The sequence below is a fragment of the Cylas formicarius genome, unplaced genomic scaffold (genome assembly GCF_029955315.1).
Source record: "Cylas formicarius isolate icCylForm1 unplaced genomic scaffold, icCylForm1.1 PGA_scaffold_10__41_contigs__length_53128322, whole genome shotgun sequence".
NCBI lineage: Eukaryota > Metazoa > Arthropoda > Insecta > Coleoptera > Brentidae > Cylas > Cylas formicarius.
The window spans coordinates 23,888,336-25,041,768 of NW_026844214.1; the positions used below are offsets into that span (position 1 = coordinate 23,888,336).

General features: G+C 34.4%; 22 protein-coding genes, 5 long non-coding RNA genes and 2 other non-coding genes across 62 annotated transcripts in view; 15 read left to right on the forward strand and 14 right to left on the reverse strand.

The window, feature by feature from the left end:
- The first annotated feature begins 8,591 nt into the window (after positions 1–8,591).
- Positions 8,592–9,363, forward strand: LOC132708191 (uncharacterized). Its single transcript, XR_009619872.1, has 3 exons — positions 8,592–8,726; positions 8,787–8,909; positions 9,072–9,363. It is a non-coding gene; the product is annotated as an uncharacterized LOC132708191 (long non-coding RNA).
- Positions 9,364–20,529: 11,166 nt separating this feature from the next.
- Positions 20,530–44,863, forward strand: LOC132708160 (myrosinase 1-like). Its single transcript, XM_060680301.1, has 11 exons — positions 20,530–20,610; positions 20,760–20,899; positions 20,976–21,069; positions 21,126–21,216; positions 23,669–23,871; positions 23,924–24,057; positions 38,546–38,643; positions 39,998–40,167; positions 40,219–40,447; positions 42,829–42,932; positions 44,710–44,863. The coding sequence occupies exons 1-11, from the start codon at positions 20,555–20,557 to the stop codon at positions 44,843–44,845; spliced, it is 1,455 nt and encodes a 484-aa protein (XP_060536284.1). The 5' UTR covers positions 20,530–20,554; the 3' UTR covers positions 44,846–44,863.
- Positions 44,864–138,307: 93,444 nt separating this feature from the next.
- On the forward strand, positions 138,308–657,545 carry LOC132699601 (synaptogenesis protein syg-2-like). 3 transcript variants are annotated; one of them, XM_060666413.1, is made up of 16 exons: positions 138,308–138,584; positions 527,359–527,491; positions 605,151–605,359; positions 619,734–619,844; positions 624,414–624,617; positions 624,685–624,830; positions 625,827–625,980; positions 632,788–632,918; positions 634,943–635,102; positions 635,154–635,440; positions 635,529–635,706; positions 635,759–635,917; positions 636,861–637,073; positions 640,707–640,841; positions 653,348–653,466; positions 655,382–657,545. In XM_060666413.1, the coding sequence occupies exons 1-16, from the start codon at positions 138,479–138,481 to the stop codon at positions 655,526–655,528; spliced, it is 2,592 nt and encodes an 863-aa protein (XP_060522396.1). In that variant the 5' UTR covers positions 138,308–138,478; the 3' UTR covers positions 655,529–657,545. The 3 variants fall into 3 exon arrangements, with proteins under 3 accessions (XP_060522396.1, XP_060522405.1, XP_060522413.1); XM_060666422.1 differs by having other exon boundaries at positions 653,366–653,466; XM_060666430.1 differs by lacking the exons at positions 653,348–653,466; positions 655,382–657,545 and adding an exon at positions 641,019–641,400.
- A 20,239-nt stretch (positions 657,546–677,784) lies between these two features.
- On the forward strand, positions 677,785–705,632 carry LOC132696167 (carbohydrate sulfotransferase 11-like). 3 transcript variants are annotated; one of them, XM_060660853.1, is made up of 7 exons: positions 677,785–677,941; positions 684,317–684,522; positions 687,087–687,343; positions 690,543–690,783; positions 694,160–694,297; positions 694,358–694,539; positions 705,495–705,632. In XM_060660853.1, exons 2-7 carry the CDS (start codon positions 684,355–684,357, stop codon positions 705,547–705,549), a joined length of 1,041 nt encoding a protein of 346 aa, XP_060516836.1. In that variant the 5' UTR covers positions 677,785–677,941; positions 684,317–684,354; the 3' UTR covers positions 705,550–705,632. The 3 variants fall into 3 exon arrangements, with proteins under 3 accessions (XP_060516836.1, XP_060516817.1, XP_060516826.1); XM_060660834.1 differs by lacking the exon at positions 705,495–705,632 and adding an exon at positions 697,825–698,110; XM_060660843.1 differs by lacking the exon at positions 705,495–705,632 and adding an exon at positions 697,837–698,110.
- LOC132696102 (uncharacterized) lies at positions 702,098–782,633 on the reverse strand. Of its 2 annotated transcripts, XM_060660732.1 has the most exons (14): positions 782,388–782,633; positions 760,950–761,120; positions 755,555–755,707; positions 731,776–731,886; positions 712,066–712,199; positions 711,835–712,006; positions 711,597–711,782; positions 709,697–709,872; positions 709,396–709,638; positions 707,434–707,734; positions 706,905–707,384; positions 705,514–706,407; positions 702,216–702,787; positions 702,098–702,160 (listed from the first exon to the last, which is right to left on the reverse strand). In XM_060660732.1, the coding sequence occupies exons 2-14, from the start codon at positions 761,080–761,082 to the stop codon at positions 702,134–702,136; spliced, it is 3,582 nt and encodes a 1,193-aa protein (XP_060516715.1). In that variant the 5' UTR covers positions 761,083–761,120; positions 782,388–782,633; the 3' UTR covers positions 702,098–702,133. The 2 variants fall into 2 exon arrangements, with proteins under 2 accessions (XP_060516715.1, XP_060516708.1); XM_060660725.1 differs by having other exon boundaries at positions 702,098–702,787.
- LOC132696130 (beta-chimaerin) lies at positions 777,001–792,372 on the reverse strand. Of its 8 annotated transcripts, none has more exons than XR_009617999.1 (8): positions 791,996–792,192; positions 791,712–791,919; positions 791,424–791,660; positions 791,138–791,349; positions 790,855–791,085; positions 790,666–790,803; positions 777,334–777,405; positions 777,001–777,237 (listed from the first exon to the last, which is right to left on the reverse strand). XR_009617999.1 is itself a non-coding variant. In XM_060660809.1 (8 exons), the coding sequence occupies exons 1-7, from the start codon at positions 792,042–792,044 to the stop codon at positions 787,986–787,988; spliced, it is 1,164 nt and encodes a 387-aa protein (XP_060516792.1). In that variant the 5' UTR covers positions 792,045–792,192; the 3' UTR covers positions 787,718–787,841; positions 787,940–787,985. The 8 variants fall into 8 exon arrangements, 7 of the variants coding, with proteins under 7 accessions (XP_060516804.1, XP_060516792.1, XP_060516784.1 ...); XM_060660809.1 differs by lacking the exons at positions 777,001–777,237; positions 777,334–777,405 and adding exons at positions 787,718–787,841; positions 787,940–788,074; XM_060660766.1 differs by lacking the exons at positions 777,001–777,237; positions 777,334–777,405 and adding exons at positions 789,271–790,467; positions 792,232–792,372 and having other exon boundaries at positions 790,512–790,803; positions 791,996–792,177.
- LOC132696177 (uncharacterized) lies at positions 786,776–789,320 on the forward strand. Its single transcript, XM_060660867.1, has 4 exons — positions 786,776–786,886; positions 786,938–786,962; positions 787,686–787,820; positions 788,727–789,320. Exons 1-4 carry the CDS (start codon positions 786,857–786,859, stop codon positions 789,236–789,238), a joined length of 702 nt encoding a protein of 233 aa, XP_060516850.1. The 5' UTR covers positions 786,776–786,856; the 3' UTR covers positions 789,239–789,320.
- Positions 792,373–792,458: 86 nt separating the features above from the next.
- On the forward strand, positions 792,459–795,691 carry LOC132696116 (ubiquitin carboxyl-terminal hydrolase calypso). Of its 2 annotated transcripts, none has more exons than XM_060660745.1 (3): positions 792,459–793,953; positions 793,997–794,253; positions 794,306–795,691. In XM_060660745.1, the coding sequence occupies exons 1-3, from the start codon at positions 792,849–792,851 to the stop codon at positions 794,534–794,536; spliced, it is 1,593 nt and encodes a 530-aa protein (XP_060516728.1). In that variant the 5' UTR covers positions 792,459–792,848; the 3' UTR covers positions 794,537–795,691. The 2 variants fall into 2 exon arrangements, with proteins under 2 accessions (XP_060516728.1, XP_060516737.1); XM_060660754.1 differs by having other exon boundaries at positions 794,003–794,253; positions 794,306–795,689.
- A 6,447-nt stretch (positions 795,692–802,138) lies between these two features.
- LOC132700569 (protein disabled) lies at positions 802,139–828,396 on the reverse strand. Its single transcript, XM_060667983.1, has 13 exons — positions 827,898–828,396; positions 827,154–827,368; positions 826,933–827,076; positions 825,183–825,323; positions 824,913–825,125; positions 822,258–822,603; positions 817,195–818,796; positions 816,778–817,008; positions 812,746–813,025; positions 809,088–809,311; positions 808,781–809,029; positions 804,444–804,860; positions 802,139–803,030 (listed from the first exon to the last, which is right to left on the reverse strand). The coding sequence occupies exons 1-13, from the start codon at positions 827,932–827,934 to the stop codon at positions 802,564–802,566; spliced, it is 4,566 nt and encodes a 1,521-aa protein (XP_060523966.1). The 5' UTR covers positions 827,935–828,396; the 3' UTR covers positions 802,139–802,563.
- Positions 828,397–828,958: 562 nt separating this feature from the next.
- Positions 828,959–829,031, forward strand: Trnar-ccu (transfer RNA arginine (anticodon CCU)). The gene has a single exon. It is a non-coding gene; the product is annotated as a tRNA-Arg (tRNA).
- A 3,472-nt stretch (positions 829,032–832,503) lies between these two features.
- Positions 832,504–835,746, reverse strand: LOC132698094 (inactive selenide, water dikinase-like protein). The gene is made up of 3 exons (XM_060663961.1): positions 835,304–835,746; positions 834,727–835,131; positions 832,504–833,557 (listed from the first exon to the last, which is right to left on the reverse strand). The coding sequence occupies exons 1-3, from the start codon at positions 835,607–835,609 to the stop codon at positions 833,045–833,047; spliced, it is 1,224 nt and encodes a 407-aa protein (XP_060519944.1). The 5' UTR covers positions 835,610–835,746; the 3' UTR covers positions 832,504–833,044.
- A 1,407-nt stretch (positions 835,747–837,153) lies between these two features.
- LOC132699474 (tRNA (adenine(37)-N6)-methyltransferase) lies at positions 837,154–840,216 on the reverse strand. Its single transcript, XM_060666218.1, has 4 exons — positions 839,849–840,216; positions 839,018–839,794; positions 837,546–837,756; positions 837,154–837,472 (listed from the first exon to the last, which is right to left on the reverse strand). The coding sequence occupies exons 1-4, from the start codon at positions 839,911–839,913 to the stop codon at positions 837,281–837,283; spliced, it is 1,245 nt and encodes a 414-aa protein (XP_060522201.1). The 5' UTR covers positions 839,914–840,216; the 3' UTR covers positions 837,154–837,280.
- A 2,458-nt stretch (positions 840,217–842,674) lies between these two features.
- On the forward strand, positions 842,675–864,296 carry LOC132702779 (inward rectifier potassium channel irk-1-like). Of its 3 annotated transcripts, XM_060671567.1 has the most exons (7): positions 842,747–842,786; positions 842,832–842,980; positions 844,886–845,184; positions 845,240–845,448; positions 849,355–849,605; positions 850,290–850,632; positions 864,193–864,296. In XM_060671567.1, exons 1-7 carry the CDS (start codon positions 842,769–842,771, stop codon positions 864,193–864,195), a joined length of 1,272 nt encoding a protein of 423 aa, XP_060527550.1. In that variant the 5' UTR covers positions 842,747–842,768; the 3' UTR covers positions 864,196–864,296. The 3 variants fall into 3 exon arrangements, with proteins under 3 accessions (XP_060527542.1, XP_060527550.1, XP_060527531.1); XM_060671559.1 differs by lacking the exon at positions 864,193–864,296 and having other exon boundaries at positions 842,675–842,786; positions 842,841–842,980; positions 850,290–851,027; XM_060671548.1 differs by lacking the exon at positions 864,193–864,296 and having other exon boundaries at positions 850,290–851,027.
- LOC132702768 (G protein-activated inward rectifier potassium channel 3-like) lies at positions 851,037–867,778 on the reverse strand. 2 transcript variants are annotated; one of them, XM_060671537.1, is made up of 6 exons: positions 867,562–867,778; positions 865,810–865,871; positions 865,591–865,662; positions 864,129–864,358; positions 861,720–861,958; positions 851,037–854,846 (listed from the first exon to the last, which is right to left on the reverse strand). In XM_060671537.1, the coding sequence occupies exons 1-6, from the start codon at positions 867,672–867,674 to the stop codon at positions 854,261–854,263; spliced, it is 1,302 nt and encodes a 433-aa protein (XP_060527520.1). In that variant the 5' UTR covers positions 867,675–867,778; the 3' UTR covers positions 851,037–854,260. The 2 variants fall into 2 exon arrangements, with proteins under 2 accessions (XP_060527520.1, XP_060527511.1); XM_060671528.1 differs by having other exon boundaries at positions 865,591–865,871.
- Positions 867,779–869,543: 1,765 nt separating this feature from the next.
- LOC132702793 (uncharacterized) lies at positions 869,544–870,731 on the forward strand. The gene is made up of 3 exons (XR_009618967.1): positions 869,544–870,258; positions 870,580–870,603; positions 870,664–870,731. It is a non-coding gene; the product is annotated as an uncharacterized LOC132702793 (long non-coding RNA).
- A 1,277-nt stretch (positions 870,732–872,008) lies between these two features.
- LOC132701205 (uncharacterized) lies at positions 872,009–873,940 on the reverse strand. Its single transcript, XR_009618732.1, has 2 exons — positions 873,071–873,940; positions 872,009–872,896 (listed from the first exon to the last, which is right to left on the reverse strand). It is a non-coding gene; the product is annotated as an uncharacterized LOC132701205 (long non-coding RNA).
- A 1,869-nt stretch (positions 873,941–875,809) lies between these two features.
- Positions 875,810–877,382, reverse strand: LOC132695812 (uncharacterized). The gene is made up of 2 exons (XM_060660351.1): positions 877,093–877,382; positions 875,810–876,113 (listed from the first exon to the last, which is right to left on the reverse strand). Exons 1-2 carry the CDS (start codon positions 877,380–877,382, stop codon positions 875,810–875,812), a joined length of 594 nt encoding a protein of 197 aa, XP_060516334.1.
- Positions 877,383–878,408: 1,026 nt separating this feature from the next.
- LOC132701801 (nucleoporin NUP42-like) lies at positions 878,409–880,432 on the forward strand. Of its 3 annotated transcripts, XM_060670020.1 has the most exons (4): positions 878,409–878,808; positions 878,878–879,173; positions 879,227–879,719; positions 879,774–880,432. In XM_060670020.1, the coding sequence occupies exons 1-4, from the start codon at positions 878,733–878,735 to the stop codon at positions 880,103–880,105; spliced, it is 1,197 nt and encodes a 398-aa protein (XP_060526003.1). In that variant the 5' UTR covers positions 878,409–878,732; the 3' UTR covers positions 880,106–880,432. The 3 variants fall into 3 exon arrangements, with proteins under 3 accessions (XP_060526003.1, XP_060525995.1, XP_060526012.1); XM_060670012.1 differs by having other exon boundaries at positions 879,227–880,429; XM_060670029.1 differs by having other exon boundaries at positions 878,966–879,173; positions 879,227–880,428.
- Positions 880,433–881,181: 749 nt separating this feature from the next.
- Positions 881,182–996,052, forward strand: LOC132696772 (protein daughterless-like). Of its 7 annotated transcripts, none has more exons than XM_060661795.1 (13): positions 881,183–881,321; positions 903,070–903,110; positions 906,323–906,589; positions 968,073–968,405; positions 975,434–975,625; positions 978,104–978,175; positions 981,244–981,442; positions 981,500–981,617; positions 984,483–984,578; positions 988,891–988,989; positions 991,580–991,725; positions 991,788–991,912; positions 993,159–996,052. In XM_060661795.1, exons 1-13 carry the CDS (start codon positions 881,237–881,239, stop codon positions 993,207–993,209), a joined length of 1,824 nt encoding a protein of 607 aa, XP_060517778.1. In that variant the 5' UTR covers positions 881,183–881,236; the 3' UTR covers positions 993,210–996,052. The 7 variants fall into 7 exon arrangements, with proteins under 7 accessions (XP_060517812.1, XP_060517778.1, XP_060517787.1 ...); XM_060661786.1 differs by having other exon boundaries at positions 881,184–881,321; positions 993,147–996,052; XM_060661829.1 differs by lacking the exon at positions 978,104–978,175 and having other exon boundaries at positions 881,182–881,321; positions 975,434–975,493; positions 993,147–996,052.
- A 1,192-nt stretch (positions 996,053–997,244) lies between these two features.
- LOC132708251 (uncharacterized) lies at positions 997,245–1,002,878 on the reverse strand. Its single transcript, XR_009619885.1, has 3 exons — positions 1,002,573–1,002,878; positions 998,015–998,174; positions 997,245–997,328 (listed from the first exon to the last, which is right to left on the reverse strand). It is a non-coding gene; the product is annotated as an uncharacterized LOC132708251 (long non-coding RNA).
- Positions 1,002,879–1,008,314: 5,436 nt separating this feature from the next.
- On the forward strand, positions 1,008,315–1,052,941 carry LOC132708155 (uncharacterized). 3 transcript variants are annotated; one of them, XM_060680293.1, is made up of 4 exons: positions 1,008,315–1,008,652; positions 1,025,892–1,026,110; positions 1,049,508–1,049,935; positions 1,052,112–1,052,223. In XM_060680293.1, the coding sequence occupies exons 1-3, from the start codon at positions 1,008,427–1,008,429 to the stop codon at positions 1,049,924–1,049,926; spliced, it is 864 nt and encodes a 287-aa protein (XP_060536276.1). In that variant the 5' UTR covers positions 1,008,315–1,008,426; the 3' UTR covers positions 1,049,927–1,049,935; positions 1,052,112–1,052,223. The 3 variants fall into 3 exon arrangements, with proteins under 3 accessions (XP_060536276.1, XP_060536275.1, XP_060536277.1); XM_060680292.1 differs by lacking the exon at positions 1,049,508–1,049,935 and having other exon boundaries at positions 1,052,112–1,052,941; XM_060680294.1 differs by lacking the exons at positions 1,049,508–1,049,935; positions 1,052,112–1,052,223 and adding an exon at positions 1,040,508–1,041,022.
- A 12,117-nt stretch (positions 1,052,942–1,065,058) lies between these two features.
- On the forward strand, positions 1,065,059–1,076,233 carry LOC132699766 (uncharacterized). The gene is made up of 3 exons (XM_060666650.1): positions 1,065,059–1,065,154; positions 1,071,482–1,071,718; positions 1,073,466–1,076,233. The coding sequence occupies exons 1-3, from the start codon at positions 1,065,065–1,065,067 to the stop codon at positions 1,073,718–1,073,720; spliced, it is 582 nt and encodes a 193-aa protein (XP_060522633.1). The 5' UTR covers positions 1,065,059–1,065,064; the 3' UTR covers positions 1,073,721–1,076,233.
- On the reverse strand, positions 1,071,279–1,071,352 carry Trnai-aau (transfer RNA isoleucine (anticodon AAU)). The gene has a single exon. It is a non-coding gene; the product is annotated as a tRNA-Ile (tRNA).
- A 2,644-nt stretch (positions 1,076,234–1,078,877) lies between the features above and the next one.
- Positions 1,078,878–1,105,460, forward strand: LOC132707376 (probable multidrug resistance-associated protein lethal(2)03659). 4 transcript variants are annotated; one of them, XM_060679229.1, is made up of 13 exons: positions 1,078,878–1,079,607; positions 1,082,786–1,083,019; positions 1,084,942–1,085,145; positions 1,087,979–1,088,205; positions 1,092,009–1,092,165; positions 1,092,219–1,092,835; positions 1,097,469–1,098,180; positions 1,099,108–1,099,447; positions 1,100,776–1,100,926; positions 1,100,983–1,101,213; positions 1,101,268–1,101,496; positions 1,101,555–1,101,735; positions 1,102,686–1,102,902. In XM_060679229.1, exons 1-13 carry the CDS (start codon positions 1,079,531–1,079,533, stop codon positions 1,102,764–1,102,766), a joined length of 3,441 nt encoding a protein of 1,146 aa, XP_060535212.1. In that variant the 5' UTR covers positions 1,078,878–1,079,530; the 3' UTR covers positions 1,102,767–1,102,902. The 4 variants fall into 4 exon arrangements, with proteins under 4 accessions (XP_060535212.1, XP_060535196.1, XP_060535204.1 ...); XM_060679221.1 differs by adding an exon at positions 1,103,230–1,105,460 and having other exon boundaries at positions 1,078,884–1,079,607; positions 1,101,268–1,101,735; positions 1,102,686–1,103,170; XM_060679213.1 differs by adding an exon at positions 1,103,230–1,105,460 and having other exon boundaries at positions 1,078,879–1,079,607; positions 1,100,983–1,101,735; positions 1,102,686–1,103,170.
- A 290-nt stretch (positions 1,105,461–1,105,750) lies between these two features.
- LOC132707439 (uncharacterized) lies at positions 1,105,751–1,111,174 on the reverse strand. The gene is made up of 3 exons (XM_060679305.1): positions 1,110,958–1,111,174; positions 1,107,001–1,107,279; positions 1,105,751–1,106,942 (listed from the first exon to the last, which is right to left on the reverse strand). The coding sequence occupies exons 1-3, from the start codon at positions 1,111,025–1,111,027 to the stop codon at positions 1,106,734–1,106,736; spliced, it is 558 nt and encodes a 185-aa protein (XP_060535288.1). The 5' UTR covers positions 1,111,028–1,111,174; the 3' UTR covers positions 1,105,751–1,106,733.
- Positions 1,107,347–1,119,680, forward strand: LOC132707417 (uncharacterized). Of its 4 annotated transcripts, none has more exons than XM_060679275.1 (7): positions 1,107,347–1,108,067; positions 1,108,151–1,108,258; positions 1,117,173–1,117,678; positions 1,117,733–1,117,832; positions 1,119,096–1,119,197; positions 1,119,281–1,119,436; positions 1,119,489–1,119,680. In XM_060679275.1, exons 3-7 carry the CDS (start codon positions 1,117,176–1,117,178, stop codon positions 1,119,540–1,119,542), a joined length of 915 nt encoding a protein of 304 aa, XP_060535258.1. In that variant the 5' UTR covers positions 1,107,347–1,108,067; positions 1,108,151–1,108,258; positions 1,117,173–1,117,175; the 3' UTR covers positions 1,119,543–1,119,680. The 4 variants fall into 4 exon arrangements, with proteins under 4 accessions (XP_060535258.1, XP_060535268.1, XP_060535276.1 ...); XM_060679268.1 differs by lacking the exons at positions 1,107,347–1,108,067; positions 1,108,151–1,108,258 and adding exons at positions 1,111,523–1,115,921; positions 1,115,973–1,116,160; XM_060679285.1 differs by lacking the exons at positions 1,107,347–1,108,067; positions 1,108,151–1,108,258 and adding an exon at positions 1,111,345–1,111,429.
- On the reverse strand, positions 1,107,547–1,110,946 carry LOC132707449 (uncharacterized). Its single transcript, XR_009619737.1, has 2 exons — positions 1,110,734–1,110,946; positions 1,107,547–1,108,574 (listed from the first exon to the last, which is right to left on the reverse strand). It is a non-coding gene; the product is annotated as an uncharacterized LOC132707449 (long non-coding RNA).
- Positions 1,119,649–1,135,988, reverse strand: LOC132707400 (uncharacterized). 2 transcript variants are annotated; one of them, XM_060679249.1, is made up of 8 exons: positions 1,135,585–1,135,986; positions 1,133,853–1,135,289; positions 1,133,669–1,133,791; positions 1,130,913–1,131,223; positions 1,123,976–1,124,147; positions 1,123,770–1,123,919; positions 1,123,561–1,123,706; positions 1,119,649–1,119,906 (listed from the first exon to the last, which is right to left on the reverse strand). In XM_060679249.1, exons 1-8 carry the CDS (start codon positions 1,135,940–1,135,942, stop codon positions 1,119,649–1,119,651), a joined length of 2,955 nt encoding a protein of 984 aa, XP_060535232.1. In that variant the 5' UTR covers positions 1,135,943–1,135,986. The 2 variants fall into 2 exon arrangements, with proteins under 2 accessions (XP_060535232.1, XP_060535239.1); XM_060679256.1 differs by having other exon boundaries at positions 1,119,771–1,119,906; positions 1,123,557–1,123,706; positions 1,135,585–1,135,988.
- Positions 1,135,989–1,148,740: 12,752 nt separating this feature from the next.
- The window catches only part of LOC132706957 (U-scoloptoxin(01)-Cw1a-like), a 10,356-nt gene continuing 5,663 nt past the window's right edge, over positions 1,148,741–1,153,433 (reverse strand). Inside the window, exons 2-3 of the mRNA XM_060678560.1 lie at positions 1,149,907–1,150,029; positions 1,148,741–1,149,077 (exon numbers count right to left, since the gene is read on the reverse strand). Of these exons, the coding sequence (XP_060534543.1) occupies positions 1,148,877–1,149,077; positions 1,149,907–1,150,029 (324 nt within the window). The 3' untranslated portion in view covers positions 1,148,741–1,148,876. The remainder of the gene's footprint in view (positions 1,149,078–1,149,906; positions 1,150,030–1,153,433) is intronic.

Here is a 1,153,433-nt window from a genome sequence, read left to right on the forward strand (position 1 = left end):
AAGTATCTACTCAAGGTCGGTATATTATTTTTTTCTTTAAAATGTAGCAGGACAGGTTAAATTCAAACCTGCTTAGGTTTACCAAAAAAAAAAAACAATGTGCTTATTTTTATGGCTATTTAAAATTCGTGAACGTATAACTTACACCTCGTCTGGATATATAATTTACTTGGTGTAGGTATCCAAGACATATTTCCCAAAGATTTTGGTTTCAAGCAATGTTGAAAGCGAGTGAATAACTAATAACCAGGCATTTCAACACATAATATAAACTTCGGATTCCAGACAGTCTGTTACTGTTAGTACTGCAGTTTAAATGTTCGTCGCGGGCTTAGATGAAATATGAGCACAGACTACAAGAAATGTAATATTTCTAGAATAAATGACTACCCTACTCTTCATCTCTGTCGTACATTCACAACTTCCAATCCATTATACTCGCACGTAATCACTCCCTGCGCTAGAGGAGCCCTGTCCTCTGGAGTACAGTACCTCTTTTATACGGGGTTTGGATGGTTCTTGAGGCACTGTCTGCTACTCAACGGAAGGTTCCGGTTCAAGATACGGCGTGAGAGTTGTGGATGCCTCTCTGTCTCCGTCTTCCAGTCAACCACCTGCTTTCCAGTCTTCGACCCTGCCCTAAAGAGTAAAGACTTGTCCCAGAAGACACAGTGGGTGTGATTTTCATAGAACTGGTCACCATTATGCAGTATAACTATTTTACTCGCCTTAAAACCGCCCTGATATTGTATAAATATAAAGATAAACACAATGACAATGGTATAAATCTTCTGAATTCGAGGAACGTTTCAAACACAGAAGCTAACATTGAATGAAAATGTGGCGGTCATTTTCTACTGACATCACATTAAAATAAAATTATTTACAAAAACTAGAAAATTTGTTTTTGAACTTATTAAAATTAACAGCAAGTTTTATTTAAAATTATTACACACTTTTTTTTTGAGAGAGGAAAAACATTCATAAGCATCTCCCTGGTGATGTTGGGCTGGAGAAAGGGAGATAGTGTTCGATTTTGACCTCACTAGAAACCTCTCTTTCTTCTTTCAAGTTTCTACCAATTCTTTATTTTTCTTTTGGGTTATGATGCTAGTTGCCATGCAGCTTATCTCGTACCATTCCTTATCGACCTCAGCATTTAGTCTACAATATTATCTGGTGTCAGTTTTATACTTAATTTTCACTCAGCACGCACTCGTTCCTTTCGCCAGTGATGACATTTAAAATACTGTGCTCTGCATCGTCTACTTCTGTTCCACAGAGCTGACACAAGGGCGTCCGGCGCAGCTTGAATCTGAAAAAGCACACCGCAAAACATCCACTACCGCTCAAAAACTGAGTAAGGCCTCAGCTCCCCATGCTCCCTCGCGTTAGGCAGTTACCCTGTCTTTCGCACCACCTATTTTACCCCTTAGTCACAGTGCATGGTGGTTCTTTTTTTATATATGTTGCATCTTTCGTGACTTGAACTGCCTCGGTCGACGGAGTTCGAAAAGCTCCAAATATCCTGATCGCTCGCTACCTTTAGATAGTTACTAATAGGTCTCTATATTTGCGATACCTTAAAACTGGCCCTCACATAGGTGCTGCAGACAGCATCATTGATTGGGTAACTGCTCCCAACATCTAGCCCACCGACAAGGTCCTCTCTTATTAGGCATCAGGAGGAATAGGGCCATTGCAGGCGCCTCCGCTTTTGTGGCAGTGTTTACGATTTGTGTCCTCATGCTCGCTCCCTGGTCTAGATATACACCCAAATATTTTAATTCTTGCTTCATTGTAACCTGGACATCTTGCACATCGAAGCGTTTGACTGCCTTTTCGTAGGCTAAGAGTACCGCCTCCGTCTTACTGGGCTCCAGTTGAAGTTTTTTAACTGTCATTCACTCTGTGAACTGCATTATTTGCCAATATAACGAAGTTTCTGTCTTACCGGTCACCACTACCCCAAGATCATTCATAAAGTCAATCAATTCTTTTGGTGGCATATCCAATCGAAGCACCCATCATAGTAGGTAATTTTATTTTAAGTGCGGGGAGATTTTGCGTCATTCTAGTTCATCCACGATGTCCCTCCATGGTGCTAATTAAACACATTTTTTATATCCAGCGGTACCAGCAGGCATCGTTTCCTGTTCTGCCAAGGGGTGTTTTTGGCCTTGTCCACTTCCTCCATTACAGTTTTGATTGCATCTGTTGTGCATTTCTTTTTCGCGAAAACAAACTAGGTACTTGCAAAACCACCATGCTCGCTAATTTCAGCAATTATTCTTTTCTTGACAAGATGCTCCAGGAGTTTTCTCATGGAATTTAGCAGACACAGGAGGTTATAGATAGATAGTTAGGATAGCTGTTTGACTCTCCTTTTTAGGCTTCTCTAGCAAGACTAGTCTGGCCTGTTTGGATATTATCAGGAATTCCCCCCTCAACAGCAACTCATTCATTAGATTGATTCAGATGTGTGGTAGTTTCTGTGCCACAGATCTTACAATCTCGGAATGTTCACCATCCGGACGGCTGACCTTTCTTATCTTAATCCTATAGGCCGCTTCTTGGAGTCCAATGGATCTTATCGTCCCTAGGAAACAGTTTTTTTGTCTCCTTCACCATAAAAACTTCGGAGGGGGCCTGAGGTGCCCTTAGGTTTAATCTTTTTGTCTTGTAGCCGTTTCCCCGTGGATCTTCCCCGACTTCCTCAATTAGTTTTTTGCCACGCCATTCCTTTTGAATTTTTGATCACATTATTTTAGGGGAGCTCTATTTTTTTCTTCATTTTTTTGCCAGACACTTCCTTCTATAGTTGGCAATCTTCGCTGTCCACTAATAAGCCGGTTTTTTGTTTTCGTCTGCTTGGGACTTCCGTTTATATGTCCTATTATGTTAGAGTTCGTTCTATAGATTTCCTGCGAAATGATCAACTTTCTCGCTATCAAAAGTCGACCCTTTGGGTTGCTGCATTGCCTATGTCGAAATATATATAATTGTGATTCGAGAAGCTCTCCTTGTCTAACACATCCCAGCTTTTGTTACAACGATGAAATACATGGTTTGAGCTCTAAATAGGGAAGGTGTGGTTCCTTGATTTAGCGCGATCAGGTCCAACTCATATCCGGAATTTGAGATACCAGTTTGTTTTCTTGGCCATGCTTATTTGGTTCGCTCAGGATTGCCACATCTATATTTTGTATCTTTATAGTATGCAGGAGCAGATCAAGCGCTCCATATCTCGGGCAAGATTAATTTGCACAAACCTGGTCATTGCTAGACTTTGAGGGCCGAAACTTCGGGCAACTGATTATAAGTGGTAGATGTGCTGGTGTATTACATTTTGATCGCGACTGAGGGTTATGTCCGTTGTTGATGAAGATAGAGTCTTTGGTACTTTTTTGTGAAACATGACTTGCTTAGTTATTAAAATACAGGGTGATTTTGGAAATTTCAAGTTTTGATACACGCCTCGTATCTCGGGTATCCTATGAAATGTTTTAACGTAGAATTCAGTGGCGTGGTAATTTTTTTCCTAAATGATATCGTCTATTTGAAAAAAAATTGTTGAATGGAATACCCAGTATCTTATATGCCAATTTGATTCCGCTGGGCGTAAGTCTCTGAAAAATGTATAACAGTATGGGATTAATTCTATAAATTATTAAATATAATTAATTAAATAAACATTTTTTAACCCATTTTCTCTAACACCACTTACGCACACCGACCGGATTAGCGCAGTGTCTTAATACGAAACACTACTAATTTTTATTGTAAAAAATAGGTTGTCAATATATTCTTCTGAGCCTTAAAGAGGTTGATGTCGCATGATTGTTGCAATGTTGAATTTTTTCATCAACGTTGACCTTAATATTACTTCTGAGGTAGTTGAAGTGTTCAACGTTCTCCAAAGTGTTAGCCTGAATAAACACAAATATATTTTGTGAAGCTGGTATTGAAATAATTTATGTTTTGGCAATATTAATTTTCAGTCACAGCGTTTCGTAGCCCCAAGCATACGTTTCTAGGATTATTTGCCTTTATTTCTCAAAAGATTGATTATATAAGTATCTCTAAAATCTTGTGGTATTTCCCACTTCGATAAGATCTTGTTGAAAAATTTATAAAGCTTTGACATCGTTTTTTATTTCGTTTACCAGCGCTTTATATATCTATACTGGAATTTCGAACGCCGTGTCCGCCGGAATCCACTGCCTATCGACTCGGAATCGCCTTCCATACTGTAACAGTCTTCATGCATCTTGAGCAGGAAATACTAGTCAGACCCCGAAAATGTTATAGGATCCCCCTCAACCAGATTTAGCCCGCCGACCAAAGCGGTTTACCGGTGCGTGTTCTTTGCAATGCACTGCACCTAGTTGGGGCCACTGGCGCGTGATTGTAGTTGCCATAAAGACTAATAGATAAATGCCCATCTGCGAGAAAATGTAGAGGTACTATCTCTACTCTAAGACACACTACTACCTGTAGAACTCCTCTTAGTAGACCGCCACAATACGAAGCCAGACTAGGCAACGAGTATTCTTACTATCCTCGTGTACACCCATAAAGCGATTTGTGGCTTCAACCTCCAGTTCTGTCCCCACCATATCCACGGAGATTCAAACGCCTTCCGGCTTGTTTCATCGACGTGATCCGTGCGGGAGCGCTTGGAGTTCAGAATCAATCTCTGAATCCGATTTCATAGTCACGCTCTGCAGAACAGCACAACGAATTGCGTTTCACTGATTTCTGTTTTGTTTGTGTAATTCCAAATTTGTTGAATTTACCGACGAGCCTCTTTCTCAATACGATTTACTACTTGGATAAGAATCCTTTGCAAATGTTAAAATATACATTTAATCTCTATAAACATATGTCAAGCAAAAGGTAGCTTGATATATGTGAACTCCACTTAAATATATCAACGTAATAAAGTAACCACTCACATCGATGTGTAGTTATGTAGATCAAAATTAAATATTTTTACGATACCGGGCATGATATATCACCCTCAATGTAATAAAATCGACTTCAATTTATGTGGATTACGTGATTAAAATATTTTCATTGAATCGTGAAATTTGTGCGTGACATGAAGGGTCAAAACTCGATGGTTTCACAAAATATTTATTGCCCTTGCGACGATTTTTCTTGAATTAAAAATTTGCATATTAAGTACAAATTTTGGTTACTTGGTTAGTTAGATATTTCTAATCATTGTCAATCGATGGTATGTAAAGTACTACTTTAAGCTGTCGGCTGCGTTAATCACTGTGGTGAGCCACTTCAGAAGTTTCTTAGTCATGGATTTGACAGCAAGCGAATGTTTTCAGTAGATATTAATCTGTAGCGTTCCATAATATATTATTTAATATAATAATATAATAGTTTTCCTTATTACGGAAACAGATAACTTACTGTTAAGTTATCAAGCAGGAAAAAGTTGACCTATTAGAATGATACATCGCCAATAACAAAAGTCCGAAGTCCGGCTCTTCCTCTCAGACAATATAGAGCCAAATCTCTCCAAACGCGAATGCTAGCGGTTTTGCATGAAAATATTATAGATATTTTGAAAATACTCCAGAAGACCTCCACTCACCTTGCCGCTTCAGATGTAGACGTAAATCGAACCACATTGCAAACATGTTTAACATTTAAATAAGCCATTTAAATTCACACCAGTACAAAAAGTACAAGATATAAACTTAAAATTCGAATTTTGCAATATAATGCTGGATGGACATTTTTAAGATAACATATTTCAAAATATAATTTGAACAGATGAATCATTATTTACAACGTCTGCCTGGGGTGGTACTCAATAGAAAAAATACGCATTATTTGAGTTCAGAAAATAAAAAATCTGTTTTTGAAGTAAACAAGCAAAGGCGAAGATCCGTGAATAATTTTTTAATAATATTTTTTAATAATATTTTACCAACAAAATTTAACATCCGTACGGTATTTATATTTATACATAATAATATTCTCGAAGAGAGCATCCAAATTTAATTTGGCAACAAGATGGCGCTCCTTACCATAGAATTACAGCAATAATTCGTTTTCTAAACGAAAATTTCAGAGAGTGGATTGGACAAAACGGAACCATATCCTGGCCAACGAGGAACCCAGATTTGACTTCGATGGCCTTTTTTTGTTGGGCACATAGAAAGATATTTACAAAGATATACCGTCAACTCTTTTCGAAGTGCAGCAACGAGTTCGCGCACTACACTATCTGAATGAAACGAATTCAAATGCCATATACCATTTGGAAATAGCACATGCTACTTGTATTGTTCAAAACGACGGACATGTTAAAAAACTGATTTAATTAATTTTACATGTTAGTAATATGTATTAGTAGTTAGTGTTAATTTTTTTTTAATCATTTCACGTAGACATTTAAACGTAGAAACATTGTACAAAGAGTAATATTCTCTTTTTAATATGACTTGTTAACAATATTATAAAACAGTTGTGAACAACTTGATAAGGAGCTAATTCCCAGTTTCATACCTTAGTAATTTAAATCTCATACCCAGTTTTTAATTTTATCTGCCAACTAAGCCAAAACGGTAAGTCAGAGATCTGTACTATGTTATATAATTGAAATTGCTATTAAAGTAGCAGTAGTAGTAAAGTAGTGAGAAAAGAATCATTTTGCGAAACGTGGCAACACCACGTATTTTAAGAAAATATTTAAAATTTGATCATTGCCTAAAAAAAAGCATTATTTTCGTAAAAATAATAGATGTAAAAAAGTTTAAAAAGTCAATAAGCAACCCGACAATGATGGTTTAAACATAACCCGAATTCTGAAGATGATGATTAAGTTCGGAACGGTGCACCACAGACCCATACCCATTTTTTGAATTTGAATTTGTCTTTCAAAGGACTATCCAAAAATGCGATAAAATGTAAGGTACTCTATTTAAAAAAAATGTAACTTTGTTTTACTATCCTGTATATAAAAAAGTGACGATTAGCAAACTAAAAAAAATAAAGGTCATTTAAATAGACACAACTTTTGTATTTACTTTTTTTTTGTAATCCCTGTAGGTTTCGAGATAATGTATAAGCCCCTCTTAAATGGCCCACCCTGTACATCTTCTAGGACTACGTTGAAATAGTGCCGAAAAAATTGCATCACACCAAATGTGTGCCTGAAGGGAATGCTGAAAATATTTTGCTTCTCCGGCAATTATTGAAGCTCTCTCGTCGGTAAAAAGCTTCTTATTAAGAAAATGTTGGATCTCGATTGGAATATTTTGGAAAAATTAAGCAAATTCTAGGCGAGCTGGTACAGTTTGAGGCATTAACTGCTGAACCGTGGTATATCGATATGGATTACGTGTCCCTTTTTCAACAAATTTGGTAGATGTACAATTGACTTATCTCCGTCGCAGTACTTAAACGATGCTGCGGGTACTAAAACCTGGATTTTCCGAAACACGAATTATTTTTTTGAGGCGAAATGAGGCAAAATGATTCTGTTTCACCTAAACGGGTGCCACTCATTTGCTTTAACAAAAACTCAAATCATAATATGCATTTCAATATGAGAAAAATGTTTATGTAACAGCATTTTGTGATTAACACGAATGTAAACTCACTAAAATTTAATATAATCTAAATTGGACAAATGCTTACAAAAGCCTACTTAGAAGAAAATAGGTTTTTTTATTACTACTAGCACCATTTTTCGTCATTTACATATGTATAAAAAAAATAGAAAAAATACCTTGAACTTTAATGCCGTCTCACTCTTTTGAGTTGACGGCCTAAACAAAATTTTTGTCATGTTTCAATCACTATCATTATCTAATCATTATGGTGAAACTAACGCGCTATAGCAGTGACGTCCAAATTCATTATTTTGTCATGTCATGTCATTAAAAATTTTAATAAAATTGGAACTTTGACCGCTCTATATTTTCGACAAGAAAACTTTTGGTTAGTTGGGACATTAATATTTACAGAAACAAATACAATAACTTAAAACCAACTAATAATTTCACTAAAAAGAGAAAAAATGTTTAATGCTGTTGCTAAATATGCCACCAGCCAAGAATCACAAAACCGGCTGCGGGTGCCTGCAGGCTCATTGTTTTTTATTAATTATGAAACTTTATATTTTTATGGACATAATCCGAATGCAAAATACCATTTTCAGCGGCGGATCAGTTATGCCGAATACAGAACATCATAATATAGTGCCCCCCATACAAATCTCGTAAAATTTTACGTGTTTGGAAGCTTTAGTAGTATGGCCGAAGGCACCTTTCAGCATATTATAAAACCTTAAAGTTGGCGTAAAAGTTCACGACTTTCCTGCTTGTTACGTTTATGTTGCGTATAAAGTATTGGTACTAAAATATCTTGACATGTTTATTATTGACCGCTTGAAACACCAACAGAACAAATTAATGTACAGCTGGTATCGTAAAAAAGTGATACACGACTCTTAAAGCACCTTTTTTCAGTGTTTTGAGCAGTTTATTATAGGCCACCATGTCGTTGTCACTCAAACTTCATTGTTTTCATATTTTTAATACTGTCACTGTAACAAAAAAGATTCACAAAAACGTTAGAAAATAAAAAGGAGCCTAAAATGGCTCCACATATATACGAGTAGAGAGTTAAAAGAAAAATTGATCCAAATTAGAAAATAGTTGGTGCTCCTATTACCCCTAGCTTAACATTTTAATGTAAGCAAAACAAGCGTTTTTTTCATTATTAATAGGTGGAAACCAGAAAAAACATTTTAGGGGAAAAGGAAATCTAGCAGACAAACAATCACTTCAGTTCAAGAAAATCAGGCGCACTTTCGGATAGTTAAGGATAACCCTTTCCAAAGCGCGAAAAATGCAAGAATTCTGTAGAAATTTCCGGTCAGTAAAAACAAACTCAAGAGGAGCAGTTTTTGTTAATGTAAATGGGAGAGGAAAGGGAGTGTTATGGCGGATTGAGGAAAGATTTGTCGGTCAACCTTATGCCAAAATATTATAGAACGTGTGGAACAGCTTTACCTGAAAGATATTTATATTTTCCAGCAAGACAATTGTCCTGACCACACTTCAAAAATCATTACACAATGGCTCGAAAATTGCAACATTGAAACCTTGCCTTGGCCAAATATTAGTCCTGATAATGATGAAACGGCCGTATGGAAGCAACTTTATGCCTCAAAACAGCAAGGATCGATAGGAAGGAAGGAAGTATACGAATGATTGTCGCTTGAAGAATACTTCATATCTGTTTTCATGACCATGAGCCGAAGACTTCAAGCTGTGATTGATGCACATGGAGTTTGCAAAAATATTAAATCCCTTCCAAGTATTTCTTCTTGGGCCCCTCCTGTTCAGGATCAGGACATTCATATATATATATATATATATATATATATATATATATATATATATATATATATATATATATATATATATATATATATATATATATATATATATATAAATTTTAAATAAATAAGCTATTTTAATGACAAAATTTACGAAAACAACAAACAATAAATAATAAAATTTTACAAAATCGAGAAGACTCTAATGCCCACATAATAAAGCAAAATATACATTTTATGCAAGATATCTTCACAAATTTACCACAGAGAAGGTCTCTTATTGTTTACAATAATATCGTATTCAAACAAACATCAAAAGCTGATTAACGCAAGAGTTTTTAGTAATAAAATTAGATTTTTTAATACATTTTGTTGTAAGAGATGGATACACTTTTCTTGTAGTTATGAAGTGATGAGCAAGGGAAATGCAATAGAAATACGTGTTCCTACGCCATTGGCTGAAACAGTTGACGCAACAGCTAAACTGAACCATTCGAAATCCACAAGGAAAAAACATTCAATTGCCAATATGCGCAGTAACTCTCATTACTTAACATGTTTGCATCGCACATAAAGTGGACTTTTTTGTTCGTTCCTTTATCACATATTTGATTTGGTTGCGTCTTTCATAATTGTGATGTCTTTGTCAAAATAAGAAAAATGTTGATTTTAGAACAGAGAATACTTATAATCCAAAATGACAGACTCGTAGGGGTTACACTTCACTTATATACTCTGTGTATTTTTCTAATTGACGTCGGAATTTACAAAAATTCTTTATTTCTACCAGCAAATAGGACTTTCTTTTTATGACCTGTAAACTTTGTACTCGTTTCCTTAAGAAGAGTGGTTTTCATTAACCGATTGTAAAATTATCTTCATTTTCGTTATATCTTTACTTAGCCACACATCACTTTACACATCACTAGTGCACACAATTTGTTTAAATTTATTTACTTAACTTTGCACAATCACACAATAAGAATTTTCTCTCTCTGGGTATTTTTGCATTATAAATATGCTCTCTTCTAAAATCAACATATTTTAATAAATACTTCACAATAATCAAATAAGCAATCAAATAGTATATTATGCAACAAGTGGTAAACGGCAACTTAAAAAGTTTACCAAACGTGTTGCGTACTATACTTTTTTTACGACCGTTAATTTGTGGATACATTTTTGCAAAACAACACGAATACATTCGCTAACAAGACCATCAGAATTGACAAACGTCAAAACTTAACTCGTTGATAATACTTCCGAAAACATCCGATTGCTCCCAAACCATTGTGCTAATCTCCCGGAAATATCCGAAGTGGTTCGCAGCCTTTAGAAATGAAACTGATGTCCCAAAATGACACTTTTCGCAAGCTAGATCGGTGTATAATTGCGTATTTTACAGAATTGAGTAGAAAATAGTAAATTATGCAACAAGTGCGGTAAACGGCATTTGATTAAAAAGTTTACCGAACGTGTTGCATACTATACGTTTTCTGCGACCGTTAGTTTTTGGGTACATTTTTGCAAAGCAACACGAATTCATTCATTGACATGACCGTCAGAATTGACAAACGTCAAAACTCAAAGCGTAGGAAATATCTCCGAAAACATGCGACTGCTCCCAAACCCGTGCGGTAAAATCCCGGAAATGTCCGAAGTGACGCTTCCCGCATGCTAGATCAGTGGGTAATTATGTAATTTACAGACGGGAGTAGAAAAACATATTTTCCCGCTCCTTACTGTCAAACTCCAAATTTGGTTAGTATGAGCATTCAGTTTTCTTATTTTAAATGGAAGACGCTGTGATGTATTTAATTTTTTCGCATTTATTAACAAAATGCATGGCACGTTCCTTCAAGTTTTCCTGTAATGAATCTCAATCCTAAATATCTTCATTGATTGAATTTTTCTTTAATTTGACATTATTTTGAACAATGCGCGTTTTAACGAATTTTAATTCCTGATAACCATTTGTATGGTAAAGTGGAAAACCCAGTCCTTTCGGAACTGGTAATCTAAATTGATTTATTTATTTATTTATATATGTGGTGCCTCAAATCTATCAAACCAATTACATCATTCTAATCCCTACTAATCCTAATTCGGCCGTCAAATTTCAACATCTATTGATTATGCCTACCCCATTTACCTATTTTCAACGGGCTTTTTGCTATTTCAAATTTTCTATTAAAAGTCAATCAGCCTCCAAGGTTCTTTTTATTTAGAGTTAAGGGTTAAAGAACTATGGACCTGGCCATAGTCCGTGTCTGTATAATAGGACCAGTGTATCCTTTCTCGAACTGTACAAAATTAAGATGTATTATTAGATTACGTTGACGATGCCTTAACTACTTTAAATCCAAACGCATATAGATAGTTCCTTGAGCGGGTAATACTAGATGTTTGAACAAAAATTGTATCCTTTACCTTCATTTTGTATACCTTCTTTCTTGTGATACATATTTATTTTTATGTTTCACTAATTGCTACATTCTAAACTCATTTTTTTTGTCCCCTAACTCCTTTGACAGAAATAAAACCAGGAGCATGTCGAACTTTGTCAAAATCAATGCCAACTAGAAAGAAAGTTGGATTTTGATTAAATATTCATAGAAAATATTTAATAACAAGATCACAATATGTTACTATTTCCGCTCACTTAAAACTTATAACCAGCCAACAAATACTTTGCAGTTATGAGCAATTTCAGATTAACTCTAATACTTTTATTACGTCTTCACTTGGCAATGGCTGGATTACATACAAAACACCCTATTTACTTATTCTGTCAATTTCTGAGGCTGCTACTAACGCAATTTACCAGCACTATACTTATATCATATCCACATTGATACTCATGTCTTACTCGTGGCATTTCAACGCACCACCTCCCGATGTGCCTAGTATCCTGACTAGACTCTAGACAAAATTATTGGATCATGATGCATTCGGAACGACAAGCACACGTAACGTTATTTGACTAGTAGGCCACATAATGTATGTGTTGTATTTTTAATATCGCTCCCCTACAAGGGCTATAAACAGTTTAATAACGTTGAAGCAATTAATAATTTTTAAAACAGCATTAACCATGTAGACTACCAATGGGTGAAAGTACTAAAAATCTACACTATGCGCACAACAATTAAAAATTAACGATATAGTGTCTATACGTCAACCATATCTCGGTGAACTACAAAACAAAAACAGGTACTTTTACAATCAATACAAGTAGGAAATGACGCGCCTGCTACAGTGTTTATCTACCGGAATAATTATGGAAATAATTAAAAATTAGAAATAATTATGAATAAATCTAACAACGACATTTTCGTTCTACTGGAAGAAATACGTAAGTAAAACTATTATTATTTCAACAAATGACTGGTATCAAAGTAGATAACATAGGGATAAAGACAGAACTTGAGAAACAAAATACAAAAGTCGTAGAATTACTAAAGCTAGTTGATTCTTTGGAAATAGAAAATGCAGACTGACAACTAAAATATCTAAACTCGAACGAAAATTTAAAAAGAATATTCTTATGGCCTTAAGGAAAAACCAAGATCAGTTCAAAAGTGTTGTGAGCATTATTTCGTATACACTAGATATAAACATCGCGAAAGAAGATATTAGCGGACACATAACTTGTTGAAAAACCAACTTGAGATAAACCAGGAGTAATATTCGAATGGGTACTACAAAAAAAAAAGAAATTCAAAAAAGCTTAAGGACACAAGATATATGATAACAAGTGACCTTATTCCTGAGTTAAGAGCCAAACAAAGAATATTGGTCAGACACCTTAAGGAAGCTAGTGCACTAAACAATACTTCAAATATTTCAAGAAATAAGCCCATAGTGAATCGAGAGTTATATACGGTCGCTGAATTTGAAAAATCCCTCATATAACGTTACCAAATTTGTTCTTAAGAAATTGAAGTTGAAGCTCCAAGTGCTATAAAGGTCTTAGGATAACCTGAAAATAATGGCGCCAAAGACCCTACGACGCAGTCACCGTCAGCAGTACAAGAAACAGAATAAATTCTACTAAGAAGTCCACTGAACCTGGTAATTTTCCGCCTACCAAGAAACCTAAGAATAAATAAATAAATTTCTTATTATTTTGCTTTTTCGTTATTTATATTTTTGTGTTATATTGTATCATGGTCAAAGTTTCAATTTTTTTCTTTTTTTACATTCAAAAAATTAACTCTTTCATTAAGGATATTGGGGAAGATCGTGTTCCCACTCATTTAGTTAATAACTTGCAAATATTAAATCAACTAAATGATATAAGTTTTAAAATAATTCATTTAAATGTATGTAGCATAAGTAAAAACTTTATAGTTTTGTATGTTTTTTAAAACAAATTTCTAAAGATATAGAGATCATTGTTCTCTCTGAGATGCATAAGCTGTATTACTTAGACATATTTCAAATGTTCTTATTTATAATGAAGGAACTTTTAATAGCTGCGATAAACTGGTAGTATTTGTGAAGGAAACCAAAGGGATATGATACTACTTTAAATACTACTTTATATATTACTTTTAATACTTTAAACACTACTATACATACAGTGGTTCGACGGACACTGCACTATATTGTTAAAAGCTTCGGAGACAGAAATTTCAGAAATGTTAAAAATTACGTTCCTCATTCCTCAAATCACATTATAAAAAATACACAAACTTATATATGATCTGAGAAATACAGATTGAATAGATGTTTTTGATGAAAGAGATTTAAATTCGTCTACATCAAAATTTATAGAAAAGTTAAAACTCTTGATAAAACAAAACACACGAACTATTAAATTAATAAACACCAATAATAAAAAAAAAACAGATGGATAACAAAAGCACTTCTCCAAAAAAATAAATTATAAAATGAACTTTATTACCAGTGGCAAAATTCTACTCAAAAGAATGACTTAAAAGAAATATATTTGAAAACTAAAAACGTGCTGGCAAAAGATATTAAAAAATGTAAAAAGCAATAAGCCGAAAAACTTTTAATGAGCAACAATAGAAAAGTGGAGATGGACGGGTGAGATACCCAATCATTTTAGCAATAATTTTACGGAAGTTGGAGAGAGTTTGGTCAACCAAATAGTAAATATTTCCATACAATGAAAATATTAGATGGGCTATGCATGGTGTGCACTCCTTCAAAGAACTAACATACAATTATTAAAGACTTAGAACTAAAAAAATCACCTGGATTTAACTAATTACGGGCTGACACAATCAAGGAAATGGCTACCGAGATCAAACCAATCTTGACCTATTTTATAAATTTTAGTTGTGCAGTTGGTTGTTTTCCCAATGTACTAAAGTTGTGTGAGATTAGGCCGTTATTTAAAGCAGGTCAAAAAATATAGAAATGGGCATTTTATAGACCAATTTGACCTATTTCGCATTTTGGGAAAATGTTTGAAAAAGCTATCAAAGAGAGAGTGGTGAGATTTCTAGATAAGCATAAATTATATATAAATGATAATTCGGTTTCCAGAAACACAAATCCACAGAAGATGCACTGCTTAATCTAACTTCGCACGTCTATAATGCAATGGATAACAAGAAAGTTTCTTTGTGCGCCTTCGTTGATCTTACGATAAAAAAGGTCAAGCCAGATTAATAGAAAAAAACTTGAAAAATATGGAATCAGAGGTAATGCATTACACCTTATAAAAGACTATCTGAATAATAGAATCAATTTGTGAATATTGATTGCGTTAAAAGCAAAACAAGTATTGTCACTTGCGGTGTTCCACAAGGAACTGTATTGTGTCCAATGCTGTTCACAATTTATATACACGATCTCTTAGATATTGATAGTGAAGTGACAGTTTTGCAGATGGCACCGCCATATTTTACACCGCAGAAAACTGGGATTCACTTAAGTGCATTGTAGAGCGAGATTATATCAATATTAGCAAATGGTTTAAGTACAATAAACTGACGTTTAAGTACAATAAACTGACAACACTAAGACAACATTTGTTCCTTTTATTTCTTACTCTTAAAGTCTACCATACTTTGAAACCACCAAAATGGAACAAAATAATGAAATTCTAAATACTGACTCTGCAAAATATTTTGGCATAATTCTCGATAGTCATCTAAGGTGGGACAAAAGTATCAAGCAACAAGTGTGGAAACAGCATTTGAGTTACGCGTTTATTTAGCACAAGCGGGGCGAGTGATTAATTAACGAGTGGCTTATAAAATTTATCAAATGTTTCTACTATCGTTAATTTTTGGGAACATTTTTGTAAAACATCACGAATACATTCACTGACATGACCGTCAGAATTGACAAACGTCAAAACCGTGCGGTAATATCTCCGAAAATATCCGTTTTCTCCCGAACCCGAATGCGGGGAAAACGAAACTCAGGTGGTAAACTGCTGCTTTTCGCACAATTAATTAAGTATTTTACGGAGGGAGTAGAAAATAGTATATTATGCAACAAGTGCGGTAAACGGCATTTAACTCACGAGTTTATTTGACGGAGCGAGTGTTTAATAAACGAGTGACTTAAAAACTTTACCAAACGTGTTGCATACTACACTTTTTCTACGACCGTTAGTTTTTGGGTACATTTTTGATAACATGACGAATACATTCACTGACATGAGCGTCCGAATTGACTAACGTCAAAATTCAAGCCGTGCTGTAAAATCTCCGAAAACATCCGGATGCTCTCAAACCAGTGGGGCAATATCCCATATCCCGAAAATGTCCGAAGGGAGTCGGATCCGTGGGACAAGAAAGTCACGTAATAAAGTGACGCTTCCCGCACGCTACATCGTTGTATAATTAGGTATTATACAGAAGGGAGTAGAAAAACTTATTAAAAATTTGGCTAATAAAATAAGATTTATAGTTACGAGATTTTCTTTCTCATCTTAAAGATTACTTAAATGTTCATTATCTTAAACAAGTTTACTACTCTCTCTTTGAATCGCAAATAAATTACGGAATTGCGGTGTGGGAAGGAGTAAGGAATTTTTAAATAGAAGAAATAAACGTTTTGCAAAATTAATATTTAATAAAAATCAGTTATACCCTACGCTCATCTTATCTAATTAAACCAAACCCGTCAACTTCAAGAGTATGCTAGTTATCATTAAAAAGACTTGAAATTATCACACAAAAATTCGCGACATACAAATGAATGCGTAGAGATCTCATTGAGTAAAAAACTCATCAAGCCTTTTTCTTGCCCCAAAATTTTGCAACTTCTTACCCAAAAAAACTTAGAGACACTGGATATGACAAAAATTTCATAGAAGAGTTCAAGGAATTTTTGATAATTACAGACAGATTAGAAATTCATAAGGCGTTTGCTAGCATTATTTGAAAAATCGTTTTAGTCTGAAGAAACTCCATTGTGACTTTATCTCGATTGTGACTAATGTAAACTGACCTGTGACTGTATTTTAGATTTTAAAATTGCCTCATGTCCTCATGTTAACTACGAACAAGCACTAATAAGTAATAAATATTGCTTCAGTGCTGAACAGCTTGTTCATTAATATATGTATTATTTTTATTCTGTAAGTTATATTAATATTTATTTTGATGAATATACTTTATTATTGTTATTATATTATTAACTGCTGATGAGTTTATTTGTCCTAGTCCTGTGACTCTTTTATGATTTTTACCATAAGTTTCATCAGCTCAATATTGCTTAAGCGAACTTTTCTGAACTCCTGAAAATGGAAAAAACGGATATTTATTCTTTTATTAGATCACACCTCCTGATCACAGCCCTTATTGCGAGCTCGAGGGTTTCAGATTAGGGTGTATTTCTCTTATATTACTAAAATGTGGATGTAACTCCCTAAATTGCTTTTTTTCGGACGATTTGGTTGTTAGAAATAAAGTTTTTATTAATATTAAACACGATAAATTGTTACCAGAACATCACAGTATATCATAGGAGCTCATTATTGCGGCGGCGGAACTTATGAATCAATGACATCATTTTTTAAGATGCAAAACTTATCTTTTTCAAATGCGACGCTCTTTATGTGACTGTATCGTGTAATACAAAAGTTAATTTTATATAGATATAGAAAAAGCATGCACGGTAAAAATTTTTGTCTACAAAGAAAACTCTTTCTTTTCTTGAACATTTTGTTTTACCTTAAAACAATTTATCTTGAAGTGAAATATTTCTTTTTTAGTTTAACGCATTGTTTCACCTTGCAATGAAACTTTATTTTTCTTCTTTAATTGTTTTATTTCGAAACAATTCATTTTTTAATAAAACGAATTGGCTTCATACAAGTCATTGAGAGTTCTTAATTTATTTTATTTAGCATAAAACAAAAATTTGTTTCTATGGAAGCTACGACGCTCTGTCTCCCTTTAAGAAAAATCTAATCTTGAAAATTGGATTTTTACTCGGAACAACCCGGTATAAATTATCTCTGATGAAAATAATAAATATGTCGCACGTTCGTACAAAACAACGTGGCGCATTTGTCTTGAATTAAAAAAAATTAAACCCCTATTTTCTTGAATCGATACATTTTCGTAATATTTGTCTTTTACCTGTTAACACGCAGACACGCATTTCATTTAGTTATTTATGTGATGTGTGTGTGTGTGTGTGTGTGTGTGTTAGGAAAATTGTGTTTTGTTTTGATGTTGATTTTTGATTTGAATGTGTATAGAAATACCTAGCTCATATGGAAAACATACGTGACCTATTGACAGATTGGGATATGCCTCTTGAAGTGATAAAAAATTTCGAACGTGCGTATACATACATACCTATACATATAGGTACACCTTACGTACGTATACGTATACGTATCCTGGTAAGCGTAGGCTTTTGCTCATAAAAAAGTAGAAAATTGGATTAAATAATGTAACATCAAAGTCACATTTACCCTACTTATCCAACTTCTCTTAATCTCATTTTATATAAGACAGTTTTTTTAATTAAGATTTAAGTGTACTCGTATTTTGTTACTGCTTTATGTTTCCGACAGGATATAATAAGTATAAATAAGTATTTTTTGTTATTTTTAGAACATATTACTATGTTCGTTGCATTCGTAGCTCTGTTAACTGTGTTATGGTTGTTATTATACTTTTAGAATATAAGACTATGTTTCTTAAAGATGTTCTCGTTTGTGGTACTTTTAAGTATGTTGCTGTTACTGTTGAATCCGAAAAAAGAAAAATAAATATTTTAAATATTTCCATTTTTGTTCTTCACATCAAAACACCTATACTCCTATGTAAACAATACAATCACTTCTAGAAAACAAATTCAATTTGTAATACTTTTATACATACAGGGCATCCCCAAAGTCAACGATAATACTCGAAGGGCTGTTGGAAAAAGTCATAAGCATCAAGAAAAACATAAAATGACCTTAGTAAAAAATCAATGGTTTTCGCGATATTGCTGCTTTAATAAAATTTATTAAAATCGTAAACATAGATCAGATTTTCGAGTGTCACATCTAAAAAAAAATATTTCTTTTCATTTTTCACTTCTTTTCAGTTTTACAACCGCGGATATTTTAATGATCAAAGACCAACGTTAAAGTAAAAGTTTCAAAACCTTTAATAAGAAATCTATTTTAAAGTGAAGTATGATTATTTGAATTATTCTCTTGAACTTTTACTTTAACGTTGATCTTTGATCAATGAAATATCCGCGGTTTTAAACTGAAATAATTAAGAATGTAAAGAGTTATTTTTTTTTTTAGATGTGACTCTCGAAAATATGATACAAGTCTACAATTTTAATGAATTCAATTAAAGTGGCAATGTCGAAAACCATCGATTTTTTACTAAGGCCATTTTATGTTTTTCTTGATGCTTACGACTTTTTCCGTCAGCCTTTTCAGTATTATCGTTGACTTTTGGGACACCCTGTACACATGTTTAAGAAAAAAAGTATCTTAGAAAAAAATAATATAAATTTCCGTTTATTTTGATTTAAGGGAGTATAATTTTTCATTTCAAGAATAGATTTGTCTTGAAACAAAATAATGCAGATATAGGTTTGTTTTATATCGAAAAACACTTCCATTTGCTCTAAAATAGTATATGGTCTTGAAAGAAAACTTTAGAAATTTTCATTATTTTATATTTGGTCAAGAAAATTATTTTGTCTTGGAAGAAGAATCAAAAGGTTTTGTTTTGAATGAGCAAATATTTTCCTTCTAGAGAAAAAGGTGTCTTAGATTGATACACTTTCATTTTATAATAAAACAATTTCTGGTTTGCAATAAAACAGAGAGTTAAGAGATTTTTTGTGATAAATCAAGAAAATATTCTCTTGGTGAATAGGAAAGCACAAATTGTTTTACTACAAAGCAATTTGCTTTGATCTAAGAAAAAAAAATTACCATGTGGTTAAAAATTAAAATTCTGTAATTTTTTTTGTAAGTTTTGGATAGTTTTGGTTAGTTTTGGTTAGTTTCAATACCGGAAGCTCAATTCTCACGTTTCTGTTTACGGTTACCACGAAATGAAAACGGTTAATTCTATTTACAAAACTTTCTCCTACGTCATTTATTCATGAATCAAACTTGTTGACGTTTCGCCAATCATCCTATTGGCTTTTTCAGGGCTTAACTGAACAGTTTCAGCTCTGAAGAATTACTCTTAATCAAGTTTCTTCGAAAAAAAAATTCATGTTAAAAAAATTTGAAAGAACCTACAATGAAATTTTCTCGGGGATCCAAAAAAGTTGGGTGCTGTTAGAAACATATGAGACGCCCTGTGTAATAGCATGCAGCACATTCATACAAACAACTTTTGCGTTCAAGATTTTTAGATAAAGTATACACTTATAGAGTTATGAAAGAAGTAGTGTGACCCCTGTATATAGTATACAGGGGTTGTAACAATCGTTAATTGGTATTCTTAGTGACTTTTTAACACAATGAGTATCTAGTTTTAACCTGTAACAAAATGGGTTGTCAAGAACAGGTTTTGAATTACGAATAATAATTGCTACGCTGAGACACGCTGTATAAAGTATTATGAGAATAAACAATCCACTTACAGAAACACTTCGAATGTGTGGGATTAGGTATCAATAAACAAATAAATAAACCCGTAAATAAGATTTTTTTAGAACGACTTTTAAGATATATCAAAACAATCATTAACTCAGTCACTCAGTGGAATGTTAAAATCAAGCATGGCACTGGGGTACATAATCCTCGTTTGCCTCTTTAATGGGTGAGTCATAATGGAATCATGAAATTTTTATTTTGATTAATAAAGTAATTTAGTAAGTGAATTCAAATTTCAAAAATACAATTAATTGTACAGATCTAGTCGGGCATCAAAAATATTGTTTACAAATGGTAAATCCTTTTCTATTTTAGGTCATTGGCGCAATTGAACCAAAGACTTTTCCCGGATGATTTTATGTTTGGTGCAGCGACAGCCGCTTACCAGGTGGAAGGGGGATGGGACGAGGATGGAAAAGGAGTCAGCATCTGGGATGACTTCTTCCACTCGCAGGGTATAGAAGTACTATACATAGAAATACAAACGTACATGTAGACAACATGTACATTTTGAAAAATTAAATTTTTCAGGGGCTAACGAAACTGGCGATGTAGCATGCGACTCCTACCACAAATGGCGGGAAGATGTGGAAAATGCTAAAAACCTTGGTCTGCAGTTTTATAGGTGATTAAAACTCAAGTCAACGTCGCCCCTTACATAATTTTAGTTTATATTTTCAGACTTTCTATTGCGTGGACGAGAATACTGCCCGATGGTACCCTTGGTAATATAAATCAAAAGGGGATCGATTACTATTTAAATGTATTAAAGGTAATATTTAAAACTGTTATCGTTACGATTTATTTTTGAAGTGTTTTGTTGCAATATGGCGACAATCGATGTTGTTTTTACATCGCTGGGCGATAACTAATCAGCACTTTAATTTCAAGAGTGTTATATTTTTGTAAGAAATGAAACCAGTAATGGAATCCGTGTTTGATTTTTATAGAGTCAATAAATATTAGGTATTAGGGCACCGAAGTTTACTAAACATGTTGCATACCATACTTTTTCTACGATCTTTAGTTTTTGGGCAAAGTAACACGAATACATTCACTGACTTGACCGTCAGAATTGACAAATGTCAAAATTCAAACCCGTGTGGTATTTATCGTTTTCGACTTAAAAAAAAAATTTCCTTTTTATTTTTGGCCGGTGTTATTCAAGTAGTTAAGTTATGTAAGTGTTATTTAAGTACGACGTTTCGATTCGGCGAAATCATCATCAACTTTATTTATTCATATGGTGTGTGAAAAAAGTTCGCAGTGTATTGAATAGCATTTGTTATTACGAATAAAACGATATACGACACAATATAATTCTACATTGCTTAAATCATATGAAATTTCCAATGTTTTAATGTAGTGTAAATAATTTATTGACATATTGCTAAATGCCTTGTTTGTATGCCTTGTTTAGTATGTGGGTTGGGACTTTTGCAACACTTTTAATAAGCCCTTTTTTATAACTTCTCTCTTAACTATCAGCGTTGCGGCAACCTCCTGGAGCACGACATTGGACAGCTTTGAACAATTTACATCTTGCAAAAGTTGTTTTCAACAGGACGGAAGGTTAATCGAGAAAACTAGTTCTTGAAGCATTTCAAAATATTACAACTAATATGTTAAGAAACGTTTTACATTCCACAGTTACAAGGTGTTATCTGTATTTGGAAAATAATGAACACTTAATTTTTCATAGAAATTTCCCCAAGGTATGGAAATATTATTTTCAAATCTTGTCGATTCCTCATACGTCGGTTGTTTATAAGTGAAACTTGGTGACGTTTCGCAAATCATCCTGTTGTCTTCTTCAGAGCTTAACTGAAACTTAGTTTCAGTTTTACTTATAAACAACCGATGCAGGAGGATCTGTAAATAGTAGAATGGTCACTTGTTTGAACATATATATAATCTAATCTTTTGTAGTCAGTTAATTGTAATTCATTTGTTTAATGAATTAACATGTGACGTGATCTATGCACCTCGTCTACGATGTCTACTATTTATAATATAAAAAAAGAAATTGATGATGATTTCGCCGAAACTAAACTTCGTGCTTAAAATTTCTCATCCCTGTGTTGTACAGCTCGAAAAGTCTCAAGGCGAAAGTGGTATTTTTTTTATTTCCATTTAAATAACACCGGAAAGAATATAAGCGAAATCGGTAAATTTCTGTTTTTTTGGGGGAACTGATGGGAATTTTTTAGTTTTCTCAACAGCACATTATTAACTTTTAAATTTTGAAACATTTTTCAAATTTAACCATCTTTATGGAGGGAAAAGAGAGAATATAAATAGAAATTGTAGGGGTTTACTACTTATGCTTCCAATTAAGAAAGTCACTGCAATAAAAAACGTTTTGACTGAAGCAGGTTCCACAAACGACATCGATAAGAAAAGATAGGCAAATAAAAGTTTATCTTTTTCCTAACCTACAATATCATTAAAAGAAATAAGTACAAAATAATGTCGCTAACTTTTTGAATTATTTCAGGATTATTAAATAGCAAAAATCGTCGTTTTAGCAATACATATACATACATTCAAAATGTCAATAATGTGATTATACAACATTTGTGCTTTCAATGTTTTGAAAATAAACAAGGTAGATAACAAAATATTAACGGGGGATAAAAATCCTTTGTTCGTAAGCAACACAAGGCCATACATTTCAAATTCAAAATATATCTGTTTTATTCAGACTTAATGACCAATGAAAAGTCACTCTTTATGCATGCATGGTGTCGTAGGTCTATAAAACATTTTAAAATGCCTTTTTCAATGTTTTTGAATGGTTAACAATAGCCATGACCCATAAATTCACTCACACCCTGGTGGTACTACCTATACTTGATAAAAAGAAAGAATTTGAGATATATTAGATCACTTTCCTTGATTTCGTTACAAAATTCTTTCTCAAATAGTTTACCCCCATAGCCGACACCGTGATTCATGTTTATCCCCTTATTTTCGTGTTAACTAGGTAAATGATTTTGTGGTTTAAGTAAGAAATTTTATCAGTGGTTTTTAAGAAATGTTTTTCGTGGGTTATTTTTTTACATTTTTTTATTAGGTTCTTAGTTTTTAAAATGAAAAAATTATTGCCTATGACATTAATTTTGTGGCACATAGGTATAGGTATATTATACGCGTGAAAATACTTTTTTTAGTCCATTGAACATATTAATTCGGAATCTTAGAGTTCACCAACAATTTTCTAGGCTCTCAAAGAGAATAACATCGAGCCTGTAGTGACCATTTATCATTGGGATGCACCGCTGCATATCAGTAAGCTCGGCGGCTTCCTCAGTTCGGCCATAGTCGACTATTTCGGCGATTACGCGAGACTACTATTCCAAACATTCGGAGAATATGTCAAATACTGGATAACCGTAAACGAACCCACCATCGTTTGCGAATTGGGGTACAGACAAACCCATTTATATTTCGTCTCCATTACGTTTGTGAATTTTTAGATATGGAATGGATGTTTTCCCTCCAGCCCTAGCACTTATCGGGGATGGTATTTATCAATGCGGTTACAACTTACTTAAGGCCCATGCCCATGCTTATCACATTTACGAAGACGAATTTAAAGCAACCCAGAAAGGTAAAGCGATTACCAGGGAAAATGATTTTAAAATATGATTCTTTGGTTAATTTGGCAACAAACTGTCGAAATTATAATAAGAATTTAATAAATAAGGTATAGCCGTTAGAAATCACTAAGAAAATAAATAGAAAAGCCAATAATCCATGTGATTTTAAATGGCAAAATTTGAATATTATTTGCTCTTTTTTTTATTCTGAATTTGAACAAATACAATTATTTATTTTAAAAACTTTACACAGGACGTTAATTAAGTACTTTACAAACTTTACATGAGGAATCTTTGACTAATTTTAAGAAAAAAGTTTCATATGAACATGGATCCGCAATGGTGCGTGAAATATATAGATACAGGACATCCAAAAAACCTATTTTAATTGGTTTTTAATGATATTTCTGTTCAGTAATATGGCAATTAGAAGACATTTGAGATAGATGAAGAGAAACTAACTAACCAAAACTAATCTTAACTTTTTTCTGTAGCACTGTAGGTCATTTCTATTCTCTTATTCTCGGTGGTAAAATTTTCTTAACTACATCTTCGTCGGAATGTTTTCTCTTCAAATGACGTGAAAAATGTCGACGTTTTCAAAGGAAAATGGATATAAATCTCTTTCACTAGAAGCTTTAGTGTTTTTGTTTGAAACAGAGGTAAATGTAATTTCGTGGAATACAAATTTTTGAAATTAATCAAATGTTGTTTTCTCTTTCATTTAATACATATTTTGGTTACCCGATTCTCATCTGTCTCTATACTTCCATCCGTCTCGTTCTCATTCACAAATTTGTTAGTTAATTATTTTGGAAGTGATTTGTTGTTAGATAAGGAAAGGGACGGCCTAAATAAGAAACATTTATGGAAATAACAGTCGCCTTGATACAATTTTAAAAATTAAAGAGAGAGCCGGTTCAAAAATTAATTATTATTAATTAAAAAATAATAACTTCAACTATGACTTTGCCACTTGCATTTAATTTTAATTAATATATTTAATAATAATGGTACTTACCTGGGATAACTTTGTGTTTGCCACCAAACTTTAAACTAAACTAATCTAAAGACTGCTTTTTTATTTTGAACTTGTCATTGTAAAATGGAGTATACAGAAATAAGTTTGATATACAAAAAATAGTATAGTATAACACATCCACTCTTCAAGCCCTTCTAAACTTTAACAAAATCACGTCGTTCTCGGGTCAAGATAAATATTTTCAACTGACTGACTGCCGCTTATCTTTCCCATCGTCATATGTTGCGAGTCTTGCACACTCAGCAGGTTCACTGGGTATATGATAACATAACTCCTCTCTCCTTAGAGTTAACTACACCCAGGGAGAGGTAGTTCAATTGTCGGAGTTTCTTCCTCCATTTTCTTCATTCGAAAACATAATCTGATGACGAAATATTTGTAGGCTACATAAACAGAGGCCATAAATAAAACAACATATCCGAAAATAGTCCACATACTATCACATTTTCCATTATCTTATTCTCGATCTGATGCAACGCGTTTAAATTGATTTCTTGTAGATGAAAACTTAAGTTAAGGACAGGAAGTTTCGAAGACGTATAATCAAAATCAAGGAAAATAATTGGTTGGGTTTTGGTAATTTCTTTCTTGTAGATCACAGTAGTTGTCTCCTCGATTTTCATTTGACACCCGGTTGGCAAGGTTAGTAAGTAACTCCCTTTTAACTTCTGATGCTCTTCTTGGCCTTCACAGTTTAACGTTGCGAGCTTGCTTTTAGGCAAAATCAATAGCCATATGTTGGTCTGCTAACAGTGACGTAGATCTGTTCGCAGGCAGTAGGTTTTGATGATTGCAGTAACTGAACTTTCCAAGAATTCTCCATTCCAAGTTCTATAGCATTTCCTTGCGGACATAGAACGTCGTCAATTCCTTGCAGGGACTTCTTTGGTATATGTAGTGTAATTGATTTTTAATTAAATATTTGTTACGCAGTATCTTCTTCTTAAGGTATCAACTCCATTCAGTGAAGATCGGCAACTATTCTAGCAAATTCGTTTCGATCTTGCGCACTCCTCAGCAATGTATGGGAGTCTGGCCCTGTCCAATCCCTCACGTTCTTTAACCATGAGCCTTGTCTCCGTCCGGCCCTCGTCTACTCTTAATTTTGCCTTCTATTATAAGTTTTAGAAATGCATACTTATTGCCTCTATGATGTGTCCGAGGTAGGCCGTTTTCCTTTTCTTGATGATGTTTATGAGGTCCCGTTCTTTGTTCTTTCTTAGTAATACCTCTTTGTTATTTACATGGTCAGTCCAGGGTATTCTCAGCATACGTCGATAAACCCACATTTCTAACGCCTCTAATTTGTTTAGCGTACTAGTCTTTAACGTCCACGACTCGACCCCATACAATAGCACAGAAAACACATAGCATTTAACGAAATTATACCGGATTTGGGTGTTAAGGCTTTTGTCACTTAGCAAGTTTCGCATTTTCAAAAATGTTGCTCTGGCCATTTCTATTCTATCTAAATTTCTGCGCTTTTGATATAACTGTCCCGCGTATTCTTACGTCCAGTGGCTGGTTCGGAGTTCGGCTTATTACCATCGTTTTTGTCTTTTTTGTATTTATTTGTAGCCCCATGCGGTCACTTACCGTTGTTATTTTATTTATTAGATTTTGAAGACCTTCGGGACTGTCAGCAATTATAACGGTGTCGTCCGCATACCTTAAGTTATTTATTAGTCTTCCGTTAACTCTAATGCCGTCTTCTACTTCTCTCAATGTTTGCTGAAATATTGCTTGGGAGTACATATTAAACAACATTGGGCTAAGCATGCATCCCTGTCTTACTCCACGTTTAATAGGCACTGTTTTCGTTTCGTGGCTGTCGAGTTTTATTGAGGCTACTTATTGTTCGTACAAGTTCTGTATGATCATCATATCCTGTGAGTAAATGCCTTTACTTTCAAGTATTTCTAGCAAGTCTCTGTGCTTGACACGGTCGAAGACTTTTGTGTAATCTATAAAGCACAAATATACATCCTTCCGTTGGTCCCTACATTTTTGCAGTAAGATCGGCAGCGCAAACAATGCCTCACGGGTTCCAAGCCCGTCCCGAAAACCCATCTGCTCCTCACTTATATCTTGATCACATTTTCTTTTTATACGATTGTGCAGGACTTTTAGGAATAATTTTAACATCTGGCTCATCAGACTGATCATGCGGAAGTCGTCGCACTTTTTTGCTCCAGGTTTCTTTGGGATGGGAATGAAGGGCGACTTCATCCAGTCTTGTGTCACAACCCCCGTTTTGTCAATGCTGTTAACGAACTAGACTACAATTTTTAAGTTTTCTTTGTTGATAAGCTTAATTAATTCTGGATAATATTATCTAAGCCAGTCGCTTTCCGTGTTTTAAGACCATCTAAGGCTTTTGCAACTTCGGCCTCGATTATTTCTGGTCCTTGTTCTAGTTGGATCTAATTGTCTGATAAATATTTTACCCAGACTTCTTCTTTTTTCGTGGTTGGTTGCCAGCTTGTCTTCTTCATGTAAGATTTTTATGTGGGGCTGTTGTTTCCTGCTCCGGTAATTTCTTTTTTTTTGTGAATGTTGAATGCGTCGTGTTTTGTAATAAGTTCCTCCATCTCCTGACACTTCACCTTCATCCAGGACTCCTTAGCTGCCCTAATTTTGCGCCTAATAATACACTGTGTTTCTTTATATTTCTGCAAATTAGTTTGTTTGAATCCTCTGCGCTTATCCATTAAGAGTAATATTTCTTCGGTCATCCATGTTTTATGCGGTCGCTTGTTGTTTGTTGTCGCTAATCGTTCTTGGGTTTCCAGCAGAGAGACCTTGAGCTGCTCCCAGATGTCCTCTACTTTATGCACATTTACACTCTCTCTATTTTGTATATTTTGTGGTTGTCAGATTTCACTTAGTCTTTTATTTAGCTGATCTGATACTGCCTGTCGTTGTTGTTCATCTCTTAGCGGGTCCAAGTCTGGCTTTCTGGAGGACTTCTTTTTGAGCTTCTTGAGCCTTAATCTGATCTTGGCGGTAACTGGGTTATGATCTGAGCCAACATCTGCCCCTAGATAAGTTTTAACACAAAGAACACTGTTTCTGAATCTCTTGGAAGCTAATATAAAGTCAATTTGATTTCGAACAGGGCGATCGGGTGTGTCCTGTGGCGACCTCCAGGTATACATACGTCTTGTTGGTAATTTGAACCATGTATTGGAGACAAATAATTTCTCTTCCTGGTAGAATTGCACTAATCTATCTCCTCTTTCGTTTCTTTCTCCCAGTCCGTGTTGTCCTACAACATCCTGGCTTTTTCCTTGGCCTACTTTGGCATTAAAATCTCCCAAAATAAGGGTGACCTCATCATGCTTGGTGTGTGATAGAAGTTGTTTTATTTCCGAATAAAATGTTTGAATTTCTCTTTCGGTCTTATCGGCGGTTGGGGCATATACTTGAATAATGTTTAGATTTTTAGGTTTTGCATTCAATTGTATCATCATTGCTCTATCAGAGAGGGGCATGAACTTGAGCAAGGACGAGCTCGTTTTTGAGTTCAGAATAGTACCCACCCCATTGGGGTGGTTAGCATCATCGTTGCCGGCGTGTAATACTATTGAGTCGCCGACCTTTGTTTTTCCGCTGCTGGGCCATCTTGTTCCTCTGACACCCATGATGTCCACGTTTAGTCTGTCCATCTCTTGTTTTATATTGTGGATCTTCCGCGGTGTGCACATACTCTTAACGTTCCAGGTACCTATATCAAGCGGTGCTGTACAGTCTGTTTTAATAACGTTTAATTTCCTCGTGGGAATTCTTAGCACCCCTTGATCATTCAAGGTCTGCCACGGACGAGGGGCCATTGTATTTACTTTTGCCTTGCCTTCTGCATTCCCCTGCCATTGACTATCTTTAGTTCATCCGCCTTTAGGAGCAATTTCTTGCTCCTAGGACAAAAGAGTGCCCCAAGCCTCGCTTGCTCTTCCACCCTCCATAGAGGCTGTTGGCAATGCTGAGGTGGCTTGCTTGTTCCGGCAGACAAAATTTTGAAATTCATTTGGCTTTATTAGTAAAATATACAATAAATTGGTTATTCTGTTAGTTAGAATAAATCTATCGATACTAATCAATTTTTCAGAATGTATTACAGTTTCCAATCTAATAGGGAAGGGCATTCTATTTAAACCAACAGTTTTTAGATTTGTTTAAGTTCATTAAAAAGGTCGTTTAATTTATTAATTATTAATTTTCAATATCTAATCAATTATATTATTACACTATATCTTTAATAAAGTAGATATTTTTTCGACATGTTGTTTTTTGAACAATAGGACTAACATGATTTAATGTTCTTTCGATAAATTTTTCATTTTGATTTATTTGTTGAATAGGTAATAGTTAATAGTTAATAGTTAATAGTTAAATTTGGCTATAATGTTTGTCGCGATTGAGTGTTGATTTTTAATGTTCCTCTCTAACTTGTTTTGACTTAATTCAAGATTTCGTATTAGATTCTAGAAATGTTCACCATCTGATGCGTCCAAATTACCGGTATTAACTTATACACAGATCCAAAAATATTTACTAATCCACTTATCTCTAATTCTTTGATTTAATAGTTTCATTGATTTTATATTCTACTCTATCACCAATCATTTTCCACATTTTTAAATACTCCGATACTTCGGCATATAACTCCGGGTGTTTTATTAGTGAGTTTGTTATGTTATTAGATCGCAAGATTATTTATTAATTTCGATTAGAATCGCATTTTGGTCGTAGTAATCATACATAAGGGTGTAGATGTCTTCAGTCAATTTTGCCATTCCTAGTTTAAATGGTAAAATTCTGGGATTCTCGTATAATTGTCTTAGCGGGATTTTATCTCCGTCTTCGATAACGGTACCGGCAAGGCTGAAATATAATATTTTTATTTTAGTCTAAGCTATACGTTTGTCGTAGTGGTCGTTTTAAATTGTTAATGTGGACTTTAGCTTGAGATTGCGTTTTTATTTACATCTAGCTTCGTCGGAGCATACTTTTTAACATGTTTCCAACTTAGATTGGACCTATTCCAATCTAACACATGTTATTTTTTGTTTATTTTCTAGTAACCTTTTATTAATAACCGAGTATAATAGTTTTGTTTTTTTCTTTATGCGTATTTATATAGTTACATAAGAGAAGTTCGTCTAATTCAATATCAAAAGGATCAGGTGAAATATTACCATTTATTATATGGATCAGTTCGGCCAATATAGAGTGAATCATTTTTTTTTGCAAAAGGTGTTTTCGAACATTTTGTTTGAATTTGTTTAATAGTCGAATGTGCTCCGTTAAAGTGGAATGTATTTTTCAATTCTGTGCCATTATCAACTATAATTTGTTGTGGTATACTATGATGAGAGAAAAACAGAAGTAATTTATCAACAATTTCGGTCGCAGATATGGAATGTATGGTCAGAAATTTAGTTGGTTCAAGAATATAAGTATCTAAATGAATGATCTCGAAGGGTTTCGATGCTGTAGGGGTAACACTAATTTCCATTATTACTGGTTGACGTTGGTATCTGCTTTTCTGACAGATTTCGTAATTATTGATATAGGTCTGTATGAAATGTTTCTGGCTCCTTTCCTCAATACCGCAATGATTAGTTTTAAATTCGTGGTAATTTTTTATAATCTTGGGAATATCTCTTTTATTTAAATGTTTTTCTTATTACTTTACAGAAAGGTTCATACAGTTCCGGTTTTTTTAAATAAAGACTATATTGCTTATTGGGAATTATTAATTCTTTGACAAATTTTAAAATATCTTGGTCAAATTCATTTTCGGGAAACTGAACACTAATACGGCGTTTCTTTTCAAATAAAATCGTTGTTGGAGCTATAGGCGAATATAATACTGAAGATATAATTATTTGATTAGAGCCATAATTAATAGGAATATCGTATTTTGGAATTCTTACAAGTGGATTTTCGACTTTATCGGGAGGCTCAGCTGATTCTCCGAGTTCATCGTCTGGTTCGAGTTCGTTATCACCTACTTGCGGAATGTTAGATAACTGATCGATATTTTCATTTTCATTTACCATTCCCTGTTCGAGTTCTTGATTAAACTGGTCTATATATATTCCTTTAATGCAGATCCTGTCTCCTTGGTGTGTAATTCAATTCGGTATAGAGCGTCGGCATTAGTGTTCGATTTTCCCGTTTTGCAATTTACATTATAGTCATATTCGTCTAGATTAATACTCCATCTTAGTAATTTTAAATTCGGCTCCTTTAAAGAAAAAAACTATTGCAATGGTTTCTGGTCTGTGATTAGTAATTAGTAGATATGTAGGGCGGAAATATTTGGTAGCCCAAATAAATGCCAGTAGTTCTTTTTCTATTATTGAGTAGTTCCTCTTAGAATTGTTGAGGGTTCTGGTTGACACTATTGCCATTTCTTGTCCTATTGGTCCCTCTGAGAGAACGGATCCAAGGGCAACGTTGCTCGCATCCGTAGTTAACTTGAACGGCTTTTTAAAATTCGAGTATTGGAGAATTGATTAATTGATTAAAAAATTTTTGCACGTTTAGAAACACTCTAAAAATTCTTGATTATCATTAATGAATTTTGACACCCTTCTTCAGAGACGTAGTTAGCGGTTTGGTTATTTTGGCAAAATCCTTAATAAAACGGCGATATTATGCGAGAAGTCCTAGAAATCCTTTAATCGGTTTTGTAGTTTGCAGGAACGAAAATCTTTTTATAGCTTTTATTTTTATTTGGGTTCAGCTTTATACAGTCAGCTGTCACCACGTGACCTAAATATGCCACTTCTTTCAGTAAGAACTGCGATTTATCTAGCTGTACTTTGAAGTTAGATTCCCGTAATCTTTGGAAGACGCTTTTTAATCTCTGTAAATGTTCCGAGTACTGATGTTGAGAACACTATAATATCTTCTAGGTAGACATCATTTTGTATTCCACGAAGGATGTTATCCATCACCCTTTGAAAGGTAGCTGGCGCTCCCTTTAAACCGGAAGGCATGTGTGTGTATTCAAAATGACCTTGTTCGGTGTCTTCAGGCTGTCTTCTATGTCGTCTTCGTTCATTTGGAATTGATGAAATCAGGAGATCGGAGAATTCCAGGGTAAACAGCTCGGTCTAATAATTTTCTGTTCCAACATTTTGTTAATTTGGCATTCTACTTCTTGTTTATGTATAAATGGGTATCTGTATGATTTTGAATAGACGGGTATTTCATCCGACGTTGTTATTCGGTTTTTGATTTTACTCATTTTATTCATAATAAAATATATCGGAATAATCTTTAATTAAATTCAATATATTACATTTTTCCTCAGGATTAAGATGATGTTCAAAATTCGGAAAAAACTAAATTAGGTCTTTATTTGCCATTATCAAAACAATTTAAAAAAATTTTCTCGAATTCTTGACAGTTCAAATTTTCTACAGTAACAGGTTGTGAAAAATCTAACAGGTTTGCGTTATTGAAAACTGTCGTCAAAGCATAATGATGTCTAGCAACTGATAAGCATTCTAGAATTTCGCATTTATGATACTTTTCAGGTGAAATAATAATACCGCATTTAAGTCCGGATTGCTTTTTTTGAAATTGCAATTGAATATTCGTGTAGGGTGTTATTAAATATCCCTTGTTAAAGTCAAGATTTGCTTGCAAGAGTTTAAGATTATGAATAAATAAAATTTCAAATAGTTTGGTTCGGGTAATTTGAAATAATTAGAGATTATTTCACTGTATAGGTGTGCTGATTTTTCAAATACAGTAGATAGGATCATTTATTATCATTTTTGAGCAATATTTCGATCGATAAATAACCTAGTCGATCCGCCATCAATTTTCTGAAAAAATAATATATCATAGCTCGCTTGGATCTGACATATTAGAAGATTGCGTAAATAAAGACAATTTTATTGTCATAATCATGGGATGTTATTTGCATAATAATGGTCATAGTTGTCCTGGCAATTTTGATTATCGTTATAGAAAATTTGTTTTTGTTGGTCAATGTTTTCAGTTTCTGCTTTATACACTTCTTCCATCGTAAACTTTGGTGGATTGTAGTTTTGTTTTGAAATGCTAGGTACAGGTATAAAAGCTGTTGACTCTATTTCCGACATAGATGTGGGAGGTGGAAAGTGTTTTTGTTTATTGGCTTTAAACACATCTGTTTGATTATTAGGTCTAGGAAAACCATATGGTTTTGTGCATTGACATTTTGTAGTCTGAGCATACCATGATTTGGCTGGAATGAATGCATTGAGAAATTTGTTTGAATCGGTTTAAAACTAGTATTGGTTTTGAAGATAACGAATGTTAAATTCTTGGGTTACAAATTGCGAAGCCTGCGTTAGGTTATTCGGCCGCATACATCTGATTATAGTGCCAGGCGGCTCTTTTGCCCCTGATAAAAACCTTTTCAAATTAATAGCAAGACTATTGTAGATATTTCGTTTTAATGTTTTGGATGAATCATTGGTTTAATGACAAACTATATAAGAACATAACAAATTGAAAATGTGTAATATTCGGTAATAAAACTGAAATGGTTTTCCGTTGCTTCATCGTAACTAAATCTGTGTTGAAACAAGCTTAACCTCTTTGATCGGCAAAATTACGTCGGAGGGTGTCTTTTAACTTATCCCATGTGTCAACATTTTGAATATTTACAATAAGTTTGGTTCCGCCAGTAATATCCGCCAGTGATATAGTAAAAATGTTGGATTAACGATTGACATGTTTCTAAACAACGATTCAAATCATTTGGGCTACCGTAAAAATTTGGTACTCAATTTAAATATTCTGGCTTAAAATGAGCCATTTCATTGTTTTGAGAAAAGTTATCAATTGAATGGTCGGCATGATCTGTAAATAATGTTTCTGGATTTGAAACAGAGTCCGCTCAAGGTCTACTTTAACGCAATTTGCCTAATTCGCAAATTATATCATCGACACTTGTCATTAAATTATCAATTGCAGTTCAACTTTGGGCATGGATATTTATAAATGACTAGCTGATTGTAATTCGCAGATTCGAAGATTTTCGATGTTCGGAAAAACTCCACACTGCTCCAAACAGATCCCAAAAATCCGTTCCGACTGCACCAATTAACTAACTAGACAGCTGTTGTCGATTTTTAAAAAACAACGTTATTTTCGAATTACAAGTTTACAAGATTACAACATAAATATTTTCAGACTGACTGCTGCACATCTTTCCCATCGTTATGATGCGAGTCTTGCACACTCAGCAGGTTCTCAAGGTGTATGGTAACATAACTTATACAAAAGGTACTCTCAGTATTTGTATAAAAATGGGTTTAAACTTTTAGTTCGAATTTTTCAAGTTGGATAATTTCGGCGTTTTAAATAATAAGCGAAGGAATTATTACATAATTGGGACTAAACATAATAACAATAATTTCCGAAAATAGCCTACATCAACGCATGCATTAATTGGCCTTAACATTAATCGACGAAATATTTCGAATACACCTGGCGTCTGATTAATAATGGTACACGATTCAAATATTTTATTTATTATATCATGTTCATTTTCGACCGGAGCTTTGTAAAAACGAGTGACTTCAAGTGACTCAACAGAAAATAATCTGGTACTCTGCGGAGCTCAGCCCTGCATCAACCATAATCTGTCTCTGGTTTCTAAATCAATTTCTTCTTAATGTCTAGGAAACTCGTGCTACAAGAACCTTCGATATAACCCAGCATTTTCATCCAAAACGGCTGCTTTAAGTACCAAATATTAAGAAATAGGAAATATTAGGAAATAGGTTTGCCTAATCAGAAATCAAAAAAAAGTTTTGGTTAATTAGATTGAATATCTTCTAATTGCCATGTTACTAAACAAAAAGACAAGTAAAAAACTTAACCGCAGCGGATTCAAGTTCGTGTCAACCTTTCATCTTAAAATTAGATAAAAATTCACCGTTTAAAGTTTGTACAAGTACTTAATTATCACCCTGACTAAAGACATTCTTTTACAACAGCGATCGCTGAAAAATGGTTCTTATTCGACAAATAATACTATTTCAATTTGCTTTTTTGTTATGAATTTACAATTATTAGAACTACAATTATTTCCTTTTATCAAGTGCTGAGAATAACCGCCTTCTATTTCTCCTATCAATCTCATATTGATTGAGTGACGAATTTTTTTGAAAATTCCTATCCTCTTCTTTACGCCTTCTGCATTCTGGACCGAAGTTTGGTACACCAGGCTCTCCCATCCCTCTTCAACGATTTGGATAATTATTGTTCAAACACGACTCGACTAAAGTGGAATTATCTATGATAGTTCGGGTAGTACGTTTTTTAGAAAAATTTGGGTTAGTCACCCAATGAAGGAATCACCAATAATTCGGACCCAAATATTGGCAACAAGTGTTCTTGGAACTGATTTTCTAATAAAGTGTGTGGATCAGGACTATTCTTAACAATTACCTATGTAATTGTTAAGAAAATAACTTATTGAAATTAGAATAAACGAACTTTATTCGTAAATAAGATCCAGGATAAAAGTTGTGGGATTGCTACTTTTCATTAATTAACCGGTGGCAAAATATCATTCTTAGAGGAATAAAGCTTGTACCCTTTGAATCTGGTAAGGATAAAGTAAATGATTTCTTAAAAAAAAACAACAGACGTAAGCTGTGTTTAGAAGAGGAAGCTACTCCAATTTATTCCCTAACCTGCTTCGCCGTGGCAACCGAGTAAGAATACTCGCTAGAGAAACTATCCAAACTCCCCATGAACGAGGTACTGTGCTTCCTCGAGGTTACAAGAATCTTTCAGAAGAGGAGGCGAAGATGTGCTGGTATAATAGATTGGGAGATCTAACCATGGAGATAGGATAGATAGGAAGAACTAAATCAACGGACATAAGTAACTTTTAAATAAAACTGAAATAAAATAACTCAAAACGTAGATACTAGTTTTATGGAAAAAGAAGTTTTAACTGAGTTTGCAGACGTTTACAAAAGTCACCTTTGTCGTAAATAAATTCAAATGAGTAGGTTAACAAAAATTTTGGGGATTGGGATTCTTTTTTAGTAACCAATTTTAATAATAGAAGTAGAGAAATAACAAGGGGTCTTAACTCGGCCGAATAGCTGTTCTTAAAGACAAAGAAACTCTGACCACATTTTTCAATGCCATATAGGATGCAAAAAAAACTAATAAGAGTGGACTAGACAATGCAGAGTCTCATGAGTCACACACTGAAAATCTTGATTCGAAGCGAAAGTAATATGAGTGACAAACAATTTGGATTTACAAGTGACTTGGGGACTAGGGATTCTTTATTCTCTATGCATGTCCTACTTGAAAAAAGATGTGGGTTTCGAAAGAACTAGACAACTAGGACATCAGATTACTAAAATTCCTATACTAGTCACTGTGCAAATTGAAAACCACAAACTCAAAAACTGCCCATTTAACAAGGAGAACGACGAGGCTGTGTCCTTTCACCAATTCGTTTCAACATATACCTAGAAGAAATATTCAGGAACGCCTTAAATGACAGATAAAGAGGTGTAAGAATTGGAGAAGAAACAATCAATAACATCAGATACGCTGCAGATACAGCCATTTTTGCAGAGAACCTAGAAGACGTCCAAAGAACCCCAAATCTAGTCTATGAAGCAAGTGGTCGTACATCATAGGCAAACTGGAATCTATGGAGAGAAAATAGAGCGTGTAAACTAATTGAAATGCCTGGGTAATTGGTTGGTTAAATGTTAGTAGGGACTCCGATGAAGAGATAGCAACACAAATCGAAATAGCTCGCAACAATATGGAAAGCAGTTTCAATAACAGGAATCACTCTTCTGCGGAAAAGGGTCCTGAGTTGCTATGCGTGGTCTGTCCTGCTTTATGATTGCGACATATGGACACTAATAGAAGCATTTGAGCTGTGGTGCTATCGCGAGATTCTGAAAATATGGTGGTCTCGCACACTTCAAATAAAGACGTCGTCAGAATGATGGACACGGCCCAGCACTTGCTGAATGCTATAAAGAGGAGAAGGTCAATACTTTGGAAATGTAATTAGGGGACCCAAATATCAGCTACTACTCCTCATAATAGTGGGAAACGTGGACCCCAAAATCAGAGAGTGCTGTAACCTTACTATTGCGTGTGGCTGATGATAGAAAAAGTTTCTAAGAGACCATAATCATGACGATAACCAACATTTAAAGCTAGACAAGTAAACAAAAGAAGAGGAAGAAGGTCATGATTGTTAGCAATAACCCAAAGAAGTTGAAGTCATCAGTTGCTTTGAGTCGTGGCAGTGCTGCCTGCAACATTCATCTCGTCGGACCTCAGCCTCAAGTAGTAGTGGACAAATTTTAATACCTAACCAAATGTTTTCTCCTGTCGAGTGCTATGGGCTTGTCTAAAGCTACCTAAAACCTATCGAGTTAAATTTAACATAACAAAACATGCAATTTTAAAATTAAAACTTTTGGTGCGGTTTATCAATTTATAATTAATTAAAGTGTTAATTTTTTGTATGATCGTAGTTAATCGTTATTAATAGTTATTAACATCCTTATACGGATAACCAATTGATGTGATAACGAAATGAGGTTTCTTTCGCTCCTTTTTCAAAATCGTAAAATATTCTTGAAACAGAAGTAAAATGAAGAATTGCTTAACTGTTTACCGAACCGCAGAAACCAAATATAATTTTGTCTGACGAAAATGTTCACGTGCTTTTTAATACTTTAGAGGAAACCCAGACAATATTTACTATTTATGGGAGTAAGTCTATCTAATGCACCACATTCATCTAATTAACTATGCTAAACTGTTGCCCCTGTATCTAAAAATAAACTCATTGTCTCATTGTATAGTGGAGGTAGACATTTGTACGTTAATAAATTATTGTAATTAGTGGCGATTTTGTCCAGTTGATTGTATTGGAAATAGTACATCGTTAATTTACAGGAGTGGGCCAAATTTAGGCTTTCATGATTGGAAAAGGAACAATAAAAATTGCGAGATCTTGCGGCAAATATACATTTCAAGCACTTTCTTAAACGAATTTAAACAAAGTAACCAAATACTCAGTCGAGTAAAATCGAATCTGAAGACGACTGGAAATATTTGAATAGTTGAAATATTATAAAAGTAATAAAAACAAGTCGATAAACTTCTTCAAATACCAGTTTATTCTACACTTGTTTCGCTGGTGCTCAAACAAACTGGTGACTAAATCATTGTTTATTAAAGCTTCTACTATCATATTACCATATTACCCTACTACATACATATAATTTCGTCATAAATGCGGTAAAATATGTTATTCATATAAAGCAATAACCAGATGAAATTACCTATTTGAATGGCTGGCATAAATTTTTGCTTCTACTTTCATTTCTCTGAGTTTAATTAAGTTAGTTAAGTTAACTGGAATGATGCCTTTTCAGGAAAGATTACGATAGTTACTGAATGTGCTTGGTACGAGCCTAACGATCCCACGAGCACCCAAGACCTGGAAACTAGAGAAAGAGCTATACAATTCCGTGTAAGTATCTGTAGCGTTATTAAAGTTTTTAAAGGTTATGCTATTTTTTTTAATGAGAGAGATTTAATTTTCTAAAGGTTATAGGGTAAAGTTCAAATAATGATATAATGATATGAATATAATATAAATATAATAATGATATTAATATAATAATAATTATACATGATTATAATTATAAAGGTGAGCAGTTAATTTGACATATTAATTACTCTAAGATCAAGTAAAAGAAAAGGTATACAGATGTAAGAAGTAAATTTTAGTAATCATGTTCCGAGTTGTGAAATGAACTATAGTCGTCGAAGTCCAGAGAAATAATAAGGGATTCTACAGTGTTATCTAGCTTTTCAGGTTCTTTCTTCTATTTCAATCACATGTTGGATGCACTTACTCCATATTTCACAATTCACTCTGACAATTCCCCTTGTGAGACAAATTCAACATCCCCCATTTTAAAAAAGCTGTTATGTCTTGCAACAAGAAGACATGACTATTTTTTTCGGATTCTCTTGAGTGATAGCGAATATAACAGACCCTGAAAGAATACAGCATTTGTGGAAGTAGTCTTCAAAAACATCAGCATTCACGCCTTCATGATAGTGTCCCGTAAATTTTGGTTGAAATACAAATAAGACACCACCTCCAAATCCATTTTTGCTACAAATGTGAGGAATTATTCTTTTACCTTCTTAAGAGAGTTCTTTTATTCCAGTGGACCATCCTTCTTTGAAAGGCTTGCCTGACGCTTTTAAAATTTTTATTCTGCCATGTTCTACTAACTATATCTTTCATTTACCCAAGATAATAGATATTTCTGTTTTTCCTTCGAAACTGTCTAACTGATCTCAAATATTGTCGTCGCCAGCAGATACTTACGTCTTCCTCTATTAAAGGGATCTTCTGTTTTCCTTTCCTTCAAAATTTTCAAAAATTTGTTTTTACCCATAGGTGGAATGAAACCATCATTCTTTATTATTTTGTTCAAGGTATGAATTTCTTTTTTTAAGTTAAACGAGTGTATTACTCTTCTTTTCATTTTCACTTATTACAGATTCTTTTCTTCCTGGAATTCTCTTTGGTATATTGTCAGTCATATTTGAACGCAATGAATATTGAGTTTTACTGGAGTACTAAGAATAATAATTTTCTCATTTTTAGAAAGAATAGTCTTACTAATCCGATTATCATTAACAAATTCAGAAATGATACCTTTTCTACAACGAACTTTGCCAAGGTATGTCAACTACCTGCCCGTCTACCTGCCACTGTCGATACGCTTGGCAACTCTCTCGCATTAAGAAAGAGAGCATATATATCACCGTTTTCTTCAATAATCTATTCCTATTTTATTTGCTAGCTTGGATGGTTTGCCAATGCCGTGTACCTGGGCAACTGGCCTCAGGTTATGATAGATAGAATCGGCAACAGAAGTCAAGCAGAAGGTTTGTCCAAGTCTCGCTTGCCACAATTTACGCAAGAAGAAATCGACTATATCAACGGAACCCACGACTACTTCGCACTCAATACGTAAGTTCCCAAAAACCAACTGATACAAATTTTAGTTAAGCTATTTTTCAGTTACGGTACCGTAAACGTTACATACACACCGGAAGCGCCTCCCGGCGAAGCAAGCTACTGGACCGATCTGGAAGTCACCAATAGTGATACTTACGATGATCCCCAGGGCATCAGAAAATTGCTTAACTGGATCAATAACCGCTATAATCCAGGGGAAATCATTATTTCGGAAAACGGGAAAGTAAACGATGGAGGTTTGGATGATGACGATAGGATTGAGTATATATCGGTATGAGAAATTGGCCCGTCAGGGCGGTCGGTGGTTGCAAATTTAGCCATCATCACTCTTATTTCTAAGAGCAGTTTTCTGAATTAGTGTTAAGTCGGGTATTGACTTTGCTGCTGACTTCTTAAGAGCGCTGTCTAAAGGGCCGATTGTTCGGCATTCATCCTAAATACCTGCCGATGGCGTTATCCCGGTCTATATTAAATGAGTGTTTGATGATTTGGATACACTCGTATTTTTTTAGAAATAAGTGCTAGGTGCAAATGTTTTGCTCTTGTCGAATAAAATCTGGTATCCTGCCTCATAATGATAATGATGTTCTAGAACTGTTGGTGTCGTTATTTATCGAAAACTGACCGATCTTTGGTGGTCTTTAAGTCTGGTTGATATAAACACCAATTGTCGATGTTGGAAGATTTTAGGACAAATAGAAAATTCCGTTCAGATGTTTTTTTTAGAATATTTTGAACTTTCGGAAGTACTACAATGGCAAACTGAGGATCAATTACTGAATTACTTTGGGTAACTGTGGAAATTGTTTGTTGTATATATGTTGTTCCTCCTACATGATCCCTGGTTAAGGGATTCCGGTTGCAACAGCGATATTTCTCTGAAAACTAAGGAGTTTCTCACCTTAGTTGTTCCCTCAAATAATTGCTGTTACCAAGACATCACACAAAAATACGTTTTACCATAACCACTTACAAGACTGGCAAATGGAGTGACCGTTTGCCAGTCTTCCGTATATTTAAAATGTCGCCGATCAGATATCAAAATTCAATTTCTAAGTTGCAACCAAGATTCATTTGCAACACTTACAAATTTCAAATATCAGTTTTCATCCACATATGACTGCCTATCTCATCACTCGAATATCTTGGTATTGGTATTATTATTATTAATATCTTAGACAGTATGTCAACGAGAATCCGTAATTGCCTTAAATTTTCCACTCCGCGTAATCGGTCATCCTTAGTTCATATAAATTTTGGTTACAATGTAATTAAAAATTATAATAATATCGAATATTGCCTTAAAAACTGAAAACTGGACAAGTTCAAACAATTTACATTTCCACTGCGTGATATTTAAAAATCTACATTATGAAAATTTGTTTTTTCCAATTTGTATCTGAAATTTTCATTGCTTTATTATTTTCTGTTTTCTCCTCGTTTCGTTCTTGGATTGCTGGTATATTTTATTTTTTTTACTTACGTAGTTGTTGTAACTGGTTAAAACTAAGTACTTGTTCTAAAATCTCCCGGCATCTAAAATCAGTAAAATTTCTCTCAAGTCAACAGGTGTTTACAGTATTCATGAAGATATGGCACAAAATACATCCGAGGAAAATATCGGCCAGACTAAAAAAACACTATAGTTCAGTCAAGCTTCTGGACATTTGCTAGTCTTCCGTATAATTAAAATGTCGTCGATCAAATATCAAAATTCAAATTCTAAGATGCAAACTAGATTCATTTGCAACATTTACAAATTTCAATTGCCAGTTTTCATCCACAAATGACTGCCTGTCTCATCAATCGAATGTCTTGGTATTGGTATTATTATTAATAATATCTTAGACGGTATGTCAAAGAGAATCAGTAATGGAATTAATTTTTCCACTCCGCGTTATCGGTCATTCTTAGTTCATATAAATTTTGGTTACCATGCAATTAAAAATTATAATAATATCGAATATTGCCTTAAAAACTGAAAACTGGACAAGTTCAAACAATTTACATTTCCACTGCGTGATATTTAAAAATCTACATTATAAAAATTTGTTTTTTCCAATTTGTATCTGAAATTTTCATTGCTTTTTTATTTTCTGTTTTCTCCTCGTTTCGTTCTTGGATTGATTGATTGTATATTTTATTTTTTTTTACTTACGTAGTTGTTGTAACTGGTTAAAACTAAGTACTTGTTCTAAAATCTCCCGGTATCTAAAATCGGTAAAATTTCTCTCAAGTCAACAGGTGTTTACAGTATTCATGAAGATATGGCACAAAATACATTCGAGGAAAATATCGGCCAGACTAAAAAAACACTATAGTTCAGTCAAGACATTACGACTGTACAGGATACCATATTTTATTGGATAGTACCAAAATTCTTCAATCCAAGAAAAAGACTAATTCATCAAACATACTAATAACATTAACCGCAATACGCCATTGGGATTAGGACATCCATGAACCTCCACCTTTAAGATGCATCGACCTTGAACTTCAGACAGAAAAAACAAAAGAAGTAGTGTGTTTGATGAAACGCCAGCTAGGCAGAATCAATACCCTTAGCAGGAAAATTGGAAAAGTGTATCTACAAATTCCGAGGCCGGAGGAAGCTTTTTTTTTGAAAACCACAGTTATTGTTGTTTTTTCTAGGGTTATTTGAGCAGTATTCTAGATGCAATATACGAGGATAATCTTAATGTAATCGGTTATGGAGTATGGAGCATCATGGATAATTTTGAATGGGGTTCTTACGAGTAAGTGTTTCAGTATTCCGTGGAACTGTTCAAGATAAGAAACAGTCTGATGTCACTAATTCGACCTTCAATTCCATGCACCAGTTTTAGTAGTAAAGTCAATGGTTTATTTCAAATGGCAATGCTCTATGAGAAGCTAATTTTGTAAAGATAGGGTTGTTATTTCACTGGTTACTTTTATTTCTCTATCGTTGTATTGCAGATTAGCAAATTTTATTTGTTGCGGCCCTTTAGGCCAAGAAAAGTCAAGTCAAAAGCGGCAATATCTTATAGAAATCAATTTTTGATGAACTGCTTTTAAGCAACAGTACAAATGGAAGAGTACCCCCTATTATAAAATGTTCCAGCGTTGCCAGATATCATAAAACTGCAGGTTGATTATAAAAAATTATAGCTTTTAGGCCTGGATAGATTTCACAAAACTTAAAAAAAATGAAATTAATAATTTTATATTAAATCATCTACCCTTTTTAAATAATGCATGTGGAATATAATATATAATTTTTCCCATTTAATTGGTTAACTGCATCCAGAATTTGTTGTTGTTATGCAAAAACTTCTTATTTTTTAAAACTATTTGTTTTAAATTCCCCACAAAAAGCAGTACAGTGGACTTAAATCGTTAGGGCTTCTTGCTGGCCACAAGATGGTGCCATTTTGCCCATTCCGTTGTCTAAAATTTCTATTTCAAAATTCACTAATATCAGCACTTCGATATTCCGAATGAGAGGTTGATGTAACTGATGTAAATATCGATTCATGATTAAATTAGAATTAATTAAATCATTTTTATTCATTTATTTATTTTCTAAAATAAATATTAGAAACGCTTTCAGAATTAAGCCAAAAAGATAAGAGGTTTAATTAACTGCATTAATAGTTAATAAATTCGGAACGGTGGGAACGGTGCATCGTAGGTCAGTATTCACATGTATCATTGGACTCGCCTTTTAAAGGCTATGCAAAAATAGGCCGGGTGTTTGAATTACAAAAATTGAGAGAAATAACATTTTGTGAAAAACAGCATATTTGACAAAAATATTTCAATTTTGAATATTGTCTGAGAAAAAGTGTTTTAAAGGTTAATATGAAACGTAACAAAACATTTCTAACTAACCTGAATCCCGATGATATTCGATAATAACGGTGTATATCTTATTTTGTAGTGTATATATATATATATATATATATATATATATATATATATATATATATATATATATATATATATATATATATATATATATATATATATATATATATATATATATATATATATATATATATATATATATATATACATATTCTTCGTCTTTAAAAAATGTAAAATATGGGGTGTTCTATTAAAAAATAGTGTATTATGCAACAGAGTTTATTTGATACGAGTGGATCGAGTGTTAAATAACGAGTGACTTAAAAAGTCTACCGAACGTGTTGCATACTGACGTGGTAGAGTGACTTGTCCCGCACGGTGTGTAATTAGGTATTTTACAAACGGGAGTAGAAAAATTATTTTATGATCATAATCGAGTGACAATTAAAATAATACAAAAAAATAAAGACAATTTTAGTGAAAAAGGTTATTGTATGCAAAGGTTTTTATAACACTCATAGATTTCGAGATAAGGAATAGGCCCCTCTTAAACCATTGTGGATATAGCGGGTTAATGAATATAACATTCTTATTAATCCTGGAAATAAAATAACAAATAACCAAAACTCCTTATTCTATCAAAACTAAATCAACACACAATACAGTTCTTTTTTTAATTTTTAGTAAGAGGTTTGGATTAATCGAAGTAGACTTTGACAGTCCAAACAAAACAAGAACATGGAAAAAATCAGCCTACTGGTATCAAGATGTGATCAACCGCAGATGTCTTGCCACTACGTGCCAGGAAAACATTTTATAAACCCAAAAGATTATTAAAGGATGATTTAATATAGTGCTGCAGTTTTCTTCCCTTCGCTGTTCGAAAAAGTTAGGAACGCTAATATTGTTTGTTCTATGCGGCTGCTAAAGCATGTGAAGGTGTAAAACTTCTTTTGCTACAATGGGTATACAGTGTGTCCAAGATAAGAATATTTATAATGGGGATATTGGAAACCATAGCAGATTTGAAGATGTTTAAATTATTTAAATACATATATACGCCCAGCTTCAACTGTGTTTCTCATGAAATTTTCTTGGACAAATTTGAATTTTATGGAGTACCTGGCGAAATTGTGCAATTTGTTGACGACATAGTGTTTATTATTAATTCTTGTAGGAACATCACTGCGCGGAGTAAAAGTGAAAAAGACACTTTAACTAAAGCTATATATGTATATAATATTTTGTCATGTGATGTTATATACAATTTATCTGTGAACATTTTTTTTCATTTACTTACTGTTTTTTTTCTGTATGACTTGTTCCAAACAATGATTTTCTAAACTATCTACATATCTATTAAATTTTGGTATACATACATGCAATTGATGGCACAGGTTTTTGTATAACAATTTTATGCTCTGCTAGATTAGAGATGGTACCAAAAAATTAACCGGTAGGTGAGTCAATGCCTCAGTCTGCAACAACGAAGTTTTCAATGGTCCCCTATTGAAAATATCATTTTTTGCAGAATAAACACCCGCAACGTTTTGAAGAACTTAAAAGCTCGGACGTAACAATGCAGCATACGAAAAACATTTCCTGAAAAAGCTAAGCAAGGATAGTAATAACAGTAACAGCGTGCAGTCCGCATGTTTGTTTTATGTCCCAGTTGGGGAATTATGACACCATTTTATTCTCTCATAATGTGTGATATACTAATTTAATTTTGCGCGAAAACATGTCGGTATACGTGGCACTAAATCACAGGAAGTTGTTTATTATTACAATGTCATTTTTTCACAATATGCTAAACTTATTTCCGGGAAAACTTTTTTTAACAACAACCTCATTAGTAGATTCACATTAATGAGCAACCAGTTTCCATTCCATTTAAAACGCATATTTTGAATCTTTGTATCTTAAAAAATTTGGAACATTTTAAAATTTGAAAAAAAAACTTCGTTTAGTAATACTCCATATTTACAGTTACTTTAAGAGTATGTTATTGGGGGCATCCATAAATATTTCAAATTAACCCCACTCAAACTTTATAAGTTGTTTGTTACTTAAAGTTTTTAGCTTCAAAGTTGAAGTTTATAGTTTAAATACTTTAAAATTATACATGCGACGAACTTTATGGCTCGACCTCCTTTTTGCTACACATTGTCCTATTTCATTGCCCTCTCCTTTTCAATTAATGTGGCCTTTTCGCTTTCGGGATATTTTAATGCCGAATAACATTGGAATGGTAGGAACTACGAACTTCAAATTATCGTCCATACTAAAGAAAGTCACTATGAAGCAAATTATTTGTCAGAAATTGTTGAACTGTTGAAACTGGGTGGAATCGGAAGCTGCGAAACATTTTCTTTTAAATTTTGAAAATCTTTTTTCGATACTTAAAAAAATATTTTGTCGAAAACGATACGTCCCATCGAAAAAATTCTTGAACCAGATATGTTAGTCCATTAGGAATTTTAGGCAACCTTCTGCCGAGTTGACAAAACCCCAACCCAACCCAATCATCAAAAATTAATTGCTAGAAGTAATTATAACAAAGATAAACAAAAACAGATAGTCTGTGTCAAAAATCATCTTAGGCTATAGCGGTGACTCCAGACTCCAGAAAGTTCAGAATGCTTACTTCAGATTTCTTAGAGATTTCTATGATGTCATACGAAACCGACAATATTTTTGTTAAAAGAAATTCCTTACGGTTGCTATTTCATTCGTGAAAATTTACTGCAACATGGTCTGGACTTTAGGGCTAAAATAATGACCATTAATAACTAACCCGCTTTAACCCATTCATTTTGCTCTAGCGACGTTACATTCCAGGAATTATATTTAATTTTATTCCTAAAGTAAAACACACCTGATGTCTATTTTGCGGGCGAAATCCTTTTATCGGACGTAAAACCAGTTGAAACCGGATCAGAGGGATCAGTGCGGCTTTGTATAAAATTAGTTACTCATTTAGGGAGGCATATATAAAAGGACCATTGCACAAAAATATCTGCGTTCCTGAATTCTCTCTCTCTCTCTCTCTCTTTTCATCCTCGGCTGCATATAAAGAAGTGTTGAAATTTTAAAGTTTGTGATGTTTTCAAACGCGTGTTATATAAAAAATTGATGAAATGTCTCTAGAGATATTGTTCGATCTTATATTAGTAGAGAAGTATTTTTCGGGTAAATTGTGCGTATCAATTAGTTTTTTTTTATTATTATAAATTTGCCTAACCTCTAGCCTGATTCAGCCAGGCTATTTTTTACTACACTGTGGGACTTTCCTTTTCTTGAAAAGACAATCGACAAAAAGGAACGAGAACGGCACCTAGTCACTTGCAATTAAAGAAGCAAGGTAGGATTTACTTTCCGCATCGATACAAAATTTGGTACATACGAGTCGGATATTGGTTTTCGGAAATTAATTGTGCAATCGGTGATTGCAAGACTTTCCCCGCATTTTTTTTTTGAGAGTGCAAAAAAAAATACTACGGTTTGCCCTAATATCTTTCTCCTTGGTCTCGATAATTTTCCGAAGCACTCTGTACGCCTCCTTCCACGTATTTTCTTCACCCATCAGGCTTGCCATCATGTTGCGCGGGATGAAGTTGGTACCTGTTGCAGATGAATACATGTTTCTTTGTTCCTTCCACCTGTGGCAGTGAAACAGTGTGTGCTCCACATCGTCCAATAGGCCGCAGTACTGACAGTCGCTGGTCTGGGCGCGCCCTCGGTCGGACAAATATTTTCCAAAGCAACCATGCCCCAATAGAGCCTGCGTGAGAAAGTAGTCCACTTCCCCATGGGGGGCGATTAATCCACTGCTGTATGTCCGGGATTAACTGGTGTGTCCATCGGCCATAGGTCCCCTGTCCCATTTCTTTTACCAACTGGTTTGGAGGATGTTTCGTGCTTCGTTTTTTGTTGCTCCTAAGTATCTTTGCCGCCGTTCCTGTATAAGTAGCGCTATCGGCGGGATTCCCGCTATTACGCCAATTCCTTCCGTGGACACCGTTCTGTACGCGCTGCACACTTTCAGTGATAGCTTTCTTTGTAGTGTTGATAACACAGCTATTTGTCTTTTATTCTCGGTAATCTTGCTCTAGACTGGGGCCCCATACAATATCTGAGAGTGTATCACGCTCGTTAGAAGTCTCCGTTTGGATGCTCTTGGTCCACCTATGTTTGGTATTAGACACAGCAGCGCTGAAGCCGTTTTTTCTGCCTTGTGCACAGTTCGCTTTACGTGCTCAGCGAAACTTAGCATTCTGTCAAGCCACACTCCCAAGTATTTGACAGCATCACTCAGGCCAATCTCACTACCCATAACATCGAAAACAACGTGGCCTATCTTCCGTTTTGTGGTTAGCAACACTGCTTTGGTTTTCTCCGGCGCTAGGGCCAACCGTCTCTGCTCGAGCCATCGTGCAACTCTCTGTAGCGCCGTGTTTGCGTTGCACATCAGGAGCTCCTCGTTCTTTGCTACCACAATCATGCCGATGTCGTCGGCGAACGCTATTAGTGTTACTCCGTTTGGCATTTCCACCGCAAAAAGCCCATCATAGAGCACGTTCCACAGCGTGGGTCCAAGGACCGAGCCCTGTGGTACTCCGCTTGTTATGCCGATCCCCTTAGCTTGTCCCCGTGCTTCCAGTAGGATCGCCCTGTCAGAGAGGTATGACGCTATTAAGTTTATTAGGCCTTCGTCCATTTGGCGCTCTCTTAATTCCTCCAGGATTAATTGCCACGAGGCATTATTAAAGGCATTTCGGACATCGAGAGATATTATAACCGCCAGTCTGCGATTTGCGTGCGCGAAATTTGAAGCCTTGTTGGAGATTCCATTAACCCTTGCTATGGCATCAACTGTTTGTCTTCCGCTCCTGAAGGCATACTGCCTAGCCGACAGACCACCAGTACGCTCAATTTCCCTGTGCAGGCGTGCGACCACCAGTTGCTCGTAAAGTTTTCCCTCTGCATCCAGCAGGCAGATTGGTCTATAGGACGATGGGTTCTCCACCGTGTGGTCGCCTTTCCTCAGGATCATCCTAGCTGCCTTCCACTCCGCTGGAAAGCAGCTTTCTTCTGCTAGTTCATTATAGGTGGCCAATGCATATTCAGGCTTTGTCGCCACCAGCTCCTTAAATATTTCGGCAGGGACCCCCCCAGGGTCTGCCGCTTTCTTGTTCTTAAGTTTCGGTAAAATTATATTTATTTGCCCAACCTTTTACTCGGATCTTTTCTCGGCTTTTGTCGATCCAAATACGACAATAAGAAAAACACTTGCTCGAGAACAACGAAAAATGCGGGGAAAGTCTTGCAATCACCGATTACACAATTAATTTCCGAAAACCAATATCCGACTCGTATGTACCAAATTTTGTATCGATGCGGAAAGTAAATCCTACCTTGCTTCTTTAATTGCAAGTGACTAGGTGCCGTTCTCGTTCCTTTTTGTCGATTGTTTTTTCAAGAAAAGGAAAGTCCCACAGTGTAGTAAAAAATAGCCTGGATGAATCAGGCTAGAGGTTAGGCAAATTTATAAAAATAAAAAAAAACTAATTGATACGCACAATTTACCCGAAAAATACTTCTCTACTAATATAAGATCGAACAATATGTCTAGAGACATTTCATCAATTTTTTATATAACACGCGTTTGAAAACATCACAAACTTTAAAATTTCAACACTTCTTTATATGCAGCCGAGGATGAAAAGAGAGAGAGAGAGAGAGAGAGAGAGAGAGAGAGAGAGAGAGAGAGAGAGAATTCAGGAATGCAGATATTTTTGTGCAATGGTACTTTTATATATGCCTCTCTAAATGAGTAACTAATTTTGTACAAAGCCGCACTGATCCCTCTGATCCGGTTTCAACTGGTTTTACGTCTGATAAAAGGATTTCGCCCGCAAAATAGACATCAGGTTTCTCACATCACATTTTTCCATCCGTGAATCAATACGTGAAAAAAAAAAAAAAAAAAAAAAAATATATATATATATATATATATATATATATATATATATATATATATATATATATATATATATATATATATATATATATATATATATATATATATATATATATATATATATATATATATATATATATATATATATATATATATATATATATATATATATATATATATGTTCTTTTCTATTTCGCCGAGGCTTTAGGAATTTTCCTTCGCTTGCCCTTAGATACAAACCAATGGACAAATCCCAGATTAGCGCTTCCATGCATGAAGAAATAGGTTTGCGTTGGGGTGCAATGTTAAAAAATGACACACAATGAAATGAAATAACAGAAAATTTCAAAATTCACTCGGTCCTCCAAAAATAAACCATGTCTTCCGGATGGGGCCGCCAAACACGACCGATTCATTACAAATTACCATGGTCTATCGGTAATTGGGGCAGTAATTGGAAACAATTTACAGGTGACAAAACAAGCAACCAATACCAAAATATTGGGTGAGGCGTGTCAAATATTAGCTAATATTCACAATTCCCTCTCTGTGCACACACTCAAAGAACAGAGTTGGGGGAAGGAGAGACCATCAATCAGGAGAGGGAAGAAGCTGGATTACAAGAAACACTAGTACCACCAAAGGAAATAAATTGCTCGAACAAGGTAATCAAAAATGCAGGCCGGTTAAGGAAGTTTGTAGATGCGTGGGAAGCGATAACCAGTGACCAAATTGTTCTGAACTGGGTCAAAGGGATATATGTGCCCTTTCACAGAAAGCCAAAACAAATGTGTACACCTAATGTCAATATCCCTACAGGGCGATACAATGACTACCTTGCAGCTACTAAAAATTTGTTAAACATTGGAGTCATCTCGAAATGCCGACCAAAAGAAAAACAATTTTTATCGCCATATTAAGTCAGGCATGTTTTTAGCCAAAATTGACCTTAATTGACCTTTTATTATCAATTCGTAAGGAGCACAGGAAATATATTTTCTAATTTTCAGGATTCTTTATATGAATTCAACGCACTTCTTTTTGGGTTAAACATAGTTCCTTTCATTTTTACCAAACTACTTAAGTCAGTAATTGCTTTTCTTAGAAAATCGAACATCCTCTTGGTTGCTTGATTATGGACTTAAACAAATCTGAATGCCAAAAAAGTTCAAAGTTCACAACGGATTTACTAAATAAATTGGGATTTATAATAAACAAAAACAAAAGTGTTTTAGAACCACACCAATCTATAACCTTAGTGGGTTTCCCATTAAATTCCTCCAATATGAAAGTCACCAAGAGAAAAAATTCTCAAAATATTGCAGGAAATTCAGCAATTCAATAAGAAAAAGCATTGCCCAGTTAGAAGTTTTGCACGATCACTTTGGAAATTAGTAGCTTCATGCCCTGCTACCAAATACCGCTTCACTCATTTAAAAAACTTGGAAAGAATCAAACAATCAATAATTCAACACAAAATTCAAAATTATAATCTCAAAATGAGGATCCCTAATAAACTAATACACGTTCTCCATTAGTGGGAAAAGAATATAGGAAAGGGTCAGAACATAAAGTCTCAAGAATTCGCTCTAGAAATTTTCTCAAATGCGTCGGCGTCTGGTTGGTACGATGGATGTGTTTCTAACGAAGCACACCGGGTTCAGAAGCGTCGAAAACAATACAAACACTATACGGAGTGTATTACTATACGTGAAAAACAAAAGTACAAATTGCATGGACCGGTCGTACCGACTCTGGTCCAGCAGATCGAAATCGAACCAAACAATCAATAACACGTCAACACAGTTCGTCCCCTATAAAGGAAGTGGCCACTCCGCGCTCCTTCGCCGACTTCGTGTCCGACAATTGGCAATAGAGGGCACTCCGCACATCACCACCACACAGTATACTCCTACCAATTTTTAAACCATCACACTGGGGTGCCTCTGTGCAAGTATGACTTTCCATGGGTTTTGGGATCGAAGAGAAGTGCTAATGCACATCAACTTTTTGGAAATAAAAGCAGCCTATTACGCCTTAAAATCATTGACGAAAAATAGAAATATCGATAATCGCACGGCAATATCTTGTATCAATCGAGGAGGCAGCCTAAAATTTCAACACTTAAATGATATAACAAAACAACTTTAGGAATGGTGCGAACACAAAAATTTAACGGTGTTTGCGAGCTACATTACGTCAAAAGAAAATATTAAAGCCGACACAGAGCCCAGATCATCATCATCAATATCGAATACGAACTAAATTATTATGCTTTCAAAAAAATTACTAAAAAAATCGGGCCTCAAGATCCAGATTCTTTGGCAGTAGGCGCTTTCACGATTCCGTGGAACAAATATTATTTTTGCGCCTTCCCACCTTTCTCTTGCGTTACTCAAGTGCTGGACAAACTTATTCAAGAAAAAGCGCTTGGTGTTGTAGTTGTAATTTCAATCTTATGCTAACTCCCTTCAGGACCAGACACCCACCAGCTGGGAAACTTTCCCTGGTGACAGGGAAATTATTCGGCGCTCTCTATTGAAGAAAGGTATAGCAGAGACGGCAATATCAAGTATCGTCCAGTCGCTAGCAGAAGGCACCCTCAACCAGTACTCAAGTACTCAAGCACACAGACCCGCTATCCTTTAATATAGGTAACTATCTAGAGTTTTTGAGATATGTATTGGATAGCGGGGCAACTTATTCTGTTATCAACTCCTACATATCGGCCCTGAATTTAATATTTGTTCCCCGAACGGGGAAGATCCAAAAACCATTAACCGATTTTTAAAAGGCGTTGCTAACATAAGGCCTCTAGAGTTTAAATACGCTGTTACGTAGAATCCGTATTTGGTGCTGGCGGTTCTAAAAACTCAGTATCCATTAGATTCTCTAACCTTAGAACAGTAAACGTACAAACTAGTCTTTTTATTGGCAATCACATCAGCAAGTACAGTATAAACCCTAACGGCAATAAAGTGGGGAATATACTAAAAGTGAACGAGAAAATAGAAATTGGAATTACAGACTATATCAAAACATCAGCTCCAAATAAAACCAACCCGCTTCTGATATTCCCTTACCTTGACGAAATGCCAGAACTATGCGTAGCTCACAACATAGACATCTATTCAGAGAAAACTTCGAACCATCGCAAAAATTATGAGCAACTAATACTAACGCATAAAAAACCATTTCACCCAGCATCCTCGCTGACCATAAGTCGTTGGTTAAAACTGGTTCTAAAATTAGGTGGCATAGACACCAAAGTCTCCTCCGGCCAAAGCACCCGTCATGCAAGAACTTCGGCTGCTTCAAGACGAGGTGTCAATATTGAAGTAATATGCCGTACAGCCGGTTGGACACCATCCTCCAACACATTTTTTAAATTTTATAACAGACCTTTAATCGATCCCGGAGAAACGTTTGCAAAAAAGGTACTGAACGTGGAAGGAAACATATGAATATTGATTCATTCATTGTAGAGATAATCGGTTATAAAGATTATTGTTTATTGTATATATATTATTGAGTACATATAACCCCATCGTTGCGTGTCTTTTAATTAGTTATCACTTTGATTTATATTGTTATAAATTACGGGAATATACTTTCGCTCCAGAAAAATCGCCTGTCACTCTGAACATCTACAGTGTGTAATTGTATCAAAGACAAGCGAAGGAAAATTAAAAGATTAATCGACTTACCTGGAAGATTAATATTAATTTTCCAAGCTTGTCCGTAGATACAATTACAAACCCACCCTTTGCCCAGTGATACCCCTAGGCGATTTTGTTTCAAAACGGAATGATTCGCTGGCCGGCGTTCGGCGGAAACAAGAAGCGCCAAAAATCTCTTTTTTTGCTTTAAACGTCGTGATCGAGGACATGATGAACGGATACTATAGTGTGTAATTGTATTTATGGACAAGCTCGGAAAATTAATATTAATCTTCCAGGTTAGTCGATTAATCTTTTAATTTTGTATACTAAGATGGCGTTGAAATATATTTTTTTTCTTTCGTGTTTAATATATTTGAGTTTGGATATAGTAAATAGCATTTAGTTCAATCCAATTGGCTTCACCTTTGTTTTGCGAGGCCTTCTAGCCGGGTTTAAATCTTGACTAGCCTCATTTTCGGATTCTTAATTTAACCTAAAAAATTTAAAACATTTTATCGGTAATTAGCAGCGGCAATTTAGAAAATTTCGGGTCTTTTTTTGTCTATTTTGTTATTGGAAAATGGCTCCCACTCTTTCGGCTTTCAGTACTAAAAAATTAAATAGATATGTCGTTCAAAGAACTACTTGTTTAAATAGCATTAAAGAGGCATATTCCTTAGCTGTAAAAGCCCATTCTGATGACTCGCAAATTTATGAACTCAAGGGTAGATATGAAGATACATTGAAAGAATATCTTGATTTTAACTCTGTTTTGGGGGAACAAGAATTTTTACAACAGGATTAAGTTAGGGCCCTTACTTCGAAGATGTTTTATGGGTTCAAAGCGATTTATTTCGAGCTTGTTGGTATTGCTTCTTCGTCCGCACAAATTTCGCAATGTATAAAAAAATCCATTAAACTGGAGCTTTAAGGAGCAAAGGTTTTTTCGGGTAACTATAAAGAGTGGAGAACATTTCTTGACATGTTTAATAGCTGTATTCACCGCGATACCGAGATAGCCGATATCGATAAATTTAGGTATTTGCTTAAGTATTTGGAGGGTGAGCCTTTAGCTTTAGTTCGCTCTTTGCCTCTTACTGACGATAACTATTATATTGCATATAATGCACTCGTTAAAAAATATGAAAATCAAATTTAACTAACAAAACTACAAATTTTTGGAATGAAATTTACTTTTTTCCTCCGTTGAAAAGTGATGTTAATATTACCGAGTTGAGCAAACTGTTGAATACATTTTACCGAAAATTTGGAGGCAGTCAGAAACTTACGATACCCAGTTGATTAATAGGATTTCGTAAATTTTCATTTGCTTTTGTACAAAATTCCAAGCAACACGCGTAATAGATTCGAACTTGAATTTGCTAATAAAACAAGCCATAGTAGTAATGGAACTTCGAAGGGACAATCGTCATATAAGGACGTGTATTCGTTTTTGAATGCGCAACTTCGGGCTATGCAGGCTTGAACTGCAATACAGGTGGCTGTTAAAAATAATTTCAAAACTTCAAATCCAAATAAAGATGTGCGCGCCTCGTTTAAGAAACCACAATCTACGCCTGGTGTTTTCGTAGCCGGTGGAGTTGCTTGTTCGTTATGTTGGGTGGAACATTCTTTAGCATCCTGCAGCAAATTTTTGGGGAAAACTCCTTATGCCAGATTTAATTTTATAAAAGGTAAACATTTCTGTTTTGGAGTTGTTAAAAATTGTACTGTGTCACAGATTTGTTGGTGTGGCTGTCGCCACAATGCTTTGCTACACTTTTCAAAAGGTAATAGTAGTACCAGTACTTCGGGTTACACAACTTGCATCGCCAAGGGGCGGACAAAACGAAGATCAAAATACGTTGAATAGTTGTTAGTTTCCTCTTCCGATGCAGTGTCAATTTTTCCTACGACTGTTGTTCACATTGAGAATTCTAGAGGGGAATTTGTATCAATTTGTGTTTTGCTTGACTCCGCTTCAGTGGCCAATTTTATTTCAGAAGATTGTCTGATGCGTCTTGGGCTGTCTCGCGAACATATAGGGGGCATTGGCAACCAATAATTGGGAACGGCGAAGGGGGTTGTTAACTGTATTATCAGGCCTCACTTTTCACCAGAACCACAGTTGCCTTTAAGGGCTTGGGTCTTCCAACAATTTGTTGTCCATTGCCAAGTCTTTCAGCGAATATTCCGCGTCTGCTATACTTTGATACTTTTGAACTGTCCGATAGGAAATTTTGGAAACGTGGTGATATCGATTTGCTAATTGGGGTAGCGGAGTTTACGTCTATTATGAAAAATAATAAGATTAATTTCCCGGACCCGGAGGGGCCCATGTTTATTGAATCAATTTTTGGTTGGGTTGCTCTAGGAAAATCTAAGATTCCGAACAAAAGTAATGTCGCTTCTTTGCCGACGTATTGTACAAACATTTTGGAGTCGCTAAATAATAATACTAAACGGCTATAGAAAGTCGAAAATGTACCTAATATCAAAACGGTATCGCCAGAAACTGAATTTTGTGAAAACCTATACAAGAAAACCTATTTTAGAGATTCCTCTAGCCGATACGTGGTCGCTTTGCCTTTTCGATTATAGAACCCACTTTTTGGTGAGTCGAAAAATTTACCTTGAAGCAGACTTTATTCTTTGGAAAATAGATTGTATCATAACCCAGCTTTGCTCGACTTGTATAGAAATTTTATGAGAGAATATCTCGAGGCTGGTTATATGTCGATCGTTAGTCGGACCGATGAGAATCCGTGTCAACCAAGCTCCACGTGGTATTCCATTCGTCGATGAAATCCTCCAATGGGGTCTCATTAAACTCTCCACTTTATGCTGGTCCAAAATTTCATTCCGATATTTCTAACTTTTTGCTTAAATTTCGTTTGCATAAATTCGTTTTCATAGCAGACATTAAGAAGATGTTTTTGCAAATACGGGTTCGCGATGAGGATAAAAGGTTTCAACATATCTTATGGAGATTTGACCGTGAAAATTCGCTACAAGTGTGTAGATTTTATACTTTGGTTTTTGGAGATAGTAGTTCACCCTATTTGGACAATAGGACCATTAAGCAATTAGTTAGAGATAAACGGCAATCGTTTCCACGAGTCTCGGATATCCTGTTGTCTGATATTTACGTAGACGATATTCTGAGAGGTTTTCAAGATATGGAAGTTGGTAAACATATAAAATTTGGTTTTGAGTTACGAAAGTGGGCTACTAATTGTGCGAAGGTTTTATCGGACACCCCTCTTGGACATCAGCAACCCATTGTTTGATTTTGATTGTTTTACTTTTAAAATTGGTAATATTCCGAGTACCGAGTGTACCAAAAGAGTTATTTTGACAAATTTTTCTAGAATTTTTGATCCTTTGGCATGATTGCGCCCCTATTGTTGTTCGCCAGATGTTTAATTCAACAGCTATGGAGCTTGGGCCTTGATTGGAACAAGGAACCTCCCCCCGAAATTACCGCGAAATGGAGAAAATTTCAGTGTGAGTTGGATCTGTTATCTTCTCTAAAAATTCCTAGGCACATGCATGTATTTCAAACTGAATGTGAAAATCAAAGCGGATATGGGTGTGTGGTCTTCCTTCGGGTTTTGGCGAGCATAAAGTTTATTTCGTTGTTTTTAAAATCGAAAGTCGCACCCCTGAAGAGAATAACCTTGCCCCGTATGGAACTATGTGCCGCTGTTTTGTTGTCAAATTTAGTAGAGTTTATTCGTGATGCTCAGGATAAAATTATAACTAAGATTCAAAAGTAACTCTGGCATGGATTAAATCCTCTGTTCATAGATGGCAAACGTTAGTAATCGAGTAAGTGACTTACTTACTTTCTCACTTTCTCCTGATAGTTGGCATTATATTTTTACTAACGATAACCCCGCGGATTGTGCCAGTAGAGGACTTATTCCTTCACAATTCTTAGAACACCCTACTTGGTTTCGTGGGCCTCAGTTTCTTCGTTACTCTTCGGATCATTGGCCCCGCGATTTATCGACCGAAATTCCCTCTGAATGCTTAGAAGAGGAGAACAAATCTATGACGACGTTAATTTCCATATCGGACCCGTACGGTGTGTTTAATAGATAATCTTCAACGCCAAAATCCGGTTGCCGTTTGTTTAGCGGCTCTTTGCGAAAAAGATATAAACAATGCGCTTTGTGTCTTGTTTGGCAAGTACAATGTAAGGTTTTCTTCGATGCTATATATAAGCTAGAAAAAAACAAAAGCATAGATAAAGTTTTAAGAAAATTGAATCCATTTATGGATAATCAAGGTTTCTTGAGGGTCGGCGGTCGTTTGATATATTCTAAATCTTTGCCACAAGACAGGAAATTTCCCTTGTTACTTCCTCAAAAATATCGTCTTACTGAACTGATAATATTTTATATACATAGGAAATATTTGCATCCAGGTTTGCAAACTTTGCATTTTTTGATTCTACAACAGTTCTGCATACTGTCTGCGAAAAATACTATTCGTAGGTGTTTGTCTCGTTGTTTAAGATGCTTTTGAGTTGATCCTAAGCCTGCTGTACCATACATGAGCGATTTACCGGCAGGTCGTGTATCACAGGCCAAGCCATTTCAGGACGTAGAGTTGGACTTTGCAGGTCCCTTTTCTGTAACGCCTTTAAAGGGTAGAGGGATAAAAGCCTAGAAGGCATATGTTTGTATTTTTGTTTGTTTTGCCGTCAAGGCAAGGCACATTTAGAACTGATTTCCAGTTTGTGTACTGACGCTTTCGTTGATGCTTTAAAGCGCTTTATCGCAAGTAGAGGACGTTGTAATATGATCCGCTCCGATTGGTGGTAGTAGACAACTGGTGGAGTACTTTAATCCACCATCAGCACCTAATTTCGGAGGGTTATGGGAAGCTGGTGTGCGTAGCATGAAGTATCACCTGGTTCGGTCAATAGGGCTAAACAAATTAACTTTCGAGGAAATGTATACAACGCTATGTTGCATCAAGTCTGTTCTAAACTCAAGACATTTACACCCTTTGAGTAGTGACGCTAATGACAAGGGCGCTTTGACTTCAGGGCATTTTGAACTCTGGAGCCTCTTACATCTTTACCTTCTAAGGATTACACGAACGCTAATATTAATACTTTGCAACGTTGAGAATTGGTGCAACGATGGCATAGCGACTTCTGGAAGCGGTGGCATCACGATTACTTGAACGCGCTTGAGCAGCGTTCGAAATGGACAAAAAAATACCCCTTATTAAACATAGGAAATATGGTAGTTATAAAAGATGAATTAAATACGATTTCCGAGTAACACAGGTTCATCCTGGAAGTGACGGTATTTGACGAGTAGCGACAGTTAGAACTAAAAACGGTTTTTTGCAAACTATGTTGTTTACCTTATTTAGAATGAATTTAGAAGAAAATATATATTTTTTATCATCTTCTTTTTTTTCTTTTCTTCCATTAATTACACTAGAATGTTATTTTGTTAAAATACACTTTTTGAGTTAAGATCGACGGTATGTTTCGATCTTCTAGTACAGGAGTATTTTTCGGTTAAATTGTGAGTATCAATTAGTTTTTTTTTTATTATTATAAATTTGCCTAACCTCTATCCTGGTTCAGCCAGGCTCTTTTTTTGTGACGCTGTGCGCGTTTCTTTTTTTTTTGAAAAGACAATCGACAAAATGGAAGGAGAACGGCACCTAGTCCGTTGCGATTAAACAAGCAAGGTAGGATTTACTTTCCGCGTCGATACATATATTGTAATATTTTCAAATTTTTAGTAACCTATGTTTTGAATACCTAAGCGATACTTGTTGTAAAATCGCAATACTTGTAATGCTGTAAAACCACGAATTTTTTTTTATCAGGGAGGTATTTTGATTTTGGTGGTGTCGACACCTCGACTATGGAATGGAGGAGAGTAGCTAACCAACAAGAAAGTGCCATTTGAATATCAATATATGCTGCAAGAAAATAGTTTTACGAGTTTATGAAGGAAAAATTTGTTTTATTCTTATATTTTTATCTTATTATCGGACAATTGCATACTGTTTCTACTTAATTAAAATTTTAAAAACTGTTTGAAAAGACATCAGTCAATTTTTACTATAACATTCCTGAAACTTTAACACAGCAAATAAGAAACTACGCTAGCAATTTATATTTTTTAATGCAAGTCCTGTTCAAATACTCATCAACCCAGATTTACGTACAGAATGAAAACTGTAAGAACCAACAACTGACGTAACTCACCCAAGGAGTAGTGGAATGGAATAGTTCCGCCTTATAAAATTCGAGATCGGAAACCAAACTTCTTTAACATATCAAGAATATTGAATGTAAAAATATTTTTGGGAGTCATAAACATTGATATTCTAAAGCTAAATAACTTATAGATTAGAAATTATTTAACGTTGCAATAGTTTGGTTTCCATATTTATATACATAAAAAAGAGACCTCCTTCAATTTCATTTACTTCGTTAGCAACTTGGAGAAGCATTTTATCAGCTCTAGTCAAGTCTACTACCAAATGAAAGAACTTGATCTTAACGTAGAATTACAACTAAACCCAAATACCTAGCATCATTTAAAGAAGCATACCCCACTGACAACAAAATAAAAATAAATGGAAAACTGAAGTCACCCCGAACATTTCCGGAATTTTAGTTACGAAATTTAATTATGCACTGATTCCTTTGCACAAGGCGTCACTAAAACTTCAGCTGCATTAAAGACTTTAAGGTGGTTAAAAACCTGTAAACAATCGTAAAATACTTAGTGGCCAATCACTGTTTTGACAGTTTATTCGATTGTTATTGATTGGTTTGTCAGGGTATGCTTAATCAATACTGCTTGATATTTTTAAATGCGTTTTTAAAAACATAGAATTATAAATATTATTTATTTATAGTCGAATAGTCTATTTACAAAACTACAGAAATCAAAAAGTATATGATATACTTGAAACTAATTAATTAATAATAGTATGTTTTGTAACCAACCAGTGTGCTAAACGGCATTTGAATCACGAGTTTATTTGGTTAGCGGATCCCAGCGGAGCGAGTGTTTAATAAATTAAAAAATTAAAAACCATTAATTTTTGGTTAGGACATGACCGTTGGAATTGATAAACGTCAAAATTCAAGCCGTGCGGTAATATCTCTACAAACATCCGATTGTTCCCAAACCCGTGCAGTAACATCCCGGAAATATCCGCAGTGACTCTGATCCGGGGAAACGCAAATGATTTGGTAAAATTACACTTTCCGCACGCTAGATTAGTGTATAATTAGTTATTTTTTCTACTCCCTTCTATAGAATATGTAACTGTACCACGTCACTTTCATTTCCGACATCACTCGTTTATTAAACTCGCTCCGTTGCGCTTAAATGCCGTTTACCACACTTGTTGCATAATATACTAATTAAAAAAAGGAGCAGAAAAATATTTATTAATGAAAGCATATTGATTCATATGTGGTTTTTGGAATAAGCGACTCACGATTAGTTTATCAAGTCAATTTAAAAATTTTGGAATTTTAGTATTTATACCTATTTTAAATTGGAGGTATCTAAACAAGCAGTGATTTTGTTCATTTCTGTTTTTTAACGTATTTTTTCTGCCTTGTTAGAATTTTATAATAATTAATGGATTTAAACACCTAAACCTGAACGTCGTGCTTTTTCAAAAAATACAGAATTTAAATGTAATTCCGAAGAATATGCTAACAACTATTTTCTGCTAAATATATTTTTTTGAATGAAAACCAATTTGTTATTATTAGAATTATATATAGTGAACGGCTAAAATATGGATAAAATTAATTTAAAAATCAGGTATTGAATTTCAAGAGAATTGTTCGCATACGTCCATCAGAATCTTTTCTGGCGCATTTTTTGCAGAAACAGAAAATATGGGTGATAAAGCAGATGCCGCCATTTTTAAAAATCCATTTTCGAAGTTCACGCGTAATGCTTATAGGGTGCCCTCTACCTATCTCCTACTTTTTGTGAGCGAAAGACTAAAAAAATAGAAAATTTAAAATGAACAGGTAGTAGGTAAGTTCTTAAATTGTTACAATTACATTTCTGTCAGTCCGCCCCATTTTGCTCGACAAGTGGATGAATATTTAAATACGGCATTTCCAGGACAGTGGATTGGCAGAACGGGATCAATAGAAAGGTGGGGATATTTAAAATCAAAAGTTGGATAAGGGAAAACCACAAAATTAGATTTTAAATGGGGCAAATCAATAAAAATATCTGAATAGCACATTGTCAAGAAGTTAATGGTTCGCATTTTCAATACTTAATAAAATAATTTCTTTGACATACCCTGTTTCTATACATTTTCTGTCAAATTTACTCACTGTGGATCTTGTAATGGGTCGGTGGATATTTTGCATTAAACAAATTACAAACTTCTTCTACAGTTGAAGTTTTGTCTCCATATCGAAGAAAATTTAAAATTTTGATTCGTGGAGTTTTATTTAGATGCGCCATATCTATTTTCTTTACTGACAGAAATTTAATTGTGATAATTTAAGAACATTTCAAGACTAAATTTCTGTTTTTCATTATTTTTTCTACTCCCGTCTGTAAAATACCTAATTACCCACCGATATAGCGTGCGGGAAGCATCGCTTTACCACGTCAGTTTCCTTTCCAACGAAACACTTGCTCCGTCAAATAAAGCCGTGAGTCAAATGCCGTTTACCGCACTTGTTGCATAATATACTATTGCTTATATAATGTAAGAGATAGGTAAACTCATAAAATGTAAACTTGGGATCGACACCTACTTTTTGACCCACACTGTATATTTTTTATCTACTGCAAAAAATGGGCAAGAAAAAATTATGTGGACTAGTGCGAGAATTTTACTTGAAATTCAGTACATGATTTTTAAGTGAATTTGTGTTATATTTAGCTGTTCACTGTAATTTGCCAGTCAAGTGGTATATTATGTGCATATAATTAATCAAATATTCTGGATAGTTCAATTTTACACAATCTTTTGCTGGACGCTAAAATATAGCTGACATAAATGCGATGATTGCTATACGTTGAACAAATTCTTATCTATTTATTAGGCAGTCGATTTACGAAGAAAGATCTTTCGATATAATTAAGTATGACGTGTTTAAACTAGAAGAAAGCAGCGACATCAATTCATGAATGCATGTTTTTTCAACCATTGAATCACACTAAAATAAACAAATACAATACCACTCAGACTTTTCTCCCGACCCCATAGAAACGCGAGGTGAGGGGGTTTTATTTGCGAATGCGGAGAAATTGAAGGAAACGGAGCATTCGTCCAATTTGTCCGTATCGTGTGAGCACTACAACTAAACGGTGCTCCAGATATTCATGCACGGGCAGTAATGCGACCCGCATGTGTAGATAAGGACAAGTTATTTCCCGTTTCGATTATTTCCAAGAGCGATTCTAATATTACCATCGGTCTCGCCAGAGCTGGCTACCCCGACCGGATTCAATGGAATATTTACGACGCCGTATTATTCTTCGTCAGTTAAATTTACTGCAGATCATCGAATTGGAAGTTTTGTGTCGATTTTAGTGTTGGGTTAGTTTTATTTAGTATTTCGAAGATTTAAGTGGGAGTTCAGTTTTATCTACATGATGGCGATTAAAATATTTTTGAGAAAGTATTAATCCTCCATTTGATGAGCAAAGGGACGACAGAGTGACCCAACCAATATTTAAACCATTGTTTGATATTGACTTCATTTTAAATTTCTTTCTTTTTATCGAGTGCAGGTAGCACAACCAGGGTTTGGATCTATTTGTGGCTTTTACCCATTGAGATTCACCAACACTGGCAATGGTGTGCCAAAGGCGTGCCGGTAGGATACTCGTAAAAAGAAAAGATTTTTATTTTAGCTGAACCAAAATTAGTCATTATGTAAGGTACCGAGTAATAGGTTGCCCTAAGTTTTATTGAACATTATATAAGGAATGCATTATACAGGAATAAAATCATTAAAAGTTCTAATCTTTACTAATCTTTACTCGACCAATCTATCCACATTTTCTCTTCTTCCTCAATGATATGCCGGACTACTTTTTGCTAGGTCCCTGATGCTTGAGCATATAGTAAAGTATTTAATTTTAAATATCTGCTTGTGTTGCTACAAATCATTTTTCATGGCCCCATATAAGTTCTGTCGGATTTGTCGTAAATTTACTGTATGTAATCTTTATCAAAATAAAGGAAAAATGTGAACACTGTCGCGGTTAGACTGATTTGATTGTTTAGAGATTTCTATGGATTCTCGGAATTCTCCTTAACATGTACATGCAATGACTTTATTTGCCAAGTTTTGGTGAAGAGTGTTTTCTAATGGAATGCTTAGTATCCCAAATGTGTAAATTATTTGAAAGAAGAGCAGATGTTAGGTGTTTTAATTCTGGGTCCAGTGTTTCCGATTGAGAAAATTTTACGGCTCTTAGCAAGACAGTTGATCACCGATAGCGTCTGTGTCGGAGGATGGTTTTCTGAAAAATGAATGACCCTATGTTAGGTAGGTCTGATTTTCTATTATCAAAAATATCTAAAAATGGGCGATTAGTATTTGTTTCTAATTCAAAGGTAAATAGTATGTTAGGGTGTATAAAGTTTAAATAGTTAGGAAAAGCTAGGAGGTATTTTTGACCCTGAGGCCAAATAACAAAATTAACATCAATGTAGCGTCTCGCTAGTTGTGGTTTTAAATGGAAATTGCGATGACTGGTGACAATGGAGAAAATAGTCATTTCCGATATTTCTTCATAAATTTGACCGTTACTAGAAAAATATGTTCCAGATAAGCATTGTTCAATTAAGAGAAGAAAGTTTGATTCCAGTTTTTGGGATTTTAATATATCTCAAAGTATGTTGACAATTTCGGAAACAAGAATTTTAGTAAAGATTGGATCCACATCCAAACAAGTTCGATTCATCGACAACCGACGCAGGAGCAATCCAGAAGATTTGTATTAACCGGTCTATGGAGTTTTGTTTGAAAAATCGGAAGATGTTTTATCATTTCATCAAACATTTAAGACATTTTTTGAAATAGCCTATAGCATATTATATAGAGATTGTTTAGCACTTGTCCAAGTAAATGTACAGGGTGGCGCAATAGTGTAGGTTACCATTCTTCACTTACAGATACATATACTACTATATAGATGTATTCCCATGATCATCAATTTGTTCTTGATATTAGTTTCTACTTGTTTAAAAACTTAAAAAAAATAACTTAAAGCACGTCCGAACTTGTAAGTTTAGTTAAAGTTATTTTTTTTGTTAGTGTCAATAATTGGCTATTTTTTAATGGAATAGTAACTAGCAGTCTTTAACTCAGGTTTTCTGGCTACTCTCCTTGTGTTGTGAGCATTTGCCATTTTCACGTACACTATGCCTGCTTAGGACATTCCTGGTACCTTGTATCGCTTATTAGCATAACCTTTTTCCCTTTCACCGCTAAATCTTACATATTTGCCTAAAAGCTCATTCGAAAATCCTATTCATGAAAGCGTTTTACGAAGTCTAATTCAAAGTAAATATTTAAAATACAAGGAGGGGTATTTGTTATTACGCGTGGACTAGTGTCCACAGGTAAAATTTCCATGGAAAATCTAGCGGGGCTTTCGGCGCCATGCATAATGGATCCCTCACTTCCGGAGATTCGCCTAGGATTCGACGATGTGGGATGTTTGTTTGGCCCGAACAAAACCGAACCGGCACTTTAGCCCGGACGGCCGGAAACGGCGCCCATAAAACAACCGACCGCTACGAAGAACGAAAGTTGGTTTTCGCCCCCATTGGGGAAAGTAATGCGACGTAGAGAACTTGAAGATGATGACGTAAGCTCATTAACAGTTTAAGGTATGAGCTAATATGTTACTCGAATAAAGGTGAGGAGAACGACCCAAACAGACATAAAAAATGGGTTTTATGGGGTGGACATTTAGGCCAATAAAATGTGTGGTCTCCTATGCATTAACATATACAGGGCCTAGGAGAGAAACACTGGAATTTCACTCAGCAATGCCGTGCGGGTGCTTAAAAAACACAAGTTTAGGTCCTATCGACCCCGATGGGTGCATCAATTACGGCAAGCAGATTTTGCTCCAAGAGGTGCACTTTGCAGGTGGTATCTAAATAAATGCCAAGAAGACAGCGATTTTTCCAGGAAAGTTATTTGGACGAATGAGGCAACGATTTCTAGTGAAGGAATATTCACCAGGTATAACTGCTATTACTGGAAACAGCAAAATCCCCATATTATGATGGAACAAGCGAATCAGGGAAGGTTCAGGTTTAAGGTATGGGTAGACATCTACAGAGGACAAATTATTGGGCTATATATTTTTTATGAAAGATACCAACAAATTCTAGAAGAGCAGGTAATTCCGTTTATTGACAATTTTCCACTTCAGCAAAATAATGAGCTATACTTTCAACATGATGGTGCATCTCCTTATAATGCACGAGATATTACTAATTTGCTTAATAATGTGTTTGCTGAAAACTGGATCGGAAATAAAGGCCCTATATGTTGGACCCCCAAGTCTCCAGAGCTGACCCCTTGCGACTTTTTTTTTGTGAGAGAGAATCAAAGATCTTGTTTTTCGAAATGGCCCAACTACTAGAAGGGAATTGGAAAAGGCACTTCATACTGCATTCAGGCAGCTTCGCGCGCTAGAACTTCTTAATACAGAAAATAACGTCAAGAGAAGATGTAGGATATGTTTACAAGAAAATGGCCGTCAATTTGAGCATTTATTTTAGAATTAAAAAAACTTGTTAGGTGTAGATTTTATGTGTTATATAGTTTAATTAATAAAGATTTTAAATAAAAAAATTGATTTTAATAATTTTATTTCCGATTATTATATTATTATTATTGATATTGTATAAAAAAAAAAACAATTGCGCCTACTATAGTAAATATCAAAAATTGCAAATATATTTTAAACTATTTAATAAAAATAGGTGTATGGCACATCATTGGACAGAAAGTTTTATTAGAAAACTGATTTTTTTAGAAAATAGAACTTTGTGTGATATCTCGGGAACTAAAGGCTCTAAGGCAAAACGTTTAAAATAGGAAGTTTTCCGTTTTAAAAAATTTAAAAAAATGTTTTTTCCCAAAACTCTATTCTTACAATTAAATTACAAATTAAAAGTTTTAGATGGCCTTTTAAATCGCACATTTTTGAGAATCACCCCGTAGCTCAAAAGTGCTTTGACATATCACGATGCGGTTTTCGGTTTTTGACTTGTCTCGAAAATCGAGCCCTTAACATGCATATTAGTTTCGGGCCAACTATGCTGCAAATGCTTAAAGCCATGGAGGCCCCTCGAATTTGGACCACCTGGTACTCATCTGCAGTATAGAATGCCTTCTCCAATACAAATTGTTTTATTATTTTACAAAATTTATTGCCTGACAGCTCCTTGACAACAGTTGGTACAACATTGTAAAAATTAATATACAATTTAATTACTTAATAATAATACTAATAATGTTAATGATAATAATAATAATAATAATATTAATGATAATAATAATAATAATATTGGGGGCGGTTATGGAGTAAACCAGTTGACCACAGACTATCTAAGTGGTTCTTTGACGAAAAAAAAGGACTTCCACACTCAAAAACCATGCTAGATTGACAGATAAATATTGAAGAACGCTAGCAATCACTGAAGAAAACCCCTAACTGGAAAGCACCTGGTCCAGACCACATTCGCAATTTCTGGTACCTTGTTAAATGCTACTCCGACATACTCGAAAACCCAGAGCGAACGCCGAACTTTATGATGGAAGGAGTGACCTATTTACTCTCTAAGACCGACATATATTTCCCCGATCCAGCCAAGTATCGTCCCATCACGTGTCCCGACTATTTATAAATTACTGACGTCAATTCCTGCAAATAAAATATATGCACACCTAAAAGCTAGAACGGAATGGGAAAATGGTTACCAGCACAGCCAAAAAACGAAAAAAATTATTATTCGCAGCATACATCGATTACCAGAAAGCGTTTGATAATGTTCCGCATAGGGGAAATACTAGACCTGAACAATGTCAATGGGTACATAACAGCGTGGCTTTGCCATGCTATGACGCAATGGAGCACCAGCATGCTACTGAAACCACCTAAAGACACCGTACAAGTTGGAAAAGTTGATATTAAACGAGGTATATGTCAACGAGACGCACTGAGCCCCTGTGGTTTTGTCTCGTCCTGATACCGTTCATAAGCCAAACCAATTTCAAGGTTCAATCTCTGGCATAGAGCGGGATGACAAGTATCTCGGATACACAAGCACGAGTTATAGACCACAAATCAGCAAAGAAGGCGGCATGAAACGTAATAAAAGCGGTAAATGCATATATAACTACGGTGCTACCGCACACATTTGGTATCCTAAAGTGGACGGATACAGAACTAAACGAAATAAAAATTGGAACTAGGAAAGAGTTCTGCAAACAACGTATCCATCGCCCACGAAGTGCCATCGAAAGATTTCACATATCTAGGAAATTCGGTGGGAGACGAATCCCATGTGTTCACACGAGGCACTATAAACAGGTGACAAATTTGAAGAAGTATTTCTTTAAAAAGGCTGGATTGACTAGGCTGCATAGAGAAATAAACAAGATGGACAATTTTACGCCGCTGCGATTGAGAGATCCCAACCAGGCACGGCAAACCGAGCCTGCAAACCCCAAGCAAAACAAAGATCGGTGTAAAAGATCGATACCTAACAACGTTAGACGACAACAAAATGAACGTGGCGCCATCTCAAGCATGGCTAAGAAACATAAATCTATTTGTGAAGGTTTCGTTGCAATCTCAAGTTGTGGCAACCAGGTCTTACGGGAGACGAATTCTTAAAGAAAATCTGCCCAGTGTAATATGCCGCTGGTGTAACGAAGAAGAAGCCTGGTCAACATCCCATCAGGGTGCTCTGTGTTAAGCCCAAAACAATACCTGAAATGACACAACAGAGTAGCAAAAATCATACACCAAGAGATCCTGGCAAAGTATATGAGGAGAACGAACATGCCACCATATTACGGGTACGATTCCATAGGGCACTAAGATAACCGATGCAAAATGTACTGGAATAGGAAAATCATTACTGATTAGCCCATTCCAAATAACATCCCAAACATTGTACTGACGCTAAATGAAGATAAGAAGGCGCTTATCATCGATGTGACCATCCCGCAGGCTCAAAACATTCAATGTGGAAATTGAATACAGTCAAATAGTGCCGGGGCACCTGCGGGGGGTCCACGGGGGTACGCGGCCCGCCAAAAGCTGGGCCCCGGAAAGGCGGGTCGTCCCGAGGGGGGGGGGGGGGGGGGGCTCTGACAGGCTGTTTCGGTCATAAGCGCAAGCGGCCGCGAGGGACCTGAGCTGGTAGTGGGTCTCAGAGGGCAGCAAACTAACCTGTCTTCCGAGGACCTACTGCGGTTCATAGGGTCTCTTAACCTCCGCGTAAATATGTATATCATGCAGAGGGGGTTAAACACCCCCCCCCCCTGGATACCCTTGGTTAGGCTGTGGAGGCTGATCAATATCAGGCCCTGGGGACTCGCAAACCTGGTGGAAGTCAATCCAGAAAGATTGAGGCTTAGTAGGGAGGCGATCTGGATTCCGGACCTGGGGGCGGGTGTCTCGAACGACGCACTAGTCCGCTGCCTGGCAGCTCAGAATGATCTAGACTGCCATGCCTGGAGGGTCTGGTCTGGTTTGGAGGGCGGAGGACGCAGGGGGCCCAAGTTTGGTGGTGAGCGTGGACGAGAAATCGGCAAGCATCATAACGGCTAAGGGCTCACTTCTCGACCGAGGTTAAAGTGAACCTGGCGGCGCCGAGGCTGCAGGGGGATGAGGTAGCCGCGGGGGCTCACACGAAGAGGGCTCGTCTATGGAGGGTCCACCAGTTAGGAAGCGGAAACGGAGGGAGGTGCTACCTTTTGCTTGGATTCGGGCTGAGACTAGTGTCGAGACCCTCACATGGTATTCCCGCAACAAAACTTTCACAAGAAAACTACAAATTAACCTGCAACACAGCAGGACCGCAACGGCTCACTTATGCAGGAAGGCGGTACATCCATTGTACTGATTTAAGAGCCCTGGGTTGTCAAATCAAGGGTTGAGGGCTTATCTCTGGGAGGGTCGACGCTGCATAGTGTCGACTTCTCAGGGGGCAATCCCAGGGCCTGCATACTAACCATTGGGCTGGAGGCCTTTTTCCCAAGGGACAAGGCGTCCAGGGACCTGGTTGCAATTCGGGTCATATCCCCCACTCGCAACGGCGTGAGGAAGGTAGTAGTCGCCTCTGCGTATTTTTCAGGTGACCGCAGCTGTCCTCCGGAGGAGATCAGTGACTTGGTCTCCTACTGTGAGGAGGCGAATCTTCCTCTTTTGATTGGTTGTGATAGCAATGCTCACCAACTCTTTTAATTTCTTTTTAAATGTTGACGTAGACGAACAAGTAATAATATCTAATGGAAGTGAATTGCAAGTTTTAATAGCGTTTTATGTAAAGAGCCCTGAAACGTAGCCGTATACTACACACTAACTTAGACGGAAGCACAAAATACTTTTCAGACAGTTTAACCACCGAGAATCCTTGATCAAATTTACGCAAAACCATAGCTGTATCTTAGGCAGGCTTTTTGCAATCTTTGTAAGCTAGTATACAACGTCCGCATATCCCAATAGAGAAAGTATAAGGGAGTCGCATAATTTAAGTCTAATCTCAGTAGATAAGTAGTCTTTAGATATATATAGTACATTCAGTTTACCGTAGGACTTCTGCAGTAAATGAGACAAGTGAGAATTATGTGGATAGGAATATTTCCTATTTATTTTTGGGTCTTGGAATCATTTAATATCAGACCATGGGCTTTGAAGATTCTAAAAATCACTTCAAGATCCTCATTTATGCCATTGAAAGGCAAAGTGACATATTTGACCTAGAACGATAAGTATATTGATGAAGCATACTGATGAAAATAACATTTCTTTATAAGCGACGCCACACAAAAAGTGTAAAATATTATCATTTTATAGGACCATCATATCGACATACTCGCGAGCATGCTGTCAAAAATTAAATTTTGACACCAGACGAGCAAACCTTATTTTGACAGTATTTCTTCTTTGCCGCCATGTATGACGTAGGGGGAACCTTTAAGTTTACTTTTTGCCTGAAAAATTTGAGAAAATTAGCATTTAATTATTGCGGCGGTTTTATTTTTTATTTACGAAAATGGCTAAATAATAAATATTGACTGATGTTAAATGCTCCAGTGAGTGGTTGAAATAGCGAAGTTTATAAACAATTTTTCTTCGGCTCGCATTATAACTACCAATACTTAAAACTTACGATTTTCAGTAGTCTCTCAAAAGCTGCTTAGTGAAGTTGGCCGTTTGTCTTAATCTTCCCTTCTGCTTAGTGCCCCGTTGGAGGGTTTCCCGTCGAGGAAAGTTTTTTGGAAGAAGGAATTCTGCCCTGAATGCATGTACGGCTGTGTATTGCCGTGGTATTTAAATTCGATCGTTTAAGACTGGGGGTTTACCTCCCTCCACGACCACTTCCACTAAACTGCAGAATCTTGCCTATGGCGCCTGTGAATAATAATGATGAAGATGATGAAGAATAGTAGAATGTCCTCGAATTCTGAGTTAAATGGCTCCTTTCCTTCCAATTTTATCCTATTCATTTTTTTTTACATCTGGTGCTCAATTGATTGATTTTAAATACAGGTCGCCGTTTTTCTTCCAGCCAATTAGGTAGTATGACGTTATATTTTGTATTCAGTATGCACCTATGGCATCGGGTCCTCTCCCTTATGAAGTGGAGTTTTCCATCCCTGAGGTCCAGTAGCTCTAGCTCCATCCTCATAACACCTTAGTTTTCCACCCTTTTGACCAACCTACAGTAATTATGTCGAGTGTTTACGGCAATAATTTTTACAGGCGGGGTCGGGTGCCCTTCTTAATTGACAACCCGGTACATAAAATGTATAAATTGGGACGATTGGTACAAAAAATACAATTTTTATTATGTGTTTTAACGGATCTCCGGAAAATGAAAACCAATAGACTGCGCTAAAGTAGAATCTTCTTAAGTCGAGTTGTATGAAGCAAATTCGGGCGAACAACGATAAAGACGAAAAGTGATGACCGTTAAGATGCTAGGATATGTCCAATTTAAATGCAAACGGGACATTTTAACGCATTATCCCCCCTCGGAAGATTTAGATTTGGCAAATTGCGGCCTGAGTTTATAACGGATTACATTTGCTAAATAAATTTGAGCATGAATTATTGGATAACCGTTTAGCGGGACTTAGAACGCGCGGTCACATTCTGTAAATATTTAAACCCACTTTACCTCCGCCAGCCATTAATAACCCGTATACTTGTTTTATACTTTTTAAGGGACCTTTGAGAATATAAAATGGCTGGTGCAGGGACTCGCCCGAAAGAAGCCAGAGCGTTTTTTTTGGCTTTTCGCGTCTGCTAAATTAGAGTTTGCGGTTTTTATTCGAAAACGAAATATTCCCTCAAAAGTTATTCGAATTTAAAACGTATCGTTACAATACGAATGGGGTTCACCCCTTCGTGGAAAGTTACCAAAAGTTCGGGGAAAGGAAATTGAGATCTGGAAGGGTTTCTACAATCGAACGAATTTGTGTCGGGCTTTGTTAAATGTTTTTCCAAACAAAACGGGTTTTAATTCCGAGGCCGGCGATATCAAGCGGAGCGCGAAAGTTCGAAGACAAGAGTAGGTAACGGTTGAATCCTTTAAGAATTCGAGGATTTTCCTTTCCGTAGGGAGGGGCATTATTCTGAATTCTATTTTGTCGCGAATCGAAACGACAGTCTCAAATTTGCGTCGAGAAATCTTTGAAATTGCGTTCATTCCAAATAAAATACATAATTTATTAAATTTCTATGCTCGTTCTGTGTGAGTTTCGAGTAAATCTGGCTAGCTATTTTTGGGAAAGCTTCTTGTCCTAAAAGGCTCCTTTCTCGATCATAAACTGCAGCTTCAAAGCAGCTGAGAATCTTTTCTCCAGTGTATTAAGTTTTGTGACCATCCGTTTTCAGTGTACACATTCCTATTTTACCCAAAATAACTGAATTAGCACGTATGTATTTTGTTCGACAATAACTGACAAATAGTGAACTAAACTGGAGTGATAGAAAGGTCGGACAAATCTTATAAGATACAAAGACGACTAGTGACGGGATGCTTGTCTTTGTCTACCATGTGTTACGCGTGTCTCAGTGTGAAATTAAACACATCTTTTTATTTACCCGTACAATACACACAACTTTCACGCATTTCAGACCGTGGATTTTCCAAATTACTTCCGAATGGAATTTTATATTTAACAGACTGAAGCTAAAGACTATTACCGAATATTGTAGAGTAATAAAACCTCATTAGGGTAATGCAAAACCTGTGATGCCATTGCAAAATTCTTTCTTTTAATCGAATACATATAGTACTATCCGAGTTTGTGTCAATTTATTCACCAATACCAACAAAGTGATACAAAAGCTCTCTGAATTCTCTATTTCTCTATATGTATAGATAAACAAATGTGAGACATTTCTAATTGTATTGGATAAGTTATTACAAGCAATATAAAAAAAAAGTCAAGGATCCTGCTTTGTAGCGACCTAAACAGAAATGTAATTGAATCTATTAAAAAAAAAAATAAAACAGTTACGAGATATATTTTTGTTATATAATCTTAATCCGTTAATTGAAGCTGTAAAGGATATTCACGAAACATTGAGTATATGGATGTGTCAGTCAAACAAATAAAAATTAAACAAACGTCTTTTAAGAAAAATATAAACGTGACGGTAAATAAAATAGTAGATATAATACGCTCTTTAGAAAACAATATTTCAATAGTTACCAAAATGTTCTCACTCCCTATATATAAGATATGGTGAATAAATATGTCACTGCGTACTCGTTTCTAAAATTCCTAAAAGGGTGACGTAGAACTTGGTAAAAGGAATATTACAAAATAACTTTAGTTATGCTAATAAACATGGTTCCAAAAGTGTCTCCTCCATGCTATAGAAAAAGGGGCTCAAAAATCCTTTAGCCACAGGGTACCGCATATAAAATTTTTTTGGGGCTTAACCTTTCTTGGGGCAAAGCGCGTCTTTTAACTGATACTATGCAAATCTCTCGCAAAGCAAAGCGTAACCGCGATTGTTACAAACCAGCTGAAGGGATAAACCTTCCAACAGTATCTAAGCACAACCTGGCAGTTTTCAACTTACGCCAGCCTAACTTTCAGCCTGTTGTCACGCGAAGTCTAATAGCACTAGATAGAGGCTTAAAACTTTGCATCGTATTTAAGCACAGCGTGGTAGCTGTGGTACCGTAACCGCGGTGGCTTTCAACTTACATATTCAAACATAGTACGCAGAGAACTACAGACTATAGATACAGCCTGTCGGCTTTCAAATGACACTAGGCTAACTGTCCCGACTTTCAATTTTCGTAAAAAAATCATTGTAACATTGTTATTGTAGTGCCCGGCTGAAGGTACCCTGACTTCCTGACGATATTTTTCGTTATTTGCGTCCTCACAACTAGCGCATTTGGTTCCAAGGTTAAATTATAAGTACTGTCCCTTTCTGATGTCTGTTACTGTTATCCCTTGGTCAACAGTAACATGAATTTATTTCCTTGAATTCCGAAGTATCTAAAGTCTTTGCTCCACCGTTTATTAGTTTTTTTGTATAGCACAATAAATATCCCTTCAATTCCTCAATTCCTTCATAAACAAAATCGTTGCGATCTACAACATTTTTTTATCTAAAAACGTTGCCATTTTCAAAACTCAACTACATTGCCATGGCCAAAATGAATCACTGACCAACTCGAATATAAATTACCGTGACGGCTATGATTCTCGCTTGATTCATTTTCGTCCTTTTATGCTTACCACTCTCCGCTCTGGGTTAGAAAACTGCCGTCGCTGGAGAAATCTAAAGCCGTTTAATGTTTGCGTCCTTCAATTTGTTGTCGGGAAAAAGCTGAAAATATGATTATTATCAGAAACAAGATTATCTATAAAGACAAGCTGACAAGTTTGAAAGTTATTTAGAAGCGAAGCGGGGCCTACGGCGGATTTAATTTTCAGCAACACTCTGATAAAAGTCTACCTGAGAGCCCATTATCTTGTTTTAAAACTGTCAGTCGCAACACCTGAAAATTCAGAGTTGCGACGTAACACGTAAAATGGGAAGCCGAGGAACCGAAAACAAAGACCGGAAAATTGAACAAGAATACAGAATTTACAAGGTGAACTCGGATAGTCTTCCTTTTCGAACTGAACTGACACAAGCAGTATTATGTCACACATGTTTGGTTGTTGGTGTCTAATCATCCAGAAATTTCCAAATAAGGCGCTCATTTATTATTTGGGATTTCATTAGTTATCTTTTTTACAATACATTAGCTTGAGCTTTACCTTTTTCAAATACTTAATAATATCACTACTTCTTCTTGAATTAATAATTAGGTTTGGAAAACTAACCACAATTTATAAATTTTCGACGACGAACCATTTGACGAAATGTTTATAGAATCCTGGTTGCCATTTCAGAAAGTCAAAATTAATTTCCAGCTTTCTCTTTTGGTCGATTTATTTAATTTTTTGTTTTGAAATTTGTATAACCATTCGTTTCTGAGATAGCCGGTAAATGGAAAGTTACACTTTCCCTATAATTAGATATTTTAGAGTAGCGAGTAGGAAAAGAAAATATTGATATTAAAGTTTGAAGTTCTCATTAATCTTTAATGTCATCCCCAAAAACAAAAGATTTATTTAAATTTAGAGAAAAAGTTCATATACATGCAGCAGTAACCTAATAGGTACATTTATTTATTTATATAGCCTATGACTTACTATGGACATAATGCCGTGAGAGGTTCTGATTCTGTTTAACATCTTCCACTCGCGGGAGCTATTCCGTTCCCGGTAGGGACACTGTTCGGGTCAATAACATGTGGCTCCTAAGCAGGTTTCGAGATTTCCCAGCATTCCCTCCATAGATCGGCAAAGTTATAATTTCACCTACAAGTGATGGGGGAGTTTTGGATTTCAGTCTCTGCAAGCCGGCATCAGTAAGGACACTGTCTATTGGTAAGAGTGGGTTTATTTATTGTTTATATTCCCTAACTAGTCTCTCCTGCCTGCGGATGATGGGATTTGCAATATGGCTTACAACGGGTAGCCAAAAAAGAGATGTATTTTTCAAATAGCCGCTAATTAATGTCATTGTTTCTGATCTTTACATGGCAGTTTCTTAACCAGACGGGAGAAAGGCTGAATTCGCAAGTTTCGGGAGTAGACGCACTAGCTCCACATTTTTTCTGGTGTTCATTTTAGCCGCTGTATTATCTAAGTGTTTTTGAATGAAAGTGTTTGATCCAGTGTAACCCCAAGGAATTTGGGATAAGAATTATACTAGAGCAAACTTATTGTATAGAAGTAGACTCAGGGCTTGTTTTGCTTTTGCTTGTTTGTTTGATGGAAACATATCACTTGAGTTTCACCCTAGTAGGCGAAATATCTTTCTAGTATAGGCACAGGTCTTCTAATCGCACATGATTTTACTCTTAGTTACAGGTGCCAAATCGTCGGCATACCCGAACTTTCTCGACGCCACGTTTGGAATATCGGAAATGTAGAGTTTGAGCAGTTCCAGTGCAAGAACCGAGCACTCGGACAGTCCATTTTGCTTCTGTTTGCTAACTAGATATTCATTGGTATAACTTTTAGTTTCTGTTCTCCTACGCGTTATGTACGGTTTCGAATCAATTATGCGTAAATAAAGACATGCACCCTCGACTCGTATGACTATATCTGTAGAATCAAAGCATAAATCATCATGCTACGATCTACAATAATGACCGCAAATATCGAATGGAAATGGGCGCACAGAAAAAAAGTCAAAGATTTATTATACGATATAAAAACTTACCTACGCATCTGCTCGGAGTTCCTTTCAGCACGCGTCATAGATTTATACATTTTCCAGACCGTATTTCGAACTAGGCAGTTTTTAAGGGACGCGGCGACGGCAACGGTTCGTTAACTTTCCTTTGAATAAAATTGACCGTCTGACCGGTCCGTTAAAGTTCGTGATTCTTCGCGTGATAAATCGCCCATCGTCATCCAGAACGAAGAAATATATTGAAACTATTGAATGTGTGTTGGCTCAAATTTAGAGAATGTTATATTTCAATGATTATTTCATACAAGTATGGAACAAAAACTGAAACTTACTTTTTCAAAGAAACTTCCGCAAGCTTCTATTCACAAATTTTCTGATGTTTCGCCAATCATCATGGCGACTACTCCAGAACTTAATTGAAGCTGGTTTGCATAATACTCTGTACATCCTTATATACTGTTTAATGGGGGAAGCTAAAGCAAGGGCGGTTAATATGGTTTGCTTGTTTAGAGATTTCTATAGATTCTAGCTTTTGTTTGGTTGAATTAGATTTGATATTCTGTTTCCTTATTGTGTTCTACAATTGCTGGTGAGCTTATTTGTCTTAGTCCTTAGCCTCTTGTTCTTTTTCGTCATGTTTCTCAAATGTATTCTTTGTCGCATACGTATGGAATGATGTAAATTCCTTTCTCTAAAGGAATTCTATGTGTGACGTATCGAAAATTGAGAGATTTTTGGAGTGACAAATCTGTTTCAACATTATATTTCTTAAGAACTTTTGATAAGTGATCAGTGACGGTTTGAAAGTAAGGAACAACCATAGTAGCAAGTGTGGGGTTAATCTCAGATTCATTTCTTTGGGGGTATTTGGTTAGGTAACGCTTAATACCTCTAACATGGAAATTATTAAAGAGAAGAAAATATATTACTTGTTTTAATTCTGGATTCAGTGATTGGGGTTGAGATAGTTTGTGAGCTCTGTTACAAGAGAGAAAAGTTCCAACTAGGATAAAAGACCATGAAAGAACCTAAACTAAAATTATTGCATGTAATTAATTTTTCGACCAAAGAAAAATCCAAGGTACCATAGAAATATCTAAACAAAAAAAAACGCTATTAACCGTAATACATGTCTTTCACCAATATGGGAATCAGTCATCCTAGGCAATGGTCATGCCCCCCCACCCTGATATTTCCTGCAGAATGAAATGAAATGAATGAATGATAAAACAGAACTAACCAAAACACTGAAAGCGAATATTGATACATTGAAATGAATTTCCAAACCTGAGAAGTGTATCCAATATAGTGTAAGTAGGTTAAGTCAACGGAAGGTATTCATTCGATAATTTCATTTCGATAATAAAAAATATTTCCAATTTCGGCATTCGATCTAAGATAAATGGAGTTTGCAAACGCAGAAACTATGAAAAATGTTGTAGGGAGAATTATATCCCAATTAAATTCTTATAAATCTTCGAAGCAAACTGTAACCCGAAATTTAGCTATTCAAAAAAACGAACAGTAAAGTTTAACACGCAGTGGATCCTACCTGCAGACCACGCGGTTCCGTCGTTCTGTCGGCGGTGTGAAATACCATAAAACCAAGAGACAAATTTCAACTTCTTTAAAAAATTAATATACTTTATATCGTAATACCATTGTAAACGAGTCTTCAAAACTAACAACCCCGGAATGTTTTAAAGATCTTCTGATGTTGGCGCGTAATAATGAAGACCACTTAAAGTCATCCCTAACATTCTGTGTAGGGGCGTTTCCCATTTCAACTACATTTATACATATAATTTCGCGCCGAACTTGGCAGTCGCTTTTGTTTCGCTTTTCTAAAGAGCACTTCAACGGCAGTACTTCCCAGCCTGAGAATAATGGCAGGTATGTTTCAGAAATTTCAAAAGCTTAATAAATACACTAATAAATCACAAAGCTCCACGAACGCGCCTTTGAGATTTTGTTTTTAATAACGCCACCGCGACGAATAGGAAATAACCTGGAAGCTACGCAGGGATTTATTTAAAATTTTCGGTGGACAGGTTTGTTAATGGCTTACAAATTTTTTAAAACGGAATTAGAGAAAAATAAATCTCAAGCATATAATAAATTCGGATGTTATTAAGTATTTAGTTTTTTCGATAGAATAATAAATAGTAATGGTTCAGTTAAGCTGGATGGTATGAAAAAAGGCCATTATCCCATTTCTCTAAATCAATACAAAATAACAAATTAACGAATAAAATATTTTTTCTGCTCCCGTCTGTAAAATACCTAATTGCACACCCATCTAGCTTACGAGAAGGGTCACTTTACCACGTCAGTTTCGTTTTGCACGGATCCCAACCGCTTCGGTCATTTCCGGGATTTTACCGCACGGGTTTGGGAGCAATCGAATGCTTTGAATTTTGACTTTTTTGAATTGTGACGTGTTGTTTTGCGAAAATGTATCCAAAAACTAACGGTCGTAGAAAAAGTATAGCATGCAACACGTTCGGTGAACTTTTATTTATTAAACACTCGTTTCCCTGCGCTCCGCTCGTGTCAAATAAACTCGTAAGTCAAATGCTGTTTACCGCACTTTCTGCGTAATATGCTATTTCTTGGTCACATCAATAATTACAGTACAAGAAAACAACTATTCTACAGTACAGTGGAAACAATTAAAACAGGGCAAGAAAAGCTATGTAAAACCAATATAATGTAGAGGGTGTCCCTAATCAGTTTTCCAAACCATAATAGCATATTCAACGTGAAAAATAAGCCTTTGTCTTCTATATCAAGAAACGCCCCCTAACGGAGCCACAAATAAGCCTTAAAGGGAATGGACCTGAAAATGTTTTTTATTAATATCTCCATAATAGGACTTGAGAAAGTTTTGAGATTTTAGCATTTTAGTAATTTTGGCATGGTAAATCTAATAGTTAAATTATAAATGTTAAATTTCAATTCGAGGCACGGCTTTTGAGGGATACCGGTAACAAAAACTGCAATAACTTTCTTGTGAGTTGAGTTTTAGACTTTTTTCTTATAAAATCAGGAAAGGTGCCATACCGTACAGATTTAATTATTTAAAAATTGATGAGACTGTATATATTTAATTGCCATAGCCATTTTATTTGTTTGTGTAAATTTGGTTTTATTGTCAAATTGGTCAAGTCGGTATTTTTTAGTAAATTATTAATTATGACAAAAAAATGCAGGTCAATATTTAAAAAAGGTTCAGTTGATACACAGAAAGCCGAAACATCATACTTAATAACTTGTACTGAAGAATAAGTTAGAATGAAAAAGTGCCATTAACTTTTAAAAATGTTTTTAATTAAAGATAAAAACTAATTCAAAATAAGTTGCTGGTTTTCGGGTTTTTGTTATAATAAAGCGAATAATAATCAAATTACGAATTGATTATTTGTCAATATCGAAAATTTCCGTAAATTTGATGCCCGCATATCGTACATCATACCAATGAATTGCGAAATAATTAATTTTGTTTATTTGTTACCTTTCGGTTACCTAATAAATCCGAGAGGGAATAATTATATAGAATGCGAAATTTGATTGTTAATCAAGCTGTCTCAAAAACGCCGCCGACATCATTCGAGAAGCATTCAATGTACTTTGTCATTGCGTTAATTCCATCAGCTGTTTTCTATTCAGCCGAAAGTGATATTTGATATTGCAACGTTTTTTATATCTTTATTTTATTAAGACTGTATAGTAATAATTTAGGACAATATAACTATTTTTAGTAAAATGGGGAATTTTTCCCACAATGATGGAGTTTAACAACTTAAAGAATGTGCCCGCATTCCTTCACGTCGCTGGCGAACAACGGTGCATATAATACAATACAAAAAAAACAGGAGGTGCAGTCACGTGCTATGTATAGGATAACCCTTTTCTTATGGAATGACTCCTCATCTCAGAATCTGTGAAAAATATCAAACTCTTAAAAAAAAGATGATGTGGTTTCACTTATAGCTTTTATTTTATGTTCACTTGTAACTTCATGGTACAAATACCGGAATATTTGTATTTTCAGGAACAACTAATAACTTTGTTATTTTAAATAGAATGTCCTGTATATTAAACCATTTCGCAATTCCTCGGAAGTTTCTTGGCATATATCATATACAGGGTGTTTCTGAACAAATGAGAATATCTTGAGGGTGTGAAATTACAGTACAAACTAATACAATGACATAAAAAATATATATTTTTAATACTTATCGTTTCCGAATAAAACACAAAATCCAAAGCAATATATAAGAAATTATTAGATGAAAGATCTAGTGGGCTCTTTATTTAACATTTCTTAGCAGTTTGAATACAAAATACGACGATTTAATTTATTAACTTAATTTCTAATGATTTAATTGTTCAATAATGGGAGTTTTAATTAAATAATTGTAAATTGCACTAATGCACAAATAGCAGTACATACATGTGAAACTTGCTAGATATTAAGAGTGGAGTTACCCGTATTTTCTGCCAGTTTCAACTATTTTTTACCAAATCTTCATTACGTCGAAAACTTCACACTGACTATCGAACAAGCCTCGATGAAGATATTGCCTTCATGCTCATCATCGGAAGCATCACTTTCTTCTTCCGTAACCCTAGTATCGTCAGCAAATATATATTTAACTAAGGTAAATCATCCACGGGTTTCAAGTAGTCCATTATTTGTTAATACGTCAACCAAAATATGGTTAAATTAAAAGTACTCAAAACGGCATCCATTTTTAGGGACGGATGTTATGAAGAAAATAAATCTAGATGTGTCTATAACAGATAAAATATATGAAAAATAAGGATTTATTTTTAACGGAAATATTTTTTCTTTCCGTAGCATTTGAACACGCTACTGTAAACGAGCGTAGTCCGCCAGTGGGATAGTTAAGCCGTTGCCGATAATAGCTTGGCGAATTTTGGTTGTAAACTTAATATCATTCGTGCTAAAGTCGCGATCCTGCCGTGAAACTAAAAATATAATAATAATATATAAATAAATATCTTGTAAAAATAAATGAACTGTCAACATTCCTAAGTTTTCAATAACAATTTTTTCATTCCCATAACTCAAATAATTAATGAAATTCCAAGATTGTTCAAAATTTGAGCTATGAAAATTTCGGATCCTTCTCCCTGCATTGAAATGTTACTTACTTATTCCGTAGCTCTACAACTTTATGTGGGTTTTGGGGAACAATCTGCCTCCAACTGCCTCGACCCCTTATAAGATTGGCATCTATATTGACAAGGCTAATCCATCACTTCCCTGGTTGTCATATTACATATCCTGTTTTAATGAACTATATCTGGGTATTTATACATAGCAGTTTTATTCTTGATACCATTGTCTTCTGTTATTGTTGCTATTTGAAACTTTTTACTTACTCAAAGGTGAATTCACCTATTGAGACGTTCTGGTCAACTGTTTTGTCTTCCCTGTGGTGATATAGCTAATGGTTGGGTTACAACAATAGAGAATTTCAGTAATTTTAAATTTAAATAATCCAGAAAACTAACGATGGAAATCTGGATTCGAAATATTGTAATAAGGTGTGATATAAAATTTCAGCAAAAACAATGAAATGATTCCGTTTCAGGGCAATAGCCGATTTGATGCCATATTCAATTACTTTTTGGAGTACTTGATAGATAAATTTCTTACGATGAGAAATTCAATAATGCACAGCACACTAATCTCGATCCGCCGGTTTGGGGTTTTCTTTAATTAATATGCTTCGACCGAAGGTTCTTGCCGGGCCTTTCAACAACGTTCCAGATTGAGAAAGGTGCTTAGTTTAAATTTGGCATGGTTATGCTTATAGAGGGTTCGGAATTAAGGAAAATTAAGTTATACAACTTCCAACAGACGACTGTCAAGTACAGACTAATTGGTGTTGGTTTGCCAAAACCCCAAATCGACCGTAAAGACACAGAAATTTAGTTATTATTGGGAAATTACGCTTACGAGCCACGAGAAGTTCGGTTTACGGCAAATGCCCGGATATTAATTTTGATGTAGAAATTTATTAGGTATTAAAACACCGTTATTACCAATATTCAACTGCTTGTTATTTTTAATACCCAATTAACGCTTGCCTACTGAAACACAAGTCAAAATTATATGTTTAATCATTTATCCTATCTTCAAGAGTATTCAACTAAAGTCTACCTCAGAAATGTTTAGAGTAATAAAACCTCATTACGTATAAACGCGACTCAACAAATACTTACGTCTCTTTTTATAGTCTAATATCGAACCCACACCAATTGCAATTGCAATTGCAATATAAAAATACCACTCCATAACAGCCCAATAATCATTTCGACGTAACACTATACGCTATAGTCATCATGAATAGCCGACGTAAACAGCAGACGTCATATGGTGTACTTATTTACCTAATTTTACACCTAAATTTGTACTTGCACCAGTGTTACTTGTTTGTGGGAAATGGCATAGGAACAACATCTGAAGTTAAAATCCTACTAGGTCCTATTGCATGCACATATTAATTTGATCTACTGCAGAAATCGATAATTCTAAGAATACCTCTGCATTCTGCCTTCTGCCTATTTTTTTCTCTAGACCCGAAGCTAGAAGAGCAATTTATGTTGTACATATTTGTATTTTGGATCACTAGAACTTTTGCTTCAATGTTCAAAATTTATTGGGAATGAAAGGCGTATTTTTCAAATGTACTTATAGAAAGACGTAAATAATACATCACTGAATCAACCCATTAAAAGGTTAATTTGTTTTTCGAAAACTACAGCCTTATTTTGAATACATCCCATTTTGTTACATTACCTCTTTTACAAAATCCATGTTAGTTTGCTGCTTACATAGGCAGAAAACGTGCGAGTTTTTCGGGCGTCAAATTTTGAAGCTTTGCGAGTTTGAAACGTACCTACCCATTTCCATAACAACGCGTTCGAAAGTTTACACAATGCCTTTCGGTTGCGCATAATGTGGAACAAAACATTTTATGTGAGCAGACATTGTTGCTGATGTGACTGCTAAGTCTATTAACGATTTAAAATGGGTACTAATTTCACATGCATTTAGCATCGATTGTGGTCCTATTTTGGACATATCGAACCGGTTTCTTAATGCGAGAGTAGCAAAATGTAAATTTGCGATGACAGGCATCCTCAAACAGTGTGGACAACTGAAATACGGGTTTGGAGAATGAAAGTAATGGCTTTATTACAGGCAGTTTATTAGAATAATGAATAAAATAATTATTATACTTGATTGTACTTATAGAGATGGGCAAATAACTGAGAAGTTAATTATTTTAATATCAAGTAAATTGAAACTTATATAGAAGTAGGAAAGGTATTAAAATATATTAATTGTAATAAAAAAGATACTTCAAAATCTTCTAGATTTCTCCTGACCTGGTTTTTGATGCTTCGAACTTGCTGACATTTTGCCAATTTCCATTCTACTCTGTACCTGCATATATAGTGTTCGAGGTCGGTGGAGCTAAAGGAGGGACATAATATTGGCTCGGATAACTGAGTCGCATATTGGTAAAGGGTAAAAATCATTCGTGGTTAAAGTTGTTTGGTTGTTTAAAGATTCCTATGGATTCTCGGAATTTTCTTTGGTAAAAGAGTTGATAATCTGCAAGAATTTTAGTTTGATTTGATGTCCGGTTTCATGATTGGGTTCGGCAACTGCAGATCGGTTTATTTGTCGTAGTCTTAAAGCTTTTTCATGTTCTTTTAGTTTAGTTGATATTCTTTCTCCTATCTCTCAAATGTATTCTTTTCCAGATATGCATGGACTGCTGTACACTCCTGGTATCTCAAATGGAGTTTTGTCTTTGATGGAGAGGTTTTAGAATTATATTTCTTAAGAACTTTTGAGATATGATTTATATATAAAAAAGGGCCACAGTGGCAAGTATCGAGTTGCTCTAAGACTCACTCTCTTTAGGAGGTTGTGGTGAAGTGTCTTGCAATGGAACGCTTAGCGTCTGTGATGTGGAAATTATTTGAGAGAGCAGCGGATGTTAGGTATTTTACATTGACATTTTTACATTGACACATCATCATCTCATGTTCCCATGTAAAATCAGAACCAATGAACCCAGAATTAAAACGTCTAACATCTGCTCTTCTCTGAAATAATGAAGCGTTCCATTACAAAATACACGCTTCACCACAACCTCCCAAAAAAAATATGTCCCAGCGCAACCTTGCACTTGCCACTGTGGTTTCTACGTTGAAATATTACTGACCACATTCCAGAAGTTCTTAAGAAATATAATGTTGAAACCAGATTTACCCCTTGTCCAAAAATATCTCAACGTCTTCGATACATCAAAGACAGAATCAAGTTTGAGGTACCAAGAGTACGACAAAAAATATCAACTAGCCTAAAAGAACGTTAGACAACCTCAAGGGTGCGACAAATAAACTCATCAGCTGTTGCCGAACACGAATTCGGACATCCAATCTTATTCTACTAATCTAAAATTCTTGCATGTTGTCAATTCTTCTATAAAAAAAATCCGAAAATCCATAGACCAATATGGGAATTAATCATTCGAGACAATGTCCCTCATTAAACAGTACATAAGGAGATACCAGTTTCAGTAAAGCTCTGAAGATGCCAACAGGGCGATTAGCGAAATGTCAGGAAGTTCTAATAATTAGCAACGGACACAAGAAGAATCCGAAAGGAATATAAATAGTATTACAGTTGCCCGTGGTAGCCTGTGGAACTATAATTTATTTTTTAGGGTGCCAAATCATATTTAAAAATAAAATAAAAAATTTTTATCTTCTATTTTTTTACACCTTTGGTTGGCACAAAAATATCCAATAGCTGAAATTACTGCCTTATTCATTTTCAATTAATCTGTTATTTTTCAATTAATCTGTTATTTATTATCACTAAATTTTTCAATAATAAAATTGTTGAAGACTATTCAATTCAATTCAATTGCATTCATTATTGAATTAATTAATTAGTAAAATGTTAGTACAATTAGTTAAATGGTTTTGCACATTTTACTACTTTAATACGTCAATGGTTAACGAATTGATAAAAGTGATAAGGAATTTTCTCATACAAAATACTTAGAAGTTGCCTTAGGGGGATGCCTTAATTCACCTTAATATTTTTACTGCCTTCGGGTAGCTCTGGGATATTTTCTTCGTCATTCGAATCGACAGGTTCTACATTTTCATAAGTTCCAAGCTCTAGTTGTCTTTCAAAAGAACTGCAATTTACATTTTAATGTTTCAAATCTGTATTGATAGATTCCGACTAAGCAGTGGATGATGATGTTGCAACTATTTGATTTTCAGTATTTTGAGATTAATTTGAAATTCATTTCAATTCATTCACTCATTCACTCTTTTTTTGAAATTATCACCACGTTTTTTGACAATTTGACCACCCGACATTTGACAGCTTTGCATTAAACTGAATTCTGAATAAGCATAAAAAGATATATTAGTGATAATGAAGCTAAGATGTCGCGTAAGATCAAATATATATTTTAAAGCCCTTTTTATTTTATTACAAGTGTCATTAAATATAATAGTAAAATACTTCTATTAAACTGGTCTTGAACCCAAAAATGTCGCAATATGCAAATTGTTTTAAAGGTAAATCTCCAGAACAACTATAAAATCTTGTTATAAAACTCTTACAGAAAATGAAATATTATTTTTATTATGGTATCCTGCACCCCCAATAAAATCATTTAAAAACAATTATAAAATAAATTTAATTCAAGCATAAACAGCTTTATCAATATTTATTTATAATCATGTGTAAACATATTTGATACAAAGCATTTAAAAATGTTTTATTAATTAGTCTTATCAACAACTATAAGGCACTTTAATAAAATACATGTTTTTAAAGTGGCCTTTTTTCGACTAGTTACTCTTAAAGGAAGTAACTATTTCGTCGAAGAACAAATTGTTTGTGTTACAGTCACACTTATCATACCCTCGAAGCAGTTGAAAGATATATTTTCCAATTCACTGATATTCTGTGGCTATACTGGACTCTATTTAAAGGAAAGATTTAAAGATAAAATTGCGCCTAGTTTCCAACTCACCAAAATCGACAAAATTAAACTTGTCGATGGAAAGAATAAGCCCCACCCTGTCGGTATAAAAGCCGGGGAGTAAAGATAATCGACGCTGACACTTACCCACAAAAAGCTCGCTTCCGGTACCTGCCAACCCCAATTTTATGTAGGGAAGCAAATAATAAATTTACTATATTCATTTACATATTTTGGAATCTTAAATATAAGGTATACCGCTAGGTCCAGGCAGCTGCAACGCATACTTCATATTACTTAAGCAGCGCTCTCACTCACTGGTGATGAGGAAAACGAATCCATTTACGCGCGAATTTAAGGAGAAAGTTACATAAAAATTGGTTTAAGTAAAGTTTGCTGCCGTCGACAGTTATACTTATGCTCTTTACAAAAATCTTGTAGATTTTTCCTGCGTCGGTGGTTGATCAATCGAATTTGCTGATGTTTCGCCATGCATCCTGTTGACTTCTTCATAGCTTAAATTAAACTGATTTGCATTCTATTCTGTACCTGCTTACATACTGCTAGAGGGGCGGAGCTAAATTACTGATCCCCATATTAATATTTACAAAACTTCTAGATTCCTCCTGCGTCGATTTTATTGAATCGAACTTGCTGACGTTTCGCCAATCATCCTGTTAACTTCGTCAGAGCTTAACTGACTCAGTTTCAGTTAAATCCTAAAGAAGCCAAACTGTGGAATTTTCTTAGCTGCCCTAAGCCTTGTTTTCGAAAACCCTCAATTTGGAACCCGTAGAACTTATTGCTGAGATGTTCAAAGAAAAGGGAGCACGAGATGCGAAATTACCTCAAGATTGTTTGACACTCAGAACCATTGACTCGCATACTAATGTACAAGTGACAAAATCTTATCTAGTTTTTCCCCAACTATGCCAAAATGGTTTTATTTTTATTTTTATTCACCGTAACACTGTATTACGTAGCAGTTCAGCTATTTGTAATTTTCACAACGGAGATTTTTTATGGTATAATTACATGCATATACATATTAAACTGGCCTTGCACCGTTGCAACGATTGCCAACATGTAACATGCAACTGTCACAGGAAACTCTTCAGTCACACAAATCAGTGCAACTTTGTACCATGCGAGAATCCATTTATATCAACGCAACTAAATTGACTACAACATTCAGTAGCCCAAACCGTTTTTACTACGGCGGATACTGTAATTTCAGAGATTTCAACAAGTAAAAAACAGTGCAACTTTGTACCATGCGAGAATCTATTTATATCAAGGCAACTAAATTGACTACAACATGCAGTAACCCAAACCGTTTTCACTACAGCGGATACTGTAATTTCAGCCATTTCAACAAGTAAAAAACAAGGGATATTTAAGAGAAAATCCCAAGAAAGTGTCCCTACATCAGTGAGATTTTTGATAAATTTAAAGTTTTTTTGGAAGTAACTATTCAATTTAATTGAACTGAGGTGGTTTTTACTTGATGAAAATCCATTCCACAAAATAAATAAGAACTAAAAGTTGAGATTTTCGAGAAATTATATATTTTCACATGACAATTGTTTTGGACAACACCGTGTCTTTATCAAATGTAATATTTACAAACTACCTGCTACTATATATACCGAAAAATGACAATAAAACCTTAATTAATGTACTTGTGAAAATTTAAGTTCAATAGAGGAGACGTATTTAAATCTAATTGATCGTTAAGCAATAATTTTCTGCTTTTTGTGGCTGTATGTAAAATAACAAAATTGTCCTCAAAAATGTGTTTTTCTGTGTTTAAGTGTGTAGCATAATTAGAATCTAGACAATTGTTTTTATACGCTTTTCATGTTCGTTAATGCGTCTCTTGAAGGATCTAGCTGTTTGTCCAATATAAATTTTAGGACAAGATCCGCATTTCAACCTGTAGACACCTGTTTTTTGAGATTTTGGACATTTTGTTTAATTGTCTTTTAAAAATTTTCCTATTGTGTTGAAAGTTCTGAAAGTTATTTTTAAACCACATTTTGACAAATGTTGTAAAACTTGTTCACTGGGTTCTCCTATGTAATTGTTTTAAATTGTTCGTGTTCCGTATTAGGTTTCGGATAAATAGAGTTTGGTGTTGTCTGAATTTGTTTTTTATTTATAATTTTATCGATAATGGAGGGATTGTAGCCGTTGTTCAGTGCAAATTGTTTAATGATATTAAAATCTTTGTTGTAATTATATGTTGAGACTGGCGTATTAAAGAGTGCAATGCAGCCATTTTGTGAGTATAAGGGTGATTTGAGCTGTCATGCATGACTGTGTCCGTGTGTGAAGGTTTATAGTAAATGGAAAAATCTAATTTGTTTTGTGTTTTCGTAATAGTTAAGTCTAAAAAATTAAGCTGGCTACGTACTTAAATGAAAATAATAGACAAATACAAAATAAAAACCGATTTAACTAGCTTTTTACATATTTACGATTTTTTCTTAAATCACAAACCAAATATATAATCAGACTGATTCCGTTTCTACAATAGTACGGAACGATTGCTTGAAAAGAATATTGTTGACATACATAGAATCGTATTCCGTTTCCTTCATAATGGTTATAAAATAAGAATTAACAATCTACTGGTTATTGGTATTGCTAATTGCTTCTTCGACGTACGACCTAATGAAAACTAATCAAATCTTTAAGGTTGTTTAGCTATTGTGTGTAATCTAAACTGAGACGATGGGCGTTACTGCTGCACCTGAATGCATCTGAAATACACCTCGACCACAATTGCCTACGATTGTAAATTATGTTTACATACTTTTTAAAAATTACCCAAAGTTGCTGTGCATAAACCGAAAAAAATGGTGACATATCCATAATATTTGACACTTGCCAACCTCGGCTTCCTCGTCCAAACTTACATACGAAACGTATTTTTAGATTTAAAAATAATAAAGCTTTTATTGCGAGTGAAACGCTTAAAATGATTAACCAAACTGCCCAGAAACTTATATCTTTGGATTCAGATTCTGTCCAGAATAATCGAAAGATCCCAAACTTTGATTACATCCTTCTTCCTTAGAAAATGTGTTTTAAAATAGTAAATAGGAGAACTTTTATTTTGGAATGAGACAAATACATTTTAAAAGGGTTTGTTAAAGACCAATTTTTAGTTTAGACTTTTTTGCATTCTATTAGACGTGAGTCTCTATGTCGTATTTACTATTGCTAGATATTTAATGGAACAATTAGTTTCTCCAAACGTTTAGACATTGCTGCAATCGACGACCCAATTGATATCACATTATTTAATAATAAAGGATTTTATTCCGCGAGTGCAGCAGATGTCCCTCCTGTTGCACTTGACTGTAATGCAAGGACATCGGATGATATTACAAAAGCGGATTTCGGTTTCAGATCCCTCGTCGACGATATCAGTGAACAAATTATTTCCCGAAGAGGAAAATACGACGAGAATTAAGTGTTCGTAAATAAAATTTTCTCGGAATGAACAACCTTTTAGGCCTGGCTCGCAAAAAAGCTCTTCCGACAATAGTAGAATTGGGCAGCAAATATAAGTCTCGGAAACAACTCAAAAGTCACGTGGTTGGTTGGTTATATTGATAATGATAGTAGTATATATGACGCGACATAGACTTTCTATGGATTTATCTCAGGTGCTATTGTACCACATGATATTATAACGGAGCTAGTTGAATGTTTCAATTTTTACAATCCCATATCATATTTTGGAATGAATTTAATCAATGATGCTTAAAAAATTTAATTTAGTTTTTAGTTTTGGTTAGTTCGGAGCATTTTCGGTTATAATTTTCAATATGTGGTGATTTTTTCTTTGGGCTTTAAACGCAATGGTGTGGAATAGAGATGTGTCATCAGTTAATAGACAATGATGAAGAATATTCAGTGCTTTGGAATCCAAAGCATGGGTTATAACATAACAAAGTTAAAAAGTTTCATGGGTGAATGCAGATAGATAAGGGATATGCTTCTGGAGAAGCGAAAAAAAAGGACTATTCTGGCCAGTCTCAGATGTAACAAGGAAAAGGTTTATTTGCAGAAATCACAACCAAAATAATAATAATGTCAACTTCATACAGTGGATTACATGGTTTATTTGATCTCCGAATAGTTTGCTTTTTTTGCTTTTCTGGACAGAGTTGACGATAATTTTCCTGATGTTTTTTTTTCAAATAGATTACGTAAACTGTGAAAAAAATATTAAAAACTAGCAGATGGAGCAGGACTATACAACTAGTGTATAACTGAAGACTAAAGTTAGTTGAAAGTGAAAAACCACAACTCATATAACTGATCATTTGACAACATATTTAAAAGCACTAAGAGAGTTTTTTAACAAACACCATCAAGTCATAAAAGTAGTTACATTTTAATTTACTAATCCCCTCAAAGACGTCAGTTATATGAATGCTTGTGTGGGATGTGTCAGTGATCTTATCAACATGAAACTGAGGTATAGTTTGTATATCATGCTTAGCATAGATCCAAGAAAAATGTTTGCCCAATAGGTTAACAATATCACATCCATTGTAAGCATCCATAACCTGATAAAACGTTCTTACTGAGTGAATGTAAGTAAAGACATTCTATTGGGGTATGAAAGTGGTTAGTAACCCTGTTTAAGAAATTATAATAACATTTATTCTGAAGGAGTTTGCATCCTCGCCTCTTCATACCAGTGTCCCAATCTTGTAGATTTATATTTTTGATGGGGCAATCTTTATCACGATTACAAGTAGCCTTAGCATCCCAGAAAATCAAGTCAATCAAATCAAAATCAAGTAAAACTAAAAGACCTGTATCATTTTTGGCACAAACAAATCCATTGCCGTAAGAATCTTATTACAGAACAGCAACGTGGATATTTTGCTTATCTATTTTGCTCATCCAAAGCCGTAAAAGGGAGGTTAAATATTCATTTATAATAATAAAATCACATTATTTGGAAATCATTATAAATGTAATGTTTAAAATTATCAATAGGAATAATCACTTCATAAGCATAATGATGGTGGGACACATTCAAAAGCACATCATTAGCAGAAGACATAATGCTGCGATTTATTGAAACACCAGATCAAGAAACACACCAGGGGCTCCGTCACAGATGATGTGGTGAAAATAATGCAAAAATATTTAATCTTATTAAACTAATAGTTGTAGGATTTGACAAGACTTTCAATCCAAATCTTATACCGGGCTCAAACTGTTATAATAAGTATTTTTGCCATTTGTACTTCAATGATGGGAAATTTAGAGAAAAATTCACGCGTCCGGTTTTCCAAAAAAACCTAAATATCCTATTATTCTGAAGTTTCTCTTTTATTGGGAAATAATGTTAACCCAAAACGATAACATCCATTAAATTGTAAGCTAAGTAATTCAAGCTTATTGCGTCCGTCCATCGAATGACACCCTCTAATGAGTATAGATTCTCACTTAATTTTTTATTTCCAGTCGGATCATAAAGATTTTTTTTGCATTGACTAAACAGATGCGTCACTTGCCGTAGGTATGGCAGGTCACGTATCCTCTCTATCACACCATTTGTTTTCCAGTTTTTCGAAAAATTGGAAATTTCACCTGCTCCGCATTTGAGTAACCTTATTGAAATATTAATTTACGTTAAATTTGTCTACCTCACAAGCTTTGAAAGTCTTTTCAAAATCAACTAATTACAAATTGATCACTCACTCGTTGCGTAGTACACTGTCAAAAAAGAAAACTTGTCCAGCTTAAATTGGGAAAACAGGTTGGCAAAACTCGTCACTTTCCTTCTCAGAAATCGCGTTATTAACTGCATCGTCCCAGAAAAGTCTCGAATAAACAAACTGTTGACTTGGATTTAATATTCATTTTAAATATTTATCTTGTGAATCATTCATGTTTCTCATCATAATGATTGTCTTTCGTTACGCAAAGAATTTCGACCAACTCAAAGGTATTCAAATTGTACACGCGGTCTGAATATTTGGATTTTTCTGACATATCGTTTTCAGACAGAAAAAATTAAGGGCGGCATTCGAACCGGCTTCGTATTCCATTTAAAGCGGAATAAAGTTTCGAGTGATGCTGACGAGGCGTGGGTGGAAAGGGATTGCTTTGAAATTGAATACGCAAAAATATGAGAATTTTTTCGGAATTCTTTGTCCTCAAATATTTTTCTCTCTTTAATTCAGACAGCTGTTTGATTTGTTGATTATGAATTCCCCTGTTTAGAGTAATTAGTTATGTCAGAAAATACTGGAAATTATCAAGCAACCAACCAAGAACAACAACCGCTTCCGGGAATATGTGAGCAATGCTCGTATAATAGAGCGTTTTGTCAATTGGCGCGGGTAGATTTTAGCTGCTCGTAGCGGCCTATTTGTTTTGGTGACCCCTGAAAAATCTTCTGTATATTATTCAGTTACTTATGCCAAATGACCATACAAGTTACACCATTAAACCGCACGCTCGAGTGACAAAATTTTATTAAGTATCAAAATAAGTGTCCACATTGCGCACATTTTATTGTAGACGTGGTTGCTCCTCCAGTCAACTCTTTAACGTTCGGTGGCCTAATTTGAGACGACCGGTTCAGTAATCAATCAGTACACCCGTAGCATCTACGTTCAAAGATCTCAAGATCGGTCGAAAACGTCCTCAAAATGTTTTTGTTTGGTGTGAATTTTAGGCCGAAGGCGTCAATCGTCTGGACTTTTTGATCATTTTTTGATGGCCGTCAACGGGAAGCGCTACAGAACAATGATGGCCCAAATTGAACCATTTGGACCTAGACGACATGCTCTAACAACAAAACGACACTACGTGCTTCACAGCAGACGATATAATTGGCAGTTTGCATGAATGATGTGATTGTATCTTTGTCTATCGCAGTGGTGGTGTGAATTGGTCAGAAATGGCAGGTGATTTGACCCTGCTAGACTTTTTTCTGATGAGATTCCTTGAAGTCGCAGTTCTATTCATATAAACAACACAACATAAAGGCGAACATAAGAAAGGCCATCGTTGGAATTCAGATATATGCGAAACAGTGAGTGAACGAGCGAGATAATTCAAGACTGACATTTGGATGATGCCATATTTCACAATTATTGGCACATATTGGTTTTTCAAATAATAGTTTCTCACACCTATCTTGTGTTATTTTATTTCAGCATATACCCGCTACATCTACAACTATCGAGCATATAGACTACCCTAATACGATTTGGTCATGGAATAAAGATTAATAATAATAAACACTTAAGAGATGTGTTTTTCCCGTGCATTTTTTATTTTCTTACTGCAAGTAGCACCTCTGGTAATTTTCTGTAGTTGTAAAAATAAAGTTTGTGTTATCCTTACTCGACACGTATATATCATATGATATTTCGGTGGTTCTTTGTAAACTTCACAGTGCTGCAGCATTTTTACTATCAGTCTTTGTAATAGCAGTATCCAAAAACAAATTTTCACTATCAAAAAGTCACTTTTCTGACAAAAAAATAAACAAAAGCAAACGTAGTTCAAGATGCACGTGAAATAAAGGGTAAAAACAAACCTAGATTAGCGTAAGCGTTTATTCGTTCGAATTTTGATATATCAAAAAAGATTCTTTAATTTGCATTACTTTTATGGTCTATTTTGCACCATCGCCTACAACCCCGGGGAAATACGTTTTTAATCTTCATCTTCAGCTCCATCTACCAATAATCGAACAAAAAAAATAAAAAAAAACAAAATACCTTGTAACGGGCAATTTGCAATAAAAACAGGAGATACCATACCCGGTCCCGAGAAGACGGAAGTGGAGATTCGTGTTTACAGAATGACAGCGCTACCTCAAACGAAAACGAAAAAAATTTAATCACAATTTATTTAAAATGTTAAAGATTTGCAGTGTCTACACTTTAAGCGATGTTGAGGAGTTGAGTAAGAAGACTTTTGGAAGATATTGTAACATTGGTGGTTTCCTGTAGCTCGCTAATCAACTCTCATTGTGTTATTTACGGTTGGCTTAAGATAGAGGATTGCTTTTAGCTAGTTTTTTTGCGGCATAAATGACTGTTCGAGGGTTGGTATTATTAGGGAGCTAGCAATGCAGCCAAAAAAAAAAAATAATCAATTCCTAGACAGGAAGCACGGTATAAGAAAATCAGTAAATCATAGGTCATTAGTCAATCAACAAGCAATTATACAGATCACCGTCAACTCGTCCCTAATAAGCACCATCCCCAGAAGTTGAACTGAGGTGGCTTTTACTTGATGAAAATCCATTTATCAAAATAAATAAGAACTAAAAGTTCAGATTTTCACGAAATTATATATTATGACATGACAATTATTTCGACAACACCGTGTCTTTATCAAATGTCATTGATAAAGACACGGTGTTGTCGAAACAATTGTCATGTCATAATATATAATTTCGTGAAAATCTGAACTTTTAGTTCTTATTTATTTTGATCCCCAGAAGTAACAACTTGCCTTCATGAATAAACTAAGTACGTTACGAAGCTGCGTGCTCACTTAGTTGAGTTCTGCAAACAAATATTTTTGAGCAGTAGTTTTGAATCAAATATTAAACATTTCATACTTGGACAAAATTCCAGAGTATTCACAAAAAAATAATTTTCTGCACATTATCATCGAATGATCAAAAATAGTAACAACAATATGCTTCAAAATAATAAAACAACTTTAGCGTGTCCGTCTTAACGAAAAGAGTTCTCCCCCAAAAATTTTTGCTTGTGTAATTTTAGTTATGACTTTGACGAGATATTAATTATTGTTTTTCAAAAGGAAATCTTAACTGACATTTTATTTCTATTGAATTTAGTAATTGCAGTGTAAATTCTTTTATTTATGTTTCAATTCCGAATTTCAAAGGACCACGTTTGTGGATGTTTAGAACAAACTCTCGCAATATCAACATAGGTGTGTTGTATTGTGTGTGTGACTAGTTGATTTAAATGGTGTTACAATTTAATTATGTTTCATACATATTTTTAATTTCACATTGCATTTAATGTTGAAACACTTTCTATGCTCCTTCAGTTTTTGCTTCACCACAATAATGTACTGGATATGCCTGACCACTCCAACGCTGCTGCGGCGATTGCTCTTCTATTTATAAGGATGTTTCCATGTTCCTTAAATCTTTTTCAGTTTCAGAATTTGATAGTAGGTAATGTTATTCTTGAGGAATAAAAAATGTACTTGGCTGGCAGTCCATCAGTCGTAGCTTTGACTTTCAGTAGCCACATGTTTCTTTTGTCCATATCTAACTACTCAATTGACGCATATTTATCCTCTTGTCTGGTTAACAAATTAAAATATGTTGAACGACTAATTGAGTTTCAGACGAAATTTGGACCTTTTACCTGACGACGCCGGATTTATAAACAGCACAGTTGTCAATGCCATTTTGTAGCCTCGCCAGGGTGCTAATTTTTAGTTTGCAATCATATTGGTTGATGATTCTTTTAAATCAATTTCATACAACGGAAAACGATGCACACTTGTATAGCTCACTATCCAAAGGCATTAGTTTATCTCTTGAGACTGGTGTTAAATTTCCTAACTGTTTATTCACATCCCAAGCTATAACCGTTGATTGATATTTACGGTTTTTTTTTTTATTATTATATCGGAAAATTCAGGCAAATTACAACGATAATTGTTAAAGACTCGCACGACTCGACTCATTCCTAAATTAGGGTCACACTAGTGTTTATAAGGCGAGTTTGATGAATGAAAATGACTGCGTTACTAGATTCAGTTTATTAGAATAATAAATATGGGCAGATAATTGAGATAAAATTATTACAAGGTCGAGTAAATAGAAGTAATAATAATATAAAAATAGATACATTTTAATAAATATTAATATTTTTAAAAAATCTGCTATTTAAAATACAGTGTTTTCTCGCATGTTAGTTTCACAGTCACAGTTACTTTCTTCTTCTATTTCACCATTTTTTACAACCCACTGTCTTTATTTCGTCTTGCAAGAGGGTTTCGACAGTCCTTAGTTTACAGGTGCTTGCTACAAATCCCTTTATTTACGTTGTTGTGTTCATTTTAACGGTTCTGTCGAGCCAATGACTACATTGTTCACACTTGTTCATTATACTTTTTAATTACAAAAGAAACAGAGCACAAAAATGATACTTTCTTCGACTTCGACGCATGTCCCTCGTCTTGTCTGCCCCGCACAATTAAGATCAATCGGCATCGCTCGGTGAAACACAGAAATAGATGTGGAACGGGTGGCCTAAATCTATTTAGTAACTTAAGAAAATAATGCCCAACATGGCGAAAATATCTTAAACATGCGTCAGTACTAATTCTATGTGGTTTACTTCTGTGTTGTTACACAGTGATATAGCGAAGTACGTTTTGATTGATTGATCTCGTCGACGACAAACTTCGTACCAAAATGTTTATTGAAACCATCGGAAATCATGACTTTTTCTTCTTTCTCAATAAAATGACTTTATGTTTTCATTTTTTTCATAACGAAAATAATTTATTTCAATTTTTTCAACAATGTTTTTAAGAACATGGACGGAATAAAACCATCCCTTTCCATTTCAGATAATTATTTCCTAAAGGGTAGGTATTTCTTTATTTTTAAGTAAAACGAATGTTCTTCAGCTGGCAGTATTTTCATCCGCATTTATTACGGATATTTTCCTTCCTATATATTCTTTGTTTGGTGAAACAAAGTTAATTTTTTTTAAATATAACACCTACATTTTATGTTTAAACCATCATTGTTGGGTTGCTTATTAACTTTTTAAACTGTTTTAAATCTGGTATTTTTACGAAAATAATGCTTTTCTTTAGGCATTGATCAAATTTAAAATATTTTCTTAAAATAGGCGGTTTTGTCACGTTTCTAAAAATGATACTTTCTTCAATTTTCTTAAATGAGACACCCTGTATATTATTGGATTTTCAAATAGCGACTTTAATAGCAATTTCAATTATATAACAAAGTAAGGGTCTCTGACTAACCGTTTGGTTTGATTGCCAATTTGCCTATAATACATCATAGTATATTATGCAACAAGTGCGGTAAACGGCATTTGACTCACGAGTTTTTAATGAACGAGTGAGTTAAAAAGTTTACCGAACGTGCTGCATACTATACTTTTCTACGACCGTTAGTTTTTGGGTACATTTTCGCAAAACAACACGAATACATTCACTGACATGACCGTCAGAATTGACAAACGTCAAAAAATACCGAAGTGGCTCGGATTCGTGGGAAACGAAACTGATGTGGTAAAGTGACGCTTCCCGCACGCTAGATCGGTGGGTAGTTAGGTATTTTACAGACGGGAGTAGAAAAATTATTTTACATTCATAATTTAAGTTTGATATTTGAAAATAAGGTCCTTAAATGAAAAAAAAAATAAAAAAATATTTGTATTCTTAATAATATAGACGATACGTCTTTAAAAAATATATAGAAGCCTGCCTGTCCGTGTCGTTCAACACACAAACACAAAATTGATGATGTTATTAATTTTGACCTTTTTGACATAATCATCGCAGTAGCTTTGAAAACAATAATAGTTCTCTGTTGTGGTAATATTACTGATTTTTTGACAGGTAACAGTGTATTATAATATTTTAAATATTTTTTTTCTGACTTCCACTATTTTCTATTTATTTTATTAAGTTGCATTTTGGTTGAGTCTGTAAAAGTTTACCCATTAGAATATTACATCGCCGATAAGAAAAGTCCAGCACTTGCTATTTGCTTAAATATACCAGCAGTTTCGAACAAATGGCAGTGTGTTAGTGGAAAAAAGAAGGAGCCAAACGGTTGTGGATTAAGATAGACAGCTAGAAATTCTTCTGCATTTTGAAAATACTCCAAACATGTTGAAAAATTAACAGTTATAAGCCATTTAAATTTACACCAGCACAAAAACTACAAGAGGCAGATTTTAACTTAAGACTTGAATTTTGCAATATAATGATGGATAGGCATTTTTTAAATAATATCTTTCAAAATATAATTTGGACCGTTGAATCAATATTTAAAACGTCTGCGGGGTTATTTAATAGAAAAAATACGTATTATTGGAGTTCAGAAAATAGGAAATGTGTTTTTGAAGTAAACAAGCAAGGGCGAAGATCAATGAAAGTATGGTGCTCAGTCTGGAGATCTAGAATTTTAAGACGCATATTTTGCGAACAAAATTTAACATCCGTAAGATATTTAAACTTATTAAGATATGGTTTACATAGATAAATCGTCAACAGTTTTGGAAGTGCAGCAACGCGTTCGCGCGGCAATGCACTATCTGAACGAAACGAATTACGTCTCAAACGCCATATAGCTTTTAGAAATAGCATATCATTCTTGTATTCTTCAAAACGGCGATCATATTGACAAGTTAATTTAATAAATTTGACTTGTAAGTAATATGCATTAGTAGTTAGTGTTAATATTTTGCGATCATTTCACGTAGACATTTAAACGTAGAAATAAGGAATTTGCTAAATTTGGCAACATTGTGCAAGCTCAATATTCTTGATAAGGAGCTAATTCCCAGTTTTAATAATTGAAATCTTGTACCCATTTTTTAATTTTATCTGCCAATTAAGTCAAAACGATAAGTCGGAGACCCGTACTATGTTATGTAATTGAAATTGCTATTGAAGGGGCTATTGGAAAATCAAATAATATACACGGTGTCTCATTTAAGTAAATTGAGAAAAGTATCATTCTGCAAAACGTAGCAACACCGTGTATTTTAAGAAAATATTTTAAATTTGATCATTGCCTAAAGAAAAGCATTATTTTCGTAAAAATAATAAATGGAAAACAGTTTAAAAAGTTAATAAACAACCCAACAATGATGGTTTAAACACAACCTGAATTCTAAAGATCATCCAAAACGGTGCATCACACTATTTTAAAAAATGTAACTTTGTTTTACCACCCTGTATATAAACAAGTGACGATTAGGAAAATAAAGAAAAATAAAGGTAACCCCCGTAGGTTTCGAGATTTAAGAGGGGCCTATACCTTGGCCCCTCTTAAACGGGCCACCATGTGAAATGCTGCGCCTTAGAAATAAGGTTAGGACCAGCAAGTTTTAGTTCAACTATGATTTACAAATCGCTCCCAGATATGGTCATTTGGGAGGTGTTAAGAAAAACTAAAAACTTTCTCGAGAACTCCCTGGGTTAAAATGAAACCAGATCCTTGAAATCGATAAGCGCAACAGCCAACGTAACCATAATACTAATACAATTGTACAAATAACAAACCACGCGTGAAATTTTAAGAATTTGGGACGGGGTGCTAACCAATCGAACAGTTTGCGATTCGGAGATAACAAAACTTATTGACCGCTTGGACCGCGCATTTGTGGCAACGGCGGCATTCGTATTGTTTAGTCCGACCGAATGGAATATTTTCCGGATATTAGCGTTCGAATATATGATATTCGGTGATAATAAATGATTTCCGGAATGTGCCACATAATACCTTTTTATGATCTAAATTATATTTAGTATTTCATTCATAATGTTATAATGTGATAAACAATTGCACTAAGATCGAACTTAAATTTAGCACTTTAAGCCTGGAATGTAATTTAGAAAATGTGGAAATAAAATCTTAGGGACCTGTAGGGGACTCATTGTAGTAGCAACATGTGGGTGGGGCTTGGGTACAGAATGTTTTCGACATATCAGTTGTCCAATATCAATATTGCCAATAGAGACACCAAAGGTAATTCTCAGGTTAGTCATGTGACATCCCCCTTTTTCAAAGCAAAAACATTTTAAAAGCATTGAAAAGTTTTTACAATAAAACTGAAAGTTTCCTAGCAATTAAAAAGTATGTTAGTAACTTTAGTTTTCAATAAAGAATCTTGTAACTAATATTAAAACCTTTGTTTTACTTGATCAGCTATAAACTTTAAGTACAAGTTGCAAAATTTAAATTTTGTTACTAATAACGGTGCATCAATTCAATGTATAATTTACGGACAAATAAATAATTGTGCTGTACTTGTGCATATTTTCTTAGTTACATTATTAAATACAACGAATTGACGATAAAAACTAACCATTTTTGACTACGAAATGAAAGAAATTCTTTTCAATTTGTGTGAAGCAAAAAATATGAAAAACTAGAGATTTAGTTTTGCTGAAGGTATTGTTATCTTGCCAATCCTAATTTTTCTTCCACTGACACGAATGGCATGGCTATGCTCCCTTTTTTTAGAGTTTGCGAATTGTTGTGGGCGGTTTCCTGAGGACCTAAAAGCTTACTTGAATTGCCCAAAGAATTATTTAAAAAAAAATTTGCAGTTGTGTTTTTGTCAGGTGAATTTGAAAAGCTTGAATTGCCGCCATCAAAGCTACTTAAATTTTACATATCACTATAGTTTCCCTGCCCTAGTGATAAATGCTTCTGCTCCTTCTTTTCCAAAGAATGGCCTGATCTACTTGAATTTTAGAAATTATTTTCAGAAAACAAGCAAAGTTTTGGATGCGTAAAATTCCCTAATAAACTTTCTTTTTCGCCTAAGGTTACTCGTAGAACCAGTCTCGAACTTAATTAAATATGAACGAAAAGATATTTTTTACAAAATTTGTCCCTTTTGCTATGGTTTATTTGGCTTTGAATTGCCTTTTAAAGGTGTTTTTTTCGGAACGTTTTTTCTGATTGGTTTGAATTTTAGAGGATTAAACTTTTTTCTGTTGAAATTTTTTGAAAACTTAAAAAATTAACTTTCTATACAAGATAATTCCATTTTGAATTTGAAATAAAATATGACATTTTCTGAACACTGATTTATGCTTTTTCACCATCCTTTTTCCAAAATGTTTTTTAACCTTAATAACTCGGAATCTTCACTTGTTAATTTTTGTATTTGCATTAGCATTTTTTGAAGTCTTGGGGGACAAAGATGTAATGGCTTCTTATAATTGAAATAAGTGTTTTATATTCAGTTTCTAAGCGACATCTTTCTGCAAAAACATACTGATAAAAACAAGTTGCCCTGAACCAGCACGCTAAAAATTCTTTGTAAATGAGAGTAACAATACTGAGTTTCTGTGAGAGCATGACTTGCCTAAACACAAGGTTGACCATTTTGCATTAAAGTAGTTGCCATTCCATTTTGACTGGCATCAGCAGAAATTGTGATCTCTTAAATTGTGTTCAAAATTTGTAAACAAGAAATTTTTGTCAACATTAACTTTAAATTTTTGAAATTCTCCCTCATGTTCCTCACAACATGGAAAAATTGTTTCCTTTTTTAATAAATAATGCAAAACTGAGTTTTTCCAATGAATTGCGTAAGTGTTTCTTTATATTTAGTTAAGAAGAATGATAGATTGAGTCTAACCCCTACTAGTAATACTTCTATGCCGTTGAAAATCGTTCACGTTTTTACTACTAGGCTTGATTTTTAGATCGATCTACTTCTGTGCCTTTTTCACATATTTGATGTCCAATATATGTTTTCTTACATAAAAATTTGCATTTCTCCCTGTTAAAACGGATGTTGTGTTTTTTAGCTGTTTTGAATATTTTGTTTAAAACTAAGCAATGAGATTCAGTAGAATTACCAAATAAAATCATCAAATCATCAAAAATCTCGCAACCTTTCTATATTTCCAAATATTTCATATATTCTCTCCTAAAAAGCCTCTGAAGTTAAGTTTATATAGATCCATAGAAATACGTAAATTTTCGTTAGGTTTTATGACAATTACTTTTGGGTAAAGCCGTAATGACTAGCTAACCAACTAACCAAAAGTATTTCCGTTTTCTTTTTTAATGAATTTTTCTTTCTCTAATCGGTTCAAAAAATGTTTTAGTTTATCTGTTGAAGCTAAAGGACCAAGTGATGGTACGGTATCTTTTTTGAGTTGGTTTATTTTCAAAATTTTTATGAATTTGACAAATATTTGAACATTTTTATCAATTTTATTATTAATTCTGCACTTGAGAAATAGTTGAGCAATAACAAGTAAGAAATGTTTCCTAACAGAACTAAGCTAATTGGAAATGTTATAATTAATTTTTTTCTAATACCTTTAGTGGGATTATTTTTCCATCGCACCATTTTGATATTCAACGATCGCAGATCTGGATTCCTCGGACCTAGTGTTCAATTAAATCTAAAAATATAAAATTCTGAAAAGTGTAACTTTTATCAGATTGCTGTGTATTGTTTTCGCATGTATGAATTCGTTTTTGTTTGTAGCTTTTGTGAAGACTATTTTTTGTATTTGAATACTGTAAATTAGTATTATAATAATTATTATTATTGAGAAACGCTAACCATTAATTTGAAAAATGGAAGAAATATTTTCCACAGCAACAGCAAACTGACTGGATTGACCTTGTCGTTTTCTGCTGGTTCTCTCGTAAATGCTGAAAACGAACTAGATCTCGCACCTCTATTTTTGTTCGATTGGAATTTAGAGTGAACTCCATAAATCTCTCGAGTATCAATGGAATTCAATCAAATTGCTTTCTGGCGAGTACGTTCTTTTGTCGATTCATAATTTAATGGTCTCTTTTTTTCCCTAAATCGAAACTAACTCTTTTCTTTCTAGAGTACCCCCAATCCCGGAATTTTATGTTGTAATGATGGGCCAAGCGATCTTGATTTAGTCAAGCCTAAGCCTGAGGTCATCCCTCGTATGATGACATGGTACTATTGTATGGCTTGCTTTGAAATAATAATAATATTCCATAAACGCTAAAATTTCAAAAATTTCCCTGAATGTGTCTCGAAAGTATTAATAAAAAAACATTTTCGGCTACATTCCTTTTAGGGTCTGTGTCTCAATTAAGGGGCGATTCTCAAAATATGTTTATGTGGTAAACGAGAGCTGATTTTCGGGATATCATATGCTGTTATAGTTTGGTCCAATAGCTTTGGAACACCCAGTATATCAAAATACATCTAAGATTCTTGGGAAGTGTCATTTCAAAATCGCCGGGTCAAATATTCGGACTCTCTCTTGCTATCTGTCATGCATCTTTCTGTTTTTCGTTTTTCGTCTCCCTGTGTAGCTTCAAAAATACTTTACATTTCCTATACAAGTTGTAAACGATAGAAATAAATTGGACTTGCTTTAACGAGCACAGTCCATATACGCTATTGGATGCTTTCTGAAAAATGGGTAAATATATAACGCGAACATTGGGCAATTGATTAGGTACAACTAAAGTGCCAATGAAACTAGCATTAAAATGTCCCTAGTTAATGTACTTCATGCAACCTTCATAAGGAATCGTTACTAGTCGTACTGGTTCAAAATCATATCAAACGCTTCGCTACTAAACATGTTTCTAAAATCTTCGAAGGTTTCATTCTATTTGGTCCCGAGAGTAGCAGATAGATGGACAGCTTGTAATCTACCTTTGCCTTAGTGTTTAAATTAAATTAGAATTATACTTACTTTCCGGCAGTTGTGGGTAAGATCATATTTCTCCATGCCCAAAGGTCATCCCTGTCAGTTGATGAAATTATTGGATGACTTCTGTAATGGTATTGACGTTTTGAATTTAGCGTATTATGTCCTTTTGCTATTATTTTACTATAGAGAATACAGTTGAATAGTTATAATTTATAGATAATGAAATAAAATAGTGTTGTAATTAATAATATAATATTAATAATCAAGACTATTATTATTATTATTGTTCTTATTATATTTTGAACTTTTGATAGTCCTTTTAGTCATTTATAATATGCGTATAATTTGTTTTAAGGAAGAACAATTTGGATCTGTTCAACGGCAAATTTCCAAATTGTGTGTAACGGAGTAAGTATCGTTTTCTTCGGCGAAATTGTGATGAAGAACTAAAAAGGAAACGCTTATCATTTTATAGTCAAAATAAGATAATTATGTCACCTTGATTTTTGTGGCCTAAAAACTTTTACGAAAAATAATCCGCATCGAAAATCAGAGTCAGCTTTTAATTTTCTGCAAATTTTCTTGAAATTGTAGTTTCAGCGCTTCTTAGAAATTTGCAAGAATAAGTAATACTATGCACAAATATTAAACGCCATAATAAAACAAATGCACCTGCCTATGAATACACCCGTGGAAACCGCCAAGTTCATTAGAAACTTCACACTGTTGCGGCATTTTGACAATCAATATTTATATTTTTTCTAAAACAGTTCTTCACTATTAAGGACTCACTATTCTCAGAAAAACAAAGCAAACTCCGACGTAGTAGAACACACACGTTGACTGGCGTAACCGTCTGTTCATTGCGACGTGGTCACGTGATAACAGTGTATTTTTTAATAATCATATTGCTGTTAGTATCAAAAAATTTACATCTAATTTTATGGATTATGCTTAATAAAATCGTAACACCACCTTTTGTTAATCGACTCCGAATAAGTGTAAATTTTGTGCTAAGTTTACTTTTGCAAATGACGTTGGTTATGTTAATCCCTCTTGTGATGTAGTTCTTCACGTGAAATGCTTCGAGTCCATTTCCAGAATTATCGATGTCGACAAGAACACCTTCCTTAATCGTATATGCCATGCCAACGGAAAAGTTGATAAAATTCCCTAAATCCCTAAATGCCAGTGTAATTAAAACAAAATTAGTTAGGAGTGGGTTGCTTATAAATTGTTAAGATTATGAATGCCTTGATAAGCTTAAGGATGTCCTACACAGAAAAATTTGTGCTTCTTACGATATAGGAGAACCTAAAAAAGTAAATCCAAGGTTTATCATCTACAACGTCAAGTCTGTTCCGCTCGAAGATGGTGACTTTGTTGCCAAAATGATTAAAGCTAATCAATTGCCTTGTAATCATATTCGATTTGTAACTAAAATGTTGCCCTTCGGTCTTCCGTCATGTCGTGGGTAAAGGATACCTCTTCATCGGATGGTCTAACAGTAGTGTTAATGAGCATTTTGGTGTCATAAGACTTTTGCTGCAATAATTCTAAATTCTAATTAATACGTGCTTAGAAGCATTTGATTTTTCTCTATTAATTTCTGAACCCACCCGTCTCAGAATTCTTAAATCTTGGACGTAATATATACTAACCAGCCTAATATGACTACTTCTTCTGGAGTTTTGGTTAGTTTTGTCAATCGCTTTTGCGTCGACAATATCGATTTTTTCGAAATTTCAATAATGACTTTTTTCAAGAGGATCTTGTCGGTATCCCTTGGAATCTCATTATTCCCGAAAATTATATTGATCAGAAAATAGATATGGTCAATTTCTTCATAACTTCGTTGTTTGATAAACATGCTCCTTTTGTCGTTTCTAAGATCACCAAAACCTATGCTCCTTGATTAACACATACTATTCGTAAAATGATGAAAATAAGAGATAATTTTCGAAATATAAAAAATCCAAACCTATCGCTGACTACATTGCTTATGAAGAAATAAGGAATGTTGTTACAAGTGCAGTACGAAAAGATAAATCGGCATACTTGTCTTACAATTTCGATTCTAGGAATTATAAACAAATATCGAAAACTTTAAATATGTTTAAAATTTGTAATCCACCGACTTTGAAAATACCACCTAACTTAAAAAATCCAGTTATATTAATCATTATTTTACTTCTGTTTTTAGCAATATTAACAATTGCTCCGAAACCAATTCTTTCTAACTACATTTAAAGTGGCAACTATTGACTCAATTAAAGCCCTTATTTCAAACTTTAAGTCAAATTGTGCTGGTGTTGATTGTGTACCTGCTAGAATGCTTCAGGTAACCCTCCATATTACCGCGCCATACGTTACACATATTATTAATTGCTGTTTGGAGGTAGCCTATTTCCCTAGTATTTTAGAGTTTGCTTTGATCACATCATTGACAAAAAATAACAATCCCAGCCAGTTCTTAGACCTTCGTCCAATCAGTATTCTTCCAACCTTATCTAAAGTTTTGGAGAAAGTTCTAAATGTACAAATGTATGATTATGTTATTTCCGATATTATTGTCTCTAAGAGTCAATCTGGATTTCGTAAAGGTTTTAGTACCATTAGTCTACTTTTACACATCGATGATCACATTCTTAGTTCTTTAGATAATGGTCTTGCGATTGCACTTAAATGTTTAGATTACTCTAAAGCCTTTGATCGGATTGACCATAAACTTATGTGCGCCAAATGGAGTTACTATACAGATATCAGAAAGTTACCCTAGACAATGTAAGCTCTTAATTTCTCCCCGCTTCATTAGGTTCTGCCCTTGGACATATATTATTTTTAATTTATATTTTTGATAGTTATACATCCATCGAATATTTGAATTTGCATTCATTTGCTGATGACACTCAGCTATTTTACTCCTTCGATCTTAAATTATTTGACATTGCTTCAATTTATATCAATTTGGATTTGCATAACTTATTTCTATATTCTTCTAGACATAATCTTCAACTTAATGCTATAAAATGCAGTGGAATGTTCTTTTCTCCTAAAACTAACATTGAACATTGTTCTTTTCTCCTAAACCTAACATTGAACAGGTATTCCAAATGTACTTATTAATTAACAGTGAGCGTTTGAAAATTGTGAATTATAATAAAAACCTTGGTGTTATATTTAATTGCAGACTTAGATTGGTGGAACATGTATCTTTGTTGGTGAAAAAGTCTTATTTGGTTTTGCGCCATTTATACAGGCATAGAACTGTCCTTAATTTCAGTTCACGGAAACTTTTAGCTTAATCACTTGTCCTTTCGATAATGAACTATGGTTTGGTCTTCTATTACCTATGTCTTGATAGTATTAATAAATATGGATTGCAAGAAATTCCAAACAGCTGTTGCAGATTTATTTTCGGCCTGCGTAAATTTGACAGGATTTCCCACAAACACCAGGAACTTAACTGGCTAAAAATTGACAGTACTTTCAAGTAGTTTTTGGTGTCTAGGTTTTCCAAATTATTGGCACATCCAATCCGCCCTAATTACGAGCTAAATTATAGTTTCGTATGTTCAATCAGTGGCTTTAAGGCATCCCTACAGACTCTCACTGCCAGGATATCGTTTATCTTTGTTCCGCATATCATTTTCTTATAACACTGTTGTAATTTTTAATAGTATACCCGATTCAGTAAAATCGGAATCAATTAAATTATTTAAAAAATATTTCGGTTTTCAATGTATTCTTTTTATTTTTAATTTTAATAACTTTCTATTGTTTCATATTACTATTACATTTATCGATTATACTATATCTAATTTATCAATGTATTTATAACTTCATATTTAATTTTTAATTTAAACATTTAATAGGTTAATTAAAGTAGCTTTTGCTAGACTTCGCCTCTTCTCTACTGTATATTTGTATATAACAATAAACAATAAAGGCAATTTATTATTATTATTATAAAATTTCTAATTTATCTATACTTTTCATAAAATCTTAATTATCCTTATTAATTAAATATTAATCCTTTAAAAACTGCGGAGTTGCTTATCAAATTGTGTGAGCCCGTCAAGATATTAATGATATATCTAAGGTTTTAAGATCTGTATAAAAGATACACCAGAGGTTTGATAAATAAATAGGTTAGAACCTTTTTTAAAACTGAAGCACTACATTTTTATTTTATTTTGAAAAACTTAAAAAAATGATATGCGGCTAATAATTGGCCAAGAAGATAACGGCGTCAAATGGCAGAGAAAATAACAATAGAGCATTTCAGAAATGGTACCAACTTGTATTTAGTGTCATCATGTCCAATAAATTAAATAAGTTACCAAAACAAAAGTTGTTTCAATTCTGCAATGGAACAAATTTTATCAAAAACATTTTTCTCCATATTTTTTTATAATAATAGAACAATTTTTATTTGTATTGAAATAACAATAACAAAAATAAATGACTGAGATAGGTGGCATAAAAAATGAAAAAAAAAAACCTTCTCTGTTGGGACTACCACATACGATTCTGTTGAGAAAATTCTAAACGGTTGGGAATAAGCAAACATTTCAATGGGAGTTGTTCTTAGACTTATTTAAAGCATTGAGAGATGCTCTACCTTAGAATGGCTAGCAGGCTTTATGCCCGATAGACTCCAGAAAACATCATAGTGAGAGATGGGAGACTATATTTTAGAAGCAAATAATCTTCAACTCGGCGACCTGGCTAAATGACATAGGTTTCTTACATTTTATGTTTTATTTATATACTACTTAGCCAATGAGAGTACAAACAAATCATTATTTGAAAAATATTGCTGACTATTCTAATCTGTTAGTGATAAGAGCAAATCTGGTGAGAACTCGTTGACATTTCTTCAGATCGAGCTGACTGGTTCGTGACCAACAAATTTTATGTGCTTCCCTACTAAACGGAATCAGACTATCCTGAATTAGAAGCAACAAATTTTTGGGTATTTAAGCCGCCAGTAAATTAGATTGGTCAGAGCATTTTAGTGAGTATTTGCGAGAGAATAAATATAACGTGTTATCCTTTAAGAGCTTTATAAAACTAAATTGTGTTTAATTAAAACATAAATTTACCTCCCAAAATCTTTGCTGCAGTAAGTTTGTCAATTAGACTTCCTTGTTATAAAAACACATACAGGGCAGCCAAAAAACAGAGTCTTATATCTATAATATTGCTCATTTGGGATCATTTTATCTAGATTATCAAATCAATTGCAATGGAAAGTTACAATGGAAAAATATTTGCAAATATGCTAATTTTTATTTTATTTTTTGATCATCCTGAATTTGTTTGTTGTTATAGTATCAACACAGACCACTTAAGTAGATTCCCTTTGATAAGAAAATTAACCCCAAATGTATTACAGAGACATACAAACAGATAAATTGATAGATATACTTAGACATGCAATTATAACTTTTAATATAAAATTCAAAGAATATCAGAAGCAGTAGGACTTAGGTAATGAATATTATAAAAATATAGGGGTCCAATTTAAAATACAAATACAAACAACTTTATATTAATATAGAAGAATATAATATTTGCATTGAAGCAACTTTTGCCAATAAGTTTTTTTTTTATATTTTTTACAGATTCTGCGAACATGTGTCATCCTGTAAACATAGTTGTGGTATTCAGAAGATTTATAGAAAATCAAGTCGACTGTTGGAAAGACCTCTTACTTTTCATGATTCACCGCATTATTTTATGACGAACTTAAATTCTCCCCACTCTTTAACTACACAAAGTCGCTGGCTCCAACCTTATATCATTAAAAGGTGAAACACCCCTGTGGCACGATTATAAGGACGTGACTCATTGTTACCTGCAAACATAGGGGAAAAGCCGAGAGCCATATGGATGAATCAGAACAATGTGTTAACGTGTAGAGACCAGGAATAAACCAGCTGAATTCGGTAAATGGGTCGTTTGCAGGCTTTTTCAAATACGAGTGTCTGGTTATTTAAATTATCAGATAAATACAAGTTGTTGCAAAATAACTCCTATTCGCAGCATGTGCTAGATATTTTGTTAAATTTATACGCACTTGCTTGTTCCATCTGATTCGAGAATTTATACGCTAGATTTTGCTTGATAATGAAAAAGTTTTGAAACATGAATTAATAGTTTAATTAATAATAAAAATCATTGTTTGCGCAAATATTAGATCATTTGACTGTTATAAATGATAAGGTAAAGTTTACAATTTTTGATCCCTTAAGAAAATTTTTGTATTTGAAAATAAGAAAAAAACAAATTAGAAAAAATTCGAAACAGTTTTATTTTAAAAAAATGTCGTTTTATATAAACAAAAATAAAAATAGTTAAAAATTCTATTTTTGTAAATTTGCTTTATGTATAGTTCCTTCTTTATCAAATTATCTTCAAATTCAATATTTTCGTGAATAGTCGATAATTTCTTGTTCTCTCCGAAATTGGAGTCTCCTCTAATTTTCCGCATCTCTGAAATATTAGTAAATGCAGCTGGCCGGAATTTTCTATTACTTTACACTTGTGTGAAGTAGCCTTGAAGAGAAGAAAGTTAGTAAGGAGAAAAAAAATTGCAAAGAGGTTTATAAGTATATATAACACTATACACACCCAGTTTAAACAAAATATATGAAAAACTGGAAGATTTATAAATACAAAAGTTATACTTTAAATAAAGTGGAACCCCCTGTATTTTGGAAGTCAGACTCAAAAATAGAAAATTGCAAAATGAAAGTCTAAATATTTTAACACAAAGAGTCTGTAATTAACGGGATGATCCATCTTTATGAATCTTATTCTTCTTCTTTTTAGGTTGGCACGCAAATTCCGGCGTAGATCCTTTCTCATCCTTTCCTTTCCTGTTCAGTAACAGATGCCAAGATAGCTTTTTCTTTCAATTCCTCTTCTCCCTCCTAAGCTTTTTTCTCTTCCGTTCTAACCTCAAAAAGTTCTCGTTCTGCTAAACCGGGTCTCTAGAGAAGGTTCTCATTTCTCACATAACATAAGATAAAGACACTTTTAGGATTTGCCCGAGAGTACACATTTTGAACGCTTCGAGCTTATTTACTGCTTCATGCTTCCACTCTATATAATAGGGTTGATGAGATATAGCATTTCATCATTCTAAATAAAAAAAAAAAGAAAAGTTTTTGTCGGTAAAAAAATTTCGAAATTTCGTTTTTTGTTTATCAAATTTTTTAATTTGTTCGCTTGAGGTGACTCGAGTGGATATTGTTTTTGTTGACCATCAATTTCATCCGTCCAATTCCATCAAAATGTTTTAAATGAAATCTTGCAATTGTAGAGTGTTATCTATCGTTATTTAATAATAATATGTATTTTATAATTTATTATGCGCTTATGATGTCTAATTTACCTATAACCTTCAAGGAATATCCGAATATGATACTTAGCGATTCGGGGAATCCCAATAAAAATAGCGACTCCATTTAGTTCTCAGAACGACGCGACGGCGACGTAACTCACAATATAAATAAATAAATATTATTTTTCATTACTATTATTATTATTATTAAATTTTTATCAGAAATTACATTTCTACAAGAAATCCGCAACAGACATTACATAAACATTGTCTAAGCATTTTTTTGTGTTGGTGTACGGGAGTACTAAAGACGACAACCACATCTGAAAATATTTTCTACCATACATAGAGATCTTGCAGAACGTGAGTCGTTTAGTCGATCCCAGGGGCAAGGAAAGTCTATGAGAAATTATGATTATCAGGAGCTAAAAAAATTGACCAATATCAATTAAGAGTACCCTTTTCTTGTAACAGAACACAACTTTTTCCATTTTATAAGAAAAAAGTCTAAAATTTAAAGCACAAAAAATATATTCCAGTTTTTGTTACATATCCCTAAAAAGTTACGCACTGACCTTAGTTTTGCTTAGTTTTGGTTAGTATAGAATCACTTTCAGCATGCCAAAATTACTAACATGCTAAAATTTCAAAATTTCTCTCTATGAATGAGTGCACAACTTTTCCGATACTATAAGAAAAAAGTCTAAAAATCAAGCTACAAAAAAGTTATTGCAGTTTTGAAGTGGCTAAAGCTAGCTAGGGATTGTGATTGAAATCTGCGTCACATTACACCGACCCAAACAAATGCTCAAATTGCTGATATTAATATCCATTCAGAACATAAGTGTGAGGGTTTTTTAAAATGTGGTAATTCACGATTTCATGCAGAACATGACTTGTAGGGCATCAATTAAAATGTAATTAAGAGAAGGTTATAAAAAATGTATATGTCAAATTGACATTTTTAATTTGCTTTTACAATTTTGCAAATTATAGCTTGTGGTGTATATGTTCAAAGGTATTTAGGCCGTAAATTGTAAAAATGTTTAAAAAAATGTCTGTGGCTCCGATAACGGGCGGTTCTCGAAAAAGATTTATATAGAAAAATAAGATTTATTTTAGAAGCAAAAAAATGCAGCTATAGTTTGACCCATTAATTTCGGGATACCCTGTATTTTCAATTTTGAGACAAACTTATACACCATACCTTAACATAAACAAACTAATATTCGATATTGCGTGGGCAAATTCGGAGCCACTTTTCGCGCCCCGCTTATTGTAAATTTCATTACGTCGATGTGCGGACATAACGGTTGCCCAAATCCAATTAATTTACTTGAAAGTGATGCGAGCCCCGAAATCGGAAATATTTTCCGCCATTATGAGTTGGCAATGCGCACACACACGTACAGCCGAAACCTTTATTCTCAAATATTCGCAACGCAACTCAATTTTCCAATAACGGAATTTGCCGAACTTAAATTGACGCTAATATTCAATTTTGTGTATCGAATCCTAAAGTGAAATCCGTAGCTGTAAATTTCATCTCATTTAGCATAAAACCTCATTTTCGATTGGGAAAATTTAATAATGCCATACCGTTTTGCGCGACGGCGACGGTGTGAAATGTTGGCCGTTTTTAGGAACTAGTCGTCGATCGATGTTCAAAAATCTTCGACGCATGAAGCGCGCAGTGATCCAGTTATTCTCATTAACGTCAGCAACATTTCATGATCCTATATTGGAAACGTTATATTCAATCTCTTCGGGTCGACAGTCTTGAATACTAAAGATACTAAAGTCTGTTTCGGAAACATGTAAAGTAATAAATTAAATATGCAAAGGGATCGCGTATATATATATATATATATATATATATATATTTGAATTCAAAGGATATCGGGTAGCGGTCCGTGGTTAAAATTGAAAGCTCCTTTTTTCTTTAACACTCAATATTTCGTCAATTTATTTGTTGACTTCTTCAGGAGTGAACTAAAATTTAATGAAAACAATAGGTCAAACTATATAACAGACAATTAAAACAATCGTGAGAAATACTTACAAAATTAGAATCTACCACATAGTTCCTCAAAAACCATACTTTACAGTTAAGGTAAATGAACGAAGCGACATAATGAAACAAACGGATAAACACTTAGTATACAATTCTTAATAATGGTAGGCAAAAGTTGCGCTAACGGGGGTAGCGAAAAAAAACAAAAAAAAAACAATAAAAAAAAGGAAAAAAAACAATCGATCTAAATAATGACAAAAAAAAGGGGCATCAAAATAACCTACTCCGTGGATCAACAACGCAACGCGAATACGCTACTCGGTGGCCGAACATTACATTATCTGTGGTTTAACTGAAAAATGTTACAGTATATATTGCTTATTTGTTGTGTATCTGACTTGTAATTAATTGAATCTTTGTTTTTGTTAATATGGCACATTTCAAGAAACAATCGGGCTTTATAATTATTGACACATTGCAAAATTTTTGGATTGCTGTAGTCAAATTCATGTCCTGTTTTTATGTAATGCTCAACCACTGCACAAGTATTCTTATGAATACGGCAATCACTTTTGTGCTGTGTTAAACGTTGTTTTAACCACTGTGAGGTCTGTCCAATATAACAGCCTTGACAACCCAAACACGACAATCGATATATGACATTACAGTTATATAGTAGCGGAGTTGGATCTTTCACTCTAGAAAAAAGTTTAGAGACTTTTTCAGTATTATATTTAGCAATTTTTATTTCCTTGAATTCTTTGAAAATATTTATGATAGATTCTGTGAGGTTTTTAATATAAGGTATCTTTCTGTAACACATCCGAGCGTCTGGTTCTTCTGTTGGACCGTCAAATGTGTTGGAGTTATAGATTAATCACTTAAGTATATGTTTTGGATATCCGTTATTGACAAAAACGTTGAAAATTTTTTTCAGGTTATTTTGAACAAAACTGTCATGGCTCAAATGTGTAACTCTGTTTTTTATGCCTATAATTGTATTATATTTTTGGTTCTGTGGATGAGAGGAATAATAATTAATAAATCTACCTGAGGCAGTTTCTTTCTGGTACCAATCCAAAATAATTTCATTTTTGTTAGTTCTAATAACCTTGGTATCTAAGAAGGGGACATAGGAGTCTTTGTCATGTTCAATTGTGAATTGTAGGTTGGTGTTGAAAGAATTAAAAATACTCAAGGTTATATCTGTTTGGTCACATGGTATCGCACAAAGAAGATCGTCAACATATTTATAAATAAAAGGTAATTTGAAAGGTAATTTGGGTATAATTTGATCTAGTAAATGGTCCAATACTAGGGTAGCAATTATTGGACTGATGGGAGAACCCATTGGGGTACCAAAAATTTGTTTGTAGAATTTTGAATTGAAACTAAAATAGGTGTTATCAAAAATAAATTTTATAAGTTTGAAAAAATTTGTCTTTGTAAGATTAGTGTGTTCTTTTATCTTTTTCCATTCATTATCCAAAATCTGATTTACCAATTCGAGAGGAATATTAGTAAAGAGCGATACGACATCCAATGAAATCAAAACATAATTGTCAGGGAGTACGTAACCGCTGATCATGATAACACACATAACCACACATTTAACCACGGACCGCTACCTGATATCCTTTGAATTCAAATAAGTTTAGTACGGTCGATATAAGAAGAAATTCCAAGTGTTTATATATATATATATATATATATATATATATATATATATATATATATATATATATATATATATATATATATATATATATATATATATATATATATATATATATATATATATATATATATATATATATAAATGCCGCAACGATGTGAAAAACCGCATATCGATAACTTCAAGCGGGTAAGAGTTATTGCCAAAATAGTTTTTTAAACATTATTATAACCCCATATATACCAATAAATGTTTTATTTAGACAAATAGTCAAAACGACAATTAAAATGTCCACAATAGGATAAAAGTATAAATTCTGACTTACTTGGCTTTGACTTGCTCCAAAATTTGAACGAAGCTTATCTCAGGTCTTGTTATAATAGTTTTGGTTTATTTTGCTTTGTCAGTTAGTCATATATTTTTCATAATTTCAGGCGACAAAAAATAAATTAAATAAAAATTTTGCACTCCTGATAAACTTCCTATTCACTCGTATGTTTTAATACCTACATTTTCACATTTGGTGAATGGAATCTGCTTTGAAAGAAACCACAAATTTTTATTTAAAGGATTTTGAATGTTGCCATTTAGATAATATTATGTTATATGAATTGCCTTTTACAATGCGCCGATTGCATAATGTTGAATTACATTAAAACGTTTTATTCAAAGTAAGGTAATTAACTACCAAAATAAGAAAATTACGAAATTAAACGAGCATCTAAAATTTCTAACCTAATAATTTAAAGACAACGCGGCTCTTGCCAACACAGATAAAAAACTCGCGTAGAACACGAGGTGACATCTGTCAATGACAAGCATAAGCTCATTCGGAAAGAAGCGGGTACCAGCCACAGTATTCACCACGTCTCCATAAAACATGTACCAAAGACACACGAAACAAAAACAAAACAACAACCAGACGCACAAAAAAGAGACACTTTAATGACCACACCTAAAAAAACCTGGCCTAACACAAACAATAACAACAAGCAAGGTGACGATGGATTTCAATTAGTCCGAAACGGCGAAGAAACAGAACTTTTATAGAAGAAACAAACATAACAAGTAAGTAAGTAACAAGGTTGGATACATCCACAACATCAGTCCAGATTGAAGAAAACTTATCTGATATCTGTAGACTAAATTTTAAAAAACTTAAATGTAACCACAACGAACAGTGGAGTTCCTTTAAAATATGTGCCCCTTTTACGCACAAAGATGCAATTTTAATAGGAAACCTATAGCCATACGGTGCAAGACTGGGCAGATATTTCTTTCCCAAGAAAAATGTAAGAAACAGCGCCAGTGAATACGACTCAGAAAATGAGAATTTTTTAAACCAGATAATGAGACACCTAACAAATTCATAGTTATGAACCTTAATATTCAATTGGGTCTCACAAACAAAAAAGAAGCCCTCAAATCAATACTAAATAACCACGACGTCAATGTGCTGTGTATCTCAGAGCATCATGAATCCTCAGACATTAATTTTCTTCAACTTTTAGATTATAAGGCTCTTAGTTATTTCTCGAGAACTAGTTGCAGGGGAGGGGGAGTCTGTATCTCCAAAGGGAGACTTCGAAGCATTTGTAGAGTAACTCTCAATAATGTTAGAAGCTATATACGAACCAAAAAAATAAGCACACTTTGTGTGGCGACATTAACGTCAACTTGTTTGAAAACAACAAACAAACTAAAATACTAAAAAATATACTTCTTGAGTATAATTTAGTTGCTTTTATAGTAGAGGCCACTAGAATAACTTATTATTCTAGAACATGCATTGACAATATTTTCGTCGACTTTACCGGACTAAAAAACTTGGCTTTAGAAAGATGTGTCTCTGACCACACGTTTCAGCTCTTTATTTTTGAGGAGTCCTAATAGTTGTACAGAATGCCTTTTCAGAAAGTTTAGCGAAAATAATGTAAATTCTTTTATAGATTTGGTATCCAACACAGATTGGAACAATTTACTCTACGATATCCAATCCGACGACTTAGATAAAGATTTTAACACTTTTTATGGAAAACTAAAACAAATATTTATGTCAAGTTTTCCATTTGTAAAAAAGGAAAAGTCTCGCACAAAAACCGATTGGTTTAATAGAGAATTAAGAGAGCTGAGTTGTGCGGTAGACGAGACATCATCATCATCAAATAAATAGAAGAATAAAAAATGATGTATATAATAATAAATACAAAGAACTTAAATCCTGTTGCAACAAAAAACTTAAACGCGCAAAGACAACTCACCAGAATTTAAAGTTAATGAAATCTGGTAACACAAGTGAGTAAAGTAAATCCTCTTCTATAACTAACATAACCGTTGGTGGCAAAACACTTCAAGATGGATACAAAATCTGTGAAATTTTTTACAAATATTTTTCTGATCTTGCTAACAATAGCAAGGAGCCTCAAAATCTAACGCCCGATAGCCAAATACACTCAAGCTCGATGTTTCTCTACCCTACTACAACGGTAGAGATAAAACAAGCAATTGGAAAAGTATGCCGTAAGAAATCATCTGAAATCGATGAAATACCGGGCACTTTGTTAATTTCTATTAAAGATATTATAGCTCCTATTCTATCATATTTAGTCAATTTGAGCTTCCTCCAGGGTAAGTATCCACAGACCTTAAAAAACTCAAAAATCGTACAAGACAATAAAACCAACATAGAGAACTACGGCCCGGTAGCTCTTCAATGTCGATCTATCTATCTAGTTGCTTCTGTTCAAACAATTTTATCATTCTTATTGAAATTTCGGAGAAACATAAAACAAAACTTTATATTTTTGAATTGGCGCGCTCTAACGGTGCTAGAGAAAACCCGTTTTTCACAGATACATTTTTTCTAAATAAGGAAGGTTTCCTCTTTTAAACGAGACCCAGTCAGATATCTCCCTTCCCCTACGCCGTTATTTGATATTCTAAAACTAAAAGTGGTGAGTCAAGAAGGTGCTGAATTTTACAAGGATTACAGTCGCCTTATTCTTTTATCAATTTGTAATAAAACCTTATTAATAAAGTTCATCTTTCTACAGGATCATGGCTATAATTTTCACTAGCGACATATATGTGAACTTTGAAATTATTTCCAGTATTTTAGTTAGTTACCGCAAATCCTTACAATTCGGGGTTTCGAAGATACAGGCTAGCTAATTTGCTGTCATAGTACTAACGAAAATAATATTCGAACACACCCGAATTCATGAATTCGTGGTAATCTACGCTTCCATTATGGCTAATGATCAGGATTTAGTGGTCAAAAATAATTTTATTGCACACAGTTTACCGAGCACCTAGGGCTGTAGCTTATATTTGTTAAAATTAAAATATCCAATTATAGAGTTATTCAGGAAAGATGACGATTGTGTTAGCAATGATATCAAGCATATTCTTATGGCATTTGCTGGTGTCACCATTATGACGCAGTCGTCATTTTTCTTGATTTCGAGTATACACGGGTCCAGCGTGCGGAAAGTGTTATTTTATCATTCTCAGTTTAAAATCTATTGGTAAAAGAGCTTGAACTCCCTGCATGTGATATGGATATTCTCCATCCAGTTGATGCATCAGTACTTTATTTTGCTGCTATTTTCCTGTCACTAGTTTCAATAACATCGATATCAAAACTCTTTTTTTCGATTAGGATATGCTTGTATATAAAAACGACAAGCTTCCGAGAAATCTCCGTTTGCACGACCGTAGATAAAATGCATATCTGATATTTCTGCCTCCGTTGAATTAAAAGATAGATTTAAAATTCATATTATTGAACGGTAAATGGTTGATGATAATACATCTTTGATTACAATAGTCGTATTTTGTATTGAAACTAACTGAGCAATGTCAAATAAAGCTTTAATAAAAAACGCCTTAGGCGGTGACAGCACCCAACTAGTTTTTTTTCTAATATGTTTTTTATTAGTTAATTAGTTAGTACTATTAAAAAATTGCAAGACAAAACGTTTTAAGTAAAACATAAAATAAAAATCATTTTTTTCACTTAAGGAGAATGGATAGGAGTAGTCCAATTTCATCAAATGAAATATGCAGGAACTGCGTTTTTATAATTGTAATACTTAAGTAATATTTTATTGTTCTATCTATTTTCGTTTTTAAAATAAAAAATTAAATATGCATCGTGTGCCCTAAATGGCATTTAACTCACGAGTTTATTTGACACGAGCGGAGCGCAGCGGAGAAAGTGTTTAATAAACGAGTGACTTAAAAAGTTTTTCTGCTCCCGCTTTACCACGCCAGTTTCGTTTCCCATGAATCCGAGCCACTTTGGACATTTCTGGGATTTTACCGCACGGATTTGGGAGCAATCGGATGTTTTCGGAGATATTTTCCACCCTTTGAATATTGACGTTTGTCAATTCTGACGATCATGTCAGTGAGTGAATTCGTATTGTTTTGCGAAAATATACCCAAAAACTAACGGTCGTAGAAAAAGTATAGTATGCAACACGTTTGGTAAACTTTTTAACCCACTCGTTTATTAAAAACTCGCTCCGCTCGTGTCAAATAAACTCAAGTCAAATGCTGTTTACCGCATAATATACTATTACCGAACTTGCTGCATACTCTGCTTTTTCTACGACCGTTAGTTTTTGGATACATTTTCGCAAAACAACAGGAATACATGACATGACCGTCAGAATTGACAAACGTTACAATTCAAGGCGTGGGAAATATCTCCGAAAACATCCGATTGCCCCCAAACCCGTGCGGTAAAATCCCGGAATTGTCTGTTAAAAATGAAACTGAAGTGGTGGTCGCTTGCCGCACGTTAGATCGGTGTGTAATCAGGCATTTTACAGATGGAAGTAGAAAAATACTATTTTTCGGTCATATTTGCAGCGCGATATCTCCCTAATGAAACAACGTTTATATAAACAAGTACCTACTATTATTAAGTTTTTCGCACACACTCTGCATATTATTATTTGATGACTGTTTGGTCATACAGAACGTGTGACCCTCTAGATTGATGCTAAACAGTGCTATGTGCTTATCAATGCTTGACAAACCCCGATTACCAATTTATTCTTTCTTATGAAGAAAGAAGACACCCAAACCACATCGTTATAATTGTTTAGAATAAATTAAAGAAGTACTCAAAATCCAATAAAAAAAATGACATATGCTCAGTATATTTCAGTTGAAATATTCAATTTGATATTACTGTTTGGAAACGGCGATCAGTTTATCTGAAGTTACTATCATCCTTCTCGTTTTCCCTAAACATGTTACACATCTTAAGCCCTTTATATTTTAAAATTTATCTAATATTTTTTAAGCAAGCAAAGACGGTATTAGTAAAATTGCGAAATATTTCTCCTGGTAATAAAAATGCAAATTAAACCCACCCTTTCTTTGCAAGTTTTAGCAAAATAAGAATCTGCATAAGTTTTATAAATGTCCGCGCATTATTTTGCCTTCAAGTACGGCCATATATCAACTAATATTTTCCTGTTAGGTATGTCGACGCGATAACGGCACATAGGCGTACGTGGTGATCCTTGAAGCAGCTGTCAACTGAGGATTTGCTTAATCTTAACAACTGTTAAGATTATTATTTGCGAGATGCTTGTTTCCTAAACCGGGTAGAGCTTCTTGTTTCTTGTTCTTGTGTCAATGAAAAAAAAAAAAATATATATATATATATATATATATATATATATATATATATATATATATATATATATATATATATATATATATATATATATATATATATATATATATCCGTTCGCTCGTTGAACTCCGACTGGAATCCTGCATCCGACTGGAATCCTGCAAATCCTGCATCCGACTGGAATCCTGCAAATCCTGCATCCGACTGGAATCCTGCAGACTTTTCGCCAAAATCTCACTTGGCATCTTCAATGCTCGCGCTCCGAAAACACTTCGAACACTGGGAGGTTATCGGCGGTGCGTGCGGTATTTATACTCTGCGCCGGAGATGGTAACGGTGCTGCTTGTGCGTGGGGGGAGGTGGCTCCGCCCCCTGAATTGTCGCGTTGTTAATTTCGCCCGATCGTAGTTGCGATGTCCCCGTTGGCTGCTGCGTATCGCTCTGCTGTTTGATTATCGTTCTCCACGTGTTGGATAAATGCAAAGCGTCGTCTCTCGTATTGAGGTGTCCCGACTTCTCTATTTCAATGGCCTCTCGTATAATCCTAGTCCTAAAATCAGGAATATTAGCTATTTGTTTGCAAGTGCCGAAATCTGTCCCACATACGTCAGGCTGCACGATCCGCATGCTACACTGTATACTCCTTGGTTTTCCAGAGTAATTTTTTGTTTTGGGTTTCTTAGTATTTCTCCGATGGTATGGTATATATATATATATATATATATATATATATATATATATATATATATATATATATATATATATATATATATATATATATACACACTTTTTTGTTAAAAACAAAATATCTAGTTTTCTGTTACCAATTAGTATTCTTCAGAAAGAAAATTATTAGAACAATGCTCCTTTTACTTTTGCAGTTTTAATGAATTAACATAACATCCTAACGACAAGATAAATAAAAAACGATTCTTATTTGAAAAAAAAAAGACACTATCTCCTATTAATAATTATTAACAAAATTGTTTGTTAATAAATTAATAAAACTTTTTTGAAAAAAAGTAGAACATAGAAACTAGAAAAGTTGTTGAAAGTATCCTCCATCTTGACGGCCACACGCTTCAGCTCTTTTCCTCATATTTCCGCGCACTCTTTAAAGTATACTTCCAGTGTTTCTTATTAAATCGCAAGAAGCTCTTATACGATCCTTCAGCTCTTCTATAGTGTTAACTGGGATGCGATAAACCAGACTTTTAAGATTCCCCCATACGAAAAATTCCAAACTATTTAAGTCTGAAGATCTATGGTTGAGGTCCGCCGCGACCTACCTATCGGTTATTAAATGTGTGATTGAAATATTATTCTACTGCAACACTAAAATGAGCTGGCGCGCCATCATACATGAACCACATTCCATTCCTAATTAAGTATGGTACTTCTTCTAGCAATTGGCAAATCCTCTTCTAAAGTCCCGCGATAATTAAGTAATTTCCAACCATTCCAGCTCAAACATTTACCAAAAACTGTTCTTGATGATTAAATTTTATAATTGCACAACTTGAGGGATATTCAGATTATATCCAATTTTTTTAGTACTATCTTCAATTTGTGGAGTTCTTATAGTCTGATGGGCCTCTGTTAAGTGATTATTTATTTACCCTCTAAGTACCTGTTTCTGTCAACCTTCTATGCAGATTTGAAAATGCTTACTTATGACTCTATTAGTAAAGCGCTCTTGATATGATCATCAGCCAAACGATACATAAAATACATATCCGCCAACTGCTCATTAGTAAACTCGGCCATTCTTTTTAAAATAACAATATTCGAATATTTGAAACACCAAATTGAAGAACTAAATTTAAAAACTGATGTGAAACAACCGCTTTGACAACAGAATGAATAATTCTTACAGACATAGATTTGAAAAATACACCTTCGCACTTCGTATTCGTTCTTCGATTTTTTGAAGTATTTTAATAAAATAGACAATTACTTAAGGAAGAAATAATAATGGTAATAATTATCTGCATGCTGTCGTATTAACGATATTGTTATGACCATGCAGAGAAAAGGTTCTTATTTTGTTGAGCGAAAACCGTACATCGGATTGAAATAAATCAAGAAATAAAATTTCTTTAAAAGTGATTGGAGATTGTAAGAATAATTTTTGTATATATACAGGTGTAATTCCTCACGCCCGACACTGGTGTATTTAAAAATAATTGTGGTGCACTAAATAATGCCTCTCGATACATAGTAGATGTGTGCGAAATTTCATTAAAATATCTAAAGTGGTATTACAGATATTAAAAATATATATTTTATTCTTAAAAACTGTATATCAAAATGGGACCAGGAGTCGCCCCCTTAATAATACCACGAATATTACTAAACAAAAATGCTGGCAATTCTGTGGGCTTGTTTTTCAAAATTTGCTTTATTAATATCACATCGGTTATCAATAAATTGCAAAATAACTGCAATTTTGCCAAGAAGTGGACCAAAACTGACCCTATTTATATAACTAACAGAATTTAAAGTACTGCTTTGTACTCTGCACGACAACTTCAAACATCACAATTCGCGATTTTTAACAAACTTGAAATGCGCGATGAAAATGGACTGGGAATATTCCCCGGCGCCGTCGTTTCCCTAAAGTAGTCAAGCGTAGTGTAAAATGTGTAAAAAGCGAGACACTTGTACAAACAAAGCTAATGGAAATGTAACTAGAGTAAGCAGTAAATAGAGCGATATTTACATACACTCTAACAGTATATCAGGGAAAATTTGAAAAAGATGAAATTTCCTACCGGAAAAGGGAAACTTATACGGTTCTTTAGAGTCTCGCCCCTAGAAATGGGTACATTAACTAAAGTAGTTTGGATATTCCTGGCAACAATAATACTCTACGGTCCAGATTCAAACTTACCTCCAGATCAAATATTCAAACACCAATTATTATTGTCCTATCATTGCCACCGTTTTTTTTTTATAATAAATATAAATAATTTATAATGTCTTTATCGAGCTGGTATTTCATAAAGTTTTATTAACCCTCTTACAAAAGCTCAAAAACTATGGCTTTGAAAATAACGATTAAAATTTTCAAAATTGTTCACAACAAACAATTTCGTTTACTAAAATCGGAGACTCGCTTAGACACTCCCGAATGGTAAAATGTGGCATAACAAAAGGTATGACGCTGAATCTCCTGGGATGAACTCTATTTCATTGTAGAACGTGATATTAGCGTTTAATTAACTGTGAAAACAACTTTTAAGGCATTCTCGATATGTGAGCATAACGTACCTTACATACGGTATTAAACCTCTTTAATAATTTTATCATCCAAAGATTGGATCAATAATATTGCATCTTCATTCGAGACTCGAGATTCAGGTAAAATTTGTAGTTAAGAAACGGCGATGGATAATTTCCAGAATTAAATATCATCGGTAAAATCATAAAAGATATTGTATTTATCACTAGTAAACTCTCACTTGAGGTATGGTGTGCTCGGTTGCGACTAACGTAAGTAATGCATATTTGGTAAATCTAAGCCTGTTGCAAGTCAATCAAATTATGTTTCGATTCACAATTTTTGTTTGTCAAAATTGTCTTTAAAATGATTCGAATTCATGTCCTCGTTCCGTAGGGTATGACTAAAATGTTAGCAAACTTTTTTTATTTCTCTTTGGTTCCAATATGAACCATTATCCATTTCTTCTCTTTCCTTGAAGGCAAACTTCGACCGGTTACCATATTTTTGATACTAAATATCATTCATTAATCCAAGTCTCATCATTTGATTTTTTTTTTGTTGGATATATCTCTGAAAAATTAACTAAAACCTTATTTTGCTTCAACTGAGACTATTTATTAGTATTTGGAATATAAAAAAAATAAATTGGCAAGGAATTCTTTTTCAGGAGTGCTCAGAACTCAACTAAAACAATTTTTATAATGTTTCAACACAGGGTTTTTGAAATATCCTTTGCGGTCCGCTTAAGGCTGTGCATCGTTGTAAAATCTTTGATTACGGTTTGATTTTGATAATTCTTTATTGTTGGAGAGATTTCACTGAAAGACAGTAACGATTTTCTTAAAATTAAATATGATTAGGGAGTCAGTAAAAATTTATAGGGAACAATTCTATGGTATTTTTTAGAATAAGAGGAATTTCAGTTTAAGATGCACATGTTTTTTCTCAATCCTATTCAAAAGTCAAAGTTTATGATTTTTTCTGATGGTAACGATCGGCCTTGCGAACACTTGTCTATTAATTTATGACCGAAGACAGTGGTTCCTCCTAGGGCATGGTTCGAGTGGCTTTTGAAGTAGGTATTGGGTTAAGCAGATGTGTTTTACTTTTTAGAAAACTGAATTTTAGGACTTTAGTATAGTTAAGGATTCGGCAGGCATCGAAAGCCAATTTTTTCTGACGGGTTCTTTTTTACGAATTCCAGACTATTCTTGTAGAATTTACAACTTATCACTAATTATCTATCTTTGTTAGTGTACATACTTTTTTACGTTACTTGTTTTTTTTACGAATTTGGTGAGTTTACTGAATTCAAGGGTGGTGTGTAAAAATACTGCCTTTTATTTCAACGAATTGACGTGTTGCTGACCGTGACAGTGACTTACCGTTTTAGTTTTGTTCGAAGACAAGTTCACGTGAGAAGTGAAAGATTGTTTTAATTAGTGAGTGAAGCGATACTCAGTGAACTTTGCAAAAATATACTTGATGTTTAGACAGTTTGTTATTGTTATTTAAATATGGATCAACTAAAGAAAAATCGCAGAGTACTACGCACTTCTTTCACGAAGGTAGCGAATGAGCTTTTAGATTTGCTATCTAAAACCGAAGTGGAACATCGCCTAGTGTAGGTTTCTTGGAACATTCTCCAGCAAAAACATGAAAGTTTCAAAAAACTGGATGAGGAGATTTACAGTGCGATGCTGGGAGAAGACGCTAGCGAAAAAGATTTGGTGGCAGAAGCTGAAGGTAATGACACCTACGAATATAGTTTTGTGATTTGTGTGTACGCTGTGAGAAGTTTTTCAGGCCACCCGCGCTGGCTGACGAGATGAGATCTAACCACTCATGTAGCGGTAAAAACACAGCTATAGAGCAAGGTAAGCGTAAGTTTAAGTTGCCGGTGTTAGAATTTAAAAAGTTTGATGGGACAATTAAAGACTGGCTTCTGTTTTGGTCCCAGTTTAAGAAAATTGACGACAACCTTGATTTGGATTTAAGTGATAAGGTCGAATATTTAATCCAGGGCACAGTTCCGGGAAGCCGGGCAAGAGAATTAGTGGACAGTTTTCCCGCGACTGGAAGTAACTATTCGAAGATTGTAGACTGTTTAAAGGCGCGATTTGGTAGAGACGAACTTCAAATTGAAGTTTACGTACGAGAGTTGTTAAAATTAGTTATAAGTAACGCTATGTCAAGTGAAAGAATTGAGTTCTCGATGCTATACGGCAACATAGAGACTCAATTACGTGCGTTAGAAACACTCGGTATTACGGCGGATAAGTACGCGGCTATGTTATTTCCACTTATTGAATCGTGTTTTCCACCAGACCTTCTTCGTGTTTGGCAACGTGTGCCATCTTTGGATATCAGAGTAAACCGCCTAGAGATGTTGCTAAAAATAAATATGCAAATAGCCGTAAAATCGTATTTTCTAACTCTATTCCCACTGCGACTGGTTTAGCTAATAACACCAGCGAACCGCGATGCGTTTTTTGTAATAATAATTCTCATGATAGTGCGAAATGTTTTCGGGCGCAAAAATTACCGTACAAACAAAAACGCAAAAATTTAAGCGACATAGGTGCGTGTTATCGTTGCTTACAAGTCGGACATATTTTCTCGAAGGTGCCGCGAAAAAGTAAGATGTATTATCTGTGGCGGATCACATGCGGAAATCATGTGTCCAGGAACCTCAGAAAAGCGGCCTCAAACCAGCGAGATTCCCTCGGAGATTCCTGACAACAGCCATATTCCGAGAGCGAGCGCGAATCAGACTTTAGCGAATAGTACCATCAGGCAAATATTTTTGCAAACATTACGCATAAAATTAGAAGTTTCAACGGGTTCAAAGACTGTGCGTGCCTTAATAGACACAAGGTCGACAGCATAATTGTCATGATATTTGCCTAAGACATGACAATTATGTTTGCACCTTCGAAGCTTAAGATCAAGATATTATCTGCACTGCGGTTTCACCTGTTTTTGAGGGCACGTGGTTGCGAGAAATAAAACATCACGGTATAAAGCTCTCCGATACCTCAGATGAGTCACCTATTGAGGTACTAATTGGCGCAGATGTCGCAGGCAGGTTGTATACGGGCCGGAGATTTATATTGCCGTGTGGTTTGGTCGCAATGGAAACCCTTTTGGGTTGGACGTTGATGGGGAAAATTTCGCAGGAAGAGAGTAACGCAAGGATCATAACAGTTTTATCCCTTTTTATCAGCGGTTCGTCCTTGGCTAATTTATGGGAATTGGCGACTCTGGGTATTACGGATCCAGCAGTGCAGAGAACGCTAGAAGAGAGTGTTCTGGCAGCAAAGGATTTCTTTTTAAAGACAGTGACAAAAAACAGCGATTCGCGGTACGAGGTTCGATTACCGTGACTAGAAAACCATCCAGAGTTGCCAAGTAACTACAACATTGCAAAGAAGAGACTTGATCACACTGTGAGAAAGTTGTATCAAGATGGGCTATTCGAGTCATATGACCAAATTTTTGATAAATAGCTTGACGAGGGTATTATCGAAGAAGTTTATGACACGAACCCTACTGAGGCCCACTACCTGCCACACCGGCCGGTTATCAAGGAGTCAAGCACGACAAAAATAAGGCCGGTATTCGACGCTTCCGCAAAAGAAAGGCAAAAACCCTCGCTAAATTAGTGCTTAGAAAAAGGTTTAAACCTCATAGAGGAAATTCCCAATATTTTGCTGAGGTTTAGGGCTAATAAAATTGGGATAATATCCGACATCAAGAAAGCCTTTTTACAAATTAGCACGAATGAAGCCGATCGAAATTATCTCCGATTTTTATAGGTCGATCAAGATGGAGGCCAGAAGATTTTTCGACACCGCAGGGTCGTGTTTGGTATAAACAGTAGTCCATTTTTATTAGGGGCTACATTAGAATACCATTTGAACAAAAAAACTAAACGACACTGAAAATTATTCCCTAGAAACCGTCCAGCGATTATTAAAGGGTTTTTATGTCGACAGTTGTGTGACGAGTGTCGAAGATTTGGAGAGTTTAAGAAAGTTTATCGAAGAGGCGTCTCTGATAATGGCTGACGGCGCTTTTGAATTAAGAGGGTGGGAGTACACAGTCCAAGTGCAACTAGAAGACAATTATAAAGGCATCCCGGAACTTGGCATGACATGGGACACCACCGAAGACACATTAGGTGTTAAAATTGGCCTGGAGCACCCCGACGAACTGCTTGGTAGGCCGGTGACAAAAAGGTTTATGTTGTCATTGACTCAGAAAATATTTGACCCTATAGGATTTACCTGTCCTGCGACATTGTATCCTAAGATTTTACTTCAACAGACTTGGGAAAAATATATAGGTTGGGATACCCCGGTAGAGGAGGAAATGGCAAATAATTTTCGATTGTGGATCAAAGAGCTTCCTTTTTGATGGATATAAAAATTCCAATATGGACGGATGCAGGATTTGAAGATGCTAAGCAGTGGAGTATACACACGTTCTGCGACGCTAGTAAAAGCGCGTTTTCTGCTGCAGTTTTCCTTCGAGGCACTGGACACAATGAATGGGTTTTCGTACACTTTCTGACAGCCAAGTCAAGAGTAGCACCATTAAAGAAATTATCGATGTCCAGACTTGAGTTGATGGCTGCTGTTATTCGGGTCCGTTTATTTAATAGTGTTAAAGAAAATTTAAAGGTTAACGCTGAAGAATTTTTTTGGACTGACTCTTCTACAACTCTATTTTGGATACAGCACGAAGAGGAGTGGGCTACGTTTGTCTGGAATCAGACGGAAGAAATACGAAAATCAACTTCAGCCAACGATTGGCATTATGTTCCGGGCGTATCTAATCGTGCTGACCTACCGTCACGTGGATGTTCTGCTAGGAAGTTACTCAAATCAAAATGGTGGGAGGGGCCTGAATGGCTTTACGAAGATGTTGCCCACTGGCCTATAGAGAATTTTGATTTAATTGAAGCAGAGATATCCCAGGAAAAAAAGAAAAAACTAATTACGTCATTAGTTAACAAAGAGGCGACGCCGACGGTGACAATGAATTCCGAAGATTGGCACTTTAACTATTTTTCAAAATATACTAAAACGATAAGGATACAAGCCTGGATACATCGCTTTATGTATAATATAAAAAACAGGAACAGCAAGCGTGAAGGTCCTATTAATGCTGAAGAATTTATTTTAGCTGAACAACAGGTACTGAAAGTGATACAACGCTAGGGTTTTGAGGAAGTAAACGATAAACAATTGTCTTCTCTCGACGTCTTTAAAGACAAAAATGGACTTTTACGTTTAAGGTCCAGAATAAATAACAGAAAAGACTTAGAATTATTTAGACACCCGATAGTTTTGCCTACCAAGCCACCGGTTATTGCACAGTTGATATCTCAAGAACACTCAAAAGCATGCCACGTGGGTGTTCAGGGACTAATTAGCTTATTGCGTGAAAAATTTTGGATTTTGGGTAGTAGACGCGCAATAAAAGCAATAATATCCAAGTGCGCGGTGTGCAGGAGGCACAACAGTAGACCCTTCAATGAAAACGCCCCACCTCTACCCTTGGACCGTGTTCGCGATGCTGCACCCTTTGAAGTCAGCGGCGTAGATATGATTAGCCCGCTATACATTAAAACCGGCGAAAAAGTGTGGATATGCATTTTTACCTGTGCAATCTATCGCGCGGTAAATTTGGAATTGTGCATGTCTCTATCAGTAGCGAGCTTTATGCAAGCCTTAAGACGGTTTATTGACACACGGGGACAGCCGAAGACGATCTATAGTGACAATGGGACAAACTTTATAGGCACGGACAATATGTTTTCGCGCGTGAATTTTCGCGAAATTGTTAAAGAAAGTGGCGTCGAACGCATTAAGTGGCGGTTTAACCCTCCAACTGGTTCGTGGTCGGGTGGGTTTTGGGAAAGACTGATCGGGATCCTAAAACCACTATTGAGAAAAGTGCTGGGACGTGCTTCTCTTTCATACGAGGACTTAACTACCCTGATTTGCGATTGCGAAGCCATCATAAATTCACGGCTTATTACCTTCGTATCGAATGATCCCGACGATCTAACTCCGTTAACACCGATGATGTTTTTAAGAGACCTGACGGAGGGTGCTGTTACTGATTTTGATGACGCTGGCCGGAAAACTCTTTGCAGGAAAATGTTACATAAAGCCAAGTTAAGAGAGGACCTGCAAAAAAGATTCCGCAGCGAATACTTGGGATAGCTTCAATTGTTGCAAAAGTGTCAAGGAGGTCGGCAGATAGCGGTGGGAGAAGTCGTTCTAATAGGGAATGAATAAACGCATAAATTGGCCAAGGGGAGAGTAGCTGAAGTGATACGTGGTAAAGATAACAAGGTTCGCCTGGTTAAGATTATCTCATGTAAAGGCCAATACTTACGACCCATATTCATTAGAGTGTTCAGAGCCTACCATTTTCAACCTGACGAGTGACAGATCGACACACCTTCAGCAGAACGACGAGACCAACCACGATCCTTTAGCAGCAGTAAGTGAAAATGCGGAAAAAAGTGTCGCGAATTTGGGAGTGATTGAAAGCAAAGTACCAGCAAAGAAAGTGGTAACGCGAAGAGATATGGTATTGCGAATATTGTATAAAGATGTGTTGATTTTATATCTATGTATTTTTTTTGTTCTTTGTTTAAGGGTCGAGATTTATGTATGTTTCTTTTTAAGAGTATTTCTTTCATTGTTTGGATTTTCTCTTTTGATCCCCCTATTGTATAGACTGGATGTTTTACTGAACTGTCTCTATTTCTATGAGACCTCATTACAAAATAATCTAGACCTCGGGTGGGAGGATGTTAGAGTCAGTAAATTTTTATAGGGAACAATTCTGTGGTATTTTTTAGAATAAGAGGAATTTCAGTATATGATGCACATGTTTTTTCTCAATCCTATTCAAAAGTCAAAGTTTATGATTTTTACTGATGGTAACGATCGGCCTTGCGAACACTTGTCTATTAATTTATGACCGTAAGGGAAGAGTTTCTCCTGGGGCATGGTTTGAGTGGCTTTTGAAGTAGGTATTGGGTTAAACAGATGTGTTTTACTTTTTAGAAAACTGAATTTTAGGACTTTATTATCATTAAGGATTCGGCAGGCATCGAAAGCCAATTTTTTCCGACGGGTTCTTCTTTACGAATTCGAGGCTTTGCTTGTAGAATTTATAACTTATCACTAATTATTTATCTTTGTTATTGTACATACTTTTTTACGTTACTTGTTTTTTTTACTAATTTGGTGAGTTTACTGAATTAAAGGGTGGTGTGTAAAAATACTGCCTTTTATTTCAACGAATCGACATGTTGCTGGAACGGGTAGTTTTGGTGACGTTATCATCTTCTGTGTCTGTGTCAGTTTGCCATGACTTTAATCAATGCTATACAAAAAAAAACCGTTTCATTTCTCTTTGGTAAGCAAAAAAGAATTATCAAAATTGAGCCATAAACAAATATAAGAATTCGCTGACACTTTATTCTTAAAGAAATCCTCAATAGTGCTTCTCGATATTTTAGTCCCAGGTGGCCATGACTTTAGGTTGTTGTAAAAATTATTCACTTTACGACCAAAAGTCAATATTTATAAAAAGTTCCGCTTATTGATAAATATAATTCACCATAAAAAAAATTTAGGGAGTTAATAAATTACGAAAATATGAAAATGCTTCAAGAGAGAAATAGTATTATTTAGAGCAAAAATTTTGTAAAGCAAAGTTGCTGATAAACTAACATAAATACTAAATACAAATGTCAAAATAAAACTTTTAAAATTTTAAAATAAAATATAAACAATTATTGCTTTCAATTAATTATGCATTTTACAAAAAAATCAAGATATATTTTCTATACGTTCAAGTTTATTTACATCTTTCAGTATTCTGTTTTCGTCAAGGCATTTCGAAAATGTTAATTAAACAAGAGCATATTTATTTAATACAATGTTACGGTATTGGAAATGTGTTTTATCCATACGTTGTAGATGTTGTCCATGACAAATTTCCTAATACGCCTGTGTCCCAGATCCCACTGTCTGCAAGAAAGCTGGCAGAGAGAGTCTATCTAAGCCTTACACACAATTTTTAGGGAAAACAGAATTAAACCGTTTAGGCAAAAGAAACACTTGAACCTGGAGATGCGAGTTTTGTTTATGGATAGCTGAAAAGCTTTTTCCAATTTCCGCAAATGGACACAGCTCATTACTTTAGAGGAAAATTTAAACCCACACGTGTATTTGAAGATTTTGGAAAATTTTGTCTTTCCATTTCTTAATATTTTAGAACCAGAAGTACGCAATACTAGGTTTTAGCAATGAGACGGCTCTTCCCCTCATTGAAGAGCATTGGCAGACAATGGTTAAATGATCATTTTCGCGGAAAGTGGATTAGACTTTTTGTGGGATGCCTTAGTTGTATACCGGGTGTCCCAGTAAGGGTAAAGAGTTACGGTATTGGGGAAACGGATATTTCAAAAAATTTGAAAAAGAAAGTAAATTGAAACAGAGAAAATGCTTATTGTAGAGTTTCTGAATTGGCCATCTATCTTGAATTTTAAACTCCGTTTTCTGCAAAATTTGCTGATATTAGACTAACCACTGATTTAATGCCGAGACAAATTCAAATGTATTTTAATAATCTTAGAATCGTTAAAAAGCGCTTTTCCAAGGCTTTGAGTGAGATGATACTCTGCCACCAGATGGCGTTTTCTGCAAAGGAAAAAAAATAATTTTCTGAAAAAAAAATAAGTGCAACGACTATATATTTTTCTGTACTTTCCTGGATAGTCAATCAAGAACCCAACATTACAGTAAAAATTGCAAAAGTTGAATTTGGTAAGCATCTACCCGCTGTTAGTGAAATATAAGTTCGTTGCTTTTTACAAAACTTCTGGATTCCTCCTGCGTCGGTTTTTGCTTAATCGAAATTGCTGACGTTTCGCCAATCTTCCTGTTGGCTTCTTCAGAGCTTGACTGAAACTGGCTCGTATTTTACTCTGTACCTGCTTATATATTGCTTGAGGGGGAGGAGGGTGCGAATGAGGGGTGTAAAAACCGTCTCGGATGGCTGATTCCCAGATTAGAGACAGGTAGAGACCTGAGTCGCGATTAAGATTATTAGGTTGTTTATATATTTCTATAGACTCTCGGATTTTTCGTTGGTAGAAGAACTGATTACATGAAAGAATTTTAGTTTTATCCAATAAAATTTTATGTCCGGTTTCATGAGTGTGTTCGGCAAAAAAGCAGGAGGTAATGAGCTTAATCGAGAGTCATCGAGAGTCATCCTGGGATCTTTACAAACAACCATGGCCAGTAATAAAAGTTTACATATGCAATAAATTTAATAAAAATTAACGGGTCTGCAGGTGTGTTATTTACAAATTTAGAAATGTTTCATTTTTGGTTTTCCAATGTTAACGGATCTTATATGAAAAATGTTTTATTTGTTTTAAAATTTTTGCTACAAAAGTTTTCGTTTTTGTTTTATTGATGCAATCTATTTTATTTTAATTCATTTGATCATTGTGTCTAAAATATGATAAATAACGACTTTTATATTTAATTATGTTTTCATCTTATCCCTTATTTGCAATCCCTTGGACAGGGCGAAATTCACATCCGAAATCCAAAACCGAGTGAGGATCGAGTGAAACAATTGAGAACACAAAATATATGTTAATTAAGCTCAATCTGCAACCTATTGGAAACAGGAAGATTCTCAATTGAAATCTTAAATAAGGAGCTGAGTAATACCTTATTTTAAAGCTCTTGAAAAACGCTTTTTAATCGTATAGAAATAAAAACAATTTGTGTTGAATGAAATCTAGATTTTCTTGTATCCCTCAAAAACATTTTTCAAAACCTTTAAATATATATTATGACATGACAATTGTTTCGACAACACCGTGTCTTTATACATTTGATAAAGACACGGTATTGTTGAAACAATTGTCATGTCATAATATATAATTTAGTGAAAATCTGAACTTTGAGTTCTTATTTATTTTGATAAATGGATTTTCATCAAGTAAAAGCCACCTCAGATCAATGTAGATGAGAGTTAGTTAATACACTTTTATGTTTCCACTTCTTCTGATAGAAATCGTTTCCAGCGATTTTCGATTTTTTTTTCGCCCCTAAGGCAAAGTTTTTCACTTGTCACTCAAAAGCAAAATAAAATACTTTAAAATGGACCTAAATTGTTTCAAAAAATATATAAACATTAGTAAACTATAAAGGAGCCGTTTCCAAATTTGTAAATAAATTATCTTCTTCGCATCAGCATTTTTTAAAAAGTTTTTTGCATACGTAATTTTTTATTAATGACAATGTTTCCTTTGTAAAAATACCAGGACAGTTCACGATTTAAGCGATTTTTATTTTTAATATGTTTTTTGAAAAAAGGTTCTGTAATTTGTTTTTGATCGTCGGTCACGTTTTCGTTTTTTGTATTATTCTCTGAGAATTTCTTCCGCAGCAATTGTTGTAACCTACTCTTCATTCTAATTTTGATTATTTGTGTTGTGGAAGTATAAATAACTTGTTTACTTAAGTAGTTCGGTAAACGTCGTCTAGCAAACGATAAAACTGATTGAGTTTTTTTTCATTTCAACCCATAAATAAAGCAACATGCTCCAATCCATAGTTGTCCATTTTAAATATTTGAGTGATAGTTGTCAACAATTTTTTTAATCTAGTGGAAGTCAACAACGATGGTGCCCCCAAGCGCAAGTACATCCTCCAATTGGATTTAATATTTCCGGCAAACCAAAAAGATGCTAACCAAAACTAGACAGGAAGTTGCTTTTTTCCAAATCTTTTTCCACGGTACAAAAAAAATTGAAATCAAACTTGATGTTTTCCGGTACAGGTATTATTGTCTTTTTATTTAATATCTTGTAAGCAAAATTCTGTAAGGTTTCTCTCGAAACTTTAATTGCCTTAGAAATTTTCCATATTATCCTTGCGAGGATTTTCTTTTTTAATTTCGATTTAATTAGCTGTATTTACCGCATTTTAATCATTTTTTCAAATGTGACTGAAATCTTGATTTTTTTTCTCTTTCTCTTAATTAATCCGTTTCTTCGATTTTTTAATTAGCGACAAAATTTTCTGTACTTGGAATTCGTCACAATGTCTCTATGTGCCTTACGAAAATTTCGATGTTTTGATAAGCAATAATGTTTTCTCCTTACAGGTCAAGATATTTCAGATTGTTTTTCTCTGAGAATAACACAGTAATTTTTTTTAACATGAATATCACTTGAACCCGTGCCATATATATATATATATATATATATATATATATATATATATATATATATATATATATATATATATATATATATATATATATATATATTCGCGATGACTGCTGTTAATGAAGAACCCATAGTTGTTCCCAACGTTTGTTCAAAAATTTGACCGTTATAAGAAGAATATGTTCCCGATAAGTATTTTTCAATTAAGGTGAGAAGGTTTGGTTCCAGATTCTCGGATTTTAATATATCTGAAATGATGTCGAGAGTTTCGGGAATAGGAACTTTGGTAAAGAGGGATTCTAAGTCGAAACTAACTAGAATATCTTGTTTATCGAATGTAATGCTTTTTAATTGTTCAATGAAATGAAAGGAATTAAGTACGAAACTGACAGTTTTCCCTGTAAGGGGTTTTAATAAGGAAGCTAGATATTTTGCTAGAGAATATGTGGGAGAACCAATGGTGCTGACAATAGGTCGAAGGGGTAATCCTGGTTTGTGAATCTTTGGAAGTCCTTAGAGACGAGGAAATCTAGAGTCGTGAGGGGTAACAGAGCAGGAGGAATCCAGAAGTTTTGTAAAAAGCATTACAGTAGCCTGTGGAAGTTTTTTTGAAAAATTATATAAGTTCGTTGTTTATCTTAGTTTATATTGTTTTTTTTTACAATAGCATTGACATTATTACTACGTTGTGATATCATTATCTGTTTCAACTGTCAGGCATTATCACATTTTTTATATAAAATTAGGCTTAGTCGCTCATTAATTATTAATTAAGTAGTAAGCCATAAAAAAAATTTGAGCATCTCCTTTGACAGAAATTATTCATTCCTAATTATCGTGATTGTCATAAAAAAAATGCCGCCAGATAGTTTGCTTTTTAGGTAAGCTCTGAAATTTTCCAAATCGGAAAATACTATCTGACAAAACGCTCTACGCACATTTCATGTCGTCATTTGATGCTTGTCAAAATCTTTTAATTATCTAGCGTTTTAAATAGTCAGAGTTTAAATGTCCTTATTGCAATAAAAATGTCTTCTTCGAGTGGCAAAGCATACGACATGTTGGTTGTGTTTTCCCAATGTTCCAAAGGCATGTGTGGTTGAGCAAGTATACGTAGCAAGTTATTTCAATAGAAGATATTTTAGTAGAATAGTATTGGGCCGTTTTAATAAAGGTTGGCGCGGAACAAGACTCGTTGATCCTAATCCCGTGCCTAGAAGAAAATTACGCCTTAGGACTGAAGAAAACGCCATTAATGTTCTTGACTATGTCCACGTTAATGCCCATTTAAACTTAAGAAGAATAAGTTTGGACTAGGATGTTAGTATAACATCGGTTCGCCGAATTCTAAAAGACCACTATTTACATCCTTATCATTATTAGAAACTGAAATTCAATGGTAGATGAAGATCCCAATTTTTTATCTCAAATATTATGAACAATTTGCATAACATGCACCTGGTCACCTGTGAATCCGCAGTGGATTAAGCTATTTTGAAGTTATCGACATTTTTTTCCGAAATGTTGGAGCATCTCTTACCACTTTCCTTTCAGAGATAAAGTAAGAAGCATCCAACAAAAAGATTTGAATTTGTCTCAGCTTTAAAGCAGTGTGGTGGCCGTTTCAGAACCTCAACAATAATTTTCAGCATTTTCTCTTGGTCGATTTACTTCATAGTGTTTTCTTTTTCAAATTTTTGGGATCCCTTTTCCCAATACTGCACCTCGTTGCCCTTACTGGGGCGCCCGGTATATTCCTATTAATTTTCCTGCATTTAGATATTAGAAATTAAATTTAATTCCTAATTCTATTTTTAAAATGGCTGAAATCGGTTACATAAAAACGTATTCTTCAGTTACATTCTATTAATTTTTCTAAACATATTTAGAATACATTTAGTTGATATACATTGTTGTTGGCTGACTGCACCTTTAAAATTAAATATGCGTTTCGTGTTTCGTGCCTCGTGCTTTCACAGTCCGAATATATACTTTAACCAACAACAAATCAGTTCAAAGCTGTATCGGAGGATTTTTTAAATATAGAATTTCCAACATGTTATTGGATCAATTGATGGAAAAACACGTTCGTGTGGTGTGTCCTAAAAATTCTGGTTCGTTGTTCTTTAATTGTAATAAAAATGTTTTTCGATAGTTCTACAAGAAATAGTAGACGAAAATAATCTATTTGTAGCTGTAGACATTGGCGGATATGGCAAACAGAGTGACGGAGTACTATATGCCAAGGGGCGTACACTCAAAGCCAATGAAACTGATGCAAATACGGCATTATAAGATGTAAGCGCATTCCACATAATCTTATTCTAGAAAGAGAAGGATTTGAACGACACCTTACTGACGTTGAAATTTGAAGCAACCATCAAGCAGCTGCTGGAAGACAATTAAAGTCAGATGTCGTTTCGATATCATTATTAAATACGCGTCAAACGGAAGTAATATCAATTTTCAATTACGCAACCATCGGCTATCTACTTGGTGCATTAAATAATTAAAATACTACTTGGTGCATAAAATAATAATCCATAGTTGTAAGACACTAAAATGTTGCTCTTTAAGTATTTCTATCCTTTAGGTTCTTTAACTAGTCGTTAATGGGTATATTTGTGGGTAATACTTGAGCGACTGTCTAAAAATTAATTTCTATCTACGAAGTGCGCACAGCTTAACTGCAAGTAGTGATGTTCCAGTTTTACAGCCGCTTATTCCTGCTGAAATTGATGATCGCCGTAGGATTTCAGGTATGATGAGACGGGCGTCGTTAACTTTCGTCGAGTTCCGTCCGCATTCGGTCCGGGGTTTCCTCCCTTAGTCGTCCAGAAAGAGTGGCGTCAGTGCTGACGCCGAACTCGGTGGGGGTAGAAATGCACAAAAACCGGACCACGACCGATCGACGTGAATATCATCGCCGGTCCGACAATTAAATTCGTCCGGTTATTCTTCCGTAAATCAATTTATTATTGCCGTTGTGTTTCGAAGTTCGTAAATCAGTGCCGGGGACTGTGATTTTTTTTTGGTCTAATGGAAACGACGCTCCTTAATGTGGTGTTCGTTTTTTGGACACTTTCCTGCTGTCGCTGGGGAAGCTGTCAGACGCTGATAAGCGATGACGAAGATCAGGAAACAGGTATTTATCGGGTGACGGGAGAAGAGTGGATTTTTTGGGGCACAATTTGCGCTCGAGGAGTTTTTCTTCAAGAGACGTCGTATTTAGGAATTTATTATTCCTTTAATAAAGATTTTTTGACTGCATACCGATGAAGTTCCGGAGTGGGACTCGTGACGAGAATATTGGATTTAACGTTATTTATAGAGGTCCATTCAATCGAATATTTTCTATAATACAAACAATGGTGTACTAATGTTCATCTGTGTTGTTTTGGTTAGTTTTGGTTGGTTTGATATTTGTTCAGTTCCGAGCAATACAAAAAGAGTAGAAAATCATAACAAAAGAGAGAAATAAACGAAAAACAGTGCCCCAACGACATTAAGCCCAAATATATTTTTTAAAAAGTGATTTTTATTTAACGGCAACCAGATGTTATGAAACATTAGATAAAAATATATTAACGTGTTTTATGGCAAATGGCAAGGGATTATGGAGACGTAGACCAGCAAAAATTGCTGATTGATTAAAATATTCATGATTATGTCATTAAATGCAACGATTGCTTCTATTTCCAAAATATTAGGCAAATCGGTAGATGGATAGTGAGTATTTTGTGTCAACGCCCCTACGATAGCTCAAAAAGGAGTCGGAGTATTCTCTTTTGTGCAATGAGAACTCTCACTATACACAGTGGAACGAAACAGATACTTTTTTAAACCTTTCTTATACCATCTTTTGAAACTCCACAGTTTCAAAAAAAATTATGCCTATGTGGATTTAGAGAAACAGTATTCAATTTTTTTAAATGTATCACAAGATAAGAAAAGCACGCGAAGGCCAAATATAAAAGATTACCAGTTGTATATAAACTCATGTAAAATATGTAATATACTAATTTAAACATTAATTCGACAACTACCAATAAATAACAAACATTTTATTAAAAAAATCACAACAAAATCATTAACTCAACAAAACTCTTCTATTTCAATAATTAGAAAATGTCCATACAGTAATGTTTTAATTTTGAACATTTATTATAAATCGAGGTCTTCAGAGAAGTCCAACACATCTAAAAACTTCTAAAGATCATCAGTATCAATTTTTGAAGATAGAACCATTAAAGGGCTATGAACATTTTGATTGCTAGCATACCTAGGCTAGGATCTGAATAAGTTATTAACCTTCATAAAGGTACTTTATTTTTCCTAAAGATTAGTTTAATATATTTTTATTTTCTAAAAATCAGTTTTACATTTGCCCAGACAACAAATGTACAGGAGATTGTTGAGAACACGAAAACGTGGTAGACACTTGGTTAATTAACTTAACATATAGGACATTTTCTTGAGTTTTAGACAGTGAATACGCTGGCACCAAGAAAGATGGCTATCAATTGCCACGCCTAGAAATTTGGCAATCTTCTTGGTTTTGACAGTGTGACCTCTAAATCTAAATATCCAAAAGATCAATTTAACAGAGCCATTGAAATTTCGAGACAAACCGTCTCGTGGCAGTTGATAATGATATTATTATTATATTAGATAACATTTTCCAAATACCAAAATTATTGTATTGTCGCAAAAAAGCGCTGACTGTCCTGGGCAGTGCCTATCTTCATGAGTTTTTCAATAGTGACATCATAATGTTGCAAAAAGTAAAAGAAAAACACAATCTTAAATTCGTTATTCCCTTGTTTATTTCATATATGTTATAAGATATCTCTTTACCCCAATGAAGTGCAAAATCCGGAGCCAAAGCCATATTGTCGCTGAGGGGGCACTTTATTTTTCTTTAAGAAAGAAAGATGTTTATAAAAAATAGTTTTATCCAAAAATTTTGGACAAGACACTTTAAATTGAGATAGGACATTAATTAATTCTCAATGTTATGGTGGTTGCTATTTCTATAAACAGGGATTATCAAGGCATAGTTTTTCAGGAAATATGTCCCCCGAAGAGTGATCAATCAAATCAATAATCGAAGCAGCTATTTTATAATTCATTGATTTAAGTAATATGGGAGTCTTTATTCGGTAGGGAGTTAATTACAATTCTAACATCGTCGTAAATAATTGTAGTTGCCAAGAAAGTATTTGTAATTAGTTTTATCGAAAGTTGCGCTGAAATTATTACAATACAAACATATACTATAAAATATTATGTAACAATCTATTCTGCAGTTTGATTTTAAAAATTTATTCACATTTTATAACTAACCAAATTTCGAAACAAAACTATCTGCAAATCAAAATCAGCGACTAGAGGTTTTTGGAGAATTCCGTAGGTTGGTTATGTACAAGGTGTTTGACGGAGGGTTAGAGTATAGATAGGCCAATTTTTAAGTTATTTTATTAATAGATACGTGTACTGTGAGGTTTGTCGTAACAAAGTCGTAGTTAGCCCCAGATACTATCGACATAATATCTATTAATAAAAGGCTGGCCTAAGCTTAAAATTTGTTGTACCCTAGTTACAAGATAACAATAATTTATAAAAATTGGTAAACCCAATGTTTCCTCTTTATAAGAGTATTTTTGAAGATTCGCAACTAGGTGGTCTGTGCAATTTTTGAGAAATAATAATGTGTCAAAAGCACTTAATAACGTCGTAAGGTCAAATGTGTGTACAGTGTGTCCGAAATTCATTGTCATTGCGGGATATCTCGGTTATGAGTAAAACTAAAGGCTTGCGGTTTGCGGGTCATATTACTTATTTGTGAAACGAAATTTCGCGATTTGAGGCACCCCTTGGATCTTCATTAATATTTGAGCTATCGAAAAAATAAAAATACGCCTATAGAGATGTTTTTTCAGTTTTTTTTTAATTTCGACATAAAATTTTGTATTTTAAAATGGGGCGCCATGTATAATTTCACGTCATTGCTTTTCATCCGAATATGTATAGCACTTTATAATTTATTTTTGGTTCAGGTCTTTGTTCGATATTATAATATTTTAATATGTCTTCTTATAGGCCATGAAATGCAAATAAATTATTACTATTAAATATTTTATTTAATAACTATATTACACAATAATTTTATATATTTAACAATTAGTTAGTTTTAGTCCATTCATATTAATTACTATCTTGACCAAACTTATTATTTTAACATAAGAAGTTTATTCATGAAGTATTTTTATCCGTGTTATTTATTTTGCTGTCGCAAAATTAGTTTAAATTTAAATTAAAAATTTAAATTTGAAACAGCTAAAGGAAATGCTTAATTTCACCTTCATTATAATGAATGCAGTATTGGCATAATTTTCTTGTTTTGGTTATCGGGAGCACGCTCTCCAATAGAAGCTGAATCAAAGGTTCAGCCACACAAAATCAACGGCCGCAATATCCCTTGCAATATTAATATAGTGTCAAAGCTCATCGCTGTTCACATTAATTGTTCATTTTAAGAAAAGCAAGGCTTTTTTCAAAAATAAACCTTTTTAAAACAGTTAAGACAGTGCAATTTCGCTATTTATCGGTTCTTGGTGGGTATTTATTGTCAAATCTTGTGCGAACAAAAAGAAACCCACTCCTCGCAGCGGGACAGCTCAATACACTCAATTTGCTCGCTACCGTATTATCAGCAGCTATATAGCCGACGCAACTGCCAAATCATTAACGCCTATTACAGAGGATTTAGTAGTTCTGTTAGATATTTGAAATGTAAAAAATATAAGTAATAAAAAAAATATCGAAAATCTTATATTTTACCTACACTTTCCGGAAAGCGGGATTCGTTATATTTCAATAATAACGAAGATCAAAGAAGAGCAGCTGTAGCCGCAGTAAAATCGAAAGTAGTAGAAAATGCTGGAAGTGTTCTTGTAACTTGGACTTCTATTAAAATAGAATTAAGCCAAAAATTTTATGATCTTATAATTTATCCAATTTTAATGCAACATTTTAAAATTAGCAAAGGGGAAAACATTTTGCAATGCGTAGCAAGATTAAAAACTTTTATTCAAAGAATTGAATGTGGAGGCATTGACATTCGATGGAAATCGAAGAATTGTTCCACCAAATCCAAACTTACTATTTAATTTTCTGACTATTGTATATCGTTCTCCTAACTAGCTACAGCATCACTAATGGAAAAAACAGACTCCTAAACGCCATTTCCATCATAACCTTGGAAAGGATCACGAACGAGGACATTGAAGAATCAAAGGGAGGAGGAGAAATATTCCTAGACTGAACGGTATCTTGCTGAAGGAACGCAGAATCAACGATTCAGCCATATAAAATCGTCTGCCACGATTTCCCGTGTAATAATGCACTTGCGTAACGGTGATGCGCACATTTCTTAATTCAATTTCAATAGCATTTCGAAGATTTTATTTGTTGAACTGTATGATGCTGATTGATGTAAATTTGATTTTGAAGATAGCACCATGAGAAGTTATCAAGTACTGACAAGTTGGGAGACCAATAAATAAGAATTACCTAAATATGGACGTATGATTTGAGAGGCTCCGTCCTGTTGCAAAAAATATACTGTGTAGCTGAGTTAACGGAACTTCTCATATCTCTGGTAAAATATCGTTGATGAGGGGGGTGGGGGGACGACGGAGCTAAAGGAGGGCATGGCCTCGGAACACTAATTCACTAATTCACTAATTAAAGACCTGAATCGCGGTTAAAATTGTTTGGTTGCCAATAGATTTCTATAAATCCTCGGATTTTTCATTGGTAGAATTGGTAGTTTTATCGCATAAAATTTTATGTCCGATTGCGTGATTGTGTTCGGCAACTGCTAATGAGTTTATTTTTAAGGCTCTCTTATGTTGAAAGATTTTTGGACAAGTGGTAAATCTGGTTTTGATGTTATATTTCTTAAGAAACTGTGATTTGTGGTCGGTGTTGTTTTGAATCTAAGGAAGGGCAAAATTGGCAAGTGTGGGGTTGCTTTCGGACTCATTGTATTTGGAAGGAAGTGCATTTTGTGGTACGCTTAATGCGGAAATAATTAGAGAGAACGCCAGATGTATTTCAGGTTTTAACAACAACATTTTAACAAAAGAGTTTATAACTGATGATTTTTTGGCCGGATGGTGAAGTGACACTGCTTTAAGGTCTTAATTCGTCTTAATTCGTCGGTTTTCTATAACATGAATGACGTAATGTTAGGTCTGATTTTTTTATTGATAAGAAAATCTAAGAATGGGAGATTATTATTAATTTCTAAATCAATGATACAACGTATGTTAGGGTGTACAGAATTTAAATGGCTAAGAAAATTTCGTACAGATTATTTACCATGAAGTCAAATAACAAGAGTGTCATCGACGTAGCGTTTCCATAATATTGGTTTTAGATAGAAGGTGTCGAAAACTTTCTTCTCAAAGGCTTCCATAAATGTATTCGCGATAACTGGTTATAATGGAGAATATCCTGTGGATCTAATGTAAGGCTTTTTAATTGTCCAATGAATAAATACGAAACTATCAGCTTCGTTGTAAATGGTTTTAATATAGAAGCTAGATGTTTTGCTAGAGAATATGTTGGAGAAGCAATGGTTCTGGTTTGTGTGACGAAGACAATGAATTTAAAAGCAAAACCACATTTGCCAATTTTGCCGTTCCTTTCATTCAAAACATTATTGGCCACATATCAAAGGTTTTCAAAAAATGAAACGTCAAAACCAAAATTCGCATTTGTCCAAAAGTCTTTTAATATTTTCAATCTGTCGAATATAAAACTCCATTTCGAGACACCAGGAGTTTACCGTATACCATGCATATACGGTAAAGAATACATTGCAACAATACCAGCTAGGTTAACATTTAACACCAACCTTGAGGAATGAGTCTATTAACGATTACATAAAGATTAAATACTGCGACCAATAACTTCATCAGCAGTTGCCGAACAAAATCACGAAACCGGATATAAAATTGTATTCGATAAAAGTAAAATTTTTGCATGTAATCAGTTCTTCTACAAACGAAATATCCGAGAATCCATAAAAATCTATAAGCAACCAAACAATCTTAATCGCGACCCAGGTATTTACGTTTCACCAATATGTAAATCAGTCATTCGAGACAATGCTCCTCCTTTAGCTCCGCCCCCTCAAGCCAGTTTCAGTTAAGCTCTGAAGAAGGTTAATTGGCTGAACATCAGCTAGTTCGACTCAACAGCAACCGACATAGGAGGAATCCAGAAGTTTGGTAAATAAGTTTATTAAATTTTTCATTCTCTTTTTCTGCATATCTTTCTGAAATTTCTTCTTATTTAAACTAAGGTGAAGGTGACAACGCCCACATTTTTTCGGATTTTCTTGAATATATTATTATAGTTTTTTCTCTTTGGTTTGACCTTGCGCGCAAGTCGATATCCAGTTAAATGCCCAACTTCAGTCATATTCAAACACATTTCAACTATTTTTGCAACTTTCGATGGCGAAGAGCTCTGGACGCAATGAGAATAATAATTTTCTCATTTTTAGAAAGCGTACTTTGACTAAGCCATTTCTTAGAAAAAAATCACTGACACTAGCCATTTTCAAGAACTAACTTTATCCACTACTACCAGAAAATAACTATGATTCTAACTGCAATTCTCGTGGCCCTTTACCAACGGCATAGGCATACTACTACATCTATGACCTCACACCACTATCAGTTCAATAAGAATTTACCATTTTTTTCAAGAGTATAATAAGAAATCTGTTTAACATCAAACTTTGGGAAATGAGTCGATATTCAATTGCATTGCAAATCCGTTGTAATTGTTGCAATGTTACTTATATCATTTATTACTTGGTGCCATCACGCGTCAAGATGATCATAATGAAATCGTTATAAAGTTATTTAGATTTGAAGATCATTTTGAACTAATTGCATATGATCACCATAGGCCAAAGTATTTTCTCGGATATTGTAAGCCAAATGATGTTTTAATAATTTAAAATTTCTCTTCATTTTCGTTCTTTGGAAAAACAACCGTGTGCAGAACTTTTGCCCTAAGTACAATTTAAAAGATACTTATCGATAAATACATCTCCGACGAGCGGCAGCATCCAGAGTTATTGCGACGGTAAGAACGCCCTCAATTGTCTTCGTTTACGTCCTCGGCAAAGGACTTTTAGAGTTTTCGTAGAGTTTCCGTAAACTTCCATCTTCTCGTCGACCCGATAAAAAAGTTTAAATAATACCGAGGGGACGGGTTTTTCACGGAATATGCGTATTCAAATGAAAATATCTCTGCCGAATAAAAGCTTCGGAGCTTTTTAATATCTGTTGTCATATATATTCTTTATGTCTGATGCTAAGAGTACCTACGCTCTATAGGTTTTATTTATAACGCTGCTTTTTGCTTTATAGCGAACCCGGTGTATTAAAATCGGGGGAAAACAATACACAAAAAATTGTGTAATCTGTATGTATATCGACCTCAAAACAGAGGGTTTACGTTGGGTTTAGGTAGGAATCTTAAGGTGCATTTAATTCGAAGCGTCTGACACCAGCTGCTGCGACTGAACGTTCGTCTTCAAAGACGGCCTCTTCACCGAGTATTTCCCTCGAAGCGACTACATTGTGATGTTAGACGGCAGTTGAACAATTATCATGGACGGTGTAAGTTACCTATTGTTAGCTAAGGAAGAAGACGATGAAAAGAATATCGCATTTGTTAATTAATAGACATTTATTAAATGACTACGATAAATTTAGACCCAATTGAATTTTGTTCTTGATTTAATAGGAAATGAAATCACTTACTATTCATATAACAGAGTTAATTACCCAATTTTGCCGAATGAAAAACTAGCGTTAACACTAAGACAATTAGAACACGAGCATTATGTAAGTTCAATTAAAAACACATATTATGAATATTTAATGTATTACATATAATAAAACTTCTATAACATATTATGTCCATTAAAATCCAAGCATTTTGCTTATTTAGAATGGCAAATATAGAACGTTATCAGGAAAGTCAATAGCACAAGGTTTTAGTAGTTGCAATGGGGTTGTAAAAGTAGTAAAGTCTGTTCATAGATATAAGAAAGTGACTAACTGATACGAATTAAGGAAAGATCCGGGCAAGCTGTAAGAATGAAATATGGCTGAACAGGTCCGTACTTTGCTTAGAATTTAATTATTCGGGGTTTTGTTAGGAAAGATACTAAAGAATATTTATTAATTTATGAATGTATTTATGTTTAAATCTAAAATAAAATTACAAATTATTTTTATTATCTACTTAAATTACTTAAAATTATTCACATCATATATCAGTATCACTATCGCTATCATCGCCTGTTCTAATTATTATTTGTTCTATATTATTTGCAATATGGATAAATGATTGTTCTGCTTTTTCTATATGTTTAACAGAATTTGCCCAACTTTGTGTATGAAGGCCATTAGCATCAACACAAAAAGATCAGCACGTTTTTTTTATATATACAGATTCGCATTTGATTTCAATCGACTGGATCTCGGTTTCAAACATTGTTTCGTTTTAACGTTCAATATCGGAACGGCCAGAGTTTCAGGCGTATTTATTTACTTTTTTGTCGAATTTCTTTCGGTCTAGTTGAAACTCGGAACAGTTTGGTTGTCATTTTTTTATTATCATTATTATTATTTGAGTGATATCGCTTTTCTCTCTGAATCTGCGTAGTGTTCGATAGATTTTTATAATGGCAAAATCTTTAGGTCAGAATAAAGCCACTCGAGGTTATTTTATAAGTCGTTTGACTGAAATTTATAATTGTTCTCAGACCTGTCTCACTGATTCTACTAAGTTAAATCAATTTAAAGCTCGTTACGAAGGAATTGAAGACATTAGAAATAATTTTGAAGCTCATCATCATGCAATCATTGGGTCACAACAGATGACTGACAAGTCTCTGGAGGATGAAGACGAAATTCGTCGAGAATTTGACGACAAATATTTCGTGATAAAATCTATATATATATGGATTTGTTTCCTACTCAAAGTTCCGGCTCAAAGTTCTGTTGTCCCATCAAACCAAACAATTTTTAATGCTACCACTAACCAAAAAGTATATGAGGTTGATGTACCAATTTTCAGGGGCGATTACCGAGATTGGCCGACATTCATTGACTTATATGATAGTTTAATTCATAATGACGCGAACATGCCGGCAATTCAAAAATTCGGTTTTTTGGTCAAACATTGCGAGGGTGAACCCCTCAATTTATTAAAAACGTTGCGCATGACTGAGAGCAACTACCCCGTTGCTTATCAGGCATTGCGTGATAGATACCAGAACAAAAGGTTAATGGCCACTGAATTTTGGAATAACATACACAACGCTCCTAAAATGTCATCAGACGATCATTTAGTTTTATGACGTTTAATTGACACATTTCAAGAAAACTTGGCGGCATTGAAAATTTTGGGGTTTCCCACTATCGAGTGGAATTTTATTCTTCTCAATTTGCTTTTATCAAAAATTGATGTGCATTCAGCTAAGTCATTTGAGCTTGCGCACAGCAGTGTAGAGCTTCCTTCATACGACGATTTAATCAAATTTTTAGATAAAAATTGCAAGGCATTATCGTCCTTTGCACTTTCAAGGCCAGAAGACACCATTCGAACAAAATCAGTCGGAAACCAAAGCGAACGCAGTTTTAAATCTAAATTAAATCCTAAAGGTTTCTTAACGCAGGATAGTCCAAAATGTACATTAGGATGTCAGAGTAGACACTCGTTGATTAAATGTTCAGTTTTCAAATCGAAAACGCCTCGTGATCGTTACACCATCGTCAAGCAACATCGCTTGTGCACATTATGCCTCAATTTGCGGTGCAGCGCTAAAAAATGTTCGAGCAATACAGCTTGCCAATTTTGTCAAAATCGGACACACCATACTTTGCTCCACTGGGGAGCCGATTCTCCTTCCAAAGGCAATTCGCCACAGACACCACATGACTCATCAGGAGAACTTCCTCACTCCGTTGCATCTTCTGCATCGGTAGAGCTAAACTCATCTAAATCATATGCCTCTTCTTCGGCGAATATAACCGACTCAACCTTACTCGCTACCGCCCTCGTACAAGTGGCTGACAGACATGGCAACCTACACACTTGCCGAGCGCTGCTGGATAGCGCAAGTCAGGTAAACTGCATCACTGAGAAGTGTTTTCGAAGAATGGGTTTGAAAAGCTACGGTGGAAGTGTTGAAATTCAAGGTATCGGTGATACGTCAGTTGCTACATCGAGAGGCTACACTACTTTCGAACTAAGCGTGCCTGGTTTGAATCAACCTTTTGTGGCAGCCTATTCAGTCATTTGCGTTAACATGCCTATTGTTTCATTAGAACACAATAGCTGGGATCATTTGTCTCATATTAAGTTAGCCGATCCAAGTTTCAAGACTCCTAGTGGAATCGACATTTTACTAGGTGCCTCCATATTTCCGTTACTCATGTTGGATGGCAAGATTATGCAATCTCCACATGATCCCATTGCCTTAAACACCATTTACGGCTGGATTATCATGGGAAATGTCAAATCATCTGGCAACTCTCGTTTACATCCACGCCATAGCTTCTTCACTTTATCAGATTCTCTTGAGAGAACCTTGTCCAAATTCTGGCAACTTGAACTGAACCTATGTCTGAGTCTGATAAGTTATGTGAGCGATTTTTTAACACTACTCACTATCGGGAATTGTCTGGGAGATTTATAGTATCTCTTCCCTTCAAAGCAGACGAGCCTGTTTTTTCGAGTTCTAGTTCTAGTTCTAGTTCTAGTTCTATTGCTCTGAAACAGTTCTATTCTTTAGAGCGACGGCTCTTAAAAGATGTTGATCTCTATGACAAATACTCTGCTGTCATTCGTGAGTATCTAGACTCCAAACATATGGAAGTTGTTGCTCCTCCTGAAATTTCGACTGATACTCAAAAAATGTATTATCTACCCCACCATTCGGTTACGAAAGCTAGTGACCAAAGCGTGCGCGTAGTATTCAATGCGTGTTGTCCTACTCCACAAGGATCACTCAATCAGTTTCTTCTGTCAGGTCCTAAACTCCAAAAAGACATCACCGCAATTTGCCTTAACTTCAGAAAATGTCCATTAGCATTTTCTTGTGACATCAAAGCCATGTATCGTATGATTGTACTAGACCCCAAGCATCGGGATTATCAGAGGCTAGTATGGAGATTTTCTCCCGAGCAGCCTATCCAAGATTATCGTCTTACCCGCGTTACATTTGGAATCGCATCATCTCCTTATTTGGCACTTCGAGTCATTTTGCAACTGGCACGAGAGGGCTCAGAAGCATATCCTAACGCTTCAAGAGTTCTGCAGTCCGACATATTTGTCGACGACATCTGCACAGGAGCTTACACCTTGGAGGAAGCATTGACTCTTAAAGCAGAGCTTGTTGAGTTATTATATTCCGCAGGTTTTGAGCTGCAGAAGTGGTCAAGTAATGATCTCAACTTTCTTAATACAATTCCGTCAAATATTCGACAAACTTCTGTTTCACTAGACACTGACACTGACTGTTTTCACAAAGTCCTTGGTCTCCAATGGGACCCAGTGAATTCATATCAGGTCAATCAAACCGACGATTCTTGTACGAATAGATCAATTCTCTCTACCATTGCTCGTACGTTTGATCCAATCGGCTTGATATCACCTTGCATATTTCTTGCAAAGCATCTAATGCAATTGATGTGGGCAGAGGGTGTAGATTGGGATGATACTCCAACCCAAGGTCTTGTCGATAGATGGTTGACATACAAAAGTCAGTTACCCTTGATTTCCCAGATAAAAATTCCCAGGTACATCTTGACACCAAATCTTCAGTCTCTACAACTCCATGTTTTCGGCGATGCTTCGGAAATTGGTTTCGGCGCATGCGCGTATTTTCGAGTCGCCGATTTAACTGACAGTGTATTTTCCACGCTAGTGACAGCCAAAACCAAAGTTGCGCCACTAAAAAGGATCTCCCTTCCTCGCCTCGAGCTATCAGCTTCAGTTTTGGTCGCTGATTTAATTTCTTTCATCAAAATCAGTTATTCTGATGTTGGTTTTGAATCCATTTTCGCATGGTCTAACTCCATGGTAGCTCTCGGTTGGATAAGAGCGCCTCTATAAAAATGGAAAACCTATATCGCGAATCGCGTATCTCACATTCAAAATATTCTTCCTCCATCTTCTTGGAGATTTGTCCCAACACAACTCAACCCAGGTGATATTGCATCACGTGGTATGTTGCCGGAAGAGCTATTGAACAACTCTATTTGGTGGAACGGCCCAGAGTGGCTACGTCGTTCGTCTGACCAATGGCCGAACAATCCAAATCCTACTCTCGACTCACCAGATATTCGGAAAGAGGAATCAAATGGTATGTTTACTCGACTTTTCCACAAAAATTCTTTCCTTTCTCGGATTTATTGGACAGATTTTCTTCTCTTCCTAAAATTCTTCGTATTATCACTTATGTTTTGCGTTTCATAGATCTGAAAATGAAACGTCAGTCTGTTGATACATCAGTGATGAATGAAATTGAATTACAGAACTCATTACTCGTATTTGTTCGAATCGTTCAACAGCAATGTTTTCGACAGGAGTTTGATCTTGTTTCCAAAGGTCTACCTTGCTCCAAACCTATGCGCAAGTTGTGTCTTGTAGCTGATACTCAGGGTATTCTCAGGGTGGGCTGAACGCTAATTACGTCCATGCTTCCCTATGAGCAAAAACAGCCTGCCCTCTTACCATCCAATCATAAATTGACAGATATGATAGTCTGTTATTATCACATATATAATTAAAATTTAAATACCTGTATCCAGGTTTTCAAACTTTGTCCTATTTGTTGTTACAATATTTTTGGATTATTGCTTCCAAACGAGTCATCAAGAGGAATTTGTCTCAATGTTACCGCTGTTTTCGAGCAAACCCTAAACCGTACATTCCCCTTATGGGCAATCTGCCCTCTTATCGCATCACACAACTCAAGCCATTTCAGTGTGTTGGTGTCGATATGGCAGGTCCTTTTCAAATTACCATGGCAAAGCTACGAGGTGCTAAGACTCTAAAAGCATATTTTTGTCTTTTCATCTGCTGTTCAGTTCGTGCTATCCACCTTGAGTTAGTTTCGGATTTATCAACTGATGCATTTTTAGCATTGCGACGCATGATTGCGCGCCGAGGAAAACCTTCTGCTCTCCATAGCGACTGCGGAACGAATTTTATTTCTGCGTCAAAATACATAGCCAATATCATGTCCGATGCAGCTAGAGAAGAGCAGATCTCTTGGTCATTTAATCCTCCCTCTATTCCGCACTTCGGTGGCTTGTGGGAAGCCGGCGTCAAAAGCGTCAAAAACACCTAGTCCGTATAGTAGGTGACCGCATCATGACCTACGAAGAACTCAATATAGTTTTGGTTCAAATAGAATCAATTGTTAACTCTAGATCCATATGCGCTGTCAGTAACGATCCCAATGACGTGAGCTGTATTACACAAGGCCATTTTTTGATGTTGGCTCCAGTATCGACACTCCCTGACCCTGATATGACTTCTTCAAACATGTCGAGAGTAAACCGTTGGCAGCTAATCTTGCAAATGCAGCAGCACTTCTGGCGTCGATGGCATAATGAATACCTCACAAGCCTCAATCAACGTAATAAATAGTGTGTCAATCGCCCCAATCTTGATGTGGGCACACTGGTGGTCTTAAAGGAGGAAAACACTCCAGTTCTTGACTGGCGCCTTGCGCGTATAGCCGAGGTCTACCCTGGCCCTGATGGCATTGTCAGAGTGGTCAAGGTTCGTACTGCGACTGGTGTCTTTAAGAGACCTGTTGTAAAACTCTGCCCTCTACCAAATCAATAGCGTGGCAAGCACATTTTTCGCTTAAAGCACACAAGATGTTAGCACTTCTATTAGTAATATTTATTAGTATAGTTCTGAATTTTCATTTTTTTTTAACCTATAAACTGTAGGTTAACATGGGTATCATTTTTTCGGAAGCGCTTTTTTGTTTTTTTGGGAAAATACCTACTGCATTTTGGTGGGCGGTATGTTCAGTTTTCATTTTATTATTTTTCGACTTCTTATGAATTTATATATATAAACCTATAGCTTAACGATTGGCCGCGAGTACAACACCAAGAAGTTATTCTTCTTCCTTTCCTCGCGGTATTAAATTCTTGAACTTAACTGGCCATCTATACCAGCCAGCGCCCTTAGGCGCATGCTCCACTAAAAATCACGGTGAAGCGCTAAATCGGTCGCTCTCATCGTGTGGTTCAAAAAGTGCCGTTGAACGCATCAGGTCATACGCGTGGTGATCAACAAATTTCCTCACCACTCGAGGCACAGAGGACGCAGCACGGGCCGGCCCCTCCGGAAGGAAGACCAAAAGCGAGGTAGGGTCAGTTAAGTAATCAAAAATCATTTGATCCTGTCTTGAGTAATTTTTGCGACTTCTTGCTGTGCCAGCTGCGGTCAAAGTCCGTTTCCGCGCGGACAAAACAAAAGGAGTTAAAAATGGGATTGCAATGAAGCACCAAAAATAAGTCCTCAACATATTGACAGATGTGTACGATTCAGCAAACACTGGCAAAGCTCCTCCACCCTTTGATCTGTTTGAAAAATTTATTATCAAAATTAAAAACCTTTTTATATATGTCAATAAACAAGCCATTAGGTATAGTCTGCCTCAATCTTCATCGTGCTGGTTGTTGCCCGCAATTATGGAAGTTACCAGCCGACGGCAATAAAACCCGGGTCCGGTAGATATTAAAGGAAAAAACATTAGGGACGGACTCTCAAATGTTTTGGTATTAATATAATTTTTATTGTTTATTTAATTGGGTATAATCTTATAAAATTACACTAAAAAAACAGTAACATTAAATATATACAATAAATGCATAGCACGTAAGAGTCTTCAATTTTTATAATCTGCTGTATTGAATCTTTCCAGCTGTCAATTGATATGTTACTAATTTCATTTTTTATCAAATTTATAACACAGGGACTTAAAGTAGCAGTAACAGGTTGCCGAGCCTGCTCAGCCAAATTATCGCATACGTACGGTTTTTTAATTGCATATGAATTTAGGACTTCCAAAAGTTGCCCTTTTTTGGAACTGAATTCAAAATAAGTAAATATGATTTTCTAACAAATATTCCTGGATTTCAGCTTTTGAAGTTGATGAGGCTGGTGCTTTGCGTAGCAGGTGGCTGTGGTAGCTTGAGTTATACATGACAATAATACTGTTATTGAGAATAATTTTGAAAATATTGTTTTGAAATCAATTTTCAAAAATTTCGGTACTTGTATCCTCAGGATAATCCAAGCTAGAATTCTTAATATTCTTTGCAGATAATAGCAAGACTGTATCCTTTCATTTCTTGAAAGTAAGGAAATCTCCAAGTGCGTAATCTGTGTGATTCCATTACTAGTTGCCTTTTGTCTATTTTGCGGTACTTAAATCCCACTCTATGGAGAGTTGGCTTATATTTATATTGGTTTCATCTTCTTATAGCTTCTTTTTCAGTTTATTCAGTAGGAACAACTTCGCATTGACAAAGACAATATATTCTCCTTATTATTATTCAATAACAATAGCTAATAACATCGTTAAAGTTTTATTTGGGAGGGTCCGTTAAAAGCCAAAACGATGAAGATTGAGACAGGTTATACACTAGAAGTGGATTTGAATGGATTGAAGTTATCAATTAAAATATTAACTACTACTAATAAAAAAGAAACGAAGCCAGGACAAAACCCTGGTAAACTAGAAATCCACTGACTCGTTGCACAAAATCAAAAATATCTATTAATCAAATTCCAGACATGGAACCTTCAGAATATCGCTAATAAATTTTTTGTGTGTGGTAGCGCCGACAAAGGACACAATGGGACATAGAGGACAATCCTCCGTATGGATTTTTGTCATAATATTTTAGATAAATGCCGTTGTAAGTTGTAAGTTTTTTTTTACTAGGTTCGATTGGGTTTTGTACTCACTTGGTATTTAGTAACTGGTATATTTGGGTAATTTTTTTCGAAATTAACTTAGTTCGTCTTTCAATATCATATGTAGACTAAAACACACTTGCATTGTCTTCAATAAAATTCGTGATGAGATTGGTAGCTCTCTTACGTATAAATTTCTACATTTGATTCACCTTGTTGCATAAGAAATTCTACTCATGAAAGTAGTCTGAACATGTTTATAACTCAATAGGAAGGCTAAGTTTAAGGTCAAGTGCAAACCAATACTATCAGGCAGATCTATGAATGCGATATTCTTCAACCATAAAATAAGAATGTAAGTTGTTATTATTTAACGAATCCGTCTACAGAATAAAACACATTTCCTATAAGCGAATAATGAACAATTAGGTGCCTTCTTTAATAACATGCTGTGGCAATCTAAGCCTCCCCTAGGCAATCAGGGATGTGAAAAAATTGCAGTTTGGCATGAATATTTCTATGATGGCGGTAATGGTTTTTACAGACAACGATGATGTGATTAGAAGTTGGATGGCGTTTACAAAGTTTGTCTTCAGATATTGGTAAGACAAAAAATGAACAAACCCTGTTCTTGGGACGAGCCCAGTCCCTGGTACAAACGATTATAACCAAGGTTTATTTTAATTCGGCCACACTAAAAGCCTTTCTGACTTGGCACGTTTTATACACTCGCCGTGCACTCATTCAGTTTTACTTTGTGTCGCGGTCATTAAACTTTTTTCATAAAAACTTTTTCAATGAACGCGCGTCGGTTTGGAGGGCGCCTGTTCGGAATTTCGCTCTTTGTAAGCTGAATTTCACATGTTTTCGTTACATTTTAATCGCCTGTTAATAGAGAGAGAAAATAAAAGGGTAAAACGTAATTGTTTCAAATTAACAATCGGATAATGTCCGCCCGCAGTGTTTTGCGAAACTCGCCTTTGGTTCTACGTTTGCGATATCGAAAATGGAATCTACAGTGTGGCTCGTAATTAACGCAACAGAAAACAATTTTATATCAAATTCGTGAAAATAATAATATTGAGACGAATATACTTAAAGGTCCATACCCCATAATAACAAAGTGGATCATGATATAGTAGAGATATTTTATTTTTACGATCACACTTTGAAGATATTAACGCAATTGGCGTATATATAATAATATATAATATATATGTAATAATATGTAATAATGTGTAAGTCCATTCGTTGAAATTAAGTTTTGTAAATATTCTAAGATATGCCATTGTGAAATGTTAACACGGTACAGGGTGTTAATTTCTAGTTTTCGAAATTGTTGCACTTTTCTGTAGCTCAAACTATAGCACAAAGATATCAAAACGAGAAGCTGGATTTCAGAGGTACTTAGAGATAAGCAATGGAATTACATTCCATTTTTCACATAAGGGTAGCCAACCTAGAAAAATAATTGCGAAGACTTTGGGCGAAATAACTCATGACTAAAACGGCCAGAAAATAATGGTTTTATTTTTTAAATTTCTAGAATTGCCGCCAGGGGAAATAATCGCATTCTTGAATTTTATACCCCGTTATATGAGAAATAATTTCATATTATAGATCACAAAAAAGAACACCGTTTTGAAGCTGGGATAAATACGATTCTTTTTGTAGAATATTTTTTGCATACCCCCTAAGGAAAGAGGAGTTGGGTGTCCGAACTTGTAAATAAATGTCACTAGCTGAACGCAACTTGGGGTAGTTAAAACCGCACTGCTTATGCCATCATCTTTGTCTGAGAGAATTGAGTTTCCAGTGCATATATCGCTGCTAGAGAGCGTTAGGACATAACTACAAATAAAATTTATCATAAAAGAAATAGATAGCCAAACAGCCTAGTGAAAATCGCATTTCGATATCTCTTGCCTAATATCAGTAAAATATATAAAAACAAAATAATGTTGCCATTTTTGGGAATATTTTCATTAAACTTACCTATTTTAAATATTAATAGTCATTCTTTTAGTTGACTATGTGCATAAATTTATTGTTGAAACGCCAAGGTTTCGGTTAGAATGTCAATAATAATTAATACTTATTTCCATATGATTCTAACAAAAAAAAGTTGCGTTTACAATGTTTTGAATATAAACTCGAAACATATCAAACATTTCTACAAGTAGGAAATGTCTCTCTTACATTTTGCTAAGAGGACAGAACGAAAATTGGGATTTAATAATTTCAATTTTTTATTTTCTTTTCGGATATTAGAGGATGGGACTCTTTTCTTGTGATAAGAGTGACATATTTTTTCTTATCGAACTTAATTTCATTTCCAAATTCAGCATAAACTTTTTTTTAAGTCGTAATATTTCTTTTAAGCCGCTATTGAGAAATTAAATAATTTTCATCCCAACTTAGCAACAGCTCTACTCGTTCTTGCCTATATCAGCTAGAATCATATTTATAATAACAAGCAGTTATATTTAACGCCCACCCGTGGAATGCGCCATATTTTAATTAATATTGCATACAAAATGGAATAATTCAGCATAAATTACGGTATTATTAAAAACACGCAGATATTGAAATTATTTCGTTATAATGTCAAGTTTATTGATAATTCATTAATAGAGTTTCTTGTAGGGTTTAACATAAAAGCGACTTTCCAACTCGTTGGTGCCACATTAATGCCTGTTGCGAGTTCGGTTCCAAAATGCGAATACTTCGTCACCGATTAATTTATTGTTTATTATACAATTTCGATAAACGGTGGTTTAGTCACCTGTTTGATTTTCTTAATAAATCAAAGACTAAAGAAGTTTATCAACGTCTTGCATACTATATTTTTTCAACGACCATTAGTTCGAATACATCGACAGCGCATTGTGCACAGAAGCGACAAACGTAAAAATACCATGGTTAAAATCTATCGAAAACATACGTTTATCAACTCTCTTGCTTAAAAGATCATAAAGCCATCTCAAATACCACTACAACCTCCCAAACAAAATAAATCCGACAGCAACCCCACACTTGCCACTCTAGTTCTTCTTTACGTTCAAAAGGTTACTGACCACCTAACAAATGCTCTTAAGAAATATAATATTAAAACCAAATTCACCAGTTGTCCATTCACCATTCGCATGCAGTATATGTGTCAAAGAATATACTGAAGAGACGGGACGCACAATATCAACCAGAATAAATGAACATGAAAAAAATAAACTCATCAACAGTTGTCGAACATCTAATCCTGTTCGACCAAACTAAAATTCCTGCATGTAATCAAATCTTCTGCCAATGAAAAATTGACGACGTTCTCTGGAAAGATGACCATTTATATCCAAAACATGGGAGATCTAGATTTTTCGGACATTTAATTTCGCTTGTTATTAGAAGTGCACAGACTTAGGTAAGGCATGTTCCGTTAGGCCTTCCTTCTTTCTGTTCTATGTCGGAGTAATATTACGTTTGACATTCATCATTCATTTTATTCTTTGGTTTGTTATTTATTCCAGTCTTGACTTTCCTACTCCCTTCCTCCAAAAGTCCATTTCATGACCTAGTGTTTGGCGATTCAGTTGTATCATTTGGTCCCTATTATCTAAATTAGCTAGAAATTCAAATTCGACAATCTTCTGATGAAAAAAGAATGAAACAAAGAGGGTTTTTTTCCTAAAAGGCGAAAATACGTGACGAATTCGTCTTGTCCGGTTGACGTATATTTTAGGAGACCCAATAAGGACGCTCTTTATTCGTCTTCGTATCCCTTACGGTGTCCGAGTTACACCCTGTACAGTAAATACAATATTCTACAGTGGCGCACCATACGGAATTCGACATGTTTCGTTATATTTGAATTAAGTGCTCGACTAATAAATCGAAGGAGATTGCGTACGATGCAATTCTGACCCATTTCATATGCAAGTCGCGTGAAACACAGTTCGCCATAGCGTAGCAATACGATCTACATTATTCGTAGAAACCCCATATGTCAGAGGACTTATAACTTCAATCTACGACGGGAGTTTCGCATGGATCCCACAACGTTATGGTTTAATCAAGCATAAACCCCGCTAACTTTTACAGTTCACCAATCCAAAACTATTTTATCCCGTTTATGCCCGAATGGGGTCCCGTTGTGTTGTTCTAGTTGTTAAACTTTTTTAATATGCCGGTCGAGTGAATTGTTTTCCTGGCAAACGATTTAACTAGAAATGTTCGCCTCACCGAAAAATTGGTTTCTAAATTTTATTCTTAGTTTTAGCGCTGGCCATGTTAACGTAGTTATCAGATGCTTTTTGTACTTACTTGCGATATCGATCGACCAGTAAAAGTAATTTTCTCCGTTGACGGTTTAATTATTTGATCGAGGCAGACATAATTTTAATGGAAAGATAGGCAAGCAGTTTAATTTGTTCGCATTTGTAAAATCCTAGTAAAAATATTAATTTAAAATGTGTTTAATTAAGGAAAGTGGCCTAATAGAGCATATTTCTTAAAACAGAGTGTGCCATTTGTGCATTTCTGTGGCAATGAAGACCACAACATTAAGCCGATCAATTCTGGTATAATCATGGACCCCTACAAATTCTTATTTGTATCTAGTTTGCTGCGAATGAAAATGTAAAATCGAATTCAGTAAACTTGATAGGGATGATGTTGCTTTTCATGGTCAGTGTGAAAGAACATCACCACCCACCACTTCAACTACATGAGAAAGGAATTCAAATTATATCATCAGAAGGAGAAGAAGTATTGATGGCGGATCCTTTTCTTCAGTAAAAAAAAAATGATGCAGATTGATAAATAGTTGATCCACTCTAAGCACAAATAAGATTGTGTGATGGCTAGTAGTAAGAAACCACTATCCTAATAACAAGTTCAACTCCAAGAAGCTTTTGCAGAAAAAACTAAATCATAAATAGTTCGAAGACGTTTATTAAACCAAGAGAGTCAAAAAATCAAAATACAGGTTGAGCAGAATCCAAAGAATAATTTTACGAAATTGGGAAATCAAAAAAAGTTACAAGAGTTTGACGCTCTTCCATTGAAAATCTTGACCGAAACTGAAGCGCCATTAATATAGTGAATATGACATACATCGAGATGAGAAAGTCAGTGAATGCGGCATCAACAAGATGGAGTCATGAAGATACGCGGGCATTGATAACCGAACATTTCTTTTTTCACATTAGATGCCATTTTCTTCCTTTTGGTTTTTAAAATATTTTTCGCTTTCTTTTAAACTTTTGTGTTCCAAGTATCGCACGTACGCGATATTGCGAATTCCTGGTGTTTAATATTGCGAACCTGTTTTTTACAATTATGGCTTTTCCAATCCAGTGTTTCTTTTTAAGATTTTTGAAAAACAAGGCGAGACATGCTTTCAAATTATTTAGGAAAACCTGTACTATTATGGTTTGACAACATGTACGTAAAATATAAACATTTTTTGTTAAATAAAGACAATTATACGATAATAGGATACTTTCCTCTGGTAGGTTGTTAGATGTATTAAAAAACATGGACAAGCGTGGCGACAAGTCATTGAAACGGGACGAAGCACCTGTTCCCTCAAAACCTCCTAGTGACCCGTACGTCATGATCCTTGTTCTAGCGAAGAAAAGGCTAAAACTGAGTTTAAACTTATATAATGGAACTATGGCAACTATGCGGTTAGATCAAGGATCTTATTTTTTTTTGCGACCACCCTATTATGGGATGACAACCTATAATTTTAAAATATTGTATTGTTGTAGACACAGAATGTTTGTATTTTTAAAAAGGTATACTAAGGCATTTTTGAATTCCTCGGATCTTTCTAGACCTATTTCATATATAATATCCTGTAACTTTTCCATATAAAGAAAATTAGAAGCCGTTCATTTCTGTTAATAAAATATTGTATATTTTATTACGTGTATCCGTTTTATCAATATGTATCATAATATGTCAGTTAAAATAAGTAATGACGCAATTAGGAACTGGACTTGTTTAATTCCTTTTTGCGGTTTGTAAATAAGACGCCTAAATAAACTATTATATTATTATTATTTAAGAGTTGATTAAAGGTAACTATTGCTCTTTCGTATAGGGTAGCCCGTTTATTATGGGAGCCCATCTAAGAACTAGTAAATATCAAGAAAACTTAATGCCGAAAAATATTTTATCTTCGTGGACAAGTAACTCTCTTATTTGAAATATACTCAGTATACTGTGTATACTGGCGCAGTTTTGAATTACTCAGAATTTTCTGGACATTCTGAATTTTATGTCACTATTATGTCGTATATTTGAGGTTGTTTTCTTTACTGAATCTGATATACTTTAGTGTTCTGCTTTGATATTTGTAAAGTTATTTATATTTGTCTTTTAACGTTTGCAGAAAAATATGCAAATGAACAAAAACCTTCAAGGAACAGTATTAACTTTTTAGGATTAGGTAATTAATAGAAACATTTAATAATATATTAAAAACTCTCATGTTTTCTGAATGTTGCAGATAATAAACCATGCTTTTAATTGTTTTCTTTCCGATTATTAGAGAGCATAAGACTGTCAAACATTGATTTTCAAATACTATTTATACATTTTCTGGATTCCTCCTGCGCCAGTTTTTGCTGACATTTTGACATCCTGTTGGCTTCTTCAGAGCATAACTAACAACAACCGATGCAGGAGGGATCCAGAAGATGTGTATACAATAAGTAGCCTGCGGAATTTTCTATAAAAAAAAAGATTTTCAAGCGCAAATACCTACGTTTCTCTAGTTCTCTATTGCATTTTTCGCCATGTTACCCCTTTTAAATGCCATGCTGAAAAAAATAAATACATATTTTTTTAATTTAAAAAATTAATGTAAATTTGTAATCAGTCTGTATTTATTTATTTCTGTAATATCAACACAGTCTATAAGGAAATAAACCTCAATACCTTAATATACAGAACATTCTATTTAAAATAAGGAAACTGTCCACGTAAATAAAAACAGGGTGTTTCAAACATGCGGAAAACTTAAGGGGATATTCTTTGTATAAATGAAGGGTAGAAGGGTAGACAAACGTTGGATCAAAAGCAAACCATTCGGGAGGTACCGCGCTTCAAATATGGGGGAAAAATAATCTACTTTTTATCTTTATAAACATATAAGACAATAAAATATTATGGAAGAATTGCTTGTACTACTATAAAAACACTTTCTTTTTTTTATGTTAGTATAGGGGATAGAATTAGACTACCTCTATCATCCTCGGTACGAAATCTGTTTGTAAAATTGGAGAAGACCAAAAGTTTCTAAATAAAACATAAAATTAAAAAAATATATTTTTTTATGTCATTTCATAAGTTTTTCTCTAAATTTTATTACGAAGAATAATAGAAGTATTCTAATTCAATCTCCTCACTCATTGAAAAAATTAAGTATGTCTTTATGATAGCAATACTTCCGTAATATTTGATTTCTATCTATTTTTGTACTTAAGATAAAAAATAAAAACATTATTTCTCCGCCATATTTGAAGCGTCATATCTTTTAACCCAACGTTTATATAACCAACTTCCCTTCATTTTAAACAACGAATTACAGCCGTAATTTTTTCTCATTTGCTTTGAAGTGCCATGCGGTACGATATATTCTTAATGAAATGTTTTCACACTTGAAAACGTAATAACCTTTTGAAAATATCTAATAACTCTAACTACGCAAATGTAGCCTACTATTCGCCTGGCTATAAAGTCGAACTTATAACGTAGGTGAAAACGATGAAGATAGGTTCATGACGGTAATATCCGTGTAATTAAAAGCTGAAAATAACGTTCCATGACAGACTAGTTTATACAACGACCGCCCATATAAAAGTTTCCTGAGTTTTTGTTACCGTAAAGGTTAGGGATAAAACTTTTAAATGAGATTTAACGAATTTGGCATGCAGGGCATACTTTTTAATTACAAGTAATTTAGATTTCGGAAAACTTTGGAGATTTGTCAAAAAAACGTTTTAGATCGAGAGCAACACGGAGATATTCTTTTTATTTGGGTTAATGTGATGGATAATAGACTAGAGTGATCAATAAGCGATATGTCAATCCCAAAAATTTAAACTTTGAAAGCTGGGCAAACGATGGTATTCTCGAGCGTTTTAATTAATTAATAAAATAAATAAATCGAAAACAATATTGTGTTGAATTCGGGATAAAAAAGGCAATTTTTCTAACCTGTTGCGCTCCAACAAGTTATACTTGTCGCCGTCTCGCTGTCAAACTGACAATCGTGATACCTTTCAAACGTCCCAACGTTGCTATTCATGTTAATTTGCATAAATTAGTTGCAAAGTACCTTATTATCTGTTCGATGGCTTTGACTCTTCATTTCACAAAATGCAAATCCAGTTGATTAGCAGTAAGGAGATTAAACTGAATCGTTTCATGATAATGATTGAAACCTAATGAATAAGTATTATTACTACAATGTTTACAACATCGCATAATTTTTCTAATCCAAATTTTTAACCAAAAATGCCCTTCGCTAAAATCAATATTATGCTTACAAGGCACTAGTTGAATATGTACATAGCAAACAAATTTAATAGTTTCTAATAGTTTATAGAATTATCCGTCTAGTATGTACATTAAAACTTCGATCCCTTTGCAGGTCCGATTTAAACTAGTTGGTATAATGCTAGGTTCCATGTATGTAGCACATCAACAACAATGACAAATACGACAGAAATAGTTTAATTTCGGTATAGAGATAAGAAAATGCCACTCTCGTCTCTTGGATTCTTTTTATATTTTTAACGTAAACAACCCATTGAAGATTATTTAAAATATTGTTGTTGTTTGCTGAGACTAACCTTATTGGGTTTCCAAAAAGTGTTTGATAAACATCACCTTATTTTATATATTAATTTTGGCAGACTGACATTCCAGGTTAATATTGAAAACACTCAAACTAAATATACACTTAAACAAAACTCAAATTATCAAGCATATACGTGTTATTGAAATGACATAATCCCATGGTCAATACTCGTTTTAAAGGTTGCTGCCTAGTATCCCTTAACAACTGCTAACAAATACACAGTGATAGTTTATACCAAAGCAAGAAAAGTATTAAATAAGAGTGAGGAATAGAATTACACGAATTAGAAAAGATTCTTAGTTAGTTTAAAACTTTCCAACAAATAAAGTTAAACTAGCTTTGGTTGATTATTTAAGAATGTACTTAACTTAACTTAAAGAAATTTTAGTTAATAACTGGAGCAAATTAATAAGAGTAATTAGGTTTAAAACAACTGCAGAGAAGTATAGTCTTGTTTTAATATTTTTCGTATCGATACTTGCCGCGCCATCTCTGTTCTAAAGAGCGAATAGTTAATATGTAAAGTTAAAACAGAGAAGCGCCTTATAACACCGCCATTTAATGCACACTCCAGTAAGTGCTTAAGCTTAAGATTAGGTCAACACAGATCCATAAATACTTGTATAGATCTATATTATTTAAGTTATTTTTTTACTTGCAAATGAAATCCTTTTAAAGAATTTGCTTATGGAGGCACAAATATAAACGGTTTGCGAGTTGGTGAATCAATTATAATTTATTTGGGACAAAACGTGTTGTACCTACAACTATTTTGACAGAAATTTCTAACATTATACTGTAAGGGATATTTCGAGTTGCTAATGATTTTTTAAAAGCAAGAACCCATTGCGGTGCTAAAAGAAAAAATAGTTGTACTGGCAAGTCACGTTTTGTTGTCATTTGTATCGATTAAACTAATAACGAAGTAATGGTGTTTAAATTTGTTGGTTAAGAGTGGATTAGACTTTTTTGCGATTTGAATTTATGACTAAGTTGTAAGACTCCTTAATTCTATTACTTTATACGCTAATCGTGGCAAGTTTTGTTAACACTAATAATAAAACCAATTATTTTCTTGGGTTTGATTTTATGGGATTGGAAATCACATCTACACACCTACGTCTACGTCAGTGTTGGCAAGTCCTAAAAAAAAAACCGGAATCAAACCTTTAAAATCAACTTTTTTTTAATTATTTTTGACATGAACGAGACAAGAAACGCTTTTTTAATAAAAATACCACAGGAAATACGGATTCATCTAAGTAAAAAAATAACAAAAGTAAAAATAATATATTTGTTTCTAAGATCCCATTTGACAACACTGTCCGGCTGCAACCAATGACGCAACTACTCGCGGTTGTGCCGTGCCGGACTGGCTCGAGTCTCGTCGGCTTGTCCTCCGTCTCGTCGTTCGCCATCTTTTCAGCCTTGTTTTTGTTGCCTGTATAAGGTATATACGGCGTCTATTTTGAGTATTTTGTGTGCTGTGCTTACTGCTTTCAGTGCTTTCATTTCAGTTATTTTTTTGTGGTATTATTATTACTGAAGGACTAATAATTCATGTAAGTAAAGCTTTATAACATAAGATTTGATAAATTCCAAGCTGAACGAACCATTGTGGTGTAGTCTACTAACATCATGCCTTGTTTTTTATTATTTTACTAGGTCAATGCGATAGCAAGATCAGGCGGTGGCAGCAGTTACGAGTTTGTAAAACAAGCTCTGACCCCGCTGATTTCAAATGAACTTGCAATGAAATTTAATTGGTTGGGCATGAAGAAAATGGAGACATTTTTGAAATTAAAAAATATATATTATGTATTCATGTTTTTTGGGCAGTTAAATTTAGGCTTACAAAACTAAACTAATTTTTAATTTTAGTAAGCAATGTTAGAGAAAATCCTTCAGAACAAATTATATTTTTAGTTATATGGTGTAGTTAGTATATTTTTTCTTAAAATAGATGCAAGAATCATCTTCCAAAAACAAAGTATTGGTATTGGTATTGGTATTAAAGGGGGGCGCCCTCGCGGGCGTCCAAGCACTTAGGCCACCAGATGGGCCCGTTGTGCCCCCAGGGCGCTCTGGAGGGCGTCCAGAATGCCGCCCCTCCTATAGAAGGTCAGCAACTCCTTTAGCCCAATACCGTGCACTGAGTTCGGATCGATCAGGGCCGTTCCGAAGACTCCGAATCTTGCCCATGTCAAGGCAGGGCACTCGGTGAGCAGATGATACGGGGTCTCCTCCCCTTCCATGCAATGTCCTGTGTATGCCCCTGTTAGTGCTCTACACTCCCTTCTGTTCAGTCTAAGCAGCTCCCTGGTCCGAGGAAGGGCGGGCCCATCCATCATAAGCCTCGCCTGCCTCATTCCCGGAGCAACTCTCCAGCCCTCCAGCCCCCCGCGACCCGGTCTCTCGCCCAGACTTCGCGAGCTCCCAGCCTCACACACGGGGCGATCCCCAAGCGGGGCTCTGACCCTATATGCTTATGCGAGGAGCCCTCCCTGGCTAAGGCGTCCGCTGCCTCATTGCCCCGGATACCGGTGTGACCCGGGACCCAGACCAACGTGACCTTTCTCTCCTCAGCCACCCTCCCCAGTACCCCTTTGCACTCCTTGACATGGGCAAGATTGGGAGTCTTCGGAACGGCCCTGATCGATCCGAACTCAGTGCACGGTATTGGGCTAAAGGAGTTGCTGACCTTCTATAGGAGGGGCGGCATTCTGGACGCCCTCTAGAGCGGCCTGGGGGCACAACGGGCCCATCTGATACCAATACCCCTTTGCACTCCTTTATCAACAAGGAGCGCGTACGCACTGACTTCAGCGCCATGAGTGCAGCCCTACTATCCGAGCAGAAGAAGACTCTCCTGCTTCCGTTGTTGAGCCGAAGCACCTCTCTAGCCGCCATCAATAAAGCGAAAATTTCTGCCTGAAACACAGTGCAGTACTGACCCAGAGGGACCAACAAGCTTCATCCCTTTGTCTCGCAGTACGCTCCAGTTCCGGCCAGATCTCCCATTCTGGACCCGTCCGTGTACCAGACAAATCCATACTAGGAGCCGACTCTGTCCTCTCTCAAATCTTCCCTTGATGGAAAGAGAAAGGTCAATTTATCAAAGAAGGTCATCTCGGGGATCATGACGTCACTCGGCATGCCCATGACCTGGCCGCCTCCATCTGCACCTGATCCGTCAGAGAGGGCAGCCCCACCAGAGCCTCCAGGGCCCTCGTGGGCGCCGTTCTCATGGCGCCCGTTATGCAGAGGCAAGCCAATCTCTGCAGTCTGTCAAGAACTAGCCTTGCTCCCGCTCTTTTGGTCCCCGGCCACCATGCCACTGCCCCATGCGTGAGCATAGGCACCACCATGGTACCGTCGATCCACTGCATGATCTTCGGCCCCAGGCCCCAAGTGCCCCCTACCGCTCTCCGGCACGCCCACAGAGCTCCAAAGGCCGACCTGGTCCTTGATCTTATATGTTCCTGGAAGGTCAACTTATTGTCCAACCATACGCCCAAGTACTTGACACTTCCGCTTGCAGAAAGAGGCACCCCATCCATCGAAATGTTGAGGTTGCACTCCATCTTCTTTTTCCTAGTGAAGAGGACCATCTCCCCCTTGCCAGGATTGACAGCCAACTTGCTGTCCAGGCACCATTGTGAGAATCTTGCCAATGCCCCGTTCAGGAGCCCCTGCATCCTCCTCATGTCCATCCCCTGCGTCATTATCACAAGGTCGTCTGCATATGCCTGAGCATAGACCCCGTGTTCTTCCCTCAGAATATGCAATATCTCGTTCACCACTAGGCACCACAGGAACGGGGACAAGAACCCGCCCTGTGGACAACCCCGTGATGAACCGATGGAGACCTGCTCCCCACCCAGTCTTGCCTCGACCCTCCTGTCGGTTAGCATGGAGCGGATCCACCTTACAATGGCCGTCTCCACTCCAGTACTCTTCACCGCCCTGCAGATCGAGTACAGGGCCGTGTTATTGAAAGCCCCTTCGATGTCAGCGAACACGCACACCGACAGCCGTCCCGAGCCCCTACCCTCCTCCAACCTGGAAGTCAGATGGTGAAGAGCTGAGCCCACAGACCCGCCACTTCGGTACGCATGCTCTAAAGGGGCCTCCAGCTCCACCCAGTCCCTCAGATACCGGTCCACCAGTCTCTCCAGAGTCTTCATAATGAAGCTGGTGAGGCAAACGGGCCGGTACGACTTCGGGTCCGTATAGTCACTCTTCCCTACCTTGGGAATGAACACTACCCTGCTGTGTCTCCACAGCTCGGGCAAGTATCCCCTCGCAATGGAGGCCCTGAACAGGTCCATCAGCGGGCTGGTCAGGAGACCTCCGTCCCTTTGCAGCAGAGCCGGAAATACTCCATCCCCGCCCGCCGACTTGAAGGGTCCAAAGCTGTCAATAGCCCACCTCAGCCTACTATGGGTAACCACCCTCCTTGCCGTGGCGTAGTCGCATCCAAGACGACCCCCGGCTTCAATATTCCCCCTATGTCCGGATCAGCGGACCCTGGGATGTGCGTGTTCAGCAACTGTTGTAGTGTGTCCGCTGGTCCCTCTGTGTAGCCACCGTCGGTCCTGCGGACCACCGCCAGTCTTCCCACAGGGTCACTTCTGAGTACCCTAAGGAGCCTAGCCGCGTCCGGGGTATTCATTACTCCGTCGCAGTAGCCCCTCCAGGCCCTCCTCTGTGATGCCCGTAGTTCTTTTTTATACTGTCTGCGGACCTCCCTATAGAGATCCCAGTCCGCACCTTGGCTGCTGCTCCTCGCTGTATTGAACAGCCTCCGCACTTTATACCTGAGACGCTCCAGGGAAGAGCTCCACCAAGGAGTCCTTCCCTCCCTATGCTCCTCTGTCTCAGGGCAACTATTCTCGAACGCCCGCATCATAGCGGAGCTGACTCGGTCAGCGGCCTCGTAAATCTCCTCCATTGTGCGGTGTTTCCTTGGTAAGCCCCCTAGACGCCAAGCGAGTTCCTCTCTATAGAATTCCCAGTTTGTTGCCCGGAGGTTCCTAAATCTAACGGGTTCCCGAACACCCATCTCCAACCCAAAGGTGATGTATCTATGGTCCGACATAGAGTCCTCCCCACAGACACACCACCCAGTTATTTCCGGGAGCACAGCCCTGGTACAAAGTGTTAAATCTATGACCGAGCTCCGACCCGTCGTGAAAAACGTGGGTTCTACCCCTCTGTTGGCCACCTGCAGCCCAGCAGAGGCCATGAAGTCCACGAGGTCTCCCCCCATTCTATTCGTTGCCGCGCTGCCCCACAAAACGTGGTGAGCATTGCTGTCACAGCCAATCAAAAGAGGAAGATTCGCCTCCTCGCAGTAGGAGACCAAGTCACTGATCTCCTGCGGAGGACAGCTGCGGTCGCCTGGAAAGTACGCAGAGGCGACCACTACCTCCCTCACGCCGTCCCGAGTGGGGGATCTGACCAGAATTGGAACCAGGTCCCTGGACGCCTTGTCCCTTAGGAAAAAGGCCTCCAGCCCCATGGTTAAAATACAAGCCCTGGGACCGCCCTTGAAGGAATCGACACTATGCAGCATCGATCCTCCCAGAGATAAGCCCCTAACCCTTGATTTTACAATCCAGGGCTCTTGGATCAGTACAATAGATGTACCGCCCTCCGAAATTTTCCTGCATAAGTGGGCCGTTGCAGCCCTGCTGTGTTGCAGGTTAATCTGTAATATCCCCGTGAAGATGTTATTGCGGGAATACCACCTGCGGGTCACGATGCTAGCCTCAGCCCGAATCCGAGCCCGAGGTAGCACCTCCCTCCGCTTCCGCTTCCTGACTGGTGGACCCTGATGGGATTCCCCGGTCAACTTCCATCCGAGATACCTCATTGGTTCTCGCTTCCTCGGAGGGCCCTCCGGAGGTCTCCTCCACAGAAGCCGTGGGCGCCGCCTCTCCGTCAGGCCCGCCAACCTCCATGGACGAGCCCTCCTCGTGTAAGCCCCCCGCGGCCACCTCATCCCCCTGCGGCCTCGGCGCCGCCAGGTTCACTTTTACCTGTGTCGCCAGGCAGAAGAGAAGTGAGCCCTTAGCCGTGATGGCGCTTGCCGATTTCTCGTCCACGCCCACCACCAACCTTGTGCCCCTTGCATCCTCCGTCCTCTGCCTGACCCTCCAGGCACGGCAATCTAGGCCATTCTGAGCTACCAGGCAGCGGACTAGTGCCTCGTTTGAGACACCCGCCCCCAGGCCCGGAATCCAGATCGCCGCCCTTCTCAGTCTCAATCCTTCCGGATCGACCTCCACCAGGTTTGCGAGCCTGACGTTAATCAGCTCCCTGCGAACCCACTCCCTGGTTTCTTCATCCATCATCTCGATCAGGATGTGGCTCCTCCACAGCCTAACCGAGCGTATCCGGGGAGGGGTGTATTGCTGCCCCTGCATGATATACATGCTTATGCGGAGGTTAAGAGACCCTATGAACCGCAGCAGGTCCTCGGAAGACAGGTCAGTTTCCTGTCCTCTGAGGCCCACCACCAGTTCAGGCCCCTCCGCCGCCGCTTGTGCATAGGACCGAGCCCCCCTCTCAGAGCCCCCCCCCCCCGGGATGGCCCGCCTTTCCCGGGCCTAGCTTTCGCCGGGTCGCGTGTCGGCCGCCGACCCCCGGCAGGTGCCCCAACCTGGGTGGTCTCTCCCATTTTTCTTTTCCGCTTCCCGCCTGCCGTTTCCGGTGTGCCCCCTATGGAGCCCTCCGTTGACGGCGTGGCAGGATTCCTGGGCGCCGGAAGAGAGCCCGTCTGCGGTTCCGAAACCGTCACCGCGAGTCTCTTCTTCTTCGCCCTCCTTTTATTTATTAATTTTAGGAATCACCCTTCATAACGTACAATTTTCACATGAAAACGTTTTTCCCATTTTTTAGGGCTTGTTTTCATTGGGATAGTAGGTACCGGTACCATCTCGAGTAGAAAAAACTAAGAAAATTTTTAGATTGACAAAAAATATTGCATGAAAATAGGCCTTCACTGTCAAACTCAAAAAGTCATATTTGCTCTAGTTTTTTTGCGAGCGATAGTATATACTCTCATGAAAGAGATCTTACCGACGAGAATTTAATGAAATGAAATACAAAACTGTATCACCATCGTGGAGATTAGCATCTAAGATTACTCTCATGAGAGTACTATCAGCTTCACATCTACTTTATACATACATACCAGTCTCGATTTTTTTTTTACAGTACAGATATATAAAACCTGTCTTTCTCAATACTAAAATATTTTCAAATGCCGATAAGAAGCCAAACATATCACATATGTATTTTCACGTATTGATTCACGGATGGCAAAATGTGATGACACTATATTCCGGGATATCATCCGTTCGCTTGTTCGAAGTGTTTTCGGAGCGCGAGTATTGAAGATGCCAAGTGAGATTTTGGGGAAACGTCTGCAGGATTCCAGTCGGAGTTCAACAAGCGAACGGATGATATCCCGGAATGTAGTGTCTATATATATATGTATATATATATATATATATATATATATATATATATATATATATATATATATATATATATATATATATATATATATATATATATATATATATATATATATATATCTTCCCTCTGCGTTTTATTATGATACTGAGCTAATTTTTCAATCTAGAGAAATTTTTTTCACCATACAATCGAATCAACTCGAGACACATTTCATTTTCCTATTTGTAAATATTGCGCAAAACTGCTTGAGACGCAGAGATTGAATAGCGCGCATTGTACCGATTGATGCGCGATACCATTTAGGGATTCTGGCATTCAATTTGGCGCGCGCTCCAACACGTGTTCACTTTGCGCGGCTACAGCGCGGTTCGAGGCTTTGGAACGCGCAGTCAATACACGCCTTTATGGTGTAAATTATGATGGAATTCCAAGGAATTGCGATGACAGACTTATTTTCCTTAGAGATATTTTTATTCGGAGTTACGACTGAGTATTTTTGGATGAAAATTAGTTATTGTGGCATGGTTGTTTTGTTGGCGAAATTTTATTTTCTACTAAAATATGAAATTATGAAGAGATCAAGCGTGCAGAAAGTGTCATTTGAAGATGTCCGCTTCGTTACCCACGAGTTTGAAAGCGATCAGGTGTTTATGATAGATTGTAGTAAATTTTTTGCAAAGCATTTTGACGTGCCAGTCCTGACGGAAAAGTCACACGTAACTTAGTAAATACCCAAATAAACAATGACCACATGTGTCAGCTTCATTAAGCACTGTTGCGGGTGACCATTGAACAAGATCGAGTGTAGTTGAAAATTTTCTTCATTCCGAAAGATAATGATTGGAGATTGATTGTTGGATTGAATGAAGATAAGTCCAAATCACATTTTCAAGAAATGCATGCCAGTTAAACCTAAGCTTTGAAGGTGTAAGATCTAAATTTATTGGATTTGAGCCACTCTACCCAACAAATTAACCCATAAATGAAAATATTTGGCAATTTCTCAACACAATAAAATGCAATTATTTTGTCTCAGGGTGAGCATTATATTTATTTATTCGAAGAATGTTCTGGAATTCTCCCTGTGGATTTTGTAATTGAGAAGTTTCCGAAAACAATCGAATCACGCCTACCGTTTTGTTGTCAAAAGTGTATTCAAAGTAACCGCCACCCGATATATTCCCTAATTTATTGTTTAATGGAGAAACGCCGTTAGAGAGACATACATTATTTAGTCACCCTAACGAGGGCCCCCAACAAATTATTATGTGTGAGAGAGTGCTCCCTAGGGACAAAATGGAAGTTGTCTTTATGTTGTGAAATAATTGTTAAGTGGAAGACGGGCTCCCCGGAATAGGATACCGTTCCGAAAACGAAAAAAAAATTATTCGCATTTTGAAACTAATATATTGTAAAGCAGCGGTAATATTTTTCAAACTCAATTTCAGTCATCCATAGCTAATTGGATTATGTATAAATCAATTTTGTTTTTGCTCCCCGCCATTATACGGTAATGGGTACGCATTAAGGGAGAATATTGCAATTTTACCTTAGTTTCGAATGATAACTACCTCAAGAAACGAAACGGTATACTATTTACACATCTTTCGAATTCCTCCTGAATAGGTCGTTGATAAATCAAATTGATTATCAGGTTTTTTTTTAAATTTGAATTAGAAAATATTCAGCATTTTTGAAAATATATTGTTCGTTGTCAAAACAAAATGTTAATTTAATTTAACAATTTGTTTTTAACTTTTCTATATTTTTTTGTATTAAACATCAATATTTCATTACCTCCAATGACGATATTTGCCAGATTTTACTAAATATTTTTTTAAATTTATTTAATAGTTTAACAAACCCATGTTATGTGGGTGGCATAATCCTTATTTTGAAACATAAACAAAAAGAAAAGTTTTTTTTTTTGCTCCCTAAATACGGAAAAGACAATGTCTACCAACTTAATTAGGAAGGATGTCAACAGATTTGTTCCTAGAATCTGCCTTTGTTTCCCCATGTAAATTATCTCCGATTTACTAAAATAATAACAGTGCAGATCTGTGCCTGCCGTAGCTTGTTATGTCTACACAATGACCAACTGCGTAACATTTAGATGGAGTTCAGGGCAGTAAACGGTCATTATAAATTTCTAGAAACTTTTGAATAAAATATTAATACAGCGAAACGTCAACTAAACTTGTCGGCATATGCGTTTTTATTTATTTATTTATCAATTTATTATGATCGTACACCAGATTAGAAAAAGTTCCGTATGTCAATCCTTCAAAACTTTTAATTGGATACTGAAAGTTAACCACTTTGTGTCTATATCACAGCTATATACTGGATGTCCCAGTAAGAGCAAATAGGTACAGTATTGGAGATGTCCTTAAAAATATGACAAAAAAATTAATGAAATCGTAATTCCCATCTTGAATTTTAAAAATTTGCAAAATTTTCTTATATTAATGATACCCAGAGTGAACACTATTTTTAAGCCGAGCAAAATTTATGTCTTTTATATTAGATGCTTTTTACTCCAAAAGGAAAGTCGTGGGGATGTTTCAACATTTCTAAATAGTTTAATGTAACCAGATGGAGTTTTCTTGCATAATGGCACCAATGCAATTATAAACAAAAAAATTAAATGCAACGATAAGATTTTTTTTACCTCATTAACCAAGAGCCCAACAGCCCAATGAAAACAGCATCTCAATATATTTATCCGCCCCTAAAATATTAATAAAAGAATTTAAAACTCAAAAGAAGTTGAATTTTGGTAAGGATCTGCACTCGCGGGATTTTACCATTGTCATTATTACTCCATTGTGATATCTTTATTCGTTTTGAAATATTGGGTATTGACACTTTTTTAAATAAAAAATTAGGTTGAGGCACTCATCAGGACTAATTAAAGACGTTTTAAGTAGTTTCATTCCTAAATATCGAGATTGTCATAAAAACATGTCGTTATTTGATGGTTATCAAAATCTCTTGATTTTCTACAGTTTTGAGTTTTCTTACTGCGATTGTGTTTATTGCATTAATGTTGCATACATGTTGGTTGTGTTTTCCCAGTGTCATCAAAACGGATATGTAGCTGAGCGAGTATACGCAGCAAATTATCTCAAAGGAAGATATTTTGGTAGTTCATTGTAATCCACTGCCTAGAAGAAATCGACGCGTTAGGAACCAAGAAAACGTCATTAATGTTCTTGGCTATTTTCACTTCAATCCTCATTTCAGCATAAGAAAAATAACTTTTGGACTTGAATATTAGTAAAACATCGATACACCGAATACTAAAAGCCCACTATCCATACCCTTGTCGTATTAAATTACATTACATCCGGGTCTGATCTAGTGAATCTTCATCGGATTCTTTAAGTGAATTAACAAAATCGCTGTACTGTGAACGTCTGGTGTACTTAATTTCCATGATTCCACAATATGTTACCTCGTTGCCCGTAGCGTAAGTTTGAAACTGAGTTTAAAACTGATTCTGCAAGTTTGGTCTTTGATTCAGTTCCTTATGTGAAGTAGCTAAATTCTAAACATACAGCAGGACCGCGCAAGTTGTATTATAAAAGACTTCGCGGTAGTTCTGGTCTATCCTATATCCTAAACGCCAGCTTTATAATCTATATGAAAAGTAATATAAAATGGATCAGAACTGTTCCAGTGTAGTTTTTTCGAATCGGTAGAACTAATTTTCTCAAACGATTCTTTCTTAGAAGATCGGTTTTAACGCTTTCCGGTACTATTTAACTGTTTCGTGAAATTCTAAGCTAATTAACGTAAACCTAAAAGATGGGAAGGGGAAGCTATATTTTAAGTGGTCAGTTTGAAATAATTTAGGTGAGTGTTGTACTTTCGAAAATATATTGAAGGATTTTGAGAAATGCACACATATATGAGAATAGCTTTTCTCAGTCCATATGTCGCTGCATTAACAACAAGCGTCGCTAGCTTTAGTACTGTATGCAAAGATACATAAATGGACTTAAATGAAACCAAAACTTTAATAGATTTTTATGGCAAATATAAAATAAAACTTTTTAAATTAAAAACCACAAGAACCACGGCGAATACTAAGCAACCGCCAATCATCCGATAATCAACTTAGGGAAACTTAGGGAACCTTATTTCGGACACTTTGTACATAATAATCAATTAAACATCCAGATAAATAAATAAATAATTATAATCTTCTTCTGCTTCATTTGCCGCCGTACAATAAAACGAAAGCTTATACGGGCAAATATTTTCTTCCGCCATTCCTGTTCGCTAATTTACAATAAATAACAAGAAACAATTTAAATGGAAATCCCGGAATGTATTGTGATCCCGGATAAAGATCTCCGAGCCATTCTTTTTCTGGTAGGTGATTTAAAACTAGTTCGGGGTTTTAGTTTTATTAGCTAGGCTATACTGCAAGCGAAAAGATACGTTAATTTGCATGGTGTTACCTGAAATATGTCTAAAGTTGTTTTTTTTTTTCATGAATTGCGTCTCCAGTTCTGTTCCAAGCGATTATTTTCTTTTGTACTAGCACAATACCAAAATCAGTGGTGTGCATTGTGCATTGAAATTGTCATCACAAACAAAATATAACAGAGTATATATATTAAATACGATGATTCTGTTTCAATATTGTAAGATTGTGTAAATACAATTAGCCATATTGTTCATGAACGCAAAGAACTAAACCTTAGCCTAGTCCGTAAACTTTGAAAAATAATAGGATATTATGCAATAACTTTGGTAAACGGCACGGAGCAAGCGCTAAGTGAAAGAGGGACTGACAATGTGTATCAAAGGTATTGCATACTATACTTTTTCTACAACTGTCAGAATGAAAGGACAAATTAACAACTTAAAAATAATAACAAAATATCATGTTACTAAATTTCGTACCAATCCAACAAAATATTTACGGGTTTCGTTTATTGTTCTGGTTGAGTCTGCTATTATTGTGGGGTTGCTACTGTTGTCTCTTTTTATTACTGTGTAAATTAGATAGAGAGAAATATAATATTGGATGCACACATTTTATTATTTTAAGTATTTTTTTTTTGCTTTTAACAATTGCTCACTAAACAGTTTATACAAGGAAATAGGCTGCAATTGGAAGAAACAAACCTAACAAATGATCGCTATAATGCGTGCATTATTCTCTTTCAGAATTCGCTGAAAATCAATATTACTATTTGTATTGAAATTGGTGTAAATGTAACTGCAATTTTGTTAACTAACAACACAGTTTGAAGATCAAAATATTTTTTCTACTCCTTTCTGTAAAATATCTAATTATACATCGATCTAGCGTGCGTGAGTTTCTTGTCAAACAGATCCGAGCCACTTCAGATATTTCCGGGATATTACCGCACGCATTTGGAAGCAATCGCTTGTATTCGCTGATTTTACCGCACGGCTAATATATCGAAAATATGCGCAGCTATAAATAACGAAACGAACGTCTTAAAGTGACATTTTCCTTGCGCTCTTGTACAATCGGGTATTTTAGAGAAGCGACTAGAGAAAATGAGTTTTGATCCCTACTGACTACTTTTATGAGACGCTAGCATTTTGGAGTATGGATACGCTTTGTATCAGATTTAATAATCAATTCGTCGGTGAATCAAATTGGAAATTTTGAAATTTTAATGGTGGGAAAAGCAGCAAAAAATAACGAATACTATTTGCATGAAATAATACATATCACGCAACGCATGTCTCCATATCCTGCGAAAAGAAATATATATCGTAGGTCGCTTAATTTTAGACTTCTGTATCTGAATAGTAGCACAGAAGTCACTTATTTCTTATTTTTTAATAGTTTCATCAAAATACTCATTTTAAAGTACATAGATATCATAGACTATTTTTGGAAAATGATACATAAACCAGCAAATTGCTATTTATTTTAGCGCCATATATTTATGTTACAACTAGTAACTCAATGCTTACAAAAATTTTGGACAAACTAATTGAAAACCAGTTGCTTAGTTGCTTAAATAAATTGGAGATAATTCCAGCACAGCAGCGGGGGTTTAGACCCAATAACAGATTAACATCACCGATGACATTTTAAAATCTTAGGACAGTGATTGTTAGTATTGTTGGAGTATTCCAAAGCGATTAACACAATTAATCATTCTTTGCTTATATCAGTTTTAAGCTCTTATTTGGCTAAGTTCTTTAAACGCATCTGTTGGCGTTCCCCAAGTCCTCAACTTGTTCGTATGGTATCTGTATTAATTTTACGCAGAGGACACTCAGATTTATAATTTCCATTACAGAAATTTCTTCAATAAATTAGCAAGTGATCACTATAATTTTAGGAACCTAGCCTGAAACCTAATGCTTAGAGAACAACTGCAATAGAATTTCATCATTGAATCAGAATCACACATATATTATGCACATACAAGCCAATAAATTTAATTAATCTTGCATCATAAACATACGTTTTCTAGGCCTCTCAAGGCGTTACTAAGCGAATCCATAGTTATATGGCAATTGTATATTGCGATGTTGTTTATGGACCCTAGTTGACATAGTACGATCAAAAAGTACAGAATTTACAAATTTAGAAACGTTACTCCAGCTCAAATCAAGTGGTTGAATATGCAAAATAGGTGTTTTTTACATTTTGCATCCAGTTTTTTAATGTATTTAAATTGAAGTCGCTCCGGTATTTGTATAATAAAATTCAGGTCTCCCGCCGAGGTACAGGATAACTATATTACACCTCCGGCTTACTCGGCGGAAATTTTTAACTGCTCTTATTCTTATTTTTTGATTAAAGTGTTCCAATTGCTTAATTACTTTAGAAAAATTAAAGCTAAAAATACATTTACGGAGAAGCTTCAAATCAATAATCCTTTTTGATGACAGCACAATATTACTTACTAGTTAGATTTTGATATTTTTTATATCTTTTCTATATAAACGGTGTAAGAAAATTCACACACAACAATATAATATTGTACTATTGTACTAACATCATTTTTGCTGCATATTTATTAAACATAAGTTCCCTAATATAAACTATTACACCGACCTGTGTTGAACCAACTGAATCAGTAAAGCTCACCATATAGAGTTGTTATTGTAACCCATTTGTTTACGTAGATGTAAATAATATTGTTCTGGGCTTGGTATGCTCATCGGCAATGTGCAAAGATTCTTATATCGAGTATTGGATAAACTTCCATTTGAAAAACACGACCGAGTTGTCTTCTTTAGTCGACACTACATGGCGATCATGCCAGCCGACATGACTTGTGGCGAGCCAAGTGATGTTACTGAGGGCAATCAATACAAATGGGTAACTCAAAGTCAACAAAGCAGGAAGTGGCTGATACAGGAGTAGTGAATTCAAACTTTATCGACCAAGAGCAAGAGTACAATATCACAAAGGATGCAACAGCCTGAGAGAGATTTGGCTGCCCTACAGCAAGTATTAGTGCGGTTTAGTACATTCGAAATATTTTCTCCGCGGTGATTGTGAGAACGTAACATCTAAGTGTGGTGCAAGTTAGACGACACCCCAGTAAGTTGGATCACGAAGATCCGTTTTACAGATACACCATTTGTCATGTGTGCTTTATCGAGAACTTAAATGCCCCCTAGTGTTTTGTTTCTTTTTAAATGCTGGTACTAATTTAAAGTTTTCAAATTTCCGTCGTTATAATAATTGATTATTTATTGTAATGGTTAATTTTTAAATCATTTTATGAGTAACACTTTAATGCTAGCCAACTGGGAACAAGTTGGAAGTAAATTGTTATCTATGTAAGAGGAATATATTACGAGTCTAGACAAGAAATTCCAAACAATTTAACCAAACTGTTCAATAGTTTCACGAAAATCTTAAAACTATATAAAAGGTAAAGAAAACGTAACAGCCGACGCGTTATCTCGGATAAGTGTAAATACATTGAAAGAAATACGTGAGCTCGATTCTGAAATATCTATAGTTACGCAATCAATGATGAAATCTCATAGAGAAAGTAAAAACACACCAAATTAAAGAGTACCTACCTAGAAAACCTAAAGTTTACGAAACCTTGGAATTGAATGGATCATCATTAGGCACAAAAATAAAATTAGCGCGCAGAAAACCATTCCAGTCACTAACGACAAGCTTGCTCTATAGTAAATGTTGTCTCAGGAGAATCTTATTGCTAGTGATTGTAAGTATGATGAGATAAAATTAAATCTAATTGTTGAATTTAAGCAACCAGGGCGGAAACATTTAAAAGATGTAAGTATACATCTCTGTAGATTACCTAAATTGGTAACAAATGAAAAAGCACTGATGAAACTTATAGAAAAGTTTCACAGTGACCCAATGTGGTCAAAAAAGATTACCTAAAAAAATTAAATGTAATTCTAGATGAAAAAATCGGGCCCCATTCCCACACCCCAAAGCGCATTTGATATCGTTTGCATCAATATTATGGGACCCTTCCAAAATAAAGAAGCATCAACGATTGCTAAAGCCATTGTCGAACCTTTTATTCTTGTATATGGACGGACCTAGAGTAGTAATAACGAATGTGGGTCTTGAGTATAAAAATCAAGTTTTCGGCAACATTGATAGTTACCGAGCATAACATTTCCAATGCTTATCACGATGAAACCATTGGAGGGTGTGAAAGAAATTACAGAGATCTTAACGAATATATACGCATGTATATAAATGAATCACAAACGGACTTGCGATAATTGTGGTATTATTCATTCCTATTCATTCATTATTCATTCTGCTATAACACAACTCCCAACAGCTATCAACTCGTTTTATGCCATAAAGTCGATTAGGAAACCACAACTAGATCTACAGTTGAACCACTATATAACATAGATGCCCACGATCTGCAAGTTCGTTACCACTTGTAGCAAGCACACAAGAGCAAAACTGAAACTCAAAAAAGCCAAAGAAGAATGGAAACTTCTTTATGACGCAGGCGCTTCCGTAATGAATCTAAAAACTGGAGATCTCGTTATGGTAACCAATGAAAACCGCACTAAATTTGATTCTTAGTATAACGACCCCTTCCTGGTTGTTGGTATTAAACATCTGAATCGCATAATAAAAAATTATAAGAATAAGCACATTACAATACACAAAAATAGGCCCAAAAAGTAACATAAGGTAATTTAAGTTTTCACCGTATTGTTCATAAGATATGTTCCGGTAAGTGTAGTTAAGTATTTGTTTAACTATCATGCATAATTATCAAATTTATTTTAGTATGTTATTTAAAGAAAATGATTTGTGTTATTAATAATATGTTAAAAAATAATGGGTATACAGACTAGTAATGAAATTATATTATTTCAGGTTTAATTATCTGTTTCAGCAGATGATTGCAAAGGCTTTCGAACTCATTTTAAGGAATATTTACTCATCTCAAACATGTCAGATTTGAGTTCCAGTGGGTCTCTTTCGCGATTGTCGAGCTCAGAGTTTTCGCCCATAAATTTTAGGACAATGTGTTTTGTTATTGATTTCCCCCTTCTGCATATGCTTATATAAGTGATCACGGAGGTCCAAGTTTTGGATATTCTTCAGTAGATTTTTTGAGGCAACTCCAGTCGTTGTATTTATGCTTCTCATTTGCCATTATCTTCTTATCTGTTTTTCCAGATTACGGCAGTTAGTTATTTTTTCAGCGTTCTTCTGCATTTTATTGTATATGCGAAGTAGAGTGGTCTTTTTAACTTCTCAACCAGAATCACTGGACCCACATCAAACAACTGCTGCTCTGCTCAAATAATTTCGGCATTAGACATATTAAGCGTTCCATTACAAAATAAATTTCACCAGAACCTCCCAACGAAAACAAATCTGTAAGCAACGACACACTCGCCACTATGCCCTGCGTTACACACACATATCAAAATTTCTTAAGAAATGTATTGTTAAAACAAGATTAACACATTTTGCATTGCATGCTAACGAAAACTAAAATTTTTGAATGTAATCCCAATGGAGAATCTGAGAATCCATAGAAAATCTGTAATCAACAAAACAATCTTAATCGTGAGTTAGATATTTACCCTTCACCAATATGGGAATCAATCATTTTTGAGACAATGTTGATATGCTTTCTTGAACTCCGTCTTTCTCAAACAGTATATAAGCAGGTAGACAGTGGAAAGCAATGCAGTTGCAACGGGATGATTAGTGAAGCGTCAGCAAGTTCGATTCGTTCAAGATTTGTGGATAGTATTAGCATTTCTTATTTTAACTTCTTGTTTGTTTCTTCCGGTAGCATGTTGGATGATTGATAGGCATTTCTAATTGTGTTGCCCTATAGGGAAACTTTTGGGCATGTCAGCGTCAAATATCTGGGGTAAGTATCAAAATAGTGCTAGCATGCCCGACACACCGCTCGGTTAAAACCCAATTTTACCTGATCTATTTTTTATCAGTTCAACATAGATATTTGCGCGAAAACGCGGCCACAATAAAATGTCACAAAAACGTTTTGCGCCGCGCAACAAATAAACGCGAAAAAAACAACCGACCGAACAAATAAAAACCCCCATTAACTTCAACACTTTTAAAACCGTTAATAAACTCTACAAACGGCAATCCGCAAGCAATTTTCAACTCACACCTCGACCATTTAATTCGGCCCGGAAAATTTTATCTGCAGCCCGCGTTGGCGTTCTCGCGCGCTGGGCGGGAAACGGCGGGCGGGGACGGGGGAATGGTCGCCGTAAAAATTATTATTTGGGAATTAGTAACTCACTTTTGGGGTTGTTTTTGTCGTGCCCATTTTGGGCATGAAGGTTGGCGAGCTCTTTGAAAAATATAAGCAACTTTCACAACAAAACTTCGAGAGCGAACTATAAATCCGAAATTTGGGTCTTTCCAAAACCAAACAACTATAGAGTTAGAGAAAACGTTAAGAAAAACAGTGAATTCTGTGATGTGATGATTTGAACCCTTCTTAAAAGATTGATCGTTGCAATCTTAAAAGCCGTTACACATGATACTGATGGTCAGGCCTGATCATGAATACTGTTGGTGGCGCAAAACTGATTTTTTCACAACTTATATTCTAAACAGTTTTAAAAATTAAACAATTAATTGATCGAAGAGTAAAAAGGAAAAACCGAACAATATGGGTGGATCCAATTTGTGAAAAATGAACTGAACTGACTTTCCTGATCACAAGATTTTCATTTACTTCTCTGTGTGACTATGTGTGACTGCAAACGCCTTATTTTTCATGGCGCGGTCTATGTAAAGCTCACTCATAGTGTCCCAAATATATCGATTTTCTTCAATAAGATTTATTAGAATTTCTGTCTATACGTGACTCATTTTTCGTCAATGTTCCTGCGGTAGAAATACAACGCTGTGATTCAACTAGGATATTATACGCACCTGACATGCAACAAGCGGAAAATGGGCAATAGCCCCGCATGACGATATTAATTATAATTGCTCCTGCGGATGATTAGGACTGACCATCATTCCCACGTGTAATGACTCTAGAATAGAACTCACAAACAAATAAAAATCATGTGCACTTGACCGATCGATAGAGAATTTTTTTTTATAGAATCTTTTTTATTGCAGAATTATTGAACTACCAGATAAACCTCAATTTTATGCAAGGGGACAACCGAAAAACACTAGAAAATCAAATGTTCGCTATTCCATAATGACTACCATATCTCTATATCTGATTTAATTCAAACCTTATAAAGGAGGGACTCGTTGACAATACTGAATAGACATTTGGTATGGTGCGAAACATTGAATTGATATTTAATTAAAAATTGTCCTTGTCCCTACAATTATCCATAATCTGGTGAAAAATACTTAATAACCCGAAATTATAATATATTTTACGGATATCGTGCTCCGAAATAAATCAACTGAAGTGATGGAAGTGATATGTGGTAACCCAAAAAGTACTTATGATATCCGTTGTTCAAAAATTAAAAACAAAACAGCTCAGACCACCTAACATTAAGATTGAAAGTGTTTACGCGTTGTTTAAAAGCAATCCATGCAAATAACAAAATATTTAAAGTTGTGGGTGTCTGCATTGATATACTGCACATATAATTGCTTGATTGGTAAAGTAAATATTGTACTTTGGCGTATCCGTAACGCTGAAGTGCATGAAGGGACTGTCCTTCTAATGGTTATTAGCCAAGTCTAAAGATTATTGCGGGAGAAATAAAAATAATTTCGCTTTTAAAACAAAAATCTTCTTTTACTATTTTTTTAGTTATTTTTTATAAATTGTTTTGAATATTATTTAATAAAAACGATAATAAAATAGTTGTTAACAATATACAAGGAAACGTCGGGAGCCCAAAGTTCAGTTAGAAAACTAAACATAACTAATAAAGTGATTAAGGCTTTCGCGGTCAACGTTTGAACTGTAAGTGTTTTTGTTCGGTCTTAATGGCCATCGTTGAGTGGAATTTCTTCCTGACGTTTCGCTAGCATGAGCGGCTAGCGATATCTCCGATGTTGGATGCAGACTGACGCGCTCCCGGCCGTAAGTTGTATTTATGCCTGGGGAGTCGTGGAGGGGAGGGGGCGGGGCGTTTTAACGCATGAGCGGTTGTGACTACCGGGGCTGATATATTATCTTCAATTTCTCTTGGGTATTCGGTCTCTCGAAAAAAATTAATGTGATTCTTCTAAATATTTATTAACGTTTCGATCGTAATTTCGATCTTTTTTAAAATATTCTTATTTTGTATAGGTGACATATATAACAATGAATGCATTTGACGTTGTATTAATATATTAAAAATAAAAATAATTTGTCAGCGAATATTTTATACGGATTGGAATGGCATGTAAAACAGTTTTTTTATTATTGTTTATTATATTTCATAACTTAATTTTGTTAGTTTAAAATTGAATGATATATTTTGTTAAGGTTTTTAGAATCGGTTTTGTAATTAATTGAATTTTTGTTTTTTTGGATTTCTGTACTTTCATATAGTTCTCATTTTTTGGTGTTAAGTTCTGTTAGTAGGACTTTAACTTTTTGAAAATTAAATGTGTGTTTGGTGTTTTCGCAATGGGTATGAAGAGCTGTTTTGTTTTTTTTGTCATACTTATGTCCGTTGATTCTATTTTTTAAATATTGGCTTGTTTATCCTATATATACACTGTCGCAATTAGAGCATGGAATTTCATATACTATATTGCTCCTTTTTTCAACTGGAATTTTTGCTTTGAATTTAGTGAAGAGATATGTTTTTTGTAAATTATAACTTTTGTGTCCTATTTGAATTTTGTGTTCCTTGAAAATGGTTTGGAGTTTTTCTGATAATCCAGGTATATATGGTAGCGATATATATTTTCTTTGAGGATTTTGATGTTGATTTCTGTTTACGTTATTATAAATTTTGTTGGTTTGTTGGTACGTTTATTAAACATATTATTAATTAAGTTTATGGGATAATTATTTTCTACAAGTGTGTGTTTTCCTTTTTCAATTGCGTCTGGTCTATATTCTGGATCGGATAACATTATTGCTCTGTCTGCGAGACCTATTATGACGGATCTTTTTTGGGCTAGGGAATGATTAGATTTAAAATTTAGATAACGTGATGATTTTGTTTTCTTAGTATACCAACTTGTTCTTATTTCATTTTGTATGTGATTTAGATATAAGTCTAAAAAGTTAATACTATTTTGGTTCTCAATTTCAATTGTGAATTATAATTTTTTGTGGAAATTATTGAACGAGTTTAGCAATAAGTGTTTTTCTTTTTGGAACTGCAGTTATGATGTCGTCGACATATCGATAAAAAAAGGTAAATTGAATTGAATGTTTTTAATAACATTTTCTTCTAGATACTCCATAACAAGTTGTGCTACTACGCTTGAAATTGACATACCCATGGCACAACCTTCGACTTGTTTATAGAACCTATTTTTGTATTGAAAAAATGTGGATTTTAGTGTAAAATCTAAAGCCATTAAAAATTCATTGAGAGGAATATCTGTGTGTAATTTAATTTTATCCCATTTTGTTTTAATTACTTGTGTGATAATCTCGAAGGGTATGTTGGTATATAATGATACGACATCAAGCGAAACTAGAACGTAGTTATTTGGTATTTTTAAAATTTTTATTTTTTAAATATTTAGATAATTTTTCTGTTGGTGATTGTATGCAGGATACGATAGGTCTTAATGGGATGTTGGGTTTGTGCAGTTTAGGTAAACCGTAAATTCGTGGTGGCAAAGCATTATTAATTTTCAATTCTTTTGCGGTATGGGTTGGAATAAAAAGTTGATTTTCCCAATTTTATATAATTTCGTTTGTTTTTTTTGGAAAATTTTTCTGGGATTAGAATTGATTTTTTTATAAGTTGTTTGGTCATCGAGTAATATTTTCATTTTCTTATCGTATTCTTCTATATTCATTAAAACGGTTTTGTTTGATTTATCTGGTACTAGTATCATAATGTTTTGGTTTTTCTTTAAAAAAGATTTAGTTTTTTTCACATTTTTTAGATGTTGATTTTGTTTTTTTTTCTTTATTTTTGTTTATGTTGTTTTTAAATTTGGTAATTGCATTACAACATTTTGCTCGTACTTTTTCTGTTCCATTAGATGTTAAATCAGAAAGGGAATTTTGTTTGAATTTGTTAGGGGTAGCGCAAAATTTGGGCCAAGATCTGGAATTACATATTCTGTTAAATTTTTTATCCAGGTTTTAGTAGTTTGTATTTTATTTTTGTGTTTTATTGAAAGTAAGGAATCCAATTTATTTTTATTTTTTTGCCTAATTTTAAGAAAAACATTCTCGCAATTCTGTTTTTGCTGCCTTACAAAGTTGTCAATAATTTTTGTTGGTATAAAATTTTTTAATATATTTAAAATATTTGAGATTTTTTCTTTTAATTTATTGATATTTTTTACTGTATCTGTAATTAATAATTGTAAAGTGGAATGTACAAATCTGTTTATAATTTGGTTGTTAAATCTTGAAGCAAGATTTTGACAAGAAAATTTGATGTGATTAACTTTCAACTTTAAAAATTTTGGTTTTAGTTCTTCATCTCGACATCGAGAAGAAATATTCGTCTGTTCTTCTGGCTGGATAGTTTGATAATAGATCTTGAGTAAAGTTTCATACCTTTAACTATGTCTTCACCGTAATTGTAATTATAAGAAAATCAATTCTAATCCCACACAAATTTTCCAAAAAAAAACAAACGAAATTATATCAAATTGGGAAAACCAACTTTTTATTCCAACCCATACGGCAAAAGAATTGAAAATTGATAATGCTTTGCCCCCACGAATTTACGGTTTACCTAAACTGCACAAACCCAACATCCCATTAAGACCTATCGTATCCTGCATACAATCACCAACAGAAAAATTATCTAAATATTTAAAAAATAAAAATTTTAAAAATACCAAATAACTACGTTCTAGTTTCGCTTGACGTCGTATCATTATATACCCTTCGAGCTTATCACACAAGTAATTAAAACAAAATGGGATAAAATTAAATTACACACAGATATTCCTCTCAATGAATTTTTAATGGCTTTAGATTTTACACTAAAATCCACATTTTTTCAATACAAAAATAGGTTCTATAAACAAGTCGAAGTTGAATTTGAGAACCAAAATACTATAAACTTTCTAGACTTATATCTACGTCACATACAAAATGAAATAAGAACAAGTTGGTATACTAAGAAAACAAAATCATCACGTTATCTAAATTTTAAATCTAATCATTCCCTAACCCAAAAAAAATCCGTCATAATAGGTCTCGCAGACAGAGCAATAATGTTATCCGATTCAGAATATAGACCAGACGCAATTGAAAAAGCAAAACACACACTTGTAAAAAATAATTAACCCATAAACTTTATTAATAATATCTTTAATAAACGTACCAACAAATTTTATAATAACGTAAACAAAAATCAACATCAAAATCTTCAAAGAAAATACATATCGCTACCATATATACCTGGATTATCAGAAAAACTCCAAACCATTTTCAAGGAACACAAAATTTAAATAGGACACAAAAGTTATAATTTACAAAAAACATATCTCTTCACTAAATTCAAAGCAAAAATTCCAGTTGAAAAAAGGAGCAATATAGTATATGAAATTCCATGCTCTAATTGCGACAGTGTATATATAGGATAAACAAGCCAATATTTAAAAAATATAATCAACGGACATAAGTATGACAAAAAAAACAAAACAGCTCTTCATACCCATTGCGAAAACACCAAACACACATTTAATTTTCAAAAAGTTAGAGTCCTACTAACAGAACTCAACACCAAAAAAGAGAACTTTATGAAAGTATAGAAATCCAAAAAAACAAAAATTCAATTAATTACAAAACCGATTCTAAAAACCTTAACAAAATATATTATTCAATTTTAAACTAACAAAATTAAATTATCCAATATAATAAAAAATAATAAAAAACATCCGTACCTGTTTTGCATGCCATTCCAATCCGTATAAAATATTCGCTGACAAATTATTTTTATTTTTAATATATTAACACAGCGTCAAATGTCATTAATTGTTATATATGTCACCTATACAAAATAAGAATATTTTGAAAAAGATCGAAATTACGATCGAAACGTTAATAAATATTTAGAAGAATCACATTGTTTTCAAGAGACCGAATACCCAAGAGAAATTGAAGAAAATATACACGCGACGGTCCAAGAAACTAAATCCAATAAAAATTGGAAATGGAACTTAGGGCTCTGTTTTTATAACTAAGGAGTTCAAAAGAACTGTGAATGTCTATTACGAAAATACATCCCAGAGCAGTCAGTCTGATAATGCAGAGCTATCGCAATACACGTTCTTCATCAAAAAAATATCATGAAGTACTAAATTGTAAAAATAAGACTCTTTTCTTTGTTTTTGTTTTTTTAGTACTTTTATTTTTATTTGTTTTTGTTATTAATTTCCACAACTTGTCACTTTCCTCACTTGGATACTAATCTCAAGGTGAACCGAGATATTTAACCGGTTGAAAGTAAATAATAAAGACAATAATCACTGTATATTACCTTTAAACAAGCAAGCTTTAAATCTTCATTGAAGCAGAAATGTTGCCCATTAAATCAAAATCAATGAAATATTGCCTACCAAAATGTCAAGTATCTCCATCTGCAGTCCTCAAATGAATATGACATAAACATTAAGCTTACCCTATATATACTATATATACGTTATTATACTATACTACAAGTTATTGATGCGTTATGAGAAATGGGTGGAGTCATGTGTAGGTGTTGTCTCATCTGATTTGCAAGTAATCCTTAGATATTTACCCATGTCGGTCAGCATCATTAACTTCGTCATAGTATATATCACACAATGGTATCCCAAAGTACGTCATTTTTCTACTGCCTAGCCAATTATAGCTGCGAGCCACTTTGGACATTTCCGAGATATTATCGCACGAACTTGAGATGGATCGGATGTTTTCGGAGGTATTATCCACTAGTTGAATTTTGACGTATGTCAATTCTGACGGTCTTGTTAGAGAACGTATTCGTGTTGTTTTGCAAAAATGTACCCAAAAATTAACGGTCATAGACAAAGTGTAGTACGCAACACGTTTGGCTTGTATTTTGAAGTTTGTCAATTCTGACGGAAATGTCAGTGATTGTATTCGCGTTGTTTTGCAAAAATGTACCCAAAAACCAACGTTCGTAAAAAAAGTATGGTATGCAACATTGGGAACTTTTTAAGTCCCTCGCTCCACTGCACTCTGCTCGTGCAAAATCAACTAGTGACTCAAATGCCGTTCACCACACTTGTTGCATAATATACTGTTATAATTGGCTATGTTCTGACAACCAGACATACGTGCCCCCATATAGCACTGTCTCAGCAACAGAATCAAAATTAAGTTTATTTTAATGACCAAAAAGCAGTTAATAATTTCCAAAAAGCAGAAACATTGTCTGCTCTCTGGTGCCACCATATTACTAAATTCGACTTATCTTTCTGTATCATATATTTCATATATCAGTCCAGCACTAATGGTTTACTTTGCCATGAAACTCGAATGCATACGTCGTAAATCCCTAAAATTTTAAACTTTAAAGACCGCCGCCGTCATTTCAAACATTTTAAAAATGCATAAAATTTTTCATGGACATAATATAGACCACACTCGAGTCGTTATTGCTGCGACCTTGCCGGTCGTTTATTTGTGAATATGAAATAACGAGAAACTCACTCGCTTTAAATACACACTCGCCGGCGTAGTAAACAATTTAATGTATATTCATGAGGAAATATAGAACGTTAATTACCACTTGTTGTCACTTTATGTCTCGCTCAACCCCGTCAAGTTAATTTCGAATTTGTTGAACGCTATTCAAATTATCCGATCTTGTCGCGTCTATGAAAGATGGCGCTGGCGTTTAATGAACACAAGAAATGTTGTAATACGTTTTAACGGCTTGTATCTGGCGGGATAATTGCCACCCACGTATTTAGCCGTTCACATAATCAAAGCCATTCGGCTTGCATATAATTAACAAATGTTGCGGAAGAAATCGAAACGTGACACCTGGTGACAGAGCACCGCATAATTTAGAAGAATGACGTAAAGAGGCGATGGAAAAATTGGTTTCTTGTTTTAGTTAGCTAGTTAACAAATGCAGGACTCATAATAACGAAGATGTAATTATTGCCTAAAAATATAATACTGGTTGTGAATCTTTTGTCTAAACTGCTAAACATTGAACCATACATTTAGAAAGTTTAAACTTAGTTCATTGGATCATTTCTGAGAGGCATCAAGCTGCTATTGCAAGCTGATGTAACCATCAATACCAGTAATAGGATATACTGTTAATAGATTGCAAGTAAAAAAAGCTAGGCAAGTAAACCTTAGTAATATCATTAAAGAATATATTGGAAATTAACGGACCACGACTACCACACAATTTTTATGGATATAATTAAATCAGATAACACACATGCGGCGACTGCTGTGATGTTCTATTAACTCTACACATTTTAACAGAAAACCAGTGGTAATTGCAGGCATTCGTTTATAAAAGTCGCATTGTATGCAACAGCCTTACAATATTACACCACATTGGGGCAACGTAGCGTACAAATAAAAAAATTGTTTTTTCTACTCCCGTCTGTAAACTACCTAATTACTCACCGATCTGGCGTGCGGCAAGCGTCGTCACTTTACCATGTCAATTTCGTTTCCCATGAATCCGAGCCACTTCGGACATTTCTGGGATTTTACCGCACGGGTTAAGGAGCAGTCGGGGATATTTCCCACGCTTTGAATTTTGACGTTTGTCAATTCTGATTGTTATGTCAGTGAATGTATTCGTGTTGTTTTGCGAAAATGTACCCATGAACTAAAAGTCGTAGAAAAAGTATAGTATGTAACGCGTTCGGTAAACTTTTTAATCGCTCGTTTATTAAAAATTCGCTGCGCTCGTGTCAAATAAACTCGTCAGTTAAATGCCGTTTACCGCACTTGTTGCATAACATACTATATTCGTTTGTACGGTATGCACCATTTTACAAAATTTGATAGAATATAATAAAATTACCTACAAAATACAAATAAATTAAACAAAATAAAACAAAAATAATCAACGTTTGCCATTTTATCTGTGAATGATCTGTATGCATATGATATACCTGCAGGAGAGCTTTAATGGTTGGACGGACGCAAATGGATGAGAGATGGAAAGATTATCGTATTTTTCATTGATTGAAGAATGTATTACGTACGTAAATACTGGTAAGCGTAGGATCAGTTGCCTGTTATGTGAGAAAAATATGAGAATCCATTGAAATTGCTAGCCATCCAAACAATATTAATCGCCACACACAATTGTTATTTAGCCATCCGTGAAACATTTGAAGCAGCTAATTTATAAAAAAAACGTATTGCCACCATTTGACAACGTTATGTTGTTTACCGTTCTATTGGGCAGCTAATGTTACGAAAAAATATCCTTTTTTATCCGATTTGAAGAGAATAAAATACGGGCTCGGCATCAGAGTGTATTCCACATTCATTTATTAGATTACATGATGTAATTTTAATAACACCCTGTATATATGTGAAAAATAGTCTACCGGATTTGCCTCAGTTAACTAGCACCAGTATTTTGCCTTCCGGTGACAAGAACCAATTGATTAACTGTTGGAGGTGGAAATACAGTGAGTGATGTTAAAGTGGTTGGTTCTACTTGAAACAAGATACGCCTATAGATACGATTAAATAAGGGGTCGCTGGATTTCGAGCGTGGAATTCATTTTATAAAACGCACGTGTTTAATATTCCGTATTTAATATTGTTTGGATCTTGGTTTTGCATCCCCTATCCAAATCGTTGTAAATATTTATAAAAGTCGAACGGCTGTTTGTAAAACTTTTCCCTAATTTAATTTCGAAAAGGCCTTTACACAAGAGTCGTTCAAATTAACTTATGTTACACAAGAAAATATTTGTTCAGGCGACTGTGTTCGAACGTTCTCGATAACATTAATTTCCTCCATGTAAAAATATTGTTTGTACCGGTGACGAAAGCTTTCGACAATCTACTCCCGGTCGAATCTGTTTTCCGTATTTCGGATTTCCGTTGAAATTCATTCTGAATTTAAATATTTACCTTAATTGGCTGTTTGTTCGTAAAGTTTCATCTGCAGCCAAGCATTTTCAATAATTGGTAATGGGCAGCTCGAAGAAACTGAAATTCACGACATTTGATTCGAAAAAGATGGTTTTATAGGAAAATTGTTTTGCCAAACATACTGCTACTTCAAGGCGCTGCACTGTTATTCCAAGTGGTGGCAAAAATCAACTACTTTAATTATATGCCATTAAAAAAAATTATAATATCAATTAACACATCTCGTAGTGCCCCTTTGAAATTTGGTAAAATGGTAGAACGCTGCAAATCTTTAAAAAATGCTTAATTACAATTAAATGGAGGTGGCTGGGGGGGACTTTATGGTATCTACGGATAGATCTCATCGACCTCCATCTTTCATAAAAATTTCAATCTTTTCGGAGCGACGTAGGTATTTTAAAAAATTAAAAATGTAAATTTTTGGGAAAAATCACGACTCATGAAAATTTGGATCGAGGTCGATATTAACCGATCCGGCTGAAATTTGGCACGAAGATAGGTGGTCGGGGGGGGGGGGGGGGGGGTATTCAAAAAAAAATAGTCAGTTGTTTAATTATAAGTTTCTTAGTCCTTCCGGGGGACGAAATATTAACAAAAAAAAAAGATTTTTTTCAAAAAATGTTTTATATTTCCGTTATTTATAGTTTTAAGAATTTGAAATTTATACATGATATATTTTAGTCTTTTCTTTATTTAATGATACCAAAAGATCTTACACAAGTTGTATGGCTTTTTGATGGGAACGGTTTTTATCGGAGACTGCAATTTTTTTAAACATTGTATTAATTATTATTTATAATGAAATGGTGAGAGCTGAGGAAGACTTTATAATTTTTATTTATAAACATCATTGACCTCTATCTTAAAAAAAAAACAATCTTTTCGAAGTAATGCAGGTATTTTACAAAAATTAAAAATGGGAATTTTTGAGGAGTATCATGAAATCCATGAAAATTATAATTTGAGAATATTAATTAATGATGGGGAGGGCTGGAGACAGACTTTAGGGTATTTAAAAATAGACCTTATTGACCTCTAACTTTGATAAAAATTTCAACCTTCTGGGAGAAACGTTAAATTTTTGAAGAAAAACATGATGAATACGAAAAAAATAAAATGCAAATATTAACCGAAAATGGGGGGTTGAGGGGGACGTTATAGTATCTGCGAATAGACCTCATTGGTGTGTATCTTTCGTAAAAATTTCGTAAATGTAGTTAATTTAACAATACAATATTGGAAGTACCGCTTTCTCCGTATTTTATCCACTATCAATCCTAATTTATTTCTAAACTCACATTAAATCTGGCTTTTATCTTAAGAAGAAAGTTGATTGTTGTCTTTAGAGCATAGCTGTCATTTTTTTTAAATTTAATCTATATCAATGATGCAAAAATTTTCGAAGAATAATATATACGAATATAAGGGTGACAAACCAAATTCAAATTTTCGTTCGGACTTAGAACACATCTCGATGAAAACGATCCACTTAAACTGCTAACTGCTAAAAATCTTTGCGTTTAAATTAAATTGTGTAGTGGAAGTTCGGCGTTTTTTCCACAGCATTACCTTCAGACACAAGACGAAGTGGTCTATGACGTCATAAACTTTCGTCTAGCAATGTTGAATCTAGGAAAGGTTGTTTGTATTCTCAATATCCCCTACTAACCTCAAATCCCTATTTTCGAGCACCTAATTTTTGTTTTGATTGGCTAGAGTTTATAGAGTAATTTTAATATAACATGTAACAAAATATTACATAATTTTGATGATCTGATGTTTATTCGGTTTATCTTCAACAAGAAGGGATAGATACAACTTCATGGGCATTAACTTTCTGGTAATTAATTTTACTCGAAGTTCTTCGTAACACGGTTACCATGGAATAATCGATGACAGATATTTGCAAGTTTTCTCTGTTAGGCTCATCGTAGGTAGAATTAATTTGGACACCTGTATATTAACCAAGATTCCGTCGGCCTTCATTAACCAATTAGAATTTTGTGCTATTTCTTTGCACAAATAATTTTTTTTTTCATCGTCATCAGACCAATATCTCAAAAATATCCGATTTAATGAACTTATCTTGTTTGTGGAAATTCATACCAAAAATCGTACCACCACCACTTTAATAGCACACTGTCAACAAATATTAAGTTTTTAGGAACATTTTTAAAAGAAAATCGTTTCTATAATATAGGTTAGTACATTATGTTATGTTAATCTTAATTGATTAGCAGATCTGCTCGTCAAGTTATATATATTTTGCAAGTTTCTTATTCATTCTTGGTATACGAATTTTTCTCAGCACCCAGGTTTTTTTATTTTGTAAGGCGGTCTTTGGAATAGAGATATTTGATTTGATTTACGTGATATGGTTACGCTTAGGATTTTTTTTAAATGAACGCATAGTTTTGAAATCATTCATATTTTCAAATTATAATTTTGGACTACGGGTTAACTGCGCAAAACGGTTGTATGTGATTAAGATATTCAATGATTTCGATAAACAATCGAATCTTTCTTGCACTAAAACTGGTCGTCGCTGATGTGGTTATTTGTCGAAGCATGTGTAGATGTTAGGAGATTTGAGAATGAGGAGGAGGAGGAGAATTTTGTTTTGATGATATGTTTTTCAGAATTTTTGATATTGAACCTGTTATATTTTGAACATACAGAAGTGGAAGTAAATTATGGAATTACTTTAGTTAAATGGTTCTGGAGAAGCTTATTTTTGAACACTAGGTATGGATCTCAAAGGACGTTGTTTGATAGACGAAGTGGGGTAAGATGTGTTAATTCTTGGTAAACAGATTCGGCTTGATACAATGATATTTTTGTGATGATATACACATGCTCTCTCGAGAGGAATTCTATGACTTGCTGATCGTAGATAGGAGATTTTAGGAAGAGTAGAGAATCTAATTATTATGTTACATTTTTTCGGAATTTTTGGTAATTAATCGGCGCCCTGTACCTTTAACCGACATTATGCCACTTGAGCCAATATCGCTAGACTTTACAAGTAGGTTTTAGCGACGTTTTGAGTTGCAAAATTTAGTTCGTTGGAAAGAAATAATATTAATTATTTCGTTATTTTTTGTGTATATTCGTAAAATGTCAGAGCGTCCTGGACAATCAAGCATGCATCCGGATAATCCGTTATTTCAACAGTAGTGTTTAGATCAATTAAACTAACTATATGATGTGTGATCACGATACCGAATCTATGTTTCGATCAATTAAATTAAAATTATATCCAAGATATGGATTCTGACTATGTGATGTATGAATACGATACCGAATCTGAGTTATCTGGAGATGAAGAAACTATATAAAAATATTTTTTCCACAAGCTACTCTAATACTATGTCAAATACAATTCACAAGTGCTACTAAAATTTTTGTTATCAGGCTACACTACTAGAATATATTAAAGCTAAGACAGATATGGAAATGTTCTTTTGCTCTACATTGATTTGTTTAGTTTTCATGAGCCTTTAAAGTACACAAAATTCATCAACATGAAATTTTTCCATTGTCAGTAACTCAGAAACAATTGAAAATAGAACTCGTATGACTATGAAGAAAATATCTCTAAAATCTTCAGGAGTTTCCAGATATAATGAATATTTCAGGCGTTCCGTGAAGAATAAGAACATTTTTTTCAATAAATTTTTTTGAAACACTGTATAATACGTAAAATAAATTTTGGGCGGTAGACAAAAACCTCTAGTTACGGCTTTAGGTTGGTGGCGCGATGGCAATGATTGAACTTTGCTACTTCTTGTATATACAGTTTTGGAAATTTTGGCATATATTTGATATCTCAAAATTCACTTGATAAAAAATATTCTCAAAATTTAAGTTACTTTTTATTTGCTAGAATGAAAGATTGGCCCAATGTGTATACCCTAAATATTCGACCTTGATGGATATTTACACGAGAAAGTCGTAGTTTTTGTTTTGTTTGCTGATATTTCCATGTGCTATATTTGACAGATTTTTTGTAAAATATAACTAACTCCCTTATTTGGCGATATTTTTCGGCCCATATCTATTGCAATTGTGGTGTTAGAAAATGTTTGACTGTTGTTTACTGTAAACAACAACAGCCGCAGCAAAGAGTGCAGGACGAGACCCAACAAAGATCGATCGCTGTCCTGCCATACATCAAGGGGGTTACTGACAAAATCGGCCGAATATTACGGAAACACGACATATCAACGGCATACAAACCTGATCATACCATCGGAGCAATACTAAGAAACCCAAAACAAAAAGTTACTCTGGAAAACCAAGGAGTATACAGTGTAAGATGCGGATCGTGCAGCCTGACGTATGTGGGACAGACGAACAGAAGGACTTCAGCCAGGCTCGAGGAACATCGTTTAGCCATAAGAAACAAACAAACAACATCTGCTTTGTTTCAGCACCAACATCAGACAGGCCATAAAATTGATTTCGGTACTTGCAAACAAATATCTAATATTCCTGAATTTAGGACTAGGATTATACGAGAGGCCATCGAGATAGAAAAGTTCGGACACCTGAATACGAGAGACGACGCTCTGCATTTATCCAATACGTAGAGAACGATAATCAAACAGCAGAGCGATACGCAGCAGTCAACGGGGACATCGCAACTACGATCGGGCGAAATTAACAACGCGACAATTCGGGGGGCGGAGCCACCTCCCCTCCCGCACAAGCAGCACCGTTGCCATCTCCGGAGCAGGGTATAAATACCGCACGCACCGCCGATAACCTCCCAGTGTCCGAAGTGTTTTTGGAGCGCGAGCATTGAAGATGCCAAGTGAGATTTTGGCGAAACGTCTGCAGGATTCCAGTCCGAGTTCAACAAGCGAACGGATGATATCCCGGAATATAGTGTCATCACATTTTTTCATCCGTAAATCAATACGTGATCATGATTTTTTTTATTTCTGCATTAAACACCAACTATTTTAATAGCCAAAGGAAAAAGTCGAATATATGTCCCCCTCGCGTAATAATGGATTCTCGCGTTATTAACCGCCTGGGCCGTATATCTCAGTTTTTGGCGCGAGATATTAACTAAACGGCCCTATACTTCAAAAGTGGTGCTATTACGGGACGGCGATATTTTATATAGGGCCGAGAATTTCTTTTGTCCGCTCAAAATCGCCGAGCATAAAAGTCGTCACAATTTTATACCGGCCGCGATCCTTTCCCGATCGTCTTTTATGGTGTTTTACAAACCCCTTCGCTGATTTTATTGTGTACCCCCACACGCCGCACGGTACAAAAATAAATTAAAAATTTCATGGACGACAAGATTAGGCATGTATTGAATTTATTTTTTATTTCCCAAAAATCTAAATTTCATATTTCAACACATAAATCAGCATATCTCATAACGAATAGAACATTCAACATCGTGTGAATATAAATTGAAACCCAGGAGCACTAAGAGACACCCTCTTCTGAAACATGTAAGTTTGCTCTAAACCACAGTCAATACCAAACTATGAATGAATATAAATATTCCTCAATTCCAAAAAGAACACGGTCTCTAAAATAAACAACCCAAATAACGATTTACAAATCTCGTCTTTCGACGGTGATGAATCGAACTTGTTGGCGTTTCGCCGATCATCCTTTTGGCTTCTTCAGAGCCATTATGTTAGATAATTATATTCCGGTTAGTTTTGACATAGAATCCCTTTGGTCCAAAGTCCATATTCCTTACACTTCAAATCTTATTTAAGAAATATTAAAATCCGAGAATCTAGAATCAAATCTTAATTGGAAAATGCTTGTCTGAAACATATTTTTATTTTAACGTTCTAATTGAATATATTGAATATATATTTAATTTAAGCCTTTGATATTTTCGATTAAAAACTGAAACTATACGAACGCTACTTTGATGATAACTCTGGTATTTGGCCTCATGGCCAAGCATCCCTACATTTTACTATTGATTTAGACACTAATCATAATCTGCAAATCTTATTAATAGAAAACCATTGTTTACAGAAAAGCTACGCTCACAGACCTTCAAATTCAAATTCAGATTCAGATTGTGGAGCTAACAATCTGCCTGTCCATCACTGCGACCCAGATGATCTATTTTGATTCTCTCCATTCTGACCAGATTCCACAAGTTCGATAGTGTTGGTGTAACTCATTGCACATATGTGTACGGCTGTTTGCCCTTCTTGGCTGAACCTGCATTCAGTGTTTCTTCTCTTCCCATAGACCTACCATTATTCTGACTGCCTTTCCTTTGCAGGTCTTCTGTAAATTTGGCTGAGGAATTCTTGGGGGTCTTTATCCTGGCATGACTCTCCACCATTGCCAGGATTGTGTGATGACTGATTTTGTAACGGGTTTGGCCACCCCACAGCAGGGTTGTGGTCCGATCATACGAGCATTCACAGGTTACTTCGTCGACACTTTCATTATCTCTGTGGCTTTCGTGTACTGGTGCTCTTGATAGCGTCACCTTATTCTGACTTGCTATCTATTCCGATGCCTTATGACAATTCAGAACTAACTTGAGTATTATTTTGCTGGATTGCATAGCTTATTGAAGGTTGACTGTCGGTATAGAATGCTATTGCATTCATTTCTATTTCTCTTGCACAATATTTTATTGCGATAATCTTAGTAATCTTAGTTTAAAACACTATTGCGAATTAAACCCTTGGAAAAAAAAATTTTTTTCGTCCTGGGTTCAATATTTTAGCTCCTATTATTTCTTTGGTTTTTGACCCGTCTGTATACCAATTGGTGAGTCATTGGCCGATACCTTAATGCATTAAACAGAAACAATATTTTAAACATTTTTCTTTTCTAATTTTGTTATTATATACACAAAATTGCTTTTGCCTTTTGGAGTTATCAAACTCTTGACTGGAACCTTCGGCACTTCACAATAACGCGTTTTACCACATACCGAAACTCAATTTTACGTACTGGACGCGCGTTTCGCCAACCAAGTTGGCATCTTCAGGAGAAGATTAAAACTAAACTTAATAGAACAATTAAGTTTATTAACTAATAACTATTAAGTTTAGTTTATTTATGTTATATTTATTTTGTTATGTATCATAAAGATTATTTTGATAAAAATGTATAAAATTTTTCGAATTCAGACCAAAATTGATAAACTAAGTTTCATTACATTCAAGGACAATAAGCTTTAGTCGGAACAATCCTTCACACTGCTTATTACTTATTCAGGTTTTTGTAACACACTTAAAATTAAACAATAAGTGTTACCTTTATTTGTCACTAATAGCAAAGTATTTTGGTAAAACTGAAACAATAGCAGTGCAAGAATTTGTGTGACTTGTGGGTTCTGCGTTTGAGTTAAGATTTAAATGACTCATTTGCTTTACCTTGTATTTCAAGCGTTTGGTCCATACGGTGCGCCATAGTATCGAACTGCTTAGTCAGATTAAAAAATACTCCCACTATTCTGTATGCGAACTGCCTAGAAAACAGAATATTAAATGGAATTTTTGTTTGGGTGGGATGACTCAATGCATGCATTTATTTAATCTGCTTTAATAAAAATTATTTGATTTTGCTTCAAACACAAACTTTATTTAAAATTCTTTTGTTAGTCTTTTAACATCTTAGATTTCTAGTTCTCTCTCTATTGGAGTTTTCTGAAAATGGAGATTCAATATTGTTTAACCTTTTTTTTCTGTTTTAGGTAAGAAACGTGTTCAACGTTGGTAGACGGAATTTATAGGTAAGGCGCTTTCTTAAATCAATTCTTTTATCACTTTAACAAATTGTTGGCCAATTAAGTGTCTTCAATTAATCGACCAGAAAATTATACGACCAAAGCATTCCTTATATATTGAGATGAGAAATTTTAACGATTTTTTTTGTATTTTTCACTGTGAGTGTGTGCGGAACATCTAATTTTTAAACTTTCGCGTGCCTAGTTTGGGCAACAAAAGAAAAATATACTATACAACTTCGATATTCTTTATGCCGATTTTGCATATTATGCAGCTTTGAAATATTCATGCGGCACCGATAAAAGTTTGATACGGTTTCCCTAAACGTGTGTGGCACATTGCTTCCATTTTTTATTTCGACAAAGTTTAAAATATTATCGTAATGTTCTTTTAATGAAAGGATGTTATGTATAATTAGAACAGAAACAATAATTGAAAATTGTAATCTACGTAAATTTTCACATGAAATTTTAATGACAAAACTGAAAAATCTAGTAATCCTAGTAATTGAATGAGAACCAAACGAACCCTAGTTTTTTATTTATAAATTTTATGCGTTGTTCAACAACATCATCAACAACGTGTTGACTTCTTCAGAACCTAACTGAAACTAGTTTGCATTTTACTTTGTACCTGCTTATACACTGTTTAAGGGAGGCGGAGCTAAATGATGAACATGAACATTGTCTCGGTTGATTGATTTCCATTGGTGAAAAATAAATACCCGATTCGCAATTAAGATTGTTTGGATATTTAGAGATTTCTATAATTTCTCGGTTGTTTCTATGGTGGAAGGATTGATTACATTCAAAAATTTTGGTTTGGTCGAATGTTATTTATGTTATATGTTATTATGTTCGGCAACTGCTCATGAGTTTATTTGTCGTAGCCTGAAAACTGTTTTAAGTTCTTTAAGCCTAGTTTATATTTGTGTTTATATTTATTGTGACGACACCAAACACTCGTTTAATTTACAAAAAGTTTAAATCCTACTAACAGAACTTGTTTGGACTAAAGGTGGTCTATGATGTACCAGAACTGCCTACCTACTATCTGTATAGGTGCATACAGTTTTAACAGTAACTTTACGAGTGGTGATTTCTACTGCGGCTACAATAATATGGAGCTCGTATGTAGCGCTCATTATCTTACTGTAAAATGTATAATCGTCATCTACTGGTATTCCCATGTTACTGCATTTTCACTTATAGATATATGCTTTCAATTATTTATTTAAGGAGTCCATTATTTGTTGTATTCAGATAGTTAACTAGACTTACGTGCATAGAAATCGGCCCACTGTAAATTTTTCACTTTAGTAAAGACTCCGTTTTCATCCATAGGGGCGGCCGTGGTCAAGGGGCAGGGGGTTTAAGAGGTGCTAGGTACGTCGTGGATATTTTATCAGATCACGTGGTACCATATGTCGACTACATTGGAGAAGAATTAATTTTTATGCATGGGAATGCTAGGCCGCCAAGTATCGTGCCACATTACATTAGAGAAGTCGGTTTTCGAGTTAAGGAGTGATGAGCTAAAACGGAGAATTCGAGCTCGACTTCGTAGTCCAACCTCAATCCCCGAGCTTATTGTTGCAGTAGAGGATAAGTGGCTTAACATTCCACAAGAAACAATAGCAAACTTGATTAAATATATGCCTAATCGAGTAAGATATGTTATTAGGGCAAGAAGGAATGACACCTATTATTAAAAATTGAATGTTGAGTTGCTAATTGTCAATAACTTAAGTTATTTTACCATGCTAAACCTAAAAAGCAGGAATAAATTTTAATTAATTTTAACTCGTATTAAAGAATAATAAATTGTCTTTCAAACAGCATATTATGTTTGATCTGATTAGTAGTTTCTAAAAAAAAATTAAATTAAAGTAAAAAGTTCACATTGGGCCGATTTCTATGTACGCAAGTTTGGTTAAATAGATAGGCACGAGATTGTGTAAAATAATGTTCCGACATTGTGAGCGGTCTGCATATTATTCGAAATACGTTTTGCCAGTTTCCAGCATGATAATGACTTCTCAAACTCCAATTTCGTATAAATTACATAAGGGTATTGTGTGTTGTTTCTATAGATTTAAAAGGCGTGTGTGATATTGTTTTGGTCACGAAACGCGATTTAAGGGTGCACGCTTGTGTACAGGGGAGTGTGTCGGCAGAGCGGAACATAACAGATGTTTTTTGTTTTAAGCGTGTCGGACACAATACGAACGCAATTAGAATAATGGCCTTACGGTAGCGGAATAGTTTTTGGGACGTGCACTAATTTAGCATCATGCTAAATGGATGTAACTGAGTTAAAAACATATTCCTGGATCATTTTTAGTAAAAAGTTTCATATAAGCGTGTCTTCTGAAATGTAAGGTTCAAGATACAGATCCTTTAATATTAAAGTAAGATTAAAATTGATCCAGTCCAGGCCCACTTCAATTTTCTTTGTATGTCGTTTCAAAAATAAAAAAATCAAGTTACCCTTACTTGTTGCTAGGACAATTATAATAATAGTAAGACATTTATTGTCTGAAAAAAAACAGAAGGCATAACAATCTCAATAAAAATTATTTGGCAACAGGTCTTTCTAAATTCAGAGAAAAAATTGTATTCACCATTTCTAGTATACAACATCGCAGTGGGTAAACTCAGACAGAGTCGCAAAGCACCATTTTAGTTTGCAAAGAAACCTACAAACTTTTTAAAATTGGGTACGCTACCCCGATTTTATTGGTGATATGGTCTTTAAAACTCAGTCTGGAGTCTAAGATTAAACTAGGACTCCTGCATTTATCGGTTACTGGAACAACCAAGTTATTAATAATAACCAAACAATAAAACTTTTGATAGTCCAACACTGAGGTAAAAACCCACTCGAAATATTAAGCAGTCGCCTCAAATCTGCTTTAATTCAAAAATACTGATCCTAGGTTGGGATTTTGGGATAAAATTTGAAAGATAAAATGGTTGAAAGTAATTTTTTTCAAATTTTATTTAAAAAAAATCTCATTTTTATATATATGTTTTCGTAATTGCAATGTTTATTTTTCATTTGTGTCATTTACTATTTACATCTTCTTAATTATTTTTTTTAGAAAATCGGTTTATAGCATTGAGGTCATTTTATTATTAAAACGGCTATAACAATTAACTTAACATGAAAATAGTGACATTTCTGTAGTGCTTGATTGTTTTTTGTTGGTTCTGCTAGTATTTTCGAACCAACGACATTTTCAAATATTCAACGTTACAAAAAGTCACCCTTTTCGTAATTCGAAATGCGATAAAATTTTAAAAATTGGTTATTTTCATTTGAGAAAAGTGCTTAAAGATTTTTTTTCTCATTTATCTATAGCATATTATTTACTCGAGAATTTTCAGAAGTCAAGAAATATTTAATATACCATTTAAAATCAGGAAGTTGAAAGGGAAAAGGGTATTTTATTTTCCAGGCCAGAAAACGGTTGGGTCCGAAAGGAAACAGTAATTTTACTATTCTGAATCCTAAAAGCCACCCATTTTAAGACATTAGGGCTAATATGCTACATCCTACTCTAAAATAATTAGTTATTTTATTTTATTTCATTACAATTTCAAAAAAATAATACGCAATAAAAATGTAAAATGAATTATAATTATTAGCATATTATTTAACTTAAACCCATTTACTTAGTATCCTGTATTTACAAATTTAATATAAAGAGTGTGTCATTAAAAATGTCAACACTCCGTGGCGTCTCATTAGGCTTCCTACATTCCCTATTCAAAACACTGTTCAGACCCACGCTGGATAAGGATTTTGTACAGAAAATTTTGATAGAAAAAGGCAGTCAATTAGGTAATTAACAAGTTTACACAGAAAAATATACTTATATACAGCACTTTGGCATCGAATTTATAAAGATTAGATGTCGAATCTCTTAAACAAGACGTCATTTAGAAATCCCCTAGGGGGATATGCGTGATCTAGTTAAACTTTAAGAAACGCCTTTGAAAAACTTCAAGCGAGCCTTTGTCCCAGATAAAAGAATCATATTCCAACCCTCAATTGTGTTTCTAGTAATAAAACCCAACATTTTCGCAGCTGAAGAAAGAGAAAAGAAAAAAAATATATTAATAATCTTTAGTTTTAGATAAAAAAAAACGCCCAAATTCTTAGTATATTCAACAATTTCGGACAAAATATCATTAACGAAATAATCATAAACAATAGGATTCCTTTTTTTATAAAAAGCTAAAACTTTACGTTTAGTGAAAGTTTATTTTAGCACCATTATGATAATATATTTAATCCATTCTGCAATGTTACAATCTTCGATTGAATCTATTTTACAAAACTTCTCAAATTCTCCCGCGAAACGTAATTGATTAGGATCATCAAATGACAGAGGTCCCAGAAATTTCTTTAAACAACCCTGCCAAATTTAAAAAAATATCTGCAAAGGATGTTTTAAAACGCTAATAAACATCGATTTAAAAAAGAAAAGTTTGATATAGAAATAAGCTCTCAAATTTAGGGCACGCCTGTAAGCAACACTGTATATAAAAATAATTTCTGATAAAATTACCCAAAGTTTATTTTTCAATTCTCCACTTACCTACATTATGTTGCTTTAATCTTTCGATTTTTGAACTCCTTGCCCAATTTTTAAGGAAATGAAATGGTAACATTCATTGTTTATTATATAATTATAGATTTCTGCATAGTCTAATTATTGTATTTGTTCGCAGTTTTGGTACAAAAAATATGCTTCTTAATCGGCGCTATGTATTATTTGTCGGTTCAATACCGAACTTTCCTTCTATTTAGCCGTGTTTGTATCTCTGGTTTCCAATATCCCTGTAGGCGTTTTATATTTAAACCAATTACACTGTATAAACGAGACTGGTGGTGTCGGACAATAAATTTAATCTGTTGACTAGACTCTAGATTTGTTTCCCACGTAACCATTATCAAAATCATTAATTATATTTCCAGTGAGACACATAGTGTACTGTTTTGAATGAGGACTTAACAAGGGTGTCCCAGTAAGGACAACTAGTGTCTGAAATAAGCGCCAGTTATCGTAATTAATAATAATAATAATAATATCATCACTTAAATCTGTCATTATAGTTGTACAGCTATAGCTAGCTCTCAACGATTTTGGACATGGTGACCGTAATGACTGTAATCAGTGGGATGACTTATTTTATCAAAGAGTGTAACAATAGCCTGCATGTGATTTTTCAGACACTCATTTATTATGTAAGTAATAAATTTACAAATGTGAGGACAACAAACTTCAATTCAGTGTAATATCTAGACTGTCTGAACCAGACGCTTTACTTTATTTTAATTATTGGATGCACTTCATAATCTTACACCAAAGAAAATTTAAATAAAAACCTAAAGGTTCGGCACTCAAAGGAAGGTTCGTCATAGTTGAGCTCACCAAGAAGCCATTCAAGTTATCAGCATATCTAAACAGCTGATTTTTGTTATCTTGTTAGCTTCCATTTTTAATATGGGTTTCTAAAAAGAATTCTAATGTTAACGGTTGTTAAAGCTGCAAGGAAAGTGGTGGGGACTGTTCGAACATTTTCTTAAATAAATGTCCATATGTCCAAGAAGAATTAACGGATTTATCATCATTAATATCATTCCTGCTTTGTGCGATTGCGATTGCTTACCTTGGCACCGGGTGGCGTTTTATGACATATCCGCAAAATCATTATCATTGGATTGTCAAATAGGGGACCAAAAACGAATTGAAAATCCTATTTTAAAATATGTTTAAAAAAATTAAACTCCAAAAAAAGTTGGATACTGGATACAAAAAAGGATTTTGGGAAATTTTTGAATTTTTGGAAACGGAATTTGTGAGGAAGAACTGAATACATTGGAACGCAACATGGAAAACATAATTAACTTCCAATTAAAGTAGTCATATCAAGAATCGAATCAAATCAAGCATCCTTCATATATTTTTGATTTTTTGTGTTACATTGTTAATTTGCGTTAATTAGTTAAAATAACAAGTAATAAATTATTTTTTTAAATATCCTAAAAACTAGTAATCTAGTTATTTAAAATCAGTGTGTCAACCAACAACCGTTAGTTAGCATCTGTACCTAAATGTATATCTAATTCCCAAACTTCTGGGTTTTAACACTCTAGTGTCCAAATGTGCTAGTATTTGCAAATGCACTTTTTTTAAAACCTGGCAGTTTTTAACACCCTGGTGTCAAAACACGTTAGCATCTGTAAATATGCTGCCGGGACACTCGGTTATTCTGATACTACCCAAAATTCTAATCCTTTAGAAAATTATATGTACAGCAAGCTAAAAACTCTTTTCCTATTTTTGATGAGGGTTTAAATGTCTTTCTTGCAACTGCATCAGCTCCAACTCGTGGTCCCGATAGGAAAAACCTATATTTTTCGTAGCAAAGTAGATTATTGTATGTAATTATGGCGTAATTAAGAAACAGCGATTCATTTATATTAACGCATTTAGCAGAAAGTCAGACTCAGTTTTTACAAAAACCGCAACGTCACGACATTTTAGACCCGCCATTGGTGGCTATGGATCACGCATCGCATGTTTTGGTTTTGGCGCCCTAGTCGACCTCCAAAAATACATTTAACCCCTGTCATTCACGTCAAATTTGGATGTTCAAAGCGGAACGTTGTGCTTTGCAAAATAGAGTTATTAAGTTGTGTCACATAGGCGGAGATTGCTGGGACTCTGTTGTTGAAAAATGCATGAGCGTTCCTACAGGGGAGAGTTCGATTAGGGATGTTTTTAGGCTCCTTACTCACACAATACAATCGTGTTTTCGATGCGTAAATGCCATTTTCAGTGAGTTTTCTGAACTCCCAAATAGCTTTTTTTGATTTACGACCACATCTTTACTTATTCCGACGTTGCATTTGTTATAGACCGCAGAGCTAAAAGTGTACTTTTGTCCACTTTTACGTATAATTCCTTGGAATTCCACGAAATTGCACGTAAATACTCCGCTTTTTGAAAAAGAGTTCCGTTCTATTTTAAGTATTTAAACAAAATAATTTTGATATTAAACTAATGAGGAAGAAAAATAACTATCAATTACAAATTTCATTTCAATTACAAAATTGAGTATAAATAGTGAAATTCATATATACAAGTTAGTCTATAATGAATGCGCTAATAAGCAATCCACAGCTGTATTTCCACAACTTAGTTCAGGTATATACGGGGTGCAACAACGAGCGACATTTTACCAATGCATATTTTCATTACTTGTCATCATTCATTAAGCCTATGGCATGCTAACCGCTTGAAATGATCTTTTATTGTTTTGAAATAATAATCTCAATCTCAATATCAATGTGAATAAGTTAATTTCTAGTTTATATCCTACTTATTCTTAATTTCTCAAAATGTACCTAGATTTCGTTAAATGTTCTGGCAAAACGAGTGAAGTGTGTGGAAATTGCTGTTTAGAAAGAAAATGCAGCAAAGTGCAGATTAGAGGGGCAAATATAGAGGTATGCGCAGAAAATCATAACCTTCTCTAGGAAAATAACAATGCCACCTGAGGCGCATCAATTTTTACCGTAGTACGTCCACCATATTTTCTAATATCTACATACTTAATCCATATAATAGATATCTTACCTTTATTTTAAAAGGGAATTAAAAATATGATTATTATGCCATAAGCATAATTAATAATGAGAAATATTAAAAATATACGTTAGTAAATTGTGAATAAAAGTTAGTGATACAGCATTTGTACGTATTAAATTGAAAATATGTTGAAACGCTATGTTTTATGAAAATAAATGTAGTGCAATCATTACTCTATCATATTCATAAAAAAAGTAACGGGGCGGGATGAATCAGAAGGTTATGGCATGAAATAACGAGGTTATTGACTGCGACTGTGAAAAACTACAATGCAATCTTATTTACCACCTCGAAAACCCCCGAATCAAAGTTTTCATGGCGATACTTCAAAAACTGCTTTACCCATATGGAAATAACAATTTCAAGAACTAAACAATGGGGTAGGTCTCTGCTTCTATCGTGGTTTTAGTGATAGTGCCAGGATATGCTTAATTAGTATGACTAGATGTGTTTTAGTGTTTGGACATGCCCTGAAATTATTTCCAATTCCGTGGAATTTTAACAAATTTCAGGGAATGTTCACGCAAAAATAGATATTGAGTAGTATTGATTAAGCATACCCAGCAAACCACATTAAAGCGAACGAAAAAAGAATCAAACATTTTTAATGATATAGAAAATTAGAAGGGTGGTTGAGATCAAAACAAAGCGACTTCTAAATCTGTGAACTACTTTAGGTATCGAACTCGCGACCTACGGAGCCACGTAGGAATCGCTCTATTGTCTAACAACCGTAGTTAATGAAGCGGACATTTTAAAGTGACACCTTGAACTAAATTTGAGTACTATTTTCCAAAGCTCATATTGACGATATTGTTACGGACTCGTCTACTCTGTCTACTCAGGAGACCCAATAACTAAAAAATTATTTCATTGCTTTGTTAGAGAGGGGTGGGTTGGAATTGAAGAAATGGTCTTGTAACAGCTCGAGCCGTTTCGAAGTTTTTTTTCATGGTACCTACGCCAAAACATTTTTTCTTTTGATAAGGAATGTGAGAATTCTTTGACAAACGACGTGTTTTCATTTTCTATTCAGTCAGTTCACAAACTTTACACAAAACGCAACATTCTGTCTAAGTCTGGATCCTCTGGGTAAATTTGCCCCAGTTTCGTTTTTTATTAAATATTTTATACAGAGACTATGGTCTTTGAGACTAGATTGGCATGAAACTCTTCCTAGTGATATCGTTCCATCTTTGTCTCAGTGTATGCTACCTCGTCCTCTAGGCTTCGACGAATTTCAATCTTGCGAGCTTCACAATTTCGAAGTTAGTTCGGAAAGGATTACTGCGGAGATGTATATTTGCGTTTCGTCCAAAATTTTGGCAAGATATCGACGCACTTTGTTTGTGCAAAAACTAGAGTTGCACCGTTTCAATTTCGCGTCTCGAGCTGTGCGATGCCGTTTGGTCTTCAAGTTAATTAATTTCCTTTGTTCCTGAGGTTTACATAACCAAGTTTAAGTTAGATAGGGTTTTGGCTTGGTCAGATTCTACTGTGACCTTATCTTGGACAAAATCTTCGCTCTACCGATGGAAACCATTTTTTGGAAGTAGAGTTAGTTTTATTCATGACCTTGTACCACCTTCATCTTGGTTTCATGTCTCCGGTGACAGCAATCCCGCTGACATTGGATCCCGGGGATTGCTTCCTTCAGAGCTACTGGGCAATAAATTGTGGTTTATAGGCCCTTCCTTTCTAACGGAAGTAAATTGGTCTGATTCGACAGAATTTTCATCGGATTACCCGGATTTTGAAGTTATACGGGAGGAACGCAAAATAACTCTAACCGCTACTATCGCCATCATTATTTGAACACACTGCTTAAGCGATATTCGTCTTTAAAACAACTTGAACGCATTATGACACATGTTCTACGATTCGTATTTAATACTCGTCATCTCATGTCTTCACGAAGAAAGGGTTGTATTGACGCTGCTGAATTTTATGAAGCATTATTGGTTTTTATTTTGTTTACGGAAAAAAGAACATTGTTAATGTTCGAAGAAATCTGAGATATTCAGATCTTTCTTATGACCGACGTTTTCCCACTATTCTCCCAAGTAACCATCGACTTTACTATTTAATAATAGAAAGTACTTACATCCTGGAGTCCAAACTGTCCATTTTCTTGTTCTGCACCAGTTTTTTATTTTATCCGCAAAACGAAACATACGCATGTGCTTTCCAAGAGCATACGTTGTTGGAGAATCAACCCTACCCCTATGCAACCTTCTATGGGTAACTTGACACTTACTCGTATTGCGTAGTCAAAACCATTTTTACATACCGGGGTTGACTAAAATATGGATGTCTAGATCTATAGGTGTGAAAACCTTAAAAGCCTATCTTTGTCTCTTTGTATGTTTTTCCACTAAGTGTTTGCATCTTGAACTTGTCTTTGATCTGTCAGCTTAGACATTCGTGGCCGCATTACGTTGATTTAATGCCCGCAGAGGTTGTTATATTTGCGTATACAACGACTCTGGAACTAGCTTTGTTGGGGCTTACAAAGAACTAAACACACTAATGAATTCGGCTTCCAGTCGTGAGGCAATATTTTGGCAATTCATCTAGTCTTCACTGCGGCAGTCTGTGAAGATCCATATAGCATGGGTTGTTGATAAGCAGGCACTTGCCAATGAAGAGTTCAATACTGGTCTAGTTCAGATCGATTCTGTCCTGAATTCTCGTCACATGTTGCCTCGTAACGTAACGAGCAAAACGTAACGAGCAAAAACGTCTCATGGTATTATTAAGCATCCAGTAGTCAAGCTCTGTCCACTTCCTCTTGAAAGCTAGTGGGCGGTATGTTGCGTCTATATTAAATGTATTGTTGAACTGAACTTTCTCCTTATCTTTATAACTTGTTTTATTTTATTTTCCTCAAAATTATCAAATAAAAGACCTTTATTATTAATACTACTATTATCATTAATATGTTCAACTTCCCACAGTTCGTAAGAAAGACGTTAATTTTGCGTCTTTGCGTAGGAGCATTCTCTTAGTATCTCTGTTTAAACAAAGGAAATCATAAGATGATTGAACTCAAATTTGTAAAAGCATAAGGGGAGTGGAAATCTTTAACAAAGCATGTTGTCTCCTCTGGTCTAGTGTAGAGAACGCTTAGTTTGTATTTTGTCGGTCATTCCGAATAAGAGCTCGTGCACGAACTTGCCGTGAATATAATTCAGATTTGTGTCAAACGATGAAATGTAATCTCTAATTAGATTTAAATTGGTTCCCGAGTTTCAACCTGTGCCTTATTTATTCTAACGTTGGGCGGTTTTGTTCGTTTGTTCATGCCACCGCCGCCAACGTGGATCGATACCCTCGGCGCAGGAATTTATAAATGTGTTCTCAGGTTCGACGAAACGAAATATGGAGTTTACCGTGTCTTATTAAAACAGTTGCCTCTCTATAGAAATGCCAGGTAATTCCGTACGATCAGTTTGTCATAGAAAAGTTTCCTGTATCTCCAGAACTTCGAAAATAATTTAATAACCACGACTTTGACCATTTAAAATAGTTAAAGTCCATTTCCGGAAGGTGTGAAGTAATAAAACCTCATAAGTAAGAGACTACAGCGTGAGCCAGCGGACATCTAAGTCGTTTCTTTGTTTGGCATGTATTTCATTGCAAAATTAGTAATTTCAATCGGGTGCAGGGAGTACCAACCAGGTTTGGGTCAATTTATGGGTTTTGCCTGCTGTTATCCATTCACCAACACTGAAAAGGGGGCACCAAACACGTACCGGTAAGATACTCGTAAAAAAAGTATTTTATTTTAAAAGGCGGTATGTATGTATTAGTATTAGATGTATTAGATGCCCTTATTTTCTATTAAAAATTATACAGAAATAAAATTATAAACTGATGAACTATTATCTCCTCGTTACGTTATGATTAAATGATCTGAGAGATCAAGTAGTCAAGATCCCACAGACTACTTGTCGTCAGTTCTCTAGTGTAGCTTTCTCAATAGCTTGAGCATATAGTAGTAGAATGACGTATGAAAGCTTGAAAGCACTGGTTATATTTTTATCTTATCACATTTTTCGTGCCGTATTACCTTCATTAATCAACGATCAAAATTTTCTTCTGCTCTCTTGTATAATGCTTTCCTTTGTAAGTGCTTTACGGTTGTGCTGGCCAAATCCATAATTTTGAACGTGGCCCATAAAAGTGGTTTGGTTGTCAATGAGAACCTGCCTTCCTGAACAAGCTCCGTTAAAATATTTTCTTGAGATGTTTTTTTTAAATAAAAAATTGACTTTTTCAACAAGGACTTTTACTGGTTTGCTGTCTTTCTCTCCTGCAATAATTCTAAATCGGTAGGCTTATCAACTCCAATCATTCTGGAACATCCAAATGATATACATTTAGAATAATAACTTTCACAGTCACAAAAAATAGATAATCACTGAAACATCTTTTCACCGATGACTTAAGTTTATATGAACTTTTTTTTCTATTATAGTTCGGACTACCTTGTACAGAAATATACGATGGTCTGATTTATTTCGACGTCCACCATACCAGTGCAATATTGCACAGTTTCGGTTAAGCTCCGAAGAAGCCATCAGGATGATTATCGCTTTATCATCAACAAATCCAGAAGATTTTTAACTACGACTTAAAAAATTATGCAACTTTATTAACAAAACTGTGAACTACTTTTAGAAGGTATTTGAATTATTTAATATCGTTGTAGAGTCTTAATTTAATTCGGTATGGGAAAGGCGCGCGAAAACCGAGAGGGTCGAAAATCGCCATTAGAAACGTTGATAGTCATGATGTTCGGACGAAACCAGAATTTGGTTAAACATTCCTTGGATATCATGTATGAAGACGACACACGAAAATTTAATAAAATTTTGATCACATTCTAGCTTTGGTCCTACTGACAACGAGTCAATGAGTGAAACACCCTGTTTTTTGTAACACAATGGTAGGGAATAAAATAACAATTGGTCATGGATGAAATAGTTGGCAAAAATTCAATATATTCTGCAGACAAATATTCATTGGTTTTGTCGGAATATTGTTCATAGATAATTGGTGTTGCCACTAAACGTTTTTCTGGGTAGAAATATCTACAGAGTGCAAAGGAGCGAGAATCGTCTGCAATGAATTGCGGTGTGGTATGGTTTTTAACAAGGCAGCGACTTGATAACGACCGCTATCAATTCTGATATGAACTTCCGAAAAAATTCTTGCACATAATTCATTATCTGCTGAAATAAATGAGTGTTTAGGTATTTCTTCTAATTCCCAGATTTTTCTTATTAGATTTTCCAGTAAAATTGTGTCGCCTTTCCCAACCGATGATAAAAACGCATATATTTTGTAATTCAGAGGTGAAGAAAGAACCCGACCAAAGGCCGTCTGGCGTCTGGTTCGTTTGGTTTACCAACTAGACGACCGATGAAGGGGAATAAATCCGCACCGACAATAATGTCGATGCTTGAAGACTTGTGCCAGTTATTGTCTGAAAAACGAGATATGGCCAATATGCGGACAAGAGACATTTTCAGTTCTTATGTGAAGTAAATCAGGGCACAGTGTTTCAGAACAATTGTCTACTGTAAATGTGGGTGAATTTTGGCCAACCGGTTTAAGCGTGCACGTGACACCGCTTTTAGAAGTGGCTTCCATCATACCGCTTAAACCGTAGATTGAGAGAAAGCAGTCAAATTAAATTAAGTTTTTAAGTATTTTTCCGAAATATGTATCAATTGGCTTCCGCTACCTAGTAGTAATCGGACTTTATGAAAAAAATCCGTTGGTATCAGAGACCTCAGCACTGGTACTACAATAAAAAGTTGATTGGGGGGAATTTTGGTCTCGTGTTTGATTCTAAGTTTGAATATTAGAGCTCACTGGCGTAGACGAAATATTTCTCCGATTTCGATTAATTTGGATTAAGTTATGATTGTCACGACTAGTACTCGCAAAAAACGTATTTGTGGAATATAGCTTGGAATTATTTGATGTCACGACTTTAGTTGATTTTTTATAAGTCTGTTCCTTCCTTGTTTCGAAAATTCGATAGCATCACCATTTTGATTTTCTATTTCAAACCGATTTGGAATATCCTGGTCGAGATATTTGGATAATAAATAAAATATTAAAAAATCCCAGTCGTTTCCAGGAAAAGCTAAATTTTTCAGAGAAGCGAGGTTTTCAGAAAAGATATCTACTATGGAACGTAACGTTTTAGAATTTTTAGAACTGTCCACGAAAGGAGCATTATCAATTGATTGTTAGTGGAAGAATGCAATCAGTCGTGGATTATTATAGCCATCTACTAAAGACTGTAAAGCGTTATCGTAATTGGCTGCCGCGAGAGGGGTATATTGAACTAAAGAAAGTGGTGGTCCGCCAAGAAATGATATTAAGTAGTTGAACTTATCCATGTCCATTAAGGATGTGTTTCCGTGCATCAAAATGCTGAGTATATCATAAAAAGATTTAAACGTATTTAGGTCACCCGTAAATCTAGGTATCTCAATTTGGGGTCGGTTTACATTGGGTCCCTGACGGTTAGAGGACGTGGCGGGAGCCACTGTCTGAATAATACTTTCGAAAGAAGACTGATAGATGGGGCAAACACAAGTCGCAGTAAATTCAAATCTTGTACGAATAGCTTCTTCAACAGCACGATCAGCGTCATCCGCGAATCCGATGTCAATAAATTTTGATGATTTCTGCGCAAATCAAATTCGATCAAATCGAAGTGTTTATACATTACTTGAAACTGCACCTTTTCTTGTCCTCCCTTTAAAGAGCAATCGGCAAATGCTTTTAGTTCTGTAATGTGATTCAATGCCATTTGGCGTAAGGCTTTATATTGTTTAATTTTGCTAGCGTTGTAACTCCTGTTGATAAGCAATATATTTTAAAGACCGTTAGTTTACAGCTGTTTCGAAAAATAAATAAAATCGTTCAATTTCGAAAGCGATGGCGAAGCAAATGTAGAGAAACACCAAGCCTGAAACAAAAAAAGGGTTTAAACTTTGCAACGCGACCTTGCATTCATGCTGGGAATTAAATCGCGTTTGAACAAGAATCGACAATAGAGATGAAAAGAGATACTACACGTGTTACGAATATTTTAGCGAAATTTTAATTAATTGGTTAATAGCAGGAAACTTTTCGTTTTTGGCTTGGCTTGATTGGACCAGAATGTTGGGGCTTTTACCACTGAGTTTTTTGGTTCAGTATGCGAAGGGCGAGTTTTGAGCATAACACTTACCGGTGGTGGTGTAGTGGTATTCCAAAATTTTGTAGGCCGTTTTTCTTTAGCGCTCGAGCATTGACTTTGTTGGCACAGGTCGTGAGTTACTGCTCGTACTACTGAAACTTTTTCTCCGCCAGAGCGCGCTTCTAATGTCGACTGACAACGTGAAAAAATCGCACATAGGCATCCCGCGAGAATATTAACTATCGCGAAAATGAAAGTTTCCTTTAATAAAAATTCATAATATGGAATTATCTACTTTGATTTAAATAGCCCAATTTTAAATAACCCAAATATATCCTATGAACTATGAGGGAGAATTACGAACGGAGTCTATTACAATTTTGAAGAAACACGACAGTAAAAATGTTTAAAAATAAAATTAACATAATGTATGTTTAAAATATATAACTGTGATCCTATGTGCAGGGTACCATACCGCGATTGCACGAAATTTTTGAATACGACCTGCTATTGGCGACATTTTTGGAAGCTCTCTTGCCTTCTCTACACCTTGCGAAATACATCAAACTTATAGAATTCAAGAAGACAAGTTAGTGTTTTACTCCTTTACTTTGAGAGACCTGGGGCCCCAGCAGCAGAACAGCAGCAGCTGCCGGTGAGTACCCTGTTCCGGTTATGACAGTTGTTTGTTGCGCAATTTTACCTACTGAATTGTCCTTTTGGGCATAATGTTGTACACAGGAAACAATTAAATTCCAGAAAGCTTACAGTCCTCTTGCTTACCACGAGTTTTCGAATCGATGTGTGCTAACACATAATGAGAAAACAAATTGAAATTTCTATTACTTAGTTTGTCATAGTTTAATCTCTTTCGAAGTTCTGACGGGTGTTCCGCCAAACATGCTGTTTGCTTCCTCATTCTTCCTCTCCAATTCATCATCACCCTGCACAAAAATTAGAGGTAATAAATTCCTTATTTTGCATAACAGTATCCCTGTCTCAATTTGATTCTCTTAGGCAAGAATTAGAAAATTTTACCTTTACCATGACCCTCAACGGTCACCACAACTGCCCACACATATTAACCGGAAAACTGACCCTCCGTTTGCTGCAGCAAAATGACATTTTTTATGCCACGTTCCTTGTCACCAACAATGTGGCGATATCAAACCGAACTGCCTAGAGCAGGAGATATAATGTAAGTGCAACCGTGCCTACATCAATTGGCAATTTGCTAAAAAAATTAACTTTTTCGAAAATGTGCATTTTTTAAAAATCGCTATGTCTTTCTTGCAGTGGATAATTTTGTATTTCTAAAGAAACGCTTGCAAATAAACTTTTTATGTTGAATTTGGCGATGTTACTGTGTGCCTAGTAATTTTTAGTCCGGTCCTGTCAAAGTTTCGGATTCACGTTGTAGATAAATTTAAAATGCTTAAAGGCACTATTTTTTCTTACTCTCTATCCCTATTTGATGTACATTTTTGATTTTGCTAATTGAAAACGAAATTTAAATGCTATTTACACATCTTCTGGATTCGTCCTGCTTCGGTTGTCGAATTTCCTGAGGTTTCCCCAATCATCCTGTTGCCTTTTGGAGAGGTTAACTGAAACTGGCTTGCATTCTGGTCCTTAATGCTTGATGATGGCTTAGCTAAAGGAGAGGGCTTGTTTCAGATGACTGATTCCCATATTGTTGAAGAATGACTAGAACCCATAGAAATCTCTAAACAACCAAACAATCGTAACCGCGACTCAGGTCTTTACCCTTCACATAATTGCAACTTAAACTCTGTTTTACAGTATCCATAAATACAGATAGCCATAAAATACATTTACACTATTTACAGAGAGACCCAGGTAATGTATGTAAGTTTGCTCTCAGGATTCCATGATTTACCATATCAAATCCTTCTGAATGATCAAAATTAAAAATTCTATTTGAATCGAATTGAATAATGTAAATTAACAATTCTAGTTGAATTAAATTGAATTAAGTTCAAATTGTGAGTTTTTTGAAAAATTTCGTTCCTGTAACGTCAAGAACGAGTGTGATGAATGGATTAGTTCGGATGTAATGGTTTTTCTACAATCAAAATTTCAAATTCAATACGGCGCGGTGATTCTATTTGATAGTACGTCTTGTTGTCTTGTCTCGCTTATTTAAAACACTCCATTTTATTTACAGCAAACCGAATACCCTGTTTTAAATTACCTTTGTATAATCCCAGAACCATTTGAACGAGAAATTCTTTTGAATGGCGATTGATTCATTGCGTTTAATTTATTTCGCAATGAAAAAGCAATAATATATGTAGTCAAAAAACAAGTCATTGCCGGTGTTTCGTAAATCTAGTGAGCAAAACCAGCGAAATTGCTGATTGACCATCTTATGCCTCAGACTTTTTAGAGCAAGCTGTGTAGTCAATATCTAAGAACGGTTTATGCGATTTTTCCGAAAATTAATTTTTCATAGAGATTGTTTCAAGAGGTCGTTCGGTGTTAGTTTTGGTTGTGATTCCATCTCCTGTGCGTCCCTATGCTAACAGCCAAGGCGTTGCATTTAGACTTTCCGATCCAATATGCCTGCACAAAGTCCCTCCTTCCTCTAAAAAATTGCTGCACTTTAGATCGAAGTTCGGGCTCAATGAGTTAAGTTCCTTATTCAGTTGCTCTCTAGTTTTGCCCAGCCTACACCTGTTGCTGCTGCTGTCGCTATTCTGTCCTATTCTATTTGCGGTACGTTCCTGTGCTAACGGCCAGGGCTCTTCATTCAGACCTTCCGATCCACAGAAGAGTCCTGTGCCCTTGAAGAAGTACAGTACCCCTTTGATGGTGAGTTTAGATAGGAGCTCGGGCTCCCTAGTGCTGCCCAGTCTACATCTGCTGCTGCTGTCCACGCCCACCCCCATGGTGTAGAGGTGCTTTCTTAAATGGCAGTGTCTGGGTAGGAATCCTATTAATCTCGATGCGTAGAGGGCCCTACAATTAGTTCCGATTCACGATGCGTTGGTACCACCGCATCCCAAGTCAGTGTGTCAGCCATCTTGTTGCACTCACTACCAATAGTTCATTAATTTAAAAATGATTAAATAAAAGAAATAAAAATAATTACACGTACAGGTATGGAATTGTGTTCTATATTTATTATGAGATTTATATAGATTTCTTTGTTTGTCTGTTTAATTTGTTGTGTTTTTATTTGACTAATCTTTGTCAAAAAGAAATAAGAAAAATAATTCTCATCGGCAATAATCATATGTAATAATTCAATTAATCTATAAAAACTTTTTAAACGTTTTAAAAACACACTTTCTCCTATCTTCCTTTTCCGCTTCCCGCCTGCCGTTTCCGGTGTGCCCCCTATGGAGCCCTCCGTTGACAGCGTGGCGGGATGCCTGGGCGCCGGAAAAGAGCCCGTCCGCGGTTTCGCACCATCATTTTCTTGTGTTTACTCACAAAATTATCACGTCAAATAAGAATATTCCATTGAGAAAGAATAAGTTTTAAATTCATAAACATACTGTGCTGTTAAAGTTTACAATTTTATGCGTCCCTCACTCAAATACCTTTCTATAAATTCTTTTAAAATCCACATAATGAACCTTTTATAGATCACTGCTCTACCGCATTAAATTATTAAGAGTTTCTGAATTCATTAAACAGTTTGAGGGCAATATGTCTCATTTTTTTATCACATTTTGTTTTAATCAAAAGGAAGTTGTTTTTGTAATTTAGATATAGTTTACCTTAATATAATTACAACCCTTGTAGTTAATCTTAATAAATTTCTTTGGACTAAGTGTAATAATAGCACTTCATCACGTAGGTGGAGAGGATAAACTTCACCCTTTGCATTTTTTTTCTATGTGTTAGTTTCCTTACAGTATTTTTTTAATTTTCTTTCCAGCTCTGTATTTTTCAATTTTAATTTGTAATTATTTATTGGTTTCTTTCTTTTAACTGACAAAGGTCATTTGTTATCAACATTATATTTTTACCTAGAACAGACCATATTATATATCATATTATAAACTGTCACATGCTCTACAAAGTGTAAAATTTAGTAAGTGTATTTTTTTTGACGAATTATTTTGATTTATAGGCGAATACGTGTTGCACGAAATTAACATAATTTAATGTCAAAGAGATGCGAACGATCGGGCACATAGATAATTTTTTTAATAAATCATATTCTTCAGTAATCAATCGCCGACGTTTTTGATTTACGTGCAACAATATATGGCATTTTGTTTGATTTAAATTTTAACGTGATTTATTTCTCGCTGACAGATTTCAATTGAATCATGTTATTAGGATGTGTCGAAATGTAAATTCGTCAATTCGATTTAAATATTTAAATTATCACTCTGTCAAATATGCGTTATGAATTTTAAAAATCAGTTGTTAAACTTGCGCGCGATATGGCTAAAATATTCATTTCCATCTAGTGGATATCCATATTCGAATTATCTACCTATAATGTTGAAAATTCGATGAGATAATAGCAATACTTAGCATTTTTAGAGACAACTCTTGAACATCGGCACAGGAGCGCAAGTCCATTTAAATACTCATAACCGCTGATCTGTGCTTATTTTTTTTTAATGTAGAACTATCATAGGTAGGTAGGTAGCTCGTAAAATTAGTACATAGCATTAATACCTCTGTGCGCACTGTTTATCTGTTTTAATGTATTTATAGACTTTTTTAGTCTGAGCTTGACCACCAAGAGGAGTAAACCTTAATAAAAATCCTAAATCCTACGGTGGGGGGTTGGACCTAGGGGATGCATGACTGGATAGAAGATCAGTCTCTACCGATCCCAACCCCGAGGCACCGGGAGCAGCTCGGTGGAGGAAGCCTTACCTCTGCATGCTCTGCAGAGGTGGACCGTTTTTTCCCTAGCTGCTCGTGGGACCTATATGGAACCTGATAATGAAAAAGTTAAGAAGGAGAAGGGCCCCAGGAGGGCCCCAGCAAGCAGGGGCACAAGGTTGGTGGTGGGCGTGTACGAGAAAGCGTCATCACGTTTAAGGGCTCACTTTTCTTCTCCCTGGCGACCCAGGTTAAAATGAACCTGGCGGCGCCGAGGCCGCAGGGTGATGAGATGGCCGCGGGGGGCTCACACGACGAGGGTTCGTCCATGGAGGTTGATGGGCCGGTCGTAGGGGCAGCGCTGCCGGTTTCTTTTGAGGAGACCTCTGCAGGACCCTCCAAGGAAGGGAGAATCGAGGAGAAATCTCGGATGGACCGGAGGATCCAATCAGGATCCACCAGTCAGGAAGCGGACGTGGATGGAGGTGCTACCTCTGATGATACTGAGTCAAGAGTTCTGGATTGTAAAGCCAAGAGATAGGGGCTTATCTCTGGGAGGGTCGATACTGAATAGTGTCGACTCCTCATGGGGCGGTCCAGGGCCTGCATGCTAACCATGGGGTCGGAGGCCTTTTTCCTAAGGGACAAGGCGTTCAGGGACCTGGTTCCAATTCTGGTCAGATCTCCCACTCGGGACGGCGTGAGGGAGGTAGTAGTCGCCTCTGCGTACTTTCCAGGCGACCCCAGCTGTCCTCCGAAGGAGATAAATGACTTGGTCTCCTACTGTGGGGAGGCGAATCTTCCTCTTTTGATTGGCTGCGATATCAATGCTCACCACGTTCTGTGGGGCAACGCGGCGACCAATCGAAGGGGGGAGACCTCGTGGAGTTCATGGCTTCCGCAGGGCTGTCACATTTTTCACGACGGGTCTGAGCTCGGTTATAGACTTGACACTCTGTACCAGGGCTCTGCTCCCGAAAATAACTGGGTGGCGTGCCTGTAGGGAGGACTCTATGTCGGACCATAGATACATCATCATCTTTGGGTTGGAAATGGGTGTTCAGGAACCCGTTAGATTTAGGAACCCCCGGGCAACAAACTGGGAACTCTATAGGGAGGAGCTCGCTTGGCGCCTAGGGGGTTTACCAAGAAAACACCGGACATTGGAGGACAGGCAGGATGCAGGGGCTCCTGAACGGGGCATTGGCAAGATTCTCACAATGGTGTCGGGACAGCAAGTTAGCTGTCAATCCTAACAAGGTGGAGATGGTCATCTTCACCAGGAAAAGGAAGGTGGAGCGTAACCTCAACATTTCGATGGATGGTGTCTCCTTTTGCAAGGGAAGCGTCAAGTAGTTGGGGGTATGGTTGGATTCCAAGTTGACCTTCCAGGATCATATAAGTTCAAGGACTAGGTCAGCCTTTGGCGTTCTGTGGGCATGCCGGAGAACCGTAGGGGACACTTGGTGCCTGATCCAAAGATCATGTAGTAGATGATGATGGTGCCTATGCTGACGCATGGGGCAGTGGCGTCTGGGGCACGACGGGCCCATCTGGTGCCCTAAGTGCTTAGGCGCCCGCGGGGGCACCCCCCTTTAATACCAACACCAATAATACCAATTATAGACTTTTTCACAACATTTTGAATCGGCAATCATAGATCTGTGCTCATCGTTCATTGTTTTAATTTACAGCTGCTATAGATTGTTTATAATAATTAATAATCAGCGGTAGTATCTCTACACTTAGTGCTTATCAGATTTAAGTAGAAAAATCACAACTTAATGTATTAATCACACCTGTCGTTGGCATAAAATTAATGTTGATCTTCATTGATCTGATGTAACAAGTACAGTTTTTATTTATCTTTTGATGTTGTGTATTTCTACTTGACATAAAAGTCCCTTTTAACACTATTTCAAAAATATGTAGTTTGTTGCTATCTGGTTTAGCCATTTTTAAAATAACGCGACTATAGTATATTACATGTATGTGGTAAACGGCATTTCAGTCACGAGTTTATTTAGCGTGTAACAGTAGTAAAATTGTAATGACCAATAGTCATTTACATAGACATACAAAAAAAACATTTACTCAAAACAAAATCGTCTAGACTATAAAATGTTTTGGATAACAAAATTGTTTTTAATCGTTTTTTAAATAGACACGGTTTTAAACTTTTGTCTCTTAACTCCAATGGCAGATTGTTAAAAATACGAACACCTAAATAATCAGGTGACCTCGAAGTCGTCGACAGCCTACAGTAGGGAACATGCAGCCTACTGCTCTGTCTTGTATGCTTAGAATTTACGTCACCAACAAACTTAAAATTCGATAAATTGTTAAAGACATACAATGACATTTCAAAAATATGCGCAATATTTCTTAATATACGTTTTTGTGCCAAAAATACTTTACCGGCATTTACAGATGCTCCAGACAAATTGATCCCATAACGTAATATCACAATGAGACTTTCAGTTTCAACATTCATCCAAACTCGATCCAAGAAACCTTACAGTATCCCTACTTGCAATGTTGCCATTGCGTAAACAGATATTAAAATTATCACATTGTTTTTGATAATTATGAAACCTTATAGTTTGGATTTTACCATGTCATTAATCTATCGAGTACCTCACAGCACTTCTCTGAGAGATTTATTGTCATTTTCACACAACAACACCAATTAAAGATAATTGGAATACATCACAAAAAAACGTATCAGGTAAAATTTTCAAGATACAGTTTACATATCATACGAAGAGTAGAGGGCACAAAACTGAACTTTGAGGGACACCCATCTCTATGCGTTGCCTAGCTCAATTTACACTTTTCATTCTCTTACCATTATAAAATTTAAGGGATACAAATTGAGAACGATCTTCTAAAAAACTACTGATCCAGTCTAGAGGCTTACCCCTTATACCCGAAGCGTGCAGAGCTTCCCCAAGTTCCTTAAAATCAACACATTCAAATGCCCGACTTAGGTCGCACAAAATTCCAATCGAACACTCCTCGATAAAAGAAATAATGTCGGGAGATCAATTCCAGATGCTGCAAATTATGTGATCAGATCATGAGGAAAAATTTATAATATTTAAAAAAAACACCATTTTTACCCCTACAAAATTTATTCGCACAAGTTTCAGCGACTTCAATATTGTCAAATAATGATTGCAAATCTTCAAAATGGTAGGAATTTTTTGAACATATTTACTGACGACTACTGCGGGAATGTGTAACAGGAAACATAATGTAGTCTTTATGAAATAAATACTACTTGTTTTTAATACATTTAATAGTTCGATCTAAACACGGCGGCGAAGAGTTGTGCAGTTACATTCAAAGCTTTTTAATAACCCAAGCCTAACTTTATCCTTTCGTGGGCCTTTAAAAGTAATATAAAACTAATAGTGTTTACAATTTACGCCGACGATATCGTTCTGTGTCAATGACGCGACGGCACGTCGCTAAAGCGGCCTACACCTGCAGGCAAGTGTTGCAAGCCTTGCCTGTACAGGTCGAGACACGCGAGTAAGTGCGAATGTGTATGGGTCAAAACTCAAGGCGCGTTTTTCGCATAGCAGCAGGCCCCACCAACTCAACATCAAGGTTTACCTGAATAGTGTGTGGCCGCAATTCGTTTCGTACTTGCTCGTGGACTTACCTGCACACACTTGCGCGCGGACTTGCCTGCATGTGTATAGCCCCCAAAAGATAAGAGGGTACCGACGGCAATAAACATTATTAGGCCAGTTATTTTTGATGGGACTCTAGCGGATAATATGTATATTTGCACTTGATTCAAAATAAAGTAGAAAACTTGATAGAAAACATACCTATTCGGTAATACAATAACTTTGACCTATTCTTATGAAGTTACTTAAAAAATTACTAGGCAATGTTGATGTTGATTATTAAATTCTAGGCTTGAATAATAATATCGAGTTATTTCAAACCAAATACCGACATACTATACATTTTTCAAATCCCGTCAAAAGTGTCTTTCATCTTAAGTAGAAATAGTCAGGGCCTTTCACTTAAATAAGTTAAGGAGTAAATTTTTTATACATTTGCGAAGCTCATCTGTTTTTATTGGTTCATTAAGAAAATAATAGAGAAGAAATTATGATCTCTTAGTGGGTGTCAAAATATAAATGAAAACCCTGTACTTATTTCGTTCAGTGTATTGCTTATCACATTAACTGCTTGGCGAAATTTGAATTTCGAAAATTGTTCCTTGCTATTTTTCAGCCACCTTTAATTCATTAATCGATCAATTTTTTCGCCGTATGTAAACGGAAATACGTGAACCGTGTTTTCACGAGAGGTTGAATATGTTAAACATTTCGAAACAATCGCTCAACGCAAAGTCGGCGAAATTCAAAACTTTTGCCGTTAAAGAAAATAAACGTCTACACTCGAGAATTTCAAACAAATCGGCGACTGGCGTTTATTTTTGCAAAACAAGAAACGTTGTTTACCAAGTTCGCTTAACGATTAATCTCTCCCGCGGATTCTGTTCCAAAAACGTCCAATTATATCGATTAAAATTTCAAAAGAAAACGGAACAAAAGACGGGCGTGATGAAACAAGGAACGCCCGCAGCTGTTGGCCATAATAGCGATTTCCTTGCTTTGAAACGAGCGGAGAGGGAAAAGGGAATTATTTATCCGGGCCGCGATAACGAATCACGTTTTAAACGTTTTCTCGAAACGGCTAATCGCAATTTATGACATATTTGCGTCGGCATTATAAGCGGAAACTTGCAAACTCAGACCGATATTTTCGGTGGCGAGGGAGCGGCTTTTTTGCCCCGTCCTCTATCTCGACCATTTCTTCGATCGTTCGTTATGACTTCGCGAGCTATGCGACAACCGTCGTCGGTTCTATTAATTGGTATTGTACTTAAAGTAAATAAAATAAATAAATAAAATTTGATAATTCGATGATAAAATGGCTACCCGACAAGTGCGCAACAGATAATTTTAGTAAGTTAACAAACTTGTTTCTTAATGGTGAAAGAGTTATAAATCATGTAATCAAGGTGTTTTTAAAGTAGAATACTCGTTTGAACTCTTGGGATTTATTAAAATGTAAAATACAAAATATAAAACTATCGAGTTTTTAGACTAACGGAAAAAGAAATGTCTGCAGGGAGTGTTAAATGCCAACTGCCCTATCTTCCCTCTTGGGTCCTTAGCGCGCCCGACGTAACTCGACACCCACTTGATAAAAACCTCCATATCGTTTTTTTCCCAGGTCGATTTGGTCGAGTCTTACGAATATTGTCGATAACATTCGGCCCGTCCTGACCCATAGAGTGTCCTCACTCTGCGTGTGTGATCTAAAAGGAGAAAAAGCCATCTAAGCCAACGAAATATATGTTTTTTTTTCAAAAATCATTTCACAATCAACATCAAATCTGGATACAGGTTCTCCGGCAAAATTATACGACCTAGAGCAATTTACTTACCTCATGTAAAATAGAAATGTCATAAAAACCAATAAACCATAAGAAAAAGCAGTAAATAGGGGAAAAACAAAAAAAACGATATTATGGAAAATCGCAAAATAGGGGACAAAACAAAGTTTTTAATTGTGGGCCCACGCTATCTAGAGTCTTGGAATGCAGTACCATCTGAAATAATACCAGGTTTTGTTTTCACTCTATTTCAGTATCCAGGCCAGCCCATTCCTCATCTAGCTACTGGAAATATGAGATTTCCAGGACGCAGTACCATCCGAAATAATGCCAGGCTTTATCGCCCTATTTCACTATCCAGGCCAGCCCATCCCTTCATATTTCCAGTTACTTAACCTAAGCTCACCTTAAGTAACCTTTCATACTAAAATTGTATCCATGGCTTCATATTATCGATGCCAGCCACACTCAAGTACGGTGTCCTTGATCGTGTCATAATCCCAGGAATGTCTGTAACCTCATATCGGTCACATCCCAGTACTTCCGAAACCCTGAAAGGACCTCGCCACTTTGGCATCAACTTCTGACTGGCCCCCATTGCTGGACTAGACCTGATTGAAACTTCTTTGGTGCGCACCGCTTCAATTCAAACTGCTCCTTTTGGCGAGCATGATATTTGGGATAATTATCTCGCACTTTTTGGCGTAACTTTGACACGTCTATATCGTCCTTAACTAACGGAGGGTACAACGCAACTTGTCCAGAGACACGATACCCTAATAAAACTTCACTCGGAACCGCCCTTAGTGTTTTATTTACTGTTCCATTTAAACCTAACTGAATGTTCGGTACATTGTCATCCCAGCTGTCATCTTCTAAGTTCGCACCCATGGTCGATAAAGAATCCAAAATTGTACGATTATACCGCTCGACTTGTCCGTTACCTCGAGGAAGACCCACCGCATTTAGGTAGTGAACAATTCCGCGTATGTTACAAAACTTTTTAAATCTTTGTGAAGTAAATGACGGTCCTCGGTCGCTAATTATTCTCTTAGGAGACCCAAAGAACTTAATCATGTCCGATAACGATTCCTCCTGCTGATGAGAACTCTGCTCACTCGTAGACGCAACTGATAAAGGCGGGGTGTAGCTCCTGTTCTGGGCGGATGATTGACGTCGTCGGATTGCATACACATCACGATCACCACTTCGCGAACGCTTACGAGCACTAGGGGTTAAGGGTCGGTCCCTCCGCCGGTCACTAATTGTGCGATGACGATGCATTGTTTTACTCAGGTGTGAGCAGATTCGGAGTTGTTATCCCACTTCTGATGTAATCAAGGTGTTTTTCAAGTAGAATACTCGTTTGAACTCCTGGGATTTATTAAAATGTAAAATACAAAATATAAAACTATCAAGTTTTTAGACTAACGGAAAAAGAAATGTCTGCAGAGAGTGTTAAATGCCAACTGCCCTATCTTCCCTCTTGGGTCCTTAGCGCGCCCAACGTAACTCGAAATCCACTTGATAAAAACCTCCATATCGTTTTTTTTTTCCTAGGTCGATTTCGTCGAGTCTTACGAATATTGTCGATAACAATCATTATTAAACTGTATAACTTTGCAGCTATTCCACATGTGTAATGTGTAAAGGCCGACACACAACAAATGGCCATGACTGTAATAACGCTATTAACATTTTCATCTGCTCGTGGGTATTTTTTGCCAATAAATCACAACGGTCCAGGCTAGTAGTAAGAAAATTGAAAGACGAAATATATGAATACATTCTGTTGTATTGTGTACTGTTTGAGTGAAATCATATAAATAATAAGTAAATATTAAATAAAATTAGTCCTTAGAATAGTTTGCATCCGTGCTATTACTATCATCCAAGGATTATAATTAATGGTTTTACGTTGTCTGGCATTAATTTACACAGTTTTAATTACATTAATTACATGGGCGAACATGAGTCTAACTTTATTCGGCCCATATTATTTCTAGAGGATTCAAATCGCATTGATAAAAGGTGGTAATCAAAGGTGTATTTTGCCGGCTTTTCCTAAATAGCACAAGGACGTCCGTAAAACGTCCTCGGGATATCTGACGGGACATAGCGTATATCCTAGAGATCTACTGTTTCAGCTAAGGGACATACTTAAGACGTCTCAAGGATATTCGATGTTACTAATTGGAACATCCACTGTATATCAGATACTTATGTACGGAGGATATTTGTTTGAAATCCTAAGGATATCCAGTTATACTAGTTGAGACGTCGTTAGTATATCCGACTGTGAGGATATAGGATCTTATATAGATATACCAGTGGACCTTACGTATTAGGTTATTTCCAACAGCATATGAGAAACAATGGAAAGGTAATGTGCAGTTGTTGTACGATTACAACCATTCTATCCCACTATTTGGTTCTCGCGTGTGATGGAATTAACCTATTGGGTATGGTTGGAGAAGTCATCACTGCAGGCGACATTTGAAAGGCACAAGTTTTTTCTAATTGATATTTAATCTTTAATTTTGCTTTTGATGGTAAAAATGAAGGACTGCCGATTGATTCCATTAATAAAACACATCTTATACACATCTGATTTTTTCACATTGTAGATATGGAATAAATTGTAGGTAAATAATATAGCAAAAATATAAAACAACCTAACCTAAAGTATCTTAAATATATAGTAAGATACTATATCTTGAACTAAAAGAATAACTAACATTTGACAGTTTTTCTGTCATTCTTTGGTGAAAGTAGCTCTTTTCAGCCAAACAGCTATTGAATTCTCACATTCTTTTGATGTTTGTGATGTGTTTCCCTTCTTATCAGCATCTGAAAATATTTTAGTATTGAGAAAGACAGGTTTTATTATATATCTGTACTTTATAAAAAAAAAATCGAGACTGGTATATATGTATAAAGTAGATTTGAAGCTGATAGTACTCTCATGAGAGTGATCTTAGATGCTAATATCCACGATGATGTAAGTATACATTTATGTATTTTATTTCATTAAATTCTCGTCGGTAAGATCTCTTTCATGAGAGTAGATACTATCGCCCGCAAAAAAAAACTAGAGCAAATATGACTTTTCAGTTTGACATTGAAGGCCTATTTTCATGCAATATTTTTTGTCAATCTAAAAATTTTCTTAGTTTTTTTTACTACCACAATGAAAACAAGGCCTAAAAATAGGTTAAATGTTTTCATGTGAAAGTTGCACGTTATGAAGGGTGATTCCTAAAATTAATACTTTGTTTTTGGGGGGTGATTCTTGCATACATTTTTTAGAAAAAATATACTAACTATACTATATAACCAAAAATATAATTTTGTTCTGAGGGATTTTCTCAACATTGCTTACTTCCAACCAATTAAATTTCATTCTAAGTTCATTTGAAATCAGCGGGGTCAGAGCTTGTTTTACTAACTCATAACTGCTGACGTTGCCTATCTTGCTATCTCATTGACCTAGCAAAATAATTAAAAACAGGGCATGATGTTGGTAGACTACACAACAATGGTTCGTTCAGCTTAGAATTTATCAGATCTTATGTTATATATTGCTTTACTTATATGAATTATTAGTTCTTCAGTAATAATAATACCACAAAAAAAACTGAAATGAAAGCTCTGAAAGCAGTGCGCACAGCACACAAAATACTCAAAATAGATGCCAAGTCGGCATATACCGCCAACAAAAATAAGGCTGAAAAGATGGCAGACGACAAAAAATATATTATTTTTACATTTTTGTCATTTTTTTACTTAGTTGAATCCGTATTTCCTGTGGTATCTTTATTAAAAAAGCGTTTCTTGTCTCGTTCGTGTCCAAAAATAATAACAACAAGTTTTTTTTAGGACTTGCCAACCCTAACGTCGATGTAGATGTGCACAAAAAGGTTGCCAATAGAATGTCTCCCAAAACACCACAAATCTAAAAAAACTAAGTATTTTCTTTCTCAGTTGTTTAAAATTTAACTTTTTATTTTTCATTTTGTTTTACGGTTTTTCACTTTTTTCCCTTATTTCTATTCTAATGTTCCCATTATGGCGCAAGGGGATATCCTCCTCTATTAGAGGATATCTGTGGTATATCGTGTACAGTAAATCCGCTAGCAATCCATTCAGAGAATATCCCTAGGATGTATTTTACAGTATATTGTTAGCATATATGCTAACGTATATCATAAGAATATCCTCGACATGTCCCCGGACATGCTAATTAAATGGGACATTGACTGGAAATACTGAAGATATTGTGTGATGGTGGGTTCTTAAAACTTCAACTAGTTTTTTTATTTGTATAAGTACCTTCATGCTGACTAAGGAACTTTCAAAAGTTTCACTTGTTGTGTCCTGTGTCTAATGCTTTTTGCTGAAAGTAGCAAAGCGTTTGCCACCCAACCTTCCCTCGAGCCACAGTGTGTAATGGATTTTCTTGTTCCTCTAGATGCAGGTTCAGTCAAAGTTCAGAAAAATTTTGCCACCCGCTCTTTATAGTGTCATGGGTGTCGAACTAAGTCTTGTCTAAATAATAAAATACATATTTCGTCACCATTCTACCAATCATTAGGTTTTTTTATTGCAACTATACTTGTCAATATTTTCGAATCAAATCCAATTTTCTGCTGAAATTGGCGCAATACAAATCTACAAATATAGTTATTCTTAATTATATATAAGTTCTTATTTATTTGATCTTAGTATAATTACTATTTCACTTTTCTGCCAATCTCTATAATTATAATCATTTGTAATTGTTCCTTACTTACTAATTTAGAAAGGATTCGTGGTAGGTCTTAAAAACTGAAATGCAGAAAACTAATATTACAATTTGTGTGTTTAGTTCATGCTTAGCCATCGTAATAAGATGCAGCAATAGTTGAAGAATATATCCCATCAATTTAAAAACAACAAGATAGAATATAGTATACCTCGCACCCCGAACTGAATGATGTTGAAGCTAAGGTGGAAAAATTTTTAGGGGAAGAATCTCAGTCCACTTTCCTCTACGTTAGTAAAAATAAAAACCTTGCAGAACTGTAGTAAATGCAGAAACTAGATTTATAAAAAATCAAGGTTATTTGGATGTAGATGTTACATGCAGATCCCTTCAGAGGATAGATTAAGCAAAGTAGATCAGTGAATTCAAAAGTTATTCTTTGTTGAATATACAGGAAATTAGAGAAATAAGTTGCACCAAAGAAGAGGAAGCCATTCTGCGAGTGGGTTTTACTCAGATGGAAAAAGATGTGACGATGAAGTCTTTCAATAAAAGTGAAATGTAGAAAATCGAATTAGATTATAATAATTGGGTATGTTGAGTATTGCGTTTGGAATTGTGGAAATTTTTGTTCAACCGTGACTTACCATATATAAGGGGTGTTTCTTTTCGATGTATAGAACTTTAAGTTGCAATAAAACAACGATGGATTATTCGATTGACAAGAATTTTATTTATCCGAAAGATAATCTTGTGGCATTACATTTTAAATATGATTTCTGGCATATGACCACCTCGGCTGGCACGGATGTAGTCCAATCTGGATGTTCAATTTTCGATGACTTTTTCCAACATTTGTGACCGTATATCAGCAATAACACGGCGAATGTTGTCTTCCACATGGTCAAGCGTTTGTGGTTTATCCGCATAGACCAATGACTTTACATAGCCCCACATAAAGTAGTCTAGCGGTGTTAAATCACCCGATCTTGGAGGCCAATTCACAGGTCCAAAACGTGAAATTAGGCGGTCACCAAACGTGTCATTCAATAAATCGATTGTGGCACGAGCTGTGTGACATGTTGCGCCGTCTTGTTGAAACCACATCTCCTGGGCATCATGGTTATTCAATTCAGGAATGAAAGAGTTAGTAATCATAGCTCTATACCGATCACCATTGACTGTAACGTTCTGGCCATCATCGTTTTTGAAGAAGTAACAGTCAGTTTTTCTGGATGTAATGGTGTTTCAACATACACTTGAGGATTAACTTCGCTCCAAATGCGGCAGTTTTGTTTGTTGACGTAGCCATTCAACCAGAAGTTCGCTTCATCACTAAACAAAATTCGCTTATGAAAATCGAGAACAACGGCAATCTCGTTTTGGGCCCATTCGACGAATCTACGCCTTACTTGATGAATTCATGATGAATTGCCAAACCAAACTGAAAATAAATCACTTGACAGCTGTTAAATCGGTCGCCATCTTGAACAGTAATGCCAACTTAAAATTCTATACATCGAAAAAAACACCCATTAGATATAGTATATAGTTAATAGGAAAAATACGAACAGGTTGGTCAACCGTGTTTCAGTCTGAATCTACGAAACTTTCCGTAGTAACTGTCTTTTGCGGCGTGTTTTTCTGCTTAGTTTAGTCGAATACTATTTAATAATTTAACTTGATTAAAAAAATTATGCTATAACGAAATAATATGTGTTATTCCTAGTCGGAAATTACATAACTTTCGCTGATTTAATGATTTCTGTGCCGGTTTTTTTTGTGTTAATTAACATGCACTTCTAAGGAAAACCCTCATTCACTGGCTGGAGTTTTATAATCCTTCAGACATTCTCTGTCGGTTTCAATTAGTCCCGCCAGACTTTGAAGTCTTAGAGTGGAGACTGCTACGTCGGTCTAAACGAACTTTAGAAACTCATTAGTAGGATAAAAGGACACAATTATTTCGGTTCCACTAAATTGGGATATTTGGATTATTCGCTGAATGGCTTGTTAGTGGATCGACTAGTCAGGGTTTCAGTCGATTTAAATTTATATTGAGCGCAAGACCGAGGCTTCGATTCGAAGAGTCTGTAAAGAAGTTTATTGGTAGGTGAAGTTAAATGTTGCATTCATGGTTAGGTAAACAGTTTGAGAACCCAAATTTTCGATCTATAATATAGAAACTTTAACAGCGTATTCAGCAAATGTAAATAACTAAATAAGTTCATATTATATCCAAAAATACCTCGTTTTGAAGATACACACAGGGTGTACAAATATTGTTAAAAATTTGCGGTTTTATTATTTTTGAAAAGGCTTTTTCTACATTTTGCTTCAAACTTAGTAGATAGGTAGTTTAGATAAACTTGTTTTTGTTTAATCAGCGGCGTTCGTGAGACCGGCTTAATAATAATAAAAAATAGTATGGGAATGGTTTACTGCAAAATTTGGATACCCTGGTCAATTCTAAAGAAATGTATTCTCTTCAGTTTTTTTGCTAAAACAAACAGTTTTCGAAAAGAAAAGTTTTTTTTTGCATGTGCCCTTAATATCTGAGATTTGTAAATTAAATTAATGTAATTCGTGCTATTGACGTAGTAATAGTAACTTATTTATAATTAATTTTATTAATTCAATTTTAATTATTATCATAATACCAAGTTTTAAAGCAAAATGTAGAAGACATTTTTAAAACATATAATAACTATTTCAAGACCCTGTATCCCAGAAATGACCCAGTTTAGGACATACGTTTATAAGTATGGTGTGTTCATAGATATAAGAAAGTGACCAATTGCTTTTGAATGGGATTATCCAAGGGTGGTCATTAACATACAATGCAACAAGATTATTACCTAAAGTTTCGGATTTTAAATTCAGGTAAAATTGTGGTCCGTAATAGAAAATAATAAATAATAAATAATAATATTGTTGCATTGTATGTTAATGACCACCCTTGGATAATCCCATTCAAAAGCACTTTGTCACTTTCTTATATCTATGAACAGACCATACTTTCTTACTTCTTTTTATCCTGAATACGCTATGAAAGTTTCTCCATCACATTTCGGACCAACCTGCATATATTGATGGTGGTAATTGTTATTTTCAATAAGTTTTCATTTAAAAAATATCTGTTCGTTAAAATATGAATTTGGAAGTATAATCTCTATAATCCGGACGATTAATGCATAATTAATTAATCCAGATAGCAGAACATTAATTTTATGATAAAAGTTAAACCTAGAATAATTAATAAAACCATCAAAATTTAATTCAAAAGGGATTCTTTATAAAACATTGCAATAACAAGTATATATAAACACTTTAAACAGAAAAACTTAACACAATGATTTTATATTTTTCAGAATTAAATAATGTAAAACTTGAACAAACAAAAATATTTTTTTCTTGGAGCTACCTTACAGAAAGGTTCTTTTCTTGAGTTTCCACAGAAACATTTTCAGTTCGAAAAGTTGCCTGGTTTATTGTTTTCTGATGCCCATTGGATGCAATACAACAGCAACAATATCAGAGATATTGATATCATGATAATATCATGATAACAGTTCAGACCCATTATAATAAAGTTGCCTTATGCACTTGGTACCATGCGTTTTGTAACAAAAAGATAACGTTTTTAATATTAAATTTTTTAAGGTTGTTGAAATGAAAAACAGTTTAACTGCTTGAATGATATGCTAGTCTGTTTTTATAGAACAATATCAAATATGCCTAATTTTAAATGATCCATTCCGTTAAAAAGGTAAAAAGCCTGTGGCCGATGTTAGGGAAGTTGAGGGTGTAGTTCTGTAGCATGTATTTTCTGTAGCATGTATTCTGCAGACAAATATTTTGGTTAAAGTCCAACTAATGTAAAGTATTCAAAATTGTATTTTTATTACCGTGGGATTGCAGGCGACTTTGACAACTTTACATAGTCGTCTTCTTGAAAAGGAATTCTAAAATGGTAGTGTTAATCAGTAGTGTATGGACTGTTATCCATAAATGCCCCGTTGATTATAAATATCATCTCGACTGGACAGATTCATTTTTAAAATAGAGGATTAAATAGAGGACCATATGATTGAACCAAAACCATACTTAGACTTTATATAGAAGTTATACAACAGTTTAAATATTGTTTTTTTTTAACTGTAACACCCTGTATATTTTTTAAAATTTGGAATTGTGGAATGAAAACATTGACAAGAAATTTTAAAAAAAATGAGCTTACGAGCTAGGGTTGATGTCAAATAATAATAACATCTTCAAAGAATAGGTGTTGAAATAGAGAAGATACATCGGAAAAACATGTATTTCAGTACCATAGAAAACAATCCAGTATGTAAGAACAATATAAATATAAATATAAATATAAAGAGACAACAACATACCCATAATATCCATGCCAGTGGATATTACTATGCTAATCTCTTAAGAGAAACAAAAAATAAATACGAAACAGAAACCAGCTCTGTAGGAAGGTTATTCGGTAAGTTTCTAAAGTAAAGAATAGAAAAGAAGTTGAAAAAACATATCCGAGACTCTCAAAATCAATAAAGATTTGAAACTCACTCACCTTACTTAAAATATATATTTAGAAAGCTTTACACAAATGGATTAAGTTGAAATACATCTATAGAAAACTGGAGGAAGAACTAACAAAATGGGACCTGAATATAAATAAAAACAAAAGTGAATACTTAAACGTGGGAGAGAGTCAAAAAAACACCAGAGACCATAGAGAACAATGAAAAGTTGTAATGAATACAAATACTTAGGAAACATAATATCAGTAAAAGGAAACAACGATAGGAACATAGAACAAAAAAAATATTTATAATACAATTGTCAAACCTATGTAAAATAACAAGAGCGGAATATGGTCAGAATAACCAAATCAAACAAAGAACATATATGAAAAGTACAATCGAATCGAAACTCGCCGGTTGACATGGTATATAGATGAGTGACCGACGATCGCAAAAGGACTTGGAGTGTTTGCCAAGGGATAAAAGGAAAAAGGGAAGATCAAGGAGGACATGGAGATGAATCTTAAAAAAGCAATGAGTTCTGAAGATTTGGAAGAAGGCGAATGCTAAGAGAGAGAGATGTGGTTTATAAAGTGGCGAAAGCGGTTGAGGCTGTAGGAATCCTGCACACATTTACAGCAAAAGTTTACGCAAAATATGTGGAAGACTGGAAGATTTATAAATAAAAATTTTACTTTACAAATAACGCTCAACTGCATTTTAGAAACCGGACGCGGACATGAAAAATGATAACATGATAGTCCCAATATTTTTACACAAAGAATCTGTCATTAAGTGGTTGATATATCTTTTGCAACTCACCCTGTATAAACAACTGCGGTAAAAATATATAAACTTGTACGGTGTGCCGAATATATTCCCAACATATCGTGAAAAATTAACGGAATTCCGACTAAACGGACTCCGCAATCGCTAACGTGCACGAGAGTTAGATACTTTTATCTCATTTATTTTTACACAAACGGCAACTCAACATTTGAACGGGATAACATTTTGCACCGAGCCTGGATATAAATATTTTCCGTTATGGCGAATTTCGATATTTCACCATTTAAAAGTAATTTCGACATGTCGAATACAGTCATTAATTCCTAACGCACTGTTAGTTCGACAGCTAGCTTATTTTATGCAACATTTACACAACGAACTGCTCTCGTCAAATTGAATAAATCGCGAACGGTTAACTACACGACAGTTTTATTTCCATTTAAGCTTCGTGATATAAAGTACTACTAGACCAGGTTAGGTTTAGGTTATTGTGCCGGCCTCCCGCTGCGATCAATCGGTTTGTCAAGCATGAAATATGAAGTCCATTATTTCTTCCGATTTTCAAGCTCCAAGATGTCCTAGTTGGAGTATCTGATCTTCGGCACAATATAATACACACAAATATAAATTAATAACTCAATAAATAAATAAGAAAACATGTACAGTATCTTCCTAAGAAAGTTTCATAGGCTACTGAAATACTATTTACAAATCTTGTATTGTGATTGTATTTGTTCAGTTTTGGTTAAGTTCTGAAGAAGCCGACAGAATAATGGGCGAAACTTTAGCAAATTCGATTCATTAAGCATCAATGCAGGAGGAATCCAGGAGATTTGTAAATAGTATTGCAGTAACCTGTGAAAGCTTCTTTGCAGGAGAGCGAGTGTTTAACAAAGGAGTTACTGAAGAAGTTTGTCAGCATGTTACATACTATACTTTATCTACGACCTTTGGCATTAGCATTAGCAATTGCCACTTCACCGTTCGTTTCGTATTGTTGCTGGAACAACGAACTTTTATTACGAATTAGCTTAAATTGATAATGGAAAGTTGAGCATGTTAATTATTGTTAGCAAGCAAGTTCCCAGCTGTAATTCATAATTCAATTTTGTTTATTTTTGTTAACCTCAGTAAATTTTGAAACATATGTCTGAATTTTAATTTCCATTTCAAGAGAACTAGAGAACGCTCCCATGATATTTGGCACCTCGTGTCTTTCTTGATTTTTCTCTTTCCTGGCCCTACAACTCAGAATGAACCTCTCCAACTAGTACGATTTTGTGTTATCGTTCAATATTGTTGGATCCCAATACGGGTTAAGTAGGCAAGAGTTTTCAATATATTAATCTCAAAGTAGGATATAGAAGAACACCTACAGATAATTATTAGAGAGGTAGTTTCGTATAGTATGGTTAATATGCGAAAATTAAAACAAAAATTCGAAGATACAATAAGATATCTAAAATATTCATAAATTTCGTACACGTTGCTAAGGTTCTTATAGTTAGGTACACTATTCTTAAAAAAAAAGTGATTCAAAAAATGTTTTTCTACTCCCGTCTGTAAAATATCTAATTATACACCGATCTAGCGTGCGGGAAGCGTCACTTTACCACGCCAGTTTCGTTTCCTACGAATCCGAGCCACTTCGGACATTTTCGGGATTTTACCGCGCGGATTTGGAAGCAATCGGATGTTTTTGGTCATGTCAGTGAATGTATATGTGTTGTTTTACGAAAATGTACCCAAAAACTAACGGCCGTAGAAAAAGTATAGTATGCAACACGTTCGGTAAATTTTTAACTCCTTCGTTAATTAAAAACTCGCCCCGCTGCGCTCCGCTCGTGTCAAAAAAACTCACGAGTCAAATGCCGTTTACCACACTTGTTGCATAATATACTATTAATTTCAATATATCTATTTTCGGTAACACTAAAACATGATAACAGCAATTCCGAATCATGTGAACTTTATATGGAAATAAGATTTTTATAACGCTGCTAATCCCTAAATTTGACTCTTCCGAGTGCTGTTTATTACATATTCATAAGCGAAGGTAGAAGAACAATTCTTAGTAATAAAATTGGTCAACTAGCTGAGACTCGGATTACGCAAATCTGTTTAATAAGAATTCGGCAAAAAACTCTATAGGTAAACTTCTTGTTTGAGTTTATGGGTTTAGTTTTGGACAAATTGTGATTTTAGTTTCGAGATGGTCCACGTAAAATGAACTCTTTGGAAAAACGTATATTCAGGATAAAGATTCAGAGAAGACATTTCAATTGTAAAAAAAGAAGAGCTACATGTTGGGTGAGACTAGATAAATGTTTTAGTAGCTAACAGTCAGTCGTTTAGAAGTATTCCGAATATTGTTCGAGATATCGACCAGATTAAGTGCTGCATCTGCTATACCTTGTAACTGATAGGTGAAGGGTCTACCCCATGATTCCTATTTTTAAGAAGGACAGTATGCTGCAAATCGCGAAATACAATTTCGCAAAGTTTTTTGAAAACGTTTTGCATAACAAACTCTATTCGTTTCGAACTTATGTAACTTATAGATTCGAACATTTAGATGGATGGTACGTCTGTTGATGGTTCGATAGATTGAATGACAGTGTTTTCTAGGACGCAAAACTAGAAGGCTTTGGAATATCTTCTAACCTGCTCCTACTCAGAAAGTAGGATAGGGAAGACATAACAGTGGTATTCTTCGTCTAATGTCCTCATTTTGTTCGATACGTTTCAGAATTCCTTGTTTGTGATTTACTTTATTGTCTATGGTGGTCTTTAAATATTTGTACTATGAAGCACGTTCAATAATACCACCATTGAGTGTCAGCTGATTGGTATTGCAGTTCATCATTTTATTTTTGGAAATAGTTTTGTTTTTATTCATCTTAAAGCCATATTCTTCACGCATTCTTTGTGCTTGCTGTCAGAACTGTATCATCTAAGTGCCTGATATTGTTTCTGGGTCTCTCATTTACAATACTTCCTGCTGGGTCATCCACCAACGCCTGTTGAAGAAACATTGCTCAGAAGATACAGACCTAACTCCTTTTAATATTCTTATTTGATCCAACAGTCAATCCTCTAATTTTATTTTTGCTATCTGACTCCAGGAAAGGTTGGAAATAACCGTTACATCGTTGTTATCAATATTAAGCTTATGTAAGATTTCAAGAAACTTGTCATGTTTTTGCATTATCGGAGGCCTTGCTGGAATCGATAGAAAAGGCAAATACACTCTGGTTGAGTTCTCGGCCTCTCTCTAAGTTCTGGCCTTTTTGTGTTACTCTTATGAAGATCTTCAGTTCATTATCAGTTCTGCATAGGGTATTGGAAAGATACGCCAAAACAGAAATTGTGCGTTTATCTAGTAATTTGAGACTCTCACAGTAAACCTCATCCGGTCCGGCAGATTTTCCTGATTTTGCAAGTTTCACAATTGGTTGAACTTCACTAAGTAGTATTTCTGGGGAATCCTTCATTGTTAGCAAGTCATAGTCAAGCGGTCTGCAATCGCCAAATAGTTCCGTAATCCGTTTGTAAGACATTTGTAAGTTTTGGTTCCCCAGAGATTCTTTTTGTTTACTTATTACATCTTTTTGACCTTCGTGCATGGACTAGATACATCTGACACATTAATCTGTTCCTCTTTTAGTTTGTGGAATTTTCTGTTCAAGCAACTAGCCGTAAATTCATAAGTCCACGTTGCTTCAAACTGGAAATATTAACTCTTAAGTCCTGCGCTCAGCTCCTAGGTATGCCTATATGGATGAGAACGTAATCAACTTGGTTTTGAATTATTCGATCTTTACTAGGAACCATTCTCGTCTACAATTTTCATTAGGGAATTTCGAACAAGGCGTTAGTGATCACCAGATTTTCTTCTGCGGCATTCTTTTTTACTCGATTTTGAGAAACTAGGGCAGATCTTTCTTTAGTTGCATATTTTTCACAAACAACTCTAGTGGTAGTAACTAAAATCGATAATTTAAATTAAAAATTTATACTGTTGTAAGTGTTTTAATCGACATAAGAATATTGCGATAGTTAAATTAATGAACAGATGAGTAAAGTCAAAAGTTGCTAATTCCGATCTGGAGATGAACCAAAAGAGTTACAGTGTTGAGCAGAATGCTATCATCCATAAAAGCACCTAAGTTTTATGTAAAAAATAAAAGGTTTATATAGAAATTATTGCAACCACACAACAGCCATAACATATTTGTACTTAAATTTTTAAAATTTTCTGCTTTCTACAGCTTTGTGTCCTCTAGCTGTTTACGCTCCTTTCGTTGAATATTTTTGCTTGCCCTTACATAAGACCATTGTTGCAATTTTTTTCTTATTACTCAATTCAAAATGTACCAGAAAGTGAATGGAGTATTTTTTGTTCCATTTAGACTTGAAATTTGTGTGATAATGAAACAAAAGTGAAAACGGATGGATTTTGGGTTGAGTATGCCATCACTTTATTTATCAACTTATTCACGGTTACTAGACAGTGATAAGGGTAAGCGTTAGAGGGGAAATAACTGCGTTATTTCCCCTTGTGCGTGACAATTACTTACAGATTAACTCAGTCAAACAGAGCTCGAATATTAGGAGACGTTTCTCTACCTCGAAAGATCTGGGATTCATTTTTCCGAAGATCGCACTTCTTCGCTTGTTAAATGATTTTTGCAAAGCATTCTCTCCTGGTAATTTAACGATTCTTCATCTATTGGGGCCGGGGTGACGGGGGAGACTTCAGGAGATTCTACTAGTGCAAATAAAATGCTTTGGCATATGTGCGTAACAAATATTTGTATCATTCACAATAAGCAGAAGCAGAAACAGAAAATGAACACAAACGACAAAATAATTACAAAAGATTTCCTTGCTAAAGCTTGGTCAACACGTCAACACTTTTAGCAAAATCCCATTGTCCATTAGACAGTATCAAAGTTTTATCGCACATTATCTTCAATGGGGGTTAGGTGTTGAATTATTTGTCCATTGGACTTTTTCTCTTAAGTAGCAAGGTTATTGCCGCTATATATCTTAATGTCCTAAATCACACATACGCGTTTTATTTTTACGATGTCATTCCAAACGAGAGCTGAATTTTTGTCGCAGTACATCTGCGAGGAGCGACTCAAGCTATAAATTCACAGGCCCACCCCTACCGAAGGGTTGCAATTTATGTTCTTGTTATCGCAGTCTTTATATACATAACATGTTACTCTGTTCAAGATAAATTGACCATAATGCTCTGATAATGCAAAAATTTAGGGGGAGTGTAACGGTGCAGCCGTTAGATGTCAACGTTCGTGATTTCTTTTTAAGTTGAATTTGTTGTCGCTGACTGCGCTCAATTTATTCTAGGATTTTTTTTTGTTCAATAAATATGGTGTTACTGCTGGTTCATTTCTTGATGTAGTTAGAAAAAAAAATGTAATTGTCTGTCTATATGTAAATATTGTGCAAACCTAGTTAGATCCTGACGCCAAACCTCTCAATATTCCGCGGCGGTTGTATTGTTGACACTCAATCTCAACTTACACTTAGTCTCAGTTGCAGGTTGACTTGCTCTAAAACTAACCAAAATATCTGTGGTGTTTGTGGTTTTTTTTTCGCCGTGTTTCATATTTTTACAATTGAAAATATTTTTACAATTGAAATGTTTTATTAATCTATTAATCACAGAAAAATTATCCAAATAGCGGATGAATCACTTAGTAATCAAAATCCTAGATATAAATACAATACAATTTTCTTTTTTCCTCAGGAACATTTGAAAGACCTCGGCTTCCTCGGCAGTGTTTCATAATCTACCTACGTGTGCGTCACGAGATTCTGCTTGCAAAATTTGCTGTATATAGCTGCCGAGGTGTGACACTGAAATGACTTGGAAGCTGTCTCCCTGGGCGGATTTAAATTGTATTAGTGAATGGATCAAATACCATGTGGAGATAGTATTTGGATCAGTGGGTCTATTTTGATTTTTATTGTACTTAAGTCTTGTGCGAATCTATATCGTCACTTTGAAAACGTAAGGTAAGGTATAAGGCATTGTTTATGCGATGGAATGATTTTGTACATTCTAAAAGTAATATTGTTAAACCAACCGCCGATAATCCTGATTGTATTTGTTGAAATTTTACCCAGGGTAGCAAAATGACAAGCAAACAATTTTAAAAAGGCAACAACTGATTTAATTTAAAATGATTGGTCTACCACAACAGTATTATAAAATGTATTATTCCGGTCCAAGCGGGATATCTGTACCTCTATTTACCTTTCATATTACAAATTCGCCATTTACATGCATGAATTCCTGCCGAATGGCCACAAAGAGCGTAATGAAGAATCAACTCGTCGGTTACTTCACAGAGAGGACTTATAATGGCTCTCCCGACGTTTCAAGCGCCGCACGGGTTACGTACATGTCAAACGGATAGGTCTCGTACGTTTCGCATATCTTATCCTGGAGCGCTTTGAAACTGGGTTTGCTGTTTGGATATGCCGACAAGATTGGTCGATTTTGTCCAGGGTAGGGATAATGATGGCAATTTTCCAATAACTCGAGAAAGTTCTGCGACTGATAACAATTTCGGCCCAATAAATGCCGACGGATGGAAGTTCGGAATATACGAGAATAACGGACGTATTTCCGTATACTTACAATCTTTTTTTCAGTTTGCGAGGTTTTTATTTCTTCTCCCTAAGGTGCGCACGCGGCAAAATGTCGCATGTTTATTGTTGGGTGATAAAACTACAAAGCTTTGGAAGTGTTTATCTATTTGTCGCAGAACATGTTTACTCCCACCCACCAACCGTTGGACATGATTGCGATAAATATTAAACTTTGACGGGTACGGTGTTCTTTATTCGAAAAGATGAACAAACTCCTTGAAAAAGTGCATCTCGCCCTTTTTCAAAATTTTCAGCGAAAAATATAAAATTCTTACCAAGGTCCGAAAGCTACTGCCAAAAATACCCAAAACTATATTACCCAATACCAAAAAAGAGATTCGTATAATCTGTTTATTACACTAGAAATGGTTGTAGAAAAAATGTGGCAAATCATTCTGAATGTTCAAATTTGAATCAAATACATACAGAACCAACTCGAATTTCTCAAAACTCACCAAACCTTAATGATCCTATTTTTGTAAAAGACGTTCCTTTGGTTACTGCCAACGGAACATTTTCTGTTGATACCTATACGGATCACAAAATGCTTTTTGCTGAATTGAACCTAAATGGCAACAAAATGAAACTTGGAATAATTATCCAAGGCTGTTTTAAAAACTTACCCTAAACCCTAAACCCTAAACTTTGGTATTTGTCCTCTGTTTTGACCTGCCTTCGCAATCTGGGAATCACTTAGAATATTCTAAGACGCCGCATTCTTGCCAAGTAGTATCTTAGCGTTACAGTTTTTTCTATCCCATAATACCCAGGATTACTTTTTCCCGTTCTTGTTTGGTTATACCCAGTTGTACATCTTGTTCGTCCTATTTAGAGGAATATCGTTCTCCCTATGTCACAACGGAAACCTTGGTGGGTGTCATCTGATTTTAGCAAAATCGTGATATTTAATTTGCTACCCAGAACAATATATCAACAATATTATTCCTCTTGCCTGTGTCCAATTTTGACGTCAAAGCTTTTAATTTTATGTGCCCCATCGAACTAACTTATTAGTTAATTTTAATTTTCTATAACCGTCTTAGATGTTAGTCTATAGGATTATTTTAGAACATATTGCAACCTCGATATGTATTCAAAGCCATTAGCGCCAAAGCCTCTTTCCGGCGGTCGGTCAAACTTAGCAAACGACTGGATGCTGGTTTTTACTTTCTCCATGTAATAACACTACCCCAAACGCAGAACTGAATATTTCTGCGTTATGAACAATCCGAACGAATTGTTTTCGATGGTTGTTCGTTTCCAGTCGGCCTTTTTCTTTCTCCGATTACTAAGTGTTAACAAATTTTTAAATAAACGAAGATATCCGGCAAAAATGAACACAGATCACAAGAAATTGAAAACCTGAAGGGAAAGATCACTAGAAACAGCATAAAAAAGATGGCGATAGCTGGTCATCAGAATCACAAATAGGCTTAATGTTAGAGTTCTAAAAACTAGATACCGTTTTTACGGCATAATCCGGTATTTAATTTTGGTAAATTTTTATGAAGGTCTAATCGCATGCCTTCCTCGCTTGGGTTTCTCCATGTAACCCTCAATAAATAAATTCTCAATTCCACAATGACGGTCCAGAAGCGTACTTTGGTACTTCGTGCATACAAATGCTTAAAGCTGACGGATTTCTATACACTTTCATCGGTGGGATGCCTTGATAATTATTGGTCCATGCAGTGAAAAATCCATTTTTACTTTTAAATTATATACAGTTCTTGTCGACTAATATCTTAAATATGGCCCTGGCTTGTGATACTAGTGCTGAAAAGAAGGGTCCCTTCTGCTTTACACCAGGAAACACAGGTAACAACAAAGATAGATGTTAACCGATAATATTTAATAAAAACTTCTGGATTCCTCCTGCGTCGGTTTTTGCTTAGTCTAAATTACTGACGTTTCGCCAATCATCCAGTTGGCTTCTTCAGAGCTTGACTGAAACTTCAACAGCCAAGCTCTGAAGAAGCCTACAGGATGATTGGCGAAACGTCAGCAATTTCGACTAAGCAAAAACCGACGCAGGAGGAATCCAGAAGTTTTGTAAAAAGCACATTATATAATATTTAAAAATCTTACAAATTCTAGTATCACCGTTCACTAGTTTCCGTATTAATTGCTGAAGTTTCAAAATGTCGGTCACAAATCGCAACTTTTGATATTAAGACTTTATTTTCGGCAAATTCTAATAACAGCTACTAGACATATGTAGGCCATTCCTATGCTAATAATACAGGATCTTTTTTTTTGCTCTAAGTCTTTGTAATATCATTGTCCAAAAACGGCTTTTCACTTTAGAAACGTCAGTTTTCACACAAAAATTAACTAAACTTACTACAAGACCATATGGCTATGATAGATAATATAGTGGCCCTACTACGGTAAAAAGTGATGCACCGCAGGTGGCTATGATTTTTTCGTAGAGAAGGTGTGGATTTTTTGCGCATGCACTCCTAACTGAGTTGCCACATTGCCGCAATTTTGCATAATTTCCATAAATTGCCGACGCCGAGCTAGGAATTGTTATTTCTAGAGAATACTTACAGTCTGTGCCATTGTTGTTTACATCTTTGGTGGTTATGATTCTCTACGTACCTTTTTTGTGTTTTTGTGAAAAACTTGCTGTGTTTGTAGTCAAAACTGTAAGAAAAAGAATGTGCCTATACACGGGTAAATGTTGCCTTACGTACAAGTTAATTTAAAAGATTTAAAACTGATTTCTATAGGACTCCCACTCACAAACTTGTATAATTTGTGCTTTCAGTACTTGCTCCTTCACGAAGTTGCAACAAGTGTGAAAAATATGAGGACCTAATAGGATCTTAGACAAACCGGAGTGATTTAACAAACTGCAAGGTGTACTTAAATAGCTACATAGAGAAAATATTTGGGTAATATGTTTTAGTGTACAAGAATTCCAGGAAATATAACAAAATGACAATGACAAATCCTTGTAAAATCCAATGTGGGCAAGTTTTCGTTTGTCATCACTAGTAGTGAAAACGAAATTACCTTTCCGTTGGTCAAAAATTACAGAAATTATAACTGCAGAAAATGAGAATTACCGGAATCAGTTCAGCTGCAACAGGAAGAATTTAAACGATAAATCTGCAGGATATTTTTGAGAAATCTGAAGGCATTACAGGAAATTATTGAGAATTGCCAGGTATGTAGTTCAAGATTTTGGAGAAGTTATTTTTTGTAGACATGCATATATGTGTGTTTCCTAGTTTTGATATAATAGTCCCTTATCCACGTAGTCTTATTCAATTTAAATTTTATTTTTAAGTTTACCAAAAGATGAAATTGTAAGGAAACTATGGATAACATTCCTTGTCATTCCTTGGAGCTGCCAGAGAGGCTGATTGTTTTGGAAGAGCATCCATATGTGGGAGTCGCATCACTTATTTAAGCTATAGAAGAGGAAGTAAACTCTTGATAGGGTGGGCAGTGGTAGATATTGTGATCAGTTGTAATCAGGTTACTTGTTTTCTGGTCATTCTATTTGCTAATGCTACTTATTTAGAGTGCCAAATGGTACCTTTTTTTTCTAAAATTTGTTTTTACTTATTTAACTGTGTCATTTCCGATGTATATCTAACCCGAATGATAAAATTTATCAAATAATTTCACATTCCTCAAAAATTATGTCGGTAATATGTTACTAACATTTTTTCAGTCTAAAATGTTGATATTTTTCCTACATAATTTGTGACTGAAAATTTTCCATCTTGAACATAAGAGAATTTTTTTTTGATAGAAGGGCATTTTTTTATACATTTTATTTTTTATTTAATTTCTTTCCTAGATAAAACTAGAGCAGACACGAGCAGATCTTTAATCTTCAGTGGTAGTCAAAATAACATTATAAGTTATAGAGAAGTCTGCCACAGAACAACCAGCGGTCATAAGTTTTGAAAAAGAACATATTGTCCACAATAACATATTATCAGCAAGTAAAGTGCTACTGATTTAAATTTTGCGTAAATATTTACAGTTAATGAAATTTTTGCTTTAGTTATTCTAATAATAATTAACAATAACAAACAAACATTTTTTTTTATTACTTTCATCTTATTTATTACAATTTTTAAAGGTGGTGATCCTCCCAAATCAAGTATTATAAAAGTTCTTGAAAAGACTAACACTGAAGCGTCTTATATCAGACAATATTGTGCAAATAAAAAATAAATATTATTATGCTCTTAAAAAATGCAGCATATATTTTTATTTAATTTCTTATTGCGTTTATAAGCAACAATGTATATATTCTTTTCATTAAAGGCCTTATTAAATAATTTATATATTTATTCATTTATATTTTGACAATGTGTTCCTTCTCTATCGTACCACTATATATTCTGTGAACTTCAAAACGAGTTAATAAAACACTATATAAAATGCTATGATAATTAAAGGTAAGTCGTAGTTGTGGCATAAATCACAATCTTGTCTACAAAACCAGTCTGCAGTGTGCATCTGGAAAAAATATTATTTAATAGAATGTTTCATGTGAGCTTACACTTTTAAAACATTCCAAGCATTTCAAGTAAAGTAATTTCTTTAATTTACATTTATCCAGATTGCAATAAAATATAGCTAAAATATTGTATGAATTGATATCGTATCTCAAGCCGGGTAGACACAATGCAATTTCTACATGTATTTTTAGCAGAGAACGATTGCTGTTAAATATTTTTAACGGGGAAATATTTGCGGAAGTCACCATGCAATTTTTGCTAGCAAAATGTTTTTCAAATTTTGAGACAATAAACGACACTTTTTAATTTAATTCTTTTATACTATTCATCTTACTAGTTTTTAATTTTCTTGGTTATATTTTCCAATACCTACAGCTTTTTAACGAAATTGGCCGTTGGTGCCTTTCAACAAACAACCAAAGGAATTTACCAAGTTTTTCTGGATCTCCGTTAGACCCAATATCTTTTCGAACCCTCTAAACATTTCAACGACTTGGAAGAGTTTTACAGAAAACAAATACGATATTTGGAGAAGCATTATCAATATCTATGACATAGTGATGAAAAAAGTGAACAAAAAGAGATATTAAAAAAACTTAAAGTTATATCAGACAAAAATTTTCTTTATCAGAGGGATTTAAAAAAAACAACAAAATATTAAAAATGATTTTTATTTTTTCGCCATAACTGCAGATTTAGAATCGCCTTGAAAATTGCAATGATTGTTCTGATATCCGATTTTTTGTTTTTCATTTGTACTTTGTTCCTCTTCCTGAATGAAGTCTTCAGATGGTTTCCAATAACCGTTATGAACGTGTAAGCATGACCTAACCACCCGACGGTCTCATATGGATAGACAGGGTACGAAATGTAAAATAAGACTAGTATTAAAGTCACTCAATTAGAAATTTTCAACATGTTACAAACTTAAGAGGTTGCTGTTTACACACTGATATTAATTTTACGTGCCCCTTCACAAAATATCCCCCTCTCTTCTGTAGATGCGAGTTAGTCCAAGCATAGCTGAACGCGATTTATACTGCGCATGCGGTCCGGAAGATTTTCCGCGAAATCCCGAATGAGAACACATGCGCCAGCCTGAACATACCCGAAGATTCAAAATTTTTACTCGCCAACCCGAACACACCCGAACATTCAAATTTTCGAACCGGCACTACTATAATACTGTTGCTGAGTGAAACGATATATGATCTCACAAACTTTTTGAGCATTCCATAGTTTTACGGTTAAATTATGTCATGAGACAGTTTTGGTTAGTTAACAAATTAGATACCAAAAAATGACAGCTCATCAATTTTGTAAAGTACATCTAAATCTCAGCTACGAATTTTCCATTGATAGCGCCATTGAAGACGAAATCAACCATAAAAGAACTAGTGACAGGTGTTACGGCCAATTAGAACAAATGCTACTAATCTACCATAATTAATAAGGAATAGAGTAAACGAAATTTCGAGGAAAACGTCGAAGGGAGATACATGCCAAATATTGTCGGGAACCGGGGGCATGTATCCGAAGTGTTCCAAACTTCGCAGTTTGGATTACGAAATGAACTCCTTTTCACGGTTCCGCTGTGTTCACGTAGCTCTAACATGACTACCGTAGGCCACTTTCGAAACTGCAATATACGTGAAGTGCTCCGAGCGGCCAGAGAGAGGCATTATAAGTTCTCTCTGTGAAGTAACCGACGAGTTGATCCTTCATTACGCCCTTTGTGGCCGTCCAGGCGGCGGGATTCGTGCATGTAAATAGCCGATCTGTAATATGTAAGGTAAATAGGGGTCAGGATAAATACGTCGAGCATAGAGATCGCTTTTTTGACGCTATTCAGGCCCTTTTGGTCGCCCCCTCCCGAGTCCTATTTTATCATGGTCACGGGCTCAAGTAAAGAAGTTGCCCGGGGCATACGAGGATAATTTGAAAATGGAATACGAAGTTGGCAAATGGGTTTCCATACATTTCACGCAATTAATAATATCTTAAGCGCAACAGTGAGTGTTTAACAAATATGAGTCTGAAGAAGCTTAAGAGTGGTGATCTGGACTGCATCTTTTCTAGATACAAGAGAGAATAGATGTGACACGAACGTAATCATGCTCAAATAGACACAAAATATTAACTATCTTAGCTCAGATAGAATTTCTAGAATCTAACATCTGTCTGTCCCACACGGGTTGAATTTTTTAAAACAATTTAAGTGACCTCCTGGTTGTGAATAACTTATACCAGAAGTCTCATTAACAGAATCTTCAGTTGTAATAATGTATTTCGTGTCCGTAGAGACCCCCCTTAATGAAAGAAAATTAACAAAATGTAAAGTACTGTAAACTACAATTTATTAAAAATATATCTTCTACTATTATAAAACTTTTCTCAAAGCTCAATATAATAATCGTTTTTTTACATTCGCAGTTTGAAACAACTTGCAGTCACCTCAGGCTCAAGCTACGGAAAATGTTATTTGCTATAGTCGATAAAAAACTATTAACGGACTTCTTTAATTTTTCATTCATTTAATTCATTTAACTTTAAAATTTCCACAGGCTACTGTAATCCTCTTTACAAAACTTCTGGATTCCTCATGGTTCGGTTGTTGTTGAGTCGAACTTGCTAACGTTTCGCCAATCATCCTGTTGGCTTCTTCAGAACCTCATTGAAACTGGGACGCATTTAACACTGTAACTGCTCATATATTGTTTGAGGGAGCGGAGCTAAATGACCGGCATAAATATACTTTCGGATATCTGATCCCCATATTAGTGACAGATAAAGAGTCGCGATTGAGATTGTTAGGTTGTTCATAAATTTCTATAGATTCTCAAATTTTTCGTTTGTAGAAGAATTGATTACTTGCAAGAATTTTAGTGTTCGGCAACTGCTGATGAGTTTATTTGTCTTAGTCTTAAGGCTCTTTCGTGTTCTTTGAACCTAACATATGTATGGAATGCATCTGGCATCTCAGATGTAATTTTGACTTCGACGGATCGAAGGTGTTGAGAGATTTTTGGACAAGTGGTAAATCTGGTTTTGGCGTTAAATTTCTTAAGAACTATTAATATATGGCAGTGATGTTTTGAGTGTAAGGAAGGTTGTGGTGCAGTGTATTTTTTGATCGAACGCTTAATAACTTTAATGTAGAAATTATTAGAGAGAAGAGCAGAGGTACGGTGTTTTAATTCTAGGTTCAGTGACTCGTAAACGTGACGACTCTGTAAACAAGAGAGTTAACAACCGATAATTTTGGGTCGGATGGTAATGTGACATTACATTAAGTTCTGTGTGGGTAGGTTTTCTGTAAACACAATGACCAACACATAAGAATATCTAAGAGGTTATTATTTTTTTGATTATAATATTATTTATTTATATAATTAATTAATTAACATGTTTTAATAGTATGAATGTGATTAAGTGTGAACTCACTTCTGCACGCGGCTGTGTTTATCCATTTTTTAAAGATTTTTTCTTGACGAAGTTTTGACGGTATCTGTTGTTGTTTAGTCTAATTTTAATATTACAATGGTCATATTTCAATAGCAATGCGATGTATCAAATAAATAGCAAATTCGTCCCTTGTAATACCCTAGTTCACTAGAAAACACAATAAAGAACTTTTCAATACTTCCCATTTTTCAGAAATTCTTTATTAAATCAGGGAAATTTTTCGCAGCTTATGTAATGTAAGTTTGTGTTCGACCATACTATCAAATGCAGTATTTGTGGAATTCGTTTATTCCCTTTGAGTACTTTAAACTTTTAACAATTTACTGCCGACTTTCTGTTTCATCACAACATCAAATGGACTCGGACGCAACCGTGTTTATAACTGTTGCATTATTAGCGACAGAGGTAATATCTATCACCTTTGCGAAACTTTTCCCAATGTGGAGTACTGTTTGATTAAAATAACAAATTTTATTTAATAGAATACAAACGAATCCTAGAAACTTCTATTAAACCGCCAAAGCAAATCCCTGGAGTTGAGCCTCTCGCAAAATCTGTCAGCCGGTTTAATAATGAGGATTTATTCTTCCTTCGAAAACCATTAAATTTCATCCCGATGAAAAGTATCAGCCGGGAAAAGTCCCAGGCCATTATGATGACCTCTTAAAGTAAGCCATTTTTGTCGCAGACACCCCGGAAGGATCGTTATATAAATCTAAGCCCGGCCAGATGGTTATTAGCACTTGCTGCTTAATGGAATATATCACAAATGTTTAGTGGGGCCGAGAGAAGCGGATATATTGAGAAAAATGGCATCTGAAGAGGGTTAGATTACGAAAATATATGTGACGCTACGACAGAATAAATCGTAGTTAACGCGAGATAGGGCTTCGTAGAGGTACCGAAAATAAGAAAGTTCCATCGTTTTTTAGAGATGGGAAACTTGGTTTCGTGACCTCCGCTCGATAACAAATCCAAAACATTAAGCTCTAAATTGATATTTACAATAAAGGAATCGTTGGTAAATGGAAAAATATCAGGCTAGTCGTGAGGCACATTGAAGGGATCTAATTTATTCCCTTAAGTCGGAATTATATTTTATTTTAAAATTTTACTCAATACTTTTTCAGCGTTGATTGTCTTTATGATTTCCTTTCACAGAATTTCAATTGGCGAATTATCGCCAGTCATCTTCCGGTGAATAGAGAATTACAGTGTATACAGTGAATATAGAATTCTCCGGGAGACGATTGGAGATACTTGACCAGTTGATTGGTAATATTCATAATAATCATAATAATATATTTATTGTCTGGTGAAAAAAACACTTCAAAAGCAATAACAACAATCATAATAAAAATAATTTGTACCACAATAGGCCTTGCTAAGTTCAGCTTCCCAGAAATTCTGGATGCTATTTAGGCTTTCTATAAAGTTAAAAGTTTATATTCTATTTAAACCTAGACAGAATATAACAGAAGATAAAAAAACAAAATAAATATTAAATGTCAGTATACGCTACAGTAGACAAATGACGGGGATCTTGTTTAACTGAGACCGTTACAAGGATATGGTTTCGAAAAGATATTAATCTAAAAAAAACTTTCATATGAAGTTTCCGTCTGTTAGGGTGGCTTCCCACGGCCCGTGTTTTTGCAGGCCCGGACGCGCCGGCTCGCGCCAACGCGCCGTAGGAAGACGGTCGTCTGAGGCGGCGCGAGGAGGCGCGGCGGATCCGCAGCGAGTCGGTAAATTCAAAGGCGCGAACCGGCGCGGCGCGTTCATGCAACAAGTTGTTTTGGTGTTTTTTAAGCGTTAATATCGAGTGGACGAACTAAATTACTTACACATTTATTAATTTATATGAAAATGAACCCGCGTTATGGAAACGAGCAGCACGATTCGCGGAGTCGTATTCAAGATAAATTAAAAGGCAGTATTGATGGCATTACGATTATGTATGACAGCGGTTGCGGCAACAGTTTTTTCTTCTTCCGACATTACTGATAATCACCAAAAACAAGTTGTTAGCATTCACCAACCTCGAACATCAGTAAACACAAAAATATGTGGACAGCTGATTTGTTTTGAAAGGGTACTTGGGCACAAACACGCCGCGCCGTGGGAAGAGTTCCGCCTGAAGCCCGTTCCGATCCACGCGCTGCCTGTTTTCACGTTGCGGCGCGGCCCGGTCTGTAAAATTACGGGCCGTGGGAAGCCACCTTTATGTGGGCTATACACATGCAGGCAAGTCCGCGAGCAAGTGTGTCCAGGTAAGTCCGCGAGCAAGTGTGAAACGCATTGCGGTCACACACTATTCAGGTAAACCTCGAGGTTCACCAGTTGGTGGGGCCTGCTGCTGTGCGAAAAATGAAGCTGGCCTTCGCACTTGCTTTAAAAATCAGACAGAATCTGATTCGTTTCGAGCCGCGCTTGGAACTGAACGCGCAGTGAGTTTTGACACATACACATTCGCACTTACTCGCGTATCTCGACCTGTACAAGCCTGCATGTGTAGAGGCCGCTTTATACATCTTTTCTTCGATATGATATATATGTGATATATACATAGCACTTAATATTTATCCTTCCTTGCAAAATATTTCTTTAGTGCCATAGACAAATCTGCAAATTTAAAAAAAAAACAGCATTATTTAGGTTACATAGTAATATATATATTATATTTCATATATATTGATTTCAAAACAAATAATAGTTTTATTGTTTATAATGAAAACAATTGTAACAAATTTTTAATATGTTTACCAGGGCCAAGTTCAGGGGACAAATTATACATACAGAAATAACATGAACATAATATAAAGCATATGTTAAATTGGTCATGTTTATATGAGCTAGAAAAATTACATTTTGACTTTACGTTTCTCATCTACCTTCTTAAATAATGCAACAAATATGTAACGGGCTATTCATTGCAGGTGTTACCACACTCTAACATGTTATTTAGAAAAAAAAATTAAATAAATTTTTTAGGCCGTTAGCAACTTTAACAATCAACACATACAACCTGAAATATGATGATAAAGGCAATATATATTTTGCACAACAACATTATTTAGAGAGAAGGCTTCAAAAGACACATAACATCAGTTGCACTATATGCTAAACACAACTAATCCGACAAATCTTGGTGGAATATCAGTGAGCGGACTCCTAAAAAAGCAATTTTTATTGCTTTTACTTTCAAAGATTATTTCAAAGTATTTCATGTTCTTTTCCTTAACTATTTAACACTGATAACCGCATGTATGTAGATATCTCATCTTTTCACCCCTCATCCCTACCAAAAAAATGCAGTCATAAGAAATGAATGAAGGTGCCAAATTTCAACTTCCTACGATAAAAGGAAGTGGTTCTAATTTATCGTACAAGATTTTACTCGAACAAACATAGTTACGTAAATACATACATTTTTTGATTCCTATCTTATTACCAGGCCTTCGGTCACATTGATATACCCACGCTTTAAGATAAACGATTTAAATGACTAATGGAGCAGTTACTCCTTTATTAAGCACTCGCTCATGCCAAATCTGTACTTTCATTTACTTGTAGTTTTTATTCAAACTAATTCCATCATTGCATCATCTGATGTAGTAAAAAACTATCTTATTTTTGTTTTGGGTTTTTTGTACCCTCGAGAGAATTAAGAATTGCACAAACTTCCATTTTTTCCTGATTCTTAATTAAATATAATAAATAAATAATATTGTGCAAATTCGGGAATATATCCATCAGAAATTTTACCAGTTCTGTCAGCTAATTGGAACTACCAAACTAAATAAGAACTAAAAGTATAGATTTTCACGAAATTATATATTTTGACATGACAATTGTTTCGACAACACCGTGTCTTTATCAAATGTAATATTGATCGTTAACGATCAATTAGATTTAAATACCTCTCCTTTATTAAACTTAAATTCTCACAACAAAATTAATTAAGGTTTTATGGTCATTTTTCGGTATATATAGTAGCATGTGGTGTTGTCGAAACAATTGTCATGTCAAAATATATAATTTCGTGAAAATCTGAACTTTTAGATCTTATTTATTTTGAAAAATGGATTTTCATCATCAGTAAAAGCCACCTCAGTTAAATTAGAACTACAAGTACAATTAAAATAATAATTTTACCTAAATCCTTGTACGTTTCATTTCAAATTTTCTCATTATTTTTGTACATTCCATGTACATACCTATATTACGCAATAAGTTTAAAAAACGCCACAATAGTCACGAGTTCGTTTAGGCACATGTGCAACGTAATGGAGCCAGTTTTTAATCAACGAGTGTCTGAAGATATTTATAAATGTGAAGCAAACTATGCCTTTTCTATGAAGACTAGTTTAAGAACTGACAAAAGTCAAAATGCCAATGATTTAAAATCAACCTCAAACATCCGACCGCTCTCAAGTGGTCACCAAAGTACCGAAAAGATTCGAAGGGGTTACTGACAGCGTTTAATGAACCTGCAGTTTTTATAGTAGGGAATAGAAAAAAAATGAGATAGTACATTTTGCGAGCTGAAGCCGTAGTTTATTTAGTTTTATTGTTCTGAAAGTGTTTTTATAGTGCTATTAGAAACTACGTGCAAGTTGATTGATATTAGTTCTTCGTCTTTATCTATATGTAAAACAAATATTCCGTATTCAGCGGTTTGTTTCGAGGAGGATCATCCTGACATAGTGCTGGATTTAGGTTGTCTGGCGCGCATGAGAAATAAAACACTTGCTTTAGACATTACCTTGGAAGTATGTTAACGGTAGTTCTTACGCATTACACGTCATTTAAGGTTCCCTGTGTTTATTCGCAAAAATTTACCAGGCAGGGAGTTTGTATAACAAATAGGTTTCACATAATCAGTCAAGCATTATCGCGAAGCGATGGCAACAAAATTTGTTCATACCGTCAAAAAATACACAGTCTCTTTCATTATTTCACAAATTTGATACTCATAAGTAGACTTTGTTATCATATTTGACCATTAATCATGTTTATCTTTTAAAACGAGAAGTTTTACAGTACCTTGATGCAAAAAATAAATATTGTAAAGAACCACCACTGCACCGATGCCATTATCTTAATCGCAACGCTTTAAGACGACCCGACGCAAAAAACCCTTTGATCCCGCTCGGACCCCGGCACGTCACGACGAGTCGGATGCCGACACAGGAGTTGTTGTTCGACGGCGTTACGCGACGGACGCGAATTCTTTTCTTTTATTTCACGCAATTGTTAAAGACACGCAATCTCAGTAAAATAGTAAGAAGTCTGTTCCGTGTTTTCGTGCTACCCACTTCACCCCGAGAGGACCCCGTTCTCTTACACTGGCGCTGCAACTTGTGGCTCGAAAGAGGTTAAATTTCCGAAATTTTACGTGAGTTTCACCGGTTTTCACGGATTTTTCGTAATCTGTTCAACTGGACATCGTGTTTTTTCAACGTTTTGTGAACAAAATAGTGTTTCTTGCTCCCGGTTGCCGATTAAGGACTAGAAATACGCAAGAATAATTACGTGTTCGCGCCGAACTCCAAAACTCGAAAAATTTTGTTTCCATTGACTGAGTGAAGAACAAAACTAACTTTTGTGACTATTTCTTTCAAGATTTTGTGCCGACGCAAAGTAACGACGAAATAGTGCCACATTGAGTTCAGAAAGGTCTGCAAAACACACACGCACATACACATACACACTTGCAAACATTGCACGCTGTTAGCCACGGAAGATCAGTCATCGAATCGCTATTTCCTGCGATCTCGCGACCGTGCGGAAAATCAGCATTCTCAGTTAAAATCAGTGAAAATCACGGACGTAACGTTAAGTGACGCTCAGTTTCAAGAACTTTTGAACAGATTAACCGTAAATTCACAAACGCAAGTATCTAGTGCTCCGACATTGTCAGGAAACTTCTCGCAATGTTCATCTCGGTTCGACGGTTCAAAAGACTCTGACGTAAATGCTTTCATAGACGCGATTTCGATCTATAAAGACTGCGTACAAATTTCTGACGGAAACGCTTTGAAAAGACTTCCGATGTTGTTTGATGGTTTTGCCGCGAAGTGGTACCAAGGTGTAAAACACACAGTTTCTGATTGGGATGAAGCTTTAGGGTTACTAAGAACAACTTTTGATCCTCAAAAACCACCGCATCGTGTTTACCGCGAATTATTTGCAAAAGAACAAGATTCAACTACGCCGACCGACGTTTTCGTGTGCAAATCTCGTTCGATTTTAGCTCAGCTACCACCGAATACTTTAAGTGAAGATGTTCAACTCGACATGGTGTATGGATTGTTAAACAGAAAAATTCGGGAAAAGATTCCTCCCGATAAAATCGCAACATTCACTGACCTCCTTAAACAAGCGCGGTTAGTTGAAGAAACTTTCGATCGTGAACTTGGTAACAATTTTAAGCGCGTTCGTTGCCAATATTATAAAAATATCGGTCATTCAAAAGACGAGTGTCGCAAATTACAGTCAAAACATGTGAAAGAAAATGCTCCGTCAAAGCAAAACACGCAAACAATAACCGCATCTCAAAAGAGTTCGCAATCATCCACGTCAACAGCACCCATCACTGCAACTACCCCCATAACGTGTTACGGTTGTGGAAAGCCAGGATTTGTTCGATCAAAATGTCCGGAATGTAAGCCAGTGGAGACTGCTTCCGTTGATTTTTCGTCAGTAGACACACTGATTAATCCACGACCTCGGCCGGTACTTCTAGTCAAAATCTTAGGACACATTGGGCAGGGAATTGTTGATACGGCAGCCAAACAAAGTGTTGCTGGTAGTACGCTCTACAAGCTATTGCTGGAAAAAGGTCAACAGTTTTGCAAAGAAGAAATTTCAGTAAAGCTAGCGGACGGACAAAGCAAGAAGACTCAAGTGCTCACAACGTCCGTAGAAGTAGACTTGAACGTAAGAAGAGTTCAAACTAAATTTATTATATTCCCCGAAGCAGACAATCGAACACTTTTCGGAATCGATTTTTTGAAAGACATGAAGCTTAGTTTTGATCTTCACAATGATGAATGGACTTTTGCCGATCAGCCAGAAGAAAAGTTCTCACTGGACTATGAGAGTTCATCACCACTGCTGTCAAACACGGTAATTGAAGCATCATCGTTGGAACATTTGCGATCAGACGAGGGAGTAATGTTGACAGATGAACAGAGAGCGCGCCTAAATCAACTCTTGACAGAACGAAAGGATACCTTCCGGTTGGGGGGAGAACCAACCCCTTACGCTCGACATTACATCAACACGGGAAACCATCCACCAATTGCCCTTCCACCCTACAGGATGTCGCCACAAAAGAAGGAAATTCTGAAACAAGAATTGGACAGACTCTTAGCAGAAGGAATTATTGAAGAGTGCGAAAGCCCTTGGGCTGCACCCGTTGTTTTAGTACCGAAGAAAGATGGCGGTACACGTCTCTGTATTGATTACCAGAAGTTAAATGCCGTGACTGTAAGCGACTCGTATCCGCTTCCGAGAATCTACGCTGCCATGGAGAATCGGATTTCTAGTCAGACGCCTTAACCGACAGACCAAGGCTAAATCTTACTTCACGCCGCAAAACGTACTCTACATATGACGACGATTGACCTACGATCAGGTTATCATCAGATAAATGTTGACGAAAATGATCGAGACAAGACAGCGTTCGTTACGCCTTTCGAGACTTTCAGGTATTGTCGCATGCCGTTTGGATTGAAAAATGCGCCTGGGACGTTTCACCGCCTAATTGATAGTTTTCGAAACGGACTTGGAGTAATGTTGACAGATGAACAGAGAGCGCGCCTAAATCAACTCTTGACAGAACGAAAGGATACCTTCCGGTTGGGGGGAGAACCAACCCCTTACGCTCGACATTACATCAACACGGGAAACCATCCACCAATTGCCCTTCCACCCTACAGGATGTCGCCACAAAAGAAGGAAATTCTGAAACAAGAATTGGACAGACTCTTAGCAGAAGGAATTATTGAAGAGTGCGAAAGCCCTTGGGCTGCACCCGTTGTTTTAGTACCGAAGAAAGATGGCGGTACACGTCTCTGTATTGATTACCAGAAGTTAAATGCCGTGACTGTAAGCGACTCGTATCCGCTTCCGAGAATCGACGACTTACTTCACGCCGCAAAACGTACTCTACATATGACGACGATTGACCTACGATCAGGTTATCATCAGATAAATGTTGACGAAAATGATCGAGACAAGACAGCGTTCGTTACGCCTTTCGAGACTTTCAGGTATTGTCGCATGCCGTTTGGATTGAAAAATGCGCCTGGGACGTTTCACCGCCTAATTGATAGTTTTCGAAACGGACTTGGAAAAGTAACGCTTCTCGCCTACCTTGATGATTTGATAATATTGTCGCCAACTTTTGAAGATCACATTAAAGACTCGAAGCTAGTCTTCGATAGACTTGACCAATTCAAACTCCGTGCAAATCGCAAGAAATGTGTCTTCGCGTATACACACCTACCTGGGACACCTACTCACACCAGACGGAATTTCCGTAGATCCAGAGAAAACTGCAGCGATATCACAAAGACCTCCTCCACGTAATGTCAAAGAAGTCTAGTCATTCCTGCAAACCGCCAGTTGGTACAGACGATTCATCGAAAAGTTCGCCGAGATATCTCGACCATTAAGCAACTTGACGAAGAAACACGCTACTTGGCAGTGGACCGCAGAAGAACAGACTGTGTTCGAGACATTAAAGCAGGCACTAGTATCTGCACCTGTGTTACAACAATGCGACGAAACCAAACCGTTCACAATCAGAACTGATGCCAGCAATTACGCTCTTGGAGCTGTACTCTTACAAGGTGAAGCTGCCGATGAACACCCAATCGAATACGCAAGCAGACTGCTTTCATCTTCCGAAAGGAACTACTCCACTTCAGAAAGGGAAGCTTTAGCAGTAGTATCGGCACTGAACAAATTTAGAGGCTACATAGAAGGCTCATCTATCGTAGTGCAAACCGATCATCAACCTTTGAGATGGTTACTCAATCTAAAGTCACCCACAGGACGTCTAGCGCGGTGGACTTTGCAAATTCAAGGTTATGAAGTAAAGATTGAATATTTACCAGGAAAACGGAACGTGGTAGCAGATACCCTATCTCGACCGCCTTGCGCACATGATGAACAAAGGACTTGCGAAATCTGCATGGTAACGATCGAACTGCCGCATCTTAGCGCCGAAGAGATAAGAAAAGAGCAACTAAAAGACCCAGAATTCGAAAAAATAATCAAGAGTTTCGAGTCAACAAATTCAGAAGATATTGCACGATGGACAGACCGTGGATATCTAACATCTCAGGGAGTTCTGTACAAGTATTCTTCAGAAGAAGAGAAAGAAGCTCAGCTGGTTGTCCCTAGCCACGAGAGGGAAAAGGTTCTCCAAGAGTATCACGACTCACCAAGTGCTGCACATTATGGTGTTGAGCGAACTTTACAGCGAATAGCCAAACGATATTACTTCACCGGAATGAGGCGATACATAGCCGAATATATAAAGAATTGCTCAGAATGTCAGCGATACAAGGCATCGAACCAAAAGCCAGCAGGATTATTACAAACACCTGTATATGCCCAACGTTTCGAGATACTAAGCATCGACCTTTTTGGACCATTGCCTGAGGGACCACATGGAGAAAAGTGGACCTTCATAGTCGAAGACAACTCATCAAAGTGGGTTGAGTTATTTGCCTTAAAGAGAGCCACCGCCGAAGAATGCGCACGGACTCTCATCGACGAAGTATTTTTCCGGTATGGTTTGCCTAGAAAAGTGATTAGCGATAACGGTGTACAGTTTGTGTCAGCCGTCATGCAACAAGTATGCTATATACTAGACATCAAGGAAACGCTTATACCATTGTACCACGCATTAGCAAATATGGTTGAAAGGAAAAACAGAGATCTCAAACCAAGACTAGCAATGCTTGTTAAAGAAGACCATGGTTCATGGCCCGAGAAACTGGCGACGATCATATTCGCTATGAATAGCGCATGGAATGAAACAACTAAGCAATCTGCTGCTTACCTCACCTTTGGGAGAGAATTAAGGACCCTCGATGACATCAACAAAGATTTCCGCGTAATAGCAAATACGGACAATTTCGTACCACAGATCACTCCTTATCTTCAGAAAATTGCAAGGACATGGAACGAAGCTAAAGAAAGCCACGAAAAGCACCAGGATCGACAGAAGCAGTATGCTGATTCGAGAAGATCAAACCCGCCAACTTTTCAGTTAAAGGACAGAGTTTGGGTTAAGACACATGCATTGAGCAACGCAGCCAAAGGAGTGACAGCCAAATTTTACCCGAAACGAGATGGCCCCTACGAAATAATCAGAGTTGTATCACTCACCAGTTATGAAGTTGCCAGTCCAAACGACTTGAAAAAGACCCTTGGAGTGTATCATGTCTCCTCGTTAACTCCTGTAAATTCCGCTGAGAACGAGAAACCAGTCGTTAGTTTGAAGAGACGAGGACGACCACCAAAGAAGATATCTGGTTCCTCCTCGAGCCGAGTTCGAAACCAGGGGGGGAGAGTGTAACGAACCACCACTGCACCGATGCCATTATCTTAACCGCAACGCTTTAAGACGGCCCGACGCAAAAAACCCTTTGATCCCGCTCGGACCCCGGCACGTCACGACGAGTCGGATTCCGACACAGGAGTTGTTGTTCGACGGCGTTACGCGACGGACGCGAATTCTTTTCTTTTATTTCACACAATTGTTAAAGACACGCAATCTCAGTAAAATAGTAAGAAGTCTGTTCCGTGTTTTCGTGCTACCCACTTCACCCCGAGAGGACCCCGTTCTCTTACAATATTTTATTTTATTTATAATATGCTAAAAGTTACGGCAATAATCTATACTAAATTTGTGCGGGTTTGCATGAATAGTATCTTTAAGGTAGATCGTCTATAGTTGGCGATTTGATCCAACTTCACGGGTAAATATTATTTACATTCGGAAGAATGTAGATTAGAAGCCTTTGGGTTCTAGCCGTACCACAGGTTTGATAATTATGTCATATGGTCTGTCGTATCTCATCGTATTTGTGCGGAAAGCTACAAACATTTAATTTAAAATGTAGTTTTGAATACCATTTATTTTCTGCAATCCGTTACAATACATTCCACCGCACAAAAAGACACCATCACGCATAAGGGACTCCACGACTGATCTCCATTATCTGATAAAAAATGTAGACCAACTTTCTTATCTTCAATATTGTCCCGCATTATCCCTTCATATTGGAGTAAAGAGAAATGAATGATATTATAATATCAGAGAATTTGAAACATACTTACAATTTCGCCTGTGAAATTATAATTGTTTCTTAAACCGTAGTGTTCGCATAGTGTTAATAAGATCTTGGATAAATGTTGACACTCTTAAAAAATGTGATTCTGCACAGTACTGTAGCTCAGTCAAGATTATACCCGTGTCGTGCATTCTTGTTTATTTTACCCGAATTGAAATTAATCATGAAAGGCTCACTTACCATCCGCTGTATAGGATCTCGAAATGTGTTTTTAATTCTTTGAAATACACTCTTTGTAATGGACTACCCATATCTGTTAAAATTCTTTCCAATATAAAATTTGAAAGAGGAGTAACAGAATATATGTTTGCTAATTGTTTTTATTCAGTACAGGAATACATTGACAGTAATTTCGTTTTCGATAAAAAATAAATATTTAAAGCAGAGTTTAATTTTTAAAATCGACGATCTTCGACCAGCCAGATCTTCTGCGAGCCAATTACAGTTAAGTTCTGAAGAAGCCAATGGGATGATTGGCGAAATGACAGAAATCTATGTATGTATACTATCATGTACCTTGTAGAAAATTAACATATTCTATTATGTAAGAAATTTAATTTTGTTCTATACTCTCTGTGAGTGAAAAAGTTATTATTTAATATGTTCATTTTTTTTTTAATTATTGCGGGACAGAAAGGCAGCAGTTCTAGTGCAACCTCCCATGAGAAGGCTTGGTATATCAGTAAATGTCTTAGATGAAGACACTTAAACAGTAATTTAAAAGAAAGCTCATTTCATTAAAAAATATGAAATATCTTTGTGCTAGGAAAAACATAACCCTAGAGACGTAGATTAGAAGGTACCAAAAATGCGGCAAGATTAAAATATAACCGGTTTTCGCCAAGCTTTCACGGAAGAGAAGAAACAAGTATTCATCCATATTGAAAGCGAGCCAGGATTTTTAAAAAAAGGTTTGTTAAGCTTTCAATCGTTGCGAACTAAATCCTATAGAACTTACATTCGCGCAAGTGGAAGTGCTTGTAGCAAAACTTATTCTGATATTCGACGTAGATCTTAAGCTACTATTTGATCAACCCATAGAGGAAGTGGCACCAGGGTACTGGCGAAAACCAGTTCAGCATGACATTAAAAAAGACGAGAAAATGTGGGATCTTGACTATTTGATATATCGGATCGTCGACCCGTTAATTATAACGTCCAGATGAATTTAATTTTCTGTATAATACATTTTTTATATAATGTATTTTAAAAAATAAGGGTACATTGGCACACCGTGTTCTGTGCTAGTGAGTAGATGTCAATGGGCAAAACCCATAAATTCACCCAAGGTGGTACTTTTGGTATTGAATACAAAGAAAGAATTTTGCAATGCAATACAATGCAATCAACGCCAGACAATGAAAGTGGGTTGAGTATTCGTTGTATCATTCTATAGCAATTAGGCTGCAAAACCCAAACTTTCAGCAGATACCTAGGTTCATGTTACTATTCTATTGATAAGTATTGAGAAAAAACTTAAGGCATTTTGTGAATTTTCTTTCCTTTCTGCACATTTTTATAAACCCACAATAAGATTTTGTCGAGTAGCCAGTAAAGTTAGTATACTCTTTTAGTAACCTTTTCTATGCTCAAAAAAAACATTGATTTTAGTTACAGCTTAAATAATGTATTTCTCCTCCTTCTACGACAAGCATTCCTGAGTAATGTTAGGCTCTAAGTTATTAATTCAAAAACACATTGGAACAATAGTTAATAAATCGTACCAAAAGTTAGGATATATAATTCTAGTTTTCACAAATTTCAATAATACGAAACTCGTAATTCCTTTTTTTTATATCATACTTGTCAGGTCCAACTTGGAATACGCATGCTCTTTACAAAGCTTCTGAATTCCTCCTGCGCCAGTTTTTGGTGAGTCGAACTTGCCGACGTTTCGCCAATCATTCTGTCGGTTTCTTCAGAGCTTGACTGACTTGACTGAACAATTTCAGTCAATCTCTGAAGAAGCCAACAGGATGATTGGCGAAACGTCAGCAAGTTCGACGCAGGAGGAATCCAGAGGTTTCATAGAAAGTATTACAATAGCCTGTCTAAGTTTCTTTGAAAAATTGGAATACGTATGTTTGATATGGAATCCAATGTATTTTAAATACGTATACATAATAGAAAACATCCAATTAAAGTTTATAAGCCACCAAGTTCTTCATAAATCTAAATTACTTTCAGTACAAAGAAGAAATTAGGCGTCCTCAATTAACAAAACCGGACTCCACAAGATTGGCGTCGTACGTTCCGCTTATACTCAACCTGTTGTCTAATAAAATTTCATGTCCTCGAATCTTAGGTTCCAAAAATATATTAGCAAATAGGTGTGAGCTGCCACCCCGAAGGTGACCTCACTACACTTTTCGGCGTTTAGCTCTCAAACCGCAATTTTTACGAGAAAATGTTAGTGGACCGTTTGTATTGTACATTAATTTCTACATAAAATTGTCGTATGACGTCTTGGTCTATCTTCTACCCGATACTCACAAATGAACTAGGAAAATGAACATAGTTCTCAGAAGGAAGAGCACAGCGCCGTTTTGCGGCGATTATCTCTAGAATTGTTATAGTGAGTAACAAATGAACACAGTCAAAATTAAAGAGCCGTCCTTTCTATGCAAGGCGATATAAAATAAAATATAACTGTACACCATGGAAATTCGAAAATACAATAATGTCTGGGATTTCGATATGAAATATGTCAAACGGCAGCCGGCGAATCCTGAAAAAAAAAAGAAAATTTATGCCCTTTAAACCGCTTTGCGACATAGGCAGATTTATGGTTTTAAGCCAGCGAAATGAAAATCCATCAGAATATATTTACCGTATTTTTCAGGCGTGCTCCGGGATCGATACAGATTACACGGCGGTCTCGCGTTAATTTTAGTTTCCTTTACTTTTTTTAACGTATCTTAGTACTTCTAGAGTTCCACGTCTATGCTTTGAATCTGATTCTGTAGAACTATTTTAAATATTCTGGATTCCTCTCGCGTCGGCTGTTGATGAGTCGAATTTGCTGACGGCTTCTTCAGAGCTTAAAACTTGTTTACATTCCACTTTGTACCAGCTTATATACTGTTTGAGGGAGGCGGAGCCAAAGGAAGGACAATCAGTCACGTTATCATTGTGACTGATTGTCATATTGGTGAAGACCTGAGTCGCGGTTAAGGTTGCTCATAGATTCTTATAAAAAATTATTTCTTTATCTAGATATTTCCATGGATCCTAAGAAAAATTGATTACATGCAAGAATTTTAGTTTTTTCGAATAAGATTTGATGTCTGCTTTCATGATTATGTTCGACAACTGCTGATAGGTTTATTTGTCGCAGTCTGAAAGCTCTATCCTATTCTTTTAGCCTAGTTGATATTTCTTGTCCAGTCTTTTCAATGTATTCTTTGTCGTCTATCCATGGGATACTCTAAACTCACGGTATCTCAAACAAAATTTTCTCTTTGTTGGAAAACAATGATATTTAAGTTAAGGATAATAAAAGCGTTATTTACTTTATTAATCATATGCCCATTTACATGGTCCCTCATTTCATGTATATATCGACGATATGTAATTAGTTATTTAGTTATGTACAAATTATCACTCTCACTCTATCACGAATCTCGTAGACAATACTTGTTGCTTTTTGCTTTAAACTTTTGATGTATAGCAATCTGATACCGAAAGGATGCTAACAGACTTCATAAGCTCATTTTTCATACGTTTATTACTTTTGTTCACCGCTAGTTATAATAATATATTATTTTGATTTAGATTGAAGAAGCTGTACCGAATGGTCAATTAAGAAGACCACTTCCAGATCGTATACCAATTGCCTTAGAGGCTTGAAATGCAAAAATATGTTACTAAAACCGTCAAGAGAAAATGCTTGAAATTATTATGAAGCTCTTCTATAAAGGCTGCCAGGGAGCGTAATTACATTTTTAAATGGCCATTTTTTGAGAAATACACATCGTTTAAAAGCTGGGATAATTTTTTTTTCGTTAAATGTTTTTTGCTCCTCTCTTGAATATATTAGGTGGTTTCGGAAATAAATGTTAATAACCTAAGTACGGCTGAACGCATTCTTGAGCGGATTGATTTCTATTTTCTGCATAGCCGCCAGAGGCCGTTTTGCGTACATGACCACAAATTAAATTTATCTTCTCAAACAAATTAAAGGCAAAGATTTGACTTTTTATGCAACTGTTGAGTATTGAGCACGACATTTCAATTCAAAAGTTATTGATTATTTTTTTATTATTAAAAAAAAATAAATAGAAAATTATGAAAATGATCACCACGCATGTACTCTGTCACAAAAGAGTTTTTTTTTCAAAAATTCAACACGGCGTAATTTCGGACATACCGTTATATGATCTTTGAATGAAATTATTAGACAATATATAAAAAATATTGTCTAACCACCCTGTCTATTTTTGTTGAAAGTCCCTCCAGCACTACACATACAGCCACCCCAGTTTACCGGCCTAAAAGAAAAACATGTTTATGATCTGCCAGGAATAAAGTTGCGTAACCTTGATACATACCTATATACCACCCCCAAAAAATATACTTTTTCTCGAGCGAGCGCAAACAAAAAACCTTTTCCCCCAGGCATAGTTTCGCCTTATTTTACGATAACAAGTTATGCAAATGAATCGCACCAAAGTTGGGCACAATGGTTGAGTGGTAGATAGCTCCTCCGACGAAAGTATGTTAATTTGTTTCGGCGAACAAGTTCGATATTTTCCGATAAAAGTTTTGCTCGGTTTCATTTCGATTCGTTTTTTTTTTAGAATAATATCCATTCCTTTCTTTAATATAAATAATAATCGATAAATATCGTTTAATTCCTATAATTTAGTTAGTTTTGAAAAACCCAGGACCGAAACGTGAACCACTAGAAAACAACCATGTAGAGAGATCCTTAAAAACCAATAAGAGGCGAAACAGGAATGGATGACTCCTGATGTTCTCCAGTTATTGGATGAAAGAAGTAAGACTGAAAATTAACAACGAAGAAGATAAAAGTGTAATCATTTAATGATGATGATGGCCTTCCGTGTGACAAGTTTCACATATGGAAACATAGGATCTGCTTGTCTATGAGTAAGGAAACAACACAACATAAAGCAGAAAGAACATCAAAAATTATACACTAACAATATAGCATACATATAGCATAGTATTGAATGAACAGGTGAAGGAACCGAATGATATAAGCAATCAAATAAACCAAAATATATGAACAGTATTTTTTACAAAAAGAAAGAAAATGTACAAGGCATCATGGCCTATCTAAGAGAAATTTAGAGATACTTAAAGGAGCTCAAAAACTCAGCAAAGAAAATGACTACAGTTATTTGTGAAAATTGCTCAGGAAGGACAAGAATTTGCGATGGTCTTGCGGGCCTTATTTCGGGCAATTTTTATTCGATAATGAATTAAGCGAAAATAATTTTGGCACTCCGTCGGCTCACCGCAAAAGTTATTTAACTAAAACATAAAACACTAAAAATAAATAAGAACTAAAAGTTCAGATTTTCACGAAATTATATATTTTGCATGACAATTGTTTCGACAACACCGTGTCTTTATCAAATGTAATATTTACAAACTACCTGTTACTATATATATATATATATATATATATATATTCTCACGTATTGATTCACGGATGGAAAAATGTGATGACACTATATTCCGGGATATCATCCGTTCGCTCGTTGAACTCCGACTGGAATCCTGCATCCGACTGGAATCCTGCAAATCTTGCGTCCGACTGGAATCCTGCAGACGTTCAATGCTCGCGCTCCGAAAACACTTCGAACACTCAACCTGTAAACACCTGATTTTTGGGATTTTGGACATTTTGTTTTATTGTTTTTTAAATATTTTTCTATTATGTTGTTAGTTCTGAAAGCTATTTTTAAACCACATTTTGACAAATGTTTTGAAACTTTTTCACTAGATTCTCCGATGTATGTAATTGTTTTAAATTGTTCGTGTTCTTTGTGTAATGATTCTTTGTTGTTCTTTGTTGTAATTTTCTGTTGAGAGTGGCATATTAAGAAGTCTGTGTATAAAAGGGTTAAATGCAGCCATTTTGCATGTATAAGGGAGATTTGAACTGTTATGTATGACTCTGTCCGTGTGTGAAGGTTTATTGTATATTGAAAAATATAATTTGTTTTGCGCTTAGTTAAGTCTAAAAAATTAATAGAGTTATCCTGTTTAATCTCATAGTGAATTTTATACGATTATGTATTGAGTTAATGTAATTTAAAAAAGAATTCAATTGTTCAACAAAGCAAGCAAAGATATCATCCATATATCTATACCACCATAAAAGTGGGTTTCCCATAATCAAACCTTCTTTAGAGATATAAATCTGTCCATTAAATTCAAAATAATTTTGGTCTAAAGATACTATTAAGCAATCTAATTTCACCAATGTGTTAACCTGTTTCCGAGTTAGGGTGAAATCTACTAAATCTATCACATCCATAGGTGGAATACTGGGAAATAAGTTTTGTACATCAAAAGATCTAGTATTGAATGTTAATGCGAATATTCCGGGACCTATCTAAGGCAGTGCGCGATGCAGACCATCTGGAAAGTGATTAATAAGCGGGTATTTGTAGATGTAAGCGTTTTCCGTACTATACAACAGAATAAACCCATTCAACGAATGGCGTGATGAATGCGGGACATATACGGAACCATAGTAATTTGCCGAAAACATCCGATCGCTTACTATCCGTGTCTAAAGTATTTTTAAATTGGCTCGCGACATTCTTGAACAAAAAGTGAGGTTTTAAGCTGATACCTTGAGCATTCTTGGAATTTTCGGGGTTTAGCATCAACAATTGTTAACAATAAATTCAACGTATAATTGTCAAAGTTTATTTAATCCCATCAAGTTTGAGATTTTGAGTCTGTGTTTCCGATTTGCTTTGGTTCACAAATTGTCTCCAGTCTGTTTGTGTCTGTCAGTCTACAGTCTGATGACAATGCTTTTGGTGGGTTTTGTTCATTACACCTATTAAGCACGACTCCTTAAGAATAGTAGAGCAGGTGCTTCTCATAAAGGAACAAAAATGTCGTAAGGAGAAAGTTTTTTTTATTTCAACGAATTTTCAAGCGATGCCTTTTTTGGTCCTCTTAGTAACAAATCTACGAAATATGGCGTTGTAGAGGCTCGATGGGCTTCACGATTGGCATAATAAATCAACAATACGGGCATTTGGAAATGACGAACTTTTTATCTTTTTCGTCCCGGTCCGATGTTTAATTTAAACACGGCTGGAAAACGTTTAAATTGGGGTGAAGGATACTTGAATCATTTGGTGGGGCTATGCACGGCATCGGCAAAATTCGAATAATTGGCGCACCGACACACTTTGGTACGTATTTCACGATGTTTAGGAGAACAAATCTACGATCTAATTAGTTACAATACCATTCCGTGGCTGCAAAACGTCTAATTTTTCATAACAGCTGTTGTTTGTTTAATGTACGATTCACACACAACTGCTATTTGTTTTATCTACAATTCACCATCTTTCAGCTCTACAGCCCTTCGTGGGTCCTTTCGGACTGTACACCTTTTGTTTTCAAGTAGCCCTGTCTTGTCTTTTGAAGGTCTGATGTTGTCTCTTTAACGCTTTCTGGAGTATCCAAATGGTGTTCTGCCTGTTGGGATCTCCTCACACACCAGTGTTACGAGTCTTTCATGGTACAGCTTCTGAACTCCTGCATTAGTTCCAATGCGATAACGGTAGGATCCAAAAGTATTTCTGCGGATCTTCAGTGCGAAACGTCTAAGTTTATTTTCATTTGCTTTGGTCGTTGATATTTCCCTTCCATATGTTATTATGGATCTGACTAGGATTTTATGTAGTTTGATTTTTGAAGTGCTTGTTGTACTGTTCGACTTCATAAAGTCACTGAGTGCAGATACACAGGGATTTGCAGTCTGGATTCGACATTTGATTTCTTCGGTAACGTTGAAGTTGTTCACTGTGACATTTTGTCCCGTTGTATTTGTACACTTTTCTTTTCGTTTAGCTACTTAGATTTTTGTTTTTGAAAATATATTTTACTATTATAATAAAATCTCCGATGAGGTCGATATTATATGTATATGTTAACAGTAATTCGGGACCTATTTTTATGCGGAAAAATGTTTAAAATATGTGCTAACAATTTTTTGATTAATTTAGGAGCTTTATATCAAAAAGACCTTTGAATTGATACCGTGTTATGCCGAGATATATTACTATTGACTTCTCCATAATTTACAAATTTTTTAGACAAATAATAAGGCTGACTTGTTTTTCATCTTTCGTAAGTAAGATTGAGAACGAAGTTATCTTAAAGATTTAAGCTGCAGGCGTGTCTGTTTGCATGACCGATTGTGTGTCAAATTTTCTAATATTGTGATATAATCTGAAGCAAGCGTTCTGAACTTTTTGGAGATTGCATATAATAGGTGTTTTTATGGCCACTGCCTTATTGGCGTTTAGCTTAAGTTGTGAGTTGAAGATATATCGAATGAAGAATTTAGGTCCTCGTTAATATCTGCCTCAAATACGTCATTTGGGTAATTATGAAGAAAAACATGTTGCAAAACAAGAAAAGTCGAAGATGTATGCTGAGAAGAACTGATATCAGCTACAGATATTGAGCTTCATAGGAAGCTTCACAGAGAGATTGCTGAATTTATTACTGTTGTAGGCAATCTTATGTCAAAGTATTTAGTGGAGATGTTATTTATAACTAAAATAATTATTTTAGAGTAAAAGGGAATTTTTTTCGAGTTGTTCATGAACCCAGAAGCGATTGAACTTAGTTTTAAGGCCACTGGAATAATACCGGGTATTTATTTACTTTATCTTCACGGAGTTATGAAATATGATGAGATACGGTACTAAAAGGCGGATATAATGGTCAAATGCAGGACACTTAAAGAGACACCTTTGCAGAGAGCATTCTATATCCTACACGAATATATCAGTGAGAAGGCCTGTGATTGTCTCAGTAACTTCCCAAATAGCACAAGGACGTCCATAAAACATCCTCGGGATATCTGACGGGACATATCTTGTATCCTAGGGATATACTGTTTCAGCTAAGGGACATCCTTAAGACGTCTCAAGGATATACGATGTTACTAATTGGAACGTCTACAGTATATCAGATACGCATGTCCGTAGGATGTTTGTTAGGGCATACTAAGGATATCTAGTTATACTAGTTGGGTATATCCGACTGTGAGGATATAGGATCTTATATAGATATACCTGTCGTCCATACTGAATTATTAGGTTATTTCCAACAGCCCATGAGAAATACTGGAAAAGTAATGTCCAATTGGTTAGTTGGTTAGCTACAAAAATTCGATCCCAGTATTTGATACTCGCGTGTGATGGAATTAACGTATTGGGTATCGTTGGTAAAGTCATCACTGGAATAGCAGGCGATATTTGAAATTCACAAGTTGACATTTAATTTTGCTTTTGATGGTAAAAATGAAGGACTGCCGATTGATACCATTAATAAAACACATTTTATACAAATCTGATTTTTTCCTATTTTAGATATGAAAAAATTATAAGTATATAATATAGCAAAAATATAGAACAACCTAACCTAAAATAAAGTAATATACTATATTTTGAACAAAACTAACTAATATTTGACAGGTTTTCCGTCATTCATTGATGAAAGTTTCTTTTTTCAGCTAAGCAGCTATTGAATTCTCACATTATTTTGATGTTTGTGATGTGTTTGCCTTCTTATTCGCATCTAAAAATATTTTAGTTTTGAAAAATACAGTTTTTATATATCTGTACTTTATAAAAAAAAAATAAAAAGAACGAAACTGGTGTCTTATATGTTTAAAAGAGCAGATTTAAAAAATCCCTACATCCGCCTTTTAAGTAAAGGTTTGATTTGACGCTGATAGTACTCTCATGAAAGTGATCTTAGATGCTAATCTGCACCATAATGTAGGTATACATTTATGTATTTCATTTCATTAAATACTAATTAAACCTCTCATCGATAAGATCTTTTTCATGAGAATAGGTACTATCGCGCGCAAAAAAAAAACTCTAACAAATATGACTCTTCAGTTTGACAATAAAGGCCTATTTTCATGCAATATTTTTTGTCAACCCAAAAATTTTCCTAGTTTTTTTTCTCGTGATATGAATGAATGAATTAACCCAACAACCATTTTAATGTGAAAATTGTACTTTATGAAGAGTAGTTTCTAAAATTAATACTTTGTTTTTGCGGGGTGATTCTTGCATCCATTTTAAGAAAAAAATATACTAACTGTACTATAAAACTAAAAATATAATTGTGTTCTGAGGGATTTTCTCTAAAACTGCTTACTTAAATAAAAAATTAGTTTAGTTTTGTATGCTTAAATTTTTTTTGTTTTCCAAAAATTAATAAGATACGAAAACAAGGCTAGAAAAAAGATATGTAACCTAAGACATATATAGATCTTGCTACCTCATTGACCTAGCAAAATAATAAAAAAACAAGGCATGATGTTGGTAGACTACACGACAATGGTTCGTTCAGCTTAGAATCTATTAAATCTTACGTTATATATTACCATAAAGCTATACTTATATGAATTATTAGTTCGTCAGTAATAATAATACCACAAAAAAATAAGTGAAATGAAAGCACTACAAGCAGTAAGCACAGCACACAAAATACTCAACATAGACCAGGGGTTCCCAAAGTGTGCGCCGCGGCGCCCTGGTGCGCCGTAGAATGTAAAGAGGGGCGCCGTAAGTCCATCATCATTCATTATCCGAAACATGTCCGAAACAAATATACGCGGGTACCTTATTTGAGCCCTCGCATCTATAAAAACATAGTTACCTACTAACCATCGCGTCGCGGCGTTTCTCACTCGCCAAAAAACCTACGCCCGCGCCGCCCTGATACCCTACCCCCCCTCCTAAGTCTTTAGTAGCATCGGGCGAGCTGCGACGGACGGACGTGTCATAGTGTTTTCTTTCGCTTTGTTTTTCGTCAAATATCTCACGCAAAATGGACAGATTTTTATTAAATAAACAAGTTGGCAGTCCAAATGACAGTGATAATGCATCAACTAGTAATGGCAAGGAAGCAAAGAAGCGGAAATATCGTAAATACGATGATAGCTATTTGGACTTTGGTTTTACTTCAATAGAAGTTAATAATGAAGAAAGACCGCAGTGTGTGCTTTGTTTAAAAATATTGTCATCCGAAAGTATGCTTCCAAGTAAGTTAAAGCGACATCTTGAGACAATTCATCCAACTATGGTTGAAAAATCGCGTGATTTTTTTCACCGAAAATTACAAAATTTAAATAAAACAAAAAACGTATTCACTCAGCAAGCCTCAGTACCTAACAACGCACTGTTAGCATCATTCAAGGTAGCATACAGGGTGGCAAAATGCAAAAAACCTCATACTATTGCAGAAGAGCTTATTCTACCGGCTGCTCTCGACATGGTAAACATTATGGTTGGAGAATCGGCAGGAAAATTAATTTCCAAGGTACCCTTATCTAACAACACGATCGGTCGAAGAATCCATGACATAGCTGAGGATCTCAATTACCAATTAATAGAAAAAATCAAAAACAATTATTTTGGTTTGCAACTTGATGAGGCTACTGACAGTAATAATGATGCGCATCTTATTTGCTACGTACGCTTTCTGACTGACAATATTATTGTCGAAGATCTGTTATTCTGCAAAACCATTACCGAAAGTGCGAAGGCCCAAGACTTATTTGAAATTATTGACAATTTTTTTGTAGAAAATGGTTTGAATTGGGAAAAGTGTATTGGTATTTGTACTGATGGCGCTCGATCCATGTCTGGCAGGTATGGAGGAGTACAAGCGCTTATTCGTAAAAAAGCACCGAATGCTTTGTGGACCCATTGCATCATCCATAGAGAAGCTCTTGCATCAAAATCTATGAGCTCCGAACTTAACCAAGTACTGGAATCTGTAATTAACGTAGTAAACTACATAAAAACTAGGCCTCTTAAGGCCAGACTTTTTAAAAAACTATGCTTGGATATGGGGGCTGAGCATACGGCCCTGCTGTATTATTGCAATTCACGGTGGCTATCACGTGGAAATGTTTTATTTCGTGTGTTCGAATTACACGAAGAAATTCGAACTTTTTTACAGCAAGAACGTCATGAAAGCGCCAAATATTTTACTGAACCAGACTTTTTGTTAAAACTAGCATATTTGTGCGATATATTTGAGAAACTAAATAATTTGAATCTGTCTTTGCAAGGTAATAACACGCACATTCTGAAACTATCGGAGAGAATTGCGGCATTTAAAAAGAAACTACAGTTGTGGATAAATAAAATGAATGAAGGCGGCGGTCAAGATTGCTTCCCGCAGCTGTATAAATATGCGGCATCTAATGAATTGGTTGTCTCACCAGACCTGATTGCCCTCTTCACGGAACACCTATTGAAGCTCAGCGAATGGTTTTCGGCGTACTTTAAAGATGATGATGTTGAAAAATTTGCATGGATCAAAGATCCTTTCCACGCACAAGCTCCACCAGGGTTCACATCACAAGATGAAGAGAGTCTCATTGAGCTCTCTTGCGACAGCAGTCTTAAAACTAGATTCATCACTTCCGACTTGTTGGAGTTTTGGTTATCAATTCAAAATGAATATCCAAATTTAGCTTCAAAAGCTTTAAGAATTTTCATTCCGTTTGCAACGTCATATTTATGCGAGTCTGGTTTTTCAGCTGTAGCTGTAATTAAGAACAAATATCGCTCGAGAATCAATGTGGAGAAAGAAATGAGAGTAGCAGTGTCAAGTCTTATTCCCCGCTTTGAAAAACTGTGTGCATATCACCAAGCTCACCCATCACATTGATTTGACTGACAATCGTACATATTTTATTTTTGTTTTTCATAAGACTTAAGAAATACACAAGTTATTTCCAGTTTTAATTATTTTATAATATTAAAAAGTCTGTTTGATTGTAAGTGTTTTAATTTATAATCCTATCTAACCTAACTACTATCATAAACAATTATTATAGGTGCCTATTTCTTCTTTTTTAAAGAGCAGGGCGCCGTGATAAAGTACTAAATTTGTAACTGCGCCGCGGGATAAAAAAGATTGGGAACCCCTGACATAGACGCCAAGTCGCCGTATACGTTATACTGCCAACAAAAATAAGACTGAAAAGATGGCGGACGACGAGACGGAGGAGAAGCCGACGGGTGTTGTCAAATGAGACAATATATAAACAAATATATTATTTTTACGTTTTTGTAATTTTTTCACCTTGATCAATCCGTGGTATTTTTATTAAAATAGCGTTTCTTGTCTCGTTCGGGTCCAAAAATAATAAAAACAAGTTGATTTTAACGGTTTCATTCCGTTTTTTTTTTAGGACTTGCCAACACTGACGTCGATGTAGATGTGCACAAAAACATTGCCAATAAAACGTCTCCCAAAACAACCTAAATCTAAAAAGCTTCTCAGTTGTTCAAAATTTAACTTTTTAGATTTCTATTCTAATGTTCCCATTATGGTGCAAGGGGATATCCTCAGGCCGACTATTTAGAAGATATCTGTGGTATATCGTGTACTGATACTTTAAATTTTATACTCTTAACACTCAACATGCAAACATTTTTGGTTTAAACATTATTTTTTTACGTTTTAGATAACAGTTCAATTATAATTGTAAATGTGTATTATTTATTTCCAGGTAAGCTCTTTGCCCAGTGCATTCTACATATCAACGGAACATGTGAGTATAGGTATAACCAATTTTTTGAAAACAAATGTATTTAATAATTAACAAAAAAAAAAATTTCGAAGCTTCTAGTTTTAGTGCTATTTTAATTTCAAAACCCAATTTGTTTCATATGAAATTATTTTAAATTGTGAAACATAGTCACTGCTGTGTATCTTCTCACGTGGGAAAAAAAGCAGTGTTGAAACTACAAGAACTTAGAATTTTTATTGTCTTTATTTGACTTAATTATAAAATGTTTCAGCCGATGGAGCACTATCAGTGATCAAGTGTGCCAAAGACAATGAAAATTCAAAGGTTTTTTGTTTCAACGTGCTGCTGTATTATTCTAGTAGTTTTGTTTTCATCAATAATGTCAGAAATACTTTTGAATTCCTAGTGATGCGTTAAAATGAATAATTATTATATTCTTTTATAAAGTAAATTAAACTGTGTGTCTGGTAGGGAATAGGTCATAGACTAAAGTCAAATATTATAATTAGTAATTTGTCGATATTTTAGAAAACATAACTTCTCAAAATTGATGAACAAAATTGAATTGAGATATAGAAAAAGTAAAAAACCAAAAAAGTTGTGTTTTTGATTCCCTTATCATTGTTTAAAATAATCATTATTAAAAAAAACTTTGGATTTTATTAGAATTTTTTTGTCTCCTGCAATTTTTTCTTTTTTCTTTCATTCTAAACTAAAAAATCTAGTGGTCTAGTTATTGTTGCATTTGACATAGTTCAGATTTAAATCCTTTGAATTATTGTATCTGAGGATATTCTTATAGAATTAGTCTATATTACGCCACTACTGCATATGGAAGCGTATTATGGACCCAATGGTGATTAGGATAAATGCATGTGTATTATATGGCAAGGCATTTTCGACACTCCCTATAAAAACTGTATTTTTGTGTTGGTAATTAATAAATGTTTAGTTCAAAGTACTCTGACAGCACCGAACTAAATTATTTTTCTAAAATAATTTTTGTTATGAGATGGAATGATTTTCTTTGCAAAATTGCAAAAAAAGTGTCTAATAAACCCGCTATGTTTGATTGAATCTTTTATTTTGGTTTTCAAGACGAAAAATATAAACATTATATTTCCCCAAACATTTGTTAAACAAAACACCATTTACTTAAAACAAGAAACCCCCCCCCCCCATTTTTCCACTTGTTTTTAGACACCCTGCTACAGCTACGAAACTCCTGTGAATTTGGAGTTGCACCGGCTCTTTGAACACAGGTGGCTTCCTAAATCATGTGATTTGAGGTCTTGTGCTTTTTATTTGTGCTCAGCTGTTAAGCAAGGTCAACCGCGTTCAAACTTGGATCCCGCTGCCATAAGGAGCAGCACAACAATGGGACTTTATTGCCGCTTAGAAAAATATGTAGAAGTGAAATAGCTTTATATTTTTGAATATGTTTTTTATTAATCAATAGGTTTTTTGCTTTTAAAAGAACGTAGTTAAATTTTCTACACGACTTTTTTTGTGAACACAGCAATGTAACAAATTATTTGAATTAAGCTCATTAACACGTGTTTCTAGAACTCTCGTAAAAAGTTATATTTTTGAAATACCTTTTATATTCCACCTAAAATGGTGTGCCAGAAAAGAATGTCTGGAAAAGGAAGGAAGGGTCCAATTTGCTTAAAAGCCTAGAGAATATTTTTTTATTTTGACAATGGTAAGACATGGATAGGGAACCTGAACAAAATCTACATTTACTACTACTTTTACATCACCCTTCAGAATTTAAAATAAATGCGTTTGTGTGTTCACCAGACACTTCTAATAAGCAATCTCTTGTGCGCCACTTGGTATAAACGAAAAAATGTCGAGAACGTTCACCACTACGTCTAACCTAACTCCGTGAATCACCCTATATCGCCTATTCTTTACGTTGTAGGCCGGTGGCGGCGCGGCGGGCGGGTTAAAAATGAGGGTAAAAACCCAGCTGACGCATATGAAATTAGATTTTTATCACTTGCGGGACTGTGCCCGGTCCGAAGTGTAATTTAAAATTTAAATAAAACGCTCTGTGTGAATTTACTTCGTGAAAATATCGAATCGTTTGCGGCGCGAAAATTAGTATGTGAAATTTTAATTTGATTTTCTTTCGGAGCCGTCCGGAACCGGAGGAATTTGTAGATTGTTTCCGACGGAAATTAACTATGTACTTTTTAGTGCAATATTATTAAAATTTTCATTGCTTAACTTGTTTTTTGTATATCTTCATATAATTCGCTGTCTACGAATATCAGTATTAAGCAAGAAATAGTATTAGAAACAGAAAAAAGAAATTCGGTGAAAAAAACTTTGTTGTGACTGAATTATTTTTCATCACATATAATAAAATGACGTATAGTAGGGACAACAGTATTTGAAGTATTAATGAAGACTAAGTGATAGATAATAGCATTATTTTTTGGGACTTTGAACCAAACATCAAAATTTGTACACGAACGCAAAGCTAATGGTATGCATTTAGAACAATCGTATGATCCTTGAGTTGTTGATATTAATTAATTAATTAATATTATATTACTAAGTAATATTAAAAGCGAATTATTCTCATTTCATTTGCAAATCTCGATTCGTATTAGCAAAAAAAAACTGAAGAGATCGTTTTTTTTAGAATTAATCAAAGTACAGTTAAAATTGATGCGCCTCTTTAGATTGCAGCCACTAATATGCACTTGGCGCCATTTTGTTTCTAAACAGTGATATTCAAACACCCAACTCGTTTTTGCTTAGAGATTTAATAGAATCTGAACATATTTTGCGACCCTACTGCAGTAAAAATCTCGCACCCAAACTTATTGATGATCTGTCAGCGACCATGTTGATTATTAAAAGCAGCAGGATCATTGATTAGTGTGTGTGTGCGTAGTGTGTGTGTTTGTCGACTCCATATTTTTAATCCAGTTTAGTGGTATTCTGTTTCAAATAATTATTGCAAATACCCCACAGTGTGCCTGTGTACTCATATCTTCATCCTTACATACTTGTTGAAGACTTTTTGTGTTGCTGTGCTAGTCCGATCGTGTCAATAAAGTGGTAACTATGGCTGGCGGATTAAAAACCCGTAACCCATCTTCTAGTGAGGCTGGATCTGGAGATGATACAGAGAAATTGTTTTCTAAAGTCTGTACTATCTTCTACAAGCGGATTGAGGTAAATCTTTCTCAGCGTTTTGATAGTATTGATGGCCAACTTGCGAATTTAAGTAATAGCTTGAAATCTATTCTGTTGGAAACAATTTTATGGACGTGCGTAACTTAACGGTTGCAGTAGACCAAAATAGTCAGATGATCAAAAAGAACTCCCTTCGTTTCCACGGCATTGATGAAAGTGAGAATGAGGACTCAGTTAAACTCCTTGTGTTGTATCTGAATGATAAACTAGAAGTTTCCTGTAGCAAGGATGACTTGGGCTGCGCCTTTAGATTAGCGCAAGGCGACGGGGATAAACCTCGTATTTTGCTGGGTACTTTTGTCCATGGGTGGAAAAGAAATGCTATTTTCAGCGCCCAAAGATCACATAAAAATACTGGTTATTCCATCTTTGAGGATCTCACGAAAATCAGGTATGACTTGCTAATGTTGGCAAAAAAGAAGTCTGGTCTGGTCTGGACATCTGGAGGAAAAATATACCACTGGAATGGCCAGACACGTGAAAAATCTGTAATTTCAACGGTCTAAAGTAAGACAGATAAAGTTTTTGGAAGTGCGCCTCCTTGTTTTTTTTTTGGACTTACTGCTGTATCGATGCGATACCCCTATTTGTATATAGATCAGGCGATGCTTTTTAGTGTGATGCATGCATATTTTTTTGTTTTTCTTTTTGTTTTCATTTCTGCTAAGCGGGTTATGAACAATAAACAGTATGGTTTTTGGTTTGGGAACTTGTTTATGTTTTGTTTTTAAGTTGCATAATATCTTTTGGAGCAGAAAACGCATAATGATATGGGACAAGCGCTGCTTAAGTATTGGCAATTTAATGTTCGGTCTCTATATACTTCTTTTGATCTTTTTTCCTCAAAAATTAATGATCTGTCTCACATTATTGGTTTATCCGAAACTAGGCTTAACCCAAATATTTCTAGTGTACCATTTAATATTGAAAATTATAAATTGTTAAGGTGTGATCGTGATGGTAGATGGGGTGGTGTGGCTTTTTACATTAGAAACAATCTAAAACACAAAGTTCTTTGCTGGTAGGAGGGTTTGTTTGGGAACCCGTACATTGCAAATTGAAGATACCTAAATCTAAACCCAAATCATTTTTTAAAACCTTCAGGGAATTTTCTAATTTTTGTTACGAACATTTTCTATTTTTATAAAAACAATATTAATTGGGATGAAATATTCGAACCAACTGACGTTGATAAAATGGTGGAGTTTTTTAATACTAACTTACTAGAGGTGTTCAGTTTGCATGCTCCTTTAAAAATTGCGAAAATAAAACCGCCAGCTCCTTGGCTAACGGAAAACTTAAAAATAATAATTTAAGTTGAAATATAAAGCACTGTCTAAATATAAGAAACAGAAAACCGAACAATCCTGGATTGAATATAACGGGTTGAGAAATCTTGTAAATATGGCCGTTAAGTCGGAGAAAAAGGCTTTTTTCAACGCAAGTTTATTACGGATCCAAAAAACTTCTGGCGTGTACTTAGATATCTTAATGTCTACTCCGGACCTTCACTAAATACAGATGTGTCAAATATTGCGGATACTATTGAATTTAATCAATACTTTTATAATAACACCCCCTTATTACCAGTTCTACGACAACAATAACTCCTTAAATCCAGAAAAACTTTCGTTTTCATTATTAAGTGATGTCCCTAAAACCTCTCAACCGCATGATATTTCGAGAAAATGATATAGGCCTGTATACCTGCTTAATATTGTTTGATTATAGCAATGCATTTGACACTCTGGACCACCTGCTCTTTGCTAAACTGAAATACTTTGATGTGGGGACTCGTGTGTTACAGGTTTTCAAAAGTTACGTAGTCAAAAAGTATTCTTCAACAGCAGCTATTCCGATTATATAAATATTCGCAAGGGTGTGGCTCAGGGTAGTATTTTAGGTCCGATGTTGTTTTCCGTTTATACCTCCGACTTCAGAAAATTTATTAAGCATTGTTCCTCAGTACGCTGTACTCAAGTATATCTCTCTTGTTTAGTTACTCTCCAATTAATACCGCCGTTAATAATATAAACAGTGACCTACGTGCTCTCAGTAATATTTCTAGTAAGCATGGTCTGTTACTTAACGAAAACAAGACGCAACTTATAATTTTTGGCAAAGATAAAGGACAAATAATTAGTCTAGACGCTGCCAAAATTTATTTACGTAACCTTCTCTTACGGCCGGTTGCCGAATGCTTTGCTCTTTTTTTTTGGATTTGGATAAAACATCGTTTTACAAGCTCAATCATCTCACTAACTTCATTCAAACAAAAACTTAAACAATACATTTAACATAATAGAGATCAAATTGTATATATGTATTTCTTTTTTGAATTCACTCTAGCAGTACTAAAATTATTAAAAATGTTCTTCTTTTCACAATTTAACTACCATTTTGAATTAAATGAATGTCTATGTAATTTATATGCTATATTTTATTTTATAAATAGTGTCATATGTTCGTTTTAGGGGGTTGCATGAGAGCAACTATGTTGGATGCTGCCCCCACAGTTATATATTTTGTAAGATATCTCATTCGAAACCGAATAAACTAAAAAGAAATTTAGATATAGCGACATGTGGTATTGAGTTGCTAGTGCAATGATCTTCCCCAAAAGGGTAGGCAAACTGACCAATTTAGAGAATAATCTGGACCGACTTCGCCCTGACGCTTAGCGATGCAAATCAACATTTAGAACAAATAATTTCCGTTAGCGTAAGCGACAGCGGCGAAAAACTTTTTGCCATGAATTTAAATTTAAGAGCCTTTCGCTTCTGTATATCCCGGTGCCAGTGAATAACACTTCCCGATACCTGGAAGAGCCCAGTCGAACTCCTTCCAACTCGAAGAACTTTTTATCTAAAGCGCAGCCGGCGCAGCGGGGCCGGGTCTCAGGTGAGTTTGATCATTTTTCGTTATCTCTATTTGAACCGCTCAGTTGAACTCGTCGAAAAACGAACGGCCGGAAAAAATAAACGGGGACGCGAAAGAAACGCTGTGTGATTTACAGCGACTCGTTGTGGAGCAAAATTTTTAACTTATAAGGTTTCGAAGGCGCGTGGGAGTGGAATAAGAACAAAATGATAAAAATCCTCGGTTTGAGCGAGGCGTTAGAATTTTCAGTTAGTTAAACAGCTAGACAAAAAAGTGCCTTAAAGGTGTTTTTCTGTTAGATCAGATATGATATTTACAAATCATTTGGATTGTTGTTGACTTCTTTAGAGCCTGACTGAAACTGGTATAGTGATTAAAGTTGTTTAGAGATTTCTATGAATATTCCGATTTTTATTTGGTAGAATGATGACAGAATTGATTTTGTACAAGAATTTTAGTTTTGATTTTAGTTAGTTAGATTTGACATCCGGTTTCATGATTATGTTCGACAGCTGCTGCTTAGTTCATTTCTGGTAGCCTAGTTGATATTTTTCGTCCTGCCTCATATGCATTGAATGCTGTAGAGTTCTGGAATCTCCAACAGAATTTTGTCTTTGATGGATCGAAGATGAGAGATTTGTGGTAAATTTGGTTTTATCATTATAATTCTTAAGAACTTCTGATATGTGGTGAGTAATGTTTTGAATGTAAAGACGGACAACAGTGGCAAGTGTGTTGTTGCTTTCGGATTCAGTTTGTTTGGAAGGTTGTGGTGAAATATATTTTGTAATGGAGCAATAACTCTATAGTGAAAGTTATTTGAGAGAAGAGCATATGTCATTTCTATCTTAAAATAGTTTTACGGCTCAGTAAACTTAAGAGTTGATAACTGAAGGCGTCTATTGCGGATATTGATGTGACAATGCATGAAGGTATCGTTCTGTATGAGTAGGTTTTGTGTCAACAGAATGACGCAATATTAGATCTGATTTTCTAGCAATAGGAAAGGGAGATTTTTATTACTTTCTAATTCAATGGTAAAACATATGTTAGGATGTAAAGAATTAAAAAATTACGAAAATCTTGGAAGGAATCTTGACCATGAGGCCTAGTGACAAATGGATAATCATTCTTCATAACTAGTGATAACGGAGAACTGTTCTTGATATTTGTTCATAAATTTCCGTTACCGTTACAAGAAAAATAAGTTCCAGTCCACTATTTTTCAATGAAGATAAGAATATATGATTCCAGATTCTCGCATAAGAACTTTAGTCAAACGTATCCAAGATATAGTTTAAATCTCCGCAATTGACTTTCCGTTTTCCACTCTAAATTTTTTACTTGCCTTATCGGCTAAGGGAAAAACCCCTACAGAAAAATTCTGGTCTTCTAGGTTGGGGATTGAAACTATGGCCCAACTCTTCATCTTGCGGAAAAATGTTTCTAAAGTTGAAAACTTCAATCGAAGGCTTCGGGACACGGACGGATCAAGGGTACGAAATGACAAGAAGTCTCCATAATAGTGCATAAGAAAAACATAAAAAGCTGACAAGAAATTAACAAGAAAAAAACGAAAACGAAAGAATAATGCTGCTAGATCTTCAGAAAAATAATAAGAAAATTGTTGTAATAGTCATCCAATAATGTTGAAAACAAAACAATTAAAGATTAAAGAAACTGACACAAGTTCTAGCAAACATAAATTCTAGACAAGAAATTTTGCTACTAAGAAACTTAAACGCAAAGACAGGAAAAGGTGAAAATAATAATGGAGTAGGTAAATATGGAGAATACCTTTTCCCTGAAGATAATGAACGGTTTTTTTCCACATAGGTCATTTCACAAAGTCACTGGGCACCAAACACAAAGAAACTTGAAAAGTATTATAGACTAAGTAATTCAGACGCTCAACTTATCGTAAACGATGTTCGTGTATGCAGAAGACTCGAGCGCGGGTCCGACCATTTCATGATAAAAGTACGTATTCTATTCCGGAAAGAACAAGAACATCACGAAAAATCGTCACAGCTCAAATATAATATCAGCAGCCTCCACCAGGAATCTGTATAGTCTCCTTATAAATGAAAATTAGCCCAAAATTGAAATTGAATCGAAAATTGAAACAAGCTATTCATTGTGCAGCAAAAGAATCCTCGGGGGAACAAGAACATCGAGAAAAGGAACATCCAGATTGGTGGTTTACGGAATTAGAATTTTTGATTAACACGAAAATGAAAGCTAATCAAACGTGGCTGACCACACACGATATTGAAGACAGGAAACTGTATAACAGAATCAATAGAGAAGCGAAAAGGGAAGTTTCAAAAACGAAAAATGAAATGTGGGAGAATAAATGTGAAGAGTTGAATACATATTTAGGCGAAACCAGGCTATCAGAGGCATGACAATATTATAAGAAACGACGAGAAATATAGGATAAATATAGCTTAAACGTAATGACAATTGGAATGAATGAGTGGGAAAAATATTTGTTGGGGTTGCTGACGAAGGACCAGCCTGTATCCAGAGACGATATTGATGACAATTTCAGTGGATTGTAATTAATTTTTATTTTTAGTAAACACTTAGAAACGAACAAAACTTAATAACAAAATTCTGTAACGGTTCGCCTTGTTCTTCTCGACTTTCTCGCCCTCGCTAAGTCTTGCTTCTTTCTTCCGACCGTCTCCGTGTACGTCTCTAAAGGCTCTCCGCACCGCCCCGCCGTCGCGCAAGCTTCGCACTGTTGGCATTGTTGCCCAGTCTTTGACAAAGTCGAACAATATTATCTAAGTATATTTACAGAAGAAAAACCAGAAATCATAAATCAACCAGAAGAATTGAGCCTGGAAGATGATGGACCTGTAGAACCTATAACAGTGTGAAGTTCAAAAAGCTTTAAAAGTTATGAAAAATGTGAAGGCCGCAGGGCCTGGAGCGATTCCCATTGAGCTGCCCTCTAGGTGTAGTCAATATTCCCAAGGATTGGGAAATAACATATATCAGTTCTATTCAAAAGAAAGGTTAAAAAAAGATGTATCAATTATAGGGGCATCAGCGTAACAGCTCTATAGGAAGACTGTATGGCCTAAAAGGTAGAATAGAAAGTCAGTTTCGGGACATTGAAGAACAAAACGGATTCCCAGCTAGTCGACCCTGTTTGGATGATATTTTCGTAATTCAACAGCTTGTGGAAAAGAGAATTGCAAGAAACATGACAACCCATTTTATGATCATTGACTTAGAAAAAGCATATGATAGAATGCCAATAAGCCAATTGTTTGAGGTATTACATGACTCTGAAGTACACAAGACATATGTAACAGCATTACAAAACATACCAAAACTCTCTTGCCATAATAAAGGTAGGAAGTAGGATATCATCGTCGTTCAAAATATCGACGAGCCAATTCAAGCATTTTCGTCACTGGTATGGGAGCGATCGGTTGTTATCGGTAGGCATTTAAACCGCAGATGGTATTTTTCACATTTTTCAGTTCTAATGGCTTTGCATGTGTTCTGCATTCATCGCTTCAAATTTTTTTATAAACCTTTATGAACTTTTTTAGGCATTAGTTTATAAATCACCTTGTGAGTAATTGATAATAAACTTTTTGCATAAAACAATATGCATTTAAAATATGGACGATAACTAAATAAGTTATAAATAAGTGTTTATACTTCCAATTATAAAATACCCAATTGTGCATTGATTAGGCGTGCGCAAGGTCAGGGCCAGCTTCATTGAACATTGTCTGGAGCCTATTCGAGAGTTTGCAATACTTTAGATACAGGTCGGAAGCGATCTGATGTTTTAGGTTTAAGCACTGATAATATTTTGAGACTTATTAGTTCTGATGATTATTTATGCGTTTTGTATTCATCACGTCACTGAATGAATGTATTTAAGCTGTTATATAGTATGCAACACGTTTATAAAATTTTTTGAGTTCCAAATTTTACGTTACAATTATTGTAAAAACATATACTCGTACATTAATTTGCTGTACCCGCCACTATCGTTGCTAAGCCTCAGTTGTCTTCTACGCCAAATTTTTTAGAACCCAATAAGAAATTTCCTGTCTGTGCAAACATCGTAAGAGAGTTTTCTTTGTTTAGTAAATATCCCATCTCTATTCTACGGCTAGGATTAAATCTAACCGACTCTATAAAATGCAGTGCTGTGGATTCGATCATTATTGCCGGTTTGAGGATAAAGGAATCAGTAAAAATTAGATAAGACTTAAGGGAACTATTATCGGATAATGAGGGATTCTTAAGCACGGCCAAATGCTGACTCGGTGATTATTTCGTAGCCGTGAGAAGAGAGACGCCTTTTTTCGATGCTAATACGAGGTTTTCTTTTGCAGCTTTTCTTTAACTTTTAGCAATTATTATCGAGATTAGTGATCTTCGCGTTTTCTTTTCTTCAAAAAACTGCTTTTTATCTGGCCCAGGAAATTTTAACACGGCATGGTAATTATATCGGGCGACAGCATATCAGTTATAATATTTGTGTAATTACTATTGTACAATTTTACCGTTACAATGAACCTATTGAAATTTAATATTGAACAAAATCATTTTCTGAAATAAAATATAAAACTATGATATGACATTGAACTGTAAAACTAGTATTGTAATTGCTTTCCGGCAATTTTTGCCAAAATTATAGTTACTGTTAACTGTTGTAATGTCGCTATCACACTACAAATTAGTGTTACCCTAATTTAGGAAGTGTTTAAGTTTTAAACACTGAAATTCGGGAAACTCTAAATGCGAATTATCTGAACTTTTCGATATAAACTTTAAGTTTTCCACCCCACCCCATACAATGATCTTTGTCATTGCAAATATACATTTTATTACCCTGTAGCATTAACAAACTAGTTCTGCAACTTTCAATAAACAATTAACATTATCCATAAGCAACTAACATAAATCTGCGTTGTAGTATTGTAGTTCTCTATTTAAAACTATTTAAAACACTATATTACACTTGTATATACCTATTTAAAATACTTTTGATCACACATAAAAATAAATATTCACATAGGAAGCATACTGATATCCACAGTTACAATACTCGCAATAGAGAACATCTGCTGAAGCCAAAACTCAACCATATGTTTTATAAAAAATCACTAAGTTACGCGGGACCATATTATTATAATTTGCTGTCTCCAAGCTTAAAAAATTTGTCCATGAATCAATTTAAAAAACACATCAAGAGGCTCCTGTCGGCCAATGCTTTCTACAGCCTGAAAGAATTTGAAGCGTACCTGAGAGCATCGTAAATAACGTCAAAAGTTTACCGAGATTTTTCTAATGTATACTCTCTTTTATTTTAAATTACATTAACTTGTTTGTCATGTTTGTTATATAAATATATACTCGTATTCGTTCTATACATTACTTAAGATTATGATATACATTGTTTTTACAATGAAATTTGTAATTTATTATTTGTATTTATTGACGAAACATCCATTGTATCACCTGGTTTTGTGAATAAATAATCTATCTATCTATCTATCTATGACAACAGACAACAAAAGTAGGGAAAAGAAAGTTTTTAAAGTTATATTATTAATTGTCTCAGATGGATAACCATTTAATAACAGGTTCTTTGTGGACAAATATTGGGACTCTCATTATGACATTTTTTTATGTTATTTAAAAAATAACGTTTTCATTTATAAATCTTAAATTGTTTCACATATTTTTTGAAAGTTGGTATGTCTAGTTGTCCTGTTAGGTTACATTTTTTTAAGGAAATTTTGTAAACATACCCCTCCCTTCAGATTTCCTCGGTCTGCCGCTATTGTTTCAAGATATATTTCGTTAAATTATCCTCTTACTTCGCATATTTGTTATTATTTAGTAAGTAAGTAAAAAAAAAATGAGCACATTTTCTTTAAATCAAATTTGATGTATAAGTACAAATAAAAATTGGAATGACCAAACCTATTTAAAAAAAAGAAAATTCACATGTATTACGTTATTTCTGAGTTCTCCTAAATATATTATAATTGACTTAATTTTTTTGCTTATAGTTTCGAATACCGAGCCTAATAACTTATTCAACTAGCAAGAAGAGTTAGAAAGACAGAACGCCGCTAGAAATAACATTAATTATGTCACGAGTTAGTCAGTTTAATACGCTCTTATCCTAAACTATTAATTTTTGTAGTTTGAGAAAATAAAGTTTTTAAAAAGCCACTTTCGGTTTCCTGTTAAAAAATGAATATGAATAGTTGCTATGATAATAACGTAAAGTGGGAAAAATAATTCAATAAATCATTGGAGTGTGAGATCATAATGTAATAATATTAAAAAAAAATTTTTTGGCACAATTTTAGATATAATGCAAACCACACCTGATGCATTTGAGTGTTTTTTGGCAATATACTTAAGATAATACTAAGCACAAACACATAAAACAAGACATGACACTTCGGAATTCAAACCGCCAAACTTGGCATATTGCGGTCTTTGTAACAGCAATATCCAAAAACCTTTTTTCACTTTCAAAAAGTCAGTTTTCTCACAAAACATAAGCAAAAGCAGGCGTAGCATAAGACGCTCGTGCTTTCGAGGTTAAAAATTCCTCTATATTGGCGTAAGCATTTATTTGTTGCCACTTTAAAAAAGACATTTCTTACAAACCATATCGCTATTTAAAAAACAAAACTATTTATTATTTTATGGGTAATGTTTAACGAAATATTTTGTTGTTGAGTTAAAATTCTAATTTACCTACATTCATCAAATTATTATTCTGTGGATAGCATATATCAGTAAAAAATCCCGGCGATATCCAGCACTAACAACATTATCTCAGTCTGTCAAGATGTTTGCCTCACATAAAACAATGCTGCTTAGTTGAGTCTGTTCAGTTCAGTCGTCGCCATTATAAATTAAAATCGGTTTTACTTTTTTTTTTCGCTGCTTCTTATAGCACGGTTTTCTTGGAGCTTGACATAAAGCAGTAAAGCCGGCTTTATTCCGCAAATCCCAACGACCACGATCCGGTAAATCATATTTTTAAATATTGATTGCGTCATTACGTTTTAAGGGGCTTTTCAAAGTTTGTTTAATAACATTAGGCAGTCCCGTGGGGCGCGAGAAGGGTGCCGTAAATATTTGATTAAGATTTGATTAACGAACGGCCGACGAGCATAAAACACCTCCGGCAGATTTTTGTATGTATAGAATGTTAGTTAACGAGCCTCGAAGCTGAAGAAAAATCGTAAAAAATTACACGCTTCCGAGTCGATTTACGAACAAAGAGATTCATTTGCACCGACATTAATAAAATTTGGAAAATGTGGTGGTTTTGCTGACACGGAATGTCACTATGGGTCAGGCTTATCACAGGTCTCCTAGCAAGCTAAAAAAAATTCTCCCTTCAAAAATATCAACCAGTGTAATTTCTCGTTGGCTGGGATATAACTCCAGAAAACAATATCTTTTTTAACGAAACGAAGGGGATATTTTGATTGTGGGGATCGGAAATCTTTTGCACACTCATCCTGGCGGCCGATTAAGAAGGGGTCGCGGCTCTGTAATGAGAACTAATTGTAGTAAAGACTTGGGTTAAAAAACTTATAACTAAAGCTACTAAGAGAAAATACTGGAAGTTATTTTTAAGTTTCTAAAATGGGTTCAGGAGGCGTAATCCCATTCTTGAATTTTAAATCTAATTTTTAAGAAATTGTCCTATATTGCAGGTTGTAAAACTGAGATAAAATAAATTCTTTATTGTTAAATGATGTTTAAATGTTTGATAAAAGTGAGGAATGTGGTGAGAGATTTGTGAACATTTTCGTAAATAAATGTCAATAGCTTCAGAATGACTGAACGCATTTTGTCTTGGACTTGTTGAAAAGAGCCCTTTTAGGCTATCTACGCAGCTCTGAAATGAAAAAAATTAAATACAACGATACTACTTTAATTAGAACAAATGACAACTAAATAAGATTCCAACATGCTAGTGAAAACCTCATTTGGATATGTGGAGAGCTAGCTAGCGCAAGTTAATACGTTGAAATTACTTCGGCTTGACAGCTGTTTTCGAAATATCGTATACATACATACATAAATAAATACATACATACATACATACATAGATTGTATAAATGTAGTTTACATTTTTTTTTAGAAATCATCACACCATCAAAACACAACAAACACAATTTTTTTTTAAATTATAGAAGTATAATTAAAAAAAAACAGGTGTTACTGTGCACTGGGTGGCAAATTTAGGATCGTCGGTAGCTCAAACTGCTTTTCAGATATTAAAACGAAAACTGGGTCGAAGAGGTATTTAGACATAAGGTGAAAATCTCAAAAACTAAACTTAACTAAAGCAGAAAAAAAGAAAATGTTGAAAATTATTTTGAAGTTTCTAAAATGAGCGCCATGTGATGTAACCATATTCTTGAATCTTACTTTCCAGTAGCTAAAATCAATGCCCTAATAGTATATTATGGAATAAGTGCAGTAAACGGCATTTATGTCACGAGTGAATTTGACACAATCGGAGAGCAGCGGAGTCCAGCGAAGCGACTGTTTAATTAACAAGTAACTAAAAAAAGTTTCTCAAACGTGTTGCATACTATACTTTTTCCACGAGCGTTAGTTTTTGGGCACATTTTTGCAAAATAACACGGATACATTCACTGACATGACCGTCAGAATTGACAAACGTCAAAATTCAAGCTGTGCGGTAATATCTCCGATTGCCCCCAAACCGGTCCGATAATATCCCAGAAGTATGCAAAGTTCGACGGCTAGATCCGTGTATAATTAAATATTTTACAGAAAGGTATGGCAAAAAGAATTAAAACCTCGAATAAATGTCGTCTTCTTGAGAATATTTTGATTTCGATTTTCAGTATTCAAATTTTCTTTTTCCTTTAGCAAAATATATATAAATTTACTATTAATTAATTTACTGATTCAAAATAATTTATTATTGCGCATTTGTCCACATGAAATTCCAAATTTTTAAAACCAAAGTGTGCTTTGGAAAACAAATTGACAAAAATTATAATGGTGTGTGGCGGCCTTATTTGTAAAAAAAAGGAATTTGCAGCTTGAAAATATGCTTTATTTTTGTGACATAAAAAACTGTTTCAGGTATTGCAAATTTCTTTTCTATGCAGACAATCTAAACCTATTTAAATTTATTAACAGTGCCAATGATTGCCTCTTAGTTCTTAGTTCAGTTTAATTTTCAGTGGGAATTTGGATACTGTCGCCTGAATGGGCTGATACTATAGACTATAGACAAATGCTGTTTCATTACATTTACTCCTAATTCTCAAAATTATTCGAGCGAATATAATTTAAGCAATATCGTTTTAAAAAAAGTATATTCTGTAAAAGAAGGCATAATTATGGATAAAAAGATTAAATTTTCCTGTCATATAGACTATGTGGTATCTCAAACAAACCAAATGCTCCGTTTCATATTGAAACTAATACGTTTACTCTATAAAACCATTATATTTTTTCCTTCCTATTTAGCCGATAAAATTATGCAGCCGTATTACTCATGTAGTGTAAAAGAATAGGTTGAACATTTTTAGAATAATTTATGGATGTTTTTGAATTATTAAGAAACAGGTACATGTAGCAAAAATAAAAAGCTTTAAACTTGCACTCACTCCCAGCTTGTAGGTAGCAGGCAGCAGGTGATATTTGTGTTTAAAACCATCAATAATTTCATGGACGCGCCTGATATTTTTTCTGACATTAACTTTAACGTACACCCTTGGACTTTGACTTTCATGCCCTTTAATTCGAATCAATCTTGGTATGCACGCACTTGTTAGTCGAATTCTCGCAACATATACCTCCATATAGGCTAATTTGATTTTTTTCGTACTTCACTAAGCAATTTCTAAAAAATTAGGCTTATAGGCTTTTTTATAAATATGTATAAAATAGGTATAGATATATGTATATATTAAAATATATTATCATTTCATTATTATGTATTCGTGAATATGACTTTAGGTTCTTTGCCTGTTGATATCCCTTTTGTAGTTAAATAATTAAATCAATAAATAAAGAAACAATACATGTGATGATTTAAAAATTGGTCGGAGTGTACTGTGTGAAGTGACGTGCCGAGCGCCCTCTATTGCCAATTGCCGGAGACGAGGTCGGTGAAGAAGAGTAGTCAGAAGCCAAGAGGACGAATAGTGTTGACGTTCTATTTTATTGATTTGTTTGATTTTGATCTGCTAGACTAGAGTCATCACTACGTGTCCCTGCAATTTGTATGTTTTCCTTCTACCTATACTAATACAATCCGTTAGTACAATGTATATTTGTTTTTTGACGACCCTTCGGAACCCGGTGGGCTTCGGTAGAAACACATTCATCACATACATTGAAAACACAACTGTTTTTGTTAAACTCTACGTGATCTTAGTGATTTATCTGGATTATTGTTTCTCATTGAAGTGCGATATTGAATCATAATTGATATTTTTAATTTTAATTTACTTTCAAACAAAAAATATTAATATTTAATAACGGGAGAAGTTCTGAAAACATACCAAAGATGTTGACGTTATTTTGTTTCAATTTTTTTTACGGATATAGGTTAGGAAAAAGATATCGAAATGCGTATTAGACCCTTATTTGTTTATGTTCTGTTGGAATAAAAGTGATAACGCAAAATCATTCGTTCAGGGCAGCGTTGATGGCCTAAGAAAGCATTTTTGAACGACTCCCAAGTTTGAAAAACAGTGGCAAAATTTCATTCAGGTATAGCAAAAACTATTCTACGACAAAGAATCAAATTCATCCTAGCTTTAAAACGGTGTTCATTTTAGTTATGTTTTCTACAATTATTTCCTAGAAAACATTTAAAATGTGATTACGCCGCCTGGCGGCCATTTTAAAGCTTTAAAAATAATTTCCATTACTTTCTCTTGGCCACTTTAATCATAAGTTTTTTCATCGCAAGTATTTACGACATTTACTTCTAAAACCAGACCGAGTGCCGTTCTTAATTGGCCATCCTGTACAAAGTGCGTTTCAAATTAGCACTAGACCTAACTTTAAAGTCATTTGAAACTATGTAAAAAGTATCATTTATCATTGAAACAGCAACTTTTGTCCGCTACTAAGACACCCTGTTGATAAAAGTAAAAAGAAGTGCGTCCGTCATTTCCGGGTTCAACAATTTTCCCAAACTGTATTCTAGAAAAACGTTTTTCATGGAACTGAAATTAATTTTTTTTTAAATACTAGGCGCTATCTGATTGACCGCGGTTATCACAGGTTACATCTGGAGGTGGAATTTTATCCACTTGCCAAATCTTAAGTCCATAGAAGAAAATTTCGGACACTTCTTGTACATTTTAACATCGCACGAAATATTTTGCACACCCGGTAGGATATGCGAAAATCTTATAAATCAAAGTTGTAGGCCGAAATAACCAAATGAAATGAAATTAAATCACAGTTTAGTTTTGGTCTTTTTTTTTCAAAGGAAATTCTTACTCTACTTAATAATTAATTTTAAATGATATGCCCCCCAAAAAAAGCACAATCATGTTTCCCCACAATCAAGGCAATGTTCTCATCACCACTCCATCGTCACTCAATCTTTAAAAGAACCCTTAATTATACATAAGCATCGATCAGTAACGGCGCACAAAAACTTCTTCAAAAATTCGAAGTTAATCAATCCGAAGTTCCCTTCCATGGAATAATTTGCTAAAGGGCGATAAGCCATTTATCAAAGCGACGTTAATAATTATCGGTCATTATCAATTATTACTTATCCTCGTCTAATATTCCGGTTAAGTTGATCTCCCTCGATATTCCCTCGGCTTCTCCCTCCATTTCGCAAAGTCGTTTAGATGCGATTAGTTAATGATATTCGCTTGTTAATATGTTATGCTGCTGGGAATTCTGCAATACGATTTACAAGTTCTGTGTTGGGAGGATTCAGGATGTTTTATAATTAGGGTTTTATTCTGTCTCTTCTATTGTGCAAAATTTATGTTTGGCTTGGTAAGAAATTATCGAAAGAACAATATCAATTGATCATAAATTTTTCTTTTATTATTCAAATAAAAAAAAAGTGTGTATCTATACTCCACGAGTAACTGTTTTATGAAATTAGGAACACTAAACAGGACAAGATGGCGATTTGTAAATGAATTGTTTGTAATTAACCAAGGCGACGAACATCTGAAACGTCAGTTCTAATAGGTGTTTTCTTTCCTCCTTCTTCTTCACGTGCCACCACCGCTACAAAGGTTGGCAGTCATCAGTGCAGTTCGAATATTTGAAGCCACAAGATGAAAGAACTGGTTGGAACTGCATCCAAACAATTCCCTCAAGTTACGCATAATCAATTGTAGGAATTTATATTTTTCTTCGCGTGTAATATGACCGAGGTACTGTAGTTTTTTTATCTTTATACTTTCATGAACTTATTCGCTTGTCAATCTATTTTTCCATGAAATTTTTAAAATTTTCTGATACGCCCACATCTGGAGGACTTGCTATTCAGAAATTCTTTGCTTAAAATCCAAGTCTCCACACCATATAAGAGGACCGAGAAAACTTTTTCCATACGTTCACCATTTCTTTTCTTTGACTATGCTATATCACCGGTAATCCCGAAAAATAGCTTTGGCCTTGCCAATCTCAGTAAAAAATAAACACTTCAATAAATCTATAGATAATTGAAAGCTTGGAGATTGGCAGTCGCTACCGTCATCGACAACATCAGCTGTGTCTAGCTTCATTTTTTCCCAAATTCTCAGACTCTCTGAACAAATACCTCAATAACTTTTATATGCACGTTTGGACATCGGTGGGTCTCTACAAAATATCGATCGTGGTCTAACAGCCCTTTAATCTAAAAAAAACCACAGAAAGTTGGCGGAATCATTTAAACAGCTAGGACTTTCCCCAGTAGAACTCTTCTCGGCTGAATGGCTGAATTCGGGCCAAACATATTGGAGAAAATCGAAGTACAATTTAATAAAGATGTGTTGTAGCATTCTACTTTCCCGTTAGTTCCTGCCGTTGTAATTTCATTAAATACGAACTTAAGGCCCAAGTGCTTTCCACACCTATTTTTGACCGTCTGTAGTTTTCTTCTATTAAATGTTGCATTGATCAATTTTGATTTGCACCTATTAAACGCATGCTTTCTTTCTCTGTACTTAACATCTCCATGTGAGGCATCAATTCTGGAAATTAAATCGTATTTTGTTATCGTTGTTCTTGGGACAATACAGCCAATTACCATCTTAACCGATAATAATAAAAAGCATACCCGCAATCTTTGCAAAGGATTAACTACAGATAAAGTTTCGAGTTCGGTTTTTTTGTTTCCTATTTCAGAGTCTCACTTTTGAAGCATCGGATGATCCTCTGTTTCGAACTTAGGATCGTGTATAGTATAAAATAGTTTTTCGATCAAAAGTCCCCAAGTTTCTTAAAATCACTATTTTCCGCTACACACCAATTAAAGGGAACTAAGAGGATGATCAATTTGTTCTAAATTTGTGACGTACTTGCGGAATCAGATAAACTGAGGAATTTGGTGAGCATTTCTATGCCATACATTTAGCCAGTCGTAACGCGAGTGTCCCTAAAGAACTTGTTATATGTCGATATAGCTAGTAATCTATAGCCAATAGCTGCTAAGTCAGAAGTAAGATTAGGAGATCAGAATGTCATCCATGTAAGTCAGTGGGGTTGTCAATGCCATAGAACCCAAAATATCATTAACTGTTCTCTGAAATACACCTGGAGCACTCACCAAACCAAAACGGTTTTGCTATAGCCTTAAAATCCTCTTTTATAGGGTTAAGTTAGTGTCGCGCCACTAAGAAAACGTCAGAATTGGAGTAATACTGCGCCGAACAGATCACCGTTTGCTTGGAGCAGTCCATCAAGTAACCATTATTTGCATGATTTTTTGAAAAAGTTTTAGCAATAATGCCATGTTTTTTTTTTTAAATTTAAATTATAAAATTGGATTATTTAGAAAAAGAAAAATCTATATAAGGAACACTCAGTAAAGCAGCGAGCAGGTCGTAATAGATGTCTTGGGCGCCACTGGTCTGCGAAGGAATGTACCAGAATTCCCCCTGCGTGGTATTGGGTTTCCGTTACACGCCTGGACCCTAATAAAGAACAAAAAATTAAAAAAAAGATAAAGGAAAAAATAAAATAAAAAAATATATATAAATCGACAGGACTAGCTGACACCTCGGTCTTGCTGGGCAGGTCAAGAAAAGAAAGAGCAGCACAAAAAAAAGAATAATTTAATAAGTTGTGCGTAATTAAAATGTTGGTAGTACCAATAAACTACCCACGTACATTCGTGATCACGTCCGCTTACATTTGTAAATTAAGCCCAATAATATTCTTCGGGGATAGAATTGACTTACGCAAATAAATTAAGACGGAAAAAGAAAAGAAAAAAAATCGTTACTAAATTTCAATACTAATAATAAAAATAAAGGAATCTCAACGACGGTGCGAGTTGCGCAAAGACCAAACCTGGTTGGTAGCCTGCTCTGCTGATGTAAGTGGTAATAGGGTCGTCGTTAATAGCTCGGACGAGACGACTCCGGAAGAAAAATAGTCGAGTGTCCACAAGAGTCTCGGTCCGCGAGGGTTCGGTTACGTAGGTCTACGAATTTCCACTGATCTGTCTCGCGATATAAAACTCTTAGAGAAGAACCCTAGTTAAGAAAGACTATTATAGATATGTTCTTAATAAAGATAGATCAGACAGGAATTATTTACAAAACCCGAAAATTAGAGTGATATAGTGAAATAAAACAGAAATAGATTACCGTTACACGGGTTCTAATTTTCCACTCGTTTTGGACGTTATGATTGCGGCGCCTACATCCGATTAATCGAAAAACCGGTCCGATGTTTGGTGGCTTAACGAAGAGGAATTATTTGACTTCAATCTAAAATACGCAAGTAACAGAAATAAATGCCAAAGATACCGAATTGCGACATGCTCTGAACAAAATGGAGCAACGAAAAAAAAAACTTACCGTTGTCGGGATGAATGTACCCTTACGGGAGGTTGTAGTGCCGAAAGGAAAGGTAAAGCAAACCCAGAACGTGAGATACGGCACCACGACCAAATTAAACGCAGCATACAGGTTCCAAATCCCTAAATAGGTAGAACTTCCACAAAATTACGAGCCTGTTGCTTGCAGAACCTCGCCCAACGGAAAAGTGAAGCCGGAAAAACGCGCGATTTGCGTAGTTAGACCAAAGAACAAAATATATAGGGTTGGGCTCTTCTAACGAATCGACATGGCTAATAGAGGCTGTATTTAACTGGAAAATTTTATAATAAATTGTTGTATCTCGATAGCAATCGTCGAGATTTTCTACATAAAATTTTAAGAAAGCTAGTACGTGCTGGAAATTTTCTCAGTCGAGGTATCGATACTGCGAATAAAATTTATTGTCAATGTATGGCTCAACACTAGGGGTAACCAAAGTATCCTATCGGGTGGTATCATTGATCGCTGAATAGTTGCGCACCTTGCCGTGTGATTCGAATGTAATTATTAGTTAAAAAAAAGGAATGCAAAGAAATATTAAATTATTAGCTGCTAATAAATGGCATGAAGACAGTAACGGTATTTAGTTAGCGAAATAAAACTCCTCCGACCATGCAAAAATGTGAAACTTAACGCGCTTTACTGTTTGCCTACTAGACGTACCGGTAACCAACGAAGAAGATCGCATACCGGCTGATTGACGTATGAATAAACAACCTCTGGGCAAGATCAATATTATTCAATATTATTTACTTTGCAAAGATTCACTTCAACACTAACAGCCGTATGAAAGTAAGCAATTTTGATTTTAACTGTCAGACAAGCTTCAAGAGTAATTGCTGATTTCATTACTTGATATCAGTATTTCATTACAGTTCGAACAACAGCAAAACAATAATAACGTGAAAGGAGTCTTTTCGATATCCTGCCGCTATACCATTACATATTTATTCATCCGAACACAGAAGAAAAGCATAACATTTGCAAGGTAATTAACTAGCAAAAAGCAGTATCTGTAAGTAACGACTGATTTATCCTCCCAGAGAGAAAAAAGAAAGCAATCAGAAACATAAAGATTAATTTGAAGCAAAGTACCAAACACACTAGAAGGGAATTAGCACGAGAAGCGTGTTTTAATTAATAAAACCCAAATAAACAGGTAATTCTTTACTGGAAATATGACCTAAGGTCGAAATTGGAACATAACAACAATTCTCCATGCTTTTCCGATATTTCTTAGCCTTTCTTTTATAGCGCCCTGTGTGCTCACTAAACGATAAAGAACTTGAAGAAGAATGTTTCAAATAACTATTACCCAGACTGTGTCAAGACGTTAGGTTTAGATTGTACTATCCCTGCACTATAAATTATTAAAAGCAAATAGAAAATTATATTCGGAAACAATGTCAGCCAAGATGACATCCTATTTCTTAATCAATGCAACAAACAACCGATATATAGTGAAATCCGTCAGCGGCTCTTACGATTTATCAGAGACAAACGTTTACGTTTTTTTTTTCTTAAATTTTATGTTATTTAATTGCACCCTCCTAATGAAATTCGTAAGATAAATAAGACAGCCGTATATTTTCTTGAAATGAAAAAAAGGATAAGCTTGTAATTTTAAGGTGTTTTAAGAAAGCTTTGAATTACTGCTGTCAACTTTCTGTCAATTTTAGGTGGCAACATTTATGAAAAACTTGAAAAACAAAAGCAATATAATTTATCAATTAGACTGTATTTGGAACTCCTTCAATGGCAAAAACCAAAAATATATGTCCATGGGGTTCTACGATTGCCGCCATTGACGCAATAGCACGAATATGGGCTACAAATCTTATTACGGAAAACATGTAATTAAAGCCGGGGAAGGATATCGAAGTGGCACCGATAATCATTGTTCCATTAGACGAAAACTTGTAAAGCCAGAGTTTAAATTTTTTGTTTATTACATTCGACAATTTTTTTCGTTTACACTTTTTAGTATTTTAAGTATTATATTATGATTTTTTCATATATATTTTTCCAGTAGACTCCTTAAACTGACTTGCGCTGTTTCCGCTACGGCTTCCTGGACACTTTTTAATAAATTTTCATTTTCTTTTTATTTCTTAAAATAATTATCTCCAGTTGCTTCCAATAAGATAAAATTCAGCTTATTATTAAGTAAGTTACCGAAATAATCGACATAACTTTTTTTAAAGAAATTTCCACAAGCTGCTATAACACTATTTAGAAAACTTTCTCCTGCGTCGGTTATTGTTAGTGATACTGACGCGCATTCTACTCTGTACCTGTTTATATATTGCTTGAGGGGGGCGGAACTAAAGGAGGGCCACGAACATTGTCTCGGATGATTGGTTCCCATATTGGTGAATGGACCTGAGTCGCGGTTTAGATTGTTTGGTTGCGTATAAATTTCTATACATTCTGAGATTTTTTGTTGATAGAAGAATTGATTACATGCAAGAATTTTAGTTTTATCGAACAAAAATTTTTAGACTACGACAAATAAACTCATGAGCAGTTGCCGAACTCAATCACGAAACCAGCCATAAAATTTTATTCGATAAAACTAAATTGTTTGCATGTAATCAATTCTTCTGCCAATGACAAATTTGAAAATCTATAGAAATCTATAACCAACCAAACAATTTTAACCACGACTCATATCTGAACCTTTCACCAATATCGGAATCAGTCATCCGAGACAATCTTTAGCTCTGGCCCTTGAACAATATTTACAGAGTAAAATGCGAGTTAAGCTCTAAAAAAGCCAACGGGATGGTTGGAGAAACGTCAGCAAGTTCGATTCAACAACAACCGATCCAGGAGGAATCCGAAAGTTTTATGAATAGCATAAACTAATTTTTTGTTGTCACTTTTTGACACTTACTGCAATATAATTTTTGAAAAATTATTGTTACGTAGCTATCACAACACGGCGATAAATAATAAAACTATTTTTCCTTTCTTCGGGTATATTTGTAATTGCACAACATTTCGGTAGTGTCTGTGTTTTCTGATTGATTCAGCAATTAGTGACCTTTGGATCCACATGATAAGACTTCCTTCAGCGGGTTGGTTCTTAAAAAAAATAACAAAAAGTTGTATTTATAGATATGCTGCCTGCAATGAAAATACAGGGTATTATCTCACAAGTACAAGGACTACTTTTATATTTCTGGATTTCTGAGAAAAATTCATGATAGGTAGCTTCAGATTTTCGACTCGTGCTAATTTCTTGTACGGCAACAACATTTGCCAATGAATAACACCATGTTCAAAAATGCAAAATTTCGTTGGAATGAATAATTCAGACAAGACTTCGTTGAAATTAGGTAACTTTTTCTGGTTTGTCAAGTTTTCATCAACTTTATCCCAGACATTACGTTATTATATTCAGTGGCTGTGACGAGTTATCAGCGCTAAATGAATTTGCAGAGGTGTGGCTAAAGCTTCGCGCATACTTCTGATTATTCGTACGTTCGGGGATCAGTTTCCGGGAAAACCGGTATACGCCTGTTAATTGAAAAACAAAGCAAATATCATATCGCACGCAGGCAAGCGAACCAACCGGAACTTGAAACATAACACAGAACCGCGAAACCTGGATTTGTTTGTGTAATTCTAATGAAAACGTCGGGTTTTAACGTAATTGCATTTCAACGTTTGCAATTCGGGGAAAATGTTCCGTAAAATGTTCTGTATAAGCATCTTTTGTATTTGCATAACTATATTATTACTCCGACGCCGGTTAAGTACGTCACTGCTCAGTGGTGTGCGCTGAACTTATCTCGGATCGGTATTGCTTTAATTTTTAATAACCGGTTAAAATATAAGTAGTCGTTCTCTTTTAAGTGATCCGAAAACCACAGATATTAACGATTGGATCGAAATTATCGAATATAATGATAATAATAATATAGTTTTTCAAGTACTTAATAAGTTAAATAGCACTGCAAGAATGTGGTACAACAGTTTTGTAGTGAGTGAACTGGGATGGTCTCAGTACGCTTGGGAAATTTGGAAAGACATTTTGAAATCGACTTTTAAATCTAGTGATAATATTTTTAATCTATTTATGGGTCTTGTTAATCACAAATCTGCTGAAGACTGTTCTGTATATGACTTTTATTTTGCGCATCTCTCTAAAATTATTAAACTTAGACTTAATTTTTCGGACAGTTATAAAATTTCCTTAATTTGTTGTGCAATTCATAACAATAATTTTACATCGCCAGTTGAAGCTTGTAATATGGAAAATATCAATAAATTAGGTGCTTACCTTAATAAAATTTATTTTAAAAATGTGTTCCGCAACAATGCGCTGTCCCGCATAGGAAACCAATTGTTTATGAATCGAAAAACGATATCAATCACTACAGACCTTCTACAAGTAAACAGCCCTTTACCGATAACAAATCAAAACAATGTATAGCTTGTGGAAAAATAGGACATGATCGTTCAATTTGTAGACATAGACACCAAGTTTGCAACTTTTGTAATGTAAGAGATCGAAACCAATTGTTTCAAAAAACAACATAATCATAATCAGTTCAAGAAACAAAATAATAATAAACCATCTAGAAAAATGAATGAAAATGTGAATCTTACAGCAAAATCGCTAATAAAAAACTTAGTTGCTCAAAAATTTTAATTTCACATATACGAGCTTGAAAATACAGTTTCATTGACAATATTTTTAGCGAATAGCACAATAGTTACATATTATATTTCTGAAAAAACCCGAGTCGATGACGTAAATATTGAAGTTAAATATTACTTTAATGATAATTTGGAATGTAAATTCGACATTTTAATAGGCAACAACTTCACTGAAAATTCTCAAATAATTTATTACAGGCTTCCGAAAAAGATAAATTGACGTTTAAACAAATGATTAAAAATCTTTTGGAAGCTAATATAATCAGATCAAGTAAATCTGCTCACTCATGTCCTGCATTACTGGTTGATAAAATAGAAGAGGAGAAAGGATTAGTAGGAGATTTTAGAACCCTCAATAGAGTTACAGTTAAAAATAAATTACTGATGCCTGTTATTGAGGAGATAATAGATACTTTATCTGAATTCAAATATTTTACCAACGTTGACTTAGCCTCGGGATATTACAAAATTCCGATGGAAGAAAATTCGATCCTGTTTACACACCCATTACGAGTATCTTCGAGCCACTTTTGGATTATCTAATGCCCCTTCTGCGTTTCAATTCATGGAAGCAGTATTTTTACTACTGCGATACTATAAATATAAAATTATACCATAATTAGATGACCTGTTAATACCATCAAGAACAGTATCAGAAAGTATGGAAATATTAAGTGAAACCTTACAGATAATCAGCGACCGTGGTCTCACTATTAAACAAAAAAATCTTACTTTATGAATTGGTTTTTAAGAAAATTGCTCCTTCAGATTCAAAAATAGAAACATTTAACAATTTTCCTTATCCCAAAAGTCAGCAGCAACTTCGGCAAATTTTGGGACTTATATGTTAGTTTCGCAAGTTTATTAAAAACTTTGCTCGCAGATCGGCACCTCTTAACCTCTTTAACCCGACTTCACCTACCAGAGTTTATACCGACGCTGGTTGAAAAGGATACGCGGGCATTTTAACTCAGGTTGAAAATAATATCGAAAGTCCTATGGCGTACTTTAGTAGATCAACAACTGATGAATCAAAAAGCTCATTCATTCGAATTGGAACTACTCGCAATAGTCAAAAATCTCTTTACGGATTGCAATGCAGTGAAAAATGCGTGGAACAAACCAACTACTTTATGTAGTTTATTTTTGAAATATTACATAAAGCCAACCCAATACCAAACATCGTATCCCACAACACTCCCATCAGAGTTACGCGTCGGTTTCCAACTCAGAACAGATACCGATCTGCCTAATATATCCGTCGAGGAAATTCTGGATGTTACAAAAATCCGAAAATAAGCGACTAATCGACTTGAGGAAAATCGTTTGAAACAATACCTCACTTTTAACAAGAAACGTTCACCCCAAAATTTTGTACAGTTGGTGAAGTAATACTTATCCAGACAACAAGAATATGAAGGTGTCGTAGAACTACAAAATATCAAACTATTCCCAATTCAAAAATGCTAAAATAAATAAAAGAAAAGACTATCTGAGGCAATTCACTTCTTCATCTTAGACAATGCAGCTCGCTATCTGAGACAATACAATTCGCCATCTTAGGCAATACAGTCCGTCATCTAAGACAATACATTTCGCCATCTTATGCAATTCAGTTCGTCGTCTTAGAGATTACGGCTCGCTTTCTGAGAAAATACAGTTCGACATCTTAGGCAACACAGATGCAATCTTAGGAAACACAGTTCTCTTCTTTGGACAATACATGTTTGTCATTCTAGCCAAACACTTAAACAAAAAAGATCGTCATCCTAGACCGATATTAATACTCCCTCACTAAAGTATTAGGGAATCACATATCTATCTTTTGTTTTCAGACAGTAAATTGCCTTTCGAGGACGAAAGTTCTACAGGAAGGCCGTATAGCAAGTGTAAATAATCAGTAACAGCAACGGACACAACAATACTCATCCCAGGCGTTTTTATTCTCTACCGGCGATATGCTCAAGATTACATAAACTCTTTTTATGCTATGTTGGGAATATAGGATAGATCTGTTATCTTTTGTAGGAATAATATGAATTCATTCTCATTTTTGATATTGTATCAATGGCTGTGAAGTAGGCCCAAGAGTACACCGGTTCTACTTTTAGTATGTTCTATAAATCTAAATATATCTCCTGGAGTGCCTTAATAGTGGTTTTAAATAATACCATTCTAAGTTGTTTCTCTAGTCACATTGTTTTCTGGCGTTTACGCTATTTTGGTAGCGTTTGTCAACGTTTCTTATTGTTCTCGAAATCCACTTCTACTCATTTAAGACTTGAATGTAGTATAACTCATTTGAAAGTCACTTCAAAAGTTACTTAGAATGAACACATCATATATAATTGGATTGCGTAGGTGAGATGACCGATTTGTGAACTCGTACTGACCCTTGCACTCGAAGAAAATGAAACTCTATTCCTTGCACTGTTTACATGTCCTATAATGGTGTTAAAATTAACCTATTTAAATATGTGAAATTTTCTGTGGAACAAAAGGATCATCTTACACCTAGAGCCAGGGTTGATATCTATACAAGTTTGATCTAAAACGCAGAGTTCCTCATTAATATTTTTTCTTTTTGACTTTTCATCGGTTTTTGAGAAATGTTTCATAAATCAATGTTTGTGTTAGAATTAACTGTAGCTTTTTAAACGTTCTTTGTTATAGAAATAATTTGTATTTCCTTATTAAACAAGAAATATTGATGAATAAATATTAAAAAAATTATTCCATTAAGCATAACATCTACCCTTATTTAAAAATTTTTGGTTCCTTGCTTGGAGCGTGGTATTTAGTTATAGTAAATGTAACTTTGTCCCGACAGTAAAAAAGAGAGTTTTGTTTGTTTGAGTAGCCTTTTTGTTTGTAGAACAAATTCAATGCCGGGAACAATTTCAAGGGGACGAGAAAACGACAGAGCACGTATTATTCCGATTCGGGGAATGATTGGGCACTCGAAACTAAAACTTGAGGGAAGAGTTAAGGGGAGATCACACGCACTTCACTAATTTCATTTTAATTGAGTGTCCTCAAGCCTTTTCGGTTTTCGCAGTTATGATTAGGAGGGTTTAGAAAAAAATTAAAGAACGCCGCACTAAGTAAATGGGAAAACGGAAAATGAACTTCACACAAATTTGCATTTCTCTTCCTACTTAGGGATACAAGAGGGAAAAAAATTTTTAAGCAAAAAACACAAAGTAAATACTCCGTGGTTGATAAGTGTCTCATTGGACTTCCAACTTCAGTATTTTTTTGGCTGATTCTGACAAATACATTATCTGGATTTGTTTTTTCAAATACTTGCACTTAAGTATAGTGCCTCGTCAAGGACATTTGGTTATTTTTAGTATGAGGTTATTTTAAATCAATTTTATGGTCGCTATGGCTTATTTCGACCAAAAGTAAAATTTGTTATCTGTTCTACTTTTTGTCTGATTAAGTTTGATTTATTCTAAAATATCTTTTGCATTTCGTTTAGCAAGATGGAACAATTTTTTTGAGCAAAAAAAGGAATAAGCAAAAAAAACGGCATTTGCTTCACGAGTTTATTTGGCCACAGAAGCCTGACAACCGACCCCTGTGGCATTAGCAACACACTTTAATCAAAACGGTGAGTTTTGAGAGTTTTAGTGGAGTGTCCCTGACCCCATATCACACGAACTTATTCATTATGACGTCGCACACGACGGATTTCGTGATATCCCATAAAAGTGCTGCAGAAGTTTCATCTTCGTCACTCTGGGTACAAAGTACCAGAGAGTGTATGTTGTTCATTTTTTCTTAAGATAGCCAAACAGTCAGTTGATAAAAAAGTTATTTACCTCAAAATAGTGGGACATACGTACTTTCAATTCACACGTTATTTCAATCGTTGTGTTTGCAAAGATTGAAATAACAGCATTGATCTAAAATTGTTAGTGTCGTTCGAGTCACCATTTTTATGAATCGAAATCACTTTTGCTAACTTTAGATCTGTTAAATGTTCACAGGTCGAGAAGATTGGGTTAGTCATGCTTTTTTTATGATTAATGTGGATCGATGGAATTGCTCAGACAACTGACCATCTCATATATTTCCAAGGGCTGTATTGTTCAAGTAAATTTAAATATCTAGTAAAAAATAGTCTGGTGCGTCATGCTTTCACACCTTAAATCATTTCTTTTTACTGGAATACTAGTTTATCATAATAATTTTTTATCCAATGTAGTTTTGATATAGAAATGGTCGTATTAACTAGTTAAATATAAAAATAAAATTTTGATTCAATCTTCTTATAATTTGGTCAATGCATAATGAGATTTACCTTTAAAAAAAATCTAGAATTGTTGGTGCAGTCATAAGGATGCCGTTTTTATATTGCTTGGGAAGTGCAACTTAGATTGGGCGATGCGAATTTTACGATTGGATACGCCCCTGAGTCATCAAATCAAAATAAAAATTTCGTTTATGGTGACGCTTAAAGTTTGCGTCAGATGAAGCCAGACTGGCTAAATTATTAAAGCAGCAAACTGAATGAATGACTTATAGAGTTATTGTTGGGAGATATAAGTGAATAATCAGCGTAAATAGAAAGGCGGTTAAAATTTCATTCTTCGGAATTATGTTTCTCCTCGTTGTCGTCGGTTGAAAAATTGAAACCGCTCTATCAGGGAAATCGATTGAATTTCGAGTTTATATGGCCCTCCGAAGTACAATTCGATTACGACGTAATACAAAATGAAAATTAAGTGTGCAAAAACAATTCAACGAGGCGAGCGATTTCTGTGATCTTTGAAATCTTGGTTTAGTTATTTATGAAGTACTAAATCATTTTCAAGAAGTTTCAAAGGCGTTGCTCTAATAATGGCAGAATAGAGATATAGATATTTCTTTTCAGTTGGTCAAACTCAACACCATCCAATGAGAATTACTTAAGACATTAAACTCATTTAATTATAACCGGCCATAACGTATTATCTGGAAAAGGCTTCCAGGCTGGTGTCCCACAGGGATCAATACTGGGTCACTTTTGTACATCAGATTCTCATAAGATGCCTAAGATTTTTGAGTTTTGCTACATTGTGACGATACTTCGCTTTTCACCAAACGGTTCATGCCAGGTAATTGCTTATCAAAAGATCATAGGCTTACCATAAATGTTAAAAAAACATATGTTATATTTGGAACAAAAAAAATTACTTCCACAACAGTTTTTCATCAACAGTAGACGACATGTTATAAAATCTTTAACTTCGGCTCGTATTTTGGTATGGATTTTGACCGTAATCTTGAATTTAAAACACGTGTCAATCATTGTATACGACTTTAGCTTTAAACAAATTCCTTCGATTCGTCATTACATAAGATTTTTGCCAAGATACTATGTCAATCTTTAATTCTTCAAAAATTAATAAGTTGAATCGAGTTTGTTTCAAATTCTTATCGCGTAGTGAGCAAGTCGTTAAGTGTTGTCTTCCTACATCACAGAAATTACGCGACCCACGGGTAAACTGATTAATCGCGGATATTTATCCTCTGCCTGCTCTTTCATAAAATATTTCAAAATTAAATGCCCACATAGTTATTTTATTAAATATTATTTCGTGGATACGTTCATTACTGAAATTGGATATAAGCTAACAAATAGTGGTAGTGGTGGAAATATAGAATAGAACCACTTACCTATCAGGTATTACAAATTTATAATTCCATTCCGGATTGTCTAAGAACTAATCTCTTGTTTCCCTTTATTTCAGATATTTCAGTATATTTTTGTTTAATTTCCTGTTTATCCTTCCATGCCATCGTCTGCTCGGGATTTTTCGGACAGAATTATGTTTTTCCCCTCGCGGTAGAACTTCTGAAAATGTTGTTTTCAAGGGCTAAAAGAAAAGCCGTAAAACATTAATTTATGATTCTGGTTTCACAGCCAAAACATTTTTTGATTTTAATTGGAATAACGAAACTAATTTCTAGTTATTCCGTCTAAAAAGTTCAAATGCTTCGAAATAATTTATTTCGAAAAATACTGGACGGTAGGCGAGACTAACGGCGTAACGTAGCAGCAGCACTTTTCATATTGTCCATTTTATTAAGATTGAAAGCGGAACCACTCGCTGCGGCCGCTATATTGCGAAATAAGGACGGAACGAAATTTATGAGCTTTTATTATAATAAAGCTTAAAAGCTTGCAATTAAGCCTAGGGAGAATTAAACATCAAAGCTTAATAAACGAAAAACAAAAAAATCACGCCTCTGTTTTTAAAGAGATTCGAAACAATTTTAAATGCCTGAAGTTTGCAAGTCAGAATTCGAATCGAGTGTGACTTTGTGCGAATTTCAACCCCTTAAAATTCATGCCGTAGGTTTCAGACATTTATTAAATTTTCCATGTTTTCCATATTTCTCATATGTACAATTTTATAATTTTCGAAAACGCCCAAAAATCATTGTATAAGTAAATCTTTCATTTCTGACTATTTCCCTTATTGAATTTTTACCAACTCAATACTGATTTCAGAAACAAACAATACGAAACCGAAAATATTGGTGCAGTATTTGTTTAACATACCAGAATTGTATTTTTCCACTCCCGTCTGTAAAATACCTAATTACCCACCGATCTAGAGTGCGGGAAGCGTCACTTTACCACGTCAGTTTCGTTTCCCATGACTCCGAGCCACTTCCGACATTTCCGGGATTTTACCGCACGGGTTTGGGAGCAATCGGATGTTTCAATTTTGATGTTTGTCAATTTTGACAGTCATGTCAGTGAATGTATTCGTGTTGTTTTGCTAAAATGCACCCAAAAACTAACGGTCGTAGAAAAAGTATAGTATGCAACAAATTCGGTAAACTTTTTAAATCGCTCGTTTATTAAATACTCGGTATGCTCGTCTCAAATAATCTCGTGAGTTAAATGCCGTTTGCCGCATTTGTTGCATAATATACTATTATTAAATTAGGTAGTTTTTAATAAGGTTAAAACTGCTGCAATAATGTTCAGAACAAATCTATCACGAATAGAACTACTATATATGTTAAATTTAAATAACAGTGATATAATTTAGGCTATTGTACAATATTTTTTGGGTATCTATGTAGATAACACCTTATGGGATTGTTGTTGTGTATAATGCAGTAGATATATAAAAAATACCAATTTATAGTTTGAGCGTAGAGTATGTATGTATATTCCATGGCTAACTGAAAAAATGCTTTATCACACAAATTTTGTTTCTTATATATTATATATTATTATTATGTATGACATAATAAGAATTTTTATTTATATTATTAAACTATCAAGAGACATGTAGGGAAAATTTTCAAGAAAACAAATTGTTAACCCTAGCTGCAATATTCATATAAGAATGTATGCTGTTGTAGGAAGTGTAAAGTATACGAACCATAGACTATATATATCCCAGACACAGACTGGCTTTGACTGAGAAGGGTTCTTATCAGTGTATTAGGTCGTATAATAGTTTACCGGACAATATGAAAAGAATAAACGATTTAAAACAAGTTACAGAGAACAACTCACTAGTGGAAATATAGTGTAGAATAATGTTGTAGATGTATTCAAAACATTTAGGATTACATACATAAATAAGTGACATTGTGTCAATGTAAATATTGTACTTTGAAGTTAAGATTTCTTAATATTATTATTATTATTAAAATGTGATACATCGTTGTTCCCAAACTCAATAAATCAGATCTTTAAGTTCTTTGACACCTTATCTGACCCATATTTTCCTCGAAAGGAATTAATAAAATACAATACAGTCAAAAATTAGAGTTGATTAAGATGATTACGCCATTCTTAACCAGAAAAATTGATTAGAGATCAACAGGTGACATTAAGTTCCACATGGACACGGCAGGGGTCTGTGAAGCACTATTAATAAAAAAATCCTAAAAATACGAGAACTCCAAATATAAATTCAGGGTCTACTACCAGGAATTTGGTTGATCTTATCGTAAAACTAGGACTAGTCAAAATTTGAAAATTTCTAATTAACTTAATGTTGGCGCGACAATCCAGCTAAAATTATTCAAGATGGCTGTATTGGTATTGGTATTGGTATTAAAGGGGGGCGGCCTCGCGGGCGTCCAAGCACTTAGGCCACCAGATGGGCCCGTTGTGCCCCCAGGCCGCTCTAGAGGGCGTCCAGAATGCCGCCCCTCCTGTAGAAGGTCAGCAACTCCTTTAGCCCAATACCGTGCACTGAGTCCGGATCGATCAGGGCCGTTCCGAAGACTCCCAATCTTGCCCATGTCAAGGCAGGGCACTCGGTGAGCAGATGATACGGGGTCTCATCCCCTTCCATGGACCCAAGATGGCTGTACAGCCGGATATGCCGGATGTGGATGTACACTTTCTTATTATACAGACACACTTCAGGTATAATATCCTATACATATATTTCAAATATTTAAGTTTATGTCAAAAATGACTCTACACAGTGAACAATATCTACAAAATTTTCCCACACGTAATCTTTTAAAATTTTACTCCATAGAAAATTAACTAATGCAGGATCTTGGAAAAAAATGTGAATTAAAATGAAATGGAAAAAAATGACTAAAATATTTTTTATTAATATTTATAATTTTCCAGATATTGCCGTTTAGTTTTTTTTTACTTGATCTGCTCGTTTGGTCGTTTAATTATCTGAGTTAACCATTAAGACCGTTCTATATAATAATGCATTAAGACACCTAATGTTTTCTGTCAAAAATAACTTTTGCCACCAGAAGCAAATTTGCGATTTCAATTAACTTTCTTTTTAGAAAACTTCCGGTTTGACAAATTTGGTAAGTAATTTCGTTGATGGTAATAAAGATTGAAATTACAATTAAAGTCAAATTAGAAAACGGAAAGCTTTTGCTATATATTTGGAATTGACTTTCTTATAGCGATATTGTGTTTATACTTTAAAAATAAATAAATACAGGGTGGCTAATATTCGACATTACAAATTTGAATGAAAAATCGTGAAAAGTCATTTTTTCAAATAGAAACACACCATTTTTATAGTTTTATTATATTTCGCATTAGTCATTTTGCAGGTTTATGGTTACATTAATTCAAAGAAATAACCTTAAATCCATAGACCTTTTTTCTAAAAAAACTACACAATTAATAAAATATTAGAGTGCACAAAGCAAATAAAAAAGGCAGTTTGTTATTTGCAACATTCAGATTTTTTTTTGAGTAGGAAATGCTTCATGCACACCACGCGCACGTTGATTTCCGTAGTGGTAGTGTATACTCTCCGATTTTTCCGACTACCCACTAAAACCTCTTGTTGCTTCAATCGTTACACCTGGAACCGTCGTCGACATATCTTCAGGTGTAACCAGCAGTTTTTGGTTATCCTTGATCCTGCCTTATTTGTTTTTGTTTTTCAAGTTCGTCCTTCTCTTCTTCGCTCAAAATCCTTTTTACTATATCGTTCAGAACTCGCCAATTTTCTCCACCATCTTCGGAGCAGTGGAATCTGGATCTAGCGCACAGCCTATTGCGCCATATATTTCCTTCCTTAGCTCTTCCCATTTCGAACACTCGAACAGGGTGTGTTGGGCGGAATCAACCTCGGAGCAGTATATGCAGCGGTTCGTGTGGTCCTTGCCAAATCTTTTTCCGAAAACTCTAAAACAGCCGTGCGCGCTTAGGGCCTGTGTTAAGTAGTAATTTGTATTACGATGTTTGCAATCGAGCCACATTTTCAGCTTCGGTATGAGCTTTTTGGTCCATTGGGCCTTGAGAGTCTCATTTTGCCACTTTTGTTGCCAGATGTCCAGTGCATTTTTACGTGCCGTAGTCTTTTTGTTTTGTTGGTCTTGGGTCCCCTTACGTTAGGCATAATTCTGGCTAAGCTCGATTTTTTTCCTTCTGCTTTCACAGTTACACAGTCAATATGTTTTCTGAAACTTCCTCTGCTGTCTATCGTTATGCCTAAGTATTTCACTGTTTTAGAGGGGATCACCCTAGCTCCCCTCAAAATGACTGCCTCTGCTTGTCTGGTGCTAGAATTTGCTCGAGACACTCATTTGTGTTGTTCAGAGTCCGCGCCTGCAACAAGCGCCAGATAATCGGCAAATCCGATGGGCAAGGCAGTTCTAAGTTTAATACGACGTCATATAAGACATTCCACAATGTCGGTCCCAAGACAGAACTCTGCGGACCCCGGCCTCAGCATCCATTTCCATTTCCATCCATTTCATTTTTATAGATAAATATTTTTCTGTACTTCAGATAGCTTGATATGATGTTCACAATGTATTTTGATATTCTCTTTTTCTTTAGTTCCTGGATGATAGTCAGTGGTTGGCCGAATTGAGTCCATTAACATCAATTGTTAGGAGAACACACTACGTGTTTTCGTACTCCTTCGCTGTCTCAATGATGTCTTCCAGCGCCTGCAGCGTGGACTTGCCTCTTGTAAATACGTATTGTCGGGGATGCAGACCACTTAATTCCTCTAGTTCCTTCTTGAACCGTTTTCTGATGAGTGTCTCCAACAGTTTGCTTAGCGTATTTAACATAGAGAGAGGTCTGTATAAGCTTGTTAGTTCTGATGGTTCGCCCGTCTTTAGGATCAGAGCAATTTTAGCCACGTTCCATGGTTCTGGAAATTTTTGGAGCCCCAGCAGCTTATTTAGAATCGCTATGAGCCATTCAGTAGCAGTTTTTGCCACTATCTCATCGCTTCCGGAGGAATACCATTCAGACCCGGAAACCTGCCGCTTTTCATGCTCTGGGCAGCTTCCTTCAACTCATCTTCAGTGATCAATTCGACATTGCTCTCTTTTTTAGCAATGGTATCGTTCCACCAGTATGGGACATTCAGTTTTAACTTAAGGGTGTATAAGTTATTCCCATACGCGTGCTGTATCAATTTTGTACAGTCTTCGTGACTGTCTTCAAATCTACCTCGACTATTGATATCAAATGTGTCTCTAAAAGCTTCCCAGTTCGCTCCGGCTTCGTTTGCTTTCGTTTTTATGTTCTTGTAATCTATGCGCGATCAGCGTTTCCAGTTCCCAGCAGTCAATTTTGTCAGCTATTTCCTCCGTTGACAAGGTTACATCCATTTAAGACTGTCTTCTGACGAAGGTAAGTTTGGATCAAGTATTGTGCACCACCAGATTTCTTGCAGCGTTTTACTCTTCCCAGTACTCACCCTTTCGATCAATTTTCGGTGGTTTTGGTGTTTATATCACCCCCTACTTGTCTACTTCATATTTCTTATTCTTTCTTATTCTTTAATTGGCATATTTGGTGAGATATAGCAACATATAATGCGGTATTTCTTTAGATTCAAGATAATACATCATTTTCCTGCTTTGTGGTCTAGAACTTCAATAATTTTTAGACAAACATAGAACCGCCACTTTAATCCTTTCATCCTTGAGCCAATCATTGCCTTTCACACGCTTTTTGTTTGGTTCACACACTATTAGGATGACAATGTTTTAGCTGTTTAGCGGTGGCATAGGCCATGTCCTGGGCTGCGTATGCCCTTCCCACGTTAATTTGTAGTATTTTGATCGTTTTCTTTTGGTGTGTTTTCCCCGGCGGTGCTGGCATATCTGCCTCTGCTGCTGAAAATTCTTTCTCTAGCTTTATCCGTAAATTTTTCTATATTGTGGACATCTACTGTTATCAGCTTTGTGTCCTTGCTTTTTGCATTTTAGGAAGTATTCCGCATTTTTGCATTGTTTTGCTAGGTGGCCTTTTGACCGCACTTCAGGGAAGTATTGGTTTGGTCTATTGAATTGCAGTCTCTGATGTGGTGGCCAAATTCCCAGCATCTGCAGCATCTGATTATACTTATGGCTCACATTCAACTAACCAAAACTAACTCGGCATGGTGTCCATCCTATCCTTACTGGGCCTTTTTTAATTGAATCCTTTGCCAAACCTTTTTTCAAGGCGACTGTAGCTGTTTGTCCGCCTACCCGGTTTGGTCTGATTGACAGTATTTTCACTTCTGTATTATTTGCGCTTCCTGCACTTTCGATATCGGTAACGTGCACGATGTCATCGGTGTTTTTAATAGTGTCTTGGATGTTTTCATTCGTACTTTGTATGGCATGTTTTATAGCTTCTGCTTTCTTTTTGTCACCTCTTACTTCCATCATTACATCACCTCGGTATGTTTTCTTAATGGTTTTGACCATGAATCATACCTGGTCAAGGTCTATACTTCTTTGATCGTGCGAAGAATATCTGCGTATTTTGGGTCTCAGTTTCGTCTTTGTTTCAGTACACTTCCTTAGATAGTCGTTTTTCGGGTCAACTGTCAGATTCAGTTACTTTGTCCCGTGTGTTGTGGTTTCTTCAGAAAGTTTATTAATGATGTCATACAATTTGCTAACATCATTTACACCATCCCGGCTAATTTTGTATTGTAGCACATTCAGTGTTTTGCAACTCTCACTCTTGTTGCCTCTGCTTATAACCGTCTCTGTGTGCGTTTTAATATGTTATACTTTCCCTTTTTCGAGGTTTTCAAGGAGGGTCGTAAAGTCAGGGAAGTTCGATTTAACATACTCTGCTGGGTCTCCTGTTAAGCTTGTATCTGGATTTGAAATGACGGCTACGTCCCCTTTTGAGTCCCTTAGTACCTCAGGTCTATTTTCTACGGTGCACTTAAACACTCTGACTGGCCATTTGTGGTCCATTATACTGGAAAGCCCTTTCCGCCTTGTTTTATGATCGAGTTTCTTTTCTATCGCTTTGAAGGTTTCACACTCACTCAGTTGGAGGAGTTCAACTATTTGGACTTTTATTTAATGCGCTTATGTCGTTTGTTGTACGTTGTTCTATTCTTTTGATCGGTCTTTTTTTTGCCTCTCTTTCCCTTCCTAAGCTCCTTCGTTTTCCTTTGGAAACGTACGATTGGTCCCTCGCCAGAATCAGTGCCCCGATGGCTCTCACCCGATTGGAATCGGCGGTGAGATCGTTACTCGCTTGGGGTACATATTTCGTTGTTTTATCACAAATGGTTTTTTTAATGTTTAAGGTGTCCTTTCGTAGTTTGTTTCGGTTAGTCCAAGAAGGAATAGCTGTGAAAAGAGAGGCCCCCTAGCCCTCGGAACCTAATAGCGTCGGGGTCAGAAGAGAACAAGAGGTGGCCAAGGAGGCCAAGGAGGCCGATAGGATAGGAGAAAGAAGAAGAGGATCTCGCCCAAGTCTAGTTGAAACAAGCTAAAAATCCAACTAGGGCACCTCGGGACCGGCAAGCCTGTACTCACAAGTGTGAGCCCCTGAGGGAATTCAGAAAAAAATATTTAATTTCTTTTAAATATATATTTTTTATAATACAATAATTTCATATAAAATTTTTATATTTCTCTATTATTCGCTTAAAACAGTGTTATTTTAGTGTGAGTTTTTGTCCATCTGAATGCAGCAAATATCTAAATAAAAACTAACCTAAACTAACCAAACACAGACATGACATAAAATTATTAAAAATTTCTCGACTGACAGTACATAGTAAAAGTTGTTTTCTTGGTCAATTAATAGCTGTTTAAATACTAAATACGATAAAATTATAAAAGTGGATCATTTCAATTTAAAAAAAGTAATAATAATAAAATTTTAAGGTTTGTTTTTGGACACCTTACTTTTATGTATTTTTGAAATACCAATATACACATAAAGTGTAGATCCCATTTTATAAGAAAATCGGTCCCATAAAACAAAGGCTTTCAGTGCGAGAAAGCGATAGATATATTTAGACCTGCAAAATTCACACCCTGTATAAATAGTAACATAATATTTTAAAAGTATAAGTATTTTTGACCCAACAAAAACAAACAATAGGAAGAATGGCATTTAAGAACTAATAAAATTTTGCAGGGATTTAACGGCCTTTTCGGTACGTTTGCTGGAAAACTATAACAATATATTAGGAAGTTTATGGTCTCGACTTCACTGTTTCTAAATTAGGTGGACAAATAGAATGAATGCACTTTCCGGAATTCTCGAGAAGTGCAAAATATCGCGAGGTAAACTTCGTCGGGCTCGCAACAGCATCGGAATTGCCCCATACAATTAGTGATTTTACACAAAACCTGCATACTTGGGCGAAAAAATAAATCGTGAGTAAACCATTTAGCTAAGCAAACTATTTAACTAAGGGCGCCCATCACGAAACATAGGATTTTTCATTTGGAATAAAAACTTTGAATTTAAACTACTGCTTTTGTTGTTTGAGAGATTCATATTATCAAAAATTCTTCTTCGAAAGTTCGACAGAATTAGTCACACATTTCTTCATATTTCCTCATTACTTAAAACTTAAGCAAACTCAAACACTTCAAAAACTAAACTTTTTCAAAAACTACTAGATGAACAAATTAAAGACATTTTTAGGTAACTGAATATGAAATGAAATATGTGTTTGTTTCTCGGAACAATGTACTACTTTTTTGTTTGATTTATGTTACAACTTATAAAATGGAAATTTATGTACCTTTTTTTTTCTCTCTCCTCAGGTTATATAGAACTGTATACCAAGACCTTTATTATTACCATCAGGTACAGGGTGTGCAAAAACTACCTTCGAATAATTTAAGATATTCTACATGAAAAAATACATGCATAATTTTCAAGATACAGAGTAACATTAAAAAAGGGTCTCTCAGAAACAGATAAGTTAGTCTTTATTATATTAGGATGGCATAAATTCACTAATGGTGCCTATTTTGCTTATCACAATCAATTATTAACAATAATTTATTTCGTGTCTGGTCCTATATGCGTTTTTATAATTTTTTAGATACAACAATAATATTTTGACTTTATCGGCAAGTAAAAACATTATTCTTTTATCAAATTAAATTGATTGAATTGAATTAAAATTAAACAAAAGTGTAAAAATAAAAAAAATAAATATAATATGTCATGCTTTTTCCAAACAATGACTACCAACAATCTCAGAAACTACATATAGAAAGGGGAAGATTTCTTAAAAAATAACTGGCAAAAGAACGTGGTTGATATATCCCCAAATTCGGGTAAAATCTATTTTCCCTTGAATTTCATGCGGGATTCTTTGAAGCAGAACCGATTTTGATAGCAGCTTAGAAAACAAAAACTTAGAAAGTTAATAATAACTATACCTACTCATTTTAGAATCTTTATCTTTGAAAGATATAGAAATATGGATTTATAAAGGCACTTGACATAAGAACCCCAAAGTATCCACTAATGTTATCTTCTCACAATGTAAACGACAGTAATCTACTCCCGACTCGTAGTTATATATTTCCGAATAAACACCGTTCGCAATAACAATACCGTTTTTTTACCGAAAAAGTTTTACGTCTCTTCTTTTCCAGTCGTTGAAATATTAAACGTCCGAACTTTGATCTTTTCACCGAAGTTCTCCAGGCTGCTCCGAACGCACTCTTAAATGCCTCTCGTTTCGGGCATCCATAATATTTTATATAAAGTTTCCCTTTAAACTTGAAGCTATAGAGAAAAGCACGGCATTGCTAAAGCCAAAGTCGCAGATAACGACTGTCAATTTTCGTATTTATCCACGATGCTACAATCGATACTTTCGTTTCCGCTTGTATCGACTATGGGCGTGAATTTACCGACACAATTCAGAATCAAACAATTAACAATTCTGAGATGTTGTTAAGTCAGTCACTACAGTAACGGAAGTTACTTTGATCAATAATGGAGGAGAAGTGCTCTGAGGAATAGGGAAAATAAAATTGAAAATTATAACTTAATTAATTTAAATAAATCATATCTCTTCGATATAAAATGTCTTTATTTCATTTAGTTTCAGAATAGTTTGAATTGCAGGACGATGTACAATTAAAATCAAAAAATGGATTCAACACTCTGTAATATGTCGTTGTGATTTCTAAACACTATATTCAAATAATTAATTAATTACCAACAAGTCTGATACACGCCACTTTAGTCACGTGTTGCATACTATACTTGCTATGCGACCATTATTTTTTTTATATAGGAAAACTTGTCCAGCATTTTGCTTTCGAGCTCCTAAAGATGCCATGTCGAATATCTGTTGGCAATCTTCTGGGATGATATATGTGATCTATGACAGGGAGAATCCTCAGTCTAGAATTTGAATTCTTTTCTAGATTCCGGATACTCTGTATAAGTGCAGCGTGGTCCTCGTAACATGTCCCACTATCCGATCTGGGAAAAGTTTTATGCAAAAATTTTTTGTATTGACTTGAGCTAAAGTACGCAGTGTTAAAAACTTTTTGACGTAAATAGAAATTCTCATAGGGATAGTGGTTTCAATATTTTTTTAATTCTTATTATTCATTATTCATGTTCAAGATCGGTATGGTACATGTTACATGAAAAATTTCCAGAATGTTTGGTAGAATATAAAAATGTAGTAACATATAGTGTATACCAGTATATCTGTCAACACCGCGAAAAATATTTGACATATGTAGCTCATATTCGCTTACATAAGTAACCAATATTTCAGCTTTTTGCACTAAGTCATTCTTCATAGACGTCTAATAGGACACTCATGGTGAATAACCCTGCATATGAAAAATATAATCCTAAAGTTCGTACTGTCTTATATATGTATGAAAAAATTTCGCATCCAATATGCTATACTGTTACCATGTTTCACGTTTTATATATGTACTGGCTTTTTCTAAATCGAACTGCTACATATTGCTTTGAGCATTGAAAGACAATTTCAAGGACATTATATGAATTATTCTTACAACAAGACAAAATTTATAAATAAAATCACTTATGCTTTAATTTTCGTGTTTGTCTGGAACATATTTTTCTTGTAACAGTCAAATTTATGAACAAAAATCAGTAGCAGCTATAGTTTCTCCATTATCACTAGTCATCGCAAAAAAAATTATGAAAGTCATTGAAAAGAAGAACATTACTGACCACAAGTATATCAAAAGTTCTTTAGAAATATCATATTAAAATCCAATTTATCCAAAAATCTCACGACAACTTTGATCCATCCACGACAAAATTCCGTTTCAGACACTAGGAGTTGACGGCGTTCCATTCATATGCGGCAAAAAATATCTTGGAGAGGCAGGGCGAAAAATATCAACTATGCTAAAAGAATATGAAAGAGCTTTAAGACTACGATATATAAACTCAGCAGCAGTTACCGAACATAATCATGAAACCGGACTTCAAATCTTGTTCGAGCAAACTAAAATTCGTGCATGTAATTAATGCCGCTACCAAAGAAAAATCCGAGAATCCATAGAAATCACTAAACAATGAAACAACTGCGACTCAGATCTTTGCTTTTTACCAAACAAAACTCGAAACGTTGCAATCCTGTAGAATGGTAATTACATAAATATATGCTTCATTAGCAAAGGGAAAAGTAATCTTTAGTCATTTATTTGGTATATATGCATCTATAACCGTTTTTAGGCGAAACTAGCTTTTCCTAGAACAAATCTGAGAGTCTGCTCTAGTGAAAATAAATAAGAACTAAAAGTTCAGATTTCACGATTTTTTTTTTTTTGACATGACAATTGTTTCGACAACAACGTGTCTTTATCAAATGTAATATTTACAAACTATTTTTCAATATATCATAAACCTTGACACACGGACACAGTCATACGTAACAGCTCAAATCACCCTTATAAATGGCTGCATTTAACTCTTTTATACACAGACTTCTTAATACGCCCCTCTCAACAGAAAATTGCAACAAAGAACTTAATATCATTAAACAAATTGCACTGAACAACAGCTACAATCCGTCCATTATAGATAAAATTATAAATAAAAAACAAACACAGACAACAGTAAAATCTAGTTATCCGAAACCTAATACAGAACACGAACAATTTAAAAAAATTACATACATTGGAGAACCTAGTGAAAAAGTGTCAATACATTTGTCAAAATGTGGTTTAGAAATAGCTTTCAGAACTAACAACACAATAGGAAAATATTTAAAAAAAAATAAAACGAAATGTCCAAAATCCCAAAAATCTGGTGTCTACATATTGAAATGCGGATCTTTTAATAAAATTTATATTGGCAAACAGGTAGATCCTTCAAGAAACGCATTAACGAACATAAAAGAGCATTTAAAAACAATAGACTAAATTCTGATTATGCTACACACTTAAACACAGAAAAACACATTTTTGACGACAATTTTGATATTTTACATTTAGTCACAAAAAGTAGAAAATTAAATTTATTGGGAGCCATGGAGATTGACATAATGAGACATTCAAATGTATTGCTCAACGATCAAATAGATTTAAATACCTCTCCTTTATTGAACTTAATTTCTCACAACAACATTAATTAAGGTTTTATGGTCATTTTTTGGTATACATAGTAACAGGTAGTTTGTAAATATTGCATTTGATAAAGACTCGGTGCTTTCGAAACAATTGTCATGTCAAAATATATAATTTCGTGAAAATCTGAACTTTTAGTTCTTATTTATTTTGATAAAGAGATTTTCATCAAGTAAAACCCACCTCAGTTCAATTTCTGCTCTAGTGGTTTATCTGTTAAGAAGCAAGGAGCAAAAACTAACCAAAGCTAATGAAAACCTGCCATCATATTTGAATTCTCAAAACACTCTGACTATGAAAGTTTTCAGTTAAGCTCTGAAGAAGGCAACAGTATTACTGGGAAAAGTTAGCAAGTTCGATACATCAACAAACGACGTAGGAGGAATCCAGAAGTTTTGTAAATAGTATATTCGAATTTTCATTTCGCTCAGGAGTAATTACGTTTTAGCCAGTTATGGTTAGCACTTGCTGCTTTACTAGTTTCTTATAAACTGATTTGGTCTGGGACAAGCTAGTTTGACCTGACCTTGAATTTGGCCGGTAATAATATAAATATCGAAAAGAATTAAAATTGTCTTGCTCAGTTTCTATTTATATAAAAAAATAAGGAGCATGTATTTGCACACAAATGATCGTCATTAACATATTATATTATTGAATTCGTTTTACTCTGCGAATGTCTATCAATATATTAAGGGTTCCATTTAAAATAACAATGTTTGTACCTGGCCTGAAAAATCTAAACACACTGTATATTATTTATATTAACCTTTTTTTTCTACTCCCGTCTGTAAAATATACAATTACATACCGATCTAGCGTGCGGGAAGCGTCACCTTATGATGTCAGTTTCGTTTCCCATCAATCCGAGCCACTTCGCACGGATTTGGGAGCAATCAGATGTTTTCGGAGATATTTCCCACGCTTTTAATTTTGACGTTTGTCAATTCTGACAGTCGTGTTGTTTTGCGAAAATGTATCCAAAAGCTAACGGTCGTAGAAAAAGTATAGTATGCAACACGTTCGGTAAACTTTTTAACTCGCTCGTTTATTAAAAACTCGCTCCGCTCGTGTCAAATAAACTCGTGAGTCAAAATGCACTTATTGCATAGTATACTATTGTATATCTTATCCATTTCTCAGAAAATAATGTGTTGTATAAATTCTTCTTTTAATTAACTTTTTTTTTAAATGCCACTTATTTACTCTGTCTTCAGTTTTAGGAGGTAAAGAACATAAAGGAAGTAAAGCTAAAAATCGCAACGTAAATTGCTAAATCAGCTTTCTAAACGACTTTTACACAATTAATATGTGAAACCATCGGAAAGTAAAAAACGCGGACAATTTGCTGAAAACTGTCGAGGAAATTTAAACCCGTCCGCCAATTGCAAAATGCAGTTTCCTTTTCAATCGAGCGGAAATGAATAGAAATAAGAAAATAAGTCGAGTGAGGAATTTGCTGATTTGCTAGTCGTATCGGTCGATAGTGTGAAACTGATTTTCCGGGATGTCATTAGGGGCCCGTTCGCTTGGGTCCGCTGATTTCCACGCCACCGAGTGTTGGAAATTTAGTTTTCACCCGCGTTGACTTTAGAAGTTAATTGCCCGTAAAGGCAAAATGTTTAATTTTTAAACAAATTGCGAGATTAGGGCACGGCATCAACCGAGGAAAAACGGAGATTCATTTTCAACTATTCTAATTTAATGTCGTTGATGGTTTTCAATGTTAAAATTGAATTTCTTTTTTTGTCATTCGACTACGTTTTAAACATACACCGATACTTGTTAGCCTTTCTATATCAAATTGGTTCTCAGAAATTGAACTGAGGTGGCTTTTACTTTATTTATTTAACAAAATAAGTAAGAACTAAAAGTTCAAACACCATGTCTTTATCCAATGTGATTGACAAAGACACGGTGGTGTCGAAACAATTGTCATATGAATATATATAATTTCTTGGAAATCTGAACTTTTAGTTCTTATTTTTTTTGTTTCTCTTATTTGAGAGCATTAGTCTATAACTCATGGTACAATTCTTTTGACATTTTGCAACTAGCTTATTTGTTAAACAACCTAAAAAAGGTTTTTTTATAACTACGCATTTGATTTTTCAAATGTTATTGATTCCTCTTGCCTTGGTTGTTGATGAACCGAACTTCCAGACGTTTCTCCAAATATACTGTTCAATTCTTCGGAGCTTAACTGAAGCTAGTTTGCATCTATTGTGCACCTACTTCTATAGTATTTGAGATAAGCGGAGCTAAGGGGGGACATGAACATTGCCTCGGATGATTCATTCCTATATTGGTGAAAGGTAAACACACTGAATCGCGGTTAAGATTTGATTGTTGAAAATTTCTATGGACTCTCGGATCTTTCTTGGACAGAAGAATTGATTACATGCAAGAATTTTAGTTCAGTCGAATAAGATTTGATGTGCGATTTCAGAATTATCTTCGGCAATTGCTGATGAGCTTATTTGTCATAGTCTTAAAGCTCTTTTAGCCCAGTTGATGGTTCGAAGATGTTCAGAAATTTTTGGACGGGTGGTAAATCTGGTTTTAACACATGATTAATCGTTAAAGAAGCTACGCCGGATTAGTAGCAAAATAGTTCAATGTGAATTAGTTTGCAAAGTAAAAAAAAATGTTTTCTATAGATTTTCGAAAGGTACGTTACGTCTTCGTCAGCTACGTCTATCTAATCAGCTGTAGTTACGTCCGGTAGGTCCATTGTACAAATATTCTTCACATAACATTATATTTCTTAAGAACTCAAGTAATGTTTTGAATGTGATTAAGGACCACAGCGGCAAGTGCGCGATTGCTTTCAGATTCATTTTCTTTGGGAGGTTGTGATGAAATCTCTTTTTTAATGGAACGCTTAATACGTCTAAAGTGGAACTTATTAAACCGGGTTGAAATAGTTTTACTGCTTTGTAAACGGGTGTTTGTAAACGGATGGTGATCTGACAATGCATTAAGCTATCGGTCTGTTTGTAGGTTTTCCGTACACTGACTGACCCAATGTTAGGTTTGATTTTCTATTAGTAAAATCGACAACCGACCCAGGATGAATTCAGAAGAATTGTAAGTAGTATTAGTATTAGTGGAATTTTAAAAATAAAAGTTTTATCAAAATGAACTATGGTGCAAGTTTAAATTATAATCAAAAATTTTCTGCGGCTTATTTATTTAAGTCCTATGTTTCAGTTGTCATGAGATGATGCGTCGCAACTTCCGCGAGAGCAAAAATATTTTCATATGTCCTTATCAAAGTTGTTCATTGTCCCGAGCGAAAAGCCGAAGTGTCCGCAACGCCCTGTTTCCCGGCTTCTTTCTAACTTTCAAAGTAGTTTCCTGTAGCGGAAAAATGCTATCGAGAGACCGTCAAAGGCTTCGAAAGCCGGAAAAAGGTCTTTTATCTCACTTTCCGATATAACGCTCGTCCGCGTTATCGGCGGCACCGATAACAATATCGCTGGCCTCGGGGAGTTGGTTTCTTAAAAAAAAAGAGATGCCCGCCCACTAATAACTGATAAAGTCGATCTTCTAGGGATATGAAACCAGCACGTTGGAAGAGGCGGGAGCAGTCGATCAGTTGAAGCAATTATTTCAATAAGCTGATTTTAAATTTAACACTTAATTTAATTCTGTTGTACTCTCTTATAATAATCTTCGTTTATTTGATTTATCAATTAATTGAGTGTGAGTAAATACTTCAACTGCGATGTCTGGCCAGGAATAATGGACTTGCAATTCTTCTTAATATTCAGTAATTTCCGGCCATCCTTTAATCGTTTCTAATTAATTGCTCGCTCGAGCCGACAGATACCTACATGTACATTTTATTTAAGCAACAGGTGAAAAGGCTTAAAATGGATTAGGACGTATTTTTTTAATTGCCACGACTATAATGTTTTCGGTGCTTTCTTATATTTTTAATATTTAGAGGTAAATTGTTATACCGGGTGGACGCCGGATAAATGGGGTTACATAAGTTTTTATTGGTATGTACATTATCTAACTATACTTTATCACACGATATAGTATTATGTACCGGGTGGCCAATTAACCAAGGCATTTGACCCTATTTCTAAAACCAAATGTCGTGAAAATTTGGGATGAAAAATTTATAATTAAAGCGGTTAATAGGAAAGGAAATAAATGAAAATGAAATGATTTTTAAGATTATAGAATGGCCGCTAGGGGGCGTAATCGAAATTTTGAATTTTAAATTGAGTTTCTTCAGAATGACTGAACGCTTTTGGTCAAGCCCCTTGTTGAAAAAGAATCTTTTTAGTCCATCAGCAATGCCCTGAGCGGATTGATTTAGATTGTTTGTATCGGTAAATAAGGGTTTAGCATACAGGTGGCAAAGGCAATTTTTTTTACAAATGACGTGACCAAAATACCCTCTAAATCGCAAATGACATTTAATTATCACTATTAGAATTTTTGGTGTTCTGTTTTCGAATGCACATTTAGATTTTAAAAATTTCGAATTTTATGTGGAGAGATGGGCAATGTGAATAAAAACTAAGCTTTTACTACCATTTACCAAAACTTCCGGAAGAAGCCAATAGGAGGAATCCAGAAGTTTTGTAATTAATATTACGGCAGCCTGTGGACGTTTCTTTGAAAAATTAAGCCTTCACTCTTAGTGTCAAGTAATAGGTTAGTTTAGTAGATTTCGTGCATTATCTCCAGCATTTGAAAAATTGTGTTTGCGATAAAGATGTAAAATGTCATTTAAATATTTAGCAACATTATCCAGGACAACAGCGCTTTTGAGCACTGAGGAAATTTTCCCATTTTATTATCAGAAACAGCGTTCTATAATTATGGGCTCTCATGCAAATTATTACAGGATTTTAGGGTGTGGTAAAGTGTCTATACGCTATTAACAGCCAACAGGCCATTGAGCATCTACGGATGTAAAAATTATGCCTATTCATTGATTGCTTGGTCCAGTTTTTCGAAGGAAATTTAATTCAAAATCGACCTTTTCAACGATTTTTCGGTAAAACGTTCTACATATTGTTGTTTTGTGAACTCCTTCTTTTTCTAATCCCTATTTTGTATCCGGGATCACTTAAAAATCATTAAAATATTTGTGTCCGTTTTTTGGCCGCCTGCTCTGTAATATTGAAAAATACGTTTTGGCTAGTTTTGGCATTTTAACAAGAATTTAACTGCATAATGCTCACTCACCCACGAAGCGACTGCCTACAACGAACGCAAATACACGATAAACGGGCTTTCTTCAAGACATCTCAAAAATTAATTCAAAAATGTTGCCTGATATAACTCCAAAAATATGAAAAATATAAAATCACAAAACTTTGGCATAACTCATCTTCCTACATACTATTAAATTTTCATCTGGTATGTATATAACCTATTTTTATTGCGAAATTCGGTTTATGAGTATTTTTGTAGTTTCTATTAAAAAAGGTGGCATTATATTTTGAATAGTTTGAAAATAGTGAGTTATTCCCGCCATACACAGCAAACCTATTAAGATCATATTCTGGCTGTCTTCCAATCAGTTAATCTTTTTAAAGGTTTTTAAATCGTCAGCGTACAATAGTATTTTACTATGCTGAAAACAGATTCGTACATTATTAATGGCAATTACTAACAATAAAGACCCTAAGTAAGTGCCTGGGGTAAACCGGACATAGCGTGAAAAACTAAATACTCATGATTATTCATTAAAATAAACTGAGACCTGTTATCAGTGGCTGTAGGTCATTTTATGTAATGATTTGCTAAAATCGGTTTAGACCGCATCCACCTGAGCCTAACCGTCCGTAGAATCATGGAGAAACTCTGAATAAAATATTAAATTTGATTCTAAAGATTTTTTAGTACAAAGCCATGTTGTTCTGAGAGTACTATTTTTTTCACTGACTTAAAAAAATGGTCATAAACTAAATATTCCAAAAGTTTTCGGTGCGAGTTTGCCGATCTAAAATCTCTTTGCAGTTTTTAAAAATGTTAAATGGTATTTTGGCTGGAAACACTGTGACTGTGACTAAGGCTTGATCGAAAATTGTCGACGATGTAAGATAAAGCTTTTATAAAATTTTTATTCGCACTGGCCTTAATTATAATTCTTGAAATGCATTTTTCAGGGTACAGCATTTCACGGAACGTCACAAACATACTCCGGAAGGCGCGCGCCACGAAAAGCGATTAAAAAGTTTCTAATCGCGTTAATGCCGAAGCCATACGCGAACGTGCATCTGTTTACTTTCGACATCGTAAATTAACGCGGTGCAGTCGTTCCGCAATACGTGCGCGATTTTCAGATATGAGTAGATTACGTCTGTCGTTTGCCGTTGTGGCGTGTTGCATTTTTTTTTCTGCGACGAAAACACTCTACTTAATTAAAAGCGGGAATCGAACACGACTTACTTGAGCTTTAATAATGATAATGTCTCATTTCAAAATTTCATAGATCGCCGTGATGCAAAAACTAGCGTATTGTGTGCACAGTGGTGGTGATTGTAGTGTTTTAAAATTAGATCTCGTACAATCCACTTACGAAAGACATTTTTTAACAAATATTTAATGGTAAAAACTGTATTCATGAAAACCGTAACCATCCTATACATTAGTATCTGTAATAGCATGTACTCATCATCTTTACAAGATTGCTTAGAGTTTTGCTCCGCACATTATGCACATTGATAGTTAGTAACAAAACACATATAATAAACATTTAGTTATTGCTTTGAAACAATACACTGTCCAAGCGACGTTTAAATACAGACAAGTTCGGCGCACACACAACATCTGAGGGTAAACTGTTCCAATAATTGAAAGTCCTGTTACTTATAAAATGCAGGTGATGTGAAGTCCTGAATTGTTCCTTCCTTATTTTAAATGGATGAGCACGTAAGCGTTCATCATTGCTTAAGACCACAAGAGGCACGTCAGATGGAAATTGGTCATGCGCAAACCTATACAATCAGATCCCCTGGCAGCCGACGCTGACTTAATGTTGGCAGACTAAGTATTTTGAGACGGTCATCGTAAGGTGTATGTCTAAGCTAAAGTGGCAAACAATATAATTATTGATTTTCATAATATTATAGATGTAATAATTTATACATGCTTCTGTACATACTTTTACAAGTTCTTTGGGTCCAGCCATCCAGTGATTAATTCGTTTTTTGACCACATGACTCCTCGAGATGACCTGAATAGGTAAAAAACAGTTATGCTATTAACTTATTGAAAATTTTAGTGACCTAATTATGCAAATAACAGGGCATCTACTTTTTAATTTTTCAAACGTTTTTAATCTTCATGAGCTTAACAATCTTTATTTTTTTAGTTTCCGTTTCGGCCTTTTTTCAATTTTAATGTTTGATATGCCATTGGTATTAATATCGGGAGCCTTAACATACTTTTTTTTTCTGCTTTTTCGAAATCAACTGTAATTAAAGTAACGTTGCGGCTTTTACCTTGAAACCTATAGATCACAGTTTATAGATTTACTGATTACTTCTGGAGCTTGTTTATTAAATTGTAAAAGCACTCTCAAAAAAACTCCATTATGGTAGATTGCTTTGGAAGAAAATTAACAAAAACAGACCCAAGAGTAATTGTTATTATCACTATTTAAAAATGCATGTGTTTGTATATTCCTGCAACTTGAAAAATACCAAATATCGACACAACAAATGCTGTAACAAGAAATCTTCTAAAGGAGCCTTGACAAAAACAGCAGTTGTTTTGTATGAAGGCTAAAATACTTTTTTTTAGGTGTCAGTCACCTGAAATGCTGTTGCTCCACTGTCCCTTCTTTTGGAAATTTCACCATAACCTATTCAGGTTACATATAACCCGAAAACAACAAGCAATTTGAAGTAGCACTGAGGCTGTTAGTAGTTATCAGTGAATGTAAGTCAGAGAAATACTAATTCTGAAACATTTTACCAATACAGGCTTAATTAATGACAAAATTAAGAATTACCAAATTATCTTTAAAACAGTCCAAATACTTCATATAAAAATAAAAAGCACCACCACGTGCGTGGAAAAAAACACTATTTTCAGAAAATTGTAAGGGCTTCATTATATTACAATTAACCTTTATTCACTGGCAGCAATGAAGTCGAGCAACGAATTCAGAAGCAGAGCTGCCGTTTGCTAACCACTAAATATCCAATTAGTTGCATAATATTCGCAATTTGGCCAAGTTCAGTTTTGACTTCATGAAAAATTCTTTTAACTGGTTAATTTCGAAAATAATTTCGAAATTTCGAATTGTTGAAATTAACATTGTTTGTATGAAACTAATATTTATTCAAATAAATGTTTAGCCCCATTCTAATGGATGGCCAGGCAATAAATGTTTGATTGATTTAAATAAATATGTTTTTTTCAAATCTCTCAAGTATTATTTCAATGAAATACACGTTTATTGGTTTTAAAGGTTTGTTTCTTAAGAACATATAATTTGTTCCATTCAATACAATAATGTATGAAGTTCTAGAAAACGTTGAAGTTCAGTTTTAAAAAATACTAGAAAATACTTATTAAAAAGCAGAAACATGAACTTTTTTTTCAAAATAATAAAATATGTAATATTTATATAAAGGGTTCTTTAATTGGGACCGGTCGAAGTAGGTGGTTTGTGGCTACCATTTTCTTATTGCGGCAGTGTTCGTTAGTAAAAATATTGCGTGCTTTGCGCTGATTTCACGCGGTGGCCCTTTAAAGTCTATTTTGCAACTTTTGGTAACCAAATTTGCGATGACCGGTTCAGTTAATAATCAGCCAACGTCAAGGAAACGCCAGATAGTGTGCAATAGAACCCGAGATAGTCAATTCCGTTACCGCGCACAAGAACTTGGTTGGAACAAGTAACCGAGGACCTCAAGGTTAGTGACCATAGACAACGCCGTTCGTGCGCTAACTGGGCTTTGGAGCGTTTGGATGTAAATGTTTTTTTAGTTTAAGTTTTTTTTTGTTTTTGATCCCTAACAAGTTTAATCTGAATAAGCAATAGTTTGGGGTGACAACGTATTTTCATACTAACAATTTAGATGAAATAATTTAGATGAAAAAGATGAAAGCGCTATATTAACCCAAAAAAAATGTAGCTGTAAAATTGAATCATTTTACTTTCTTTAGACTTAATAATATTGATCCACATACAAAAATTTTAAATGTTATAAGTACTTACCCTTACCCTTACCCACAAATGACCCACGTAGAAAAATATTTCCATTTCTATAAAAATTATTACGGTTTTGCAAAAATCTAAAAAACTTGGATCGCTATCAAAGGTCAATGGCACAGATGCCGCGTTGGATTAAGGAAGTCACGTTGGCGAGGGTATTTATACTTGTTTTATTTTGCCACGCACCTCCTGGTCTTAAAGATATATAAAAGTAACGCGAAATACTTTTTAGAAAAGAAAAAACATGATAAGAAAGAGGGAAGAAAAGGTAAAAACAATAAATAAATAAATATATAGATGAAAAAAACTTAAAAGAGTGTATTTTTTCCAAAACTGGCCCGCTGGGTGCTTGCAAGTTAGTTACCCGTAGGGCTCAGAGTTCTGGAGCGATGAGGGGGTCCACGAATAATAAAGAAAATATAGCACTATTTAGCCATAGAATGCCAGGAAGTAGCAGACCATCCAGATGGCATCGGGTGTTTTGCAATAAAAAAAGAATATGAACGATGGAATCTACCATTAAATTTAAATTGACACACTCGATAAAAGATGAAAATTGGTCTGCGTCATTTAATATGCTGTGAAAATAAGAAATTACAAATCCGCGACGTACCGACCTAAACTCCGCAAAATTTAATCGCCTTCCTCACAACAAGTTAATGCGAAATTTCCAAATCAAAAAATCAAATTCACTTAGACGATTACCACAGGCTAACAAGGGCAATACAAATAACTATTAATAACTCGACAACGATCGTACTCAGCATTACAAGTACGTCAACTTCCCGCAAATAATTATATATAAATTTTCACAAAGCATTCGTGCACATGATTATTGAATATCCGTATAGGTATAGCAAAAACTATCGATTAAATGACCGAAGATAACAAAACGGAAAAGGAAAAAAAGGTATGCCTAGTAATATCTCGCAATTGGATGTCACCCCGTTTATTCCCGAACAGAGCAGCCTACAAGAGTTCTGACTCCATGCAGATCTACTAAGTGAGAGCCGGTGATGAGGCAATGATTCAAATGTGCTCCAAAGAGAGTACGGATGCTCCTAAGAAAGAGCGGATGTTTCAAGGAAAATATGGGTGCTCCAAGGAGAGTACGGGTGCTCCAAGAAAAGTACGGGTGCTCCCGTAAAGTTTCCGCGTATAAGCCGACAGCGGCAAAATTCCGAATACGTGCCGAGAAATTTATTGATACCTTAAAAGAGTGAACAGAATGGTAAAAGTAACAAAAGTTAAATAATTAAAGACTTTACCTCGGTGGATGTTCTTGAGGGTGAAAGCTGAGTGGGCGGTAGCCGTCAAATCCTCTTACAGAGTAATGTGGGAAGTTCTCCAAAAGAACCAAAAATACGAACAGCAATGGAATCGCCAAGTCACTGACCACACATCTAAGTGAATTTAACTCTATATCCGCAAAAGCGATGGCTGAAGAAAAAGCCGGTAGGTTAATCACTTTTAGCTAGCTGTTTATTGATAGGAGGGTATATTTTTAAGCAGACCATTTATTATGAAGTGAGTATTTGAAACCTATCAATAACAACTAAATAAAGCGAATTAAATTACGACTTTTCTTAGCCTGGCAGCAATGCTGTAGACATCAGAACAAATCAAGTGTTTGCCGGTGAGGCAGAAAAAAAAAAGGAATCGCTTAAAATGTAAAATGTAAACGCGGAAGTACCGGATGGTATTCCACTATAATAACGATTCTAAAGTGTTACAACTCCCCCCTTTTCCAAGAAAAGGACGGAAATTGAGGATAATTGCTATGGGTATAAAAAAATTTGGTTTTATAGAACTTACAAAGATCTTGAAATTCTCTCGATTTCATCTGAGTGCCATTATCGCAAGTCAAGTAGCATATTACTTTCTCGCCATCTTCAAACCTTGGAGGGAGGACTGCTCCCAAGCTATAATGCGAAGCCTCTGTCTGCAATGTAAATACTCGGGTGAAATCATGACACGTCAGAACTGGAGCTGTGACAAGAGCTTCCTTAATGAGGTTAAATGATTTCTAACATTCCTCAGACCAAGACCATTTAGCATTTTTCTTGCTACGTTGATTAATAGGGGCCATTACCGAGGAAAAGTTGCGATTAAATTTCCTATACATTTTTAGGATGACGAATATTGATGATTACCTCAATCTTTTCAGGATCAGGACGAATGCCTTGAAAATCCAGTAAATCTGATACGATACGAAGTACTTAAGTTGTGATTTACTAAAATGAAACTTCCTTTTAGATACCACAACTCCAGCACCTCTTAACCTATGTTCAGCATTCTTAAGTGATCAGCAAAGTCCTTAGAAATTAAAATTATATCGTCCAATAATCGATAGGTATCGTCTGTCTTCTTGGCTAAACACACTGGACTCGATCGTTGGCTCTTAGATGGTTCATCACCCTTAATCGTAGCATTTCTTGCAGTTCATCATCATCCATAATCTTTTGTTTCATTGAGGGCACCGTATAATATCGTTGTTTAATAGGTTCAGTAAAAGGTAATAACTCAATATACTAATGTGCTACATTACAGCAACCAAGCTCTCTTGAAATTTCCGAAAATTTTTGCTGGACCAAGTTATTTAATGCTGTCCATTGTTCCAGACTTAAAGCAGAAGGAGTACTACAAACTTGACTTTCCACATCGTCAGAAAAATGCCAAACATCTTGCCTAAGATTTGGTACCAATACCAATAGTTTTCCAAAAATCCACTCCTAGAATTAACTTATTTGAGAGCTCGGCAACGACAAGAATATCAATAATTGCATCAATGTAACTGGAGACTGAAAATAACCTGTACTGGAACATCTTTGCCCATTAGCAAAGGTGAAATTCAAATTATGTCTCAGCAGTTGCAGACGCAGACTCTTCAATATTTCGAATCCTTGTAAACCAACTATGGTGCGTGCAGCACCAGAGTCTAATAAACCATTCATAGTGTACCCTGATATACTTATTTCTATGTAATAAAATTTTCTGAGGAAAATATACGGAAGCAGCCGATATGGTAAGGTTAGAATTTAAAATGTAAAAGTGAATACATACATTTATTTGATACAAGCAACAATTATTCCATCGAAACAAATTTCGTTCATAGGAAATAAAAATGTTTCAAATAGATAGTTATTGCGGTAATTTCGTCATCTGCATTCAGAAAATGAGAGTCCATTTACATTAGGAATTTTCTCACATCGAGCTGGTAACACTGTGCTGTTGGCATTATCGCGGACTTTAACACATGTCACAAAGGTTTTTTAAGTGTACGGGAAATTTTAATATAGAATATTCTGTATAATATAGTGAATATAAAATTGGTCATATTCCATTGTCAATAGCAAAATTGTTCAAATTTACTTTTATCAACTATAGATATGTTCCCTTAGATCAAAATGTTAAATAGAAGCATTTGAAAATAGTTTAATTATTAAAGTTAAGTTTTTACCTATTTTTCTGTTGATTTAGAGTTTTGCTAACAGATAGACCTAGTGGTTCTTTAATTGTTCAACTAATAAACCCAAAATCACTAAAATGCGAGTTACAAACTCCTGCCGTGTAGCACCCGATATCTACAATTAATCGAGTCATTTTGAGGTTATTTTTGCCGTTTTAATGAGACCTCTTTTTTACGTCTATTCGACGACCCTATACTACCTGCGACACTCAAACCTGCTCATTGCAGAATTGAGTATTTTAGAGTTAATTTTTGGCTAAAAGAAGTACACATCGGAAATTGGAGAGTCGAAAAAATCGGATAATTTTCTACCGGAAATATGGTGATCTTGCAATGTCAACCGCTGCACACGGAATATTTTGAAATAAATTAGGTGGCATTGTAAACTTTTGTCCCGACGAAGAAATTCGGAACGACGCCTCAATGGAAACAAATGTAGGTCACACAAAAGTAATTTCGTATACCTGGTAAAAACCCTTCATTCCGAAGTGGCTAATTTGTCCGCGTACTGCGACGCCGCCGCCGCCACGTAGAAATCTTATCGAGCGAGGGGGGCGGGTTTTTATATCGCGCGGCATACTTCCGAAAATCCAGGAGCATTAAAAAAGTTTTAAGTACCTCGGGCGTATTCTAAACTAATGTGGGAGGGCGCGGGTTACAATAGAGAGGTCACACGAGAACTGCCTTTTATTTATTTATTAAGTAATCAACATAACAGAGTTCTAATGAAAGATTACAATATTTACAAGTAGAACCATACCCCCACCAGCATATAGCATATAGCTGTTAGAGAGGTATACAATAACCTAATCCTGATAATACAGGAACTTATGAAACAACATTGAAAACAGTTTTGAGATGGTCAATTCAACATGCACATGCGAGAGATTTTAAATCTTGTTTTTAAACAATGACATTTGTAATTGCAAATTGTGGATTTCGACCAATAAGACCTTGCCGCATTCAACAACGAACATGGCCCCTGACAAATCGTCAATGGGTTTGGATGCGGCGTTTCTACGCACTATTTTCTCAAAACATGTTCAGATACTATTAAATCTACATTCCCAAAAGAAGATGAATTGATAACAATCATTTTTTCTACTCCTGTCTGTACGGGAAGCGCCACTTTACCACTTCAGTTTCGTTTCCCACGGATCTGAGCCACTTCGAACATTTCCGGGATTTTATCGCACGGATTTGGGAGCAATCGGATGTTTTCGGAGATATTTGTCATGCCTTAAATTGTGAAGTTTGTCAATTTTGACCGTCATGTCAGTGAACGTTCGGTAAACTTTTTAAGTCACTGGTTTGTTGTACACTCGCTCCGCTCGTGTCAAATAAAGTCGTAAGTCAAATGCCGTTTACCGCACTTATTGATTAATTTACTATTTTTTAATCGAAAGATGTGTTTATAGGTTATAGGATCTTGCACGCAATAATACCAAAGTTTAAATTTGCCGATGTTTCAAAATACATTATTTCTTCTGGTTAATCTGGTTAATCTAATAACTAAAAAACTAACTGTTAATCTAATAACTAAAAAACTAACTTGGTTTTATCAAGTTATTTCATTAGTACATAGGTTTCGATACGCATCGTTCTTGATATGTTTAAATATTTCACACGTTACGTATTTTTACTTTTTTGTTACCTATAGTCGGACCCAATATGTTGTTTATTTATTTGTTTTTATACAATTTTAACGATTTTGAATACACATTACAATGGAATTGTGACTGCAAAAACTTTTTGATAAGCTAATTGTATTAAATTAATTAAGTGGATAATTCCAAAGTAACATTTTTCTTAAAACTATTTATGTTTTATATCGCAAATTAAGTTAATACTCAGTTGATTTCCAAGAGAACAAATATTATACAATGGAAACCTTTAATCTACGCTGGTATGTGGCCTTGGAAACCCAAATCTTCCTCTTTTTTTAATATTAAACTGTGTGCCAGAATTAAAACTAATTTGCGAAAGTAGTTGAGTAATATCCATTCTAAAATTCAATAATTTGTATAGACATATTACAAGCAACTTTCCTTCTTACTTCTAAACATATTAAACTAAATTTATCTAGGTATATCCGTCTCCTATAATAATAAAAATATAATATAATATAATAATAATAAATAATAATAATGAAATCTTAAAACAAACGCGTTGTAGAGCATTTGTTGTTGTGTGTTTTTAGTTTAGTAAATTTGAACAAATTTCCGATGTTAAATCGCTTCATTCTATACACTGTCCAATTGTACCCTGTTAATTTAATTAAGACCTTGCTTTTTTCTTGTTGCTGACATGTAGAAGCATTTTTCAATTTAGAATTATAAGTGATTTGTCAGAGACCACTCATATGTTCTATCCAAGTTATTTTGAAGTAAGATCTTGATCATGCCTTATTTCTATGAACAATACCCCCGGGCATGTCATTTATTAGTAATAAAAAGAAGATTTCACCCTTGCGGACTAGTTTCAATAGTCTATTTGAAAATCCAAATTTGCGTGTGTATTTTTATCAACAATGTTTATCATCTTAGTCGTTTTACGTATTAACAACGTATTACTTATTACTCTACAAATTTTGATTATTTTCGGACGCAATTTGTGACTGTGACGTTAATATTTCTGGTGTTATTTAATAATCGTAATTAAAAACTAGTAGCGCAAACTGCAGCATTACTTCGAAAAAGGCCATGAGTTCGTTTGATTTTTTTGAATATTCTATTAAAAAAATTGCCAGAATTTGAAATCATTGCAATAATTAGGTGTGATTAATATACCCGCAATGTGCAAAAATTGGTATATGATAAAAATTAAAATATTAATAGATCGCTCTTAAAGAAACGAATTGGCAAATTTTTAAGTGGTACATATGAAATGAACTCAACCTAGCTAATTACCAGATGGTAATAAACGCTACCCCCAGCTTAAATCTTTCTATTCTCTCTCTACTAGCCTCACCTTAAAGTATACTAGGCGTCCAAAAATTATGTCTAATTTTGTGTTTTTTGCAATCGCAAAAAACACATGTAATTTTAATTTGGTCCACTGCAGGAACCCATAACTTAAAGGCAAATTTTTACACCAAACACTGTTATTTGGATAATTGATATTGAATATTTCTTCAGTGACATCCAATCAACCAGTTCTAATTTTACTTGCAATTTATAATCATTAAATTTTAATAGCCATTTCATCATTTTCATTATGTTATTAACAACAAATTTAAGTCGCTGCACTTTCGCTTTGAATTATCCTTTTTGGTATAATGTTTTTTTGTCGATGTATAGACTTTAAGTTCTGTTCAAGATGGCGACCGATTTAACAGCTGTCAAGTGATTTATTCTCAGTTTGGTTTGGCAATTCATCATGAATAGACTCACGCCTGAACAACGCTTGCAAATAGTGCAACATTCGCCATGTTATTGCCGATATACGGCCACCAATGTTCGAAAAAGTCATCTAAAATTGGACGTCCAGATTGGACTACATCCGCGCCAGCCGTGGCGGTCAATGTAATGCCACAAGATTATCTTTTGGATAAATAAAATTCATGTCAATCGAATAATCCATCGTTGTTTTATTGCAACTTAAAGTTTTATACATCGAAAAAAACACCCCTTATTTATAAATTTTCAAATTTTGCTACAAACAGTGGGATACTGTGTATATTTGTGACTTAAACCTTTAATATCACGTGCGTGCAGTTTCAAATGGAACTGAACAACTATAACAAAGGTCACCTTAACTGCAACAGCTTGCCAGGTTCTTTATCGGCCACGCACGCTGCCGCCAAATTAAAGAAAACAAATAACACGGAACGTGTTAAAATGCTCCGATCCTTTTCAGCAATTATCCCGAGTCGCTCATACCGCAAACAAAACACAAATTGTGTTCTCGCAACTGACTAGGTGGGGGCGGCCGAAGATCGATTACGGGTTGTTGTGTTTGTGCATCGATCAGGTAAGTCGTGATAGTGATTAAACGCCGTCACGAAGGGGCGGCTTTACCAGCGTGCCAACTTGATTACCGCTGTCTAGATACCAACCGTCGTTTACGGAACATCATTTGTTATTCTGCTAGAAAAACCTGGTAGTTTCTTTTCTTTTTATCAACAAAAAATGGTCCGTCAGATAAAGGGGTTCGAACTCCGGGTGGCAGCAATCTCGTATGTACATTTATTCTAATTCCAGATGTTTCACAGTTGTTTACAGCTTACTTTTTTCACATCTTCTTTATTAGTCCAGCGGGTTGTGGACGAATCGAACTTGCTGAAGTTTCGTCAATCGTGTTGGCGTTTTTAGCGCTTAACAAAAACTTATTTGTATTGTACTCTCTACCTGTTTATATACTGTTTGAGGGAGGCGGAGCTAAAGAAGGGACATGAACATATTCGTGAAAAGTAAAGTCCGCGGAAAGAGTCGGGGTTAAGATTGTTTGGTTGTTTAGAGGTTGTTTCATTGGTAGAAGAATTAGTTACACGCAAGAATTTTAGTTTGCTCGAGTAAGATTTGACGTCCGGTTTTACGATTATGTTCGACAAGTGCCGATGAATTTGTTTGCCGTTATCTTGAGACTCTTTCATGTTCATTCAGTATAGTTTATATTTTTTGTACTGCGTCTCCGATGTAGTATTTGCTGCAAATGCATGGAGTGTTATAATCTCATACTGTGTCAAACAAAATTTTGTCTTTGATGGGTGGATGTTGAGAGAATTTTGGACAAGTGGCAAATGTGGTGTGAACATTATATTTCTTAATTACTTTTGATATCTGATCAGTAAGGAAGGGCCACAGTGATCAGACCCATTTTCTTTGGGAGGTTGTGGCGAAATGTTTTTTGAACAGTGAATATCTTTAATGTGAAAATTATTCGAGAGACGGGCAGATGTTAGGTGCTTTAATTGTGGGTCCAGTGAATCAGGTTGAGATAGTTTTATGAAGCTGTAAACGTAAGAGTCGTTGATGACCGATGACTTCTGAATCAAATGGTGATGTGACAATGCATTAAGGTATCGTATACATTCCCGACAAGCATTTTTCAATTAAGATGAGAAGATTTAATTCCAGATTCTCGGACCTCAGATATATTGAGAATTTCTGGAATAGGATACTTTAGTACTATGACGCTCTACGTCGAAAGTAACCAGAATATCCTTAAGACCTATTGTGAAGGTTTTTAATAATTCAATAAAGGAAAGCGTTTTAATATAGAAACTTGATAGTTTGCTTGCGAATAGGTTGGAGAACTAATAATGCCAACAATACAGCTTTAATTGCGGATTTAAGGTTATATTCCTTGGATGACGCAACAACTTTTGTAAGTTCGCATTTGTAAGAATCTCTTGAAGTTTTTCGTGATGGTCAGTTGTGTTGATGACTAACGCACTTCCTTTATTTGCTTTTAAAATTACAAGTTGTCACATATGCGAATTGGCCAAGTACAAGTTGTCGCGCCACTGTTTTGATTTGCCCAATCCAAATCATTTTTTAAAAATATACCAAGGTTCCTGCAAAATCACCTATTATTTATTCATTCATTCATTGATTTTGTAGAATGATAATTTCTGTAGATATTTTTTTGAAGACATAGATGGAAAAATTCGAATTAAGTATTAAGTATTATGCCACAAAACTAGCTGAAACCTTCGCCGATTTAGTCCAGTCAAGGTGAGTGTCAATAGGAGTGGCAAGTTCAAAACTAATTTTGTAATTTTGTAAAGAAATGTACATAACCCAGCGACGTTAAGAAAACGACTAAACGAATTTGGAAAAAAATAATATAATGGTTAACTATTCAAAGTCGCTCTTGGAAACAAAACTTTATTGATACTACAATTCTTCTGGATTCCTCCTGCGTTGGTTGTTTTGTCCAGTTTCTGTTAAGCTCCGAAGAAGTCTACGGGATCATTGGCGAAACGTCAGTAAGTTCAATTCATCAACAACCGAGGCAGGACGAACCCAGAAGATTTGTAAATAGTAGCCTGTGAAAGTTTCTTCGAGAAATTTATCTTTATTGGATCTACTATTAACAACCATGAAGTTAAATGTTATAGCGAATCATCATCCTTAAAAAGAAAAGTCTTGTTGTTTCATGTTAAGATATTCTGCGGTGAACTTTTTAAATTACATTTTATTTGTTCTTCACTAGTCTCATCGATAGGTGATGGATTGTGAATTTATAACGTGCAAATTTGAGTATTGATCTTATTTACATTGACATTAATAACCTTATATTATTATATATATTTTAAAAGAATTCCTTGCATTTTAATATATTTAAAAACAAAATTAAAGCAAAACAACATTCTACAACCAATAGCGGAATACAAAAACACTCAAACGATATTGTTTAATTTTAAAGCGGACTAGTTTTTAGACTTTTTTTTAGCACTATATGAGCAATCGAATAATACTTCACCCAGTATTAACTACATACGTTCGAACCATAAAACGTTTTAGTACACTTTTTTTTATTTGAATACTTTCTCCAGGACACAGCCAAATTTTCCTATTAAGTGTCGTTAGAAATGGATTAATTTCTTCAGCGTCTAATCATTCTGATACATTAAGCAGCATTGTGTGCTTTTGTGGCAATTTGGAAATTTGTATCTTCTTTGATAGGATTTATAGTAGCAACCTTCTTAATTAACTGCTTGTTTTGCAAGATTTTGGTTGTTTGTTTGCCATAAGCTTAGACTTGCTCCAGATCCTGCTGACCCGGCTGTTCGCATGGAATTTTGCCTTCTAGAGAACTGAGTGATACACAGGGTAGAGATTAATTTTTTTTATTTAAATAATTCTCTTTTCGCGGTATTCTTCTCTTAGGGTTTAGTAGTTCCAATGATCTAATAGTAAAAAGGTTGAGTGTCAATACGCAATTAATTGACCAAATTATAACAGCATATTCTACGTCCAAAATAAGCCTAAGTTTTCCATACAAGCATTTGAAGAGAAGTGCAAGCTCAATCTGATTCTAAAATGATAAATATGTCAAATTTTAGTCAGGGGCGTAACTTTTGAGGGATACAGGTATTAAATGCAAATACGTTTTTGTGGATTGACTTTTAGACTTTTCTCTGACAAAATTGGAAATATTGTGTTGTTACAAGAAAAAGGTAATCTTGAATATTATCGCTAGCATCAATTTCAAAAATATCACCGTTAAGCATTCATTATAAATTGAAAAGTAGACCTCGAAACAGAATTAATGAGTTTGTTATTTTTCAAAGAAACTTCCACATTCTTAACTGAAACTCAGCCAACAGGATGATCTGCGAAACGTTAGCAAGTTCGACTCAACAACAACTGACGCATTAGGAATCCAGAAGTTTTGTAAATAGATTGTTATTTTGTTGTCAGTTTGACAATAATTTTGTTTCTTTGTTCACATTGTATGCGAATTTCTTTTATCTGCTGTTCTGTAAGTAGGGTGCGTTTTTTGCAGATATTCGTTTAATTTACGGTTAGTGCAAAGCGAGCCACTGTACGGGAGCTTAATCTAAATCACATCTCAAAGGCATTAGTCGAAAAAAAGATAGCTGTAGTGTTTATAGATATATCTGAGAAAGTCTTTGGATGCTCTTTTTTGTTGATAGTTGAGAGTTAATGTTTAATGTAATTAAAGCTTTTGCTTGAAGGTGGTAGACACTGATTCAGTAGAAATACTAAAATAATGTCGAACTTCCATTGCCTTTATTTTTAACTTACACAACGTTTCGGACAGTTGTATCACTACCCGTTATCAAGTGTAAACTAAATTTAATTCTAAGGCTACAAGGAGCCATTAAGAACTTGCAGAAGGATAGAAACATCAAGATCCTCGCAGCAGATAGGGGCAATGCCACAATTATAACGAATACGCAGGAATACGATCAAAAAATCGAGGAGACGTTTACTAAAGGAAAATACAGACTACTGTCTAGTGACCCTACTAAGACGATTGAAGGAAAAATCAACCGATGTCTCCATAAATACAGACGCTATATTCCGGATAACACCAGAAGGCCGTTAACTCCACACGACACCAAACCACCACATCTTTATGGACTTCCAAAAATCCATAAGGATAATATACCACTCAGACCGATCACTAGTTCGAAAGATTCTGCAACCAGCAGCTTAAGTGGATTTCTCCTTCAAATCGTCCAGCCACTTGTAGGTAAAACTTATTCGTTTGTAAAAAACTCCGGGCACATGGTCGATATTCTAAAAAGCGTGAAACTAAATCCTTCAGACAAGTTTATTAGCTTTGACGTTGAGTCTATATACCAACGTGCCCTTGGAGGAATCGTTAAGTATTGTCGAGGCTAGGCTAAGGAATGATACAACCCTATCAGGGAGAACTTCGTTGCCACTTGAGTGAGTGATGGAGCTTCTGAGGTGCTGTCTGCATAATTCTTACTTTCAAGTCAAAGATAAGTTTTACGCACAAGATGATGGCCTGCCGATGGGTTCTTCTCTCTTTCCAGTGATAGCGAACGTATACATGGAGTGGTTTGAAACTCATGCCATAAACACTGCAACTTTTAAACCTAAGATCTGGCTTCGATATGTTGACGATACCTTCATTATCTGGAATGGAACAGAGCCTGAAACATCGACTCAAAGGAAAGAGTGTATCTACCAGATACCCTGTGAATGCGGAGAGTCATATATTGGCGAAACCAAACGACCTCTAAAAATAAGAGTTGAAGAACATAAGAAACATACAATGAAGGGTGAAACGCAAAAATCGGGTATCGCAGAACATGTGTGGACAACACAACATCCAATGGTCCAGAGCGCGGGTTGTTCACAGAAAACAGAATTGGAGAAAGCGCAAATATAAAATATAATATAAAGGTAAATATAAAGAAGCAGTTTTCATTTGAAACAATGAAAACATCTTCAGCAATCCAACTAACCAATAATTTGGCAACCTCTAATAAAGCGCACCAATGCTGGCGTTCTAATTGAACAACTTCACGCTTGACTACACCTGACTCCGTCATGGATGAGCGCCGTCGCCTAGTATATAAATCTTGTAGCCTTAGAATTAAGTTTAGTTTACACTTGATAACGGGTAGTGATACAACTGTCCGAAACGTTGTGTAAGTTAAAAATAAAGACAATGGAAGTTCGACATCCTTTTAGTATTTATAATTAAAACTTTTATCGAAGGCCCAGTCTCTGTATGTCTTAAACTTAAAACTTGCCAAGCTCAAAGCATGCGGACTAAAAATATTCTATGTGGAAAGATCAACAACGACTGCAGGAAATAAGTGGATTGATTGCCTACTAATAACTCAAAAATTAATGCAAATAAAACATATTTAAGCAAAAAATAAACAAATACAAAATGTTAATAATACACTTCTAGAGCAAGTTAATAATGTTGGATTTCCCGTATTGGTAACTTAGAACAAAGTCTGTTATCAAAGAATGGAAGTGTTAAAAAACAAATACTGAAAATATTATATAATTGTGACAGACTTAATATATTTAACTTGAGTTCATTTCTGCAAATTAAACAATGTAAATTAATATTCAAGACACTAAATAATGTTTAATAGTTTATTATGCAATAAGTGTGGTAAACTTCATTTGAGTCACGAATTTTTAATAAATATTTGAATTTTCAATAAATACGAATATAGGATTGCCTAATGCATGATGATCTTTTAATTATTTACCAAGATATGTAAGGTATGCCAATAAATTGAGTTTCTTTGTTAAACAACTTAAAAATTATTTTCTTAGTATGCAGTTAGATTAGTTATCTATTTATGTATTTATTATCACACGACTTAAAGATTTGTATAAAATCTCGTTCATATTTATTACATACCTATTTTTTTAATTTGATTGTACTTTCCCTTAATTATTGTAATTACTTCTAATTGAGTGGTGCCCTCATCTCTGCTATTTTAAAGAATAATAAATTCCGACGTATAGTTGTCCGGCTCTCCTGAAGTCGTATTCAAAACATTCTACATAAACCGCGACAGCTCGCAAAGCGTTATTAGGCGATATGGAGTTTTTCCTTGCACAATACGGTAAGGACATTAAAAGGATTCATTGCAAACAATATCACGACCGATAGACTAGGGGGACGTGACACTCTTCATCATCTCCCCAGTGTTTCCGTTCATAAATAATAAATAGTACGCCGAGAGCTCCAAGTCTGCATCTAACACCCGACGACCGTAGCACGTAAGTTAACATCGCAATTTCCTCGGCTATGAATGTATAATTAATTGTTTGTTCTTGTCTTGCGGGGAATTTTTCAACAGTAAATGACCCCAGATTAAATGTAAATTTCGATAATGTTGACAAGCCGCTTTGTAACTTTGTTATAAAAAAATGTTTCGGCGGTATCACAATTACCTTTCAATAGAGAGATAGAAACAAAAAATTATTTGTTCTTAAACATTCAGTTTTACAACAATAGAGCGCTAGGTATAAATTTTACTAACACCAAAATGACTCGAAATTGCTGAATTTAATTAATGTCCTTTGGTCAATAAATGAAAATATAAAAAAATTGAAAGGAAAAACAACAGCAACAACAAAAAATATAAGGCGGTGTATTATATTACCCTGTTGCGAAACGGAGATTTTGTTTGGTTCAAATGGGATAAAAAAAAGGCTATTTTTAACAGGAGCATTCCCGTCTATCTCATTGTGAGACTGACAATCGCGATGCCCATCAAATTACCCAACGTATAAATATTTCATGTAAGTTTTAAAAATCAACAGACTGTAAGTCAGCAGATAATATCACAAGCGGATTTACACTAAAGAAGTACCTAAATGATGAAATTTGGAACGTCAATATAGTCAAAGTTATAATAGAGCTGTTTGCTTTAGTCGGCCTAAAAAATGCTTTATTATCCTTTGAGAATTGGGCTGCGGTAGCGGTGCGGTGCGGATAATTAATAATAATCTCAGCACGGGTGTCGTTATATAATGACTGAATCGTCTTAACAAGAACAATCTGCTGTATAACTTCCTTCAAAGTTCATCAATCTGAAGTATCCATGAGAGAGTATGATCAATAACAAATTTCAAATCTTGGCATATGATGTCTCAATTTTTGAGTTTTTTATAGTTTAAAACGAGATTTCTGTAGTGCGCTCGTGGTCACCTCAACTTTCTCCAGTACCATTTGTGGGTGCTTAGCTGAAGTTAAGATGGCCATGTTATCTGCAGACAATGTCATTTCGCATCCGGCAAAGAAATGGGAAGATCGTTTATGTAAATCATGAACAATAGAATGTCGAGAACCGAACCTTGTAAAAAAGTTATTAATTCACATTTGAGATCACTTTTGCTATCTTTAAATCAGTTCCCCCGAGAAGGTGTCACCTGACGATCTCGGGATTTACTTGGTGAAGAAATATTCTTTAGATAATTAATGAGCTTCCGAACTAAAAGTTCAGATTTTCACAAAATTATATATATTCACATGACAATTGTTTCGACAACACCGTGTCTTTATCAAACATGATATTTGACATTTTTCATGTGAATATATATGATTTCTTGAAAATGTGAACTTTAAGTTCCTATTTATTTTGTTAAATGAATTTTCATCAAGTAAAAGCCACCTCAGTTCAACTCTATATATGTTCTTAACAAAAAATAAATTTTCTATTTTCTTTTGCTCTCTCATGTTAGTGATTACATGTAAGGTATATACCAAATAAATTGCCTATTGTTGTGGAGTGGTCAAAATATATTATCTAATATTTAACACGCACACATATCGTTCATTTAAGAAGTATCGAGGGTGTTTTTCTCAATAACTTCCATCAGTATATTTGTTGCAAATGACTGGTAATAATGGAGAACCCATAGCTGTTCCCGGTATTTGTTCACAATTTTGAACCTTACAAGAAAATAGTTCTAGAAAATCATTTTTCCATTAACATGAGATTTGATTCCAGGTTCTGAGATTTTAATAAATCTGAAATTATGTTGAGAGTTTCAGGTAGTTCACTTTAGTAAAGAATTACTCTACATTCAAACTAATCAGAATATAGTGTGGATCTAATGTTCAATGAAGTGAAAGAAATTAAGCACGAAGCGTTCTAATCTGCTAATCATAGGTCGCATATAGGAACTAGGAATTCGAAAGTCTTGAGGAGTGACAGATTTTTCCACGTATTCTATTAGAGAAGAAGCTTTAATTGCAGATTTTTTTAAATGCCGACGTTTGCCAGAATATCCTAAATTTTTTCCTGACAGTCAAATGCAAACCAATGTCAATTAAGCTCTGAAGATGCCAACAGGAAATGTCATCAAATTCGATACATCAATAAACGATGCAGGAGGAATCCAGAACATTTGGAATTAAAATGCACAATATTTGTTCTCAGACTATTCTGGCAGTTCTTGGTTCATGGTTGTTTAACATAAACACAACATCATCTATTGCTATTACCTCACCTTGACTTAGGAACTATCAGATTGGACAAAAGAAGATATGACAAAGTCTCGTTGCGGTTGGAGTTATTGATGCGTTTCAATAGGCAGGGACAATTCACCGAAATAGTTCTGCTTGATTTCGAGTTGTAGCCTGGAACAAAAAAATAGTCTACCTGGCATTGCAGTTTGGCCGCCAAATAATGAATTTTTGAGCAATCGTCAATTATGTGAAAAAACCCGGCGGCGCGCTGCGGCGCCTGCGGCAGCCGTTAAAAATAACAATGGTATTTGCCAACGGATTTTAATTAAATAAATATTGTTTACGGGCCCGTGTTTGCAGAAAGGTTTGTTGTTGCAAGTGTCACAGATGAGTTTTCACCACAAATAAATAACACGGCGTCATCGTTGCCGATTTGAATTTATCAGTTTCGAAAAATTACGAGAATTGCTTGTTTGACGAATGGGATGTTTTTTGTCAGTAGTTGGTGCAGTACACTCCGGAATATATATTTTTACATACAAAACAATAGGAAGCACAACTTTTTTTCACATTTTTTAAAAATCTAGTAAGCGTAGAAAGCCCAAGCTACCAAAGAACTTCAAAATTATTAACCAAAATATTCCAAACGCCTGGTGACGTCAGTCCTGCCATTAATTTGCTGCTATGTTGTGTTTATAAATACGTCGTCGTGCATATATCTAATACATACACATACAAATACCGGAGGCAGTGAATGGATGGATATTTAATATGCTTCACAAAACAATTATAAATCTTCTCGTAGGAAATAAAAATCTCGTGGACAGGTAACCAAGGGCTGTCTACAAGGAAGGTTTTTATCACCCCTCCTGTGGAACATGGCTGTAGGCAGTCTTATTGACGGCCTCAATAAAGGCAATCACTACACTATTGGCATGAACTTTTGAGTATTTCATGATTGAGGGTAGTTTTATATATTCCCGACGGTTTCAAGGTGGTTGAGTAACACATTATTTTCAAGCTCTCCTAAGGGGGCTCTTTAATGGTCTGGTTAAATCTTTGTAATTGTAATTAACTTTTTTTTTTTGGATGATGCAAGCGGAAAAGAGGTTATTTTATGTATAGCTCCATTGGATATGATTTTTGGGAGTTCCCTTATAATATTTCCGTGCTTACTTACCCAGCATGTCCACAGGAATATGTTTTTATAATTAAGGTATGTAACGAACTGGTCCACCGTAATATTTGCTAATCCAAATCCAAATCCAAATCTAACTTCAGTCACATTTATTTTCAAGTAGCCCTTACAACCGTTACAGGTACTTTTCGGTACTGAGTATATATACTAATTACACATACTAGTTCCAAACAAAATAGTTGTAGTAACAATACTTCTTGTAATGTAATCATTACCTTAGTATTAAATAATAATCGAAATATATTAACAGTATTTGTTTTCAGTATAATACAACAAAGTTAGAACATTTTAAATGCGTTTCTCTATTATTATAACCTTGTACAGTAAAATAGTAAATACCAAATACTTGTAATCTGTATTTTTGCTTGTAGCTAATGGTTACAGTTACATAAGTCCAGTACCTGTTACAAAATATTGATTACTAAAAACTTGACACCTGTACGCTCTACCCATCACCATCAACCCACACTTTGTCCAAGCAAGTAGGGCATTTTTAATTTCAATCCAAACTTTTTTTGTTGTGTTACGCATCAGCAGTAACGTTCAAAGGTCAAGTTGTGCAAAAATAATATATGTTTTGCTTTGAAATACTCTATTTTGTACAAATTGCATTGTGGCAATAAAACCATACCAACCAAAGAGGGAGTTTGAACTTCTCTTGAATGAAAATTTTACACGTACACCGGTAAAGAAACTAGATGGTTCATCTAAACCCAACGCACCCCCAACAGGCGCTTTGGAAGCAACAACCAATACGGCCGCTGACAGATCATTAATAAGTTTGGATGCGGCATTTCCAGTTCCTATTAAATCTTCAGGCAAAAATGTAGTAACTATGCGCATATCACTGTTTAGAAAAAAAATGTTGCAAAGTGCAGGTTATTGGGTCAAATGTAGCGGGAAATCATTCCCATCTCTATTAAAATGTTCTAGACACCTGAGGGGCATCAACATTTATAGTCGTATGGCTACTCTAATATCTAATTACCATATGCATAGAGCAAATAACAGGTCTTTCAAACATGGTGGTACTAGATACAAAAGATTTTCTGATTTTTCTGTCTTGTATAAAGTCGAAGGCGGTTTTATTTACTATCATAATTAAGATAAAACCTATTTTTTGAATTCTCATATGTCTTCAAGAAATTTTCTTATCAATGTTTACAAATCTTCTGGATTCCTCCTCCGTCGGTCGTTGATGAATCGAACTTGCTGACGTTTCGCCAATAATCTTGCTGGAGCTGAACAGACGCTGGTTTGCATTCTATTCTGTACGTGCTTATTATACTGAGGAGGACACGAACATTGTTTCAGGTGACTAATTCACATTTTGGTGAAAGGTACAAAGATCTGACTCACTGACTCACGGATAAGATTGTCTGGTTGTTGAAAGATTTTTATAGATTACCTTATTTTTCTTTGGGAGAATTTTGGTTTGGTCGAATAAGATTTGATGTCTAGTTTCATGATTATGAATTTATTTATCGTAGTTGCAGGCCATTTCATATTCTTTTGATATGTGGTAAGTAATGTTTTGAATGTAAGGAAGGACCATAGTGATAAATATGGGATTGCTTTCCGACCGATTTCTCTGGGAGTATGTCGTGAAGTAAATTTTGTATTGGAACGCTTAATATATCTTATGTGGAAATTATTTGAGAAAAGAGCAGATGTTAGATGTTTTAACTCTGGACTTAGTGAATCGGATTGAGATGAGATTTGCGGCTTTGTGAACAAGAAACTTGATAACTGATGATTTCTCGGCTGAATAATGATGTGATAATGCATTGCAGTATTGGTCCGTGTGGTTCAAAAATTAATATTACAATCAAGCGTTTTTTTTTCTTTTTATCGTATTTGTGTAATATGCAATAGATCTAATCAGTATGATGAGGCAAGAAAAACAAATTATCGCGAAGCAGAAAGATTCAATCCCACATCCAAATAAATAAGCACTGCCGGCTTATATAATCTATTTCATTTTAAAAGCCACTGATTTCGAAAGCACCTAACGTAATGGTTGAATTTAAAACACGAAGTTAGCATGGACCCGATTTTGGCAAAGCGTCGACTGCACAACCAAGCCGGAAGCTGCGACGCTCATCCTAATATTAATATCTTAGTCTGCAAAGCTCCATACTCACTCCCGTTAATAATTACTTTAAGTGTCGAGAAGCGTTAACGGGGAGTATAAATTAACGCGGAGCGGCTGCGGCCACGGACCGAACTAACAAGTCATTCTTTAAATCCCCGACTGTGCATTATCCGGGTTCGCGCTTCCTTCCGCCGGAAGTTATTGTCTTCGACTTTCTACACTTTAACACACCGCAACCGACGAGCGACACGACCCTCTTATTGCTGATTTTTGTTGGCCCTCAACAGCCGACTACCGAAGATTTATTGGGCCATCTTTATTCTATGGGAAACTTTCTCATTGTCTTTCATTAACAAAAGGACAAGTGATATTTAAAACCGACGCCTACTGCGGGCCAGATAGAACTTGGTGGGGTGATTAATATTCTGCCTGGTACATTTAAGAAAATATTGTTACTGCTAATGGTTTAATGACCAGAAAGCATTGAAAATATTACTTACTAACTTGATAATCACTTAATTTAAATTTAGGGCCCCTCTTGTTACGAATTTTGATCGATCATATAATATCAGTTCTCAGCAATACTCAACCCTGTTATTTGTCAACGGCTTAAAAATGGATTCCTCCATTTCTAGGGTAGCTGACTGCGTTACTTTGCAGAGTGCAGTAGTTGGACAGGTGTACCTCACAGAATTTGCACCTTAACATAGCGAAATACAAGGTTCTGAGTTTCAGTCGAAAAGAAGGAATTATTATTAGTCTTACAGAGACTAAAGATCTGGGCGTGTGTTTTAGATTTTATCAGTAACCTGTTTATTTTAGCTTTATTCGATCTACACTTGGGTAAGCGTCGCTTGTGTGGAATCTGATCTATTCCTATCATAGTTGAGCTAATGGTGGTGTAGAGAAAAAATTTTCAAATAGGTAGAGTTTAAAGCTGCTGGTGCGTATCGACCGAGAGGTTTAAATTATGAATTTTATTTATACAAATATTGTATAAATGTTATTCAATAGAGGCTCAAGTGCGTGTATGCTATCTTCATCGTATAAACTGGCCGAATTGATTAGCGTACTTGGATATTCGTACACCACGGTTAAATTCTCGCCGTCAAGACGCTTTTCACCGTATGTTAGAAACCTGTTAAAAAGAACTATAAGTGTAACCTGTGCTATTTGTAATTATATGCCAAACGTACTTCATATTTTTAACGATTGCGAACTGTCTTAGTTCTCAAACAATTGACATATCTTGCAATATTTGGCAGCAAGTTTGCTGAAAAAATTATCTTATTTTCATTTATATACTGGCGTATAAGTTATGGAACTCACCCCGCATAATCTGAATCTTGAAATGTCTGAATTCTGAATGTCTTTTTTATCATTTGTCCACTCCATTCAATTACAGCAAGTTCAAGCCATGAGCAAAATGGCTGGATCCTTAGATTAGTTGTAATTCAAACTGTTGACATGTAGATTATTCTTTCATCTAGCACGGACGTTAGTTTGAAATATGCCAAATTAGCAAATCGCTTTGCATGTGCGGCCAACACCTACGTCACAAGGCTGTAAAAGGCTAAAGTATGAATCACCACAATAAGGAAGTGATATACATATCAGCGTTTATAATATCAAATGTAGGCGACACAGGATTAAAAAAAAAGGTTTCAATTGCTTTATATCACTTGAAGAAACACTTGAACCCTATTTCAATATTTATATGTGGAGTTGTTTTGATATAGGGTGTATCATCATATTTTTTTACGATATTAGGCTTTAGAAGAATATTACGTATCGGCTTTAATAAAAGCTGTCGTGGACAGAACAACAGAGGCACTGCACCTGCAATAGAGATTATATTAACACTGGATAAAAAATGAAACACTAGTTTTGATTACACGAGGTGTTTTTAACTTGACTATTATTACTTCTTCTATTGATTCTACATAACAAGGTGTAACTTTTTGTTTGAGTACGAAGCTCCAAAGTTAATAAGATTAAAACATTTTTAACTTGCTAGCCTATTTTGTGGTACTTAGATTCTACACTTGACGAAAACTATTTTAATAAGACCTGCGGTCCATTTTTACAACTTTCCTTTCAGTTCGCAACATAGCAAATGTTTATGGTAATTATATCCAAAAAGATGATACAGAAAACACAAAGCTATATAATTACCAAATTCATAGTTTCTAGTTTAAACATTTAGGTACACTTTCGCACCCATAAACGAATATGTAAATATCGTCCCAATAAAGAAACTCTCAAAAAAAAAAATGACACAAATATTCTGATATCGCACATTAATCCTGAGGCTAAACTATTGTAGATATCGCATTAGTGGAGCCTATTTGAATTACCAACGTAGACATTTGTAATATTACAAACCTAACTTCGAAGGATCACTCAATAAGGAAATAAACCTAACTAATTTGCAATAATCCAAGGGCACATTTCCAGTTCTAAAAATTAAATTGAAATGTAACTTTTTGTTGAAAGCATTTGTCAATAAAAAAAAAGAATTACTTATTTCATACTCACGCGGTGGGCCTTTCGTTAGCTCACGCGGTGGGCCTTTCGTTAGTGTACGATTCTTATCTAACGAAACCCCGCTATGACACGTACATTTCTCCGGTATCGATTTTCTAAATTATGTTTAATTTCCTGCAATCAAAGACACATATCCCTTAAATTAAAAGTTACGGAAAAAACTCATTAAGAAGGAAATAAAAACTCAGAGGGTAAATTAAGTCGATCGGTTCCGAACAAATATCAGAACAGACAAGTAATTACTCCAGTAATGACAGTATTTAATTACATGTGAAAGGTCGACGAAGAGCGGGGTTCCTGTCCTTGCTCGGCGACAATGTAATTAAGATCGAATTAGGGTCCCGAAACTCTAATGGATCTACTTTCACCTTCTTATTTACCTATTTGTTAGCCGAAAGCAATTACAACGATGTTAGTGACTAATCTGTCCGCCCGTCGTTTAATAAAAGCCCAGGTTTAATGCGATCTGAATGTGTTGCAAAGCACTAAAAATATCATATTTTAATGCCAGTTTTATTTTCAAAGAAACTTTCTCAGGCTGTGGAACTTATAGTAAACATCGTCTGGATTTTTTCTGCCTCCCATGTTGATTGTATCTCGATGACGTTCCTCCAAACATTCTGCGGGGTTCTTTAGATCGCTCTCTGAAACTGATTTGAATGATTGCTCGGCAAGCACCTTAAATTTCTGTCTGGGAAACTCGAATGGAGAGGTCCGGCTGGAAGACATGCGGAAACGTGTGTAGCGGTTCATATTAAGTCACGAATTTTTCTTGGATATAAGAAGGAGCTATATTCAATTATTTTGGTCTTATCGAATAAAATCAGGTATTGTGTTTCGTGAAGATGTTTAGAAATGTAATTTTTAATTGACTCTCTGATATCTTGATAACGGAAATTGTTGGAGAGAAGAACTAAGTTGAGATGTCTTAATTCCTAGTAAAGAGATTCCGGTTGAGATTGTTCTGAAAACTAAGGAACTAAGTCCTTCGATTAATTGGAATGTCTAGATAGCGAAGAGTTATTTTCTATTTCGATTGCCAAATTGATGTTTGTTTGTATGGAGTTTAAATATTTGAAAAACATTTTAAAAGATTCCTGATCGTGTGACGATATATCGAAGACATCATCTACGCAGCTCTTCCACGGTTTCGGTTTGAGATGGAATTTTCGATTGCCAGTATTACTAGCGGCAGGGCTATTGTATGCAAGTTACTGTGACTAATAAATTTTAAGATGTAACCTTGAAGTTGTCCACCCTATTTAATGGACCATGTAAATGAAAATCTACATGTTATTCCTCTCTCCCATTAAGAAATTAGGTATACTTACAAACTGAAATAAGAACTAAAAGTGAACCTTAATTAATGTTGTTGCGAGAATTTAAGTTCAATAAAGGAGAGGTATTTAAATCTAATTGATCGTTAAGCAACACATTTGAATGTTTCATTTTGTTAATCTCCATGGCTTCCAATAAATTTAATTTTGTACTTTTTGTGGCTGTATGTAATATATCAAAATTGCAGTCAAAATTGTGTTTTTCTGTGTTTAAGTGTGTGGCATAATCAGAATCTAGACTATTGTTTTTAAACGCTCTTATATGTTCGTTAATGCGTTTCTTGAAGGATCTACTTATTTGTCCAATATAAATTTTAGGACAAAATCCACATTTCAACCTGTAGACATCTGATTTTTGGGATTTTGGACATTTACAATTTATTGTTTTTTGAATATTTCCCTATTGTGTTGTTGGTTCTGAAAGCTATTTCTTAAACCGCATTTTGACAAAGGTTTTGAAACTTTTTCACGAGGTTCTCCTATGTATGTAATTGTTTTAAATTGTTCGTGTTCTGTATTAGGTTTCGGATAAATAGAGTTTACTGTTGTCTATATTTGTTTTTTATTTATAACTTTATCTATAATGGACGGATTGTAGCCGTTGTTCAGTGCAATTTGTTTAATGATATAAAGTTCTTTGTTGTAATTTTCTGTTGAGAGTGGCGTATTAAGAAGTCTGCGTATAAAAGAGTTAAATGCAGCCATTTTGTGTGTATAAGAGTGATTTGAGCTGTTATGTATGACTGTGTCCGTGTGTAAAGGTTTATCATATATTGAAAAATCTAATTTGTTTTGCACTTTCGTAATAGTTAAGTCTAAAAAATTAATAGAGTTGTCCTGTTCAATCTCGATAGTGAATTTTATACGATTATGTATTAAGTTAATGTAATTTAAAAAAGAATTCAATTGTCTGTCCGTTCCAACAAAGCAAGCAAAGACATCATCCACATATCTATACCACCATAAAAAACTTTTAAAGGGTGTTCTAGTATGATATTTTCCAAATTATCCATAAAAATCTCGGCTAACAAAGGACTAAGTGGGTTTCTCATAATCAAACCTTCTTTAAAGATATAAATCTGCCCATTAAAATCAAAATAATTTTGGTCTAAAGATACTATTAAGCAATCTAATAAATCTTGTTTCACCAATGGGTTAACCTGCTTCCGAGGGTGAAATCTACTAAATCTATCACATCCATAGGTGGAATACTGGGAAATAAGTTTTGTACATCAAAAGACAGTAGTGCTGCGTTAGAAGGGATTTTGATGTCTTTAATTTTGTTGATTAATTCAAAAGAATTTTTTATTGCAAATTTTGGTTTAAAATCTGTGTGGAACTTTAAAATATTTACTAATTTTGTAGAGAGTTTAAGTGCTGGAGCTGTTACATAAGATACGACTGGTCTAATGGGCAAATCTTGTTTATGTAATTTAACTAAAGAATATAATTTCGGCTGTTGTTGATTCATAATTCTTAATTATATATATATATATATATATATATATATATATATATATATATATATATATATATATATATATATATATATATATATATATATATATACATATACGGATGGAACTATGTGTATTGGTGGTAATCCGGATGTTCATCCGTTCGTTGTTTGACCCTGGAGTAGGATCATTCGCCTGACGGTTCGCGAAAATACCACTTCGCATCTTCATGTCACTCGTACGTGTCCGCACTTAAACTCGGATTACCAGCAATACACACACACACACAGATATATATATATATATATATATATATATATATATATATATATATATATATATATATATATATATATATATATATATATATATATATATATATATATATATATATATATATATATATATATATATATATATATATATATATATATATATATATATATATATATATATATATATATATATATATATATATATATATATATATATATATATATATATATATATATATATATATATATATATATATATATATATATATATATATATATATATATATATATATATATATATATATATATATACATATATATTAAGTTAAGCTGAAAAGTTTAGCAGAGTCGACAGATATTCTTACTACTCTCCACTGTACGATATATGGGTATTGGGTATGTTCTGATCAGGCATGCCTGTATCACTTTAAAACGTCAACTTCATTAAACACGTCGGAAGCCACTTTGGGGATTTCCGGTCCACTACTTACAGGTTTGGGAGCGATCGGATGTTTTTAATAGTTTATTTTATATTTTGATATTTGATAAACTTTTTCAGACACTCGTTTAAGAAACTCTCGCTTTATAACTAAAATAACAATTAACATTTTATATTCAAACTATACTGAATTTCACAGCAAACTTTTTAGTGTAAATAAAATACTTAATAATAAGCTTTAGTTTGATCTTTCAAGATGCACCTTCCGGTACCCCTACTTTGTTACGACTTATACCACTTTAAAGTAAAAAAGACGGGCAATATGTACATTTTAAACTTTGTTGCATAATATAGTAGTCTTACTCTGTGCTGCTGCTGCTTCCAGTAATAATAATTTAAAACATATTTCTTTCGGATTCTGCCCAAAAAATTACAATGAGGGAAGCATATTAGGGAAAAGCGTGTCAATTTAAAAGAAAAAAGGGCGATGCGACAGGCCCAAATATCATTCAATCCTGATTGATCGGCCCAATGGAAGTGTAAATCCCAAAAGACTGGACAAAAAAATTTTCCCCTCTGAAAAAAATGAACCACCCTCGGGTTCGATAAAGCCCTTACTGGGAAACTGTTCCTCCAAAAAAAGGACAAATAATGCGAAGGGATCAATTCCCAAATCATATTGTTCTTAGATGTTTCATTTTGTTAAGCAGTTTTGTAAATTCAAGAGGTTTAAATAGATCTTCTGCTATATGTATCAGAACTGCATTTAGATGCATTGAATTGGTTGTGTGCTAGTTTATGGAATTTTCTATTAGAAATCTGAATTAATTGCAAGTCTAAACTTCTCTATTTTTACGTTCTGATACTAATTAAATAATGTTAAATTTATCAGGAAAATTTCAGTACCCATTAAATGTGCGAGTTGTGTGTAAGTGGTATGGGAACCACGAGAAATATCCCTAGATCAAAATATTATTGCAATAATTCAAGATGGTTGTAGTCGGATCAGTTAAACAGGTGTTATCTTCCAGTTGATTGTCAGTATGCTACCGTACAAAATAACTTCCGCGTGCATGATATCACAAATAAAAATTCATTACTGTTCTGTGCAAAGACGTCGGAACTAGTATACGAAGACTGCTTCCAGTTTCAAAAGGAACGTCTTCAAGTTTGCTCCTTGATCCAGAGAGAATACGGCATTATTATCGACAACCAGAAGTATTCCATGGGTATAATAGTGTATTATGCAACAAGTGTGGTAAACGGTATTTGACTTATGAATTTATTTGACACGAGCGGAGCGGAGCGTGTGTTTAATAAACGAGTAACTTAAAAATTTTGTACTTTGAATTAGCTCTGTTTGCAAAAACAATGAAAAGTGTTTTAAAAAACGAGGCCCTTCGTTTGAAAACCTTAACTGGCGCACTCGTGATGGATTTGGGGTAGCTTTGTTAAATTGTTTTGGCGATAGAGGAAACTTGGAATGTTTAGAAGAAGATTTGTTTATGGCCACTCCCTTTAAAAATGAACATCCTTTAGATTTAAAAAAAAGATTACAACTTTTATGAAGTATCCTTGCCCAAAAAATTAATGCATTTCCTGCCACCTAAAAACGTATTTAAACGGACAGGTCAGGTGCCTAACAACAAACCCGTATGTCAACGAGAACAAACTATACCATACCACGTCAAAATAATCAAGTTAACCATTTTTTTCCAATTTCATTTCTCAAGAATTATACCAAATCGATGAAAGTACCAAAACATAAGGAACAATTTAGTAAATACATTTCCAAAATAATTCGTTGGGAACATTGAAATTCAGAAGAAAAATCTGCTATAATAAAGCTTTGTAAAGAATATCACGATATTTTCTATCATGAAAAAACAAATCATATAGATATGCCTTTATCCATCAAGAGGAGGTTCAACAGAAATTACTAAAATTTTAGACGACGGAATCATTAAACACAGCCAATGCACTTGGAGCAGCCCCATTTGGGTAGTCTCGAAAACACCAGACGCCAGCGGCAAGCAGAAATGGAGGATTGTATGTGAATTTCGCAAGGTAAATGAGAAAACGATAGACGACCGCTATCCATTGCCTAATATAAATGTTGTATTCGACAAATTGGGACGGTGTACTTATTTTTCAACTATCGATCTTCCATCCGGTTTTCATCAGATCGAAATGGACCCCGAATCAATTGAAAAAACAGCTTTTAGTGTTGAGGACGGTCATTTTGATTTTGTTAGAATGCCTTTTGGATTGAAAAATGCTCCCGCAACATTCAAGCGCGTTATGGATAATGTTTTGCGTGATGTACAGGGAAAGGTTTGCATCGTATATATGGACGTCATAGTATTTTCGTCATCCTTAGAAGAACACATCAAACGTCTTAACTATATAAAACGGAATTCCAAGAACCGAAGTGGCATTTTTTGGTCCCATATAATAACAGAAAACGGAATTAAATTAAATCCTAAAAAAGTTATTGCAATATAGAAATTTGCGGTACCGAAAACAGCAAAATTATAAAATCCTTAGAATCCATTCATATGTAACGTAAAATTTCTTACAATTATAGACACATTTTCACGGTACGCCCAAGCTTATCCATTAGAACCCGCAATTGCTATCTTAGACGGTTTAGCAACAATAGTATAGTAGGTTCTAAATCAGTTTTGGCGGGAAAATTTGAATTTTCGTGAATGTTTGGGTGTGTTCGGGTTGGCGCGTGAAAATTTTGAATCTTCGGGTGTGTTCAGATATGTTCGGGTGTGTTCGAGCATGTTCGGATGTGTTCGGGTATGTTCGGGAATGTTCGAATTTGTTCGGGTATATTCAGGTGTGTTCGGATTTGTTCGGGTTTGTTGGTGAGTGTTCGGATATGTTCGGGTATATTAGGGTGTGTCCTGGAATGTTCGGATTTATTCGGGTGTGCTCGGAAATGTTCAGATATGTTCGGGTATGTTTAAGTATGTTTGGGAGTGTTCTGGTGTATTCGGGTGTATTCGGGGATGTTCGGGTTTGTTCGGGTGTATTAAGGTGTGTTTGGGTATGTTCGAATTTGTTGTGATATTTAATATGTTTATGGAAATCGAGGAACTCGATTTTAATATTCGAATTTGATTGTTTCATATTGCTGTAAATACCCTTTCAGGCAAACCCAATGTTGAACGTTTATAAGTTACCCTACCCAACTTCAGTCGTGTTCGGATGGTGAGTTTTGGTGACGAAGAGCTTTGAACAAATTTAGAGTCATAATTCTCTTAGTTTTAGACTAAGCTAATTTACTAATCCGTTTCTCTGTAAAAAAACTCAGAAGCACTAGCCCATTTTCAAGAATCAATTTTCTCATCAACTGTCGGAAAGCAACTATAATTCTAATTTTCAACAGTAAGGCACAGGCAGCTAAATAACTAATACGTAATTAATAATTGTGCGTACCTACTCTCTTCGCTTGCAACTGGAGTTAAATAATTTTATGATACGTAAAATTTCATTGTATAAATTCACTTGCATTATTATTATTATTATTAAAAGCACGCTTCTCTCATACAGCAAAATTCAGAACCTTTTGATGTTGACTACAATCCGACATTATCGCTTTTGTATCGCTACATCAGTAATACATATTCTTTAGCGCATTTATATTCACCGGAACTCTGATAAATCTATAGCGTTCGCGCCGCGTTTATGCTCCACAGTACCCCGCACCAGCCCCTATCTAGACCCGGCCATTCGGATTTTTCCGTTCCCGTGAAAAATGTATAAATGTAAATGGCTGTCGGATATTGAGCGCGGCTCTAACCTGGCCAGGTTTGAGCGAGGAAATTGAATTAATTGGTAATGTGTTCCCATAAATTGAAAGGCGCGCGAGGGGGAAATGGTCTGAATAAGTGGAAAAGGAAAACCCAACGTCGATGATTTATATTTGAGCATTTCAAGAAATTTCACCCCTGCTCGCTAACAACCGAGCATATCGCAATGTTTTAATTTAATTTTAGACGATGTGGTTGGAAGCCCTTGAGTATGGGGTTGAGTGGTTTAAGCGCGAAACTCTTCAATTACTGAAATCAGAACTGACAAATAGAATGAACAAAAAGTTAAACATAATATTGTATATTTTTATTATGGCTGCGGTGTTTTTAATTGAGTTTTGACTTTATCAGTGATGAGGATCAGAAGACACCGTTGCTCCACAATTACGCTTAATGAGTTGTGAGTTTTGAAGTCGTCGAAAAGTTTCTATTACAAGATACAGCCGAGACAACTTTTTTTATTAAAGTCGAATTACCAACAGGCTTTACAGAAAAAACAGTCAAAATTTCAACAGTTTTCACACCTACGCTTCCTCCCAAGAACACTGCACTTAGAGGTTAAAAAAGACGGAAACGGATGAAAATATGTTGTTAATAATACTATAAAATTTCAAAAACCTTTGTATTCGAATTAAAAATTTAACCCTATAATTACTATTCGAGCTCAAAAAGGTCGATCAATATTTATCCCCCTTTGAAAAAAAATCGCTCAAATGGCAAAGGATATATTTTCCATTGCGTTGCAAACTAAGTAGGGCCCAGGTTGTGCGGGCTTTGCAGAATTAGACCGAAACGTAATGGAGTTTTTTTATCTGTAATCAGAGAAAGAAAGCCAATTAGGGCAGTTTTAATTAGTTTAAATTAGCTTTTATTCATCCCGTTCGAAATAATTAAAATACATCGGGGAGGTTTTTTGCTTAGGCGGGCATTTTGAATCCCGATTAAATCCGAATAGTCCGAAAATTTACACGTCGATAAGTTCTTGTTTAATTCGCTTAATTAAAATAACGACTGTTTCTACAGCCCCACTAGAAGTTGCAAATGTACAGAGAATTGGGTGCCCAGAAAAAATATCAAAAATTCTTAATATCTACACGAATACTTTAGAATAAACTCTAAAAATAACATTATGCAACCATTTTATGAGCACACTTTATTCATAACTTTTTTTGGTTAGTTAAATATAGTTAAATATAGTAAGCTCTACTCAAAAACAATTTTCTGTGAATTTTTCAAATGCTCCTAGCTACGTAAATATGAATTGTAGAGATTGTGGCGTATTAGCTTAACATTGTTCACCTAGTTTTCTATGGAAAAATAGTATATTATGCAACAAGTGTTGTAAACGGCATTTGACTCACGAGTTTATTTGGCACGAACGGAGCGAGTGTTTGATAAACGAGTGAGTTAAAAAGTTTACCGAACGTGTTGCATACTATACTTTTTCTACGACCGTTAGTTTTTGGGTACATTTTCGCAAAACACAAATACATTCACTGACATCACCGTTAGAATTGAAAAATTGTCAAAATTCAAGGCGCGAGAAATATCTCCGAAAACATCCGATAGCTCCCAAACTGACGTGGTAAAGTGACTCTTCCCGCATGCTAGATCGGTGTGTATTTTACTGACGGGAGTAGAAAAAGATTGTTACGTCAATTGAAACGTTGCCTGTTACTAATATGGTTACAATGGTAATTTATTTGATGGGTTCTTCAGTTTCACTTAAACTCAACAACCCACGCAGATTGGTAAATTTTATTTCAGTGATCTGCCTAGTGTGTTTGGATTCTGGTGTTTTGCCCATTTTATTAAGAGTTAAAGTTTTTTAAAATTATGATAACGTTGTATTTCTATCATCAAGTGCTTTTAGTTTTTCAGTTTTTTTATTATTGGTTAAATTTCCTTAGTGTTATTTCCGGCTCTTTACTATTATCATTTACTGAGATATCTATCGGTGTATTGTCTTCACAAGTAATGTTCTGTAATGTGTACCTGTTCCGTGGTTCTTCTGTATATTAATTTACTTGCACTCCCTCCGTAACTTGTGTTTCTCGGTGTTCCTTCTTTGGTTGTTGTATGTGGTTGTTTGTTTGATTTCTAACACTTTTGTGTCTTTCATAATCACCCGGTGTTCAATTGTTATTTTTTATATGCTTCCTTCTTCTCTTTTGCCAGTTCCTTAACTGTCTTTTTGGAACCACGGTGTGGTGTTTTTTGTTCCATTGGAGTCTACTGTTCTTATCCCTCTGACGTCTGTTGCATTTTGGTTGCATTTCTTATAATTTTTTCCAAGCTATTTCTACATCATCTTTCTCTACAACCTGGTTTTCCGTTAGCTTTTCATTGGGTCGTCTCTGATATAGTTATTTTGTACTGCCTTCCAATATACACTGAAGTTCATCGCAGAATTGTTCTCTTTCTGCCCTTGGCTTTATGTCCGGTACATATAAATTTATCAGATGTATCTTGTCATGTCTGTCTCTTGAATCAGCTTCTAATGCCTAGACAACGCAGCCGAGCAATAGCAATCGCCATGTGCTGTCCCATTCTGAAATTAAGTGCACTCTATTTATACCGATGGATAGGTTCAGCTTCACTTCACTTCGCGATTCGTTCTGCTTCGTTTCATTTCGATATTTGTTCGGATGAATCGTCAGTCTACCTCCAACATCAAACATGGAAGGAAACATTGCTTTTTCAAACATCAATGCCCGTTCAACTCTGCCTGCATTCTATTCAGTATTCCAACCCTTGACTGTGCTTTTTCCTCATTATTCACTTTGCTATAAAGCAGTATATAGTCACCTAATTTCGTGTTGCCGTTTATCTTTGTTCTTAGTTTCTGGGTTCCCGAGGCATTTTTATCGGTTTTTTCAGCAGTGTATATTTTTCTAAAAGGTAGACTGTTAGGCTTGCCTTTAAACCCTCCTCCTTTCTCCGGTAAACATTACTCACTAATCTAAATTACCTACGACCAATCCAGTGAGCCATGCAGGCGGAGTTGACCGGACATTGATGTTTGGAAAAGCCATATTTCCTTCCATGTTTGATGTTGGAAGTAGACTGACGATTGATCTGAACAAATATCGAAATGAAACGAAGCGGACCGAGTCGCGAAGTGAACTGAAACTGAACCTGTCCATCGGTATACATAGAGTGCACGTAATTTCAGAATGGGACAGCATATGGCGATTCCTATTGTTCGGCTGCGTTGTCTAGGCAACCAGTGAATGTTTTCGCCTCCCAGCGGTGGCGTGTCTCTATTTTGCGTTCTCATTTGTGCGTTTTTTTTATTGGTTAATTTTTTATATTTTGTAATTGGTTACTCTCATATCTAGAAGCATATGTGCAAATTTGGCTCTAGAATAAATTGGTATAAAAAGGCTTCTTAAATATTAAGTAAGCACCGCCACCGCCAGACTTTGGACTATATTTATTTAGGCCATATTTATTGAACCCACAACAGAAAAAAAACTCCACCAAATTTAATGCATTACGTGACCTACTCGGTGGTATGAGGTCAACTCCAACAAACTCTCTGTTATCAGAGGCGGCAGAACAGTTCTTGGGCTATAGACGTAGATGGCTAGCCATAAAATTCGTTAATTGCATTAAATGCAAATTGTTGGAGACATAAAAACACACCTTATCTTATTATAGAATAAGATTATCTTAACCCGTTTTTCAGGAAAATGAACATAGTTGAAATAAAACTTTGCTTTCAAATTAAACTTATAAATCATATGAAAGCTAAATATTAGCCAAGGGTTTATAGATTGCAACAATCAATTTCTAACGGTTACAGAGAAATAAAAAAATAGGGGACGCAGTTTTGACTCTCCTAAAAAAACATAAGAACGTGTGTAATATTTTCGGATTCCCAAAGCGAAATACAGAAAATTGTAGAAAAATCTTATAATGGTAAAAGTAACGTTTCAAATAAGAGAATGTTTATATGGGCAAACGAGAATGATAACGAAATACTCCGAGACATTGTGCATTTTAGAAACGAAACTTAGTAGCACCTAAATTAAAGAAGAGTGGCTTAGGGTTCGAGGGCATCTGCAATCGGTCGCGTGATAGTGTTCGATTCTGAAATTACGTTAACTCTACAAACAGCGCTGGAGAATTCATCACTCTACGTCCAATATCGGAGATGGAAGGACCTACGAAGAAGCTTGCCATTCATGCTAGTCGAATGGTTAGGAAGTAGGACAACAGTTCACCAAATGGCCGCGAAAGCCTTAATCAATTTGCCTCGTTTTCACTAAATCCTTGCATACATGAGCAGTTGAATAATCGAATAAAATTCTCGATCTCAATAGCAAAAAAATTAATTTGAATTCAGTATAGAAACCGAATTTGTCCGACCTCAATACGCTGCAACGACGCTCGCTGTCGGACTGCACGCGGACGATTTACAATTTAAATTTCGCGGCCGGCATTGGTCCGACCCACGTATTTAACCGGAAGGGATAAAACCAAAAGTGACACAAACATCCTTGATAATAAATTCATATTTCGTAGGGCGCGTACTTTTTATTTCTGTCGGGGAAAATCCCAGCCGGTAACGAATTTTTTAAATAATCCGTCACGTTTTTCGGCTTTACGCTCGGCTGCAACGCGCCGCCAGAACATCGCATGTGACTAAATTTAAATTAATGCCCCGGCCATTACAGTCTTATCATATAAATTATAGGGCCCCCGGTCGAAATGCATTAAATCAAATATTTAGACATCAAGCAGAATTATAAGGTTCGACTGATAAATCGCGCAAATAAAAGCACAAAATTTAGTTTCGAACTGGCAGTAAAACTGCATCAAACGCCAGTTATCGATTTTACCCGCTTCGACGAATGCAAATATATTTTTCATAACACCAGAAATGATTTTCGCGTTAATGGTCCGATTTTACTTAATTGCATTTTCGTTATTAGATATTGGCTCGCCGATTTTTCCTTAATATCGACTTTCTGTTGGTGGTACAAAGTTTGATTCGATATTTATTTATTCTATGCGCTGCTTCTAAATTACAGATAGTTATAAACTATAAAAATATAGTTGTCTTAGCAGTATTCTATAGACGTAGTATTGTACTGTACCTACGATGATTGTCAAGGGTCCCGAGAGTGGGAGGTCGACGGATAGGTAGTTGACATAGCTGCCTTCCTGTTAAAAAATTAAATTACTATTCCTTAACTACAGTTTTTGGAAAAGTTGACTGGTTGGCGTACTCAAGAGAAAATTATTATTTTCAACTCAACATTCGGAGTTCCAAAAATAGAAGAATAATACACTCGTTGCACAAAATAATGTCAGAAATGAAAAACTAAAAATGGGTAAGAAGAAATTGTGGAAAATTTTGATGAAAATCAATTTTCATTCAAAAAACTTAAAAGAAGAAATCATTTCCAATATAGAAAATCAAAATTATCTGTTGGGATGACGATATTTGAGAGCAGTTATAAGGAAGTATTTTTAGAAAAATATCCCATTGTCAGTTAAAATTGTCAACTTCTCAAAACTGACACCTGTAATTCAAAACTTTTTGAAATCGTTTAAAATTATAAGCTTATCTTTCTATTTCGTGTCAAGATATTATATGCCCCTCTTATTTATTTTACGAATTTTATTTGGAGGTTCCAATTAAACAATATAAAAGGAAAAAAAGATGAAGATTTGTGGCACGATAAGACCGGTTTTGACAATATCTTTACTTTTTATTAAATATTTACCAAAAAATACATTATACGGAAATTAAATTTTAACAAAATATAATATTATATTATAACTGACGGTCCGATCGATCAAGTTTGTCAGATCCCACACTTTCTCCTCATCTTTAATGACATATTGCGATCGTATATCAAAGCCTTATTCAAACATTAATCAAGACAAGTAGATAACAAAGCAAAATAGCTTCCACACTAACTATACACACAAGGTCGACATAATTAAAAGCTAATTGGCGAATAGAAAACCATTGCTAGTGAAGTTTAAGATGACAAGTGAGGACGACGTATTATTTAGTAAAAAAGCGTATTGCGTCCATATCTAGAAATAGAAAGACAAGACTATTTGTAGTAGCGAAATAATTTAGACAAAACGTATGATCAAACAGAATTTTCGAGAGCTATTAAGAATGGTCACACCGTTTTCTTAAGAACAATAGTATAGATTAAATATTTTCTCCCAAAGAACACACGTTTTGCTTATAATAATCGGGTGCTCGTACTGATTCAGATCGGTATGAACATTATTTATGTGATAAACTAAAACTAGAATAGGATTGGACAATTGCATTGAGAAATTTGCTCAGCACCTGTGAAACGACTGAAGTGATGAAATGCATATGCTCTGTGCGTTAAGCGACGAAAGGAACGTAGCAATAATGTTGTCCTGGGTTCTGAACTCTTCTTGATGCTGCCATGTATATATTCAAAAAGTGTTTATAATTAGATTCGGTGTATTATAATTCAATCCAGGACCTTGATTAAGTGGGTCTTGTGTTGCGGAATAACCGATAAATCAGCCAAAGTTCGGCTATTTAAAAACGTCACATCCACAGCACCAGCGGCCATTGGCTCCGCGATATTCTCTTGGAGACAACCTGGGAAGGCGGTCTTGCCTGCCTGACGATTTGTCCTAGTACTCCCGTCTCTGAGAGTATTATCGTTGTGTGGTCGACTAGTCAATAAAGTAAGTTTTTTATACAGCCGGTATTTTTATCGAGAGCTCTACCTTTGGAATCTACGCACGCGACTATAACAAATAGGCTGTGACAATTAGGAATGCAGCGTTTATTTTGAAGTTTCGCATTTGATCATTATTAAGTGATTTTGATCTGCTAATAGACCCAGTGATATTTTTTTGCGGTTTAATTGTTATTGGTCGTCTTTGGTTTGTTGTTTTGTGAGTACTACAGAAATGATTGTCCAATTCGTTTATGCATTACTGGCTAGAAGTTTTCCTATGCGTGTGCCTCTCGTATGTATGTCATAAGAGCAAAGTTTTCTGATTTCCTGCATTTTTTTAATATCAGTTTTGTTTCCTCCAACGAACATAATTCGTGATTTTGCAAGATTTATCTTTAGGTTATGCTTATTAGGTAAATTATTTAAATCTTCTTCGATTTTGGCTTTTCCTGCGTATCCTCTTCTGATCGACAATCTTTGTGAACAACTAAACAACTTGTTAAGTTATAGGACAAAAAAAGAAAATAATAAGGGGGAAATTATCGAATCCTGTGGAGTGCCTTGCTTATCTCTATTTGATCTGAAAATAGGTCATCTAATTCTGTGAGCGCTGTAATTCATTTTTAATGCTATGAAATGCTTTTAAAAAGTCCAATAAGATATGAACAGTTCTTTTCCCATTGTCACTTGCTCTAAAAGTCTCATCCGTTACAACCGTCTGAATAGTCACGGAGCCATAACCTGGCCTTAATCCTGACTCCCGTTTGGCAAGTATCTCGTATTCCCTAAGGTGTTCCCTAATCTCCATAACTTTAGAGAGACACGCAAGAATACTTGTTGGTCTCAAATCATTAAGACTTTGGTGCTATGGCGAGTGGTTTAATATTTTTTCCAAATCTGGGCATCCCAATTAATTGCATAACAATGGTATATTACCCATAAAAATAATTCTTAAACTATTTTGATCAAATAATTTAGAAAATTGTTGTATTATACCTGATAGCTCTTTCTTTTAATGTGACGCCATGCATTTTCAGATACGTTTATTCTGGAATAGTCTGATATTTTAAAATTATATAAATACGGAAATTTCTCTATTTCCCTAGTAATTATTAAATTTATTCCTATCAGTGATCATTTGCATTAATAACGAGCAACATTATCCTCAGGTACGGCGGTATTGAATTGGATTGCTTGATATACTATTTGTTCTGTGAACTTTGCTTTAACTAACTTCTGCAAAAGACTTATGGTTCAAAAATACGCCGTTTAAACCATTTTCAATTTTTGTCGGTTCGACCGTTTTGTTCCGCGCGTGCAAAATCGAAATTATTTCAGCGGCAAAAACAAAAGCCGTGCAATTTCCGCATTCATCTTTTATCTACACGGGAGTCCGTTGAAAATAAAGTGCATCAACATTGTTTTAAACCGCCCATAAAACAGGTGTTACAAAAGTCGGGCATCGATTTCGAATTTGTTCCGCCTCCGATGGGAACCACGTTGACCGGATTTCGAAAAAAAAAATGACAGGCGGCGGTCATAATTTCATCGGGGATGACCGTATTTGTTATTTGGTCCTCGTTTGCAGAGTTTTCATTTTTGTCTGGTTTGCGCGCAGTTTTAGGCGACTCGTTTTTCATTTTTGAAAGAATTAGGCTTTCATTTATTTGAAAAATAATTGATGATAAGCCGCGACCGTGCGAGACCCCACTGTCATCAATCAGTCTGAAAAAATAATGAACACGATCAATTGATAGGTCGCCGGTTGCGGAATTTGAATGCATTATCGACTATTCCCGCTGCCCGCTGAGTTTAATGTACCTGGTATCCCACTAGGAACAGCACTCGGCTGTGAGAAATTGCTGTAAATTATTTTTAAGTTCCTAGAACGGCTGTTATGGTATTTTTCAAAATTTTATATGTAACAGTATGTATAATTTTTACTAGTAAGACTAAAAGCTTAGAAAGTAAGCGTAAACTGCAACTTGACTTATTTTATCAAACCGAAGAGGGTTGCAAAAAAATTAAGAAATAAGAAAAAATAATCTCTCAATTGCTTCATTTCTAAAACGGGATATTACGGACGCTCTTAGTTACGACAATTAAAAAAAAATACAAAGAAAGAATTAATTTTCTTGCGTATCGAAAATATTAAAAGAAAACCATATGTGATGTGATTAAAAATCAGTAAGTAAGATGTTAGGACAGGTACACGTACAACGTACATGAAAAAAGCGACTTTTAAAAAACGCTTTAAATATCGAAGGCTTATTATATTAACTCACGATTTTGATCAGGAGCATTTTGTATCATTCGATTGCTTTAAAATGCCTTTATTAGTTGACAGTCAACATATTATACCATCGAAGCGGTGATTTCTGTAAGAATTTTGCAGGGTGCAGAGCCAAAGAATTAAATGCAGGATGACAAGAACAGAATCCGTTCAGAAAGCCTGTCTTAGATATGGTGACAACATCAGAAAATATGGCCCAGTACCTCATAAATTTAAATATGCTAAGTCGTTATCTATGAAAAGTAGGCATCTCTACAGCAATATTATTCAGAATGAGTGCATACCGTTCTTTAATCAGATGATTTCCTACAGAAATGAAATGCATAATTAACTTACCCACCAAACTGTTTAAAAGATCATTTACATTCAGCTTATATAGATATTATAATCCGCTACCTAATATCTTAAAAGGTTCGAAAACAAATTCAGGAGGCCGTTGCAGTATCTTATAAACTTGTCAAATTTAGTAATATAGTAATTGTGCATAATAATTTTCTATTTCTTCATTCCAATTAAATAATTATTTAGCTATCAGAACGTTGATCTTTTTAAAATTCGTTTCATAGGTTATAGCGTTAAGATAGATATTGTATACTTGTTTTTTACAACTAAATCCTTATTTCTTTATTTATACTCTACTGTTGTAGCAGCGACTTTAATGGTATCGCCCTTTGTAAACATCATATGTAATACTTGAAAAGTTATATGGAATTATGGTAGTCTGGTATTGTTAATCACACCAACGTAAATTAATAATTTCTTAACAGTGTTTTAAAAATAAGGTGGATGCGGTAAACAGATATTTTTCGGCTTTTATTTCTCTTCGCTATTAGCTTCACATTACAAATAGTGCTAATATTTAACAAAAACAGGTATAATCCTCCACTACTTTATTTTAGGAGATAGTGCAAACTGGTTCAAACAAAAATATTTCGAAATTTGCGACGCCATCGCATTAGCAGCGGTCATTTTAAGAATTTGAAAATAATTCCCTGCACTCTCTTATGGCTTCTGTGGTAATATTTTTGTTTAGCAGGCCATACTATGAAAACATATGAAGATACAGCCGAGAGCTATTCTTAGTGGTACAGGTTGCTTTATTGGAATACGAAAACCATTATACTCCAATTTGATAATAAAAAATATCAGTCACTTGAACCTTTAGAAATATGCATAAAATAGAAGCCATTCGTAAAGTACCTAAAAACTGTTTCCAAAAATAAGCAACCGCCAGAAATTAGGCCTTGCAAGCCACTCGGTACGATACTTTTTCGGAGATTGTTACGTAACTTTTGAAATGCTACCAATAAGTATGCCCCGACCTAGTCAATGGGGTGATCGGTTTACAGTGTGTTACAGTTTTTAAATGGGCGCCAAGTGTTTTATCACTCAAACACATTTTTCTTTAAGTAAGACGCTGAGATTAAAAATAAAACACAAAAAATCTCGGCCTGAACTGGCAATGGCTATGCAGTGGGCAATAAAACGGTTGATGAAGTTCAGTTAACGTTTAATACAATGGCATTGACAATATAATACAACCGTGGCGACTTTACAACATAGAACACCCTATAGCATTTCCGAAATATCGCACAATAAAATAAACCTGGGGTACTCCGAGAGCCACGATTGACCAAAAATATTCACATAAATCTAGATCATATCTTAACTGTTGAAAACGAAATTGAACCACGCAGTAAAGTACAGAAATAATATAAATACGATGTTTATGGAATTTGCTATATAATCACTGACCATCCAAAAGAAAATATGTACAGGTAATATCTACATAGTAAGTATAAGAACGATTCGCAAACTGTCATTTTATTCCCACAGGGGATACTTATCATTGTCCAATCGTTTGATGGCGCGATTCTGCGAATCCTGCGAAATGAAACTACGGGCTCCATGAGGGAATGTGTGGTGAACTGCCGCTAACCGGATGCCGTACGACGTTGGGGATGACAGTGAGAAAGGCAAGATGACTTTCTATGGCGCAATCGGAGTACTCTCGTAAAGAGAGAGACAAAAAAAATGCCTAAAGATAGAACTCACGTCTGTGATCTAGACCACCTAAGACAAGGAGATTTTTCTGACCAAAATTCGGAGCACCAAACTAACGAATTGAATCAGTGGTACGATAAGATAACACCAAGAGATAACTATCAGAACATCGGCTTGGGTGACAATACTATGACAAATCAAATTTTCAGTTTCAAATTGCAAATACCGCGTCAAAGTTTCCACCGTGCTATCTAGATTCGCTCTCCCACCTGCAGGTAATCCGCCGACGACCGGACCTTACTAAACTTTTTTTTTATAAGGAAGAAAAAAAAGAGATAACGCGATAACTGAGATTTAAATTATAGGGTGAAACAAAATTTAATTATTGGCTTCGATGTTTAATCGTAATATGGAGAATTCGTATCAAGATAATATCGGTTTTATAATTTAAATGAGATGTTTTCAAACCAATAAAATTGTTAATTTACCAATTGAAAAAATCGGCTAGTTTCAGACAGCGCTCTGAAGAAACCATCACCTGGAGAAACCCAAAACAAGTGTATCTACAAGATATTCGTTTGTTGAGAATTAACTACGAGCCAGATACGGCGTCATAAGATTTCCGTACGAATATCAGCTGCAAATTTGGACCCAGTAAAAATGGCTCCATTGCCGAATCCAACTGAGAATATTTTAAAATTTCAAGAGCAGTCCATCTCTCAAGGCAGAGTTGCAAAACCAAGAGAAAAGAACAGAAACAATCTTTTTGTGGAGGAGAATATAGTTGTTCACTTTGTCTTAATGGTATATTTCTTATCAACATAGGTAATCAAACCCCAGAGATTACAGGAACATTTCTTTAAAAAAAATACAGAAATAAAATAGTTAATTTGATATTCTGAAAACGCTATGATTCCAGCAAAAGCGATAGACACATTTCTTGAATTGCTTAAAAAGTTTAACCACTTGCTAATCTGTCAGTGTAAAATCACATAGATCACCTAAAATGCTATAACCTGTACTTATGAACGGATAGTGGGTAAAGAATAAAATAACCTTTGGGGTATTTTTCGATTTCTTTTACAAAAGCTGGCCGAATGCTGTTACATCTGCCTGTGAATCTCTCATTTATGTTATTTTTGTCGATTGGTAATATAAATTCTAATTATTAATATTATATCAGATTCGTGTCTGGTTAATCAATTAGATCTTAACTATTCCAAGTGGAATGTGCTGTGTAAGTAACATGTTTAATTATGTAACGAACGCAAGCAAATTAAATCGGTTGAGTCAAATTAAAAATTCAGGTGTTGTTTTCGATTAAAGGTTACGTTTATACCTCATGTTGGAAAGAAGGTGAGTGCTGTCGGAGGCTAGTTCAAGAATATAAAGAAGGACCCCAGTGACAAGTACGGGGTTGTTTTCGGACTCATTTACTTTGGAAGGTTGTGGTGAAGTGTGTTTTGTAATAGAATACTTAATATTTCAAATGTGGAAATTTTATGAGAGAGAAGCAGATGTTAGGTGTTTTTACTGGCAACTCAGGTATTTACCTTTCACCAATAGGTATTCAATATACCGGGTTAGTAAAAAGTACCGGAACGTTTAAATATCTCCAGAACTAACAAAGCTAAAAATGATAAAATTCAATACCTGGAGCTTTTTGAACACGCAGAAATCAGAAATGCTAATAGCAATATTGTCTGATTTTAAACCTTGATTTTTGTCGTAATGATGAGTGTATCAGTGAAAAGTTACCAGAATTATTAAAATCATCACGAAATTTGACAACATTGCTGTTAGCATTTTTGAATTCTGAATTAAAAAAAAAGCATTGAAATTTATAGTTAACTTTGACAATTTTGGCGATATTTAAGCGTTTCGGCGCTTTTCACTAACCCGGTATATTAGTCATCCGAGTGAATATTCCTGCCTCCATTCAACAGTAAAGGATTCCGTAAAAGAATATCGCCGCAAATGTCATTCTTCACAGAAAATATTTAATATTTTAAAAACCGGGTAGTTTCGCTATATAACGAATATGGGGCTTTATTTAAAATAAACAAGCTGACCTCTTTTCCGGTATATTTAAACTGGATAGCTCAATCAACTATAGTATAAAATTTGACCAGAGTTTACTAAATGCAGTTCGGTTTGAGAGGGTTTCTTTAAATGAAACGGTACAGGAAAATAAAGATCTGGCTCTTCCTTCTTTGTTCTTAACGTATTTACCACATTCCCCTATTTCGACGTTTTCAAATTACTCATTTGTTTTGTTGCGTTATACATTACAAGTAGTAAGTATATTTGGAAATGATGGACTTTGAATATTTTGAAATTCCTTCGCTTTGCACATTTTTTCCCACAATCACCATTTACATCGAAACGCAGAGCCTTTGAGTTAGTAAATTTTAATCTGCCAATAGCAAGACTAAAACATATTGGATTTGAAATATTTTCAAGAAAGTGGATGCGCAATTATCTGAATCAGGCTCCAGAGATACTTCCGATGTTCCGATCTTCGCTTAAGGAAACAAGTTCGGGTGGTCCGTAGGAGAGTGTCTTGGGGCCGATTCTTTTCTCTGTACTTATTTTTTATATCTAGAATGTTTTGAAATGTCTGTTGCATTTATACGCTAACTATTTTCAAATGTATTTTTCATTTCCAGTAGAAAACGTTTTAAATGCTATTCCCTCTCGTAATCGTGGTTTGAGACTAAATGCATCTAACACTGTACTGTGCATTAGGGCGGAGAAACAAAAGCTTCATATTCAACAATAAATGCATCTACTCTGCAGTGGAAGAAATCAGAGTTTGGCGGTGTATTTAGATTCTGACCTCATTCAATCCACATGTAAATCATATAATAGAGCAAAAGCATAGGCTAAAATCTTTGTATCAATATAAACATACACTTAGTGTAGAACTGAGACAATAACTGACTAGATCACTGATATATTACTGATTATCGTTCAGCAGTTTATTTGCCTCAACATAGTAAGCTAAAATTAAAGTCTCCAAATGGCATGTATTCGGCTTGTTTGTAATTTACCATTTAATGAATTATGCGTTAATGATCGCATCGTTTATCTCTATTCAATATTCCTTTATGAGGTAACACTTAACTAATCTGCCTAGTAAAATGTACGAATGCTATAACGTAACGTATCGGTATTGAATAAAATGTTACCTTTTCTGTCCTTCCCTATTTGTAGCTTAAAAAAATTCAACTGATTGCGAAGGGATATTTTAATTTTTTCTATTAACGTTTCATGTGTAATATTTTGCTTTTATGTAATATGTACTAAATACGCAAAATAAATTATTTGTATTGTATTATATTATTATATTATTGTAATATATTATTACATAATACACAGGCAGTGAATATCTATATTTACATATGTATAATCTTTTGCTTAGACTATATTATCTCACTGGGGTGTGCTAATAGCTACGAATTAATTTTGTAGTTCGGGAAAATAGTAAAAATAAGATCTACAAATCAAACCCATTAATAACTTTTACGAAAAAACTATTATATATTAGTCAATTTAATAGAATAGTCGGTCATTTGACATTGGAACCTCTTTTTTTGTACTCGATTAATAGAATAATAATAGCACTTCATGTGATTACCAGTTTTCGTGCGCCTCCACTCTGAGTGTCAATTAAACTTTATTTTTAGATTTATTAAAATCCAATGTATACGAAGACTTTCTGTTGCATTAATTCAGAAAATATTTTAATCCTCATATTGGAAAAATAATAATATTATAGCGGATTCTCGCACTTCAGTGTGTCACAACACGATATTAACTTTGCATATACGACCTCTTAAATCACCGGGTGACGCTTTGGCCCGTTTTCAACCCATAAAAAAGTTCGGCTTCGAAAACGAATTTATCTTCCGCGATTTGACGCATGACTTCATTAAATTTAGATTTTCTGGCATTCATCTTAATGCAGGAAAATGCATTAAATCGTAAATCAAGCGATGAGGCAGGAATATCGATTAGGCTAAAAATTACATGTTTTGAAGTTTCCCGCCTATGAAAGCTTCCTGGCAAAAGAAGATCAAACGGGAGAAGTCGCCGTTTACACATAATTCCATTAACCACCTAACTGACCACCGCCATAGTGCCATTAAATTAAATTTCCTTTTCCTTTTTATGATGATTTTGTTGTAGTAGTGCATATGTAAGTGGAGGTATCTGTAAGTGGCGGTAGCCTACACTACAGCACGTAGGCTTTAGAAGCTTCATTGTGATTCCTTCTGGACAAAGCACTCCACTTGACATCAAGCTTGGTGACTCCACCTAGGCGATGACAGCTCCCTTCCTAAACCTTAGAAGTTAGGACATTGATACCGTTTGTGTTCTATGGTATCGTCTTCCTATTGGCAATCCTGCACGTGTGGGTACTAATAAAACCCAATCTCATTGAATATTTGGCAGCTATCTCTATAGCTGGATACACTTTTAATGGTAACTTTGCGCCTGGGAATTTTTTTTGCCGCTACAGTGTGGCTATAATACCGACCTCTTTTGTTACAGAAAATGTATTTTCTCTCTTTCCTTACGAAGTGGTAGATCCCCATCTATAAAGCTCCAATTGAGTTTGAGAATAATTATAGACTTCACAAGTCTATTTTTCAATTTAAAAGGCAGATATCACCAAATTGACAATGATGTGAACAAATTTTCATTCTTGCTTTTATTTCGGTGGAGTGATGCCTTTGTGATATGATTTTGTTGATGTTGGCTGAATATCATCCTCCTGGTTATCTGGTTATTTCAAAGAAAGCTTCTTTGAGGATTTCATTTGCATAATACATATAATAATTACAAGAGGACTTGATCAGTGAAAATTGCGTCTCCGAAAATAATTTGTAAAAATGTGACTATTACTAATAGACCTATTACCAAAGATAGCCACAAGTTTTGACATTTCACTGCTTTGTTATCCAGTGAAGTCGAGTGGGCCACCCAATTTTGACCAGCTGTATATCTTACATTTTCAGGTGCTTAATTTAAAAAAAAAAACATAAATATCGTAAAAAGTAAGTAGCGTGGTAGGTAAAATATTCCACTTGGTGCATCCCGGGACGCCATTGCGCTTTATAATTATAATTTCATTAATCCTAAATGATACCCTTATAACAACAAAGAGCACTACCAAATTTCAACAAAATCGGTTAAGCAATATTTAAGATATTTATTAAAAACCCATTTTTTTAAGTTTGTTCATAAGTTCATATTTCAAAATTATTCGAACGTTATTTGCGGATTTCCTGTATAGTGAAATCTGCACAGCGCGAGTAAGCAATCACTAACTCAAGCACCCCGGGATTTTGGCATTTGGAGTTTTTGTTCAGAAAATTTATGTAAATCAGTTCTGGGTTCTTGCCGATTGGATGGCATCATGAAACCTTTTTAACAACGTCTTTTCGAAGACGAGATTTTATTCTATTTACAAAACTTCTGGATTCCTCTTGCGTCGGTAGTTGTTGAGTCAAAAATTGCTAACGTTTCGCCAATCATCCTGTTGGCTTCTTGAGAACTTAATAGTTTCAGTTTAGCTCTGAAGAAGAAAACGGGATGATTGGCAAAACCTTAGTAATTTTGACTGACTAACAACCGACGCAGCAGGAATCCAGAAGTTTTGTGAATAGTATACAGTAGCGTGTGGAAGTTTCTTTGAAAAAAAAAAATCAGATTTTATTCATTATAGAATTGAACGAGTCCATCAACATCAGCTCTCAGCTAAATGCCATTTCGAGCAAGGGAAATTGCCAAGAACAGTTAGCGTGTCTAAATTATAAGTTAATACGAAACAAAAAATCTTTGAGAACTTAGGAATGCTCTCCATCTGGTTTCTATCATAATACCTTCGCGATTTCGAAAATTGACGCGAAACATATAAAATATTTACCGGCTAAACTACCGTCAAACCAGCCGGCATTACGGAAATTTCTCGCTCAACGTCGACTTCAAAAAAACCTAATGATATATGCCTTAGAATAATCAAAATATCCGCGCAAAACAACGAAGCGAAACAATGGGCGAGAGCGCTTACGTTTCGCCAGCCAGCGCCGGATTTCTCCGGGAACACTTTAATCTCGGGGTAATTTTGTTTTATGTGGGTACGAGGCTTAACAGCATAGCTGAAAACTGACCCAATTTTGCTAAACCAGGCTTCGGAGAATTAGGTTCGCTTGTACAAACACGGACAATTAAAAATTGCGCAAAACATCGGTTCTAAACGACTGAGTCGTTTGGTCTAGAGTTAACTGACTACGAGATAGATACGGGACGGCTGATACGCGGTCGGATATAATCAGGACTCCGAGACAAAAACTGATGAGCCTACTGGGATGTGGGTTTTAAAGCAGGGTGGATGTGTTGTGACAAAAGCGTTTCACTGAGCGATTCAATAACTTCGCAGCACCGTTTTAATGAAGACAGGTAAACACCACCACAAGCAACATAAATTATTTTCTTAATACGAGATTTAGGAAAAGAAAAAAGCAGCGGCTATTTGCAGAACATTTGGGTAGTAGTTATTTGGTGTAGAAACCTAAAATTGAAACAGATTCTAGCAAAGGACAATATTAATGAAACTTAATCAATATAAAGGGATAAAGAATTAATTAAGTATATAGCTTAACTTTAAGGAATGATTTCTTGATATATTTTATTATTAAATGATTTAAATATGGGTGCAAAAGACATTGGTTTATCAGATAAGGGTTGTTAAATTTTTATTTTTGTTTGTTCTAACTGATATTCAAAGTAATGTTGATATTTTGATGGAAATTGGTATTCGTTTTCTTCTTACATCCGAAATTCGAATTTGATTTCTTTGTGTTTGTGTTGTTGGTATATTTGTTTGTAAAGTATCATTACTTTTTAGGATGTACTTATTTCTACATAAAACAGGTTGCGCAGTATTTCCGGAGATATTTAGAACGCAATTTTCATCTTGTTTTTTTTTTTATAATTCTACCAATTTGAATAAATAAAGTTATTTACTTAAGACATTTATAATTTAGTAATTGCATTCAATCCGTAACAAACATTTTCTTACAAAAATTGCACGTTCAATGTTGCAGTAAGAGGTATAAAGCTTTATTAGTAAAGAGCCATATAAAAATACATTTTATTGCTTTCTTCACATAATTCATTTCTTTTTATTAAGTCACTTAAAAAATATTGTTGTTCATTCTTTACCAAGCCCTTCAAAATTTCTAGTTATTTTTTCAATGTCCATCGTCAAAAGGAATATTGAGATAAGCATGGTCTGTTTATAGATATAAGAAAGTGACAAATTGCTTTTGAATGGGATGATCCAAGGGTGGTCATTAACATACAATGCAACAAGATTATTTCCTAAAGTTTCGGAATTTAAATTCAGGTAAAATTGTGGTCCGTAATAGAAAATAATTTTATACCTGCCTATGTTTAATATTCTTTGGTTTGGTATACTACTTAGTTTAAGTTTATTAGTAATAATTCTTATTTCGTGTGTAATACAGCATGTGTTGAATTGTGCGCGAATTTTGCAAAATATGTATGTATCTCAAGAGATGCTCCCGCCCAAATGTAGAAAACACTATTCTATTGAGACTAAGGAAGTTATAAACAATGTTTATTCGACTGTCATTGAACGTGGTGCCAGCAAGCAAGCATCTTTAGAAGAAACGGCCACATTGACGAAAATTCCAACATCAACTGTATGCGAGGAAAAAAAGAAGCGACATTTTCTCGAGTGTAGATGCAAGTGATCAAGATGTAATACGGCTTAAAATTTACCAGTTATACGTGTAACAAAGCGTGCCTACATTAAATATCTTAATTAGGAGGCTTGAAAAAGATGAAACCGGTTTTAAATGTGGCAGAACTACTTTATGGAAGTATATTCAACACATGGGTTTTAGATTTTAAAAAATTGACATTGGCAAGTTTTAATGGAATCTTTTAAAATTCGGAAAGGGCTACTGGAATATCTAGAAAAAAATAGGATTTACAGAGAACAACAAAAGCCAATTATTTACTTGGATGAAACCTGGTTCGACACTTATGATACCCCGAAAAAGGGTTGGGTTGACTCAACTGGTAAGTGTAAAACAAACGCGCCCTCAAAAAGAGGTAAAAGAATAACCATTTTGCATGCTGGCTCTAAAGAGGGTTGGATTCCAAATAGACTTTCTCTGTCTGCCAAAAATATTAAAGATTCTTCTCTGGATTACCATGTAAACACCACCGCTGATTTATTTGAAAGTTGGTTTAAAAACAAACTAGTTCCAAACATTCCTCCGAATAACGTAATTGTAATGGACAATGTAAGTTATCAGAGTAGGCAGTAGACTAAAAGCCCTTCCTCATGCAATACAAAACCAACAATCCAAAACTACATGTATAATAACGACGTTTATTTTCACGACGATTATATCAAAAAATTGAGGCTCTACAAAGCTTGAACCTACAAAAGAAATACGTCTGTGATAATTATGCAAAAAATCTAGGGCATACAGTTTTAAGGTTTCCACGTTACCACTGCTATCCCATTGAATATGTTTGGCACGAACTGAAATCTGCCATTCGTCGTAACAATGTTTTTCCCCGTGTTAACTCCAATGTCCTCAAATTTATAGAAACCGAAGTTTTTAACATCACTCCACAAAGTCGGACAAATTCTGTTAAACATATAGAAAATGCAGAACAATCGTATATCCATATTGCAAATAATATGAAACAAATAATAATTAGAACAGGCGATGATAGCGATAGTGATACTGATATATTATGTGAATAATTTTAAGTAATTTAAGTAGGTAATAAAAATAATTTGTAATTTTATTTTAGATTTAAACATAGTATATTTCCTAACAAAAGCCCAAATAATTAAATTCTAAGCAAAGTACGGACCTGTTCGGCCATACTTCATTTTTACAGCTGCCTTTAATTCGTATCAGTTAGTCACTTTCTTATATCTATGAACAGACTTTAGTAAACCGGTAAAATAGACTTCACCTGGTAATAGGTCTCAGTTAAGATTAACATAAAACTAGCCGATAGCCGTCACAGTGGACAGACACTGCGACCTATCCTCTGTTTCTTAATGCGAGAAAAGTAACTGTAATAAATGAGGATGAACACACCCGTTTTACTTAAAAAAAAAGATATATAATAAATAACATTTGTGAAATGAAAAAGGATGATTTTATTCCACTCATGGGAAAGAACCAATTTTGGAAAACTTTGAGGGAAATGATTTTACACATAGACATGCGCCAAAAGAAAAAGAGCAGGATCAGAGAAGGGATCATCACGCACTTATTGATCGGCGCAAACCATTGCCATCAGTAAAGTACCCGAGGTATGTGTTAAGTTTAACTGCGAAAATATAATTTAAAACATTTAAAAACTGGAATTCTGCTTAATGGCGACCGTAGTGCAGTGCGGTTTGAAAATAGTCTAAGCGAAGACGATTAAAACTGTATTTAATTTTAATCCTGTCGGTGACCGAATGTATAGGCCTGCGTCGTTCCCAGACAAACAATGTAAGTAATTTAAAAAGTTAACTGGGGCAGCCGAATGTGCATTCCCGTCGAAAGAGTCTTTTAATGATTTTTTCATTCCGTCCACGTCTGTAGGTGCCTGACCCAGCGCGCAAAGTTCGGGCCAAACGAACACGCAGATCTAATGGCCCCATAAAACTGTCCGAAATGTTTGTTAAGATCTACCGGAGTCGTAACTTACATCAGATATTGAGTAATATATTGGAGGGAAGTATCGCTTAGCGACAAAATTGAAACGATGAGATCAGATAAAACTTTAAATTTACTTTTGCAAGTTTTTTGATTGATTGTGGCAACGACGGTAACATTGGATTATGATATATTCGATAAGCTCATTGGGTACGAATTATTTTTTCTCCGTAACCTCAAATTGTAATTATAATAACAATAACAGGACTTTATTAACCAAAGGTTACAGGCGAATTATAGTCAGTAACTATCCATACTTAACCTATGAGGTATTTACAGCATCTTATTCTTCTCATTAGTTTAAGATAATGTCTTGTTTTTTGAAAAAGGCAGCCTAAGTTGTCACTTTGGTATCCGACTCCCATACCAGCGCTTTGGTCTCACTTCCTTTGAGATTTTGGCCAGTCAATCATCCTCCATTCTATTGACATAGTTTCTCACGCACGTCACGATATCCTGGCTACTGCTGTTGTTTGCCCATTTACTTTTTGGCTCCTATTGCTGGTGATGTTAACCCCTAAATATTTAATAGACATAACCTGCTCCAAACTATTATTAGAAATTCCTACATATTCTGGGTTTTCTGGATATTGGCGAAGAGTCTTTCATTTAAGTATATCAGTGTATTAGTAGAGAATAACACAAATAGCACAAAAATTAGCAAATGACGTATATAAATTATCAATCCTCAACCAGTCTAATTTATTTAGTTTCACTGACACTCTGTTATATTTACGGAGACCGTAAATAAATCTACAACAGGACTTTTGGAACTTTAGTGTGAATTTATCAAGGCATGGAGTAAACAATATCGCAATAGGCAATAACACACAAACTTAATTATACTTACATTTTTATACAATGGTCAGAAATTTTAATAAAGAAGAAAGAAAATCATGGCTAAATTTGTTACGTTCCTTGCAACTGTTACTTGTGTTATTTGAACACTATTTATGTGAATTTTGGAGTTTTCGATTTAAAATTGATTTTTGTTATGAGTGAACCTAACATAACATTGCTGAGCTTAAGACAATTGGCACTAAGGTACTGCTGACGCGGTTCCACAAGTACTTGAGGCGGTATAATTTAGAATAACTTCCTGAACGCGGTTAGAAAGTAACAAAATTATCAATAATTTTTTGGCCTAAATGAACCGCCAAACACGTCGTATATATAGTTCCCATTTTGTTTATACCATCACTAATCATATTAGATCCGTTCATATCAAGTATTTACTGCCTTATTTTCTTTTTTCCCATAGAAAGAAATCTAAAGGCATCAAATCTGAGCTACGAGCAGGCCAATGCATTGTTCCGTGTCAACCTATCCAAGTTGGAAATCGGTTGTTCAGTTAATAACGGGTCTTGACGTATGATACGGTGCACTATCTTGTTGAAAGATCAGATCATGTTTAATTGGTTCCGGCAGAGCGTCAATAAGTGGATAAATATTCGAAACCAGTAGGTTTAAATACCGGCCCAATAACTTTCTTAGATATTATATCACACCAAACAAATACACTTCTGTAATCCTGATTCTGAAAATTTTTTAACATGGTGTTTGTTACTGGTAGACCAGTAGTGGGTATGTTTCTATTAAAAATGCCTACCGTATTAAAAATAGCTTCATCAGTCTACAATACTTTTTCAAATATATTTTATTCAAAGTAACGGTCCATCATTAGAGCGCAAAATGTTGCTCTTGGATCCTTATCCTCAGTTGTTAATAACTGAATAGGGAGGAATTTAAATGGGAAATAATTATTTATTTTCAAAGCATTTTGAATGCTACTTCGACTTACTTCTGGAATGTCACGCGACGCTTGTCTTTGGGAACTTTCTTCGCTCTCCTCAAAATACAGCAAAAATCTAATTGTTTTTCTTCAGTAAGGACAGTTCTCGATTTCGTCCTGGTGTTTTTTATGACTGAACCATTTTGTAGGTCACGCACTATTCTACTAAAAATGTGTCTAGTGGGTAATCTGCTTGCTGCATATACCTGCCGGTACTCCTGAAGAGCCAAAGCTAGACTTTTATTATTGCGAATAAAGCCCTTATTTAACTGTAAGCGATCTTCAACAGTGAAATTACATTTATCGAACGCCTGTGACATTCTCGGCTTTTTTGTTTATCATCGCCTTATACATCGCAATTATAACAAAGCTTGAAACCCGCAGCAAAATCCTCATATAAGAATATTAATCTGTCAATCTTTCGAAAAATAAACATTTTCAGCATAGACAACCTTATGCAAACTTACCTTTATTTTTAATGGATTCCCAATAAAAAAAAAGGTTTTTGGAAGTTTTCTTAATTTAGTATTTAATCTTACTTTTTGAAGACCCTGTATTATTAGTTAACAAAATATTATAGAAATTCTATTAATGTAGGTTCTTGTCGACAAGGAATTAAACCCCAATTAAAAAATAAAATTTCCTTTTAAGGAAAATTTGTTATTTTTCTTAGGGGCTGCAAATGACATATTTAAGATAAAAGCTTAATTATGTTAAAAACCATTAAACATAGAACATTATATATATGAAATTCTCCTAGAAACTTGAGTAGAATCCAAAAATGTAATAATATACCATTACATCACATTACATCACCATTAAAAAAAAATGAGGTTGTGTTTACCCAAGTAACACTGAGTGTCCTGTATATGTAAAAATATAATAAAATAAAACTTGGTGTCAAACCAGATGACTTTTGTATTTGAGATTTTTTCGTATACCCTGTATATTCTGAAGTAAGGTTACGTTATATTAGCCACCCCGTACATAAGAATAATAACAATATACCATTATTAAAATTACGTACAGGGTGGTATGATTTTGGAAGATTCTTCTGCCATCGAACGGTCCTCATCGACTAATAAAATAATATAAATAAAACACATGAAAAAATGCACACTAACAATACATCCGCACTAGACGCACACATGTAAAAACAAAACTGCAATTGTTTACCTTCAAAACACGGCAAATGGCAATTTATATCACACAACAGATTTGTTTTGTTTAAAACCCCGTTTTATGCTAAAATAATATAGGCGATAATCCAAACAAAGGTGGCTTTAAACGGTTGTTAGTGTAACATGCCGCGAGGGTTTTCGTATTTTATTTCCCTTCATTTTTTAAGCCCGCCGCCATCTATAAAGGGAAGAAATAATGGAGCTTTTAAGGTAAACCTCGTTCTCTAACAAAAGAAGAAGTTTTATTTAGATTTTGCAGTAAATATGGCGAGCAGAAAAAAACGGTTTGATTTATGGGGGCAAAACTCAGATCATTTTAAAAATGTCGGAAAAGCAAACCTGATTTAAGTTATACCAAATACGTTACGAAAATGCATATTATGGAGTTTGTTGATAATGTGTTATTTCATTTTAATCGTTTGTTTCAGGTAAGCCCGAAAATTTGCTTCCCCCCTTAAAACAACACTAATGTGGTAAGTATATCTTTTGCATGCATATAATCGGAGGTAATGCAGTAATATACAAGGTGATTCATGGTGGATAACAACCTAGACGTTTATGGTGAACGCCTCATCGACCTAATATTATCTGAAGTGGTGCGACGTTGCCACTTCTTTGGAAAAAAGGTATACGCGTTTTGCAAACACGACCATCATCAGACCTATAAAATAAATGTGTAAACGGATAAAATAATTTGCATGAATTTAACACACGTATCTCGATACCAACTGTTACTTATTAACAAAATTTACGAGCAGCTGCTCGGCTGTCTCCATTGTGGGCCGAGTAGGCGAGTGAAACTCAATTTCCGAATAAATACTTTATTCAAAACTAAGAGGGAGGAGGGCCTGAGACTCAAAAACAGTAGCCTTCGCTCAGGCATCAAATATTACGCTTGCCGCAAAGCTCTCGACATTACATGCTTTAAAATTCCAATTAAATAAAAACTATCCGTGGAACTAGGGGCGTTGGGCGCATAGGTACTTATCGGTGAACCGTCTGATCGGGACCAAGTGGTTTTACTCTCTCTACAACTATTTGTCTGCTGCAACCATATACAATTTGTTCCACCAGGCTCAAGCTCCAGTGGGCGCGATCTGTGGCCGCGACCGTGCGTGGACGTAATCCGAGGATAGTGAGTAGGAAGCCCCAGGAGTGAAGTGGTTAAAACAATGCTTGATGTGATCCAACGAGCAGTGCAAATAGTATACGGGAAGCCAAATTAAAAAGGAAAAAAAGAAAGAGGCCTTAAAGAGAATACACGAAAAATTACTACGGGTCGACAGCGCGAAATAGTAAGTGGATATGGCTTACCGTCGATGTGAGGTGGCCTTATAGGTTGAGCGTTATCCTTGAAAACCTCTCTCCGCTAAATCCGACCAAGTCGGGGGTACAAACGACCACGTCTGTTTACCCACTTATTCCGGAGATCAGCGTTATCAGTATCCCTCTAAATCCGCAATATGCGTGAGCTTTAAGCGACTCCTTACAAAAACAGCCTGGACAAGGGAAAACTTACAGGAAGCACACTGCTTACCGGCGGGAAAAAGAACACCAGAGCCGCCAAAGAAAAGAAAAGGGACCAGAGAACGATCGCCGCTACCACCATTACAACGCTATGCCACAGACAACAGCTAGCAATTCGCTAGTCAATGCTTTAATTTCGCCAGGGAAATATAACGTTATTCGCAACCAATTGAGTTATTGCAGGTCTGTGACCACCACCCGTTCCGCGCATACTATGCATCAGCGGTTTTCATTTACTTCAAAACAAATAATAAATTTCCAAACAAGCACCGAAACGAAGGAAATGCGGCTTTTAAAAGGAGTTTTAGAAACCGTTAGAGTTTACAACGCTAGGCGCGCCCACCGTCCGTTACTAGTTGGTCATAATTCGAGCCATTTCAGGTATTAGCAGCGCTACAAAAATCATTTATGCTACACACATACAAGGCAAGATATCATATCCTATATTTTAAAAAACCAAGCAGCCTTCAGGTCCCACGATAAAAATTGTTATTTTCTGCTCAAGGCTTGTAGCATTTAAAAATTCATTTTAGATTCGGCTGGAACCTATCAAAATGATGCACTTTATAACATGGAATTTGACTGAGCATAGCGGTTGTCACAGTTTAATAAGCCCCATCGATCTATAACCTACCTCCCCCAAGGGTAAAAAAGAAAAGAGAAATGGCATACGAACAAAAACAAAAAGAAAATCGTAACACAACATACGTCAATAATTTTGAATAAAATTTGGTTTTTTGAAAAGAAACACTTCATATTTTATCAACTATTCTATACTAGAGATTCCGAAATTTAAGAAAATTTCTCTAAAAATTGACATTTTTATGGCCTTAGGTAGTCATGAAATTGTTAATCAATTCTATCAATTATTATAACTCTGCGGTAGTGGTGACCAATCGCACAAAGTCAATTAGCTTTTCAGTGTCCATTTTTTTTTTCAGTTTTTTTCAAGAGGAGTCGTGCAGGAAAACCAACCATACACGTGTACGCACGTATACTCGTAGATCGTTCACGCTAACACGTGCGTTTAAGCCAGTTCTACATTTCGCATGTTTACGCTTCCACTGTGAAAGAAGCCTAACATAAATAAAAATCCAGAGGTGAATGGTCGGGGGACCTCGCTTCAAAGTAATTGCTTCACCGTAAATAAGAAAACTTTTTTTACCATCTCTGAGAAGACAAAAAACATTAAAATAACAGTTTTATAAACATTTCCACAATATACATATTAATAATAACTTATTAACTGTCAAATTTTCTAAATGTTCAATCGAATTCATGCGCCAATTTCATGGCAACTTAAAACAATTATGCCAATTTGTTACAGAAAGTTGCTTTTATTTCGGAATCCTCAATATTTAGGTATAAGAACTATGTCATGTTCATTCATTGGAAGGGGTTTTTAATTGACTTCCATAAATTATAAAATGTAAGGTGTTCCATTTGAAAAAAATAAATTTTCATTATTTTTGTTTCCAACATAAACATCTAACCTGCCATTCAACGTGTATCACCCTGTACAATACCTATAGATAGTTGTTGCACAGCTGTGTTGGGTTAAGTCGTGCTTGAGGTAAGCGTATTACTTCTTTACAAAAATCAGCAATAGGAATAGCAGGAACAGTTTTTTGGAGAGATAAATTTTAATAAATTAATTCATTGCTCATACGCGCGGCATGGAAAATTTTTATTGATCTTTGTTGACCGGCATTACAGTTCTAATCACAATAAAGGGACTTCAAAGAAAAACATTAATTTATTTTCTTTTAATGAAATATTACGAACAGAGAGCTAACCCTGTATGCGTATAGTCACATTTTCCTTATCTCTCTATCACTAATTTTCCAAAGTCGGATAGTTTGGAAACAAAACGCCTATACCTCATTAAATATTTGTATTTTACTTATGTTACTTATTCAAATGAATGTGAAATATTTAAAGCAAATAATTTCCATTCATTTAGGAACATTGGCTGTTTGATAGTTATCGTATTATATATAATTCCATCAATATAATGGTGACTATAGTTGACAGAGATACGTCAGCTTCGTTACCCACGGTCGCGAACCACTTCCGACATTTCCAGTACTTTAGTCATGATCCTTTAACGTTTGTCAATGTTCACGGTCACGTCACACGCCACACAGTGAATGTATACTATATATATGGAATATATAGAATATTACCTACATATTAATGGTCGTAGGAAAAGTAAAGTTGATACACTTCTTCACTCCCTAAACTGTTCTCCGCTTCCAAACCTAAGTAAATGTATTGGACTGAGGTGGCTTCTACTTGATGAATATCCATTTAACGCAAATTAAATTACAACAAAAGAAATGTTCAGATTTTCACAGTTTTTATCAAATATTTGATCAAATAATGATGATGATTATCAAGTATTTGATAAAGACACGGTGTTGCCAAAACAGCTGTCATAAATAATTAAAAACTGTGAAAATCTGGACATTTTTTGTTCTAACTTAATTTGTTCTAACTAAATGTAAATAGTGACTAAAATGGAGTGTATACAACTTGGCGCATCATATAGTATTTTAAATTAAATTACGACCGAATGAAAAAGTGTCGCATCAGCCTAACAGTAGGATCCCGATTCACAACTTATTTATTTATGATGTCAGATTATTATATGATGTCAATTACAGAACACCCCACGTAATATATCGCATTAGTATATAATCAAGTAAAATTTTAAGAGTTAAAGAGTTAATAAATTTAAAATTAGTGAAGAATGCTTCTTAACAATAATTGTCGGTAAATTAACATTTGAATATTTTTAAATATCTCAAAGCACACTTCTTCGAGACGTTAATTTGAGTGATAAATCGACCATCGAGTATCTCGAGCACTTCGGCAAAGAGAAAATTACTAGAAATGAATACCATTTCAAAGCTGACGCAAATTCAAATCTTTGAAAAAGTTTCTGCTTTAGGAAAGTGAAGGGTTTGTTCGTATATTTTCGGAAATAAGTACTCATAACTCCAAAAAGGCTTAATACATATGGAGTTATTAGAATCGGCTTTACCTAGACTGTCAATCGTGCTATGCGATTTCTTGCCTTGCTACTAGATGGCGCTTTTGACTCCTAATAAATGAACTTAAAACTAAAAAAAGTTAAATTTAGAGGAGCAGTTCCACTAAAACGGGTAGTTATTACTGTATAATTGTCCGAAATTTACGCTATTTACTTAGTTAAAACAAAAAAGTAGATATTGTAACCAAGTATGCGTTTCCAGTTTTTCTTAAACAGAAAAAAAATAGAACTTCGTAACTTCTTCTTGTTAAGGTGCCATGCAGATGCTTGCGTAGGCGTCTATCCTTTCTACCATCAAATCGTCCTATTGATTGAAGCCCCTCTAATAATTTGTCGTTTATTCCTGTTCAGTAACCGATGTTTTTTAGCCAGGATAGCCTTTTTTTGCCATTATATGTAAGCTATTTCTTCTTCTTTATAACATCTAAGTATTGCATTCAACGTCCATGCTTCCAATCCATCCAATGGAGTAGGCTAGACATAAAATTTCATCTTTCTATATCAAAGACTGAAGTTCAAGTTTTTGTTGGCAAGAAAATTTCTGTTGTTTCAAATTGTTCGATTTGGCAACTTATCTCCTGATCTGTAATATGTCTCCTGCACGACAATAATATCTTATAATTTTTCGTTTTCGGGTGTTCTTTCTTGGAACTTTCTAAAAATACGAAACTAAAGTTTTCATATGTTTGTCCTTAAACCACACATAACGGAACACACTGTATAAATATGCAACTGATAATATCTCTTACGTTAGCGTCAAAAATTTTTGAAACTTGTTTCTTAATTCTCATTCAGCGAGGATAATTAACTGACGCTCCATCGATATCGGTTGTTCGCCTGGTCATCTTCTTAATTGCATCTTCGAGCGGTTAGCAAACAAGCAAATGGCTGCGAATTACTGAGTGGTCGTGAAGCATATTCGCCGCACAAACCCCAGTCCCGATTATCCAATTAACAAACAGAACTGAACAGCTGGCAGCGAGCTAGTGGCAGTCGCGATAGTTCGTCGAGTGGACTTCTTGATTTGATGAACGTATGCGTCAGTGTTGGTCAATATTGGATTAGCTAAGTGGATGCCTTCAAGCTTTGACATTTGACCATTGCCGCTCTGTCTGCGAGTTTCCATGGACGGACACGTGCAGAGAATTCTCCCAAGATTTTACCATAAAAAATACAGCGCAGTCAATATAGGTCTGAGTTTCGTTGACTACATGGCAAAGGATAATGTGCACAGAACACAGCGTTGATATTATACATCGTGTGCCAAATAAAACGATCCACTATACGATTTGTAAGCCCATAGGAGATACGAAAAAAAGTTTCGTACAACATTTTCTTAGACTCTCCTGAAGATAATAATTTTGTTGATACAGGATGTCCCAAAACTGTCCCCCTAACATCAACTTTGTTTCTGCATATTTCGAAATTTTTGTAATCCTTGGTTAAAATAAAGGTCACTTTCGTAAGAAATTCCTATTCGAATTTTGCATAGTTTAGGCAGAAATTGAGTTTATATGTATGTTGGTTGCCAGATATAAAATTGTATTGTGACGCGACTGATCTAGGTATTGCAACGAAAACTCAACCCGAGACTAACGAGATGATACACTACTCAATCAGTTTGACACATGCGATAGTGCCGTTTTGGCGAATTCAATTAACAAATCTCAAAACTTTTAAAACACACTATATTTTTATTCAGAGATTAATTCTAGGACAAAAAATAAGGTAAGTTTGTAATTTATCTTATATTTAAATTTTATTTACTTTTTGAGAAACTCGAGGTGTAAGATAACACCTGTATAAACTCTTGCTGAATTTAAAGCTGCCCACATGAGGTCACTTTGAAAAAGCAAAGACATGATACTACTTCTTTTAAAGATATAATACTTCAGATATACGAATAAAACTTATTGCAAACAATACAGGGTGCCCATTAATACTTGAAATTTTTGAAAAATATCGACTCTAAACTACATACTTTAACGTAAATAACATAAATCTTTGGAATTCATATTTAAAGAATCATTTATTAGTTAATGATCTAGCTTGATTGAAAATTCCCAATAACAAGAGTAAATAATTAAAGTTTATAGGCTCACTAAACAAGGTAAGAAATGTGAATAAATGAGAATACCTAATAATAAAAGTAAATAAATTAAGTTTATAAGCTGACTAAACAAGCTAAAAAAATTGAATAAATAAATCTATAAAACAAAAAGTTAACTAAAAAGAGTTCGTTAATTCGATCCATAAAGTTTAGTTAAAAATGTTCCTCTTAAAATGCTCGTTTCATCTGGAATCGAAACAACAAACAATTTTCAAAATATTTAAAAATGTAGTTGGCTATCACATCACAATCTTTTTTTTTACGTATTAAGGTATAAACAAACTTTGACATTTCTGTTTGTTTTTGTTGTTTTTTATATTTCTATCTAAAAAGTATGGAGTATTGTACCTTTAAAAGAAGTAGTATCGTGGGTTTGCTATTTAAAAATTACCTAATATTGCCAACAACTGACCTAATGTGGGCAGCTCTAAATTCAACAAGAATTTATGCAGGTGTTATTTTAAACCTCGAATATCTCAAAATGTAAGTAAAATTTCAATATAAGATAAATTACAAACTTACATTATTTTTTGTCCTAGAATTGATATCTAAATAAAAATAGAGTGTGTTCCATTTGAAAATCTTGGGATTTTGTTAATTGAATTCGCCAAAACAGGACCACCTATTTGGGACACCCTGTATAAGCTGACACGCATCTGTCAAGCTGATTGAGTAGTGCATCATCTCCTTAGTCTGTGGTTAAATTTTGGTTGCAATAGCTGGATCAGTAGCGTAACAACACGATTCGAATATTTTAAATTTTTAGGAGAGTTCAGGAAACTTTTGTACGGAACTTTTTGCCGTATGTGCTTTAGGTTTCGAGATTGTATAGTGGATCGTTTTATTTGGCACACTTTGTACATTATTTATTTATTCATAATTGTAACTACAAGTAACTAACACTAAATTTAACTAAATGATCCCTGTATGTAAATAATATTACACATACATAAATAACAAATTAGAACTTTTTGTATGCGTAGTATAAAATATTAAATCGCAATATGTCAACATGTTTTATTAACCACTAGTTCTTGAGGCGAGGTCATACAGACCCCAACGTACTTTTAAGATAACGTACTCCGATAATATTTTTCGCAACATCGAGACCGCCTCAGTACATTTTCGTTAGTTCCCCTGAGATGTCCAGCAAGAGAGTCGCGCTCGAATCGGAAAGATTTTGTGGTTCAGGGTGATTGCTTTGCTAGTACTAGTTACTTACTTATTTATTTCAAAATTAAATTTCTGTTTTTTATTCGTTTGCTCATGAAAAGTAAGAGGTATGCTACATGAATAGAGAACTTTTTTTTATTCCTTTAACACATTTGTATAGGTGTAGAAATAACGCATACTAAACATCAAAAGTCAAAACCCAATATTTAAGTTGCAATAAATAATTCAAGTTGTGACACCAGGCCATTCCTTTTAAACGACAGTAAACGCGCGGGAATGATGGTGATGTCATACCGCTGCTTTCCGATCGATACGGCGACATGTTATGGTGTTATTCTCAGCTTATAGGTCGAGACTTATTTATTTACATTTATTTTTGGCTCGTGTGAAGGTGTGTTTTTATTTAATCCAAGCCAGTTTGTATTTGAGCAACACAAAAACAATATCACAAATCGTGTCATCCTGTTTGAGTACAACCCGTAAAAAGTCGGATAAAGGTTTTTATTCGTCTACCAGAAAATAAAAGCCGTGCTTTTTTTGTTAACATTATTTTCAGATCTCACTTTAACCTTAGCCGTGCACACATTTAAATTGATATAAAAATATGGTGTTCTAGTTAAGAAAAAGAACTTGGTTTCGACATCTACTTTTTGACTCACCCTATATATTTTATATTTACTGCAAAAAAATGCGCAAGAAAAAATTATTATGGGCGTGTGAGAGCAGGTTTTATTGAAATCCAATTCAGCAACGCAACGCACTTTGTTGAAACACTAGCTAACTAACTAAAACTAACCAAAGCTAACCTAACCTCCAACTTATGTATATGTGTTATTTTAGGGACATAATATAAGCCAATTGGTGAATCTGAACCCCACGAGAGGTAATTTTTTTGTAACGTTATTCGGCCCAACATGACTACTATGACCACTGTCAATTGCTTTCAATAACGTAATGTTGCCAAATGATCGAAATATATATGCGGGAAATATTTTGCGGCAATTTTTATAGCTTAGCGGCACGTTTTACAATTCACTGGATGAAATTTTTTTATATATATATATATATATATATATATATATATATATATATATATATATATATATATATATATATAAATATATATATATATATATAAATATATATATATATATATATATATATATATATATATATATATATATATATATATATATATATATATATATATATATATATATATATATATATATATATATATATATATATATATATATATATATATATATATATATATATATATATATATATATATATATATATATATATATATATTCCTTAAAGTTGTATATAATTGCACCCTGAATGCTTATATAACAATTGCATCATAACACTCTAACAAATAAACAGTGATAGTCTACTCAGTAGTAACAAAATATCAAGTAAGGATATGGAATATATTAAATTACAATTACAAGAATAGAAAAAAAAATCATCTAAAGTTGTCTACCGGTGCGAATATAATAAAACATTTAACATTCTTATGACAATCTTTTTATAAACCGCACACAATGTTATCCAAATTTATAGTTGTTACCAGCAGCATACTATATCAAAATGCAGCTGCCCCATATTCCATAATTGGGCGTCGCCTCGGAGTATAGTATGGAGACGTAGAGGTCGAATTTTGCATTTAGCCCCATTATAACACACTATCAGACAATATAATCGGCCGGGGGTTCCGAGCCACGCAGATTTGAAAGACAGGGAACGGGGAGGCTAACTGGTATAAGTCACGAAAATTGTTTTTGCTGTGGTGTAGGTGTTGCCATTGCCGTAAACGTTATATATTTCCCCAACAGATTAAAATTATGCTATACGTTATACGTATAGTACTATAGATCTTAATTAGTAATTACTATACTGTCGAATATTTGAATCTGAATTCAAATTGCTGTTGCTAGAGTTTACCAAAATTGAAGACTTGATCGCCTGTGTTTCCGGCAGAAGAGAATACGTTCAGTGTCGTTTATTAATTACCTTGAATTTGGGGAATTAAACTTAACGACCAAAATTTTAGACCGTAATCATTTTTAGCTAATACAAAAAATATTTGCAAGATGCTTCTGGTATGGCATTTGTGTAATATTGAAATAGACTATTATAATCAGGAGCTGCTACAAACTTAATACAGAGCACCAAGTAAACGGTTGTCGAAAAAGTAATTGCTTTAGTTTTCAAAAAAATAGCGTAAGCAGATTTTTTATATGATAATAAAGTCCTTAGTATGTAAATATTGCTGCAATATCTACTTATTGTAATGGTCAAATTGATGAACAAATATCAGGTACAGCAAGTGTGTTGATGTTGGCGTTTAAACATTAAATTTTTGCTTAAAAACAAAGATTAGAATTTAATTGGGGTAGATATGAATATATTCCCAAAGATGGGGATAATATTTGGTTTTTATTTTCTTACTAATATTGCAAGTTAGTAAAAACATATTGAAATGCCGTTTTCACTAGCTTTAGTCTATTATTATCTATTATTTATTTATTTTTTTGAGGAAATACATTTTATTTGTAGCGATGTCGCAAAACGTGCTCTAGCAGAGATACAGGCAATCGGAATCAGTTCGCGGTGATTGCCTAACAAGAGCAATTTTCAACGACTACAAGTAAAAAAATGTTCGGACACCCCGCATTACTTCCTCTCATTCTCTTAGAAGTAGAGCAAAAACTATTATACTAAAAAGAATCCAATTTATCCCAACTTCAAACTGAATTTTAAATGCATCTGCATCTAGAGAAAAAGGAATATCCATTTTACACTGTGGCTCGAGGGAAGGTTGGATGCTAAAGGCTTTGCTATTTTCAGCAAAATGCCTTAAAGACTGCTCATTAGACTACCACCAGGATAAGTGATTTTTTTAAAAATTGGGTAAAAACATCTCTTCTTCCAAATATCCCACCATACAGTGCAATAGTTTATGATAATGCTAGTAAAAAGTAATGTTAGTAAAAAGTACCAACCATCAACAGCAAAGAGGTATTGCAAGAATCCCTTAGTCAGCATAAATTTATTTTAAATATACTTCTATAAAAAACAACTAGAAGTTTTAAGAACCAAATCTTATGATAAAACTTATCTAGTAGAAATCATAAAAAATCCAGTAATAGATTAGCACCCCCTTAGATTAGCACCTTATCAATGCGATTTAAATCGTATAGAAATTAAATGGATCGAATTAAGAAACAAAGTTAGATGCAATAGTACAAACACAAAAATATCAATCAAAATTTCACCATAGCAAGGCAGCATAAAAACGCGAACGTCCGGTATACCTCACCTATACGCGCCTAACAGTGCTAACAGTGCTAATAAATGTTTAATATCGGTGGTAATATATAGGATGTTTATAAAGGACGCGACTATATTCACGCTGGCAATGTTAAATTTTTTTTTTAATATTGTTTTTAACATTAATTCAAATATCTTCTCACGGGTTTTTTGGAAATTTGGCAGCATTAATTCTAGTGAGTTGAGGACCTAAGAAAGCGAATTATTGCTGGGTTCAACTCAACTAGAAACGACCCTAGTAGTTGTGACAGAGTTGACCAGTTCCTGGAGAGAAGACAGATGCAGGAACTGCGCTGGGGGTGATCACTTGCAACAGTTTCTGTATTTATTTTTTATGATAAACATTAATTTTCGGTTGAATTGTTCGCAAATAATATTGCAATATTGAAAAATATTTTTGTGTTAAATAGCGATGCAATTAACGACTACTATAAATTTTTATTTAGTTCCTGCCAAATCAGCCCTTTATCACTATAAACAAGGCTGCCAAATTTCAAACAATCCCTGAGACATCTAAATTAATTTAGAACATTATTTAAGTAAACTTTAATACCATGGAAACAATGCAAGTTCGGATCTACATTAATTGAAACTTTTTTTTATAAAATGATCCGAGCAATCAAAGCTAACACTAAACACCCTGTATATGTACCCTGTGTATAGGGTGTAGGGACGCGACTTATTTCGACGAGAGCATCACATTTTCAGTTTTTTTTTAATTAGCCGCGAGTTCATCGAAATTTTAATTTTCTTGGGAAAAGTAGCGACATTATTCCCTTATTCCCTGGATAAATGAAATGTATGTCTTTCTTTGTAGCATCTTTCGTCGACGACGAGGACGGATAGACGAATTAAGGACGTAATGGTTGTATCCAGACCGGGCCGGGACGCTCTGAATCTTATGCAAATAAAATTTTAATAAAAAACTTTACTAAAAATCTCGGAATTGAGCGGCGGCGCCGAGCAGAAACGCGAAAATAACACAACGGAAATTTATTATGGCCACTAAAAACGGTGTGCATTGTGCATTATTAAAACCGCTAAAATGCTCCACGGAAAATATAAAAGCGAAGTAGTGTTAAAATGCGAAATTTAAATGATATACTGTTATTGCTCCGTTTGTTATTTAATAAATTTTACTTAATTTAATGCCGACGAAAGCGTATCCGTTCTTATTTGAGCTCGCGCGTTTTCGCTGATGCCGCGACGTATGTATGTTTTTCACATTATGGTCCACGCCAGCTTAAACTGCATTCCGTCAAATCTGCGGTCTGCGATTGTAATCGAATTTTACTCATTATTCCGAATTCGGGACTTTTGTTGGAGTGGGGGACTGCGCAGTCGTCCAGATAAAGTTAGCTGCGTTCTGAACCTGCCCATAACCAGAGAAAAACGAGCCCATAGAGAAACGACAAAGCGAGGGCCGATTTTTCATGCGCATGTGCGAGGTGGATATCTGTCAACCGCTTTCCGATATGTCGTGAAGTCCGTTAGATGACGGCTTAAAAGAATTGGTTAAGGTTATTTACTGCATGTAATTTGGTTTTTGGTATATTTTATATAGAAAATTTTATAAATATTCTTGGAAATACGTATGCCTTTCGTGGGTATCATTTAAAAACTATCGGAGGTGTGGCTTTGCTTCTTTTCCCGAAAGATATGAATCAATAAGTTTTGCATTTCCATGTTTGTTTACATTTGGCCTATGCCAAAGGCGATATACAATTATTCCTTTTTTGGAAAAATAAATAAATTAACAAATTCTCTCCTATTAATTATAATGTTACTTTGTCTAATCCTCTTATCCAAAAAAGATGGAAGCTAGTATAAAAGCGGTATAATGAATAATTCAAGCTCGATCGCCTGCATATCCATCTAAAAAAAAGTTCTGCGATCACCTTTCGGAAAGCAACCAATGTATTGTGCCACCTTTACCGTTTAGGAAGCGGGGTTACTATCCATTTTATCTGTGCATCCAAACGTACAACAACAAATAGATGCGAGAGGTCGCCAACGCACGATATTTGGTTAAGGCACATTAAGAAGAAGAACAATGAATAATAGTAGGTTGCGATAGTTTCTATACAGATAATAAAATAATCAACACTCAATAAGTTGCGGTTAGAAGGTTGCTGCATAACAGACATGTCCACAAAAACTGCTAAAAAACTTGGCAACTCGGGCAACTTGGCATTTTGTTATTTCTAAATGCTCGCAAAAGATTTTTTCAATAAACAGGTTTAAGGCAGTTCCCAAAAGTATGTATTGAAGAGCATAAAAATCTTCTCGTGTTGGTTCTATTTTTCATTTTATTTTTCAATTAATTTAATTATTATGAAATGATAATATAATTTACATGTGTTCCTTCTTTTTTGATGTTGTCGTTGTGCTTAAATTTACAATGTACTCTGCAATGCCAACTTCATTTAAGCAAAATTCTATACTTTATAAAATTTAAAAAATAATAAAAACAAAAAAAAGTCCTAGAAAATTAAGAATTTTGCCTTAATAGAGAATGTTCTAGAACCTACGTTTTTAAGACCCAATTTTATTACCTAAATTACTGATTTTGACAAAATATTTTAATTTTAAATTTATTTGACAATTTATTGTATATTGTTGATTTATTTTATATTTAGGATTTTATTATTTTGCAAGCTGTCAAATGTGCAACGTGTGCAAAACGTATTTGCTGGGCGATTTCAGCAAACTTCGTGCTTTTAAAACAAACATCCAATTTTTACCACACAAAACTTTTTTTAGAGTGTGCAAATTTCACCCGGCTAGACCCTGGTGCGGAAAGTGTCATTATACGATGTCAGTTTCACTTCCTACGTCTGCGAGCCACTTCGGATATTTGCGGGATATTGCCACGCGGGTTTTAAAGCAATTGAATGACGATAATGTCAGTGAATGTTTTCGTGTTTTGCAAAAATACACCCAAAAACTAATGGTCCTAGAAAGAGTATAGTATGCAATACGTTTTGGTAAACTTTTTTTCTAGTCCCGTCTGTAAAATACCTAATTACACACCGATCTAGCGTACGGGAAGCGTCACTGTACCACGTCAGTTTCATTTCCCTCGGATCCTTTTTCGGAATGTTGACTTTTTTCAATTCTGGCGGTTATGTATTATTTTGCAGAAATGTACCCAAAAAAATAGTCGTAGAAAAAGTATAGTATGCAACACGTTTGGTAAACTGTTTATGTCACTCGTATATGATACTATTTTTGAACTCCTTTCAATAAAATATCCAATTATGCACATACTAATGTGCGAAAAGTGTCAGTTTACCCCGTCAGTTTGGTTTCCTATTTCTGCGAACTATTTAGAATGTATTCTCAGTGTATCGAATCGTTATATGAAATTATTTCTCACGTTTCAATAATGTGGATATGCGTAAACTCAAGATCATCAAAAGTGACTCCCTGGATATCAAAGGTACGGACAAGTTTTTTCACTTCCCTGTAGGAAAAACGAAACAGTTTTAGATTCGCTCGGTCCTCCTATGTTCGGCATGAGACGAGACAGAGCCGATATCGTTCTCTCCACTTTTTCCAGGGTACGGTTGACATGCTCAGCGGAAGTCAACTTGCAGTCTAACCACACTCCCAGATATTTAAGTGCTCGGCTTGGGACAATATTTGTTCCGAGAATGTTGAAACTAACTGCTTTTAGTTTTATCCTTTTAGTCAGTAGCACAGCCTCGGTTTTTTCCGGCGCCAGACTAAGAGAATTCTCCTCCATCCAGTTTGACACCATCAACATACCCATATTTGCCTTTTCCATGACGAGCTCTTCCCGCTTGTCAATAACTACCATTGCCAAGTCATCCGCAAATAAAATCAGCGTTACATCGTTGGGCATGTCCATACTTAGTAGGTCATCGTACAGGATATTCCAGAGAAGTGGTCCAAGAACCGATCCCTGGGGAACTCCACTACTGATTTTTACCAGTTTGGTCTCGCGTTCGTAGTCGACGAGCACACCACGGTCACACAAATAGGAAGAGATCAGCCCCAACAAACCTTTCTCCACTCCGCGCTTCCCAAGCTTCTCAAGAATTAGTTGCCAGCAGGCACTGTTAAATGCGTTCCTGACATCCAGAGTAATTACAGCACATATTCTTTGATTTTGAGATGAATAGTCCCATGCCTGTTTTGAGATCTTTATGACTTTCATGACTGCATCCATTGTCTGCCTTTTTTCTCTAAACCCATATTGCCTTTCCGCCAAACCACCAGTACGCTCTAATTCTGTTTTTAGCCTAGCGAGTATTAGGTGGTCGTATAATTTACCCTCTGCATCTAGTAGGCAGATTGGTCGATATGAGCAGGGGTCTTCGGGCAAGTTCTTTCCTTTATCTAATAAAATTAACTGGGCTTGCTTCCATTCTTCTGGAAAGCACCCCATACATGCAAGGCGGTTATAGACTTTTAGAACATAGCTAGTCTTTCTGGAAGTCAGATATTTAAGTATCTCTGCTGAGATTCTGTTTGGTCCCGGTGCTTTGTTAATTTTAATTTCTACTTCGCTAAATTCCACCGGTTGCGTGGGTGTGTCGATTTTGAACCTGACTGCCTCATGCACTGGGAAGAGGTGATCTATCACCTTGTTTAGGGTACAGTCTGGGAGTTTAGGTTTTGGAGGATATCCAATGGTTCTCTTCATAACTATTTTATAGCCCTTGCCCCAGAGATCCGTATTGATGTTATAACAAATGTCCCTCCACCGCACTCGTTTAGCTTCTAGGATGGCGTTCCTTACTTTTTTCTTAGAGTGTTTGTATTCGTCCCGCAACTGCTGACTTATTTCTGCTTGGTTTCGCTTATTGTTTCTTGTGAGAAGCCTTCTATTCCTAGTACACTCCCTTTTAAGATCCGCTATTTCATCACACCACCAGTATACGGGATTTTTCGTTGGGTGTCGTTGTTTCACAGGCATTGTCTTGTTACATATCTTGACTAACATGTTATGAAAAGGTTTTGGGTTCACAACCGGTTCCTCGTCGGTAATGCTCTCCGTGATCTGATCTAATTTCTCTGCATCTAGTTTCTTCACATTCCAAGCAGAAAATGCGAAATTTCTCTGACACTTACTTGTATATTATAGAGGATGTAATTATGATCGCTTAAGCTTTCTTTATCACTTACGAGCAAGTCTGTAATTTGGACATTCTCGGTTGCCAGCGTTAGGTCGAGGATTGATGCAGTCTGGTTCCTTTGAAATGTTGGTTTGCTCCCCTGGTTGTGACAAATTAGGTTGTTTTCAGCAATCCATTCTCCCATTAGGTCTCCTCTCCTATCTGTGATCGACATACCCCATTGAGGCGATTTTGCGTTAAAATCTCCTGCTATGATACAAGGGTTTTGATGTACTCTGATGAGTGGTCCTATCTCAGTTAGTGTTCTCTCGAGGTCGTTCAATTCCTTATTTGGGGACGCGTAGCAACTATAAATTGTGTAGCCTTCCGTTAGCAGATAGGAAAATCCATAGCCGTGTCCTTGCTGTTACTGTTACATCTGAGTCCATTATTTTGATTGCTGTATCCATATGCTCGTCGTGGATCCAGTCTTTCCGTCCTTTTATGGCGGTCTTGTTAGGTTCACTAATTAGCAATATACCGGCTTTCTCCTCTACCGGCTTCTATTTGTGTTTATTTGTAGTATTTTCATTATGCTAGTTTATTTTGCGTCTGTTGGTCTCTCTTGATCATGTGCTCCTAGGCTTCTATTTGTGTTTATTTGTAGTATTTTCATTATGCTAGTTTATTTTGCGTCTGTTGGTCTCTCTTGGTCTTTGTACAAGCTCGACTGCCAGTTTGATGCCCTTGCTGCTTGCATCGAAGGCAGAAGGGCGCCTTACTACAAAATCCTGCTTTGTGCTCCGCATCGCATGCAGAGTTGTTCCCTATCAGGTGCAGTCCCTCTTTGTATGGCCATGCTCCCAGCATGTGTGCGTTCGTCCATACCCCTAATATGGAGCACCTTCCTTGATGTGAGAGTTGAGGCGGTGATATCTGGTAATTTTCCCTTTAGTTCGTTTTTTAGCGCCTCGGCCTTGTCGGATCCGTTTCGAACCTTTATAATGAGATCACCGTTTCTAGTTTTTTGAACGTCATTAATATCCACCCCGATTTCTCTGAGGTTTATGACGTGTTTAACAGTTCTTAAAAGATCTGCGTAGGAAACGCCTTCCTTCTTGATAAGTAAGGCGCCGTCCTTAGGCTTCCTCGGTACTGCGAAAGTGTTGGGATTACTCATTTTTGTTTTAGTCTGAGCATATTTTTGTGTCTTTGGTGCCCAGTTACCAATGGGTTCGTAGGCCACTACGTCAAGACCTGAGTCTGAAAATAGGAAGTCTGCCATCCTGTTGAAGATAATCCCCGATACTCCATCCAATGAGGGAATTGCTAATTTAGTTCTACCACTACTTAAAGCTGTCGTTTTAATTGTTTTGAGGGAGAGAAACACCTTGCTATCTAAATTTTCGTTCTGGTCTTTGTTCCCTATTATAGGATAAAGTATGGCCCTTTTTATTCTTGTAGTTTCCTTTCTCATCGGGATACTCCAAGGTATGTCTTATAGATGCGACTTCACCCGCATTTTTTTCCTGCTTTTTGAGCCCTTCTATGCCCCGATAGTAATTTATCGCATCTTTGACTGGGCCGTTCGCTCCTACCATGTCTTTGTAGCGGGGCAAGACCAACTCGCGGTCTGCTGGTGCCTCATATATATTGGCATACTCTCTCGGTATCCTTGGGAAAACTTCATTCATCCAGTCCTCCTCCCGTATATTCTGGAAGACCTCATAGGTCTCATCCTTTCGGAGCATTCTCCTTTTTTCAGCTTTCCTCTGAACTTCTCCGCATGCTTCGCACTGACCTGGTAGCTCTATACTTTCTTGTTTTCTGTCTTCTTGCATCTTTCTAACTTTTTCTTGAAGCTGGTTATTCTCTTCTCTTGCCTCCTATAGTTTCTCTTCGATGCTCCCATTTCCAGCGGTAGACAACCATTCCTGGAAATTTTTTGAGCGGAGCTGTTCAGCATGATACGCAAGCTTATACACTACATCTCTGACCTCCTTCTTTGGGTTGTACGATTCTATGATTACTTTATCTAGCGCCTTGATCTGTTTGCATACATTTTCAATAACATCTCCGCCATCGAATTCAGTTTTTTCAATTTTTGTTTTTAACATTAACAATTAAGGACTATTTTCCGAAGCGAAAAATCAAGAAGTAGCCTGCAAATTCTTAATAAATGAAAACGCCTTTAATGTAATAATGTCCGCGTCGATCAATTAAGAAATATATAATGCCGGTAGATTTTGAGTCATGTTTTGGTTTTAATTTTTGAAATATTTAGATCATCAAATTTTTAAAAATACTTGCTGGAGTAACTAGTGATCTTAAAAATCTACTATTTCGTTCATTTTGTTCGGACACATTTGATAATAGCATATATCGATAGATTTTTAGTAGGACGGCATTAACCAGATATTAACATTATAAAAGTTCACGATTAAATAGAAATTAGAAAAAAGGACCGTTATATTTTTAACACACTATAAATTTCCAGTTAAATCTGAATATAATAACACACCGAAGTAGTTACAGGAAAACCCTTTTTTTGGGAAATAGTATTCGAGTATCCATATATCGTTAATTGAAATTCGCGTTAAAATAATTTGAAATAAAATGCATTTTATACATTGGGTCTATTTTCGTAAAAATATTCCATTAATTTCAGCGAAATTGTATATAACAAACTGCATTAGCTTCGTAATGAATTTGAAATCGAATTCGTATCGCCCATTTTTTAATGCAGAGCAAAAATTCTATTAACCACGCTAGAAGTATATCGATATCATTTTAATATTTATAGTGTAAATTTATAACGTTATTTTCGTCAAACGCCCGGTTATACGGTTTGAAAGAAGCAAATGCGATTTAATCAAAGGCAATTTTAGTCATTATCGATCTGGTATTGAGTAGCTTTTCAAAATGTGGTGCGAAATTTTTTTAAAAATATTGTTAAGTTTTTAAAATGAATAAAATCGCTTAGGTTCGTCCAATGCGACAGTGAAATTAAACTAGTCACTCAGCGTAAAACATAACGGAACTTAATTTATTTCTTCCAAACGTAACAAAGTCATTGATTTCCACACACACAAAATAAAAATTATTTTTATTACACATTTTAAGCAACTTCAAAATATGAAGGGTAAGAAATCCTAGAGTCGGAAGTCGCCTACGCAATAGTACGCAGAATAGCAAAAGTCTGGGCCATGGCAACCTACAAGGAAATTAGAAATTGGCTGTGAAAAAAAACCTTATATTGACTAAGTAAGTCGTACAAAGGAGTTTAAAGAGATTTGAAAAACTATTGACCATCTGAAAATAATTAACAGATAAAAAGAACTCTTGAGAAATCTTGACCTTATTAATAAATATTTTATAGACTCTGCATGTCAGATTCCTAATTCTCTTGATTTTGATACTATTGCCAAATATTTTAGTACAGAATATACATCACCAGAATTTTAGCTCGAGCGAATCAATGAGGAGGAGGTTGTCTGGGCTATCTCGTGATTGAGATCCAATGATACGGTACACTAGAAATGCTAAAATATTACTTTTTACAAAACTAACCAAAACTGAAACAGTTTCAGTCAAGCTCTGAAGAATTGGCGAAACGTCAGCAATTTCGACTCAGCAAGAACCGTCGCAGGAGGAATCCAGAAGTTTTGTAAAAAGTATTACAGTAGCCTGTGTAAGTTTCTTTGAAAAACCTTACTGCCTATTCTTACTCAACTTTTTAATCCATCTATAGAAAAATGTACATTTCCTTCGCAGTGGAAGATAGCAGAGGGTATAGTGTTACCAAAAGTGAGTAAACCACTGCCGCAGACCTTTGATCGATTTATCTGATGCCAGTGTTACTTAAAGTGTTGCAGTTGCAGACAAACCCTTGACTATTTTACTACTAACAAGATTGCTTTCGAAAAATCGTCGCTGGGCGGGGCAAGTTCGTAGCGTGTAGCGCGCAGCAGCTGTGTATTTCAAAAAGAAGCTGCTTCGCGGTTCCTTGTCCTAGAGGGCGGATGCATTGTTTTTTATCCTGCTCCTGCGGACTACTAACTCTCCCAAAATCAATTTAATTGTATTGTACACCATATGCCAAATAAAACGAAACAAAAGTTTCTTGGACTCTCTTGAAGATTTAAAATATTATAATTTTATTGATACAGATTGTCTTAAAAGTGCCCCTCCCCCTTATTATTTTAAATAGAACATTCTGTATATTTCGACATTTTTGTAATCCTTGGTTAAAATAAATGTCACTTTCTTAGGAAATTCCTATTCCAATTTTGCTTAGTTTAGGCAGTATTAATGGACACCCTGTATTGTTGTATTGTTTTGTTCATATTATTGTATTACTTTATTCGTATACCTGGAGAATTATATCTTTAAAAGAAGTAGTATCATGTCTTTGCTATTTAAAAAATGCTTAACATTGCCAACAAGTGACCTAATGTCGGCAACAAGAATTTATACTCGAATATTTCAAAAAGTAAGTAAAATTTAAATATAAGATAACTAACAAACTTACTTTACTTTTTGTCCTAGAATTGATATCTGAATCAAAATATAGTGCGTCCCATTTGAAAATCGTGAAATTTTGTTAATTGAATTCGCCAAAACATCATCACCTATTTGGGACACTCTGTATAAGCTGAGACGCATCATCTCCCTAGTCTGTGGTTACATTTTTGTTGCAATACCTGGATCAGTAGCGTCACAACACAATTTTATATTGGGCAATCAAAATATGAAAAAAAAAAACACTTAACCTCAATTTCTGCCTAAACTATGAAAATTTTGAATAGGAATTTCCTAATAAAGTGACCTTCATTTTAACCGAGTATTCCAAAAATGTCGAAATATAGAAGGTGTTCCATTTAAAATAACAAAGTTGATGTCGTGGGGGACACTATTGGAACATCCTGCAGCAACAAAATTATAATAATAATTTTAATAATAATAATAATTTTAAATCTTCAGAAGAGTTCAAGAAACTTTTGCACGAAACTTTTTTCCAGATCGTTTTATTTGGCACACGGTGTACAGACACCCTGTATAAAGCCTTTTTCATGTATCGTCGAATTCTAAAGTCACGACAAATTTTTATAAATATAAAAATTGTACATGAAATAATGATTCCCAACGATACTTTTCCAAGTTCCTCGCGCATCAAGTATGATGGAAGAAACCTAAAACCCTGTCGTACACTGTGACACTGTTTAAACCAAATTATCCAATATTTTCTAGTCTTTCATTTACAGCTAATAATTCGATCACAAAAACGGCAATTTTCAGGGTCTTTTTGATTCTTTGCCCATAATTGCTGTACATAATTGGAAAAATGCCGGGATCTTACACGTTTCCTGGTCCAAGAATTTTTCCAATAGGGTAAATTGATTTTCGAGAAAATATTTTTTTTCTGATTTTTTTTCAGTACGCGGTAATAGTCAATGATGTCATCGTGTCTATACTGAGCCCGAGGAATGGTAAATTTCATAAGGATTTTTTCAAATATCTCGAGTATGCGATAATTGAAAACCCTAAATACAGAAACTGTAGCTCTTGAATCGAGCTTTAACACTGTTTAAACTTATTAGCCATATTTTTTACGAATTTTGATTTATGGTTAATTATTTACTACCGAAGAGAACAATTTTTAGGGTCTTTTAGATTTTTGTCTATAACTAAAACACCCTGTACATAATCGAAAAAATGCCTGAAATAAAAGTTATTTTCCCGAAACTTCCACAGTTTCTGGTTCAAGAATTTTGCCGATCGGGTTAATAGTTTTTGACAAAACGAACTCCAAAATAGCCAATAAAACAACATTTAAAAATTTTGGCGATATTAGATTGAGCCCAGTTTTTATGGTATAAATGTGGATACTGACTTTTATACCTCTTCTAAATTTGAACTCGATAGCTACAAATTTGAAACATCTACTGCATGTTTTAATATAGCACAGAATATCCAGAGCACCCTGTACAATATGCAAAAACCTTAAACGCAAAAGTTTCAGCTGTTCGAAAGTTATCGCCGAAAAATTCCAGGAATAGGAAATATTTTTTTTTGATTGATTGATTGATCATTTCTGTGCCAGCGACAGTCTTCTGGCGTATACTTTCGAAAAGAATCGATTTCATCGATTTTTCGAAAGTAACAACCAAAAGTTACGGTACGTCTACGGCCTTACTTAGAATTGTCGATGATATTCTTTTAACAGCAGATAAGGGGAAACATGTGCTTTGGGGTTAATATATTATAGTAAAACTTTCATTTAAATTTAAATTTAAGACGATTCAACTGATTCGTAACTATCTCCATCACAGAAAATTTCATTTGACAATATTAGAATTTCAGAGAGGGTTGAGGGAGGAGAGTGAGAGTTGAGGGAGCGGGACAGGGTGAGGATAGGTAGGTTGGTGCTAATAAGGGTGGTGGATGACCTTGAAATTTTCTAATTTAAATTTACATGTAAAAATGAGAAAAATTATTCTAGAACTGTCATAGCTACTTCTTATGCCCGGTCTAACGCAGTGGAAGCGGCAAGGTAACTTCAAATAAATGGATGGAATTGGTCTTAAAATATTCTAATAAAGATGGCTTAAAATCAAATCCAAATCAGTTTGCTCTAGTATACTTTTGGCCAGCTAAGTATGAGTGATCACTCAAAACTTGGATATGTTTATAAATGGTATCAAAATTCCAGCTGTGAAAGAATATAAAACCTTGGAAATCATCTTTGATAATAAACTTAGAATTCATTCATAGGTTTCTAAAGTTCTCCATAAAGGCTTATTTAATCTCCGGAACATCTGTAAAATTAAAGATGTTTTGAACTTTAACTTTAGATTTAAGTTAAGTTTGAACTTTAAGTTTAAATTACAAAAAAAGTACGGAACTCCTGTATTCGATTTAGTTACAACCTTAATCAAAGAGATCACGCAAGCTTCACGATTTAAAATGGTCCCATATTTTTCTTGTTTCTTTCACATACTTACAAATGTCCAACAAACTTATTGGAAAAAATTACTTGTAGAAATTGCATTCATTTCCATGGAACTCATTTTAACTGTCTTGTCTGTTTTATACTATATTATTAGTGCAACTGACCTTCGCCGAGCTTAAAATTTACATATTTCTATCCCAGTGAAGATTCCTCTCGATCTCAGAACAGATACTAATAATCCCTGCATATTTTTGTTTCTATTATTCTAAAGAAAATCTGGTTAATTCAGATTCAGAATTGGAGTGTTAGCAATTGGCCTGTCCGTCACTGCGACACACAGAATCTATCTTGGTGCGTTAAGCTGATTAGACTCTACAGCTTCGATAGCGGTTCCTTGGTGTATCTCATTAATTCTGGTTTGATTTAGTATTTTCTACCACTCCCATTCTTAAGCCGACTCAATAGGCCTATCATTATGGTTACGACCTTACTTTTATATCTTTTATCAAATTTCGACGAGGCATTGCTTGATCTGTCTTTGAGACGTGTCTGTCCACAATTGCTGGGTTTCTTTCTTCACCCATTTTTTGAGGGCTCGAGCCTTCGTGGGATATTTTCACCAAAAACATATGGTATACGAATTAACCTAAAACCTAATTTCTAGAGCTTTTTCTAAACTGGAAGTACAATTTCTGTTCTCAATGGAGAAGCTACTGCAGCAAGATTCCGGTCAACGGAAATTACACCCTGATAAAAAGTTTAAGGTTGGTAAACATTTTACCAATCTCTCTCGAATTATCTGCTTACTTCAAAACTCGATACGATGGCAAAATAACAACTCTCAATTCTGTTTACTCGCAAGCCGTGTCGAAGTGAATATTACAACTGATTTTTTGCCGTCACATCAGTCATTCGTGTTGGATACGTTCGAAATACTCGAGAAAACTATTTACACGGAAAATTCCGGTACGTTTTCCGTATTTACCACATAACATGTTCACGTCAGACGCCGCGGCGAATTTTTGCCGAATGGGAATATCGACTGGCGGAGAAGAACGTCTGAAAATGACATGTGGGAGGCCAACCCTTTATTATTCGCGATATTTGTCCTCTGATGAGGGTGGTGGTTAGCTTCTTTCTTTCGTGTCTTTGTAGCTGTTATAGCTGGCATTGCACGAAAGAAATGAACAATTAATATAGACAGTAAAATATAGCATTTCCTAACCCATCCTTAATTTACCAGAGAATAAAAAAAAAAGTTTTAACATTGCTATTCTTAAGCGACTACTGACCACTACGCAGAATTAAAAAAAAAACACGGGTAACACTTTCGTTTGATGTACTTGATATTAAATTAGTGAATAAATTATATAAGTATAATAATTGTGGTATATGAGTTGTTTTTGAAGAGTCGTTACCAAAAAGTTTCAATTAATCATTCAAAAAGCTCTTAAGCGGTGACCTACAAGGAATCACACTGGAAACTTTATTATTCGTAATATTTATTAAAGATATAACAGATTCTTTCCTAGATCATTATATTTCTTTTATGCAGATTAAACTGTTGTGGCAATATCATCTAGGAATCCCAAAAAACCCACTTCGTTGGTTACTAAGTACATAAGTGATATGACTCAATATTGTGCGCATAACAGCATTTGTATGATATGGACAATGACTGAAATGATGTTGTTTTTATCTAAGGATTTGAACAAGAGCTTATTGGTTTGAATGCAAGATAAAAGAATTAATTATGCTAACGTCGTTAAATATCTGGGTTTGTTTTGGACAAGCCAAATTGATTACGTATTAAAAAAATGACTATGACTTTTTATTCAGCTTTTCAGCCTTTTTTGTCGTAAGCTATAGTATGCTGAGGAACCCAGAGCTATTGAAGTTTTAATTCAAGAAAAACGGATTATTCAAACAATGTCCCTCTCTTTCTTTTACTAAATGAAATAACCGATTGATCTAATTATTGCATGAATTGATGTAGTTTATAATTTTAGTCAATGTTAATTTGCAAATACCAAGTTATAAGTTAACCAGGGTTACAAACCACCTCATGATTTTACCAATTAAATTATAATAATAAATAATAATAAAGCCCATTAAGCAAGTATTACCTCCACATTTATATATGAAAAAAATTATATCTTTTTAATTCTATGAATTAGTTAATTAATTGGCTTTTATTATAAACTACTATATATTATAAACTATATTATAAAATGAGAACATACAAGACTAAAAAACAGTTCATTCATAAACTTCAAAAGTTTATTTTGCAGATTGTATTCGTTCCGTATAGTTTTCCGGGAGAAAAAGTGTAGTAGCACTAGTAATAATAATAATAGTTTAAAAATTTTCAAATTCAGAATATTTCCTTAAAACAGAAGAACTGAAAGAGTCTCTGTAGGTTCGGAAAATTAATATTAAGTCAATAGTGATGCCTAAATCTTTTATGTGGTCGGCTTTAGGGAGATTATTGCTATTTATTTTGTATTCACAACTTATTACTTGTTTGTTTATTGATTGTCATTTTTTGATGTTTAAAAAAAAGGTTATTTTCGTGACAGAAGAGCTTCAGGCGACTCTCGGACCATTTCGTAGAATTAAAATCGCCGGCAAAGCCTGCAAAAATATTGAAAACAACTTTTAATTTTGTTAATGTATATAAATAATAAAAAAGGTCAGATATGTAGCGGAAGAGGAAGTAAAAGTTCAGACTGAAAACCATGAAAGGGCATGTAATTTCCAATCTTTTATATACGATGCAAGTCATTTCAGTAATAAACCACCAACACCGACTTGAGTGTCTGTTTTGTGTAGAATATTGTGACAACAAGTTGTTCGACCACAATAATGTTAGTGCTCGTATAGACAAGTGGTTCACAGTTTGCCCTAGAATTTGTTTTGTTTCATAAATATATAACTTTAATTCATTAACTGCAGTATATATTTATTTATGTTCGTCGGCGAGGTGGCACATGATTCACGTCTGAAATTAAAAGAAAAACTAACCAATAGATTACCGAAAACAAAACACACTAAATATTACTTTATCACACTTTAAAATACGATTAACAGATATTTTGTTACCGCGTAAAACTTTGGATTGATTGATTGCTCATTATTTCCGTCGTACAATGAATACTAAGGGCAGAAACACGCGAAGCATCCTGTCGCAAAGGTGAAGTGAAGGGCCATAATATACCGAGAAATATACCAAGGATATTTCTTAAAATCTTACCGATCCCCGAAACTGTTTATTATAGACGACGGTGTTCTACGGCGAAACATGTGGCATTAGAAAAAACATCTGGCTTGCTACCTGTTAGGGGCGCTGCTAAACGTAAACAAACGTACATGTTTTACTTGCAATTTCATTTTACATGAACTTTTAAGTAGCTGATTCTGTTATCATTTTTCTGGTGTGTCGTTGGTGAAAAATGACACACGCGCAATGTATTATGTAAAATTCATTTTTGTCGTATTTAAAGTTTAATGTGAAAGTTGGAGTTTTGTAGGAGGCGAAGCATCATTAAAAGTAGTAATTTTAATTGGGTTTGCTGTAGGAATCGATAACCTACAAGACAAGTTTTTACAAAAACTTTTATTGGGATAATTGTTATTCAATATTTCTTGAGTGACATCCATCCATCCATCCATTTGGATTTGAAATAGGTAAGCTTTCCGTCAATGTTGAACTTTCCTATTATAATTATCTACAAGTAAAGCAAAATATTTATCAAAAGTTAAAAACTCAAAGGAGTAGTAAACTGAGCAAAAACAATGGTAAATTTAATTGAACCTATTTCCGAAAAGGTCGCTGAAATATCCGGAAAATCCTGTCACGATCCCTTTTCCTCGCTCCACTTACAAAAGCCATAGTTATGCGTGCCTAAAAAGTTGTTGCATGTTTAAACACAAATTTCCTTAGGGAAACATATATATTTAACAAAATTGTTTCTCCACCTAGATCCTTTGAAACCCTCGCCTTCGTCGGCAGCAAAATAAGTTCTGAGGATCTAAGGAACCGCCTCTTTTTTCGCGTTTGAAAGATTTTGTCCGCGCGCAGCGGGCACAATATCGAAAAAAAAAACAAGCCACCGAAAGAAGCGAGACGCGTTGTTAAAAAAGGAATGACAATCCTTTGATATATAAAGCAGCGAGCAAAAAATAAACATAAATAAAAAAAATGTCGGACGAAAAGAGGATAATGGGAGCTGGTATCCCGGTGCCGGACAATGTAAGCGGATTGGGCGGGTCTGAACAGCTGGTACGGCGTATTAACTTGATTTAAATGCCGCCCTATTATTGTAATATTTTGCGAAAGTGGGTTTCTGGATTACTTCTCGACCGATATTTTTATGTAGGTTTGCCTCGGAACCCGTTTTGTTTTTCTCTTTGACGTTCATTACCTCTGACTAACCAAAATGGGTAGACATAATTTAATTAGCTAATTTTATAATCTAATCAACTGTTGTAGGAAATGGTCAATTCGGGATATTCAAACAAGTCCGAAACTCAACAATATATTGACACTACAAAACGCAACATGAAAAAAGATGAATCCAAAAGTACAAAGTTAACCACGCGTCTCTTATACTGACATAACCTTCTTCTTAACTAGACCCTAGTCTACATTCGTTCCACGGACCATATATATATATATATATATATATATATATATATATATATATATATATATATATATATATATATATATATATATATATATATATATATATATATATATATATATATATATATATATATATATATATATATATATATATATATATATATATATATATATATGATGATGACACTATATTCCGGGATATCATCCGTTCGCTCGTTGAACTCCGACTGGAATCCTGCATCCGACTGGAATCCTGCAAATCTTGCATCCGACTGGAATCCTGCAGACGTTTCGCCAAAATCTCACTTGGCATCTTCAATGCTCGCGCTCCGAAAACATTTCGAATACGCGAGCATTGAAGATGCCAAGTGAGATTTTGGCGAAACGTCTGCAGGATTCCAGTCGGATGCAAGATTTGCAGGATTCCAGTCGGATGCAGGATTCCAGTCGGAGTTCAACGAGCGAACGGATGATATCCCGGAATATAGTGTCATCACATTTTTCCATCCGTGAATCAATACGTGAGAATATATATATATATATATATATATATATATATATATATATATATATATATATATATATATATATATATATATTTATTGGTTTGTTTTACGATTACCAACACGCCCCCTCAATAAAATAATTCCTTACAAGGTTATGATCCATAACAAATAACACTTATTTTAGCTTTTCTATTCTAAACCTAAACCCAAACGTAACGTTTTAAATTTTACGTATGTTAATGGTTTTGTAAATAAATCTGCTAGTTGATTTTCACTCTTAACATATGTTACAGTTACAATACCAACATCGATCTTTTCTTTGATAAAGTAAAACTTAACATCAATATGTTTTACTCGTTTATTGTTTTCAGGAATTTGAGCTATACAAATTGCTGATCGATTGTCTTCATATATTGTTGTTGGGCTATCAACATGAAAACCAAAATCATACATTATTTTTCTCAGCCAACATGCTTCAGTTACTGCTAGACTCAACGCTATGTATTCTGACTCTGTTGATGATATGGCTACTGTTTGCTGCTTCTTGCTGGCCCAGGTGATAGTACAATTAAACATCTTAAATATAAAACCTGTGGTGGATTTGCGATCAATCGTATCTCCACCCCAATCGGAATCAACATATCCTATTAACATATTTTTGTCATCTGGCTTAAACATTAGTTTTAATCTAGTGTGCCCTGCACATAACGCAAAACCCTTTTTAAAGCTTTGTATAAGTTTTCGTTTGCTTTGTCTTGAAATCGACTTAACAAATTAATGCTCTCACATAAATCAGGTCTAGACCCCATTGCGGCGTACATTAAACTTCCCACAATACGTCTGCATAATTTTTGCAATGCCAGGTCAACTTTTTCACATTTAAAGATTTTCAAATCTATATTATGTCTAAAGGAGTGTTTATGGATTTACAATCCTGCATACCAAAACGAGTTAACACATTTTTTAGATATTCTTTTTGTCCTAATTCAGTAAGTCCCTCATTTAGTCTCTGTTTAACTTCTATACCTAAGTAATTTGAAATAACTCCTAAATCTTTCAAATGAAAATTTTCATTTAAAACTAGCTTTAACCTATCTAATTCGCTGTCATCTGTACATAATATTAAAAGATCATCAACATATAACAATACAAATGATTTGTTGTTTTTATTCAATTTAATGTATAAACAATAATCATTCTGTGATCGGTCAAAACCTTGATTTCGCATGAAAGAGTCAAATTTTTTGTTCCAACATTTTGGAGATTTTTTTAGACCATACAGTGACTTATTTAGCCTACATACTGTATTACTATTACTTTTATTTTTACCTGGTAACACCATGAATACCTGTTCTTCTATATCTAAATACAAAAAGGCACTTCTCACACCCATTTGGTGTATTGGTCTACCCATCTTGCTGCTCACTACCAGTAAGATGCGGAAAGTTGTTAACTTTGCTACAGGAGCATATATGTCATACAACTCAGGATCACTTCTTTGTTGAAAACCGCGCGCAACAAGTCTTGCTTTATATTCTCGGTCACCTTTTTTTTTAAACACCCACTTACTATCTATGACGTTTTCTTTCACGGGCCAAGGCACTTCGGTCCACGTATTGTTTTCACGAAGCACTGCCAATTCTTTTTCCATCGCATTCTTCCATTTTTCACTATCTGTACTGGTTATGGCTTCTTCGAAGGTCATAGGTTCTTCTGTTTCAGTGTAGAAGGTCACATCATAGTCTCTCATCCAATCTGGTCTTCTAACTTTTCTCTTTTCCAACTGTTCATTCTCTTTTCCTTCTTCTGCATTCTCTTTGTCTATTTCAAATTCTGATTCTTGTATTGGTTTATCTTCACTGTTTATGTCTGTGTCCAAATCTAACACAACTACGTTAACTTCATTTTTCTTCTCTTTTCGGTCAGCCTCCTCACTATCCGGTATAAACACTACATCTCTGTGGATTTCTACTTCCCCTCTTTGTGGAAATAAAATTCGATACCCTTTAGTTGTCTGTCCATATCCTACCAAAATTCCAAGTTTGCTCTTTGAATCCAATTTCTTTCTTTTGTTTTTCATTATGTGCACGGCTACTTTGGAACCAAATTCATGAAACATATTCATGTCGCATTTTTTGTCAAACCAAAGCTCATAAGGTGTTTTGTTCAGAGTGGAACTACATCCAATTCTATTTAACACAAAAACTGAAGTGTTAATAGCTTCTGCCCACAGATTTTTGGTCAAACGTTTGCTATGCAATAACGTTCTAGCGGCTTCTACAAGGGTTCGCATTTCTCTCTCTGCTCGGCCGTTTTGCTGTGGAGTATATTCACACGACCTTTCATGAAGCATTCCTTTATCGTTTAACAATTTTTTTACTTCTAAAGTCATGAATTCCAAACCGTTATCTGTTCGTAACTTCTTAACTTTGTTCTCTGTTTGTGTTTCTACCATATTCAAATAATTCTTGATGTTCTCTGCTGCTTCTGACTTATTCTTTAAGAAATATACATATCTATAATTGGAAAAATCATCCTTCAGCATCAAAAAATATCTTGCCTCTCCCAGTGATGGTACTTCAATAGACCCTTCCAAATCAGCATGTATAAGCTCTCCTATTTTTTTAGCTCGTGACTCACTATGTGAGAATGACAGCCTGTGCTGCTTTCCTGCCAGACAATCTTGACAAAGTGGGTTGCCAACATCCTTGTATTTTATTTCATTCCTTCTCAATACCTTCTTTACTTGATCAAAATTGACCTGGGCTAGTTTACGATGCCAGTTTGTCAGACTTTCTGTTATATTGGATAGTGACATACTCTCTGGAGGTTTAAACTTCATTTTATATAGTCGTCCTTTTCTCTGAGCAACTGCCCTCACGTGTCCGTTTTTATCTCGGAACTCGCTCTCTTGTTTGTTAGACTGCATCATTAGACCTTTATCTAGAGCTGTACTCAATGAAAATAAATTTACCTCAAGGTCAGGTACAAACAAAACTTCACATAAATTCGTTTTTATCCAGTCATGACCGTTCCATGCTTGAACTTCTACTTTTCCAATTCCTTGTACTTCTAGCAAAGAACCGTTCCCAATTTTTACATGTCTTCTTTCTTGGAGTTCTCGCATTTCTATAAAACTGTCCTTATCAAAACACATATGTTCTGTGGCTCCGCTATCTAGCCTCCAGTCACATCCACCATTTGATTCCCCAATCAAAGCTGATAAACAAGATACTCCTACTAACGCTTGTGTAACATTTGCTTTTGCATTTTTTTCATTGCTTTCTGCATTACCACCCTCTTCCTTTTTCTTCTTATTTTTGTTAAACCAACAGTCTTTAATTAAGTGTCTCTCTTTTCTGCAGCAGTGACATATTTTCTTGGTCTTTTCTGGACAATTCTTCTTTTAATGACCCTCTTTATTGCACTGAAAACATACTATATTTTTCCGTTGTTGTTGACCTAAATGTTTTTGTGACTAAAGCTGTCCCTGAACTACTAGGTTTGTTTCTTTCTTCTTCTACTTACAATCTTGACATCAGTTCTGACAAAGTTTGTTTGTCTTCTGGCATGGATTCCCACGCTGAAACAAAGTACTTTAAACTTTCGGGTAGAGACATAAGTATCTTTGTGATTGCCATTTGTTGTTTCAGATTTCCTTGAATTTCTTCAATTTTCGATATCAACCCAGCTATGCCACCTTCGCCATACTCCAAGCCAAAAAACTTCTGCTGCAATAAATGTACACTTATCTGAGATCTATTTTCATAGATTGTCACCAATTTTTGCCACATTTCCGCTGCTGTGGTACATGCCAATACATGGGTAAGGGGCTTTTCTTCCAATCTACACACAATTACTTCAAGAAGCTCAAGAGCCTTTGCATCTTTCATAATCCATTCTGTAACTTTCTTATCCGTTTCGTCGCCAGGCGGTTTTACAGCAGCCTTGTTAACAACTTCAAACAGTCCCTTGGATTTTAAACACACCAATGTTTGAAATTTCCAAAGTGTCCAATTTTCTCCATTCAATTTTACAACTTGAAATCCTTCTGCCATCACTATTCTTTGTTGCGTTCGTTTTTATGCCAAACTCTTTAACTTTCCCAAATAACTTGGTATTGCTTTTTTTCTCTTTCGACTACGTTTTTTAAACGTATATTTTAACTTTCACGACTCCCGAATTCTTATACACACAGCATGTCTGGGCCCATAACCTGTTGTAAGAAATGGTCAATTCGGGATATTCAAACAAGTCCGAAACTCAACAATATATTGACACTACAAAACGCAACATGAAACATGAAGATGAATCCAAAAGTACAAAGTTAACCACGCGTCTCTTATACTGACATATCCTTCTTCTTAACTAGACCCTAGTCTACATTCGTTCCACGGACCATAGATGTAGGATATATTTTATTGGTTTGTTTTACGATTACCAACATTATCAGGTCGTTCAGTTTATAAATATTATAAAAGAACCGGCCCCTCTTCATATTTGTACAAACATGAATAATATTAGAGTCCGTCTCAATAGAGAAGAGCCCAGTGACGTTAGATGCGCAGAAGACGAATTGGAAACGATAATCAGCTGTCGTTCGAAAATGCGACCGCCATTGGCGTGGAGCAAATGGTTCCGGTTGTTTACGTGCTGTGATTTATAGGTGCTTATATTTATTTCATTTTTATAGACTATTATTTTCGTTTTGGTTGCTGTTAAGGTAAGGAATTTTAATGAAATAATATCATTTGCGCCAAACTGGTACAACTTTAATATAACAAATTTAATAATCCAGATAATTTACATGGCGACCATATTTGCTAAATTTTCTATCACAAAGATTTAATTATTAGCAGTAGTATACACGTTCTGCTTAAAATTAGGAAGTAAATATAACATGGTTTTCTTTATAAATCAATTTAAAACATAAGCCGGAACTAGTGTTTGAAGTAATTTGTAATTTTGTCACAGTTTTTTTTTTATTAAATTCAAGTATCTGTTCTACTTACTGATGTTCAAAAGCAGTATGTTTTATCTATGAAGTGAGCAAACATGTTTTCTTTTTAAGGCGCGTACACATCATGCGAACGCATGTGGCCGAAGCCATTCGACCAAACACCTTCGGTAAATGGGTACCGCCCAACAAACGGTAGCGAACGCATTTGTTTGTGTTCGCAAGAATTCCCTGACTGGACGGTACATCAAAAGAAAGTTGAAGAACGAATTAGTTTGGCTGTGTTTAGTGTGTACGTTTTCAGTGTCGAACTGCATCGTCGCGATTTTATTATGATTTTCTATTTTGCGATAATGGAGTGGACTAATTCTTCTTATTTAAAACTTATTGGTTTATATCGAGAACGGGAAGTTTTATGGAATCCCGTGCATAAAGATTACAAGAATAAAATAAAAAAAATGATGCTTGGGACGACTTCCCCTGTAAGTCAAAAAGAAAATGAAATCTTTATTAACGTCATTCCGACGTGAGAGACAAAAACAAGATAATCCTTTTAAAACTGGTACAGGAACCCACACAATTTGATTGATGGACAAGTTTACCTATACCAAAAGAAACTAAGAAACAATGAGGTAAGGAAAAATATATTTTTTATCAAATAAAATATACCTAACAAATGCAAATATTATGTATTGTATACAGTATGGTCGTAAAATTCCCCCTCTGCTAATGTCTGAACATAATAGTATGAGATATTGTTCTCAAAGAAAAACTTGTTGTTCTAAACTAGATTTTCGTTTCTTTTCATATTATCTAATGAGGTTTTTTCAGTGCTGTCAATTGTTGCCACACTTGTATACCTTCGCCCATAAAATGTTCAGCAAATTCATTTCTAATTGCTTCAAAATTTGCCGAACTTTTTCGAAAGGACTTTGCATTTTTATTTTTGTTTCCCTGTCTTTTGTTTACTTTTTATTAAGAAGTTGTGTAAATTGGCTCTCAAATAATACTACCAAAGTTGCTTTTTCAGGTGATAATAGCATCATTTTTCTCAAAACTCTAAAAACAGCTGACATGATGCCGAAAACTTGTTCAATAATACATCTTGCTCTACAAAGTCTATAGTTAAAGATTCTTAGAACCTTTTTGTTTGTTCTACTGGATAGCCCTTCATTAAATGCTCACTAAGGCTAATAGCATCATCTCCTACAAATACACATCTCTACTAGGTAGAATGTCATCAGGTGGTAAATGGAGTTCATTGTTTTGCAATTTTTTCCAGAACATGAAATATTAAATAAGAAATCCTACCTTGATAACCAACATCAGCAAACAAAAAGCAATAATTTGGATTAGCAACTCCCAACAAAACTATATTAAAATTTTTTTTATAATTAAAACAATCGCTGCCACTGCGTATTGCTCCCTGAAGTATACAATGTTTACCAAGGCAAAGAGAGAAATTCCATAAAGCTTCACGATTTTCGATGGTTCGACCAAGGAGCCAATATTAAGAAGAAGAAGAGGAGTAGGAGAAGGAAGCGGAAAAAGACATGGCCAACGATGACATGACTGTTGACGAAATTGATAATGACAACAAGTAACAGAAGTACCAGAAGGGACAATTCTGAAAAAAAAAATCAGATTTTAAATCTCCCAAGAAGGTCAAACGCGTAACACCTGTGGTTTCTGTGAATCGTGGGACAAACAGTGCTATCTCTAGCGGGTAAAAAGCATATCATATTTTACAAGAAAGTATTGCAAGTAAAAAAACAAGAGACGATAGCACAATTTTGGGGGGGCATGTGGCAGCAAAGCATAGAAAATACAGCACCCATACACAAAGTGAAGTGGAACATCTAATTAGAGATCTTCTGTATAAGGCTGATAAGGGACTTTATGAACCATACGTCTCCTCAATCAGTTCAATTAGCCAGCAACAATTTTATCTAAATCAACGCAATCAACAAACTTATACGAGTATCACGCTTAGCACACCAAATCTACATAAGCATTATTCTTCAGAGACTCAAAGCACCAGTTCTCCTTTAAAATCACCTTCAGCATCAGATGGACCACTTTCTTATAAAAATCAGTATTTTATTTCGGAAGCCCCATCAAACCTGACGATTCAGCAACCTGATATTCCGATGACACCCATTGTAAGTTTTATTATTGCATTTACAATTAGTCTTTAAGGAATTTTTTGAAATTTTTTTATGCGAACCCTAGACTTTTTCAATAAATACTTAAAGCATTATATTTAACTTTTTTACTCACTTTCACGTATTCTTGAAGCGTATCAATTATAGCAGAGCAAACTTCTGGTATCATCCTTGAAATTAGTTGTTTTGAAATTTTAAAAGCATACATCAAACTTGTATATGAGTCATCAGTAGCTAAATATCGTAGGGTTAACGTTAACCTTTCTGTTGGCGGTATCGCTTCGATAAACTTTGTAGCTTCTTTCGCGATTTTTGGACTAATTTCATTTAACAGCCATTCAAAATCAGCAGACTTCATTCGGCAAAAATTTCAACTTTGAGATCACTAATTAAATCTGTCCTTCTATACCGACTTTTGCTTCTGAATAATGATGTTGTCGACCAGCGCCGTTTTTGTCGTTTTTTGGGGGGCTCTTTCACTGCTTCGGCCTCCGCCTCACTAATAATCCTGGATACTTCATTGAATCGTAATTTCCCATTATTAAAATCTTGTATTGCTGCATTCATATTTTGCATAGACCATTTATTATATTGTCGTTTTGCCATTGTGTGCTAAAAAAAAATATTTTTATTTTTTCCTCTCATAAAATGATAAAATTAAAAACTTAACAAATATGTATAAACATAAATTGATTGGTTAAAACCAAAATGAAAACAATTTTATTTCGTATTCCTAATTTGTACCGGTACGAATTAGGATGTATAATAAAGTACGATTTACGCTCAAAGTCCTCTTCAAAATACACTTAACGCTTTTAGATTATGAGAAAACGCTGCGCGCTAATTCTACCACCAAATGAATTGTAAAGAAATGCAATTTTTGAAAACCGTATGATTCACAATTTTATGTTTATAGAATTCTTAAAAAACGCTTACAAAAAACGCTAAAATTTTACAAGAAAACTGAAAAAAACTTACTTTTATCAGTAAAATTACATCTCGCACAGGAATCACTGCTTCGGAGCATCACAGCTGGTTAGCTTAGCACTAACTCAAATAATCGACAGATGCCGCTGTATGTTTTATAAATTCTGAGTAATTTAGGTGGTACGATTTACGCGCAAGTACGATTTAGGCAAGTTTACCCTATGTATACTTTTCAGAGAACATACTTTGGCAGCTACGAAGGTTTCCCTGCCTACCTACAAAATAATTTTAAAAGAAACGTCAAAGGTGCAGACATCTCCAGTTGCTCATACAGCACTCCACAAAAAAAGTGGCCGGGAACAGATGTATAATTTTTATCTAGCGGAGAAAAGGAGACCAACACTTAAATGTAAGACATTAAATTTTCTGCCATGCCTTCATGTGTTTTTTTTTTAGTAATTTTGGAAGAAATAAAAGCCAGTCAATAATTCGTAACCCCATAAGCAAAGCGTCCATTGGGAGGAGTTTTAATCAGACAAAAAATGTTTTATTAGTGTTCCCGACGTGGGAAATTTAGCGAGACAGAAATTACATTACATTCATATGTAATTGTGAATAATAATATGTGAAGAAGTATGAAAATAAGTTGCTCAAAAGAGATCTGAGAACCTCTTGTAAGGAAACGGACGAGTGCTTCAAACACTTCAGCTTGGAATGTGCTGAGCTTTCCGATTCGGCCAGAAAATCTTAGTTTACTTGAAAATGATGTCGGACTCTGTTATTTGCTTTTTCCTACGACCACTTATGGTAATGAAAAAGGCACTGGCAACTTGGCTCGAAAGTGTCAAATATCACACCCTTTTCGACCTATTCGAACTATTTTTGCGCTATTCGGTCAAAAACTTATTGTTTAGCAAAATATATAGCTGCTATATTAAAAACTTCTACAGAGTAAACTGGCAGTTTCGTACTTTCATTTTATTGAACAACTATAAGCCATTACATTAAAACCAAACGATGTTTTGGTTAGTTTCGACCTAGAGTCCCTCTTTACTAAATTTGCTGAAATTTTCAACATAATTTTCAATTGAATAAAATCCAAGAATTTGGAATCATACATAATCTTGATTGAAAAATGCTTGCCTAGAACATATATTTTTTGTCACCAGTCATCAACACTTTTGAGAAGAAATAAAACTATGGAGACGCTACATTGATGATACTTTTGTTATTTGGCCTGATCTCTATGAATTTTTTTTCCATTTAAACTCTATAGACTCTAACAGACGTTTTACTATTGAATTATGGCCTAATGATAATCTCACTCATTCTTTGTACTTATTAATAGAAAATCAAACCTAACATCATTACGTCATTCAGTTTACAGAAAACCTATGCACAGGCTGATACAATGCATTGGAACATCACCATCCGATCCAAAAGTCTTTGGTTATCAACTCTTGTTTACAGAACCGTAAAACTATCTCAAACCGATTCACTGAACCAGGAATTAGGACACCTAATATCTGCTCTTTAGTAGTTATTATTCGTGACTTGACCATCCCCCGTCCCCCGGGGGAGATTTTGTGATTGCAAATTTACAGATTCCCAAGCAACCGAAAAAAAAAATTAGTTTGACCATTCTACGAGAGATGTCGCCACCCATTAAGAGCTCAGGTTTCGATCGCCAGATGTCACCCTTAATGGTGGGTAGGGGGTAGTTTTCGCGTTAGTGCCTTTTTGGCAATTTCGCCCCGCTAGGGGTAGTTTTTGCGTTAGTGCCTTTTTGTTTTGACGTATTTTTGCGCGAGGTGAAAAAAGCAACCGGTGTGTCGCGCGCGGTCGGGGGATTCGAACCTCGAACCCCTCGCGCTACGTTAGTCGAGCCTAGCCGAGCCTAGCCGACGACGATTTCGCGGCGGCGGCGACGATAAGAGAATTCAACTAATAAAAGGTCGTCGAGGTAGTATTGACATCCGATATGTTTAAAATGCGCGAATTCAATAAACACATTTTTATTAACTTACAATGTATCTGATAACGATAAAAAACATTATACGTAAATAAAGCATTGATATTCCATACTTGCTAATGTGATGTTGTAATGTTTAAATTCATCAAGTGTGACCCCGAGGTTAGCTACTTTGTGCGAAATTGCATTGTTCTGTTTCCGCATAAATATAATAAAAGGTCGTCGAGGTCGCGTAAAATATACTTAAATTAAATAAATGTGCACCGATAAAATTTATAACATAACATTTTTATGAAATATCGCTAACAAATGGCAAGTTGAGTTAGCCAGGTCCCTTTTTTGACTTAAAGTAAGTTGGTGGTGTATGTTGTTTTCCGGTCAGACAGAAACAAATTATAGACCAGTATATGTTTAGGAATTAAATGAAAAATGACATAAACCAAATACGTGTTACTAATAAAATTATTTATTGATTATATATATTTACATCTCGGTTATGTATATTTACATCTCGGTATAAATTCATAGCTTTAAAAAGACTGTGCCTTTTTGACATAATTTTTTCAATATCTTCTCTTTCGAGAAAAATTTGCGACCGTCCATTTTTTAATAGCCTCAAATCACAAAGCTCTTCTTCGTTCCAATACATCACCTCGATGTCGTCACCGATGTGTGCTGAAACGTCGTTCCACTTTAGATGTTCTCCTACTTCTTCGTTTAGAAAATTGAGAAAATCCAAGAACTCTTTTGGTTGAAAATCCATATGTTCGTCCCTGCTGGTGAAACGAACGCCAGTGTTGTAAATTTCAAACAGCATATTTTCGTCAATCCTAACAACATCAGTGACCATTTTATTTTTTTTTTTTGCTGCGTTAAGTACACTTTTCGAGTCACAGTCGATTTAAGAGTTTTGGAATATATGCGAACAATTTATACATCCACATATCCCTACTTGCGAAGATGGGCGGAGCAATGAATTTTTGTCAACTTGTATAAGCACTTTGATAGTAATAGGAAACAAGCACCCGTAACTAGATACAGTAGAATCAAAACCTTTTGGAGGTCTGTCCCAAAATTTTCCTCCTTATCACTACGATAGCTGCTATTATTGAAAGCAATCGTTTGCCATTCGCCGTGGTCGCCGAAACTGCGATCAAAGAAAACCAAACGGACTTTGTAATTTAGATACTGAGCGGTAACGTTTGGTAACCTTGCTCCAAAAATGTGTAGCTTATCGTTACCGTTAACTGTCATGGGATACAGCTGACTCCATTCTTCCGGCCAAACGCCACTGATATTGTTATTTTTAAAACAAACGTACGCTTCGATAACCCCATTGGGTTTATTTAAGTAGAACATATTTTGCACTACCGCTGTTAATAAAACATATTGAGCACTTAACAAAGCCATGTTTCTCACTATATTGAGGCGATTTAAATCAATGAACTACTTTTTATAACACTCAAACAAAGCGGACATTTATTTTGTGAAGGCACGGGTGCGTCGATATGAGTTCTACTATCCGATCGATTATAGTGAATAAAACAAGGCAAATGAGTCTGCAGGTCGAAATTGTTTTTCTGCTTGTCGGATAACCTATGCCACATAGCCAGCAAGTCGTAGGATTTCACGTATTTGATTAGATATTCCGCGGGAAGCTCATCGACGTTGCTTATGGGGCGATTCATCACTTAACACTTGAGAATTAATTTTGATTTGCTCGCTTTGCGTTAGTCTGTTTTATATGTTGCCGCTCAAAATAAAATTGCAAATTTTGAAAGCACATCTTTTTATTGTCATTTTCATATAGGAATTTTAGCATATAACCAATTGAATAATAATACAGAGTTTCGTAAGGCACACATGCGTAATCCACCATTCATATGAAAGGTGCACTGAGGTCGATCCAATTCAAATTTGGGCGGTATCAGCCAACTGTCGTCGAATTTTTCGATATTAACAATCAAAGGAAGGTGTAGCTGTAGTTGTTGGATCTTCGAAGTCAAAAAATCAATTTTCGGTTGCCCTCTGAGGTATATAATGTCCGCGGTTTCAACCAAACGCCTAACCAATTCGTCGATAAAGTTATAGTCTATAAGACCAGTACTATATTTTAATCCGTGGTGAAAACGCTCGAGCCAACGTACGCTTCGCTTATCAGCATGAGTCAACGTGAAAAAATCTCTCGGCGGCTTCATTATGTAGTGGGCCATTTGATTTCCGTCGTAAATTGCAATTTCTTTAGCGACGAAACCTTCACCGTCCTTCAGATTAAACCCTTGTATATCTAGTGCCACGATCCGCATGATGACAACTGTCAAAAATGTACTGTTTCGCCTGATATTTATGGCAAATCCGTTACATTTGTTTGACTATTTTAGTTAGCGGATTGTAACTAAATACTTTGTCATGTAAAATGAGACAATAAACCGATGTATCCTTCTTGATATTAGCGCTAGTTTCAAATTCAATTCGCATTACCACGGAACCAGTTTGTAGAGACTCTCTTTGATGAGAACAATCGATGTGTGTAATGGGACATTTTTCTTTGAAATGCTGCGGTGTGAAAATTGGCTCATTGGATATCCCGTAATAAGAGTGTCTAAAATTAGCAAACATATCATACAGAGTCGAATACTTGTTTTCTTTAAAATTTAGGTTTAAATCATGGTACGGATATCGTTCCGAATTTAAAAATACTTTTATATTAGTTAAATCGACGTCATCAAATTGACTCATATCCTTTTCTACTCGACCTTTCCTATTTTCGTGGAAGGCGATAATGATATGACGCGGAGTTTCTAGTTTATTTGTTGTTTTCACGGGCCACGTGTGAGTTGTGGTTTCAGGCAGAGATGAATATTCAATAATTTCCCAAGATCTGAAACCGATTGTTATCTCTTTATTAGACTCCATGATTTTCGTTAAAACAAGTTCTTCTGCAATATTTGTCATTATTTTTGGGATTTTCCAATATATCTTTTTAAGCGAAACTTTAGGTATTTCGGGAGTTGTGGTTTTTGGTTCATTGTCGTCTAAAAAAAGGACCGCATCTAAATCGTTGCTGGCTCGTATTAAAACTAACTCTTGCTTCATATTCAATACAATTTTTTGATAATCTTCGAAGAATCCTGATAGCATTTTCAACGGAATAGAGATGTTAAATTTTCCGTGATCGTCGACCATAATTCTGTCACTTGCATTTCGATTTGGAAACCATCCTGCATTTTGAAGTTTTATACTTTCGTTGGTATTATAGGAAAGATATGCTTTTAATGTTGATGCCAAACCAACGTTCCTGACTGCGTCCAAGGTGACGCCATTAAGTTCGTACCGGATCTCTCTAAAGAGAAAAGCAATTCCATTGTTAATAAACCTTAATTTTCCAGTGTACTTGTCATCTTCATTAGTAAGGACCCCCTCGATGTACAACACACTTTCACAGGGTAAAGTGAAGGAATCTAGTTCCTGAATTGGTATGCGTATTTCGTCGTTATAGTCGAATTTTGAAGACACGAATGGTTGATAAGTATGAAACTCTGAACTTACGATGGAGTTGTCGATATAGAGTTTTTCGTTAACATTTAAAATTGTCATTTTAAGAGCACTTGGAATCCTAATGATTTCAAAAAGGTGCGGTTTGTACGTGTTAAACGTTGGCCGTTTCTAATGGCACTGGATTTGCAAACAATATTTCTCTTTTTATAGTTTTTTTTTGTGATTGTACTGTAACCACTGATGGTTCTCCTGTTATATCTGGTAACCATGACTGCTTTTTTAAATGCAACCTCACTGTTATCGTTTCGTTTCTAAAATTAATAAGATCTCCGTCTTGGTCGATGATTTTTATAGTGATATTATTAATTGTCTTAACACTGATTGGAAAATAAAGTATAGGTAGGGGCGACTCGACTATTTTATACCCAGGAGCTACAGCGGGAAAAAACTGATGTATTATGTGAACCGGTTTACCATTACTGTATGAGCCAACACATATATTACAATCGACGCAAATAGCGTTGACTTTATTAATATTTACTACATTATCCGACTGTTCTGTAGTCGATGCTTCAACTACTCGCTTTTTAAATCCAAGCAGTCGACCTATGGAATCATTCGAGGAAAAGTCAATTCGTTTAGAACAAAAAATTGAACTCTTTAAAGTGTTGGAATTTGATTCCAGAATAAAATCGACCTTCTCTTTAAATATCTTTTTCAATTGGTTTTTGACGTATTTCTCGATATCTGTTAAATCGTACGTTCCCTCTGGAATAGTTATAACTTTCTCTCCTATATGTAACTTGTTATTACCGGGTTCAATATTTGGTATGCTCATGTACGTCTCGAAATCTGCTAGTCCCAAAAAGTATTCCTTATCATCATCTAAATAAATTGGCGGATTGAAATCGGCGGATAATATAGAAGTTTTCCCACTTATGGAAATCGTAGTGGACATTACGAATCTAAATTAATCACTGACGTTTCACTTCATGTTATTATATAGAAATTTTAGTGACAGATGTCCGCAATTGTAAGAACTGGACTTTTGTTTGGTTTCATAAGTGTAATATATGTTAACATTTCCGTTAGAATTAAGATATTTAACTAATTCTACAGGCGGTTTCAAATTTCCGTAACCATCAAAGTAGAAAGCCTTAGTTTCGTCCTTTATGTAGCTGACCCAATGAGTTCCCTGGTTTTTCTCACTATCCAAGTTAACAATTCCGCATTCTTCAATTTTAATTTTTCGCGGTAAATTATCACGCATAAAAACGCCCCTGAAATGCGGAATTTGTAGTATTTTTGCATATTTTTCCAGATCGAAATTTGTCAAAGCTCTTCGAGGTAAATTTATTTGGACTTTTTTTTTCTCTTTTGGGTATTTTTCTCCTTCGACACAACACCGCCCTTATATGGTTTAATATAAAGACCTTTTCCTTCACTTCTACTGTTTTTAAACGGTTTTACGTATAGTCCTTTGCCTTGGGCTTCGATGGCTCTGTTATGACGTTCTTGTTCTGCCAACTGCTCTTTGGCCGCTTTAGCATCGTTTACTGCTTTCGCGATACCTGCCGCTCCTCCGCCTAGCGCGCCAAGTGCTCCCAATATCGGTAGTAAAAGAGGTAAAAATCCACCAATTTTATTAGGTGTTTTTATAATACGCTTTTTTTTGCTCGCTTTCATTTTGCTTGCTTTTTTAACACCCATTCCCAATTTTCGCTTTCCTTTCATTACACCTGTTATGCCTAAAGCGGCTGTTTTTTCTCCAAACGAAGAGTCCTTTGCTTTAACCCTCTGCCAAGCTTTATCTTCTAGGATCTTGTCTGCTTCGTGTCTCTTTGTTAAATTGTTAGACTGAGAGTATCCTATATCGTGCTCTTTACAAGCAGCGTCTAAGGGATTTATACCTGGATCACCTCTATTTATTCTCTTTTGTAAATGAGTACCCGGTCCGCAGAATTGGTAACCAGGAAAATGCAGTTCGATAGGAAGTTTGTTTATAAGTTTATTTACCAATCCTGAACCTTTCGCCCTGTTTCGATGTACAATCATGAGAGTGTTTGGAAATACTGTTTAAATATTTAGGAATTATGCTATAAATACTTTTGCAGGTTCTTGTTAATGCCTCAGTCGAAATGAAAGTTGTTAAGCAAGCCTTTTCTTTACCCGTAAAAAACCACGACGCAAGCTTGGTCCGCGAATTTCAAAAGCACGGCGATCTCTTTGGATGTAGTTGCAAGAGGGCACTAATTGTAGGACCCTCAAATTCGGGTAAAACCAACGTCATGTTATCATTGCTCGAACATCCTAATGGAATTAGATTTGAAAACGTTTACTTATATTCCAAATCCCTGCAACAGCCAAAATACGTGTATTTGAGAGAACTGCTAAAGCCTTTACAAGAGATTGGCTTTTTTGAGTTTGAGATCGATGAGAATATCGTTTCTCCTCAGGAAATTAAACCCAATTCTGTTATAATATTTGATGATATTCCTTGTCACGACCAAAGTGTCATTAGAGATTATTTCACTCACGGTAGGCATAAAAACACCGATTGTTTCTTTATTTTTCAAGGATATTCTTCTATACTCAAGCGACTTATCAGGGAAAACGCCAACCTTCTGATTTTATTCAAGCAAGACATGATGAGTTTAAAGCATATATATAACGATCACTGTATGTTGGACATGTCATTTGAACAGTTTAGAAATATCTGTGTGTACTGCTGGAACGAACCTTATAATTTTCTTGTGATTGACAAAGATTGTGAGTTAGATAAGGGCAGATTTAGGAAAAACTTCGATTCCTTCATTTATATATAATATCCCAAAATGGTTAAACGCCTAGCGACGGAGCTAATAAAATCAAGAAACGCAGTTAGAGAAAAATATCAAAGGCTAAAACAAGCCGCAAGTGAGTCCCAGACGCAACTCGAACAAACCTATAAACCGATAACTCAGCCTCTGCAGCAATTAATTTCATCAATAAATAAAACGGATATCAAACAAGAGCCGTTTGAAGAAAAAGAAAATATTAAACATGAAGTGTTAACCTCGACGCCTACCAAAATAAAGGAGAAAAGAACCGGAAAAACCCCAATCTTACCTTCAGAATTGCTCTCATTTTTTGATACCTCCTTTCCGTCGATCCAACAACAAAGCAATGTTGTAGCTGAAAGTACGGGTCTTTCGGACAGCGATACTACGTTGGGAAATCTGTCAGATATTTTAGAACAAACTAAGCAAGCTATACAGGATTACGTCGACACTCCCGCTTACGAGCAATGGTTGAATGACTTTAATAAATGACAGCGTAAAAGATACCCAACATATATTTGACCATAATTATGGTATCGTTCATGACATAGAAAACGATAAATTTTTTCTGGGCTTAACCCAAAAAGCTGTGGAAATTGTCGGTAAAGATGTGAAGGTACAAGGTATTACATACCCTGGGACTGTGGGTTTGTATGAGTTACTTTTCAAGAAGGTGCCGGTCGGTTTCAAATCGCAAGATCTAGATAATTATATGGATATACTGAAAAGAACAAACGCGTATCGGAGAAACCACGACCCTAATGAACAAGTGCAAGGAAATGCATCATATAAATATATAAATATAATTGGACCTCATTTACAGGAGCGAGGAATAACAAAAACAAAAAACCCGGTGAGACGACTAGCTGACGCATTTTCTAAAGTGCCTCCGCCTTATAGGACAATCAAAACTGGAACGGGGTTAACTTTAAAATCAAATAAAGAAAATACAGATTATATTTATTGGGATAATGTTAACGAGCTTGTCGATAGATTAAGACTGTTATTGGCATCTACTGCTGCGGGGCACACGGGACATGAGAACGAAATAGCTTCAATTATTGAAGAACTAAGAGAGGGAAAAGTTATCTTATAAAATAAGCACGACTGAGAGTTAGAAAATTATTTGAGTAACAACCGCTGTCATGACTATTAATAAATTTGGTACACACATTAATCACCACCTTAACGAGAAATACGATAATTCAATGAAGGAGTTGGAAAAACATTTATCCAAAATAGAAGAGCTTAAGAAGACATTTAAGAGCTATCAGGCAGATATCAATTCCCAACTTAATAAACTTTTGCCACAACAAAACCGATATACACAATGGGTGAACAAATACAATACGAGTTTGGACCAAATAAATCAGTTAGCGACAACAACTAATGAATGATTTAAAATGGTGTTTAATTCAAATTGACGGGCAATCGACAAAGTAATGAGCAGTGAGAAAGCACAACTCGTCCGAGAGCTGCACAAGCCGGCACGCAGAAATTACGCGCGTCGCAGAACTATAATACGAGTGCTGGATGATTTGTGGCAAGCGGATTTGGCTCAGCTAGACCGATATGCGAAACAAAATAAAAACTTTAAATTCATACTAGTCGTGATCGATTGCTTTTCAAAATACGTGTGGTGTCGACCGTTAAAAACAAAAACCGGTGTTGAAGTTACCAAAGCGTTTACCCAAATTCTCAAAGAAGGACGCCGGCCGCAAAATCTGCAAACTGATCTCGGCAAAGAGTTTTATAATATCCATTTTAAAAAAATGACGGGTAGGTTTGACATAAATCACTACAGTACATATAGCAACGTGAAAGCTGCCGTAGCCGAGAGAGTTATACGTACTCTCAAGGAAAAATTATTTAGATATTTTTCGTTAAACAACACCTACAAATGGATAGATGTTTTATCCTCTGTTGTCGAAAAATATAACAGTAGCATGCACAGGACCACCGGAATGAAACCTAAAGAAGTGAACAAAGATAACGCGCCTAGTTTGCTGAAATCAGCGTACAGTCACTTGAAAATTGTAGGACCATCTAAACTTAAACTGGACGACGTTGTAAGAATCAGCAAGACCAAGCACGTGTTTAGCAAAGGTTATACTCCCAACTGGACCACGGAATTGTTTAAAATCGTAAAAGTGCAGATTACAAATCCGGTAACTTATCTGTTGGAAGATATGAAGGGTAAGCCTGTAATGGGCGCTTTTTACCAGGAAGAATTGCAGAAAGCCGTTAACCCTGACGTCTATCTCGTCGAAAAGGTGTTGCGCAAACGAGGAAATAAGGTTCTCGTGCGCTGGTTGGGCTTGGACAAGTCACATGATTCATGGATCGACACCGCGAATATCCTATAAATTTCTTCTATTATTTTTGATTTTGTGAGCGTCCGAGACAGACATGGAACAAATTGTGTTGCCGGATAATTTTTTAAATTTATTGCAAGAGAATGGTTTGATGGGTCCACCGCCTTCGCAGCCACCAACAGATATTCCAAAACGTAAGCGTACTGCTGCAAATTCACGAGTTAAGAAAATAAAAATTGAATCTCTACCGCAAGCACAAGGAGAATGGTTCGAGGCATTCAAAGATGACAACGAAAAAAGGATAGTTTGTGAGGCGTTCAATTTGAAAAACAATTTGGAAAATCAGCTGATGCAATGTGAAGAAGGTATCCAGCAGCTCGAAACTCAGATAGCAGTTGTTCAGGCCGATCTCCAAATACTGCGCTTACGTGCGGAAGAATACAAAGCAAAAATCGGATATTTCCAAAATTTGGCTCCAGGACATATTGTATAAAAATGAAAAAATATTCAGTAACTGTATTTTGATATAAAAATAAAATCGCGTTAAAATATTTTCATTTTATTTCAAATGTTAGCCAGGACGCTTTTGGTCAGATTTAAATTAGGTCTAAAATATCTATGGAACAGCTCTCGAACAGGTCTAGGACAGCCTTAAACAGACCCAAAACCTCTACGGAACAGGTTTCTACAGGTCCGACACAGATATGGACCATTTTGCTTCTTTAAACAGGAATGTTTATTTCGCATTGCGATCGAACAATTATTTTTGGTGACATACTGACAAAATGAAATTACGGAGTGAGATTTTTTTTTTGCGTTTTTGTTCGCGTCGAAGGAAATGCGACGATAAACTCGATGTCGAAGGAAACGCATGCGGTAAGAATATCAAACGTTTCGATTAAACCATTTCTTGTGTCGCAGGAAAACACGTATGCCGTTCCTAAGCGGTCTAATATGAAAGTCTCGTTTAAAACATTTTTTTTTTTTTTGCGGCGAAGGCAGGCGACGCGATGATCTCACCCGCCAAAGTTTAGTTTAAACATTTCGCAAAGCGATGATGTCATGCATCCGCTGCCGCACACCGGCGACGCGGCGGGCAATGATATCAGCCAGTTGTCAAACGCGACGGCGGCGGTACGCCTGAGTCATCGCACACAATCGCGCTGCAATTTACATTCACGCCGCGACCAACGGTCGAGTTTCGAAGCGAAGCGGCCCCATACGACGACGGTTTGGTTAGGTTAGGTCGCTAACTACGACCAATTTTATCAGCGGGTCGCGTTATATTGCGCAATTCTCGCCAACACAAATCTTAATTATTCTGAAGGAACGTTCTCGAATGTAATTTTAAATTCATTACCCCAGAAAAATTGGCTTAATTAACAAGTGACCGCCGCCATAGTGAGACTTCATTCTTTGGATTTTTGTTTGTGTTTCACCACTTAAAAAGGGTAAGTGTCAAGTAGAGATCTGGAACAGTTGGAGAGTGAGACGCCTATTCCTCGCAGCAAATAAAAATGTTCACCTGCGAATATTGCAACCGCTCGTTCAGCCGTAAAGACCACCTGGCGAGGCACGGGGACTGTCGCGCAGCGGTACAAATTTGTGACGTTTGCGGCGGGATATACAAATCCGAGGGGGCTCTCCGACGCCATAAACGCGAGAAGCATGAGGTTCCCAAGGCGAAAAGACCCGCCGCCGCCCCTATTGCTGCAGACGAACCCAAGCGCCCGAGACTTGACCTACCGGAAGGTAAGGATTTTTGATTTTATATCCCAAACAATTCTCATATTGTATTTTATAGCTTCGACATCATCATCATCACCATCATCCACGCGCCATTGTACGCAGTGTAACTTGACCATTCCTGCAATGAGATGGCAAGGACACTTGCGTACTTTGGCTCACCGCCAAAAATGCAGCGTGGTGCAGGAGCCAGGAGTAGAAATGATACAGACCTCCTTCCGTAACCGCATAGTTACATACCGTCTGGCGTCCACCGTTAACCCTACCGACGTTAAGGGTTTCTTGGACCACCTTAGGTCCAAAATCCTTACGTTGGTAGAGTCGAACGTCCGACGCTACGGCAACGTAAAAGTCGGTATGGAGCTATTCGGAAACTTCCTCTTGCAGACGAAGGAACAAGAGGAGGTCAAGTCCTTCAATACCAAATATCGGCTGGTGAGCGGAAACACCGATCTGGAGGAGCTATACGTCCAGTTCGTCGACATCTTGGCTACCAAAGCGTCCGAGTTTCAGGAAAGGGACACCGGTATGATTCATAAAAATGTATATTTCCGAACTAATTTCTTTCTCTTTTTTACAGGCTGGGCGTTGGAGGAACTTCTCCATAGGGATTAACAAGTACAATCCCCTAAGGGCGTCGTCCTATGTTAGCCTGCCCAAGGAAATCGAAGCCAAAAAAGCTGTTTTGAACTTGCAAAATACGGACGAAAAATGCTTTATGTGGTCGATCTTGGCTGCTCTTCACCCAATTCACTGGACAAATAACGCTAACAGGGTCAGTAACTATGTAGAATTTCAGAATGAGCTGGATTTTACAGATATCGATTTTCCCGTTAAACTTAAGGACATATCCACTTTTGAACGACTTAATGAAATTTCGGTCAATGTCTATGGCCTCGAGAGAGTCTATAACAAAGTCCGTAATGATGTTGAGGTCGTTGGTCCTTTGCATTTTACTGAATCTCGTAAAGAGAGACATGTAAACCTATTATTAATTAGTAATGACTATGGAGAAAATCATTATTGTTTAATAAGAAGTATGTCTCGGTTGGTTTCAAAACAATTAACTAAAAGGTCCTCTACAAAGTTTTTATGCGATGGGTGTTTGGTTTATTTTTATAACGAAGAAAAACTAAAGCGTCATAAAGAACACGACTGCACTCACATTTCCATCAAACTTCCGACCACCGAATTGCGCAAGGATAAATACGGTAAAGATGTTCCCGCGAATAAGCTGAAATTTGAAGAATTTGAAAAGAAATTAAAAGTTCCTTTTGTTGTGTACGCGGACTTTGAAACAGTCATGACTCCTTTACAGGTGGAAGGCGAACCGAATCCCGACAAATCGTTTACCGTCAAAACTCATATTCACGAGCCTTACTCTTTCGCCTACTATGTCAAATGTGACTTTGACGATTCCCAGTCTACTTTTAAACAGTACAGAGGTCGGGGCGCACACAAAATTTTCATTGAATGGTTGGAGAGCGACTGCAAAGCGCTCTACAACAAGTTCATGAAAACTTCCGTGCCCATGACCACTCTATCGTTTGAACAAGAGACCGGCTTTCGAAACGCTGCGGCTTGTCACATTTGCGAGAAGCCATTTAATGCAGAGGACGAAAAAGTAAGGGATCATTGTCATATGACGGGCGAATTTCGAGGTGCGGCTCACTCCACTTGCAACTTGAATTTCAAAGTTCCGCGGCACATCCCTGTCTTTTTTCACCATTTAGGTTTCGACAGTCATTTATTTGTAAAATTTATGGCTGAAGAAGGGGAAAAGATCGATGTCATCGCCCAAAACAAGGAACGTTACATTTCCTTTACGAAACATGTCCTAGTCGATAACATTGAGTCGGAGAAAGGAGGCAAAGGGAAAAGGGTATTTTTAAAACTCCGATTTTTAGATTCATTTCGATTTATGGCATCCAGTTTGGACAGATTGAGTCGAAATTTGAACGATAGTCAGTGTCGGGAAGTCAAAAATTTTTTTAAAAATGAACAAGAATTTCAACTTATTCGACAGAAGGGCGTTTTTCCATATACGTATCTAGATTCTTTTTCAAAATTAGACGAAACCAAACTGCCATCGCACGAGGACTTTTATGACTCCATGCGAAAGAGCAACATAACCAGGGAGGATTACAAGCGTGCCTGGACTGTGTGGAATTTGTTCAAATGTAAAACTTTAGGCGAATATTCAGATATTTATTTAAAATCCGACGTTTTACTTTTAGCCGATATTTTTGAAAACTTCAGAGAGGTGTGTCTGAAAACGTACGGTCTGGACCCGAGTCAGTTTTATACGACACCGGGTCTATCATGGACGAGCGCCCTTAAGGCGACAAAGGTCGAACTGGACCTGTTGACCGACGTGGACATGATACACTTCTTGAAGCACGGTATCCGCGGAGGAGTCAGTCAGTGTAGTGTGAGAAAGGCCGCGGCTAATAATAAATTTTTAACTAATTACGACCCTTCCAAACCTATCTCTTACGTCATGTACTTGGACGCTACCAATTTATACGGGGCGGCCATGTCACAATACCTCCCAACGGGAAACTTCGAGTGGTTGGAGGAGGGCAAAATTCAAAATTTAGATATTACGCGTATCCCCAACGATTCACCTAGGGGCTATATTTTCGAAGTAGATTTGGACTATCCGGAAGTGCTGCATGACGCACACAACGAACTGCCTTTTTGCCCGGAATCCATCGTTTCGCCAATCGCGAAAACCAAAATGAGAAAAATAAACGTAATTATGTATTGCATTATAGGAATCTGCAACAGGCTTTAAGCAACGGTTTAAAGCTTGTTCGCATCCATCGCGTTCTTGTTTTCGATCAATCTCCCTGGCTAAAACAATACATAGACTTGAATACGGCGATGCGTAATACAGCTAAAAATAAGTTTGAAAAAGATTTTTTCAAACTTATGAATAACGCTGTGTTTGGAAAAACGATGGAAAATGTGGACAAAAGGGTGGACGTGCGGCTCGTTTCCCATTGGGAAAATATTGGGAAAAGGTTGGGGGCAGAAGCGTTAATCGCGAGACCTAATTTTAAAAATGTCGCCATATTTAGCGAAAATCTAGTAGCTCTCCAGATGGAAAGGACTAAAGTCGTATATGATAAGCCTATTTACGCCGGATTTTGCATTTTGGACATATCCAAGACTCTCATATACGATTTTTTTACGGCTATCTAAAGGCTAAGTACGGCGACAAAGCCGTATTACTCTACACCGATACCGAGAGCCTCGTTGTCCAAATTTTTGCGAAAATTTCTACGAAGATATGAAAGAAAATTTGGACAAATTCGATACTTCTAATTACTCGGAGAACAACCAACACGGCATTCCTGTAAACAAGTCCGTTCTTGGTAAAATGAAGGACGAGTACGCAGGATGGCCGTTGTGGGAATTCTTGGGTACGGGAGCGAAAGCTTATTGCGTAAATGTGGACGGCAACGAGTTGACCAAAAAGGCCAAGGGCGTTGCTGACTCGGTCAGCCAGCGCGAACTTAGTCTCGACGACTATAAGCGCGCTGTCCACGAGGAAGGCACGCTAATCTTGCGCCAAATGTCTTCGTTTCGCTCACATTTACATGATATGTACGTCGAACTGAAAAATAAGGTGGCGTTGTCTTACGCGGATGACAAACGACATCTTATACCCGGCTCAGAGTACACGCTAGCTTGGGGCCATCGAAATTTAGTTGGTTCAAAGGACAGCGGTAAAATCACTGATTAATCGACCACCAGATATTTCTTTTGGCAAACTAATATGTTACGATTCCTTTAGATGATTGTAGTTTATATTTGTGTTTAATTTATGTATCTATTTATGTCCATATATGCTATTTATATATGCATATCGTTCGAATATATTTATTAATATGTGTCTATCCTGATAGGGTTTTATATATGATTAATAAAACAATTTGTTCGATATTAGTGTCATTAAACGTCTTTTTCCCTGTTGCATTTTATTTAATCCGCAAAAAAAAAATGTTGTCAATAAATTATTATATTTTAAGCGACCTCGACGACCTTTTATTAGTTGAATTCTCTTATCGTCGCCGCCGCCGCGAAATCGTCGTCGGCTAGGCTCGGCTAGGCTCGACTAACGTAGCGCGCGGGGTTCGAGGTTCGAATCCCCCGACCGCGCGCGACACACCGGTCGCTTTTTTCACCTCGCGCAAAAATACGTCAAAACAAAAAGGCACTAACGCAAAAACTACCCCTAGCGGGGCGAAATTGCCAAAAAGGCACTAACGCGAAAACTACCCCCTACCCCCCCCATTAAGGGTGACATCTGGCGATCGAAACCTGAGCTCTTAATGGGTGGCGACATCTCTCGTAGAATGGTCAAACTATTTTTTTTTTCGGTTGCTTGGGAATCTGTAAATTTGCAATCACAAAATCTCCCCCGGGGGACGGGGGATGGTCAAGTCACGAATAATAACTACTCTCTTTCCTCAAATAATTTCCACATTAGAGATATACTTAACACACACTTAATCACAACCTCCGAAAACAAAATGAATCCGAAAGCAACAGCATACTTGTCGCTGTGGTCCTTCGTTACATCCAAGAGATTGCTGACCACATGTCAAAAGTTCTTAAGAAATATTCTAAAACCAGATTTACTATTTGTTTAAAAATCTCTCAATATCTTCGATCCACCAAAGCTAAAATTCTGTTTGACACCAGCAGTTTACATTTCGTGCACATACGACTGGGAAAACATTTGGGAGACAGGTACGAAAAATATCGACTGGGCTAAAACAACATGAAAAAGCCTTAAAACAACGACAAACAAACGTATCAGCAGTTGGCGATCATAATAATGAAACCGGACATAAAATCTTATTTGACCAGACTAAAATTCTTACATGCAATCAATTTTTCTACCAAAGAAAATTCCAGGAATCCACAGAACTATTTAAACATCAAAAAAAGAAAAAAATTAACTGTGACGCAGGTCTTTTCCTTTTACCAATATGTAAGCGAGTACAGAGTAGAATGCAAACCAGTTTCAGTACCAACAGGATGATAGGCGAAACGTCAGCAAGTTCGATCAACAACCAACGCAGGAGAAATCCAGAGGATTTGTAAATAATATTGTATTATTGTGCAAGCAATAGGTAGTGATAGCAATGTTTATTTCGCATTTGTAGTGTATTATAAAAAAGTGAAATTACGTCAACCAGAAGTTTGCTACAAATAAATTAAGATGGTCTTCAAGACGATGCGATTTTAACAGAATTAACAACTGTTTAATTTTAATTTGACACAAATGTTGACTCAATCTCTTGAATATACACTGGAAACGTATTGAAAAGTTGAATATATATTCTGGTCCTATTTCTGCGACTTGAAGATGATGTATCGGGTAGTTAAACCTGTCTACCCTGGTTACTCTATTCCTATTTCTTGAATGGTGAAAAAAGTTTAAATTTCTACGTAAAAACATTCAATATTTAGAGATGTACAAGATGTGCACCGTCAGAATTCCAGATCTCTCTATAGACGTTTTGCCATTTGAATTCTAATTATTCTTTTCTATGATACAAATATATGTAGTGTTTTACTGTGGTGCCCCTAGAATATTGTTCCTTATTTAAGTACCGATTGCGAAATAAAGTATTTTCAATGTTTTATTGTCCAAATACTTGCTAATTGCATGACATATCGAGTTTAGTTTGTTTAGTAAGTGATTTATATTGAAGATCTCCAAAAACTACTAGTAGACAGCAACTACAGCAACTACCAGGTAATCAAGCTCTAAGACTAAGATAGGGATGCGCTGGAAAGGGTAGCGGATCATCAAAGGGCTTAACCCAGACATGGAAGCATGATCGAGACTTGAACATTTCCGCAGTGCTTTTATCAAACTAGAGTCGCTATTATGGAACCCATTCTTGTATATATCCACACGAAGGAAATTCTTTAAAGGCACGTCTGGTGAGTTCTTTTTTATGGTAGCGAGAACTTGTTCCTAACAGGAAATCTGTTTCGATAAATTGTCGGACGAAGTGCCGGAACTTCAGCCTCACACGGTCAAAAGTTCAGTTCATATGGATGTTGAAATTAGATCATTTAGCAAGCGGCGATCTTTGGCACTTTTTTTAATTTATTTTCGGTGATAAATCCGCGCGTCGATTGCACGGTCGCCAGCTAATGAATTGCGTCAAAATAAGGGAACGCTAATTGGCCGATTGTGTGCACGTTTAATTTACGCCCAATTAAACTACAAAGTAAGCAACGAACCGAGCTAAATTATTTTACTATTCGATCCGAATTTAAAGTTAAATCCATAAAATATTTTCGTTCCATGTCAAATAACGCCCGGACCGGATATAAATTAATTTGTTTTCAATTGTTTGCTCCGGAATCATAAAGGCCTCCCGGCCGTGGAACACACGCGGATTCGCTAAACCCGCTTTTTCAAATCAAATTATCTGTTAATACGATGTTTGGCAATTTTTTGTATTAAATTGCGTCACGATAGCTTGAATGTCCAATACATGACGAAATTAGAATTTGTAAGAGAAAATACGTCAGACGAACGCAAATGATTTTTTTTAACTTTATAAGTTAGTAAGATTTGTAGTCCCAAACTGACTTTTTGCAACTACCATCTTACTGCTAACTGCTTCTGGTTACTTTTCTGTTTATTATTAGCCTTCTTGTTGCCCGATATGCATCTCGCACGTTGTGGGTCAGATGAATGTAAAGGTATTCTTTTCTACTATTGTCTAATATTCCCAAGCTATGAATACCGCTTGTTAATTTTTTGAAGAAACTTCCACAGGCTACTGTAATATTATTTACAAATCATATATTAATCCCGCATCGGATGTGAATGAATCGATAAATCAACTCTTTTAAAAAAAAATCCAAGAATCCATAGAAATCTCTAAACAACTAAACAACCTTAACCGCGACTCAGGTCTTAATCCCGTTCATCAATATGGGAATCATTCATAGGAGACAATGTTCATGTCCCTTTTTTAGCTCTGCCTCGACCAAACAGCAATATAAACAGCATAAATTAGTTTCTTAACTTTACATAACTAAAACTAATTAAGCTCTGAGAAGACAACATGATATGACAGGATTCCAGAAGATTTGCTTTCTTCCAGGCTCTCTTCAGCTTTTTATTCTATCATCGACCTCTAGTTTGCGCATGACATATCGACGACCTCGCAAAAACCACGGTTCTGCACGTTGGGGGCCATCTGTTCCTTATCCTCAATTAAATATAGGGGTTTCATTATTTTCCCGAAGGAATATAGTGGCTATATCTAGTATATCACACCTTGCTTCGTCAAATGTCGTGAACGATTCGAATGTTGACGATGATATGACCGATTAGACCGATTATGATCGATTATGATCGATTATGATCGATTATTGTCTTCAATTTACCGGACCAAGTTTTGAGGTTTTCCAACCGAGATGTTCTCCTTCTGCCTACACATTCTTTTCCCTTAATATTCCCCTGGATTTGCAAGTATAGTAAACTGTTTTTTTTTGCTCGGTGTCTCATAACATGTCCAAAATTTTCGAGTTTCCGATGTTTGATTTTGTTAATAAATTCTGTTGATTTCTGTCTGTGTTATTCTATGCATCCAGGTAACTCTCAAAATTTTTCTGTACGTTCACATTTAAAATGCTTCTTCAGTAACGTTTAAAAATTATGATTTTCAGCTGGTTGTTCAAGTCATGTGAACACAAGAGCTGCTTTATTTTTATACCGTCGTTCGTGCTTTGACTATTTGAGTCTTAATTTTACCACTTGGCTGCCATTTTTCATTATTAACGACGTTTGCCAGGTATGTCAGGTGTGCCTTAGACGCTCAAGGGTGTTCACATAAATTCCATTATATCGCATTTTTCGCAATTTTACATTTTGTAAAACAAGCTTGTTGTCCTGGACAACTCTTTCGGTAAATTTTTTTTACGCACATGGATTATTCGTAAGTGACGTTCCAGAGGCATATACTGTTCAAAAGGGATATTTTTAAGTTTAGAAAATGTCGGTTTGTTCTTACCAATTCGTGATTTTACTTCTTCATCAGTTTCATTTGATGTTCATGACAGTACCAAGGAATCTTATTCACCCTCTCCACTCTTTCACCGTTCATTATGACTTTTGCATCCAGTAATTATTTACAAGCATTTGCAAGTATTCCAAGTTTTCAAGTGTAAGAGTGGTCTAAAATGTGAGTTGTTAAAGATTGTCAAAAATTACAAAACAAACTTGCCGTATACTACAGACGAAATGATTGCTGAACTGGGTCATCAAGTTTTACCATTTTACCGCCTTACCATTGTATATTTTATTATGTAGTTACCAAAGAAAATTGGATCAGTTGTATACCATATACAGAAAATATAATAAAAGAATAATGGGAAAAGCAAAATACACTTGTTATAACAGTCCCACCAATTCTGTTAATGGAGACGAAGGGTCATTTGCTGGTAGTAGCAGTTCCAACTTTGGCTCTGACGATGAAGATGCTTCGTCGTAAATACAAACTGATTATTTTTACCTGTATATTTACTCTTGGAAAGTTATATTTTGTACGGTATGATATATTTTTTAATTTTCATATTTTTTGGTATTGCTTTAATTTTTATTGCATGGGCGGAGTGTTTGAATTACAGGTTATTTAACAAATTATCATAATTTTTTCATGTGGATTCACCTACTTAAACATTTGGATATCATTAAGGAACACACTTATCTATTCTTACATAGAAAATACATGAATCAATATCTGAGTATGGATGTACTAGTTAAATTAAGAAATGCCAAGTACAACTGATTCGGTCACTCTTACTCCCAAGTAATATAATTGTGATCGTTAGTGACGGCTGTCTTACATTGATCAAATAGACATTCAGGGCAGAACAACATCTGTTGAAGTAAGATGAACCATCTGTTTCATTTTGTCTGGCATTTTATTGCCGACTAAGCCATCATAAATCGTAGTGACTATATCTATCTATCAAAAACATCCATGACTCACGTACCTGAAATGAATAAGAAACCTACGTCTTAAAGTGACAGTTTTCGCACGCTAGATCGGTTAATACTTTAAAGTAATGAGAAAAGAACAGCATATTTCCATACCTCTATGACCATACTTTTAATTTTTATAGAGGGTCACCTTGCACAATTGACATTTTAAAACACATTTTTAAAACAATAACGACATCTTATACGTTTATTTCCTGTTTTTTTCTCATTAATAATTAATAAAATCACATTATTATCAAATTTAAATCAAATCACAAATTACAAATTGCAATAGTGTGATCATATTAAAAGTAATACTACATAAACGATTAGATTAGTGCATTAGAACACGTGTATGAGCAGTAAATTCAAAATTATAAAGACAAGAAACTGTTCAATATTCTCAACGATATAGTTTCTAACTTCGATCTTAAAACTGTTTTTAAGTTCGATTTTAGTGCTAAATTTGATTAAAGTTACTTTTACTATAAGGGACAATTAGCAATAAATTCGTTTGGCTTTTGGTACCGTACAGTAATTTTGTCAGTTTTGTGAACATACATGCCATTACTATATAATTCGTTCTAATCACACACAAGTGGCTCCAAGAAATCAATAAACGTCTTCGCATCATATTTTGTATGTATCTTATAAATGTTCTTAATGCCTACAGAAGCTTATTTAATATTTGTAGCTTTACTCTTCCATATTTCGGGTTGGGTCTTCTTGGTTATGGAATGTTGATTTTTGAGTCGTATTATTTATCGGTCTAGACAAAACAGTTATAATTCTTTTATTCGTAATATTGTGGACCAATGGGAACCCACTTTGTTATTTTACAGTCTAGTTTTATAAAAGCACTGGTTAGGTCGGATTTCAAGCAGCTCCCCTAGTTTATTTTAAATAGGCTATTTTGTAGTTGATCTAGCGAGTTGCGGATCGTTGGATTCGCTTTAATAATCAAATAAGTGATTAGATTATTCATTTGTTTTAAGCACATTCTTTTAATATGCCCGAGAAATCTAACCCTGTGTCGCCTTGCTCGCCATCAGAACTCGCACTCCAGTTTAAACTTTGTGCAACGTTGGGTTTGATTATATTATTGTATCCCTAGTTTATAAGAAATTTCAGTTCATATTTCTCTAAATTGTTGTTACCCTTTAAAATAAATCATAATATTAAATAAAATAAGTTAAATAAACAATAAACACACTTCCATCTTTATCCTCTTGAGTTCCGACATTTATTAAACAATATACACAGTGGATGTATTGGTATATGCTTTTAATGAAGTTCGCAGATAGAGACACTGGCCTTTTTAACATGACTTGAATATATAGCATCAACATACTAACCAAAACTAACGCGCCTATCCGCTGCACAAAAGCGGTAGAGTTTTCTTACTGAATTATTCTAAAAAAAGCTCGGATACATTGACAGCCCGGCAGGCCTTACAACTATTAACATATATTTTGCAGGGAAAATAATTATTCTTTTTCTTACCCGAAACAAAAATCCAAAAATGGTTCATATCACTCTTGAGACCATTCTCGATTTTGCCAAGAAGGTTTATAAGATTTATAAGATCGACTAAGTACCCTGCTGTCTCTTGTGCTAACAAATCGGAAGAAAAGTGTTGTCGCTCTGTAGGATATGTGCTAACTCTGTTTTACATGCAGAGTCGTTGAACATTGTTTATCCAGCCAAAAGACTCCATTCCCAACTCGGAAAATGTGTGAAAATGTGTCCCTTTGAAGTTTAATTTTATGCACCCCCGACGTGATGCGCGTTATCGAGTGGTAGGAAAACGAAAAAAGTCCTCTGTAGGTCAGAAATTATAGAAGTAAAACTATGAAACATTCATGAGGGACGCCTTGTTCGAAAACCGTTCAGGCAGTGTGAATCTAAGGCGCGTTTTTACCAAATTTGACAGACTGATGTGACAAACGAACGCCCCATCTGCATATATGAACTCCAAATCTTATTTTGTTTTGCCTTACTTATATATACTTATACGCTATTTGTTCTATCTGATTTGAGTGCCTTTTTGTGTTAGTCATATGGAATAATAAAAATCCAAAGTTTTATTGATCCATATAAATGATAGATACATGAGTTGGGCAAGTTAGGAAGCAATGTGGAGCAGATAAATACATAAATATTGTATAAACTAGAGCACAATTTTACATTTTAACACATATTAGCAAAATAAATATAAAACAAATAATTCAAAGCGTACATCAATTTGTATTGTGAAATGCTTGTACAAACTACGTCTCCTAGAGGTACTCTTTAAATTCAGTAAAATCATAAAGTGACTATATTATTAGAATCGCTTTCAATTTTCTCTTAGAAACTGAGCGATTCATAGTCTCCCTCCTTTGGGGCTACTTTATTGAAAATAAGAATCTTGCATACTCTGAATTTTTACAACTGCAATAATTGTATGCACTCAATTTTAATTGATATTCAGTTATGTATGTGTATCTTCCAAATATTTACGCTCATATACATAACACATTTTTAGTAAGTAAATTCTAATAAATATTAGTATGTTATGTTTTTAAAACGTTGGTCTGCAGGAATCTAGAAAATTTAAACCAATCATTAATCTAATTATGATATCCAATTTTATTGTTGTTGTTGTTGTAGCCGAATAACATACTTGTAGTTGAATAACATAGTGCATAACACGCACTGAAAAGACCTTATTATTGAACTGAGGTGGCTTTTACTTGATGAAAAAAAAATCCATTTATCAAAATAAATAAGAACTAAAAATTCAGATTTTCACGAAATTATATATTTTTACATGACAATTGTTCAAATGATAAAGATACGGTGTTGTCGAAACAATTGTCATGTAAAAATATATAATTTCGTGAAAATCTGAACTTTTAGACCTTATTATTGTTTATCGGCAACTTGTTGGGGGTTTCAAAAGAGGATAATAACCGCTGTTCAGTCTTTTACGAAGCACCTCAACGTGATCAACCCAGTTTAAATTGTTATTTAGAATGACTCCCAAAAACTTTTCAGTCATTTTGTTACAAAATTTTTAATTTATTTAAAATTTAATTGTTCTATAGAGAATAGACACAGATAGGTTTGGACTTATTTCACTTTAATCTACTTCTAAATTGTCGACCGACTTCTTGGTATATTTTTCGATATAATGGCCGAAAATTATCAGCAAATAAGAGCACCTGCCCACTAGCCATATGTAACATATTTTCCAGTTCTACTAAGTTTTCGTTTATGCATAATGGCCTACACTACCATATTGCATAGATACCAAGCAAAGTGAAAATTATTTTCCAGAAAACACAGTTTGATTGCATAAGAACCCTTATTACACTCATCTTGTAAAGCGCAATTTGTGTTAAAGACCGTGCTTGCAGGCTCGATTGGCACAGGCATTTAAATAGACACAGTAATTTACCACCGATTTGAAAAATACTATTTTTCAACAAATTACCGTGACACGAACGGATCGCAATTAACATAGTGATGCTTTAACCGGACAAGCGCCTGGTCAACCTTCTATTTAAGAATGCCGCTATTGGCTATCGACATTCCTGTGATTAACAAAAACTAGCTGGCTTGTTTTCTTGTCTTGCCCTCTCAGGAGTCAGAACTCAAATTCGAACCATAGACGACTGGATTTAGTTTGAACAGAGAGTCCCTCGTTACTAAAGCTCCTATTCCTGAAACTTTCAACATAAGTTCAGATATATTGAATGAAAAGATATGGAATGAACTCAGTCATCAACCAAAAATCAAAAATAGTTGTCCAGAGTATATTTTTCCTGTAACGGTAAAAGTTTTGAATTAATGAACAAAAATCATGAACAGCAATGGGTTTTCCATTAGCACCAGTTATCGCATATGTATTTGTTGAAGAAAGCCCTCTCCACTTTTTAACTAAAACTAGAACCATAAAAACGTTGCATTGATGATACTTTTGTTGTGGTCATGTTTTCATGGTCAAGAATACCTCCGAGGATTTCTTAAACATACGTGTTGCCATTGAATTAGAAACTATTGGTAATTTCCCATTCTTAGATATTCTTATAATAGAAAACCAGACCTGGCATTCAGTTTACAGAAAACCAACGCATACAGACCAATATCTTGCGTTTGTTATATCACCATCCTACTACTCAGAAGTCATCGGGTATCAACTCTCTTGTTCTAGAACCATAAAATTATGAAACCCGCATCACTGAACCCAAAATTAAAACATCTAATATCTGCTCTTCTTTTATATAATTTTCTCATTAGAGATACACTTATATACAGCCTGCCAAAGAAAATGTGTCCGAAAGAAACGTCACACTTGCAAATGCGATCTTTCAAATCATTACTGACACATATCAAGTCATTAAGAAATATAATATCAGAACCAGATTTACCAGCAGATATCTTCGATCCATCAAAGGCAGCATTTCGCTTGAGACACCAAAAGTTAAAAGCACACTTGGCGGCAAAAAATGAAATAAACACTACAATTCTTGAATATAATCAATTCTTCCACCAAAAATAAAATCAGAGAATCTATAGAAATCTGTAACTAACCAAAATATCTTAACCGCGACTCTGGTCTTTACCGTTCACTAATAGGAATAGAACAGTACAGAATTGGTTTCAAAAGTTATGAGAAAATAGTAAATACAAAAGCTGTAAATATTGTTATTATGCACAATTTAAAATTATTTTACATTATACAAAAAGGCATAACGAATTCATTTTAAAGTTCTTCAACTTTTTTATTAATAATAATACGTACCTAAATATATTAGTTTTTTAAATACTGCTTTTCAAAGAAATAGATAGATCACTCAAATTTGATATTGACTTGGATTCAAAGATGACCTAAAAGATATATGCAACGGAATTTTCCAATTTATTTTAAATTTTCCAATGTTTACTCTTCATTCTGTCTAAGAGTATTGTATTATTTGTTGGTCATGACAAAATGACATTGTCAAATTTTTACCTGACAACTGGGTAAATAAATTCATAAAATTTATTGTGGTGTCAGCGAATTAAAAAAAAAACAGGTGTGGATTTTCCTAAAGCTGAATTAATTTATATGATTTATATACTGGGCGAGGCGAAAAAACAAACTTTATTGACTTTGCAACTCGAAGTACCGTAATAGATTTTGTGAGAAACTCAATGCTTCCTGGACTTCCCTTTTTGAAGTCGAGGGTGAAATAATAGTATAAGTAATAAACCCTCGAATTAAAATTATAGGCCTTCCATATGTGCTGGAGTAAGACAGTCAGCTCGGATTTTGTAGTACACTCAAAAAAGACCATGGCAGCAATGGAGTTTGAATTGACCATCGCGAACGCGCGAAACTCTAAGTGCGATAATTCGACCGAAAACAAAACCCGAGGGTTCGTAATATGATCACGGAATAGAAAGGCATTTGGTATAACAAATTATTATAAAAAAATTACCTAATCATAAATATTAGTAGAAATATTTCGCTAACAATAAAAAGATTAAAAAAAATCTGAATTATAGAAAACCCAACTAAGGAATTAATATGAAAACATTTCTCAAATCCTGAACAGATGTATACCAAGTATTTTTAATTCAAATTCTGTCTTTTACTTCATCTTCGAATAACTCTTATATCAAGTGTGAAAACTAGTATTTTTTTTAATTAAAATATTTGATATATTAATGAAAAATTTCAAAACGAATCCAAAACCAAACTTGAAAATAGGGTTTTCCATTAACGCTTTTTGAGCCACCCTATATGCTATAAAGTCATTTTAAATTGCCCATCTTAACCATCTTTACAACTGCTGTATTTACCATTTTTTCACAACTTTGGAAACCATTGAGATAATGAACGTTACTCCATCCTTGACTCACCGTGAATATATGCAGGTACAGAGTAGAATGCAAACCAGCTTCAGTTACGCTCTGAAAAAGTCAAAACGTTTGATTCATCAACAACCCACGCAGGAGGAATCCAAAAGATTTCTGAATAGTATTACAGTAACTGTGTAGGTTTCTTTAAAAAAAGAAAGCAATGTCAGAACCGAGGTGACTGAATGCAGATTCTTCCAAGAAGAGGAGGACACAAGTACTGTGTCAATGTGCGTTTTCATCTGCTAGGCGTAACCAAACCAGAGGCAGCCAGCTATACCAAGCTGTGGGGTCTAATCAGAGAGTTCGCAGGGACGGGGCCGCCAATTGATAACTCTTCCTGAATCTTGAATCTTGAACGCCCTCTCGAATGCCATTCATGCCAGTAGGGTTTCAGACCTGCGAGCACAGTTGTGTAGGTTTGAGAAGTCAAGTTAGATGTTTTTTTATGTGAGTAATGAAAAGCCACAGAGCCGGTCGTTCCTAGTAGGCAGTGACAAGATTTTTAAAGTTAATTTGCAATTTATTTGCGAATAAAATATTTCATGATTTTGTTCTATATATAGTTTAGCTCCCGTAATTCAAAAAAACAAGTCACCAGTGCCGCAATTAGCTCGAAACCAATTGAATAGGAATTACGTATTAATAAACGAAATCTCTTTTTTACAAAGCCGGAATGGCGTGCGGTGCTGCGTGCGAAAAACAAAACCGACGTCTCCCAGTGGGCGAGTATAAAAAAACGTACACAAGGGCAATGAAATGATAATATATGACATATCCAGGGACGCAAGGGATACATTAGCAGTTGAGCGAGGGGCTGTTTCGGTGACAAACTGGTTATTATTGAGGGATACGGTTGTGGGGATTCGGGACGAGCAATAATAGTTACAGAAGGCTGCGTAATTTGTATTACCCTCCGTATGGTGGTTTAATGAATTGCGTGAACTAAATGAGACGTCCGATTGCAGCTTCTTGGAGTTGTACATGCCGAACTTATTTGGTCAATTTCGAAATTAGTCCAGGATAAGACGATTTGAACGCCACGGGACATTTGTCTGCCCTGCCACTGAACATTAACAATAATTACTGACAATCGCAATACTTTCAAGTTTATATATATATATATATATATATATATATATATATATATATATATATATATATATATATATATATATATTATTCATTAATGAGAACCGACGTGAACCCTGCATAGATATCCACACTGTCTCTATATGTACATGATCTTGGTCCTGTACGTATCATCATCAGTTGTTCTACAAGAAACACTACGACTTTAAACGAGTTATTACTAACCTCGATATAAAGAAAACATGGTAACAATAAGTGGAATAGAGTTTCACTTTCCTGGAGATGACCTACAATGTAAAGTTTTGTATGGTTTAAGTTTAAATGACGAACCTTTATATGTAAATTTTGTGAAAGAATTATTAGTTAATCTAAGTTGAGCTAGGTGTGTAGAGATGTATTTTGAAAAACAGTCGCTAATACTTCATCTTCTACTGGGAATTTCAAGTAATGTTAGGGTCATTATAATATTCGCCAATGGTATGAGTCTATCGGTGCCTATTCTAAGTAACGTTAGCAGACTAGGGATTCGTTTTAACCGTAGTGACTTTGAATGAGTTATTCCACACACAAGTCACAAGAGAGCAAAAGAAGTAGATTTGGGAAACGTTTCAAGAAGATAAATTGAGTTTTTTAATAATACTCATATAGCGTTGACCCTAGACGGCAATGTTACTAGGAAAACCTGTAGAAACTTGTACGTTCATCGCTGCAGCCAACATAGAACTAAATTGAATTCAAACGCGTCTCACCTCGGGCGCCGAAACCATTTGTTTCGGTGTTCAAATCTCACTCTAACTGCACTTTAAGTAACTCGATTAAGATAATATTTCAGAGGTAAATAAGATTAAAGTATTTAAACAGCATTTAATTATCTGGGCGGATTGTGAGACGTGACAAGCGGAATAATTTACCCCTCTAAATTATAAAATCTTGCCGGGAGTCGCGGGAAAAATCTCTTTAGAAACTAATTCCCGGATTATTAACTAGTTTAAGGGAAAATCGAGGTAACTCTTGTGGGAAAATTGTAAATAACTTAGTGTAATTAGGAAACATTCAGCGTTCTCAGAATTTTGCCGAGACGGTCGTAGTCGGTTTCGTATTTTTTGTAATTATAATAGACAATAATAAGCTTTAAAATTGTTACAATTACAAGTTACATGGCGAGAATAAACTGAGCGGCCCTAACGGAAGAAAATGGCGCAATCTAAAATGGTTTTTCAAAATTTCGGGGTAGGTCAATCAGCAATTTCCCCTTTCTAAAGTGCCTTTCATAAATACAAAAAAAAATTTATTCAAAACACCCTGAAATCAATAAGTGTAAAAACCAATTGTATATTTTTTACTTTATGCAATAGGATGTAAGTAACAATACAGAACAACAAGAAACTAAAGGGAAACATAGTAATTAAGTCATAAAAAGTGCAGGTAATTAGAAGATAATATTAATAAATTTTTAGTAAAAGTGAAAGAATAGGAAATTTGGGATGTAATAAAAAAATTGAAGAACGAGTTCATTGACGCCTCATTATATTTGTGTTGCCAGTGATCCATTAGTATTTATGATAAATAACTTACTAACTCTTGGGATATAGTCTTTAAAATAAGTTTGTTTAATAAGTAGTAAATAATATACAACATGGATACTTACCAGGACACTTGAACTTTTAGAAAATGGTGAAATTCCCTAAGGGCTGTTTCTAGATTTGTCAGAACTAAGACACTGTAAACTTGTTAAAAACTACACATGTATTGAATAAGAGGAATGGATTTAAAGTGGATAGAATTGTACCTTTCAAGAACAAAAAAAAAGTTGTAATGAGCATACGTAGAAATCGGTTAATCAAAAATGAAAACATTGAAGTCAGAATGCTGCAGGGCAATGTAATTGGGTCAATATTGCATTTATAAAATCAAAATTTGATAAGTTCTAACCAAGGTGATGATACCAATGTTTCGATTGTAAGTAAAGATACTGCAAACCTTAGGCGGGAAGCTGAGTGGTTCATAGTGGGAGGAGATAATTGGTTCACTAAGAATATGCTAGTTGTTAATAAGGACAAGGCTGCTGCATCAATGTTTAGAACAAATTTAGGCGACTGGCGCCAAGTTTTGTGGTATGTATATGGATAGCACCTTATCATGGGATCGGATTGGATCGAATTGTCATGTAAATAATGTAGTAGATAAATTAAAAAGAACAGTTTATAGTTTTAGTCCACGATCCATAAATTGTATGGATACTAAAATATGCTTAATATGCTTTGACACAAATTTTCAGTGTAATATTAGACATGGTGTTATCATGCAGATACATTATAGAGCCACAAAGGATTTGTATTTGTCAAAAAGAGAACTGTGCGAACATACTGATCTTAAACATTGAGGGAAAAAATGAAGAAAAACTTAACCCTAGCTAGAAACCTTTCTGAATATGTTGAGGAGTCTCAATAAGTACACGAACACGAACCATTGTCTATACAGATTCCAGACATAGACTGACTATGATTGAGACGGGTGCTTATTATCTCAATGTATTAAGTTTCATATTAGTTTACCGGACATCACAAGAACACTTAATAAATAAAAAATAATTAAGTTAAAGAGTGTATAGTGCAATATATATAGTACAGAAGAATATTATAGAATTATTCAAAACAATTAAGATTACCAATGTAAATAACTGACAGCATTTCAATGAAATTATTTTACTTTGAAACAAAGATAATTTAATATGATTATTATTATTATTATTAAGATGATCATTTATAATTGGTAGCGCTTAATTAGAAGTAATTTGGGTGTTTTAAACAGTCGGTTACTACTTATCTTCATGAGTCTCTGCACCTACATACTTCGAACACAACACTGGTCTGAAGACGATGACCCTACTACCCAAAATAAATTGAAATTTCATTTTTAAATTTGTTTTTATAGCCAACAAATTTTTTATTTACAACATGCATCGCAAGAGTCTTTTACTAAGGAATTTATGTGAAAGCTCAAGATATTTCAGATAACATCTTTGCTAAGTAGTTATCGATTTTTGGTAAAGTATTTTTGAGGTTGGTTTTAGTTCAATTTAGGTTAAATCAGCATGTGTAAAATCTGGAATTCATGCAAGCCATATGACGTCGGCTGCTGACGTTGGTTTGGATATCAAAAAAGTCAGTGCTACCTCAAAATTCATGCGCAGGGAACTATTTACAAAATTTACGTGAGTGGGTATTTGAATCATGTGAAATTTACAGACGGAACAACATATGGGTTTAAATAAGCCATGCCCTATTAGAAATGTTTAGGGAACTAGGTTTTTCAAATACTCTCACAATCGTAATATTCCCAGATTTAATTTTTAATCTGTTTTGAAGTCATAAATTAATTTCTAAAAAAAATTAGCTTGTAACTTTAATTGGGCAGCCCTTAATTATTTTATTTACACAACGTGATACCTTGCTTTATTAAATTTTTTCTACTCCATTCTGTAAAATACCTATTGGTCCTTTGATCTAGAGTGCGCAGTGTAGTTTTAGCACGTCAGTTTCATTTCCTATGAATTCGGGTCACTTCGGACATTTCCGGAATATTACCGCACGACTTTGAGAGCAATCGCATGTATTCGGCGATATTACCGCACGTCATGAATTTGACGTTTGTCAATTCTAACGGTCATGTCGGCGAATGTATGCGTGTTGTTTAGTAAAAATATTCCCAAAAACTAACGGTTGTTGAAAAAGTATAATATTTAATAGGTTTGGTAAACTTTTTAAGTCACTCGTTCATTTATTTATTATTAAATGCCGTTTTTCTACTCCCGTCTATAAAATGCCTAATTACCACCAATCTTGCGTGCGGGAAGCGTCACTTTACAACGTCAGTTTCATTTCTCACGAATCAAAGCCACTAGGAGTTTACCGCATGGGTTTGGGAGCAATCGGATGTTTTCGGAGATATTTTCCAGGCTGTTTGTCAATTCTGACCGTCATGTCAGTGAATGTATTCGTGTTGTTTTGCGAAAATGTACCCAAAAATTAACGGTTATAGAAAAAGTATAGTATGCACCACGTTCTGTAAATTTTGTAAGTCACTCGTTTATTATTTAAACTCGTGAGTCAAATGCCGTTTACCGTACTTGTTGCATAATATACTATTACCACACTTATAGCATATTATACTATCATTAAACACTCGCTTCGCTCATTCCAGATAAACTAGTGACTCAAATCCCGTTTACCGCACTTGTGCATAATACACTATTACCAAATTTTATGGCACCATATTCCATTTTTGCATGTTGCCAACATACTTTTATATTTCATTAAACGATTTATTTTTCTAGGTGAGAAAATACCTTCTATTATTGAACTTTCGAGAAGCATTAGTGGTAAGTTCGCATATGTAATTGTAGTCTATATTGTAATTGGGGAGGGAAAAGGGAAGGAAATTAGCAATGATTATGGCTACTCACGATCAAATTCATACCATATCCCTCTTTGGGATGACTTTTAATTCACAATATTTCAGGTCCCACCTGAATTTGTAAAACAAAGACATCTTGGAAATGACAACTAAATACTGGTTGAATCAAATTAATTTTATTGAAAACTGCATTGCCAGTTTGAAATAATGTAGGTATGGTAAATGGTACATCGATCTACTTTACCACAATAACGTGAATCTACCCGAATAAAAGGTTTTATTTTTTCAGAACTTTTTTAACTTTCCAGAATATTTGGATGAAAAAGTGAAGAAGTTTTACTAAACAATTTTTACTCGACTGGCTCAAATTACTTTGTTCTGGTTCAGTCCAAAACTCATTGTTCAATAGGCGCTTCTTAAAGTTACCGTCATTTAAGATAGATCACGCCTATCCTCCTAGGGCCTAGGGGATTCGCAAATGAGCAAATTCGAAGACAAAATGGTGGCCATAATATACTTGACAATTTTAATTGCCTACGCTCTTTGTTATCAAAATTGTACTTTAAAATGACATTCGGGAACAAGATGTGCGGAAACTTTTTATTGTATAAAACTGAATAGTGTTTTAAATGGTGTGTAGAAAGTATAACGAGATGTCACGGAGTGTTGATTGCGTTTATATTCAAAATACTAATGTCGGCTAACACGTTGTCTTATTTAGATAAGTCCACACTTAGGTTATTGTATTTCCTACAAATCAAAATATATCGGCTTTAGTACTCGATAATAAGTTTTGCTGTTTATATTTTCATTTTATATCGTTCGGTTGTTGATGAATCAAACGTCAATACTATTGGCTTCTTCTGAGCTTAGTTGAAACTGGTTTGCATTTTACTCTGTACCTATACTCGCTTCGCTACTCTCCACTCGTACCAAATAAAATCGTAAGTCAAATACCGTTTACCACCCTTGTTGAATAATATAATATTGATTGTGTCTATAGATTCTCAGATTTTTATTTTTTAGACGAACTGTTTAACATGCAAGAATTTTAGTTTTGGTTAGTTTAAAAGCTGATTTTAATTATATTTTTTAAACATTGTTGTTAGGTTTAATGTGTAATGTAATGAACGATCACAGTGGCAAGTGTGGCGATGCTTTCAGACTCATTTCTTTGGGAGGTTGTGGTGACGTATAATTCTTGATGTAACACTTAATATCGCTAATGTGGGAATTATTTGAGAAAAGCGCAGATGTGAGGTGTTTTAATTCTAGGTCCAGTGAGTCGGGTTGAGATAGTTTTAGTGAATTGTAAAGAAGGGAGTTGGTAGCCGATGACTTCTGGGCTGGAAGGTGATATGACAGTGCATTGAGGCAAATGTGTGTGAGCGTTGGTTGTTTAGTAAACTTAATGATCCAGTGTTCGGTTTGATTTTCTAATAATAAGAAGGTGTAAGAATGGGAGATGATTATTAGTTTCTTATTCAATGGTAAAATTGAAGTTAGGGTTTATAGAGTTCAAATGGATAAGAAAATCTTGGATCGATTCTTTACCATGAGGCCAAATAACGAAAGTACCACCAACGTAGCATCTCCGTAGTATTGGTTTTAGATGGAGTATCGAAGGCTTCCTTCTCAAAAGCTTCCATATATATATATTTGCTAGCTGGTGATAGTAGAAAACCCAAATTACAATAAAAATATTTTTCTATTCCCGTCTGTAAAATATCTAATTACACACCGATTCAGCGTGCGTGAGGCGCCACTTTACCAAGTCAGTTTCGTTTCCCACGAATCCGAGCCATTTCGGACATTTCTGGGATTTTACTGCACGGATTTGGGAGCAATCGGATGTTTTCGGAGATATGTCGCACGCTTTGAATTTTTATGTTTGTCAATTCTGACTTGACTGACAATTCTCTTTTGCGAAAAGGTACCCAAAAACTAACGGTCGTAGAAAAAATATAGTATGCAACACGTTCGGTAAATTTTTTAACTCACTCGTTTATTAATTACTTGCTCGGCTGCGCTCCGCTCATGTTAAATAAATTCGTGAGCCAAATGCCGTTTACCGCACTTGTTGCATAATATACTATTTTCCAGACAGTTCTAGGAATAGGAACTTCAGTAAATAGGGACTGTACGTCGAAACTAACCGTAATGTCATTGGGAACTAATGTAATGGTTTTTAACTATCAGCTGTTTGAAATGGCACTTTTTTTAGCAGGCACTCAATATTTCAAATGATTTCCTATTTTGAGGTAATACGTGAGGCCAGAAACAAGTTGGGACCTTTTGCAAGGACTGATTTTTCAGTCTCAGAAAGCTGTTACGATGATATACTTGTGTTGAGGTTATTTTTTCAATTTTTTTAATGTGATGGGGACAAGATGAAAGCACTTTTAATTAATCTTGAACCTTATAAAACTTTTAAAAAATAGGTAATATTTTGTGAATCGAACCGATAGTTTTTAATGTTCCGCATTTGTTTTCAGTCACTCATTGTTCGTTGAGCTTTACAAAATTTTGCACTGTTTTTATTTCCGGTTTGTTTCGCCGCGAACAATAAAATTTCTCGCCGGCTGTGCACTCCTGCTAGTAGATTATGCAGCTTCGAAACGCATCAGGAAAAATATTACGGAATGAAAATGTTTCAACAATGGGCTCCGCTTCAAAGCAGCCGAGGCGTCGTCGCATCGGTCTTATTCCTTCGCTGGATTAACATTCAGTGCATCTGTTGTGGAACGAACTCCGAACATTTTAAGTCTCTTTCGGTTGCTCCATTGAAGGGCATTTGCACGTTTTTTCATCTTCTTAAGTACTTCCATAAAGTGACCTTTACGACGCGAATTTACAGGAAATGATCCCCTTCTTCCGTGGCGCATTTGTATCAGGTCGGTCGGATCGACTACGCTGCTACGTACGAAAATTATATAAGTGCTCGCCCGGAGTGGCGAAGGATCGAGTTTCGCACATGAGCGGCTTCAAAGTCCCGTAATTTACACTCGAACTATTTTGACTAATTCGACGTAGTCGGGAAAGAGAAAAACTAACGTCAATGATGATTCAATGGGAAGGGATGCTACCGCCTCGGGTTCAATTTCGCTGCTTTTATTGGTTTCATGGGGAAATATCGGTGCGAGAAACTAAAACTGGTTTTCAACAGGGTGTTCGAAAAATAGACAAAGTTATTTTGGAGGGCGCTTCCTTGTTAAAAAATATTTAAACCGGTTCTTATGGGTCATTACGGGTTCATTATGGGTCCAGAAACGCGGAGTTTTCAAGATACAAGACGTCAAATTGATTTTTTTTATTAATATCTAAACAAATATTCACTCCAATCTGTTAAAGTTTGGCAAGGTTATTAAAAAGTCAATTTAGAACGAATAAATTAAAATTATTAATTCCAGTGACGCAACATAACATAAGGTACACTGCAACAAATGTTGGAAATGTTCACCATCCATTTGTATATATATATATATATATATATATATATATATATATATATATATATATATATATATATATATATATATATATATATATAATCATTCCTAGCTCCGAAAACACTTCGAACACTCGGAACGCGAGCATTGAAGATGATGGTGAAACGTCTGCAGGATTCCAGTCGGAGTTCAACAAGCGAACGGATGATATATATATATATATATATATATATATATATATATATATATATATATATATATATATATATATATATATATATATATATATATATATATATATAGTTCTTTTCCACATAAAGCACTGACGTGCAAATGTCTAACCTCCGTGCAAAAGTGATTTTTTTCTTTTCCAAAGTACTTGCGAATTTTTAGTAATAATTGATAAACCAATTTTATCCAGTATGTTAATAAATTTAGATAGCATGATCAATTTTAAACAAAAATTTTTCTTCAGTTTTTTCGTTAAAAAAATATTTTATTGCACCTAATTCGCATTCTATTTTTTTTATTATTTAAATTCATTTAATCAATCTCACGAAAATCAGTGGTTAAATAAAAACAAGTTTATATATGCTATAAATTTGTTTGTAAGTGTCAATAATATCCACCAAGTTTGAAAGCAATACCTAGAGGACATTTTTTATAAATAGGAAAAAACGATTCTTTTCGCTATTTAAACACCCGAAAGGCAGTTTTTTAAGACACAAGTTTTTATGCACTTTTTTACTCAATTTTATCTGCTGCTTGAGTTATTTCTCACGTCGAAAGAAAATCTATTTGGAAAAAGCCCAAACTTAACCACCCAATTTAACTTCTTATGGTGCTTCTTGAACAAAATTTAGCGTAAGGAACTGTTGTCCCGAAACGTATATAGAATTAGGGCTGTTAATTCGATGCGTCTTCCCATCTAATCCATTAGGCAGCGAGGTGCATCCGTAATCCGTCAAAATGCAGCTGGCGCGCGAGTTGAAAATTCTACGCTTTGGGACAAAGTTACGCGTAGCGACAGAAATGTGGATGATAAACAGTTAAAAGTTTGCCGGTGTAATTCCGACTTGATGGGAATCAGCTCATCTTCGCGTATTTCTCTACACTTTACTATCTGTGATACATCTTAACTCTTGACGGAATGAAAAATTACTCAATTAAATGTTAGGTTTTCTATCGGAGACCGACCGGGGAGAAAACTTTTTGTTTCTGGCACCATCGCGTCCCGCGACAACTTAAATCTCAAAAATAAATGGCCGGTTTGGGTAAACAAAACACGCCATGAAAGGTTTTTGCCGCCACCACCCGCCAATCGCATTTCCCGACTTATTTTTAATGATCGCGTTGTTCGTCGGGAAGGATGCCTTTATCCGAAGGTTTTATGTCCGGTTTTTTCTCTATTGTAATAACCGACAATAAGTAAAATAAATTACGACAACTGCATTTATTGCTATTATTGTTATTATAAAGTTTGACCCCTATTTAAAAATCATCTGAATTCCTCCTGCTTCGCTTGTTGATAAATCGCTGACATTTCGTCAATTCTCAAGTCTCTTTTTTACAGAACCCCAAAACTATCTCAACTCGCATCACTCTTCTCTCTGATAATTTCCACATTAAAGATATTAAGCGTTCCATCACAAAGTAACCACAACCTCCCAAAAAAAATCTTTCAACATCTTCGATCCGTCAACAAGTCAGAAGTTTACAACATTGCATGCATATGCTCCAAAGAATACATTGGACAAAACAGGAAGGAAAATATCAACTTGGCTAAAAGAACTAAGACAAGTAAACTCATCAGCGGTTGCCAAAGACAATCATGAAACCGGACATGAAATCTTATTCGACCAAATTGAAATTCCTGCATGTAAAAGAGATATCGGATTCTCTAAACTCTAAACAACCAGGTCCACATTTCACCAATATGGGAATCAGTCATCAGACACTATATAAGCAGGCACAGGGTAGAATACGAACCAGTTTCTGTTAAGCTCTAAAATATCCAACAGGATCATTTGCGAAACGGCAGCAAGTTCGTTTTATCAGTAACCGACACATGAGTACTACAGAACATTTGTGTTTAGCATTGCAGTAGCCTCTAGAATTTTTTTTCAAAAAGATCTAACCAAAACTGATCGAGTAATTATAATCTATTGTAAGCCAGATAAATTGCAATGATTGAACTCGGTTGAATTATCAAGCATCTCTAACTACAGTTACATTTTTGGACATTTGCACATGGCGGGCGCCTGTGACAAACCCGGTAAATACAAAACGAAAAAATGAGAAAACGGAAATGAGGAAAAGTTAATTGCGAATCTCCCATTCCGGACCCCTTATTCAATATAAATTCAATTTTACTCGGCGCCCTTCAAAACCATTGTATGTTGTTTCTACGGCGTTTGCGGTGATTCGATGAATAAAATAAATTAATTATTTCAACGGGGATCGCGTCCGTTGACCGAAACGTCAAAGCTGTCCCCCCGTGGGACTTGGCAAATTGGTTAATGTTATTAAATTTCGCGAGGGCAAAAAGTTTAATTTCCACATCAGATACATTAAACATAACCACGTCGGAACTCACTCGAACATTTTGCAGTTCAGCGAACAACAATGGGGCAGCAGGTAAACACTAACTTGAATTTCAGAAGTGGGATGATTGGAACCGTTCATGTCTAACTAATAGCAGGGACTAATTACAACTAAGTTGAAACCGTTAGTTTTGTTCATAACCGCACGTGGGGTAACCGCACTCGCTAGCAGAAGCCGGCGTACACGCGTCGATTGTTTATTTTGAAATTTAAATGACTTAAAGTTTCCGAGTTGTTATGGAGTTCGGCTTATCGGGAAATTTCGATATTATCCAAGCTCCGAACACACTTTCAATGTCGAAGCCACCAAATATGACGTTGAAAGTAATCCCGATAATTCAATGGGACCTCCAGTAATGTTGAGATCCAGCTTGGGGCCAAACTACTTTCACCTGTATTCTGGGTGAATCGGAACTAACTAAACTAATTTTCAAATTTAAAATTTTATGGGACATACCGAAAAAACTCGCTACTAATTTTGCAAGTAAGTTATTAGAAAAAAAAAATTTTTTTGAAACCGTCATTCATTAAATAAATTTTGCTGCTAACCTTAAGCGGCCTATACAGATGCAGGCAAGTGTTAAGACTTGCCTGTACAGGTCGAGACACGTGAGTAAGTGCGAATGTGTATGTGTCAAAACTCAAGGCGCGTTCTGTTCCATGCGCGGCTCGAAGCGAATCAGATTGTGTCTGATTTTTAGAGCCAGTGCGAAAGCCAACTTCATTTTTCGCACAGCAGCAGGCCCCACCAACTGGTGAACATCGAGGTTTACCTTTTCGCATTTGCTCGCGGACTTACCTGGACACACTTGCGCGCGAACTTGCCTGCATGTGTATAGCCCCCATTACTGGCTAAAACAACAACAGGAGGAACAATTGCTGTGCAATATACAGGAAACATGACATGACATGACATGACACCACACTCCGGGACATCATCCGTTCGCTTGTTGAACTCCGACTGGAATCCTGCATTCCACTGGAATCCTGCAGACGTTTCGCCAAAATCTCACTTGGCATCTTCAATGTCGCGCTCCGAAAACACTTCGAACACTGGTTATATATATATATATATATATATATATATATATATATATATATATATATATATATATATATATATATATATATATATATATATATATATATATATATTTAGTAAATATTTTATAACAGAAACTGCAGATGAACGCTGTTCTTCTAAAGCTGTGTTAACTAATGTAACAAATCGAAAAAGTAATACTTTAAAATAAAACAAATAATTCAATTTCGTAAATACTAAAAGTATAGTCAATAGGAATTACGCTTTATCACAATTTCAAGAACCTATATCAATGAAAAAAGATTATGCTGAATATTTACCAGCCAAGTGATTCATGTTTCTGTTGGATGATGTGCATTTTGTACGCATATTTTGTTTAGATCCAGACGACGAAAACGAATACGAAATAGATCATAAAAAATACAGACAAAAAAGAAAAAAAGTAAGCATATATAGTTTTATATTTATACTCACACAGCTCAACGAAAATTTTTATCTAATCGAAACAAGTTCGGTGTTTATTGCTTATGACTATTATTAAAAAAAAATTGGTTGTTGAAAAAATGTGACCTTTCCGCTTTTAATAGCTATTTATTTTATTGAATCTTTGCCTCACATTTTTAAAAAATCCAATTAGTGACTTGCACAATTCATTAAATTAATGATTATTATGGTTTTTAACGATTCGTAATTTTTGGTTGGTTGGTTCAGAAATTATTTGCTCAAAGGAAAAATTGTATCTAACATTTGCGGAAACTACGTTTTTCTACTACCGTCTGTAAAATATCTAATTACCCACCGATCTAGCGTGCGGGAAGCGTCACTTTACCACGTCAGTTTTGTTTCCCATGAATCCGGACATTTCCGGGATTTTACCTCACGGATTTGGGAGCAATCGGATGTTTTTGGAGATATTTTCGCTTTGAATCTTGACGTTTGTCAATTCTGACAGTCATGTCAGTGAATCTATTCGTGTCGGTCGTAGAAAAAGTATAGTATGCAACACTTTCGGTAAACTTTTTAACTCACTCGTTTATCAAAAACTCGCTCCGCTCGTGTCAAATAAACTCGTGAGTCAAATGCCGTTTACCGCACTTGTTGAATGGAATTGATGGATTCTGAACTGCGCTATATGTTATTCATGTGCCGTCATGTGCGGCAAAGAACAACTTTCTGCACCTATTTTTTCTAATTTTTGTTACCCTTAAACATAGCTTGTAGCATCGTATAATTAGTCTGGAGAGACGAGTATAATGCGACACTAACGCCAATTCATATTTGGCGGAACTAAAATTTTGCATAAATGAGATTGGGGGCAAAATGACCTCCAAAAATTTTATTTAAAAATTTGTTACTGATACTTCCCTGATGCCATATCTGTTAAAAACATAGCAAGACGTTGTGGCCTCCGAAATCGGAGGTGACAGCGTTATATATGAGGTCACAACGCATGAACTGTATGCCTTTGGTTTGTGTTTGGCACTTGTCTGGGTTTCTTGGAATTTGACTGAAGGATTTCTAATTTCTTTCACAGCTTTTTTGACGTGATGTCTTTGTCTTTTTCAGTGCGCATAATGTTAATAATTCTATGTGGTCCCACAGCAACTGATGGACCTCGTTGCTTAGTTTCAGTTTGAAAAGTTGTCGCTTAGTCACACTGATTTCATACCAGGTCCGCCTAATCTGGTCTTTGAGTAGGGCCTTACTAGCTTTGTCCAGGATAGCTTGCGTCTTTCTGGTCCCTGTGTGGTAAGACAACCTTGCAAACGTTGGCAGCAAAGTCTGATTGCGGCAATTTTTGAGAAAATTCAAGTTACATAGCTGAATAACCTTCCTTTGTCTTAGTTTTTCATATAACTTGGTGGCTGAAAAGGTCTCCTCCCCGTAAAGGTACGTAATATTTTCAGGTATTCATTCGCGGATGGAAACATGTTGAAAAAATAGTCCGGGATATCATAAGTTCGCTTGTTGAACTCCGACTGCAATCCTGCATCCGACTGGAATCCTGCAAACATTTCGCCAAGATCTCACAAATTCAGTTTTCTTTTTGCTTTTTACATTTGAAATAATTTCAATATTTTTCTTCTTCTTACATTAGGGTTCTGTTTTTCCTAGGATGCTGAAAACCACCTTTCATACCAGCTTATTGGTGGTCGTCCAGATGGTCGAGGTGTATTTGGTTTTTCCTTTTTGGCAATTTTAACCAACCGAGTATTTGGCATCTGTCTACTTGGCCTCTCCATTTCCGCTTCCAGCTTATTGTCCATTTTACTACATCTTAAATTTCACACGCTTCCATTCACCATTTTATCATAGCTTCTTATTTTATTCATTTATTTCCCATCAATTTCTAAAATTTTAGTAAATAGTTTTAGAACCACACCCATCAAGCTTTTTTGATGTATCCTCATTTCCTGGATTCTTGTAGAATTAATATTTTTATCCCCTTTAATTCGGACTTGGGAGCGGTTATGAAGTCACTTGGCTACTGAGTTTACCCCGGCGCTGTCAAAGTTCTGTACATTTAGCACACTCAAGTCCAACCATTTCTGTAATTTCTCGTTCAATTTTTTTGAACTCTGCCTGCCAAGAATCTCCATCTGTGATCATTCCTTCGTTAGCCGCAAAACAATCAAGGTTACCTTCATATCGAATCTTAAATAATTGTTATTATATTTAATATTGGAAATAAATTTTATATTATATATATATATATATATATATATATATATATATATATATATATATATATATATATATATATATATATATATATATATATATATATATATATATATATATATATATATATATATATATATATATATATATATATATATATATATATTATTGTATATTATATTAATCGTTGAGGAAATTTTTATCTCAGATATTATCGTCGTGCTTATGTCCCACCGCATTTTCATTAATTATATTGAAACGCTTTCCAAGCCTAGGATACGTGTTCTAACAATCACCATTTTAAAAGCAGTTGTTCGGGTCGTAAAAGGATTTTGCTGGAATATGATGATTGTTCCTATTTAGTTGCAGAATAATATCCAAACGGTTATGTTCAACTTTTTATTCCTTTCATCCAACCTAGCCGCCGAGTAAATACGAAGGCCTTTACCGCATCCGCAGATTGCATATTACACAATAACTGATTTTTACGATCCGGGGACATTGTAGTTCGCCATAAATGTGTTGAAAATACGTGATACATTTTTCGTGAAATTTAAAGTGCGCCGCATATTCTGCACGACCCGCAGCCCAAATTGGGTGCCGTACTTTATGTGCGCGTCACGCTGTTAACGTGGAAATTTTTGAAACGAAATTTTTGGGAACGGCAACATTTCAGATCACGCCATTAACGTTTTGGGGAAATCCAAAGTGGAATCATCAGAGCTAACGTATTAAAAAAGTCACAATTCAATTTGAAAAATACGTTGCTAATGTCTTAAATTTTGATACCGGACTTTGAAACACTTTGTATAAAATCACTATCCCGACAGCGTTTCGTCAATCGGTGTTATATTAATAACAGCGTGTTTCCGAAATTATATGTTGAAGTTGCCTCCGCACTCTCTCTATATCCATTGTCTCCTTCATTACAAAAAATGACGCTTATATTTATTAGAGATTTTACATTTTAATTAGATTTGTTAAGAAAATAGTTTTTTTAGTATCGTTCGCGATTCAGTTCCTTTATTGATTCATTCGAGTTTTCGAAATTAAAGGAAAAAATAACATTCATAATAATAATAATAATACTTTTGATTTAAAAATTGCGTCAAATCTATTTAACACACTTTATAAGAGCTAAAACAATATATTTTCAATTTCCCGACAAACCAGTTCCTTCTGCAACATATATGCAGTACTTCTAATTTTGCTAGTCTGAAGACAGATGTTTTTCTTGATGGTACTGGGGAAATTACATATTATTGCCGACCGATTGGATGATAAAGTGGAATTCATTCTAATTCCTATTCTGGTATCAGTTAACATATTCTTTCTACTCCCATCTTTAAAATACCCACTTTACCGCTGGTCAAGCGTGCGGAAAGTGTCACTTTAAGACATCAGCCGGATTGCCATGGTCGTGACTCACTTCGGAGTCCAATATTTCAGTCATGAATCGGTTCATTCGGTAGATTTGAGGCACGATATTTTGATGTTTGTCGGTTCAAAGACATATCCGTAGAAAATGAATAGGTATTTTGACGTTTGCCAGTTGCGATGGTGACATCACATCTCACTCGGTAAATGTATTGGTGTTTTTTTGCAAAAATGTGCGCAAAAACTTGTGGTACGAGAAAAAGTGTAGTATGCAACACGTTGATATAAACTTCTACAGTCACTCGTTTATTGAGCATTTGCTCCACTACACTCCTCTCTTACCATATCAAACTCGTGACTAAAATGATATTTATCAAACCTGTTACATCATGAATTACAACAACATGAAAAACTTTAAGTGATAGGTTTAGGAAAACCGTAACCGTAACCGTTTCTCAAGTTCGCCAAACCACTCAATATTCACTAGTAATACCATCAGAGGTCAAATTCTCTTAAATTCGGGATAATTTTCAAAACATGCATGAGCTCCAAAAATTTTTCGGATTTAATTTCGTATTCGGTAAGAAAATTCCACACCAGTCGTTTTTAACCATATAGCTACTAAACATATCGAGGCGCAGAAGGTCCATTCAACGTGCGCATGTGCGAGATTTAAAATTTCGGTTTTAACCAATGGCAGCTCTAATTGCAAATTCTGACGTTGGACACATAAGACCTTGCGGCTTTCAACAAGTAACATGGCCGCTGATACATCGTCAATGTTTGCACGCGGCATTTTTACGGTAGTATTTTCTCAAAATATGTAGAAATCCTATTAACACAAAAAAGGAGTTTAGGTGTAGAAAAGCCGTGCAGAATTGTAGCAGCCACGTCGGCATCAGTATAATTCTGTAATTAATTTGGAGTTTTTGTTTTTTAAGCCCTATGGAAACGATGCAATTTCTGCATATATTTTTTTCAAGAAAGTTATTTTTTTTTTCATTGTAAATCGGAGCAAACCGTTAGTTTTCATAAACTCATATGTTTAACTTCTACTGAAAATGCAAACAAAGTCGATATCACTAAAGATTACTGTTAAAGTCTACGTATACTTTTAAGATGATGGATATCGCACAAGCAACATCTAAGAGGGAAAAATGTTCAAAAAGCAGCTCCCACAGTCAAAGGCTCATTCACACCAGTAAATATATAATTATTTAAAGTGCCAATAGACAATTTGTTTAAAAAATTGCAGGTATTGGAAAACCACCAAGAAAATTAATGGATTTTATAAAAGAAAGTAAGTTTTGGAGAATTAATAAATTAATATAATTAGTATAATTTATTTAGCACTCCAAACAACCGTTCTCTATATTAGGATTATGGATGTGTCTTACACACACACATAGCATATGCATGGTAAAAACATTCTTGCCGAAAGTTTAGCCATATTGTTTATTGTATCACAATTAACAAAACAAGTTAAAAAACAAGCGCACTTAAAATTGTGATCTTCTAAAAATATATGCAGAAATACACGTAGAAATTTGGCTATATTTTATTGTAATCTCGATTCAAATGTAGATGACTAAAATAACATTCCTTTCCAGAAAAATGTCTTATAATTTTTTTTCCAGATGCACACTCAAGACTACGGTTTTGTATACATAATTGTGGTTTATGCCACAATTACAACTTATTTTGATGAAAATAGCAGAAATAGATGGCGCTCTGTGAGTGAACTTATGTGCTTATGTGAAATTCCATGCGTGAAAGCAATATGACAAAATATACAATACAGATACATTATAAAAGTGCAATACTTAAATTATAAAGTGTAAAAACGATGGAATCTAAAATTTAACAGAAAACGTAAATATAAATAGGTAGATAATAAAACATATGTTAATCTAAAATTCGTGTTTGACAGAAAGGGTGCATGTTGTAAAAGGTATTAAAAACACCATTTGAACCAGAACGATAAACACTCATAACTACTGTATCGATCGTAGGGACCACAATACCACAGAATTCGGCATGCAAATCTACACAATATTTATCAAGATCTAATGCTTCACACTTAATATTATTTTTTACATATGTTGCACAGCCACCTTTGGTGGTAGTTTTCAAGATTTACACTTTGCACTTTTACACTTTGTAGAACGTCTTCACTATTTACATGATTATGATTATCCATAAGGAACAGAGACAACACGAAGAGTCCCAGCTACTTGTTGGGGTGTACCCCCGCGGGACGAGAGAATCCTGGATGGCCAGATGGATGGATCCAAAATTTTTGCGGCGTCATAATCAGATACAGTCACCTTGAAGGATGCATAATATTCCGGATATTTTGAATTTACTTTGTCCATACGAGAGTTGTTAACGATTTTAGTGAGGTATCCTTGGATATCTTCTGTCGTTGTCTCCGGATGTAGTTTTGTGATATGAAAGCTAAGAGGCCTCTCGGCAGCCTGTAGTTTGCATTTGCGCGTATCATTTAGACTTCCTACCAGAGGTCTTTTTTTAGACGATATAGTTCTACGCAATCCCCTTGAAGTACTACGCTCTAGTCCGGCAACATCGGAGCACTTCGTTTCAGTTAAAGCGCTATGGACAGCTATCGCGACATCGCTTTTGGTGACAAATTCGGGACTTTTATTTTTCTGCCGCACTGACTGATTGTCGTTCGCAAGTAGGCTGTTGTTTACACCAGCTGCTTCTGCAAATGTAGATTTAGACGGCCTGTTTCTGTCGACTGTGTCTCTATCACTTCGCTTGAGCAGAGCAATCTAATCCTGCAAAGCAGCGATAGCAGTTGCCTGATATTGAATAATTAGATCTTTCTGCATTAGCAGTTCCTTCAAGTGTGAAATCTCAAGATCCAGATCGACCGGACCAAAATCGGCCGAGGTACCAGGGGTGTCTTTATCCTCGTCTGTATTTGTACGGATATTTTCGTTTGTTTTAATATCGATGCAAAAGTCAATTTTGTCACCACCGAGATTTCTAACATGTTTCAGTTTTTTGGCGCAAGATTTGTGCGACACTGTATGACATTTCACACAGACTAAACCAGATCCAGCCACACTGTCGCACCTCTTGCATGGATTATTATTTCGTGCAACCTGCATTTTGATAGATGTTTCAATAATAAACGGTAAACAGTAAACTCACTCGTCAACGCACCGTGTAGTCTGTCTGTGGCCCAGCTTGGAGCAGTGCACGTGCAGAGAGCCCGACTCAAAACAGGAAAAAAAGTTAACTCCCGTGACTCACAAACACACAATATTGAATGCCTATCAACTACTGAAGACTGTTGACATAGCTTTCACCAATTAAAACTTCCTAAAAATCACTGAACTAACTAGATATGGTACGCAGTTATTAAAATAGGTTACAACGGGACGGATATAACGCACGCCTGTAGTACCGTACTTTAAAATCGAAAATTTCTCAAGAATACAGGTAAACACATTAAAGAGGACTTAACAAAAGTGCGACTTTTTTTACTTAACGCTGCAGTTACGAAGTTCTCTTATAAGAATTCTTGGGCATTAAACGGGAATATTTATGTAAAAGTTAATGGTGTTGTGCATAGGGTGACTGCGGTTGGTAGTCTCGATATTCTTTTGAAAAGAAATTGAATTACGGCACAACTTTAAATTTGACGTGAGTACTATATTATGTGTTTTGGGGTTTAACTGGTGAATTATTATTAATGTGATGACGTCAGTCGTTTTCTTACACTTCACATCGTTTTTTAATACACATCACGTCGTATCCTTAGGCAATGCCTAGTACATTGGTTTTTTTTCTTCCCTCTTTTGTCTAAAATATTTATTTGGGCTTTCTTGAGTTGAATAATCAAAAATTTAAAATTGGACATTTGAACATTCGCTGAACATTTTAATAATTTTTATGACATCGTTGAGGGTAATAGTTTTGATGTAATTTTTCTGTGGGAAACTTGCCTCTCTGTTGTGTTTTTTGTGGTTTTTGTATTCCTGGTTTTGACTTTTTTCGAAAGGATAGGGTGGGTCGAGGGGGTGGAAATATGATAAAAGTCATTTAAATGTAAAAGTTATTAATCATAATTTTAATTTAAATAGTGCATTAGAATACTTAATCTTAAAAATTTGCATAAAGACTATAGACCCTCAATATTAATTTAAACGCTGCTTTATGTGATTTAGACATTATATTTTCCCATGTTTATCCCACCGTTGATGAAACTATTTGTATTGGCGATTTTAATGTCAATCTTTTATCTCACGATAATCCACTAGTACCCTTCTTTGAAACTTATAATCTTTAACAACTTATAAACGAACCCACAAGAATTACAGCAACTAATATTACGTTGATTAATGCGATTTTTGTTAATGAGCGATTTATTGCTAACGAATCTGACACTTTAGATACACATGACATTTCCGACCATAAATTAATTTATTGCGTCTTGGATTTCATTAAAGAGCGAAGTATCGTTGTTTTAGAAACTTTAATGTCAACAATTTTCAACATGGTGTATGCAACTTACGGTGTAACCATATTATCTATGAAAACAATATTGATGAGAAAATTACAATACTTAATAATTTACTGTTAACATTATATGATGCACATGCTCTAATTAAAGAATCACGTATAAGTAAGCCAAAGGATCCCTGGTTGACGGAAAATGTTAAAATATTTATGATTGGCTCTTATATAAAAATCTAAGGAATTTTACATTGCCTTGAATAAGAAGAGAAAAGAGGATATATCTAGATTCAATGTGCAATTTTAATAACTGCAAACAAACTTGGGAGGCTCTAAAGAATTTTAATATAAACTCAAAAAAAGACACTACTCTTCCATATAACTTGAATGACCCTGAAGAAATTAATACGTTCTTTTCGCAGTTACTTCAAAACAAATCAAACTCTACACTTTTCTTCTGATTTTACAGATCTGCTGATATTCATAAATATATTCATGAAATTAAAACAAATACCACTGGGGTTGACAAAATCTCTCCACTTATGCTTAAATACTGCAGTTTCGGTTAAATTTGCTTTATGCTCTTTAAAACTATTTAACTCTAGGGAATTTTCTATATAATGTCTAAAATGGAAAGCCATTGTAGCCGTTCCTAAATATATCTTCTCCTCTTTGGCATCCATAATTGCACCCCTTAAACTATTATAATTTTTATGGTTCAACAAATCAATAAATAATAATATCTAATAATACTGCTATGTGAAAAAAAATATTATCAAATTTCTTGAGTCAAAGACTACCCGTTACCCCATGTGCTTTGCATAAACTTTCAGTGCTCCCTTAATAATAATTAAAATTAATAACGAGTTAAGATTATACTGAACTGTTGCGAAATTGTTAAAAGTGATTAAAAATAAATAGAAACGCTCGTTTTCGCTCGCGAGGTAACGAGCTGAAGGAGTCAAAGAAAATTCAAGTTAATGCAAAATAAACATTCAACGCTACCGAACAATGTTAGTTTGTCGGCGAGATTCCGCAACTGCCTTAAATGTAATTATTTGGACTTAACTGACTTCCAGAAAAGTTAATTAATATTCAATTGTTCAATTTAACGGCAAAATACTGTTTTACATCCGAACTAACCAAAACTATTCTACACGGACAGCTTTAAATTGAAATCTCCGTTGCCAATTTTCAAATAAAAAATTAATAATAACTAAACTGCGCAGTTTGCTTCTTTTTTTGTTAAGAAATAAGTAGCTATGAAGCTATGAAATTACGGACTGGGCTTTGATATTTTTTAAAATTGTTTACCAGTTCTTTTTTTGCATTATGGTTTTGGTTTACTGATAATAGATAAATATAAACAATATAAATAAATAATAAAAAATCTAAATAATAAAAATACAAAAGGTAATTAAACTGAACTTAATTATTGAAATAAGTCAAAAATAATTGATTCTTACTTATATTTCGTATGGTAGTTACTGCAGTTATGAAAAAGTACAACTGTTCTTCATAGAACGTTCTTGTAATCTTTGTTTTCCTTTGGACTTTTCTAAAATTTACTGAATGAATAAACAGAGATGAGGCATGGAGCCATTTTAAGATTTTTTGTTAAGTTTGACAGTTCAATCGAATTAATTGTTAATTTTAGACTTTGATTACATCTATTTATACAAGTCTAAAAAAAATCGTATTCGCTTCAAATACACAACAAAACCTGAAATAATTATCAATCCAATTCCAAATCGAACTAAAGTTGCAGTAGTAGAAGTCGGCTTTGATATGACAACTTTAACAAGAAATGTTTTTAGGAAGTTTGAAAACGATGTGTAGGTTTTTATGACAACTTTATTAACAATACGATTATTGTCATTTCCTTAACCAGTCCAATAACTAATAAGTGCCAATTTGAGCTTAATTCAAGGAAAAGTAAAATCGAACCTTTTTTATATAATGATTTGGGCGATTACAGAACAATTTCATTATTTATGACAACGTTAAAAAGTTTATCAAAAGTGTTGCATACTATACTACTTCTACGGCCATTCGTATCTGACCATTGGTTTTAGGGGCATGACCATCAAAATTGACAAACTAGAAAATCCAAGCCGTTGTAATATCCCCGATAACATCCGATTGCTCTCAGACCCGTGAGTAAGGTCAGTGGTAAACGATTAGTTAGACCACCCATAATTACAAGAATATCTCGCCTGTTGATACCAGCTTATTGCAGCAAGAAAGTAACAGCTGGGTTGTGGGAAATTTTTGAAGATCGCTGGTTCAGGTGTTTTGGACTGTTGAATTGACCAGCGAGATTACCTGATTTTACACCACTGGATTGTTATTTGTGGGATAATTACAAAAAAAGTGTACAAAGTAAGCAAGAACGAAAACCAATCAGTGATCATTTTCAAACTTTGTGCATGTTCGACCTATAATTTCTCCTCATTATAGTGAAAAATAAAAAAATGCATTTATTTGAGTAGTTCACTTTTACCCATGATAGCGAGCGACCGTCGATACTGTCACTGGTTCGGAAGCAACCGGATGTTTTCGGTGGATTTTGACGTCTATCAATTCTGAGTGTCACTTCACACGTCACCGAGTGAATGTAGTCGTGTTGTTTAAAAATAAAAAATTAACTAAACACTAATATTAGAGTAAAAGTACAGTATGCAAACACGTTGATAAACTCCTTCCAGCACTCGCTTCCTAAATATCCAACCCGTTCGTGTTAAATCAAACCTATGACTAAAATGAAGTTCTTCGAACTTGTTGCGTAACATACATAACCTGTATTACTTGTGCACATCCGGTTAATTCTGTTTATTTTATTTGAAAATCATTAAACCAATAAATATTTAGAGATATCAAGGTAAACAAAGAAATGAAATGTGGGGTTAGTAGCCAAGTTTGTTTCCCAAGTGACGTATAAACCAAACACTATCAATTTTCAAATTTTATTCCTATTACCATGATGTAGCACACTTTATGAATCGGCCAAAATAGGACATTTTTATATATCTCTAAAAACAAAAAAGTTACGGCCAATTGATATCGTAATTCACTTCTTAAGAAAGGATTAACGGCGACGAAACTTAAACTACAAACGTTACAATAAACATTTTCATTCGATTTTAATAGAGCAATAGAGAATTAAAATATACAGATCGTAATTATCGTGTAGCAGACGTACCAGCCGAAAAAAACCCCGGTTGTACTTTGCTTAACGACAAGCAGTAAAACGTATTCACATTAAATAACTTTATAACAGCCTTTTCCGCAAAATGTGTCGCTTTAAAATATGTCATTAAGCAAGGCTTGGGAGGCAAAAACGGGTCAGCGTTAAATAAAGCAAACGAGACCTTCTTCCCCGGCAAAAGGCGTAAGATATTTTAAATTGTCTTTGGATAATGACGGTTTAATGCTGGAGGGTGGGATTGGCTGGAGAAGTCCCACTCCGGGCTCGGGGTCCGCTGGAGCGTTTTACGATCCAACATTCGACGCAAATTTTTTAAATTACGCTACGTAAGTCAAATCCGTCGTCATTTACTTGAGGGTTTCGCCGAAATGAGCAAATGTGAACATTTTCAATTCGATGCTAATTAAGCTAATTAAACGCGCCATAAATATTGATTTGTTTACCAGTTTACTAAAAAGCCGAAGGGTAAACCGCAGTGGAATTATAGTGTACACTATAAAGCAATTCCGTAAAATTCCGTTGGAATGATTTCGAATTCCGTTTTTGCGATATTTTTATTACAAGGTGAAGTTTCGACTGTATATTTTCGAAAGAAGGAAAAATAAGCTGTAAATTTGATCCCTTCCTTATTTTCCTACTCTGAAATATGCTACTACAAAGGTGCCACTTTTGAACATCAGCTTCATTAAATACTGTCGTGAGCCAATCGAGCGCTTCCTACTATGTCGTAGGTCGCGAGTTCGATTATGGTTTTAATAATAACATTTTTTTACTTTGATTTAAAATACCTAAATTAATTCGCACTTCTAAAAACCGCTTTGTTTTAATCTCAACGACAGACAATAAAATCCTTTGACAATAGGTGAGGCCGACTTTTGCTGTTGGTCTGTAAAGAATCGGAAAATACTCACCGTTTTGACTCTTTCTTTGATTGCTTTAAAGTGGTTTGTATGGGTATGTTTAATCAATTCGACAAAATACCTTTTATTGTGTGAACATCTCCTGAATTTGTTAAAATTTCTCGGAATTCCAATGAACTTCAGGGCACGTCCAAACACATCTGGTCATATTAATTAAGCATGTCCTGACAAACCTCATAAAAAGATTCGAAGAAACAATCCAAGCATTTTAAGAGTCTTTACAGACCAAGGGCGTAATCGGTAGTTCTTATTGCTTCAAATAGCACCCAACAATCTTACTGCTATACAAATTGCAACTGTTCTTGAAATTAAAGCAAACTGATTTTTCAAAAAGTCAATTGATATGGGTACCTCAAAAAATATTTTAAAAATTATCACTAAAACCACTATCGAACAAGTCACCTACCACCTACCACTACACTAACTATCTGTAACTATTAAGTAATATTCCCTTATTTAAACATAACACCCTATCCGACTTTGCTTATTAAAGTTTTTTAGTATGGAATTCGGACATGGATTGTTTGGTTTTACACAATTTTATTATTACTATTATTAAAATGAGTGTATTTAGATTTATAAATGTTATTTTATATGTTTTGTTGGTGCAAATAAATATTTAGTATATTTATTTATTTTTCCAAGAAGCAATTCAGTTAATCTACACCATTTTGTTTATATTATTTCCACTGAAAAATACGGTATATAGAGTGACACCTAATAAATGCGGCAAAAAGCAATCTTAGATTAAATTAGTGAATGTAGTAATGATATAGCCAAATATGCGTTAGGAAAATGTCGTTTATTAATGAGAATGAGTGTTAAGGTTTATTTTTCGAAATTGTTATTTCTCTATGAGTCCAGCAGTTTTTGACATACCAACATAAAAACTGGGATTCGGACTTGTCGAGATTACAGTCCAGTTTTTCAAACAATATATAGAGGTATATTAGTCACTTATTTATTTTTTATTTCGTTTGAAAATAACGGTGGAATATCTTTATTTAGATTAATAGATGTTAACGCTAATGTCAATGAGAATGTGTTCATGTCTAATCCATTACTTGAACTAAAAAATAACAATGCAAATATCTTCAAAACAGTGTGTTTTCAGCATAACTTTTTGGATTGCAAAAATCCCAAAAACTAACAGAGCGGTACTAACGAAAAAGTTATAGAATGAAATAGCGAAATTATAGGATGTAACTAGCGCCGTCTACATGATATCTGCTATAGTAAAAATCGTCTTTATTAGAAAAATTTCTTTTCAGAAATTGTTATTTCTTTATGACCCAATGAATATCGAAAATGAAAATTTGGATTCGCGGTGTTTTCGGGATGGTGAAGACGATTGATTACATTCTATTTATTCAGATAATATGTAGAGTGTGCTTCTTACAGCCTATGCATTAAATCTTTTGTTACTATCGCTGCATTTTTATATTATGAGAGTTATCTCAAAAAATTTATACTCTTTCGATAAAACATACCGTTTTCGCGATATTTGCATTGTAACTTTTTATTTCAAGACAATTGCTACACAAAAAATACTTCATTTGGCGTAAGTACGCTACGGATTAAAAATGTACACATTCACATTGATGTTAGCGTTGACATTTATTATTCTAAATTATCATTGATCATTATTTTAAAACGAAATAAAAATTAATATCAAGTGGTTAATAGGTCATAATAAAAAGTCACACATTGTTGCACACCGTATATGCCCAAATTAAATTCTGAGAATATCGCTTTGAATTGCTGTTTAGTGCATTCATTACCCTGGATAGTAAATTTCAAAAAACAACGAATTTTCAAGGAATTACGAAGAATTCCAGTTTCCCAAGGAGTCTCAGTGGAACTGCATGGAATTCCGTCGAATTCCACTGGAATCCCTTATAGAATTCTGAGGAATTATGAGAAATTATGGTGACACCCTTACCTCTGCAATATACCCCTTGTGAAAAGCTATTGGTCACATCGATGACGCGAATGATCTCGCCTTCAACACAAAACCAAAGTTTACAGAATAATATACAGGGTGATTCACAGTGGTTGGCAGGTTGGACCTTTGGAAGATGGAAGATCGTTTTGAGCATTTCGTCATATACATAAGCGTAAGAGGTCATATTATTAGATTTTTCCTTTCTATTACCATTGTTCAAAGATATTTGAACTCCTTGATACGTTTCAAGTTGTACTCATCTACTGTGGCGTTCTTCGTTATTTCTCGTTGTCTATATCGTCCGCAAACGCCAAAAGTATGTTGTGACCATAGTTATTTTTGATTAGTTATCTCGGGAAGAAAATTTATTTCATTGCTTGCCATAGTTTAACCTCTGAATGGTGTTATACACCGATTTGAAGTCAACCATTTGTTACAGGCGTCGATTAAATTCCACTTTTTTCCATTACTTTCATGATGGTAATTTTTTGATATACTACTATTTACACATCTCCCGGATTCCTTCTGCGTCGGAGGTGGATAAATTAACAACCCCTTAGCTTGTTCAAAGATTTGTCAATATTAATACAGTAGTAGCCTATGAAAATTTCTTTGAAAAATTAATATTTGATCCATTGCGAAATTTAATAGAGGAAACGTTAATACACTTAAATTTATGCTACGGACTCGTGTAAAACTAAAAGTGTGCACTCAATTCACATGAAATAAACTTTCGTCTTCTATTGTGTAGTAGCAGTTTTAAGGAAAGGTGAAAATTAAATTAAGCAAACCGTATGTCACGATTCGTGCCTGCAGTCACGAACCCAATTATACCGTAATTTTCTCTGATTTTAGTGTAGTTATAAGTTACTTCTCCTATATTTATGTGGCGCGTGTTCAATTACATCTCAACAATAAAATAATTGCGATGTGGCTTCTAATTTGAAAAGGCTCTTGTTTATGACGAACAAATAAATAATATATTTTCGGTTAATGTCGCGTGCAACTCTTTTCTATTATAAGAATTATTCGTCGTGTTGTTCACACAGTTTGATATACATATCTGAAGAAATTCTAGAGTGTCTCATGACCAATAGAGTACTACACAAATATAATTTAATCTACGGTCAATGCAAAACTGATTTTTTTTTAAATCAGTTTGTATTGCACCAGCTTTAAAACCTGTATTATCGCCTACATAACTCAGTTGGACTTCATTCTTTGAAGTTTGTTGTTTTTCAATTTCTTGTTCACGGGAATGTCAGGTAGCTATTTGGTCGTGAGAATGAATTTAAATCATTCATTATCTATTACAGGGATAAATGCATACCATTTCTCAGATAGGTCCATCAACACAAAGATTACTTTCAGACTATGGACGACTATAGTTTCTTTAGAAAATTTAGGTTTAAGAAAAATACTCTCATAAACATACATTAGCACATAGACCATGGTTAGGAATACCCTCATAATTTTTAACTACTTTTTACAATTCCATTCAAAAGAATACACCAATCAGTTTCTCAATTTTTTTAAGAACATTAAATAGGTATTAATAGTTTTCGCCAGTCATTTCAATGGATAGATTCTATAGATGAACAAATAGTTTTTTCGGACTTTCCAAAAACAGTAGAAGCTAACGATAACACCCATATAAAAAGGTCTAATCCAGCTGATACCTAGTTTAGAAGAGTCGCTTCCCTTGCATGCATGCAAAACTGCGTTAACAGTAATTGTTGCTAATTGTTGCTTTAATTTTCACAATCCACTTTGTTTGTTCTCTCTAGAAAGAGAGTTTCATTAAATTTCATAGAAAGTGGTGTATGTCTTCGTATTTTCTTAAGTTGTAGTTTTCATTACCGATAACTGTAACATACGTAGGAGGAATAAGATGTAGCATTTGCTGAAAGTAGTCTTCAAAATGATCAGCATTCATGTCCACGATAGTTTTCAGACCGTCTTGATTGAAATGCTAGTAAGCCACTTTAGGTTTTAGAGGCTGTAGAAACGAAATAAAAAGCAATCCGCGAAAAATGCGTTTGATGATTACTCGCCTGACATTTACAAGGAATGCTGCTATTTTATAAACACTCTTACACTCCTAGCAACACAATGAAAGAATACAGTAACTCTCAGCTTAAATGATGCAGTCGTTATAACAAAAACTAACTGGTCTGAATGTCTCTTTATTCATTTTGGAGAAATTTCATTATTACTCATCACAGAAATCGATACAGCCAAAGGGACATAGCCAAAATGGTAAATAAATGTCCGTCAATTGTTTAGCATATCAGTGAGCATTACTGTACTGTGGGGCCTAGGGCCGAAGATTATGCAGTGGATCTACGGTACCATGGTGGTGCCTATGCTTACGCATGAGGTAGTGGCATGGTGGCCGGGGACCAAAAGAGCAGGAGCAAGGCTAGTTCTTGACAAACTGCAGAGATTGGTTTGCCTCCGCATAACGGGCGCCATGAGAACGGCGCCCACGAGGGCCCGAGAAGCTCTGGTGGGTTTGCCCTCTCTGGCGGATCGGGTGCAAATGGAGGCGACCAGGACGGCTGTGAGACTTGCGAGCTGCGGGCTTTGGAGGGAGGGAACCTTCAATCGGGGCCCGTACAACATTTTAGAGGGCTGGCCCGGGGATCGCGGGGTCATGGGCATGCCGAGTGACGTCATGATCCCCGAGATGACCTTCTTTGACAAGTGGACCTTTCTCTTCCCATCAAGGGAAGAGTGAAGAAAGGGCAGAATTGGCTCCTGGGATGGACTTGTCTGGTACACGGACGGGTCCAGAATGGGAGATTTGGCCGGAGCTGGAGCGTACTGCGAGACAACGGGATTGAGCTTGTCGATCCATCTGGGTCAGTACTGCACTGTGTTTCAGGCGGAAATTTTCGCTTTATTGATAGCGGCCAGAGAGGTGCTTCGGCTCAACCACGGAAGCAAGAGGGTCGTCTTCTGCTCGAATAGTAGGGCTGCACTTATGGCGCTGAAGTCAGTGCGTACGCGCTCCTTGTTGATAAAGGAGTGCAAAGGGGTACTGAGGAGAGTGGCTGAGGAGAGGAAAGTCACGTTGGTCTGGGTCCCGGGTCACACCGGTATCCAGGGCAATGAGGCAGCGGACGCCTTAGCCAAAGAGGGCTCCTCACATAGGCATATGGGACCAGAGCCCCGCTTGGGGATCGCGCCGTGTGTGAGGCGGGGAGCTCTCGAAGCTTGGGCCAGAGACCGGGCCGCGGTGGGCTGGAGAGTTGCTCCGGGAATGAGGCAGGCGAGGCTTATCATGGATGGACCCGCCCTCCCTCGGACCAGGGAGCTGCTTAGACAGACCAGAAGGGAGTGTAGAGCACTAACAGGGGCCTACACAGGACATTGCAGGCTTAGGAGGCATCTTGGCTTGCTAGGCATTGGAGACGACCCGGAGTGCAGGTGATGCATGGAAGGGGAGGAGACCCCGTATCATCTGCTCACCGAGTGCCCTGTTTTAACATGGGCAAGATTGGGAGTCATCGAAACGGCCCTGATCGATCCGGACTCAGTGCACGGTATTGGGCTAAAGGAGTTGCTGACCTTCTATCGGAGGGGCGGCATTCTGGACGCCCTCTAGAGCGGCCTGGAGGTACAACGGGCCCATCTGGTAGCCTAAGTGTTTGGACGCCCGCGAGGGCGTCCCCCTTTAATATCAATACCAATGCCAATACTATAACGAAAATGGGGTTGAGAATAAGTCAAGGTTAGCCCCAAATAAGATCTTCAATAAACGTGGGGAGAAATTATCCAAAAAAAAGTGCTCCAAAGATGTGCGTCGAGGTGAAAAGACAGTTTGGAAACAAATCCTGCGAAAAAATAATTTACATGGTCGAACTGCCAGAAATAAGCCGATTTTCATTAGCCGAAGAAATAGACGCGTGAGATAGACATTGCTAGATAGCTTATCGATAAAGATTTGAACTTGGAACTGGAATTCAGTCATATTTGCCACTGAGAGCAAAATAAACTTATTTGGGTCCGATGGGAGAATATCAGTATCGAGCAAGCTTAAGGAAGAATTAAAATTGAAAAATTTAAAAGCTACGGTAATGCACGGTGTAGGTGGAGTGATGTTATGGGACTGTATGGCATCTGCAGTAGTGTATAGTATATATATTTGGACATATTAAGACAGCATCTGGTTGCTAGTGCCCAAACATTAAATATGAGTAACATTTCGGATCTGCAGTTGGTTGCTTTATAACTGCCCAAATGTTATTAAGACACCAGCCCAGTCACCAGACTTAAATATAATTTAAAATTTGTGGTTTTCATTAAAAAACAAAGTAAAAGAGTGCCCCAATATCTAACAAGATCGAATTAAAAGTAAAAATTACTAAAGTATGCAACACAACACACAGAAGACTACATGCCCTTATCGATAATGAGGGAGGCTCGATAAATTCTTTATTGCTAACTAAGTAAAGCATATTTAGAATAAAAAATAATGTACACTTTTTTAAAGGCTTTTGCTAACTTAATTTCAATAAGTTTTTTTTTCAAATAAATAAAGAGACAGTCAAACCAGTTCGTTTCTGTTATAGCGACTGCATCATTTAAGCTGTGGTCACTGTACATGTTTTTTTATATAAAGTATTGCCTATAACATTCTACAACCACCACCGACAAATCCATTTTTGCTACCAATTTCAGTAATTATTAATCTCTTACATTTTGCTGATGATGCTCTTATTCTACTGGACCATCCTTCCATGAAAGCTTGTCTTGTTTTAAATGTTTATTCTGCCATGTTTAGCAACGGTATCCGAATTTATCCAAGTTTCGTTTTCCTGTTTTCGCATTGAAACTGCCTAGCTGCTCTGCTTGTCATCGCCACTTACGTTATTTTGACGTTTGCCAGTTGTGATAGTGACATCATACGTCACTCGGTAAATGTATTGGTGTTTTTTTTTTGTGAAAATGTGCCCAAAAACCTGTGGTAGGAGAAGTATAGTATGCGTTGCAAAACTTCTTCAGTGACCCGTTTATTAAACACTCGCTACGCTCGTACCACATGAAACAAGGGGTTTAAATGGCGTTTATCAAACTTCCACCTCCACCAAACTCGAACTTCCACAACCACAACAAATAAGGACATATTTATTTAAGTAAATAATTGGCGCAGGCGCGTAGTATTTACTCATACGGTTTGAAATGCGATGGATCGCTTTAAATTATGGCGGTCGCGGCGATGGTAAACAAACCAACCATCTGTTGCCGTTTTGAGAACAATCAATTATTTAATTGCTTTCAGAATCCGTGAAAGCGCACGACCGCCGGCAATTCTGTACGGTAATTCCGCTATACATATATCACCGGTATAAGAATAAACGCCTCCAATTAAACGTCATTAATCATTCGAGAAATAGGTTGGCGCCGGAGGTAGTAATTACTTTAAAATGTTTAATTTTAATTTATGAATATAGGGTCGGGACTGGAAACGCGGAAAATGACCCCAATACTGCGTGACCCGTAATATATACGTTTTTAATTCTTACTATGCGTGTCCTACCTTGTTACGGCTGGATGTTTTTGCACTTATCCCATATAAATGTGACAAAGTAGGCAAGTAGCCAATAAGAAATAATTTTCCAACAAAAGTAATAAATTTTTAATCCAGTACACAAATCCCTCGTTTTGACGTTTGATAGTTATTTATATTTATAGCGACGATCCTAAAGCCTTTCGGTCCCTTCTTTCCAGTACCTTGAGTATGTTCCTCGTCTTCTTTCTGCAGGATATTCTCAAATTGCCCTTTTCTAGACCCTACATCTTTTTCTTCTGTCTATCTTTTTGCAGATTGTCAATTTCGTGTTAAGATCAATTTTTTCAGACCATAGCAGTGAGCCAAGAATTCGTCTAGCTTTTTTTCCTTCTTCGTATTCAGAAATTAAGTCCGCAACATTATATACGATCACGTCATCTCAAGGTGCGCCAGGCTTCATAGTACTTCATTCATGGGTTTGGAAGTGATCGGATATTTTCAGTTGATTTTAAATACTAAGGTATTTTGGCGTTTGCCAGTTCCGATTGTCGAGTCACGCAACAATCAAAGAATGTTTTCGTGCTGCATTGTAAAAATGTACAAGGTGGGCAATATAACGTAACCATATACCTCATCTCAGACCATATAAGACGAACGAAAATTTTTTAAATACAATTGTCATTTGGTCTAAAACGAAGTTTTATTTTATTATATTTTTGCATGTACAGGGCACTCATTGTTACCTGGGTATACACAATATCTTGTATATTGTTACATTTTTGGATTATGCTCAAGTCTCTAGCAAACCTTCATATATATAATGGTTTTTGACATATTAAAGTTTTTATCTCAAATATGTCATTTGCAGGTCTTAAGAAAAATACCAATTTTTCCTAAAGGGAAATCTTTATTCTTTAATTTGGGTTTAATACCTTTTTGACAAGAATCTACTTTAATAGAATTTTTATAATATTTTGATAACTAATACAGGTTGTTTAAAAAGTAAGATTAAATACTAAATTAAGAAAACTTCTAAAAATATTTTTTTCAAATGAAAACCCCCAAAATTCACAATTTTATCTTATTTACGATTAAAAATAAAAGTAAGTTTGTATAAGGTTGTCTCTGCTGTAAATGTTTAGTTTTCGAAAGGTTGACAAATTAATATTCTTATAATATGACAATTTATATATATATATATATATATATATATATATATATATATATATATATATATATATATATATATATATATATATATATATATATATATATATATATATATATATATATATATATATATATATATATATATATATATATATATATATATATATATATATATATATATATATATATAGGGCAAGGCGGCGCTCGACGCCCCTCCGCGACCTCACTCACGCCCCGAGGTTGGAATTTTCGATTTCCTATTTTGGGAAAGCGAAAAATGCGGTTCTTTTTTTTGATCCCCCCTTGACCCCTCCCGTTTGGGAGGGGATCAAGGGAGGGTATCGTAAGGAAGACCGTTCCTTCGACTACCTTCCGTATCGATCCGAACCCGGCCGGACCTAACGCGACCTTAATCGACGCGTTCAAAAATAATACTACAAAAGGTCATACTGTTGAGTTTTTGGGTAGGCGATTTTTGAGGGTGGATTCGACGTTTCCGGCCCGAAAAACCTCCCTACGCCGATTTCGAGCCGATTCGGTCGGCAAGCCTCCGAGATAGCAAATTTTTTCAACTTTGAGGAGGCGCCCTAAAAAAAAAACATAGACGGGGTATAGGACATGGGCATTCAGAATGATGCCCGAGTATAGACGCGTCGACGTAGGTACTCGGATTTTCGATCCGTCCCATAGGAGACGAGATCCTCCCTAACCTCAAAACCTCCTCAATTTTGAGGGGGCATATTTTTGAGGGTTCCGGTGCGCCTCGGACACCTCTACGTGAATATACTGTCCGCGCTCCGATCCGACCTCAAATAACTCCGGAAATCTCAAAAAAACGAAAAAGGGCTACCTCCTCAAAAGCGATTTTTTGAGGTCGCTTTCTTCTCAAGAATTTTTTCTCAATCCGACGGCGAACCCCGACCCCCCAGGTCGTACCGTTTCCGAGATAGCCCCTCCGACTTATATATATATATATATATATATATATATATATATATATATATATATATATATATATATATATATATATATATATATATGATGACACTATATTCCGGGATATCATCCGTTCGCTCGTTGAACTCCGACTGGAATCCTGCATCCGACTGGAATCCTGCAAATCTTGCATCCGACTGGAATCCTGCAGACGTTTCGCCAAAATCTCACTTTGCATCTTCAATGCTCGCGCTCCGAAAACACTTAGAACACGGAGCGCGAGCATTGAAGATGCCAAGTGAGATTTTGGCGAAACGTCTGCAGGATTCCAGTCGGATGCAAGATTTGCAGGATTCCAGTCGGAGGTCAACGAGCGAACGGATGATATCCCGGAATATAGTGTCATCACATTTTTCCATCCGTGAATCAATACGTGAGAATATATATATATATATATATATATATATATATATATATATATATATATATATATATATATATATATATATTCTTAGTTGGCTATGGTAGCATTCAAAATCTATATATTCCAAATAAATGTATGACGCTGGCAGTTACTATTTCAAAATTATCAATAAATTTTTGACCTAAATTTTATTAAATACGCATATTTTTTGTTAAAAAAACTATAACGTAACAAGTTTCGGCAATTTTTTTTATTAACAATCACAAATAATAACACTTAAAGAACAACTAATTTGGATTTGGATTGGAACAATAGGTATTATAATAAATATTTAGTATGTTCTCCATGAACCGCCAAACACATCGTATATGTAGTTTCCATTTTATTTATAGCATCACTAACCATAATTTCAGTCTAATTTTGATAAACTTTATTTTTGAGCTTTCCCCATAGTAGGTTTAAATACCAATGACCATTAAGATTGCTTTCATAATATATCGGCCAAGTAACTCTGTTAGATATTATACCACACCAAACAAATACACTTCTGTAACCCTGCTGATGAATAATTTTAACACAGTGTTTGTGACTAGTGCACCAGTAATGGGTATTTTTTCTATTAAAAATACCTTCATCAGTTCACAATACTTTTTGACATATATTGGATTCAAAGTAACGCGGAAGATGTTGCTCTTGCATCCTTATCCTCAGCTGTTAATTATGAAACAGGGAGGAATTTAAATGGAAAATAATTATTTACTTTCAAAGCGTTTTGAATGCTGCTTCGACGTACTTCTAGAATGTCACGCTAGGCTTGCCTTTGGGAAGTCTCTTCGCTCTCCTCAAAACACAGCGGAATATCTAATTGTTTTTCTTCAGTAAGTACATTTCTCGGTTTTCATTCTGGTGATTTTTATGACTGAACCATTTTGTAGGTTACGCACTATTCTACTAAAAATCTGTTTAGTTAGTAATCCGCTTGCTGGGTACTCCCGAAGACCCAAGCTGGACTTTTATTCTTGCGAATATTAACTGTAAGCGCTCTTCAACAGTGTATGGAGCGATATTTTTGACAGTAATAAAACAAAAACGATGAAATTACTTTTTGTTTATCTTCTTGACTTTTTATTTGTTGTCAAATATAAGCTTGAAACCTGCAGCAAAATCGTCATATAAGAATATTAATTTGTCAATCTTTCGAAAACTGAACATTTTCAGCATAGACAACCTTATACAAACTTACCTTTATTTTTAATGGTAAATAAGATAAAAATGTGAAATTTGCATTATTACTTATTAAAATATTATAGAAATGCTATTAAAATAGGTTCTTGATTCATCATTCCACCAGTTATGACTTTTAGCGCATCTCGGTTTCACTAAGATCTCACTTGGCATTTTCAATGCTCGCGCTTCGAATCACTTCGAACACTGCTATCAAGTAAGGCAATTTCTACAACAAATTGCGATTCACATACATTACATTCGCTATCGCTATTTTCTGAGAACTACTGCTCGAAGCTTAGTGCTTATACAACAACTGCAATAGTATTTGTCATGAAAGCAGTCAAAATGAAATTTCCCCAGAATTTTAAAAATTTATTAAATATAGACAGTGAACGAATTTTTTAAACAAATCAAAGTTCCGTTACAACAATAAAACAGTATATTATGCAATAAGTTTGATAACGCCATTTTAGTCACAATTTTCATTTGACCTGAGCAAAGCTAACAACTGAAAAGTTTATCAACCTATTGCATACCATACTTTTTATACGACCATTCGCTTTTGGACACATTTTTGCAAAACGGCACTAATGCATTTAGTAAGTGACGTCTGTCATGATCGTAAGAATTGACGAACGTCAAAATACCATTCACAGGTTTACAATATTTTAGTTACGGGTTTAGGAGCAATCGGATGTTATAGGTATAATTTTCCATACCGAAAACATCCGATCGCTCCTAAACCCGTAAATAAAATACGCAGGTGACGTCTGAAAGAGACAGTTTCGGCACACTTGTTCAGTGCGTAATTGGTTATTTTAGGATAAAGAGTAGAGCAACATATTGATGAGAAAAATGTGAGCGAAAATAGGATCAAGAGTTTAATGAGTTAAAATTTAGGCGTGAGAAGGTATAATGACGTAATAATCAGCTATTAGAAACGTCAAGAAGGCATTTCATCAAGTATGTTAAAACGGAAATTTCAATAGAAAAATATGATGAGAGAACACGTGTAATAAAACCCAGATTTTAAATTGACAAAAACAAACATTTGAAATTTTATTTGAAACTGTTACAAAAGAAGGAGAAAAAAATTGAACACAAAAATTTAAATTTGCTCACAAATGTTCGCATCAGATATCAGTGTCTTTGCTTTAAAGTATAAAGTGAGTACAAAATATAATTTCCAAAATTTTCATATCCTAATTTTAGTCACTGCTTTCTGAAGCTCTAGGTTCAAGATTTTGCGTGATATGCAATTCGTAAAGTTCTAGGATTATCTGCTCGAGGTTAATTGTTTAAGATTTGAGTATGAGACAAAAACCCTAAATCTGATTTCCCTAGCATGCAAAATTTTAACTAATTTATGTCTAAGAACAAACTCCGATTTGAAAAACAATACCTGATAAATTGGCTATACTCAGTTCGGTCCTGTTCTCTAGGTCGACAGTAAAACGTATACGCCGGAATCTAAAATTGCCTTTTGTCTGAATCGACAGACCGTTATTTACATGGCATCGGTAGAAACCCGAAGGAAAAATGTTATTGGCTTTTATGGCTTCTAATTTGAATGTATAAAAGAAGTAAATCATCCGTGAACTGTATGTACGTAATAATTCTTTTTTATTGGGCAGTTAATTCCAGCTCCGTTTAGTCGCTAGACTCCAAAACAAGTAGATCGTATTAATACAATGCAAATAATTGCCTCGCCAATGTGTTTAGGCAAGTTGGAAATTGGATCGTTTGAATATACAATCGTATAAGACGTGCTGAGACGCTATGGATCAATGGAATGAACGTAAAATAGCTCTTTTCTTTTTCGAGGATGAGCAAATTATTAGAAGTCTGATTTCCTTAAATAGTTTGAATTCTTATTATCAAACCAGAAACTGTCGTTGAAACTGGAACATTTTTTGTAGCATGAAACACAATATAACAAAAAGGTGCTATTTAAAACTCAAATTTAAAACTAATGTCAACATTAGTCTTAATTTTTCAAAAAAAAAAAACTTCCAAAGAGAACTGCAGTTTCATTTTCAAATCCCCTGCATTCCTCCTGCGTTGGTTTCGCCTATCATCTTGTTGCCTTCTGTCCTACTGTTTGAGGAAGGCGGAGCTAAAGGAACGCATATAGGTGTGTAGCGGTTAATATTGTTTTGTGGTTTAAAAATTTCTATGGAATTTCTACCGGGGTGAAGTGAAGCAGCTAAAAGTTGGCAGTCAAAATTACGGAAAGAGCCGAACAACCAGTGGCGCCGGATATTTCTAAATCAGGTTAGGAAGCAACTGATTCAAATTAAATAGATATTTGGCTTTCGTTTCCAGAGAAAATATTCGGTTGCCCCTTTACCGGTGAAACGAAAAAGTCGTAAATATTTTCCTTCTACTTTAGTCCAAATTTTCACAGTTTCCTTTTTTGGTGAAAATGTCTTGCCAATGGTTAGCTTTTAGTTTCACTAAAAATATTCTCTTGCATTCCCGTACGGGAGCGAATAAGCTAGTAATAATAGTTAATTGTAATAATAGTAGTAGTAATAATAAGTAATAATAATTAATAAATATATATGAAGAAACGATGGAAATAAGGAAGTAAATTTATTTCATATGTTTACGTAGGAAAGAAAAGTAAAGTAAAAAAAATAAACAATGCACCTTTGAAATGGATATATCGGTCTCTGGTGTGAAGTTGTCGCCCGCGTTCGTCGCCGAGCCATTCCCCTCTTCACCCCTATAACAAGCACTAGCTTCGCCCGACGGCTGCCCCGCCTGCCGCTTACCTTATAGGGCGCGCGGGGTGGCGACTGGCATTCACCATTTTATAGAAAAACAGTATATGTTGTCCAAAAGATTCTTCAGATTCATATTCAAATACTAATATTAAATTTTTAGTACTAGTTCATTGTAGCACATCTCAAAAAAATTTCGTTGGCTTACATCCAATATTTTTAAAAAAATTGTTTTTTGATAAATTGAAAATATTTTTTTTTACATAGATTCCGGTCTATGTGCAGCGATTGCGTTGATTCCACTAACGTAGAATCACAAAAGGAATAGTTCGTCAAAACTTCAATAAAGCGACTTGGGGATTAGGGGTCGAAATAAGCAAAAACCTGTTTTTGGGGAAATAGAAAATATTTTTTTAGATATGTTCCGGTCTATATGGAGGGATTGCGTTGATACCACTAATGTATAACCACAAAAGAGATATTTCATCAAAATTTGAATAAAGCAACTTGGGAATTAGAAGTCGAAATAAGCAAAAAACCGTTTTTGGGGAAATAGAAAATATTTTTTTTAGATATGTTCCGGTCTATGTGGAGGGATTGCGTTGATACCACTAATGTATAATCACAAAAGGGATATTTCATCAAAATTTTAATAAAGCAACTTGGGAATTAGAGGTCGAAATAAGCAAAAAACCGTTTTTGGAGAAATAGAAAATATTTTTTTTAGATATGTTCCGGTCTATATGGAGAGATTGCGTTGATACCACTAATGTATAATCACAAAAGGGATATTTCATCAAAATTTAAATCAAGCAACTTGGGAATTAGAGGTCGAAATAAGCAAAAAACCGTTTTAGGAGAAATAGAAAATATATTTTTTTTGGGTACGTTCCAGTTTATGTGCAGTAGTGCAGCAAATATTTTATGAAAATGAAAATAAAAATAATATTAGTTTAACTGATAAATTATTATTAGATTCGAAAATAATAGAAAATTTAAAAAAGAATAATATTCAAGGAAACGTATACTTGCTTCTTATTTGAGGAAATCGAAAAAGTATGTGTTGGTTTCATCAACACCGAAATATAACCATTTTGTTCTATCTCCTAGAATTTCGCCCATAGCAATAAGTCGATAAAGTTTTACTGCTTTGACAATAACAATTCGGAAATTTACCCAACGTAAGTGATCTTTTTTCTCAGGATCTTCATTTAGATAGGAGTAATTGTCTTGGTTTTACGATTTGTGGTGAGGATAAGCCAAATGAACATACATCAATTAAACGAATCACTAAAGTGGATTTTATCAATTTTTCCCTTCCAGAACAAACTTACTGAAACTTGAAAATTACAGTAACATAGAAACTCCCGAACATTTTTTTTTGCAAACAAGAGGATTGAGCAAAATTTTTCATTAGAGTCTCCTAACAAACAAGATAATGAAAAAGAAAATGGAACACTTGATGTTAGCAATGAAATAATTGATTTTCCCCGGATGATACTGAATTTGTCTTGCAATGATTCTTTTACATTCATTTTATATTTTATTATTGAATGTTTGCAAAAAATGTACCACCAAGGAACATCCCGGAATTTCAAAACACAATTCATGCATCTGTCGATGTTTAGAAGGGAAATTTCAACTTCCGAAAGCGGAATGGTTAAAGATGTACGATTAAATGCTTAAAAAAATTCGCATACCTATATTTTAAGTGAAAAAATTACATTATTTGTCAATAACGCTTACAGACTCGTCTTTAATAAGGTAAGAAGATTAGGAACAAATACTGCTATTGTTACAGGGTATTGTAAAACTAACTACGGTAAATGTAAAAATTTCAAAATTAAGCTAAGTAACACAAATAGCAATGTTAAATTTGGCGATGTATACATATCTTCTTTAGATCATTGTCATCCTTATAAAACTACGAGAAGAGTGAGGTTTGTAGAACGAGCAATTTTTAAAAATAGATTGTTGAAACTTAAACCGTTCCAGTATAAAAGAAAAATATTTGATAAAACAAGTTATAAATTGAAACGACGGGGAAATATCGATTACATTAAATCAGACACCACTTTGAGAAAAATATGTTCTGAAACTATTAATAAGTTGGCTAGACTCGAAGATGGCATAATATATATCCTTTTGAACCTTTAAATATAATTCTGTTCAATAAACAACAAATAGATCTCCTTAAGTATTGTACTGAGAAAGTTCCTTGTTTTGATGTTACAAGAAATGTTCTAAATTACCAAAAAAATGTAGTCTATTATTATTGTGTTGTAATAGTTACTCATGAAAAACGAGTCCTGAGTTCTTCTCAGCACAATTCAAAAACTGTATCAAGATTTTTGGTTAGTTTAGTTTTAGACTTTAGTTTCGCCAATTTACATGATCTTTTATGAGGATTTAACAATATTTCACTAGTTGACAATTTTCGGCGTTGTTGTTAAAAATCAATCAATCAATACTAAAAATGAATTTCATTATTATTTGTCTTTTTTGTCGGCATTTTGTTAAAAATATATTTAAATCAGTTGATGAAAACCATAAAAATGCCATAAAAAAAGTATTAATTGTGGGAATTAATCTTCAATCACTGGAAGATGCTAAAGTTTGGTTTTTGAATATATGTACAATCTTTTTAAACAAATATCGAAGCCGACAGACGAATCAAGCATTAGATACACTGAGAAAATATTTTGTACTTGATGACTTGGAACTAACTACAGAACAATATATATTTGACAACTTTGTAGATAATTAAACTGAACAAGAAATAAAAAGTCTAAAACGTTCCAGCCCCTTTTACACATATTTTTCAAATATCTATCTATCGAGGGTTATTTTAATTATTTGAAAAATAACATTTTGAATGGAGAAAAACATTTACTAATTTCATCAGAAAATCGAGGGAATATGTTTTTCAAAACTTCGCGAGAATGTAGTTTAAATTTAAAAAAAAAATCGATTAGCGACCATGCCAATAAATTAAAACGATGAATTTAATTACGCCGAGAAAGTGGAAAAGAAAAATGAAAACGTCTTATTCCCAATTTTGGGGAAAATATCTTTAAATAATTATTCCCACTTTTGGGGAAAATATCTTAATATAATTAACCAACCATTTCTTTTCAATGCCAGTAAACTACCGTTGTTAAAAAATAGTTTAGTTGATAATACCAGTTTTTATTTATGCGAAGACGAACAATTTGTTGTTTCGATGATAAAATCCAAAAACTCTTTAACGTTGATAAATCGTTGCGATGCCAAATATTAAACCTTTAAAGCATTTCCAAATTATATGACAAAAAATTCTGGCATTTATCAATAATAGATTTGAAAGAAAATATTGTGTCTCACATAAATCCAACTAGTTACATGACTAATATAATCAAAGTCAGGACAACATTAAACCAAATTAATTGTTCATTACTAAAAATTTTCAATAAAATGTGAAAACCGCATCTACGAAGGTTTTCTTCCTCCAAACTGATAACATTTTAGGAATTCCTGGCCATATAAATGATAAAAGCAATATGTTGAAATCCCATTTAGAAGTTAGAGAACATTGCTTAGGCATAATAGACAATGGATTAATTTGTTAAATTAATTATTACATAAAATTAATGGTATATTATGCGGTAAACTGCATTTGACTCGGAGCGAGTGTTTAATAAACGAGTGAGATAAAGAGTTTTTCCACTCCCGTCCGTAAAATACCTAATTACCCACCGATCTAGCGTACGGGAAGCGTCACTTTACCACGTCAGTTTCGTTTCCCAAGAATCCGAGCCACTTCGGACATTTCCGGGATTTTACCGCACGGATTTGGGAGCAATCGGATATTTTCGGAGATATTTTCCATGCGGTTTGTCAATTCTGACGGTCATGTTAGTGAATGCATTCGTGTTGTTTTGCGAAAATGTACCCAAAAACTAATGGTCATAGAAAAAGTAAGTATGCAACACGTTCGGTAAACATTTTAACTTACTCGTTTATTGAAAACTCTACTGCATTCCTCTCTTGTCAAATAAAGTCGTCAGTCAAATGCCGTTTACCGCACTTGTTGCATAATATACTAATTATAGACGGGAGTTGAAAAAGATATTTGCGTATGTCGTCTGCATACATAAGAATAGATCTAAACCTTCGTTTCTTTCTCATGCACATATTGAAATCCTGGTTGCCCAATTCAAATATTCAAATTGCGAAAAAATTACGAGAAAGAAGTAGAATATTTTAATTTTTGGAATCCATATCAGGCAAATTATGCTTTGTTCGACTATCATAACTTAACGAACGATTTCTACAACAGCGTGTCAGATTTTAACTTAAATGTTATAATCCTTTTATTGAGAAAGCCACAATGGAAGTTCATATACGTAGATTTTGGTGGAATAATTTTCTATTATTTCGACAAATTTGGTTATGACGAAATACAGTCTCAAGATGTTTTCACAAATTTCATTAATTTCATTGAAAGGTATACTACATATACCTAAAAGTATTGAATATGCAAAACAAATAGATACATCTAATTGTGGGTTACTAGACTATGTTAAATCAATAATTATAGATAACTCTTTGAACAAGCCTTTCAGCCCCACCAAGGATTACAGAAATTCTAGACTACAAACACAAACTAGAAAAACTACAATAGCTGCAAGTTTCAATGTACATTTTGCAAAAGATTTGTCGATGAGAGGTGTTTTAAAGAATATGCTAACAAATTTAAACATAAAATATGTCCACTTTGCACAAACTACAATAGCAAATATTGAATTAAACTGAAACTTATAGAATGAGAAAAAAAAAAACGTCGGTCGAAAAATATGCTTCATTTTTGATAATAAACTGAAATTTTTAATATTTCAAGATTTTTCAACTTTCAAGCTTGCGAAACGGAAAGTATTTAAACAAATATTTTCTGTTTCCCCAAAATTCGTTTTTTGCTTATTTCAACCCCTAATCCCCAAGTTGCATTATTCAAATTTTGACTAAGTATCTCTTTTGTGATTATACATTAGCGTTATAAACCAAATTGCTGCCCATAGATCGGAAATTGTCTAAAAAAGATATTTACTGTTTCCCTAAATTCTGCTTGCTTATTTCAACTCCTAACCCTCAAGTTGATTTATTCGAATTTTTTATGATTTTACGTTGGTGGTATCAACACAATCGCTGCACATAGACCGCAACGTATCTTAAAAAGTTATTTTCTGTTTCCTCAAAATCCGTTTTATGCTTATTTCAAACCCTAATCCCTAAGTTGCTTTATTCAAATTTCTATTGTGTATATGTTAGTGGTATCAACGCAATCGCTGCATATAAATCGCAACGTATCTAAAAAAATAATCCTAATCCCCAAGTTGCTTTATTGAACTTTTGACGAAATATCTTTTTTGTGATTATACATTTGTAGTATCAACACACATAGACCGGAACGTATCTAAAAAAAATGTTTTCTTTGCTTTTGCTTTTTTCAACCCCTAATCCCCAATTTGCTTTATTCAAATCCACACAATCGCTGCAGATAAAGCGGAACGTATCCAAAAAAATATATTCTGTTTCCTAAAAATCCGTTTTTTGCTTATTTCAAGCTCTAATCCCCAAGTAGCTTTATTCAAATGTTGACGAACTATCCCTTTTCTGATTATACATTAGTGGTTTCAACGCATAAACCGGAACTTATTTAAACAAAACAATAATTTATCGAAAAACAGTTTCTAAAAAAATACTATCTGAATATAAATCTGAAGAATATTTTAGAAAATATATACTGTTTTTTATAAAATGGTGAATACCTGTTACCACGCCGCTTGTCTATGAAGTAAGCGGCAGGTGCGGCAGCCGTCGGGCGGAGCAAGTGGTTGGAGTAGGGTTAGAGAGCGACGAACGCGGGCGACAACTTCCCACCGTTCTATCGGTCAATATTTTTTGTATCGCAAATATATAACAAGAATTGTGACCTTCGCGAATTGCGCACTGTTCTCGCACTTTCTTTTCCGGAAAAGAGATATAGTAATATCGAAGAAAATAGTAAATTAAACAGCAAATCCAGTAAGAATTTTAATATTACCTAGCAGCAAGCAAATGCAAATGAAAAACATCCAATACGAGGCACAACTCCAAACTCAGGCACTGCCAGCAAAAGTACCAATATACCCGGTCCGGCTCAAAGAACCAATGTATTGAGGAGTGATTATGCAATATGTGGACCGGATGATTATGGAGAAGCTGATTCCTGAATATTGTATAGAGCAAAATGTTGTAAAAGAATGTCTTAACACCAGAAAGACAGTTAGGTAATTAGAATCACCGTACCGTAGTATAGTAGCGTAGAATACTGCGAACGTGGCAAATCTGGTGTACAGATATCCTCGTCTCTGCTCGCACCTCATTTTTTATATATAGTACATTTTATGTAGGACAAAAAGGTAACGTAAGGGAACGTTATTCGACGGATAAGCCGGAAAGGAAGAATTCGTGTTATTTACCAAATATATAAATATGAATATTAAAGTGAAATTAGACTTGCTAGGACAGTAAATAACAAAATGAATCTATAATTAAATTCAATAAAATTAAATGTATAATTCGGAGTTTAAACCGACCACCAACATCTAAGAATTTTTGGATGCATCATCCAGTTCACTTCGTAGATGACATCGAGTTTAAAAAGATATCATGACAAAACACCAGTCAAAAAATTAAGACCGTAATGTGCATGGCCTAATTACACAAATAATATCGTCAACATACAATAATATTCGCGAACCTATTTATCATGCCGGTAAGAAGATATTTTCATGTATTTCATGTTGTTTGTCTGCTACTTTTTTTTTGTTGTTTTTTAGCTGTCTCATTCTACCTAAATAAGGGACAGGCTAACCATCATTTGTGGTTCCGTTTACAGTTCTTGTGGATTGTGATGCTCAAAAAGTAAACAAGAACAATATCTTCCTATATAATAATAAATCCTATTTAAAGCATAATGTCCATGTTTGTAGAAGGGAAACAATAATAAATGCAAAATATTGTCATTTTAACTCGGTCTAGATCAATAGAAAACTCACTTTTGCATTGTGCTTGCAAACTGACAAAATTAAAGGAACTCCTTATAAACTTTAGAGTCAATTAAATACTGTAGCCAAATATCACAAATCTCGTTGCTTCCACTTTGTAAAGCTGCTTTGTCGGAAAGTTGCACGTATTTTGGTGCAGTTTTCCTAAGTGTGTAGGTTTAAATAATGAAAGTTGAGTGGTAAAAGTTTTATCATAATGTTTTTAAGAATGAGTTTTAAAAAACGTGAAGTATTCATTACAGAAAAAATAACGGAAACGTTCCTAATGCGCTATTATAAAATTTAAAATGTTTTGATATTTATTTAGATTAGAGAGATATTTGAATTAGTAATCATTATTTTGTGTTTGATGAGAGAGCAGATTTATGGCTTTAGGAATGGGCAATTGTCTGCCTCCTATTTGCCCCACACAAACAAAATATAATTAATAATCCCAAACACCAGGCTTTGAAACTCTCACGCTAAAACCATTGACTTAATAAAACACTATCTAACAAACTTAAACAAATAAGCTCAATATTTGAAATTCTCTTATATTCGACACCTACCAGAAAAAAATAACCCACTCTAAACAAATGACGCTACAAGAATGGCTTTCGAGTGGGAAAACTCAATAGGTCAAAAATTGTTTTCAAAATTAAAATACGAAATTCCATCTGACTTGCATACTGACGAAATACATAGAATTCCTTCCACAAAATGCACGAACGCACCGGATGATATTAAAAGACATGAATCTCTGAAAATAAACGAGCTTGTTGTAATCATCATTTACCAAAGATTCAAAAAGTGGGTGGGAAAACAAAACATTTACAAAAAAAGAATTTTGTCTGAAATGATTGAATATATGAATGCATGAATGAACGTGAATATATCCTTTAATAAGTACAACTTCGAGGTAGTTAAAGAATCTAAGTATCTAGGAGCTGTAATCGTACATGACAATCGAGTAGAACTAGATGTCGGGACAAGAACATGGCGGTACTTTTTCAAACGTTATTAACTAACCAAAACTAACATCGTAGAAGTCAGTTATTGGGTCGGTAGTTATATACTGCAGCGCGCACCCCTGGACCCCCCAAACCTTGGGAAATATACTTGTTATATTTGAAAAAAATAAAGGAAGGGTGCTTAGAATGATATTTGAACCCTAAAAACACAAAGCAACATTAACATAAAAGCTAATGGAATAAGGTGGGCAGGTTATGTGGTAATATCAGAAGACCATAGATTAATAAAGACACGTTTAGAGAAGATCAATATGCCGACCCAGAAAAAGGTGGAAGGATGTCGTTGCAACCAACTTATCCAGAATTGGTGTTTTACAGTGATACAGTGAGTAACGAAAGCACAAGATGGAACGAAGCGAAGAGCAATAGTAAATGCGCCTAAGGTTCACCCTAAGTTCTAGGGCCAGAAAAAAGGAAGAAGAAGTAGATTGAAATGAAAACGCACAATAATGGTGAAAATGGCGAACAGACATTGAAGAAGCCAATTTTATAACAATGCTGCCTGATTATCTTAACACATTAAAGTTAGTTGGTATCGATACTCAAGCTTCTTTATATGTTTAAATATTTTACACTGTGTCATATGACCAAAACTAACAAAAATATTGTTTTATACAATTTCAACGATTATGAATTATGATTATAATGTACAAACATATATTCGTAGGTTAAATTAATAATAACTGTTTTTATAAGCAAAATCAACGTAAGTAATATACCACATACAATGCAAATATGAAACTTATAAGAAAACAACGCAACCATTCCAAATATTTTGCTTCTCGAGTAGATTAACATATTTTCCGCCAGAGGTCTCTTTGCATTGTGAAATTCGGAATCCTCTATCGAGGATCGGTCGATCGTCTGGAGTCCCAAGATAGTTCGAGAAGCCCGAATAAGAGTAGTCCACCTGAACAGAGTCTTGTCGAACCTCTATCCGCACAGCGCTGGAGAGAGTCGTTTGTCAGAGCGGGGGAGGACTGACCGTATCCTGTTTTTATTCTCCATTAAAAACACATTATTTGTTATTTAACGACGAAGGAGCCGCCACCCTGACCGTGCAACTTCATTTGTTTTTTACGACGAAAACGACGACGAATGAAACACCTAATTACACACCATTTTAGTCATGGAAACCATGAATTGTAGATATTTGCTGTAAAGAAATGATAACTAACCAAAAGAAAATACTCTAAATAATATTCAAGTTATAGTTATGGTCCGGTAGAACAATGCACTTTACTAAATAACGTTTTGATTTTCTTCTCATAATAATAATAATAGCTCACTCAGACAGCAACACATGTTGTTGAATTCCTGTTACATAGAATTGTAAAAACGAATTGCGCTGAATGTAAAGAATCTCTGAAACAATACACTCTAATGATGTGGTGTCATTAGTTCGTTTATATACCTAACGTTTACAGGATGAAGTTGTACTTCTAGGAATAAGTCGATCTCTTACCAAAGTCGCTGAACCGAGTTATGTAAAATTTTCATTACAGATATTTTCTTTGTTCTAGTTTAAGCCAATTAAGTCTACGATATGCAGCAAATACAAATATATTTTCGAAGGTCCATAATAAAATGTACTCAAGCATTCTAACTCATTCTAACGGAGATTTGATATCATCATCTTCATCATTCCACTGGAATTGATTCACATTTCAGGATCACTTTGTTTTAATCTCAACCACGATTCCAATTTTCTATATCATTAAAAATCTTTGACTAATACGGCCGATTTTTATTGTAGGTCTGTAAAGAATCGTAAAATGTTTTGATTCATTCTTCGATTGCTTTAATGCGGTATGTCGGCCATGTTTGATCAATACGATTAAATATTTTTGATTATATGGACATCTTCTGAAATTGGTTAAAATTCCAAAGATTTTCAGGACATATTCAAGCCCTAGAACATGTCTAGTCGTATCAATTAAGCATATCCTGACAAACCACACCAAAATAATCGCAGAAACAACTGAACAAAAAGTCAATTGAATTGAGTACCTAAAAAATATATCACCAAAGCCACGATCAATATCTTACCACTAGACCACGAAGGTATCTGTAACTATTATGACATATACCCTAATTTAAACATAGAAATTATACCCTATCTATCAGTGCTTCAATCGACTTCGTTTATTAACGTTTTTATTCTGGAATTTGGACAGAATATTTGTAGTCTATTTAGATTTATAAATATTATTTGTTTTTAGCTAACTTAATTAAACACTAAAAATTAAGTAAAAATTGTAGGTTTTGTTGATGCAAATTAGTATTTAGTATAATTATTTTTATGTAGTTTTTGAAATATTCGATTCTGCACGATTTAGTATGTCAGCTTAAAAAGACAGTTTACAGGGTGGTCCGTAATGAATGCGCCAAAAAGCATTCTTAGATTGAACTCGTCAAAATAATGATATTGAGTGAAACATGGAGTGATCATTTCTAAGCCCAAATGTCATACTATATTTCTTTGGGTGAAACATACCATTTTGGAGATATTTTAATTTTAATACACACAAAAAATCAGCAACAATGTCACTAACTTTTATCCAGAATTGTAGTTGTTCATTTCAAATAAATTGCTAGACAAAAAAAAATCGTGGCTATGGATTAGAAATGAATACATTCACATTGACATTAGCGTTGTCATTTATCAATCTATGTAAAAGATCTTTAAGCGTTATTTTAAAACGAATTAAAAAATAATTGCAAGTGGTAAATATGCCTCATAAACATAATAAATGATAAAAATAAAAAAAATATGTGTTAGTAAAATGTCTCGCATTGTGGCACCCCGTAAATGTCCAAATTCAAATGTGAAAATTCCACTGTGGATTGCTGTATTGTAATATATGAATTTAACTATTTATACAGTATTTTATAATTATTCTAACTCATTTTGAATTTTATTTACCTAAACAAACATTGATTTTGTTTATTTACGTATTATGTTTAATGATAACTTGCCATTTTTTTGGATTGGATATCCGTTGAATTCCGTGGAATTATACATAAAAGATGTTGATGTTCCTGTTTCTGAGTTTCTTGTAGCAGTTCTAAGTTGGAAACTCTGTCAGTCTATGGGATTCTCAACATTCGCTGATAACACATCTTCTGACCCGTAAAGAAATGTTGGAAAAGCTGAGGTAGTGAACAGTAACCACTGCGTTTTTTTAAATAAGTCCTTGTATCTTCCCAAAGTGACGCGGGAAAAACACGCAGCACTCTTCCCCTCAAAAGTTTCGCCCCTCAGCAAAAATTGACATTTATAATTTTAAAATCATAATCAGCATGCCAAAATTACTAAAACAATAAAATTTCAAAACTTAAAATAATTTTTTTTTTTGAAAGTATATGAATGTGAATTCAAAAATGTTTGTCTTTATTTAATTTCTCGTTGTATCTTTTACAGCCGGTACAATATTTATCAAGTTTTCTATTTGCGTTCCCGTCTTGTGTGCCCGAACATCAATTTTTAAGATAGCAATGATTTGGACGCCACAACGGAAAGTTGACCCATGCATGTGATCACGGAAATACATTTTCGTACAATTTGTATTGCGAATACGCGGAAGATTTTCGTTCGTTTAATGACGCTTAAAAATTTAATTACATTTCAGAATTTTGCTCTCGACCTTCGCGTCTCGGAAATCTGTTTAAATTCGTAAATGAATTATGTTCAACGCCATAAGCTATTTGAGACGTTCACAATGTTATTTGATTAGTTGCGAAGCTCTCGATTTTGTTATGCATTAGTTAAGGCTCCATTTAGTTCGACAATTTTCCAGAATTTACAAATAGGTTGGCTTGCTTGGATAAGATACTTATAAGTTTGACAAATTTTCACTACGGATCCATTATCCATGAAAATATCTTGCCTTGTACCTCCTGTCATCATATATTCGATTTTTTGAAAGATTATGTATTGCCCCTACTTTTCATAATCTTGTTCAGCTTTCTCAACATATAGAAATCATCTTCTTTATCTTCGGCGATTATTACCTGATCGTCAGCGACTTTTGTGATACTGAATTTCCTTCCTCAGCACAGTTCGGATGGTTTCTATATAGCTCTTTAACCGCCTTTATATAAATTGGATATATAATCATGGAATTCTGTGAAGTCCTGGTATCCCAAACGAAATTTTGATGTTGAGAGATTTTGTCTGTGATTTTGGGAGGTTGTTCCTTAATACCTCTATTGTGAAAATTATGTTTGAGAAAAACAGATGTTTAGGTAATAGGTCGGAAAACAGGTCTAAGGAGTAATCCTGGTTTGTGACATGAGGAATTTTAGGGTAATGGGAGCGTGGCAGATAAGGAGCTTGATTATCGTAACATTTCCTTAATATGTTTTTAAAATCTTGTTAGATGTTAGAGATTTTAGGGCTATGCGTTCTAGCCTGTGGAATATTAGATTTTTCAATCTCAGTCATATATTTACGAAACGTTGTTGAGAAGAGTTTCGTCGAGATTTGTGTTCGATATATTTGAATGTGGTTCCGGGTAGAAGATAAACGTAGATTTTCAGCTCTGTCATGAATCATAATTGAAAACTCGGATCGGGACCAGATGGAAGCAATTTCAAGATGTAGGGACAGAAGAGTCTTGTTAGAGGCGCCTATAGTTTTGTGAATTAGTACTTGTTGTGTGTGAATTTGTATAGTGTATTGACGTTGGTATGCAGGCCAGATGGATCGGATATCCCTTACGAAATAGTTGTTAGAGCCTTTAGATGAATCTGTGTTCATTTTATGAATAATTATTTAAATTATTAAGTGTATGAATGTGTTAACAACTCTGGAGGATGATGGAATAGTCTTTCTTTTCTTTAGGAATTTGGAATTATATTTACCAATATTTGTATGCTGGCCAATTTGCCTGAGTTGCATGGTCGAATAAACCAGTAGATATTAAAAAAAAACGCTATTTTAGGGTTTAGGGCTTTAGGGTTTAGGGCTATTTTAAGTAGCCTAACACTATCGGTGTATTGACGGCGTGAATCTCCAGAGAGTCTGTCTTCCGTACGAACGGGTTTCTTATTCGAAATTTTTAGTTATTTAGTAATTATAGCGTTTCACCTTCTCTACGCCAACATTTTCTTATAGATACAAGATGAATTTCCGAAACGATTTTTAACAAAAAAAAAGATAAACGCGGTCTAACGAACAAGGTAAGAGAAAAATCGGAACATATAAACGTATAACAAAATATCACTTCGAGCAAACAACCCAAGTGGCTTTCCATATTGCCGCCGGATGAACCGTGTAATTGATGTTGCCCATTAACAACAACATATCCGAGAGACTGGTGTTAAAACGTTTTAGGTACCGAAATAACATTCTTTGTTCATTATTTCTACGCCCTCGTAAAAAGTTTAACGAATATTTTTCTCGTTCCGGTTGTTCCTTTCGTCGACTATGCGACGTCGGCATCGTAAAATTTTTACGCCACCTCATGAACGAAATTACGTGCCAGATCTGTCGGATGGCGTTTAAGGATCGAATGCTTCGACTTGCCGTGATATTGGTTTAATGTAGCGACAATTAAAAGCAGAGCAATTTTCGACTGGGTATATTTTGCGTGTGGAATGTATAAAATATGTCCTATTCAACAAGGAATAATAAAAATGAAATTAAGTTGTTACCTCAACAACGTATTTTTTTTAAACAAACTTCCGCAGGCTGTGGAACTTATACGTACACACACTTTTTTTGGATTTCTCCTGCCGGTGATAAGAATAAAGTAACTAAAAATAGTAACATCTTCGTAAATATTTCCAATTTACGCATTAATATTAATGTCTAATTATATCGAATTTACGAAATAAAACACTAACTTATCATTTACATATATATATATATATATATATATATATATATATATATATATATATATATATATATATATATATATATATATATATATATATATATATATATATATATATATATATATATATATATATATATATATATATATATATATATACGAGGATCACTGAAGATGACGGCACTAGTTACTAAAAACTAGTGCTAGTAGTTGTGCACCTCTTGATAGTTACTTATCAAAGTTTCAGCTATTTTGGACTCGTGGTTTTTAGTTGAGAGTTGGTGGGGTGAATCTATGTGTTTATTTCCGTCAAAATGGAAAAAATTGAGTATAGAACTTTTATCATTTTTTTTGATAGGCAATACGCCTACGCAAATTGAAGTTGAGCTGAACTCTGTATATGGGGACTCTGCGTCAAATTACAGCGGACAAACAAATACTGGTCAATATTTAAAAAATGCTGTATTAACCTTTTTTCTAAGTAAAATTAACTAAATTTGGTACACATGTTTCTCAAGGAATTCTCCACCGGACGTCCCTAACATATTTATTTCCCATCCCCCCCCCCCCTGTAGGGGCGTCAAAATACTGCTCCCGTATACCTAAATATGAAAACTTTGATACGATTTCGATGATGTTCAATACGCCCAGGTATGCGATGAAATCCGTTCATTTCTAATAATATTAAAATCCATCCAGAACATAAGGGAGGGGGTTGTGATGATGATGAACTTTCGGGACGTCCAAAAACTGTAACTACCGGTGATATTACTAAAGTTCATCAAATGAAAATGTCCGAAGAACATGTTTGGCACATTTCAAATCCAGATTTAGGCGTCAGAAAGCTGTCTGCGCGTTGGGTGTAGTGTTTACTCACGTTTGAACAAGAACGTTTTCGCATGAACGGTTCCAATGCTCTGTTACCGCAGTTTAAGCGCATTAAATCCGAGTTTTGGAGCCTACTAATTACTGTAGATGAAACTTGGATACACCCGAATCAAAAATAGTAAACTGCGAAGGGGGAACCGACTCCGAAAAGAGCAAAGTCTGTTTTTTTCGGCTTGAAAAGTATTGGCAACTGTTTTTTGGGAACCATGGAGTCATCTTAATCGATTACCTTCACAAAGAAGAAACCATTACAAGAGCATACTACGCACATTACTTGACATTACTTGACTTGAGGATAGAAATTGCGGTAAAACGGACACATTTGCAAAGAAAAATAATCCTGAATCCACCGTCTCATATCTCAGCAGTTGCCATGGTGAAAATCCATGAATTACTGTTTCAACTGCTTTTCCATGCGCCTTACTCTTGTTCTAAACACTACGTTCGAAGGACAAAAATTTTCATCAAATGAGGAGGCAATCACCTGGGAGAAATGTATAGAGTGAGAAGGAAACTATGTTGATTTTTTTGGTAAAAATGAGAAACAATGTCTTGTATCATTGTTAGCTGGGAAACTTTTCGAGTATCCGAAGTAAGTCTGTGCAATTTAAGTAAATTCAAAAAGTAAGTTGTGGAAGTTCCAAATCTTCATACACCTCATTTAACTGCTGAAGAGGTTAGAGACTTTGTTCTTACTGAAGAGATTCGAAGCTAAAGTACCTTGCAAACTTGCTGAATGTCCAGTAAAGTACCATCTCTAGAGAGAGCTCTAAAACAGCTTTACTGTACAGCGAGGATCTTACAAGCTGAACTCTGGGAAGCCCAAACGAGAGCTGTAAGATATCGTCTATGAGATCATAATACTATGGATTAACTAGAGAACATCTTGTCGCCAAATATCCTCTTTTTACGCCTCAGGTAAACGTATGACACTATATAAACAACCTGGAGAACGTTACTATTAGTTACCACCAGAGGGAGAGTTTTGGTTGAGGCTCAAATCTGATGTGGTCAGACATATCTTATAACGGACGTACAAAATTGGTGACTGTAAAAGAGTGAAGCTTAACCGTTGATCGGTATATAAGAGAGATTTCTTAACCTGACTTAGTTCCTTTTGGGCCTTAGGTAAGGGACAATTAAATTTTTATGGCCCATAACGTACGATCGCATGCAGCCGAATATCTGCAGAAAGTTAACACTGGGATGGCAGACTCAACAACTTAGACGACCATTTAGAATCATAGACCAACTTCAAACTAAATGCCTGAAATGGCAAAATTGGCATGAAAACAAATTTTACTTTAATCTCATATCTTACATATCATATCTTGATTGCCTATAGTTTTAAATATTTTACATTTGTTGTAAGTTTATTTCATTAAAAATGTTTTATTTAAACTTATTTTAATTGCAATTAGAATTGATCGACGCGTTAGTAACGAAGAAAAATACTGATTATTTTAATACACGTTTTACTACTTAAATTACTTTTCAACAATCGATTAGTTTTGGCTAGTTTACTAGGACCTTAATTGGTAACAAAAAACAATTGATCACAATAGGTTAATTGGAAATGGGCAAATAGTGATGTCCGCTACTGAGAATTTTGTTTGATTCCGAGCATTGCAAAACAGGTAATTTCCCTTTACAGGGAAAAGATGTGTCTACTTATTTCCTTTAACTTTGTTCAATAAGTAACGTGGAGTCCCTTTTTAGTAATTTATACTATAATATAAAATATATATCAATATTGAAAAATCCTTGTCTGAAACATATTTTTCTTTAAAACGAAAACTATAGAAACCCTAATTTGATGATACTTTTATTATTTGACCCCATGGTTGAGAATCCTTACAAAATTTTCTCTCAGCTCTGTTGCGTCCCACTGCTGGGAACAGGTCTCTTCCTTGGGGAAGGTATACAGTCAGAATCTTCCACGCTGACTAGCCTGGTTGGAAGATGTCTTTCACAAACACAACACCCAAGTCTCTAACCCACAACCTTCGGTAACTCGAGTCTCGAGCACGTCTAATACTTTGCTTAAAGTTAAACTCTTGAATTCTATATATTCTACGTTTTACCCTAAAATTTAGGGGATCATCCGGCCTAAACGTCGACGATTATAAACTCTTTTGTTTATAGAATAGTAAAACTATCTCAACTCGAATCACCGAACCCAGAATCAAAAAACACCAAACATCTGCTCATCTTTCAAATAATTTCCACATTAGAAATATAAAGCGTTTCATTACAAAATAGACTTCATCAGAACCTCCCAAACAAAATGAATGCGATGGCAGCTCCACACTTGCCACTGTGCTCCTTCCTTACATTCAAAACATTACTAAACACATATCAAAAATTCCCTAAACCCTACGTTTTACCATTAAATTTATGGGGTCATTGAGTTCCCAGAAAACTTACGCAAACATTCGTTAATTGTCACATCACCATTTGTCCCAAAAATCACCTGTTTTCCCTTATTGTACTATCTATTGACGTAAAAAAAATATCGTTACAAGGCACTCATATAACGATTAAGGGCTTAGAAAAAGCCCTTCCCCAAGTCCATTAAAATGCGAAGTAATCGACATTTATAGAGATAGAGCAATGAATATTATATAAAACAAAATAATTTTTGCTCCCTAAGAAAGCTTCATAACCTTACTCACTTTAATATTATAAAATAATAATTTTTTGCTGCTGAGATATATTAATCATATTACGAATTCAATATTATTATTACTATTACTATTATTCACTGTTATTAACATTTTAAATATAGTTTTATATTTAAATGGTGGCAAACAATTTTTCGATGATTGAAACCTTGTTAGCAATAATTAAAATTGTAACAAACAATTTATCGTAGAATTAAACTATTTGGTACCCATCATTTTGTATCCGCCCACCTTAGATAGTGTGGTATAGACATTCCAGTATAAAGAAAACTGCCGGCTAAGACAAATGGCAATAAACCGACCGCATGGTTCCATACCCCATACATTCGATATTGCTCGTTTTGCAGCCGGTAAATGACGTCAAAGAAAATGCCGCGACATTCATGCACTTAATATCGCCAGAGCATGCTATTGAGCAAATTGAACAGGTTGTGCTCCTGGCATACTCGTCGCGTACGTAAAGGCCAGAGTGGACATTTTCCTAAGCGATATATTGCGGAATTGTTTCGATTTAATGACTAACTTGAGTTTAGTGCGGCGTGGTTACCATTAATAAATTTATTTCCGCATCGCTCTAAGTTACCCGCTATGGGAAACGCAGGCTTTCCAACAAATTGGACAATTTATATCGCATACATATACCGGTTAGTTACGCAACCTACACTGAGAAACTTGATTTATCATATTTTAAGCAAATTTTTGAACGCATTTCTAAACTTCTACAAGTAATTTAACCGAATAATATATACGATTCATAAAGTATAGTGTTCAATTTTGATTGTAAATGCAAGGAAGGTCCATTATCAGCAAGGATAGAGCGATGTGTTTTTCACAATACTGCGCTAATTTTTCGTAAACAAAATTTTTCTACCTTCTCTTCCATTTTGTGACACAGAACTAAACTAAACTAAAATGATATATTTTGAGACCACTTCGGTGGATTTTCAATTAATACAAATGGAGAAGACCGTTCCTTATAAGGGGTGTTTTTTTCGATGTATAGAACTTTAAGTTGCAATAAAACAACGATGGATTATTCGATTGACATGAATTTTATTTATCCGAAAGATAACCTTGTGGCATTACATTTTAAATATGATTTCTGGCATATGACCGCCACGGCTGGCGCTGATGTAGTCCAATCTGGAAGTCCAATTTTCGATGACTTTTTCCAACATTTGTGGCCGTCTATCGGCAATAACACGGCGAATGTTGTCTTCCAAATGGTCAAGCGTTTGTGGCTTATCCGCATAGACCAATAATTTTACATAGCCCCACATAAAGTAGTCTAGCGATGTTAAATCACAAGATCTTGGAGGCCAATTCATAGGTCCAAAACGTGAAATTAGGCGGTCACTAAACGTGTTTTTCAATAAATGGAGTGTGGCACGAGCTGTGTGACATGTTGCGCCGTCTTGTTCAAACCACATCTCCTGGACATCATGGTTATTCAATTCAGGAATGAAAGAGTTAATAATCATAGCTTGACACCATTGATTGTAACGTCCTGGCCATCATCGTTTTTGAAGAAGTACGGACCAATGATTCCACCAGCCAATAAAGCGCACCAAACAGTCAGTTTTTCTTAATGTAACGGTGTTTCGACATACACTTGAGGACTAGCTTCGCTCCAAATGCGGCAGTTTTGTTTGTTGACGTAGCCATTCAACCAAAAGTGCGCTTCATCGCTAAACAAAATTCGCTTATGAAAATCGGGAACAACGGCAATCTTGTTTTGGGCCCATTCGACGAATCTACCCCTTACTTGATAATCGTTTGGCTTCAATTCTTGCACGAGTTGGATTTTGTAAGCACGTAAACCAAGATCTTTCCGCAAAATCTTCCATAAAGTGGATGGACACAGATCCAATTCCTGTGCTCGATGGCGGATGGACTCATTCGGGTCTTCCTCAATGCTACGCTCTACAGCAGCAATAGCTTCTTCTGTACACACCGTACGGCGTCTCTGGGGATGCGAGTTATCGATAAGAGTAAACGTGGTGCGAAAACGCGCGATACGTATTCCGCACAGAACCATTATTTTCGAAATAAAATTCCACTTTTTGTAAGCGTTGTTCAGGCGTGAGTCTATTCATGATGCATTGCCAAAACAAACCGAAAATAAATCACTTCACAGCTGTTAAATCGGTCGCCATCTTGAACAGTAATGCCAATTTAAAGTTCTATACATGGAAAAAAAACACCCATTATAACTTTTTGCTTAAAATTCAGTGCGTTGTTGACCTCCTGACGTTTTGCCATTTGTCCTCTTGACTTCTTCAGAGCTAAACTGAGACCGGTTTGCATTTTATCCTGTACCTGCTCATATATTGTTTGAGGTGCGCAGAGCTAAAGGAGTGCATGAACATTGTCTCGCTCAGTCGCGGTTAAGATTGTTTGAATGAGATTTCTATGAATTCTCGGAATTTTTTTGAGTAGGAATTGTTAATATGCAAAAACATGCGTTTAGCCTCCTTCATGTTCTTTTAGCCTAGCTGATATTTTTCGTCCTATTTCTCCAATATTGTCTTTGTCACATATGGATGGAATGTCATAAACTTCTGGTGTCTCAACCGACGAGATTGAGAAATGCTTGGACAAGTAGTAAATCTGGGTTTAACTTTATTTTAAGAACTTTTCGTATGTTATCTTTTGTATATAAGGAAGGGCCGCAGTGTGGAAATTATTTTTAATTCTGGATTCAGTAATTCGAATTCGGATAATTTTACGTTGGTGTAAACAAGAGAGTTGATTTGGGCCAGATGTCGATGTGTAGGTTTTATGTAAACTGATTGACCCAATGTCTGATTTGCTATTAATATGAGTTTTGTAAGGATGGGAGATTATTAAGCATTCGATTGTAAAAAACACATGTTAAGGAGTGTAGAGTTTAAATGGCTACGAAAAAATCTCGAAGAGATTCTTGACCATAAGGTCAAATAACAAAATTGCATTTCCATAATTTTGGTTTTAGAAGGAATGCGTCGAGGATTTTCTTCTCAAAATATTCTATAAATTGTAGCATTTTATGCTAGGGTCAACTTTATTTTCAAAATAAGTTAATTGTAGATTACAAAAAGTATTACACGCAGTTCACAACTTCACTATAAGGTAGTTTAAGTATGGCACCAACACCCAACAAACACCAGTCTATGCCGAGTTTATTCTGTAAGTACCCACCACTAAACCAAGCATTACGATGTAAATGTCCACATTGAGTTAGATTAATGTATGCGGTTCACTGAATGAAGCGCTATATATTTTTTTTTCATCTGATACTATCTTTTTCTGACCTAACGTGGCAATATCTATTTCGACAAGATGTTGACGTTTCTGTTAAATATCGCTCTCTCTCTCTGGGCCATCTCTGGATCTGGCGTTTTGAGATGGTCGAATCCGTGTGATTTCCGTTGTTTTTTTGGATGGGCCAAGATCTTACTGATTCAAAGTTCCGCTGATACCTGTGTGTTTCACCATTGGGGCCAGCTTGTGCATGCTTATGATGTAGAAATCCTCATTCCTGCTCTTACATTTAAGCTACAATAACTGTCCCGGCTTGCTGCTTGTACTATCCAGCTACTATCATAGTTACATATATTATTTCCATCTCTATGTGATGTAAAACTTATATATTATTATTATTATTATTATATATTTTTAACTCGAAGTTCAAGTACGGATGATCGGATATGCTTATACAAGTATTCCGTGCAGAGTATATACTATAGTTATTAATTAATTAATATTATTTATTAATAACCGAAATTTACTATCAGAGTGACTAGCTATTCAACATTTTATTCAGTTAATTCAGTTTTAACAACTTTAATTCATACTGCCAAATATATTTAATAAATTGTCTTTTTTGTCTCTGCAAAGGAGTTGTTATATAGTTTGTTTTTTTAATCAGATCATTTCAAAGTTTCAACCTGGTTTTTAACGTTAAGCTAAATCTCTAGAAATAAATACTTGCTTACCATTCAGCCGTCTCGCCCATTAGCCAACCCGAACATTGAGCTTTGAGATTGAGATTTTTTTTGCGAAGCAAAGAAATTGTTACAAAATATTGCAATGAATGGTGATAATGGAAAACTCATATAGCTGTTCCTTATATTTGTTCATAAATTTGATCTTATCAGGAAAAATGTTTCAGAAAATTATTTTCCAATTAAGAACAGAACGTCTCAGTTTTAGAAGTACCATTTTCATTGCAGAAGTTTGCTTATGTACTGTTAATTTTTCATGAAAAAAGGACTATAATTGTACCAATTTATTGTCATGTTAAATTTGTTTTTTTTTTAATCATAAATATTGCTATTATTTTGTGTCGTTCGCACTGGCAAGTTGGTTCTGTCCTATTTTGTGAAAATTATTAGAGAAAATGCCCGTAAAGATATAGACAAAATCGATATGACTCTTGTCTCTATGCGAGGTCGATACTGAAAATCTACGGTGTTTTTCTACCCAGAATCAGATGAAAAAGTTATCAAGCCTTCTGGTAAATGTATTATCGCGCCAACTTTCTGGGACTGAAAAATCAATTCTTGCAAGAGGTCCCAACTTCGTCCTTGCCCACCAATTATCCCAAAAGAGGAAATCATTTCAAATTTCAAGTCTATCCTAAACAAAGTACCATCTCAAACAGCTAATGAAGTTCGATTTGAAACCGGTTTTTTTTTTAAATCCAAACCTCCTAAATCCAATATTCCAAAGCCTGAAAGCGTAGCTCCAAAATCTAATCCCGACATAGTAATTCTAAAAGACGATATAGGAAATCTCGTCATGAATACAACTGACTACCTGGAAATAAATTATTTACGAATTCTCCATTATCATCAGTCATGGCAAATATATTCAGACTTACAAAGGTTTTGATTAAAGTATTAAAAGTATGTGCTTAACAAAGGCAGAATTGTGTGACTACGTATGTATTCTAACTGGACGAGTAAATTGAAATATAATAGATAACAAATGCTTTTTTGAAATTGACAATTTATGCCTTTAGGTTCCTCTAGTCCTTGAATAACCGGGCTAATCCCGACGCACACGTCGTTGGAACATTAACCCGTTCGCCATTGTCTCCCAGAGAATGTCTTTTTATCGATCGACCGAGGAGGACCCGCCGCTATGCACAATATTTATGTACATATATCCAGACATGGGTGTCGATGAGCGTAAGACAATGAGGTGTGATTAATGTTCCACGGTTTATAATGAATCGGCCTCAATCATGCTCGTTTATCTTCGGGATGATGTACAGCCTACACTGGGATAAGTAGACCTGCCCATATTGATTAGGTGATGTACGAAAATGTTGGCTGAGTTTGGGCATTTTCAGTTACCTCATTATAACGGACAGAAAACCGCCGTAGCAACAAGATTAAAATTATTAAAGCACAAACCGCACATACAAACTCAAACTCTGGAACTCAAATTTATTGAATTTAGTTGCCACTAAGTATTATTTAATAGGAGTGTTCCTGATCCACTGCAATCGTTTCACTCAAATCGCTAAATCTGTAAAATTTTATATATGAAGATTGTAAGATCATACGGCGCCATTTTCTGGCTAAACGTTTATGAACTGTTAAAAATGGTGAAAGTAGGCTGTGTTTTCATATCATAAAGAACGTCTTTCTCTCAATCGGATGAAAAATCAGCACTATCGTTGACTTTGATTTTATATCTTCTTTTTGAATTGTTTTCTGACGGTTGATTTTGTATACTGTGTGATATTTCCAACAATGGAACGTCGCTCAATTCTTTTGTTTCTGCACTGCGGAAATATTTACACCGGCTAACATAATATCTTCGTAATGTTAAATGTTATGTAAAAGGAAAGTCTCTGCTTCAGCCTTGCTATGATTTTTTTGTATTTCAATTCCAATTTTTTAGCCTTGGTATTCCAATTTCTTGGGCGAAAGACGTGTAACATTCCAGTAATAAGAATTTTGAGACCTTAAATTGCGGGTGTGTGTAAGAGTTTTTACATTCCACCACAAACCTGTTTGTCTGTATTTCTCCGGTTTAGACTTGTTATGTTTTTGTTATATTTCAATCCCAATTTTTTTAATTCGGTTTTACATATCTTTCAAATCGAACGAATTTCGCCTCATTCCAATAGGTTGTAGCTCTAATGATTGCCGTGTGCGGCACCAATAGCAATAATTTTGAGACGTTAACTTATGGGTATGTTTGGCTCTTTAATTTTATTATTATTAAGTTAAAATAATAGTCTAAATTTATAATTTAAGGCCTATAAGTAACGCCAACTCTCATTTTCACTTAAATGTGTAATAAAAACTCATTAATTTCAGCAAAATTCATAGAAATTCGTAATTCAAGATCTAATATTAGTATTAGCAACATGCAAATTCGTGTCACCAAATATGTTATATAAATAAGGAAAAATAGGATAGGATGATGAGGAACTCAAGAGAAGGGTTAGTTGGTTCAGGATATTAAAAGTTGTTAGTTAGTTTAGAAGAAAAGTTTTTAATAAAAAAACGTATGTAATTAACAATTCAATTTGGGGTATTTAAAATCAGATGGAGCTCGCTTTCATTACCGTAGCCGCAATAGTATATTATGCAACAAGCATTTGACTGACGAGTTTATTTGACACGAGCGGAGCGAGTGTTTAATAAACGAGTGACTTAAAAAGTTTACCGAACGTGATGCATATTATACTTTTTCTACGACCCTTAGTTTTTGCGTACATTTTCGCAAAACAACACGAATATATTCACTGACATGACTGTCAGAATTGACAAACGTCACAATTCAAGGCGTGGGAAATATTTCCGGAAACATCCGATTGCTCCCAAACCCGTGCGGTAAAATCCCGGAAATCTTCGAATTGACTCAGATCCGTGGGAAATGAAGCTGAAGTGGTAAAGTGGCTCTTCTCGCTCGTAAGATCGGTGTGTAATTAGGCATTTTACAGACGGGAGTAGAAAAAAGAATTCACATGGCGCAAAGTTGCTCGAAAAACTTTATCTATACAGATAGCAGACAGTTCTGACCATCATGCCACCCATTCCCTGGCCAGGAGTGCTACCAGACTGAATTTTATAAGGTCGGGGTCCTCTGGCGATCTGGCTTAATTTTAATTTAGGGTTTGTTTCCCCGTTTCTTAAATTTACTTTATTACTGTGAACCACCATTTCATCCGCGACATTAAAACAGAGAGAAGTGTAGGAAACATTAAATTTCTCACATATGGTGAATAATATCCATGCCCTAGAGTAATCAACCCTTGAGCTGTCATCGCCTACGTGGAGTCACTAAGCTTGATATGAAGCTGATTGTTCAAGGAGAAAGAAGCATAATGCTGATGCGATGTAGACTACTTTAACGAGTATATGTGCATACTCTTCTCTGTTTGTCTTACAAAAGTAGTTGCGCATTGCGCAACTGTAGAGTATTTTTTATTAAATTCCACCCAAATTCCTTTAAAAATTTATCTGTGCGCGGTTGTGTACGGAAGTGAAAAGGATAAGGAAATGATAAGTCGAGAGTTTAAAAGATTTCGAATTAGGTTTTACTTTATTGGTATTTTAATGTGGATCCGAAAAACCAAATAACAAAAATAGCAAGCCAATACGGAAACACAAATTAAAAGTTTGCCCCTATCCTTTGAGCTTCTGAATTGTTATTCCGTCTTCATTTGGTGAAGCGTTATTTCATGAGGGAACCAATGTTTTTCTTTATTTTATGATCAGCATACATATTTGTATATTGACTATTATATCTTCTGTTTGAATTTCCGTTTCATCTACCCGAAACTCTCCCAATATAAATTATTAATCGAAATCCCATTCCTTGCGCTCCCGAATAAACTCAATTTATATATTGTTTACCTCAATTTCTGGTTAAACAAACTATCCTCCTGTTTATGATTACCCGTTACGCTGCGGGTTTGGATTTGCATGCTAGATATATCTATATCTACGTTCTAGGAACTAACGTCAAGTTTCACTCTTCCGCGGGAAAATAACCCGAAGCGCGACATCAGATGGTTTGATGGCTGCTTCTTATTTCGCCTCGTCCCCTAGGGCGGTTTCGTATTAAATCGATTATCTTAAGTGACTTTACGTTGGCTTCATTTCGTGAATATCTTAAGCGACTACAAAGCCGATGTTTGATCAGCCTGCATCGACAAAGCAAAATTAGGATCGGAAGTCGATTGTTTTGTTTAATCCAGAAAATTACAGGCGCAAATATTTTGCAGCGTTGCTTAAACCGATTTATAAACATTTCGAGCGTCGAGTTAACTACTCGTGAAACCAAGATAGCCGGTCTAGCGAAAATATGCTTGCGCCTCATGACCTCGTCTCCTTCTTCACCTTAGTTTTAATTACGAAAAACTTGTGTTCTTCCAGGCTTATTTACATGCCGTATAAAAACTTCACAAATTTTCATTTTCAGATATTTGGAGAAAAGGGGAATTTCACAATATGGATTTTATTTCTTTTTGACTTTATTTGAAGATATATCAAAAAACTAGTAACACTCTCTAATTGGCACTGTGAAGGTACATGATGGCTTTTCATATCCCACGATTCGTTTCGATTCGAAACCATTTTGTAACATACTCGGTGACGAGTACTTACGTCGAACTATTTGTCTGCAACGCCTGCTTAAAAGTACCATTAAGAAATAGAACAAGCGAATTATTTAATGTGTATTAAGAAATGGAATTAAATACGAGAATCAGATACAGGGTGTACTTTTTTCTCGGGCCAAAAAAAAATTAAGTTGATTATAGTTTCTTGATAACGAAACATCGGATATAAAATCTCAAAATACCATCGTGTAGTATTTTAAAAGTGGCAATGAGAATGTGTTATTGGTTTTTTTATATTTCTTCAGATAAAGTCAGAAAAAAAATAAATTAATATTGTTAAATTCTGGTTTTTCCCCAATATCTCATCTTTCCGTGAAAAATTTTCAAGTAACGTCATGCAAATAAGTTTTAAAGAACACAATTTTATAATTTAATCTAAGCTACATCTCCAACAGGAACTAGTGATTTCCATGCTGAGGATCCTTATCCTGGACACACTGAATATGCCTTCTAAGGGGCAGATATGAAAATCTACCCCAGTGTATTCCAGGAAGAGATTTATGCGATATTTATGAGATCATCCAATAGGTTGTATATATTTTTCAAAGAAGATTCCTCAGGTTATTGTCTCGGTTGAGTGATTCCCATATTTGTGAAACGTAAAGACCTGAGTCGCGGTTAATATTGCTTGAATGCTTATAAATGTCTATAGATCCTCTGATTTTTCGTTGGTAGAAACTTCCAGAGATAATTTACCACTTGTCAAAAAATCTCTCAACATCTTCTATCCGTCAAAGACAAAATTCCGTTTGAGGTACCATTCCATGCATATGCGGCATTGGAGAGACCGGCCGAAAAACATTTTTTTGAAATCCATTATCGAATCTGCGTTAAATAACACACATAATTCTCGTTGTATTCTCTATACCCATCTCTTACTGTTTATGAACAAAAGAATTAAAACAAGTAAGTGGCTAGTAACAGTAAAGTTCCTAAATTACATTTCTGTAAGCAAAATGCAGTAAAGTAAACAAAACGAATATGGCTCATTTAAATGAAACTCAGAGAATTTAAATTTTGCAGGAATTACGGTGATCGTATCACTTTGTTTATTATTTATTAAAATGCATTTTCAACCGGACCATGGCTATAAGCTCTTAGAGGCATAGGTGCGATTGATTTGGTCGCTTTAGTTATATTTTTTTTTACCATAAATCCCCATAATTTGGTGGTTTCGCTATTTGCCCACCCTGTACCTAAAAAAAAATTATAAAAAAAAAGAAACATGTAGAAGGCACCCTCTACAAGCATATATAGAAAAATCGAATTCGAATTTCGCATGTAGAAAACGTGAATATCAATTTGCATCCAAATATCAATGTTAATTTATATTTAGATAAATTAGCAATAAAGTTTTGACATTCCGTATTGTAAAAACGTAAAATCAGATTTTAATGATCTTTTCAAGATAATCAAAAAGTCATTCCTTAAAGTTAGCTGCATTCTTAATTAACGCGCCGTATAGGACATCCGTAGTCAAATGCGGCTATCAACTTGGATTTCCACTAATCAGTGTAATTTACGGAAGCGCATTTGGTTGCGGTTCAATTTGGAACATAAAATCAGCACGAGGAGCATATTTGCAGCGGAGCTGCACTCCAATTGAGCGTCTCTCTTAACTCAGCGTCGACTGAATTGCTTATTAAGTGTACACACTTGTACGTCTACATACTTGTTTGCATGTATCGCGCCAGCCTAATATTCAATCAATGTTCCTCAGTTGCGACTATGCAGTCGAAATTCGTGTAATTGCCTAATTACCATAAAAGTATGAGCGCTTCCGTGGTTTGGCTTTATCTGTCTTCGAATCAAGAAACTACAAGATATATGCGAAATCACTACAAATTTGGATATATTCGTGATTAGTGTAATATGAGGCCGAAAGTTCACCCTTGCAAATCGTTCATTGTTCAATTCATAAATTTACTTATTTTTTGCAACATGTCGTAGACAAATCGAAACTTATACATGGTGGCTGGAAGTGCTTTTTTAGGAGTAGCTCGAGGATGGCACATAGGCATTGCCAAATATTAGGGTAAGCGGTATTGCTCCGTCGCTTCAAAATATTCTGAAGGATGCATTGTTGCCGCTTCATCGACAATAACCATTTATTTAGTAATTAGAATTACAAGTTATTAGCTTACAATTTAAAGGAGTCCACACAACGATCATAGAGTGAATTCGATAATATATAAAATAAACTTTTAGTCACGTCATCAAGCTCGGCCCGCATAGCATTGCCATCGTTTCAAACTTTTTGTGTTGTGCACACGATGTGCATCCGTAAAGTCTGGAAAATTTTGAAATCGCTTTTTTGAAATATATTGTTTCGTTTTCTTTCATGAATGGCGGAAATGTTCCATTGTCCTGCAGTTTTCTCGAAGATTATTTATCGACAATGTTAAATAAAAATAGGAACACGCAAGATGTAATATTCTAACTGAAAGAAAAATAATGCTTGTCAAAAAGATGTATTCGAACACACGCTCCTGAATAGCAAATTCTGACACAATGGAACAATTTAGTATGGCTGGAGAAAATTGCGAAGTACGCAGTATATTAATAAATATTCTTTGTGTCGGAAAATATGAAGTGTCAGCAAAAAATTGACAAAAATTGGGCGATGGCAGATGAAAATTTAAAATTTCGCAAAGTATTGCTTCGCCTATAATAAAATAAATTTTGAATGCTATTTTAGTCACCAGTTTCGTTTGACATAAGTGGGGCGGTTGCATAACAAAGGAGTGACTAAAGATTTATATTAACGTGTTGCACACTGCACCATTTTTACGATCATTAGTTTATGGGTACCAAAAGTATGACCAAAGTCCCGGACAAGGCTGCAAAGGCTCGCGACAGGAGGCACCGATGCTGAAGTCTTAATATGACACTTCACATATACTTATCCAGTGAAGAATTCCGTAGGCCGAAAAAGGGAAACACGTGTTATAAAAAAACCATGAGAAGCATTTCACGAAAAAATAATAACTGCGATTCTTATTTACGCCTATGAAGAAGTTATTGTATTACATCTACCTTGATCAAAATCAAATCAAAACGTTCCCGGAATATATTCGGAAAATGAAGAATATAAGTTAATTCATCTAAATCTTCAAAGTAATTCACATCGACTGCAACACACTTACACAGCGCTTGATCCAATTCTCGAAACATTTTTTGTATTCGGTTTTCCGAAGTGCTTCCCGCGATTTTTCCATTACTTCCTTTCGGCTGCTGAAACGCGTTCCTCGTACTGGTTTTTTGACTCGATTGCACAGAAACAAGTCACAGTGAGCCAAATCGGGAATTCGGTGACTCTTGGATAGTATTTGGTGTTTTTCGGCTTTTGGCAAAAATTCCTCCTCTTCGTCTGTCCCACGTACGTCAAGCTTGACGATCCGCAAGCCACACTATATACTCCTTGGTTTTCCAAAGCAATTTTGGTTTTGGGTTTCTTAATATTGCTCCAATAGTATGATCAGGTTTGTGTGCCGTAGATATCTCGTGTTTCCCTAATACCCGACTGATTCTGTCAGTAACCCCATTGATGAATGGCAGAACAGCGATCGATCTGTGTTGGGTTTCGTTCTGCACTCTCTGTTGCGCCTGTTGTTGTGTGCTTAGTGCCTTGCTGATGGTGCGGCTTTGGTATCCGTTTTGCCGAAGACAGGTACTAATTTTCTTCAGTTCATCATCTTACAGAAGAGAACGAAGATCTTCCGTATATAACGAATCTGCCAAGACACTGCCTAAAAAATGCTTACTTTGCGTACAAAGTCTGTGTATAAAAGAGTTAAATGCAGCTATTTTGTATGTATAAGGGTGATTTGAGCTGTTATGTATGACTGTGTGCGTGTGTGAAGGTTTATGATATATTGAAAAATCTAATTTGTTTTGCACTTTCGTAATAGTTAAGTCTAAAAAATTAATAGAGTTATCCTGTTCAATCTCGATAATGAATTTTATACGATTATGTATTGAGTTAATGTAATTTAAAAAAGATTTCAATTGTCTGTCCGTTCCAACAAAGCAAGCAAAGACATCGTCCACATATCTATACCACCATAAAAAACTTTTACTTAAAGGATGTTCTAGTATGATATTTTCCAAATTATGCATAAAAATCTTCATTAGAGATATAAATCTGCCCATTAAATTCAAAATAATTTTGGTCTAAAGATACAATTAAGCAATCTAATAAATCTTGTTTCACCAATGGGTTAACCTGTTTCCGAGTTAGGGTAAAATCTACTAAATCCATCACATCCATAGGTGGAATACTGGGAAATAAGTTTTGTACATCAAAAGACAATAGTGTTGCGTTAGAAGGGATTTTGATATCTTTAATTTTGTTGATTAATTCAAAAGAATTTTTTATTGCAAATTTTGGTTTAAAATCTGTGTGGAACTTTAAAATATTTACTAATTTTGCAGAGAGTTTAACTGCTGGAGCTGTTACAAAAGACTATGGTTACTCAATTAGTTTTCAAACTTCACAGTATAAAGTAAGGAAGCAAATTTCTTGTTTCTATTTCTAAACAAGTTTATAATTAAAAAAAAAACATATATTTATGAACAAAATATGCTTTAAATTTTTGAAGACAAACGTTTTTTATCGAAAACTTACACATTTACAATGTTGTGAATATTTTGGTACACTGGCATCTAATGTAAACTTGAGCACTTCCAGAGACTGAGGTAATCCCAACTGCTGACCCAAGAGTACTTTCTAGATCCTTCACATCTTCAATTTACAAAAAATTCCGTATGAAAAATTAAAATTGATTTTTGAAAAAATTAAATTCTAAAATATAAAAACCAAGTCTTTAATAACTGTTCAACAGCAATTACTTTTTTTTTCGATTTTTTGGTTATTATTGTTACGATTAAGTTGAAATTTTAAAATTAAGTCCAAAGTTAATGGTATCTTTTATTAGAATGTTAAAAATTACCATTAGTGCATTAGATTTTTTAAATATATTTAAAAGATTGTCTTGTCACTGTAAATATTTACTTATCAAGGTATGGTTTCATGAAAGTAATTAATACATGAGAGTAAGGTTAATACTATAATAAACTTTGTATTGTATTTGAATACCTTTTTGTACAAAAAATCGCATAAACATATACCAAAAATTCTACAAAAAGTAAATAGTTTGTAAAATATGAAAATCTAAGTATTCTTCCAAAAACTGTACTGACGTATTAAGACTTTCAGGTAAATTTAACCAAAGTATGTCATTATCTTTTTTACCATTGCAAATTAGTTGAATCTGTGATAATATACTGTTTTACAGTTGATTTCACTAAAGAACTACAAGAGAAATTACTCTGGCAGTTCGAGCTATCAAATGTGTCCGGACGATTTTATTCAATATCTGATATCGAATATTTTCATTCCTTTGATCCTATATAAGTAATGGGATTTCAGAAAATCAGAAAAAAAACATGGCTTGAGAAAAGACAAATAACATTAATTTTAAAAGCTCGAAATATATTTTTTATTGAAGGAAATGGTAGACTTTTAAGGCCGGCACATATAGTGACGACAAACATTGCCTCATTCGGATGGTGGTAGTAATCATATTCAATAAAGGAAATGGGATAGTATAAAAACTATCTTGAATATCTAGTTAAAATAAAAAAATCTGTACAAATTTGAAGTTTTGGTTAGTTTTTTTGCGCACTAACCAGCTAGTTTCTAAACCATTCACAAATTATCTGGTATTTTGTGGAAAACGGCTGTTTTCTCCAAAATAAGAGGGTATTTAGTTAGTTTTCAAATTAACCGGTTGGCTTGAAAACTACAGAAGTAACGAAATTAGCCCTAACATATACAGTTCACGGAAATTAATAAACTCGCATTGCTTTTTCCATGGTTTTATTTGCAGATTTTTTGTTTACTTCTACCAACACGAACAAATTTCATTTTGTAATGAAACAAACATTTCTAATATTTGCAAATCAAACAACATCACTAAAATCATATTAACAGCGATTTGGATCCGATATGAAAAATTTTAAATAACAATTTAAATTTGAATTTTTTCGAAGCTATTAAATTTACTGATAATTCCTTGTGATATAATTGTCTAAAACCGATACGGTTGCCATCTCTAAATAATTCAAAATCTAATAACCCGAGATTGCACTAATTACGAAATACCTGGAGCAGTCGTTATTAATTTGACTTTTAAATAATGCAGTAACTCTTTTTTTAGAACAACTACACCGGCGGTATAAATAATAATCCTTACTTGATCATTCATTAAAACTATATCATGGAGCCGTATTCGGACTGTAATTTTCAGATATTGCACTTAGGTACATAGAATTTTAAAATGATAGAAGATAGATTAACTCTTCTATTATTGACGATATGATCGTCTAAGAGTGCTAGATATTTACAAGAAATTTGTGAAATATGTCATTTGATCAGGTAGATGATATTTTAAAAGATTCAACGATTAATCATCTGATATTTTTAGTTAGTGGAGAATTCAGTAATTGATAATCGGCATAAAAACAGGGTTCTCATAAAAAGTCATAAAAAGAAGGTAGATAACCCATTTTTTTGGCCACATGGCCCTAATGTTATAACCCATGAAAAAAATAACTAAATTAATAAAACATCCTTTATTTATCTAAGACATGTCCTCTTAGGGATTATTAATTTAAACCCGAGTAGCCGGGAGCATGATACCTTAGCTCAGAACCTGTAAAAAATATCAAAAAATGTAGAGACAAAAGTTGTTTGGATTTACTTATTCTTTTAAAATTTTATATTGCTATTTGAAAAAATTAGGATTAATGTTTTACCAGCTTTATTATTTCTTTGGTCTGTGTTTATGTGATGAAAATAAATATATACAGGGTGAACATAACACAGATCATTTAAATAAAAAAGCGTAAATTGTAATTTTTTCAAATAGCCCTCAAAGGAGTATTTTTAACTCCATCTAGATATCAACATAAAAGAGACCACAGAGAAATTATGGTGTACAGATTAAAGGAATTTCGGTGAAAAAAAATTTCGACGAATTATAAATATAAAAGAAATTACTGCTTACTCTCATAGCTCTGCAATTTACCTCTTGGAAAGTTCGGAAGAATTAAAAAATCCCTTAATGAACAGAGTGTTATATATAAAATAAAAAACTTGTTACTTGTCCACGACACTCTGTCTTTATGAGAATATAATATATTAAAATTAAAAGTGAATCCAAATATTTCGTTCTTTAGTTCTTTTAAATACTTTTTACAGGTTATTCACTTATTTACTGACTCAAATAGGGTTTATAATTTCAATTGGTGTAATGAAATCCAAATGAACCGGTCGCAATTCACTAAATCTTACTTTTCCGAATAAGCGCTTAGTCACTTGAAATTTGGCTTTTTATGGATTCTACATTCAACCAGCCCTCTACCTTATACTCTTTTACAATATCAGTAGGCGTTTCTTGAAGTTGGTTTTAGGGCCCCAGCGCCTTGTAGTCGAGCTGCCGAGTCCAACAATGAAAGATCCGAAATGACTCACGGACAGGCTTTTCCTTTAGACTGCTCTTTGCTCTGTCACGATTCAGGGCTCAAATTACAACGAGAAAAGACACTAAGAATTATAATAAGGGCAGATATTATAAAATTTTAAAAAGATTAACACGTACCATTAATGCCAGAAGGATTTGAAAAGTCCCTAAGCGGTGACAATATCACAGTTGCTACTACGAGGAGCATTGAACTTGTCAGAAATTACTTAAACATAATATTGAGGTCAAAACACATTGAGAATCTGTTATTCAGTTTGTCAAATCGTACATTGTTGTTTGTTTGTTATGGGTTCTTAAGTCCCATTTTCTTAAGCAATCTGATTTAATGCAGCTGCTCCCGTACCTAAAAATGTTTTTCCCTATTTTTCCATATTTTTGTTTCCCATAAGATTATGTTCGTTCAATGATGCTTTTAGCATGTGGTCTTGGAGAAGACTATCATCATTGGAAATGTTGAATGCTACCGCTCGATAAGTTGAACCTTTTTTTCTGATCTGTTATCATCGAATTGACTCTACAGAGTTTTCCAAAGAAAGAACACGCAGATGCAAGGTTGTCCAAGTTAAGGATATGTATCACAGGGCTATTTGAAACCATAAGATGTACGAAAATGGTTAAGTTATAAAAAGGTTGCAAAAGTTCAGGGTTAATAACGGGCTGTTGGGAAAACTAAAAAAATCTCATCACTTCCGAAGATACGCCAAAATACCGAAATTTGTCGATTTCGCACTTATCTTTTCCTAGTTGTATTTAAAGAGACATACAAATATAAAGGACACTTTCTCGTTGCTTTTTTTTGAGCTTTAAAAGATGGCGTTGAGAGATTTTAAGAACGAGGTTTCGATTTTTTTTTTCGATTTCGTCAAAGCGAAACACCCGACTTAAACTCTATTAACACTCAAAAAGTAGTGGCAACAAGAAAGTGACCTTTTTTATGTCTTAAATAAAATTCAGTTTTTTTGGGAATTTTTTAGTTTTCTCAACAACACGTCATTAAGCCTTAAATTTTGCTATTTTTTTCTAATTATTAGAAAATAGAAAAATATAAATAAGAACGCTAGGATGCTGGAATATAAAAGTTTTCTTGTTTATATTGGACGCAAGCAAGTTATCTCTATGAAAGGACGCCGACATATTAGAATCATAAAACTTCACAAAAATGATCTTCGTAAAATCTGGACTAAGGAAACCCAACGCCATCTCGTTTACAAAACTTAAAAATATTCAGTTGTTAAAGTAGGGCTCTTGAAGAAAACGATACTGGAAGCTCAGAACGGTCCAAGAAGACAAAAACAAGAACTTATATATTAAAAATCGGAGTAGGAGCTATTAAAAGTAACCTTTCTAGGCTGAAGGTAAATTTTAAAATGGTTTAGTAGCTATCGCATAGCAATAGTATCAAATTCTCTACTGCAATCGAGCAGTATAAGCGCCATCTTCAGTTTCCGGTCAGAATCTCATTATCTTTTTCTTTGAGTAGGGCGGTTCTCATTCTATGGGATGCGTGAAATCCACATTCCGCATTTGCAATAATATTATTAACAAGATGTTTGCTTAGTGGAGTAGCATCGATCATTTCAAGAACTGTAGTAAGTGTTGGTAATAGACGTATAGTTTTTCTATTTTTTTTTGTTTTTTTGCGTTTTTATTTAATTTTTGATAATTGTGTCTAGGAGGCTGTGACCCTCATAAATACTATTTACCGGGTCACCTGATCATGTGAAAAATTGTAAATGAAACTTTTTATTAATCTAATGGTTTTAAAAAGTTTTTGTTCCCACTAAGGTGCTATCTGAAAAAACAAGGTTATACTAAAAAAAATAATAGTTCAATACATTAAATACTATTTGCCATTAGTAAAGAAAAGTTCCATTTACAATTTTCCACATGGTCAGGCGACCCGGTAAATGAGAAAAACCATCCTATCCTACGTAGTAGAATGATCTCCTGAATCAAAAAATGCAAAGAAATACATTTAAAATTCGAAAGTTTTTGTCGTTTCCATTCAAACCGCAACCGCAACCATTGACTAGATATTGTCAAAAAATTGGACATTAGAGTGTTCCCACTTTCTTGTATCATCCGGTATATAACATCTCACTCACTCACTCCAATCCATAGACGGCGTTGTTCAATGAAAGTAAATCAACATTGTAAAATTCTACGTTTTAAACAAGTCTGTGTTTTTTTTTTAATAAATTTTAAGGTACAGAATAGCAGACAATGATTGGGATCGTCATTCTTTCTTAGATTAGTAGAATTGATACGCATAAATAGTATTTAATGCTTGGCCAACTCCTGGTACCGCACTGGTATATGACGAAAACAGGCCAAAATTAGTGACATTATAGTTATTATTTATTATGGTGCAGGTTGGTAATAATTTGGTTCTCGAACGCAAGCGATAACAAAATTTACAACTACATATTATTATGAAATATTCATCGCTATTCCAGGCTAGCCTATACGATAAATCTAAGTTCCAATTTTTGCTTTGCTTCGAGTTAAAAACTTTGTTTACTTTACGAAACTCGGGAGATCCATTTTGCGATGAAAACTTTTATGCCGAAACTCCACGCCTGAACATTTATCTTTTCAATAAGCATAGCCGTAATTTTAAGTTCTAGGTTGATATGCGAAAAATTTTCAAATGGGTTTAACTATAATTTCCTGCAAGTTGAAAAATGCCATCGAAAATAAACTGCTGGAGACTTGAAACGGGTAAAACAAATTGTGAACTCTTTTCAAATATAAACATTATGTATTTTTTGAATCGCATTTGCTGACGTTTTGCAAATAATCCAATTAGCTTCGTGAGAGCTAAACTGAATTCGATTTGCATTCTACTCTGTAATTGCTTATATATTGTGTTCAGGAAATCGGAGATAAAGGAGGAAATGAACATTGTGTCCCCTGTTTGATTCCCATATTGGTAAAAGGTCGCGGTGAAGAATGTTTGGTTGTTCACAGAATTCTATAGATTCTCGGATTGTTAATATTTTTCGCCCTTTTGTCCAATATTTTCTTTGGTGCATATGCATTGAATGCTGTAAAGTCCTGATGTCTCAAAGGGATCTTTGGTGATTCAAAGATGTTGAGAGATTTTTAGATAAGTGGTCTTATATGTGGTCAGTAATATGTTGAGCGTGAAGAAGAACCATAGTGGCAAGCGTGGGATTGATTGCTTTCGGACTAATTTTCTTTGGGAAGTTGTGGTGAAGTATAGTTTGTGATGGAACGCTTAATATCTCTAACGTGCAAATGCGGAGTCCGCACGATAAATTCGCAGACATTGTTATTGTCAATATTTACACCGTTTATATTTCTGTTTTACAATTTTATATCTATAGTTTTATTTCTACAATTTTAAATCGTGCCGTCGTGTGTTGTATTTAAATGTTTTTATTTCTACATCGATTTCAAAATTAGGATATTTTTAAAAAAGACAAATACACCGGTCGAAACGTTAAATAAATTTATTATGAATTAGAAACTTTCTTCTTTGGTTTTACGTAACGGACCATAATATATACCAAAGAAAAAAGTCTTGATTTTAATATTATATATATGAATATATATATATTGATATATAAGAAACAAACACATACACATACAAATACATAACATAATACATACAGTTCCGACTGAATCAGGGCGCAGTCTAGCCGAACGGGCTACTCTACTGAACCCCAAATCGTCCGATTATTGCACAATGTTTTTTAAAATTATATGAGAAAATTAAAATATAATGTAAGATAGAGCTATAACGTAACTTAAGATTAATAAAAAAAAACAACTATATACACTGACAGAAACTGGGAGCTACAATATTATTCTTTCAAGAGAATCTCTATAGGAGAAAAAGAAAATTACATGTAAAACAAAAAAAGCATATTTTTGGACATTGGCATTGCACACTAAACATATCGTTTATTAAATATTTTTTCTTCAAGGGAAGTGAATTCGTTTGGTAAAGAGTTATAAAATTTAATACCGTTATAAGTAAACGATCTCTGGGAGATGGCAGTCTGGTGACGTGACACAGTGATTTTATTAATAAATCTGACATTCCGTGCGGGTACCGTCTCCCTGACAAACCTATTACTTAATAAACAAACCCTAACAAACCTATTACTTAAAGACAAAGGTAGCGCAGGTTTCGTCAGGAACTTCATCGCAAAATTACCCAAATGAAGTGCTCTGCGATTCTCCATTTTCAACCAATTAAGCTCTTTAAATGTGTGCTAGATATGGTCATATTTTCTTAGTCATAAAATAAGGCGTGAACATGTATTTTGCATTTTTTGAATTCTATTTTTATCTGCTATATCAAGACAAGGGCCATAAATAAAATCACAATAGTTGAAACTAGAAAGCACAAGAGATTCACAGAGCATTCTACGTAAAGGAGAACTAAGTATATGTCTACTGTTGTATATGATTTTTAATGAAAGATATGATTTTTGAATTAGGATTTTAATATATCCCTAAAGCGCAACCCCGTATCCAATATAATACCCAAATTTTTTGCAGAGCTGACCATTGAAAGCCTGATGCCATCAAGACGAATATCCACATTATCATTTAGAAACTGCTTATTAATTTTTGGATCGAAAAACATTAAATTGGATTTAAGTTGATTAAGTTTAAGGTTAAGTTCTGAGGAAAGTTGTTTTAATATATTCAGGTCCTCTTTATTAACCTGGATGCATTTTCGTAATAACTCAAAGTGAAAATAAGTCTGCGTATCATCGGCATAGGCCTGGACTTTACAGTGCCGCACGGCCCTCAAAATATCAGCTGTGTAAATAATAAAAGACAGAGGCCCTGCTGAACACCTGACAAAATCTGAACTCGCTCTGAAACCGCACCGCTACACACAATTTTTTGAAATCTGTTAGAAAAGTATTATATTACCAGATCAATCGACTGTTATGAAAGTCCATAATATTCAAGTTTTGCTAATAGAAGTGCATGATTAACGGTATCAAAAGCCTTTGAAAGATCCAAAAGTATGAGTGCAGTAGGCATTCTTTTATCAATAGCGGAAATTATATCGTCTGTTAAACCAACCAAAGCAACTGAAGGACTGAAATCTTACCTAAACCCACATTGAGACTCGGGTATGACATTATTAACAATGTAATAGTTAAATAGCTGTTTGTATAAAACTTTTTCAAAAATTTTAGAGAGAACCGGTGTAATTCTGCTAATTCTAAGATCATTAAAATTTGTTGAATTTTTTTATCTTAGGTAAGGGCTTTCCAACGGAAGTTTTCCATTGATCTGGAAAACAATTTAACTCAATACAGCAGTTAATTATGTGCGTGACATATTTATCGGTAATAGGTGTGCAATGTTTTAACATTTTAATATTTATATTATCCTCGCCTGCGGCATCAGTGCGTATGTCTTGAATAATTTTGTGAATATCCAATATTTCTGCCATATGAAAAGAAAATGGAGCATTATCATTCAAATAACTATTATTTTTATAAAAATGAACTTTGGTATCACAGTCAAAGATACTTTGTAAAATTCTGCCGAAATATGCTTTTAAAATCCTGCAAAGCGCGGTTTCTCTGTTTCATATAGAGCTTAACATTGGGTGTAAGCCAAGGGGCTCGAGGTTTAGTTACTCTGACATTTTTAAAAGAGGCATGCTTGTTAAAAACAGATAGCAGCAAATTGTTAGAAAGTGCAATCTTAGTATCAATATTATTTTCATAAAATATTTCATCTCACTGAGTTAAATAGAGATCTTGTAAGAACAGATTAATATTCAAATTAGCATAGTCCCTATGGCTGTAGACGATATTTTTCTATTTTTAAACAACAGTAAACTAGACAGTGATCAGAAAGTTCACCCACTGATATAACTTCGGTACTAGCAATCATCGATGCATTAGTCAAGAAAATATTATCCAATAAAGAATCAGTTGATCTGGACATTCTAGTGGGCTCCCTATTTATTTGAATAAAGTTGTAATTTTCAAACAGTTTGGTTAGAGGATTAATGTGGGTCAATAAATTAATATTGAAATCACCCAAAGAAATTATTTCAACTGTAGCCGCATAAATGCTAGAAAAAAATATTAAGTCGCTTGCTATAGCATTAAAATTTGTATTTTGGGGGCGATAAAATACGCAGAATGCATAGTGTTTATTCTTCTAGTTAATTTTAAAAAATAAAAATTCAAGATAATTTGTTATATTGAAATGAAGTGTGAAATTCCGTTACTAAATTATTCTTAACATAGGCGGCAACCCCCCCCCCCTTCCTGCTCTATCTTTGTGAAGAAATCTATTTATACAGCTGATTTTGCACCTTTTCAAACTGAAATTTTCATCAGTTTGCGGATGACCAACAATTATTATTCCTTTCCTTAGTTGGCGCTTCGACGAGTTGTTAATATAAACAGTGATCTTCACTTGATTAATTAACTACCCAAATCTCACGGAAATGAAATATTAGCAAGACAGAATTATTGGTCATCGTTACCCATAAAACTCAGTTAAATAAATAACACAGATTTTAATTTTTGTGTTGATATCTTCCGCTTAAATTTGTCTGACTCTGCTAGAAATCTGGTCCTATAGATTATTTCGGAATTTAGAATCTCGCATCATATCTCGATTTTACTTCAAAAATCGTATGCTAAACTTAAAATTCTATATATGCATAAGAACCGGGACCACTATGATATATCTGTGCCACCTTTAATTGATTAATAAAAAAAGCAGCATGGGGTTACGAGAGACACAACACGTTAGCTTGATCAATAAGAAAAATACGTCGTAAAACCATCATAAATGGGTGACACCATACATCGACTATCAGAAGTTATGAAATAATTCACTTGAATAGTGGCGCGATCGCACCTCTAAATATAAAATGAACATCATTTTCTTTGTATTGGTTTGGTTTACAGCACTCACGTATATTATTACGTTATTGCGATTCGATTCATAACATTTCAAAACAATCCAGAACGAAACCGACAAACTGAGCCAATCCTCGATGCGATATTCCCCAAATCAAATTTCTATTTGCGGTCTATTCGAGAGGCAGCGATAAGATGTCAGATCTGTTGTATTATAGTAATTGGATGAAACGACGTGGGGTCTTTGTGTTGGCAATTGCTCCAATTCCGAATTCAACCCTATGCAACAGCGAGTGAATAGACGGAGGCAGGGGCACCGACCCAATCCTCCTGAAGTGACAAGCCGTGCCCGGGTTTTTTCCTTATTGGATCCTTCCGATTTAACAAACATTAGCCGCTGCGGAACGTTTTTCGTCTTTTGTACGCCCCCCGACTACAATGGTACGCTGTAAAAGCCTAGACAATGGCGCCTATTAAAAGTTTCACTTTTTTGGAGAAAGGGAACTTTGAGGAACTTTTAAGATTATTGGGTGGTAGAATTGTTCCCACCAGAACTCCAATTTGCACGGATTTTCACTACGAATTGCTCGCGGGCGATTTTATTTGCAATTGCGTCGCGTTTGAGCCAAACAATGGTGTCATGGCAACTGAGAAGTGTTCATGAAAATGAATAGAGCCCCAGGACTAATGAACAAAGTTAAAAGTCGTAAGGTTGAATACCTGGGTCAGGAACGAGCTAATATAATATACCTTGCAGAGAAAAATAGAAGGAAAAAAGTCGCTAGACGAAGAAGGATTTTTTGACTTGCGAAACTTAGGGCCTAGTTTGGGAAAAACACCCAATTTTTAGCAGCAACAAAGCAAACCACTATACCGTTTTCGAATGCAGTCATAAGCGCTGCGCTGCAATAAAACGATGGAATAATTAAAGTTTATCTAATCGTTCCATGAAACAATAAATTTATTGGGCTCATCCAATATCTAACTACAAGAACCGTTTAACGAAAAATCAAAGCCACCGTGTATTGATTCAGCTTCTCAACTAGCGTACGCAGAACGCGGAGACTAGTTCGTATCGGAGCGGTGTATTATTATTATTTTTATGATTTTGATCGTTCAGGATCATTATTTTTGATAAATAAACACTGCAATATTTTTATTCATGTTTTTTGGACGAACAGCGATAGAAATAAATAATATTATACATATTATGTTTAACAGTTTAGTGTTTATTGCCAACTGTGTTTTAAACATAATAAAAAATATTATAAATTAAACATAAGTAAACAATGACGGAAGTATGCAGTTTATTGGCTAATAAACTTACATGTAACGGGTGTTTTTTTTCGATGTATAGAACTTTAAGTTGGCATTACTGTTCAAGATGGCGACCGATTTAACAGCTGTCAAGTGATTTCTTCTCAAATAGTGCAATTTTATTTCGAAAATAATGGTTCTGTGAGGAATGCGTATCGCGCACTACGTCCATTTTATCGTCGACAAAATCGTCAATCAGAGCAGTTATTTCGATTAACCATGGAACATTTTCGCACCACGTTTACTCTTATTGATAACTCGTATCCGCAGAGATGTCGTACGGTGCGTACAGAAGAAGCTACTGCTGCTGTAGAGCGTAGCATTGAGGAAGACCCGAATGAGTCCATCCGCCATCGAGGACCAAAAGGAGATGGCCGTTGTTCCCGATTTTCATAAGCGAATTTTGTATAGCGATGAAGCGCACTTCTGGTTGAATGGCTTCGTCAACAAACAAAACTGCCACATTTGGAGCGAAGCTAATCCACAAGTGACTGTTTGGAGGGCTTTATGGGCTGGTGGAATCATTGGTCCGTACTTCTTCAAAAACGATGATGGCCAGAACGTTACAGTCAATGATGATCGGTATAGAGCTATGATTAATAACTCTTTCATTCCTGAATTGAATAACCATGATGTCCAGGAGATGTGGTTTCAACAAGATGGGGCAACATGTCACACAGCTCGTACCACAATCGATTTATTGAAAGACACGTTTGACACCTGTGAATTGTCCTCCAAAATCTTGTGATTGAACACCGCTAGACTACTTTCTGTGGGGCTATGTAAAGTCATTGGTCTATGCGGATAAGCCACAAACGCTTAACCATTTGGAAGACAACATTACACGTGTTATTGCAGATAAACGGGCCACAAATGTTGGAAAAAGTCATCGAAAATTGGACGTCCAGATTGGACTACATACGCGCCAGCCGTGGCGGTCATATGCTAGAAATCATTTAAAATGTAATGCCACAAGATAATCTTTATAAATAAAATTTATGTCAATCAAATAATCCAACCTTGTTTTATTGCAACTTAAAGTTCTATACATCGAAAAAAAAACACCCCTTATAAACACAAAAATCTCAAAAATAACAATAATACTACTACCAGTATTTAATTCTTATTTGGGTAATATGTTTGCTTCTCAATTTTCCTTTTTTTAGAATTGTTTTTCAGCATTTCGTTGTTCAGAGTCCATTGTCAGTTTTCCAAAAAGACCTACATACTTGTTAAATGCTTATTTCACCAAACTGCCAGAGAAGCTATTCATTTTTTGCAAAATAAACTGCAACTAATCCAAAATGAAATGCATACCTTACCGTAACACGTGCAGCATTACAACCTCTAGTCTTTCCTCAAATGCAATGCAATCATCTTCTTCATTACTATGAATTTTAAATTTCCTGCTAAATGCCAAATCTGCTTTCATTACAAGGTTTCCTCTCACCAATTGGTCATTTTGAATTTTTCGGGAATCTTCAACTGTCCTTTTGTTAGTTTGGTTATTAGTTCATTGGCGTGCTATACCCTCGGTTTAATTATTAACTATAATTCTAGAAGGACGTGTCTCATGAATATTATATGATAAACAAACAGATCATAAAAAATAACTATACCATATAATAATTACAGTTCCTTGAACTTTACTACACATGCCTTTGTAAACACTTCTGCTACATTCATATACATTTTTCCTCACCGTGTGGGCGTTTTCTTCCTGTAAGATAAGAATAGTTTACTTCTCCATTTTCTTGGGCCTTCCAAGTCGAAAACTCTGCAAAGTTCCTAACAAAGTTGGAAAGTCAGTTTATTCCTAAAAATAAATTATACAAAATATGCGAATGAAACGAAAAAACTTACTTTTCCAGTTCCATAATAAAGGCTGCCTTCCTCGAACCACCCTCTCCACCGGTTATTTTAATTTGCTTAAATTATGATAATTTTTTTATATACTTTGCGTTTGACATTAATTTCGTGACGTGAATCCGAATGAATCTCTACTTAAACATGGAAATTAATTGAATTTGTTTCAAATTTTCAGTAATAACTTCGTCTGTGGACGCCGTGTTATCGCGGAGTGCGACATTGCCGTGTGACATTGAACCCCATATTAGAGAAGACCGAGTCTACATGGTCCTGTGGTATAGAGATGGACATAGTAAGCCGATTTATAGGTAAGTATTTGATACTCAATTCATCGAATCCTCCTACTAGCAACAGTTTTAAACTCAACTCTAATAAGTGCAATGTTACTCAGAAAAACTGAAAACACTTTTTAAACGAAAATTTCAAGTTCAAGTAACAGTTGTAAACAAGGCAAAGACTTTGGGCACAATATTTAAATCTCATGTCTTCTCTTTATTAAAAAGGAGAAATTTGTCTCCTAGATTATTGTATAAAAATTTAAAAATATTTAAGTTAATGAGGAAGAAACTGGGCGAGTCTCGTGTTGTCTGTAATTAACAATTGCGACATTGTTTACTTTCCTTGCCTCGATACATTTGCAGAGAGCGGTAGTACAGAGTATGAGTGAAAATAAATGAACTATACTAGTTCATTTATTTTCTATACTATGTTTATGAACATCATTTTATAATTTTTGTTAGCAGATCACAAATAAAAATGTTGTTACTTGCAATAAAAAGGCGTACTACTCGGTATGCTTCTAAGCAAATATTTATTGTATATATTAAACAAATACATACTAAAAATTTACACAAACTAGTACTCGAGAGGGCATGGAAAAAACGTCTGCAACCTACTATGCGCCGACTCAGAGGTTGCAGTTTTTGGATCTGAGAGAGATTCCAACAAGCAGCTGTTTTGACTGTTCTTCCAAGATTCGTAAAAATATTCGGTCAGTTTTTTAATAAACTACATAAAAAAAATGTGCTCTTGTAAAATTGGGATATTAGGGGATTTAAAAAGTTGAAAATAACAGCAAAAGGTGGTTTTGGTTCCATTACTTGCCTAGCCGAGTTTTCTTTAATTTCATTGTGACAGATAAGTTCCAAAAATATTGCAAGTAAATTGACTTGAGAAATCAGTAGTGGTATACATAACCTCTATTGCGCCTTCCGTTAATCGCACGCAACATCAGCTCTTTGCATGTGTGAATACGTTCGTTATTGTATATCCCACTGTATTTACGGTTTTTCCTATTCTTCAGTAGCCAAGCTGTTCAAGTCAGACAGTAGTGAATTTCTTAGTGACCCCCACTGCACTTCGGGAGAATAAGCTTAATCGGGTGCTACGTTTGATTTTAAGGATGCAGAAATTTAATTTTAAGACTAAAATTTGCCTGTCGATTTTCTCACCGAAGTTACATTCTCTGGTATTGTTACCTTTTTGTGAAACATTATAAGATATAAAGATTTCCAATTCTCAGGGTCCTTGCTTATGTTTACTTTGTTGGTTAGAAAATTCCTCTGTATGTCAGGAATCACCGTTAATAAGTGTTGAAATTTTATTGCCCGTCGTTAGCTTAATTGCTAAAATATGGTTGTAATCTACGACTCCCCATTTGGTAAATTAATCATATGGGTTTGTTTGGTATAATATTAATATTCATACTCATTTTTATAAGGCTGTGATCCCAACTTTAGTTGGCACTTTGTTTTTTTTTTGGATTTTTGAATCCCAGAAATATACTAGCATTAGCACATACTGCGTTACCACATGTTATGCTGGAGCATGATGTTTGTGGTTTCTGAAGAATATATTTTATTTAATATCAGTTCCATAATTATATTATGGAACTGATATTAAACCTGCCTCATTATATAATGAGGCAGGTTTACGAATTTCAACATCCCCCCTGAAATGATATGCATGTTTTACTATAATAACCGGACACTAACTTTATAATCGTGCAAACGATGGGTTCCTTAATAAAATATACTATTTGAATATAATCCTTTGATGAAAATTATTAATTTTTGAATAATACCTTCTTGGCCACAGTACATACATAATGATTAATACCTATTTTGATTTGATTAGAATAGTCTTCAGAAGCTCTAACAACAGTTCTTATGTTATACATCAGCCTCAGTGGCGCCCGCACTGGATTTGTATAATGCAATAAAAGATACCACGGTCTATAAAGAACTCTTAGAAGCTTAGCTTAGCTTTTTTTATGCTGCAATGTTCGGAATTATACAGTGGGGACATAAGGTCCGTTATCTTCCAGCCAGAAACTACGTTACCTATAAAACGAAATCAAACCGCTAGCCATCTAACAATGAAATAATCCAATGTCTTCAAAATCAAGATTTGAATTAGGGATAAAAAGACTTTGCCCACTATTCCATAAAAAAAATACCGAAACTATGCCAAGCCGTCTGACTTACGAAAATGTCATTTTCAGTAAAAAAATAGAGAATTGTCTCATATAATACCACCATAAGTTTCATGGCCATATACCAAATGGTTCATAAGTTAGAGGAGGGCGACGGACTTTATGTCCTCACTGTATATCATTCATATTTTTTGTTAACAAATCACTCGATATAAACTTTTTAAGTTCATTTTTAGTATTATTTTGAAAATTATTTTGCTTCCTATTTCCAAATCTTCTAGATTCCTCCTGTTGACTTCTTCAGGACTTAAGTGAAACTGGTTTCCGTTCTACTCTGAGCCTGCTTATGTACTGTTTGATGGTGGCGAAGCTAAAGAAGGGACATGAATATTGTCTCGGATGCCTGATTCCCATTCTGGTCAAAGAAAAAATTCTGAAGAAGTCAACAGGATAATTCGCGAAAAATTGGTTGGAAACGCTTAACTTTTTGTCCTAAATTTCTCGCATCTGTATTTGATTACCACATATCAGTGAAATAGTATACAAGATGGTGCCTATAACTACAGTGCCCAATGTTGTATAACTGCCGATTATCCTGCTCTCAAAATCGAGAATTTCCGTTGTCGCCATTTTCCGTCCAGATTTATGTAACGCATTCAAATTTGTCATAATCCCTCTCAAATTTGGTTGTATTGCGGCAAATTAAACGACAATTTGCAACGAACCCGAGTTCTAATGTAACCCCGAATTAAATTTATTATGCATGCCCAAGTAACAATAGCTCGAGCTTTTCAATGAGGTGATGGATTACGTCGCTAAAGTTCGCACAATGATGCAAATGTTTCCTGGAATGTATTGTTCCGCCTCGTGTCAGCACAAAGATTCGCATCCTGTTGGATTTATCTTCGATATTTTCGCGAACAAATTAATCACCGATTGGGGGATTGATTTGGGAGTTCGCTGCGTGTAAACTATGGATGCACCGCATCGCTATTGAATCGAAACGTTTGATAGACAGTTCGCTGCTGGAAAATGCTGGTAGTTGCGCTATTGTAGTATTAGTTGAGAGGTTTATGTTATATGTTTATGTTAAAAAATTAAGTTTGAAAGTAGCAAAAATACGTCGAAGATGAAGTAAAAAAAAATGCGCGGGACAAAACATTTTTTATTGACAAACGTAAATATAGGGAAAAATAGTCAAACTCAATTTTTTTGGTAGTTAACCAGTAGATAATTTAATATAGTATAGTAGATATTTTAATAACATCCTAATTCCAGTTCCCGTAGTAATTTCTTGTATAGCACAACTGACAGGTTAGCAAACCTTCTTTTAAAAACCTCTCAGAATGACATTGGAATTCTGTTACGCCCCTGAACTCTACTTTCAAACATATATAAAATATTTATTAAATCAGTTGTTGAGTATTACTAACACAAGCCACTCGACTAATTAATTATTAAAATTAGTAGCTAATGGCAAGGCAAATAGTTTCGTACGTACCTTCCTGATCACGTCGGCTTCCTAAACATACAACTACTACAACAAACTAACCAAAAAAAAAAAACATGATATAAACCAGGCAAAGAATTAGCTAATGGTCATAATTTATAAATAAATAATAAATTTAATTAATTTAAGTCAATACAACAGAAAAAAATAAAGATATTAATAACGCCTGTTGAATGAATGGCCTATAGCTCCGATCAAACCTATAAACGCCGTGACTTCTGAAAAATGCACAAGAGTCCTGATCCGCATGCATGTAATGATGCATTCTTTCTACTAAGAAAAAATAGCTCTTCTGGATAAATCAGATCTTAGGTGATATTTACATATTTCGAGAAAAACGAAAAAAAATTGTTTTCTGTAAATAGTACTTAGACCCTTTCAGACACTATTTATTCAATTGTTTTTGGATAAATATGCCACCAAATAAATATCAGTTCTCCAGAACTTTTAATGGGACCATTTTCTGTGGTTGAAAAGAATTTATTAAGTTATACTTAAGGTTCGCCTAAAATCCTTGGTTAACAAAATACGCCAATAGAGTCGGCACTGGTGTTTGTGCCACACAATATACTCGCTTCGATTTTATCAATGGAGAAACCCAATTTTACGCCATTACGGGGTGAGTTTATACGAGCTCCGTCACAAAACGCATCCGATGCTTTGATGTGTTCGTAGAAAATTAGATCGTATGTGCATCATTAAATATGGAAAATTAAACACGATAGTCTCAACACCGTTATGTTGGACGGTACCGCTAGATCACCCTTTGCTGATGAATAATGCGGATGCTACAGTGCTCTGAATTAGGAACGTTTTGATGATGAAATATTCCTTGAATTATCGATTGCAGTAAGGTTCGCCTAATATCTTGAGTTGCAAACACATAAATGGACAACTCTTTGTATATACAATTAAATGGCAGGTCAGTTTAATTAGAAAAATAGATTAGGCTTTCGCTACCACGGTAATTAATCTTGTGTAAAGTGGCTTTATCAGTGTTCATATACAAATTTTATTTTAGTTTTTTGTTGGTCCAGTTAAAAGAAATGTTGCGTCCATAATTCTAATACTGAGATGAATTATAACAAAATATAAAATTAGGCTCTCAATGTCAAATAAACGTTTTGCGATATAATAAATCTTAATGTTTGCATAAAATTTGCGTGTTAACTAAACTTCCGTTAATAGATGTCATGTCTACGTCCTTCGCGCTGGAAAAAAGCGGACTGGCACGTGGACTACAAAGTGTTCTGTGTAACTCAATAATGTTGATTACCTCATTGGTTTCAAAAATTAAAAAAATCTCGATTTTATAAAATGAAACACACATTATTATTTTTTCTGAAAGATCTTACAAAAACCTACAACTTTTGTTAAGTGTGTCATATAGTTTTTTTTAATACTTATATAAACCATGAATTAATTCAGCTTTACTAAAATGCATTTTTTTATTTACTTACACTAAAATAAATTTTATGAATTTATTTACTCAGTTGTCAGGTAAAAATTTGATAGTCATTTTGTCATGGCCAACCATTGTTATTTCAATAGTCTTAGATAGAAAGAAGGGAACTATTAAAAATAGGTGTAGGTATTTTTTTTAAACAATTTTTTAAGAAAAATTAAAATATTGGAAATACTATTAGGTTTAGATATGTATTAGTATTAATGAAAAAAGTGGAAGAATTTTAAAAGCAATTCAAAACAAAATTTAAAAATAGGTTGTTCTATTTACTTTGACTGATTGACCATATACCGAAATAAAGAATCCTACCCCCTTAACTCAGAGACTACTAACGATAATAAATCTGAACGGAAAAGTTGCATAGTATGATCTGATTTTTTTGTTCCGTTTTGGATAAATCTTGAATTATATTTCAAAAATTACGTTTGCAGTCCCTAAAATTAACAACACATAGACGCTCCCTTAAATCAAGTTCAATTCATTCAAAAATTGTTTTATCGGGAATTCCGATACTTTTGTTATTTTCAATACAGCGGCTATATAGATTCAATTCTTCAGTTTCTAAATGTTTTTTAAGGGAAAATATCAGAATAATTAAATCAAATAGTAAATAATTAATAAATTATTATTATTATTATTATTATTATTATTATTATTATTATTATTATTATTATCATTATTGTGCGCGCCGTGCCTAACCTCTGTTGTGCATTTCTATCGTCTCTAAAAACAATCTCTGTTTGTCTATTTGAAGTCAAATTAATTTATTAAAAACGGTTCATCGTGCGATTTAGTGTGTGTAGTACGTAATAAACTGTGATCAGCATCTTTCGTTTCGTAAAAAGTGTAATCTCACGTGCAACACGTGTTCACGTTAGAATTTAGACAATATTTTTTTTGCTTCACGTAGTGTCACTGTGCGACCGGGAAGCGACGGCGTGCACGGTCGGTTAATAGTAGTCAATTTTTATTGAGATCAATATCGTTTTACAAAGTAAAAATCTAGCCGACTGTGCGGTTTGAAGGCTCTTTTGGTATAGTTAAAATTATGGCTGATCAAAGCAATGCTAAACCTTGTAAAAGGTGTAAGAGCGTGGCAGGTACTGGTGTATCAAGTGCGGCACGATATCGCATAAATCGTGCGTGAAAATCATGAAAAACACGAAAATTTTAGGAGGCGACAAGATTGATTGCTGTTCCTACGGAGGCGAATCCTTGGAGTCGGGTCCAATTCCTGATGATTCGGGAGCAAACGCTCCATTTGATGCCGCAAAAGAAATCATGTATTTAAAAGAACTTTTGAAGAAAAAAGATCTTGTTATCGAGAATCAAGCCATAGCCATTACCGCTCTAAAAGAACAGGTGAGCCTACTAAAAAGCAGCAGACTCCTTGAAGGGCAAACTCTGGATTCTGCAAATAGGGCTAAATCATCACAGACAGGTCCAATTAAGCAAAACGTCCCCAAGTCGGAGCACCTGAATAAAATTACAAATAAAGAACTATCTAGTGCAGTCAGTGAGCCTGTGTCACGTCAGATATGCTCTGAAATAATAGAACTGGATGGTGGGTCCAAACGCAAAAGTTCCAGAGTCCTAAACGATAGGGTCAAACCGCTTAAAGGATCTCTTAGCGATAACTCTAAATGTGCACTTCGAGTTGCTGAACGTAAAATCAGTTTTCACATTACTAAACTGCATCCGAATACCAAAGCTGAGGAGGTCCGACAATATCTAGCACCGATAGTTAGTGGAGTAGAAGTGTTCCAGGTCCCATCAATGTATCCTGAGAGTTACTCCTCATTTAGGGTATCGGCCATGGATCACGAAGCGCAAAAAATTCTGGATACTTCCATCTGGCCCACGGGTGTGTTGATAAATCATTTTTTCCCCAGGCGTCTGACAAGAGGAAAAACCGATCCAATTCCAGTATCAACAGAGAGACGTCTAGTGAGGGAGAATCCCGACCCAAGACTACCGATGGGGGTAGGAACAGCATTAATATCTTGAGCTACAATGTGCAGTGTCTCCTAAGTAAACTCGATGTGGTTACTGAATATCTAAATTCTATTGGTTTTGACATTGTATGTTTCTGTGAACATTTTGTAAATGGTGAGGAGTTGCTTAATATTATTAAGGTTCACAATTATAAATTAGTTGGATATTATTGTCGTCTCAGTACCTCCAGAGGAGGAACTGCTATATATGTTAAAAATAATATTGCCTGTAGCAGTCTTAATCTGAGTAAATATTGTCTGGATCTTCACGCAGAGTTTTGTGGTGTGGAGATACCAGTGCTTAATCTTATTTTAATCAATGTTTATCGCTCTGGCTCTAGAGGCAATTTTTCTATATTTGTAGAAAAACTTGAACTCTTGCTCGCTGAAAGCTTAATATTTTGACCTTACCATCACTATTTATTTACTATACAGTCACTCTCATACATGAGCTAAAGAACGATATGCCTAAGCACTGTGATCGCCACAATCACTACACCAGGGGATCTGAATTAATTGTCCAGGGCCATTCTAGGCTGCGCACATCCGAGTTAAATAAATTGTACATTAATTACTACAATGTTCTACCAACCGTTGTCAAGGATCTGCCATTCATTAAATTTTGTAATATAATAAAACAATTTCTATTGGAGAACGCATTCTATACTGCAGATGATTACATCCGTGTTGCGTCACGAGTGTCTCCATAATACTAATTGGGAATTTATTTATTTATTTATTTACTTTTTTTTTACCTAATTTTTGTTTCAATGTTTGGTGTTTGTCTATCTGATAATTATGTTGCTCTCTATGAATGTTATTAGAATGTGTTTGATATTGTGACTTGCCATTTGTTGTTCTTGTAATGTATTTAATGGCCAATAAAGTCTAAAGTCTATTATTATTATTATTATTATTATTATTATTATTATTATTATTATTAGTAATAGTTGTAGTAGTATGTTCTAAATAAAAAGAAAATAAAAATTTAACCTAAAAACGCTATACAGACCAATTCTTACTGAGTGAGTCAATCAATGAATGAATGCTTACGAAGAGCACTGTAACTACACGAGATAATATTACGTACGTACACGAGAACAGAAGTAAAATTTGACTCTAGAGAGCAATCTTTAAAAGAAGCAGGTGAATGGTGGGGCTACTTGCAAAATTTGGTCGTTAAATACCAGTTTCAAACAATTGCGAAAGTAAAATGACTGTGAAAAGAAGAAGAGAACGGCCGAAAGAAATATGGGACAATAAGGTCTTCTTCTGGAAGAATTTTGAAGCAGAGGAATAACAATAGCTGCAACAAACAACAAGAAGGACAAAACAAAAAGGACTGGAAATAATTTAAAGAGAAATAATAGATTTGTAGCAAACCCTGACACCTATAGGTAGAAAGGGGGTTGTAATTGTTGCGGCTATTTGATAGTATTAAAGATAATGTTATTTTTTACGTCCTCTTAAACAAACAATGCATTATTTATCCAAGAAATTTCTAAAAAGTAAAACTTGGAGTAGTTTTTAAAAATAATACACATTTTTAACCTGCTGTAGTGCTTACAATATTGCTATGGTTGTGGACGATAATATTTCTAAAATTGGGAGCTGCCATTGTTTGAAATGTGCAGCTTTCGCTGGTGGTTATAACCATGTCATATCTTTTCTGATTTGAACCCTTAGGCGAAATGAGGAGGTTAAGTGCTACTGAAAGCAACTTACACTCTCCAGGAGTGGGGCCCCATAGATATTGACTGTAGATCAACTCTGTAGCAAAAGTGTTCGACAGCCTAGTACCAACACCGGCTTTCTTCAGGACTTTTTACAAGATTCAAATAGAAAGATATCGAACTATGAACTGTTGAAATATCAACACAGATCATAGTGAATTCCTACAATTTTCTATTCATCATTTCTTTATTCAGTCAAGTGAAGATATAAATGATGTTTGATGTGAATAAAGTACTGAGGCCATTGATTGAGAAAGTCAATCTTAAGACAGTGCTTCGGAGCCATTACAAAAGTTCAGTGTGGTATGAATTGAGTTATGCCCGTATCACAGTTTCAAAAATATCTGAGGTCAGTCGTTGTCTCACTGCAGCTGGATCATTATTAGTAGCTGCAATTATGGGTGCCAAGACACCAAACATATCTGCAATGAAAAGCGGTCAAAAGATCGATGGTGGCAAAAACTGGGCAGAAGAACATTTAAAAAAGTTAAATCCTGGTGGTAAAGTATTTTCAGTGGAATATAATGTAGTATATATTAAACTTTTACTAACAACTGTTTGACTCTACTGAAAGACAAATATATCCCCCCCTTAATACAAAGTATGTCTTGATTGTCGCGAACAGATTTGTATCATCCTCTTTGATTTTATAGTCTTTACTTTTTCTGTACTTTTATTTTAATAAAAATGTTCAAGGCTTTATACTAGATTATGCAACAACTGCGGCAAACGGCATTTGAGTCACGAACTTATTTGAAACGAGCGGAGCGAATGCTTAATAAACGAGTGACATAAAAAATGTTTTTCTACTCCCGTCTATAAAATGCCTAATTACATACCGATCTAGCGTGTGGAAACTGTCACTTTACCACATCAGCTTCGTTTCTCACGGATCCGAGCCACATCGGATATTTCCGGGATTTGGGAGCAATCGGATGTTTTCGGAGATATTTCCCACGCCTTGAATTGTAACGTTTATCAATTCTGACTATCATCAGTGAAAGCATTCGTGTTGTTTGGCGAAAATGTACTCAAAAACTAACGATCGTAGAAAAAGTGTAGTATGCAACCCGTTCGGTTCGAGTTCTCTTATCCGCCTTATTACCCTTTCGATGTGAATCTCAAACAAGTAATAATTTGTGTTTGTCGTACTTCTAATTTAGACAATGGATCAATTGTATTTTTTTGGCGTTTATTAATCGCAGGTGGAGGACTACTGGCATCACCAGCCATTATTTTTCTGCGATCTTGATAACGAATCTTTGCAAGGCAAAACTCCATTCACCATCATTATTCCTTTACTAAATCCCATGTCGTACTAAATGTAGTTTTCCATATCTTTCTCCATCCAAAATAAAATAAGATTTATTAGAAAGAAACAGAGAAGTAAAATTATCGTGAAAACTTTTACTCACGTTGAAGTGATCTTCACACAGGAAAATACTGAAATTCTCCTCAATATCAATATGAACATAATCACCTTTTGGGTGTTCCATAAACCTCATTAAATAATTTGGCTTTTGGGGAAGTTCTGTAACTGCTTTGTGTTTGTGAACCAACTTTATGGATTAATTCACCAAGAAATTGTCAGTGTAACACTAATACTAGTAATTTGCGACGCGGGCCTTTGTGATTCCTGAACTCCCGCCAAAACTAAATCGGAAATAATCACGTAGATAATTTTAGAACAATTTTTCAGGTCTCGCAGCGGCGAGAGCGGTGGCGCCATAAAAACCAACATTTCAGGGTTCGGGTAGCCGCCTGAAAAGAATACAATGACGGTAGCGACGGCGTCGGCCACCGACGCGTTTAGAATTACAATGTGATATCTGATTTTAGCGACAGCGATGCGAACATGTGTTCCGCGACCCAGTTGATATATTGCGGTCAGCGCTGCCGGCTTTGTGTGAACCTCACCGGTTCGAGTCTCGAACAATGTTCGAAATATGTGAGCAGGCGTGTGCTACGGCCCCGGCGCGGTCGCCGCGTTGCTTCCATCCTTTGTGTATTACGCCAAATTCAATTTCACTCTATCCACATACAATATATTTCTCCTAGTGGAAAAGAATGTACCTCATTACCGTTGAAAAATTCTGTACGAGTTTTTATTTGTCTGGGAGATGGAAGGCGACCAGCTTGGGGCGAGCGTGATGGGGAATTAATGCCCGAGCACAGTTTTGGGAGGAAAGTCGTAGGAATTTTGATTTACGTCTGCCCCAGCGTGCCAATAAATTGGTCGGTGCGATTGATTTCCAACATTCAATGCGCAACTTATTATCTTCTGTAGAAGTACTCCAAAGATTATTTTGGCGTAGCATAGGCAACTCGACGTCATACACTTTTACACAGAAATCGAGCGAACAAATTGGAGTTGCTACGAGGGCCTTTTGAAATAAGAAATTCTGTCATTGGTGGCATGTGGATTATTCTCAGTTATTTCTAGTAAAAGAAAATAATTAGCAACAAAAAATACTATTAAATACGCCTGTAAGGTACTAACTGTAACAATGAATAGTTTTTTTTTATCTACTGGCATCAAAGTAGTTCGAAAATAAACTTCAGAACAAAGAGCTTTTATTAATAAATAATTATCCAAACCTGATAGATTATGACATACTTCCCAACAAGCATTTTGATATACTGACTTTGTCATAGGCGTCAAGCATAGGGAATGGAGTCGCTAATCCAGGCGTGCAAATGTTTACTACTTTCCGGTCTTATAAGTTGTACAGTAAAATGTTAAATGTTAAATTATTGGGAATAACTATAATACAAAACAATAAATCATATTTACCGCCAACATGCAGTGGGAATGTATAGGGTGGTCTCTTTATCTTATACCGTTACATTTATTTATTGATTATAAATGAAACACTAAAATTTAAAATTATATATTCATGTTGCTACACTTTACGCGATTCTAAGAGTCATTCCATTACATTTCATTACAAGTTAAGAGAGTATCATGCATTTTGACTCACTAATACAAATTTCAAATCTTTCAGCTTCATTTTATTATTTTTTAAAATGTATTTATTCATTATTATATTTTACGTGTATTACTACTTATTTATTGCGCACCCTGTATCATTCGGAAACGTAGTATACATATAAGCATTTTTAAATGTCATCGATAAGTTAAAAATAAACAAATATTAATCTTACATATAATACTATATAATAATATATATAATAATAAATAAATATAATAATAAAAAAGGAAGCATTAATTAAACTTCTTCTGGTATATTTAACAAGGCCAAAACAGAGGCAGATAAGCTACTAGAAGATCTTGGCTTTACTCTTCGCAGAGAAGATATAAAAAGGTAGGATGATATTAAGAGTAAGTTGTACATATCCTCAACGCTTCCTTTTCTTGAAAATTTGTGTGCATGAAATCATGTACATTTTTTACGTCCTTATTCCCTATGCTCCTGAGCCTCTTCCTTGAGAGCTCCTATCGGTGTGATTGCCTCCTTTATTATTAAGCGTCCATGTATTAGAATTTTGCTGCAAAGTCTTGAAAGGCCGAGTCAGTCAGTCAGAGGATTTCCGAAGAATGGTTTAGCTAAATATAAGGGTATAGCAGTAATACGGAAAATATCCTTTGTCTCAAATTTTCTTGGACTTTTTTTACGGTTACTTGCTTTTGCTCTTTTCCGATCCTCCATTGCTTTATATCAATGAATGCCTTACTGCACAGATTACCAATATTCAACAATTCAATATTTACTAGTAGTGCTATATCAGATTAAAAAAGGACAGCAACAACCAAACGTGCCCAGACTCCAGTGGAAAATGGTAAGAGTCGCAGAAGTCTATCCTGGACGAGATGGACGCACACGAGCATGTGAAAGTGACGGAACTAAGCTTCGGCCACTTAGAACTTGAACTTTGTTCGCCCGGGAAGAAAGTGAAATGTATGTCGGCGTCCTTAGCTCTAAGTGGTCGATATTTTCCCATATTTAGTGTTGGGTGTTTTTAATGCTTATTTTTGACTCGCATTATTTATCGGTCTAACCTAAACAGTTATAATTCTGTCATTCGTAATATTGTGGAGCATAATATACTATAAAGACAATACAGTAATAAAATGTATGGCGTCGTTAGACAAAGTTAGCAAAAATCTATAGCATGACGACAGTCGCTTCTAGATAAACCAAACTTCTAATCTATGATACGCGCCATTTTTAACAAACTCGTCTGCCTGACGTGATAAATCACATTCGAGTTCGAACGGAACTTTTATTACCGTCGATAAACCGAACGAGCCAGGCAGGTTCGTTATCATCTAGTCCGAATCGTGAGTTTCGATTATTTGCTCGCAATTAAAGGATAAGCTTCCGATGTACACCGATAAATAATAATGTCAAATATTCCGCCAGTCATTAACGCCCTTGTAATGAACGTCGAATTGCTATCATTACGTCCGTCCGTCTGTCCGCCGCTCGCCCCTTTGAATTATTCGGCCCCTTTCGCAGATTCGAGATGTTTCGACGACGAATTCCATTTTTGATCTCGTCTGTTTCTCATTTTCCCTGAATCGCAGATTGGAGGATTTTTTCCTTCAAACGCCAACACTAGATCTATTGGCACTACTTCCATCTATAAATCAATATACCATATTTGCCTAAGTATGCAAAGATATCTATGCAGGATAGCTATTCTTTGCACGTTTCTTTTGTAGCCTCATAATGTAATAACGTCGTTGTTAGATTAGGTCAGGATTCTACCAAAATTAATATTTCTTATGTAACATGTATATTTATATTATCATACAACGAGCTAAATCCCCGAAGCGGTGGCTCTCCAATACCCTTCTAACTATCTGTAGGCAAGCGACTCGCTATATTTCTCGATAGTAATTGTGTACATCCTATCTAAGGCTATTGTAAAACTATTGACAAATCTTCTGGATTCTTCCTATGAGGGTTGTTAATGAATTGAACTGGCTGACGTTTTGCCAAGCATCCTGTTGACTTCTTAATTGATATTGCATTCTACCATGTGCCTGCTTATATAATTAGAAATGAATTATTTTTATCAAAAAATTGTTTTATTTATTTTTTAAATGGTTTTCCACGTTTTACTACTTAAATCTTCTTCTCTTCTTCTCTGGCACTACAACTCATCGTGAGCCTTGGAAGCGTTTGCTATCCCTCTCCAATATTGTCGATGCTGTGCACTGATTTCCCATTGCCTTATCGCCATTTTCTTAAGGTCTTCAGCAATTGCACCCTTTTACCTCTTACGGGGGCGTCCTACTGACCTTTTTCCGTCTAGCCTTTCCCAAAATACGTTGTTAATGAGGCGATTGTTCTTACTATGTCCTGCCCATCTTAGGCGGTTAGACTTTATGCACCTTACAATATTGTCCCTTCCATATAATTCTTCTAATTCTTAATTGTGCCTGCGTCTCCATGCATTAGTGTTTCCATATCTATACAGACCGTATATACTTCGTAGTATTTTACATTCGCACACCAACAATTTATTTATTCCTCTTGGATTTAGCGTCCAGGATTCACTGCCATATGTAACTACCGGTCGAATTAGTGATTCATATAATTTTGCTTTTGTTTTTCTAGAGATGAGTTTAGACTTAAATAGGTGTTGTACCGCAAAGAAGGCTTTGTTTCCTACATCTGTCATAACCGCTCCTAAGGTCCTAAGTCTTTGAATTCTTTAACGACTTCAAAATTGTGATCGTGGATAGTGATGTTTTGTCTGATTCTTTGTTTGGTATTCTTTAACTCTATTATATATTTGTTTTTTTCTTCATTCAACATATCTTCTACATGTCTCGTTGTTTGTGCTATAGTGTAGACGTCATCTGCAAATGCTAATATTATTTTTGTTCCTCTTGCTGTCATATCCCTAACAAGACAGAGCGCTGTGTTCCTATACGTACGTGTGCGTAGCTGTTATTAACATACATTCGGGTATTGCGACCAGTTTTTTAGAGATTCCTAGTTCAGTCATCGTTGTCCATAACACAGTGTGGTCGATTGAGTCGTAGGCGTTCTAAAAGTCTACAAATATCCGATGTATGTCTTTGTTAAATTCCCAATGTTTCTCTAGCAGCTATCTTATAGAAAATACTTGGTCCAATATTGACTTTCCGCCTCTAAATCCACATTGATAATCCCCTATTATGTCTTCAGCATAAGGCGTTAATCTTTTTAGTAGGACAATGCTCATGACTTTGTACGTTGTATTCAGCAGAGAAATTCATCTATAATACTTGCACTCGTCTTTTGTACCCTTTTTATGTATGACTACGCTTTCTCCCCACTGCTGAGGCATGGTTTCTCTATTCCCAGCTGCTTGTATGATTTGGTGCACTCTATCCTGTAATCCTTCTCCACCATGTTTTAATAGTTTGACATCAATGTTGACACTTCCTGGGGATGTGCTTTTCTTTAATGATCCCGGAGCCGCCCTTACTTCTGTCTCTCTTTTAAACTCTTCTCTGTTTTCGTTTACCGGATTATTTAAGTATTTTACCCTCTTTTTGTTTTTTAGTTGTAGAGCTTGTTCACATTCCTCATCGTAGCACTGGTTGTTTTTTTCCTACGCACTGTCTAGCGGTTTCGTATACAACCTTCTTAACTGACTGCCATTTCCTTTCTATATCTATCTCCACTTCTTCGCCATCTTCAGCTTCCTCCAGTGCTTGGAACCTATTACTCACATTACTCACACTATTATTCCATTGTGTTTTTCTTTCCATGTCTTGAAGCTTCGCCACATCCCACTTTGCTATCCGTTCTTGTTTTTCTGTTTCCCGAGTCGATGTCTTGTTCTCAGTCTGGCTTTGACCAGGAAATGGTCCATGTCTCCATCTAGTCCTCTCATACTTCTTCTATCAATAATGTTGCTCTAGTGTCTACTCTCAATGAGTACGTGGTTTATTTGGTTGCGTGTTACTCCATCATTCGACACCCATGTAGCCTTATGGATATCGTTTGGTTGGAAGTGGATTTATTTTATTACCATATTGCAGGATAAAGCAAAGTCAACTAACCTGGATCCGTTATCGTTTCTTACCTGGTGCAGGCTATAGCTGACAGGTACTGTTTTTGCATAGTCTTCTTTACTTCCTTTGGCAATCCAGTTTCCCAAATTATCTTTAAATCTCGTCCTGTACAGGGCATCCTTCTCCTCTTTCTCCTCCTCTGAGAATATGTTTAACCATGGACACTTCAAACTGGGTATACACATTGAAGTCCAAGATAGCCACTCGCAGTTGGCCGTTAACTACAAACCCGCATCCCCTTTGATGTTTATTGTCGTGTTCCGACCACAATATTAAAAATTGCTTCATTTGTATTGTGTCCGGTCCTATCCACCTTACTCCTTGAATTGCTTTTATGTCTATTTTATGCGTTTGCAATTGTTTTATAGCACTAGTAGCTATACCCGGTCGGTACCACTTAGCACATTCCATGTGCCTAGCAGAATGTCCTTTGTCCTATTTCTTTTAATGTGCAAGTCCGTCCTATTCCGATGCATTTGTAAACATTTCATAACACTGTTTATTTTTACTAACTTTTACTTCTTAAATCCGTCAATGGTTAATAAAATTAATAATAAATTCGTCTTCTATAACTGATTAGTGATTGCGTTAATGATCAAATGTAATTTTTAATGGAAAAATAAATAATAATAGATATTTTAATAGAGCAGTTACGGAATAAATTGGTGTTTTTGGAAGATATTGCAAAAAGAGTAATAAACATAAATAATAAACTATTGACTTGGTGAATGACCGTCAACTGAAAATTTTTCCTAAAATCCAACTTTTTTGAGATCTTTTTATGTTCTAACTAACTAAACCAATCAAAACTAAAATCATTGATTTGGTGAATGACACACGTAATGTGCATTTTTTTCCAAAATCCATCTTTTTTGAGCTCTTTTTATATTCTTTAATTTTTTTTACATCCCGAAAGTGCAATTTTCCGACCTTATATACCAGAAAATCGTATTTTACATGAACATGACGTCAGAGTCTGGTATAACCTTTTTTCAACTCCCTTCTGTAAAATGCCTAATTGCACACCGATCTAGCGTGCGGGAAGCGTCACTTTACCCCGTTAGTTTTGTTTCCCACGGATCCGAACCACTTCGGACATTTCCGGGATTTTATCGCACAGCAATAAAATGTTTTCGGAGATTTGTTGCATAATATACTATTCAATGTTAAATAAATAAACTCTGATATTTTGACTTATTATAGCAGACTATGGAATGGAATTTGTCTACTCATTCAAATAACAGTTTTTTTTTATTATGGTGGAAAACTCCATCATTCCATCCATCATTAATGGCCAGAAAAATCTTGCTAACAATTTCTAGTTTATTAAAATACTTTAATCCTTTTGGAAGATATGGACAGCAACATGCTATTTTTATTAATAAAATTATCAAAAATGAGTCACACTTGGAAGATCAGGAAAACTTAAATCGTCCAGGCAAGCCTCATATCTTCCGGGTGTATAGAAGCAAAAGCACCAGAAAATCATATTATAAAGTTTCCTTTTTATCATGTTTATTATTCCGTTTGAGATCCGACAGCTCGTTTGCATAACTTAGTTAGTAATTTATATTTCTACTTAAACCGGAACAACACCGCTCTTTTGTTTGGACGCGTGGAAACATCTCCATTCGTCCGGAATAAACTCGTTCGTTCCGAGTGGGCCACTTTAGCTGATTTACAATAAAGAATTTTCAAGCTGAAAAAAGGCAAAATTATTTCGAAATGCTCCGTGACTTGAAAAAATAAATAGTTGATATAATTAAGCAGCGTTAGTTTTTATTGCGGGAAGGGATTATGGTGACCAACATCACCCTTGGTACAAAATAGTATATTATACAGCAAAGTTTGATAAACGGCAATTGGCGGCAATGTTTAAATCGCGATTTGAACCTTCTCGAAATTTTTGTCATAGTTGCTTCATAAGTTATCGTATTATCAGCATATGCATTGTCTCTATATCTGTAGTAGCTATATGGCTCCTTCATAATATACATTCCTATGCACATCATACTTCATGCTTACCAAAAAATGGGAGTGTTAATTGTGTAAAAGCTATATTTTCATTCAGAAGTCAAGGAATTGACGATTTTTGCATGATGAATCCAACGACTGTGGTTTCAACGTGAGTTCCAAGTTGCTACACAAAATTCCAAATACTACCTGCACAAGAACTACAACACAACAATCATTAGCAAGTAAAAATATAAAATTTACAGCTGTGATGTTTATAGCTGAATTTTTGCGTATTGTTGCACGGTAAGTAGAGGAAACTGATTTAATAATGCTATTTAATTTATAAGTGAGTTGTTTTCGGAAATCTTTGTTTTAGAAATTAACCACTAACGAAATAACTTATTAAACATTTGTTTGTTGAATGCGGTCATAATGTGCCTCCCTCCATATTATTGTATAAGACGCACAAGATATGAGATTTTCATGTAGTATGAAAGAGAAGAAATTGTTGATGATAACGATTCCGATTTTATTTCCTAGTCGAGATTAAAAACTAACTGTGAAGTTTTTATTGAAATTTAATTATCTGCTGTCTTTTCTTAAAGAATTGATCCCTTAAAAAATTAATCTTTCATGTAACAAGGACGGAGATTTTCTCAATCAATTATTTTAGTATTGACAAACAAAGTTTCTACTTTCTACTTTTTTATTGCTTCAGAACTTAGGAACAGGTAAAATTTTCTCGTCTATGAGGTGCAAGGGGTATTGTCTGAATAAAGTCATACTGGGTGTACTTACAATGTTCGCACTTATTATAAATGTTAATGTTATACAAAACATTTTGGAAACTGCTGTGCCCCAAATCAAGTTGACTTTCACTAGTCATAAAATTGAAATTATTTTCTCTGCTGCCTAATGCCTGCCTGCTTCCCCCAACCTGTTCATTTTGAATGACAGTTTCATTAGGGATTCATTGATTTTCAACAGTTTCCATACTTTCAACTGAATGCAAATTGTTATTAGCTGTTTCCATTTTATTAGTCAAATAATTATAAGTAACTCCCCTCCAACCTCCATGGCGTCTCAATCGGTAATATCGGCCCAGCGTCTTCTAAAATGGTTGTTGATGACCTTCGTAAACAATGTCCAATGTACCTCATCGGGTCAGCTAATTTTAAATACTGAACAACTTCTCTGACCAAATTTCCAAATTTATGAATGCCGAGAGGTTGATTAGTAAGTACATTTTCCGTTTCGATGGTTTAATATTTGCATTTATCATAAAAAATTCCTGCAACTCGATATTACTTTTTGTATTAACTGCTGCTCAGTTTTTGTTTTTGTATCTGCTATCTTGACTAATAAGGCAGTATTACAAGCATTTACTAAACCAAAAATTAATGTAAACTGAAATAAACTATTTTACATAACCTTATATTTTTAAATTTAGTCCTTTGTGAACAAGTATTTATTATCAGATGCTGATACAAGAATCTCGGCCAGGTTATATACAAACTGTTTTTTAGGATATTGCTTTTGAGCTTAGTTGTGTGTCGTAGCATAAAATAAATGGACCACAAAAACGTAGGTTTCATGGATTTTGAAATTTTCTAAAAATAAGCAAGCCCCGCTCACACTTAGCATATAATTTTGTGGGCAATAACCTGGGTGTAGCTGTAGGGGCAGTTTACTAAATTTTAGTCAGTGTACAATAAAAATATCCTTAGCAATTCATGTTTGAATTTGAGGATTTTTGCGAGCTGAAATCAAAAATTGCAGTGGAAATTGCTTAAATTATAAATGTCAATTTTATTAACCACTAGACTACTCGAATTAAATTGTAGCCTATCGGACGTGGCATTGTATGACATTTATTTGTTTGTGATCAGTTTATACTACTTTTGTTCATGTTTTTTGTGTGAATAACTATAAAAATAAACAATATTATACATCTTATGTTTTACAATTTAGCTGTAGTTGCTGTTGTGTCCCATAAATATTAAACAATAATAAACTAAACATTAGTTATATAAATAAACACAAACAATTGTTGAGATTTCTTCGGCATTTCGTTGTTCTTTGCCCGGTTTTTAGTTTTCCTATAAAGTTTCCTATTAAGTTTGCTATTAAGGTTGGTCATCCAAACTGCGAGGAAATCTACTCATTTCAATAGTTCCTTCTTTATCAAATTGTCTTCAAATTCAATATTGTTGATGGTTGGTGGTCGACAATTTCCTGCTTTCTCGAAGATAAGGTTGGAGTCTTCTCTATGCATTGTGAATGATAGCTTGCGTCATCCATGACTACTGCTAAATTGCCTAGAACTTATTTTACCATTTCACGTAAATAATCTTCCAAAAACATCCGAATTCCTGTCGTGGTGGCAATCCCTCATATTGAATTATTGAAAGGTTAGCCAACCTTCCATAAAAATCACCCATCGCTTCTAATATAGTTAGTCTCTCGCCTTTTCTCGAATGCAACATATTACTCTTTGATATGCCTTCCATGAAAGCTTCGCGAGCACCCCTTATATTTTTGTCTTGGCACATTTTTGGTTTTCGATATAGTCCAGTAGACGATAAGTGGTCATGCTTCGTGATTTGAACAAAATTTCGATAACGGAATGGAGGAGAGTAACGAACCAAAAAGAAAGTATCATTGGAATATGTGCTGCAAGAGAATTGTTAGTAGTATATGAAGGTAAAATTTATATTTTACTTATATTTATATTTTCATCTTTATTGTCGGACAATTGCACATACTGATTCCACGTATTTAAATTTTAAAAACGAAATTGTTTAGGAATGGCGATGCAAAGTAGGGAAGTGTAACCAATGTATGACAGTTATAGGATTCCGTCACTTCATCATTGTAACAGAAATGAAAGGAAAATGGTCGTTGGATTAAAGAGACGCACGATTGGTGGAATGGAGACAAAAATATTTAACTCAAATGCATCAGTTTGGCGTAGAAAAATTAAATATATATTATTTAGACGAGAATTATAACACCATAAAGAAAGGGTGGTGAAATTTTTCATCGAACTGAACTTTGAATGTACCTGGATCTAGAGGAAAAAGAATATCCATTTTGCAATGTTGCTCGAGAGAAGCTTGCTGTACAAAACGTTTTGGTACTATCAGCATAAAACATGAAAGACTTTTACAATTGGGTAAAATATCCTCTTATTCCAAATATTCCACCAAACGGCGTTATACTTTATGATAATTCTAGTTATGACAGCACTTTAGCTAAAAAAGTACTAACGAACGGCAGAAAAAAAGTGTTACTGCAGCATGACCTTTATTTTACAAGATATTTATACAAAAAAACAATTAGTTGAAGTTTTAAGAACGAAATCGTATGATAAAATTAAAAGATTAATCGACTTACCTGGAAGATTAATATTGATTTTCCGAGCTGGTCCGTAGATAATCACACACTGTAGTATCCGTTCATCATGTTCTCGATCACGACATTTAAAGCAAAAAACGAGTTTTTGTGTTTTTTGCTTTTGTGTCCGACGGCCGCCGGCCGGCCGGGCCTGTGAATCATTCCGTTTTGAATCAAAAGCGCCTAGGGGGTATCACTCGGTAAAGGGTGGGTTTGTAATTGTATCTACGGACAAGCTCGGAGAATTAATATTAATCTTCCAGGTAAGTCGATTAATCTTTTAATTTTCCTTCGCTTGTCCTTGATACAATTACACACTGTAGATGTTCAGCTGGAAGTGTACTTTCATAATTTGTAACAATATAAACCACAGTAATAAATTATTAAACGACCCACAATGGTGTAGATATCTACATAATAATATATACAATAACAGGGCTCGATTAAAGGTCTATCATAAAAATCTGAAAAATGTATTGAAGGATGGCATCTAACCGGCTGTAGGGTGTATTACGTCAATATTGTTACCTCATCTTGAAGCATCCGAAGTTGCTGCATAAGGGCTGCTTTGACCGGAAAAGACTTTGGTGTCAATTCCACCTAACTTTATTTAGGCCGAGACTTATGCTCTGCGAGGATGCTGCGTGAAATGGTTTTCTATGCGTTAGTAGTAAGATGCTCATAATATTTGCGATAGCTCGAAGTTTTCTCTAAGTAGATGTATATGTTGTGAGCTACCCACAGTTCTACCATTTGTGAAGGTAAGGGAATTTCAGAAAAGGGTTGATTTTAATTGACGCTGATGCTTTAATCTTGTCTGTAATTCAAATTTCTATTGCTGATGAGATTGGCAGTAAAAAGACTAGTTTTCACGTTAACTGTTTTAAAGTTAGAGAATCCAATGGATACCACGCTTTTAAAACCGCCAGCGCCGGATCCAGATTCCACTTAATAGCGTATTTAGACTCTGGAGGTCTTGACTCTGGAGTTATGAGAGAGCGGGTCTGCGTTATGTTTTTGATGACCGGGGTCCAATATTTTTTGAAACAACTTGAGTACTGATTGAGAGTGACTTCTGCTAGGGACTTGACCATGATTGATATTGCCGTCTCCAGGGTACGTTTCTTCATTGGAGAGCGCCGAATAATTTCTCTGCCACCAGGGAAAGTTCCCCAGCTGGTGGGTATCTGGTTTCAAAGTATTATATTGAAATTAAGTTCGAAAAAGATGAGATTTTCTGGCAACAGTCTTATCAAAATAGACACGGTTGAGAAGGCCAATTCGGTACAACTACAATACCAAGCGTTTTGTCTTGAATAGATTTATGCAACCCTTGAGTAGCGCAAGGAAAAAGGTAGGAAGGCGTAAAACTAATATTTGTTGAACCGAATTATGACAGGGTCGACTGCCAAAGAATTTGGATCGGGAAGGCAGGAAATGTACCTTTAGGACTTGTTGCTTATTCGTGAAGCGAATAGATGTACTTCAGGAGTCCCAAATTTTTTAGAATTCGGTATTTCGGTTCGCATTCGGTATCAAGTGATGATCTAGACCAGCAGTCGTCAACCTGTCTACCTACCGGTATCTCGCGGAGGCAATTCTGGTAGCTCTCACAACGATTGTAATTTTAAAAATACAAACTGTAAAAATCAGAGAAGCTTCAAAATTCCACAAAAAAATCTAATTGTCATAGGGGGTAGCTCACTGTATATTCCAAAATTAACCAAGTAGCTCAACACATTGAAGAGGTTGGCGACCACTGATCTAGGGTCTTTGTCCGCTTTAACTTTTCTGTTGACGCAATGTAGCTTGCAAACACCGTTAAGTTGTTGTGTTTGCACCATTCCCAAAGTTGTTTTATTACATCGTTTAAGTGTTGAAATTTTACGCTGCCTCCTCGATTGATACGAGATTTTGCAGTGCGATTATCGGTTCTGAGCAAAATGCGAATATTATTTTCATTTTTCGTCATTGAGTTTAAGGCATAGTAAGCTGCTATTGCAGACGATTTTAAAAATAGAAAGCAAGAATAGAAACTAACGCTCACACAACGTGTATTGATCAATATTTAAAAAGTACAACCAACGTAACTGCCGTGCTCTTGATGCGCTCACCTATAGTTTCTTACTAAACATTCTGTAACATAGGTAATGTGGCTGATTGCATATTGTATTTGTCCGTAAGAAATTGCACAGGACGTCTACACATTTATTTCCAAAAAGTTGATGTGAATTAGCGTTTTTCTTCGATCCTAGAAACCATGAAAATTCCTGCCCCCCAATAGGCACCAACACCAGACGGAGACGCGTTTGAGAAAATTTCTGTAACGAATTCTTGCGGCTTTACGTTCTGACCTTTCCAAATATTATTTTCCCACCAAGAGAGGACGTTAGTTTATTGGGGATCTTCATTCTGAGATTATAATTTTGAAATTATTTATGAATTATTGATTATTTGATTCTTCCTAAATCTTTCAAGTGAGCGAAGTCTATTTGGTAACAGGACATGAAGCTGCTATACTGTGGCTTTTTCCTTTTAAACTGCTGAATTTCTGGCCACATATTGAGAATTTTCAATTTTGGTAACGTGATATTCATATTTGAGGTGTTTAGTGAGAAGCCCAGGAAGGTTATACATTCGCTCTGAAACACTTCGATTTTGTGTTGAGAGAAGTAAATATTTGTAAATATCCCCAATATGTTGGTATTAGTTGCTTGTTCTGTCACTTGCAATTGTTGACCAAATACTGAACCTATAGATCACGGACTAACTGTGTATATATTTGTTTTTTTGATTTTGGATAAATGAATGGGAATTTTGAATTTTCCTGTTATTTCATTTTTTGGCTACTTGTCAAGCCATTTTTTAAGATTGTACTTCAACGCAAAACTATTTCAAAATCAGCCTAATCTGTTGCCTATAGTCCTCATTAGCTGTGAGTACTTCCATTTCCGAAGAAAAGGGCTTAAATAGTAAAATAATATTGAAATAAGTGAATGGATATGAAAATATTTTAAAAAACAAAAAATTTTAGCGCGGGAGCCCAAACAGTAACGCGTGCTACCTGTGTGAATGGGTACAAATGTTCCCCGAAAGTGCTATGGACTTCTTTAGTGCTTCGTTGTTTTTGAAAATGTTATGCAAGTCTTTTCCGAACAACTGTTCATCCGTTTTTGCTGTTTTGGCTAATTTGGCGCAATCAGTGTGTAGTTGTGGTAATATTTTGTGGATCCGTTGTGAACTTTAAACTTTTTTTTTGTCACTGAGATTTGTTTAAGTCCATAATCAGAATATCCCTAGCATTGTTGCAATCGAGTGAATTCACTATCCTTCATTGATAACAACGATATAAAAAGGTAACCAGTGTTTCCATATGGCGTGGATCGCATGATCCCGGAGAGCATTGTTGAAATCGAGTGATTTCACTCTGCTTTGTTGATAACAACGATATAAAAAGTGATTTCACTATTCTGTATAAACGTATGGCTGGCAATAACTAATAATTTGCGGATTCCTACAAGGTAAGTGCTGCTTTGTATTAGGTAAGTTACCTGATGTCTCACTAGATGAGGACACACTCGTCGAATTGCTGCATTCCAAGCATTGCGGTTTACTATGAATTTTCTGAAATCTTTTCAACTCCCACTTTTACTCACTATTGGTTATTTTGCGTTTCGGCATTTTTAAGGAGGCAAATTTATTTCGTCGATTTACAAGAACACGACAATACGGAATGATTCACAGGCCCGGCCGGCCGGAGGCCGTCGGGGACAAAAGCAAAAAAAAATCTCGTTTTTTGCTTTAAACGTCATGATCGAGAACATGATGAACGGATACTACAGTGTGTAATTGTATCAAGGGCAAGCGAAGGAAATCTTATAATGTTCACCAGGTCACAAAAAATCCAGTAATATTATACCCGTTAGATTACCACTGCGATTTGAGTCATATATACAACAAAGTTAGAAGCGATAATATAAACTCAAAAATGATGGTCCACGGTAGTTAGAGAAAATGTGTTAATCATGTACTTGAAGTGGAAAATAATTATAAAAAAAACAGCAAACTCTTGTGATGACCAAATTTATTTAATATGTATTTATTATTTATATAATTTTAAATATACAGGATGCAATATAACACAACGTATTCATATATTTTGTGTTTCAATTTCCTTACTACTATCCTGGACCGGTATAATTTGTTGGCCCAAAAATGCCTACGAGCAGATAAAACGTTCATGTCATTAATTACAGTCGATTAAAATATTCTCTAGCTTGGGTATGGTTGCAACATTTTTTTGAATTATACTTCATGAAAGACTTTTACTGGTCTGTTTGATCTGTTTGGAATTTACTTGGGATAATAAGTAACTCTTCATGCGCATCTAATAAATAATTGACTGACATATTCTTAAGCACTGTGATACGCCACTGGTTTGACCATATCTCTAAACAAGATTTTAGGGATTTTTGTTGGTAGTTTGTCGACGGCAAAATTACAGATTCGGGAAAACGAAAGTCCCAACTTTTCGATATACAAAATTCCATTTGGGCCACGACGAGATACCTTTAACATAGTCACTTAAATCAAAATGCTACACTGAAAACGCAAAAAATTTGGCGAAAGTCTTCCGTTAGCGGATTCCACAAACAACGAGATTTCTTTTCTTTGCGAATTGCCAACCAACTCGTTGCAATTTCCCATTATTTTGCGGCATATAACGCTAGCGGAAACGCTCTGCGGAGCAATTTCGTTTTCGAAAAATCCGTCCCCAATCTGTCGCGATGACGGTGCGAAACTAAACCATTATCCCGGTACATAATTAAATTAAATTACTACAATAAATCACGGAAACTGGATATTGGAAAATATGCTGCATCAATCTATTAAAGTGCTGATTTAATCGGTCGCTAACGCCGCTCTGTGGATTTCGGGCGAAATTTCTGTTAGTTCGCTTCGACGGATTACGTCTAAAAAAAATACACGCCAAACTTAAATGCGCTTCGGATGCTTATAATTCAACGTTTGCAGCAAATTGCATTGCACTAGGTGGGCAAATGTGTATTTAAAGTAACCAAAACAAAATGCTCGAAATAATTTTCAAGTTCCTATCTATGCCACTAAGGGGCGTTATAGCTGTGCTCGTGCAGAAAAATACATTTTGGTAAACAATCTTTCATTATAAGTTAATTAAAGAATACGACCACTGTATGCCATGTAAAATTTTGCGCCTTTTTGGCTTATGGGTTTACTTGCAACAATCGCTTTTACAGTTTTTTTCACTTATATTGATGCCAAAGCATACTATGAAAATTTTAGGCATTTATCTTCCTTAATGTTGAAGTTATTTAAGTTCCAAGATCGCAAGGTGCTAGGTGCAAGGTGAAGCATTTCCCGGAATTGCTAGCCTCGGTGGGTGCGTTCATTATATTCTGTAAACAGTATTCGTTGTGGTATTTGGTTTTTATAATTATATTGTAGTTTATTTATTTATTTATTATTCTTATGTTTCGATTGTTTCGACAATGTATTCAGTTTAAACAAGTAAACCGTATTTTGATTCAACTTGAAAAGCTATTTTATACTTTATTCAAACGTCCATTGTGAACACATTCGATTAATTCATTATCAAATTTTAACTAATAATATTTCAGCGAGGCTATTATTATCAAAACTGATTGTTGCACATGAAGGTAAAAATTACTTACCGCCAGAAACTACCTTACCTAGAAAACCAAATCGAACCGGTCGCCATTTAAAAATGAATGAATTGAATTTCTTCAAAATCAAGATTTAAACTAGGAATAAAAAAACTTTGAAAAGAAAATGTTTCTGATCCATTATTCCACAAGAAAAATAAATCGAAGCGGTCGTTTTGATTTTTGTAAGCGTTATTTTCAGTAAAAACATAGAAAATGTACCAATATATACCATCCAGACTTGTATCGTAATAAACCAAATGGTTTAAAAGTTAGAGGAGGGGCGACGGACTTTATGTCCTCGCTGTATAACAAATTAAAGGTACGCACTACGGGTACATAATTTCACATGACTCTTAATCAACTTAATTTAATAAAAATCAAGGTAGAGAAAACAACCGTGAAACTGACGGCTTATTTTCATTCGCTGTTGGTTAAGGAAAGATTTTTTTGTAAACGGGTTTCCTGAAACATTTCGCCAAGGATTGGGGATATTAGGATCCCCACAATACGTATGAAGCACTTTCATGCCATTCAGTTTAAATTATTATACTCATACACAACCCATAAACCTGTCACTTTTCCATTAAACTCGCCCAGCGATTCAGCGCCCAGTTTTCACGCTTTAATTTATTTAAGGATTTCTACGTTTTCCAAAAAATTCAAAAAATTGTAAATCGTTTTCCAAAATTAAAAAAAAACAGTGAAACAGGCCCTTTATAGGGCATCAAATAAAGGCGGAGGGGAAGGAAGATGTCTGACCGATTGAAATACTTGTAACATTAGTTTAACTCTACATATTTGAGAAAATTAATTCTCGTTTAAAAGAGAAAACCTTGCTTTTTCAGAAGAAACATACCTGTGACAAAATAGTTTTTACTGCTCCCGCTATAGAGCGGCAATTCGAACATTTAAAAAATTTTTAATGTTTCCCCAAAATTTCATACCCTATACTGATAATTTCACGCGGTCGAGAGTTATTGCCAAATGACCTTTTTTTACATTTGCAATGAATTATATATCCATCATATAACACCAAGATAATAAATCTTTTATTACGAAAAATAAATATCAAACAATTTAAAAAAGCGTATTTGAATAAAACATTTCAATTTAATGCACCATTCTGCAATCAGAATATGTTGAAACCATCAGTTCTGTGCAACAGCTTCTTCGTTTAAAAAAAAGCATTTCACATAACAAAATCATTATGCAAATGGTAACAGTTAAAATACGTGAAATAAACATTTGACTTTCCTTTCAAAGCTGTTGACATTTTCTTTCCACGCTTTACTAAATGTGAAAATGTATAAAAACATACGGGTAAATAGCGAATCCGAAGTTTCCACAATTTTATGAACATGGATTCTAATTCAATTTTGCTCTATCTAGTTTAGAAAAAATTTTGGTTTTATAAAACTTTTGGATTCCTTCCGGTTTTTGTTGAGTCGTACTTACTTATGTTTCGCCAATCATCCTGTTGGCTTCTTCAGAGCTTTACTGAAACTGGCTCTCAGTTTACTCTGTACCTGCTTATATATTGTGGTCGGCAACTGCTGAGGAGTTTATTTGTTTTAATCCTAAGACTCTTTGATGTTCTTCAATTCTTCAACCAACATAAAATCCGAGAGTCTATAGAAATCTATAAGCAACCTAACAATCTTAACCGCGACTCAGGACTTGACCTGGGAATCAGTCATCCGAGAGAGTTTTTATGCCCCTCATTTAGCTCCGCCTCCCTCAAACAATATATAAGCAGGTACAGAGTAAAACGCGACCCAGTCTTAACCAAACTCTGAACAACAGGATGATTGGCGAAACGTTAACAAGTTTGACTCAACGAGAACCGACGCAGGAGGAGTCCAGACGTTTTATAAAATGTATTACAGTAGCCTGTGCAAGTTCCTTTTTCTCCTTTTAAGAAACTCATTTATGATCACCTCTTACTCTTTTATTCTATGCACTTACACAATTTCTCTCTTAAGCCAGGTACATAAGAGTGAAACTAAATTTATTTTTAATTCTAGAAAGTAAGTGTAAAAGACAAAGTCGCGTCGCTTTTTAGAACAAACCATAAACATTTTCTTAAATTTTCTGGTTGGCAAAATTCGTACCTCACAAAGTAGAAATAAAAAAAAAAACATTCCACTTACGTCGTATAGAATGCACAAACACTAATAAGGAATGTTTTTGTCTTCAATAAAAAGAACATTGTTGACTGCACCTGGAGAAACACAAAGTAAAATAAATCATCTGTACTTTATGTCGTCATAAAAAACTTTTTTTTAATACAAACGGATATTTTACTTGGTTTTTGAATTTAAATTAAAATTGTCTCTCCAATCCCCACCGTTTTTTGAACATTCTGATGAAATATCTTTCTGATGTAGTAAAAATATAAAAAAAATCAATCTTCTATATAATACAAAAAAATGTTGTTATTAAAAGCAGTAAGACAGCTGTCAAATCATGTTTATGTACAACGGAGTGAACGAGATAATTTACATTTGGCACAAAGCGGAACCTGATATAGCGTCACTTGGCATGTATAAAGGCAAAATAAATTCTGTCTGGAACATACACACACAAATTGGAAAAATGAACAAAAGGTTTTTCCCAGCGCGAGGCGCCGTAAAGAAAACGCGAACAATTCGGAAGTAATGAGGGGAAAAATGAGTTTAGCTTGATTCATTTTATTATTTCGATTTCCATCCGTCAAAATTGATATTGAAATACGTTCGCATTGCTAGTCAAGTCACCATAATGTAATCTGGTTAGTTTTGGTTAGTTTATATTCTGAAATCGGTAAAATAAATCTGCAAATGTTTTGAAAATGGTTAAATACACACTAACGGATGATTGGTTGTTTTAGTTTTGGTTAGTTTGTTGTTGTTGTGTTAGGTATTGTTCCTTTTTTTTTAAACAATAGGAGAAAGTAGAATTTATATATAACATTCTAACCACTAAAACTGTAAATATTTTTTCAAAGCACCATCGAAAGGCTACTGTAATACTATTTACTAATTTTCTGGATTCCTCATGCGTCGGTTGTTCATCAATAGAATTTGCTGACGTTTCGTCGATCACTGTACCTGCTTACATAATGTCTGAGGGGGACAGAACTAAACAACAGACAGGAACATTTTCTCCGATGAGTGATTCCCATATTGGTGAAAGGTAAATCCTGGGTCGTGGCTTGGTTGTTTAATGGTTTCTATGAACTCGCGGATTTTTGTTAACATCCAATAATTTCAACATTACAAAACACACTTCACCACAACTTCCCAAAGAAAATCATTCTGCAAGCAACCTCACACTTGTCACAGTGGTCCTTCCTTATATTCAAAACATTACTGACCACATATTAACAATTGTTAAGAACATCACCAACTGTTAACATCTTCGAAAAATCCTAGAATAATTTAACTCCATCCCTCTCGAACATCATATAAGCAAGTACAAAGTAGAAGAAGTCAACAGAATAATTGGAGACACGTCCGCAAGTTCAATCCATGAATAACAGAGGAGGAATCCAGAAAAATTGTAAATAGTAAACTCTAAATTAAAAAAATTCTATAATTTTATAAAATTCTCGACAGAATTAAAAAGTCAAACTAAATTTTCCAAAATTAAACGATTATTATTACTTCAGCGACAGTGACAATCAACTTTTTTCGTGTGTCGATATCAACGAGAGAAGAGAGTGTTGGATTAACGTATATGTTGTTTTTGTTTTTTTGTGAAAAATGTTTCAATTGCTTTTCAAGCTCGAGTGAAAATAGGAAGTGATAGTTGTATCACATTTTTAAAATTTAAAAAATGTTCAATTACTTTGTGCATTTGTTCGTGTGTAAATAAGACTTTTTTTATTACAAAGTACCACGTTTTTTCCGTAGTAAAATTGGCCCACAATATGATGGCGAAACTGTATTCTCCTGCATTTATTTACTGTTATTTATTTTTTTAACGATTTTTTAATTAAAATTGTTAATATTAGTGTTAGATCACCCCTATTTGTTTATTCTACGGGTCCTACGATTTATCAACGACAAAATTTCACGGTTTTTTTATCGCGCTTACTCCACATAAAATTCATACGATAAGTAATACAGACGCAATGTGATTTATGATTTATAGATATAAAAAACTAATGTTTTGAAAGAAACTCAAATAAAAGCGTTGTGTTTTGAACATTGGGCTTGAATAATTATCAAAATGAAAAGGAATGTTAGTTTTCGCTATAAAAAGGACTGTAACCCAAGATTTTTTATGTGAACAGCCAGAAATAGTTGAATCAGCGTGCTCACTATTTAAAGAAATTTACTGCAAATTGCATATCAAAATTTATAAAAATTAAATTTGTAGACGAAACCTGCATTTTTTTTTAATGGAAGGAATGCAAAATCTTGGTTAGATGAGTCTGAATAAGGGTCAAGAGGAAATGGGGATGTGGATAATGGGAACTGTGAAATGTTTGAAAAATGGCTAAAAGAAAAACCTGATACCAAATTCTGGTGCAGCGTTATTAATTGTAGTATTCAAGAATTTTCAGAAAACAACCTTTTCAGAAAAAATATATTTATGAGCTTGAAAAGCAGAATCAAAACTTTACCATATATGCCGAAAGCGGAACTCCTTTCAATAGCAAAATCCATTAAAATTCCAAAAATAAATGAACAACATGTATGTCTTAAATTCGAGCAACTTCAAATAGTTTGGCAATTTAAAATAATCAATTGATTTTTTTTAACTTTGTAACCCTTAATGTAATACAATTTTTGTTAAAATAATATTATGTCGCCTTCACAACACTATTTAAAGTAATAAAACTATTTTTCCTTTGTTCCAGTGTATTTGCAATTTCAGAACATGTTACAAACATAAAAAATCAATCATGACAATGAAATATAACATGGAATAACAATTTTCAAATATAATATATTCATAAAACATAAAGCGCTCTGTGAGCATCTGGTCATATATTAAAGCTGAACGAATATTATCACTGAAACTTATCACCGAAAGCGGGGATATTAGATATAGTTATTAATTTCTTGAAAAAAGATAAATTCCTCCAAGTTGTAAAATTATTGCTTTATTAAAACATCTTTGGTAGTCTCTGCGTTTTCTGATTCGATTCATAAAATTAGTGACTTTTGAACTTGCATGATAAGACTGGTGTTCAGGATTCTCCCTCATAGTACTTAGGGAATATTTGGGTTATTTAAAATCGGGTTATGTAAATCAAAGTAATAGTATTATTTTGAGAATTTTAGGTAGATAATTCCATATGTATTTTTTTTTGGGAATTTTATTAAAGTATACTTTTATTTTTGCGATACTTAATATTCTCTCGGGATGGCTATGTGTCATTTTTTTAACGTTTTGGTTAGTAGTAGTTGTAGTGCGAGCAGTTTCTCATGACCCGAGGTAACAAAGTGAACGCGCACGCTAAATATAAACGGCGGATAGCGCTGAAGAAGCTGTTCGTACTCAATTTCAATTTACAACGGCTTGTGTTTGGGCCATCAGTTTTGTTTCCAAACTGTTATTCAGATAGTGGCTACTGCCACGTCCCCTAACCGTCAGGGACCCAATGCAAACCTACCTAAAATCGAATATTTACGGATGATTTAAAGACGTTTAAATATTTTCATGACATGTTCAGCTCTTTGGTGCACGAGAACACATCATTAACAGACATCGAAAAGTTCACGGACCACCACTTTCTTTAGTTCAATATACCCCTCTCGCCGTACCCAATTACGATAACGCTTTTCAGTCTTTAGTAGATCGCTTTAATAATCCACGATTGATTGCATTCTCCCACTTACAATCAATTGATAACGCTCCTTTCGTAGACAGTTCTCAAACTCTAAAACGCTGTGAACAAATGGGATTTTTTAATATTTCATCTCATCCAAACATCTCGACCAGGATACTCTCAACCTTTTTAAAATTGATAATTAAAATGGCTGTAATGAGGTTCCAAAATTTTACGATTTAAAAACCTTTATTCTTAAACAATATAACGCTTTGGATGCTATTGAATTTTCGAAACAACAAAGTAATCCTATTCGGACTTGTAAAAAATCAAACGACATGAAATAATTGCAAGCTACGTTCCACAAATAAGTTTTTCACAGGTTGGAATCGTGACAATTGTTTAAGTCCGCAATACAGCTTTAAAAATTGCAAATTCTACTCGAATTTGCCGTTATTGTTACAAAAAGCATCATAGCTTAATCCATATCATTCGAAATAAGACAAATTTTTCTTCTACGCCAGTGAGCTCTAATGGTCAAACTCAGAATCAAACACAATACCAAAATTACCGTCAATCAACTACTTATTGCTAGTACGTTATTGTCAACTGCTGTCGCTGCAGGCTCTGGTACAACGAGGTTTTTCATAAAAAGAATTGACTGCTCTCTCTCAATCTACGGATTAGGCGGTATAATGGAAGCTACTTCTAAAGGCGGTGTCGCGTGAACGCTTAAACGGGTGGGTCGACAAAAATTTACCCACTTTTACGGTGGACGCAATGGTTCTCAAAACAATGTGCCCTAGTTTACCTCACATAAGAACTAAAAATATCTCTTCCGCTGTCAAACAATAACTGGGACAAGTCTGCAAGCATCCACATTATTGTGGGTGTTGATTTATTGCCCTATATATTAAAAGACTGTCGTCTAATTGGTAAACCAAACGAGCCAGTCTCCATTCTGACGGCCTTTGGTTGGGTTCTTTCGGGAATAATTTCATCGCCTTCGAATTACAAAACACATGCCCTTTTCTCATCGGTTGGAAAAGGCGACATAATTTCAATGGAAAATCAATTCAAAAAATTCTGAGAATTAGAAGAAATACCTAAACTCTCTATTTCTACCTAGAAAAATGTTTTCATCAATAAACGATAATCTGACAAAATCAACGAGTATTTGTCTGCAGATTACATGTAATTGGTACCATCCATCCTCCATGAACAGTTGCTATTATAATCTCCACCACTGTGTTAAAAAAAAATTAAAAGATTCGCATAGTTATCGATGCTAGTATAAAAGGAAAACAGGTTGTTTCACTCAGGGTATTGACTCGTTGCTAGTAGCTCCAAAGCTACAACATTACTTGATAAAATTTTTATTAAATTTTCGTGTGTATCCCGTAGTAACATCCAAGGAATGTTTTCTTATGGAGATTTTCGATCAATGAACCTCTTGGAAAAGAGTCATTTTTAGTTTGTCTTGCTCTCCTTTCTTAGCACAGCGCATCTAGCTAACGATGAAAGTAAAGCCTGCCCTTCTAAATTTCTCAAATTCACGATTTCATATCGGCGATTGTGTTGGTGGTAGTTTTTCTTTCGAGGCTGCAAAACTGTTACGAGACGAACTCATATCAAAAGGCATGTGAATTTGAACTTAGAAAATGGAGCAGTAGTAATTTCAGCTGAACCCTCAGAATTTCGATTCCGATGCGGGAGTAATAAAAGTCCTAGGCCTTCGCTGTGAGTCTTCTATCGATAAATTTACATACTATGTTGAATCAATAGAAAAATAATGTTCCAGACGTGACGTATTATCTTAAATGGACAGTTTTTTCGGTCCTGATATATTACGCGTTGGTGGTGGCTTGGTAAACTCCGTATCTTTGTCATATAATCAAAAACATCCAGTACTTTTACCGAGAACTCATCGTTTAACAGAAGTACTAGTAGAATACTTCCACAAGATTTCTTTTGCATCCCAGTAAGCAGACGCTTCATAACTTACACTTACAACAATGTTGGATATTGTTGGCACGACGCGTTATATCAAAGATCAAATCAAAATGTAAAAATTGCTGGGGTTGAATCAGATACCATATCAACCTCATATGGGAAATTAAACCTCACTTAGGGTGTCTCAAATAAAACTTGGGTTGGAGTTGATTTTACCGGTTTCTTTACTACGAATTTATGAAGTCTTTTGTATGTATATTTGTGTTTTTCCAGAAAGGCCATACACTTGGAACCAGTCTATGATATGTCTAGGTAGCGGAGCATTCATATGCATCGATTCATGGCACGTCGTGGACGGCCAAAATTAATTTCCGACAATGAATTTCATAGCCATCAATAGGTGCTTGTGGGGAATATCTAGAAATGCCGCTAACGAGGAATATATAGAATGGCACTTTAATGCACCTGCTGCGCCTCATTTTTCTGGTATAGCAGAGGCAGGCGTTAAGTCAGTGAAACGGCCTAAAATTCGACGCTCTACAAAATTTTTGATTTCCAACACCATCGCCCGTAAGTGTCAAGCTCAAAACACGCAGATCGCATATTGAACCAAAGAAACTGAGGGGTAACACCTCCGACTATATGTAACACTTGCAAACTTGACTTTTGACAAAAAAATCGAAATTTATCAAAATGGTAATTTTTAAACATTTTTTTACATGTTTGGAGATAAGTTGGCATCTTATAATAGGAAACCTTTTTTTTAACACGATATTGTTAATACGATATAGTGTGATATTAGAAACGGCTAATAGGCAGATTAATTTTTTTGTAATTAGTTTCAATGATATTTAAAAAAATTAATTGCTATTTTTTGTGCCCCTCAAGACTCTTTCACTTATCTGAAACATGTTGACTGAGGTAGCTTTTATTCTAAAAAATTTTCCGAAAATATGCGATCTCATCCAAATATACCTTTTTGAAGAACTAACCTAATTCACTTAAATGCTGATAAAAGGATATAGACATATTTTAAGAAATATCCTTTTTACCGTAACCTAAAAACTGAGTCTCCTATTAGACGTTTATATAAAATAACTTACTGTAAAAACGTGAAATGTCGATTACTTATATAAGCGAATCTCAATCGGCTACCTATGTAAACGTATATAAAATTTTGTTTTTAAACGGGACACCCTGTTTATTATTATATTTTCAGATTGTGTGAAACATTCTCTAACTTTTTTATGTAACATCTCACTTCGACATTTTCGGAGATGAAAAATAGTTTTCAATAAATTTGGTAACGTACAACCCGATATATGATAATATTTTTCGCAACCCGTACAGCTAACCACTTGAATTTTTGGTTCCCTATTAAATTGCTTTATCATAATATAGTATGATAACTAACTTATCGCATACAGGGCGTCCATAAGACCCAAATGGCAAGATATAAAAATCCATGTTACGTGAGAATTTTGAATGAAACACCATATATTTCATATTGGCCCGTAAATGAGCAATTAATTTGCCATCTAAAAGTACGACACTATTTTCACTACTCACTGTTTCACTATTTCCTAACCAAAACTAATCAAACCAAAATTAACCAAAACTAATATTACAGACTAATAAACTGTTTTAAATTGTTTTTAATTACATGCAAGTAGATATTATGGATTTAAACATCCATGGACTTCTTAACATTATAAACTGTTAACCTCAGAATTTCGTTTGAATCAAGTTGTTGAAAAGCCTGTCTGACACGGCCTTCCAACTAGAATTTCATAAACTCTTTCTTTAATAACTCCCCAAAGGTAGGCATCAAGCTAGCGAACGCGAACGCCGTCAGTTTTTAAACATGATTGTAAGTGCTTGACTTACTCTACTTGTGCAATTGTACCAACATCTGCGATGTAATGCTAATGGCAAATTGGGTAAAAAATCTGTAACTACTGTTCGTAAAATATCCAGATATTTTTTCTCAATTAAATTTTCGTTGCAGATACAAAAATCTATTTTATTATCCATCATCAAACAAAACACGTTGATACTAAATGTATCTTGAAATTCCTGCTCTCAAACAAATTTTGTAGTTTCTGGTGACCAAAAATGATTATTCCTTCCGTTAAAAATGCCCTCCTATGTAAATTTTAACTCGTCGGTCGAAATAATTCTTTGAAAAAAATCTCTTCTTGTATTCTAACCAATATCACAAAACTCTCCGCGCAATAGAGAGGAGATCGTAATGTAATTATTTTGTAATTATGGGTATTATGTGTCTTTAGCGTTCCCTGAAAGGACGAATAAGATATGCTTAAATCATATTTAGCGCTCGGAATGGACGCATGTGGAAATGCGTGAAAATATGCCGAAACTTTGGTTTTATTTTCTTCAGAGTTTGCAACAGATTTTGGAGGTTCCCTTCTTCGTAGATTTCCAAAATTTCCTTCTTCTTTTAAACTTTTTCTCTCATACATTGGTGGCAAGTGCCGATATTGTCCATTAAATCTTCTGCAAGTCCTTGAAACAATTCTTTGACACTCACCGTAAATGTAAAACAACAAACAAAATTATGTGCCATCTTGGTTTCTCAAATTAATGCAAATTTTTACTATGAAAATGCGATAAAATGAGAAATCCGAATGCATCTAGACATGTTAGTTATTTTTTTAAAGAAAACGTTACCGTGGCCCACCAGAACCTGCCACCCCGATGAAATGTGATTACTTTAATTCGCTTTAATTGCAACATATTGGTTTTTTGTGAGATTAGATATACCATAGTTAGTTTGGTACTTTTAGATGGCAAATTATTTAATAATTTACTTGTCACTATAAATTAAATCTTGTCAATTGGGCCTTATCTTATGCACCCCCTGTACACGATAAGTTAATTCTCATACTATATTATGATACAGCAATTTAATACTCAAGTGTTTAGTAGTACGGGTTGCGAAAAATATATATATTTTTTTATATCCGGACAAACGTTCAAGAGATGTATAGTACATGTTACATAAAAAAGGTTCAGAATGTTTCGCAGAATCCAAAAATTGAAAAATATACATTTCTATTTAAAAAACGAAAGTTGATATACGTTACGAGTATGTCTGGCAACACCGTATGGCCAAAAATATTTTACATGGGTAGCTCATATTCGCTGACATAAGTAACTTAAGATAATTTTCCATTATACATACCGCGGAATTCCAGTGAAAATTAATAAAGAATACTAAGTGATTTGGACGTGAAAAGAGTACACCACTACGATCAAAACATGGCAGAGATATTGACGCCCTGTAACCAAATTAATTAAATTGGATGAGCCTAAATTGTTGCAGATGTTTAACCTCCTCTTTTTAGTATTCCGGTCGGCTACTTGTACCTCTAAATTGTATACGGTATGTTGATATAAGCAAGCTTCCAAGGTAATTTCAAACAGGTACGTGTAATTAATGTATATTGTGGAGGAGAACAGCATTAAGGGCGTAACTCTACACAGGATGATGCATAGATGCCAAGAGAACACTTAATTTAACCCACTTGGGTTGTAATTATACTGACAATTCTTTCGTTCCTTGGTTTATTATACAAATTGTCAGGAGGAAGGTAACCCAAGAGAGCAATAACCCTTTAAAAGAAAAGTTCTCCATTGATTTTGAAAGATATACAATATAAATATACTTCTGCGTACCTTCGTCGCGAAAATGTGACACAGATATATAATATTTTTTTATTGTTTTTTTTCTTGAACTTACCACTTACATTTCGAAATATTAGATTCATGTGTCAATTTGTTATTTATTTAAAGATACTTTCACAGGCTGCAGAACTTGTATGTATTACTGCTGTCTCGCTGACACACTGTGGGAAAAATCCATGTAAAACGTTGGACATTTCGTTTTAGCAGCATATCTGTCAAATCTAATCCTAAAAAATAATAATTTATCTATTAATTTAGTAACAGCATTATTTAAAAAAATAAATAATCTCATAAACCAATTTACTATACGGAGGGTGTTCGTATTTAGATTTAGTAATTGCAAAGCTTTCACTACTTTCCAATTACATATCATTTTCTGTATAAACAGTCCTTTTTTGATGTCATTTAAAACTCTAATGAGCATATGAGGTTATGTTAAGGAATAATAACAAATTTGCAAAACGCTAAACTTAGCTGTCGAAGAAAGATGCTAAAGGGAGCCAAAAATCAATTTGATTGAGATCTTTAGCAAGCCTAGCTGATCTGAAAATAAAAGTATTACGATGGATCGAGAGGGGAAAAGTGCCAGTTTCTTTGGTAGTTCTAGTCGGAACATGAATGCAGATTTTATCTTCTTCGATAGCGCACTGAAATGGAAATCATATTCAGTCTAGCCAGTATAATTATCAAGGGAAACCAGTCAAAAAAAGGAAAATCATCCGAAGTGCTTATTACGTAATTGAAAAAATGGAGACCTGCATTCAACAAAACTTCAAGATCCTTGATAACTTGTCAGAGAAATTGTGGACCAATTTTCTGAATTAATTGAACAGTTATAATATACTAGAATGTATCGTCCGATTGCTGAAAGATTTTTTCCGTAGGAAAAAATGAAAATCGATGGAAATTAAAGTGTCTTCAGGAAAAGGAAAAGGACTTGTCCATATAGGAAGCGAAGACGGATTTTTAAGTTTATAGTAATATTTCAGTCGTGTCACACCACGAGGTTGTGAATCTCTTCCGGCTTGATTCATTAGTAGTTATGGATGACGGTGGAAAAAGAGGAGCTCCAGTTTCATTTTACAGTAAACACAAAATTTCGGGCAGGTTAAGCACCAAAAATATTGAATATGAAGATAACTTAATAAAGAAAAATCTATTACATGTAGCAAATTTAGACAAAGTGGTTTTCTAATATACGCCGTTCAGGATGTAAAGAAAAACAATGTAACTGTAATGCGTAAACCGCCTGGTCTGTTAGCTTCCCAAATTTTATAGAACTTATAAAGCCATGGACGAAGTGACACCAGAGAACTAAATAAAAGCAGTCCAGCATGTCATTAAAGACGAAGAGAAAATTTAACTACTTCATTGAAAAAATACTTCCTAAAAAATGCAACATCCAAACTTATTAACGATTTGTCGACGCCTTCATATATGCCTGTATTAACGGCATATAAAAAAAAGCGTTTGCTGTATATAGAGTACGTATGGCTTTTCACGGTATGTGATGATATTTTGATAATAAGTGATTACAGGGTACTACTTGCTGTTGTTTGACACTTTCTCATAAATCAAGAGAAGACACTGTTTTAAATTATTAGTGGAATAATTTATTTGAATTTTTAGGAATATATTGTATATATTACGAAAAATCAAATTTTCATATATTGTTCTTTGTTATTATTATTATTATTTAGTTTTTTTTTAGAAAAAATAAGTTCGGTGACATAAAGCTGTCCACTGTTGTGAAAGAAACTTCATTATTAAAGACAAATATTTATCACTATTTATTTCTAATATTATTTAGAATTTTTTGTTTTCACTCATATTACAAACGCTGTAGGGTATTCATTTTGTAATAAACACGTCCCTGTATCATCCAGGCTAGCATCTTATTATTATGTTTCAAGCAAGTTGGTGACGTTTTCAATTGTTTTAGAATGTTAACCCCCACACCTGACACCATGTAACGTTCCTGTTTCTTTATATTTTTATTTTATCTTACTTGAATCAATAAAATATCAATTAAGTAGATTTTTATTGTGTGTTCATCATCAAAGACAAACATTTAAGATATAAAAAGTATTCAACCCTAAGTATATATTTTATTTGATGAACTTTTCTATTTTTTTTTGCGAAAAAACAAGTCTTTTTAAAAAAGTGTTGTTTTACACTGGAAAACTTAAACTGGACATTTTTATTATGGAAGTGGTTAATTTTTAAGACTTTGACATAACTATGGCGAAAGTATATTATACAGGGTAAATAACCATCAAAAAAATGTTTTTTTCTAATTAACAAAAACTTTTTAAATGGAACGCCAGGCACTTTTATTGAGTTTGGGATTTAATTCTGTATCAGCGAGAACAATAAAACTTACCCTAATTTTAAAATCGATGTAGAAATAAAAACATTTAGATACAACACACGACGGTACGATTTAAAATTGTAGAAATAAAATTGTAGATATAAAATTGTAAAACAGAAATATAAATGGTGTAAATATTGACAATAACAGTTTGTATGCGCGTCTGCGAATCTATCGTGCGGACTGAGATATCAATTGGCACGCGAACCAGAACTACGAAAGTACGTTTTTCCCCGGGGATGTTATTTATTTACTTCATTTTTTACTTTAGATTTAATTTTGTAACAGCTACCCTTATTTATTTAGTTTTTAGATTATATTTTATATTTAAATCAGAATTGTATGGTAAATTTTACTAAGGCTTTTTGTGTCGGTTTTAAAGTTTATGGATTTTTTTTTGAATTTCTATCTATTCGTAGAGTTCTCTTTTTTTTACTATTAGGCTCTGTTTTCACTATTTACACCATTTATATTTCTGTTTTACAATTTTATATCTACAGTTTTATTTTTACAATTTTAAATCGTACCTTCGTGTGTTGTATTTAAAGGTTTTTATTTGTACATCGATTTTAAAATTACGGTAAATCTTATTGTTCTCGTTGTCGTTGCCTTGTATAAAACCCTGCCAATTTTTTAGATATTTTTCAAAAAGGCCGAAACGTTAAATAAATGTATTATGAATTAAAAACTTCCTTCTTTTGTTTTACGTAACGGACCATAATATAAGAAAAAAGTCTAAGTAACTAATAACGTTGTTTGGATAGAAGTAAACAGTTTTTATTTCAAATTTAGTTGTAACCAACTTTTTTAAAAGAAAAAATGGATTTTTACAGTGTTCAAGGGCGTTTATATCTTCATGAATGTTAGATAAGAAATAATAAGAGTGCAGCATGAGTCCTAAGAGAATATAAGTTGTTGTATCCTACAAAATGGGAGACACGAGACATATTTTTTCTCGAATTGTTAGTGAGCTTGAACGTGGAGTGGTAGTCAATAATCCAAAACGGCGTTCAAAAATTGTCCTAATAGAAGAGAACCAATTGGAAGTATTTTGAAAAAACATTTAAAATTCGCAAAGAGATGCATCGCAGATACAAGGAACAAGACGTTCAAACAAGACTTTTTTATTGTTCCCTTATGATGGACTACTATTTTTAAAAAAAATCTATTTACCGATGAGACAATTTTCAATATGGTCAGTATGTTCAATAGAAAAAATTCTCACTATTGGTGTATATCAAATAAAAATCGTACACAGGGTCGGAGAAGTGTTTATCTGTAGTGTGGAATTATACGTGATCGAATAATAGATCCAGTATTTTATGACATGGTTCTGAATATTTAGATATTCCAATTTTTTAGAAAACTATATATTAACTATTATTTCTGTTAGAAATTGTTTAAATTGGATTGGTCGATACGGGACCATGGATTCGCTAGCTACAAGACCTGACTTGACACTTCTGGACTTTTCTTATGGGACTGCAGATAGATAGATAGACTTAATGCTATTGCGAAAATTGAAACCCTACATACTAAATGTATTGTCAAAGATGGAGGTTATGTAGAAAATGTTTTGTGATTAGTGATAAGTTGTATTTACTTGCATTACTTATTGATTTTATGTTGAATTTAAGTAAAAGAAAACTTAGAATAGGATATTATATAGGTTTAGTTCGATTTAAAATAAAATACACTAGTTGGTGTACAAAATTGGTTGTACTACCAATTGTTGTAATAAAAGCTACATATATATATATATATATATATATATATATATATATATATATATATATATATATATATATATATATATATATATATATATATATATATATATATATATATATATATATATATATATATATATATATATATGTATGTATGTATGTATGTATATGAAATGATACAGATACAATAAAAGTGCTAAATACAGGGTGTTCTATTAAAAAAATTGTTTTTTTAATAGAAAATACAATTTTTGATGGTCATTTGTGACTACCCTTAGATAGTCGCACCTATTGAGATAAGGTCAATGAGCATTTGAAATAGACCGTCCCGTAGACTTTACACAATGAAGTGAAATGGATTAAGTATTATAAGCGTTCCCTGTAAAACAAAACTTTTTAATATAGAAACAAGATATTTTACCAGAAAGTAGGTTCGAAGACCAATATTGCTAACAATAGGTCTAAAGGGTATTTCTGATTTGCGAATCCTAGGGAGTGAGTGGATTTTAGAGCCGTGTGGGATGATATATTTATTCAAGGATTCGAATAAAGTAAAAGCTTTAATAGGAGGTTTGCCTTTCAGAGATGACGTAGGATCTTTTTTAAGGTTGTGATAGGATCCGTTTGAAAGAATACCTTGCAAAATCTATAGGCGATTTGCATTTCTAATAAGGTTTTATTACTCTACTCTAGGTATCTGGCTGCCATGACCTGAAAATTGTTCAAAATGAGAATTTAAATGTCACCGTCACATGCTTTAAGTTCGTATTGAAATTGTCTATTTTTTATCCAGGAAACTGCATAACTTCAATTTGCATAAACAGAAAATAAGGCAAGAAATTGATACCGTTACGGCATATTTGCGACTCCGTTAATACTTTTGCATAACTTCGAGTTTAAGCAAAACCAAATTTCCCAGCTTCGCAAGGTCGGTTGCAGCATTCCAAAGACAGGAGGTTAGCCAGCAAGCGACTCGGCCGGTTTCGGCGGTTCTAATAAAGTTGTTCCGTCAGCCGTAATGCGAGCAGCGATAAAGAAATAAGAATTATAGTTTTGCGGAACTTAAGTCGACCCGAATTAGCTCTAATTTCGAGTTGCAGAAATTCCATAACTAACTTAGGACTGAAACAACAACGGCTCTCGGGCGCCCAGCCGCCGTGTAGTAATAAACAAACTGCCAGATAAATCTGAAATATTTCCTCGTAAATTGCAGCGCTGGGTGGATTTTTGTAAATTCACTCAACCCGAAGAAATGGTTGGTATATTAATTAGTGATTTGATTGTTGTAGACTCGCCCTAGATTATTAAAAGAATAATAAAATATTGACGCAGTCGTAATCTGAAGGCTACGACTAAAGTTTATTGTTATAGTACTCTCACAAATAAATGGTTTTGCTTTATTTATCGAAATAAAACGCATAACTGAAATTAGCTTGGCATTGAGATTGAAATCTGATTAAAATTACAGTAGACTAAGAAAATACGAGTCAATATTTTCTTAACCTTATTTTTATGCAAAATTAACAAAATTTCTTTCCCATTCCCAGCCAATAGTGGAAAATTGCGAAATTACTACGCTTGCATACTTAAATCCGGAAACCTTTAAATAATCTTAATGATATTGAGTATACTACTGGATATGGGGTAAAGTCCGTTCAGTTTAAAAATATAAAAAAATATATATTACATTCAGAACATAAGGGTAGGAGTTTTGTTAAATGTCGTAATTCTGAATTTGACGCAGACCATAACTTGGCATTAATTAAGACTATATAGTAACTCTATAAGTAAAGGTGATCCGCCAAATTGTCAATTTTGATGCGTTTTTTTACAAATTAAGATAAGGGATAAGAAAATCATAGGCATCGCTCCTCAGATCGAGCCCCTCAGGGTAACAAACTTGCACCCCTTTTATCCTTTTGTTTGTTAATGGTATGGTTGAAAACATATCAAGCTCTATTCCGTTGTTTGCTGATGATCTAAACATGTTTAGAATTATTAAGTTCCAAAAATACTTGAGGTCGGTTTGTGACTGGTGATGGTTAGCTCCTTAATTTGAATCGAGATGAATGTTGTGTCACCACTTTTCATTCCATAATTTTCAATTATGATGTCATTTTCCTTTTTAATAGATATTGCGGTGGCAATGATATATTGAATATTTCGTGTAATCAGCTGTCCAGGAATCTTGAGTAAACAAAGCTTTTACTATAACTATCATGTGATGTGCGCTTTTCTTTATTTCGTCTTATTACATTTTTATGTTTTTTTTTTGGTTAATATGATTTGCTTAATTGGGTTGCATAATATTTGTCAAATTGTCTTGTCAACGGATGTTATACAATAAATGACTATTATGATTATTCTTATTATTATCGTTCACTGTCGTTAGAAAAGTATAATAAGTAAGTATAAGTAAGAAGATTTGTTACTGTAGATTGAAATAAAATTAACTCATGTTGGGTCATTTTAAGGTATTTCATATTTTTAATATTTTCTCCTCAATTGGGTCAAATCGTCTCTCGTGGTATGGTCAGAATTTAACGACCTACTTTTTTCAGATTTTCATTTAATCCGAAAATTCCGCTCGAGCGAACGTTGTCGCGACGTTGTTCCTATTTGCTACAAATTTCGGGCATTCTGTACACACGGAACAACTCCCAATATGCTTTAAAACATAAACGGCGAACGCGTAATAGAGGAGCCGTAGGGTATTTTATGTACGCGGGGGCGGCCAAAGCTTGACCTGGCCTCGCCGGGGAGTGGACCAGGTGCAAACTGTTTTCATTTAACTATTAATTTGATTGCCGAAACACGGGGAAACGTTCGGACGCCTATTAACGACTAACATGAGGCTAGCCTATTAGTCAATGTCCCGTTGTTTTGTGCCACCGGCGCGCCTCGGGGTAATTATTTTTACATTAGGACCCTCGCGATCCGTTATAGCGTTGCCTTGAAAAACCAGCACACCACCTACTTAGGTGGAAGGGAACTGTTGGAACCGAAATGAAAAAATAATAAAATTAAAATACGATCGAAACCCACGACTAATAATCCCGAAAACACACCAGGAAAAAAAAAAAAAAATATATATATATATATATATATATATATATATATATATATATATATATATATATATATATATATATATATATATATATATATATATATATATATATATATATCCGGAAATCCTATTATCCACATGGGTTAAATGCCACCGACCTGCAAGAGTGCAACGATTGCGAAAACGTCGTGTCAACGATATGTCGCAACATCCGCAGCCGTCGACCCCGTCAACGTCAGCATAAATTTATTATAAATACTAATTTTTATTGTGAAACGTTGTCTGATAACATTCTCTCATCACGAGGTTATTATGTTCATTTTTACTTGTATTTTAACGGTCTAATAACATTCTCTCGTCACGAGGTTATTATGTCCAATTTCAAACTAGTGGCGGCAGATTCCGACCCCTAAATCTAGGGAACAACGAGGACAGCCCCATCGTACCGGAACAAGGATAAACCCATCACCGTGTCGAAAGGCAGCAATGAAAATAGTACTGTAAGTGTTAAGAATCGTTACGAATCATTTTATTTTTAATTTGCAACATTGTTGAATTCATTACGTTCGATTACCCAAGGTTGAAAATGACCTATTTATTGAATTTCCCAACGTAGAATCGTTGCGCGATAATCATTTTGATTTAATTTAGTCGGCAAGTTTAACTTAGCAATATTTAAAATAAAAAATAATTGTGTTTTAACTTCTTATAAATTTATTTGCTTTTTCTCAAAACCCAAAACAATGGCAACTCAATCAGAGGAACCTAGTACAATGCTGGAAGTTGAACCATATAAACTTTCGGAAATTTTCTGTATCGTACCTGAATTTGAGGGTGACCAAATCTTTTTAGGAAATTTTATAAACGCGTGTGAGTAAGCTTATAATGTGGCAACAACGCAACAAAAAATTCTTTTAGTGATTCACATTAAAAATAAGCTCCGCGGTAGAGCAGCTCAATGAATTAATTCTAGGAATCCTGATTCACATCTGGAAATAAAGAAGAAACTATTAACTCTACACTTTGGTGATTCTAGAGATTTACCTTCCCTAATTCATGACCTTCAACGTCTTAAACAATTTCCCAATGAATCGGCATTAACATTTTTCAATCGTCTTCAAGTCCTAAATGCGAAAATGCATTCATGTATTCAAAAATCCACCATATTAGGATCCAAAGAGCAAAAGGATGCTCAGATATCTTTAATTGAGACTATGGCCCTTAATACACTTCTTACATGTTTAGAACCAAGATTAGGTCAACTTATTCGTGCTAGTAATCCCACTTCAATCTTAGAAGCCGAAGCAAGGATTCGTCGAGAACTCCAATTCTCTCCATCCAGAAAACTGCGAACCAGAGCAGGATTTTCAAGAAAGCCCTTACGATATGCCACCAGACGAAATGTCTCCAGACCCGATTTTCGAAATCAATTCCCAAATTCAAACCCTGAATTTAGACAACATGGATCCCAATCTAAACTTTCCAGAACAGAACTTCTGTTAAACCCTCTTCATACGGTAGGTATTTCTCTAAATATAAAACCGCTGAAAATTACAAAACACGAGTTCCAGAAAATATTATCATCCAAGGTATAACAAATCAAAAACTTTTCATTAAAGAATCCACACTTATTTCATTCACGGATAACGACAAACATAAAGTCGATCTTTACGATCTTGATATCGAATTTGACGGAATTCTCGGTTTAGATTTTCTTGATCACTAGCAATGTATAATCGATTTAAAGTCCAAAAAACTTATAACGAATTTCAAAACAATGCCTTTACATAAAGTAGGACACGAATCTGTTTTTCCCAAAATTTGTAAAAAACCTGAACAAAATATTCAAAATCGAATTTCAATCGAACCTAGGACCGAAAGAATTTTCAAATTAAAATGTAATTTAACAAACACGGACGCTATTCTCCACTCTCAAGAATGCGAAAAAGTCAGGTTACCTAATCCTTTAGTTAAAGTAAATAACAAAGGCGATTTTTTTACTACTGTTATTAACGCTAATGCTATCCCAAAAACTATAGATTTTTCAAATTTATCTATCGAACGTTTTAATACAAATCTTAACGAAAAAGAAATAAACAATATTTTCAATTTAAATTCTCAACCTGTTGATAGGCGCGGTATAATTCAATCCCAGTTACGCACCGATCATTTAAACGAAAAAGAAAAAGAATTAATAGCACAATTATGTCTTGATTTTTCTGATTTATTCTATTTAGAAGGAGATCAAAGGAGATCATTTAAGTTTTACTAATGAAATTAAACATACTATTGAAACGAACAACGCCAGATCGATTTTTACCAAATCATATAGGTACCCACACGTCCACAAACAAGAAGTGACGTCACAAATCAGCAAAATGCTCGAACAAGGAATCATTCGACCTTCCACTTCTCCATGGTCTTCCCCTGTTTGGGTTGTCCCAAAAAAATTAGACGCTTCTATGAAACAAAAATGGCGCGTAGTCATCGACAAACTAAATGAAGTCTCTGTCGACGATAAATACCCTCTCCCCAATATTTCCGATCTCTTAGACCAGTTAGGCAGATGTCAATATTTTACTACTTTGGACCTAGCCTCTGGGTTTAACCAAATTGAAATTGATCCCAAGGACGTTGCTAAAACGCCTTTGTGGTACAAACCTCAAACTCCAACCTGACAAGTGTGAATTTCTTCGAAAGGAAGTAGCTTACTTAGGGCATCTCGTGACCCCAGATGGAGTCAAACCCAATGCTGACAAAATAGACGCTATTCAAAAAATTTCAGAACCAAAATCACCAAAAGACATTAAATCCTTCCTTGGTTCAGCCGGTTACTACTACTAGAAGCATTTCAAACTGAAAATAAAGTTGTTTTTGTACTAAGAATACCCTTAATAGAGCCCGAAATATACACATTGTATCGTGTTTTACCTATTGCAATTTTGGACAATTTAACACGATTATTTCATATAATTCCAACAACAATAAAATATATTGCGCGTGATGACGATTCTTTACTCTACGTACTACCTGAAGATCTAAAAAGCTGCAAACAAATTCGCGGAAAAGAAAGAATCTGTTTTAACTTAATGCAATATCCCATCGATAGAGAAGCCCTTTGCGAAGCACAGTTGCTTAGACATTCCGATCGTGTTCCTGTTACATGTTAATCTTCAATCGTCTTGACCTCCGATTACAATGTCATAGAAATCGACTTTAATTATTGGTTAATCACCGTATCCGAACCACTACCAATCTCCATTAAATGTGGAAAAAGAGACCTCGTAGCCGAAATGTTGAAAACTAATTCTTTACTTAAACTACAACCGGATTGCAGTGCATTTATTGGAAGCTCCAGAGTAGGAGCTAAATACTTTGTCGAAGAATATAAGAACGTGACCTACAAGAGCCAGGCCGTGGAGAATCCATATGATTGCTGTTCTCACATTCCAGAGAAGTTTCAACCCCCAGAGTTGAAACCCCTGAAACTTAGTAAGATCGCCACCAACGACCTTAACGTGGCCCAAAACAAGTTGCATGAATATTCGGAAAAATTAGAAAACCTACTTCATCAACCAACATTTCAGAAACATTCTCACTGGCTGACAATTATTTCGATTATTTTAATGACTGTTTTAGTACTTTGCTATTTCGTTTGCAAATGCCGGAGAAAGAAACCGACAACACTCAGCATCGCCGATGGTAATGATCCTCAACAACCTCCGAAGCCAAGTCGAAGACCCCTGCTCCCGATGCAACTCAAATCACTAACTCCTAAAAGACGGACTAGCATCCACCCAAAAGTAACTACCCCAGAAGCTACGCTTTAATTAGTCTACGAAAAGCTGCAGCAAGGCTCCACCTTTTCACTTAATGGGGGAGCTGTTATATCCGGAAATCCTATTGTCCACATGGGTTAAATGCCACCAACCTGCAAGAGTGCAACGATTGCGAAAACGTCGTGTCAACGATATGTCGCAACATCCGCAGCCGTCGACCCCGTCAACGTCAGCATAAATTTATTATAAATACTAATTTTTATTGTAAAACGTTGTCTGATAACATTCTCTCGTCACGAGGTTATTATATATATATATATATATATATATATATATATATATATATATATATATATATATATATATATATATATATATATATATATATATATATGATGACACTATATTCCGGGATATCATCCGTTCGCTCGTTGAACTCCGACTGGAATCCTGCATCCGACTGGAATCCTGCAAAGCCTGCATCCGACTGGAATCCTGCAGACGTTTCGCCAAAATCTCATTTGGCATCTTCAATGCTCGCGCTCCGAAAACACTTCGAACACTTCGAGATTTTGGCGAAACGTCTGCAGGATTCCAGTCGGATGCAGGATTCCAGTCGGAGTTCAACGAGCGAACGGATGATATCCCGGAATATAGTGTCATCATATATATATATATATATATATATATATATATATATATATATATATATATATATATATATATATATATATATATATATATATATATATATATATATATATATATATATATATATATATACATGAGTGATAAGCGTATGATGCGTTAAATAAACTGTTTTTACAGTACTGACGAATATCTAAATTTCAAATTTTAAACCTGTGTAACCTGTCTAATATTACAAATTTATTTCGTGACTTGAAGTGTTTTATACTTTTATTCATATATTTTGTTTTGACTTGCTGCACATACATTTTGTATACTGTGGGTAAATAAATTAACGAAATCAAAAATAAACCTAAAACACTTGTAATAGACCGCTATTCTATCAATGACTCCTTCCTTTGAAATGTGCAATTCCAATAACATAATATTGTGCAAATATCAACAATCAAACTGCATCAAATAAAAATTTGACGTTTCGAATTGAACTTGAAGAATATTTATTGTTATACGGGATATTCCAATGAACCAAATTTTTATAGCAAGGCTTCTTTTTTGAGACGCAGGGAATTATTATTATAAGATTATAAGAAAAAACTTATAAGATTATAAGAAAAAACTTCTTTTATCATAATTTTCCAACCACTCTCGATATATCGTTGACATGTTGTGCTCTGCCTTCAAGCAGCAAGAAACATCTATCAGTGTCATCCGTACGATATTTGTCTATTAATAATAACGTATATTTAAAATATTTTACATATTTGCACAAAATAAAATTTTGTCAGGTAGAGTCTGCTACAAATAAATGAATTAGTAATTAAAATAGTCAATAACTGTTTATCTTAATCAAACCTTGACTCCTAAGCCATTCAATATGTTCTGGTTACTTATAGTAGTTTAACACACATATATTCTGATCTTGTTTCTATTATTTGAAGGCGATATGCTGGGTAGTTAAAACTGTCAGTCCTGGGAACATTCAATAATGCTCAAGGTGTGAACCATCAATATTGCCATCCCTCTAAAGTCATTTGTACAAAACTGAATTCAATTCCATTGTCTTATCTCTACGGACAAATAAATCTTAAGCTTTTGGGATATAAATCATTTATAAAATTACAAATTAAAGTACCTTGAATATACTACACCGGGCAATTCGATGATGGTTATAGAGAATTTTGGATTTACTAGATTCGACATTTTTAGTAGCCCTCAGTACCTGCATTCGCAATGGCTATCGTATCCTGATAATTTATGGTATACTGTGAATGGATGAACGTTGTCATTGGTTTTATGTTCCCTTCTCAGATATTACTACTGAAAACACAACAATTATACATCGAAAATACTATTAAATTTGCTGAGTTGAACTGAGGTGGCTTTTACTTGATGAAAATCCATTTATCAAAATAAATAAGAACTAAAAGTTCAGATTTTCAAAAAATTATATATTTTGACATGACAATTGTTTCGACAACACCGTGTCTTTATCAAATATTTTTTTATTAAATTTGCCTATACGGTACTTATCGAAACAATGAACTAAATAACTATAAACCTAAAACAAACTTGTTAAAATATACACATAGATTTTTCTTTAATCACTGGTATCAAAGTAATTGAAAGTTGAATTTCTGAACTGACAGCTTTAAATAGGAAATGTCGATCATGATATGAGAAGTTATGGTACATTATCAGCACAGTGACAATCTGTGTAAACAAATTAAGAAAACCTTTCATTGGTTTTACGCTCCATTCTCATTCTCATTATTTCCACTAAAGCAGCTAACACACTAGTAAAAAATATTATTAAATATAAAAGCAGTATGAATTGTGTTTGTTGCATACACAAGTAAAACCTTAAAACTATAAATGGGCATTTTGCAAAAATACCAAAGGTACTAATATAATTACGTTATATTTCTAAAGACTTGAAAGTGCAATATTAACTTAAATCAACTTATCTGGAGAAACTTGATTAAAAAGAGGTACGAAGTCATTCAGTAAAAAGACTTCCTAGAACACGTGGAATATTTCTTTCTGTTCTTGTAACCGAATATCATTGCAACAGTTTCTTTTGCTTCTATATTTTATTTTGGGAATGGGCTTTGTTTTGAATTTTACATTTTCGTTTTAAATTTTTATAACTAATTACATAGCTAAATTCACCAATATAGTGAATTAATGTAATGAATAAAATCTATTTTGTTTATACAAATAACTCGAACACGAAAGTGTTTTAATATTTTCTATAAAGATTGTTTTTAAAAATTCATTCACGATTAAACTTTCTAAAAAAATGAATTCCTGCTTTTGTAGAATGCATTTTATCCAATTGCCTCTAAAAACACAGGTCTACAAAATTAAACTTTTTGACAGCTGTTTTTATTTTGAAAACTGATTTCATATAATTTTTTCAGGCTGATTTCAAAAATTATATTAAAGAAAAAAAACTATATTTTTAAAATAATTTATTTTTTTATTCAGAAAAAAGTGGAATCCTGGTTAGAATCCTAGCCAGGAATATGGTTGCAATACACTACCGGTCCTTCCTGAGTAAATTATTAACATAACTCTTTCTCGCGATCCCGGTAAAAGCTTGATGTGACGCCAGGTGGCAGTAAATGCTTGTCACGAAGTCTAGACGGTAACAATTCTGAAATCTGGTGTGAGATCTGAGTCATTGATATGACGTTTTCTAGTTCTTTTGGGGCGGTAGGTATCGGTACATCTGGTTCATGAGGAACTGGTCGAATCTCAGAGCCAAGATTAGGATACGCAATTTATTTCTTATTTTTTCTGTTCAATCCTTGAACAACATTACAAGAACAAAAATAAAATTCAGCACTGTGATTCTTAAGGATCTCGTCATACCATAGGAACACTAAAACTTAAACGTTTCTTCCTACCTTTTTGCCAGTTTCTTAATGCTTCAACGCAAACGGAACAAACAGTATTTTTTTTACACCATCTAATATTATCAAGAGTTATCAAATCACATTTAATTTCATCAAAATCAATTCATTTAAAAATCATGCCTAACATGGAACAAACATATTCATGTCATGGGTATATTTCTTAAAAAAGAAACATTTGTGAGACATAGAGCACCATAAACAAAATTGCGCGATAGAGCAAAAATGTGATGTTTTTTGAAAAAAGGGCCTCCAAAAATGTACAAATAATCTAACAGCTAACATCAAAATCACTATAGACCTTTAAAATCAATGTTGCTGTTTATTAATGTTCAAGACTTGACTTTTCGGAAATGACTGATGAAAATATTCAATCACCTTTTATTTTTATAGAAGATAAATATTTTTATCTCAATTGTTTGGCTGTTCTGAGGCAATAGTGAAACCAGGCCTAAAAAATCAAAAACACCATTAAAATTGGTGGCTCAAACTTGCGCGGTAGTTTTTTCGTCAATGTGAATTATTTTACAGGTATATTCATAAAACAAAATAGTCGATTATTTTTTCAAACAATTTTGGCAAAACTTTGCCCACGTAACTTCTCATAATTAACTGAGAGCAGCGTTAAATATAGCTTTGATGCCACGTAATTTCCAAAACACCAAGCCATTAACACAAAAATAAACCGAAATTGTTTAATCAGTCGTTAAATTTCAGCAAATACCTCTTTAATAAGATAAAGTTTCGTTAATTCGTCCGCTTGTCGCGCCTCCGAGCTTCCCGAAAGCTTAACTTTCTTAATTCTCCCCAACATGTTCTTGGGAAGTTTTTGAACAACAAAAAAACACAACCGCAGTCGCGTTCGTCCTAGTTGCCGAGAATCGCTTCCGAAACAATGAAATAGGGACCCGCAATGTGACACCATTTTGTTGATTAATTGATCCGCTTAAAAGTTAAACTGTAGTCGTGGGAATTATTGCGCTGCATTTAGAGCGATTTTCCCTTATATCGGCCGCTTTACTTGTGGAAAGTTTCACTTCAATGGGTGGCAATCATTCGCATATATTTGATAATTGTTAAAACATAAATAAGAGTACTAATAAACTAAAGTCTATCTTAATCTATAAGTATAAGTAAATCCAGCAGGTTTTATTTTTCATTACAGATTCTGAAAAAGGGTATTATCCCATACTATAGCTACATAATGCCTGATTTTTAATCCCTTAAAATAAAACTCCTTTTTGCGAGGATCCTAGCACCTTTCGCACACTATTTTCAGTATGTTAACATTGTCTGAAAATTCGGTAAAATCATGTGTTTTATACGGATTTGGTTTGAAGGTTCGTTGTCCAGACGCGCTCGAGGCAGATAGAATCTGTGTATAAGTTCAGATCAATGAGATCGATGTTGTGAGACCGGAAATTTGGCAACGATGTGTTCTATTTATAGAATGTCGAGGGGATTTAAAAATTCAACTTTTTTGGTACTTTTTTCATTTCGGAAATAACGTATATAAGTTACTGTAAACGTGTGATCTAAAATGTTTCGTTTTCAAGATGCAGTAATTGTTTTAGGTCATTTATCTCTCTATTTGGTAATAGATGTAAATGAGTTTTAAATATATGCATCCTAACATATGTTTTACCATTGAATTATAAAATTCTCCCTTGCTTATAAATTAATAGAAAATTAAGCCTACATTCAGTTTACAGAAAAACTACGCACACATACCAATAGCTTGATGCCGTCCGGTAAAGAAGTCATAGGTTACAAACTCCCTTGTTTATAGAGCCATAATACTCAACCCGAAGCGCTGGACCTAGAATTGAAACATCTGGTCTTCTCTTAAATAATTTTCATATTGGAGATATCAAGTGTTTCATTACAAAATAAACTTCTTCAAAAACTGACAAAAAAAGTGAGTCCGGAATGGTCTTGCCTTATATTTAAAACGTTGCTAACCATATATCGGATGTTCTTAAGAAATATAATGTTAAAACCAGATTTACTACTTGTCCAAAAATCTCTCAACATCTTCGATCCATAAAAGACAAAATTGCGTTTGAGACACCAGGAGTCTGCATATGCATATTTGCATAGGACGAAAAATATCAACTAGTTTAAAAGAACATGAAGAAGCTCTGAAGAAGCTAATAGTCATACTGCGAACTTGCGATTCATCAAGAATCGAAGCAGGAGGAATCTAAAATGTTTATAAATAAAACGTCTGCAAATTGTCACCACGATTACTAAAGCTACTATCTTTGGTTGCCATTGATTTTAATTATTTCCTTTCATCGAATCCAGGTAGTACTACCCGGGTTATCTATTTCCTAAAAAGGAAAGAATCAAATTAGGTTCAAAATGTTTCTGTTTTTTTTTTATATATAAAATTGGAGTGTTCTCAATGCGTAGCAATGATAGCTTATGCTATCATGTCCAAGAAATCATGTTAGGGTTACCTTATAGATAGAGCCTCTTGATGACTGTCTGTTTCTTTATGTTTTTCTTTTTATAAGTTGTTTTTCCTACAAACATTGTTGCAGAGCTCGATAGCATGCGCTTTTGCTTGGAAACTCCTGTACAGGATGACTCAACGATAGAATAAAGTTCATTATTTCAATGGTTTCATAAGCTATCAGATAATGGTAAGTGCAAAAGTTGTAAAGATTTGTAGGAAGCACAATTTAAAACTATTTTAAAGCATACAATGCGCCTTAAAAAACGTACCGAATGAAAATATGAATTTTTTAAAATTTTGCTTTAAATTTCTTTTAAAATTCTTCAACTTTTTTTCATTAATAATAATATGTATCGAAACTTAATAAATACTGGTTTTCACATTGGTAAAAAATTGCGATAACGCCATTTTTATTACCAGAATACTGAGTAAATAAATTCATAAAATTTATTGTGGTGTCAGTAAATTAAAAAAAAAACTAGGTATGGAGTTTCCTAAGGCTGAACTAATTGATATAATTTATATACTGGATCAGGCGAAAAAAAAACTTTATTGACAGTAAAACTTTATAAAGAGAATAGAAGTATACCACCTAGATAATTTTGTCACTCTTCAATGTTTGATGCTAGTGGCAGTAATGAATATGAAAAACGGAAAGTCCTAAACCGGAATGAGGAAAGAGAATTGGAAATTTTACTCAAAATAATCCCCAGGTCAGTGGCCGACAAGTAGGTAGCATGTGAAAACTTCCAATATATCCTTAGTCGCACCAAAAAACATAAATACCGACCCTTCCATATGAGACTACCATTACATTCTGGGTATGGAAATGGAGAATTTTTAAATAATCATTACCAACAGTTTTGTATTTTCTTGGACCGTCTTGTGTATATTTTCTTCCAATTCTCTTGGGTATTCGCTCTCTCAAAAACAAAAAACGTATTTCCTTCATATATCTATTAACGTTATATCTATAATTTCGATCTTTTTCAACGTATATACATAACATACATAACATATATAAACATAATTTGTCAGTGAATATTTTACGGTACGGTACGGCTGTTTTTTATTAGCAAATATTGAATGATATATTTTGTTAAGATCTTTAGAATCGGTTTTGTAATTAATTGATATTTTGTTTTTGTGGATTTCTATAATTTCATTAAGTTCTCTTTTTTTTGGTGTTAGGTTCTGTTAGTAGGATTTTAACTTTTTGAAAATTAAATGTGTGTTTGGTGTTGTCACAATGAGTATGAAGAGCTGTTTTATTTTTTGTCATACTTATGTCCGTTGATTCTATTTTTTAAATTCTGGCTTGTTTGTCCTATATACACACTGTCGCAATTAGAGAAATGAATTTCATATACTATATTACTTCTTTTTCCAACTATTTTCAAGGAACACAAAATTCAAATAGGACACAAAAGTTATAATTTACAAAAAACATCTCTCCACTAAACTCAAAACAAAAATTCCTGTTGAAAAAAGACCTAACATAGAATATGAAATTCCATGCGACAGTGTGCATATAGGACAAACAAGCCAGCATTTAAAAAATAGAATCAACGAAAATAAGTATGACAAAAAAAATTAAACACTAACTACTAACTGAAGTTAAACTAAGAAAGAAAAGGGTGAAGTCTTCTACACTCCAATAGAAAATACGGCTGGTGCGTTGATGAGCAAGTTTTGTACATGTACAGTAATTGTATATGAACTGTAACTCAGAGGAATCAAGAAAAAATGGAGTTGCATTTTCCATATTAATATTTGCCCACCGCCACCACTTTGTTAAACGACAAATTGACTGTTGGAGGATGACGAGTAAGTATGTAGATACGCGTAAATTAATATAATAATTAGTTAACACTGTGATCTATATTGCCGGATTGGCATTTCGGTAATTAATCTCGCGGTGTTTAGTTATAATTCATGTAGACGGTAATATAGCGGGAGAATTACGTTAGAACCGATTAATGGATACGCTGGGTCTGTCCAGAAACAAGAGAACAAAAAATATGCTAATAGACTTAGCCCTTTCAATATTGATGTAATGATTTATACGAGTAAGATATACTTCTTTTAGTAATACATTTTTAATACAAATAATAAGTAACCTCAGATTACTGTAGGAATAAAATTATATCCCATACCAAAGTTGTGCCCTATTTTTGATGGTTTTAATATAGTTACAACTGTTTTTTTCTGAAATAAAAGGTGCCACATACTATTTTGGATTTTTACATAGCAGTTGGTCAATTTATCAAACCGGAAAAAACTGGTCTGGACAACCTTTATAACGTAGGATCAAGACATGTGACATAAAGGAGCTATTTCAAATGTGAAGAATATATAATTATTTTTGTTATGCGTAAGGGCATGCACTTTTTCTTTATCTACTTTAGTTGTGATATCTTGCAATTATTATTTTAACTTGCGTCTTGTGAAAAATTAGATATAATTTATTTTGACAGTTAACCAACTTTTTCTACTCCCTGTTCCCCAATTATGCACCGATTAACCGTGCGCAAAGGGTCAATTCGAGCGTTTCCGGTATTTTAGTCACGAGATTTTTAAACGTTAGCATTATATGTTGACGTTTGAATGTTCTCGTGATGTTTTGGGAAGATACCCAAAATATTAATAATGACTTTGAAAAAAGTATAATAGGTAACACGCTGAAAATTTTCTTCAGTCACGCGTTCACTAAATACTCAAACTTATCAAACTTGTTGACTTAGATACTGATATGATATGATCTTAGACCCAGAACTGATATAGTCACTGTATTCCCATTTTCAATGCTTCAAAAACTTATGACACTTTACCTTTCTTGCAGTTTGCATTATTTTTTTTATTATTTGCGTTATTAGGGGAAGGAATGCAAGTGCTGCCTTCCTAACTACAAGACTCAAAATAAAATTTTCGATAATTACGCCACCTGGGTCGTATTTTTGGTTCCATCATCGAAAATAAATTTTCTTAGGCATATCTTTACAACTGAACTATAATTATTTGAATTTAATCTACATAGTCTATGTCGTTGCATACCAACGCGATTTAATTACTTACTGCTGAAAAGATCTTCAATTTTCATAAGTTGGTTCACCATTATTCACCTATCAACTACGTCAGCAGAAATCTTAAATTTTATGTTGCAGTTTTTGTTACTCCTTTTTTTTTGTATATTCTAAGATCATTGCAAAATAATAAATAAATAGTTAAGACCTTGAATTTTTCTACTGCCTTCTGCAAAATACCTAATTATACAATGATCTAGCGTGCGGGAAGCGTCACTTTGCCACTTTTCCCACGGATCCGAGCCACTTCGAATGTTTTCGGTGATTTTACCATACGGCTTGAATTGTGACAATTGGCAATTCTGACGGTCGTGTCAGTGAATGTATTTGTGTTGTTTTACAAAAATGTACCCAAAAACTAACGATCCTAGAAAAAGAATAGTATGCAACAAGTTTGGTCAAATTTTTAAGTCGCTCGTTTGTTAAACACTCGCTTCGCTGCTCTCCGCTCGTGCCAAATAAACTCATTACTTAAATTACGTTTACCGCATTTGTTGCATATACTATTAAGATATTGCTGCCAAAAAATAAATACTATATCATGCAAAGAGTGCAGTAAACGGAATTTGACTCACAGTTTATTTGACATAAGCGGAGCGAGTGTTTAATAAACGAAATATCTCCGAAAACATCGAATTGCTCGGTAAAATCCCGGAAATGTCCGAACTGGCTCGGATCCGTTGGAAACGAAACGAACGTGGTAAAGTGACGCTTCCCGCACGCTAGATCGGTGTGTAATTAGGCATTTTACAGACCGGAGTAGAAAAAATAGTTTTCCTAAGGTAGTTCTAGATTTGGTAGCTGAATAGTAAAAAATATTGTTGTTATTTGAATTTTAATTTGTACTTGCTGTTGTTGTTTGTATTATTTCCTGTTGCCTAATATTTTGTTTATTTATTAATGTTGTTATAAATAACTGAAACATAAAAATGAAATATCTTAATTACTAGAAAGAAACCAGCATTAGAATCAAACCAATTCTAGAAAACCCTACTACCAAATTTCATTCTAACTATAAATATGTTAATTTATTATAATTAAATATAATTAATTAATTATTATAATATGTTAATTATTTTATAGTACTTTTTATAAAACTTCTGTATTCCTCCTGCGTCTTTTTTGTTAAGTCGTACTAGCTAACGTTTCGCCAACCATCCATTTGGCTTCTTCAGAGCTTGACTGAAACTGGCTCGCATTTTACTCTGTACCTGCTTTTATATTGTTTGAGGGCGGCGGAGCTAAATAAGGGCCATAAACACCGTCTTGGATGACTGATTCCCATATTGGTGACAGGTAGAGACCTGAGTCGCAGTTAAGATTGTTAGGTTGCTTATAGATTTCTACAGACTATCGGATTTTTCGTTTATCTCCGCCCTCTTTAAGCAATATAAAAGCAGGTACAGAGTAAAATGCTCAGCCAAGCTCTGAAGAGTCCAACAGGCTGATTGACGAAACGTTAGCTAGTTCGACTCAACAAAGTTTTACAAAAAGTATTACAGTGATGTGTGGAACTTTCTTTGAAAAATTAATTTTATCTTCTTCTTGTATCAGCTTCTCCTTTGGAGACTGTGGCTACCTCCACTTTTAATACTGTTAATATAAATAAGTATTGACGATAGACCAAACAATTCTCGAAGATTGCGCAACTACACTTCGTATATCTACAGTTTTGCCCTCCATAATGAGTTTCAGCAGCTCATATCTTGTACCGCGTGATATGTGACCCATGAACTCATGTTAGCGTTTTTTAATGGTAAAGAGTATTTCGAGTTATTTGCCCATTCTTCCTAACACTTCCTCCTTTGTAGTTCTTCTCATCCACGAGACTCTCAGCATGTGTCTATAAGTCCATATTTCAAAAGCTTCCAACCTCCTTGTGGTTTCTCTATTCAGTGTCCAGCCTTCCAAGACATGAAGCAACACGGGAAAGACAGCATTGCACCATTTTTGTTCTTACTATTAGTGATAGGTCCGGAGCAGTCAATAGTTTTTTCATTTTTATGAAAACTTTTCTTGCCTGTTCAATGCGTGCCAGGATTTCCCGTTTATGTTGAACGTCTTCATTAATTATGGTGTCAAGGTATTTACTTGTTTAATTGTTTTCCCTTCTACGATGCGCTGACCTGTTGTTTGCTTCCTTTTTGTTATCACCATTTTAGTCTTGTTGATGTTCATGTTGAGTTCGTAATCGTTGCTAGCCTTCACTAGTTTGTATAATAGTCTCTGTAAATCCTGGAGACAACCCGCACACAAAACAGTGTCGTCAACGTACCTAATATTATTAACGGTTTTTCCATTTATTACTACCCCAGCTGTAGTAAATGTTCTCTGAGTATATGTTGAATAGCATTAGAGATAAGATACACCTCTGTCTGACACCATTCCGTATGCTGACCTTTTCGAAGAGAGCGTTATCTATTCTGAACTTAGCGGCTTGACCCCAGTACAGCTTTGATATAATCTGCATATTGTGATAATCTATGTTCAGTTTTTGTAGGATTTCCATTAGTTTTTCATGCCTGACATTAATTTAATAGTATTTGTTTAAACAATTGAGCATATCGCTAAAGTAGTTGAATTTTGTCACCATTTGGCATATACATGGAATCCCACTGTGCGCTATGGACTACCGCCTAAACGATGAACCGAAAATATTTACGCCGGATTTTGGAACTCCGAATGCGATTAGACGGACCGTACGGGAGATTAATGAAATCACTGTTCACTTTGTTTAATTACAGTTGTGCAGAAAAACTATTCACTCGCGTCGGCAGACGTTTTTTCAGTGGTATTTGACGCAAGTGTAAGAAGACGTCACGTATGTGCTGCGGGTTGCATACATCCGGGAAATGCGAGTGTTATACTCCAAAACCTCCGCGCGGTAGTCAGCCGAGCTAAAACATTTTCTACGCTATAACGGTGCTGCTTTGTTTTGGTTTTGTTTTTTCCTATTTTGGGTGGTTGAAAGTCAGTTTAGAACCAACGGTTTGCTTTTGTTAATTTCCAATAGAGTTCGAAACCTTTCTTAAACGTTGTTTAGTGTAGGTAAAATTATTTTTAATCCCTAATCCAATACTAATAAGTAGATTTGTAAGGAAGGACAACAGTGGCAAGTGTGGAATTGCTTTCAGACTCACTCTTTTTGGCAAGTCGTTGTGAAGTGCCTTTTGCAATTGACGCTTAATGTCTCTAATGTGGAAAACATTTGAGGGAAGAGCAGATGTTAGGTATTAATTCTGGCTCCAGTGATTTGGGTTGAAATACATTGGGGAGACATGACAAAAAATATCAACTAGGCTAAAACAACATCAATGAGCTTTAAAATTACAACAAATAAATTCGTCAGCAGTTGCCGACCATAATCATTAAATCGGATATCAAATCTTATTTGACCAAACTAAAATTATTGCACGCAGTTAATTTTTCTACCAAAAAACAATTTTAACCGCTCCTAATATACCAAAATGGAAATCTATCATCCGAGACAATGATCCTGTCCCGTCTCTCTGAAGAAGCCAACAGGATTATTGGTGAAACGTCAGCAATTTTGATTCATCAACAACTGACTCAGAAAGAAGCCAAAAGATTTGTATATAGTATTACAGGAACCTGTGAAAGTTTCTTTAAGGAATTGGTTTTTCTGCTGTTATTGGTGTTGGTTAACACTGCTTCTTTTTCCATTTGAACACAGGAATATTTCCGTATGTTCCATGACCTGTTCTGATTCAATTTAACGACCATCCATTTATCATAGTGGCATCTTTTTTATATGTTACATACAAGATATTAGGTATCACAAATTTTCAGCTGACGCCTCTGATTCTTACCAGACCTCGACAAGAGTGATTGTAAAAATGATTGTTCATAGCTGCATTAGTAGATGCGCTTTGTGGGACGTTGATTGTTTAAGTTACTGAAATTAGTGTTTATTCTCTCCTGTATTGCTGCTATGTCGATATTATTTTCGTAAATCCAATATCCCTTAGAAACACTTTGTTTTAATTATCCATATATGTTGAGCAGGAGTGCTAGTTTGTTCAGTTAACGCTTTCCAGGGAGCACCACGATGACGCGCGTTAGCCCTACACCACAAAACATAAACATAAACATAAGATATACTAAATTAATAATTGCTTAAGTAAATTTATTTTATTGAACTAACTATTGCCAACTTAATGAGTTTTGGTGGAGCATATATTCTAAAACGGCGTTTATGTTTTTATATTTGCTATAGTAAAATGCTGACAGAGGATATCAAAAGGGACATAAAAGCGGAGATAGAAACCTATATAGATAAAGTCATCGCGAAGATCGATAACGTAAATGACGAGACGGTAAAACATAAAGAGAAAGTGAGAAAAGTTGAAAGAAAAGTTAGGAAAAATAATGTTACCGTCTTTGGACCGGCCAAAATTAGAACCTCCTAGCAGATACAATCGCTAAGCTAAATAAAAAATAACTGAAGGAAATAGAAAAAATATTTATGCAGTTAGCAAAAGTGAACGGGCCCCAATAATTATGGAATTTGTTTCTTTTTTATGAAAGACCCTGTTTTTTAAAAACGCCGCAAAACTGAAGGATAGTGGGGTATTCATCGGGAACGACCTTTCCTCTGAAGGTCGAGCCTAGCAAAAAACTCCGGTGAAGCATTTGAAATTAGCCGAAAGCACATATACAGCAAAAGAACTGGAGAATTGTCAATCTAAAGATTCAAAAGACGACGACTACCCAGGGGAGGAAAAAGCCTCTGGAAACTCAAAAAATCGAACAGGCTACGACGTCGACGATAGGAAGAAGAAAAAAAACGGAGTTTTATTTACAGTCCTAAGAAATTTAAAAAGTAGTTTACTTTTTTTTATTTAGTACTGCTATATCAATATGTTTTTGTTTTACGGACAATTGGTTCTTATATAGTTTAAACACTTTATATCAAGCGGCTAGTAGTTAGTTCTTTTTTGTCGCTACTTGTTTAGAAATTTTATTTCCCTTTATAATAATAAATACCACAATACTCGACATTTTGAGAGTCTCCCACCTCAATATAGCTTCTTTACCCTTACATTTTGACAAGTTTACTTATATAGTTTAAATTCCAAATTACTATTTAGACAGATGTGATAGGATAGATCGCGATCGTGGAGGGGTAGGTCTTTATATTAAAAAATGGACCTAATACTGGCCCTGTTCCTAAGATTGACAACCCGCAATCGTTTAGCAACTTAAGGCCCATTTCCATTCTGCCAATATCCAATTTTATGCAACGTGTCCTACAAACTCAAAAATCAAATTATGTTGAAAAAGAGAAACTAATTGACAAACACAGAGGCAGGTTTTAGGACAGGGGCACAGTTGTGCTACAGCACTTCTTAATGTGACAGATGACACCATTAGAGAGATTGATGAAGGTAAGTGCACTGTGTTTTTTTTACTCGATTATTCTAAGGCTTTTAATACCATTAGTCACAATATTCTGCTCACTATTCTTAAACACTTAGATTTTGGGGAGGCGTCCGTAAATTTAATTAAAAACTATTTTACAGGGAGAAAGCAAAAGGTGGTCCTGAACGGAGTCGAGTCTGCTTGCCTAGACATAAGAAGTGAAGTTCCTCCAGGCTCAATTTTAGCTCCGTTCTGTTTATTATTTTCACAACAAAATTCTTAGATTTTCTCGAGTATTGCAAAGTACAATCATATGCTGATAACAAGCAGCCCCACCATGTTTTTGACCCCTCTCGGTTGCAAGTTGAGTGCCAAAATATCAACAGTGACTTTGAACGAATTTCCAAAGATCACGGTTTGCTTTTAAACCCTAAACATTCTTCTGATATATTTTTTGGTCGGCCGGTGGATGTTAAGCGTCTTGCTTCTGAAGTAATTATAAAAATAAACAATATTACTCTTCCACTTCAAAAGGAGGCAAAAAAATTGGGGTTACTTTTAGATACAAAACTTCGCTTTGAAAAGCATATCTCGTTTTGTACCCAAAGGACTCTTGGCCGTTTAAAAGGTTTGTATGACTCAAGGCATATTCTAACTCGAAATCTTAAAAAAACCTTATGCGTTGCTCTTGTTCCTCCGTATTTAATCACTGTGATGTCGTATACGGGCCTTGTTTGAAAGCTAATTCGTCACAGCGTATTGAAAAGTTAAGCGAGTTGGACGAATATGAAGACGCGGCGCTTGATCCGTCGCTGTTGTCTTTATTTCAAAATAATTAAGACAAAATATCCCGAATCCGAAAAAATAACTTTTAGAACAGACGTGAATAACTTAAATCTAAGATTTAAGATTCAAATATACCAGATCGTCACCGATCTGGTATATTTGAAAGATCCTTCAGTTTCGACTTTGCTAAAAATGACCTGCCCCATTCTGTTCAGAATGCGACAATAAATTATTTTCCAAATAAATTAAAAACGTAGTTATGTTCGAGAATTTAAAGGGAAAAGAACAATGAAAAAAAAAACATCGAAAAGTTACAGAACGCAGGAAGAATCAAACCACTGTACACAGCTAGAATTCTTTAAAAAATTGTGGTAATTACAGTGGTACTTGCAGTACAGTACTACCCTCGACTTTAGCTAATAGTTTTTTTATTTACAGAGTTATGTTTAGATGTTTCTTTCTGTTATATAATTAAGTGGGTACTTAACGAAATTGTAAATATTAATTAAAACCATGGTGTGATGTTATGTGTAAGTAGAAATGTGGAAATCAGCAAGCAGATATGTTTGGGCGCTGCATTCATGTCTTTTCTTGTAATTTTCTTTGTCGAAATTACCTGAATAAAGCATATTGTTATTATTATTATTATTATTATAACAAATTGTTTATCTAGCAAGAGTATAGATTTGTATTTGCAGGGTTTTCTCGTTACTTGTAATTTTTCTTTTATAGTTCATTGCTTTTTTGAATTTACGTAATTAATACTATTTTTGAAGAGTTCCAATCGTCTCTGGAATACTGGAAAGTGTTTATCTCTCGCTGAATGGTATGTCTCTGTAAGTTTCATTTTGCTGCAGTTGGGACATTTTAACATATCTTGTGACAGCATTGTGCTTCAGTGCACTAACCAAAACCACAGCACTTAAGGCAAATGGCTAAATTGAGATATTTAACTTCAATTTACATTTAAATATTCAATGCTTATCAAATAAAGAAAAGATCACACACACATTTCAAGTCGTTTCTTTGTCGGAAAGCTGACTCTTAATTTTAACATTTGAAAAACAGTGGGTTGGGAGGTGGAATATATGGTAGTTCTCTTGGACCACACATCTGAGAATCCATGCCATCTTTGCAGAAAGAAACAAAGTAATGGCGGTGTTGAGTTGTTTGTCCATGATAATGTGGTTCACCAGTTTGGGCCTGTTGATTTGGAGTCTACAGCTGAGTTTCGTGTAGCATTCTGCGCAATTGAAAACAATAACAATCACCACCTGTGGGTTTTGCAGAGCTGATTTTGACATTTTTTTGGGTATATTTGAGTTTTTAGATTCCTATATTTCAAACAAGTACACCAATATGATAGTAAGAGGTGATTTCATTGTTGATTTCTTCACAATTTGTTCCATTTGAAATGCTTACAAAATGAAACAGTTTCTTTTTGTATCTACTCTACCGTTAGTGAGAGTTGATCCTTGTTTGTTTCATTTAAAGGACAGCAAAATAGTCTATAGCCGTATTACATATGAAACAAATTTAAATATTTTATGATTCCTTGTCCAGAATCAATTAGACTGCTGTTGCAATTGCTGTAGTGTCCTCCTTTTTCTTCCTAGTAAACTTCTTTAAAACACAAATCACGTATTAACTCGTTGACTCATGAAATTAGGTGCATGAGTACACTTAAGTCCTCAAATGCAGTTTAGGCTCAGAGAAATACTGAAAGGCAAATTTCGCTTTCAATACACATCGAAGATATCGACATAAAATAAAAAGGACAAAGATATAGACTTACGACAGTATTATCGGTAACTCTAATAATAAAATTACATATAGGTGGTAATTACGGCAGGATATCAAATCTTTAAGAAAAAATTGAAGTGATTGAAGAAAACAAGCTTGTTAGGTGACGTTGATCTCGAAGTCGAACACGTAAGGCACTAGCGGGCCTCCTGTGATTAACAACCTAGGTTGGCCGGTAACTTCTGGTTCCACTTGACTAACGGCTTATTGGGCAGGGCTAAATTTTGTCTGGTGTCTTAACACTTTGTACACAGTTTTTTAAATGAAGTACTTTTTTATTTTGTAGTTCATAATAGAATGAATAACTAAATTGTATACTCACAACAAAAGATAAATAAAAGAGTTCCCATCTTTTACTCATCACTCTTTGTAATTTTAAAAGATAATAAACCAAGTTTTTCTTCTGTGAGTTACATTAACCCGTTTTGAAAAGACATTGCACGTGTCTTCCAAAATGATGTAATTTTGATATTCTGAGGGTGATTTATATATTGTAGATTGGAAAACGTGCCGTAAAACGGGTTAGAACCATTGACTATTTCTAAATTAATATTAACAAATTGACTAATTTTTATAATTATACAGTTAAATAAAGAATTGTAATGTTTAGAACATTATGTGCCTGGAATACTTATTATAGGTTAATATTATAATATCGACTTTTTTGGTAGGGCAAGGGACAACGAGCAAAACTGATTTAGAGTTAAGCGATTTAATTACATTCTTGTAATTTAAATAATTCTGTTTCTTACAATTGTGAATCAGCTCCAATGCTCCTCCACCCACTAGCGAAATCGTGAAAGCAGATAACCAGTTCGCGGCAACCAGTTCGATACATTTAGGGCAAACAGCCCCAACAGGCTTATTAACTTCATAAATATTAATGGCAGATCGTTGAATATTTTGATCGGGTTTTAAGCTCCCGGTTCTCGTTTACGGAGCGTAATATTTACTAAATTTTATTCAAATATCATTTTAATTCGTCCCGGTCGAATATATTAAATTCGGGCATCAAACAAAAACTACTTCCGACGCCAAAGTCTTGCAGGAAAGAATTTACTTTTAATGATGCCGAACAAATAAGTCGGGCCTTTATTTAAACTACACCGCGCATCCGATAATAACAAAGTAATTAGAAAGTTTCTTGAAATAAAACGTCTAGGAGGTAGTGGCCCGGGACGTAATGTGCCGTGCGAGACAGCTTAGAGAGAACTTGTTATAAAATTATATTAAAAAGTTGTCTGAAACTTTCGATCGGGTTTCGACTTGAAAGTTGCCGATGGAAGCTTTTTCGATACTGGTGGCAGAAAATCTTTGTTCATTATCAGCTACTTTAAAGTTGATTTCCTTCTTCAGATATCTGACCATCCATTGAATGCTAGCAACAACACGTTGGAATCTGTCTTTGTCTCTTGCGGTGTTTATATCCGATAGTCTTCAGACTCGTCTTTTCTGACCCTATTGAATACTTCTTCATTTGTTACTCTATAGGTCGAAATGGGACAATTCGGCGCAAAAAGTAGACTTACTTGAGATTTTGTAGATGAAGTACATATATATATATATATATATATATATATATATATATATATATATATATATATATATATATATATATATATATATATATATATATATATATATATATATATATATATATATATATATATATATATATATATATATATATATACATATATATATATATATATTTTCATTCTTGCTCATATCAGATACACATAACTTTCGAATTAAAATAACTTGTACCTACAAGGTAATTTTAATATTTTATTTACAAAATCTAGATGCAATTGTTGTATTATGTATCCTTATAAATTATAAAGTTATCCCGGTATATTAAGATTGTAAGCTATGACACTTATATAACTTAATAAGTTTGTATTGTAGTATGTAGACGTTAGTCTCTGTTATTGCTTTGGTGATTTCAAATCGTCGCCGAGGAGGGTCAACTTGGAAGCGGTTGTTTTTTTTTTTCAATTTTGTTTGTTTTGGTTAGTCTGTCAAACCGTCGTAAAAGATGTCCATTGTAAGAGCCATTGATTTTTTTCAATTTAGGTTTTTTTTATTAGTTTCTGTTATCGCTTTGGTGATACTAAACCGTCGTAATTTTTATTTTGTCAAGTTATATATAATATATATATATAATATATAATATAATATATAATATATAATATATATAATATATATATATATATAGTATATACGATATTTGGCAAGAATTTTAATATATTATTAAATAATATGACTTTGCAAATCACCGAATGTGCAAAAATTTAGGGAATGAGCTTAAGATTCCGAAACCATGTGGCAGTGCTGTTTTAAATATGCAATTTTAAAGTGAAGGTGCTATATATGCACAAGGATTGTCTCAGTAAAGATATCAAATTAAGACTGTGTGGCTCACTCAACTAAAATTTCGTTCAAGGCTTCGTTCTGGCGTTCGAATGTTCGATCTTATATTTGCAATGAATGTAATTGGTTACGTTTAGACAAAATTAATAATTCGTCTTTCCCTTTATTTTCGAATCTGATTAAATGTGCAAGACTGTATAAACTGTTATTCCTAGGCATCAAACTGCACTTTTTTAGTGGTAATTTTCTGACAATGCTGTAACAAATTGTAACTCCCTGATAGATCATATTAAAAAGTCGGCAACGGTATCCTCATTCAAAATGGCTCTTCGTAAATACCTGTCAGATAAGAGCTAGAGTACAAGTATTTTATTTCACGTGCTTTGCTTGCAAGTTTCATCTAACATATATAGGTAGTTGATTGGATGTCTATGCCGCTCAATACGTTTCTAAACTTAACAAATGCTGCACATGCTTCCTCTATTCTTGTTCTAGTTTCTCTTTCAGGGTTCCAGTCTCCATGCAAACAAATAAATACAATATACAAATAAAGTTATATTGTAAATAGTAGTTTCTTTTATCAATAATAATGTTCATCTTACTTAATTAATATCTTAACTATCTAATTTAGGAACGATTTGAAGTGCTTAGGTCTTGAAAACGGAATCACAGAAACCTATCATTACAATTTATCTGAACTTTACAATATTACCTTCAAGTTGTCCATCCTGCTTAATGGTCCCTATTATTGCAAAATTTACATTTTCTACTCTCTCGCATTGAGAAACTTGGTACAGAAATAGCTGTCGAGCCGAGAACATCGATTATCAACAAAGAGCGAAGATACTTTGCAACGTTTTTGAAACGACATGTGGCGGCATCGATTTACGTGAGAATTTAGCGCTGAGATGCCTTGATAAGGCGTTGTTTTGTTCGCCCCACCGCACCTCCAGCGCTCGGGGTAAGGTAGTTTAACTTTCGTTACAAACCCAAGAGGTATTAGTAGTCACGGTTTGGGTGTGTTGCGATAATGTGTAATTTATAGGCTTGTTTGTTATTCTGGCAGACTTGTGGGGCGTCGTTTAAACCGACATCGTGCCCTATCTGGAGATCCGTGACAAGCCCCGCAAAATTCTTCATTTCGCGTAGATGAAGGCGATTATTAAAGATTTAATGATAATAACACAACAGAGGATGAATAGAAAAAATAATTACTAAAAAATGCATTACCTAAGAAACACTTTTATATTTATTTGTTTTAAAACAAGGTACCCTAACATAACGAACTAACGTCGATATACAATATTACTGTCATTACCTATTTTTTTTTTTTTCCCTTGTTTTCAGACTATAAATTTCCAATTTTCCATAATTCTAGCGTTCTGAATCACATGCTTCAAAATGTTACCGTACTTTTTGAGATAGGTTTACGCCTTTGCGCCTACAAGATATCCTCATACCACAAGCAATTCACACACTACCATTTTTATTTACATAACCCAAATATTTTGAGAAATAGGTTTGAAACAAAATTGAAACATTTATTGTACGCTATGTAAAGACAATCATTTGCATCTGATGTTTAAATGACCGGATTTTGCTTTTTGGTCTTATATATTTACTCATCCCCACAATTACCTAAAAAAAATGGCAAAAACATTATACAGCAGCAGAATGTCTACTTTCAGGAGTGGCTTCAACAATATATGGCGATAAGTTATAGATATTTACTAAATAGAGTTTACGTACTTTGTACTTTATAATTTAAAGAAACGTACTCTATAACGGGTTCGATCAGTTCATTAAAAATGACCTCTGCAATACAAGCAAACTAAGATTTTTATTCTGAAAACCGCTATTTTAAACATAGTACAAGCATAGGCGTGCGGCATCTGAGTCCTTGCGTAAACAAAACACAAGTTTGTAACTTTCAATCCTTACATATCCTTCATCCAGCCAATTTTCACTGAACAGTTTGACACAACAGGTTGATTTATCCATATCATCCACAAAATTTTCCAGCCAACCCGTCGTTATGAAACACCCGGAATGAACTTATTTCTTCAAATCAAACAGACCGTGGTTAAAGATACAAATAGTAGCTATCGAAAATTTTTCATTCTTATGACAAATCAAGCATACCGGTTTATATTTTCTTTTAAAACATCGAACGTAGCCCGCTCTGTTGTTTACTAAAACTCGCGGAAACATGTCCGCTTGGTGGGGAAAAGTACGGGGGTGTGTTAGACAGTGTTATTTTCTCAGTGATACTTTTACAAAATTTAGAGAGTTTGCAGTAGCAATTATCGAATTTATAACCTATATTAATCTATTTCAGTTCGATATTTTCGGTGTTTCAGAAATGTGGCTGTCGCCCAACATAGTTACGAGTACCAAATTATAATTTCTTTAGTGCAGGGAGGAATGGCAGGTGTGGTGGAGTTGGTTCTTGAGATGACCTTCTGCGAATACGGACGGGTTTATTGAGTGTTTTGCAGAAACGGTGCCTTGGTGTCTCATATTTATCTTGGTGTCTTATATTTATCGATGACTGGAATCGCTAGCTAGAAAAGAGATTTAAAGTATTTGCAATATTTCCTTTTCAAGAAATTTCATTGACGGTCCTACTTGTATACATTTGCTGACGGGTACTTACACTCTTATTGATGTAATTGTTACTAATTGTAATCTTATGTCGACATTGTCCGAATCAGTGCCAGTTTGGCAAACGTTGACTAATGACAGTATAATTTATATAACTTTAAACCCTGCAAAAATCAATCCTCAATTAAGTAATGATAATCTTTAGTTGATCATAAGGATGCCCCTCTAAAGCAGAAGAAATTGAAGGGTGCATGGGTAACAAATAATAAACTTTTAGTGGAACTAAGAGATAAGGCGCAGCTAAAATATATTACTTTTTAATATTTTCAAAAATTATAGAGCAGCATGTTTCAACAAATATTTACATTTGTAAATTCAGTAGATTGTCCCAAATTGTCAGTCAATATTTAGACCTCACTTTAGTACAACTACTCGAGTTAGGTTATTAAATGATATTAGATTAGGTTAGTAGTGTGGTGAGGTTTGAAAACAATCTAATATCAAAAAATCTAACCACGTCCTAGTCGGCAAAGGCGTACCGGGAGGTTCAATTTTGGACCCTCTACTTTGTGACAGGCCTCCTGTTTCGCTTGCCAATGACATCAATCAGTATTTAATATACATGGAACAAGAAATCAGTCGCTTCTAGCTGCTTGTTCTTATAATTGTCCTTATTCGTAGTCGTCTCAGAATTGCTCCCATGGCCAATATGTATTTATATACTGTTCACTTCCGGCGTCGACCTTCGTCTCCTGCCACCTCTTATTGCTTGCCCATATCGTCTTTCTTATTTCACACAATATATTATGTTTTTTTTGTATAGCTATAAGTTTTCTTCTTTGTTTTCATGTTTGTGTTTTGATTTTCATGGCTGTACAACACATGCTTCAACAATCGAAGCACAATCCTTTTTGTCATATCTTTATTTCATTTCATTTGATGTAAAATGTAAACACAATTGAGCTCGAGTTACTCCGCGTTTGTGCGAGCACATATTTTATAAAAAGGCCGATACAAATTCGTAGACGTTGTTCGTCGATAGAAGCTGAAGCAAAAACGTAAGGAAAATACTTCTTCGAGAGCGTCGAAGTACTACCCATTACCGTTACCTTTGAAAAGGGGCCCGAGTTGTTTATTACGACTTTAGGATATTTCGTCTGCATTGCTTTCGAAAAACAATCGAAGCGTGAATGTCGCGGATATATTTGACGTGACGTAATAAAACTGTGCCTGTCGGTAGTGTATGAAATTCGATGTTCGATTTGTTTTATCGGGGCAGCTGCTGGATGTACCCATAAAATTTAACGATATAAGTTGTTTGGCAATGCAAGTTCTGGTTGTATGAGTGATAAGCGAAAATAATTTGGAAAATTACTGATTACTCTTGTTTTGAAGTACACGTATTTCTGATGTACAGAATATCTAAAGCTACGAACAGCAGAAAAAAAGTTCATCTAGCAGTTTTAATTTTGAGTTTTCCATGTATATAGTACAAAAAGTACCAAAATTAAATTGTAAAGAGTCACTTTTTCGAATGGAAACACCCTATCTTTATAATTTTATCCTATTTGTTATTTAAAATTGGGGGTTCTTTTATTTAAATTTATTCTGAAATAATTGACAATTTAACGTTTTCCTATTGTAATAATGCGGGTGTAAGTTTTGTTGTTATCGGCAGTACCGAAACGTCGCTTTATAAAGCGCCATATATATACATATCTGATTTAAATCCAGAATGTATTCAGGAAATGAAAGATTGGATCTATATAATTGTTATATTGAAAGTAATAATACTATCGCTTTAACCACAAGAGAATATCATAGAAAATATCTGCAGAGAAGAATTCCCAATAACTCATTAGCATGATGTTTTAAAGCATAAAGCAGTTATTAGACTTGAAAGATCCGCTAACACAAGCAACATTATAAATACACACATAATATGTTTAACTATTACACATGACTCCTCTCTTAATAAGCGATAAGCGTTTCCTACAGAACCGCTTCGATTTGGAAATTGAATTTCGTTCCCAGCTCTATTTTTTAGAGCCAACCAATAAGAAATTTAGCAGTCATGCATTATTACAAAGAGAAAATGTTAAATTGTCAATTATTTCTGTTACTATAAATTTCAGGAATAAGCAAACAATCTTTTACAAAGTCAGCTTAAGTTTTAATGCCAAATCGGAGAAAATTATGAAAATAAGCTGTTTTCCATGCTTCAATTTTGTTCACCCTTAATTAGTTTACATCCAAAATCCTCTCAATATATGTTACAAGGAATCCATCTAAAATTAAATAAACAATTTTTTGAAAACGGTTAGGCTTAGGTATAGAATTTCCCGGGGTATTTACACCATGTGAACGGAACACTCTGTATTCTGAATTCACAAATAAACGTTCCATAGCACCCAAAACGAAATTGTAACAAAATCCAAGTAATAGCGAAAAAGCCGTGTCGCAGTTCGACCAAGGAAAATTGGATTCTTCAAAACCCACCACCCAAATGGTTTATGAAAATAGGGAAAATATTTTTCGACCTGGTAATTGCTCGGAAAAAATACTGTCGCAAATATGGAAAAGAACACAAAGCGGGATATTGTACTGGAAATGTTTGGAAATGTTCACCACACTGCATGAGCTAAATGATTTGACCACTCTGCCAGAGATAAAAGTTTTAAAAATAATATTAAATTATAATGGTTTTTATAAAAAGAACCTCAATATTGAGTACAGGTTTTCGGTTAAAAGAGTGTGATAAAGTTGATAAAGGAGACACTCTACAGATGAATGTTCCATATGTTCATCAAAACGTGCGTAACCGAACATGGAAAACTTTGGAAGAATTGAAAACGTTAGTCATAAAAGATGAAAGTCCTGGTAAGTGCCTTTTGTCGAGAACATGGAAAACATAGTGGAAGCGCTATTTATGTGCATAAATCTGTAAGGTGTAAAGCGAGAAACAACTCGTGTAAGTTATCAATAAAAAAAGTTTGTGAGTGCGCAGTCGTAGAGCGTATATTCAAAAAAGATTGGTTAAGAGTTTCGTAAATTCATAGAGCTCAATCATGAAGTATAGATGTTTTGCTCTATTGCTTAGAAAAGGTGCTCTTAGATATTTTTAAGGAAAATATATTTTTTTAAGATAAACATGTTTAGAGAAATCGAACAAATTAAACTTAATTTCACTAACTTCTTGGCCTTTCGTCTACGGTTTTCGAAGATACAAAGAGACGTCCCGTAGTACAAGCTGTATTGAAAACTTATTGGTGAATTGCGAAAACAGAAATACTCTAATATTTCACGCTTTTATTTGTGACCAAATTGCCAGAACATTACATTAAATCTATCATTTTACTTGACAAATTCAAAGTAAACATAGTAATGGAATAGACAAGATTCTAGTATAATACAAATAAGTGGTCCATATATAAGTGCCTGTTGATTAATGACTCCCTTAAAAATCACATTTTCCCAAACCAATTTAAAACAGCTTTACTAAATCCGCTCTATAAAAGGGAAGACCCAGAAATAATTAATAATTAATAATTAAAGAATAAAAAATTAATAATTGCAGACTGATTAGCATTTTGCGCGGATTTTCTAAAATATTTTAGATGGCTATTTGCGAAAGACTCGTTGAGTTTTTTTAATAAGTATAAACTGTTCAACAATCATCAGCATGATATATAGCAAATAAATGAACAGAAACCGCTATATTTCAATTTATAGAAACAATTTTAAAACACTTGGAAGGAGGAAGAATCGCTTTAGGCACGTGTTTGGATCTATCTAAAACATATTATTGTATAAATAGGGATTTATTGCTCAAAATATACCTAAAATGTGCTAAAATTGTTGGAATGATACTTATTGGGAAGGAAACAAGTTAATGGTAATAGTTATCTTTATGTTATTAAGGAAAATAGTCTAGGCATAGCACAAGGTAGAAAAAATTTTATTTATCATTTTTGTGAATGACTTTTGTGACAAAGTCAGAAGTCAGACTGATTTCTAGTAAATCATTTTTAGTACTAAATTAGGTATAGATGAAATACCACTAGGCATAAATATAGGTAAAGAAAATATGAATATGGTGAAGAGCACTAAATTATTAGGTTTACAAATTAACAAGTTTCTTGATTGGTCTGAACATATTTATGATTTGCAAAATACATTTAATTTAATTTGTTATGGAATTAGGCTTGTTGCAAACTATATGAATACGAAAACTTTAAAAATTATCTACTTTGCAAACTTTCAGATACGCATAAGGTATGGAATTATTTTTTGGGAGGTAGTAGTCAACTACAGAAAAATTTCGTGATTCAAAAGAGGACTTTTCGTATCTTCAAAAAAATGCAATTTAGGGAAAAGATTGATATTCTTCATTAAAAATAGAAAGGACTTCGAACTGCAGATATTTCACAGATATAATGCCAGAACCCTAAATGTAGATTACCCAATTCAGCGTTTAACCTTAACTAAATGGAATCTGCCCTTGTTACATGTGCCAAAGATTGTATAATAAATTACCAAATAATGTAAAAGCAATTGCAACTCTAAAAATCTTTAAGCGCACTAAAAAAAAGTTATTAACAAATTTAGAACCATACTGTCTAGAAGCCTTTTTTCTGTAGTCTTTAATTAATATATGCAATGTAGGTAATTGAGATTTGTAATAGAATCTAGTATATTTTCCTTTTTTAACGCAGATTTCCTTTTTGTTTGGTGTATTATTTTTACATAATGCATTACAAATTAAGCTGATTATTATTGTCATTTTTGACGAGTGGAAACCTTTTATAGGCACCAGGTACTTGTTCCTCCTTTCCCTGGCAGTGTGGGAGTCACCAGAGCCTGGGCTCGGCATACTGCACTAAAATCATCCCGGCTAGATTTCTTTGCCCTCCACGCGGAACCATCATTGCTGACATTACTTCATGGAGACAATACTCTCTTTTATTTCGCTGTAGCGCCCTAGCCCACACTGCTTTTTTTACCCTGTTCTGGCTTAGTCTTTGTTCTCTCTCCTTGGTTTCTAAAATTACTTTCTTTATTGTCCTTTCTCTAAGTTCTTTATATCTTTTACAAAGGAATATTGTATGCTCAGGTGTATCTATGTCGTTACATTTCGTACAGACTTCCTCCACCTCTTTTCCAAAGCGTTTGGCGCATGTCTTAAATATTCCGTGACCTGAGATTGCTTGCTAGTTTAAATTTCTATCTTCACATTTAACCCATTTGTTTATATCCGGGATTAACCGTCTAGTCCACTGGCCTTTATGTGCGGTATTGTTCCATCTCGCCTGCCATTCCTCCATTGTTCTCTCTTTAACGTCCGAGGTCTCACCTTGCCCTCTTTCGTATATGTTTTTCCTCTCTTTTCCCATCAGGTTTATTGGTGGTATTCCTGCTATAACCTACCGTGCTACAGCCCATACCGTTTTAAATGCAGCAGTAACTCATATTAGTGCCCTAAGTTGCGTTCTTTCCATGAGTGTAGTACTTCTAGAGCATCTGCCCATGTAGGTGCTCCATACAATAGGACTGAATGCACCACCCGCCACAGTACCTTTCTTTTCCCACTAGAGGGACCGCCTATATTTGGCATAAGTCGTGCTAATTTACCAAGTCTGTCCTCAGCCTTGGCAGTAACCCTCCTCACACGTTCCCCAAAATTTCCATGCTTATCAAAAGAGACTCACAGATATATCTAGCCCTTGCATTTTAAATTTTATGCTCTCGCTTTTTCTTTTCTGTGTGTTAATCAGAGCTTCAGTTTTTTCTGGTGCTAGTTTCAGCTCGTTTCAATTCGTCCACTTATTTATCCTTTGCAGGTTTTCATTTGTATTGTATATAAGAATGTTCTTTTCATCTGCCAATACCAGTAGTGCTATATCATCTGCAAAACCAACTGTCTTTGATCTTCCCTGTAGTTTAATTTCAAAAATGTCATTGTACAAGATATTTCAAAGTACCGGTCCTAGTACCGATCCCTGCGGTACTCCGGATTTAATTTCAAATGTTTTCCGCTTTGCTAACTGTATGTGTCTGTCCTTGAGATATTCCGCAATGACATTGAAGAGATATTTGGATATTTTTCTCTTCTTTAGTTTTCGCAGTATTAAATTCCAATTAGCATAGTTAAAAGCGTTTAATATTATCATTATTATTATTATTATTATTATTATTATTAATTATTATTAATTATTATTATTATTAATCGACCACTTGAAGCTAAGAGATGTAAAGTTAATACGTATGCGTAACTTGAAGCAATATTTCCAACCGTGCTTTTGTTGTAGTTTTGACGTGAGAGGTCGCGCCTTCAACAAAGCGCTTCAATGGTCGGATCCGAACATGTTCGGTCCGCGGGCTTACTTTGTGACGGTTTCGAAGCCCGCTGCCCTCACACTGGACGGGGTTCAGCTGGACGACGAGGGCGTCTACAGGTGCCGGGTGGACTTTAGAACATCACCAACAAGAAATTTTGCCATCAATTTAACTGTTATCGGTAAGAGTACGTTTTATATCCCCATTGTTTCCATTTATTCGTCGTAGGAGTTCCCGTACTTAGGTGTTCCCGAAAAAAAAACAAGTTTTAATAGCTGATATTCCATAATATTATTATTTTTAATATTTAACACAGAAAATGGACGCAATTTTTTTATTAGTCGTTCCACTGATGGTTTAATTATTAATTAGGCAAGTGTCACAGAAAATTCGAAATTCTCCAATCTATACATTAAAAATGGGAAAAATGCAGTTGCGGCAAGAAGCGAATATATGAAAATCTAATTTGGTGGCGGCAATCGCTTCAGAGGAATAACTACTAATACTAAAATAGAGGAGAAAAATGCAAACTATTTCAAACTAGGCTGAAGAATTAGACGTCTGTTTATATTACATTGGTAAGATAGACTTTGCGCGTGCAACATAATACCAGTAAAATACTGAATAGTCTTGTACTTATTACATTATAAATACCGAGACGAGTATTATTTTTTGTTGTTTTCTGACTGACAACGAATCAGGGTGTCTCCAAAAAAGTTTATTTAAGACCAGGAGTTTTTATAGTACTGAATAATATTTTCCACCCTTGCTCGTTTTTTTCTACCAATAATTATAATATATTTTTCAGAGAACCCTACTCTACTCATGATGAAGTTCGCGATTTGCATAAATTGGGAGAATTTTAAAATCATGAAAATTCTCACGGAGGAAAATATGAGATCATTTAAAAAATAAAATTTGTTTTACTAGGCAAGAAACCAATATAATAAAAGAGGAAATGTATACTGAAATAAATGATACCAACCATTCTAAATAAATACAATAATTAAATAAATTATGTGGTTAAACACTCCTAAGTATGTTTTATAATCATATTAATAATTATTGTTATTTTTATATAGCAGATATTTAATATTAAACAGTTTAATAGTATTTCTGTCGAAATGACTTAATAAAGACGTCAAAACAAATAATGAAAAAAATGGCCACCCATGACATATTAAGTGAAATTTTCCAAACCATACTGTGTTTATATTATATATTTGAAATCAGCGTTTATAGGGCATAATATCCAAGGCATTCCATAAGAAAAAATTATGTTTCCATCTTCTTTTTTTATCCTCCGGTATACAAAAACGTAGCACAGAAGAGAACTTGAGTTGAAACCACGAATTATAGAGAGTTAAAAAATGGATAACCAAATGCACCAAAACAAAAAAAGAATTCAGAAGGCGTTATAGATAGAGTTACTAAAAGTTGATAAAAGAATAGGATTATTCTAATCCTTGTAAATTCTTTATCTTTCGGGCTCATCACTTTGCTTGGCGAAAATTCAAACATTAATAATTTTTTTATTGTTTCCCCGAAATTTTATATAGATGCACATACTTCGATCACGTTCAAGAACTATTTCTAGATGAGTTTTTTTTAACATTTAAAATAAAAAATTATATTTTCAATATTTGACTAAAATGGTAAGTAAATGTTCGTAAAATTTAACACCCGATATAAATCATTATAGAAGCTCTCTTTTCCTTCGCCGTCATATTCTATAGTGGGTATACACAAATTTGTAGGATATTAAACCTCGCTGTCAGAAAAATATATCATATTTAAAGGAGTTTTTAAAATTCCATCGGGAATGATTATTCCGACTCCATTTTTGTGTTGTGGTCTTCTCATGTGTAAACAATTGTATCGTCATCTATTAATATTTTTGCGGAGTTTTCCTAGTATACTGATCTGTAATCTCTTCACCTCTTTCAGAACGTTGTGTATCTTTCCAGATTCGTACATACTTCTTATGTTCCATGTACCTATTTTGTGCGTTCTTGATGGATCGAATATGATTCTCGCTGATCTGGAGATTCTTCGTACTCCTGTCCCATTGAAGGGGCGCCCGTAGTCTGGGCGTTGGATTTATCAGCCATAGAAAGGTGTAAATTTGGTATGGTGTAATTTCTGATTTTTTTATTGGTCCGCTATTTAAAACTCCCTTCGTTATCACCTAAACGTACTCCTTGAAGATATACTACTCGTCTTAACTGAAAATATTTTGCTTATGCATGATGGGACGCTACCACATGTTTTGCCAGGGGCGCCAATATTTACATTATCAGTTTCCTCCTTTAAGTGAATTTGTTTGGCCACCCAGGTCCAAGAAGTTTTTTTAAATGGAAAAATTCCATTTTTATAATTTTATCATATTTGGTATTTAATAAAAGAGATGTTGTACCAGATTTACTGTTTCAAAAAGTTGTAGATTTCGAAATAAAACGCAATAAAACGTTTTTCATTTATTTTTGAAAAACTCAAATGTTTCTACATTGGGTTAATTTCTAAGAATGAAACAAATGTCATCAATACCATTTTGAAATTTTAGGACCGTTAAGGTTGGGCAATTAATAGAATTTTTTATAAACAATCTCAGATCTTTTTTTAAACCATTTTCCAAGGACTTCAAAAATATCTGAATATACTGCGCGTGTGAATTCTCGTGAATAAATACAACTTTCTTATTTTTTAATTCCTGGGAAAATTCTTGGGTATTTTACAAGAATTTATACAGTTTTCAAATTTTGATGCTGAACTTGGGAGCACTAAACCAAATATACTGATTTTAAGAGTTCCCCCCACGGTATGAGCTTCATCCCATTTAGCTCAAAAAAACACCTCCAAAGGTTTGCTCGTAAACCGCAACATCTAAGAACAAATGTCGTAGTACATTTTATGTTTTCTATTAAAATGGTTATATGCGTCTCTATATTGCGACCTTGGAAAATAAACACAGTTTTGAGCGGAAAAAAAAATTAACCCAGCGCAGTTTTTTGCGGCGAGAATTAAAGAGCAATTGTTTCTCAACGAGGTCGATAGAAAATAAAATATTCTTTAGCAAGTGGTCAAATGGTAATTTTTTTCCTACTCTCGTCTGTAAAATGCCTTATTACACATCGATCTAGCGTACGGGAACCATCACTTTACCACGTCAGTTTCGTTTCCCACGGATCCGGGATTCGCCGCACGAAATCGGATGTTTTCGGAGATATTTTCCACGCCTTGAATTTTGACGTTTGTCAATTCTAACGGTCATGTCAGTGAATGTATTCGTCCTGTTTTGTGAAAATGTACCCAAAAGCTAACCGTCATAGAAGAAGTATAGTATGCAACATGTTCGATAAACTTTTTAACTCACTCGCTTATTAAACATAAACTCGTGCGTCGAATGCCGTTTACCGCATTTGTTGCATAATATACTATTAAACCTATGAATTTGTACTTTGAGTTCCAAGGCCCTTGAAGTCCCTTGAAGCGTATTCGAGTTCTCGGACCATTTTTTATTAAAGTAGTTTCCCCTGTAGACGGATGACTATCCTCCCAATAAAATGTAACTATTTAATAATCTACCTCTACAAACACACACATTCATGGCATTTAATTGACTCCCCCAAATGGAGCACATTGTGCATCGCTTTCCACATCCCTTTTTACAGCTTATGAAAGAATGGAAAACTGAAGTTTGAAAAGGATGCTTAAGTCCTAACCACTGGTATTTGAATTTTGTTCTTCACGAACGAACCTGGTGAAAAACGCTATATGAATGTTGTGTTAATGCAGCAGATGACAAAATAACGGCGTTACTTGAATGACCAGCGAAAGAGCTTCAAATAAAACTGAATGGAGAAAAATCGAAACTAGAACATATTCTATAACGATATACAAAATTTCAAATTTTTCGTGAAATTTTAAAGACCTTAAATAAATTAAAGAACTTGGGCCGCCTAAAAATTAAAAAGTGGAAAATAAGTATCACGTAATTCCTATTTACCCCAAAACTTCGCGAAATGCTCCAAAATGCCATCAGATGTTTTTTAATTAGATAAAACCCGCGCACCCTGTTGTAAAAACCATTTTGACTTTTTCATACCAAATTCTGATAAATCTAGTAAATTTAAGCTGGTAAGAGCACTTTACTAATCATATTTTTATCTGCGGTAATAAATATAAAAATTATATATTAATGTGGAGGATTCCCAAGTACCTTTTTGGTTAAAAAATTATGTCTGCCTTGGTCGACTTCGATTTCGACTAGTTAGCCGATTTATTAATCAATTTGATAAGAGTATTTCATTTCAAATTTCTGTAACTAAATTATTGACTTCATTTTAGGAAAAACAAGATATAGAAAATTATATAACTACAACCTCGATTTTTGGATTGTCTACAACTGCTGAGAGTTTTTTACAAAAAGGCGGTTCCTTAACGGAAGGCGAATAAAAATAAACCATCCATTTCATGGTTGCGTTTTCTCCACGTTGATTTTTTATTAAATTAATTTTATTGATAATCGTGTGAAACAATGTACCTATAGTGGGTACCTTCAATTTATTATACAGTGACGAGCAAAAAATTTAGGTCACTCAAGCAATTACAATTTTTTTGTAAAAAAAAGTTTATCACCGAATCGTCAATCTAGTAGGTCGTAAATTATCTATCCTACTGTATATGATTAACTGAAATTAACATTTAATCGGAAAATGTTATGTTGCTTTTCATGATTTTGTCGGGACATAAAAAACGTCAGAGCCCAGTTAATTTTTATTTGTAACTAAAGAGGCGAGTAACAAGAAACAATGTTGAGAAAACCTGAAAATTAATAACGTATTCCCTGCTCTTGCACTTATGACTGCTTATAATCGACGAGGCATGCTTTGAATAAATTACAGATTACGTTCTGGTCGATGTTGTTCCATTCCTCCGTTAACATCTCTCCCAGCTTTAGGACATTTCTTGAAGCTCGTATATGTCTTCGAATACGTCGTCCCATCTCATCCCACACATGTTCGACGGGATTCATGTATCGACTGAGTGCTGAGCAACCAAACCGCCTAATACCCGCCTCGTCCAGATATTGACTGACAATTCTGGCGGTATGATGCTCTTCAAGGATTTCCGTAATGTGCCTGTGAGCTGCCAGAGAGCCATTCTGTAAAAAGACCAACTGTGTGCGTGCTGCTGTTATCACCTAAACGTACTCCTTGAAGATATACTACTCGTCTTAACTGAAAATATTTTGCTTATGCATGATGGGACGCTACCACATGTTTTGCCAGGGGCGCCAATATTTACATTATCAGTTTCCTCCTTTAAGTGAATTTGTTTGGCCACCCAGGTCCAAGAAGTTTTTTTAAATGGAAAAATTCCATTTTTATAATTTTATCATATTTGGTATTTAATAACAGAGATGTTGTACCAGATTTACTGTTTCAAAAAGTTGTAGATTTCGAAATAAAACGCAATAAAACGTTTTTCATTTATTTTTGAAAAACTCAAATGTTTCTACATTGGGTTAATTTCTAAGAATGAAACAAATGTCATCAATACCATTTTGAAATTTTAGGACCGTTAAGGTTGGGCAATTAATAGAATTTTTTATAAACAATCTCAGATCTTTTTTTAAACCATTTTCCAAGGACTTCAAAAATATCTGAATATACTGCGCGTGTGAATTCTCGTGAATAAATACAACTTTCTTATTTTTTAATTCCTGGGAAAATTCTTGGGTATTTTACAAGAATTTATACAGTTTTCAAATTTTGATGCTGAACTTGGGAGCACTAAACCAAATATACTGATTTTAAGAGTTCCCCCCACGGTATGAGCTTCATCCCATTTAGCTCAAAAAAACACCTCCAAAGGTTTGCTCGTAAACCGCAACATCTAAGAACAAATGTCGTAGTACATTTTATGTTTTCTATTAAAATGGTTATATGCGTCTCTATATTGCGACCTTGGAAAATAAACACAGTTTTGAGCGGAAAAAAAAATTAACCCAGCGCAGTTTTTTGCGGCGAGAATTAAAGAGCAATTGTTTCTCAACGAGGTCGATAGAAAATAAAATATTCTTTAGCAAGTGTAAAAAGACCAACTGCGTGCGTGCTGCTGAACCGATTCCAAACCATAACCGAACCACCACCATGTGGAAATCTCTCATCAATTCAACCTGGGGCATATCTTTCTTCGGGTCTATTCCATACCCTTCGATGTCCATCTGACCCAGTGAGGCAGAAACGTGATTCATTGGAAAGCAGTACCTTGCTCCATTCATAATCATTCCGATTTAAATAACTTCAGGCAAAATCTAATCTTGCTATTCGATGCCGTCGATGCAAAGGCCATGTAATCATTCTTCGATAAAATAATCCATTAGCACAAAGACTTCTTCTAACATTAACATTTCGAAGCCAAACAGCAGAAGCTGTCCTATTCCACAAACATGCTGACACCAAAATTCGATCATCCCTTTGGTTGGTGATCCTTCTTCGACCGGATCCTGGTCTTCTGGTGATTAAGCCAGTCTCCTCGCAGCGTTGGCATGTATTTTGTACAGCACAGACCCCTACCAACAGTTATTGCAATTTTCCCTTTTCATTGACAATCTTATTATTATAAACGACTCTGATTTCAGATAAAAACCAATTAGTTATACCGTCGACTGGCGCAGTCTAGCTTAGAATTAGCTGCTCTACTGAATCAGTGCGTGCCACAATGTACACAACAAAATTATAAAAAGAAATTGATGAGCATGGTTATAACAAATGCATGAGAAAAACTTAAAAACAAAACAGAAAAAATATCTTCAGCAAATTCTGTAATTGCAGTAATTCTTTCTTATATTTAATTTTAAACATATTACAATTTAAATTTACCAGGTTATTAGGTATTGAATTATAATATTTTACTGCGTTATATTCTAAGCGACCCCTAAACGACCCAATCTGCTTATAAAAATTAGAAATATGATCATATTTTCTTAAGCCAAACACAATAAATTGGAAAGTACCTAACGTACTAATTTTTAATTAGGCCGAACTTACGTTGTTTCTTAAAAAGCCGAAATTACGCCGTCTACTAGACCAACGATTCAGTGATTTTTTGTTTCAAATTATTTGACATTTTTTGAGTGACCACTCGTTTTGCCTCTTTGCAGTTTTATTCTTCCCATTCTTCCCGTTTTTAATTTTTTTGTAACTTCGTAAATTTCTTCTTGTATTTGCTTAGACTCAGGCAATTCAATACAGGTTTATTTATTGCGGTGGCAAACATGTTCGTGTCAAACTACCCATTTACTTAAAAACCAATCGATAGGTTTCAAATAATATTTTTGGCCCGTTCAAGCGCCCTCGTTTACGGGCTTTCATGCGACTGACGCGACGGGGGTAACCGACACGCAACCCTCGATAAAGCAGTTTTGTTATTTCCAACTTATTACCCAGATTATGTGTATTTAAAATAAGCGCGCAATATATAATTTATTAATGCATTTTTATTTAAGAGTAAAGTAAAGTTTGTGGCGCACGCGACGGGAAATTGGACGCCATTCTGAGCGCGTTCTGTCATTACGTATGCAACGAAAACGTTGTAAATTATAGCTTCGCTTACCTGTATTTATTTGATATTATATCATCTGCTTTTACTAGAAATAAGCAAACCGCCCCATTAACCTTTATTATTCTCGATCTTTATGTCTGAGTGAAATATTAAAATAGTTTTCCAATAGAGGAACCATTTGCGCGTTGGGAAATTTTTCACTCCAAATGTTAATGCAACTTGCAGAAATTGCATCATATAATTAATATCTACTATAACGTGAAAGGAAAAGATCTTCCTAATTACATTTGAATACCATTTACAACGGTAAACTCCAGTTATCAGACTGTAATTATGCTGATAATTCAGCCAATATGAATAATAATATTTAGAAAGAGGCAAATAGTAATGGGGATTGTTTTCTGTCATCTACGTTGTTACTAATGGCACATTGTAATAAAAAGTTGTAATATATTATTTCTCAATGTCTATAGCTGGTAGGGTGTTTTGGGAATAAAAGAATTCTTAAGGGGTACTTTGTGAAATGATTTCACAAATTGAGCTATTTTGCCTATTTTTACTGTGACAATCTTCTATTTAAGGAATACTTACTAATAATTAACACTGCTGTTAATAAATAAATTTTTGTTTAAATAGTAATTGCTTGTGTTGGATATGATTGCAACAATGAATATATAATGACCCAACAAACGTTTGCACATATGATGGGGATGGTGCGCGTCCTTCGTTTTCGAGGTTTACTAAAATCTTCTAATCTTAGTTGAAAAATGCGCTTGTCTAAAATACATTTTTCTTGTAACAATCAAATTATTTAAAAAAATCTGGAACAGGTATGGGTTCTACATTGTCACCAGTCTTTGTGAATATATTTATGAAAGCTTTTCAGAAGAAAGCCCTTGACACTTTCCATCTAAAACCAAAACTGATGCTTTTGTTATTTGACTTTGCAGTCAAGAATCCTCCCGAGATTTTCTCAACCACTTCAATTTATATACCCTAATATACGTTTTACTCTTGAATTAGAGACTAATAATAACCTGATATTCTTAGATAGTTTTATTAATAACAAATCAGACCCAGGACTGCATGCATGGTCACATCACTATCCATTCTAAAATACCTTAATTTGGCTAAAAAAAAATCAAAATTTAAACTATCAAAGACATTAGTCAAATCTATTAAAAGAGAAAGACAACCATATGATCTATCGAGATCAGAGGCAACATCACAGGTAACCTTGAGCAGAGCAGTAGCACAGGTATTATTGGATCTGAATCCTGACCAATATTTTTGGTGTTGTATCAGTCAACTAAGAAAATTGTACAATTTGACCACCTTTTCAAGAATATTTGAGGCTTATTGGTCTAAGTTCATTCAGCTTGAAGGTATTGTAACTTTGGTCAAGGGGACTATGGGGGATTAATTTTCGGGATTCGGAATAGTTAAGAATAGAAATAAACTGGGTTTCCCCATCGTAAGAGCCCATTGGAGCACTATTATTTTTAACTTCTTTGTTTGTTGTTGTTTGGAAGTTTTTGGTAGATTCATTAAGAATCCTACATTGTCAACCTCGTTTCGGTGTGCTAATTTTTCGAAATTTTTACGCCATTGGATAACGAGTCTCACTCAAGTGAATGATGTTCATTTCACAAAGACAACCGGAGCGTTTTTAAGGCAGCTAATTAAATAGGAAAAATGTACATCGTTTCTTAACTCAACTGAATCATAAAAGATAGACCAATAAATAAATATCTTCATATTATTGAGAACTCCTTCGAATTTCTCAATTTCCAATTTTGACAATCTAGGTACATTTGCAAAAGACTGGATTGCCGTTGCTTGAAAAATTTGGGATAAATTCTTTGAATTTCGCATTTAGCACCTTATAAGGTTAGTCAAAAATAATCTAATCTCCACACGCGAGAGTGTTATATATTACGTGGATTAAAATATATCGAAAGCACCGATCGCTCAAAAACTTACCTTTTTGGCCAGCATAAGGATATTTCTCACAATTTTTGCCGCTTATAGATGATGTCCAGTTGGAAATGAGTAAATTTCGGCCTTATTGGTCTGTTCGCTTTGCCCAGTCCCCTGTGACGTTTGACGTTTTCAATTCTGACGGTCATGACAGTGAATGATTTCGTACACAGAAAAATGTTACGCAATATATCAGACAATTTAAATAATATTAAAATCTAGTGGACTAATCGGTAAGTAAAGTGACATTTATAATTTAAGTTTATTTTATTAATATCTTGCCAAGACCAATTGTACGATTTTCAAATATCTAAGTCTCATCAGTACAAACGAAACAAAATTGGAGGTTAGGACCGGCATTTTCTTGCTTATACGATCTTACAAATTTAATCCTCTTAAACGCTCTATCCTTGGTTGATTTTTCATCCAGTTACAGTCTTTTTCTTGAAATAAACTACATAACGATCAATTGTAAAAGTTAAATAAACAACACGTTTTAAAATTGTTTTTCCGTTTTTTATATGACATATCCATATAGCTATTAGATAATATAGTGGTCCTACTACTACTACGGTAAAAAGTGATGCGCCGCAGGTGGCTATGATATTCTCGTGAGCATGCGTCACCTCCAAATAACTGAGTTGCCACATTGCCGTAATTTTTCTGAAAAAATTTGACTAATTTTCATAAGAACGCAAATCAGTCTCTGAAATCCGAACATAATTGGCAACGCCGGATACTAACAGTCTGTGCAATTGTTGTTTACATTTTTGATGCTCATGATTCTCTCCGTATTTTTTCGTGTTTATATATATATATATATATATATATATATATATATATATATATATATATATATATATATATATATATATATATATATATATATATATATATATATATATATATATATATATATATATATATATATATATATATATATTACACGCCGATCAGTTTCGTTTCCCATTTCCGAGATTTTACTGCATGGGTTTGGCCGTCATCAGATGTTTTCGGAGATGTTTCCCACGCCTTGAATTGTGACGTTTGTTAATTCTGACGGTCATGTGTAATGTCATGTCATGTGTGAATGTATTCGTGTTGTTTTGCGAAAATGTGTCCAAAAACTAAGGGTCGTAGAAAAAGTATAGTATGCAATACGTTCGGTAAACTTTTGAAGTCACCTGTATAATATACTATTTCGGCACTCGCTGTCTAGCTTAATAGAATAAATTATATCCGGTCTGACATTTTCGAGGTTTTTTCATTTGATTGATGCTCCATAAACACCGTACATAATGGTAGGTACGCTCCAGTTAATATTTGATAATGTTTATTTCAGCAGATAAAGGGTTTCCACTCATACTATGGCAATTACTTACTTACGGAAAACCAACGACTTGTGCACGTTAGCTTTACAAAATTAACCCATATTTTAGTTTATTATTTCAATGACCGTCTCTTCTAGGTCTAGGTTTAGAAGAACAACTTCAGGAGTTTTGTGAATCTCCACCAATTGACATGCTGTTTATTTTAAGTTTAGTTTTGGTTATGCGCCGCTTTTGGTATCAAACAATGAGTCGGAGACATGCAGGATCCTTATTTGAATCTCTAGTGAACGTGAATAATTTTGATATTGCCTAGAATTTCTTTGTTTTGCTTTTAATGTTTTTACAGAGCTCCCAGGCCGCTCTGCCTTTACTTTTGCCTTTTCTACTCATTTTCCAAGAGTTTTGGTTTTAAAGATTCGAGTAAAGGGACTGGAGTATTGCTTAATTTTGTAATACTCAACAGTGGTATAACGTCGAAATGAGTATTGAGCTCCATGGTATTGGTATTGATGTTGATATTACTTTGGTGCATTTTCTGTCTTTATAATAATAATGAGGATCAAAAATATTAAAATCCGATTAATAACTTGAAATAATTTTAAATTTTGCGATTTTTTCTCTTTACACTTTTTTGCTCCATATACTAAAACAACACAAAAATACAATCTCTAACAAAATTTGTTTCTAACTTTTCCCAAACGCGATTACCAGACGAAATTTAAAAAAGGTATTTTATACCTGCATAAGGACTCCCCCATCCTCCGTTTGAAAATTTCAACAAGATTCAAGTTTATTGCTTTCGCCTTTTTCTCCTTACATAAATTAAATTTTTAATTTCGTCGCGAAACTTTTCTCATTACGTATTAATAGAAATATCTATTAAAGTAAGAAACTCTTACGAGAATAACGTTCCAACAATTTCGAAGTTAAAATCAATTTCGTAAATGGAAATGGTTTTATTTCCTTTTAATTTGCTCCATAACTTCCTCCTGGAACTTAAGGGTTCCTCGTTTCGCTCGTTCACTTTTTTGCATTAGAGTGGGAAATGGTGACCTTCAACTCTGTTAAAAAAAGGAGTTTGTTTTGCTCGTTCTAACCTAATAAAAGCTCAATGGATACATGATATATTGTCCCATTTATACTAGCGTATCTATGATTTAAGATGCTTAAGATAAACTTAACTTTAACCTTATCAAGATTTCCACTTTGTAATTGTTTCAATCAAGCAGCACACTATTCACAATGTTCTCCATTAAAGTTTTTCATAAAACAATAAATTTAGCTATCATCTTTCACTGTGAGCTTTAGTGCTTTTGGACGATCCCGTAGTTATTTCTATGTGAATTCATTTATGAAAGCATAATAACAATTTAAAAAAATGTTAATAGATAATTGTTTTCTTGCTCTCATTGCTAACTGTGTGAGATGGGTGATAAGCCGAGTATCAAATGCGTTTTTTGAGAAAGCCACAACTGTTGCCAAAATTATCAAAAATAAAAAACAGTATTTACTCTCTACTGTAAAATACCCAATTACGCCATAATTAAAGTGTGAGCAGAGTACCACATTGAGCCTACGCTATGTTTCTTAATGCGAGAGAGTTATAAATCATAATTAAACTGTAACAAAGTGGTTTCAGCCTTTTTCCATAGGTGTAGTATTGTACCTATGATGATTTTCAAGGGTCCCGAGAGTGGGAGGTAGGCGGACAGTAGTTTGACTTACCTATGCTTTAGTATTTAAAATTAGAATTATAGTTACTTTTCAGCAGTTGTTAGCAAAGTTCGTTCTTGAAAATGGCTAGTATTTCCAAAAAAGTACAGACAGAAATGAAACTGTAATAAATAAGGATGAAAATATACCTCTTTGTGCGAAATTTATTGTCGATAAAGTAACAGCAAAACAGTGCTTCGCCTTCCGCCATATCATATACAGTGTTTGTAGCAAGATATAACAACACATTCAAAACGAGGGACGTTGAAATAAGTCGCAAGCTAACTGTGGACTCCAACACATATAGTGTATCTGACTATTCGGAACATAATGATTAAAATTTACAAGTCATGTCAATTTACATTTCATTACTCTTTTGCATTAAGAAATGGAATATAGCTTCCTTAATCAGATTTTAATCACAATTTCTTTTTTTAGTAATTGAATATTTTCGATAAATTTCTATTTGTGGCACCTTTAATTGAATAAAAAAGCAGCCTAGAGCCACGAAAGTCACAACAAGTTAGCTTTGTTAATGCGTCCCGTAAAACCATGTCAAAAACGGGATATACTGTACATATTATTGGACACCCTACATTTTGATTAAACATTCTACAAAAAATGACATTGTAGTTAACTACCGTCCGATTAAATAGTCAAGATCTTTCATTTTCTCCTCTTTAATGACATTCTGGACTGCTTATAGCCAGTTCTCTAGGGTCACATTAATGATCTGACGAAACAATAAATACATTACAGTTAAATACGTTCCTGACTCCATCTCAAGAACAATTTTTTAATAGGACATTGCGTTCAATCGTTTCCTGTATAAAAAATACAGAACCAGGTTACATCAAGCCTTTGAAAGTAGAACAGGCAAAATCTTCAAAAAATACCAATCAGGCAACAAAAAAAGTGTGATTCCACTACAAAAATACGCAAGAGATCATCCAAAATCCAAACAATTAAAATTAATGTTCAAAATAAGTGTTCAAAGTATAGAACTCAAATTTTTGATAATCAAACCTTTTTAACATTTCTACGAAGCCGTTGTGCAAAGGCTTGAAATAATCCTTGCTTTGTTTGGTGACAGAACTCACCAAACGTTATGACATTTTTCACATATCTATAAAAGCATTGTTGAACAGGTTGAATTCAACCCTGAAGTTATCCATTTCAAATTGTAGTAATATCTGAAATAAAATCGCCATGGATTTGTTTGTTTAGTTCCAAGGAAATTTCTATCCTTATTCAGGTAAATTGATTTAACTCATTTATAGTATTTTATAACTAAGTCCATTTTTTAGGGTAAACTTATAAAATTTGAATATTCTTAGTGTTTTACTTTGGCCTTAAACTTACTATCATCATTAAAATTAGACCGGTTTTGATTTAGAAAAAAAAAACATTCATGCCGTTTTGACTTCCTTAACATACTGAATATTCTTCTTTCGAACAATACTCAAACTGGCTTTACGGAAGCCCGGTCGATTCTCAAGAAAGTTTAATTAAAGAAAAAGGTTTTTTATACCTTTTTACGCTTCGACCCCACGGCTCATGGTTCACGAATCAGTGAAGCAAAGATTTGTTTTACTTATTTTCGTTTCTCGTGAAAAAGAAAATAAATTCAGAAAGTTTTTATATTCCGAACATTACTTCCAAATCTAGACTTAATTTTGCAAATTAGGTAAAAAATGCTAATTAAAAAAAAGGGGGCGATAACGATAATTTTATTTTTTCACAAATAACATCAGATTCTATTAAAAACCCAGCTGCTATTTGTTAATTAAATGTTGCATATATGCCCATATTCTTTTCACAAAACCTGTAATAGTTTTCAAGAAGTTTTGAATAAAACAGTTCTTTGTATTCATTGGAATTTTTGCAGGAAGGGAATACATTTTATCAAATTAAAATACCCCGTTCAAGAGATAACTTAGTGAATGATATTTTTGTTTCTAGTACCACCGCACCAACTTCTCTTATACGATAGTTCGGGACGGGACGTCTCTGGAGTTATCGGTCCATTAGAAGAAGGGGCGGATTTGATATTAACCTGCGAAGTAAGAGGAGGTAAGTCTAATTCTAATTTAGGTATAGGCGAAATTTGATGCGTTGTCGCCATTTTACGCGGAAATACAGCTGGAAAACAAAATACCTAATCCTTTAAATTCTATTTCGATATAATATTGTGTAATGTACTCTTTACAAACTGCTGAAATTTCGCCAATCATCCTATTGCCTTCTTCAGAGCTTAAATGAAACGGGTTCGCATTTTGCTCTGTCCTGCTTATATACTGCTTGGGAGAGGCGAAACGAAAGGAGTGACATGAACTTTGTCTCGCATGACTGATTCCCATAATGGTGAAACGTAAAAACCTAAGTCGCGGTTAAGATTGTTTGGTTGTTTAGATAATTATAGTTTGGTCGCTTTCATGATTTTGTCGACAACTTGATATTTTTATGCCACGTATCTCCAATATAGTCTTTTCCGCATATTCATGGAATGCTCAATACTTCTGACCTTTCAAACGAAATTTTATCTTTGATGGATCCAATATATTGTGAGATTTTTGGAGAAGTGGTAATTCTGGTTTTAACGTTATATTTCATAAGAATATATGTGGTCAGTAGTGGAATATGTGGTCAGTAGTATTCTGGTTGTAGGGATAGACAAGCGTGTGGGGAAGCATTCGGACTCATTTCCGTTGGGAGGTTTCTGTGATAATCTAGGTATACTTCTTCTGCATTTCTCACGGAATTCTAAATGAAAGAGACATAAAGACTTGATCGCTCTTGGATAGAAGAATGTGCTAGATGTAAGTATCTTGGGCGTATCGACTAAAATCTGGTGTCCTGCGTTCAGATATTGCTGATATCGTTATTAGCCGTTACTTATTTGAAGGACTTCTTTGCTACAGGTGCACTGCATTTTTATCTTTTACCACCCATTCTAGATTTCAGGACATGTAGAGAATTGAGTTTTGATATCCTGTTATTCAGAATTTTTTATTCGATCGGTGAGATTTTGAATGTACTGGAATGCTACAGCGGCAAACTAAGGGTGAATGACAGAATTAATTTGTGTAAGGGGTTCTGGTGAAGTGTATTTTTTGATATTACCTAAATTACCTAAACTCTAGACACCCAAGCATCAATTTCGCTAACTTTCTCCTCTCGTCGCAAATATTCTTATGGAACGTTTTGAAAAACTAGCCATGGAAAATATCCATCTAAAACCGAAACTGGGGAAAATATATGTAGATTATGTTTATGTTTTTTGCCAACAGGGTTCGGATCTCTACAATCCGTTCTGAATTGACTAAACTTCATACATCCAATCACAAACCACATCAATTTCACTATCAAATTAGAAAATAACAGCACTCGTCCCTTTCTAGACATTCTTATTCTTCTAAAACCAAACTTAATCTTAAGCCATATAAAAGCAACTCGTACTGATCCACATCATCATCCAGCCCAAAATCTTCCCCAAATAATCGGCACTATCGGACAGCTCACCGAACTAACCAAACCTAACTACGTGAAGTCTTTAGTCTCCGAGAGTGTCTTTCTAAAGCCTTATCTTATATTTTATATAAACTAAGCAAAAACAAATTATATTCAAAAAATTCTACTTACAAGAAACAAATACTATTTTCTTGGTCCATAGACCGAGCCCTCGTTGTAGATTTAATTAATTTATATTTTCATTTGCATTCAAGAGCTAATTATTTTTTTCTACTCCCGTCTGTAAAACACCTAATTACGCACCGATCTAGCGTGCGGAAAGCGTCGCTTTACCACGTCAGTTTCGTTTCCCACGAATCCGAGCCACTTCGAACATTTCCGTGATTTTACCGCACGGGTTTGGGAGCAATCGGATGTTTTCGGAGATATTTCCCACGCTTTGAATTTTGACGTTTGTCTATTCTGACAGTCATGTCAGTGAATGTATTCGTGATTTTCGAAAATGTACCCAAAAACTAACGGTCGTAGAAAAAGTATGCAACACGTTCGGTAAACTTTTTAACTCACTTGTTTAATAAACATGCGATCCGCTCGTGTCAAATAAACTCGTGAATAAAATGCCGTATACCGCACTTGTTGCATAATATACTATTATGACATAACTCATAAATGCGTAAAGAAGTGGAGTTATATTTCTTCCCTCACTATGGGACCACTTCTTTAAATTCTTTTAATTGAATTTTAATTTTTCTTATGATGTTATTCAATATTTGTTTTTATAATCTGAAAACCAATAATAATAAACTGCCGTAGAAAAACTTTCACCAGAGAAATTTCATTTTTCTACTCCCTTCTGTAAAATACCTAACTATACATCGATCTAGCGTGCGGGAAGAGTTATTTTACCACGTGAGTTTGGGAGCAATCCGATGATTTTGGAGATTTTGCCGCACAGCTTAAATTTGGACGTTTGTTAATTTTGACGGTCATGTTAGTGAACGTATTCTTGTTTTGCAAAAATATACCAAAAAACTAACAGTCAACACGTTTGGTAAAGTTTTTAAGTCACTCGCGCTCCGCTCGTGAAAAATAAACTCGTGACTCAAATGCTGTTTACCACACTTGTTGCATAATATACTGTTTATAGGAGTTGGCAAAAGTTTATTTTGTTGCGGTTGGCGACAGCAAAAATGAAGTGTTAAATATATCTTTATATTTTAAGAATTTGCTGAGATGGTAATGAAATAGAAAGTTGCAGACCTAATAATTAAAAGTGCAATACCAATCGGCTCATAAATCAAAATGACACGTACTCCATCGCGACCATTTCATAGTACTTCTTCTCTATATCGGTGGCTGCATAATCTTCTCCTCGCGGTATTAAATTAGAGCGTAATTTTAACAGCTGTGTCTCTCCAAAACTCGTCCGCTGTCTTTATCGTTCCCTAATTTGCATTTCCAGATTTAATTAGTTTAATTTTATTTCTTCTGTAGGACACATTTTGCTTAATCTAATCTCTGTGCGCGTAATCGGTTAGCGAATGTACTTGCCCTAGGAGAAATGCCACTGATTGTGGTAACTGATATTAATTGATAAATTCAGTTATTAAATAGCGTAATAAAGTACGGGTTCATTGCATATTTACGGTGTTGAAGAGGAATTCATGATTGAAAAATAATAATAATACAATGAGTTTTGCCACAAGTGCATTTGAGTCACGAGTTTATTAACGATTTAATAAACGAGGGACTTAAAAACTTTACCAAACATATTGTGTACTATACTTTTCTACGACCATTAGTTTTTGGGTACATTTTTGCAAAACTCCAAGAATGCATTCACTGACATGACTGTCGGAATTAACAAAGGTCAAAATTAAAACCGTGGGTAATATTTTCGAAAACATCTGATTCTTATCTTCTTCGTTATGTGTGAAATCTTGCTTGAATTTACTTCATTCGAGAAGACTTAGTCTTAGTCTTAGTTATGACTACCGAAAACTAAATTGCTGCATACGACTGCCACGGTACAGAGGAAGGACAATTCTGAGCAGACAATACAAAAAAGTCAGTCTATACCAGCCTGTACGGAAAGTCTTGTAGAAGATTTCCCTATTTCAAAAAAACTCTTTTTTTCTAAATACCAATTTATTCGATGAACTATGAATCGAGTTTACTAGCATGTTTATAATATTGCAATATATCAGTTAACGGATTGCAATCAAAACGATCGTTTGTTCACAAATAATGTATATATAACTTATAAGACTTATGAACTATGTTTTATGAAAGCATAAAATGTATATGCAGAGAAATTCATAGTAAAATAGCCTTATGCACTATGCAGAGTTGTTGAATAAACTTTCCATAACTAATTACATTTGAAATGGAGACGACAAGCAGACAAAGTAAGTCGTTTGAATGTATTGATGATCGATTAATACAAAAATGGAAAATGATATTGTTAAATGATGAGTTTTATATTTGTTACCGATGATTTTATAAATGTTTCTTGTTATTTGCATAAGTAATCTATAAGATTGTATTTAAAAACTTCGTATGGAGTATTAACTTGATAATTTTACTAACTGTAACTCATCGTGCGTCGGGATTTGAAACTTGGTTAAAATAGTAATAAGTAAGCAATAAGTATTAGTAATATATCCAAGACGAAATCCGACGGAAAAGAGGCTGATTACATTCAAACCCTAACTATATCTTCATTCTACTGGACGAAACGTATTTCCTTTAATCTGCAACGTCTCAAGTACCAGATTAAGTCGTTTAAGTTAGTGCCCTATAATGTACCCTTATAAAATGCAGGTGGCTAGCGGAAGTTTTGATTGCAAAAATTTAATTAAGTAAACAGGTCTCTAAAAGTGCAGAAAGAAAATAATACCTTGTTGACGGCGAGCTTTCAAATTGTTTTGTTCTTTCAAATATATCGTAAAATGATATTCTGATTATTACTTGCGTTTGTTTCTCTGGTTATTAACGGGCTTTCGCCACTAAACTTATTGTCTTTAAATTTAGTTTTCAAGAAGTGGACATTTTGACATTGTTTAATGGACTATGTCAAAAATATAGTGGAACCGGTTCTGAGTCACTTTTGGCGGAGAAATTTTCAGGTTCCCTCTGAACTCGCGATTACATAAAATTCTACATTTTTAGGAAGACCAAGTCCAACGGTATCGTGGTTTATCAATGACCGTCTCGTGGAAGGTCAATTGGAAGCCATTGGTAATCACGTCGTCGTAAACCGATTGGAAGTCAAAGGAATTGGCAGAGAGAGGTTAAACTCTACCTACAAATGTCAGGCCAGCAATACCAAACTTATGATGCCTGCCGAAAAAACGGTCAGACTGGAATTGTTACGTAAGTGGAATTATTTGCAACTGCATTTATGGATATTTTTAATATTTCTCAATTTGTATGGTTGCAGTTCGGCCGATGAGCGTGGTAATTCCCATAAAACCAGAACAGTTAGTTTCTGGTCAGGAGATAACGATTAGATGTGAATTATTTGGATCCAGACCAAAGGCGATTGTAACGTGGACTAGAGACAACAGACCTTTCAGAAGAGGAAAAGCAAGTTTTAATAAAATATTTTAATTAATAATATTAAATAGAAATATATTTTGCAACAAGTTTGTACTTGAAGTAACTAGAAGTACAAATTTAAATATCTGTATTCTTCGGAATATTTCTCACAGTTTTCCAAATTAAGCAAAACACCAAACCTGATTGGTGGATTTTTTAAGAATATATTGACAGTGTTGCCATTATTAGTGTTTCCAAAACTTGGCTGTGGTATATATACAATAACACCCAATTTCTGTTTTCACTTTACTTTGGATTTTCTGTTTTCTTTCTATCACTTAATTATTTGAAGTTTCATCTTTTACATCAAAACACCCTTTATCGAAAAGAATCTAGAATCTTAATTTTTGATCAGAAGGATAATTTAAAAAATGCTGCTTTTATTTCGGTACTTTGGGTATTCGGTTTTTTCTCCTAAACAAATTGAAACTAAATACAAAACATCAAATTAAAACTTTGCAATATCAGTACTATGTTTGATTGTGCTCAAAAGATTGTCTTTCAAAGCCTTCTAGGTAAATTTAAAGATATCAAGTGATTAAAGGGATTTATTTAACTAGTATATTTATTTTTCTACATCCACTGAGGTGAAATTAAACATATATGTATAGGGTGTCTCCTAGATTTCGACATCAAAATTTGCTTTAAATTTAAATTATGAAATAAAAGGATTAAACCTGGCTTTGTAGTTCCATAATAAAGACTCACGTACCTGAAATAAATAGCAAAATGCTTTAACAACTAAATAAGTCGGTGCTGACACTCTATTTCGAATAAGAATTCAAAAAAAAACACAGAGCAAGTACAGATATGACCAAAAATCTAAAAGAAAAAATTTCGTTTAAAAAGTACACGAAGATACTGCCTTCTGATTACCTCGGCATCGCTAGAAAATTAACTTATACCGAAATTAAGTGGGAAGGCTACAGCAACATTTCCCGCTTCAAAGATAATCCGCCGATGTATTTATTTTTGTTGTTACAGTTTCTCGACGAGGGCACGAACGACACGTTGGTCTTGCACTCCGTGACGTTCGTTCCGGTCCCGGAAGACGACGGGACGATTTTAAAATGCATCGGAGAAAATCCCAAATTGCCTGACAGCAGCCTGGAAGATTCGTTTAGATTAAACGTCGTCTGTAAGTTGCTTATTACAAATGGACTGGAGCGGACTGCGAGCCTGTTCGCATTCATAGTCTCGACATTTTTCTAGCTTATTTTCGTTGTTATACAGGGTTACTCACGTTTTTTAACACGACGTATTATGCCAAAGAATTCTGCTTTTAATAAGGTATCTGTTTTTGGAAGGATGGAAACTTCCTTTCTGACTAAGGCTGCATTTTGAAAGTATTTTGATGTTATACAGGATATCCGGAAACGTATCAAATTAGTGTTTTTATTTATTATTTCATTTTTGATTTGTGTGATCAAATTTTTCAAAGGCTACTATAATTACTATTTATATATATTTTGGATTCCTCCTGCATCCGTTGTTGATAAATCAAACTTCTATCAAATAAATCAACAGCCACTGGGATCAATAGGTCGATGTTTATTTTACACTCCTAAGAAAAATCTATGTAATAAATAACATAAACTTTGATCATCGGTCTAACTTCCAGTCACAAGAGAATCTAAAAAATCAAGATTTTACTCGAAATTGAATTAGGAACTCTAAACTTTACTAGGCCGGCCGGTGGTATATTGTTTATGTGTTTATAGTTTACAAATGGCATACATGACCCAACCTTCTCTCGGTGGAGATTTATGCTTCATTATCATTTCCTCGTAGAGCTTTCTCCAAATTTCTGACTGCTTTATCCTTAATTGATGGCTGTATTGCCGTGAAATTCTTTTCTAGTTTTTTCGTTGGAACCTTTTCTTCTTTAACTTTTTTCTCATTTCGCATTTTCTATTTTGCCTCCAATTAAATTTTTATCTATGGGGTGGATAAAAAGTGAGAATGTCTTTTATTCTGTCGTCACAAGAGTAGCTGCAGAAGTACATCTTCTGTTGGGGTTTCACAAGTATCGTATTTTCAAAATTATCTTTAGTCAGGATCAGTTGTTCAGTTCAGTCATTGCAAAAAGTTCTTCAACCTCGTATTGCCTTATGCGTTTACCGGGATTATTGGCCATGAAGAGCTTACATTCTTTATTGTATGGCACTTTCAGTGGAACGAAAAATGTAAGATCCAGTGCTTGAATGTTGTGAGAAATATGGGGTGGCAAAGAAAGAACTTACAGGTGTGTTTTCGGAAAAGCTCGTATGCTCAAAAACTGATATGACTTTCGTAATTGTCGAGAATTAATAATACTGGTTCTTCCTTGGTAGGTTTCACAAAAGAAATGAAGTGTCGTAAGTAGTCTAGAAAGATGGTCGCGTTTATCCAACTAGAATCAGAAACCGTGGCAATAATTCCGCTACTACAACCTTTAAGTAATAGTTCATTCATCCTCGTTCTGTTGAAGATAAAAATTGAAGGTACATGCGCTGACACATCTATTGTTGTTGTGATACCACGATCACCGCTTGTCGCTTTCGCTATTGCTATTTGTTTTAAACTCTTTGGAGAATCTTGTTTGTTTTTTTGAATTGTACTAAGGAACAGATTTACTTCATTGGCGTTAAATGCAATTATTCTATTAAGTGAAGTAGCTTCTGAAGCCCGCAAACTGATAGAAGCATGGCATGACATAAAACCATATTACCAGTTTTTGCCTGCCAGTTTATTAAAATTGTGCTTCAGTTTGTTAGCTTCAGCAAAATGGAAAACAGTTTTACGTAACGAGTTTGGTGTGATGCCATAAAAAGACTTTCCTTATTAAACACAGTGTACCGAGCATTTTTTGGCGTGTTGAATTCATTTTGTCTGATTTAAATCATTTTGTTTTTGGTGCAGAGTATTTGGTGGCTGCTTGGCGGCCCAATGTGAGACTTTTGCTTTTGACATCTTCGACTTCGTGACGAAGCTCTTCAGTTGGTGTTTTGATACAGTCTGTCGTATATATTTTTGAGGCATCTAGAACAATTTACAACGTTAATATTTACCAATTCTTTAATTTTCAAAATTTTTTCTTATTATATATATCTGAGAGCAAATAGTACGTTCATTATAGAAACGGAAAATTATAACAATAATGTAAAAAAAGTTGTTTGACTTACTATGTCTGCACTGGTGCCGCTTTCCACTCTTTCTATCGTGTACATACTGGAAGGCGCGGGTTACATCCTTTGAACCAAATAACTGTTCGCAATTACCCCCCGCCTTTAATTTCTCCGCTCTCCCCTACTCATTTTTCTTGTGCGAGATATAAAATGTACTCCCGACAAAAAAAACGGCACCTAAATTTTTGATTTTATTGCAATGATTTTTTCGCTGAACAACAGGTCAATTCTTTAAGATGGCCCCTTGTGATAAAAGTAGTCAAAAGAATAAGTCAAAATAATGTTTTGGTCTTAACTTAGTTTTTAATAAAGCTGGATGTGTTTCTAGCAGTTTGTTTTAGGAGTTACACATCTTTAACCGAAATTAAAACGAAAGTTAATAACGGGTGTGTCCACCTTTAATCGCAATGACAGCTTGCATTCTTCGTGGCATCGAATCAATCAGATTTATTGTTCTTCAGGAATCGTTTCATATTCTTCAATTAATGGTAACCTGAACTGTGCTAAAGTTATAGGCTTGTTGAGACGGCAGCGAACGCGTCTTTTTAACGCACCCCAAAAAATGGTCAATCGGATTGAAATCTGGGCTACAGAGTGATCATTCTAACCTGCGAATTCGAACTTCATTTACTCATCTACTACACGTGCTACACCCGGTCTGGCATTATATTGGATGAAAAATACTAAAAATAGTAACATCTAGCTAACTTGATTATTTTGCTCTGATTGTTTTTACTGGAAATGCTGCGTTTCAATTGAAAATGCGTAGCTCCTAAAGTAAAGAACATAGCCCCATCATGTAAAAAACAAACTGCTAGGAACATATCCCGCTTTATTGCAAACTATGTTTGAAGAATGTTGTTTTGTGTAATTTTCCCGCAGAGTGTTTTAAACTTGAGATTAAAAACATCATTTTGATTTATCCTGGTATATAAACATTGGAGCAACGAAAATTTCATCAGAAGCAACTGAATCGCAGTCTTAAAAATTAGTAATAAAGTCAAATATAAAACAGTTATGTCTTGTTAAAATTATTACAAAAAGTTAGTTGCCGTTTTTTTGTCGATGAGTATTCAGGGTGTCCAAAGAGTGTGTCAAAGTATATAATAATAATACATTTATTATTAGTTTTGAGAGACAAATGTTTAATATCTAAGTTATAGATAAGACTAAAAAAAACAATTTAAAATTATGTTTAAATATACATGGAGAATCAAACTTTTATTTTTTAAATCGAACACCCTATATATTATTGCATTATACTCAGTCACCCAATGTGGGGTTGTTATGGTCTATACCGAGTGTTTTTGGTTTAATGGCCATTTTTACTTCAAAAATTATCTGTGTTAAAAAAAAGTAGATCTTAACATTAATTCCAAGCAAACAAAACACATGACCAATCTAGTTCCAAGTGAAAATATGAAAATAGACGAATACATGAGATTAGAATAGGTAAAGATAATCAAATTTGCGAGAGGCTTGGGATGGGCGGAATTTGGTAAATTGCAACATATTCTGATAGGGACCTTGCCGATATGCTTAAAGAAAAAGGTCTACAACCAATGCATTTTGCCAGTGATCACATACTGCTCGGAAACGCTTACGGTAACTAAAAAGTCCGTAGATAAGTTGAGAGTAAATCAAAGAAAAATGAAACGAACAATACTGGGAATTACAGGAAACCACATGGTACCAAACAGGCTAGTGAGACAAAACACTAAAATAACAGAAGTAATCAAAAAATTGCTCAAGGCAAATGGAAATGGACTGATTATATACCGCGCTTGAGCGACAATCGGTGGACCAAAAGATTGATAGAATGGAGACCCAGAGAAAATAACAGAATCGGGGTAGATTTGTTTGATTTTCCACACATTTATGAATCACCCTGTACATTTTAAAATAATTTTAAATTGTTTCTTTTAGTCTTATCTATAACTTTTGTATATAACATTTTTCTCTAAAATAAATTATAGAAGATATATTTTTGACACACTGTTTGGACATCCTGTATGTACACACACACAATGTATAGGGCACTTACAAAGTATTTGTTAAAAGGCGATCAGAATATATAAAAGAAATAGCAAAAGCAAAAATTTTTCTCATTGCTTTATGTTTCGTTTTAACGGTATTCAACTATTCTTCTTTATATTTTAATTTAATTTTTCCGTTCGCTGTTTTATTTCACTATTTTTGAAAATATGTATTTGTGTTTATCTAACGTATATAGTTTTGGTTGGGTTTGATTAGTAGTCGTGAAATCATTTTAGTTAGTAGCCGATTATTTAATTAATTCGAGGTCCTTCGAGGAATAAAAACGTCGTTATTTTAATATTAACCCTTTTCTACCTTCTCACCGATATAACTGTTAAATAATTTAGTGGCCCTACCACGGTAAAAAATTAAGTTAGAGAACATTTTCCGCGCATGCCTCTACACCCCTTATCTTGCAGTTTGCGCCATTTTCTCTCTAAATAGCGATTTAACTCGTTTTACGAGAACATCAAACAAGATCTAGACAGAATACTGCAGCAAAAATGGCGCATCCAACCTTATGGACGATCTGTCAGTGGCCATCTTGGTTGGCGAACACCGCAAGGTCATTGGTTAAAAACGAAATTTTTAATTTCGCACATGCGTATGTTGAATCAATTTTTTTTGTGTATATATCTAGTGGCTATATGTTCTCACCTTAACCACTTCTAGTCCACTAAGAAACTTCCATGAACGCACATGTAAGCAGATTTATTCAAGTTATCTCATTACGCGCTGAGTTGGGCGGGTTTTCAAATTTCTTCTGTAAGTGGATGAGGGTGGCCTACACTATAGCAGGCCTACTGGTATAATTGGCTTTACATGAGAAAACAGTATCAGTTTTAGGTAAACTTTTAAATAAAATTTATAAACCACTTCGTCCTATTGTTTCTTCCATTCAATTTCCTTTTTTGGATTATCTAAATACATATCCAACTGTCTTTCTAAAATAGGGAGAAAAAAAAATCCTTTTATTTTTACACAATTTATAGACAAAATTATATACTTGTGTCATTATTCAATCGCATTTCTAATTAAATTAACAATACTTCACTTTGATTAAAAGCTTTTATAAAAGCAGTTCATACAACATTAAAAAATAAGTGTCATTATTCAATCACATTTCTAATTAAATTAACAATACTTCACTTTGATTAAAAGCTTTTATAAAAGCAGTTCATACAACATTAAAAAATAATTATTTTCAATATCAAGAAAACTTTTACCAACAATTAAATGGATGTGCAATGGGCCCACCAATTTTATCAACACTGTCTCAACTTGTGATGAAATATTTGAAATAAAATTATTAAAAAACGTTTTGTTGATGACTGAATATGATATCGCAGTGTGTCACAAATCTGCCAAAATAATAATATCAATTTTTACTCAATTAAAGAGTAAGACTCCAGTTAAAAAGAAATAAAATGTTGTACATCCAATTGTCATAAATGGATTAACATGATCCCTAACAGGAGGAAGGAAACACCGAAATTAAAATAATAACGAAATGTTTAATGTTTAACAACTTAATGGCCTACTAATAAAAAACATACTATGCTGGGCATTTGAGACAGCTCATAAGAATCGTAATAAAATGATTTACGATGCAGTACTTTTGCGGCACTTTTCTTTTAATAAAATGGGTCACGGTAGCTGGAAACACGCTAGCTTTATTAATCCGTGAAATCGTCAAAAAATATTACATACCGCCAAATATTTGGCGGAAAAACAATTTGGGGGTTGCGAAACCGTCGCCCGCGGATCTGGCAGGTCGTTTCCCTAATTGTGTCGATACATTTCAATTTGCTGTAGGCGCCCTCGCGTTTAAATTAAAATATTCCGTAAGAATTATTACCGCTTCTACGGCGCGCTTTGTGGCATTTTTGCTTGACTTATATCTCCCGCGTTCGCATGAAAAATAGAAACAAATATTTCATGTGCAAATATTAACTCTCATATGGTAAAGAATTTAAAATATTCAATTTAAATTTGTTGACATGTAATTTGATTTTAACGGCCATCAATGACGCTAAGTTATAGACAACCGAATTGTTTGTATGCTCATAAAAATGAAGATGTTTGTTAAAACAAAGCACTGAATAAAATTTGAACGTCGCTTGCAGGATCTTCCTAAATTAGAAATTTTCTGTATCAAGATATGTCGAGAAACAGGCCCTGAAAATGGTATTTCATTAATATTCCCGAAACATGTTGAGGGATATTTTTGAAATTTTAGCTTTTAATTAATAATAATTGTCAAATTTTGGTCAGTGACGTAACATTTATCGGTGCTGTTTAGCATGCCAATCTTTTCGCCTATTGTTATTCATTCACCAACACTGAAAAATTATATGCATACATTCTACAGAATTGAAATTATCAACTGAGAAATTACCATCCCTTGACTTTATAATAAACGGGTCCTTTAATGATCGTACATGTTGATGTTCCGTCTGAGCCGTTTTTGGACCCTAGAATAGTGCGCCCACCCTCAACGGTGCCAACAGTTGTGAAATACCCATTGTATTACGTAGGAACTTTCAAGTCAAAGAAAATAAAAACCATTGAGAATCGGAGGCGTTTCTACTCCGCGTCGCCGATTTTTTTCGTCCCGTCCCCACCACCTCGTATACGCGACCGCTTTTTATTTAATAAAAGTCGCCATCAATCATCCCCTTAAATGTCTCCCCCCGTTTTTGCGAGGCGCTTATTTATTGGCCACGCCGTGTCTGTTTTAGATCCGCCGCAAGTGACTCTCCATTTAGGCAGCACCCTCAACCCCGAGGACATAAAAGAAGGCGACGATGTTTATTTCGAGTGCAACATTAAGGCCAACCCCAAACAGCACAAAATTACCTGGTATCACGGCGTAAGTATCCGCTCTCTGTTTTTACGTTTTTGGCGGCCCTAAGCGTCCCGCCGAACGCGCCCGAATTTGAGGGGTATTTAATAATGATCGCCCGGAACATTTCCGGGAATGTTCCTTTTATGAAATGAATAAATGCATGACGTGTTCCCGATTACGAGGACGATGGCGTGGAGGTCTGACCTTCTGCGTTCGCCAGATCTTTCTTTCCATTTTTTTTTCGTTTACAACAGATGAGAGTCAATGAATCAGGCTATTATTATTTGATTGATATGCTGTGTCCACGACATTTTCTCATATACATTGAGACCCAATAGCTTCACACTCTTTCCTACCGCTTTCCTAACGCTGATCTGAAGTAAGTCGCTATTTTCAAAAGTTGGGTTTCATCTTTGTTTAGCTAGATCTAAAGCAGCAATTGAAGTATCAAAGCTTCAATGATGCCGCTGGATGTAACAAATGTGGTGCCATCGGCAAATCAGGAACATTTGGCAGAAATCATATATAGAACATATATATAGAACCAAAATTGAGCATTGCGAAACCCCACATTTTAGTTCTCTCACTTTTGAACGTTCATTATTAGAAATAACAGTTACCCCCTTCTATCATAATTTTTTGTATATCAAAATATCATAAGATACACTTTGCCAGACCTTTATTAATGCCTTCATCATAGAATGCCCAACCATCAAACCAAACTGGTCCTGACTCAACAAATTGTGTTTCGAAATAAAGCAATGCTAATAGTATCGTAATGGTTGGCGTATTAGGACCGCTGTAGAATTCTATTAATTTGATATTTCGAAGAAAACACTCCCGCTTTCATTAATCAATTAAGTTGCAGTTATCAACACTAGAATTTCTCTAGGGACACACACAGAGTTATTCATAGACTCGTTAACTGCTGTCAACTACAGTAAAGAGAGTCCGGAAGATTTTTTTGTTCCTTATGTTGATTTAAGCAGCCAGACAGCATCAATTACTTTGGAATATTTAAATGATGTGGACATTCCTGTCTTAGAGGGGCCAGCGTTAATGCTTAGGACTGAAGAATACGTAGTCCTGTTCCCATGTCTTTAACTTTAAATGAATTGCAACAATCTCTATTATAGGTTTGGGAACTTATTCTTCAAAAACACATCCGCCATCTGATTTTAGGCATGTCAAGAAAAATGTATTATTTAGCACATGGAGGCAACACCCAAAATATTTTGAAATATCAGAGATTTGGTTGGAGTAACGAACTTTTATATTTTATATCCTACCTTCACACCGCATATACAGAAGCCACTAGTTTGAGATCACCTTTAATGTATGTTTGTTGTTACGTCTATTCAAGAAGTGTACACACATTTTGTTATTATATGTGTATATATCTCTTCGAAATATCACAAAGAATATAAATGAAGCATGTACGACTAATCTCGCTGAGGTAATGCATTTTTTTTCGCTGCTCCTATACTGACTCTCACATCGGATAGAACTTGAAATAATGACCAAATTAGCAGTTTCTAAATCATCGATTCAACTCCATTTGCTGGTGATAGTATCAACTCGACTCCATTATGAAGCTAAAATAATCTCTTAATTTTAATAAATATTGCTGCAGTATTTTTTTTATTCATTTTATTATATTTTTTTAGTTTTTTATTAGTTTTCCCTGTAGCTTGGAAAAACAGAGTCTTAGTCGTTCTAAACTTATATGTCCCCACAAAATTAAAATAGGGCTAACAGGGTTTCTTAAAAACTTATCTTCTTCTGATACCTGTTATCAATCTGTTTTCATTTGATATAGTCAATTTAATATATACTGATGTATAAAGTATCAATTTAGTTCGTACTTCCAATTCACTGTCACTGTCTTGAATAACTATTATTATTATTTAAGTTACTTTAAATGAAAATATTTTGTAATATGTACTACTGTTATTTGAACTCTGACATTCCTTCTCGTCATGCTTTTCTCCTACGCCTATTATTTTGTCTAGTTTGCTTCAATCAAGCAGAGATATAACTATTTTCAGGGGCTACTGGTAAACCAAAACGTATCTTCCGGCATCATCATCAGTACGCATAGTTTGGTCCTCCAAAGTGTTACTAGATGGCAGGGCGGAGCTTACGCATGTTTAGCCGCCAATTCCAGAGGCGAAACAATGAGTGACCCGGTACATTTGAGAGTTAGATGTAAGTTGTTCCTACACCGATGTCCCAGTTCAAAAATATTGCCGTTTCTAGATGCGCCGGTCTGCAGTAAAGATTCGGAGGTTACTGTCATAGGAGCTTCTCTAGACGAAGTGTTGAAAGTGAGGTGCCAAGTGTCGGCGGACCCCTCTGATGTCACTTTTATCTGGCAATTTAATAACAGCGGCGAGAGTTTAGATGTTTCGCCGTCAAGATTCAATACCTACAGCGGTAATATTAGTGAACTAACGTTCTCAGCATCATCGCAGATCGATTACGGTACCCTAACTTGTTGGGGTTCGAATTCCGTGGGACGCCAAGTCGAACCTTGCATATTCCAGGTAAGACCACAGATAAGGGATTAGCAAAACTTGTAAACAAACCGCAGCGCAAGTTCTATCGAAAACGGCACAATGATTTTCCAATTAGGTGGTCCCTGCCTCAAAGCCTTCATCACTATCGAACTGTACACTACGAGGTGCCAACAACCAATCAGCGGACACCGTAGAGGTGCAGTGCAAAGCAGGTTATGACGGTGGAGTGCCCCAACAATTCGTTTTGGAGGCATATGAGGCGCACAGCATGCGATTAAGGATAAACCAAACAAGTAACGGCCTCTATCGAATAGAGACTAATATATCTAAACCGAGCCTTTTCAGTTCTTGATTCAGAAAACCCGGTGTTTCATCTGGATCTGGGGGAACTTTTGCCATCTCCTCCGTCGCTTAGAATAGTTGTGTATGCAGTAAATGCGAAAGGAAAGAGCGAAAAATTGGTTTTGGATGACATCATGCTAAACGATGCCGAAAAGAGAACTGGTAAGTTTTTTTTTTCTAAGAGACTTCACATGCTACTGTACTACTATTTGGAAATCTAGCTGACGTTTCACCAATTATCCTGTTCGCTTCTTCAGAGCTTAACTGAAACTGGTTTGCTTTCCACTTGCAACCTGCTTATATACTGTTTAAGGGGGCGGAGCTAAAGGAGGGGCATGAACATTGTCGTCCATATTGGTGGAAGTGACGGTTAAGATTGTTTGGTTGTTTAGAGATTTCTATATATTCGCGGATTTCCTTTGGTAAAACAATTGATGCAAAAATTTTCTCGATTGTGTTCTCGATTGTGTTGATAAGTTTATTCGTCTTAGCCTTAAGGTTCTTTTATGTTCTTTGAGTGTAGTTGATATTTTTGGTCCTGTTTCTCCTATGTGGTTTTTGCCGCGTAAGCCTGCAATGCTGTAAACTCCTTGTGTCTCAAACGCAATTTTGTTTTTGACGGATCAAAGATGTTGAGAAATTTTTAGACAATTGGTAAATTTAATTCTTACATTATATTTTTTAAGAACTGTCCAACTCCAGTCATTCGGGAGATTCGGTCGACAGTTTCTTGTACACTAAGATTCGGATACTCGAATTTCATGAAATTATCTACCCACTGATAATTGATAATCTTATCGTTGGTGTAAATGTCGTCAACCAAACAAAAGTACTTAAAAAAGGGCTAATTTGTTTTAATTACTCTATCATTAAAGTTTTCTTCAATCCTTTATTCCAACATAAGGTAATAATTATATCAGGTATTGTCACACATGACAAAATTTAGATATTATAGATTTACATTAAAGATAAAAAAATATTTAAATGCAATAGATCTCACATAACCTATAGCGTTATTAGAACTCAAAAAATGCTCGTACTTTTCACTTGCTCGAATGATTAAATTAACCCTTAGCATTACCATTTTATACCATTTTCATCGTAGATGGTAATTCGGGTATGAACTTGGTCCCCTTGGCCGGTCTTCTAACCGGTTCACTTCTGACACTCGGCGTTGCCGTATTGGTGATCGTAGTGGTAGCGGTGAGAAGAAAACGTCACTGCGACGGAAGTAACTACTGCCCTCATCACATAACCCTCGACGCATCGAAGCAAAACTCAAAGACTGAACAGGGATCCATGTTAGAGATAAATACAGGTTAGTCGTATTCGATAACTTTTGTATTTAACCATCCAATATCCCTTTTAATTCCTAAATTAGACAGCATAGTTCACTAATACTGAATTCGTTAAGATCTTCAAAATTTTAAATTTGTTTTTAAAGTTGCTTGTATCCAATAAATAAATACAATAATTACTACTATACATAAAAATTTCATCGTCTCTTCAGACTGTCCCATACTTAGTTTCAATAGTTTCTTAATTATCTTGATTAATACATTTTACAAAACTTCTGGACTCCTTCTGCGTAGGTTTTTGTTGAGTCGAGCTTGCTAACGTTTCGCCAATCATCCTGTTGGCTTCTTCAGAGCTCAACTGAAATAGTTTCGGTGAAATAGTTTCAGTTCGACTCAATCAAACCGACGCAGAAGGAGTCCAGAAGTTTTGTAAAAATGATTACAGTAGCCTGAGGAGTTTTTATGAAAAAAAAATATCTTGAATAACGTAAAAATTTTGAAAGACGTAAAAAGAAATGCCATATGTAAGCAATAAATTAAATTATTTCGTGATAGGTAAACCGCAAAGCAATTTTGTTGTACAGCATGAATTACTAAAAAAAAATACAATTTAAGTAGTTGTAAATATTTAGCGGAATTACGGTGTACACTCTTCAATCTGCGGTTTACTCTTGGTTTAACTTCATTTTATATTTCTTTTTTCTTGTGATCGCAGGTTTTTATGTTTTTCGTTGTTTTTTTTTTACGTCCTAAATTCAATTTTTCTATTTTTATTTCATGTGCTAATTGTAGTTCATAAAAAAAAATATGTTCCAGTATATAAGGACAAACATAAGATAACATAACCATTTTTCAAGTTTTGCATACTTTTCTTGGAATAAATGAGTTGCCAAATTTTGAATTGAATTTCTTGAGCTTCCTTGTATAGCATAAGTGTTTATCATCAGTTAAAAATGGCCAAAGGAAATAATTGTAATCCAAAATTTACGCTCCCCAGATGAAAAACCTAAAATCTTACATCAGCTGATGTAAGTGGTCAGTTCTAAATTATCCAACTCTTTTGACGTTAATAAAACCAAAAACATTTCAAACTTTGTGAAAATCATGGCTAACTAGAAGGAACTTTCGGTTTTGATTGACTTTTGTGAATAAATATGAAATGACAAGATAACCTTTGATGATAGGTAAAATTTTAGACTGTACTATGTAATAATATATACGGTGTCGTATATAAACCATTAAAACCTTTTGTATTTAATGCTGTTTGCGCTATCTCTACAAGGAATCTGGTGGAGAGGTGTTCCTAAATTTGCGTCATAACTATTTGATGATGAAAATCTGAACAACGTTTGTTCTTATTTAACTAACTAAGATGGTAAATTTTCTTATTTAACCGTCGTCATTCTGAAAGATTCGACCTCATCCCTCAAACCGTGGCGTAAAACTGTAAACTTTGCAAAATACGACAAAGACCACATACAAATATTTTAACATAGAATTGACAATATTTAGTCACACACATTATTTGTAAAATGTATATATTATGAAAAATTAATGTCTGTTCAAAATTTCACAAATTTCCATGAGCGTTTTCTCAAGTTAACAAAAATAACTTTTAGTCGAAAGGAAGAGGAATTACTCAATTTAAATCTTAAATACTCTAGCTACAGGGTCTGAGAAGTCTACCAACATTTCTGACAAAAATATCTTGTAATCTGAAATAATCAGTCTACCTAATTCCAAATCACATAACAACTTTAGCTTCAGTCGTTTCTAACGCGCTCACCTTAGCTGTTTTCCAGGGCTCCAAGCGCATGGGTGTCGTACGCACGGTGGAAATTGGAACGGTAACCAGCCTGTCCATGATTTGACAGTTGTCAAAAGTGGTTTTGATAGAATTTTCGCCGACGGGTTTAGATAAAATTCACTTCAAATTTCCTTTCATATCCATATTAAACGGTGGTGAATACTCTCTCTTATTTTTTAAATAAAACCCTAACCTTAAAATAACATTTGAGCTTGAAACACCGCGTAAAAGGCTGGTGCTTAAGGGGAAAGGGGAAAGCACTTTTGGGTTTAAAACCCAAAGCTGAAATTGGAAGTCTGGAACACGTGTTTGAAGCAGATAGGCGCGCAAGCGCTCGATTTCGTACGCAAAACCGCCGGCTGGAAAACAGCTCTTGTGGTCTCCAAAGCTGACAAGGGCTGTGGTCTGGTTATAATATAAGAGGGAGACATACGTCGATAAGGTTATAAACTTTTTGGCAATGGATGATTTTTATCAGATTAACTAGAAACTACTAATTTTTTGTTTTACAGAATAAAAAACCATTTAGATAAATATTTATTAACGCTTGAATTTTTCAACTTATAAACTTATAAAGAAACTTTATATCCTATGAATCCCTAAACACTTTTATTATATGGACTTCCTAAGACACATAAAGAGGGGATCCCCATTCGACCCGTAGCGTCGGGTTCACCATGTTACAATCAAGCTTCATGGTTTAATATAGTTCTTAGAAATACAACTGGCTTTCAGAGCATTTATTCTACCAAAAATTTAGTGCAGTTGACGAATTACTTGAAGAATATTGACATTCCAGTCAATGTTATTTCAAGTGAAATTGATGTCAAAAATTTATTCGCAATTGTTCCACCACTTGAGTGCATTGATTTAGTGAGCTCTTTATTGAAAGGCACCACTTTGTCAAAAATTGTCGTCAATGGTCTAAGTCTTCTTTTGACGACTGCGTGAGAACAAAATTTCGAAAACGAATTTTTTAGACAAATCACTGGACTATCAATGAGTTCTTGCCTCTCACCTTTTTTAAGTGAAATTTTCATGAACAATCTTGATAGAAAAGTTGTGGATAGTCAATTCTCCACATAGTTAATAACTAACAAAAGATATGCGAACTTTACTTGCATTGTCCGGAATGGCAGCCAACAAACGCCTATCGAATTCCTAACGTTTACCAATTCCTTACATGACAAAATTTATTTTATGTTTTAAAAGGAAGTCGCGGGTACCTTCCCTTTTCTTAATCTTCTATGAGCTAGGAAAAGCTGAATGAATTGAATCCGAGATTTTTGATACAATTTTCCACCAACTCGCAACTTTTCTTATTTCATTTTTTAGATTTCGATAAAATCAAACGGATTCGGTCTCATTCCAATTTGTGTCTGTGTGCGGTTGAGTCTTTATATGTGCGTGTTCTTAATTCATGTAAATTATTTTATTATTTCAAAAAATTGCTTTTATAGGTCTGATGATGCTCGTGTCGGCAAAACACGTGTAACATTTTTAAAATAATAATTTTTGAAGCATCGACTTCGGAGTTTAATTGAATGCTTATAGCCTACTAAAATGCCTTAAGCTTTTTTGGAGATATAGACATTTATTTAAGAAAATATTCGAACACCCTCCATATTTTCCTTCTAGAAATGGAGCAAAAAACATTTAGCAAAACGATTGAATTTGTCTCAGCTTTAAAATAGTACGCACTTCGGTTAACATTGGAAATTTTTGTAGAAACCGACTTTTAAAATGCAACAAAATAATTACTCCCCCTGGTGGCTTTGCCAACTTTACTATTGAAACTTTCCTAACATTGAAATATTATTTGTCGCCATTAGTAAATAAATTACAGGTGACAATCGATACGTGGTGGCCTACACACTAAAGCCAACGAATCCAGCCTATTCCCATTCGAACTCTGCCCAAGATAGTATGATTTTAACTCCCGACTCGCACAGCCAGCCCGACATACTCAACACTCCCAGAGGTGAGTGTCTGTGTCGTTGTCATCACGGTCGTCATCATCAACACTGTCAGAATCATCAGACTCATTTTAATACATTCCAACATTTCGACAATGTTTAGTGCACCTTAGGATATCGAACAGTGACATTTAATTCTAAAAGTCCAAATAAAATGTAATTATGAAATTATTACTCTACAGCTTTAGTTGGACCAGCTAATTTTCTGGCGACGGAGTCCCTGCAAACAGGGAAAACAACATTTTTACTTCCTTTGCTATGAAAAAAATTATGCTATATTTTTAAATACGTTTTATTTGGTAAATTGTGATTAAAATTACATATATGGTATTCCAAGTAGCCAGGCTAAATGAACTATTTTAGTTGGAGGCACTATATATTAAAGTAGCAATAATATAACTTGCTTATGGACACAAACAATAAGTACTGCACAAACAAATCAAACTGATTGTGATAGAGGAATGTTATTTATATACTTTTCGTTAAATTTTATTTTTTATACCTATATCGGTTTTGTATATATCCATGTAATATTTTTATTTACTTAATAAAATATTTTGACAGTTTTGTTGTTTTAATTTTTGTTTTATGATTTCGTGATATCTTAACCGTATTTTTTACCGAAAAAAAAAGGATAAACCATAGCAAATAGTATTGCGAGAACAAATGTTTACGTTTTATTTATTTTTTTTAAATTAGATAAATTGGACAGCATGCAATTGTGGGTGCGTCTCAAATTCGTAGTACCCTATAGGATATCTTGAGAACCATTCTACTCTACTTGTTTATGAACAATTTAATAACCCAGCTCGTATTTATATATTTTCACAATTTGGGAAGCTACATTACATTTTTGAGGGTACCTGATGGTCTCATAAAATACTTACTCAATCATTGCAAGTGCACAAAAAGTTTAGTTTAGCGTTTTTAATTAATATCCTTACCAACTGTTAAAAATATGTGTATTTCTAGTCGGTTAATAATTTTCAAAGATATGGCGAATGCGCAAGTCAGAAAAATTAGCGCAAATTTTTTTTTATACCTATACTGATATATTTTTGTGTAAAAAAGTTATGTAAATAGAGAATATAATAACCTATTCGTTTTAAAAAAGTAAATGGCAATTTAGAAAGAATCGATAAAGAGATGAAAACAATTTTTGATTCTCTGATCAAATCTAAACACAATTGTATTTTAAAGTGTCTTAATTAGTGGGTGAAGCAATAAGGTAATTTTGCTAAAGATTGTATAAACAAATATTAAATAAAATATAAAATTTGTAAAGAGACCAAATTACCAAATTACATACATAAATATCTTTGTGGATCTTGGTGATCCTGTGAGGTGGGCCAATGAGAAGTACATTTTAACTTTACTAGACGACTATAGCCGATTCCGAAAAATGTACTTATTCGAGTTTAAAAATGAAACAAGTTGCCTTATTGCTGAAACGGAAGCAAGCTTGAATTTAAAAGACACGAAACTTGGACATAATAACAGCAGTTACTATGTAATTAGTAAATTGATAAAATTTTATATGCACACAGCAATTCCTGATACCCCACATCTAAACTGTAAGGCGGAAAGATTAAATCGCACCTTGTCAACCTTGTAAACGAAATAAAACACGCTTCGAGACGTTGTGTTAAATAAGTAAGAAATGCAGATTTGTAGAACATAGCCCTAATATATATATATATATATATATATATATATATATATATATATATATATATATATATATATATATATATATATATATATATATATATATAGGTTATTTTCAGTAGAAAATCAGAAACACATCATGACATATTGTTTTTAAAATGTAAAACCAAAATCAGAGAATAACCCAGTAAAAGTAAAATCACAAGAAGTTGCATAAAGTTTAGTTGAAAAAAACTGAACCTGAAAAAGAAGCTTTCAGTCCTGTATTAAATGTGGACGCGTTAGTCTTACTGTTTGGAACAGCTTTCAGTAAAAACTATTTCATAAGGAAGTTTGATTTAAAAACTGACTATTCCAATTGCAATCAAAATAAAAAACATAAACATTTCTTGGCCAATGCCAAATTTAGATTGTCCTGGTATAATTACGAAATAAATATCAATAACTTCTTGAAGTCGAACACAGAAGCCATCGCATAGTTGCGATTTCAATGTTTTGAAAAAAAAAACACGCAATAAATCGAACACTCCTACTTGTGGAAAAAGCATTTAGCTGCAATATTGCAATCTGCAATATGATTTATGATATGATTTACACTTAAACACCATCGTTATAGTTTGTCTTATTTTGTTTCCACTCCATACTTTATAATTTTGAATTTCATGTGCACGCATAGGCAATATTCAATGATATTGAATGGATGGATATTCACCGATATTGACATTTTAAATATATTTTTCTACTCCCTTCTGTAAAATACCTAATTACCCACCTATCTAGCGTGCGGGAAGCGTCACTTTACCACGTCAATTTCGTTTCCCACGAATCCGAGCCATTTCGTACATTTCCGAGATTTTACCGCACTGATTTGGGAGCGATCGGATGTTTTCGGAGATATTTCCCAGGCTTTGAATTTTGACGTTTGTCAATTCTGATGGTAATGTCAATGAATGGATTTATGTTGTTTTGCGAAAATGTACCCAAAAACTAACGATCGTAGAAAAAGTATAGTATGCAACAAGTTAAGGTTTTCAAACGAAGGATCTCGTTTTTAAAAAACACTTTTTTATTTTGCAAACAGAACTACGAGGTTTTCTTTAACCTGCTACAAGGAGAACTGGACGCAAAGCACAGAGTTGTTATATATATAAAGTTTTTATGCAAGCGTCGCGTCGCAGATACCGGATATACTGAAGCTAGCATTTCATCAGCATTTTCTATCACATAATTCCTCCCTCCGAAGTGGAAAACAACAGGGACGAAGGGTTGTTTTCGGAAGACTGGTCGTTCTTGGTTTTCTTGGAATCTTGCAGCAAATGGCTCTTGTAGATTTTCCATGCTATAACTATTAACAAGATTAAAATAAACATCATTCCTGTTGAAGTGGCGAGACTCCAAGTGACTGGATGAATTTCATAACCAATGTCGGGGATCGATGATTTCGCAGCTTCTCGTAGTTTTTTGATCGTATTGAGATCAATCGATTGTAGTTGGAGTGGCTGGTACTTCACATCGTGATGTTCCATATTTTCAATTTTAATGGGTGGCAGCGAGAATGGGTTTGCTTTAAAAATTTCTTCTTTATTCCAAAGCTCGGTATTTTAGGTACTTATACCACAATTATATGGAACATTGATTAGGCAGGCTTCTTCAATAAAAGCTATTTCTTTGTTTTGACAATTCATTTGTAATTTAAGTTTCTGTTCCGATGGTATTATCAAAACAAATCTACTAGTGATTGGTCGTATTATATGCGTTGAAACATTTACATTGACTACGTGGCAATTTTTGTTTTCGGCATATTTAATGAGGGTTGTCACACAATCACCGATGGGCTGGGTAAGTTGATTTTCGCAAACGTAGGTGTCTTCAATGATTGGGCAGATTGATTCTTGATATTGTTGCATGTCAGTGCCCAATATTAGGTAGGGTGAATTAGGTATAATTAAGGAGTGATTCACAGGTACTGGGAACAGGTGGAATATTTCAAAAATATCTTTAAGAAAAATCGGAATATGGACGGCAAAAATTATTTTATCTTTTGTAAATTTAACTTGTAAGTTTGCTAACTGATAATAATTATTTTGATTTTCAAAAATTAGAATTTGATTATCACCATAGAGAACAGTCAATTTAAAAATTATTTGTTCTAATTCAGCCGCCGATATTACTACAGGATGTAATGTGTTTAATTTCGCAAATGTAATGGCATTTTCTAAATTATCCAAAAAAGTTATAAAACTTTGGCAATTTAGAATAATTTGCATTAGTGTATTTTGAGCTTTAATGAAAGTAGTTATGTCAGTAATAGTTTTATTTGAATTATATTCAAAAATGTCTATATGTTTTTTAATAGCTTCTTGATTTTTCTGTAGAAGTGTTATAGTATCATTATAGTTGTCAATCAGCTGTTGAATCAACGAGGTTTGCTTTTTTAGTTGGATGTCAGATGAATGTTTACTACGCACAAGTTCTGTGATAATTTTATCGTATTTTTGTCCATCCTCTGAATCGAGAGTGCCAAAAAGCCATTTCGATAATTTACCTACAACATTTATTAAACCTCTTTTTGTACGGTTATTAGGTTTTATGTTACCAAGTTTAAATTTTACTTGAGTAATTAAATATCGAACATTATTAAGTAAATTATTTCCATTAATATAGTGTACATTCTGATAATTATGTTTATTTGTATAGTTTAATGATTTTGAGATTACAGCGTAAGCGTATTCTAAATTACGTAATTGATTAAAAAGTTGAGATGTTTCTACAAAATGCAAAAATGTATGTTGATGTTGAATTATTCGAGCATTTCCTAAGCGGAAGGGGAGAAGTGGTGTCTTAATTGGGATAACTTCAATATCATTATTTGCTATCACTAATAACAGCGTAGCTGCAAGAAGGAACAGCGTTGTCCGGTTCATTAACCTGCGAAGAAGAAAAAGCTTTAGGTTTTTGGATCTGAGATTTATGAATTATTTTTTTATTTTTTGTAATAATTTTATTCCCAATATCTTGATCTATAATAACAGGTTTTCTTCGGGGTTTGTCCTTACTACGTTTTGCTGTTTTGTCAGTAACGTAAACCTTTGTATTTTGTTTCATTTCAGGTGGATTTTCTCGTTTTTCGTTTTGTTTTTCATTTAAACGTATTTTTGTTTCTAACGATGTTTCGTAAATTTGTTGATAGATAGTTTTTAGTCTTTCACGTCTATCTGTGATATAATTATTTACAATGATTTCATCCGTTAAATCAAAGGGATCTAAACCGTTTACTTTTCCATTAATAACGTCAAAAGGTTTTTGTTTTGTTACGCTATGCATTGATGAATTATAACCTATAATGGCGTATTTTATTAAATTTTTAGGGGCTTCTTTAGGTTCTTTTAATTTTAGTACCCTATATAATTCAACAAGAGTAGAGTGAAATCTCTCTATTGGACTATTACTATTAGAATTGCCGGGAGTTGTAAAATGAATTGCAATTTTATGCAATTTACAGAAATCTAAAAGCAAAGACGTTTTAAATTCCGTACCATTATCACACGTTATTTGTTGAGGTAGGCCGTGATGACTTATAAAGGTCGCTAAACCGTCTAAGATAGCAATTGCTGTGCAAGCGGGTTCTAACGGATAAGCTTGGGCGTACCGTGAAAATACGTCTATAATTGTAAGAAATTTTACGTTACATATTTGAAAAGTATCCATATGGATGGATTCTAATGGTTCAGAAGGGGTCGGTGTCAACATAAACTTTAATTTTGGTGGATGTCGATCATATTTTGTTTGTTGGCACGTGTCACAATTATTAATATATTCAGTTAAATCAGTTTTCATATTTGGCCAATAATAGAGCCTTTTTAATGCTATTAGGCTTTCATTAATTCCTCGATGACAGGTTTTTTCATGATGATATGCAATTAGGTCTTTTTGTTTTGTCCTGTCAGTGACGTCAGTTAAAAGAGTTTTCGATATTACCAATTTGTAAGCACGGTTTTTAAATGTATTTGGTAACAAAACAGATAGTTCTCGATTTAAATCTATTTCGGTGTTTTGTACATAAAGGCAGTACATTTTTGTTGGATCCAAATAATCTAAAAAGAATTTAATTATTTCATTTTGATAGTTTTGACTTAAATAAACAGAAAATCTAGATTTATTTTGGAATGGGTAACTCCTAATCACGTGATAACGACCGTTTGTTTTTTGGTTAAATATTATTTGATTAGAGTAAGTATTTAAAATATTTTCGGTAATTGGTATATTTAATATTGGATCTTCAGCTGCTGAGTGTACTGTCTTACCAGTATTAGGAATATTTGGCGGTTTAATTTGAATGTCCGAGATGATATTAATTTTTGGAGTGTTTACATTTTCTAGAGGGTTAAACACGTCTTCAATTTGTTCCAATTGTTCAAGGCTTATATTTTGATCTTCTTCATGTATGTATTTATCGATATCTTCATTAACATCTCCAGGATTTCCGAAAAGTGACTCTTTATCTATCATATTTAGTTCGATGCGTGATAGGGCATCAGCGTTAGTGTTCAGTTTGCCCTTCCTATAATGAACTATGTAATCAAACTCTTCCAGTTTTAGTCGCCATCTTAGCAATCTGGAATTTGGTTCTTTCATATTAAACAGGTATTGTAGAGGTTTGTGATCGGTAACTATCACAAATTCTCGGCCAAATAAATATGGTCGGAAATATTTTGTTGACCACACGATTGCTAATAATTCTTTCTCTATGGTTGAGTAATTGCTTTCAGCCGGGTTCAATGTCCTAGAGGCAAAGGCTATGGGAAGATCACTACCAATTTTTCCTTGGCTGAGAACCGCTCCTATAGAAACATTAGAGGCGTCCGTTGTCAATATAAAAGGTTTTTCGAAATCTGGATATTGTAGTATTGGATCATTGCACAAGATATTTTTACAAAGATCGAATGCTTCTAGAAATTCTGGCGTGTGTTTGATGGTCGCTCCTTTCTTTAGGCAATTTGTGAATGGCTTGGTGAGTTTTGCAAATCCGTTAATAAATCTTCTATAGTATCCTAGAAGGCCTAGAAAAGATTTTATGTCTTTTGCTGTTTTCGGTACAGGAAATTTCTGGATTGCAATAATTTTCTTGGGATTCGGTTTAATTCCGTTTTTTGTTATTATGTGACCCAAAAATTCTACTTCGGTTCGTAGGAATTCCGTTTTATCTAGTTGAATTTTTAGTCTAGCTTGTCGCAGTTTTTGGAAAACAAGTTTAAGATGTTTGATGTGTTCTTCTAGGGATGACGAAAATACTATGATATCGTCCATGTATACTAGACAAACCTTTCCCTGTACATCACGCAAAACATTATCCATGACGCGCTGAAATGTCGCGGGGGCATTTTTCAATCCGAAAGGCATTCTAACAAACTCAAAATGACCATTCTCGACACTAAAAGCTGTTTTTTCAATTGATTCCGGATCCATTTCGATCTGATGAAAACCAGATGAAAGATCGATAGTTGAAAAATAATTACACCGTCCCAATTTATCGAGTATATCATTTATATTAGGCAATGGATAGCGGTCGTCTATCGTTTTCTCATTTACCTTACGAAAGTCACAGACAATCCTCCATTTCTGCTTGCCGCTGGCGTCAGGTTTCTTCGAGACTACCCAAATGGGGCTGCTCCAAGGGCTTTGGCTATGTCTAATGATGCCGTCGTCTAACATTTTATTAATTTGCCGTTGAACTTCCTCTTTATGGATAAAGGGGTATCTATATGATTTAGTGTATACAGGCAATTCATCCGTTGTTCTTATACAATGTTTGATTTTATTGGTGAACGTTAACTTTTTGTTTTCATGATGGAAAATATCGTTATATTCTTTACAAAGCCTTATTATAGCAGATTTTTCTTCTAAATTTAAATGTTCGCAACGAATTATTTTGGAAATGTCGCATTTACTAAATTGTTCTTTATGTTTTGGTAAGATGTGTTCTAAATTAAAAAGTTCAAAATTTTCTTTATGAAAGTCCGGAAAAGATAAAACTTTTAGAGGTTGTGGGAAATTTAACGTTATATTTTTCTCAGTGTAATTAAAAACTTCTGTTTGCGCAAAACCGTTTTTTGCAGTAGTAAGTGTTTCTGGAAAATAGAGACCTTCAATGACTTGCTCGAGAATAATAACATCATTGTTTTGTGTTACTGGAATTCTTACGTTAACAATTTCGTGTGCATTCACAGTAATACAATATACTTCGTTTTGTGGTTGTCTAAATAAAATTGGTATATTAGTTGTATTATTCCTTAATTGTTTATTAACAAGATCGATAGAAAAATTAAAACGTTTTAGGTCGTTTAATCCTATTATACCGTCAAAGAATTTATGAAAGTCAAAAAGGATAAAAGATAGGTTGGTATTAGCCTTTAATTCTGGGAAAGCCGGAATATCTGCTTTAAATAGAGTTTCCTTTTCACCAGTTCCTGTTTTAATAATAGTTGGGGAATGATATATTTTTTCATAATAAAATTTTTCTGCAATGGAAGGTCGAAGAATCGAGTGAAAACAACCAGTATCAATTAAAAGTTTAATTGCGGGTTCTTTAATCTGGATGTACGGTAAACTATTATTAATTTCGGTATACATTTCTAATGTCATTTCGTTGAGTCGCATTGGCTCGTTATTGTAAAATTTTGAGAGATTCGATTTTCAATTTCAGGGTGTTCGTCAAAATTTTGAGTGTCATTAAAGTATTCAGATTGATTTGAAAATTCAATTTCAGAGTATTCGTCTTGGTGAATATTTTCATTTTGAAATACCGCAGATGTTTCATCTGTTTGTACCGCGTTACTTTCGTCGATTTGGTATAATTCTTGCGAAATAAAATTTCTAGGGCCAGTAGGTTTGAAATGGTTAATTTGATTATTTTGACGTGGTATAGTATAGTTTGTTCTTGTTGACATAGGTTCGGGTTTATTGTTAGGTACCTGACCTGTCGGTTTAAATACGTTTTTAGGTGGGCCAAAAACTTGCCTATTTGTAGGAAAATTTCTTGGAACTTCGCGTGGTTGAGGCATATTAATTGGACCTCTGGGAAAACTATTAGTCTGGGGAGTAAACTGATTTTGATCATGCCTAATTCTAAAATTTTGATTATGGTGATTGTTGTTTTGAAAATAATTTGTAGGGCGAATCGGTTGTACATAATTAAAATTTTGGTTACTAAAGTAATTTGGATTTTGTGAAAATTGTTTAACGGGTTCGATAGAAGTATTAGGTAAAACTTTTGATTGAATTGGAGTTCTGAAGATATTTTGTGTATATTGAAAATTTTCCTCTTCAATAATTTGGGTCATAGCTAATTCTATACAGCTCGGATTTTTAAGTCTTATAATACTTTGTAATTGTCCTGGTAATCCTCTAATAAACGTCCTTAAACAAATTTGATCGTATTGACGTAAATGAATTACTTTGCTTGCATTATCCATAGTATCGGCAGGAAATGCATTAATTTTTTGAGCAAGGATACTTCTTAAAACTTGTAATCTTTTCCCAAAATCTAAAGGATGTTCATTTTTAAACGGGGTGGCCATAAACAAATCCTGTTCTAAACATTCTAGGTTTCGTCTATCGCCAAAACAATTTAACAAAGCTACTTTAATATTGTCCCACGTTACTAACTCCATTCTACAGCCTACTAGAATTTGTGCGCGATCAACAAGTTTCATTCTTATAGTTCTTAACAAATATTGTTTTAAAATTTCGTCGTTTCCTTGACCATATGTATCAAAAAGGAAATCTCCAGCTGATAGAAAACTATTTAAAGTGTTGGAATCACCATTATATGGCAGAATACTATCTATAAACATTTTTAACAAAGTGTAATTTACACCTGAATTCGACGATTGATTAGAATTCATTTTCAAATTGATTTGACTATTCTCTACTTTCTTTTCCACTAAATTTAACGAAGTAAAAAAACGCACTTAAATTGTCGACGTCTTTATCTTCGTTCATAAATTTAATTGATTTTGAAATTTCTTAAAATTGAACTTAAAACTAAGAATCCTTAAAATTATTTCCACCGTCCTAACCAGGGAAGATGAAAGGGGAACAATAGGAATTTTGGGCACTAACCTTGATTTCTCTTAGTCGTCAGCCTATTCTTCCTATTGGAATTTTCCTTGCGTAGCACTGCTTGCGGGGGTGATTTCTTGCCTTCCTTGCCCTCAGTCGAACTCAATCACGTTGGGTTTGTCAGACAGTCTATCACAGGTTCGTTTTGGAGTTTAAGGGTTGAAACCCACGTTTCGCAATCAAATCGTCCCGATGACGTGGCTTTGACCGAAAACTACCCCAAATCCGTCACGACTGCGCCAGTTAAGGTTTTCAAACGAAGGATCTCGTTTTTAAAAAACACTTTTTTATTTTGCAAACAGAACTACGAGGTTTTCTTTAACCTGCTACAAGGAGAACTGGACGCAAAGCACAGAGTTGTTATATATATAAAGTTTTTATGCAAGCGTCGCGTCGCAGATACCGGATATACTGAAGCTAGCATTTCATCAGCATTTTCTATCACATAATTAACACGTTCGGTAAACTTTTTAACTCACTCGTTTATTAAAAACTCGCTTCGCTGGGCTCCGCCCGTGTCAAATAAACTCGTGAGTCAAATGCCGTTTACCGTACTTCTTGAAATTATCATTATTAGGCTCTTATTTGGTTACCTTTTGTTACATTAAATTTTTTTGAGAAAATCATTTTTATTTATAGTGATGTTGCAAAACGCCTTCTATGGTCGATACAAACAATCTAAATAAAATTTGCTTTGGGCATCATTAATAGCTTAAAACGAGCCATTTTTAACAACTCCAAATTTTGTCCTTAAAAAACGATAAAAAAAATTGAGGGCAAAATATGCATATTTACGTTCACTATGAACATTTAAAAATCAAGGGTTGGCGCAAAGCTAGATAACGAAATCTTTGGTCGAGGCTAGGCCGCGTGACGTCAGTAGTCAGAAACAGCAGACGACTGGCTTGCCGGCTGGCTTTACGGTGTTGAGAAGTTTTTCAGAAATCAAATATGTGTTTTCCAAGTGGGCTCAAACAAAATATATTATGAAATTATTACGGCTTTTACCCAGAACTTCTTTCATTGAAAGCATCATATGGTGCACATCACGAGCCAATTTTCGTGTCAAAGTAATTTCGATTTTTAAAAGTCTAAGCAAGTTATACAAAACAAGTGGTTAAAAATCTTTTTTTTTTATTTTGTACTTACCTAACAATTTCACTTGGTAATCCTCGAATAAATCAAAATTAATTTTAATAGAAATTGACTATGTTAAAAAAAATAACAAATTAGAACTAAAAGTTCAGATTTTCACGAAATTATATATTTTCACATGACAATTGTTTCGAGACTACTAACTAACGCCGATATTGTTCAATTTGTAATAATTGTACCAATATCGTTTTCGGAAATTTTTCGACCAACAACGCAGCCAGCTCAAAATCTACACCAACCCTGACGAATTTGGCATGGGTTGCTCTCATCTATAATGTAATTTTCTTTGTTAACGCCAAATGTGTTGTTAATGATAAGTTCTCGGGCATAATTGGGGTTCTCCTCCATACAATTTGAAGCTCAGTCAGCGAGAAATGGCATTTTCTATGGTGATTGACTTTGAGCTCCTGGGTCAGTTGGATCTTGTAAGGGTGTAGGCCTAGATCCCTAAGCAAAATTCGCCAAGGTGAAGTCTGCGAAAAGTTTTGTTCTTGAGCACAGCGATGAATTGACTGGTTCGGATACGTAAATTGGTTGATTGATTACCGAACTATTCGTCTCAAATTTGGTAACCTAAGGTTGAAGAGTTTACTGTGAGAAGCCACCACGTCTACTGTAAAATTAGCACAATGCCGAGCTATGTTTACACTAGCACTCATTTTCGTAATAATTTTTTTATCATTTGAACAAGCTGGTGTAATTTGCCATAGTAATTTGGTAACTGAATAAAAATCTGAATATTTTGCAAATGTCACCAAAACAAAATGGCCGAAACAGGCTGCTAAAATCTACCCGCGCCAATTGAAAAACCAATTACAAAGTATTGGGAGCGATTGAGTGGTAAAGAGTGTTGATAATATGCAATGCTCTTTCGTTCTAGTTTAAGGTAAGCTAATATAATAATAGTAATAATATTCGTCTTCGCGGACTGCGTAATGACCGCCTAATTAAATCTGAGCCACTCTCAGAGGCTTTAGTAGAAAATGTGCACCCCCCCCTTTAGTATCAACGGAGGTAGCATGACTGATATCAGCATAAAAATCTTCAGGTTTTTACTGATTGCAAGATATATTCATCACCATTTTCCATTATAATGGCTGATTTCTGCAAAATTAGTGTATTTAACTCTATTTTCAAAGTGGACAAAATTTCAGATAGTGCCTCTGCTGCTATGTTCTGACAACCACAAACAATCTGCCGTCAATATACCATTATTTCAATAACCGAATCAAAATTAAGTTTACTTTTAGCTAAACTTTTAAGTGCATTTTTTATAACCCGCTTCTTATTTTCAACTTAAGTAGATAAAATTCTGAAAATGTCCAGATTATAAAAATTGTTATGGTTTGCTTAGAGTTGTGAAAATATCCAAATGTGAGTTACGCCATTAAATTTCTCAAAATAATAGCGGACCAATGTTACCAAAGCTAGAAATGCGTGTCTTGGTTCTCAAAATACATTATGGGGACTCATAATTAGACTGCAAGAAAAATCCAAGCAAGTGACATATACATAATTTCCATAACTAAACGTAGACAATAAAAGCAAATAATATTTTCCCAACTAGCGAAAATCATTGAATCAGGTGGCGACATCGTAGGGACTTTCGGAGAACAACACCCCGACGATGTTTTGACCGCAGACGCCAGAAGTCTGACAAATTGCAAATCTCCACCGAACTTGCAGGTATGTAACTCTGTAATAAATTCCATAAGAATTACAGAGAATTTCAGAACAATTTAAAGGAATCATTTAGGAATCATGAATTACACTATTTCCTATGCAGTTCATCCCTAAATTTAACTGTATTGAGAAAAGTATTTTTAAAACTTCCATTATTCAATGTTACTGTTCCGTCCAATCGGAATTGTTTTGTTTTATTTTTCCTCTTTAATTTTTATAATTCGGGAATTTTTATATCGAGCAAATAGAAAGTGCTTTTCATTTTATTAATTGCTACGGTTATATTCTCTGCGTATTTTGGTGACAATCCCACTGGGTATATGGCCAAAAAAAACTCGTATGTCGCTCCGGTGTCGTACTCCGACGTAATCGGGACTAGTACGACTCAGACCAACGTGAGAGCATTTTCCGCGTGCCATAATTAAAATATCGAGCGCCGTCAAGTATTGCGAAATTGTACCGGTCAACAGCCAAAGCTGCATCAAGGTAATCCAAGAAGAAAAGAGATTGTCATTTTTTCGTCTCGTTACATTAATATATTATTATTTGAATCGACGCGTTATTTCTAGTTTCAATCTTACAAAAAATTACAGTCTATTGCTCTTTCTCGTCCAGTTACTATTTATTCAATTATTATAATAATTGAAGGTTTGCTTTAACAAATATGCCTATTGGCTGTATCAGAAAAGAAAATGACAAAGGAAGTGAAAGCAAAAATGTTATTTGTTATTAATCACAAATAAACGATGGTTGTTTTTAACTACTATGACACCATCGAAAACATTGACATATCCATGATTCCCCTCTCGTGTCATTTAAATAAAAGGTTGTTGCAATATAGACGCTTAGGGTCTTCCTCATCTCTGTTTGTCAATCTTTATTCAATTGCGCCTTTTTCTTACCAGGTATTTTTATTTCTTTACTCTCTTTGATTAACTACATTTGGTTTCGTTTTTTTGGCCAAAGCTTCTTGTAGCACCACTCCTTCCTTTTTGTACTAGTAGCCATGTAAAAAGAACTCCCTGCAATATTTACAAGATTCTTATTTGTGCTTAGAGTTGATGAGCTATTTATCAAAGGTATATTTTAGTATCTGCATCATTTTTTTTACTGAAGGTCAAGTACTTCATCATCCCTCTGAAAATATAATTTGAATTTCGTTCTCACGTGGTCGATGCTGTGGTAGCGTCCTTCCACGCTAAGAGTGAATAGCAAAATCATGACTATTAAGTAGAAAAATGTAGGATTTTCTAAAACCATATTTTAATGTATTTTTTGACAACTGGACGATATTAGAACACATTACATCACTGAATTTATAACGTTTTTCAAAAGAAGAAAAAAATAGCGGTGACACTAGTAATCGAATCCAATCCGCTCAGGGCAGCGTTGATGGTCTAGGGAGAGCTCTTTTCAAAAGACTCAAAATTTCATATAATGCGTTCAATCATTTTGAAGTTATAGCCATCGATTTGCAAAAATATTCGGACATTTATCAAAATTTTAAAATTGTGTTTCAGTTCTCTGCAATATAGGATTTCCAACATTTTCTCTAGACATTTTTGGTCATAAGTTTTTTCACCTTGGTGTAGTGCGTAGTCGTAGGGACTTGGGCCCTTTTTAGTTGACCACTAGATACATTATCTCCCTTATTTAAAACAAAATAGAAAAACATACATTCATTTTTGAAATATTATCAAATATCAGGGTCTTCCGGAAAAGCAGTTGAAAAATGTATTTTTTTAAATTGAACCCCCTTCTTGTATTTACGTGGTCCGATATATCGAATGTTCAATTTTTCTCAAGAAATATGATTTTTTGACGGTAAATTCTGTGATATATTTTTTTTACATTTCTTAAAATTAATAAACAAAACGATGCAAGAAAATCGATTTTTTTACAAAGTTTTCTTTTTTAGTCGCCATCTAGCTGCGACTTGAACAGCAGCAGGACCTTGGGAAGGCCTAAACTACGTCCCAGGGACATGTCGTACTCATCGTTCGCGACATTGAGGCGGGACCACATCATAGCAGATTCCATCCCAGGGCCAGAAAGTTGCGTCTAATGCAACTAAATTTCTAAATCGATATGAATACTAAGGACGAGTACTAACTGTGATTTTTTAAAATAACGCGAATGTGTGTTCGGTGTTGGACTTGCATAGCGAACAGATCAGCGTTAATCAGCAGATAATGAGCTATTTCTTTCTCGAAAATAGTTGGGTTATTAAAGGTATTCGAATTTATCGATAAGCCTCGAGGTGACACAGATTTGCTTAGAGTCAAACTTACTGGGCCGAACCGTTGGAGTTCTGATAAACCTTTTTTCAAAGGATTTTTTTAAAACATTAAATGATATTGAGATACTTGGAAACCGTTGTCCCCAAAATTTGGTAAATTTTTATTTAGTTTCTCCAACGAAATATTTAATTCGGATACTAAACTGAACGGCGGGTTAGGTAGGACACCAAAAAAATTGAGTTATAATAAATTCCAGTTTTCTTTGTAGGTGTTAAATTTTCAACGTGAGTTGTAGTAAAGTGTTCTTTGTTTGTGCGCCAATGGTGTCCCTTTTTTTAAATCTCTTGTCCTTATAGAGCGCGGCGAAAAAATTCCGTTTTTTGTCAAATAATTTTTAATTGATTCGGAATGACTAGTTTTTTATTTATTTTTTAAATTCGCCTTTCATATTAAATTTAAAACTAAACTGCATCAAGCAATAACTTGTAAATAAACTGTTAACATCGACAGTGTGCAAAAAGTAGTTTTTGAAGTTTTATATCATATTTTTATTGATTCTTATGTATGTCTTGTTTGTTGTAATGTATGTGTTCGCTACTAAGTTTTAGTCTCAATTTTCACATTCAATTTGACATTCAGAGGTATTCCATAAGAATGAAAACATTTTCTCATTTTTTTTTAATTTTAATACACTTGCAGGAGTAAAAAGATGAAATATACATAATATATTTCCAAGAATATTTTTTTAAATTTGCTATATATATATTAAAAATTAATAAAGAATATGATTCTGGATTTAGTGATTCATCCAACTTCATAAAGAACTTTACAAGATTCCCTGTTTTTTCTAACTTATTCACCAAGAATTGAATTTTTTCGCTGCCTTTCACGCACGGTGTAGTGAAAAAAATGGATACCATTTGCTCATAGAGCAAAGATCACTCGCACGATATCGTCCAAATTAAGCAACTCCTTGGATCTTCCCCTTCAAATGCCTTTCACTTTATTTGATGACACATATTATATCTAGAATAAGAAATAAATACATCTTGAAAAGGGTTTTTCGTTTCGTACTTTCCAAATTAAGGCTCCAAATTTGTTAGAATGCCTGTATTAACAAATCATCCGGGTTTAAGGAAGAATAATCGATCTCGGCATATGTTGTTCTGTCCTGTCCTGGTTTTATCTTGAGTTTTAATAGAGAGCTGCATAGTTGAGTCATAAGCCAATCATAGTACATAGCAAAAGCAAATAGCTGCTCTAGGAAGGCAGGGCAGTTGAAGAAGAAGTACTTAATTGATATTTTTAACTGTGAGTTGAATACCTCTCTTATTGAATATACAAAATTAATTTCTTCCATAATCTGACTCGATTTGACTGAAACATTATAACGTTATAGTTTTCGTATTGTTTTTACTTGTTTGCTAGTGCTATGCGCCTACTTACCGATAAACTGTTTTACACCGTTATTTTCAAGTGTGGCTCTATTATTAGCTGTACTTTTTTTTAATACCCCAATGAAATTTGTTACATAATAGGACAATAATAATTAGATTTTCTAAATAAAATTTAGGATACCAAAAAATGTCACCTGAGCTGTTTATGCTATACCCGCCATGCGGAATATTTACCGAAATAAAACGTTTCTTTAAAATTAAAATTGTCTTCGTTTAATTTGGCTCTAAGTGAACTTGCAAACTAGTTGAGGCAGAATAATAAGATGTAAAAATAAAACTCATCGATTTTCACTATCTGTGGTCAGTGAAATCAAATCAAATTTCTGATTTCTATATGGCAAAACTTGCTGGACCACAGTTTGTTTATGTTTTCGATATGTTTAGATCTGTGTAAATATATTGTGTTTTTGAGTTGATCTTACTTTAATTTCTCCCCGATTTGGGCACCCAATCCTTTAAATAATCAAAATTCTTTCTGTTAATGCCATTAATTTTCCCAGGTCAGAGTCGGAATATTTGGTCTCTCATTCATTCTTATATTGGAGATTACAGTTCCATGGGTTATATATTACTGCTTATATTTTTACATAGAGAGTGAACATAGAAATGGTCCCACCGGATGACTATGGATTCATTCGGGACTCTCATTATCAGTAGCTATGATGATAGGTATGCCGTTTTTTTATGATTTTGTCAAGTGTAAGGCAATTTATGTATACATGACTTCTACAATGTTGATATGGCGAGCGAAAGAAAGTAATTTTTCAAAGAAACTTCCACAACATAATGTAATACTATTTACAACTTGCTGACATTTTGATAATCATCCTGTTGACTTCTTCAGAGCTTAAATGAAACTGGTTTGCATTCTACTCTATATCTGCTTATATACTGGTTGACCGAGGCGGAGCTAAAGGCGGGACAAAAACATTGTCTCCTATATTGATGATTGGTGATTGGTGAGGTTCTCGATATTTGATACCTAGTATAAATACGCCGCATCGCTACCGGGACAGTTTTAACTACGGACAAGCAAACGGTATATTGATTAAGAACTGAAAATCTTTGACCATATAATAACAATTTTGATATGGATTAATCAGGTCCCCACGACAAACGTATTCTTTAAATATAAAAATTTAGCATACTTATAATGAAATATACTTTTTTATTTGGTCGCATAACAAAATGGTATATTTAATATGCAATGTTTCTTTTTACAAAACTTCTGGATTCCTCCTGCTTCGGTTTTGGTTAGTTTCAATCAAGCTCTGAAGAAGCCAACAGAATGATTAGCGAAACGTCCGCAAGTTCGACTCAGCAAAAACCGACGCAGGAGGAATCCAGAAGTTTTGTAAAAAGTATTACAGTAGCCTGTGGAAGTTTCTTTGAAAAATTAAGGCAATGTTTCTATTCCGAAGCAATATAATGTGAAAAGTGACTATGAACCAATAGACCAGAAAGCTATGTTTACAAAACTATTTCATGATTCCGAAACACAACTGAATCTTTGAAATATCTCGAATAAAAGTGAAGACTTGTCTGCATTTTAAAGAATGTCTGGGAAATGTAAAGAAGTTTGGAAAATGTCAGTTGAGTATGTAGAGCAAAATTTTGAAGTGAGGTTTATTTTTGTCAATGTAATGTCCATGTAATTTCCACGGCTGGTTTTATAAGAAACCACTAGTGTTATCTAAAAGTTTTGTAAAAACCCGTATAGCGTTCTTAAACAATTTATTATAAAACTTTCAGTCCTGTAGTAATATTAATAAAAATAATAATAATAATTAGCTTCTGAAAACCCAGAATCTGACAAACTGCAATTAACTTCCTCTCATGATTAATAGAAAAAACAACAAACGAAAAAAAATGGAAAATTGGATAAAATGAATATTTTAAGGCTCCACTGCCATTAATAATACGATTTGTTATTGCATATAACATGCTGAAGGCGAACAAAGAGAAAAAAGGGGACACTAAATCCAAATTGACGGTAAAGGTGCAATGGGAGTTTATACCTATTATAAGAAATCGTTTTAGTTTTAATCTAAGATTTAATTTAATTATTGTAAAGCAGATTATATTCCATTAGTAATTTTTTATATCTGACTGGTCATTGGGAATGTGGAAGAAGTTGGAACCATTCGTTTATATAAACCGATTCACCTAATTTTAAAATTCGATAAACAAACCTATGCATATACAGTTCCCTTAAATTAATTATAATGTATTCCTTAAAAACTATTACAAATCTTAAAGAATCCAATGAATCTGCATGTAAAAAATATTTTAAAATGTATAATTGGTTATATTCTTGAGGTTATGTTTAACAACTATTTTTTAAAGATGTCGAAAGCTAAGCAAAATTTCAAAAAGTTAAATACGCTAATAACCTTTACAGAACATGTGCTAAGTGCACCAAGTGATAATACAAAGAGAAAATACAAAATAAACAGACCAGGATTTAGACTTTCATCAGGACAATGTAATTTTATAGATATATTAAAATATATTTGTGGGACACGACCTATTATCTGGGACTATTTAACTCTGGGCAAAGATTCCGGAGCCAACGTTCTCTCTGTAGTGTACTACAGCCATTTTGAATTAGACCGATTCATATAACACAAAATTATCCTTTTTGTTTATGCATTCGTATTATTTCCAATCAAATTTCGGCAATGGATTTGGACTGATTTTTGGGGTGGATTGGATCGACTTGCTTCTATTTACCATCTCAAACTTATTTGCTATTGGTTTTAAAAGGTTTACTTATACGTAAACAACTAAAAGTGAGGTTAACAATGAATGATTGGCTTTTGACATTTACTAATGGTTTTCCCGTTTCTTTTGGGGATTACGAAAGCTTTAAAAAGATTATATTATTAGGTAACGAATATTTATTAGAGGTTTATAAGAGACATATGTTTTTTCGGTGAACTAACCAGATGGATGTCAGAGAAAAAATCAAAGACAAAAATTTAAGGTAATCGGAAAATATTTTACATGATTTTCTTTTAACCACATTGTTTTTCGTTTTTTAATGCAAGATGGTAATAAAATGCCAATTTGCAATGATAGGGTTCACTAAACAGGGTGGACCACTTAAAGGCTATATCACAAAGTTCAAATAAATTCAAATACGGCAGAGGACATTAAGCTTTGGAGTTCAATAATGATATATAACTCTCTCGCTCAAAGATAATTAATCACAACTCATTAAGACAAAAATTATGATCTGCAAAATGTAATTATTTTCTGTAAAAAAAAAATTTTTTTGGTGGAGGTAGATTTGGAAAACATAGGGAAAATGACGACCAAAGCTAATCAAACAAATTTTCAATATTCTCTTGTTGTCTGGATACCCACTTCGCCATCAAATTTGATGTAGTGCTGAGATTTTATTTTTATTAAAAATAAAATTTTTAAAACGTGGTTAGGTACCATTTTTCCATTTAAAAGAATTGCCTCCATTCAACGCTTAAGTAAAATACTAATCAAAACTAAAGTGTAACGTAAACTATTCAATGATATCTTTATTGGTTTAAAAGATTTAAAAATATGTCCATTTATGGGACCTTACCCGAAAAGAGGAATCGCTATATAACTTCCGATGCGGCTCTTCTCCAGGAAACTGAACACCACAGGGACGTAGGAAATCGACGAACTGAAGAAGAAACGACACCAATCTAGAATATGTTTGTGATAAATTGTAGAATTATTAAATCGACACCTTGTACATTGTAACCGGGCGTCGCCACGTTTTGACACAATTGGCGACTAAATTGTAAGTATTGTGTGTATTCACGTGTATTTGTATATTTGAGAAATTAACAGGTAAATAAAAAAACTGTCTTAAAACTTGTAATTTAATTGTAGCACATCAAAATATATGCAAAAACCTATTCTCAGCAGCAAGCGGATGGAAAACTTACTTGTACTTGTGCGTCTGGTCCAAAATGACGCCGAAAATTACACAAGCGACACAACCCCCCAAAATGATGGCCAAGAAGACTATGAGTCCGACGTCGTTCTCTGCTCCCTTAAAAAAAAATTAAAAAATCACCGTCCGTCCGAAAATATCAATATTTTCAAAAAATTTATAAGCAATGTTTGTCCCACTTATCGGACATTTCAGGAAATGTTTTCCTCATTTATCAGACAATTTACCGGCCACTCGGCTTATTGCTAGATACATAATATTTCTTTAAAAATCGTAGGCAACTGCCGTTTCGTACAAACAGAAATATTTTTTTTAATTTCAATTCAATTTTGATGCATGTTAAACATTGAATAAGTAAAGTTTCGTCAGATCGAAAATATCAACTAGGCTCAAAGAACACAAAACCGCCTTACGACTAAGACAAATAAACTCATCAGCTGTTGCCGAACAGACTCATGAAGCCGGACATACAATTTTATTCGAATAAACTAAAATTCTTGCATGTAATCAGCTCTTCTACCAACGAAAAATCCGAGAGTCTATAAAAATCTATAAACAACCTAACAATTTTAACTGCGACTCAGGTCTCTACCTGTCACCAATTTGGGAATCAGTCATCCGCGACGGTGTTTATACCCCTCATTAGTGCCCACCTCAAGCAATATATAAGCAGGTACAGAGTAAAATATGAGCCAGTTTCAGTCAAGCTCTGAAGAAACCAACAGGATGATTGGCGAAACGTCAGCAAGTTCGACTCAGCAAAAACTGACGCAGGAGGAATCCAGAAGTTTTGTAAAAATTATTAAAGTTTCAAATTATTTCTGAGAAGTTTTTATTACTAAAAAATAAAGACAATTCATTCAATTCCGTAAAACTTAATATTAAAAATTCAAGATTTGGGAGAGATAGCAATCAATGCCACCCAAAGTGGCTACTGTGACTTTCTCCGTAACTATGGATCCCTATCTACGTTCGTCCTTGCTCGTAGTTCGTTACTATAACTATCTATAATTTTAATGATTTTGAAAATTATTTGGATCACATTCCTAAAAGTAACTCTTCTTCTTCAATTTAAGTATTAGCATATTTTTAAACGAGGTCTATTTATAAATTTTTGTATTTAATCTGAGTTCATTCTGATTATATGGTCTACCTATACAGCTATTAGATTATATAGTGGCCTTACAACGGCGAAAATTGATGCGCCGCAAGCAGTATTGACATTTTCAGCGCATGCCTCTATATTTTACACACATTTCTTTCTAAGCAGCGATTTCCACACACTTAACTAATTTTAACAAAACATTTAACGAGGTTTAGGCATCTAAGAAAATGCTGGCTTAAAAATACCGCATCCCGACTTATTGTTGTAGGTTGTTGAACGCCGCAATTTCATTTTTTTTTTCAAAATTGCTTCATAAATATTGTATTATCGCCATAGGCAGGGCCTCTATACTTCTAATAGACATATGGAACTACCATTTTTTGCTATTTTCTTTTATTTTATCGTGTAGACTTACTATCTCTGATTTCTCCCTTAATACCGCTCATATTTCGAAAACCATCGTGTCTTGTCTTCTCGATCGGAAAAATTTCAGTTCAACTACTTGCAGACTTTCTGGTTTATATTGGGGACCCATGTTTCACTTCCTTACAGTATTCTTCATAGTTTTGCGAAATTTTGTGAAATTTAATTCTCGTTTCTTTTCGGATTTTGTTTATTATCCCACATATCTGGCCAAATCTCTTCAGTCGAAGACGGAACCAGTGTTGCAGCTCATATTTGTTGTAGTATCTTGCATTAAGATCGCTTAAAACCAGCTGATTACTTTGGTTGTATCCATCGGGGACCTTTTGGAGTTTAACATAAAAGATTCATGATTCGTCATGTTTTCCGTTTTTGTTTCTCTGCTACTATTCTATTATCAATATATTTGTGGTCTTTGAATTTATTTTACTAATCTTTTGCTACTACTTTACTTGCTCTTTCAGTCTGTTTAATACTCCGTACAATATGATATAGTCAATATTTTAACTACCTTGTAGTTTTTCTCCTGCTGTTAACTTGGTTGGAATAAGAATAAGTTGTTATTTTTTTGAGGTCTTTTTAAAAATGGTATTGTTTGCAGAAAAAAAATGTTTTTTTTTGGGTGATTAGGGTTCTTACTTTGTCGTATATTGTCTTGACTTTTGACCCCAATTATTGAAATAACCATCAGCATCAAGAACGGACCTTTATGGTGTTTTAAAAATATAAAGATTAAAGATTATACGATGTTTATTTGGGCATAAATTAATCATATTGCGAATAAATGTCAATAATTACCTAAGTAAGTAAATTGTTATTCAAAATATGTTCTATGGGGTTGAATATGCAGTGATACAGACGAAAATGTAAAAGAATATGTTCAGAATGGCGAATGCGATAGGTAAGAAAATAGATAAAAATAAAGTATGTACATAGTTAAGAAAAACTGTATTGCTAAAGGAAATTTATTTTCCTTCCTGTTTAATGATTCCTCTACTTATTTATCATTCTTGCACAATTTGTTTTGTCTCTAACGAAGAATGATTTCTACTCGAAATACTGAAAAATTAGTTATATTCCTACAGGTAGAGAAACTATTGCTGATATCAGCCAACACGTGGTCGACATCGAGTGACTCGCCCCTGTCTTGTCTCTTACTTATGAATAAATTATTGGTTGATTACCCAGTAACTTCGTGTTTCTAATCACTTCCAGATATACTTTATTGTAAGTAGTACTTTATAAGCAATAATTCTGTCGTCTATGGTCCATGCGTTTAATTTTTGAAAATGTTCTTATTGCAATAAAATTGAAGTTATTCCGATATCTGATGAGAAATAAGGTTAAGCTTTGAAAATTTAAAGTACTAACATTCGACTTACGGGAAAATAATTGCGATATATGTTGTTCTGTATGAGACCCATGGCGTTCGCAACGCCAGTCGACAAACCCAACGACCAGATAATCATCCAAAAGTTTCTTTCCTTGAATATCGTCAGTACGTGTTTCATAAACGATTCCCTGAATTCTCTGCTGACAAGGGCTAACTGAGACGGGCAACGCTGGCCTCGATCTGAAAACTAACGTTGCTTTGGTTTATGGTGCTAAATTTAAGTTTTGCTTAAATCGGAGTTGACTAAGAAGATCATTAGTCAAAAAAAACTTGTGCAAAATGTAGATGCTCTGTTTTTTAACGTGAGAGAGATAAAGTACCATTGAACTGCAAAAACCTAGCGGTTTTCGCCGTATTTCATAGTCGTAGTATTGTGTCCATGTAGTATGAATGTCCAAGGTTCCCAAAATAGCTGGTAGACCTACACGCCCTTTACTGTTTAAAATCATGATTACAGGTACTTTCCGGTAATTGTTTTCAAAGTTGATTATTGAAAATGGTTAGTGTTTCTGGATTTGTGGCTCAGAAACGGATTAGTAAAACTGCACTTTCCAAAAATGAGAAAATTGTTATTCTCAATTTGTTAGAAGAAATAGTTTAAAACTTTGAAAGAAATAATTTTTCGTTTCGGAAAAACTGAAAATAGAATATCACTTTCAATAGGAAAACACGAAAATCTCTTTCTGACTGTCGACCAATTAGTTTATTTTGTTCAATGTTGAAGATATTTTGAAATGTTATATACCTCTAACGACGAGTTTGTCGGGTCTGTTATTGATTTCGATCAATATCTATTTGTTTTAAATATGGCTGGTCTGTAATATCTGGGTTGTCTGGCGTTTAATAGAAATAACACTAAATTACTTGTGCTTCGTCCTTACACAGAAGATGTCCACCATAGCTATAATTTTTCTATAGCCTTAAATAATGTTAGGTTCGTTCGTTTCGTTCGTTCGTCCTGTAACAAGTTGGGTGTTCGGATGGATCTTAATTTAAGGTTTAATGACCACGTGAAATGATTAAAATGAAAATGTTGTTGAGATTTGACTAATATTCTGTTATAGTCTGAAATTTTCGGGGTAGCAAGTTTACTTTATAAAATTGAATAGTCTGCAAAATCTTATTTATATACTAAATTAAAATTAAGGGATGCATCCGCGAACAAGAGCAATACCACTGCATTTCAGAGATCCTTTACTTATAATGCTATTAAAAGGTATAATGATGTCCCTGCTAATGTGAAGGCATGACCATCTTCCAAGTCATCATATATCTTTTAAGTTCGAAGTCGATGGATAATCAAATCTCGAAAATGGGCTGTATTAGCAAAGATGATTCTTAGCATGACTCTCAACTTTCTTAGGAAATTTCGATCTTTCTTTGGTTTATAGATTACAAGTGTACGAAAATCTGAGTGAACTGTATTTGGGCTGGTTGCTATTTTTGATTTTCCTTTTAATAAGGTTTCGGGAGCGACGGTATAATGACGACTCCGAAAGGGTGCGTCCTACCTTGATCCCTGGACGGGGGTTGGTTCTCTGCACTCTCGGCTTTTACACGTACCGGCACTTTTTTCATTGTCTTGCACTTCGAATTGTCTGTGATGCGTTCGGTTCGACGGTCGGCCAAAGAGAGAGACCGTGCGAATCGATTTAAAGTTTTGACCTTCGTCTTCGGCCGCAATGTAAAAGAGTCGTCATTTTTTTGAGCGCGACAAAGCCGCGAAATAAATTTATATATGTGTATTCATTTTTAAAAAGGAGTTTCCATAATCAATAAATCACATTATCGGGAAGATACATACCTCCCACCACGTTTAAAATTGGAATATATATACTAATAAAATAATACATAATATATATACTAAAAAATAAAAGAAAAAGAGACTAGAAAAAGGGTTTAACACTGCGGCAAAGGGCAAACCTTATTGCACCGGTTGCAGTCTTAATGGTTACAATCCTAACCACGCCATCGCGACTGGGGTGTGTTTGGATTATACGTCCTAACTTCCACTTAAGTCCATTTAAGTGGGGATAAAAGATCTTCTTTAACCTGAACAAGAGTATTGTTTTCGATTGGAACAGCCGGATCGTACCACTTACTTCTTTGCATTGAAGTATGTAAGAACTCCGCAAGAAATCTTAGTGCTAGCGCTGAGTTAACTGCCACCGAGAAAGTGTATTTGATTTAATATCCGACAGATTAGGTTTAGGGAACGCGTTTAAACGTTGGAGATTAAGAACATGTCCGGGGGTTAACACGTTGAGATCGTTAGGATCAGAGCTTATTGGGCATAATGGGCGCGAATTAAGAACACTTTCTATGGACACAAGCACTGTATAGAATTTTTCATATCCGAGAATCTGGTCCCCCACTACTTGCACCAAGTGACTCTTGACAGATTTAATACCTGCCTCGAAAATAACACCGAAATTAGGAGCAGATGGTGGGTTAAAATGCCACTTAATGTTTTCTTGGCTGCAAATCGATTTCCAAGTGTCTGAAATTTGATTCGACGAGCCGACGAAGTTAGTTCTGCAGTCCGTGTAGATATCCGTAGACCGACCGCGACCTGATAAAAATCTGCGGAGGGCGCCGATAAATGCATCAGTAGAAAGTTCTGTGGCTAACTCCAGGTGGATAGCTTTGGTGGCCATGCAGAAAACAAGGCCAATGTAAGATTTTAGAGTTTTGGTGCCTCGAGTCTTCCCCAGGGTGATACGAAAAGGGCCTCCGAAATCGATACCTGGCTTGGAAAAAGGTTGGATCTGATTTAACCCAGTTGTCGGTATATCTCCCATTAAGGCTTGAGACGAAAGAGGTTTGGCGCGAAAGCATCGGTAGCAGGAAGATAACGCCTTTCGTATAGTGCGTTTTGGAGATGTTATCCAATAATTCTGAGTAAGCAGATACTGCGTAGTTTGCAATCCGGGGTGTAAATATTTATTATGGGTGTATAGAGTTAGTAGGGTAGTGAGTCTACGTGAACCTTTTAAAAGAATAGGCTATTATTGTTTAAACCCTAGCGAGGAGTAGAGAAGTAAAAGGATTTTCATCTGCGAAAGTAATTAGGACAAATTTGCGGACCTCTACTGAAGTTTGAAATGTTTTATTTTCCGATTTAGACACATTCGAAACGTAAGTATTCCTAGCAGTGGAAAGGAAATGGGGTCCTGCCCACCATGTAGGATGGTTTAAAAGCTCTGACGGGTAGAGACGTTTTGAGGCGCAATCAGCAGGATTTTCGCTTGAAGATATGTGAAACCAATTAGAAGGAGGGATTTTCTCTTGGATGTGACTCACTCTGTTAGCTACGAAAGTGGCCCATTTATATAGAGAAGAATGGATCCAAGACAAAACTACGGTTGAATTCGAATAAGCAAATATTTTTGTAATGTTAATGTGTTCTTGGTGTGTATCTAATACGCAATGCAATAAGTCAGCTAATAACACAGCAGCGCACAGTTCCAGGCGCGGTATAGAGATCTCCTTCAAGGATCTATTCGAGATTTTGAACATACAAAGTGCTTGCTGTGGAATTTGTGGTCTGCGTGCCGAAATATACGACGGCGGCTAAGCCTTTTCAGATGAATCACGAGAACCGTGCATTTCGTAAGACGTAGGACGTAGAGTCGTCATTTTTTTGAGCGCGAAAAAGCTGTGAAATAAATTAATATATGTGTATTCATTTTTAAAAAGGAGTTTGCATAATCAATAAATCATTGAACTTAGGTGGCTTTTACTTGATGAAAATCCATTTATCAAAATAAATAAAAACTAAAATTTCAGATTTTCACAAAATTATATATTATGACATGACAATTGTTTCGACAACACCGTGCCTTTATCAAATGTAATATCTACAAACTACCTGCTACCGAAAAATTACCATAAAACCTTGTGAGAATTTAAGTTCAATAAATATAATTTTCTACTTTTTGTGGCTGTGTGTAATATATCAAAATTGTCGTCAAAAATGTGTTTTTCTGTGTTTAAGTGTGTAGCATATTTAGAATCTAGACTATTATTTTTAAACGCTCTTTTATGTTCGTTAATGCGTTTCTTGAAGGATCTACCTGTTTGTCCAATATAAATTTTAGGACAAGATCCACGTTTCAACCTGTAGACACCTGATTTTTGGGATTTTAGACATTACGATTTATTGTTTTTTAAATATTTTCCTATAGTGTTGTTAGTTCTGAAAGCTATTTTTAAACCACATTTTGAGAAATGTTTTGAAACTTTTTCGCTAGGTTCTCCTATGTATGTAATTGTTTTAAATTGTTCGTGTTCTGTATTTGGTTTCGGATAAATAGAGTTTAATGTTGTCTGCATTTGTTTTTTATTTATAATTTTATCTATAATGGACAGATTGTAGCCGTTGTTCAGTGCTATTTGTTTAATGATATTAAGTTCTTTGTTGTAATTTTCTGTTGAGAGTGGCGTATTAAGAAGTCTGTGTATAAAAGAGTTAAATGCAGCCATTTTGTGTGTATAAAGGTGATTTGAGTTGTTATGTATGACTGTGTCCGTATGTGAAGGTTTATGATATATTGAAAAATCTAATTTGTTTTGCACTTTCGTAATAGTTAAGTCTAAAAAATTAATAGAGTTATCCTGTTCAATCTCGATAGTGAATTTTATACGATTATGTATTGAGTTAATGTAATTTAAAAAAGAATTCAATTGTCCGTTCCAACAAAACAAGCAAAGACATCGTCCACAAATCTATACCACCATAAAAAACTTTTACTTAAAGGATGTTCTAGTATGATATTTTCCAAATTATCCATAAAAATCTAGGCTAACAAAGGACTAAATGGGTTTCCCATAATCAAACCTTCTCTAGATGTGTAAATCTGTGCATTAAATTCAAAATAATTTTGGTCTAAAGATACTATTAAGCAATCTAATAAATCTTGTTTCACCAATGGGTTAACCTGTTTCCGAGTTAGGGTAAAATCTACTAAATCTCCATCCATAGGTGGAATACTGGGAAATAAGTTTTGTACATCAAAAGACAATAGAACTTAGGACTTGACTATGAGAAAAAAAATTGAGAAGGTCCATCCAATATGCGCGAGATTTAAAATCTCGTTTCAAGGCAATGACACCTGCAATTGCAAATTCTGGTTTTTGACCAACAAGACCCACTAGGCAACAATCAACAGGGCCACTGACAAATTGTGGATTCGTTTGGATATGGAATTTTACGTCAGTATTTTCTTGAAATATGTTCCCTCCCCATCCAGTTTGTTGAATGAAGAATAAATAGACATCACTCGGTTTTCACTGATATCATATATTTTTTGAAATTTCGTGAAAGAACAAAGAATTCAAAGCAGAAATTATCCAAGTTTGTAAGTGAGAGCCCCCACCACCTTTAACCTTTTAAATTAACTTGTACAAAAGGCAACACTTAGCAGTGTATAGGCATTACAGTTATGGAACGCCTCACTTTTTACCGTAGTAGACCCCCTATATTATCTAATTCTGTTCTTTACCAAAGAAACGGAAACGAGGACTTACACATAATCACCATCAGGAAAACCACCCCTGTAGCAATCGCTTGGTACACGAACATGTCGAATAGCTGAGATTCCGTACTGTCACCCATTTGGATGAGATAAGGCGACACCACGCACCCAAACGCGGCGCCTGAAAATATCAGGATATCAATAGATGCCGGTGATAGTGGTCGCGCGCTTACCCAGTTGCGTGCCCAAGATGGCGATGGCGCACACCGTCGACACCTGAGACGATCCGAACCACGTAGTGGCTACTTTTGAAGGCACACTGCCCAAGTAAATTTGGGCAACGGCGCACAGACTTTGGGCGATAACAATGATCCAGAATCTGGTCGGATTTGAACCCAGCAGTTTTAGGAGATTGCCAGTCAGCGTCAAAAAGGCGGCTGTGACGAAAGTACATTTCAAATTCTAAAACGTTGCAAAATGAGAAAGACCTTCGTAACCCTTGTATCTCTATTAGACGAAGAAATACAAAAAAAAGGTTCATAAATATGCGACCATTGGGAGAGTGTTTTAAATCTTTTTATTTTTATATTTAAAGCAAATATTTCGAGTTAGTTTTGGTTAGTTATGGCGCTTATGGCGTACCTAAAGTACCAACAACAATACTTAGTTTTATATGTTTCGCAAAAAGATTTTCTTGCCATTTTTAACCACTTACAATCTCTTATCTGATAATTTGATACGACAGAGAAAATGGAAATGAAAGACATTTCTTTATGACGGGGAAATGGGAAATTAATAACATTTTAGTATTTTTCCCGCAGATTCGTCGATCTGGAAAAGGAAAAATATAAGTAAAAAAAAATTATATGTTTCTAAAATACTTAACATTTTAAAATATTAACTATTAACTCACCCTGTAGAAAATTATTATTGTAAATCAAATTGAAATATTTAGCGAAATTTTTTTTTATAAAAAAATGAGGGCTACTTTGTATTAGGTTTTATATTCCTCATATTTATATTTTTAAAGATATAAAGATAAACTGAAAATACAGCACTGGTGAAAAGTCATTATGTTATATCTGTCCGTCGACAGACATCACGAGGAGATGATAGATCCTCAAGTGATAGAGAATATTATGATTTTTTTTATATATTTTGCGATAACGTATAACAAAAAAGGTAATGACCGGTACTTGTACCCTTTTATTAACAAAGTGTCTATACAAGTTGCCAAAGATGAATCCGTATAAATGGTTCACATATATTCGAAATCTCTAAATAGAATGTGACTGGAAACTTGTACTAAATGCAGCAAAAATAACTAGCGTTCGTTTCACTGGAATTTAGATTTTCGACATCGAGGTGATGGATTAGAACGAAAAAGAGCTTTGTGATATCAAAAAGGCACCGTCTTCTTAACGCTATTAATTTATTCCAGGATGTCAATATTTAATCAATAAATAATTTCATTAATAACCTGTACTTATATTTGTCGACACCAAAAGGTCTTTGTTTAGACTAAATATTTTATATATTTTTTCATTTGCTGGCTAACGGTAACATGTTTAAGCGGTTTCTGTATCTCCGTGATACCTGTGTAACCTTAAGGTTACTGTTATGGTGACCTGAAGTGAACAAAATATGCTCAAATTCCTATTAGTAATATCTGCAAACCAATAAGTTTAATAAGTGACCAGTAACGTGTGTTCTTTGATTCCACAAGCAATTCTAGAAAAAAATTATCGTTATTAATTCAACCATTTTGTTACCATGTCTCAAATCAGCGAGTAAAGTGTAAAAACGCTCCTCAAAATGAGTGAAGTTGGTGAGTTAATTGAAAGCAAAAATAATTATTGTAAGCAGATTTTAGCACTTCCGAAACTTGACAAACAAAAAAAAAAATTTCACTTTAGTTTTATTATACCATAATTTGTCTAGGGTGTACACCGATACGGATTCGTTGATATATCATTTTTAGATTGATGTACGCGGACGAGAAACGTCATCTTATACCCTGATCAAAGTATACGCTAGCTTGAGGCCATCGAAATTTGGCAAGGTACAAAGGGCATCGGGGAAATCACTGACCGATCGACCACACACGAGGCAGCTATTTCTTTCGGCCAGCTAATATACCTAGTACGACTCTTTTAGGGCATTATTTTTTTTGGGTTAGGATTTCTTATAATTGTATTTATTTATTTATATACTTATGTTATTCCGAGTAATTCTTTTATGATCATATTAAAAAATTAAACCTTTAAACAAATTATTTATTTCTGACTTTTTTTTGGGTTAATACGCGCCATTAAAGTTCTTCTTTCGGCAAGCTAATATAGTACAACTCCTTTTGGACATTGTTCTTTAGGTTGAGAATTTTTATAATAATTGTATTTATTTATTTATGTATTTATTTATATACTGATGTTATTCGACGTAATTATTTTACGTTCATGTTAAATAATTGAACCTTTAAAAAATTATTAATGTGTAAGTTTGTACTGTATTTATTACACTGGTATATGCCTAACCCAGAAGGGCATTTTTGTTTTTGGATTAATAAACGTCATTAGGACTGTATTCGTTTTTATTGTGTTTTATTTAGTTTAATCAAATCATTTATTTAGTATATATTTCTGTTTTATTTATTAAGATGATATTTGTCTACTCAGAAGGACATTTTTTTAGGATTAATAACCGTCATTAAATCTCTACTTTCGCCAAGCCAATATAGTCCGCTCCTTTAGGGCATTGTTGTTTTTATAATATTTGCATTCTTTTTATAATAATTTTGTTTATAAACCTTTAAACAAATAATTTATTTGTGTAGACATTTTTGCTTTATCTATTACGCCGATATTTGAATACCCAGAATGGTTTTTGTTGGGTTAATTAGCGTCATTAAATCTCTATTCGTTGGTATTGTGATTTATTTCTGCGGGGGTCATTAGATCTCTTCTTTCAGCAACCTAATATGCTACGACCCTTTAGGGCATTATTCTTTAGGTTAATAGGTGAAAATTTTTTGTAATGATTGTATCTATAAACAAATCATTTATTTATGTATACGTTTCTTCTGTATTAATTAGGCCGATATTTGTCTACCCAGAAGGGCATTTTTTTTGAATTAATAAGAGTCATTATTCATTGGTATTGTGTTTTTTTTTCGGCGAGCGTCATTAAACCTCTTCGTTGGGCAACCTACCCCTTTAAGGCATTGTTCTTTAGGATAAGAATTTTTGACAATAATTGTAAAAATTATTAACAGCGTTTGGGTGTTACGAATTACATGCATTATGCGCGACCTCGGTGACCTAATAATCTCGCTCCGCGACATAAACTTAACGCCGTCGGCCGGGTTCGCCTCCCGCCACGCAATGTACAGGGGGCGGAAAAAAATGTCAAAAAAGAACAAACACAAAAACTACCCCCTACCCGGATTAAGGGTGACATCTGGCGATCAAAACCTGAGCTATTAATGCTCAACATCTCTCGTAGACTGCTCAAACTAATGTTTTTGTTTTTTTTTTTGGGTTGGTTGGGAATCTGTAAATTTGCAATCTCAAAATCTCCCCTGGGGGACGGGGGATGCAGAACTTGAGAATATATACTACTTTTCTTTTATACTCTTTAAATCTCGAGAACACAAAAAGTGAAAATTTCACGTTTGTGATGTTGGGTGTGCCCTTTGTTACGAAAGCAGTGAAATATACACCGACACGGTTGACCGAACATAGTACGAAAAATGCAGAGACCAACGACGTTTTCAAGTCGATAATCGATTAAAAAAAAAAGTTATTTTTTCGAATAAAAACCCGATCAACTTGGTGCTCAAATTATTTTTATATTGTCTGTTAATAATTATTACTCTTAAAAAATTTTCTAACAATGGACTATTTAATTTTTCAAAGAATCTTGCACATTCTACTGTAATACTTTTTACAAAGCTTCTGGATTCCTCCTGCGTTGGTTTTTGCTGAGTCGAAATTGCTGACGTTTCGCCAATCATCCTGTTGGCTTCTTCAGAGCTTGACTGAAACTGAAGAAGCTAACAGGATGATTGGCGAAACGTCAGTAATTTCGACTCAGCAAAAACCAACGCAGGAGGAATCCAGAAGCTTTGTAAAAAGTAATGGACTATTTATTTCTCGAGATTTTTATATTTTCTAAACTTAGTTTCGGTATCTTATTACATTCTATGAAGTATATCTTATGTTCATTAAGTGGCTCATAATTAAATATTACCTCTTATTTGTTTTGTTTTAAGTGCTTAGAATTTTGCTTTACTTCTAAATTTAGTTACAATCAAAGTTCAGAGAGTGCCAAATAAATATATCTAATTGATCAGTATAGATTCAGCTGCCAAGATTTTCCTATTTTAACAAAATCAAAGATTATTTATATTTACCTAAGTTGTGTTTACTCCTAGGCTGCACTAAGTTTGTCACTATTTGTTATTACGCCAAAGGAGTCCGAAAATTTAGTTGCCTATATCTCAGTACATGCAACTTCCGGTTAAAGGAACATAATGTCAATGGACCGTTTAAACCCTACAGTCACTAAAATTTTCAAAAAATGCAGAAAACCCATTTCAGCTGTGTATTACTTCAAAACTGTCTTAGATATATTTTTTTGAACCTAACAAATATGTTTGAAATTGCTAGATCAATTCGAAAATGTGATAATAAATAGTGTGTCGAATATAAAATTTCAATTACGCTGCGGAATTTCGATGCAACTAACAACATTGCTTCATTGAAACATTATACATCGACTGAACAATTGCAAAAACCTAATAAAACGAAATTTTCACTACAAGCCTATGTCCTGCTTTCCGTAAATATCTATCAAATTAAATAAATTTACAAACAACTACATCTGTACTTCGCAAGATATACAAAGCTTAATATTTTCAGCATAACAGCCTTTCGTCTCAATGTGTGATGTTCCGATAGGTATCTTAACGAATTGTTTTGTACGCTACTGACTATTTTACCATTGGGTGTTATTAACTTTTAGTACACCACTAAAAGTGCAGCTTTTTTGACTCCTTAGTTGTTGTGGTGTCTTACCTCATTTTCGAGAGAAGAAATAAAAATCATAAAAATGGACTAAAGTAAATAGGTCTCTTTGGACTGCTTGTTACACAATACACTTAGTTAAAACTAATAAACACGAATTAAAATGACGACCATCATTTGGGAGCATATAAACTATAAAGTACGGGTATTTGCACATTCTGTAGAAAGTTAATTTGAATATAGAAATGAAGCTATTTTAATCCTTATCCCTGACATTGTAAATATCCTATTTTCAAACAAATGAATTTAAACAAATTGTAGCACGCCACTGAGTTGTAGTGTTTTAATATTAGATAAAAATCTGGTACTTGTTTTAAAATCGAATTCGATTATGTTATAAAATACTACGTCACGTCGGTATTCCTTGAGTCACTAATCACCAATTTTCGACCTTTGTATATCATTTTACCTCAAATCAAATTTCACCGGTATAAGGAAAGCCGAAGGTCCCATACATTTTAAAATTAACAGCTCATCAAGTAAGGGTACATTGTCTAGTTTTCTTATATCAACCAGATAGTAGTGAGTTTGTTAAATTAAATATTTTGATTTATTGTTTGTTCTCTATCTCTTCAAGGAAAATGGTTGGCTTTGTTCGAACATCGATGTCGGAAATATGTCCCGATAACTTGGAACTATGAGTGAGTGAGTCGATTGCGATTGCTTACCTTGTCGTCTGATGGCTTTTTCTGAATGAAAAGTGTAGCAAGCTATCTTACCCAGTCTACTTAAGGTTCGAGAAAAAATTATGCAGGCACAAATGACAGAAATACAAACATGACATACACAAAAACAGAAGCAGCCATCTGGGGCTAAATTTAGGATGGTATAGCTTGCTGAAGGGCAAGCCGAATGAATAGCATCGGACGCAATACGCCCTACACTGGGAGACTTTACCGGGACTGAGGCAGTCGAAGGTTGTAATTCCGGGACCTTCTATGCCTCAGGATCCAAAGTGGGTTCAGTCTTAATCTACTACGAACCCTGGTAGAACACTGGACACAGGACACTGCCATCTAAGGATATGCCGGTGGGCGACGGCTGCACACGCCGGTTGTGTTTAGAAGAGGAGGAAACTCCAATTGACCTTCTAATCAACTGCGCACCGCTAAAGGGCAGTCGATTAAGAGTACGAGGAGCTCAATTCATCAGACCGATCCAAACTCCCCATGAAAGTGGGCACATAAAATAGAAATAGAATAAGAAATGAGAGTATGGAACATATTAGTAAATATTCTTTTAAGAACTAAATTTAAATGCAAAACGTAAACAGGTAGCGTCGTATTTCCAGTTAACATGGGCGTTCCTTGCCTATCAACTGCATTACAAGTGGATGTTGGCGCCTTTTTTTCCGAGCTCGTTAGATGGCATTTTGTTATGTAATTTTTCTAGAAAAATTGAAATGGGTATATAAACCTTCGCAGCTATACTTCACTCCGCCGAGTTCAACAGTCGTTTTCGTTTTATTCTATTATTTATTGGCAAAAAAAAAATCTTCATAACAGTCATAGTCAAATAAGGCCACCCACTTAGTGAAAACTACATCTCGATATCTCCCATCGCTTTCTTTGCAGGGATAGAAACTCCGTGGTTAGTATAAGAAAATTTTAAAAGAATCAAGTTTTCAAAATAATGTGCAGAATTGCATCTGGCCGATATACTTAATTTTTCTGGAACCGGCCGTTTCCCTAGCATATCTCGCGGGCTACATACAAAAATACGAAATTAAAATATTGGATGCTTCAAAATAAGTTCTTCAGTTTCCAGCAAATACAATCTTTGTATATTTTTCAGCCACATATATTAACTTAAGGACTTGATAAAAATCAAGTTAAGTAGGAGCACAAAGTTGTTCGGTTTTTGACGAAAATAAGTTCATTTATTCTATGACAGCTACTTCGACAACACCGTGTAACCTTTTATGCCTGTGATCCTACTTCCTTTGTAAGTATTTGTTTTAAATGACTTGGGTTCAGCACTAATTTTGGGTTAAATCGAGTTCGAGGTAATTTGATAACGTTTTTATTTATGACTTTGTCTATGTTTTAAACTAAATCTTTTGTTGACAGTGGCGTATTAAAAAATTTCTGAATAAAAGAATAAAAAGCAGCTATTTTTTTTATGTGTAAGGCTGATTTGAAGAAAAAAATTGTTTTGTATCTTTATTAAATATATCAATCGCTATCAATACTAAATTTTATGGGGTTGTGTATTGAATTAATATAGTTCTGAAAAGTTCTCGTTACCTACCAGCTCCAATGAAACAAGCAAAAACATCTATAACGCTAAAGTAAGTTTTTAGTTAATTGATGTTTTTGTATAATATTATCTAAACGTGAATTAGCTGTTCGATTTTTAGAATTGGTTCTAATCGCATTAATATGTCATTTAGGGAGGTTACTCTTGATATTAGATATTCACAATGCGTTTTCTAGTTAAACTCTTCATTAATGTATGAGCCAAGAACTCCAATTTTTTAAACTGAACTACCACAACCACTTGACAAAAAACAAAATACATGTGCTGAATTATAATTCAAATTTTAATCCTTTTCTTGTATTTTTTTAAAAAATTTATTGCAAATGTGTTAAATACTTGTACATAAAATTGAAACTTTGCAGTTAAAGTGATTTTCTTAAAAAAAAAAACTAATTCAAACTGGAGTGTTTACTGTCTCTGTCATTAAAATACTAATATTAAGATATTGTTGGCAACAATACGGCCCAGTACTCAACTTTCTCAAAATTAAATTATTGTTCCTTTAGTAATCGAGTAATGGCCTAATAAAATATAAATATTGTCAAAGGTGTAAGATAATTTAAACAAGAGCTAGTAAAATGACACTTTCCGCACGCTAGATCAGTTTATAATTAGGTATTTTACAGAAGAGAGCGGAAAAAAATTATTTTACGTACATTGCAAATAGTATTTTTTATAGCATTCCTTTTCCTTTCCTATCGGTAAATGTTGAATTTTTAATTCAAATTATGTATTAAAATATCTTTAAAAATGTATTTTTAACAATGAATATGGAATGCATATGGATATGATTCATTTCAAAGAGCTGAGGGTATTTAGTTTCCCGCTTCCAACTTGAATCGATAACGTAGACATTCTCTATCCCGCGCAGTTTGAACAATCTTGCCAGTCAGAAAAACAAAAGCGAGACGCAGTGCGCAAATGCGGGAGTCTGAAACGATTGACGAGAATGGAAAACGGCACCGCTACTTGCTTGCAGTCGTTGCGAACATGTCGTAGGATTTTATCGCATACAGTCCAGTCTATAGTGTTTATTTTCCGATTTTGTGCGGATGCTGTCGTTCAACAATTTGCTGCGAAACCGCTCCCATCTCATGGTGAGCATCTCCGATGCTTTGACGAAGCGTAGTATTTCTTGTGATATAGTAGTTTCACAGATAAATTGGTTAGGCTTACCGAATTCAATAAAATTACCTGTGCCGGTCTCATTGTGCAGAGAAGGAGGGCTCAACTTTCTTTGAGCCCCATCATTTATATAAATAAGAATTATATATGACCAAATCCAGTCTTACCGTGCTAATCGAATAGTTATCGAATCAGAAAACACAAGAACTACCAAAATGTAGTGTTAGTAACCAAATTAACAGTTACAAAATAATGAACCGTTTTCTCGTGTCAGGTTCCCTTTACATTTGAACACTTTTTACTGACTCATTTTTTTTAACTATTTCCATTGGAAAATATCCACGTTTCATCTAAAAATATCACTTTTCTAAATTTTGAAATGCAATTTTCACTTTATTTCTTTAAAGATTGAACAACTCTCAGATTCGCCATCAGTGATGAAGCCCAATATCCAGAACACTACTTTTTTTAATTTCTTTCAAAACTTGTTCAGTTTTTGATCTATATAAATCATAAATTACTCTCCGAACTTCAATTCAACTTGCCTCAAATCTTCGGTCTATGGTTTTCGTCGTTTACACTTTTTTGTTTTTGCGCGGAGATGCAAAAAACCAGAGAATTGTTGTATTATCCATAATGTATCTGTTACCAAATGGTATCTATCTACACTTATGTTTTATAATATACACATTTATATTATTCGATTTGAGTCTGTGTCTTCAACTAAATTAACTTACAAAATGGTTAAAAGTATTATAAAAATTTTCTATAGTAATAGCAATGGACAATCATAACATTTTTTTATTAAATCCCCAACCTAGCACTAACAGGGGGAAGAGAATTTGGTGACCTAGTAATTAATTTTAGTTGGTGATTGAGAACAAAATATTCCTATAGGTAATACAAAATAACAAATAATGAGTCAGTTTCCTCTTCTAAAAAGTCACAAACATATACTTCTTTACGCTGAATTCTTTTAAACCTTCTAAAAGTTTGCTTTCCCAATTCGGTGCCACATAGTTTTCAATGTCCAACTTGGTATTATTTGACCCTAGAACTTTATGTAGTTGACTACTGTGATAGCTCGTATTTCCCGTTACTACAATGCTGTTCTGAAAGATGTTAGGTAGAAGACGATGCTTGAACCATCGTTCAAGGTGTTCTACGATTCTATCTTTACTGTAGTAGACACATCAGTCTTTAATGTTTTTAAAGTTAAGTCACAGAACATGTAAAATTCTTACTATTTTCCGGAGACTTAGTTGTTGTTTTACATACTCCGGAAGAATCGGACCGTCCTTTGGATGATTGGATGGAGTATCATGTCTTATCGAAGTATTTTCCAAACCCATATAATCATATCACCAATTTTGTAATTACCTGCATCTCGTTTATATTGTTACATTTGAAGCCCATTGCAACCAAAACTTTAGGGAGGCTACCAATTCCATAGCTTATTTGGGATTTATCATTAAAAATCCGTTCCTTCACACTTCGTAATTTTGGTACAATTTGCTCTTTATACATGTAATAAACTTTAGGCCTCCGTTCTTGTCGCATTCGTTAAAACTGAAAGTCAAGTCTTTACGCCTACTTCTTGTTTTAATGAGGTTTGACACTATTATTTTCACAATTGTAGTGGGTGCAATGAGTCCAAATTTAGTAGCCATTGCAAAATGTCATTGTAAATTGTTATTTTTAAACGCTAGGCAATCGGTACACAAAGCAAATTTCAGCAACATGACGAACAAAATAGTTACTACGTTTTTAGGTTATCTCGACAACTTCCACCTGACCAGGCGGATTATTGCCAATTACAAAATAGTGCATAGTACATAATAACGAGCAAACGGTATATAGAAAAATTACAATTATAATAAAATAGAACTAACAAAATAATATAGACATGAATGCAGCTTAGGATATTTTAATTATTCAACAAATTGTGGATATTTTGTCTTTAAAAAAGATTATTCAAATTTGATTACTTATGCTTAAAACAATTTTAGAAAAATTGGAAAATTTTCGTGTAACCAACAACTTCTTTAGAATTTGTTATTTTTTTTTTGTTGCAACATTTTACTATTGTGTTACTAGTGTTAAATAATTAAGTGGCTTGGGGTAGTCGAGGTAAAATGATATTGGCAATGGCATTCTGCACTAGCTATTTACTGTTTACGTAAAACTATTTTTAAATCAGTGCACATTGGATAAATCCTAATACATAATATGAACTTTTGTTCTATCACCGAAAATTTATTTCTGCCCATTGCTGTGACATCTTTCAATAGTCATTATTCACAACACACATGAGGTCACATATGTCAGGATGCATGAAATGGTAAAAGGCATTTTGCCGTAAAGTTTCGTGCGGTAAAATTAGATAATTTTTCCGTTCTACACTTTGCTGATTGTTATTTTTCTCCATTGATTGATTAATTGATTTCACATGCATGTCGATAATGTAGCTAAGTTGCAAATTTTAGTGGTAAATATGGAAAGGATTAAATAACTATATAAATAACTAATAAAAAAAATAATTTTGTTTTAACTGATTGAAAATTAGGCATTATATACATCATACTAGCTACCATTATTTTTATGAAAAAATATTCTAATAATCATCATCTGACTCTTGACATTATAATTAAGGGGTCAACGAACTGAACGATCAAGTTGTCATTTTCTCTTTTTCTTTAATGACATACTGCACTACTATTGGCAAGTTCTCTGGTGTCACGTCCTCAATGACTAAACCAAACAGTAGCTTAAGGTCTTTTATTGTAAATGTGGTGTTGTGTCTAGCTTTAAATCATTTCACTTGGGCCCATATTATTTCTATAGGATTTAGCTATGAAGTGACGGTTTGCGCAGGCCATAGGTTTTCCTGCTGTATTTTCCACGCCGTATAAATTTGCTGTATGTAGTAGTTCCTTCTTCATCAACATACCTCCAAGTTCAATATTTTTGGTTAGTTTTAGTTAGCTGATTAACCAGTCCAATATTTTTTGCTTTCTCCAAGTTGAAATTGGATAGTTTTATGTGCATCGTGAAGAAAGCAGCTTGCGTTTCAAAACAAATGCGAAAAACTTAAGGAGGTTATTCTTTATTTTAAATACAAGGTAGTTTGTCATATAAATGTTATGTCAAAAACCAATCATTTGGGATCTATCTCGCTACAGACAATATCACGGAAAAATATTGCTTTCATTATTTATCTGAACATCGGAAATAGATTGAACAACACAATATTAAGTGTTAGTATTATTAAAACGCATTTTGTTGCTTTTCTTAATATATTAAAATAAGTGGGGAAAAAAATATATTTTCTATTTCTATGTTCTAGATATAAACTTTTGTCTCCCCGAAATTTTTAAATTATTTTGGTAGACATTGACAGCACTCGACAAAATTATTTTTATAAAGTAATTTTTCTTTCGACATAAAATGTATTGTATTTTTTTATTTGCAAACTGTAAGTTCTATGAAAAAAAGTTTCTAATAAACCCCTCTATCGAAATTTATTTTTTCCATGTTATTCCTTTTTGAGTTATTCTTTAATTAATTTAATTAAGGAGGTAGTCTAATTCTAATTAATATTTAATACTAATCCTCTGCACTCATTAAAAAAAAATATTCTGAACGTTTGTTTCTATATTAGCAATGGTTACGTAATCATTTATTGGTCCGTCTATTTTTGATGAGATTTTGTTTATGCCCCTCATTTAGCTCCGCCCCCCTCAAACAATATAAAAGCAGGTGCAGAGTAAAATACAAGATAGTTTCAGTGAAGCTCTGAAGAAGCCAACAGGATGATTGGCGAAACGTTAGCTAGTTCGATTCAACAAAAACTGACGCAGGAGGAATCCAGAAGTGTTATAAAAATTATTACAGTAATCTGTGACGGTTTCTTTGAAAAAGAAAATTATCCTTTACTTTTTGTATTTTATCATTTCACCATATTCCAGTAAATTACTAAATTTAGTTTATTAATTTTAGCCTATTAATTTTTTAAAACTGCCTAATATGATATTGTTGAATTAAACAAAATTTTTAATCAATTTTTATTTTATACTATCAATGACTTGAGGACGCGCGTGGGATTGAAACAGATGCCACACTTCGATTTTGTTTAACCGGTTATTCGCTATTATTTTTAGACATTTCTTTCAAGCGCCATATTTTATTTATTTTATCGATTTGACTATAAATACTTGACTAATTTGCGGGGCGCGATTACTACTTAAATATTCGATTGAAAATTGTCGTTTCGATTTACATCGGAGACTAGTCTCATACTCAATAAATAAGGATTATTAAACCCAACAATTTAAACAATTGCCTTTATGAAAAGCTTATGATAGGCGCCCCGTTATAAGTACTGAATTTGACCTTCAAATTTTTAATTTTAACTTTGTTTTTCAGTTGAGGAAAACATGCAATTCTGTGGCGTGCTCAATAATGATAATTTATATAGGGCGTTCGGAAGTTGGGAGCACAATTTTAAAAGGAAATTTATCTTTAAAAATAAATCTCAGTTTAATGTATAAAGGAAGGCGTAAAAGTATTTGCTAATACTATGTTTGAGCAAAAATATCTGTGTCAATATTCGAGGTATTTTTATTAAAATTTCTCAAATTTCAGAAGTCGTTTTCTATTTTTATATTATGCATCTTTTATATGCACCATTTTAGCCACAAATTTGATAATGATCAATAGTTTTTGTATTCATTTATTAATATTATTTTATTGTTAATAAGGTAAATAATAGCAATTTCCACTAAGGAAACAAACCTGGTCCATGAACACTGTGTACTATAGGATATACTATAGGATATACTATAATTATATTAATTAGGTACTTAATTAAACCTAACTCAAATACAATAATTAATTAAACTTCTCCAAGGCCGACAGTTGCTAGTGATTATTAGCCTCTTGCTTTGTATTATATATGATTAACTGTTTTGAGTGTTGTGTTACACCCGTGTACTAATAAGCTCTAAAAAAATAGCTGCCCTGAACCTAACACCTCTGTTTTTTGTGCAATTCCTCTGTGAGGAAGAGAATAGGCTTTTTATATATTTTTTTAACATCAATTTTTTTTCGGCTTTCCTGCCCAAGCTATTTGACAATACCTTATTTGTGTTTCTAAGAGTGCATAACAGATAAGTTTAAGCACTATTCATCAAACATTGAAGATAGGATCTGAAACTTCATTAAAAGACATCTATTTTCTTTATAATGTAACATAAAATTATCGCCTAAGATGACGGTCAAAATATATATCCAAATATTTGATGTTTTGCTTTGCGTCAGACGAACTCCATCCGAAATGGGTTGCCACAGTGGTTAACGAAATTGATCCCTTAAAGTGACACTTTGCGCACGCTTGATCAGTCAATAAATGGATATTTTAGGGTAACCAGTAGAAAAAAGTATTTTAATTTGGCAAATCTCATTCGTTCATTCGTTCATTCGTTTTTAAAGAAAACAATGGCCTCCACTGTTCGTGTATAAATGTCATCATTCAATTTGGAGCATATTTGATCTATTGACCCTAAACTATTTCATTAGTACAATCGAAGATACAAAGTTGTTTGTACTTCTGTTTTCTTACTTTACTAAGTCTCGGGCAGGAAAATTTATTTGGTACAAAACCACACTACTTATAATTAAGTATCTATTTTTATCCCTCTATTATTTAAACTTCCACGCTGAGGGTTGGTTTATCGACTAACGATTAGTTCGCAATAGTGGTCGAACATTCGAGTCGTCTTCCCGAGAATGGGCGTCTGTGATCTCGCTCCGATTTCGAAGTATTTCTGAGTTTTTGGAGCGCAGGCGGACCGGACCAGGGTCGAGCTCAGCCGATTCATCTAACTCACAATACATACATTTATAACCCACAATTTCGCACCTGTGCTATCACATGTCATAGGCTTGATGTTGCACGCAAGTTCAAATTGGAAAACCTTGATACCTGTAGTACTTGAGTCTTCTTTTTAGAAATTAGTCCATAACTTTTGATTTGAGACAGATTTGATTTTTGTTCAGTAAGCTTTTCAATATATTTTTTTTGTTAAGAAATGTTAATTAGGGATATATTACTCAAAGTTGTTTTCTTTTTCATTGAACGCGCTGATATTTTTGTTAAAATCGTTTTTCAAGAAATTCAATATTTTTAATTAACATTATTACTATTAATGATCAAATAAACGTAATAAATACTATACGATTCTTAATATTCATTTGTTTGCTAAAATCGACATTTTCGGATACACTATGTAAAAGCATATTCTATTTCTGTGATTTATTCAAAAAATATATTATAATTTTGTTTTCAGATCAAAATAACAAAACGGGCATAATGTAGACAACAAGAATGAGATTGAGGAAGCGACGCAGGAACCATTCTAATGGCTGGAAGGTGATCCGAAGATGTGTCTTTTTCTTTACAGCGGTTTGTCTGATACCCGTGCTCCTGGTTCTCCTCGTCGCCACCGATCACTACATGAGACCCGTTCGACATGTTCCTTTCAATCTACCACAAGTTGGTATATCCGGTGACTCAGAATAGACAATGAAAGATCAAATATTATTATTATGGGATAGGTTTTTACCTGCACTTTTATTTTATTTTCACAGTAGTTAAGAAAATTGCTTGAAATTCAACTCAGTGAGCCGTGAGCAAAGCAAGGTATACCATTTAACAAAAAAATAATAAGTTACCCCGTAAACACCGTTTTAGAGGATAAGAAAATAACATTGCAGATGTTAGATATTTCTTTAAGTTTTTGGACTACATGAAAAATCATGCTTAGCACGGGTGAAGAATCAGTTAATTAATTATTAAATTTTGGTCTTTGTTCTCAAAGAAAAAAAAATTGGAAACTACTGCGTCAATAAAAGTCCCGCGCAAGGCTGAAAAATGATGTTAAAACAAAAGAAATATATCTTCGCGTTGCATATGAAACTGCGTATATCAACGATAGTCAATTTATTTTTAATTCTGTGCTTTTTAAAAAAAATGAAAACGATTCTCCTACGAAATTTTTGGGATATACCTTTTCTGTATAAATTTTGTTTAAGGTTCAAATCTAAAATTTATTTCGAAAGATCAGTAGTAGGAAGGGTAACAATAATGCTAATTATTTAAAATGCCACTGTTTCACAAGTGGTATCATTAATTGGCCACGCCTAACAAGTTCAATTAGTTTATACCGATAATAATGATAAGTAAAAAGGGAGTGGGTTTATTTTTAAAAAATCCCACAAGAGATGCGTGATAATTTAGCTAATTGAGTTAATTTTCCAGAGTATTATTATTATTGATTATTGTTTTGGTTTGTCGTCTTATCAATGTGGCTTGTCGATTTACATATTCGATATGTCTGTTGTGAATGTTGTAAAACTGTAAATTACCAAACAACTATATAGTGAACCGTTGATTTTTGGCTTAAGGTTAAAATTAAATGTCTGAAGAAGGTCTTGAAGGTCGAAACGTCACAAAAAATAAAATGTTTCACAAGTAACGGAAACTTATTTTAATTTCACTAAAAAAGGACCAAAAAAAACCCAAGAACCATTTCTTAAGAATATATAAAATCAACAGAATCCAAGAACTCACAAACTAGAAATATATATATATATATATATATATATATATATATATATATATATATATATATATATATATATATATATATATATATATATATATATATATATATATATATATATATATATGTGATATGGGAGATATGGTATTAAGGAAATAGCGGGCCCTAGAAATTTTGAAAAAAAAGTAAATCCGCCAAGAAAAAATGAGTTTCTGAAAAGGAATCCAGGGAGTGCAATTGTTTTCTTTCTCAGTTTCTACAAAAAATTCTAATATGGTATGGTATGGTAAAAGTGAGTACCTATTTTAAATCTGAGACAGACAAATTAAAATTCAAGCGCTTTTTACTTAACGCTGTTTGCTCTCCAAGGAAAGTGTAATAATATTTAACAAATGTCCATATCTCCAAAAATGCTGAACGTATTTTAATAAACTTTTCTATTCTATTATTATTACTAAGTGCCAAGCGATTGTATTTGCATATCTTGCCACCAGATATCATTTTATAACATAATCGCAAAAGAAAATCCAGTTTTAAAATGCAATATAACAATCACACTCGCCGATGGCCATTTAAGAAGTTAGAAAATAATTTCTAGCATTTCCTCTTGGCCGGTTCTCTTTTTTTTTCGGATTTCACCAATGCCGTACCTCGTTGCAATTACTGAAACACCCCGTAGGTACATAATATTTTGTCAAGGCGACATTTATAGGTGTAAATAATTTAAAAATTTATTGAGTCTCCGATTGAACGAGAGGAAGAGAGAACGATTTTGTGATATGTTTGGGGTTGATTCCCTTAAAGAATAGGATCTACTTTAGTTTTCTGTATTGGTACTTTAACAGTAAATAATCACCCCATTTTCATAATTGTATGGTATTTAGTATTTAAAAAAAGGGCGAATATTTATCAAAAAAATTTAGATTTCAAAATGTCACGTTTTTCTAAAAGAAATAAATAATGAAAAAAATACTAATAGAAAACAAAACAAACTCACAAAATAATCCATACCCACGTTAGCTGATCACTGACCCGGTGCATTGCCCTCTTGGCTTCATTATGCCAAAGAAAACGTGGATAATTCTTAACAGTTTCAGAAAAATCATGGTAGGACCCGTCAGAACCCGGCACTGAACTCATAAATGACATTTGTTGCATTTTACACAAGCCCAATGCCCAACGACGAAGGCAGAGTTCTGATTCCACTATCCCCAGATAAAGAGTTATCTTATATACGTACTTCAGCTACTAATAAGACAGTTGTTCCTTTTCCACGAAAATGCAAACTCCCAGTATATGTAACAATATATTTGAAAAGCATAAGTGACTCCAAACCGCTTTAGTCTACAAGTTTTTTTGATATATTTTGCAGAGTCACAGATAAAGTATCGTCCCATAATAAACGGGCTTTTCAGTACAGACGCCCAAAATAATAAAACTTGTTAAAAATGGAAGATTTGGTTTCCTTCCATTAGTTTGGCGGTTATTTTTTTAGATGTACTCCGAAGAAAACCTTCTTTCCGAACCCAGCAAAACTCATAATTTCTCCTTGGTAGCCAAACGTTTGGAAATGCGACGGAAACACTTAAAAAAGGTATGCAAGATTTTGGGACTGGACAAACCAGCGAATGACACTTTACACAAGCCCAATGCATGGGAATTTTTGATAAACGTCAAACATCGTTTGGTTTGGTGCAACGTCTTTAAAGCTGCCAGCACATCGTGGATGTACAACTTTAATATACTGGCAGGGTAAGACGCATGTATATCACGGATTAGAAGTAGGGAAACTCAGACAATGACAATAAACAAACCAGACATATCCCCCTTTTAAACATCTATTGGATACAAACTGAAATAGTTAATCTATCATCTAACAAATTCAATGGTAGATTAATTTATTCTATTCTCTTTCCTAACCGAAGGATCCTTATACAGTATGTCCGATATAAGCATGAGATGGCATCGGGATTTCAGAAACCAAACTATTAAAGAATATTATGAAAAATGATTCCAGCGTAAATCGTTTCTGAGAAATTCCAGAAAATATAAACGTTTGAATTTCTATTTTAGTCTGCAACGTCCAATACCTGAAAGATGTTCTTGAGATTAGTACATTAAGACACCCTTTTAAGATGAATACGATGGCATAAAGGGAAATAGAATTCTTACATTTGTTTTTGAAATACTCCATAGGTTATTAAATTTTCTTATAGGCGCCATATTGAATATTTCTTACAATACATAGAGAATAAAAATTGTGTTTAGAAGAAATATCATAAGAGCAAAATTTGATTTTCTTATAGTGGGCCCTCAGAGTCAGAAAACAAAGTTTTGGGTTGGTGGTTTTCTGTGTGCAATAAAAAATGTCGAATGAGACAAAATAGTAATTCCAAAATCTTTGTGAATTGTTCAAGTGACACTATAGACTAGAACAAGTGTAACAACTTTAACGCATCAGATACTCATTCGACAATAGAGAAAAGTATATTAAATTTTTGTAATTTATTACAGGCAGCACAATATAATGCAGTAACAATGTAAACAAGAAAATTGTATATTGCATAACTGCTCCTTCTGCGGGTCATGATAAGCCATCTTTTAACTTTACGAGAGCATATTATCTGGCAGTTTTTAAAGCATTCAGAGCTGAGACATGGGATGTAAAGCTCTGGATGTAAATAGTGCGATGAATTTATTTTAACCTACAAATTTTTTCAATTTTTAATATATACAGTATTGCCCGCGGTGACTGTCCATTCGAAGTTTTATGAAAAACAAAACAGATATTCTTGTGAAACTTGATATATATCCATAATTGGCCCTAACGTACAATTTAACAATATTTTCGCTTTTGCAATATTACCCGAAATCGATGGCAACATTGAAATTTCAAATAGAAGATAGTTTTTTATTGAATTTTCGAATTCAACATAACAATTTAAACAATTTCCACTAATTGTTCAAACACTTATCTGCCATCTCGTTCGCCAAAAAAAAAATATTTTTTTTTTTTAAAAACCCTGCTTCGATATTTTGGCATTAAAATATATTATTCAGTTAACACTTTCACAGATGATAGCTACTGAATGTACTTCAAAACTGTGCATGTAATATCGACTATATTTTACACAGGGGACGCCGAAAAAGTGCACACTTGAAAGAATTTTGGTAATAATAAAAAGTCATTTTTTTAAATGCACACCAACACATTTTTCAATTCCATTAATTAAGCCAACTAATTACCTACAAATTGATTATACGTGTTCCTATGCCTATTTCTGGTCGTTTTTTTTTTAAATGAAGGATTTTCACTATGGTCATAACAATTTACGTGTTATAATGCTTATGAAGATTTTACCCTGACTGGCATCTGTTCTAACCCGCCATGCAGAAACATATTGTCAGGTGGCAAGGTCAAACAACTGCATGTGCTTGATGTGTATTTCTTAGTAACAAAAATTCGAAACAAACACCGTATTCAAAGGAACAATTATTGTAAATGTTCAATATGTTGTCCATTATGCACTACCCATTCTTAAATGCTGACCATGACAGACCTTGTAGTCGCACTCTCTATTTCAGTTGAATTTATTGAGAAGAAAAATCTGCGTATTTAAACAATTAATTTATCAACATTATTTATGGGAATCAATTTTATGTTGCCCAAAGATGTCGATTGGGTCTATTGAAATCACCTTCCCTTTGTAAATTGGTACCCATTGTCCTCTTGGGTATGAATTTGGAATGTCAAAATTGTGCACCGAGCAAAATATTCTTGATGAAGAAGGGACACAAATCTTTTTCGCTACGTCTGTAGAGGCTCCAAGATACCCATTAAATTAAGCTGACACATTGATAATATTTCCCTTACATGAAGTAACCGGATTCGACAAAACTTTCGCAGCTTTAATACTTCCATGTTTCAGAAAATTTTTCCTGAACCATCTGAATTTTGTATGATTCATAGAAGGCAAATATCTGCAACTTCTACTAACAACTCTGCTGTACTCCCCATGTACTATGAATTAATTTTAAATTTCAGAAGAAGAATATTGATTATTTTGCATAATTTCAAAACTACAAATTTAATGACACTCCAGCTACCTTCTTATGTATTTTTTCGTTAAAAAACTTCAATTGATTGACACCTGACAATACGTTTCTGCACCGTGAGTTAAAATAAAAGCCAATCATGGCCAACTTCGTGTAATTTTTATAAGCGCTTTTAACACATAATTTTCTTAGATAGATATAGAAAGACGACTAATCATTTTGTAGATAATTTGTTCTTAATTTAATTGGAAAACATGAAGGTATGCATTGAAAAGATTTTTTATTATTTCTTTCGAAAGTGCACTTTTTCGGCGTCCCCTGTATAAAATATTATCCATATTACACAGTTTTGAAGTACATCCAATAGCTATGATCTGTGATAGTGTTAATTAAATAATTCGTTTTTGCACCAAAATTTCGCACTTTATGTAAGCAGAATTTAAAAAAAAAACGAGCAAGTTCAACACAACAAAACAAAAATTTTTGGAGTGGTATTTCTTATTATTATCCATGTCTTGCTGACTACAAATTTTCAAGGTCAAAATTATATATTAAATGTCCTATATCTGTCGAATTGTAAAGATTGTATTCAAACAAAACCCACAACAGTTTTTCAATTACGTACAATCCAAAAAAGAATCAACCAGGAATTTCAAAAATATTTGGAAGTTATAACAGATGTTAATAAATAACATGTACCTATATTCTAGGTCAACATACTATTGTATGTTAAATATACATATCTATCATAATAATTCTGATAACAAAATAAGTATTATTTTACGTAGGTATATTTCGGATACAATACATCCACAAATGGCAATTTATCACAAAAATGTATATTGATTGGTTAAAAATTTCTGGTGTTAAATTTTCTATTCCAATTATTTTTTAGCTACAGTCCGAAATTTTTGCAACGCAGCAAAGTGGTTCCGGTAACGCTTGCTCGGCAAAAGTACCCTCGTCCCTCATTGGCATCTCTACGGAAGGCTTTGAAGAATTCAATATCATTTATTATTGCAAGACACCCGTTCGAACGATTGCTCTCAGCTTATCGTGATAAGTTACAGTTTTCTTTGCCGCACACATACCATCGCAAACTGGGCAAAGAGATCATTTGCAAATACAGACGGGAGGCAAGTAACTTATTGGATAGAGTTTTTCTCTAGCTTTAAATAACCGTATAGTTTTTCACAAAAACTTTACAAATTATTTGGATTCCTCGAACCTGCTGAAGTTTTGCCAATTACCCTGAAATTATGTCTTTCATGGATCGAAGATGTTGACAGATTTTCTACAAGTGGTAAATCAGGTTTGAACATTATATTTCTTAAGAACTTTTGATATGTGGTCAGAAATGTTTTGAACTTTAAGAAAAAATACCTGACTGCAACAATTTTGTCTTGCAACGTTCTCATTTGTGAACAAATATGGGTTATCCTTTATATTTATGAAAGCTTTTGGAAAGAAAACCTTTGACAATTTCTATCTAAAACCTACCCAAACAGTGGAGACGGTATGTTGATGATACTTTTGTAAAATTACAAATGGCCTCATCGCCAAGAATCTCTCCGAGATTTTCTTAACCATTAAAACTCTATACACCCTAACACCCGTTGAATTAGAAATTCATTTTTAGATATTCTAATTAATAGAAAATCAGACCTAACATTATGTCGTGTAGTGTACAGAAAACCTACTCACACATACTGATACCTAAATACATTACTTGCATACTTAAAACTGTGGTCCTTCTCCGAACAGCTTCGATCTATCATAGGCAAACTTCTGTTTGAGATGCTAGGAGTTTATATCATTCCATGCAAATCTGGCAAAGAATAAATTACGAGGAAAGGACGAAAATTATCAACTAGGATAGAAGTGCTTGAAGGATCCTTAAGACTATGACAAATAAACTTCATACCATACCATAGAAATCTCTAAACAACCGAACAAAATTAACCGGGATTCAGTTCTTTACCTTTTACCAATATGGATATCAGTCATCCGACACAATGTTCATGCCTCTCTAGTTCCGTAGATAGTAGTAGAAAAGCAGTTGCAGTAGGTAGTAGAATTCAAACTAATTTCAGTTAAGCTCCAGGAGATTTGTAGTAAAACCTATTCCAAAGTAACAAATTTTCACTGGTAGCCAGGAAGCTGCGGTTGGGTCCGCATATATTTCCTTCCTCCTTGTAAGAATCCTTTACTTTTAAATATGTACAGGGTTTTCTCGTATATTTTCTTACTCCGTCTAACACCGTCGATCAAACGGGCGCAAATACAAATCTACGAAATATACTGTCAAATGCTTTGGTAATTATTAGACTTCAACAAAAATGAATGGTCGTTAATTTATTTCCTGGAAATGGAAAACAGTTCACTTTATTGTGGTGTAGCGAGGGTATGTTTTAAAGCCGTGTTAATAATCTAATGTGCTCAAGGTCATGGACAGCTGGGGCACTTCGTCTAAAAATACAAAAGGACGTTAGTTGTGTGTGCGTTAAATTGAAAGTTAATAGACAAACCAGAAAAAAGTTATCAAGGAAAATTTATGAAATAAATTACGTTCACCTAGTTATTCCTAGTAATTCCTAATTAGTATCAATTTCTCAAGTAGAGTCAACCCCTAAATTTCTTGCTCATCATTTCCGTATAAGAATTTTAATTTAATTTTAAAGGACTTTTTTAATTTAAACTATGAACTCGAAAAGATTCCATGGCCATATATTTGCGTATATTACTTTTTTTATAAAATTAACTCAATGATCTGCAATTTCAGTTTCTCCAATATATTTGCAAAAAAATAATAGTCTTTAAACAGAATTCTATGAATAAGTAAATATTAAGACCCCCTGTGAAATACATGAGACTAGTGATTTTTTTTTCATTAAGCCCGTTTTATACTAAGTTTTTATGCTTAGTTTCTGAGATATTGTCCGCAAAACGTTTTATGAGAACCTTCCTGAAGAAAAAAAAAAGTGCTTATTAAGCAAAATGATATAAAAAGTACGGATGATTTTGTGCTAAAAAAATATAGTATATATTCATTTACTTACTGTTATTATCGAGGGCCTTTTGCTTTGTATGCGGGAGTCAAAAAGTACCATTTTCGTTGAGCACCATGAACGTGCTAAAGAAAAAAAGAACACACAAAAAATTTATTAGTTTTTTTTTCTACTTTTTGAGCTACGAGTTTATTTTCGATTTTTTTTTAGTTAAAAAATCGTACGTGAGGTTACACTTTAACGTTAGAACGTTAAAAAAAAGATTTGAAAACAAAAAAAATTCTTTTTCAATTTAAATAAATAACTTTCTATCTGTATACTAATAATATAATAAAATAATATATAATAATAATAATATAATAAACTAATCTGTGTCGACTAATTTTTACCATAATATTTTTATAAACATCTGACAAAACAATCAGTTTTCAAATTTTTGTTTACTTTGTTTACCACTGAATGTGAAATGAAGTAAAATATTCATGTCAAGCCATACACGGAATACATTTTATAAGACACGATTTACACTACAAGTACATTATCAAAAATTTTACTTTTTTGACTGCACCTTGCCTGCCAAGCCCTCGATAGCAACACTTTTTCAAACCCCCTTCTGTAAACTACTCAATTATACTATACATTTACATATTTTTTCTGTAAAATACCACGTCAGTTTTATTTCCCACGAATCCGAGCCACTTCCGACATTTCCGGGGTTTGACCGCAAGGGTTTGGGAGCAATCGAATGATTTCAGAGATATTTCCCACGCCTTGAATTTGAACGTTTCAATTCTGACGGTCATGTCACTGAATGAATTCGTGTTGTTTGGCGAAAATATACCCAAAAACTAACGGTCGTAGAAAAAGTATAGTATGCAACACGTTCGGTAATTTTTTTAAGTCACTCGTTTATTAATCACTCGCTCCGCTCGTGTCGAATAAACTCGTGAGTCAAATGTCGTTTTTCGCACTTGTCGCCTAATATACTATTACCACGTCAGTTTCATTTCCCACAGATCCAAGCCACTCCGGACGTTTCCGATATAGTACCACACGGGTTTGGCGAATGTTTTCCGAGATTTTACCGCACGATTTGAATTTTGACGTCTGTTAATTCTGTCGGTCATGTCCGGGAATACATTCGTGCTGTTTTGCAAAAATGTACCCAAAAACTAACGGTCCTATAAAAAGTATAGTATGCCACGTTTAGTAAACTTTTTAAAATAAGGTAATTGCGTAATACGCCTTCGAATTTTGAAAATCAATGTCTTAGTAACTAAATAAATAAATCGGGTATTGTTTAGAAGTAACTAATACTATAACATACCAGATCTCATTAAACTCAGGTGAAGTCAATACTGAAATTTCATGTCGGATTTTTAAAAAAATAGGCTTTTGGACTGTCAAATACAATTTGTTTAAACTATTAGTGGAATATTTGTTGTTGTCCCCCTTGAACCACGCAATAGAAAATACTGCTCTTAATTTAACTCTATATTTACAGAAAAACACGAATCCCAAGTGGCCTACTTATTCCGAGTTCGTCGAATATTTAGTGGACTCGGTTAAACGTGGTGACCGGCTCGACATGCACTGGGCGCCGGTCGTCGAGTTTTGTACACCCTGCATGTTCGATATTAAAGTAATCCTCAACTGCTTTTATCAAACGTAAGAAAAAAAGCTTTGTTTTTACTTCTCTTAGATTATTGCTCATACCGAGACATTGCAAGAAGACCAGATGTATCTCATCAACAAAGCGGGCCTAAATAATATTATTAAACCCCAGTGGAAGAACGCAGGTAAAGGTGCCACCATGTTACAAATCGAGAAATACTACTCGCAGCTTACTAGATCCCAGATATTGCAACTTTATCACATTTATAGGTAAGTATCAATTTACAATTAAAACAGCAATTAAAACCCTGACAAAGGTGTTTTTTATACACTCACAAACAAACTATCATATCATACTTATGACTGTTTCAAAATTATTCGTTTTCCTTAATAACTATTAATTCACCAAACATTTAATAAGCGTTGATTTAATTTTTTGCATTTTGTTTCCATTACAAAATTTTGCTTATGGACACAATATTATCTATAAATCCATTACCAACTTACATTTTTCTTATATTATTACGTTTAAAGGTTAATTTACGTCACAAGACCATTATTTAAAAGAAAAAGAAAAACGATTTTTTTACAATCAAAAATACGAGGTTTTTCATCAATAAATACTATGTTTCGGTCATATTTTGTTTTTCTAAAAAATTTGTTGACCACACCACTGAATTCTACGGAAACGAAACAAGATGCTTTAGTTGTAGTTCTATCTCTGCTCGTTACCGCAATTTGGGACGTAGTGTAAATTAATTAATTAATCTCAAAAACTACAATTTTGTTGTCAACAAAAATGCACAAAATACATAAGCGAATATCTAGAAAATTTGGGAGGAAATGGAGTATATAGAACATCAAAATATGCGAAAAACTGGGAGATTTATAAACTAAAATAATATTCCTTTAATACAGTTCGACGCATTGTATTTTAAAAACCGAGCGCAAAAATGAAAAATGGTTTCACAAAAGTTACAATTTTTTCACACTGTGTACTGAGTCATTGATGCTTGTCGATAGGTTAGAAGTTTACGGAGAATCGAAGACATTTTTTTGAAAATTTAAGACTGCTCTATCCGATTAAACTATTTTGGATAATACATCAACAAACAATAACAACTGGAACCGTTGTTAACTTTACCTTATATTTATTACATTATTAGATTCCCTGCTTTCTTCTGATAATTTGCCTAAATACTTTTCCGTACCTATTCATTATAATAATAATATTTATCATTATTAATTTTTTTCTTCAAAATACGATATGATTTAAACTTTAACTTAGCTGCCATTTAAACTCACAGAAGGCTGAAATTGTGCATTTGGTTTGTGGAAGAAATTTATTAAATATATTATACAAGATCGTTTAAAATTAATGATTGACTGTATGTTTTAAAAGGGGTCACAATATGTATTATTTTATAATATAGTGTTATACCCAAATAGTAGTTGAAGTTGTCGAAATTATTACTATAATTTCTAACTATACTATATGTGTATTAACTAGCCATGTTGTTTAATAATAATTGCTTCCCTTCTCCCTTCTAAATAAGCGACATATACCAAACTTTTATTTCTAAATCATAAGTTGTTGCAACAATTTGGCGTTCCATTACTGACTAAGAAAAATGTGTCAAAATAATGTGATTATTAAGAATTATTGTGATTACATCGAAAATCGTACCACTGTGGTAAACCAATATCCTATATCAAACAAAATTTGACGTACAATAAAAGAAAATTGTTACTTGCGACAATAAATTTACAGAAACGCGGAAGCTTTGCCAAACTGTCGACAAAATTTCAACTTTCTATGAAAATGCACTTAAGTTAAAGTTTTAGTAATACATTTTCGACAAAAAATGGCGAAAAGGAAGGTATTAAAGTGTAATAAAATATACGGCAATGTGGCAAATTTTTATTTCAATGGAGAATACACTCAATCATATTCAAAAGGTGTTGTAATTACTATGGCACAAAATTGACAAAATTAAAGTAGTCTTGATTGTAATTTGAGCCGCCTGGAAATGAACATTTTAGATTTTTATTAAACATTAAGAATTTATAATGGTTAGATCATCAGCAAACTTGGTTGCTGCTGCTCACTTCTCACTTCTCACTCACTTCTCATTGCTTAGTGTTATGAATCCGGCTATTTGGTAAAAGAAAAAATCTTTCTTTTTTTGTTTAATTAGCGAATGAAACCGCCAGCTCAAGAGAGCTTCGAAGTGGACTGTGGGCTTTAAGAAATTTATACCTTACCTTGTTGCGGATGGCAGGTTTCTTTGGCCTGCTCTTTTTCGGTACCGCATAACTGGAGCTTAATAATTGCCCAAACACGATAGAAGTTGAATCCTATACTCACAGAAAAATAGCGACGTTTCGATAACGAAAACGCAGTTAAAACCCTGACAAGCGGACGTATTTTTTAAATTGGTACCAACTACCTTTCTGCTCAGCTCGCCAGCAAAATATAGATACGCAAAAACTTATAGGCCATCGGTTAACACAACAAACAAAAAGTAACAAAAAATAAGGGTTCCCGGGCAGAAGGTTTTACGTAAAAAAATTGGATAATTACTCAGTTACCCACTAAACTAAAACAATTAAAAAAGAAAGAAAACCCAACATAAACTGAATTAACTTTGCTTATGCAATATAACAATAATAATATAGCATCCCACAGGTGTGGACAGTCCACCAAGCATCATATTAACATTCATTTCAACAGAACAGAATTGATCAATCTTTACTTTTTCTATTTGAAATAAATTAAGATATGTAGTCGGTCGTGCAATACACCGAAACCCATCAATTTTACAATGGAATTCAGTCTATAGAAAACCGACTCATACTAAAACCACATCACCATTCAGCCCAATGCTTTGTTAATATATCTAACTGTTTCTCTCTAAGTTGGGTCTTACGCCCCAATTGTTTTGCGTTTGTAAAGATCATGATTTTTTTAAAGTGATTTTAGACGAAAATTCCTTTACTGACCATTGTACAGTTCATTTTTTTCAATTATTGGCCTCGCCTACCAAGTTAATTCGGTTTTTATAAAAGGACTGTTATAGAATAACCCTGATGGATACTTTCTTAATGGAAGGGTCTGGGAACTTTCATTCATCATCTACATTTAAATTTTTCTTGGACTTGGACAACCGATATAAAAAACCGGCTTCTGCATTGGCCTTGACACAGGCGTGAATATGAGAATTTTGGAATCTTATATACATATGATTAATTAATTTTCAGAGCAATATCATTCTCTCAACTATAATCTCTTAATCAGGAACTAGTACATATCACGTTACCTCTTCTCTACAACAATTTTCAGAAATTCTACTAAAACATAACATGAAAATTTTTTGTCCCACAGATCCCCTACAGCTGAAACATTTTGTATGATGCTGTTATCTTTCGTTCCATTTAAAATAGAAAACATCATAATGTATAAAAAATAAAGTAACTTGTTCGACGTTGTATGATCCAACATCCATACGTGCAAGCACAGCATGGCAGGTGGTAAAATTTTCTCAATGATTTCAGTTTCAATTTCAGGTTCGACTTTGAGCTTTTCAATTACTCGTTGTCCGGTTATTTGGAACTAGGACGACCCGACAAGGATCCGTCCGTTCTTCTGGCCGCGATAACCATGAAGGACAGCAACGCAAATTCAATGCCTCAAATATACTAATTATCATCGAGATAGTTTTTGAACGAACAAACGACCTAAGTTTTTAAACAATTGATGCAATAATTAGACGTTTGTAATTATGTACAATAATTGTTGACGTAGCGTGAATATTTGCCTTTAGTCGATTAAAGCAATACCGCGCAACCTGAAGACTTTTTATTTTAAGATGAGTAGTCATTAATCCTAACAAAACAAGGTGCCATCTCAATCAGCGAATGAAAAATTAAAAATTTTTAAAAATCCAAAATTGTAAAATCCAAAGCTCTAAAATATCTATAATCTAATACCAACATAGTAATTCTAAAAGCAGATAAAAAAAATACTACCGTGACCATGAACACAATTGACTACTAAGAAAAAATTCAAGATATGAAAAGATCTGCCACCCTTTACCAGGATTGTCCCTTCGAACTATTGTTAGCGCCAATTTAAAATAAAGAGAAATTTTTTACATTTGCTGGTCTGCATGGACTTTCTTGCAAGGTTCCACTTGACATGCAATTTTTCTCTCCCGCAATAATTTCAAAATGGTGGACCTCCCAACTCCACCAATTTGCGAAGGTCGCACATTGGCATGACCTTATGGGAACAGATGCACATGAGGTTTTTTACTTGAAACTTTTATTCCGGAAAAGCCAGAAATGAGTTTTATACAGTTATATTGTGCAAAGGGCAACGTCTTAAACAAAAAAAAAATTACTTAACATGATTTAAACCATATACAGGGCAACCCAAAAATATAGTGAGTTTTACAAAAACCTGTTTTTTTTATATGCATATAACTTCGCTTAAATGTAATCTAAATTTTTCGTCTTAAATTTTTTGTAGAGAATTTTATTATAAAAACATATTTTTTTTATAAAACAGTAAAAAACTACACATTGTATTCAACAAAACTGAGTCTTTGACAATTATTCAAATTTTCTGTAGAATGTTTATAATTTTAGTCATTTTTGAAATACATTGAAAAATTGTCAACTCCGACATTTCATGAACATTTAAGATGGCTGACAAATTTAGCTATTAGGCTATCAAAAAAATATATTTTTTATTTGTTTATTATTTATTTTTTTGAACCTGATAATAACTTGGAAAGCATTCAAATTATATTGATATTTTGTTAATTTTGCGGTGACTACAATATTTAATTCTTCTTTACTAATTCTTCCTTACTAAAACACTGTTGTTTGGGCTTCTCTAAGCTTTCACAAAATTCTTTTATACTTTTAGCATGTTCTGGATGTTTTTCTAAAAAGATTACGACAAACTGAGCATAGTTTTCCTGCAGCAAAACGTATATGTTCTGGAATATTTCGGACATATTTCGTATTTCACCATTTTGGGCGCTCACTTAGAGAATTTTTTTTTTCTTGGAGTAAGGGAATCATCAACTAATAATATATCTTTTATTTAGAATTGTGTGAAAAATTTCTTTTACATGAAACCTTCCCGAACATAAAAACGATATATATTTTTATTTCAAAATCATTTCAGTTGCACAGAAAGTTTAACTAATTTTACATTCTAAATATCCATATAAAAAATAAAATTGCCCAAAGACATGAAACCCAATGAAACCTATTCAAACTAATACAAATTATTAAAAACGAAAGTTGAGCCGAATTATACAGGGAGTCCCAACTGCCATGAGCCACTATGGCTATCTTGGTAACTATAAGAACTAAAAGTTGGTCGGATTAAAAAATTAAAAAACCCCAAATTGAAGAACGTCAAAAATACAAAAAAAAAATGTTCCTCACGAATTTTTTGTAAAAAATATACTTTTTGAGATTTTAAAAAAGTCCCGTAGCTCGGTACAAAATATGTTTTTTCTCAATGTGAAACCTGATTTCTAATATACCCCAAAAACTGTACATTTTATCTCATTGGACCAACCTTGTAGTTCTTATAGTTACCGGGATAGCTCATGGCATGGCAATTGGGATACCCTATATAATACAGTGTCCGCATTAAAGTTTGCACCATATGGCAACTACGTCTATTTTAAGATAATTTTGTGAAAAAAAATTGGTTGAATTTGTAAAATTAAAAAAATTCTTTGAAGTTGAAAAAAATATATACTTAGTTTTAAAAATGCAAAAAAGTTACAAAATCATTTTAAAAAGATATTTTCTTCCATATAGTACAAAAATTTTCCGTGTGCTCTGTATATACATATTTTATAAATACCTTTAAGATGAGTTTTTAAAAACTCAAAGGGGTGGTCTAACCATTTCTTATTTTTCTCTACAAACCGTGACTCGACTCTACATGCACAATTTTCTAATTTTGCGAAAAAATTTCTTTTTGATCTCGTCTATCCCCAAGTGTTGAAGCTTTTTTGCTTTTTTAATGGCTCTTGTGCCATATTTAAATCTTATATTGGCATCCTTTAATATAAGTAATAAGTACCGATTTGTTTTAATCAAATAGTACGACTAGTACGACTCGGATAGAGACCAACGTCAGAGCATTTTCCGCGTGCCAGAATTAAAATCTCGAGTGCCGTCAAGTATTGCAAAATCGTGGCAGTCAACAGCTGCATCAAGGTAGGCTAAGAAGAAAAGAGATTGTCATTTTTCGCCGCGTTATTTCTAGCTTCAGTTTAATCAAAATTTACATTCAATTGCTATTTCTCGCCCAATTATATTTATGATAAAAAAAACGACTTATTTGTCTAAACATTTCAAAAAAATATTAATTAGTATTAGGTAATAACAAACATATTTAGTAAAGTCAACATTTTATATTAAATTTTTTCCATTTCATTTAAATAGTGGTAAAATTTGTAGATACACTTGTAGCCAAAATTTATCGCATAAAGATATCTATCACCAAAAATTACAATAAAATGATAATAAATGGACTTCTTTCAAAATAATTGTGTGAATTTAATTCAAAAAATATAAAGAAAATTGGGTCTAAGTCGCTGATATTATACTAAGCCGTTCCTCTGTGCGTTGATCTAATTTCCCATTTTATTACTCAACATTTTTCTGAAACAGCTTATTTTTATTTGGAGGGGGGACACTTATTTTCGACTCTTCTTCAGGAACTTTATGACATAAACAACTAGAATAACTTTAAAAGATTTATTTGCTTCATAGAGTCACATTACTTTCACTTCACTAAAATCCATTTGAATCCAGTCTTCTTTAATTTAAATTACTATTATTTTAATATTTTTGAGTTTGATTTGCGCAATAACGCAAAAATAAAACTTACACATATTAAATTCCTATAATTATAGAAGTATTAAAAAAAACGCAAACAAAGTATTCTAACATTTAATTATAAAAATATATTGCACTTGATTTCATATTGCACAAATTATCACGCTGTATTTACATAAGACATATTGCACAAATAACGCTCCCTACAGCGGAAACAAGAATCACATATAAACTTGGCGAAATAATTTATTATTGTTACATTTATATTTCCTATATTATCAGTTTAAAGCAAGAAAAAGGTTTGTAATAATAGGGAAAAGGTCATGGAAAATGTTGACAACAAGCAATATTGATATTTGCGAAGCAGACAGATAGAGGTTCTGTCTCGAGTTAACAATAATGGTTGGTTATAACTGACTCAACCATGTTTGCTAAATAACAGTACTCTGGTTTTCCATATTAATTGTTAAGTTAACAAGGCATTGCCAATCTTATTGTACACCTAACAACCACATTAATAACACATTTATTGACCAGCAATATCAATACTTTTGCCTTATTTGCGAAACGTGTTTATTGTTATTGTTAGGTAAAGAGATGAATCCCGTTGCTAAAAATTTGCATGTAAACGTTTTTGTTGCATAAATTTCTTTTTTTTTCCAATATTTAAATATTGAAGCGAAATTGAGAAGGTAGTAATAGCAATTGTAGTAAATATGGTGACCTATTTTGTACTGCTTATCATTCCCATATTGGATGGTAACATACAGCATCAGTTAACTATTATATAATTTTAAAAATATCCATAATATTTCAAACTTTCAAATTAATGTTGTTTTGGGTTTCCTTCTCTTCATATTATTTAACAATTTTACCACATTTACCTACATTATTGACCTCATGCTATTTATTTTTTTAAATGTTTAGAAATTAACATAAAGCTTACTCTACAAAAGATTTGTTTGTGGACAATCTTTGTGCGTGTCTATTAAACTGTCGAAATTTTCATAGAAAACTGAAACATAATTTTAAACACCTGAAAGGACTGGCACCACCGTCGTGTAACTTACAGTCTCCGAGTCTGAACTGCTAAATCCTCCGCCGTCTCCGATCATCTCCACATATTCCGCCGGTTTAGGTATGGCTTCTCCCCGATACCTCCCGAAGAAAACGGAATGCGTCTCGACGCTCTCAGCTCCTGATTCGCTGTGACCGTCCCCAAAGCTTTCATCAGTTTCGCTCCCATTTTGTTCCACCAAGTACGTCATCCGTCGCACCTTGGAATCGGTAGAGTCGGTGCTCAGGTAACCGGAATCTTCCGGTTTCCAACTGGTTTCCCAAGGTTTCCGGTGAAGTTTTCTTTTCACACAAACCTCGAACGAATTAATTTTGCACGTGTCGATGGGTTTGCGGCTCGTCGATTGAATGATGAACTGATCATCTGTGTTTTCCTTCAGGAAAAGATCGGAACCGTGGATGAGATTCGTGATGCTTCCGTCTTTGGCCGACTTCTGCAGTAGACATAGTTTGTAGAGAGAATTGCCTTCAGGAGTGTCACTTTTACAATCGGGCTTATCGTTGACACTCCTGCTAAACGGGTTTTTTGATGGCAAGGACAGTGGTGGCTGGGAAATGCTACTATCTGCAATAAACAACATTTCACATTTGCATTTTAAAGAAACTTTCACAAGCTAATGCAATACTATTTACAAATCCTCTGGGTTCCTCCTGCGTCGGATGTCCATTAATAGAACTTTTTAAAGTGTAATTTATCACAAAACCACAACCTCCCAAGAAAAATGAGTCCAAAAGTAACCCCACAGTTGTGAACCTTCCTTACATTTAACGCATATGTCATCACATGTCAAAAGTTCTTAAGAAACATAATGTCAAAACCAGATTAACCAGTTGTGCCAAAATTTCTTCCCAACCTCAATCCATCAAAAACAATATTCCATTTCTCACACGAGGGTTTACAGCATTCAATATATATGCGCAAAGAATATATTGGAAAAACAGGACGAAGAATATCAGCTAGGCAAAAGAACATGAATGAGGTTTAAGAATACGACAAATAAACTCATCAGCAGTTGCCAAACAAAATCTTATTCGACAAAACTAAAATTCTTTCGCGTAATCAATTTTTCTACCAAAGAAAAATCCGAGGATCCATTGAAATATCAAAATAGCAGGTACAGGGTAAAATGCAAACTAGTTTCTTAGGTTCTGAAGAAATCAACAGGATGATTGACGAAGTAGAAGTGGGACTAGTAAAAGTAGATTTCTAAAATGTATTGTTGTTTCGTGACACTTCTGTAACCAAGTACTGAATGTGATTTCATCATTCCAACAATATTTTAAAGACAATCAAAGTAACTTGGGATATACTAAACTAATTAATTACTTAATTATTGTCACACTTTCAAAAAATATTGACCTACAAATATCCAGTTAGGCTTTAGAAAAGGTTTGGCGACCCCGGATGCGCTATTTTGCGTGTTAAAACTATAATTTACAAATGTTAGCAGAAATGTGGATAGCAGGATTCATTGACTACAGAAAAACATTTGCCATGCTGCGTCATATTGGAATAATCAAAATACTAACTAATCATTTATTACCCATTTTTAACAAATGTGTTGGTACTCTAACAGAAAACAGGTGATGTCGACAAGTGAGGTAAGAACATCGATGTGAACATCAATCGAATCCTCATCAGTAATATCTGATGAGCGGATGATAGCTTTATAATGGCAGAGGAGTAATGAATCATATTCATTACTGAACATAGGAAAACAAAATATATTACAGCTGAACGAAAGGTTGGGAGTCAAGAGATACAGCGGATTCATTAGTATAAATACTTATGCGCAATAATCACCAACGCCAGATATGTCTTCAAGAAAATGAAAGAGTAGTTCAAGAATCAAAAATTAATCACAAACTTTTACTATATTTCGAGCGCCAAACAAAATTATCATATAGGTTTATATGAATGTGGTTTTTAACTCACGCCATTTATGAAAATAATTTAAGATTTAAATGGATTAAGTTTTAAGAGATGAACAGATTCAAGTAATTATTTGTAAATACTACGACAATGCTTATGAATTATGAAGAGATCTGGAGAAGCTAAGTGTATATACGATATATAAAACAGGACCCCCGCGTGCAAGTTTAATGATGCAGAATATTCGTTATTTAAGATTTTACACTGTGTACGATCAGACAATACCATAACCATACCATATTGCAAGCGCTTTCGCTAAAACCAACATTATATAAATATTAAAGCAAGTATTGTGTAGTTAAAGGTAGGTGGCAAAATATAATAACATCAGTATGGTTGATTCATTTTCATCAGACGCTCTGAGTATATTATCAATAACATGGGAAAGTGCTGTTTCACAACTATAACCTTTTCTGCAACCGAATTGATTAGGTGGTAAAATATTATACACACTAGAACCTCTCGATTTGTTCGTTCATTGGTCTTTCAAGAATCTTTGATACTGTTGACAGTATACTAATGGATTCCAATTGGTTAAAATCATAGTGACTTCAGACAAAACTAACTAACTCACCAAAACAATAACCTGCTTTGATAATGTCAGAAAATAAGAGTTGAGGAGATATTCATTGATTATGTGAACAATGTACGAAACAATCATTGGACAGCACGACTATAATAAAGTTAAAGCTAAAGAGCTTTTGTTTTAATGCGTTGAAGATAATTATTTCAAGTTCATAACGATCTATACCGATCAATTGATGGTTTGCATAGAAATTGACTAAGTTTTTATCACGATGATGATTATGTTCAACCGATTTGGTCGAATGTTGGGTCTTTTATTTTTCGCCACAACTTTTTTCCAATTTTCCATGACAGTACAATTGTTAATTTTTTCCCTGCACTGGCAGCTGTTGTATAGTTACCTATAATGCTATTAAAGTTTGGTTTCCTTATACCTTTGTAACGTTTTCGTAATCTCTCCCTCAGTAACTATCGTTATTATTATTCTTAAATAATTTTACAGGAGAGTGTTTATCAAAGAACTTTAAAATTGATCTGATTTTTTCATCCATACTTTTTACGTATAACAATTTGGAAATGAACTTGATTAGGATCTCTCTAAAAATACTCAAAGTTGATCGGCTTCAAAGCTCTATAATAGAAACTGTCATGGTTGTTATCTGATTGAAACAATTTAGGTTTAATAGATGCAAGAAAATGGTGAGCAGTATTAGAATCTGGAACCATAATTTCGGACGCCCTTTCATATTCGTGATAAATTGTTTCAAGAAGTAGAGCAGTATATATGCACACAATTTTCATGACACTTTTTTAGATGTTATAACGCCACTCACCCCTATGTCTCACCGGTTTTGGATAATCGTATATGACTTGCTCGTGCCTCGGCGGAGGAGGAATGACGTCAGGTTGCACCACCAAGCCGTTAACCACGCCCAAGTTCCTTTGCCTTCTGGAGTGCCTCTCTTCTAAGGTAAGCAATCTCCCGTCACAGCTATCAGTTGCTAATAACGAATCGAAGCTCTGGGCTTTTCTCCTTTCCTCGTAAAGTTCCCGTAGACTGCCGAATACACGACGAAAGTTGCCTGGTTCGGATACCACGACGCCTTCGCGTTCAGAATCTCCCTTGAAGCTACCAGTTGTCCGTAGCAGGATGTGGTCAGTGGACAAGTCAATGGATGGTAGACTTTGGGTGTCGTCCACTTTTCTTGTTCCGTTTTGTTGATGCTTGTGAAGATTCGCCTTCGGTCTGTCCAAGGTGTCCGGTTCGAATTCATCGCTTTCGTGCATCGGGATGTAGTTGTCCAAACAGTCGTCGACTTCTATCAGAAGCTTTCCCGGTTTTTCTGCGCCTCCTTCGTATCTAACCTTCAAGGTCCTTCGTTCAAGCGTGGAACAGTTCGATTCCGATGGTGATGACGGACTGCTTCCGTTCCAGTTGTATCCGTTGTTTACGTATACCTCGCTGACCAAGCTGTACCCATTGCATTTTCTTAAGCATTCTGGTAACTTGGACTCACTCTCGGATGTTTTCATTACCACCAGGTGGTAGCTGCGGTCGGCTCGGTCGATCTCGTCTTGATTGATCTTCGATATGGTCATATTACCAGTGTTTTTATTGTAGATAGCGTTGCGCATGGTGATTTCTTCGTCTACCGGCAGAGATGTGCTTAAACTGGGACTTGTTTGAGACGGCGAGTGGTCCGTATGTTCTAACGAAAGATGGTGCCCTAAAAGTGTAGATATCAAAATTAAGTTGGGAAGCTTTTAATTTTTAATTACATTAGAATATTATCAATTTTTTGATCTTCAACATGATTCTCTAAGTTGCAGTGTACACTTATGAAGAATATAATTTTAATCTGACTTAATATTACCGTTATGCACTCCTACTTTAGACCCTGTAGATGATCGTCTGGATTAGTTTTGTATAGACTGTGATCAATAATTTAGATTTCCATGTCAGCGAAATTCTTGACTTTCCAAATATATTTCGGCAGGCCTATGAAATTATTCGTCGAGCCTTTGATCGAGAAGGTTATGTGCATAGCTAGTACGCAGCTAAGTTGACTGTTGTAATAGAGAAAGAGATAATATTCTGTGGTAGTGACCAACGGGGACACTGATACGCTCGTATGTTATCTTTCCTCACCATGAGTCGAAAGATTCTATCAGTGATAACGGTTTACCACGAAACTGCGCAAACTGTATTGAAAATTGAATTTACCTTTACCGACGATCCGTTCCAAACTGTCGGCCTCGTACTCAACGTCTGCCGTAAAGACTCCATTCGCGGACATCAAAAGATTCTTATGCACAGTGAGCTCATTTATCACCGCCTTCATTTGTTCCTTCGTTAGAGTCTGTACTCTGTTCTCATGATTCTCAAGTTCTATTGCCTCCTGAATCATATCAGGTGGTGGTAGAGGTGCTTTTCTCTTATTCTTGTCGCGGCACTCGACGTCTGCTATTGCAGATGTCGCTTTTTTACAAACCTTATTCCTATCAAGAATGCAGAGATGCTCTATGCAACATGAGCTGGTCGGGGTTTCAACCGCTTTATTGTTGCTTGGCGATTTCGCCGGAGTTCGAATGCTCTTTGGACTTCTAGCGGATTTTGAAAGCATTGGAGCGGCATTTTCGTCCAATCGCAGCACCGGAATATCCTCTAGCCATTTTCTTATACTGCTCTGCTTGCTATCAGAACCTAGAACAACCGAGTTAGAGTCACTGTCAAAGCAGTGGCGACAACTTACAACTCTGACAAGTATTTAGTGACGTCGTTTGCTCGCTGATGGTGCCCATCTTTTTGGGCTCGCACCCCGGACATCCGGAACAGGGTTCGCGCCTGCTGTTTCTCTGCTTGAAACTCACTCCGCTTCCACGTCGGCTCGAAGGTCTCGAGAAATCGATAGACGGGTCAATAGTGTAGTTCGTTTCCTCTTCCGGTATATTCAGTAAAGTAGGCGTGAAACGCTTCGAAGCCATCTTTTGTTTGGCCACAGCGATGACCTCACGTATTTTTTCGAGAAACTCTATCGCCGCAGGCGGTGGAGCCTATAAACTTACTCCAATTACAACTCATATCGAAGAATGTTTTGCAGCGTTCGTTATTCAAGGCTACTTCTTTTACACAAACAGGAGAGCTTTAGCTATCTTGGATTTTTAAATTTTTGATATGTTGAGAATTTTTCATTTTTAGACACTCTGAATCTACCAAAGCGGGCATATACTAAAGACTTGTTAACCTCCACATGCACACCTCTGCCTAAAAAAAAACAAAGCGAGACCGTGCAGGATCATAGATATGCTGCAAAGGTTTCGATGAATACAAGAGAAAATTTCAACCTATCTCAGTACGGGTTCAGAAGAGGTACAGGAACAGGAAAAGCCACTTTTTATCTAACATTAATAGTTCAAAGATCCTTGAAGTGAGTCCGTTTTGTGGATTACAAGAAGGTTTTTGATTACATACAACACCCATCCATCCACAAGGGATGCATCCGAATAACAGATAAATAAATTATAGAGCAGTACACCGAAAAAGCAAAATATATGCGGTCAATTGAAAGAACAGCTGCAAACGTTGGTGGATATATTAACGAAACACAGTGTGCTAGAATAGGATTGGACATCAATACCTCAAAGACCTTGGTATTCAGTCGGCCCCATAGCAACAACAAGTAAATATTGTATGTATTGTGTGTATGTAAAATGTAGAGAGGTATACATACATATGTTACCTGAAATCAATAATTTCCGGATTTCCTGAAGATGCATCGCGTGCTTTGTAACCCGGGTCTGTCAATCGGAGTAAGACTGCTAATGAAAATGAAACTTGGACTCTAAAGCGTGAGGATCTCAAGAGGCCGGAAGCGTTTGAAATGTGGGATTACGGACGAATGGTGCACATAAGCCGAACTACTAGAACGGCCGTGGTAGAAATACTAGCTAAAATAAATACCCTCGCGCAGATAACAAACTGGACAAGAATCGGAAAAACAACGTATCTCGCTCAGTACAACAGATAGAATATTACCAGCTACAACTAACAATGGAATGGAAGATTGAAGGAAGAAGGGGTATAAGTAGAAAAAAGAAATATTGGTTGAAAAACATACGAAACTGGACAGACACAGATGGTAGCACCGGTAAGACGGTAGCTTGGAGAGTGAAGACACCCGTTATAGTTCCGTAAAGTGTTAATTTTTCGAAGGAGTGAAAGCTAATTTGAATAGGCTTTTTTACTTAGAAAGATTTGAACTTGAAATTTAAATTGCAAAAATTCTAAAACGCACAAATTATGATGTACAGGGTGTTTCAAAAATATTAAAATCGCGCTCTGTAAGGAGGTCCCAGAAAACATATTGTTTAAACTATTTTCTAATTGGTTTAAGCTATCTAAAGGAAATTTAGACTACAGGAAAAATTCCATAATAATATGCCACTTTATTTTAGGGGCCGCTATCTAGAAGAACTTTGCTTATAAAGAGGACTTCCCTTATATCTTCTGAAGATCTTAAGTTGAAGTCATTTTCGATCTTTTTACAACTCTAGCTGCTCTATCTATTAGGATTATTCAGAACCAATAGAGATCTTTGGCCACGTTGGGATGGTAAATTTTACATTTGGCGACATATACTTGGCAGCAGTTAAGAGCTATTTAACGTGCAAAAAATATTGATTAAGAATTGGATAGCGATGAAGGATAGACTTACCATCAAAAGATGAGGTTCGAAATAAGCCGGGTTAAAATACAGCTTCTTCCTGACATTACCGGCTAGGAACTTTAAATCCGCCTCGTCTCTCGCCTCCAAGGTCTCCACTATCGACACGTCTTCCTGAGGAAGTCGTTCGATACTGGAGGAATCTTGATATGGACTGTCCAAAGTCGTTTGCAGTCTGTTTGGTAAGTTATATTGGGTTCTCTTAATTTGGGAATGTACCACCGCCGCGATTTTCTGATAACAAAATTGATAATTAAATACCTATCTTCAATAGGATATGTTTGATAGTTACTGTTCTTCGAGTGTCATCGTAATGATTCAATGAGTTTCTATCTATTTCGTTTTCTGAGCTGCTACTTTCACTGTAAGAATTGTTCTCCCCGGAGCCAACAAAATGCGTGATGCCCAGGAGGGGATTGTTTTTTATAATACCTTCGTCTTCTTGGTTTTGGCTTTCGCAATCAGAATCTGCACCAGTAAAAGGAAGAAAGGATAATATTTTCACACTTGGCGCAAGAATCGTGAAACAAACGAAAGACAGGTGAAAGAATTATAAAGAATGAGACGCTTCAAGTGATAATTAGAGAACATATTTTTAGAATTATGTGGGACAGTGATACCCCAGATTTGGACTCTTTGACGCTGACTTTCTCCACAGACAGCTGTCTAAATCTAGAGGCAAATGCTCTGTACAGCCTGGTCAATGTAAAATGACTCACTTTGTGATCTGAGAACTGATAAAATCTAAACTAAAATTAAGTTAATTACAGGATATTTCGTTTCTTCAGGCCAGGTACAAGCTTTCTCATTTTAAATACTACATCTTATATATTGATACACATTCCGACAGTGCAAGATAAGCTTAACAATGTGGGGTCATCTAAAGCCCTTGGTTTACGTTACTTCTGTTGCTGAACTATAACTGAATTAGAAACGACCCTGGTATTGTTTACAGAGTTCTCCAGTCCATGAAGAAAAGATTGGAATCCTGCATCCACGCCCTTTCAATAGTTTTATTTTTGAAATTTTTTTATATAATAAATATTAAATTATTTTTAGTAGAATTGTTCGTAACTATAGGAATGCTGAAAAATATTTTTATGATAAATGCAATAAAATTAAATTTAAAAAAAATAATTTTGATCTTGTAAACGAAGTACGATATTAGAAATAATCAAACTCAAATGATGAAAAAGTTGTAATGCTACTTTCAAATTTTTATTTAGTTAGAGTAAAATCAAGTCCGTGAGAAGATCTATAAAAAAAATTATGCATTTCCGAGACTACATTTATGGGAACTTTTTTCATAAAAGGATTTAACGAATGATTCCCTTATATGTTGACTCTTTTTTAAACTCTCCATATATGTATAGGGTGTTTTATTTTAAAAAAAATAAACACCATGTTTACATGAAAGAAGCTTACAATAAACTTTGGTGATAAACTTTTTTTGTAGATCTTAATCAATTTTTCAGATTGCTAAATATACCAAAAAGTATAGGATTTTTATTCGAATGATTTTTGTTTAAAAAGTGTTCACCTATTATGTCACTATTATCACTATGCAAGGATAGGCAGAACATGAGGAGTCAGCTTGTACTGAGAATATTTTGCCAGCTTTAACTTAAACTACTGCACTTCTCCCTAGTAAAAGCAAATCTTTTGTATGGGAATTTAGATTAAGATGAAGTACCTGAATGTCATTTGAAAGCCCGAAGTAATAGTCAGAATGGTTCCTTAAACTTGTCTCTGACAAAACAAAACCTCACCCCATAGACTTGCTTTTCCAGCAAATCAACATTTTGTTTTTTTCAGAAACTTCTGAAACAGTTTCAGATAAGCTCTGAAGAAGCCAACAGAATGGTTGGCGAAAAGTCACCAACTTTGATTTATAAACAACCGACGCAGGAGGATCCAGAGGATTAATTAATATTACAGTAAGCAAAAAGATACTAGTTCTTATTCCCAAATAACAGAACTTAAATCACTGAAAATTATTAATTTTTCAACCTTATGAAACTAATACCTATTTTAATAGAATCATCACCACGGTAAATAAAAAACTTTTGGAGAGAGTTTAGGCCATCTTCCAGGACTTGATTCTCTTTCAAGAGTATACTTTTGTGAGGAGTGAACAATACCACAATAGTAATAAAAATTTGACACTTCAGGTGCTGCTTTTGATTGTTTACCTCTAATTCGCGATTTGCCGTTTCGCTTCCTGAGATACAAATAGAGAAATACAGAAGCCACGTAGATCAGTCCCAAGAGTACCGAACAAATTCCTATCGTCACGTATTCGTTAATGCTTAGACTGCCCGCGCCCGATGTTTTGGCCTGCGTCGGAACTTCTAGCGAAAATGCCACTTCTGTAACATCTAAAAGACAAAGGTCGCGTCGAGGTTCGAATATTCGCGGCACTCTACTTACTACTTTGAGATCTGAAAGGAGTCCCAACCACTCTGAACGCAACACACGGCTCGAAAATGTCTTTGTATGAAGTGGTGACCGAAGCGGTTGGATCCGCTAATTCTTTGCACATCAACTGTACTAGGACCATCCTCCCAGACATCTTACTTCGTAGTTCGGGTTCTCCGACCCACTGCACAAATTGTTTACTTAGGAGATGATTCGAGGCTCGTGAGTGCAGGAAAAGTTTACCTGAAGGAAGGTGCGACCTTCATCGCGGAATAACTTGAAAGGTATGTCACAGTCCATAGAGTTTCTGAGATCCAACCATCCGTTTTCGGTAAGAAATTTCGCTCCTGACACCCCACAGACTGGAGTATTAACATCTGAAACGTTCTAGAATGCATTAGCGAGAACACTTTAATTTTCCAAAGAAACTTCCACAGGCTACTGTAATACTTTTTACAAAACTTCTGGGTTCCTCCTGCATCCGTTTTTGCTGAGTCGAACTTGCTGACAGATTGGCGAAACGTCAGCAGGTTCGACTCAGCAAAAACCGACGCTGGATGAATCCAGAAGTTTTGTAAAAACTATTTCAGAAACACTTTTTTACGTACGAGTTACAAAACTGGATGCTTCAACATCAAGCAGTAAGGAAATTGAAACACAAAATATATGAATATATTCTGCCGTATTTCGTATTGTATAATAGTAATTATAGAAATAATAAATACATATTAAATAAAATTTGTCGTCAGACTAAATTGAATCTGTGCTATCACTATGATCCAAGGATATTTGCCAAAGTTCTTTTATAATTATATTCAACTTCAAGTACAACTGCTCTCTGGCATTAATGCACAATGAGTATTAATTACATGAAATACATGGGCGGACATTTTTGAGTTTATATTATTGCGTCTTACTTTGTTTTCTAATTCGGCCCATATCATTTCCATAGAATTCAATTAACAACAGTGAAGGTGGTAATCTCAGAAGTATATTACCTGATTTTTTCTTAACCTCGTCTACCAAATAAGTTTTATCAAACCATTTGGTTTGGCAATTACGGACGAATACCCTGTCCTTAAAGACTATTGAAACTAAAACGCCCTTCGATGCTATGTTGTCTCGTCCATACATGTTCCGCAATACCAGATTTTTTTATACCGCGGGCTGATAATACATTATCGGCAAAAAAATGTCCAAGTTATATTACTCAAAATTAGACAACTACTATAGTGTCCAACTTCATCTACCATTCAGTTTAGTTTATTATACAAGAAGTTTAGGCACGAGCGGAGCGTTTAATAAGGAGTGCCTGAAGAAGTTTATTGACGTGTTGTACTTTTCCTCTACCAGTTCTTGAATATATTTTAGCAAAACAGCAGGAATAGAATAAATTCATCAAGTGATGTGCGATGTACCATCAGAATTCACTTCAAAATACCATCATGTAGTAAATATCTCCCAAAAAATCCGATGGTTTGCAACCCCGAGACTAAAGACCGGCAACTCTCGAAGGGACTGCTGACAATGTTTAATGAAGCTGACACCTTAAAATCTCACTTTGCGCATGTCTAATCAATGCATAATTCGGTATTTTAGAGTTAGGGGGTCAAAAGAAATATTTAAACAATATTACGACGCTTATACGACAGCATTTTAAATCTGAGGAGAAAAAACAAATTCTGAGACAAACTTTGAAAGTAATTTCAAATAGTATATTATGCAACAAGTATGGTAAACGGCTTTTGAGTCACTGATTTACCGCGTCAGTTTCGTTTCCCACGCATCCAAGCCAATTCGGACATTTCCGAGATTTTACCGCATGGGTTTGGGAGCAATCGGATGTTTTCTTCGGAGATATTTCCCACGCCTTGAATTTTGACGTTTGTCAATTCTGACGGTCATGTCACACGTTCGATAAACTTTTTAAGTCACTCGTTTAACAAACACTCGCTTCGCTGCGCTCCGCTCTTGTCAAATAAACTTGTGAGTCAAATGCTGTTTACCGCACTTGTTGGATAATATGGTATTTTCTACGATCATTAGTTTTTAGGTATATTTTCTTAAAACAACACTAACATATTCAATCAAATGACGCCTCGAAACTCATGTGGTAAAGTGGCCTTTCATCACGCTAGGTTTGCTATTTTACCGACGAGAATTTGAGCCACGAATTTAATCTAGCACGCGGAAGCGCAGGGGAGCAACTGTTTAATAAACGATTGACTTAAAAAGTTCACATGTGATGGTTACTATACTTTTTCTACGACCGTTAGTTTTTGGGTACATTTTTACAAAACAACACGAATACAGTCACTGACATTAACGTCAGAATTGACATACGTTAAAATTCAAATTGTGCGGTAAAATCTCCGAAAACATCCGATTGCCACCAAACCCGTGCGGTAATATCCCGGAAATGTCTAAAATGGCTAAATGGATTGGTGTATTTTATAGAAGAGAGTATAAATTATTATACCAGCTTTGAAAAATTTATTATTTATTAAATTAAAACTGACACTGACAATAACATATATTGATCAATTTTTTTCATTTAATAGATTCTAATATATAGAACATAAAACTTTTACATACAACCTGTTGTACTAAATCTATTATGCCAACTATATAGAATAATATTATTATATTACATAATATTAAAATAGTAATTAATAAAAAGTTTGATGTGTTAATTTTGTAATAATGTTCATAAAGCGATAAATTCTTGAGAAGAAGAAGGTAAAAAAATGACTTTTTCGAGAGAGTCATTAAGCATTTTGCGCTTATTTTAATTACATGGAATTTTGAATAATAAATTCTAATTACGCCACTGTTACAGTGTTTCATTCGTATTAACACTTCGCACTGCGGAAGTACGTCATATGAGAATTTCAAATAACAAAGGAATCCTTAATAAAACATATTGCTTCATTCTTTCCGTTTACGCCGCATGCGTTCACAGTGAAATATTTCGTTTAGCAGAGATGAGTTATGTACAAAAAAATATTTTTGCCTTTTAGAATCATTTTGCTGCGTAAGTGCATCATTTCTATTTTCCAAATTTTAAAATAACCGAAATCAGTTACATTGAAACTGAAACTAACAAAAACACAGGGACAAAAAATACAAGCGAGAAAGTTTTTTTTATAAATTAATAATTAATACATTTAGTAAAGGTGTAATACAAGTGTTCACATAATACCAAAAATTCTTAAAAACATAAATGTTTATATTCCCACACAAAAATGTTGCATTTCTATACTCAAAAAACATTTAAAATCCAAACGAAAAAGCAATTTTAATTTAACGGATGTTGATTACTCTAAATTTATTAGAATTTCTGGGTAAAATGGAAACGAAATATTTCGACTTGAAAATTTTTATGCTTTTATATTCAAAAAAATATTTAGAATTAAGACAAACATCAGTTTTAATGTACCTATCGGTTACTCTAAGCCCCGGAGAATATAAATGATACATTTCCACAAAAAAATGTTTTTACTTCCGTGTTCATAAAGGCTTCCGGGGTGGGGGCCAAGTTGAACAGATGGTTCAACCCATTAGTGACAATTAGTGACAGCTAACGCAGATCATTTTAATGTTCGGCAATTTGCCTTGATTTTAGAATCAATAAAAGTTTGATGAAAGTTGCGGACATGTATTTGAGTTAAAGAAGAAGATTTCCAAGGGAAGTATAACCGAAGAGAGCTGCTTTCGAAGAGAGTTGAAAAAAATTATTGTCTTGATAAGACGTAGGTTAATAAAGGTTATATACTACCAATAATGTGGCAGGGCAAAAATATAACCAGTGCTTGCTAAGATGAAAGATTGACGGGTATTCAGGAAAAGGGAAGACAATACTCGTCAATATTGGAAGCGAAGAGGAATTTAAAAAACAGGTTTGCCGTTCAGATCTTTAGTCTCTGTAAGGCGTCCAAAATTACATTTGAAATTCGATTTTGAAAATTTCTTCTTTTCTATTAAAACTCAAAACTTCGGTACGTTAGGATGCAAATCGTTTGAGGTCTAATCCAGCACCCGAAAAATGATCACGACTTGCCTGTCCTATCATAAACGGAAAGCACTTTACCCTCAATAAACATTAATTTGCATTACATTAAATTTGCTTTAGTTGACAGATTATATATATATATATATATATATATATATATATATATATATATATATATATATATATATATATATATATATATATATATATATATATATATATATATATATATATATATATATATATATATATATATATATATATATACATCTTGCTATCTTTTCTGCGTCTTTCAATTCTGCTGCTATTCGGCGTCCAGCAAAGTATATCAATAAATCACGCTATGCATATGAGCAGTGGATCTTTCTGATCTCAAAAGTCCAGAGTATATCAAAATATTCAGTTTGGTTGCTTCAAAATTTTAAATTTTACATTGCACTACTATTCTGCGTCATTTCATTTTACTACTCTTTCGACGTCCTCAATATACAGTAAATAGCAACATCATTTGTGCGTCTGCAGAATATGCAAATCTATTGCAATATCTTTTCGGCTTCCGACATGGTTGCCACATCTCATACCTCGTACCGAATTTTGGTATTCCTAATTATCAGAGATATACACATGGAACTGCCTCTCTTTCGGTATTTTAATGAACTCGTTTGTACTTGGGTATTTAGTTCGAATTTTCTAAGAAAATGCAAATAATACATGGGTAGTAGGTAGAGTTCAAGGGGCTTATAGGTTTAATGTGACGAATCAACTTTTTTATTTTTGCTATTATCTAATTGAGTCTCTTAATTTATGTATCACATGTAATAGATAATTGAGCGTTATGACCTTGGCAAGTCCAGTGAATTTCCAGTGTTTAGATTATCTGGATGTCAGTTATAGGATTCCAAGCGCGCATAAGTAAACATGAGTACTGCGGTAACATTGAATTCATAATTAAAGTAATAGATTCAGGATAATAGAACTTCAATTATTTAACGCAGATAATTTGTTTCATCCATTTTTTAGTTAGTTTAATAGGTTCTGATATTATAATAGCTTCATAAAAAATAATTTATTAAAACTAAGACAAACTTTATTATCATAATAATAATAATATATACAAAAATTCAAAAAAATGTTGACACACATGTATGGTAAAAAGAAAAACAGATTAGGATATGTCTATTTTGGCAATATCCAAAACTGTAATAAAAACTGAAAATACAAAATTTAAAGAAAAAATTGAAGTTGAATGTCATTAGTGCCACATATCTTCAATTTTATCGATTGATGATTTTGATACCTAAATAACGTTTTCCATTTTTTTTGTATATATATTTTGGACAAACACCTTAATTTTCAACCAGGATTTATTTTCCAATAAATCTGAATGACTGCTTATTAACATCTCACATTCCGCTTTCTTTGGTGGTTTGTTTGTTTGTATGTGGTTTTCAAAAAAATCTTTTACAACTTTTTTTTGTTCCGCTGTCCTTGGAATCAGTTCTCGTTTTTTTATTGTCACGCTATCTTTTTTGGAATGTGCAAGTTCCTTTTTTTTGTTTGTTTGATTTAATGTCTCATTTTTGTCTGCAAGAGTGGGATGCTCATCAATTTCGTCTTCGATTGCAAACTGTTGGTCAGTTTCGTCTACGTTTTCTGGGTTTAATTCTTCTTCTAAATTTAAGTCAATTTCTTCCAATGTGCTTCCTTTGTACTTTCCCGCTTGACCATCTTCCATGAGAAGTAACAGTTTCGCAATTTTTGCAGTTTGAAAAATGTCATCTGGAAGTCTATAATTTTGACTATGTACATTTAAAGTGTGGCCCATAAACGTTGCCAACTGTTCAATTTCGTTTTGTGACATATTAAAGCCCTGTGATAATGTGGCCAAATGTTTCCTTAATTTCGTAGAAGTTAAAGCTCGTGGGTCTCTTGCTCCACATATTCTTGCGTGTGTTTGTAGTACCTTATACCCTACTATAGGCTGGTCTGAATGAGTCTGCGCAAACAAAAATAAATTATTTTTTTTTTGAAATTGTTGTCGTTTTTCAATCAGAAAATCCATATGGCTTTGAATATCTCTGCTAAATAGAACGGGAACCCCTCTTCCCCTTTTCCCTCTTATCACAATCCGTTTAAAACTTTTCAAAAGAATTTTTTCGGAAGTTGTAATGGCGTCCGAAAATTCTTCGTAACTGTGGTTATTTTTGTCATCAGATAATGTATAAGACGTCAGCTTCATTCTCTGCAATTCACCTACCCTTTTTCTATTAAAAAGCAATAACCGGCAAAACACTGTTTCCATCAAAACGGTGTAATTTTTTAGACTATTGGAACCCTCTTTCAATTTTTTTTCAGCTTCGTTGCCCTTTTCAATGAAATATGTTTTAAGTAATTTTAGATCAGACGCTAAAGGTATTATTGTTGTCTTATTCCAAGTTTTAGTATTCAAGTCTCTAGCAGCTTGGATAGATATTTCATGTTTCCAAGTGCTTTCCAATAATCTCTTGAACATACTAACATTTGCTTCAGCCTCTGCAGCACTAACGTTCGGGTAGCAATATTTTCGCTTAATAAAATTTAATATTGCGATATCACAACAATCTTTTAAACTTGTAGAGATATTCATAGCGAAAGTGGGAGATATGTAAATATCATTGTGTGCATCATATTTCGCAATAATTTTGACACTTTGAACAACAACATAATAATTCTGAGGATGCAACAAATCATACAAATTATTAATTTTTGGATTGATTTTTTTTGACTCTATTATGACCTTTGACAATTCCCTCATTTTCCGTGAGCAAATATTGACATGATGTTGTTCTCTATGAGTATTTAAATATCTTTCTCCAAAGGCGCAAATAAGACAATCTTTTTTTGCAATAAAAGATATTTTGTCACATCTCATGCGTGGAAATACTTTTGCTATTAAATCAGAATTAATAATTCTCTTAGAAAGAAGGAAATTGTGTTCATTACTAGATGATTCTTTTTTCTCTGGACAACTTTTTATATGTCTCCAAAGCAATTTACGTGAATAATGGCCATAGCAATATTTACATGCAGCGTAGCTTCCTTCAGACGTGTCAACATAAGTTCTGTGAACAGGCTTAACCATAGAATGACAGTTTTTAATGTGATTTCCTCTCTTTCTTAAAGATGCAATAAGTCTTTTCCTTTCGATAGTTTTTGGCTTCAACGTAAGTATTTTTTGCACTTCAATTTCCTGCGAATGATTTCGGAAAATATGTCGAGCAAAATTCAACACATCAGTTTCACAATAAAAGCAGAAATCTGGAAATCGAGTTATTTTATTTTTTCTTATAGTTTTGTTTGCAGAATGGAAAACGTTTTCAGTTGCAGGACTGGAAATTACTGAGTTCACTTCTTTCTTATCCTAAAAAGTAGAAATGAAATGAACAAAACATGTTATATATATTTAACAATACAACAATTATTCATTCTCTAAATTATTTTGCTTTTAATTTACTATTCATTTTTTTTAGTTCATGTCGTAGTCGAAATTTGGAATAATTTTGCTTTTCGCGATAAAATATAAGCATTTACACTATTTTTTTTGTTTTTTGATTGTTTCATTTAAAATTTTTAGACTATGGGAGCTCAAAACTCGCTCTAAACTTAATATTTCAATAAATAACTATAATAATAAACTATTTTAATCAACAATTGATGACAAAATATCATTTATTTAGAACCAGAAGTTATGCAAAGAAAAATAAGTATTAGAAGTTCAACGTTTTTGCTACACAGCAAAATGCTTAATCTTTTATTTATATTTATTATTTTTATTTATTTAATTTTAAAACGTTGAAATGAAATGGCATTTAATGATGATATTGTTGCGACTGTCTTTCAAAACTAATCATTCGGTTTATATTTACCTTAGGTGATGTTAACAATAAGTTACTTGAACGGGACTGTTTAGCATCGGGAGATGTCTAGAATAAATAATTCAATTTTTGAATTGTAATTTAAATTGTAAACCATAGATTACCGAAACTAAAGAATATTGCAAATCAGTAACTTTATCTAATGAGTCGATATATTTGGATCTTGGTTCCTGGAAATAGATAATAAATGTTAAGTGTTAAGGAGTAAAGGATAACATTTTCAAAATTTTTAAAAGTTGACAAAAATGAAATGACAATCTTACAAGTTCGTCTTCGGAATTTGAGTCCGACGGATAATATGTAGGGTCTTCATCTGAGTTCGATGACAATTCGAAATTATCTAAAATGATAATATAATTTCAATACAATCATTTCTATAAACATGTCCTTTCTCCATAAAATCTCTAAATTCTTAAAATTGAATATGCATTTTTACAAAACTAATGGATTCCTCCTGCGTCGGTTTTTGCTTAGTCGAAATTGCTGAGGTTTCGCCAACCATCCTGTTGGCTTCTTCAGAGCTTGACTGAAACTGAAGAAGCCAACAGGATGGTTGGCGACACGTCAGCAATTTTGACTAGCCTGTGGAAGTCTCTGTGAAAATTAATTAAATATTCACTTAACGATTTTCAACAAAATGCGATTTATATATTGCTTAGTGGGTTTCAGTCTAATCAATGCTAAACTAGCTAATTAAAGTGAAGTTATTAGTTTTAATGTCCCATTTATTTCAAAAAGAAAATAAAATTAATTCAAATAACTTTCGAATAATTTAAATGGTTATTCTGCATTAAAAAATAAGATTTCTTTTTAATATGAACATGGGTATATATAGTTTTCGAGATACAAGGTGTCATTTTTTTTTCCGTTTTTAATAAATATTATTTAACACAACTTTTGGTTACTTTGTAAACACCATATGCTCCTGTGCTGTGATTAGATTCGTTCCAATTAGGGACATGCAATAAAAACGAACACGAAGTTTCATTAATTTCAACTAAGACTCTTGTGACAACAAACAACGCTCCCAAATTTTAACACAAGATATTTATTAAACATCATTCATTCATTTTCGGAATATGTTCATGTGATTTTTTTTTATTTATTCATGTAGAATCATTTCTTGAAGTAGTTATTTCCGGATACACATTTAGGAACGTTTAGTCATGAAATAAATACCCTGTTTATTTTTAAAAAAACTGGATATTATTTAGTTATTACTTTTAACGATAGGTGTATTTAATAGACTAAATTTTGTACTGACTGACAAAAAGTATTGAATTTTACATTTAATTAAACTTCTGGATTCCTCTTGTGTCGGTTTTTGTTGAGTCGAACTAGCTAACGTTTGGCCAATCATCTTGTTGACTTCTTCAGAGCTTAACTGAAACTACTTAGCTAGTTCAACTCAACAAAAACCGACGCAGGAGGAATCCAGAAGTTTAATAAAAAGTATTACAGTAGCCCGTGGAAGTTTCTTTGAAAAATTAAAAAAGTATTTAATTTTAATAATAGCCTTGTCCAACAAACCTCAGCAGGCTAGAGCCGCCTGCTGCCGCTTAAATGCAATAGAATTACAGTTTCCTAATAATATAGCTTAGAATTTTGTATCCTACTCCGCAGCCCACTAAAATTTACTTTATAGTAGGAGATTAGTGTGAGAACAAAGAACAAACTATATTAAACTAAATAAACTAAATAATAGTAAAAAATAAACAACTTAATTTTAAGGCATACAATTCATACCTGAAGAGGAGTCCACTTTAATTTCTCTTACTTCCTTATGAAACTCTTCTGGGATCTTTTCCGAGATATCAAAGCTACTTTCAGAGGAAAAAGATAGTGTCTCAATATTTGGCCGTTCGAGTGCCATTAACACTAATTTTTGCGTTCTCGTATTCATAATATTTTGTAAAATTAGTCTCGATGCGAAATAAGCGAAATACAAGCAACGTGTTCACATAAAAGCACTGTTGTCAATTCTCAGGACGCCTAAACATCGGTAAAAAAAATTTGAAATATACAAGTCAGATATACGCCAGCCCGACGATCGCGCCACGGTGGCAAAAACCTTGAACTATGGATGTATATGTCTATACATCTTACCAACTTTTCGGCATCCCAGAAAAAATATATTACTACTAACTGGGTTAAGTGAGAAGGTTCCTACTTATGATGTGTTCTAAAGCTTATTACATACCTTTAGCTATTGGAATATAGATGTCGGCAAAAATTGCGGTCATGTGTTTAAGGCAGGGAAACCATTCTGCGTCCGTAACGGACGCAGAATGCCACTGGACGCAGAATTATATGCAAATTAACAATGTACGGACGCAGAAAAGATATGTTGATGTATATATATATATATATATATATATATATATATATATATATATATATATATATATATATATATATATATATATATATATATATATATATATATATATATATATATATATATATATATATATATATATATATATATATATATATATATATAATCTGTCAACTAAAGCAAATTTAATGTAATGTAATGTAATGCAAATTAATGTTTATTGAGGGTAAAGTGCTTTCCGTTTATGATAGGACAGGCAAGTCGTGACCATTTTTCGGGTGCTGGATTAGACCTCAAACGATTTGCATCCTAACGTACCGAAGTTTTGAGTTTTAATAGAAAAGAAGAAATTTTCAAAATCGAATTTCAAATGTAATTTTGGACGCCTTACAGAGACTAAAGATCTGAACGGCAAACCTGTTTTTTAAATTCCTCTTCGCTTCCAATAATGACGAGTATTGTCTTCCCTTTTCCTGAATACCCGTCAATCTTTCATCTTAGCAAGCACTGGTTATATTTTTGCCCTGCCACATTATTGGTAGTATATAACCTTTATTAACCCACGTCTTATCAAGACAATAATTTTTTTCAGCTCTCTTCGAAAGCAGCTCTCTTCGGTTATACTTCCCTTGGAAATCTTCTTCTTTAACTCAAATACATGTCCGCAACTTTCATCAAACTTTTATTGATTCTAAAATCAAGGCAAATTGCCGAACATTAAAATGATCTGCGTTAGCTGTCACTAATTGTCACTAATGGGTTGAACCATCTGTTCAACTTGGCCCCCACCCCGGAAGCCTTTATGAACACGGAAGTAAAAACATTTTTTTGTGGAAATGTATCATTTATATTCTCCGGGGCTTAGAGTAACCGATAGGTACATTAAAACTGATGTTTGTCTTAATTCTAAATATTTTTTTGAATATAAAAGCATAAAAATTTTCAAGTCGAAATATTTCGTTTCCATTTTACCCAGAAATTCTAATAACTTTAGAGTAATCAACATCCGTTAAATTAAAATTGCTTTTTCGTTTGGATTTTAAATGTTTTTTGAGTATAAAAATGCAACATTTTTGTGTGGAAATATAAACATTTATGTTTTTAAGAATTTTTGGTATTATGTGAACACTTGTATTACACCTTTACTAAATGTATTAATTATTAATTTATAAAAAAAACTTTCTCGCTTGTATTTTTTGTCCCTGTGTTTTTGTTAGTTTCAGTTTCAATGTAACTGATTTCGGTTATTTTAAAATTTGGAAAATGGAAATGATGCACTTACGCAGCAAAATGATTCTAAAAGGCAAAAATATTTTTTTGTACATAACTCATCTCTGCTAAACGAAATATTTCACTGTGAACACATGCGGCGTAAACGGAAAGAATGAAGCAATATGTTTTATTAAGGATTCCTTTGTTATTTGAAATTCTCATATGACGTACTTCCGCAGTGCGAAGTGTTAATACGAATGAAACATATATGTGTATATATATATATATATATATATATATATATATATATATATATATATATATATATATATATATATATATATATTGTGTTTCAATTTCCTTTGCTACTACCCTGAACCAGTTTATTTATTAGATTTATAACCATTATAATACTAAATCAAATCAAATAAAGGAAAAGTCAACCCTTTACAAAATAAAGTTTTTAGAAATTTTACTAAGAAAATTCTTATACAAAAAAATAGGAAACTTTCAAAATATATATAATACACGTATTGTCTGTCCTGAAACAAAAGTAATTTCTAGGGAACATTACTGCAGCATCGGCAAATACAAATCTCCCAAGTGTTTGAAAACAAGAAATTATTGACTTGTTAAGCACCAAAAATATTGAATTTGAAGATCATGTGAAAAAAGAACAAACTATTACACAGTTTTATTTTCTTATTTTTTTTTCTTTCTTTTTTTCGAGTATCCTACTGAGAGACACCTTTGCCACATCATTTTCAGGCTTGGCAAGTGACCCAAACACCCGGGTGTACTACCAGCAACCGATAAAAAGAAAGAAATTTGCAACAAAATCGTTGGCTCGCTCTGTAGTCCATTTGTGAAGTTATTGCTCTACACCTATCTGAACTAAACTATAGTTTAGAAAACACACTGAATGTATAAAGTGTATGCTGAGGCATACTAGTGTTATTACCGTACAAACTCCTTTATGACATTTATTTCGATCGTCCTTCCTTTTTCCTAAGTTTTGGAGTTGAAAATACGAAACAGAATGAAGAGGCGCAGTAAAAATGACAGTGATCTGAAAAATGCGTATACATCCATTTTGTCCAAATAGAAAACTGGTCCGGTAGAAACTGCTGCCTCTTCTTGTTACGCCGAAGAATTCTAAATGCTTTCGAAGAAATGCTTGCTCACGTTTAAGACTAATTTACGACTTTTTCTAAAAGGTTTTATTGCTGTTTGTTTCTGTTGCAATTCGCGGTATAGTTACTCGCCCGGTCAATACGCTATTCGATCGAGCGATGTACACAAATAATATTAAAAAGGTGCATTCAAATAAAATAAATGAATAAAGAAATCGTTTGTCTATGAGATATGCTTATAAAATAAGTGTTCAGTTTTGGTTATTTATTTTGTATATTGACACTAAATATTAATTCATTACCTGGGTTTTCTATATATTGATTTCTTTATGATTCGGGGTTAATCGAATACATTTATCAATTTTTATTTTAATTTAATTTTTTATATACTTTATGGTAAAAAACGCGTGTCATTTCACCGCGATAATATGAGCCCTCGGGTTTTGTTTGGCCGAATTACCGCGCATAGTTTTCGCGTGTTTGCGATTGGTAACCCCCACTACATTGCTGCAATGGACATGGTGTGGAGAAAGAAAATCCGAGAGGCCTCGGGGGTCTTACACTAGAGTGCACATAAGGTAGGCCGTTTATTTTATAATTCGAGGGTTTATCCGTAGTTTTGTTTTGTTTGTGATCAAATTTTAAATTAAGAATTTATTTCGATGAACTTGTATACTATTATTCCACACGCGGCTTCTAAAAGGAAGTCTAGGAAACATTGAGTCTCTTACATATGGTCTTCGAGCCCGGATTTTTAAAGAATCAGTAATTCAAAAATAAAATTATTTTGTCTTTTCTAAATTCATTTTCTAATACTAAATTGGTAAAAATAATTTTGATTTCATTCACTATAAAGGCGTTTAAATAAGACGACCTTGAATAAATTTGACGAAGTATCGGAAAACAGGTAAAGAATTTAAATAGTTTAGAGTTTTTTGCGGTCTTGATTTTGTGTACGATATTTTGATTGTTTTTTGTTATCAATTGTGGTTTTGGTGGATTTTACGAGGTTGTTCGCATATTTTAATATAATTGAATTTAATTTCTTCTTTCTTGCCATTTTTTTATGATATAGAAAATTTCTAAAAATATTTTTAAACCATGGCAGATTCAAAAGTAAATAGAAGAAGCGTTTTTATACAAAGATTGAAAGAAATCTACGATTTAGCTACTGCTGCTACACAGAACCCAGCTAAAATTAATGATTTTAAAATACGATATTCGGCGTTAGAATCAACATATAATGAGTTTGATAGGTTGCATTTGGACATAATTTCTGATAAAAGAGTAACGGATGTAATGCTTGAGCAGCAGGAGCTAATTCGAGCGGAAGTTGATGATCAATACTTTTCAATTAAAAGCATTTATAGTGAACTTTGTATAAAATCTGAAATATCCATGATAGTACCACCTTCGCCACCAGGTCAGAGCCATAATTTGCCGCCTTACCTAAATTTTAATCTTCCCCGTTTAGATATACCTGTTTTCTCAGGCAATTTAAAACAGTGGCCGACATTTTTTGATTTATACAGGAGTTCGGTGCATAATATGAACTTTTCCGCTTCACAAAAATTTCAATTACTGCTTACTCTTCCCTTTTCCTGAATACCCGTCAATCTTTCATCTTAGCAAGCACTGGTTATATTTTTGCCCTGCCACATTATTGGTAGTATATAACCTTTATTAACCCACGTCTTATCAAGACAATAATTTTTTTCAGCTCTCTTCGAAAGCAGCTCTCTTCGGTTATACTTCCCTTGGAAATCTTCTTCTTTAACTCAAATACATGTCCGCAACTTTCATCAAACTTTTATTGATTCTAAAATCAAGGCAAATTGCCGAACATTAAAATGATCTGCGTTAGCTGTCACTAATTGTCACTAATGGGTTGAACCATCTGTTCAACTTGGCCCCCACCCCGGAAGCCTTTATGAACACGGAAGTAAAAACATTTTTTTGTGGAAATGTATCATTTATATTCTCCGGGGCTTAGAGTAACCGATAGGTACATTAAAACTGATGTTTGTCTTAATTCTAAATATTTTTTTGAATATAAAAGCATAAAAATTTTCAAGTCGAAATATTTCGTTTCCATTTTACCCAGAAATTCTAATAACTTTAGAGTAATCAACATCCGTTAAATTAAAATTGCTTTTTCGTTTGGATTTTAAATGTTTTTTGAGTATAAAAATGCAACATTTTTGTGTGGAAATATAAACATTTATGTTTTTAAGAATTTTTGGTATTATGTGAACACTTGTATTACACCTTTACTAAATGTATTAATTATTAATTTATAAAAAAAACTTTCTCGCTTGTATTTTTTGTCCCTGTGTTTTTGTTAGTTTCAGTTTCAATGTAACTGATTTCGGTTATTTTAAAATTTGGAAAATGGAAATGATGCACTTACGCAGCAAAATGATTCTAAAAGGCAAAAATATTTTTTTGTACATAACTCATCTCTGCTAAACGAAATATTTCACTGTGAACACATGCGGCGTAAACGGAAAGAATGAAGCAATATGTTTTATTAAGGATTCCTTTGTTATTTGAAATTCTCATATGACGTACTTCCGCAGTGCGAAGTGTTAATACGAATGAAACATATATGTATATATATATATATATATATATATATATATATATATATATATATATATATATATATATATATATATATATATATATATATATATTGTGTTTCAATTTCCTTTGCTACTACCCTGAACCAGTTTATTTATTAGATTTATAACCATTATAATACTAAATCAAATCAAATAAAGGAAAAGTCAACCCTTTACAAAATAAAGTTTTTAGAAATTTTACTAAGAAAATTCTTATACAAAAAAATAGGAAACTTTCAAAATATATATAATACACGTATTGTCTGTCCTGAAACAAAAGTAATTTCTAGGGAACATTACTGCAGCATCGGCAAATACAAATCTCCCAAGTGTTTGAAAACAAGAAATTATTGACTTGTTAAGCACCAAAAATATTGAATTTGAAGATCATGTGAAAAAAGAACAAACTATTACACAGTTTTATTTTCTTATTTTTTTTTCTTTCTTTTTTTCGAGTATCCTACTGAGAGACACCTTTGCCACATCATTTTCAGGCTTGGCAAGTGACCCAAACACCCGGGTGTACTACCAGCAACCGATAAAAAGAAAGAAAAAAAAATAAGAAAATAAAAACAAAATCGTTGGCTCGCTCTGTAGTCCATTTGTGAAGTTATTGCTCTACACCTATCTGAACTAAACTATAGTTTAGAAAACACACTGAATGTATAAAGTGTATGCTGAGGCATACTAGTGTTATTACCGTACAAACTCCTTTATGACATTTATTTCGATCGTCCTTCCTTTTTCCTAAGTTTTGGAGTTGAAAATACGAAACAGAATGAAGAGGCGCAGTAAAAATGACAGTGATCTGAAAAATGCGTATACATCCATTTTGTCCAAATAGAAAACTGGTCCGGTAGAAACTGCTGCCTCTTCTTGTTACGCCGAAGAATTCTAAATGCTTTCGAAGAAATGCTTGCTCACGTTTAAGACTAATTTACGACTTTTTCTAAAAGGTTTTATTGCTGTTTGTTTCTGTTGCAATTCGCGGTATAGTTACTCGCCCGGTCAATACGCTATTCGATCGAGCGATGTACACAAATAATATTAAAAAGGTGCATTCAAATAAAATAAATGAATAAAGAAATCGTTTGTCTATGAGATATGCTTATAAAATAAGATTTTAGTTTATTGCAAGTAGCCACGTCAGTTTTCATTCTGTTCGAAAATTGTTGAACTTTGAGTTGTAATTTTATCTGTTTACTGGTGTAGTCCTGGCAAGGAGATATATTTCGGTTCTTAATGCGGGAGGGAAATAAAATGTAAATTTGCAATAACAGGCATTATTAAACAGAGCTAACGGTTATATTGTAAAGTTCCGATGTATTGCAATGATAGTCTTCCGTATTTCAGTTTTTAAGACCTAGACACCTCGTATCGTTTTTTATTGCATAAGAATAAAATAAAATATATATAACAATAATTATGCATCATTATAATTATAGATATCGACAAATAATTGAGATAATAACTATTATAGGATAAAGTAAGATAATATAAAATAAATTTTTAATTTTAATAAACATTGATGTATTTTTTTAATACTATTTACAATACAACTTCATTTGTAAATTTTAGTCATCATGTTCCGAAAAGACCGTTGACATATAGTCATTAGAGTCCAGAGAAATAATTAATGGCTTTACAGTGTTTTCTAGCATGTTGTCAGCTTCCCACATTATTTTTTCTATTTCAATAACATGTTCGGCGCACATACTCCATGTTTTACAATCCACAGCCTTTATTCTCTCTTGCACGAGGGTTTCATCGTCTGTCATTTTAAAAGTGATATTATATCTTGCTTCAACCAATACCTACCAATTCTATGGGGTTTAATTCACAATGATATGGTTAGTTTTGGTTTTGGTTGAAACCAATTGATGATGTCATTCATTTCTAAGAAGATGTGAGACTATAACAGACCCAAGAGGAATAAGATCTAGTATTGGCTGCCTTCAAAAATATCAACATACGCGCCTTTATGATAGTTTTTAGTCCATCGTGACTGAAATGCTAGAAAGGCCGCTATGACATGAAAGCTTGCCTCGAGCTTTTTAAATTTTTATCCTGCTATATTTTACCAATGGTATTCATTTTCGGAGATATACATTCCTGTTGTCCCTTCGAAATTGTCTAACTGCTCTTAAATATCGTCGTCGCCAGCAGAAAATTTCGTCTTTCTTTACTAAAAACTCGATTAAAAGTGATTTTCTTCTTCGAATTTTTTCGTACCAAAAATTAATTTCCTGCAATTTCTTCTTAGTACAGTCATTTGGTATTTTTACTTGGAAAGTTTTCCGGGAGTATTGCAAATTTTCAATTTTGTAGATTTTGATGTGCTCTTTCCAAATTTAAACTTTGCCACCTCGTATCTTTCCCGCTTGTGCCGCCATATTGAAAAAATGGCGCCCAAAATCAGTTGTTTGATAATAACTAACCCCTTTCCGACACATTTTACAGGAAAAACGTATGTATTCAAAACAGAAATAGAGAAAATTTCCTACAATTTATGTCATAACCTAAAATCAATAGTTCCGACGTACGAGCGCTGTAAAGTGTCATTCAATGCACGTTTCGGCAGAAATACTCATTTTCACATCACCATGAGGTAGAGAAATAGGTGCGTTTTTTTATCGTGGTATTTCCAGTAGGCCTAATCCACATCTGACTCACTATTTCAAAATTCAATTAAATCTCCGTCGCTTGATTCTTGTTAACGGACCAGGTGTTGGATTTTCAAGTTCTTTTTTTCATAATGTCTAGCGCTGCACATTCTTTGAAAAACCAACAAAGGATTAATCGGCACAATGTCGTTTTCTATCCGAATACCTATATTGATAACACCAAGTTATTTTACTCTGTCATTCCGTTTAAATTTTACGGTATAGAAATCATTACCAACTTCTTGAGACATGTGACAGTTTACTTTTTCATCTCCGATAATTCCAGTGCTTATTAAATGATTTCCTTCATTTCTGGAAAAGGTGGATGAATGGACAACCAATCCACCAATTTTTTGTTATTTTGGCATGCTGCACAGAACTGGAAAATGCTACGTCGCAAAATTTCTCAACATCGTAACAAATATTATATACAAATGCCATTCTTAACGTCCAATTGGATAGCACGCTTTCCTTAACTCATCCACAATGAGTAAGCCCACCAAGACATTTATTTCATCGACTTCATTAACGACTGCTCAGTTGTCATATCTGACCACGCCAAAATTTGTCGAAACGTCTAATTGTGAAATACCCTTGACTTGTAAATAGTTCATATTCTCCAGCTGCCATTCTTTGCTTCAAATGAAGCATGTCTTGCGAATATAAATAACAATATTTAGCATATAAGAAATGACCACTGCCATGAAAATGCATTTTCTGCAGAGTGTCAAGATGTAAATTCCAGTTGCCCATTCTCTCTGCTTCCAATGAATTGTTTTAGGAGTGTAACCATCCGAAAATATTGCAACCATAATTTCGCTGTAGCACAGCATTGTTCCAGTTTAATCAATTCATTCGCACATTTATGAGCAAGTTCTTTGCAACATTCTTCCTGGTCCGCCTGAAGTATCACTGACCTGTCGAAATTGTGTAAAATTCTGTCTAATTCTGCACTGCGATCGGGTGTCAAATCAATAAATTGTAGGGAAATTTTAGCAATTGATAAAAGTGAATACACATGTCCTACCATAATTTTTTCAATTGAATTTAGTGCGTAAACAGTGTGTCATTATGTATCCGATAGATCCCATGAACAACATTAACAAATGGAATCTACCGAGTCTTACAACAGTATTATTTAATTTGGAATTCTCATCGTATGAAGAAATGATTTTATAATTTACAATTCACAAATATGAGCAATATAAAGTAAATATTACACGGGCCCCATTTTTTCAATATGGTGGCGCCAGCGGCAAAGATACGAGGTGGCAAAGTTGAAATTTTCAAAGCTCCAGCAAAATTTTCCAGGTAACCTCTATTTTTTCAACCAAATGACTGTACACATGAGTGAAATTAGGGAAATCAACCTTTTTCATTTCAGATAGAATTTTGCCCAAAATAGGTCTTCTTATTATTTCTTTTTTTCCTGTACTTCTCCTTGATGACCTCATGGGCCCGAGTTTATCCTCATGCGCAAGTCGGTATTTTGTTGAATTGCCAATTGCAGTCGAACACATTTGAACTAATTTTCTTATTTTTCGAAAGCGCAGTTTTACTAATCCCTAAAGATACCAGGCCTATGTATTACGGCTAAGATCACTAAATTTTACGTTTCAATATTGGATTGAGAAACAACATAAAATTGTTAATTAAATAAAATGCACTTCAATTTTGGACTTGGATTCTAGAAGAGATGTCACAAATTCTTAACCGGTAAAATTGATTTATCATTATTCAGTTCTATCGAACGGCACTTACAACTAATAATTTAAAAATACGAATACAAACATTTAATTTGGACCATAAGTTAAAACATACCACGAATATGAAACTTGCCTAACTGTGTTTCGATTTTATTACTTCTAATTTATACCGTTCGTGCCTATCGTGATAAATATAAACGGACCATCGTATCTCGTGAGAGGCGCCGTGTGAAAAATTATGATCCTGTCGCGCAGGCATGATATATCAATTGACATAGAATGCAATTTAAATGTGCAATCTACAAAGTGGAGCACCAGGGTATCAGTTTTACTGTTAACGAAATAACTTACCTTTAAAAAAAATTTCTTTGCTAGGATGGATAATCTGTCCATTCAGGGGTAAGAACACAAAGGGGATTTGCTGCGATGTCGATCCGCCGACAAAAGGGGCGAGTGAACATTCTGAAAATAATATCCTTTTTAATAGACATTCCAAATTTAAACCGGTCATTTTACAGTGTGGAATAGTACTTCCAACGTATTAAGAATACAAAACTTTAAAGAATTGCACAGGGTTTTTCGGTACTTATAAAAAAATTGAAATACGAAAGTTTCATGATTTTTCTGAATGTAAATATGAATACAACTATGAAATTTCATCAATTATGTTTTGAGGAAATATAAGGGGGTGCAAAATTTCTTTAAAATTACTTTTAAGTTTTAAAACTTAAAATGTTTAAAATGTTTCAACCAATACATAGTAATAAATCCCGCACCTCAATATCTTTATCCTAACCTAAAATATGTTTTTAAAGAATAAGTTCTCAAAAAACTTTAGGTAAAAATGTTTACTTTAGGGTTTGTTATTAATGTTTAATTATTTAGAATTTACTTAGTAAAAGATAAAAATAACATTTTATTTTTATTTTTTACTTTTTGACAATACCTTTAGTTTTTTCAGGCTAACGTTTTGATATCGTTGTTCGTTATCTTATTCATATTTTAGGTTAAGATAAATATATTGAGATCCGATTTTCACCGGGTTATTGGGCGCTTCTGCCATAAAAAAGTCATATCATTGCATGTGTTTTTAAATATTTATAATAATAATTTTATAAACAAAAGACACGAAGATAAGTTGGGAAAACCCCTTTTTAAAAACTCCAAATTTATCAGTTTATCGCAAGCCTTTTTATTTAATAGAATATTTGAATACTCCCGCCAATCTTTTCGCGAAGAGAGAGAGCAAACATCATAAAACAAAAAAGATTTGAATTTTTCTCAGCTTTAAAACGCTAATCACTTTAACAATGGTTAACATTAGAAATTTTTTTAGAACAGAATTTAAAAATTGAAAATAATAATTACGCCCGTTTCCTTAATACCCATATCTCGTTGCTTTGGGTCTCGCAAATTTAGCAAACAGTTTGAAAGTCCGTTATTTGGCATCTTACTAACAAACAATCATAACGAATATGTAGTTCCTCGATCGTGAACCTGATAAAATTTTCATTGGGACCATATAAGTTGAATTATAGTCAATTACGCCATTATCGCCGTATCCTGCGGAATTAAACACAATTGTACCGACGGTAATCAGAAACATCAATCACGCAGCCCCGTGCGCATTTAATAACGCTCACTGAACTAGTTCAATAACAAGCGTTTGTGATTTTTTCAAACCGCTCTTGGACTATTATTCGCTCCATTTGACAGCGACTGAAAACTAGCATCGGACTTAATTAAGAAGTTATTGACGGCAGTAATGCGTTGGAAGACACTTATGTTATAACTGAAATTGGCGGCGGTAGCAATTCGCATTTACAATTTACAGTTATTACAGCATTCAATTATTGCGTGAAAAAAAATCAAACGTAAAATTGTATGATATGTCTAATGGGACAATTAATTAACAATTAAATATCCATCAACAGGAACAAGGGCTACTAAATATTCACTAAAATCTCACTCTATAGATAGTTTCTTAATACGAATGACAGGGATCATTTCACGGGGTGGACTTAAAGTTTATATTTTTATTTTTAACACCTAGCCACCTCGAGTCGAACCCAAATTAGGCTCAGACTAATTAGCATACTAGAGAAAGACGAGTCTAATGAATGAAAGTACTGTGACAGCGGCGTTCCTACGGATAGCAGTAGGGTGCTGCAACGGATATCGTTCAAGCAATTAGCAATTAGCCGGAAAAATGTTTACAAAAATCGAAAAGGAACAATCAGCCGTTCAGTAAAAGCCAGATTTATATCAAGACAGGTCATGCCAGTACCAACCAACTATAAAATTTAATCCAGTGCTGAGAAGCTTTCTCTTTGGAACGCCCTTCCAATAAATTTTCAAAATAGGGAATATACAAAAATTAACAGGCTTGTTGACTCCTGTTTGTTTAGTGTTGATTATGACATTCTGAAAGTGATAAACTAACTGTGAATAAAATCAAGTTGATGAAACATTTAATAATAATGTAGTTTAATTCAATTTAATTTAATTTGAATTTTAATATTCAAATTTAAATATTAATACGAACTTAGCCATAACTAGTAAGTTAAGTTGCATTATACTGACCAAATGCAAACACAAATTTCTCAAACTCATTGTGCATTTGATATCTTTTTGAATTTATTATGTAATTGCTGAATTGTTACTTTACTTTACATAAATAATACTAATAATGCATAATTATAATTTTACAAATAGGTGAATAATTGAAATATTAATTATTCTAAGATAATTCGAATAAAAACGGATATAGAAGTAATAAATTGTCGATAAATTTTAATAAATATAATTATTTCAAAAAATCTATTATTTACAATACAACTTCATTTGTAAAGCTGAATCATCATGTTTCGAGCAGTCAGATGAACTACAGTGGTTGGAGAACAGAGAAATAATAAATGGCTCTACAGTATTTTCTAGCATGTTATTAGGTGCCCACATCCTCTCGTCTATTTCAATCAAATGTTCGATGCACTTACTCGATTTTGCCCAATGCACTGTCTATGTTCCCATCTGCAAGAGGCTTTCAACGTCCCTCATTTTAAATGTGGAATTATTCCGTGCTCAAACCCTTTTACCGGGGTTCATACCAATTCTATAGGGTTTCATTCACGATGATGATGATGCAAGGCGAAGTACTATTTTAATTGGTTTTGAAGCGCTTTCGTCGACAATAAATTTCATACAAAGAGGTTTCTAATGTACATTACAGTACAAACAGAGAAAAACATCGAATTACATCACGAAATTCAATATCAAATCTCTTGAGAACGACAGCACGAGAACATTCTATCAGAACAGATTAGATGGAACAATCAGGACGAACCCCATTACACAAACAGTGTTGAAAAAGCCTGGAAAAAATTTAAAGTGGACATAACACAAAGCGCGACAGAAGCGTGTAAGAACAGTTGACACTAATGGAAGAAAAAACAATAAATTCTGATTTACAAATGAAATAAAGAATCTGGCAAAAGAAAAGAAAACCGCTTATATATAAGATAACCGATAACCGAAATACAGCTGAATATGAGAAGTACAAGGATAACATACCAAATAATTTACTAAAATATAGGGGGAAAAATTAGCAGAAGAAATCACAAGCCTGTGACAAATCATAATCCGCATAGCGCAAATATCTTCTGAGTGAAAAACTAGCACTACCATTTCGGTATTCAAGAAAGGGTCAAGTAAGAATCATAATAACTATAGAGGAATAACCTATTGTGTTCTCCATTGGGACTATTTGTTCTTAGGCAGCTAATTAAGAAGTCAATAGAATTTAATAAATCCATGTTTGTCTGCTTTGTAGATTTGACGAAGGCATTCGATAGAATAAATCTCCAAGACGTGATTGGCAGTCTAGTTGAAAACAACATTGACTCCAAACATATAGAATTAGCAGAGAACTAAATGTTAACAATAAAACACGGATTAAAACAGCAAACGGCCTCACCCAAGAACTTTTAATAAGCAGCGGTCTCAGACAAGGTGACAGCTAAATTCCATTCCCTCTTTAACGTTGTGATGGATAAGATAATCAATAATGTGAAACTAATAAATGGCGGGTATCGAATGGAAAACAGCTCTCTGAAGATTCCGCTACATAAGAGATATAACATGATCATCTCCACTGAAAAGGCACAAATTATGGTGATTGGCAAGGAATTGATCCGGTGCGAATTACTGGTAAACGAGAAGATCTTTGAACAGGTCACTGTTGCGTTTGGTCATCACTAAAACAGGAAGGTTCTTTTTAAGAGATTTCATGATCAAAACATGGATCCCGGTCCATTGCTTTTGTTGTCTTAACCTAGTTCCCAAGCGGTGGTACGACGACGCAGTGACATTATACACAACATTTCTATCCTCATTTAAAAGAACAATATTTCCTGACACATTATATTTTAACAAATTGAGCTTAATAAGAGGTTTACGTAAGCGGTTGCTTCTTCAAATGGAAACATCTGGCGTTTTATTTTTTTTGACTAACATTAGTTACTGTATTCCAACATGCTGAACGACATTTCGAGTATGTGCAACCCTTGTCTGCTGATCTCTAGCTTTTCTTAAATTATCAAATACGCTGGTACTATTTTTATTGTCGTCATTACATGGATTGACAATATCGTTTTTAAGTTTAGCTGTGTTAGTAACTAAAGGAGGAGTTGCTACAGGTATGATGTTTGGAGAAACAACTTGATGAACTATTCTGTTACCTCAATTCAATTACTTAGAGGTCAGCATATGCAGCTTCAGAGATGTGCTAGAGGAAGTTCTGATCTGAAGTAAAGTACAAAAACGTGGGTGAGACCCGCGGAAACAAGAGCCGACATCTCAACAACAGAAAAAATGCTCCGAATCGCGGAAATGAGAATACTGAGGAATATAAGAGGAGTCACTCTAAGAGATCGGATGAGCAGCGAATCCATTAGAATAGAGCTAGCTATAGAAGATTTCGTAAGATGAATTAGGTCAAGAAGGCGCTATTATTGGAGAGACCATGTGGACAGGATGAAACCGGCAAGATTAGCGAAAAGAGCAAGAACACAAAAATCCCGGTACAAGACGACCATCAGGCAGTCCCCTACAATGATGGCGAGATGAGAGAGTGAGATCTCTCTCACAAGAGGCACTAAATGTTAACAATAAAACACCGATTAAAACAGAAAACGGCCTCACCCAAGAACTTCAGAACTTTTAATAAAGAGCGGTATCAAACAAGGTGACACCTAAAGCCCTACCATCTTTAACATCTTGATGGATAAGATAATCAACAATGTGATACTAATAAATGGCGGTTATCGAATGGGAAATAGCTCTCTGAAGATTCTCTGCTATGAGGATGCTAGATTAAACAGGACATTGTCTTAGTCAAAGTAGAAGGAGGAGACAAAGACATTTATTTTTATTCAAATTTACAATCTTCCTATTGCAAGTAAATTAATGAAAACATCTATCATAAATGCTGATATTTTTAGAGACTACCTCTATCAAATGGTAGATCTTATTCATCCAGTGTATGTTATAGTTATGGATAATGCACGCTACTACTCAAAAAACTCCCTAAAAAATACTCACATCTTCATGTAATTAAAAAAGTAAAATAAATAAGTGTGAACAACACACAGTCCATTTGGTAAGTGAGGAGTCAGTAAGCTCGACAGAACCGTAAAATAAGCCCAACAAATTTAATTAAACTTCTCGACGATACAACCTTTAAGTTATCCACCCTATTTAATGATTCCTGTCTTTGCATATTTACATTTTATTGCTCTCTCGCAATAAGAAATAGAACATAGAAATAATGTCATTAAATTCATTAAAACATCCGTTCTTGGCGTAATTTCGATATTTTTTAGTTTGCTAAAAAATACTATATGAGCTTTAATTTTAATTTCTCGAGTCAAATCAGTCGTTAATTTTCTATGCTCAGTATTTCTGAATATACTGTATATTTATATATGTTAAAAGTAAATTTAAGAACTTTTATGCCACTAGGGATAACATTTTAAAAAATGTACACAAAAGTGGAAGAAATACAATACTTTCGTTCTATTCTTCCACAACAATATCCGCCATCCCACGCTAAATAAGCACACACGTTTTATATAATAAATAACCGTTCCCGTGTTACATATAAGTGTATAATATATTTATTCAACGTCTTGCCCAATTAAAAGAACAAAGAAACTTGCAAATCCACGGAACAATGGAACGCGCGAACAATTGGGAAAACATTTCCCGATCGGTGATTGACCACAGATGGCGGCTTAGCAGTAGTAGTCGGTTTACGATCGCCAGGAAAAAGAACCGTTGGTTAAGCGTGCTTGGTTCTACATATAACGTCTACGCTTATTTCATGTCGGATTGAGAAAACGTTCGGATTTATTTATCGGTTATAGCGATTACAGATTTACGGCCGACCAACTTTTGCGACGATTTATTGGACGACAGCTTTGTTATTTAAATTATTGTTGTAATCGACGTCGGAGTAGCGGCCGTCGTGAAGAATGCTAAATACTGTGATTTTCAGCGACCGATAGGAAATAGTGTGTTTTTACCGTACTTAGCGGACAAATACAACTGAGCCGTGAATCATGGTATCATGTGGCATTATATCGCAGGGTACGACGCAACCTTAGAAAAGTGTATGCCGAATCACTGAAGACAATGTACCACGATTTGCTAATAATCATCTCTCTCCTGTGTAAGGACAACAACAACAAGCTGAATATTGAACTGTCACGAAATATTTTCCTATTATCACAGGAAATATCTACTAAAAATAAAATAGAGATTTTAGTTTAACTGGGCAAATATTGGAGGAGTCAAAATACCTGGAAAATAAATCAAAATTTCTGAGTAAAGTCAGAATTTCTGAATTAAGTTAGAGTTAAGGCTCTTGTAAGTTACAGTCCCAATCAAAACATCAGAGATACAGGGTGGCCTCTTAGTTGTAAGTACTAATTAATAATACAATTTTGCATAATACAAATTTGCAGTTTTAAATTGTTTTTTGGCATAACAATTATGATAAATATAATATTTTTTTATCTGTGGAGTTATAGTAGAAACACAATGAACATTTGAACAATTTAATTTTTCGTATAAATATTTGCATTTAAAATATCAAAAGCATATTTTTCGATTTTTTTTTAATAAATACTTAAAAGAAAAAAAGGTGCATGGCGGAATAAAAATAAAAATCAAATGTGATAAAGACACGGTGTTGTCGAAACAATTGTCATGTCAAAATATATAATTTTGTGAAAATCTGAACTATTAGTTCTTATTTATTTTGATGTTTCGATCGGCTTACAAGACACTTATGTCAGAGATTCTAGCATGTTCTCCAAAAATTCTGACTTAAGAAGTTCAAAATATTAATTCAGATTTTTTATATAAATACTCTAAAGATGGAAAGATACTGGTAAGTTTTGGTAATAGTAAATAAAAATTTTCAAATGAAATTTTCTTCTAAAAGTACGTTTAAACAAGACTGACTGGCAATATAAATGACGATGTAAAGTTAGATTGACCGCTAATTCAAAAGGACCAATTCAACAATCAAAAATTAAACCACAACAAATATTTGTCTTAAAGTCATGCTGAAAATGTTTTGCAGCATGTGCGTTAACAGAATCTCACAAATGATTATTTTACCAATTAAAGATTCCTCGTCGGTAAAAGAAAATCTTATTAGGGAAATTTGGGTATTCAGTTTGAATTGAGGAAATTGTAAGCGAGCTGGAAAATCTTAACACAATAACTGCTGAACCGGTGTATAATGACATGGATGGAGTTTTCCAATTCTGGAAATTCTGCAATTAACCGACGAATACTCAAACTATAATTACCATAATTACCATAATTTTTTTTTGGGCAAAATGTTCTCGTTTCACCTAAACGGTTGTAAAGATTTCTAAAAAATTTAAGGGTGCCTTCGATTTGGGTATAGTTGTAGATATCTTCGAGAGGAAAAAATGTTTGAAGTTCAATTATGATTACTTTTTAAAATTCATACCATACAGTCTGTCCCAAAAGTGTTAAAAGTATCAAAGTTGTACTGTTTTAAACTGAACTCCCTGTATATTATGGTATTTTTGTATTCTACGATCAAAATAAGTAAGTGTTCCAACAAAGCTTTTGATACCTAAATCTTAAGTTATTTTGAATAATTTCAGTTTTGTGAAAATATAATCTAATTTTAATTTCTCAAATACATGAGAGATATTCAAATCATGCCGTGAAATTTACAGAAAAACGAATGCCATAAGTTTCCAATCTTGTGGCTAAAAATTTATCCTAATATAATAACAACTTAAAGTAGCTGTAACTTGGTTTATTGAATAGAACACCATATTTTTTTACTTTCCAAGGAATGTAGTTTTCAATTACGTTACCTTCGCGCTCTCTTTACAGAATACGCGGAGTTAAACCAGAGTTTTATTGTTTATCATTGCCTATCATTTTTATCTCAATTCACACTAAGAGCGTTATTTTTTATAATGGTTGTATTATCGTTTTGTAGATACTTCTTACGTGTTGAGAAATTAAAAGTAGGTTACATTTTGACAAAATTCAAACCAAAACTTAAGGTTTAGGTATTACAAATGTTATTGAAACATTATAGGCCTAGTCGCAGAATTCGAAAATGCTACAATATATAATTGCTTTCCATAAAATATGACACTTTGATACCTTTAAAAAAAAATTGACATCCCAAAAATTAATTTTTTGAAAATCACATTTTAGCCACAATTTTCCGTTCCCTATAGCATAAATAAATTCACATCTATTCAGGACATTCATGATCCAAAATGATATATTCAATTTAAAAGTCACTACCCACACAAATGTCTTACTGGAAATTATTATTATATTAGAATTTTATTTCTCCAAAACAAAGGTGGTTTTCAACGATTCACGAAACTTTTTTCAATTAGGTAGATTTTAAAATTTTTGGGAAATTTTTCAATTTTTCGTTAGCAGTGTCGTAGAAATAATGAGGTAGCAAATTTATCTGTTAAAAACCCAAAGTGAAAATGGAAAACAAAATATTAAATATTGTCCAAGTCCATGCTGTTCAGGCTTTAATCATCGGAATCGCAAAGTTGACATTTATATGAAATGAATAGAGCTTTTGTTGAGATAAATTTATGCACGGGACGCAGTGAATAATCCACGAAATACCCATTAGTTGTTGAGAAAATTTCTCCAACACAACATGAATACATTCACTGAGTGACAGCATTAGTGGCTAAAATCTACGGAAAAAATCCTATCGCTCCCAAACCCGTGACTAAAGTACCGGAAATATCAGAAGTGATTATTGATTGCACTCGACTAAAACACCTAAAATTGTAAATATAACAATACAAAAAAATATTGTAAATATATCTAGCACAAACATTATCAATTATATTTAAAACATATATTAGCAAACACCTACTACAAAAGTCTGGACTTGCTGACTTCGCCAAAGTGAAATTATGGTCGACCACTTTGGGCATTTAAAACTTTCTCGATTTTATTTCTTTTAATTTGGAAAGCAGCCATGTGAATTTATTACGACCAAACGTTTACAATAATTAAACGCGCAGTCAATGCTCTGTCGTAATTTCACGAAAAACCGTAAAAATTATAATTCAAATCTTATTTTCACTCGGCTAGACGCAAAATGGAAGTACGTTTAATATCTGCACGTGACTATTTAGACATCATATTCGAATAATATATGCGAATGTTAAGGTTAATAAAAAATGAGTTGGTAGTAATTTAGTTTATAAATTTTGATAATAAAAATAGAAATATTATTATTGACCTCTTTTGACGATTTTGAAAAAACTAATGTCCTTTTCGATAAAAGGCTTTATTAACCGTTTAAGTTGAATTTCAATACAGAAGTGGTCATTTAATTTATTTTAAAACGGAGAGAAATTTGTTACATATTAACATGTTAAAGTGCAACATTTTGTGTAGTAATACCCAAACACTTCCGGAATTTATTTCGACGTGATTTCGAGGAATGGTTACTTCAAGTTAACCTGAATAAAGCTCAAATATGATAAAATAAAATTTTAAAAATACTGGTTAATTTTAATTAGCTCTCTAGTTCCATCACTAAACTAAACTTAAATAGACTAAGATAAATCCTAGAAATATAACGATGCAAACTAGTTTATAAAATAATCAATAATAATCTACAAAACTGCAACATAATATGCAATTTTAATAATTTAATATATTGTATAAACAATTATAATAACTATACAGTGTGTCCAATAAAAGGGTGCGATAGCATCGAGATAGGGGAAACTATAGAAGACACATGGTCGGTTAAATTAGAAAAGTTTTAAAGAATTTTCTGGGAAACTCTGTTCTTAAAATGATTCCAATGGAATCGTTTCTGAGAAATTCGAGAACATATAAAAAGTTGGAATTTTCATTTTAATCTGAAAAGCACAAAATACGCCAAACATTATTAGAATACGTTTTTAAGAAGAATATGGCAGCCATATTAGGTATTTTCATGAATCTCAAAAGCAAAAATTTGTTTTTTTTATAGTAGGCCATGATCGCACTCAATAGACATTTGGAAAAACAACAGTTTTGACACTCCAATTATTTTTTTATTTTTTTCTGTGAGGATAAGTTCGAACCCGAATAGTATCGAATTTGGAGTAATGGTTTTTCAAAAATATGGGGCCCCCGTTTATAATTTGAGAATAGTTCGAGAATATCTACTAAATAGATTTCCTGACAAATAACTTCTCCCAACTAACGTAATTTACAGAGAGAGGAGGAATTAAGTCAGCTTTACTTAACAATGTCCTGAGTTCCGCATTTAGATGATGTTACGTATTCTTAGAAAAATAATAGCCATTTGTTTAAACATCTTTTATAATTTAGACTGCAAATATTACTATCAACAATATTAATTAAACAAAAATTTTAGTAGCAGAATTTAAATTTCTCATGAAATTAACAAGTGTCTGGCGGTCATGCCAGTGAATGTATTCGTGTTTTAAGTCACTCGTTTATTAAGCACTCAAATGCCGTTTTCTACTCTTTTCTGTTAAATTATACACCGATCTAGAGTGCGGAAAGCGTCATTTTACCACGTGAGTTTCTTGTACCACGGATCTGAGCCCCTTCGGACATTTCTGGGATATTACCGCACGGGTTTGGGATCAATCGGATGTTTTCGGAGATTTTTCCGCACGGCTTGAATTTTGACGTTTGTCAAGTCTGATCGTCATGTTTTGGAAATATGTACTCAAAAACTAACAGTCGTAGAAAAAGTTTCGTATGTAACATGTCTGGTAAACATTTTAACCCTTAACTGGGTATACTGGGGTCAAAGCTGACCCCAAGCGCAATAAATCTTATAAAAATTCCTTACATTTGGCAACACGGTGTCGTTGCCATTCAATAGCTGCACTACATGGGTGTACAGTTGTGGTAATACGTCGCGTTGGGGTCAACATTGACTCCAATATAACAGTTACGTTAGTATTTCTGATCAAATATGGGCCGCAAATTTTTAACTGTTAAAGAACTGTTGTGAACGATAGTGATCTAGAAGAAGGGCTAAGAGTTCTGGAGATTTCGAAGACTCAGATAGCGATCTGTCTGGTGCTGAAAGCGAATACACAGACCACGACACTGAATCCGAACAAGAATTGTCAGATAGAGATAATATTCAAGACGACCCGAATAATTCCCTATCTGGCGACGAAACCAATGATGAAAACTCCTCGTCTGATTATTTCTGCGGTAAAATATAAATGGTATAGTAATCTCCCAAAGCGTGATCGTCGAACTCCCGCACATTATTTAATCACCGGGTTTGAGAGGACAAAGCAAGACTAACTAACCCAACTAGTGCTCTTAAGGCTTGGCAACCCTTATTTACACACGATATTATAGAAGTCATTTTGAAGCATACTAACGCAAGAATTCTATGCCAAATATTACAGTAAAAATGTTACGTACGTTAATCATCGAATTATGTCTGAACTCAAGGCATTTTTCGGTTTGAATATATTAGCCTGTGTTTTTAAATCTGAGAGAGAAGACGCAGGGCCTCTCTGGGCTGTGGATAGAACGGGCAGAGACATCTTTCGAACTACCATGACTCTAAAACGCGATTCGATTTGACAATTCTGATAGCAGAGCAGACCGAATTACATCTGGTGACACTGCAGCTGTAATTTCTGAAATGTTTACAAATTTTATAAAAAATTGCAGTACCAACTGCGCAAGTTCAGAATTTGTAACCATTGACAAAATGCTGGTGCCGTTCAGGGGAAAATGCAAATTTAGAATGTATATAAAGAGTAAGCCGGGGTTAAAAATTATGTGCCTATGTGATGCTAAAACTCATTATCTGGCAAGAATGTTCTAAGAAACCCAAAGAAATTATCAATCCCAACTTTAGACGTATTAGATCTTGTTTCACCGATTGAAAAAACAAATAGAAATACTCGGAACAGCAGAACAAAGAAAACCTGAAGCCACTGATTTGCAACCTCCTCCTCAAAAAAAGAATGAGATGCTCTCTATGTCCACGATCAAAAGATAGAAAGTCTCCAATGACGTGTTGAAAAAGTGGAAAACATTCTGAACAGAGATTTGTCTGCAATGCCTACACTACAGCATTGAAAACGTAAGAGAGAACGTCACTGTCATTTTTTTTACATTCTAAAAACATTTTTCTTTATTACAGCTGGTCTGATGAAGACTAAAGAACCGATATTACGTCGATTTGGAAGATTGAAAATGTTAGTTTGGGTTTTAGTGCCAATTTTGCGGAAGCCTGTAAATATTTTCTTTATTTTCTTGTATTTTAATAATGTTTTTACTAAATAAATATTTTACAATTTTGTACGGTATTATAACAGATTTTTCAATATTATGTTACCTTACTTCTTAAAAAAAAACGTGTAACACCTTTTAATTTCCTCGTACATCAATTTTAAATTGGGGTCACCAGCGACCCCGTAATACCAGTTACATTAGAAAAAATATGTATACCAGTTGAGGGTTAAGTCACTCGTTTGTTAAACACTAGCTCCGCTCGTGCCAAATAAACTATTGATTCAATGCCGTTTACCGCACTTATTGCATAATATACTATAGCCCCACTTGTTGCGTAATATACTATTATCAACGTGTTCAATCTATTTTTTTACTATGATCATTAGTTTCTTGGTACAATTTTGCAAAACAGCACGAATGTATTTACTGAGTGACGTGTGATGTCACTATCTGAACTAACATACGCCAAAAGATCATTAATGGTTTATCTAAAATACTAAAAATTCTCGAAGTGGCTCGCGGTAGTGTTCAATGAAGAAAAAAAATGACGTCATTCTTATGAAACGTCCAAACCAGGTTTCTCGAAAATTTCTATTTCAGGATTCTACGCAGAATCGGTGCAAAATTTGCGACAATATTCTAACGACAAATACGAGTTCTGCTTTTATTTCACCATTCGAGAAATTTTCAAAAATGGAAGAGAGAGCGAAGACGCGACGCTCCGAATTGTAATATAAAGAAAGTGATAAACAACCTCTGCGGTTTACGGCAAATGTAGGTAAACATCGATCACAAATTTAAGGTTTTATCGAGTGAAATGAGAATTCCACGAGCATGTATAATCTCGTATCCAGCTCGAAGGCATTCAGATTCAAGTAGTTTCTAGTAAGTATCTAGAAAGTATTTTGTTTATAGTTTATAATTTCGATGCTTGCTTAATGCGGACCTAAGACTAAAGCAATGTCATGTCGATGAACGCACAATTAAATACCCAAGTCGGTCTTTTGCACTTGACTTATTTGGGCTTATCAGAAGAGCCTTTACAATTTCACAATAATATGAAATAAGATGTGTGTTGCTACGCGGAAAAAATCGTTTACATAATTGATATTTTTAATTTTTTGTTGCTGTTGAGTTAATTTTTTATTTCTGGAATGTACTATAAAGTATAATGCGTACGTAAATTCAATTATATAATCGCCGTTTTCATTTGTTATTATGTATTAAGTTTGTACTACCGCCTCTTAATCTATTCAATCGTTTTTGTTTTAATTAAAAGTATTAAAGTTCTCTGATTTGTTGCCACCATATTATTTATAGGATTTCCTATTTTTATAATTTTTTGATCAAAAATTAACTATTTCATAACACAAAATATTTAACTTTCCTAATTAACCCAAACTTCTACCAAAAAATTTATGATCTTTCGTGCAAGCCACTAAATTTTACCCACTAACCTGCATTTGGAGCATTTTTAAATAGCTTTCGACAAAGTTAACTTGTCTTCACCAACTGTCATGTTGACCGTTAAACGTCGTAAGGTTTTATTGGTTGGTTTAAAATGATAGGTGTTTTCGTTGAAAGCGCGTTTTCAAATGACTCGCGCATGTCATATTGAGCTTCACAATAGCATGTATTATCGGCCCTTTGTATTTCTAATAACTATGTGGTTTCTCTTGTAACCAAAGTTTGCATAACACAATCTCCATAGGTTAACACACAAGCCGTAACTCTCTTTTTATCCTTTCTCTAAGCTACAGATGTTACATGAATAGCTTAGTACAGCGAGTTGGGGACAATGATTCACTAATTATGTATAACGCCCCAAACTCAATAAATTTCCACCGCGTTAGAGTACATGATATCTGTGATTTAACTGATGATATTTAGCGTGAGCTCCAGCAAGTTTTAGAACACGGTGACCTGTAAAACTCCTGTATTCTGAAATTGTTGCTGACAAAAGGATCAGTAAAACTGCGCTTTCTAAAAATAAGAAAATTATTTTCCATGTGTTCAAAGCTGTTGTCCAAGTAAAATCAATATGCTTATGGTTTTGAAGAATAATTAAAGAAAATGCTACCTCTTATTCCTCTAGGGTCTGTAATAGTCATGAATAATACCTGTTACTACTCAAGAAAATCCAAAAAAATACTTCTTTGAAAAAAAGTGAGTCATTCATTGGCTTAGTTTAAATACGAAGCAATATCAGAAATATATGCTGAAAAAGGGCTACTGGAGATGGTAAATTTGAATCAACCTCTTTGTACGAAATTAGTTGCCGACCAAATCGCTTCAAAACGAAATACTTCGCCTGCCGCCATATCGCTGTTAATTAAACCCCATAGAATTAGTATGGAGGGAATCATAACACCACTTTTAAAATGTGGGACGTTACAAGGGGAATGGATTGGGACAGTGGATTGCGAAAAATGGTGACTAGAATAGAATAAAAATTGTGAGCATGATGACAAAAATAATATTAAATACAATTTATCTATTTGCAAATTATTCTTGCTTCAATGTAAGGTTTTATTTACTTAACTTCTATTTATGATCTTATCTCAATTATCTGCCCATCTCTATAATTATTGTCACATTTATTATGCTAGTAAACCACCTGTAGAAACGCCGCTGTCACATTACTTTCATCCACCAAACTCGTCTTTCTATTGTATGCAAAATATAGTGAACACAATTCGAGATGTGTAGGTCTTAGCAACTTAAATATTGAAAACTATCATTGCAATTTATCTGAACTTTACGATATAACCTTTAAATTGTCCATCCTGTTTTATGACCTCTGTTATTGCAAATTTATATGTTATTACTCTCTCAAATCAAAATAACGATATATAACATAGTTTAAATTTGGCAAAATTCTGAGGGGTCGCCAGAAAAATCTATAAAAACGGCTGCCCCGTATATGACCCGGCGTGAACGTGATTCAGCGATTCAAACTAGTTATTGTTCTTCGTTTGGTAAATATAAATTGCAACCAACATATGTACTACGGCGGCTTTTAAAACAGATTTTGGTTTATTAAGCCTCCGTTCAGCCTACTTTGACTTCTAATACACAAAAGAAAATCACTTGTTCATTGTATAACAAAAACAAAATGTAAGTTTCAAGCTGTTCCGCGATCAACGGTGGTTAATCTGAAACTATTGATTTGCTTACATTATATTATAACCAGAATTCCATAAATCAAGTTACAAAGTCGTTCCGTATCTATAACATAACAGTTTTATTGCAATGATTTAGTTGTGAGGGGTGGCCCAAGTTAAAAACATGAAATTTTCTCGCTCGTTAGAATACACGCTACGTGCCTAGCCTGCGAAAATTCTACGGAGTTGACGATTACCATATTATCTCTGTTACCTTGCCATTAAATGGCCGTAAACGGTACTGCGAGTCAATACCTCGTAAATTGCCTGAAATAAAAACAAGTTGTTTTTCTAAGTCTTCTTCTTCTCTCTTGGGTATGTAGCTACGCCGCTGCGGCAAGATAATTAATATTTATGGATCCTTACGCAGCTAGTTGAGCGTTGGCCGACTGTCTCTTGAATAGAAACCACGGTTACAGAGAAATATCTACTTTTCGTTAGTTTCCTGTTACCCGAATATATTCAACATGTTTTTTGCATTCGGCAAGGTCATGGACGCTGGTCGGAGACAGCTTTCAATTGTAGATTGTTATCTATCATTATTTAAGAATAATATGTATTTTATAATAAATTATTTTGCATTTGTTATGTCCAATTTATTTCTTTCAACAATAATATCGAATCCATTTGGTTCCCAAAACGACGCGACGGCGACGTAACGCACAATATAAATAAATAAATATAAATTTCATGGTATTGTAAAAATTATTTCTGTCGATTAACACAAAAAACAGATGTACCGGTCAATTCCACAACCCTAATTACAGTAGTCAATACAACATAATGTATTCAAATATTTTATGTTTTGATTTCCTGACTGCTACCCTAAATTGGCTTGATATATTGGCAAAATTTTGCCTACGAGCAAATAAGAACATTATTACAGACAACGTCTTAATAAACATGATGATACAAATGTAATGTTAGACCAGATTTAATTGCGATTGCATTATTCTAATGTAAGACAAACTACGCTACTTTTAGGTAATGTGTTTCTTCTACTCCCGTTTTTAAAATACCTAATTACCCAGTGATCTAGCGTGCGGAAAGCGTCACTTTCCAACGTCAGTTTCCTTTCCCATGATTCCGAGCCACTTCGGACATTTCCGGGATTTTACCGCACGGACTTGGGAGCAATCGCATCGCATGTTTTCGGAGATATTTCCCCACGCTTTGAATTTTGACGTTTGTGAATTACTCGTGTTGTTTTGCGAAAATGTATCCAAAAACTAACGGTCCTAGAAAAAGTATAGTATACAAAACGTTCGGTAAACTTTTTAACTCACTCATTTATTAAAAACTCGTAAGTCAAATGCCGTTTACTGCACTTGTTGCATAATATACTATTTCCTGCTCCCTTCCGTAAAATACCTAATTACTCACCCATCTAGCGTGCGGGAAGCATCACTTTACCACCTGAGTTTCTTTTCCGACGGATCCGAGCCCCTTCCGGACATTTCCGGCATATTACCGCACGGGTTTGGGAGCAATCGGATGTTTTCGGAGATTTTACCGCAGAGTTTGAATTTTGACGTTTGTCAATTCTGACGGTTATGTCAGCGAATGTATTCGTGTTGTTTTGCAAAAATGTACGCAAAAACTAAATGTCGTAGAAAAGGTATAGTATGCAACGCGTTTTTTGGTGTTGTTTTGCACAAATGCACCCAAAAAGTAATACACAGAAAAATTTTATGCAATATATCAGACAATTTAAATACTAAGTGCTATACGCTACAAAAAAAAGTGACATTTACAATTTAAGTTTCCCACAGAAATTTTACATATCGTTCGCATGAACTTTAGTGGTTTTTACAGTTTTTATATTAATATTTTCCCAAGACCAATTGTACCGTTTTCAAATATATACTACTACATCACTACAAGCAAAACAAAATTGAAAGTTAGGACCTGCTTTTTCTTGCTTATACGATTTTAAAAGCTTAATCCTATTAAAAACTCTATCCTTGGATGATTTTTCTTCCAATTGCAGTCTTTTTTCTTTAAATAAACTACTTAATAATAAGTAAAAGTTAAATAAACAATATAACGTTTTAAAATTGTGTTTATTCCGTTGTTCATATGACATCCAATAATACATCTCTCTCTGTCTAACGAACACAGTTCAAAAGAGAAAACAATAGCAGAACCGATATGAACGATAAACGAGTTGGCAAATGTGTTTTTTGAATGGTACGAAATTTAGTAATTCGATTATCAGTGATTATTTTTAATTTGTTAAATTGTGATTTTTTCGTGACGCTTGTAGAAAAAATATAGTATGCAACACGGTTTCTAAACTCTTTATCTTACTCGTTTATTAATCATTCGCTCGGCTACGTTCCGCTCGTGCCAAATAAACTCGTGAGTCAAATGCCGTTTACCGCACTTGTTGCATAATATACTAAACACACTAACCAAGAATGCAAAAAATGTCATTTTAACGCATCAGTTTCGTTTTCCACGGATCGGAGCCGCTTCGGACATTTCCGGAACATTACCACATGGATTTGGAAGGAATCGGATGTTTTCATGCTGTTCCAACAGCATAAATTTTGAAGTTTGTCAATTCTGACTGTCATGTCAGTGAATTTGTTCATGTAGTTTTACAAAATTGCAAAAAGTATAGTATGCAACACGTTTGGTAAATTTTTTAAGTCAGTCGTATATTAAATACTCGCTCGTGCCAAAGAAACTCGTGACTCACACTTGCTGTATAATAAACTATTGTAATTTGCCGTTATCAAACAAAACTTTTTCCAGTTTAATAGGTTAAGGGAGAATTTGTCATTGTGATCTTGTTTGTTTCCCTTCGTTGGTATAAAAAAAACATAATTTTCCTCTTTCAAAACCATGGGATACTAAATATCAGGCAGGAAAAATCTAAGTGGACAAAGTGTTCATAAAACAATTGCAGAACCTTGGGATGAAGAAATCGATTTGGCTTATTGTTCAGAAAAAGTCAAGCCTCCTTCATTGCAAGTCAATTTGTTTAAAAAACTGCAGGTGTTCCAACTTCACCACGAAAATTAAAATTAAATTAAAAAAAATTAAATTAGTAAAGTTAAAAAAATAAAACAAAGAACTGATATGTTCTGTTTCTTAATGCGAGACGATTATCAATCATTAACTATTATTGCATATCTCGAAACCTATGGTGATTACACAAAAAATTAAATATAAAAGTTGTTTCTATTTAAATGACGTTTATTTTTTTTATTTTCCTAATCGTCATTTTTTTATATACAGGGTGGTAAAACAAGGTTACATTGTTTAAATAGAACACCCTACATTTATGGATAGTCCTTTCAAAGACAAAGTCAACGATATATATGAGTATGGGTCTGTGATGTACAGTTTCGAACTTATTAGTGATCATCTTCAGATCGGGTGATGCTTAAACCATCATTGTTGGGTTGCTTATTAACTTTTTAAACTTTTTTCCATCTATTATTTTTAGGAAAGTAATGCTTTTCTTGAGGCAATGATCAAGTTTAAAATATTTTCTTTAAATACGCGGTGTTGCCAAGTTTCGCAAAATAATGGTTTTCTCAATTTTCTTAAATGGGAAACCCTGTATATTATTGGATTTTCGAATAGCCACTTTAATAGCAATTTCAATTATATAACATAGTACGGGTCTCTGACTTACCGTTTTGGCTAATGACTATGGCTATGAACTAGTTTACTTTTGTACGGGTGAAAAGAGTTTCTATGTAGAATTCTCCACGAAGAACTTATGGTAACACCGGTATTTTCTTTTATCTCTGATAGGGATATCTTGGGGTTATTATCAACCTGCTGAATTACAGCAGCAGTATTTTCATCATTTGTAGCCGTCCTGTTCCTATCTCTTTTAGGTTTTATGAAGCTGCCATATTCTCTTAAGTTTTTACATAAACTTGAAAAGGTTTTTGCATCGGGGACTCTTCTATGCGGATAACGCCGTGCGTAAACTCTTTTTGCTTCTCTACAATTGCATCTGCATTCTCCAAACACCAGTAACATGTCTACTTTTTCCTCATGGCTAAATTGCACCATTTTCACATAATAATTCTTAGTTTTTTTTAAACCGAACAAATTTGGATATTTCTTGTGACAAAATGTGACAATTTTTTGATACAGCAATAACAACTTACGTTTGTAATTGCACTTAAAACAACTGCGATAACAATGGTTGCCATAGTAACTAACATTTATGGCATACTTGTAAAAGTAAGCGTTAATCACATTTTTTATTAATCAAGAAATGTTTACTTTAAATCGGTATAACTTAGAAACGGGTAAAGTAAATAAGTTTGAGTAAATAACAAAAAAGTTTTAAAACAATATGTACTTTTGTATGCGCGTATTTCCAAAGTCTCTGCAATCGAATAATTTTTCGACGCGTCGCGACGCCCAGCTCTTTGCAGGCGTCGAATTTTTTAAACTTTAGGAAATATCTACTTGACCCCACATTTTGACTACTTTTTACATAAATTAAATATTTCTTTTCGTATTGGACTTATTGGCGTGCGGAGTTTTAAGTGAAAAACCCTATATATATATATATATATATATATATATATATATATATATATATATATATATATATATATATATATATATATATATATATATATATATATATATATATATATATATATATATATATATATATATATATATATATATATATATATATATATATATGATGACACTATATTCCGGGATATCATCCGTTCGCTTGTTGAACTCCGACTGGAATCCTGCAGACGTTTCGCCAAAATCTCACTTGGCATCTTCAATGCTCGCGCTCCGAAAACACTTCGAACACTTTACGGCCACCAAGTGTTAACAGTGTTCGAAGTGTTTTCGGAGCGCGAGCATCACATTTTTTTATCCGTGAATCAATACGTGTGCTATTTCTAAATTTCTTGGTAAGAAATGGAAACAGCCAAATTCCGTTTTTCCATTGTTTGAAAATTTTGGCGAATAACATAAAGAATGAAAGAAGTTTCGCGTCTTTTATATTATTTGCGTTTGTATTCTTTTTAGTTTTCAATTTCCACTTTGCCGATGAGTTTCATTGCGCAAAAGATTTTTCGTGTTATGCAAAACAAACACCCTCTTTTAATTCTTTTGAAAAAAAATCATATTAAACATCACCTTGTTAGTTAAAATTTGGTGATTTTTAATTAGGTATTAATTCAACGGAGTAGAAATTTCTCTCCGCAGATTAAAAGAAAACGAATACGAATTTAACTACGTGTTTGTAAATTTTGCTTTCATTCAGAACGAACTGATCTATGAGATTTATATAAAATCGCGTTCCTGTTTAGCATACATTAACGGAGTTTATTTTAATTGTTTTAATTGGTATTTCCGATAAAAACATATTGTACGCAGATCGCTTTCTTTCCTCGATGGAATGGTAACACTCGTCGAACTGCGGTTCGCTGCAAAAGTTTATTAGTTTTATAGAAAACAATATATTGGTTAGCATTGCGAACTTTTTGAAATAACAATTTATTGGGTGTTTCAGAATAGCTATGAAGTTGTTTGCTGCCGACGAAAATACTTGAGAAGCATAAACTCTTGAAACTCTTGATAAAATAAATTTACTTGAAAATGTTTTTTTCTAAATATTTCCGAAACAGGTAATGCGGTTTTATTACTTTACATATTTGTGAACTAGACTTTAATTATTTAGTTACACCGATTTCCGAGATATTTTTTTATTTTCAAATTGCTTAAAAATAGTTGCAATAAATTACGATTTAGATAGAGAAAAACTATTGTTTGAGGGCTGATATAGCGAAATAATAATCCACGCATTGCATTTGTTGCCTATAATTTCTTTTACGTTTACCAATAATTCGGCACTTTTATAAAGGTTGTTTCAATTTTGCATTAATTGCCAAAATTATGCCAAAAACAAACAAATTATGAAAAAAACTGAAACACTAAACAAAAATGTAAAGGATTTTTCCACGTTCTAAAAATAACTTTCTACACTAATAATACTTCGACCTGTATAATAAATATTTTCTATCCGGGTGACATCGAAATAAATTCGCAGGTGCATCCTCATGGTCATTTCCATTTAGTTCAATTGTCGAAAGTTATTCTGGTACGTCTGTCTGAAAAAAGCTATAAAACTTATTGTTCTCATATCAGGTGCAAATCTTACCAAATGCAGATGTCAGTTAACCATATTATTTAGAGGTCAACCTAGTTCGTTATTTTTTTGTTATTTATTCCAATATTTCGTAACAAACTACGCAATTAAAATAATATGTAATAGCTCCTAATTAATAACGATGGGAAACAATTTCGCAATTAAATAATTTTTCAGTTGGCCGAAGCATGGAAAAAGCGAATGGACTCGTTTGAACGGTAATGCGGTGGCTTGGAGTCATTTCACGATTAAGCATATTCGGATAATATGATGTTGGAGATGATGATGATGGTGATGCAGATTAAACGATGTGAGAATTTAAAGAATATACCGAGTGACACAACAAACTTCACTATATAACAGTTAAATGGTTTGACGCAGCGATTTCCAATTTGGGCAGCTTCCGGTGAACTTGTTTTTTAACTGTTGTTCAAAAAGTTATTTCCAAAATATTGCAAAAAGTGATTGCTTTGAAATACTAGGTTATCCCGAAAAGAAAGTTATTTCAATAAATGGAATTTGGCCTTACACAAATCAGGAAAAGTTTCATTTAGAATTTTTCCAAATCCCCGGTCGGCCCGGTAAATAGCATTTATTGTAGTCATAGCTGCCATTCAATTTTCAAAATAAACTACAAATTGAAAAAAACAAACAGCAAATGTTGGGAAAAATTATTCTATCCACCGTAGAATAATCTCCTGACTACTTCTTCTTCTTCTTCTAGTGCCTTATGATCTGCTGACCAGATCCATCTAACTTTGTCTACTGCCGCCCACAGGCGAATTTTCCTCAAAAGCTGGCCAGAAGTCAGAAACTCCAACTTAAAAATCTTGAGCTAAATCATTTCAGTAATCTAGTTACCTGGCTATTATAATTAAACAAACTTTTGTTTTGATTCGTGTTTCTACGCGCCATATTGTTATTGAAACTTGAAAGTTTATTAATTTGTGTTCATTTAATCAGAGTACATCAGTGTGTATTTAACCATTTTTTCGAAAGTTGGTGATTGAAAAATAATAAAATTATAGTATGGATCCTATTGCTAGTGGTAAGTACAAGCATATAATTATTATTATCTACGCAATTATTATCATCTATGAATTGTTTTAATGTCGCAATGGCTTCACTTCTTTTCAAAATTCTTAATACTCAAAGTACTCAAATATCAATATCTCATCTTCGTTTTTACCCCTTTTCTCTAAAATATTTATGATTATCTTTTTGTAATATTGTTTTTGTAATTACATATACATTATCATAATTCAAGGTTAAAATTAGAACTGTTTTATGTTTTTCTTCAATAATACACATTGTCGGTGTTGTTAAAATAAGTTTTAATAAGTGTCCCTGAAAAATAAATGAATTACGTAAAAATGTGAACAAGTAAGAAACTAAATTAAAAATGTTCTAACGTCATTCTAAAAAAAAAAAATTATTAATCAGTATTTAATCTAGGTACGACTTTACGTGTAGCGGAATAATAGTGTAAAGTACTGTATTATCATTAAAATTTATACTTTTCTTAAATAAATTCATTATGTTTTTCCTGTCCATTGCCGAAGGTTGGGTAACCATAACATTCTGCGCCTAGTTTTCCTTGTGTTATAAGTGGGAGTATTCGAGATTTTTCATTTCTTATGAAGTGCCCCAAATATTCAAGTTATGTTCCTTGATGGTCTTTAAGAGTTCTTTATTTTTATTCATTCTTTGCCAAAGAAACGAAGGAGACCAAAGACATGGGCGGAAGGTGTAAAAAAAGCTATGAGCTCCAGAGACCTGAGAGATAAACAATGCGACGAACGAAAGCAATGGAAACTCAACTTGAAATAAGTAATATGGTTCAAACTACAAGCATTCAAACTTTGGTCAAGTTATTGCAAAAATCGCGGGTTCCGCAAAGACTTATTTTTTCTTAACCAATCAAAAATTATCGAGGTCTTATTTAAAACATTTCAATTTTTCTTACCGTGGATGTCGTCTACGCATAACTGCAGATCTTCCCTGAACGCCGGGAAACGAGGTAAACATTTGCAGGTACACATGTTGCTTCTTCCCGAAGTAATGGAGGCAGTGCCGCTCGTCACATCGATGCACATCTCTTCGGTACATGAGCTCAATTCTGCGGAATAATTGAAACTTCGTGAACCGACATTTAAAGGAGTAAAAATAAAATCACCCTCCACCCCGGAAAAGGGAACTTGAACAAAATTTTAATTTGAAAAGTATTGCTTATAAAAGTAAGTTTATAATATTAAAAGAACCACAGTTCAGAAAAAAATAATTTCGTAGTTCTATTTAACAATTATAAGCAATCAAAAATTGTAAAATTTAAATCATCTTTGAAATGCGCTGTCATTAGGTGCGCCCGGTTGTGAGATCAGTTCGCTCGTAAGACTACGCGCCATCCGGACGGTAGCATAGAGAACCCATTAGAGAACCACAACGCAAGGTCAGTGTGATAAATTTACCTTTAGTGGATATGTTTATGGTGACATCTTACATACAAAACACCGAAAGTTTTTCTTTTGCTGAGGTTCACGATGTTCAAGCTGAAAGGTATGTTCATAGAAAATGTATCCACTAGTTTTAAATATTGTAATCAGCTTAAGGTTTTCTGGTTTTATAAATTCAAATGGTATATCAAATAAAATGTAAATTATTCAAGACAAAAAGGATTTTTTCAACTAGTGGAAACCTCAATACCCGATCCCAACCCCGAGGCACCGGCCGCATCTCGGGGAAGGAAGCCTTACCTCTGCACGCGGGGCTCTGCAGAGGTAGACCATTTTTTCCCTAACTGCTCGTGGGACCTATTGGTATTGGTAAAGGGGGGCGCCCTCGCGGGCGTCCAAGCACTTAGGCCACCAGATGGGCCCGTTGTGCCCCCAGGCCGCTCTAGAGGGCGTCCAGAATGCCGCCCCTCCTGTAGAAGGTCAGCAACCGCTCGTGGGACCTATGTGGAACCTGATAACGAAAAAGTTAAGGAGAAGGGGCCCCGGAAGGGCTCCAGCAAGCAGGAGCGTTCTCAGGAAGGTCCCCTACAAGGGCGATCTGAGGAGGATCCCCAGGTCGCGAGCGGGGTGGAGGGCTCGGTATAAACCTCGTCGACCTCGTCGACACACCGCCCCAGACACAGGAGTGGGGCGGAAAAAAGGAGGGCGAAGAAGAGACTCACGGTGACGGTTCCGGAACCAGAAGGATTGAGGCTTCGAAGAGCGGGTGTCTCGAACAAGGTACTAGTGCGCTGCCTGGCAGCTCAGAATGGCTGAGATTGCCGTGCCTGGAGGGTTGGAGGGTCTGGCAGAATACGGAGGACGCAAGGGGCACAAGGTTGGGGGTGAAAAATCGGCAAGCGCCATCGCGACTAAGGGCTCACTTCTCTTCTGCCTGGCGACCCAGGTTGAAGTGAACCTGGCGGCGCCGAGGCCGCAGGGTGATGAGGTGGCCGCGGGAGGCTCACACGACGAGTGCTCGTCCATGGAGGTGGATAGGCCTCTCGTAGAGGCAGCGCTCACGGTTTCTGTAGAGGAGACCTCCGGAGGGCCCTCTGAGGAAGGGAGAATCGAGGAGGAATCTCGGATGGAGGTGGACCGGGAGATCCCATCAGCGTTCACCAGTCAGGAAGCGGAAGCGGAATATCTTCACGGGGATACTACAAATTAACCTGCAACACAGCCGTGCTGCAACAACCCACTTATGCAGGAAAATTTCGGAGGGCGGTGCATCCATTGTACTGATTCAAGAGCCGTGGATTGTAAAATCAAGGGTTAGGGGCTTATCTCGGGGATGGTCGATGCTGCATAATGCCAGGGGGCGGTCCCAGGGCCTGCATACTATGGGGCTAGAGGCCTTTTTCCTAAGGGACAAGGCATTCAGGGACCTGGTTCCAATTCAGATCAGACACCGCACTCGGGACAACGTGAGGGAGGGAGTACTGCCTATGCATACTTTCCAGGCGACCGCAACTGTCCTGCGGAGGAGAGCAATGACTTGGTCTCCTACTGTGAGGAGGTGAATCTTCCTTTTTTGATTGGCTGCGATAGCAATACTCACCGAACTCTGTGGGGAGACCTCGTGGAGTTCATGGCCTCGGCAGGGCCATGAACCCACGTTTTTCACAACGGGAGCTCGGTTATAGACTTGACACTCTGTACCAGGACTCTGCTCCCGGAAGTAACTGGGTGGAGTGCCTGTGGGGAGGACTCTATCTCACATACACATCACCTTTGGGTTGGAAATAGGTGTTCGGGAACCTGTTAGATTTAGGAACCCCGGGCAACAAACTGGGAACTCTATAGGGAGGAGCTCGCTTGGCGCCTAGGGGATTTACCAAGAAAAGACCGGAGCAGTTTGACGAGGCCGCCGACCGCGTCAGTTCCGCTATGATACGGGCTTCCAGAAAAGCTGCCCTGAGACTGAGGATCATAGGGCTGGAAAGACTCCTTAGTGGAGCTCTTCTGCTGCAAAGGGACGGAGGTCTCCTGACCAACCCGCTGATGGATCTATTCAGAGCCTCCATTGCGAGGGAATACGTGCCCGAGCTGTGGAGACACACACTCCCAGGTTGGAAGAGGGTATGGGCTCGGGACCGCTGTCGGTGTGTGTGTTCGCTGACATCGAAGGAGCCTTCAATAACACGACCCTGTATTCGATCTGCAGGGCAGTGGAGCGTACTCGAGTGGGGACGGGCATTGTAAAATCGATCCGCTCCATACTAACCGACCGGAGGGTTGAGGCAAGACTGAGTGGGGAGCAGGTCTCCATCGGCTCATGACGGGGTGTCCCCCTTCCTGTGCTGCCTAGTGGTGAACGAGATATTGCATATTCTGAGGGAAGAACTTGGGATCTATGCTCATGCATATGCAGACGACCTTGTGATAATGACACAGGGGACGGACGTGGGGAGGATGAAGGGGCTCCTGAACGGGGCATTGGCAAGATTCTCACAATGGTGTCCGGACAGCAAGTTAGCTGTCAATCCTGGCAAGGTGGAGATGGTCATCTTCACCAGGAAAAGGAAGGTGGAGCGTATCCTCAACATTTCGATGGATGGAGTGCCTCTTTCTGCAAGCGGAAGCAAATCCTTAGGGGTATGGTTGGACTCCAAGTTGACATTCCAGGAACATATAAGATCAAGGACCAGGCCGACTTTTGGAGCTCTGCGGGCGTGCCGGAGAGCGGTAGGGGCACTTGGGGCCTGGGGCCAAAGATCATGCAGTGGATCAACGGTACCATGGTGGTGCCTAGGCTCACGCATGGGGCAGTCGCATGGTGGTCGGTGAATTGGCTTGCCTCTGCATAACGGGCGCCATGAGGATGGCACCCACGAGGGCCCTAGAGGCTCTCTGGCGGATCGGGTGCGGATGGAGGCGGCCAGGACGGCTAGCGAGCTGCGGGCTCTGGAGAGAAGGCACCTTCAATAGAGGCCCGTACGACATGCTGGAGTGCTGGAACAGGGATCGCGGTGTCATGGGCATGCCAAGTGACGTCATGATCCCCAAGATCATCTTCTTTGACAAATGGACCTTTCCCTTCCCATCAAGGGAAGAGTGGAGAGAGGCCAGAGTTGGCTCCTGGGATGGACTTGTCTGGTACATGGACAGGTCCAGAATGGGAGATTTGGCCGGAGCTGGAGCGTGCTGCGAGCTTGTCGGACCCTCTGGGTTAGTACTGCACTGTGTTTCAGGCGGAAATTTTCGCTAAATTGATGGCGGCCAGAGAGGTGCTTTAGCTCAACGACGGAAGCAGGAGAGTATTCTTCTGCTCTGATAGTAGCGCCGCACTTATGGCGGGATCCGGAGCAATGAGGCAGCGGATGCCTTAGCCAGGGAGGGCTCCTCGCATAGGCATATGGAACCAGAGACCTACTTGGGGATCGTCCCTTGCGTGAGGCGGGGAGCTCTTGAAGCCTGGGTGAGAGAACGGGCTGCAGAGGGCTGGAGAGTTGTTCCGGGAATGAGGCAGGCGAAGCTTATGATGGATGGTCCCACCCTCCCTCGGACCAGGGAGCTGCACAGGATATTGCAGGCACTGGAGACGACCCGGAGTACAGGTGGTACATGAAAGGGGAGGAGACCCCGAATCATCTGCTCACCAAGCGCTCTGCGCCCTGGGCAAGATATGAAGCCTTCGGAACGGCCCTGAGGAATCCGGACTCAGTGCACGGTATTGGGCTAAAGGAGTTGCTGACCTTCTATAGGAGGGGCGGCATTCTGGGCGCCCTCCAGCGCGGTCTGGGGGCACAACGGGCCCATCTGGTGCCCTAAATGCTTGGACGCCAGCGGGGGCGCCCCTTTTAATACCAATACCTCAACACCGATTTTAAAGTATATTGGCATTGATAACTTAAAGTAGTCTTTATTTTATATAGATTAGGATGCACTTTTTTTTGGAGACTGCAATAGGATAAGTGCAAGTTCAACCAGTTAAAAATGTTTGCACGGTTAATGCTACAGTCACACCTGAACATAATGTTAACAAAAAACGACGGCTTTTATTTTCTGATAGACGAATAAAAAGTTTATCTGGCGTTTTACGGGTTGTACTCAAACACGATTTGTAATATTGTTTTTGTGTTGCTTCCATTATTATCATGAAAAGTACACTAAGCACAAATAAAAACTGGCGTATATTGAATACAAACATACCTTTACACCAGCCAAAAAAAAACCTAAATAATATAATTCTCGGACTATAACCTGAGAATAACACTATAACAGCGGTATGACGTCACCATCATTCCTGCGCGTTTAATGTCGTCTAAAGGGAATAGCCTGGGGGTCACAACTTGAATTATTTATTGCAATTGAGTTTTGATTTTGATATTTGATATGCGTTATTTCTATACATACAAATGAATTATATATTAGATGTATTGATCAATTTTGTTTCTTGTTATTTACGATTTCTTAAATGTTTTGGCAATAGTACGAGTATGTTAACATCGATAGTTTTTGGAAATGCGAATGTAGTGAAACATGATTTGATTTTTGGTTTTCTTAAAAAATTGTTTGAAAAAGTTTATGTAATACTATTTTCAATTTTTCTGGATTATGGAAGACGGAGCTAAAGGAGGGAAGTGAACATGATCTTGGATTACTGATTCCCAGATTGGTAAAAGATAAAGAATTGAGTCGCGGTTAGGATTGTTTGGTTGTTTAGAGATTTTTATAGATTCTCGGATTCGTAATTTGCAGAAAAATTAATAACATGCATGAATTCTGTTTGATCGATTACGAGCTGATATCCGATTTGATGATTATGTCCGTAAACTGCTGATGAGTGTGTAGTAGTCTTAGGGTCTACCGTATTAGGCGCAGACGCGCAATTGTCTATATAAAACGCACTACAGTTTATCGCACCTCTGTTAGTGGTAAAAATATCTCCGCTGTTATGCCTGGTCACGCGAATGATCTCTATATGATCTAAAGGTTGCGCCATTGCGAGCAGCGCCAGAAACCACGACGCCTTGCATAGGAATTCCTCTACTCCCATCTATGAACCAAAATGGAACAGCTCGGTACCATTTCCTCCTGAAATAAATAAAACATTAATTAATTAATGTCTACCAAGTCAGCGTTAGTACCGTGTTCTGTTAATTTTAAAAACTGGCTTTACTTCCTACTCCCAAACAAATTTAATACGCTGTCATTATTGTTGTTAGTTATTATAAGGGAACGTAAAATATGGTTAATGATTAAAGAATAAAAATAACCAGAGACATATGCAGAGAAATACAAATTATGACTAAATAATTAACTGCAATTAAACCAAGTTAAACTAAAATATTAGCTTTGCATATCTTGCGTTGTCCTTTAATTCAACGCCCAGAGCCTCTCGGAGGATATCCCCACGATTAAGTACTTGCATTAGGGTGCAATTGCAATTGCAATTGCACAGTGATGCTGGATTAGATTAATTGTTATCTAATTGTGTATAAGGTGTAGACAACTTAAAGGTAATATGTTTAAGTTCAAATAAATTGCAATAAGTTTTTTAAAATCCGTCTAAATTGGTTCAAACTTATTTTTGAGACAATGGAAAGTAAGAATAATATGAAAATAGATAAATTGTAATAAATATTATTATTTAAAAAAAATCTGCTATTTAAAATACAACTTCATTTCAAAAATCTAGGCATCATGTCCTGAGTAGTTAGATAAACTACAGTCATTAAAATCCAGAGAAACTATAATGGACTCTACAGTGTTTTCTGTCGTACAAAGAAATTTATTCAAGTTTATCTTCAGTAGCCCCTTTTTCAACAAGTATTTCTAAAATTATTATTAAATTATTGTTATTTACAGTAAGATAATGAATGAATTGTCCATGACTATAACAGATCGGCACTTGATAAGATCTGCTGGAAGTAGTCAAAAATATCAGCAATCAGGCTTTATGATAGTCTCCAGTGACTGAAATGCCTAATAAGTCCCCACCGAAAAATCTACTCCTGCTAGCAATTAATCTTTTTCCAACGGAACTTTTATTCCAATAGAGCTTCAAATTTGCCTCTCGCTTTTTACATTTTTCGTCCAAATAATAGATGTTCCCGATTTCCTTTCGAAACTGTCTAGCTGCTCTCAAATGTCGTGGTCGTTTGCAGATAATTTCGTATTTTTTTAATAAAAGTGATTTTCTGTTTTGAGTTTTTTCGTAACGAAAATGCGTTTCATTCATTTCTTATTTTAAACACTAACACACAGATGAGTCAACTTGACAATTATCATATCACAAAAAAAATGTAACTGTGCTGGACAAATCGGCATAGCGAAAGTATTTGCAGCAAGACACAACGCGATATTCAAAATGATAGGCCTCAAACTACTGAACGAGTCATTTAAGAAGTGACACCAGAAAATTGGCAAAAGGCAATCCGCTATTAAATTAAATGCGGGATCATGGAAATTGACCCAAACTTGGGTGGTACTACCTGAACTGAACCCATTCGGACATATTTTTAATAACTATAAATAGAGAAAAAACCTGACTCTAATAGCTCAACATTAAACTAGCAGCAAATATTATTCAAGTAATTTGTATTACCGTCGTTTGAAAAATATGTACATCAAATTTGCGGGTCATTTAGAAAATGGGAAGTTAAATTCTTTAATTTCTTGCATTGCTTCACGGGATATAACGGTACCGGCAGCTGCAAGTGCAGAACAAGTTCGCGAACTTAATATTACGTTTCGCCGATCATTCCATTTACTAAAAGCCTTTCCGTACTTTTATTTTTACCCAAATTTTATCGAAGTACCGTTTCTGATTGTCCCGAATTCTTATGCAATACCTGTGGTTAATAGATTTTACATACTCGAAATACTATAATTTGAACTTAATAATTTATATAAAGTGTAATTTTTGATATTTTCCTGTTATAAAAATTGCTCTTCTATTTAGATTGTAACAAAATAGAAAGATAAATAAACAGAGAGATATTTAGTTTCGCGACATTACAAAAAACGAGTATAAAGGAACAATAAATTAATAAAACCACCTTAATTTTAAGCTCGGCGAAGGTCGGCCGAACTTAATTTAGTATAACAATTTTACAAATATACAAATCGAGCCTAAAACAAAAAAGACGCGTAATGATAATATTACGCCAAGCAAAATTCTTCATTATCTAGGTATTTTCACTAAAATATGTTTCTAAAATGAAAATTAAACGCGCAAAGAGAGATATTCAGTTCTTCACTAATTTGAGGTATTGATGAAGTATACTACAGTATCTAACAGATATATACGAGAGGGAGGTTTTAGTCATTTTGAGTCTTTTATACTGACAGTTAAAACAAGTTCCGCGAAATTTAATACAATTTCTACGAGTTATTTGAAGAACATCCACTGTTTAGTAGTTTGTGAAGAAAACAACCAAACTATTTTATATAGTGAAGTAATCCCTTGGTTAAAGGTTTTAAACAAATCGAATACAGGAGACCTGCACTTTTGGTCATTTATATTTCGTCCAAACAGCCAAGCAAGGCCCATGGACAAAATTAGAGTAATTTAGATGACTTAGATAACAGTACTTCACCCAGAATTTTTGTTAACTTCAAGCTTTTCGGAAAACTTTGGAAATCTGTATTAGGAAATCTAATTTTATTATTAAAGATTATACCCATGCTTTTAAATTCTTCAGTAACTGGGATTTTAATACCATTTATAAATTAGCTTTGGGCGGATCCATGATAGTATTTAAGGATGATTGTATTTAAGAATGGAAACAATATCGGATTTAAATAAACAAACGAAATAAATTGAAAGTATTGAAAGATTTTTATTTGACGGCATAGAAAAATCCTGACCCAGAGTTAAATGCACTGTTAGATAAAAATATCTTAATCTTTTTTAAACTTTTTAATAGACAGAGTTTTAACTCCTGCGAAAAAGGAATACATATATATATATATATATATATATATATATATATATATATATATATATATATATATATATATATATATATATATATATATATATATATATATATATATATATATATATATATATATATATATATATATATATATATATATATATATATATATATATATATATATATATATATATATATATATATATATATATATATATATATATATATATATATATATATATATATATATATATAAATATATATATACATATACGTATATATATATATATATATATATATATATATATATATATATATATATATATATATATATATATATATATATATATATGTGCCAAGAGCCATTGCTAAAATATGGTAATTATGGAAAAAAATGAATTCGCGCTAAGGTCACAACAGATTTAAATTTAATTATCATTTTTTGATTCACCTTATATAACTAAAAATATTTTATGTTGATCTTTTTTAAGGTGTCAGCTTCATTAACTATTTTGGATGTTTTCGGTATTTTAGTCACTATTTTGGGACCGACCGGATATTTTCAGTAAAATTTATTTTTGTCGTTTCTGATGTTCCCGTCACATATCACTAATTCGCGCTTTTTCGCAAAAATGTATCCAGTAATAATCGTAAAAAATCATAGTATGCACCACATTGATAGATTTCTTTAGTCCACCGTGCCGTTCGTGCTCTTGACTAAAGTGGGGTCTATCAAACCTGTTGCACCATATTGCAACCATATTCTATGAAAAAATTTTTCACGCGTTTGGTCATATTTTTATGACAACGTAAAATGTAGAAAAATGAATAATGGTGAATTCACCATCATCAAAAGCTTCATATTTTGAAATTGTCGCACCGGTGTTTAACTTGTGTAATACTGGAGTTTTACGACGGATAGATTGTATCAAGCGGTAAACGCCTAAAAATCTTGTAAGTCGGTAATTTTTCCGCTAGCCTATTACGTAACCAACGTGTGAAAACAACGAGACTGCGTTTATAAGAATACCCACTAAAAGTCTAGTTCAAATGGAATTCGTCCGAAATAAAAGGACATAATGTAATTTAATTACGGTTTTTAGCTATTGTTCAAACAATAGTAGCAATGGATACTGCATTCAAGCAATACACTCTTACAACTAGTTGGAAATGAATGGTGGTCGCATGGAGTATGTGTCCAATATAAATTTTGGTCGGCACTTTAACCTATAGAGTCCTGATTGTGTTTCCACCTTTATAGCACACTTCGAGAGATTTCTTGATACTTTCTTACATACATAGAAGAACCCAGTGGATAGTATCAAAGCTTATATCGAAGTATGATCTATAGACTGTATATAAAATTAAAACTTATTAGAAGCTATGGATATTAACAAACAAATAATTCACGTATACTTATTAAATTTCTTACGCTTACGAAAAAAAAATATTTTGTTGGACGGATTTATTAGAAATTTTTTAGCCTCCTTCAGCTTACAGTTTCTAAATAAAATAATAGAATCTAAAGCATTGCATGTCGAAAAAAAATGTTAGTGGCGGATGAATGGTGCTCGGGTGCTGTCAACTAATTAGTCATATTTTGTATCCATGTCAAATAAAGCAATAATAATAAACGCGTTAAGAAGTGAAAGCAGAGGAGGAGATTTTTTTACCCAATAAATTTTGCATTGATTCAGATTTTTATTTGGAAACGGCAACTAATATGAAATATTACAGTAAACAAGCATTTCTTAAAAATAAAAAATATATTTGGTATGTCATTCCATAAGTTTTCCTTTGAATTTGCTTAAGAAGTCGATAAGAGAATTCAAATTTAATCCCTTTAAGTTAAGTCAAAAAAAAAACAAAAATAAAATTCAGAAATTGTGTTGCTATTCCCTACTTCCCTAATATTTTGTTTTCAAGAAAAAATCAATATTTTTCAGCCATATTTGTAAAATGATGTCTCCTTAATGGACTTTGAGACCCAACGTTTATATAAATTTCATTTTTAACCACCCCGTATATAGCAGCAGATAAAGTTAAATTATTACATTTGATAAAGACACGGTGTTGTCGAAACACCTCTGATGAACTAAATAAACATATTCTCGTGAACTTTTGGGATAATTTTTTATAGTTAATTTAATTGAAAGAAAATCCTTGAACCGTTGTTGTTCAAAAAGTAAAGCACAAATAAGGAATTGTTTTCTGACCCGGCATGTAAAAATGTTACTCTTTTCTGTATATGTATATCTATGTATATAAAATTTTGATGCGCTCTTTCGGAGTTTTTTTAAGAAGCTAGATTATTATAAAAAAAAATTTAATAAAATATTAGAAGAAAACATCGTTTAATCAACAAATAATATTTAAATGATTTCAAAATTATTATTATATCGGCAGAAAAAGTAATTTATCAAAGAAACTTCCACGGGCCACTGTAATACTATAATCGAACTTTTCACCAATCATCCTGTTGCCTTCTTCAGAATGATTGGCGAAACTTCAATAAGTTAAACAACGAAAACAACCCTTTCGCCTATTCATTTAAATGAGCAAGAGAAAGAAAATGGAATAAATACAACGGGATGGTTTTAAATGAAGTTCCCGCAGCATCCAGTTTTAGTACGTATCTTTAATAGTTATATAGTATATATTTTATAAAACGTCGAGTGTGAGGATGAATTATTATTTATTTTCTTGACCTCCAGTCAACGCCCGAACTTGTCCATTGACCGTTCGGTAACACCGATGAATCGAAAATTTATACATAATAATAATATAAGATCGCACTTCGGGATATTAAGAACTGTTAAATTGTACGAGCAAACGCGTCGGTTTTAGTGACAAATGAATCGAACGATAGTCGCGGTTGCCATCTGCCGACTCGTAAGTAACTACCTAAGGACCGTTATGTCACGTAACTTATCTCGAGAAAAATTCAGGTCGACCACTTTTATTATATACAAGAAGCAAAATATCTATTATTTGACATCATGAGACACTAGGCACCATCACCCATTATTCCATCGATAACCATAATATGAATTTATAACCAAAATTCTAAATATACAGGGTGTCCCACCGGAAACTTCATCATTATGAAAATTTTGAATTCCAGTAATGTTGGTCTAGGTTATTCAGCTAAAATATCTTCAAATTTCAATATTTAGTTTTAAATTTACAACAGGGTAAATTGATAGAGTAAAATTTAAAATAATTCCATATGGGAAAAAGTTACAGATATTAATCGGTCTGTAAATGTCTTTGACGTAACATGTTAAATATCTCAAAAACAGTGAAATTTTGGTATAGAATATTTTATATTTTACAAGAGATACATCTAGACTTTTCCAAGGAATCCAAGACAGCAATGATATATAGAATGTTTCACTTAAAATAAGAAAGTTGGTACTCACTTCCAGTATATTCGGATGTGCCGCATTATTGAAAAAATTTTAGCCGGATTGCCCTCACATATATTTGTTAACTTATAAATTTTCAAATTTTTGCGAGTTATAATTTTCACAACAAATCGAAGAAGTTCCCGATGGGACACCATGTATGTTCTACAGAAACGTAACTAACTTGCCTGGCCGCTCATAAACGCAAGATCCTTTAACATCAATAAATCGAGGAATAAGCCAATAAAAAGCCGATTTACAAGCGTTCATCAATACAGGAAGTATTTGAGTATTATGGTCATCTTAGAAATTTGGGCTTTGCCATTAGTGGTGTTACAGGCATTATTTGTTATGTTTAGACCACAGGTTTACAAAAATATCGACGACTGAATGGGGGAGAGTAACGAACCAAAAAGTGACATTTGCTGCAAGAAAATCGTGTTATGCGTATATAAAGGTAAAATTTATATATTACCTACCTATATTTTTATCTTTATAATCGCCTATCATTGCCTATACTGTTTCTACATATTTAAATTTTAGAAAACTGTTTAAAAGGACATCAGTCAAGACAAGTGAAGTTTTTGAACATTGGGTAAAAAAAATATCTTCTTCCAAATATCTCAATACTTTCTGATAATGCTTGTTATCACAGCACTAAAAAAATACCAACCATCAGCAACAAGAAAGCATTGCAAGAGTACCTTACTCAGCACGACTTTTAATTTGAATTTGAATTTACAAAACTTCCAAACTTCCGGATTCCTCCTCCATCGGTTGTTGGTGAATCGAACTTGCTGACGTTTTGAAACTTATCCTGTTGGCTTCTTCAGAACTTAACTCAAACTGACTCGCATACCACTCTGTACCTGATTATATATTGTTTTAGGGGGGAGAAGCTAAAGTAGAGGCGTGAACATTGTCTCGGATGACTGATTCCCATATTGGTGACAGCTAAAGACCTGAGATTGCTTCGTTGCTGATAGATTTTCATACATCTTCGGATTTTCTGTTTTGTGGCTGTTTTCGGCAAATGCTGATGAGTTTATTTGTCTTTCATGTTCTTTGAGTCTAGTTGATATTTTTAGTCCGGTCTCTTCAATTATTCGATAAAACTAAAATTCTTGCATGTAAGCAATTCTTCTACCGACGAAAAATCTAAGAGTCTATGGGAATCAGTCATCCGATACATTGTGCATGCCCCTTCTTTAGCTCATCCCACTTCAACATATAAGCAGGTACACAGCAGAATGCGAGCCGGTTTCAGTTAACCTCTGAAAAAGCCAACAGCAAAACGTCAACAACAACCGACACAGGAGGAATCCAGATGTTTTGTAAATAGTATTACAGTAACCTGTTAAAGTTGCTTTGAAAAATTACCAAATCATATGATAAAACTAATTTCGTAGACGGATCATAGAAAAATCCGGTAATATAGCCCTTAGATTACCACTTTATCACTGGGATGTAAACAAAACAAAAGAAAAAACTAAGTTAGACCCTAAAATATGTTAATAATGTTGATACTTGAAGAGGAAAATAATAACTTGGGACAACGTAAAAGCATTCCATATGGTGATGGTGATAGCACAGATTCAAACTATTCTGACGACTAATTTTATTACAGTACGCAATACAACAAAATGTATTCATATATTTTGTGTTTCAATTTATTTACTACCACCCGGTTGGATTTATTGGCCCAAAAATTCCAATCAGCAGATAAAAACATTTATCCAAAATTATGTTTATAATAGATTATATACATGGTTATTCGCGCTATACCGCACGGAATATTATGACGAAAGTGAATTCCAAAAAGTTTTACTTTTATATTTTACTATAATTTATTTATACTACTTTCAAATCATAGAGATTATCGCAAAACCACGTTATTTTTTTATTTATTATATGGATTCTTCCGCCAAAATAAATTTTTCTTAAATAATTTGTATGTAATCAAAATGTAAGTTATGTAATGTTATATATGTAATGTAAATTATGTAAGCGAAGTTTACAGGGCAGACCACTGTCTCATATCCCAGTTATAATAAATTTTCCATCTCATACGGAGTGTACAAACATTTAATGTAATCTAATAAGAAATTTAAGAGTCTATTACCCGACTATTCACAGATTTTTGTGGCTTTGAGCACTTACTAAACGTAATTGGTCCAAATATTCAATACTCTGGCACCCGGTTTAATTGTGTCTGAAGTATGTGATGCACTCATAGACTTCACTGTCCCATGCACCAAGTTTTTTTGCTTCACTTAAAATAACGGACTGCAGATATCCCATGACACTATACGATCCGTTTAGCTCTCAATTAGTTGGCACATCTCTTTACTCCATTCCATTAATAATAATAACAATAACTGAGCAAAAATTAAATACTTAAATAAGTAAACGAATATCAGCACACCACACTACGGATCTACTCGTGCGCGTCCCAGAAAACACGAGCGATTAAACTAAAATTGTTTACAAAAGTCTGCAAGCATCGTTTCATGTTACAATCTTCGTCTAGAAGGGTTAGGGTGCCCTGAATCTAAGTTTTCGCATTTTTAAAGAAAACGCAAAATCATGATCTTTGAATCACCTGGATGTTTTTAAAATAAAATTCTTATTATGTTTTTTAAATAACAGATAACCGATGGCTCCTTGAATTTATTACAACATTAATCACTTTTTCTTAAAACTTCACTTGAGTTTCATTTAAATTCGACTATTAACATATATAATGGTTGTCATAGATTTTTTGAATTTTTGAAATTAGATTAAAATATCTTTATCTACCCCCTTCTCTGGGGTGTAGAAAGTGTCTCTTAGCTTCGTTTCTCACGGTCGAAAGAGACTTTAGACGGTTCCAGTATTTCAGTCAGAGGTTTGAGCGAGATCGAAAAATTTCGGTAATAGTAATAGTCAACAAACAAATAGAACATTCTACTTTATTCTGTCAAAGTTTTAATTTAGTAAAACCAAAACAAGTAAAATTAAAAGCAAGTAAAAATTACCGGATCGGATCCGAGCCACTTCGGATATTTCCGGGACATTACCGCACAGGTTTGGGAGCAATCCGATCATGTCAGTAAATGTATTCGTGTTGTTTGGCAAAAACGTACCCAAAAACTGAGGGTCGTAGAAAAAGTATAATATGCAAAAAGTTTGGTGAACTTTTTAAGTCGCTTGTTTATTAAACACTCGCTCCGCTCGTGCCAAATAAACTCGTGAGTCAAATGCCGCTTACCGCACTTGTTGCATAATATACTATTAACCTGTTTGGGACAAAGGGAACTTACTATTTGTGATAACTAAATTATTTTAGCCTGTTTGGGACAACCGGAACTTACTGTTTGGGATAACAGTGAATTATTGGAACCTTGTTGGGACAACAGAAACATACATTTTACTGCAAATTATTTTAGCCTATTTGGGATAATAGGATCATTTTATTGTTGTTTGTTTACAGATAAATGCATCTCTGACATTACACAAACTGAAAACCAAAGAAACAGTTTTCTTAAGCCAGAAATAGTGTCTGTAATAGGAGTTGAATGAAACAATACTTGCGATTAGGACTCATCAATCCAACAAGATGTTGCTAACATTTGAGAAAATACTGCCAAGAAAGGTTTAACCCTTGATAAACGCCGGCGTTTATTAAATACATACCGCCCCGCACCCCCAGAAAAGTGTACAATTTTACGTGCACTAAAGCTAAATCCGATTGTTAAAGAGGCAATAACTGCAGGCTCGAATGGGTCTGTCGTCTTTGGCTGCCATTGGACTAGTTTTGACGGATTTGCTCAAAGAAGAAAAAGGGGGGTACAGGGAGCTTAAGCAACATATTAAGTGACAAACGGATGCTGGCTGTCTGCTTTCGGACATTCATATCACTTCTCATGTCTCCATGAATTTAAATCAAGATTTGAAGTACCACAATAAAACTTGGATTAGAGACTAAAAGCTAAAATAAGCCTCCAAATATCATCCCAACAACTGAAAAGTTCAAAAGCATTCGATAAGAAGTCGGGGACTGCTAGAGTCTCTTTAAACTCCAGAGGTTCTTCCTCTCACAAGCAAAGCCACAATGGTCCGTTAAAGAACGGCAAATAATTAATAAGAAGGTAACAAAGTTAATTCGGACAGGAGCTATTTCTAGAGTCCACCCGATTGAGGGTCAATTTGTCTCAAATACGTTCCGTCCCTAAGCCGAACGGTTCGTTATGGCTAATTATTAATCTTAAAACGTTTAAATAAATTTATAGAGACTAACCACTTTGAGTTGGAGGATCATAAAAGAATGACCAAAATAGATGTGAAAGACGCATATTTTTTATTACCCATTACAACAATATAGAGAATATTCAAGATTTCGTTTTAACGGATGTTTTTATGAGTACAACTTGGAATTTCTTTGGAATAAACTGTGCTCCTAGAGTGTTTATCAAATAATTAAAGCCTATCGCCGCTTTTCTACGGAGGACTGGTTTTTGTTCTGTAGTTTATTTAGACGAATTTTTGTTACTAAACAAATCACGTGTTGCATACTATACTTTTTCTACAACCGTTAGTTTTTGGGTAAATTTTCGCAAAACAACATGAATACATTCTGTTATGTATTCATTTAACGTGAAATGAAACTCGACCACGACAATGCAACCCTTTACTCACGACTCGTACAATACGCGGCCCGGCAGGTAACGGCCGTGGATCGCCCTAGGAAAACGTACCGCATCACGGTTTACAAAAAAACCTAAACTAAACTGCGATATAAAAAAACTCGCATATAGAACACCTTCCCCCTATAATAAACTGAAACTAACTTAACTCTAGTCGTGTTTATGTACACTTGCATTTAGATATGAGTGTCACGTTTACTGGGCGACTTGTAAACGATCTGGAGGGTTAATCTTACTACGTCTACGAAGCACACGCGCACCGTGGTCACTTGGGATTTCATTGTCGCTGGGGTTGTTTTCACTGGGTGAGATAATGTCTTCACTTTCTGAGTCCGATGTTTCGCTATCGCTAGACCTAACTGACGTTACAGTATTACTTGATCTGTTTCTTGTTACGTTGGAAGGTGGAGTCATCGAGGAGTTTTTTTTATTTGGGGCTGTCATGGAGTTTTCCTTGCTGGGGCAAGAATTGTCGTTACAATGATACTTTTTTAACTGACTTGAATGTCTTTTCCATGTGACTCCACCGACCAACTCAACCACGTAAGTTCTTCGGCCAAGTATATCTCGAACTACCCCTTGACACCACCTGCTTTTATCCGTGTTTGGACGGTAGTCCCGGGTCCATACCTTCTCCCCAATTGAAAATGACAGTTCCCCTTTCTTTTTGCGATTAAGTTCTATTTTGTTTTGTTTTTCTTTTACAATATTTTCGGTCGAAGGTAAAATTAAATCAAATCTAGTGCGTAAAAAGCGACCAAAAAGCATTTTTGCTGGACATTCTTGGGTCGTAGTGTGCGGTGTATTGCGGTATTGAAAAAGAAAAGTATCTAAAATAAGTTGTAAATCGGTCACCCCATCCGCATATCCTTTGCGTAGCGCTCTTTTTGCAATTTTGACGCCTGATTCGGCCAGCCCGTTCGTTTCCGGATGATATGGAGCACCCGCTTTGTGAATGATCCCCAAACTTGCCAAAAAATTTTGAAATTCCTCGGACATAAAAGTCTGACCGTTATCGGTGGAAACTTCTTTTGGGAGACCAAAACGAGCAAATAGAGCTCTGAAGGTTTTTATGGTTTGTGCAGAAGACATGTCTGAGACTATGAAACATTCTAGCCATTTTGAAGTGGCATCTTCGATTACTAAAAATGTTTTATTTAAAAATGGACCGAAAAAGTCAGCGTGAACACGAGTCCATGGTTCTTTAGGAGTATCCCACATAATTAAAGAAGGTTTCGCGGAGTTTTCCGAATAAAGTGCACATGTTTTGCATGAACGCGCGATTTTCTCGATAGAATCGTCGATTTTTGGCCACCAAACATATGAACGCGCCAAGGCTTTCATTTTAAATACTGTCATAGAAGACTGGAGGCACAATTAGACGGTAACCCCACATTAAACAACCATGTTCTACAGAAATTTCATGTTTTTTAAGAAAATAAGGTTTAAAAACTGTAGAGGGGCAAGTTTGTGGCCAACCGTTTCGAACATAAAATAGAATTTTGCTCAAAACGACATCTTTTGAGGTTTGTTCTTTAATCTTTTGGAAATTAACTGGGAATTTTGAATTTTCGATGTAATTTAAATATGAAATTTGATCTTGTTTCCCCGAGTCGAATAGTAACGGATTGCTGGCATGGTGAAACATATTTTTAGTGTTTCCCCCTAACCGAGATAGGAAATCTGAGTAGTTTTGTTTGGTATTGACATACTTAATTTCGAAACGGAATGAAGATAGAATGTATGCTCATCTTTGTAGGCGGTTGGCTGCAAAAACTGGCAACCCTTTTTTGTCGCCCAGTATTGCCAAAAGAGGTTTATGGTCTGTGTACAGTGTGAACTTGATGCCGTAAAGGTATTGGAAGAACTTTTTGATCCCGAATATTATTGCTAGAGCCTCTTTTTCGAATTAGGAATAGGAGAGTTCGTTTTTATTTAGCAACCTCGAAGCGAACGCGATGGGTCGCTCAGTTCCGTCTGTGTAGGTATGACTAATTATTGCCCCTAGACCTATACTGCTGGCATCTACCAATAATTTGATTGGTAATTTTGGGTCAAAATGGGCCAGCACAGATGGAGATACTAACATATCCTTGATTTTATCGAAGCTATTTTGGCAAGCCGGTGTCCATTCCCAAGGGATGTTTTTTTTTTAATAAACTGTATAAAAGATAAAGGATGGACGACGCGTTCGGTAAGAATTTAACATAATAATTGACGCCCCCGAGAAATGACTTAAGTTCTGTGATATTGGAAGGTACCTTGGTTTTGACCACTGCTTCGACCCTCTCATCGGTTTTGTGCAAGCCGAACCTATCAATTAAATGACCCATGTAAGTCAAAGATTCTTGCATGAAACTACATTTTTCTTTTTTTAATTGGAAGCCACATTCCGATAATTTTTGAAAGACTTGTTCTAATCGTTCCAAATGCTCAAGATCGTTTCTCCCTGTCACCAGAATGTCATCTAGGAATGATATAACGCCAGGAATATTAAATAATTGCTCCATGATTATTTGGAAGATGGAGGGCGCGCAGTGTATGCCGAAAGGCAATCTTTGATAAGAAAACAACCCCTTATATGTGGAGATGGTAACCAACTCTTTGGACTGATCGTCGAGCAAAATTTGCTGATACGCTTCTGAAAAGTCGATTTTTGAAAATTTCATTCCCCCCTCTAGTTGGCTAAATAAGTATTCAATTCTTGGAAGAGGAAACTGTTGAAATTCCAATTGGGGGTTCAAGGTCACCTTAAAATCGCCGCAGATCCTTATACCGCCGTTTCTTTTTAATATTGGGACGATAGGTGTTGCCCACTTTGAAAATTCTGTGGGCACTAGCACCTTGTTTTTGACTAGCCGGTGCAGTTCTTGCTCAATTTTCGGTTTTAATGCTATTGGAACCGGCCGAGGCTTAAAAAATTTTGGGGTGGCGTTTTCTTTTAATTTTAGCGTGACCTTGAACTTGTTGAATGTACCTAGCCTACTGCTGAATATTGGTTTGAATTTTTTTAATAAATTTTGCAACTTGGCGTCCGAATTTACATATAATAAACTGGTATTGCTATCGACTGATTTACAAAGCCCAATATTTAGCATTTTCAGACCATTGCGACCTAATAAGGGTGGCCCGCCGTTCTGAATTACATATGTTTTTAGGTTGTAATTTTGACAATCATATGTTATTTTTAAGTTTACAAAACCCAAAGGTTGAAAAGATACACCGACATAATCTTTCAAACGCAAATCATTACTGATTAACGGATATTTTTGAAAATGTTTGTTATACATTTTTTCCGAAATTGCCGCGTGGGCGAAACCGGAGTCCACTTCAAAATTAAATTGCATTTTATCTATCTCTAATTTAATTAAAATAGGTTTTTCGTTACTTATTGAACTGCTATGGACATTTTCTGTTTTCTTATGAAACATATTTTGTACGGACGTCTGGGTGATGTTCGTGGGACCTTGCAAGGGTTTATCACTGATAATGAAGCACGGATCGTCGCTATCGTCCAAACCTTCGAGCGCGTTTTCTTTTAGAAAATTTTGACCCACGTTATTCTGCTTACACAAGGGTGCTAAATGTCCTTTTACTCCGCATTTATGACAAAAACAATTGCGGTAGGCACACTCGGATGATTTGTGGTTGGAACGGCCACAAACTGAACAAGAATGGAAACTTGATGTTTTCGATCTTAGTTCCTTTTGGGGGGTCCTTGAATTTGACTTACCCCTGCTCCGACGAAAAATACCTGGTTTTTGATTGTTATAAAATAGCTCTTCTGGATCTCTCTTGATTTGTGTGGATGTATCTTTCGACGCGCGTTTTTCGTGGTCAAAAAATGCAGATTCCTTTGACAATGCGATTTTTTCCATAAACTGGAAGGTGCACTTGCTACTTTGAGGATTTTCCTCAAATAAGCGGTCACTAAAACGCACATCATTTAAGCCAACCGTGAATATATCCCTCATTAATTGGTCGAGAGTGATAGAGGCATCAAACCCACACAAACTTGCTAAATTTTTTACGCGAGCAGCCCAATCACACACTTTTTCACTTGGCTCCTTTTTTGCTGTGTAAAATTTTAATCTTTCCGAAAAATACGAACGCACGGGAGAAAAATGTTTTAATAACAACTTGTCTAACTCTTCAAACTTCAGCTCCGGCGGCGTTTTCGGCACGCACAAATTTCGTAACAAAACGTAACATTCTTCGTTTAATGTGTTTAGAAGTGTTGCCCGTTTTTTATCCTCATTCGTTATCTCATTCGCGGCGAAAAACTGGTGAAGTCTCTCGGAAAAAATTGCATAATCTGACTTTTCCGAGTCAAATGAACCGAGGTTCCCGAGAAAAGTCGACATTTTAAATAATATTTTGGTCCGAGTGCTGACTGCGCCACTGTTATGTATTCATTTAACGTGAAATGAAACTCGACCCCGACAATGCAACCGTTTACTCACGACTCGTAGTACAATACGCGGCCCGGCAGGTAACGGCCGTGGATCGCCCTAGGAAAACGTACCGCATCACGGTTTACAAAAAAACCTAAACTAAACTGCGATATAAAAAAACTCGCATATAGAACACATTCACTGACCTGGCCGTCAGAATTGACAAACGACCAATTCAAGGTGTGGAACATATCTTCGAAATCATCCGATTGCTTTCAAACCCGTGCGGTAAAATCTCGGAAATATCCGAAGTGGCTCGGATCCGTGGGAAACGAAATTGAAGTGGTAAAGTGACGCTTCCCACACGCTAGATCGGTGTGTAATTTGGTATTTTACAAACGGGAGTGGAAAAAATTATTTTCGACAAGGCAGAAAGTATTATCGTAGTACCGGTTGACCCACACAACCATGGCAACCATGAACTGTTTATGTCCATCATTGATAAAAAAAATTATTACACTTTTACCTGAATCAAAGTTACTTTCTTTTGGCAGCATATCGCATTCTCTATCGGACAGTGTTCCCTAATTGCTGGCAAGCTTTCAGGCAAGCTCCCTTGTGCTGGAAAGTTGCAAACGACTCCTTAAAAATATGCATGACTTCGATATCAGAAGCAATATAATTGTGGCCTGAAGCTGTGGTTGGAGTTTTGCTCTTCTGCTGTGTGGTAATCGTTTTGGAATTGTTAACGTTGCAATTAAACAATGTAACTTCTTATAGTTCTGTAAATTCGTATCGATCAGCTATAACACACACAGATAGCTGGTCCTAGTTTAGCTCAGAATTTTAGAATCCAACGATTTTTTAACGGAACTTACATGTTCAGTCCCAGCTTACCCAAATACGAAAATAAATCGGACCCTTGTGTTGTCTTGGGTTACTTCAAACAACTAAAAAATGTTAAGATTAGTCTTCAAATGCTTACACAAAAATGTGTTGCACTTGCAATTTTATTGATAGCAATTCCTAATTAAAACAATTAACAATTATATGGCCGAGACCCTTTGGACTTATCTAGATAAAACTAAAACTCTTAGTTTAAAACTGTTAATGAAAAAACTTTCCGTAAAGCTTGTACCCAAACGTTAAGTAGTTGGATTAACATTATTTTGCGTAAGAGTCGTATTGATATGAATAAATTCACAGGTTATAGTGTAAGCCGTGCTGTTATATCAGCTGACAATAGAAAAGAATTAAATTACGACATTATTCGGAAGGCTGCGGGTTGGTCAAATAATTCTGTATTTCCGACAAAACGTTCGCAGAAACTGTACTTACTATTATTAGCTGTTCTGTATTTTTTGTAATTTATTTCAATTTATCTTAGATTTGAGGTTTGTTTTCATATATATTTTTTGATATTTTTGTTCAACACAATGCTGAGGTATTGTACGACCAAAAATATTGTGCATTTGTTCCTTTGACGTTTTAAGTATTTTACAGTACCTTAAGCGCAGACCTTCGCAGGACCGTGGTAAAACCCATTCCAATATTTGTATTAACTTGAGATTTTTATTTGAAACGTAAATGGACCGTTTTAAATTTAATTAAGCATTGATGCTGCGGGGTATTCTCGAATAAGTAGAAGCGTTTATTTTAACATCAGGTGATATGTATCGTTCTTAAGAGTTTAATCTAATTTGCAGTATGTTCGTATATATTACAGATGTATTTCATTGTGATCCTTCCAGTAAATATGTATTTATGTACCTGATTCTCGAACTTTGACCCTGCGAGGCTGTTTTCACTGGATAGTTCAAATGGTAAGAGTAAATACCTGTAGTATAGGTAGATAAATTCCTAGGATGGTTCCGGAATGGTTACGGGTAAGAATATGCTCGGCAGGGTGTTCTAGAAGGGGTCACGGTTTTGGAATAATAAACAGTAGGCAAAGTTAATGATAACTAACCGCGACACAGGTCCTCTACTTGTCACCAATATGGGAATCAGTCATCCGAAATGGTGTTTATGCCCTCATTTCGCTCCGCCTCTCTCAAACAATATAAAAGCAGGTACAGAGTAAAATTTGAGCCAGTTTCAGTCAAGCTCTGAAGAAGTCAACAGGATGATTCGCGAAAGGTTAGCTAGTTCGAGTCAACAAAAACCGACGGAGAGAGAGAGAGAGAGATTAAAATATAAGTATTATATAAATTTTACCTTCAAATTCTTATTCAAATTACACTTTCTTTTTCTCTCTCCTCCATTCCCTAGTCGAAATTTTCTTCAGCCCACGGTCTAAACATAACCACACGACACTACTAAAATCAAAATACCTACTTGTATTGATAAACGTTTATAAATTAGCTTTTATTGGTATATATCTCAGTATGTTGAGGATAAAGAACCTTCCATTTATGATGTGCTATACTAAGTTACGGGTTTAGGAACGATCAGATGTTTACGATACCCTAATGGTATTTTGACATTTGTCAGTTCAGATAGATGTACACGTGTTCTATATTCATTACGCAACTTATTGAATACATACGGTTATTAAACACTCGCTCTGCTGCGCTCCGCTCGTATCCAATTCAAACTGGAGACTAAAGTGGCGTTTATCAAATCTATAAACTATTAATTGTTGATATATTGAAGACTAGAGAAAAACTTTTTTTAGCTTTTTTTGTTCGCATAAGCGATTATGTTTTAAAATGTAATTACTTCATAATGGCATTGCAACATAAACACCATTTTATTATTGTAAAAATAATATTTAGACATCTGAAATAAATAACTGAGTTTTTTTAAGCGGCGGCAGCCCTAGAACATAATGTTTATGCCCACAAACTAATTTAAAATAATTTTTTTCTTACACAGGGCGTTTGGTAAAAGGCGGATCAACCTTGGCGAAAATATAGATATTTTCTTAATTGACCGGTGCCCTGAATGTCACTGATACAATACAATACAAAATCCGAATGCGAATTGGAAAACCAGCGTCTTAGCTTCGTCCTTGTTGACTGTTCCGTATGCTAACTATCTATTTCCAACGAAATCCAAAACAGGCCAATAAATACAATAAAAAATTGCAAGAATAAGCTCAACGCCAGCAGCGCATATTCATTCAACGACCTGTTATTAAGACCTAACTGTTCTCTGATATTCCGTACGCGTAGAGATCAAGATATCTCTTTGATTTAACTGGTACCTTATTTTTCAATTAATGAGTAATTGAAGCCAAAGTTCCAGCGCCGCAAGAAGCCGTTATTGTTTAAATTTAAATAAAATCATAACCATGACGTACGTTAACTGCAACTCCTATGAACTCCTATGTGCTCTAACCAAAAAGATCTAGTCAGATTTTAGATCAAAAATAATTTCCAATTTTTGGGCCCGAATGTCAATTTTAAGTCATTTCATTTATTATGTACGGGGCGGCCCGTTCTTTATAGGATGATCCCTTACCTCAAGAATATAAAAAAAAGGGAAGAAAAAAAGTTGCTTATAATTTTAAATTATTATAATGCTATGTGTACATGTTTTAAAATGAATGTCCTGTATATTCAGACATTTGTGAATTCTTCGGAACATTCTAGACATGTTTTGTAAATATAATAACATTACAGTTTTAACATATTTTGAATTTTGCAAAAGCGACGTTTGCATCAATTTCTACGACTGAAAACGTTTTTATATATTTAGGGTTGATTTCTTTATAGAATACTTTAGTGGTATTGATATTGATATTTTAAAAATAAATAAATACAGTGTGGACAAAAACATTACAAATTTTTAAGAAAAAAATCGTTAAAAGACATTTTTCCATATGAAAACACCCAAATTTTTTAATTTTATCATATTTAGAATTTTGAAGAATGGCGACTTTGTATAAGGCTTATTGTTTCAAAAAGTAATAGATTTGGAAATGTGAGCAATAAAACGTTTTTCCACAGTAAAAATGTCCTTAATTGGTCAAAAATTTGCAAAATGAGACAGAAAAAAAACAATCGAGCACAAAGGAAATGGCAATTACTATCTACCGTTGTTTGACATTTTTTATAAATCTTATTAACAGTTGCTTTTGAAAAACGTTTTGTAGACCGGCAATTTTTTTTTATTTAAAATAACCATAACAATAAAAAATGAATAAGTTAAGTGACATAAAAATATCCAACATTGATTTCTAAGCTAAAGTTGCTAATATTTCTAAATTTGCACATAATTTCTTCAAATAGGCAAATTTATACAAAGTCAATCTTTTTTAAAAATCCGAAATACGACAAAATTATAAAAATGGGATATGACCTTTTTCATCAACCTGTAATTAATTATTTTTAAAATATCAACACAGACTACTAAATGAGATGCCCTTATATAAGGAAATTAACTCCAAATATATACGAAAGGCTTTCAGTAAAATTCTAACATATGTAAGAAACGGTAACACAAAAGGATTTAAGTCTGGGGAACGAGCCGACCAATAATAACTCCCATCCCTTCCTATGCAGTGATACAGACTATTTAAAAATGTAGCAAATTTAAGCTGAAATGTGCTACCGCACCATCATGCATGTTATACATGTGTGAACAATTAAATCATTAGATAATAATTTTTTCATTTAATTAGTCTTATTTTATAGTGAAATGAACTGAGCAATGGCAAATAGGAAACGCCTTAAGTAGTGGTGTTGCCCACTGCACACAGATTTTTTTTCTAATAATTTTATTCATTATTGTTTATTGTGTTAAAACTTTAATTTTTTTATCGGGAAACGGTATAAATTTTGCTTAAATTTAGTTAAGAAGAAGATAGGAGTAGTCTAACTAATTCCATCCACTCAAAAAATAATAAAATAGAAAGTGTATTTTTATAATAGTAATTCCGTAGTTGTAATTCTATCTACTATAGTTTTTAAGATAAAAAATAAAAACATTATTTTATGTAACAAACTACCCTTAAATTTAAGCAAGTAATCACCCCCTTAAGTTTTTCGCATTTATTGCGAATTACACTGGATATACCCATCAAAGTACCCATCATATGGGATTTTTTATTATTATTAACTAATTTAATTTTATATTAACTAATAATTTAATTTAATTATTAACTAACTGTTTGTTGTTAATTAAATTGAATTGAGTTGAAATAATCGACTAAACTTTATTTGGTTTTAAAATGTTAAAACTAATTTGAAAATTTTCATTGATATCGAGTGTTTAAGATAAATTTCAAGAAAAACTATTAAAGTATTCAGTATAGTCCGTTTAAGTAGTTTGAGTTTGATTAGTGGAAGTTTTCAAAAAATAACTTTTTAATATATTTTATAAAAAAAAATGATTTATCCATCATTTTTGGTGCTTTTTGATGATTATATAAATAAAAGATTTCCACGTAATAATGAAAATATTTAATTTAATTTTATCCATGTCATACAGATTATTCATAAATCAAAAGTAAATCAGCAAGTTGGTATTCATTAGTTTTCACAATAATTTAAAGTTTTTCGCTTTTTCAGGAAATAAAAATATATTTTCCAAATGTAGTATATATTTTAAGTCTTAATACTCCTGATAAATACATACCGACCAATATTTTTTCAAATGTTAATAAATAAATATTTTGAATTTCCAAGTACAATGCTCATTTTCCTAAAGTTTTTTTAACCAAAGACGATAGCCGTATCAGCGATTTATTTCCGTCACTTGAGTTGTGACGTCACCGATCCCCGACGATGGATTGATTTTAATAGTGATAGTGATATTTATGAAAATATCTGTTGTATCTATCACAACGGTCGAAGAGATATTTCGAGACATGTTTATATTCCAAAAATCAATTTTAATAAGTTTTGGTTAGTTGATCAGTTTGGAGATCCCTCCCTGGCGAAAGTAATATTATTGATGTTTTAACAATAATTATAACGTCACTTACAAAAGTCGTAAAGCGACCGACGCGACACCGCTGCGATGCTACTCATTAATCCGCCGACCGGCCATTACCGAGCGTTTTTTTTATGCTCAAACATTCGGTTTGAAATTGGCGCGCACCCGCGACAATATCTTCAACGCAACGCCCGAGCTTTCTTCAAACTCTTTAATTCGCGGTGGTCTACACGCGACTGCCAGCAAGTTCAACGATGACGGTCTTCGAATCGGAAGAACTCGTCCGGGATAGCACACATGGCGTGTGCGTTCCTGATAAATGATACTTTCACAGGTTTAACGACGAATTATGCAGATATTTAAATTTTTATGTTTTTCAATTATTAGGGAATTGAATTTTGCGTACGTTTTTACCGCTTTTTATTGCAGCGAATTTGAATAAATCCGCAAATCGCGTTGCTGGGAAGGAAAATTGCAACATCTCACACCGGTTCGAAATATGGGAACAACGGAGAAAACCCTTTACCTTAAAAAATTCTTGACCTATCCAGCTTGTGTGAGACTTAATTAATTTAAGATCAAAAATTCATTGCTAACGCTCAATTCATTCCCACATTTACGCACGCAGCATGGAGTTTTAATAGACTGATGGTATTTTTTGAATATGCAAAAAATATGACTAATCTTTTGAGCCAATAAATCAAACCGATCCAGGGTAGTAGTAGGAAAATTGAAACACAAAATCTATGAATACCTGTTGTTACATTGTGTACTATATAATTGCAATTTATCTACATATTAAATAAATTGAATAGGCGCAAAATATGAGTAATCTATTGGTCCAATAAATCAAACCGATCCAGGTAGTCCGGGAGCCCTGGACCTTTTTTCAAAATGATAAGCAACCTTTTCCTCTACGAAAATTGTTGTATCAGTTAGCAAACTATACACGCTGGTATAAAATCATGCCAATTTAGTTACCATACCAAAATGATCAGCAACAGTTTAGTTTTTAGCTAAATCTATACATATTGAAATATATAATTTGAAAATAATTTTGGCCTACAATCAAATAGGTTGTATCTATTATTTATTTATAAAAAAAAATTTTTACTATAGCTCGCTAATAATTTTTATAAACAAATGATCACATTGTCCTACAAATAAACTGGTAGGATTTTTCAGTCCTACACTTTAAAGTTGTTGACCTCACGATAATACGTTATTCATCAGCAACTGTAGGACACCAAGATTAAATGAATCTTTATGACATTTTCTATCTAAATCTAAATGTCCTACATAAAAATAAGTAGATTTCGCTAGGCCGACAAAAAATAAGTTGCAAGTTCGACTCTTGAACATTATTCCTGCTTAACCTCCAAATTACGGTCTAACCTATAAATTTAGTTGAGCGATTAACTTTTTTTTGTTCAAATGAGTTTAATTAAGTTGTTTCACTATTATTTTTTAATTTAAGAAATCAACATTTACTTTTTTTCATTTTTTTTTTCACGCCCGATTTTTGTTTATACTTGTCTTTAATTCATGACAGTATTTGATCGACAAACTTTTCAAAAAGTAAGTGGGTGATTATATGGATGAAGTGAAAGAGGAGAGGATAAATAAATCAATTTTTTTTTCTGTTGACTTTAGTCGATAACAAATAATAGATACTTTTTACACGCAAGATAAATGTCTTTAGTAAATTTTTTTATCGTCTCTCTTTTTTTACGAAAATTAGGTTTATCACGGAGTATATGACAAAGAAAACACTCCATGATCACTTTCACAATTAAATGTAATAAAAGAAAATTAATTAACAAGTGTTGACAAGCCAAGTAAACAAAACTTTTTAATGCACAATGTATGTTGTATGCGTATGCTGGATACTACGTTGGTATGTTACGCGCATGCGCGTTGATGCGAATATATACCGCCGATTTGATATAATATGTGTATGTATACATATACACGTATATTCGAAAATACACGTATGAATATGTAACCACGTTTAAGTTAGGGGCAATTTTCGAAATTTTCCAGTGTAGGACTGAAAAAACTTACCATTTTATTTGTAGGACAAATGTTGTTTTATCTGTTATTATCTGAAAACTTAGTTAAAAAATAAGCTGTTGCTGGTCACTTTTACATAATCAATTTGACATGATTTGATACCTGTTCATTCTTTCAGCTACCTGTTTTGCAAATTTTCGCAAAATAATAAATAGCTGGGCGTCTTATTAAAACGAATCCACTCACAAAAATCTAGGCGGTTGAGGATGGTTTTTAAAAATAGTTTGGTACAACAACTTTAAAGTGTAGGACTGAAAAATCCTACCAGTTTTGTTGTAGGATAATGTAATCATTTGTTTATAAAACCTATTAGCAAGCTACAGTAAAAAATTTAGCGTGTTGCTCATCACTTTTTATAAATAAATAATAGATACAACTTTGAGGGGCCACCCTATACCAAACCTATTTGTTTGTAGGCCAATTTCAATATCTATAGATTTAGCTAAAAACTAAACTGTTGCTGATCATTTTGGTATGGTAACTAAATTGACATGATTTTATACCTGCGTGTATAGTTCGTTACCTGATACAACAATTTTCGTAGAGGAAAAGGTTGGGCGTCTTGATGAAATGAAACGATTTTCAAAGAATTAGCTTGTTGCTTATCATTCTGAAAAAAGGTCCACGGCTCCCGGACTAAGGGTAGTAGTAGGAAAAGTGAAACACAAAATATATGAATATATTCTGTTGCATTGTGTACTGTATAATTGTAATTATAGAAATAATAATTGCATATTAAATAAGTTTGAATCTGTGCTATCACTTTGTCGTTATGAAATTATGCACTTTGAATTCATAACAAAAGTATATTATTATATTATTCCTCTTCTTCTTAAACTCGAGGGCTTTTTGGCGCATTCTTAACATCATCCAAGGACATAATTATTTAACACTATTGTAATTATATAAATAACTACATATTAAAAAAGTTTGAATCGGTGCTATCACTATCATCCAAGGACATAATTGTTTTCCAATTGATATTAATTCACACTAAGTTTAAATACATCAATTACATGGGCGTACATTTTTCGGTTTATATTACTAAGTCTAACTTCTTCAAAATAAAGGCCATGCTGACTAAGGAACCATTGCATTACATCTTTTTTGCTGCTGACGTTGGTAGTGTTTTAGAAAAAGCGTTTTGATATTATCATAAACTATTACGTTGCATGGGATATTTTGAAGAAGAATTTTTTTTACCCAATTTTAAAAAGGTTCACTTGTTATGTACTTATGGTTAATTAATTTCAACATTAAATATATTAAGCGTACCACAAAAAAATACACTTCACCATAACCTTCCAATAGCAATGAGACCGAAAGCAATCCTTCACGTGCCACTGTAGACCTTCCTTACATTCAAAACACCACTAACCACATATCAAAAGAAATATAATGCCAAGACCAGATTTACCACTTGTCCAAAAATCAATCAACATCTTCGATCCGTCAAACAGCATTTCATGCATATGCGGCAATGAATACATTGTAAAGACTGGACGAAAAATATTAACTAGAGTCAAAGAACACGAAAGAGCCTTACGACTAAGACAAATAAACTCATCAGCAGTTGCCGACTATAAACCGGACATAAAACTAAACTTCTTGCATGTAATCAATTCTTATACCAATTGGAGAGGCTATAGAAATCTATAAACAACCAAACAATCTTAACCCCGGCTCAGGTCTTTATCTGTCACGAATATGGGAATCAGTAATCAAACAATAAATAAGCAGGTACAGAGTAAAATGCGAGCCAGTTTTAATCAAGCTCTGAAGACGCCAGCAGGATGATTGGCAAAACGTCATCAAGTTCGACTCAGCAAAAACCGACGCAGGAGGAGTCCAGAAGTTTTGTAAAAAATATAAAAAATATTGTGCTAATTCTTGAAATAGTTACAAAAGGCAATAGCAAAAATTATCTACATAACTTAGAAGATTCAAGTCTCATTTCAGACAATGCTCTGAAGAAGCCAACGTCAACGATAAAGAGTACAAACAAGACGCAGGAGAAATCCAAAAGCAGTGCATCCTCAAGTTTCACAGTTTGCGAAAATATCTTCGACGGTTTCCAGGGCTCGCCTACCATTAAATATGTGCGGTGTAATAGTTGCCTGTCTTCCGATTGAGCAACTCAACGAGGAAGCAGCAAGGGTAAGAAATAAAGATTTTAAAAGATTTGGGTCATTTCATTTCAAAGCTTTAATAAAACCGCTGCAACTTTTGCTTAGGTAAAACTCTTTGTGAATGCACAGCTTCTGTAACAATAAACTTTGATGACTTGCACACAAAAGTTACTGAAATCGTTTAGTGTTCTTGCACGTAAATGCTGTGTTAAATGAATCTACATCCTTTAAATGAATTGTAAATGTGCTTTTGTTAACTAATAACAGTAAACAGGTGCGGGAAGTGTTATCATTTAGTTGAAGGCTGTTTCTTAAGATGCTGCGCGTTCTCGTATTAATGATTGCGGTAAGGTCCTAAACTTCAATCAGCTTAGTGGTGATAACATATTGTTTTTAGGTGAACCACTGCCTTGCATTCCTTGGTAAGTCATCGTAAGTGTGAAAATATGCGTAATATCTAACTAAAGTCATATTATCATAATAATAGAATATTATGCAATAAATATGATTAACGTTATTTTAGTCATGAGCTTTGTTAGGCAACAAATATTCTTTCTACTATTTAGTCTGAAAAACCAAATTGTGCGAACAAATTAAGACAATAAGAACGTTTTTCCGCCCCTGAATCGTGTAGTTGAAAATATAACATAAATTTTCAATTAAAAAAATAGACTCAGTCAAAATGCCTCAAGCAAATGCCGACGTTATCCTAAAACAGGCCTTTCCTAACAAACGTTCATTTTAGAAATGTTTGCTTTCTTTAGAAATAAAAACCAATAATCAATAACAAATTTGTTTTTATATTCTCTTTCTAGCTTGAAAAAAAAAATCGTTTTTGAGTGATCAATTTTCAGGTCAAAACGATTAGAATTTTGAGAGATTTTCAACAAGTCACATCGTATATACATTTATTTATACTGTTTTATTAAGGTGAAAAAATTATCATGCCTATTTTTTGTTGTAAATTTTAAAATTTATAAACATGTTGGTTTGTTGTATATTTCTTCCTGATTGAGACTGGCGGCCTAGTTTCAACTGCAACATTTCCAACATTTACAAATTTTAAAAAATGTAAATTCTTACAATGGAGTTGTTCATTTTAAGGGACTTGGTTTTTCTGTAATCTTTCCTTGTACATTTTCTAGAGCAATATGAAACAGATCAACACCGTCACCGACAAGAGATAAATGACATGGTCGAATTAACCAAAGCCAAACAAATGATCTACAAAATGAAGAACGGTATCGGCGGTGTTACGGTGGTCATACATCGTCCAAGCGGTAAGCCGGCTGTTATGAACCCTGAAAAAGTAGCGAAGCGTTTTTCAGAAAATAGTTAACTTTTTCATCTGTAGCCAGTAGTTGGTTCTCAAACAATCTATATCAATAAAAGAACATACACGGTATTACAATACATATCCCACAGTCACACCACTTGAACAACAGTTATAAAGATTTTGAATGCCGTCGAACTCTTTTATTTGGTCGGTCTGGTTCTTGTTCAATTTTTTCCAGAAGTCTTCTTAAAGTACTCTCTGAAAAAACAAAAGCATATCAGAGGTTTTTATACTCTCAAGATATACTCCAAGACCAACGTTGTTTTTTTTAAGTAGAATAATGTTGAACTTTTAACACTAAACGGCATTCATCTGGATATTGACGCTTTCTAGTACTATTTTAATCTTGCAAAATATTCTTCATAACTGAAGGTTGCTGCCTTCCCAGTAGAATAATTCAATATAAATTAATAAAACCAGAAGGCACGTTTGTATCAACTTAAAGCAAAAGAACCTTAGACCAATAAAAAAGTAATTAACACGGACTTTCATTGATGGTTAATAAAAAAATATATTTTTAAAAAATTGTAAGTGATTATTGAAATGTTGATGAAATAAATCATTTTTAATTCATGATTATTTTTTAGAAAACACATAAATAATTAGAAATAGTAAATAAAACCAAATCTAGAAAATTAGAAGAGGTAGGGCCTAGGCATTTTCAGAAAATGCTACTGGATTTATCTAATTATACAATTAAAGTAGTACAGCATAGTAATTATCCCAGTATACTTTAATAAATTCGGGAGAAATAAATAAAATATGCATGAAATTTGACACAAGATTCAAAAATGGATTTAACAAATGGGGATCTATTTTTAAAAAGGACTTCCGTTTCATTCTATTTCAGGGCACAAATTCATCCACCGCAACAAGTGGATACTGACCTGCAATGGAGAAATTTCTCCCGTGAACGGCCATTGCAACGGCGACGCCCTCGAGTCTCTTACTGCTTTAAAACCTCAGAGGCCAGCAGATTTTTGTTTTGTCAAAAATTTCGCGAGCGCCAATCAAAATTTGTGCCTGTCGACGCACCCCGTGAGGATGTGGTTGGAAAACAACCGAACCAAATGCGAGAGCGTCAGCGGATTGTTTCCGGTTTACGTCGTTAAAATAAACGACTACTTGAGGATGTGCGAAAAGATATCCAGCGACGTCGTATATATTTATTTCAGTAACCCGCGGGATATCGATCACGTGGAAATACCGAATGGTAACGATTACGTGAAATGCGACAACAAAGCCGGCCAGTCCAAAAACGAAAGCCTCAAACACGGCTTTCGGGTTAACGAACCGGGAATATGCGTGTTTACAGAAAACGATAACATGTCGCTAAAACTTTTAGACTTTTTAAAAATGTAGATTAACATAGGTAAAAGAAGTGTCACCAAACCATTGGACCACGGCACTCGATTTTCATTCTCCAAATATATACTAAAAGTGATTTATATGGAATTTTATATGGCAGTCAATTTAATCAAAGTTATTATTGTTATTATCAAAGTTATTTTTAACTAACCCGTCTTTAAAAATAGGGCTTTTTTCAATTTTTCAAAATGCCGACGAAACACTTACCATTGCAACTTGTCTCGAAGTTGAATAACAATGGTTTACTAATATTTCGTTGTTATTGAGTAAAAAGTAAAACATAATCTTATCAGTTTTAAAACACCACATTATTAAATACCAGGATTTTAAATTGGCCGGTTTACCTTTTTTTTTTTCAAATTTCTAGGACGGTACATTTCCCTAACACCTACCAACAGACTATTTTCTACAGAGTGATTTAATAAAACATGTTAAATATCTCAGAAACGGTGAAATGTTGGTATGGGTTTTCTGTAAATTAACAGAAGATTGACACGGCTTTTCACTGATGGTTAAAATCAAAATAATAATTTAAACAAATTGTAAAATGGATTACTCAAATGTTGATGAAATAATAATTATTAGTTATTGTTTCAGAAAACACTAAGTAATTGGAGATAGTAAAACAAAATTCATCGAATGTTCTTCACACTTCACAGTATTATTGTTAGTAACGAAATTAACAAATATGGTTGCATGTTTTAAACATTTATTGAATACAAAGTAAAACAAACTTAAATATTTTAATCACTTAAAAAAGATTAATATAAAAATCGATAAATAGAGTGCACGATACCATTAATTACTACCTAATATCACACCATGCTCAGAGAGCCCGGAGATATATTAATAAAAAAAATAAGAAACTGGGAATGTAAAAAAACTGAACTAGATTTAACATAGCTGCAAAGAAATAAAAGTCAATAAATGAAAAAAAAAAACAAATTGTTAACCTTCTAAATGAATTAATGATCACAAATCAAATCACACTTGGTATAACTGATTCATTGTCAGTAAAACTTAAATCACAATTTTCACAAAACTAATTAACAAAAACCACATCCACATTATTTATCATCAATTCCAGAAGAATAATATCGCTTCTTACGTCAGGGATGACGTTCGCAGGATGGTGGATTAAAGTGGGAGCAAACACGGTTGCCAAATTTAGGGCGTTCATTTTATTTATGGGGGAATGCAAGGCGACCCTAGATAACAAAATTCTTCAATGACATTCTAACAAACCTCTTACTTAAAAGGTTTTTACCTATTTAAGTGCTCAATCACAAATTTAAGGGTGTCATAATGGGGTTTGGGAAGTGACAACAATGCATGCTTAATAGAGGGCAACTGAGATTCCAAGTTGTTGTTTTCTGCAAAAGTCCCTGCATAAAATGCTTTTTTGAGCAATGCAAACTTACGTATTGCATCAATGAGCCTTGGATGGACCTCAAATGTTATCAGAGGCACTGGTAATATCCTCAAATAGAGCTTCAAGGCCCCTGTTATAACATTTATGCTGGGATATCGTTTGACACTTAAATCCGCCTTCTCACCGTCTACAAACAATGATAATAATTAATTTAGAAAACAAATTTCATCTGATTTACCTTTATCGAGCGCCATTTTGATTGCATCTATCTCATCAGCAAAACCACTTAACCTATAAATACCTTCTGTATAAAGACCTCGGGCCTCTACTTCAGTGATGCACTTAGTAACAACAAAAGGGAGCTCTGCCTTATAGGCACTCAACAGTGTCGTCAGTTCTATTCCAAATACACCTCTCAAATATTTCAAATCTGGAACGCAATCATTTGCAAAGTTTTCGGAGCATTTAACTAAAAAAAAATTTCCTTAAATTGAAGATTTGTACAAATAAATATTTCTCACTGTGTGCAATTACTCCACAATCCTCACACTTCTTGCCTTGCAGTGTAAATCCCCATAAGAAGTTTGCACATAATTCACACCAATTCAGTCCTTTGAAAGTAGTAACTTTAAATGTATGCATTTTTTCAGTTTTATCAGGAATGTTTTGCATTGAAGAATGTTGTAAAAGTGGCGAACTTTCGCTGTTTGTACTTCCAAAAACATTTAGGTTTCTTTAATCAACAATAATGTATTATGCAGTATTTTAGAGAGTCACAAACATAGTCTGTTGGAAAGTTATACTTACACAGTATTTTCTTTGGAAAGAGCTTTAAGCTTCCTTTTATTAAGAGTCATGTAGGGACTTTCTTGGTAATTAACAGTGGTCAACTTTTGCAATATAACAGGAGCTTTGAGCTCCAAATACATTGTGATCAATCCATCTGCGACCAGAGATTGTGCACAATCATAACGTTTCTCTCTTATGTAAAGACCAGATTTAGCATCATGGAACAGTTTATAGTGATGAATTTTGTCATTAAATCTTAAACAAAACTTTCAGCATAATACCTAAATTATCCGGTTTGTTACTCACTTGAGGCTTAAAGTATAAAACTGACCATTACCAGATCTACTATCGCGAACTAAATATGCACCATTTGGTTGAGAATGCAACAAATTCGACTCCTCTACATGAGATAGTCTTCCATGGTAATCTTGACCAAAGCAAGGAGGTTTGTAGGGTATAATCTGGTCACATATTATAGGCACTGGCACAGGAGCTTCGAGTTGCATACGATACACTTAAAAAGATCATAAACATAGTCATAAATTTAGTATATGTATGTAGTCATATATTTTAGTATATTAACTACTTACAGTCACTTTTCCAAACTGTATGTATAGGTGACCCGTTTTCAAATACCATTTTTGATTATTTTGAGAGAATATCACATTAAAAAAATAATGGTACGCATAATAATTTGCTTAAATAAAGTGAAAAGTAGATACTATATTAAAAACTTTACGCCTCAAAAAACAAAAATTGTTTACTTCTATTTCTAAAAATATCAAAATCATATGGGCCATAGATCTGGAAAAGTATACATTTAAACCTTTTTTATCTAATCCTAGTTTCAAATTTAATTAAATTCTTGCGGTTTAATGATACGGGAAACATCGATCTTCACAAATTCGCGGAAAAGGCTCAAAACAGAGCAGGATGAGAATGGGAAAATAAAAAATACCGACCAATCAAAGTTGAACTAAAGACTAATCCTCTACATCCAGACGAACGGAAAAGTGGACGGATGAGGTATGACGTCATTGTTCCAAAAATTTGGTGAAATTTACATTATCCTGTAATAGAAATTTACTTATCAAGCAAAATTTATTCATTTATTACATTAACAATTTAAATAATGCAAGAAACTTGCTTCGAAAAGAGTATGCACCGAAATGTCAAGAATTCTCGATGGTAGTCGGCAATGGGCAAATGATTCTAGCGTCATGCCCAACATTTTTTTATAACAATAATTGAGGTGAATTGATTAAACGTCAAAGAATTAAATTTGTAAAAGCGCATTTTAGTTTATTTGAATTGTTTCGAGTCTAGACACAATAATTCAAAACCTTATATGTACCATTACATAATAAAATAATCTTCATAAATAGGAGGACTATCTAAAAATTAGTTCTAACATTTAGGTCTCTGGTCACAACTGTTTCAAAAATGCCTGTTGATATAAAAGAACTTACAGAGGGATGGTTGGAATTAGAAAGTGATCCCGGTTTATTTACACTGCTTTTAGAAGATTTCGGTGTGAAAGGCGTCCAAGTTGAAGAAATTTATGATTTAAATAAACCATTAGATGGTCCTGTTTATGGTTTTATATTTTTGTTTCGATGGGTAGAAGAACGTAGATCGAGAAGAAAAGTAGTTGAACAAACTGAAACTTTTGTAAAAGATGAAGATGTTGTAAACAACATATTTTTTGCTCAGCAAATGGTGCCCAATTCATGTGCTACCCATGCTCTTATATCAATTCTTTTAAACTGTCCAAATATTCATCTGGGAGATACTTTGCAGCATCTCAAAACATACACCCAAGGGATGTCACCAGAAAATAAAGGATGGGCAATTGGAAATACTCCCGAGTTAGCTTGTGCTCACAATTCACATGCAATACCGCAGGCTAAAAGAAGATTTGAGAAAAGCAGTGGAGTTTCTACAGGAAGATTCACAGGGGAAGCTTTTCATTTTGTTAGTTTTGTCCCTAGTGGAGGCAGGCTTTATGAGTTGGATGGCTTGAAGCCATACCCAATAGATCATGGACCGTGTACCAGTCAAAATTGGGCAGACAAATTCAGACATGTAATCCAAGAAAGATTAGGAATCACAGCTGATGAATATAATGAAATTAGGTTTAATTTAATGGCAGTTGTTCCCGATAGAAGATTAGCCATACAGCACAAATTAAAAATGCTTCGAACCAATAAACAAATTGTTCTGGATGCTTTGCAACACCTCCTAAGTATTAAAGACAAGGGAGGTGGTAAAACTGACAACTTAGTTAAATCTCATAATGATGAAGAGGCAGTTTTGCCAATTGAGGAAAGTAAGGATGAAATTAGTACACAGGAAACTGAAATAAAAGCTATTCCTGAAATAAACGAGGGCAAATCTCTGGGTCCACTTGACTATTCTACACCGTTGACAATTCAGACATCTCCAGCTCCAAGTACAAGCACTGATACAAATACTCCTTCAGAGACTGGATCCATTTCAGTTTTAAATTCTCCAACATACAGCTGTAATTGGTCAGGAAATGTACAAGGTAAGATTTACAAAAATGTATTTCGTTACTGGATAAGGTACAGTTGTAGAGGAAAAACCTAGCGAGAAATTGGATAGTTCACCTTCTACAACAGAGGAAGAAAAAAAATCATTAAATCAGGGCAAAACCAAACCTAGTGAAGGCGATTCTTCTGGTGTTGAAAAAAGGAGCCAGGATATTCTTGAACCTCATACATTCGCACCAAAGGACTTACTTGCCCTATTACGAAATTTGGAAAATGAGATTTGCTTATGTGAAATGAATTTGAGTGATGAAAATGACAAGCAAAACAAATACAAGGTTAGAAATGATCTATCTTTTGCTTAATTTAGGCTTAGATTTAAATTTTTAGATCGATGACTCTCGTAGGACTCACAACTATGATGAGTTTATATGTACATTCCTGTCGATGCTTGCTGAACAAGGGAAACTGGCCGACTTAGTAGAGAAAAACTTAGTTATGCCGAAGAGGCCCAGTTCTGGAGCTCCGGCACCTAAAAACGCTAAAACTGCCAAAAAAGAAGGTCTCAGTCCTTCGAAGAAGAAGAAAAAGGGCAGGTCGAAAGTTAGGAGAAAAAGATGAAGCTTTTATATTTTTCAACTGCTGTATATATTAGATATGGATTTAATAAATTAATGTAAAAGTTATTGTAAAAAGCATCGTGTGGGTAGTCTTGACTGCATTTAAATGTGAAAAAAAAAGTGAACAAGCTTAGTTACTAGAAAATCTGTAAGTGAAAGAAGCCAGGTGATGTTAAGAGCGCTTAAGCAGGAAAATTGAAAACTATTATCAAACAAGCCAATAAACAATTTCTTCAAAAAAACTATTTCAATGTATGCTAAATTAACCTTAAATATACGATAATTGCTCCGAAATTAGTGTCAGAGAATACAATAATTAATATATACCGGGTGTACCAGCAAGGGCAACGGAATGTCTTGGAAATTAAAAAATATATATATTAGGCAAATCGGCGAAGAGAAAGTGCTGGAAATTATTTTCAAGTTTTTAAAATATCCACCACAGGGTATAGATGCCATCTCAAATGTTGAAACTCTACTTCTACAAAAATTTTTGAACGTTAAAGCCGAAATAATTCAAATCTTTTAGGTTTAACGCCGTGGGCAAAGAAGATGGTGTCGAATTCGAACAGTTTCTTAAGTAAATGTCCATATTTCCAAAAACGTGTAACGCATTTTAATAAACTTGGTGCTATCGACAGATTTTTCTAGACCGTCATTCTTACAATGTGTAATCCAATTGCAATTTCTGACCTTGCCACCAGGTGGCATTGTCTGACAATCGCAAAAAAATTATTTTTTCGGAAAAAGGATAATTACAACGATGTTGCTTTTTTATATCATGCGACACTCAAATAAGGGCTCAATAATCAGAAAAATCGCATCTCAATATCTTTATCCTAACCTAAAATGTGAATAAGAGAATTGAACTGAGTTGCTATGAATATCTAATTATTTATACCAAATAAAATGCTAATTTATTAATTAGGGTGCCAAATGATTTTTAAAATCAAAATAAAAAGCTATTATTTTTTGTACAGGTATAGACATATAGCTATTAGATAATATACGGTAAAAATTGATTGCGCTGCAGGCGGCATTGATATTTTCATAGCGAAGGAAGTTTGCCATTTTCTTTCTAAACAGCGATTTCCACACACTTACTCTTGCTCCCAGAATATTTAACGAAATGTAGGCATATTTTGAGAAAGTACTGCTGTAAAAATGGTTGTTGAATACCGCAAGGTAAATGATTAAAAATGATATTATAAATCTGGCACTCGCGCATGTTGAATGGACCTCCTCAATTGTTTTTTCATAAGTTCATGTATTTTCGGCATAGACATTGCCTTTATATCTCTAGTATCTCATATAGCTACTAGATATATAGGGGCCCTGTCTATGCTGACAGTACAGGAACTCATGAAGTAACTATGTAATTTTTTTGAGAAGGTCCACACAAAGTGCGCATGCGCGAGATTTAAAGTTTCGTTTTTAACCAATAGCAGCTTTAATGATAAATTCTGACGTAGCACCCATAAGACCTGTTGAGAGTTGTGGTCAACGATTTATGTTTTTACCTTTTTAAGAAAACACAACGAAACTTGCTTTTTATTACTTCCACCATTTTACCAACTCTTCCAGCTTCTTCCGTTCTTAACCTAACGAAACGCTACGTTGCCATGTTATATGTTGCCGATTATTAACCTATTTCTCAACAAGATCTTGCAGCTTTCAACAAACAGCATGGCCGAGAAGCACCTCCTGTAGACAGAAATACCCTTTTCTTATTTTTATTCTAGTAACAATTGAACTTGTAGCTTAATTGCTTTCTTATATTTCCTGTAATTCTTGTACACTAAAATATATTACCCAAACATCCTTCGTAGCTATTTAACTGTACCTAAAAATGTAGGTGATTCTGTTTTGTAAATTCACATGTAAATATTTATCTAAGTCTATTTTCCAGTTTGTTAAATGTCAAATATAATATTAATTAATAATACTATTAAAAATATTAAGTTCAGTAAAAACATATGCACACACGAACACAACTTAAGAACCAATTAGAAAATTTTTGTTCTGAAAAGCATAAACTCTTTAAACGTTATTTTTGCTATCAGGCATTCTAGATATGCAATTCTGTATCTTATTTATGAAAAAATAAAATGTCTTGGATTAAAAACAAAAAGTTTAAGCAATTGGTGTCAGATCACTATTATGTCTTTTTTACTTAGGTGTACAAATTTGATTTTATTTAGTTATAAGAGATTAAAACATATGATAAATGTGTTCAAATTTATTGTTATTTCTGTTTACATATACTTGCTTTTTCTTATTATTTTTTCCCCTACTTGGGATTTAATCCAAAATGTTGCACACGTTGGTCAGCTGATTTTCGGAATATTATAGTAATTTAAACTATTGATAAAAAATAAAGATCTATTTATTTATTTAATAATTTTTGCACAACAAATGATTTTGACCATTTTTTGGTCCAATCGATCACGGATATTTAATTAATCGCGAAAATAACGTGGCCAAATTTCAGTTTGCTCGTTTCAAAAGGAACAGAATTTAAAAATTTGAGATTTTTTGTGGTTCCATTCGGACAGGTACCGAACTCGCACCGATTTAATCTAGACGTCGCCGTCGCATCCAACGATCGATCGCGCTATTTTTGGCACTGCGTACTCGCAAAAAATATATTGATATTTTCAAAATTTTTTTGTCGCATAAGGAAGATTATTATTTCGGCGTTGTATATTTTTTGTTTAGCATTTAATTGTCGCATTCTTTAAATATTCTCTCAAATACTCTAATTTAAATATTAGCTCGTTAATCAAAAAATTTACACGCCACTCTACTCTCGCTCTCTCCCCCCGTCCCCCCGTCAATCCGGTGTTTGCAAGCATTTATATAGGAGTGCCTAATGTCCACTACTAACTAAAATATTTTAAATTTATTTATTTATTGATTAGTTCAAATAATTTTATTAACAAATGTGTTGCAGGAACACAGTCAGTTGCTTTAACGAACATTGATTCTAGCCCTGATGGTAGAGATTCTTCAGTTCTTCTAGCTACCGCTCAAATCAAAGTTTTAGACTCGCTTGGTTACTACAGACCTGTTCGAGCTTTACTTGATCGTGGCAGTCAAGTGAACTTTATAACATCTAAATGTTCTAATAGGCTTGGACTTACTCGAAAGCCTCTCTCACTTTTTGTAAAAGGCTTAGGAAATACCACCTCGAACGTTTCTCAAGAGGTTACTTGCACGTTTATCCCTCGAATGTCCAGTGAACCCCGAATAACCCTTGATTTTGCAGTTATACCCCAAATTTGTGATAACATGCCCAGCTCTGATTTACCGGATGTTAGCTTTAGTAAATTTTCCCACTTAGACCTTGCCGATGATAAATTTAATATTTCAAGTCCCATTGACATGCTTCTTGGTTGCGATGCATTTGGATTTCTCTTTAAGGAAGGCTCTATTTCTTACTCTATCAATGAACCTGTGGCTATTAATACACATCTGGGTTGGATTATTACAGGTCGAGTACCAACATCACCACCAACTCTCTCAAACAATACCCTTTGTTGCACCTCTACACTTTCACTCGAAGAGGTTGTTAATAAATTCTGGCATCTTGAACAGATTCCTCAAATAAACGCCCACTCCCTTGAAGATCTGGCTGCAGAAAAAATCTTCGTTGAAACTTACTCTCGAGTTAATACTGGTCGATACATTCTTCATCTCCCGTTTAAATTCTCTTCTCTACCGGTATTCGATCATTCAAGAGACATTGCCTTACGTAGGTTTTATTCACTTGAACGACGACTCTTGCATAATCCAGAACTCCGCAAAGAATATAACCTATTCATGCAAGATTATTTGTATTCCGGTCATATGGAACTTGTTAAACCTTTGCCACATACTAATCATCAATACTATATACCTCACCATTGTATACTTAGACCTGAAAGTGTAACTACTAAACTTCGCGTTGTCTTTGACGCTTCGGCAAAGGCGGCTAATAACTTATCTCTTAACGACTGTTTCCTAGTTGGACCCAAACTTCAACAAGATATATTCTCTCTACTCCTCCAATTTCGCACTCACTCTGTCGTTATTAAAGCAGATGTTTAGGCAGATACTGATGTCGGAACCTCACAGAGATTATCAGCGGATTGTCTTCAGATTCTCCAAAGACGATCCTATTCAAGATTATAGGCTTAATACTGTCACTTACGGAATCTCTTCCTCCCCCTTTCATGCCATTAGAACTTTAATCTAATTGGCTCAGGACCACGAAGATGAATTTCCTCGAGCTTCAAAGGTTATAAAAACCAACGTTTATGTTGATGACATATTGTCAGGTGCTGATTCTGTCGAAGCAGCTTTGAGCCTTCAAAAGGAATTGATCGATCTCCTTGCATTAGGGGGTTTTCAACTCCGGAAATGGGTTCTTATTTCCAATTTAGATAAATCGCTCTCCCAAGTTCCGGTTTCGCTAGACAAAGAAAGTGATCAAACTATTAAAATTTTGGGTCTGCAATGGTGTCCCACCTCAGATACATTTACTTATAAAATTGATCCCAGACAGCATGCATGTACTAAACGTAACTTACTGTCCGATTTGGCACGAATATTCGATCCTCTCGGGTTCTTAGCTCCCGTTACTGTCTTTATCAAATTACTAATTCAAAAACTATGGTCTTCTGGAATAGAATGGGACGAACTGGCTCCAGAGTCGGTGTCGTCCGCTTGGGCCTTATACAAGGAGAATCTGCCACTCTTGTCCTCTTTATCTATTCCTCGAGAGGTTACCTTCGATGACATGAAATTCTGCGAATTACATGGATTCTGTGATAGTTCTGAAAGTGCCTACGCCGCTGTAATTTATGTACGAGCGGTGCTAGGTAACCAAGCAAGAACTTTCTTCTTGTGTGCCAAATCAAGAATAGCCCCACTCAAGAAAATTTCAATTCCTCGTTTAGAGCTATGCTCGGCTGTACTCTTAGCAGATTTAATCGAAATTGTGATGCAGTCGTATCGAAATATGTTACCCATCAGCTCAGTCTTCGCATGGTCTGATTCAATTGTTACGCTTTCGTGGATTCAATCTTCACCCCATAAGTGGGCAACATTTGTTAGCAACAGGGTTACCCATATTCAGGAAAACGTATCTCCTAGTCAATGGTCTCATGTGTCTACACAAGAAAATCCTGCTGACTGTGCTACCCGCGGCATTGTACCCTGCGAATTACTCACTTAGAAAAATGGTGGGCGGGGCCGTCATTCCTAACTTCCCATTGTGACCCTTGGTCAAACGAGTCTCTAAAGATCAACGAAGTGACATTAGAAAGACGAAAGACGACTCTTACTATTTCGACTACAGAGAGATGTTGCTGGGATAACCTAATAGACCGGTTCTCATCTTTATTAAAATTGAATCGCATTTTCACTTACATAATGCGCTTCATCTCAAAGACTAAAAATCCAACGCTGTTGCTAAATGAATGTTTTTCTCTATCTGAACTCGACCAAGCCCTCTTTATTTATTATTATTTATTATAACAAGGAAATAACTGCACTCTCTAAAAAAGACTCGTATAATTTGAAGTCCTTCCCGAAATATTTTCGCAAGCTCACTCCCTTTCTTGACCAAGATGGTATTCTCAGGGTGGGCGGACGTTTACATCACTCTTCTATTCCATATAGTAATAAACACCAGTGTTTACTTCCATGTGATCATAGGCTGACTCGTCTGATCGTGGAGCATACACATGTTAAGTACTTACACGTTGGGCTACAAACTACCCAATATTTACTTAGCCAAAGATATTGGATCCCGTCCTCTAAAAGAGTGATACGAAAGGTCATCTCTTCTTGCGTTCGTTGTTTTAAAAGTAACCCCTGTTCTTCTCCTCCGGTAATGGGTAACTTACCTGCAGTGCGAGTAAATGAAATAAAATGCTTCACCAAATGTGGGGTTGATTTCGGTGGTCCATTCCAAGTAACGATGGGCAAAATGCGAAGCTCGAAAAGTTATAAGGCTTATATTTGTCTTTTCGTATGCTTGGCCACCAAGGCTCTGCATTTAGAACTCGCTACTGAATTGTCTACCGATGCATTCCTTGCGGCGTTAAGACGGTTTATTTCTCTGCGTGGTCTTGTCACGGACATCTACAGTGATTGTGGCACTAATTTTATTGGAGCCGCCAAACAACTCGCTCAAAAGATGCATAATGCTTCCACACGAGAAGGCATAAAGTGGCACTTTAACCCTCCTTCGGCGCCAACTTTTGGTGGAATTTGGGAGAGTAACATCAAGTCAGTGAAGAGTTCATCACAGTTCTGACCGCAATTGAAGCGATTCTAAATTCTAGGCCATTGTGCCCTGTTAGTTCCGACCCTAACGATCTAAGCGTTCTAACTCCTAGTCATTTTCTAAATCTTCAACCTCTTAACACATTTATTGAATCAGATTTAACCGAAGTTAAATTGGGAAGACTCTCGCGTTGGCAGTTATTACAGCGCATGCATCAGGATTTTTGGAAAAGGTGGCATCGTGAGTATCTTCACACCCTTAACCAAAAATCCAAGTGGTATGATCCCTCCACTGATATTAAAATTGACACCCTGGTGTTAATTAAAGAAAATCTCTCTCCTCTATTGGCTTGGCATTTGGGGCGCGTAACAGAAGTCCATCCGGGTACGGACGGAGTGGTGAGAGTAGTCTCTATTAAGACGGCAAAGGGTATTCTCAAACGCCCAGTTTTAAAGGTTTGTCCTTTGCCAATATATTAGTTATTAATGTTTTCCAATATATTAATTTTTAATTTTAAGCTTAGAATTCGCGTGGGTATCTGAATTGTTATTACGGTTTTTGTTAATTATTTTCTTTTTTTTTGGATTCATTAATAAAATGTTGCCATTTTAGGTGGGCGGTATGTTCCGTCCAGTCGGAATTGTTTTGTTTTATTTTTCCTCTTTAATTTTTGTAATTGGAGAATTTTTATATCGAGCAAATTGAAAATGGTTTTCTTTTAATTAATTGCTGCGGTTATATTCTCCGCGTATTTTGGTGACAATCTCACTGGGTATATGGCCAGAAAAACTCGTATGTCGCTTGGATGTCGTACCCCGCTGTGATCGGGACTAGTACGACTCAGGCAGAGACCAACGTGAGAGCATTTTCCGCGTGCCAGAATTAATATCTCGAGTGCCGTCAAGTATTGCGAAATTGTGCCGGTCAACAGCCAGAGCTACATCAAGGTAGGCCAAGAAGAAAAGAGATTGTCATTTTTCGTCTCGTTACATCAATATATTATTTTTTGAATCGCCCCGTTATTTCTAGCTTCAATTAAACAAAAAATTACAGTCCACTGCTCTTTCTCGTCCAAATGAAATATACCCGCATTAAAGTTTTCCATAGCTTAAAAATAGCGCAATACTTGACAATCTGCCCTAATGCCGCTTATTGTTGTCAATTATGAGTCATTGTTTTTTTTTATTTTGACTGGAGGAACATGGTACTGAGAGAAGTTTTAAGATGCATTTAGCAATTCAGAATGTAGGAGACATTTTCCAAGTCTCCTAGCACTTGCAAAAATTTGGCCACCATTGATTTAAAATGCAGCAAATAAAACTCTGTTAGTAACAAAGTCGGTATATATAATAAAAAAATTAATATACACAATAAAATTTTATAAAGTCTACGAGAAAAAATCAAGTTTGGTTCACATTGAGTTTATTATAAAATGATCATTTAGACTTTCATTAGGTACCCCTAACGTTAACTATTTACAAGTAAGTACACAACACTTGGTACATTTGATGACATGCAATGATTCTAAAACAGTGGCGTAGATAGGCACGATAACTCAGTTGTTTTATTAATTGACCTTAGTCTATAAATTTTGGCAATTTTCTTCCAACATTTTTTAAAAACAATACACTACCGCGGACCCAAACGTTCCGCTGCCTACGCCACTGCAAACGACAAAAATAAATTTAGCGACGAATCTAACCTGCGACTACATAAAATTTGATAAATAACGTTTATTTAAAGAGGTCTTTAATTTACTTCCTTCTGCTGTTATATTCCTTAAAATTTTCCATCCAACCGTAATCAGAGTCCTTCGAAGGCATTCGTTCTCCCCCATTGCCGCTAAAAAACTCGTCGTCGAAGGGATCATCTTCCATCGAGAATATGTTCACCGATTCGGACTTTTTCAAATTGGCGTTAGTTCTGGCAGCAGATAACCGATGGCGAACATTCTTTCTTCCCTGCGCTATAACTTTATGCGTCGTCGAACTGAACCGATCCTCATCCTCCTCTTCCTCTTCCTCCTCCTCCTGGATATCAGTCTCTTCTTTAATACTGGAGATTCCGTTGCCTTCTGATGCTCGTTCGCTAGGCGAAAAATCGTCCTCGAAGGGACTCCGGGGCTTCGGCTGTGACCGCGGCGACACCTTGTGCTCCTTCGTGGTACTCTGCTTATCTTTCGTCTCGTCCGCCGTGTTGTCGAACGTGCTGGATTTTAAGCCTGCGAACAAAACACAAACAGAAGTGTAAATGACATCCAATAATTTACGACGTATTTTTTTTATTGCATAAATTGGAAATGCAGTAGAATACTTTAGTAGCGACCCTGATGGAATCAAATATAGGAGGAGCGTTCGCTTAAAAGGAAAACAAAGAAATTGAATCAACCGCTGGTATTTCACATTATTTATTTATTCATAATTTTTATAACCTGTAATGCTTATCAGCAAATTTTAAATACAAAAGTTCTTTGTATTTAAGAAAATATTTAGATTATTCACTTTTGTTATATATTATATGGAATTTTAAATGGAACACATTATAATTTGATTCCGTTTTAGGATTTAGTGGTAAAAACAAGGGTAACTTGTATCAGACCGACCTATGTTATTTCCGTGTGTGAGTTGTTACTGAAAAATTAGCAAATTAAGATAAACCTGCAAAATAGATATTAGGCTAACTAGTAAGATTTGCAATGAATTTAATGAATTTTCGTGATTTTCAAGTCTAAAATTATTTTGAGTATCTTTTTTAAATGAGTTTCGAAATTTGTAAACACCACAATATTTTTTTTATAATTGCACATTCTGTATATTATACCTTTAGTAGAACGCACATAAAACATTTTCTTTGCTTCTATATATAGTGTTTTTGGAATTATTATTATTACTATTTAAAAAATAATGGAACACGCTGAGTATTGCATTCCTGAAAAAAAAAAACTAACTTAAAAATGATTATCGAAGACAAAAAACTATAACAATATCGTAAACTTAATAAAATGCTTTTATTATGAATAATTATTATAAATATGCAGAAAATGGATACATTTTATCAAATTGAAATACACTGTATAATACTGTAAAAATATAGGTAGTATGGGTTGCCTCCGGCAAAATGAATTTCGTTAAGAATTATAAAATCATAAATCATTAACATCTACACCGATTTAGCAAAGCATTTAATAAAATTTAATTTTCTTTCCTTTGAAAATCGCAGACCTTCAAATTATATAAAATAACACAACAAATAAATTGTCCAGAGGTATTGTTTAAAATCAATTGAAAACTTAAGAAATTGAAACTTTTGTGTTTAATACAAGAAGAACAAGAAGACAAAGACAAAAAGACAAAGAAGAACAAATTTTACTATAAGTCTGCAACGTTAAAAAAAAACTATTTTTCAATATTACCTGTAATATTAGTTTTCATTTTAGTTTTTAAGTTTAGTTTATTATACAAGGATAACGAATTTACATTTTGTACAGCGGTAAGACATTTATTTATATTGTACCTTTGTCCCGTTTGTGTTCTTTAAACTTCATCTATAATATATCGCCGCTCCGACAGTACAGTAACCGAATATATTATGTAAATTCTTCCCAATAACATTAAGACTTTCCGCGCACACTCACCTTTTAAACTTTTGCTGACCGTTGATCTCGTCTCCGAGACCTCGAACTCTACCTCAAAACCAAACTTCTCTCCCTCCCACTCGACGGGACTATCCTTTGTGGGCTCAAAGTCGGCCACAAACATCGACTTTGTTCTGTCACAGCCTTTTCTTGGGTACGGACCAGGAGTGCTATCTTTTGTCTTCTTCTTATTTATAGAAGGCGGTTTCTTCTCGGTCTCCTGACCCGAAAACTTTTTGCTTTCTTTATAGTCGGCGTCCATCGTCCGCGAGTGGGCGTGTTGCTTGCTCCGGTACTGGCTCCGTATTGAGGCCGCGTCCGGCTTGTGGCGATGATGACCATCGCCGTATTGTGAATCACGGCTACGCGAGCGCCTGGTGCCTTTGAATCGCCTGTCTTTCTCGCCGTCACTTCCACCTACAATTACTGACAGTTATCGATGGTACAAGTGTTATTTATTATAAATGGTACCCCCTATAACTCTTTCGTTTTACAAGTTGCATTCGAAAACATGAACAGGTTCAGAAATGCTTCCGTTTTTAGCTACAAGATGTTGAAATTCTAAGAAAAAAACTTTTTTTTTAAATATAACTTTCCACCACCTAGAAACTTTTTGATGCGATTTTTTAAAAAAATTTTAAAGAAACTTTCACAGGCTGTGATACTATTTACAAATCTTCTGGATTCTTCCTGCTTGGGTTGTTGATTAATCGAACTTGCTGGCATTTCGCCAATCAGAAACTGTTTCTGAAAAAGCCCGTAGGATGATTGGCGAAACGTCAGCAAGTTCTATTTTTCAACGACCAACGCATAAGGAATCCAGAAGATTTGTAAATAGATTTTTTTTGATTTAACAGTGACATCCGGCTGCTTTTTCAGAACAACGCACCGTTTTCACATAAAAAGATAAAAAGCCATTTTAATGCATGGAGTGTTTGCAAGGAGACCCCATGCAGGAAGACGTCGTTTAGTAACGCTACAAGAAGGAACTATCTTGAATTTAATTGAAGAAAACGCCGAAACAAGCCTAACATGCATTTCAGTGCAACTGGGAATTCCTAGAACACGAATTTATAGGTTGTAAAGCAACAGCTAATGAAGCCTTTTTGATTTCAAAAAGTTTAGACACTTAAATCAGCTGATTTGCTTAGCAGAAGAAATTTCAGCAACTACAAGAACGAATCTTTGCGGTTCTCGAGGAAATTAAACCGATGGTTAACATTAGTCAGAAAATACAAGATTTTGTGTTAATGTGGTGGAACACTTTGAACGCGTTTTACAGAATTGACTTGTACTAATTTTACGTTTTGGTTGAAAAACAGTTAAGAGATCAAATTAGTTCCACCCTGAATGAGGATTTGAAAACTAAATCTTAGGAAAAAGCAGTGATGCACGCACGCATATTCTATACAAATCTGGTATGCACGTCACTGATAAATTTTTAACAAATATTTCGCATCAAAAAATGTCTTTTGCTGCTTGAAAGCAGTGTACTAAATGTCAATGTGTGATTTGAAAATTATGACAAAAGAATACTTTTTTCTTAGAATTTCAACACCCTATATCTAAGACAAACGTTAATGCCAATATGCCAAAACTAACCAAAATTTGGTGCATTAATTTGGAAACCCTGTGTAGCTCGATAAAAATTTTTACACATGAACTCAAATGTCTTAAAAACTAAGCAAAATTCGACTATACTAAGTTAGGCCAATTTTAGATAAATTGAAAACTTAAAAAAATCTATAGCAGATCTTATTACAAAATTTGAAAATAAAAACAATGAGAAATTTTTCAGTTTCGGTCAGAATACAGTTTGTGTTTTTTGTAATTTGTGTTATAAATTTTAATTAAAAGGTCAAACTCACGCTATAGGAGCTAATATTAAATCTGAAAATTTTGATAAATATGACATGCTAGTTTGTTATATCGAAGATGAAGCTCTAGAAGTTATTTTTTTCTATGGAAAACTATTTATAATCATGTATTACTTATAGATATGTAGAAAAAAGAGCCGGATAAAACCATTTTTGTAAGATTAAAACCAAATTTAATTCAAGATTCAAATTTCACCTGGTTCAAAACTTACATTATGACGACAGACAGCGCCGAATAGAATTTTGTGGTTGAGGTGTACATATATTATATTATGTTATTACATGATCTGACGAAGCTTGTTACTTTCGAAAATCGATGGAATCGAATTTTTCGAAAATATCTGCGCTCGTATAAAAATTTTATATCTCGGTAACGGTAGGTCCTATGGAATTACCGTTGGTACAAAAATGATCACCGTCGAAAAAAAATTTTTTTTTCTGTTTGTACCGTTCTCCGTTCTCGTCCTCTGGTTGTTCCTGAATAACTTTCGAACCGTTGGAGCTACAAAATTGAAATTTGCCTCCCTTTTAACCCTCCCGGGGCACATCAGCTTATAAGAAATGGCCCTGATTTGACGCCGGTATCCATTTTTTTTCCCGATTTTCGACTGTTTTTTGGAGCTTGCTATGAAACACGAGAAGTGTCCGAAATTTGAAGCAATCAAAGTGACGGAACCTATTGAAAATAGGGGTGCTGGGGGGTCGGGAAGTATTCTAAAGAAAATCGCGCGTGCAAGGATCTACAAAAAACATCCATTTTTCAAAAACTGTTTACGATTCTTGAACCAGAAGAAGCAGAAGATACGGCTCTTTAAACTTTTATTCTTAACAATTTTTCAAAAATATACAGGGTGCGCCGCAAATTCAAAAAAACTGAAAAATGGGTCCCCCTATTATTGACAATTGGCAAGAATTTAAAATCTGTGTTTTAGTTGTGAGTTTCTTTTACATGGCGATATAGCCTATATAGATAGGTAAAACTTTCGTATTTAAGGTTTTTAAGTATTGTACAGGGTGTTCGCGATATTCCGCGCAATATTAAAAAACATATGTGCCCCAAAGTTGCAGCGACCGACTTCAGACTTGGGAGAGAAGTAGGAGTCTGGACCCACATTTAGACTCTTTAAATTGGGAGTAATAAAATAACGCGAAGTATTTTTGATTTTTTGTTTTTAGTCATTTTGGCATCGAGAAAAACATCTTTTCTTACAAAAACCATTCTTCTGATCGGAAAAATTTTACAACCATAATACGTTGGAGATTCGGCGCTATAACTTTTGTTTCACGCATTTTTTCCATTATATACAAGTTATGGACAAAAACTAAAATGAATGTTTATTTAGAGTAAATTATTAACCAAATCAAAATTTCTACAAAAAATAGGTCATCCGTTTAAACAGTGTTATGGGCCGTATCAAGGGCTACAATTTTTGTATTTACGGTTTTCGTCTATCACATAGTCTGTTCGTGATATTTCAAAAATCCCAATGAAAATCACCATTTCTCGCCCTCAATCTAGGCGCGATGACGTCATTTACTATTACCACGTATGCATGGTTTCAGAAAACAAGTAGTTTCTTGCAAATTATTTACTCCATTGGAAAAATTCGGATACCATGAAACTAAGAAGATCCAGGGCTATAGTCTCTATTTCGAACATTGTTGGAATTATATACAGGGTACGTCGTTTGTGGCTAATAGATCCAAGAAATTTCCGGTTTTGTGGGTGAATTATTGGCGATAAATTAAAAAACTTTTAAAGATGTGGTAATTTGATATAAACAGAATCGTAAACTGTGTCGAGAGAGAGTATAGTCTATAATATAGGGGGCGCGAGATATTTGAAAAAATATAATTCGACAACGCTATTATTTGTACAAATTTTAATATTTACCGTAGTTTGCCGTAACTTTGAAGTTCAAAGAGATGGAAGGATACTTTATACAGGGTGTATTCATAATAAAATGACATTGATTTTGCGAAAGTTCCATAGTGGTCCGCAACAGCACGATAGAAAAACAATGCATCCCTCTAGGACCAGAATAAGTGAAGCGCCTACTTTTTAAAATAAAAAGCTAATTTGCGCTACTTGCGACGAACTTGCCCCGCCCAGTGACGATTTTTCGAAAGCAATCTTGTTTCACGAGTGCTGGTATATTGAATCAACACATTCAAAATTTTGGTGTAAAGAAGATAAGCATGTAAGACCACTGAATTGTGCGTAAAAAAAACGGCAACAAACCCACTTTTTACTTTTCTAATAAGATTTAGAACAAAAGACATATAGGGAGGATCCCAAAATGCACAGCTTGTATCAGAAAAATTAAAAGGGTCAGGAGAATTCTGTTTGCGGCACTTTGTGTTTCTCGAAAAAACACAGTATCGTGAAAACCGCATCCTTCTTTCTTTAGTAATAAGACCCCAGGTGGCTTTAAGACAGGAAATCGGAAAAACCCTAACCGGCTCCTAAGTAAGCTCTGCTCTTGTTCTCGCCCGATTTCCTTTCCATTTCGGAAGCGCTGCTTGGCCTTTGCTTCCAGTTTCGTTTTGTCGGCAAGTAGTGCCGAGAATGGGATTCTGCCGGCTCGTTAAAGTACTCATCCTCCCATGGCGATTCTTGCGATTCCCTTTTGTCCCGGAATCTTTCGTCGTGGCGCTCCCTCCTATCTACTGCCGGTTTTCTACTACCAACGTATCGTCTCGATTTATCTGAAAGGGTATCGGTTTACATTCCCGTGCGGGCGGACAAAATTTGCACTTTCCTAACCTAAATTAATATCACGTTCATTCCGTTTCCAGTCTACACAACACCACCGCTCCTTCGGATCAATCGACTCCTTTGTGCCGTCCCGTCGTTTTCTGTACCGGCGATCGGCGTTCCAGTTCGCGACCCATCTGGCGTTTTCCGAGTCCCTGCTGATGTGCCTCTCGGATTCTTTGGAACCGCTCCGTTCAAAATAACGTCGACCTGACCGATGCTCTTCGTCGTACCTATAATTTGAATTTTTGTTTGGAAAACCGAACAAGTTTGTTTTTTCTGCGGGTCAAGAACAATAATCACTTTACTTAGCACTAAGATAGCCAGACTTCTTGGTATGAATTAGTAAATTAGCGTCACAAACATGGTGTTGCGACGATAGAACCCTATGATCCTTATTTTTAGGGAACGTTGCAGAATAGCCACATCTACTCAAAGGTACCAATTTAATTTTATAAATGGAGTGCTCTGTATATTATTTTCATTCTCAGATTCTATAAAAAGTTCTTAAACTTTCTGTGTAACATATAAGTAGAATTCCTCAAAAGGGACCTCCCTCGTGGAATCAAATATTGATAAGAGAGGTGGTCACTTAAAACGAAAACACAAAAATAAAATTATTTTATGTGATTTATTTTATAACTAAATGTTGATTTTTCAAAGAAAGTAAATACAATACAAATAAACTCATCAGCAATTGCTGAACACAACCATGAAATAGGACATGGAAGTCCACAATATCTATGTTCCACTCAAATCCAGCTTTTAAAAAAAGCACTGCGTTATTGATTTCGGTGAAAAACATCGCTATGCTGGCAAAAACCATATTAAAGCGTTGGTTTTTCAATATTGTCGAGTAAATAACCGCTATAGACGTATGTTAAAAGTCTCTTAATAATATTGTGAATAATGCCTTCGTCTAAAAGTTGGCAATTTGAGGGGGTGTTTAGTAGGAGAAAAATAAGTTTCCAATTATCCACGACAATTTTAAAATGCCACGTTGCATTATCCTAAACAATGCCACTTTCCTATTCTCTCTCTTCATCTTAGAATCAAACTTGGGCCGTCACCCCATCATGATATCTCCTGTCATCTATGCTTTTTTGTTAGATACCCATCTTACTTATGATTGCACATTGCACAAAACAAAATTGTACGAAGCACGATTTATAGGACATAATAGACATCTTTTGGGGCATACTACTTTCAAGTAGCAACAGATTGCCTTAAAGGTAAAATCCCGCAGACGACAAAATCTCCATAGTTTCAAACTTTGTAACTTCAAAAGCTTTTGCTTGAATTATGGGGCCCGATATTGGTAAATGTTTGTTTGTAGTCGCAGTCCATAATTCAACTAACCAAAATTAAGTGACTAAGCTTTAAATGAATGGTTAGTGAGTTTTCGTCGTCCGCACGAATAGTACTTTTAAGGCAATCTGTGGATAAGGATCCCAATAAGTACGACACTGAAGAAACAAAGTTAAATACAAAAAGTGTTTGACCCTAAGTATATATTTTATTTATAGTATTTTAATGTATACAGTATACAGAGTATTCCGTTGTGGCAGGACAGTAACTAACTTTATTTTTGAAATGGAATACAATAAATGATTTTCAGTATTTTTTGAGAAAAATGTAATTTTCCATTTTTTTGCGGAAAAACAGGTCTTTGGAAAAGTGTTTTTTACTCTTGAAAACTAAAGTTGGGAATTTTTATCATAGATCCATGAAAGTGGTTAATATTTAATGCTTTGACCTATCTCTAGCGCAAATATATTATACAGAGTGATCACAAAAGACCATAAGAAATATTTTTTCTAATTAAAAAAAATCAAATATTTTTTAATAAAACGCCCTGCATTTAGCACTTTTACTGGGTTTGGGATTTAATCGGTAGTTTAGAATTTATGGCCAATTTTCTGCAACAAATCGTGTATTTTATTTTAAATCCAACCAAACCAAGTTTTTTTAAGCATTAATTACTTCAATTCGATTTAAAATCAACGAGTGATGCAAGTAAACAGAACTTTATTACTAATTACAAAACATTATCTAATCAACGTAAACATGTGGTAGGGTTTCACTTTTCGCAAAACTAACCGCATCTTATTTTTACAAGATATCCATGGAAAAAAAAATACAGTTTTTATTTGACCTTGAGTTGTCACCAACTTTTTTACATAAGAAATAATAAGAGTTCAGCATTAGCCTTAAGAGAATATAGGTTGTTGTATCCTGCAAGACGAAACATTTTTTCACGAATTGTTCGTGATCTTGAACGGGGAGTGGTAGTCAATAATCGAAGACGCCGTCCAAAAATTGTCCTAACAGAAGAGAAGCAAGTTCTCCTGTCTTTTGAAGAAAACAACGAAAATTAACAAAGCGATGCATCCCGCGATCTATCTCTAAGACTAGTGTTAAAAAGACTTTAAAAAACTAAAAAACTAGCATCTAGCGTCTCAACCACTGTGTTGCGGCATTTTTTTTATTAGAAAAAACATTTTTTATAGCCTTTTGCGTTCACACTGTATAATAAATTTTCGCCATAGATAGGTCAATAGCATTAAATAATTAAATAAATATTTACCACTTTCATGGATCTATAATAAAAAATCTCAATTTCAGTTTTCAAAAAAATGCTTTCCCAAAGTCCTGTTTTTCTGCAACAGAAGTTTTGAAGTTTAGCAATTGAAGTTTTTTTTTAACCAAATAATTAGAATTTTTGAAAATATTCATAGCATTCCATTTATAAAAATAAGGTTGGTTACTTTCCTGGCACAATGGAACACGCTGTATATATAATACTATAAATAAAATATATACTTAGGGTCAAACACTTTTTTTCTTCAGTGTTGTACTTATTGGGAACAAGTATAGGAGCATCTAAACTGGACTACCCCGTACAGGTCCATGTATTCCCGATTCTGAAAATGGAAAAGATTCGAACAATTGTCATGTGGCTACAGGCTAAATCTGAATCGGAGTTTTATGAAAATAAATTAATATATATAAAACGATTATTGAACACTGACTATTTTAAAAGGTAAAAACTATATTTTAACAATTGTATTATTTGAATATTATCTGCTCGTATATAGCCATAGCATAGCATAGCATAGCATAATATTTTATATTATGTACAAAAAACAAAACTTCTTATTTCTTATTTATGTATATATAATACTTGTGTACTTATAGAGAGCATCTAGTTAAAATAATGCAAAATACCACCGCTTGCTTCAATTTTTTTGTTTTCATATTAAGAGATTCTACTATATATGACATATCTGGCAAAGATTATGGTCGTTAAATCCTGAATGTAACACTATAATAATATAAAAACCATAAGATACTTTTATTTTGAAAAACGAACAGTTTTGACTATTATAAAAAACATCCTGCATCACTATCAGGTCAGAATCATTCAAAAATTATCAAACTGACAGAAATAAGACCTCGAAGTCTTCGACAAGTTTATAAGCTAATAGACGCAGCAGGTTCAGGTATAGAGAGAAGACTTTCAGTTAGTTTTTAACAAATCGGATTCCCAAGAAAAAGCATTCGCGTTCCAGTAAGTATTTTGCTGATATCGCCACCCGCGCGTTTTAGGAAAACATACTTGTCAGTTAAACAAAGTAACAAGAATCAAAAAGTAACAGTTACATACTCGTAATCGTCGTCCTCATCGTCCCAACTATCTGCGTGTTTCATATCTCTGTGTCTGTCAAACGGATGGCCTTTCGACGTTCTAGATATGGGCCACCCTTCTCTCCTATTGGGCTCCTCCTCCCAAGGACTGACATCTCTAGAACTTGAAGAATGACCGCCGGTTGGCTGACGAACATGCTGCCATCCCGGCCCTTGTCTACGGCGCCTCGGCCGATCGTAGCATTCATAATACTCCTCCTCGTAGGAATCCGTCGATCTTCTATTTGCCGGGTTGTACACTGTCGAAACATCGCCAAATAAACTCCCGAATAATTCTGGGAATATTTTATAGTGCTTTCACAGCTAAAATCGATTTGGCCTAATGATAACAACAAAAAGAGTGCTACCTGTAGTCGTAGATTTATATTACCAGTGGTATGGGCCTGAACAAATTCAGTGAGTTAATCAAATTAGCAATACTATAAGAGTAAAAAAAATCCTTTCTATGCTGCAGTACCGTAAGTAGACCTTTCCGCTGTAACGTGAAATCGTGGAGGCACATTCTAAATGAAACTTTGAATATTATTTATTTTTTTATTAATCTGCAGGAGTCACAAGAAAACATCAACACCAGATATGAAGGTCTTAATTTCCTATGCACAGACCGAAAGAAGTCCCATTTATTTGTGCATGAAAATTTTTAATAAGTGACCAGTAACAATAAAAATAGAAAAAAGATTTAATACTTACAAAAACAAAATCAAATCAATTTTAATAGACCTAGAACTAGTTGTAGATCTTGTAAATTACAGATTTGAAGTTAATGTAGTCCTTGTAATTTACTTTTTTGTTCTCATCTTTGTGATTTTATAAAAGTCATTTTTTGTTTTTTTCTGATTTTTATCTTAAAGGCATCTTCTTCTTTAACAAGTGTGTAGCTGATAGTTGATTCTACTGATAATAAAATATGTACTAGTTTTAATACTAAAATATAAAATAACCAAATTTACATCATGTTGAGAACCTATGAATAAGTTAAATTACCATTTTTTTTGTGACGCTTACTTTGTCCATTTGTGACAATGCTTTCATTGTTTGCTTGCAATTTTTTAAATAAAAATCATTTGACTTTGACTTTGATTTTGAAATAGATAAGGAGGGCACTTCCAGCCATTCTGAAATCTGTAAGTAATTTAAACCTTAGTCATAAATTTTGAAGTTTTTGTACACGTTTTTTAACCACTGAGAAAAGGGCCAAAGACTGAGCAGTAGTGATTTCACTAGGACAAAACCAAGGAGTTACAGAGAAGTTTTTTGATTTCTCGTGATAAGCAATGTCTGTGTGAGTAAATTGGTTTTAATGCACCACAGACTCTCCTAAGCTTATAGGTAGCATGCTCTCCAAATCTAAGTTGCAGAAAAGTGGAATCGCAATTCAAGTTTTATTAAAAAACATATTACTCTTTCAACCTAAACGGCATTTCTAAAAACTACAACAGACGATTTGGCGGGATTAAATAACTGTTCATTTTCTCAAATATAAAAGTTGGTGATATCGGAATTAATACATTCATTAATTCGTTGATGGTTACTGTCATCAAAAGATGTATAACAAATTGGTGTTATCACCATATAGATGATATTTAAGATTTTTAGGTGACTGATAAAAATGGCAAGTATCGAATAGCAATACTACTTAAGGTACTTCAGATTTAATAATGATGCTTAGAAAGCATTTCATAAATATTTCCCAAGTTCCTTGAAGGATGAAATAGCTTTCTTTGACTTTAGTAACTTGTATAAATCATATCTGATATCACATATTAGGCAAAGTAAAAAAAAAGAAAAATTAAACAAAACAGATTAAGACATAGACATAAAAGTTAGGTTTTTTAATTCTTTCTTTTTTCAGTTACTTTATATTTATTGTTTTAACAAAATTTTAAATCGTTTTATTGAACTTTCTCACATGTTTATGGGCAAGCTCTTGTAAAGAAAAAAAAGATATTTTTCTATTAAAGCAGAGACAGGAGGTAAGCACAGTCCTTGTTTTAAATTTCAGTGTTGGCAAGGATTACATATAGATATTTTTGATTGCCTTTTTTTGTATCACTTTTAAGTAAGTACTGTAAATGACTATGTACCAGGTGTCCCAGTAGCGGGAACAAAGTACGGTATTAGGAAAACTGACCCTCTTAGAAATTTGGAAAAAAAAAGTTAAGTAAATCGACCAAGAGAAAGTGCTGGAAATCATTTTTGAATTTCTGAAATTGCCACCAGGGGAGGTCATTGTTATCTTGACTTTTTGACGCATGCCTTTACATTTCACCCACTAACCTGCACTTTGCGCAATTTTTTTTTCTAAACACCGATTTCCACACTTAGCTCATTTTCCGAAAACATTTAACGAGACCTAATGATATTTTAAGAAAATATTGCCGTAAAAATGCCACATCCAAACTTATTGACGACCTGTCAGCGGTCATGTTGGTTGTTGAATGCCTCAAGGTCATTGCTTGAGATTTCAATTATCGAGCATGCGCAAGTTAAGTGGGCATAGACATGACCTCTACCTCTATATCTCTAGTAGCTATATGGCTCGAACCGTTTCTTAAATAAATAAATAAATAAATAAATAATAATAATAATAATTAATAATAGTAATAATAATAATTAATAATAATAAATAATAAGTGCCGAACAACCCGGTGTTACAATATCTTTACCCTAACCAAAAATATGAATACAAGAACTTTACACACTATCATTAATGTCTATCCAGAATTTACCAAATAGAACGCTAATTTATTATTGAAGATGTCAAATTATGTTTAAAATTAAAATAAAATATTATTTATCTTTATATATCATATATCAGTTTTTCATTAAAAATTAGTTAAAGCAAACCAATCAAAACCAAAACTAATCAAATGTTGGTGGCTAACTAATTTTATTCAATATTAACTTTTTAAGCAGTAAAATAATAACACATCTTTTGGAAGAAATAGTGTATTTCTAATTATTACCAGTGTCATGGAAACCAATTAAGTTTTTATTTAACCAATTGCTACGCATCATTCATGTTGCTATTTGAGGCTTGTCAAAGTATTTTGATTGCCTGCTGTTTTAATTACTTAATGTTTATTGCACTAAAAAATGTCTTATTTAAACCCATTGTAATTCAGTTCCACGAAAAACTCGACACGTTAGCAATAAAGAATAATCTTTACTGATCATTTCAATACACATCTTAATACTTAAATAATTCAATTATTAATAAAATTGGTCAGTCTTCAATATTTTATTAGTTTTGGTTAGTTAGTCGACTAAACTTAATTATTAGTGAAAAAATTAGTGATAATAAATAAATTGGGAACGAGCAAGGATATCAAAACGTACCAATGTTAGCTGTTGGGTAATTTTGTGTGAACCAAAGGTATTGTAAAGAAGTGGCATCATAAATAATAAATCCGAGTTTTATTTGGTATATTATGGACAATTAGACATTAATAACCCACAAAGTGGAAAATTTTCCGAAAATCCCAACCTTTCAAGTCAAGTTTTTTTTAAACAATTATTTTTTTTGGGTAAGTTTATTAAAATGCATTAACCCTTTTTGACGATATGGACCACTTTCCTTGTAGAGATACAACAAAGAGCATTAAACAAAAAAATATTTGAAGCAGGACTCACTCAAATTTCAGAAACTCGAAAATAATTTCCAGCAATTTCTCTTTACCGATTTACTTAATACATTTTCTCTTCAAATTTCTAGAACCGTCCACTTCTCTAAAACTGTACCTCGACGCCCTTAATGGGACACACGGTATAAGCGTAGATAAGCATAAGTAATACATTAAAACTTGTTAAATTTAAACTTTTTATGTCAGTATTATTCTTTCCTTTCCGCAGTCTAACACTGTACTACACCTTTTACCTGGTTGAATTACAGAATGTAATTTGAGGTGCTCTTTCCTAAACAATGGAACCGGCACAGGTAGTTTTATTGCATACAAAAAGTTAAAACCATTTTTCTGTGAAGGCGCTATACCTTCGGGTTCAGCTGAAGTATCCCACCAACCATCTTGTTCTCGTTTCTCCTGCCAGCGTTCGTTTTTGGGGTTTTTCCTCCACTCAGTGGGGGAACCGGCGGCGAATTCCTTTGAATCGCTCGACCATGGGGAGACTCCCTCCTCGCTATGAGCGGTACACAGATTTTCTTTTAATGAGGCTGAAGTGGCCCCACCCGTTTGGTCGAACACAGCCCACGATTCACCCAAATCTGAGACATGAAAACCGACTTATTTATTTTTCTTTCTTTAAAAACATATAAAGTATTCTATTAAAATACTTTTCCAACTAATGTTGAAAAATTGTTTCCGGAAAATTTGGTACCGTCTATATGTGCGTATTTTGGTGGGCCAAGGAAGTTCATAACATTCACACTACTCCCACAGGAATTTCTTACCTGTGCCGTTCTCCTTCCTGGGTATATCGGAATTGCTGCCGGTATTATCCGCCTCCGGCGAACTTCCGCTTACGATATCTGACAAAGAACCCGAAGTCAATCTATTGCCGGCGGATTCTTTGGACACCATCGGTATGGGACTTTTCGACGGTGATTTTTCGGGCGTCGAACACTTTGATTTCTCTACGATATCCACTGCGTACTCGATAACCGAGTCCTTTGAGATTATTTCATTATGCGGGGTAACCGGATCATCTTTCGTTTTTTCTACGCTAACTTTAACTTCTTCAGTAACCCGCGAAGCACTGGCTTGAGTATTTTCAGGTTCCGTAACATCAGTCTTTTCCTCTCGTCTCAATCCCACTTGCTCGAATTCCTTATCTACAATTTCCCTTAACGCGGCGTACTTGTCGTCAGGTTTAACGTCTACCGACTCCGACTCGATCTCTTTATCAATGGAATCCTCAAATTTGTCGTCCGTCTCCTTTCGCGGTTCCTCCTCGGGCTTGCCCTGCTGGATTTCCTCCTGCAGCTCTCTGAATACAGCGTACTTATCGTAAGAAGCGTTGCCGCTGAAGTTGTTCGAGAAATCGGCATCGAAAGTAGCGAATTTCTCCTCCGACGAGGTACCAGTAATATCTTGCTGAACCGACTTTGTTTTGATAAAATTTGAAATGTAGCTGGCCAGCTGCATCAGCGGCATATTGCTTAATTGATTCGACGGTATGCTAAGTTTCGTGGCAAGTTCGTTCAAATCGCTCAAAGTCAATTTGCTCAGGGTAATATCCAGACCGTCTGCTGCTGGGATGCTTCTAGGCGGCGATCTACCTCCGCGTGGGCTTCTCTGAGGTGGAGGCAGTCTTTCCGGAAATGAGATCGGGGTTAAATAATCTTCGTCGCTGGAAGTAACGTTCAGCTTTTTATGGGGTCTCTCTGGTTGATTTCCGAATTCTGGTTCGATCTTCGACTTCCTCAAGGGAGCCGGTAAGGGCGGACCCTTCTCCTGGCTGATGCTTGGCGCATCCTGAGCTAAGTCGTAGACCCCCGCGTCTTCCGTATGCGGCGGTCGGGGCGGCGGTTTGATTAAAATATCGCTTTGCTTTTTAGGCGGTAAAGGCGGAGGTCTGACTTCCGTTAGTGTGGAAATGGGACGGGGTGGCGGTTCCGGGGTGCTTTCCGACCCCGAAGAAATATCTAAATTGGTCAATGTGCTCAATTTGGTTTCGTTAAACGTGTCGAAGGTGGTGCCGAGCATTTTCGGACTGGCTGATAGTTTCGGGGATTTGGTCAGACTTTCGTTCTTTTCCCAGTTGCTCGTTAGGGTGGGCGTAAAATTGACGAAATCCGCGTTGAACGGTTCTTGACGGGTAAAATCGGAATCGGCGAATGGATCGTTTTTAACGAAGGGATCATCGCCGAACGGATCGTTGGCGAACACGTTCGCGGTATTAGAATATGGGTTCCTCACGGTACCGCCTTCCGAGACGAACAGGTCTTGGTTGTTGCCGGACGAGACCAAATCGTTGAGTACCTTCTTGGGGGGATTTTTCAGTTCTTGAAAGAAATATTTCTTATCAATATATGGCTTACTCCTACCGGTACCTAGGGTAAAATAAAATAGCGTTTTTTTGAACACTGAAAAGATGTCGGGTTTAACTTAAAACCAACAAAAACTGAAACAAACGATAAAGCAAAAGAAAACCATAAACGTCTACTGATTTTTTTTATTTTATTTTACCTCAGATAAGTCGCAAAAATGATTGATCGAGTTTAGTTGATTCATTATCGATTTTCAGCAATGCAAATGAAATATGATAATACTGATATGCATTACCAGAGTGTCTATGAGTTCAATGCTTTTAAATGTACGTCTTTTCCATACTGCGTATTTAAATCTCTCTAAAAAAACTTAGAAATTAAATAGAACACCCTTCCCCTATATAGTAGATCATATAAATGGAAGAAAGCAGTTCCAAAGTAAATATGGTGTACACGGTAGAGTTCAATGCTTTTAAATGTACGTCTTTTCCATACTGCGTATTTAAATCTCTCTAAAAAAACTTAGAAATTAAATAGAATACCCTTCCCCTATATAGTAGATCATATAAATGGAAGAAAGCAGTTCCAAAGTAAATATGGTGTACACGGTAGACAAATAAGCGAGGTAAACGGATGTATCTCCGAAAACACGAATTCTAGAGATTTACGGTAAATATTTTTATAACTAAAGTGACCAAAAGAAAGTACTAAAAATAATTTTCAAGTTGATATTTGGCTTTTTGACTTATCACTTTTAATTGTAGAGCATCAAACAAGGGTGGAGGGGAAAAGATGTCTGACTGATCGAAATGGCTATAACATTAGTATAACTCAACGTATTTGAGGAAATTAGGTCTCGTTTAACAGAGAAATACTTCTTCAGAAAAAACATACCTGAGACAAACTGGTTTTGATTGCTCCCGCTAGAGGACTCAAACGTTTATAGTTTTTTAATATTAATTATATCAACAGAAACATAAAGTAGATCAAATTTGTAAGAAAAAACATTCAATCGCATAGCGATCACTTCAGGAGTTCAAGAATTATTACCGCTAACCACTCGTATGTTTTCATACTTTTTTGCATTTAGTCGGACCTGGAAACAAAATGCAGTTTGCTTTGAAAGAAACGTCAAATTTCCATAATACTGTGTTACTGAGTTAAACTAATCTTATATGCACTTCAATCAGTTACTCCCTACAGCGAAAAGCGATGAGTCAAAAAGAATTTTACAAGGATTACAGTGGTCGTGTACTTTTATTAACTTATAATAAAACATTATTTAGTGATGGGCATTTTTCTACCTTAATATAGCTATAACGCCTTCTATCAACATAGAAATGAAATGCAATTATTTCCAATATTTTCTTTTGGTCATTTTCATAATAAATTTTTGTTACCGTAAATCTCTACAATTCGTGATTTCGGAGATACAGCCGATTGCCCCACTTATTTTCTACCTTGTACAACTCCGGATCAATTCTGTGGTACTAATAATAAATAATTTTATTTAGCGTTCGACATGTTTCCGGTTATTAGACACTCTGATTATGTTATGCAAGGTTTGTTAATAGAAAAAAAATACTCCCCATAGTTCTAAGTAGGTAAGCAAAACAGGTTAGTTGATTATATAAACGTTGAGTCAAAAGCCAACCCTTAGGAAGATATGACGCCACAAATATGGCGGAAAAAGAATGTTTTTATTTTTTCGAAAAAACTTCCACAGACTACTGTAATACTATTTTCTTAACTCAGTTTCAGTTACGCTCTAAAGAAGCCAGCATAACTGGTGAAAAGTCAGCAAATTTGATTTGTAGATAACTGACGCAGGAGGAATCTGGAAGATTTAATAGTAATATTAAATTTATTTTAATTTTAAAAGTTAAATAGTAAATAAGGTTTTTATTTTTATCTTCGAAACGAAAATAGAACAATAAAATTTTACGGAAGTATTACTATAATAGAAACACACTTTCTTTCTTTTCTTTTTTTAGAATAAGTGAATTAGACTACCCCTATACTTCTTAACTGCATTTAAAGAAAAAAATAGTTTCTGAAATTACTGAAATTGTAATCTTGAATTTGAAAACTCAGTTTCTACAAAAATATCTATATCATACTTAAATTGCGCACCATTTCAAAACTGAGACAAATTTAAATCTCTTTTCTATCTCTACAAGCAGTGGGGGATGATTAAATAAATGTCCATTTCTCCAAAAAAACTTTTAATAACTAAATAACTTGGAGTGGTTAAAGGGGGCCTTTCCTAGGTTATCAATGATGCTATGCGTGACGCGATTGCGACTGCTTGCTTACGTTACACCCAGGTAACGTCTTCTGACATAATAAAAAAAAACTTGATTTTCTAGAAAAAGAATTCGCAATATCGCAATATCTTTATTCTAACCTAAAATATGACTAAAAGAACGCTGAAAGAAAAGTTGAATTTTGGAAAAGATTTTCTACTTTGCGGGTTGTTATTAATATCCAATTGACCCTAATTTACCAAAAATTTAAAATCAAAATAAACTGTTATTCTATATCTTTATTACTCAATAACTTTTGATATGCTTAGCCCTTTTCAAATAAACAGTATTACCACCAATTTTTTCATTAAAAATAAAATGTTGAAAACCCTTTAAAAAATGAATAAATCTCGAGCACAAAATTATTCATTTCTTTTGACTGCCTAGCGTTTTAAGTTTGTTAAATGTTTATTGCAGTAAAAATGTCTTATTTAAAATCATCGTAATCCAGCGCCAAAAAAAAATCGTTAGAAAGGAATACTAATATTGATTATTTCAATACACAGTTTACTAATTCAATAATTAAATATTTAATAAAATTGGTTAGGCTTTAATTAATTATTTTGAGCGTTAAGTTCTTTTAATTATATTTCTTGGCTAGGATAAAGATGTTGATATGCAGTTTTCACTGTTCATATCAGGGATTTTTTTTTGCGATTATGTAAGAAAACGCCAATTGGGTGCAAGGTAAGGAATCGCATTCACAACATATAGCAAGAATGATAGCCTACGAAAAATGCTTTTTAACGACTTTAAGTTTATTAAAATATCTTAAGCCTCTTTGAAGATATAGACAATTATTTAATGTTTAACCACTGTCCTGGCAGAGCTAGAAGTCACAACATTAATCAAAAAAGATTTGAATTTGTCTCAGCTTTAAGACTCACTTTAACGTTAGAAACCTTGGTAGAAACCACGTTTTTAAATTCAGGATAACAATTACGCCCCCTGGTGCCCATTCCAAAAACTCAAAACTAATTTTCAGCATTTTATCTTGGCCGATTTACTTTTATTTAATTTCTAGGATCCTCCGTTTCCCCAATACCGTACATCATGGCCCTTACTACGACACCCGGTATATTCTTCTAAATCTTAATTTGGGAAGAATGTAACCACAGATTGAAAAAGCTTGAAACCGATCAACGAAACCGCAAAATACAAAAAGAAATCTATCAAAAAAATGTAAAACAACCCCGTCGAAAGAAACATCTCACTTACCTAGTGGGTCCAACTCCGTAAAAACATCAAACTGAGACAAAATCTCCCTCTTAGTCATTTCGTGCTTTTCATCACGAATTTTATCTTCCTTCAAAACTTCCGGAATGGATACCGGCTCATTGAACTTCTCACTCCCAGAGAACCAATCGGCGCTGAGTGTCTGATCTTGCGAACCGCTCAACTCTTGCGAAAACGGAAAGGCCTCGCTCAGCTCTCTGAAAGTATCCCCGCCAGTTTCCAAATTTCGTGGGATGTGGGGAGTTTTCGGGCTAAATATGCTGGTAACATCGCTCATTCTGGATGACCTTTCTCGTCCGGATGAAGGAGGAGGCGGCAAAATGAGTTTCTAAAAACAATAAGCATTAAAGCAAACAAACGTTAAAAATACGGGCACGAGAGTGAACACGTTGAACATAGTAAAAAGAAAGACTTCTGATATGCGACCGATAGCAGAAAGGTGATTTGCAGATAATCAACTGTCAATCAAACGAGTTTAGTGATGAGCGTAGATACTTTCTTGAAACTCAATTTCACCGGTTTCGCAACAGTAACAATAAAAAATTTGTAACATGATTTTTATAATAAATATTTTTGCAATAAATGACAGTGTAAGGTAATAATGGATATAACATTGAGTTTTTATTATCACGTGAGCTTAGGAACAATATGAAGAATGCAAATTTTGCTTACCATATAAGCTATAATGTTATTGTTTGGAGTCTCAAGTGGGGTAGAGCATAGATATATAGTCAAGGGAGATATCCTTGTTTTCGTTTAAAAGTGGTGCAGATATCTCAAAGGGCTGTAACAATATTACCAATGGTGGACACAGCCAGGGCTTTTTACAAATACACTATACACAGAATAATATTTTGATGTAGTTAAAAGCATAGGTAAATTATAAATTTAAATCAACATACGTGAACAAAATTTCTTGCTAAATTTTCGCCAAACATTAACTTTAAAATTGCAAATAGTTCTTTTTTTTAACAATAGCGATATGGTTTTTAAGAAATGTATTTTTTTAATTTCACAATGTTACAATGAATACAAATCTATTTAGAATTTAGAAACATTAAACAATATTTTTGTTTTTATTTTTTTTTACTCATATTAAAGTAAGACGAATATTATTAAACATATCGAGTGCCTCAATGGGGGCAACAAGGATATTAGGAAAACGGACGCTCCTAGAAATTTGAAAAAGTATTATCACTTATTCTTATATTAATAATTAGATTTAGTCAACTAACCAAAACGAATTAATGTTGAAGACTAACCAATTCTATTAATTATTGAATTATTTAACTAACAGAATATGTATTAAAATAATCAGTATTTTTCTTCATTCCTAACGTATCGATTTCTTCCAGGCACTGAATTACGATTGGTTTCAACTAATTAATATTGTAGGTAATCAAGAGACTTCAAGCATTAGATAATGACATGGTCAGATAATAATAAAAATCGTTTTCATGGCAATCTTGATCTTTATAAATGAATTATGTCTGTCGAAAATTAGTATATTATGCAACAAGTGCGGTAAACGGCATTTGATTCACGAGTTTTAAATAAACGAGTGAGTTAAAAAGTTTACCCAACATGTTGCATACTATACTTTTTCTACAACCGTTAGTTTTTGGGTACATTTTCGCAAAACAACACGAATACATTCACTGACATGACCGTCAGAATTAACAAACGTCAAAATTCAAAGCATGGGAAATATCTCCGAAAACATCCGATTGCTCCCAAACCCGTGCGGTAAAATCCCGGAAATGTCCGAAGTGGCTCGGATTCGTGGGAAACGAAACTGACGTGGTAAAGTGACGCTTCCCGCACGTTAGATCGATGGGTAATTAGGTATTTTACAGACGGGAGTAGAAAAATATGTATTTGTGCTGTTTTGCGAAAATGCACCCAAAATCTAACGGTCGTAGAAAAAGTATAGTATGCAACACGTTCGGCAAACTTTTTAAGTTACTCGTTTATTAAACACTCGCTCCGCTGCGTTCCGCTTGTGCCAAATAAACTCGTGACTTAAATGGCGTTTACCGCACTTGTTGCATAATATACTAATTATTCATATTTTAGCTTAGGATAGAGACATTGTGATCCGGGGTTGTTAAGTTCTTATTCCTTATTCTTGTTTCAGAAAATTATTTTTTTGCGATTATGTCTAATTGATCTTTCCATTGGGGTATAAAAATGATTATAAAGCACCAAAATCGTTATATTTCACACAATTTTATTTATGTCTTCTTCAGTGTGGTTGGCATCCGGCGTATCAGATTGATGACGACAAAATTGATCAACAGTAAGGATATGAGCGTATTTATTGATTGTCTGAAAAAAAAACTTTTCAGGAAAACCTATCACTATTCAAGTTTGATCTATATGAATGAAATGAAGAAACTCGGGAAAGAACATATATATAAATAGTGTATGAAATACAGCACAATTTTTTTTACAAATGGTCTTTAAATTCAGTCGTCATAAAATGCCAGTCTATATGCAACTTATTAAGTAATGTCAATAACGATACACCACTGTGGAAACCAAATCTACAATATACTGTCAGTTATCTTTGGCAAAGTTATACATTTTGTTGACACTTTTAACTTACACATTTTAAAAACCTTATTTACTACTTACATTTACAGGATAATATACAAAACTGTCTCCAAATGGATCATCTTTTGATCCATATGGGTTAGATGGTGTAATTTTTTCCATTTGGTTCAAACCCTGCTGCAAATTGCTCAGTTCTAATTCTAAATCTACCAAATCCGCGACTGCAGCACCTGAACCCTTTGGTTCCGGCGCTGTACTGGGTCCCTTGAGTCCAACTTTCGATTTTTCTATAATCTACAATCACAGCAAACACGCCAAGAAAGACAAATTGATAGAAGAAATGTAAAATACCTTCGTCCCAGAACCAGTCGGATCGGAAAATAACGGTGAGCTAGGCAAATATGTTTTCTCCAAATGTTGTTTTGCCAATTCAATTTCCTTCTTTTTTAGGGAAAATACGACTTGGAACAAATCTCGCATAGCAATGACAACCTAAAAATGGCAATCTCTGTTTGGAAATAGCAGAGTACAAAACAAAAAGTTATATGTAGTTGTGCTTTACATTTATTAAAATTTTCAGGAATTCTTTTTTTTATTTATAGAAAACTACTATCTGCAAATACATTTACGAATTCCCAGGATTCTTTTATATAAATAATGAATAGTAGCCAACACACTTTCCTGTGGAGAACCATATCTATTTTGAAAGAATATCTATACAACTTATACTCTCCTTGGTTGTTGAACTAAAAACATGATTTGGTAAGTATACTCTTTTAGTTATTCTTTATTACCAGCCATTATAAAAAAAAAAACAGAAGCAAACTTAGGTCCCTTCAATGTAAAAGACATAATTACACAGTTCAATATTAAATAAACAGACAAATTAAAAAACAAAAATTCAGGAATTCCCAAATCCTTTGCCCCATACCAATAAAATTGGATCTATCTACTTTTTTCTGCATATTATTGTACTTTCATAATAGCGATTAAAATTTTCCTAAACACAGAACATAGTCAATTATTTATCTATTTATTTACTTATGGTAACTAACCAAACTAATCAATTTACTACAACCATTAAATATACCAAAAATTTATTTCTATATTTTGGACATTGATATCAAGATAGTCTGCTTGCTGACCGTGGTATTGCAACCAATTTAATCTTGTTTCCTTTCTACACAATCCTGCTCGAGGAGTGACTGTTAGACTCAAGCAACATTGACTTATGCTGATTTATTAATTCTCATTAGCAAAAGATGCATCTGACTGATTATATGTTTTACAACTCTGAACAGACTAATCATACTGGTTTACTTAATTTGTAACCCTTTAAAAAAAATATATATATATATATTATATATATATATATATATATATATATATATATATATATATATATATATATATATATATATATATATATATATATATATATATATATATATATATATATATATATATATATATATATATATATATATATATATATATATATATATATATATATATATATATATATATATATATATATATATATATATATATATATATAAATATATATATATATATATATATATACACTATATTCCGGGATATCATCCGTTCGTTCGTTGAACTCCGACTGGAATCCTGCATCTGACTGGAATCCTGCAAATCCTGCATCTGACTGGAATCCTGCAGACGTTTCGCCAAAATCTCACTTGGCATCTTCAATGCTCGCTCTCCGAAAACACTTCGAACACTCACACACACACAGTGTTCGAAGTGTTTTCGGAGAGCGAGCATTGAAGATGCCAAGTGAGATTTTGGCGAAACGTCTGCAGGATTCCAGTCGGAGTTCAACGAGCGAACGGACGATATCCCGGAATATAGTGTCATCACATTTTTCCATCCGTGAATCAATACGTGAGAATATATATATATATATATATATATATATATATATATATATATATATATATATATATATATATATATATATATATATATATATATATATATATATATATATATATATATATATATAATCTATTTTTAAATGTGTTGAAATAATTTTTGTAAGCAGATTAGTATTTATAAACCAAAAATTACCTACCTGACTTGCTGCTTTATCTGTTTTGATTCCAAAAAATCTGTGTCCTGTGTCTGGAGAACCAAAAATATATCCAAACGCTCTGGAATCTGTCATATCCTGAGCAATGAATGAGATTTTGTGTACTGGATGATGATAAAGACAATCCTACAAAATTTACATCATGACACATTTAGCATAATACACACTGAAAGTTTGTGTTAACAGATAATATTTAACCTTACCCCTGTTTTTTCATCTCTTAGCCTCAGTCCGTCAATGGCGATATTAACGGTTATGCGTTGCTTATGTTCGCCAGCAGCTCGGATCGCCATCTTGAGATCAGAGAGCGCCTCCTGGCACATTCTGTCGCCCCTTGCCTCCGATACTTCAAGAATACCAATAAGCTTTGCTTTAAAACTAACTCCATCCCCAAGAAACTTGGTAGTTTCATTTTTATCTACAAGTGTTGATAAATAAATTTACTCATTGGTAATTCAGTAAAAAGCGAACTTTACAATAACATTTGAAACATATATGTCCCAACAATATGGCAATATTAGAAAATGTGTTTTCACTCGCAAGTACCTTTTTTATCAAACTCTTTTATTAATTTCTTCATAGTAATGTAATAAAAATAAGTAATGGTAGTAATAAAAATAACTGTTCTATAAAATCATCCAAAAAATATTTGCATTGTATACAAAGCAACAAAACAGTCACATCTGGTAAAATAAACTTTGATAAGACTCATTATCTCAAAAACTTAAGTCTGGAGGTAATAAATAGTAACAACAAAAGGATGTAACAAACACAGTAAATTACAATTTGCAATTACAAATTTACAATGCATTAGTTAAATCAAACCTCTCAGATCTACCTATTCAGTAATATAAATAAACCAGGGATAATACAAAAATGTCAAAGAAGAATATTAAACTAATGTTAACAAGTTGAATGCGTTAGTGTGCCTGAATATTTGTACTCACACTTTAAAGGGCTAGTTTTCTTTCTTAAAGTCTGCATATTGGGGGCCTGTCCACCCCTACAAACTACAAATCACTTTTTGCACAATATAGACGCGAGGATCATTTTGAATGCTTCACCGAAACTAAATACGTCATTACATATACTTTAATTCTTCATATTGATTGCACAAAATAGCCATTGACCTATCAAACCTGAGGGTGAGGGGTGTAGTAGAGACTGACGGGGTTGAAGAACGGCACATGCTCAATGTTGTGTTTAAAGACTATTGATTAATCAGGTGTATTTGGAATACTGACATAATACTGAAGGGAAATAAGGTGTATTTAGTTCACTTCTGCTGAAATAAGCAAGACAAAACATTTTTGAAAAAGTAGAAGGAGCAGTTGAAAAACTAGACAATGCCAAAGTAGATATCCACTAAATATTTGGACTAGACTGGGATTTTCTATCTATAACAATAAAGCTAACCTAAAATTTTTGTTTATGATGCCCTCTTCCACCATCTAAATATTTGACAGGATGTGACATTTAGCACCAGCATAGACTCGGCAACGTAAGGAAAATAGAAAGGTAAGCATAACTCAGGAGCTATAGTTTAACAATGGTATCAAGTCCGAAAAAAGCAGACATCATTGATTTCTGTAAAAACATTCTTGTTCCCCTTCGTTATGTTCTAGCTTCTGCTTTTAAGCATATACTTTTAAATATATCAGCTAGATCTAAAATCCTTATATATAGTAAAAAAAACAATCGAGGTCTGAAAGACAGAAATAAATCAATCTCGCTCGAGTAACGATGGCGTCACTGTATTGTGGTATAAGAAATCGAACCTTGAAAATGCCAACTATAGATTTTAGCTATCTAGTCAGATGTACTGGTCGGAAGCGACGTTTAAAAGCTATGACCGTAAAAGTTATTATTTTTTAAAATTGAGAATAATATTTTCAAAAATTGGATTTTGATTCGTACTTACAAACTAATTTCTTAACTTCGTTTATTATAATCAAATTTTATATTGAATTTTGCAAATGTAACATGTATTAAAAACTTACTGCAACAAGCCCCTGTGGCCTAATGGATAAGGCATCTGCCTCCTAAGCAGGGGACTGTGGGTTCGAGTCCCACCAGGGGTAGCAATTTTTTTTGTGATTTTTCCAAAAAATGCACTGTTAATTAACTCGAACCGTAAAGCGAAACTTACCAACTTATTAACATTTTTTGAATGCATACTTTGTTATAAGGTAATCCAATCCAAAATTAAGTCGAGAATGTTTTATAATCTGCTTTTGATATATTTTACAACTTTGAATTTTATAGCCTTTGACAAAAAATTACGGTGCCAACATGTTATTACCTAACCAAGTATTTACATGATCTAACAAGTTTAGAAACAATTGAAATCCGCGATCGTTTAATTTTAACGAATTTCTGAGATTCCAAATTACCACAATATTATGGTTTCAGTGTCTGCCAAAAATCGCATTAAACGGAATAAGAAGACAATCGCTAAAAATATGTATGCGGCATGGTATAGACAATGAATGCATAATAATACTATATGTGACAATAAAATATACAGGGTGTTCTAATAAATAGACGCATTAAACGGAATAAGAAGACAATCGCTAAAAATATGTATGCGGCATGGTATAGACAATGAATGCAAAATTATACTATATGTGACCATAAAATATACAGGGTGTTCTAATAAATAGACGGAGATATATTTTTTCTATAGGGACTATATAAACTAACGCCTTTAAAATTTAACACTCTGATTTTGAGAACTGCATTTCCAGAATGTTTATAAAAACTTTAAAACTTTTAAAACTCTAAATTATCTCCGTCTCCAGTGTTAAAAATCCAAGGATGTCGAATCAGGTGGTCAGGGTGATTTTCCTGAATCCCTTTGATGTAAATAAAACCAAAAACAACTTAGTAAAGCTAACTAGGAAGAACGTTGGGGTTTAATGTCTTTTGAAAGAAAATATGAGATTTCCATAGGCAAAACCTATTTCACCTATTTTCAATTTTTTTTTGTTAAGAGAAACCTACCATGAAATTTGCTCAGGAATCCGAAAATAAAATAATATACTGGGTATTTTATTTAAAATCAAGAAGCTAAATGCTGTGAGAGACTTATCACATTATGCTATTTTTATTGGATTCGTACAAATAACTTTTCTATTTAAAATTCCTTAGAAAATTCTTGCCTTATTTTATGTAAATAATATCGCATAGTTATGTTGACAGTTGATTAGTTTCACAAAAACCTCAGGATTCTATCTTCCCTAATAAACGAAATACAATACAATTACAATCAAAACCTATTTCACCTATTTTCAATTTTTTTTTGTTAAGAGAAACCTACCATGAAATTTGCTCAGGAATCCGAAAATAAAATAATATACTGGGTATTTTATTTAAAATCAAGAAGCTAAATGCTGTGAGAGACTTATCACATTATGCTATTTTTATTGGATTCGTACAAATAACTTTTCTATTTAAAATTCCTTAGAAAATTCTTGCCTTATTTTATGTAAATAATATCGCATAGTTATGTTGACAGTTGATTAGTTTCACAAAAACCTCAGGATTCTATCTTCCCTAATAAACGAAATACAATACAATTACAATCAAAACGGGACAAGTTGTAAAAAGTTAAAAAAATAATAACATTCCAGTAGCTTTTGTAACGCAGCAAAGACACTTGGATGAGTTTTACTTCTTTTGTTAGAATAACTGTCTAAAATTGTTTAATAGAATTAAATAGAAGTCAGTCAAGTCATTAATATTTTTTAACATTATTTAAACATTTTTCCAGTCTTGTTCCAACCCTGGGAACTATTTCATAAAGGTACACGTATTGTTGACAATTGTAAGAAAGAACCACTTGTTATCACAGATGTTTCATAATCATAAAAGTTGTTTGCAACAAATTCACTTGTAATGGACAAGAGACTCGAGAAAACTTCTCAGCAATATCGTATGTATTGTAAGTTCTTATTTACAAAGAAATTAGAGACTTTTGAGAAAAGAACTTATTCTGAGGCAAAACACCCTTCTTTTATGTATTTCAATAATTTTATTCAATAAACATTTTATTGGAACAGTAATCTATATACTATTTTAAAGCCTGTAAATCAACCACCTAGTTTTGGTTAGTTTGGATCAGATAGAATTTTGTTAGTAACAAGTGAATTTATAGTGAAGTACCATTATTACAAGTGTAACTTATTAGAACCAATTTGTTACTTACAAACGTGTGCTAGAATGCTAGAAAGGGTAACAGTTGCTTGCACCAAACAGGAAAATCATCCCATTCCAGTACAAATTAGTTACCAGGGAAAGCACAGCATCAAGCACAAAGTTTTTATAGCCAAATTGGAAAATTGTACCTAAAAACTTTATTTTGAAATTAGTAAAGTTGGATTTTTTTTTTAAGCATTTAGTTACTATTCGTTCGGTCTCATTGACGGCAATGTCGACGTGTTTTGAATGTTTTGAAGCACTCCAGATCGGAGCTGCATATTCAGAATCTCCTATACGGGTCACCCCAGGTTCTTAAGGTTAGTATGTTTTTGTGCGCGCTTATTTTGGTCTTTAAGCAGTGCTTCTTAAAGCTTATACAGCGTAACGTAAAATTTTGCAATTGAACTCCACACCAAGTAACTTTCAACTCTCGCCTTACATGTTTGTTGTTGGAGTGAATAGCACTGCTAGGAGTTCCCCTATTCAAGAGCTTTAGCATCTGATTGGAATTGCGATAACACATATTCAACGTGAGATTGCTACCGACATGAAAAAGAGAAAACAACAAAATCAAAAACACCCTCTGGATAGTCCCCAATCTGCAAATAAACGTGTCAGGTCTAAAAAGTTCTCTTTTTCGAACTAATGCACTAGGGGGATCGGCGGAGAACAATCGCGTTGAGAGGAAAGGTAACAAAGCACAAAATATAAAACAGGAAATTGCTTCTGGAAGACCACCATGGCTAGATGGATACTACTCCCGGATATGAAAGACACAAGAAAAAAAGTTGTCCAAATAATGAAATAGTATTCTTTGATACTTTATACAAAACTTCTGAAATCCTCCTGCATCAGTTGTTGAGTCGAACTTATTGGCGTTTCGCCAATCATCCTGTTGGCTTCTTCAGAGCTTAACTGAAACTCAACAACAACAACCGACACAGGAGGAACCCATAAGTTTTGTAAATAATATCACAGTAGACTGTGAAGTTTTTTTGAAAAGTACAGAAAACAGAAGTTTTATGTAATAATCTTTTTTTCATAGACAACTAATGAAAATTGTCTATTTAATAGATAAAACTTAATAGGATTCAGAATTAAAAAAAACTAAGTTTTTCATGTCAGAAATTACAAGCGTCTTTCTTAAAACTTTTGTATTTATTATTTTCTCCTACAAGTAATATTAACGACATTTTTTTAAATATCCATTGACAGCTGTCAAATCTTGAAAAAAGGTTTCAAGTAGAAGTTAAAAACTTCTCCATTTAAGCTTTTTAGTACCTGTTACAGTTTCCGAGATACATAAAACTCACCCTGTATAATAAAAACTTGTCGACAATAAAATCACATAAGAATTCTTTCAAAGTTTATTAATTATATTTTAAAAATTATTATACAAAATACCACAAATTTCTTTCATACGAAAAATATCTTGCAAAGAAAAATATGATTGAAAACATATATATTTTTGAGTGTGCCCTCTTTGCTGACTCATATCCTCCATACATATAGACCAGACCAATTTTACAAATAGAAACAAATGCACCGATAATTCAAACGGATCCCATCCGCTAAAATTCACCGAAAAGACTTTAATGCATGAACCTATAAGCGTATCGGGCTATGACATAATACAAGAGACAACCTTTTTCTTTTCAGAAGAGACTGGCCTAGGCTGGCGTAAATTAAAAACGTTCACAAATTAAAAAAAAAACGCGTCTGTACCATATGAACAAAAGTAATAAAAATGATTTTCGATATTTATTAAATGCTACTTTCAAATTCATAAAACAATAATAGGAAACTAAAAGCTGTCTCCATATGACGCGGGCGGTTAGAAAATTAACGGCTCGCCATATGTAAAAATACATAACATATATATATACGGGTAGAATTATTCTTTAGCCGGCACTTCAATGACTCGTGGTTTGTCAATGATTCGAGCCGTTCGATTGCCCTTCTCCACGATGCCAATGATCCAGGCCTGGTAGCCCTCTTGTTTTTCGATATCCTTGCAGTAAGCGGCAGCCTGTTCTCTGGGCAAACAGATCAGAAGCCCGCCGGAGGTTTCGGCCGAGTTTCCCTGAAGCAACTGGAACATGTTACCACACGCTTTCGCCACTGCCGCCATTTTCGCGATAACGGGCAGATTGTGAATCACAAACGACACCTCGTTCTTCTGGTGGGAAGCTAACGTCTGCGCGTGTCCCAGGAGGCCAAAGCCTGTCACATCGGTCGCGCCATGAGCGTTGTATTTGTGCATCAGTCGGCTGGCTATGCGATTAAGTCGGGCCATGGAATCCATGGCACGGTGGTAGGCTTTTCGGACATCTTCCTCGCTCACGACGAGCTTTATTCGGTTCCAACGTTCTGGTTGGTCCAACCATTGATGAGCATTTACTGCAACCTGGCATTAGAATAATGATAATCACTTTAATGATCCAACCATCATGGAAGTAAAAAATCAATTCAATAATTTGTAAAATTAATTAACTTATTACCGAAAAATTCAAATATATGCTGGATATTTTCTATACATATAAGAAACATAGCACAAATAAATACCTTACTTTTCTACCATAATCTAATCCAGCAAGTGACCTTGAATTAAAATTAGTCTTATGCTGTTTATGCTTGTGCTTTTAATTCTTGATCTTAACGTATAAGAATCTGCTCTGATAGAATCATCTAAAATTTGGTATTGGTATTTATATCTAAATACCAATCCATTTATTTTTGATTTGGAGCTAACAGGTGTACTACGGGCTACAGGTCTGTGGCTCCATGATTTGCCTTGTACTTTTCACTTTGGTTTTTAGAATATCAGTGTAAATTCTCTATTTCAAAAAAAGATCAAAGAGCAACAGGCAAATATTTGGTAAGAGTTGTATTTTTTAGCTGTCTCAGTTTTGTTATAGACATCCTTCTAACCTTTGCTTTAAGACCAATGTATACTATCTACCAAAACAATTATTTTAACATCTGGAATTGTACCTGACAGAATTTTCAATTGACATATGAAAACCAAGCCCCTCTTAGAGCTCTGGTTTCTAAGCTAATAGTAAATGGATGAACTTAAAAAACATATCCCTTACCCAGTTCCCAATATTTTTTTATAATACATACCGACTAAAAATATTTCCTTTACCAAAAATTATTAATTATTTTCAAATTTTGCTTAATTTTAATAAACTACAAAAATTCAACTAGGACAAATGATTTTCTAGACAGATTACACTTGGAAATTTGTCTGATATCAATAAACTGCTTATTTTTACCTTACAAGTTGGAGAATAGAGAATACAAAATTAAGAATTATTATTATATTGTACATATGGAAACTGAAAAATTACACAAGTATAGAAATTTGAAAAGTAGTCTGGTTTGTTAACAAATATTGACGATTTATTGACATTTCCATTGTTATCATTTAACTACAAAGTGAAGATTACCTTTTTTTAATGTGAAAATGACCACGTATTTCAAGCAACATTACATAAATAACACAAATACAAATCAAATAAACCGGCATAAATTTAATTAAACACAAACAATATATAGAACAAATCAACTTACTTGCGTGCCCAATGGTTTAGTCAGCACTAAGACATCTCCAACAACAGCATTATCTGGCACAATATACTCATTTGGTTGGGCGACAGTGGATGCAACTCCCCCAATTGTGCACCACGGGTTGACCACAGTCTGTCCACCAGTAACTGTTGTACCAGCTTCCAAAGCAGAGTCCTTGAATCCTCTCATAATCAATGGAATAACTACGTCGCGCTCCTTTTCAGTCATCTTGGTGCTAACACCCAATAACATGAGCATATTGTCACATTCAGTAACTCCCATAGCGTACAAATCGCTAAGCACATTAGCGCAAGCAATTTTGCCCATCATATAGGGGTCGTCAACCAAGGGGTAGAAAAAGTCCGTCGTTTGAACGAGTACCAGACCGCCATGGCGCAGAGGAGTAACCTTTTTAAAAAAATGTTATATATTTCTTAAAAATCAAAAGTAATTTTGAATAATAACTGTACCAAAAACATTTTCCAAAAAACTTTTCAAAATAAAACTTAACCAATCGCAGTAAGGGCGCAGGAAGGCGATGTGAACAAAAGCCGGTATGTATCAACTTCTTTCAACTTACCGAACAATCAAGGCCAATACCAATTCGCGGGATGGCCATATGCATGAAATGAGCGTGTTCATGATCGCCACCGCTATTGTAGTCCTGCTGCAGCCCCTCAACCAGTTTGTTGAGTACTTCCTGGGGCACTTTGCATCCACGGCCTTTCAAATCTGCGAAACGTGTCAACCTAAAACTAGCTTCTAAATCGTGGGCTAATGGGTCGAAAGGCCGGCGAAGCGCCAAGGCATTAGGATTTCCACCCAATTCAAGCTGAACTGCCCCCAAAGCGTCCTGTTGAACACCCGCAACTTGATAATCGCCCATGCCGGTATTTGTTTGGAAACTATATTTTAAATTCGACTCGTACTAGCGTGTTAAAAACACTGGCTTCTCGAGAGCGTTTCTCAAACAATCACACAACGCTTGTAAAATGGCGCCCGTTACCACTGAAATAAGAGTCGTATGCGCATGGCGGGATCTCAGCAACGCGGTCATTGGTTAGATTTATTGATGTTTTATACTTGAAGTTGTCAAAAGTTTAGTCCAGAAAATTCTGCTCGTAATAATAAAACTCGTTGAAATAATGAAATGCCAAGATATTTAATATTATACGCAATTGCTGATGTTTAACTAATGGAAGAATATAATTTACAAAAAATATAATCGACTTAGGAAGGTTCAAAATATATGTATTCTTATTCAATAGTTACAGAATGCGTAGTAATTCTAAAACCATGTTGCCAAAACCTCGTCTAAGGAAGGGACAAATTTATTTTATTTCTCTATATTAAAATAATTTAAAATAAAATAGTATTAGTATAAATGTTTTTATAGAATGAAGCTAGAAGTACGGCTTCGAGATTGTGTCGTCCCATTCTTGATATAAAGATCATGTTATGTTTAGCCATATTTTTTGCAGAAAATTTTGGAAATATTTGAATATTCCTTCCAAACCGCAATTTTATCAAAGCGTATCAGACGTCTTAATCACAATTTTAATAATAGTTGCATATTAATAGGTATTTAATTTATACTATACTTAAATTAAGGTCTAACATTGTTTGCAGCGTCATTCTATATTATTTGTGTAGAGATTTAATTAAAATATAACGAATGTTATTTGAACAGAATCAATGAAATGATAAACATCTATTTACTCTTTTTTCATTTGATGATTTGATCGCGATCCAATGTTGCTGTTGGCTTTCTGTGCTTTAATTGTGTAGATATAAGCAAATTTTTGGTTAGTTTCTATTACTGAGTTGATAGAGAAAAAAACCATTGTAGACAGAGTACAACTTAACTACAATGGAATCCACTTAAAATTTTCTTTGGTATATTTTTGCTCTCCAGCACGCAGCAAACGCACTGTTCAAAAATTGCTAATGAAAATGTCAACAAAAAAATAGCATCTAAATATGCTAGAAAAAAAAAGATTGTAGGGGGAAAGTTTTACAGAGTTTTCTTGGAAATCTAGCATGGGGAAAATTTTACAGTTTTCTTGGAAATCTAATGATGCAGCGTATTCTTTTTTGCATTTAAGGATATTCAATAAAAACACATGGCTGTGTTCATTCCGCTTTATAAGGCTTTTTGCGTCTTAGCGATTCGTTAGAAGTTTTTATGATTAGAAAAATCTTAAAGTTCTGAATTTTTCTATTGCAGGGTTATTGAGGAAGCTGTTTCATCAAAAAAAAAATCAAAGTGACTTCTGATTATGCTGGAAGTCACCATTAGCTGCTTTCGTTATTTTAAATGGAACTGGCGTGTATATTATTTCATTTTTGGCCGCTCCTAACCGCTTGCTGTTATAATCCAAGGGCTGTCCTGATGAGATAAAAAATAAAACAATAAACTTAAATCTGTTAATTTAGTATTGACATTTTCTGCATAAAAACTTACAACAAAAAGATCCTAACCTAAAATTATAAACAGCAAAAGCATTGATATTAATTCTAGGTAGCCGTTATATTGCACCCACAGCAGCAAGGACATTTAGCTTTCCTCAGTTCCATCATTACGGAATATTTGATAAACCGTAACTGTATGGGTATCATCATTAAACTTACAGGATACACAAAGTTCGGCTATTCTGAACACGTAACAGTGACTGCCCCACCTTTCTCTCAGATACACGGATCTCGGGTCCTCCTGCAGTACATTCATGATTGTATTTTTTTTGTCCCACTAAAAATAAAACATAAAAGAGAGTTTGTCATTTTCGAATGATGACTTAGTTTTAACTTCAAAGGTCACCAACCTCAGCACCGAGTTCCTTAAGCTGTGTCAAGGCTCTGTCTTTAAAGCAGACTGTCAGTTTTGCAACCGGAGCTTGACTGATCCAAGAGGGTACACGTACATGTCCGTGAGATGCGCCTGGTTGGGATACCTTGGATCCCTGCTGACCACTTGTTGAAGGTTCTTCCTCTTCCCCGTCAGGCGCCTCCCTTTCACCAATGCGAGTGTTTGATCTTGAAAACAACACTTGTCACCCAACTGCAGTGTATTAGAACAAAACAGAATTGATCAAAAAACCAATGTATCTTACAAAAGTTCCTGAAAAAAATCTTTACATAAAGATGTTGCGGTTAGAAACAGTAAGCACTCTGAAAATTCTGAAGCAAAGTTAAAATGATTTTTTTACCTAATATTTTAACTAGTAAGATATGATATGCACCATGTGCACATAATCAAAATTGCGCATTTTGATTGAATTGTAATAAATACGTATCATATCGTGTTTTTACACATTTGAAAACACCTTTGTTACTACAAAGTGTGTAAGCACATACAACAGCCAGTCATTTAATAATTAGCAACTATGTCAAGACTGTTTGATATATATGCATATGTTTCATTGCTAAGTTGTTAATTTTATGTAAATGTGGCTTTGCCAATTGTAGTTAGGTATTGTTTAGTTAATAATTAAGTGTGAGACAAAATATCTAGGTCTGTATGTCACAAAATGAAGTTGAGATGGACACAAAAATTCATTTTTTTTTTATTTCCGATTTTTGTTTTTGCCCGGATATCCGAAACTAATGGGATTTTTTTCGATTTTGAAACGATTTTAAATAAAGCACCAAAATAGGCAACTTCGCCAACACTTAACTGACTTCATATCTCTCACGGTTTCCGAGATCCCAATAATCCCCCCAAAATTTGAGACACCCTGTATATTATTAACCCTGAAAGCCTGATCATTATTAATTTATAGTATCGCCAATAACCTTAAATTGACACGCTTTCTCACGGAGGTACCTAATTTGGCTAGTTTCTTAGATATCTTGATTATTTTAAAACATAAGAATGATACTTTCGAAATTGACAGTGAGAGTTGCTTTATGGATTGCAGGTTATGCAAAATTTACGAACAAATTACATAATTGGCAAAGCCTCCAAACTTTTTAAAATGAGGAGATTCCTGTATGTAGGAAAACATATTTTATTATCGAATATTTTACTGAGCCCTCACAACACTATATTTTTTTTGCAAATTGCTAGTTTCAATTTGTTTTCCTGAATAAATTGAAGAAATTTCACACTGGAGGGCAAGGACGAATTTGAATGTTTCATCCTTACAACTTTTTTTTCTATTTTTTATTTACCTAATTTAAAATAATATAGAAAGTACTATTCTTTCTGTTGCATTTTGTTGCTAAATTCAAGTATTTCAGTTTTTAAAAAATTACATATTCAGGTCAAATTTAAACTCACTGTACATAGCAATACCTATCTGAAAACGACTGATCCACTCTGTAATGCAAACTTCCAACAACTGATTCAACTTCTTGATCCAGAGTAAGGTTTTCCTGACCATCCATAACCCTACTCAAGACTTCATTGGTATCAGTTAGTTCAGAGGAACTTGAAACATCTAAACCCGATTCTTCCAAACCAGTAGGTTCACTTGGCTGATTGAAAGAATGAGTAGAATTAAACAGGACCGGATTGTCATACTGCGGTATATATGGCTTTATATCAAGAACCGGGGTGCCATTGACCATGTCAACTCCGCAGAAATAAATAATGTTGTCCTTAATTCTATCTATTTTAACTAAAGATAAACCAATAGGACAAGGACGATGAGGAGATCTTGTAGCAAATACTCCGGTTTTTGTGCCATTCAACCGGGGTACTGCTACTTTGGCTTTATTGTGTTTTGAATCATTTTTGTCAAAGTAAAAGAGAATCCACATATGAGAAAATTCTTGCAAACCCTCCAGTGCATGGCTAGGATTTGTGAAAACATCCTTTTCAAGTATTAATTTTGCGACTATATCTCTACATATAGTTGTCTGTCGAGGAGTACACCTTTTTTCTGGAAAGTTTGTCTCAATACTCCCTATTGGTTTAAACAACAGTTCACTCTGATCCTGTGCTGATGAACAAGGTTGTGAAATATCATTAACACTGTTTCTGCAATTAGTACATTGCCAGGTTTCTAGTTGTCTGTAAATGTCAGCAACTTCCTTCCGATGGATATGATTCAGCGACAGCAGAAGTTTGCTATAATTAAGTAAAGCGTAACTATAAACCAAAAACTTGGTATTTCCTACCTACCGAAGGTTGTTGATCTCTTTTCGAGCTAGTTCTAGTTGATTGGTCAAACGCTGCACGTCCGACATGTTTGTTCAAATTTGTTTTTACTTAACCACATTAATTTCATATTTTCTTGGGTGTTATGATTTCACATTACATTTCAATTTTTTTCGACGAGATCATAAATTCCTTACCGACTTAACCTCACTATTTTGTTTGCTTTAATATCTTTCTCTCATATTATATCGCTCTCTCTCTCTCTCTCTCGGATTTGGACTTCGACAAATCCATTGCATTAAATTTTGACCATAATTGCTGCGGACAGGACAGCATCCCTTAACCCTCGAGCGCTGCGTTTGTCAGTTTCGATCAACATCAAAAGGGACCTTGTGACGTACTGAATCAAAGATTTAGTATTAGTTACAAAAATATACCTTTCAAAATAAATTTACTACATTAAAACCCGACAAATATTTTTTATTGTTGCAGCGATCTCAGTTCTACCCGAAACTAATGATAACTTCGGAATTTTAAATGGACAACCCTGACTATCACCTCTTATTACAGAGTCGGGTTCTAGTCAAACATCTAAGTTGTGGGTGTCTACTATTTTAGATTTTCCCTATAATTTTGTTTTAAAGGATGCAACTCCTATTTTTAGAAACTATTTTATTCAACATACAAGAATCTCGTGATAACTATTCTTGTGTATACGTCATACTTGTTTGTTATTCCCCGGAACACTAGAATTTACCGCTGGTCTAACTAATCTAGCCATAACATAATGTTAGGAAATATTCCTTCCTTGAACGCTATGCCTTTAAAAAGGATGAATGAAATTAAAAGTTTAGGGGTCTTGCTTGCTAAGGGCTAAAGTAGTTTAGGTACTATAAGAAGGGGGTCGATTTATCACCATTTCTGTATTTTAAAATTTTGTACTTTTGCCGTTGTTCCTTCAATAGTAGAATATGCTAGCCCGGCTTGATCGTCTTTTCAGAAAACTCATATTAACACGTAATAACATAAATAAGTTATAAATAGTTAAGTTCTTCGGTATATTTGTTTTTGCATTTTGTATGCGTTATAAATTCGTTTCTGTGGTTTATCATAACTTTCAGTAGCTTCAAGAGGGTGCATAATGACATACGTGGGAATCTGCATGGCACTTCAAAAAGAAGATAACCATACCTTTTTTTTTTAATTAAAAAAAATAAATAAATAGGTTAATTGTCAGGAGGACACATATGGGGTATTATTGTAGTCAGAATTGAAATACGCAACAATATACCGGGTGTCTTAAACTTAAATTAGAAAGTTACCCTCCTCGGAAAATGCAGATTTTTCAAAAACGATTTCTATCTTGAAAACGGCTCGTCGACTCAGTTCGGTCAGAAGTTCGGTTTTCACCTATTAAAAATTAAACGCCGGATATGGAGTCGTTTTTTCTCTATTTTCCTTCGAAGTACCTGAAACCCTCCCAAAACCAACGAATCTTGGGCACCTGGTATATTGAAAATAATTTTTTCATCTCATTAGTCATCTCTTAGTAGTCTTAGTAGACAATAATCGACTATCGTCAATATGTTTTAATTACTCTATCACTCATTTTCCTTTAGTTCGTGATAAAATAATAATGAATGAATGACAATATATCAGGTAGGTGGTCAAAAATTACAACAAAGTGGAAAACGAGCCCAACTAGAAACAACAGAGGACCTATAAAAAAAATAAGAGAGCAACAAGGAGAAAGAAAAAATGCAAAATTAGAAAATTCCTTTTGCTTCATTTACCTACTAGGATTTTAGAACGCCTTTTGCTGGTCGTAAATGCTTGGTTTCAGAGTTTAACAAAATTTCACGAATTTAAAATAATGTATAAATTATTTAATTAATAAATAAATACATTTAGATTTAACAAACTAATTTATTTACTTTAGAAATTTATCAAAAATCCAAATAAATAATAAACTCTTATAAGCGCATAGACTGAATAACTGGGAACCTCAATCTGTGGTAACTATAATTAACATAAATTTGAAAATTTGGGATTATAATCTGGCCAATGAGTCTATCGGCATGATAATCTTAAGACTTACAGTTACACCAGAAGTAAGTACCAACTTCCTTATTTTAAATACATACATAATTATTTGTGCTATAATTTTCATTAGTTAATATTCTTCATAGAGAAGGGCATTAAGAAATTTAGTTTAGAATTTCGTTAATTATTAATGAAATGCATAATAATGAATGATGAATGAATGAATTAATGAATGATTGATGAAACAATTACTAATAAAGCCGAAAATAAATTTGAATCGTTAGTTGAATGAATACTCACCAAAAATGCAAATTAAAGATTCTACCAAGTTTGCAAGCTCAATCTATACATAGCTTAAAAAAGTTATTTAATAATTGTATTCGTGCATTTCTTTAGTTAAATTTGTTATTTAAAGATGCCTCAATTAATGTAACGTGTTCAAAACTCAAACACAATTTCAGAAATACGTTAAAACTTCACAAATATATCACAGATTTCACTGGTCTGGTATACCAGATTTCACTCGTGATGCGTACAAAATGGCATTGCGTCTGAGAAAAAAACTGTTTTAAGCATTATCATATTCAGCATTAACTCTGTAAATACATATGGTAGGCTTTCTGCAATATATTAAACAAAAAGAAGAAAAAACATTGTTCCTAGCTTATAACCGTTACCCTGCATCAAATACAAGAAGTTCCATCTTTTTAAACCTATGCGATTCTTCTAAAATGATTAAAGATGATCTGAACTTGCTGTAAAATTGTAGCGCTGCTCGTTTAAACTAGTTACGTCCCTGAGCAGATATAGACAAACAAGTACTTGAAAGGATCGGGACTATCTACACGAATTCAATCTTATCATTTGGTTTTACGATGGGCAATATTTTTAAGTGTTGTTAATGAATGCGGGTAGTCTGGTATTTGCGAATACTTGGGAATCAATGTTGTGATTTATACCGAAGATGTTCCAGTACGACGCTGTAAGAGATCAGTACATCGAGGTGGAGTTCGATGAGTTTTCCGAGAGCGAAGGGGAGGAAGAATTAACACCGACTGATACTATACGATTCTTGAATCCTTTGCTTGTACTGAGAAGGCAAAAAACTAGACGGTAAAGCCTTTTAAATTTAAACAATTTTTAATATGTACAAGATAGTAATAGCGGTCATTACAAACTAGAAGGAGATTCATCCATAAATATATCTATATCTAAACTGAAATTGAAACGAAAAAATAAAAATTTTATTTATATATTTCTTAATTCGAGAAAATAATAAAATGAAATTTTCCAATGACAGGGATTATTAAACCGAGTAAATTTATAATTGTGAAATTAATTGTTCTAAGATCAAGGAAGAATACAAAAATTGTAATAAATAGTAGTTTTAAAAAATCTGCTCTATACAATACAACTTTATTTGTACGTTTTAGCCCATGTTCTGAATAGTCAGATGAACTATAGGGGTTGGAATCCGGAGAAAAAATAAAGGATTCTACGGTGTTCCCTTGCATGTTATAGGCTTCCCAACTCTCATTATATAAAGAGCTTTATTTGATTTACAATCTCCAGTAGCTCCTTTTCAGCGTATTTTTCTGCAATTGCTTCTTAGTTAAAGAATGATCTCATTTCTTTGACATGAACCGCCTGGAGGTAACTATAATTATAATTTTAAAGAACAAGGCACAAGGCTAGGTAGGTCAAACTAATTGTCCTTGTACCTGTCACTCTCGAAGACCACGAAGTTTTACAGTTCAATAATGATTTATAACTCTCTCGCATTGAGAAAGATTGAAGAAAATTTTGAATGTTTTTTAACGTTTAAATTAAAAAAAAAAAAAACGTGATATGTGATATGTTTTTTGTCGAGAAAGGGCCAGATTTATTTTTTTTTACATTTTTGTCACTATTAAATCAAAGCAATGTTTTTTAAAGAAATTTCCTGTTTACAAATCTTCTTTCAATCTAAAAGTTTCAGTTAAGCTCTGAAGAATCCAACCGACACAGGAGGAATTCAATAGCAAATCAATATTATTTTTAAATAAAGCGCAAAAATATACATTATTAAATGAAGTTAACAATTTCCGTTAAGTTATTATTACAATCTGTTCGATGTGTAAATACATAAAAAAAGAAATTTCTTTTGCCGGATATATTCATCAACACACAATTTACCACTTAAAAAAACGTTCTTCTACTCCCTTCTGTAAAATACCCAATTATACACGGATCTAGCATGCAGAAAGCGCCACTTTACTACATGCGTCTCTTGTCGCAGAGATCCGGTCACTTCTGACATTTCCGGGATTTCACCGCACGGGTTGGGGAGCAATCGGATGTTTTCGGAGATATTTCCCACGCCTTGACTTTTGATGTTTGTCAATTCTGACGGTCATGTCAGTGAATGTATTCGTGTTGTTTTGCGAAAATGTACCCAAAAACTAGCGGTCGAATGCAACACATTTGGTAAACTTTTAAGTCACACGTTTATTAAACACTCGCTCCGCTGCGTTCCGCTTGTGCCAAATAAACGCGTGACTCAAACGCCTTGTTGCATAATATACTATTGTACGTATGGTACATATACGAGATAACCCCAAAGATAGCTAGAATATATTAAAACTACGAGAAGAAAAACTTGGCATGATTTCACAAAGTACCCCGCAACAAATGGTTTAAGTCCAAGAAATTTAAACAGGAGAAATAATATCAAATAATTAATATCCTTTTACACCTATCTGCTATTAGTATGAACATGTGACAAAGAAAAGAATACCCATTAACACCCGTCTCCCTTGAAATCAACTTAATGAAAAATTTTAAAGTTCAATAACTCTTTCGCATCAAGAAACATAATATAGTCTCACTGTAGAATGTTGTGGATTGTTCACGGTGATTCCAAATAAACAGCAAAAATTATTGAAACTAAAGTTACTTTGCTGTGTCACCATTTTTGTTTGAAAAACGGCTATCAAAAACAAATTTCCACATGCTTTTATTTTATTTATTATATTTTAGAAAATCCAGAGCCAGTTTCTTAAATTTCGTCCATCTGACGAGGATAGTGAGAAAATCGGGCCGCCTCAACACATTTCTGACCCAATTGCCCAACAAAAATCTGTCTTACATAAGGGATTTGGGCAACACATTGCTGACACTCCGATGGAGATGGATCCTCTTGACCCTTTATCTGGTAAACTTTACTTGTTTTGTGATATTCAGTTGGCTGTGGATGCTGCTGGCCATGGTTAGCGGTGATTTCAACGAAGGCACGAGAGCTAAGGGCACGTGTATCGTCAATGCCCATACGTTCACAGGTAATAATTGTAAATTCGCAGTGGCAAATATATTTTTAGTATTTGTTACGTCCAGGATACCTTCTCTTGAGTATAGAAACCATGACAACTATAGGATACGGGTACAGATATCCTACGGAGCACTGTACCGGCGGTTGGGTATTATTATTATTCCAGACGCTTTTGAGTGTGTTTGTGCAGGGAGCTTTGGTCAGTGTGGTTTACGTCAAGACCTCGAAACCTTTCACGAACATATCTTCGTCGCTGTTTAGCAAACGAGCAGTGGTGAGTGGTGGTTTTATTTTTTATAACAAGATTCAGTAACATGACTAACTAAAGTCGCAATTTTCTAAGGTACAGTAAAAATAATTAGATTTATCTTAGGTCAGAAAAGTAAGTAAAAATATTGCTAAACAAAAGAAAGAAAGTAGAAATAAAATGAATTTCGTTTGAGCAAACAACTCTTACTGTTTGATTTTTAAGCGAATTGAGTGACAAAGCAAAATATCTATCTGCAAAAAGTAACTTGTTATAATATCTTTGAAAAAGAGATATTGGTGAGTTATTTCCTAAATTTGAATTATAGTAGACGTTCTAGTCATTACCACCTTGGCATTAAAAGACAATTTTTCTAACAGTTTTGGGCAATCTACTCTGTTATTAACAATATTATGCAAAAAAAATGCTACTGTATACTATTCGTCTACCTACCTCTAGTAGATTGCGTTTATATCTTAAGCTCAAGTGGTTCTTTGAATATTTTCAATCCTATTTACATATTTATAGTACCGCAAATAGGCGTTATATAATACGATCAGCGACTTGGGATCTAAAAATTCTTTCTTTAAATAAAACCCAAGTTTTTGTACCCTTTTCTCACTATGTCTTCAATATGAATTTCAAAACTTAGTTCGTTTAGTTGCTTCACTTTACGCAAATTTATTGACCGCCTCTCTTCGGCCTATTTTTATAGCGGCAGATGATAATCTTGACTGTCATTGTCCGGGCAACGAGGTACGATGTTAGAGAAACCGACGATTCTAGAAATTAGAACAAGAAATTTATTAAGTAAATTGTCCAAGGGAAAATGATCGAAATTCTTTTCGAGTTTCTGAAATGGCATCCAATTCTTGATTTTGTTTAATTCTCTTTACTCTATCTGTAAAAGGAAAGTAGTGCAGGGTTCGAACACTTCATAAAATAAATGTTGAACTTCTAAAAGTCTTAACGTATTTTACCTTGGAGTTCTTAAAATGCGGTTTTCCTAGTTATGAGTGACGCGATTTCGATCGTTTACCTTGCCACCAGATGGCGTTTTCACACAAAAAAAACTTTTTTTGACATCCTTCTATCACTCTCATTATTCTCATTCTCTTTACCCGTTTTCAAATATTTAGTATCACTCATTATCACTTGCTATCACGACGATAAGGATGTTGTATACATCGACGCTTTCAAATATGCGTTGCTACGTGCTCGTCTTCTACTATGGGTTTCGAATTTCAAAATACTACACTGTATACACTACAATTTGCTGATGACCAAGTAATTGTTCAATCGGTAAAATACTTGAGATTAATGACCAGGAAGTTATTGGAGCAGTGTCGACCATATAGCTATTATCCTACTGATATTTTCGTAGGGAAGGTAATCATTTTCCGCGGTTTTGCACCCACGAGCCTGTCTTTTGCGCCATTTTCTTCTTAAAAGGCAATTTCCTCACACCTAAGTCGTTTTCCCAGAATATTTAATGACATCCAGGCATCTTTTGCGATATACAGCCCTAAACACCCACAACCTTATTAACGATCGTCCAGCAGCCATGTTGGTTGTTGAATGTCGCAAGGTCATTGGTTAAACACGAAATTTTAAACGTCGCGCATGCGCATGTTGAATGGACCTTTTCAATTTTTTTTACCATTTACAACTTACCTAGCATTTGAATTGTCTTCTGTAAAGAATCACACATTTAGTGCAATAATAATATACACGAGCGGATACCAGCGGAGCGAGTGTTTAATAAACGAGTGACTTAAAAGTTTACCAGATGTGTTGCATACGACTGCTAGTTTTTGGGTACATTTTTGCAAACCAGTACGAATATATTCACTGATATGACCGTCAGAAGTGACATACGTCAAAATTCAAGCCGAGCGGTAATACCTCCTACATAAATAATTCAATAATTAAACTTTTATAACTTTTAATGTCAAGAATAATAATAATAAATAATAATAATAATAATGTTAATAATACCATAAATAACACCATTTTTTCTCTATTTACTATTAAAAATCTTCTGCATTTCTCCTGCGTCTATTGGTGTGCATTTGCTGACGTTTCGCCAATCACCATATTAACTTGTTCAGAGCTTAACTGAAACTGGTTTGAGAGAATGGATTAATTTGGTAGAATAAGACTTAATGATGGCAATTGCTGTTAATTTTATTTGTCGTGGTCTTAAGGTTCTTTCATTTTCTTTTAGCATTACGCTCTCTGCTGGTCATTTTAGAAATTCGTAAATAGTTTCCAGCATTTTGTCTTGACCGTTTTTTTTTTTTGAAATTTTTGGGACTGTTTATTTTCCTAATCTCGTTGCGTTGCTCTTACTGGGACGCTCTATATAAGTTAAGTGTGCGTAGATCCTTGTTTAGAAAGAAAATGACGCAAAGTGCAGTTTAATGTGCGAAATTTAGAAGCATACTTTTTCTAATCGCTGTATGTCACAAACAAAATTAAAGGCGGATTCCGCTTCTTAACTGCAGTAACAGAGGTGGTGGGAAGGAGGTAAGTTAGTCTTGCGGGTTGGCTCGAGTCAAACAATTTATATTATTATATTAATATATTATTTATTTATATCTTATTTGGTAATGGTAGCAAACCAATTTTAATTTAAATGGCAGTTCATTGGACCTTGTTGGTCAAAACCATTAAATCATATAAGTTTTTTTTTCTGGATTACGTTTAATTGCGACGACGGTATCGGACATAAGTATTGCAATAAATAAAAATAGCGAAGAAATGTACAAAATATTTTACAAAAGTAGGAGATTATGTAATTTTGTGTGCATATTGTGTATTAGTGTAGTGGTTCCAGGACAAAAGTTCAGTTTGCAACTTACTGTTTTATTAACGCCAGTTTACAATAAAAAATGGGGGATGGAGTTGCCGTGTCCAGAAATTTAAGAATAAAACAAGCTACTGTTGCTCGAATGTGTTCCTTAATTTCCAGCACAGTTTTACGGATAATCTCATATTTTAATGGCAGATATAACTTAAATGCTATTCAGGGAGAAAAACTACTGCACATGAAGGCAGGTTGATAAAACGCATTACTGTGAACGATGCGAACGATGTGAACATTTCCTGCAGAACTATTCAAAGGAGGTTAGTGGCCGCACGGTTATATAGTAGGAGACAAGCCAAGAAACCTTTAATTTCTGCTAGAAATAGAGCTGCATTCGTACAAAGGCATATCAACTGAACTGCTCCTGACTGACTTAATGGAATGGAATGAGACACGTTAGAAGACCTGTAAAACAGCCTTTTAATTCCAAGTATGTGACCCCTACAGTAAAAAATGGTAAAGGTAATGTAGTCTTGTGGGCTTGCTTTTCATCTAAGGGTTAGGTCCTCCGCACTTTATTAATGGCATAATGTACAAGATGCATTATGGAAAATGTTATGTTTCCTTTCGCAGGATGGGAAATGCTGCCACGGTTCATTCAAGACAATGATCCTAAACACCCTTGCAATCATGTGCAGCGGTGGATCAGGCAGAACAATGTTAGAGTTTTAAACTGGCCGCCGCAGTCGCCGTACTTACACCCGATTGAAAGCTTATGGGAAGAAGTAGAACAGCGAAAATCAACACCGTACCAAGAAGCTGTGGGAAAGTTATAGACAACAATGCGTACGTTATTGGTTAGTAAACTTATAAATAATTGAAATTATACCTTATAAAATATTGTTTGTTCTTTGCTTATGTAATCAGTAGACGTTAATAAAAAATGTTGCAGTGCTTTTGTCACCACTGTGTTTGAACAAATAATCCTCCAACTTCTTTACTACGCACGTTGTCTTGAATCCTGCCTTAATGAAAGATTTCGATGAACTATCATGGAAAAATAATACTTATGGCCAATAGTTTAGACACGTCCTGCAAATTAAAAACAAACGTGTTTCTTTTAGATTTGTTTGAGGGACGGGAAGCTTCGCTTCGTTTTTCGCATTCACGACTTTTCGCGAAAAATTTGGTGCGGCACCAATATATCCCTCTACTTTATCGACAAAGAGTCGGACCATGTAGACGCCGAATTCGAAATGCAACAAATGGCCATCGAGCCTCACGGCCTTCTAATCTTTCCGCTGGAAATTGAACATGTTATTGACGAAGACAGTCCCCTGTGGAAGTTTAGGCCCTTGGAAATTTTACAGGCAAGGTAATTTATTGATATATGTATCGCGAAAGATGTGCGATTTTGCCTCATCTTGTTACGGAATTAACACATAATCTTAATTATTACCAGAAAAAAGAGATATAGATCCTTCAAGCTCCAAGATGGCATATCCTAGTTTTAGGACTAGCAATGTTGGAAGTTTTTGGGGTTAAGAAAAACTAAGATCTTTGAAATTCTTGGACTTGGGATTATTCAAAATTTCATATTATTTCATAGTATTTTCAAACTCACACCACTTCGAAGTGTATTGTATTTTAGTTTTCTTGAGGAAAATTTATGACGAGTTCCATTAGTTTTCATACATATTTTCAACTGTTTCTCAGATGTCTAGATTTTTTTTTTTTGCAGATTTACCACAGTTTTTAATATTGGACCTTTTATCCATTTTTGATTGCTAATAAGAGCTTCTACAATATTCACGTACAGATTTGTCATAAACAAGGTGCTCAAGAGTTGCTTATTTGTTTGTTTTTTCAAATCAGGCACTCTGTTTTGCTTATTTTTGCTATAACTTTCAATAAATTTTAATTTTATTTTGAATGTAATTAGAACATAAGGACAAAACGGGAGCAATAAAATATATATTATTATTAGCTGTAAAATAAAAATATTGTACATTAATTTGCGTTTACGCACGCCACAAGCTGAAGTTAAAATTCATCGTAGGTTTGAAATAGTTGCTGTAGCCGAAGGAAGTTCAACGATAACAGGTCAAGTGTCCCAAAACCGAACTTCATATTCTCACTCCGATATTATGTGGGGACACAGATTCAAACAATGTGTAGAATACAACGACAATAAAAGGGCCTACATCGTGGACTACAAAAAATTCAAGCAAACTGTACCGTTTGACACGCCCCTTTGCAGCGCGAGGAAACTTGCCGAACTGCAGAGACGGAATCTGACGGACTTTGGCGGCGAGTTGGCCAAAAACAGACCAGAAGGCGGTCCGTTAAACTCCAAGCAAATTTGGGAAGCGGTGAAATCGAAAGAGGAACGTATACCTCAGGTATTTTACAAGTTGTTTCATAAGGAAAGTGTAAATAATTTTCAAGACAATGTTAATTACTGAACTGTAATTAGGTAGAAAATCGCGCAGTGAGCCAGGACTTTGGCACATTAAAATGAGTACAATGCTTCATGGGCTACTGTAATATTATTTCCTAATCTTCTGGACGCCTGTTGTTCATGAATCGTACTTGCTGCCGTTTCGCAAATCGTCCTGTTGGCTTCTTCGCAGCTTAATTGGTGAAGGTAAAGACCTCACATGCGGTAGGATGGTTTGGTTGTTTAGAGATTTCTATGGATTCTTCGTTATTTTTTTGGTAGAAGAATTGATTACATGTAAGAATTTTAGTTATGTCGAATAAGATTTTCATAATTATATTCTGCAATTATTGATGAGTTTCTCGTGATCTTTTAGCCCAGTTGCTATTTTTCCTCTCCAATGCATTATTTTTGAAATGCTTGAGAACTTGAGATTTTTGGACAACCTGGTTTTAACATTCTAAAATCTAATTTAAACATTACAAAAGCAAATTAAAGAAATGCTACGGTAGTCACCCACACAACTGAAAAAATTCAAGATATTCTTACAAACAGATCCTATCGTTTACTCAATGCAACTTTAAATCTGCTATTAAACTTTATTTTGAATCCGTGAAAAAATCTGTCACCTCTCACGACTCTTAAATTCATCGTTTCTGCGGATTCCCTGAGATTCACAAACCAGTAATAATCATTCCACTAATTGTTAGCAACATTGGTTCTCCAGCCTATTCTCTAGCAAAATATCTAGTTTCTCTATTAAAACCCTTTAGAGGCAAAACTGATGATTTCGTACACTTCATTTAACAATTAAAAACCATTACATTACAACGATATCTTGTTAGTTTCGATGTTAAGTCCTGAAACTCTACACATAATTTCAGATATAATAAAATCCAAAAATCTGAAATCAAATCTTTCCATTTTAATTGAAAAATGCTTATCTCGAACATGTTTTGCTTGTAACGGTCAAATTTATGAACAGCTCTGGGTCATCGCAAATATATCTATGAAAGCACTTTCCATCTAAAACCAAAACTATGAAGACGCTACGTTGATGATAATTTTCTTACTTGGTCTCGTAGTTCAAAATTCTTCCTACATTTTCTTGACCATTTAAACTCTATATACCCTAGCATACATTTTCGATATTTTTATAAATTAAAAATCAGACCTAACATTGGGTCATTATGTTTACAGAAAACCTACGCGGTCCAGAAGTCATCCTAATCAACCTATTATCTTATCAACTCTCTTGTATGTAGAGCCGTAAAGCTATCGCAACCTGAATTACTGGAACAAGAACTAAAACACCTAACGTCTGCTCTTCTCCCAAATAATTGCCACATTTTAGATATTAAGCGTTCTATTATTATAAAATAAAAAAAATATCACGAAAGCAATCTCACACTTGCCACTGTAGTCCTTTCTTATATTCAAAACATTATTGAGCAAATAGTTCCTAAGAAATATAATGTTAAAAACAGACACCTTGTCAAAACCATTTCGGGTGACAAAGGGTCTTAAAAAGGGAGGTTGCTTTTCTCCTACCTTTTTATACAAGAAATACTACAAAAATAGAGTCCAGGTATGGGAATTAAGGTTGGCGATCCCTACTTGTCAACATTATTCTTTGGTGATGATCAGGTACTAATTGCAAATGGTGAAGAGTATATAGATTATATGTTAAGGAAAGGATGAATAAAAATGAAAATGAACAGCTCCAAAGCAGAATACTTAAGAATAGCTAAAAAGAATACGAAGATCCAGAGTTGTGGTTAAGACAGGTTAATTAATGCGAAGAGTATACCGAAATACCGAAAGGATAGCGGAATACCTTGATAGTCTGACCTGTTCCAGTTGTATTCTGGGTTGTATGTCATTTGTGCCAAATAAAACGATCCACTATAGGAGATACGAAAAAAAGTTTCGTACGAAAGTTTCTTGAGCTCTCCTGAAGATTTAAAATATTATAATTTTGTTGATACAGGGTTTCCCAAAAATGTCCCCACCGACATAATATTTGTTATTTTAAACGAAACACCCTGTATATTTCGTCATTTTTTGAATTCTTGGTTAAAATAACGGTCACTCTCTTAAAAAATTCCTATTCGAATTTTGCATAGTTTAGGCAGAAATTGAGGCTATCTGTTTTTTTTTCATATTTTGATTGCCCCATATAAAATTGTGTTGTGACGCTACTAATCCAGGTATTGCAACGAAAATTTAACCACCAACTAAGGAGATGATGCACTACTCAATCAGCTTATACAGGTCGTCCCAAATAAGTGATGTCGTTTTGGCTAATTCAATTAACAAAATCTCAAAATTTTCAAATCGAACACCCTATATTTTTATTCAGATATTAATTGTAGGACAAAAAATAAGGTAAGGTAATTTATCTTATATTTAAATTTTACTTACTTTTTGAAATTTTCGAGGTTTAAGATAACACCCTTATAAAGTCTTGTTTTGGGACACCCTGTATTAACAAATTTATATTTTAAATCTTCAGGAGAGTCCAAGAAACTTTTGTACGAAACTTTTCTTTGTATCTCGTATGAGTTTCCAGATCGTATAGTATAATACAGGATAGTGGATCGTTTTATTTGGCACACAGTGTACAAGACATTCAACCTAGAATACAGCTGGGACAGGTACGAGTTTTGAATCCTTTACTTTGGCCAATCAAATATCTATAAAAACAAAATTGACAATATACAGAGAATGTTGGAGACTTAACGAAAAATATCAACTAGGCTAAAAGAACATGAAAGAGCCTGAAAACTACGACAAATAAACTCGTCAGCACACACGTACATTCATGCGGGAGCGTTTGGCGATAGTCTCGAGGCTATACATATGCGGTAGAACGGAAACTACGGCCTGCATGGTCGGTTGTAGACTTGTGCAGTTTTCAAAAATGAAACTTTTAAATATAGAATATATATGTCCATTTTCATAAATAAAAAATCCGAGAATCATAGGTCTTTACTTTTCACCAATATGGGAGTCAGTCATTCGAGAAAATGTTAATGCCCCTCCTTTAGCTCCGCCTCCCTCAACCAGTATATAAACAGGTAGAGGGTAGAATGCAAACCAGTTTCAATTAAGATCTGAAGAAATGAACAGAATGATGGGCGAAACATCAACAAGTTCGGTTCATCGACAACCGACCCAGGAAGAATAGTTTTTTTTTTAATGTCATTGCCATAAGTCAAAAAAGGTATTTTCTTAGAATCTAAACTATCCATTGGTATTACATCTACAAGCAAATATTAAATCTTAAATAAGTGATAAGCAACACAAAAAAACACGTCTTTCCTGGACGAAACCTAACAATTCAAAAGTTAAGGATCTAACAACGATAGAAAGAAAATATTTCTATATTAACTCGCAGATATTCGACGTTTCTTCGACTTCATTCTGATCACATCGAAGTTTCGCAAACAAAAAAGAAAAACGTGTGATAACGTATCTGGTTACTTGAATTTCTTTTCCACCTCACAAGGTTATCCATTTTGCTTAGATGTTAGTAAAACATGTTACCTTCTTAATGCATTACAAGCGTGTGAAATAAAATGTCGAAATTAAAAAGCAGTTTCTTTGTAATTTTTATCCCAACTTTTTCTCACGTTAGCCGGCACAAACTTTTGCAAACTATTCAGTAAATTCTGCGCAACCCCCGATCGGTCACTGCGCCGTACGGCGGACAGGTCCGTCAAACTATCGTCACTTAACTCCATAAATGCGGCGTCGGGCTCTTCATCCGACGAGCAGTTGGAAATATTATCTTCCCTATGAATTTGAACGGAAGTGATAACTTGCTGGCCACCCTCGTCTTCTGTGCCATCTCCGTCGCGCAACTCCTTGTTCAACAACACGGGGCTTGAGTATTTGGAACTCTCGTATACGCTGGTACTCGGCGAGGTTATCGTTAGCACGTCGTCGTATACTTCGTAAAGTCTTTTGGCGCTACATAGTGGCGTGACTACCTCTTCTGTCCTATGGAACAGGTCGTGGTTCACTTTGTATTTTCTCAGTCTTTTGTCGAACGTTGTACACTGTCTGAACTTGTGACCCCACTTTACTTCCCTGCTCAGGTACGAGGTGGTTGTCCTAGACATGTAGGAAGTGGCTAGGGATGAACCTTCCATGACTACGATGATTTCGAACCTGCAGAGACCGAAAAATTATAAGGTTCTCAAACTGTCGAGTACAGAACATAGGAGATAGGCGCCGAAGAGTAAGTTGTTTGAAATTTATATATTATTTTTTAAAAGTCGGCACTTGCCTACTCTCACCGTACCCACTTCCTAAAAGTCACTTCCTGGGTCAAGACTAAGCAGTATTTAAAGGAAACTTTCAGAAGGAATAATGTATGTTTTTATGAAAAGTAAAACATTTTTGACACAATTCAGGTTCTATGCCGGCTATTTCGCGTCTAATCTCCTGTTTCAGCTCTGGAATAGTGTTTGGTTTATTTCTATACACTCTGCTTTTTAGAGACCCAAAAAAAAAATCTAGGGGAGTAAAATCACATGATCGCGGCGGCCAATTGATATCGCCGTTACATGAGATAATCCGACCAAGAAACTTGCCCCGCAGCAATTGCATCGTTTCTCTGGATGTGTGACAAGTGGCTCCAACCTGTTGGAATCACAAATGTTCCAAATGCTGCCAGAAAAAATCAGATATCATGTTTCGATAGCGAACACCATTAACCGTAACAGCGTTCTCCGAATTTTCCTCGAAAAAAAAGGGCCAAATATTCCTCCGCACCAAAATGCGCACCAAACAGTCACTTTTTGAGGATGCATTGCTTTTTGAACAATCTCTCTTGGATTTTCTAATCTCCAAATACGAGCATTGTGTTTGTTTACAAAGCCACCAACGTGAAAATGTGCCTCATCGCTAAAGATGATTTTCGTTGAGAAATGAACCCCTTCTGCAAACACGCGGCGCTGTTGATGATCTGGAGGTTTCAACTCCTGAGTTTTTTGGACGTTATATGGGTGTAGATGCAAGTCTCTTGTTAAAATTCACGTAGAGCCAGAAATGCATTTTTTTTTGGCGTTTCAAAAATATTTCAGATTGTAATGTGGAAACTCTTATTGAATCGCCCGTTATTTATTAACGTTTCGATCGTAATTTCGATCTTTTTCAAAATATTCTTATTTTGTATAAGTGACATATAACAGTTGATGACATTTGACTTTGCGTTAATATATTAAAAATAAACAGGTACGGATATTTTCTATTAGCAAATATATTGGATAGTTTAATTTTGTTAGTTTAAAATTGAATGATGTATTTTGTTAAGGCCTTTAGAATCGGGTTTGCAATTAATTGATTTTTTGTTTTTTTGGTTTTCTAAACTTTCATAAAGTTCTCTTTTTTTGGTGTAAGGTTCTGTTAGTAGGACTGTAACGTTTTGAAAATAAAATGTGTGTTTGCTGTTGTCACAATGGGTATGAAGAGCTGTTTTGTTTTTTTTTGTCATACTTATGTCAGTTGATTCTATTTTTTCAATACTAGCTTGTTTGTCCTATATACACACTGTGGCAATTAGAGCATGGAATTTTATATACTACATTGCTTCTTTTTTCAACTGGAATGTTTGAGTTTAGTGAAGAGATATGATTTTTCTAAATAATAACTTTTGTGTCGTATTTGAATTTTGTGTTCCTTGAAAATGGTTTGGAGTTTTTCTGATAATCCAGGTAGCGATATATATTTGCTTTAAGGATTTCGATGTTGGTTTTTGTTTACGTTATTGTAAAATTTTTTGGTACGTTTACTAAAGATATTATCAATTAAGTTTTTGGGATAATTATTTTCTAGAAGTGCGCGTTTTGCTTTTTCAACTGCGCTGGTTTATATTCTGGATCGGATAACATTATTGCTGTCTGCGGGACCTATTATGACGGATTTTTTTGGGCTAGGAGATGATTAGATTTAAAATTTAGATAACGTGATGATTTTGTTTTCTTAGTATACCAACTTATTTCATTTTGTATGTGATGTAAAGATAAGTCTAAAAAGTTAATAGTATTTTGGTTCTCAATTTCAATTGTGAATTGTAATTTTTTGTGGAAATTATTGAAGGAGTTTAGCAATAAGTCTGTTTTTCTTTTTGGAACTGCAGTTATGATGTCGTCGACATATCGATAAAAAAATAGTAAATCTAATTGAATTTTTTTAATAACATTTTCTTCTAGATACTCCATAACAAGTTGTGCTACTATGCTTGAAATTGACTTACCCATTGCACAACCTTCGACTTATTTATAGAACATATGAAAAAATATGGATTTTAGAGTAAAATTTAAAGCCACTAAAAATTAATCGACAGGAATATCTGTGTGTAATTTAATTTTATCCCATTTTGTTTTAATTACTTGGGTGATAAGCTCAAAGGGTATGTTGGTATATAATGACACGACATCAAGCGAAACTAGAATTTAGTTGTTTGGTGTTTTTAATTTTTTTTTTTGTTTAAAGTCTATCGAGTATCTGATGTAACATTTATTTTGATTTACTACGTTTTTTAAAATATTTTTTAAATATTTAGATAAGTTTTATGAAAAACTAAGGCAAAGGAAGGTTATTTCGTAATATAACTTGAATTTTCTTATAAATTGCTGCAACCAGAACTTGCTGCCAACGTTTACGAGATTGTCTTATCACACACGCGCCAGAAAGACACAAGCTATCCTGGATAAAGCTAGCAACCAGATTAGGCGGACGGTACGAAATTAGTGAGACTGAGCGACAACTTTTCATACTTCACCTGAAACTAAGCAACGAGATCCATCAGTTGCTGTGGGACCGCATAGAATTGTTAACATTATGGCGCACTGAGAAAGACAAATATATCAAGTCAAAAAAACTGTGGAATAAATTATAAATTATTCAGTCAAATTCCAAGAAACCTAGACAAGTGCCAAACAAAAATCAAAGCCTTTCAGTTTATAATATTTGAGCATACCATCTTTCCGATACGGAAGTTATCGTACTGAATAAGGGATTTAACTATGCAGTAGCTCCAAATGGTAGACCCGTCGAAGAAATCGTTTCCAACATCGAAGCAAGTCTTTCTACCATTGACGAACAAGATGCGGCGTTAATAAGGCAAGATGTTACCAGAGTTTTAAGACAGTCAAAACCACCACAACCAAACTTAAGCAGAGAAGAAATGCAAGTCCTGAAGAATCCAAACAAAAACGAAAATATTATAATAATGCCAGCAGACAAACGAAAAGCCACTGGCATCCTGGGCAAATAGTATTGTCCTTAGTTTTTTTGTAGCTGTCTCTTTGAGGGTTGATGTTTCGTCACATTTTGACCCTTCTCCTGTTTCACTGTTTGTTGTTTGGATTCAATCATCTTTAGGAAGTTGTTGTTGAAATATTTTCTCCGATTTCTTGGCCACTTTTCTACAATATTGAACGTGAGTGGTTTTAGGCCTAGGATTATCTGCAGTGTGGCATTCTGATTATTACACAGGTCTTCATTGGCAGCTGCCAATATTTCTTCTCTAGTTGGTGTCTCTCTAGGGAACGAAACTGGAATCTTTATCAAAAAATGCGAATACGGAAGAGTGCGCACAGTCTCTTAAGGGGTACGCGTGGATGGGTATTATTTGGCACTGCGCAACGCACTTGTACTTTCTGTTGTAGTAGTTAAACAGTCCGATGTAACCTAACTTTTGAGATATGTCTATGATACATAAGGGTCAGGCTTTGAGGTCCATAAAATACATTCTGCACATCAGATCGACAGCTTATTGTGCGAACGTCAGATTTTACAAATCAAATAAATCTTACCGTTATTCGCATGAGAGTGTACGTACTATAGAAAAACTCAACAGACATGAATGTTGCCAACTAGGAAAAATTTGCAGTGCGTGCTGTTAAGCCCGGTCCACAAGATGCAATTTCTACATGTATTTCTGTATGTATTTTTTCATGTAAATATTGCAACGTGTCTACCACCAAATTGCGAGAAATTTGGCAGATAAAATTACCAACTATTTTTGCCAGAATTTGTCCGTGTAAATCGGCGCAAAACGTTTGTTTTAATAAACTTATAGGTTTAACCCCTGTGAAAAAATGTAAATAAAGTGAAAATCACGAAAGATGATTCTTAAAGGACTAAATATAATTTAGGAAATATTAGATATCGCCCAGGAAAAATCTAAATGGAAAAAGTGTTCAAGAAGCAACTGCAGAATCCCCTATAGACAGAAAGATTATCCCTTCATAGGAAGTCTAGTAGTTGCAGTTGAAAGATTCGCTTTTCAAATATAAAATTGTAAAAAGTGCCAACGGACAATTTGTTTCCAAATTTTTTAAGTATTTCAAAATATAAGCACGAAAATTAAGAGCTCTTATATAACAAGCCAATAAACAATTTGCTTAAAACAACTATGTTTCAATCTGCAACCTAAATTAGCACGAAATGTAATTACCCACCGATCTAGCGTGCGGGAGGCATCACTTTACCACGTCAATTTCATTTCCCATGAATCCGAACCACCTCGGACATTTCAGAGATTTTACCTCACGGATTTGGGAGAAATCGGATGTTTTCGGAGATATTACCCACGCTTTCAATTTTGACGTTTGTCAATTCTGACGGTCATGTCAGTGAATGTATTTGTGTTGTTTTGCGAAAATGTACGCAAAAACTAATGGTCGTAGAAAAAATATAGTATGCAACACGTTCGGTAAACTTTTTAACTCACTCGTTTATTAAAAACTCGCTCCGCTGCGGTCCGCTCGTGTCAAATAAACTCATGAGTCAAATGCCGTTTACCGCACTTGTTGCATACTATATTATTTCAGTATTTTCTCTGCTATTTTTGAAACGTGTAATAATTTCGGTTGGAAATAAATCAAATAAAGCGTGCTCCGTATCCGAATGTTGAAATGGGTTTAGCAGTTTTTCAAAAATCTCCAAACTCTTTTATTCAAGAAAGAGTTACAAGAAAGGAGAGCCATTAAAACAACAGCCTGTTTACTTATTCCGGGTGAGTTTTTCTTTTTCTTCTTTTTTACATTTTACACAACAAAATACATTTTTGAGCTTGATAATTACAAACAAGTCCAGATTTGCTGGTCTCGTTTCTTTGATAAAAAGGTGGTTAGTTCCAGAGTCTCCTAACCCAACACCCCTATATCACAAGACCTTGAAACGCTAGTGCTCTATCACTGCAACGACAGTGGCAGGATAGTATTCGAATGTTTTCTTAAATAAATGTCCATATCTTCCAAAAGGGTTAATCGCGGGGCAAATTACCAACCAAAATTGTTACACCAGATTTCACACATTTTTAAACGATTTTTTAGATTTCAAAATACTTTTAGATTATACGGAAAATTTTTGTATTCCTTCGTAATTAAAAAACTATTAAGTAAAAATAATTAATTTAACATACACTTACAAATTTAAAATGTTTTTTTTAAATTTTTTTTCTTATTTTCTTCTTCAGTTTAAGTGTTTTTTCATTTCATTATTTAAAACATTTAGACAGCAATTTCGATGATATTTCTAAATTTTCAGTCTATAAAAAAACAACAATTAAACCTAAATAGAAAAAAAAAGAGAAAATATTTTTTGAACCTTATCTTATAGCCTTAAAAACGCCAAGCAACAGACGAAGAGAGGATGATATTCTGGAAAAAAATTACATCGATGAATCATTGAGTCAACGCTCCAATAAATTAAAATATAACTTATCAAATAATATAGCAAATAGTGATTTAATCACATATTATTTGTTTAATATTTAAAAATGATTTAACTAATGTTAATTACCCCGTAGCTGTTTTCACATATTTAGTTATCACCTATTGCGCTTAATGACTAACTGGGTGACTAATCAATTGCTGAAGACTGTAGAAAACTAACCAAAACTAATTTTATTTACTATTGACCTATTTAAGTAGGTAAAATGTGGTAAACCATTTAAAAACATGTTGCTTGACAGAAATAATTCATTTGTAATTATCAAGTTTGCCATGAAAACAAATTTTGTTTTTATTTGACTAAACGCCCGCATCTTTCATGTCGTTATTTGATGCTGTCAAAGTCTTTTGATTTCCTACTGTTTTAATTCGTTAAAATTTAGTGCATTAAAATTATATTATTTAAACTTATCGCAATCCAGTGCCTAGAAGAAATCGACAAGTTAGAAATAAAGAAAAATACTGATTATTTCAATACACATTTGAATACTTTAATAATTAGATAATGACATTGGTCTCTCTTAACAATTGATTAGTTTTGGTTAGTTGACTATAAATAAATAAGTGGTAATAATGAATATTTGAAAACTGCTAAGCGAGTCAGAACGTATGACTGTCAGCTACTGGTGAATTTGGTGTTATTCGAATGTATTGCAAAAAGTAATAAAGATAAATATTCTTAATCAAATATCAAAATATCTGAATTCTTGATTCTTTAGATCAACTACTTAAGATTTTTTCTTATTTTAAATCGAGATAATGAATCTTTGAATTAGGACATATATCCTTATAATTAAACATGAACTAACCAAGGAGTTGGTGGATTTTTGTTATTTCAATACACATTTGAAAACTTAAATAATTAGATAATGAAATTGGTCGGTCGTAACAATTGATTAGTTTTGGTTAGTTGACCAAAAATAAATAAGTGGTTATACTGAATATTTGAAAACTGCTAAGCGAGTCAGAACGTAGGAATGTCAGCTACAAGTGAATTTGGTGTTATTCGCATGTATTGCAAAAAGTAATAAAGATAAATAATCTTAATCAAATATCAAAATATCTGAATTCTTGATTCTTCAGACCAACTACTTAAGATTTTTTCTTATTTTAAATCAAGATAATGAATTAGGACATATATCCTTATAATTGAACATGAACTAACCAAAACTAAACAAGGAGTTGGTAGATTTCTGTTAAGTAGAATTCATTGGACCATATCCAAAACTTTGGTTTAAAGGCTTTTTCGGGTATAGATATCCTTTTTACCTATGTAGCTTCTAAAAGAATGTCTTACCTTTTCACCATCAAATCCTTTGCGGATATATCCCAAAACGGACTGAACCGATCTATTTTGTGTACAACATCTATCGGCCAGATCAAAATTCCGGTCGGCTGGAGTGTAAGAAGTTTCAAAGACAGCTCTCTCGCGTGATTTTCTACCACATAGGCCACGATTTTGTTTTGTGCCTCGTGCCTTTTGTCGCAGTCTCTCACTCGGAATATCAAACAAAGTGCACCATCTCGTTGACAAATCTGCAAATAAGATTGAAGTCTTTGAGGACCCATTTTGAATTTAATCAACTACCAAATGATATAAACTTTGTTTTGTTTTGTTTAATGATTTGTTATCTGGAATTTCCATAACTAATCCTTTTTAAATATAAAATTTGGTCTTATAACTGCAAATTTTACAGTCAAAGGTAAACTTTAGAAAACTATATAGTTATACTAAATATAGGGTGTCCAATAATGAGTCGGCGCTTGATAACGGCTGGCGGATCCACTATATAGGGTTATTTACAGTGAGTGTCCTATTAGATGTTTATGGAGAATGACTTATGGTAAAAACCTGAAATGTTGGTTGCTTATGTAAGCGAATATGAGCTACCTATACACCGTATATTATTAATTTTTTTAGATTTAGCGAAATATTCTGGAACTTTTTTTTGTAAAATGGTACCATACTTATTTTGAACATTTTCGGAGATAAAAAATATTTCGTAAGAATTTTTGGCAACAAACAACCCTATATAAAATAATACTTTTTTGCGCAAACTGTACAGTTAAGCACTTAAATTTTTGGTTGCGGTTCCCTATTAAAGTGCTATATCTTAATATAGCATGAGAATTAACTTATCGCGTTCATTAGATAAGGCCCAATTGGCAAGATATAAAAATCTATTTTACGTGAGAATTTTAAATAGAACCCCCCATATTTCACATTAGCAAGTAAATGAGCAATTAATTTGCCATCTAAACGTACCAAACTATGGTATACCTATTTTAACTGGTTTTCGAGTTATAATCAAAAAACCAAAATATTGTAATTAAAGCGAATTCCATGTTTCCTGTAACAAATAAGTGACATATCTAGGTGCATTCGCATTCCTCATTTTATCGCATTTTCATAGATAAAAGTTGCATTTATTTGTGAAAGCAAGATGGCACATAATTATGCAAACGCAGATACTTTGAATTTGTTTTTCATTTACGGTGAGTGTCAAAGAATTGTTTCAAGAACGTACAGAAGATTTAATGAACAATATCCGCATTTGCCACCAATGTAAGAGAAAAAAATTGAAAGAATTGGAACAAATTTTCGAATACTAGGAACATGTGAAGTTTCAAAACAAACTCAAAGGAAAATGAAACCAACGTTTTCTTTTGCGCTTCTACCACTCGTTTATCAAGCACTCGCTCCACACGTGCATAATTAAAGGAGGTAAAGGAGGGACATGAAAATTCCGGGTGACTGATTCCCATATTAGTAAAAGATGTTTAGTGGTTTAGAACTTTCTATGGATTCTCGGATTTTTCATTGGCAGAAGTATTAATTACATGCAAGAATTTTACTTTGGACGTATAAGATTTTCATGATTATGTTCTGCAACTGCTGATGAGTTTCTTTGTCGTAGTCTTAAGGCTTTTTCATGATATTTAAGCCCAGTTGATAATTTTCGTCATGCCTCCATTGCGTTATTTATCGCATATAAATGAAATGCTCGAGAACTTGAGGTTTTTGAACAATCTGGTTTGAATATTATATTCCTTAAGAACTTTTGATATGTGGTCAGTAATGTTTTGTATATAAGGAAAGGCCACAGTGGCAAGTGTCGTTTCTTTGGGAGGTTGTGACGAAGTATATTTTATAATAGAATGCTTAATATGTCTAATGTGGACATCATTTGAGAGAAGAACAGATATTTGATCTGTGTCCCGTGTTTTGGGTTGCGATAGTTTTACGGTTCTATAAACAAGAGAGACAGCGTATGACTCCTAGGGCGGATGGCTACAATTAATTAAGGCATCGGTCTGTGTGCGTAGCTTTTCTGTAAACTTAAATGACACAATGTTAGGTCTGATTTTATATTAATGAGAATATATAAGAATGGAATATTATTATTAGTTTATCAAACAGTATATAAGCAGGTACACAATAGAATGCAAACCATTTTCAGTTAAGTTCCGAAGAAGATAACAGGATAACGTCAGCAAGTTCGATTCATCTACAGCCGACGCAGTAGGAATTCAGAAGATTTGTCAATAATATTTGTTTGATGATTGTTTTTAAGGTGGTTATCCAAGGAAGGTATACTAGGGTGGTGCGATTGTTCTTTGCGAAATTCACGAGTTTAAAGTTATAATGCAAACATATTTGCAACAGAAAAAAATTAAAAGCACTTTCTTTTCGAAAACGACTTACCACGGCTTTTTTACTAAAACACACCAGCGAGTGTAGATTTCTCAACGGACCTTCCATTTTTAAGTAAACGACACAAGTTAAAGTGCCGCCAATACCGATTCCGACTATCAGTTGAATGCAAAGTATTGTCACTGCTTCCGGACAATACTCGGTGATGTAACGACCGCCGTATCCGATTGACGTTTGAGTTTCGATACTAAAGAGTAAGTAACCGGCGAAACTATTGATGCCTGGAACGGTATTACAATGTCTTTCTGCCGCATAATGAAACGATTACAGATTAAATGTTGGACAGGGCGCTAAATATTTTTTGGAAAAATCGAAAACTGAATATGGTAGTGTCAGAACTCTCTTAAAGACTGATTTTTAGGTAACAAAAATGTATTTTCTCGTTTTTACAAAAGTTTAAAATGAACGGTTTTCAAAAAGCTAAAATCGTGTTAAAAATGTTACCAAAATATGAGTTTTTTATTGACCATGATGAGGAAGATTTTTAAAGTTGTTAATCTAAATCGTTCTTTGTTAATGAATTTTTGTCAAAATTTTGTATGAATATCTCATCATTCGTCCATTATATATTTTTAAGTTAAACATTTTCGAATTTTTATACATAGTACCAATCATTAAGAAAAATAAAGAAAGTGCTGCAAAGTACTATAAACCGAAAAGCGACTCGTAACAGACCATCATACCCTTATCATTTATAAATGTATAAAAGTTGCCCCAATTGGCCCTTGTTAAGTCAGCCACAATCCACAGAATCTCAATGCACACAATCACACACTAATCACAAACTGTTCAGATTCATGTAAACATTTACATGCACCACCAATAAAGATGTTCTATTAACACATTTCTGGAACTTGCTGACGTTTCGCCAATCACTCTGTTGGCTTCTTCGGCGCTTAACTGAGATTGATTTTCGAAAAGTTAGCAAGTTCGATTCATCAGCAACTGACGCAGGTGGAATCGAGATGTTTAATCCTGTAGTTAGCAGGGATAGGTCTCTAATTAAATTAAATTAATTAAAACCACATTGTATTGACATTGTTAATGTTAATTTTTAATGTTAATGTTTTTGTTGTATATTTTTATAAAATGTTTACCCTTCATCGTCAAATTAATGTTTCAGTTATATGTTACTTGTTACAACTAACAATAGCAACAATTAACAGTAACTTTTTAATATTTTGGACGAGTTTACAGACAGCTGATAATCCTTAGTATTTTCCGTTTATATGACTTCTTTTCTTATAATACATTTTAAAAAATGGAATACTATTTCTGTAAAGAATAAGTTTTTTCATGCTATTTTAACTTAAATTATCCCGAGATGCATTTTTTACCATCCTGTCAAATTTTGTTTCAAAAGATTATATAAGAAATACTGCCCAATGTCCAATAAAATTTCTGTTCCGTTCCACAATGTAGCGGCCCTATATACTGATAACAAAAGGATTACCGCCAAGGCAAGTTTCCGTTCCGTTATAACCATGTATCTCGGCATCCTCAATGTTGATAATTGCCCAGAATCCTGCAAACACGAGCCACGTCACAATGAAACTAAGAGAGAGCACCAGTAGTGTCCACGTCCAGGAGCTCTCTATGAGCGTATTGGACATATCGAGCAGAAAGTGATATGACCTACGCGACGAGCTTTTCTGGTGGATGGACGACCTACCGCTCTTGCGCACGAGTCGGCGAACCAAACGCACCTTGTTTCTTAACTGTAAACTTTGCAAGCTGCAAGAAACGCACCACATGTAACAACAACAGACCAAGTTGGTGTGTTTCGGTGATGCGGGATTAGCTTTTTTTTCAGATGGTTTACGTACATGGAATTTATTAAAAATAAAGTCAGTTTTAGACATTTTCGTTGATTTTTTATGTGCAATAAAAATTAAATAATACCCTTACGTTGAGAATATTGCCATTATTAAGCAGCAACCTGAGCGGGCTGGGCCCAGCCCTGTCTGCGAACATTCTAAACTCATCGCAAAGATGGGACAGTGACGGACAGAATAGTAGTGTTTACTAAATACTAATATGTGAATAGTTAATATCAGTATATATAGGGTGGCTACTTTTTCAATGGGATTGGCCTAAATGGGATAAAAGTGGTGAATTTGGGTACATGATTCCTTGAAGTTACTAAAATAACAAAATGTGGTTCCCCACTCCTTTTAACTAAGAAGGTAAGAACAATAGAAAAAAAGTTAAATAGAAAACTTTTGTAATTTTTGTAATTTTTTTGTATATACAGGTTCGTCTAGGGTAAATACCGGCTTTTAAATAGAACACCTTGTATATTATTGCATTTTCGTATTCCCCGGAAAATTTTCCTGTACCAAAGTCTAACCGTGTTGAAATTTTGCTATAATGGAGCCTTAATTATTTAATTTTGGATAGATTCCTTGTGAAAAAAGGTCTATTGTCATTTACAGCATGAGCAAAAATAAAGTCCAAAAATTAAATTATAAAAAACGTAATAAGTCAATTTTTTCAAATAAAAACCCCTTAATTTTATAATTTTTTTCTATTTAGAATTAAAAATTAAGGTGATTTTGTATAAAGTCGTTTATCCCGTAAATTTATAGTTTCCGAAACAATTGACAATTTAAAATTTTTCTATAATGCTATAATACGGCTGTAAGTTTTAAATCGGATGGATGCTATAGGGAACGGAGTTAGAAAATTAGAACTAATATAAACAAATTGTATCGATGAAGATGTCGAACACTTTGCTCACTTTAAGTTTTACGATTTTATTTCTATATTTTTAAATTGGTAATGTAAATCTAATAATTACTTGTTATGTAGCAATTTATCATTCTGCTCCTGTTAGAGAATTTTTCAAATCTTATCCCCCTTCTTATACTTTAAAAAACCAAGCTCTCTCAAATCACATTCAAATCTTCAAATTTTTCTTTGTGGATATTTTCTCTGATATTCTGTTGTGGTTAAAGTGATACTCTGGCAGGAATTCGAAAGGAATGCAACGCAATGCGCGATGACAGATTAAATAACAACGAAATGGATAGAGGACCGGCGACTTCCTAAACAAATACTCAATTGGAGGCCAGCGAATAGAATGAGACCAAGAAGAAATTGCAAAGAAGGCATTGATAGCGAGATCAAAAACAGAGGACTGAGTAATGACAGGGATGCATGGGGACTGGAAATCGTAAATTAGTTTTTTGGTTATATTTTTGTTAAGTAGCAAAATACCAATCGTAGGTAAAATTTAACGAAAACCTCCAATGACTCCGAAACCCGTGACTAAAATACCGGAAATTTCGGAAGTGGCTCGCAACCGTGGGTAACAAACAAACTAATTAGGTATTTTAGAGTAGGGAGTAAAAAAATATGTTTAAGGCACTTTGAATTTGAATTGTCTAGATGCACTTGCTTAAATTTTATAAAACCAACTTACCTAGACCTACTTCTGTATACGCTACTCCTTCTTTTAATCAGATAAAAAGGATAGAACTCTTTGTTAACACTCCGCGGTTCGTCCACTTCCACAATATCCATTTCTCGAGGCATTCTTACAATTTACTATGACAATTGATTTTTTATCTTTTTCATACTTTAATTTAAAAATATTTTTCACAATAATAGACCATGTAACATTGTTCCACACCTGCACGTTTGCTTTATTATGACTGTATGACGAAAATGTCTTATCTTCGTTCCCAAAATCGGTATCTAGCTTGTTTTATTACTAAAGGAAAGATAAAAGGATTAAGGAAATGCCACTAAAATGTTATGTTTGCATCGTTTCCCGTACAGTAATAAATTATATAACTTTTTAAAGTACGCTCCCACATGGATTTATCTCTAAGATAGTTTTTTTAAACTTCACTTTACCATAGCTGGTTTTGCGCTTATCATAGGTATACAATGTGGGTCCTTTTTTATGGTTTTACGGTTTTAACCATATAGATACTAACGATATAGAAGCCCTGCCTATGCCGATAATACAGGAACTTATGAATAACTATAAAAAAAAGAGAAAGTTTATTCAATATGCGCATGCGCGAGATTCAAAATCTCGCTTGAAACCTTGACCTTGCGGTATTCAACAAGCAACATGCCCGCTGACAGATCGTCGGTAAATTTGGATCATATAGTTATTAGATAATAGCTATATGGTTTGGACGCGGCATTTTTGCAGCAGTAATTTCTCAAAATATGCCTAGATCTCGATAAATGTTCTTGGAAAACAAGTTGTGTGTGTGGAAATCGCTGTTTTGAAAGAAAATGACGCAAAGTGCATATGGTTTTTACCCATATAGCTACTAGACATAAAGAGACCCTGCCTATGCTAATAGTATAGGAACTCGGGAATCAACCATGTAACAAATTTTTTTTTTCGTTTTTAACCAATGGCAGCTCTAATTGCATTTTCTGACGTTCGACACATAAGGCCCTGCGGCTGCCAACAACCAACATGGCCGTTGACAGGTCGTCAATGTTTGGATGCTGCATTTTTACGGACCGCTGTGAAGTTAGCAGCCAAAATTACGGAAAGAGCCGAAGAACCAGTGGCGGCGGAGATTCCTAAACCAGTTTAGGAAGCAACTGATTTAAATTAAATAGATCTCTCGGGTTGATATAGGGTGCAACTAAAAAGTTATAAATATATATTATTTCTAATTCAATCCAAATTTACACACTTTCATTTCTGCATGAAAATGTGCCCACAAAGGTTGGCTTTCGTTTCCAGTAAAAGTATTCTCTTGCGCTCCCGTACGGGAGTTGTTATAGGGTGAAACAGAAAAGCTTTAAATATTTTTTTTCTACTTTATTCGAAATTTACACACTTTCTTTCTTGATGAAAATTTGCCCACGAAGGTTGGCTTTCGTTTCCACATTTTCATCAAGCAATGAAAGTGTGTAAATTTCGATTAAAGTAGAAAAAAAATATTTAAAGTTTTGTTTCACCCTATAGCAACTCCTCTACGGGAGAGCAAGAGAATACTTTTACTGGAAACGAAAGCCAACCTTTGTGGGCACATTTTCATGAAGAAATGAAAGTGTGTAAATTTCGGTTAAAGTGCGGGGGTGCAAGAGAATATTTTTACTGGAAACAAAAGCTAACCTTTGTGGACACATTTTCATCAAGAAATAAAAGTGTGTATATTTCGATTAAAGTTGAAAAAAAATATTTAAAACTTTTGTTTTTTACCCTATAGCAACTCCCGTTAGGAAGAGCAAGAGAACACTTTTACTGGAAACGAAAGTCAACCTTTGTGGCCACATTTTCATCAAGAAATGAAAGTGTGTAAATTTCGATTAAAGTAGAAAAAAATATTTAAAACTTTTTTGTTTCACCCTATAGCAACTCCCATACGCGAATGCAAACAGAATATTTTAACTGGAAACGAAGGCTAACCTTTGTGGGCACATTTTTATCAAGAAATGAAGGTGTGTATATTTCGATTAAAATAGAAAAAAATATTTAAAACTTTTTTGTTTCACCCTATAGCAACGCCCGTGCGGGAGTGCAAGAGAATATTTTTACTGGAAACGAAAGCTAACCTTTGTGGACACATTTTCATCTCATATATGATTATAATATTTATAACCTTTTAGTTTGACTCTATAGCAACCCTTGTACGGGGCTGCAAATGAATATTTTCTATGGAAACTGGTTTTTTACGGCAGTATTTTCAGGCACAAAAGGAATTAAGGTGTAGAAAGCGTTGTTAAAAAAATTAGCAACAAGTGCAGAGTTAATATTATGCTGAATTTCAGCACACGGATCGACGTCGTTTTTTAAGAATTTTAGTCCTTGGTCCTTTCAGCGCTATATACACGATACCAGCTAATTTTTCCCGAATTTTATTTTTTTATAAACTTATTGGTTTAACCTCCATTGAAAATGTAAATAAAGTCGAATTCACGAAATGTGACTCTAAAAGTGTAAATATAACTTTGAGGTACTAGATATCGCACTGGAAACATCTAAATGGAAAAAAGGTTCAACAAGCACCTCATACAGATAGAACGCTCTTTCTTTCATCGCAAGTCTACTAATTGCAGAAAGTTTCGCCTCCCAAATATATAATTATGAAAAGTACCAATGGACAATTTCGTTAAAAAACTGTAGGTATTGGAAAACCAGGTAAATTAAAAACTAGTATAAAACAAGTCAATAAACAATTAGGCCTAAATGTAACAGGATTAACATTACCAAGCCCAAAAAAATGTCGTTTATTGTCTCAAATTTTAAAAAACATTTTGCTAGCAAAAATTGCATGGTGGCTACCGCAAAAAATTCCCCGTTAAAAACATTTCAAAGCAATTGTTAAATGCTAAAAACACATGTAAAAAGTGCATTGTGTCTAGGGGGGCTTTAGATACTAGTATCAATTCACACAATAATTTACCTATATTTTATTGCAATTTGGATTCAAATGTAAGTAACCAAAAATTACTTTTCCAGAAATGTTCGGGATTTTTTAAAAGTGTAAGCTGACATGAAACATTCTAAAAGGAAGATGTCCTATTAAGAAATATTTTTTTCCAGATCCACACTCCAGACTGGTTTTGTAGACAAGATTATGGTTTATGTCACAACTACGACTTACCTTTAATTATAATAGCAATTTATATAGTGTTTTATTAACTCGTTTTGGTTAGTATAAATAAATACATGAATTATGTATTAAAGCCTTTATTGAAAAGAATAAAATACAATGTTGCTTATAATAATAAATTAAATAAAAATATATGCTGCCTTTTTTAATAGCATAATAATATTTATTTTTTATTTTCAAGGAACTTTTATATTACTTGATTTGAGAGGATCACCACCTTTAAAAATTACAAAAAAGAACATGAAAAAAATAAAAGAAATGTTCATTTATAATACATTTAAATGTCGTTATTTATCAGTAGAATAACTACAGTAAAAGTTTCATTAGCTCCAAATAAGAAACAAAATTTAAACAGAAGAATTTGTTGACAAATTTGTTACTGTGCGTTAAGTTCTTTTTAAAAACTGACGACTGCTGGTTATTCTGTGCCAGGCTTCTCTATAACTTGTAATGTTGTTTTGACTACCAAGATTAAAGATCTACTGGTGTCTGCTCTAGTTCTACCTAGGAAAGAAGTTATTATTTTGACATGCTGGAAATAAAGCCTAAAAAAGGTAAAAAAAAAAAACAAAAATTTCTCTTATGTTCAAGATGGAAAATTTTCAGTCACAAATTATGGAGGAAAAATAACAATATTTTAGACCGAAAAAAAGTTGGTAGCATATTACCAACAAATATATAATTATGAAAAGTACCAATGGACAATTTCGTTAAAAAACTGTAGGTATTGGAAAACCAGGTAAATTAAAAACTAGTATAAAACAAGTCAATAAACAATTAGGCCTAAATGTAACAGGATTAACATTACCAAGCCCAAAAAAATGTCGTTTATTGTCTCAAATTTTAAAAAACATTTTGCTAGCAAAAATTGCATGGTGGCTACCGCAAAAAATTCCCCGTTAAAAACATTTCAAAGCAATTGTTAAATGCTAAAAACACATGTAAAAAGTGCATTGTGTCTAGGGGGGCTTTAGATACTAGTATCAATTCACACAATAATTTACCTATATTTTATTGCAATTTGGATTCAAATGTAAGTAACCAAAAATTACTTTTCCAGAAATGTTCGGGATTTTTTAAAAGTGTAAGCTGACATGAAACATTCTAAAAGGAAGATGTCCTATTAAGAAATATTTTTTTCCAGATCCACACTCCAGACTGGTTTTGTAGACAAGATTATGGTTTATGTCACAACTACGACTTACCTTTAATTATAATAGCAATTTATATAGTGTTTTATTAACTCGTTTTGGTTAGTATAAATAAATACATGAATTATGTATTAAAGCCTTTATTGAAAAGAATAAAATACAATGTTGCTTATAATAATAAATTAAATAAAAATATATGCTGCCTTTTTTAATAGCATAATAATATTTATTTTTTATTTTCAAGGAACTTTTATATTACTTGATTTGAGAGGATCACCACCTTTAAAAATTACAAAAAAGAACATGAAAAAAATAAAAGAAATGTTCATTTATAATACATTTAAATGTCGTTATTTATCAGTAGAATAACTACAGTAAAAGTTTCATTAGCTCCAAATAAGAAACAAAATTTAAACAGAAGAATTTGTTGACAAATTTGTTACTGTGCGTTAAGTTCTTTTTAAAAACTGACGACTGCTGGTTATTCTGTGCCAGGCTTCTCTATAACTTGTAATGTTGTTTTGACTACCAAGATTAAAGATCTACTGGTGTCTGCTCTAGTTCTACCTAGGAAAGAAGTTATTATTTTGACATGCTGGAAATAAAGCCTAAAAAAGGTAAAAAAAAAAAACAAAAATTTCTCTTATGTTCAAGATGGAAAATTTTCAGTCACAAATTATGGAGGAAAAATAACAATATTTTAGACCGAAAAAAAGTTGGTAGCATATTACCAACAAAATAATATTTTTGAGGAATACCATTTGGCACGCTAAATATGAGCTGTTAAGTATGATAGGCAAATAGAATGAGCAGAAAACAAGTAACCCGATTTACAACTGCACAAAAGACACTGCACTGCCTACTTTATCAAGACTTTACCACCTTTTCTATATCTTAAAGGAGTGATGTGACCCCCACATATGGATGCTCTTCTAAAGCTATCAGCCTCCCTGGCAGCTCCATTTTTGACAAGCAATGTTGTTGTTTCTTTACAATTTTATCTTTTGGTAAACTAAAAAATAAAATGTCAATTGAATGACATTACCTGGATAAGTGATTATTATATTAAAACTAAGAGACAGACCTATATGCAAATCTACAAAAAAAATGGGATAGAGAACATGGATCAGTCCCATAACTTGTCCAAAAACTTGTTATTCACAAAAGGGAGGTAGGTAATACTTACGAGTCTAGGACACAGCTTACTCTCAAGCCAAGGAAGGGTTGGGAAAATACTCAGAGACTAATCAATATCTTTTTTCCCAAGTTGTGCATATAATATTTTTCTTACTTAAGTTGTCCCGAATCCAACAAGCAGATTTACAAAATCAGTATTTATCTATTTAATCAGTGTCAAAATGTGTACGTACTGCAGTAGGTGACCTACAGATGAAATACCCCAAAATTTTGAAAAGTTGCCTAGAACTCCTGGTAATACTCGAAGATTTACTGCAATGCCTTCAGACTTTCCAAAAATATCCTGCAGATTTATCGTTTAAATTCTTCCTATTGCTGCTGAACTGATTCTGGTAATTCCCCACTTTCAGCTGTAATAATTTCTGTAATTTTTGACCAACCGAAAGGAAATTTCGGTTTCACTAAGCGTGATGACAAACGAAAACTTTCCCATATTGACCTTTACAAGGTTTTGGAATTGTAAAGGGGTATTGCTTGTGATTGTTCTAGTAAAACTTGCAACTTAATAGTTTTCTTATATTTCGTGTAATTCTTGTACACTAAAACAAATTACCCAAATATCTTTCCTATGTAGCTATTTAAGTGCGTGTAAGGTCCTATTAGGTCCTCATATTTGCCATATTTGTAGTTTCGTGAAGGAGCAAGTATTGAAAGCAGAAATTATACAAGTTTGTGAATGGGAGTCCTATAGAAACCACTTTTAAATCTTTTAAATTCACTTGTACATAAGGCAACACTTAGGCTCATTCTTTTCCTTAGAGTTTTGACCACAAACAAGTTTTTCACAAAAAAACAAAAAGGTACGGAAAGAATCATAACCACCAAAAATGTAAACAACAAAATCGCGGATTGTTAGTATTCTCTGGCAATAGCAATTCCAAGCTCGGCGTTGCCAATTATATTCGGATTTCAGAGACTGATTTTGCGTTCTTATGAAAATTAGCCAATTTTTTCAGAAATATTACGGCAATGTGACAACTCAGTTAAGATCCACACCTCTAAGAAAATATAGACACCTGCGGCGCATTACTTTTTAGCGTAGTAGGGCCAGTATGTTATGTTATAGATGTATGGTTTTACCCAAGGCCACTTTTTCTCAACTTAATGGTGCCACAAACAGAAATGTCATAGTTATCTTGGATTTTTAGATACGGGAGGTAGTTCGGTTATTGACTATTCGACAAGGTGAAAGCTGTTCTGGATAGTTTTTTTTTATTAGGAATGCACTGAGCTACGCTGTATTTATTTGCGAAATAATCTCCACCAACATGAACTTTTCAGAAATATGTAATGCATAAGAGCTGCTCTTTCAGATACAATTTTTTTCATTAAAAAAAGATGGCCGTTTTCTTAAGTGCTTCAGTTATCAAATAGTCGCGATATTTCTTATTTATTATTTTAATTTTCAATATAATTAAAAATTATTTTTCAAAAAAAATTCTTTACTTAAATTTTAAAATATTAAAATTAAAATTGAACCAGGCAGTAGTCACCCACTCGGTCACAAAACCTAGCAACTTTACTAAAAAAATTAAAAACATTTGGACAAAGATACTTTCAAAACTTTGCCCCCGCGGGCAACATCGTGTCAAACAGCTTAAACAAAAAAGCGAAACACCAAATTTTAAATCAAAATAAACAGATGGATTCAGTAAATATCTTTTACACAATGAAAACTATTATAAAAGAATTATAAAAAGAATGTATTTGATAAAAGAAATGTTTTAATTCGTACCGATTGTGATCTTTCTCTCGATTATGACAAACTACTACTTATAGATAAAGTCCCGAAATTTACCCCACTTGTGATTATATCAACGGATATGACTTATTCGCGTATACGCAAAATATCTTCTGCTCATTGTTGATTTACAAAAATTTTAAAATTATTTTGTGTAAATTTTTACTTATTTATTGTGAATTATTAAATATATATTTATTTATTATTTATAATTTGTTTTCCCTTGCTTTCTGCTCTGAGGCATGTTGACTCAAAATGAGAATTTTAAAAAATCGGACATAATAGTAAAGTAAGTTTAATCAAATTATCAAGGCATGCAAGATGTTCCAAAAAAAATATTTCCAATATAGGTCAGAATATTTCAGAACTTTTCTGCTCGATTTTCGTAAAACAAAAGATGTAATTTAAAAAAAAAAGCCTGTTGTTTAGATACAGAAAGAAACTGAAAATTTAACCATTTCATTTATCCTTTGTATTTTAAGCACCTCATATAGTACCAAGATCACAAAAACGCCCTCTTCCGACTTTTTTTAATATACTTTTCTAGGACTTTAATGTTAGTCCAATACAAAAATTTAAAAATTACAACTGCGTTTTTTACTTTGTCACTTATACAAAAAATGAGAAATTATGACAAATATTCTAGATTCAAAATATATTAATCAATACTCAACGCGCAGCAACTAGAGGGCCTTTTTTTGTAGTACAGAAAATACCATCAGTGGACATATACATGAATAGATAAGGTGAAATATGATAGAAAAATCTTTCTATATAGCAGTACAAAAATTTATTAAAACGCTACCTTACACATTTTGAGAAAATGGGGTAATAACTTAAAAGAAAAATCCTGCAATTTTCCAAAGGATTAAAATAAATGTTAAGTACAAAATGTGCAGTGAACAAATGAGTAAATATCACATAAATTCCAGTTAACATAAGATACATAGTATAAAAAGAGCAGCAAAGCATCTGTGGTCCTCGAATTTACCATAAGCCTGAAGAGAAACCCCCAGGTGGTACTTTGACGTGACTTGGGATTGCTGTTGGAGCCTCTGTCTGTACTTGCTGAGGGGGCACAGCTATTTTAACAGGGCTGGGCGTTACTTGATTTATATTGGTCCCTTCGGTGATCGAGGACACGTTTCGTTGGTTCCCTTTTTTTACAGGTTGAGCATCGGCAGGGCCGAACAAATCCGTGTGCCCGCCACCGGGTGGCCTAAGTACTCTACTTGAGTTTTTCCCATCGGAAAATCCAACATTGTAACTGGTCGAAGTCATGACGGAAAACCTGCAATTAAAATATAACGGTACCAATTGATTCAAACAATGAAAAATAAAATAAGAAGACTAATCCGGATAATACCAGATAATTCCGGTTCCTAAAACGAATTAAGGGCCATATTTGTTTCTAACCAAAGGTAACAGTTTTTGATTTCATTTCAATGATCTAACAAATTACACAAAATTAAAATATACTTACAAGAGTTGCCCCAAATATTAAATTTTTAAAGAAAAGATTTACTTTTGACACCACCCTAACCGCCGATTTTGATTTCCGTCTGAGATAAAAGTTTGGTAAGTTAGATAAAATATTCTGGATTGTCAATACTGAATTTTCTGTGGATGCATCTTATACGCATAGACTAAGCAACTTAGCTTATTGATGTTAGTCTTTATCAGAGAAAAAGTACAATAGTGCAAACGGGCAATGGTACTGATGACATAATGAAGTTCAAAATATTCGAACTAAATGCCGTTTTCTCTTTGAAAAGATAACGTTGGTTGATTAAAACCCCTTCCTTTCCTTTAATTCATTCTCTTTTTTACAGTTCCCTCACAGACCTGTGCAGTTTTAAAATCAAGAGTCAGGTTGAAGCTTTTGAATGGTTTAAACAAATAATCATTTAGAAATAACAAAATTAACCTAGAAAAATAAAATTATTAATAATTTTCTGTCATCAATTTCGAGACCGAACCACAAGTGGATATATGGAACTGGTTGTACCTCACAACGGTTAAATCCTGCAGTTGCTGTAATTGTCATAACCACTACAGTTTCTGATTATAGAAGCTTAAAAAGTACAATTGTACCTCTTATTTCACAGACACAAAATATTCTCTCTGATGTGGGTGACAAATATAAATTATCAGCATCAACAGTGATGTGGAGTGTAAGTGATTTATATATTTATATCACATTATTTCCAGTTAAGATACAATACATAGTATAAAAACAGCAGCAAAGCATCCTTGGTCCTCAGATTTACCATAACCCTGAGGAGAAACCTCCCGGTGGTACTCTGATGCGATTTGGGACTTCTGTTGGAGCTTCTGTCTGTACTTGCTGGGGAGGCACCAATTTTTTAATAGGGCTGGTAGTTACTTGATTGATATTTGTCCCTTCCGTGATCGATGACGCATTTCGTTGATTGACTTTTCTCACAGGTTGAGCATCAGCAGGGGCGAAGAAATCCGTGTGCCCGCCACCAGGTGGTCGAAGTACCCTACTTGAGTTTTTCTCATCGGACAATCCGACATTATAATTGGTCGAAGTCATAACGGAAGAACTGCGATTAAAATACAACGCTAACGACTGACCATAACAAAATGAAAAATATGGCGGAAACAAAAAAAATGGCTAGTTCCGGTTCCTAAAAGAAATTAAGCGCATAAGCCGCAATCATTTCTACCCAACCATTTTATTTATTTCAACGATCTAAAAAACTACACAAAATTAAAATATACTTACAAGAGATATCCAAAATAGCAAACAATTAAAGAAACGATAATTAATGACACCGCGCTAACCGCCGACTTTGATTTCCGCCTCAGATAAGAAGTTGGTGAGTTCGATCAAACTCTGTATTATCAGCATGAGCAATTTTGTTGGATTGGATTGGACAAGTTTAAAAATTATTCTGAGTGAAGTATTTGGACCAGTCGATCATCCTCCAGGATAATTAACATATACAAAATGGAATTTCAACAAAAAAAAGGTTCTTTGACCGATAGCAATAAACGGTCTCCCCCGTGGACCATCCGGGCCAATCCGGCCTCTATACCGCCGTGAACTAGAAAAAACAGCGGAGCCGACAACAATTACAACTTTAAAACATTCACTAAACACTAAAAACACTTAATCCACACAGTGGAAACCGATTTCAAAGTTTTTGGGGACAATTACAACCGATTCTGTCGAAAGCGAACGGAGGTTAAACCACTATGTGCAATGCTCATGAGAGAATCGAGCAATTTGGTTATTTCCAGAGAAATAAGACCGTTTTCTACCAACCGTTCGACTGCTCCTCAATTCGAAGATTTAGATTTTTAAAACTTTTAAGCCAAAGTTATTGTTTAAGTTAAAATAAAAGCATAATATATATAATAAAAAATACGTTAATAATAATAACATGTTGTTAAGCTAGCAATTGCTTTTCTATCGTTAGTTGAGGCTATCTTCATCCGTCGCCCAACGCGCCTCTAACGCCTTTCGACTTGCTGCTAAAATCCCAGCAAATGCCGGATTGTTCGTACAGCCATCTTCTCTGTGCCATAGAACAATTATTAGTATAGCAACTTTTGACAATATTTATCACTCTAACTCATGCACTTTGACCAAATGGTATTTTACCATTCGTTTATGAATTTGATCATCAATAACAAAGCAAAGATACTCAGAATTCGTTAAATATATGGATGCGAAAACAAAAATTCCTATAATAGAAATTTCCATCTTTTGGCCGATTGATACAAGCAAAGGGGGCTGACTAACACGATTCATAAAAAAATTGAGTTTTTATTTAAAAGTTGGTATTTGCTTTCTTTTAAAGAGAGATATTGTTTTTTATGGTAAAATTAATTCCGAACTAACTTAAACTATAGCAAAAATTTGAAAAATATTAATGCCATGGTCGTGTGCAAATATTTCCTGAAAGGCACATGCAAATTTGGATCTTATTGTCACTATGAACATGCTGTTCCAGGTAATCATGTTTAGCATTTAAAAGGTTTGGAAATTGCTGACCTTGAATATAATTTTTATTTTCTGTTAGGTGACCTTAAAGGTTATTGGAACAACCATTCAACTTCAATACTAAGACAGTCTAATTTTGGAGTTACTCAAAACACTAATCCTTCTAGCAATGTCCAGTCTAATGTGGATACTGCAACTTTAGTCAAATCTGCTGTAAATGATATGACATTAGCAGAAAAAGGGGGACAGTGGCTTCTTTCATGTTATGCTCCTTACAAGGAAAAGTCTGCATTTCCTGGGTTTGAAGACCACAGCTTTGAAGAAATCCGGTGTGGATTCTATGAAGCTAAGAATAATGGAACATTGGATCAATATGTATGTTTGTATATTCAATGTGAGATAATATTAAAACATGGTCAATTTTTTAGAAGCAACAGCTGCAGGCTCTTTATCATGATGTTTTAAGGAAGGTGCAAGCCATCCAAAACCCATCTCAAGAAGTTATAAGAATTTTGCAAGGGATTTACAATTCTTCTGCAAGTCCCCTTGGTGGAAGTATTTTTCCTTTACAAAGTCCATCATCAAATATTCTTAGTTCTTTTAAGTCTCAACCTTCAGTAAGTCCTGTTTCGGGGAGTATTTTCCAAGATTTATCTAGAAAGGATAATCAAAGTATATTCGGAGGAGTCAAAGAAGACAATTATCAGAATAACATATTTTCAACTCCCCACCAAAATGTTTTTTCAACAAATGCTAAGAACTCATCCTACCATAGAGAGCCAAATCCTACTCTAAACATATTTGCAAATGTAGTTCCAACAACTTCTAGTTCGGTATTTGGAGATCAATCTGCAGCATCTTCAGGGATTACTGCAGTTCAACAAAATCCTAGTTCCGTTTTTAACAGCCCTACTTCGTCAAGTATATTTGGTACTCAAATGCAAACCAATCAATCTGCTTTACCTGTCTTTACAGGGCAGAGTGTTTTTGTTTCCCCAATCCCTGAACAAGGGCAGCAATTTGTTTCCACAAACAAGAATATTTTTATGCAACAACACCCGCAGCAATCTATATTTGGAAGTTTGCCAATTGGAGTGTCTAGTAGTAAACCATTACAGAGTGCACCTGAAAAACCTGTAACTTCTCAGAGAACCCGTAGTGCTCAGCAAATTGTTATAGATGAAAGTCTCTACTCAAGGGAGGAGGAATTGACGGATGAGGAAAAGAAGTGGTTTTTGAGCAATGATATGGATATTTTGAAGATTCCTGAAAAGCCACCAGCTTACAGCATGTGCTTTAGGCCTTAGCTCATAAATATAGAAAATTATTTCATTATTTTTTAAATGATTAAATGTTGCTTGTGCCTTAAAATATATTTTACAAAAATTTTTCTATAATCTATTTATAAAAGAAAGTTAAATAATTATTAAAGGTTTCTGAATTAAGAAGAGACAGAATTATGGAAAATATGTAATTTAAAATAAAAAGTTAATACCACTTGTAGTTAAACTCAATAGATTTTTAGGTGAGGTAGTACATGACAAGCTGTAAGTGTTTCTTTGAAACAAATCCTGTTATATATAAAATGAGACTGAATATAGAATATAATTTATTACAACTTTATTAATTTAAATTTATACATATTGTTTTGAAAATTAAAATATACAATAACATTAAACTATTTATCGTTTTTGAACCGTTTTATTTTAAACATTACTCATATTTTAATTTTATTCTTGCTTTCCGTCCAGTACATTCTTACACGGATTTTCAAACGGATGTTGAACCAAGTATTTTAATCACTGTATAGTATAATTTAAATTGCAAATACCCGCAAGTACATTTACGGGTAATATTTCAAACATTAAAAAAAATATTTTATTTATCCAAATAGCAGTGGTTTATCAATGTCCTCTCTAGACACTAAAATTTTTTATAAAATAATCGAATATTTCAATAGGATTCTGTTTTTAACTGAAAGATTATTAAGTACTATATCGAAAATAAATAGAATTCCTCATACTAAAATAAAAAAAAAATGCGCGACCGTTGCAAGTCTTCGTATCGCGACACACCTGTGCTACAAATAAAGAAGGGCACGAAATAATAAAACCCAGATCACCCTAGGAAATCTCATTGAAATTTAAAACTCCCGCTGCCAACGGCTGACAGGTTACCAGCGGCTTGATGTCGCCGCTCCGCGACATTGCCAGTGTCGCCCAAATTCCCCATAGCAATTTTGTGTAATAAATATTGACGAAATTTTGCCAAGAACCGCGGCTTTTAAAACGAAATATCATTTTGTTCTCAAACTGTGTTGCGTAAACTAAGAAAATCAGTAAATGTTAAGTAAAGAATGGCCCATTTGCAGATTTTCGGTTGTGTCGATGCGGCAATGCCGCCCGCTGTTGTCAGTCAGTAGTGTTTAGTGCCCCAAGATGGCTGCCAGTGATGATGAACCTATGCAACATTTGTACGAGGTTTTCACGACTTGTTTTAATAAAATAGCGAACAAGGCACCTGGTAAGTGGACGACCCTTTTATTGTTTTTAAACTAGTTATCGAACGGGGTTCTTGCGCGTCCCCTCGAGCTGATATTGGCGGTGATCTCTTTGACATAAGAACGCGTGCGGCCCAAAACATTGAACATCTTGTGTTAAAAATCGGTTTGAGCTGAATTAAATACAGCCAAGAAGGAATTCCCGAGTAGGTTTTTCTTAATTTGCTCCCCAACTGGCACCTCTTGTTGTCGGGATCTAAACGGGTAGTTTTGTTAGCCAACGTTTATGTCTCATTTTTGTGAAGGCTGCTCAGATCTGTAAGTTATGTGCCTTTCGAGATGAGATTAATTGACAATTGTTTGAAACATAGCAATAGAAACCATGGCGTTGTCGTTTACGCTCGGATTTATCGAAAACTCGATTAATCCTTCTGGTAGTGTTTATTTGTATTGCTAATCAAATATTTTGGTGTTATATGACAGTGCGGCATTGTTTATTTACCTGGTTACCAGCTTTTGGAGTGGGCATTGAAGTCCAAGTATTTTAATATTGTGAGGTGAATTGGAATAACTAACTGCTTTAAATATTATAGGTCGCTGAGCGTAATGATGCGAATTTTATTGCACTTGCTCTATGTCACCTGTATCATATATACCTGCTTGCTTGCAGCAACTGTTTTGTAGGAACAATTTCGATTTTTGAGGAATTTTTGGCTATCCTTCCTGTTTAATCATGTTTGTCGGTACTTTCTTAATATAAGTAATTGCCTTGCACAGACTATTTTTCGTAAATCAGAAACTAGCGACCTAAACACCTAAAGGAATTTTAAGTAGCTAAGGTTGACTTCTGGTCAATTAATAAGGTTGGATTCCTACATCTAATTTTTTAAAATAAAAAAGTTTTGTTGGTTTTTTAAAATTCCTCCGATTGGCGTCTCTCATGTGGGAATCCCAGAGCTTCTAGTTCTGGGTTTCGTGAAGCATTTTTAACAAATAAAAGTGCCTTGATTTAAGTATTAATAATAAGACCAGTCGCTACTAGTATTTGTAAGGCTTCAAAATATTAAGTTAATGATCTCTGTACATCGTCCACTAACGTCTGTCATTGTGAGTTAAGCATGTTATGGTTTATTTATGTCTTTGTTACTATTTTTAAAGAGTTTTTAAATTAACCGAAGTAAACTAAAAAAAAACAATTTTCATTTGTACGGGTCATTAGAAAACAAGTCCAGTTTGCTCAACCCGATTTATTGTGATATTGTAACATTTTGCGTTGTTAATATTTTTAAAAAATTCACTGCGTTTTTATTTATCCCTTCGACCATGTTTCACCGGAGATCCGGATATTGCCAAGAGCTGGCTCACGCGCTATTGCCAAATGTTACCATTTTTCCTGCGCTCCGGTAGTGTATAAATTTCCAATTCTCAAGGGCATTGATGTTTTGGTTTTTTCATAAGTTACTTCGAAAAATCGATTTTCGGGGTTTTGTCAATTCTGCGATGATTTTCTAAAGACACTTAACCTTAAAGCGTAAACATTTTATTTCTTATTTTATAAAATGAACGAAAAATTTGGAAAATATTGCAAAATAATGTAATTTTAAAGAGGAGGAGGATTTATTTCTTAGTAAATATCTTAGCACCAGAGTTCTCACAAACTTTGTTGGGATATTCGTCATTGTTATTCCTTCTATTTATATTCGAGCCATTTTTTGCCAATTAGTCCTCTCCTGCTCCAAGTGTGTTGCTTAATTTGGTTTAGTTTCATATTGTACTCTTCCTAAAAAATGCTAATTTGGAAGGCCATCATTCTCAACAATTTGCAAAAACAATTACAACATAATCGGTAATTTAACTTTCCCATTTATCCAGTTCTTCGTTTGAGTATGAGTATGGAAGACTCATTTTTTGAAAGGAAAGTTAAAAAGTAAATCCGTTGTAATAGGTAAATACGATTTCTGGCTTGAGTTTTTTTTTATCAAAATGTGCTTAAAATACTGGGTTTTACAGTTAGCTAGTTTTTGCTTTAATTATGGTAAAATAAGGTTTCTGTAAACTTTTATCTTTTGTTACTTTTTTCATAGTTAAATTTTGTCTAGCAGTTATAAATAGGTTCTGATCCTTTTTTCGGCATATTTATTGTCATGTGCTTTCGAAATGTTTTTATGTAAAAAACACCTGGAAAAGTCAGGCAATTTGCAAATAAAGATGTAGTAGGGGTAGTGATTTTTCTTTCTTATATTCTGTGAACTTCTTAGTGGCCCATTAAATTGACTAATGTTTTTTTTATTGTCGTTTATTTAAATAGTGATGGCGAGTGTTCTATTGAGGTACAACTGCCAGTTTATTTTATTTGCAATTAAGGGTTCATGTTTCGTTTAGCCAAAAACTTTTGTCTTTTAGAAGCCTTTATGAATATACAAATACGGAAATGTATTATTCCATTTTCCTAGCTTTAGACTAGTCGAAATTAGTTACATCAAAACTGAATATATATATTTTTTATGAACAAAAAAATAAAAATATATATATTTTTTAATTTCTTGTCCCTTTTTGTCCCCGTGTTTTGTTTTATTATTGAAGTGTTTTTGTTGGAATCCATCTATCATTGGCGCCAATAATAAATAAATTTGATTAGGCGGACTTGTAGGTTTGTTTTCGCTTTGCTTGAGGAATTATAAATATAAACAATATTAAATTTCTCATATTTTTTTTGTGTTATTATTGGATAGTCAGTTGTAGTTTTGCGGTACATTTGAAGTTATTTGATTTAAAAATGTCTAGCTTAATTAAAGGATGGAAATTATCAAGAATTCGGCACTATCATTCTGAAACCGATTTAGTAATGTACAAAAAAAAAATTAAACGGATTATACGGTTAGTTTTTGTGATGCTTTTCCCAGGAAAAATTTGTAAAAGCTTCTAAAAGGAATTAAATTAATCAAAATATGGCGATGCCAAGGTTTATGAACTTGATGTGGTGTCAACGAGTCGTCGATTTTGAATAAGTGAGAAAGTTGGCCGGTGCGTTCTGGCAACGTCGCGCGTACGCTCTCTCGCACTGTTTTAAGAGGAACATCTGTCTCTCGCGGCCAACCACACGCGACTTCTCGATTCTGGGTTATGGGCGCTCGCCGCCGCCAGCCTCTGGCTTTCAACATTTTTGTTTATCATCGTATTCGGCGTTCCCGAACTTGTAATTGTCCATTTCTTGGACACTCCGTCGTGGATATGACAGCACCTTTAACGGACCATACCTAAACCCTGACGCCGTGCATGAATTTCTCGTGGAATGGCAGATTTAAGTTGGATTGCTCTGTGACCTGATACCCCGAGGGCTGAAAGTAAATGACGTTTCGGGTTCGTTGACCAAATTTGCGTTGTCGTGCGAAACTCAAAGCGAAAGGGACCGCGCGATGGGCTAATCACCACGCAAAGTTGGTACACCCGATTTCACACAACCATAAGGTTTCGCAGATTTAACAAACATTTCTGAATTTTTGATTTCACAAAGATTTTACAGATTTCTACTGATTTTAATGATTTTTGAAAATAAGTTTTAAATTATGGGTCTTTGCCGCTAGTTGTATAAGATCCGTACCATCACTCGTTTAATATTATTAAAATGTATTTGCCAACAATTTTTTTTTTAATGTATGCAGGTGCTATTAATATGTTTTTTAATAATCTTCACTGCTTCTAATATCTTGACCAACCCAGAACTTCTTAACTTTCTAAAAAATAACTTTATTGAGGGGATTTATGAACAGTTTCAATTTACTTTAACTGACGAAGTCCAAGTGCCTAATATAAGGCATTGGGCAGCTAAGGCAACGGAACCAACAGTATAAATATCGATTTTTCTGAAGCTTTGTTGTCCCATAATTGTAGAATATATTGTCCATATAATTAATCATATTTTCCTGTACTGTGGAAACAAGCACAGGTCATACCTCTGCCTAAAATAATAAAAACGACAGAGTTTGATCATTTGCGAACATTTTTCAAACAATCGGGTTTTAAATCTGGTAATTGTTGTGAAAGCGTTTTTAAAGATGTAACAGATGATATTGTTAACGTTTATTGAAGGTTAAGAGATTATGGCGGCCGACAGACCGTTAGTGGCAAGTGAGCTCACAAAACTAAGGAAAGAAGAATTAATAAAAGTAATTTTAAATAGGAAAGTACAGAGTGATATATCCAAAACAAATTTGTGCGTGAACAGTGTATGGCGTCTAAAAATAGTGAAAGTGGAATTTTTATTGATGCCAGTTCTGATGTAAACAATGAACTTATTAATGCAAAAGAATCATCCAGTCATGTTAGGGCAACAGCCGACTTTGTAAAACTGACTGAGTGAACAAGAAATGTTAATTTCACTGCTAAATGAAAAGATCTCACATAATAAGGCTAAACCTGTTGATCGTTTGCCACCGCCGGTTACAGTAAAGACTCCTGCAATGGAGAAGATTCCTGCCAACACAAATTTACAGAAATCTGATGCACCGAGCTCTTGCAAACCGCCATCTGTCTCACAGAGAACAAACAATATAAACACCGATAAAATAGTCAATCAAAAAGCGAGCTTTTCGGGTTCTGATAGGAAACTACGTTCATCGTATTTTGTAACCTGCGCCAGTTCGAAAAAAGATACAATAAGAACCGTGCCGAAGCAGGGCTTAATGGCTATGTCTTGGGTGCCTCGTTCGGCAGAAGAATTTATAGACACGGGGCGTAGCGATTCTTGTTAAGGAGGGTATTGAGTTTCAATCGATTGACGTTGCAGAATTTTGTGCGGAAATGGTAAGCGAGATATTGCAGTGGTGAAAATTGTTCACTTTAATATCTTAGTGGTCACTATTTATAGATCGCCAGAAGGGGATATTCATTTTTTCTTAAATAAACTCAACGATTTATTTAACTTCATTAATGTTGGAAATAATAAAGTTACTTTGCTTGGGGACTTTAATATCCATTTCCAAGAAAATGTTAAAAATTACAAAGACAAATGAATAAGCGTCACTTCTTGGATTTCACGCTCTCCCATGACCTTGAAGGTCTAATTGATGTCCCAACCAGGCAGCAAAACTGTTTGGATAACATTTTTATAAATTTTGATTATCAGAGTGAGGTAGATGTCATTGATACTCGTTTGCCTGACTACTGTGAAGTTATGTGTAAGATTTATTTCCCAACAAATTCAACTGACAGGGTGCAGACCGTTCGCCATAGGCCTATAACTCAGGTTGGTTTAAACGATCTATATTCGGGCATTAGTAAACGTGATTGGTCTTTTGTATCCTACACGAATATAGACATTGAACAAAAATTCAGTACATTTCTTGATATACCCATAAAATAAAATAGTTAAAAATACCAAATTAAATATCGAATGGTATACCGACGAATTATGAGAGATGCGGGATCAGCTAAACTTTCTCCAAGATATCAAAAAGCAATATCCTAAATTTCCCGATATTGAAAATATAATAAAATCTCATAGGGCTGCTTACAGGGCGAAAATAAAATTAAGTAAAAAGTCATCAATAGGAAATGCAAGAGTGGATCAAATTTTCATTTACTGGGTATCACTCTCGACAATTTTAATGAATATTTTTCAAACGTAGCAAATAAATTAACTGCAAATATTGCTAATACTTACGATCCAACTGAGTCTATGAGGGCGCATACGGATAAGCGTTTTTCTTTCCGTGAAGTCTCATATATTGAAATGAGAGATATCCTGACCAGTTTTAAGTGTAACGATAGTAAAGACATATATGATATAAATATCAATATTATCCCTTACATTAAAGACTTAATAGTTATTCAATTGACTAAGCTGACAGACAGGTGTATATCCGATGGTATTTTTCCTAACTCCTTGAAGTTGTCCAGAGTGATTCCAGTTTTCAAGAAGGGCTATGTAAATGATATAAATAATTATCGTCCAATATCTATTATCCCCACAATCGGTAAAATTATTGCAGCTTACTTCGAGGACAACCATTTGTTGTCTCCGGCCCAGTTTGGGTTTAGACGTGGTAGATCGACTTGTGAAGCGATTAGTAGAGTTCTTGATCAGGTTTACGCAGCTTTTGAAGGCAGATAGTACTCCGGCACAGTCACATGCAATCTTTCGAAAGCGTTTGACTATATCCAGTATCCTGCTCTTCTGACTAAATTGCTGAGATATGGTGTGGATCCCTCATCGGTTGGATTCCTTCAAAGTTATCTTTCGAATAGGAGACAGATCGTGGTCCTGAATGGAAAATCATAACAAATTAGAACATGGAGTACCCCAAGGGTCCATTATGGGCCCTCTTCTATTCTTGATCTGTATAAACTATCTCCCTGAGCATGTTGCTGACATCGTTTGTACATTATTCGCTGATGATACTACCTCTTCTTGTGAGAACGACTTGGTGCACAGGATGGAGGGGGCCCAGTCCGGGGCTAGTGAGTGGTTTCGTGCTAACAAACTTAACCTCAATTAATCAAAAACACAACAAATTATATTTTCTTTACGCGAGTCAACTTTCAACAACCCATTACACGTGAACTGTCTTGGGGTTCTGCTTGATCCGAAATTTACGTTCGAGCACCATATTATTGTTGCGCGGTTTGGTCGGCGAGGTCTCTCAAAGTATAGTCAGAATGGTATATTTTTCACTCTTGCAGGGGTTATTTAGTTACGCAATTTTAGTTTGGGTCACTCCTCACATACCGAAAGAGTTTTTTCGATACAGAGACGAGCCAGGGCGATGACGCAGATGAATTATAGGGATGACGTAAGAGCAAAGTTTAAAGATTTCCAAATATTAACTGTTTCATGTTATTATATCTATTCGGCATTAAAATATACCAAAAGCAACCAGGATCAATATCCGCTTCATATTAATGTTTGCCACCATCTCACCAGAAACAGAAATCATATGTTGATTAACTACTCAAGAATTGCAAAGACTAGAAATTATAAGAACCATTACGGACCCAAGTTCTTTAATCTATTGCCTCTAAGCGTCAAAGAGCTGCCGGAGAGACAATTCTCTATTAAGGTCAAATCACTTCTGCTGGATGGGGCCTATTACTCATTTGATGACTTTTTTACCAATTTTAATAATGTTTAGCGTTTTCTGTGTTATGTCGCGGTGCCTTTGTTATTACAAAGGCACCGCGACATAACACAGAAAACGCTAAACATTTATAATTATACATATATGTAGATTTTTCTCAATGTTTTTTGCTGACTTGTATAAAACCGTAGGGTTGTTAACATCAATAAATTATTATTATTATTATTGTGATAACAAAATTACTGCCTTGGTTTTATTTGATTTTAACAAAGCTTTGGCATGATAAATTATGAAATCCTCATTTGAATTCTTCGGCACATAAGATTCAGTGAAGAAGGATCTTACAAATTTGTGTCATACTTTTTAAATGACTGAACACAAAATAAAATACATTACGAATCAAGGTCTTTGGCCTTGTGAGTACCCAGGGTAGTAGTATTTTAGGTTTGCGATTTTTACATCCAGAATTACAACATCATTACAGTTTTGTGATTATCTTTATGTCGACGATATTCAACTGTACTTGTCTTCTTATGAGAAATGCCTGAACGAAGCAACATTATTTATTCTGATTTAAATAGATTTTACGATTATTATTGAACATATGCTCGCACTTAATCCTAATAATTCCTCATTGAAGATATTTGCTAATTATCATCAAATTGATAATATTAAAAGCAACGTAAAATTCTCTATTAAGAATCTATTTTTCCTTTTTGTAGTAATTGCACAAGACTAGGACTTACTCCAGATGTTCGGCTAAAATTTAGAAAGCACTTTACAAGGAAGTTAAAAGTATTCTAAAATTAGTCATTGTTTCTTACAGTTAAATATAGTGTACTCAAAAACTTCTTTGCAATACTCTAATACTATCACAGTTTAGTCAGTGTAGTAGCTTATTTATTCATGCCTTGTCTAGATAATATAGAGAAGTATCGTAGTCAAAAAGTTTGAAACTTCAACATTAATTTTTTAAATAAATTCAGGTTTTCTTTTTTTCAATTCAATAAATTTCGTAAATATTAATTTTGACAAGTAAAATTCTTTCATGCTTAAAAACATTCTAATCATTAACTAATCAACTATGCACTTTGCTATATGATTTCCTCATACGCAATAACAGAGCTACGAGAGAACAATCATTTGTTTTTCAAAGAAACTTCCACAGGATACTGTAATACTTTTCACAAAACTTCTGGATTCCTCTTGCGTCGGTTTTTGCTGAGTCGAAATTGCTGACGTTTCGCCAATCATCCTGTTGGCTTCTTCAGATTTACAACAAGTGTTAGCGTTAGTTAATAAAGCAAATGAAACAATCACATCAGACAATATCAAAATATTTAGATTAGGGAAACCCGAAGCAGGTAAAGTGAGACAAATAAAAATCATATTCCAATTAAAGAAAGTAGCTCTAAGCATTCTTAAACAGAAAAACAAACAGAAAAAATTAGATACTGATAACAGTTACATTATCGCCAGGATGGAGATGAACAAATTGTTGTCCCTCTGGATTAACATAATTGTAAAAAAAATTTTTAGTATGTTGCATATATCGACCAGACTACTCATCAGACTTCAAAGCAGTCTGTTCAGAGTATAAGCCAGTATATATTATTCGCGACTTCAATCACAGATTTATAGATTGGGAGAATATTAAGCTACAGTGTTGAAATAAGTCAAATGAAATATTTTTACATATTAGAGATGAATACATTTCAGATGGTATCCTTCCCAACTCGCTTTAGAAGTGTCCAAGCCTCCTTGTTGGATTTAATTGTGGCTAATGACAAGAAACTCCTTTATGATGTATGCAGTCATGCCTTTGGGCAAAAGTGATCATATTATAATAACTGCTAAAACTCAATGGATGGATTCATTCACAAAAAAAAACTACTGGAAGGCTAACTATTACGACATTAACAAATTTCTTGAGAAATATACTGTATCACCTATGCAGAATCAGGATATCTTTAATCATTACATGGAAATAATTACTGAAGTCATAAATAAACACATTGCAATTAGAACAAAGCCATGGTTAAATAACATAATTTTTAAGGATATTCATAAAAAGCGAAAGCTATTTGATAAACACGTGAGGACTCGAAATCTAAAAGATTGTAATGAATATTGTGTGCATTATAATGGGCTTTAGAAAATGATAACAAATGCCAGAATCAAATACGAACAAGAAATGGTATCGTCGAAGTCTACTAAACAATTTTTTAAATATATGAGCATTAAACTCGAAAGTATCCACTATTACTTTAACTGATGAAAATGGGGAAGCGCTGTCGAGGGATTGTGTGAAAAATTTGCCAAACAATTGGACACAGTTTTCACAAAGGAGCATGATGGAGACCCATTGCCATCACTTCCAGCAACATCCCGTTCTATTTCAGAGATGATGTCCTTTGATTTCACACCTGAAAAAGTGAAAGATGATCCGAAGAATTTAAAAACTCATGCCAGTTTTGATAATATACCAGTTGTATTTCTTCAGAGATGTTCTAGTAGTGTAAATACTATTTTCTCGAATATAATGAATGAAGCACTAGAAAATGGTAAATTATCTGAACAGCGGAAATCCTCTGTTGTAACACCATTGCACAAGACAGTCGATAAACACATAGAAAGCAATTATAGGCCAATTAGCTTAACATGTCATTCATGTAAATGTATGGAGAAAATTATTGTGACGCTGAATTAACGCCTTTCTTTTTAAATAATAATACTATATCAGGATATCAACATGGTTTCTTTCGGAGATCAACTATCACAACAACAAATGAACAAGTTATGTAATTTATTTCGATTTCGAAAAGGCTTTTTACAAAGTTCCACAAAATCTCCTTTTGCTTAAGCTCCAACACTACGGGATTAGCGGAAATCTACTGGGTCTTATTGCGTCATTTTTGAAAGATCGTTACTGTCAAGTACGAGTAAAGGGCAGTTTGTCAAATAGGCTTAGTGCTTAGTGGTGTTCCGCAGGGATCAGTTCTTGGGCCATTGCTTTTTCTAATTTGTGTAAGTGACATAAGTGAAAACATCAAAACTTAAATCACACATAATACAAAACTCTATGCGAATCCTACTGAAAACTATGACGACCTTCAGGAGACCTAACAATGATAGAAATTTGGTCCAAAGCATGGAAAATAAAACTAAACGAAGAGAAATGCAAGGTATTGAGTATTGGAACAAACAGAATTGAGTATCGTTATACCCTCAATAAAAAGAGCTCACCAAATGTAGAAGAACAGAAAGACCTGTGAATTATGACAACTTCCAACTTGAAATGGGAGACACATATTTCAAAAGCAACTAAACAGGTTAATTCTTTGGTGTTTTGTATGAAGAAGGCCTTTCTTAATAGATCATCTCAGACCATATAAGTCTTTCATTCGTCCAAAATTAGAATATAGTCAGACAATATGGAATCCCTACTTTAATAAATACATTGAAATGTTCGAACGCGTTCAAAGAAGAATAACAAAATTTCCAATCCATTTATCTAACGATTGCTATGAGGAAAGACTTGTAAAGCTGAATTTAACAGGGTGGTGATCTAATTGAGACTTACAAGATGAAACAAAACTATTACTCATTACCATCTACGAGGTCACTCCAAAAAATTAATCAAAGAAAAGGCTGCCAAACTACAGAGAAAAAACTTCCTGTGCAACAGAGTGTATACTTGGAACTCCCTGTCGGAAGACGCAGTGTTCGCAATAAGTACTAATTCTTTGAAAAACAAATTGGACAGAGAATTGCATTATTTATAACTCTTTTTTCTTCCTTTTGCTCCCCTTTTGATATCATTGAAGATACAATATATACATACATATATTATATGTTTTTTTAACAAGGATTATTTTTTTAATATAATTTGGATACACAGTACATTCTTCTTCTTCAGCTGCCTATCCACTACTATTGGATGTTGGCGATCACATTTCCGTATGCTACCCTGTCCATTGCTGTATGTACAAGGTCCCCGATATTTTTCAAGCCAGTCCATTCCCTCAGGTTTCTAAGCCATGACATTTGTTTCCTTCCTACGCCACGCTTGCCCTCTATCTTACCCTCGACGATTAGTTGGAGAAGCCGATATTTTGGGTTCCTCATTATGTGTCCGAAATAGGCGTTTTTTTTGTTTTTTTATGTGTAATAGAATTTCTCTGTCTCTGCCCATTTTTCTCAAAATTTCCTCGTTTGTAACCCTTTCGACCCATGATACTCTCAGCATACGGCGGTAAGTCCACATCTCAAACGCTTCTAATCTATTAATTGATGTTGTTTTGAGCGTCCATGTTTCCATACCATATAATAGAACGGACCATATATAGCACTCGACGTATCGTCCTCTTAGGTTCAGGCTTGTGTCTCTGTTGGTAACACAGTACATTAGACATTGTAAATTTTATTCATCAGCCTCATCGGATTAAACGCTTGCTGTTGTAAATAAATAAATAAATATATATTAAACTTCCATTAATTACTCATTAATGTAAATTCTATTCCCAAGCACTTATTAACATTTCCTAGTTCCCGAAGTTCGACTTCTTGAGCGACTTTTCGCTTTAATTTTGAAAGAGCGTGTGTGTTTTTCGAAGCGATGAGTATATCGTCAATATACACTACAGTTAATGTAAGATCTTCCCCTCCATTCAAACGATACAAACGTGATTCTGTTTTGGTTGGAGTAGCTCTACATTTGCGTAATATTTTATCAAGTTTATTATACTACGTGCTATCAGCGTCTCGTAAACCCACATAAAGATTTGTGTAGAAGACAATCTTTATCAACATTATGTAGTTCGGAAAACATATCAGTAGCTTTTTGTCTAATATCACCTATACTAGTCTCGATAATAATCTCTAGAATTCTAGAAATTATATTTTGGAATTTCCATATAGATGGTCTCGTTCAATTCATCATTGAGATAAGCGCATTCACCATAAGTTGTACATACTATAATGAGCAGATAAAGCTACAACTAATCGTACTTAGGCGAGCTAATGGAGCAAAAGTTGATTAAAACGAATGCCGGGACGTTGGCTAAATCCTTGTGCCACCAGTCGTGCCTTTCTTCTTTCCAATAAACCATTATCGTTGAACCTGTTTCGAAGGACATTTCTGCTTCCAACTACTTCTTGGTTTTGTGGACGTTGAACTAATGTAAAAGTCATAGCTCTAAACCTTTCGTTTCAAGCTGTACCATTTAATGCTTGTTTCATGGGTATTTCCGATAAAAATGCGTCTTCGACATCACGAACGATATTTGCATATTGAAGATTGTAGATTTTTTTAGGCATTCCTGTGGAACCTATTCGCATAATTCGCGGATGACCACGCGCTCGCACTGGTTGATGTTCCAAGTCGTCTCGATCTTGACAATTATTGGTTTCACAAATCAAAATTAAGGCTGTTGTGATTTTGTGGAGTCAATTGAATGTCAAAGGTTTGGATTTGTTGATCTCCCTCTTCGATGTCTGAATTTGACATTTCTTATGGGAAAACACCCTGTATATCGGAGTAAAATTTTTCAACGAATTTGATGTCTCTGGTTACTATCAGTTTTCTCTCATCGGGTAACATACTCTGAATCCTTTGGTTTCTTCGGAATATTTGGTGAAATTTCCTTCTTCGGATCTTGGGTCTAATTTTCCCCTTTTCGGATCTCTGTTAAAACAAATTACTTTACATCCTAATTTTTCCTAGTAATTCCTAGTTTTTCCATTTTAAGATTTTGTCGGACACCTATTACGTAAGTAATTTGTTGTATTAACAGCTTCAGCCCAAAAGGCTGAAGGTAACCCTGTTTGCGTCAAAAAATATCTCGCATCCGTAAGAGTCCTGTTTTTCCTCTCGGCAATTCCGTTCTGTTCGGGGTAATATGGACTTGTTGATCTACGTAAAATTCCATGCGACTTCAAAAGATCTTCTGATTGCGTGCATTTCATTTTAACGCCGTGCTAAAGCGTTAAATTCTTTGGTTTTATCTAAAACTTCCGCTTTGTGATTTGATAAAATAATACCATGCAATATTTAGAAAAATCATCAATAAATTCGACGTAGTACCCTTGTGGGACTACAAACGTCCGTATGAACAATTTCGAGTCGTCGAGCCGTTTTGGGTTCGGATTTCTTCGGAAAAGGAGCTCTAGTCATTTTTGATTTATAAGAAGTGTCGCAAGTTTCATTTCATTTTTTATTTAAATTGAAAGTTAAACTATTCATTTTGTTTTTGCGTTTACTCTATTATATATCTCTAAAATTTAGAAACATTTTGAGAGGCGGCTAAATCACCATTTTCTTGGCGAGCAAAATATAAATCGCCTACACGATCGACACTTATAGGAATGTTCTCGCTTTCATCAAGAATTAAAACACAATCCTTCTTGAATAAGACTTGAAAATTGGTTTTCGTAATTTTAGCTATAGACAATATCTGCCTTGAAATTGGCGATCCTTTAGCAGTTATTTCCATCGATATGTTATTAGTTAAGTTTAGTTTTTCGCGTACAGAGTCTTTACTTTTGCGTAAAATCTTGTAACTAAATGTGATGTCGCACCACTGTCTAAACACCATTTCAAGCCGTAATTCGCTCTTTCTGACATAGCGATTGTATCGTAATTTTTGGTCACTTCGACCGCGGATTTTCTAACTAATAAAGTTTGCATTATTAATAATAAGTTTGTAATAGTCGGTACGATACATTTTGCTTGCGCCTGGCTTGCGTTCGTTTACCTCCTACCTCTCGCCCGCTATCGCGATACCCGCCGAGCAGGTAGACAGTTGCGTTGATTTCTTATCTCATAATAAAAAAAAATACGATTCTATGTATTCAGGTTGGATATAGGTACATATCATAAGTTTGAATTGGTTGATCAATTAGACAAATATAATTATTTCTTTTACGATTAAGTTAACAATAAACTTACACAAAAATGGACAGTAAAACCTTAACAAAATTAAAACAATTCTCGCTTCAAAGGGACACTGACATTAGTAGGCTGGCTGAGTTAAAGGCAATCGCTCTTAAAAGTCAAACTGATCCTAGTCTCCATACTCATTTTCGAATGCGTTTCAAGCATATCGACGCATTTCTCGAGGATTTCGACCGACAACAGTCCTCCATTACAACGATTTTGGCCAATGTTGAAGACGGGAGACTAGACGAGCACAACGCAATTCGGAAAAGGTTCGATGACGACTATTATGAAATTCAAGCAATTTATTCTGAATTATTCGATAATAGGCAGTGTAACACTCGTCAAATTAAAAACGATTCGTCTCCTAGTCATGCACGTTTGCCAAAACCTCAATAATTGGAAAACATTTATTGACCTATTTAACTCCATGATTCACACTAGTAATCAGTTGACTAATTCCGAAAAATTTTCCTACTTAATTAGTTGCCTTCAAGGTCCTCCACTTGCTCTCGTCAAATGTACACCTTTGACCGACGCTAACTACCCCATCGCGTACGAATCGTTGGTTCGAAGATATAACAACACGCGGCTCATCTCAATAAACCATCGGCGGGCAATAGAAAAGTCAAAAAGACTAACCAACGAAAACGATGTAGACAGCTTAAGATCTCTTATCGATTGCTTTTCGGAACATCTAGCTGCCTTGCAAAACTTAGGATACCCTGTAAAACAATGGGACTTTATATTGTTTTACCAATTATTTGATCGTCTTGATCCCAATACAGCTACACGATTCGAACGTGAATGCGGTAATGCCTTAGAGCTTTCCACGAACATTGGAAAAAGTTTCACTATTCTCGAAGAGTTCCTAAGAAAACAATGTCTCGCTTTAGATGCGGTATACTATGCTAACCAAGCCAAGGGAAAAACCGACCCTCAAAATTTCCCAAGTACCTTTAAAACGAAATCTAAATCCTTTTTCCTAGTTAACACGGCAAAGCAGATTAACTGTCCCTTTTGTAAAAAGGGTGGCCATCTTATCTACAACTGTCTAGATTTTCTCAACAAGACCCCTCATGAACGACTTAGCACAGTAAAGCAAAACCGTTGGTGTACCAACTGTCTCGGGATTAAACATAATTTTACTCAATGCTCCTCTCGAACAAAATGTAAAAGGTGTCAGAAGGCTCACCACTCTCTTTTGCATTTCGAAAGAAATCCAGAATCTGAACGAACTTCAAATTCTCCCGAAGTAAAATTTAACTCTAATCCTCCTGAAAGCAACTCACAACAGAACCTCAATAATCAACCTTCTACTTCTGTAGTGTTTACTAATTTGACCCCTATTAAGCACACCGTCCTCTTATCTACCGCTGAAGTCGATGTTCAAGACGCTTTCGGTGGTTACCAAAGGGCTAGAGTTCTTCTCGATAGTGAAAGTCAGGCAAATTCCGCAATAAGTTGGGTCTCACTCTTTCACCCCTATCATTGCCGATAAAAGGGCTAGGAGAAATGATTTCACACGCGTCTAATTCTGTTGTCTGTACTATCAGGCCTAAAACCTCAAAAAACCCTTCCTTTACGCTAGACTTTGGCGTTTTATCCAAAATTTGCGAAGATATGCCTAGCTCTCAACTCTCTGAAGAATTATTTTTCAAATTCTCACATCTTAATCTCGCAGATCCTAAATTTAACATACCAGGCCCTGTAGATATGCTAATAGGAGCAGACATTTTTGCCCACATTTTAGAAAATGGAAAATTCATAGAATCAGAAAACGATCCCGTGGCCCAAAACACTTGCTTTGGTTTTATCATCTCTGGTCCAGTAAGTAACAATTACGCTAAGTCAATTCATTCACTCCACGTTTCGTGCGATTATTCCTTAGATGCTTCGATAAAAAGGTTTTGGGAGCTAGATAACATTTCGTGTGCGTCCAAATTTTCCCCCGAAGAAATAGAGGCCGAAAATTCGTTTGTCGACACGCATACTCGGGATGAAATTGGTCGTTACATAGTTTCTTTACCTTTTCGAGATTCAACCTTTCCTATTTTCAAAAATTCCCGCGAAATCGCAATTCGAAGATTTTATAATCTGGAACGTAGGCTACTCGCCTACCCTTCTCTCCATACGCTATACTCTAACGTTATATCCGAATACATTCAATCTGGACATATGTCACTTGCTCCTCCATATGATCCAACAAATCTCCATCAGTATTATCTTCCACATCACAGTGTTCTACGTCCGGAAAGTTCAACCACCCCCTTACGCACGGTGTTCGACGCGTCCGCAAAAGACGCAAATAGCCTCTCGCTAAACGACACTTTATTAATCGGTCCTAAACTTCAGCAAGACATTGCAAAGCTTCTTTTAAAATTTCGGGTACACAAGGTTGTATTTACTGCCGATATAAAACAGATGTACCGCCAAATTCTTATCAACAAAGACCACCGTAATTATCAAAAAATTGTGTGGCGATTTTCGAATTTCGAACCGTTAGCAGATTACCTTTTGAATACAGTGACATTTGGGGTGTCATCCGCACCTTTTCTGGCTATTCGAACACTAATACAACTCGCACAAGACTACGAGAAGAAATTTCCAATGGCTTCCCGCGTCCTACAAAATGACATTTATGTCGACGATATCGTGTCAGGTTGTGATTCCCTAGAACAGGCCACCTCTGTGGTAAACGATCTAATCAAACTTCTAAGTTTGGGAGGATTTGAACTTCGCAAGTGGGCAAGTAACTATTCATCTTTTCTATCACATCTACCTTCCTCTCTCCGGCAAATGGAAACTCTCTCACTCGATCTCCAGCAAACGTCTATGGTAAATATTCTTGGGCTTCAATGGTCTCCAGCAATTGACAGTTTCACTTATAAAATTGACTTCCTCGAACAAGCTTGCACTAAAAGAAATTTATTGTCCCAACTAGCTCGCGTCTTCGACCCCCTCGGTTTCTTGACACCTGTCACCGTCTATATAAAACTCATTATACAAAAACTCTGGTCTCTAGGTCTCGAATGGGATCAACCTGCTCCCCAAGAAATCGTCACAAAGTGGTCACAGTATAAAACAGAACTTTATCACCTCTCTTCTTTATCGATACCGCGGCGAATCTCCGTAGAAAACATAACGTCATACGAAATGCATGGTTTCTGTGATTCACCTGAAAAGGCTTACGCCGCCGTCGTATATTTCCGCACGCAGACGACAAATTCCCCAGTCAAGGTGCACTTTGTATGTTCAAAAACTAGAATAGCCCCTTTGAAGAAAATCTCTATACCGCGCCTGGAACTTTGCGCTGCTGTGTTATTAGCTGACTTATTGCATTACATATTAGATACATATCAAGATCACATTAACATTACAAAAATATTTGCTTATTCAGATTCAACTGTAGCTCTGTCTTGGATCCATTTTTCTCCACATAAATGGGCCACTTTCGTAGCTAACAGAGTGAGTCACATCCAAGAGAAAATCCCTCCTTCTAATTGGTTTCACATATCCTCAAGCTAAAATCCTGCTGATTGCGCCTCAAGAGGTCTCTACCCGTCCGAGCTTGTAAACCATCCCACATGGTGGGCGGGACCTCATTTCCTTTCCACTGATAGGAATACTTTCGTTTCGAATGTCTCTAATTCGGAAAATAAAACATTTCAAACTTCCGTAGAGGCCCGCAAATTTGTCCTAATTACTTTCGCTGATGAAAATCTTTTCACTTCTCTGATTGATTGCTTCTCCTCAATCACTAAAATCATTCGAGTAGCGGCATATATTTTAAGATTTATACTTAATACTCGCACCCCCGAGAATCGCCAATTAGATGATCTCTCTGAAAATGAGACCCATCACGCCCTTCTGGTGTTAATCAAAGAAGTTCAACGTATCCTATTTCCAGGTGAACTTAAAATTTTGCTAAAGAATGGACGCCTTCCCAAATATCTGAGAAAGCTATCTCCCTTTCTCGACGATAACGATTTCCTACGAGTCGGTGGTCGGTTAACACACTCCTCGCTCGGGTTTGAACAAAAATACCCCATTCTTTTAAAGGGTTCACATAAACTCACTACCCTACTAATTCTATACACCCATAATAAATATTTACATCCCGGATTGCAAACTACGCAGTATCTGCTAACTCAGAATTATTGGATAACATCTCCAAAACGCACCATACGAAAAGTGTTATCCTCCTGCTACCGATGCTTTCGCGTCAAACCTCTCTCGTCTCAACCCTTAATGGGAGATTTACCGACAACTAGGTTAAATCAGATCAAACCTTTTTCAAGGTAGGTATCGACTTGGGAGGCCCTTTTCGTATCACCCTGGGGAAGACTCGAGGCGCCAAAACTCTAAAATCTTACATTTGCCTTTTTGTCTGCATGGCTACCAAAGCTATCCATCTGGAGTTAGCCACAGAACTTTCTACTGATGCATTTCTCGACGCCCTCCGCCGATTTTTATCGCGTTGTCGGCGCTTCGAAACAAATTTCAGACACTTGGAAATCGATTTGCAGCTAAGAAAACATTAAGTGGCATTTTAACCCCCCAGCTGCTCCTAATTTCGGTGGTATTTTCGAGGCAGGTATTAAATCTGTCAAGGGTCACCTGGTGGGAGTAATGGGGGACCAAATTCTCACATATGAAGAATTCTATACAGTGCTTGTGTCCATAGAAAGTGTTCTTAATTCGTGCTCATTATGCCCAATAAGCTCTGATCCTAACGATCTCAATGTGTTAACCCCCGGACATTTTCTTAATCTCGAACCTTTAAACGCATTTCCTGAACCTAATCTGTCGGATATTAAATTAAATACACTTTCTCGGTGGCAGTTAACTCAGCGCTTGCACCAAGATTTCTGGCGACGCTGGCACACGGAGTACTTACATACTTTAATGCAAAGAAGTAAGTGGTACGATCCGGCGGTTCCAATCGAAAACAATACTCTTGTCCTGGTTAAAGATCTTTTACCCCCACTTAAGTGGAAGCTAAGACGTATAATCCAAACACACCCCGGTCGCGATGGCGTGGTTAGGGTTGTAACCATTAAAACCGCAACGGGTACCATAAAAAGATCTGTGTCAAAGGTTTGTCCTTTGCCGCAGTGTTAAACCCTTTCTCTCGTCTCTTCTTTTTTTTTTCTTTTTTTTAATTACGTTAATTTAATTCTTAGTATATATATTAATTTCAAACGTGGTGTTAAAATGTACCATTTTGGTGGGCGGTATGTATCGTCCCGATAAGGGATTTATGAATTATGCAAACTCCTTTTTAAATTACTCTACATATATTAATTTATTTCGCGGTTTTTTCGCGCTCAAAAAATGACGACTCTTTTTACTTGCGGCCGAAGACAAAGGTCAAAACTTTTAAATCGATCCATACGGGACTCTCTCTCTGATCGACCGTCGAACCGAACGCATCACGGACAATTCCAAAGTGTAAAGCAATTAAAAGTGCCGGTACGTGTAAAACCCGCGGGTGCAGAGAACCAGCAACCCCCTTCAAGGGATCAAGGTAGGCCGCACCCTTTCGGAGTCGTCATTATATCGTCGATCTCGAAACTTTATTAAAGGGAAAATCAAAAAATAGTAACCAGCCCAAATACAGTCCACTCAGATTTTTGTACAGCGATTTTAAAAGCTTCTTTTTCCATAAAATTTGAGGTTTCCAAATTTTCTGTGTCACAATTCGCACTAGATTGTTATTCTTTACCTTTGTTTTGACAGTCTACCGCTTTGTGGCGTACCTTGCTGCATCAACGGCACTAATATTTGAATTTTTCAGCCGAATTCTGGGTGCTACTTGAATTAACCTTGGCACTAACATTGTCTTTCGACCACTTTTTGTTCTCCTCTTATTTTGCTTATATTTTCTATTTACAAACATTGCGTTCGTTGATCGTTGTTTCGAGCGTCGGATTCTTCATTTATTTTCACACGAAGTGTTTCGGGAGTCGGTTACTTGTCTCGCTATTGAATCGCACAACGAAAATTTTCGAGACTTGACGGCAAATTGTATAATAGCATGATAGCAAGCAAATCGGGATTGATGGGAATGTCCATTTCTTCCAGCTTGTCAACAGCGTCGAAAAATTTGTTCTAATGTTAATTATTTCAACAAAGTTGCCTTTTTTGCGGCACCTTTGGGTTGGTTAATACCTTCCAGCTTAAGCCATACTTCGATTGAAGTTTTGCAGTTTTTGATATGTTTATGCTCCGATGGGCTTCTAGATAATATAATATCTGATTTGGCTTTGCTGTCGTTTTTATCTCAGTTTTCGACTTCCTTTTTGGATTCTTCGTTGTCGGATTTCAACTCCGGCTTCTCTATATCTCCGTTAATTGTTGACCTTGCATCTGAATTTTCCATGTGTCCTAATTGGTTTTACTTAAGGTTTCGATCCGCGAAACATTCGTGAAACTCATTTTTGTAAAATTCAATCACAGATTCGGCACCATATTGTGTAAGTTCTAGAAGCACTCGATATCGTAAGATATTGTGAGTTTCAGAAGAAAGTCAATTTTCTTACCGGATCCTACCTAAAAAACCCTATCCGGGCCATATAACAACAAAATAATTTAAAAGTATAAACGTATCCAAACTACTTGTGTCTCTATAATTTTTTAATATTTTTTAGAAGTTTTGTGATGAGTCGTCCCATAATGAGCCGTGAGCCAATCATCTCCGACTTTGTTGGGGTTGAATTTCTTATAGACAAGGATCTGCTGTTGATGTTTTAAAAATAAATACATACCGGGTCGTCAAAAACTAACGTTAAAAATTAAAATGAAACTTTTTTTTTTTCAAAAAACCTTTCAAAGGTTACTGTAATACTATTTTTCCTCTACGTCGGCTGTTGAGAAATCGACTTTGCCAACGTTTCTCCAGCCACCCTGTTAGCATTTTCAGAGCTTTGCTTAACTTAATTTAGCTTCAGTTAAACTCTTATCTCATGTCTATAGAACGTTTTTTCAAAAAAATAAATAAACAAAGTCGAGAATACTAATAGTAAATAAATAAAAGTAGAGTGCTATTTTTACAGTAGAAAAACATTTTCCAAAAGGGCAATTTTTTCCAAATCCAGCCTGTTTTTAAATGTCAAATGTGATGAAATTGTAATAATGGGGTGTTTGTAATTGAAAAAATAGCAATGATTTTTTCATTTAAATGTTTAACGAATATTATGTATATATATAATTTTTTGATTACCCTGTGTTGACTTATTTTTGAAATATCAACACATATCACTTAAGTAGATCCCCTTCTATAAGGAAATTAACCCGAATATATACATACAAATATATAATAAAGGCTGCAAACGCTACGTTTGATATTAAATTCAAAATATATCAGAAATGGTAAGGTATATGTAATATGTCTAAAAAGGAGGAATTATTTTTTTTAAATATAGTTTTATATAAAAGGAGAACTTTGTTGCTTTTCCACGAAAACACAAACATCCTGTATGTATCCTGTATTTTTAAAGTATAAGTAAATCCAAACAACTAATGTGTTTAAGTTTTTTTGATATTTTTTACAGATTCTGGGATAAGGTGTCATCTCGTAATAAACGGGTCACCCCATATATGTGCAAACATATCCAAAACTTGGCTTTTTGTATTTAAAAACAGTAACTTTAAAGTTGTCTAACTAGTCAAATTTGTATGTGCAAAGCTTTATTTTAAACAAAATAATGCGTAATTTCTTCATTTCCTTAATGTGTCTGGTGCTTTTTTTTTCAGAAAAACCGGGGTTTCAACCGCCTTACATAGATAACGGAATGGTAAGTGAAATAAACCTTTTAAATATAGAAATCTAATTAACCAATACCAATAAAGTTGTTTAATATTTGTTACCGTTTTATAGCTGTTAGTGCAACAACGTTGTTAGTAATCAGACAAACTTTTTTTCTTTGGATCCAAATCGGAATGAACAAAATGTCGAGGCAAGAAAAAATCTGGACTTTGTATATCCGCAACCAAATATTTCTTTAATAACATTTTTCTATTTCTTATATCAAATTATATTTTTCTATTAAGCATTTTTTTAATCCAGTACTGCATAATATTGCTTTTGAAATACATTTCAATTGTATTGATATTATGAAAATGATTAACATTATTCAGAATCAGAATGTACGTTTCTAATTAAACTGAAATTATGTAGCTTTCTTTTAAAACTCATTTTTCTTTGAGATTTTTGATGTTTCAGTTCAGTTGACAGTTGACCAATGTTTAGGCTGCATGGCTACCATGGTATTAACATAGATGTTAGAATGAAGTCAAAATAGTATTTTAAACAGAATTAAAAAATGCTTCTTATTTTCTTCTCTAATGTAAAAGTATGTGTGACATGTATGTGTACAGGTTAAACTTTGATGCTCCCAAATATTTAAATTGACGGAACATCTTTGTTATTAGCTTATTATTGGCTATTTTTATTTAATTTGAGTTAGCAAATAGTTTTAGGGTTATATATTGTTTAGCATTCGAAGTTTTTCTGTCGTCGAAGAAACTTAAAATTTTATTCATATGTTTTCCAATCTAAGAACCAATTTATTTCATTTTCAATTTATTTGGGATTTTTATAATCTTCCTACATATTTAATACATAAAATGCCTACTTTTGTAATAAAATTTTTATTTGGGAATTTTCCTTATTGTTGGGTAGGGTGAACCAATATATTTATATAGAGTTTTATTTTAGTACAGTGAGAAGTGTCCAAAATATCGCACCTCACTTTAGACCGATGTTCTGATTTCGAAAACAAGCTAATTTTTTCTATAGTATTTTTGTAATTGTTACTATCTAAATGAAATAACAGAAAGTTAGCAAATAGCGTGCTGAAGAGCGAGCTGAATAAATGGCTCGGGATGAAGTACATTCTGCACTAAGAGGCTTTGCCGGGACTGAGGCAGTCGAGGGTGTCTAATTGCGGAACTCTCTATGCCTCAGGATCGAAAGTGGGATTTTGGTCTCAGGCGTGTACGACTACGAACGCGGGTAGCAGTCCTAACAGGACATTGCCATCTAAGAAGGCACCTCCAACTCATGGGGGTGGACGACGCAGCACATACAGGCTGTGTTTACAAGAGGAGGAAACTCTAATTCATCTCCTAACCTGCGACCCATCACTAGAGAGCAACCGATTAAGAGTACTAGTTAATTTATTGACACTGAGGAACTACTTAAACTATCCATCAAAGAGGTACTGTACTTCCTCGAAAGTACAAGAGTAACATGAATCGAAAGGTCTGAATGTAACGCCATGGCCATAAAGGACAGGGACGCACTGCATATAGAATAGGAATAGGAATTAGAATAAATATTAGTGACCACCGTAATTTTGATTTTTTTCTTATAATTAAAAAAAATTAGACTAAGTTTAGTTTATTTCACAGACATACCATAAAAGACATTCTTTCTGTAAATGTTGATGAAACTGAAACATTTCAGAAACGACGAATTTAACCACTATGCGTTTGTTTAAATTTGTTAAATTTAGTCGAATAAAGAAAAAAATGTACAGGATGACGCAAAATATATTTTAGTAACGTATTTCGACAAAATGGATATCGGATCATCATTTAAATTCATGCAAAATCCTTGAAAAGTTTTAAATTTTAATTGGTATATTATAAAATGGTATATTACGCAACAAGTATGGTAAACGGCATTTGAAGCACGAGTTTATTTGGTACAAGTGGAGGGAGTGATTAATAAACGAATGACTTGAAATGTTTACTAAACCTATTGCATACTATACTTTTCTACGACCGTTCGTTTTTGGGTACATTTTTGCAAAACACCACGAACGCGTTCACTGACATGACCATCAAAATTCACTAGAACATCCGATTGCTCCGAAACCCGTAAGATCCCGGAAATATCCGAAGTGTCTCGGATTCGTGGGAAACGATACTGACGTGGTAAAATGACACTTTCCGCGCGCTAGATCGGTGTATAATTAGGTATTAGGGAGTAGAAAAACACACTTTCTGTGTATTTTTTATTTTACTTTTTAAATTAGAATACTTATTTTTCTTAATTAAATTTAACAAAAAACTTATGAAATGACTTAAAAAATGTGTAATTTTTATTTTGTGTTTTGTTTATTCTCTTCTGCAATTTTTCATAATTCTTACTGTTTCCAATTAAAACAAAATACTAGTAATTTAATCAAAAATATAATCTAATCATTTAATTGTTCAATAATAATAGTTTTAATTCAGTAACGGTGAATTAAATTCAGAAGTGCGCCAGGTCGTTGTTTGTTGTTTGTATAATTGTTTTAGAGAAGGTATTTATTCATAGTTTACGCATGAATAGATCAATTATTAATTATTAATAGTATTTAGATGATAATTGATTAATATTGGTACAAAATAAAAGTGTTTGAAATTATTTTTCTAAAATAAATGTTTTTCGACGTGCAATATTTAACATTTTAATTTTTCATTTGGAACCTGTATGTTTCATAAGAAATTGCAAGAGACAAAATATATTGTAATAAACCTGTCTATCTATTTTTTTTCATGTCATTGCCTACATTTTTCTTTAAATTTATTTAAGAAGAATTTTTGAAAAATAAGAAAACATAGTGTGTTTTTATAATAGTAATACTTTCGTAATATTTTATTGTTCTTATCTATTTTCGTTTTGTTTTTAAGATAAAATAATAGCAGCCTTATCTCTCTCTCCATATTTGTGATTTTGATCCAACGTTTAACAAATTACGCAACAAATTGAGCGCCGATATCTCGAAAACGAGATATAGGATTGAAATGGGCCCATGAAGTGAGGGGTTTTACAATAGTACATTTAAAATTAAGAATACTTACAATATCGATTGATTTTGTAGTATACATTTTTCAAGAATGCATTTTTTTAAATCGGAAATGGATTTATTCATACGAAAATATATATCCTTTATTTGTGTGTACACCGAGTCTCGTTTAGTGTAGTCAGTGTAATAAAAAATTATTGTTATTGCAGCCGTACGCGTTAAGTCCGACGGGGCCGGTATACGCGGGCCCGGGGGCGAGCCCGACGCAGGCCGCGGGCGAGCCCTTCGCGGCCGACAGCCCCTATTTCCCGTTTGGCGCGCGACCCAGCAGCCGCCTCTCCCCTGCGAAAGCGGCCAAGTTGACCCCCGCCCCGGCCGTCGCGCCCGCGATCCGGGTGGCCGCCACCGCGAAAGAGGAACCGCAGCAGCCCCCCGGGGCAGCTACGACCCTCGACGGCCAGCAGTGGACAGCGGTGGTGAGTCCTTTTTCACTTTTTCTCCGTTCACGGTTTTCGATTTGTTGTGTCAACGAGGAATTTTTTTTTGTTGGCATGGTGTAAATTGATTAAAATAAATATTTTGGAGTATGTACAGGTTGTCTCACAAAATGTAATACTTATCAAGAAATTTTGAAAACAAGGCAATTTTTAGATTATTCGACATCAACTTCCTAGACAGAAATATTTAATTTTCTCACGGTTTTATTTAAGGTTGTGTAACTTGTTATTGAAAAAATTAGCATATTAAGAAAAGCTAGCCAAGTAGAGATTAGACTAACTAGTAATATTTGCAAAAGGAATATATACACACAAAAGATTTAGGTTTAATGAATTTTTGTAATTTTCATATCTAAAATTATACAGGTTTTTTTACTGTATGAAATTTGTAAATTTCGAAACTCATAACTTTTACATATGTTTTTTAATTGCACACCCTGTATATTATCACTTTTGTAGAATGCTCCTAAAACATCTTTTATACTTATATACCGGGTGGCGCACAGTTGATGGTCTAGAAATATCCGGCGAACTGACCGACGGATTTACTTTAAAAATACTATAAAGTATGCAGGGCTGCCGCTTCCATGTAAACGTACATTTTGTACAGGCTTCAGCCGTGTCATCGAATTAAAAAATAATTTCCTACATTTTTAAGCATTTGGAACCCTTGAAGAATCTGAATAGTTCTGTGCTTTAATTAAAAGGATAGCCGAATTTTGCAGACCATTCCTGTAGCGTTGTTTTTTGTTTCAATTGACCGAAATAATTTTAAAAATACGATGAAATTTATATTTTTTGCCATCGCTTCATTCTGATAACTAAATGGAGTGGATGTTTTTATTGGGATTCCCCGAATCGCTAAGTGTCGTATTGAAGGGGGTTATAGGTAAATTGGTAGATTGGACATCAAAAACCCATAATAATATATTATTAAGTACACATTATTATTAGATAATGATAGATAACATTCTACAATTGCAAGATGTTATTTAAAACATTTTTGATCAAATTTGACCAGTCATTTAAGAAGTGGTCAATTGACGACCAGCCCCAACACTAAATTCCTTTCATGACATACCACTTTAAATGGAATATACAGGGTGTTGAAAAATGAGCTGTTTTAAAAGAGTTCTAGAAACACTGTTTACTGATTTTTTTAATAGCACATCTTTCATTTTCGAATTCAATGAAATAAGCTGACACAATTCCGTTCAAGTTTCAATTTTAATTTTCTATTTCAAAGTCAGTAATTTGAAATAAAAATTAATTTATTATTAATTAATTAACCTTGAGAACCTCAAAAAAATATTAACTTGTTAATACCATTTTCTATTTGGATTTTTCCCAATCGCTGGGAAGCCTTCCTCCCGGTGTCCATTTGTTTAATTATCCCAGGTACGTGGAGGCAGCCGGTTCGTCGACCCCCTCGTTTAAAAAGTATTTATGGTGTTGTTACCACTAACGGAGATAATGATCCAGGATTTTTTTTTTAGACAATTCGTTGGGGTTTTCTGATTCTGATTTAATTTTCTTATGTAACTGTTGTTTCTTGTTAATCCTTTTCTTACGTCATAACGAATTAAATTCAATTTTGAAAAGACAAATTAGGCTTTTTAAAAATCTGCTTATTTCGCCATTTGAAGTTGCCACATAACAATGGTATTTTCCATTTAAATTGTATTTTATTCTATTCACACCAGCCTTTATGACATGTCTCAATCGTCTGTTATCTCGTAACCCACCTTTCATTTTCCTTTTGGCCGTCATATTTAATTTTTCAATTTTTGGAAAGGGCGTAAAAATAAAAAATAAAAAAAGCGCACAAAATATTTTATTACACTTCTTAAAGTTATATCTTAATTATTTTATAAGAAGATCATGGTTAGCTTTTTTCAAAACATATTAGCGTTGTACTTGCATTTACGCAGCCTCATAAATTCCAATTTAGAAAAAATCGTAGTTAATTTAATTAACGGTGGGTTCTTAAGACAGAAACATTTTACAAGCTATCAAGAAGAACCCTAGTGCATCGGTAAGAACTGTAAAACGGAAAATTGGTGTGTCAAAATCAACGGTACGTAAACGGTAAGTAAACTGACTTTCAAAGACGAATGCGTTTCTGTGTGTGCTATACTAGGAAGTGTAATGAAAATCCTGATTTTTTAAATAATGTATTGTGGTCCGAGTAGGTTTACGAATACGAACTATATTTTTTAATAAGCGCAACATTTATCATTGGAATGTGGAAAACCCTCACGAAGTGTCTGAAAGATGTGTACAGACTAAATTTGGAATTAACGTTTGGTGTGGGATCGTTCGTACCTTTACTTAGCCTTATTAATTGAGCAACTAATATAAATTATCAATCACTTCAAGAAATCGACTTATAAGACCATTTTTGTTTGACTACAGCCTAAACTGACAGATGTAGCTACAGCTTTTACGAAACCAAATTGTGCCGGCTTTAGCACCTATTCTAACCGAAGATGAGTTTAGACGAGCCTGATTTCAACGGGCACAACACTATTCAATTGAGGAAATCCGTATGCAAGCAGTTTGGACAAAGAGTTAACTCATTAAATGTTTGAATATCTTGGCCTCATAGATCCTCTGACATTTCGCCATTGGAATTTCTTCCTCTAACCATAAATCTCTTTATGGAACTGGACATCATTTTGCAAATCTGTAATTAATAACCAGTACATTACTTGCCAATTGTTTCTGTGTGTTTCGAACTTATGGGTTAATTATTAAGTATTTTAACTAAATTAACGACGATTTTTATCACTTTTTCTTTTAAACAATATGTTGAGAATTCGTTCTTTACGTTCATGTTCCACTGAAAATTGAACGTGTTTATGCGTTTTTTATATCTGATTAATGTTAATGTAAAACAAAAATTAGGTAATTAAGATCTAACTTTACGAAGTGAGATAAAATCTTTTTTCAAGTACCTTCTCTAAAATGCATAAAATGCATCGTTTCCCAGGGATACAAACTACTTCGGACATTTCCAGAATATTGCCGGACAAGTTTCCGAGCAATCGGATGTTTTCGGAAATATTTCGCACGGCTTGACGTTTGTCAATTCTGAGGGTCATGTCAGTGAATGTACCCAAAAACTAACGATCTTAAAAAAAGTGTGGCTTGCAACTCGTATGGTTTTCTACACTTTTTGCATAATACGCTATTGTGTACTGGCGAGGCATCACTTAACTAGAAATTTTACCCTTTTTCCAAAAATCAAAAAATCCAATATGGCGGTCATAAGAAAAATGAGAGTTAAGGTTTTGAGATAACAAAAGACGATTGAGACATTTCATACGCGCTGTCTTACGTCTCTAAGTAATGTCACATTTTGACAGCTGTTAATTTAACCGTTTTGAATTTACTGGCGAAAAATGAAATCAGCCATTGTCTTTTTTTCGCGGATATTTCGCAAACCAATTGACATATCGTAAATCTGAAGCCGGCTATCAAATGCACTAAGTTTCCTCTAAAACTTTCTCCATTTAACCTTTGCTGTAGGTTTAATACGAGCGAAGATATAGAGAAGCGAATCGGGGGTTACATTCTATGTTTTTATTGATTTGATGTTAGACTAAAAAAAAACTCCTGGGCATTCCATTTGAAAAAATTGATTTATGATGTTTTGAAATTTCTTCATTTATCTACAATATCTGAGACAGCCTATATAGCGCCGACTAACCGTATTATCTTCGCGCCGTTTCTACTAGATTGATTAAAAATAAGAAGAACTTACAATATAAAAATAATTCTTTTGTCTCTTAACTTAACACGGTATTCGCAAACCACAGTGGCTGCACTGCTTTATTATAAACTATTGCACAAACCTTGGAATCTGCCGACCAACCTACAGTTCTACGAATTATTTTAATAGAAATTTCATTGCGCAGAGCTTTTGATATAGACGCGTGCCGAGCACTGTGGGCACTGAATTGAGAAGTATCAATCGCACCCAATGTAAGCATTAAACGAATCTAACGATTAAAACTTTGAGAGTAGGCAGCTATAGCAGAAAAATTAGATTTCTCTTTCATTGGTCTAGAAGTTTTTATGCAATCTGGTATTTTAATTTCTGTATCTTCCAATGTTTTTTTAATATGTGTATTTTGTTTTAATAAAGGCAAGGGTTTTGGACCTTATGTCCTGCGAAAATTTTAAAGTAAGGTCCTTGATTAACAAATCTTTATTCTTAGCTCTTTTTCCGGATAACTAAATACTAAATTAGGGTGCCATGTATTGGAATACTTCGATTTAATTGGTAAAAATTCCCTTAAACAATCTCTTAATTCTAAAATCTTGCTTTAACTCAGGATTTAATAACAAACTCAGAACTGCTCTAAAGCAATTAAGAGGACCAAATTATATCCCTTTACGGTATTCTTGAATAAAAAAATTTCAAAATCACAGGAAAATCTGTAGGCCATGTTCTTTGTAAAATCCCACCAAATTTTAAGAGCGCAATTATGTTGCTATAAAACTTTAAGTTATGTTATTATTACGGGTGACGGTACGCCCAATTGGTCAATAATTTTTTTAAAAAGCCGATCAATTTATTGTCTGATTTTAAAATCCGGGATTCCTAATCTGGCTCAGAATGTTCTGCAGAAGATATATAAGAAGCGTGTATCCAAATGTTTCTTTCTTCACGCCATTTACAGATTTGTTTAGATGTATTATATTCGTATACTGCAGTCCCCCCATCCTGTGTTATATGTACTTAAATCTGATGCGAATTGTTTTTATTTGGTCATACAGCACCCCACGCTCTTGGAGAAGTATCGGAGAAAATCTCAAGTTTAAGAAGAATTGTGTAATGGGACAAATAGGGGCTTCTAGAGATCTAAGCCATAATTTAAATTATCATAGAGAAATCATAGTTGCTGTAACATACTTTTAATGTAAAATATTTGGGCCTCTCGAATTTCTTCTTATACACTCAACTATAAGTCATTGCGGTGCAAGAACAAACTCTAACTCTACAGTACTGGCCAAACTCTTCCATTACTAATTCAGAAAGCTTTTTACACGTATTTTTAGACAAGTGTAGTGTCAATAAAGGAGAACAAAACATAAATCCAATTAGCTTACTTTTCTCAAAGTTTACAATAAATATAGTTTGGTATCTTCTAACTTAAAGCGTCTTAATGAACTTATTTAGGTTTTTTAAATTTAAAATAAATCTACTAGGACCGTCTGGTTTTGGAACTGTAGAAACACATGCAGGAACTGCTCCAATATTTGCAAGATGTTTTATTGCGACAGAAATATTGTATTTTTCGGTATTAGTCCGGCCTGGTTTCCCGGGAGGCCTAGATTGTACGTGTAAAATTGAATAACCACTTAACCAAGATAGGATTAGCGAGTCTTTAGTCATTAGAAAAAATTGGTAATCTGCTAGCATAACCACTTAGTAATATTTTTTTTTGCTCTTCTTGTATTGTATGTATTTTTTGTTGTATTTCCCTTTTACTGGCGAAATTTGCTCTGGTTTTGCCTGCTTGGACGTTTATTGACATTTGGACTTGCAATGAAAAGCTTAAAATGATCAATCGCTGTGTCAGTGACTCAGAATTGCGAATGTTATCTAACAATCTGTTGCAGCCACTGAACCATTCAATTAATGAAAGAGTTTCTTCAGTTTTCACCATCTTTCACAATTAAGTTAGTGCTTTCATTAAGTGCAGAAAAAATTTGAGAATTGCATCTTGGGGCCTCTAATGCGTTGCAGTTTTCGGGTAGAGGTAGAGGGTAAGATTTTTTCGTGTCTTCGTCAATCATCCCAGTCCTCAAACGTTACAGACGTTGTTATTAGACTTCTGGAACATCCAGATCTTTCCAGGGCTTATACATGGTGTCCCAGGAACGGGGAGAATTGTATGACTGCTAACTATGAATGGTAAAAGCGCATCCTTAGCATTAATGGGGTATCAAAGGAAGCACCCTTTTATCAGAAGAACCTGAATTGAAAGTTATATTATATTATACTTTAATGAATTTCCCGAAAATTCTTGGCGAGATGCAAGCAGGGACCTTGGCTTAACTATTTCAGCTGTACGAGGTATTTTAAAAGACACCAAAATAAAACCTTTTAAATTTCTACCAATTCAATTTTTGTTTCACTATGGTTTTGATGCCAGACGAAACTTCTGCATGGTCATGATCGGCGAACATTTTGAGAGGGATATTTATAACAAAACATTATGGACGGATGAGACGATTTTTACGACGTATGGCATACACAATAAAAAAAATTGCAGGGCCATCGGAGTGTTAAAGTGTGGTGCGGTATTTTAAGGGATAGAATTGTTGGCACCATTATTTTTGAAAACTATTTAAATGAACCGATTTTTTTAATTTTGCTTCAGAATACAATAATGCTAGAAGTAACCTTCGCGACAACTTGCGGGAGAACATTATATTTCCGCAAGATAGTGCTCCCTACCATTGTGGTCAAGTGATAAATTTTTTTAGATTAAATTTCCAAAATATGATTGGTAAAAATGGTGACATTGTGAAGTCTGGATTTAACTTCCATAAACTTTTTTTTTGGGACACTTTAAAGGATCGTGTGTATAAATCGCGAAATAACTATGCCTTAAGGAAAAAAATCAACAAGAGGTTCTTGCATTAAATAATAGTAATGCCGTTAGAAATGCGGTCTCCAGCATTATGACGCGCTATACAATGTGTATTGCACAGGATGGACAACATATTGAAAATATATTACAGTACCACCATATTTAATTTTTTATAGTTATTTGTTTTGTGTGTTTTTTTATATATTTATTTATTAAAATTTGTCGCCTTGTTTAGTTAGTCTATAAAAGTCAATTATTTATTTTTGTTATTAGATATTTTCAATCAAGCTAGGTAATTAACTATTAAATGTTTCTTTAAATATGAATTTCGAAGTTTTAATCTGTTAAAGTGTGTAGTATAGAGTCGATTTTTTCAAAATTTGGACGTATTAATGAATACCCTGTATTGCTAGCAATAGGTTTTATTTGTATATATCTGGAGTATTATATCGTTAAAAGAGTTAGTCTTTGCTATTTAGAAAATATATTGCCAACAAGTGACCTAATGTGGGCAGCATTAAATTCAACAAGAATTTATACGGGATTTATCTTAAACCTCGAATATCTCAGAAAGTAAGTAAAATTTAAATATAAGATAAATTACAAACTTACCTTTTTTGTCCTAGATATGATATCTGAATAAAAATATAGAAAATCTTGAGATTTTGTTATTTGAATTCGCCAAAAGGACATCAGCTATTTGGGACACCCTGTATAAGCTGAGGCGCATCTGTCAAACTGATTGGGTAGTGCATCATCTCCTTAGTCTGTGGTTAAATTTTCGTTGAAATACCTAAGTCAGTAGCGTCACAATACAATTTTATATGGGGCAATCAAAATATGCAAAAATACACAACCTCAATTTCTGCCTAAACTATGCAAAATTTGAATAGCAATTTTCTAAGAAAGTGACCTTTATTTTAAACAAGGATTCCAAAAATGTCGAAATATGTACATTTAATACATTTAAATACATTTAAAATAATAAAGTTGATGTCGGGGGCATACTTTTTGGACACCCTGTATCAAAAAAAAAACCAATATTTTAAATCTTCAGGAGAGTCCAACAAACTTTTGTACGAACCCTTTTTTCTTATCTCATATTGGTTTCCAGATCCTATAGTGGATCGTTTTATTTGGCACAGAGATTTACTCTTTATGGAGATTATTTATATTTGGATAGATCTAGATTTAAGATTTTGGTATTTTGCAGTACTTTTGTACTTGGCAAAAGCAACAGTAAAAAGCACTTCGGCAACACCGCGCCGTTAGGACCAACGTATTTTCTTGGCGTCCGTTACGTCTAAAGAGGATATACGGGTTGTTTTCCGTTCGCCCCTTGGTCACCGATACATTTTTTATTTTATGCATGTACGAGAAAATATTCGATGTGGAGTTATTCCGTACAGGGTGTACAAATTAGCGAGGTAAGCGGCTGTATCTCCGTAATCACGAATTGTAGATTTGTGCGGTAAAAAAATATATAATTAAAGTGATCAAAAGAAAATACTGGAAATAATTTGTAAGTGCATATCTATACGGCTAGGTGGCGTTATCGCTATGGTTCGTTTGAAAAAAAACTGTATTTCACTAAATAATATTTTATTAAAAGTTGATAAAATAATGCGACCACTTAATCCTTGAAAAATTCTGCATATTTTGGGTTCTTCTGATTGAAATCGTTTAACTCCACACATTTAAGCAAATTAGGTGTTGTTGAAAAGAGGAAGCTTTGTTGATTCAGAAAAAATATATCTGCGACAAACTGGTTTTTACTGCTTTTCACTAGTTCCCGCCAGAGGGCGGCAATTTAAACATATATAGTTTTTTTCAGGTTTCCCTGAAATTTCGAATAGCATGAATTAAGTATTTTCTTTTGGTCATTTTTTTAAATAATTTTTTTACCGCAAATCTCTAAAATTCGTGCTTGCGTAGGTACAGTTGGTTGCCCACCCTTTAAACATGACAAATAAGGCACACAGACACACAGACATACATACACACACAGACATACATACACACACAGACATACATACACACACAGACATACATACACACACAGACATACATACACACACAGACATACATACACACACAGACATACCTACACACACAGACATACCTACACACACAGACATACCTACACACACAGACATACATACACACACAGACATACAGACACACACAGACATACAGACACACACAGACATACATACACACACAGACATACATACACACACAGACATACATACACACACAGACATACATACACACACAGACATACATACACACACAGACATACATACACACACAGACATACATACACACACAGACATACATACACACACAGACATACATACACACACAGACATACATACACACACAGACATACATACACACACAGACATACATACACACACAGACATACATACACACACACAGCCATACATACACACACACAGCCATACATACACACACAGCCATACACACACACACAGACATACACACACACAGACATACATACACACACAGACATACATACACACACATAGCCACACACATAGCCACACACATAGCCACACACATAGCCACACATATAGCCACACACATAGCCACACACATAGCCACACACATAGCCACACACATAGCCACACACATAGCCACACACATAGCCACACACATAGACACACACATAGACACACACATAGACACACACATAGACACACACATAGACACACACATAGACACACACATAGACACACACACAGACACACACACAGACACACACACAGACACACACACAGACACACACACAGACACACACACAGACACACACACAGACACACACACAGACACACACACAGACACACACACAGACACACACACACAGACACACACACACAGACACACACACACAGGCACACACACACAGACACACACACACAGACACACACACACAGACACACACACACACACACACAGACACACACACACACACACACAGACACACACAGAGACACACACACACACACACACAAAGACACACACACACACACACACATACACACACACACACACACACAAAGACACACACACACACACACACACACAAAGACACACACACACACACACACACAAAGACACACACACAAAGACACACACACAAAGACACACACACACAAAGACACACACACACAAAGACACACACACACAAAGACACACACACAAAGACACACACACAAAGACACACACACAAAGACACACACACAAAGACACACACACAAAGACACACACACACAAAGACACACACACACAAAGACACACACACAAAGACACACACACAAAGACACACACACACAAAGACACACACACACAAAGACACACACAAAGACACACACACAAAGACACACACACAAAGACACACACACAAAGACACACACACAAAGACACACACACAAAGACACACACACAAAGACACACACACAAAGACACACACACAAAGACACACACACAAAGACACACACACAAAGACACACACACAAAGACACACACACAAAGACACACACACAAAGACACACACACAAAGACACACACACAAAGACACACACACAAAGACACACACACAAAGACACACACACAAAGACACACACACAAAGACACACACACAAAGACACACACACAAAGACACACACACAAAGACACACACACAAAGACACACACACAAAGACACACACACAAAGACACACACACAAAGACACACACACAAAGACACACACACAAAGACACACACACAAAGACACACACACAAAGACACACACACAAAGACACACACACAAAGACACACACACAAAGACACACACACAAAGACACACACACAAAGACACACACACAAAGACACACACACAAAGACACACACACACACACACACACACACACACACACACACACACAGACACACACACAGACACACACACACACACACACACACACACACACACACACACACACACACACACACAGACACACACACACACACACAGAATCAAAAATCAACACATTTTTTTCTAAATATGGAGTATTCTAGGTTTTGGATCAATGAATTTCCTCTTTTGGAGTAATAGTTTAATGAAAAATGGTTCGAACAAGCTGGTGGTAATGTAATTTATTTCTATTGTTGCAAATATGAAAATAATTCTTATTGGATTTATAAGTTGTAACAAAATTTCTATTTTTGTCCTATTTTTGCCAATATCTCGAAAACAAATGTTATAAAAAAATATTACTTAAATCAGAATATCATTTTTTATTGCTCAAGGTTAAAAAATATTTGAAATAGACTTATCTTTATAGACAGTATCTTAAGAAATTTTGCTTTTGCATGTCATTTCAGAAAAAAATTGGCTATCAACAATACATGTTGTTTTTTAATTTATCTTGATATCTTTGAAAACAAAACGTTGAAAGCATGAATGATGGTAAATTGGAAAAACGGTACTGGCAAAAAGTACCTTGATTATATTTACCTTTAATTTTTTTCTTGTTTTACGTCTTGTTATTGTTAAAAACTTGTATTTTAAAGCTTGTCAATAATATCAATAAAAAAATAAAATCAACAGGAGAAGATTAAACGACATCAGATTTTCTTGGATATTCATACAAAAGTTTTTTATTCGCTGGACGTTTAAGATTAATTAAATTTGGTTTTGTGAACCCGGAACAAACTTTTATAATTTTCTAATATTTTTATGAGCCGTTTTAGCGTTGTTTTTTTGGTCACGATCGTTGGTCTTCATCACTATATTATTGCTATGTAAAGTAATGCACACTTTATTAGAAAGTCTCTAGTTCACAGGTATTTGCCTACGCGGAGTAAGTGACTTATAGGCCCACTTTACGGACACACAAACATAACAATATTGTAATAATCATTACGAAATAGTTGGCACACCGTGGTATAAATATATAAATATTTTTTGTTGTCAAATGGACCGTAAGAGACTAATTGCTCGTTTATCTGAAATTTTATATAACTTACAAAATTTCTCTATACAAAGGAAATCTTATGAATATAATTGTTTAGCTTGCTTGGTTGACTTTTGCCTAGCTTTCGAAAGCAAACTTTTTGATCTTGTTCGCGTCAAATATGCTTATATTATTATTAAAATCTCAACTACTCCAATTCCAAACGCACTATCCTTTCGCTTTCTTATGTCAAGGTATATTCATTTTAGAAATTTTTTAGTTATTATTTTGGAGACTGGCGCATTGCGAGGAAATAATATATCCTATCTCGGAGGCTCACTTGGTGTTTCCCACCATAAAATTCGTTACATTGGCACGGGATTTTTTTGTTCTGCATATAAAAATTCAATTCGGTATTATAGGGGTATAATTCGATTGTTTTTTAGGGCGAGGAATCTAGAACTATGCGAAGATGTGTAATTAAAATTAGCACTGACGGTGAAGTATTACAAAAATGCTTCTGAAGCAAATAAGTAATTTGTTTTTGAGCGTTAGGACTTGTCAAATTTGGCGTAGCCAGATCGGGTGATCTGGGTGGGCGGTGTCAGAGTTTTTTAATTTCTTGGACATAAATAAAAGCAAATGTCAAAAATTGTTAAAATCAGTGCTAACTAGAAAGAACTTTGGGGTTTGACAGACTTTGACAGAAAATATTAAATAACAAGAAAATCTTAAAAATAAGTATGGGGATGTAGAATTTTTTGTAAAGTGGTTAAATGGCGCAGTGTGCAAAATGGAACCAAGTATAGAGAGAAACTATGAAAGTTTCTCAGAAATGCAAAAATTTGGATTTGACATTTATGAGATATCTTGCTTGCACAGTTAGCAGCAACATTTTTTAAATGACATTCCTAGTTTCTCAATGCGAGAGAGTAATAAAATTAAAAAATTGTAGTGACAGATCAGTAAACAGGGTGCACAACTTCAAGGTTATAGACATTAAGTTCAGATAAATTGCAGTGAGAGTTTTCTCTATTTCAGTTTTTAAGACCTACGCACCTGAATCGTTACTAAAGTAGGATCACACTAATTTTTTAATGCAATAGAAAAACGAGTTTCATGAATGAAGGTGACATATCAGCTGCGTTATTACGGTAGTTTATTAGAATAATAAATATAATAATAATTACAAGATTATAATTATAGAGATGCGACAATAATTGAGATTTTAATTATTCTAAGATGAAGTAAATAAAACTTATATATATATATATATATATATATATATATATATATATATATATATATATATATATATATATATATATATATATATATATATATATATATATATATATATATATATATATATATATATATATATATATATATATTTAAAAAAACCTACTATTTATAATAAAGCGACATGCAGAAGGCGAAATACCGTTTTTCGTATTTCGTTTTTATGCGTTTTCGTACAAATTTCGTACAATGAGGTTTATTCTAATTTGAAATAAACCAAAGAATGATATCTTTTTTTTTTTTCAAGAAGATGTGGACAAATTTTCCTTAGTGGTAGCTGACATTATCTATAACTATACCACATAGGCTTGTGTATGTATAGATATTTTTTGTGTCAAATAGTTGTAAAAATATAATGAAATTTATATTTATTTATTTTGTGCCTTACGTCGCCGTCGCGGGATTCTGGGAACCAAATGGAGTTGATATTATTATTGGGATTTCCCGAATCGCTAAGTATCGTATTCGGATATTCCTTGAAGAGGGTTATAGGTCAAATGGACATCACAATCGCATAATAATTTAATATATAATATATATTATTATTAAATAACAATTTAACACTTTACAGTTGCAAGATGTTATTTTAAACATTCTTTTACTAGTCAATTAAAAAGTTTTCAATTGACCAGTCCCAGCGCTAATAACACACCCGTGATAGTCTCCCGTCAGTTTTGATTAAAATGCTAATATGCTGCCATCCACAAATCCATTTTGCTACCAATGTGAATAAATATTACCCAAGGTTCATTCAGATAATAGATATTCCTGTTTCCCTTCGAAACTGTTTGAACTGCTCTCAAATATCGTTATCGCCAGCAGATAATTTCGTCTTTCTCTATTTATTACAGTTTCGTCTTTCTTTTCTTTCTCCTCCTTGGAGAGCTGAGGGGGCTACAATCATTCTAGCGCACAAATCGATATATAACTTTTTATAAAACTTCTGGATTCCTCCTGCGTTTTTGTTGAGTCGAACTAGCTAACGTTTCGCCAATCATCCTGTTCGCTTCTTCAGAGCTTGACTGAAACTGGCTCGCACTTTACTCTGTATCTGCTTTAAATTGAAAAATCTGACAGTCCTTAGAAATCTATAAGCAACCTAACAATCTTAACCGCGACTCAGGCCTCTACCTGTCACCAATATGGGAATCAGTTATCCGAGACGGTGTTTATGCCTCTCATTTAGCTCAGCCCCCCTCAAACAATATAAAAGCAGGTACAGAGTAAAATGCGAGCCAGTTTCAGTCAAGCTCTGCAGAAGCCAACAGGATTATTGGCGAAACGTTAGCTAGTTCGAGTCAACAAAGACCGACGCAGGAGGAATCGAGTAGTTTTATAAAAAGTATAATAGTGGCCTGTGGAAGTGTCTTTGAAAAAGTCGATACCTATATTGTTGACTGTCCAATTCCACTCATATTCTAACACATTTTAACTATCTGTCCCTCTACCTGCTACTCTCGGGACTTTTGACTTTCGTCATACAATAATAAATAGTATAATAAACAGCGGAGATTGAGGATGTTGTGACGGTAAAAATGTTCAGTCAACTAAATATCGGTAACAGTGATTATCGCAGTAAAAAATAGGCATAGGAAAATTGTGGGAAGATATCGCGTATCCAGTGGACCCTTAACGTACCGGTAGTGCCTGCTCCAATCCTTGCACGTGAAAATGGAATGCGGTTATAATTTTCCTTTATCTGCCTAGTAAATATTAGCAAGAAATTTCTTCTTCGTGCGTAACAGCTTAGCCATAGTTTAATTGGCAGGAAATCGTTGTCGTTCCCGCTTTTCAGAATTCGCAAAATATTTCATCGTTTTCTCTGTCACCGATTGGCTATTGGTCTATTATAACAAATACCTTATAGTGTTTTTACTATATCGCGTAAAGTAAGGTACATGAAAACAACAAATTATTTAATTGAAAATAGTGGGGCTCAAATTAAGTATAAGTTAGATTAGTGTTTTTAAGTTCAAGTTAATTTGGTTACTTAACCAATTGATTTGGAAGCTAGTTAAAGGCGTTGTTATTTCGTATGAATCAGTCAATTCCCACAAAATAGCAATGATCAGTAGTTTAAAAACTTGCCGATTAGTATGCAAGCTATCGATTTGCTTTATTTATTTTATTTTATTTAAGTGTAATATAATAATTAGATATAAGGTTTAGATACTAATTGTTTAGTTTGCAAGCTTTATTTCAATTCTTGTTAATATGGAACTCTTAAAAAATATTTTTTAAAAGAAAGGTTTTTTCCAGTTAAAAAAGCAAAATTTAAGTTAGTACCTACCTACACTAATGAAAAAATATTTAAAGCATTTTACAATAGAACTAACCTAACAGTTTGTTTAAGGGTACGCTAAACGTGCCATAAAACAGTTGTTTACAGATACAGTTGAGGACCTAAAGTCGTACGACTTGTACTTTTAATACTTACAACTTAAAAAAAAAAAAGTTATGCTTTCAAAACCGACGTCATGTAAACTTAAAATCACTATCACTTGTATTTTAAAACAATGTAATTACCGTGCCTGTCATTCTAGGCAACTAGGGCGGTTGTAGTAGTCGTATTAACTAAAGACAATTGAATGGTATATAAATCCATACAATGCAATACATACATACCATACAAAGCTTATTTAGTTGGTTTGAAAATTAGGTGGTCAGTTTGAAAACTAGCTGAATAACAATATATAATTGTAGAGAAAATGCACGCTCCTGTCCACAACTCAAGTATCTCATTAAAAGCTCTAACTACCTTTTTCCATCAACTTGTTCATCCAAACCAAATCAGCATCTTTTATTCTATGCTTTTTTTTTAACACAACACGTTTAAATTGAAGCGAATGTACTTTTAAAAACAGCTATGTAGTACTTGTGCAAAGCAATGTATTTTCGTTTTATATTTTCCGTACCATCCATACCATGTGTTATCGACAATTTTAATTTAAAAAAATTAAATTCTCCCTATAAATATTTTTCTCTTACTGTAAACATTACTTACACCCTGTGTATATTTTATTTGAATTCTTGGATGAAAATTATATCCTTTCTGTAAAGTATTACACTTTACAATATCTTCATTGTCACCTAAAATATGGATATACGAACCTAACGCTAAAAAAAGGGTTGAATTTTGCGAAAGATTTCTACTTTCCGCATTGTTATTATGCCTAATTATCGTACAATATCTTCATTGTCACCTAAAATATGGATATACGAACCTAACGCTAAAAAAAGGGTTGAATTTTGCGAAAGATTTCTACTTTCCGCATTGTTATTATGCCTAATTATCGCGAATTTACCAAATAAAATGCTAATTTACTATAAAACACATATAAAAACAATAAAATGTTATTAAATGTTATTTTTTATCGTTATTACTTTTTTTACACTTTGAACACAGTAGTTTCTTTAACTACGATTAACTATTGAGAAATTGAAACACAAAATATATGAATACATTCTGTTGAAGTGCGTACTATACAATTGTAAGTTTATAAATAATAAATAAATATCAAACTACAATTAGCGGTCAGAATAGTTTGAATCTGTACTATCATCCAAGCATGTAATGGTTTTAGGTTGCTCCAAGTTTGGTTTTTTATTTTTTTCTACTTCTAGTAGATTCTCCCCAACTGCTTTCTGATATTAATTTTCACTGGGTTTCAATTACGTCAAAATAAGTTTTACCATACGATTTGGTTTTTAAAACTAGTTCTTTTTTTGTTAAAATAGATAAAAATATTAAAAAATATAAAAGTATTATACTCGAAAACGATTCCCTTGAAGCACATATTCAAATGACACGTTCTTTTTTGTTCCTTACGCTACTCCATTCAATCCACGGTATAACTTAATTACTGAATCACTGTAACGCAAAGCGCAAACGATTTTAAAATTTCTAAGGTATTGACACTACTATAAAAGTATCTCTTTATACTGATAAACGTTTGGAAATCGCCTTTTTATTGGTGTATTGAGGCTAAAGGGCTTCCCGTTTATGATAAGACAGGAATGTGCTGGACTAGAACTCCTTGCCCTCAGTGGGGTATAAGTACCGTTGTAAGTGAAATAGAAGTCGATACGGGTGGTGGTGTTTAAATGAGACGCATCCCAAATTTACAAACGAGTAAAACGATTTTAATGATTGGTTAACCGGATTTATATTAGTTTGGATTTTATTAAAAATATCGACCGTGTTTGACCTACGCCATAATAAATAAATAATCTCGGTAAAGGAAAACGGATCGATTTATTATATAGGCGTTGGGCATTACCGAGATCGGGGCGAAAAAGTTCAAGCAAAAATATTATAGGCCCGCCACACCCGTCGGTCGGTTGCACAATCCGAGCCGTTTCCTAACTTTGTGCGAATGATAAAAAAAAATCTCTCCTCTAAGTTATTGCAACGACGCGACGTAAATTGTCGTCGATAATAATAATAACAATAATAATAATACGGGATATATAAAAGACGTGTGCGATATTTATGATTGAGGCTGCGTAACGGGTATTTTTTATTTGTTTATTAGAGGCAGCGGCGCTGGGTTATTTATTGCGGCGTTTTGCGTGTAACGGACAGCGTAATCGCAACTGGAAGTAATAACGTTTACGTAAAGTGAGGAACTTGTCTTGAGAGCGTTTACCATTTAATGCGGCTTCAAACTTTCTATTCTTCGTTTATCTCCCAATATCTTACTTATTGTGGTCCGAACGTCAAATATATAAAAGCACTATATTTCATTATTCGGTTTTATTTGTATTATATATTCAAATTTACATTTCCAATGACAGGGATCAGGGTGTACAATTTAAAGGTAATATCAGATAAATTGCAATGATAGTTTTCCGTATTTCAGTTTTTAAGACCTACACACCTCGAAACGTGTCTGAATTAGGGGCCCACTAATTTGCATACAATACGAGTTTCTGAATAAAAGTAATGTGACAGCAGGCTTACTGCAGGTAGTTTACAAGAATAATATATATCATAATAATTATACATTAGTGAATACGATATTTATTATTCCCAGAGATATTTATTATTCTAATATCAAGTAAATAGAAACTTATATACAGGGTCTTTTTTTTTCGATGTATAGAACTTTAAGTTGGCATTCCTGTTCGAGATGGCGACCGATTTAACAGCTGTCAAGTGATTTATTCTCAGTTTGGTTTGGCGATTCATCATGAATAGACTCACGCCTGAAGAAAATAATGCTTCTGTGCGGAATACGTATCGTGCACTCCGTCCATTTTATCGTCGACAAAATCGTTCATCAGAGCAGTTAACTCGATTTACCATGGAACGTTTTCGCACCACATTTACTCTTATTGATAACTCGCATCCCCAGAGACGCCGTACGGTGCGTACAGAAGAAGCTTTGCTGCTGTAGAGCGTAGCATTGAGGAAGACCCGAATGAGTCCATCCGCCATCGAGCACAGGAATTGGATCTGTGTCATCCACTTTATGGAAGATTTTGCGGAAGGATCTTGTTTTACGTGCTTACAAAATCCAACTCGTGCAAGAATTAAAAGCCAAACGATCATCAAGTAAGGCGTAGATTCGTCGAATGGGCTCAAAACGAGATTGCTGTTGTTTCCGATTTTCATAAGCGAATTTTGTTTAGCGATGAAGCGCACTTCTGGTTGAATGGCTACGTCAACAAACAAAACTGCCGCATTTGGAGCGAAGCTAATCCTCAAGTGTATGTCGAAACACCGTTACATCTAGAAAAACTGACTGTTTGGTGCGCATTATGGGCTGGTGGAATCATTGGTCCGTACTTCTTCAAAAACGATGAAGGCCAGAACGTTACAGTCAATGGTGATCGGTATAGAGCTATGATTAGTAAACTCTTTCATTCCTGAATTGAATAACCATGATGTCCAGGAGAAAGACACGTTTGGTGACTATAGTCGTTTTAGTCCAGAGATATGATACAATGATACAATGTATTATAGCATTATCAGCTTGCCACATTCTTTTTTCTCTTTCAATCACACGTTCGTCTCACTCCATTTTTCACAATCCTTTGCCTTTATTATCTATTGACTTTTTTTTTCGAACAAAAACAAGCTGCTGTAATGTCATTTACAAATATTCTGGATTGTTTCTACGGCTATTGTTATTAAATCGAACTTTCTGACGTTTCGCCAATGATCCTGTTGACTCTTTCAGAGCTTAACTTAAAGGGGTTAGCTACTACTCTGAACTTGCTTATATAAATTCGGGGGCGAAGCTAAAGGACGAACCTGAACATTGTCTCAGATGACTGATTCCCATATTGGTTATAGATCAAGACCTGAATCGCGGCATGGTTTTTTTGGCAGAATTGATTACATGCAAGGATTTAAAATTTGGTCCTATAAGATTTGGTGTCCGGTTTCATGATTGTGTTCGGCAACTGCTGATGAGTTTATTTCTCCTATTCTTAGTATGTTCTTTTATTCTAGTAGATATTTTTCGTCCTGTTTTTCATCCTTGTTTTGCGGCATATGCATGTAAACGGAATTTTTTGTCTTTGGTGAATCGAAAATTTTTGGACAAGTGGTAATTCTTTTCTGTAAACTGAATATCCCAATGTTAGGTTTGATTTTGTATTAAAAAGATTATGTAAGACTAGCAGATTAATATTAGTTTCTAATTTAATGGTTAAAAGTATATTAAGGTGTATAGATTTTATATGGTTTAGAAAATCTCTGAGGTTTTCTTGACCATGAATCCAAATACCAAAAGTATCAGCGTCTGCATGGTTCACATGTGTAGTACCTTGGATTTTTTTCTCAAAAGCTTTCATAAATATGTTTGGTGATAATATGCTGTCCCTGATATTTGATATAAATTTTTCCGTGACAAGTCAGCATTTCTCAATTAAGATAATATATCTGAAATTATGTCGAGAGTTTCAGGAATAGAAACTTTAGTAAACATGGACTCGAATTAACCGATTATTGTTTGGATCTAATGTAATGCTTTTATTTGTTCAATAACGTGAAAGGAATTAAGTACAAAACTATCAGTTTTCCATGTAAGTGATTTAATATAGAAGTTAGATATTTCGCTGGTATTAACAATACTTCGATGTTGTAATCCTGGTTTGTGAATTTGATGGTGCGTGGAAACGAATAATTGTAGAGTCCTGACTTTAAGGGTTAGGGTTGAGATTTATCAACAATCGACGCAAGAGGATGCCCGAAGGTTCGTAAACAGTAAAAGCATTATTCTTTCGTCCATAATTGAGCACTTTTATCAGTAAAGTTTTAGCACAGGGAATTCACTATATTGACGTAAAACCTGCATCTTTTTCAGTACATTGTAGTATCAATACAAATAATCGCGAGATAGTCAAGGAAAGAAGCTTAACAATTTAATCAGGACGAATTAAAAAAATTGTATAATACACTTTTAAAATTAACCTTTTTTATACAAAGAAAACAAAAAAAAGGAACAATCAAGACACATTGGCCATCCTTATTCAAGCCATATCATTATAACAAATCGTTCTCATTATCAGAAATAAATATTTTTAAACTTTTTGTTGAAATTAAGTATGGATAAATGGTTTAAAAATTCTACTGGCAATTCGTTAATTAATTTAGGAGCCGTGTTATATAGAGGTAAAAGAAGCAACGATTTTTTTCTTTTATTAATAAGTATTATTTAGCTCTCCACAAGATATAAGCTGTTTAGACAAAAAATACCGCCAATTGATTTTTAATGTTATGTAAGATTGTGGAGGTGAAGGTATCTCAAAGATTTAAGACGTTTTTGTCTGCGTATAACGTGACTGAACTTTCTGGAGTTTGGTATTATAGCTCGCCGTTAAAGCCGGACCATAAACTGAATTAGCATGTGATAACCTCGATATAATTAATGACTCAAATAATAGATAATGAATAATAATAACGATTTGTTAAACAATCGATGGGAGTATCGGAGTTAACTGACGGGTTTTGTGAATCGTATCGTTTGTCCAACCATAGCCTCAGACGTGTGTGTTGCTGCAGTTTTAAACTCTATGAAGGACGTATTAAATTTAGATGCTTTCTGACATAATCTACCGTTTTTGTGGTTCAAATAATATGGCCACTGACTTATTGGCATTAAGCTTAAGGTCATGAGGTCTAAAGATGGGGCCTTGGGGTACGCCCTGTGTCACAGGAAGGGTGTTAGATTTACTACTGTTGTAGTAGACAACCTGTCTGTACGATCGTCTGACAAAGTAACAGTTAAATTTATTGGACCTTTCATGAAAAACGAAACAAAATGAACTTCTGCAAAGGAGTTCAGTATCAACAGTATCAAAAGCTCTACTGTAATCCATTAAAATAAGACAAGACACTGTTTCGATCAATCTGACATGGCAAATAATTTAATTTTTAATTCATATACAAGAGCGTGGCAAAGTCGAATTTAAAACTTTAACTCAATTTTGCGTTTTTAGGTTGCATTTTGTGCCTTACATATTCTCTTTATATTTTAGAACGATCTCCTTAGCATTGCATTAACATAATGCAATAAAGGATTTCGCTTATTCGCTTTTTTTTGTCATACAATTGGCTGTTTGCGCACTCCATCTCCGACCGTACATTGTTTTAAGCGAAATCCAAAAACGATTCCTTATCGTTATCTCGTAAGCATATAAAGCACCACTTTCCATAATCGGCGTGTAATTGAACGCGGTACAAATACGGTGTCGTCGCCTTGGAGCTCCTATTTTAGATACGGACTTTCTTTTCATTGTGCTCGACCCGCCGCTGTCTATTACGTTTTAAATATTTTGCCCTCTCCCCAAGGGAGTGTGTGTTAAACGCTTTACAATGCGTTTAATTAAAACGTGTATTATTTACAGACTAGGGGGCACGGAAAGGGGCAAAATCATTGCTTGTGTATTTCGAAAACGGGATGCCGACGGAAATCAAACAATGTAAACTTTTCTTCTTTTCTTCTAAGCTTTTTGAATGTATTCACGATGCTTTTAACCTTCATTAAAGAGTCAAAGAAGCAGCAGGACTTTGGAAACCTGAGAGAACAGTTAATATAACAGGTGACTGGGGCAACATAAGAAACAGATAAAGCATCAATGGAAGAGATATGTGGAGCGGAGTTTTAAGGACGACAGAAGGGACAGCCGCTTCGGCACTGATTGTAACAGTGGAGCTGAAATCGTGTTGGAGCTGCAGCCGAAGAGATAAAGAATGGATAAACAGCAGAACCCGACAATTTACACTCCGCACATAAGCTTAGGGAAGAAGCCCAACTAAACTGACACAAAAATATTCAACGTGTATGGATCTGGACAAATACCATCGAGTTGGTTCAGATTAATAAATGTGAAGATTACGGAATTATAGCCCTCATGAGTCTTAAAATCTTTCTAAAAATTATATGTAAAAGAATAGTTTAGTTTTTGGAGACGCTCTGTGCACTTTTTGCCACTCAAGTTTTGTTTCAATGTTGCAGAGACGTTAATTGTACTATATATGCATGTTTTGTTGATTATGAGGGCATACTAGTGTATACTAGTGTATGCATACACTAGTATGCCCTCATCTATATCTGAACGGCGAACGTTTTAATAATATCAGATACGCAGACGATACAATTCCTTTTGCTGAAAATTTGGAGGTACTATAAAACTTGCTAACCCGCTCAGCGTCTACCAGACATGGTCTTAATTTATATATGGCAAAGCAAAATATATTATCGTTTGCAAGAACCAAATGCCATCATTTTAATTAAGTGTTAACCAACAAGCAATAGTATGAGGGTCTAGCAACACTTATCTAGGTACAAATTTAAACGTGGGATCACTCGTAAGAAATCCACAGAATAGCAAAGGCATGGTCAGCCCTCAATAACATGAACAACGTCTTCCAATGTAAACAAAGATCACTGCTATGAATATATGTTTTCTCAGTCCCGTTGTTGACCATCTTGGTCAATGACAGAGGTATGAAGAAAGCTGGCATTTGAGCTGTGAGAGACTGCATTTCAAATCAAATGAGCAAAGGACCGGAAGTTTCGAATTATGGAAGTATTTGGAAGAGGAGGAACAGGAAGATGGAGAACTTAAGAAAATGGTAACTACTACGCAACTGTTTAGAACCGCTGTAAATAAGGTCGTAATTGCTATGCTGGTCTCCAATATCCGCATCGGATAGATAGTCACCGAAAGAAGAAGAAACTTTTGTAATACCGGAAAATTGCAAATTCCAAATTAATGACGTTCGTTTCGTCCGTCTGACGTTATACATTTTACCATCTATATCTTCCAACGCATTTCGACGTCTAATCGACGTTAAACAAAGTCCTATGAAATAATTAGTTGCCCACCAACGCCTGGGTGACGTTAACTTATTTGTAGTCGAAAATTGTTGGACTATGACGTCCCTCTAATGTAGTTATTTTACGTATCATTTATTTGATAGGGGTTAGGAGTTATTAAGAACTGATCGTTTAAAAGGATAATTGAATTTTTTAATTTGTTAATTTCCAAAGCTTTAAGTACAATGTGAAATTTGAAAATCTTGATTGAAACTATGATTACGTTCTCTTGATGTATGAGTGATGATGTTTTTTTTAATTGGTTTACTAAAACATCTTTCTCTTTGCCCTATATACGTTTTGGGACAATCATTACAAGATAGTTTATGTACCCTTGATATTTTGATATTATTTGTTGGACTTACAATTTTCCTCAAGAATTGTTAGTTTTAACGGTTATTTTTAGATTATGTCTGCTTAAGAAATTTGACACTTTCAGTGGAGATTTCGAAATATCTTAAAACAATACAGTTTTAAGAAGGTTCTTTATGATATTGTTTTTTTTGTCTTTGATGTTTTGCTAATAACCTATTTGTTTCTTTAATTCATTTGTAAAATCTGTAGAATTTAATGATATGGAGGTTAATCTATTAAATACTGTAAAAAGTTGCTAATTTATGTGAATATGAATGGCAAGAACAATTCGAAATCGGGCGTTCAGTGATGGGAGGTTTATGAAAAATCGGTAATGGAGAAATGGAGAAGAAAATTATTTTCTTTTTTCATCGTTAATTGAATTATTAACTTCTTCCTATTGCAAATTTGCAAAGAACCTTCCACAAAATACATGGCAAAATGAATTTTACTCGAATTTAATGAAACTTTAGTATGTCATGGTGTTAGTATTTTTTTAATGTCCGATTTATATTTGTTTAACTTTTTTATCGTTTTTAAATATTTTTTATTCTTTTCAATTTTGTTTCAACATTATTTGCTTTTGTCGTTTTAGCGTTCGCTTCGCGAACCTTGCAATATTTGTTACTCCCAGCAATAGCAATACAATATTTTAAGCACATTTGTTCCCTCTCGAATACGACGGCGAGGCAAGAAGTCGACTCTACATACATTATTATTATTATATTATTCGTATTTATCGAAACGCGTTCCACTAATGCAAATCCACTTAACATTTTTATCCGCGGGTCTAATTGCGGTTACATATTCGACTACGACCGGGATAACTAAATATACATTTTATTTTAACGTTGAGAGTTGTAATTTACTTTTCGATACATACGTCTAACGTCTGTTTCAAATGAACTCTTGCTAACTCTTTTTAGATTGTAAGATTGTCGAAATAGGCAAATCTAGTAATAGCAATTGAATTTCAGGTTTTTTGGTGTTCTGTTTAAATCTATCTAACTTTTACAAATACCCTTGTGCCAAGAACCAACAAGGGTTTCAAAGGTTTTCTGCAAAGGTTCCTTGTTCACAATTTTAATAACAGATAATACTGAAGTATTTTTATCGATCATCCGTCAGTCCTGTCAACGGCAACCCGGCCCATTTTGTTTTTGTTAAATATTAATGTTAGGGTTTGGGACGAAAATCGTGGACGCGGATAATTTACCAGGAACTTAAGGGCTTAAAATCCCTTATTCTTCAACTGCAAAGTGATATAAAGTTTTTAAGCAGAAATCTTACATCAATGCAGAGATGAGCAAACGGGATATTGAAGACATCATCGCAGAAATCAATGGTCAATTATTTAATGTTATTCTGTCTAATGTCCCTAAAACAAATCAGCAGCAGACCAAAGACTCGCGTGAGCGTAGCGACAAACAGGAAGTCAAGTCTATAATAAAGTGTGTGGATCCAGCAATCCAACAAATAGAATCGATCAAACCCGTACATTTAGGACGCATTGGCCCTGTAAAAATAACTTTGTTTCATACATAATGTGATCCGAAAAGCCACAAAATTTAAAAGATAACCCTCACCAATACAATGTAGCTCTGAGTTATGATACAACTAAACGGCAATTCGAATATTACAAAAACCTTAAGCAGACAACAAAGAAAAAATTATCGCATTAAGTATAACGAATTATCCAAGATTACGGAGGTAAACTAAATTAGCTTAACAGAAAATTTGAACTCTCTTTATATTATCAAAATGCGGGCGGTCTTATCGAGGTTCAAAGGTTAAGATTTATACAATCTCATCTCAAAACCGGGTATGAAGCATGTTAATGTAAGGATAACGTACTTAATAGTGGACTGTAGGAAAGTTGATGCACTAACAAGTTAGTAGAAAATTGTATCCTTCGATTTGATCACAGCGTTTCGCACAAATGGGGTTGAAATAGATAGGGTACTCACCGACGGTTGCCGGGTCCCTACTTGCGGATGATCACCATTACCCGTTGATTTAAATACGAACCGATGAAAAATGTAACGAACATGACGGTGCCACAACTATTCACGTTTTGTCTTTACGCACAGATCTCGGACCTAGTGCGAAGTAGTACCCTGCGCTTGACAGCATTTGTGCGTATGAAGCGCGAATATATTTTAAAGTTGAACCGGAAAGTAAATGTTACTCTTACAATACTTGGAAGAATGCAGCAAAGCGTCTCTTATGATCCTTGTGCAATCAATCAAAATCCGTGGTACCATGGTTTATAACGGCAATACTCTTGACCATTCTCAAACCATCGTGGAAGCGTTTGCTCATTTTATTAATTAATTTCTATCCAATTACCGCAAATGAAATAAAAAGTTTCAAAGGATTTAAAAAATACTGGTATATTTAATCTAGCGCTTTCTTCTGGAATTTATCCCCAATACCTAAAGGAATCAAGGGTTTGTCCTATTTTTAAAAGAGGTGAAAAGTCACGTAATTATTGACCAAATTTATTATCTCATTCATTCATCATCACTATCTCACCAAATCAGCGTGGCTTTTATAATTCCTGATTTACTAATCTAGTAAAGTTTACAGAGTATACAACGAGAGTACTACATAATCAAGAACAGGTAGATGTCGCATATACCGATTTTAGTAAGCCTTTTGACAAAATTAGTTGCGCTGCTTTACTTCAAAAACTGAAAAGATTTGGATTGGTTGACGGTGCAGTACAGTTTCGTAGAAATTACCCGTGGACACAATACGCGTACTACAATGTATATAAATCTAATAAATATGTTACATCAGGGGTGCCACAGGGTTTTAATTTATGTTTACTCTTATTTCTAATTTTTATTGATGACGTTATTTCAGTTCTAAGCAATATTCAAATCCTGTTATTTGCAGAAGACTTAGAAATGTATTCCTCCTTTACCTATGTCGCTGACTGCGTTACTTTGCAGAGTGCAGTGGATGCACTGTTCGACTGTACCTCGAACAATTTACACCGTAACATAGGGAAGGGTTGGGTTCTGAGTTTTAGTCAAAAAGATGAAATTACTGATTTTCTGTATCGAATTTCAAATCTTGATAGTCTTACAGAGACTAAAAATTTCGATTTCGATCAAAAACCTACGTTCGTGAATCACATAGTGAGAATTGTACCTGTGTTTTATTGTCCGTAATTGTAGATCTTTTACACATATTCGTGCTTTGAAAACCGTTTACTTTATCTTTGTTCGATCTAAACTTGAGTATGTGTAGCTTGTATGGAGTCCGATCTACTCTTATTATAGCTGGGCGGTTGATGGTTTACAGAAAAAAAATTGCTCAAATCTGATGGTGCATATCCACGGAGAGGTTCAGATTATGAATATTATTTAAATAGATTTAATATAAATAGTCTTGTATTAATTATTAGAGTAGTGTTCTTTTTGTAATTTTCTTCTCCAAAACCACCTTAATTTATCAAAATTAATCAAATATACTGTTCATTAAAATCGACTTAATAGTTCTAATACCTTCTAAAAACTCTATTTCCTTTCAAATTCATACAGGATAGTGGATCGTTTTACTCCGTACGTGATGTGCCGCCGTTTTCTAATTAGATTACGAAAACATGCTCGCTCAAGGTCGTCGCGACAAATTCCGCGGATTCCCCCCAAGATCGATCCGTACCGGGATTGGAAGCTTGTCACATTTTTATACAGAAACTGTTCAATTTCCCGCATACCTACGACAACAAAGGATATTCCTATAATTGTAATTATGCTTCCGTGATTAACCAACCGCGATAGAGTAATCCGTTGGTATTCGGACAATGAAATTCATTTTCCGAATACTTATCGATGTCCATCTATCGATTTTCCAATAATAAAGACTAAAGACAGAAAATGACTAAAGAAAATGAAATATTGTACAAGTACAGTACACAGTATAGAGAAAACGCATACTTTCCACATAAACATGACAGTTTTTGTTTTTAAGATAAGAGACTAATGAAATATAAATTTGCAATGAAAAGGATTATTGAACAACCTAAAGATTGTATTTGTAAAGTTCTTAAGTAATAGTTTTTAAGACCTATGGACTTCGAATCCTTCCTAAATCAGTGTCACTCTAATTAGTATATATTGTAGAGACGACTTTATTGACGGATAGTAATCTGACAGCGGCTTAATACTGGTAGTATATTCGAATAATAATTATAATTATAATTATAGAGACGGGCACATAATTGAGATGTTAGTTATTCTAAGATCAAGTAAATGATAACTTACATTGAAGCAAGTCCTGCCGTATTTTCATTTTCCAAAGTTTGATCCAAATATTCCTGTGTTTTACCAAGTGAAAAATTTCGTAGAGTTTTTGTTCAGCTTGAGTAGTGTGTAGTGTAATATTCGTCTCATTGTTTGAACTATATAAAGCTACGTGAATTTTTGGCTGAGTTTTGACTTCTGTACTTTTGTGTTTTTTGCAGTGTGGGCAGTTTTAGCCAAGTGTAAGGATTCTTTTCGTTCGTGTATCTATATGTGATGTTTATTTCTTCCAAATAATGACAAAAAAAAAGAAACATAGCTCAATGGGTAGAAAAAAATACAGAGCATCTCCAAACGGGCATCTGTATATACATATACAGATATACACAAAAATTAGAAGAAATACATAAACATCTGCAAATCATCGTTATAAATTTTATATATATATATATATATATATATATATATATATATATATATATATATATATATATATATATATATATATATATATATATATATATATATATATATATATATATATATATGTATATCATTTCTGGAAAACTATTATTTATTGTAATTATGGAATAGTTGGTAAAAGATTCCATTTATACCTAGTTACGTCAGATTCAGGAACTTAATCAATAAACAAATATCTGTTTTTGAACACAGACTTAAAAGAACATTCCATTTTTGTACAACATTCCAATTTTGTACAAAAACGTATACAATTTTTTTATTATGTGTAAATATTCGTGACTGGTTTGTACGGTTTCCAAACACGAGGAATTGTGTTGTGGTCATATTTGATAGAAGTCCAGGACTGGAGAAGTACCCGTCGAGAGCATCAAAAGCGTCCGCCCTGTTAAAAAACAAAGTTGTATCATCTCCATGACACTAGTTGGAGTTAGAGTTCATTAATCCTACTTGCTGAGTTCGATTATCAAAATATGATGATATGTTTTGGATTTCCTATACTTTGAAAATATAATTCGATGTCGTATAAATTCGACGATCATTCCATATTCTAACCGGCTACAAATCGGGCCAAACGCGTGGGGTCGGTACTCCGGGTCATTTTACCCACGTAAGTTTGCGTAATTTTGTTTAGATGCAAGATAAACAGGAAACGAACCTGTTTCGATGTTTTTTTTTTTGCTCTCTCTCTCTCTCTCCCTCTCCCCAGTTTGATTTAAATTAGAAAAATAAATCACACAAGCTTAAATAATGAGACTCCGGCTTGTCTAAGGCAACCGCGCACGTTTTTTCCGCGAAATCGTTCGCATTTATGTATCGGCTTTGCTGCAATGGAATTTTAAATCGGCATAAATAAATAATCACGTCTGCATATTTTGCAGAGATATAATAGATAATTATCGCAATCAACACGATAATTTAAATACTGCCTAGATCGGGAGGAAAAAAAATCGGGTTGGTTACAGCAATATTGGTAGCGAGTTGTGCGAACTTACGGTGTTCGCAAAGCACAAAAAGGACAATAATTTTATAGGCTGCAACGTATTGATTGAAACTATCTAACCGTTTTGTTTAGGTGTGAGTCCAAATGACAATGCCACGAATAACGTTTTCATTCGGGTGTTTCTGATTGGTTGTAAATAAACGATTTTTGCATTTTTGTCGAAATTTTTAATATTGTCGTTAACCTACCAGTTGCAAGGGATTAAGCAGAAGCAGAATATAAATACAAATGTCATAGCTTCTCATTTACACAAAAATCACAACCAGGTTGTTACTTTAAAAATAAGGATTCTAAAGTTTCTGTCTTGTCTTTATTCATTACCAGGATCTAATGAGGTCTGAATGAGTTCGAAACTTAATATGCTTTTTCTATGAATGCAGAATTTTTAATCTTACTCTGGGAACAGCCAATTTACTAAAGTTCATGCCGATCTGCTGTCGGAAAAATATGTCACATTAATTTAAAAATTTGTGATACTAAAATTTACGAGACTAAAAGCAAAAATAGTTACTGTATGTTTTACTATTTATAAATCCTCTGGATTTCTGAGTCGGTGGTTGATGAATCGAACTTTCGAACTCAACCCCTAACGATTATAAAATTTTTCGTTTCTACGGACTCCCTAATTTTCACAAACCAGGATTACCCCTTCGACCTACTGTTAGCACCATTGGTTCTCCAGCCAAATATCTATCTTCTATATTAAAATCCTTTACAGAGAAAACTGGGAGTTTCGTACTTAATTAACAACCCTTGCATTAGATTCAAACTATTTCTAGCTTCTTCCTTCTAAAGTTCCTATTCCTAAAACTCTCCCTTAGTTATTCTTATTAATAGAAAATCAGACATTGGCTCATCTAGATTACAGAACACATGCATTGTCACATCACCATCCGGCCCAGAAGTCATCGGTTATCAATTTTCCTCTTTTCTCTCTCCACATTACATATATTAGGCGTTCCGTTACAAAATATGCTTTACCACAACCTCCAAGGAAAATGTGACTAAAGTACTTAAAACGCTTGAAGCAAAATTTGCCAACTACCCAGCATAAACGTCGTCTCTGGAACTGTTTTTCTCGAATGCTAGGTTATAACCTAAGCAACATTTTCGCATCTGTTGTTGTCGCTAACAATCAGAACGCCTATTCGGTTTCGCTACACACTAGCGTCTCAGTAGTTCGCGATTCCTTGTCAAATAATCTCTCTCAAGCAGAAAAAGCTGGCAAGTAATTATTACTGAGACAAGCGAAGGTTTTTATTTTTAGTTATTCGAAGAATATCCTGGAACATCTAAGACAGCTTGGCATGTCCAAATTTGTAACCACTCTGATTCAATGATACTAATGAGTTCCTATTGATTTTGAACATTCAAATCTTGCGATTCGGATCATCGTTCAAGTATAGTATGTTTTTCTCTCTAAACCATTTTATCTTCTCTTCTAATGCAAATGGTCAATGCAAATCTCTTGTGTACTGAAGTCGGTCCCTTTTATCATGTACTATGCCGGTTCGAGAAAAACATCGCATTATATTCCTTTCTCTATCGTTCACAATAGAAGTTTGATACTTTGTCTTGAATCTTGCTCCAACCGGTCTTCTTAATATTGTCTACCATCAGATCCAAAAAATTTTCTTTCATCACTCCAAAAAACCGTATTTCATTTTTATATTGACAAAAACTGAATTTTTCTTTTCTCTCTGGGGGTAATTTAAAGTATTTCTTACGTAGTCGGCTAGTTAACAGGCATTTTGTATTTTGTCTGGTAGAAAGTTATCGAGATCCTTTTTGCGAAGCCGCCAGGTCATCGAAGTTCACCGTATAGAAAAACGCCAATCGAAAATAAATTTAGATATCGATAATTCTGCAAAATGAAAGCGATTCTGAAATTCTTTGTTATGCTATTACGTCGTAAAAGCGATTAAAATAAACAAACTGTTTTCTAAACGGAAAACTGTTTCTTAATAAATAATAATTAAATTTTAGCTGTTACGAATAGTCCATTTAGTGACAAATTTCATTGAAGAATTGATTGGTAATTTAATTTACAAAAATTTGTTTTTATTTTAAAATCCTTAATATTTATTTATAGGAACGTGATCTATGATTCAAAGGGGTTTTAAATTGTATTCTAGAGAATATACAATATAATATAAAAAGTTTTGTTTCCACTTCTGTCATAGCATATTCTGAGCTCCTCTGTGCATATGATCTTGTCTGTATAAAACTGTTGCATGAGACGTTCGTAAGCTATAGCCAAAATTTCAGGTATCTACGAATTCAATTACTGTAATAAAGGTTTAATTGGAGCTGTTTTGAACAAAAAATATCACTATTTATAGTTTGACGGCCCACACAATCAAGCTTTGAAAGCCAGAATTGGACTTAAATAAATAATTTACTTTTTTTATTGTAATTATATAAATTTCTAGCAACCGTTGCCTGAAAATAGTTGATAACGGTGTTTTGCAACAAGTGTGAGAAATTTTGCTTGATTGTACGTGATTAATAAAGTAGTGAAGTTTATCCAACGTGTTGGAATATTACACTTAGTCTACGCCCGTTTGGTTTTGGGTACTTACATTTTTTCAAAACGGCACGAATATATTTTGAAGATTGCGTGGTGATGCAGTGGACAGAAAATAGTTTGAATAAGCCTATCAATGAATATCAAAGTAAACAGACTTCAAACGTAACATTAGTTCAGTGCCATGTATTTTTTTGAAAATATCAGTACGCCACCAAAGTCGTTTTCATCTTCTTTCTTTTTTTGTCTAACCTTGCCATTAAAAGCGCTGCATTACTCATCATTAAAATTGCGTAGTTCTCGTCGCGTGACAGAGACATCATTACAATCGAATGTTCAATGCGCGTTTGCGGGTTTTCTATGGATCGTGCCAGGTTCGTTGAAATAACAGTGCAACGAATGTCGAACGCGCGGTGCGTTCGCCGCGCAGCGCACCAATGTATACGCACTTTTAAAGATGACGATTTCCGCACGCTTGGATATTTTAGAATGGGCGGACCCAAACTCATGCTCATCCAGCCACAAAATGATCTCTAATATTTCACTTTCCCAAGAAATCTATTCCGAAAGTCTGGTGAGGTTAATATTAGGTTAGCAGAGTAGAGTACAACAAATTGAACGCCAATACTTACGGGATATCTAAACGCGAACTTTTCTTTAACCTCAAATGACGATTCACTCTTATATTGGTGAAAGGTAAAGATTTCTATGGATTCTCGGTTTGGACAGGACGAAAAATATCAACTAGGCTAATAATCTTAATCTTAAAGAGCTCTTTAGACAACGTTAAATAAACCCTCTGTAGAAGCCAACAGTTCGATTCATTAACATCTATGTAGGAGAAATCTCGAAGATTTGTAAATAGTATCAACCACGTATTTACTTGGTTTTTATTGCGCGAAGTGAATAGAATTTTTAGAATTTGATGCCATTTGAGAAGCACATGATTGTGATCTATGTGGGGTAACCTTTTTTTAAAGCTAGCTCAATAGAATAAACGGCAGCACGGAAATACTTTGATCAATAATAATGTAAATAAGCCGTTCACTCATTATCATTACCGACTGAAAAACAACGTTGCGAGCGGACTGGTTCTTTGTCGGTGCCGCGGGCCTATGGAAAAAATTGCGGATTAGCAAATTAACCTGTTATGTAGATTATTCTACCGGGCGATCGCAAAATATTTCGTTAGACTCACCGATTTTCTACTCTGCATGTAATTGCTATTAATTTACACTTAGTTTGGCAACATTATTACATTACATTAGATTATGTATTGGTGGGTTGTATTCCGTTTCACAACAAAATTGAACATCAGCCACCATAACGTCAAATTATCGTTATACGAGCCAGAAAATCAATAAAAATACTTAGTCAAGTGCTAAAACAACATTCCATCCATCTCATTTAAATGGGAACTCAGTATTCCTTCTTTTGGACGCATTTTTGCATATCACAAATAATTACATCTTCTCCAAAGATTAAATATTTTAAGTTCTAATAAATATGACTTTACAAAGTACTTTCCACCTTTGCCTTCAACCGCTGGTTTTTAATTAAAGATAGTGTAAACTCCTGAAGATGTGAAGATGAGCACTCGAGCCCTCGAAACAAGTACTGACGTCTTGACGCCTTTTTATTAAAATGATTTTACATGTGGGCGAGGACAAGGTTGTTGTTTCTTTTCTCTTTAGTTAAATAGTTGATATGGGGTTGTCAATTAATTTTCTATGAAGTTTTTATTTGGCAAATTCGCATCTAAAGATTCAAAGCTCCTTAAATTCCCCAAGCAAACGGATTTGCCTGCTTCGAAAGCTAATATAGACAAGAGCTGTCATTCTATCAAGATTTAGCACAGTCAGAAGGGTTCTGGCTGGTAAATAAAACGTTGACTTAATCCTGTTTTACGAACAATGTGTTTACGCGAGTTGTGAATTAAATAATAAAAATAATAATATTAATATGCTTTTATTTTTTCATCCATTAATTACTTACTATAAACACTTCTCATCTATTTTTATATTTCTGGGCTGCACGATTTCTCGTCTTGACTCTGACATCGTAGCGCCTGCTCGCGATATGAGTGAAACATTCGAGCCGTCTCCCGAGAAGCGATGTCTGTGATCTCGCTCCGATTCCTGTTTTTGCCCGAGAATGCAGACGGGGCTGGACCAGGATCGGGCTTACTCCATTTGGCTCGCTCTTCACAGTACAGTTACCAGCTCCAGGAGCCAAGTTCAGTGTAAAAGTAATACCGAAATAACATGAGCATAATATATCAACAAATATTAAATTAGCTAAAAAATTATATATTATTGATATTACCTAAAAACCTGGCCTAGTTAGTTTACCTTACGTTCCCGAATAATGAAACTAATTAATACGACTTAGAATACATAATTTTATGATGTAGAGAGATGTGTCCTAAAATATAATTGTTGTGAGTTTGCGCAATACATATATTTTTTTAAGAAAGTTAGCAGATTGGTACATCTGCAATTTTAACAGTTTCTGACAAAATAATAATTGACATCTGTTTTTTTTTGTGAGAAGTCAAAATTGTTACCTGTTATATATTATTTTTTGATTACTCGCATTTTTTGTTATAGTTTTGTGAATTTTAATAGTAACAACTTGAAAATGAATAAATGAATGATTTAGTTAGTAACAAAAACCTGGAACATGAATTCAGATGTATTTTTTTAAGGACTACTTGATTTCAAGTAGCGATATGTTACATCGTGATCCACGTATTTTTTAAATAAACAAACTAACTGTCACTTCGTACCTTCAATAGTCTCCATATTCTACAAATATATTACTACTTTGTACTTTTTTTTACTCGTAATTGAAAGCACTCGTTGTATCGAGGCAAATAACGCAAAATCTGATTTTTTAAAGAATGTCAACATGACAGCATTTTCTCTAAAATGATGAAAAAACTTATGAAAAGTCGCTTATTGCAATTGTTGTTGGTTGATTGGTTTATTAGTTAAATTGGAAAATTTGATAATTAAGCTTAATTTAATTAAAACTTTAATTGAAGATAGAAATTAGTATGTCAAATTTAATAATGTTAAACGTGATTCACTGTCAAATCCATCGGGAGTGTCGCAGGGTTCGTCTTGAGGCAGCTATCTATAGCTATATATCGCAAAACTTAAAACTTGTCAATCTCAAAGCACGCTATTTTGTCTTCGCAGGTGCTTTATTCTTCACGGATTCAGACGAAAATGTTCCTCAGGAAATATGTTGATTGGGTTGTATAGTAGTAAATTAAAAAATAATACAAAATTTATGGTATTTAAGCAAAAAAATAAACAAAATGCCAAATTAAAGACAAATGTTTGGAGCAAGTGAATACATAAGCATTTGCGGTTAACTGTAGACGTCAAAGTTGATCTCTGCAATATTTAAATGTGAACGTTATATACGAATGTATATATCTACTTCCTAAATGGTGAATTTATAGCAAAGCAAATTGTCACAGGATGGAAAAGTTACATAACAAAATTTTAAAAATAGTATATAATTTTGACCGAAGTAACACAACTAGACTCTGCAAAGAACTAAATATTGCAACTAAATTTGAGTTCAATGTACCAATTTATGAGACGAGAATTATCTACAATGTATATCAGATTAAAACAAGAACCAATATAGGACTGTACAATCAATCCAATCATATCGTTAACGCATCAGGAACTTTCAATGATTTACCTAGTCCGTACATTTAAAGAAAACCGGGGTTGATGTTTTCCTTCAATTTTTGCATGTGGGTTTTCAATGTTCCACTAATGCATTTTTCGAAAATTTACGACTGAATGCAGCCTTGTCACTGAACAAAATGACATTTGAGAATTGTGGGTCATTTTGAATTTTTTCTAAAATTCCGCATAAAATTACTCTCAATTGCTCATCACCGTCATACAGTGCTTGAACCCTTTGAACATGAAAGGGCCGAAGATCATTTTCATGCATGACTTCCGAAACTGTAGAGCAAGCAATTCTTTCTTGAGCAGCAAGTTTTCTGGTACTCGTTGACAAGTCAGCCTCTACATTTTGAAGTATTCTTTCTTCTCTTGCAGCGGTTCTTTTATACCATGGAATCCCTTTATCATATTATCAGGTTGTTTTTTTTTTCTTAAAAAAATAATAAACAAATCGTTTCTTTTTATTCCTTCTCGACTGATGACTGATGACTGATGAAAACCCTGCCATAGGTACCAAATTTCAAATATTTTTTGTGCGGTATATTCAAAGATAAAAAAGTATTCAAAGTTAATTTTTTCGCCTGGGTTTTAAGCACTGATTTTGTTAAAAAAAGATTTGTTTAAACAGAAACACACATACCCTGATGTCTCCTTTTGCTTGGTTGATCGATGGTTTACAGGGTGTTGCCAAGCAATTGCCTATTTCATTTTGTGCAACAGATTACCCCGTCGCGCGAATTCTCAGCAGCAGAATAAAGTGTTTATGACTTTTTCCAAGATATTTTAACGCGCGACATTTCAGAAACCTTATGATCGGGGATTCCAACGGTCAAATGATAAGTAATTACGTCCGTTGCATTGTTGTGTCTGTGTGTGTGTGTTGTGTCATTATTATAGTACTGTGGTGGGCAAGCGAGAAAACAATGCGAAAGGCGAATTCGCTCTCGGTCACAAATGTTTAGCATTGTCGCTGCCAAGCAGTCTCGCACGTCGACTGAAAAGGCCTACGTCCAAATTGGTTGACCGGAAATCGCAGAAATCCTTTGTTCTCTGTTTAGCGGAAACCTGCTACATGCTGGCAAATCTGTAGTTTTTTTCTTGTATAATTTGAAAGCTGGTTCCTAACATCTCGCTCTGTTTTTTAAGAATCTATAAAAAAAACACTGGACTGGAAAAATCACAACTTTAAAAATGAATTCACAATACTAGGGGATACTAGGTATTCCTAATATGGCATACGTCCGATATTAAAAAAAAAACAAAAGTTAAAAAAAAAGAAATCAAAAAGATTTCTTATTTTAAAGAATAAAAAGAAGAAAATGGCCAAATATGCTTAAACATTTTTCTTGTTAATTTTTGAAGCTGTTTAAGGGATGACATTAATATTAGTAGTGTTTAATAATAGTTAATTTATTGAAGGGAAAAATCAAAACATAATGAGGAAAAATAATGAAAATAACGTTTATTTGAAAAGACTAATGATATTCCAGTGGAAGGCTTCTCATCAAAGCTCTTATTTACTGCAAGTTTAAATTTTTGCATTCTTCTCTTAAAGCATTTTCCAGCTCCTCAAGATTGTGTGGAGCAGTATTACGAGCTTTTATGCGCTTTCCTAAGTAGCCCAAACATGTGCGATTGAGTTTAGGTTTGGGCTAACTGCTGGCCAATTTGAAATTTGAATGTCAACCCTGTTGAAAGTATTCCATCGTGATTTTAGCAACATGCAGGTTAAGATTATCTTACATAAGGACGAAGTTATCGCCAATTATTGGAACAACTAGCACAGTACTAAGTCTGTGCCACCTACGAAATTTCTGAGTGCTCTTATCTTACACTGAACAAATCGCTCCCTTGCACGTCTCTAAACTGGAATACGTCTATCAAATCCGAAAAGTGAATTCCTTGGCTCATCCGTAAAATGAGTATCAACCAGGGTCGTTAATGTCCCAATTAACATGTTCTCTTGCGAACCTTAAACATGCCACAAGATGTGCTCCGGTTAACAACGCAGCATTCTGACTGAGAATTTCTAAACAAATTGACATATATCTGAACATTGCGGACTCTGAAGAGAGCAATTTCCAAGTGCGTTGCTGTAACATGACTTGTACGCAAAGTAAATAGCGCTCATCTACAGGGTTGGTGCACCCAGAATGTCCTGGAAGTGATCTTCTGTTGTAATTTCAAGTTTGTCCAAATATTCTTAACAGTCTAGAAATGGTTGAGTAGTTGATTCTCATAACTTCAGCAACATATTACTGTGATCGCCGATCTCCAATTAAGCCCATGATTTGGGCTGCTTGTTCTATCGTAGTTATTCATTTTAGGTCGGAATACTTTAATGCACATTTTTAATGGAAAAGCAAGCAAACCTACTGCACACAAGAAATTTTACGACGCAAATATTAAACAAAAAATAATATATTATGCAACAAGTGTGGTAAACAGCACTTGAGCCACGAGTTTATTTTAATAAACGAGTGACAAACGTCAAAAGTCAAGCCGTGCGGTAAAATATCCGAAAACACCCGATTGCTTCCAAACCGGTAATATCCCAGAAATGTCCGAAGTGGCTCGGATCCTTGGGAAACGAAACTGACGTGGTAAAGTGACGCTTGCCGCATGCTAGATCGATGTATAATTAGGTATTTTACAGAAGGGAGAAGAAAAATATTTTTAGTTCAAAACTTTTTATAAGTTTTTAAAATTATGCGATATTGGATGGATACAGAAACCATCAAAGTATTTAGTAAATATAAAAACAATAATAAAAAATCTGTTTAATAACCAATGCAAATTGATAGTTTGCTTATTAACCCGCTAGTTTCTTATCAATTAATAATCTGCCATTTTGCTAAAAAACGGCTGTAACCAAATGCTGGACGGAAGCCATTTTGTCGCGGAAGGGTACCTTGTTTCAGTTTAAAAAATGACAGATTTGTCTTACAAATTTTTTTCGAAAATTTTGGAAAACAATTAAAATTAAGATATTATCGGGGTTTCTCTTGTAAACAAAGCCAATCCAGGTACTCTGTTGCTTATAAAGAAGCAAACATTATGTGAATTTTGAGCCCTCAGAAAAAAACTCACCGCGTACGCGGCTTTAATTAAGTGTTTGTCGCTTGCTATTTCGCTTTCTATACCAATTGTCTTTTTGTTGTATCGCTTGCAAATTATCCAGACCAAAACATCGTATCCTGTCATCAACGTTTGAGTATGCAGGTGGACTGCCTCACTTATCGGTGATAAGGATGGTATCACGCAAGCGATGTATGCTCACAAATAAATCGTCAAATTGACTGATCGATTAAAGAGTTGCCAATTTATTTACTTATTAGAGCGGTCGATTTTACGTCGCAACAGTATCCGCATCCCGGAATAAAATTTCGTATCTGTTCTACGTGACCTTACAATAACGATTAATTTTACTATTATCGCTACTGTAAACTTACGTACTGGAAAAACCCGCATACTGGCGCACGGGGTAGTATGCCTTTAAAAGAATGAAATTTATTTTGTAGGTTATACAGGGTAAGTCTAAAATATGGGTCAATCCCTTAAGAATAGATTCTTTGTGTCAAAATATTGGGAATTTCATAATGCTTATCGCGATCGGTTGATAAATGCAGGGCCTTGCACACTATTTATAAAATAACGGTTTTGTTTATAAATCTCCGAGTTTTTCACATATTTTGTTCAATTTTTTCTCTTTTCATATAAAAATGGCGTGTGCGTATGGATGTGGTTGTGCGTTGGCGTGTGTGTGTAAACCAAAACTTACTTAATTAATTTATGAAATTGTCAATTTTATCTTAATTTTAATTAAAAAATTAAATTAAACTAAAAATTTAATCATACCAGGCAAACATGGAGGAATTATCCGAAATATAGTTTTAGGCTTCTCTAGGAGCCATGGGAAGCAGATTATAAAATTTCGGATCTAAGTAAATTATTGTCTGCTGATTAATAGCTCCATTGCTTTTATTGGCGATAAAATTTCTATGAATATTAGTTCTAGTTTTATAGTTATGATTGATTACTTTCTTACTAACTTTAGCATATTTTTTTCTCTGAAAAGTGACCATTCGTAAATAATTTTTTTTTAAATTTAATTGACACTAACCACACATTTTTAATTATAAAAAATAGGTATTTTAAACGTTTCACGTGTCTCTTCGTTAATACACATGCGCTTTCTGATCAGTGTATAATTGGGTATTTTACAGTAGGGAATAGCAATATAACTGGACAAGTTTGATAAATAGCACTATAGTGATCAGTTTGATTCGACTGCTTAATAAATAAGTGACTGAATAATCAATTTGTTCTGGGCAAAATGTGTGACGTGACCAACAGAACTGATAAACGTCAAAATAACATCCGTGAATAAAATCTGGCGACATTATAAGCTAATGGTCATTTTGCCTCCATAAGTGAGAATGAGTATTATTCACGACTCTGTTAACAGCTTATGTGTTTTTTGGAAAATAACGCAGCAACAAGATGTTACGTTGAAATTCATTTTTGCATTGTTCTTTCAACGTGGCAAAATTAAAAACACTGGCTATGAAGTTATATCACGTTGGAAATGGCAAATATATTATTCACCCCCCCCCCCCTCCATTCTAAGTTTTTATTTACTTGATTTTAGAATAATTAATACCTCATTTTCGCTATCGGTCTTTGTAATAGCGATGTCCAAAAATGTCTTTCCACGGTCAAAAGGTATTTTTCTCGTAACAAACAAGCAAAAGCAGACGTAGTACAAGGTGCACATTAAATCGAGGTTAAAAACTTCCTTACATTGACCCAAGCGTTTAATAATTATTATTACTTAGTTGCTTTAGAAAAGACTTTTCTTACAACCCATGTCGCTATGGTTAAAAACGAAATATTTTTTATTTTATTGCGAAAAATTAGAAATATATTTTGTTAGCATATGAGTTCAATTTCTTATTTACCTATACTTTGGAATATATAAAAATATTATCGATAAAAAAACCGGCGATGACCAGTACCAGACCAGCAACATTGTGGTCTGGTTGGTCCCGTTTGCGTTTGTTGCTGATGATTCCGGCCGGGCTCCGTACATAGTAGATATCGGCTGTTGGCTGGCGGGCGGACAGGAGAAGGGAAACGTCCACGCTGAGCTAGTAGCAGTCAGGTTATATTATTATTACATATTCATAGAACAACTACGGTTGGCATAAGGCGGAACGTCGCTCGACGTTGTAAATTTCGGCACTCGGTAATATCTAGTTTCCGCGTCTACGAGTCATCGTCCCCCTTTACCGCCGCGGCGCGTTTTCTGCCTCGCTTTCGTTTGTTTCGCACGAGAGTGCCGGGAAAAGGAAATCCGCATTATATACAGTGTCGTTCGTACCTCTAAGTGGAAATTCTTTGCGGTACGGATAACAAAATGGACTTTCAGAAACATTATGTGGGTGGCCAGTCTCCTTGGAAATTCAATCAGTTGCTGAACTTGGCGGACAGCGGAGTGAGTGCCAACCGATCAATCGCCTTTTTTTCTTTCATCTCGTCTCCAATAGGCGCTTTCTGTATTATTATGGCTGCTCCCGCTAAATCGGGTTAGCCGGTCGGATGGTTGGATTTCTATATACTAAAAGGGGTTTTAGTTGATACTTTATATTAGAAGAATACTTTTTTTTGCGACGCCATGATTAATCATGCGTGCCATTATTAACCAAGGAATACAGTGGTGGAAAAACCTATGTAAACTTTTCTGCAAATTGTGGCAGGTTTACATAATACTGTTTTTTTTTCAAATAAGTATGGAAACTTTTGTTATTCTTTGGAGAAGTATTTTTCTGTTGATATTTACATTGGATTTGAATACGCTTCCATTCCAGTTATGTTTTTCTCAATAAACCATTCTTTCACTAACTTAATGTTTCAGACCATTCTGCTGTTGAAATCGCCATCGCAATGACATCTCTTTTGCAAATAGTGGAATTTCGTTTTTAATTTTTCTGTATGATTTTCGGTGGTCGAGGTTCAATATTCTTATAATGGTTATAATCAATAACTATTTTAACACCATATTTGCACCGTACAATCAACAATGAATAATATAAAACACAAATTATTTCCATACTTATGTCCAACCACAAATCCCTTATCGCAAAAAAAAACAAAAAAAAATGTATGAAAATAGAAGCTCTGGCTTACTTCAAACATTATTAAGTTTCCATACTTTTTTCCGCCCCTTTTTATACTAGGTTCTACCTGAGACTGAACATAAGATAGGCCCTGCTATTCAGTACAGTACAATCAGAGAAAAGGTGTAATTAAGTGCTAGGTAAATCATCAAATTGTCAATAGCGGTGCATGTGAAGGTGAAATAAAGCGAAGAATTGCACTAGCTCGAACAGCCGTAACTAAGTTAAGTAAGATCTGGAGAGATACAGCCATCACTAAAAATACCAAACTAAGATTGTTGAGTTAACTTGTGTTCCCCATTGCCACTTATGGAGGTGAAACCTGGACGATCAAGAAGAACGATGCAAGGCGGATAGATGTCTTTGAAATATCCGTTCTTCAAGAACTAAACACTGAACTAAATCTGTCAAAAACGATAAATCGAAGCTTTCTAACATTCATTGGCCATATTGCAAGAAAACAACGGGCTCGTTGCAACTACTAATAGTCGAAGGAAAGGTAGAAGGAAGACGGCCGCGTGGAAGGTCACCCAAAAGATGGATAGATCAAACCAAGGATCTTATCGGCCATGGCCTTCATGAAACCGTAATCATGGCTCAGAATAGAACGGAATGATACAATACCCTAAGCACTGCTTCAAGAGCATCATAGTCACTAATCCCTTCTTAGGGAAGTGGACTAAAGAGAGAAAAACAGTTGTGAATTTCATTAGATATCAAAAACTATGTTGCATTTTCATCTAGTCTGGCAATGTCGGGTCAATTACATTCTGAATATGATAAATATGCATGACCAAAGCCGTCTATACAGGGCTTTCGAAAAATAGAAGTATTTAAGAAGGCGATTCCTTGTTCAAAAATATCAAAAAAAGTTTTTATAAACATGTGTTCCCGAATATAGAGTTTTCAAAATGTATATTTATATATTATGTTATATTAATATATTTAAACAAATTTTACTCGATTCCGTTTAAATTTGACAATATTATTGGTGTGCTAAGAGCCTAATTTAACCCTAACAGATTTTTGTTTCGCATATGATGCATAGACTATGGGCGACTTTGGCATGATGTATGTATGACAAATATGCGCAATGATAATTAACGCGATCCTTGCGATATTTTGTTTTGCAAAATTTTTGAATATTTAGCATTTACTATTTAGAAGGTGCTCCATACATTAGCCTAAAATTTTTTGCAAAACTCCGCCAGTCGTGTACCTTACGGGATGCCAGAAATCAACAGCACCAGACTTTAAAAAATATGATATTATATATAGATGGAAATAGGTCTTCATATTTCTTTCGGCGGTCTCGAGAAAACCCGTCCAATTCGGTTTTAATCATCTTAATTTAATATACCTTGTAATTCCTATTGTAACGGAATAAGCAATGTTAATTTCCTTTAGAACATTTAATGCATACATTTAATCAGTTTTTTGTTTATTAATTCACCAAATTATAATATAATTTTTGACGAATATGTTGCAGTTGATCAATGTTATATTGATTAATTTAAGTATGCTAAAGCTTTTCTGTTTTAACGCTTATAACCGAAAACTTGCTTTCTTAAAAAATACCACGTGACGTGATGTTAATGTTTAACGTTTTCTGGGGTAGGTATTTCGCTTAGGTTGCGCGAACTAAAAGTAGCCACATCTTTCATATAGAATAAAGATATTCTCATTTCCATCTATTGGAATAGATTTATGGTCTTTTGCCCCGGTGCGTCGTCCGCCGCCTTTTGCTGCGGCTTAGCTTCTGTCAACTTACATTTTAATATCTTTATATTTATTGTTCTTCGTTCCTTCTTGATACATATTTCCTGTGTGGTGCCGTAACTTTGCCCTGATTTCGCCGTTTGGGATTTTGCCTGTGTGTACGGACAGAATCGTATTAGCTTTAAATACTTCTGGGCAACTTAAAAAACATTAAGAGAAAAACAAAGGTAACATTTACTGCACAATTATCGAAACCATGTGTATATAGGGAGCAGAGACCTGCGAATTGAACCGCAGAAACCAACAGAATTCGCATGCATGAAATTGATTATTGGAGGGAAACTAGCGAATTCTCAATGCTGGATCATGTGAAAAACGAACAAATTGTCGATTGTCGAAGTCAGCAATGACATAAACGGCATTTAATGTCATCATTTCAGATGGTATGGCCACCTTGAAGTTATTGAAGAAAATCCCTGACTAACGAAGATTTAGGAATGGATTCCCCAGAAAGAAGAAAGCCTATAGACCACCGCATAATTGGAAGAAAGACGTAAAAGAGGCGATGAAAGTCGTCTAAATTAGGGTAACTGGCGGTGGACGTCGAGAAGCGAAAGATGGCAGCAGCAGTAGAAAATTTGCGGCATATATCTCTAGTTTCTTAATAGCTATAAAATCATTAGTTGAACTTTATTATAACATTTTTAAATTATTTTCTTGATATAAGTGTCCATTTTAGTATCACCAACTTAAACGTTATTCAGTTCGGATTTTTGCCACGTTCCACTGTTTACCGAGTGGTGATACAATTGGGTACTGTGAACAATAGCACAAGCACTCTGCAAGTTTCAGTTACTAGTTGAGCCAATTAATTTTGTCAAAGTAAATGAAACGAAACATTTGATTCAAGTTTGTCATTTGCGGTTGTATTGTCGAATCACTTTTCGGTTTTTGATGCACACAGCAAAAGATCTCACAAGAGAACCTACTTTCTTTAGTTCGTAGTTACCTTCAAGAGGAAGGTAAAGCTGCAATGGCTATGTGGAATACAGAAGAAATTTTGAGGTGTTTCTCTATTTCTTTTTGGGCGCTCGCACTTAGAGACTCGAAAATTTGTTATGTCTAAAGGTATAATACCAGTACTTGGATTACTCCCAAAATAAGGTTTTTCTCGAGTTTAGGATTATAATAAAATAGATAGAAGATTTAGTTAAAAATCTACATTTTTGTTATCGCTTGATTTTTTTTTTGTAGGGAGCTGGCGCATTTTTAGACTAAGGAGCTGAAAATTTTATCAATTTAGTCATATTATATTATTGTCAAAAAGTATAATAAACTTATTGTTGTTGAGTGTACTTAAGGCTATACAGCGTGAGTTGACGAGGTGGGTAATCACACATTCTTTGTGTGAAAATATTGAGACTTCCGATATGCCATTTTTCATTTTCGTGTCCGGTTTCTATTATACATTGTTGAATTTTATTTAAAGAATACCGTTTTTAATTATAAATCTTCCAGTTTTTCACATATTGTGTTAAAACTTCGTATGTCCTGCTAAGTTGCACTTTTCATGTTAATTTTGTAAATTTAAAGAAAAAAATAGTTTCCTGTATCCTATTACCTCCTCAAATTTTCTGGATTTACGCCTATGATTTTAAAACTTACTTCGAAAACGCCTTTGAATATTTTTTTTCTCTATAATTGTGTTTTCACAATGAGAACAAATTCTTAGGTATAAAAATTAATTAATTAAATTAAAATAATTTTACAAATTTGCGCGCGTTTCTCGTCTCTTCTGGATACTCAGTTCACACACAGTTTTTCGGGGTTTATGAAAGATTCTGTTTATGCGATTGCCATTACTAGAGAACAACGTTTGATACATTGAAATTTCTAAACTGCTATAAAATTTAAACAAAAACCCAGTAGTTATTCAAAAAAATAGTTTTTCACTTATTTAAATTGCGTATTAATTTCTTTAAATTTTCATTAAACTACCTAATTTTTATATTTAGGATTTTTTGGGAGCGTTATATAATTTTACTTATAATCGTTTTTTTTTACCTTTTTATGTATTAATTGTTGTACGGGTGGTCAATTACGAAGCTTAATTAATTAATTAAAACAATAACTAAACTCAAAAAAACTTAATAAAAATTTTCAGCATTTGCCTTAGCAAAAAACTTAATAACAATTTTCAGCATTTTCCGTTAGCTGCTTTAGTTATGTTTTTTCACTCAAAGTCTTTACAACAATTACTTTTCGACGTATGGCAGCCGGGGACAATGTCTCAAAAACTAATAGTGTCATTAAAAATACACAAGGGAGAAAAAATTATGCAAAATAAGTTTATTAAACGAAATAGAGCAATAGATTTTTTTTTGGGGTGGAGGGGGGTTAATAATAGGTAATAATAGGTTAATTCGTAAACCGTTTTTATTTACAAAGTTTTTAGGTTTTAGTTTATTTTAGAAATCCATCTATTATTGTATTATTAATACAAGGACGACCTGCCCGAGAACACTATCTTCCGGGGCTTACGACTCATCGTCAACAGACATATTAGTACACTATCCATGCAGGTGCTAATTTCTGTTTTGACCGAGACATTCGGAAATTCTTTTAGTGTCCTCGAAAGTTTGGCTAACAAGCTCAGCGCGCAGATTTCTATAAATAAAATACGAGTTTTTCTCTTATATTAATGGAATTTATATTGCCGCATTAAATCCTAACGTCGAAGCAGTGTTCGGCTATAATGCGATAAATTCAAACCAAATTAAGAGTAGTAGGCAAAAATCGCAATTAACGCGATCCGATTACGATAGGAGATTATTTTCCAATCAAATCGATGCAATCACAATCATCCATTGTTATCAAGGGAAGGTTCGGGTCCTGTTTAAACGTATGTCTGTCTTTAAAGGTCCCTACAGACGGACGGTTAAGACCGTGCCAATTCATGTGTATTACAAAACGTATACTAGTTCTTCGTACAAACGCACTTACAAAATCTCCAGTTTTACTTATTATTTGAGCGATGTCTAGAAAGTAAATAAAAAAAAATCGAAAACCGTTATAATCTATTATCATATCTGAAATACCTTCTCCAATAGCATATATTTGTTTTTTTTTGTCTTCAACATTTCTTCAACATTTTTGATATTCTCCTGTTATAGTTTTCTAGTAAGAGAGATCGTCCTTATCATTTGCAATTAATATTAATCATCTGCAAATTGTAATTTGTATAAAGTGGTATCTTAACTCGATGCATATTGGTAGATATTTTCTTTTCCATTCTTGCTCGAAAACCACACTGTTCTTTCTCTTCACCTGTATGCTTGTTCTATCGGGTCCTGTTAAGCTCTTCCCTAAATCCTGCTAAAGGTACAGGTTCCAGGCTATAGTTTGAGCAGTCTTGTTTATGCACTTTTTTATGCAATAATAAATTAAAGTGCTTATGTTATATTATTTTTAGTTTGCATATTGCTGCAAAATCTAACACAACAAATGCCAATGCACAAAAAGTGCGGATGGTCCAATTTGTGTCAACTTTCGACAAGACAGACAGTTTGACCCTGTCTGTTACACTTCTTTAAAGACGGTAGTTCGAGCAGCACCCAACAAAATATCAGATACATTGATCTCTGCTCTCGTTCACAATGAAACAATCAAAGCGGCTGTCTTTTTTCTTTCGCCACTAAATGAACCCCCATATCTCGAGTTTCTGCTTTCAAGTAGTCAAGACTTCCGCGATAGGAGGCGGACGCCTTCTTGGATTTTCTCTTTTAAAACGCCACCTAAAATTCAACTGGTCTTTGAGCTCCTCAAATTTTTCATATTAATGATCATAACTGGTTTGTCGTTCGATTAGGATGCTATTTATAAATATCGAACAAGACGGTTACGGCTGGATGATATATAAATCGTGTGGGATCATCTTGCTCGAAATAGATCCCTATTAAAAATCATTTTGACGAGTGCGTAATAGCGGGAAGTTGTTAGCCGCCGTTATTTTTAAATGATAATAATAATAATAAAGATAATATTAATATTAATAATAATAACACTGCTTTATGCACCCTAATTGTAGAAAATACTTAAAAAAGATGTCCAAAAGCCGAAATAGTTCATAGTAATAGTAATAAAAATTCGAAAATTAATTAATTATCTTTCCCTATCTTTCTGTTCAAAAACAGTACAGAGTAGGTCAAATTTAATATCACACAAGTGAGCAATATGGTTGAAGTTTTGACACATTTGATAAATTGGTGATCTGTGATCAGATTGGTCACATTCGCTCCAGTAAGGACGGACAGTCTGTACAATTATTAACGAGTTTATACAGTGTGACCATAGATGAACAAGTCCGTCTAACGCTTGGTCTAACCTTAAGAGACTCTATGTCAAACAATTGGAGTATCAAAAGTTGATTTTATAATATTCATGTATGTTAAAGTGTAAATATTTTAAGAATTTACGATGTTTGTTTGCTAATGTCCAGAAAGGTCTTTAGGTTCTCCGCCAACAATAAATGAGGTAAGTTTGACATAATGGATAGATAAATCGCTGATGCAAATCAAAAAAAGTAAGCGACCCAATCAAAAGATGGTGTATTTGTAGCATTTCACAGGCATCATCGTTTTCAGTTAATGATTTGCCATCTCATTCGAAAGTTACATAGTATGGAAGATTCTATCATCGAAGTAAATGCTCTGTAGACTCAAAACATTATTTATGGCTTTGAATTTAAATAGGAAGGTCTATTCAGAAAAATCGAAATATACGCTGGTTGCTATTATATATGTATATACATACACTTTGATATATGTTTATTACTCTAAATGTCTGAAACTTTTGCATAGAAATTTTATATTATTAATTCACAATTATAGTTAGGAGGTTCTAATCCACAGACATTACACATACCGAATTGTTTTATTTGAGTCTACATATCGTTGGTCTCAATTTTTATTTTCAAAAAATATTTAAAATCCAAAGCAAAAAAACATTTTAATGTAACTAATTTCGGTTTCTAAGTCAAATGAAAATTGCGTATTTCCATTAAAAAAAAAATCATGTTTTTATGTTCAGAAAAACATTTACAATTCAGAGCAAACATCAGTTTCAATGTAACTGATTTCAACTATTCTAAAGCCCGGAAAATGGAAATGATGGATTGTAGCAAAAAAAATCAAATCTAATTTTATGTTTTATATTCAAAAGTTTCATTTTTGTAAACTCCACAAGTCTACAACCGAGCACGCATCACGTAGTCCCGTTCCACCGCATATGTGTAGAACCAAGATTTTTCCCTCTAACGGATCCTGCAAAAACGTTCCCGCCAAAACTTATTGTATAGTCCCGGCCTTATACGCAAGAATTTTTTTTTTTTGGTCAAATGTTTTATGTTTGTGTGTATGTGCCGACGAGTTTATTTGTCGTAGTTTTCAGGGTCTTTTTACCTAGTTGATATTTTTCGTCCCGTCTCACCAATGTATTCTCAGTCGCATATATAAGGAATGCTGTAAACTTCTGGTGTTTCAAATGATATTTTGTCTTTGGTGGATCGATGATTGGTTGAGAATTTGGAAATGTGATAAATCTGATTTTAATATTATATTTTTAAAGAACTTTTGATCAGTGTGGGGTTGCTTTTGAACTGCTGCTTTCCTTAGAAGGCTATGGTGAAGTGCATTTTGTAAATAATTTTGGGTTCAGTGATTCGGGTTGAGATAGTTTTACGGCTCTGTAAAGAATAGAGTTGATAACCGATGATTTTTTGTTCGGATGGTGATGTGACAAGGTATTATTTTCTATTAATAAGAATATCTAAAAATGGAAGTTTCTTTGAAAAATTAATTTTTTATATACTTTATTCAATCATGCATAATGTTAAAGTAAGTAGTTGAAACTATTTTTGAAAGATTCTTAAGCAACAATTCATTTTCCAATTTTGCTGTGGTTCTCAAGTGAATTGCATAAGACTATTACACATCCCGAAAGTGCGAGAAAAAGTAGGAAAATTCCGAGTCCAGCCGTAGATGCAAAAAGCAATGAACGAAACAAATAACGTTTCTATATATTCATTTTTTCGTACTGTTAGATAAAGAAAAACAACTATCATGGGATAATGGCACTTATCACCAGATCTGTCGTAGTATCGAGTGGGCTCTTCCTTCTCTGACGTCAATCAGATCACAATCGACGATGATTTGAGAAACAAACATTTTCAAGTATACTCTATTTCAAAACATTGCGATCGTGACATGGGCCAGAAATCGAATTGGCCAGCAAAAATTTGAAATACAAATTGGTTCTCTGCCATTTTCAGTTTTATCGCAATATTTTCTGAATAATATTTTTCTCATATGCAACTTTGCCATGATTTGAGTTGCCATGTATCTTCATACCCTTGCAGAAATCAAGATGGTGAAATTAAAATAATTGTAAGTGTGTCACTCGAGACCATATTGCTATTAGATAATAATTGTGCCTGTAAAATCGATGCGCTTCAGGTGGCAATGATATTTTCCTAAAACTGCCTCTAAATTTCACGAACTGACTTACACTTTATGTCGGTTTCCTTCCCAACGTCGATCTCCACACACCTAACTCATTTTCTAAAAACGTTTAGCGGGATCTGAGCATATTTTGGAAAAATAAGTTTCAGAATCAGTTTCGTGTTCGCTGATATAGTCGTTTCAGCTAAAATCACTTCTGCTTCTAACACACTCTGAGCCCATTGTTACAAACGAGGATCATTACTATCAAGTTTTATTATTATAACAAGAGGACTCTTACCGATTCAAGCCCGACTCTCTCAATGTATCCCGCTTTAAAAATACGTTGGGGTCTGTTTGACGCCGCCTTACCGGCTAGGGGTTAAATTACGGTCTACGGGTATGCCATAAGACTATTAAGTCCCTATACAGTTCAATTAGTGAGCATAGTTCCTCTTTCTTTATATACCTAAATATGTAGACGAATATCAGCAGACCACACTACCTCTCTACTCGTTCGCGTCTTTGAAACACGAGCGGCTAAATTACAAATTTAGCAGGACACGTTGTTTCATGTTATGTTATGTTACTCAACATCTTTACTGACTACAACAATGGAAACATCTGGCAAGTTGTATACCAGCAAAATTTGCTATTATGCATATGCATATATATATATATATATATATATATATATATATATATATATATATATATATATATATATATATATATATATATATATATATATATATATATATATATATATATATATATATATATATATATATATACAGTGTGTCCAAGATAAGGATGCACAGCATGGGGATCTCGGAAACTATAAGAGATACAGTGTCGGTTAAATTAGACAAAAGTTGCGCATTTTGATACCGAACAAGATCCCGTTTTACAAATTTGAAAATTCCAAGCCGTTCCGGAAATATCCGAGAAAAACCGAAATATTGCGATTTCGTTTTTATTATTTTTTAAAGCTATTTGAAAAGATATGAAAAAACGGAAAACACTTTTCCATTGGCACTTTTTAATCTCTCCAAATTGACGTTAACAAATTTTCATTACAGCGTTTCGATTCCATGGAACCACCATCAACTTTGATTTTTCTTATGGGACGGAAAAAAAGTACACACAGTATTAGGTTGTGCTTTTCATTGCGAATTCAACGATGTACGATACAATATGGTTACTTATGTTTATATCCAGAAAAATGGATTTTTAATACATTTCAGCATTTAAATGGAGTAGGCCATGACAAAATGACATCCAGTCAATTTCAATGACACATTAATGTTATTTGTCTTTGTTATCAGTCGATCATAAGTTTATTCCTTTAGTTATTGTTTTTGTATTTTTATTGTTGTTATCTTTTTCTAATTTATTTTGTTCTACAATGAAGGGAGGTAATTTTACAAACGAAGAAAAATGTGATATGCTGTCTTGCTACATCTGATGCCAAAGAAATTGTGTGGAAGCCGAGCGTATGTATTCTAACAAATACCCAGAGCGGAGACAACCTGACAAGAGTATTTTTCGGCGTTTGTTATTTAATCTGAAAGAATATGGATCATTTAAGAAGCCTGCATTATCCCGACAAAAACCTTCCAATGAAGAAAACCAATACATTGTTCTACAATCTGTTATCGAAAATCCACAAACTTCTACCAGAGAAATTGAAGACCAGAATGGGGTAGCTAAATCTACAGCTCAGTTTATTTTAAGGAAAAATGAATTTAAGCCTTACAAATTCAGAATATGTCAAGGATTAAAACCGGGTGACGACGAACGACGTAGACATTTTTGTGAGTGGTATACCAGGATGTGTGATGAGAGTTTTAATTTTCCATATAAAGTGATTTGGTCTGATGAAAGTATGGTGACCAATAACGGTATTTATAACAGGCGCAATACACACTATTGGTCGCAACAAAATCCACGTGTTAATAGACTATCCAGACATCAAGTTCGCTTTGGGTTTAATATTTGGTGTGGGATTTTTGGTAGCAAGATTATAGGCCCTATTTTCTATAATAATTCCTTAACTTCCGAGCGGTACCTTGACATCTTGAGGCACGATTTAGAAGATGCCTTAGATGATTTACCGCTAGGCGCTGTGCAAGGCTGCTGGTTCCAACAAGATGGTGCCCCAGCCCATAACTCCAGAGAAGTTCGCCAATATTTAACTGAACGGTTTGATGGAAAATACATTGGGACTTACAGTGAAACACCTTGGCCTCCAAGGTCCCCGGACTTAACTCCCTTGGACTTTTTCTTATGGGGCTACATAAAAAATGAGGTATTCAAAGAATGTTTTGACAACGAGGAACAATTACGTCAATCAGTACGAGCAGCGTTTAATAAAATTACTCCTGAAATGTTAAGTCGTGTTTTGGAGTCTACCGTGAGACGGGCGTACTTATGCCTAGAAAATGGAGGTCATTTATTCGAACATTTGTTATAGAATTTGTTTTTCATTAACTTGTTGGATTTAGTTGTTATGTTAAATGAACAGTTAGAGTTAGTAAATAAATAAACACATTAACTCGAACTTGTCAACCATTTTCTTTTGCCTTTCATCGTTCGGATCTCATGGCCTACTACAATAAAATACTAGAAATGTATTAAAAAGCCATTTTTCTGGATAAAAACATAAGTAACCGTATTGTATCGTACATCGTTGAATTCGCAATGAAAAGCACAACCTAATACTGTGTGTACTTTTTTTCCGTCCCATAAGAAAAATCAAAGTTGATGGTGGTTCCATGGAATCGAAACGCTGTAATGAAAATTTGTTAACGTCAATTTGGAGAGATTAAAAAGTGCCAATGGAAAAGTGTTTTCCGTTTTTTCATATCTTTTCAAATAGCTTTAAAAAATAATAAAAACGAAATCGCAATATTTCGGTTTTTCTCGGATATTTCCGGAACGGCTTGGAATTTTCAAATTTGTAAAACGGGATCTTGTTCGGTATCAAAATGCGCAACTTTTGTCTAATTTAACCGACACTGTATCTCTTATAGTTTCCGAGATCCCCATGCTGTGCATCCTTATCTTGGACACACTGTATATATATATATATATATATATATATATATATATATATATATATATATATATATATATATATATATATATATATATATATATATATATATATATATATATATATATATATATATATATATATATATATATATATATGCATATGCATAATAGCAAATTTTGCTGGTATACAACTTGCCAGATGTTTCCATTGTTGTAGTCAGTAAAGATGTTGAGTAACATAACATAACATGAAACAACGTGTCCTGCTAAATTTGTAATTTAGCCGCTCGTGTTTCAAAGACGCGAACGAGTAGAGAGGTAGTGTGGTCTGCTGATATTCGTCTACATATTTAGGTATATAAAGAAAGAGGAACTATGCTCACTAATTGAACTGTATAGGGACTTAATAGTCTTATGGCATACCCGTAGACCGTAATTTAACCCCTAGCCGGTAAGGCGGCGTCAAACAGACCCCAACGTATTTTTAAAGCGGGATACATTGAGAGAGTCGGGCTTGAATCGGTAAGAGTCCTCTTGTTATAATAATAAAACTTGATAGTAATGATCCTCGTTTGTAACAATGGGCTCAGAGTGTGTTAGAAGCAGAAGTGATTTTAGCTGAAACGACTATATCAGCGAACACGAAACTGATTCTGAAACTTATTTTTCCAAAATATGCTCAGATCCCGCTAAACGTTTTTAGAAAATGAGTTAGGTGTGTGGAGATCGACGTTGGGAAGGAAACCGACATAAAGTGTAAGTCAGTTCGTGAAATTTAGAGGCAGTTTTAGGAAAATATCATTGCCACCTGAAGCGCATCGATTTTACAGGCACAATTATTATCTAATAGCAATATGGTCTCGAGTGACACACTTACAATTATTTTAATTTCACCATCTTGATTTCTGCAAGGGTATGAAGATACATGGCAACTCAAATCATGGCAAAGTTGCATATGAGAAAAATATTATTCAGAAAATATTGCGATAAAACTGAAAATGGCAGTAGTTCCACTTCTGTTTGCGATTTTTATATCCAGGTTTACAACACCAGTTGTGTGATTATCGTATTTATTACACTCAACTGTGCTTTTCTTTTTCTGAGAAATGACATTTACGAAGAAAACATCAGTTTTAATTCTGATTTGAGTAGATTTTGCGATTCTTTTGCTCAACTTATGCTCGTCGTACTTAATCTTAATAAATCCCCAGTAATGATATTTGAATTGATCATATTAAAAACAACGTAAAATTGTCTATGAAGAAGTCTGTTTTACCTTTTTGTAGCATTTGGAAAAGTTTAGGACTTACTCTAAGTTCTCGGCTAAAATTTAGAGACCACGTTACAAGCAAATTAAATATTGCATATAGTAATCTAAAATTAATTTGTGGAAGCGGTTACTGTCGCTCACGAGATACTAAAAGGCCTCTTTACGATACTCTAGGGCTATTACATTCATGCATTCGATAGATAATATAGAGAAGTATCGTATTCAAAAAGTTCGTATTCAAAAAGTTCAAAACTTCCGTCTTAGTCTGGTATATGGAGTTCGACGTACAAATCATATCTGCACTATATCTGGCTAGGTCAGGCTGGTTGAATCAATATAAACTTCACGACCTGTTATTTTATTACAAAATCATTCAATGTGTGACACCGCCCTATCTGCAACGGACGAATCAACGATAGAGTAACATTAATTATCTCATTGGTTTAAATAATTATGAGAAAATGGAACATAAAAAAGTTGTAAAGATTGTTCGGATTCACAATTTAAAATTATTTTAAAATATAGTATATATAGGGTGGCTCAAGGCGTGACGAATAAAACATAAATTTTTTTAACTCTCTATTATTCTATTGCAAAATCACTCAATGTGCTGCGCCGCCTTATCTTTATAGGCTGAGTCAACGATAAGTAAAGTTCCTTATTTCATTGATTTCAAAGGTTATGATAAAATGGAAATTAAATTTGTAAGGATTGTTGGGATGCACAATTTAAAATTACTTTAAAGTATGGTGTAGGGGGGCTCAAAGAAGCGTGACGATTAAAACATTCATTTTTTTTAAACGGAACACCCTATTTTAAGCTTTTATTTTGAATTCGTTTTGAAATTTTTCAACTCTTTTGTTAATGATAATACATTCCTAAACCTAATAGTTTTTCCAATATATTAATTTTTCTAAAAAAAATAGTTTTCACACTTACAAAAAATTATGTAGCGCCATTATTTTTGAAGGTAGGTCGGTAATCTTTGATTATAATTTTTTTCTGAAATAACTTACAAACAGCTACAACTTTTATTAAGTATGCAATATACCTATTTATAATACTTGGCAGTTTATTTTAACTTGTCCAATATTTACCCTTCTTTATGTGTATAATATTAGTTGGCTGCGACAAAACTTTGTTGGAGCAGTAGATATCGCAACAGTCATTAGCAATTTTGATGACAATAACGGCCAAATTTTAAAATCACAGAAAAAGTCAATAATATTAAAGACCTATTACTAAAAATTAATTTTTTTTTAATTATATTACGGCGCAATAAATGTTGAAAAATATGCCCTTCTCCTGGGATACATATCTTTAGTCTTTTTGGTATATTTTCTTGAACGTCTCTTCACGTCGATTCCCTTAAATGGGATGTTTAACATATCCTCACGCAAAGAAATCTAGTGGTGTTAAGTCACATGACCGAAAGGGCTATCAAAATTATCGAACTTCTCGCTGGTCCTGGGGAAAAGCTCCATCATTTGCTGGATCGCATTGTTATGTTGCATATTGTTATGTTAAGTTCTTAAAGAAGTTAAGTTAAATCATTCTGCAAAATGTTTAAATATCTAGGTCCGTTAAGTGGATCGTGAAAAACATATGGTTCAATACTTTAAAGTGTTTTATTCCACACCACACATTAAGTGGCCAATGGCTTTGGTTTTGTATTTTCCATACCCAAAATAGATTAAAAAGTAGAAAAGTAGCTTCGTCGGAAAAATTTTTGTTTTGTAGTGATGCGATCACATAAGCTAGCTACTTGACGGCTACTGACCTGGGGATTATCTTGAAGTTGAAGTAAAATTTCCAGTTGTTTGTTCTTATTGGTAGCATTCCGGTTTATCACTTTCAATTTTACATATTCAATACTACCACTAGCATCAAACCGTTCCATTAAACGCTGAAAAGATGGTGTAGTTGGTATACGTCTATTAGAGTACTTAGTCTTACTGCCAACAAACTATTAAGTACAAAGTATTTTTTCTCCGCCTCATCTAGTATATAAATCATATCAATTAATTCAGCTTTAGGACAATCCATACTTAGTTTTGTTTTATTTATTTCCTCAGTTATCATATAAAAATTTGACAATGTCATGTTGTCACGGCTAACTAATGTTATAACAATAGTCTTAGATAGAAGAAGATTTTTCAATTTAAATTAATAAAAATATATTCGCTTATTTTGAATGGCCTGTAGCTTCTAATTCAAATTCCGTTACATATATCTTTTACGTCATCTCCGAATAACGCCAACATCAAATGTGAGTGATCAACCTTTCAAAATAATGGCGCTGTCGTTTTTTATTTGCAAGTGTGAAAATTAGTATTTTTAGTACTTTTGGTATGTAGTATTATTAATAAAAATAATTTAATAAAAAAGAAATTCAAAACAAAATTTAAAAATAGCATGTTGCATTAAAAAGAATGTATGTTTTATTGGAGTTTATTTTGAGTCACCCTGTATACTTTAAAATAATTTTAAATTGTTGATAACTTTTGAAACCAACGAGGTAATGAACTTTACTTTATCGTTTACTCACCCTCTACAACAAAACTAGACCAAATTGTGAATGTGATTGATTAATAATAATAGACTTTGCTCTGACGCTATTACCCCTGAGAAATAAGTTTAAAAATTATCTTTTGGGGTAAGTCAAATTAAACCTTTACTTAGATACTTCCTTGTCGTTAATTCCCTTCCACTCCCACTTCAAGTGTTGTGTGTTTCTGTGTGTCTATTAATTTTATGCTAAACTTTGAGCTCTAACAGAATCTGTCCAACTTGCGAGCAAATTTAATTTGGGATACAATTTTGTAATTTATTTTGTTATTAATTATTTTATTGTTATTATGACGATTATTATTATTATTATTATTATTGTTGTTGTTGTTGTTGTTGTTGTTATTATATTTTGAAAATAAATCTATCCGCCTAACTTATGCGAAATATATTTTTTGCTTGTCCCCGTTTTGCGATCATCATAATTTGTAAATGAGCGTACGGGAATTTCTCTTCACATACAAAGTAATGATGTTGCAATGTCGGTAGGTGATATAGAAAAACAGTGCCAATATACACGAGAGGAGAAAACTTTTGTGTGTGCGGTACTGAAATTAATAAAGCGCTATTTTTTTTTCGTATTCATCGTCTTATGGTAGCGGTAAAATCTCTGCGTGTGCATCCGAAAAAGGTACGGCAGCGTCGAGCGGCAGCCACTTTGCGCCTTTCGAACACAACCAATCTCCTATTGACAGACGAACTAATGAAGGCTCGATCGGAGCGTTATGAGAGCGCGATGTTTAACATTTCAAATAAACTAATCTGCAACGTTTGTTTGTTTTGATTTGACGCGGTGTCGTTAGACGGACCCTGGTAATTTTTGTATGTTTACGCACTACTCAAATCGTTTTAAGCGGTTAGACGGAAGTCATTCGGGTATCGTTTGTACGAATATTTGTTGTTGCGTTGAAACTGTTGAATTAGTACAATTTGACAGCGAGACACACTGGGTCAAGGGGTAAGCCCCCCCACAGCCCGGTATTGCAACATGTATACTGCAGAAAAAAGTTTCGTCTCTCAGATATGATTAAAACAAATTTCAATAGATAATTTGTTTAAAAAATTGTGGGTATTGCAAACTTTAATCCAAAAAAATAAAAGCTATTGTAAAACAAGGAAATAAACCATTGTTTCTACTCCCTTCTGTAAAATACCTAATTATACACGGATCTAGCGTGCGGGAATCTTCACTTTACCACGTGAGTGTCTTGACCCAAAATTTCACCAATATATTCAGCCCATTTTGCTCGAAAAATTTGGATCGCGTCTACCATAAAAAAATACCATTTAAAAATACATGCATTTTTAAAAGCAATTTTTATCTGTTAAAAACACGTAGAAATTGCTTCGTGTCTATAAATCGCAAGTATTTGAGAGTGATTGGAGTCTTTTACCGAATAGTTTTTTACTTGGTTTTTATATGTCCTAACGTGAAAAATCAAAAATTACCTATTACCAAGAAAATTAAATTTTAATGTTCGTAATGACGTAGCTGATAAATATTAAACTGAAAAACGGACTTGTTTTACTATTTCAACGGGGTGAAAAAACGCAATTTTTCGAAAAGTAGTCGAAAGTAGGCTTGCCTCTTGCAAACTCCTCCAATGCTTGCCAATAGATTACAAAGGTTGGGCAATGTTTTTGCCTTATGCAATGTTTGTAATGCCATTTCCAGCGCCCATTATGACCACAACCCAAATTGCCTGCAATGTTTTTTTTTGGAAAAGTTCTTCCCCATTTTCTAAAACATCCACACAGTAAATGTCGTTCAAATGTAAATCGCGGAAAATTCCGAATTTAAATTAAGCATTTTCTTTAAAAAAAGAAAAAAATTAATCAAGACTACTTCCCATTTAACCTACATATCCTTTGAACATTGGTAGAACGTCCGGTATTGATCGATCAGGTTAAACTATATATTTCAAAGCAGTTTAATGTAATCGTTGTTTTACCACCAAATCTTTATGTCTATTAAAATTCCACGTATCGCCATACTGTCTTTCGGATTGAACCTTAGCAAAGACCAAATTCCTAGCATCTCATATATTTTTCCATCTTGAATTAAATTAAAAAGACCATCCCCAGCTTGTTTTGTTGTTTGTTTGTTTTAAATTATTGAAATAAAATGATTCAATAAAAAACAACACAAGATTCTCGTAAAATTCATTTATTTTGTTACAAAGTCATTTACGCGAAGAAGAGAAATATATTTTTCTAATAGCATTTCTGTACCTAGTGTTTCTTAGTCTCTTATCCTTTAATAAATAGAAACTGTTGTAGTCTCAACATTTCTTGCCAGTATGATGTCCGCGCACGTCGATTGGCATGGGATGTAGTCAGGAGGTCCATGCGTACACACGGAATGATCTAAAGCCTTGGACGGCTTCAATTATAGAATCTTTACTAATAATTTATTAGTCATTCGGTGTTGGAAGACACCGAAGCTGTTTGTTGGTGTGAGCTCAAATTTGCAAATTTGCATTTTCCAAGACTTCGTTAGTGGAACTATCCTATAGAACTGGAGCTTGGATGTATATTTTGATATTGGCTTGACCTTCTTCCTCCATGTCTCCCAAATCACCACAGATCAAATGGATTTCCAGTATTTTCAAGATTAGCCTCCTGTATCAGTCGCTCGTTTGGTATCATGAGTAGTATGGAACATCACCTGTGCTGTGGTCTGTCGTGAGTTATGAACGCGATTCAGACCATTCAACATTTAAGAAAATTCTAATTATATCATGCCAGTCATTCCGCAGAGACTGTCATTGCTTAACCGTCACCTGTGACAGATAGCTCTATTTTTTTACTTTTCTGGGTTCTTGAATCCGTATTACTTATTACCAGTTGAGCATATGCCGTGCCCACTATCTGAATAAATCTGCAAATGTTAAAAAAAATGTGAAAAACTCCGTTCAAATTATGAATGGAAAATTAAAAGGACTATATCAAAAATAGAGTCCTGGACCGTTGGAATAAATAATTGGGTTACTCACAAATGCGTAAGTAGGTATATTATTCAATTCTGCTCAACAGGTCGACGGAATGAGTGAATATTATGCGGGATTACAGTATTGAAAGTCGAATCTGAAACACACGGTATAAATGGGAAACGCTCACACTTGAGTCAACGGAAAGTTTAGTTAAATTTCTCGGTGATAATGTTCGACCCGCACAAACTCCTAATAACGTACCGATATGCACGCATGTATACGTATTTACGGCATGTACGTGAGATACGTTTGTTACACCACTCGTACCAAATTTCCGGTCGTAAAGGGGCGAAGTGGAGTTATTTTTAACGCTATTGTTTGACGTTGGCTCGATGACCGGAGAAGGGAGGTAAGTTCCTTAAGAAACCGATAGTTTCATGCGATTATTTTGCAATATCCTATGAGGAACTTTATTGAATTGGGTTGCGCTGGTGAGATGTCTGACATGCAAATTTAGATTTTCCCATCTGGGGCAAGATTTCAATTCAAGCACTCAAAAACGTAAAACATAGACAAAGAAATTTGCTTTCAGGCGCACCTTGACTTTGCTCGAAATTTCCACTATACAATGTTCTACAACAGCTCAAGTATTAGTGATTGTTTTGCATAATACGTCAGCTTTAATTTAGGTCTTCACACAACTAAGATTCTAACTCAACTTAGGTCAAACAATAATTATTGCCCAAAAGTTACATATAAAGATTAGTCTTATAAACTCAACTGTACTGAATTTTGCACTGTATGTAATCTCTAAGAAATTGAAACTATTCCAGGTACTGTTTATATGCCCTACGTATAACGAGGTTAGGACTAACCTGTCCCAAGAGTTTTTTGTGGAGCAACTGGAAAATATTACTCCTAGAGTCGGGATATCTGTCTAGGGTTGATGTCCATTCTAAAACCTAGGATCTTTTATCATTCATTTCAAAAAATGCTCAAAACTTAAAATAGAAGAGTAAAATGTTACGGAAGTATTATTATTATATATATATATATATATATATATATATATATATATATATATATATATATATATATATATATATATATATATATATATATATATATATTTATATAATTTACCTATATGAAACAATACACACGATATTGTATTCAAAGGAAGGGTTAATTTCAGTAAAACGACACGAGAAACAGAAATCACCGCATCTTGTATGTAGTCCATAGAACTTTTCATAATGTAATTAAAAATTATAATAATATCGAAGTATTGCTTTAGAATCTTTGACCTAAACAAGTTTAAACAATTAAAATTCCACCTGCCAGATCTGCATTATAAAAATATTATGTTTTTCCCAATTTGTATTTGCTATTTTGCCTGTTTCTCTTTTGTTTCGATATTTCTTTTTTTTCTTATTATCGGGTTATAAGTTACTATAACATATTTTATGTGCAAGGTTTTCATTTATATGTTGACACCCACCTACAGAGTTTATTAAAGGAGATAGGCAAAAACTGTTTATACCAAAGTTGTATAAACAACTTCACCTTTTTAAAATGGAACTCCCTTTATATATCTAATTAAGACGAAAAGTCCCGAAAGTTCGGTACTTAAAGATGTACATTTATGGTATGGTATTTTGTATACGAAAGCTGATTTATTAACTTTTTTTGTTTTGCAGTATGGCTCCGATGAGTTCGCTCACGAGTCTCCCCGGTACACATCTCCGGGCGCCAACTCGGGGTACTACATTGGCACGGCCGACAGCGCCCCCAATTCGGTGGGGGGCGACTGGCCCCCATATGGGATCAGTTACCAGACGTACGAAGCCTACGGGTTGGTTCCCGAGCCGGACACGGGCGGCGCCCAAGGTTTGCCCCCCATGTCGTCTCTTCGGCCAAATGGTGCCACCACCACCACCATAGCGGGCCCCAACGGACCGGGGGGAACCGCGGGCGGTTTCGGTCCTAACGGTCACCCCGCCGGGGATGTCGTCAGCAAAGGACTCGGTTCGGTAAGGCCACCATATTCCAATAGAACAGTTAATTGCGATTGCAAAAATATGGTGTTTTATGTTTTTTCTGTAGACAGGGTGTTTTCTAATTGAATGTCAATAATTAAGGGATCCATTTGAAAAAGACAACTTTATATGAACAAATGTCCTAAACGTTTTGACTTTTTAGAAGTGGTAAAGTTTTCAAAAAGGAAATATGTTTGTTTATTATCTGCAATACCACTTTAGATATTTTAGTGAAATTTCGCACACTTGTACTATGTATCAGGAAGCATTATTTATTGTTTCACTTTTTTTTTTGATAGACCAATGGCGGATGTACGGTTTTCGCTTAAAAAAATAAAAACCTCTTCTCTGCAGGGTGATAACAATATCGTTAATATGACAGTAAGCAGAGAAATTTTTATTTTTAAGTGAAAACCGATCGACGGAGAAAAAGAAAATTAAAAGATCAAATCTGCTCATAAATGAATGCAAATGTTTATCTTTTTTTTTTTTAAAGAAAATCAATGGCGTGCTGACTGTCTATGAACAAATAACATTTTGATTAATTAGTTCGCCACTGCACTGGTTAGTTTTTTTGTGAAAAATAAAATATCTATCTAAAACAAAACATTTAGTATCTAACAAGTAACATAACATCCTAACAAGATAAATAATAAACGATACTTATTTAAAAAGAAAAAACGGTACCTATTGTTAATAATTTTTAACAAAGTTGTCGGTTAATAAATTAATAAACACCTCATTGAAAATAAGTAGAACATGCAAACTAGATAAGTTGTTGAAAGTGTCCTCCACCTTTGAAGGATAGACGCTTCAGCTCTTTTCCTTATATTGCCGCGCATTCTTTGAAGTATACCTCTAGTGTTTCTTATTAAATCGCAGGAAGCGGCGATCCTTCAGCTCTTCTACAGGGTTAACTGGTGTGCGATAGACCCATAAGAAAAAAAAAATCATTCTCTTACTGCAACACTAAAGTGAGCAAGCCCGAAGTCATGCATGAACCACATTCTGTTCCTAATTAAGTATGGTACTTCTTCTAGCAATATTGGCAAATCCTCTTTTAAAAACCGCCGATTATTATGGTCATTTAGCCTTAGGAAAAGAAGGGTCCAATTAAGTTATTTCCAACAATTCCAGCCCAAACATTTACCGAAAACTGTTCTTGATGTCTAAAGTCTAAAACTGCACGGGGGTTTTTATCAACCCAAACATGGTTATTGTGAAATTCTAAATTGTAAATAGCAATTCTTCGTCAAGCAAGGGATCTGCGCGCAATTTTGTCCAAAAACCATTGACAAAAATTAACAAGGGAAAAATCTGTGGGAAGTAATGCTCCAATGCTCGTTGAATATGATATGGTTACAATAGAAAATCGTGCAAAATTTTCCAAACCAAAACGTGCGAGATATTCAGATTATTTCCATTTTTTGTAGTACGAAGTTCAGAATTTTCATCAATTTAAAACTGCTTGTTCAATTTCTGCGATTCTTACAGTCCTTTTGAATGATTATTTTCCCTCAAAGAGCCTGTTTCAGGCAACCTTCTATGTACATTTGAAAATCTTCGCCTATCTGGTATGACTCTGTTAGGAAAGCGCTCTTGATATAATCGCCTAGCTTCCGGCGCACTGCTATCAGCGACCATTCTTTTCTAAAACAAAAATGCTCACCAAATTAATAAGACGCGAAGAACTGAATTTAAAAACTGATGTTTTTAAACATCCGCCTTGATAACAGAATTAATAATTCTGACAGACACAGCATGCTACAATGATAAACAATAATTATAAATATTTCAAAAATACACCCCAGGGTTTACGTACTTATTGCAATAAACATTACTCATTTAAGAAATAATAATGATAATAATTTTCTGCATGCTGTCATATTAACGAAATGTTAATATTAAAATATTAACTGAAATAAATAAGTAAAAATAAAATGTTATTATTTACCTTAATTATTTTACATTACCCTCTTTCAAATATTTAATATTTTCATTTATTTTTTTAACTATTTTTAACTAATTGCGATGAAAATAAATTTTGTGTTTATCTGACCAAACGCTACGCATCTTTCACGTCGTTATTTGATGCTTGTCAAAGTCTCCTCTTGATTGCATACAGTTTAAATTTTCTAAATGTTTATTGTATTTAAACCGTCTTATTCGAATTCATCGTAATGCGTTGCAGAATTCGACGAGTTAGGAATAAAAAAATAGTGATTATTTGTTAAAAAACTGACGTAATGAAATTATTAGTACCATTTACAAATCTTCTACATTCCTTCATCCTGTTGGCTTCTTTAGAGCTAAACTGAACGTAAGTAACTCAGCAAGTTCCGTTTTGTAAACAACGGGCGCAGAAGGAATTCATAAGATTTGTAATTAGTATTATTACGTACGTAGCGATAATGAAATTGATTTTGCTAGAAAACAAAACCACACGCGAGGTTAGAGGCTCGTGTCGTCAGTGCTCGTATTAAGAAGTTTACAAATACAAACTGAGTAATGTTGCAGCTCGGCTGGTATATTTCCACATATTTTCACTTGTCAATCAGATAACAGAATAAATATGCCTCGGTTGACTAGTCAGATACCGGCAACAAACAACAAAATTTTAGTCAATAATAATCACTGAAAGTGCAACTTTGTTTAAGTCTGAAAATCGTGGTTCTGTGACTTTACTAATGAAATGAAAATAAAAATATACCTAAATTAAAAATATATAAAATGTACTTCAATTTTAATACATTCTAAATCAACGAGACTTTTAGTTATTTGGAATGGAATTTGTGAACTTAGTAGTCTTTTTTTAATAGCTGGAAATTAAAGCAAGCGCCGGTATTTTACATTATTTATTTATTCATAATTTTAATGGTTCCTATATGTATACAATATTATATATGCATAAATAACAAATAAGAACTTTTTATGTATATAATATAAAATATTTTTTAATATGTTATTAATTTACATTTTGGTGTCAGTATACGAGTAGTTGTTACTTTTTAAAATAGTCGGAGATCAATAATCATTTTTATAAAATTACGATTTATATTTTCCTGAGACAGTTTAGATAGATCTGTAGTCAAAAAAATGTTCCTATGCCTCTTGAACTTGCATAGGCTTCAGAGGATCTTCAATACACTCACTGCAGTTAATTAACGAAAATTGTTTCAGATCCAAACAAATATTATTTAAGGTAGGAAGCGTTTGGACATTAGGGATATTTTCTTCTTCATCGAAGTCCTCCATATCTTTGTTGTTTTGCAATACAGCTTTAAAAATCATTTCTTCATTGTTGTCGGTGACAAATTTCGCCATACTATGGAAATCCATATTGGTTAGAGTATTTAGAGTCAATTTGGTCTAGTGCATAACCGCTATCTACAAATGTAAAAAGACTCTTATAAGAAAGCTTTTATAGAGCAGCTTAAAATGTTTAATAATGTTGCCAATGCGAGGTGGTTTGGTGGAAGAGAAATAAGTTCCACATGGTCTAGTGCAATTTTATAATGCGATGTTGCATTCTCTAAAAACAATACTAGTTTCCTATTGTCTTCTTATGAGAACAACCAAGCTCGGGTAGCCACCTCGTCATGATATCTCCTGTTACCCATCTTTTTTTCTTAGTACTCATTGAAGACTACGAATGCGTCCGCTTAAAAGATCGACGATTTCTGCTTTTAGCTATGATAAGCGTTTTTTTTTTCACCTTCCATATTTGCATAAAACAAAATTGTAATTGGTCTTTATTGAGGTGGGTTTTTACATTGTTGGAAGTCCCTATGATGGGTGCGTGTCCGTGGTTGTTTTTGGGGGTGGGTCGTTATACACAAAAATGGATTTTATAGTTTTTTAAGCACTGCAAAAATAGAGTGGTATTTTTTTCAGCGTGGTCACTAACATAGGTTTTACGGTATTATATAAATTCAACAAGTGTGGTAAACGGTATTTGAGTTACGAATTTATTTGGCCCGAGCGGAACACAGTGGAGGAGTTACTTAAAAAGATTACCAAATGTGTTGTATACTAGACTTTGTCTATGACCATTAGTTTTTGGGTACATTTTTGCAAAACAGAAATACATTCACTGACATGATCATCTTCTTCTTTAGGTCCTTTCGTCATTACTGAATGTTGGCGACAATGGCAGCATACTCTTCTCTATTCCTTGCCTTTCTCAATGTTGGTCACTCTCTTATGTTTTTAAGCAATGAACATTTTAGTTTTTCCGGACCTCTCCAGCCCTCTATCTTTCCATCCATGATCAGTCTGAAAAGTTGATATTTTTCTCCTCTGTGTATATGTTCTAAATAGCTGATTTTGTGCTGTTTCACATGCTGCAGCAGTTCTCTGTTTGTTCCCAACATTCTCATTTGTCATTCGTTTTGTCCATGGATCCATGAATGATCCATGAATCTTCAAAAGTTTACGGAAGGCCCACATTTCAAATGCTTTCAGTCATTGCATTATTCTCTTTCCCATTGTTGAGGATTCCTTGGCGTATAAGAGAATAGAATAAATGTTTGTTTTCACAAAACGGTTATCCAGTGACAGTGTCTTCATTCTTACAAACGTGGATGTTGTGTTTTCAATTCATCCTCGAATTTCAGTCTCCGGATCATGATTTTCGGTAATCCAGCACCCGAAATACTTAATTTTTCTCACCTCTTCTATTGGAGTACCGTAGTATATTGGCTCGTAAGTTTTGATTTCTGCTGATGACGATGATCACCTTTGTTTTTAATATATTTATTGTCAAGTCATGTTGATCACCCGATTCGACAATGTTGTCTATCAGTTCTTGTAAGCTTTCTGTCACCAAACTGAACGAAGCCAGTCTGTTCCCAATATAAATGTTTTATTAGTTCAATATCTTCGTAGTCTAGTCCCTGTTTTTGGAGTAGATGTAACAGTGTTGAATTTTTGATGCGATCAAACGCCTTTTCATAGTCAGTGAAACAAAGGTACACGTCCTTTCTCTGATCTCTATATTTTTCAAGTAATACTGTTAATCCAAAAAGTGCTTCCCAAGCCCTAATCTGAATCCAAATTGTTCGGCACTTATATTTTTATTCGCGTTTCTGATAGATACGTCGATTTAATATTTTTAGCATAATTTTCAGAGTATGGCTCATTAAACTAATTTATCTGAAATCGGAGTACTTTCTTGATGCATTTTTTTTTTGGGAATTGGTATGAACTGAACTGTAGATTTTGTTAAAGAAGTTGGTGATTTCCTGAAGATTTTCTTGATCCAACAGTTTCAACATTCCTGTATATACGTTGTCTGGTCTAGCAGCTTTTCCGTTCTTAGCTGCATTTACTTCTGATGGTAAGATATTTAATATCGATTCGTTGTCATGTTCTACTTCAGGTTCCGTACTTTCATCGTAAAACATTTCTCGAATATATCTCGCCCATTCCTCTTTTATTTCTTCCTGGTCTGTGATTATTTCATTATTTTCTGTTCTGAGAAATTTCGCCTGCTGTACTTTCTTCTCTTGCTTCTCTTGTAGTTCTTCTAATTCCTTGCATTGGTCATTCATCCATTTTTTCTTGCGTGTCTGATTAATTTTTGGATAATGGTTTGGGTTTTTTTGAATTTGTCGAGGTTTATGTTCTTATTTCTTTCGAATTTCCATTAGATCTAGAATAGAATTTCATTGTTCATCCTGGGTTTGTTATTTTGTTTGCTCCTTATTAAGTTTTTCCATTAGAAAAAAGAATTTACACGGCAATTACTAAATTCCGTAAAAAGAAAATGTCGGCCAAGATTTGATTTTCGAAAAATAATAATTAATATCTACTAAACGCCATAACAAATATTACACTTGTAAAAAGGTTTTTGGGGCTGCTAGCTGGCGAGAAGATCTCGATATTAACACTATTTAGAAATCTTCCGAATTCCTTCTGGGTGTTGATGAATCGATCTGGCTGATATTTCGCCAGTCGTCCTGTTGGCTTGTGAGCTGAAACTGGCTCGCATTCTAGTGTGTACCTGCTTATATATTGTTTCAGGGTGGCAGAGCTATTTGGTTGTTTAGAGATTTCTTTGCATCTTCGAATTATTCTTTCGTAGAAGAATTGTTTATATTCAAGACTTTTATTTTAGTTTCGTGGAATAAGATTTGATGCTCGATTTCATAATTATATTCGGCAAATGTTGTTCAGTTTATTTGTTTTAAGGTTCTCTCATGCTTAGGTTTTTTTTTATCTCAATTGTTATTTTTTGAAACGGAATTTTGGTTTTGCTTTTTAAGTTTTGAATTAATAGAAAATGATTGCGCCATTGAGTTTACAGAAAACCTGCGCCCACAGTTCGATACCTTAATGCATTATGCCATCACCATCCGAACCAGAAGTCATCACATTAGAGATATTGAACGTTCCATTACAAAATATACTTCGCCATAACACTTGCTGTTAAAACCAAATTTACCACTTGTCCAAATCTCTCAACATCAACAACAGACGCCAGGCGTTTACAGCATTCCATGCATTTACTGCAAAGAATAACATTGTAGAGAGAGGACGAAAAATATCAAATAAGCTAAAACACTATGACAAATAAACTCATCACCAGTTGCTGAGTATCCGAACATCATCATCATTGCTTGTCCATTTTTATACCAAAAAAAAAAACAAGCAAACAATCTTAACCGCGACTCAGGTCTTTACGTAAAGTTCATGTCCCTTTTTTAGCTCCGCCTCCTCCGAACAGTACATAAGGAGGTCCAAAGTAGAATGCAAACCAGTTTCAGTTAAGCTTTAAACGTTAAGGTTGTTAATTAATCTGTCTTTCTCTGAACGTCAGCAACTTCGATTAATCAACAACCGACGCAGGATATATCCAAAAGATATGTAAATGGTATTACAGTGGCCTGGGGAAGTGCATTAAAAAAAAAATCAGTAATTTCGTTTCTGTGTTAACTACAATGTGCATAAGTGTCTATGTTTTTTGTTGAATCCGTTTCATTTTGTATATATAAATAACGCTCTTTCGTCCAAAATCATAGATATACCCGGCGGCAGAGCAAGCTAGCGCCAGTAGCTACAGTTCGGCACCCTCAACACCGGTGAGTTCGCCCCCGCCGCTGGCCCCGACGGCTTGGCTCACCAACACCCCCCACCTCACTGCTACTCCTCATTCCCCACACTACACGCAAGCGGTTGCGGTGAGCAACTCCGCCCCACAAACCATACACATGGTGAGTATCTCCCTGAAAGACATTTTTCAGTAGCCGTTATTTTGTCTTGTATTTGTTTTGTTTTTTGTTTTCAACTTGCGCATATATTTTTTTAAGGTGTGTTGTTACTAAAGGCTTTACGCTTGGGGATTGCTAGGTATAGTCCGACACACGATTATTGGTCATGCCATTAACGTTTTTATCTGCTCGTAGGGATGTTTGGGCCAATAAACCAAACCGGTCCATAGTGGTAATAATGAAATGGAAATGGAATGGGAAGGAAAATATACATGTAAAATAAAATTAGTCGTCAGACTAGTTTCAATCTATCTATCCCAAATTTTTTTTTAATTCTCTCCAATTACATGAGCGGATATTTTTGGGTTTATATTATTCTAATCGCAATGATATTTTGGTAATATAAGGGGTATATTACAATCAAAATTCAGTTCGATGAAGAATTTTGCTACCCTTTATTTATAGTGTCGTGGGTATCTGACCAAATCTTGCCTAAATAATATATGTTTCGTTTTTCTACGCGAAATTGATTTTGAATTGAATTTGAGTATATCCACATATCCAAATAACAGTTTTTTTTGTTTCGTAATTCTCCCCCATTCCGTCGTCAAAATTTTCTTCAATCCACAGTGTCAACATAACAAATAATGACTGTAATACCACTGACGACAAAGTGTAAATGATTTTAAAATTTCTAAGATACCGACACTACTAAAATAAAAATACCTCCTCAGATTAATAAGAGCAAAGGGCCTTTCAGGCAAGTCACGACCACTTATCGTGTGCTGTACTATTCAAGGTGTTCCATATTTTTATACTTTTGCGCAGTATATCACTTATCGAATAATGGTTACTTTTTCCATTAAATTCAGTACCCCTTTTAGGCGAGATCACACATAAGCAGATGTAACTTATTATTATTTTCTTTTAGTGGGACACTTGTTAGAAAACCTTTTATTTCGATCGACAGTTCTGTATTTCAAAAATACTTTTTTGCTAAAACCTCGTATTTCTTTTTATCTTTGAAGATATGTAATATATGCCGCAAAAATATTGAAATGGTGATGCCGTGGACAATGCGGTTTGCTTTTTATCTTTTTCCTTTAGAAATGTTGCATTTAACATTAACGTGATTTAAATTAAACCCAATGGATCAAGCATGATTTTTTCATTTATGATTCACCCAAGAGTTATGCTATTCGTCGAGGGGAATTTCAGTAGTGGATCTATATTCACTAAATTACCACTAGGTGCCAAATATCGCGAATCGATCTTAAATTTTAGGAACACACAGGATTTAGATCAAAATAACGGAATACGAAGGTAAAACGATGCACATTTTCAACACTAGATTTTAGAGTAATATATAATATGAGTATTATCTAAGCGACGTCACATCTATTAAATATTTAACGACAGATTTAAGTAAGAAAAAATTTTAAATATAAAATTGATTAATTAAATTTTGCCTGTTACACAAATAATACCACTAAGAAGGAATATCCAAACGTCTTAAAAATTAAAATAAAGCAAATATAAATAACCTTATCCTTCTCCTCCACATAAATTTAATAAAAAAAAAATCTAGAAATGTTCCTAGGAATTTAAAAATGCCTGTGTTCGCGAAAATGCAAACACCATGTATATATAACAATATAATGTTTCAAAAGTGTGAATCCAAACAGTTTTTGCCTAAGTTTTTTTGATATTTTTGAAAATTCTATGAGGTGCGACTAAATTACCAAAATGAAATCAGACGCGCTATGGGATGTCTAAGCCTGATCTGTGTTTTATGACAGGGCATATCATTTCTGAACAAAAGTAATTTTTAAAGGATTTTCATAAGTAACTGGTTCTTATTATTTGCAAATATTTTGGATTCCTCCTGCGTCGATTATTTTGGATCGAACTTGCTGACGTTTCGCCAATCATCTTGTCGCCTTCTGCAGACCTTAACTGAAACTGGTTAGCATTCTACTCTTTACATGCTTGTAAACTGTTTGAGGGAGGCCGAGCTAAAAGCGGAACATAAATATTGTCTCGGGTGACTTTCCATAATGGTGAAAGGTAAAGAGTTGCGTCTCGGTTAAGATCGTTTCTTTCTTAGATGCAAGAATTTTAGCTGCTTCATCTGATTTATCAACAAGCAACGTATGACGATTCCAGAAGATTTGTAAATTGTATTACAGTGGCCTGTGGAAGTTTTTAAAAATATATATGTGTCATTTATAAAAATGGTTTGCGAATGTAGTTAATAAAGCATTGTAGTTTCCTCTAAATAAGTTTGTTCTTTCTATATAGCGGTCAAAAGACAGTATTCCGAAAATAATCAGAAGCCTCTTTATAAGAAAATTAAAACGAAATTACTTTTATCACCCCGCATTTATTTAATACTTTGTTTAACGACGTATACATTTAAGGGACATAGTTTTTCGTTTTTCTGTTTGGTTTTGCATGGATTTTTTTTTTGTTTTCGTCAAGCCTCCTGCCCCCGAAGCACAACGCTTAGACGATGCGATCGGCTTCCTACGGAATCACGCTGAGGCAACGACGGTAAGTAAACCTCCAATCCAAGTGCAAAAACATGGCAGAGCAAGAACCACCGAACAAGTTTTTGGGTAATGAGCCAAATAACGAAAAAACTGCGTCAGTCAAATTTTTCGAAATTGTGCGCGCTTGGTAACGAAACTCATACACCCGGGCGTTCTACGGGACCGCCATTGGTAAAGTTTGTTCTCTTTTCTTCGTCGCCGTTCTATGTCCTTTGCTCCGTGTAGATAAAAAGGTGAATAACTTCGGCACGATTAAGGCTGTGGAGGGTCGAAATTTGGTTCCTTTTCAACAGTCCACGACGTAAGTAAGTCATTAAAAAAAATAGTCACGATCGCACCCTGACGTCCATTTCCAGCTATTTTCAAACAATGCTATGAAACAAAGAAAGTGTCTGAAATTTGAAGCTACTGACTTGAAAACTGGCACCGTTCTAAATTTTTATTTCCTGACGGAACCTATTTTTTGAAAATGTGGACGATGTGCCGGCCATTCGCAAAAACGAAGATTCATATATTCTTGGAATAAAAATCGGATATATGCGAAACACTATGCTGCAATTGGCAGTTTCTTTTTTATTAACGTTTTCGCATATACATACAGTGCGCGGGATATTTCGTGCCGTGATAAAAAATAACATTGGTTCCAATCGGTTTGAAATTTGCCAGGAGTGTAAGAACCCCCCCACGCGCGAAATCGAATTTCGAAAATTGTTTTTGAAGAAATTAAAAAATAATTGAGTTATTTTGAGTTCTCGAAAATAATTATTTTCTCGAAAACCCGGTCGGAAAACTTCGAACCAGGAAACGCAGAGGATTTTTTTTGGTCATATTTTTGATTACATAAAGGGTATGTTAGTTATAGGCAAAAAACTAAAGTTATAAAAAAGCATGAAAAATTGTTGGTGTTGGTTTGGTGTAAACACTGGTGTACCTTACGTTGCGAAATGCAATCTCATATACAGTTTGCGTCTATCAAACAGCGTGTTCGCAATATTTGCAAAAAATATTATTTGAAATAGCCGTTACTAGTTAATATTTATATGTACTATTATATTAAACACCAATTAAAGTGGGAGTAAAAGAAGATAAATTAAACGTGGGCGCAGTTTATAAAGAATTATTACCATATATTACTTAAATAGACCAAACAGGTTTTCCACCTGATTTAAAACATTGTTTTAATGGGATTTGACACAATTCTATTCGCAAAAGTTAAGGGTATCTTAGCCAAATAGCACAATTTATTTGCGGCGGTACTAACGTTGTGCTCTATTAAGTAAAGAATTATAAGAAATAATTTTTTAATGCGGTACAAAGTTATGCGTCTATGTGACGCAGAATGATGATAAGGCAATTACAATTAAAAATATTACAGCAGGTAAATGAAACAGAAATGAGACAGGAAATCATACAATATAGACATAGATACAGACTTTGAGTGTTCAGAATTCAGATGAAAAAAAATTGTTTAATTTAAACTCTTTTGTATCTGTTGTAAATGTGTATATGGGTGATTCCGTTCTAATTGTTACTTATATAATTAGATTTGTTAAATTGTTTTATGCATATTATTAATCTATTTTACTGTAAAACTGCACTTCAAAGCGTCAAGAACGAGTAACAAATGAAATTTTCCGTCACACCGTCCTGACTACATTTATTCACTTTACTGACATAAAATAAATTTGAGTTCTAAATTCGTATACACTATTTCATGAACTCGATGTTTGTGAACAGTACAGAACAGATGACGTACTTTCAACATGATTCACTAGACACACAATAACGCGTTTTACCACATACCGAAACTCAATTTTACGTACTCGATTAAAACAGTTTTAATCTTCTTCTGAAGATGCCAACTTGGTTGGCGAAACGCGCGTCGAGTACGTAAAATTGAGTTTCGATTTGTGGTAAAACGCGTTATTGTGTGTTAGTGCAGTGCCGAAGGTTCCAGTCAAGAGTTTGGTGATTCACTAGACATTTCAAAAATCTCAAGGTAGATGGCGCTCGAGACATAAATTCAAAATAAAAAAAGTGACATTTTTTATCAGTTTAATCATAGAGATAAGAACTAAGGAACTAATTAGTTTACATCATTTATTGTGACAAAAAAATGAAGAATTTATAGATAAATTTTAGAAATGGACATGACACGGTACTGACATTTAGCTGATATATTGTAGATTTTCTTTCAATGACAAATTATATTATATAAAATATGATGAAATATGTTCGTGATCATCTAATTAATACAAACATTTTCTTATTAGATTATTAATTATTCACCAGTGAGAACAAACAATACAAGACATAAAATCTCACAGGTAAAATAAGTCATCCATTTATAAAACTTTGTTTTCATATGCCAATTCGTTTTGGAATTTGGAGGTGTTTAAGTTCACGGAAAATGTTTGACTCAAATTAAAAATTGAAATTTCCCCTATCCCAAATTACCAACGAAATTACTTCAGCCTTGATAATCTATTATCTAAAATTTTACATGAAATGGTAAATAATTTGACAGAAACAAAAGAACAATTTTAAAATTAGCAACAGTTTATAGCTTTGTAACTAATCAAACCTAAATTGAAAATACCCATATCTTAAAGAAGAATGAAAAATTAACAAATTATTGTGCACATTTTTAGAGAAAAAATAATAAAAAAATAAAGAAAAACATTATATCCTAAACTATCTCGAGAGATGACTATGGTTTCTTACAGAAAGTCATTCTAATATTTATAAAGAATTTATGTAATTATATTGGGTATTCAATTTTTAAAAAAATGTATTAAAAAAAAACCAAAATTTGTTTGAATAATGAGCAATCTGTATACGCCGAGATTGCAAAATATGAAACTTAGTTTAAGAATAATCGTACTTGGTTCTTGTTTTGGATAATGGATAGATAATATTTAAGTAGTTCTTCTTTTGGACTTCAATAGGATAGAAATCTCGATGTACTGCGATACCACTTGAACTGCTCTACCATGTATTTGCCTTAAATCGTCGCATCTTGTCGCGGAGGTGGCTATTCCGATTGCGGGATGACGTAACATTTTGCAGGGTGCTCGGATGGAAGAAAGACTGGACGATGCGATCAACGTGCTAAGGAATCACGCGGAGTCACAAATAGGGTTGGGTCAACTTCCGAACAGCTTGGCCCCCCATCAGATGACGCAGCTGGGTTACGCCGGCGCACCTCCGCAATCGGACAGTCACCTAACGGACTCTGTAAAAGTGGAGAGGACCACGTACAACACGAGTAAGAGTGGCATAAGTGTGTGTTGATCTATGCAATATTGACCCTGGCATTTGATAGAGAAACGAAAGGAGCCGCCAGATAGCGATACCAAGCCTTCTAGTTCGGTCGACGGGTTGGTTCAGCCGAACTCGACTAGTGGACCACCAACCAAAACAACTAAACGGTCGAGACGATAGTAAGTTTTGACATTTTTGTCTAATCAAACGACGTATAAATTGGTCGTTCATATTTTGTTGTTATCCATTCAAAGGTAAAGTTTTTACCAAAATAATTTGTCTGCCTTGTACCGTTGTGCCCTTGAGGAAGCCCAAAACAGTACTATATTTTATCCGCTTTTCTTTTCTTAAGAATTAAGAGCATTAAGCAAAACTGTTTTGCAATTGGTAGGCACTTTTGTCGGATATTATGTAAGTTTATAGTAAAATACGTTATTTGGGTTAGTGAGATACAAAAATGATTTTAAATTATTTAGTTGTCACGTTTTTTTATGTATTCCATACAAAAAAACGTCGCTGTAAATACCATTCAAAATATTAAATCTCAAGGAACAATTTCCCATAATATATGAAAGACTCCGTGTGTTGCGACAGCTAGATTAAAATCAACCAGCATTCAATTGGGATTTTTCTAGAGTCGTATTTAATAAATATGCCAATAGATATAATTTTAGCACTCAGATATTAACTTTTGTGCTACAGCAAAATTCTGATATTCAAACTTGTACAAAGCAGTGCCTGATTTTTTTTTAAAATTACTGTAAGACATAAGTTTGATTATTTATTATTTTACTTATCTCTTTTGGAATGTCGTGGATTTTTTGCAAAATCTTAAGGAACATTGAACAAATGTTTCCAAACAAGAATTATGTGTGCATTAGTCATTCATGGCTGATTGGTTACTTGACGGAAACCAAAGGAAAGTTATTTATAAATCTTTTGAATTCTTCCTGCGTCGGTTAGTGATGAAACGAACTTGCTGACGTTTCGTCAATCATACTGTTGACTTCTTTAGAGCTTAGCTGAAACTGGTTTACATTCTACTGTGTACCTGTATACTGTTTGAAAGCGATGGAGGGGCGGACATGAACATTATCTGAGAAAACTGATCCCCCTGTTGGTGAATGATAAAGAGTCGCTGTTAAGATCGTTTGGTTGATTAAACATTTCTATAGATTCTCGGATTTTTCTTTGATAAAGGAAAGAACATGTAAGAAGTTTAGTTTTGTTGAATAAGATTTGATGTTCGGTTTCCTGATTGTGTGTGTCTGTGTGCTGATGAATTTATTTGTTATAGTCCTAAGGCTCTGTCATGTTCTTTTAGCTTAGTTGAAAATTTTTTACTTGAAAGTTTTTTTTAAATATATTTCTTGCCGCTTATGCATGGAATGTCATGAACTTCTGGATTTGAGAGAAGATAAGATGTTAGGTGTATTAATTCTGGGTTTAGCGATTCAGTCCAGATAGTTTTATGGATCTGTAAACAAGAGAGTTGATAACTGATGATTTTTGAGCCAGATGGTGGTGTGACAATGCATGTAGGTATTGGTTTGTGTGTGTAGTATATAAGCAGGTACAGAGTAGAATGCAAACCAATTTCAGTTAAGCTTTGAAGTAGCCAACTGGATGAATGGGGAAATGTCAGCAAGTTTGATTCCTCAATACAGAAGATTTGTAAATAGTGTTACAGTAGCAGCCTATGGTAGTTTATGTGATAAATTAAAGAAAAGTTGTTTGAATAAATAATTCGTTAATTTCTAGTCTAATGCCAATTTTTTCCAAAACTCATAACCCACGAGGATAAGATGTAATGTTCTTATCACTGCCATATAATCTATTAATCTTTTTGGTGTTTCTAGTCTAATGCCAATTGTTTCCAAAACTCATAACCCACGAGGATAAGATGTAATGTTCTTATTACTGCCATATAATCTATTAATCTTTTTGGTGTACGCAGTCTCATATCTTTTCTTTGAACAGCACCTTAACATGGCAGTTTCTTACTGCCTTTGAGGATTACTGGGATGTGCAACATTTGTAGCAGGAAAAACAAAATAAAATATCGGGTTTGCAAATTCTTCTTGAACTCTCCAAATTGCCAAACGTTAAGTGTACGTTGAGAAATCAGGGTTATACTTCTTAGCCGCGTTTCTTTCTGTACTAGTTTCCAACTCGTCTTCATTATTTTTGGTAGGTCTTCCTTTTTTTTAACTAACCGTTGTTTGATGTAACCTATTTTATGATTTTCTATAATTGCATTTTTTGAAACTCTTATAATTCACAAATATTTACTAACACGTAAAATAAGTCATTTAATTCGGGTTGTGGTTTAAGTTCACCACTGATCTAAGTCTACATCTAACCTAGCCATTCTTCAATGAGCTGAACCATGTTCAACTCCCGATCAAATTGACCCATCAGTGGTTAAACTACGTCCAACATTGAACCTTGAAGAAATTTTTTGGCGTAACGTATAGAATAAATTAATCAAAATCTTAATTTAAATTTAATGGACGAACAGGATATTTTGGAGTTATTTGATATTGGGATAGATCTAAAGACCTATAAGGAAAGGCAAAATTACTTTTTGATATCTCTTATTTTCTGTTGATTGGTTATACTCTCTGTCTTCCGGCACTCCATAATTTCTATGTATTTCTTGTCGAGAGAAAAGAGAATAACCTTTTCTTTATTATTAAAATTTGAATCCACTTATTTCCCACCTAACCAGTATCCCTACAATTATGTAAACAATAGAATATACATATTCTTCACATTAAAATGTATGTTACTGACCCACTGATAAATAAGATAATGAAACCATCTTTTAATACAATTTATCAATCAGCCGTTCCTTGAGGGCTGTATTCTTCTTTTTCTCGAGCGCTTGCGCAGATATCAAAAAGTGTGGCCAACTGGTGTTAACCGAGCAGTCAACTTAACCACACTGTTATTTAACTATAACAACTGTACTCATTTGTTCAAAAACTTTCCCTTTGAATGGACTATTATTCGTAACTATACTTGTGATAACTGTGAGATAGTTGTTCAAGCAACGCAGACGATGATGAAATCGAAGACCCCAGCAACAAGGCCGTACGCGAAAAAGAGCGTAGGCAAGCCAATAACGTTCGTGAACGGTATGTAAACACACACATTCGAGCACCGCTTCCAATGTCCTCCTTTCTGGTTCCCCTTTCTATCCCAAGGCCCATATTCAGATCACAAATGTTACGTATCACAACACGACCAAATTTGTTTTTTACCACAATACACATTACGTTTCAGGTGGAATTAAATGTGTAAAGTGTATTTAAATACAAATATCGAACACATTTGTGACAAGCCAAGCGAGGCAGCCATATATATAAGCATAATGGATATTAAGTACAAGAAAATCATCGAAAGTCGTATGGAACAATTCCGTTCTGTTTTTTTTTCAAATGTAATGCAGAGTGCAATGAAGTATTCATGCAAACGCTAAAGGGTGGGTCTTTGACTAATTTTAAGATACAAAGATCATACGAACGTGTGGCCCCAACGGCTTGATTTTTGAGGTTGAGGTCCAAAATAACTTATTTTATTTGGTTGTTTGAATAACGTCTCAGTTGGACGAGATATTGGATATATTGATGAGAAATTGAAATAATTTAATTAACCATAACTTTAACTTCTTTGTGTCGTACTCGTATTTCATTTTTGACTAGGTGGAGCTATTCTCCAGTCAATTTTGCATACAAAACCTACTTTAGTATTTTCCATTAAAATCATCCGTTTTGGATAAAAATGACGATGAATATTGAAGGTTTTTGAAGCCTTGGACCGTTAGATGGTAAGAGTATGTCCACAAGACTCGCGTTCATTTGGATTATTTTATGTGGAGTTCTTGAAGTCGCAAAACTCCAATCCAAAATGGACAAGATCTAAGAAATAGAATATTTGAATTGTGGGCCATTATTAATCAGACTCCAGGTATACTCAAAAGTGTTTATGATTTAATGTAAAGACGAATTGATGCATGCGTTAAGTTATTAGGCTTCTTACCTGATAATACAATGAATAAAAAATACATTTTTTCAAAAATTTGGAAATTGATCAATCAGAATTAAAAAATTCAAACGCAGGTTTAACTTGAAACCCATTTTTTGCTGCATCCTTAATGGTGAAAAGTTAACTCTTTCCATGTGTATGGACAGTGTAAATCATGACACTTTTATTAAAATTAGAAAAGGTGAGTGTGCGGAATCATTACTGAAGACGAGACGTGGGTTTATGAGTACAATAAATACGCAATTCAGACATCAGGCAAACGAATAACGTCCACCAAATGAGTTAAGATAAAAAAACGTCGTTTTCACCCATTAAAACAAGGCAAGGCTCACGGTTTTCACGAATTATAGCGGTGTAGTGGCATTATGAATTTTTGACAGAATGGGAGTAAACAAAGAGTATTATTTGGGCCTTTAGAGACGTTTGCGTGAACCAATTCCCCGAAAGAGACGAGAATTGTGGTCAGAAAACTTATGGAACGTACAATGGAACCATTGTTTGTATTTTTTGACAAAAAGCAACAACAGCCACCGAATTCACCTGATTTGGCTCCCAGTGGCTTCTTTCTGTTTAATCGAGTAAAAAAAAAACTACGGGTAACGCGTTTCAGCAGCCGACAGGAAATAATGGAAAAATCGCAGGAAGGACTAATGGACATACCGAAAATTGAATGTAAAAAATGTTTCGACGATTGAATCAAGGTGACAATATTGATTTAGATGAAAAAACATTTATTTTTAATTTGCTGAATAAATTCCGCGAACTTTTTGATCAACATGGTATTTCGATTTCTCTCCAACAATATACCCAATATCTCGAATTTCGTCTAATTGCTGTGTTATTGAACGAAAATATAAAGAAAAAAGTAATGAAAATAGTTTTTTTTTGACGCCCTGTATCGCGTTGCGAATCCATCTTTATATAAACTTATTTTCTTGAAATTAACACCCTGTTGGTTGACTGCTCATTTTGTTTAGAAGATCAATGTAATTTTTATTTTTTTTTTATATGTGAATTGGACAATAATAAGGAAATAGGGTAAAATCCAATGCGATCTATTGATGGTTCAATAAGATTGAAAACTTTCAGTCAACATCAGAAACGTGAAAATTGTCATTCAATAGTGTGTAATTTTCAATATTTAAAAGCCATGTTTGGTTCTTGAAACTTGAGTTTCGAAAATAGGTACAAAGACTAGAAGCGTTCAAAAAACAAGTGCAGTTTGTTGCTTGTTTCATGCATTGTGATTATTATTTTGCGAAAATTATTTAATTGTGGGACACAGAAACAAGCAATTATTTTAAATTTATAAACTCTGCAAAATATAAGGACACTTTTTTCTAATATGTAGAATGTGATCGATAACCATTTTAGCAGACTTGAGTCTTTGGCTGTTGAAAAATCACTAAACGGATTGAACAAAATGTCAATGTTACTACAAAGGCATCTGTTGAAATTTTTTATCCATTTTCTCCATTGAAAAAAGCCCTTTTAGATATAAACAGTTCTCAATTTACGAATTAACAACGATCTAAAATCTAATCACCAAGTCGACAGTGCTCTAGCCATTTTTAGATTGAATTTTTAAAATATGACCAAGTTGTAGATCTCCAACGGAAGCTGCGTATTTGCATTTTAAGTGCGTTGATTCTGACTAGGGCTCGACAAAAAGAAACAACTGTCTAGTACCACTACAAAATATTAAATGTTTTTTGAATCTTTGTTTTCCATATAAAATTAAGACTATCCTAAGGGTTGTACTAGTGTGGTGAAATTTTATGAAAATGTCTTTGGTAAGAAATAATTTTAAATTACAACATTTTAATTCGCAGTTAAGTTGGACATGTTATATTGAACATATATTGTGTGTCAAAAAACGCTCTACGAAATTGTTATCGACAAAAACACTGGTTTTGGAGTTATTCACAATATGTTTTACCTAAAAGCTTACACTGCAGACTCTCGATTTCGTTTGAGGGATTAATTTTAGACATTTTTGATAGTTGGTTTTTGTTTAAGAAATCATGACACTGCGAGCAAAAAAGGTAAGTTCTGTAAACTACGAGTGGCAAGAAAAACAATAGAAAATATCTTAAATCTTGATGTTGCGTATTCCACGATAAATGTAAGAAATATGGCAAGGGCAAGTGTACATCGTGTCACAATTATGGCACCGATTTCACTATATACAAGTACAAGAATTATTGCATTAAGATCTTTTCTGTAAGAGCGATTTTTCAGAATTGTCACAAGCAGCAGAACTCTGATTTTTTACAACATATACTTTCATCAATGAATCAGCATCTACTAGACAGTAACTTGTGATCAGATGAACAACAAATAATTTCCATATCGTTGATTGGTCTGGGTTCAAATGCTTATCTTGGACACCAAGGTTCCGCCGACATAAATCCCTGAACCTTGATTTGTGGAACTTTAAGCAAATAATTCAAGAATGTTCATCCGAGAACCACGGCCACTCCAAAGAATTATGTTTGCTCTTGAAAATTGCGATTATGTATTGCTGAATTCGAACATCTAACGTATAAATCTGCACCTGCTTATACAATGTTTTTCTGTTAATAATAAAAAGTTTATTAAATCGATCAGCATTCCTCAAACAACTACTAAACCAGTATATATTTTTTTAGCATTTTAACAAGTGCACCTTTTTATATGAAAAACTATTTAAATTTTTTTTATTTTTGTCCAAAAAATTAAAAATATCCCCATAAAGAAAAGTTTGAGGGCAAAAATGAAACTTAGGTCTTTTCCCCAATTTTCATTTTTAAACCTTGAACTCAATGGAAAAATTAGACAAAATAATTGAACAAAATTAAGTTTGTACCTTTACGTAGTTGTTGCCTTAGCTGAAACGTAGGGGATTTTCACATGCTTTTCAAAACACAACTGCATAAAGCAGATGTTCAACAAAGTTGGCTTGTCGCAAATTAGTTTGAATTTGCCTCGTCAGGACAGAGTTGGTCTAATATAGACTGTAAAACGTCAACCGAATGCAAAATTTGACTTGCGTAACATTCGTCATTAAGAATTTGGCCAGCATGTATAGTAGAGATTAATTACAATTATTTTTATGTATGTTTGGATATTATTATTCTTTGCACGTTTTGCTCAACAACGCATCGAATATGGGCCTGTATACATTCTTAACGACAAAAGTGTGTGTCAAAAATTAAAAGAGCACAAGAAAGATGGGGATTCAATTTCATGTTCGTGCCATATTGCCTCGCGTCGGCGGGAGATATCGACCTCGTCGACGTGCTCAACGATTTGTGACAAATGGTTTTCTGACGTTCGACGATGGTGATACTCCCCCCTGTAACGTGCGACTGTGTCCGTTATCATCTGCGGTTTTAAACGCTATTACATAAGTTGTGGTAGTTGTTCCAGTGCGGACGAAACGGAGGAGGGGGATTTAGACCCGGATGTCAAAGCGCAGCGCGAAAAAGAGAGGCGGCAAGCTAATAATGCCCGGGAAAGGTGGGATATCATTAATTTTTTCCATCACCATTGGAAAGTATATGTTGGCCTATATTCTTTTGTGTCTTTGCGTTGACGGGGTTGCTCACTGGTGGGCCTCTTGGACGAATCAATTTAAATAAAGTCTCTTGTTAGATAAAAGTCTATTGCTGCCATGTTTGAAATCGTAAAGAAAGCAGAAATTGTAAGCGCCGCGCCGGTTTCCAACGTGTATTAGAGTCTGTTTCAGAATGGTGTAGAGTAATAAAACCTCATTAGTTATGCAAAGGGACTACAGAGTGACACAGGATACTAAAAGACTTCTTTGCGAGACTATAGTATTGTTACAGATTAACCATTGTAACACCGTGTTCATGCTTTGTTCAGGTAATATAGAGACGTACCATATTCAAAAAGTTCAAAATTCCTGACTAAGACTGCTATATGGAGTTAGACCTACAACTCATATTTCACCATATCTAGTTAGATCAGGCTGGTTGAATAGGTTTCATCGATATAAACTTCACTTTTTGTTATTCGATTACAAAATTATTCGATATGCAATACGAGGGCAGCGGCAAATTTCCCGGCCTGAAGAAACAAAGTAGACTAACAATTTTTTATTATTTTTCAATATAATCTACCTTAACTTCAATACACTTATTACATCTCTTTATTGACAACTCAATCCCTTTAAAAAAATATTCTTTTGGTTTGTCTGCCAAATGAGCTGAAACAGCCTCTTTGAATTCAACTTCGTCGTTAAACCGCCTTCCATATAAGTCCTTTCTCAAATATCCAAACAAATAATAGTTGCTGGGGGCCATATCCGGACTATTGGGAGGATGATCTATCTGTTGGAACCCACACTTTAAAATGGCAGCTTGTGCAAGACCAGCATTATGGACAGGTGCATTATCGTGCAAAAGACGCACGCCTCTGGTCAGTTTTCCTCGACGTTTTACACCTATGCAGTCTCGCAATTTATGTAATAATGTTGCGTAATATTTACCATTAACTGTTGTATTAGTTTCTTTAAAATCTATCAAAAGAATTCCTTCACAATCCCAAAAGATCGTGGCCATCATCTTTTTTGTTGTCTGGCAGACTCTGAATTTTTTTGGAGGTGCTTCACCCTTACGACGCCACTCCACTGATTCTTTTTTCGATAAAGGTTCATAATAGAGAACCATAGTTTCATCTCCCGTCACAATAGTTTCTATCACAGGCTTCGGTTCTGACTCACAGAGTTCCAAAAAAGACCGCGCACTCGACACGGCGTTGTTTTTGAATAGCCGAAAGGTTTTAAGAACCCATCTTGCATTAACCTTATGCATAGCTAAATGATCATTCATGCAGGATTCGACGAACACTTGATTCAGAAAGCTTAGTAATTTCTGAGATTTCCTTTAAACGTCGATTACTCAATACCCCCCTCTTCCATAATCGCAACAATATCTTCTGTTATGACCTCCACTGGTCGACCAGTTCTTGAATCATCTTCAAGGGACTCCACCACGCGAAAACGTTTTGCCCATTCTTTCACTACAGGAAAACTTTAGCCGTACACACCATCCAGCCTTTCTTTAATAATTTTAAGTGCTAACCAACCCTTCTTTTGTCAAAAGCTTTATAACCGCTCTATATTCTATTTGCGTTATTTTCGACATTTTTTCGGACACGTCTTGTTTAAAATGCTGTCAATAAAAAATTATTTGACGCAAGACTTTAATTTTTTTTTTCGACGCTTACTAAGATATATATTTAAAAGAAGACAAAGTGTTATCGTGGTACTGGAGCTGCATCTATGTCAGGCCGGGAAATTTTGGCGCTAACCTCGTACCTTCCTATCAATACAACAAAATTACATTTCGAACGGATGTCGACAATATGAACCTCCGTAGAAAAGACCATTTAAAAAGGCCCTTCTCAACTAACCAAGTTGTAAAAATAATTAATCAAGATATCTCCCTAATAGATTTTTCTTTGACTCTATTGATCTTGCAGAATAAGTTTGAAAATTGCATTTTGGATAAACAAATAGTCCTCCCTTCTCCCTAATTCTCTCCCGCTCCCACTCCAAGCGTTGTCTGTTCCTCTGTATATCTGTTATTTTAATGCTAAATTTTTGACTGTATCTGGCTGTGCCAAATGGCCGACCTTAGCCCTTTGCTGCCCATATCTAATTCTGGATATAATTTTGTTTGCTTGCTATTTATTATTATTATTATTAATATTATTATTGTTATTATTCGTATTCTTATTCTTATTATTACTTTGTTTGTTTCGAAATATGAGGATAACAAAATTGAAACAACATAACTTCTCTGTTATATACGTGTTGTTAAATGTACTTGTTTAAGTAATTATTTGTAGGCCATTTGGCGGTTTCTCCCAAAATCCACAGTCATTCATTAATTTACAAAACAGGTGATATATTTCCCCAGACTTCGTAACTTAGATTTTGGTGACCTTAACCAAGCCCTAACTATGGAGCTCATTGAGCAGCCCCTGTCTAATGAGTAACATTAGAATTTTCCCTCACATTAACTCTCATGAAAAATCAAAATCCTCTTCACTCAACGTCTCAAATTGGTTCTGTACGTTTTAGGATACGTATTCGCGACATAAATGAAGCCCTTAAAGAACTGGGGCGAATGTGCATGGCGCACTTGAAGACGGACAAACCGCAGACGAAACTAGGTATCCTTAATATGGCAGTGGAGGTGATAATGACCCTCGAACAGCAGGTGCGAGGTAGGACGTTCGTTAAATATTTCTCGATAAGAGCGAGAACTAGATATTTGTTTCGATTTTAGAGAGGAATCTGAACCCAAAAGCTGCTTGTCTCAAGCGGAGAGAGGAAGAGAAAGCGGAGGACGGGCCAAAATTGGGACCCACGCCACACCATATGCTCCCCGCATCCCACTATCCCGCATTACCTGTAAGTAGTTTCGCGGGATTATTCTTGTTTAGTTGATGTTGGTTTTTATGATTTCCCTGCAAATGCTAAAACTGCAACTTCGTTTTCTGATCATAATACACATGATTAATATTACCGTCATAAGAGCTTGGAACTGGGGTTTTGTAAATAAATAAATACTAAATAAAAAAAATAAAAACTAAATAAAGTAAATTATTTTTTGTGTCATTCGTAATAAAATTACGTAAACATTTCGAACCCTGGCTATGCGAGTTACGGTAATATGGAGATTGTGTCCTGTGGCCTGAAAGAAAATTAGAACGTCAGAGAAAATATTTATGATTCCCAACAGGAATAACAAAAACAAAACTGTGGTTTGCGGCTGTACAACTATAAGACTGTAGCTTTGTATTATTGCTAGAATCACTTTAAAGGATTTAGCTGCAATAATACATGAAAATTACTTGGAATATAAACTCAGTAAAATAAAGCCACATGAAAGCATATGTGGTAATTCACTCAAGTTAAGCATCAAAAAAACTATTGAAAGAAAGATTCAAAGAATTATCAACTTTTGAAGACTTAGATACCCTTGATTCACATAACAGTACAAATGACTTAGCTGCAAGTTCTCAGGTAGCAAGTCAAACTCAAGTAGTAGTTCACTATAGATGTGAAAAGTACTCAAGTATTTATTTTCTTACCTGTAAAATCTGACCTATTTCTACAAGAGTTGATATTCAACATTTATTCACACATCACAGACAAAAATTCGGGAGGAGTTTACACATTGGAGAAACTGAACCAAAAATATCAACTAGGCTAAAACAACATGAAGAATCTTTAAAACTTTAACAAATTAACTGTTCGTCAATTGCCAAACATCATCATCATGGCATGTCTATTCTTCTGCCAAAGAAAAATCCGAGAATCCATAGAAATGCTTATGTCTCGCTTTCCTCAAACAATATATAAGCAGGTACAGAGTAGAATGCAAAGAAATTTTAGTTAAGCTAGAAAGAAGCCAAAAAGATGATTGGCGAAACGTCAGCAACGTCGATTGAACAACAACCGACGCGGGAGTAATCAAAAAGATTGTAAATGGTATAACGGGTTTGTTATTTCGTAATAACATGGACATAGATAAATCGGGCTTCAAATGTTTAGTCTGATTTGAGCACAACAGCTTGATTTCTAACGTTGGTAAAGACATAGCATTGAAGAAGCGATAGAATAGAGTTTCATTGATGTGTAGGTCTCTTTCCAGGGCGCGCCGACCACCTTGCCACACAGCGGCCCTCCCGGTCAGCCGCAATAGCATTGCTAGTACCGCCACCTGTACATATAAACAACATTGAAAACACACTCGTACAAAAAGGCATTGTCGTCGTCACATTCATCGTCACGTATAAACGCGTCATTATATTTTTTTAAGGATAGCAAAGCGGTTAATGTTGTTTCAAATTATGCGGTTTCTTCTTCACCGGGCCCGATTTTTCTAAATATATTGTTGCCGTAAAAAACAAATTGTCCCAGTGATTAGAGGGTCGGGCATTTTCTCCCTCTCCCCCCCCGGACAATATTCGGCTTGTGGTTCGAGAAACGCGCCAAGTATTATTTATGTAAATGTTATTTATGTAATATTAATAATGTGTCGATGTGCCAAATTCGCCCAAGCAAATACTCTGTTTCAACACGCACTATCCGTTTAGGTCTAGTATTCTGCTCATCATTATTTTTTTTAAAGCTTTTAATCGAAGTATTACTCTTGATCTCTCGTTCATTTGCCATTTGCTAATATGACAAGACGATGCGTATTATTAATAATTTTTCCTAAGTAGTTTTTTTTTAGTTTCAATTGAATTGATTGATTGATTGATCCGCCGGCCCTAAAATCCGGTTGTGTAGTCATCTAATTCTTGATGGGAAGGAAATACAGCCGAATTTTATATACAAAAAAAGTTATTGAAGTTATAACACTTTATTTAATTTTGGAACATCCTTTACAAACGTTCATCTTTAAATCGTTTTCCTAGAAACGGATATTCTTTTTCATTTTTTTTTTGTGAGCGTTCAGTTCTTCCAATCATATTTTATGTTGTCATCTGATGACTTGAAAAAGTCATATGGTCATATGATTACGATTGTGACAGAAAACTTCACCTGGTGGCAAGGTAAGCAATCGTAATCGCGTCACACATAGCAAGAATGATGAGAATGCTGTATACTTTCATTGCAGAGATGGGGCAAATAGCATTTTCGTAAAATAGTAATCACTTTGATTATGGTTAATGTAGGCTCATCTAGGACTGTTCGTTTCCCTAATACCGTACTTCGTTACTAGGACATACGATATTACTGTTACATTAATTAAAGAAAATAGTATTTCATTCCTTGGACAGTAAAGTGCCGTCCGATTCCCGTTTACCGTTTTTATTTTTATTTTGGAATTTGTGGTAAAAAACATGCGACTACACATCCGGAACAAATTTGAGCCCTTCCTCTTCATGGTCCTCATGGTAGAGAATTAAAAGTCCTTATTGTGACAACGCATCAATTTTTTACCGTGTAATTGTGGTCTCAGCGTTTGAGATCGACGGTGTATGGTGTCGCTCAATTTATGATTAAATTATTTATTTTCAAAACGGTGCCATTTCTTTTATAATTTTATTTTTTTACATGTATGTGATAAGCGATTTATTTTTTAAATATTTGTAATGCGCGGCGTCTCGAACCACTCGCACCTAAGCACATATGTACATAACACGATTATGTTGGCCTCCACGGAACGACTAGAATGGTCGCTTATATATTTTGCTCGATTACCACAATTTTTAAAAATGTTACTCTTGTAAATATTGCGTAGGTTATTATGAGAATTGTTGCCAACATAATCGCGTTGTCAGTATCGACGAGCCAGTATTTTTGTATATGATTAAACGGGAGTTACTTATTTTGTAAATATCGCGGAATTTTTTCACCTTTTAAATAGGCAAATGTACTTTTTCCTTGTTTCCAAGACGTAGGTTATTCCCCCCTTACCCATTTTCTGTTTTAACTACGCCCCTTGCTAATTTATTTCGTGCGATAATTTATAGATTTTAGGTGTTTTTTTTATTAATTAATCTTATTAATATAATGTAATGTTTCAAACAAAGCTGTAATTTTTTTGCTTTTGATTTCTGTTGCCTGTGCAAGTTGAAAAGAGTCTAATTTTGTCACAATTATTATTATATACGGGGTGATATTCTTGGTGAACACTAAATACTGGGCGATTTAGGAAACTTTGTTACCACTGCTAATTAAAATTATTGGTATATGGTTTTTCTCCGAAAAAAATCCGTATGGCTGACCCAGAACTAAACAATAAGCCTTAATTTGAGTTTACGTAAGTGTAATCTTTGCTTAGGTATAGCTACATACATATATTTTTTTAGATAATCATGTAACACCCAATGTAACGTTTTATTTTTAGATTTGTAGCGTTTTATATTTTGTTTTTCAGTTGTTGATAGATGTTGCTTCGACTGTCGCTTCATATTGAAGATTCCGGTCGATGCTGTTGACGTCCATTTTGTTGTACGAATGAAAACTTTGACGTTGAGTTCTTTTCCATGCAATAATTCATTAGTTAATTCGATACGTTTAAGTTTCATTCCAGCGGCAGCCATTTTTTTTTCTTTTTATTTCGAATGAAAACGGCAGCGAAAACTGATGGATATGTGCGTCGAAATATTCAACGAAATAATTGACGAGTATTTCTTTGAATATTTTCCGCGTCTCGCCCTATTATCGGTCCATTTTTTTTTTTGGATTCCAACTATTGTTGTCCTACGAGTCGAGTCGTGTTGCGTTATATATATTTTTGTAGTTAATCCAACATTCGATTAGTGGGGGCTCGTAAAAATAGAGGCAGCAAATAAAAAAAAAATTGCTTGATTAAAAACCTTAACATGCGTATAAACGTTTTAAGGCGAACGCGTTTAATTTTTGAGTACATAAATAAATAAAAACGAGTATATGAGTAAGATGGTCAGAACAATGCGTGTTGATGAGAGAATGTTAAGTTAGTTATACAGCTCTAGATTATGGTATACATAAATTTAAAAAAATAAATGAATATCGATTCTATGTAATATACAATACGTACATAATATACTATGTGCCATTTTTCATACTCTTGTGTTTTATTCCAATCCTAACCAACCTATTACGAACAAAACTTCCTGGATTTATGACGAGGAATGCACAAGAATTTACATCTATAAATCATGTTTAAGGCATCGTGTTTAAAACAAATGGACTCAAATAGTATTCAAAAATTGCAAAATACAAGTTATTAGAAAGTATGATCAAATAAGTCATACGTTGACATCGAGGAAATAGTAAATTATATATAGCGGAACCTACTCACATTCAAAAACTGAACTGAGGAGGAGGCTTTTACTTGATGAAAATCCATTTATCAAAATAAATGAGAACTAAAAGTTCAGATTTTCACGAAATTATATATTTTGACATGACAATTGTTTCGACAACACCGTGTCTTTATCAAATGTTACTTACATTCACCTATATTCTATTTTATTACAATAAAAAATACGCAATTACCTTTATAATAAAATTGTATCTATTTTTAATCAACTCAAAAAGAACGTATTTTAAATAATATTCTTTTCTCTTTTTATTTTCGTTTCGTTTTTTATTTCGTTTAAGTTTTGTTTTTCTTCTTAATGATTCCACATTGCAGATTATTATAGGGCAGAGTGACTTTATAAATCTGTATGTAGACTACCAAATTTATGATAAAGATTAGTAGTTATGAAATTATGTTTAATTGGTTTGTGTATATTGCATATGGCGCAATCTATTTTATTTTTTGAGTAAGGTGTATAAAGTTTTTTTCTTGAACTGCATTCTGAAAAAATTATAGTAAATCCGATTTAAATTCTAAGTGTTATGATATACGAAGTCTTAGAGGGTGAGTCTTTGAGTTTCATTCTTCTACAACTTTTATTTTTTAAACATTTGCGTTATTACCCAAATAGCACAAAGACGTCCGTAAAGCGTCCTCGGGATATCTGACGGGACATAGCGTATATCCTAGGGATATACACAGTTTACGACTACAACCATTCTATCCCAGTATTTGGTACTCGCGTGTGATGGAATTAACCCATTGGATATGGTATGGATATTTGAAAGCCACAAGTTGTTCTCAATTAATATTTAATCTTTAATTTTGCTTTTGATGGTAAAAGTGAAGGACTGGTGATTGATACCATTAATAAAATACGTTTTATACACATTTTTTTATTAACTAATGTATGACAGGTTTCCTGTCATTCTTTGGTGAAAGTAGCTCTTTTCAGCCAAGCCGCTATTGAATTCTCACATTCTTTTGATGTTTGTGATGTGTTTGCCTACTTGTCCTCATCTGAAAATATTTTAATACTGAGAAAGACAGGTTTTATATATCTACTTTATAAAAAAAAATAAAAACGAGACTGGTATCTTATATGTTCAAAAAAGAAGGTTTGACGCTGATAGTACTCTCATGAAAGTGATCTTAGATGCTAATTTCCACGATGATGTATACATTTATGTATTTAATTCCATTAAATACAAACCTCATTAAAGTATCATCGATAAGATATCTTTCATGAGAGTAGGTACTATCACGCGCAAAAAAAAACTCGAACAAATATGACATTTCAGTTTCAGTTTTCATGCAATATTTTTTGTTAACCTAAAAATTTTCTTAGTTTTTTTTTGCTCAAGATGGTACCTACTATCATGAAAACAAGCCTTGAAAAGTAAGAAAATCGTTTTCATGTAAAAATTGTACGCTATGCAGGGTGATTCCTAAAATTAATACTTTGTTTTTGGGGGGTGATTCTCGCATCCAAAAAAATATACTAACTATACTATATAACCAAAAATATCATTTTCTTCTGAGAGATTTTCTCTAACATTGCTTACTTAAATAAAAAATTATTTTGGTTTTGTATGACTAAATTTAACTGCTCAAAAAACATATATTTTATTAAATTTTATTTCTTATACTTTATTTATATTACATTTACGTCCTATTTATTTTTAAAAATCATAATACCTACTTACCAAGTATTAATTTTCCCAATTTTAATATTAAAAATTTCTCCTCTTCCTTTATGCCCAACCAATTAATTTTCATTGCAAGTTCATTTGAAATCAGCGGGGTCAGAGCCTGTTTTACAAACTCATAACTGCTGCCGCCGCCTGATCTTGCTATTTCATTGACCTAGCAAGATAATAAAAAATAAGATTGATTTCCAAAAATCGTCACTGGGCTGCGTAGCGCGTAGCGCGAAGCAGCTTTTTATTATAAAAGGAAAGAACTTCGCGATTTTGTGTGGTAAAGGGACGCATTGTTTTCTATCCTGCTCCTGCGGACCACTCTGGAACTTTATAAAATGTCCTTTACATCTCGTCGAACTTCAGCAAACATCGGTATATATTTTTTCAAATATCTCGCGCCCTTTTTAATTGACGAAACCCGAAACTCTCTCACCACACGCATTAGGATACTGTTCAAATAAAATTATCCCATCTTTAACGGTTTTTCATTTATCGCCTATAATTTAGCCACAAAAACCGAAATTTTTAGGATATTTTAGATTTTTTACCCATAAAAGACACACCCTGTATATGATATGATTGTTCGAAGTAGAGGTTATAGCCCTGGATTTTCCACGCGTCCTGGTTCAAGAATTTTTTGAAAATAGTAAATGGTTTTCGAGAAAATAAGTTTTGAACCAATATTTTTTACGATTTTTGATTTGCGACTAATAATTTACTCTGTAAAAAAACAATTTTCTAGGTCTTTTAGATTTTTGCCTATAATTTGAAAACCCTGTATATAATCGAAAAAAACGCCTGAAATAAATGTTATTGAACTGGATCTTCTGTGTCTGCCGGTTAAAGAATTTTGCCAATCGGATGAACGATTATGGAGGGAAACATATTTTTCTGGAAGCTAAAATTACCAAAAAAAATTCTAATATATTTAAGAAATACTTGGTAATATTTGATTGCGCCCAATTTCTACAGTTTAAATGTGGACACGGACTTTTACTTCTCTGCGAAATTTGAAGTTGATATCTGCAAATTTATTACACTTAACACATTTCGCATTTAGCACGGAATATCGGGAACACCCTGTACCTTAAATACAAAAGTTTTTGCTATCTATGCGGGCTATATCGCAATATAAAAGAAAGTAAGATCTGAATCATAGTCTTTCAGTTATAACCAATGTTCAATAATAGGGGGACCAATTTTTCAGTTTTTTTGAATTTGCCCTGTGTGTTTTTGAAAAATTGTCAAGAATAAAAGTTTATAGAGCGTATCTTCTGCTTCTTCTGGTTCAAGAATTTTTTTGATCTCGTAAACAGTTTTTGAGAAATAATGTTTTTCGTAGACCCTTACACGCGCGATTTTTTATTTTTTTAGAATATTTCCCGGCCCCCCGACCCACCCATTTCCAATAGATACTGTCACGGGGCAAAGCTGCATATATGTGCCAAATATGAAGTCGATTGCTTCAAATTTCTGACTCTTATCGTGTTTCATAGCAAGGTCATCGATTTTCGAAAGTAACAAGATTGCTTTCGAAAAATCGTCGTTGAGCGGGGAAAATTCGGAGAATGTAGCGCGGACCAGATTTTAATTTCAAAAGGAAGCCAATTGGGGGATTTTGTCCTTGAGGGACGCATTGCTTTTCTATCGTGCTGCTGCGGACCACTATGGAACTTTCGCAAAATCGATTGTCATTTTATTGTGAACACACCCTGTATAAAGTGCCCTTCACATCTCTTCGAACTTCAAAGTTACGGCAAACTTCGGTAAATATTAAAGTTTTTACAAATAATAGCGTTGCCGAATGATATTTTTTTAAATATCTCGCACACCCTGTATAATTGACAAAACCTGAAACTCTCTCTCGACACAGTTTGCGATACGAACTTTTAGATTTTCTGCCAATAATCGACACATCCTGTATATAATTCAAATAATGTTCGAAATAGGGTGATAGCCCTGGACCTCCCACATTTCCTGGTCTTTGATTTTTTCCAATCGAGTAAGTGATTTTCAAGAAAATATTTGTTTTCTGAAACCATGAAATACGCCGTAATAATCAATAACGTCATCTCGAACAGCGTATGTGATAGACGAAAACCGTAAATACAAAAATTGTAGCTCTCGATGTGGCTTATTACATTGTTTAAACCAATCTGCCATATTTTTCACGCATTTTGATTTACGGCTAATAATTTAATAGCGAAAAGAACGATTTTCAAGGTCTGTATACAATCGAAAAAATGTCTGAAATAAAAGTCAACTCGATCTCCCGTATTTTCTGGTTCTAAAAGTGTTCTGATCGGTTGAATAGTTTTTGAGAAAATCATGTTTTTCTGGAAGCCAAAATATTTAAAGAAAATTTTTCAAAATTTTGAAAAAATTATTTTTTTTAAAATATGCTTTTGCTTCCTTGCCAAATTTAAAATCGATAGCTACATATTTGGGTCACTTATGACGTTTTTGAATATAGTACGAAATACCCCGATCACCCTGTAAAATACCTGAAAACTTTAAATACAAAAGTTTTAGCTGTCCATAAAGGGCTATATAGCTATGTAAAAAAAACTGGCAACAGAATCACAGCCTTCTTGTTATAGTCAATTATCATTACAAAGGGAGACCAATTTTCAGTTTTTTTGCAAATCAAGAATAAAGGTTTTTGGTCCGGATCTTGCGCGTCGTTTGGTTAAAGAATTTCTTCGATCGCATATACCGTCTTGGAGAAATATTTATTTTCTCGATACCCTGCAAGTGCAGTTTTTAAATTTTTATAAATACTTCCCGACCCCCGGCCTCCCCAGTTTCAGTAGCCTTCGTTACGGAGCTGAGCTCTATACATCTGTCAAATTTTAAGCGGATGGCTTCAAATTTCGGACACTTATCGTGTTTCATATTAATGTCCAAAAAACAGTAGAAAATCTGAAAAAAAGATGGACTCCTTGGTTTGATCAGACTTATTTTTTACTGGTTTGTGTAGCTAGTGCACGGCTTAAAAGAAGCCAAATTTGAAGACCATGTTGCAAACTGTTCAAAAGATATAGCCAATTAATGCCAGGTCTACAGAGAAACGGAGAACAGAAAAAAAAACGACGCTGATCATTTCTGTACCAATGGCGGTCCCCTAGGAACTACCGTTGCCGAGATATAAGTTTCGTTTCCAAGCGCGTATAGATACTTTCGAAAAATTCGATTTCATCGATTTTTCGAAAGTAACAAGGCATGATGTTGGTAGACTACACAACAATGGTTCGTTCAGCTTAGAATTTATCAAATCTTATATTATTTATTATACATGAATTCTTAGTTCTTCAGTAATAATAACACCATAAAAAAATAAATGAAATGAAAGCAGTAAGCACAGCACACAAAATACTCAAAATAGAGGCCAAGTCGCCGTATACTTATACCGCCAACAAAAACAAGGCTGAAAAGATGGCGGACGACGAGACGGAAGAGAAGCCGGCGAGATTCGAGCGAGTTCGGCACGACCGCGAGTAGTTGCGTCATTGGTTGCAGCCGAACAGTGTTGTCAAATGGGATCTTATAAACAAATATATTAGTTTTACGTTTTTGTAATTTTTTTACTTAGATGAATCCGTATTTTCTGTGATATTTTTATTAAAAAAGCGTTTCTTGTGTCGTTCGTGTCCAAAAATAATAAAAACAAGTTGCTTTTAACGGTTTGATTCCGGTTTTTTTTAGGATTTGCCAATAAAATGTTTCCCAAAACACCACAATTCTAAAAAAACTAAGTATTTTCTTTCTGTTCTTCAAAATTTAACTTTTTAGGGGATATCTTTAGGCCATCTATTTAGAGGATATCTGTGGTATATCGCGTACAGTAAATTCGCAAGCTATCCATTCAGAGGATATCCCTGGGAAGTATTTTACAGTATATTCTTAGTATATACGTTAACGTATATCCTAAGAATATTCATCCGCATGTCCCGGGACATGCGACTTAAATGGGACATTGACATTTAAGCAAATTGTTCTTTTCGGGAGAAAACTATTAGCCGTGAATTAAAATTCGTTTAAACAGTATTGCAGACCGCATCGAAAGCTAGAATTTTGGTATTTATGGTTCTCGTTTACGGTACTCAAGATATTTGGAAAAATTGAACATCGCTGTTGCTCGCGCTCAATCATGACACGAAATTATTCCGGATTTTTGTTTTTTTTTTGTATTAAATGCTTATTGTGCCAAAGTATCTTTTTTCGGGATGAAGTAATGACAGCGATAAGCCAGGCAATAAGATTTGCCGCGGTGTCGGGTTGAAAAATCCTGCAACCCCGCGTTTAAAAAGCTCAAGCATGAAAACTGTTTCAGCGGACTTATTACCACTGCAATGGGTTGCCAATTAATTTTGATTATTAATCTCTAAAGTTCAAACCTCAAGACATATGTTTTTCATTATTTGTGTTAATCATTATAGCTAGTAAATAATATAATGGCCCTACTATGCTACTACGTCAAAATTCATGCGCCTCAGCTGGCTATGATATGGAAGAGAAGGGAATGATCTTCCGCGGGTACCTCGACATTTCTCACACTAACCTGCACTGCACCTGCAACAGTGATCCCCACACACCTAACTTCTTTTTGCCAGAATATTTAATGTTATCTGAACATTTTGAAAAAATACTGGCGTAAAAATACCACATCCACACTTCTTGACGATCTGTCAGCGGTCATGTTATTGGTTGTTGAACGCGCATTTGCATGTTGAAAATAGTTTTACAATGTCGTTCATAGTATGAAATAAATTCGGAATCATTCACGAACTCACATTGTTGAGTCTGCACAAAGAAATACTCAGAAACTTTTATTTGAAACAAAAAAAATAACCAAAAAATAAACATCTAAACAAGTATTTGTCAACCTAAGAATGTGCATAGGCTTACTGCAATTTCCTTTAAATTGCGGTGTTTTAGGGCTCGTTTCTATTTTGACTTTTCTTATTGATGATTCGCCCTTTTGAACATAGATGACGCCACAAGAATCGCTCCGAAAAATAATAAAATTAAACTACTTTTTTTAACTGCAATTTTTTAACCTAATTTCGAGCATGGGGTAAATTAAATTGTACATTTTGAAATACGCAAACAAAATCAAAGCCCTGGTCTTAGAAATTCACGATTCAATTTTAAAAAGAAAGCAACTTAATTTTCTCGTTTACCAACAGAAGAAAAGAAACAGGTAAAATAGGGGAAAAAATCTGTTAAGGTATTATTTGATCTCCTTGAATATGTGTCTGAAAATATTTTTTTTATTGTTCATTGCTATGCATTGTGATATAGCTTCAAAATAATCGTTCATTACATTTGAAATTGGATTTTCTTCTTACGGTAACATTTGGTGGTAAGTAAATGAGACCTTTACCAATTACCAATTCCGATCGATATTCAACGCTGGTATATTTTGCCATATTAACGTGTTTCTTTAGTAGGAAACAATTTGCAAATAAACGTGTCAACTGTTCGAGAAGTGAAATCGTGTTCAGCAAATGATTTGAACAGTACAATTGAATGTTCAAACAATGATCGAAAATATAACGGCATATTTAGATTAGACACACAAGACCATAAGGTGAAAACTAAAACCTGTCTAAACAGCCTTATATTAAGTGATAAACTAAGTCTAAGTCTGCTTGTACCAGGACTTATAATTCACCCTTTTTTTGTACGAAATAAAACTTTTATAATCCGTATTACATCAACTGAAAGAGGACGAGTTAGTCTAGTATATAATGTATTTAAGTAGATAATTAATTGGATTGTTAAAATGGAAGGAAGTTAAGCTAAGATGGTCAGCCATTTCGAAGATTTTTCTGGGGCCTCATTCCAAGAAAGTTTTGTGTTTCTTTCAGCATTCTTGATAATGTAGTTTTGCCAAAACTCTTTTATTGATCATTTCCCCTTCCGTGTGTTTTTCCAAACATCTGTCTAAATGTTCGCCGCAGAAAAATGTTTTTTACAGCTTTTCCTGGTGCCCGTTTTTCTTTACTGGATAAAAATGTCCGTTTGGTGATTGACGCACCAGTATTTAATCTCGAAATCACTTGCATTTTTGTTTTTAGTGAAATGCTTTTTCTTGTTTGTTATTTTTTATTATCATCCATGGTAAAAACTAAGATTATAATATTTATCATTACATCAATCGTTCTATTGCGCGCCATGGTCCCCGGATATATTAAGCCATTTATTTATCAAAAATTTGAAAAAGCTGATTTGCCTTTATTTTAAAAAGCTTCAAGAAACGGATAGGCGTCTAACTTCTACCCTTTATCCTTTTCTACTCCTATCAAATGCATGAGTATTATACCTGCAAGTTAACCTACTGAGTATTAAGTTAAGTATATATTAAGTATTACTAGAGGACAACCTAGAGACTTTGGTACACTATCTTTTTAATTGTCCAATCTGGCAACACTTGCCTATAAAGTTCGGAGAAAAAAAGCAATTCGTGTCGCCAAACTTTTAAAACATTTATACAGTCTTGAAGTGAACAAATTTTTTTTCAAAACTTTAAAACCAGAAGGATCCTCCAAATTCTCGATTCACGACGTTAATCGAATTTTACGCCCTTCGCTCTTAGAGATACGTTGGTTTCTTTCTGGAAATTAAACTATGTTATAAGGGTGTTTTGAGTCATTTTATTTCCTTTATTGTAAAATGAGCAAGTAAAATAAGTAACTAGGTTGAAGGGATTTGGGCACTTTTTGTTAACATATTTGTTCAAAAAGTTTTCCCCTAGTTTTATGTAAGGGAATTCTCGATCCCACAATGTTAACTCTATCTTCAATTTTAGTTTTAAAGTTAAAAAAAAAATATGTGTTGCTAGTGGTGGTTTTCAGAACCTTATGAGTTTTATCATTTGCTTCCAACTGATAAACCGTTGGTTCTTCTGCAGTGTGACTGTAGATCTTAATATTTTCAGTTGCTGGAGAAGGCTGAGAGTTTTTTTGGTTTATCCTTACGCTCCATTATGTGAAAATGGACTATTTTTTTCAAATATAATAAATAGTAAATGAAAATAAAAAGACTGTAATCTCAGAAGAATAATACACAATGAGAAGTAATGACATAACATACTTTAAATTCGAAGAAATTTCAGAAAGATATACTAAAAAAAGAGCTACTACAGATTGTGAATTTAAGTAAACCTCTTTGCACAATATTTTTTGTCGTAACTTTTGTTGTAACTCCACTTTGAAAATGAGGGACGTTGAAATCCGCTTTCAAGACAAAATAAAGGCAGTGGATTGTAAAAGTGGAGTGTTTCTTATTATTTCTCTTGTCTCGTAGACGACTCGGATCATAATGATTAAAATTTACAAATTAAGTTGTATTGTAAATAGTATATTTTAAAAAAATAATATTTATATAAAATTATTATTATATTCATTATTCTAATAAACTACCTGTAGTAACGCTGATGTCACAGTGCTTTCATTCGCCACTGTTCTTTCCAATGTATGCAAACTAGCGTGACCTTAATCTAGGAACGATTCGAGGTGCGTACCTCTTAAAAACTGAAATACGGAATTCATCAAAAACTGGAATTGCAATGTCCCCCACCCCCCCAAAATTAACTTCTGTGGAGAAAACAGATTTTATGTTACTGTGGGATCGCGCCCACAAGTCACAGTGCCAAATATGATGATGATCTATCATTTCCCACAAAAATGAATTTTCTTAATGGGCACCAATTTGTCTAAACGTGGCGGTGCTATCCGCGTAGTAGACGTAATTAATTTTCAACAATGAGGTAAAACTAAGATATTGACACTTTTATCGCGCGCATATATGCACGATAAAAATTTTTCCTCATGCGCGTTGATTAATTGTGCCCCTAGTGACACACTTATTTGTGGGTGCAGTTCGCGACGTTGGCGTAAATCAAAAATTGTCACCCGCCAACATCCGTGTAACTGAAATTGTTTGGGAAATTTACCAAACCTAATAAAATTTGAATCTCTTCAATTCCGCGTAAAGATTTCCTGAAAAATCGGTTTTTAGACTGAAAATTATTATTATCATTATTAATATTAACTTAATTAAGTTTTGCGATAATGGCACTTTTAAAATGTGTTTATTTCGTATTCGTAGTGTTTTGTTCGTAAATTGACGTAAACTAACCCTTTAAAACACGATATTATAAGATAAACTTAAGTTGAACATTGATTTATAGATATTTGTGTCCACAAGCAAAATTAAACAGATATCTTAGTTAGCTCTGCTAGTAGGAAAGCAGTTAGAAAAATATGAATAACTATTTCGAAAAGTTTTTTTTTCTATGCCCTTCTGTAAAATACCTAATTATACACCGATCTAGTGTGCAGAAAGCGTCACTTTACTCCGTGAGTTTCGTGTCTCACGGATCCGAATTACTTCGATCATTTCCGGGATATTATCGCACGGGTTTGGGAGCACTTGGATATTTTCGGAGATTTTACCGCACGTCTTGAATTTTAAGGTTTGTCAATTCTGACGTGCAAAATAAACTAGTGACTCAAATGCCGTTCACCTCACTTGTTGCATAGTACACTATTTTGTACTGCCTTCTGTAAGATACCTAATTATACACCGTTCTAGGGAAAGTGCTATTTTATCACGTCAGTTTCGTTTTCCCCGGATCCGAGCTACTTCGGACATTTCTGAGTTATTATTTTGACGGTCTGAGGGTCATGTCAGTGAATGTATTCGCGTTGTTTTGTAAAAAGGTGCTGAAAAAGTAGCGGTTGTAGAAAAAGTATCGTATGCAACATATTTGGTAAACTTTTAAATGCCGTTTACCAAACTTGTATAATATACTATTTACATCGTAGATATCCAGAAAAGCCAGAAAATGTTGAATAATGACCTTGCGGCATTCACTAACCAACATGGTCGCTATTAAGTTTGGAAGCGGCATTTTTACGGCAGTATTTTCTCAAAATATGTGTAAATCTCGTTAAGTGTTCTGGCAAAATGATTTAAATGTGTGGAAATCGCCGTGGTAAAAAAAATGGCGCAAACTGAGGTTAATGGGTAAAATGTAGAGGTATGCGCGGAAAATCAATACCGCGGAGCAACAATTTTTACCGTAGTAATAATCTATACCAACGGTACTACTTTTTCCTCAAGAACTTCTCTTGTATAACAGTCAAATACCCTACAAAAAACTACCAACTCTGTTTCGCCTTGATAACAAATACCTCCCCAAATCATAATCGAGTAACCTTCAAAATTTCTGCCTGCTCTTATGTTACGATCCTCTGCATGTCTGTAAACTGGAATAGGTGTATCCGAAAAGTGAATACCTTGACTCATCCTTAAAAAGAACCGAGTCATTAATATCCCAATTAACATGTTCTGTAACGAATCTTTAACATGCCACACGATGAGCCCTGGTTAACAAGGAAGCCGTAACAGGTATTCTGGCTCTTATTCCAAATTCTCTTAATCTGTTCCTAATCGAATTGACAGTTATTTATTTTAGGTCAAAATAGTCTAATGCACTTTTTTAATGCAAAAAATCTACTGCACGCAAAAAATTTAACTTGCAAATGTTGAAAATAAAAATTGTCTCTTATTCGCTAGAATTGAAAGTAATTTTTCCAACTTAAAGTAGATCCTAGACGTATCACAAATAATGTTTTTCTAAAAAAATCTTTTGTTCAAAACTTTTCTTAAGTTTTTAAAATTATGCGCTACTTTTCGTGGCGAGTGTATATCTAGAATTTTCCTGGGAATCAATAAAACAATTATATTTAAAATAAGAAGACTAGTATTTACTCCAGATGAAGAGAATACCATGTGTATATAAAAAATTAAGAAATGTGGATGAAACAATGCGACTTTTTTATTTTATTTTTTTTTATCGTTCGTAATTTCTGAGTTAAGGGGGTAGGAGTACCTTAGTTCGAATTAAAGGAGCAGGTAAAATCTGAAGCGCAACGATCCTTCCTCTTCAGTTTGATTTTAATTTTGACACACTCAAAAACCCACCTTACAGTTACTCAAACAAATTTAGGTAAATTCGACCAAACATTTACATTCCTACAAGTTTTTATGTACTGCCTAATGAAACGAGCTCGCATGACACCGCCGAAAATCCAAATTAAACAATTCGAATGATTGAATCTCCTCGTTAATAAGTATTTTCTCAGCCGATATTGTGCGCAAACAAAACCGGTATACCGAGGATCCGGGCTCACGCCGGTCGGTCGTTCCACATAACTTCCTCCTCCGGCGACATAAAGCATCTCTCTGATCTCACCCGTTTCCTTATATAAATACATCCCACTTTTTTCGGCGCGTCTTACATTCGCGCGGATGCCATCAACGTCCGGACGGTAATCGAAACAGATCCGCCACCGAACCGACCGATCCAGCATCCGGTGAATTATTTTTTACGTGCATCCGCCATGTCTTTCGGAGAACGTTTCTTGGTTTTCTCGTGTCTAGTTTGTGCGATCGGGTGCACCCAGCTCAACAATGGGACCGTCGCGGACGAGAATCGGAAAAGCTCGCGAAAAAGCCGCGTCTTGACATCTTACGCGGGGTTGGTCACGTGCGCAGTCAAGTATGACGCAGATTGTTTCATCGATGCGGCGCAGGAATATCTGGAAGACGAAAGAACTGATCTGCTAGGTAAGTAAGTTATAACATAATTCGACAATTCGTAAAACAGGAGCAGTTCTAAATTACAAAGATAGCATTTTTTTGACTTAGGAAGACCATTTGGGTTTATTTTATGTATGTTCAGTTTTATAGCTAACTTATAGGTCTTGTAAAATGAGTCAATGTAAAAAATAAACAATAGAAGAGCTGTTGAATTAGTAAATCCAATGACAATTACATGCATGCCGCCATGTAATAGCGCCTTCCACAAACCATTTCCATATCACCGTCACCACCAGATATTGTTCCTATGCTATGTTTTTCAAATAATGGACACTGGTCCAGGTGAAATTAACCTTTCAAACTCAGTAGCTACACAATCCGAAATAACATTTCCTACCCACTTAACTAACAAACTACGAACGATGGAAAAAAAGTTAAATAAAAAAGTCGCATATATTATATACATTTTTAAATTTTGTATATATACGCGATGCCCTGTTCATCTATCAATCTTAGGTAAAATATTTTTATTTAATCTGTTAAAAATAGGTAGAAGGAAAAAATGCGTGGGCTCTAAAAATAATTTAAAAATGTCTTTTTTATTTATTTTTCGGAAATACAAAAATAAATATTCTAACGAAATCCAACTTTTTGGATCATTTCCATAAAGTTAACGACAGTTTCAAAAATAAACGCAAATTTATCTACTGGATGACACGCCGGGTGTGCATTCAAAAGATCGAGTAGTCACTAAATTTATCTAGTGTTCACTAGTTCGGACCGCATGGGAAAAACATCCCATGGACGTCTGCAGGTCAGCAGTTGTTTGAATTACTTTCATTTCATTAACTAATAGAACTTCCACATTTATTTATTAATTTTAATTATTTCATTGGTTTTATTCTTATTATTAATAATTGAGGTACAGTTAGACATCTATACAACTACAATTTATAATTCCAGAACTTGAAAAACTTTTACATCTATAAAATTTTTCAAAATTCTGAAAAAGTTAAAAAAAAAGGTAGGTGTAATGTCTGGACTGGATTTGGACAACCACATATATTAGTTTGTAATCAAAAACACATATATTTTTATTTTGTATTACAATCTGAAATCCGCCTTCCAAATAATAAATTTTATTTTTTATAATCGCTGAACAATATCCACCTTGCTACATACAACATAAAATTAAAACTAGGTCGTAAGAACCTTACTAAAAAATAATTTACAATTTTCGAATATAAAAAAATCATTAAACATGGAGAAGAGTTTCGTAAGGTTACTCAAAGTTATTCAAGTTACTCAAATTATAATTCATTGTCACGTGCTAAGGATGATAATTTAAAATTCAAAAAAAATCTTTCTTTAATTCTAAGTATTCGATAATACTTGCATCAAGAAAATCATGGCTTCTATTTATATGAATGAGGTGAAGAAGAAGGTTCAGATTCATTAGATCTTTATTGGCAGTGCATCGAGATGTTTTTCGGCATAGGTGTAATGCAATTCGAATGATGACACTAAAAACCAAAGTTTTTTTTGCAAAACAACAAGAATATATTCACTGACATGACTGTCAGAATTGGCAAACGTCAAAATTCAAGCCGTTCAGTAAAATTTCCGAAAACATCCGATTGCTCCCAAACCCATGCGGTCCCTGAAATGTCCGTAGGGGCTCCGATCAGTGGAGTAGGAGAAGGGAGTAGAAAAAATATATTTTAAATCAATTTAAATCAATTATACTTTATAAATGTAATAATTTATAAATGATTATAGATGATATTTATCGTTTTCATAGTGTTTTTTATAAATAACTTACCGATTTTTATAATCTCGTTTTCTAAAAATTCTACTTTAAAACACACGATGTTACAAGTTGTTAGAAGACTTAAAATAATAAGTAACTAACTTTTGGCCAAAATTTCGATTTATTTATTTTTATGGAAAAAACATTTTGAACTTAAATTTTGTCAATAATAATTTTCATGAAGCAATCAAAGGTATGTGTGGTGTAGATTTTATTCAGATATCTGAAACCATTTCAGACATTATTGAATAATTGAAACTAATTGACTCCTATTTAAGATATATATTCGAGTGTGTTAAATTAAGTAATAAACTCTCGAATGGTTCTGGGGTGCCGCAAGGCTCGGTGGTTTGTCGTCTCTTACCCGTAATTTGCTCCCAGTTTTAGATATGCCGATATAATAGCAAGATATTATGAGTTTGTCGATAACACAGCTCTTGTTGTGGAAAGTAGGGAAAACGTAAATCACGTTATGTCATGAATTTTCATAAACAAATAAAGTACATAATGTTAAAAAAACAACAAATAATTCATGTCGAAGGAAAAATTGGTAATATAGATTTACAAAAGGGTAGTGTTTTAAAAATATCTTGATCTTGGTCAGTCTCCTAATGTCAGTTATTTATAAATGCAGAACGTTTTACCGAAAACTGAGTATTTAATTTACAATACATTTTTTAATGCATTTTCGTTATTTAATACATATTTGCAAGTATTACAAAATATAACACTTAATGTTCATTTTAGCTATAACATTCCTTCTTCAAACCAATTATATAAAAATCTAACAATCTTACAATATGAATTTATAAAATTCTACACAATGTATAGCGAAACCGTTTAATTGTCTTGCAAATAATATAAAGTACATTTAAAATGATCAACATTTTCTTGCAATTTTGAAAATGAATAAAAAAAGTTAATTCTTTATACCTTGCTTTAATTACCGTTGTAGAATATTGTAGAACTTAACAAAAACTAACGGCATTTTTTAATATTCATTTTACCCACGGAATATTTTCCAGAAAATGTTCATGTCAATTTCAAAATAGTACCAACACTTATAAAATATATCAACAAGCATTTAAAATTTCACATCGCCATTTTTCTACATATAAATTACTATCGTAAAAAATAGTTTCACCATTTTCTTGTTTTGTAAGGTAGGTGAACCAAATGCAAGGACTTTTTTTTTAGATATAGATACCACTCTTGAAGTTCAGAAATTTTTGTCAGTGCTTATTCAAAATCTGATTATATATAAATTTTTTTCATAAGTACACATCAAAAATGGGACACCAGGATAGCGTTTTTAGACGCACCAGATTTTTCTCTATCGTGCTAATTGTCCTTAAAATTTGGGTCGATGTCGCGTTGTATAAAATCGAAACCAGAAGAACCGTTAAAATGCTAAACGGACGTTCGAAATTCGAATCGGTGTGTTAACCACCAAACATACAAATATCATACAGTTATCTACATATTATTATTATACGCATTGTGCGCGATGTGTCATCCGAATTCGTACGTGAAATCGATAGCCATTCCTGTTTGTGGAACATCATTTTGCGCTACTATAAATTTAACCTAATAAAAAATTTGAATTTCACAGTTTTTGCGCATGTTATTTTACAAAATACCATTGATCTGATTTATTATTTGATTTGTATTCAGAAAATGGAAGATTGGATATATATAATTGTTATACCGAAAACAACAAACGGGTCACTTTAACCAAGAGAATATCAGAGAAAATATCCACAAAGAACAATTCCCGATTTTTTGGAAGAATTGAAAGTGGCCTAAAGAAGCTTGATGTTTTAAAGTATAAGAAGCGGAACTATTACATTTACTTTATACTATTATATATTATATTGTTATATATAGTATATATTATTAGCTCTAATTTCCACACAGCACCACGTCGATTTAGAAATCGTTTGTTCTTAATTCTATTTTTTATAGCTTCAAAATCATGGCCAACTAACAACAAAACTTAACCGCCGCATTATAGCATTATTAGGATAGGAAAATGTTATTGTTCTGCTTATTTCGGTAACAACAAATTTCGGGAATAGACGTTATACAAAGTCTGATCCGATAAAATAATTTTTAAGCCATTTTGGATCATCCTGTATTAATTGAAATTCAAAACATCCACCCAATATATGATAATAACCCCCCTTCGACTAAGAATTAATTCAACATTAAATAATTAGGGTTCCTTTATAGGAATAATTCCTAATTATTTTAGGGCCCGCCAAATATAAACCAAACTATGGAACTTTTCTATTTAACTTTTTTTCTCTCGTTCTTAGTTTTTGGTTGGTTATTATTAGAGTTATAAAATACAGGAGTGTATACGATCTAAAGGTACTTGAGGGACAAACGGAAATTGAGGAATAGAACTAGGTGGAGCCAAAGGGTAAGAAGTTTCAGAAGGCTAGACCTCAATATTGATGAAATAGGGAATTTCTTTGAATAAAGACTTTTTGAAGAGATTAAATAAAATAAAAACAAGTTTTACGTTTCTCGAGGTGTTTCATCAAATTTGATGGGTCCGAAAAAATCCAAAACTAAGTTCAGGAGAAGCCAAGTGTTTATTATGTTAATTATATCAGATGGCGTGATAAAACAGTTATTCAGTTAGCGTCTGTCGGTAAAATGGCTCGACGAGTTTGACCCAGTGAAGAGCAACAATAACACTGAATTACACTTTTCTAGACAGAGTGCGAATCTCTTCTTCCTTTATCGCACCGCTAATTGCCATTATCGCCCAAGAAAAAGTCGGAATTAGTGCTAAACTTGGATGCGGAATGATGCGTTTTCTCCCGCCGCACACGCACATACATACATACATACACATACAACCATCGAATGTAGTTTGCAGGTTAAGTTCGGAATAAACTAGATTCGTGGAGAAAATGCAATTGAAATGCTTATAGGTACTTTTCAAAGTCTGGTTCTATACAGGGCGTTCCAAAAATATTTTAGGTTATGATTCCTTCTTGAAAAACATGCGGTTTTTAAGATATAGGGTGTATTAAAAGGCAAATTTAACCCGAAAAGATTAAAATTATTAAATCCCGATGACACCTTAGCAAATGTTATTGGGTCGAGTTAATCGTTCAATGATTCGTGTATGTTATGTTATGAACGCAACTGATCTTAATAATTTTAATCTATTAAGGCTAATTTAGCTTGTTAATATACCAAATAACAATGCCAACACAATCGAGTATATATTTGTTTATATACTAATAATATTTTTTTCAATTTAATACCCTGTTTCTTGACGAAACTGAAGTGGTAAAATGACTTTCCGCGGGCTAAATCGGTGTATAATTAAGTATTTTACCGAAGGGAGTAGAAAAATACATTTTTCTACTCCCTTCTGTAAAACACCTAATTACCTACCGACCCAGAGTGCGGGAAACGTCTCTTTACCACGTGAGTTTCTTGTCGCACGGATCCGAGCCACTTCGGACGTTTCCGGGAATTTACCGCATTGGTTTGGGCGCAGTCGGATGTTTCATGAGAGTTTTCCGCACGGCTTGAATTTTGACGTCTGTTAATTTTGACGGTCATGTCAGTGAATGTATTTGCGTTGTTTTGCAAAAATGTACCCAAAAACTAACGGTTGTAGAAAAAGTTTTGATAACCTTTTTAAGTAAACTCGTAACTCAAATGTCGTTTACGAACCTTGTTGTATAGTGTACTATTATAAGGAAGATGGTAGAAATGTAGCTCCAGTAGCTAAATTTTCAAAAGGGGTCTGTGAGAAAATAGAATGGTTTAGATCCTTACTTTATTTCAATGCTTATTACTATATCTGTCTACTCCCTACTGTAAAATGCCTAATTATACACCGATCTAGCGAGTCTTTTTACTACGTCAGTTTCGTTTCCCACGGATCCGAATCACTTCGGAAATTTCCGGGATATTACCACACGGATTTGGGAGCAATCGGATGTTTTCGGAGATATTACCGTACGGCTTGAATGTTGACGTTTGTCAATTCTGAATCTATTGCTATTGTTTTGTAAAAATGTACTCAAAAACTAACGGTTGCATAAGAAGTATAGTATGCAATACGTTTGGTAATCGTTTTAAGACACTTAAATACCGTTTACCGCACTGCATAACATACTATTGTTGTTAGTTATTGGTTTATATTTCTACACAAATTAATTTTTTTTTTAAATAAAAATATATTTTTCAGAACAAAATATTTTATAAAAGAAACGTTTTTTAGCAAAAACAAATGTAACTATTTGTCAACACAGTCTTGGTGGCACTATTGCACGTTAATCCCAGTTACACATTTACATGTCCTCTAACTTTTCCATTAACTGGTTATTAAACTCGTCTTTACGGGTGCCCCGTCATTTTGATAATTTTTCCAATTAAAAAAAAAAAATTAAGTAAGCACCTACACCAAAGTTTTGAAAAAACTATGAAAAACATACTAGAACTTAAAATCCTTATACATTCATAGCCGACAATATGAAAACATAAATTACTAACAACACTTTTTTTTAACAATTAACGTAATTACCGTGCTTGTCGAAAAATACGGTAGATACGATAACGTTATAAATATACGGTGTACGGGTGGTGGTAATGTTCAAACTAGAATGATTGTAATAATCATATTAACTAAAGGCAACTGGATAGTGCAGAAACTATATAAATATAAAAGCAATATTGAAAAATCTGTACAAACTAGTTATTTGCTGCACCATCCTTTAATTATCTACTATTTTGTGGGAAGCGGCTGATTCCTCCAACCCAAAAGCGTATTTAGTTAGTTGGCAAATTAGCTGGTTAGTTTGAGAACTAACCCAGAAACCAAATTATTATAGTATTCGCTGTATGTCCTTCAATATTGGTTTAGCCCTTCTGGATGTTTATCACATATTTTAGATTAATTATAGCAGCTGCAGATATTGCTGTGGATGAGGGCGATAAACAATGGGATGTTATCAAGCGAAGACAACAGAAATTCGGCTTGTATAATAAATTTTGACTTAATCGACCAGGAAAATTAACAATGTGTTTAACAAATTAGTTTCTTAGTTGTAGGTTGTTAATTTAATTTAGTTTGTTAACGTTATGGCAAAAACCCACTATTACGCCCGAATATGCAATTACCGCGTTAAAAGCATTCGTTATTTTTTCCTTTTCCGGCGTAAGGTCAAATGTTATTCAAAAACGTTCTCTTGTCCCATATACATGTAAATGCACGAAAGTAAAACGGTGTTGTAGGAAATTTCCGCGACTCGGATTTTTATTGATGCACAACGCCGTCTCGCGGAAGATATCAATAGGAAGAACATATGTGCGAAGCGGGGTCACGGTCGCAATAATCGCGGATTTTTTTTCCGCCGCTGTTGTTCAGAACGGGATCGTTAAATTTAATGGTTTCGATGCAGCGTGCTACTTTTTGAAAAAAAAAAACGATTCGCTGGTTTCGAATTAGGGCACCCAACCTTGTTGCTTCATAGGAAACATAAATCCATACATCGAAGCGAAATGGAGTTTAAAATTTTGAACTATATCTAGTTTCTTAATGCGAGAAAGTAAATGTAAATCTTCAGCAACACAGACAAGTTAAGGGTTATATCGTAAATTTCAAATAAACGATTGTTTTCTCTATTTCAGTTCCAGAATCGTTCCTAAATTAAGATGCGTTTCGATTTTTGCGCAGCTGCCGTGCGTTCATAAACGTGCGCGCCCAAAGGGCGTTCACGGAACGCGCGCAAAATTTTGATGGTACATGATGTTTTAAACTATTGCATATAAGAGCTGTTGCCGCTTCCGTTATTATTCATTATAAAAAAAATAATTCTAATAAAATAAGGAAAGTCGTACAGTCATTTTGTCTTCAATTTTTGTCCTAACTTCTCTCCACGCATCTTTTTTCTGCGTTTTAATATGTTATTGAGCTATTTTTGTATTCTAGAGAATTTTTTTCACCATACAATTGAATCAGTTCGAGCACAGCGTCCCAACGAAAAATCGACAGATCTCCACTTTTCGCGGCTGGAGCGCGCTCCAATATCCAAGGCTTCGAATATTAAATATCAAATCTGGCAGTGGGGCGTTTCCAGCTATGTCGATTTTTCGTTGCGCATCAACCAGGACGATCGCTGCTTCTTAAGTAGTTTTGCGCGATATTCACAAACAGCAAACATGGATAATGAACGAGTTGAATCGATTCTATGGTGAAAAAATATTGCTGTAGAATAAAAAATTTGCTGTATCATAATAAAATGGATGTTTATTTATTTATTTGTCAAGCTAAAATAACATAACAGTGAAAAAAAGGATTGCACCTCGATTATAAAAAAACCGATCGCACAAGCTTCAAACATGTGTGGCACAACAAAACAGATCAGCCTATATACGAATCATACAAAAACAAAAAATAAATAAAAAATACAATAAATAATTAGAAAACTAAAAAAAATGTGGTCGCGGGAGACGGGCAAGACGCAATGCGAGACGAATCCACAAAAAAAGACTTTTATCTGCGTGAAAACCATCGATAAAAATGGAATACGTAAAAATTAGTTAATGCATTTTTGCTTTTCCCTTGAACGTTTTTTTTTTGTGAGAGGTACATTGTGTAACTGAGAGCTCCTTCATATGATCGGGCAAGGAATTCCACATTCAAACCGCAACAAAAATAAAAGCCTGAAGTTAACATTTCAAGTGCTGTGAGGATGCAAAAAAACATTGAACTGCTGCCTAAGATTTTCAAATGAAACACACTATATTTTTATTCAGATGTCAATTCTAGGTCAAAAAAGAAGGTAAGTTCGTAATTTACCTTATATTTAAATTTTACTTAGTTTTTGAGATACTAAAGGTTGAACATTTCACCCATATAAATTCTTGTTGAATTCCTTTAACAAAAAAACACCACCTATTTGGGACATTTGGGAAGCTGAGGCACATCTGTCAAACTGATTGAGAAGTGCATCATCTCCTTAGTCTGTGGTTAAATTTTCCTTGCAATACGTGGATCAGTAGCGTCATAACACAATTTTATATGGAGCAATCAAAATATGAAAAAAAAAACACAACCTCAATTTCTGCCTAAACTATTCAGAATTTGAATAGGAATTTCTTAAGAAAGTGACCTTTATTTTAACCAAGGATTCCAAAAATGTCGGATTATACAGGGTGTTCCTTTTAAAATAACCAAGTTAATGTGGGGGGGGACACCCTGCATCTACAAAATTATAATATTTTAAATCTTCAGGAGAGTCCGAGAAACTTTTGTACGAAACTTTTTTTCGTATCTCCTATGGTTTTCCAGATCGTATATCGGGTCGTTTTATTTCGCATACGGTGTACGTGAACCATTTGAATCATACCAAAAGGCACCTAATATCCAGTGCCTGTAAGTTACGTATACCTGACAAAAACTTATAAACATAATTTCCAAAAAATTGTTTTTTAAAACTAACCTGACTTGTTCTTAACTTTGCATTTGACCGCTTTAATGATCGCCGAAGATATTTTTATAGTTGTAATAAAAATGGATATTTTTTCTATAGTAGCAATAAAATTTTTCAAGCGTCCCAAAAACACCGACTTTCTAATAGGCTATAAACAATTTACTTGAGGTTCGTAGGCTTTAAATTTTATTTGCTCTTTTTTCTTAATGGCGACCGTTTAGCAAATGCCAAGCACAAACGTATAAAATTCCGTTAAGTACACGCACAATGCGTTATACTGTTAAGTTTAGTGATCTATTGAATGCTAATTTTATACGGTTAATTTTCAAGTATCTTTTCCCAATGTGTAACAACTTAGCCAAGGCCAATTTAAAAATGAAGCTATATGTTAATGTTTTGCCTCTTAACCTATTAAACTGGTATCCTAATTAATATTTTCCAATTGACTTTTTTGTTACTTTTAAATAAAGTTTGCAGTAAATTCCAAAACCAATAGAGAGAATCTTTACATCCAGAGGACTGAATGGCTCGCAGGGAACATATCCCAATTCTTGAATTTTGATTCCCGGACAGCTAAAATCGGCATCGTTCTAAAGCCGCTATAAATTAGGTTCTTTTTTGTAAAATCATTTTTGCTCCATCCCTTAAGGGAAAGTGGTGGGGGTGTTCAAATATTTTCAGAAAGCAATGTCAATAACTTGTAATGATTGAACGCATTTTGTCGCTTTTGGAGTTGCCCTTTTAGACTATCGAGTAGATTGATTAAGATTGCTTCTATAGCAAGTAAATAGTGTTTTGTGATATTAGTAAAAATAAATTAACAAAATTAATTTTCTCAAAAAAGAAACAAGAAAAATAAACAAAAACTCGAAATAATGTCTCATTTTCCTTCTTTCAGCCAAATATGTATATATATATATATATATATATATATATATATATATATATATATATATATATATATATATATATATATATATATATATATATATATATATATATATATATATATATATATATATATATATATATATATATATATATATATATATATATATATATAAATTCCCTGATAAAATACAAAAATTATGCATATTTAAAATTTCAATAGTAATAATCATTAGTTTAGTATGATTGAATATTGAATATTGCGGTTAGTTTAAAAAGTCAAGAAAACTTTTTAATTTGAAGTTGGTATAATTTTTTTTGTACAGTTATTAGAAAAAAGGACGAAATGAGTTAAAACGAAATTTTTTAAATAATTGTTAAAAAGTTTTCGGATTTAGATAAGTAAGCGCGGTATTTTCACGTCCCTATTATGGAGTGGGAATGTGGAATACAACTGTTAGGAACATCATTTGGAGAATTCCTTGTGTACTAGAATAAAGTTAAGAGTTTTTTAAAATATTGAAAAGTATTTTTTTGGTCCGCTGCAATTGCACACAGATTTTAATCCTAATTACAAGCTACTTCTGCAGAGGTCTTTCCATATCTGGTGTTGGACGTAGACTGAATGAATAACTTACTGAACTGAATTAATGAACTTTAAGTTATAAATTATCAATACCTATACCGTAAACATGCCCAAAAACCTCAAAGTGGAGGGAAATATTTATTCGAATGCAGTCTTTATGAATTTCTTTATTTTTCATGAACAATGTAGTTAAATTACAGCAAGAGTATGCAGAAGATCTTTGGACGATTACAAAATAATTTCATGAATTATGGTTTTTGTTATTATTTGACCAGAATATGCACGAAAAATAAAGAAATTCTTCAGAACTTTAGTAGTTTTCTCTTTGAACCTTTTCGGGGACTTTTTAATCGAATTGATTGAAATTTTTGTGGCTTCCTACCGAAAATATACCAAATAATAAAATTTTGACAGATAGGAACTTTTATTTCGGAGTTCTTAATATCACGATATATCATTTTAAAGTGTTAATAATCAATAATATAATCAATTAATAATTGTAATTTTCATTATTTTGGTTCCAACAATATGATCGAACATTTTGAGCGCCTCTTGAGGGAACTTGTCTACATTCTAACGAATTCTAAGCCAAAATTTCAGCTCTTTATGGTGGCCAAGGCGCATCGCTGGATGGCCACCCTCGCCAAATTTTGAAAACGGTCACTATATACGTCTAATCTGTCATCCACGATGAATCATTCTATATGTAAACCGATATTGGAAGGCCAAAGTCCTCTTAACCTCGTAATATACCATTTAAATTCAACATTTGTCTCCGTTTCCACGAAATAGTAGTACTAGTTCCCAAACTTAGTCACACCAGATCCAACGCCATATTAATATTCCGGTCTACACGCATTTTATGAAGTTGGGCCTTTTTTCCTGCCGGAAAAAATGCACGCCGTGATGCAGTGACGTGCATACGTAAATTGGTTAAATAGTTTTTCAACATGACCGGATTTCACAAACAAATGAAAAACTAGCCAAAAACAGCTGGGTCTCATATAATTAATCGGTTCCTCAAAAATTAGACAATTAGACCGCCAGCTTTTTTTTTATTGTCTTCACTTTGGTTCCCTACCTCATTAAATTAGCCGCTGAAAGGATTTATTAAAGTTTTCTTCAACTCCGATCCTGATATTCTAAAACTACCTAAACGATTATTACTTTGCATATGCGTTATGTATTCCGATGGTGTTCGCTAACTGTATTCATCTAGTAGACACTGAAAACCGACACATCCTCAAATACACACCAATTTAGAAGTATCTGATGAAAATAGTGTATTTAGGTAGACCCGGGAGATGAAAAACTTATACTGAGGGTCCCAGTAATGACCATGAGGTACAGTGTCGCAAATAGGGATATTAGCAGATATTTAAAAAATCTATTATAATGTAAATCGGACAAATTATTTTTGAGGGTGTCCCTCACTGACCTTGGTGTTTACCACAATGTTTGCCAAAAATAAAATTCTCCATCTAAGGAAAGCAACCTTAAATCGGCTATTAAAGCTTCTCTATTAGAATCCGTGAATAAGTCTTTCAACTCTAACGATTCTAAAATGTTTTTTATGTTTTTTTTTTATCTTATGTTTTTTGATGCTTTGTGTCTATCTCTAAAAGGAAAGTGGAATATTTTCGGAAATTAATGTCGAATGCTCCAAAAAGACCTAAAGCATTTTAATAAACTTAACTTTCTTAAGAAGGGCTTTTCTTAAGCTACAAGTGAGGCGATTTGGATCGGGAAAAATGACTTTCTGAAAAGTTCAATCTTTTCAAACATTTTCACTTTGTGGGTTGTTGTAATACTTTAATTTTTTGTTTATTATTAATACTATATATTATTGAAAAACGCCATCTAATTTCTTCAAACGTTTCTTAATGTTACTGACATCTATTTTTTCTGTTCTCTTATGACCTGACACAAAAGTCATTATACTTTACGATAATACTCTATAAATTCCCACTATTTGATATTCTACAACACCTTAACTATTCATATCTGCTCTAATTTAGCTCTCCACACAATTAGGATTCCAGCTGAACCTAAACTAAATGTATCGTCATTCTACCGTCGCTCTTGAAACTTTATTAAGAGGAAAATCAAACATAGTAACCAGCTTAAATACAGTCCACTCAGTTACATATAATTTTTAGTCGCTTGGACCCCAGATTTTCTAACTGATAAAGTTTGCATTATCAACAATAAGTTTGTAGTAGCCGGTACGATACGTTTTTCTTGCACTTAGATTGCGTTCATTTTATCTCTTACCTCTCGGTCGCTAGCGCAGTACTCGCCCTTCAGGTAAACATTTTTCTTCTCATAATTGATAAAAAAAATATATTCTATGTATTCAGATTTTGATCCCCCCCTTCCCCCTCTCTCTATCTCACTCATTTTAATTGGTTGATTTCATTAGACATAAAATACAATTATTTCTCTTACACTCGCTTACGCGTTAAAAATAAACTTGCTATAAATCTATAACTACTTATAAGCTCCCTTGAGCAGTAAAACTATTGCAAAAAGAAACATTAGTAGAGTGGTTAAATTAAAACCAATTGTTCTTGAAAATCAAAGTGAACCTAGTGCCCATACACATTTTTAAATGCGTTTCAAGCATATCGACGTATTTCTCGAGGATTTCGAACGGCAACACTGCTCTATTGCAACTATTTTTGACCATTGTTGAAGAAGGGAGACTAGAAGAGCACAATGCCATTCGAAAAAAGTTCAACGACGACTATTATGAAATTCAAGCAATTTATTCCGAATTATTGGATGATAGGTAGCCTAATACTCGTCAAATTAGAACTGATTCTTATCGTAGTCATGCGCGTTTGCCAAAACTGAAACTAGGGAAGTTCGAAGGTAACCTCAATAATTGGAAAACCGACTAAAACCGAAAAATTTTCAGACAGACGCTAACTACCCCATCGCGTACGAATCGTTGGTTCGCGGATCATCTCAATAAGCCATTGGAGGGCAATAGAAAAGTTAAAAGGACTAACAAACGAAAACGATGTAGACAGCTTAAGATCTCTTATCGATTGCTTTTCGTAACATCTAGCTGCCTTGCAAAACTTAGAATACCTTGTAAAACAATGGGACGATATGTTGTTTTACCAATTATTTGACCGTCTCGATCCAAATACGGCTACATGATTCGAACGCGAATGCGGTAAAATTTCACCATTCTCGAAGAATTCCTAAGAAAACAAAGTCTTGCTGTAGATGCGCTTTTCTATGCCAACCAAGCGAAGGGAAAAACCGACCCTTAAAATATCTCAATTCCGTAGAACACGAAACCGAGTTAACAAGGCAAACCAGATTAACTGCCCCTTTTGTAAAAAGAATGGTTATCTTATCTACAACTGTCTAGATTTTCTGAACAAGACTCCTGATGAAAGGGTCAGTACAGTAAAGTACAAAAGGTGGTGTACCACCTGTCTCGGGAAAACACAATTTTACTCAATGCTCTTCTCTAACGAAATGTAAAATATGTCAGCTCACCACTCTCTTTTGTACTTCAGAAGTAAAATCGAACTCTAACTCTGCTAAAAGCAACTCACAACAGGACCTCAATAATCAATCTTTACTTCGGTCGTATTTACTAATTTAACTCCAGTCAAGCATACCGTCCTCTTATCTTGCGCTGAAATCGATGTTCAAGACGCGTTCGGTGGTTGCCAAAGGGCTAGAATTGTCAATAGCGCAGGTCAAGCAATTTTATAATCAATTCATTTCGAAATAAGTTGTGTGTCACTCTTATCATTTCGATCAAAGGGCTAGGAGAAATGACTTCATGCTCATCTAATTCTGTTATCTACACTATCAGTCCTGAAACATCAAAAAACCCTTCCTTTACGCTAGACTTTGACGTTTTATCCAAAATTTGCCAATATATGCCTAGTGCTCTGAGGAATAATTTTTCGAATTCTCCCATCTTAATCTCGCTGATTCAAGATCTCGTGGCCCAAAACACTTGCTTTGGTTTTATTATCTCCGGTCCTGTAAGTAACAATTACGCTAAGTCAATTCATTCACTCCACGTTTCCTTCGACTATTCCTTAGATACTTCGATAAAAAGTCTTTGGGAGCTAAATAACATTTCGTGTGCCTCAAAATTTTCACCACAGAAGCCGAAAATTCATTTGTCGACCCTCATACTCGGGATCAAATTGGTCGTTATATAGTCTTTTTATCTTTCCGAAACTCAACCTTTCCTACTTTCAAAAATTCCCGTGAAATCGCAATTTACAACTCTGGAACGTGTTATCGGAAAACATATGCAGCAAATCTCCATCAGTATTATCTCTCACATTGCAAAACTTCTTATAAAATTCCAGGCACACGAGATTGTATTCACTGCCAATAGAAAACAGATGTACCGCCAAATTGTTATCAACAAAATCCACTGTAATTAGCGCGCGTTTTTGACCCCCTCGGTTTCTTGTCACCGTCTATATATCTATTTCATTATACGAATCCTCTGATTTTTTTAAATCTCCAATTGGATCAGCCTCCTGCCCAAGAATTCGCCTCAAAGTGGTCTCAATATAAAACAGAACTTCATCATCTCGTCTCGTCTTTATCGATACCTCGGTGAAAATTTCTTCGAAATCATAACGTCCTGCTAAATGCACGGTTTCCGGACGCAGACAAGAAATTTCACAATCAAGGTGTCCTTTGTATGTGCAAGATATCAGATACCCCCTTGAAGAAAATCTCTATACCCCGCCTGGAACTTTGCGCTCCTATGTTATAAGCTGACTTATTGCATTACGTATTGAATACTCACCAAGAACATATTTACATTTGAAAAATATCTTTGATCCATTCGTCTCCACATAGATGAACCACTTTCGTAGCTAACAGGGTGGGTCATATCCAGGAGAAAATCCCTTCTTCTAATTGGTTCCACTTACCCTCAATCGAAAATTCTGTTGATTGCTCCTCAAGGGGCTCTACCCGTCCTAGCTTTTAAACCATCTTACATGGCGGGCGAGACCGCATATCCTTTCCACTGCTAGGAATATTTTCGTTTCGAATGTCCCTAATTGGGAAAATAAAGCTTTTCAAACTTCAGTGGAGGCTCGCAAATTTGCCCTAACTACTTTCGCCTACCAAAATATATTTACTGTTCTGATTGATCGTTTCTCCTCAATTAAAAAAATAATTCGAGTAACGGCATCCATTTTAAGATTTATCCATTGCCAGAATTGCCAATTAAATGAGTTCTTTGAAACTGAAACCCATCACACCCTTCTGATATTAATCAAGTAGGTTTAACGTATACCGTTCCCAGGTGAACTTAAAATTCTGCAAAAGAATCTTAGAAAGCTTTCTCGACCATAACGGTATCCTACGAGTCGGTGGTCGGTTAAGAAACACACTCTTCTCTAGGGTTTAAACAAAAATACCCTATTTTTTGCAAAGGTTCACAAAGACTCACTACCTCCTTAATTCTATACACCCATGATAAATATTTAAACCCCGGATTGCAAACCACATTGTGTCTGCTAGCTCAGAATGATTGGACAACATCTATAAAATGCACTATAGGAAAAGCATTATCCTCCTGCTTCCGATGCTTTCGCCCAAACCTTTCTCGTCTCAACCCCTAATGGGAGATTTGACGACTCTTAGATTAAATCAGATCAAACCCTTTCCAAAGGCAAGTATCGATTTCGAAGGCCCTTTTTGTGTCACCATGGGGAAGAATCGAGGTGCCAAAACTCTGAAATCTCACATTTGCCTTTGTGCCTTTGTGTGCGGAAGGTTAAGGAAGGTTAAGGAGATGTCCGTTAGTTAACATGTTGAGATCGTAAGAATCAGAGCTAATTGGTGCGAATTAAGAACACGCTGTATGGATACAAGCACTTTATTGAATTCTTCATACTTGAGAATTTGGTCCCCACTACTCGCACCAAGTGACCTTTGACAGATTTAATACCTGTTTTGAAAATACCACCAAAATTTGGAGCAGACGGGGGGTTAAAATGCCACTTAATATTTTCTTTGTTACAAATCGATTTCCGGAAATTTGTTTCGACGCACCGACGAAGTTAGTTCCGCAGTCCGTATAGATCATTAGCAGAAAATTCTGTGGCTAACTCCAGGCGAATAGCTTTGGTAGTTGAAGACAAAAAGGCAAATGTGAGATTTTAGAGTTTTGGTACCTCGAGTCTTCCCCATGGTGGTGAGTCTGTGTGAAGCTTTCCAAAAAATAAGCTATTTTTATTTAAACCGTAGAGAAGAGTGTGTTAACCGACCACCGACTCGTAGGATACCGTTGTGGTCGAGAAAGGAAGTTAGCTTTCCAAGATTCTTTGGCAGAATTTTAAGTTCACTTGGGAACGGGATACGTTGAACTTACTTGATTAATACCAGAAGGGCGTGATGATTTCAGGCTTTTTTAACCTATAAACCTTTAGAGGCTCTTGTTATAGGAATAATTTGTATTTCCTTATAAACAAATAATAATAATATTTCTCGTTTTTTTTGCAGCTGAAGCAGATGCTGCCGCCTATAGAGCTACTGGGCGCTCCGATCCAGAGAGCAAGCCTTCCCATTTGGTCGATGTTATCGGTAAGCTTATTACCGAACTGAGCAAGATGTTCGAAGGCGGGTTCTCCGGATTTTTTAAAAGCGCCAGGGAGAACGACGAAGAAGACGACAAAAACATCTTAGAAGAGGGCGAGAACGACACCGCAAGGGCCAACGGAGGTTTGTAGGGGGCGAGTTGGCACGCTTTAATACGTGTTCGCATTTTCTCTGTTCTCGCTTTGTAGTTTGTAGTAAATTGTGTTTGCGAAGATAGGGGTGCGGATATATTTAATTAATTGACGCTTGTGTCGTCAGTATCGAAACAAAATCTGAAAAAAACGTTTAAGATAGTGCAGAAAAATCTAAGCTTGCTTTGTCAACGGTTCAACTCAAATTTGGTTCATCGTCAGGGCTAAAAATTATTATGAAAATCATTTTACAAAAAATTTTTAGAGGAATTATTACAATTCTTAACAAACATACTTGGTTAACAATAATAACAATTTTGGAAGTAAAATCTTTGACTACCAGGGGCTCTGGATTATTTTTGACACGAACATTGCTTATTTCAAGACGAAATTTACATTATCACTCAAAACATAAATTGGGTTTTCAAAACGTCAGATTTGGACCTAAAATCTTACTATCTATGTTAGCGGTTTATAGTCAGAGATATCCACTGAAAGGAGAAGAATTAACAAAAACTTACAGACAAAAGTATTAAAATCATCTATTTAATTTTTTTTTCTGATCTTTCTGAAATGTCAAGTTTCCCGGTTTGGTCGCAAGGGTGTAGAACCTTAATGCTATCCTTCGATGGGGACAAATGATTAGCAAAAGTTGACTTTGTTACTATTACATCGGTATTGTTGTGTTTTGAGAACTGATCTTTGGGAGCTTGACTGATATTCGGGAATTTCTTGTTTTACCTATCTTTTGTTTAATTCTTCACAATATTTTGTTGTGATGTTGTGTGCATTCCTCCTTCAAAAAACTTTTAAAACATTGCTCTAAACAATTGTTTTAAGAACAAGTATTAGAAATCTTTCAAGCAAGCTGAGATTTTTTGTCCACTTTATATTGTGTATATTATAAAAACCACCAAAATTTAGGTTGGTGTTGTTAATTAATTATTGATGCACCTTTATCATTTTCACATCACCTAAGAGGCATATCCATATGCGCTCTTTGCCATCATCACCAACATTCAGTCACTTCATTTACATCGACATAAAAAATACGAAACAATAATACGAATTTGCGCGCAAGTATATTCATTTGTTCCACCAACTGTCCGCCCAGACTGGTTGACCCGAACAACCGTTATTTAAAAAGTAGCCTCCACAATGAAATAAGTATAGAACGTTTATGACATAAACTGTGAAAACGTTTTAAAGGTTCGGATTTACGCGAATTCGTTCCGCTGCGTACGATGATTAAAAATTAATGAAGTAAGTAGCCTGTTTTATTGCGATCTTCACACTGATATTATGTCGCTTTGTTCAACAAACTAGGACCTTCTAAGTTTAGTACTGTAAAACTTATTCCCTGCATGAAATGACCTAAAACGTAAATCGAACTTTTATTTAATGTCAATTTCAAAGACTTTTTTTCCAATTTCGTATCTGAATGTCTGCAAGTAATTCGATATACAAAGTGTCCGAAATAAGGTTCCCTGCGCTCGTAACTCAGAAACTACGAAAGATATAAAAAACAAAATAAAAAAGTTGCACAGTTAGCTTTCTGAGATTATTTTGCAGAATTTTAAGTTCACCTGGCAACGGGATACTTGATTAATACCAGAAAGGCGTGATGCGTTTCAGTTTCAAAGAGATCATTTAATTGGCGATTCTCAGGGGTGCGAATATTATATATATATATATATATATATATATATATATATATATATATATATATATATATATATATATATATATATATATATATATATATATATATATATATATATATATATATATATATATATAAAATTGTACTTTATTTTGGTTCTCCAGAATATTCAAAATAAATTCAAAATGAAAAATGACAAAAAATCGGCAAAATTTTTTCAATTTAACTTTTTAACATTCGTAGTTTCTTAGTTAAAGTGGTAGGGAACTTTATTTCGAACACCTTGTACTTTTTTTAGTGGCGTTCAACGATTAAGCTAAATAATTCTGATGGCAGTTTTGCTAAAAAAATCATTTGAATATACTTTTTGCAAAATAATCTCTTAATAATCTCGAATTTGCATAACCTGTGCCGGACTTCGTGGGTATTGAGGGATTACGAGAGGTAACCATTACCATTAACATTCAACCGATAAATTTGAAAAATCTGACTCAGTGAAAGATCGAACTAGCTTTAATTCAAATACATAATTCCGATAGCGACAGATCTCCATTTGCGTTGAGATTACTAGCTGATTGATTGGTAATCTATGCTTTAATCGAGGGATAGTCTAAAAGCCGGCAAGACATAATATGACGCAAAGCTGCGTGTATGTGGGGGGTAGTTTTGTGACACACGAAAGATAACGTCTTAACCACTTTTGCAGCACAGCCAAGGGGCAAAAAGAAAAAGAAGAAGCAAAAACTGCTGTCTATGCTTAAGATTTTCGGTTTGGGTGCTATCATCTATAAAAAACTGTGTTTTCTCTTGAAACTGTTTCACGCCGCCCTTCAGTTTAAACTCTACCTAATAGCCCTGGGTGGTTTGTTGCTTAATGTCGCCAAGTTCTGGATCAGCTTGAAGAAGGACCACGCACCCCAGAAAGTCATATACTACGAGCACGCGCAGCACCAACATCACTACGGACACGAAGACGACGGTCATTCGATTTGGGGTCGCGCGCTTCGCGAAGATGACGTCCAAAATAGTACTGATTTGGAAGCCGATCACACACCGTATTTGTATTTCGACTTTTTTGGTAACGCATAACGTTGTTGTTTACTTTTAAACTCCGAAATGTGCTTTGTTCTTGGGAAGAACTTTCGACGAATTTGATGCTATTCAAGAATCAGAAAATTTCTGAATAATTAGATTTGACTATAAGCTATTATCTTGATTCGGGTTTAAAGGCCGTCGTCGATTGGAATTACTTCCTAACGTTTCGCTAGCACGAGTGGCAAGCTTCTTCAGAGGTCCTTCCATCTCCGATGTTGGACGTAGACTAAACCAGTCTACCAGTCTACGTCCAACATCGGAGATGGAAGGACCTCTGAAGAATCTCGCCACTCGTGCTAGCGAAACGTTAGGAAGTAATTCCAATCGACGACGGCCTTTAAACCCGAATCAAGATAATAGCTTATCAACGGGCCGCGAAAGCCTTAACCAATTTACCAGATTTGACTATATTCAATTGGTTTTAGTCCAAAAGTTGATAGCAAAACCTATGCAGGGTTTAAAAGCAGGAAATTAAAAATTTTGAAACTGTTCTATAGAATGTACCATGTGTGTGTCTATAGCCCCATTTTTCCTTGACGTAGATATCATATTTTCCATTCACATGTCTGTAAGATCGATCTATGCAGTGTGCATGGCATAAAGCGAATCCTTGCATGTAGGGGCTAATTCGGGGGGTAAATATGTTTGTAGATTTAGTCTTTGTTAAAAAAAAATCTTCAAGGATTGGGCAAACTTGACCAGACTTGCATCAATTAAAGTATTGAGTATTCTTCCATCAAACTTCTTTAGGTGCCTTCTTAATTTTTCGTAGAAGTTTCCACATACTATTTACAAATCGTCTGCAGTAGGAAGCATCGATTCTTGATAAATCGAACTTGCTGACGTTTCGCCAATCATCCGGATGACTTCTTCTGAAACTGAGTTCTAATTGAGTTCTAATTGAGTTCTGAGGATGATTGGCGAAACGTCAGGAACTTCGAATTATCAGCAACCGACGCAGTAGCAATCCAGAAGATTTTCAATTGGGGGTGCCTTCTTCATTACTCTTGCTGTCCTCAATAGGGCATATGTGTCTAATCCTGTCCACTCACTTATATTTTTAAGCCATGAAGATTTTCGTCTTCCTCTTCGGTCTTCTTTCGGTCCATAAATAGTCTCAAAATTTAATATTTTTCTCCTCTGCATATATGTTCTAGATAACTAGTTTAGCGTGGTTTCACATGTTAACATTCTCATTTGTCATTCGTTTTGGCTATGGGATCTTTAAAAGTCTGCAGAAAACTTACATTTTAAATGCTTTCCCATTGTCCAAGATTCCGTGCCATGTAAGAGAATAAAATAAATATATGTTTTCACAAAACGGTATCCAGCAATAAGAGTCGTAAAAAAAATATCTAATACATACACATACATAAAAAAATGCGATCTTCAATTTTTTCATACTGCGAATCAATTTGGTTTTCTGTTAAAATATGCTGATTCTTTGGTGTACTCTAGCTTAAGTGGCCTACAAAATCCCTTAAAATTATGGTTTGCATACGAAGATGAATACACGTCGTTGCAAATAAAGTAACGCAGTGAAAACTTTATGTGCTGAACATTTGTTTATAAGGTGACTGGCCACTATCGGGTTTACATTTCCACCTCTCGAAGAGCTTCATGTCGAATATTTAAATACTGCTGTCTACAAACAAACTAAAATCAAATGATCAACCAAACTAAATTTTTCCGAAATTTCTGGTAGACCAGGGTTTTTCAGATAAGAAAAAATTAATCTTACTACATTTTGCCTGTAGCCTGTTGATGCCGCAGACGATCTTATTATATTTTTCCTTTAGTCAGTAGAGGCAGCAGTACCCGAACTCTCTAATGAATATAAATGCTGAAAAGTTCTTTATGACTTATTGTAAATAACTTTTAGATAAAAAATAAGAACCCCTGTAACTTTACATTGATTTATAGATCAGAGATATACTCAGTTGTTCACATTAAGGGTAATGGTTCTCATCGTAATAGAATAAAGGATTTTTCCAAAATGTTGGCAGAGTGCAACATCTTAAATGGCAACTTTGTAGTTTTGCAATCTCTCTAAGCTGATTTTGCAAATAAATAAGTATATTTTTTCAATGTTGAAATGTAAGTATAGGTTAATTATTTGTTTTCTAAATGTTGCATGAAGTAATTCTCAAAAAATGTTGTTGCATTTGTATTCTTTAAAGAGATCACCCAATGGCTACATACACAAGGCGGATTATTTTTTCTAGCCTTAAAAAACTCTATACATCAATTTTGAACTCCTTTTGTTGAACAGATTTTTAAGATATCGATAAATAATTAATTTTCAACTTTAGCTTTAATACCCTGTTATCAGCAAGTTTGGACTAAAACTTTGAAATTAAATATAGCTGAATTTAAAGACATATCGGCCATTTTTTTCTATACACCACAGATGAGCTATGAGCAATATTGTAGTCACATAGGGCGGTAAAAAGGTTGCTATTTTATAGGTAACTTAAATAAAACGATCACTTGGTTTTTAAAGACTACACCAAGCAAACTAAATTGTTATCATCCATACTAAAAATTAAAAAAAATATTTTTTTTTTCAAAAGCATTAGCACACTATATCAACTGGATTGCTTGTTCTACTAATTATATCAACGAGATAATAGTAGAATTTGCGAGTTGCACTCTCCAATGTCAAAAATATTTAAAGTAACCGAGATAAAAACTGACTTTTTTTGTACTTCTGAACTGTTCCGTTTTCTATACCGGTGCAATCGTTGATTAGAATTCCTCAACAATAAAGTTGCATATAAAACGTCTTAAAAAAAAAGATGTAGAAGTGGAATCAATCACCAGGAATCAAAGTTGAGTCAAAACTCAAAAACTAAATCAGCATAATTTTACATGTAACTAACTAAACTAAAGTAAAAATAATTGATCAAACAGTAACCCTCGCAAATGGGGACAAATACGCAGGGGTATTATTACCTAATATTGCTCACTTGCATAAAAACCATTTCACTAATCCTACAACACATTTTTTAACTTAGATTCTTGAAACGCTCAAAGACGTTGATTTGTTTAGAAGGTTATCTTTTGTCAGTCTTTTTCAACTGATAATCTCGAAAAGACAAACAAAAGTACAATACCAGTTTGGTAAAAAAACTCAGTATTGAGTTTTTTGATATTTAACTTACTCACCAAATTTACACAAAGCGGTATTAAAGATGGGTGCGATATAATTCTTTTGTTAGTGATTAAAATGTGTAGTGAGAAAAACTGTTGCCCGATATAATTACGATTTAAAGGTAATGTACCAAGGATAATATTTTAGGCATGTTTTACACTTGCATTGTAGGGTATAGCGTAGTCCACGCAAGATGACCCATTATCTGATCTGCGAAATTACTTGTATTAACTTTAACTTCTTAAAGAAAGTTCTTAGTTTATGCAGGCAAGGTACAAATTTTCTCATTTCAAATAAAACACTATATATATTCATACATACCGGAGAGTGCATTTCAAAACGAATTCAACGATATAGGGCAGTGCATGCCTGTGAAACGACGTTTCTTATTTATTGACATAAACGGAAACTGAGAATAAATTATTATTATTATTATTATCCACCATAAGGTGGTTACTGATATGTGATAAATTATATGCAAAAATTATGTCCAATTGGAGTAGTGCATCCTCAATAATTTTGTTTGTTACTCGTATATATTCCGCCATATTCAACGGATTAGTAAACACACCCTAATTGGGAGTTAATTTTTATTGGACAGTTCCGTCTTAATACTTCTTCAGTGAAATTTTTGATGACTCGTCAAATGTTAATGTATGTGTTAAATCCTTTGAACTATATTATTGATAAAAAAACCTTAAAAAGCACATTTGGTTTTCCAAGGACACTATGAGGTTGCTAAAAGAAAAAGGTAAACATCAGAAAAGACGGAAAATATTTAAAAGACGAGGATAATTACGATTATCTTTCGAACTTAAGAAAAAGGGTAAATCAGTCCATAGATCGGGTAACTACAAAGATTTAGCTGAAAAAAAATTAATAAATCCTAGTAATTTTTGATCGTTTGTTCATAATAAGAAAAAAATGTAAATCATTGTCTACTAAAATGCATTATTAGAATGAAAATTGAATTCAATTTTCCAAATAGAGAAAATTTAAATGAAAGCAATTGTGGATAAAATTAAATCACTTGATTTAACAAAAGGATCCAAAATCGGATGGACTTCCTTCTCTGTTTATAAAGTCTTGTGCAAGTGTGGCAAAAGCGCTTCAACAACTTATATTTCCAGACATCTGGAAGGTGCACAAAAAGTGAAGTAACAAATTATCGCCCAATATCAATTTTAAACAATTTTTGTAAAAGACGTGAATCTATTATATTTGATGAGCTATTTTTTAAACTACCATCAACCCTAGATGAAAACAAACAGGCTTTTTTAAAACGATATGGTTCCCTACTTAAAAAACATATTTCGCCTTTTTTAGCCTATCCTATTTAATTACATTTCCAAGAAAAAAAACATTTACTTTTCAACCGAGTAACGTGAACCTGTAATATGTCAACAGTGCAGAGACTTTGGCATCACCTTATCTGTTGAAGCACATACTGAAAACATGTTTACAATGTTTAAAAAACTCATTATGTCAATTTTAGTTTTTCTTTTCATAATTTGCAACTCAAAATATCCTAAATACATAGACGATATTGAAAAAGTGCAAAGAAAATTTGTAAATGTTTTTAATTTCAGATAAAATAGGTAGAGACATTTTCTTACTTGGAAGCAGTATTTGGATTTTTCAAAATCGATTCTGTAGAAGACAGACGTAAAAACTTTGATGTTTGCTTTGTGTATAAAATTGTAAATGATTATTTAGATTAACCAATATGCGTTTCAGATACGCTTTTGTTCAGCCACCGATTTATACTAGCTACCTTTCTAATTCTCCATTTTAATCCATCAACACCTATCACTGCTGGCAGAATATTGACAAAATAGTCACACAATGTAGACCTTTTTGGTGCATCACTTAATAAAATTAAAAATATTGTTTTGCTAAGAAATAGTTAATTCTTATAGGAATGTTTAAACTTTTTTTAGTTTTTTGGATATTTTTTTTAATATTTAATTTATCTATAAAGTAAGTAAGCAATATTATAGCATGTTTAAGATTCAAAAAACTGTTTTACCAGGATAAGCCAGCGTGAACTTCAATTTTTTATTTGGCTTATATAGAATTTGAAAAAAAAAAGCTAAAAGGCATATATTGTTGAAGTCGTCTTCAAATGTACTCTTACAATGTGTAGTTTATAGCTGACCAGAAAAAAAAATCCTTTGTCTATATAAAAACCTTATACTTGAAAAACTTTTACATTAAACTTTTTTTGTGGATTTGTAGATTATTTGGCAGATCTGAGAGTGGTCACACACTTTACACTATTGAAGGCATGTTTACTATTCGAATTTTAGCTGCATATGTCCTGTTATGCAAATGTGCATGGACTAATGTAGTACAATTTCGTTATTAATTGCATTATTATAAAAGTGTTAAGTTTAATTGTAATACTGCATTGTCGTTTTTCCTTTAGTTTTGAAAAGTACAAATTTTCACAGGAGCAAATATCGGGTATTGAAATGACAAAATTCCAAGGGAACTTCTGCTCAGCAAAATATGAAGCAAAGTTTTTAGGCAAAAATTTTCTTTCAGTATATATACAGAGTGTTGCTTTCCACTTTTGTCTGTACTTTTATGTCTCTTGGTTTTCCTACGTATCTCACTTCGTTTTTGTAGAAAAAAAAAAAACAAATTTATGTAGGAACGGGTGCTTGTATTTTTTTTCACGGAATTAGCTTAATTGTGGCATTTTCAATAATGCTAATTATTTAAAATTCATATTTTGACAATCCTCCGAATTTGACAAGCAATAAATAGTACTGCTCATATAATCAGGTAATTTATAAAAGATGGAAAATTTTAGCTAAAAAATATATGTGTAATGTGTGAGATCTAATTGATCATTTAAAAAACATTATAGATTTTAACTTTTACCAAGTATCGACTGAAAAAAATTCATTAAGCTGTCTAACTTTATGCTAGTATAAACTTCTACTTAGCTCAGCTATTTGTTCCAAAAATCTATGGTTCCACACAAACTGCAATAAACACAAAGTTTTTCCAGAATACATGAAGCTTAAAAGCCATAACAGTAGTCACTCGGCAAGGAAGGTTACACTCAGAGGATTGAAAACATGGTTAAGCAACTATTAGAAAACATAATTTACCAAAACAGGTACCTCGACATATTTTCCTAACATTACATCATAGAAAATTTCTTTTTTTGCACAATTCTGTCAGAGAAAAAGTTAACTTAATCATCTATAAAAAATATCAATCAATATAACTAAATACAAAATAAAATAATTTTCAGGAAAAATTTTCTGTAGTAGTAGAATATCACAGCAAAAGAACAGAATTTTTAAACTCATGCTCTTTTAAAATCCTCAATTGAACCTTTACAAAAAACTATTAAACTAACACTTCAAAACTCCCAAAGTATTACTCCCTCAAAAAAAATTATTACTCCTGAAATTATATTCTTTCATCAAATTTCACAAAACCGGATATCCAACAAGATCCGTAGCTTCATTTATATCTGCTCCTAGGAATACTTATTATTCTCATTACTGACACACATTTGACAGCCAAATTTGCCACCGCGAATTCCAGAGAATATAAAGAAACCATTTTATTAACCACGTTACGAACATTAAATAAAATACACATTAAATCGCAAAAAACTCTTAACTTTTTACCTATTATATTAGAACAAAACAATTTTGAATTCAAGACATGATCTTCGAACTGATGGTCTGATATGGAGATTTTCATGGATTCATCAAAACAAAAGAAAAAACATCCAAGTATTAGTTATTTAAACACTTTCTCTGCTGGAGAGACATGGATGAGATTTAAATTTGTTTTACTGATATTGATAAAGAGTTAGAAATTAATTCAATCCAATAAACTTTGATCTGACCATCAAAAAAGAAAATAATTGTCATACTTTCGTTGTAGATAGTCCTTTATTCAATAAAATTCTACAAATTTTGCAACTGAATTAGATATCAACAAACAAATCGCTTCTAATAATGGTTATTTGCCAAACATCATAGAAACAGTTCTAAAGAAAAAACGGTATACTATTGTTAAAAAATGATCTTCCTTCTAAGAATATTTCAGGAAGTCCAGTGAAAAAATGTCTTAAATAAACCTAGTCTAATGATTTTAAATCTAAGAATTCTTTAAGGAAATTAATTAAAAATAATAAAGCTTAATTGACTTAAATCAAAAGTTAAGGGTTTGTAAATGCCCAAAAAGTAGATATACCGAACAAGAATATGTTTTAGTAAACGAATAAAAGAACATCATAAATAGTTCATTAATGAAAAGCTCGATTCTAATTATGATAATATTGAAGAGAATTTGATTATAGTTTCAATCAAGATTTTCAAATTTTAACCTTTGCAAGTAAACGTTACAAATTAAATTTACTTAAAAATTAACAAATTAAAAAAAATCAAATATCCTTTTAAATTATTAGATCTTAATAACCGATTATACTTATTTTAAGATGAATTCTCCAGCGTTGTAAAAGTGGTATCTAATATGGGTTTTCCCTGTTTCGCCGTAATTGATCCTCCTTTATCTATGCTTAACGATAATAGGGTTTGTGTGATTTGTGATTTTATATTAGTTAGCTGGTTAGTTTTAAAAAGTTACAGTGTTAACAGCTAACTAACAAAATTCATCTATATATATTGACAATAAACATATAACATTTATAAGGAGATTAGGAGCAACGGATACTGGGTTAATTTTAACTGTTCCTATCAAAATAAAGTGACATACAAAGGAAAGTCAATAGACATGAGAGTTGCGTAATCTGAGAAAAACATCAAGATTTAAAGAAAGTACGTGCCGGAACTAGGTCCGAAGATATTTGTTGTGGCAACTAAAATTGCGGTATATCTTGAAAACGAGTCAATTTATGGACATACAGAAATATGTCCCTAAATTTACTACATACCTTAAATAACCTTCAATGCTCAATTATCAAATACTTAAAAAACAAGAACGCGTATTTATCTGAGTAGTAACCAGTTTTGTCACTTTAACACTGAAATACCCGGTATATCTTTTGAAATAGTGTAGTGTAGGCTTTCCTTCAAATCTTTTACTAACGACTCAGTTCTTTCTAGTCATCTTACCTTTTGAGTATTGGTAACCAGCTCACCATTTCGTTAACAATTCATGAGGAGTGACATTAGATGGCTTTTAAAGTGATTTCATTTTTATTTATTCATTGTTGTTGATAATTATGTTAAAGAAAATCAAATACAGGCGTAAATCTATATTAATTTGTTTTTGTTTGATAACATTAAATAGCAACTAAGATATTCAAACAAGAATTGTATATTTTAAATAGTTATCAAATCTTTAGGAAGTACCAAAGTAAGTATTCTATTTAAATATTTAAATATTGCACGATAGCTTATGGGATCGTCTGCCGGCTTTATCTCCGAAGAAAATGATGGGCTTTTGAAACACGTAAGGAAGTTAATTACCACTTGCATATATATATATATATATATATATATATATATATATATATATATATATATATATATATATATATATATATATATATATATATATATATATATATATATATATATATATATATATATATATATATATATATATATATATATATATATATATAGAGTGTGTCTACTTTCTTGTTTCACCCGGTACACTCCATCGAAAAAAGTGTTAACACTGAACAATAAGCAATACATTTTTCTATACAGGATCAATCAATTAAAAGACATTAGTTGAAAACCCTAAGTTTAAGTATTAGAAAGTGATTTTTCAGGGCTACGTTTATTAAAAATGTTTTTCGAAAGCAATGTCATTTCCGAGATACAGTCGTGCAACACCCGGCATGCAAAAACGTTAATGCAATCTTCCTTTGAAAGATTTGAATGATGCATGATGCATGCACGCATGCCGGAATAAATTGCCTATTAAGCGCATGCCCCAATGGGCAAAGCAAAAACAAAACAATTTACAACCACATTAAAGTCGTTTGCGTACATATTCTGCGCGGCACTAAACTTCTTGTCATTTAAACTTCTTGCAATTGCTCCTAACAGTTGGTTGAGTGTCACGCATACGATTCCACCTACTAACCTGAGTGACCAGGAAACGAAATATATTTCAGACACATTTCATATGGAATATCCTATTTCTAGGTCCTAACGTGTAAATAAATTTTTCTTCACTTGAAGAAAGACAAAAAGTAAAAAATCGTGAAAGTTTTTTTTTTCAGATGGAAATACCTTATTGTTATTTTTTTTGTGACTTTTCGTATAAGATTGCTTATTTCAAACAGTGTAGGTTTTCAAAATATTAGCGAAACGTTCGAAACATTTGATTTCGTTTGATAAATGTTCATAATCTTATTCATCAATATTCTTAAAGAAAAACAGTGTAAAATGAATAATAGAAAACTTTCAAAATTTTGGCAATTAATATGTGGAAAGTTTTATAAAAAATCTCATTTTTATAAATTTTTATCTAAATGTTGCAAATAATCTTTTTAATTTATTTTATTTATTACTATTTCTCCATTATGTATTTTACTAAATAAATTTCTAAGTTCGGTGGCATAAAACTGTCAAACATTGATTTCCAAACTCGCTGAAAGTCAAAACTATGAAGCTTCTGTAATGCTCGATTGTGGTAGCTAACTAATAGGAAAAAGAACTTTTTACAATCGAAAAATGATTTGCTGCCCAATCTTTTGAAATTTACCTTGCCTTTAGGGTATAAGCAACCTTATACAATGCCGTCATTTTAAGACACGTTTCTTTCATTTAAATTTTTAATAATTGAACTGAGAAGGCTTTTACTTGATGAAAATCCATTTATCAAAATGAATAAGAACTAAAAGTTCAGATTTTCACGAAATTATATATTTTGACATGACAATTGTTTCGACAACACCGTGTGATAAAGACACGGTGTTGTCGAAACAGTTGTCATGTCAAAATATATAATTTCGTGAAAATCTGTACTTTCAGTTCTTATTTATTTTGATAAATTTTTAATGTTTTTTTATCACACTGAGATATTTTTTTTATTTCAACACAGACCTTCTGCGTGAAAATGAATCCCAAACATATAACAGAGAAATCGATAGATATATTGAAATTTGCAAAACTCACATTCAAAATGACAGAAATGGTAAGCTATAACATATTATAATGAAATATGTCTAGAATCTTCGGAGAAATTCAAAAATGGTCCAAGAAGGTTATTAACTATTTTTCCTAAAATAATTACTCACTAGATCATTTAATTCCTAGAAACGAACCACCCAGAAATCAAAAAGGAGAAAAGTTTCGTTTAGCTAAAATCAAATTATTTTTGCCTTTGCAGAAATAAAAATTTTCTGCGAAAATTCATTTTCCTTTTCCGGACTTTAGAATCACCGAAACCAGTTACACAAGACTCATTTTTGCTCTGAATCTTGAAGGCAGAGCACAAATGGTTCAGTACCTTATAAAAAATTGATTTTGAAATTATCCCCCATGGCGTCGTAAAATTAAGATATTAAAATGACGCGAATGATACTGAAATCGAGCGTACTTGGGGTTTTTATGAGTCCGAAAAAATTATTCTGTAAGTATCGACTTTTAAGTTTTGTTTTAATTGCTTCTTTTACCTCACAAATACGTCATTTTTCCGCAAACAGGGTGTCCGGAAATAACATTAAACTAATTTGAATGGTTATTTCTACATGGAAAAATATTTTTTAAAAATATCTCAAATTTAATAGTGTTGCTTGTTGGGACAAAACTCTCATTTAGGAGTAATTAAATTTAAATTATGAAGTGCAATGGCATCCCCGAAGGCATTTTATCGAATATTTTTGACAAACAAATGTGCTCCCCTGATTTTTTTACTTTTATTATCCAATTAACCCAGAAAAAGTGTTTTCTGTCTATTTATTTTTTTGTATCTTGCTTCGTTTTCGAGGAAAAAAAATGCAGTCGTCTAAGTGGCACAAATTGTAATGGTTTTTTAAAACTATATCTTTAATAACCGTTATACAAATTCCTTGGAATATAACAGTTTTATTTGTAGTGATAAGACGCTAACTTGCTCCTAACGAGATCAAAAAATTTAATAAATAAAGTGGTTTATATTTTTTTCTCGAAAATAAATCAATTTTTCTTAGTTTTACATCCTGTATCTAGAAAACTATGTATTTCCGGACGCATATTCATATGAAAAAAATTTCTTATTTTTATATGTACAATCAACCCTTAAATTATTCGCACGTTATTTCCTGATACTCTGTTTTGCTTTTGAGTATTATTAACAATAATTCCAATATTGCGATAAGTAATTGTAAATAGTTGTACCCACAGATTCAATGCTGTGTTTTGTTTTTTAATGCAACGACGTTTGATAACCACCCGGCATGTTTCACGAATGTTCTAACCGCACTTTTTTACTAACCTTCGAGTCCACGTGTCCCGCCAAGTTCTAACCGAGTCATGTTTCAGAATTCAGAGAATATAACGTGAAGAAGAAGAAGAGTAGCAAAAAGCCGCTGAAAAGTGTCCTGCGACTGGTTAAAGTCGCGTTGATAGTCGGCATCGTGGTGCTTAAAATCGCGGTTGTTCTTAAAGTGCTCCAAACCGCGATGCAATTCAAATTCCTGCTGATTTCTGCCGGCGGCTTCGCTATACAGGCCGCTAAACTGTGGATGAACTTGCGAAATAACAAGAACGAACACCACGAGGAGATAGTGTATAAAAACCCGTATTCTTCGGGCGGCGAGGAGTGGCAGGGTGGACCGGGAGGTCCACCGGGGGTTTACAACGCGAGGAGCATCAGGGAGGTACACGAGTTGGTTTACGGTAGACACAAACCTGTGGCGACATGAGTCAACGGATGAGTGAGTTCCTACTAGATCCTTAAAGCAACTCGTTTTTAATAATTGCTCTGCAAACTATGTAAAACGTTATAGGCTGATATGTAGTTTATTTATTTAATTTATTTTATACCTCATAATAAATACTCGATTATATATTTACTTTCCTCACTTTAATTCCAAATATACCGTTTCCTCTTCCTTTAAGGATGTAAATGTGGTTATTTGAGAAAATAGCAGATATTATGTGTTTTTATTCTGGGTACAGTGATTCGGGTTGAGATAGTTAGCCTGTAAACAAAAGAGTTGATAACCAATGATTTCTGAAGATATCGGTCTGTGTGAATAGGTTTTCTATAAACTGATTGGCCCAGTGTAAGGTCTGATACAAATAAGAGATTATTATTAATTTTAAAACGTATTTTTGGTTCAATAGAGTTTAAATGGTTAAATATAACTCGGAATGATTCTTGACCATGAAGTCAAATTACGAAAGTATCATCAAAGTAGCCTCTTGATAGTTCTAGATTTAGATGGAAGTGTCGAGGGTTTTCTTCTCGAAAATTTCCATAAGAACCCATAACTGTTCCTGATATTAGTTTATAAATTCGACCGTTACAAGAAAAATATGTTCCAGACAAGCATTTCTCAATTCAGATATGAAGATTTGATTCCAGATTTAGGAACTTTAGTAAAGAGAAACTCAACGTCGAAACTATTCAAAATATCTTTTGAATCTAATATAACGGTTTTTCATTTTTCAATAAAGTGACAGGAATTGACTCACAGGAATCAGATCGTCGTCGTCCATCACAACTGCACACCAAAATATGTCAATTTTGCAGAAAATTCACAGCGCTGAATCACTCTCTAGTAAATCATTTGAAATGTTTCTTTCAAGCAGAAATGTCGGGGAGCGAAAATTTCTTGTTGGCAACAGCTGAATCTTTTCGTCGAAGAACTACGACTGTATCCAGACAATTGGAGATTGGACATCTAAAAACTTCATCAAGTTGTGATACAAGCACTCCTGTCAGAAAACTGATTTATATAATGTGTCTTTAATTCAGAATTATTTGTTGGCGCAACATTTTGAATGAAAATTGCCTAGTCAATACACGTCTGGTTTTTTTCTCAAGAATTTCTAGACTCTTGATTTTTTTTAAACTGCAAGCTTCCTTTTGTCTAACTGAGCTAGTTCTATTTTTTTTAAGTGAGTAAGTACAGCCGTGTTTTGGTAACGTTACCAGTTCATATTCATCGTTGTCCTCAAATGTGTAGTAGTTTTAAAACATCATTTTCCTTGGAAAATATAAGTCTTCGAATGTTTAAAGTTTTCCTGGTTACCGGAGTCAATTTTTTGAAGGTAGTCAGGAAAAATGTAATTTTGTGGCCCTATAAAGTTCTCAAAATTTTGGTTTGGTCAATTCCTAAGATTTAATTTGTGCATGTACATATAAAATGTACATGCGTCAATTGATCTATTTCTCTTGTGAGAGGTTCTATAGTTGTTATTTTTTTTACAAAATCTTTTGTTATAATTGACTCCATTTCTTTGAATTTTGCACTAGAGCACACATTGCCTGCTTTTGTGCCAAACGATCATGATACACTACGGACCAAACCTTCCACAGATACGTGAAACTTCTATATGTATATTTCAAGGAGGTCTGTTAGCACATGCTGAGACTATTTAAACATACTTCTAGCCTATCTAAATAATAAGTAAATAATTCAAATTCAAATAATATAGTTTTTTTTTAAACATTTTGAAAAAAAAAACTTTTTTTTGCAGATATTTTTTGTTTTCCCAGAAATATCGGACCGATCGTTGAACTGCTGTCCAATACAAGCAACCTAACCCGGTCGGTTCTCCACACACAAGGCAAAATTTTAATAAATATTGTCCGATTTTATTATAACCATCAAAATTGTACTGCGGTTGTAGGATCGCGAGTGCCGAACTTAAGTCAACTATTATTTGTCAAAGAAACATCAATGTTGCATTGTTTAAACTTTGCATCAAACAACTTTGAGACAAATTTCACGAATAAGGATTATAATGAAATACTCACTTATGAGCTTATTTTTAATCGTAAAATCAATAGTCTGAACGTAATTAAAATGGTGGAAATTTAATTTTTAGATTCGATCACCAAATCAGAAATCGCCATATCATATCATGTTCATTTCATGTCATCTTCATTGCTCTTCATCTTTCACGTGAAATCGTTGAGTTCCTTCGACCTCTATGTCTAAACAAATTTAAATACTGGGTGAGTGATGACTGATGATACGTTAGAAGTTTGCGGAGAACCGATTTCTTTTGACGATTTCGGTGCCTTGAATTTTCGAGTCTACTCTATCTACTAAAATATATTGAACTATGCAACGTTGCCGCTTAGTTATCTTAAATAGCATACCGCATATTTTATTACGTTTTTAGATTCACTGGTTTGGTTTGATTATTTTTGCTTACTAGTTTTATGCACATCTATCGAAGTACTAATTATTCTTCATTGATTTTTTCCAAAATATCACTAGAACTTTAACATACCACGCCCACGGAAAGCTGACATTTTGGTGCCAAGTTGCGAAAGTCCCCGTGTATTGTATTAACTAACACAAATCCATTCCGTAGTAAACAGGGTCGTTTTAGTATTTCTGGCGTGATTTTGACACTAGATGGCAGCAAAGTTGAAAAATAATAAAAGTGCGATTCGCAGATTCCTCTAAATTCTAATTAATTAATTTATAATTTAATAATTTAGTAATTACGATTTCGGTATATACCATGGTTTATAAATAATTGCGATAAATTCTAAAAAACATATTATCTTGACATATTTGAAAATGAGAATAATAATTCAGTTTATTTGAAAAAAAAAAAAACAGTTTCAACAATTATCCCAACCGTTACAACCACTCTCTAAAAGAAAAGTGTTTGCGAGAAAACCCAATATAATCATGCTCAACATAATAACAAATCACAATACCGTGAAAACTTAGAAGCACACGAGTATATTGAAATACTATTAGTTGAGAAAAAATATGCAATAAGAAATATATAAAAAAAGAAAAAAAAGTTAAACGGCAGAAATTGAATAATTTATGGGTATATTGCCATTATAACCCAATTGGTTGAGATTGGGAGTTGGCCCCAAGGGGAACAACAGGAGAATAGGAGACCGAAGATTGATAAGCGTATTCCAAATCTTTATTGGCACACATATGTAATTGATCTCTGAAATACTGAAATACGACTGTTGTATAGACTATTCTACATAATTGACAATTTGACTATAATAAAACCGGAGCGGCGAAAACTTACTTATCGTTGAAACACCCCGTCTATATTCGAAACGCTACCCACTTTTATCAGTCCATTTTTGTCACAGATGGTTGCCGTTATTTGTTTTCGACCACACTGTTATTTCGGAAATTTTTTTACGAACTAGTTTGGTGTATACAGTGTGTCCTGAAATTGGTGGGCATTGAGACCCCTGGCAGATATCATCAATATCCCTAAAATAATTTTATATTATTTTATATTTTTCTATAAATGACTGTAAAAAGAAAAGTTTCGCCGTTATTTTCCAGTTTTGTTAGGTAGATAAATGAGAATAATTTTGCTAGTGGATTTTCAACCATCAAGATCTTTTGGAGAAAATTTTACGGTCTAAGGAGGCAACATTTTCTAGAGATAAAGCTTTTGACACTCACAACCTGCATTTCTGAAATTATGAAAATTTGGGGTCTTTCTAACAACCAAATTTGAACACAGTTCTTATATCAACGTTTGGGAAAGTATCACCTCGATTCATTCCTAAATTAGGGTCCCACTAATTTGCATACAAAAGAAAGATGAGTTTCATGAATGAAAGTAATGACAGCGGCATTAATGCATGTAGTTTATTAGAATACTCAACATAATAATAGTCAGTCATACATGAAACATGAAAAGAAGAATAATACGAAAATAGATCAATTGTAATAAATATAATTATTTAAAAAAATTCTATTATTTGCAATACATTTTAAATTGTAGTCATCATGTTCCGAAGAGTCAAATGAACTATAGTCGGCAGAGTCCAGAGTCCACTTTTCACATCCGTTCTTCTATTTCAATCAAATGTTCGTCACACTTACTCCATGTTTCACAATCCGCTGTCTTTATTCCCTTTTGCAAGAGGATTTCAAAGTCGCTCGTCGACAACAAATTTTGTACAAAGAGGTTTATTGAAATTTACAATCTCCAGTAGCTACTTTTCATTTAATGTAAGTCATTGAATTATGTAATTTTTTATGCAAGAAAATGTGGGTATTCTTTTGCATTTTCGTAAATGGTAGCTGTTATCTATCACTATAACACACCCAGGATGAATAGGTATGTTCAATAATATCAGCATTCATCCATGAAGACTTTTAAATTGTTATCCTGCCATGTTTTGCCAACGGTATATTCTTCATTTACCCAGGTTTCGTCCAGATAATTGATGTTCCTGTTTTCTCTCCGCAACTGTTAAAAGTAATTCTCTGTAAGGAGTTTTTTCGTGACGAAAATTCATTTCCTTTTTTATTTGTCTAAATGTAATCAATTTTTCACTTCAGACCAAGGTCGGTGTGAACACATTTCAAGTATTTTTGCAAATCACAATATTTAGTTTGGGTGGCAAAAAGCTTTGAACAAATTGAGAATAATAATTCTAAACAGTGAGGCACAAGTAGGTCAACTACCTATCCATCTACCTGCCACTCTCGGGACTCTAGACAATCATTTTAAGACCACTAACTTTTACAGTCCAATAATATTTTATACCATCAAAGTATTAAGCAAATATAATCAGAAGAAAGCAGTGAACATAAAAATGTAATAAAATATGGGCAATGCCGTATAAGATAACGTAATTAAGATGTTATTGGCAAAAAGGAAAACGTTGAATCGTTCATAACATTTTAGTACGGTAGGGCATTCTCAAAAATCTAAGTACCCAAATTAAAAAAAAACGGTTTTTCTTAAACGTTTAACCTAATATAGATCATCAATGACCCGCTATTATACTGGTTGTTTAACACAACGCAGTACCTTCCAAATTCGCAAATGCGAATTTTTCTTCGATCGCCAGTAAACTGCTGTGCTGCCTTCAGAACCAACTTGGATATAACAAAACCAAGTGCCTAAGTTGTTATTGTTGTCGAGAAGACCTTTCAAAATTCTCAAAGATTTCACGCCTCATAACTCTAGCCGTAAGTAAGTCACGGACCTGTCATTTGCGTACTTTCCGTACTAGAAAACTTCAGCCCCTGTCCAGATGTACTGCCCGGTCGTGCCTACCTGTGGCCGAGTACGCGGTACGCTAGTACCACAATGCGTACTGTAAGATCTGTCACAAACCCCGTCGGGTATAATTGTACGCAAATGGCACGTCCGCGGCTCCACAGGTAGGTACGACCGAGTGGTACATCTGCAAGGCTGCGGAAAGGTCGCCCAAACCTAAAAAATTCGACCCGCAGTTTCAGCCAGGGGGCACCATCACCACGACGACAAGGTGTCGGATGGAAAAACCAAGAAACAACTGCTGAACGAGGCTATAATATTCATGAAAATTACCGTTGCAGTAACAGCCATCGGTCTTAAGATAGCGCTTTTACTGGCCATAGCCGGGGTGGCGGTCCTTACTCTGAAAGCGGCGCTGGCTATAGGGGTGGCGCTATTTGTGGCGTTTAAAAAATGGGGCTCGCACCACCACGATCATCATTCGTCATGGTGATCTGACACACATATGTAATGACGAATTACTCTAACGAATTTAACGAATGTTTCTTCTGTGATTATTTAGATGGAACGATAACAGTTTAGTTAGTAATCACAACAGATTAGTGAGTGCGCTTTGATTTTAATAACAGGCAATTGGACCCCATTTGCCTGTTTTCTTAAATTAAATACAATTTCACAATTTTTTTCACATTTGAAGCTTTAGATCTATTTTTCCCATACTGAAGTCCTATATATTTCTTCTACTTTCTGTGACATTAAACAGAAGTCTCTATTTATTTATTAAATTTTGTTGAATGTCCTGTTTTATATCCATTTGTCTTTATGATATGATATTTTGTCCTGCCTTCAGTTGTTGGTTCTGTACATTTTTCCATGATCTAGCACTGCCATTTAAACTGCTATTTATAGAATGATATCCAAGAACCTATAAAAAATATGACAAACGTAAAATGTTATATTTTTATGTATACAAGATGTTTGTATTTTCGTAATAATCTTTTTGTTTTAAGGATATTTTGAATTTTATATCAAAAGTGAATTAATTTTTCAAAGAAACTTCCACAGGCTACTGTAATACTTTTTACAAAACTTCTGGATTCCTCCTGAGTCGGTTTTTGATGCAGTTTCAGTCAAGCTCTGAAGAAGCCAACAGGGTGATTGGCGAAACGTCAGCAATTTCGACTCAGCAAAAACCGACGCAGGAGGAATCCAGATGTTTTTAAAAAAGCAAAAGTGAATTTTACATATCTATCGATTTCTCCGAACTTTTATATATGTTTGAGGTCGATTTCCTTATGCAAGATCTATTTTTGTGGTTTGTGTTCAGATTTCAAAAATAAATAAATTCAGCATGATCAAAATCATTAAAAATTTCAATGAAAGAATTCTCAAAATTTTTGTTTCCAAATAGAAATACTCCATTTCTATAGTTCCCTTGTATATTGTTTTTATAATGTCGACTATTTGAAAATGTTTTAGATTTTGAAATATTAACAATAACATGTTTTTGGAATATAATATATATTGCAAAGGAAAGAATGAAGCACTTAAGGAACCTCACTATTTTGCGTTACTGTGGGTTTGCAAACCAATATTTGAGAGTTGGATTCCATCTAACTTAGTCATGTTTCATTGTTATAGTCATTTTAATACATCATGAATCTAAAAAAGACCGAATACTAAAATACTAAAACTTAATAAAACGATTTAAAAAAAATAGTTGTAGATCTGTAGATGTAGATGTAGTAACTAAATTATAAACTCGTAATCATAAATCATAATCAAAAAACGTTTTATTGTTAATATTTCGAACTCAACAACTTTTTCAAATGAACAAGCAACTACGTTTTGTCGACCGACACGTTTAGAAAAGAAAATTTTCTTATTATTAGTTGTTGCTGGTTTGCACTGCTATCATTTTAATAACGCTATCGTAATTTTAATGTGACATACATTTCTCAAGCGTTTCGGGATAAATTCCCTATCTATACAAATATTTTCTTATACTATACTTACCTACCAGTGCAGTGGAATCAACAAACCCAAATACAAGCCAAAAATAGAAAACAGGAATCATTTTCACTGAACACACAGACTCTAGTTTGAAAACAAATTGAAACACAACACACGCTACTCTTCAAAAAGTAACCGAACAGCTGCAGTTGTGTTTTATTCAACACAGGTTCGTGTTGCGTTTCTGGTCAATATGCCTATTGAGAGTTAGAAAGTTGTTCCTTGTCCACCACAATACAATCTGTACTGTATACATAACTATATAATATTGAATCCAAACAACTTTAGTGTCTATATTTTTTGTAAGTAGGTAATAAACAGTACTGTACTAGTCGTTTTTTATAAGTGAAAGTTTTAGGTTTTGTAGTTTTATTGAATCAGAATATCTTGAGAGAAAATATTTGCAACCTAATCGAAGAAACTAAAATCTTGCAGAAGAAAGATTGCATAGTTAAATCTATTCTTATCATGCGGGTCCAAAGGTCACTAATTATATGGATCAACTCAGAAAACACAGTGACGACCAAAATGTTCTGCAATTAGTAAACAACTAACCAAAACGAACCACTTCCATTGATTTTCTGTTCACTTGTTATCTGTGCCTGTTCACATAAAAATCTTCATTTACAGTCCTTTTCATAGCAAAGACCTAACTTTCTTATTCTTTTTGATAATGATTCAAGTTCAATATCCAAAGCACTAACAGGTTGGTTTTTGATCTATATAAATCACATCCCAAACTTCCATTATCACCTCTTCCCTCAAATCTTCAGTTTTTGTTTTTTTCAATTTACACTTTTTAATTTCCTTCGGTATTACATATTTTTTTAATGCACGATTTTCTGCATAGTCCTTAAACTGATTATTTCTGTTTCGGGATACAAAAAACCGGGCACATTGTTGTTTACTATTCATATTTTCACTTAAAATTGTCAAAGTCTTAAACTGACAGCTGTAAATCAAAACTTTTTTAAACCGCTTAAAATTAGTTAGTTAGTCAACTTATATTAATTTTTGACGATTGAAGTTCTGTATAAGGGAGACTGAGATGAAAGTTAGTGTTCATTAGAAGGATCGATTATGACATTCCTTTCTTTTAAAAGCAGTCAAACATTCTTCCAGTTTCCCCATATAGAGATCAAAAATGTTATACGATACGTTCCGTGGAAAACTACATACAAATCTACAATAGTCCTAGAAGAAGCATTACATGTATAGCTCTGCAAATATCGGTCACAAAGGCGTTCTCCCTATTTGAGAATGCAGAATGTAATTACGGGTTTACCTCCTATCATGTTACCTAATTGAATTGCCAAAAAAAAGTCAACCCTGTTTCAGTCGAAATAGTCGACCGTGAAGCACGCAAGAAAAAAAAAGGCTGGCACGAGGGTTTCATCAAAAAACTCGTTCGATTGATAAAACTTATCATCTACGCTATCGTGCTGGTTATCAAGATTTTCACAGTTATGGCTATATTCAACGGTTTCCTGAAGCTTAAATTCTTATTGGTGGCAGCCTGGGCCTTGGGCCTTTTCGGTGCCAAGGTCATATCTAGCTATAAGAACGGCGCTGAACACATAGTGCACTATGAGGATGTCAAGCATGATCACCATCACTACGATGAAGAAGAGATTGAGGTAGACGATTGGAAACCTTACCATAAATACACCGACAGGCTCGGCTATGCACAGAATTTAGCTTACAGGTACCAAAGACCTGTAACCACCACTGCAAGTCCGTATTTTTGGTTAAACTAAAATTTAGAGGTACGTTTGCGAATGACTTTGCGATAAACTGCATGCGGATGCATTGTTTTATCGAGCATGTTTCATATCAGGAATTTTTTTAACAGTTGAAACATCGTATCGTTCATTTACTAATATCGGTATATGGTTCAATCAAGCAGTAGCCGAAGTTTCAATCTTCCTACCGGTTTGGTTAGTACAGTTTGCAACTTTTGCCTTGTTACCGCTGCTACTGTGGACCACGCAGATAGTTCGAAATAAGTTCCACTATAGTTTGGACAAGAGAATTTAGACCCGAGAGTCCGAGTAAGGAAAACGAGGTTTAGGGAAAAAAGTTAGCCTTCAATAATTGGTTAGAATGGTAAGTCAGATAATTTGTTCACTAAAAATAAGCTATTTATTAATAAGGCAAAGATTTCTGCAAATATGTTTTGTACAAATCGATAGCACCATAAAATCGAATATCGAATTTCCATGTTAATAAAGTACTGGAATGTTGGGTACGTATATTCCATGGAAAATAAAAAAATGCTTTGCTTTGTTTTTTCTTAAAAACAAAAATCTTTGGGAATATAGTGAATCTAAGAAAACAATAAACATAAACACAACAAGAAAACAATCAACTATTTAAAAAAATTAAAAATGACAAATTTTAATTTACTGGTGAAGATATAAGCATATTAATGTAGAAAAATAGATTTATTCAAAAGATTTACGATTACCTAAGTATTAAATGTAGTTATTACATTTTGAAATAAAGGTAATTTATTATTATTCTTATTATAATTCATTAGTTGGCTAAACCTAATATTTAACAACCAGGCAAGGACATTAAAACATAGTAATGTCAGCTGCTGGGTAATTTTGTAATAATATTGTTTGGTATCTTAAATAATAAGTTATGGTTTCATTTGGTAACTTCGGAATAATTAGATATTCATAACAAAGTAAAGTGGTCACGTTCCCCAAAATTCAAAATTTTTTATTGATATTTTGGGCTAGAATAAAGATATTAAGAGATGCGTTTCTCTGGGTTATTGGCCTCTTATTTCACATAAAAAAAGTCATGTAAAGGCCCTTTTTAAGGAATCCAAGGTTATTTAAATTAAGCCATTTTGGCGATATGCACATTTATTAAGTCAATGTTCGAACACCTCTTTTCTTGCAGAGATAGAACAAATATCATTAAACAAAAAGATTTGAATTTGTCTCAGCTCTTAAGACATACTCACCCTAAACGGTTTTAAAAAATCAAGTTGGCATGCCTATTTCAACTCAAGAACTGTCGATTTCCCTAAGACTGTACCTCGTTGACCTTACTTATATGCTACCCGGTATATAGAAACTCAAACACAATAAAGAACACGGTGATCCAGAGAACATCTAAATTCACTAATTTCTGTATGTGTAGAATTGACTTTTATAAACCGAGTTTAAGCATTGACTGTTTTTTGTTAAAGTTCTCGTTTATCGATTTCTTCATTTAAGAACTTTTTAAGATTTTCTTTAATTCTGTGGTCGACCTAATGTTTAGTTTATTGTCAAGTTTTTATGACATTTCATGAATCGAGATCGGGGAAATACTGAATACAAAGCTGAAAATAGAATTATTAGAAAAATTAAGGTGTAAATTGCAAATATTTGATTTAAAAGAACTTTACATCGATCTCAATTTGGCGTTGTGATTGTGAAAAGACATCACAAAAGACCTCCACCTCGGACGTTTCGTATAATCTTTGTTGTGGCTGAATATATAACTAGAACAATTTCTAGAACCACGTTAACTTTTCTTTGGAAATATTCAACATTTCTATCGTTGTAATCAAATGTTTATTTTCATTGCTAAAGTCAATTTTTATCAATAAGTTTAATCGTCGATGTCTCGAAAACAGCTCGAGCCATATATATCTAATTCATTATCATTATTTTTGCTAGTTTAATATAGGATTGGTTTTTGGTGCTCCTAAGCGTAATTACAAAAAAAATACCAATAATTGAATTAAATGCTATAAATAAAATAAAACTACGTCTATTGAGTATCGAATTGATCATTCTACATTCCGAAATGGGAGAACGCCCATCCAAACGCCGCATACCCGAAAAGCGGACTCATCATCGCCATAACCAATCATCATCATCGTGGGGAATTAACCGCCTCAACCAAATTTTTTAAAGTGGTCACATTAAACCCTTTCAGCACAGGCACTGAGCACAGGAGAGACGCGAAAGAAGGGAAAGCACGACGGTCTCATCAAAAAACTGATCCGCCTTATCAAGCTCATCATCTACGCCATCGTGCTAGTGATCAAGATCCACACGGTACTTGCCATATTTCACGGTTTCCTTAAGCTCAAGTTCCTGCTGGTGACAATTTGGGCGCTGGCATTTTTCGGCCTTAAGGTATTTTTGTCGTATAAAAATGGTGCGGACCACGTAGTCCTCTACGAGGATGTTAAGCATGAGCACCACTACGAAGAGGACGATGTGCCTATAGAGGACTGGAAGTCGTCATATTATGGCCATACATCGTACAAAGATCGGTTAGACTACGCCCAAAATTTGGCTTACAAGAAGCGGAAGCCGCAAGTTTCTACCGAATCTCCCTATTTTTGGTTCAATTAAGTCTCGACTCAGTGCTATTTACTCCTTTATTCTGGACTATTTTTTTGTGTATCAAAAAAATTCGTTCTTACCTGTAAATATATAAACTTTATAGTTTGTGGATTTTAATTGAGCTATTCAGTTCGAGCACGGTATTTTATGACAAATCATTACTAGTTGATGCATTTGTTCATGAAATGCAGGACGCATGTACTTGAGTTTCTTGCAATTGAACTCAAGCACCTGAAAATACTCAACTGAAAAGTGTATTACTTTTCGCCTCAAATATTGAATTCTATACTTCAATTTATTTATTTATTTATTTATTTGTTTTATATCAATTTAACTAACATTCCCTAGTCAGTGCACGGCATTTTGTGTATGTACCTATTTGATTGTTCGAGAGAAGAATATTAAAATTTCTGAATAAAGTCCTTTGTTACAATAATATTGTGTTTTTGTTGCAATAACTATCTGCAGGTACAGGATCGTCTATTCATCGTGCAATGCTACCTTTGTCCGAGAGAAATACGACTGCGAAGTCGAAGCGTTCACACTTCTGTTTTTATTATATTATTTTGATTGGATCCTTGGTTCAAACAAAATTGATTTTACAAATATTTGCCAGTACAATGTATCCGAAATAAGGTTTCATACCTCTTTAACTCAGGAACTACGAACCATAGAAAAAAATTGATAGAAAAGTTGCATAGTTGTAACTAGATTTTTTAATTTTTCATATATACAGGGTATTCATCTGGAGTAAATACCAGCTTTCTTATTTTAAATATGTGTATTATTGCATTTCTAGATTTCTCTGGAAATTCTAGATAATGTTCTATAATTATATCTAATCGTTTCTGACAAATCTTGAATTTGAATTTTGAATTTTAAGTCAAAAAGGACATTTGCAGTCCCTAAAATAATTAAGAAATTTTTCTATACGCAGGCTTAATTATTTAATTTTGGATGTATTTGTTGTGGGTGCATGTAAATTAATACAGGGTGAGTAAACATGAAGTACAAAAATGGAATTATGTAAAAAGTAAAAAAGTTCTTGATTGAGTGATTTTATTTTTTGATTTAATTAATCTGATTTTTTCCATTAAAACTCATAATGTATTCAAATGAAAGATATAATCTATATAATAATAATAATATAATCGTTATATTGAATACAACAAAAATATCGCTTTTACCACAAGTGAATTCTCAGTTAAACATTTTTTGGAAGAATTGCAATAATATGCAGGGTGTTTGTTCTATTTAAAATAATAAAGCTGATTAAGTAAATGAAAGCAGGCAACTTTTCTATTTAACTTTTTTTTCTATCGTTCCCAGTTTCTGAGTTAAGCGGGTAAAGCACCTTTTTTCGGACACCCTGTACAACAACCATATGTTCTGTGCTGCCTTTGTTTTATCAATTTTATTAGACTCACGCTTCTTTACAAGTTAATCTCAATAAAAAAGACCAGAAAACTAAAAAAATTACGCTAGATGTCCAACTGGATTCACCCAGAGGTTAATCTGTTTCATCTACAGAACACGCTTTTAAAAATAAATCAAATACAGGGGTTTCTTGTCTACTGAACGTTTCTTGTCTGCCGCCACATTGCATATTGTTGGTTAAAAGTTAATTATTTTTCATTTACAGATACTGCAAAATATAAAATAAATTTACCATCTTGTTTTTTTTAGTTCGTTTATTTAGTATAGATAAAAGCCACAAACTTAAAGGTGTTTAAATATTTATGAAATACAGAATTAACTTAATAGTTGGTAAAGTTTTGGGTCGCCGGTCTTAATTGATGACAACAAATATACTTTACGACTATCGACATATTGATTGACTCGAAACATTGACACTTTAAACAAAATTCTTTCTGCAACTAATTTTGGGGTAATATTATTTGTATATTGGGGTATACTATTTTAAGTGGTATATATGAAACTAATGTTGCGGTTTAACACTGAATATTTGAAGCAAAAAGGTTAGAAAATATTACTATATTTAACGGCGTATTTCTGGATCAATTTTAAGAAGGTTTCATATAAACATATGTCATATGTTCTACAAACGCTTTTTTTATTAATAGAGTAAGCCTGTTAAGTTTATCTCCTCGCATATTTATGAATTTAAATTGCTGGAAATCATATAAAATATTTTTATTGAACTTTTTAATTAACTCAAATATTTATTTTCAAGTTCTATATCGGATATCACAAAAAAGTGGAAACACTCCATAAATTTGGGTACACTATGAAGTTAATGGATGGATGCACATCCCGTTTGAGCGAAAAAAAAAGTTAAATTACTGTAGTTACTGTTCCGATTTTAAATAGCACTCCCTATATGTTTTCCATTTTTGGTTTCGGGAGGTTATTATACTAAAGATGGAACTATTTCTACTATCTTTTTTGTTTTTTAAGAAACTTTATTTAATTTAGAAAAAATTCTAAATATTTTTTTTTACTTGCCTAAACATCTAACATAAATTTGTTAAATTATTATTGCTTAACGATGGTTAAGAGTATTAACAATCTTATTTACTTATGGTGGTTATGGTTACCTTTTAACTTATCAATTAAAGTACAATATCTTAAAAATCTACAATTGTAAAAAACATGCGCAACAGAGAAAAGATGCAAAGTAACAAAATAAGTCTTAAGGCTATAATTAAGCGTAACGCGATAAAATTTCGGAGCTATGGTCTGTTCATAGATATAAGAAAGTGACCAATTGCTTTTGAAGGGGATTATCCAAGGGTGGTCATTAACATACAATGCACCAAGATTATTACCTAAAGTTTCGGAATTTAAATTCAGGTAAAATTGTGGTCCGTAATACAAAATAATTTTATACCTACCTGTGTTTAATATTCTTTGGTGTGGTGTACTAATTAGTTTAAGTTTACTAGTAATCATTCTTATTTCGTGTCTAATACAGCGTGTGTTGAATAGTGTGCGAATTATGCAAAATATGTGCGAGTCTAGTGTATCCCAGGAGATGCTCCCGCCCAAATGTAAAAAACACTATTCTATTGAGACTAAGCAAGTTATAAACAATGTTTATTTGACTCTCATTGAACGTGGTGCCAACAAGCAAGCATATTTAGAAGAAATTGCCACACTGACGAAAATTCCAACATCAACTGTATGGAAAACTGCGTATAATCCCATTTCAGCGAGGAAAAGCGTGAAGTGAAGTGTAAAACAAACGCGCCATCAAAAAGAGGTAAACGAATAACTATTTTGCATGATGGCTCTAAAGATGGTTGGATTCCAAATGGACTTTCTCCGTCTGCGAAAAATATTAAAGATTCTTCTCTGGATTACCATGAAGACACCACCGCTGATTTATGTGAAAGTTGGGTTAAAAACAAACTAGTTCCAAACATTCCTTCTAATAGCGTAATTGTAATGGACAATGCAAGTTATCACAGTAGACAGTTGACTAAAACCCCTTCCTCATGTGACACAAAAGCAACAATCCAAAACTACATGTATAATAACGACATTTATTTTCACGAAGATTATACCAAAAAGCAATAAATTGAGGGTCTACAAAATTTGAACCTACAAAAATAATTCGTCTGTGACAATTATACAAATCTAGGGCATACAGTTTTAAGGCTTTCACCTTACCACTGTATATTTATCTGCCATTCATCCTAACAATGTTTTTCCCGTGTTAACTCCAATGTCCTCAGAATTATAGAAACCGAAGTTTTTAACATCCCTCGACAAAGTTGGGCAAATTCTGTTAAATATATAGAAAAAGCAGAACAATCGTATATCCATATTGCAAATAATATAGAAAAAATAATAATTAGAACAGGCGCTGATAGCGATAGTGATACTGATATACTATGTGAATAATTTTAAGTAATTTAAGTAGGTAATAAAAATAATTTGTAATTTTATTTTAGATTTAAACATAAGTACATACATAAATAAATAAATATTGTTTAGTATCTTTTCTAACAAAACCCCAAATAATTAAATTCTAAGCAAAGTACGGACCTGTTAGGCCATATTTCATTCTTACAGCTTGCCCGGGTCTTTCCTTAATTCGTATCAGTTAGTCACTTTCTTATATCTATGAACAGACTTTAAAAGGGTACAGAATACTCATTTCCTCTGCTAGTATAACTATATAAAATACTACTAAGTACAGTTGTTTATTACGGTCTCAAAAAACATATCCAAAATAACAGAATCATTGCGGTTGTATTTGATAATATTGTAGTAGATAATAATGTTTGTATTCAACGAAAAACATTTTGCATATTGTAAAAATTTCTGTAATATAATATATCATATATATAATAATAATATATTTTAATTTAAAAAATGTATAGGTGGACATAATTTTATATTTCAAAAACTTCCCTTGCCTACTCTACGCTTTTTTTCTAACAGACGTCGAAATTTGCTAAACTTCCAGCGAAATTCTACTGTTTTCATTTTTTGCATCAAAATTTGTTGGTATTATTTAATGGATCTTAAAACGTGATTTGCAATCGAGCCATTCTTCCACATCTGCAGCATAATGAGCGAGGCCTCATGCAGAGAATACATATTTTGGCGATACTGAAGAGGCAATTTTTCCAACTTGATATGTTTCCAGCATGTACAAATAAGAATGTCTGTTACACGTGTTATCAAAAAGGTTTATTATAATTCCATAATTGCAAGTGGCGCACCAAACATTTACTTTTTCAAAATATTGATGGTGATCCGTAATTCAAAATTCTGGATTTTTATTATCACCTCACGTGCTGACAAGCCACAGTGCCGTCGGTACTGAATTTTAACTCGTCTGAGAAAGCTTGTGAAAGTTCACATTGTTATTTAGAATTTTATTGCCGATCCAAAAACAAATTCAAACGCCCCTATCATCCATAGTAAAAAACTGGTTTATATGAATGTTTTGGTTTACGGATCTTCGATATGACTTTTTTAAAGACCTGTAAATTTTGTGCTCGTTTTCTTGAAAAGTGCCTAAAGTTTTCGTTGACCGATTGAAAAATTAATATTGTTAAAGCGCGATTTTCGTCATATATTATTTGAGTCTTCTTTACGGTCACAGATCAATTGGTTTTAATTATTTACTAAGTTATGTACTGAACTTCCTCATAATAGAATATTTGGATACGTTTCTTGAAACTTTTCACATACGTAAATAAAAGAATTTTCGCTCTCTCGGTCATTTTGGATTAAATATATTCTGTCAATATCATTCTTATTTTGACAAATACACACAAACAGGAAAGGTGCAATCAAATAAAATAGGTAATAATAAGACTTGGAACTATTTTGGTGTTACATCGAAATTTTGAAATTTTCAATTTCTGCTTTAAAATCTTTAATGCGGTGTATTTTTTAAATTTAAAACATTTCTATTTAACATTTTGTGTTTAAGCTGTAAAAAATGCTGCTTTTCTCTTTGGCAAATTTTATATTTTTTATATTTCTTTCGTTCCTTATACAAAAAAAAATCAGGCATTTCGAACTTTATTTTCAATGTTAGGGAAATTTTTTATAAATAATGACTTTGGCTACTTCGTCCGCGGACATATTGCATATTGCAGCGGTACGTAGATTAGAATTACCTAACGGCGTCCTGTCATCAATATCATTGGAAAGAATAATAAATGCCATTGACTATCTCCAGGCACTTTACGAGGCTAAATGCTTTGGTTTCTTTGTGGTTGGTGCATATGAAACGAGATACAAGGAATAGTCAAGACACATAAAAGTCGGTGATGTCCTAAAGGAGCTACTTGTTACTGCAAATAACGCTACGGATTTTCAACAATATAGGTAAAAGAATTTGTTTTAAGAGTTTGAACAACCGATTTAAAAAGAAATTTCGGAAAAATTGGTCCAGGAATTCGCTCTTAAATTTAGTTATTCAACTACTTCAAGTTGCTTATTAATAGCGTCCTATTTCAGATATACTCTTTCCGAAACCTTTTATCTTAAAAATCATGTGTATTAATGGATTAATTTTACACTAACCCAATAAAAGCCTAACGACGGTATTTCAGCCGAAGGAACCGACGGAAGGAAGCACAAGGATAAACACGATATGATGGAGCAGCTGGATAGGATGAATTCGCTGGCCAAGTTATTCGCACTCAAAATGTTTTTAATTTTTAAAATTTTTGGCTTGGGCATGCTCGCAGCCATAGCTCTCGGACTGCTCAAAGCCAAACTCTACGTCATAGCCATCAAATACGTTATAATTCAGGCGATTGTTAATTTCATTTTCTACGACAGCAAGCGACACCATCGTTAATTGCTGACCTTAAATATTAAAACCTGAGGATAATGTCGCTCGAAATGGAGCCTCCACCAGGCAAGTAAGTTTCTTACAAAGCTGTGACTAACCTCGACTAACCACCTTCCACAATTATGGTCCAAGTTTAAGAAAAAACAAATGCGTAATTTCAGAAGCGCGTAAGCGCAATCGCAATGGTATCATCAGAAAAATCGTAAACCTCATCAAAGTTGGCATAATCGCCGCAGCCGTGGTGATCAAAGTCTGCCTGTTGGTGAAGGTCTTCAATGCAGCGGTTCAGTTTAAGTTCGCCGTCATAGCGTTCGGCGCGTTGGTACTGCATGCCATCAAGCTGTTTCTGGTATTCGGCAAGAAACACCAAGCGCCGCCCAAATACGTATATCTCCAGCACCATAATCACCACTACGACGAAGACGACGTCGATCTTTACCATGAGCATTTGCGGAGAAGCTTCAGATGGAAGAGGAGTCAATCATAGTTTTCTATCCTAAATGCCGGCGAGTTACTTCTTGTCTGTAACTTGGAAACTACCTGCCTCGAATCTTGTTTTTAAAGTGCAAAATAAATCTTGAAATCATGAAATTTTCATTCCTTTCGAAATGGAGGGGTAGTGATTTCTAAATAATATTTAGTGTGTCGTGGGCCGATATCTAAGAAACGGTCGGCAATACAGAAGAAAATTAAATTGGAAAGTCGTACAGATGCGGGTGGTGCGTAACCTACAATTATTTCCTGTATTTAAGGAGTTGTGGAACCACCTACATGAGTGATTTACGGTGGATGGCAGGCTAAACATTAATGGAAAACGAGATGAAAGACCTTTCTGAAATGTGGTTGTTCACATATGCGACGTCTTAATTATATTGGATTTTTAGAGACATGGTAATTTTGAAAATTTTGCATTTTTAGACACCTTTTGCATTGTAATTATTATATTTATTAAGTAATCAACAAAACAGAGTTGCAATGAAAGATTACAATATTTGATTCCGACTGTGTCAGCTAGGGCTTCGTCAATCTTCCTTTTGGCTTCTTTAGAGCTTAACGGAAACTAGGTGATTGCCGAAATATCGGGGAGTTCGATTTATCAGCAAACAATGCAGGAGGAATCCAGAAGATTTGTAAATAGTATTACAATACCCCGTAGATGTGTCTTTGTCTTTTCATTAAATCTAAACATACCTTTTCTAACATATGTTTTTCTAATTTTTCCAGGAATAATTTAAATATTATTAGGTCGTGTTCTGTTTAAAATTGTTTTAATGCTATTATTGCTATATGTATGTAAATATAATTGGACCACACTTTTATTAACGCGTGGTTAAAAAATTTATCAACGTGTTTAGTAAATTGTTGCAAAAGAATACGAGAAATGTCTAAACACTATCCGTTGCTAAAATTTGCCGAAAACATCCTATCGCTTCCAAACCCTTTACTTAAGAACCGAAATCGCTTGTAACCGCGGCGTATTAAAGTGACGAGCTTGACAGGCTAGATCGGTGCATAATTGGGTATTTTAAAGCAGGAAGTTGAAAAAACAATACTCGCATGCCTTTCTGTTGGAACAAACTGGTTAATAAGTTATTATTTGTCATTCAAGTTGTATTTTATGCTTTGAAGTACACAGTACTTGCCTTATAAAAACAAAAATATAATAAAAGTAATGTTACGAAAAAATTGAGGAAGAATTTCTTCATTTTTGTTCCTTTACTTCAAACTGCGTGCAGCATTTGTAAAAAATCATTGTAATTAATGTATTTTTCCACTCCCGTCTGTAAAATACTAATTACCCACCGATCTAGCGTGCGGGAAGTGTCACTTTACCACGTCAATGTCTTTTTCCATGAATCCGAGCTACTTCGGACATTTCCGGGATTTTACCGCACGGAATTGGGAGCAATCGGATGTTTTTGGAGATATTTCCCACGCTTTGACGGTCATGTCAGTGAATGTATTCGTGTTGTTTTGCTAAAATGTACCCAAAAACTGACGGTCGTAGAATAGGTATAGCATGCAACACGTTCGGTAAACTTGTTAACTCACTCGTTTATTAAAAACTCGTCCCGCTGCGCTCCGCTCGTGTCAAATAAACTCCCGAGTCAAATGTCGCTTACCGCACTTGTTGCATAATATACTATTTTTGAAAAGTAGCGAATATAAAGAAGTGAGTTTAGATGTCGAATATATTAAATAAGTTGTGTTAAAATTAATTAAAGGGCGCGCCATAAGAAAAACATAATCTAACTTTCTGAAGCGATTATATAAAACAATTTAGTGTATGCACCCCACGCACTTGTGCAATTTTTAACGAGGTAGAATTGGGACAGGATATCTCAGTAATGTGGAAAAGTTATATATCCCCTCTTTTGTCACTATTTTCAATTATTTCAATAGATGTTTCATAAAATCAAAATATATGCATTTTAAAAATATTTTCAAATGGACAAGGTGTTTCATAAAAGTGTGCGAATACAAAAAATATATATTTAAGTGCAACACCCTATCTATTGTGGCGTTATATGGTTTTTTTTAGCACCTCCTGTACCTTTCAGTTCATTCAACACAATTCATAGTCAAACGCATTTCAAGAGTTTCATAATGCGCATAAGTAATTATTTCATACGGGGTGGCGTCTAAACTCATGTTTAATTTTTAATTTAAATAATGAATTTACTACGCTCTTGGATATTTCCGAACGAATATAACATTGTGGATTGATTACAATATAAATAATATTTTTGAATATTGAAATATTGAAAATTGAAAATTACTTGTACAAAAATTGATGTTTGTCCGAAAAAATAAAAGTTTTGAACTTTTTTTTATAGAAAATACATGCGAGGGTAATTGTAATTGTAAATTGTGGTTTTGGCTGTAAGGAAGCCAGGTTTTTGTAAGCATTAAGCATGTAAATTTGAAATAATCAACGAAACATTGCGTGGTACACATAAGATCTACATAAAAAAGTTTAATGTAAAAGCTTCTTATTTCTATATGTATACGGAGTGAATAGTTTTTTCTACTTTCTTCTTCAGCTCGTGTATTGATACACATTCCGTGAGCGAGTTTCAAGACAAGTTCAACGATATATAATAGTGGGGATCTGTTATGCGATGTTTCATGTGCAGAAGAATTTATCTTCGTTTTTCGAAAATGCTGAAGTAGCTACATGGAACAGCGTTGCTACGTTTCGCGTTTTGCAAATTTACTACATTTTGTATATTACTTTATGGTATAAAATATAACATTTCAAACAATACCAGAGACCATCATACTGATTCTTTAATTTATTCTAAAAAATCAAAAACAGAAAATTGTTATATTATGTTAATTGAAAATTATTGTATTATTGTATTGCATTATCATATCATTTCTTAGATCAGATAGTGGACGTGCATCATGCTATACATCGATTATATAGGCAATCCACACAATCATTATTTTTATTTTAAAAACAAATTTAACTATCCTCAAATTGTGTTCGACAAGAACTTGCCTGTACGTTTTCGATTGGCCACCGTGTTTAAGCTCTTGATTTTTTTAGAATATTTAGAATTCTTAATTTTTACTAAATTAGTAAACATTCGATAGTTATACTATTCACCAGAAAAACCAGGACGTTTATTTCTCAAAAAAAGGCTCAAAGGCAATGTTTGTTTTACATCCAGGGCCGGTTTAAATGGAATTCGGATCTTGTGTGCCATACCTGTAGTCTGAAATATTGTTCTGGATTTTGTAAGTTGTGGCAGTGCGAGAACAATTTTTAGCAATCGCTTTTATTTATTAAGGAAAACAAATAAAGTGCTTTTTTTTCTATTTAAGGAGTTTTTTTATTCCTCCAGTTATAGGTACTTCGTAGTTTTTATTATCCTTGTGGATGCCTTGTGAATTTGACCTATTTGTTCCGGTAGTCGTTTTTCGGTAGTAAAGCATTTGATATTAAAGTTCAATCAATTTTATATTTAAAATTTAAATATTTTGGGATCCACCTAGAAGACAGGTTTACTTTAATTGATAGGGCAGTTTCCCAAGGTAGTATCTTGCTCTAATATTTTCTGTGTATACAGCTAATTTCGCAGTTTTTTTTTTAATTCTGTAAATCTCATGTGTGGATGTTAATCTCACTATCGATAATATTAACATCTATTTAAAATTAAATAGTAGCAAGACAGGATTGTTAGTCTTTGGTACCAATAGAACTCAGTAAAATAACTTCCGCGTGTGCGTGTGTGTGTGTTAGTGTGTGTGTGTTTGTGTGTGTGTTTGTGTGTGTGTGTGTGTGTGTGTTTGTGTGTATGTTTGTGTGTGTGTGTGTGTTTGTGTGTGTGTGTGTGTTTGTGTGTGTGTGTTTGTGTGTGTGTGTGTTTGTGTTTGTGTGTGTGTTTGTGTTTGTGTGTTTGTGTGTGTGTTTGTGTGTGTGTTTGTGTGTGTGTGTTTGTGTGTGTGTGTGTGTTTGTGTGTGTGTTTGTGTGTGTGTTTGTGTGTGTGTTTGTGTGTGTGTGTGTTTGTGTGTGTGTGTGTGTTTGTGTGTGTGTGTTTGTTTGTGTGTGTTTGTGTGTGTGTGTGTGTGTTTGTGTGTGTGTGTGTTTGTGTGTGTGTGTGTTTGTGTGTGTGTGTGTTTGTGTGTGTGTGTTTGTGTGTGTGTGTGTTTGTGTGTGTGTGTGTTTGTGTGTGTGTGTTTGTGTGTGTGTGTTTGTGTGTGTGTGTTTGTGTGGGTGTGTTTGTGTGTGTGTGTGTTTGTGTGTGTGTGTGTGTGTGTGTGTGTGTGTTTGTGTGTGTGTGTTTGTGTGTGTGTTTGTGTGTTTGTGTGTGTGTTGTGTGTTTGTGTGTTTGTGTGTTTGTGTGTGTGTGTGTGTGTGTGTGTGTTTGTGTGTGTGTGTGTGTGTGTGTGTGTGTGTGTGTGTGTGTGTGTTTGTGTGTGTGTGTGTGTGTGTGTGCGCGCGAGAGAGAGAGCGAGAGAGAAAGAGAGTTTTTATAGTAGTAATAATTCTTTTCTGCCATACTTTTGACCCAACGTTCATATCAAATACCAAAACAGTATAACACTATATAAGTGAATAAGTGTCCAAAAATGATATCAATAACAATTACAATGCACCAAGATACTCACCGTTTTTCAGATGCACTCGCACGCCAAGCCCAATGTGTTTCTGTATTTTTTTTTGGTAATTTGTAAATATACGGTTTCAGAGTTAGCGAAAAAACGACCCAGGAAAAATGGACAACTCAAGGCTAGCGTTCAAACGAAAAATCGTGAGAAACCGCTGAAGAAGGTACAAGAATTTATGAACACATTGTCGTCGATGATGATGCTTTACGCCATCAAAGAGAAATTAGACCTTCTGCTAAAGTTTGTCGGCACAGTAATCTCCGTTAAGATGTTGATGGTATCCATGGCAGGATTAATGCTCAAGAAACTCCAATTCTTCACGGAGTTGAAAAAGCTGAAAGAACCGAATCATAAACTGATCTATCAGCAGGAATCATTTCACGACCACCACTATCCTAGCGATGGTCACGGAGCAGCTTGGTGAGGAAGATGAAAATATAAAGAGATGTCGAATACAAATTGGCCGACCAAGGGATTCGAAGATCCAACAGTAAAAGCAACAACTTGATCACTAGACACACTTTTGGACATTTGACTTTTTATATTCTTTAGCTGATTGGATAAAATTTATTTTTTTTTAAATCGAATTTTTTAACGGAAGTTTATACAAATATCTTGGTGTCGAACGAATCATGGTTTACCAAGTAGGGACGTAACAGTACTGTACTCCTAATTGTTTTGGCGGTACCGTTCATTAAAAGGCGATAAATTACAGCGATTCAAGCGGTCTTCTAGAATATTAAGTATGGCCCCGTTTCGCTGATTGGCCGTTGATTATCTTCTACAAAATTTGGCCGACATAGTCAAACAACAAGCCCTATTTTTTGGTAAGGTAAAGAAATCATTTTTTCAATTAAAACGATTTAACGATTTTCATTTTTTGGGAAAACTTGAAATACAATCAAGGTCTTCAGATTGTTAGCAATGATCTTAAAATAAATGTCCTACGTAGTCCTATGTAGTTTCAACAAATAAAAAAGAATGGGCAGTGATTTAAAATCTCGATTCGTTGGCACCCAACTCGCAGAAGCGGGAGGTCTTCTATCTTCTTCTTCCTTCCGCCACGATCACATATTGGATCCTATAAAAGTCATTGGGCCCTGGTGTTGTCGCACAGTGACGAATGATTTCTATGGGGCGTCAGGGACTTCGCGTAAAAATGTTTTCGGTTTTGGTTTTGCCAACCGTATTGTGTTTGACTTATGCCGCTCCTAGTATCAGGGTACGTACCATTTTTTCTATTTTTATTTATATTTTTTCGGTATAATTATTTGAATTCCTATTTTTTTAAAGAAATGCAGATTCTTTTAAGATTTCAAAAAATTTTACGTACATTTATCAATTCGAATTGTAAAGTTAATAGGTAAATTATACAGGGTGTTACTTTTTTTTAGGAAAACATTGTATAGACATGAGATTATTTGTTGTATAAAAATAACAATAAAAACAAACTGATTAGGCTACGTTTCTGTAATGTTCTATTATTTTTTGCCATTATGGCATATTTATAATGAAAAACAAAGTTAAATTGCTAATATTTTGAACTATATACAACTTTTATAATTTTTTTCATTCAAATTTTTAATGCTAGTTTTGGTTAGTTTATTTATTTGTTTATTTTTAAAAAATCAACATACACTACCAAAGTAGATTCGCTACTGTAAGGAAGTTACCCTAATATGTAATAACGTGTTGCAGTTGGAGAGTATGTATGTCTGGAAAGGTTCCGAGGAATTGCATCAATATATAATATTTAAGAAACTTGTTACTTGACAACGAAAATTCAAACACAATATATGAATGGTAATATAATATTTTAAAAGTACCAGTGAATCCAAATAACTTTTTTCTTTAACTTTTTTGCATGTTTTTTACATGTTCTTAGATATGTATGTATTCCTGAACCTATTTTAAAAAGAAAGGTTTATTTTAAACATTTTTGCCAATATTGTTGAAAATTTGGCAGCATTATTTGCAATAAATATTGCAATAAAGTCCCAAGTTCCAATATTGTTGCACGGAAATAATAGGTCAAATAAAACATAATTTGCAAATATACGTTTTTTCAGGTTCTCCAACAATTTTTGTTATAATTAAAATATATATATATATATATATATATATATATATATATATATATATATATATATATATATATATATATATATATATATATATATATATATATATATATATATATATATATATATATATATATATATATATATATATATATTCTCACGTATTGATTCACGGATGGAAAAATGTGATGACACTATATTCCGGGATATCATCCGTTCGCTCGTTGAACTCCGACTGGAATCCTGCAAAACCTGCAACCGACTGGAATCCTGCAGACGTTTCGCCAAAATCTCACTTGGCATCTTCAATGCTCGCGCTCCGAGTGTTCGAAGTGTTTTCGGAGCGCGAGCATTGAAGATGCCAAGTGAGATTTTGGCGAAACGTCTGCAGGATTCCAGTCGGATGCAGGTTTTGCAGGATTCCAGTCGGATGCAGGATTCCAGTCGGAGTTCAACGAGCGAACGGATGATATCCCGGAATATAGTGTCATCATATATATATATATATATATATATATATATATATATATATATATATATATATATATATATATATATATATATATATATATATATATATATATATATATATATATATATATATATATATATATATATATATATATATATATATATATATATATATATATATATATATGACGGAAAAACAAAGCACTGAAAATCTGAAAATGATCAGCGATGTTGCTATCACAGTAATGGAAATTAAAATGCGAGTAGTAAATACATACATCGAGAACTTTAAATAAAAAGATGTTAGTAAGAAACAGTCACAAAAACTAAGAAAAAGAAACAGTAAAAAATGGTTGTATATAGGGTTAAATTCATATTTTAAACTCTATAGTGATTCCAAAAATTGTAAAATCATTAATAATTATTTACTTCATTAAGCTTGTCTAAATTTTGGATAACTTTTGAATATCATTACGATAATTTATGAAATTAGGATCTAGCATTTCAAGTGATAATTTAACTTAACCTTGTCAAAGTCAAAATCGTCGATTTTTCTAAAGAATGTTTAGCCAGCGAGCATTCGGTTTTGTTATTTTTAACAGAATATTCGTGATTTAAAATCCTCCTATATAGATATCGTTGTGACCAAACATTGTTTGTAAACGAATCAGTTTCAATGATACAATCTGGAGTGTACTTTAGATTGATATCCAGAGAATTCATTAAGTTTTGTTGCTCGGTTTTGACGCTGCAATGAAAACGAGAGTGAAAAGAGTTAAAGACTTTGTAGGTGTAATTTAATTTGTTGGCAGGAATGCACAAAATGTAGTCGTCAACGTATCTTTTATAGAAAGCGGGAACATAATTCAAACCAACAATAACTTCATTTTCTAATTCCTTCATTACCAAATTGGCAATATTAGAAGATGAAGAACCGGTGTAACTTAAAAATATTTTCTTTAATTTCATGCCATCTTTTTTCGATGCATTGAATTTCAAAGTTTGTTGGAATATTTATGAACAAAGAAGTAACATCAAAAGAAAAAAGTATGTGGTTTTTAGGAACGAACACAGGACCTATTGATTTTGTTAGAATACTAGACAGGCTTTTTAAAATATTATAGTTCTGTGAGCCGATGCTACTTACAATTGGTCGTAACGGAATGTTTGCTTTATGAATTTTTGGCAATCTATAAATATACAATGTAAGTCGATTTTTTGTTTGGTTATTAATTACCTCAACTTAATATCATTTGATACCATTTAAGTATTTATTTAACCCTATATACAACAATTATTATTTTTGTTACATGTTGTGACAGTTTTTTATCAACGTCTTTACATGTCGCGATACATATAATATGTATTTATTACTCCCATTTTTATTTCTATGACTGTGACAGCAAAATCCCCGATCATTGTCACGTCAAAAAAATATACCAAAAATTTGTAGAATCTGAAAGGCCGAGAGCCGAAACGTACAGGGTTATCTCGAACCTACGGAGGTTACAAAAAAAATGAAATACAAAAGTTGTTCCTATTAAAATGACCTTTATTTTTGTTTATTTTCCTAATTGCCACTTTTTAATATACAAAGTTACATTCTTTAAAATAGAACACCCAACATTTTATCGCACTTTTGAATAGTCCTTTCAAAGACAAATTCAACGATATCTATGAGTGTGGGTCTGTGATTCACCGTTTCGAATTTAAAATAAGCGGTATTGCCACGTTTCGCAAAATGATATTTTCCCATTTTTTTAAAAATGAAACACCCTGTATATTATTGAATTTTCGAATCGCCACTTTAATAGCAATTTCAATTATATAACAAGTACGGGTTTTGGCTTTGGCAGATAAAATTAAGAACTGGGTATAAGATTTAAATTATTAAGATATGAAACTGGTGTGGTACGCGATTAAATGTAAAGTGCGGTACCAGGGGATATTCGCGATCCCCGTTTTAAAAAGTCGGTTCGTGAAGTGAGGTAGACGGTCGGAAGACGTGTTAAGGGACGGTGTTCCTGGGGATAAGAAATTCCCGCGATTATTATTGTTTCTTTAGAAATTTGTAGTGTTACTTTCAGTAAAAGTTTGGAATTTTCAAATTTTGTGCCTTATTTACCGCCGTAGAACCCACGACACACTCTCGTTCTTTATCAACTTGTTCACAACCGTTTTAGAACATTGTTAAAAAGTCATGTTTTTGTCTTTCAACAGACAAATTTCTATATATTTTTTAAAGACACATTGTTAAGAATATGAATATTTAAAAAAATAAATGATTGTAAAAGAATTTATGTATTATTGGAAAATAATTGCCAATTAAGGTTCCGTTTTAGTTAGTCAGAGATCCGTACTATGTTATATAATGGAAATTGCTATTTAAGCGGCTATTGCAAAATCCAATAATATACAGAAAATATATTTCAGAAAATTGAGATAAGTATCATTTGGCGAAACGTATTTTAAGAAAATATTCTAAATTTCATCATTGTATAACGAAAAGGATTATTTTCGTAAAAATAATAGATGAAAAAAAGTTTAAAAAGTTAATAAGCAACCCACCAACGATGGTTTATACATAACCCGAATTCTGAAGGTGGTCTCTAATAAGTAAGTCTAATAGTAAGACTATCCAAAAATGCAATATAATGTAGGGCGTTCTATGTAAAAAAGTGATGATTATGAAAATAAAATAAAGGTCATTTCACTAGAAACAACTTTTGTATTTAGGTATAGGACCCTCTTAAACGGGCCACCCTGTATTGTCATAATTAAGCGATAAAACCCAGGAAATTTACCTTCATGAATATTACGTTCAGAAAATATCTAAAATGAAAATAAAACTTTAATGTCTATTGACCTATTTTTCTATCTCGCTGTAGTTAGAATAGAGTGTTCTACTTAAAAAGAAAGAAAGAAGGAAGTAAGTTAGAGTAAAATTAATCATGTATTATCGTTAATATATTATCGTCCATTTTTGATATTAGGACGGATATTGTTTGTAAGATATATTGAATCATGGCAAAATTATTTCAATATTATTGTTTATGCCAAATTCCGCTTTATATAATTAGGAATTAAAGTTATGCAGTCCAACCCGAAAGTCTTACATATTTTTGTTGTTTTTCCTGACATAAGATAATGGCTAATTCATAGTTCAGAGTCGGTAGAATTATTCAAAATATATTTAATACGTCCAAGTAAAAATACGATTAACTAATTGCTCACGATGTTCAAAATGTATTGCTTAAAAATATTAATTGCTTGAAGTGCCAGCTAATTTATTATAACATGTTAAATAAAATTTACTTTTAAAAATACTTATCAAATTTGAGAATAGGAAATGGTTATGATCAGCATAAATTGTATTTCTCTGAAGAGCAGCGTCTAGTTTTAAATGATTAAACCAACATAAAATAATAAATAACAGAATAAATTGTCCAGATTTATTTATATTTGCGTTCATTGTGATTATAATACGATTACTGATCCAAATTCGCGCTCGCGTTCAAGGTCGTGAGGAGTAGTATTTTGTTTACTTTCCTTTTCACTTTTTTTACAATTTTAGTTTTCTAAAATAATTTTCTATGTTCTCATTAACGTATGTTTCTTGCCGTTCGCCAAATACATTTTATTTCGAAAAACAAATGTGTTTTCCATTGTCCGCCAAAAATCGAATTAAAATGTAAAATATGAAATGACCAAAAACATAGATAATGGTAATAGGCATCTGAGCGCCATATTCTAACAAAAAGGTAACTTTTCCTATATGAAAATAAATAAATTTGTGCCACACCACATGCTTGATTAAGATCGGAGTTTTAAAACGTTAATTCAGCGTTCCCTTCAAAAGTTACAGTGAGAATGTTTCGTAAAACTAAAAAATACTCACACTGATATTTAAAATAATGTCCCTGTACCTAGGTACAGTGTGTCTCATTTTATAGAGCGATTTTGACAATTTTGCATTTTGAAACAACTTTTGTAGTTCTATACATTTCTGTTTCTCCCACCCGTAATTTAATGAAAAAGTACCCTTGTCTTGCGAAAGCGGTAAAACAGTAGCTTTTTTTAATAAGGTATAGATGCGCGTTAAAGCCATCCGAAATGGGAGACACTGTACATTTAATATTCACCAGTCATCCTTCTACATCGAAATTATAGTTTATTTGAAAGTAGTGTGGCCAACACCAACAAAGATTTTAGCACCCTTCAAGCGTAAAGAAATACTTTCATACTAAAATCACCAGAATAATAAAAATAAAAATTTAACACCCAATATAAATTTTTGTTAATTGAAGCGTATGGGTTATTTTTCTTCACCTCTTCAACACACTTTTCTCAATATTTGGTATCTATATACATGTATGTTTATATACGCTCGGTGAAAAAAAAAAAGGTAAAATTTCACTTTTGCGTTTTGTTTTTTTTTTAATGAAAAATTCCTTTTATTTATTATTTTCACTTTTTGGGTAATTGTGAAGAGGTTACGAGGACAAATTCCTGGAACTGCACTTACTCCTTTAAAACCTGTTTTTCTCGTCCAATGGATATTTAAAAATACTATTCTCCGTTTTTTCTGCTTGAAATGAAGTCTTTCAAATAATACATCATAAGTTTAACGCAAAATTATTATTATTGAACTAAGTTCGATTTTATTTGTTACAAGTTAAATAAGAACATAAAGTTTTCAGAATTTCACAAAAAAAGATAATCTATCTATATAAAATATTAATTATCTACTAACCAAACCATTTTTAACTTTGAAATTGAAGTTTAAAAACAATTTGGCCCATGAGGGGATCGAACCCGCGACCTTCGCGTTATTAGCACGACGCTCTAACCAACTGAGCTAATGGGCCACTAAAAGTTTTTTTATCCTGGTTCATCATGAAGAAATGTGTATGTTTTACCGCTATTAAAATATTTAATAAAAATAAAATTCTTTGCCTAAATTGTCAAATTAACTAAGCGGTGGCGATCCCCGTCAGATAATGCCAGAGCATCTTCTGCCTCCTCAACTGCTGACACTTCCCAGCAACGCCACGAGCATCCGCTCGGAAATCAGCGATTCTTTCAGCTGCGAGGGGCGCGAGTACGGGTACTATGCCGACGTGGAAAATGACTGTCAATTGTTCCATGTCTGCCTACCTATGAAATATTCTGACGGCAGAAGCCAGACATTTAGGTGGAGCTTCATATGTCCTGAAGAAACAATCTTTAATCAGGTAAATTTTATTGGATTTAAAAATTAGGATAATTAATAATAATTATTTTAAACATTGTTCTGGAGTCTCTCTTTCATTTTTAACACGCATATATACATTTACAGGATGAATATCAGGAATCATTAGATCTTCCAGTACCGAGTTATAGTGATTTCACAGTTATATAGTTTTAGAATAATAACTACAAGGGGGGAAAACTTTAAAATATGATTTTTTTTAATCAATTTTTTTTAGCATATCATTAATGAAATTGCTATTGATGTGATCATATGCATTTAGGCAAGAGACGAGTGCGTTTATATGTATGGTTCCTATGGTAGAACAAAATGATTTTAGAGAAGAGCAATGTAACATTGGTGTGCGAGAGACTTGTCAAGCAACTATGAAAAACATGCGCATGCGTGAAATTTTAATTTTCATTTTTAACCAATACATGGCCGGTGAGGGATCCTCAATAAGTCTGGATGCGGCATTTTCAAGGCAGTATATTCTCAAAATATGCCTAGTTCTCGTTCTGGGAAATTGAGTTAAGTGTGCGTGCGCGCGTGTGTGTATGTGTGTTGTGTGCGTGCGTGCGCACGTGTGTGTCTGTGTGTGTTAGTGTGTGTGTGGGCGCGCGCGTCTAGCAAATAGTAAAAATGAGTTATTAAATAAAATAACTTCTTTGAATTATGTGGTCTAAAAACTTCAGCATTAAATATTTTTAGAAACAGAACTCGGTTTAAAAATTTTACTCCATCGGTAAGAAGTGTTAATGTGACCGCTACAAATTGCAGGTTTTGGTTTCTGCAAATTCCACGCACATCACACCTGACGTTAGCTTTTCAGCGGTTCTCGGAAATCTGCAGCAACAAGCAATACTATGCACAAACGTTACACGACGTTATAAAATAAATACCGGCGTGGATTTGTTTATATACCCCTGAAATGAATCCAAACGGCCAAGTTTATTGCAAACTTCACACCGTTGCAGCATTTTCAGTTCCTATAATGTTATTGTCCCAAAATAGTTTTTCACTTTTAAAAACTCGCTACTCTCACAAAAATAAAACAAACTTGCACGTACCCCAACACGTACGTAAGATTCACAAATAAGGTTAAACAAATCTGTGTCTGTTCATCGCGTCGTTGCCACTAACTCATTTCTTACTATTTTGCTATTAGGATGAAAAGATGTGCTTGTAATTTTATGGATTATGGTTGATGAAATAGTAGCACAAATTTTTGTTAACCTACATCGAATAAATTTTATAATTTATCTATACTTTTTAAATGTACAAATCTTATTCTGTATTGCAGCAACTGTTAAATCCGGGGGTGTAATTAAACACGAAACCCAACTTATATAATTTACTATTCAAATGAAGTGGGGTACAAATATCAAAAAACGTAAAAAAACATTTCATGCGTTCTGTGGCTCACTCTAACGGGACCGTACGAATCAATTTCAATGAGGCGTTCTGGTCCACGGCTAATTTGTTTACGGGCGGATAGATGGTGGCGAGGTTGTTCATTCGTTATTGTGTGTATTAATCCTTTGAAAGCGTGGCTATGCTTAGCATTGGGAAAATTGTCTCGGCCAGTCAATATACAGTCAGCACACCATTGTCATATCTCTTCCATGGGGCGTTTGGATACTTCCTAGGGCTCAATTAATTGAGCTCCTAGTATTCCCAATCGGCTGCCCTTCAGTTGATATTTATTTTCATGTAAAATATTCATCTCGTCCATCTCCTGATTTTTATAGGAAATGTTCACCTGTACAAGGTCGGATGAGTCCATGGACTGTTCCCAATCACCTCAGTTTTACGAACTGAATCGCAACTTCGGCAGCGAGGAGGAGACGAGCGGGATAAACCACCACCGGCATCCGGCTATCCTCGAACCGGCAGAAATGCCCGGACTCGAAAAGGATGAAGACGCGCCTTCTGTGCCGGCTGAAGTTCCACAGTCGCTAGCTAGGAATTTTGTGAAAAAGAGTGGCAAAGTTACCGACAATTAGAGACCCTATGGAATAACGTGATGAAAGAGTGTGATACGGAAATAAGCAATACGCTATATTAGTGATGACATAGCACGGGCCATTTTGCTTGGCAAGTGTCAACATTTGGGATCCAAACGAACTCAGTTTTTGCGTTTCTTTATTATTAGAGATGATTTAAGTGAGTTCGTAATAATTAATCAATAACTACTTTGTAAGTAAGTTTTAGAATTAGAAATAAAATAACGAGCGATATTATTTCATTAAAAATGAAAATATATCCTGCAAACTTGTCCATTATTGACACATGTTTTTTTGCATTTTCAAATAATATAATTTCAAATAATAAGTTTAGGCTAGATTTTGATTTTCAATTAAATCCTCTAAGTCGTTGTTTCATTTCAAATTCTAATTACTTATAAAGCAATAATTGAATAGTACACTTATCATAAATGATTACAATTTTATTTATTTATTTAAGAACAATTACAAATTGACACAAAAACAATATTAAGTGACTATAGTAAAACAATGAAAACATACCAACAAACCAAAATGCGGAAACATCTGTTTGTGCACCCAAACCAAAACACAACAAAATTATTAAATAATTAAATATACATAGAGTGTAATAGACGCATAAAAACAAGAAAAAAAAAAGGCTTCCGACAACGAATATAACCTAAAATGGTAAAAAAACAAATAATTTTGTCCTTGGGGTCTCCTGTATATAACAGTTAAATAATTTTAACCGTGGTCAATTAATAAACTGTATACAACAATAGTGTCCCGATGTTGTAAAGTTTAATTGTTAAATGTTAACTAATTTTCTACCCATTAACTATCTGATTATATAGAATTTGTGTAGCACCGAACTTTATTACAAAGGTGGGTTGATTCCACCTCCAATGTTTGTCTACCATTATTACAAGATAACTTGGGGCATTGATTTTCTAAATAAATAAGATAAAATGTGATTTTTTTAAAATTAGAGTGTATTTAGAAGCGTCTAGAAAATGTTTTTCGAAGTCTTGAATTTATACTTAATTTTATAAATAAAAATAAAGTTATTTTAGTAAGTTCACGGATAGTTCTTTTAAGGTTAAGGAGGCATTCAGTGACATGTTACATAACCTTGCAATTTGTTATTTCATCAAACCTCCCACCCATGTCTCTGTCGCGCATGGTGAACTACGCAATTTTAATGAAAAGTTGTGCAACTCTCTTATTGGTAAGTTTCGGAATCCCACAATAATCGTTACATTGCCACGCATTATTCCAAAAAACTCAACAAAAACGTACGGAAAATAGCGAACTTTTTTATCTCCGTCCCAATCTCAACATACAGGTGGGACCGTAGAAAAACCGACAGGAAATGGTGGACACAGGTGAGCGGTTTGCGCCAGAAGCACGCGCCTGTTGCAAACCGATCTAGACGAATGTGTATTTACGTACTTTTATATGTTAGAAAACAGGGTAAAGTCTACATTTTAATAATCATGGATCGTTTTGGCGAGATTTAGATGTAGTGGAACGCAACTATTAGAAGATCTAAGAAAGGATGATTACGCCTTCCGAGTTGGTGATTAGAATACAAGGGGAATTTCGACAAAAAAAACTTATTCTTTACTATTTAAAAATCTTCTGGATCCCTCCTGCGTCGGTTGTTGTTGAATCGAACGCGATGACGCTTCACCAATGATCCTGTTCACTTCTTCAGTTTCAGAAGAACCTGACAGGATTCTTGACTAAACGTCAGCGAGTTAGATTCATGAATAACTGACTCAGAAGGAGTCCAGAAGATTTGTAAGTAGTGCTGCCTTATTACTTACTTTATTTTGTCAGTTGAAGATTTTATTACTTTTTTTTCTTTTCATTTCACCATTGTGATCTTTAATTTCAATTCATTTTTCTTTTCAATCTTTACCTTAAATAAAGTGAAATAATGTCAAACGGTCATAAAAATTCCTGCAACGTGTTACGCAGCATTTAATAAATAATGAACAAATGATACGCGGGTAAAAGCTAGTATTTTTCTATGGTTTCTATACAGCTCAATCTTCTCTTTGCCCCACTCCACAAATAGCATAAATAAAATACCTAAATACGAAAACGCAAATAGGTAATTTTTAACAGTATGTTTAGAAGAGAGAATGTTTAGAACTTAAAAATCAGAGGGTAATTGGCTATACAGGCGGTAAATGTATGTTAACGAACGTTCGAACGATTTAGTCTGATTAGGGGTGTGCACGTGAGTCCCAAATTTAATTTAATTAAAAAAAAATTGAGTCAATAAAATGTTATGGAAACAAACGAATAAGTGTAATTTCCTTCTATTTGCCGTAGTCAGCTATTTGTCCCACTTCAGTTTGTAGGACTCTCTTTCATATTTACGAATGCTGTAAATGAACCTCAAGCACGAACCCCAGTTGTACCCTCCATTAATACCAAGCACGGACCCACCACATCACCATAGTTAAAATGATTTAAAAATTTGTATACCTAAATTTCTAGGTGATTTAATGCAGGACACATTAATATTTAGAATTTAAATAAACAGCAAAACAGACGTCTTAGAACATTCAGTTCCAAGTAAGTAGTGTTTTTTTTGAGAATGCGAAAACATCATTTATAATTGCTTGAGCGTAATTCGTAGGACACAAGACAACAAATGGAAATATGGCAGTTATTTCGCTTAATGTTCTTTGATAACATTGCGCAACATGTGCAACTATTGCCTGCAAATAATCAACTGACTTAGCGATAAGTCGGTGCGCTTCGTTTATTCTTGGAACGAAATGCCATTCATATCCGAGATTATGCATTCCGCTCGGGATTTAATAATGTAACCGTATCGCTAACTCTGGGTATATAGCGTAAATTTAATTTTGCCTACACTTTTCTATACCTACGTTTGATTGAAACTGATAATTTGCGTCTCGAATCTTATTTGCGCTTCGAGCTATCGAAATAGTTTATTCTCGAACAAGTTTTATAAACGCCAATTTGGTCACTAGCGTGATTTAGCACTATCGCACAGTAGTTCTATATGCTGCACGGTGACACTGTAATTATAGACCACAATTAAAAAAAACTGTAAAATTACTTAATTAATTATTTGCAAAACCCTCTTCCAGATAATCTAGCGCCCCTGAATAAAGAAGATAACAAAAGACGTCCCTGTCTGACTCCTTTCAGGATTTTTGCTTTTTCTGTGTGTTCTCCAACAATCCTCAAAATGGCCCCGTTAGAATGAAATTTAGTAATTTGGTAATATGCTTGTGTAGAATCAATTTGGTTTTAATATTGTTTTTTTTTCTATATTTTCATTCATTTCCTCTAATGAAATAGCCGTAGGGCTCTCTCCACTTCGTCTTTTTCTTTACGGATCATACTCAATTTACTCCTAATTTTGATCGCCGCCTCGTTCCTGTACGTAGTAATCTAGAATGCGAAATCTAATCGCTAGGGCTATCCCAGATACCGTTCTATATGCTGAATCCACCTGTAGTAGCATGTTTTTCTGGAATTACAATTAATTGCCAGTGTCCATTACCGATGTCCATATCGCAGCAGCATGATATTGTGCCTGAATCGCATTCGCCTGTATGTTCTTACCGAATTTGAACTTTTCTTCAATCGTTACGGCAAGGTACCTAACTGTTTTGGGGAGTATGATATTTACGTTCTCCAGTCTACAAGAGACGTTAACTCGTTTCCATCTTCCTTTTGCCATTAAAGTTTCAGTTTTTTCCGGTGGCTAATGATAACATTGTTAACATAACTTATAACTCATTTACGCCATTAGCAAGAGCAAATCATCTGTAGTATGAGTACAAGCTATCGTCGGGAAATTGTTATATTATGATTGTTCATAACTCCCAGAAGCCAGTCTAAATAAAAATTCACTACTATTTAAATAGCTTCCGGAAGGATACCGTCGATGTCTGTTACATTACCAGTCTTTATGTTTTTAATAGCCTTGTTGAGTTCAGTTTCTGTGAATAAATTGTCAACTGACATGAGTGATTTTATCCCCCACTACTTCGTCTACAAATGGTAACAGAACCTTTGCAATTTTTACTGTCTCTTCCGTGGTCTTTTAAATCTTTAATCAACTTGCCTAGTTCCCTTTTGCAGTTCTTATAGTGCTCTCTGTCTTCATTAGCTGCATTCAGATAGATACTTTTCGAGGTTCTTGTTATATTTCCCGTCACCAAATTACACCCGCGCCTTTTTTTGTGCAACATAATCATTCCACCAGTACGGATTTCTGAAGTGTGCACTTTGTTTTTTTTTTTGCAATTTCGGTAAGCATCTCTTATTGGTTTCGGGCATTCTTTATAATTCAAATCGTTGTGTTCTCCTCTTGTTATCTCAGTCGAATTTCTGAAGTTTATAATGCCATTTGCAGACATTTCCTTGCTGTTTTGGTGGTACTTTTTTCAAAATAGATGTACTGATATTCCGTTAGATTTTTCGTGTCTAGAACTTCCCAATTGGCATTTTGCGGATGAAAAATCTATATATCTGCTACCATCATTTTCGACAACCATATCCTTTGTAGAGATTCACTCTGCCCAATATTCCCCTTTGTTATCAATTTTCAGTCATCCGCTCAGGGCCGATTTTGCATTTATATCGTCTAGTACCATAGCATATAGCACTATGTTGGTTTTAGTATTCGTTTCTTTCTATTAGTTAATTTAACAATACAATAAGTTTCATTTAAATTATAATATATAAACAAAATACTGAAAACAACAATAAATAACACAACAAACAACAACAAATATTAATTAAAACTTAAATACCAACAACATTTTATACCATTTACCATTTATCTAACAAATCTAACTACTTTAGGTAAACTATTACAATTTATTGACAGCAATATCTTTAATTCTCTTATTAAAGGAGGTGGACTAAGTAAGAGTCTATATAAAAGATCCATGTTACACTTTGTACTAGGCATTTTTCGAGTATGATTTAGTCGAAATATTTTATACTCTTAATTTTTTATGTCCGCAGCTTCTGATAGTTTTCCTATGCCGCTTTCTATTACATCAGCACCTTGTGAACTGAAGAAGAAAAACTATCCAAGCGTTTTTTAGCTACCAGTAAGCGAACCGTACTTATAGAAAAAAGTAAAAAATGGAATCTCGGAGAGCGCTTCTTTATTGTTATCGCTGACAAACTTCGCCATAAAGGTTAAAGCTGATGTTTGGTTTAATAAAAATCAGTTTCACATTGTCCAGTGCAATTTTATAATGCGATGTTGCAAAGCCTATAAATGTAAATGATAATTAATTTTTTTTACATTGCCATATACAATATTTTTGAGTGTGGTCGTTATCCACACGTCAGAAAGAATGGATTTTATAGTTTTTTAAGTTGGGGAATTCAAAACTAGTCGTCGTTTTTTGGGGATTGTCACTAACAAAAATTTTACCTCTTTAAGCGCAGTGGCGTTCCCGAAGGTTTCCTTGCTAATGTGGTTACAAAGAAAAATGAAAGAAGACTTTTTAAATGTTGATATTTTTTTGACTGGCCGAGTTACTCACAATGAGCGTTAGGTATCCCACGCTAAGAACGGTGTATAAACCGAGCAGTGCGCGTAAATCACGCACGACACTGCGTTTGCCAAAATAACATCGATTAAACTGGCGGCGACGGCGACGATGACGACGATGACGAGGAAGGTTGGCGTTCGCAGCCAAGCTGTGGGTATAACAGCTGATTCCGTTCCGTTCAGCAGTCTCCGGTCTCGTTTCGAGTGAGTATCGTGCCTTGTCAGACCACGTTGTGCTATTGTTTGGAATCACGAGAGAATGGACAACACTGCCAAGTACCCGGACAGGCCGAATCCCTTACGAGGTGCCAACCCAATCTCGGAATTGATGTTTTTGTAAGTGACGTTTTGCTGTTGGTTTGTTTAACGTTTAATTAATTGCGAAATAGAAACACAAGGTCAAATGCTGGAGACCAGCTGGACGTGCGGGCGCCCAAAACCAGATCAATTGTTTATCTTTAACAGAAACAAGTTAAAAGAAAATTTGATAAAACATTTAACTACGCAGATGTTCTTCCAGTTGCAAACCAGCAAAAGTAGGTAGCAAAAAAGAAAAGATATGATTTCCTTAAAAATAGTGGTACCAACGTTAGTCTAACTTTCAAATTTTTGCTACTTATAGTTTCCCCGTAACAGATCCATGAAGTTCCCGGTGGCATACCCTGTATAGTTTATTTTAAAGATTATAGAGTAGCGTAGTAATATCTCATTAGTTATTCCAAGGATTTACAGAGTGACCTAATACATACTTAAATCACTTTCATTGTTTATCATTGAGTTTCTTTTTACCGAGTGCAGGGAGTACCACCCGCTTGGGTCAATTTTATTTATCTAAAAACGTCGGTAGAATACTCGTAAAAAATCATAATATTCCTCATCATCTCAGAAACTGCCATTCAGTAGTCGCTTCCCTTCTTTAATGGGATGCGCATGTGGAACTGCTTTTCGTCAGTTCTTTAGTATTAGCCCCCCCTCCCCCGCGCAGGCTAGAGCAAAAACAATAACTTTTTCATTTTGAATCCGGTGTTATGTCTAAATACAAATCCTGTCAGTTGCTCCCATGAAAGGTGTGGAAAAAACAGTATATTTCTTTGCTAAATCGGCATGTTACGTAAAACAAGGTTTGTGTATGTAATAAACAGTTGGTCTATGTTAAATTATATTTAAAATCAAGATTTTTGGTGGTTAACCCGTCGACAATTTCTTGGTTCCACCAAGTTGAAGTTTTGCCTATTCATCGTGAATGATAGCTTATATCATACATAATTATTACTGAGTCAGGCGGAAGATATTTTATCGGTTCAACAAAACAGTCTTCAAAAAATCCGAATTCATGTTCATATAGCAATCTGTTTCCTTTTTCTGAGGACCCATTAATACCCGTTGACAGGCCTTTCATGAAAGCTTGACTAGCACTGGTTATATTTTTTGTCTTGTCTTCATTAATCCGTTTCATCAAGATAAAATATTTTCTTCTGCTCCCTTCAGTGCTGCTTTATACTTTTCACGTTGTCAGAACTAACTACAAAACCTACATATTAAAGTTTACTTACGTCTATGACCGACACCAGAATTAAGCAGAACTGGACGAAATTTCCAATTGACGGAGAATATGTTTTTTACGTAGACAGGATTTTTTTCGTTCTAGAACGAACGTAATTTCACACTAAACAAATCTTTTGACCTTCATTTCTATTATTTCATTTTGGATATTTAACGAAAATTACGGAAAGTGCTAGATAAATGAAAACAAATTGTGGGAAATGTAAAGAATAAAACAAAAGTAATTTTTGTCTCTGTTGTCGGTAGATACAAAATATCACATCGTGAAATATATTTTCATACTTTCTTCACTAAAATATTAATAGATCTAGATTACTAGTCGGATGTTTTAGGGGATATTCCCAAGGCTTGAATTTTGACTTTTGTCAGTTTTAACGGTCATGACAGTGAATGTTTTGCAAAAATGTACCCAAAAACTAATGGTCATAGGAAAAGTATAGCATGTAATGTAATACTCGCTGGTGCCAAATAACCTCCTGACTCAAATGCCGTTTAACACACTTGTTGCATAATTTGCTATTATGCTTGAGGAAATGTTAAGGTTACGGCTATTACATGCGAAACTACCTATTGGAAATTCCGCGAAGATACGTTACCATAGCTCACACGGAATTAACTTTTAGGCGCGGCATCAATCTCGGCCGGCACAGCGTTGCCGTCACGGACAGGGTTTTAATTTATATTTTGACACTCACCTTCAGGGGATAGACAAAAACTTTTTTTACAAAAGTTGTATGTTGTATTATCTTCTGAAGCTGCCAATAAAAACAATTGAGCGCCGCTAATGTATAAAAAAATTAACAATTTCATTTTTTTTAAATGGAACACTCTGTATATTTATACTTAACTGGATTTCAAAAATATATAATTTGTCGGTATTTGGTTTAGCCATAGCGAGATTATTGTTCAAAAGTAGAATTTAATAATCTAAATCAACATTGCCTTGGAAAAAAAAGCGTTAGATATATTTTTAGTAGAACAGTAATTCAAAATAATAATTAATTTGCAAAATTTTCAACGTTTTCTTCAGGGTTTGCTTTGCAGGTGAAATTTTTTTTTCTTAACTTCGTATGATTGCCCTCAAAACATAATCTGAATGGTTTCTTTAAGTAAAAATATTTCATGTTCAATTCTATTAAAGTACCCCCAATTCCATATAAACCTTTCTCCAAAGCTTTTCTTTTGCCTTTTTTTGTTCTAGACCCAAAGCTTGAATTAAACTGACTTTATCTGGGATTTTCGAATATCAACCTTTTCTTGAGTTACATCCATAACATAGCAATTCATGTTGTCCATATTACTCTTTTGGACCAGTAATTAAAAATAATCCTTAGCGGCACCGAATTGTGAAGGCAACCGACGAATTTTTTTATCCAATATCTGTAAAATATGATAACAAACCATGCAACCCACAAAGGAAACTCATGAAATAAACATACCAGGCTTGTTTCGTCACTTAAGTTTGGCCAACATCCCGGTCAGAAAATTATACCATAGACCACGAAATAAAAAGGTACAAATATTTTTATGAAAACTAGAGAGTAAAAAAATTAGTAACCGACCGAACGCCTGGGCAACGATAACTTATTTGTAGTAAATAGTTGGTTGACCTATGAGGTCCGTCAAACATCTCCGTGGAACACGTCATTTTACGTATCATTAACGTGTCAATCCACGTCAACACATAACTTACAGAAAAGAAACCCAAATGGTTACCAAATGAAACGTCGGGATAGTAAAGATGTGGTCGTAAATCAGAAAAATGCTACTTGGGTTGAGATACTTATGAAATAACCCGATTAATAGCAACTATTTCCATTAGATGCAGCACATGCCGCACATGCTTTCAAAATAAAAATAAACTCTTATAGAGATATAACCCCACAGCGTTTTTATTTTTGGCGGAAAAATAATTTCTACGCCACGGTTTTATCTCAGTTTTTATTTCCAGTTACATGTTTCCCATCTTCAAGAAATCATACAAGAAGCAATTGACGGAAGATGACCTTTTTTCACCTCTGCGATCTCACAATTCTTGCATACTGGGCCAAAAACTCGAGACCATATGGAAGGAGGAGCACCGGAAGCGAAAAAAATCCGCGTTGCACTTCGCCCTACTTAAAATGTTCGGCTTACATTTTTTTATATTAGGACTCATTCAATTAGTTAATGAAGTATTGTACGTGTAAGTACATACACAAAAATCTAGTTAAGTATGTCAAAATATTTCGAACCAAGTTGATATTTTAAATCGGCAATATATATATGAATTTAAATGTCAACTTTAGCGCACAGCAAAGTAATTATTATCAGCGACTGTTTATTCGCATTTATCCGACAGATAATTAAAGTCAATCCCATTTTTTGATTATGGAAACCTCGACGCGATGACTGTAAATTGAGATGTCAACTATACATGGGAAATAGTAATTACTCAAGAACACATTGTTCAGTAAACATTGCAAAATTGCGAATTGGTTTATCGTATTTCTTCTCTCTCCAAATTAATACTGTTTACAAATCTACTGGATTCCTGCTGCGTCGGTTGTTGGTGAATCGAACTATCTGAAAATAGTTTGCGTTATTTACTAGTGCTTACAGATCTGATACTGATACTATTTGCAAAGATCAATAAAAAAAAACAAAATGGATTGAAAAAAACGGTCGTATTCGCAAATCCATCTATCCGAATAATGTACAACAAAAAATATTGAATATATCGAGACTGGATGGTATATTTGTAACTTTAAAATGAAAAATTATTACGATTGGAAACAAAAGTCAATCATTAAGGGGATATCGCGCTACAACTATGGCGAAAAAAATATAAACTGAGGTGGCTTTTACTTGAAAATCTATTTATCAAAATAAATAAGAACTAAAAGTTCAGATTTTCACGAAATTATATATTATATCATGACAAATGGTTTCGACAACACCGTGTCTTTATCATTTATTTATTTTGAAAAAAATATGATTTTATTTTTTATCTTAAAAATGAAAATAGAACAATAAAATATTACGGAAGTATTTCTATTACAAAAGCACACTTTTTTTAGTGGACTGGAGGGGATTGAATTTGACTACCCCTATTATTCTTCTTAACTAAATTTAAGGAAAAACTTATGCAATGACAAAAAAAAGATTTTATTTTATGTTTTATTTAATTTTATTTTAAACAAGAAATCACTCCGTTAAATTACTTACATTTGTTTGGAAACAATTAATTCTCAAAATTTTACATTTTCAGTATTTGCAATATGTTACTCCATACTTAAATGGATAGGCTTATAGAACATTTTTGATGCAAAATTCCTTCTAAAATCTTAAACGATCAACGATCATTTTGGTGAATTTTAAAGTCGATTGAGTATAATGTAAATTGTTTTTTTATATTTAAAAGGTATTAATTAGAATATATAAACTATTTTCACTAATCATGTCACAATAATTACAATTTGTTAGAAAATTACTCTTATTTTAAAAACCCTACCACTTAGGTATAGGAATATAATATGTGAGATGCATAGCGGTTTTATTGTCAAAATATTCCATCATAACCAGTAAAACGGTTAAATGATGATTTTTTGTAACTACCTCATTATTGCACACACTCTCTTTATCCAGGACATTTTTAATATTCGTCGATAAGCCCAACTTTCCTTTAACGCATGGCGATAAAAAGTTAAATTGTGGTCTATTTCTGTCAAACAATATGAAAACTGATAGTGATATATATATATATATATATATATATATATATATATATATATATATATATATATAGGTTTAGATAATTTGTATATAGTTGTACACGATACAGTTATTAGCATCATGATAAGTTACCAAAGTTGCCGTTACAAAAGGCATGATAAAAACAGTAAAGTAAGCACGCAGAGACGAAACCTAAAAAAATTAAATCAATTCGTTAATCGTAATAAAAGTATAAAATAAAGATAATGAAAGCCTCAACAACAACAATAATAATAATGACCTCGCAAAAGTGATCAAAATGTAATGTAAAATTTCTTAGCCGCTAATTCTCAACTTTAAGAGAGACGGACTCGGTTTAGAGTAATGATTTAACTTTTTCAATGTTTTTTTCAGTACTGTGATACCTCTTGCCATAGGAAAGTTAGTGCGTTATTTCGAAGTCAACCAAACTGTGATCTCGGAAAACGAGGCTTATTATTACTGCGGAATCATCGTGGTATGTCTGATAATTGACGCATATTTGGTCCATCCAAGGCTCATGAGCCAGCAGCATCTCTCAATGAAGATGAGGGTCGCTTGCAGTTCACTCATTTACAGGTAAAGTTTCGCACTTGAAATAACGAAAGTTGAATTCAATGCTTTATCAATGCATTTGATACCTTGACAACGGCTGGTGTTATATATTTATTTCCAGGATGTTCAAAAAAAATATGGGCCCGAAACTGCTTTTTCAAGATACATGACTATAATTGAAAAAAAAAAGTATTAATATCTAAATAAATAGTCACCCTATTCTGCTGAAATTTTGCAATGTTATTTGGTGTATTGGGAGCCTAATTTAGCCCTAGCACAGGTTATTAATATTAAGTTCAGTCCATAATCGAAAGTACACTACACCAAAAGTTGAAAATATCTTCCATTCTTCAAAGAAACTTCCACAGGCTACTGTAATACTTTTTATAAAAGTTCTGGATTCCTCTTGCGTCAATTTTTGCTGAATTCAACTTGCTGATGTTTCGTCATCATCCTGCTAGCTTCTTAAGAGCTTGACTGAAACTGATTCCCATATTGGTGACAGGTAGAGACCTGAGTCGTGGTTTAGATTGTTAGGGTGTTTTCAGATTTCTATAGACTCGGATTTTCCGTTGGTAGAAAAATTGATTACATGCAAGAATGTTAGTTTTATCGAATAAAATTTTATGTCCGGTTTTGTTTGTTTTTCGCGATGACTGTTGACCGTTGTAAGAAAAATATGTTCCAGACAAGCATTTTTCAATTAAGGAGAGAAAGTTTCGTTCCAGATTCTCTGACTTTAATATATCTGAAATGATGTTGAGAGTTTCAGGAATAGGAACTCTGGTAAAGAGGGATTCTACATCGAAACTAACTAGAATATCTGGTTTATCTAATGTAATGATTTTTAATTGTTCAATGAAGTAAAAGGAATCACCAGTCATCGCGAATATATTTATGGAAGCCTTTGAGAAGCAAACTCTCGACACATTTCACCTAAAACCAAACTTATGGAAACGCTACGTCGATGATACTTTTGTTATTTTTCTTAATGGTCAAGAAACCCTAGCAGATTTTCTTAGACATTTAAACTGTATACACCCTAATATACGTTTTACCATTGAGTTGGAAACTAATAATAACCTTTCATTCCTAGATATTCTTATCAATAGAAAATAAAACCTAAAATTTGGTCATTATGTTTACATAAAACATACGCACACAGACCGATACCTTAATGCATGGTCACATCACTATCCCTCCCAAAAATCATCGGTTATCAACTGTCTTGGTTACAGAGCCGCAAAACTATCTCATCCCGAGTCACTGAACCCAGAATTAAAAAACACCTTACCTCTGCTCTTGTTTCTAATAATTTCCACATTAAAGATATTAAGCGTTCCATCAAAAAATATACTTCAGCACATCCTTCTAAAAGTAATGAGGCCGAAAGCAATCCTATACTTGCCACTGTGGTGCTTCCTTATATTCAAAACATCACTAACAAATTTTATTAAGAAGAACTGTGTTCAACGACTCCAAGTTTGACAAAATGCGTCGTTCTGGAGTTATGACATGAATTTTCGGAATCGTTAGGACACCCCTCTTTCCCCTAAGAGGTCGAATTTATATCAGTTTTACAACAGCGTCCATTCCAATATGTACTATAAGGTTATTTCTGAAAAAATGGAATTTAAAATTCAAGAATATCATTACGCTCCCTGGCTCCGATTCTAAAAATTTAAAAATAATTTGCAGTATGTTCTCTTGACCCCTTTAGTTATAAATTTTTCTCCCCCAAGTCTTTACAATAATTACTTTTCGAGATAGAGCCGGTAGATACAATTTGAGGCATAGCAATGAGTGCCGTTGTTATATCGGATTTTCAAAGCCGATTTTAAGTGGTAAATCTATATTCTCATGTTTTCGTTTGATATTACTAATAATTAATCAGATAACAACAAACTGGTTAACGTAAACTAACGATTTCATTAATAACGAATGCAATTGAATTTAACAAAAAGAAATTAGGAAATCGGTCAAAAGAAAATGCTAGATATTGTGTGTGAATTGAATTGAAATGAAATGACCACCAGGTTGCTTAATTGTTACATTTTACTGCGTTAATACTTAAATTAATAATAAAATTAGCTACTCTCCAATATGATGAGTGATGAGTGAAATGAGATCAAAACCTTGGCTACTGAGTAATTTGGTTCCCTTTTGGTTGTATAAAAGCAATAAAGAAAATGAAATTAGAATAATGATTTGTCAAGTCCAGTGAACACATAGTTGGCCATTTAATAATATAAATAAGTTATATCATTGTATCTTTTTTTTTATTTTTTTTATGATTATGTTAGAAAACACCATTTAGTGGCAAAGTAAGCGATAGCAGTAGTAAAATTCCTTTTTAACGACTTTAATTTTCTTAAAATGCATCATGCTTTTTTCTTGTTATCGACGATTTCAAAAAAGTTCGTACGTGCCTGACTACTTTCCTTTCCGAGAGCAAAGAGCATTAAACAAAAATATTCGAATTTGTTTTTAAAGTACTACTCACACTTAGCTATATTTAATTTTAGACAATTTTGCAGAAAACGTGTTTAAAAATCAGTTATGCTCTCCGGTCGTGAGTTCAGAAATGCGAGAATTCAAATATCTCTAAAGTATCGTTTGAGTTAATGAATTGTTGTTTACTTCAATACCATATTAGCTCTGTGTTATATAGAATCGCTATTATGATTCTTTTTAGTTCTTTGACATATTTTATACATTGTATTGTCTGACGGAAATAAGAGTAATTCTAATTATCATAGAGCTGTGTAACTTTTTTTTTAACGCCACCTGATTTCAAGAGACCACTCTCCGATACACTATTGACACCCTGTATATGTTTAATTTAATAAATTTTCAGAAAAGCATTAAGACTAAGCAAAACAGCTCTGGGTAAAACTACTGTAGGCCAGATGGTTAACTTGCTGTCAAACGATCTGAGCCGGTTCGATCAGAGTTTCGTCCTGGCCCACTTCGCTTGGGTCGGGCCTATTCAGGTGGCCGTGGGCACATGGTTATTATATCGGGAAATCGGAATGGCTGCTCTATTTGGAGTAATTTTTCTATTGTCGTTTGTACCGCTTCAAGGTGAGTGTCAGATTACAATATCTTTTGATAAACAGAGAGAACAATGGATAGTCGATAAAATGTAAATAGAATCATTAAATTAAATAGGATTAGGAGTAAATAATAGTTTTTACAAAATTTTTGGTATACTTAGTGCATATACACATTGTCGGAAAAATATTCACCGTATTGGGCATAAAATTACCCACTTTACTCTTTGAAAATGTTACAGAGAAAGTTGAATACAATTTTTTTATAGTTTGTTGTAATATTTTAAAATATAGTAGTTTCATGTACTGCCCCGAATACTAGGGCGACGAAGTACGAAAAAGGACTATCCTAAAAGTGTGAAAAAAAAATTAGCGAAAATTTCAAATGCTAACTACAGTACTCTTTTAAAGCCGAGACAAATTTCAATCTCCTTTGCTTGATGATGTTTTTTTAATAAACATGGAGTCGTTAAAAAGGGTTTTTCTTAGGCTATGAGTGACATGACTGTGGTTACTTCCTTTGTCACCAGGGGGATTTTTCTGACAAAATTGCAAAAAAAAAATATTTTGCTGAAAAACTAATAAAAGCAACGATATGAGTTTCTATGTGATAAGATAGGGGCTCAACAACTAAAATATGAATAAAAGAACTATACGCTCAAAAAGAAAATTTTGGAATAATTTCCACTTTGCAGTTTGGTATTAATGTGTAATTATCTGTAATTTACGCCAATTTAATATTTATAGTGCCAAATGATAGTATCTTAAAATAAAATGTTATTAATTATCTTTCTTACATTTTTTACAATTTCTTCAATATTCTCTTCAATATTTAGTTTTCTCATTTATTTTTCCATTAAAAATTACGTTTAATTACTAACGTATTCCATCATCTACCGTTTCATCGTATGTTTTATCGTAATCCAGTACAGTAATAATTTAGTAATTAATAAAATTGATTTGTCTTGAAACACTGATTAATTTTGGTTAGTTGCCTAAGTTTGGCTAAGCATGTCAAGATGTAGAATTGTCAGCTTCTAGGTAATTTGGTGCCCTGCGAATTAATGAGGATGAAGAACATTTTATTTTGACTTTAAATATCATTTGGCATACTAAATCATAGATTCACGTTTAATTAAATTAAATTCGGGATCATTAGACTCCAATAATAACCCGCAATGAGGAAATTTAAGTTAAGTTTAGTTAAAATTCTAACATTAGACATTAATTAACATCACAGTTAACATTAACATTTTTTTGTAGAACCCGAGAACTAAAATTCAAGATAACAATTACCTGGTGGCTACTTCAGAAACTCGAAAATTATTTCCAGGATTTATTTTTTTTTATTTTTTAATTTCTAGAAGGGTCCGTTTCTCTAATATTGTAACTCTTGCCCTTATCATGAATTCTTACTTATATAAACTGTAGTCAAATTTTGCATAATTTTTAAAATATTTGATGTGAGCGTTTGGCAAAACATAAGGCATTTTTTTTGAGCGATATAAATTATTGAAAAACTTGAATTAGCCGTTTGGTTGCTAAAAGTATCAATGCAATTACGCATTATTAAGTTCTTGGTTACATCTATACATGGTGGTTGTCGGTAGCTCGGTAAAGCGACGAAAATCAACCCGCAACAACACAAAAATTCAACAAGAGAGGAAACAACATATACAGGGCTGTCCTTTCTACGGTAAATTAAATATTTACACAGCAATGTGGTTTACAACCTAAGTGACAAGCATATATTTTTGTAGATCAGTGGCACTAGACGAAAATCCTTCTTTGTGCTTTTAAATAGGGTAGATAAGATAAAAAGTTTTTAATGTTGTAAAGATTCACAGAAAAATATTTTGAAATTAAAAATTTGTCCCTACTTTGATTTCTTAGTTTTGCAATATAGTACATTAATCTTCGCAAAGTTATTGTGTTTGATACACACATTCCCATCTATGAAGCCATGTAGTGCTTAACAAATTATATTACCCTTATTTAAGAGTACATTTTCGATTTTGTTCTTTTTTTACATTTTTGATTGAAATGGTTTACATTGTTGTTGCTACTCATTGGTTCAGAGTTTGTGTAGTTTTCTTTTCAAGCACAAAAAAGAACCAATACAAATATACTAAAAATATACAAAAAGTAGATACCTACTTAAATTTTAAGAATTAAAATTGTAAACTGTGTCCAATTTAAGCAGATAAAAGGCCCGTTAAATTAGAAAGGGTTTAAAAAATTATGAGAAACCTAAATTTTCCCTCAAAACGATTCCAGAAAATATAAAAGTTGGATTTTAAACTTTTGTCATTTGTCTCCAAGATTCGTCAACCAATAATGTAGAGATTAGTACATTATTAGAACACTTTTTTAAGATCAAAATGATGATATAAAGAAAAGCAATTTTTTCTCATTCTATTATTAGATAGATCATAAAGAATGCTTACTTACCGCTAACGGATGTCATCAATATTTGGTTTCAACCAGATGGGTCCCTCGTTTATAATTGTACTGCCAAATGGACTACTTGCACTACTGTTGAGTTCAAAATCATGTAACTTGCTTTTTAATTTTTTTTATCTTAAACATGCCGGACATTTCAGTCAATGTGACAACAGGCCGTTGCACACCAAACCGGCAAAGTCTACGTTTCTGCTTAGGGATATTCCGATACCATTAAAGTATCGATACCTACTCATTTCGATAGTACTCAAATCTGTTTTCGATACTACTAAAATAAATACTCCTAAAGTATCGATACTTACTCATATCGAAACTAACAATGAACTTTGAAGGACAATAATTATAGCAGCAGAAATTCTGCTAGACCAGTAACAATTTTGTAGCGTTACGGGGTAGACGTTCACGGCATGGGTCGCGACATCGCCGCAAAGTGAGATACAGTCCATTTATAAAAACGAAAATTCAATAAATATTAAGTGATTGAGGAAACGCTTGTATTATTGAACAAACAACTACTTTTATCTTTTAGGGCCATGCTATATGTACTAACGTTATTTTCCAACAGACGATAGATTACATCAACTAGTTTTAAAGGCGTTTCAAGTCATTATACGACGATGCTTAGAAAAAGGCAATTTATTTGAATTTTTTTTGTAGTTGAGATTGTAAATTTTATTATCAACAATATGTATTAATTATTGAATTATATTACATCATTTTAAATTATTATTTGTTTATCTATTTAATTGTAATTAATAAGTAATTAGTTAAAAAAATATTACGTTATTGGCTATTTAGTACTAGTTCAGAAATATCAAAAATTTTTGTTTTTCTGAATTTCTGTTGACAGTTATCATCGCCTACTATAAAAAAAAATTCCCTCTGTGACCCTAAGATGATTAATGCATCATGTGGAAAATCATTTACAACCATTTTTTTTATCCAATCCAAAATCCAATTGGAATGATAAAAATAAAATTCTTTAAAACTTGTCTAATTTATTCGACCCTGTATCTTCTATGATTTCGGATATCCTCATGCAATTCTTGTATTGGACACTATTATTTTTATTGTTATGATGGTTGAAAAACATTTTTTTATGTTAGGGTCAAGAAAAAATAATGAATGAAAAATTGCAATTACTTTACAAAGCATTAAAATATATAACCCACTTTTTGTTGTAATTGTGTAATTTTTCCAAATTTATAGTATTAAATGTAAACTGCCTACCCCTACTTAGCACCTGGGAATAACCTATTGATGTACATTCTATGTAATATATGTTTTTCCACTATAGGGGATATGTAGAGCATAGTTTTTTACAAACTTCGTATACTCCCACCAATGCTAAGTTCAATATTTCCATTTTAGGATTCTTGGCTAAAAGAACTTCAGTCCTTCGACTCAGAACGGCCTTGAGAACAGACGAACGCGTCCGTCTTATGAACGAAGTGATATCCGGCATACAAGTAATTAAAATGTATTGCTGGGAGCAACCTTTCTCCAAACTGGTAGCCTTCGCCCGCAAGTAAATGATCCGCACCATTTAAAAAGAGAATTTCCGATTTTATATTATTTTAGAAAGGAAATGAATGCCATCAGAGGTCATGCCTACATTGTCGGCCTCATCTACTCATTCGAGGTATTCGTATCGCGCACATCCATCTTCCTCAGCATATTAGGTTACGTACTTTTGGGCAATTACGTCACTGCCGAGAAGGTGTTCTCCATCACCGCCATTTACAACGCTCTTCGGCCCGTGATAACAATCCTCTTTTCTATTAGCATATCGAGCTTGGCCGAAGTCAACATTTCAGTGTTGAGGGTGCAAAAATTTCTCAGCTACGACGAAATAGGTGATAAAGAGGTTGCTTTGGAACTCAGCCGGAGCAAAAGTCTTACCAATGGGAGCCTTGATCATTACGGCTCGTTGAACGGGACAGCCAAAGGCATAAAAGCTTCCAAACTAGCGCTTTGCAATGTCTATGCCAAGTGGTCGGATGATGTGCCGGAAGATACTTTAAAGAACGTCAGTCTCTGTGTGAATTCCAACCAGCTACTGGCGGTGATAGGTCCAGTTGGTAGTGGAAAAAGTAGCCTCATAAATGCGATTCTGAACGAGCTTCCGGTGAAATATGGCCAAGTGGAAATCAATGGCGTCGTATCGTATGCTTCACAGGAACCCTGGTTGTTCTCGGGTAAGAGATGAATTAATATTAAAAATTAATATGTATTTTTCTGAACAATATCATCCCGTTACGGGTCTAAGACTGTTGAACTAAAACTGTCAACAAAATGCCAGCTCGCGTCTTAGATGAACATCATTTATGTATCAGAGTATCTGTCTATAAGCATGTTCCATAATGTACAACTGACAATACTGGCGATATTTCATAGAGTGATTTCTTAAGTATTTTTAAGCTAAAAAGTTAATATAAACGTTTCTTCTAAACATACAGTGTAAAAGTTTTATTTTAATTTTTTTTCTGTATATAATGGAATAGAAATTTTATTTGGGTAGGTTCGTACAATTTAAAATTTCAATTGTGGCAGGTTCCAAAGCAAAACAATAAAAACTCAGCGCAGAGTTAAATAACTATAAAAAGTCAGTGGACTTTTTATAGTTATTTAAGTTAGTTAATTATTATGTGTGTTCGTTAGAATTGTTGGTGGTAGATGTAAGTGGTCGGGGTGAGCAGGGAGAAAGAGATTAATAGAAGCACTGTGGAATAACGACGTTTTATTCCTCCAAGGAACTTAGTCAATAAGTTACCCGCTTTTGACGAAAAAACGACTACCGATATAAAAACAAATCGTCACTACTTCACCTGAGCACAACCCGAGGGGGTCTAAAGATTATATTTTCCAATACTTTACAATTGCTGTTCGTGAACGTTATTAAACGCGACGTTACCAGAAATCTTGCGGAGGAAACAAATTTAGCGTAAACGTGCCCAAGACCCTAAAACTGTAGTTTTAGTAGAAGAAAATGTTGAGATAGACTGGCATATACCTGTGCATTTTTCGTCCTACCTAACGTTATTTGGATAAGACCAGAATAATCAACCCCGTAGAAGCGCCCGAGCTTCTTGTATCGAAACGGGTGGCAAATCAGACATCATCATCCTATTACCAATCAAATTTCTTCCCCCCCACTAAGAACTCAAACCGTAATTCTTAGAATTTTAGGCTACGACGAAAAGTAATCTATTAAATCTAAAGGAGTAGGTAGAGATTTCATAACAGCGGTGGCGATTTGCCTTTCTTCGGCTGCTAGTTTTGTTGACCGGATGTAAAAAAAAAAACCCGAAGGCGTTGGATCAATTATTGGAACCTCGCTACGACAACGTATCCAAATGCCGTTTAAATTGTTATCTGATGATCCCCTTATCCGACCATTCCCCAGTATTTGAGCAAAAATTTCAACCCCAATAATACCATCCATATTCCTAGGCTGAACAAATTAATTAGCAGCTAAATCAATATCTTTAAAGTTCAAAATTGTGCTTGTATTTTGCAATTCGAACCGCTTGAGCGTTGCTACCAAAACCTTGAACCAAGAAACAATGTTTTAAAATTTTTACAACAATTAAGTGTAAATAAATTCGCTTGGCTATCCGAATCTAATATAAATCTACATGTGTTATTTGGAGTCGAACAGTCAAATACCAACACAACCACTATGGAAAGTGCGGTAAACTGGCGTGAAAAAGTGACGCTTCCCGCACGCTAGATCGGTGTGTAATCAGCTATTTTACAGACGGGAGTAGAAAAAAATATTTTCCCCGCTTCGCGGTCCGCCATACTTTTGTCCTAGTCCGGTTTTCCCATGTGCAATAAATTTTATTGCATATTGAGCACGTTCGCTCTGACCGACAATTTCTAACCCCGTGGATAGCCGATAAACAATTATAACACCAACCTCTATCCCTCACCGCTTCATATTTTTTAGTTGGCGTTGGAGCATTGTACTTGCATCTTCTTGCGAAATGAGGAAGCATGAAGAAAAAAAATGTTTTTGCAAAAGACACAGGTACCTTATTTTTGTGATTCAGAACCAACGATTTTAACTATTGGTTTTGTTTTGTGGTTGTACCTACTTTGGAAGAATTATTCACATGCAATATCTTTGTTTTCTGGACAAGATTGACAAGGCTGGAATAAGTAGGAATAGTTAAATTCTGTTGTTGCAAATAGCTATTTGCCAGAAGTGGCTTATTTTATAATTTTTTTAATAATTCTGTAATTTTCACTGGTGATCGAGATACTCGCACAAACCGTTAAAACTGAACCTCGCAAACGTCCAATCAAATAATTAATTTTGTAAAGATCTTTCAAAGAACCATTCTCGCGGATTATATTTGTTTACAGAGAATGGAAGGCTGACCCACCGAAAATTCGGATAAATTGATTTTTGGTAGAGGAGGGACCTTACTTCTACAACTGTAGGTGCATCGGGCACATCTAAAGTACAGACAGACACTAATATAATAACAAAGTTCGTTTACCGTATAGAATAAGTTCTAATCCGGTACAAAATCCTGTTTAAATTCGAATTCTCTAAGCTTAGATTCATAGTTTTAAATTTACTAAGTTTCGCCGTATTTAACGATTTAAATAATTCGTAAAGCGTTTGCAGCATTTCTAAGCAACTTTCTTTCTTTGCCGTTAGAACTCTAAACTGTCTCTCCGTATTAGTTGCCATTTCACAGCTAACGAAATTAAATAATAATTAAATATAATGAAAATTCAACCAAAATTAACCCGATTTCTGGCCCATTCGTCAACCATTCACTAAAAGAAATTATAAAAGTGAAACAAAAATAATTTTAATATTGAAGAACCACTATGAAACTTCCTCAAAATCGATGTAATTTTATTGTGCACCCAGCCTGTATAAAGTGACTTTCACGTCTCGCCGAACTTCAAAGTCATGGCAAACTTTGGTAAATACAAAAATTTGTATAAATAATAGCAATTTCCATTGATATTTTTTCAAATATCTCGCGCACTCTGTATGAAAGACGAAGCCTGAAACTCTTTCTCCATACAAGTTATGATACGGTTTAAACCAAATTATCCCATGTTTTATAGTTTTTCATTTACCTCTAATAATTTACTCACGAAAACGACAATTTTGAGGATCTTTTTGTTTTTTTGACGTCATCGTGTCTAGATTGATGACGAGATACAGCGACATGGACTTTTTCAAATATCTCAAGCATGTAAGATAGGCGAAAACCTTAAATACAAAAATTATTGCTCATGATGCGGCCTTCATTACTATATAAACCAAATAGAAATATTTTTCCTGCATTTTGATTTACGGCTAATAATTTAATAGGAATAATTTTTATCCATAAATAAAATATCTTGTATATAATCGAAGAAATGGTTGAAATAAAAGTTATAGTACCGGATCTCCTGCGTCTTTTCTTCACTTCTACTTCCTAGCCAAATCTGAAGTCGACAGATGCAAAGCTGAGACATCTATTATACGTTATAATTTAGCACGAAATATCCCGACCACCCTGCCCAATATGTGAAAACGTCAAATATATAAATAACAATTGCAACACAGGCTTCTAGTTATACCAATTTTTTACTTTTTTTAAAATACTTTCCGGTTCCCCCCACCCCCCTCACCAACCCAAGTTTTAATAGGTTCTGTTAGGGGACTGAAAGCTATTTGCCTGCTAAATTTGAAGTCTACAGCTTCAAATTTTGGACATCGTGTTTTATAGCGATGTACGAAAAACAGAAGAAAATCGCGAAAAAAGGAGGACTTGATTCTGACCATCATTTCTTGGCGAATGTGTCTCGGATGTTAAAAAGGAGCTAAATTTGAATAATTTATGTTAGGTTAAAAGCCCAAAGACCGGCATTGTAGCCATGCTTCTTCCAATATCTAAAATTAATGAAAGCATCTTTATACTTTCCATCACTTGTATTTTAATCTACAAAATTATTGCGGTGGTGTCAAAAGGATTTAGTATATCTTAAGCTCTTACGGAAGTTATCTGATGACATTAGTGAGGCCTTTTGTTTGGGCCTAGGTGGGTTTGAGGATGGATGATTAAATCTCGTCTAATCTTATTTTTTTGGAAGATCACTTAAGGCAACTCATACTCATTCTAACTATGCAAACCTTGTGTACGGAAATCTAGCAAAAGCTCTTTTCTTACTTTTGAAAGAAATATTTTATTATTTTTTTACCATTATTAGTTTTATAGCATAAAAGTTACAAAGTTATTAAATCCGTTCAGAAATCCGGGAACAATTCTAGTAAGGTCGGATGAAGCGATTAGTTATTGGTATTTGTTCTGTTTTTCAAGATAATTAAGATGTGTGCGAGTTGTTTTTTGTTTTTCTTTCTACCCTGAAAAGTTATAATTATCATACATAATAATACAGAGGGAGTATCAGGCGTTCAAATGAGTGAGAAATCTGTATAGGAAAAAATGTGTTTGTTTCGGTAAGTTGTCCAAGAAATTGACACTTAACGTCGCATTTTTCAAGACACTTAATGACGAATGTCATCTCGCGTTGGTGAGTTTATGCTGTCATAACATAACATAACACTTTGTCCCTCGTAAGTGAAAATAATGTATATTATATTTGCAATACCATAACCATACATTACTAACTTTTCTATATTTTATGGATATTTTTTTAGTCAAACTACTTTTAATCTTCTTTCAATAGTCTACCTCACTGATGGTTATAAGGTAGATTTGGTGAGACGATAAAAGGTGTATTTTAAAGTAGGGTAGATGATAAGTTGACGTATGTGTTATCTTTAACTTAGTCCAATAAACTACTCTATTTTAGGCAGTGTGAAGCACAATATCCTCTTCGGAGAAGATTATGACGAAGAACGGTACAACAAAGTTGTTCATGTGTGCGCTTTACTATCGGACTTTGAAATGCTTCCGTATGGTGACAAAACGTTGGTCGGAGAGAAGGGAAAGTCGCTAAGTGGAGGCCAAAAAGCTCGCATAAACCTTGCCAGATGTATCTACAAAAAGGCCGACATCTATTTGCTAGACGATCCTCTATCGGCAGTGGACGCCAACGTCGGGAAGCACCTCTTCGAAAAATGCATTCAGGATTTCCTAAAGGATAAAATCCGTATCTTAGTCACCCATCAGCTACAGTACCTTCAAAATGCCGATAAGATCATTATTATGAATAATGGTCAAATTCAAATTGAAGGAAAATATGAACAGCTGCAAAGTAGCGGAGTAAATTTCGGCAAATTGCTAAAGGAATTTAGTGCAGAAGAAGTCGAAGAAAATAAGAAAAAGAAGATCAGGTCTAGGCAAAATTCGGCTATAGAAGAACAGAGCCAAGCCCTAGTTGACGCCGATGGCGACGCGCCGGAAATGGAGAAAGAGGTTCAGGGTACTGGAGGCATAAGCAAATCTCTGTATTGGCAGTACTTCAGGGCTGGTGGAAATATATGCTCCATCGTTTTCATGGCCTTTCTATTCCTGGGCTGTCAAGCGGTTGCGAACGGAGCGGAGTACTTTGTTACCTATTGGTGAGATTTTTATTAAAATCTATTTTACAGAGGTGAAAAGTAATAAAACCTCATTAATTTTTCAAAGAAAGCCACTGTAACACCGTTTACAAATATTCTGAACTTCTCCTGCGTCGGTCGTTTACGAAACTAACTTGGTGACATGTAATGGAACGATTAATATCTGTGGAAATTATATGAGAGAATATCAGATTTTAGGTGTTTTAATTTTGGATTCATTAGATCTGGTTAGTTTGTAGTATTTTGGAACATCAGGAACAACTGAATTCTCGATTATAACCAGTCATCGCAAATATATTTATGGAAGCTTTTGAAAAGAAAGCCCTCGACATTTTCTACCTAAAAGCAAAAATATTAAGCTACGTTGATAATACTTATTTGTCATCATGATCAAGAATCACTCCAAGATTTTGGTGTGTGTGTTGTGTTAATACTGTTGGGCAATAAATTTAAATTGTTTGTGTATTTATTTATTCTGCTATTTAAACTCTATACGCAATAACATAGGTGTTACCATTAAATTAGAAACTAATTCTGCTCTGAAGAAGCCAACAGGATAATTTTCGAAATGTAAGCAGGAGGAATCCAGAAGATTTGTAAATAGTAAAACCTCATTAGGTATGCAAAGAGACTACAAAGTTTACTCACGCTTATGGCCGACACCCAAATTGAGCAGAACTGAATTTATTTTCCTATATGATCATTCTACACTTTTCTGAAGTTGCGTTTCATATAACAGTTTAAAGTTGAATCGGACTTGCATTAAGTTTGATGCTTCAAAAATAATTTAAGCCAAGTTTAAATCAAACAATTACCCAACATTTTTGCTTGTTAGCCTACTTTCTTGGTTTTAGCCTGTATAATATAAAAAACAAAACAAACTATTTTAATAAATTCAAAAAAAAACATTAACTTGATGGATTTTAGGGTCAACATGGAGCAAGATTACGCCGAAAAAATCGGAAAACAACTTACGAATGCCACACTTTACAATAGTACTTCTGAAATAGCCAGAGATCAAATTTTTTACATTTACGCGGGTCTGACAGCCGGAACTATTGCTGTGGCAGTGCTAAAATCGATTTACTTCATGGTGTTTTTCACACTAGCGTCGACGAATCTCCACAACTTTATATTTTCGAAGATCATTCGAGCAAAGATGCGTTTTTACAACACAAATTCGTCGGGCAGAATCTTGAATAGGTTCTCCAAAGATATGGGCAACATTGACGAGTATATTCCTTCGGTGCTTGTCGATGTAATCGAGGTATAATCCGTTTATTTTAAATTATCCATTTTCTTAAGTTGTTAATGGCAAGCGGTACTGTAATACACTTGGAGTCGTTAAAATGACTTTTACTAGGGTATCAATGATGCTATGCTACTGCTTACCTTGCAACCAGATAGCGTATTCTGACATTATCGTAACGAAAAGAAAAATATAAATGATGCAATATCACTTTTTTACCTTATTAGATAGTTAATCCAGTGAAACGCCCATGCAAATATCGTTATCTTATCTGAAATAGGAATAAAAGAGCTTAAATCTAAAGAAAAGAGATTTGTCATATTCAGTTTTTAGGTTTTTTTCTTACAAATTTGATCCACTTTCTGTTTCTGTTGAATTAATTGAATTAAAAAATATGCATGTGTTAATTGACACTCTGTAGCTGCAGCAGCGAAAACCAGTTTGTCACAGGGAGGTTTTTCTTTCTGAATAAGACATCTCCATTACCTAATTTGATACTCTACAATTAAAACCCATGAGCCAAAAAGATGCAGAATTTTACAAGGATTACAGTGGTTGTACTTTGTAAACTTCTGTAAACTGCTTAATTTTACACCGGTCTAGCGTGCGGACAGCATCACTTTACCACGTGAGTTTCTTGTTCCAAAGATCGGAGCGATAATATCCCGGACATTTCCGGGATATTATCGCACGGGTTTGGGATCAATTGCATGTTTTCGAAGATTTTACCGCACTTCTTGAAGTTTGACGTTTTTCAATTCTGATGCTCATGTCAGTGAATGTATTCGTGTTGTTTTACAAAAATGTCCCAAAAACTCACGCTCGAAGAAAAAGTATAGTATGCAGCTGGTTTGGTAAATTTTGCCTTTTACCGCACTTGTTGCATAATATACTATCATCAACCTATAATAATTATTAAGTAAAATACAGTTTTCTACGGGATCATAGCTATAACACGCCCTACCTGCATAAATATGAACTTGAAAACTATATCCAGTATTTTCTTTTGATCTCTACAATTCGTGTTTTCGGAGATATAAGTACCTTGCTTATTTGCTATTATTTGTATGTATTATTACGGAAAATTATCATTTTTGTCAGTATCGTTTGTTTTTAGCTATATTTAGACCTTGTTAACTTTAATTGTTTGTTTGTCTCTTTTTTTCTTCTTTACATATACAATTAACCAATATCGAAAATCAGTAACAATAGTAGCTTGTATTGTTTTTTGTAGATTTATAAGCTGGTTTTTTATACAAATGCGGATTGCTATTGTCCTTGGGTTCATTTACCTTTTTTTTTAGTGTTACTTTTTTATTATATCTTTCATTTTATTCGTATTAAAGGTGGCGCTGTTATTGGCTGGGACCGTGATATTAACCTCCATTGTGGAACCATTGCTGCTGATTCCGTCATTTGGTCTTATGGCTACATTTTACTCTTTGCGTCTAGTTTATATCGAGACGAGCAGAAACGTCAAACGCATCGAATCTATCAGTAAGAATTCGCTGCAACAAGCGCCAAGCAAATTACCTTGTTATACTTCTATATAGCCAAAAGTCCAGTGTTCGGTCACATGGCAGCATCTGTCCAAGGGTTGAGTACCATAAGAGCGTTTGGTGCACAGGAGCTGCTCATTAAGGAGTTTGACGAGTTGCAGAACAGACACAACGCGGCATGGTTTCTGTTCATCGCTTCCAGCAGATGTTTCGCTTTTTGGTTAGATCTTTTCTGCATTCTATTCATTGCCGTCGCAACTTTTTCCTTATTAGCTCTTAATAAAGGTAGATTACCTGTGATAAAAGAAAGTATCGCATTAAAAAATATATATTTCGCAGTTGTTCACGGTGGAGATATTGGTCTGGTCATAACGCAGTACTTGGGTCTCACTGGTTCCCTGCAGTGGGGAATGCGCCAGTGGAGTGAATTGGAAAACCAGATGACGTCACTGGAACGAGTGTTGGAATACACCAAGTTGGAAAGTGAACCCGAAAGGAGCGAAGAAACGTCAATTCCGGCAGATTGGCCTCAGCACGGCGCCGTGCAGTTCAAGTGCGTCAGGCTCAGGTACAGCGAAAAAGATCCCTACGTACTTAAAGGGCTGAATTTCGTGGTGCGCCCTCAGGAGAAAGTGGGGATTGTCGGCAGGACGGGAGCGGGAAAATCGTCCACAATATCCGCCCTCTTTCAACTGTATGATATTGAGGGTAGTATCGTTATTGATGGGATTGACACCACCACATTGCCATTGGAGAAGGTGCGGTCCAGGTTATCTATTATTCCACAGGAACCCGTACTGTTTTCTGGTGAGTAAAAACATCGTCGCATCATATAGTTACAACTCAAGCTGGCACTATTGATAATTTCATTGACATTGCTTGATTGATTAATGCGACAGACCATTGCGATTCCGATTGATTTCAAAAAATTTTCTTTTCGAAATGGAATTTAAAGCATGACCTGCAGGGGTACCTATGTAGTCTGACATTGTCTTGCTTCCAATTTGGATCTGGCGGTTGCTGAATGTAGGGCAATAAGACATATATTAACACGTTCTTAATATAGGATTAAACGTTCATTTTTGTGTCCAAAAAAAAAACAAAAATGTTCTGCTTCCGACTGTTATCGCGGCTCAATCCACATGCCCGTAGACGGATTGTTTTATTCCATTGAGTCCATTTCTCGAAAACATGCCAGACGCAGCTAACTAGAATATACACGACTATAGGCCATAAGCTGTAATTCTTCGATAAAACGATCCCAGAGATAACTGTCGACCCGTATCTATCACACCCTCTACTCATCTCCGCTAGTCTTTCAGTCTTGGGAGTTGTTCTTCGCGATCACTGCTTCATCTTAAAGCTTCCGGGTCCCTACGACGTGATGGCGACTCTGAACAACACTCTGCCCAACATCGCAATCCGGCTTCCTATTTACCGTAACGGCATCCCAGCGTCTCGCAGACCTACCTCTTTCAAGTGCTATTATTTAACGATACACGGCATTATCAAACGATGTTTTCAATACTGCAAAGGTAATGAAACTGATTATTCTTTCAGTAAAATTTAAAAAAAAATCGGTAATTGGCAAATAGAGTGCGACAAAAATTTTAAGCAGGCAATCAACCGACAAATACTTTAAGAATACAAATAAATAACCAAAACTATTAGAGTTCCGTCACTAATGAGTCAACCGGTATATCTAGTTTCTCGTAGCAATTATAGATCCACAATGACTGATACGTACCCACTTCTAGGTACTATGCGTAAAAACCTGGACCCGTTCGAAGAATACAGCGACGACGTATTGTGGGATGCCTTGGCCCAAGTTGAACTGAAAGACATGATCTGCCATTTGCCAGCCGGACTAAATTCGAATGTTTCGGAGGGCGGAACGAATTTCAGCGTCGGTCAGCGACAGTTGGTATGCCTCGCCAGGGCACTAATCAGGAACAACAAAATTCTGGTGTTGGATGAGGCAACAGCAAACGTCGACCCCCACACTGACGCTCTTATTCAGACTACAATCAGAAATAAGTTTGGAAACTGTACAGTTTTTACTATCGCCCACAGGCTGCACACTGTCATGGATTCGGACAAGATACTCGTAATGAGTGGAGGAAGTGTGATCGAATTCGACCATCCATACATTCTATTAAAGAAGGAGGGCGGAATTTTGAGAAAACTGATTGAAGATACGGGAAAAAGCATGTCTAGAACGTTGGAGAATATTGCCAAAGAGGTATTCCTTGTTTGTTTTCTTTTAAATGAAGCATTGACACTTTCGATAATTTATTTCAGAATTTCCTAAGAGGTCAGGTGGAATGAGCCCGAAAAGAGTTGTGGAATTTATAACCTGTTCTCAATGATTCACAATAATAATGGTTACTCGAAATAGGGTCAATTATGAGGCTTTAACTAGATACTTAAATTGAAATATATAAATGTATCTTACGTGTATGGATCCCATACACATTTATTTTTTGAACCATTAAGACAACTTGAAACTTTAGAAATCCGATTGGGATTTCAAGATACGCCATCTGGTAGTCAAATGTTAAATCATTCGGTAGTACAATGAGATTATTAATTTATTATTATTTTAGTGGACGTTTTGTCACTGTTGAGACTTAAAACATTAAGTTCAGAAGTATTTAATTTATTTCTTCAATCTAAGTTTTGGGTCGCAAGAAAGTTTGCTGTGTGGAGTGAAAAATTCTATATTAAAATGTAAAAGAAATGCTGAAATATGAAATCTTTTTAGCACTTGTTTCAAGGCAACCTAGACATACATATATAAATATATAAAGTATTTTCTATGATTTAAGTTTTACCATGCAAAATAACATGCCCTGCATTAAAAACATCTCCCTCTATAATACACCAACAATCACTTAAAATAATTGAATACGCAAATGAATTTCGTACTTAAAACAACTGAATTTTTGTACCATTTGCATACTTACCAACTTTCAATTAAAAAACTCCATCAAAAGAAAACTTTTCTTATTTGTCCTTTTTTTCTTATACACAGTAAATAACCGTTTAAACAAAAATTGAATTATATAATACGCCCATAATGTTCCTTGCTTCCAATATCGCACCGGTATTCAATTGGGCTTAATATTAGCAGTGGCATTTTTCCTAAAAATAAATCATTGCCAAAAATCATTTAAAATAGTTGACTTTGAAACTAAATTTTATTGTTATTTATTTATTATAAAATTAACAAATTGCCTCAAAAATAAACTTTTTATATCTGTTTCTTCTTATTTCTATTTTATCTTTGCTTTTACCGTATAAATAACAGCAGGTTATGTTTCAATGTACTACCTTTTACCACGACTACTACTACTACTTTTTGAGATTATTTTGGCAACTTTTAATTGCAAAATTTGGATTTAAAACTTGTCTATACCAGAATTTCATTCTATTATTTAAGTCATGTCAAATTTTATTTACACTAATCATCCAAGGATTAAAACGACAATAACTAAAGTTTCTTATCATAACTTCAAGAATACTTACATGCAACATGTAATACAAGTAAAAACAACAATCATGTTGGACACAAAAAATATTCAGAAGGCAACTTGTTATCCAGAAGCAGTTACTACTGAAAAACTGATCCTCGTCATTTTATAAATAATAATTAAATATCACAGAAGTGCTAAAAAAAGCACAAATATATTTTTTTAATAATTTATTTTTAAAACGAAATAATACGTGATGCCTAATAAATAATATTATAAATTAAAAAATATTTTATTGGTATAGTCACATTTCAAACTACTTTTCGAATAGCTTAATTCTAAGTTCCATCCAGTTTGTAGAAAATCAGTTAGGGCTGCAGCTACAATGTCGACGTTGTCAACGTAAAAAAAATGTTTTATCACATTGCCAAAATTTTAAATGGATATCTCGCAAAATTGGGCTTACTCAGAGACACTAACCTTTTTATTACTTGCAACTGTGTAGTTATCGATTTTATTATAATAATGTTATTGGTGCTTGCATCGATTTTTGTACAATATTTTTGATAATTTTAAATAAAATATGTAAAACCGTATATCAAATAAATCAAAAAATTATGTTTTTATTTTCATTTTTTAATATGTGCATATCCTTACTTTCTGAAAAATAGAACACATTTTTTTTCTTCTCTCTAGTTTAAAATCGGTGATTATGCTGATCAAGCGTGCGGAAAATGTCATTTTAAGACAGCACCTTCTGTTACCCATAATTATGAACCAATTAGGACGATTGTCGTGTTATTGTGACAGATTTTTTCCGATTTCCGATACTTTAGTCAGGGATATGCCACCAATCATATTTTTTCGATTGATTTTGACAGGTCATACGCCACTCGGTGAATGTATTCGTTGCAAGTAAAAACAACAATCATCTTGGGCATAAAAAATATTCAGAAAGCAACTTATCATCCACAAGCAGTTGCTATTGAAAAACTGATTACAATAGTTGCTATTTATAAATAGAAAGAAAACTAACCAGGGGCGTAATAGTTATTTAAAGGATGTTCACCATTTTATCAAAAGACTAATGATAATAAATACTCGATGATATTCTAAACACGCATGATTACCATTTTCGCATTTTGCGTAATAAAGTTGATTATAAATTACTTATAACAAATCATAAGCTTTTATATAGAACTAATATCTTGGGTGTCCCATTTGATTTTTTATTTTTCACATAAAGGTATTGAAAGATACAAAGGAAGAAAGTAAATAAAACTTTTGAAGAAAAGCATTAGTTCACATCAATAGTATTACAAAGCAAAGAACAACAAAAGCAAGGAAAAGGCAAAAGCAACTTCCCTGATACATTTACTTTATTAGTACAAATCACAAATGATTTCACAAGTTTTGTTGACACCGGGTGAGCTTTTGCAGCGCAAATTTCTCTGTCAGCAGCATCAGTTAGAAAAATGTTCTCAGATTTTTTGAATACACAAATTGCTTTTGAAACCATTTTTACAACATAAAATAGCTGTTTAAAATACTTTATAAAGACACCAGAAAGAAACAATGTGAACCAAAAATAATACTGTTGAATACTGCAATTATTTTGTAACTTTTCTAGTGAGAGTGAGAAACAACTTTAAAGAATTTAATTCAACACAAAAAAATCATCAAAACATTGAACACATTCATTTTTGACATAATGGGTATCAAAATTTTATTTTTGTTTCTGTTAAAATAATTTTTGAAGTAATATTAATATTTTGCGCAAATTAGTATATAAGGAGTCTTTTAACATGTGAAATTCGAATTTGATTTTGGTATCGCTTTACAGGGCTTTTTACTCTTTTGAAATGTCTTAACTTTTTGCACGTATTGCATAAATTTTTTAATATAAAAAATAGATTTTTTTCCGGTTGAAATCCCCAAGAAACCGTATTTATTCAAATTGGTGGAAAAATATCTCGAGAACTGCTGTCCATAGCAACTTATACAAATATATACAAGTATGGACAAAAAAATTAGGACCTTTTAAAAAGTGAAGGAATATGTAGGTGCAGCAATATTAAAATCAAATTCAAATTTTGCATATAAAAAAGTACGAATACCAATTTCCATCTAAATCTCAACATTATTTCAAATATTATATAAATAAACTTTTTGTTTCTTAAATTTAAGCTACATAATTTAGTAGCCGTGTGTATTTTGATTCTAAATGGCATCCTTAAGTTGACATCTTACATTTAAGTACCAAACGATAGAACTACTATTGCTAATTTGGCTAACGTTTTATGGTATCACTATTCTAAAATCTCCACAGCTGTTACGCGTCCGTCTCTCCATCTGAATCCTCAGCCTGTTCCTCGGGCGTCCTCAAATCAATGGCAAGCCTTTTCATTGGCTTGCCCGACTCTATAGAAGCCTCTTTCACCTTTCTGCCGTAATCTTGAAATGTCGCAGCTAACGCGTACGTAATTTTCCTCGCTTGGTCTCTCGAATCGCAAACGAAGCTGTGGCAGATGAATGGATTCGCTAAAGTATTAATTCGACTTCAAGGACCGTTTAAAATTTTAAGAAAATTCCTTTTTACCGCTCTTGAGGGTTTCGTCGACGACAATTATCATACTGAACACTCGGGTGTATACCAAATCCTGTACGCCATAGGAAATTACGTCCACAGTAAAAGAGGTGGTTTCCGAGGGGGATTTTTTGTTCGACTTTTGAGTGAAGGAAAATCCATTTTGGGAGACGACCACATCGACCAATGGCAATATTTCTCCGGGTCGTAGGTTTTTCGCCATCGAGACTAGGTGATCAACGGGCTTTCTCGTATGTTTTATGCCCCATAGTCCTCTGGCTGGACAGTTACCTAAAAAAAATCGATATACATATTACGATTTATCAAATTCACTTCAAATTTGAAAAGAATCCCTTACGCTTTGTTTCTTATTGCAAGAAAGTCATAGTAGTACATCCGTGATTATTCAATTATCCTACTCTATAGGCGCAGCATTGTTTAGTCTGACACACGAAAATGGCAATGACTCTAATAACGCTATTCAAGTTTTTATCTGCTGGTAGGCATTTTTGGGCCATTAAATCAAACCGGTCCAGGGTAGTAGTAAAGAAATTGAAACACAAAATATATGAATATATTCGGCATAATTGTAATTATATAAATAATAAAAACATATCAAATAAAATTAGTCGTCAGAATAGTTCGAATCAGCTATCACTATCATCCACCGATATAATATGGTATTACGAGGTCCCAAGGTTTTTTATAATTATATTCCACTTCAAGCACATGATTAACACATTCTCTCCAACTGCTATTAATTCACCCGGACTTTAAATACATCATTTACATGGGCGGATACTTTTGAGATTATATTATTGGGTCAAACTTCGTTTTTTAATTCATCCATATAATTTCTATATAAGGCATATATGGGGGTATATTACCTGATTTTTTGTATGACCTCATCTATAAAATAAGTTGTATCATACGATTTGGTTCTTAATACTTCAACCTGTTGTTTTTTTGTATCATTATATTCAAAATAAAGGTCGTGCCGACTAAAGAACTCTTGCAGTGCCTCTTTTTTGCTGCTGATCGTTGGTACTTTTTAGCTAAAGTGCTGTGATATCCTGATGGTAATCTAACGTATTTATTTTTTTTTGCTGCGTTTGGCACGCAACATGCCAGCCACAGTGTAAAGTAGATATATTTTTTCTAGTTGCAGGTGCATTCCTAATTCAGTTCGTTGAAGAATTTTGTCATGGGTGTCGAACCAAGTCTCGTGTAAATAATATATATTTCATTTCTCTACACGAAAGTGATAACGGTAAGTAAAATAATATTGTCTCGTTTGGTATATTTAATGCAACTACGCCAGTCAATATTTTGAAATCTAAATCCGATTTTGTGCAGAAATCGGCGTAATGTTTTAGCGCTGAATCGGATTATTTTCATACATCGCATACGCTTCCCTGCGAATCCACTCCGCATTGCCATTTCTAAACACTTTTATTATGTCTTTGTCACATCGTTCCGTCCTTTCTAGTGAATCATTATTAAGGAATCGACGCGAGGTTGACCGTGGAATGCCAGGTACCTCTTTGTCCTCCCAATGGAAACTTCCACGCGTTCTAACGTTAGACCTGCAGAGAAATTTTGCATTAACAAATATAAATTAATAGCAGATTTTTGTATATTAAACAGTTTCTTTAAACCTAAACACGTAGAAAGTAGGTTAGCACATTCTTTTTGGTTCGTTACTCTCCTGCATAGTCGAAATTTTTGTCAACCCATCATCTAAACATAACAAATAATGATTGTAACACCAATAATGGCAAGGCGCAAATGATTTTAAATTTTCTAAGGTGTCAATACTATTAAAATAAAAATACCCCGCTTGTAAATCGGCGTTTGGTTTATTGAGAGTAAAGAGCCTTCCGTTTATGATAGGTCAGGCAAGTTATGACCATTTATCGTGTGCCGACCTAAACCTTTAATGATTGTTAAGGTCCCTGAGACACAGATCTAAACGGACAGATAGTTCATCTCCTTGTGGCGTAGTGTTTAAAATTAGATTTATATTTACTCTTCTGCAGACAACGTTCTCTTTTGAAAGTGACCAGTGTTTTTGAATTTTTTTCTGAGAAATGCATTAGTGACGCTACGCTTTCTAAAAATAAGAAAATTATTATTCTCAGAATGTACAAAATAGTTGAAATTTTACAGTTAATAATATAGCGAAAAGAAACTTTAATGAATTAGGATGAAAAAACTGGACAACATAATATCGGAAATGAAAAAGCATGATTTCATTCTGCCCATGAGGAAAAAGAAATTGTAGAAAACTTTGAAAGAAACGAATTTTCATTACGAAAAAACTCAAAACAGAAAATTACTTTTCATAAAAAAGACGAAATTGTCTGCTGGCTGCGACGATATTTGAGAGCAGAACAAACCCGTTTCGAAGAAAAAACGGGAATATCTATGATGTGCACGAAACGTGGGTAAATGAAGGATATACCGTTGGTAAAACATAATAGGATAAAGATTTAAAAAGCGCTAGGCAAGGTTCCACTGGTCCGCTGGAACAAAAATACCCTTGCAAAAAAGTAAAAGATTAATAATTACTCACATTGGTAGCTGATGACGTGCTAGAAAACACCGCAGAGAACCTTATTATTTATCTGGACTGCAACGACTATGATTCATCCGACTTTACAAATGACGTAGTGTAAATAGTAAATTTTTTCAAATAATAATCTTACATATCGCTATATTTTCATTCACCAAACTCCTCGTTCTCTTTCTATGGCATGCAAATTAGTTCGACTGTAATTTACGAACGTTTGGAGGTGTGTAGGTCTTAAAAACTGACGCATCAAATTTATCGGACACTATCGTTGTAATTTGTCTGAAATTTTCGATATAACCTTTAAGTTGGCCACCCTGTTTAATGATCGATGTATATTTTATAGTATATTTTATTACTTTCTCGCATTAAGAAACTAGATATTAATATAATCAAGATAAACTTGATCAGGGAGCTGGAAAATGAGTGGGCTTTCAAAACAATTTTAAGAATGTGTTTTTTCTATTTATTTTGCAAAAATAAACAATTTTACAAAAGTTAACTTTTGTAATTTCGTCAGTTAATCCAAAGACCTAGAAAAAACACCGTATGCAGGTCATCAGCGTGGAATAATGCACAGAAACAATATCTGAAGTTAAAAGCCATATAAGTTTATTTAGATCAGTATTTGGAAATATTTTTCGGAAGCTGAGGTCTTGTTCATAGGAATCTTAATTGGATCTGCTGCAGAAATAAAAAAATAAAAAACATTTTTGCATTGTGCCTTCAAAACTCTAAGTAAAACTTCTTTACATGCTTCTTACATACATTTCCCCCTTAAATTATACAAACTTAATTTGAAAACGTTCCTTGAGTTATGTCCATAACATAGAAACTCATGTTTTACATATTTGTATTTCGGATCAGTGGGACTTTTCTTTCAATGTTCAATCCATTACGAATTGTGAATTAAACAACGCACAGTAAGTTCATGATTGTTTCGTCCTTTAAGTTTAGCCAAGATTAATGTAACATCAGGGCAAGAGAATTATACGACGGAAAAGAAAGATAATTTTTTTTACCAAAACTAGAGAGTAAAATAATCAGACGGCGACTGAACGTCTGGGCAACAATAAATTATTGGTTAGCCTATGATGCCCGTCTAACGTCCTAAAGCAAGTCTATCACTTTAGGTATTATTAACTTAGAAATTAACGTTAACACTTAACTTACACAAAAGTAACTCAAATTCAACGTCGGGATAGATAAAGTTGTGGTCGTAAGTCAGAAAAATGCTATTGGGGAATCGTTACCATTTACCAACAAAAAATATTTATTGAGTAAAGCGGCAACACGGCGCAGTAATCTATACTTGATAAAACCATAACGAATCGATAAGATTCGAGACTGGCAACCTGTCGAATTTTCTTTTCCGATATTAATTCGACCATACCCACCTAAGTATTTAATCTTAAAAGTCATAGGCAGATCGTTCACTGTTATGAGGGGTACTTCTTTATCTGTCATTGTTGGCGATGTAACTCACGCATTAAATGTAGCTAACTGTTCGTTAATATCACACGCGCACGCACTACTGTTCACCACCAACCAGCTGCCCCTACATGCTGGCCCCCATTTGCGACATCCTGCGTGTTATGTGTTCGTTCCGCTCAAAACCGCCGCTATTTGTCATTCGATTATAATCACCTGTTCATGTACCTATCTGGAATGATATTCTCCCCACTTCGATCCTCGTTATCTTCATTATTTTGCATTAAAGGGAGATGAATTTAAAAAATATATACGAGCGCATCTAGCGAAACATCAGTTTCCGTTTAAACAATAACGTTACGTTCACACGTTTAACAATGGGCACGGTGGAGTCCTTTGTTCAAAATTTAGTCCTCTGCTGATTTTACCAAACAAAATGTATGCGTCATTTGCTTGGTCGACCATTCTCTACTTCCAGTGTTTAATAGCTAAATAGTTAGTCCTAGAGAATATGTGAGTCATGAACATACTATAGCGGGATTCTTTTATAGCTGAATAATAATCCATTTTAGCGAAAAATTTTAAATTTTTATTATTAATATAAGTATTATTGCGTCTTTATTGTCCAAAAAGCAGGACAGGCTGACTGCTAGCTCTCCCAACTGTTAATCTAATCAGTATCCCTCACTGTTAAAGCCTGGCCATGAACTGAATCATCATATGATAACCATTATTTCACGATTTGGATAAAGTTTATTACAAAATTCAGAGGGTATTGACATAAAATATTAACATGTTTTATGAATCGTAGGTTAGTGTCCATCCACAGCTCCGGATATTTTGTCACAGTTTTAAACTCTATATCAACCTTATTCATTGTTAATTTCAGGGTATTTTTTACCTATTTTTGTGGTCCAAATAATATGGCATAAAACTTTGGGTTACAGACTGAAGATATACCTATATCTTTGTAGCTGCATCAAATACTCCATTTGCTTGAAAAGAATAAAGCAGTTGGGAATCCTTAGCTTAATTATTACGAGATACATGTTTCAGAACCGAGGGAAAGTCAGACAAGTATGCTGAGAAACGGTCCCAAGATCGCGGCATCAGGGTACTCTTTATGTCATGCTAGATTTACTATTGGTATAGACAACCTATTACGATCTCCTGTCAATGTCAGAGTTTAGTTACTTTAGTGACTTATCTTGAAAACCAAAAAAAAAACTTTTAGCACAGAACTTCATTATCAGCAGTATCAAAAGCTCAACTGTAATCAAGCAAAATCAAACAAAATGCTTTATTTCGATCCGTCTGACAAAGCATGTTATAAGATATTTTAGTAAGCGCAGTAAGACATCCAAAAGATTTACGAAAACCTGTGTAACTATAATAATTTTGTTCTTGAATAAGAAATCACTTATCTGTTGATAGAGCAGGTAAGATGCTAATTGTTCTTAACTGTGTAATGCACATATTTATGATGTGTGTTAAACCCAGTAGCATTAGTTTTTATAGAAGTCAAACAATTTTTAATATCAGCCTGACTAACCTTATTAAAATTTAAATTGGAATTTAATTGGTTTTTTGAAGTTGAAGTTGTACTTCAGTTGGAAAAACACAATGCATAAAAATAATCTTATGGTTGGTTAGGTGAGATGGTAAAGCACTATTTTTTTTATTATTTGGAGAAGTTAAGTTTGCAGAATTAAAATATAAGTTGCCGTACTCTATCGGACCTTTTATGTGTTGAGATTTAAGGGGGCCGTGGCCTCTTCTCCACCACGTGTTCGGGATTACGAGGGAACCCTGATTGTATGTTTGTTCCGCATGTAGCACGTCTATATACGCGAGGTTTCCAAAAGTATAATATATTTATAAATAAATAATATGACGCACTTAATAAAGTTATTTTCTCCACTAGGATGCTTGTTGAACCCTAAATAATTCCCGCATGTTGTTCCATGCGGTTTGTGTAAATATCCATCATTAAAAGAAACGAAAGCACAGGTAGTCCAATTTCTCTTATTAATGAAGATTTGCTTTTTCAAAAAAGTGATATTTTACCATATGTTCAAAATCAGGTTTATTTAGGAATAAATAAGTCACAGTTACATATACAAAGACATTATATTAGTAAATGGTTGTAAATTGGAAATCACTTTTCATGTTGTTCCACAAGAAACAGAAATATTATTAGGTCGAAATTTTATTAGGGCTTTTAGTTTATTTGTTTAAATAGTGACTATTAAAAAGAAACGTAAGTCAAATTCAAAATTCTCAAATAAAATTAATAAACTTACATATATGTATCGATCATGTATTTATCTCTGAGAAATGGATAAAACATGTGGAGAACAGTATCTTTCGACTATCTTCTCGACCATCTAAACCTACTGTTAATTATAAATAAAAAAATAATTTTAAACCTAATTGTCACCAGTCGTTTTATAAGCAACATGAAACCAAAAGACATGTTGATGAGCTTTTGGAAAAAGGAATTATAAAGCCTTCAGGGTCAGAGTATGCGTCGAAAGTTGTTTTTGTGAACAAAAAAGATGGAACATCTAGAATGTGTATTGATTTTCGAGAATAAAATAAACACGTTTTGAAAGATAATTTTCTTTTACCGATTATTGAAGAAAAAATAGAAAAATGATAAAATAAATCTTATTTCACAAAATTAGATTTAAAGACTGCATTTTATAACGTGAAAGTTCGTGCCAGTGATACAAAATACTTTCGTTACTCCACATAACCAGTATCAATTTTTAAAAGTTCCTTTTGAGTGCTGTGCATTCCGCTGATTTTTAAATTTAATTTTCAGTGAAACTTATTCGAAGCGGAAACGTTTTGCTCTATATGGACGATTTATTTATCGCCACATCTGATTTTGAATCTTACATTAAAATTTTGTCAGCTGTTTTTAAATTACTTAAAGAAAACTTAATTCTAAAGGCTTTTCACCTAATAATGATCACATAAAATCCGTTGTTTCATTTTCCAGCCCGAAAAACCAAAAAGGGTTACCTAGCTTTATTGGCTTAAATTCATATTTTCGTAAATTTACTCAAAATTTTAAAATCTTATGAATTAATGAAACATAATTCTGAAACGAACTGAAGTGTTTAGATATAGTGTATTCTATAAAACGTTTTAATGTTTACCTCCAAGGTATACCGTTTAAAATAGTAACTGATTCGGATACTTTTCATTTAATAAAAAGGATATTGTCCCACGAACTATGAGATGGGCTGTATTTTTGAAATCTTACAACTATACTATTGAACATATTGAACATAGTCTGCATCAAGTACGTGTCAATATATTTTGGTGCTCGAAAAAATTTTTTTATAAAAAATCAAACAGCAAATTGATCCTGATATCACGGAAGTTCGAAATATTATGGATGAATTAGAATCTCAATTCCAAGTAAATTATAGAAATTGATTTGATTATATTAAAGAGAAAAAATCTGGAAATTTATTATTTTATGTCCCTAGGTCTCTAATTCCTAACATTATTAGAATGTATCACGATAAGGTTGGTCACGTAGGTGGAGAAACAACTTTCAAGCTAATTTTAAGCACTAACTGGTATCCAAAGCTGTTTTCATGTGTCAAACAGTATATTTTAAATTGTTTAAGATGTATCACCAAATTATTGTAAAAGGGCGGGCGAACTTCACAATATTCCCTAGGGTAATATACCTTTCGTTACGGTTTACATTTACCATTACGGTCCACTAGAAAAATGTAGTAATAGAGATAAATTTATTTTTGCTATTATCGCTCGTTTTAAAAAATTTTCCCAAGTAAAACTGCTAACGCAAAAGAGGGTATAAAACATTTGAAAGAATAGTCTGACGCATATAAACGATTAATTTCGTGGTAATGTGTTTACTTGAAACGCCTTTCAGGAATTCCTGAAGAAAAGAAATGAAATTATACAGAATGTTTTAATTGCTACCGGTGGTGGTTATCTGAATCTCCAGAACTTTGCAAACAAAAATTAAAACAAGTAATTAACAACACAAACCGCTAAAGTACGGGGGAAGCTCCAAGTAAATTTCTTTTATATGCATATCAAAACGGATTTTGTCACGATTCACTAAATTCTATGCTAGAGACAATATATGAATGGATTGATCTTCAATCCTTAAGAGATAAAGCTTCACGAAATATCGAGAAGAGTCAAAATTATAACAAAATTAGATATGATAAATCAGATAGTAACGATAAACATTGATTTAGAATTTTATTCGCTACAAACTGACATTAAGAAAAAATACGTACAGGGTATAATTATCATAACCATAATTTGAAATCAGTTTGCCAATGTGTCAGCCTATAATTTGCTTAATTTTGATAAACAAATAGTTGAAGATTTGGCTACAGTTTTGTATGTGAAACATTTCTAAAGTTCAAAATTCGACAGAATATATTTTTCTAATAAAACTTTTATCATTTTAAAATATACAGTTCCTAGTATATTACTCTATATGTAACATAATTAACAAAATAAATGATTCTGATATATCGTTTTTTGGACAATATTTTATACGAGAACGAAATAGTGTGTATCATGACCACTCAAATTCTGTCGCTCCATTTAGGTGTAAAATTAGGTAACTAGGTACGCCTATGACGTCAGCTGATGTCATCAGGTCACCTAGGGCAACGTCAGTGCTACATCAAAATGATTGTTGGGGATAATGTACAAATATTTTCAAGCCAGCCCTGCGTTTAATGCGTTTTCGGATATAATTTAATATGCCAACTATCATTTCGATGTTTGCACGGGCTTTATTAACGGAAAATAACGTTCTCGGATGTTTATAATACCTTTTTGAGAACTTCAAGCAATAATGATGTGGACTAAATATTATTAAGCGAGTTAGCGTCCGTTCCTATCATAAAAATGTTAACAGGTAGTAAAAAATTATGAAATGTATCGTTTTATATTATATTTTATATTGAAGCGGAATTGCTGCCGACCATATTCATATTCTCACAGAAAATATTCACGTACAAGATATACATGAGGTCAATGATATATTCGATTTTAATTGGAATTGTCTTGTTGTGCTGGGAGGAGTATTACATGCTGCTTAATATCAAGGATCTAAGTTTTTCCCAGTACGCACCGTACCATTATTTGTGCGTTTACGTAAGTTCGTTATAACCCAACTCTCAATATTTTATATTTTGAAATGGAAACGGTTACTTTTAGATCACCTATTTTGTAAAATCTTAGAGTCTCCGATTAAATAAGCACACTAGCCAATCCTGTATCACATCCTTTTATTATGTCACTGAGAACCGTTACCAATGCAACCGCGCTATTATATCATTTTCTGAAGCCCAATTGCACTTTCCGTATATTATTAAAATCAATATTCCATTATCTGTTTGTAATAAACATTTTCAGAAATTTTAGGTTGTTAGTAAATCGAACTTCCTGACATTTTGCTATCAAACAGAGCAAGTTCGACGTATCAACAACCGATACAAGAAGAATGCTGAAGATTTGTAAATAGTGTTACAGAACCCTGTGGAAGTTTTTTTGAAAAATTTAGAGAGAAGTAGTAAGATACTAAATCAGAAAAATATTTATTATCATTATTTTTAGATAAGAGATTTCCCAAAGTCATCTTCCATAAATGAGAGAAATATTGTCTTTCCGTACGTGTATTTAATTGAATTTAAGAGAACCTCATCTAGAGACGTGATTTAAACTAAAAAGATAAATTTCAAAAATAAATATTCTCGTTCTAAAATTTGTCAGCCACACCTTCAAAATAGGTTACATCAAGTACTGGTTTGAAGAAATATAATATCCTTCATAACTAGCTTCAGATTATCAAATAACAAAGAAACGAATTACCTATATCTTTTTCTGAAACAATGCCACAGCGAGTTTTTTTAAGTCATACAAGAAATGCTCTGGCTTAAAAAGTGTAGCTCAGCCAATCCACATTGATAAAAAGAATTGGATCAGTCAGCGTAGAATGTAGCCGTCGAAATTCTAGTTATTTCTGAAAGAAATTGGGTGGACAGGACACTATAAAAAAGTTCACATTCATCTCAGCAAGACACACTATTTCCTTTGCCATAGGCCACACTGTCGAGAATATATCATCCAGATCATTCACGAAATTATTTGTTGCGACTGTTTTCAGAACATGTGCTGTCGGTTCGCCATCGTATGGAAGCATTCTGATCCTACAGCAATCGCACTATTCAAAAGTATTTGCTGGAGTTCCGACTCCGTTGACCTAAAGACGCAACAGAATATCCGGAAAGACGCCAACTATGTCGACAATCTTTTCAAGATGCAATTGGTCTCTGCATTTTTGTGCACAGTGATCTTCCACGTGGATTTCGTCAGGCTGAGGGAAATGAGCATCTCTATATTTTACGTCAGCCAGTATTTTCCGCACCTGGAAACCGCTGTCATCTTCGCGGAGATTACATTGTGGATATACGGGAGCCTGGGTATGATTCAGTGCCCATTTATGTTGTTCTACTACATTATACACACCGTGTATCAGCTCGAGATGTTTAATGCTTATATAACGAAAACCAGATCCGTAGGTTACAAGTTTTCAGCTGAGAGTGCAGCATTTCAGAAGCTGCAGCGGAAGAGGTTGATTGACCTCATTGATCGTCAACAAGAGATCAAACGGTAATTTTACAAATACGCAAACAGCAACATGAAATCTTGTCTTGGATCTTTCAGAATGACGGTGCTCTATCTAAATATTTTTTCCAACAGTGCCTTTTTTTACACCGTAGTAGCGATGCTTACGTCATTAGCGGTACTTTTTTACATATTTTACGTAAGTGTAATCTAAGGTGTCGAATGTTTGGGCGATAACGGTCTACATTTTCGATACCTTTTCAATTAAAAATTTGTTGGGGAAGCTCCTCGGCTTTGGGGTAAAAGGGAAAAGTAGTAACCGTTGATACCTTTACGAGTTGGGAAGTTTAGAAATGCATGTAAGCCGGTGTCATAAACTAATTTTTTTCTTAATAAAAGCAACTTAGAACAGCAAGCATTTTTAAACGAGACTTAGTCTGAAAATTTCCGTTAAGTGAAACTCAAGTTATAGAAAAGAAATATGCAACCGATTCAGAAAGGAGTAATAAAACATCAATAAGTATGCAAAGACTACGGAGTTACCCCGAGATTACTTACAACCACTTGTAAAATTCTTTCCTTTTATCGGGTGCAGATACCATCTGAGTTTCAGTCAATTGGATCAAAATCCCACGTTTGGCCTACTGTTGTTACTTTAACGACACTAAAATAATAAACAAAAAATAATAAAAAATCTAGACTAAAAGAACATGAAGAGCTTTAATACAACTATACATAAACTCACGAGCACTAGCCGAAACTAATCATGAAACCGGACATTAAATCTGATTCGATTAAAGTAAAATTCTTGTATTTAATCAAAGAAAAATCCTAAACAACCAACTCAGCAACTCAGCGAATCATTCATTCGACAATGTTCAGGTCCCTCCCCCAAACAGTATATTAGCAGGTACAGAGTAAAACGGATCGTTTCAGTTAAAGTGAAGTTAATTGACGAAACATCAGCTAGTTCAATTCATCAACAAACGACCCAAGAGGAATCCAGAAAGAAAATTTGTAAATAATAGTACTGAATCAGCGGGAATTTATTTTATCATTTCACCAAAATAGTCTGCTTGAAAGGTTAATAAACTTTTGTCCCTTCCATTTTCTTGAATGCATCTTAATACCCGTTGACACGCCTTCTATGAAAGCTTGGCGAACTTTTGCTCTGCCACATTTCCTTCACACATAACCTTCACTAATATATGTCTATCAAGATAATGGATTGTCTTCTGTTCTCTTCGGTACTTATCCTTACTATACTTTATACTTATACCGAACAACTTCATTGCTTTCCAGTAATATAACCAGGTAAGATGGAAATGAAAACAAAGCCTATTTATTGATTCGAATTTCGAGTAAAGATCAAAAATATTTGCTACAGCTTACACCGAAATTGGGCCAAATTATTACTCTACATTTTTCTAAAATAGAATACAAATTTTTAACGATATTTTAGGATGATAGTGAGCACTATCGTGCGCACATGTTGCTTCTAATCAGTTTATATACAACAGTTATGTTCGTGGTTATGAAATACGGCCAACGATATGAAGATGAGGTTAGTTAATTCGGGTTTCATTATTTAGAAAACCGTAACTTAACTTCAAATCCAGATTTTAATTTGAGCGCTATTTTTTGTAGTTTGAAAACGTTTTTCTGAACCTTTCTTCAGAACCTTGGTATGACTGGAATACTCTAAATCGAAAAATCTACATGACAATGTTAATGAAGTCGCAAAAACCCGAAACTGTGAGAATGGGCAAGTTGGCAGACCTGAATTGCGTCTTTGGGAAAAACGTAATTATTCAAACAAGAACGGTAATGTATAAATACACGCGTTGTTTTGCAGATTTTTCAAGGAATTTTCACTGTCGCCAATATGTTCAACAGTTTACAAAATTAGACCCCCACAAGGACCATCCGATCGAACAAAATAAAGAATTTCGTCATTTTTGATGTGTATAATGAAAAATATACCTCTTATATATAAAAATAAATATACGTATGACCTAAAAATCAACCGGGGGCAGATCTGGAGGCGTTTTGGTTCTTCGTCCTAGAAGAGGCCTGGTCAAGCCCCTTTCCAGATCCCGATCTCTTCCTTGTTTAATAGCCCGGTGTCGCAATGACCCTTCGAAAGGAATATTCTTATGAGGCGAGTGATTTTCGCGGTAACCGCTACTCCATAGAAGCATTACGACAACCAGGAGCACTATAACGCCGAAAGCCACGCCCACGTAGACTTTAAATAGGTTCGTGTCACTATACTGTAAAGAAATTTAATGAAAATACAGATAACGATGTATAGAGTTTTAACTATAAGCTTAAAGTGACATCATCGATTGCAATTGTTATTCCTAACTATTTGGATTAGTATGCAATAAAACGGCGAGGTTTATTTTCTTACCTCCATTTAAGTTGATTAGAACTATTCATAACGTCAAGATGTGGGTCCCTATTCTTATGCATAGTTGACGTTTTAGGTGTAGATTAAGCAGAAGGTTTTGGTGGCTTCAAGTTTTCTAAACAAAAATCACACCTGGTTGTTGTTCTGGGGCGCAAAATCTATAATCTGAGAGGTAAAATCGATGTCATTCTAGTTCAAGCACCTCACAAATATTGTTGTTCTTCTTGCAACCGATTCCATAGTTGAATCATGGTCGGCTAGTAGACCGGTTATTAGCGTTTTAATTACTGCATCTCCACCACGTTCCGTTTTGTACTCACGTTTCCTCTAGATTATCAATGGTACTAGAGGTATTTTTCTTGAATTTATTGAATAGTCGAAGTACTTCTTCGTTCGTTATTCTATTCACCCGGTTAAATCTCAAGATTCTCTTGTACATCCATCCTGTATCAAATGCTTTAGTAGAGCTTCTCTTGACGTCTCTGCTTCAACAGTGTAGGATGCGTCTTGATGGTATTCTCCGCCATTATTTTTAGGGTTTCCGTATACGACTAGTCTGATGCTGTAACCTTATAGTTTTTAGCTAATACGATATTGCTTTTTCCGCTTCTTTGCGAGTCATCCGGACATCCGCTTTCAACATCCGTTATATTCAAATGGTTATTATCGTCGTAAAACCGTTTGGTCATATATTCTTGCCATCTCTCCAATTGTTTTTGTTCAAAATCCTGTTTTCCTGTCTATCCTCAAGATCGTTTTGTATCCTTTAAGCGTTTTATGTAAATAAAATTGTAATATGTATGTAACAATGTATATTGTCCTTATGTTGCCAGTCTAACAACGATCCTTAATTATACTATCAATGCGGTTAATTTTATTCACTTTACGGCACTTTAAACTTAATGTAAAAACTGCGTACCGGGTGTTTCAAATTCGCTTCTCACCATTGCGATATCTGAGACGTTATTTTTAAAATTTTATTTTATAACAAGGTACCCTAACATGATGAACTAACTAATTATCTCTTAGCTTCAAAAGAGTAAGTAAGTAGAATAAGTACATTTCTAATTAAAAGAAAAAAAAAATAGTTTGAGCAAAAAACTCTTACTGCTTCATTCCTAACCGAATTGAATGACAAATCTGTGAACACAAATATAATTTGTACTATATCTAGACCCATGGAACAAAGGAGGCGTTCTAGTTATTACCAGCCTAGTATTAAAAGATAATTTTTCTAATAGTTTTGGACACTCTACTCTGTTACTAATAATATTATCCAAAAAAATCTCACTGCATACTATTCGCCTAATAAATAATTTCAACATATGATAGAAGTCTTGCTTGCTTCATACGATACACCTAGTAGATTGCAGTTATATGTAAAGTCCATGTGAAAAATAATCTTTTTTTGAATGTTCTAAATCTGTTTACATACTTGTTATATTGAGAACTCCAAACTGAAGATGAGACTGCACATAGACGTTATAGATTATGATCAGCGACTTAGCATCTTGAAATTCTTTACTAACCGTTAAAATTAAACCCAAGTCTTTATATGCTTTTTTCACTATGTTTTCAATATGAACTTAAAATTTCAGTTTGGTGTATATAGTTATTCCAAGATCCTTGATATGCTGCCCTTTTTTAATACTTACACAATTGAATTTATAATCCAATGCTATAGTATGTTTTAGTTTACTGAACTTAAGATAGTAATATCAACATAACTGTCAACATTGTCCGCTATGAATATTAGCAGAGGTCCCAAGTGCAATCCCTGGGGTATTCTGGATGATTTAACTATTTAACCCTACATAACTAGAACTAGTATGACTGAAGAATTTTGTAAAGGCAACCGTGCACAAAGAAAAGTTGTGCTAACATGGTATGAACTTAAAATTTCAGTTTGATGTCTATAGTTATTCCAAGATCCCTGATATCCTGCCTTTTTTTGATACTTACACAATTGAATTTATAATCCAATGCTGTAGTATGTCTTAGTTACTGAACTTAAGATAGTAACAGCAACATAACAGTCAACATTGTCCGCTATGATTATTAGCACAGGTCCCAAGTGCGATCCCCGAGGTATACCAGATAATTTAAACAAAACTTGAACTAGTACACAAAGAAAAGTTTTGTTAACATGGTAGGAAGATGTACTTTATTTGACGCCTCACACACATCCTGAACATAAAGTGAGAGATTAGTAGCGTGCTTAATTTTAGAAAATAGCTCCTTTGGTATAATTGCCTCAAACATTTTGCTTGGAATAGAAAGAATTGAGATGGGACGATAGTTACTAACACTCTTGTGAGTAGGTACATTGCATATTTCCAAATAGTCGGGAAGTTTCCTTCTGATAAACTTTTAACATTAATTTAAAATAGCGACATGAGCTGAGATTCCGCACAAGATTTAAAAAAGATCAGGGCCGATTTGCCCGTCCCAGTACCTTGTATAACAGTACTTTGCCTTTCGCCATATCACTGTGAATTAAACCCCATAGAACTGGTATGGCGAAAATAAAAGTGTTTGTAGCAAGGTATAACATTACAACATTAAAATGAGGGACGTTGAAACTTTCTTACGAGAGGGCATAAAGGGAAGAAAAATGAAGCGCATCGAACATGTGATAGAAATAACAAATAAAAGACTGTAGAAAATTTACAAATGAAGTGGTATTGTAAATAGTATATAATAATAATAGCTTTTACAATTTATCTATTCGAGATCCATACAGTGGCGGCTCTAAGATTGCAGGTACTGAGAAACTGTGAAACTTAAATGCCGCTAACATATGGCAGTATCAGGCTGGAATCAAGATGCTATGCTTCCACACACCACACAAATAGTCCGATCCAAAAGAGACCGGTTTTCTACCACTGTTATCAATGCGATATTGATATCTGTTCATCAGAACCTCAACAAAGGGTACTCGGTACACACCTATATTTTTCAGTAGTTGACCGGCTATTCAAATCCTTGGCGCCACTGTCAGGAAGTTGGGACCTCATTTTAGAAGGGTTGTGTCTCCAGGAGTTAATTTATTTATTAAATTTATGTTTGAAACTTGAGTACACTGTAGATTCTGTTCTTGGAAATAGAGTGGAAATTAATGAAGAAATTGCAATGACATTTCAGCATCGCCCAACTCAACAGCTATTCTACTTAATTGAAATTTTCACTAGTTGAAAAATCTATGCACTACCGATACACTTGCAAATCATTCTGCTGGTGGAGTAGATCAAGAAATATACAATGTGGGCCAACCAGCTTGCATAGTTCATAAAATACGTTAAAAATATTGTCTGTAGCCGTTTTTGGGTTATCTCCAAAACGTCCACTTCTTAAATTTGAGGTGGGCGCAGAAGTTGGCAAGCTATAAGTATATTCTCTAATTTCAGACGTATCTTACGATTTCCAAAATAATAATGTTGAGATTCTCATTTGAAACACTTGGTACATTTTATGCTGCATACCAACACAACGTTATTGAAACAAACTTACCTACCAGCATGCGTAGACACATGGCGTCCTCCACTGGTGAAGAGCATTGAAGACACAATTCCGATGCTCGCTCGGGTTGATACTGTCCGGCCGGGCAACTTTTGCAGAATGCTTCGTCTGCGGCACTGAAGGTGTGCTTTGGGCATACCACTGCCAAAGCATAAAAATGGTATTTTCTCCATTATTAAGCGACAAATCTGTGTTTAGACTTACCGCATACTCTTTGCTTGAGACTTTCCAATCCGTATCCACCTAGGCAGCTGACGGCCACTTTTGGAGGTTTTGTGCTGACCGGGCTTTTGGGGTTTCTCGAAAAATACGGAACGAATTCGATCGCACTTGTCGAAGGCAATTTCGAATACACTGTAGTATTAGTCAATTAAAGTGTTACATTTTACAACCAAAAATGTTCTGCTTACCGGGTATATGTTGAATAATCTCCGCATTTTTGTAGACAAGACCGACGATATTAGCGTAAAACCGGAGGGCACAATTGATGTCACAATTCCGCAATTCATGCAACGAGTTCACGAAATGCCCGTCCGGTTTTATTTTAACCGAAATTGACACGTTGTAAATGTTGTCATTTTCCTTAAAAAAAAAGGGAAAATTAAACTAAATCACAAAAAAAATCTGTAAATCGTTAAACGTCCCCAAAATATATCACATTTTTCAAAAAATACTCGAATATTCCTCGAAATTTTAAGCTTCAATCCAATGATTTTGTACGTCTCCAGCAATATTTTGTATTAAAAGAAGATTAAATATGTAAAAATGTAAAAATATCAAAATCTTGCTTAATCCAAAAAATATCTGTCAGCACCTAACTTAAACTTGACCTGCGAACATCTCTTTCCAAATAAAATTGGGAATATGTCAGAAACGATAAGAATTATAATATAAATTTAAAAAAATAAAAAACGCTGAAACACGCCACGGGTCGTCCATGCAAGCTGCTGACTAATGAGGAAGATTGTGTGTGTACTGAACCAACTTGTTGATGATTCATTAACGAGCTGCCTTGGGCAAGCTGCAACTCCAAGGAGTTTTTGACAAAATTATGGATGTCTTAGACAGTGCATTAACAGAAAAAGTCTCCAATTAAAATGTGACAGACAGGTAGATGACCCTGGTTGTGGGGCATTTACAACCGCGGCTCAAAGGACAAGGGAAAAGTAATATACGAGTGGTGTTCAAAATTATTTTAAATATATATAAAAATATATTTTTTTTTAATGAGTGTTAGTTAAGATAAAATAGGATTTCAAAATAAAGGATTTTGATCTTTTTATTTGTTCGCCTTCGCCTTCATGAGGTGATCACAAAAAAAATATCAAGTGTAAAATTAACAAAAATAGTATTTATAGACCATATTCCTGCGTCAGACAGAGTGGTAGACCAAAACCAAAGCCATGGTTCAATTAGAGACGAACCTTCAGAAAGAAATCAGTGAAAAAAAAAAGAAATTTTAAAATGGACCCAAACAACCTGTATATTTATAATTATTCCTACCATACAGAAAACTGCGAACCAGAGCATTATTTTCACGAAAACCTTTACGATACCTCACCAGACGAAACATCTCCAGGCACGATTTCTGAAATAAATTCTCAAATTCAAACCCTGACTTTAGACAACATAGATCCCAATCTACAGTTTCCGGCACAGAACTTCTGTTAAAGCCCCTTCTAATGGTAAATTAAAATAAAATTACACTATATTTTTGACGCTTTACAAAAATTCAAATATAAAGAAATATGACAAATACAAAACATATAAGAAAATATAACAAATCAAAAACTTTTCATTAAATACCACACTTATTCCCTTCGCGATCTTGATATCCAACTTGATGGAATTTTCGGTTTAGATATTCTTGATCACTATCAATGTATAATCGATTTAAAGATTAAAACACTTATAACGAATTTAAAAACAATGCCTTTACATAAAGTAGAACATGAATCTGTTTTAAATTGGTTAAGGCTTTCGCGGCCCGTTGATAAGCTATTATCTTCATTCGGGTTTAAAGGCCGTCGTCGATTGGAATTACTTCCTAACGTTTCGCTAGCACGAGTGGCGAGCTTCTTCAGAGGTCCTTCCATCTCCGATGTTGGACGTAGACTGACGATTTCTCCTGCGCAGGTTGTATTTATGCCGATTGGTGGAGGGCGGGGCTTGTTCCGCTTCGGTTGGTCTCGGGATATCGATCGGTACTGCTCGGGCGTTCCTAAGGATCGGGTTCCAGATTTGGTTGAGTCTAAGGGTCTCCTCCTTTCGGTTGAAATTGTGTGGGTGTTTTTGAATCTCAATGGCTTCCCTGACTAGTCTGTTGTGATAGCCGTTGACCGATGCTAGTAACTTACAGCTCTCAAAGTGTATCCTGTGTTCCCCACTACCCAGTGCGTGTTCAGCCACTGCAGACTTCTCTGTATGTCCTAGCCTGCAGCTTGCTTTATGCTCCTTAAGTCTCGTTCCCATTGATCTCTTGGTAGTTCCGATGTAGACCTTTCCGCATGAACACGGAATGCAGTAGACTCCCGCAGCTGAAAGTGAGCCCCTCTTGTCCTTCGCTGACCTGATGGTCTGCTAGATCTTCTTTGTAGGCTTAAAGATTGTTTTGATGTCGTGTCTTTTCGATACTCTGCCAATCCTGTCGGTGACACTCGGAATATACGGCAGATATGCGTGGGAGGTGGAGGGTCGTTGTTCGGTATCCCGTGATCTTGATGATCTTGAGTTCATTGATCTCTCGATCTCCCTCTTACTGTAGCCATTTGCCTCGAACGCAGTTTTTAGGTGTTCAAGTTCCATCTGGAGGTTCTCCGGTTCGCAAATCCTTCGGGCTCGTTCTGTCAGGGTTCTGATAACCCCATACTTTTGACTTGGGTGATGGTTGGATAGAGCATGCAGGTATCTGTCCGTATGGGTTGGTTTTCTGTAAACTGTGTGGCCCAGCTTCTTACCTCGCTTCCTCACTAGTACGTCCAAGAATGCAAGTTGTTGGTCATTTTCAGTCTCCATAGTAAACTGGATGCTGGGATGCTGACTGTTGAGATGCTGCAGAAAGTTGTTGAGCTTGTCCATACCATGTTTCCAAATCACGAAGGTGTCATCCACGTACCGGAACCATGTTGCTGGCTTGTACTCTGAGGTCTCGATCGCTTTTTCCTCAAAGTGTTCCATAAATAAGTTGGCTATAACCGGGCTTAGTGGGCTTCCCATTGCCACTCCGTCCACCTGTTCGTAGAAGTTTCCCTTCCACACGAAATAGCTACCGGTCAGACAGACTTCAAAAAGTTTGCAAACTGAGGTTGCCTAATGCTTTAGTTAAAGTAAATAACAAAGACGAATTTTTAACTACCATTATTAACGCTTATGCAAACTCAAAAGCTATAGACTTTTCAAATTTATCTATCGCACCTTTTGACAACAATAAATAATGCTTTAAATTTAAATTCCCAAACGTATTGATAGGTGCGGTAGAGTTCAATCCCAGTTACGGACCGACCATTTAAAAAAAAATAATAATTACGCAATTATGTCTTGATTTTTCTGATATTTATAAGGAGAACATTTAAGTTTTACTAACGAAATTAAATATACTACTTACGCGAACAACAGTAGACCGATTTTTAAAGTCGTATAGGTACCCACATGTCCACAAACAAGAGGTATAGTATAATAAAGTCACAAATTAACAAAATACTCGAACAAGGAATCATTCGACCCATCACTTCTACATGGTTTCCCTGTTTGAGTTGTCCCAAAAAAATTGGATGCTTTCATGAAACAAAAATGGCGCTTAGTCATCGACTATCGCAAACTAAACGAGGTCTCTGTCAACTATAAATACTCCCTTCCCAATACTTCCGATCTCGTGGACCAGTTAGGCAAGATATCAGTATTTCACTACTATGGACCTAGTCTCTGGATTTCACCAAATTGGAATTAATCCCAAGAACGTTGCTAAAACTGTATTATCGGTAGAAAATGGTCATTTTGAATTTGACAGTTAACTCCTGGGACTAAAACATTCTGCATCCACTTTCCAATGCCTCATGGACAATATTCTCCTAGTTCTTCAAAACAAACGATGTCTAGTACGCTTCCATACACGAACATGTGCAAAGGTTTGATGTGTTCAAGCGCCTTCGTGGTGCAAACCTCAAACCTGACAAGTATGAGTCAAACCCATTCCCGAAAAAATAAACACTATTCAAAAAATTTCATAATCAAAATCACTGAAAGACGTTTGATCCTGAATTTCGCTTGAATCTCAAAACTTTTAACTAGACTTCTTCAAACAGGCACACCTTTCGTAAACAATTTAAAATGCAAAAACTCATTTAACGAACTTAAAAACACTCATTTATCGAAATTTCGAAGAAACTTTTTTCCTAACCAAAGACGCCAGTGCATTTGCTGTTGATGCAGTTCCTTCACAAGGTCCTATTGGAAAAAACCTCTCCATATCATACTCCTCTAAAACTCAGTGCAGAGACAAAATATTCAACTATAGAACTGGAATTTGTTGCCATGGTATGGGCAGTCCATTTCCGCCCTTATCTCCTCGGAACAAAATTTACTGTCGTTACTGATGATCTTTCTTTAACCTGGTTATTTTCAATAAATGATCCTGGTACGACTATACCATTCTGCATAAGAACGGTAAAAAAAGACTCTCTATCCCGTTTTAAACTTTAAACAGATTTGAGATTGTGTCGATCTCCAAAATAAATTTTCTATCTTTGTATCTAATAACAATGACATTCACCACAGATCATCCAAGTAAGGAAGTAAGGAAGGAATCATTCACGACGACGATTCTAACGATTCAGGCAACAATGACGACAAAGCACAAGCTACCGAAGAATACAACAACTTTGCACATCTTCATAAAACACCTCCCACAAAGATATTCACTTTCTTTTAGCAAACAAAATGATTGATCGATGCTTTTCATAACAGATGTACAGACGATATTTTTAAAGAAGATATAAATTATATATTTAACGAAATTACCATTTTTTCTAGGAAAACCGTCGAAGGTAGAAAATATTATATAATCCCTCTTCCATAAGACGACAATGAAACGGTAGTTCAACACTTATTCTATATTTTATTCACAGCAAAAAATAAATTCCACCTTTGAAAACTATATTGGATTGAAAAGAATTTACAACTTCCGATATTTGGAACACTTAAGCGAATAAAACCAAAATATAAATGACCAACCCTGACTAAAGATGTCGAAAATTTTATTAAAAAGTGCAAAATCTGTCAGAAAATCAAAATCTACCGTAAAAACTTCAGCACACTATTAGTTATCAGAGGAACTCCTAAAACTCCTTTGGAGAGCATTAACCTCAATCTTTACGAATTCCCAGTTCGCAATTAGGTCCTTACCATACGAGATCACCTCTACTTCCCAGATATTGGAACTCCTCTCCGAATACATTGGGACCATGGCCGAGAATTTGTCTTTTTCTTATGTACGATATAAAACTCACTTTCTCCAGCGTTAGCGAATGGATCACTAGAATGATTAAACGACACACTAACAGGAATGACCCGAGCTTATAAGGTCGAAAAATCCAAAATTCATGCTCTTCCGGAGACAATCATCTTCTACAAGAACACAAAAAATAACACGCATGGTTTCTTCCCTTATGAGCTAACATACTTCTCGTAGATCTCAAAAAATCCTACAAAAAACGAAGAAACAATTCACCAAATACACCCGAGACGTAAATGATCACGTGCAGCATTATTATAGAGTCCCACGTACCAGCACTGATCAATGAAAACAATAATCCAAAATTAGGTTTGATCAAGCTGTATCGAGAAATGTCGCTATATATAATGTCGGCGAAAAAGTTAAAGTTTATGTTAAGCTAACTCAAATTACTGATAAACGTCAGAATAAATTTATTGATCCCTATGAAACTCTTGAAATATTTTGAGACGTTAGCAACTGTCAAACATTTAGCCACTGAAGAAATTTCTACAAGCTTAAACCTTATTACAATCACACCCCAATTCCTCATTATTCCAGCAAATAAAACAATAGGCATCTTCTAACACGAAGAAAGGAATTTAAGAGTGCCCAACAACAAATGGACACTGCTAGTATATAAGGAACTAGAACATCTCCCAGAAGCTATACGACATAAAAATAAAATACCCTCCTCTCTCACAGAAATGCTAGACAAAAAGTATTCAAACTCATTTTAGCCACTTAACTAGAATTACTGACTCAGTCAAAGAGAAATTATCAGAAGTTTTTATCGACACTGAAAATTATAATACTAAAATAAAGTTGTTTTCGAATTATGGGTACCATTATTAGAACCCGAAACCTACACATTGTATCGAATTTGACCTATTCCAATTTTGGACAATCGAACTATTTCATATAATTCCAACAACAATAAAATACATTGCGCGTGATGACGATTCTTTACTCTATGTACTGCCTGAAGATCTGAGAAGCTGCAAACAAATTCGCGGTAAAGAAAGAATCTGCTTCAACCTAATGCAGTATCCCATCGATAGAGCACAGTTGCCGGTTACCTCTCAATCGCCTTTAATTATTGGTAATTACCGTATCCAATTCATTAAAATTCCCATTTAAATGTGGAAAAGGAGACCTCGTAGCACAAACGTTATACACAAATTCTCTACATAAACTTATGATCGCTATTCTCACATTCCAGAGAAATTTCAGCCTGCAGGGTTGAAACCCCTGAAACTAAGTAAGACCGACAGCGACAACCTTAACGTGACCGAACACAAATTGCAGGAATATTTAAAAAATTAGAAAAACTACTTCATCAACCAAGTCTTCAGAAAGATTCTCACTGATTGACAATAATTGCAATTATTCTCATCATCTTTACTCCGAAGCCAAGACCCCTGCTTCCGTGCAACTTAAATCGCTAACTCTGAAAAGACGGAATAGTATCCACGCAGAAGTAACTACCCGGGAAGATACCTTTACGAAAAGCTGCAGCACTCAATGGAGAGCTGTTATATTCGGAAATCCTGTTGCCCACACGGGTTAATTGCGCAAGAGTGCAACCGTTGCGAAAATGCAGTGTCAATGTAGCAACATCCGCAGGCGTCGACCCTGTCAGCGCTAGCATAAAACTACTATAAATTCTATTTTGTTGTATGTTGTTGTTATGAATATTTTCATTTTAATTTTGATTTTAATTTAACAATTTTTTTTTCAAGTTATTTTTGAAATATAAAATATATGAATGATCCAAGGTTCTCTGACGGTTTTCTTCACAGATCGCAGAAATTTGTCTATACAACCTTGCTTTAGGAAAATTCAGTTGAATAACTCACTCTCGATATACAACGGGGCCTTGCCACGTCCACGAAGCATGCTTGATTTGCAGAGCCGCAAAGAGCGGGCGCCATCACCTTCGGAAGATACGAATAGAGGATGTCACCGTCTTTAAGGTCACAGGAAACGTTGACCACATAAAAAACGTTCATGCGGACATCGTAGACGGGAAAGGCAACCACTTCCAGCTCATGCGAATGAACTTTAACCGCGTCGTCTTTATCCACTTTGGAGCACGTGTAAATGCCGGCATTTTTCACTGCGACTTCATGCAACGTTAACAAGTTACCCGTTTCGGGCAACTCCTCGCCTGAAACATAATATGTCGTAAAATATAAATGGAAAATTTTGGAAATAATTTTGGCGAATAAGTTTCTTGTGGTGGATTTGTGGATTTTATATATAAAAAAAAACATTTTGTTCTATAATACGCTTTCCTTGCTTTAACTAAACCGTGATAAATTGCAAGAAACACATCCAGGGCATTTTTTCTGCTTGAAAAATATTGCAAACTATTACATAGACTGGGTGACCCAGCGATAGAGTAAAGGAAGTTTTTACCACTGCGGCACTACTAGTGTTAAAATAATATATGCCATAATAACAGATAGTGGATCGTCTAGAGACTAGCTGGTTAGTATGCAAACTATCAATTTGAGTAATGTATAGATTTTTGTTATAGCTTTTATATTAACTATGTATTTTAGATAGTTTTGGTTTGTTGGTTTTATTTTTCTCCATTAAACAGTTAAACAGGAATAAGCTAAGGCTGTCCCCCTGTCTGATGCCTTCTAATGTCGATGTGCTATTTGTGTATTTCCTTTCATTATGTTGTTGTGGGTTAGTTGTCTATAATTTTTGAATATAGGGACAGTCATGATTTTGTGTCATTCTGTACGTATTTTCGATGTTTAATATTTTTAGCTATTTCGCCAACGCAGGTCCGCCATTTTTCAATAGTTCGTTTCGGATGCTTTTCTGTTTTTCATTTTTTTTTTTAATTTTTGTCATTATCTCGTTGAGTGATATTTAATGACTTGTCTTATAGTTTTCCATGTTTACAATTTGTTCGTTGTTATAAGGTCCCTTTCCCCAGATATCTTTGGCAACTGCTAGATACCTAAAATTATCTAAACAGGGAATCCTATACTCTATCAAAACAAATAACCTCCGTTCTATGTAACTTGGTGGTCTTTCTTTCATGATAAATGAGTAAAAGTTAGTTCGAACTGTGAATATCTTATTAATAAAGGATATTATTGTTATTGTTATTGACTTCTACAACTGTTCGAGTTGCCTAGTTTAGTGGTTAATTTGATGTTTAACATAACCTGAGTCAGACTGAGATATAATGTTAAGTTAGTTCTGTTCTAAAATGCTTTCAATTTTTTTTTTCAAAACTTTGATAAAGGTAAAAATGGTTAAAATGTTGAAATTGTTGAATATCCAGTTAACGACCTGGTTAGAGGACAAGGTGAATAATTTTTCTTTAAAGCGAATCTTAAAAGGATTAAAGAGATAGGACTTTGTAATAGTAGCCATTCATAAAGTAGGCGCAGAATTTATTATTGTTAAGAAGAATTCGGATAAGGTATGTGTGTGCGGAACAGATTTTTGATATCATAAATGAAGCTAGGCAAACAACAGAATATAGGCACACAAAAGTGACTTTAAAACAAATCAAAACAAAATATTTTAATGTTACACTTAAGTGTATGTTACATAATGATGATGGAAAAGGATAAAGGAAATCATCAATTTGAAATTTGAAAACAGAAACTGTTATTAATTGAAGATGTGAAGGATATAGAGTTACATCAGGGGTTAAAAGATGTATCATCATAAAAAGGTAAATGTGTAAGTTCTGGATTCACGTGCAATAGCAAATACCACCAAAGCAAATACTAGGTTAATAAATAGTTGTATTTATATGTTTTTTATTATAACATTTTTGATAAAAACCATTTGCCCCTAAAAATATGTTGTTCTTCTTTTATTTAGAAAAAATCTCAAGTTGTTTAACAACCAAAAACCAATAATCAACAACAAATTTGTTTTTATACTTTATACTGAGATGTTTGATAATAGTAACCATATTAACCCAGTGTGTATATAAAACAATTGAATAGCACTTCCGGTTTGCCTGATATCAAATGAAATGGCGCATATGCTTTTCCATTTTTGTATTCTTACGGTAAATCCAAGTAGAAAATGCTCTTTATCTTTTTTCGATAGCTATAATGGATTTGTAAATAATAGCTTTCCAAATTTCAATATGGCATGTTTTCTCTTTCAATTTAAATTGGTAAAAGTAAAAAAAAAACTTTCGCTATGACCGGAAGTGAGCTGAATTTCCCCAATTTCCAAATTCATATATTAAAAGAAGATATCCGATGTAATTGCGAACTCGAAAATCTGTTTTTGCAATAACCAGTCACCTTGATAACCTTACATATTAATAAATAAATAAGCGAATGTGATTAAAGTAACCTGCGCGATAAAATATAATTATATAAACATTTCGAAAGTTCATGTTGCTACCAAGGAATTCGGACACCCCATATAATCCAAAAAGGAATAATCTAAAAATTCACATAAATATAAATAAGTTCACCTTACGTGAAACATCCGATACAGGAGGTTTGTTTAAAAAAAAAGTAGTTTTGTATCTTCGAGAATGAAGCAATCGATCTGTAAATTTTGGACACCCTGAATGTGAAACCTTATGCACATTGAATAAGGGGAAAACCCCAACCTTCAGTTCCGTCTGACGTCTTAAACTTCCAGTGAAGTCCATGGTCGCTGTGAATTAGCCTGTCTACCTTTCCCCGACACGGAATTTCAACAGTGGATCCCGGCAAGGCGAAGATATTTTTATCTACAAAAATAACGCCCGTTGTTGCACCAACAATAAATCCATTCGTAACACTCCATTTCACCTGAGGTTTCGAGTTTGTATCCGTCTTCGAAAAGGGTCTCCATGTTCTGGTACTCCACCACTTCCGAACCGCTCCGGTTCTGCAAATAAATGAGACTTCTTCGTGGCCTTTTCATCGGTTTGATCATGGTATCAATTAGCAATCCTTTTTTCGGTCTGACAAACTTGGAGCAGTGAAAGATATCGAATTTTGGTGATTCCTTGCGGTTTGCTTTATGTAACAAGGAGCTCAAGTGGTCTTCCATGTTGCACAAACAATTATTGTTGGCTTCAAAATCTTCTTTATCGCAAGATTCAGTCGGGAATCCAACCCACAAAGCGGACCTGTTCCGCTTAGGCAAATCGACGGAGATATTGCGTAAATCCACGTATTCCAAGTCGATATTAGAAGCCGATTTATTGGCAATTTTCTCCAAAACGGTTTCGTTGATTTTTCCTAATTTTCGCCCAGAATCATTTACAACTATTACTAAGGGCTTAGCCGTGATTTGTTCGGTTGTAATTAGCTTTTCGTCTTTAATGGTAGGACCGCGCATAAATTTCTTTTTGTGTTCCTTGCGAGTAGGCCTCTTTACAACAACGGCTTCCGTTACCTGTCTCATTATGAAAGAATCATCGTCGACTGACGGGAGACTTTTAGTATAGTCCATTGCAGAAGTTGAAAATTCATCATATGATGGTTCCTCTGCACTTTCGCAACTTTCATCTTCTTCGGTTTCTGTAGTCTCATATTCTTCCTCCGTTTGCTCTTCGAAAGATTCGTCTTCTTCCAATTCTTTCTCTTCTTCTTCCGTACTAAGTTCTTCCTCGCTTTCGTCGGTATCTTCTTTCTCTTCAAATTCTAATTCTTCACTTTCAGAATACTCCCCCACCACGGATTCCAAATGCGTGGCCTCATCTTCAGCTTCCCCGAATTTAGTGATCGCTGTTTCTGCCACGCCTACACTGTCAGTAACTATTGCTTCAGTATCTAACTCTTCCTGAATTTCACTATCTAGAATGTCACCACTATAGGTAGTATCCCTGCGGGCTATTTCGGTCTCAAAATGTCTCTCTTCGCCCATATCTTCTTCACTTACAACTGTTCGCTCTGTGTCTACCGTATGTGATGTTTTCTCTGTTACTTTACCAACTAGACTAGTGTGTGTTGCCTCCTTTGCAGTTTCTTTAATTTCTTTGTCTTCTATCTCTATTTGTGTGGCAAGTGATGATAACGCATTTTCATCACTAGTCGTGAGCACGAATTCGTCATTACAAATGGCACATTTAGTAGAGACAAAGTCATAGAAATCCTTTTTGGAAGCCATTCCAGTAACATCGTGCATTTTGTGCGATTCACTGGTTTCTGAAATTTGTAATTCGGCTACTTCACTCGTTATTGCACCATAGCGGTCAATTTCAGTAGGTGTTTTGGGTTTTGTCTCGACATCTGACGTTTCTGAAATTTCAGAAATCATAATAATATTGTATCTATGGTAATATAGCTTAAACTTTTTATTCATTCAAGTATGGCATTAGTTAGAAACTACGCACCTTTGAACTTCTATTTATGGTCAATGCACTTTTTCATTTAGTTTAACATCATTGAAATGATAAGTTTTTATTAAAAGTTTTAAAAAAAAATTATAAATTTAGTTTTCAGTTTTTCGGAAAGATAATGTTTCGTTGGAGCCTTGAATCGGCCTTTGTAGTTTAGAATGCTGATTCAAACGTTAATATTGTGAGATACTTACCTGGAAGATAATGTTTGGTCGATGAAGTCACATCTTTTCCATAGTATAAAACCTGATAATCGGTAGGTTCAGTAAACATGGCATATTCAGTTTGTTCTGTTTCTGTAATTGATGTTTCAAAAATTGTGGACGAGACAATCTCATCCATTACCCATGGAAAACCTCCCTTTTCTATATCGGTGATTCGTTTTTGAAATCTTGTGGATGTTTCAAAAGTTGCCTCGTGATCTTTAAATACATCGATCTTAAGTGAAACAGAGGCAGATTCCGGTTCTACTGCTGTTGTTTTGTTAGCCAAGGTTGTAGTTTTTTCTATGTCGCTGGACGTTTGATTATACATTTCCACGATCTTTTCCATTATATCAATAGTTTCCGAGGTTTCTTGTATTTCCAGTGTCTTCGGTTCCACTGTATCCAAAGACACAGTTTCTTTAATTTCCAAAAACTCAACTTTCCCTTCGAATGGCCATTTTATATCTTCCACCACCTGATCAACTGCTAAATATGGAGTTCCTGCTGTATATTGCACCTCTTCTAATATCTTTATATCTTTTGCTTCCCAAGTGGTTGCTTTTACAGATGTCGTTATCCTTTCTTCAATTTTTTCTGGTATTCCGAAAGGTGTACTTTCTGTTGCCAATTCAAGTTTTGTAGGTGCTTTTGAAAGTTCCGTTTCTCTTTGTTCTGTTGTTGAAACAGTACTTTTAGTCGATACTGTACTTTCAATCTTTGTAAGAATCTCCAACGTGTCAGTTTGTTCTTTCATTTCTAATGATAAGGTTTCATATATATCAATGATACCTACTTCGCTTACATTATCGGTCAATTCTTCAAATTCAGTAACATTGATAAAAGACGGTGTTTCAATGATTTCAATGTCGGATTTTTCCTTTTCACTCAGGGTTAACCCAATTTCTGGTAGATTTGTATCACTTGCTTCGCTTGGTTCTGATTTTGGTGTCGTTTCTCTTGAACTAATCTTCTCTAATAGGGCATCTGTGTCTGTAACTGATCGTAGCGTTTCCTGTTCGGCGGTATCTACTTCATATATTCTTTCAACTTCGGATGATTCCATTTCCGTTGACTTTGTTACTAGAAAATCTTCGGTAAGTTCAAATGCTTTTCTCGCACTTTCAAGTTCTGATAAACCAGCTTTTGGCAATACTGAAGTTTCTTCTTTTTCAACGGCGATTGCTGGAAATGTCTCTATTTCAGTTGACCGCGATGTAGGACAAAATTCACACGACGGCGTCTGCAAATTGATATGGATAAAATCTTTTTGTTCGTGGACTTGAATCTTTGCTGCATAGTCATCAACTGCTTTTTCAACTTTGGGCTCCGAAGTTGCTTTTTCTAACGCTACGCTCACTTGCTTCGGACAAAATTGACAAGGTGTCGACTGTTTGTTAAGACCAAACAGATCATGATCGTGGATGGTTTCCGTGCTTGGTTTACCTTCAGAAACATATGCTTGTAATATTTCTTTGGGTTTAGTTACAAAAATATCTAGAGTGGTTTCGGCTTTTTTATAGTACCAATCATCAAGCTGTTCCAAACTTTTTGATATGAGTTGTGCCAGTTCTGGATCTATTGTTGTGTGGGATGTTATTAATTTCACATCTTTGGACGTTAATTCTACGGTTGCAATTTTTTCAACTTCGGCTTCAACCTTTAGCGCCCCAATCGTGGATTGATCAATTTCCAATGCTTCATCGATCTCTTTTTCTATTGATTCGATCTTAAAAGTCGATTGTTTTAATATTTCAATTTCTAAGGCCTGTGTCGACGTTTCTTTTTCCTCCAACTCGAAAATTTGATCCGAGGAAGTCGTAATTTCAATTTTCTCAATTACAGATTCTGGTTCCACATCTAATGTTCCTTTGGTTTCTTTGGTTTCGATAGTAACGAAATCTGATGTTTCCTCTATTAACTTTTCAATACCTGAAATTTCTTCCACTGTCGGAGTTTCAGTTCTCCTAGTTTCCTTTGCTTTTATCCCATCCGCTTCCATTTCTGTCGTCAAAGGAATTTCTATCTTATCTTTTTCCAATGATGCTTGAACTTCGGAAACATTTAAGTAGGTAGTTTTTTCAATAACCGGCGCTTCAGATATACTAACGCTTATTTTTGCTATCGATTTGACTTCAGTAACTGAAACGTCGGTTACTCCTTCTTCGGTAATAGTAGCGGTTTCCTGTATTGTCATAAGCTTGGTTGTTCTAATTTCCTTCAATTCAGCAGTATGAAATTGTGATATCTCCATCTTTTCATCTGTATCTGATGTTGGAAATGAATCTTCCAGTTTAGAAGTAGGTACGGTAATATCACCCTTCCTCATTTTTGTTAATTCCTCCTCTAGTTCAGCAATGGTAGCAGTTTCTGAGGATGTAATGTTTTCCATTATGGAAGTGTCGGTTTCAAATATTTCCGTTATTTCTTCCACTTCTATTGTTTCAGTCATGTCGATTTCTTGCTCCACTACTTTTTCAGAAATGATCAAGTATTTAGGATCCTTGAGCATAGAAGTCGTGGATGTATATGGTACCGCTACAGTTTCAAGTTTTACTGATTCTGTAGCAGGACCTTCCTTGGTAATATATATATCCACATGTGATTTTTTCGTTATTTCTTCTTCTGGTTGGACCATTGAAGAAATTTCGACCATTAAAGAAGTTTCAGCTGAAGGCGGTGCTGTAATTGCCTGTTCTTCTAGTGTTTTAATATTAAGGGTTTCGTCTATAGTTGTTATTTCTGCAAGCTCTTGCATTTTAGAATGCTCTTTCTCTGTTATAGGCATTTTCTCAGTTGATTTTATTATTTTTTGTTTTTCTAATTCGGCGAAAACAGAAGTGTGATCTTTCTCTTCTGTTATTGCCAAAACGTCAGTTACTTTTGTTTCAACGGTATAAGGTTTTAATAATTTTGATATTTTTTCCTGCTCAGACATTGTGTCAGTAATTGTCGAATGTTTTAGATATTCAAGTTTTGAAATCGTGGCTTTAGATAGAAAAGTGCTTTCTGGTACCTCTACGGATTTAATTTTTACTGTTTCTTTAGTAGGAACTTCATCGGTTATACTAATATACATTTGTGATGTTTCTCTTATTCCTTCTTCTCTTAGTTGGTCAACAAAAGAAGTTTCGAAAGATGTAATACTATCAATCATAGAAGTTTCAGCTGAACATGTTGCTCCTTCTGGTGTCTCGAAATCAGGTGCTGATATCATATCGGTATATAATTGTTTAGTTTCTTTTAGTTCTGCAGTACGAACTTTTGATAGTTCTGTACTTTCTTCTATAACTGTTATTTCTTCAAGCTTTTGCATTTCAGATTGCTCCCTGTCTATTACAGTCATTTTGTCAGTTTCAGTAATGTCCACCCCCGTTGTTTCTGTTATTTTTTCTTCTTCCAATTTTGCAAAAACAGAAGTGTGGTCTTTTCCTTCTGTCGTTGCGAAACCGTCAGTATATAATGTTTCAGTTCTTTTGGTAGGAACTTGCTCGGTAATGCTAATATACATTTGTGATGTTTCTGTTATTCCTTGTTCCTTTAGTAGGACAATAGAAGAAGTTTCTAAAGATGTGATACTATCAATTGTAGAAGTTTGAGGTAAAAATGTTGCTGTAAATGATTTTTTAGTTTCCTTTAGTTCTGCAGTAGGAACTATTGATAGTTCTGTACTTTCTTCTATAACTGTCATTTCTTCAAGCTCTGGCATTTCAGATTGTTCCCTTTCTATTACAGGAATTTTGTCAGTTTCACTAATGTCCACCTCCGTTGTTTTTGTTATTTTTTCTTCTTCCAATTTTGCAAAAACAGAAGTGTGGTCTTTTCCTTCTGTCGTTGCGAAAACGTCAGTATATAATGTTTCAGTTCTTTTGGTAGGAACTTGCTCGGAAATGCTAATATACATTTGTGGTGTTTCTGTTATTCCTTGTTCTTTTAGTAGGACAATAGAAGAAGTTTCTAAAGATATGATACTATCAATTGTAGAAGTTTGGGGTAAAAATGTTGCTGTGAATGATTTTTTAGTTTCCTTTAGTTCTGCAGTAGGAACTATTGATAGTTCTGTGCTTTCTTCTATAACTGTCATTTCTTCAAGCTCTGGCATTTCAGATTGCTCCCTTTCTGTTACAGACATTTTGTCAGTTTCACTAATCTCCACCCCCGTTGTTTTTGTTAATTTTTCTTCTTCCAGTTTTGCAAAAACAGAAGTGTGGTCTTTTCCTTCTGTCGTTGCGAAAACGTCAGTATATAATGTTTCAGTTCTTTTGGTAGGAACTTGCTCGGTAATGCTAACATACATTTGTGATGTTTCTGTTATTCCTTGTTCTTTTAGTAGGACAATAGAAGAAGTTTCTAAAGATGTGATACTATCAATTGTAGAAGTTTGAGGTAAAAATGTTGCTGTGAATGGTTTTTTAGTTTCCTTTGGTTCTGCAGTAGGAACTATTGATAGTTCTGTACTTTCTTCTATAACTGTCATTTCTTCAAGCTCTGGCATTTCAGATTGCTCCCTTTCTGTTACAGGCATTTTGTCAATTTCACTAATGTCCACCCCTGTTGTTTTTGTTAATTTTTCTTCTTCCAATTTTGTAAAAATAGAAGTGAGGTCTTTTCCCTCTATCGTTGCGAAAACGTCAGTATATAACGCTTCAGTTCTTTTGGTAGGAACTTGCTCGGTAATGCTAATATACATTTGTGATGTTTCTGTTATTCCTTGTTCTTTTAGTAGGACAATTGAAGAAGTTTCTAAAGATGTAGAAGTTTGAGGTGAAAATGTTGCTGTGTATGATTTTTTAGTTTCCTTTAGTTCTGCAGTAGGAACTATTGATAGTTCTGTAATTTCTTCTATAGCTGTTATTACTGCAAGCTCCTGAATTTCAGAATGCTCCTTTTCTGTTACATGCATTTTGCCAGTTTCAGCAGTATAAGCTTTTAATAATTTTTCCTGCTGCGACATTGCTTCGGAAATTGTCGAGTATTTAGAATATTCCGATTGTGAAGCCGCGGTTTTAGATATAAAAGTGCTTTCTGGTACTTCTACGGTTTTATTTTTTTCTGTTTTTTTAGTAGCAACTTCCTCGGTAATACTAATATGATGTGATGTTTCAGTTTCTTCTTCTTTTAGAATGAAAATAGTAGAAGCCCCCAAAGAGGTAACATTATCAATTATAGAAGTTTCAGAAAAAAATGTTGCTCCTTCTGGTAATTCGATATCATATGTTGTAACCATGTCGGTATATGATTTGTTAGTTTCCTTTAGTTCTGCAGCAGGAATTTTTGATGGTTCTGTACTTTCTTCTATAGCTGATATTTCTGCAAGCTTTTGCGTTTCAGATTGATCCTTTTCTGTTATAGCCATTTTGTCAGTTTTACCAATGTCCACTGCTGTTGGTTTTGTTATATTTTCTTCTTCCAGTTTAGCAAAAACCGAAGTTTGTTTTGTTGCCAAAACGTCAATATGTAATGTCTCAGTTTCTTTTATTTCAGTAGTATAAGATTTTAAGATTTCTTCCTGTTCAAGTTGTGAAGTAGTGGTTTTAGATATAAAAGTGCTTTCTGGTACTATGATTTCTTCTTCTTGTAGTTGGACAATGGAAGAAGTTTCTAATGATGTAATTTTATCAGTGATAAAAGTTTCAGCTGAAAATTTTGCACCTTCTGGTGTTTCTATATCGAGTGTTGTCGTAATATCGGTAGATAATTTTTGAATGTCCTTTAGTTCAGTAGTATGAACTTTTGATAGTTTTGTACTTTCTTCCCTCAGAGACTTTTGGTCAAAAATTTTTAAATCTTCTAATTTAGAAGTTGTGTCGTCAAATGTAGCAGTTATTTCAGCAAGCATTCCAGATTCAACTATTTTTGTTGCAGATAACTTTTCAGTTTCGCCAGTATCCCCCTCCATTCTTTTTGTTATTTGTGCTTCCTCTAATTTAATAAGAGCAGAAGTTTCCTCTGTTTCTTCCAATGTTGGCATAAAGTCAGTCACTTCCAATGTTTCTCGAATTTGTTCTTGCTCCAAAGTTTTTTCGGGAATTGTAAAGTATTTTGGAGAAACTAAATCAGTAATGTTAAAATCAATTTGTGTTTTCTTTGTAATTATTTCTTCTTCTAGTTGGGCAGCAGAAATTTCCAAATATGAAGTATTATCCGTTATGACAGAAATCGTTGTTGTAATCCCTTCTCCTTCTAATATTTCACCATTTGATAATTCTGTTCTATCTTCATACTGCGGTGTTTGATCAGAAAACTTCAAGGGACTAATAACTTCTACTTTAGAAGATGTAACTTCTGATGTATCTGTTTTTACTGTCTCTAGCGCGGAAATTTTCTCGGTTTCACTGATGTAAAATCCTTTTCTTTTTGGCAATTCTTCGGTAGAAACTGCTGAAGCTTCAAATAAGATCGATTCAACTGCAGATGTCGCCATAGTTTTCTCTTCTTCTTCCATTTCTGCATCAGTGATCGTAATTTGGGTTTCTAACATTTTAATTTCTTTTTTATCTGTTGTATAGACTTTTGATATACCTGACCTTTCTTCCCCAAGTGATGTTTGGATTTCAAAAATTTCCAAGTGTTCTTTAAATTTAGAAGTCGTAGCTTCAGATATTACTTTTACTTCAGGCGTATCGATTTGCATTGTTTGTGTAAGTGGTATTTGCAAATCATAACTAACATCCACTCTTTCTGTAAATTCTGTTTCCGAACTTTCTGAAGATATATATCCCATGACTAACGTTTCAAGTGCAATCGTTGTGTCAAGTTTTACTGTCGGTTCAATTTTTGACAGGTCTTCTGCTTGGGTCGCTGCAATTTGGACAGTTTTCAAATATTCAGATTTGACGGCTTCAGATAACGTTTCCGCTACTTCTTTCTCTGTTGTTATAGTAAATTCTACTGCTTTTAGGACCTTTTCTGTGTCGTCATGGTGCTGTCCCACGGATTCAGATGTACCCGTTGATAAACCGTTCACCTTAAAATGCATTTCATGTTCTTCTTCGAATTTTCTGTGGCTCTGATTATGAAAGTCGGAAATCTTTGTGCTGGTTTGACCTACAGTCGAGCTGATTTCTTTCTGGGATTTAAAAACATATTCGGTCTGAAGGAGAACTTGCGGGGTTACTTCAAAGACGAGTTTTCGTGATTCATCAAGATCTTCTCTTTCAACCTCTTCAGTTTTGCCTATAGCGAGCCTTGCAGGTTGAGATGACTTTTCTAATTTTTCAGTCGAAATTTCTGCTAATTTGATATCAATTTTTCCTTTCTCCATTGTAGATTGTCCAAGGGGCATGGAAGTGCCGAAAATTTCAGATAATTCTACTATAGTAGAATTCGAAATGTGCGGTGTGCCTTCCTCTGTATCTCCATCTTCTAATGTTTCTTGTTCGTGAGTTTTGATTCTTTCGAACTGTCTATCAAGGCATACATCACATAAATATTCAACGTCATCCTCCTGTATGTTCCGGCGTAATGTTGAAAACGTTGTAGATGAAAAATCCTCTAAAAATAGAGATAAGTCACACACAAATAAACCCAAGAACATTTACCATACCAATTTTTTTCAATATGCCTGGCGTGGCTTGCGGTACAAGAAACGAACCAATTTGAAATTCATGGGCCGTTTTAGATCCGCCTACGAATCTATTGATTAGTCAAAAAGTGTGCGAAGCAGTTTACCAAAATAGTTAATTACATTACCTGGGATAGTGGAAATTGTTTCTTCGAAAGAAGATGTTTTGTCTTCATCGCATATTTCACAAATAGTATCCATGTTTGACTTTGTAGTTGCATCGTCATCTAATGATGCAAGTCGCTCAGAAATAGCTGTTGTCTCCTCATATTCTGCAAGCAATTCATACTAACTATTACAGAAATAACCATGCAAAACGCTTACTCGACTCAGCAATAGTTTGAAAGGCAAAAAAATCGTTCCCGTACCGATCTTGTTTAGTCGCTTGTGTCGTTGTTTCCACATTGGTTCTGCTGTCCATTGACAGTACGGGCTCGTAAAGGACGGAAACCACATTTTCATCTTCGTCGTAAATTTTTTTTGTTATCACTTTTCTCGTATAGAGTTTATCAGTGGTTTCACCTTCGGTTTGCGCATCTTTACCTCTTGGGAAGAATTTAATTCCTAAAGTCCCTATGGGAGCACGTGTCAGTTCCCTTTCTTTCGAAGGTAGCGGTTTGCCCCATTTAAATTGCTCCCAAATTTTAGTGGAAGTGTCATCTCCGTTTCTTTTCCAGACTTTTTTTAACGTTCTTCCATTCTGGGTGGGCGATGATCGGTTTTGATTAGGTTTATTAGATTTTTTGGTGATCGTCTGTTTTTTATCTGAGCTACTATCACCTATCAGAAGTGAGTTAACCAACCAAGGCAGTGGCATAGTTTTCTCGGTTTTCTCAATTAAAGCTCGAGCGTTTTCAAGTACTAATTCCGAATCTTCATCATCACCATACAATCGAAACTCCGGGTATATATCGCCGACTAGTTGAGGATTCTCCTTACCCAATAATTTATCGGCTCTCTCAAATATTTTCTGCTTTTCGTAACTGCTTAATTCTTTCGCTGGTTCTACATTAAAGTCCAGGTTAGTCCGTTCTAGAATCAGTGATAATCAGTAGCTGTGTTAGGTAATCTAAGGATATCCTACCATAGCTTAAATCAACGTTGTTTAGTGGAGCGTAATACTTATCCGCACCATTCGAAGACCCCTGGTGGACGGTTAAAAAATCCTGAACGTAATCGTCATGTTCATCCGGATCTAAATTCGGTGTGAGCCCCTGGGTGGAGGAGTGGGTAGAGCTTATGGGGAAAGTTATTGTAGGTACTATACGACTAGTATCCTCTTCCAGAAAGGTACGATTGAAGTCTATTTCTAAAATTAACCACTAAATACTGCCATCTTTTTCGATTATAAATTTTGGAAGATTTTACCTGTCTGAGTAGCATTTTTTATGGGAAACTTCTCGCTAATCTTCCCATAAAGCTGACGAACGCTTTCCAAATTGGAGACACCACCACCGTTTCTCCATCTAGGATTGCGCCGATAATTTAAATAAGGTATATCATAGATATTACTCCTGTGCCTGATATCATTCACATGAAATTTTGTTTGCCCACTCCTAAAAAACGGCCTCTCTTGTCCAAGGATTTGAGGCGACCTCTAATCTTGCTCAAAGCTTTAACTTCCTCATCATAATTATTACCATTGTTAAAGCCAATCATTTTCGAAGAAATCTGCCTTTTGTGTTTTTTGGGACTTTCCACACTATTCAAAATGCCTTGGATTTCATCCACCAGCTTCAAATCCGCTTGAAGTCTAACTAATTTATCTTGGACGTTATTTCGCATCGATGGCAAAGGTGTATCTCCAACCGTGCTCGTCATTATCACTTGTGAAGTTGTTATGTTAATGGTTGATGGCGCGGATGAGTTTTCTATCTTAACTGTACAATCTATTCTTCCCGCAACGTTGGAACCTAAAGCCTCCTGCTTGATGTGATGCAAGATGTCCATCATTTTATTGGTTTCTTCTTCGCACTCTGATTTTGGGTTCACCGGTTTTCCTAAAAGGCTATTCAAGTCAATCTGTTGGAGCAAATTTTCGGCACTGATTTCAACGCTGTCGCTAACAGCGTACCGTTTCCGTTGTCTTGAACGTTTAGGAAAAATTAGAACCCCGGGTATTAGTGACTGATCGACCTTTGAACGTTTTAAAAATCCTTTTAAATTGGTATCTGGATACATGCCAACAGCTTCTTTTTGATTTTGGAACTCTCCCCCGGTATTTTGGGAAATATTCGTCCTTGTGCTTTGGTCGCTTAAAATTTGTTGCCTTTGCATCACTTCCATCAAAGTTCTATTCACTTCTGGTACATTAAAGCTTAATTCTGTTGCTAAAGTTCGCACTTCTTGTATAGTTTCGTTTACTGGCTTTTTGTTAGTTTCGTTTAGGTAGGAAGTTGTGGTGGTTGCAGGATCAAATAACTTGGCAAGAGCACTTTTGGCTTCTTCCGAATCGTTATATCGCATTCCAGCAATGAAAACGTGATTTTCATTTGGAAAAAAAGTGCCAAACATTAGAGGAATATAAGTAAAACTATCGACAAAAGAATCGTTCTTAAGAATATAGTGTTCTATGTGCTCGATTTGAGCCTGATTCTGATCTGCACTCCTAATTTTACGATTCTTTCTCCGCTTTCTGCGTCGCATAAGTGATTTGGCCTGTTGCATCCTTGTACCTAAATATTGCTTAAAACAATTGACGTTTTCTGATCTTGATAGAGCGTCAGTGTCTTTAAATCCGGGCACTACTTGCTTGACAACATATTTGTATGGGTGCGGTTTAATTTTAGAGATCGTACTATCCTCTAGAAGTCTACTTATTAAAAGACTTTCCATCAAGGGTAAAGGCAATAAGTCTGATAGTGAAGGACATTCTTGAGTTTGAAGCTTTCTATAATCTAAAACGACGTATGTAACTATAAATAAATATTTACATAAAAATATCACCTCTTCTATCATTTGATACCATATTTTCATTCTTTATTGGGTCATCGATGCTTTCATAACGTTGATATTTTTTTCTGCCATTTATATTCTGTTTATCTAGCGCTGCAATATCACTAACTTTACGATTGTCCTTTTCCCGCTGAGACAATAATTTCTTAACGAATACACCATTGTCGTTTTTTGTTTCGCTTACACTAAACGCCTTATCGTTCGAATTTCTATTTTTAATGTCGTGTTTGAAACCATCGTGCAAACTGATATCTTTAGGTGAATTTTCGTATTTTTGAATAGGGAATTGTTCCGGTTCAACGATATCGTCAAAATCGGATACCTCGTCTAAAAGGTAGAGCGGTGATGCTAATCCACTTGGAAATATGGTCAGCAACCTAAAAATTGTGCATTATTGTGGTAAGACTAGTTTAACATCCCGAACCATAGTGCGCAAAATATACAAAAAGGCAATAAATGAACTGCAACTGAAAACTGACTGAAAAAATAATATGACCGTACTTACAGAACGCTCAATATACAAAAGTGCATCGAAAAGGACCATCAACGGAAAAAATGCTGCGCATTATACGCACGACACCATATGCGACGTTTCGCGTAAATGTCAGTTTGACTGGTGCCCGGATGGTTGGGTTAGTCAGTTCACACATTTATATTTTACTAAATCAAATCTCAAATATATGTATCAAATGACATTTTGGTTAATTTGAAGCAAGCATCCCTCCTTACTAAAGTTTCTACTCTACTGAAGAAATATCAGGAATAGCTTCCCATTATCTGATGTCATCGTAAAAGTTATGGAAGCTTATGAGAAGACAGCCAAACTTTCCCTCGAACACCGAGACGCTTAGTTGTTGATACTATAAGGCTTTGGCCTCATGGTCAAGAATTCTTCCCAGATTTTTTTTTTGATTTAAACTTTATACACCCTTATTACCCTTACAGAATTCGAAACTAATAATAAACTCCTGCGGTTAGATAATCTTATTTATAGAAAATCAGACTTAACATTGGGTTATTCAGTTTATGTGTTATGGTCCGATGCACACAGACCGATACTTTAATGCATTCTCATATCACCATCTGGCCCAGAAGTTACTCGTTACCAACTCTCTTGTTTATAGGTTCCTAAAACTATCTAAACTTGAATCACTGGACCCATAATTAAAACGCCTTAAATCTGCTCTTCTTTCTAATAATTGTGAATGCGGAAATCAAATCCTATTTGACCAAAATAAAATTCTTGCATTTAGTCTTTTCTCTCTAAGGATCTCTCTCTCTCTCTCTCTCTCTCTCTCTCTCTTGCTGATGTTTCTCCAATCATTCCGTTGACTTCTTCGGAGCTTAGCTTAGTCTGGTATTATATTCTGTATCTGCTCATATATTGTTTGAGAGGAGTGGAGCTATAGAAGGGACATGAACATTGTCTCAACATTGTTTGTTTATTAGTTTGACTGTTACGGGGAAAATATGTTCCATTAAGAATAGAAGAGACTAACCAGAATATCGTTTGGATCTAATGACATGGTTTTTAATTATTCAATAAAATGAAGGGAATTAAGTTCCAAAATGTCAGTTATTAGATTAAAAATCCTTAAAATCTTAATTGAAAAATGCTTGTCTCGAAGCAGGTACAGAGTATAATGCGAGTCAGTCTCAGTTAAGCTCTAAAGAAGCAAACAGGATGATCGGCGAAACGTTACCAAGTTTGATTTATAAACAACCGACGCAGGACGAACCGAGAAGATTTGTAAATAGTATTACAGTAGCCTGTGAAAGTTTCTTTGTTGTGTTGTTTGAAAGTTTGATCCACGTGATTTGTAAATAGTATTACAGCAACTGTAGAAGTTTCTTGGAAAAGCCATTATAATAAAAAAAGAACAATTTAAAATATTACAAATCATACGATACACGATGACATAATTATCCAAAAAATTCGGCGACTTTGTAGCAACAGATCTCAGTCTGCAAATCATTTAGTTTTGTTTTAAAGTTGTTCACACGGGAACTATTCTAATTGCCGGTATCTTAATGTCAATTTTTATCCTTGCCGGAAAATCATAAATATCCCCCTACTTTTCTTATACACATATGTTTGATTTTAAATGAATGGATACAGATGTTTAGTAATTATTTTTATTTGATTTACATATTATTGCATTTTTTGATTTCTGAGAAAATTTCATGCTGAGTTCTTTAAAGTTGCCCTATACTTAATTACAGTAGTTTCTTGGACACCTTGATTAAGTTAAAAATTTTGAAAGATGTAACATCATTTTGAACAATGCGCGTTTTAACTAATTTTCCTATACTTATTTTCAACGGTTCAGAAATCAATCAAAACCTAAAGTTTTTTCTAGTTCGCACCGATTATGACAAATTTGACACCTTTTTAGTTTTATTTACAGGGTGAACGGGGTTAGAAGACTCTAGAACTGACCACTTTTCACCTCTGGTCAAGTCAAGTCAAGTTCTTAGAAGGGCAAATAAAATGCATATTATGATTTCGATGTATTTATTTAAATAATAAGTATATTTACAAATAAATCAACAGAGAAATTGAACTCTAACTATTAGAGCTACATATTTATATCATTTTTTTTAACATGTACTTGATAAATTCCTCATAGTTGCCAAAAAAACAAATCAAGATTCAATTATTTTAATACATAAAATTTCCACATTTTTGAAACTATATTACACACATCACCACACATTCCGCATTAAATGAAAATAAAACTAATATGCCCAAAGCAAAACGCGTTTAGAAGCCTTTTTCAGAGCTGTAGTCTTGATTAAAAGGGGGAACTCTGTAGAGGTCGCTATTAATCCCATAGTAATTAGGGGTAGAGGGGCAGTCCACGTTGAAAAACCAATCGCACACCCTCGCAAACTGGTTGAATATGGTACCGTTCGGGCACAAAAAGCTAAATTTTTGTCCATTTGGCAAACACCAATGCCACACCTGAAACATACATGCAAATTTATTGCAATCCTGGTCATTATAAATGTATTATTAGTTAGAGTTTATAGGTAATGTATACCACAATGTTTGTTGTATTAGGGCATTAGTGAATCAGGTTGACAATATTTTAATGGGAAACAATTTTCAACCGGAATCTTATGGTTTGATATCTGAAAGAGGTATTGAAAACAGAAATAAAGTCTAATTATTCAAAGGATGCCGACTTCTGCCACATTGAAACTCACAATATTTTTCAAAAAGACGCAATTATTGAATATGTTCGACAACCCTTAGTTCTGTTGAAGACTTAATAACTGAAGAATATTATTGGAATTATTCATTTTTTATATATTTCAATTCGGCAAATAAAATAATTAACTCAATTCGTAAAATATCATCTTATCGAACGACCTAATTAGTCCACTCTAGAAATACTCGAAATTTATGTTAATTATTAAAGGTTATACCCAACTTTTTATATAAGTTCGGAGCGGTCCAATACCCAAAGTATATTAACGCAGACTTATTCGGATTTAGTTTTAAGGCAGGATTATTCGAGTATTTAAAGAAGGATTCTATTACTCAGTTTCCTTGAGGATTAAACCTAGTTTTTTATGAAAAAAATAGTGATAATACGTGTAAGGATATCTAAAGGCAGTAACGTCACCTACCGGGCAATTTGTTGGCCTTCGAAGTAATTGCAAAAAAAACTATCTTACACAGATTATGATTTGGCGTCCTAAATAATATTAATGTAAACTTCCCAAATTTAATTTTTTTTTTTGGGTTATTTTAATTTTTTTATTATTTTCAAGTTAGTCCGGCTTACCTGACATTGGGCTTCGGGATCGCTGTAGTACCCAGGCAGTTTCTGGTCGCATCGAAACGATAGTCCTTGAGGAATTTCACTGTATACAGGATAGTCCTGACCCGGTACGTAACTGTCGAGAAGCTGAGAACAAATTCGGACAATAAAGATATAATAATTCAAACTTCAACTAGAACAATAAATCAGTAATTAACACGATTAACGTTGAATGTTTAATTAAAATTCTGGGGATAATTTTGCCAAATTCTGTTTAAATCTATGAGCTGGGTTATTTTAGTACCATTCTATATTTCACATTATACGTGTAATTTTTTTATTTGTAAGGTAAATTAAACGCTTTTTCAGATAACTTTTCTCGATATTGTGTCATCTAACTTCAACTTCGCCGCCTCGATATTGCTACGTTACTTATGCCTTCCTATCACCAAATGTCCCATTTCTTATCAACAGGGCCCTGTATAATCATTAGGTCATGAAAATTTGATACCTACAGAAAAAAACGGGTTAGACCATCTATGAATTTAAGACTGGTAGATATTATAATGGCGACTAAAAACTCTTTTTTCAAATAAACCTTTTATACCCTCGCATAGAACAAGGACCGACCTACAATATTTCCAAACATATCCGTGCACCCATCTCACCCGTTATTCTAAAACAACAATTTTTTTTTGCGATTATGTCAAAAATCGCCACGTTATTGTAACAAATTTTTGGAGAAACTGGGTTGTAAATACATATGATGTTTACGCTCCTAGCCAATTGGTATGAGTGGGGCAAGTATGTTCTATTGGTACGAATATACCAGGGGTTCCCAGCAATGGCGACCAGGTATGGTATTAAGGAAACAGATGGTCCAAGAAATTTGAAAAAAAAACTGTTAAGTAAACCAGGGAAAAGAAAATGGTGTAAATTATATTCGAGTTGCTGAAATGTCCACCAGTGGCGTAATTATTATATTGGATTTTAAAACTCGGTTATTATGGTTAAAAAGCGTACTGTTTTAAACATGAGGCAAATTGAAATCTATTTTGTTGTGTGGTGGTGTGGTGTTGAAATATTTTCTTTAACAAACGTCTGTATCCCCAAAAAGCCAAGCGATATATTTTTATTTAAAATGCCAAATGATATTCAAAATCAAAATAAAATTATTTATGTTCATTACTCTATTATAATTCCTTCCGAGGGCACGAAACTACCACGTAGCTGACATTTTTACATTTTGACATTTTGACAAGCTTGCCGTTTTCAAATATTTAGTATTATTATTTAATTTTCCATTAAAAATTTAATCTCGAACTAATTTTATTACCTTTTGAAGTATTTAAGTAATAAAATGTGGAAAACCATTTAAAAAATTAATAAAACATCTTTTTTCATATTAAAAACTATCAATATTGGGATGAAAACAAATTTTGTCTGATACGGGGGCCCTGTCTATGTCAATAATACAGGAACTTACGAAGCAGCTACGAAAATATTTTTCAACCTGCACATGCGGGTGATTTAAAACATGACCCCTGACAAATCGCCAATAGGTTTCGATGGGGCATTTTTACAGCAGAACTTTCTTAAAACATGCCTAGATCTCATTAAATGTTCTGGGATAACGAGTTAAGAAAATGGCGCAAAATGCAGGTTAGTGGGAGAACTACGGCGCATCAATTTTTACCGTAGTAGGGCCGCTACTACACTATTACACCTAATAATAGCTATAGCTATATGGTCCATATAGCTATAGCTAATAGCTATATGGACCAAATGCTACGCGTGTTTCGTTGGGTTATTTGGTCCTTGTCAAAGTGCCTTGATTGCCTACCGTTTTTATTAGTTTAAGTTTGTTCAATATTTATCTCATCAAAATCGAATGCCTTGAAGAAATCGATGCTTTCGGGACGGAGAAAAATACTGATTATTTAGATACATATTTTACAATTTAAATAATTCAGTTATTGATAAAATTGATTAGTCTTCGACAATTAAAGAGTTGTGGTTATTTGACTAAACCTAATTATTAATGTAACAATAAGTGATAATGCCATATATTTGAGTACGGTTACGTCTATGTATTGTAAAAAAGAATAAAGATAAATAATAACATTTTATTTTGACTTTAAGTATCATTTCTCATCGCATAATAAGTTAGCGTTTTATTTTTATACATTCGGAATAATTTGATTTCGATAACAACCCGTAAAATTCAAAATTTTCCCAAAATAAAACTTTTTAATAGCGTTAAGTTTTTCTATTCATGTTTTAGGTTGGGATAACGGTATTGAGATAATGTTTTAAGTGAGTTGCTTCGCTTTTTATGTGACTAACTAATAACATAATAAAGGTTATTCTGTGGTGGAGCATTGCACGCGACTGTTTAACCTCCGTTCGCTCCCGACAGAATCCCATGTATTCGTCCCAAAAAGTTTGATATCTTTTTCCACGGTGTGGATTTGGTATTTTGAGTGTTTAGTGTATGTTTTAAAGTGATAATCGTCGTCGGCCCCGTCGTTTTTCCCTGTTCACGCCGGTATGGAGGCCGGATGGGCCCGGATGGTCCCGGGTGGAAGCGGGGGGAAGCCGATTTTTTTTTGGTATCGGTCAGAATCGTTTTTTGCTAGCTGAGCAAATTATTGGTTATTTTTCTTCTTTGTACATGGTGGTCATAGACCAGAAACGAAAATCCTCGACGGAAGTCGGCAATGGGCGAATGATCCTAGCAGTCGAGCCCAACATTTTTTGTGAAACGCATAATTGAATTGAATTGAATAATAAAGGTTATATCGTTGCATTTCTTCTTTTTTCGGAAAATTATTTTGTTTTTATATTGTATCAGAAAACTCCACCTGGTGCCAACATAAGCACACATCCACACATCCCTTTTTAACGGCTACAAGTTTATTAAAATGCGTTGAACCCTTTGGATATATGGATATTCGAACACTCCCCAATTAATTAAAGAATTCGAAATATTGATCCATTACGGTAGTACACAATATTTGAAAAAGCTTGCTGTGTTAATTATCGAGAATTTTCAATATAACTTCATTATATTTTTATTAATTGTAAACAACATTTTCAATCCGTAATGAGAACTGGTAAAGAAAATTCAACCACTATACCCATATACGAGAGAAATATCACATAACAAACACACATAAATTCACAAATATTGTAAAATGCCAATTAGTCAACAAAATGGCCGCAGCTGTCGGATAGCCTAACCGGTTTGTGAAACGCTACGGGTCGTCTAGTATTAGAATGGAAGAAAATTTGAAGCCCGTAGCTTTAACGGTTAGAAAGTTATCTGGAATCAAAAACCCGCCTGAGGTCCGTTACGGAGATACAGAGAACAGAAAAAAGTTTCCTTTTTCGACGCTGAATCCATCTGACCAACCGCGACCCCGTACGACTAACGTAGATACTTTCGTGAAACACGATTTCATCGGTTTCTCGAAAGTAACAAGTATTTGGTTAATTCTGGTTAGTTTCTGTTTTCCACTTGTTGAGCTAAATTGATTGAAGGAGACAGG

What these genes read in the sequence shown, in the direction of transcription:
- LOC132708155 (XM_060680292.1), top strand. Translation starts at nt 1,008,427, where the DNA reads ATGTCTTTCGGAGAACGTTTCTTGGTTTTCTCGTGTCTAGTTTGTGCG. An exon ending in CGAAAGAACTGATCTGCTAG is followed by an intron (nt 1,008,653 to 1,025,891) that starts GTAAGTAAGTTA and finishes TTTTTTTTGCAG; the next exon opens with CTGAAGCAGATGCTGCCGCC. An exon ending in CACCGCAAGGGCCAACGGAG is followed by an intron (nt 1,026,111 to 1,052,111) that starts GTTTGTAGGGGG and finishes AAACCCTTTCAG; the next exon opens with CACAGGCACTGAGCACAGGA.
- LOC132695812 (XM_060660351.1), bottom strand. Translation starts at nt 877,382, where the DNA reads ATGACTTCGACCAATTATAATGTCGGATTGTCCGATGAGAAAAACTCA. An exon ending in GGTTTCTCCTCAGGGTTATG is followed by an intron (nt 876,114 to 877,092) that starts GTAAATCTGAGG and finishes TTTTAATTGCAG; the next exon opens with GTTTTCCGTCATGACTTCGA.
- LOC132708160 (XM_060680301.1), top strand. Translation starts at nt 20,555, where the DNA reads ATGTTAAAATCAAGCATGGCACTGGGGTACATAATCCTCGTTTGCCTC. An exon ending in CTCGTTTGCCTCTTTAATGG is followed by an intron (nt 20,611 to 20,759) that starts GTGAGTCATAAT and finishes TTTCTATTTTAG; the next exon opens with GTCATTGGCGCAATTGAACC. An exon ending in TGACTTCTTCCACTCGCAGG is followed by an intron (nt 20,900 to 20,975) that starts GTATAGAAGTAC and finishes TAAATTTTTCAG; the next exon opens with GGGCTAACGAAACTGGCGAT.
- LOC132701801 (XM_060670012.1), top strand. Translation starts at nt 878,733, where the DNA reads ATGGTCGTGTGCAAATATTTCCTGAAAGGCACATGCAAATTTGGATCT. An exon ending in CTATGAACATGCTGTTCCAG is followed by an intron (nt 878,809 to 878,877) that starts GTAATCATGTTT and finishes ATTTTCTGTTAG; the next exon opens with GTGACCTTAAAGGTTATTGG. An exon ending in ATGGAACATTGGATCAATAT is followed by an intron (nt 879,174 to 879,226) that starts GTATGTTTGTAT and finishes TCAATTTTTTAG; the next exon opens with AAGCAACAGCTGCAGGCTCT.
- LOC132696102 (XM_060660725.1), bottom strand. Translation starts at nt 761,082, where the DNA reads ATGGGAGTAGAGGAATTCCTATGCAAGGCGTCGTGGTTTCTGGCGCTG. An exon ending in GGAACGGATCGTCGGTAAAG is followed by an intron (nt 706,408 to 706,904) that starts GTAAATTCAATT and finishes CTACACTTTTAG; the next exon opens with GGCACCATCTTTCGTTAGAA. An exon ending in AAAACCGGTGAGACATAGGG is followed by an intron (nt 702,788 to 705,513) that starts GTGAGTGGCGTT and finishes TGTTTATTGCAG; the next exon opens with ATAGTAGCATTTCCCAGCCA.
- LOC132707417 (XM_060679268.1), top strand. An exon ending in CGTCAACAAGAGATCAAACG is followed by an intron (nt 1,117,679 to 1,117,732) that starts GTAATTTTACAA and finishes TGGATCTTTCAG; the next exon opens with AATGACGGTGCTCTATCTAA. An exon ending in ATTGCGTCTTTGGGAAAAAC is followed by an intron (nt 1,119,437 to 1,119,488) that starts GTAATTATTCAA and finishes GTTGTTTTGCAG; the next exon opens with ATTTTTCAAGGAATTTTCAC.
- LOC132702768 (XM_060671528.1), bottom strand. Translation starts at nt 867,674, where the DNA reads ATGCCTCGAGAAATGGATATTGTGGAAGTGGACGAACCGCGGAGTGTT. An exon ending in GTTTTAGTAAAAAAGCCGTG is followed by an intron (nt 861,959 to 864,128) that starts GTAAGTCGTTTT and finishes TCTTATTTGCAG; the next exon opens with ATTTGTCAACGAGATGGTGC. An exon ending in AAGGATTTGATGGTGAAAAG is followed by an intron (nt 854,847 to 861,719) that starts GTAAGACATTCT and finishes CGGTCTCTGCAG; the next exon opens with GTTCGAAATCATCGTAGTCA.
- LOC132699766 (XM_060666650.1), top strand. Translation starts at nt 1,065,065, where the DNA reads ATGGGGCGTCAGGGACTTCGCGTAAAAATGTTTTCGGTTTTGGTTTTG. An exon ending in ATGCCGCTCCTAGTATCAGG is followed by an intron (nt 1,065,155 to 1,071,481) that starts GTACGTACCATT and finishes GATCCCCGTCAG; the next exon opens with ATAATGCCAGAGCATCTTCT. An exon ending in AAGAAACAATCTTTAATCAG is followed by an intron (nt 1,071,719 to 1,073,465) that starts GTAAATTTTATT and finishes TGATTTTTATAG; the next exon opens with GAAATGTTCACCTGTACAAG.
- LOC132696177 (XM_060660867.1), top strand. Translation starts at nt 786,857, where the DNA reads ATGCTGCGCGTTCTCGTATTAATGATTGCG. An exon ending in TTCTCGTATTAATGATTGCG is followed by an intron (nt 786,887 to 786,937) that starts GTAAGGTCCTAA and finishes TATTGTTTTTAG; the next exon opens with GTGAACCACTGCCTTGCATT. An exon ending in CCACTGCCTTGCATTCCTTG is followed by an intron (nt 786,963 to 787,685) that starts GTAAGTCATCGT and finishes TACATTTTCTAG; the next exon opens with AGCAATATGAAACAGATCAA.
- LOC132702779 (XM_060671548.1), top strand. An exon ending in AGAAGGCAAAAAACTAGACG is followed by an intron (nt 842,981 to 844,885) that starts GTAAAGCCTTTT and finishes ATTATATTTTAG; the next exon opens with AAAATCCAGAGCCAGTTTCT. An exon ending in CAATGCCCATACGTTCACAG is followed by an intron (nt 845,185 to 845,239) that starts GTAATAATTGTA and finishes TGTTACGTCCAG; the next exon opens with GATACCTTCTCTTGAGTATA.
- LOC132696772 (XM_060661786.1), top strand. Translation starts at nt 881,237, where the DNA reads ATGGCTGCCAGTGATGATGAACCTATGCAACATTTGTACGAGGTTTTC. An exon ending in CTTACATAGATAACGGAATG is followed by an intron (nt 903,111 to 906,322) that starts GTAAGTGAAATA and finishes TTGTTATTGCAG; the next exon opens with CCGTACGCGTTAAGTCCGAC. An exon ending in ACTAAACGGTCGAGACGATA is followed by an intron (nt 981,618 to 984,482) that starts GTAAGTTTTGAC and finishes ACTGTGAGATAG; the next exon opens with TTGTTCAAGCAACGCAGACG.
- LOC132696130 (XM_060660766.1), bottom strand. Translation starts at nt 792,044, where the DNA reads ATGGTATTTGAAAACGGGTCACCTATACATACAGTTTGGAAAAGTGAC. An exon ending in TTTTATACTTTAAGCCTCAA is followed by an intron (nt 791,661 to 791,711) that starts GTGAGTAACAAA and finishes GTTTTGTTTAAG; the next exon opens with ATTTAATGACAAAATTCATC. An exon ending in CTTTCCAAAGAAAATACTGT is followed by an intron (nt 791,350 to 791,423) that starts GTAAGTATAACT and finishes TGTTGATTAAAG; the next exon opens with AAACCTAAATGTTTTTGGAA.
- LOC132699474 (XM_060666218.1), bottom strand. Translation starts at nt 839,913, where the DNA reads ATGTCGGACGTGCAGCGTTTGACCAATCAACTAGAACTAGCTCGAAAA. An exon ending in AAAGAGATCAACAACCTTCG is followed by an intron (nt 839,795 to 839,848) that starts GTAGGTAGGAAA and finishes ACTTAATTATAG; the next exon opens with CAAACTTCTGCTGTCGCTGA. An exon ending in TTAAGGAACTCGGTGCTGAG is followed by an intron (nt 837,473 to 837,545) that starts GTTGGTGACCTT and finishes TTTTATTTTTAG; the next exon opens with TGGGACAAAAAAAATACAAT.
- LOC132707376 (XM_060679213.1), top strand. Translation starts at nt 1,079,531, where the DNA reads ATGGACAACACTGCCAAGTACCCGGACAGGCCGAATCCCTTACGAGGT. An exon ending in CTGGTAGCCTTCGCCCGCAA is followed by an intron (nt 1,092,166 to 1,092,218) that starts GTAAATGATCCG and finishes ATATTATTTTAG; the next exon opens with AAAGGAAATGAATGCCATCA. An exon ending in TGGAGAATATTGCCAAAGAG is followed by an intron (nt 1,103,171 to 1,103,229) that starts GTATTCCTTGTT and finishes AATTTATTTCAG; the next exon opens with AATTTCCTAAGAGGTCAGGT.
- LOC132707439 (XM_060679305.1), bottom strand. Translation starts at nt 1,111,027, where the DNA reads ATGACAGATAAAGAAGTACCCCTCATAACAGTGAACGATCTGCCTATG. An exon ending in TTTTAAGATTAAATACTTAG is followed by an intron (nt 1,107,280 to 1,110,957) that starts GTGGGTATGGTC and finishes GATTTTTTTTAG; the next exon opens with GTAACTGTCCAGCCAGAGGA. An exon ending in CGACGAAACCCTCAAGAGCG is followed by an intron (nt 1,106,943 to 1,107,000) that starts GTAAAAAGGAAT and finishes TTAATACTTTAG; the next exon opens with CGAATCCATTCATCTGCCAC.
- LOC132707400 (XM_060679249.1), bottom strand. Translation starts at nt 1,135,942, where the DNA reads ATGGAAAAGATCGTGGAAATGTATAATCAAACGTCCAGCGACATAGAA. An exon ending in ATACAAACTCGAAACCTCAG is followed by an intron (nt 1,133,792 to 1,133,852) that starts GTGAAATGGAGT and finishes TTATTTTTGTAG; the next exon opens with ATAAAAATATCTTCGCCTTG. An exon ending in CCATGTGTCTACGCATGCTG is followed by an intron (nt 1,119,907 to 1,123,560) that starts GTAGGTAAGTTT and finishes ATTTCTTTACAG; the next exon opens with TATAGTGACACGAACCTATT.
- LOC132696167 (XM_060660834.1), top strand. Translation starts at nt 684,355, where the DNA reads ATGAGATTGAGGAAGCGACGCAGGAACCATTCTAATGGCTGGAAGGTG. An exon ending in TTCCTTTCAATCTACCACAA is followed by an intron (nt 684,523 to 687,086) that starts GTTGGTATATCC and finishes TTATTTTTTTAG; the next exon opens with ATGTACTCCGAAGAAAACCT. An exon ending in CAACTTTATCACATTTATAG is followed by an intron (nt 694,540 to 697,824) that starts GTAAGTATCAAT and finishes CAATGATTTCAG; the next exon opens with TTTCAATTTCAGGTTCGACT.
- LOC132696116 (XM_060660745.1), top strand. Translation starts at nt 792,849, where the DNA reads ATGCCTGTTGATATAAAAGAACTTACAGAGGGATGGTTGGAATTAGAA. An exon ending in TTGGTCAGGAAATGTACAAG is followed by an intron (nt 793,954 to 793,996) that starts GTAAGATTTACA and finishes GATAAGGTACAG; the next exon opens with TTGTAGAGGAAAAACCTAGC. An exon ending in ACAAGCAAAACAAATACAAG is followed by an intron (nt 794,254 to 794,305) that starts GTTAGAAATGAT and finishes TTAAATTTTTAG; the next exon opens with ATCGATGACTCTCGTAGGAC.
- LOC132700569 (XM_060667983.1), bottom strand. Translation starts at nt 827,934, where the DNA reads ATGCAGACTTTAAGAAAGAAAACTAGCCCTTTAAAGT. An exon ending in TACTTCAGCTGAACCCGAAG is followed by an intron (nt 813,026 to 816,777) that starts GTATAGCGCCTT and finishes ATGTTTCGACAG; the next exon opens with TGTACAACCCGGCAAATAGA. An exon ending in CAGAGCTTACTTAGGAGCCG is followed by an intron (nt 804,861 to 808,780) that starts GTTAGGGTTTTT and finishes CAGTAATTGTAG; the next exon opens with GTGGAAGTGACGGCGAGAAA.
- LOC132698094 (XM_060663961.1), bottom strand. Translation starts at nt 835,609, where the DNA reads ATGGGCGATTATCAAGTTGCGGGTGTTCAACAGGACGCTTTGGGGGCA. An exon ending in GTATTGGCCTTGATTGTTCG is followed by an intron (nt 835,132 to 835,303) that starts GTAAGTTGAAAG and finishes TTTTTTAAAAAG; the next exon opens with GTTACTCCTCTGCGCCATGG. An exon ending in CTAAACCATTGGGCACGCAA is followed by an intron (nt 833,558 to 834,726) that starts GTAAGTTGATTT and finishes TTCTAATGCCAG; the next exon opens with GTTGCAGTAAATGCTCATCA.
- LOC132699601 (XM_060666413.1), top strand. Translation starts at nt 138,479, where the DNA reads ATGGAAACGACGCTCCTTAATGTGGTGTTCGTTTTTTGGACACTTTCC. An exon ending in CATAGTAAGCCGATTTATAG is followed by an intron (nt 527,492 to 605,150) that starts GTAAGTATTTGA and finishes CTTTTGTTGTAG; the next exon opens with TTTTGACGTGAGAGGTCGCG. An exon ending in GACCTTTCAGAAGAGGAAAA is followed by an intron (nt 624,831 to 625,826) that starts GCAAGTTTTAAT and finishes TTGTTGTTACAG; the next exon opens with TTTCTCGACGAGGGCACGAA.